This window comes from Carcharodon carcharias, chromosome 18 (genome assembly GCF_017639515.1).
Source record: "Carcharodon carcharias isolate sCarCar2 chromosome 18, sCarCar2.pri, whole genome shotgun sequence".
Lineage (NCBI taxonomy): Eukaryota > Metazoa > Chordata > Chondrichthyes > Lamniformes > Lamnidae > Carcharodon > Carcharodon carcharias.
The window spans coordinates 50,467,193-51,469,381 of record NC_054484.1 but is presented as its reverse complement, the minus strand read 5'-3'; the positions used below and the strand labels follow the sequence as shown (position 1 = coordinate 51,469,381).

Here is a 1,002,189-nt window from a genome sequence, read left to right as displayed (position 1 = left end):
CCCTCGAGGGCTAATGTGGAGGCGGTTTTGTCACTGGTGGCAGGGCCTCAAAAAAAGAAAACTTATGCGGGGGTGGTTGCTTCTGCGGCTCCAGCTGCTCCCGCTGCCCTGTCACCTTTCCGCCTCCTGACCAGGGCCCTTGGGGTAAAGAGCTATGCTCACCCTGAAATGACAATAGAGGCCTGCGTAAAGGCTATGGCTGGGGTCGTCGGCCCCTCAGCCATTGTCGCGGCCTCTAAAATGTATGGGAAGGCCATATTCTTCTTGAGGTCCGAGCGGGCGGTGCACCTCGCCCTGCAAAAAGGACTCACTGTGGGCGGGACTTTTCTGGCGGTGGACCCCCTTGAGGCCACCGCCCAGAGAATTATTATTTCGAACATCCCGCCTTTTCTATCCAGTGAGCTCCTCCTCCCCCACCTTAATAAATTGGGGGAGGTCAGGTCGGGGGTTGCACCAATCCCGCTCGGCCTCAAAGACTCGGCCCTCCGCCATGTGTACTCCTTCCGGCGCCAGGTATTTGTCCGCTTGGCCCAGGAGGAGTGCCTGGAGGGGGCCTTTGTTATCAATTTTGAGGGGACCGCCTATCGGGTCTTCTGGACCGTGGAGGGCGTGCGGTGCCATGCTTGTAAGGAGGCGGGGCACGTGAGGAAGAACTGCCCCGCCTCCAAGGCTACGAGCCCCACCCAAGCGGCCACGGCTGGCACCGCCCCTCCTCCCCACGCCACCACTCCATCTCCCGCCCCGCAAGGGGAAGCGACGCCGGCGGCCACTGCCATCTCGGCTGCCGGTGAGGCGGGGGGAGAACCCCCGCGCCGTAAGAAGGCGCGGAGGAAGACCCGCAACCTGGAGGCGGCCCCTGAAACGCCCCAAAACCCCCAAACACCTGCAAGCACCGGCTCGGGGGAAAAGACATCATCTGGCCCCGGCGTCGTGTCCGCGTGTGCTCCCGGGCCCGTGGGTGCTAAGGCGCCGAGTGCTGGGCCCGGCGTCGTTTCTGCGCGTGCTCCCGGGGCCAGCGGGGAAAAGACGCGGGACCCCGAGCCGGGGTATCTGACACCCAAAACCCAGAGGGTGGAGTGTCCGGGAGGGCTGGACAAGGAGGAGGGGGCCTTGGAAATGGAGGTCTCCCTAGCCCCCAGCCTGACCCGGAAGAGACGTCACGCTTCGGAGGAGGAGGTGGGTGATGCCCAAACTGAAGAAGTTGGGTGTGTCCCTTCCCCCGATGAAGAGGTGGTGGCGTCTCCGCCAAGTAAAATCTCACCCTGTCCTCTGGGGGAACTCAAAACACCTGCAACGACTCCCAGCACTGTTACCCCTGTCAACCTGCTGCAGTCCCCTGAACAGGGCCCCTCGGGGGTCACTGAAGGCACCTCCCTTGAGGTGGTGCCCGACTCAGAGACCCTCGATACCCCCGAGGTACCTTCTGGCTCATCGGGGGACTGTAACTTGCAAAATTTAAAAAATGTCAACGGGTCATTGGGTGGCGGCGAAAAGGAAGGCCTTCCCGCTCCCTCCCAAACCTTAGCACCGGGCGTCCTAGTTTTGGGTCAGGAGCTTGTCCTGAGCTCCCCGGACGACCCGGTGCTGGGAGGAGAGCGGGCATCAGAACTGCCGCTGCCCTCTGACCCAAAACCTTTAGAGGAGACCAGAGAGGACCCCTCTGGCCTTGATCCTGGGGGTGGGATCGAGGTACAGGTGGGGCCAGCTGGCAGCTCCGAATCAGCCCCCGTACTCAATGCGGGGGAGGGGTCGGAAGCTGGAGGCGATGACCTGGAGGAGGACGGGGTGTCCGTGGTGAGCGCTGGAGATTACGCTGAGTCGCTCTCAAGCGAGGCGGTGGATCCCCTGGTGCCCTCCACCGACTCCCCCCTCATCCCCCCAAGGGAACTCCGGGACTTTTTGGCGAGTCATCGCGGTCGCCGAGACAGGGTTCAGTTGGCCTTGGACCGGTGGCATTCTTTTCCGCTGGTGTTCTGGTCCACTCGCGAGGCTCTCAAGTCTCCTGAGTTGGATAGGAACGCGCGGCGGAGGGTCCAAACGTTTCTCGCTGGGCTCCTGAAGGAGAGGAAGGACTAAAAAGTCCTCTTCTTCTTTTTAATGACTTAAGGTGAAGGTTTGATGTACCTTTGACAATGAAGACCACTATAGCCAGCCTCAACATCCGCGGCAGCAGGGCCGCACAGCGCAGGTTCCAGAACTTCTCGGTCCTCAGGGACGGGAAGTACGCGTTGTGCTTCCTGCAAGAAACCCATACCGTTCCGGGAGACGAAGCCATGTGGCTCCTGGAGTGGCGAGGGGGGGTCTACATGAGTCACCTAGCCTCCAATTCTGACGGGGTGGCTATCTTGTTGGCCCCGCATTTTCAGCCGGAGATCTTGGGGGTCAAGGAGCCGGTGCCAGGCCGGTTGCTGCACCTGACTGTGCGTCTGGGGGGGGCGGTGCTTCATTTTGTGAATGTGTACGCTCCCCTGGGCACGCAGCAGCAAGCGAGCTTCTTTGAAGAAGTGTCCACTCATCTCGGCTCCATCGACGCTGGCGAGTGCATCGTCCTCGGGGGGGATTTCAATTGCACCCTCGGGGTCCGGGACCGTCACGGTACCCCGCACTGCACGCGAGGTGTGAGTAAGTTGCGGGACCTGGTCAGGTCCTTCGACTTAGTGGACGTCTGGCGAAATCTCCATCCTGACTCCAGCGTGTTCACCTTTGTGTCACCTGGAGTCGGAGCGTCCAGACTCGACCGCCTTTACGTTTCGAAGGCGTACGTGTCCTGCGTTCCGGCTGCTTCTATACAGCAGGTTCCGTGCACGGACCACCGTCTGGTGTGGGCGGAGCTCACTTCGTTCTGCGCTCGGACGGGGTCCGCGTACTGGCATTTTAATAACCTGTTGTTGGAAGACCAGCGGTTCCTGGACTCGTTCCGTCGCTTCTGGGCCGGCTGGAGAAGGAAGCGGGGAGGCTTCCCCTCCTTGAGGCTATGATGGGACGTGGGCAAGACTCACGTCCGAGTTTTCTGTCAAGAGTACGCGAAGGGGTCGACAAAGAGACGCAAATCCAGGGTCGAGGAGTTGGAGAAGGAGGTGCTCGACCTGGAGGCACGTCTCCGTCAGCCCGACGCAGACCCGGCCCTGCGGTCGGTGTACGATGAGAAGAAGGGCGCGCTGCGGGACCTGCAACTGGTCGGGTCTCGGGGCGCGTTCGTGAGGTCGCGGATCTGTTTCCTTAAGGAGATGGACCGTGGCTCTCCCTTCTTCTACTCACTGGAAAAAAGGCACGGGGTCCGTAAGCAGCTCTTTACGCTGCTGGCCGACGACGGATCCCTTGTCTCGGATCCGGAGGGCATCAGGGCCATTGCCCGAGATTACTACACTGCCCTGTTCTCTCCGGATCCGTCCAGTGAGGAAGCTTGCAGAGTTTTGTGGGAGGACCTGCCGCAGGTCGGCCCGGAGTGCGCCGGAAAGCTCGACTCCCCTATAAGTCTGGGGGAGCTGACCGGTGCACTCGACGGTCTTTCTAGGGGCAAAACCCCGGGACTAGACGGGCTGACCGTGGAGTTCTTCAGGGCGTTCTGGGACGTCTTGGGGAGCGACTTCGCGGGGGTCCTGGGGGAGAGCATTGCTACCGGGGAGATGCCCCTTTCGTGGCGCAGGGCCGTGATTGCCCTGCTGCCGAAGAAGGGGGATCTCCGCCTTCTTAAAAACTGGCGCCCGGTCTCCCTCCTCAGCACGGACTACAAAATCTTCGCCCGAGCCATGTCTTCTCGGCTCGGCACCGTGCTGGACCACATGATCCACCCTGACCAGTCCTACACCGTCCCGGACCGAACCATTTATGATAACATCCATCTGGTCCGGGACATCATCCACCATTCCCAGAGGGCTGGTCTGTCGAGCGCATTCCTGTCTCTCGATCAGGAGAAGGCGTTCGACAGGGTGGATCACGAATACTTACTCGGAACTCTGCGAGCTTTCGGGTTCGGGACGCATTTTGTCGCCCGGATCCGACTTCTGTACACCGCCGCGGAGTGTCTAGTGAAGGTTAACGGGTCCCTGACGGTGCCCCTTCGCTTTGGGAGAGGGGTACGTCAGGGCTGCCCCCTGTCTGGCCAGTTGTATTCTATTTGCGTGGAGCCTTTCCTGCGCCTCTTGCGGAGGAGGTTGTCGGGATTGGTTCTGCGCGGGCCGGGCATCGGGGTGGTCCTTTCGGCTTACGCCGATGACGTGCTCCTTATGTTTAGTGACCCGGCTGACCTGCGGAGGATGCGCGAGTGCCAGGAGGTCTACTCTGCCGCTTCTTCTGCCAGGATCAACTGGGGTAAATGTTCTGGACTCCTGGTCGGTCAGTGGCAGATGGATCCCCTACCCGAGGAGCTCAGGCCTTTCACCTGGAGCAGGACCAGCCTCCTCTACCTGGGGGTCCATCTCTGCCCCGCTGAGGAATCCTGGCCGGCAAACTGGCAGGAACTGGAGACGAAAGTCACCGCTCGCCTGCGGCGCTGGACAGGACTGCTCCGAGTGCTATCTTACCGAGGTCGAGTTCTGGTCATAAACCAGCTGATCGCCGCCATGTTGTGGTATCGGCTGGTCACTTTGACCCCTCCCCCGGACTTTGTCACAAGAATCCAGAGATTGTTAGTCGACTTCTTCTGGGACAAAAGATTGCACTGGGTCGCTGCCGAGGTTCTGAGTCTCCCGCTTAGGGAGGGTGGTCAGGCGCTAGTGTGCCTACGCACACAGGTGGCGACTTTCCGCCTTCAGACCCTGCAGCGATACCTCTACGTCGAGCCTCCTCCTAGATGGTGTGCCCTGATGACGTATTTCTTCCGTCAGGTGCACGGCCTGAATTATGACGTGCAGCTCCTGTTTATAGAACAGCTGGGCCTCGGTGGCTCCTTGCAGGCGTTGCCCGTCTTTTACCAGGACCTGATCAAAGTCTGGAAAGTGGTCGCCTCGCGACGCAGCTCTCCCCCGTCAGGAGTAGCGGCTATCGTCAGAGAGCCGCTGCTCAGGAATCCGCCCCTCCGTCCTTTTCAGTGGTTGGCGGAGAGGAGGGCTGTGGCCGCAGGGGTGACCAGGATCGGGGACGTGCTGGGTGGCGGAGGACTGGGCTGGATGCTCCCGCAGGAGTTGGCGCGACGCGCGTCTGTGAGTGTCCAGGTCGCAGCCGATGCCATCCAAGACCTGAGAACGGTCGTGCTCGGACCCGACGTTATTTTGGGTCTTGAGGTGGCCCAGGTGCGCGGTGGTCTTCCGTCTGAGCGTTCCCCTGTTCGGACGGAATTCCACATTGGCCCCAAGCCCCGAACCCTCCCTCGGGTGCTGGTGCCCCGCAATATGAGCCGCCTCGGGGACATGCCCTCTGTGCCTTTTGGCACAGCAAAGAGGGGCTTTTTGTATGGACTGCTGCTGCACACCTTCCATTTTCTCGCCCTTGTCCGTCGACCGGACACGCCCTGGCGTGCCTTGTTGCCGTCCGGCGGCGGAGGCCCTCGATGGGAGGCCCTCTACGGAGGTGTCCTCCCCCTTTCTATCGGGGACCTGGGTTGGAGGGTGTTGCATGCGGCAGTCCCTTATAATAAGAGGATGCATAGGTTCACGGACTCTCAGGACACATGCCCTTTTTGCGGTCTTGTGGAGTCCGTGGACCATGTATACATAGGGTGTTGTAGGCTGCACTCCCTTTTTAGTTATTTGAAAAACCTTTTATTGATGTTTTGTTTGCACTTCAGCCCCACGCTCCTGATCTATGGGCACCCGGTGCGGAAGGGGGTCGGGAAGGAGGAGGACCTCCTCGTGAACCTGCTCCTGGGCCTGGCCAAGTTGGCCATTAACAGGTCCAGGCAGCGGGCGATCGACGGGGGAGTCCCGCCCGATTGTTTGTCCCTCTTCCGCGGCTACGTTCGCTGCCGGATGTCCCTGGAGAAGGAGCACGCGGTGTCTGCTGGCACTCTCGAGGCCTTCCGTGCTCGGTGGGCACCGCGGGGACTGGGGTGTTTTGTTGACCCCTTTAATCACATTTTGATTTAAAGTTTGTAAGTTTCCTTTAAACTTTGTTCTTGGTTTTACAGCTGACCTGAATTAGGGGCTGTGCCTGATTTATCCCAATTTTGTTGATTTGGTTTTCATTTAAAAGATTATCAAGAGTTCAAATCTCACAATGGCAAACTATGAAACAATGTGAATAGGAACAGATGGAAACGGGTTTGTACTCGAAAGAGTTACATCTTCTTAAACCTCTGCTTGGCCTAAATAGCCAAGTGGTTATGGTACTGGGTTGGCAACCCCAAGATCAAGAGTTCAAATCTCACAATGGCAAACTATGAAACAATGTAATTTCATCTGAAACAGATGGAAACATGTTTGTACTTGAAAGAGTTACACCTTCTTAACCTTCCTAACCCTGCCACTACATTTGGCCTAAATAGCCAAGTGGTTATGGTACTGGGCTTGTAACCCCAAGATCAAGAGTTCAAATCTCACAATGGCAAACTATGAAACAATGTAACTTCATCTGAAACAGATGGAAACAGGTTTACTCAAAAGAGTATCAAGAGTTCAAATCTCACAATGGCAAACTATGAAACAATGTAACTTCATGTGACTAAACAGATGGAAACATGTTTGTACTTGAAAGAGTTACACATCTAGTTTGCTTGGCCTAAATAGCCAAGTGGTTATGGTACTGGGTTTGTAACCCCAAGATCAAGAGTTCAAATCTCACAATGGCAAACTATGAAACAATGTAATTTCATCTGAAACAGACGGAAACGGGTTTGTACTCGAAAGAGTTACATCTTCTTAAACCTCTGCTTGGCCTAAATAGCCAAGTGGTTATGGTACTGGGTTGGCAACCCCAAGATCAAGAGTTCAAATCTCACAATGGAAAACTATGAAACAATGTAACTTCATCTGAAACAGATGGAAATGGGTTTGTACTCGAAAGAGTTACATGCAAGTGGTATTAGGCTTGGCCTAAATAGCCAAGTGGTTATGGTACTGGGCTTGTAACCCCAAAATCAAGAGATCAAATCTCACAATGGCAAACTATGAAAAACTGTCACGAGCTGTCAGAGAACTTATTTGCTTGGCCTAAATAGCCAAGTGGTTATGGTACTGGGTTTGTAACCCCAAAATCAAGAGTTCAAATCTCAAAATGGCAAACTATGAAACATGTAACTTTCACAATGGCAAACTATGAAACAATGTAACTTCATCTGAATAGGAACAGATGGAAACGGGTTTGTACTCGAAAGAGTTACATCTTCTTAAATTTTGTTTAATTGGTTGACTCCTAAAAGAGTTACATCTTCTTAATCTTCTGGGCTTGGCCAAGTTGGTCATTAACAGGTCCAGGCAGCGGGCAATCGAGGGGGTCATCCCGCCCGACTGTTTGGCCCTCTTCCGCCGCTACGTTCGCGGCCAGATGTCCCTGGAGAGGGAGCACGCAGTGTCTGCTGGCACTCTCGAGGCCTTCCGTGCTCGGTGGGCACCGCGGGGACTGGGGTGCTTTATTGACCCCTTTTATCACATTTTGGTTTAAAGTTGTATCTTTCCTTTAAACTTTGTTCTTGGTTTTACAGCTGACCTGAATTAGGGGCTGTGCCTGATTTATCCCAATTTTGTTAATTTAGTTTAATTGTTTTGACTCTATAAGAGTTACATCTTCTTACATTTTGTTTAATTGGTTGACTCCTAAAAGAGTTTCATCTTCTTAATCTTCTGGGCCTGGCCAAGTTGGTCATTAACAGGTCCAGGCAGCGGGCAATCGAGGGGGTCATCCCGCCTGACTGTTTGGCCCTCTTCCGCGGCTACGTTCGCGGCCTGGTGTCCCTGGAGAGGGAGCACGCAGTGTCTGCCGGCACCATCGAGGCCTTCCATGCCCTGTGGGTACTGCGGGAACTAGAGTGTTTTATCAACCCCTTTAATCACATTTTGGTTTGATGTTTGTAAGATTCCTTTAAACTTCGTCCTTGGTTTTACAGCTGACCTGACTTAGGGGCTGTGTTTGTTTTATCCCTTACTTTGTTCGTTTAGTTTAATTGGTTGACTCCTAAAAGAGTGACATCTTCTTAACCTTCCTAACCCTGCCACTATGTCTTAGTAATCCCCTGACATCCACAGTGGAGGTGGAGGCAGCCTGCTGACTGCTATACCCTTTCTGTGATGATCTCGAGGGGCGTCCTTTGGAAGGCCAAGACCTGAAAGGCCCCGGCCTGCTTTTGGGGTCCTGCTGTGTGAGAGTGTCACCCTCCTCAGCCTGCAGAGCTGGAGATACTGGGGTCACAGGAAGAGGGGATTCAGATGGGCCAGACACTCCATGAATCATCTGGATGGATGACCCCAGGATATGCACCTGATGATCCTCCTTCCTTTTGGCACCCAAGGGGCCCTGGCTGGATCCCTGAGGAGAAGGGGCAGCTGGAATGAATTTGAGATGTCCCACCCGTCTCTCGCGTTGACACTGATGGATCACAAAGATTGACTTGCTAAAAGGATATTGGCAGGTACCATTGCCAGAGAGGGCAAAGGAGATGTCAGCTTTCTTAACGCCAAGTGGACTATATCAGTTTAAAGTCATGCAATTTAGTATGAAGAATATACCTGCGATGGATTCCAACTCTTGCAGCAGTGCAGTACCAATGTTCTGGACCAAGGTCTCCAAGGCAACCGCCGTCCTACCTTTGTGCGTTAGCATAGACTTGACTTTCGCATCACTCAGAGCCACCTTACCATGTCCAATTGTATGGTCTAGATACGTAACTTGCGCTTTTGCGAATTCACTTTTAGCTAAGTTCATCACCAAATTAGCTTCTTGTAGTCGAGTAAGTAATTCTTCCAGATGCTGTAAATGCTCCTCCCATGTCTGACTGAAGACAATTAAATCATCAATATAAACTGCACAATTGCTTAGACCCACAATTACATTGTTTGTCAGTCTTTGATGTGTCACAGGTATATTCTTCATACTAAATTGCATGACTTTAAACTGATATAGTCCACTTGGCGTTAAGAAAGCTGACATCTCCTTTGCCCTCTCTGGCAATGGTACCTGCCAATATCCTTTTAGCAAGTCAATCTTTGTGATAAATTTTGATTGTCCCACTTTCTCAATGTAATCCTCCAACCGTGGTATGGGATATGAATCTGCTTTTGTCACTGTATTCACTTATTGATAGTCCACACAGTCTTTGTGTTTCAAAACAAAAACAGAATTACCTGGAAAAACTCAACAGGTCTGGCAGCATCGGCGGAGAAGAAAAGAGTTGACGTTTCGAGTCCTCATGACCCTTCAAAAGAACTAGGTGAATCCAAGGAAGGAGTGAAGTATAAGTTGGTTTAATGTGTGTGTGTGTGTGTGTTTGTGTGGGGGGGGGGCGGGCGGGGGGGGTGGGGAGAGAAGTGGAGGGGGGTGGTGTGGTTGTAGGGACAAACAAGCAGTGATAGAAGCAGATCAACAAAAGATGTCACAGACAACAGAACAAAAGAACACATAGGTGTTGAAGTTGGTGATATTATCCAAATGAATGTGCTAATTAAGAATGGATGGTAGGGCACTCAAGGTATATCTCTAGTGGGGGTGGGGGGAGCATAAAAGATTTAAAAATATTTTAAAATAATGGAAATAGGTGAGAAAAGAAAAATCTATATAATTTATTGGAAAAAACAAAAGGAAGGGGGAAGAAACAGAAAGGGGGTGGGGATGGAGTTCAAGACCTAAAGTTGTTGAATTCAATATTCAGTCTGGAAGGCTGTAAAGTGCCTAGTTGGAAGATGTGGTGTTGTTCCTCCAATGCAGCAAGCCAAGGACAGACATGTGGGCAAGGGAGCAGGGTGGAGTGTTAAAATGGCAAGCGACAGGGAGGTTTGGGTCATTCTTGCGGACAGACAGCAGGTGTTCTGCAAAGCGGTTGCCCAGTTTATGTTTGGTCTCTCCAGTGTAGAGGAGACCACATTGGGAGCAACGAATGCAGTAGACTAAGTTGGGGGAAATGCAAGTGAAATGCTTCTTCACTTGAAAGGAGTGTTTGGGCCCTTGGACGGTGAGGAGAGAGGAAGTGAAGGGGCAGGTGTTGCATCTTTTGCGTGGGCATGGGGTGGTGCCATAAGTGGGGGTTGAGGAGTAGGGGATGATGGAGGAGTGGACCAGGGTGTCCCGGAGGGAACAATCCCTATGGAATGCCGACAGGGGGGGTGAAGGGAAGATGTGTTTGGTGGTGGCATCATGTTTCATCTGGTTTCGGTACCGGTACAACAGGCGAACTCCAGTTACTGCAACTAGACTCAATTATATCATTTTGAAGCATGAAATCAATTTATTTTTGTACTTGTGATAACTTGGCGGGATTTAAGCTATAAGATTGTTGCCTCACTGAAGATGATATTTCTATACATACCTCATGTAAAGCTAAATGTGCCTTTCCCAACTTATTTCCACAAATAGGTTTGGGTGACTGCAATAGCTTTTCCAAATCACTTTGACACTTGCTTGGAAGGTAATTCAATATTGTATTTAAATTTTCAATTACTTTTCATTATCCAATTTGAATACAGAAAAATCAATTTCAGAGTCCTGTACTTCTACCTCTTTCTCATCGTCCACCATCACTAACACCTCTTTTTGTTCCTCTTCCCTGCCAAAGTACTTTTTAAGCATATTTATATGACATACCCTCTGCTTCTTTCTTCTTTCTGCAGTATTTATTAAATAATTTACTTCACTCAATTTATTTTCAATCCTGTAAGATCCACTAAATCTTGCATTTAAGGAATCTCCTAGTCCTGGGAACAAAACTAATACTTTCTCTCCAGAAACAAACCTATGAATTTTAGCCTGCTTATCTGCTTTCACTTTCATCACTTGCTGTGAGATCTTTAAATGTTCCCTTGCCAGCTCACATGCTCTATTCAATCTTTCCCTGAAATTTGATACGTAATCCAGGAAAGTAGTTTCTGAATTTTGACCTACAATTTCCTCATGACGATAAACTAGTTCAACAGTGCTGAAACCAGTTGATGCATTAGGAGTGTTTCCAATAGCAAATAACAAAATTGGAATTCCTGTATCCCAATCTTGTGTATAATCCTGACAGTATGGTCTTATTATTGTTTTTAAAGGTTGATGCCATCTTTCCAAAGCTCCTTGTGAATCCAGATGATAAGCTATTGATTTAGACGGTTTTATCCACAAACTGTTCATTACTTTCTTAAACAGCTGTGACATGAAATTTGACCCCTGGTCTGATTGTATTTCTTTAGGTAAACTATATCTTGTGAAAAATTTAATTAACTCCTCTACAATCTTCTTAGTTGTAATATTTCTTAAAGGTATCGCTTCAGGAAACCTAGTAGGCATATCATTATTGTTAATAAATACTGATTTCCACTTTTAGTCTTAGAGAGGGGCCCTACACAATCAATCATGACCCTGGTAAAAGGTTCTTCAAATGCTGGTATTGGAATTAAAGGCGCAGGCTTAATCACTGCTTGTGATTTTTCTGTTACTTGACATGTATAACAGGTTCTATAGAATTTGAACACATCCCTATGCAATTCTGGCCCCAAAAAATTCCTCTATATCTTTTCCTGTGTTTTCCTAATTCCTAAATGTCCCCCCATTGGAATTTCATGAGCAATCCTCAGAGTCTCATTTCTATAACCTAATGGGATAACAATCTGATGCACCTCCCTCCAGCTTTCATTTGCTGAGACATAATCCAATCGCCATTTTCTCATTAATATATTCCCTCGAAGATAATAACATACTGGAATACATTTTGCTTTGGTTTTTGAATAAGCTTTCTTATATAACTGTTTTAATTACAAACCATTTTTCTGTAACTCCACTAACCTCTGAGTTAAAAACTCCAACGGAACTATCCTGCATTCCTTCCTCCTGAACAATGTTATCAACTACAGTGCCAGCTAATTGGATTTTGACACCTTCTTCTTGCCTTTGAACTGCCTGCTTATTTTTTTTCCTCCCTATGGGCTTTTGATCTTGTTACAACACAATCAGGAAACAACCCAGGATGTTCCTTCTGTAGCACTTCCATTGAAAATGTTTCTACAGGCTGTTCAAATACCATAGGCATCACCCACATTTGTGATCCAGCTATATCATTACCCAGAATAAACTGAACCTCTGCAATGGGCAATTTTTCCACCACTCCAACTATGACTTCACCCAACTTCCATCTGCTCATTAAATTTACCTTCCACAATGAATAGATTTAGCATCTCCATGAACCCCACTTATTATTACCGTCTCTCACAACACTCCCTCTGAACAACAAATATCACTATCCCACAACATTAAGGATTGACTAGCCCTTGTGTCTCTTAATATTTTAACATCTTTCCCTACTCTACCCTGTACACATGAAAAGACTTTCCCATCACATACAAAATCTTTAAACATTTCTGCGACCTGCTCCTCAGAATTCTCTTGGGTAAACTGTGAACACATTCCCACTTCTTTACCTTTCACTGATTCTTTCTGTTTCACCTGTACACAAAACATTGAACCTCAGAACCCACAGTCCTTTTACTTCCAGAGCTTTTCTGTTCCCTAATAATTCCTACAAATTTTTCTTGCAACCGCCAATGCACTGACTTCATGTGCCCCACCGTATTACAATGAAAACACCTCAATTTCCGAATGCCACTTCTACCTTCAGCAACTTCTTTTTTATTCTGAGAAAAGACTACCCGCTTTCCTTTCACCTTCGCACCTTTTAGCCTTTTCCAATTTGAAAGGGTGATGGAGAAAAAGCTTAGTTCTATGAACTAACTTACAATCATCAGCTATCTCTGCTGCTTGTCTTACAGAATCAACCCTCTGTTCCTCCACATGAGTTCTCATTACTGAAGGGATTGAATCTTTAAATTCTTCCAAAGGAATGACTTCCCCAAGAGCTGCATACGCTTTCTCTATTTTTAACACCTGGATCCACCGATCAGAATTACTTTATTTTGCTCTTTCAAACTCAATATAAGTTTTCCTAGGCTGTTTTCTCATATTCCTAAATTTCTGCCTGTATGCTTCAGAAACCAATTTACATGCACTCAACATAGCTTTTTTTAACCACATCATAATTCACCGACATTTCTTCTGAAAGCGAAGCATGTACCTCAGGACCTCTGTTTAATAACTTAGATTGTAATAATAATGTCCAGTTTTCCTGTGGCCATAGAACCATAGAACACTACAGCACAGAAAACAGGCCATTCAGCCCTTCTAGTCTGTGCTGAAATATTATTCCGCTAGTCCCATTGACCTGCACTTAGTCCATAACCCTCCAGACCTCTCCCATCCATGTATTTATCTAATTTATTCTTAAAACTTAAGAGTGAGCCTGCATTTACCATGTCAGATGGTAGCTCATTCCACACTCTTACCACTCTCTGAGTGAAGAAGTTCCCCCTAATCCTTTCCCCTTTCACCCTAAAGCCATGTCCTCTCGTGTTTATTTCTCCTAATCTAAGTGGAAAGAGTCTACTCGCATTTACTCTGTCTATACCCCTCATAATTTTGTAAACTCCTATCATATCTCCCCTCATTCTTCTACGCTCCAAGGAATAAAGTCTTAACCTGTTTAATCTTTCCCTGTAACTCAACTCCTTAAGACCCGGCAACATTCCAGTAAATCTTCTCTGCACTCTCTCAATCTTACTGATATCCTTCCTGTAGTTAGGCGACCAGAACTGCACACAATTCTCCAAAGTTGGTCTCACCAATGTCTTATACAACCTCGCCATAACATCCCAACTCCTATACTTAATACTTTGATTTATGAAAGCCAGTATCCCAAAAGCTTTCTTTACAACCTTGTCTACCTGTGACACCACTTTCAGGGAACTATGTATCTGAACTCCCAGATCCCTTTGTTCCTCCGCACTCCTCAGTACCCTGCCATTTACTGTGTATGTCCTACCTTGGTTTGACCTTCCAAAATGTAACACCTTACACTTTGCTGCATTAAATTCCATCTGCCATTTTCTGGCCCATTTTTCCAGTTGGTCCAGATCTCTCTGCAAGCTTTGAAAGCCTTCCTCGCTGTCCACAACGCCTCTAATCTTATTGTCATCAGCAAACTCGCTGATCCATTTCACCACATTATCATCCAAATCATTGATATAGACAACAAACAACAATGGTCCCAGCACAGATCCCTGAGGCACACCACTAGTCACAGACCTCCAGTCTGAGAAGAAATCATCCGCTACCACTCTCTGTCTTCTCCCACACAGCCAATTTCGAATCCAGTTTACAACCTCTCCATGGATACCAAGTGTCTGAACCTTCTGAACTAACCTGTCATGCGGGACCTTGTCAAAGGCCTTACTAAAGTCCATGTAGACAACATCCACAGCTTTTCCTTTCTTGGTAACCTCCTCGAAAAACTCTACAAGGTTCGTTAAACACGACCTACCACACACAAAGCCATGCTGACTATCCTTAATCAGCCCTTGGCTGTCCAAATAATTATATATCCGATCTATCAGAACACCTTCCAATAATTTACCTACTACTGACGTCAGGCTCACTGGCCTGTAATTACCTGCTTTACTTTTAGAGCCTTTTTTAAACAATGGAAGAACATGAGCTACCCTCCAATCCTCTGGCACCTCACCCATGGCTAAGGACATTTTAAATATTTCTTCCAGGGTCCCTGCAATTTCTACACTAGTCTCCCTCAAGGTCGGAGGGAATATCATGTCAGGCCCGGGGGATTTATCTACCTTTATTCGCTGTAAGGCAGCAAGCACCTCCTCCTCTTTAATCTCTATATGTTCCATGAAACTACTGCTTGTTTCCCTTCCTTCCTTATATACTATGCCAGTTTACTGAGTAAATACTGATGCAAAAAAACTGTTTAAGATCTCCCCCATCTCGTGAGGCTCCACACATAGACGGCCAGTCTGATCTTCAAGGAGACCAATTGTGTCCCTTACTATCCTTTTACTCTTAATATACTTGTAGAAACCCTTCGGGTTTACCATCACATTATCTGCCAAAGCAACCTTATGTCTTCTTTTTGCCTTCCTGATTTCCTTTTTTAGTATTTTCTTACATTTTCTATACTCTACAAGTACCTCATTTGCTTCTTGTTGCCTATACTTGCTATACACCTCTCTCTTCTTCTTAACCAGATCGCCAATATCCCTTGAAAACCAAGGTTCCCTATGCCTGTTAACTTTGCCTTTAATCTTGACAGGAACATGCAAACTCTGCACTCTCAAAATTTCGCCTTTGAATGCCTTCCACTTACTGAACACATCCTTGCCAGGAAACAACTTATGCCAATCCACTCTTCCTAGATCCTTTCTCATTTCCACAAAATTGGCCTTTCTCCAATTTAGAATCTCAACTCGAGGACCAGACCTATCCTTATCCATAATTATCTTAAAACTAATGACATTGTGGTCACTGGACCCAAAATGTTCGCCTACACATACTTCTGTCACCTGATCTGTCTGGTTCCCTAATAGGAGATCAAGTATTGCATCCTCTCTCTTTGGTACCTCTATATATTGATTTAGAAAACTTTCCTGAACACATTTGACAAACTCCAAGCCATCCAGCCCTTTTACAGTATGGGAATCCCAGTCAATATGTGGAAAGTTAAAATCTCCTACTATCACAACTTTCTGTTTCTTACATCGGTCTGCTATCTCTCTACAGACTTACTCCTCCAATTCTCTCTGACTATTGGGTGGTCTATAATACAACCCTATTAGTGTGGTCACACCTTTCCCATTCCTCAACTCCACCCATATGGCCTCTGTAGACGAGCCCTCCAGTCTGTCCTGCTTACGCACAGCTGTGATATTTTCCCTGACTAGTACTACCACTCCTCCCCCTTTCATCCCTCCCCCTCTATCATGGCTGAAACAATGGAACCCTGGAACATTGAGCTGCCAGTCCTGCCCCACCTGCAATCAAGTCTCACTAATAGCAATAATGTCGTAATCCCACATGCCAATCCACGCCCTAAGTTCATCTGTCTTTCCGACAATACTCCTTGCATTGAAATAGATGCACCTGAGAATATTTCTATCACGTACGGACCCTTGATTTCTTCCTATACATGCATTCCTCGCTTGACCTTTAACCTTCTCCACCTCACTATCTGCTCTAACACTCTGGTTCCCCTTCCCCTGCAAATCTAGTTTAAACGCCCCAGAGCAGCACTAGCAAACCTACCCGCAAGGATGTTAGTCCCCCTCCAGTTCAGGTGCAAACCATCCCGTCGGAGCAGGTCCCATCTTCCCTGGAACAGAGCCCAGTTGTCAAGAAACATGAAGCCCTCCCTCCTGCACCATCTCCTTAGCCACGTATTTAGCTGCATTGTCCTCCTATTTCTAGCCTGACTAGCACATGGCATGGGTAGCACTCCTGAGATTGCAACCCTGGAGGTCCTGTCCTTCAACTTAGCACCTAACTCCCTAAACTCTTTTTGCAGGACCTCCTCTTCCTTCCTATCCATGTCATTGGTCCCTACATGGACCACAACATCTGGCTGCTCACCCCCCCTCCTGAGAATACTGAGAACTCGATCCAAGATATCGCAGACCCTAGCACCAGTAGGCAACAGACCATCCGGGATTCTCGATCTCTCCCACAGAACCTCCTATTTGTCCCCCTAACTATTGAATCCCCTATCACTACTGCTCCCCTCTTTTCCCTCCCTCCTTTCTGAGCTGAGGGTCCAGCCTCGGTGCCAGAGACACGACCACTACAACTTGTCCCTGGTAGGTCGTCCCCACCAACAGTATCCAAAACGGTATACCTATGGTTGATGGGAATGGCCACAGGGGTGCTCTGCTCTTTCTGTCTATTCCCCTTTCTTCTTCTGACATTCACCCAGCTGCCTGCCTCCTTTTAGGGGTGACTGTCATCCTGAAACTCCTGTCTATTACTGCCTCTGGCTCCCGTATGATCCGAAGTTCATCCAGCTCCAGTTCCAGTTCCCTAACTCAGCTTCTCAGGAGCTGCAGCTGAATGCACCTTTTGCAGGTGTAGTCATCAGGGACAATTGTGCTGTCCATGACTTCCCACATCCTGCATTCGGAGCACTCGACTGCCCCAACTGCTGCCTCCATTACCTACTCTTAACTTACTTAAAGGACTTTACCTGGCCCTACCCCATAGGGAGCAAGCTCGTCCTCAGCCTCTGCTCGCCGAAAGCTTTCGAGCCAAAGCCTCAAAGCTCCACTCCTTCACTGGACCACTCACACACTGGCCGCTCACAGGCTGGCTGCTCCTCTTCAGCTTCCCCTCCTTTTATTTTCAATCTCCGCACTCTTTTTCAACTGACCTGCCTTCAAGATCTGCGCTCTTTTTTAAATGTTGAGTGCAAGAGTCCTTCTCCTCGATTCCCTCCTGAGTCGTGGTGACTGCGCTGACTTCTCCAGAATTTTTTTTTTTTTTGCAAAAATATACTTTATTCATAAATCTTCAAAAACATTTCAAACCATTTCAAAATCACCATTACAAAAATACAATCAGGTTCAACTTTTACAACATGAATCTCAAGGTGTATCAGTACAAACAATGAATATTACAATCATTTGCAGACATTCATTTTGAGCTGTACATCCGAGGGGCCCTAAACAGTTCCCAGTCCCTCGGTGCACTGTGGCAGAAAGGTCTTAGGCAGTGACCCTTCCCCATTGCGCCTTAGCGGCGGCTGCCCCAAGCTTTAGTCCATCCCTCAGCACGTAGTCCTGGACCTTGGAATGTGCCAGTCTGCAATAATTGGTCGGGGACAACTCTTTGCGCTGGAAGACCAACAAGTTTCGGGCAGACCAAAGAGCGTCTTTCACCTAGTTGATGATCCTCCAGTTGCAGTTGATGTTTGTCTCGGTGTGTGTCCCTGGGAACAGCCCGTAGAGCACAGAGTCCCGTGTCACAGAACTGCTCGGGATGAACCTCGACAGAAACCACTGCATCTCTCTCCAGACTTTCTTTGCAAAGACACAATCTACAAGGAGGTGAACAATGGTCTCTTCCCCACCACAGCCACCTCGAGGGCAACATGCAGAGGGGGTGAGACTCCTGGCATGTAGGAAGGATCTTACAGGGAGGGCCTTTCTCACCATCAGCCAAGCTACGTCTTGGTGCTTGTTGGAAAGTTCTGGCGATGAGACATTCTGCCAAATGACTTTGTCAGTCTGCTCAGGGAATCATCCCACAGGATCCACCCTCCCCTTTTCCCTCAGGGCCTTTAAGACGTTACCTGCCGACCACTGCCTGATGGACTTGTGGTCAAAGGTGTTTCTCTGCATAAATGTTCCCACAAGGGACAGGTGGTACGGCACAGTCCAACTACTTCGAGCGTTCCGCGGCAGCGTGGCCAGACCCATCCTTCGCAACACTGAGGACAGATAGAACCTCAGCATGTAGTGACACTTGGTGTTTGCATACTGAGGGTCTACGCACCGCTTGATGCAGCCACACACAAAGGTGGCCATCAGTATGAGGGCGATGTTGGGCACGTTTTTTCCTCCTTTATCTAGAGGCTTGTACATCGTGTCCCTGCGGACACGATCCATTTTCGATCTCCAGATAAAGCGGAAGATGGCTCGGGTGATCGCCACCACACAGGAGTGTGGAATGGACCAGACCTGCACCACGTACAGCAACAGCGAGAGTGCCTCACACCTGATAACCAGGTTCTTACCCGCAATGGAGAGGGAGCGTCGCTCCCACATGCTCAGTTTCCTTTTCACCATAGACACTCGCTCCTTCCAGTTTCTAACGCGTGCCCTGGTTCCTCCAAACCATATCCCCAGCACCTTCAGGCCATCAGCCCTGACGGTGAAGGGGACAAAGGATCGGTCAGCCCAGTTCCCAAAGAACATGGCCTCGCTCTTCCCACGATTTACCTTGGCTCCCGAGGCCAGTTCAAACTGGTCGCAGATGTGGATCAGTCTGTGCACCGACAGGGGATCTGAGCAGAAGATGGTGACATCGTCCATGTACAGGGAAGCTTTGACCTGAGTGCCTCCACTGCCTGGGATCGTCACTCCTCTTATGCCCGGATCCTTCCTGATGGACTCAGCAAAGGGTTCTATGCAACACACAAAAAGGACAGGGGAGAGAGGGCAGCCCTGCCTGACTCCAGACTTAATAGGAAAGCTATCTGATTCCCACCCATTGATAGAGACTGCACTACTGATGTTAGTGTAGAGCAGTTGGATCCAATTGCGAATTCCCTCTCCAAACCCCATTTTGGAGAGCACATCCACCATGTAGGTGTGCGATATTCTGTCAAAGGCCTTCTCCTGATCCAGGCTGATGAGGCAGGTGTCCACACCCCTGTCCTGTACATAGGCAATCGTATCCCTGAGCAGTGCGAGGCTGTCAGAGATCTTCCTGCCCGGCACAGTGCAGGTCTGGTCAGGGTGGATCACCAATTCCAGAGCGGATTTGACCCGATTGGCGATGACCTTGGACAGAATCTTATAGTCCACATTCAACAGTGAAATGGGTCGCCAATTTCTAATTTCCTCCTTTTCCCCTTGTGCTTGTAGATGAGGGTGATAATGCCTTTCCTCATGGATTCTGACATAGTGCCGGCCAGGAGCATACTCTCGTACACTTCTAGCAGGTCCGGGCCAATCCAGTTCCACAGAGCCGAATACAACTCCACCGGCAAGCTGTTGCTTCCGGGAGTTTTACTCTTCTTGAAGGACTCAAGGGCCTCAGTCAGTTCGTCAGGAGTTAGCGCTTTGTCCAGGCTCTCCCATGTACTGTCGTCTAAGACATCCGTGATAGAGGACAGGAAGCTCTGGGAGGCCGTGCTGTCTGTGGGCTTCACGTCATACAATCCGGCATAAAAGGATTTGCTGATCCTCAAAATGTCGGACTGTGATGACTTTACTGAGCTGTCTTCTGCCTTCAGGCTGCTGATCACAGAGCTCTCTCTATGTACCTTTTGGAAGAAGAAATGTGAGCACGTCTCATCCTGCTCCACGGAACGGACTCTAGAATGGAAGATGATCTTGGAGGCCTCCGAGGCAAAGAGCGAGGCTTGCTGGCTCTTCACCTCTTGGAGTTCCTCCTTGACATCGACCCCCATCGACTGCAGCCGGAGCAGATTCTGCATGTTTTTCTGGAGTCGGGACATTTCCCTCTGTTCCTTTCTAGCTTTCTGGGTGCCTTTGAGGATGAAAAACCTCTTAATATTTCCCTTGATCGCTTCCCACCAGGGACTCAAAGTGGGGTTTCACGGTTCTCCAACCTTTGTAATCCCTCTTGATCTCCTCAATGTTCTCTGGGGTCAGCAGTTGCATGTTTACCTTCCAAGACCCCCTGCCAACCCTCTGGTCTTCCTCTAAGTGACAGTCAGCCAGTAGGAGGCAGTGGTCAGAGAAGAACACCGGCTTGACGTCGGTGGATCTGACTGCGAACGCACGGGACACAAACAGAAAGTCTATCCTGGAACGGACGGACCCGTCAGGCCGCGACCAGGTGTATCTACGCTGCGCTCCGTCTGCAGGGTTGCTGAAGACGTCGTGCAGCTTGGCATCCTTTACTGTTTCCATCAGGGATCTGGACGTAGTGTCCAATCTGCTGTCGGCCCTGCTGAATCGTCCAGCCGCATCGATGATGCAGTTGAAGTCACCGCCCAGAATGACCAGCCTAGAGGTCGCCAGCTGCAGTGGGAGCTGCTGAAAAACCTCCAGCCCCTCAGCCCCTTGTGACGTTAATTAACCAGAGTGGAGCATTCTTGTACATTACGTCTGCTACGAGGAGGCGCCCACCCACCTACTCCTTAACCTGGGAGACGGTGAAGCTGCCTCCCCGCAGCAGAATCCCCAGGCCGGAGGAATGAGAGTCGTTTCCTCCCGACCAGATCGATGGCCCATGGGACCACCATCGTGAACATTGCCTGTAGGAGCTGAGGTGTGGTATCACACACTCCTGCAGAAACAACAGGTCAGCTTTGACCTTGGCAAGGTAATCCAAGGTCGCATCACATTGTGTAGTAGATTTAATGCTACGCACATTTAGGGATACAATCTTTAAACCCATTTTAAAGCATTTAGTCTCTTACCAAACTATTGTCTCTGAGAGTTCCAGACCTTTGGTCTGCTCCTTCATGCCCGTAGTGTGCTCAAATTGCCTCACTTTGGATGGGCTGAGGAAACCGTCCTGAACCTCCCCATTGGCGGTGTTCTGCTCGGATGGCATCTGGGGGTCTGTGCAGAGAGCGGGCTTTGAAATGCCCTCAGTTGGAGAAGCTTCTCCAATCCTCTCCCCCTCTGGGGTATTGCTGCTCCCGGCTTCCTAGAGCTGGGGTGCGCTGAGCGCCTCACTGCTCCCAGATTCCTGGGGCTGTGGTACACTGGCCTCTTTGGGTTGTGGGCAAAGTTGGGGTGCGCTGGTCCCCTCATTGTCTCCAATGTTCTGGATCTCGGGTGTCTCGCCCTCCAACTCCCTAGCATTTTGCCGCTTCTTCTGTCGGCGACGCCCTGGCCCTTCTTCTTCCGAAGAACTGCTGCTCTTGTTATCCGTGTCGAACGGGAGACGCCTCTTGCTTCTTGTCTGGGAAGTGGCTTGGTTTCTTTTTAGCCCCTTCTTTCTTTTGGCTCTCTTCACCAGCTGCCACTCCCCCTGCTGCTTTCCCACTGCTGCCTCCTCCTCCTCCGTTGATTCGCTCTCTTGAGGAGTGGGAGGTTCAGGGGGCAGTGTTGTTGATTGGCTGTCTGTTGCCCCAATCTTTTCCTCCACCTTATCTTTCTCTGTGACTTCCTTTGTCCCATTGTTCTCCCTGGGGGCCTTGGTGGTTCGGGTGATCCGAGGCATTTCTTCTGCTTCCCCCTCGTTAGCTTTTGCTGCCTGTGCATAAGTACGGCAACGTTTGGGGCAGGTCTTGGAGAGGTGACTTGCCTCGCCACACAGGTTGCAGCACTTATCCTGTATACAGTCTTTTGTCTGGTGCCCTTCCTGTTTGCAGTTCTTGCAGAGGACGGCGCTGCAGTTGGCCACCACATGACCAGCCTTGCCGCATGAGCGACAAAGTTTGGGTTGCCCAGCATAGACAAGGTAGCCACGGCTTCCCCCGATAGCGAATCTGGAAGGAGGGTGGAAGATGGCTCCCTTACCGTCGGTCTTGAGCATGACTTTAACCTGGCGCTTACATGTCCAGATCCGCAAATTATCTCTAACGCAGTGCAGCTCCCAACCTTATTGAAGTACCTGGTAAGGAAGGTGAGCATGTCAGCGACAGGGACGTAGGGGTTGTACAGATGCACCATCACAAACCGTTCTCGTTGCAACGGCAGAGCAAAGAGCGGCTCTGCCATCAGGATCTTCATTTCTGGCAGGTCTTTCTTCTCCTCAAACACCTTCAGGAGCTTGACGCAAGCTGCCACTTGCTTGAACGTCACATCAAAAAATCCAACACTGGGGAAGTCCTGTAGGCAGTAGATCTCTGCAGCCTCGAAACCACACAGCATGAAAAGGATCCTCTTGGTGAAGAAGGTCCGATCCATTACTGTTCCTTCCTCGCTGCCCTTCACCATGACTCGAATGGTGTTAGGTACCCCATAGTAAGGAGTTTGACTGTTATAGCCATTGCTCATTGATCCTTCCCTAGCAGAAATGTGATCAAGGTCTCTTCCCTGCCAGAATGCTTCAGTCACTTTTCACCAGTGCCCTCTGTTGGATGCCCTTCCTCCTGTTGAGTGCAAGAGTCCTTCTCCTTGATTCCCTCGTGAGTCGTGGTGACTGCGCTGACTTCTCCCAGAATGCTTCAGTCACTTTTCATCAGCGCCCTCTGTTGGATGTTGATGCCATTTCATCTGTTTAGCTAGCTTCTCAAATGAAATAAAGAATGCTTCAATATCTGTTTCCTCAGACTTTGGAAGAGCTTGCACAAATTTAAACATATCCCCATTGGGTTCTACTCTAGAGATAAACCTTTTCTCACCTACTGACGTCTCTTTCCTAACTTCCAGCATTTTCAGTTGGAATTCATTTTCTCTTTCTCTTTCGTCCTTCTCCATCTTAGTAATTTCTAATCCCTTTTAAATGCCATTTCTATGTCCTTTGCTTCTAATTCAAGCTTTTTCATTTGCAACTGAAGTCTCACTACCTCCAATTGTGACTCATTAGTGTCAGGTTTCACTTCCAACTCCAGATACTATGCTATACTTTTAACGATATCAGATTTCCTAGCTCCTGTGGGTAACCCCAATTGTAATTTATGTGCCAACTCTATTAAATTACTTTTGGTTATTTTCTCCAACCCAATTAGAGTTCACACTTCTACTCCCAGGTAAGTATTAGTAATTGCCAAAGCCATCTAGCAGTCTCACCACTTCTAAAATATCTCACCAACTCCTGAATTCAAAGAGCCTCTTGTACTCGTAAGCTTTAAGATCCACCAATTCCTAACTAATCGAGGAATTAGAAATATAATTTATCCCAGACAAGCCCCTAATTTTTATGATCGATGCAGTTGGTTATTTTAAAAATCTCAGAGGGAAACTTTAAACAACTGTCATAACCAATAATTTTAAGTGTTATGTTTGCGATGCAACCTTAAATTCAGGAATCAGACCATCAGTTCTTGAGGCTTTTTCATTAAACTAAATGAAACATTTTATTAATTCACACAGGTTAAAATATATGTACATTTGGCTACAAATTACTATTGCCATAACTTTTAACAAATTCCCAAACTAATCTCCGTTAAGGTAACAGCAACCCATAGACTTAACCAAACCAGAGGCAAAGCGTTTTCATCTTACGAACTCAAAATGAGGCTCTTTTCACTATGGAGCCAGTTGGAGGCTTGCAGCTGCCTTTTGATCTTACATTGCCTCTGCCTGCACACCTGAAAACTACTGAAGTAATACCTACCAGCCCCACTGAATGTTAATTCTCATTGTATCAACAACCTCTTTGAACTTTACCTTTTAACAACGAAACCCCATTCATTGTACCAGTTTTATTAGTAATATAAACATATTGCTTGGTAGCTGTTAGAAAGGCATCAATTTTCACCCCTTTTCTTGAATGCTCTATTCAAAACAAAATGTAAATGCAAGCTATCTCTCTTACACATCAAACTAGTACATTAAAGCACCTAGACTAGCTGTCTTTAATCCAATTAAGACATAACCACAGACCAAACATTTGTTTTAAATTAAAAACATTTTCCAAAATATTATATACATCAGTAGCTCATGACAGCAGCCCCAGTAACTGAGGTAGAAACTCAGCAGATTCCTGGTCTCCAGTTGTTCTCCAAATGCCAGCACTCTTGGATTTCCCTGCCTCCATCTGCTGTGGATCAGACAGTGCAGTGTGCAAACCAGATTGTGATTTTGAGGCTAATCTAGAACTAGGTCCTGCCAAGTTGTGTGTCTCTGTGCTGGCAGAGGATTTGGGTGAATGCTGTGATGGGTCTTCCGTTGGTGCACCTGCAGATTCCTCTTCTGAGGTGTCCTCAGGGTTGGAGTCGATGACCTGGCCTGTGGCCACCTCGGCTGCTTCACGGATGTGTGAGAGAAAAGAGAGATAATTAGCGCATGGCAGGGGACTGTGAAACAGGGCATTTCACTCACAGCATGGTTGTCTGATGGACGTTGCAGTGCAGGGTCCTCACTTGGTTGAGTGCCACCAAACTCACCGTCTGTGCAGGAGTGGTCCACATCTTCGCCAGCCAGCTGGATGGCTCTATTTCCAAAGGCCATGAGGTCCTTGATGTCTGGGACGTCTCTCTCTTGTTGTGGGCTAGCTTATCCTGCATGGAGACAGATGGAGAGAGTGTAAGCAAGATGCCTGTCAGGCCAGATGAGAAGGATGCCTGGCATGTGTGGGGTATGATTGGTGCCATGGATGGCATGAGGACATGATGGGCAAGGGAGATGAGGGTGTGTGTGAGAGAATGGGTGGTGATGTCCTTTGAGCTGGCAGTGAACGTGAACCCTATGGATCTGTGAAGGGCTTGTGAGTGTTTGAATTGAGAGTGATGGGAAGAGCACCATACTTGGCAGGAGGTTGTAACTAGTACATAGGATGTCTGTAGTACCTGTATCTCTGGAAACAGATGCCAAGGAAGATGGTGTCAGCTAGGTAGCACGTGTTGCAAAATGGTTACTATTCACCTATGCCAATCTTCATGGGCAGACTTCCCCCCCCCTCCCCCCGTAGGAACGGGCGGGTGGAGGCGTGCCGCCATTTTACGTGGGCAGGCCAATTAAGGCCCGCCCAGCGTTACATCCGCCAGGAAGCGCTATGCGCTCCCTGTGCAGGTGGGGGGGATTCCCTGAGCCGAGAGTGCGCTCTTTCACGCATGTGCACGAAAGAGCGCACTCATCTCCCTGAAGCTAAGTGCTGCCTCAGGGAGATCGGCTCCACAATAAAAAATCTTAAAAATAGACAAAAACAATTTTCTTGCCATGTCCCCTCATGTGACACTGTCACATGAGCTGGGACATGTCCATTACTTTCAAATACACTTTTATTACATTTTTTGAAACCTACACGGAACCTCATCCTACCCATGGATGAGGTTTCATGCTTTTCTGATGCCCACTGGGGCTCCCGGCCTGCCTGCCAACCTTAAGGTTGGACGGACAGGTCCACTAATTACTTTAATGACTTTGTCAATGGCCTCAATTGGCCATTGACAGATTGGCAGGCGTACAGCTGATTCTGCTGAGCCCCCGCTTCCCTGAAAATTTAAATGGGGCGGGGTGACATCAGGAGTTATACCCAACGTCATCCCGCATCATTTTATGCGTCAGCAAGTGGGCCACGCCCCCTGCTCGCTGATCGGGAAATCCTGGCCCATATAGCTTTATAGTTTTTAACTTGCATCTCATGCATACCCATACCTCAACAGGGTGAATTGAAGATGAAATGTACAAAAAGTCTTACCATACTCACATCTTCCAATGTCTTCAAGCTGGACACATGACAGGAATCAGTGACCCCAGCATATTTGAATTGCACTAATATAGCAAAATTGCCTGGGTATGCCATGGTATTCAGTGGGAAAGGACTTGGAATATTCATCATGTTGACTAACACCTTAGTCATCTTTTTGATGAATACATGGTCAACACAAGACCTGATATAAAATACCCTGACATATCTAACATACCTTTACACCCACTCCCCAACCCAGTACTCTTCCCTCCCTTTCAAAACCAATTCCACACAAAAAAAAAACTCTCAACCTCTGGCTTTGCAGTCTATCACTGTGTCCACCAACCTGCTATTCTTCTTCAAACTTGTCATATTTTGTGACTGTGCAGTATCTCTTTTTTTTGGCCATGGTCTCTCTGCAATTTTGGCGTAGTTGGCCATAACTTTCTGCTCTGCTACCATCCCATTGTCCAACTCAGTGGGCCTGTCATTACCTGGTTACACTCTTATCTATCCTATTGTAGCAGGTTCCAGCATAGATTATTTTCCTGAACCTATTGGACTGAATTTTGCCGTCAGTGAGCAGGGCCCGCTCGCCAACGCATAAAATGACATGAGATGACATCAGGCAGAACCCCCAACGTCATCCCGGCCCATTTAAATTGTCAGGAAGGCGAGATGAGGTTTCATATAAGGTTTTAAAAAGTTTAATAAAGTTATTATGTAAATTATGAACATGTCCCATCTCATGTGACATTGTCACATGAGGGAAAATGTTAGCGAACTTTTTTTTTTCTATTTTTCATTTTTTTCAAAGTAAGCAATCTCCCTGAGGCAGCAGTTAGCCTCAGGGAGATGTGTGCTCTTTCGCTTTTGGTGATTTCGCCCCCCCACCTGCACAGGAAGCGCATAGTGTTTCCCGTTGTGTGTCACGCTGGGTGGGCCTTAATTGGCAGAAAATTCTGCCCATTATCTCTGTAATCCCTTAGGCATTGATCCTTGCATCTCTTCCTCACCTATAAGCTGCCTCTTGCTGATTTCATATGCAGACATGGAGCCAGCTTTCACTTCACATTGCTGACACCCAAATTTACCTCTTCACCCATCCATGCCTCTGTGCTTTCAGACTGCTTGTCCAAATTGTGAATTTGACAATTTTACTGCTGCTGAGTTTTTCCAGGGCTGACCAGACCATTTGACAGAGTTTATTATAGATTCAAATGAAGGAGTCTCTATTGAATTTATGTCATCAAGACTGTCATGAACCTAGCTAAGGAGATTCTGCAGGAGTGTGCCATTCAGGTGACAACTGTCTCAGGGGACCTCGGATAGGCTACTATTGATAGTGAATGCGATTTGAGGGCCGAATTGATTGAATGGAAAAGAGGGAAATCCTATATACCAGAGGTTGAGTTAGAGAACTTTGGAACTGTGTAGTGTTACATTTGTGTGGGCAGTGATGCAAATGCATGTGGTTGCATAAGACGCATCTTTGTTGTATCGACTGTTTAAAAATTAAATTTACCTTTTTATTTGAAGTATCATTTGCCTGTTAATTCACACATAATTTACATTGGTCCTGGTTCATGTTAAAGTAAAAACTACAAAAAGTAAATTCTTGTTGGTAATTCCTTCATTTGGGGGTTGTTTGGTAAATTTGATTATTTTGGTTTACAGTTCCCCCACAGAGACCATGACAATATCCGATTGTGAATGAACTTCAATTTCCTCCAGTGAAACATTGAGAAGATGGAAGCCATTGGCCGAGATTTTCCCGCCCTGTCATGGCAGGACCCACCACAGGAGATTTAGTGGCCCAGCCAAAAGTCCATTAACTTGCGGTGGGAGCGGATGATTCCCGTGGCGGGCGGAATCCCACCCATTGTCTTTAGCCCCTGCAGCAAACCCCAAACCCTCACTACTGTTTCCACTTTCTCAACCACTGCCACTGTCACCTTGGGCTTGCCAGACTGTTCGTAAACTTGGTCTCCTACTTGATCCTGAGCTGAGACATAACTTCTTCATTATAAAGACCACATATGTAATGCTGCTAGTGTCCATCACTACCCCAGCCCATTTGCTTCTGAAACCCTCATTCATGCCTTTGCCACCTCCACTCAAATCATGATTTAATTAGCATCAGCACTTTCCTTTTCTATTATTCAATTGAATCTATTTTGAGAACACATTTATGTCAATTTTTAGGGCATGTTTGTTGTAGGCAAAATGACCTAACATGCAAGAGGTCAAGCTCCCACAAAGACTGGGAAGCAGGTTCTGGAGATAGGAAAGGTAGGAGGACTGCTGGCAACTCAGGATTTGTGAAAATCTTCTATTGGCTTTCTTCCTCATCATACTTGCTGATGTACCTACTGGTAACAAAGCATGCAGCGAAGCAATTTGCCATGTCACCACTTAAAGCAAACATTACCAGTGAAAGCTGCTCATATGAACACAAATATAACCTGTCATTTTCTTCAACATTTTGTAGGTGTGTTAGACGAAGCTAAGCCAGGGACACAGGTACGCCTGTTTTCAGGGAAGAAGGTCTTCAGTTATGTAGAGAGACTAAAGAAACTAAGATTTTTCCTCTCAGGTGAAGGGGAGATTTAATAGAGATGTTCAAAGTTATGAAGGGTTTTGAGAGAATAGAAAGGAAGAAACTGTCTCTGCTGGTGAGTTGGTTGGTAGCCAGAGAACAGAAATTGCAGGTAACTGGACAAAGAACCAGGCAGAGAAAGGATATTTTTAAATGATGTTGTAATGATCTGGAATGCACTGACAGAATGGTTTGCAGAAACAAATTCAACATTAACTCCCAAAAGAGAATTGAATAATTACTTGAAAAATTAACACCTGCAGGGCTATGGGGAAGAGTGAATTAAATTGGGTAGCTGTTTCAAAGGACTGGCAAAGACATCAGGAGCTGAATGGTCCCCTTCATTGCTTGAAGATTTGATTATTGCATTGGATCAGAGAACTTTCAGGCCACTGGATATATAGTAAGTTAAAGCATTTTTTAATGTTTAATATTTTTTAATCTTTATAGATTATTGTCTGGCAATTTCTACAAACAGAGGAGGCAATTAGGTGATGTCACTTTGCTATTGTTAATACCACAGTTTATTCAATTATTCAATTTGAATGACCAAGACAGATCAATATAGTTGGTCTGTCAATTATTAATATTTTAAAATTGTCTCAAGAACAACTCTATAGATTGCATTCTGCTGCATTTCCCTTCTGGCCTAAATTTTTTTGTTTTTATTCCAGGAGGGAGGTCTGCTAGCCACCAGGTCACTATCCTATTGAAGTAAAGATGGCTGGAAGTGGTCATGGAGCAACTGTCCTGTTGCAACACTATCTCAATTTCCTTCCTCAGCAGTGACATGCTCTATCTTGGTAATGGAAATTATGAATGAGTTGAGAAATTGACCCTCCTTCAGTGTGAGAGTGGAAATCCATGCCTGAAAGCCTCAATATGTTATGTTCCATTAGGAACTGTTATTGCAGCCACTGACAATGTGCTGTCTGTTAGGTTTTTGTCTGATAAATGGATAGATGAAGGCAGAATTGCAGAGACTTGGCATAGTGCAGTAAGAAGATAATACTCCAGTTCCCCAAGGAAAAGGACTCAATCACCCCAGGTTCTGAGTCCAACTGCATGAGATTGTGTTGCTTATACTGTCATAGAAAATTGTTAAGATAGCATGATTTTTAAAAATTGTCATTATTTCATGTCTTGGTCTTTCAAGTCTGAACACATTAGAGATGCATCAAAGGAAGATCGCCCTAATAGGGGCTTAATGCCACATTCTAGCAAAATTATAGGTGCCATCTGCAAGGACAGAGGTCGAGTATCCAAGCCAATGCGATTATACAGGTCCCTTGTGCTGGCTTGGAAATGAGGAAGAAGTGTGCTGATATCAAAAACAAAGCATGGGTGAGTGAGCTCTCCAATTTTGTACACATTTCTTGAGAGGCTTATCAACCATGATACAAAGGTAACTTGGAAACAGCCCCACCCTTTGAGATATTACCACTTGATGCTTGAACCCTTTCTTTGCATGAGAAGTATGAGCAGCTGGGAAAAACAAACAGATACTAAGGTCATCAGGAAAAGGTACTCTTCTGTTGTTGCTAGGTTTACTCAATAGAGTTAGTAATCATGAATGCAGACACATAGCCTTGTTCTTCAAATAATGTGGACAATCCTCTGCATCCATGCAAGGCCACACATTGAGTGCAACATTGCTATTTTCTAGATAATGGCTACTGATATGAATAATTATATTTCTGTGGTTGGGTGCCACCTGAATATTATTTTCATGGAATCCTCTTCCATTTTTGAAAGCTGTAAGATTGAAATGCAGAGTTTGATGCCCACTGGAGAGTTATGTGCAACACTTCGTATTTTGATCCTTTTTCTTAGAACAATGCACATTACAGGTTGACAGAATAGAAGTGTTTTAAATTATGAAAGGATTTAGACAGGGTAAATATAATCAGACTGCTTCCAGCAGCCGAGGATTCCAGAACAAAGGGCCATAGATACAAGATTAAATTAAATTAATTTAAATGAAGACAATTCAAATGAGAGCAAGAGAAATTTCTTTACATACAAAAAGTTGTGAGGCTGTGGAATTCATTTCCAGAGTTTTTGGTTGAGGCAGAAGCTATGGGCAGAATTTTGCCCTTGATGGGCGGGCAGGCCCCACCGGCTCGGCGGCAGTTGGGCAGCTGATTGCTGCCGCCAAAATGGGCCCTGCTGCCATTTTAAGTCAGCGGGCCAATTAAGGCCCACCCAGCGGGCGGGGGGGATTGCCCAACTGCCAGAGTGCACACATCTCCCTGAGGCTAAGTGCTGCCTCAGGAAGAGCGCTGAAAGTTTTTGAAAGTTTAAAAATAGAAAAATAAAAAAATTATTAACATGTCCCCCTCATGTTACAATGCCACACGAGATGGGACATGTTAATAAATATCACAGAAACATTATTAAAGATTTTTAAAACAGACGTGAAACCTCATCCCGCCGGTGGATGAGGTTTTATGTTTTTTCAGAAGCTGGGGCTTCTGGCCTGCCTGCCAGCCTTAAAGTTGGATGGACATGGCCTTTAATTGATTTAACTACCCTGTCAATGGCCTCAATTGGCCATTGACAGGTCGGTGGGCGGACAGCTGATCGCGCTGTACCCCTGCCTTCCTGAATATTTAAATGGGGCGAGATGACATCGGGGGATCCCCCCGATGTCATCCCACATCATTTTCGTGTCGGCTAGCGGGCCCTGCTCCCCGCTGACGGAAAAATTCTGCCCTCTGCAGCCATTCAAGTTTAAACTGGATAGGTGCATGAAGGAAAAAAGCAATGAAGATATGATATGAGATTGTGGCAGGCAAATGTGATTAGGATTATTTGTTTATATGGGGCAAGCACCTACATTAACAGGTTGGGCTGAATGACCAATTTTCCTGTTGTAACTTCAATGTAGTTCTATAGTAGTCAAAGCAGAGCATCCTGTACAGCTGATTGCTTCTTTTCATACAGAAAAATGTTATAAGTGTTACCAAGCCCCACATATAGCATCAGTCACTTATTTGATACATATGTGCACTGCAAACTGCCTGATGTGTCAGATGTTCTTGGATATCTTGGAAAGATCTGATGGTATGAAAGCTTTGTGGTGTAGTGACATGAAGAACAGTTCCTGATTTAGATCTTGTATAGAAGTAGATGGCACAACTCCATCATAGCCTGTCTTCTGTAATGGAGGTGGAGAAGACAGGCCCCCAAACACAGGTATATGTGGAAAGACCTATAAACATAGGTACCAAAGTAGTGGCAAGTGTAGCCAAAACACTTCAGGTGTTCTCCCACTGGCCTGAACAAATTCCTCTCCTTCATCTCAATTAGTTAGAACTGACAAAGAGATACCCACCTTCATGTCATTGTCGTCTACAATGCCAATGATGGCAGAACTATCAACATCCTGGAAGTCACCATTCACCAAAAACTGAACTGGACCAGCCATTTAATTCTGTGGCTACAAGACCAGGTCAGAGGCTGGGAATTCTGCAGAGAGTAATTAATCTTCTCACTTCCCAAAGCCTGTCCACCATTTACAAGGCATGAGTCAGGAGTGTGATGAAATACTCCCCACTTGCCTGGATGAGTGCAGCTCCAACAACAGGCAAGAATCTCAACACCACAAGATGAAGCAGCCCATTTGATTGTCCCATTCACCACCTTAAACATTCACTCCCTCCACCATTGATGCACTGTAGCAGCAGTGTGTACCCTCTACAAGATGTACTGCAGCAACTCACCAAGGCTCCTTTGACAGCATCTTCCAAACTCACAACTTCTACCATCTAGAAGGACAAGGACAGCAGAATGGACATAACCATCTGCCAGTTCCCCTCCAAGCAACACAACATGCTAACTTGAAACTATTTGGATGTCCTTTCACTGTCGCTGGGTCAAAATCCTGGAACTCAGTTCCTAACGGCACTGTGGGTGTATGTACCACACGGTTAAAGAAGGCTACTCAGCACCACCACCTTAAGGGCATTAAGGAATGGGCAATAAATGCTGCCTAGCCAGCGACACTCACATCCCATGAATAAATAAATAAAATAAAAGAAACGAGAATAATGAAGTAAAAAGATGGTGAAGCAATAAAACTCAAAAATGCGGAACCAATAGACTAGCCAGCAACCAATGTTTGGGGCAAAAATCAGCAAAAGCACTCAAACTCCTCCCCAAAACTAAATCAGAAGCCATTATTGACATTTAAGAAGCTTGCTTGTGAAGGCCTGGTCCCACAATGCCCCAGTGCACATGTTTCATGGGTAAGGTTCACACTGTGGACATTAAGAGTGAAATTTAGTAAAAAAAAATCCTGTTTAATGGATTTTAAATGCTGAAAGATGATCTCACACACACACTGGTAGTGCATTTCAATTTGTGCCCCCAAATCACCCAATGGATTGTTAGGTGCTCCACAAATGGGTCATGTAAGGCTGATACCCAATTTTCACACCTGCATCACTGCCACCAGCATGGGCTTGCAAAATTAATGAGTTCCACAAAGACCATTTATAAGTGATGTTAAGTACGATAAAGTGTTCATCCTGTAACATTTTAAGTTGGATAGTTTCCATGCTAATTATGATTTATATTTATTGATGATGACTTCATACTTATTTTAAGAAGAACAGAACAGAGCAGAAATGATCAGAACACCCCCAAGCTGTTAGCATGGATCCTTTAATATTTTTGTAAGATGTGATTTAAATCTCTTGCAAGATCTATCTTCATAACTATGTGACAAGAGCCAAATAACTTTCATTACATACTGAATCATCTGTACACTTTGTAGAGCTGGCTGTTGCAGTTTAATTATGGCAGTAAGTAAAGGAGAGATACAATTAAAAGCCTTGTTTTAGCATATTTGTGACCAGGCAAACAACCAAATATTCTCTCACCACAGTTTTTATCTGCTTTATCTAGGCTGTAGCCTAGTTTTCAGTATGAATGCAACTAAGTAACAAGTGACTGGTAACAAGTGCAAAGCTCACCTGTGGTGCAGCGTTGTGCTTACTACTAATTTTCTATGATTATCGTAATTATTCATAGCTCCAGGTGCAGCTTTGAATGTGTGCTGAGATAACCTAAAGAGATGCAGTAACTTAAAGGAGAGTGGCAGAACAGGGGGCCAATCATTCTTGTAGTTTTTGCAAAGGCTTGGAAGGCATTTAGTGCATTGGCAGCATTGCTAAAATAGAAGGAGGTTAGGGTAAGAAATAACAATCAAAAATTCAGTAAAAACAAACTTAACATAGAGACATGAAACAAATTCTGTTAGAAAGTGATGGAACTATTCAGCACTCTAGTTCCTCTTGATAGCTGCAGAAATGGAAGTGGTCCTACATGTGGTGGCTTCAAAGAGGGTGATCCACCATGCTACTTCAGGGCACCATGCATGGGTAAATATTGCAGAACGTCTGGAAAGTGATGGAAGCCAGCTTGGGGCCCCATTACTTTCATTGGTTATGTGAGCCCCAGGATACTGATGAGCTTCAGGTGTGTTTGCAATAAATAGCATCCTGATCCCCAAGTCCAAACCGTTTATGTTCTGAAGCAGTCCATGTCCAAATGCAGCAAGACTTTGTCAATATCCAGGCTTGAGGTGGCAAGTGGTAAATAACATTCATGCCACACAAGTGCCAGCCAATGACCATCTCGAACAAGAGAGAATCTAATCATCGCTCCTTGATGTTCAATGGCATTACCATCACTGAATCCCCCATTATCAGCATCCTGGGGGCTACTATTGACCAAAAACTGAACTGAACTAGCCATATAAATACCGTGGCTACAAAAGCAGGTCAGAGACTAGGAACCCTGTGATGAGTAACTCATCTCCTGGCTCCTCAAAGCCTGTTCACCATCTAAAAGGCACAAGTCAGGACTGTAATGGAATACTCTCCACTTGCCTGGATGAGTGCAGCTCCCATAACACTCAAGAAGCTTGACACCATCCAGGACAAAGCAGCCCGCTTGATTTGCACCACATCCACAAACATTCACACCCTCCACCATCAATGCACTGTAGCAGCAGTGTGTACCATCTACAAAATGCACTACAAGAATTCACCAAGGCTCCTTAGAAACCTTCCAAACCCACGGCCACTACCATCTAGAAGGACAAGGGCAGCAGGTAGATGGGACACAATCACCTGGAAGTTCCCCTCCAAGTCACTCACCATCCTGACTTGGAACTATATCGCTATTCCTTCCCTGTCACTGTGTCAAAACACTGGAACTCCTTCCTACCAGCACTGTGGGTGTACCAACACCTCATGAACAGCTGCGGTTCAAGAAGGCAGCTCATCACCACTTTCTCAAGGACAACTAGGGATGGGCAATAAATGCTGGCCCAGCCAGCGAAGCTTACTTCTCATGATTGAATTTTTTTTTTTAAATGGTGAACAATAGTGGTCCCAGCACCAATCCTTATTGTACACCACTTCCCATATTTGCCAATCTGAGTAACTACCTTTAACCTCCACCCACTATTTTCCATTTTGAAGGCAGTTTGCCATCCATTCTCCTACTCATCCTTTGACTCATGCTCTGACCTTAGTCATGAGTTTTCCATACAGTACAAGTTGACGACCTTTCGAAAATCCATATATAGTAAGTCTAATGCAATACCCTTGTCTTCCTTTTCTGTTACTACTTAACAGAATTCAATATGGTTGGTCATGCATGACATTCCCTCCTGAAATCCAAGGTGACTGCTCTTCATTATATTTTCAGTTTTTAGATGTTTTCCTATTACATCTTTGAGTAAAGATTCCATTATATTTCCTGCCATGAATGCTAAGCTAATTGGTCTATAGTTCTCTGGGCCTCTTCAATCTCCTTTTTTAATATAGGAAACGCATTAACTGTCTGAATTTCTTAGCGAAAGAAGCTTGAGATGGTTAGAAGAAAATGAGTGGAACATTAGAAATATTAAACAGGCATGGATAAAAAGAGAAGTAGAGAAAGTAATCAAACAGGCAACTCAGTAGAAACATTCAGCATAATTCTATCAAACATAGCATAATAGTTAAAAATTGCAAGGACTGGAAATGGAAATGATTATTGGATTATGGAAAGATTAGATCTGAATCATCAAAGATGTAACCTAGAGGCGGAACATTTTGGGAATAAAAACAAAACTATTCCCAGACAAACTTGAATTGCTATCAGATCAAGGGTGTTGTACATTTTTCTTATGATACTCTTCCAAAAAGATAAATTGACAGAGAAAGACTATAATTACTACCTGTTACCATAATATATGCCCACATAATGAAATGTTGAAACGATGCTAAACTGACATCAACTAAATTTGTAATACTGTAATGCTGCACCGAATTATCTCAAATTAAACTGAGCACAGCTAATGAGATATTGAAATCCCGATATAAAACTATTGTAATGCTGAGATAATTACATTCATAATAATAATTTACCTATTTACATAGAAGCAACAAAATGAAATAATTATTCACTAATACATTTGTGTTCCCTCAGTCCTTGATAATCCAGAGGTGATCTATGAGTTAAATGGTGACCAGTACTGTATTGCGTTCTTGTTGATGCTGATCAGCGGCTTGATCAATGTTAATTGATGCAGCTTATGTAGGATGACTCAGAGTCAAATTTGGTATTGCACATTAAACCCTGGACAACAATGCAAATCTCGATTAATATTTCATATGGTGAGTTATGGTTTGAACCATTAGTGCGATGCAGATCACATCCCTTGGTTCACTTCTTCATTATATATTGTTAAATTATGTAATTTATATGAACTTCAGTGCCAGTAACGTAGGAATGGTGTATTGGTTCGTAGTTTTAAAATAACTTAATTCAATATTGCCCTTGTTTTAACATCCCATCCACCTCTTACCTGTTATCTGTTGAATTTGCCTATTTTTGTTACTACATCATTGTTATATGTTTGCATGGGCTGCATCTTACCTATGTCATGCAGGCTGGTTGGGAGTGAGCAGGAGCAGGCGCAGAGCTGATCACTGCCCGCGATTGGCTGCGCGCCACCATTTTACGTGGGCGGGCCAATTAAGGCCCGCCCAGCATAACGCGTGGCTCAGCGCACAGAACTGCCTCAGGGGGATTAAGTTGTTAAAAAAATTTTGTTATAACTAAAGTAAAAAATTATTTAAACATGTCCCTTCATGTGACAGTGTCAAATGAACTGGGACATGTTTGTCAAGTTCACCGACCTTATTTATTAATTTTATAAAACATTCAGGAAACCTCATCTCGCCCTTGGATGAGGTTTCCTGGAAAACGTGAAGGCCGCTTGGGCTCTTCACCTGCCCACCAACCTTAAGGGCAGCGGTGTTAATGATCTTAATGAATTTATTAATAGGCCTTTGACAGTTCAGTGGATGCCAGCCGCCTCCGGTGCGCGGCCACCGAACACAATATCAGAATGAAGTGTGATGATGTCGGGACGCACGCCCGGTGTCATCTCACGTCATTTTGCGCTTTGGCGTGTCGGGCCCGCCCCTGCACGCCGACGGCAATATTCTGGTCCATGTTTTTGATCTGATCACATAGTCCACATCATGAATTTCTTGATGTAAGTTATACTGCAATCCAGGCTTTGGGCTGCGAATGTGTTTCTTGAATAAGATACCATTATTAAAATGGTGGATACACCTACCATAAATTAGTTAAATTAAACCCGGACGAAGTCCCCCAATTTGGTATGATCCTGGATGAGATACCCCAATTTGCTAACCTCCCAATTTAGTTATGCTCCCGGGTGAGGAGGAATGAACTTGCTCCCCTTCTTTATTTGACCCCCTCAGTTAGTCACAACAGGCTTAATTTAAAAAAAAGATCCCTTCCCTCATGGATACCTTTTCCCAGTCCAAATGTATTTATGTTTTAGAAAGACCCAATTTAACCAGGCTTTCTTGAGTCAAAGAAAGAGAAAGTTTATTAGTTACTGAAAACTCAAGAAAAATAATAAAATGCAATACACATACACACAGATCAGAAATGAAAAGTTGAGTCCAAAAATAAAAGTTAAAAAGATATATGAATCAGTCTTTGGGTTGTCCATGAGGAGTAGATAGCGAAACATTGTGGCTGTTAAGTTGGATGATCCCTGAGGAGCTGACTTTGTCAGCTGATCAGTTGGTTTGAAGATACTGGTTTCCAAAGGTTAGCTGAAAAAGCTATCTTATTTCCTTTTTGCCTGTGGCATTGCGGTCTTGTGACTTGTCTCCAGCAACAGACAGAGAGAGAGAGAGAGAGAGAAATACTTTTACCTGCCTAGTTGCTCTTCTTCTTCTGCGACCTTTACAGCACAAACTGGCACACCAGAATTAGAGTACACTGATCAGGTTTGCAGCTAGCTTTTTAACCCATTCCCTTGTGTGTTCCTGGAAGGGAAAAATAAATATGTCTTTTGGCCAGAATCTCTTTTATTCCAACTCAGATCATGTCCATATTCTGAGACATATCTCAACAGGAGATGGTTTCTGCTGAGATGTATATATTAATCAATCTCCATTGTCTCTGCAACCACAGGAGATTAAAGTTCAGTCTTTTACATTGCATTTCTTCCTGTCAAGTGTGTCTGTCTAAAGTAGGCCTTGACACCTTTTTATGTGCACCATTTCAGGGTTTTTCTGGACTAGTCATTCAAGTATAATTCACATAGGAATTTCCCAGAAAGTGGTTACTTTACAGTCTCAGCCAGCTTTTGCTTGTATGTCCTTTTAAAAAAAACACGTCTTTCTCAAAATGTTCAGTATTCCCCAAAGTAATTCAGGCTGTGATCTGCTGTCATGACACTTCCCCCACACAATGATTGAAATGAAATTCATTCTCATTTCATTACAAAGGGAGAGAAAAAATTATAGAACAAGAAACACACTCACACATATATTCATTCTCCTTGCCTTGGTCAATATTATCCCTTCAGTTCTAACCGGGTCTCTGTAAGTTCTGGGCAGGATGTCTGCAATCACATTTGATTTACTGGTAATGTGGGTGATTTTTAGGTGGTATGGTTACAGAAACAAACTCCAACAGAATAGCCTGGCATTCTGTGTCATAAACCTTTCCACAAAGGTTAATTGGTTGTGGTCAGTATAGACTGTGATCTCCCTGTATGCATTTTGGACATATAGCTCAAAGTATTTGAGAGCCAGTTGTAAGCCAAGGGTTTCCTTCTCTGCTGTGGAGTACCATTTCTGATACTTGACTAGTTTTTTGGAGAAGTACATGATTGGTCTTTCTATCCCTGATTCGTCTTCCTGGAGGAGGACAGCCCCTACCCCAATGTCACTCACATCGATGACTACTTTAAATGCTTGGTTAAAGTTAGGAGCTGCAAGCACAGGATCACCTATTAAAAAGGTTTTCAGCTTTTCGAAAGCTGCCTGGCATTTCTCAGTTCAGACTAGCTTTGCTTTTCTCTGTAGTAGGTCTGCCAGCTACTGTGCTGAAGTTTGGGACAAACTTGGGGTAGAACACACACATCCCCAAGAACCTTATGATTTCCCGTTTTATTGTGGGAGTGGGGAACTTTGACACTGCTTGTGTCTTTGCTGCTCTGGGCAATACTTGTCCATGGCCACTGTGTGTCCTAGTTAGGTCACCAGAACCTTAGCAAACTCACTCTTTGTGAGGTTAATCACTAGGTCAGCTGACTGTAATTTCTGGAAGAGGGTTTCCAGTTGCTGTAAGTGAGTTTCCCAGGTGTCACTGTACACTAGGAGCTCGTCCAGGTACACAGTGCAATTGAATAAACCCGCCATTATCTGGTTCATCAACCTTTGAAAGGTGGGTGGGGCATTTCAGAGTCCTGATGGCTTGACTCAACACTGGCATATCCCATCTGGAGTTACGAAGATGGAGATTTCCTTCACGCGGGCAGTCAAGGGAACCTGCCAGTATCCCGTGAGTAAATCTATCTTTTTAATGTAGGCTGCTTACCTACCATATCTATGCAGGCTTCCAGCCGGTGTATTGGGTAGGAGTCAGCTCTGGTCACTGTATTAACTGCAGAACCTTGTGGAGCCGTCGGCTTGGGCACGAGCTCCAGCTACTGCTGCTAGGCTCTTTAAGTTGGTGCTCCAGCAAGTAGTTAATCTCCTCCCGAGCCTGGCCTAGCTTTTTCTGGGCCTCGGCAATAGGGATGTTGCCTTATGGGAAGGGTCTCTCCCACATCCACATCGTGCACAGCTAGTGTGGTGTAGCCTGATTTGTCCCTGCATAAGCCTTTAAGTATAGTGAGCAGCCTCATCAAGTCTGCTCTCTGGTCTGTACTTAGGTGGGTGAATAAGGAGTCTGTTTGGTAGTTTCTCTGTGTTGGTTAGCCAGGCGTAGGGAGCTCAATGTGGGCTTCAGCCATGCCTCCCTCCACTGGTACCATCATCCTCTAGGTCGGTGACAATGGGACAGACCAGTACCTGTTTGCCCCTTCGCGGCTGTGATATTGCTTTATCATGTTGACATGACAGAGCCATTGCTTTTTCCCCCAATCTGGGGTCTCAATTAGATCACTTACTTCCAGAGCTTCTTTGCTACCTGGTATTGGTAGGAGCTCTGATGCAGGATGACATCAGGCGGAACATCCGACATCAGCCCGCCCCATTTAAATTTTCAGGAAGGCGGGGGCGCAGCAAAATCAGCTGTGCGCCCGCCAACCTGTCAATGGCCACTTGAGGCCATTGACAGGATCAATTAAGCAATTAAAGGACTTGCCCGTCCAACCTTAAAGTTGGCGAGCAGGCCAGAAGCCCCAGCGGCAAATAGATAAAACATAAAACCTCATCCAGCGGTAGGATGAGGTTTCATGTAGGGTTTTAAAAATTATAATAAAGTTGTTATGGAAATTATGAACATGTCCCAACTCATGTGACATTGTCACATGAGGGGACATGTAAGGGATTTTTCTTTTCTCTATTTTTAATATTTTTAAAAGTAGTGACAATCTCCCTGAGGCTGCACAGCCTCAGGGAGATGAGTGTGCTCTTTCATGCGCACGTGCGAAAGAGCATACTCTCGATTTTAGGGCTTCCCCCCACCTGCACAGGGAGCGCATAGCGCTTCCCAGCGGATGTCACGCTGGGCAGGCCTTAATTGGCCCACCCACGTAAAATGGCGGTGCAGCCCTGATCGCTGGCAGCAATCGGCTCTGCACCCGCCGCAATTGGGTCAGGCCCACCCGCCCGACAAATGAAAAATTCTGCCCATAGTCTCCTGACTGAAAAGTTCAGGCCCTGGCATGTTTGTTTGCCTGTTCTTTCATAGCTGTTTGGGAGATTTTCGAGTGTTCTCGGGCCTCATCACAGGCTCTCATGAGTCATTCTTGGATCACAGTTACATAGTCTAACATGGAGATTTCCTCCTTCTGTTCTAAAAACCTCTCCTTGATTAGTTTCAGAGGCCATCACACTTGGTGCCTGTAAACTAATTTAAACAGAGCAAAGCTGGTGGACTCATTGGGTGAGTCCCTGGTAACGAGCAGAAGAAAAACCTAGTCCTTTATTCCAGCCATGGGGATAATCGTGGCAGTATGCCCTGACCATTGTTTTTAGAGTCTGGAGGTATTATTCTAGCACCCCCTGTGACTGTGGGTGATACGCGGAAGACTTCAGCTGGGTCATGCCTAGGTCACCCATGACTTTCTGGAATATTTTGGCCATGAAATTTGAGCCCTGATCTGACTGGGTCTCGGTGGGTAGACCATACCTGGTAAAGAATTAGGTCAATTCTCTCAACACTGTTTTGACCGATACGGTTCTCACAAGAACAGCCTCTGGGAAGCGGGTAGCCACATCTGTGATGGTAAGGATATACTGATAGCCCACTTTTCTTTTGGACAGGAGCCCCACACAGTCCATTAACTTGCTGAAAGCCAGCACAGGAATCATAGGTGCAGGTTTCATTGCAGAATGGGGTTTCCCCACACCTTTTAGGTGTGACAGGTTTTGCAAAACCTGATTACATCCGTGTGGAGGTGTGGCCAATAGAAATGCTGACTGATGTGGGCTTGGGTTTTGTGTATACCGACATGCCCAGCATCAAAATTTCGTAAGCTAGCCATAATATTTTCCTATGATATCTCAGCGGCACCACTACCTGGTGAATCACTGTCCACTCCTCATTTGTAGGCCTGTGAGTGGGGTCTCCAGTTCCTCATTGTACCTTGTTTTAATGTAGTAACATTCAGGGACTGCTTCTGCCTCAGCTTCAGTGTGTGCAGTCTGAGCTAATATGTTTAACAGTGGGTCGGTCAGCTTGTTGGGCCACTGCCAATAAAGATCTATTTATTACCTCCTCAGGCTCTTCCAGACTCCTGAAAAAGATTCAGATAACCAGACCGTAGGGTCTTCTGTCTTCAGTGCCACTTCAGCCTCCACTGACGGAGCTTCTCTGGCCATACACCATGTTACCACAAAGTCAGGGAAAAAGCCAAGCAATTTCTCCCGCAGCTATTCTGTTTCCCTGACCTCAGTTGGCTGCCCTGAGATCGCTGGAAATACTGTTACCTTTCATCATGCCAGGTCATTGACAAGGAGCAGGTTCACCCACCCACAGGCAAAACTGGGGACAACTCCCACAGTCACTGGTCCTGACACAAGGTCACACTCCAGGTGCACATGGTATAAGGGCTTGGGAATGTACCCTCCTTTAATCCCTATTACCAACAGCTTCGCACTTACTGTACTCTCTGGTAGAAAGGTCATGCCTTTTTCCAGCAGCAGAGTTTGGCTGGTCCCTGTGTCCCTCAGTATCACTACAGGTTTACTCGCCTCACCATGGGAAAATGTGGCCACCTTTCCTTCAGATACAAAATCCTTGTAACTCTCAGGATTTATTTAACCTCATCCGCATTCAGGAGTGCATTTATGAGGATATGCAGCTGCAGTCAGGGCTGTCACCTAGTCTGATATGCTCTCTGACTAACTCCCATTCTCTGCATGGTATGTATTTGGCCCAATAAATCCCACTTGTTTTTCCCGTAACCTCCAGCCGTTGGCCCGAAGGTGCCCTACCTTCTAGAAGTTAAAACACACAGACTTCTTGGCCTCACTTTTTGTCTCAGCACCACCCTTTCTATCCTGAGGAGAGCTCCCAGCATTTCCTTCTCTCCCCATGGGTGCTGAGCTTCCTATCACTCTCTCCACATCTATCCTTTCCAGTTGGTTGGGGAGTGACTAGGGGAGATTCTCTGCTGCAACAAGGGTTTGTGGATCAGCTCATAATCATCAGCCAATGTGGCTGGTTGCCTGGCCCCAGTCACCCTCTGTTCCTCTAGCTGTGTTCTTACTGAGATGCGTATGGAGCTTTTTAACTCCTCAAGGAGAATTATTTCACCGAGGTTTTCTTAAGTTGCTTCTGTTTTAAGTGCCCGCACCCACTGATCAAAAGTAAGTTGCTTAAGCCTTTCAAATTCCAGCTACCCCTGGTCAGGCCGTTTCCTGAGGGCATGGAATTTCTGATGGTACGTCTCCGGCACTAATTGGTACATAACTTAAAATGGCCCTTTTTGCTGCCTCTTAGTCAGTGGCACTATCCTCAGGCAAGAGGGAGTAAACCTTGCGAGCTTTCCCTGCAAGTTTACGCTGCAGTAATAGGGATCAACGTTGGACTGGCCACTTTAACTGCTAGGCTAATGGCTCGAAAGAAGGCTTCCACATCTACTTCATCAAACTTAGGGGTTAAATGTGGAAAATGGATTGCCTCAGCCCTAAGCCTGAGCTAGTGGTGTCTTCAAGGGACACAGTAGGATTCCTGCCCCTCAGCTCAAGCTGTTTTTTAGTTTAAACTTCCTTTCCCTCTCTCTGTCCTGAAGTTCTCTCTCTTCTCTTTCCCTTTCCTTTTCTCTTTCCTGAAATTCTAATTTCTGCTGCTCCAATTTTAATCTCTCTACCGCTACTGGATCTGTTTCGTCGTCCTCAATTTCCACCTGTTGACCGTTGGCCACCCCTTTAAAAATTTCAGGTTTTCTGCTTTCAGGCGAAACTCTAATCCTAAGTGCCTCACAAGCTCTTTTAACTGTTTGAGGGGCAGAACTTTTAAATCCGGAAAAATAACCTTCCCTTCTCCTAGGAAAGCCCTGGTATCAAATGTGGACATTTGTATACTTTAGTAGCACAGACTCAAAAAAAACATTTTGCAGCTCTTAACATTGGTTTCAAAGGGACAATTTACTTCCACCATTCCAACTTCTTTGTTTTGTCTGTGGGAACTATTCCAGCACTGAACTCCCAATTTGTTATGACCGGTCCCTAAGTGAGGTCCCCAATTTGTTATGATCCTGGACGAGATACCTCAATTTGCTAACGTCCCAAATGGGACCCCAATTTTGTTATGCTCCTGGGTGAGGAGGAATGAATTGGCTCCCTTTCTTTATTCAAACCCTTCGGTTGGTCACAAGGTTCATTTAAAAACGGTCCCTTCCCTCGTGGGTACCTTTTCCTGGTTCAAATATATTTATGTTTTGGAAGGAGCCAATTTAACCAGGTTTTATTGAGTCAAAGAAAGAGTAAATTTATTAGTTACTAAAACATGAGAAAAATAATAAAAATGCAACACACATACACACAGATCAGGGATGAAAAGTTGAGTCCAAAAGTAAAAGTTAAAAAGATATACAAATCAGTCTTTGGCTTGTTCCTGAGGAGCAGATGGTGAAACGTTCAGATCATTAAATTGGGTGATTTTGGTAGAGCTGACTTTGGCAGTTGAACAGTTGGTTTGGAGACACTGGGTTCTGCAGGTTAGCTGAAGGAGCTGTCCTATTTCCTCTTCTGACGGTGGCTTTGCTGACTTGTGACTTGCTTCCAGCAAGAGAGAGAGAGAGAAAGAGAGAGATTTTCTTTGCCAACAAGTTGCAGGGATGCTTAGTTGCTATTCTTCTGCTGCAACCCTCACAGCATACACTAGCACACCAGAACTAGAACACACTGATCAGGTTTGCAGCTGGCTTGTTAGCCCATTCCTTTGTGTATTCCTGGAAGGGAAAACAAACATGCCTATTGCCCAGAATCCTTTCAACTCATATCATGTTCACATTCAGAGACATTTCTCAACAGGGGATGGTTTCTGCTGACATATCATGATCCGTCTCCATTGTCTCCACAAACACAGGAGATTAAAGTTCATTCTTTTGCATTGCATTTCTTTCTTTCATGTGTCTCTATCTGAAGTGGGTCTTGACACCTCTTTAGGTATGATATTCCAGGGCCTCTATGGACTAGTCAGTCAAGTATAATCCACAAAGGAATTTTCCAGAAAGTGGCTACTTTACAGTCTAAGCCAGCTTTTGCATGTATTTCCTTTTTAAAAAACACATCTTCCTCAAAAATGTCAATATTCCTGTACGTAATTTAGGCTGTGATCCGCTGTCATGACAATATAAATTTTAAATTAATGTGTGATTTTTGCAGGAAGGGTCCAATAATGTTCCTGTGATTTTCTATTCTGACACAGTGCCATTGGTTCTTAGTTTGGTATAATTTCCATGAAATATAAAAAATATTTAACGGAGATTGTATCATCATGAATGGCACATTAAAGAATAATTGATTTTTATTGGAATTTGCTGAGGTATCCAATAACAGCTGCTTTTATTAACAACAGTGTATAATTAGTATCATATTTACCATTCTAATCATGAAATATGATGCAAATTAAATAAACATCAGCTACTAGCTTGTACTAATGAACAAAAGGGCATGTTTAATGTATGTAATTAAAACTATAGTCATTCTCAAAATATCCATTCATCAATTTGGGATGATCCCTGTAGAGCCCGTTAACTTTTTAAAAATATATTTGAATTTCCAGTGACTGACTGGAAGGATCAGACATCAAGATTTTAAGTTTTAACAAATTTACTGTAACAAACAAACTAAAGCAACATTGATAAACACTATTTTGGTAGGCAGTTTGCACTCTAAACTGCAGAAGGGTTTCCCCATTTAATTTTTTTAATGACTGAAAATTCTCTTCCATGGTTATACTATACACTATCCCTTTAGTGGACACTTGATTCTTCGGAAACCAGTCCAAAGCTGTTCTCAGCTCCAGATGGCTTGCTTCCTTTTTCATTTACCAGCTGGATAACTAACTTTTATGGTGTAGGCTACCCTGGAGATTCCTCTCCCTAGCCAAAGCTAGCCAAATCTTCCAGCCCCATTTAAAATCGAGCTCCAACCCAAACTCTGCATGGCGAACAACAGAGACATCCTCACTCTATTTCTCTGCTTGCTCTCTCGGATTCTTGCAGAGTCTGTGAGGTTCAGGGATATCATAAAAACACCTGCTACTATGACTTGCTATGGACTCTTCCCCTCTCAAAGTCCATCTCCATGGCAACATGAATCATGTGGACCTTGTATCCACATAGAAATGCTAATTAGCTAACCTTCCTATTCCTAACTCCATTATCTCTTGAAGTTAAGTAGACAGCTTAAAGTATAGCCATTTACAAAACCTGACATTGCTAACACCTCTCTGTGAAACATAGAGACTAACAGTTTATCCAGAGTCATCACAGATCCCCTTGCTATTGTCCACAGGTGTGAACATATTGAATCTTCTTCCCAGTAAATCGACCTAGGCCCTCACTGCCCCCATAGTAATCAAGCCACATACGCTTTTTATCAAGTAGGATTCAGAGCAGGTCAGATGACCCCACTTCATTATTTCATTTTACCTTAAATTAAACCAATGGTCGAAAACATATTCAACTTATAAATTTCATGTTTGTACACCTCACCCTTAAAAGATGAAAAGTCATCACTAAAGTGACAAGTTTAAAGAAACACTATCCAAAATATAACTTATAACATTCTATACATTTTCAACAGCCAATCGACTACACAGAGTATATGATCAATTTCTCCCATTTTTTCCATCTCACCAGTACACAATCCACATCAACACGCTTACATGAATTAACCTATCACCACCAATCACATGCAACAGTTGGGATTTAAAGTCCAACTTAAATGAGTCTTTAAAGTTCTTTCTCTCATATAAATGAGAATTTGCTTTACTGCAAGTGGTTGTGCCCTGTGTTATGCATCGCAGAAACCATCCTTCTCAATTTGAAGTTTGTACATTTTTCCAGTATCCTTGAATATAAGATGGTGCAAATGGTTCAGTTTGGGTAACTTTGTCAAGAACCACCCTGTTACTTGCTGATAATCTCTATTATTTTTGAATTCCATTAGGTGTGAGCTGTACATCAAGATGATCTACTCCTCTTCTCATATGGATTCAGTATATACTTTTGTTCATCTTTAGAATTAAATATTACATTGCCAACACAAATTCCAACAACACTCAAGAAGCTCAACACCATCCAGGGCAAAGTAGCCAGCTTGATTGGCACCCCATCCACCACCTTCAACATTCACTCCCTTCACTGCCAATGCAGCAACGTGTATCATCTACAAGATATACTGCAGCAACTCACCAAGGCTCCTTCAAAGCCCGTGACCTCTATCATCTAAAAGGACAAGGGCAACAGATGCATGGAAAAACCATCACCTGCTAGTTCCCCTGCAAGCCACACACCATCTTGACTTAGAACTATATCACCATTCCTTCACTGTCACTGGGTCAAAATCCTGGAACTCCCTTCCTAGTAGAACTGTGGGTGTACCTGCACCATATGGACTGCAATCATTCAAGAAGGTGACTTTCCACCACCTTCTCAAGGGCAATTAGGCATAGGCAATAAATGCTGGCCTAGCCAGCGACACCCACATCCTTTGAATGAATAAATGTTTAAAAACGCCTGTGGCTTTTCAGCACAGTCTGTGAACCATTTTGTTCAGGTTATAACTCTGGATCTTCATTCTCTTTCATGGCAGTCAGATTGTTAATGTCTCAGTTTGTAAAGAAATACTCAGCCAGCTAAACAACTGAATTGTCCTTCTCCTGTTTAAATGTAGGATTATGATTCTCCTTCGCTGCTATAAGAATCTCTTGAAGGTTGCATCAATGATAGTTCAGAAAATACTGAGACTTTTCTAGAAAGCTCATGAATTATTTTAAATTCTTTCCTTGACTCAGCATGAATTTTGCTCAATTCTTCCCTCACAAGAACAACAACTTCGTCATTCTGAAATTTTAATGCAAGTTCCAAAGCCTAACTTCTTCCCTGCAGTTCCACAGTACAGCATTAGTTATGGCCAAGTCATTTTTTTTTAAACACTGCCTTTCTTTGTTTCTTAATCAGCCTGGAGTGCTGCTGTTGTAATCTGCATTGACACCTGCAGCTTAGATTCTGTCAACAAATTTAATTCAGTCAGCTTCAATATGTTTCTAGTTGTTTTTAACTCCTTGTTGTCAGTCAGACATTTTAGTATCTCTTTAATCTTAGAAGTCTGAGTTTTTGATTCTATTGACAACTCAAGTCAAACCATTGTCCTTTACAAGAATTTCAGAGACACACATATGCTTTCCCAAGTCCTTGATGATATATCCTTATCTTTAACAACACAATGGATTTTGTGGAAACGTCTGGAAATGTACATTTACTTCATCCAGATCATTCCTTAAGATGAGGTCAACATCATAATTAGGCAATTTTGGCACCACTCCCATAATAACAGAACCGTTTAAATTCACACAATAAAACATATGAACATATGAATTAGGAGCAGGAGGAAGCCACTCAGCCCCTCGAGTCTGCTCCACCATTCAATCAGATCATGGCTGATCTGATTGTAACTTGAACTCCACATTCCCACCCACCCCCGATAATCTTTCTCTCTCTTGCTTATCAGGAAACTGTCTACCTCTGTCTTAAAAATCTTCAAGGACTCTGTTTCCATCTCCTTTTGATGAAGAGAGTTCAAAAGATTCACGACCTGCTGAGAGAAAAAATTTCTCCTCATTTCTGTCTGAAACGTTTGACCCCTTATTTTTAAATAGTGGCGCCTATTACTAGATTCTCCCACAAAAAGAAACATCCTCTCCACATTGACTCTGTCAAGGCTGCTCAGGACCTTAAATGAAGTTGCCTCTTACTCTTCTAAACACCAGGGGCAACATTTTCCCACCGTCGGGGATGAGAAGTGCGGGAGCAGGTGCATGCCGCCATTTTACATGGGTGGGCCAAATAAGGACCGCCCAGCGTGACGTCTGCCAGGAAGCGCTATGTGCGCCCTGTGCGGGCAGGGGTGGGGGGCGTGGGGGGGGTGGGTGGCGTGGGATTCCCTCAGCCAGGAGTGTGCTTTTTTTGCGCATGTGTATGAAAAAGCATATAGATCTCCCTGAGGCAAAGTGCTGCCTCAGGGAGATCGGCTCCAATTCTAAAGTTGAAATAAAGGTAATAGAAGAATTTCCCTGCCATGTCCCCTCATGTGACACTGTCACATGAGTTGGGGCATGTCCATAACTTTTATTAAAGCATTTGATAAAAATTTAAACACCCTCATGAAACCTCATCCCGCCCGTGGATGAGGCTTCATGCTTTTTCCAAGGCCTGCGTGGGCTCCCGGCCTGCCTGCCAACCTTAAGGTTGGACGGGCAGGCCCATCAATCAGGTTAATTAGTTTTTAAATGGCCTTAATAGACCACTGACAGTTTGGCGAGTGCACAGCCGATTTGGCTGCGCGCCTGCCAAACTGAAAATCTAAATGACGTGGAATGACATTTGGATACCCGCCCGACGTATCCCCGCGATATTTAATGCATTGGCAAGCAGGCCCCACCCCCACTCGCCGACTAGAAGATGCTGGCCCAGCAGATATAAGCCTAACCTGTCCAACCTTTCCTCATAAGACAACCCGTTCAATCCAGGTATCATTTTAGTAAACCTTTTCTGAACTGCCTCCACTCCATTTACATTCTTCCTTAAATAAGGAGACACAATACTTCAGATGTTGTCTCACCAATGTCCTGCATAACTGAACCACAGCCTCCCAACTTTTGTATTCAATTCCCTTTGCAATAAATTATAACATTCTATCCGGTTTCCACTTATTGCTATACTTGCGTACCAGCTTTTAGCGATTCATGCACTAGGACACCCAGACCCTTCTACATCTCAGAGCTCTGCAATCTCGCACCATTTAAATAATATGCTTCTTTTTTATTTTTCCTGCCAAAATGGACAATTTCACACTTTCCCACATTTTACTCCATTTGCCAAGTCATTGCCTGCTCACTTAACTTATCACTATCCCTTTGTAGCCTCCTTCACATCTTACTACCCTACCTATCTTTGTGTCATCAGCAAATTTAGCACCCTCTCATTCAAGTCAATTAAATAAATTGTAAAAAGTTGAGGCCCTAGCACTGATAGTTGTGACACACCACTTGTTACAACTTGCCTACCAGAAAATGATCCATTTATGCTTACCCTCTATTTCCAGTTAGCTAGCCAATCTTCTATCCATGCCAATATGTTATGCCCTATACCATGAGCTTTTATTTTTTGCAATAACCTGTGATGTGGCACTTTATCAAATGCCTTCTGGAAATCTAAATACGGTACGTCCACCAGTTCCTCTTTATCCACAGCAAATGTTACTTCTTCAAAGAACTCCAATAAATTTGTTCAACATGATTTCCCTTTCACAAAACCAAGTTGACTCTGCCTGATTGCTCTGAATTTTTCTAAGTGCCCTGCGAAAACAACTATAATAATAGCTTCTAACATTTTCACTATGACAGATATAAAGTTAACTGGCCTGTAGTTCCCTGCTTTCTGTCTCTCTCTTCCCCCTTTTTGAATAAAGGAGTTACATTTGCTATTTTCCAATCTAATTAGAACCTTCCCAAAATCTAGGACATTTTGGAAAATTAAAACCAGTGCACCAACTATCTCACTAGACACTTCTTTTAAGACCCTAGGATGGGGTCTATTAGGACTCGGGGACTTGTCAGCCCACAACTCCAACAATTTGCTCAGTACCACTTCCCATTGTGATTGTAATTTTCCTGAGTTCCTCTTTCCCTTCCATTTCCTGATTTGCAGCTAATTCTGGGATGTTATTTGTATCCTCTATAGTGAGGACTGATGCAAAATACTGATTCAATTCATCTGGCATCTTCTTATTTTCCATTATTAATTCTCCAGACTCACTTTTGAAAGGACCAATGCTCACTTTGTTAACTCTTTTCTAAACATCTATGGAAACTCTTACAATCTGTCTTTATATTTCTAGCTAGCTTTCTCTTGTGCTCTAGGTTTTCCTTCCTTATTGAACTTTTGGTCATTCTATGCTGTTTCATTTATATACTGCCCAAACTTCTGACATGCCCCTCAACTTGGTGCAATTTTTTTTTTATTCATTCACAGGGTGTTGGCTTCACTGGCTAGGCCAGCATTTATTACCCATCCCTAGTTGTCCTTGAGAAGGTGGTGGTGAGCTGCCTTCTTGAACTGCTGCAGTCCATATGGTGTGAGTACACCCACAGTGTTGTTAGGAAGGGATTTCCAGGATTTTGACCCAGCAACAGTGAAGGAATGGCGATATATTTCCAAGTAAGGATGGTGAGTGACTTGGAGGGGAACTTCCAGGTGGTGGTGTTCCCATCTATCTGCTGCCCTTATCCTTCTAGATGGTAGTGGTCACGGGTTTGGAAGGTGCTGTCGAAGGAGCTTTCCTGCAGTGCATCTTGTAGATGGTACACACTGCTGCTTTGTGTGTCAGTGGTGGAGGGAGTGAATATCTGTGGATGTGGTGCCAATCAAGTGGGCTGTTTTGTCCTGGACGGTATCAAGCTTCTTGAGTGCTGTGGGAGCTGCACTCATCCAGGCAAGTGGGGAGTATTCCATCATACTACTGACTTGTGCCTTGCAGGCGGTGGACAGGATTTGTGGAGTCAGAAGGTGAGTTACTCATTGCAAGATTCCTAGCCTGTGGCCTGGTCTTGTAGCCACAGTATTTATATGGCTAGTCCAGTTCAATTTCTGGTCAATAATAACCCTGAGGATGTTGATAGTGGGGGATTCAGTGATGGTGATGCCATTGAACATCAGGGGGCGATGGCTGGATTCTTTCTTGTTGGAGATGGTCATTGCCTGATATTTGTGTGGTGTGAATGTTACTTGCCACTTGTCAGCCCAAACCTGGGTATTGTCCAGGTCTTGATGCATTTGGATATGGACTGCTTTGGTATCTGAAGAGTCGTGAATGGTGCTGAACATCGTGCAATCATCAGCGAACATCCCCACTTCTGACCTTGTGATGGAAGGAAGGTCATTGATGAAGCAGCTAAAAATGGTTGGGCCGAAGACACTACCCTGAGGAACTCCTGCAGTGATGTTCTGGGACTGAGGTGACTGACCTCCAACAACCACAACCATCCTCCTTTGTGCTATTTATTACTCCAACCAGTGGAGAGTTTTTCCCCGATTCCCTTTGACTCTAGTTTTGCTAGGGCTCCTTGATGCCACATTCGGTTAAATGTGGCCTTGATGTCAAGGGCGATCACTCTCACCTCACCTCTGAAGTTCAGCTCTTTTGTCCATGTTTGAACTAAGGCTGTAGTGAGGTCAGAAGCTGAGTGGCCCTGGCCGAGCCCAAACTGGGTGTCAGTGAGCAGGTTATTGCTAAGCAAGTGCATCTTGATATCATTGTTGATGACCCTTTCCATTTCTTTACTGATTATCAAGAGTAGACTGATGGGGCGGTAATTGCCCGGGTTGAATTTACCCTATTTTTTGTGTACAGGGTATACCAGTGAATTTTCAATATTGCTGGGTGGATGCCAGTGTTGCAGCTGCACTGGAACAGCTTGGCTAGGGGTGCAGCATGTTCTGGAGCACAAGTCTTTAGTACTATTGCTGAATATTGTCAGGGCCCATAGCCTTGGCAGTATCCAGTGCCTTCAACTGCTTCTTGATATCACATAGAGTGAATTGAATTGGCTGAAGACTGCCATCAGTGATGCTGGAGACCTCTAGAGATGGTATTGGTTTGTCACATGCTGCACTCACTGGTACAGCATTTTTTGGGAAAACACTAGGCATGCCTGCAAATGTTATTGACTTAGGTCTTAATTTCCAGAAATTTGCTTTTACATGGCCTCTCCAAACATAACATGTTGGTCCCCTTGAATCATGTTTATCTCCCACACTGTCTTTTTTTAACAGCTCTAAGGGCATCTTTCTCCTCCTTTCTGTTATCCCCCTCATTGTAATCAGTGTCTGTCCACCATTACTTCTCTCTCCAGTTTCTGGCTTTACTGCCACCTATGTATTTTTGGAATAGTTCATAACCATTGACCGTAACACAGCAGCGTCTCTTATTTTAAAAAATGTACGATCTTCTAGGTGGGACTTTATAGCTGATGGGATACGGTTTTAAATTCTTCCATTAACAACATCTGTCTCTAAGGTTTCCAAAATCTTGCTTAAGCTTCATTGTTCTACACCATCTATAAAATACCATTTCTTTCTCTAGAAAATTCCGTGGAGGTTTGATTCTCTCTCTTCCTCGGGTTTCTAAAATGCGCCAGTTTCCGGAACGAACGCATATGCTTTAAGTACAGCAGTCTTAACAGTTCTGTAGACAGTTCATCTGAAAGTGTCAAATAAACCTCCAAAGCTTTCCCTACCGAAACACGCTGTAATAAAATTGCCCAAATTTATCTTGGCCATTATTACTTTGTAACAATTTTCTCAAATAATTCAAAATACATTTCAACTTCTTCCTCACTGAATTTAGGCATTAAGTGAGAATTCCTTCTCAAATCAAGCCCAAGGATTAAAGCTGACTCATTGTCAAGTCTCCTGCTACTCCTTGTTTGCATAATTGGACCCTTTCTCTGTCCAGTACACATTTTCTGGCTTCCCTCTCTCTTTCCAATTCAAGGCTTTCCTTTTCTCTTATTCTTTGAAATTCTAATTCAAGTCTTCACATTTTATTCTTTTTCTCTTTCCTTTTCTTCACATTCAAATTCAAATCTTTTAATTTCTTTCTTTCTTAAATTCCAATGTTTCATTTGCAACTGAATCCTAGATAACTGAACCTGCATTTTATTTGGATAGTCTTTTTTCACTCAAGGTTCAGACATTGAACCAATACCTCAACAATTTCTGCCTTTTTCGGGCCCATTTTAAATCCATGTCCAATATTTCTACTATCACCTTTAAATTTACCTTTGTTATCGGTTGCAAAGGTACTCAAAGACAAGACTTCTCTCCCAAGGAATGCTTCCGCAATAAACATAGCCATGATAAATTTTCACTGACTACAGCAAAAGCCACTGTGAAATCTGACTTGTTTAAACTCTAGCAAATCCCAGTGTACTTGTCTCAGCCTGTGGATTCAAATCCTGCAAAGAGACCAAATTTGTTATGATTCCCGTAGAAACTAATAACTTTTAAAAATATATTTGAATTTCCAGTGACTGGCTGGAAGGATCACACACAAGATTTAAAGTTTTAAAACTTTTACTGCAACAAATAAACTAAATGTAACATTGACTAAACACTATTTCAGTGGGCAACTTGTAATCTGAACTGAATTAAAGTTTCCTCCATTTAATATTTTAAATGACCGAAAATTCGCTTCCATGGTTATACTTCATACTGCTCTTTAACTGGATATTTTATTTTCCAGGAGCCGGTCTAAAGCTATTCTCAGTTCCTGGTGGCTGGCTTGCCTTTTTCTCTTTTCTGAAACTGACTTTTACCATGAGTGTTACCCTGGAGATTCCTCCCTTTAGTCAAAGCTAGCCGAATCCTCAGGCTCTATTTAAATCCTCACGACCTTGGTCTCTTCAATTTGAACATGAGTTCCCTCCCACATACAGCATGGTGAACAATATAGACAGGCGCCCTCTATCTCTTTGCTCTGCTCTCTCTCTCTCTTTCTCTCAGATTTTCAAAGACTGTCCTGTCTCTGAGGGTCAGGGTTATTTTAAGAAAACCCCTATAACAACACTGCAATGGCTTGCTATGGATTCTTCCCTTCTCAAAGCCATTTCCATGACAATGTGAATCACATGGGCCTTATGTCCAGGTAGAAATGCTAGTTAACCAACCTTTAGACCTCCAACTCCATTCTATCTTGAAATTAAATGGATAGTTTAAAGTATAGCCATTTACATAACCTGACATTCCTAACACCTCCCTGAGAAACTTGGTGACTGACAGTTTACCCAGGGTCATCAGAGATCCCCTTACCTTTGTCCACAGATGTTGTGAAGAGATATTAATGTATAAAATGTTATTGGATTTTATTTTAAATAGATGCTTAGTCTGTGTATGTGAGTGTATGGGGGAGGTAAAGGGTGCATTTGCACTTTGCTGAATAGACCATTTAAGAGTGGGAGTGAAATCCTGCACCTAGCTAGGAGACGCCAAGCAATGTTCATATTATTTATAAAATTGGTACTATGAAAGGATCTGGTGATACAATGAGAACTTACATTCAAAGGGGAAGGCTGAGTATAAAAGAAGGGAGTTTTATGTGTGCAGGTCAGAGGCGTGTAAGATCTAAGCCTGTAAGCCTGCCACCATATCTGTGAAGGAACAAATTGAAAGGAACTTCATTTTTAATTTGTAAGGTGAAAAATGCTTTGTCTGGTGTCTATTTAAGTCTATTAGTTTTTGTTGCCTTAGTGGAGATTAATTTGGGAATTTGTTAAAAGTTATGACAGTAGTAATTTGTAGCCATGTGTGTGTGTTTAATTTGTTGCAAATAAATAAATGTCTCATTTAGTTTGATATTAAAACCTTGCGAGACTTGCTTGTCTTATTCCTGAATTTAGAGTTGCAACTCAAAACATATAAATGAAAATATAGGTTATGACAGTTATTTAAAGTTTCCCTCTGGGATTTTAAATAACTCAGCCTTTACCAAACTGCTGTGTCATAACAATAGTACGAACATCTCAAACCTTCTTCCCAGTTGCTCAGTCTGGGCCTCACTGTCCCTATAGCAACCAAGCCATCCAGGCTTGTTGTCAAGCAGGATTCAGAGCAGGTCACATGATCCCACACTATTCCATTTTACCTTAAATCAAACAATCAGTCCCAAATCATAACACACTTATATCTTTTGTATTCATCACACATTACTGCCAAATTTAAAATTACATCAACAGTTGATGATTGTCATTAAGTTATTAATGTATATAATACTTTTGTTTTTTTTTTAAACAGGGGTTTGGTCAGCGGGTATGTCTTAATTGGATTAAAGCCAGTTAGTCTGGATGCTTTGATGTACTAGTTTGATATATAAACAGAGAGATAGCATGCATTTGTATTTTTTGAATAGAGCATTCAAGAAGTGGGGTGAAAATTGATGCTTTTCTAACAGCTACCAAGCAACATGCTTATATTACTAATAAAATTGATATTATGAAAGGGGTTTCATTGTTAAAAGGTGAAGTTCAAGGAGGTTGTTGATACAATGAGAATTAATGAGTTGACGTTTCGAGTCCTCATGACCCTTCGACAGAACTTGAAGGGTCATGAGGACTCGAAACGTCAACTCTTTTCTTCTCCGCCGATGCTGCCAGACCTGCTGAGTTTTTCCAGGTAATTCTGTTTTTGTTTTGGATTTCCAGCATCCGCAGTTTTTTTGTTTTTATCAATGAGAATGAATGTTCAATGGGGCTGGTAGGCATAACTTCAGTAGTTTCTCGGGTGTGTAGACAGAGGCAATGTAAGACCAAAAGGCAGTTGCAAGCCTCCAACTGGTCCAACAGTGGAAAGAACCTCATTTTGAATTTGTAAGGTGAAAATGCTTTGCCTTAATGGAGATTAGTTTGGGAATTTGTTAAGTTATGATAGTAGTAATTCGTAGCCATGTGTACATATATTTTAACCTGTGTAAATTATTAAAATGTTTTAATTAGTTAATGTAAAGCCTCAAGTGGTCTGATTCCTGAGTTTAGAGTCACATCTTAAATGTAACACTTAAAATTATTGATTATGACAGTTGTTTAAAGCTTCCCTCCGGGATTTTTAAATAACTCCACTTTACCAACTGCATCAGTCATAACAATGATCTGTGAACATGTTATTTGATTTTATTTTTAATTCTATTTCAGGATATGTCGTTCCACGGCAAAGCCTGTATTCATTGCCCGTCCTTGTCCCCCTTGAGAAGGTTGTGGTGAACCTTCTTCTTGTACCAGTGGTGGATTTTCTCCCACAGTGCTGCTAGTTAGGCACTTCAAAGTGTTTTGACTCAATAAGCATAAAGGATCATATGCACCTCAGTCAGGATATTGTGTGACTTAGAAGAGCATTTGGAGTGATGGTATTCCCATGCACTTGCTGCCATAGTCCTCCTTGGTGAAGGTTGCAAATTTTGGAAGTAGTGCTAAAGAAACATTGGTGACTTGCTGCAGTATTTCTGCAGATACTACACACTTCAACCTCTGTCTAAAAGAGTGGATGTTTAAGCTTAGAGTGTCAATCAAGATGTGCACATCCAGGAAAGTGCAAAGTATTCCATCATACTCCTGACTTGTGCCTTGTAGGTGGTGGGGAGGCTTTGATGAATCAGGAATTGAGTCAGTTTGACCTGCTCTAGCAGCCACAACATTATTTGGCTAGTTCAGTGTGTGCTACATTAGCCTGAGCCTGGATAGTTCAGGTCTTGCGGCTTGTGGCATGAACTGTTTCACTATCTAAGGAATTGCAAATGGAGCTGAATACTGTGCAATTATCAGCCCCACTTCTGACCTTATGGTGGAGGGAATGTCATTGATAAGGCAGCTATTGATAGTTGGGCCTAAGACACTGCTTTAAAGAACTTAAACTGCAAAGGGCTGATATGATTGGCCTCCAAAAACCACAAGCATCTTCCTTTGTGTCAGATATGACTCTAGCCTCAGGAGAGGTACCCCTGATCACAGCTGTCTTCAAGTTGACTTTGGTGCCGCCATCAGCCAAATGCTGCTTTGATATCAAGAGCAGGCACTCTAAATGTACTACTGGAATTCAGTTCATATCCATGCTTGGACAAAGGCTGTAATGAGATCTAGGCCAGAACTTTATACTGCCCCTGATGGGTTCTGAGATTGTGGGGTGTGAGGTTGCTCAGACAGGATTGCCTCTGGGTTTCCGCTTGCCCCAAACTCGCAGCAATTTTACGCTGGGGCAGGCAGGGCCTTGGATGGGAAGCCCACCCTTGCCTCAATTGAGGCCCTAGAAGATTGGCCAGTTAATGGCTGATTGGCCGAGACCCTGCCATCCTAAAAATTCAAGACATGGGCCAGGACTTTTCCCTCGTCAGGGGAGGTCAGTGGGGGCGAACTGGAACGGGCAAGAAAGCGACTGCCACCCGCGATCAGGGCCGGACCATGATTTCATCCTGGTGGACCAATTAAGGCCCGCCCAACGTGAAACATGTGCTTGGGGGGGGGGAGGGGAGGGCAAGGGAGAGAACACAAGTTCATGCATGCACACATGCACACATGCAGGAAAAACTCCCTGAGGCAGAGCGCTGCCTCAGGGAGATGAAGAGTTTTGAAAATTTAAAATAAAGAGCTTTAAGATGTTAAGAAACATGTCCCCATGAGTCAGAGACATGGGCCAGGATATTGAGGTCGGCGAGCAGGGAATGGGGACCACTTGCTGACACGTAAAATGATGCAGAATGACATTGGGCGGAACTCCCGATGTCACTGTGTGTTATTTCAGTTTTCAGGTCAATGGAGACGCAGCTGAATCAGCTGTGTACCCACTGACCTGTCAATAGCCTACTGAGGCCATTCAAAAACTAATTGAACTGAGCAATCTTAACGTTGGCGGGCAGGCTGGGAGCCCTGGTGGGCTTCAGAAAAAGCATGAAACCTCATCCACAGGCCGGGTGAGGTTTCAAATAGGTTTTTAAAAATTTAATAAAAGTTTACTTAAAGGTGATAGACACATCCCAACTCATGTGACAATGTCAGGGGACATATCAGGGAAATTTTATTTCTCTACATTTACCATTTTCAAATTTGGCGCTGATCTCCCTGAGGCAGAACTTAGCCTCAGGGAGATCTGTGTACTCTTTAGCACGCATGTGCAAAAGAGCACACTCGCGGCTTAGGGAATTCCACCCCCCCACCAACGCAGGGAGCACATAGTGCTTCCTGGCAGACGTCACGCTGGGCGGGCCTTAATTGGCTCGTCTACGTAAAATGGCGGCGCACCTCTAATCAAGGCCCCTGATCGGAAGCGCACCCTCACATGCCCGCTCCTGGACTTGCCCCACCAATGGGAGGAAAATTTTTCCCATGAGCAGGGACATGTTAGAAATTAGGATGAAACTTTTTTATGTTTTTTAATGGCAGGTCGAAACCTCATCCCACCCTTTCACAAAAAATGCAAAGGCTGCTTGGCCTTTTCACCTGCCTGCCAACCACAAGGTTGGATGAGCACTGAAAACCTGAATTCAATTACATTGTTAATGGCCTTAATAGGCCTTCTAATTGTCAGTGGGCGCGTTGCCGACTACCGCACGTGCCTACCGAACAAAATATCACACAAGTGTGTGATAACATCAGGACGCTCGCCCGATGTCATTGCTTGTCATTTGATGCTCAAGCAGGTCGGGTGCCCGCTCACTCACTCAGTGAAAAATCCTGCCCATGATATTGTGTAGTCCTCGTGCAAAGCAAACTAAACATCTGTGTGAAGGTAATTTGTTAGTAAATGCTGTTTAATAGCATTGCAGTGGACTTCTTCCCTCATTTTATAGTTTTCATTGCAAATAATGAGATAAAAAGTTGCTTTTGTGTAGTACCTTTCATGTTCTCAAGACATTCTAAAGTGCTTCATCACAAATGTATTTATGAAGTGTAGTTGCTATTGTTTTGTTAGCAATTGGGACATTTAAGTTGGGTTCAGCAAGGAACGACAAATAGCATTTAAAGAAACAACCAATTGTTTTTGGTGGTGTTGATTGATGGATAAATGTTAGCTAAAACACATCTTTACTCTTTTGTAAATAGGGTTCACAGAAGAAGCCGATAAAGCTTTAGTGTCATCTCATCCAAAGGACAACACATGCAGCAGCACCCCTTCAGTACTATACTGAAATGCTAATCTAGGTTATGTATTCAAGTGATGGCATGGGGTTTAAACCACAATCCTCTGACTCAAAGGTGAGAACCCTTTCACTGATCCAATCTAACACTGAATGAAACAGAATAACTTTATGAATCCAAACTGATTATTCAGCTTACTGAATTACCCTGGTCTTGTTTAGCATTGCCCTTAGACATAATGAAAGTTGGCTTTGTTCATTGAACTGCCTGATCCAGAATTTATTATTTTGTGAACTCATTTGGTAACTTCTGGAATTTGTTGGCAAAAGCCAGATAATTTAAAAGTTGTGCAACAAACATTGGCATGAAGCAATATCATCCTGAATTCTAATGAAAGGATATTGACCTGAAATGTTAACTCTGTTTTTCTCTCCACAGATGCTATCTGACCTGTTGAATATTTCCAGCATTTTCTGTTTTTATAGTTTTTTGATAATGTAGCAAAAATAAGTAGCCACAAAAATAGTTGTAGGTTTACTCACTATGGGTAATGGTTTTTCTTGTCAATTGATTTGTCTACAATAATATTAACTCTTGGCATATGTGGTTGAATGTAATTAGCCAGCACAGTGAAGTATAATTTCCTACTTTTAGCAATAAAAAATTATACAGGAATAATATCATGTGCTTCATTTAATATTTGCATTTACTTTGAAGCTAAAAATAAAAAAGTTGAGGACAATGTAGTGTAATTAAACAAATGATGTTGGCGTGTTCATAAAATAGATTCATTGATATTTATTTTCCTTTATTTACCTTATTGAAATCTCTCAATCTTATTGCATCTCTCACATCTGTCATACTCAAAAGATTTAAACATACAAATTCTGTGTCGCACTTACACTTGATTGACTCAAATATCATATTCATAAAGGAGCAACAAATAAAGGATTTAAAAAAAAGAGAACCTGCATTTTCTGCTGCATCCTGTGGCTTTAATCTGGTCTCATTCCAAGGGGAGAAACCAGAGAATTACAAGCAGCTGCAAAGCTACAAACATCCCTCAGCAGATAGCCCTTGAGACTGACCTCAGTTTGTAAGGAAATTAGATTTTGTGGCATTAAGTGTATGACTATATAAAACACTGCCATACCTCACACCTTAGCAGCAGAATAATACGTTGAGCATTATATGGTGTAGCACTAAAGAAAAAAGAGATTTACGTTTATATGCTGACTTGCATGACCTCAGGAGGTCCCCAAATACTTGCCAATTGAAATGTAGGGCTAAATTTTTGGGGCCCCTCCGAAGGCAGGAGTGGAGTTTGGGGGTCCAAAAGTACTAGCACCATGCAACATGTCAATTTCAAAGTGCCAATGTGGCATTGGCAATAATCAACAGAGTGCAGGGAAGGGCAAGACTCCCATTGCTCTCCTATCAATTGAGACCAATTAACCTTGTTGAGAAGATTGTTTTGATCCTGTTGAAGGGGGAGGATGGAATATTGAAAGGGATGAATAGGTTTTAGAAGCTGTCATTTTCAGAAGAGCTGACTGGAGGTGGGTACAGTGGGAGAGCCAGTAATTGCTGCCCCAGGACATTACCCCATCTGCATAAGGGGAAAAAAGGGGTCTTGGGCATTTGGTGTGGGAGTGGCCTTGGCACTGCACAAGTGGCAGGGAGAATGATAACTCAGAACCCAGGCATTGGATGGGGCCATCACCTCATCAGCATTGCAGGAACAGAAGAGCAAGGGAAAGGCTGCCAAGAACAATTGGATGGCCATCTCCCCAGAAAGAAAGCTCCAGCTGGCAATGGGAGCACGGCTACCAGATTTTGGGTCCAAGGTGATGAGGGGCAACACCCTTCACAGGAAGGGCAGAACCCTGGTGATCAAGAAGGAACAGGAGAGGAAAGAAGGGTAAGAAGGCAACAGTGACTATACCCTCAACACAGGTTCAACCACCAGAGATGGATCTACCTGGAGATGACTGAGAACCAGTGCCACAGGAGACTGCAACTCTCCAAGCAGCTAGTCACAGACATCTGTGCCCTCATTGCTGAAGATCTCATACCTCACAGCACTGGTTGTCATGCTCTGCCAGTGGCAGAGTCATTGTTGTCTGGAACATCTCTGCTTCTGGCTCCTTGCAAACTTCAGCTGCAGACCTTAGTGGCATCTCAAAAATGGCTGCACATCACTGCATGTTGCTGCCCAATGATGCCATTTTTGCCAGAGCTGGGCAGCACAATCCTTTAACAGCAGGCACAGCTCTGCAGGGACAGAGGTCAGTGGGTTTTGTCTCCATCACTAGATCCCCCAATTGCAGGGCATCATTCACTGTACTCATATCAATAACTTGGATGAAAGGACTGAATATATGATTGATAAATTTGCTGATGACATAAAGATCGATAGGCTAGTAAGTTGTGAAGAGGACATAAGGAGTCTGCAAAGGGACATATATAGATTAAGTGAGTGAGCAAAAATTTGGCAGATAGAGTATAATGTGGGAAAATGTGATGTGACCTTGTTTATATTTCCTTACTTAAGAAAGGGTTTAAATGTGTTATCTTATGAAGAAAGGTTGAACAGTCTGGGCCTGTATCCAGTGGAGGTTAGAAGATTAAGAGGTGATCTTATTGAAACATATAAGATCCTGAGGGGACTTGACAGGGTGGATGCTGAAAGAATGGGAGAGACTAGAACTAGGGGACACAGTTAAAAATAAGGGGTCTCTCTTTTAAGTTATGGGTGAGAATCTGTTTTTCCTCTTAGAAGGATGTGAGTCTTTGAACTCTCTTCCCCAAAGAGCGGTAGAGGCTGAGTCAATGAATATTTTTAAAGCAGAGGTAGAAAGATCCTTGACTAACAAGGGAGTCAAAGGTTATCAGAAGTAGGCAGAATATGGAATTGAGGGCACAATCAGATCAGCCATTACCTTATTGAATGGCAGGACAGGCTTAAGGGGCAGAATGGCCTACTCCTGCTCCTAATTTGTATGTTTGTATGTAAACAACAATGTGATAATAACTGGCTAATTTGCTTTTAGCTGTTGGTTAGACTGTTGTGATTCTCATCCAAGATATCATCTGGTTTTCAATGAGCAGTCATGGGCAATCCACTGTCTATGCTAATATATTATTATACCTGTACTTCACTTTATGTTTCTGTTATCTTGCATTCATTACCTTTCATTTATTATCTTGTTTTTCCTGTATAATTGAATATTATAGTTTTACTGTTAACCAGCTGCTGGTTAAATAAGTTATTCTGTACTGTACAATTGCGAAAATAAAACTGTCAAAAAGTAATGATGCTTACTAAAAATCATTTAAACAAGAAGAAAAAGCCTTGCAAAATACAAATAAATCTCTACAATAGTGACAGACCTATTGACCCTGGCAGCACTAATGCAAAAAGAAGCCACGCTGTTTTGCATAGCAGTGGGATAAGGAGGCCCATCTGCCAAATTTAATCTGTACTCATTTATCATCATGTATTGCACACCAGTATCAGAACCATTTCTAATCACCGAGCAAACTCAACCTGTTATGAGCCAAGTATTAATAGATGGATAAGATTAATCATTTGCTTGTGCCTTTTACCTGGAGGCTATCTGACTAGGCCTAGAGAAGCTTCTAGATTTCTGATATTACCTTTTATAAGGGAATGGCTGCTGCATAATGGTCTGAAGGCAATGCAGAGAGTTCTGCAAATGGAGAAGAATGTGAATCAGAGTCTGCTGGATCTGCACAAACTGCTGAGAGGACAGACCCTCATCATTGTAACTTCCTGGAGACTCACTACTGAAATGAACAAGTGATGTTAACATTTACTTGTGCTGAATATGGCAATAATTCTGATGTCTGATTCAATCATGATGTTATAAATGCCTCTGTGCTTCATCGCATGATTTCATACAGAATATACTGAATAACTTCAGCACAGTTATGAAACAATGGTCCTGATTTTATCTCCAAGCAGGTTTTGAGTATGTGGGTTGCAGGACCAGTTGGAAACTCACCTGATGCTCAGGAAATGGCACCTGAGCTATTATAACTCCTTGGCCTCATTTCAACAGCCATTGGCTTGCTTCCAGCCCATTTAAGCTGAAAGTTTGGCAGGAAGCTGTGGACTATTGCTTCCCAGAACTGGACACAATAATCAAGGCTTGATCTGATTACAGCACTGCATAGCTTAAATATGAGTTCCTCTTAACCTTTATTGCAAGGGGTTTGGAGCATAAAAATGGGATTTTTTGCTACAGCTGTTCAGGGCATTGGTGAGACACACCTGGAGTACTCTATGCAATTTTGGTCTCCTTACTTGAGGAGGGGTGTACTTGCATTGGAAGAAGTTCAGAGAATCTGCTTGGCTAATATAAAAGCAGAAAATGCCGATTGACCACTTTGCGGAATACCTTCGCTCAGTCCACAAGTATGACCCAGACCTTCCTGTCGTTTGCCATTTCAACACATGGTCTGGCTGTCATGCCCATACATCTGTCCTTGGCCTGCAGCTTCCAGTGAAGCCCAACGTAAACCAGAGGAATAGCACCTCATCTTCTGATGAGGCACTTTCCGGACTTAACATTGAGCTCATCAACTTCAAACCATGAATTCTCCTCCATCTTGACCCCCTTTTTAAATTCAGTTTTTTTTTTATTTATTTTTTAAAAAAATTTTGTTTCATTCTTTTATTTATTTGTTCATTCTTTTAACCCTTTTCCCCCAACCGCCCTCCACAGGGCCATCTGTCACTTGTTTCTATGTTGTGCTTTCACAGATTGCTCACCCTTGTTCTGCTATTAACACCGTAGGCTATCTTACCTTAGTGCCACTATCAGCCCCTTCTTTACTCTTTACCACTACCATTAACACTCTGTGTCCATGACATCTTTGCCAATCACTCCTTAGCTATCACCTATCCTTGACCTTCTATCTTGCTCCACCTGCTTCACCCCCTTTTAAACAGTATAAACTCTATCACATTTCCGCTTCTGTTTATCTCTGAAGATAGATCATTTGGACTTGAAACATTAACTCTGTTTCTCTCTCCACAGATGCTGCCAGACCTGCTGAGTTTTTTTTCCACCATTTTCTGTTTTTATTTAAGGTTTCCAGCATACGCAGTATTTTGCTTTTATCTTAAGGTACACTAGGTTGATTCCTGAGATGAAGAGTTGTCTTATGAGGAAAGGTTGAGCAGGTTGTGCCTATTCTTATTGGAGCTCAGAAAAATGGGAGGTGATCTTATTGAAACATATAGGGAAGAATTTTCCCCCCGTTGGGCAGGAGCAGGCGTGGGCAGGCGCACCTCCGATCGGCAACCCTGATTGGGGGACATGCCGCCATTTTATGTGGGAGGGCCAATTAAGGCCTGCCCATCATGACGTCCACCAGGAAGCTCCATGTGCTCCCTGTGCTGGTGGGGTGGGGGGGGGGGGTGGGGGGGGGGGGGGGTGGGTGGATTCGGGGGGGGGATTCCCTCAGCCGGAAGTAGGCTCTTTCACGCATGTGCACAAAAGAGTGCACTCATCTCCCTGAGGCTAAGTGCTGCCTCAGGGAGATCAGCTCCCCGTTTAAAAATGGTAAAGGTACTATAAAAAAATTTCCCTGACGTGGCCCCTCATGTGACACTGTCACATGAGTTGGGACATGTCCATCACTTTAACTTTAACTTTTATTAAATTTTTAAAAACCATCATGAAACCTCATCCCGCCCATGGATGAGGTTTCATGCTTTTTCTGAAGACCACCAGGGCTCCCAGCCTGCCAGCCAACCTTAAGATTGGACGGTTAGGTCCATTAATTATGTAAATTACTTTTTAAATGGCTTCAATAGGCCGTTGACAGGTTGGCAGGTGCACAGCTGATTCAGCTGCACCCTTGCCAACCTGAAAATTGAAATAATGCAGGGTGATGTCGGGAGATCCACCCAACATCATCATGCGTCATTTTATGTGTCGGCAAGCGAGGCCCTCCCCCCGTTCGCTGACTTAAAGATCCTGGTCATAAAATTTGGAGGGAACCTGACGGGGTGGATGCTGAGAGGATATTTCCCCTTGTTGGGAAAGCTAGAACTAGGAGGCGCAGTTTAAAAATAAAGGGTCTCCTATTTAAGATGCAGACCAGGAGGAATTTCTTATTTCAGAGTTTGTTAGTCTTTGGAATTCTCTTCAACAGACAGCTGCGGAGGCTGGGTCATTGAACATATTCAAGGCTGTTAGACAGATTTTTGATTGACAAGTGAGTCAAGGGGGAACAGTCAGGAAAGTGGAGTTAAGGCCATAATCAGATCAGCCATGATCGTATCAAATGGCAAAGGAGCTGGATGGCCTTCTGCTCCCATTTCTTCGGATTTTGTGATCTTATCACCTGTGCTATTTTAGTGCTCTAGTTCAGTATTCTATTGTCTTTGTTGATTGGGGCTGCAGAGAAATGGAATATGTTGAGCTCGAGTCTGTTAAATCCCTATAGAGGTGAATTTCCCTAGAGTTTCAGTATATAAATAGAGTTCCTATGGAATTCTGATTGAAGTTACAATGGTGGAGCAGGAGAGGCTCCAATGAAATTCACCCTCTCATTTTCTTTTAACTTCAGCTGTAATAATTTTGATCATAGTACTATCCATTTCTTCTTTCTATCTACGTACTTTACATGTGTCTATATTAAATTTTCCTTGCTAGCTAATAGCAATGTGGATGCATTGCCACACAATGACTAAAACACTGACCACATGACACATTTGAAGTAATGGCATCCTTCAGTTAGATCGATAGTTAGAAATCTTCCCTATTCTGACACATATGACTTTGTTGTGTTGTAATCAAATGACAGAGATGCTTTAAAATGAAAATGCAATCTGATTTTATAAATTGGCTCCAATGTTAACATTGTATTATATGCTTAAAAGGAATTGAAATTATCATTAAAAATAGTAATTGCTTCCTGCCTAACAACTTTAATGAATTAACTGACAGTTTTTCATGTTTACCTTATCATCTACATTTTTAACAGAAAAAGGCGAACATAGGAGATAAAGATAAGTTAAGTTATTCCAGATGCAGAACACGAGCACCTTGTAACGCTGATTCCACAGACTTGCTAAATTTTATTTGGTAACCTGTTTTCAGAAATCATGCCTTTGTTGCATAATCAATAACAATATTTTAATTAACAACTCCACTTAAAAACAAAACTAAATTATCACAATATTTTATTAGTTAAGAAGGAACAAACTGACAGATAACTGCAGTAATGACTCACCACAGAAAAGTTTTAAACATTAATTTGAAGTCAACCTTTGAGAATACTCATCCCTTCAAAGATCATGCAATATCAGCCCCTGTGGGAACAACACATCAATCACAGTTGCAATCAAATCTATCTGCCCAATCTTGGCAGGCAGGTGGGTAAAGAATTCCAGTAACGTTAGATTGGTAACCTTGAACTGCACAGAAGAAGAGTCATCATGGACTAGTGCAGTTAGCAGACTGATAAAACAGCCAACCTACTTTGCTATCTGTGTCTAGCCTATTTATGCATGGTGATCAACTGATGTAATGATATTGTATAAAAGAAAGACTTCTATATAATATATAATATATGGACTTATATATTGCATCTTTCATGACCTCAGGACATCTCAAAGTGCTTTACAGCCATTGAAACCTGCAAATGCGAGGAGAATCCAGGTCATTAAGTTTTCAGCAGGTGTTAAAAGAATTACAGCTCTATTTGAAATGAAGATATACACATTTAAATTTCCTATGTCCTGGTCAAATTTTAAAATAGAGGGCCAATTTCTCAACTCCCTGTAACAGTCCATCAGGTTCCACCAATTAAATTTAATAAGTGGAAAATCACAATGAGTGTGCTTCCTGCGAGTGCTGATCCCCACTGAGGGAATGGAATTTGCCCTTAAATCTGAGGTCAATTGTTCGAACGGAGTAGTGCCTAAAACCATCAGGAATAGCCATTGATAGCCAATGAGACCTTGTATATGGTCAACAGTGAATGCCATGCAAGTTTGATATACAGGGATCTTGTACCAGCTTAAGTTCACATTCAAGTCTAACAAAGCAGTTACAGCTTGATATTTTTCAATTATTCCAATAGTTAAGCCTACAAATACCATACATATAGATCTGTCAGTGCTAATGTTCATTTAATTAATTAATCAATTTGGCAGTTTAATGTTGTAACATGCCGTTAAGAGATAGCAGCATTCCATCACCTTTAGGGAAGTGTGTCATGTGATCCAGCCCCAATTTCACTTTGGCCTGGAGCAGAACAGACACACAACTCTGCAGTTCTGATGTCCTCAAGATTTCTATCCATGTATATATGTGCCTAGAATTAATAAATGAATCCGCAGTACGTTTGCACAATCCTTTATCAGTGATTGGTGTATTTATATCATTATAACACATGCAACATGGTGGCAGCAGTGAGATCTTTCTAAATGACATAGTGCTCAGCCTGGCAGCAAAATTCAGTACGGGTGTGATATGGTGAACAGTCTTAGGTTGTGTTACATGGCATGAGACAACCCTTGACATTCTGGTCAGACCACAAAGGAATAGCAGCATCAGAGAGAGTTGAAATTGCAGCGTGGTGACTGCACAGAAAAGCTTTGAAGGCACAGTGCTGAGATAGTGCTCAAGTAAAGAGTTGGTTAACAGATTGATCCTGCGTGGTGCATAGGACAGTGTGCTAAAAGGACTAGCACTGTGTTAGCTCAGTCAGGAAAGGCGAGTGTTCAGGGTGTGGGCCGGGCCAATAGCAAGCGAGGGAGAGTCCACTCAAACTCAAAACATTAACTCTGTTTCTTTCTCGACAGATGCTGCTGGACCCGCTGAGTTTTTCCAGAATTCTCTGTTTTGTTTCAGATTTCCAGCACCGGCAGTATTTTTCTTTTATGACAATTGTTTATATTTTGTTTGGTTTGAACAGAAATTGCTGCAAGCTTGAATTTAATATCTGAATAGGTTTAGCTTTATCTTTGCATGTTACATCGCTGTGTATAAGTTCTAGGATCCTGCCTGCTTCTATTTTAACAGAAATGACTAACATTTCATGAATTTCAGTAAAATGATTTGCTAATCATGTTTGTTCACATAAAATATTTAAACTTGAAGGGATAACATTAAAATTTTCCCTTTAGTGCAAACCAACTAGTAATGTTGCTAAATTTATACCAAGATTAACATCAACAGCATGGAATGGCAAATCAAACCTACCATCATATACAATATAATTAATTTTTAAAAATCAATTTATTTTATTTTATTCTGTAACTGTGTCTTTTTGACAAAAAAACACTGGTTATTTGAATTGCTGTGTCCAATCCCAATGTGCTCAGCAACATTTCTGTGAGGAATGTCAGTCCCACTTTTTTGCCATACATGGTGCGATCTTAATGAAAGGTTACAGATGACAATTGGCAATTCTTTGATTTAGAAAATCATCTCGAATTCAAGAAAATATCTTCAGTCTCCCAGCTTGTTAATGCTTTGAAGCAGACTCCCCACGACTTGAGATAATTAACTTCCTAGAGGGTAATGAAGCATGGCTGTGGGGAACAAGACCATCAATTTAACATATAATATACTTAATCTTGGTCAATGCTGAGGAAATGAATAAAGGAAGAGAAATTATGATATATTGTGTTTCATTGTTCAAATAAAATGTGCATGATTTTAATAAATATAAGGAGGGTTAACCTTCTCCACAAAATACCTTGCAATATCAGAGAAAAGAATAATTATACCAAAGTAGAGATCTGCAGATCTTCAGATAGCATGTGTTAGTAAAGTACAGTTCTTATTTATTTTCGGTTATCAGTTTGTTTTGTCCAGCAAATGCTAGCTACGCCCTTGATACTAACACATTAGTCGATGCTTGAAGCAATGTTGGCAGAGGGACTGATTAACTGAACAAACACTGGTAGGTTATTGGAACTAAGAACAGAGCACTAACACCATGTGTGCTTCTTCAATCACCTCCAGGTCTAGACTTACATTTACCAAAGAAGTCCATGCTGTGCAGCGATTGGTCAATACAGTCACATGTCAACTAACTATATTCTCTTAAAGGTACATGGCACTCTGCTTTACCACATCCCTCCCCCTTTAATTGAAAGTGCAATTGACAAGCATCACAACATTCCAATTATTTACATGAATAACTGTTTACAAGTCAAATCTCTCAGGAGACTTCCTCGGGTGTGTCGAGCTTCGTAGCTCAATGACCTCGCTGGTTTTTCCGAGACCCCCTTCTCAGGAATCAACTGTCTATCAGGCTCTTCAGTGGAAGTGGGCAAATTTGTGTCTTCGACCCTCTCGGATCCAACAGGTCCCACCAGTACTTCCAAATCCTGTGACATTTCTTCCACATGCGATGCGCACTCAAACACAAATGATGATGGGACTATCTCCCTTCCTTGGAGATAATCCACGTGTCATCCAATTATTCAGCCATTTATAGACACATTATAAGTCCTGTCTTGGCACTCACTTTGCCTAATAGTCAATTGGGCCCAGCTCTAAATTTCTTTGCGATAACTGTGTCTCCCACTGTGAAATTTCTTTCATGATTATGGGCCATCACGTTTAGCCTTCTGTGCCTCTTGGCTTCGGGTGTGGGGACGTCTCTTCATTAATAATTCAGCGGGGGCAATACCAATGGGCGTGTGTGGCATCATCCGGTATGTGAACAGGAACCGTGACAATCTGATGCTGATGGAATCCCCGCCCAGCTTTTTCATCCCGGACTTAAAAGTTTGGACCGCCTGCTCAGCTAAACCATTAGAGGCAGGGCGGTAAGGCAAGGTTTTGATATGAGTTATTCTGTTGAGGGTTGTAAGCCTGTGGAACTCCCCCACTGATAAATGCAGTCCCGTTGTCTGACACAAGCACCTCTGGTAACCTGTACACTGCAAAACTCTGTTGCAAATGATCTATTGTGGCAGCAGACATGAGTGCCTGGACTTTAGACATCCATCCACTTGGACTGGGCGTCTATTAGTTAAAGGAACATCTTGCCCAATAAGGGCCCCATGTCGTCGATATGGAGGTGCAGCCATGGCCACACCAGCCATTTCCAGGGGTGCAATGGAGCTAATGGGGGGGGAGGAGGGGTAGCTTTTGCACCTGCTGGCATTAAAGGCAACTTTTGACTGAGGTTTCAATGTCTGTGTCCGTCCCTGGTCATCACAAGTTGCTGCACGTGAGCATCTTCACCCTACTAATGCCAGGGTGAGTGCTACGTAATTTGGGCAGCAATGGCCTTTGCCCTCTTTTGGGCACAATAACCCTTGCTCCCCAGAGCAATATGCCATCCTGGTGGGTGAGCTCATATCTGCAGTTGAAATAGGGCTTCATATCATCAGACTTTGGCTCGCCTGACCATCCATACAGAACCTGCTCCCGGACGTAAGATAAAAGTGAATCTCGGCTTGTCCACTCGGATTTGTTTGGCCTGGACAGGGGAGGAGTCCAAAAATGTAGTACTAAGACAAGTTATTGGGAAATTGAAGCCTTAATGTTGTTATCTGGCAGGGGGAGGCGGCTCAGAGCGTCAGCTTGTGCAATCTGGCTTCTTGATCGGTGAATAAAAGTGTATTCGTAAGCAGCCAATATCAGTGCCCACCTCTGGATGCGAGTGGACGCCTTATCCTCTCTAAATAATCCCAGCAGGGACTTGTGGTCAGATATAATGTAAAAATGGCGACTGTGGAGGTCTTGATGGAATTTCCGAACACCAAACACAACATACAAGCCCTCCTTCTCAATCTGAGAATATCGTTGCTCTGCTGCACTGAGCGTGCAAGATGTAAAACCAATGGGTTGTTCGGAGCTGTCCGCCATCCGATGTTAAAGTACCAACCCGATTACTTAAGGCACAAGTTAAAATCCATTCATTTTTTTGGGTCAAGGTAGACCAGTAGGGCCGATTATCTTAACAATTATTTTATCTTCTGAAATGCATCCTGGTGCGGAGCTTGCCATATCCATTTATGGTTTTTCTTAACCAATGCGTATAACAGAGCCAGTACAGTTGGTAGATTTGGGATAAATCACCCATAGTAGTTTATCATGCCTAAGAAGGCCTTTAGTTCTGTACTGTTTCTTGGTGCAGGTGCCTGGTGAGTAGCCTTGACATTTTCTTCCACAGGATGCAGGCCCTGCGCGTCAACCTTATGGCCCAAGTAAACTACCTCTTTGGCTTGGAAAAGACATTTTTCTCTCTTCAAGCGCATCCCCACTTGTGAGATGCATTTCAGCACCTCCTCAAAATTAGCTAAGTGTTCTTCATCTGTTGATCCAGTGACTAAGACATCATCCAGATAAACAATGACATGGGGCAGTCCCTGAAGCAGATTTTCCATGGTACTCTGGAAAATAGCACACGCCTGTGAGACCCCAAATGGTAGTCGAGTATGTTGATGCAATCCTCGATGCATATTGATGATCACAAATTCCCTAGAGCCTTCTTTCAACTCTATCTACTGGTAAGCGTGGCTTATATCAAGTTTTGAATATGTGATGCCCCCTGCCAATTTTGAATATAATTCATCAATCTTTGGTATTGGGTGTCTATCAAGCTTGGCCATTCTGCTTACAGTTAACTTATAGTCACTGCAAAAGTGAACACTTTGGTCTGGCTTCAGTATGCGGACTATGGGTGCTGCCCACTCAGAAAATTGCACCAGTTGTAAGATATTCAACTTTTCCAGCCTGTTTATCTCGGTCTCGACCTTGTCCCATGGAGCACATGGGACTGGTCTTGCTCTGATAAATTTGGGGGTGGATTTAGGGTCCATGTGCATTTTGGGTCATAGCCCACGAATCCTACCTAACTCGTCACTGAAAATGGAAGCGTATTTTAGTAACAATTCCTGTAAATTTCTTGCTCTGATTTGAAAAATCTCGGCCCATTGCAATTTGACCTTTTTGAGCCAGTTGTAACCAATTAAACTGGGGCCCAGCCCAGTTACTGCTATAAGGGGTAAATTTGCAGACTGATCCCCATACAGCACCAGGACCTGACATATCCCTTTCACTCTTACCTCTTCACCAGTATATATTTTTAATTTAGTGTCCAATTGTTCCAAACATAAAGGATGGACTAAAGTGTCTGAACGCATGCTCTCCTGTGACAGATACTGATGCCCCAGTATTGACCTCCATCTTGATAGGTTGTTCATTGACTCTAATGACTACCTGGAATTGCTCAGTTCTACCCACTTTCAGGTTGTATAATGAATAGATGTCAGATTCTGCTTCCTCTGGCTCTTCAACAAATATCGTGATTTCTACCTTTTAAAAATGCTGTCTCAGTCTATCTTGGCAGTGCCGTACTACGTGACCATTTGTAGTAGCAGAAAAAGCATTCGATATTTTTGAACTCTTGATCACCTGCAGGCTGCCTGGATGCATTTCTCTCATTAATGTTACAGGTTTTCAATGGTGTTGTTCTTCAATGGTCTTTACATAGTGGGTGTTCCCCACCCTTCTGCAGAGTCTAACATTTTTGTGCCTTTTGGTACCGGGCCCTTCCTGCCCTACGAGTTTGATGGTGCCATTTTGTGTATCTTTTATTGCCTCTGAGTCTCTGTCAACATTTTCCATGGCTGTTGTCAATTCTAATGCCTTACTGACCATGAAACCATAGGACCATAAGACATAGGAGCAGAAGTAGGCTATTCAGCCCATCGAATCTGCTACGTCATTCAATGAGATCATGGCTCATTTAATAATCCTCAACTCCATTTGCTTGCCGTTTCCCAATAACCCTTGATTCCCTTACTGATTAAACATCTGTCTATCTCAGCCTTGAATATACTTAACGACCCAGCCTCCATAGCCCTTTGCAGTAAAGAATTCCACAGATTGACTACCCTCTAAGAGAAGAAATTCCTCCTCATCTCTGTCTTAAATGGGTTATCCCTTACTTTGAGACTATGCCCTCTGGTCCTAGACTCTCCCACAAGGGGAAACAACCTCTCAGCATCTACCCTATCAAGCCTCCTACATGTTTCAATTAGGGCGCCTCTCGTTCTTCTAAACTCCAATGAGTACAGACCCAACTTACTCAACCTCTCCTCATAAGAAAATCCCTCTATACCTGGGATCAACCTAATGAATCTTCTCTGGACTGCCTTCAATGCCAGTATATCTTTACTTAGATGAGGGAACCAAAATCGGTCACAGTATTCTAGGTGTGGGTCTAACTGGTGCCTTAAATAGTTTTAGCAAGACTTTCCCATTTTTATACTCCATTCCCTTTGAAATAAAGGCCAACATTCCATTTTGCCTTCCTGATTACCTGTTGAACTTGTATGCTGGCGTTTTGGGATTCATGCACAAGGATTCCCAAATCCCTCTGTGCTGCAGCCTTCTGCAGTCTTTTTCCATTTAAATAATTGTCCACTACTCTATTCTTCCTGTCAAAGTGCATAACCTCGTATTTTCCCACATTATATTCCATCTGCCAAGTTTTTGTCCACTCACTTAACCTGGTAATATCCCTTTGTAGACTCCTGTGTCATCCTCACCATTTGCCTTCCCATTTATTTTTGAGTCATCCACAAACTTGGCTATAGTACACTCACTTCCCTTATCTAAATCATTAATATATATGTAAATAATTGAGGCCCCAGCACTGATCCCTGTGGCATTCCTTTAGTTACAGGTTGCCATCCCAAAAATGCCCCCCTTATCCCAGCTATCTGTCTTCTATAAGTTAGCCAATCCTCTATCCATGCTAATATGCTACCCCCAACACCATGGGCTCTTATCTTATTAAGTAGCCTTATGTGTGGTACCTTATCAGACACCTTTTGGAAATCTAAATATATTGCATCTACTGGTTCCCCTTTATCTAACCTGCTTGTTACCTCCTCAAAGAATTATAATACATTTGTTAGGCATGATTTCCCCTTAATGCTAACTCTGCTTAGATTATGTATTTCTAAATGCTTTGCTTTACTTCCTTTATAATAGACTCCAACATTTTCCCAATGATAGATGTTAAGCTAACTGGCCTCTAGTTACCTGTTTTTTGTCTGCCTCCCTTTTTGAATCCGGGTGTTACATTGGCCGTTCTCCAATCCTTTGGAACTTATCCAGAATCTAAGAATTCTTGGAAGGTTACTACCATTGCATCCACTATCTCTGTAGCTACTTCCTTTAATATCCTAGGATGCAAACCATCAGGTCCATGGGACTTATCGGCCTTTAGCCCCATTAGTTTCCCTAGTACTTTTTTTCTAAAGTAAAAACTAGTGATAGTTATTGGATTTATTTCCTCCCCCCTTTTTGCCCCTTGAGTATTTAGTATTTTTGGAATGCTATTAGTGTCTTCTACTGTGAAGACTGAAGCAAAGTATTTATTCAACTCCTCTGCCATTCCCCATTATTCGCATTCTCATACTCTAAGGGGCCTATATTCACTTTGGCTTCTCTCTTCCTTTTTATATATATATAAAGAAGCTCTTACTGTTCATTTTTATATTACTTGCTAGTTTACCCTCAAAGTTTGTTTTCTCCCTCATTATTTTTTTTGGTCATCTTTTGTTGGTTTTTAAAACTTTCCCAATCCTCTGGTTTACCACTAATCTTTGCCAGAGGAAGTCTAGGTTAGCTTCAGATAGCAATTGCTTTTAAATAGCATTGTCCCGGAGTCTGCATATCAATCGGTCTCTCTACATGTCATTAATTGAAGCTCCGAACTCACAATATTCCTTTAACTCATTTAAAGCAGCTACATAGCCAGCAATTGTCTCTCTGGGAAGCCTATTCCTCAAACTGAATTTAAAACGCTGCATAGTGGCTAAGGGCTTTGGCTTTAGGTCATTTTTTGCAATGTTTACTAACTTGTTGAATGTCTTCATATTCGGGGTGTGAAAGACATGAGGCTGCGGATCAGCCCATACATTCTGCTCCCACATATTGACAAAAGAATCTCCCTCTTCTTGTCCTCCCTCGCGGTGTCATTAGCGGTAAAGAAGAATGCTAGGCATTCGATGTAATGAGACCAGTCATCATAAACGGGGTCGAATGGTTCAAGATGCGCAAACCGCGGCATACTCGATGACTAAGGAGACTGCACTTTCAAACAGCTTTCAAGGTAGTGGCAAAGTGACATAGCTGGCTTACCATGGCTTTCTTGATTACCGTCAATTGATCCGGTTTATCACATTTTCGTCACCGGTTTTATGTTTTTGGTTATCAGGTTCACTTTGTCTGGTGAACGTTAGCTGTGCCATTGATCTTAACACATTAGTTGGTGCTTGAAACAATATAGGCAGCGAGACAGGTTAACTGAACAAACACTGGTAGTTTATTGGAACTAAGAACAGAGCACTTAACACCATGTGTTCTTCTTCAATCACCTCCAGCTCTCAACTTGCAGTTACCCAAGAAGCCTGCGCTGCGTAGTGATTTGTCAATATGGTCACATGGTCAACAACTATATTCTCTTAAAGGTACATAGCACTCCACTTTACCACAAGTTCACTAAACACAGTGAATGAAGCAGCATCTGGAATTAGGAACAGGGTTTCATGGGTGTTTATATATATTTATTCCTCATTCACATCAATGCAATTTCTGAAAAATTTCTGCACCAAAGAAGATGGTTGTGGTTAGTGGAACCAATCATCTCAGCCCCAGGACATTGCTGCAGCAATTTCTCAAGGTAATACCCTCAGCACAATCATCTTCAACTACATCATCAGTGGCTTTCCTTCCAACATAAGATCAGAAAGGGAATGTACACTGATGATTGCACAATGTTCAACATCATTTGTAACTCGTCTGATAATGAAGCAATCCATTCATGTATGCAGCAATGCCTGGACAATATTCAGACTTGGGCTGATAAGTGACAAAGTACATTTGCACCACAAAGTGCCATCTAATGACCATCTCTAACGAGAGAGAATCTAACCATCTCCCCTTGACATGCCCCTTGGCATTACCATCACGGAATTCCACACCATCAGTCCTGGGGGTTACTGTTGGTCAGAAAATGAACTGGGCCAGCTATACAACTACGGTGGCTACAAAAACAGGGCAGGGGCTGGAAATTCTGTGGCAGGTAACTCACCTCCTGACTCCTCAGAGCCTGTCCATCATCTATAAGGCACGAGTCAGAAGTGATGGAATAGTCTCTACATGCCTGGATCAGTACAGCTCGAACAACACTCAAGAAACTCTACACCATCCAGGACAAAGCAGCCCGCTTGATCGGCCAACCACTCACCATCTTAAATATTTACTGTCTCCACCACTGACAGCAAGGCGTACATGTACAAGATGCACTGCAGCAACCGGCCAAGCCTCCTTTGACAGCAGCTTCCAAATCCACAACTTCTACCACATAGATGAAGAAGGGCAGCAAATGCATGGGAACACCACCGCCTGCAAATTCCTCTTAAAGTCACGCACCATCCTGACTGGGAACATATAACCGTTCCTGCACAGTCGCTGGGTCAAAATCCTGGAAATTCCTACCTAACAACACTATGGCCAGGATTTTACATTGGTTGGGCGGGCTCAGCAGAGGTGGTTGCATAGCCAACCACTGCCCGTGATCGGCTCCACACCTCAGTTTCATGCGGGCGGGCCAATTAAGGCCTGCCCAGCGTGGATCGGGAGTGGTAGCAAGTACTACCTGTGCAGGCGGGGGAGAGGGGGGAGAGCACATGCACACGAAAGAGCTCTTCAATCTTCCTGAGGCACAGAGCTGAAAAAATTAATGAGGAGCAGAAAATTTCAATGAACATGTCCCCTCATGTGACTGCGTCGCTTGAGATGGGACATGTTTTTGAGTTCAAATTAAACTTTTTATTTAATTTTCAAAAGCTTCAGGAAACCTCATCCGTTTCCTAAAAAACATAAAGGCCGCTTGGCCTTTTCGACCTGCCCACCAACTGTAAGGTTGGACGGGCAGCGTAAAATTCAGGTTAACTAACTGGTTATTGGCCTTAATGGGCGCTCAATTATCGGCAAGCGTGCAGCTGACTCCAGCGCACGAGGCTTCGTGATGATGTTGGGATGCACGCCCGACGTCATCGCATATCATTTTACGTTCTGGCGTGTCGGGCGCGCACCCATATGCTGAATGTTAAATTCTGCCCTATGGATGTACTTACACCATATGGTCTGCAGCAGTTCAAAAAGGCAGCTCCCCATACCACTTTCTCAAGGGGAATTAGGGATGGGCTATAAATGCTGGCCTTGTTAGCAATGCTCACATCTTATGAACAAATAAAAAAAGTGAACTATTGATATAAAAGTGACATATTGATCTTTATGTACTTCAGAAACTACTTCAAATTTCGCTACGGAGGTATCAAAAAGCATGAAATGTGTTGACTTAAGTCTGTCAGAGGAAATGCTGGACATGATTTATACTACACAGGTATTTTGAGGGTTTTGAAATATGTTTAAATTAATTGGCATCCATGTCAGATAATTGGCTAAAAGTAATCAATAACCACTATGTATAAATCAGAGTGCCTGTGGTAGCTTCTACTTGGAGTGGCTGTGAGATGAATTGATCTTGAGATGGTTACTGGGCAATGTGATAGTTCTGGCTGAGGTTTGGCCTAAAACTCGAACAATTTTAATGGCTGGTCCTTATTTCCATGGCACAGTCATTTCTGACAAGCAGCTCACCCAAAACACAAGTGTCTATTTCTGTCCAGCACCCGTACTAACTACAGGGTAACTGCCCATCCTAACGAAATATATCAGGTCACCCTGTCAAGGGTATTGCTGATTGAAATATAATTTCTGATCAGTTCTTATTCAGTGCTTCCAAGAAGTTAAGGTTTTGTTTAACTGTGTGATTTTTGAGCCTCAGCAGATTTTTCAGTGACCATCAGAAGAGTAGGTTTTGTTATTTCTCCACTTGCTTGCAGGAGATGCAACATATAAAGGGCAGGAGCTCCGAAGATCATTTGCCACCATGATGAAAGTACTGTACTGATGGGAGAGGAGGCAGATCCTCTTTTTGAACTACGGTCCCAGGGTTCCAAAAATACTGCAGTCCAGGAAGGTGGTTGCTAGAGTGGTGAGAGTCAGCAGCATTACCCTGAAGACATGGATTTATCCCAAGTCATCAGCTGCAGCTTGGGAGGACCCTGATTCAAAATATTTGTAGGCAATCACCACTTTGACAGCCAGTGTAGGAGTGTAGCCAGGCAGCAGAGAGGGCCACAGATTCTCCTACAGAAGGCTGCACAAATCTTCCATTCCTTGCTGGCAGAACCTCACCCTCCTTACACTTTGCTGAAACTGATTCTGGATATATAGACCAAAGTTCTTCAAAACTTAAACCGTATTTTTCTGCTTAGTACTAATTTATCACAAGGTTAAAAAAATACAATTGATTAATTAAAATATTATAAAAATTAACATCAATTAAATACAATTGCATACAATAGGTTAAGGTATTCATATATATCTTCAGCACGATAGTAAACCAGATACACTAACCATGCAATTCACAATTCTTTTTGCCCATCTCTCTCTGCAATCTAATTTAAAGCGGTAAATTACATTCAATTGTTGAAAAGCTTGAGATAGAAAAGGAATTTTAAGTATTTCAGTGCAGAGAGACGCTGGTGGAATGCAGACACTGACCTGAATTTTTGATTACACACCAGAGGTGGCCTCTCCTTCATTCATGGAACACAGTACCATTTCCACATACAAATAAGGTAATCTGTCCATTTGGAACCTTGCAATTGTGTCTTTTAAATCTTAATGCATACCTATGGCCTTTTCTCCATACATTTGCAGCTTTGTTCTGGAACATGTCTTCAGTTTCTTCTCATTAGAGGAAGTGAGAAAAGTCCTAAGCATATCTGCTGGCAAATACAGCACAGTGGTTATGGACTCTACCTTCAAAAGGAAACTGGATAAGCAGCTAAAGAGAAAAAAATTCCAGGGCTACTGGAAAGGGCAAGGAAATGGGACTAGCTGAGAGACTCATGCAGCACAGATTACCTCTTTCTTTGCTGAAATTATTCTATAATTCTATGATTCTGTGACTGGTAATACAGGGATTGTGAGTTCCATTTGAATCATGGAAAGTTATGATAATTGAATTTAATAAATCTGCTAAAATTTTGTGCTAGCACCAAAACAAGTATAATAATCAAAGCTGCTGGCTTAAATTTTAAAAAGAACTATGCTGGAATTTTCCAACTCCTCACATTGGCAGGATCTTCCAGTCCTGGTGATGTGAAGGGAGATTTCGGTGGTTTGCCAGACCTGCCATGGGGTGGGGGGGTGGCTGGAAAATTCCGGCCTATGGCTCTGATTTGACTTGTTCAGTGTGAAATTTGGGTCAGTTGTGCTCAATGTTTGGGCTATTTGGAAACCAAAATGACATCTCTGATGCACATGCACACATTTTGGGCAAGACCTGCCAGGTGCCATAGTGCTGAGAGAGTTAGTGCAGTGCAGTGAATGCCTGCCAGATATATGCAGAGCAGGAAGATCATGGTGCAGTGCTGATTTGATACCAGTGCTTCCATCTTACACTCTGGCTAATGTCCTCTCTTAAGCTTGCACAGTTGACATAAATTCAACAGTAGCACTACTAGTGCTACTTAAACAGATCATCAACTGCTTACAGTTAGATGCTGACTGATTTCTTCTAAATGTTGCATCGATTGTGCAACCTCTGAGAAATATTCCAGGATAATGAGTGCACACACTCTTCAGCTTTGAAGGAGTTGTATGTCATGGGGCTGCAGTATTCTGTTCCCAGGTCAGATGGCAGAGCTGGACATCACACTGAAGAGACAGTTTTCACTCAGGAGATCAGCACCTCAGATTTTCAGAAGGAGCAGAGCCCACCCAAATGTGGAAAAGTCAAAGAGTACATCGCAATATGTTGTGGTCCACCTCAGCTTTTGTAGCCATGAGCGAGAGTCATCTTTGTCCCAGATCCTTAATATTTATGAGAAGCTTTCAACATCTCAGGTTCTTATCCCTCAAATGGCACTTGGATGCGGTGGACTAATTAAATTGGCTAGGGTAGCCTTGAGGGGGAGCTCATAGAGTGTATTAGAGATTGTTTCTTGGAGCAATATGATGTGGAACCAACCAGGGAGCAGGCTATTCTGGATTTGGTTTTGTGTAATGAGATGGGATTAATTAATGATCTCATAGTAAAGGATCCTCTCGGGAAGAGTGATCATAGCATGATGGAATTTCAAGTTCAGTTTGAGAACGAGAAACCTGAGTCCCACACTAGTGTTTTGGAGCTAAACAAAGGCAACTACATAGGTATGAGGGCAGATTTGGCCCTAGTGGACTGGACAGGAAGACAACAAGGTAAGACAGTTGATTAACAGTGGCAGATATTTAAGGAGATAATCAATTCCTCCCAAGTAAAATATATCCCAATGAGGAAGAAAGATGGTTAGAGGGGGAGAAAGCATCCATGGCTAAGCCAGGAAGTTAAAGATAACTTAAAGGCAAAAAATAAGGCATACCAATTGCAAAGGTCAGTGACAGGCTGGAAAATTGGGAAACTTTTAAAGATAAACAAAGGGTTACTAAAAAATAATAAAAAGAGCAAAGGTAAATTATGAAAGAAAACTAGCACAAAATGTAAAAACTGATAGCAAAAGCTTCTACAAGTATATAAAAGGAAAGAGAGTAGCTAAAGTGAATGTTGGTCCCTTGGAGGATGAGACTGGGGTGTTAGTAGTGGGGAACGCAGAAATGGCAGAGATGCGTAATCAATATTTTGCCTCCGTTTTCACAGTGGAGGACACTAGTACCACCCCAATAGTAACAGGTAGTGCAGAGAATATAGAGGAAGAACTTAGAACAATCACCATCACTAGAGAAAACGTACTAAGAAAACTATTGGGTTTAAAGAGTGACAAGTCCCCAGGACCTGATGGCCTACATCCCAGGGTCTTAAAGAAAGTGACAGCGGAGATAGTGGATGCATTGGCCTATAATATTCCAAAATTCCCTGGATTCTGGAAAGGTTACAGTGGATTGGAAAAATTGTAATATCATGCCCTTATTCAAAAAGAGGGGGGGGAGACAGAAAGCAGGAAATTATAGATCAGTTAGTTTAACGTCTGTCATTGGGAAATTGTTAGAATCCATTATTAAGGAAGTAGTAATAGGGCATTTGGAAAGTCAAAATGCAATCCATCAGAGTCAGCATGGTTTTACGAAGATTAAATCATGTTTGACTAATTTGCTAGAGTTCTTTGAACATGTGACAAGCAAAGTGGATAATGGAAACCCTGTAGATGTAGTATATCTGGACTTCCAGAAGGCCTTTGATAAGGTGCCGCACAAAAGATTAATACATGAGATAAGATCACACGGAGTTAGGGGTAATATATTAGCTTGGATAGAGGATTGGCTAACCAACAGAAAGCACATAGTCGGAATAAATGGGTCTTTTTCTGGATGGCAAGCTGTAACTAGTGGGGTGCCACAGGGTCCTTGGGCCCCAACTATTTACAATCTATATTAATGACTTGGATTCAGGGATAGAAGGTGCTATAGCTAAATTTGCAGATGACACCAAAATAGATGGGAAAGTAAGTTGTAATGAAGAAATAATAAATTTACAAATGGATATGGACAGGTATCCATTTTGGTCAGAAGAATAAAAAGGCAACTTATTATTTAAATGGAGAGAAACTTCAGAAGCTTCAGTGCAGAGGGATCTGGGTGTCCTTGTTCATGAATCATTGAAAGCTAGTATGCAGTTACAACAGGTAATAAGGAAGGCAAATGGAATTTTGGCATTTATTGCTAAAGGAACAGAGTATAAAAATAGGGAAGTGTTGCAACTGTACAAGGCATTGGTGAGACTGCACCTGGAGTACTGTACACAGTTTTGGTCCCCTTACTTGAGGAAGGATGTAGTTGCACTGGAGGCAGTTCAGAAGAGGTTCACTAGATTCCAGAGATGAGAGGCTTGTCTTATGAGGAGAGATTGAATAGTTTAGGCCTATACTCGTTAGAGTTTAGAAGGATGAGAGGAGATCTAATTAAGGTATATAAGATTCTAAAGGGGATAGACAAAGTAGATGTGGAGTGGATGTTTCCCCTTGTGGGGCATTCTAGAACGAGGGGCCATAGTTTTAGGCTAAGGGGTGGTAGGTTTAAATCAGAGATAAGGAGGAATTATTTTTCTCAAAGAGGCGTGAATCTGTGGAATTCACTACCTCAGAGTGCAGTGGATGCCAGGACGCTGAATAAATTTAAGGAGGAGATAGACAGATTTTTAATTAGTAAGGGGTTGGAAGATTATGAGGAGAGCCGGGAAATTGGAGTTGAGGCCGAAATGAGATCAGCCATGATTGTAATGAATGTTGGGGTAGGCTTGAGGGGCTGAATTGCCTACTCCTGCTCCTAGTTCTTATGTTCTTATGTTAGAATGTGAAAGCTAGAAAAGTCATCAGAGGCCTACCTAGCAGATAGCCTTTGTACATATTCTTACTGAATATTTTTGGTAATTTTTAGCATGATTGATGGATGGCGATTTTATGCCACTTGGATGACGCTTTGAATATGATATGTTAGTTTTGTGTTTTCCAAACAGGGTTAATTTAGAGAGGAGTGTAAGTTCTTCATGTAAAGAAGGGGTGGATGTAACAAGCTGTGATTTAAGCTTCACTAAAGTTACCAGAAAATCTTATTTGCTGCTCTTTCAGTATCTAGAGCTGCTGCTCCCTCTTCCTTTGGGTGACTGTCAACCTCAATTGTGTCATCATCTGCTTTTCTCTCCTCTGGCAAGCAATGCCTTTTTGAATAGCAAAGTAGTGGGGTTATTCCAATTCTTGACACAATCCTATTTAAACTTTGTTTTTAGCATTCCCGTTGCTCGCTCTATACTGTACAAAATCATTTTCTTATGTGAGTTGTTGTATCTCTTCACAATTGCAGGGGCAGTCCTCTGCTGCAGTATCATTAGTCATAGAAGGAGAAGATATTCTTTCTTTTATGGCAGCAGTTCTGGCAATTGTGCTTCTTCCTGAGATATGGCAGGAATTCTCAACTGTTAGAACTGCCTGCATGCCTGACGTTGATGTAAACAACTGTTGTTGCCATATTTGGTGGGCTTCCCCCGCAACCACTTCGTTCCCTCCTCCTCCTCTTCCCTCATCGTATGTATGAAAAATAATGGGATCCCTGTAAAAAATCCCATTTTGCTGTCTGCAATGTTTGTGTGCTAAGTTATGCTGAATGACAACCTTCTCCAAGAGGATCCCAGTTTGAAGCTCAGGACTTCAGATTTTAAAGGCCTTTGACATGGAAGCAATTACAAGGAAGGTTTAATTACTGTTAAATGTTTGGAGAATCTGTAATTGATTTTAAAAATGTTTGTACAGGACTTTTAAGAGTTTGTATCCATCACAAAGGGATCAATTATAATTTCTGCTTGGAAGAACAGTATGGCTGAAACTGGGATCATACAGATGGAGTGGGCTGCCTACTAATTCTGTGAGGTAGTCGGGGTCATTCGGTAAATTTGGTTATTTTGGTTATACAGATCCCAATGAAAATTATAACGAAACTGGGGGCTTTTACGGAATCGAACCCAGAGGGCTGAACTTTGCCCTCGTTGGGCGGGTGTGGCCGGTGTGCCCGGGCGTGGTCACAAAACCGCCCGCCGCCCGTGGTCGGGCCCTGACTTCGATTGCATGCCAATTAATGGCCAGCCAGCGTGAAATGTACGCTGCAATGTTGAGCGCTGCTGGTGTGGGCGCAGTAGGAGGGCGAACACGGAAGTTGGCGCATGCACGCGGGTGTGCGCAAAGATAGCTCCCTGAGGCACAGAGCTGCCTCAGGGAGCTGAAGATTTTTAAAACCAAAAATAAAAACTGGCTAATGTTAAAAACATGTCCCCTCATGTGGCTCTGTCACATGAGCAGGGACGCTATAAATGAGATTTAAACATTTAAAAACATTTTTAATTGCTGTTGGACACCTCATCCCACCCGTGGATGGGTGGGGTATCATAAAAAATCCAAAGGTTGCTTGGCCTTTTCGCCCGCCCGCCAACTGAACAGGCGGCGAAAAATCCAATTTAATTAATTAATGAAGGGCTTTAATAGGCCTCTTAATTGTCGGCGGGTGCCTGCCGCCTCTGGCGCACACCTGCCGAGCGAAATATAGTAAGAGTGCCCGATGATGTTGGGACGCTTGCCCGACATCATCGCGCACTATTTTACTCTCACTCGGGTCAGGTGCACGCCTGCCCGACGAGAGAAAAATTCTGCCCAGAAACTGTAAAATGGGTACAGTTTCAACAAACAAGATTGCACATTTATTTTTGCTGTATTCAGTAAAATGACAACATGACTACTTTTAATGCTTTGGAAGGAGAACGCTTTCTGTTTTCTGCCTTGCAAAGGCTAATTTACAGGCTGTAGCAGAGCAAGTGGAGATTAACATAAGATCAAGAGCTAAGAGGGATGAGATATTTGAAGGATTGACTAAGTACCTGGGGCTTCAGCATGAAAGGACCAGGTCTGTTAGTAATTGAGTACAACTGGCCAGAATTGAAAAAGAAATAGAGGTAAGAAACATTGACTTAGAAAAAGTGAAATTAGCAAAAGAGAAAAGAGATATGGAAAGAGACAGAGAAAATGATAAACAGTGAGATGAAAAAACTCGAAATGGAGCACGAGTTCCAATTATGCAAACTTGTGTTGACGAGGAGAACTGAGGCTGGCTATGAGAGAACTCCTCTTCATTTTGATTTGGTGAAGAATTCTCGTTTAGTGCCTAAATTTACGTGGAAATTATGGGCAGAATTTTCTGGTTGAGGCATGGGTGGTGGAGCCCGCACATCAGCGCTTAAAATGTTGCGCGCTGACATCGGGACGCGCGCGCAGCATCGCGATGTTTAGGTCGGCAGGTGTGCTGTGCAGCGCAACACGCGCCCGCCATTAATTAAAGGCCTTGTTAAGGCCCTTAAGTCAGCAATTGACGACGATTTTGAGGAGCCCGTGTGAACTTCGGCTCGGCGCACAGGCCCAATGGGCAGGTGAGTGGGTAAGTGATTTTTAACAAACCTCATCCACTGGCAGGATGAGGTTTAATTTCGGCTTTAAAAAAGTTTAATAAAGTTTTTGTGGACTTTATTAACATGTCCCATCTCGTGTGACATTTTCAGATGAGGGGGACATGTTAATGATTTTTTAATTTTTCTATTTTTAAACTTTCACAACCTTTCAGCGATCTCCCTGAGGCACCACTTAGCCTCAGAGAGATGTGCGCTCTTTCGTACGCATGTGCGAAAGAGCGCACTCTCGCAGTTGGGGAATCACCTTCCACCTGCACAGAAAGCGCATAGCCCATGTAAAATGGTGGCGGGGCCCATTTCAGTGGCAGCGATTGGCTGCCCACCCAGTGCCGAGTTGGTCGGGCCTGCCCGCCCGTCAAGGGCAAAATTCAACCCTATGTCATTCAAGAAAATTGGCACAAATTCAGAATTGGCCAAAAGGATAATGGACTATATGTTGCTGCAAGGTGTTTTGGTAGGGAAGGCTCTAAAGGTGTACTTTTCTCTTTCAGTGAAGTGAGGATGTAAAGACTGCTGTACTCAACACTTATAAGTTGGTGCCAGAGGCCTACAGGCAGGAATTTAGAAATTTGAGAAAGAGAAAAGATCAGGTCTATGTTCAAATTTTCCAGCACGAAGGAAATGCTGTTCAGTAGGTGGTGTAGGTTGATGAAGGTGGAATATCTAGCTTAAAGAGTTACAGATGGGATTATCTAATGTATGGTATAGATGATGATATACCACTGACATCAGTCAGTCATGAAAGAGGTTGGAACACCATGCCACCATGCCCATGAGCAACATATCTACTCTGTAACATGTTTAGATGCAGTGTTAAGTTAATGCCAGAGTATGACTACAGTCTGTCTAGTAATCAAATACCACACCTAGAGTACGCAGACAGAAGGACCATTTCATAACAGAACTTCGATAAACTTAAGATGATGTTGATGGACGAATTCAAAGATCTCGTCCCTTTAGGGTTAAGGTCTCACCTGGAAGATCACAAAGTTAATGAAATAAGGGATGCCTTGGTAATGGCAGATGATTATGAGTTAACTCATAAGGTGATTAGTGGCAGGCCCCACTCTAGAACCTTCCAGAGAAACTGGAATGAGACAAAGGTCAATGGTGAGAAGAGGTCAGGGCTTGTTGAGAAAGATTTAAAAGGTAAAGACCCAGACTCTTCCCGGGTTAGCAGAAATAAAGGTTTGGAGGACAGGTTAAGTTCAAGGGAACAGACATGTTAATTGTGTTACAAGAAAGGGCACATGAAGGCTTAATGCCACAAGTTAGACAGTCAAAGGGTTTCCCCCAGATAATAATGTCCTGACTAGTAAAGTTCATGACAAGCAGGGATTCTACCCCGCATTCACTGAGAGGGTAAATTGAGAGATAGAAAGCTATAGAGAATTTTTGCTTGTCTGATCCCCATTCTCTTTTATGTCTGCATGGATCTAGAAGTACAAATACACGTCACTAAAAGTTGTGATGAAGGACAAAACCATAACAAAAGCAAACCAAGCACTAGGGTTCAACTCTGGAGGAATAGAATTGAAAAATAGAGATATTATGCTTGAGTTGTATTGAGCCTTGGATAGATCACACTTTGAGTACTGTGCACAGTCTTGGTCACCGTATTATAAAAATGTTATAGAGGGACTGGAGAGGGTGCAAAAATGATTTACAAAGATGACACCAGAACTGCGAGGTCATACCTATCAGGAGATTAGGCTTTTCTCTTGTAAAGGGAAGACAGGGGTGACCTTTTGGAGATCTTTAAAATTATGAAAGGTTTTGATAGAGTAGAAATAGTTTGTTTCTACTTGTGAGAAAAAAGCAAAACAAGAGGTCATTAACATAACATAGTCAGCAAGAAATAAAATAGGGGATTCAGAAGAAACTTCCTTACCCTGAGAGTGGTGAGAATGTGGAACTATTTACCACAAGGAGTGGTTGACGGAAATAGTATAGATGCATTTAAGGGAAAGTTGGATAAGCAGATGTTGGAGAAGGGAACAGAAGGTTATGCTGTTAGAGTTAGATGTGGGAGGAGGCATAAACAGTGGTACGGACAGGTTGTGCTGAATGGTCTGTTTCTGTGCTGCATTTTCTATATAATTCTATGTGAAAGCTTTTCCTTTGCATAATTAACAATTACATATAATGTAGTAAATATGCCAGCTAGTATGAGATAGGATATAAAATAAAAATACCACTATAATCAAAATTACTTTTAATTATGCATATTTTATGTAAGATTTAGTGATAGAGCTGTATCATTCTATGATTCTAAGTATGCTTCCCACTTTTTTATGTTCATTTAACATTTTTGCTAACATTAGAGAATGGAAAAAAATATACCAGACTATTGTTTTATCAAACATAGGAGTAAATACTCCCTGCTAACAGATTGACCAATAATTATTTCCTCTGGTATTTGAATCAGAAGGTGGGCATCAATTTCAAGAAAGGTTGCCAGATTTGTTGGTTTTGCTAATAAGCTAGCGTATACATTTTCAGAAAATCACAGAGATTGGGCAGAATATTTGGTTACTTGAATATATTTTATATAAGAAAAAAAGTGGATACAGAGAGAATTTTTTTAAAGCAAAATAGCTTGAATTGATGACAGTTACATTGAAAAGATTTATTGGAAAAATACAATGTATTAGATGTAATAAAGCAGCACACACAAGATCACAGTATTGATAAAAATATATCAATTTCTTCATACAAATCAGTTATGAATGAGAACGTTTTATTTGCACAGACGAAACAATCTACATTCTTCAGAAAATGATGCACAATGAAATGTAACTCATTTCATATTTACTTTGTTCTACTTGTTTTATTTATAGTGACTAGGGGAGCGCCTTTTAGAGGAGAGGACACTGCAGTTGTTATCACTTTGAGATTTTCTTGGATGAAGTTACGTTGTCGTACCGAAACAGGGTGCTTGAAGTCAGTGTAGATGATTTTTCCATGCTGAATGTTAGGAGGAGTATATTGGGGATCCAAACCATTGATCTCATACATCCATTGCATATCCATTGTCTATAAATACAAGTGACAAGAGGTCATGCAAAATTATTATTATACTAGTTTCAGTACGATCCTATACATACAAAATGCTGAAATTTTAATTCTAATGACCCCACTCCACCGCAATTAGGGCAGGTCTCCTCTTTGCCCACTGAGTCCAACACTGGCCCCACTAGAATTCCTGTGTCAGCTCATTAAAACATTTCCCGGTGGGATGAGGATGCACATCCTATCAATGATATTAAGTTTGAGCGCAACATATTTCCATAGCAGGTTTCAGAGCAACACACTCCAGGATAAAGCAAACTGAAAGGAAGCTTATTTCATTGGTATGAGGAGAGTGCTGGCTATGCTTGATCAGGTAAAAGTACTAAAAGTTATGGTGATAAATAAACAGTGGGAAATGTTAAAACAAACAATTAAAAATATTCAACAAATATACATCAGTAAAATACTGCAGATGCTGGAAATCTGAAATAAAAACAGAAAATACTGGAAATACTCATTCTTCTGATGAAGAGTCACAGACCTGAAACATTAACTCTGTTTTCCTCTCCACAGATTCTGCCTGACCTGCTTAGCATTTCCAATAAATTTGGATTCCATTAAAAGACAAAGCAAACTCAGTAAGAAAGATCCGTCCATGGCTTATTAAGGTAATTAAGGATAGTAATAGATTAAAAGAGGTGTATTGTGTTGCAAAAGAAAGTAGTAAACCTGAGAATTGGAAATTTTTTTTAGAACCAACAAAGGGAAACCAACAAGTAGATGAAAAGGTAAAAAACAGAATATAATAATAAGCTAGCCAAGAATATAAAAATAGATTGTAAGAGATTTTATAGAAATATAAGGAGAAGGATAGCCAAAGTAAACATTGGTCCTTTCGAGGAATAGACAGGAGAAATCATCTTGCCGAATGAAGAAATGGGAAAATATTTTGTGTCTGTCTTCACAGCAGAAGACACAAATTACATATCAGAAATAGAGAGTAACCTAGGGGCTGATAAGTGAGGATCTTCAGTTAATTAACGTCAGCACAGAAAAGGTATTGGAGAAACTCAAGGGGCTAAAATCCAATAAATCCCCAGGATACTGATGGCCTACATCCTAGGGTTCTAATATAGGTATTTGCAGAGTTAGTAAATGTGCTGGTTATGATTTTTCAAAATTCCCTAGAGCATTTAAGGACAGAAACCAGGAGAAGTTTCTTTAAAGAGTTGTGAATCTTCAGAATTCTCTATCCCAGAGGGTTGTGAATGTTCCATTGTTGAATATATTTAAGGTTGGGATAGACAGATTTTTGGTCTCTCAGGGAATCAAGGTATATGGGGATTTGGGCGGGAAAGTGGAGTTGAGGCCAAAGGTCACTGAGTGGTGGGGCCAGCTTGACAGGCCATATGGTCTATGCCTGCTCATATATCTTATGTTTTTTTGGATACTTATACTAGTGAAGATTAGAACTGATTTCTGATACTTGTTATTTCAACAAATTCTGGAAGATAGAAAAGGGCTGAAAGGGTATGGACAAAATAAATATCAGTGCTACCTACATTTGGCATATCAATAGAAATTCTGCCAATTCTGTAATGCAACCTATGATTTGCAGTCATCAAATGAGATGAAATCACGCTGAGTTTTACAGATAGTCTAGATGAGTAGATGAGGGGTTGACACAATGCACAAGAAATCCAGAGAATACATTACTGGAGTTGGAAAATAATATTACTGAGTAGAAGCTAGGAAGATATTAACTTCTGGCTGTTAAGTATTCAGAGCACAATCTCAGGGAACTTGCAGTATTAAGGAGTGTTTTTCATCAGTGCCTAAATCAGTTAGGGATGATAGGCCTTTATTTGTGCACTCAGACAAAGTAATCGACATTCTTCACAAATTTTAACTGACTTACAAAATAAGAGCACAATGAAATGGAACATGCTAGGGAGAGTGGCTGCTGCAGCAACTTCTGCAAAAGTACTACATATCACAGAGTCCTACAGGCAAGTCACTACCTCCAGCTAGCCAGTATCGAGTACTTGGTAGCATAATTGAAAATATGGGTATTAAGGCTGATGTTTCACGTCCAAAAAGGCATCCGCGCTGTGAGTGCGTATTCTGGTGCAACTGTGCCAGATTCTTTTTGTGTAGGTCAGTAGTGCCAAGGAGCTTGTGTCAGAACCATGCAGACTAACATTTGTCAGTGTGTAACACTGATTTGACTGCAGTGGTGCTATTTTCAACATGAATGCTTCAGCTAACACCCTCTTTTAACCTCGCACGGTTGCACATGCATTCAGCAACAGGAAGGACACTACACCACCACTATTTAAAGGGATCAACCACTTGTTGGTTAGTTACTGATTGATTTCTATTGGTAGCTGCTCAGTTCCTAAAGTGTTTGATGATGTGTACTGCTATTTAAAGTTGGCTAAGGTGAAAGGGGATGGTACAGCACAAGGGAGAGAATTCTCCCCCCCGTCAGGGGGGTTGTGCAGGCGTGGGCGCAGACCCGATCGACACTACCAATCAGGTCCGTGCCCCCATTTTATGTTGGCGGGACAATTAAGGCCCGCCTAGCATGACATGCACCCATAAGCGCTGTGCACTCCCTGTGTGGGCAGGTGGGGGGGCATCCCTGAGTCATGAATGCACTCTTTCACGCATGCGTGCAAAAGAGCGCAGAAATCTCTCTGAGGCACAGAGGTGCCTCAGGGAGATAGGTTTTACGTTTTAGAAATTTTAATAAATAAAAGAAATTTAAGACATGCCCCCTCATGTGACATTGTCATATTAGCGGAGACATGTCAATAACTTTAATGAAAAAATTTATTTAATTTATAAACCCTTCATGAAACCTCATCCCACCCGCGGAGCTTTCTCAACAGCTTTAATTAGTTAATTAATGGTTTTAACAGGCCTTTGACAGTTTGGCGGGTGCGCATCCAACTTGGCTGTGTGCCTGCTGAAGTGAAAATCTAAATGATGCGTGGTGATGTCAAGACGCATGCCCGAGCTGAAAATTCTCCCCATAGGGAAGACCTTGGTGTTATTTCAAGGTTCCGCTCAGAGCATTTGTTTCCAATCATGGCTGCTTTAGTTTCCAACCCCTGTGGCTGCAGCATGACTGGGAGAGTGAACAAAGGAAACACAGGGAGAGGAGGAGAATGGGGAGAAGGTCCTTCAGCAGAAAGCCATATCCACCCATGGTGTTCAGGGGACAATTCTCCTATCTCAACTTCAGTGAGGAACAGTGCGACAGAGAGCTCTATTTTACCAAGAATGTGCTCATTAAAATATGACATCTGTTGCCGGGAGGCCAGCACCCTTAAGAGCAAGGTGAGGGCAGCACCTGTGAGTGGCTGAGAGGGTGACCATGGCCATGAATTTCTTTGTGGCAGGCTCCAGCCAGGTTGGAGCAGGGGCATCTCCAACATCTTCCAGTTGCTGTCCACTGTTGCAAAAGAAAGGTGACGGTTGCAAAGGATAGGAAATACATTGCCTTTTCTTTTTCCAGAGAAACGCAGGAAGGGTGTGCACATGGTGTTGCCAGGATAATGGGCTTCCCCATACTGCAGATTGCCATCGACCTCACACACATTACTTTGCAGATCGTGCATCTAAATTCAGAGATGGACCACAACAGCAATGTGCATCTGGTTCATCACGAAGATTAGTGTCCTGGCAGCTGTCATGATGCCTTCATTCTGGCCAGTCAGCTACAACATCAACATTTGAGCCACCACAAGAGAACAGGTGGTGGCTTTTAGGTGACCAAGGCTATCTGTTGATGATCTGCTCCTGATTCTGGCACACAACCCATACCCACGTGGGCAACATGAATAGGTTGAGAATCATGCTATCACATAGAATGGGATTGAGCAGATTATTGGGGTACTTGTGTTTCCACTATCTGAACCCCTCTGGAAGAACTTTGCAGCACTCTAGTGAAACTAATTTGCCATGGTCAGCTGCATCCTGCATAACCTTACCATCATAAGGACACAGCCTATATCAGCAGATAAACAGTGAATAGCTGAAGAGGAGAAGAACGAAGAGGGAAAGGAACTGAAGGAGCAGGAAGAGGAAGAGAGGTGACAAACAACATATCCCCTTTCTGACTGTCTATGATCAGGTCATCTGACTGTGGTAGCAGTAAACACAACCCGAATTCCCTGTTCAATAACAGTCCCATGCCTTACCAACCACCAGCTATGTACCATCACAACATCCTCTTGGCCTAAAGCTGAAATAAAAGCCACCAAAAAACAAATACTCCAAATCAACTTAATCAAACAAATCATCCACAATGCCATATAAAAAGTCAACTAATCACCCTTGTGCGTTTCCTTAGTGCCTATCTTGCATGTGCTTACCCCTGTTCTAGTGCTACTATGCAGTGCTACACCAGTGACCACAGCCTGGCTGGCAAAGGCTGCTGACTATCAATGGGGGAAACTGTAAATGGCCTTGCAGATTGAACTTGAGGAACTCCAGCCTTAGAAAAGTCGATTTTGGATTGTGCCACCTTGACATGGGCAACAGCAGTCTGGGTTCCTGGCTGACAGGCAACAAACAAGGGCACTGGTGGAGTGACAGTGGTGGGAGAACAAATGCTGCCATCCTGAGAGAGCATAGCAGGTGCATGCTCCATGGAGCCACTGCCACTCCCTGGGGTAACACCTCAGCAATTCTAGTAATCTGTTGGAGCACAGATTGCTATGCAGCTGTGAGAACTGCAAGCCCCTTCAAGCACTGTCATGATGGCAGCAAGCTGAGCTTGCATGACTTCAGTCTAAACTGCCACGGGTGCACCTAGATATTGCCTGGCTTCTGCTAGTGCTACAAAAGAAGCTGACACATTGGTCAACAGACACCACATCATGTTTGAATCACTCTGTTCTCATGAATTTGGCCACCAGTTCCATGCTGGAGGGAGACAGGAAACTACGGGCCAGTTAGCCTGACTGGGAAAGTTCTAGAACCTATTATTTATGAAGTCTTAACATTGTAATTACAAAATCATAGTATGATCAGACAAATCAACATGGTTTTACAAAAGAAAAATTGTGTTGACAAATTTATTAGAGTTCTTTGAGGATGTAAGTAGTACAGTAGATAAAGGGGAACCTGTAGATTTAGTATAGTTGGACTTCCAAAAGGCGTTTGATAAGATGACACACAAAAAGTTAATAAATTGGATGGAGTTGGGGGTAATATAATAGCATAGAGATAAGATTGGTTAATGGACAGGAAGCAAAGAGTAGGGATAAATGGGGCATTTCAAAGCTGGCAACTGTAAGTAGTGGAGTGCTGCAAGGATCAGTGCTGGGGCCTCAAATATTTACCATTCATATTAATGACATAGACAAAGAGACAGAGAGTAATGTAAATAAGTTTGCTGATGATACAACACTGGGTGAGAATGGAAACAGTGAGGAGGACTCTTTGTAAAGAGATATAGACAAATTAAGTGAATGGACAACATGGTGGCAGGTAAAGTAATTTTCATCACTATCAAAGCAATAAAATTTTAATCCATTCTGCTCTGCCCAAATCAAATTTTTCACATACTCAACACATTTCCATTTTATAGGAATAACGTTGAATATCTTTATGATGTCCCTTAATACTTCACTCCTAACAAATTTCCTTTTAAAGTGAAATTTCTGTTATTATGTTATCCATATATCAGTCCCCAATGAAGAGCTTTCTTTATTGACAGTTACTTTCTGGTTAGTAGCATCACCCCATGAGCAAAGACCCATTCTTGATCACTCCAATTCACAATACAGCAGTCAAGATGTCATATACCTCAAATGAGATGCATGGTCAACTGATACAATCTAGGTGATGTCGGTTGAAGGACAAATGTTGCCCAACACTTCTTATTCTTTAAAGGACGTCATGGGATCTCTCAGATCTACCACAACAGAGGAAGGACAGCAGTAATATTTCAACAGACTGGACCAACTGGATGCTGGGATGATGTTTCCTCTGGCTGGGGCGGGGTGGGGGTGGGGGGGGGGGGTGCGGAATCTAGAACAAGGGGTCACAATCTCAGGATACAGGGTAGAGCTTTTAGGACTGAGATGAGGGAAAACTTCTTCACTCAGGGTGGTGAACCTGTGGAATTCTCTACCACAGAAGGCTGTGGAGGCCAAGTCACTGAATATATTTATGAAGGAAATAAATAGGTTTCTGCACTCTAAAGGCATCAAGGGGTATGGGAGAGAGCGGGAGTATGGCTTTGAGATAGAGGATCAACCATGATCATATTGAATGGCGGAGCAGGCTCAAAGGGCTGAATAACCTAGTCCTGCTTCTATTTTCTATGTTTCTATGGGTAGGATTTTTTGTCCAGCAGGTGGGCGCACGCCTGGCCGTAATGGGAGTAAAATAGTGTCCTGTGACGTAAGGTGAGCGTCCCAACGTCATCATGGACCTGCACGATACTTTGCTCGGCAGGCATGCATGGATGCCTGAGTGGCACCTGCCATTAATTAACAGGCCACTGAAGGCCCTTAACAGTTCAATTGACTGTGATTTTTCTTTGCCCGTGCAATTTTCTGCTCATTGCATGGGCAAAATGGGCAGGCAGCCAGCCGACATTTTCACAAACCTCATCAAAGGGCTGGATAAAAAGGATCAGCAGCATTGCCAGTGTGACAGGTGAGCAGTTTTGGAGATAGTTTGCAGCTGGTTGCTTATTGGTATTAGGCAATTTCATCTCTGTTCGGGACTTCATTCTTAGCATTTCCAGGCCTCATTTCAGGACTCACTGCTGTCTGACAGGGCCCCAGGGGATTCAGACTCTGTGGACCCTTCCAGGTATCAGACAGCCTTCTGTAACCCTGGTAATGGGGACTGTGCTCTCTGCTGGAAGCACCTCCTCTGAGGAGGAAGGGAAGGGCAGAAGGGGGAGGAGGCCAGGTGTCCCATTGCAGCTTCCAGGAGAGGGACCAGTGGGAAGAGAGGCGCAGGCACAAGGGGCATTGGGCCAGCAGGAAGTCCAAAGCGGAAGGGGCCACAGAAGACACCACTATTCTGCTGCCAGTGTTTACAGGCAGCAATGCAACTCCTTCATTATGTCTGAGGTGCAATGCCAAAGGAGACTCCGCCTCTCAAAGGATCTTGGCTTCCACTTGTCAGATGGTTGGGCCTGAGATAAGCTCCAACTGTGTGGATGGACACCCCATGCCAGTGGCTCTGAAAGTCACAGTGGCCCTTAACTTCTATGCCTCTAGCTCTTTCCAGGGCTCAGTGGTGGGTTTGTGCGGAGTCTCCCAATCAGCTGTCCACAGTTGCGTCAAGCTGGTGACAGAAGCTCTGTTCAGGCGGGTACTGACCTTTATTCTTTATTGTATGGACAAGGCCAGCTAAGCTGAGTGAGCCAGAGGCTTTGCAGCTATTGCTGGGTTCCCCTGTGTACAGAGGGCCATCGACTGCACACATGTGGCCATTAAGGTGCAAGCGGGTCAGCCGGGTGCCTTCTTCAACAGGAAGGGCTTCCATTCCATGAACGTGCAGATAGTGTGTGATCAGAGGATGCAGATTCTGCAAGTCTGTGTACGGTACCCTGGCAGCTCCCATGATGCGCACATCCTCAGACACTCCTAGGTGCCGAGGCTGTTCAGTGCTCCAGGCCCAACTGGATGGATGGCTGCTGGGTGACAAGGGCTATCCGTTGAAGCGGTGGCTTATGATGCCTCTCCCCCACCCAAGAACAGAGGCAGAGAAGTGTTAAAATACGAGTCATGCCTCCATAAGGGTGGTGGTAGAGAGGACCATAGGGCTTCTCAAGATGCATTTCCAATGCCTGGACCGTTCTCGGAGAGCATGAGAATAATCTCCAGAGCTGGTGTCACTGATAAGTGGTCGCATGCTGCGCTCTCCACAATCTGGCACTAGGAAGGGGGACCTACTGGAGGAAGACGATTTTGACGCAGCTGCACAAGCCACAGAAGATGAGTCCAGGAGTGAGTCCGAAGATGAGCATGGTGAGGAGATGCTGAGAGCATGGAGCCAGACCTCAGTAACTCCAGGGAGGCAGGGACACCAGGGACCCCTTGATTCATCATTCCTTCAGCTAGGTTACCAAAGATCAACTTCAAACACATGCCAGGGCGGCCTCCTTCAACCCAGATGTCTGAAAGGACCCTTTCATTTGAACACAGTGTGTATGCAATAAAGTTCAGAGCCATTTACGTCCAGCATTTCATATTGGTGTACCCTGCACCAATAAAATAAAAAGGTGAAGCATACTCAGGCCATGATGACAAAAAACAAAATTTATCTCATTTGGACAATCCAAACTATTTACATAAACTTCGCTGGTCTTCATTTCCATACCAGTATAGATAAAGTAAACATAAATTAACATAAAATCACCCGTGACCTGTCCCTCTTGTGCTCATGGTGCCTTTAGCTTATGCTTACGAGTGCTATGTCAAGGTGCTCCCCCCTTGCTGGCACTGGCATTGGGGATAACCTACTGACTCTGCTGTCTTGTTGGCCTTGATGACCTTGAAGGTTGTCCTCTGGCCAATGAAGCCTGTGCTTGCCCTTGGGAAGGAGCAGCCAATGCCACGCCTGGCATTCTCCAGTCATTGCAGCCTCATCAGATGCCACAGTCACTGGCTGAGAGGTGGAGGAGCTTCTGCCATCATCTGCTGTGCCCTGAGAGGAGCCCGCAGAGATTACAGGTAGCTGATGTGCCAACATGAGGTCACTCTAGACCTCCCTGCACACCATTGATGGACGGGCACTTATCTGGGGTACAGGGTGCCTCATCCATCTCCCACACTGCCACTGACAACCTGAGGGCAGTGCCTGTGTCTGGGCTTACAGGTCCGAGCAAAACCCCAGAACCACCTCGTTCTGTCCCTGGAGCTGCCTCTCCATGAGAGTCGTTATTCTCTCAATGGAGAAGGCAGTGGGCTTGTTCATGACAGTCAACACAGTGCTCATACTCTGCAAAGACTCCTCAACCACGGAGATCATGGCATGAAGACCCTCATGGATCTCCACCAGATGCTCTCGCACCTCTCGCTGGACATCCAATCTGTGCCACCTAATGGATGACTCCAGAGGCTTGTCATCAGCCTTTGACTGAGCATTGTTCTGGTCCCCAGCAGTCTTCCAACTGCCAGAGCCCTGGCCACTATCTGCCTCCAACTGTACCTCAAGCGACTGTGAAGTGCCCTCACCAATGTGCACCAAGATCTAATGCCCACTGAGGTTCTGGTATCTGTGCTGGTGCCTGCTTCAGAGAGTGGGTGTGGCACAGGTGAAAATGACGCCCGGTGGTCCTCTGGTGTCAGGGGTAGCCCTTTGGGGTCTGCAGATCGGATATCTACTGGTGAACCTGAAAGGGAGAAGAAGGACATGTCATTAGTTAAAGTCATCACGCTGTCACTGCCCATGCCAGGCACATGGGTGAGACAATGGAGATCTACATCACAGTGCCACAGCCTTTCAATTATCAATGGAGACTTCAGGTTTGAGGATCCCATCAATGAAGAGACTGCATTAGAATGGTTGCATAATCCGAAAGTCTCCCCTCTGTGCTCTGCACTCTTCCCTTCGTCTGGCACCCCCGCCTCTCCACACCCAGTTGCACAGGGAGCATGCCAGCTCACAAGCTCGAGGGAGCCCTGCTCAAAGCTGCTGAGCAACAGCAGGTTAGGAGGGCCTCCGCCTGTACACGCCCTCTCGGCTTGGTTATGGCTCATCTTTTCCTGAAAGGACAGAGGAATGTTGAATAGTCTACTGTCTACATGCACCACCATTGCAGCCTGGCCAACCCTACCTGAGGAACACATCTGAGTCGTGGCCCTCGAGCCACAAGGCACTGAGTCCAAGCAGCCAGGGCTCACCCCCTTGGCCAGCTCCGGCATGATTGTCACTTAGCACTCAGACTCTAGCACCCATGAGGTCCATGGGAGGATGGCCACACCTTAACACTTCTGCACACTGACCCATGCCAACATGGTACTCACCCTTCCTGAGTACAGCAGGTCATTGAAGTGCTTCCGGCACTGCACCCATGTGCGCAGCACCACATAATGGCTGCTCACTAGTGCTGCCAACTCCTCCCATGCCATCTTGGTGAGGTGCAGTGACCTCTTTCTCCCATCTCTGCGGACAAGGGTGTCCCTCGTGGCAGCCATCTCCCTCAGGAGGACAGCGAGGCACTCATCAGACAAGTGCAGGGCCGAGTGCCCACCAACCTGCCCTTCCACCTGGCATTTGCAGCCACACTTGACTCCTTCATTACATTGGCAGACAGGCATCCTTCTCTGGCAGCCTTTGTGGGGCTGCCTGGGCCGTTTTTAAACTGGCCCTTGGGTAGCCATTGGACCTGGCGGCTGATAGGCCCCTGCCCCCGCTCAGCCCCTCCTGACGGTGCAAAGCCATTTTTCACGCTGGGCGGGCCTTAATTGGCCTGTCAGTGTGAAATCACAGTCGGGGTCCAATAGCGGGCAGCGGTCAGTTTCACTGCCACACTCAGGCCTGCCCTCCGTGCCCACCCAATGAGGGAAAAATTCTGTCCTGTGTTTCAACACTTTTACCAGTATTGCACTGGAGTATGAGCTGTGATTATGTGTTCAAGACCTGGAGTAAAGTTAGAAACTGCAACCTCCTGACTCTGAGGCAATATTAAAACTGAAGTAGGGTCCCATGTAGAAATACATTTGTGCCTCTCTGGGGCACCTGCTGGATGCAGTGGAAGGCCACCTTGATGTCCTCTACCCCCTGCTCTGACTGCAGGAGGTCACCAGAGTCACCAATCTGGCCTTGGAGGTGGTGGCAGTGGTGGTCAGCACCACCGAAGCCCAGAGGATGTCACCCATCCAGTGCAGGAAGAGGATGAAAGATTTCATCCATTCCAACAGAGTAAATCAACTACCTTATTATTCAATTTACACGCTCACAACTCCCTCACCCATCCACAGGGATCTCACATCTCAAGGGACAACACCACTAATTCTCACACACACCTTCACTTCTCCATCAGGCTCATATCCTCTGGAGCTCACATCCTCATCCCGTCCATGGCTCACCACACAAACATTCCACGCAGTACCATACATCCTGCTCACACTCTCTCCATCTGTTTTCATGCAGGAGAAGCTGGCTCACAACAGCAGGGAGGTGTCCCAGACCAGAGGTGGAGTGGCCCACATTAGGCCCCTCACTCACTTTGAGGAGCATGCCAGTGCGCTGACTGGTGAGGACGTGGACTGTGTCTGTGGTAATGGTAAAGCGAACACCCACATGAGTATCCTGAACCACATCATCCCTTTCTCAATGCAAATGTGAGGTCTCTCTCTTCTGTTTTTGACTCTGCTGCCATGCATTTATCATCTCTAATTTGGTTCACTTTAGGTTTCTGCCAAGTGACTGACGCCACAGCCAGCCAGTCCCTCAGCTCCATCCACATCCTCATCTCCAGCGAAGGGACCTCTCCTCCATTAAAAGCTGGAAATAAGCTGCCTAGAAGACCCATATCAGAGCTGATCCACACCCGGCACCAGCGCAGAGACACACACCTCAGCAGGACCTAGATCTAGAGCAGGCTTGGGGTTCACAATCTGGTGGTTACTGCATCAACATGTGTTCGCAGCAGGAGGAGGCAGCTTCAGCCAAGTTTCCTGGCACTTGGAGGACTGCTGGGGATCAGGCATCTGTGTGGTCCGAGTCAGATGATGATCCTCTGGATTTGACCTTCCAACTCAACATAGAGAATCAGCAGAAGGCGGTGGAACATCACACAGAGCTGTTGGAAGCCCTCAACAGAGTGGCACATGAGTCAGAGGAGTGTGTCCGCTTGTTCCCTAAGGAAGAGGTGCCCACATGAGCGCGTATGGAGGTCTCCATGGGAAGGTTGGTGGATGCCATGGAGACCCTGGTTCAGCAGAATGCAGAGGTGTATACAGACCTGCGTTCCATCGCAGTAGCCATAGGTGAGCTCCTACAGTGGCAATGTGAGTGGGAAATGGGGCAACTCAATGTCCCTCCGGGTCCTCTATCCCCTCAAGGTGTTAGGCCAGAGCCCTCAAGCACCCGAAGGGAGGAAGAACGACAACTGGACGCCTCCGGGTCATCCACTTAGGAATCTCAGAGGCTGTCTGTTCTCTCTGAGTCCCCTTTGCCTGTGACCCCCCTCCACCTCATCCTCTGTCACTGCAGAGGGAGCAGCTGGCCCACAGGAGGACGGCCAAAGCAAGCTGGGGCCCTCAAGGCCTCAGCTGTCCAGAGGATGCATGCCGACATCATCAGAGGCAACAAAGCCAACCATTGTACAGGCTATCTCTATCCCTGCTGCAGATGTCAGGGCAGCACCTTCATTTACAAGCTTTGTAAGTCCTTCCCCTGCATTCCCCCCACCCTCCATCACCAGCAGTTCAGCTACATGCAGCTGGACCACGAATGATTCTGGAGGGAGAAATGTCTGTGTGTATGGCAGGGCCTTTCAGAGTCTCTTGCAAGCACTCTCCCATGCATGCGGAGCCTTCATCCATCACAGTGATCGCACTGTCCTGAGCCTTTTCAGTGCTCCCTACTGGGGTTCTCTTTCAGTTGTGCATCTGAGCTGAGCTGCCTCTCGACCCACTGATTGCACTGCCATGCAGCATCTGTGCCTGTTCCCTTCGCTTTCAATTTGACAAATATGGCCACGGCAAAGTTCTTTTCTCTCCCCTAGTCACCTATGTCCTTTTCCCTATCACAGTGGATCCCCTACCCTGGGTTCACCTTCCATCTCCCCACCATCACCTACCAGTCCGAACCCTTGTCATTCCAGGATGTCCAGGTGAACATGCACGTTCCCTACCTTCCTGAAAATCCCACCCCTGTCCATATTGACCTCCCTGACCTCCTCCTTCCCATCCCCAGGGTCCATGTCTGCCTTTTGAGTCACAACCAACCATCCTCACTGTCCCTCATACTGTTACTGATGCATCCTCACCATCCCACCCAACCGGCTCCCTCTGCCCCCTCTCACACTCACCATTCCCTCCTAGCATACCCATCCCCAGGAAGCAGTCATTAACTCCACAGACCCCTCCCTTGCATATTCCCCTGGACGCACCTCCCCCCCCCCCCTTACTCCCTCACCCCCCAAAATACCTTCCCCCCTCCAAACTCCCTCCTCCTCTGGACACTACCCCCCCTCCGAAGTCCCCCCTTTCACTTTCGCCCCCCCATTACACCTACCTCCCAACTTGCAGCATTCCCTCCCATTACACCCTCCTCCCCGGTATAGCTTCCCAACCTCATTCCCCAAAACCTTTGTTTCCCCCCCTCCCCACCTCAACACCCTCCAACACCTTCATCTCCCCCCTCCCAACCTCACCTCCCACCCCCCCAGTACACCTTCCTCTCCAACTCACACATAGGCCTTCCTCTTCCCCCCATTTGCCAATCATCTGTAGCTGCCTATAGCTAAGACTGTGATGTTCTGAAGCAGACCAGACCTGAAGTATCAACAGAGACCTCACACCTTCAGTGAGCTGTTTTTCCTATGTTTTCCCTTGTGTTAGGAAATAGAGACAGTTTAACTAAGTTACATTTGTATTTTCTGGATGTTAGCTTTAAAGTTTAAGTTTCATTTGTATTTCTGTATATGTGTTATGAAAGGTCAAATTGAGTTTTAGTTTCACTTTCAAAAGAAGCCTGCATTTCTAATGAGGTTTTTTACAACTGCACACTAAGTTAAGCAAACAAGAGTAGAAGAATTGGGCAGTTGCCTAGCAACAGGGGTCAAGAGAGGCAGGTCCCTCCCACAGACACACACAGAAAAACTATAGAAACAGCAATTTTAAGTTAATTTTGAAGCCAAGACCCTAGAGAGACTGGACACTGGGAGAAGGAGCTGCAGATTTCCCAAAAGAACCAAAAGGTGCTAAGGTCGAAGAAATGAGACAGAAACGGTAAAGTCCAGAAAGTCCAAAGAAGACCTTTTAGTCAAAGGAAGGACAGGAACCTGGAAAAATTCCTGTTAATGAAGTTAAGAGTGAGGGGCAGAGAGAAAGGCTCTAAGCTTCAGATTTAAAAAGACAACCGCAGAAAGCAGATTTAAAGTGAGAACAGCTTGCAAGAGGCAAGAAGGTCCAAAGAGACAACTAAAGGTCTGTAATTCCTTGCTATGGGCATGTGAAGCAGTGGTACTGTTGATGACTGAGTTGGTGAGAGACAGTGCGTAGAAGACAGCTTGAATGCACCCAGGTAAGGGGAACATCCAAAGGAGAGTTTGAAACCCTGGAGGTGAACCCTTGCAGAAGGCGTCTGAGGGAAAGTGTTGGTTTGGGAGAAGATTCCAAGGCGAGGTCTTGGAGAGTGGTGATTGGAAACCCTCGTGTCAAGGATGAAATTCAGTGAGGCTGATTGGCTCATGGTGTGACAAGCATCTGGGGGAGTTGAAGAGAGATGCATAGTATCTGGTTGAGATGGTATCTGTCACTTGCTTTCAGAGCGTGGTGTATCTGACCACGGTGTGCCATAGATTTACACGGACTATGTACTTACTGTGGACATTAGAGTATAGGATAGCTTTTGTAACTTGTGTTATCCTCACAAATCTGTATGTATCTGTAAAGATATAGTTGTGAGTGAATGCATGTTGTAATATAGTTCATCTTTTCTTGTTGTAAAAGTTCATCAGCTGACTCCTGTGACTCTGTTCTGTAGCTACACTCTATCTAAACAAACAAATAGAAGTTAGGATTTATCAAGCTGGGCTCCATCCTGGGATCGGACTTGACCAGGGGTAATCTCATCTGGGATCAGAACAGTTAATAGATTAGATAAATAATGGTCAATAATATTTAGTATCTTTAAATTATTACATATTATGTAACCTGTTCTCAAATAAAATGCATTGTATTGTATATTGTTAGTTTACTGAAATGTACATTTGCAAACTAATTTAATTTCTAGAAAAACAAGCAAAAGACAGACTATGGGGTAGAAATTCATTTTGAGTAATGGTGCTAAATGGGTAACATCAGATGGCTGTTGGTAAACAGAGTGCCTGATTGTCAGTTCCACTGCAATTAATATTGTTCTGTGAGGTCCACTATCATTACCTAAACCCATACAAGTGGGTAGAGGCTATCAAGGACTGGTTTTGCTCCACCTAATACACTGTATATGCCCGTTCCTGAGGCACTAAGCAGAGGAAATAGCAGAAGCAATCTTTAACACTGACCATCTACTCCCTTTACACTGGACATGCAATTCCTGGTTTGGGTGGGAAACCCCATTTAAATTACCTTCACATGAAACTGTGGGATGTTTTAGTCGTTCCTGCTTGCTTTTCTGGGGACTCCACCTGGCAATTGCCTACTCTGAAGACTGCATGTGCAAATGAAAATTGATTGGAAGATATTATTGTTTGCCTCTTCATATTAGATTTTCTGTAATTGATATGCCTGGTACTTAATAATTATTTCTTCCCCTCTTCCAGAGCATGGCAGCATCGTAGAACAGGAGGCCTCACACAGATAGACTAAAATATATCTGTCAATTGCTTTGATACAAGCTTTTGAGGCCTGCATCACTGTATAAGTTTCTCCCTCCTGTATGGTGTGAGTGCTGAAAACCAAATAGTTCTCACAAAAGCTATTCAAATGGCCTTGACTTGTAAATAAATCTACATTCAGATGAGGTCAGTTGAGCACGTTAAAAAAATGTTTGATTTATATATTGGAAGAGTTGTTGAGCTAAATATTATTGCATTAATTCTAACCTTCTAATTACATTTGAGTTTACCATTTCTTTAGGTATTGAAACTTCACTTTGAATTAAGTAAATGTCCCGTTAAGTACTATAAAAGAAACTGTAAGATTATTGATGCCTTTATTTTACATTTCAGTGCTGTAAAATGAATTGTGGTATTGCTGCATTAGGAGGTGCCAAAATTAATCTAAATTTGTTGGCTTTACTGGAGTCTCCATGGTAGCCAATGCCCAGCAACAGGTGTAATCTGACTCTGAAGAGAGAAACACTGTCTTTTGTGTTTGCAAGTGGATTGAGCAACTCAGCTTTGCCTGTACAGGCCAGCCACTTTGTTTATAACCAGCTGCTCTGTATATCATATATCCAAATATCAGTAATGTTAGGTGACCAATCAATAACTGAGAATTTCATTGTATAATTTGTTTTGCAATCTAAAAGGGCACCACATACCAGCAGCCAAGGATCTGTTCTACAATATGAAAAGTGACCACAATACCAGCAATGCAAAAGCTACCAGTGATAGCAGTCTGAGATCTGTCAAGCAATATAAAAGATGAGCATAGTATCAGTAGCCTGGTGTGAAATGTTTTGAAAAGCAGTTCTGTAATCTTAAGAGATTAAGTGGTTGAAGGGGTGAAACCCATGCTAGCACAACTCTAGAAAAGAACGTAATTGTGTAGTTTAATTGTACAGTTGCCAAAGCTGAGATTTTTCGTATAAAGATGCTTTTACTTTCCAAACTTTTCTTTTGTCTTTTTATCAAGCTCATGAGGATTGATGAATGGAAACTGTGAGCAGTAATGCTGCTTATGGTAATATAAGATGACAAAGCTACCATTTTTATAATTAACACTGCAAAACAAGCTCCTTCTCAAATGGATACATTCAGGGGCCAGCAACTCTTTCGTATTTTCTTTTTAAAAATAAAAGCAAGTCTGGAAGCTTAAGCAGCCCAAATAGCCAGTTTTTGAGTTTAAGACTGTTCCCATGACAAAACTCTCCTTTGCTAGCCTTAAATTGCCTCTTTTGAATCCAGAGTACGAATGCCACATTCAAACTTCATCAATGTATGGGGGTTTACAGCTTAATTTTATTTGTACAATGCAGCAAAAAAACACAGCAAACTATTTTTCAGCATTATTTTAATTGCCTTAGCAACCTTCAGAAAAAAGCAAAACTAAGTAAGAGCTCTTCCACTTGAACCATTGCAGAAAATAAGATTGTTGAAATGCCCTAATTGCTACAAGGCGCAATTGCTCCTTTAACATTAACAACACATTGACAATTACTTGCCTTGCAAAACCCAATTAGGTTTCAACTGAAACGGCACATGCAACCTATTCCACAAAGCTAGACTTAACTTGCCCTTATATTTAAGGGGTCACATGAACTTAGCAGTGACAGATTCTATTGCAAGTTCCACAGCTTCACTCTCATACATGACCAGCTACATTTTTTTACTTCCTTAATGGCTGCATTTTAATTTAAAAATAACTCTGGTAAAAGCCTAATATTATAACTGTGCATTATTTCTACGAATGATGCTTTTTTTTCATTCATTCATGGGATGTGGGAGTCGCTGACTATGCCTGCATTTATTGTCCATCCCTAATTGCCCTTGATAATTTGGTGAGCTGCCTTCTTGAACTGCTGCAATCCATGTGGTGGTGTAGGCACACCCACAGTGCTGTTAGGGAGTGTTAGGGAGTTCCAGGATTTCAACCCAGTGACAGCGAAGGAATGGCTATATAGTTCTAAGTCAGGATGGTGAGTGGCTTGGAAGAGAACTTCCAGGTGATGGTGTTCCCATGCACCTGCTGCCCTTGTCCTTCTAGGTGGTAGCAGCTGTGGGTCTGGAAGCTGCTGTTTTAAGCAGCCTTGGTGAATTCCTGCACTGCATCTTGTAGATGGTACACGCTGCTGCCACTGTGTGTCAATGGTGGAGAGAGTGAATGTTTGTGGATGGGGTGCCAATCGATCGGGCTTCTTTGTCCTGGGTGGTGTCAAGCTTCTTGAGTGTTGTTGGAGTTGCACTTATCCAGGCAAGTGGAGAGTGTTCCATCACACTCCTGGCCTGTGCTTTGTAGATGTGGACTAGCTTTGGGGAGTCAGGAGGTGAGTTAATTGCTACAGCATTTCTAGCCTCTGACCTGCTCTTGTGGCCACAGTATTTATGGGGCTAGTACAGTTCAATTTCTGGTCTTAACTAGCATAATACAAGCATTTTTAACATGTAATTGTGGCTAAATGGGACCCAACATAATTTAATGTATAAATTTAACACATAAATATCAGGAAGATTGGAGCCATTGTCTTTGGTCCACACTACAAACTCCATTGCCCAGCTACTGATTCCGTCCCTCTCTGTGACAACTATCCGAGACTGAACCGGACTTCTGAAGAAGGGTCATATGGACTCAAAACGTCAACTCTGTTTCTCTCTCCACAAATGCTGTCAGGTCTGCTGAGTTTTTCCAGCATTTTCTGTGTTTGTTTCAGACTGTTCACAACCTTGAAGCCATGTTTGACCCTGAGATGAGCTTCTGACCTCAGATTTGTGCCATCACTAAGACTGCCTATTTCCATCTCCATAATATTGCCCGACACTATCCTTACCTCAGCTCACCTGTTGCTGAAACCCACTCCATGCCTTTCTTACCTCTAAAGTTGACTATTCTAATGCACTTCTGGCTGGATTCCCACATTCTACCCCTCTGTAAACTTCAGGTCACCTAAAATCTGCTGCCTGTGGCTTTACTCACGAAAACTCATTTAGCTATCAGCCCTATGCTTGCTGACCTTATTTGGATCTGGGCTAAGCAATACCTCAATCTTAAAATTCTCATCCTTGTTTCCAAATCCCTCCATGGCCTTGTTCCTCCCTATTTCTATTATCTCTTCAGCCTCATAACCCTCCAAAATATCTGTGCTCATCTAATTCTGGCCTCCTTTCTTCAACTCCCTAAACCTCTCCACCTGTCTACTTCTGTTTCCTTCTTTAAGATGTTCCTTAAACTGTGTCTATGACCAGGCTTTTGGCCGTCTCCCCAAATGTTATCTCATGTGACTAGCTATCACATTTTGCTTCATAATGCTCCTGTGTAGTGCCCTGGGATGCTTATTACAGTTGTTGTTGTATCTAGCATAGTTTAATATTGTATTTGAACCATTAATATAGCCCCCATGCATTCCTGGTTGTTAATATCATTCAAAGCAAAATAGTGCAAGGGCAGTTCTATTAATGCTCTTTGTTCCTTTTTTGGGACACAAGAACTTGGAAGATTTTCTGCAATGCTTTTTTCCAGTTTTCACACTCTCCAGTTCTTTTAACGTTATTCATACAACAGAATTGGAGATCTGAGCAAACAAATTATAAGTTTGAATCCCTGCTTTGAAAGGTATTTGAAAACAACTTGGTCAAATTTCTTCTCCAGTGTTAGAATTGGCAGCAAGTGAGTACGAGTTCATGAACGCTGAAGTTGGCCCATTTCTAAGTCCACTGTACTTTGCATACTGTCGGCATGCTGCAGATGTGTATTATGCCTGGGGTTGGCAGTTTGCCAATGAAGGGTAGAGAAATTTCATGTTGCGGCAGATTTTGATAGCTTGAAGTTACTTAAGAGACAATGGCTCTGATATTAATCAGAAGGTGGCTTCCAAATGCGTCAAGTGGGGGTTGTGGAATTCTGTAGACAAAACCTCGAAGGAAGTTTAATGGATCAAAATCTGCGACCACAACTGCGTTGAAACAATTAACTTTGATTTCCATGTTTTGTGTCACCAGCCTGTGCAACGGACAATGCTGCAAACCCACGTGATGCGATTTCAGCTGTATTTAAAGGGACAACAGAAAAGGAAATTGAAGGTGTTCACATAGAATGAGGGATTGACCCAGATTTAATGATGCATCACCAGAATTACTGCTGGAGGCAATCAGGAGAAGGAGGAACATGCTTTTCCCCAGTGATAGGAAAAACCTTTGGCTCTCACTAGGAAGACATGTGTGATAATAAGGTGAGGAAAGGTGGAATGGCTCCCCTCATTCCACAATTCTGCATTTGAACACAAGTTTCTTAAAAAAAAAAGGATATGCTTGCCAATTCAGTGAGTGCTTAACTGTTTAGGTGCTGTCACTGTAAAAGATACAGAGAGGTTTTCTGAGAAGAGGATCGTTTTTATTGAACCCAGTCTAAGAAAAATAATAGAAACGCTCCAACTTACATGTACACACACACACACACACACACACACACACACACACACACACACACACACTCAGGTTCACACATGTAAAAATAGATTACAATATGGGAGGATAGATTAAGTGCTATTTTTGAAATCCAATAAAGACTAAATTGACATGGTTTTCATAGGTTGATGCCTTGGGTGTACCCAGGCTGAGCATGGTGGTCCTTCTGGGCTCAGCATACAGGCACTTTAAAGATGTAGGCAGAAGATTTATCTGTCCTTCTCGAGACAGCAGCTGCTGAGTCGAGGTCTTTAAAAAACTTCATGCCTCTGGCACATGGATAGTCAAAAATAGCAAACAGGATTCAAACTTGTAAAAATAGGTGGAGAAAGAGGGAAAGGGCCACATAGAGGTCTGTTCATTTCCAGGCTGGCTTGTTTCTCCCTTGTTCTTGGAGCAAGATTTGTTATCTGAATTCAGTTTCAGTCATGTGATTACATGATTAATACTTCTATTGTCCACCTAAATTTTCAAAGTTAGAAGCCATTGCTACACAATGGGGTAATGGAAGGTGGCTGTTCACACCTACTTATGATGAACTAGTTCCTCTGCAGTGCTCTTTTTTTCAGTGTCACTCAGATAGATGGAGTCTGGATTTTGAGTTTTGTGCAAGTACACAGACAATAGGAGGTATGAATTCCAAATACAGTTTCCTCTCAGCATGTCCATTCAACCTCACTCAGGGTCATTTAATTAAGAACTTTATGAAGACTTGAAGTAATTCTGAGTCTGTGCAGAAATTATAAAAGTTGTCTGAGGCTTGGCAGCCATCTGGGCAGCTTCTGTTTTAGTCCTTTTAGATTTCAGACGAGCAGTGAGAAAGCGAGAGGCCAGGAATAGGGATATAAACAGCGCAAAGAAGCCGAGAGTTTAGTTGATGGGCATCAGGAAAGAGTGAAACCAGGAGTAGGGATATAAACAGCGTGGAGAAGGTGAGAGTTCAGTTGACAAGCAGTGGGAAAGAGCAAGGCCAGAAATGCGAATATAAACTGTACAGCAAAGGTGAGAATTCAGTTGGTGGGTAATAGGAAAGAGTGAAACCAGGAGTGGGGATATAAACAGCTATCCACTGCCACCAGGACCCAGACAAAACCTGTATTTGGAAAGAAGAATCGAGGTGTGACATCACTGGAAAGCAGGTCAGCGATTGGCTGGTGAATATTTCCTGTTTATTTTCTCTAATCTAGGGAATAAACTGGTGAGTCTTATCTTTCTTTTTTTAAAGCAAGGCTTATTACTCATAAGGTGTATTAAGTATTATTAGGGTTTATCAGTATTAGTGAGGTTTATTAATACTGGTAATGTTTATTAATAGCAATGGGTATATTAGTATTCATAAAAGTGTATTTGCAGTAGTAAGAATTTTTAGACATATCAGAAGGGGAGGCAGTGGCATTGTGCTATTGTCATTGGACTAGTATTCCGGAGACCCAGGGTAACGCTCTGGGGACCCAGATCTGAATCCCACCATGGCATATAGTGAAATTTGAATTCAATAAAAATCTGAAATTAAAGGTCTGATGATGACCACAAAACCATTGCAGATTGTCATAAAAGCCCATCTGGTTTACTAATGCCCTTTAGGGAAGAAAATCTGCCATCCTTACCTGGCCTGGCCTACATGTGACTCCAGACCCACAGCATTAGAAGTTGGCTGTTAAATTCCCTCTCAACAAGGGCAATTAGGGAGGGGCAATAAATGCTGGTGTGGCCAGCAATGCCCACATCCCATGAACGACTAAAAAAAGGCAAGGTTGTTAAATAACAGAGAAAAGGCAGGGCTGCTTCAACCTCTACAGTACACATCCTCTTCAATGTGCAAACTCCAGGATGCTTCTCCTATCTTGGGTATCCATTTGTGTAGGAAGTGACGTCAGTTGCAGCAGTTTGAGCTATGGATTTCAGATCTTGAGCAGTAGCTGACATCACTGCAGTGCATCCATAAGATTGAGAGCTTCATGGATAGCATGTTTATAGATGTGGTCACCCTGCGGCTAAAGAGTATATAAGGAGAGAGGGAATTGGTGATCACCAGACAGTCAGGTAAAAGCAGGCAGGGAGTGCGTGAGTCACCTGAGTGCATCCCTTTCTGCAAGAAGTATTCAGTGATGGTGCATCTGGGAGGTGCAGCTAGGGCCAACTCCATGGCACCAAAAATGGCTCAGCTGTACAGGAGGTGTACAAGGAAGACTGGAAGAGTAGTAGTGATAGGTGATTTGATAATTAGGTGAATAGATAGGCATTTCTGTGGCAGCGGATGTGAATCCAGGATATTGTGTTGCATTCCTGGTGCCAGGATCAAGGATATCACTGAGCGGCATTTAGGGGACAGTGATCTTTATATCATAAGGCTTGGGCTGACTGTGGAGAAGGACAAAGAACAATCCAGAATAATATTAATTAACTGGGGAGAGCCAACTTCAACAGGGTAAGTACTGATCTGGGACAATCAAATTGGAGTCAAATGTTGGCAGGAAAAATGGTAGCTGAGCAATGAAGGGATAGTTTGTGCACAGTTAAGGTATGATCCCTCAAAAGAAAAGATTGGGGAGACAAAGCCACAGCTCCCTGGATGACAAAAAGAGATAGAAATGTTTATGACATATGTCAGGTAGAAAACATAATTGAGAACCAGGCTGAATCTGGAGGGTTCAGCGGGAAGGTGAAAAAAGCATATAAGAGAAGCGAAGAGGAGGTAAGAAAAGAGACTGGCAGCCAAAGTAAAAGGGAATCCAAAAACCTTCTATAGGCATATAAATAGTAAAAAGATGGTAACAGGAGGAATAGGGCCGATTAGAGATCAAAAAGGGGATTTACAAATGGAGGCAGAGGGCATAGCTGAGGTTTTAAATTAATTCTTTACATCAGTTTTTACCAAGGAAGAAGACGCTGCCCAGGCCATGATGAAAGAGGAGGTAATTCAGACATGAGAAAGGCTTAAAATTGATGAGGAGGAGGTGGTATTGGATACGATATTGCGACCATCTGTATGTAAAGTCGATAAGGTACCAGGACCGTCTGAGATGCCTTCAAGAATAGTGAGGGAAATGGAGGCACTGTCCATAGTTTTTCAGTCTTCCTCAGATTCAGGCGTGATGCCAAAGGACTGGAGAATTGCAAACATTACACCTTTGTTCAAGAAAAGGGTGTAACATAAGCCCAGCAACTACAAGCCAATCAGTTTAACTTTGGTGGTGGGGGAACTTCTAGAAACAATAATCCAGTCTGGGGCAAAACCAATGATTACATGGACAAATACATGTTAATTAAAGAAAGCCAGCATGGATTTAAGATAAAATTATGTTTAACTCACTTGCTGGAGTTTTTTGAAGAGGTAACAGAGAGAATTGATGAGGGAAATGCTGTTGATGTGGTGTACATGGACCTCCAAAAGGCATTTGTTACAGTGCCACACACAACAGGCTTGTCAGTAAAGTTATAGCTCATGGAATAAAAGGGCTGTAGCAGCATGAATACAAAATTGGCTGAGTGACAGGAAACAGAGGAGTGGTTAATGGGTGTTTTCCAGGCTGGAGGAAGGTTTGTAGTGGAGTTCCCCAGGGATCAGTGTTGGGACACTTGGTTTTCCTCAAATATATTAACGACCTAGACCTTGGTGCACTGGGCATAATTTCAAAGTTTGCAGATCATACTAAACTTGTAAGTATTGTGAACTATGAGGAGGATAGTGTGGAACTTCAAAATGACATATACAATTTGGTGGAATGGGCGGACAGGTGGCAGATGAAGTTCAATGTGGAGAAATATGAAGTGATTCATTTTGATAGGAAGAAAATGGAGAGACAATATAAAACAAAAAATACAATTCTAAAGGGGATGCAGTAACAGAGGGACCTGGGTGTGTGTGTGTGTGTTTGTGTATAAGTCATTGAAGGTAGTGAGACAGATTGAGAGCATGATTAATATAGCATACAGTATCCTAGGCTTTATTAATAGGTGCATAGAGTACAAGCACAAAGAGGTTATGTTGAACTTGTATAAGACACTACTCCACTTCAGCTGGAGTAGTGTGTCCTGTTCTCGGCACCACACTTTAGGAAGGATGTGAAGGCACTGGAGAGAGTGCAGAAAAAAATTACGAGAATGGTTCCAGGGATGAGAACCTTCAGATATGAAGATAGACTGGAGAAGTTGGGACTGAAGGCTGAGAGGAGATTTGATAGAGATATTCAAAATCATGAGGAGTCCGGACAGAGTAGATAGGGGGAAATTGTTCCCATTTGTGAAAGGATAGGGAACAAGAGGGCACAAATTTAAAGTAATTGGCAAAAGAAGCAAAAGCGATATGAGAAAAAACTTTTTCAGGTAGCGCATGGTTAAGGTCTGGAATGCACTGCCTGGGAGTGTGGTAGAGGCAGGTTCAATCAAGGCATTTAAAAGAGAATTAGATTGTTATTTAAAAAAGAAGAATTTGCAGGGTTATGGGGAAAAGGAGGGAGAATGGCACAAAGAGAATTGCTCATTTGGAGAGCTAGTGCAGACACGACGGGCCAAATGGCCTCATTCTGTGCTGAACAATTCTGTGATTTTCAGCCAGTAAATACATAGGGTCATTTTTTATAAAGCATGGTTTCGTAACACATGGTTGAAAGGCAGCCAACCAGGTGAGCAGCAGGAGCATTGTCTTGAATGCAGTATAGGAAGTTATTTAAAGTAATGACCTAACCAGGTCAGGCAAATTAGTACATTTCCAGATTCATCTACAAGCTGTTATTTAAGCCCCTACCCTGTCCTGCTCAACTTTCAACAGCACAAAGCCTTCACTTCCTACGCACTTTATCTCCTCCCCATTTATCCATCCATCACTCCTATTCATTCCAAACTTCATGCAATGTGATCTATGTGTTTCATAGTCATCATTATCAAATGTCCTGCATTTATCGGGTGAGTACCTGATTTACAATCATGCACAGGTCTGTTTTTTCACCCATCCTAGAAGAAAGCACAAAATGCAAGAGAAAGGGAGAGGACTGCAAGTGCCCAGCACAAATCATCCAGTTAATAGATACAGGCGAGGACGTCCTAGAGATAAATGGCAGTCTATATCCCTCTTAATCAAAGACGGAAAGACAGGGAACCTGCAGATAACTGGTGGCAGAATAACAAATATCTTTAGCATGTTTATGTTGACTTCATTTTGTCAGTGGCAAAACTATGAGAAGATTGAGTACGGTGATTGTCAAGCCCATGACTTTGCCATGACTAAATCATATGCCAGGGGAGGGTTCTACTACCCTTTGTGTGAACATACGTTTCCTAACTTCTCTTCTGAAGGGCCTGGCTCTGATTTTAGCTTTATGTTGTCATGCTCACGCAATATGGGGCAGGATTTGTAGCTCGTCGGGTGTGCACGCGCCCAACTCGAATGAGTGTGAAATGACACGCGTTGATGTCGGCTGAGTGTGCCAATGTCAAAATGCACTCTCATGATAGTTCAGTCGGCGGGCGCGAACTGGATATGGCAGCGCGCCCGCCGACAATTAAAAGGCCTATTAAAGCCATAAAGTTATCAATTGTTCATAATTTTTCACTGAAACCTAACAGTTCAACCTAATGATTGATGGGCAAGCGAAAAGGCCTTTGCGTTTTTTTGGAAACCTCATCCTTGGGCGGGATGAGGTTTCCAAAAGCAAATACAAATGAAATAAAGACTTTAATTTTAAATTAAAGCCATGTCCCTGCTCATGTGACAGAGTCACATGAGGGGACATGAGTTTTTTTAAATTCTTTCTGTTGTTCACTAATTTGTTCAATATATTCTTCATCTCCTTGAAGCAGCTCCTGGCCTCAGGGAGATTATGCTGTGCTCTTTTGCGCACTTGTGTGTGTGCTGGGCTGGCTCACCCTCTGCCCCCCGCCCGCACAGGCAGCGCTCAGCGCAACTGTTCACATATCACGTTGGGTGGGCCTTAATTGGCCTGCCTGCGTAAAATGGCGGTGTGCTGTGGTTCGCGGGCGGCGGTTGGCTTCCTGACCACCCTGTCGATCCCGCACACCAAGGGCAAATCTCTGCCCATGGATTTATGAAGTATAAACTGAAATAGATACTTTAAAATAAAATGGATTTCTTTCCTGCCAATACACTTGGAACTACAACACTCCTTCAGCTAATCTTCCTGTCTGGACAAGTCTTCACAAAGTCATTAAAATGCAAAAGACCCTTCCTGTGGTTAATCGCCGCACTTCTCCAAATAATTAAAGAAACTGATTTCACAATACTGTTTGCAGGCTTTTCAACCCCAGAGTTGAAAAACAGAGAATGGATGTAAACAAACTATTTTATTATAATGGTACATGAATGGGTGATACTTGGGCCCCATTGTTTGACAATGGCCAAGCCCTCAGAAACCATTTGTGAGGACAATGGAAAGGAGATGTTCTTGTCATATGACAAACTAGGTTTCTGATGAGATTTAATAAAGGCACGTTTTTGTAGCAGATGAGAGGAGAGACATCCACCCAATGAAGGAACAAGGCCTGCCTAAGAAACATCAGTAGTCAGAGATTTGAGCTGGTCTTGACCTCCCTACCTGAGGACCTGGATCAGGGTTTCGCTAAAGAACTTCAATTGCACCTCGACTGGAGTAGAACTAGAGAAATCTGTTACTGTGAACAATGACCAACAGAAAATCTGTCTTCCTAAACCTCCACACTCTTTTATAAAAGCAAAGAACTGCGGACGATAGCATCAGTGGAGACGAGCACAGTTGACGTTTCGAGTCCTCATGACCCTTCAACAGAACCAAGTAAAAATAGGAAAGGGGTGAAATATAAGCTGGCTTAAGGTGGGGGGGGGGCGGTTGTTGAGACAAGAAGAGCTAGGTAAAGGGCAAGTGATAGGTGGAGATAACCAAAAGATGTCACAGACAAAAGGACAAAGAGGTGTTGAAGGTGGTGATATTATCTAAAGGAATGTGCGAATTAAGGGTAGAAAGCAGGACAAACAAGGTACAGATAGCCCTAGTGGGGGTGCGGTGGGGTGAAGGAAAACTCAAAAGGCTAAAAGGTAGAGAAAAAACAATGGATGGAAATACATTTAAAGATAATGGAAATAGGTGGGAAAAGAAAAATCTATATAAAATATCGGAAAAAACAAAAAGGAGGGGGAAAAATCGGAAAGGGGGTGGGGATGGAGGAGAGAGCTCATGATCTAAAATTGTTGAACTCAATATTCAGTCCGGAAGGCTGTAAAGTACCTAGTCGGAAGATGAGGTCCTGTTCTTCCAGTTTGTCTTGAGCTTCACAGGAACAATGCAGCAAGCCAAGGACAGACATGTGGGCAAGAGAGCAGGGTGGAGTGTCGAAATGGCAAGCGACAGGGAGGTCTGGGTAATGCTTGCGGATAGACCGAAGGTGTTCTGCAAAGTGGTCACCCCGTTTGCGTTTGGTCTCTCCAATGTAGAGGAAACCGCACTGGGAGCAACAAATGCAGTTGACTAATTTGAGGGAAGTGCAAGTGAAATGCTGCTTCACTTGAAAGGAATGTTTGGGCCCTTGGACGGTTAGGAGAGGGGAAGTGAAGGGGCAGGTGTTGCATCTTCTGCGGTTGCATGGGAAGGTGTGGTGGGAGGGGGTTGAGGAGTAGGGGGTGATGAAGGAGTGGACCAGGGTGTCACAGAGGGAATGATCCCTACGGAATGCCGCCAGGGGGGTGAAGGGAAGATGTGTTCGGTGGTGGCATCATGCTGGAGTTGCCAAAAATGGCGGAGTATGATCCTTTGAATGCGGAAGCTGGTGGGGTGATAAGTGAGGACAAGGGGGACCCTATCATGTTTCTGGGAGGGAGGAGAAGGTGTGAGGACGGATGAGTGGGAAATGGGCCGGACACGGTTGAGTACCCTGTCAACCACTGTGGGTGGAAAACCTCAGTTAAGGAAGAAGGAGGACATGTCAGAGGAACTATTTTTGAAAGTGGCATCATCCGAACAGATGTGACGGAGGCGAAGGAACTGTGAGAATGGGATGGAGTCCTTACAGGAAACGGGGTGTGAGGAGCTGTAGTCGAGGTAGCTGTGGGAGTCGGTAGGCTTGTAATGGATATTGGTGGACAGTCTATCACCAGAAATTGAGACAGAGAGGTCAAGGAAGGGAAGGGAAGTGTCAGAGATGGACCACGTGAAAATGATGGAGGGGTGGAAATTGGAAGAAAAATTAATAAATTTTTCCAGGTCCCAACGAGAGCATGAAGCAGCACCGAAGTAATCATCGATGTACCGGAGAGAGAGTTGTGGGAGGGGGCCGGAGTAGGACTGGAACAAGGAATGTTCCACATACCCCATAAAGAGACAGGCATAGCTGGGGCTCCAGACTCATTTCTTCAGTGGACCAAGAAAGGATTACAGGCCTGCACCATTTCAAGACTTCACACCAGGGAAAAGCAAGTGTGACAAAGATCTCTCAACTTAAATGCATGTTACCTTTTGTAATCACAATTTTCTTGAGTATCTGTGGATCAGTATAAGTGTGCGAGTGGGTATGATTGGGTATATATTAGGGTGTGGGATAATAATCATTTACCTTTCTTTTTAAACTTACAAAAAAACCTGTCATTTATCTGTTCCTGACCAATGCAGCACTCAGGGATTAAAACACCTTTTTACAAACACGTTGTCTTCAGTCAGTCAAGAGGTAGGAAAAGGGGGGAACCATCCCTAGCATCTCTTCCCTGTCCGTAATAATATTCTTTTGTCCTAATATCCTCCAACAGCAAAAAATATTTCTCTCTATCCACCCTATAAATTCTTTTCAAGATTCTAAAAACTTCACACAAATAAGACCATAAGACCATAAGACATAGGAGCAGAAATTAGGCCATTCAGCCCATCAAGTCTGCTCTGCCATTCAATCATGGCTGATAAGTTTCTCAACCCTATTCTCCCACCTTTTCCCCGTAACCTTTGAACCCCTTACCAATCAAGAACCTATCTATCTCGGTCTTAAATACACTCAATGACTTGGCCTCCACAGCCTTCTGTGCCAATGAATTCCAAAGATTCACCACTCTCTGGCTAACGAAGTTTCTCCTCATCTCTGTTCTAAAAGGTCTTCCCTTTACTCTGAGGCTGTGCCCTCAGGTCCTAGTCTCTCCTACTAATGGAAACATCTTCCCCATGTCCACTCTATCCAGACCTTTCAGTATTTTGTAAGTTTCAATCAGATCCCCCCTCATCCTTCTAAACTCCATCGAGTATAGGCCCAGAATCCTCAAACATTCCTCATATGTTAAGCCTTTCATTCCTGGGATCATTCTCGTGAACCTCCTCTGGATCCTCTCCAGGGCCAGCACATCCTTCCTGAGATACGGGGCCCAAAATTGCTCACAATATTCTAAATGTGGTCTGACCAGAGCCTTATAAAGCCTCAGCAGCACATCCCTGCTTTTATATTCTAGTCCTCTCGAAATAAATGCCAACATTGCATTTGCCTTCCTAACTACCAGCTCAACCTGCAAGTTAACCTGAAGAGAATCCTGGGCTAGGACTCCCAAGTCCCTTTGCACTCCAGATTTCTGAATTCTCTCCCCATTTAGAAAATAGTCTATGCCTCTATTCTTCCTACCAAAGTGCATAACCTCACACTTCCCCACGTTGTTTTCCATCTGCTACTTCTTTGCCCATTCTCCTAACCTGTCCAAATCCTTCTGCAGCCTTCCCGCCTCCCCAATACTACCTGTCCCTCCACCTATCTTTGTATCAACTGCAAACTTAGCCAGGATGCCCTCAGTTCCTTCATCTAGATCATTAATGTATAAAGTGAAAAGTTGTGGTCCCAACACTGACCCCTGCGGAACTCCACTAGTCACCGGCCGCCATCCTGAGAAGGACCCCCTTATCCCCACTCTCTGCCTCCTGCCAGACAGCCAATCTTTTATCCATGCTAGTACCTTGCCTCTAACACCATGGGCTCTTATCTTACTGAGCAGCCTCCTGTGTGGCACCTTGTCAAAGGCCTTCTGGAAGTCCAAGTAGATAACATCCATTTGCTCTCCTTTGTCTAACCTACTCGTTACCTCCTCAAAGAATTCTAACAGATTTGTCAGGCATGACCTCCCCTTAATGAAACCATGCTGACTTTGCCCTATTTTACCATGCACTTCCAAGTATTCTGAAATCTCATCCTTAATAATGGACTCTAAAATCTTACCAACGACTGAGGTCAGGCTAATCGGCCTGTAATTTCCCGTCTTTTGCCTCACTCCCTTCTTAAACAGGAGGGTTACATTAGCGGTTTTCCAGTCCTCTGGGACCCTCCCTGACTCGAGTGATTCCTGAAAGATCACCACTAATGCCTCCACTATCTCTTCAGCTATCTCCTTCAGAACTCTGGGGTATAATCCATCTGGTCCAGGTGATTTATCCAACTTCAGACCTTTCAGTTTTCCTAGCACCTTCTCCTTGGTAATGGCCACCATTCTCACCTCTGCCTCCCCGACTCTCTTGAACTTTGGGGATGTTACTCGTGTCTTCCACCGTGAAGACTGACGCAAAGTACCTATTTAGTTCCTCTGCCATTTCTTTGTTCCCTACTACTTCTCCAGCATTATTTTCCAGTGGCCCAATGTCCACTTTTGCCGCTCTTACCCTTTATATATCTAAAAAAAACTCTTGCAATCTTCTTTTATATTACTGGCTAGCTTACCCTCATATTTAAACTTCTCCCTCCTTATTTCTTTTTTAGTTGCCCTCTGTTGGTCTTTGTAGGCTTCCCAATCCCCTGGTTCCCCACTGCTCTTCGCCACATTGTATGCTTTCTCTTTAGCTTTTATGCTGTCCCTGACTTCCCTTGTCAGTCATGGTTGCCTCGTCCTTCCTTTAGTATGCTTCTTCTTCCTAAGGATAAATTTTTGCTGTGTCTCCCAAATTACTCCCAGAAACTCCTGCCATTGCTGTTCCACTGTCTTTCCTGCTAGGCTCATCTCCCAGTCAATTCTGGCCAGCTCCTCCCTCATGCCTCTGTAGTTGCCTTTATTCAACTGTAATACCGTTACATCTGATTCCAGCCTTTTCCTCTCAAATTGCAGGGTAAATTCTATCATATTATGGTCACTTCCTCCTAAGGGTTCCTTCACCTTAAGCTCCCTTTTCAAATCTGCCTCATTACACGTCACTAAATCTAGAATTGCCTGTTCCCTAGTGGGCTCCATCACAAGCTGCTCCAAAAAGCCATCTCGTAGACATTCCACAAATTCCTTTTCTTGGGATCCACTACCAACCTGATTTTCCCAGTCTACCTGCATATTGAAATCCCCCATGATCACTGTAACCTTGCCTTTCTTACACGCCTTTTCTATCTCCTGGTGTATCTTGTGCCCTACATTCTGACTACTGTTCAGAGGCCTGTACATAACTCCCATTATGTTTTTTTTTTACCTTTAGGGTTCCTCAACTCTACCCACACAGATTCTACATCATCTGACCCTCCGTCATTTCTTGCTATTGATTTAATTTCATTTCTAACTAACAAAGCCCCTCTGCCAACCTGCCTATCTTTTCGATAGGATGTATATCCTTGGATATTTAGCTCCCAGTCCTGATCCCCTTGCAGCCGTGTCTCCGTGATGCCCACCACATCATACCTGCCAATTTCAATCTGCGCCACAAGCTCATTTACCTTATTTCATATACTGCGTGCATTCAGATACACCACCTTCAGTCCTGTATTTCCCGTCCCCTTTCTCATTGTCGTCCCTTTATCTGATGTGCTTGAAGTTAGATTCCTAGCCCTTTCCAAACATTCTGCCCCTATTTTATGTTCTGGAGGCTTTAATAGCCTCTCCTGGGCTCTCCTTTCTTTTGTTTTTTCATAATTTTCCATGAAGTTGAATCCACCACCACCACCCCCCCCCCCTCCAAACATGCTAACCTGCTGTTTTGTTTCTCGTTAGACATACTTCTTGGAGTTTTACCCTTCCCTACCCCCCCCCCAAACTTCCTAGCTTAAAGTCTTGTTGACCACACTGTTTATCCTTTTTGCTAAAACATTGGTCCCAGATCGGTTCAGGTGGAGACCGTCCCTCCTATTCCAATACTGATGCCAGTGCCCCACGAAATGGAACCCCTCTCTCCCACACCACTCCTTTAGCTACGTGCTTACTTCCCTTATTCTCGCGTCCCTATACCAATTTGCATGTGGCTCGGGTAGTAATCCAGAGATTATAACCCTTGAGGACCTGTTCTTCAATTTAGTTCCTAGTTCCTGATAATCCCCAAACAGGTCCTCTTTTCTAGTCTTACCTATGTTATTAGTCCCGACATGGACCACAACAACTGGATCCTCCCCCTCCCTCTCCAATATCCTTTCTAGCCGGTCAGAGATGTCCCTCACCCTGGCACCAGGCAGGCAACATACCCTGCGGGACTCTCGATCCTGCTTACAAAGGATGCTATCAATTCCCCGAATTATAGAATCCCCTACAACTACCACTTATCTTTTTGCTCCCCCCTCTTGAATGGCCTTCTGTGCCACGGTGCCGTGGTCAGCTGGCTCATTCTCCCTACAGCCCTGTTCCTCATCCACACAGGGAGCAAGTACCTTGTACCTGTTGGACAAGGTCAAGAGCTGAACACAGGATCCCTCTACCTGCCTCACTTGTAGTCACACCCTGCTGACCCTGACAACTGACCGAACTTGAGGTACTTAATCCATCGGGTGTGACCACCTCATGAAACAAAGCGTCCAGGTAACTCTCCCCCTCCCGGATGTGCCACAGCGTCTGGAGCTCGGACTCCAGCTCATCAATTCTGAGCCGGAGTTCCTCCAGTAACCTTGCTGCAGATGTGGTCACTGCGGCTCACAATGGGATCTGCCAGCTCCCACATCATACAGCTACAGCACGTCACCTGCCCAGCCATCTAGACTTAGATAATTAATTTATTAATTAGCTTTGCAGTGCTTTTTTTTTCAAATATGGTGCAGATTTCCTACCAACCAATCAGGTCACAGCTTTTCTGTGATGTCACTTTTTCAGTTCCTTAACCTTTGATATTCCAGTGAAGCAACCTCGGATGCACCACAAAGAAATGATAAGAAATATAGAAATTGTAATTCACCAAGGATACACACATGGCTGTTTGACAAAAAACTATGTTGATAAGTTTCCTTATTTTATAAAGTTACATAAAATTTATTGCTTCACACCACTTCCATGACCTGCCCACTAATGCAGCCTGAGGGCCAATTAATCTTTCCTTTTGCTTCATAATGAATGTTAATACATGCGGGAGCCATTGACTGGAAGGCCAATGAGTGGATGAGTGGCTGAAGGAATGTTTAGTGCAAAGTGAGGGATTTGGTGAGCACGATGGTCCTGATGGTGGGAGTAGACCGCAGGTCTATTTCTTCGGTTTTGCTGTGAGTCAATGCTAGATATATGAGAAAATATGAACATGCGATATTAGGATATTAGGGCATCCCAGGCAGCAATGTGAGCATCTTGTCTGGTCATGGGTGCCCCATTCTTGTCACTGTACTCATCTTCCTCTATTTTCTTCTGATCTGATGATGTTTAGCCCCTTCATCCTCCTCCACCTGCAATCCTCTCTGCTATGCAATGTTGTGCAGGGATGCAGGAAATCACTATGCTTCTGGACATTCTCACTGGTGAGTATTGAAGGTCTTGTCCAGACCTATTTAGGCGCCTTAAGCATATCTTCAACAAGCCGATGGCTTGCTTTATGATATACCTTGTAGTCATGTGGCTCTCACTGTAGGGCTCCTATGTCTCACTGGTGGAATTTTTCACAGGCCTCATGAGCCAAGTTTGAAGGGGGTATCCCTTGTTTCCTTCAAACCATCCCTTAATTCTGCTTCCTGGAATAAAAAGAACTGGAATGATGGAATGTTGCAGTAGAAACATTTAGCAGAAGAAAATGGGACAACAGCTGAGAACTTTAATTCAGATGTGGCAATCACAATTTTAAATGCCCACCTGAACTGTGGCTCAATCTTTTTCTATTTCACTTGTCAGTTTCCCAGGCCATAGAAACCCTTGCTGGACAAGTTAAATTTAAACCTAAGTACCCTCCAATTTAAGAACACCTAATTTTTTTAAATTATTTGTTCAAGGGATGGAGGCATCGCTGGCTAGGCTAGTGTTTATTGCCCATCCCTATATTCCCTTGAGAACTGAGTGGCTTGCTAGGCCATTTCAGAAGGCATTTACGAGTCCACCACATTGCTGTGGGGCTGAAGTCACAGGTAAGGATGGCAGATTTTCTTCCCTAAAGGACATTAATGAACCAGATGGATTTTTATGACAATGGTTTCATGGTCATCATCAGACTTTTAATATCTCATAAGGATCTAATTACAACAATAAATACCCACCACCTACACTAATTAATGCCCCTACTGTAGCAAGGAAGTTAGTTGCATTCATCCAAGTGAGCCACCATTAAATTGGGAAATGGGCACATTGGAGCGCAGTTGCAGTCGCAATCCAAAATTAATTATTTTACTTACCTATTTAACCCAAACCAACATACCTCTAAGTTTGTCTTTGTAGCGCCTTGCAGATTTATTTAAGTGCATGAGTCCTTAGAATTTTTTTAACATGGCTGCGCATGTCCGATAGCTTAAAGGGACCAACTTGCTTGCACACAGCTTAGAGGAAGCATTGTCCCAAATTCACCAACTATTGTGGGGTTAGAATGCCCACCATTGTTGTTCTAGGCAAAGAAAGAAAGTAACTTTGCTGGCATGTTTCAAACACCAGTACCAACAGAAGGTAACCTCATTTTTATGGGAGGCTTTGTTAAGCTTACTAGACCAGTTGCAGCACAGGAGGGAGCTCCTCTCCGCTGGGAATAATCACTGTGTCCCACAGAGAGCTTGGACAAGGTGCTTGGCAATATATGGCTGCCCGTATAAATTCCAGCAGCATAATTTCAAGAATCTGCTTGCACTTCAACAAAAAGTTTAGTGAATCACCATATGTGCCAAGGTTGGAAACATCACTTGCATCTCTCATTGATGCAACTGTTAAGGCATGATCAGCCTCCACATATTCTGACATATTTTGAAAGCTTCTCATGTTTTCACAGAATGCAGCAGAGTTTTCTGCTGCTCCTCCATTCTGCTTTTAAATTAACGTGCCCCACATAGTTAACAATTCCTTCCAATCTATTGTAACAGTATAATGCTTGTTCCTGCAGTTATGTACAGAGTGAATTGTTGATTGATACATGGCTACACCTGAATGCTCCTCTTGTTAATATCTATCAGTCAATCCCATTTATTCAATCCCATTTATTCTCCTTGCAGAAGGAGTTTGCTCATAGAAAAGAGAAAGAAGTTTGGGACCTACGGTTCCTAAAGCTTGCCATCACTGGGATTTCTTCACCTTATGTCTGGGCTCTGTTGCAGACTAATTGCTATAAACTGATTGCTGTGATTGGTCAACAATATTATTCAAAAACAGAATTACCTGGAAAAACTCAGCAGGTCTGGCAGCATCGGCAGAGAAGAAAAGAGTTGACGTTTCAAGTCCTCATGACCCTTCGACAGAACTTGAGTGAATCCAAGAAAGGGGTGAAATATAAGCTGGTTTAAGGTGTGTGTGTGTGGGGGGGTGCGGTTTGGGTGGGGGTAGAGAAGTGGAGGGGATTGGTGTGGTTGTAGGGACAAACAAGCAGTTATAAAAGCAGATCATCAAAAGACGTCACAGACAACAGAACAAAAGAACACATAGGTGTTAAAGTTGGTGATATTATCTAAACGAATGTGCTAATTAAGAATGGATGGTAGGGCACTCCAGGTATAGCTCTAGTGGGGGTGGGGGGAGCATAAAAAATTTAAAAATATTTAAGAATAATGGAAATAGGTGGGAAAAGAAAAATCTATATAATTTATTGGAAAAAACAAAAGGAATTATATAGATTTTTATATAAATTTTATCACTGCTTGTTTGTCCCTACAACCACACCAACCCCCTCCACTTCTCTCCCCCCACCCAAACCGCCCACCCCCCCGCCCCCCTACACATCTTAAACCAGCTTATATTTCACCCCTTTCTTAGATTCACTCAAGTTCTGTCAAAGGGTCAAGAGGACGCGAAACGTCAACTCTTTTCTTCTCCGCCGATGCCTCCAGACCTGCTGAGTTTTTCCAGGTAATTCTGTTTTTGTTTTGGATTTCCAGCATCTGCAGTTTTTTTGTTTTTTACAACAATATTATTGCTGTGTCTCAAGAACACAAGAAATAGGAGGAGGAGCAGACCAAATGGCCCCATCCTGGCTGCTCTACTATTCAATACGATTATGGGCTTCAACTCCATTTCCCCCCCACTCCCTATCTTCTTTAATTCCCTGTGAAACCAAAAACCTGTATATTCCAGCCTTAAATGTATTCAACGATGGGGCATCCACAATCCTCTAGGATAGAGGATTCCAAAGGTTCACAACACTTCGAGTGAAGTAATTCCTCCTCATCTCAATCATAAATGATTAGCCCCTTATCCTGAGACTGTGCCCCCATGTTTTAGACTCCCCAGCTGGTGGAAACAATCTCTCAGTGTCTACCCTATCAAACCCCCTCAGAATTCCGTAGGTCTCAATGAAATATCATACAACAGAAGAATGCAAACTAGATGCACCTTGGCCTTTGTTTCATTTGACAGTGTCTACAGGAGCTTTCAGCACTTAAGAACATAACATAAGAAATAAGAGCAGGAGTAGGCCATTCAGACCCTCAAGCTTGATCCGCCATTCAATAAGATCTTGGCTAATCTGCCCCAGGCCTCAACTCCTCTTTAGTGCAAGCTCCTCTTAGCCCTCAACTCCCCAATATTTCAAAAATCTATCTACCTCCTCTTTAAATACTTTCAGTGATCTAGCCTCCACAACTCTCTGAGATAGAGAATTCCAGACATTCACTACGCTCTGAGAGAAGAAATTCCTTCGCATCTCAGTTTTAAATGGGTGTCCCCTTATTCTGTAACAATGACCCCAACATCTTCTCAACATCTACCCTGTCAAGCCCCTCAGAATCCTGTACATTTCAGTAAGATCACCCCTCATTCTTCTAAATTCTAATAAATAAAGCCCTAACCTGTTTAGCCATTCTTGATAAGTCAATCTCTTCATCCCAGAAATCAGCCTAGTGAATCTCTTTTGAACTGCCTCCAATGCTAGTATGTCCTTTCTTAAATACAGGGACCAAAACTGTACACTGTACTCCAGATGCGGCCTCACCAACACCCTGTACAGTTGTAACAAGACTTCCCTATTTTTAAACTCCAACCTCCTAGCAACACAGCCCAAAATTCCATTTGCCTTCTTAATCACTTGCTGTACGTGAATGCTAACCTTTTGTGTTTCATGCACAAGAACACCCGGATCCTTCTGTGCTGCACTTTTTTGGAGTCTCTCTCCCTTTAAAAAATAGTCTGCCTTTTTTTTGATTCTTCCTACCAAAGTGCATGACCTCACACTTTCCTGCATTAAACTCCACCTACCAGGTTTTAGCCCACTCACTCAACCTTTCTATATCCCCTTGCAGATTCCTTATGTCCTCATCACCACATGCCCTCCCACCTATTTTTGTATCATCAGCAAATTTGGATACATTGCACTCTGTCCCCTCCTCCAAGTTATTAATATAGATAGTAAATAATTGAGGCCCTAGGACTGATCCTTGTGGCACTCCGCTAGTTACATCTTTCCAACCCGAAAAAGACACATTAATCCCGACTCCCTGTCTTCTGTGTGTTAACCAAACGTCAATCCATGCTAATAGTTTACCCCCAATACCGTGAGCTCCTACCTTGTGCAATATCCTTTTATGTGGCACCTTTTGAAGGCCTTCTGGAAATCCAAATACACTACATCTGCAAGTTCCCCTTTATCAACTCTGCCTATTATATCCTCAAAGAACTTTAGCAAATTTGTCAAACATGATTTCCCTTTCACAAAGCCATGTTGACTTTGTTTGATTGTGTTAAGCTTTTCTAAATGCCCTGTTATTTCTCCCTTAATAATGGGCTCTGGCATTTTCCCAACATGATGGTTGCTATGGAGGATTTCACAATCTGTGTGGCTCAGTACCACGTACTGTGTAATAACTCTGAGCCATTTTCTGTGAGTCTGTGATGTCAATCACAGCATCTTTTAGAAACATTCATACTTATGCTAAACAGGCTTCTGGTTCCATTATCTCTTCCTCCTCGGGCAGCCCATGAGGTCATACCTATAGCAGCTTCTGTAAACCCAATGATCTTCAAGTCAGCTCTGAGAAAACTAGAATGTTGCGACAGAGTCTGGTAACAAGGGGAGATGTGGAACAGGTATTCCTTTATCTCTGGGTGACAATTTCCTTTCACCTGAGAGAAATATTTCACTTTGGCAGTGTAGAGTAACTGTGGTACTAATCACACAATTTCTGAAAATAGGTAAAAATATAGGGAAGACTATAAAGGGACTAAAGTAACATTATGTGAAAGACTCTTGAATCAAGTCTTGATGGACATCACCAGTGGCTTGCAATTATGGCTCATCAGTGGAATCCTCAACATTCTGTATTTCATGTGTGATTTTACTCTCAGAAGGCATTCTCTTCTGAAATCCTCATATTTATTCCACACTGAGCAGCAAAGTTGGGTGCACGTAGCAAGCCATGATGACCTGTGACTGGGTAGAGGGGGCCTCCTGACCTCCTAAGGCATTGGAACATTTGCTTCATTCCTACAACATGCTCGACCATGGTTGAAAATGAGATACGATAATAATTATACTTATTTGGTGCTTGTGGAAGTTACACATGTCACAAGCCATCCCTTCAGTGGACAGCCTTGGTCTTGAAGGAGCCAATTGTGTATATTGTTATCAGAACCAAACAATGAGGCTTTGTTATAAAATTAATTCATCATGATAACTGCACAGGATCACACCAATCATTTATGTTGATTGGATGGAAGGTTTTGCTGTTCATGAGACTCCACTGTTCTGGCCAGGGTAATCTAAGGCAGACTGTACTTTTAGAAATCCTGCAATCTGAGCAAAACCCAAGGATTTCTCCTACTAGTTACAGTTGATCATTGAAAAAGAGACAGTTTGGTCTGCCAATTACCTTCTTTATATAAGTATAAATTGTAGATTGGTTGATGTTACTGATACCCTTTGTGGAATTCTAGGAAAAGGCAGAGGCAAAGGTTCAGAGTTCTATTACCATTTTATTGCAAAAAGTAGTGTGGTGTTTCCCCTGGAGATTGTAGATGGAGGTCATCTTGCAGCATGTGACACAATTCTATCACTTCCTCCTTGCTAAAGATTAGTCTCCATACAAAGTGTTCTTCTGATTTCCAGAAATATTCACTTTGGCCTGTATTCCAAAACTGGGAGATAACAGTAGGTTGGAGTGGTGCCTCTTCTCTTTGACATTCTTATAGCAGCAGCTTGCATTCTTCCTCTAACAGAATAGTCAAGAAATAGGATAATCTTAACAGAAACTTTGTGAATTTGTATTGATGGCTATGGGTGACTCGTTAATTGTTTGAATTGTCTTCAAATTCCATGAATTTTTGTTGTTCTTCAGCATTAAGTTAGGATATCTCCATTGGGACAGAAGCCAATTTTGCCAGTGTTAAGTTCAAAATCGATGCCCTCAAACTTCCTAATGCAATTTGGCTTTTCTTGTGATCCATTTGGCAAGTCTTCACGCAATTAATTTAATTAATATTTAAAAGAGAGCTATTGATGATAAAGCCTCAAAGATCCTGCATTTATTCTTGCAACACACAAGCACAGTAAGTTACCATGAAAAATCGAAGGCACAGCTGAGACTAGTGAAAATGAGGAGGTATTGAACCAGGAGACTGTTTGAATGGTTTGGAATTCAGCTCACATAGCCTTGGAATTGCTTCAGTTTGCCTGCAGGAGACCATTGAAAAATTATGACACCCTCACTCCCACCAACAGTCAGGGCTACTCAAGTACTGGGACTTCTTATGGGCATACCTTTAACAACATTAATGTGGAGGTTGTGAGGTGTAGGAATCAATGGAGGAAAGATTGGGGCTTTATTCCTACTTGCCTGCTTCTCTCCCAGATTGTTGCTGCAATCTTTAAGCAGACCTTGAAAGGATACACAGTACAGTACAACTGTTTGACATGAGGTTCACACCAAAAAATCACCAATGGATATCTATATTTATGATCAATGAGACACCAATAGATTGAACTCTGCAGAGCACCAGCAGACACATTCTAGACTCACTGGGGATGACATCACAACTGTCAGCGCATGAGAATTTTGAGACCAATATGTTTGCGAAACTCCCAGGTGTTCAAACAGAAGCTTCTATCAATAGTTCCAAACTCAAGCAGAAAATCTGATTTTATGTCACATTACATCAGTCAACCTCTTTTCTGAGGAAAAAAGAGAGCAATTGATCCCATTTAAACTTATTAAGCCAACTTGGCAAATTCTTGATCAGGCTGCTAATACAGAACACTGTACAGGAGCACCACCATATATACATTGATGCAGAGAGAAGTGTGAATTACAAACACACATTTTTATAGATTGATAAATAGTGTTGATGGTGGTCCTATAGAAATCCTGGATCTGTATATCTGCCTTTACAGTTGAGCAAGAGACAGCTGGCATCAAAGCTGGAGAAACAAAGTCACTTCAGTCAAAGAAGAACAAAGGCATTAATGCTAGGCTACAACTAAAAAAATATATACCAGGCCAGCTATTCTGGATCTACTATAGGACTGCAGGTATCTGTCACTATTTGTTATCATTCTCCTGTAATTTGATCCTGTGTGCTTGGATTTCTATCACCTAAGGAGCAGATAAAGTAATGCTTTAACACATTCTGACACACTGCTATAAAGTGCATTGCTTAAGGCACCCTATATTCAAGACAAGAATCCCATAAAACACATTTTTGTTAAAATTCTCTTCACTCTAATGCACATTAATGTCCCAAAGACAGCCTTGCAGACACAGCACAATTTTATTATGTGTTGGTGCAAGTATCAGTCAAATTATATTTTCTTCATAAAAGATGGGGCTATTGGGTTTAACCTCTGGATCATGGGCTCGGATCCAGTTTAGAATGCTGGATGAAGTACATTGTTTTTTTTATCTGATGATTGAAGAGGTTGTGAATTAAATGAGTTCATTCAAAAGCAAATCACTTCTTAGCAGATGAAAGCTTGCAGTACAAAATTCACCTCCTTTCCACACTTACAACATTATATTCGCAGTTTCACTCGGGGAGATTGCAAGGAGCTTGGTTCGGTATAAAAGCAATATTACGTGGTACTCCTCTGAGAGTGAAATTAAAGGCTTTTTCTGGGGCAGGCTAAAAGGTTCACTTGGCATCTAATCCATGCAAGTTGTTTCAGTTCCTAAGATAATGTTCATGACCCAATAGGTATAGATTTATTTATTAAAACAAAACACATTTGCAACAAAAATGTTTTTTTAACCAAATAAACAGTTATGCTGTTACCAATGCAAAATACTGCTAATGCTTGAAATCTGTATTAAAAACAGAAAATGTTGGAAATACTCTCAATGGGGTTTGGGGGGTGTGTGGTCGGGGTATAGTCGGGGGTCCTGTATGGGGTCAGGGTGGTCAGTACTCTAGTTACCCAGAAGATGGAAGTGGTTTTAATACTTCTAACTATTTCTCGGTAACTATTAATGTAGGACTGTCACAACCATCCGAAGTTTGTGATTTAAATCACAGTATCTGATGGTTCCATTGGAAAAAACAGTAAAAAGCTGGGAAATAAGAATACTGGTCCACAATTGTCCAATGGAAGTTTGAACTTCCCTGGCAATTGCAGCTCAATCCTTACAAGCATCTTTGGGGAAGCCCCCAGCTACAAAGTCCCGGGGAGTGGAAGTTATAGGCCAATGTTACATCAAACAAAATACCAGCAACTCAAAATGTCTACTCTGTTTCTCTCTGTACAGATGCTGTCAGATTTGTTCAGTATTTGCAGTATTTTCTGTTTTTATAAATAGTTATGTTGCTTTGAGAGTTTTGAAGGAATTGTGCAATTTATTAAGATTAAAATTGAACGTAGCGCTTTTCCTGTCTATTAGACCCACCTGAATCAGCAGTTTTGCCTTGTATTTTTTGCTGTACATACGTGGGGTGAATCCAACAGTAAATAGAGTCCCAGTAGAGCCATGAGGAAGCAATTCTCCAGTTTGAGGTGATACTACAAATTCCTGATCACTACAAGGTAGGAAATGTGCTGTGAATGGCATGGGATACCTAGTGACAAGAAGAGAAGTAGAAAAATACTAAGAGAGAAAAAATATCCCATATTTAGGTTAGTCACTTTCTATAAAAATGATCAGTTGTTATCCTTGAAACTGAACGTTTTGTTTAATTTCACCAAGGCTCCTTAGGCAGCACTTTAGAAATCCACAACCTCTACCATCGTTCCTTCACTGTCACTGGGTCAAAATCCTTGAACGCCCTCCCTAACAGCAATGTGGGTGTACCTACAACGCAGGGACTGCAGCAGTTCAAGAGACAGCTCACCACCACCATCTCAAGGGCAATTAAGGGTGGGCAATACATGCTGTCCCAGCCAGCGAAGCCCACATCCCATAAATGAGTAAAGGAAAATCTGATCTACAGGAAAATCTGAATGATTCGATCATAATAATGTTTAAGAATTTGGTCTCAGGATTTAAGCATCACTGGTAAGGTCACACTATTGCCCATCCGTAGTTGCCTTCAGAAGATGGTAATAGTGGTTCTTCTTAAACCACTATAATGTTTAAGGATATGATGCTCCAGCAACTGAGTTACAATGAAGAAATGGAAATGTATGCATAAATCAGGATGGTGTTTGACTTAAGAGGGGTCCTGGAGGTAGTGGGAGAGATTTCACAAGGCACCATGTTCCCTGCACAACACCACCACCACCACCACCATCAGCCCCCCCAACCACCCCACCAGCCTAAAAAAAAATCAGTCAGAGCCTGCCCAAAAAAAAAACAGCCATTTTATGCTCGATGGGATATTAATTGGCTCAGGTAAGGCTTCCACCTCCTTCTGGAGAGGAAGTCCCACCGCAGAGAGCTGCCAGCTAATCTGATTGGCCAGTAGTTCTGTAGTCCCAGCAGCACCAGGTTCGAGTGGTGGACTAAAGTATGCCCCTGAGCAAGAAGAGGTTTTGGAGACCAGACTGAAGGTAAGTCTGGAGTATCGGTGGGTCCTGGCTGACAGGCCCCAGAGAGGGGGGTGGGGGGTTGGGTTTAAAAAGCTGTGGGGAGATGTTTAAGGGGGTGGTGTATGACCTTGGGGGTGTGCCTTTGATAGACACAGAGGGCTCCTAAAGGAGGTTTCCCTCACCACCTTGCCCGACATCAGCGTATCCGGTAAAAGCTGCCGGGCTACCCACTCGGCGTGGGCCTCCCCCTGCCATGGGTAAAATAACGGCAGGGGCAGAATGATGTACTTAAATAGCTATTAATTGGCCATTTAAGGGCCTCAATAGGCCTCAGGGTGGACAGGCTGCCAGATGCCTCCACCACACCCCCCCCCCATAAAATGGAAGATAGGTCGGAGTTGGGGGTAAGGCGCTGGGCCTACCACGCGCTGCATTTTACAAGCCTCTACCACTTTCAAACATGCCATCAAGGGAGCATAGAACCCAGCCCAATTATGTTCCCGTGACATTGCGGCTCTTGTCTTTCTTGGGGATGGAGGTTGTGCATGAGCAAAGTTCATCCTGCAAGGCAATGCAGACTGCAGCCACTGTGCGCTGGTAGTCGAAGGGGTAGATATAGTACCAATCTCCATGAAACTGAAAGAATGCATGAAAATTTCTGCATTCTTTGAATTACTCAACAGCATTACGGGAAGATCCACTGTTGATCCAGCCTCAAAATCTCAACTTTACTTTGTTCTCACGATACCAGTGTGCTTTATTCTATGAACACCAAACATAAACATTACAAATCTTTACTGAACTATTTTTTTAAATCTTCAAAAAATCAGTAATTAATATTAGTAACAATTACATGAACATGTAAGTCAGAGCTTTTCCATTATTGCTGTATTAATTGCATAGGAGCGATATTAGTTTGCAAGTCCTGAAATTCAAAGTTGTTTTCAGCATTTATGGGTACTAAAATCAGGGAAGCTGACTGGACTGGCCTTCAAATTGGGCATAAGAAGTCTCTGCTGGTTTTCTGCTCCAATAATGAAGCGCTCAAATTTCCATGTCCAATTTAGCCCTTCCCACTATGTGCCTACCAAATGTCCACGCACCTAATCTGAATGTATTCTAGTGAAGACCAACAGCACTACAGTGCCAAGTTTTTCACTTGCAATGAACAAGGGGTAGGTTAAAATGAGAAACATAAGGCGCAGCTATTGCCGGGATAGCTGATATTGGTGGAAATACGATGGATACCTGACTCAAACAAGGGGAGGAAAGGGCATTTTTTATCCTTGGCAACAATATATTCAGGAAAGATAGGAAGGGGGAAAAAAGGAGGGGAGGTGGTAGCATTGCTCAAATATACTGTTACAGCACTCGAAAAGGATGGTGTACTCGTGGGCTCAAAGGCAGAATATCTTGTTAGAATTAAGGATAAATAAAGGACCTGTTATGATGCTAGTTATATACTACAGGCTACCAAATCATGAGAAGATGGAGGGACAAATTTTCAGGTTAATTCCACAAAGATGCAATAACTTTAGAGTTGTAATAATGGGGTACTTCAAATATCCTCCTATAGATTGGAAAAGTAACAATGCAAAGGGCAAAGAAGGAGAGGAATATCTGAAATGTGTACAAAAGAGTGAGTTTCTGGCCTAATAATGAAGGAAGCAGTGCTTGGTCTAGTTCTAGGGAATGCATTGAGGGCAAATGCAGCCACTTTCAATGGGAAAGCATTTACTAAACACAATATTATTTGGATTAAAATAGTTATGGAAAAGTACAAAGAAAAATCAAATGTAAAAATATTCAGCTGGAGGAGGGCTAATTTCAGTGAGTTGAAAAGCGATTTGCCTCAAGTGGATCAGAATCCAAGATGGGTAGGTAAAACAGTGAGTTAACAATAGGAGGCCTTCAAAGAGGAGATAGTTAAGGTACACACTACGCACATTTCCACACTGGAAAACAAGGACATCCAAAACTTGATGGATGACTAAAGATATAGGAATGGAAATGAAACAGAGAAAGGTTGCCTATGACAAATATTAGGTTCATAAGTGGAGAATCAAGTTGCATATGAACATTATAGGGAGAACTGAAAATGGAAAGAGGGCCAAAGCAACGGTATGAAAATAGGTTAGCAAGCAACATAAAGGAAACCAAAAAGTCTTGTATAAACATATAAATAGTAAACGATAGTCAAGGGAATGATGGGGCTAACTAGAGACCAAAAAGAGATCATCTTGTGGAGGCAGAGGAGATAGCTGAATTTCTAAATGAGAACTTTGCATCTGTCTTCACATAGATGAGGATGCTGCCAATGTCACAGTAAATGGGGAGGTAGTTGAGAAATTAGTAAGATAGCAATAGATAATGAGCTATTTAAAAAGTTCGCAGCATTCAAAAGTAGAAAAATCACCTGGAATGAGCAGGATTCTAGGTTACTGAGGGAAGTAAAAGTTGAACTTATGGAAATTCTGGCCATAATCTTCCAATACTCCTTAGATACGAGAGTGAAGCCAGATGACTGGAAACTTGTAAATGTTATACCTCTGTTCATTAAAGGGGAGAGGGATGAGTCCAAGAATTACAGACCAATCAACCTAACAGTAGTGATGCATAATCTTTCAGAGAGAAAATTAGTTGGCACTCAGAAAAATATGGGTTAATAAATGAATGCCAGCACAGATTTGTTAAAGGTAAATCATGTTTGACTAACTTAATTGAGCACTTTGCTGAAGTAACGGTAAGGGTGGATGAGGGTAGTGTGGTTGATATTATGTATGTGGACTTTTAAAGCTGATTAATAAAGTACCATATAATAGACTTCACAGAAACACAGAATTGTTATGAGGCAGCAGGAGGCCATTCAACCCATTGTGTCTGCACCAGCTCTCCAAATGAGCATTATGACTTAATGCCATTCTCCTGCCCTTTCCCCATAACCCTGCTATTTCTATTTAAATAATCATCTAATGCCCTCTTGAATGCATCGATTGAAGTTGTCTCCACCACACTGCCAGGCAGTGCACTCCAGACGTGAGCCACTCGCTATGTGAAAATTTTTTTTTCACATCACGTTTACTTCTTTAGCAAATCACTTTAAATCTGTGCCCTCTCATTCTTGATCCTTTTATGAGTGGGAACAGTTTCTCCCTATCCACTCTATCCAGCCCCCTCATGATTTTGAGCACTTCTACCAAACCTCCTCTTAACCTTCTCCTCTCCAAGGAGAACAGTCCCAACCTCTCCAATCTGTCTTCATTACTCAGTTTTCTCATCCCTGGAACCATTCTTGTAAAGCTCTTCTGAATTCTCTCCAATGTGTTCACATCCTTCCTATTGTGTGGTGCCCAGAGCTATACACAATACTCCAGCTGAGGTCTAACTAGTGTCTTACATAAGCTCATCATAACCTCCCTGCTCTTGTACTCCATGCCCCTATTAATAGAGCCCAGGATACTGCTTGCTTTATTAACTGCTCTCTCCACCTGTCCTGCCAGATTCAATGATATATGCACATGTACACGCAGGTCCCTCTGCTCCCGCACACCGTTAAGAACTGTCCTTGATATCAATGCAATATTTGACTGGGTGTGGCATCAAGGTGTCCTCACAAAACTGGTGCTTATGGGAATTGGGGGAAAATTCTCTGCTGTTTGGAGTCGTACCTAGCACAAAGGAAGGTGTTTGCGGTTGTTGGAGGTCAATCAGCTCAGTTCCAGTGATTGCAGGAGTTCCTCAGGGTAGTGTCCTAGGCCCAACCATCTTCAGGTGCTTCATCAATGGCCTTCCTTCCATCATAAAGTCAGAAGTGGGGATGTTCGTTGATGATTGCACAATGTTCAGCACCATTTGTGACTCCTCAGATACTGAATCAGTCCATGTCCAGATGCAGCAAGACCTGAACAATATCCAGACTTGGGCTGACAAGTGGCAAATAACATTTGCACCACACAAGTGCCAGGCATTGACCTTCTCCAACAACAGAGAATCTAACCATTGACCCTTGACATTCATTGGCATTACCATTGCTGAATCCCCATTATCAACATCCTGGGGATTACCATTGACCAGAAACTGAACTTAACTAGCCATATAATTATTGTGGCTACAAAAGCAGGTTAGATGCTAGGAATCCTGCAATGAGTAACTCACCTCCTGACTCCTCAAAGCCTGCCCACCATCTACAAGGCACAAGTCAGGAGTGTGATGGAATACTCTTCATTTCCCTGGATGACTGCAGCTCCAACAACACTCAAGAAGCTTGACACCATCCAGGACAAAGCAGTCCGTTATTTTGGCACCTCATCCACAAACATTCACTCCCTCCACCACCGACGCACAATGGCAGTAGGCATCCACCAGATGCACTGCAGGATCTTATTAAGCTTCCTTAGACTGCACCGTCCAAACCCATGACTACCACCATCTAGAAGGGCTAGAGCAGTAGATGGATGGGACCTCCACCACCTGGAAGTTCCCCCCAAGCCACTCACCATTCTGACTTGGAAATACATCGCTGTTCCTTCACTGTTGCTGGATTAAAATCCTGGAACTCCCTCCCTAACTGCACGGTGGGTGTACCTAGATGACATGGATTGCAGCAGTTCAAGAAGGTAGCTCACCACCACCTTCTCGAGGGACCCCAAATGCATCCAACACCAGCCTCCAACCCATGCAGGAATGAGGAGGATGAGGACGATGAACCTGTAGAGCTGTCACTGCAATCACCTGCACCCTCCACCAGCCCAGAGACACACAACTTGGTGGGTACCAGATCTAGTTCAGGCAGGGTGTCACGCTCTGGTGGTCACCTCACTGACATTTGTCTGCAGCTGGAGGAGGCAGGGACAGCCAAGGGCACCGGCACTCAGAGGACTGTTAGGGAAGAGACTTCAGCTAAGTCTGAGTCAGATGATGAGCCTCTGGGAGAAATCCTAGACAAGATTCTGGAGATGCAGCAACATGCAGGGGAACATCAGGCAGAGGTGTTGAAGGCCCTCCGCAGAATGGCATGTGAGGCGGAGGAGTCCATGCTGGCTGATGAAGTGTGTGCATTGAGGTCTTCATGGAAAGGGTGGCATGGAGAACCTGGTCCAGCAGAATGCTCAGTTTCTGCCAGTGACGCGTGCAGACCTGCACTCTATCACCATAGCCATGGGTGAGCTTTTGCAGTGACAATATGAGAGGGAGATAGGGCACCTCAACCTCCCTCCAGGTACCGCTTTCCCTCATGGAGGGACCCACGAGCACCCAAATAGAGGAGGAGCATCAGGCAGATATCCCTGGGACCTCCACCCAGGACTGTTTGATGTGCCTGGTCATTCCGAATCCCACTTTGTCTGTGACCACAGAGGTTGCACCTGCCCCAGAGCAGGAGACCCAAACTAAGCCAGGACCCTCCAGGCTCCATAGTATGCCCACCAAAGTCATCAAAGACAACAGGGCATAGCGGTGAGCAGGCTGCCTCCAACCCTACTGTGGATCTCGGGGGAGCACCTAGATGCAGTGGCAGGAAACGTAAAATAAATTAGTACTGGTCTCACTGTTGTTGCACAGGTGCAACATCATTGCTCATTGTTGATTCACACTAATTAATATATGTACAGTTGCACCTTAAGGAGGTCTGCTGTCCTTTCATTGCATCTGTTCACTTTAACGCCTGCACGCAGCCCTTATATTCAAGGGGAAAACCTTGCCTGGGTCAATATCCCTCCAGCATCGTGGGTCGTGGGTACACAGGGTGGCATCGATCTTTGCCATGTTCCTTGTGAGTCACGTGTGAGAAGTTTTTGGCACACTCTGTTCCTTTGCCCTTCACAGCCTTTTCAATATAGTTGCATTTGCCTAGTCAGAACGACATGTTGGGGTTCCCCTTTAGTTGTCCAGCTAGGCTGACTTGCAGCTCCACCCGACGGATGACCCTACTCCCCATCCAGTATTTCCATGTCTGGACTTTGAGCCACTGGGTAGGTCTGGAGCAGCCATCGTGTGCGTTACCTTCGAGGCTTTCTCAAACATCTTTTATCCTCCCCCTGTTCCCCCAGTGTCCCCCCATCATGGGATATCAGTGTCACAATCAACCTCCCCGCAATCACCCTTGAACCCCCCATCACCCTTCGGCCTGTTACAGTGAATGTCCACGTCCCTTTTCTCCCAGATGAGCCCAGCCTTGTCACCATTTCAATGACCCCCCCCCTCCCCCCTTGTCCTTTTCACCACAGGGATCCACATTTCATTTTGTTTTTCCTCCAACAACCCTAAAACCCATTCAACCGCTTCACCCTTCATTGCACGACCCTGATCCTCCCACCCTACCACATACCACTGCCCCCTTTAACTGTAATTATTCCATCATATCACCAGTTCCCTCACATTGCCTCCCCCCCCGCCCCCCGCCCCCGCACAGGATTCTTCAATTGGTTTCACAGACCACTCCCTCTGAATCCCCACTCATGGTCCCATTCTTCCCGCTGCACACCCCCTGCCCCCACTCACGGTCCCGTTCTTTCCCCACTGCCCTTCCTTCGTTCCCGCTCCATTTCCCCACTGCACTCATCCAACACCCCCACAATACTTCCATCTTTCCCCCACCTTTTGGCATCCAAACCTGCCCCCCACTCTTTGCGCCTCTCCTCCTTGTCTACTTCATCCCCCACCCCAACAAAGGCCCTCGTCATGCACCATTACATGCTGCAGTCGTACACCTGTTGCTGGATGCTCCACTTGATCGAGGGTCCACCTGCAGCTCCTGGCTCCACCTGCAGCTCCAGATTTACCTGCAGCTCCTGCTCTAACATTGCGAGGCTCCACCGTAGCTCCAGCTCCACCTGCAGCTCCTGGCTCTGACGTCGCAAGGCTCCACTTGCTACTCCAGGCGTCAATCCAGGTAAGCCCCGACATGTGCATGCCACGGTGGTCCAGATGTGTTCTGGACCACTATGAAATCCCACTGGCGGGACAGTCGATTGGGCAGGGGGAGGGGGGTTGAGAATTTCAGTCGGGTGTCCATTTGAATCCTGACCATTAAATGGAAAACAGCTTCCTGACGGCTTCTGGCAGGAATGGCGACCCACCATTATCCCACCATGATGGGTGGCACTGCAAGTTCCAGCGTCATTTCATGCTATCTGGAAACTTATTCTTCAGCTCCCGCTGTATTGTCCGCACCTGTCCGCCATGAACCCTGCTGCTGGTGGGACCAGAAAATCCCAGACTCGGTTCTGTAAGCTGACCACAGTATCCATTTTCCATCGCCCACACAAATGGTGTGATGACTTGAGCATTGACACACAATAGTGTTTGAGTTTCACCCATTAGCATCTCCTTGTGATAGAATGGATTTCTTCTCGCACCCATTCTGTGGAATTCCATTCTGCATCTGAGAATTCTGTAAGGCTACCAGGTTTAGCAGGTATTTGGACAATGGTAGATATTAAATCCACAGGAAAAATCTGCTGCATTTTAATGCTTTCTCAATGAAACATACCGAAAGGCCATTTGAATTTTAATGTCCTGTCCAAACAAGCAGGCTAACTGCCAGCCTTGTGTAGTTTTATGTATATTGACAGAAACATAAAGATGTCATCTGACCTCTCAACTCCATTTTGTTTCAAAGCAGAATGTCCATTCTCCATTTTTGTTTTTAAAAGTAGTGTCCATTTTCCATAACTGCATGAATCTAACTGCTTGGATGTGACACTGAGGATTTTTTTCTTTTTACACAGTGAGTTATGGTTTGAAATGTGCTGTCAGAAATGATGGGAAACAGACTCACTAACAACTTCCTAAAGGAAATTGGGTATATACTTGAAAAGGAAATATTTCCTGAGCTATGGGGAAAGAACAGGGGAATGGGACTAATTGGATAGCTCTTTCAAAAGCACAATGGTCCAAATGGCCTCCTTCTGTAGTGCATAATTTTATGATTCTATGAAGTGCAGCAACTTTTGGGATTGATAATATCTTTGCAGTGAGCATAGTCAGCTTTTGAAATGCTTCAAATCATGTGTGCAATGTAAGGTCATTGGAAGATAATGGCCACCACCCTCTACAGTAAATAATGACACTGTCTATGGAAATATTTTTAAAAATCGTTATTATGGAGGGGGAGGGTAATCAAGTAAGGATGAAGAAAAGAAGAGATAGGCAGCATTTATGGAGGATGTAGTTAACAAGAAATTATCACCATCCTCAAAAGAATATTCAATCAACAGGGATTATATGGGTGCCTTAGTATGGTGAGCATGTGAAGAGTGCCACTTCGCCAAACAGGAATAGTAGACGTGCCCAGCCACTGTCTGAGGACCTGCAGACAGGGTAATGTGCCTGCGTAGCATGAATGGAATTTTGGGCCTATTTTATTTAGTACAGAATTCCCATCCCTCTTTTGTTGAGTCCAGTGCACCATACAAATCATGTGACATCTACCAAGCATTTCAATGTAACATATTCAATGGCATACGGCTAACAATTTGAAACATTACTAATTATATTGTAAAGAATAATTACAGTATATTTCTCTGCAGTATTGGGGTTTTTAATTTTTGATTATGTTTTATTGGTTGTCATTTTGAAAAGAGGGTTGTAACATTTTGATGCGGTGTTGAGTATTTTTCACTGAGAATGTTATTTTGAAACTAAATAAAAGTGAGCAATGTGGTGACATAAAATGAAGAGGTTTCATACAGTGGCGGGATTTAAAGCCAGCCCCCACCCCACCAACCAGGCCTATTTTCAGTTGGGGGGGTGATGCATGTACAATATGATGAGCGGGTAGCTCATGGCCTTCCAGCCCACCCTGACCCGTTCTCCACAAGGCACCCATTAGCCCATCCACCGTAGGCCTATGAGGCCCTAAAGTGGCTAATCAATAGCAATTTAAGGCCCCAAATCTGCCTCCACTGCCATAATATGCTGAGCAGTGGAAGGTAGGTGAGTGGGAAGACAAATTCTTCACCAAAGTTTGTGAACAGGTGGGAAGGAGGGTACAGCACTTGGGGGAGTGCTCTGTGCACATCAGTGGATGCCAACCCCTCTAAAATCGTGCCCCCCCCTTTATGCCTCCCCGTGTGGCCTCCAAACACTCCCCCAACACGCCCCATAACTTTCAACATTTTCTCTTGGGTGCCTGATCCGGTCCTACCGAAAAAACCAGGGACCTACCTGTCCATGACACTTCTTCATGGGCCTCCTTGCAGCCCCAGCAGCATCCTTTATTCTCTTTTGGTGCTGCTGAGACTGCAAGAGCCGCCAGCCAATCAGATTGGCCAACAGCTCGAGTGGGACTTTCTTCCACTGAGGGGCGGAAGTCCAACCCTCAGCTTGCGAAGGCCACTTGCAGCATGTAATTGCTGCGTTTACATATCCCTGTAAAATTCAGCCCAGTGTATCACAAAGCAGAAGGATTACAATTTCTTATTTTTAGCCACACTGCTGGGAGCAAGGCAGAGTGAAACAAGCTTCCTGTGCAGGAGAAGAATCAACCTATGTCATTTTCATACACCTTTAAAAAGAACAGCAGGCAGTGAGAAAATTATCTTCTCACTCTTTCAACATACGAACATACGAATTAGGAGCAGGAGTAGGCCACTCAGCCCCTCGAGCCCTGGTGCACTATTCAATAAGATCATGGCTGATCTAAATGTAACCTCAATCCCACATTCCTATCTACCCCAGGTAACCTTTCACCCCTTTGTTAATCAAGAGCCTATCTAGCTCTGCCTTAAATATATTCAAGGACCCTGCTTCCACTGCCTTTTGAGAAAGAGCATTCCAAAGACTCAACCCTCTAAGGGAAAAAAATTCTCCTAATCTCTGCCTTAAAACAGTGACCCCTAGTTCTAGATCCTCCCACAAGAGGAGACATCCTCTCCACATCCACCCTGTCAAGACCCCTCAGTATCTGAAAGGTTTCAATCAAGTTGCCTCTTACTCTTCTAAATTCCAATGGATATAAGCCTAACCTGTCCAGCCTTTCCTCAAAGTAACCCACCTAATCCTGGTATTAGTCTAGTAAACTTTCTCTGAACTGCTTTTAATGCACTTACATCTTTCTTTAAATAAGGAGACCAGTACTGTACACCATACCCCAGATATGTTCTCACCAATGCCCTGTACAACTGAAGCATAACCTCCTCACTTTTGTAATCAATTGTCCTCACAATAAATGTTAACATTCTATAAGCTTTCCTAATTACCTGCTGTACCTGCATACTAACCTTTTGTGATTCATGCACTAGGACACCCAGGTCCCTCTGAATCTCAGAGCTCAACAATCTCTCACCATTTAGATAATAAGCTTCTTTTTTATTCTTCCTGCCAGAATGAAGGATTTCACCTTTGCCCACAATTTCCCACATTATACTCCATTTGCCAGATCTTTGCCCACTCATTTAATCTATCTTTGTTGCTTCCTTACATCTTCTTCACAATTTACTTTCCTACCCATCTTTGTGTTGTCAGCAAATTTAGCAAACATTCCTTCGGTCCCATCATCCAAGTCATTTACATAAAATGTAAAAAGTTGAGGCTCCAGCAATGATCCCTGTGGCACACCACTCGTCACATCCTGCCAACCAGAAAAAGACCCACTTATGCCAACTCTCTGCTTCCTGTTAGCAAACCAATCTTCTATCCATGCCAATAAGTTACCTCCTACACCATGAGCTTTTATTTCCTGCAATAACCTTTGATGTGGCACTTTATCAAATGCCTTCTGGAAATCTATGCACAGTACATCCATCAGTTCACCTTTATCCACAGCACATGCGACTCCTTCAAGGAGCTCCAATAAATTGGTTAAACATGATTTTCCTTTTAAAAAACCATGTCGATTCTGCCTGATTGCCTTGAATTTTTCAAAGTGCCCTGCTATAACATCTTTAATAATAGCTTTTAACACTTTACCTATGACAGAGTTAGGCTAACTGGCCTATAGTTTCCTGTTCTCTGTCTCCCTCCCTTTTTGAATTAAGGAATTATATTTGCTATTTTCCTATCTAATGGAACCTTCCCTGAACCTAGGGAATTTTGGAAAATTAAAACCAGTGCATCAACTATCTCACTAGTCACTTCTTTCTTCGCCTTAGGGTGATGTCCGTCCAGACCTGGGGATTTGTCAGCCCACAGCCTCAACAATTTGCTTGATACCACCTTCCATGTGATTGTAATTTTCCAGAGTTCCTTCCTCCCTTACATTTCCTGATTTACAGCTATTTCCGGGATGTTACTTGTGTCTTCTTTAGTGAAGACCAAAGCAAAATGCCTGTTTAATTCATGCGCCAGCTCCCTACTTTCCATTATCAATTCCCCAGATGCACTTTCTATAGGACCAAAGCTCATTTTGTTAACTCTTTCCTTATTTAAATATCTATAGAAACTCTCACTATCCGTCTTTATATCACTAGCTAGCTTTCTCTCATAGTCTATTTTTTCCCTCTTTATTAATCTTTTTGTCATTCTTCGCTATTCTTTATATTCTTTCCAATCTTCTGACCTGCCACCCGTCTTTATGTAATTATATGCTTTTTCTTTAAGTTTGATACTGTCTTTAACTTTTTTTAGTTAACCACAGATGGTGGGCCCTCCCCTTGGACTTTTCCTTTCTCATTGGAATGTATATATTTTATGTATTCTGAAATATCCCTTTAAATGTCTGCCACTGAACTTCTATTGGCCTATCCCTTAACGTCATTTGCCAGTTCACTTTAGCTGGCTCTGCTTTTACGCTCTCATAATTGCCCTTATTTACGTTTAAAATGTTAGTCTTGATGAACTCATTTCTCCCTCAAAATGAATTCAATCATATTATGATTGCTGCTACCTCAGAGTGCCTTCACTAGGTTATCAATTAATCCTTTCTCATTGGTCAAACCAGGTATAGTATAGCCTGCTCTGTGGTTGGAACCAGAACATGCTGTTCTAAAAAACTACCTTGAAAGCAGGCTATAGGTGTAGTACACAGATAAATAGAGGGAAAAAATTGAAATAATGTGAGAAAATCTTCTACTAAAATAAATACTTATGTTTCTGTATTCCAGCTGCGAGGCACATTACTTCCTATAGTGAAAATTTTGTACCAGATCAGAAAACTTAAAAAAATCCTTGTTCTTGACTTTGAGGCCAGCAAATAAGTTGAGTCAAGTCCTTGTAGCCTTATGACTCACAGATCTACCTCCTTTTATATGCTTGTAGAGATTTTAAAACCTTATTAAAATTGGGTTGAACATGCTTGCACGCCAGAAAGAGCTGATGATTCTAGCCATCCTATCCCAGAATTTATATAAAAGATATTACATTGTGCCTCAATTGGGCATAAAAAATTAATGGAATGCAGTGTTTTATAGAAAGAAATATTGAATGTAAAAGTGGTAAAATAATGGTGGAATTTATATAAAAATTAGAAGATCACAGTTGGAATAGTGTGTGTAGTTTTGGTCTCCACACTTAGGAAGGGTGTTGAGGCAATAGGTGCAGATTCAATTGATGCAGATTCATAATGGTAAGAAGAAATTATAAAAAAGACTTAAAAATTCGGGTTATTTTCTTTAGAACAGAGGAAATTAAGAGCTTATTGAATGGAGGTATTCAAAATTATGAAAGCATGGGACAGTGGAGGTAGAAATGGACCAAATATTCTGGTTGAGGGGTCTGATGCAGGGGAGATGGATATAAGATTACATGTGTGATAACCCAGGAGAAAGTTGTTCCACATAGATAATTGTGAGGCTCGAAAATGCAGTTCTGGAGTTAGTAGTTGAAGGATATACCATGTCAATATTTAGAATAGGTGGTTGAAGGAAAGGAGGAATAAGAGGGATATGGAAACAGGATAGACAAATTGAATTCTTACCACTGCTCATACAGAAGAGATAAACACCAATACGGACTGGTTGGACCAAATGGCCTGTTTTAATGTTGTAATTTTTATATATACAATGCCAAGTAAAATCACCACAGGAGTGTTATCACTAGCAGAAAATTATGTGCACATGGAGACTAGTATGAGTGCCAATGGACCAATAAACACAATAGGCCAGATTTGCTGTAGAAGTAACAGTGAGGCTAATGGTATTGCAGAAAAGCAGGATGTGTGCATCAGGACAAGTGCAAGAATGCCAAATTTCAAATGATCACAACAATGTATACTACGGGAGAAAAGGGGTAATGATCGTTGGCTAGTCAGCTCTGATTGGCTGAGGCGTTGCTATGTAGAGAAAGCAACAGAGAACCAAAGGTTTCCCAAGCTGGTAATTCCAAAAAGCCACAAGGCTTGAACATATTCCTTTTGTTTTCAGAGAACATATGACTTCTAGCAAGTGTAAACGAACCATGTTACAGGCTTGACTGTAGGCCAGACTGGAGACTGGGTAAGGCTGACAGATTTCCAGGACATTAGTGAACCAAAAGGGTTTTTCCTGACAATCAATGATAGTTTCATGATCACCATTACTGAAACTAGCTTTATATCCCAGATTTTATTAACTGAATTCAAATTCCACCAGCTGCCATGGCAGGATTTGAACCTATGTCCCCAGAGAACTAACCTGGGTCCCTGGATAACTAGTCCAGTGACATTACCATTACGCCACCATCTACCCTTCACCAGTCAATATGTGTTAGGATTTGTGTGGCTCCAGTTGCTATAAGATTGGACTTATCAGCAATCTTGTAAACAGGGCCTGAGCCATTTGCTCACCATGCAAGCTTGATGCAGAAACAGAGTGTGTCAAAATTATCCTGAAGGATAATGGCTATCCTGATCAGGTCAATGTTCATTGTGTATTTCACAAACATGCAAATGGCCCAAAGGCCACTATTTTCGGGCCTGAAAAGTGTCCAGTTTGCCTCAAATTACCCTGGAAAGGTAATGTATCTCAAAAATTTGAATAATGGGTTAAGCAAGCTGTTTCATGCTGCTACTATGCAGTGGGGGACATAAATAGTGTTTTACACTAGAAGGATGCTGCCATCAGTCCAAAAAGACGTTCTGCCTACTATACAATTGAGCCATGTCGTGTATAAATCAGTGCTGGTGCAATGCCAGGTACGTAGGCTGTATGCCCCAACAACTAACTGACCAAATCAAACATGTTCCTTCACCTGTTTGCAATAGACAGTACAGGCTGTACTGAAGCAGCCTGCACTTGCAAAACCCAAAACAAAACATCTACTATTAGATGTGATTCTACAATTGGGCAACATTTGCTGAACAATCCTGGGTGCATTACTAGCTACACTAATAACTAATTTAAGATAATCAATCAAACTCGTAACGTGACATACATTCATACACAAGGCTCATTCTCTGCAAACAAAAGGAACATGTTTAAGCCTTGCACATTTTTGTAATTACCTTGGGAGCTTATAATTCCCTGTTGCTTTCACCATGGCAATGCCTCAGCCAATCAGTCAATTTTCCAATGAATTAGCATCCCTTTTCTCCTGTAGTATAAATTGTTGTGATCATTTGACTTATCAGCAATCTTGTAAACAGTTGGCATTCTTGCATTTGTCCTGATGAGTGCAAGACAAGAAGCTACAGCAACATGTCTCTCTTTTCAGCAATTTAAATTCTGTACTACCAAGCAACTGTCAGTGTCACTATTATTAAAATGTTAATTTTACACCAGCTTCCAGTCATCATATATGTGCAGTTAAACATAAAAATCAGGAAGCTGCTACCTGAGCTGCCCAATTCCTCCGGAAGTTTCTCTACACTCATATCTCACTGCGCGACCTGACATTAAAACATGTGGAACCGCATGAGTTTGCTGTACTCATGTGATATATTCTTGCTAACTATGCCAAGGAAAGTTAGCACTTGTCCATGCTTGTGTAAGTAAATTTTTAACAGCACAGTAATTTTTAATGAATGCCAAACAACCTATCTGGCACTGAAAATTTGCTTTTATAAATGTGAAATCTCATTCATTCAGGTTTTAATTATAGCTGAGATTTTTTTTAAAATACGTTTTTTTTTAGAACATTTTGTTTCTGTCTTGTTTATCTCTTTCCTTTATTCTCACTTTTCCTTCCCTTTATTTATTTCACCTCCTATACCTGATTTGACATTGAATTGAACATTCTAACTGACATTGCTTGGTTCAGAATTTGCACTGCTCATTAACGATTCTTCAGCTTGATTGGTTAAGGAGGTACACAATTGCTTGACCTGTTCACACAGGTACCAGGTCTCCTACAGATGGGGCTGAGCCAAAATTCAAAATCTGGCACATCATTTACTCAAAAATCAGTTGTTTGGTTTATATATATTTTACTAAAAAAAAATACTTAGTGGAGGATTGGGGGCATAAACCTTTTAGAGTATTGAAAATAATTGGAAATGATTACAATACATACCTTGTCTGGCTCGTAAGCCTAAAGCAAACCACGGACTCCCTATTTAATCCTAATGCTTCAATGTTGATGACATCATCTACCTGTGGCTCAGTGGCAATCAGCAGTAATGGGAATTTCCAGATTCCACCAGTAGCAGACTGGACTTTTAGCATTGCTGAATGGCTGAAATAAAACAATGGAATGGTTAAATATTCAATTATATGAAATGCAGTGATATTCTAAATATTATGAAGCTTTGGCACTTCTAATGTTTCTGATTATGGAAAAAAGACTTGAGAAAAGAAATAAACTCAACTGCAACAAAAGTAAACGATGTCTTGTGGATGTATATAATGATGATTTGGCACGGATCTACTTCTTCAATCCAATACTGCCATCATTGTCAGGGGGTGCCATTATTGTGACAAATATTTTGATTAATTTTCCAGACACACCAAAAACAATACCAAAAATGGTCAGTTAATCAAAACAAGGGCTGAGATTGCCTGCAGTTGCATTCCACTGATTTGAATTGCTTCCTGAAAGCATGTCCAATTTCATCTCAGATAAGGATATGATGCAGAGAGAGGTTGCAAAGAATTCATAATACAAGACAGAAATGGTAGAATAAATGTCCTTAAAGTGAAGTAGAACTGACTGCTAATTTGATTAATTCCTGGGAGTAATCAATTATAATTGTTTGCAGTGACTGGTTCCCTTAAAGACCAAGAAGGGTTCTTCATTTGTAAATGTGAGCGACAATCATTATCATTTGGCTTGCCTTTGCACAAATAGAATAATTGAAAAAAATCATTGATACAGATGGTTTCAATCAGCACAGAGCTGCAGGAGAGTTTTGTTGAAATGGTGCAACATCTTTAGTTACCACATTCTGGTTGTGATGAAACACAGTGTACAATGTAAGAAACCATGTGAACAATATGAATTGCATTGTGTGATTGTGCTAACAATTTTACCTTAATTTCTCACAGCAATGGTTGATTTTCAAGGTTTTTTGGAGAATTCTGAAGAGTACCCTGAAATTTCGTGAATGCTTACATGAATCATTCCTCATCAAAATTATTCTGGAGTAATTGATTTTTTTTTTACTTCAGACATTAATGGTGAAAACAAGGGTTGACTTTTACCTATATAATACTCCCCCACTGTATTATTCAAAAACCAGCTCAATAGATTGCCTTTTGCTTTTATCAGAGATTGGATGGATATTGACTTTTGGGAACTATGTCAGATGTAAGACGTCCAATATCAAATTTGCCCAATGAAAGCAGGCCCAGATTATTTTTGTGCAAATTGTTCCTTCAGGCCCCACACAATTCATTTCAACCTTGCTTTTGCTGAACCTTTAGCTCTATACTTCGTGAAAATGATTGGAGTGTGCATAAAATTTGCACCAAGCAGGTCCAACCTAAAATGGCAGTTGAAATCCTAGCATATTAAAAGACACCTTTTTCCTGAAACAGGTGGGCACTTTGAAAGTGCAGCAGTATATCACTTTCAAAACGAAGCAAGCTACATTACTGAGGTTAAGGTGGTAGTCAGGCTGCTGACCCCATTTTGAGGCTGCTACTGTAACACTAACACTAGGTGCAACAATGTAAAATTATCTTAATTTTAATAGCATTTACCTGTCATGATGGCCTACAATTATGGCATGCCATTGATATTTTGGTAACACATATACAGCCTTTGAGGTCAAGCTGGTACCACTTCAGGTAGGAAATTCTGGTACCAGCTGACAACCATGTGTATGTACCAGCTATTATCCAATTGAATACGAAAAATAAGGGAACTCTGCAAAGCTCTACTTGCCTTTGCAAATCTTTTAAAAACTAGTTATTTATTTTCTCATAATTTTTATATTATCAAAGATGATCTTGTGGTGCATATTGTAGCATTCACATACCTGATTGGTTTATATGGTGCAAAAACAATGTTGAAAGTCAGTGTGACAATGCCAGTTTCTGTGTCCCATTCCTTTTCCACAAAGTTTATTGCAATTGCAGATTCCATCTGAATTTTGGCCTTCTCTGTCTCATATTGAATTTCATAAAAAAATTCTCCTGCTGGGGTTTGTCCTGCTGTACAGAGCAAACAAAGAAACCTCTTGTGACATCTCAACATATTTTATAATATAAATGTGCTGGCTCAGACTCAGATTTTATATGGAGTCAGGTATACAGATATGCAGGTGTGTGCAAGCGTACATACACAGTAATGATCATTTGCTTGACATATATCTGCTATACATGTATTATATGTCAAATTGCTAGTAAGACTAAAGGGTCAAAGGGCTAAGTTTGTTTGTTTGTTCCATATCTTCACACATCTTTTTCCCCTTTGGACACTAGAAGGGAAATGTTGGAAGGATTAGCAGGCTGATTATAAACATGTTGAACTGCATTATGAATGCCAACAAATCCTGGAGTGGGACATGAACCCAAGCTCTGGCTTAAAGATAGGGACGCTATCTATTGAGCCACAAGACCTCCTCCAGAGGAATAAAAAATGACAGACCCAAATGAAAGGGAAGAAAACCCATGGTGCAACCCAAGTCTGCAATACAGAGCAGCTCAGCAGCTGACATATAAGTATGAGATGATTTCAAAGACAGTGGTCTTCTGTGCCACTCACCTGCCACTCCATACACCAGCCTCATAGGCCAGCATTGCATCAGTGTACCTTCAAGGAGATGAAGCCAAGTATCAGGCTACAGCTGACTGTCACTGTCACTGATGTGCCTTACACAGTGCTGCATGATAGATTCAGCAAAAGGCCAGGTTCTGTGTCTGGCCATCTGCTGTCTTGGAGCCTGTGAAGATAGTTCCTCATAGTTATTGCCATTTATGTGTTTCGGCACCTGCAGAAGTGTTTAGTGTCCTCTAAGTAGTCGTGACCAGAAAGGCAATGTTTCTAACATCTCCATTGACAGCTGCCCACTTAAAGCTGCTACAATAGTCAGGTAGTATTGACAAAACCCAGGATTAGGCCTTGAAATTATGTGGTAAAATATTAGTGCAAAAACAATAAACTTATTAGAATGAAGCTCCTCTGTTCCTTATTTCAAGAGTTGTTAACTTATAATTAACATTGAACTTAGTTAAAATAAATGGACTGATGCCTTGTTAAAGTAATGCACAAAGGAATTCAATTAGAACTTCTTGATTGTTTATGTGTTATTCCATTTTATTTCAAGATCATTAACTTCATAGTGAAAAGTTTTTTAAAAATCCCAACCAGCCATAGATTCCTTCATAATTCAATCTAAAAGAACAGTTACATTAACACAAATATTGTTTCACTTTGTGAGGAAATGCCTGGCCTCAACTTGGCAATTCCCCACAGCAACAATTTGAAATCCAAAGTTCACTGTGTGGGAAGTCAGAGATATAGACCTACGTCTTAACAATCTGTGATACTGTATGTTGGGAGTATTCAGGAAATTAATGCTTCAGGAAGACACTGCTTGAATTGAGGTCCTTGACAAAAAGTGAGAGAGAAATACTGATATGGATTTGCAAAAGTTGGGAATATGTGACACAGAGCAGCACAAAATATAGCCATTTGTTACAGGGTTGCTTTTAGATAGGCTTTCATTTAGTACAGATTTTGGAAGACTCACATACATAAACAATCTCCCTGTATTTACATTACTAAATCCAGCTAGGTTATCATGGGTCTATTCTTCTGCTGTGGAGTAAGCTGAATTTAGATTTGAAAATGCAGAAAGCCAGAGATAGGACACCAATCTCCTAGAAACTGAACAAATGAGTGTCAATCTAAAAAGCAACCACACTGAATAGCACAACTCCAGCAGTGTGTTATACACAGGGGCATTCCTCTCTATTTGTTAGTGTATTGCTTGTTATTTGTGGTACACACCATGAATACTGGAACATGAATTTTGTTCAACTTGATTCTTTGCAGCACCATTATTAAAAATGGCTGTATCAGTCCATCGGGTTGTAGTTGTTAGTTGGTAGACTAGGCCCTTACCTGCTTTAAAAATGAAAATGTTACTTGGTCCAGTCCTGTCTCAGAAATTTTGTGCAGAAATTCAAAGTAATACAATCAGAAGAAAGCAAGCTTTGATGATACTGCTCTCAAAACATTTGTGGAGATTATAAAAATTAATCTCAAACAATAAAGCTTTTTGATATTCATTAAAAGAGAGCAGATAAATACCAAATGGGATTATTTTATATGACTACCTTGGCTTACTACGATATAAACTATATTGCATAAAATGAAATTATCACTCAAGTAGTGGTATCACCTCATAGCAATTTACCTGTAGTTTAGAATGTCTCAGAGTACAGCTATCTGAACATGTCAAATTGTAGCAAGTGTACACCATTTGGCCCCTAGAGCCTGGTCTGCCATTTATTAATATCATGGCTGATCTTCTACTTAAACTCTACTTTCCCGCCCTCATACCCTCGATTTCCTTAGTGTCCAAAAATCTATTGACTGCTTTCTTGAATATGCTCAACAACTAAGCACCGCCTGGGGTAAAACTCCTTTTAAATGGCCTTAAATATATCTTACTACACTGGGAAATAATTTTTTTGTCAACTTCAGGCACAATAGATGTATAATTCTAAAGGAAATCCAAAAGTTGATGCCGAAACTGTGTCGCTTTGAGAAAACGGCATCTTTCTCTCTGCCTCACAGTTGAGATGCCTTAAACTCTGTGAAGCTGCTGTATATCTGTGAGGGGGATACAAACTAAACTCGCTGCAGAAAGTTAAGTTTTGTCTGGTTTAATTTAGGTATGCTTTCAACAGCATGAAATGTTAATTGCTGCCAAAGAACATCACTGGCATTGAAAATTAATTATTGTATGCATGGAGTCTCATTCCTTCAAGCTTTAACTGTTGTTAGTTTTTAAAAGTGTAAAATTTAAATTTAAAAACCTGTCTATTACTTTTTCTTTCAACACTGTGCCACACCCACTCTTTTACGAAATAGCTTACCGGGAGGAAGTCTAGCAGAAACTACCACAAACCACTAACAACTGCTGAAGAGATTTGCTTGGATCTCTCCTGGGTTTCTATTAACTGTTTCCCAATGTGAGAAGGAATCCCACCCTCTATACCACTCCCAAATGACATTCCCACACTCACCTCCACCCCACGTATATGAATGCTCTATTTTCTCTCTGAATTCAAACTCTCTTTCCTTTTCTTTATTTCCTTTTCTTTACCAGGTTTTGCATTTAATTCACTCACTCTAATTTATGCCTCCTCCTTAAGTTTTGCACTGTTAATTTCACATCCTTCAACTAACTGGTTAAGGAGATACCCAGTTACTTATCGTATTCACTCAGGTCCCAACTGCCCAGTTTCCCTAACTGCTAAGTTATTAGGTTGCACTTTCAGTAACACATGGCACAAAATATCATCATGGGCAGGATTTTCTCTTTGTTGGGTGCTGTGGCAGGTGGGCCTAAGAGCAGCTGTGAAATGGACCACCGCCTGCGACCCGACAGCGTCACATGAGCTGGGACATGTCAGTGAATTTTAACTTAAAAATTTATTTGAATTATAAATCCTTCATGAAACCTCATTCCACCAATGGATGAGGTTTCATGATAAAGGCGAAGGCCACCTGGGCTCTTCGCCTGCCCGCCAACATTATGAGCCTGCAAAGGGATAGAGACAGGTTAAGTGAGTGGGAAAAAAAATGGCAATGAAGGAAAATGTGAACTTGTCCACTTTGGCAAGAAGAATAAAAAAGCAGGAAATGGGGCGATTGCAGAACTCTGAGGTACAGAGGGATCTTCCTATCCTGGCACATGGATTACAAGACGTTAGTTTGCAGGTACAGCAAGATTAGGAAGGCAAATGGACTGCTGTCATTTATTGCAAGGAGGATTGAATATAAAATAGGGATGTTTTGCTACAGTTGTATAGGGCACTGGTGAGACCACATATAGAGTATCGTGTACAGTTTTGGTCTCCTTATTTAAGGACGGACACAATTGCATTAGAAGCAGTTCAGGGAAGGTCCACTTAATTGATTCCTGGAATGAGGGGGTTATCTTATAAGGTTAGGTTGGACAGATTGGGTCGGTATCCATTGGAGTTTAGAAGAATGAGAGGCAATCTTATTGAAACATATAAGATCCTCACAGAGCTTGACAAGGAGGTGCTGATAGGACATTCCCCTTGTGAGAGAGACTAGAAATTGGGGACGCAGTTTAAAAATAAGGGTCTCCCATTTAAGACGAAGATGAGGAGAAATATTTTCTCTCAGAGGGTCACAAGTTTGTGGAACTCTCTTCCCCAGAGTGATGGAGGCAGGGTCATTGAATATTCTTAAGGCAGAGGTAGTTTGACTCCCTTATCAATGAAGATTCCAAGGGTATAGTGGGTAGGAAGAAAGTGGAGTTGAGGCCACAATCAGATCAGCCATGATCTTATTGAACTGCGGAGCAGGCTTGAGAGGCCGAATGGCCTACCCCTGTTCCTAATTTGTATGTTCATAATATTAGCAGCCACCCTCAAAAAGAAAACGGATCCATGTGCAATTTCATTTGTTACCTAGCACAACCTTCAAGATATATTCAGTAAATTGACATTACTGTTGGTGTCAGTAAAATGTCATCTTCAGTGGATTGTGGGATTTGCCTTTGGTGGTTGACTTCAAAACTCCAGAAAGGCTGATATTTGTTTACAATAATCATGTTATGCAAAAAGGGAACACAACATAAAAATAAACGCAAAGGTCTTAAAATCCTTTATGCTAACTGTTTCGGCAAATGAGGTTCCACAATTCTAAAGTGGCTAATTTTAATGAGCAAGCTCATGATGCAAACAAAGCCTTGATTGAACAGGTAAAATTTGGAGCGGTAATGTTTTGTATGTGATCTTAATATATAAAAGAGGCCATTTATGCTATAGGGTGAAACACTGATTTGGGTAGTTCCATCCCTAACATCTCTGAATGGTCATTTGCAAGATGAGCAGGAGTTTTAATGCTAGACTATCACCTGATAGACACTTTGTGTCTAGCCCTTCTGGTGTACTCCTGGCAAAGTTACAGTGGAACTATGAGGAAAGGCCACATCATACTTTTGGATTCTTTCATGCACTTTCCAATACATACAAATATATGAGTTAGGAGCAGGAGTAGGCCACTTGGCCCCTCAAGCCTGCTCCACCATTCAATAAGATCAGGCTGATCTGATTGTAACCTCAACCCCACATTCCTGCCTATCCCAATAACCTTTCACTTTCTTGTTAATCAAGATTCTATCTAGCTCTGTCTTAAAAATATTCAGACTCTGCTTTCACTGCCTTATGAGGAAGCAAGTTCCAAAGGACAGAATTTTCCCTTTAGCATGTGGGGAGCGGGCCCTACATGCCCGCTCGTAAAATAACGTGCGGTGACATCGGGTGAGCGTCCCGATGTCACCGTGCGCCGTCGCGATATTTTGTTGGGCAGGCATGTCTTAATCTCCGAAGCGCGCCCACCACTAATTAATAGGCCACTTAAGGCATTGACTGAGATCTTTTGGTGCCCGTGCAATTTTCGGGTTGACGCATGGGCTCAATGAGCAGGCGGGTTGGACACATTTGTACAAACCTCATCTACGGGCGGTATAAGAGGACTCAGTGGGATCGCGAATGTGCTCTGTCAAATATTGACTTTTCAAAGTTACTGATACTTGCCTGTGTGATCAAAACACATACCAGCTGCTTGGCCTGGACTCTCAACTTTCAGGTCAGCACTCTGCAGTGAGGAATCTTTTTTGAGCCTGCAGGTTTCAGGAAGCCTTCCCTTAGCCTGGGACTGGGAGTTGAACTTTCCACTGGAGGCACCTCCTCTGAGGAGGAAGGGAGGGCTAGAAGGAGTAGGAGGCCAGGAGTGCACATTCAGCCTCCAAAGGAGTCACCTTTGGGAGGACAGGTGCAGGCACAAGGGGCGCAGAGCCAAGAGGTAGCCCAAAGCGGAAGGGTCAGCAGCAGATGTCACTATCCTACTGCCACAGTATACAGGCGGCGAAGCAGCTCCCTCAATATGTCTGAGGTGCCGTGCCGAAGGAGGCTCCGTCTCTCAAGGGAGACAGTCAACTACAACTGTCAGATGATTGGACCTGAGATCTCCATGCACTGTATGGGTGGACACGCCATGCCTGTGGCTCTAAACGTCACAGCTGCCCTCAACTTCTATGCCTCTGGGTCTTTCCAGGGCTCGGTGGGTGATCTTTGCGGTGTCTCCCAATCAGCTGTCCACACTCGTGACAAGCAGGTTACAGGCGCTCTGATCAGGCATACATTGACCTTCATCCACCTCCATTTGGACCAGGCAAGTCAGACACAGTGAGCTAGAGGCTTTGTGGCGATTGCTGGCTTCCCCCGTGTCCAGGGTGCAATAGGCTGCACACGTGTGGCCATCAAGGCGCCAGCAGGTGAGCCCAGTGCCTTCGTCAACAGGAAGGACTTCAACTCCATGAACGTGCAGATAGTGTGTGACCACAGGATGCTGATTCTACAAGTCTGTGCAAGGTACCCAGGCAGCTCCCATGACGCCTACATCCTCAGACACTCCCAGATGCCAGGGCTCTTCAGTGCTCCAGCCCGGCTAGATGGATGGCTGCTGGGTGACAAGGGCTATCCCCTCAGAGGTGGCTCATGACACTTCTCTGCCATCCAGGAACAGAAGCTGAGCAGCGATACAATAGGAGCCAGGGCACCACAAGGGCTGTGGTGGAGAGAGCCATCGGTCTTCTCAAGATGCGTTTCCGTTGCCTGGACCGCTCAGAGGACACACTCCAGTATCCCACAGATCGTGTGTCACTGATAGTGGTTGCATGCTGCGCTCTCCAAAATCTTGCACCGGAAAGGGGGCACGCTGTGGACTATGAAACCGTTGACATAGTGACTGCGGCTGCACACGATGAGTGCAGCAGTGAGTCTGAGGATGAGCAAGCACAGGGAAATGCTGAGTGCGGGGTAGACACTACCCGGGCATACTCCAAGGAGGCAGGGACACTTTCAGCTAGCACACCACATATGGATCTCCAGGACAAGCCTGGGCTATAGCCTCCATATTCAATACCTAAGTGCAAAATCTGCTTGGTTAGCAATATTAACTAAGGGCCTTGTTAATAAAGCTGAATGTCCCACTTAGCACTCATAACATTTTTGGAAACCATCCACCTGCAAAAGAAAAGAGGCACCCTCAGCCATGGTGACATGTCTGAGTTTAATATTACAATCAAAGAAACTTAAGGAAACAAAATGACAAAGTTGTTAAAAATCACACCAACTCATAAAAAGTTGCGGGCCAACACAAAAGCACCAGTGATAAACCCATGGTGTGCCTAAGGTGTTTAATGTTTACGTTTTTGGATACTACGTTTTGGTGCTGACCCCTCGCTGGGAGTGGCATCTGAGACAGCCTGCTGACTCTGCTGTCTTGTTGGCCTCAATGACCTTGGCGATCGTCCTCTGGCCTGTGGAGCCTGTGCTGGCCCTGCCTGGGAGAGAGCTGCCAGTTCAACAGCTAGCATCTCCCCAGACGTCACAGCCTTACTGGATGCAATGGTCACTGGCAGAGGGGTGGAGGAGCTGCCGCCCTCATTTGGAGCGCCCTGAGAGGAGCCCGTAGAGACGACAGGCAGCTGCTGCACTGAGGTAAGGTCGCTTCAGACCTCCCTGCTTAATGTGGATGGATGGGCACTGAGCTGGGAAACTTAGTGCCCAGACCATCTCCCACATTGGCAATGACCAGCTGAGGCCAATGCCGATGTGAGCACTTGCTGGTCCGAGCGCATCCCCAGGAAGCCCTGATGGGTCACCTGGGGGAGCTTCTCCACAAGAGTCCCACTCTCTCCATGGAGGACGCATGGCCCTTGGCCATGAGGCTCATTGATTTGGCGATGGTCCGTGTAGACTCCTCCACCACGGACACCGAGCCAACAAGCATAGCCTCATGTATCTCCACCAAATGTTCCCGTACACCCGGCCGCATTTCTGGCGTTTGCTGCCTCATGGACGACTCCAGAGGCACATCATCAGGCACCGACTGAGCATGAGCCTGGTCCGCTGCAGTCCTCCGACTGCTGGTGCCATGGGCACTCTATGTCTCTGCCAGCTCCTCCAGCGACTGTGAAGTGCCTTCACTGCTGTGCCCCGGGACACTAGCTGATGTTCTATTTCCCACCAAGGTGCTAGTATCTGTACTGGTGCCTGCCTGGCAGAGATGGTGTGATGCTGGTGAGACTTCAAGGCCCTCAGGTGTGAGAGCAGGCCTCTGCTGCTCCTCCTCCCAGCCCTGCTCCACTGATGCTGAAAGGAAGAACAAGGACATTTGATCTGTTAATGTGGAGACAATGTCCATGTGCATCCCTGTCCCCCACATTAGGCACCACACGGTCTAACCTTCCATAACAAGGAGGTACAAGCACGTGGAGCGCAGAGGGCAGCAGGTCGATCGATGCCAAGCCACTTTGAAGCTCCCTTCCCAGCACGTCATCACCCTGACTTTGACATGTCCTAGAGTTACAGCACTGCGCTTAGGTGTAGTTCCTCCAGGTTGCCCCCAAAACTGTTGGTCTCAGTGTACCACATGCTGCAGGGGCAGAATCCATCTCTTCACCACCCTCTCACGGTGACCTTGGCATGGGCAAGGCCCACCCATGGCTGGCCCACCCAGCGAAGGACACATGCTATCAATGAGTCAATGCAGTCACTACACTCAAACTTGGGGTGGGGCACCAGGAGTGAAAGCTTACCTGCTGGGTTAAGTGACCAATGCCAACATTGTCCTCACCCTTCCTGAGTGCATGGGTCATTGAAGTGCTTGTGACACTGGATCTGGATGCGCTGCACCACATTGCGGGAGCTCACCACCTCCGACATCTCCTCCCAGCCACGTTTCATCATGTGGGGGGGCCTTCTCCTCCCGTCCTGGGGTACGAGGCCCTCCCACCGTGCTGCCACCTCCTCAAAGAGGGCAACAAGGCAATCACCTGAAAAGCGAGGGGCACAGTGCCCCCCTGCCCTACCCTCCTGCTTGGCCTTCTCACCAGCAGCCCTTCCACTGGCCTTTGAAAGGCAGCAACTTTTTAAAACAGGCCGCTGGGTTGCCATTGGACCTGGCGGTCATTGCTGTCCCACCGCCGCCCACCCACTCCCACTGTCCTCGGGAAACACGATTCACACTGGGAGGGCCTTAATTGGCCCGCCCGTGTAAAATGGCAGCGCAGACCCAATTGCAGGCATTTTGTACAGTATTGTTCTCCTTATTTAAAGAAAGATGTAAATGAGTTAGAAGCAGTTCAGAGAAGGTTTACTAGACTAATACCAGGAATGGGCGACAGGCAGAAAATTCTGTCCAAAGGCTCACTATGCTCTGAGAGAAAAAATTTCTCCTCTTCTCTGTCTTAAATGAGCAACCCCTTATTTTTAAACAGTGACCCCTAGTTCTAGATTCTCCCACAACAGGAAACATCCTCTCCAAATCCACCCTGTCAAGACCCCTTGGGATCTTGAAGAATTCAATCAAGTTGCCTCTTACTCTTCGAAATTCCAGTGGATACAAGCCTAACCCGTCCAACCTTTCCTCAGGAGACATCCCGCCCATTCCTGGTATTAGTGTAGTAAACCTTCTCTGAACTGCTTCTAACTCATTTACATCTTTCTTTAAATAAGGAGAACAATACTGTACAAAATACTCCAGATGTGGTCTCACCAGTGCCCTGTACAACTGAAGCATAACCTCCCTACTTTTGTAATCAATTCCCCTCACAATAAATGATAACATTCTACTAGCTTTCCTAATTACCTGCTGTACCTGCATAATAGCCTATTGTGATTCATCAGAGCTCTGCAATCTCTCACCATTTAGATAATAGACTTCTTTTTTATTCTCCTTGGCAAAATGAATAATTTCACATTTGCCCACATTATACTCCATTTGCCAAATCTTTGCCCACTCACTTACCCTATCAATGTCACTTTGTAGCCTCCTGTCCTCTTCACAATTTACTTTCCTTCTTATCTTTGTGTTGCACCCTTGCCTATTGCTACTGTTATTGGGTAAACTTTACTTTTTGACTGCCATTCATGAGAGAAAATTTTTGGTATTATAGCTTGCTGGTCAATTTCTGCTCCTTCCTGATAAAATCTTGTTTTTAATTAATAAATTTGTCAAACTCCCACATGTGAAATCCAAGATTTGGAACATCCACAACAGTTTCACAATATTATCCTGCATGTTATATACCAAGTAAGCACATCAGAAAACTGCAAAAAGATGGCTAAAATTGACATTACCAGGAAAAATATAGGTTTGAAAAAGCCATAACAAGATAATCATGTGCACTGTGCAAGGCCATTAATGTCAACATAAGTTCCCCTTTTAGGAAGAAAATGTTTTCTGTTTATTAATGTTGAAGAATAGGGGGGATAAAAAACCATATTCACCTGAATAGCAACATTTATTAGTTTTTCACTTCTGATAAAAATATTTTGTTTTTCCATTCTTCCAACCAAAGTGGATAATTTCACACTTCCACAAATTATCTTCATAAGGCAGGTGATGGGTGGATTGTTTGCTGGGGCTGGGAATTATGTCAGTTTCCTTTATGATGACAACAGAAGGAACAAGTGACACTTGGATTCCTCTCTTTGGCTGGGTTCCCACACGGATAGGATGCCATAGGCTGCACACATGTGGCAAGCCAAGTGCCACCATGGCAACCAGGAGTTTTCATAAACCTCAGGTGATATTCTTCCATTGATGTGCAGCTGGTGTGCTACCACAAGAGGTTCATGTAAGTCTATGCCAGATTCCCAGGAAGCTGTTATAATATATTCATACCTGGGCAGTCATTTCAGGAAGTAGACTGAAAGGCTGGTGAAGAAGACAAGAGATACCCCTTTCAAATTTGGCTCATGACATTTGTTAGGTACCGCAACAATGAAGTGTTGGTGCACTATAATGAAAGCCATATGGCCACCAGGTGTGTCATAAAGCAAGCCACAAGAATGTAGACGAAATGCTTCAGGTGCCTGAATAGGTCTAGCCCTTCAGTACTCACTAGCGAGGGTATCCAGAATAATAGCGATGTGCTGCCTTCTGCACAAAATTGCACAGCTGAAATTGTAGATGAAGGAGGGTGAAAGCTCTCATCATCTTCAGATGAGGAGAACACTGAAGAGAAATAAGAGTAAATTGCTGGCCAGGATGTCAGTGATGTGCCAGTAGCGCAAAGGATCAGATAGTGGAAAACATCAGAAATGAAATCCACAAGACTCTCCTACCACCAGCATCAAGCTCCCATTTCCAACTTTGCATAATCAGTGCTTCAACAATGCATAGACCCATTGCACATCTGCTCAACGGGTGCGGTCATGTATTGACTTTCATCAAAAAACGAGTTGATAGTTCGATGCAATAATAGCAAAGACGTGGAAGTGGAATTAAACAATAAATTTGATACACTTGAAACTTAGCAACATAACATTTTGTTAAACAGGGACTGCAGCAGTTCAAGAAGGCAGCTCACCGCCACTTTCTCAAGGGCAATTAGGGATGGGCAATAAATGCTGGCCTAGCCAGCGATACCCACATCCCGTAAATGAATGAAAAAAAATTTCATGGACTGTGGAGAATCCATGTCAACCTCCTCTCAGCCAGACACAGATGCTGAACCCCGGGGGCTGTTGTTGAGAAGGAGAATGTTAGAGGTGGATTAGCAAATTAGCCAGATACTGACAGACATGCCAAGCACGCTCTTTACAATAACACAGAGGATGGAGGAGTCCAGCTTGATTACTGGGCAGCTTGTGGAGCAAGGACTTGTGCATACCCTGGTGAATAGCAACAGATTATGCTTCCTACTGCTTTGACATGGTGCATCCTGTGTGGCTTCAGCATAGGTTGAGGCAGGCTGCTCAGATTCTTGCCTGGCTGCTGAGATGCTGTTGCCTACCCCGGTTGGGTTTCAGGGCCCCTGTAGGTCCCACCAAAGACCGCTCAACTCACAACTATGCTGGGAGAGACTCGGCCATCAGGAGATGAGGCAACATGTCTTCTTGTCTGATGGGAGGGGCAACAAATTAGAAGTGGGAATGCTTTGAGAGGTCCCACGTCCATGTCTCCTTTCATCATCATCCCTCTCCTGGACCAGCACCACTCATCTCCTACCACTATGCTGCAGACAAACCTCATGAAGATCAGTGATGTACTGTAAGGCCATAAAAAAGATATCATCATCTTGTTTAAGATATCAGACATATTAGCTTCCAAAAACTGCATGACTATGCAAATAGCCTGCATGGGCTCATGTGAGAACAATTTCTGAAGTTTCATGGACAAGCTGCCCAGTAATCGAGCTGGACTCCTCCATCCTCTGTATTACTGTAAAGAGTGTGCTTGGCATATCTGTCAGTATTTGGCTAATTTGCTAATCCACCTCTAACATTCTCCTTCTCGACAACAGCCCCCGGGATTCAGCATCTGTGTCTGGCTGAGAGGAGGTTGACATGGACTCTCCACAGTTATCCCTGCCACCAGTGTCTGCTCATGCTCATTTTTGAGTTGTAAATCACCAGGTGAAAACCCAACTAACTTTCTAAATGGACAACTAAGATATAGATGATGCACACTGCTGCCATAATGCATCAGCAGTGCAGGGTGTGAATGTTTAATCTGGTGGATGAGGTACCATTCAGATAGACTGCTTTGTCCTGGATTGTGTCAAGCTTCTTGAGTGTCGTTGGACCTGCATTCATCCAGGCAAGAGGAAGGTGTTCCAGCACACACCTGACTTGTGCCTTTTAGACAGGCTTTGGGGAGTTGGGAGGCAAGTGAGGCACTACAGTGTACCCAGACTCTGAGCTGCTCTTGTAGCCACAGTATTATGTGGCTAGTCTAATTAATTCTGGTCAATGCTGACCCCTCCCAGGATTCTGACGGTGGAGGATTCAGCAATGGTGATGCCATTGACTGTCAAGCAGGACGTTGTTAGACTCTCTAATGTTTAGGTAGTCATTGCCTGGCACTTGCATGGCAAGAACATTACTTGCGACTTATAAACCCAAGACTGAATGTTCTCCAGGTCTTGCTGCATGCGAACATGGGCTGTGTCATTGTTTGAGGAATTATGAATGGAACTGAATACTGTAATTATCAGCAGACATCCTTACTTCTTACCTTAAGATGGAGGAAAGATCATTGATAAAGCAGTTGAAGATACTTGGGCCCAGGACATTTGTCCTGAGGAACTCCTAATGAGATGATTGGCCTCTGACAAACATAACCCTCTTGAATGAAGGTCAGGTATTCCCCTGATGGATGCAGAGCATTCAGTGAGGGTAGCTTTGCATAAGGAGTTAGATGAGTGGCAATGATGAATGGATAAATGGAAAAGTGAAGATGTACATAGAAATTGAAAGTTGGGTGCTACTGAAAGTTGATTGGGTGTAAGGAGTCATGTGATCGAGTACATTTGGCTAGGCAGAGTAAAATGAAAGTGGAAAGGGTTTAAATGTCAGGATATAGGTGAATCAGAAAAATGTAGTAACTTTTATTAACCTGGTTAGACTATTAAACGGTTTCCTGCAGTGCATCCAAGGAGGCATAATGCTCCTGTTGCTACTTTATGCTGCAATCTCCAGTCACACCTTCTTGGTGAGAGCCACATTTTCTTTTCTTCCCATTGCTGGGCAAAATTATATCCCTCCTGCTCCTGACTGTACCCAGCAGTATTTCCAGGGATGCATTGTTAAATATGAATGCTGCTCTTGCTCTATGTGCATCCATTGTAAACATGTCCTGGCTTCTCTAATTTTGTTTTGTACATTGTCCCTTTAAATATAGTTGTGATCAAGTCATGCAGGTGTGCATAACACCCATTGTACAACTTGGAGATGTAAACCATTAGTCAAAATTTATTGCTTCAATTCAGTTACGATCATAGATTTCAACCCACTGATTACCCCTTTGGGTTTTGCTCACAAATTCCAATCCCGGCTTGCAAGTTGTCTTCAGATTAACATCAGGGCCTTTATTTCAGCAACCAAGACCTAACCATAATTCTGCTTTATTATAAATAGCAAATAGAGAAGTAATATCTAGGGCCCCTATACTTTTCTTAAAATAACTTCCCCTTTCCACAGGAACATAAATAAAATTCTAGTTTGCACTCATGTCTTACTGGTGTAAAATAAATAACTTGAGTAAAGCAAGAAATATCAGAACAAGGAATTCTCTTCTGCAAATGGATCAGGTTGAATTAGGACACAGCAGGGACCAGATTGAGTTATAGCACAGCACTTTAGTTCATTTCCCACTATCATGGCTTTTTCTGTTCATGTCTTTGTTGTTCCCTCTATTGCTTCTGTTATACAGGCTTAAATGTGAGGCAACAAATAAGAATACCTGAGGCAACCCTCCTTCCTTGTTGTCTTAACTGCCAGAGGTGCAGAATGTACATATTTTACATTTCTTTGGATTCCAGTTCTTTGAGCTATTTTAAATGTATCAAAGCTCCCTCCCTTGAGCAGGAAATTTCTTCCCTTCAGAAGTAGATGGGGACTTAAAGTACCTTATGGATCTTGATAAAATAGTAGGGTATGTCTTTAATCCAAACGAATGTGTCCGATAGATACATTACACTTAACTGTTTTGTTACTTCCCCCAGCTGATTTTCAATTATTCAACTCCCTGGACAGTTCGCAACTTGCTAAGTTGACCAACAATACGTTGGAACCAGCACAGATGGAAGACTAGATGCCTCTTACCATCCCACAGAAAAACTATTCACTAGGCTAGTTGATCTGCATGGGTGAGATCGGAGGGGAAAGTCAAGTAAAAGTCGGAGATCTGTACTGGGGTCAATGTTGGAAATTTCCTTGGGGTTCTCCCAAATGGCAACGTAATTTTGGCAGAAACCCCAGAAATAGCGCATAAACAAGATTTCTGTCATTTGTATGCTGAAGCTACAATGACCAATCGGGAGCACACATGCACGTGCTTTAAATTTGCCACAGAATAGTATACTGCGTGACAAGGAACAAGGCAAGCTGTTCATTAGGGATAACTGCCTCAGCCAGGCAGCAGGCTGATAAATGGAGCCAGTTCATTTCAGAACCTAGGAATGCCCAGCAGCATTCCACGATGAAGTTGGGAATGCATTATAGACTGGCCGCAAGGATCACATTGACAATCATGGCCTGTCAGGTGTGTGCAGCATACCCTGCCACACAGTATATAACTTCCAAAATGCCTCATAGCCAGAGAAGTATTTTTAAACTGTATTCACAAATGTAAGGTAAGGAAATGCTATTCCACACAAATAAGGCTGCTGGGGCTGTTTATGAGAATGATCAGCATCGCTGTACCCAAAGCTCCTTTTCTTATGTCCCTAATTGGATTATTCTAATTGCTAATAGGCTACAAAGCAGGTTAATAAATGCAAACTGTGTGAAATATCAGCAGCTTTGTAAAATCATTTTGCATGCATAAATAATGTCAGTATAGTTTTGAAATTAGTAGTGTTTAGCATTTTGAACTCTTTGAGGATGAGGTACTAAGTATTGATTGGGTGCTTCTTGAAAGGAGATAATCAGATAGAAAGTCACTCTGTAACCTACCACTGGAAGCCCGAACCTTCTCTTGATTGCAAGTATAAGGGGTGGTAGTTTGAGTCTTCATTGCTGCTGCACATGAAGGGCCAGGAACAGCACCTGTCAGAATTACTTTTATTGTTTCTTCTTTTCTGTTTCTAGCTTGACACTGGATCACAGCTATGGAAGACAATAACATTTATGATTTCACTAGGCAAGCAATTCCTAATAAATTTTAACATGCCAGATTGCATTTCAGATATATTTGTATCGTCTAGATATTATCATTTTACAGCACCGTTTAGATGTACTTAATTGAACAACAACCTACATTTATATAGCATCTTTAACCTAGTAGAATGCCCCTAGAAGCATTATCAAACAAAATTTGTCACAGAGCCACGTAAAAAGGTATTAGGACAGGTGACCACAGTGGGGGGGATTTGAAAATAATAACAGAAATTTTAAAATTGAGATGCTGTTGGACCAAGAGCCAATGTAGGTCAGCAAGCACAGGAGTAATGGGTGAATGGGACTTGGTGCAAGGATAAGGACAACAGAATTTTAGATGAGCTCAAGCTTATAGAAGATGAAAAGTGGAGTCTGGCCATGAGAGTATTTGAATGGTCACGTCCAGAGGTAAGCTCATGCAGGAGATGGTCAATGTTACAGAGGTGAAAGCAGGTGGTCTTGGTGACAGAGAGGATATAGGATTGGAAGCTCAGCTCAGGGTCAAACAGGATGCCAAGATTGTGAATGGTCCAGTTTGAAGTCAAATAGGTGGGCAAAAAAGAGCTGGAGTCTGTGGGTAGGAACGGATTTTGTGGTGGAGACCAGACACTGGAAGTGGCTTCGGTATTCCAAATATTTAACTAAAGGAGATTTCTGCTCATCAATACTTGATGTTGTACATGTCATGTGACAGTGGCTGTTATATTCTAGAAAGCCAGTTGGTGAAGGATAGAACTGGAGTCAATATCTACACACTATTATATTTATTTATAGTTACACATTACAAGGATACACCTCCTATAACCAAACAAGCACAGTTTCAACCTGTGTCTTTTTATAAGGATTCAAATGAATCACCACCTGCATAGAATTAAACAATTATTATTATTATTATTAATAATACACAATTAATAGTGGCAAGGGCGAGAGGTAAAACTGTGCTGTCAGCATCCATGTGGGACCTGACATTGTATTTTACATGCAAATAAAAGCTTTGATTTTGAAAGCCACATGCTGCCAGCAGGCACCTGCGCACATTGGGCACAGGCCAAAAATCTGGGCACGTGATCTTTCATGGAAACATTGCAAGTCCAATTTTCCAACTGCTATTTTGTAACGGTTTACTGAGGCCAAAAAAATGGCATGAGTGAGTTGCACGGTTCATCAGTTCTGTACCATACTCATAAGATGACCCGATATCCCTCATTATTCAGGGTGCATCTTTTACTGTTCAATTTCTAATTAAATTATAGTGTGACTCATGATTCATAACAAGGAACCCAAGTACATTTACCTCTCTTTCTGGGAACTGATTGAAAAGCACTCTATTTAGATAGGCACAAATTCAAACAGCTGGTTTATTTAACATAAAATACATAAAAGAACAGTGAACAGTTTTCACTGTGAAAACAAGTATTTTCATGCTCCTTGATTATCATAAATAAACCACAAATTTCTCATTTATCTAAACATAGGCTAAATTCTATGGCTATGAGTGAGTTGCACACGCATTCTCTGGCTATCTTATTCAAAATTATGCTGTCTGAGACTTTTGAAGTGCAAGCGTATTCCTGTCATTGCCTGCTAGAACAAAGTTCATTCTTTGCATCCCCCAAGGGAGAGAGAGAACAAGTTTTCTGCTTTAAGTTTTTAAGATGGGGCTTTGTCCACAGAATTTCAATCAAAGTTACCAATCAGGTGAAGTCTGCTGTGTGAGCAGGAGGCTTTCAAACATCTGTATTAGCTAAGACCCTGGCTTTGAGAATGGAATGAAATGATGATTGTGTGTCTCTGGTGTCAAAAGAGCCATCTTCAAATAATGGCATGTAAAACTGGCTGTATATATGCTTTTGACCTACCGTCCAAAATAAAATTTTATCCCCAATAACTCTACCTTTGTACATGGATTAGCATTTCAAATCACTATTATTGAGACCAGATTAAATTTACAGGCCCAAATTTAAGGTAAAAAAAAAATGCTGTGTGTATCCTTGGGGATTAACTCCTCACAAGCAAATCTAACAGCAAAGAAAATTATAAGATAAAAATTCAGTTGGTCTAGAAATTGGGTAGCCCAGCAGCAATCATATCAAGGTAAGCAATGCACAAAATACATGTACTTACTTACTCTGTATGATTGTGGTATTAGACAGTATGGCTCCTGCAATGCCCTCTGCTCCTCAATGCTGCTGGCAAACTCTGCACACAGCAGGAGGCCTCAGCAGCACTATTTGTAGAGGAAATGATACAGCCATCCTGCTCTTCTTAAAAAGCAGGCTATATCATAATAGGAAACTGCACAAGAAATGATTGCTGCAATGTAAGCTGTTGCAAAGTTAACATGATGGAAGACAGAAAGATCCATCACTGGGACAGACAAAGGAATCCATTTTGACGAACGCAGCTGGAGGCATTAGTGATGCAGATGGGCATGAGGAGAGATGCTATGCTGCTACATGGCATGGAGGTGGGGTGGGGACACTCTCAAGGAACCCTTCTGAAGGTAGTAGCAGTAGGAGGCCAGGACTCTGCACTCTGGAATTCTGGATTAGAGGACCTGGCAGCAGTGTAAAATGGCGAAAAGCTAGAAAGAGTGGAGATCCAAACAGACTTAGGGATCCTGGCACACAAATCAGTAAAATATTATGAATAGCTATATTATATAATTACATAAATATATATTATACAATTTTGAACAATCAAAAGCTGGCCTGTATTTCCAGAGGAACAGAATATAATGGACTTGAAATCATGCCTCAACTGTACAAAGCCCTGGTTAGGCAACAATGGGAGTGCTGCGAGCAGTTCTAGGCACCACACCTTAATAAGGATATATTGGTCTTGGATGCAGCATAGTTGTAGAAACTATTCCCACTAATTGGGGACTCTAGGACTAAAAGGAACAGTCAAAAAAAATTAGAACTATCCCTTTCAGGAGTGAAATTAGAAAGATTTCTGCACATGTAGGATGGTAAAAGTTTGAAATTCTCTTTGGCAAACAGCAATTAATGCTATATCAGTTGTTAATCTCAAAATTGAAATTGATAGATTTTTGTTAGCCAAAGGTATTAAATAACAGAGAGGTGAATTTTATGCTAGACTCCCTGCCAGTCTATTTGAAGGTGCGGGCACGTAAAATAAAGCAGGTACCAGCTCTCTGCCTTCTCGAACTGTCCCCCATATTCTGGGGGGATGGGTAAGGCATCAGGCAGGCAGCCCGCCTGCCCTTAGACCTTTTGAGGCCCTTAAGTGGTCAGAGGTACCGGCCAATCAGAGGGCGGAATTTCCTGTCCCTGAGGTGTGGAAGTCCCAATCTCAAGTCATTAAGGCCATCCCCAGCGTAATATCGCAGTGGAGTGGCCAGATTTAAAGTCAGCATGGTGCGACCGACTTTAAGTTGAGAGAGGAGGGAGGGTGGGTCATCTGCATCACTCCCCCCAGGTGGCATGATGGTATTGTCACTGCACTAGTAATCCAGAGACCCAGGGTAATGCTCTGGGGAATTGGGTGGTCATGATGACCATGAAACCATGTCGATTGTCATAAAAACCCATCTGTTTCACTAACGTCCTTCAGGGAATTAAATATGCTGTCCTTACCAGGTCTGGCCTACATGCCACCCCAGGCCCACAGCAATGCGGTTGACTCTTAAGTGCCCTTTGAAATGGCCTAGCAAGCCAATCAGTTGCATCAATCTGCTAAAAAGTCTAAAAGAAATAGAACTGGTTGGACCACTTGGCATCGACCAAGGCATTGAAAACGACAATGGCTAACTCAGCTCTGTCAACCCTGCAAAGTCCTCCTTACTTATATCTGGGGGCTTGTGCCAAAATTGGGAGAGCTGTCTTATAGACTGGTCAAGCAACAGCCTGACATAGACATCCTCACGGAAACACACCTTACAATGTCCCAGACACCACTATCACCATCCCTGGGTATGTTCTGTCCCACCAGCAGGACAGACCCAGCAAAGGTGGCAGCAGTGGTATACAGTCAGGAGAGAGTTGCACTGGGAGTCCCCAACATCAACTCCGGACCTCATGAAGTCTCATGGCATAAGGTCGAACATGGGCAAAGAAACCTCTTGCTGTTTACCATATCCTGCCTCCCATCAGCTGATGAATCAGAGGTCCTCCATATTGAGCACCATTTGGAAAAAGCACTGAGGGTGGCAAGGGCACAGAATGTACTCTGGGTGGGCCATTTCGATGTCCATCACCAAGAGTGGCTCAGTAGCAACACTACTGACTGAGCTGGCCGAGTCCTAAAGGACATAGCTGCTGGACTGGGTCTGCGGCAGGTGGGGAGGGTACCAACAACAGGGAAAAACATACCTGACCTCATACTCACCAAACTGCCTGCTGCAGATGCATCTGTCTATGACAGTATTGGTAGGAGTGACCACTGCATAGTCGTTGTGGAGACAAAGTCCTGTCTTCACATTGAGGATATCCTCCCTCGTGTTGTGTGGCACTACCACTGTGCTAAATGGGATAGATTTTGAACAGATCTAGCAACTCACGACTGGGCAACCATGAGGCACTGTGGGTCATCGACAGCAGCAGAATTGTATTCGATCACAATCTGTAACCTGATGGCCCAGTATATCCCTCCTCTACCATTACCACCAAGCCACAGGATCAACCCCGGCTCAATGAAGAACGCAGGAGGACATGCTAGAAGCAGCACCAAGCATACCTAAAATGAGATGTCAACCTGGTGAACCTACAACAAAGGACTACTTGCATGCGAAACAACATAAGCAACACGTGAAAGATGTCACAACCCACGGATCAGATCTAAGCTCTGCAGTCCTGCCGCATCCAATCATGCATGGTGGTGGATAAGTAAACATATCATTGGGGGAGCCCAGCACATCTGTGCAAAAGATAAGGTTGAAGCATTAGTAGTGCCAAGTGGATGATCCATCTCAGCCTCCTTTGGAAGTCCCAGCATCAGAGATGCTAGCCTTCAGCCAATTTGATTCACTCCACGTGATATCAAGACTTAAGGCACCGGGATACTGCAAAGGCTATGGGTCCTCACAATATTCCAACAATAGCACTGAAGACTTGTGCTCCAGAACTTACCGCACCCCAAGCCAAGCTGTTCCAGTATGGATACAACACTGGCATCTACCCAGCAATGTGAAAAATTGCCCAGGTATGTCCTGTACACAAAAAGCAGGACAAATCCAACCCAGCCAATTACCGCCACATCAGTCTGCTCTCCATCATCAGTCAAGATGGAAGGGTCAACAACAGTGCTATCAGGCGGCACTTGCTTAGCAATAACCTTCTCACTGATGCCAAGTTTGGGTTCCACCAGGGCCACTCAGCTCCTGACCTCATTACAGCCTTAGTTCAAAAATTATCAAAAGAACTGAACTCCAGAGGTGAGGTGAGAATGACAGCACTTGACATCAAGGCCGCATTTGACCAAGTGTGGCATCAAGGCACCCCAGCAAAACTGGAGTCAATGGAAATCAGGGGAAACCTCTCCATTGGTTGGAATCATATCTAGCACAAAGGAAGAGGGTTGTGGTTGTTGGAGGTCAAATATCTCAGTCCCAGGACATCACTGCAGGAGTTCCTCAGGGTAGTGTCCTAGGTCCAACCATCTTCAGCTGCTTCATCAATGATGTTCCTTCCATGTAGCAGCACCATCCGTAATTCCTCAGATACCGAAGCAGTCTATGTCCAAATGCAGCCAGACCTGGACAATATCCAGGCTTGGGCTGACAAGTGGCAAATAACATTCATGCCACACAAGTGCTAGGCAATGACTACCTACAACAAGAGAGAATGTAAATGTCACCCCTTGACATTCAATGGCAATAACAACACGCTGGGGATTACCATTGACCAGAAACTGAACTGGACTGCAAGAGCAGGTCAGAGGCTTGTAGTCCTGTGGCGAGTAACTCACCTCCTGACTCCCCAAAGCCTTTCCACCATCTACAAGGCACAGGTCAGGAGTGTGATGGAATACTCTCCACTTGCTTGGATGAGTGCAGCTCCAACAACACTCAAGAAGCTTACCATGATTCAGGACAAAGCAGCCTGCTTGATTGACACCCCATCCACAAACATTCACTCCCTCCACCACTGATGAACAGTGGTAGCCGTGTGCACCATCTACAAGATGCACTGCAGGAACTCAACAAGGCTCCTTAGACAGCATCTTCTAAACCCATGACCTCTAACATCTAGAAGAACAAGGGCAGCAGACACATGAGAACACAACCACCTGGAAGTTGCCCTCCAAGCCACTCACCATCCTGACTTGGAAATATATTGCCATTCCTTCACTGTTGTTGGGTCAAAATCCTGGAACTCCGTCTCTAAAAGCAAGGTGGGTGTACCTACACCACAGGGACTACAGCAGTTCAAGAAGGCAGCTCACCATCACCTTCTCATGGGCAAATAGTGATGGATAATAAATGCTGACCTAGCCAGTGATGCCCAGATCCCATGAATGGAATTTTAAAAATGCACCTCATGGACAAAAGGTATGTGGAGTTAGATCAGTATCAGTCATGATCTAATTGAATGGTAGAACTGGCTCAAGGGGTACCCATGTTCCTATGCTCTGATATGAGCATCAGTGAATTTAACTTCACAACACTCCTCCTACATACAGCACAAACTTGCTCAGTGCACCAGGCCTCCAACGCTCACACAGCAGCACTCCCAGGCACTTAAAACTCATGTCTAATATTTAGATACTCCGCCTCACAAATCTAGCATTGCTGCCAGCCTCACATCTACCTCTCACTACCTCACATACCTCCAGCGAATCAGCTACAGCAGATAAATCACCCAAAGACAATTTACACAACTAATCTAGAGCAGAAATGGTGAAGGACAAGGACAATGAATCTTCTGAGCCCTAGAGGGGAGATGATTCTCTGCATCAAGGTGCCAACTGCAACAGGCCCCATCAATGACATGAGAATTCAACATTGCCGAGATCATTGAGGATGGCAGCATGTTCCTGCCTTATGCCCTTTCTCAATTCACAGCTCCCCCTTTTCCTGCTATACAGCATGATGAACAAGCTGCTGATGGTATGGCCATGGACATCTTGCATTCCACCCAACTCCCCTTCCCTCAGATGAACATTCCCTTTCTGATTTTCTGCTTTCAGCCACCCAAGAACTGTCACCTGACCAAACACATGAGCCCATGGAGGAGGAGAGAAAGCAAAAGCACAGCACTGATGAGAAGTCCTGTTACTTGAGCTGACACTCGCAGTCACTGGCTCAGATACTGACGGTGCAATTACTTTGGAGACAAGTACAAAGTCGGAATCAGCACATAGTGAGTTATCTGGGCATGAGTGGGCTGCAGACAGGCCAGGGGTAAAGGGTGAATCGTTTGCAAGCTCATCAGAGGTCAAAATGCCAGGCGAATTCTGATGCAGAGGATTCAGATGAGCACCTCAATGGGGCGCATACAGGATAGCTCTATGAATGGGCATGCACATCAAGATACTGGCTGCATTGGCTGGCCTGCCAGAGAGCCTCCTGCTATTATCCAGACTTATAGTGGGGTCTGGCTCAACTTGGCAGTGGCACAGAACTTCCCCTCTCCACTGCCTCTGTGTGTTGCAGACCCAGAGGCACTGTCATTGCTGTCCCCATATCTGGTGCTGCAATTGTGTCTTCAGGTCATCTACCCACCTGCCAATTCTGTAAGGATGAGCTAACATTATCTGACAAATGGAAGAACTCAACAAAACACCTTCAAAAACACTCCAGAGTACTTTCAGGCAATTTACATTCGAAAATGTTCCAAAAATTACCTTACCTGCAATCGTGTAGGGTACCTGGCCTTTTATATAACACTACTGCAAGACTCAGCCTACAGCTTTACTCTTTTTCATGACGAAACAACACATACGCTACCTGCACGTTTGTTACTAACATTTGGGATCCTGGCATCACATCAACATATCAGATCCTGTGATATCAGGATAGGGCAAAATTAGCACCTTCCAATATACACCTGGGCACACTTGCATCGTTGTATGCCCATATCCTTGCAGAGCTGCCACACAGGCTGTGTGGGAAGCTGCTGGCTGCATCATGCTACGCTACTGAATTTTGCACTCATTAAATTTAAATTGCTACATTGGACCACAAATAAATATGAAAATTAAGCAAACATAGAGCCATGCTGAACTTCATGAGTTTGGCAAAGAGTCTCCCACTGTACTAATTAACCATTGCTCTTAGGGCCTCTTAAAGCTGATTTGTTGCTGTTTTCATTACATTTTCTTCTTCCAGATCATGGAGCAGTACAAAAGTTCATACTCGATCTAACCCCTAACTCTGCCAATTTTTGAACAGCTCTGGGACAGTCAGGTGCAGAAAGCTGCTCAGGGATCCGTTATCTTTGTTGTGGGTCTTAGAGGGGTTGTTCATGGTCTCGGTTCATAGATAATACTGGAGGCAAGGCTGTTGGTAATAATTACCTTTTATTGAACATTATACTAACATTCTAAAATTATATATCACTGGCTGGTAATTCGTAAAAGGGGATAAATAGGTACTAAACAGTAAATAAAGCAAAAAGAAAAAAGCAGTGCAGCAAAATAAATATAACAAAATAAAACCAATAATTAAAGAAGGTGAAAAAGTATTGGACAATCTAGTTAGATATATCTTCAAGAGGAACAGAAAGTCACAGCAACACCTGCTGCCTGGTGCTATGGATTTTATTTTTGGAAATTTAATGAGACTTGTGAGATGAAGCAATGGAACCCTATATTCCCTTGGTGCCCATTGGAAAACTCAGGGCTCTGCCTTTAAGTGAGTGTCTTCATTGCCAGTGCACAAGAGTTGAAAAGCTATGATAAATATCAAAATATTAAGCTATGCAAAAATGGGGCACTTTTGGGTGAGAAAGCAATAAATAACCTTGTCACTATTACCAATTATCACAGGCAACAATCACAAAGACAAAGCCACTCATTATGATGGGAGTGATTTCTGTGCAAACAGCAGAACATTTGTATTCTGTTGAACAGAGAAAAAATTCTACAATTTACAATATACAGGGCTAGAAATTCATCTGTACCATGAATTGATGGCGGGGGTTACAATTCATAACCTGGCACACCAGTTCTGTTGGAGCTAGGTAGTACTTCATGCTGCTTCATCATTACCTTGATTTCAGCATGCAGCCCAGTGAGACTTGCATTGCCGGCTGGCTGCATGCACAATGAGGCGCCCAAGAGTGTGCAAGGCTAGCATGTGTTCCAAATAGGCTGCCTTTAAGAGCTGGAGGCTGTCCATTGTAAAAGAAAGCTGCACAGGAGCACTCGAGTCTAAAAACCCAACTGAAGCAGAAAAGTGGAGCACCAGCTCAGGTAGAAGGCTCCAGCATTCACTCATGCCTCTCTGGAAGCATAGGTGATGGTGATGGATAGGAGAGTGTTGTAATATGTCTTTGAGGGATAGCAGTATGATAGCACTCAAAAGGAAGTGTGTCATGTAATCTAATCTTAGTTGACTTTTGCTTTGAGCAGAGCATACACACAGCTCCGATGTCTTCGAGCTTTATACCTATGTTTAACAGTTCTCATGTGCCTAGTCTTAATAATTGAATCTGTGACATGTATACCAAATCCTCTGTAAGCGAGTGGTGCCTTGTGTCTTACATAGTAAATAAGCCCAAGGATTATATCAATATAATAACACAGCATGGTGAGCAGCAGGGTGAGACAAGTGGCAGCAAGATTAACTACAGGTATGACATGGTGAACAGCCTTATATCCTACCACAAGGCTTGAGAAGACCCTCGACATTTTGGTCAAATTGAAACAAAGTTGCAGCATCAGAGAGTGTTAAAAACACTGCATTGTGACTGCGAAGAAAAGCTTTGAAGAGACGGCGCCGAGCTAGTGCTCAGGGGCAAACAGATCCCTCATGGTGAGATTGCAGCGCATAGCCTATCAGTTTTGTGAGTGGGACAGCACATCCAGTGGACCACACTGGGTAAGCTCAGTCAGGAAAGGCAAGTGGCCAGGGTGTGAGCTGGATTGATAACGAGCAAGGGAGAGTCAAACAAAAAACAAAAAAAAACATTAAAAATCGAGCTAGAGAAGATTGCAATTATAATGGGTGGCTTTGAGAGCTGCTCAACAGTAAATTGCATAAAAAGCAAAGATGCCATTACTCCATGTTGCGTTCCTGCCACAACTCGTTGTCATGGGTGGAGCTTGAGAAAAGAGTGCAAAAGTGCCTATATGACACTGGTACTACAGAAAAAGGAAGGTCACAGGGGTATTGGCAGAATGTCCATATAATTCCCCAGTTTAAATTGGGATGCAGCTGACCTACTATCCAAATTCAAAATCTTTAAACTGCTTATCGAACTATGGTTTCTTGATTCAGGTGTAGCTGAACAAGGCAAGCAAGCCATAAAAATTCACCTAGCATGGGAATGAACGTCTACAGAGGCTTAACACATCAAGATTAACAGAAGAAGAGCTAAAGGATCCAAAAAAAGATATGGATTACATTGGAAGGGTGGTTCAGAATCAGGTTAAACTTTCGTATTCATCAACTAGAATTCATGTCATTTCGACAACAACCTACAGAGTCCATGGACAACTTCATCAGCAGATGCAGAGGAAAGGGTACCTACTGTGATTTTTCAAATGCAGAGTTAGTAGACAAAATTGTTGATTTGGTAATTGCATCCACTCCCATGGAGGCATTCCAGAAAGATTTGCTAGACAAGGCTAAAACATATAACATCGAAGAGCTACTCACGGATGGATGTAAATACGAAGCGATCCTGTCAGGTCAACAAAGCTTACAGGTCCAAAGTACAACCCCACTTGATGACACACTCACTAGGACACCCAAACCTAGCAAGCCTTGTGGAAGGTGCAGACTTCTGCATGCACCAAGGAAATGCCCACTTTTTAATCAATTCTGCAAGGCATGTGGCAGAAAAGGTCACTGGCAGTGGCAATGCACTAGAGCAAAGACTGATGCAGCTACAAAGAGTTGTGCACTGATCCATACAAATTGTACACAATGGGTGCCTGCAAGCAATAAGAATGACCATTCAATATCCTGTCAGAAACATATACATGAAGTGATTGACAAGCCAGAAAATGACGATGATGTGCATGATGAGATGAAGAGTGGTGCATACATGTTTCACACCATCAATCTTGTGGAAATCATAGATGCCATCTCACCATCCGAAATGTTTGCCAAGAATCAAATTATCTGTCGTAAGAAAGTTGGCAATTATTCATTATTGGCCAAGATTGACACAGGGGAAAGTGCCAACATACTACCTCTGCGAATTCTAAAAGGCTTGTATCCACAGACGTGGAAGGCCATGGAAAAACCTACTACTGTGAAACTTTCAGCGTGCAACAGTTTACTAATTCCACGTGCAGAATCCATAGTCCTGGAGTGTAAGTACAATCAATCCTCCTGGATGTCGCAGATGTTCTACATTGTGGAAACTAAAGGCCCTCCGATTGCCAGTCTACCAGCGTGTTGTGATCTCACACTAGTAACAATCCATAGAATTAGTCAGACATCGCAAGGCAGATCAACCTCAGAAACTACTTCTATCACCTGAGTTCATGGTCTAACATTGAAGTGCCAAAAATGTTTCAAGGGAGCTACAACATTACACTTGCAGGAGGATGCAAGTCTATTAATTGATCCACCATGTAAGTCCAGCATCCACATACTGGGCATATTGAAGGGCGAACTTGACAAAATGGAGAAAGACAGAATCATTAGAAGAGTACAAGAGCACACAGATTGGTGCAACCTGATCACATGTCACAAAGGAGGATGGATCATTGAGAGTATTCTTTGATCCAGGACATTTGAATGGCACCTTTGCAAAGCTGTCCTTACAAAGTACCCATATTAGAAGAGTTAAATCCAAGATTTGCAGGTGCAAAATTCTTCTCAAAACTTGATGCCAAGCATGGCTACTGATCAATACACCCTGCAGCAAAGTCCTATGAGCTTACTACATTTTGTAACCCATTTGGACAATACTGCTTGCAACGACTTCTTTTTGGGCTCTTAGCCAGGATCTCTTTCAAGCTCACATGGACTGCATTACATGCACTGTACCAAGAAGCATCTGTATCTCAGATGATATAGCTGTTGTGGGAAGAACAAAGCAGGAACATGACCATGATCTGCATTTATTGATGCAAGTTGCTGGCATGAAGAAAGATTGGTTTTCAACAGTTTGAAATGTGCCATCAATGTGCAGCAGGTCAATCTCTTCAGTTCTATTCATTCCAGTGCTGGCATATGTCCTGATCCAAGTAAAATACAGGATATTAAGGTCATGCCACCTCCTCAAGATAAGGACAATCTTTGAAGATGGCTAGGTCTCTTTACTCTTGTCCCCAAACATTCCCAACTGAATTCCCAGCTGAAAAATCTTCATCACTAAGGGAATTGTTGAAAAAGGATGTGCCTTTCCTGTGGCATGAAGACCATCAACATTTCTTCCCTTGCTACACAAAAGGAAACTGATTACATTTGCATTCACTTCAAAAGCTTCTGTCCATAACGCAATTGATCCACTCCAACAGTGAGTGGGAAACATTAGCTTTAGTGTTCAGAATCATGCGTTTTCAAGCCTGCCTATTTGGCAAAGGATTTGTGATAGAGACTGACCACAAGCCACTGGAGATGATTTAGTGAAAGCCATTGGCCAGTGCACTGCCAAGATTGAAATATCTCTTGATAAAAATTCAAGGTTACGGCTAAGATTAGGTACAAACCAAACTTGATGGTCACATCTGGTACACTTAGCAGGTTGCCTAAGTGAGTGAAAACCACAGGTATATCCTTAGACCTACAATTTGACTTCATCCATATTGAACTTGAAGATTTTCTCCAAATAAATCTGGTACACTTTGCACAACACAAATGCCAGCAGCTACAGGAAGAAACAGAGAAAGATTCTACACTACAGAAACTGGAAAACCATCATCAAGGAATGGCCTGATTGAATTCAGCATTTCCATAACACGTGAGACCATTTTGGCCTTATCAGGATGAGCTAGGCATCTCCTGGGGAGTCATTTTTAAAGGCAGGCAGATCATCATACCAGAATCTTTGTGACCTGATATTCTTCAACAACTTCATCACTCACACATGGGCATAAATCAGATGAGAAGACTCACAAGAGAAACAGTCCATTGGTCAGGTATGAACTATGACATTGAAGTTGTCATCAAGAAGTGGGAGGCATGTGAAGAGCATAAGCCAAGTCCGCACAAAGCACCATTGATTCCATACAAAGTTCCTACCCATCCTTGGTCCAAAATCACATTCGGCATTTTTCATGTCCATGGCACTGACTTCATCATTATCATCGACAACTTTACCAAGTAACCCATTATTGTAGAATTGCACAATACGTTTCGCACAACAATCACACACACTCTTAAGTGCTATTTTCAGTTTATTTGGTGTGCTGAGAGAGATCATTACAGTCAACAGTCCACAATTTATTGGTAAACCATTTCAGGATATGTGTGAGAAATAGAATATTGATCAGACTACATCTTCTCCTCATTACCCTAAATCTAACAGCCTAGCTGAACAGACGTGTCACACAGTGAAATCCCTAATTCTCAAATGTAGACAGACCAAGCAAGATCTACACGTTGCAATTTTACATCTGAGTGACACCTTTTAAATGCAACTATTCCATCACCAGCAGAGCTCATGTTTTAACACACCAGTGCGTACCAATTTACCAACTCTTACCTATTCTACTCTCTCAGAAACGAGAGAAGCTTTTAAAGCTACAAGAGAAGATGACCAACATGCACAATAAAAATACAGGTACAGAGTTGCCAAGTTTACAGTTGGGACAACAAGTTCGCATCCAGGGCCCACAGAAAGTATTTGGCAACCAGTCAACGTGACAAGGATTTATTCAGAACCAAGGTCCCGTGAAGTTGTTCAACACAAAGGCGCAATGCTGAGGTGCAACCGAAAACAAATCAGACCCATTCCAGCTCCTCAACTACCGCACAGTCCTTTGCATCTAGGACAAGATCCCAAATGCAGCCAGGAGCAACATCCAAGAATGACAATCCCACAGATCACTGTGAACAACTAAAGTAACCTCCAGACCAGGTTACCATTACAAGATCTGGGCGTACCAGTAGATTACCTTTAGACTTCAGCAACTCATAGATTCATCAATTCCATGCACTTCTGTAATGGTTGCTAAACATGGACATGTACTGTAAATAGTTATACTTCTTCGGAAGGAGGGAAAGTATCTTTAAAAAGAAAGGGGGATGTTATGGTATGCCTTTAATGGATAATAGCATGACAGTACTCGAAGGGAAATGTGTCATGTTCCTGTCTTAGTTTTGCTTTGAGCAGAGCATACACACACAGCTCTGATGTCTTCAAGCTTTATACCTATGTTCTCATGTGCCTAGTCTTAATAAATGAACCCTCAATGAGTGATTGATGCCTTGTGTCTTATACAGTAAATAAACCCAAGGATTATATCATTATAATAACATGACAGAAAGAGGCCCAAGAGGTCTGAGGATGTCTTCAAAGCATTTCCCCAGAATTGAGTGGGAGCAGAACGCCAGAGAGATCAGCAGGTCAGAAAGAAATTTACAAACCTCACACACATGGCTAAGATCAGTAAATGCATCTTCACATCACATTTCATTCATACCAAACCACCAGTCTCTCAAGCTGCTCAATGCACCTCACCCCTATAACTCACCCAGCAACGCTCAATAGCATTCAGGACTCACAACTAATATTCATATCCTCCACCTCAGCCACACACATCTTCCAATGAAGTCAGCCTTACACCAGCCTCTTGCTGTTTAAACAGAACTTCAGCTGTTCAGCAGAAGCAGGCACATCACCCAGGCACCTAGCCGCAAAATCACAGACATTCTGCCCTCTCTTTAGCAGAAGCAGAGCACCCATATCAAGAGAGAGTCATAGGGGACTGGTGGGGGGCTGCCACGACTACATCCACACACCCAACTGAGGAGATGGTGCTCTGCATCATCAGACTGGCAGCAACAGAGCCCATGGCATCTTTCGCTGCAAGAATATTGAGGATAAGGGTGAGTTACAGCCTTATACTTCTTATCAACTCCTTAATAATCCTGAAATTTGCCATAAATTGAAAGCAGTAGATGGTTTCCTGCTTTCTTAACAAATTCCCTCCCTCACGCGTATCCATCCCTTCTACTTTTATGTTTTCAGATTTCCAAGATCTATCACCTGGTCAGCATCAACACAGCCAGGTGGGAGAGAGAAGGCAAGCACACACCAGTGATGAGGAAGCAGCACCATTTGATCTCACAATCCTAAGCTACCTGCTCAGATACTGGCATTGTACGTAGCTTAGAGACTACTATAGAGCCAGGATAAGTAGACGGTGTTTAACTGGGCACAAGTGAACTGCAGCTAAGCAGGGAGAAAGGATGCCTTGTGTGCCAGAGGAGTTCTGCTGCAGGGGACTTGGATGAAGAGTTAAATGGGGCAAAATACTGAAGATTGTGGATGACCATGCACACGCAGCTGTTTGGTGCATTGACAGGCCTACAACAGATCATCCAATCACTGTCAAGGAGCATGGAGGAGTCTGGTTCCAACTCGTCAGCAGGCATTGCATAGAGCCTGGAGTCCACACAAATAGTCTATGCGGCAGTGTGCCCTTATGTCAAAGAAACAATTCCGAATGTAACTTATAGTCCAGGTGTTTCCTTTTTGTTCTTTGCTTTATACTGTCTATACCATATGATGTGGTTAAGGAAGATTCCATGTAGTTATCTTTCATGCGACATCCAAAGACTGTCCAAAATCTATTGAAAAACAGTCTAAGGATTTCAAATGTCATTATTTTTGCATTTACAACAGTCTATGTATTGTGCAAATCAGGTATTGTAGTACTAGTTTCTTGGGGCAGGATTTTGCCCTTGGTGGGGTTGTTTGGCGGGGGCAGTTGGGAAGCTGACCGCCACCCACGATCGGCTCTGCACCGCAATTTCATGCGGATGGGCTAATTAAGGGCCGCCCTTCGTGGATTACGAGCGGCAGTGCTGAGCGTGCCTGTGTGGGCAAGTGGAGGTGGGCGAGCCGGGCCTAGTGCACAGTTCGCATGTGCGCGAGAAAGAGCGCTTCAGTGTCCCTGAGGCACGGAGCTGCCTCAGGAAGATTAAAGCACTGTGTAAAGAAAAAATGAAGAGAATAAAAAGTTAATAAAACATATCCCCTCATGCGACTGTCACATGAGCTGAGATATGTTTTTAATTAAAAAATAAAGTTTTTATTTAATGTTTATTTGCTTAAGGAAACCGCATCCCGCTCATGGATAAGGTTTCCTAAAAAATGTAAAGGCCGCTTGGCTTTTTGCCTGCCTGCCAACCGTTAGGTTGGACAGCTGCGTAAATTTGAATTTAAATTGTTAATGACCTTAATAGCCAACTCTGGCACAGTTGGGCCGAACGAAATATCGCAAGACTGTGCGGTGATGTCAGGATGCACGCCCGATGTCATCGCGCATCATTTTATGCTCAGGCATGTCAGACGCACACCCAGGCGTCGAGCGTAATACTCTGCCCTCGGTGAGTCATTTTGCTTCTGTATGATAATCCTATATGTAAATACATTTAATCCTAGAGGCAGAAATTTCCGGCCCTGCCCGCTGCTGGGAGCATCCGATGGACTTTGGCTGGGCTACCGAATCTATCACGGCAGGTCCCACCCACAACGGGGCTGTAAAATCCCGGCCTAAGTTTTGGTCTGAAAATATTGTCGTATTTCACACATTTTGGAGCAGACAAGAAAACATGGTAACCAAATTATCTCCTGTGCACCATACTGTAATTAAGGGGTAATTGTTGGTCCTGTGATATGCTATCCTACTTATGGCATACATGAGGTTTTGGTTCACAGGAAACCCCAGAGTAAAATGTCTGTGGAGCTTTCGGATCTCTTATGATTTTGTTAGAAGATAGGTGGAAAACACACAAAGTAGTATAAATTGCCATTAGCATTAGATAAAAGTGTTTGGAGAAAGCCTGACCTATATTCATAGATACATATAGAACACTCAGGGTAATAAATACTATAGTTATTTAAGAGAAAACACAAAGAAGAAAATGTGCACAATAACCTTCCATAAGTTGTCTGTGTAAGGTTTAAGACCATCAAAGGTTCTTGCATCTAGCTAGTCTGATCAGCAGCAAGCCAACACAGTAGTACTTCTGCATTGCTGACAAGGCTAAGCTGATCATTTTGGGCATTTTTACAATTAGATCTGCATTTTATTTTTAGAGACTGCATTCCCCAGTAAAGATCATTTGTCATGAAAGACAGTTTCAACTGCTAGTCTCCTTGCCAAGTATTTGTTAATGGGTTAAGTGCTGTACTGTACTTTAATAGTTTGGCCTGTTATGCTGTAGGTTAACCCACTTACCTGTGATTGGTGACATAACACTGGAAACAAATATCCTTTACTTACTTACCAGGGGACAGTTTTGTGGACATAGCTTCAGGGATACCATAAATTGGATATAGCCATCGAATTCCAGAAATGCCTTCCCCTTGTGATCGACAAAAGCTAAACAGGAACAAATTATTTTTATTTTCACAAAACATATCGAGCAACATTGGACTGAAAGCTTCAATCTTTTCACTCTTCAATCTCAATGTTTATAGTGGCAGCACAACTAAGCCAATAAGTGAGGATTGGAGGCAGCAATGGGGAATGGGGTGGGGAGTGGTGGGGGGTAATTTTCATGTCTACCTACTAGGCAGTAATCTTGTGGAGCAGATTGCTTGTCTGCTTTATTCTCATCCAATTAAAATCTAACTAACCCATACCCCTAAGCCTCATCCGATATCTTTGTCAGTTACTCACAATTCAGTTTTCTGTGCACTTTTGGAACTGAACCACTGGCAAAAATAACAAATGAGTTTGAGGTCACCTTTGCATCATGGAAAGTGTCTGGAAGATGAAAGGTGGGTTAAGGATCGTAGGCAGCAGTCCATAACCAACAATGGACCACCATGCTGGGAATAGGGGATGTGGGGAGTGGGAAAAGGAAGATTAGGACTAATGAAACACAGGGAATGATATAATCTGTGAAAACTAAAGATAAAAGCAATTAGGGAGTTTCTTCATAGATGAGAGGTGAGGAAACAGAACATGTGGGTCAACGTGCAAGGGCAGAAGCACTGAAGGTAGATGAAGGATGAGGGTTATAGACAATGCAGTTGGGAAAGAAGATTTGGGGGTCGAATAGAGATCAGAAATTCATGGGTAAGCTATGAATTGGAGTATGTCACAGAGGAAGGCATTAGTTAGCAAAGAAGCTAATGGGAAATTGGATGTTGAAGATTGGAATGACAGTATTGAGGCACAGAAGTGATGGGGTGTCCTGGGAACAAGGGTGTTATTAGAAGGGGTTGGGAGGCAATAGGAATTTGGGCATTGTGGATAAAATAGGATTTGTAGGAACAAATGTCTTGCATTCTACTTCATGTGCTTTTCCTCACCCTGAGTCCTAACCCATCATCCTAGCCAAATCCATTCAACAACACCCCCCTTCCTTTCACCCGATGTCCAAAATCTTCCTATAGCTCTGGATGTATCCCTGCTAACATGTAATCCCTACCAACTAGCTCCTGTACTTCCCAATGACAAAAAAAGAGAAAGATAGAAGAAAAATATAAAAGAAAAAGATCAGGGTGTGGGAAGAATGACAAGGCAACACAAGAAACAAGAAAAGACAAGTAAACACAAAGGCATAGAAAACCAGAAAGGCACAGAAAGCCATAACTGGGAACATGAAAAGCCAACCAGCAACATCAAATATCAGAAACATGTAAACTAACTATTCATTGAAGCCAACTGGAATATCTTCTCATTTTTTGCAGAGTTATTTGGTCATAGATGAGATTTATATTTGCAATGAATGAGCATTCACAAATTGAACAGTGGATCCTGGAACCAATAGTTGGGAGTCTTGATTTTTCTTACTCAGACTTACTCAGCTGGTACCTACATTCAGTATCAGCAATGTAACAGGCCTCATAGTAGAAGGTGGATGGTCTTCCACCATACTTTTTTTTTTATCTTGAGCAAATTGTTCTCATTTATTGATGTCTGTTTGGCACTGTTTCAGAGTAGCTTTTAAACAATCCTGGCCACTACAAAACTGTTTTCCAGTTGTCAATACAACATAAAAGATCTCTGTGTGACATGAAACACACAGGTAATAAGGTATGATATACTATAAGCAACATCAAGGGACAGTCATTTTTTTAAAAATGTCCCATTATTTTTATCTATTAGTGTTGGAAAAATGGACCTCCATGACTTTTAATTTTTCCCTCTGCCAAAAGCTTAATCTTTCTCTTGCTAACCTATCCCGTTCCCACTCTCTTCCTGACCCTTTTCTGTGGCTTACAGTAAAGATGTCCAAAGGGTTCTACCAGAGCATTATTACTGTAATCCTGATCCGATATAAAAGCTAAACAAATTAGATATGTGTCAACTATGCTAAGACACTGCTGTAATAATGAGATACACAACTTTTTCATTCTTTAGCCTTTACAAGGATTTAACACAAGGTTGCCCGTTGTCTCCATTGTTATTTACCATGACCCCTACTTATGATCAACACACCCTCCTTTTCTCAGTTGTTTCTCTGTGTCTTCCTCAATCCTTAAATCTCATTGGGTTAAGGACTGTTGGTCCCAACATTCACCAAGGTTCCAGATGCTCCATTGACCTCGCTGCCTGCTGTCAGCTGGCACTTCCAACTATTTGTAGCACAAATATATTTTGAGCTAAACAGTGAGGAAATATGTCTAATTAATGGGGCGCACTCTGAAATGTCCCACTTCAGCAAAGTCCGGGCCAATGACTAGATAAAGATGGCAAACCACAAATACATTGTTTAAAACAAACATTAGGGGCAGGATTTTTAGGTTGCCGAATGGGCACGTTCAGCAGGCCTGGGAGCAGCTGGGGAATGGACTGGTGACTGCGATTGGCCCCGGACTGCGATTTTACACTGGCTGGCCAATTAATGGCCAGCCAGCGTGAAGCATGCACTGAAATGCTTAATGCTGCCAGGGTGGGGGCAGGAGGAGGGTGGGCACTGACATAAGCATGGGCGAGCGCTGAATGAAAGCTCCCTGAAGGCATACAGCTGCCTCAGAGAGCTGAAGACTTGAAAACAATTAAAGAAAGATTTTAAAATCAGGAAAAAAATGTCCAAGCGTCACAAGCAGTCACCTGAACATATACATGATAAAAATGCTGTCCATGGATTTTTTTTAAAATTAATAACTGAAACCTCATCCTTTCCTTGGATGAGGTTTCATGAAAAATGCAAACTCCACCTAGCCGATTTGCCCATCCGCCAACCATAAGGTTGGAAGGACCACAAAAAAATGGAGACAATTGCAACTTTAATTATACTAATTGGCCTCTTAATTGGCTTCTGATTTTTGCACGTGCCTACCGGCCGAAATACCGTGCAAGCGCGGGACGACTCACCCAACATCACCTTGTGTGATTTCACTTCCGATCCGGTTGGGCATGCGCCCACATGCCAACCTAAAAATTCTGCCCTAGGTTTTTTTCCTTCCTCAACATAAACTTTTTGCCCAACTTCAGAATTTTTAAAACATGAAAATTAAATTTTAGGTCAGTTAAATGGACAAATTAATCACATTAAATGACTACTGTGATAGAATTAGAATTGCACTATGGAACTCCTTTGCCTGCCTTCCTCCTTTCCTGAATGAGCTGACTTTTGAAGCAATACAGTTCGAATGGAGCTCACATATGCACAGTTGAACATGGAGATACAGAAGTTGCTATTAGTCGTTCCCTGCCCCTCCACATGGTGCACTATTGAAATCCTGCAGACAGCATCTTTAAAAATCAGTCAACTGACAGCAACTTCCGTTTTATGTTGTGATGTCACTATTAAAGATCCCTGAAATAGTTCCGCCTTGTTAATGATTTGTAACTTGTAACTGGTTTTTAACAGTGTAATAAGTTGTAACCACCATTTAACAACCTCTCTGGTGCTGGAAAGCTAATTTCATATTTGTGTGATGTCAAATTTTTCCATTTTGATAAAATTCAATTGTTTTTAATGTAATAAGTTATCTTTTTGAAGTTTGTGATATTTAAAGGGCAGAATTTTACGGCCCCTCCCGCCAGCTCGCCACATTTTACATCCCTGCCATGATGGGGCCATCATATCCATTTAAAGCTTATGATAATTCAGCTTCTAGCATCTACGTCCAAATCTTTATTTCACTTTCTGTAAAATTTATAAAACTTGAAGGATAATTAATGCATTTTACTTACTGGTCTCCTGTTAGTGAGAATTCTTCAACGTGACTTGCTGCTTATCCGGCTTGGCTACTGTTATTGGATACCTGGAGCTCCCTTGACTTGGCATGAGATTCAAATTAATGTTGGGAAAAGTAAAATACATGCCACAGAGATTGCTGGATCTTTGTGGGAATCTTGCTTCATGGTGAGCAATGTGCTTAATTGCTTCACCGCTGACCACAAAATTCAAGCCAATAAAGACGCTCTGTAACCCTCCCTTTTATAGCAAAGGAGCAGCATCCATTTTAGTAAAGAGTCAATTACAGACAAAATGGACTTCTCAAGAGAGACTGGTTACATAGCAACACTAACAGATTGTCATCTACTATTGTCTGATAGAAGTAGGGCTGTTCTGTAATTGGAGTTGAGACAAACACTTGAAGAGGAGAAGAAGGGAGCTTTGCTCTGCACCCAACTGTACAATGCCTGACCTGACAATGGTTAATAGTGACAAGGTATGCCCTAAATGGAAAGTGTTTTATTCTCCAACACTAGTGATGCCCATTTTCACAATAACACAGTTCACAAAAAAACAGAGAAGGTAAAAATAGAGCTGACACAAAGTTTGTTGTAATATTGATATTCTGCCACAAGATGTCACTGATATAATTAGTAAATAATGTATTATATGTAGAAAGCTTGCTAAAGACACCTAGAGACAGTTCATCAATACTGCATCAATTTTTAATCTCTTTGGCTTCTTAAATTCAATATTGGACTCCTGAAAAAAAGGGAAGTGAATTATCTTCCTAGTTCTAAAATGCTTATTTGAATAATACTTGTAGCTCAAGTATCTACTCTTTACTATAGATTTTAATCCTTTCACCCACAAGTAATGAATTTTGAATAAATTTAGGAACATAGGATCAGGAATAGGCCACTTAGCCCTTCAATACTATTCTGTCATTCAATGAGATCATCGTTGATATGTGACCTAACTCCATAGTGCGCCATTGCCCTATATCCCTCAATACCTTTGGTTAACAAGAATCTATCGTTCTCAGATTTAAAATTAACAATTGATATAACATTAATTGGTAATTGGGGAATAAAGTTCCAAACTTCTACAAGCCTGTGTGTGTAAAAGTGTTTTCTAATTTCTCTTTTAAATTTTAGATTATGACCCCTACTCCTACACTCCCCAACCAGCAGAAATAGATACTCTCTATTTACCCTATCTTTCCCCTTAATAACTTGAAAACTTCAATCAAGCCACTCTTTCACCACCTATAGTTACATCATCGATAAGACTGCCTATTTCCACCTCTGTAACATAGCTTAACTTTGCCCCAGTCTCAGCTCATCTGTTGCTGAAACCCGCATACATACCTTGTTGACTTGACTATTCTAATGCACTCTTGGCTGATCTTCCACATTCTAACCTTTGTAAATTTGTGTTCAATATTAAACTCTGTTGCCCTCTTCTTAACTCACACCAAGTCCCATTCACCTATCACACGTGAACTTGCTGACCTACTCCTGGTAAAGCAACATCTTGCTTTTAAAATTCTCATTCTTGTTTTCAAATACCTCACCCCACTCAATCTCTGTATCTCTACCAGCCTCGTAACTCTGAGATTTTTGTGCTCCTCTACTTCTGGCCTCTTGAGCATCCCTGATTTTAATTCCTCCACCATTGGTGGCTGCACCTTCAGTTGCCTTGGCCCTAAGCTCTGGAATATCCTCCCAATACCTCTGCACCTCTCTAACTTGCTTTCTTCCTATAAGACACTTCTTAAAATCTACCTGGTTGACCAAAATTTTGGTTGTCTGACATAATATCTCCTTATGTAGCACAGTGTTATTTTTTTAAAATAATGCTCCTGCGAAGCATCTTGGGACATTTTATGATTTTAAAGGTACTAACTGAATGTAGGAAGTTGTTGTTAGCCATCTAAATTCCAGGGAATACAATTTTAGCTTGTGTAATTTCTCCTCGTAATTTAATCAATGGAGTTCTAATATCATTCTGGTAAATCTAAGTTGTACTCAAGGCCAATATATCCTTTCTAATGAAGTGTGGTGTCCAGAATTGCTCACAGTATTCCAGCTGTTCACCATTTAAAAAGTACTCTATTCTATCCTCTTTAGGTCCAAAGTGAATGGTCTTACGTTTGCCAACATTGAAATCCATTTGCCAGTTCTGCTCATTCACTTAAGCTATCAATATTGGTTTGTAATGTTATGCTTCTATCTACAGTATGTACAATATCACCTATCCTTGTATCATCAGCAAATTTAGCTATGTGGCTTGCCATTCCAATATCTAAGACATTAATAAATATGATGAATAGTTGAGGCACAATACAGATCCTTGCAGGACACCACCAGTCATGGCAATTATCGCACAATAATAATTAAACATTAAAAAGAAAAGTAATGCTATAGAAAATAAATTTACTTCTGTTAACCATTTGCTAGACAGAGATGACAAATCAGCTGTACTACTTGGGCCTGTATTGAGGTTGGACAATTAGAAGTTTAAAGGCCCATGGACTGCACCTGAAATTCGCCACCTTCTGCACTGGCAAGTCTCCTGAGCTCTGAGAAATGCCCTCTGGAGGCATTAAATGAAAATGCATGTTAAATTTATTAGAACAGCCCCTTATTTCCATGTAATTATGATGTTAAATGTTTTGTTAAATCGTGAAGTGGGAGGGTTGGAGCTAAGTTGTCGTCGTGCTTAATTTTTTTTCTGATTTTGTTACTATTTGCCTGCCAATCAAGCACCTGCTCATTATCCCTTCTCTCTGGCTCCTGCTGCTCACCCAATTTCCAAACCAGATCAACAATTTGCCCTTAATTCCGTGAACTTCTAGCTAACAGTCTCTCATGAAGAACTTTATCAAGTACTTTCTGGAAATCCAACCTTCCTCTGTCCTTTACTTTAGACACCTAATCAAAATGACTTATTTGTATTAAGTTTCTGTTCTTAAATCTTACAGGATCTGAAATTTTTTATCAACTTAAAAGATCAGTATATACAGAGGCTCAATGTCCTTTATCCCTTTTAAACACAATCCTATTCTCACTTGAATATTTAGCGGCTAACATTTTAAAACTAGAACCTGAAAACTCATGGTCAGCACTGAGGGAAATTAATAAATTACCCACAAAGTGAAAATACATAACCATCTCCTAGCCAATCCCAATGTCACCCCGTCAGGTATTGTCCACGGGGACCTTTAAACTTCAAATTGTCCAACTTCAATAAAGGGCCAATTCTTACAGCTGATTTGTCATTTCTCTCCAGCAAATGGTTAACAGAAAATACTTATCAACATAGAGATTTTTGACATTCGGGTAAATTTATTTTCTATAGCATTACTTTTCTTCTTTTTAATGTTTGATTATTGTTGTGCAATAATCTACAGCCAGAACACATCTCATCCAGTGTTTGTATCAAGAGTAGCAAAATAGCTTAATCTGTTCCATTGTTCCTTTAAACAGTTATTGAAACAAATATTTATGTTCATTTATTCATCTTACCTTTTCAGTTCGCTATTGGTCACTTTACCCATTTCATAAGGCCAGCTACTTCCATTTTGCTTCTTAATTTGGACCACCACCAGCCCCTCATATAACACCATATCATCAGGTGCAAAAACCAGCGGAATGTCCAGTTTCCCTTTCGGGGGAAGTAATATACCTATTCAATTGAACAACATGTACAGTATTCATATGTACTATTAAAAAAGCTTAAATTTCAGAAACCAAAGATATGTAATTCACCTACAGTTATTTCAAATTTGACAAATTTAATTTTACATATTAGATACTGTAAATGACTTGGTAGAACAAGTTGCCAACTGATAAAGAAAGATGATACTGCATGTAGACAGATCAGTCGATATGCAATTTATGCTAGTGATAATGATAGATGTGAGATGATTAAGACACACTTTAAATTTAGGAAGCTATGCAAGTAATAAATTGTAAATTATCCTGATACAAAGTGGGGAGAGGAGTTGCATAAAGGTATGAAATTGTAAATCTGCCCTACACATTTGCAAAGATGTGAAATAGTTCAATCTACATTTTATATGTCTATGTACTGTTCAGAGAGCAAAGAGTAAAAGAACAGCTTGAAATAAACAGGTGCAGTGAGTTCAAGAACTATTCCAAGTGATTGTCCTTCACTTCCAGAAACATTATTATCTCAAGGATAAAAACAGAAAATGCTGGAAAAACTCAGCAGGTTTGGCAGCATCTGTGGAGAGAGAAACAGAGTTAACATTGAGTCCGTATGACTCTCCTCCCTTCCCTTCCTTGACCTGTCTCCATTTCTAGAGATGGACTGTCTAGCAATATTCATTACAAACCCGCCAATTCCCACAGCTGCCTCAACTATAGCTCCTCATGCCCTGCTTCTCCTGTAAAGGACTCCATCCTATTCTCCCAGTTGTTTTTATTTCAGATTTCTAGCATCCGCAGTATTTTGCTTTTATCTTAGTTCTCAAGGACGTATGAATCAAAGCCAAATATTTATATATTCTGCTTTTCATTGCACAAAATGGACCTCAATTCAATCACATTTACTACTTTGGGCTTTTGATTGCCCCTTGCCCTAAATAAATGATCCACTATAGTGCTGAGGTTAAGTAAGATAGGAAAATGTTTGTTCTGAACTGTAAATTAAACAATAGCATTCCAGAAGATCTATTTGACGTATTTAAGAACAAGTTAATTTAATACAATTTACACCCTCCCAAACTGAGAGCTGCTCATTAAACTTCTCTCTCAATAACAAACAAACCTACTAAGTGGTGATTGATATCATATCTGATCTAAATGTATTTCTTATTGCAACTGATCACAAACCTGGGGAATATTTCACTCTTCAGTTCTATTATTTTTGTTAATAAACACCTTGAAAATCTACACTGTAAACATCCTTCTTTTTATTGAACAGTTTCAGTCTTTCTGTAATGGGCAAATATGGTTGACTGGAAATTGAGAAGCTCCTAGTTTTGAAGAGATCATTGGGATTGCAGGTTTTGGAAGAGGGAATCGTGATTCTCATAGGTATAGTTAAGGGTCTTGGAAGACAATGCAGGTCTCAGTTACCTTATCGTGTATCTTGGGATATTGTGGGTCTTGAGCTGGCAGTCACAAGTCTTGTGGGAGTTATGTTGGTGGCTTAGGGAAGAGCAATCAACAGCCTTTGGGGGAGGTGGGGGAAGCGTGGAGGTCAAGTCCTTTGGGAAGGGATGCTCCAGATTGGGAAGCGTTGAGGTTGGGGCTAGAGGGAAATCTACGTTTGTGGGTTCTGGGTTCGGAGTCAGGGGCCTTGGGAGGGAGGGAATTTGAGGATTCTGAAACAATCAGGATTGTGGTTTATAGGTAAGTAAGTTACATTTTTTCTGCATGCGATCTGTAAGGTTGGTTTCCCCACAAGAGGCCTGCGATGGTGCTGACTGCTTTGAGTAAAACTGATGAAGAATCAGGGCTGCAAGCATATACTAAGCCCCTTATTGACATTTTACCTTCTGCAGGCCTAGATAAAGAGCACCTCTTGTTTGTCCATGCCCAATTTGGGAATCTCAAAATTTGAACAACAGATTAAGCAAACTTTTTAACACTGTTATGATGCTGTGACAATGCAAGTGGTATTTTCCATCAATAGGATGCTGTTGTCAGTCCAAAAGATGTCCTGTCTACTAGACAACTGAGCAACGTTGCGTAAGAATTTTAGTGTTGGTGTGATGCCAGCTACATAGGCCTTATGCCCCAATGATTCGCTGATCAAATCAAATAACATGTTCCTCCAGCTGTTTGTAATAAACAGAGTAAAGACTGTACTCATGCTTGTAAAACCCAAAACAAAATATCTACTGTTCGAAGTGATTCCATGATTGGTCAGCACTTGCTGAATGATCCTGAGTGTGCTAATAGCTACACTAACAACCAATTTAAAATAATCAGTCGAGCTTTTAACATGCCTCATTTACGCTTGCTAGAAATTATTACATTCATATGCAGGGACCTGTTCTCTGCAAACAAACAATATGTTGAAGCCTTGCACTTTTTTTTTAATTACCCAGAAGCATGGGGAGCCTATAGTTCCCCAATGCTTTTTCCATGCAAATGAAGCTAATCAGAGTCCTCATGAAACCAATTAGCACCCCTTTTTTCCTGTGGTTTAAACTGTGTGCTCATTTGAAATTTGGCATTCTTGTATTTGTCCTGATAAGTGCAAAATGAAAAGCTTTGGCAACATGCCTCTCTTTTCATAAATATGAATCTATTGTACAAATACATGACTCTAAAGTCCTAGAATATCCAACTGTAAAACACTGAAATGCTTATTTCATTCTAAGAGCAAGGAAGATGGCCTAGAATTTGAATGAACTATAACCATCTTCCTCCCAAGTAGACTAAGTTAAATACATTATATTCCACCCTCTTGCTTTTGCACATATCAAATGAAAAAATAATAAACAAAAATATATTTTAACTAAATAAATGTTTTAATTTATAAAACCAAGAAAATTTGTAGGTGTCCCATGCATCTTTGTTCTCTACTATGCATTATTTTCATATTGAATTTACACTTATCTGTACTGATGTAAACTTGATGAAGAAATCTGCAATTATATAGCAGTTACTGGCATCATATTTGAATGGTACAAAGAGGCAGCATAGGTTTCATTGTTAATAATACCTTTCTCCTTCAATTTTCTTCATGCCTCCAGGAAAAAACTGATTCAAAATGATACACAATTTCATATGATTCTAGACAATTGGTTGATCTCTGAACAAATAGGCCCAATGCTCACCTGATATTAGGATCATTTAAGTTACACCGGTAAGCTCTGAACATTTCATAGGTGTCCCAGCTAGCTTGTTGGCAAAGAAGAATCAACACCTTGCATTTATACAGTGCTGTTTAATGCAATAAAAATTTCCCAATGATCTTCACAAAATGTAATCAGACAAAAACATGAGGCGGAATTTTATGGCCCTGTCACAGCAGGGGTGGAGCCGGAAAATGCGGCAAGCCATTTAAAAGTCCATTGACTTTGGCGGGACATTAAAATCCCACCAGAAGGAGGGGCCATAAAATTCCACCCATGGGGCAGGATTTTACCGTTGGCGAGCAGGGGGTGGGGTCCGCTAGCCAACGCGTAAAATGATGCGGGATGATGTCGGGCAGAACCCCCGACATCATCCTGCCCCATTTAAATTATCAAGAAGGTGGGGGCGCAGCAAAATCAGCTGCGGGCCCACTGACCTGTCAATGGCCACTTGAGGCAATTGACAGTATCAATTAAGGTTGGTGGGCAGGTCAGGATTCAGTGGCGGGATGAGGTTTCATGTAGGGTTTTAAAAATTGTAATAAAGTTGTTATGGAAATTATGAACATGTCCCAACTCATGTGACATTGTCACATGAGGGGACATGTAAAGGATTTTTTTTCTCTTTTTTTAATATTTTTAAAAGTCCAGGCAATCTCCCTGAGGCTGCACATAACCTCAGGAAGATGAGAGCGCTTTTTCGTGCGCATGCGTGAAAGAGTCCACTCTTGATTTTAGGGCTTCTCCCCTCGCCTGCACATAGAGTTCATAGCACTTGTGTGTGGATGTCACGCTGGGCAGGCCTTAATTGGCCTGCTCATGCAAAATGGCGGTGCAGCCTCGATCGCGATTGGGTCAGCTCCGCCCACCCGATAAACGGAAAATTCAGCCCATGGAGTCGAATGTTAGAAATATTAGGACAGATGGTCAGAAGCTTAATCAAGATGGTAGAGCTAAGATTCAGCTCTGATTTATCCTTCGTGAAACAGATCAGATTTTCAAACATGATAGTCAGTAGGTAAACCATTAATTTTGTCAATTTATCTTAGTTACATTTATCAATCTGTTTCAGAAAGCCAGTTGTAAATCTGACATAAATATACATGGCTCTAAAGTCTAAAGCTCTATCTCCTGGCTTAGACACCCTGAAGCTTGGGGCACATGGGCACCTGAGGTGTGCCCATTGTGCTATTAGTGATCATTGGCCTTGTGCTAATTAGATAACATCCCCCTGACTCCTCAATACTTCACTGGGGTCAGCTCTGGAGGACATCAGCAGTCGTGATCCCAACGTGACTACTGGGATCACATCACTGAGTGTTCAAGGACAGATTGTTTGTGGTTTGGAAAAATGAGTCTGAAAAGAAAGATTTATGTTGAATGCTAACTGGTGCTTTAAACAATTGTAGCATGCCAGCACATGAATGAATGTGTGCAACAACACAGTCTTTGTCGCTATAGTTTCTAGTTCTCACCTGTGCTGACTTTTAAACTGTGTCAAATAATGATTTTAACACAAATATAATGCATACCAAAGAAACTGAATTTGTATTATCTTTGAGCAAGCTGACTGGTCTGTGGGCTAAAAGATACACAAGAACCAAATATATTGAGAGGACAGGTTAGAGAGATGCTATGCATCAGGGCGGGTGTAACTAATTTTCCTGAGTGAGGCTTTCAGTACATGCCACTTTGTAAAGATATATTTATATCAGACAGATAATATCCAGAATACAGTAAAGCTGAGAAGGAGCTCTATAAGAGAACAGAAAGGTTGTGATTAGTCGTTGCTGTCAAATAAAATAATTTCAATATTTTGATATGAAGAGGCTTAATAGAAAACACAATGTGAGACTATGGGCAGTTCCATAACGGATGAGAGTTAAAGAGAGAGGTGGCAGCTGTTCAGATTTTCCATCTTGTTTGACAGAGCATGGATTTCCAGTTCCACAAAATGCAAGAAAAAAAGACAAGATTATTCAGTTGGTATCAAATTCTTCAGTGTGACCATGAAGGAAAATATCCAGAAGTAAGGTCATTTGTGGTTATAAATGCATATCGTCAAAAAAAACCTTTGCAGCAATGCTATTGCCATAGTATATCTGACAAATCACAGCAAGTTATGGTTTTATTCGAAATATTATGCTTGTCTACTTTTCTGGAGAAAGGGAGAGAGAGTGAGGAAAAGAGTCTAACAATCAGAGAAATACAAAGGAGACAACAGAAAGTATGTGAGCAATACATAAGGAATAATGAAGCAAAGAAAGAAAGAAATAATTAGAGGGGGAGAAAGGCAGAAAAATTGTGCCATTCTTACCCCTAACCCTACCCTCCTGCTATTATTTATCTTTGCCTCCCCACAGGGGGCCCCCAACCCCAGAGCTACCTGAGGGCCGCTGCCACCACTGTAAACCAATTAATTTGGCCTAGCCTGCCCCGTGGAATGAATTTCCTCCCGTCTTGACTCTGTTTTTCCCTTCCCTTGTTCAGTGTCTTCCCACTTACATCCGTAACTCTTCCAATGTCTTCTACCACTTTAGCTGTTACTAGTTTCCTGACCCTAATGGTCTCCTTTTCACCATAGAGTCCAGTTACAGCTCCATCCTACACAAAGATGGTCTGAGGGCTCCTTGTTTCTTCCTTGAGCTTGGGCCCAACCAGATTCCATCCATCACACCACCCTCCACAACTGGATGAACTTGTTCGCATATTGAACAACTTCCCCTTTGACCCCACTCAATTCCTCCAAGTAAAAGGTGTTGCTACAGGAACCCATACAGGTCCTAGCAATATCAAACAAAAGCAAAATACTGTGGATGCTGGAAACATGAAATAAAAACAGAAAATACTGGAAATATTCAGAAGGCCTGGCAGCATCTGTCCTAACTATGTCTGCCTTTTGTGGGATGTGTTCTTTGTTCCAGTCCTCAGATCCCCTCCCTCACCTCTTTTTCCAATTAATTGACGATTGCATCAGAGCTGTTTCCTGCTCTCACACCAAACTGGAAGATTTTCTCCAATTTCAATCTTTCCCTCGCCTTCATGTGGTCTGACTCTTGCCTTCCCTTCTTCAAATTTTCTGTTTCAGTTTCTGGGGGTAGGCTATCAACCAATATCCACTCTAAGCCCACTAACTCTCCTAGCTATCTTGATTACACAGCCTCATCTTTCAGTTAGGCAGTTTATAGTTTTCTGGATTCAACATTGTGTTCAATAATTTCAGGCAATAACCTCAAGCTCCAGTTTTTCAGACCTGCTGCTGTTGGTAATGTTTCTGCCATTCCCATTAACATGCCATTGGTCTACCTACTACTCAAAATAGACAATGTTCTGGTAAAGGTTAAATACAGGCTTGAGAAATAAATAAGCAGATTTCAGGTTTGCAGGCTGAGGATGAAATTAGAAGAATGAGGAATGCAATCTGTTATACCAGGTTTGGGGGTTGGGCATGGAGGGTTTCACCCAGCATTATCTATCTTCCATCCACAAATAGTGCTTTTTAAAGGGAGGGAAGGTTATACTATACCATAATATGGATAATAATATCCATGGCAGAGGTACCAAGAACACACCGGTGGAACCACGGAATCCAGGTCCATCTAAGGTGAAAAGGCTTTGGCCGCCTCCAAAGAGCAGCTGAGCAACAGTATCAGCCATGGTTGCAAACTCTCTTATATAGTTTGGGAGTCTCCAAAAATTAAGGATTGATCTCCTGAACATTGCTCTGAGCAACTCAGGAGAGTTAACATTCAAAAAATGTGCCCTGATGACACTGTCAGCAGCACAACTTAAATTTTTGGGGGGTGTATGCCAAATGGATGTGGTGAGGAAATTTGAGTTAAGAAGTTCAGTTTGGAGTATAAGCAACTGTTCACTGTTCTTTGAATATCTTTAATATAACTGACTATTTAAGATAGAGGGTAGTTATTAATATTTGTGTTCTTTCATTTTGTGTAATAAAATTCTTTCATTTTAACAGTGAACCTTGTGGCTTCATTTTTTAGTAAATACCTGGGTCTTCGGATTTCAAAAAAAAAAGGTTACTAGTCTCTGCCGAGATCATAACAGAACTAAATGACAATTTTATTCTTCTGCTGAAGGAGTTTCAGGACATAACTTGAGATATTCAGTTCTGCATCTATGTTTGACAGGCTTGGGTTAAATTAACATCAAACTGAACTAAATATCTGAACCAGAGTAGTTTTCTCATCTTGAAAGATGACATGCAGTACAAAAATTAATCAAACTGTGTCTTTCAAACACTTGCTTGTTTCTAGGCCTCCAAGTAGTTCATTACTGCATGACTGTCAAGAATGGTTTCAAGTTTGCTTTTGATTTCTGATTCGTCTTCTGTTCCAGATACAATAATTTTTCAACTAGTTTTGAGATTTTCTTTCACCACTTTTTCAGGAAGAAACCTAAACAGCCTAGAAATAATTTGGGGTGATATTAACACACTAACATTCAGCACATTTATATTAAATCACCTCTTCCACTATTTTAACAGTGGGATTAATCAGTTAAATTAGTGGTCATCTAATGTATTCATGTTCATTTGCTAGTATCATACAGTGTAATTTCAAGGTTAAAGAACGGTAATATCCAATTCTTCCCTCATCAACTGCCTCCTTCTAATGACCTACATATGGGTTGGAACTTAACAGGCACAAGTCTGTCCTTCCATTTGGAGCTCATGTTACACCACTAGGATGATTTTTTTTTCTCTGTTGAAAAAGTGCTAGTGTCCCTTTTGAAGTCAGGTCCACAAGCATTCAGGCAAAACTCCTAAAAGAATCAACTTCAATGAACTTGCCGCTGTGTCTGTATGGCCAAAAACCATCTTCTTTACCAGGACCTGTTCTCTCAGCTCTCAGATGGCTATTGTTCCAGGGGAGTACAAAGAAAATGCTTCAAAGACAGTCAGAGCTCTTGGAGGGGCTTGCTACCAACTGTTCAGAATGGCAACAGCTGGTCCATCAAGCTGCATCATGCATCCAGCCCTAATGCCTTAATGATGAGGCAGAGTAGCGGCAGAAAAGGAAGCAATCCTTCACTCCAGGTCTTACAATGTCCTGCCCCATGTGCCCAAAGTTCTGCGGGTTAAGAATCAGCTAGTTCAGTTACACAAAGACCCATGGCAGAAACTTCCACCCTGAATAGACGCTATTCCTTGCAGCCAACATTGATGACAAAACTAGGCCATATCATTTAACAAACTGAGCTGTCCACCCTGCATAAACTTCACTTTGTCCAAAAACTTTGCTACTCATGTCCTACTTGCAGTAAATCCCACTCACCTATTATTTCTTTCCACTGATTCTCCATCCTCTATTCACCAAATTCAAGATTTTCAGTTTTGTTTCTCCACAGCCTCACCTATCCCAACTTTGTGACCTCTTCCAGCCCTTTAGCAGCAGCTGTCTTGACTCTTAACTCTGGAACTTTCCCTCTACTTTCAAAAGCCACCTCAAAATCTCTCTCTTTGACCATTACTTTGTCATTCCATTAATTCATCTACCTTTGCTTGTTGGCATTTTCTACCTTTGCTTGGTTTCTTGGGATATCTACCAATTTACAGTTATTATATGTGTTATGTTGAACTGGCTTCTTCAAGCATCATATGGTTCCACTGTAGCCGTCCACAAGTTTATATAACGATAACTGTGATCAATGCTGTCACTGTTCATGTTCACCTAGAAGTGGTGTTGAGAACATTGTGAATATTTTTCAAGCAGCAGTTATGTGAAAAAAAATCACCAAGCATGTATATCACTATTGCATATTATAAAGACTTAATATTCTAAACTTTCCCATTTCTAAAGATTCTCCTGTGCTCATAGTTGGATGATATGCTATTTTAAAGCTTGTTTTTTTAACATGGGCCAGAAGTCATTTCTCCCTGATTCTGCAACAAGTCGACTCTCTCCACTCCCCAACAAATTATCTGTGTGGGTGTGTGTTGTCAGGTACTTGGTAATCAATTACATTACAATTTAGATTTAATGCCTTCAAAAACTTTAGCTACTCCAATACTGGGATAATTTAATCCTGACAATTCTGTTAATAGTTTGGTCCAGCCTTCCTCAGTAAGGCATGCATTCCAAGTTATAATTTGACATCTGATAAATTTTTAAAAATGAGACGTGCATGAAGTATTATTACTTCATAAGTAAATTTTTAACATTCCAAAATGATATTAGGTTTAGTTTCTTGAAGACTCCTTTTATTGATACTATTGAGTGTAAGGTTTTATAAGATGGGTATGTTTTAAACTGTTTCTTTTAATTCAAGGTAAAATAGCGTGGAGGGGGACATGTGACCTTTCATTAGTTCTGCCTGGTGATAAGCCTTTGAGGTCTCATTGCCATGCTGACAGGGTGCCAAAGGCGAGTCCTATTGAAACTTCACTTCAAACCTGCAGACAAATTGTGGGCAGAATTACAGACTCCTAGTCAATCAGATTCAGAGACCCTGAAGAGAGAGCGAACGCGGAAGCGCATGAGCAAGAGCAAAAGCATAAGTGGGCAATGGAGCGAGAGAGCTAAGAGAGTGAGTGTGAGCGGGAGCGAGGGAGCATAAGGGAGAGAAGGAGCGAGCAAGAGTGGGAATGGTGGAGGGAACGAGAGCAAGGGGAAGTGAGACCAAGGGAGAGCGTGTGAGAGAGAGAGAGAGAAAGTGTCATGAAGGGCAATTCTTATTTTTAAATCTGCAATCGGAGCTTAGGACCTTCTGCACATGCGTCAGCAGGGAAGTGGCCGCACATGCGCAGTTCAGTTTTTTTTTACAATTTTCACACCTACGCATGCGCTGGCTGTGAAAGGGCCGCACATACGCAGTTAGTGGTTTTTAACATTCTTTAGGCTGGTCCTGCGCACACGAACAGAAGAAAAGGAAGAAAAAGAAGCAAAACAGCATGAAACTTCAGGTCAGGTGACCCAAACCAGAGCACCATTGCAGAGTATGTATCCCAAGGAGCAGGAAATGGGCAGGGGGACAGGAGAAGATCGCAAACCAAGAAGAATGCCCTAAATTGAAGAGCGGGGCTGAAAGAGGTCCCAGCAGAAAGTCCCATGCAGGGACAAATGCAAGGGTCATAAACAGTTCCCAGAAGACAGTCCCAGGTAAGGGGCAAACACAGAGATTAGAAGCAGATCCCTTTAAGTAAAGTTAAGTTGAGAGAAAGGAGCAGAGAAATAGGCTCCAAGTTAAAGAGAAAGCAGTAAGGAGCAGATTTGAAGGGAAGCAGGCTTGAGAGGAGCCCAGAAGGTCCATTGAGCAGCTGAAGGTTGGTGACTCCATGCTGTGGGTCATTGAGACGAAGGTACCCTTTGGAGCAGGGGCGTTCTGTTTGGTATGGCCAAAGATCTGAAAGAATGTTTGGAAGGTGAAGCTTGAGTGTATTCGGAGATCCAAGGGAAAGGAATTTCAGAAGGAAGAGAATGAAACCCTGGAGGTGGATCCTTGTTGAAGATGTCCAAGTGGGAGTGACATTTGGAGAGAATTCCAAAGTGGGTTCTTCAAATGTAGAGTTTGAAAGCCCTCATGAGAAAGAGAGAGTTTCAGTGAGACAGGTTGTGACAAGTGTCTTGTTGGGTTGCTGAGAAATCCTTAGGATCTCCTTTGGTCAAATTTGTCATTTGCTTTGGAGTATGGTGTGTCTGACCATAGTTCACCCATTGGTTCACATATGCTGTATACTTACCCTGAATATGAGAGTATAAGACAGATATGGTAAATTGCTTTATCTTTCTTAATTTGTATGTGTCTGTAAAGGTATAGCTTGGGTGACGGAATAGTGAATATTTGAGTCATTTTCTTGTGTTTGTATTAAGATCTTTCAACCCTTCTGTCTGGTGTAATACAGTTCAGCTTTCTTGTTTAATAAATATTTTATTCTTTGTGTTAAAAGTACATCAGCAGACTCCTGTGAATTTTTTCAGTAACTTACCTTTATGGTTTCTAAAAAGAAACAAAAGTTAGGATCTATCAAGCCAGGTTTCACTCTGGGATCTGATTTGTCCAGTGTTAACATCAGCTGGGATTGTAACAAAGTGGGATCAAAAATTCTTGAATTTAAGTGGGACCTGTGAATCTTTAAAGAAGTATGCATGTGAAGATGCTGAGCATAGGAACAGCATTTGCTATGAAGTATATTACACTGGTCGTGACTCAAAAATGGCTTTGACTGTCACTAAGACTTTTTTGGGAGCAGAAGAAACCGGTAGATTATTTGAAATTCTTGACTAAGGCTATACTGAGTGAGTTAGCAGGTAAATTGAATATCGACCATAAAAGTAGGAGTTCTTAAGGATAAAATGATTAAAGTAATTACCCAGCATTTAGAATTAAAAGGAGGGAAACCTGAAATGGGTTTCTCACAGCTAAAGTTAGCTAAAATTCAGTTGCAGATGAAGCAGCTTGAGATAGAAAGAGATAGAGGAAAGCGGAAACTTGAACTTGAAAAAAATTGAACCTGAAAGAGCAAAAGAAATTGAAATGTAAAAGCTCAAATTGGAAAATGGGGAGAACGAAAGAGAAAGATTGAAAGAAATGGAAATGCTAAAGCTTGAGCTCAAGTTTCAAAGAGGGAAAGAAATCAGACAGCATGATCTGGCTACAGAAAGGCTTAGAACAAAGGAAGAAAGATGAAATAGCGGTTCAGTGGATGATTCTGATTCCACTGAAAATTTAGATTTAATTAAAATTCTTTGTTTATTGCCTAAGTTAACAGAGGATGGAGTTGAAAGATTTGAAAAGATAACAGTGAAGTTGAAGTGGCCAAAAGATGCTTGGGCCTTAATGTTACAAAGTGTCCTGTCAGTACAGCTATGAATGTGTACACTCGTCTGTCAGAAGAACAATCTGCAGACTATGAAGAGGTTTAAAGGGCAATACTCGATGCTTGTCCCTGAATCTTATCAATTAAAGTTTAGGACCACAAGGGAAAAGCCTAATCAGACATTTGTAAAAATTGGTAGAGAAAAAGAAATGCAGTGGGTTCAGTGGTTTTGATCACTGAAATTAGAAAAAAAGCTTTTGAGAGTGTGAAGGAAATTATGTTTATGGAAGGGTTCCCAAATAGCATTCCAGTAACCATTAAGATTTATTTAGATGAGAGTCAATAATCAAAGGTGTAGGAAGCTGCAGTTTTGGCTGATTCCCTATGATATCTCACACAGACAGTTACATGTGGATAAACTGTCACATGGGAATCAACAGGGACATTAGAGGAACAGAAATCCTAGCAATGGAAAATGTACTAGTTATAGAGAACGGACAGAAGGACACCAAAATAATAAAGGAGATAGGCTAGAATCTAGAAGTGATGTAAAGAAAATAGTGTGCTTCTATTGCAATAAAACTGGACATGCAAAAGCCAATTGTTGGAAATGAAATGGGAGACCTATTGCAGTAGTAGGAATGCTTAAGGAATCCTCAGAAATACCTGTACCAGAAAAAAAAATGGGTATTAAGACCATAGCAGTGGTACAGGTGAAACATGTTCCCTCAGGACCTACTCGAAAGGGGAATATGGCTCAGGATAGTCCAGAGAATTCTTCCTTGACTACTGATAAAGGAAGTCAGGCTACTGGAGGTTCTGGATGTTTTGGCTCAAAGGGAGAAGTGTTCCCTTCCTCCTCCAACAACACAAATAAACAAATTGAAATTTTGAAAGGTACCGGGGCAGATCAGTCATTGATAGTGGCTGATGATGCAATTTATGCTCCACATAGTTTGGTAAAGGAAAAGGAATAATAGGAGATATTCATGGAATTTATATACCTGGTCTTTTGTGCAAAGTAAATTTACAAAGGGACTTAGTAAATGAAATTGTTACAGTGGCAATTGTTCTTTGTTCACCTATTGAAGGGGTAAATTTTATTCTGGTTAATAATTTGGTTAGTAAAGACAGTAACATGGTGATGACCGTATTGCAGCAGCTATTTGATCATGGTGATCTTACCAAATTCCAAAAAACTACTTTGGCCAAATACAAGAAGCTTTTGCCAATAACAGTGATTGAAGAAAAATCAGATCAGTGTAGAAAAGCAACTTTCATGCATGAAAGATGAGTTTGTCAGTGAGAAAACAAGAATTGATGAGAACAATTGAGCATCAGTCACAGGAAGTACAACACTTGACTGAGGACCTGAAATGTCTAAATGATTTACTGGGTGGAAGCAAATGCAACAAAGGTAGATCTTCCTTTAAAACTTCATGAACTTCAAGCATCAGAAGTCTCTATCAGGTGTCATGAAAATGCCTTGAACAGGAAAAGGAATTGTTGGTGAATCAGAACAGTTGGCTGAATGTAGAAATAAAAAATGAGACCAATGAGCTGTTAGAACTTTGTTGTGAAAAGAGCAATGAGATTCTTGAACTTCAATGCAATCTGGAGAATATTAAAGATGAGATGTATGGTTTAGAAGGGTCAATGACCATAGACAATGATTTACAAGTGCTTGCTAGTGTTGATATACAGGGTATAATGGCTGGAATCCAAGCAAGTGGACAGTTTGCAAAAGACCAATTAGAACCAACAGAGGAGTGGAATGATATGGTTTGTGAATAATGTGAAGGAATTGAAGTATTAGGATGAACCATAAAATTCCAGGGTGAGGAAATGGTTGATGAAGAAAATTAAATAAGACCCCCATAGGGGGGAGTGATGGCATAGTGGTATTGTCACTTGACTAGTAATCCAGAGACCCAGGGTAACGCTCTGGGGATCTGGGTTCAAATCCCACCTCGGCAAATGGTGGAATTTGAATTCAATAAAAATCCAGAATTAAAAGTCTAATGGTGACCATGAACTTATTGTTGATTGTTGTAAAAACCCATTTGGTTCACTTTCCCTTTAGGGAAGAAAATCTGCTGCCCTTTCCTGGTCTGGCCTACATGTGACTCCAGACCCACAGAATGTGGTTGACTCTTAACACCCCTCTTCACGAGGGCAACTACAGATGGGCCATAAATGCTGCTCTAGCCAGCAAAGCCCACATCCCGTGAATGAATTTTTAAAAAATTGAAATAGGATCAGGAGAAACAACAAGATCATAAAATGTCCAAAGATCAAACCAAGTATGAAATCATGTTGTGTGAACACCCATGAAACAACTAAAAGAGATTTTGATCAGAGGAGAAATGAGGTGTGAGAAATGCACAAAGATGCCATTTTGACCTTATTGTCCCAAAATGAGAATTTACCATGTTTGACTTTGGAAAATGAACTTGAGGATGGAAGAATGCCTACATCTAACATAAAGGACGATTGGACTGTGGACTTAAATGAGACATTCTACGTTGAAGATTGGGAATAAGAGCAAAAAGAAATGCAAGCATTGAGTTATGATAATTCTATGATGGCCAAAATAAAGTTGGATGGTTTCATTGCAGAGCATATTCATTAGAAAGATGTTGCAAGTGTACACATCTCTTTCAGACATACCTCTAATGATTATGATACAGAGAAAACTGCTGTTTTCAATGCCTATGAGTTAGTTCCGGAAGCTTACAGGCAAAAGTTTAAAAATCTAAGGAAAAAATCATAGATTTGTAGAATTTGCTAAAGAAATAGAAATGATATTTGATAGCTGGTATAGATCTATGAAGATTGGACAAAATTCTGAAAACCTAACAGAGACAATGATAATGGAAGAGTTTGAAAATAGTGTCTCTCTGGGAATAAGATCCCACCTGGAAGATCATAAGCTTTCTAAGATAAGGCAGCTGCTGTAATTGCTGATGATTATGAATTGCCTCACAAATATCCAAGTAGCAGTACGTCTGTGTCTGCAAACCCACACAGAAACTGGGGAAATAAGTTTGATAATGAACAGAATTCTGGTTACAAGTGAGGAAGATAGCAGAAATGATAAGACAGATGCTCCTCAGAGTAGCAAAGATTACAGTATGGAGGATAAGTATGATTCCAGGGGACCAACATGTTATTTTTGCCAGAAGAGAGGCTATGTGGCAGATTGTTGGAAATTAAGAGGCAAGACTGTAGCATTTATGGGACTGCATAGCATGTCTTCAGAAAATGTTGCACCAGTAGTTGGTGCTTGTGACAAACTGGTAGCTTTGAATGTTGGAATAGATCAAAGCAAAAAGTTTTGTATTCAAGGATCAAGTGTCACTATTCTGGTCTAGTAAAGCAGGCAAACAAACTAATGTTCTTAGAGATAGGGAGTCAGCTTAATCACAGATGGTGGTAGGTGATGGGAATCACCCTCCAGAAGGTTCACTATATAAAAATATATTGATACAGAGTATTAATGGAGGGTGTTTAATCACAAAAAGTTATCTATTAAAGATGTTGAATTTCAATTCGGAAATGACCTAGCTAGAGATAATGTGTTACCATCTCCAGTGATTCTGAAAAGTGCAGTGAAGTTAAAACTAAAAATGTACAAGGGAAACTAAGTGATGTACACAAATCCACGACTTTCTATAAAATTGTTACAACTAAAGAGTTAGAAACTCAGATGTTGATGTTAAAAAGATATTACTAGTCGTTTGGTAGTACAGAACTTGAGTATTGCTGACAAAAGGGACATGTCTAAGCTTTTTGTCTTGCATTCATCGGGACCCTCACAAGAATACCAATAAGGGAAAACAACAATTTATACTGTATGTGAAGAGAGTGCTGATATAACCAATCATATGAAATATGATTAACATATGAAAATATTCATATGATAAAATATGATATGGTATAAAAATATATTACAGCATTAGATTGACAGCAAAGGGTTGAGGGTAGCTGGAGCTGAACTGAAGCTGTCTGAGTTAAACAGAACCTGAGCAAGAGGTGTCAAAAGCAGATAGCAGCGGTACTCATAGCTGATGATGGAACAAAGGAAAGCATTGCTTTGAAAACAAAAGACTCAGCTACAACCATAAATGATACCTTTGAGCTGCAAGGGAGGATAAGTGTTCTTGAACATAAATTAAAACTTCAGAATGACTAAGCTATCATTCTCGCTAGGAATGAATTAGACAAATGTTATGCTGAATGAAGACGAAAAGCACAAAGGATTTCAAAGAATTTGCGAACTGACTAGAAAGGAGTATCAGGATTTTTTGACTGATCACAGACATAACCTTAACAAAGTTCTTAAAGCGGTTAAAGAGGATTTTACTCAATAGAATGAGGCAGTTTCAAGCCTGCATCTCCTGGAAAAGAATACAAAGCTGAAATCATGGGAATGAACTGAAAGATAAAAGCAGTCCTTCAATTAAAGAGGATAAGGACTATTCTGATGAATTGTTGAGACAATCGCTGAGACTTTCTTTACACACTTGGGTATTAAAAAACCTGCAGACATGAAAGAGAATGGAGGTCAGGTGTTAAAACCTGAACAGGATGGCTCAAAGGCTATGTTAAAAGTTCAAAACACTAATGGCAATGTTGCTGTTGCCAAAGTTCTCAGAAGACTGAGGGAAATTACCTTTGACAGATACTGGGATGAACTTTGGACTGGTTCCTGTAAAGACTACAATTCTGCAGAGAGCATGGTGCAACTCATAAATGCGGTGTGGGTTTTTTGGCTGTATTAGGAAATTAAGGGGGTATTTTTTCTCTAATTTAGTGTATCAGTTGCCTACTAAGTAATGCCTAGTCAATGCCAGGTTTAGTTTGTTACAGTAAAAAATTTAAAATGTGAAATCTTGGGCGGGATTTTCTGGCCCCACCCACCGCCTGTGTGATCCAGTCCCACCAAAAATCAACGGGCTTTTGGCTGGGCTGCCGAATCTCCCACAGAGGGTCCTGCTATGGCGGGGCCAGAACATCCCAACCATTGCCTTGTGATTCTTTTCAGACGATCAGTGGGAATTCAAATCTCTTTTTCAAAGTTATTGGTCTCTTAACAATACAAAATAGCAAAGTTCTGAAAAAGGACAGAAATTTTTAATCCAGTTTCTGTTATACACTTTGATAAGATATTGATTTCTTGTCCTTCAATTCTAAACATCTGAATAAAAGAGGCAAAGGTCTCTTTCTACTGTTAACCTGCTACCTGGCCAGCTGGAAAGCACTATGGCTTTTGCAGCCATTTCAGTATTTCCATAGGTGCAGGACACTCACTATTAACTTTTTATTTGTTCATAGGCTGTGGGTGTCACTGGCAAGGCCAGCATTTATGACATTATTACTGCACATGTGTGGCCATCTTGGCAACATGAGTCCAACACCTTTGTGAACCTTGATCCCTTGGGGTACCCAGTTGGAACATAACTACCATGATGGATCATATAGGTGTGTGCCCACTTTGTAGGCAGTTCTTATAATGCCTACATTCCTTGGCTGATCAGCATTTCGCTTTGCTTTGAGAAAGGGCAACATGTCAGAGGCTGGCTCTTAGGCGATGAGGGGTATTCCATCCAGCTTTGTCTGATGATCCCAGTCTGAAACCTATGAATGCCTGTTCCCTGCTAGACAGCCTTAAAGAGTGTCGTGTTGCCACGTGCATAACTGCCATAACAGTAAGGTGAGTTACTGAAGTCAAAAAATGAAGAGAACCATACACCCTATGAAGATGAATATCCTGATGGGCAAGAGATTACAGCTGGTGCTAGCGCTACAGCTATACTCCAGCTCACTAAATATTGCTTCTCCTAACCAGTCATTCCTCCAATCCTGTACAATTATCATTTCTGAGCAATCTGAACCAAATATGAAATATTCATGCCCACAATTCTGAGTGGAGTCACACTAGTAAACCCGGATAATTTCAGCTGAAATCCCAGCTGTTTTAAGAGCATTTGTTCTATATTTCATTTAGGGTTGAAATTGCTTTTCATCTTACAGCTAAGGTTTTGTTTATTAACTTATACTAGAAGGGTCAGCATGGGAAATAATATGAAATTGGCTTATGAGGGGTATAGTCTAGTCATACTCTGGTTCCACTACTTTAGTATATGAATGACAACATTTTAAAATATCTTTAAGATCACATAAGAATGTTGACAATATAGTGCAAATACCAGAAGTTCACTGGTCTCTGTGGAACACTGGTCAGAATTCACAACCTTCATGAAATGTGGAAAGCTTGCTATAGGGAAGAAATCCTGTTCAGCGAAAAGAACAGATTTTGCATTGAGAATCTACATTTGTACAGGCTGTCTTGGAGCAATCATGAGGTTAGAAGGCCGATCACTGGACCTCCCACCCAAACACTGCCTTGAAGATTTTACTCCTCCATGCAGCCACCAGACTTTTCTTTCTGCCAGATTCTCGCATAGCTGCATGCGATTTATGGTACGGGGAGAGTGTAGCGGGGGAGTTCTTGGTTTGCCGCAGGGCCCATTTCCTTTCTTCATGGAAAGAGGTATTCAGATCTGACCAGATGCACTGCAGATCTGAAGCTCACAAGGGACTTGGAGCAAGCTGTAAAGTAGTTTTTGAAGTTTTTTCAGTGTACTTTAAGCATATTTAATTCATTAATTTAGCTATTTTAAAATTTCTTTCAGTATTTATAAATCATACATTTTAAATATCTAAGTTTTTAGGTTTAATTTTGAAGACTGTGTTTCAGGAACCTATGGAATCTCCCTTAGATCTCTCTGCAAATCCAGGTAAGGCTATTTCACCTTTATCTATCAGCAATGCATTGAAATATCTGTGCTTCCTTCATGAAACTCAAGTTGAGTTGTGCTGGTAACAGCAGGCACAGTTTTTAAGAACATTTTTCATCTAAGATCCAAGGCTATTGTTAAATGAGTCCTGGCAATATGACCACCCTCTGGCAACAAAATTAATTCATCACCTACTGACATGTACTACCAAGGGTCCCATTTATGGATCATTCTGTTATTCCTTTGTGCTAGTATTCTGTAAAATTTCCAGCGTAAGGAACATCACATTAAAAACAAATCTGCTAACCTTGTATTGTTTAATTGCATCATGCCTTTTCTGGTGCCTACTATTGTGTGATCTTTAAATTCTAACCTCAAGTTTCTTCTACAGTGGTTGGAGTATTTGAAGTGGTTACCTAATGATTTGCAGCAGGAGTCTAAAGGCGATACTTCCATTGGTTGTGAGCTACATGTAAGAAGAAAGAGTGAATTAATGTACTTTGTGCCATGATATTGAATGCAGTCCAGGTTTCAGAAGGTATTCCTTAATAGAGTTGGCAATAGGTGTTGTCAATGAAATTCCTATCATGTGAGCCTTCCACTGTTTCTCTGCTTGTTTAACTGTGAACAAGGGAACACCTTCTGGAGAAAGGAGAGACTGTAAAGGTACTCCAATGCATTTTGTGCATTGCTGGTAAGCTGCAGATGGCATGACAGATGCAATCAGAGCAAAGTAGCTGCAATTGGGAAAGATGCAATACTTTGCTTCAAATTATAGCAGCCTCCTGTTATCTTGATTGTACTGGGAAACCAGTGATATTTTTCCAGAGTTCAACAGCCATTTGGGTTTTGCTAAGAGATGATACTTACTGCCAAGACTACCTCCTTCCATGGACCTGCATTTATGGGACTCTTCTTCTCATGGTCAAAACATTAGTCATCCTTTTCCAGATTACAGACTCTTAACATCTCAACTGACAAGACTTTAAGTGGGAGCAGTGTCCTAAAGAAGCACCGTGACTCTGACTCAAATATTGGTGCCTTGATTCTTTCAACTACAGGAACAGTGTTAGAATTTCCTCTTCTCCAGAGACAGCTTGACTGTAGTATGGTGATAAAAACACACTCCAAGTGTCCACCAAGGTATGTAATAATGATGCACTGAAGAAAATTGGGCTGTTCGCAATAGAATTATACCAGCAGACAGAGCACAGTTTCCAGTACAAAGAAAAATCTTACGCAAAAACATCAAAAATAGTTTTCAGGTTTTCCTGTATACCATATATTTTTCTTCCTACTTTCTGATTGATATCCTATTTAAGTGCCATACATACCTATTTGTGAGATGAATGAATATGGAAACAATTAAGCTATTCACATATTTTTGTTGGCATTATTTAATTCAATGTATGCAGGAAATATTTTGTCAAATAAATATTATGTTAATATTGTATCGCTTTTCTCTTGTTTATTTTCTCAATGTCCCTTTGCTTCATTTGTTTCTATTTCACCCATTCTTTGTACTGCTTTCTCTCACTTCCAGAGTACACAAGTCCAGCCTCCAACTCTGTGACAATATGGCTGCACAATTCTTTGGCATTCGTAAGAAGAAATCTCACAATCGCAAAGTAAGTACACGTGAGGAAGCCATACAGCCCACTCTATAGTCTTCTGCCACAGTATCCAACTGTTTCTGAAATTACCATACTCATACGTTCATTGGTATTGTCGCTGGACTAGTAATCCAGAAACCCACGGTAATGCTCTGGGGACCTGGGTTCGAATCCTGCCAGGGCAGATGGTGGAATTTGAAGTCAATAAAAATTTGGAATTAAAAGGTGACCATGAAACCATTGTTGATTGTTGTAAAAACTGATCTGGTTCACTAATGTCCTTTAGGGAAAGAAATCTGCCATGCTTACCTGGTCTGGCCTACATGTGACACCAGACCCACAGCAATGTGGTTGACTCTTAAATGCCCTCTGAACAAGAGCAATTCAGGATAGGCAATAAATGCTGGCCTGGCCAGTGATACCCACATCCCATGAACAAATAAAACATTGCATGTGCAGACCATGTAAGGAAAACCGAAATTCTTAGCATTAAACTTTAACTTGCCATTCTTTATACAAAATTGACAGGCAGGGGAAAGATCAGTTGTCCATCAAGACTGTCGCAGAGTGTGATGGCTGGACCATCACGGCTAAACACTTCTGCCCTCCCCCAACATTTCCCAAACCCAATCATACCCACCCACCCCCCACCCAACCTCTCAACAATCTCCATAGCCATGTAATCTCCTGGGAAAGAGGAAAAAATCCAGGGCCAATAGATGGAAAATATACTCTGTAAAATTCCTCTCTGATCCCTTCAGATGATCAAAACCAGTTCAGGTTGAACCTTTGCCCTTTTATCATTTAGACTTTCCATATAATTATTTTAAAACACTCCTGGATGTCCTCCTATTCTCCACCTCCATAAACTTAAGGTTATCCAAAATTCTGTTACCCATAACCTAACCCACACCAAGGTCTGTTCATCCATTATTACTGCATTTGCTGACCTACACTGGCTCCCAGTTATAAGTAGTGCCTTAACTTTAAAGTTCTTATCTTTATTTTCAAATCCCTCCATGGCCTTGCACCTTCCCTATCTCTCTAACCTCCTACAGCCCTACACTCCTCCAAAATAGATGTGGTACTCCTACAATTCTGGTCTTTTGAGTAATCCCAACTTTAATTGTTCTACCATTGGCGCCTGTGCAATTTCGCTGTTGGGGCCCTAAGCTCTGGAATTCCCTTCTAAATCTCTCTACCTCACTCTCCTTCTTTAAGACATTCTTTAAAACCTACCTCCTTGACCAAGCTTTTGGTCATCCACCTTCATATATTCTTCTGCAGCTCAGTTCAAATTTTGTTTAATAATGCTCCTATGAAGTGCCTTTGGATTCTTTACCATGTTAAAGGTGTTATATAAATATGTGTTGTTCTGTTATATTTGTGTTTATACCATTATGTTAGATCACTTTCCTTGAAAAGAATCTTGGTAATGATTTAAAAAGTTTGATGACCAATAAAAATCCCACTGAAGTGGAAATCAAGCCAGCTTTAGTTTGAGGTTTGCAAAGAGATTCGGGGCAGAATTTTTCTGTCGGCGAGCTGGGGGCGGGGCCCACTCACCGACGCAAAAATGACACAGGATGACGTCGGGAGGAACCCCCGACATCATCCCGCCCCATTTAATTATTTAGGAAGGCGGGGGGACAGCACGATCAGCTGTCTGCCCGCCGACCTGTCAATGGCCAATTGATGCCATTGACAGGATAATTAAGCCAACTAAAAGCCCTGCCCGTCCAACCTTAAGGTTGGCGGGCAGGCCAGGAGCCCCAGTGGGCTTCTGAAAAAACATGAAACCTCATCCACCAGCGGGATGAGGTTTCATGTCTGTTTTAAAAAACTTTAATAAAGTTTATGTGACATTTATTAACATGTCCCATCTCATGTGACATTGTCACATGAGGGGGCATGTTGATAATTTTTTTATTTTTCTATTTTTGAAGTTTGAAACACTGTCACTGATCTCCCTGAGGCAGCATTTAGTCTTAGGGAGATGTGCACTCTTTCGTGCGCATGCTCGAAAGAGCACACTCTGACAGTTGGGGAATCCCTCCCCCCCTGCACAGGGAGCGCATAGTGCTTCCCGTCGGGTGGCCCGCCCACTTACAATGGTGGCGGGGCCTGTCTTAGCGGCGGCGATCAGCTGCCCACCCGCTGCCAAGCTGGTGGGGCCCGCCCGCCCAAGGGCAAAATTCTGCCCCTGGTAGAAACAAGCCTTATTCTGACCTTGGCAAAAGAGACATTCAATGTAACAATGTATGTATGCTTTTTTAAAATTCATTCATGGGATGTGGGCTTTGCTGGCTGGACCAACATTTATTGCCCATCCCTAGTTGCCCTTGAGAAGGTAGTGGTGAGCTGCCTTCTTGAACCGCTGCAGTCCATGTGGTGTAGATACACCCACAGTGCTGTTAGGGAGTTCCAGGATTTTGACCCAGTGATAGTGAAGGAGTGGCAATATACTTCCAATGATGAGTAACTTGGAGTGTTGCATGTATGCCAATTTATGTAGGGCTTTGAGGACACATTATATCACCAAAAGCAATTATAACAAAAACCTGTACTTAATAATAAAAGTAAATAATAGTGACAATGGCACAAATATAACAAAAAGGTTAAAGACTTAAAAATGTTTTTAAATGACATAATTAGCAGAATGGTTGGTTTTGTGATTTTTGGGATAAGTATACAACTAAATAATTTCAGATGCCATGTATGAAACGTGCAGGATCTAAAAATTGCAGTACTACATTGTTGTTGGAAGACTTAGCAAACCATTACCTTGATTTTGCTTCAGTGGAATGCAGAAAACAGGCTCTTTGTTAATGCATTGTAGCAGGTCTGAAGGACTTTGATGGTGTGTGATCTGTTCATTATCTGAACAAATGAAGATTAGAAGATTAAAAAGCTTTTACAATTCACTGTCATATCAAAGAAAAGAATCAATGACACTAATGTATTTTCTCCTCTCTTATCACATCAAAATAAGCTGTAAATTAGCATATGGTGGAACATTTTACAATGGAAGTGATAATTCTAGACAGACCACTTTATTTAGAAAGAAAAGAAAACTAGTTATGCCCCAATCTTCCAAAGATTTAATATGCAAAGATATGTGATGTTTGTTCCAATTGAAGGTATATGTACAATCCATATTTCATCAAATACAAACATAGCATAAACATTTCTTCAATATTGGAAGCAGAAATGGTTATTTTTCAACTATGCTGCTATACAAATGATTCTTCAATGTTTCTAAATGAACATAATTAGGTTCATCTTTATCTAGCATTGAAATTAGGTATGGATTAACAAAACAGATACCCAAAATATTTTAATAGTATTTTTAATCATGATCTCACCAAACTAAAAATAAACAAAACCAAGGTAACATCTTGAATATATTGTATTCTTATTAAACAAGATAAATAATTTTTAGTTCACAGCTTACCTCAGCTTTTTCAAGGATTGCTTCCAGCTCTTAACTACATTTACTTTTTACTAGCAAAAGTTCAAACATACTGCTTTGGCATTTAGAGAAATGTATGTGAATCAGAGTTGCTTTGGTTTAAAATTATTTATTACAGTAAATTCAGAATGAAAATGTATTCAACCTTCTTCATAATTTTCAGCTAGTCACTCTTTCCAAGTTGTCTATTACTGTTATAACTAAAAATTTCCACATTGAAAGAAACTAATTTATGAAAAATTGTTGTTGCGACTTTTCTTTCTGTGCCACCTCTTCCAAAGCCATTGACAACTTGCTAGAGGAAGGTTCAATGGGCACAACCTATCTTTCAGTACCTCACAAAAGTAGCCTTTGTAGAACAATAAGTTTCAGCACCACAATTAAGCCCAATCCTGTCATCTCTAAATGCTTCAAAAGCATACTTTCAAAAGGAGCTATTGGAAAGCAATCCATGCTAAGAATCTTGGATGATTTACCTCTCCCTAAACTAGGAATGTGACAGCAAATTGTAGTGCCATTAGTGATGCTTAGCTAAAATCAACTAACTCAGTAGCGGTAGTGGATTGAACCTGTAATCATCCTGTTATAACTTCTCAGCAACTTGGTAAAACCTTTAGTCTATTAGGGCAAGCCTATTAAAGCATTTAAGAATGTGAAATATCTAATATTTAACATTGGTATGTTTTGCTAAGTAGCATGATTTAACTCAGTAACTCAGCTACTGAGTTTTAAGCTAAAACCTTTATAAAGTTACTTTAACACAGATAAACATTCAAGTAGATAAATGAAACAGGCTCTAAATGAGACCATCACCTGTCAGCACCACATCCACCAGAAGCAGCTCATTTGTGGGGTTCTCAAAGGGCACAATAACTGATGCATGAGAGTTGACATATGCACTGATACTGACAGGGTCCATCTGTTGGGGAAGCAAGCCCACTCCTGACAGATGAAATGTCCACTCTTCCAACTGTTGAAAAATGGAAGATAGTTAGCCATATGAAAAATCTGCAAAAGTTTCTCTCAGCAATAGCAGTTCATTTACTTTCAAAAGTTTCTAGACATTTTTAATTAGGGATTATTACTATTCAATGAACAAGGATGCAGATTGAAAGCTACAATTCTTTCTTTCCAAAAACAAGCAATGTTAGCAATTAGATGGTGAAACAATTAGAGAACTAAGTCAGTTTTTGTTTAATCTTTAAAATCATGAAGGAAAAAAAATGTATATTAAAGATGTTAAAGATTCAGATTAGAAGTTCTGATTAAGTGTACAAAAGGTGTTATAATTTGTCGCTTATTTTTTCTAGACTTTCCATAGGATCATCAGGAAATGCACCTCTGTTCTCTACAATGACTGAATAAGGGTGGTCAAGGGTAAGTTCATGTGCTGCTCCAGTGCACCTATTGTACTTCCCTGGTGTCAGCTGTGACTCAGCTGCCTGTAAGTCAGAAAGTGTGGGTTCAAGTTCCACTCCAAAGAAGACACAAAAGTCTAGGCTGAAATTCCAATGCAGTACTGAAGGGGCACTATACTGTTGGAGATGCCATCTTTCAGATGAGATATTAAGCTTAGGCCTCATCTACTCTCTCAGGTAGACCTAAATGATATCATGACACTAGTTAAAAGAGCAGACTACTTATCCTTGGTCTCCGGAGCAATATTTATCCCTCTAGCAACATCACTAAAACAGGTTGTCTAGATAATATCACCTTGCTGTTTGTGGGAGCTGTGTGCAAAATGGCTGCTGTGTTTCCTATTTTACAACAGTGACTCACTTCAAAAAGTACTTAATTGGCCGCAAAGCAATTTGGGCTGTCCTGAAATAATGAAAGGCACTATATAAATGCAAGTCTTTTTTCATTTTTCTTCATAGATGTTTTGAGGATTAACCTGAAGTGCTTCAAAGACCTGATTTAAGCCACTTGGTCTATAAGACATCGATCAATATCAGCTCTGAAACTGTTCCATGGCACCAGTGAGCTAGAAAGAATGGCTGCAGATGTCACTGTCTCTCCAGAGAGTGCTAATCAGCTTGCTTCCTTAAGGCCTACTCAAAAGGGAGCTTCAGGCATAAGTCCAGCTTTTTTTAATTCTATAAAAGAAATATTATGACAAATTAGTCCATCTGGAACAACAGTGTCACTGAGGTGAGAGCTTTCTTAGGCCTCTAAAATTTCAAGGGAATTATCCCAGCCATACAGTCTTTGGGGAGCACATCAGAGAGGTAACAAACAATGAACTTGAGCAAGTAAGTTGGCTGCTGCTGGTGGCAGGCACAGTGTTAAGTAGTTCTTTATCAGGTGAATGAATTTTTTGGCACATTTTGGTGAATACAGTTCTTCAGAGGAATAAGACTTCATTGCATATAGAGATCTGAGTTTGTTTCTTTGTGTGCTTGCAACTTTTGTAGGTTGGATGATGTTAGTAGAAATATATCATTTCTGTCTCAAGAAAATAAACAGAATTTTTTGAGAGTGTGGTGAGAGAGAACAGGCAGGTGTGCGGTGCATTTATTTTATGTGCAATGAACATTAACATGCAGGATGCAGTGTTTTGCAAGACATTCTAGCTGCATATCTTAGGAATGTGAGTCTTTCCTATTCATGAAATTGAAGGGTTTCTCTTGGGAGGTTTTGAGTACGACTTGGATTCTATCAATTGCTCCTTGCAGCTGTGGAAACCTGCCAGTATGTAGAATTAGAGAGCTCTCAGTTTTTCTGGTTTGTGAGGAACTGAAATGTCCCACCAGCCTAAAGAGACCATGAGTGAGCTACTTTAATTATTAGCAAGCTGCTGCCTAGCTTATATGATAGGGATTATCAGATGCTGGCTGGAAAAAAAACTAATTTTGCAAGAATTTCAAGGTGGTGGTAACTCTGAATGATACATAGGGCAGAATTTTCTGCCTGTCAGGCAGGCGGGCCTGACCCAATCTCCAACGGGTGGGGAGCCGATCCCCGCCAGAGAAGCAGGCCCCGCCGCCATTTTACGTGGGCAGGCCAATTAAGGCAGGAAGTGCTATGCACTTCCTGTGTGGGCAGGGGGCGGGGTGGATTCTCCAAAAGTGCTGCCTCAGGGAGATCGCTTCCACGTTTAAATATATTAAAAATTGCCTAACACGTTCCCCCAATGTCACATGAGATGGGACATGTTCATAATTTACATAATAAAATTATTAAAATTTTTGAAACCCTGCATGAAACCTCCTCCCACTACTGGATGAGGTTTGATGTTTTCTCTAATTGCCGCCAGGGCTCCTGGCCTACCCGCCAACCTTAAGGTTAGACGGGCAGGTCCTTTAATTGTTTAAATGATCCTGTCAATGGCCTCAATTGGCAATTGACAGGTCGGCGGGCCCACAGCTGATTTTGCTTGCGATATTTTTATACTTTATGGAGATAATGTGATAATTCAGGACAGATGGCATTTGAAAAAGAAACATATTTTACAATGATGTCATGATACTCAGTCTCTTCTGCTACACATAGGCATATATTGCATTTAAATTGCACATTGAGCAGTTCCAACAACTAGAGGAAAAACTCTATGGCCTAGAAATTTGATTGCTACCAAAACAGTCATGTGAGTGGACAAGGTAAGGTACTGCATGCTCCTCTGCATGTGATTGCATGGGAAACATGAAATTCATGCTGGGAGACAGTTTATCATAAGGCAGGTGTGCTGCATGTGCTGTTCATTGTCTGCACACCTGCTTGGAAGGTGAGGATTTTGGGTGCCACTTACATCATTTAAAGACAACTTGCCTTTTGCCAGTGCAGGATTGTTTGCTGTCAAGTACCACATGGATCTTGGCTTTTTTTTTGAATATGGAATGAAAGATAGGGACAAACTTAGCTTTTAGTGTCCAGGGCAAGCAGCGCATGATTTCTGGCAGCTAACAGTAGCTACCTTTTGTCATGCAGAGTGTTTAGGGTTAAATAAAAGAGCAGAAGGAAAAAAAGCCTCAAAGAAATCCTTCCTGAAAATTTAAATGGGGCGGGATGACGTCGGGGGTTCCGCCCAACATCATCCCACGTCATTTTACGCGTCAGCAAGCAGGCCCCACCCCCAGCTCGCCGAAGGCAAAATTCTGCCCAGAAAGTTCATAGTATCACCCAGCCCTGCAAGTCTATTGTGGTAACTAGTGGCTTTTAAGCTGAGTATCAAGCCAGAGGGCCTCTTCTGAATCTTTACTAAGGGTTTAAATCACCCATTATGTGAATGACCAAACTTGGGCATAATATTCTAGATGACACCTAACTAAGGTTTTATATAAGGATGCTAGTGTGTTTTTTGCATTTACTGGATCAGCCTAGTAATGCAGCCCAATACTGCATAAAAAGAGAAGATTCTGCAAGCACTCAGTAAGTCAGGCAGTATCTATGGACACAGAAAGCTAGGATTAATGCTGCATTTTGTTTTCAACATTTTCTGTTATTCCAATTTCCAGCAACTTTTCTGCGGTATTTTCCTTTTCATCCTAATACTATTTTTGCTATTGCTATAGCCTCATGATACTAGATGTGAAGTTTTAAAGATTCAAGCACTAGAACACATAGATCTCTCTTCCACTCAGTTCTCCCTCACTTTACCAATGATGGTGATGAGAAAGGAAGTCCATACCTGAGGACACTTGAAGATAATAGTTCCACAATGATTGGTTTTTCCCAGAGTTGAGGGAGAGAATTGAACAGATACTTCAACTGTAGACTGAGGATTCACAATTAACTATGAACAGAAAGGAATCAAAACATAAAATCAATACTGAGCTTTACAGGCTAGTTCCTTTAATGTGCAATATTGGCTATATGGAGTGTGATAAGTGGAGGCTGCTACTTAAATCCATTGCGGTCAGTCAGCAGAGAAGGTCAGTTAGGACCAAGAGATTTAGCATTTTTTCACAGAATCTCATAATTTAGAAATAAAGTATATATTCTTTTCAATTTTGGAAAAACAGAGTCTGAATTTGCCCCAAGGCATGTGGTGCACATCTAGCTGGAAGTGCAGGGAGGCCACAGGGAAATCAACTAGTACCTGGATATGTTGGATCCAAGCCATGAATTTCCTTTAAAGCCTGTGCTCAAAATATTTTGCACCTTTTTTTAATATCTGTGTGAAACCTTCTTAAAGCATTCACCAAATCAAGTTCAGTTTGTTCATGCGTAAATTAAATTAGACCACATGTGGCGGTATCATCTTCTTGGGATATTTTTATACTTTATGGAGATAATGTGATAATTCAGGACAGATGGCATTTGAAAAAGAAACATATTTTACAATGATGTCATGATACTCAGTCTCTTCTGCTACACATAGGCATATATTGCATTTAAATTGCACATTGAGCAGTTCCAACAACTAGAGGAAAAACTCTATGGCCTAGAAATTTGATTGCTACCAAAACAGTCATGTGAGTGGACAAGGTAAGGTACTGCATGCTCCTCTGCATGTGATTGCATGGGAAACATGAAATTCATGCTGGGAGACTGTTTATCATAAGGCAGGTATGCTGCATGTGCTGTTCATTGTCTGCACACCTGCTTGGAAGGTGAGGATTTTGGGTGCCACTTACATCATTTAAAGACAACTTGCCTTTTGCCAGTGCAGGATTGTTTGCTGTCAAGTACCACATGGATCTTGGCCTTTTTTTTGAATATGGAATGAAAGATAGGGACAAACTTAGCTTTTAGTGTCCAGGGCAAGCAGCGCATGATTTCTGGCAGCTAACAGTAGCTACCTTTTGTCATGCAGAGTGTTTAGGGTTAAATAAAAGAGCAGAAGGAAAAAAAGCCTCAAAGAAATCCTTCAGCATGTTTCCTCCAGTTTCCACTCACCCCAGCCAAGACTTGCCCCTCCCTTTTATAGGGGATGTGCATTCAGGTTGCAGGCAGCAGCAAAAGTTTTACGAGGGCAAAAATGGATGCAAGAGCTTCAGATAGGCCACCCAGATTGTCCGTTGCAGCTTTTCAGGCCCTTCAGCAAGGAGTGAACAGGAGGAGGGGGACATGATCTCCTTCGGGGGACAGAAAGCCCTCTAGACAACATCTCCAAAGATATGTGAACATGTAGCTAAAGAAATGATTGGGAGGTGCTTAGCTCCTAGGACTTGACTGCAATACCAAAAGCTGTTTAATGTTCTCTCCAGGGCTATCAAGGTAAGAATCCCACTCTTACGCTTTGCAAATACCTGCAGCCCCATGATTCAAATATTATAAAGTCAGAAGCAGAGGCATTCACAGCACAGAATATGGCCATTTGGCCCATCAAGTCCATGCCAGCTCCCCGCAGAGCAACCCAGTCAGTCGCACTACCTCACTTGATCGCCATAGCCCTGCAAGTTTATTTCCTTCAAGTTCCCAACCATTTTCCTTTTGAAATTACTGACAATTATTCAAAATAATTCCAAGTTTTATGCCATTTGCAAATTGAAATAATGGCCTGCACACCCAAGTCTAGATCATGAATATATCACTGTATGTACACCTTCCTCTGATCCAAAAAACAACCACTCACTGCTACTCTCTGTTCCCCGTTACTCAGTATCCACACTGCTGCCACTGTCCCTTTTATTCTATGGGCTTCATTTTGCTGGCAAGCCCGTTATGTGGCACCTTTCAAAACGCCTTTTGGAAGGTTTTCTTTTCCCTTCATACTCCTATGATCATGTTCCCTGACTTCCTTTTCCTCTGATGTGTACTTAGCATCTCATCACTATTGGAATCGTCACTTCTTCAAACCTCATAATCTTACACACAACATTCACACTATTCAACCCTGGCAGGTGTATTCTCAAAACAGTTCACAAGGCAACCACTAAGATATTCTTTCTTGCAGGGGAAGACGTCATATAAAATGGAGGAGGCCCAGCAGCCTAGACATCCTTTCCCAACTGAAGGAAAAGGTACTTAAAACGGCAGAGCAATGGCAAGTCTTGGCCAAGATGAATGGAAACTGGGGAAGACATTCTGAAGAGTTCCTTCACAGCTGTCTTGCCCCCTGCTCTTCTATCTAACATTACACATTCTGTGAATGACACTAAAAGCTGCTATTAGGCACCAGAAATTACTCTCTGCTCTTACACCAAAAACTAACCTTGTCCCTATCTTTCATTTCTTGTGCAAAGAAGGTCAAGTACCGTATTGTACGTGACGACAAGCAGTCCTGCACCAGCAAAATGTTGTTCCAAGAACTCACAAGTTGATAGTGATACTGAGAAAATAACCCAATAAGTTCCAGAAATTGTCCAGCAGCCTAGTAGGATCACAACAATAATTTACAATATTTCTAGCATTTTTAACATGGTCCCAAGGCATTTCACAGCAGCATTATCAACCAAAATTTGACATTAAGTTGCATAAGGAGGTATTGTGAGAGTGACCAGAAACTTGTTTATAGAGATAAATTTGAAGGAGCATCTTAAAGGAGAGACAGGTTGAGAAGCTTTGGGGAGAGAATTCCAGAGCTTAGGTTCTAGGCAGCTGAAGGCATGGCCACCTGCAGTAGAAAATCAGGGTTGCACAAGAGGTCAGAATCAGAGGAGCACAGAGATTATGGAGGGTTGCAGGGCCGAAGGAGGTCACAGAGATAAGGAGGAGTGAGGCGATGGAAGGATTTGAAAACAAGGATGAGAATTTTTAAATTGAAATATTATAGGTCAGCAAGCACCAGAGTGATGAGTGAATGGGATTGTTTCCAAGTTAGGCTACAGGCAGCAGAATTTTAAATAAGCTCAAATTTACAGAGGTTGCAGGTGGGAGACTGGCCAGGAGAGCACGGAATAGTCACATCCAGAGCTAACAAAGGCATTAATGAGGGTTTCAGCAGCAGATAAACTGAAGCAAAGGCGGAGGTGAAAGTAAGTGGTCTTGGCGATGATGGGAAAGGTGAAAGCTCAGTTTGTGATCAGATATGACACCAAGATTGCAAATAGTATAATTCAGCCTGAGATAGTGGCCAGAAAGAGAGGTAGAGTTGGTGGCTAGGGAACCAAAATTGTGGTGAGGTCTGAAGACAAATAGCTTTGTTCTTCCTGATATTTTGTTGGAGGAAGTTTCTGTTCATCCAATACAGAATGTAAAACAACAAGCTTTAGCACAATGCCATTAAGTTCTTTTTCCATAAATTACATGGTACCAAACAAAAAAATGATCACTGCTATCACTTCTTACGGATACTCACAAATTTTCTAGGGTCAATCTCCACTGCGAAAATTCCTGGGTTACTGTTGACTACTTCCAATTTCAGAGTCTCAATAGTAGAATTAGCCAGAGGGATGACCTGCCAAATCCATCTGTGGAAAGAATTATGACATAGCCACAGTTATTGCACAGAAATGATTATGTAATTTAGATCAAGAAACAGCAGATAACTTAAACACATCAGTAAATAATTCACCTGGTATGTAGTTTTTTTTCGCAGAATTTACATATTATACACAAAGCGCAAACATGAAACATTGAAATAATGGTCAAAATATTATTTAAATAATGTACCGAGATATAAAAATGTCATTTTAAATTGATCAGCAACTTTTTTCAAAAGTGTAACATTTACCAGTGCATGTGTATTATTGCTAGATTTGATACAATACGCATGCTTAGCTGTTGTCTGGAATTATACAAGAATAAGTAGAAAATTCCCACCAGGCTTTTCCTATTAAGCTTTTTAAATTGACCTTTAATACATTAAAGTGAAAACAGATGCAGAGGCATCTATAGAACGTTCCCACCAGTGAAGGAAAATTGTCAAATGTAAGACTGGTTAGAATTTAAGACATTTGATTTCACACTCTGTTGCCTATTTATTGCCCTGTCCTTTCCTGAAGGCACTGCTGAGTTGCAATTTCATAACTACCGAGTTCCTTTTGCCATCTTATCCAAAATTTCCATTAGTCACGTGGAGTCCATAGGTAATCAACAGTTAGTGTTGATTGGCTGTTTAATTGCAGAGACATCACAGCAAAATCCAATCCACTTATTAGAAAGACACATATTTCTAACAAGAGTCACTTGAATAGCAAACAGGTGCAAGAGACTTTGGTTTATTTTTCCCTTTCTAATTTTACACAAAAACAGGTTGCTCGTCACAAACTGGTTGATTCGGGACCTTTGTGGTTTATAGTGCTCAGTAACTCGTTGCAGAGGTTTATCAGGAGAATCCTCCAATTAAGTTGTTTACTCATTGATAACGAAATAAAAGATTGGGATCGACATACACATGGGATTAAGGTAGAAGCTATTATGGTATAAGCAAACGTTAAAACTTAAATTTCTAATTATAATGGATAAATTTGATATTCCATAAATATAAAATTACTCTTTCATGGTCAATAAGGTAATTAATACCACACAAACCCTAAATGCACCTCATTAAACAAGGTGTGGCTTTTTATAGCAAGACTAAGAGCATAAGAGTGGAAGTTCTCAATTTCTAATTGATTACATTTGGGGAGAACCTCAACACCTCACCGTCTGACTAAAGCATAGAATCACTGACAGCCACCTCTTGATTTCTGTATTTCACTGTGTATATACTGTCAGTTTCAGGAGAGTAATGACTCGAACTAGCAGTTCACTGTCATTAGTACCATAAAATCCAGGCCATAATGTATAAGTCAGCTGTATTTTCTTCTTAGTCAGAAAACAGTCCACAAAAAAAATTCACATGAGTACACAGAATACATAGAAATAGGCCATTCAGTCCAATCAGTTGTGATGGTATTGAACTTCCTTACAAACAAGTCTCAATCACATTTACCTATCCTGTTCCTATATTCCTTTATTCACTTTCTTTCATTCAATATCCAATCTAATCTTGAATGTTGACATAGTCTTTCTCAAACGGTAACCCTGGAAGTGAATTCCATAGCCTTACAACTCCATGAGCTGAATAATATGGGGGGGTGGGGGGGGGGGGGTTGCTGTGGTTGGTGGGCAGACAGCACAACCATCCCCCCCTATGAAACAATGCAGCATGAAGTCAACATTCTCCATGCTGACCAGCCCTGCAGCCATAAAGTGCTGCGAGGCGGACTAACAAGGGCCAAGTGGGGCTTCTGCCCCTCATTGGGGAAGAAGTCCTGCTCTCTAGAACAGGGGGTGGGTTTAAGGGAGGGAGCGGGTAAGAAGGAAGACAGGTTCAATCTAAGCAGGGCAACCCCACAATCGGCAAGAGCAGCCCCCAAAGTGCGACCACCCACTTCCTTCCCGCCCTTTAAGCATTTGAGTGAAAAAAAAATCGGCCTTCCCGCTCCTGCCCGGCTGTCCATACCAAACATTTTATGGTATGGACAGCATTTTATCAGGGTCAATTGGCTTGATTACAAGCCTAATTGATTATTCATTTAAATATGGTTGGCGGGCTGCTGATTTGAATGCCACTCTGCACTCCCCTCCCCACCCCACTGTATTATGGGGGAGAGCTTGGGGGTGGGTGGGAAGGTGGTGGGATGGGCGAGATTGGCGTCTGACCTATTCAATGCACACCTCCTTCCTGCCACTGCCCCAGGGAAATACACCCATCGGGAGCATGTAAAATTCAGCCCTATGTGTAAATATGTTTCTCTTCCTCTCTTTTACAGATAATCTTGTATCCTCATTGGATCCTCATTCTAGACCCTTTAGCCAGAGGAAAGAGTCTGCTTCTATCTATCCTAAGTCATTCTATCATTCTAAACACATCTATCACACTTTACTATAATCTGCATTGATTTAATGAAAAAGACACAATTTTTCACATTCTCTTTGTATTTGTCTTTCCTTAACTAGGCAGCAACCTTGTGAATCTCAATACTGCACACAGTACTCTCTGAAGTATGACTGAGATTATACATAGGCTTATCATTACCTCTTTTATATTTTACAAATTTTGTGATAAAAACTAGAACTCCATTAACATTTTTAATGATATTATTCACTTGATGTGCTCCCATTAACATTGTATAAAACTATGTCCTAAATTCCTTTGCTCTTCCACAGCACCAAGCCTACTTCATTAAGAATATAATTACTTCAATTATTTATTTTCAAAGCGTATCACTTCATACCTGCTGACTTAAATTCTATCTACCGGTTTTTAGCCCATTCCCGCATCTTATCAATATCCTATTGCAGTTCCTTTAGTCTTCTGAATAATTAATTATACCTCCTATTTTGCTATCATTTGCAAATTTCAATGCAACTCCCAGAAGGCTTACATACAAATCATTGAAAATTCAGTGAACAATTCTTTTTTTGTTATGTTGAAACGTTTGCGTCTTTTGGCCCTTTTCAATTTATAACACAGCCTGATGGCACATGCCTGAGCTGTCTACAGGTCTACTCATGCACAATTCACATATAAAACAATTGACATTTACATTTTACAAATATACTTTGACACTTCAATCATATTTTATTAAAAGGTTTAAATATCAATCATTACTCAATGGGAAATTATTAGAGCATTACTTAGCTATTTATTTAGTGCTTCTCTATTTCTATTGTGTAGCTTTACACAGATATTCTACATACCACAAACTAAGCATAGCAAGATTAAAACTTAGTGTTTTCCCCACAAATTGTATTAGCATAATCAACTCTATAGATGACAAAAAATTTTGACTTTAAGTGCAAAAGTATTCTCATCAGTGAAGGTGAGGAATTGAGAATGGAGAAACAAAAATTGTTGTCCTTGCTTTATGCACTAATTCTCCATTCCCATCCAAATTGAATTCATTGCCATGTGTGGTGTAGACATTAGCAGAAAAAATTGACATTATTTTGCATTCAACAGCATTCAACAAGTATCATATGCATTCATTTGTGATCATCTACATTCATAAGTGATCATTTCGCTATCATTTGACATCCCAAGTAATCAAATAGCAATTAACTGCCATCAAATGAAACCATACAAAGCTCAAACAACATCATTTGGCATCATTTAATTGTCTTCAAAGCACTCAAAAGATTTTAACTGACATCAAAATCGACCATAGAGTTTTTCCTCATAAACAAGGTCTAAGTTGTAGCAATCATGGCAAAAATTTAAATAAGTTTCAGGTATCTATCAGTTGACATCAGTAAGACCATGCCATGGATTCTTCTAAGTTCCATTGATGCAGTATGTTATGTATGCATCATATAGATTGTGTAACATAGGATCAGTGCACAAATCACTAGTGGGGATGCCAACGATTTTACTTGTTCTGTTGGGCAGAATTTTACCCTTGGCGTGCAGAATCAGCAGGGGTGGGTGAGGGCGGTCGGAAAGCTGACCGCCACCCGCGATTGGCAGCGCACCACGATTTTATGCGGGCAGGCCAATTAAGGCCCACCCAGTGTGAGACGCGGCCGCAAAATGAGTGTGAGAGGATGCACGGGGGCAGATGCTCAATGTCTGCTGGGTCCAATGACGACCCAGCGGCCGATTCAAATGCGGCCTCAGCAGCCCTTGGAAGGCTGCCACCGAAGGATGCAGAAGTCGTGATGAAGAGCAGTGCGGGTGGACATGGCAGGCGGAAGGGGAGGTTGGCGGGGCATTCGGCCCCACGTTTCTCCGATGAGTGCCTCGTTGCCCTCCTGGAGGTGGCAGCGAGGAGAGAAACCCTTGTCCCCAGGGACGGGAGGAGGAGGCTCCCCCGCCTTACCAAAAAGGACTGGGAGGAGGTGGCATCCAGGATCAGCAGCCACGGTGTGATGAGGCAAACATGGATGCAGTGTCGGAAGCGCTTCAATGATCTCCTGTGATCGGGAAGGGTGATTACTATGTTGGCATGGGTCACTTTGCAGAGTAGTTAAGAACTGCCCATCCCCCTGTGGACCTCAGAGATGTTAGAGTATGAGTGGCAAATGTCAATGAGGCAGCATCTGGGCTGCTTGGATTGAGTGCCTTGCAGCTCCAGTGTCATGAATCGGCCAAGGCCTGCTAGGTCATCCTCAGGTGGGGTTGGCCAGGCTGCAATGGCACTGCAGGTAGAGAGTGGACTAATCAATGCTCCTCTATCCTTTCAGGTGAAAACATCCCATAACAATGAGGTCACGGACTGGCGGGGGACCACCACACCTACTAATCCTCATTTATTATGAGCAGGGAACCCTGGAGCTGGAGAGGCACCATGCGCCTAGGTCAAGCGGCCAAGGTGAGGTTGGGGTGCCACAGGGAGGTACGTATGCAGTGCACTGAGGTGAGAATGTCAATAATTGCTACCATTCCACTGTAGTTTCTATATTGATGTGAGCCTCAGCTAACTGGGAACTAAGAAAACTTGCAGATACTGAGGTAATGAATGCCTTGCAAATGAACGTGGAGTCTCTGGCTTAAGGCTGCATAAGTTCAGGAGCTACTTACTAAATGGAGAAATATTTAGTGTGATATTATAATGAACACTGTGTTAATTGGATAATTTAATACTGAACAGTTTCATTTCAAAAGAAAGATTTGCATTTATGTTTGATCACATCTCAAAGCATTTCACATACTGTGAATTACTTGAAGTGCAATAACTGTGTAGGGAACAAACATGCAGCCATTTTGTGTATATTAAGATCTCAAACATTAATGAACAACTTGCATTTTATCGTGCTTTTATGACCTTAAGACATCCCAAAGTGCTTTACAGTCAATGAAATACTTTGTAAGTGTAGTTACTGTTGTAATGAAGGAAATGTAATGAGATAAATGATCAATTAATTTAGAGGAGTCTAGAACTAGGGAACATAATCGAATAATTAGAACCTGATCTTTCAGGAGCAAGGTGGTAGAAGTTTGGAACTCTCTTCCACAACAGCAATTGATGCTGAATCAATATCAATGCTAGATCAATTGTTAAATTTAAATCTGAGATTGAGATCTGAGGTGCAAGAAAAAAGATATAGCTGCCTGGTTAAATTCTTCCAGCTTTGTGCATATGTAATGTAAATGTATTAGCTATGACCTCACCAGTCTGCAGAAGACATGAAGGCTTTTTGTATGGAGAAGTATGTGTTAGTTATTTTTTTAAAAAAACTTTTGTTGTTAACATACACCTGTTGTCTTGTGCCAATTTAAATACTGTGGTGTCTAGGAAATGAATGAATTCTTCTAATTCTACTTCTATGTGAGTCCAAATACTCTATGGGCAAGATTTTGCCCTTGGCGGGGATGCTTGCCGGGGACGGGCGGGGTGGTCGGGAAGCTGACTGCCGCCCCCGGTCGGCTCCGCATCGCAATTTCACACTGGCAGGCCAATTAAGGCCCACCCAGCATAGAATGTGAGCGGCAGCGCTCAGCGCTGCCTGTGCGGGCAGGGGGAAGAGGGCGAGCAGGCCTAGTGTGATCTCTCTGAAGCACGGAGCTGACACCCATCCGATGTCATTGTGCCTCATTTTACGCTCAGGCGTGTCAGGCATACGCCTGCACACTGAACATAATATTCTGCCCAAATGTTAACACAGAGAAGGTAATATTACTAGTAAGGATGCTAATGAGAATGAAAAAAGAGCCCCTGAAAACCAAAATGTACCCCTGAAAATTAAAAAGTAGCCCTCAGAAAATCTCAAGAGCCCTCAAAAAATTTTATTTTGACCCCTGCTGCAGGCATGTAATTTACATGCCTCATTTGTTTCATCAGTGTCCAGGGCACATGGACGATGATGTGTGGATGTAATGAATCGCACGTCTCAAATGACAAACTGCTTTAATGTCTTTTTATAGCCCATGACGCTTGAAGATCACTTTTGATGCCTGAAAATCACTTCTGATGTACAGTGATCTCTTCTGATGGTTAATGGATACTTTTGATCACTAAAATTGTTTTTGAGTGCAAATGATCACTTCTGAATGCTAATGATCACCTCCATAAATTTACCGTAGTTGTGATAACTTTCTGAACACTTAGACTCCTGAAGTAATCAGGACTGACTGAAATAAATCATGATGAAGTTAAAGATGCCAAGTGAGTGTTTTGATGGCAAATAGTGACCGTCTCTGCCATAAAGATTAATTCCAAATTACACCTTTTGATGTCAAATGATGTTACTGAATGTTTTGAGTGCAAAATAATGTCAAAAACCTCTGGGCGGGAAGCCAAACTAATGACAATAATAAAAAGACAGCCGATAAACACTCAAGGTCGAGAAATATCAGAGTATGGAAAGAAGACAGAAAGATAAGATTAGAGGAAATGATTGCGATGTGAGACCCCCAGCACCAACACCAACAATATTACCAATAGCGTCACTAGCACTGTCACCAGCATCAACACTGACACCAATGTTCTTTTCTAGACAGCCAGTTGGGTGAAGGTTAGAAATGGAGCCAATCTTTCCTCAATCTTGCATTTATTTACAGAGTTAAACATTTCAAGCATACATTCCTTAACCAATAAGTTTCAATAAGTGTCTCTTTCTCTGTACTCAAGTGAAACCTCATTTATTGCCCACGACTTGCATACAATTAAACACAATTAATATACAATTAACAACCAGTGCTGGCACCATCATCAACACTGACATTGGCACAAACTGGCAACAACACTGCCAATGGCTGTATTAATAGCAGCACCAAAATCAACATGACTTTCCCTTAACAAATCCATGCTGACTCTCCCTAATTAATCTGTAACTTTCTAAATAATGATTTATATTGTCCCTTAGCATTTTTCCAATAATTTGACCACCACCAAGTTTAGGCTGACTGGCCTGCAATTGCTCGATCTATCCCATCGCCCCTTTTTAAACAAAAGTACATGAGCAGTCTCCGAGTCCTCTGATATCATGCCTGTAGCCAAAAAGATTTGGAAAATGATGGTCAGATCCTCAGCTATTTTCTCCCTTGTTACTCTTAGTAACGTGGGATACATTTCATCTGGGCCCAGCAATTAATCTGCTTTCAAAGATCCTAAACCCCTTAATATTTTCTCTCTTACTATGTTTATCTCATGCAATGTTTCACAGTCCTCCTCCTTAAATACAATGTCTGCATTGCCTCCTCTTTTGTGAAGTCAGACATATTCATTGAGAACCATGCCCATGATTTCCACCTCAACACACAGATTAACTTTTTTGCTTTCTAATTGGTCCTACTCTTTCCTCCTGCTCCTTATATATTTCTAAACCATCTTTGTGAGTTCCTTGATTTTACTTGTCAATATTTTTTCATGCCCTCTTTTTTCAATATTTTTAAAATTTTCACTGAATCACACAGTGCAGAAGAGGCCCTTCGGCCCATCGATTCTGCACCGACACGTGAGAAACACCTGACCTACCTAACTAATCCCATTTACCTGCACTTGGTCCAAAGCCTTGAATGTTATAAAGTGCCAAGTGCTCATCCAGGTACTTTTTAAAGAATGTGAGGCAACCTGCCTCCACCACCCTCCCAGGCAGCGCATTCCAGACTGTCACCACCCTCTGGGTAAAAATGTTTTTCCTCACATCCCCCCAAACTTCCTGCCGCTCACCTTGAACTTGTGTCCCCTCGTGACTGATCCTTCAACTAAGGGGAACAGCTGCTCCCTATCCACCCTGTCCATGCCCCTCATAATCTTGTACACCTCGATCAGGTTGCCCCTCAGTCTTCTCTGCTCCAATGAAAACAACCCAAGTCTACCCAATCTCTCTTCATAATTTAAATATTTCATCCCAGGCAACATCCTGGTGAATCTCTTCTGCACCCCCTCCAGTGCAATCACATCCTTCCTATATTATGGCAACCAGAACTGTACACAGTACTCCAGCTGTGGCCTCACCAAGATTCTATACAACTCCAACATGACCCCACTACTTTTGTAATCTATGCCTTGATTGATAAAAGCAAGTGTCCCATATGCCTTTTTCACCACCCCACTAACATGATCCTCTGCCTTCAGAGATCTATGGACATACACGCCAAGGTCCCTTTGTTCCTCAGAACTTCCTAGTGTCATGCCATTCATTGAATAATTCCTTGTCAAATTACTCTTTCCAAAGTCTATCACCTCACACTTATCAGAGTTAAATTCCATCTGCCACTTATCTGCCCATTTGACCATCCTGATCATCTATATCTTCCTGTAGCCCAAGACACTCAACCTCACTGTTAACCACCTGGCCAAACTTTGTGTCATCGACAAACTTACTAAGCCTACCCCCCATGTAGTCATCCATATCGTTTATATAAATGATGAATAATAGGGGACCCACCACAGATCCCTGTGGTACACCACTGGACACTGGCTTCCAGTCACTAAAGCAGCCTTCTGTCATCACCCTCTGTCTCCTACAACTAAGCCAATTTTGAATCCACCTTATCAAATTACCCTGTATCCCATGTGCATTTGCCTTCTTTATAAGTCTCCCATGTGGGACCCTGTCAAAGGCTTTGCAGAAATCATTATAAACTACATCAACTGCACTACCCTCATCTACACACCTGGTCACCTCCCCAAAAAATTAAATCAAATTTGTTAGGCATGACCTCCCTCTGACAAAGCCATGCTGACTATCCCTGATCAAATCTTGCCTCTCCAAGAGGAGATAGATTCTCTCCTTCAGAATTTTCTCCAATAGTTTCCCTACCACTGACGTGAGACTCACTGGTCTGTAGTTCCCAGGCTTATCTCTACAACCCTTCTTAAACAGCGGAACCACTTTAGCTGTTCTCCAGTCCTCTTGCACTTGCTCTTCCACTTTCTGTTCTTCTCTAGGCTTTCTGCATATTGCGGTCTTGGTGTCTGAAATAAGATTCACTTGTTGCCCTGTGGGTTGGGTGGGGGAGGGGGAGGGTGCTCTAGATTTGAAAGTCTCACCTTTTATCTTTAAGGAAACATATTTGTTCTGAACCCTCTCTGTCTCATCCTTGAATGCTTCCCACTGCTGACATTCATTTACCTTCAAATGGCTGTTTCCAGTTCATTTCTGCAAAATCTTAGCTTGCAAATTGTCCTTCCCCCAATTTAAAACTTACACTCTTGGTCTATCTTTGTCATTTTTCATAAGCACCTTAGGGTATGGGAGCACTGGGAATTCAATAATCTGATTATTAGTCTTTGAGCAACTTTCCCACTGCTTCCTGCAGGTATGCATTCCCAGAAATGACGTCTTAAATGAGAGAACTGGACAGAATAGATAGGGAGAAACTGTTTCCATTGTGGAAGGATCAGGAATCAAAAGACACCAATTTAAGGCGTGGAGAGCAAAAGAAACAGACGAAGCAGGAAAGATTTTAATGCAGTGAGTGGTTAGGATCTGGAATGCACTGCCTTGAGCGTGTGGTGGAGGCCGATTCAATCATGACTTTTAAAGGGAAGTGGAAAGTTAACTGAAGAGAAAACAATTGCAGGGCTATGAGGAAACGGGGTGGGGGATGAAGGGTGCACTGGAACTAACTGAGTTGCCCTCGCAGAGGGCTGGCACTGATATGATGGGCCAAATGGTCCATTTCTATGCTGTAACAATTCTGTAATTCAATGATAGTACCACATGTATGCCTTCTTCCCAGCCATCTCAGATTCCAATCCATGTGGCAGAAAGCAGCAAAGGCACATGTGATGCAGCCTGCAGCAGATCCTCTTGGGCCTCAGCTGCCATAAGGAAAAGGCTATCTCAGTCCCGAAGGCTCTTTCAGCATTGTCCTCACAGTCTCCTGCAACTGGAGCAGCATTGGATTAAAATGGGACAGAATTGGACGCATGAAGCAAATGCACAGTGAAATGAGTAGGGGGATTTTTGCTACTAAACATTTGCATTAAAATAGTGTCTGCAGAATTTTGACTTTGTGGAAGGGTGCCAAGGACCTTATTGACCCAGTGCCTCGTATTTAAAACATTTTTTCGACAAATCACAGCATGGCCTTGCTCCTCCCTAATTATATAACCACCTGTAGCTCAATAACCTCCCTCTAACTGGACACTCCATTCTTTTGATTTTAACATTTTATGGATCTTCACTCTCCTTATAACACCACTGGTGTTTATGCATTCAGTTGGTGAGATGACACTTCTTGAAATTCCCTCTAAATTCTTCCACTTCTCCATATCTCTATTCTACCTCTCCAAGCAAGCTTTTGGTCACCATTCCTAATCTCTCTTTCTTTTGTGTTTATCTTCTTCATCTTAAAAGATGCCAACAGGATTTTTTTTTAAGTCCCAGAAAGCGCTCCCAGGCAGGTTACACTTGGACAATAGCATCACAGCACCACGTCTCTTGAAGATGAAGGTCAAGAGTTTTCAGAGCTAAATGTGCAACTGCAACACCTACCTTAAAGACTGTGCTTGGAGGGCTCACTCAGAAGTAATTAAACTGAAAAACTTCCATGAGATAGAAGAGCATGACAGACATGCATGATAGTCATGGGTATGTCCAGAAAGTGTTATTGGAATTTCACCACAAGAAATTCACACTATCCACACATCTTTTATTATAATTATATTGCTGTATCTTACTGTTTTCAAGTTGGTGCTCAGTTATGACTTTTATAGTGAATCTGCCACACAAAAGTAATGATAAGAAGCCAATAGAAACCTAGGATACTTATTGGGGTTTACAGACATCTCTACTTAGAAATTATTTGTTATGTAGTAGGGTACTTACTTTCCCAGCTCACACTGCAGCTCTGGAAGTGTAATTGGTGTTGGCTTCTTTGCAATGAGCTTGAGTTCATACCAAAACTCTCCTATGAGGTCTGAGTGGAAGGTGATGCTGCAAATAAGAACAGATAAGAAATTTATTAGTTCAATACTTAAATATCAAACAACAATCAAGCTTTTGTTATTTATTACTCACATGTATCATTATATCATTTGATCAGAAGCCCAATTTTATTGTTTGAAGTAAACATGACAATCAAGGAGATAAGATGCATCAATTGTCTGATTATTTCAACAGTTGCTAATGTCTGAACATTTTAAATAGTTTTAATCATGGAAACTAATAGGAGGCTCAATGTCCTAACAACAAAAAGCCTTTTGGTAGTACAGGACCTGAGTATTGCTATAAAAAGAGACATGTCTAAGTTTTTCACCTTTTACTCAACAGGACACTTTGCAAGAATACCAATATAAGGGGAAAACAACAATTTATACTGTATTTGAAGAGAGTGCTGATGGGTTGGAAAATGGCATTGCCATGGGGAATGCACCATGGCAAGCCAGTGCCAATGTGATGCGAGGTATGTAGGCCGTACGTCCCAAAGACTGGTGGATTGCATCAAACAGCATGTCCCAGCTGCTGTTTGCGAGGTGTAGGGTGCAGACCATACCCAACCAGCCTGTGCTTGCAAAACTCAGAACATAGTGACCAACATTACATGTGATTCTATGATTGGACAACATTTGCTAAATAATCATCAGTGTGCTAAGAATTATGCTGACAACCAATTTAAGATTGTCAGTTGGGCTCGCAACGTGGTGCATTTGCATGTACTGGAAGCTACCTATATTAATACACAGTGCCCTGTTCTTTTCAGGCAGAAAGAACATATACATACATTGCAAAAACAGAATTACCTGGAAAAACTCAGCAGGTCTGGCAGCATCAGCGGAGAAGAAAAGAGTTGACGTTTCGAGTCCTCATGACCCTTCAACAGAACAATATATACATACATTGTGCTGTCTCAGCTAAACAAAATAAATGACAGCCATTCACTGACTCATTCCTGAGGGCAATGCCTTGACCAATCAGGGTCAAGCTGCCTGGTTTAAATTTCAAACAATGCCTGGCAGCTAACTGTCAATCACCATCACTGGTGCATTCTCCATGGCGCTTGCCAATGATTCAGCACTCTCTTCACATACTGTTATAAATTGTTGTTTTTCCCTTTTATTGGTATTCTTGCAAAGTGGCCTGATGAATGCAAGACGAAAAGCTTAGACATATCTCTTTTTCAGCAATACTCATTAAAATTCCTACTGATGGAAAAGGTTGATGGTTAAATGCAGGAAAACACTTGTAATATAGTAAACAAAACAGAATTTTGTAAGCTTCATTCATGTGCTGAGATGTCAGGCAAGTAGCTCCAGTCAAGAAATTTCCTGACTCCGTAACAAGTGCCTTGTTAGAACCAATTTTTGATCTGGGGAGATGGGGGCAGTATAGATGTGGGCCATCCACCCCTGGAGGCAGATTGAAGGCATCCAGAGGGTCAGCTGAGAGCTGAGGTATACTGGTTTAAAGCCCTGCCTCCATTCTCTGGGACTTCAACCCAGTTTCTTCTTATACTTTAGGCTCTCTAGCCGTCACCCACTCCCCACACCACCTCTGTGCGTCTGCATCAGCTCATGCACCACCAATCCCCAATAGCCCCTCATGCTCTCCATCCCAACTTATAACACTTTCATGACCATTCACCCAGCATACACTCTGTGCAGAACCAATGAGCCTTATAGAAACAATGGAATTATGGAATTGCTTAAAAAACACCAGTTTCTTTAAAAAAAAACTGTTACTACACCCCTATGAAAGTGCCAACCAGATCTTTAAAGTATCAATAGCAGAAACTATAAGCACTTGACACCACTTTCTCTTGTGCGAATAAACATTGAGCACAGAAAAATCTTCATATAACATCATAAAGCAAAGTTTTTACTTCTCTGTACCTGTGTCAACAAAGTAAATCCTTTTATGGGAGTCTGGGCTCCCAGCCAAGCAAGAAAATACTAATGCTAAAAGGAACTTTTACATAAACTAAATAAACTTTAAATTCTTTAAAAACACACAGAATAACTTAGTTTTATTTTAAAAAACTCAGATAATGCTACTAAACAAAACATTGGGTAGCTTTGGCCTTCAGGTATGGATTGTTTGTTGCCAGCTACAAGAAGGCCACAGCAATCTTTCCCTGACATCCCTTTCTGCCACTGGCCATTGGGCACTCTATGGGAAAAACAGCCTACAAAGAAAACCCAACCATCATCCCACCACACCTCCTTATTTACATGCAGCATGTAAGGCTGAGGGCTATAGAAGTGCCTTGTTGGATGATTCTATAGCAGAAATCTAGCATTGGGACACAATCCATCCCCTTCAATTTCCCTCTGTTGCTTGTCTCAGATACAACCAAATAGATTGCTAGATGGCCAAATGAATAATTGTAGCCCAGCATTTGTTCATAATTAACAGGATAAAGGTCGTGGGAATTTCCGCAATATGTAAACACTATCCTTTTCGAGATGGTTACTTCAATGTGAATGGTCAGTTTTTGAGGTTTTATATAAATTATTGAAAATAGAATTAGTGACACGCACCAAAACAGGGAATAAATTGTTCCTCTTGATATTCTCTAATTGTACAGAAAAACAATCAAGCTGCTATTTTAATTTTGGTACAAAATGTTGCCACAATCCTAAAGCAATGTTCTTTTCCGCAAATGTTTGCAAAATTAACAGTTCAAAATGTGTTGTTTATGTAACTTGTCAAAGGTTTCACAGCTGCCAAGTGAATAATCCATCGTTATTTAAGATGAGGACATGATCCATCTTTAAATATCAAAAAACTAATGGAAAGTTGTCAATCTCACTGGAGTGAAAACATCAAACAATAGTGACTCAGCTACACTGGATCTGTCTCAAGTGTAATTATAGGCAGTGTAAAACAGCAGTATAAGCACTTCAAATAATTATAGTTAATAAGGAATGATTCTTTCAAAAAAATTTGAAACCACTGCACTCTTCTTGGTATACCAAACTACAAATATTTGCATTATCCAAAATTAAAGTTATTTAAAACTTTATTGTATTTTCACAGAATCACAGAATTTTAATGGCAGAGAAGGAGGCCACTCAGCCCATCGTATCTGCACTGGCTCTCCAAATGAGCATTATGACCTTGTGCCATTGCCCTGCCTTTTCCCTGTGCCCCTGCACATTGTTTCTATTCAAATAAACATCTAATGCCCTCTTGAATGCCTCAATTGAATTTACCTCCATCACACTTCCAGGCAGTGCATTCCAGGCCTGAACCATCTCGTTGTGTGAAGAAGTTTTTTCTCACATCACATTTGCTTCTTTTGCAAATCACTTTAAATCTTTGCCCTCTCATTCTTGATCCTTTTACAAGTGGGAACAGCTTCTCCCTGTCTATTCTGTCCAGCCCCTCGTGATTTTGAATATCTCAAGCAAATCTCCTTCTTCTCTCCAAGGAGAACAGTCCCAATCTCTCCTATCTATCTTCGCAACTCAGGTTTCTCATCCCTGGAACCATTCTTGTAAACTTCTTCTGCACTATCTCCAATGTGTTCACATTGTTCCTATAATGTGACGTCCAGAACTGTACACAATACTCCAGCTGAGGTCTAATGAGTGTCTTATATAAATTCAACATAACCGCCTTGCTCTTGTACACTATGCCCCTATGAATAAAGCCCAGAATACTTTATGCTTTATTAACTGCTCTCTCCACCTGTCCTGCCACCTTCAATGATCTATGCACACATACATCCAGGTCTTTCTGCTCCTGCACACCCTTCAAAATTTCACCCCTAATTTTATATTATCTGTCCATGTTCTTCCTACCAAAATGCATCACCTCACACTTCTCCACATCGAACTTTATCTCCCACCTATCTGCCCACTCCGCCAACATGTCTATGTCCTTATGAAGTTCTACACTGTCCTCCTCACAGTTTACAACAATCCCGAGCTTCGTATCATCCGCATACTTTGAAATTGTCCCCTGCACACCAAGATTAAGGTCATTAATATATATCAGGAAAAGCAAGGGTCCCAATACTGACCCCTGGGGAATTCCACTACAAACCTTCTTCCATTACTCTCTGCTTCCTACGTTTCAGGCAATTTTGTATCCACGTTGCTACTGTCCCCTTTTATTCCATGAGCAATAACTTTTCTCACAAGTCTGTTGTATGGCACTGTATTAAATTCCTTTTGAAAATCCATGTAAACCACATCAACAGCATTACCCTCATTGACCTTTTCTGTTACCTCTTCAAAAAATACCCAGCAAGCTAGTTAAACACTATTTCCCCATTAGAAATCCATGCCAGCTCTTCCTTATCAATCCATATTTTTCCATGTGACTACTAATTCTATCCCAAAAAATTGTTTCTAGAATCCTGCTCACCACTGAAGTTAAAAATTACTGAAATTAGAAAAGCTTGTGCAATCACACTATATTACTCCACTTTAACATCATAGGGAAGCGGAATATCTCATTACTGTTACTGCAGCAGTTATGTTGAGTTTAGGTTATGGAAAGTTCCTCTAGATAGACATGCTGCTTTGTGACACTTGCCTAAGAAAAGAAAAATCAACCAGAACTCCTACTGCTGTTTACTGGCCAGCGACCTTCACAAGAAAGGTGTGGATGTTCGATAAGAACAAAGATAGCTGCTTTTGTGGTTCATTGCCCCTGAGTAGCAGACCCAGGTATGAGAAAACAGAGATATGGGGCAGAATTTTTCACTTGTCGGGTGGGTGGGCATGCGCCTGACCTGAACAAGCATAAAATAGCACGTGATGATGTCAGGTAAGTGTCACGACATCATCGTGTAGTCACGTGATATTTCGGTCGGCGGGCACATGCCAGAGTTGGCAGTGTGCCTGCCAACAATTAAAAGGCCTATTAAGGCCATTAACAATCCAACTGAATTAAACTCTTCACTGCCTGTCCAAGCATATGGTTGGCAGGCAAGCGAAAAGACCAGGCGGCCTTTGCATTTTTTGGGAAACTTCATCCATGGGCAGGATGAGGTTTCTGTCCGTCAGTAAAACAAAATTTCATACAAATTTCTAACACGTTCCTACTCATGTGACGGAGTTTATTAACATTTTACATGCTTTATTTTTCATTCTCAAAACTGTTCATCTCCGAGGCAGCACCGTGCCGCAGGGAGATTTTCCTGGGTACATCCACACACAGCACACAATCACAGAATCTCACATGGCAGAAGAGGCCCTTCTGGCCCATCGAGATTGCAACAACATGTGAGAAACACCTGAACTACCTACCTAATTCCATTTATCAGCACTTGGCCCATAGCCTTGAACGTTATGACATGCCAAGTGCTCATCCAAGTACTTTTAAAGAATGTGAGGCAACCCGCCTCCACCACCCTCCCAAGCAGTGCATTCCAGACTGTCACCACCCTCTGGGTAAAAATGTTTTTCCACACATCCCCCCTAAACCTCCTGCCCCTCACCTTGAACTTACGTCTCCTTGTTACTGACCCTTCAACCAAGGGGAACAGCTGCTCCCCATCCACCCTGTCCATGCCCCTCATAATCTTGTACACCTCGATCAGGTCGCCCCTCAGTCTTCTCTGCTCCAATGAAAACAACCCAAGTCTATCCAACCTCTTTTCATAACTTAAATATTTCATCCCAGGCAACATCCTGGTGAATCTCCTCTGCACCCCCTACAGTGCAATCACAGCCTTCCTATAATGTGACAACCAGAACTGCACACAGTACTCCAGCTGTGGCCTCACCAAGATTCTATACAACTCCAACATGACCTCCCTACTTTTGTAATCTATGCCTCGATTGATAAAGGCAAGGGTCCCATATGCCTTTTTCACCACCCCATTAACATGCCCCTCCGCCTTCAGAGATCTATGGACACACACGCCAAGACCCCTTTGTTCCTCAGAACTTCCTAGTGTCGTGCTGTTCATTGGATACTTCCTTGGGCATGGCTCCACTGCAACGCAGGTCTCAGAAGATGGGAGGTCTCCATTGATGTCTTGGGTATGCTTTGGAGCATCATAGTCTTGGCCATGGGCTGCAACAGATGATCGGCGAGTCGGGGGAGAGGAAGATCCAGCTGTGAGTGGGAGAGGAAGGTGTACTGGGAGCGGGGGTGGGGGCGATGAGGGTGTAATGGGGGAGAATGCTACAAGTGGAAAGGTAAGTGTGAGGCAGAAGGTGCCCAGGGAGAGGAGTGAGTTCGGAGTGGGGAAGGTACCCCGGGGGAGGGAGTAAGGGTGGAGGAGAGACTAAGGGGGGATGTCCAGGTGAATGTGCAATGGAGTCAACGACTTCCTCCTGGGGAGCGAACTGAGGGCCTGCGTGGTAGAAGGGAAAGGTGAGTGTGAGAGGGAGTGAGGGAGCCGGGAGGGTGAGGGTGGATCGGTAATGGTAGAAGCAATGTGATTGGTGGGGACTTGGGAGACAGACACGGATCCGAGGGGTATGAAGGAGGAGGTCAGAGAGGTCAATGTGGATGGGGGTGGGATTCTCAGGAAGGTAGGGAATGTGCACGTTCACCTGGACATCCTGGAATGACAAGGGTTCGGGTTGGTAGGAGGTGGTGGGGTGGTGGAAGGTGATGCTAGGGAGGTCCACAGTGATGGGGGAGAGGGCATGGGTGACTGGGGGCAGGGGAAGGACGGTGGAGCTGAAAAGATACTTGACCACGACCATGGTTGTCGAAATTGAAAGTGAGTGGAGCCTTGTGTTGCTGCATGGGAGTGCAGTCAGCGAGTGGGAGTAGATGTGGGGCAGCTCAGATGGACAACTGAAAGAGACCCCCAGCAGGCAGCACTGAAAATCCTCAAAACAGTAAGATGACTGTGATCGATGAAGGCTCCGCATGCGTGGGAGAGTGCTTGCATGAGGCTCCCAAAGGCCCTGCGCCACACATACACACTTCTCCTTCCAGAATCAATTGTGACCTGGCTGCATGCAGCTGAACTGCTAGTGGTGGGGGTTGCAGTGAGAGGACTCGCAAAACACATCATTAAAGCTGAAAGTCCCCATTACACATTATCCAGCAAAAATGAATATATTTTCAGAAAAAGTGACAAAACATGTTCACCCATGCAACCACTTGTGATCAGAATTTCCTAACTTTTCAATGCCTACCAATTCTTCTAGGTGCTTCCCTGACATTGCAGCAGGGAAGGAGACAGCTTGTGTAATAGTTGGCCTTGTTGCCTCTGATGATTTCAGCATGCATCCTCTGGAGAGCAGGGGCCTTGAGCGCCCTTGCTTGCTTTGGCTGTCCTCCTGTGGGCCAGCTGCTCCCTCTGCAGTGACAGAGAATGAGGTTGAGGGGGTCACAGACAAAGGGGACTTGGAGGGAGAGGACAGCCTCTGAGATTCCTGAGTGGGTGACCCAGGGGTGTCCAGCTGCTGCCTCCTCCTGCTGCGGACAGGTGTCCATGCATTGACTAACAGATTGTGAACCTGAGCCTACTCTGGGTCTAGGTCCCACCGAGGTGTGTCTCTCTGCACTGGTAGGGGGTGTGGGTAAGCACTGTGATGGGTCTTCCAGGCTGCTTATTTCCAGCTTTTCACCGAAGGTGGTGTCCTGTTGGCTCAAGGTGAGGGCTGGCTGGCTGAGGGTGTCGATCACTTGGCAGAGCTCCCTTTGAATCAAAGTAGAGATAATTAGTAACAAAAACAGAATTACCTGGAAAAACTCAGCAGGTCTGGCAGCATCGGCGGAGAAGAAAAGAGTTGACGTTTCGAGTCCTCATGACCCTTCGACAGAACTTGAGTAGCATGGCTGCAGAGCTAAATGCAGGAGAGGGAGAGCACTCACAGTTGCATTGAGAGAGGGATGATGTGGTGCAGGAGGTGTTCACTGCCGACCTCTCCATTGCTGCAGGCAAGGTCCATGTCCTCACCAGTCAGCACGATGGCATGCTCCTCAAGGTGAGTGAGGGGCCTAATGTGGGTCAATGCACCCCGGTTTGGGACCTTTCCCTGCTGTTGTGAGTCAGCTTCTCCTGCACGAAAACAGATGGAGAGAGACTGGATAGAACGCATGGCACTGCATAGAATGTTTGTGTGGTGAGCAGAGCCATGGACTGGATGAGGACATGAGCTCCAGGGGATATGAGCCTGATGGAGATGTGCGTGTGTGTGAGAGAGTAAATGGTGTTGTCCCTTGAGGTGTGAGATCCCTGTGGATTTGTGGTTGGTTTGAGAGTGAGAGTTGAGAGTGGTGAGCTGGCTAACTTATCCTGGCAGAGCAAAAAGAGAACTCATCCTCTTCCTGCACTGGATGGCTGACCTCCTCTGTGCTCTGGTGGCACTGACCGCCACTGCCACCACCTCCTGGGCCAGACTGGTGACTTTGGTGCACCTTCTGCGGCCAGGGAAGGGGTAGAGGACATTGCGATGACCTTCCACCATGTCCAGCAGGCGGCCCAAGGAGGCTTCACTAAATTTGGCAGCTGCTGTCTTCTTTGTCTTTGTGGCCATCTGTCACCTGGAGCAGTCCTGGTCTGTAGATATGGGGCAGAATTTTCCCCCCGTTGGGGGGGAAGTTGAAGAGCAGACGCGGGGAGGCACACCTCCGGCCTTTTACGTGGGCGTGGCATCTGCACGGAGGCGTTATGTGCTCCCTGTGCGGGCGGGGGGATTCCTAAACCTGAGAGTGCGCTCTTTCGTGCATGCACACGGAAGAGCGCACTCATCTCCCTGAGGCCTAGAGCTGCCTCATGGAAATCATCTCTACTATAAAAAATATTAAAATTAGAAAATAAATAATCCCTGACATGTCCCCTCATGTGACACTGTCACATGATTTGGGACATGTCCATAACTTTTGAAAACGCTTTAATTAATTTTTTTAAAACCTACATGAAACCTCATCCCGTCCATGGATGAGCTTTTATGCTTTTCCTAATGCCGCCAGAGTTCCTGGCCTGCTCGCCAACCTTAAGGTTGGACAGGCAGGTCCATTAATTAATTAAATGACTCTGTCAATGGCCTCAATTGGTCACTGACAGGTCGGGGGGGCGCACAACTGACTTTGCTGAGCCCCCACCTACCTGGAAATTTAAATGAGGCGCGGTGACATTGGGAGTTCCGCCCGACATCACCACGCATCATCTTACGCGTCGGTGAGTGGGCCCCGCCCCCGGACAGGAAAATCCTGCCATGGAGTAGGCTGTGCTCTGGTGTGCTTTAAATGTAGTGCATGGAGCGAGGAAGCGCTGAGGTCCAGCGTGGCAGGCAAATCCACGATCATCCACCAACAATCCGGTGTATTTGCCATGAACGTATTATTAATGAGGTGGGGATGTGACGGGAAGGGGACAATATGCCACAAAAATCCCCCATTGTGGCCGGCGGGAAAAAAGTTGCTTTTCACTCCCGCTACCACAAATCTGGGATGATTTTGCCCAGTATCTTTGCGAAAGGGTAGGACAAAATGGGGGAAAATAAGCTTTAGTCACCCACTGCATTCCTATGCACATTTTAATAATAGTGCTTTGACCATAAAGCATAAACTGGGAGTGAACTGTTGGTCAGTGCTTAACTGAGTAAACTGCAAACAAAGCAAAAACTTTAAAAAGGAAATTTGGTGAGAGTGGAAATTCAGGGACAACTATTATAGAAATTGTGTGGAGCATAAACCTCTTGGGCTTAGTGGTCTGTTTCTGTGCTGTAAATCCAATGTAATTCTATTTATTTCTATGACTCAATGTAGATGACATCAATAATGCTTTGTACTCTTTGCATCCACCTGGTAGATAATTGACATCAAATATCAGCAGCATTGTTAGCATAATAGAACAATTTAATGGTCATTTTAACCACAACAGATATGGCTGTTCTTACTTCACTACACTTCCAAAGTACTTCATTGACTGGTGTTCGTGAAAAGCACTATACAAAATCACGTCTTTCTTTCTGTGATGGAAGTTACCTGGGCTCCGTCATACATTTCAGCTCTCCAACCTCATCAGGGATCACTTTTACCCTTTCAAACACAACAGAGCCATTTCTAGGTCAAGTGGAATGTTGCAGGTGTGAGCTGGTGGCATCAGGAATTCTGATGTGGGAGATGGGCAGCCAAAGGGTGCAAAATTGAAGGAAAACGGCAGCAAGAAAAAAAAGTCTTGGATTATCATAGCACTTTTCATGCCACTGGATGTCTCAAAGTACTTTACAGTCAATGAAGTACCTTTTGAAGCATAGTCACTGTTGCAATGTAGGAAAGGCAGCAACCAGTATGCACACAGCAAACTCCTACAAATGGTAATGTGATGACCAGATAATCTGTTTTTGTGATGTTAATTGAGGGATAAATATTGGCCAGTACAAGGGATAACTTATCAAAAATCAATAACTCCCTGTTTTTCTTCAAAATAGTGCCATGAGGTCTTTTACATCTACCCAAGCAGGTAGATAAGGCCCCAGTTTAATGTTTTATCCAAAACACAGTGCCTCCAACAATGCAGCATTCCCTCAGTACTGCACTGGCGTACTAGCCTTGACTTTTGTACTCATGACCTGAAGTGGGACTTCAACTTTGTGATTCAGAGTGCTACCAACTGAGCCATGGCTGACATAAGCAACAGAAAACAAAAAAGCTCCAATACATAAAGTTCAATGAATTAACTCTAGACAAATAAACAAGAACATAATTTTACTTCCTTACCTTTTGAATTGTCACAAGCTATGGTTCTGAATTCATATCTTAGTGATACCCTCCCGGTAACTGATAGAAATACAAACTCTGCATTAATTGCTCTTAGCGATATAATAAAGACTGATTTTTATGCTTAATTTGAGCCATTTAATCATGTTTCCAAATGGCCTTCAGGAAAATTGTATGACCAGAATGAAAGATGAGCAAAGGATGTGAATGAAATGGAGGGATTGCCAACACCCGAACCTGCCTCCCATTGCCAATTATAATTCTGCCCACTGTATCAAATTCTGGGCACCACACATTAGGAAGAACATGAAGGATTTGGAGAGGGTACAGAGTGATTTATTAGTATGATTCCAAGTTTGAGGCATTACAGTTATATGGACAGACTGGAGAAGCTAGGGGTTGCTCTCTTTAGAGCAGCGGAGGCTAACATTAGATTCAATAGAGGTTTTCACAATCATGAATGGTTTAGACACAGTAAATAAAGAGAAACTGTTTTCAATGGCCAAAGAATTGATAGCCAGAGGTCACAGATTTAAAGTGATTCATAAAAGAACTAGAGGAACAAGTAGTTAAAATTTGCAATGCACTTCCTGATAGGGTGGTGGATACAGATTCAGTGGTACGCTTCAAAAGGGAATTGGATTAAAAACTTGAAGAAGAAAACAATAGCAGGGGCTACAAGGAAAGAGCAGGGGAGTGCTCTTCAAAAGTCGACGCAGATTCGTTGAAGTAAATGGCCTCCTTGTGTGCTGTTCTATTCTATGATTCTATAAAGTGAGAACTGAGCCTGAAATCCACCATTACAGCCCTCATTTGTGGAAACATTAAGGAAGCTTTAACTCAGTTTCAGGCGTAAAAGGTGTGTGTGACAATGGGCCGTGTAGCATCTTTTGGATGAGACGTTAAATCGAGGTCCCGTCTGCTTTCTTGTGGCCATAAAGGATCCCATGGCGCTGTTTTGAAAAAGGACTGGGGAGTTATTCCTGGTGGAATGAGTAATATTCGTCCCTCAATCAACATCACTAAAAACAGATAATCTGGTTATTGTCTCGTTGCTGTTTGTGGGACCCTGCTGTGAACAACATTGGCTCCCACATTTTCTACATTATAATGGTGATTACACTGGAAAAGTAGTTCCTCCATTGGCTATTAAGCACATTGGGATGTCTGAGGCTATGAAAGGCACCATATAAATGCAAGTCTTTCATTACTTTCACTGGAATTCGTGCAGCATACGTCAAAAACAACTGAAGACAAATCAGGCCCTCCTCTTCAATGAAGCACATAAAGAAACTGTCCTCCCATTACAATGTCTATGTCATTGATCAGTAGGGGCAAAAAGGGCCAGTATGCTTCCATCAGCACAACAGCATGTCAGGTGTACATTCTTTCCTCTCATAGCACCACATCAATGGCAATGTGTACTTATAGTGTGCTTTATTATTCATTGAGATTAAAGGCATATCTTCAAGGATGGGCACTGAATTGAAGACTTGTCATTTATTTTGAGGTGGGAGAGAAGGATTTATGGCAATGATAATAAAGGTAGACTATGTTAAACAGATGTGAACACTTCATTGGTAAATTGAGATCTGAGTTCCTTGCAGCTGTCACCAAGGAGTCCTGGGCTGATTTTCATTTCAATAGACATTGGATGAGTGTTGGATGTTGAAAGAGGCCCAGTAATTTGAAAAGGACAAGGAAGATGGAAATATTATTAAATATTATTTTAATCTGTCCGTTTTACTTTGTAAAAGACTCGCAGTGCCACACATATATCCCAGTACTCCTAATCCTTCTCTCCTGCGCTGCACATGCTTCTCATTCAATCACAATGTGACACTGCAACACAGCTCCTTCCATTTACAATCATACACTTAACACCCACCGGTGTTCTCAGAACTGACACAAATATGCTGCTGATATCTGGTTACAACTGGAATGTATTTAAATGTTCTGCAAGCTCCTTTCACACTAAATGCATTTTCTTGCATACCTCCCCCTCTTGCTCACAACTTGCTGCTCCTTCTCAGAATCTACTTTATAAGAAGCTGGATCATAAATGTTCATAAACCTTTCAAGCAACACACGCTAACCTACTCCCGCTCTTTTTGCAAGACAAGCTGGCAAGCAACAAAAGGGAGAGAGAACCTAAAGGAAAGGTGGAGCAACCATCAAGCCCTCATTTTGATGGAAAATGCTGCCATGGAAATTATTGTCACAGGGAGGATGCACAGTATTAGATATGCCAAGCTGGAAGTCAAGTACAGCAGGGTGTTAAACTGTTTCCATTACCTCTTTTGGTGCTGTATTGCACTTATCAACAATTGCTTTTCCTTCCTTGGTCTAGCCTAGGACGTGAACCCTGCGCCTATGAGATGGAGTGGGACAATCCATCAGAAGATGTGGTGGCATACTGGCATTTATCCTTACCTTTTCAAGAATCAGCTTATATATTGACACCGTGAGTAAGTTGGATAGATTTTTTGTTTGGTCATTTCTTCATGGACTTGAGCATCACTGGCAAGGCCAACATTTGTTGCCTATCCCTGTCATTGAGAGGGTGGTGAATCATCCTTTTAGGCATTGCAGGCACTGGGCAAGATACTCCTACAATGTTGTTAGGCAGGAAGTTCCAGCATTTTGACCCAGTAACAATAAAGGAATGGTGATATATTTCCAAGTCAGGTTGATGAGTAACTTGCAATAGCCTAACACATTGGATTACCTGTTGAAGAGTATGGAGTTTTCATACAACTGCTGGTTGATATACCATGCAGCATATGGTCAGCTCTACAGACCTTGCAATTTGGTACTCCTTCCAGGAGTCTCCAGCACCATTAGTCGTATTTCTCATGGATATTCCTATTGACATCAGGCTGACTCTGGACTCCATTATCTGCTCCACCTTGAGCAGGCTCAGGAAGCAAAGAAATAGGAGCTTCACTTGCATCACAAATCTCCTACAGTTGCACTCAGGCAGTTCTGCAATAGTGCTGAACCACAGTTCCGGGATTTTGTCAGTGGCACAATGGGGTTGGCATATATTTCCCTCTCTGGTTGGCAGCAGAAGTGGTCTTTATGGCTTTGCATGCATTGATCCTCAGGAAACAAGAGACAAGTGACTGTAAACCTATTGATCCTGAGGGCAGGGTAAATACACCTGCAAGCAGCCCTCCTTTGTACAGTCCTAACACCCCAATTGCAGTTTCTGGAGGATCCCCACCTGTTGCCACTGTTGCTCCTCTTCCTCCAAGCAGAATGGAATAGCCAAGATGAATCCCATGTTCTGAGGTTGCAAGCATCTAATAAACTGCTGAATAGCACAAGCCAATTGCTTGATATATTTACAAACCATTGGTTAGTTTGCATTAAGCATGTCTCTTGTGGCTGCTTGGTAAGAGTTGGATGCATAAAATATCAGAATGTAGGGACCTTAAACACCACTGGCAGTGTCATCTCAATGGTGGACATTAGGTAGAGGCTGATCCTAGCATACAGCAAAACTTGTCCAATGCTTTCTTAGCAAAGTACAATTTGTGAAGGCTACATCCTGGGTTATAATTATTACTAGATAGATATATCTCAATCTGTACATTCAATGTCTGCCATCCACATCTTATTCAATACATCTGTTTCACATCTCTTTTTTTCTATGGTGTTTCTCAGCTTTCAAACAACACAGAAAGAAGAAAATGCCTACTAAAACTGTCATTTTAAACATTATAATTGCAACAACTAAAAACAAGGCAACTAAAGTGACTGGGCAGAAAATCCTGACGAAAACAGAATTATTGTGAATGAAGCATAATACAAATTTAAAAAGGTGATTTTTGACTTTTTTTGAAAAAAGAAACAAGTCTTGCTTTAACTGCTGCGCTGCTATCAACCTAGAACTTGTCAAGATAAAAACAAAAAAACTGCGGATGCTGGAAATCCAAAACAAAAACAGAATTACCTGGAAAAACTCAGCAGGTCTGGCAGCATCGGCGGAGCGAACTCAAGTTCTGTCGAAGGGTCATGAGGACTCGAAACGTCAACTCTTTTCTTCTCCGCCGATGCTGCCAGACCTGCTGAGTTTTTCCAGGTAATTCTGTTTTTGTTTTAGAACTTGTCAAGGCCTATTTAAATATGTGAACTCAAGGCAAGGTGCAAAGTGGCAAATGGAATTCAATCCAGTGAAGTATGTGGTAATGAATTTGGGAGGGCAAACAACTCAAGGCAATAAATGGCAAGATACTGAGAAGTGTAGAGAAATAGAGGGACTTTGGAATACATCTCTGCAGATTCCTGAAGGTATCAGGGCAGATAGTTCAGGTGGTTAAGAAAGCACATGGGATACTTTCCTTTCTTAGCTAAGGCATTAAATAAGAGCAAGCAAGTTAGGCTGGAACTGCATAAAAACACCAGTTAGATCATAGCTATGGTGTATATTACAGTGTATAGTTCTGACAACAGCATTACAAGAATGATGTGATTGTACGAGACAGGATTCAAAAGAGATTTACCAGGATGTTGCTGGGACTGGAGAATTTTAGCTACGAGGAAAGACTTTATAAGCTGGGGTGGTTTTCTTTGGAACAGAGGAAGCTGAAGGAAGAATTAATTGAGCTTTATAAAAATATGGAGGCTTAGGTAGAATGCATGGAAAGGATCTCTTTCTCTTACCAAATAGGTCGATAAACAGGGGGCATAGATTTAAAGTAAAGTAAGAAGGGTTAGTAGAAATTGAACAGATTTTTCTTCATTTAAAGGGGGCTGAAACTCACTGCCTGAAAGTGCGGTAGAGGCAGGAATCCTCTTCACATTTAAAAAAGGCTTTGATGTGCACTTGATAAGCCTTAACCTACAAAGCTGCATGTGCCAAATTGTCTCCTTCTGTGCTATAAAGTTCTGCGAAAAGTAGCTAATATCTTGGTCATATCACGGTATATTGTGAAAATGTTGTTATCTTACCTTCCAATACTTTCACCAACAACCTGTGGAGTGTACCTAGCTTTATATGAAATAACTTCCTTTGGTCCAATTACTAAACAGATGTCTCCAGTAATCCCAGATCCATTCAGCATAACGTCAAGTGTCAAAGGTTCTTGAAGAGGATTACTTATAGGGATGATCACATCAATGGCTTCCTAAGTACAGAAATAACAACTTAACTAATGAAATACTGATAATTATATACTTAAAGTTATTTTGTTTTAAAGTATTCCACAAAACAGACCATATAATTGATCATAATACATAGTCTAATAACTGATCTGTAATAATTCAAAGGGTTAGTAATTTTCAGACCAAATCAAAAGGCTGCTTACAGGCTGATTTAGGGAAGATAGGAGTGGGTCAGGTGTGACTGAAGTCATTTAATGTAGACAAATGCCATGTACCTGAGGTTAGGAAATTTCTTGTATTTCTATAAAATGCAGGAGTATCCATTAAAGAATGGATAAAAAAAGAGATTTGTGAATAGTAGTTGATCAGTTAGTAGAAGTACATAATTCTGTGAAGTGCCTTGTGGGAAAACAAGTAGGAATTTAGCTTAAGTAAAAACTCAAAATCCTGGATATACTTAGCAGGTCTGGGAGCATGTGCAGAGAGAAAAAAAATAATATTTTAAGTCAATGACCTTTCATCAGAACTGAGAAGAGTTAGAAGTGTCATAGGTTTGAAGCAAGTGAAAGCAGGGATGGTGGGAAAAGGAATAAAATGGAAGATCTGTGATTGGATGGAAGGCAGAAGAGGTTAAATGACAAAAGGGTTGATGGTGCAAGGCCAAAGGCATTGTTAATGGGACAAGTAAAGAAGCAAAACGTGACTAGAGGCAGTGTGAATGGCAGAATCATGAACAGCTACCATCCAAAACCAAAAAGAAATTTTAAAAAGAGAGAGAAACTAAAACCTGCAAAGAGAAAGGAAACAAAATGGGGGCAGAGATTACAATCTGAAATTGCTGGATTCAATGATGAAGTACCCCAGTCGAAAGATGAAGTGCTCAAGCTGACATTGAGCTTCATTACAACATTGCAGGAGGCCAAGGACAGAGAGGTCAGACTGGGAGCAAGGCGGAGAATTGAAAATGACAGGCAATTAGGAAGCTCACAGTTACACTTACGGAGTGAACAAATGTGTTCTGCAAAGCAGTCATAAATCTACATACAGTCCCCTCAATGTACAGGAGAGCATGGTGACTGCAGTAATTGAAAGAAGTACAAGTAAATCAGTGTTTCACCCAGAAGGAGTACTTGAGGTATTGGATGGTGAGAAGGGAGGATGGTAAAGGGGATGTATTGCATTTCCTGCACTTCCATGAGAAGATGCCATGAAAAGGGGAGAATGTATTGGGGGTTATTGAGGAGTGGATCAAGGTGTCATGGACAGAATAGGCCCTAAAGGATGTTGAAAGGGAATGGAAGAGGATGATGAGTTCATGGTGGCAAAAGGCTGGAGGTAGTGAAAATGATGGAGCATGAAGGGAAGAAGTGAGAAAGTACATGAAATGGAATGGATACAGTTGAGTGCCCTGTGAACCAAGGTAAGGGGAAATCCTTGGTTGAGGATAAAAGAAAGCATGTCGAATGTTCTAGTATGGACGTTTGCATTGTCAAAACAGATGTGACGCAAACAGAAAAGCTGGGAAAATGGAATAGAATGCCTACAGGAACCAGGCGTGAGGAAACATAGGGCTGGGTGACATGGGCTTATTGTGAAGAATCCAAGGTGAACCGTGTGGCGATGAGAGAAGGGTGGAAATTGGAAGCAAAATTGGTGAAATTTTCCAGCTCAGGGCAAGGGCAGGAAATGGCAATACTGTCGTCATTGTACCCCAGAAACAGGTGTGAGTGAGGGGGCTTGAATAGGAGTAGAACAAAGAATGTTCCGCATATTAGAAAAAGGCAGGCACAGCTATGACTCACGTGTGTTCCCATAGCAACGCCTTTTATTTATATCACCTTGCTCCCATTCTGATCTCTCTGTCCTTGGCCTCCGATAGTATTCCATTAAAGTCCGGTCTAAGCTCAAGGAAGAGCACCTCATCTTTCGAATAGGAATCTTTACAGCTTTTTAGAATCAACACTGAGTTGAACAATTTCAAAATGTCTCCATTTTGTTTCCTTTTTCTTAGCTGGTTTTGATTTTTTCTCTCTTGTTCTTCTATCTTTTTTTGCTTTCAGGTGGCAGCAGTTTGTGATTCTGCCATTTACATCTCCTCTAAAGAGATCTTTTGTTTCTTTACTTACCCATTACCATGCCTTTAGTCTTGCACCATCAATCCTTTTGTAATTTAATCTCCCTGACTTTCCAACCAATTCACTTTGTTCTTTTTCATGCCCTTCCCCCTTACACTTGCTTACAACCTATTACATTTCTAAGTTTTCCCAGTTCTGATGAAAGTGCATCACCTGAAACTTTAACTTTGTTTCTTTCTCCCATATGCTGCCAGGTTTGCTGAATATTTCCAGCATTTTCTGTTTTGTTTTCATATTTCCTGCATCTGCCGTATTTTATTTTTGTATTGGAATAGTTGAGTTTGGAGGCAACAAAGAGTTTTACTGCACTGTTCTTTATGTATTTTATTCTTTTTTCCCCCCAATAAACTGTAGGCAGTGTTGGGGAGCATTGTGGATCACAGCTCCAATTTATAACAACTTTACCTGCCAGGAGGAAAATTGTGGTGGCCATTTTGAGGGTTGGAGTTTATCTGAGGTCTCTTTAATTAATTTTACTTGCTTGATCACATCATCAACAAGAATGGACAGTTTTCTTAAATGTTGAAAAACGTATTTACAGAATTTTCTGGTTTTATTTCACATATTAGTAGTTACTTGGAAACAATTGTTCCATTAGAAACTTCCTGCATTAAAGTTTTAGCTGTTAAGCAGAATATATATATATATATAACTCAAATAAAATTGTTTGACTAGATCTACTGCTGGGAAGAAAAAAAACCCTGCAGTGATAAAAACATTGATCTAAAAATATTACATTACACAGAGCTCAATTGAAGGAAATGGATTAGATGCTGCCACGAGGAAACTGAAATAATTAATTCAGATTTGGTGATATTATTCTGAAGCTATTTTTGTGTATGAAGTACATGGAGCTAGAAAAATGATATGAAATTATTACAGTGCCTTAGGAATTATAAAAATAACATTAATATCTTTGGAACAAAACAATATAAAATTGTGTTTGCCATAAACAACAATCCTTTCCTGATGTGCCATGGCTCAATTGGTAGCACTCTTGCCTCTGAGTCATAAGGTTCCTCGTTCAAGTCCCACTCCAGGATTTAGCACAAAAATCAAAGCTGATATTCCCAGTACAATACTGAAAAGAGTGCAGTGCTGTGAGAGGTGCAATCCTTTGAATGATCTGTTAAACATATGCCTGCTCTTCTTTGTCATATTTGACTCAAAACTTTTACTCGATGTCTCTTTCCCCAGATGCTGCCAGACATGCTGAGTATTTCCAGCACTGTTTTTATTTCAGATTTCCAGCATCTGCAGTATTTTGCTTTTAAGTTATTCCTGGTCTCCTGGTAAATCTTTATCCCTCAATCAATATCACAAAAACAGATTGTCTGGTCATTATAATTATCATTAAAAATTAGAGATTTTTAAACTAGTATCTTAACTTTACAACTGGAATAAATCTGGGAATCAAGAAAGCCTAACCTTGTAAGTTAATAATCACAAACTTCAATTACTGGAAACAGACTTCATGCCAGTCCTTAAAGTTAATAGGATCAATTGAACACCACATTAATCACATTATGGGAACCAAGGTTATTTAAAAATACATTCACATCAGATGTAAGAGAAAAATGGACTTGATATTCACCATAATCAAATGAAACTGCAATTCAGCAAGTGAACACAAATCTTCTTCTTCAAGTAACATGCCCTAAGAAGGCATTGGCAACCATGGACTTCTTGATCCATGGTTATGCTTGGCAAGGTGGTGCAGTGGTTTGCCATTGCCTTCTGCAAGCATATAGCTGACCAGGAATCTCCCTTGTTCTTACCGCCTGCCATTGCCAATAAGGATGTTGGAAGGATGCACAAGTTGATACTCAACCTGTTTGGCCACATTATGAACGCACCTTTCTTGGCCATCAGGTCCTATAGTGGGACTTGAACCCACCACTTCTGGCTCAGAGGCAAGGACACTACCCATTGTGACACAGGACCTTTGAACACAAATCTACCAGCAAGTTAAAAACCATGAAGTTCTTAAACCTCAATAGCTGGTATGGGATAGAATTATACTTACACATCTGTTTGTGGGACTTGTGCACAAATTGGTTGCCACATTTCCTACAATATAACAGTAACTACACTTTAAAAGTAAAATTGGTTGCTTTAAGACAAACATGGTAGTGAAAGGCAGTAAATGAATACAAGCCTTTCTTTCTAACATACTGTTATATAACATAATTTTGGACAGAATTACTCTATTTCATTGTGCTTATTGCACAATGAAAGAAAAATATTTCAAGAATGCAACAGTTCTTAGAAAACATTGAAAAAAATGAAATATCAACACAAAAATCAAAGCTGATATTTGCAGTGCAATACTGAAAAGAGTGCAGTGCTGTGAGAGGTACAATCCTTTCTGATTTTGATTTAGTCAAACCTTCGTAGTTCTACAAAAGGGAAATCAAGCTTGACAAATTGATTAGAGTTTTTTGAGGATGTGCTAGAGGGGCAGATAAAGGGGAGCCAGTAGATTTAGTACAATTGGATTTCCAGAAGGTACTCGATAAGGAGCCACATAAAAGGTTAATATGCACATAAGTGGTTATGGTGTTGGGGTAATATATTTGCATGGATAGTGGATTTTTTAATGGACAGGAAACAGAGAGTAGGGATAAATGGGGCATTTTCAAGTTGCCAGGCTGTAACTCATGAGGTGCTGCAAGCATCAGTGTTAGAGCCTCAGCTACTTGCAATCTATATTGGTAGCTTAGACAAAGAGACTGAGAGGAACGTATCCAAGTTTTCTTATGATACAAATCTTGGAGGCAATGTAAGCTTCGAGACCACAAAGAGACTGTAAAGAGATCTAGGGCAGAAATTTCTGTGCCTGCTGACGTCGGCTATCATGGCAGGCATGAGCGAACAGTATGGCAGGAAGGCAAAAATCCCTTTCACAATGTCATGAAACAGTTTGCAATTGTCCACTCCACCCATCAATGACGGGCCACATTTCCTGCCACTGCACATCGGGAGCTTCATTGTAAAACGTCTGCATTTCATTGCAAGCCCAGCTTGCTGGAAAATTCCCGTCATATTGGATCAGCTGGGCACATCGGCGTGATTGCAGATCAAATTGTTTCACAACAGAACATAAGCAACATGCACGTGGCAAACTGCACTTTGCTTGGGACTTGAGGCTTGTTTGCCTACCTTGCTTCAGGCAGCACTCGTGCTCATCAGCACCAGGCTTCTCATGCAGTACCATGTGATGTTTAGGGGGGCTCACAGGCAGGTCTCCACTTATGGGACCAGCCGTAAGGCGGGGGCAGCTTTTCAACAACTGCAGGGCGAGGGCTTGCTTGAGGAGGGGGAAGAAATGGTCTCAGGAAAGGGAAGCGGCTGCAGAGCTAGGGCACTACTGGGGAAGTTGGGTATCCCAGGGTGTGTAGGGGGACACATGAAGATCAGTGCAAGTGGCCTCAAGATGTTGAGGGCTGAGGAGGCAGTCTCTAGAGGAGAAGAGGCCAGATGGAGATATGTTGGTGTGTGAGAGAGTGAGTGGTGATGTCTCTTGAGCCAACAGTGAGTGAGATGCCAGTGACTGTGTGACGGCCTTGTGAGTGTGAGAGTTTGGAGTGATGACATGGTTGCCTTACCCTGGCGGCACAGATGAGATCATTCATCCTCTTTCTGCACTGGATGGCGAAATTCTTCTGTGCAACATTGGCATTGACCACCTCTGCCACTGCCTCCCAAGTTGGAATGGTGACACTGATGGGCCTCCTGTGGCCAGAGTGGGGGTAGAGGACATTGTGACAGGTTTCAATGGCGTCCCAGGGATGCATCACTGAATCAGGAGCTGCAGTATTCTTGCCTTTTTGGGCCATGTCTTCTGTGCAGCAGTCCTGGGCTGGTAGAACTGAGAGGTGTGCACGTGGATGCACTTTAAATATGGTGCCCGATGTGAGGAAGTGACAAAGTGACAGTGTGGCAGGCGAATTGGAGACCACCCACCAGTGAAATGGAGTGTCTTCCAGGAAAGCATAATTAATGAGGCAGGATTGGGGTGATATGGAGTGAAAACCCACCATTGCGGCCTGTGGGTAAAATGTCCTTTTTCCCACCCGCTACCGCACTTAGTGCAAATCTGGGACAATTCCGCCCCAGACAGATGAAGTGAATGGGCAACAATGGCACATAAAGTATAATATGGGGAAATGTGAGGTTATTCACTTTGATAATAAGAAAAAAATCGGAACATTTTTAAAGGCATAAGACTTGGGTATACTCCTACACAGAACAGAAAGTTAGCATGCAAGCACAGTAGGCAATTAGGAAGGCAAATATCATATTGGCCTTTATTAGGGGACTGGAATACAAGAACAACAAAGTCTTGCTACAATTGTGTAAGGCTTTGGAGAGACCACACCTGGGGTGGAATTTTACGGCCCTTCTGCCGGCGGGAATTTCTGGTCCTGCCAAAGTCAGTGGACTTTTGAACGGCTTACTGCATTTTATGGCCCTGCCCCCACCGCAAAGGTTATAGGAAGCGGGTGGGAAAGTAGAGTTGATGCAGATCAGCCATGATCAAATTGAATGTTGGAGCAGGCTCAAGGGTCTGACCCTGCTCCTATTTTTATGTTCTACATGTTATAACATTTAATAGACTTGTTTTGTACATTTAAAAGAATTCATTGAATTATCTCCAGATGAATATATATCTAAGGCTCTTCAGACGTTAGCAACATGCACATTCAGAATAATGATGACTACATATTTTGCCTTCAGCCACCTGCTGGAAAAATCTGGACAGGAAGGGAATTGGAGACTTCTCATGAACAAATTTAAGGGCCACTGTTACAAATACCTCCAGTAGCATTTTTAAAATCATCCTTGTAATAACCAACAGTATAAAACATTTTTGAAAAATTTACAACTATTTCTAAATAATTTTGGACATCACCGAATCACAGAATGGTTACAGCACAGAAGGAAGCCATTCAGCCCATAGTGTCTGTGCCGGGTCTCTGAAGGAGCAATTCACCTCATGCAATTTTCCCACCTTCACCCCGTAGCCCTGCATATTCTTCCTTTACAGATAATAATCCAATTTCCTCTTGAATGCCTCTATTGAACATGCCTCCAGCACTCTCTCAGGCAGTGCATTCCAGATCCCAATCACTTGCTGTGTGGGAAAGCTTTTCCTCATGTTGCTATTGTTTCTTTTGCCAATTACCTTAAATCTGTACTCTCTTGTTCTTGATCATTCCACCCATGGGAATAGTTTTTCCCTATCTACTCTGTCCAGATTCCTCATGATTTTGAACACCTCTATCAAATCTCCTCTCAGCCTCCTCTCCAAAAACAACAGTCACAGCTTCTCCAATCTGTCAATGTAACTGAAGTTCCTCATCCCTGGAACCTGGGGAAATTCTGCACCTATGTTTGTTTTGAAAGTTATTTTCCTTGTCCATGTATGAACATATGAATCTGCAAAATGACAGATAGGAAAAGACAAATTGATTCATCTAACTTGTCTCATAGAGCTGTCAATGCCTTATCCATCAAGGTACATTCATGCCCTACCCAACTGTAGCCATGTAATCTCCAAAGAGTAAGAAATAAAACTGATTTTAAAAAAACCCAGACCAATTAGGGAAACAAAGTCTGAAAAATTCCTCTTCAGCTCTATTACGTATTCAAAACCTATCCAACAGACAACATTAACCCAGGATATCTATCTCTTGCACCAGGTAATCTTTGTCCCAGCCAGAAAAGGTCTAGCTCTCTCTTCAAGGAATACACACACAACATTTATTGCACTACAAAAACAGAATTACCTGGAAAAACTCAGCAGGTCTGGCAGCATCGCGGAGAAGAAGAGTTAACGTTTCGAGTCCTCATGACCCTTCAGCAGAACTGGGTGAATCCGGAGAGGGGTGAAATATAAATTGGTTTAAAGTAGGGAGGGGGGTTGGGTGGGGGGAGAGAAGTGGAGGGGGTTGGTGTGGTTGTAGGGACATGCAAGCAGTGATATGAGCAGATAATCAAAAGATGTCACAGACAAAAGAACAAAAGAACACAGAGGTGTTGAAGTTGGTGATATTATCTAAACGAATGTGCTAATTAAGAATGGATTGTAGGGCACTCAAGGTATAGTTCTAGTGGGGGTGGGTGGCATAAAAGATTTAAAAATAATGGAAATAGGTGAAAAAAGCAAAATCTATATAAATTATTAGAAAAAACAAAAGGAAGGGGGAAGAAACAGAAAGGGGGTGGGGATGGAGGAGGGAGTTCAAGATCTAAAGTTGTTGAATTCAATATTCAGTCCGGAAGGCTGTAAAGTGCCTAGTCGGAAGATGAGGTGTTGTTCCTCCAGTTTGCCTTGGGCTTCACTGGAACAATGCAGCAAGCCAAGGACAGACATGTGGGCAAGAGAGCAGGATGGAGTGTTAAAATGGCAAGCAACAGGGAGGTTTGGGTCATTCTTGCGGATAGCCCGCAGGTGTTCTGCAAAGCGGTCGCCCAGTTTACGTTTGGTCTCTCCAATGTAGAGGAGACCGCAATGGGAGCAACAAATGCAGTAGACTAAGTTGGGGAAATGCAAGTGAAATGCTGCTTCACTTGAAAGGAGTGTTTGGGCCCTTGGACGGTGAGGAGAGAGGAAGTGAAGGGGCAGGTGTTGCATCTTTTGCGTGGGCATGGGGAGATGCCATAGGTGGGGATTGAGGAGTAGGGGGTGATGGAGGAGTGGACCAGGGTGTCTCAGAGGGAACGATCCCTACGGATTGCTAACAGGGGGGTGAAGGGAAAATGTGTTTGGTGGTGGCATCATGCTGGAGTTGGCGGAAATGGCGGAGGATGATCCTTTGAATGCGGAGGCTGGTGGGATGATAAGTGAGGACAAGGGGGACCCTATCATGTTTCTGGGAGGGAAGAGAAGGCATGAGGGTAGATGCGCGGGAGATGGGCCGGACAGGGTTGAGGGCCCTGTCAACGACCGTGGGTGGAAAACCTCAGTTAAGGAAGAAGGAGGACATGTCAGAGGAACTGTTTTTGAAGGTAGCATCATCAGAACAGATGCGACGGAGGCGAAGGAACTGAGAGAAAAGGATGGAGTCCTTACAGGAAGCGGGGTGTGAGGAGCTGTAGTTGAGGTAGCTGTGGGAGTCGGTAGGCTATTGGTAGGATATTGGTGGACAGTCTATCACCAGAGATTGAGACAGAGAGGTCAAGGAGGGGAAGGGAAGTGTCAGAGATAGACCACGTGAAAATGATGGTGGGGTGGAGATTGGAAGCAAAATTAATAAATTTTTCCAAGTCCCGACGAGAGCATGAAGCAGCACTGAAGTATTCATCGATTTACTGGAGAAAGAGTTGTGGAAGGGGGCCAGAGTAGGACTGGAACAAGAAATATTCCACATACCCCATAAAGAGACAGGCATAGCTGGGGCCCATGCAGGTACCCATAGCCACACCTTTTATTTGGAGGAAGTGAGAGCAGTTGAAGGAGAAATTGTTCAGTGTGAGAACAAGTTCAGCCAGATGGAGGAGAGTAGTGGTGGATGTGGATTGTTTGGGCCTCTGTTCGAGGAAGAAGCTAAGGGCCCTCAGACCATCCTGGTGGGGGATGGACATGTAGAGGGATTGGACGTCCATGGTGAAGAGGAAGCGGTTGGGGCCAGGGAACTGGAAATTGTTGATGTGACGTAAGGTGTCAGAGGAATCATGGATGTAGGTGGGAAGGGACTGGACAAGGAGAGAGAGAAGGGAGTCAAGATAATGAGAAATGAGTTCCGTGGGGCAGAAGCAAGCTGACACGATCGGTCTACCGGGACAGTTCTGTTTATGGATTTTGGGTAGGAGGTAGAAGCGGGCCATCCAAGGTTGGGCAACTATCAGGTTGGAAGCTGTGGGAGGAAGATCTCCAGAGGAGATGAGGTCAGTGACAGTCCTGGAAACAATGGCTTGATGTTCAGTGGTGGGGTCATGGTCTAGGGAGAGGTAGGAGGAAGTGTCCGCGAGTTGACGTTCAGCCTCCGTGACCGTCACTATTGCACTAGTTTGCTACTTTGAGAAAGATAAACTGCCTAATGTGCCTTTACATAACTTACGGCCTGGCCGTCTGTTACTTACTCAGTTGAAACAATTGCTCCATTATCTAGCATCTTCATTATATTATAGACCATGGTCACATTGTTAGCCAGGGGCTGCATCTGAACTGCCAGACACAGGCAAAAGCAACTTTTGACCTGAAGTAACCTGAGTCCAGTTGCTGACCTCAGTAACTTTTGAAATGTGGCTCCAGTCATTGGGTCCGAACTGGCTGGAACCAGTTCTGAAGTAGCTGACTGGCTTGAAGACAAGGGAAATGTGATGAGTCCTTATTTAGAAAAGGGGAAACGGGGTGATCCTGCAAGTCTTGGAACAGAGCCAATGGAGAAGATGCCACAGATCAGGCAAGCAGGCCTAAACCAACAGGAAGAGAGACGATTCAGTATAATACTGAGAGGATTTCGGGCGTGGGGCAGCAAGACTCCGGAGACCAACCATTGCAGAAGCAGAAGAACCTACGTCAGCAACGTAGAGACGCAAGAGAGAGAGAACAGAATGCCTGGCCGGCGTCAGCTCTACTTTTCGGGTATTAGCTTTTATATTCTGTGACTACTCAGGGAGTGTCAGAGAAATCTAGTGAGTGTGCATTTAGATCTTAGTTTTGGCTATAAAACTGTATAACCTGCTGTAAACTGCATGTCTATATTTAACCAGATGTATAAGCTATATGTAGAAGATCTTAATGACATGAATAAAGCAAATTTAGAGTTAAGAGAGAATTGACTCTTCTCCTCTGTGTACTAAGCCAATAACCGTTACTGGTGATCTCCGGCAACAAAATCACCTGAGTGGACATTTTTCTACATACTATACTACCTGGATATCTAAGGTGTTTTGAAGTGGGAATTAATCATGAGAACCTTCTCCATACCCTTTCCAATATCCCCCACAAACTGGATACAGTTTTCTAATCGAAGTCTAGCCCAGGTTTTGTACAAGGCTAAAATAGTTTGCTTTGTTTTGTGGTGAATTGTCCTATGTATACAATCTAAAACCTGTTTCCTTTAGCTTTAGCTTCACACCATTTATATGAGGAAGTCATTCAGCCTGTTGTGTTAATGCTAGCTCATCATTAGAAGTTATCTGCCTTTTTATTGCATGCTTTTGTACTTTTGCTTTTCAAATATTTCTCCAATTGAGATGGCCCATGTGCTAGGAAAAGCCTGTACTTCCTTTCATGTGATGTCCCTTAAAGAACAGAAAGTGGACTGGAGAGTATTTTGAAAGAGGCTTAATTGGTTTCCTGATTATGACATCATTAGGTGCCAAGGAACGCCCATGTGACCTAGGGTTGCCTTGGGGATGAACAGCTAAGAATAAAGGGGCAAATAGAAAGCTAATTGCAATGTTGGGGGGTGGGGGGGGTCAGCTTATTTTTTCTGTTGACAGTTCAGAATGCTGGGAATTCAAAGAGAAAACAAGCAAGGCTCCCTCCGAGTGGAACTGTTTTCTGTTTGGCAGTTTACGTCATCACACAAGTTTGCGATAATACGGTATGCGGACTGATCAAAAAGTCAGAAACCTGCCTGTTACTTAAGTAGCAATTCAGAAGCCAATTAAGGTCACTAATTGGTCACCGAACTCACTACAAAAATACTTTCAGAAGGCAATAATACACCTTCAGTGTGAAAATCATGACAGGTGGGGAATCTGTTTTTAACGGGCAAGCTTATTTCAGTGGGTTTTGAAACTGCAGCTGAGACCAGACTTTCCAGATCAGCTTTGCACTTAACACTTCATTGACTGCAGGGAGTGCTCATGTCAATGAGCAGAGGTACCTTTTGGAGACTGTTTCATCAGGAGATGGATGAGAGTGGGGATGGCACTGTGGTACAGGGAGACATTAAAGTGGGGTGAGAAAATGGGACCGTAGTAGTGGTAGAGGACAGTAAAATTTGGGGGAGATACTATCCTCTGCAGCCGTGAGTGTGAGTACCAAAGGTTGTGTTGCCTGCCCGGTGCCAGGACATCTCAAGGCTAGAGAGGAACTTGGAGTGGGAGGGGAGGGATCCAGTTGTCGTCGTCCATGTTGATACCAACGACATTGATAGGACTAAAAAGGAGATTCTGCAGAAAGAATTTGGACAGTTAGGAGCTAAATTAAAAAGCAGAACTTTCAAGGTAATAATCTTGTGATTGTTACCTGAGCCACAGGCAAACTGGTAAATAAAGTCAAGGAGTTAAATGCATGGCTCAGAGGTTGTTGTGGGAGGAATGGGTTTAAGTTCATGGGGCATTGCCACCAGTACTGGGGTAGAAGGGAGCTGGTCCAGTGCGACAGGCTTCACCAGTAAAGAATCCCTGAGGAAAATGTGACCGTAATATGGTAGGAATTTAGCATTCAGTTTGACAGTGAGAAACTTGGGTCAGAAACAACTGCGCTAAACTTAAATAAGGGTAATTACAATGGAACGAGGGCAGAATTGGCAGGAGTGGACTGGGAAAGCAGTTTAGCAGAAAAGATAGTTGATGAACAATGGCAGACATTTAAGAAAATAGTTCATGATACATCCCAGTGAGGAAGAAGGGTTCAAGGAAGGGGATAAACCAACCATGGTTACCCAAGGAAGTTCAGGATAGTGTCAAATTGAAAGAAAAAACATACAATGTGGCAAAGATTAGTGGTAAGCCAGAGGATTGGGAAAGTTTTAAAAACAAACAAAACATGACCAAAAAAATTAAGAGGGAGAAAATAAACTTTGATGGTAAAGTAGCAAGTTATATAAAAATGGACAGTAAGAGCTTCTTTAAACATATAAAAAGGAATAGAGAGGCCAAAGTTGAACATAGGGCCCTTAGAGAATAAGGCTGGGGAAATAATAATGGGGAACCAGGAAATGGCAGAGGAGTTGAATAAATACTTTGCTTCAGTCTTCACATTAGAAGATACTAATAGCATTCTAAAAATACTAAATAATCAAAGGGCAAAAAGCAGGGAGGAAATAAATACAATAACTTTCACTAGAGAAAAAGAACTAGGGAAATTAATGGGGCTAAAGGCCGATAAGTCCCCTGGACCTGATGGGTTGCATCCCAGGATATTAAAGGAAGCAGCTACAGAGATAGTGGATGCACTGGTAGTAATCTTCCAAGAATCCTTCGATTCTGAAAAAGTCCCAGAGGATTGGAGAAAGGCCAATGTATTCAAAAGGGGAGGGAGACAAAAAAAAAGGTAACCAGTTAGCTTAACATCTGTCATTGGGAAAATGTTGGAGTCTATTATAAAGAAGGTAATAGCAAAGCATTTAGAAATACATAATCTAATCAAGCAGAGTCAGCATGGCCTCATGAAGGGGAAGTCATGCCTAATAAATTTATTAGAATTCTTTGAGGAGGTAACAAGCAGGATATATAAAGTGGAACCAATAGATGTAATATATTTAGATTTCCAAAAGGTGTTCGATAAGGTACCGCACATAAGGCTACTTAATAAGATAAGAGCCCATAGTGCTGAGGGTAGCATGAATAGAGGATTGGCTAACGAATAGGAGACAGACAGTTGGCATAACAGGGGCATTTTCAGGATGGCAACCTGTGGAGTGCCACAGAGTTCAGTGCTGGGGGCTCAATTATTTACAATATATATAAATGACTTAGATGAGGAAAGTGAATGTACTATCGCCAAGTTTACGGATGACACAAAAATAGATGGGAAGGCAAGTGGTGAGGATAACACAAGGAGTCTACAGAGGGATATAAACAGGTGAAGTGAGTGGGCAAAAACTTGGCAGATAGAATATAATGTGGGAAAATGTAAGGTTATGCACTTTGGCGGGGAGAATAGAGGGGCTGAATGTTATTTAAATGGAAAAAGACTGCAGAAGGCTGCAACACAGAGGGATTTGGGAGCCCTTGTGCATGAATCACCAAAAGCTAACATCCAAGTTCAACAGGTAATAGGGAAGGCAAATGGAATTTTGCCCTTTATTTCAAAGGGAATGGAGTATAAAAATAGATAAGTCTTGCTAAAACTATACAAGGCACTAGTTAGACCCACACCTATAATACCGTGAACAATTTTGGTCCCCTTATCTAAGTAAAGAAATACTGGCATTGGAGGCAGTCCAAAGAAAGTTCATTAGGTTGATCCTGGGTATGAAGGGATTTTCTTATGAGGAGAGATTGAATAGGTTGGGCCTGTACTCATTGGAGTTTAGAAGAATGAGAGATGTCCTTATTGAAACATGTAAGATTCTTTGGGGGCTTGATAAGGTAGATGCTGAGAGGTTGTTTCCCCTTGTGGGGCAGTCTAGGACCAGAGGGCATAATTTCAGAGTAAGGAGGTGCACATTTAAAACAGAGATGAGGAGGAATTTCTTCTCTTAGAGGGTAGTCAATTTGTGGAATTCTTTACTGCAGAAGGCTGTAGAGGCTGGGTCATTAAGTATATTCAAGGCTGAGATAGACAATTTTTTTTAATCAGTAAGGGAATCAAGGGTTATGAGGACAAGGCAGGAAAGTGGAGTTGAGGATTATCAGATCAGCCATGATCTCATTGAATGGTGGAGCAGACTTGATGGGCCGAATGACCTACTTCTGCTCATACATCTTATGATCTTATGGTCTTAGGAGGACTCTCCTCTGATTCAGAGGGCTCTTTTGACTGATTATTTTCCTGTCTATTACCCAGGCGTGAAAAGTCTGAGACAGGTGAGCATGGTGGTCTTAAATAGAAACATATGGTCCAGTGAGGAGGAGAGAAGGATTATGAGGAGGAGGAGAAGAGTGAGAGGAAGGTTTTTTGGGAAGGGGACAGAGCAGTGCCAGACCCTGAGGGTCAGGGGGATCCCAGAAACCCTCAGCGGAGTCGCAGACAACTTTATGCTGCCCCAAGAGTATACAGGCAGAACCTGGCTACCTACAACTGAACGAGCCTCAGTGCAGAAGACAGCTCAGGATTTCAAGAGCCATTGTGTGAGATGCTTGCAAGGGAGATCTCATCCAGCTGCATTGGGGGCTACCCAATGCCTGTCACATTGAAGGTAACAGTGGTGCTGAACTCTTTGCAATAGGCTCATTCCATGCAGCCTGTTGAGACCTCAGTGGAACAACACAGGCTGCTGCATACGATTGCATCAAAGTGTTCGCAGATGCAATGCACCGAAGGGCTGGGAATTACATCTCCTTCACACAGGATGTTCAAACCCAAATGGAGAGAGCCCGAGGATTTGCAGTGATTGCAGGTTTCCCCATGGTGCAGGGAGCCACGGACAGCACACACGTTGCCGTTAAGGTTCCTGCTAAACAGCCCTGCACCTTCATAAACAAAAAGGGCTTCCACTTGATCATTGTGCAGCCGGTGTACGACCATAATCGGCGGCTCATGCAAGGGTGTGCCAGGTACCAGGCAGAAGTCGCGAGTCATACATCCTTAGGAATTCACTGATTCCAGACCTTTTCACCGGCCCTGATACCTTGAAGAGGTGGCTACTAAGTGAGAAGGGCTATCTGCAGAAAAGATGATGAATGATGGCTGTGAGGGTGCCTAGATCTGATGTAGAGAGGAGGTATAATAAGAGCCATGCCAGCACCAGGGCCGTAGTGGAGCAGCCATCAGTCTCCTAAAGATGTGATTCTGATGCCTGGACCAATCTGGAGGTGCATTACAGTGTGTGTTCCTGATGGCCATGCTCTGCTGTGCACTCCATAACATCACCATCCAAAGAGGAGATGCCCTGGGGGATGGTGACACACCAGATGGGAGCCAATCCGCTGAGGATGAGGACAATGATGAGTCGAGGGGCCAGGGCGATGCTCCTGCTGATGGCCCTAGCTGTGATCAAGTGGATGGCCGTGACACCAGGGATGCCTTAATACAGCAAAGGTTTCTATAATATGTCTTGTCACTGCTACAGAAAGGGTTTGGTGAAATCCTGGCACACCTTTTCCCAGCACTCAGCATGAGCTGATTACGTTGATCATATACTGCACACAGGAGGGAACCAAAGGCGACCTCAATGAATCTGCGGACATCTATGCATGGAAATATGTAATAAATATACAACTCCTCAATGCCAAAAGATGGAAGGTTTGCTGATTTAAAAAATTTCTGCCACCTATGAAGATTGACATGGTTGGCAGAGATTAGCTAAAATTTAAATTGGCTTACCTGCCAGACTGGAAAATGTACAAATCTTCACTATGTACAGTAGATGCACTTGATTGATCATCAGGTGGCTTACCTGAAACTGTCCCATGCCAAGTGGCCCTTTAAAGTGCTGGCCGTTACCTTGTTCTGGGTCACAGCCTGCAGCCTCAGAGACCGGACATCCCACCCTCCAGCATTCACCGGGCAAAATGACAGTTTGTAACCCACCTGTGCCGCTAATTGGCAGCAATTACCATATTATTGGGCACGCACCGACCTCTGGATGCAGAATCCACCGTCAGGGCATGATTGTATTATTCAGCCTTATATGTGGCTTCACATTTATATGGGAAATAATGCTTGTAATTATGTGAGGTGTATCTGTCATGTCGACTATTTAAGGCAAAATCTAACTTTCAATTTGAAATATCCCTCAGCTGTTAATTAATGTTTGAGCTATGTTTGAGGAGATTGATTTTGGTTGGTTTATTACAGTAAAAGGTTTAAAAAGTGAAATCTTGTTCAGTGGTTTTCTTTCCATTGGTGTCATGGGGATTCCTTTCTTTTTTAAAAAGTTATCGGTCTCTCTGGGGATCATAACACAATTCCCTTTTAAATAATGTTATAGACTTTACCTCAGTAGCCACTTGTGGTACAACATTCTATTCCCTAGCAGCCCTCTGTGTCAAATATATTTCATCTCCACCCTTCATTCTTCTAGGCCAGAATTTTCCATTAGCATGCAGGGGTTGGGCCCCGCACGCCTGCACGTAAATTGACGTGCGGTGAAGTCGGGCAAACATCCCGATGCCACCGCCCGCCATCGCGATATTTCTTTGGGCGGGCGCATGATGATATGCAATACGCACCCCCCGTTAATTAATGGGCCACTTAAGGCCCTTGAGGCGCCAATCGACGGCAATCTTTGGGTTGGTGTATGGGTGCAATGGGCAGGCTGGTCAGACACATTTGTATAAACCTCATCCACGGGAGGGATAAGAGAGCTTAGTGGGGTTGCGAGTGTGCCCTGTCAAACATTGTTTTTTCAAAGTTACTGATACTTGCCTATGTGATCTGCAATACTTCAAAACGTATACCAGCTGCTTGGACTGGACTCACAACAGTCACATCAGCACTCCACAGTGAGGAATCATTTTTGGGCCCGCAGGTTTCAAGAAGCCTCCCCTTAGCCAGGGAATGGGAGCTGATCTCTCCACTGGAGGAACCTCCTCAGAGGGGGAAGGGAGGACCAGAAGGGGGAAGAAGCCAGGAGTGCACATTCAGCCTCCAGGGGAGCCACCTTGGGGACAACAGGTGCAGGCAGAAGGGGTGCAGGGCTAAGAGGTAGTCCTAGGTGGGAGGGGCCGCAGAAGACACCACTGTTCTGCTGCCAGGGTATACAGGTGGCGAAGCAGCTACTTCAATACGTCTGAGGTGCAGTGCCGAAGGAGGCTCCGTCTCTCTCAACAGAGACAATCAACCATATCTGTCAGATGATTGGGCCTGAGATCTCCATGAACTGTGTGGGTGGACACCCCATGCCAGTGGCTCTAAAAGTCACAGCTACCCTCAACTTCTATGTCTCTGGCTGCTTCCAGGGGTTGGTAGGTAATCTTTGCGGTCTCCCAATCAGCTATCCACACACAGTCATAGAGGTTTACAGCAGAAAAAAAGGCCCTTTGGCCCATCAAAGCTGCGCCGGTCAAACAAGGACCTAACTATTCTAATTCTATTTTCCAGCACTAGGCCCATAGCCTTGTGTGCCATGGCATCGCAAGTGCACATCCAAATACTTTTTAAATGTTATGAGGACATGTTATGTTATTGTGTCAAGCAGGTGACAGACACACTGTTCAGGCGTGCACTGACTTTCATCCATTACCGTTGGAACTAGGTAGGCCAGACACAGTGAGCCAGAGGCTTTGCAGCGAATGCTGGCTTCTCCCGCGTCTAGGGTGCAATCAACTGCACACGTGTCCATCAAGGCACCAGCACTTGAGCCTGGTGCCTTCGTCAACAGGAAGGGCTTTCACTCCATGAACGTGTAAATAGTGTGTGATCACAGCATGCTCATTATACAAGTCTGTGTAAGGTACCCAGGCATCTCCCATGACATCTACATCCTCAGACACTCCCAGGTGCCGGGGCTCTTCAGTGCTCCAGTCCAGCTTGATGGATGGCTACTGGGTGACAAGGGCTATCCCCTCAGAAGGTGGCTCATGACACCTCTCCACCATCCAAGAACAGAAGCGGTATAATAGGAGCCACACCTCCACAAGGGCTATGGTGGAGAGAGCCATTGGTCTTCTCAAGGTGCACTTCCGATGCCTGGACCGCTCAGGGGGCGCACTCCCAGATCGTGTGTCGCTGATAGTGGTTGCATGCTGCGCTCTCCACAATCTTGCGCTGGAAAGGGGGGACACTGTGGACGGTGAAGACATAGACGCAGTGGCTGCGGCTGCACGTGATGAGTCCAGCAGTGAGTCCGAGGATGAGCACGCACAGGGTAATGCTGAGGGGGTAGACACTGACCTGGGCATACTCCAGGGAGGCAGGGACACCCAGGAGAACTTTCAGCTAGCACACCACATATGGACCTCCAGGACAAGCCTGGGCTGCAGGCTCCATACTCGATACTTAAATGCAAAATCTACTTGGATAGGAGCATTAACTAAGGGGCTTGTTAATAAAGCTGAATGTCCCACAACTCATTCATAACATTATTGGAAACCATCCACCTGCAGAAGAAAAGAGGCACCCTCAGCCATGATGACATGTCTGAATTTAATATTACAACCAAAGGAACATAAGAGAACAAAATGACAAAGGTATTAAAAATCATACCAACTCAAAGACCTCAATGCGGGCTAACACAAAAGCACCAGTGATAAACCCGTGGTGTGCCTAAGGTGCCTTATGTTTATGTTTTTGGATGCTACATCTTGGTGCTGCCCCCTCGCTGGGAGTGGCATCTGAGACAGCCTGCTGACTCTGCTGTCCTGTTGGCCTCGATGACCTTGGCAGTCGTCCTCTGGCCCACGGAGCCTGTACTGGCCCCGCCTGGGAGGGAGCTGCCAGTTCCACAGCTGGTGTCTCTCCAGTCATCTCAGCCTCACCGGATGCATTGGTCACTGGGAGACGGGCGGAGGATCTGCCACCCTCATCTGGAGCACCCTGAGAGGAGCCCGCAGAGATGACAGGCAGCTGCTGCGTCAACGTGAGGTGGCTTTGGACCTCCCTGCTCACTGTGGATGGATGGGCATCGAGCTGGGAAACTTGGTGCCCAGACCATCTCCCACACTGGCACTGACCAGCTGAGGACAATGCCAATATGAGGGCTTGCTGGTCCGAGCGCATCCCCAGGAAACCCTGATTGGTCTCTTGGAGGAGCCTCACCAGAAGAGTTGCAACTCTCTCAATGGAGGACACAAGGCGCTCAGCCATGAGGCTCATTGTTTCAGCGATAGTCCACCTAGACTTCTCCATCATAGACACCAAGCCAAGCATAGCCTCATGTATCTCCACCAGATGCTCCCGCACACTCAGCCGCATTTCCTGTGTTTGCTGCATCGCGGACGACTCCAGAGGCACATCATGAGGCACAGACTGAGCACGTGCCTGGTTCCCTGCAGTTCTCCGGCTGCTGGCACCATGGCCAATTTCTGTCTCTGCCAGCTCCTCCAGCAACTGTGAAGTGCCCTCACCGCTGTGCCCCGGGACACTAGCCAATGTTCTAACTCCCACCGAGGTGCTAAATATCTGCGCTGGTGCCTGCCTGGCAGAGATGCTGTGACACTGGTGAGTCCGTGATTTCAGGGCCCTCAGGTGTGAGATTGGGCCCCTGTGCCGCCTCCTCCTGGCTCTGCTCCACTGATGCTGAAAGGAAGAACAAGGACATTGGATCAGTTAACGAGGAGACAATATCAATGTGCATTCCTGTCCCCCGGATCATTACGCGCTCATCCTTCCATAAGCAACGGTCAAGCCATATTGCAAACTTCAATCACTGAAAATTCAGCACTGCCATGACTATTGGGAGAATAATTGTGACCTCATTGCTGGGCAAACATACTTGCCCATGGCACCCCAGCCTCACCGACACCGGTGGACCTGGGCGCATGGCGCCTCTCTAAATCTAGGGCCTCCTGCTCGAAGCAGCTGAGAATCACCAACTGGGCCAGCCCTCTGCCAGTCTTCACCCACTCGGTGGCATTATGTGCATTCTTCTCCTGAAAAGGAGAGGAGAGCATTGATTATTGCTACTTGTACCTTGACTCTCTTCACGGACGGCCCACCCTAACCAGAGTGGGACATTGCAGGGCTCCAGGGCCTCCTCACCCTGCAGCTACCGAACACTCACACAAAGATGCTAGGCCTGTCTCCCCACCACCTCCCACCATGCCTCCTTGGCCAAATGCTGCCTACATCACATTTGGCACCACACGGTCTAACCTTCCATAACAAGGAGGCGCAAGCATGTGGAGCGCAGAGGGCAGCAGATCAATTGGTGCCACGCCACTTTGAAGCTCCTTTCCCAGCAGGTCATCGCTCTGACTTTGACATGTCCTGGAGTTCCAGCACGGCGCCTAGGTGCAGCTCCTCCTGGTTGCCCCCAAAACAGTCAAGCGGGCCTTAGTGTACCAAGTGCTGCGGGTGCAGAACCCACCTCATCACCATCCTTTCAGGGTGACCTAGGCATAGGCAATATCTGCTGGCTCACCCAGCGAAGGACACATGCTGTCAATGAATCAGTGCAGTCACAACACTCAGACTTGGGGGCATGGGCACCAGGGATGAAAGCCTACCTGCTGGGGTTAAGTGACCAATGCCAACATGGTACTCACCCTTCCTAAGCGCAACAGGTCATTGAAGTGCTTGCGACACTGGATCCAGGTGCATCGCACCAAGTCGCGGGAGCTCACCACCTCCTCCCAGGCACATTTGGTCATGTGAGGGGCCTCCTTCCTCCCATCCTGGGGTACGAGGACCTCCCGCCGTGCTGCCACCTCCCCGAGGAGGGCAGCAAGGCAATCATCAGAAAAATGAGGGGCACAGTGCCCCCCTGCCCTACCATCCTGCCTGGCCTGCTTACCACCAGCGCTCTGGGGAGCCCTTCCACTGGCCGTGATTCACAGCCTTTTTAAACCAGGGTCGCCAGGTCACCATTGGACGAGGCGGTCATTGCAGTCCCGCCGCAGCCTGCCCACTCCCGCTATCCTTGGGAGCCACGATTCATGCTGGGCAGGGATTGGGTCCACGCCTGCTCCCACACTGCCCGGCCAACAGGCAGAAAATTCTGCCCTTTAGCCTATGTCCTTTGTTAATGAGTAAAAGCAATCTTCACCCTCAATATTTACTCTTGCAAAACATTTCTTAATTTATATTACATCCAATCTTAGAACTTCCTAAGTTCCACCAAAAATAATGTTTTGAGTCTTTTTTTTATTGCTAATACCTCTTATTCTTTATATATTTCTCGTGAACTCTCATTGCAATCTTCCCATGGCTCTCATATCCTTCCTAGAGTAGCATTCCCAAAACCACACAAAATAATGTCAATTGATCAAACCAATATCCTAAACAAATTAAATATTACTTGCTTGCTTTTGTATTCAATGCTCCAAATATAAAGTTGTCTTTCCTATGACCTTTTCAAACTGTACTTCATTCTTTTAATATCTTGTAGCTACACTCTTAAATCTTGCAGACTTATGATTCTTCCTTTCACTATCCTTTTTTTCCCAAAATGCACATTTAACATTAAATTGCATCTGCTACCTATCTGCCTGTTCAGCTAACCTGTTTGCATCTTCTACAGCAATTTTCTGCAGTGTTTCTCACAGTGAGCCTCCAATTTGATATCATCAGCAAGCTTTGATATCAATCCTCTTGTGCTCATGTCCAAATGAATCTAACTGGAAAACATGTAGTAAATTAAAAGCATGTATCAACAAACCATGACCTTGAGTGTCATTAATAACTATTTTTCATACAGCTATGTTGCTTCAAAGTGCTTTTATATACAAAAGCATTGCTTATTCCACAGTTCAGTTGAATTTCTTTGATACAAGAAAGCCTCAGGCCAGAATTTGATTGTAATAATGAAAAGTGAAAGATATAAATATGCCAGGAAATTTTAAAATAAAGCTGCTTTTTCAGATCACCAGCTAGCATATACAACTGAAAAGATAGAAGCAGCATTGTTAGACATAAACAGACATTTTGTTTCACACTGTATACCAATATCACATTGTTTTACAATATTTTTAACCATTACAGTACTAGGCTTATTGAACCTGACAATAAATACAGTGCTTAAAAAAAATGAAGGAAACCCATCATTTACCCAAGCTTATTCGGATGGATTCACTTTTGTAATTATCCTCCTCATGTTGAATTGGCAGACATTTTGGAAAAATTTCCATCCAAATATACAATAATTAAGTGACATGAAATGCGCTTTCCTCGCCTTATGGGTCTCTTGAGAATATAGTTCAAAACAGTATTTGCATCTTTATAAGCAAATTAGTGTTATGGTTGCAGACACTTATCAGAATATACAGTTCCTCGGTTGCCTAAATCATACAGTTCTTTTGTTACCAGAAAATGAATGAGCAGTTTTATTCCACGACTTCACATCATATAATAATTTCAATTTCAACTACCAACAATGCCAGTTTAAATAACAAGAATAAAATTATGCAGTATACAATGCTGGAATTTGATTGTATTTATATTAATTTATTCAAGTCATAGAAATGTAATTCAATCATATTCTTTTAATTATAATAAAACGGAATAATTTGATATTTTATTCTATGCACACATTAAATCTGTACGGACAGACATGGCCCTAATATTTTGCTGCTTCCTGAGGCAGGACTCTTAATCAGGTACAGCTCACCCAAAGTATGTTGTGCCTGACCCAACCGTCTGAATTAGTGGGGTCAGATAATTAGCATGGCGTTATAGTGCCCTAAGCACAGATTCAATATTTGACAAATGCCCAGAACGTTGAGTGGAAAGCCAGGAGTAGTTATTACATCTAGCTGCAGGCCTTTTGGCTACTGTCTAAAAATAGTAACGAGAAGGCCTCCATCCCCCAAGTACCTGATGGGGCTCTGTGGGAGGATGAGGTCATTTGCCTTTTTAAATCTTCTTCAGCCTTTCCATTTGTCTCTTCTCAACTTCTGATTTAAGGGATGCTAAATGCAAGTGCTAGCAACAGTCTCTTTGGGAACCCAGCTAGTGCTACCAGAAGAAAATATGGCGGAATTGGTTATTAGACTCTCCCACTCATTTCCACGTACTTCCAATATTTGTACTCCCCCTCCCCCCACCCGCCAAACCCTGGAGAAAGTCTGCGAAACCAGGACACAGTAAAGGAGAAGGAGATCTGTTACTGGATCAAAATCTGGGAACTCCCTTCATAACAGTACTGCACTGTTCCAACAACACGTGGACTGCAGCAGTTTATGAAGACAGCTCAACAATGCTTTCTCAAGGGCAGTTAGGGATTGGCAATAAATACTGGCCTAGCCTACAATGTCCACATCCCATGAACAAAAAAAAACATCTGCTGCCACACACCCCTTTCTCTCCCATTTAGGGATTTAGTATTCCTCAGGCTCATAGGAATGGAAGGTTGGGCTTAACAAATCATTAGATTTTCCAGCTGGACTTGATCCCAATTGCAATAGGGAAAAGCTTGAAGTACACTCAACAGATGAGTGCAGACCTCATTGTGGCTTCTGGAGGGAACTTTGTTTTAACATTTTGGGCTATCACCACTGGTTGGGAGCTTGCCTGTTGAAGGTGGGAAATAATGTGCTGCTGCAGCATTTAAAAACCTGCAGCAGCTTAAGTAACAGGCACCATTTGCTTTTAGTTTTGCTGATCCCCAGCAAGTTGTGTATCCAAAAAAAATCTGAGAGGTCAGCTGCTGTTGCTCTCCTCACCAGGCCTGTTTTGGACACAGATAGAAAATCTCTGGAAACACTATTCAGATACTCTGGATGCATTGTGGATCTATGTCCTTGGTTGTACCTTTAGTGCTAATGAACTTAGTACACAACCAATAGTGCCACAATTGTTGCTACAGCACCCACGCACTAATCAGGTTACAGCATCTGATAAATGTTGGTTCTAACATTTATTTATTTAAATTCCCTTCTTAAAGGTGCAATCTCTATAAAATAAGCATTGCAGAAATACACTGGAGAATCACAGTTTGGCACTGAGGGAGAAGGAGGATGGCATACAAGGTGAAGGAAAGGACTCACCGCTTTAGTGACACCACCCTGGATACAGCAGTCAGAAGCCAGATGGAAGCCATATTTCCCTCAGGGTTCAGGAAACTATTTAAGATTGAGCCTGCACATTGCAAGAGTTAAGCTTACTGCCCAGGGTGTGGCTCCTGAAACATGGTAGTAGTGCCAGAAAAAGTTTGATGACCCAGAGTGAGTGAATACATCTGCACACCACATCTCTTACCAACCACACCACTCACCTCTCTCACTGCTCAATGCACCACATCCCAACACTTTACCAGCAGCACTTCCTGACATTTAGGATTCACTCCTAATATTCTTACACCTCACCTGCACACAACTTCCAATCATGCCAGCCATGTACACACGTACACACATACACACACAAACCTGGAACTATTCAGCTATGGCATGGACATCACCCAACCATAATGATACACAGCCCATTCTTTTTCAGGAGAAGGTGGCCTGCAATAAGAGGGAGAGTCAAAGGACTGATAGAGGACTAGCACAGATCCCCTGGAACAGATGATCACAGGATATTGGGTTCCAATGCCAAAGGCAGTGGTACCCAGCTCTGCCAAGGCCATCAAGGACAATAGCAAGTTGCTGTCTTATGCACCTTACACTATGTGAATAGAGCGGGGGAATGGGACAGACTGGATTTGCTCTACCAAGAGCCGGCATGTATTCAATGACCCAAACAGTTTCTTTCAGTTCCATAATAACTTCATGGCTATGAATCAACTCACCCCTCACCCTCATAATGAAAGGTGCCATGAAATAGAAACTGCAGGCGGAGTGACTGTGAACCTTCTGCTTTCCACTATCCTTCCCCCAACAACCCTCCATAATCACCCCCTTACTTCCTTCACTCCTACCCTCCCCTTATGGGTTTTGTGATTTCAGACAGTAAAGAATTGCTGCCGAGTCAGGTACTCTAGCCTTAGGCAGAATGGCAAGAGGAACAGCATATCCCTGGACCTCACACTCCCTGCCACCAGCTCAGATATTGGCACTGCACAAACATTAGAGCTAGTAAAGAGTTGTGATCTGCACGTGATGAATCACCAGACATGAGCAGACTGCAGGGGGTATGTCAGCTTCTGTGAAAACTCCCCAGAGACTGAGATTACACAACAGTTGTGCTTCAGGAGACTCATATGAGGAACTCATTGAGCTGGGCTAAAGGAAAACATCACTTACAACTCTCAAGATCTTTGGCAAAACATCCAGATAACCTAATCACTGGCTAGGCATGTGAAGAAGTCCAGCTCCATTATGGCAGCAAGCACTGTGCAGGGCTTGGAGCTCATTCTTTCCACAGTGGAAGTGGTGGGCAGCTCCATGGTAGCACTGTCTGATCCACCCATGGTAGAGCGTCTGCTGGCCTCCTAAACATCTCAGTGATGCAGTGGAAGCTCAGAAGGTCACGAAATCCCTGGCTGTTGACATGCAGGTTCAAATTTCTGCAACCCAGTTCCAGACTGCTGCCATCCAGGCAGAGGCAGATGTGGATCTCAACAAAGTACGCAGGCTCTCACAGAAATCCAGGGCTCCGTGCTCCAGCAGTTATTAGGATTGCTGAGGTCCCAAGCTGTGGGAGTAAGCAGGAACCTGGATTTGTACTCCCACCACTGCCACTCCACCCCAGAGCACTCGCAGTTGCCTCTCAACCAGCCAGTCCATTCTGCTGCTACCTATGCTCAGGTGGTGCAGTCCGAAGCCAGGCCGTCAAGGCCCAGAGGTGTTCAAGGGCATCTGCAGTCGCTCCTAATGAATGTCAACAATTTTCCACCAGCCATGACATGGGGGTAACCTTGTAAAGGACCACAAGGCCAGGCAATGTTGTGATATGAGGTACATGTACCTTAAGACGATGTATCTTAAACTGCAGTTAATCGCTACCAACTGAACAGGATGTGATGTATTAGTGCCAGGACTTGTATTCAGTCCACAAGCAGTAGCAGAAGGAGTCAGATGTACCATAGTCTCCTAGTTAACTCTACCTCTATATATTCTTATCTTCAAATAACAAGCCCACATTTTTGTTTCACCAATCCTTGTCCTATGATTGGTATTTTTACTTCAAAGAGAAGATGTAATCAGGCAAGGGCACCAGCAGAACAGGTACTAGGAATCATTAATTCTGTTTTGTTTCATAAAACATAAATGGTTCGTATCAGCTATAATGAAGATTTCATCATAAACTTCCACATTTAGCACATTTGTCAGAATAAACCAAAACTTAACAAAGCAGTAAAATAAACTTGTCAAAAGGGAAATTGGAGCTTCCTTTTTGTCACTGAAAGTATTTTATTGAAAACTCATAGCCTAGAAGTTATTTGATGCACAAAAGTTGTGCAGCATCAGTTAATGTTTTATAAGCTGGATTGTCCATTGTAAAATATATTCTATTGGGCTGTTGGAATCTTGTTAGATCATGGGCTGACTTTTCCCAGAATTGCAATAAATGCGGTAGCGGGCAAGTAAAATAGAGTCCTACCCACCGACAAAAATGGTGGGTTTTCATGCCGTATCTTCCCGAGCCCGCCTCATTATTTATGTGTTCCTGGGAAACACACGGTTTCCATGGTGAATGGGCTCTCATTCGCCCACCAGCCATCACCCTGCTGTTGCATCACACCAGCTGCCATCTTTAAAAGGCAGCCACCAGCAAAGCGCTCATCGCCACCAGCTCACCATTGTCGCCTGGGAGACATGGCCAGCAAAGGCAAAAAGACTGCAGCACCTGCTTCAACGACGGGTCCCTCTATCGACTGCTATATGCCGTGGAGGCCAGCCGGGATGTGCTCTACCCAGCCCTGGCCGCAGGATGAGTAGCAAAGTCACTAACTCAGCTTGGGAGGCACTGGCAGCGGTGGTCAGTGTGAATGCCCTGCAGAGGAAGACAGCCACCCAGTGACACAAAAGGATGAATGATCTCCTCCGTCGCACCAGGGAAGTCACTCTTTTCATCACTCCCAACTCACACACTCACAAACCCATCACACATCCACAGGGCCCTCACTTACTGCCAGTGCAAGGGACATCACCATTCACTCTTCCACACACACCGTTATTGTCCTCATCCCGTCCATGGGACTACTCACCACCTACACAGGCCAGGCATATTTATCATCTGGCCCAGCAGGTGTCCTGATACACTCTCCCAATTACTATCCATACAGGACAAACTGGCTCACATCAGGAGGGAAAGGTCACAGGCAGGTGGAGGGATGCTGGAAAGCAAAGTTCTGACAGAATTTGAAAACAGAGCCATACAGCTGGCGGTGATGACCGGGACCAGTCCTGTGCTGACGGTGAGGTCGATGCTGCTCTAAGTGAGGATCCAGCAGTGCAACATCCATCAGCCAACCATGCCGTGAGTGATGTGTCTTCTTTCACTGGCCACTACCATGCACTCCCCTGGCTTTCATAGGCACATCTACCAAACAGCCAACAGAGTCCATGACCCAGGGCCTCTAATCAAGCTCCTGAAGAAGAATCTGAAGGCATCCTCCCTGAAATCCTATCACAGCACTCAACCTCCACCAGCACAGACACACACCTTGGTGAGACCTAGCTTTAGAGCAGACTTGGGATCACAATCTGGTGAGCACATCGCACTTTCTGATCCACAGCAGGCGGAGGCAGGAACTACCCAGGCCCCGGCACTCGGAGGACTGCTGGAGGCCAAAACATTGCTGAGTCCAAATCAGATGCTGTGCCTCTGGCCTCGGTCATGTCACAGTTGCTGGAGCTGCAAAGGCAAACTACTAGGGAACAACAGGAAGGGATGTCCGCTGCACACCTCAGATGGCAAGACACAATGGAGGAGTCCATCCGTCTTCAGGCTGAGGTGATAGTGCCAGCATTGCAATGCACTGAGGTCAGCAGTGGCAGGATAGCAACCGCCATGGAGACCTTGGTCCAGGACATCACTCCTGCGCTAACTCCACAGCTGATGCCATAGTTGGCCTCCAACAGTGTGAATGCGACGAGGGTGCTGGGCAGCTCAACCTCACTCCAGCTACCCCTTCCGCTCACAGAGTCAGCCGGGGTTCTCGGGCGCCCAAAGGGAGGAGGATCAGCAGGTGTACGCTCTGGGGCCATCCACCCAGGTGACTCTGGGAGTGCCCGGTCCATCCGAATCCCTTCATCCTGTGACCTCGGCAAATCCAGCTTCACAGGCCGAGGAGGGTGCTACTGCCACACAGCAGGAGCCCAAAAGTAGGGTGGGGCCCTCCAATTCTTGACCCTCCAGAGGACGCCTGCCAAAGTCATCACAGACAGGGCGTCACAGTCAGCAGGTTGCCTCCACCTCCACTGTGAATGTCTGGGGAGCATCAAGACATAGCAGCAGGGTTAGGAAAGTTAGGTAAAAGTAGTTGTACAGCCTGGCCATGGGCATTGTACACTTGTACATATTGTTCACCATTGTCAATAAATTTCTAAGAATGTCACCCTGCCTATGGCTCCTTGTTCTGATGAGCAGTGTTCTTGTCACTCAGATGTGAATCCTTTCTGCACAAGATAAAAGGCAGGTGTCTCAGCCCAGGGCCTCTTCCCTGTACTCTGTGCAGCCTTCAGACCACAGTAATGGTCCAGCCTCACACTCCCCGGAAACATTACTGATGCCTGCACCTCAACGGTGCTTATCATTGCTGCCAGAATGTAGTGGGCAGGTGTCACAGAGTTCTTTCATATTCTCTGCGTACTCTCAGCATCTTTAAGGTGGGGCTGGCCCCCATAACACCAGCATCTGCGACAGTGATGCTGTGCACCAACTTCTGAAGGGCTGAGGTGCTGAAGGTAAAGACAGCATCAGATGTGTCTAAAGTTTCATGGTTGCATCTCTGAGATGGCCCTGATCATGGAGCGCAAGCGAGCTGCCCTTGTCCAGACAGGAGTCAGACATTCTTAGAGGCCATGTGAAGATCTCTGGGGTGTCCTCACTGCATGTTGTCATCATCCTCCTGTGATCGAGTGACTATTAGGGCCTCCACTGCATCTCCACGATAGAAGCATTCTCTCAGAGGGTATTGGTGCTGTGATAAGCCAGACTGGAATCAAACGTTCACGACTGCGATGTGAGGATCTACGGGGACACCTCACTGCATGTTGTCATCATCCTCCACAAAGCTGGCAGCTGTGAGGGCCTCCCAATGTGCCTGCCTCATCTAGCCAATGCAAAAGCCTCATCCCTATTGTTGTCACCACCGAGGACCCCCTCACCCTCATCTCTGTCGATGTCCTACTCATCGGAGGAGACCTCCAGCTCCTCCATCTCCTCTCAGCCAGCTCCTCTCCCTGTTGCAGTGCCAGGTTGTAAAGGGCGCATCAGGCGACAACAATGCGTGACACCCTCTGTGGATTATATTGCAGGGCTCCACCAGACTGGTCCAGGCACCGGAACCACATTTTCAGCATCCCAATGGTCTGCTGCATCAAGTTGAGAGCTGCTGCATGAGCCTCATTATGGCATCACTCTGCTGCAGTCTGAGGCCACTGCACAGATGTCATCAGCCACATTCTCTGCGGGTAGCCCTTGTACCCAAGGAGATACCCCTGCAGCCTCTGTGGACCCTGGAAGACTGCAGGGATTTGTAAGCGAATCAGGATGCAGGCGTCATGCACACTCCCTGGAAACCATGCGCATACCTGCAGGGTGCATTTCTCGTGGTTGCACACCAGCTCAGTGGTGTGCTCAGTGAGTGGAAACCCTTGCAGTCGATGAAGTCCACCGAGTGTAGCAATGGAGACCTGAGCACCACATGAGTGCGGTTAATCGTGCCCTGCACTTGTAGGAATCCCAAGATCAGGGTGAATCCAATGGCCCTTGTATCCTGGCTGTCCTGGTCCCGGGTGAAATGCCCAAAGTTGTGTGCCATGGAGAAGATGGCATCCGTGACCTCATGGATACATTTGTGGGTGATGGAATGAAATCCCACAGAGGTAACCTGTGGAGCCCTGAAAAGAGCCACTGGTGTAGAAATTGAGCGCTGCAGTCACTTCCACAGCCACTGGCAGTGGATGATCTCCATGTCCTCTTGGCGCCAAGTCCTGCAGTAAGCAGATGTGAACTACCAGGTCCCTAGGCATGCGTAGTTGTCGGCGACACTGGTTCTCAGTCATCTGCAGGAATGGTAGGTGGCGTCTATAGACCCTGGGTGTCGCTAGGCACCGACCAGCCATGGCTCACTGTCGCTCCTGGGCAGTGTGTGCGGGAGCCCGGCTGCCCCTTCTTCATGAGGTTGCTGCTCCTGCCTTTGCGCAGACAGGAGCCTCAGTCACTCTCTCCTCCATCATCTATGGGTAAGGTATGGAGCGCTTGGTGGCCCTTTGGTGCCTCTGCATTGCTTGCATGGGCGGGCAGACTAGGACCCTGACAACCAATCATATCACTGTGGCTGCGCCTTATCTGTCTTAGTTGCGGAAGCATGGTCAGTTTATACAGGTGTCCCTAATGCATGGCCACTCCCCTCGCTTACCCTGCCCCCCACCTCAATTGCCTGTGCGTGGGATGCAGCGCCAGGTCAGCACTTGACCCCCCCCTCTCTCAGCAGTCACCTCCAAGGCTGGCCAGCACTTGCCCCCAGACACCATTCCCCCCACCTCCAGGGCCACGTATCGATTGCCCCCACCCCCTGGTGCCCCTGAGGCCTGAAAACAACAGGCAAGCTATAAAGACCACTGTTGCTCATTCACCTCAGTTACCCCAAAGTGAAGACTGCCAAGAGCACATCGCCTGGGTGCTGTTGTGAAACACACTAGTGCGCTTTCCCACCGATGTGGACAGATGATACAGCAGGGTTCCAAGAGCCTGGCGGGATGGTCTTTTAACTATATGCTAATGGATGGTGGGAAACACGGCCCGCCATTGGCCGGCTGAGCGGAAGATCACGATCTGTTTTCACGCCGTCATGAAATGAGTCCCGCCATATTTTCTGTGCATGTCACCCATCACGCTCACTGCCAGGGGGCTCGGAAAATTCCACCCATGTGATGCATAACAAATGTACAACAGAGCAGCCTATTCAAGTTGCATCTCCAATTATGCTGCAATTTTGTCTTTAATCAAGCAATAATTAGATTGGCAGAAAAGAAGCAGGCACCAACCTAGGCACCAGAAACGACAATGGCACACCCAGCCCCGTCAATGCTGCAAAATCCTCCTTACTAACATCTGGAGGCTTGTCCCAAAATTTGGGAGAGGTGTCCCACAGATTAATCAAGCAACAGCCTGATATAACAGCCTAGGCCCAACCATCTTCAGCTGCTTCATCAATAACTAAATCGCATCTTACAGGCAATGTCTCAGACACCACCATCACCATCCTTGGGTATGTCCTGTCCCATTAGTATACAGTCAGGAGGGAGTTGCCCCTGGAGTCCTCAACATCAATTCTGGACCCCATGAGGTCTCAAGACATCAGGTCAAGCATGGGCAAGGAAACTTCCTGCTGATTACCACCTACCATTCCCTGTCAGCTGATGAATCAGTACTCCTGCATTTTGAACACCAGTTGGAAGAAACAATGAAGGTAGCAAGGGTACACAATGTACTCTGGGTGGGGAACTTCAATGTCCATCACTAAGAGTGGCTCAGTAGTACCACCACAGGTCCTAGGCCCAAGTTTCTTCAGCTACTTCATCAATAGCCTTCCTTTCATCTTAAGGTCAGAAGTGGGGAAGTTCGCTGATGATTGCAGAATGTTCAGCATCATTTGCGATTCCTCAGATACTGAAGCAGTCCATGTCCAAATGCAGCAACACCTAGACAATATCCAGGCTTGGGCTGACAAGTAGCAAGTAACATTCGCGCCACAGAAGTGCCAGGCAATGACCATCTCCAACAAGAGAGAATCTAACCATAGCCCCTTGACATTCAACCGCATTACCATCGATGAATTCCCCCAATATCAACATCCTTGGAGTTAAAAATGAGCAGAAACTGGATTAGCCATATAAATACTGTGGCTACGAGAGCACGTCAGAGGCTAGGAATACTGCAGCGAATAATTCACCTCCTGACTCCCCAGTGCCTGTCTACTATCTACAAGGCACAAGTCAGGAGTGTGATGGAATACTCTCCGTTCACCTGGATGAGTGCAGCTCCAACAACACTCAAGAAGCTTGACACCATGCAGGACAAAGCAGCCCGTTTGATTGGCACCCCTTCTACAAACATGCACTCCCTCCACCACCGACGCATAGTGGCAGCAGTGTGTACCATCTACAAGATGGACTGCAGCAACTCACCAGGGCTCCAGGCAGCACCTTCCAGGCCAACGACTGCTACCATCTAGAAGGACAAGGGCAGAAGTTACATAGGAACACAACCACCTGGAAGTCCTCCTCCAAGCCACACACCATCCTGATTTGGAAATATATTGTTGTTCCTTCACTGTTGCTGAGTCAAAATCCTGGAACTCCTTCCCTAACAGCACTCTGGGTGGACTGCAGCAATTCAAGAAGGCAGCTCACCACCACCTTCCCAAGGGCAATTAAGGATAGGCAAGCCAGTGATGCTGACATCCCACAAATTAATTAAAAAAAGGATGGACTTCACATACCACCAGTACTTTGTGCACAGGGTTGCAACTGCCAATATATGTGTAGTCAACAACCCTTTTTACTTTTGGGGATGCAGTACTCAAGAAAAATACATTCTTTTATCCTGATGAAAGAACAGTTCCATGGGAAACTGGATGCTGATGCTAGACTGGTGGAATAAATCTGTAATACATCTTATGAGTTGAAAAGTGGCTCACCCCTTCGATACGATTGGAATGATCTTGCAGGATAGAAATTCAAGGCTATTATGATTTTCTCCACCACTGGCAGCCATGCCTTCTGCTGTCTGGCCCATAAGCTGTGGAATTTTCTCACTAAAATCTCTCTGCCTAACTCACCTCCTTTAAGAGACTTCTTAAAACATACTTCTTTGGCCAAGCTTTTGGTCACAGGTCGTAATATCGCCTACGTGAGTCACATGTCAGATTTTAGCACTCCTGTGTGCCTTGGGACGCCATTTACTACACTAAAGATAACTATAGAAATGTTCACTGTTGTTAAAGTACATTAACAAGCCATTCTGATGTGTGTTTGTGCCACCTGATTGCCTTGCATTAAGTTCCACAGACCCACTCTAAGTTTAGCCTGAGTTTTGTGGCACATTGCTCTGTGGTGCCCAGGTAGAAATCTGGGTTTTCTGATATCCTATATATGGGATAATTACTATACCTATGAGTGCATCTTCCTGGCTCCTCAACCCCAAGACCAGCCCCTGGTCTTTTTTTCATGTTCCTCATTCACTATATGGTACAGGAGGATACCTATTCTCTTGTTAAGCAAATGTAAAGTAGCCCACACACCTTCAATTGTTGCTATGCTCTATTTAAAATAAAGCTATAATACTATTGCATCTATTTGAAAAAGATTACATGGACAACATCTGCAAATTTGTAGATATAGGGATAGAAATGCCTTTAAATGGCAATTATCAGTCTTTGAACAAGATGAAACACCATTGCACAGATCCAGCAATATTACTGGGCTCGGCAACATCATGCTGAGAAGAATTCTGAGTGCAGCAGTAAATGAGAGAAAAATCAGCATAAACATTATTATTTCTTCAAAAATTATCTAAACCCAGCTGTGTATCTGACATGATATGCAGCACAAAATTGAGAAATTATCGGTCGTCAGCCTTCCTGTATTAGGAAAAGAAACTTGAAGTGACTTACCCATTTAAGAATCAATCTAAGTCAATCAGGGCACATGAGGACAATACCTAACCAAAGGACATTCTGAGTAAATCAAATGTCCGCTATCAATCTGTTTTTTATAATGTATGTATATTTGCCAGAAGAAAATTCAATTTATTTTTATGAGCCATGAGCAGACACATGGCTAGTTCCTGATCTCAATGGTGTTTGGAAACATCATTACCCAAAGGTTGGGTGCCTTCTGCTACAGGGAGATAAATTCAGTAAGTGGCCCAAGACTTTTTGCAATTCATAGCTCCATCAAAAACAAATAAAGATGCAAGAGCAGGTTATTTAGGCGGCAATTTTGACTTTAAATGACAGCATAAAATGGATGATATAAATTTATTCCATTATATATTTAATTACTATGAAGTCAGTCAAAAATGATGCACAATGTCAGTACTCTCCACTGGAGAACAGTGCATTATGTGGAAGATTTAAGAGAAGGAGAAAATGCAATGTTTAAAATATGCTGTTCGTTCATACCTTTCCATATATTGGAGTGAGGCATTAATTTTTCCACATTAGAACTTATTTAACTAAACCCAATGAATTAGATTGACCCCAGAATATACACAATATTGTGTTCACCCGAAAACTTCATATTGGTCTCATAAGGGTATTTTCCTGAAGGTAGTGAATATTTATTATGATTATCTGTTTTTTATTTATTTGCTCATGGGCTGTGGGTGTCACTGGCTAGGCCAGCATTTATTGCCCATCTTAATTGCCCTTGAGAAGGTAGTGGTATAATATTTACACTGACTTTTTTCCCATTAGTTTGGTGCTTCACCCATAAACATTCATTACAGCAATACTTGTATTGGACACTCCTGACTAATCAGGAATGGAAATGTGGAAGCAAACAGATTAACTGTATCTAAAAATCAGACCAACTTTAATAGATTAACTATGTTCCCTTCTCCTTCCTCCCACCCACAAACCTGGAAATTATCTATTTAGATGCGGTGTGGCTTTTCTATCTTTTTTCAACAAATTAAGTTTACAACAGATGTCATAAAAAAAATTTGGCCTCTCGGAGACTCACCTCATTCTTTGTGCATTAGTTATACACAAGATAACACCAACAAAAATCCCAATCTTCCTATAGCAGTAATCTTTTCTGCTTGTAAAAGGAACTGCCTGCATTGAATAGAATGGTGATGTGAGGATAAGCAACTGTGTATCATATTCAAGGATTGCTAGAATAGATGTGCCTTTCTAGTAAATTGCCTTGCATTGACTTTCTGACTTCCTTCTCCACAGTAAAAATGGAAGTCAGGGGCAAGCAAGCATCCGTTGAAACCAGCTTTGCTAAAGTGTAAATGAAGAGAAATATTTTGATGAACGAATTATATGCCTGATGTTATTTCTGGCAGTAACACTGGGTTCCTGGCACAATGTTAGCAAAATATTTAAGCCGATGACTCAAGCAAATTAGAATCTTAGCACTGCTGTAGCTGTATTTCAATTAGTCACAGTGCAAGTAGTGGCCTTCTGCATTTTCTGGCCCTTGTACAACTGGTGGAGCATTAAAGCGTAACTAACATGAGATTTCATGCACAAACAATACAATCCCATTTTTATGGTTAGAAAACAAGGGTGTATAAAAAATCATTTGGTACAGTTGATTTCCCAGTGTTTCTGGAGGGGAATATTTGATTGGCTGACAGAAAACTCGCTGTGCAATCTTCTGGGTTTTGGAAACAACGGGCAGAAATTTCCATGCCCGCTAGTGTTGGACGTGCTCAGCAGTGTGAGCGGATAACATGGCATGTTGGCCAGAAATCAGTTTCATGACAGCGTGAAACCAATTTGTGATCATCTGTTCAGACCGTCGATGGCAGGCCACAATTCCCGCCTTGGGACATTGGGAAACTCATTGTAATACATCCGCATATCATTATAAAGCCAGCCCATCGGAATCATCCTACCCCACTTGATCCATCCACCCAAGTCAGTATGATTGCACGCCAACATGTTTCACAACAGCATATATAAGGCGGGCATTTGGCGGGCTGCTAAGGGGAACTGGAAGATGAGTGAAGAGTAACAGTGCTCACCCGGGTTGCCTGTTGGACTTCAAGTTGGGGGTGCAGGGTGGCGAGGGCTACCTTGTGGTTGAAGGCAGTGCAGGGTCGGGGGGGAGGAAAGCGGCCACGCATTAGGAAATCTTGTATAATCCTCTGCAACTGAGACAATACAGATGCAGCCACATTTACATGCGTGGAGTTGGGCCTCAAGCTTATCTGCCCGCCCAAGCAACACAGAGGCATGAAAGTGCCACCAAGTGCTCCAGAATTTTCCATCCCTTGGGAACAGACTGCAAACTAAAGAGCATTTTAGTGGACTGCATAACAATTGCACACTGTACAATCTTCTTGCTAAAGCTGGCTGTAGAGTAATCACTGGTGGAGGTGCTCACAGCTCCTTGCGATGCCATCATCCCAGTTTGGACCAGCCTCCTCCATGGTTCAATCTAACAGTGCAGCCTTGCAGTGCAGATTAGGAGAATGCCTGTGCCTGAGCTGAGAGCACAGCATGCTCCAATGGGCAACTGTCCAATGAGCAACTGCCACCAATCAGTCAGGCGCAGTGAGGTGGAGGTGGGTGAGGTTTCGGGCAGCCATGCAGCTCACTAAACTCTGGCCATCCAAATGGTGGCCAGCACTCTCCGGGATGTGTTAAGGGGTCTTCAGACTTAACCTAGCGAGGTTCTTAGAACACCCAAACTTTCCCACGTGTCTCTCTTTTTCATCCTGCAGGAGGAGAACATCAGCAGCATGGAGCCTGGTGAACTAGCTGTATGCCACGTAGCATACAGATAGCAGAGACCACGGAGAAGAGAGCCACAGAGGCGCCTGGCTGCGCCGAAGGAGGAGCAGCACCCTCAGGAAGAAAGGCGGCTGGGGCTCCACACACGCAACTGGAGAGCCACAGTGAGCCATCATTGGTCGCTGCCTAGCTAGACTCAGGGTCTATAGGTGCCACCTTTCATTCCTGCAGATGACCGACAACCAGTGTCGCTGAAGGCTGCGCATGTCTAGGGAACTGTCGGTCACATCTGCCAGCTACTGCAGGATTTGTCGGCATGGGGACATGGAGGGCATCCATTGCTAGTGGCAGTGAAAGTGACCAGGCGCTCATTTTTTATTCCAGTGGCTCCTTTTGGGACCCCACAGGTGATGTCTGCAGGATATCGCAAGCCTCCACCCACAAATGCATCCATGAGGTCACGGATGCAATCTTCGCAAGGGCACAAAACTTTGTTTCATTCGCCCGGGACCAAAGGAGCCAGGATGCAAGAGCGATTGGATTTGCCCAGATCTCCGGTTTCCCACAGGTGCAGGGTGTGATCGGCTGCACTCACGTGGTTCTCAGGTCTCCATTGCAACAAGGGGTCAACTATGTCAACTGCAAGGGCCTTTATTCGCTGAATGTGCAGCTGGTACGTGACCACCATAAACACATCCTGCAGGTCTGTATATGTTTCCAGGGAGTGTCCACAACACCTACATTCTCAGTCAGTCACAGATCCCTGCCATCTTACAGGGTCTACAGAGGCTGCAGGGTTGGCTCCTAGGGCCAAGGACTATCTGCAGAGGATGTGGCTGATGACACTCGTGCGGTGGCCTCAGACGGCAGCAGAGCAAAGGTATAATGAGGCTCATGCTGCAACTCGCAACTTAGTGGAGCAAACCATCGGGATGCTGAAAATGAAGTTCCAGTGCCTGGACAGGTCTGGTGGAGCCCTGCAATATAGTCCACAGAGAGTGTCATGCATCATCATCGCCAGCTGCGCCTTTTACAGCCTGGCGCCGCAATGGGGAGAGGATCTGGCTGAAGAGGAGATGAAGGAGCTGGAGGTCTCCTACATTGAGGATGACTTCGATGGTGATAAGGATGAGGAGGTCCTCAAAGGCAACGATGATGGTGATGAGATCCTCGTCCTGGCTAGATGAGTCAGGCACATTTGGGAGGCCCTCATAGCTGCTAGACTTCTGGAGGATGATGACGACATGCAGTGAGAAAACACCATGGATCCTTTCATTGCAGCTATGAACGTTTGATTCGACTCTGGCTGATGGTAGCACACATACCCTCTGTGAGGATGCTCCTGTCATTGAGACACAGTGGAGGCCCTGATAGTCGCTCAATTGCAGTAGCATTATGACAATATGCAGTGAGGACATTACATAGATCTTAACATAGCCCCTGAAAATGTTTGACTCCTGTCTGTCCAAGGGCAGCTCGTTTGCGTTCTGCTATCAGAGTCATATCATATCAAAGCACCTGACGCTTTGTCCATCTTCAGCACCTGACCCCTGCAGGAGCACAGCGTCACTGGTCACAGATGCTGAAGAGATGGGGCAAGCCCCATCTTAAAGGTGCTGAGAGCACACAGAGAGAATGACAGAATTCTGTGACTTCTGCGCACTACATTCTGGTAGCAATGACAAGTACTGTCGAGGTGCAGGCATCATTAATATGTCCAGGGAACGTGAGGCCAGACCATCACTTTGGTCTGAAGGCTGCTCGAAGCACAGGAAGAGGCTCAGGACTGAGACACCTGCCCTTATCTTGTGTAGAAAGGTTTCACATCTGAGTGACAAGAACACTGCTTATCAGAACATAGGCAGGGAAACATTTTTGGGAGTTTATTTACAATGGTGAACATTATGTACAAGTGATTAACACCCATGCACAGGCTGCATGACTACATCTTCTTAACTTTCCTAACCCTGTCACTATGTCTTGGTGCTCCCTGGACATCCACAGTAAAGGTGGAGGCAGACTGCCGACTGCTACACCTAGTTTGTGATGACCTGGAGGGCCCTGGCCTGCTTTAGGGGTCCTGCTGTGTGGCAGTGGCACCCTCCTCAATCTGTGGAGCTGGTGCTGCTGAGGTCATAGGAAAGGGGGATTTGGATAGGCCATACACTCCAGGAGTCACCTGGAGGCGGGGGGGGGGGGCAGGATGAGGGGGCGGGTATGTCTGCTAATCCTCCTCCCTACGGGTGCCTCAGGGCTGACTCCTTGAGGAGAAGGGGTAGCTGGAGTAAGATCTGGCTGCCAAGCACCCCTCTCATGTACACACTGTCGGAGGCCAACTATGGCATCGGCAATGGAGTTGAGCCCACACAGCAGTACAGGAGTGACCTCCTAGACCAAGGTCTCCATGGCGAACACCATCCAGTGTTGACCTCGGTGAGTTGGCATGTTGGCGCTATCACCTCAGACTGAAGGCGGGCGGACTTCTCTATCATGCCTTGCAATCTGAGGAGTGCAACGGACATTCGTTTCTGATGTTCCTGAGTTTGCCTTTGCAGCTGCAGCAACTGTGACATGACCGAGCCCAGAGGCTCGTAATCTGACTCAGACTCAGCAGATTTCTGGCCTCCAGCAGTCCTCTGAGTGCCGGGGACCTGGGAGAATGCTGTTTTCCCCGCCCGTTACAGCACTTAGTGCAAATCTGGGACGATTCCGCCCAACAAGTAGGATCTTAATTTTCATATTGAAATCATTGGGAATGATATGGAAATTATTGCAAGAGCAATTCCATGATCGTATAAGGGAGAGTGAAACTAGTGTTCCATTCCACTTTGGGACCATTAGCATTTAAAGACAAATTTGAACACCCAATCATGTAATCAACAGAACTGCACCGCAAGTTTGCACGTTTTTCAACAAAACACAAACTTTATTGTATTTAAAAGAATTAAATAAAACAAGCAGTCTTAACACTATAGGTTATAATCGCACATATCAGGCATTCAGTTTAACTCCTTACTTTCCCCAAGCCTTTTCCTTGAAAGACAAATCAGTCTAAAAGTTTTTACTTCTGCAGGGACCCAGAATTATGCCACAGTCCTCTGGAAACTACTTTAATTCTCCTCAATTCTAGTTATTCTCAGAGGTAAAGCTTTCATTTACTATGTCTTGACTGTGGATGCTCAGTCCCTTGCTCTGGTTACTTTCTCAATACTTCTAATCTAATATGTTGGTTGCTTTCTTTTACCACAAGTCCCCATGAGAGCAACTGTTCAATTTTTTTCCCACTAGCTGCAAGCTAGAACAAACCTCACAATTTATGTTCCCTCACAAAATCCAAACTGAGATTAAGTCTCACCCACATTCCACATTGTGAATGATGAAGTTAACATTTTCACTACTTAAATTTCAGGTCTAACTAATTATTGTTTATTTTGGCTCAGATAAGCTCAGTGAGCTGCACCACACAAAATCCAGATTGCAACTAATCAACTTTCTCAGCAATCACCCAGATAAAGTGAAACCAGAGGATCTCCTTAAGCTTCACCAATCTGCATGACATCATAGCATGCTCAGAGATGGCCTCATACAGATTTTGGGCTAAGATATGTCTCATTTAAAATCTCGTTTTATGATCTGAAGAATGTCAAGAAGATATAATAATGTTATTGGGAATTATTTTAAAGAAAGAGTTTAGTGGTGTCTGTCTATGTGCGTGCATGTTAATTGGACTAAACCCAGCTGGTTTAGAGGCTTTGATGTATAGAAGAGAAGTAGATTTGAAATGGTAATTAGATAAACATAGGAAAATAGAAGGTGAGGTGTAAAGGGGGAAATTTGCATTTTTAATAGACCATTCAAAAGAGTGGGTGAAATATTACACCTGACTAGGTGAAGCTCAGAAACAATGGGTAGAATCTTCTGGATTGCATGTGGGTGGCGGAGCCCATATGCCAGCACTTAATTAATTAATTAAGCCATTAATTAAAAGCCTCATTAAGGCCCTTAACTTGCCAATCGTAGATGATTTTGAGGGGCCTTGGGAACTTTGGCTCAGCGCATGGGCCCAATGGGCAGGCGGGTAGGTGATGTTTTTTACAAACCTCATCCAGTGGCGGGATAAGGTTTGATAGTGGTTTTAAAAACGTTTAATAAAGTTTTTGTTTATTTCATTAACATGTCCCGAGATGTGTGACATTTTCACATGAGGGGGACATGTTAATGAATTTTTTATTGTTCTATTTTTTATATTTGCCAGCCTTTCAGCGATTCCCCCTGAGGCAGCACTTTGCCTCAGGGAGATGTGTGCTCTTTCACGCGCATGCACGAAAGAGCGCACTCTGACAGTTGGGGAATCCCCCCTCCCCCCGCACAGGAAGCGCATAGCACTTCCCGTCGGGTGGCCCGCTGATTGCTGCCGCCTTAATTGGCCCACCCAATTAAAATGGCAGTGGGGCCTGTTTCGGCGGCGGCGATCAGCTGCCCACCCGCCGCTGAGCTGGTAGAGCCTGCCCGCCCAGCAAGGGCAAAATTCTGCTCAATGTGTTTATTTTTTTAAGCTTACTAGTAAAGTGGGTATTTTGAAAGGGTCTTATTGTTACCATATTTGAAGTTAAAAAAAAACCTAGTGACAATGAGAATTTGCATTCAAAAAGGCAAATATGAGCTGAAAGAAACTCGTTTTGAATGCCGATGCCCAGGGTGTACTTTGCCAGGGGTCTGTTTAAATCTGTGTGTCTAACTGAGAGTCAGATTAATTAGGGGATTTCTGTAGTTTTTTTCGTTATTCATTCACAGGATATGGGCTTCACTAATACCAGATTTTTATTGAATTCCAATTCCACCATGGCAGGATTCGAACACAGGTCCTCAGAGCATCACTCTGAGTCTCTGGGTTACTAGCCCAGCAACAATACCACTGTGCCATTGCCTCCATCTTAGCAGTAATGTTGTAGGCATATGTATGTGCTTACAATCTTTTTTATATTAATATTAATTTAGTTTATAAAAAATCCTCTTGAGACTCGGTGGTCTTATTACTATTGAATTCAAAGCCTGCATCTCAAAACATACAAATTGCAAAAGTAGGCAATGACAGTTGTTTCAAGTTTCTCTCTGAAATTTGAACAACTCAATCTTTACCATTGGCTGTGTCATAATAATTGGGCACTCTTTGCAGGATATATTTGTAATTCCTTGATTTCTTAGGTTGGTGAATCTTAAGCTTATGAGTATGAGAAGCATTTTAAACGCAGGTGTTGGTGAGGTTTTTTTAAGTGGTGAGACTGCAAGATGGCTTTGGTAGTTGCTAAGACTTGTTCGGGAGCAGAAGATATAACTCTTATTGGGTTACAAAAAGTATCCAAGAGTAAGTTAACAAAGATGACGGATAAACAATAATTGGCGTTACCTGTGTGGGCTAGGAAATAAGTGATGGCACAGCATTTGAAATTGTAAGGAATACCTGAGAGACAGAGTTCTCCAAGGGCTGGTTCATTGGAATGGGCTCAAATTCAGTTGCAAATGAAAACGATTGAATTGGAAGAAAAGGGAAGGGAAAGGGCATTCAAAAGGGAACAGGCAGAAAGACAGGAGCAAGAAAGAAGACAGGAAAGGGAATTAGAAATTGTGAAGATAGAGAAGGAGGAAAGATAAAAAGAGAGAGAAAATTCCAACTGAAATTGTTGGCAGTTAAAAAGAGATGCCAGGAGTTGAGGGAAGGATTTTTCTCCAGAGTAGAACCCAGTGGACAAATGTTTAAATTTGTACAAGCTCTTCCAAAGTTTGAGGAAAGGAATGTTGAAGCATTTTTTATTTCATTTGAAAAGATAGCTAAACAGATGAAATGGCCACAGGAGAACTGAACATTATTGTTACAATCCAGGTTGGTGGGTAGGGCACATGAAATATACCCTTCGCTGTCTGAAGAAGTATCAGTGAGTTATGATATGGTACATCACAGCAAGTGATGGAAGTGAAAGCAGACAGGAAGGCTACAGCTCAGAATTCTACTGCTGGAGAGAAAGTGCTAGTTCTGTAACAGTACTTAGTGACTCATTACGGCAAGCTTTAGTGGGTCTTACAGGATTGAGAAGTAATTGACTGAAGTAAATTATTTAATAAATACTCCTGATAGAAAAAAGAAGCAGAGGGTGTGTCATATGAATATGCTTAAAAAGTACTTTGACAGGGAAGAGGAACAAAAAGAGGTATTAGTGGTGGAAGATAATGAGAAAGGGGTAGAAATCCAGGACTCTGAAATTGATTTTCCTCTAAACAAATTGGATAATGAGGGATTAATTGAAAACTTAAATGTAATTACCTTCCAAGCAAGTGTCAAAGTGATTTGGAAAAGCTATTGCAGTCACACAAAGCTATTTGTGGAATTAAGTTGGGGAGGGTAGATTTAGCTATACATGATGTGTCTGTAGAAGTTTCATCTTCGATAAGGCAACACCCTTATAGATTAAATCCAGCAAAGTTATCACTAGTACAGAAATAAATTGATTTCATGCTTTAAAATGATATCATTGGGCCTAGTTGCAGTAACTGGAGTTTACCTATTGTACCGAAACCAGATAAAACACAAAGACTGCGTATGGACTATTGAAAGGTGAATGCGGTGACAAAAGTAGATTCATATCCTATGCCATGGTTGGAGGATTATATTGAGAAAGTGGGACAATCAGAATTCATCATAAAGGTTGACTTGATAAAAGGATATTGGCAAGTACCATTATCGGACAGAGCAAAGGAGATGTCCGATTTTATGATGCCAAAAGGACTATATCAGTTTAAAGTCATGGCATTTTGTATGAAGAATGTACCTGTGACATTTCAAAGACTGTCAAACAAAGTAAATGCAGGTCTAAGCAATTGTGCTGTTAATATAATGACTTAATAGTTTTCAGTCAGACATGAGAGGAGCATTTGCAACATCTGGAAGAATTATTTACTCGATTATAAGAAGCTAATTTGGTGATGAACTTGGCTAAAAGTGAATTTTCAAAAGCGTAAGTTACGTATCTAAGCCATAGCATTGGACATGGTAAGGTGGCTCCAAGAGATGTAAAAGTCAAGGCTATCGTGGATTTCCCAGTACCTACAACAAAATGAGAAGTTTTGAGATTTCTGGCATAAGTTAGTTTTACCAAAAATGTGTACCAAATTTTAGCAGTGTGGTTGCTCCACTGACAGAACTATTAAAAAAGAACAACAAGTTTCAATGGACACTGGAGTGTCAGAAGGCATCTGATAGTTTGAAAATTATATTAACTATGACACCAGTTTCGGCAGTATCCAATTACGTACAGCAATTTAAGTTGGCTGTTGACACAAGTGATATAGGCATTGGGGCTGCACTGTTAAAAGATGACGACACTGGAATTGAAAAACTGATAGCTTATTTTTCATGGAAGTTGAATGCACAACAAAGAAGGTATTCAACGATTGAAAAGGAGACGTTGGCATTGCAGCATTTTGATGTCTATGTGGCAAACAATTTGTCAGAAACAATTGTTTATACAGACCAAAATCCTTTAAAGTTTCTGGACAAATTTCGAGACAAAAGCACAAGGCTATTCAGGCGGAGTTTATTAATGCAACCACTTAATCTACAGATAATATATATCACTGGATGAGAGAATCTGATTGCAGATGCGTTATCAAGAGTTTGAAGCTTAAAGAGAAAATTGGACATTTTAAAGCCTGAACACTGAACTGGAAAGATTTATTCTGATACCAAGGATTTGTATATATATATTGTTATGTTAATGCATGCTTCTGGTAATGTAATAGTGTAAGTATATAGTTAAGACCATAAGATGTAGGAACAGAAAAAGGCCATTTGGCCCATCGAATCAGCTTCGCCATTCAATGAGATTGTGGCTGATCTCATAAACCTCAACAACAAAAACAGAAAATACTGGAAAAACTCAGCAGGTCTAGCAGCATCTGTGGAGAGAGAAAGAGAGTTAATGTTTCAAGTCTGTATGACCCTTCTTCAGAGTTCTATTTCTCTCTCCACCTATGCTGTTGACCTGCTGAGTTTTTCCAGCATTTTCTGTTTTTGTTTCAGATTTCCGGCATCAGCAGTATTTTGCTTTTATCTTACTGATAATCCTCAACTCCATTTTCCTGCCTTTTCCCCATAACTTTTAGTTCCCTTACTGATTAAAAACCTGTCTGTCTATCTCAGCCTTGAATATATTTAATGACCCAGCTTCTATAGCCCTCTGTGATAAAGAATTCCACAGATTAACTACTCTCTAAGAGAAGAAATTCCTCCTCATCTCTGCCTTAAATGGGTGACCCCTTACTCTGAGACTATGTCCCCGGTCCGAGACTCTCCCACAAGGGGAAGCAACCTCTCAGCACCTACCCTGTCAAGCCCCCTAAGAATCTTATATGTTTCAATAAGGTTGGCTCTCATTCTTCTAAACTCCAACGAGTACAGGCCCAACCTACTCAACCTCTCCTCATAAGAAAATCCCTCCATATCCGGGATCAATCTAGTGAACCTTCTCTGGACTGCTTCCAATGCCAATATATATCTTTCCTTGGATAAAGGGACCAAAATTGTTCACACTATACTGGGTGTGGTCTAACTAGTGCCTTGTATAGTTTTAGCAAGACTTTCCTATTTTTATACTCCATTCCCTTTGAAATAAAGGCCAACATTCCATTTGCCTTCCCTATTAACTTTTGAACTTCTTTGCTAGCTTTTTGGGATTCATGCACGAGGACTCCCAAATCCCTCTGTGTTGCAGCTTTCTGCAGTCTTTCTTCATTTAAATAATATTTAGCTCTTCTACTCTTCCTGCCAAAGTGCATTAGCTCACATTTTCCCACATTATATTCAATCTGCCAAGTTTTTGCCCACTCACTTAACCTATCTATATCCCTCTGTAGACTCTGCGTCATCCCCACCATTTGCCGAGTGTAAGATGAGTTAATAAAATGGAAGCCATCTTTTAGAATTATGGCGGTTCATTTTTCAATAAGGAGGGGGATGTCAAGAAGATATAAAAATGTCTATAATGCTATTGAAAATTATTTTAAAATAGAGTTTAGTGGTGGCTGTGTCTATATGTGTGTGTGTTAATTGGATCAAACCCAGTTGGTCTAGAGCCTTTGATGTATAGAAGTAGGTTTGAAATGGTAATTAGATAAACATAGGAAAATAGAAGGTGAGGTATTATGGGGACAATTTGCATTTTTAAATAGATCATTCAAAAGAGTGGGTGAAAAATTACACCTAACCAGATGAAGTTCAGAAACAATGGGCAGAATTTTCCCAAATTTGCACTAAGTGCAATAGCGGACGGGCAAAATGGTATTCTGCCCACCCATGGTGATGGCGGGTTTTCATGCCGTATCGGCCCAAGCCTGCCACATTAATTATGCATTCCTGGGAAACACGTCATTTCTATAGTGGACGGGCTCTCATTTGCCCGCCCACCATCACCCCACCATTGCATCACGCCAGCTACCATGTTTAAAAAGCAGCCACCAGCACAGTGCTCATCACCACCAGCTCACCACCGCTGCCTGGGAGACATGACCAGCAAAGGAAAATGACTGCAGCCCCCCGCTTCAACAACGGGTCTCGCGAGTGACTGCTGGATGCAGTGGAGGCCCGTCGGGATGTCCTGTAGCCCTGCTCTGGCCACAGGATGGGCAGCAACATGGCCAATCCAGCTTGGGAGGCAGTGGCAGCGGTGGTCAGTGCCAATGCCCTTCAGAAGAGGACAGCCACCCAGTGCAAGAGAATGAATGATCTCCTCTGTGCTGCCAGGGTAAGTCATTCTTCTCATCACTCTCAACTCACACACTCACAAACTCATCACACATCCACAGGACCCACACTCACTGCCGGTTCAAGGGACATCACTATTCACTCTCTCACACTCACCGTCACTGTCCTCATCCCAGCCATCGGAACACTCACCAGCCACACAGGCCAGGCATACTTATCATCTGGCCTGGCAGGTTTCCTGATTACATTTTCTCCATCTCTATCCATGCAGGGCAAGCTGGCACACAACAAGAGAGAGAAGTCATAGACCGGTGGCAGAACGCCCGAAATCAAGGTCCTCACGGACTTAGAAAACAGAGCCATCCAGTTGGCCGACCACAATCTGGACCGGTCCTGTGCTGACTGTGAGATCAGCGCTGCTCTACCAAGTGAAGATCCAGCAGTGCAACATCCATCAGACAACCATGCCGTGAGTGACACGTTCTCTTTCACAGGTCACTGCCATGCACTAATTATCTCTCCTTGCTTCCGCAGGCACATCTGCCAAACAGCCAACAGAGCCAATGACCCAGGTCTCCAATCAAGCCCCGAAGAAACCTCTGAAGAGGATTCTGGAGGCACCCTCCCTGAAGTCCTATCATAGCACTCACCCACAGCCTCCACCAACGCAGAGACATACACCTCGGTGGGACCTATCTTTAGAGTAGCCTTGGGATCACAATCTGGTGAGCACTTTGCGCAGTCTGATCCACAGTAGGTGGTGGCAGGGACTTCCCAGGTGTCCGGCTCTCAGAGGACTGCAGAAGGCCAGAACGTTGCTGAGTCCAAGTCAGATGAAGAGCCTCTGGACTTGGTCATGTCACAGTTGCTGGAGCTGCAAAGGCACGCTCGGGAACATCAGGAAGGGATGCCCACTGCACTCCTCAGATTGCAAAGTACGATGGAGGAATCCGTCTGCCTACAGGCTGAGGTGATAGCACTGGCATACACCGAGGTCAACACTGGTAGGGCGGTAGCCGCCATGGAGAGCTTGGTCCAGGACTTCATTCCTGCAATGCTGCGTAGGCTTAACTCCATCACTAGTGCCATAGTTGGCCTCCAACAGTGCGTACGCGAGAGGGGTGCTAGGCAGTACGATCTTATTCCAGCTACCCCTACTCCTCATGGAGTCAGCCTGGGGCCCTCCGGCACCCATAGGGAGGAGGATCATCAGGTGTGCACTCCAGGCCCATCCATCCAGGTGACCCTGAAAGTGTCCGACCCATCCAACTCCCCTCTTCCTGTGACAGCAGCTCCAACTCCACAGGCTGAGGAGGGTGCCACTGCTACACAGCATGATCCCGAAAGCAGGTTGGGGCCTTCCAAATCTCGGCCCTCCAGAGGACGCCTACCCCAAAGTCATCACAGACAGGGTGTCGCAGTCAGCAGGCTGCCTCCACCTCCGTTGTGGATGCCTGGGGAGCAACAAGACATAGCAGCAGATTTAGGAAAGTTAAGGATAATTAGTTGCACAGCCTGGGCACAGATGTTAATTGCTTCTACATGCTGTTCACTATCGTCAGCAAACTCCCAAGAATGTTTCCCTGCCTTGATCTAACGAGCAGTGTTCTTGTCACTCAGATGTGAAACCTCTCTGCACAAGATAAAGGCAGTTGTCTCAGTCCAGGGTCTCTTCCCTGTGCTCTGTGCTGCCTTCAAACCAAAGTGATGATCTGGCCTCACACTCTCTGGAAACATTGCTGATGCCTGCATCTTGGGGTGCTTGTCATTGCTGCCAGAATGCAGTGGGCAGGTGCCATAGAATTCTCTCATTCTCTCTGTGTGCTCTCATCATATTTAAGGAGGCGGTGGCCTCCATCTCTTCAGCATCTGTGACCACCAATGCTGTGCTCCAGCTCCTGAAGGGCTCAGGTACTGAAGGTGGAGAAACCATCAGATGCTTCTAAAGTTTCATGGCTGCATCTCTATGATATGACCCTGAACACAGAGCGCAAGTGAAGTGCCCTCAGCCAGACAGGAATCAGACATTCTCAGAGGCTATGTGAAGATTTATGGAGTCTACTCATGGATGTCGTCATCATCCCCCTGCAATCAAATGACTATTAGGGCATCCACTGCATCCCAATGACAGGAGCATTCTCAGAGGGTATTGGCGCTGCCATAAGCCAGACTGGAGTCAAATATTCACAAATGCGATGTGAGGATCAATGGGGTCACTTTACTGCACGTCATCATCCTCCACAAATCTAGCAGCTATGAGGGGCTCTTGAGCACAACTGCCTGGTCTAGCCAGTACGAGGGCCTCATCCCTTCTATCTTTGCCTTCAAGGACCTCCTCACCCTCATCCCCATAGGCATCCTCCTCATTGGAGGAGATGTGCAGCTACTCCATCTCCTCCTCAGCCCGCTTGTCTCCCCATTGAAGCGCCAAGGTGTAAAGGGCGTAGCAGGTGACGACGATGCGTGACACCTGTTGTGGACTGTATTGCAGGGCTCCACCAGACCGGTCTAGGGACTGGAACCCAATATTCAGCATCTCGATGATCTGCTCCACCAAGTTGCGAGCTGCAGCATGAGCCTCATTATACCGTCGCTCTGCTGCAGTCTGAGGCTGCCACACGGGTGTCATCAGCCATGGCCTCTGTGGGTAGCCCCTGTCCCCAAGGAGCCATCCCTGCAGCTTCTGTGGACCCTGGAGGACTCCAGGGATCTGTGACCAACTGAGGCTTCATGCACACTCCTTGGAAACTGCACACGCCTGCAGGATGTGTTTCTGGTGGTTGCACACCAGCTGCACATTCAGTGAGTGGAATCCCCTGCGGTTGATGTAGTCCACCATGTGTAGTGACAGAGACCTGAACATCACATGGGTCCAGTCAATTGCACCCTGCAACTGTGTGAATCCCAAGGTCCTGGAGAATCCAATGGCCCTTGCATCCCAGCTGTGTCGATCTCGGGTGAAATGCACAAAGCTGTGTGCCCTCGAGAAGATAGCATCCATGACCTCATGGTGGTCATTGTGGGTGGCGGCTTATGGTATCCCACAGAGGTCACGTGTGGAGCCATGAAAGGAGCCACTGGCATAGAAACTGAGCACCATGGTCACTTTCATAGTCACCAGCAGTGGATGCCCTCCATGTCCCCTCCACACCATCCCTGCAGTAAGTGGCAGATGTGAGCGACCAGGTCCCTAGGCATGCACAGTCGTTGGCAACGCTGGTTCTCAGTCATCTGCAGGAATGACAGGCGGCGTCTTTAGACCCTGGGTGTTGCTAAGCGCCGACCAGCTACGGCTCGCTGTTGCAGCGTGTGCGGGAGCCCCAGAAGCCCTTTCTTCCTGAGGTTGCTGCTCCTGCCTTTGGGAACATGGTGACTGTGAACACGGTGATGGGCAACATGGTGATTGGGGAACATGGTGACGGTGAACACGGTGAGGGGGAACACGGTGACGGGGAACATAGAAATTGGGGAACACAGTGACGGGGAACAAGGTGATGGGAAGCCAGGAGCCTCAGTCACTCTCTCCTCCGTCTTCTCTGATCTCTGTAGGCCATCAGGCATATAGCTAGGTCACCAGGATCCATTATCCTGATGTGGTTCTGCTGCAGCATGAAAGGGAAAGAGAGACCTGGTTAGCATGGGTGCACTTAGCACCTTTCCTGGTCCTATGTGATGGTTCCTTAATGCTTCCCGGAGAATGCTGGCCACCCCTCGGATGTCCACAGATGAGTGCGCTGCATGGCTGCCCTGTCAACCTGCGTTATGGGGGAGATTGCTCCTAACTGGGATGCTGAGATTGCAAGGGGCTGTGAGCACCTCCAGCAGTGACTGTTACATGGCCAGCATTGGCGAGGAGATTGTACAATGCGTGCAGTCCAACTGGTCTGTGGTCCAATAAAGTGGTCGTGGGCTCGCAGTCTGTGGTGGTGTTGTGGTGGTGGGGGGGGTGGGGGGGGGGCGGTGGTGGTGAGTGTGTGAGTGTGTGTGTGTGTGTGTATGTGAGGTGCAGTGTGCTTGGTGGCACTTCAGTGCCTCCACAATGCTTGTGTGTGCGGGCAGTATAGGAGCCCAAACCCAATCATATCACTGTGGCTGCACCTGAACTATCTGAACTGTCTCAGTTGCAGAAGAATGGTCAGTTTATACAGGTGTCCCCACTACATGGCCATTTCCCTTACCTCCCCTGACCCCCAGCTCGTTTTTTTGTGTGCAGGATCCAGGGCACCAGTTGCACCCCACCCCTCCCACCCCAGAAAACAATCGTGTCCAAGGCTGGCCAGCAGTTGCCCCTGGACACCCCCCAACAACAGTCGCCTCCGAGGCTGGGCAGCAGTTGCTCCGGACACCCCCCGACAACAGTCGCCTCGTGGTGGGGAGGCCCTTCGCTCCGGCTCCCCGGCGCCCCTGAAGCCTGCAAAGCAACAGGCAACCCTGGCGAGTTCTGCAGAACGATGCAGAGGAGTTGAATAAATACTTTGCTTTGGTCTTCATGGTAGAAGACACTAATAACATTCCAATACTAAATAATCAAGGGGCAAAAGAGGGGGAGGAAATAAATACAATAACTATCAGTAGAGAAAAATGTACTCAGGAAATTAATGGGGCTAAAGGCTGATGAGTCCCCTGGACCTGATGAGTTGCATCCTAGGATATTACAGGAAGTAGCTATAAAGATAGTGGATGCACTGGTAGTAATCTTTTTAAGAATCCTTAGATTCCGGAAAAGTCCCAGAGGATTGGAAAACTGCCGATGTAACACCCTTATTCAAAAAGGGAGGGAAACAAAAAACAGCTAACTATAGGCCAATTAGCTTAACATCTGTCATTGGGAAAATGGTAGAGTCTATTATAAAGGATGTTATAGCAGAGCATTTAGAATTACATAATCCAGAGGGCTGTGGCATACGCTTTGCGTTGGTCCCAGGAAAAGTGAATGAACCTTAAAGAATTTTTTATATTAGGGAGCCGTTTGGTGGGGGCAGGAAGACAGTTGGGGTGGAGGGAGTAAAAAGTAGAAGTGAGGGTATAGTATAAATCTTTAAAAGTTTCAGGGCAGCTTTTTCCGATCAGCAAACAGGGGCGGGGCCTGCACACCGATGCATAAAGTGATCGGGGGGTGACGTTGGTCATGCGGCCCGACGTCACCCCGTGTCATTTAGGTTTTCAGGTCGGCGGGTGCACAGCCGAGTCGGCTGCTCGCCCACCAACCTGTCAACAGCCACATTAGTGAGGTACTTAAAACACTTAATGGACCAACCTTAAGGTTGGTGGGCAGGCGTAGAGCCCAGGCAGCCTTCAGAAAAAACATGAAACCTCAGCCAGGGGTGGGATGCCTGCTTTGTTTCATTTATTTTTGTATGCAGTAATGTTTGTTTTAGTTGAAAAACATGAAATCTTCTAACATAGTTCTGTCAGTGATAATACTCAACGTTCAAATTTCTTTGAACATTAACAGTCCCCAACAGGATTGTATCAATGTTAAGCTTCCTGCTTCTGAACAACGGTACTGCTGGTGTTTAACAGCTCCAAACCATGCAGTTTACCAACAGAGGGTACTGTTAAACCTACAGCCACTTGTCTCGCCTGAACCAATATGTCCTTTTGGTACACTGCCTAGGAAGGTTATCTGGAAAAAGTGATAACAATGTCAATCTGCAATGCTGGTTCTAGTTCTTTAGGTGCTATTAATAAGCCAGACTGTTTGGTTAATTATTAAGAGTATCTGGTGTACTGTGTACTTCTTTGGCTCAAATACTGAATTGCCAAATCTGTCACAGAGGTAAAACTCAATTCAAAATTTGTATTAGCAAACCATGCCATCTTGGACCCAACTCAACCCAAAGAAAAAAGCAAAATACTGCGGATGCTGGAAATCTGAAACAAAAACAAAAATAGCTGGAAAAACTCAGCAGGTCTGACAGCATCTGCGGAGAGGAATACAGTTAACATTTCGAGTCTGTATTTCTATTTTTCCTTAGTTCTGATGAAGAGTCATATGGACTTGAAATGTTAACAGTATTCCTCTCCGCAGATGCTGTCAGACCTCCTGAGTTTTTCCAGCGTTTTCTGTTCTTATTTCAGATTTCCAGCATCCACAGTATGTTGCTTTTATTTCAATGGATAATGTTATTATTTACATCAGTACAGCTTGTTCAAAGATCTAACAGTTTTTTTTAAATTGAATGCAACATTTTAAGATCAATTTTTACCCTTCCTGGCTTGTTAGGAATGGTGTAGATGGGGCATTAAGATAGTGGGGGAGGGTTCTACCGCATTCTGTTCCTACAAATTATTAAGTGCTGCAATTAGCTTCAGGCAATGAGAGCTCACATTTAACCTCCCATGATTTTTATGAAGTTGCTGAATTTGTATATTAGTTACCCATTAAATGTGCCATGAAAATTTAAGTATAGTAATAATTAGTCTAAGTACCTTTTAATGCAGTGTTATTGTTAATGACTGTCAATCAACCTATCTTGCCAAGAAACTAAACAATAGCTGTGGAGTCCCATTCCTTCAGCTACTGGATTATTGTCGTAATTTTAAAATGTCAATTTTTAAAAATGCTTACCTTTCCTGCCTTTTTTTTTCTATCTCTTTTATCCAATTTTTCTTTCTTTCTCTTTCTGTTTCTGATTCAACATTAAATTCACCCAGCCTTCTCAGTCTTTCCTGTGTATTTCCCAATCCTTAAATCTCACTGGTTAACGAGATTGATTAGTTGTCCAGTTGCTCACCAGTTGGCATGCCCTGTTGTCCTCGCAGTGCTGTCATCAGTTTAGACCTCTAGCAACTTTGTAGGCAAAAAGTGCTGAAACCCAAACATGCATGAGCAAGGCTAACTAAGCAGGCACACTGCAAGATACCCTGCTCAACCAAAATTTGGCTCCAAATCTCTAGAGGAAACTGATAGCATGCTGTACCACTGTGCCACTTGTTTCACAGAATTTTTTTTAAATGAATTAATGGACAAAATTGCACCCGCTGAACAAGAGATCCCGAGACAGTGCAATGGAACGCAGGCCCGTCGTCATCGCGTGTCATTTTACGCACCGGCCTGTCGGGCTGCCCCCGCACGCTGACTGAAAAATTCAGGCCATAGATTTTTCCAGAGTCTATTAATAGGCTCACAGAGGTATTTGATGTTACCCTTCTACTCTTAAGAAGATTAATAATTTATTTTCAGTGACAATTGGCTGGCTAGTCTGCAACTGATGCCTAAAGAATGAGTCCACAAGGATACAGTATGAACAGGTTATCTAATGTTTATTTGGCTATTGTTTCAGGCACTGCTTGATAAACTATTCAACATAGCAAATAAAATTTTATGACTTGTTCAAAGCATGATCAGCCCAGAAAGTCTCCAGCTTTGCTTGTTGTAAAGTCCTTCCATTAAATTAGTCCGAGCATTTTAAGTCTTATTTATAATGAAAACTCATCAAAAATGTAAAGTTGCAGTTAGAGGGCATGAGGTGGCTAGTGTGAGAAATTAATGAATAGGATGCTTTTCTGAGACTGGAATTTGGGCAGAAATTAATTTTCTGTTTTCAGGTACTGGGACATTTTTTAAAATTTTATATTTATCTTAATGACTAAACTTTTTCAGTTTTTGACAGGGTAAATATTTCCGAGTTTTTTCAAGCCCTATCAACATGAAGGTAGTTAATTTGGATCTGCTTGTAATAATGCTCACTTTATGCCTCTAAAGAGCTTAATAACCAAGGACAGCAATTCATCTCCAGAGAATGGAGATGGTGAGAATATGAATTTATACATCTTAATTCACTAAAACGGCGAATGTTGGATTTTGCAAAACCAATTCATGGAAATAGTTACATTTCTGAATTGTTAAAATGATGTAGTTGAAGAAAATAAAAGCTTGCATTCAGTGACATTGCTTTGGAAAGTCATGCAACAATTCCTCAGTTTGGCCTCTTTATACATTTACAGCATTATAGCAAGCGGGAACTTTCTGTCAACGGGAGATAATAAAGAAAACATAGTTGCAGCTCCTAAAGGCTGCAGCTGCTATTTTAATTGGCTGTTTGATTATTAGCGGGTAACACTAAAAATGGCTGGCCAACAACACAAAGCACCTCAATTTTCAGATGCCACTTTGGATGTGTTTCTGCACAAAGTGTTGACCAGGAGGGTTGCACCAGAAGGATTGGGTCTCCAAAGAATGCACCCCATTGGAGAACTTCCCACTCTGCTTGTTGGGCAGAATAAAAGCCGTGTCAAACGGTCAAAAGAAGTGGAAGCGTTTAGATAAAAAAAATGTTAATAGTCTGAGGAAGACTGCCAAGTTTTGTGGATCTAGCATTTCACTATGCCCAATTAAGCAGGTCACAAAGAACCTCCTCAATGATTGAAGCTAAACTCTCAGAAAATTGCTCTTTCTGAGTTTCATTTTTTTGCCCATGCTACATCCCAGTGCACTATAACTGCTACTTCGAGATGGAACAATGGTTGTATTTGCATTTGGAAAGGTGAGCCCAGAAAGAAAGCACACAAAAAACAAAATCAGCTGCATGAACCACATTTCTTTTCTCACAAGAAAATATGTTGGAGGGCGCACATCTATCTGCACTTCAAGATTCTAACATCTCAACAATTCACAGGACAAGCTGGTGCAAAATAGATGGGAACAAACAATGCTCTGGAAACCCTGCCAAAACCAGTTAAAGCTGAAAACCTGCCTGATAACTTCCGACCTCAGTTAAAGCTGGAAATGTGCAGGCCAGTGTTGGGAAACAAATTTCTCACACTTTAACCCCACCACCTGATCCAGATATATCATTTTCTAGGTTAATATTCATCCTCAATATCTGGGTTGCTAATATCAATGTCATAACCACTATACTACTGTACCTGATTATCACAAATTGCTAATCTGTGGCAATCGTCACAATATACCACTGACTGCACCCATTAATGATAATAAACTGCAAGTAATCACACAATAATTTTACTATAGCAGGGATGCCATGTTTAGAAGTCCTGTCCACTGGTATTCACCAAAAAACAGGCCAAAAATAGTAGTGTAAATAAAATAAAACTGTATTGAACAAAAATACTACTACACATCATGTTAAAAAGACATCTAGAAATGATTTCAAGGCCATAATCTCATTTCAATGTCCAGTGGCAGTAATAAATATTTGAGCACTGTCATATGACTTGATTATCCTCCTGTCCAGTTCACACCCAATGTGATCACTGCATTCAAATAACTTCAAGGTATCAATTGTTATTGTAATTAACTAAACGTTAATTTGATTTGGAACTAATACCGTCATATTTAAATTCTAAAAATATTCACATTACTTAGATCACATTTATTGACCTTTTCAAATATAGTTGCAATTGATTTTCTTGCATTTCTCTTACCTGCACAGCACAGGTTACACAGAGACACTGTTCAGGTGGAGCTGGAACAGCATTGATCTCCAAGTAAAACCAAACTCTGTACAATTTGTTCTTCTCTGCAGTTGTAAAAAAATAAAATTATTTATTTGCACAATTAATATTTTAATTGCCTCAATAGTACATTTCCTTTGCAATTTTGAAGCAATTACCATAATGTTACATGCGGTGGTGTGTTACAGTTCACTCAGGGAGTCCAAGTTACTGTGGAAACATACACTTTTATGTGTACATTGCAGTCTGGAGCCATGGATAGTGATGATAGAGGCTCCAATGTTCATTCCAACACCTGGCTGACCAGGAATCTCTCCTGTTCTTACTGGCTGTCGTTGCCATGTGTTGGAAGGATTTGCAGGTTGATAACCAATTTTTTGGCTGCACTGTGAATGCACCTTCCTTGGCCATCAAGTCCTGGGCTGGGACTTGAAACTGAAGCTTCTGGCTCAGATGCAGGGGCACTACCCACTGCACCATAAGACCTCCCTAATATTACATGTAGAACATTATAACTTCGGATATTCAAAATTAACAAGCTATTGTCATAACATTGTTTCTGTTCATGCATATTTATGTATGATATATATACTAATCATAACTGAAAATAATCGCTATAATGGAAATATTCCAGTCCATGTCTTGGCGATTGCAATAAACTGGATGATTGAAACAGGAAGGAGTGCAGAGTACAATGTAAATTAGGAAGATGATGCCAACATTCCATGCACTATAATCAGGACTTTTTCTTTCATTATACTCTAACTATAAATAACTATAATAAATACCTGCTACATTGGCAAGATTTACATTTAAAAAGTCATTTTTTAAAATTCATTCTTGGGATGTAGGTATCACTGGCAAAGCCAGCATTTTATTGTTCATCCCTAGTTGCCTGGAAAAGATGGTGATGGACCACCTTCTTTAATTAATGTCCTACATATGGTGAAGGTTGGTTTGGATTTGTCCTTTTTTGTGGACAGGATATACCGGTGCAATTTTCCATTTGTCAGGTGAATGCCAGTGTTGTTGCCAAGTGTGTGTCTAGGTCTAGAGCACCCGTCTGGTACATAGCCTTCACTGTGCCCAGTGCTTTTAGCCATTTCTTGATGTCATATGGAATGAAGGGAGTTGACTAAAAACTGGCATCAGTGATGATGGGTACACCAGGATGAGGCTGAGAAAGATCAGCGCTTCTAATTGAATATGGTTGTGAATGCCTCAGCCTTGTCTTTGGCATTCACATTCTGGGCTCTGCCATAGTTTAGGATGGCATATTCATGTGCTCTCCTTCCCCCATTAATTGGTTAATCATCCACCAGCATTCGCTATTGGTATTGGTAAGGTCTTGATCTGTTAATTGTGGGATTGTTCAGCTCTCTTTGAGAAGTGGGGCAGGATATTACCAGCAGTGGTGATGGAAGAATCTGGGGCATTGGCTGATATAATTCTCCATATATGATTATGCCAAGTCGTTGCTTGACTGGTCTGTGAAACACTTCACCCAGCGTTGCTACCGGTCACCAGATATTAGTGACGAGGACTTTGTATGTCAATCAAGCTGGGTGTGCCTTTGTTGTGTCCAGATTTAATCCCTAGGTCACGGCCAAGTGGCCTATCTCACTTTATGCTTTTGTTTCTTTCTAATGGTTTGATACAACTGAGTGGCTTGCTAGTCCACTTCAGAGAGCAGTTAAGAATCAACCATGTCAATGCCAGATTGGAGCCACTACATAAAGATGGCAAGTTTCCTTCCCTAAGGTACACTAGTGAAACAGTTGGATTTCTACAAGAATCTGACAGGTTCATGGTCACTTTTACTAGTGAAAGCCTTTTATTTCAAGATTTGTTTTGTTTTAAATTCTTAGCTGTAGTAATGGCAATACATCCTGCCACTGAGGGAGAACTGTGGAAAAATATGAGACTATGTTTAGAAGGGAATGTTGAAGGAAACATCATGGCAAACATTAGGAAGCCACATCTCTGCTGATGGAAGAATTATCTACATTGACATGAAACATACAGATGGATTAGGGTAAAGTTGGGAGAATGCCTTGGAGAATGAATTGTAGAATATTTTCAAAAGTGAGTCAATGCTGTTATGGATGAGAAGCAAATGCTTGTAATTGAAGGATTTAATGTTTGTGCAAAACAGGCAATATATTGACAGGACTATTTTTGCAGTGGCCCTAAGTAATATATATAAAAAAGGTGTCTTTCATTAGGTTTCCCTGTAACCTAGGACTAAACTGATAATGCTCCAGGAAATACACCACATAGACACCATCAAAATCCCATATTAATCTGGGGCTGAATTTCAACTCCCAAAAATGAGTGGGCTGGGGTTGTGTCAGAAGTTAAAATGCAAGAAATCTGGAACAGGAATCTAACCTGCCTTGAACCGCCACTTCCAGTTTTAACAGAGGCATGACAAAGGTCAAGCAAAAAACAGGAAAGTGGGATTGTCATTTAAACGAGGCTGCATTTTAACATTCATTCGTACCTTAACCAAGTATAGCCAGCAAATTCAGAAACTTAAAGGAGGCCTTTATTGCACTATTTTAGGACAGAAAGAGCAAGAATGTTTCCTTCAGACCCAATGAGCCATACAGTAAACCATGTCCCTTCACCATGATCTGTCTGCTCTGCCCCCACCCACCATACATCACCCCACACATGACAACCTCCCACACCCCAACACCTGGATCTGTCTGCTCCACCCACTGTCCCTCTCACTCACCAGTATACTCATAGGCTTCAGCTCTAAAAAGCAGGCTTCCAGTCTGAAAGGCGTCCAGCCTATCAATTAAGCTGCCTATGGGTTGGAAGCCCATTTAAAGGCTCCCTGTATTTAAATTCTGCAGGGAACTTGCGAAGCCTGTTCTTGTAGGTTTCCTGACATCACCACAGCATCTCCCATGCAATCGGCAATAGTAATGCAAGCATTTAAACCTTCCATATTCCAGGGAATACAAGACTAGTCTATGTAATCTCTCCTCATAATATAACCATTGGAGCCTTGGTAATATTCTGGTGTATCGGCACTGCATTCCTTTCAAGGCGAATATATCCTAAGTGTGGTGCCCAAAATTGTACAAAATACTTCAGAGATCTTGAACAGTTATGGACTGACAGACTTACTTATTTGGTGTTTTTGTGTTGACGTAAGTAGCAGAAGACTTCACTACATATTAAATTAGGAGTACTGGCTAACATTTTGCTCTCCATTTCTCAGGGATACCTGAACCAACCGCAGTGTTGACATTTCTCAGCAAAGCCTACTGGATGAACTTGGGAACAGCTGGCCTGTGTAGCTTAGTTTCACATCTCATGGTGCTTCTCCACATTTCCCACTAACCTTTTAAATGCTCCAAAAAATGTTTGAAATAGGTTCTATCTAATTCTCCTCACTAAGAACTAATGAAATTCTACAGGGCAAGTTTGTGTCATGTGCTCCCAATAAGTCATAAGTACTCTTTAATTACAAAAGTTAGCCTGGTCTAGTAATTTCATAAAAACACTTTTGCTCAGCTAGGAGTGTAATTACTTCCAATCCAAGCATGTTGCATTAATTTGATGTTGAATCAGGAAACCTGACTGACAAGACATTGAGCAATCAATGCCAAGCTTGGATGTCTGTGATAACATATCCTTTCTAGGACGGTGGTATTTCAGTCAGAGTCAAAATTGCTCAAAGGTAGCTTTGTACAGGTAGTTTTTTGCACCCCAAGGACTTGATATGCCTGCAAGAAGGATTAAATAAAGCTTTTGCTGCATTTCTAAACAGTGCCATGGTCCACACAATTTTTAAACCATCTGAAACCATGATACCTTATAAAAGATAAACTGTGATATAGCATGTGCAATTTTTCCAATAAAGAAGTAGGCTGCAGTCTAAAATTACTTGTTATTAAAAAAATACCAGAATTTGCATCCCTGATTGCTTCACATGCCATTGAAGTCATGTTTGTTACTGGCTGTTCACTATCCAACTTTTCCACTGAGCTACTGCACTCAGGGAGCTGCTGCTGTTTCGGTGCTTCATCTTCAACCACGAATGAGATTACACCTGAAATAGACAACAGATGTGCTGTTAAAATGTGCATTATTTCCAATCGAGTGAATGATTTGCATTATATACTGTTGTTGGTCTCGGTTTAAATTTAAGCCAAATCTCAAATTCTAGTGACATTGATCTATTTAAATTGATTTTAGTGCTAATACATATTTAAAGTGGCACAGTCCACCGAGGGAAGATTACCAGACCCAGTAGTGAAACTTTGAGGTGTTTTTCATTGAAAAGATCAAATCAAGAAGCAGGAAGGTTCCTACTCGACAACAAGAACAACAACAACAACTTATATGGCACCTTTAATGTAATGAAACATCCTAAGGTGTTTCATAGGAGCATTATAAAACCAAGCCACATAAGGGAATATTAAGTGAGATAACCAAAAGCTGGGTCAAAGAGGTAGGTTTTAAGGAGTGCCTTAAAGGAGGGAAATGAGGCAGAGAGTTGCAGGGAGGGTATTCCAGAGTTTGGATCATATGCAACTGAAGGCACAGCCACCAATGGTAAAGCAATTATAATTGGGAATGCACAAGACCCAGAATTAGAGGAGCAGAGGTATCTCAAAGGGTTGTGGGGTAGAGGAGATTACAGTGTTGGGAAAGGGCAAGGCCATGGAGGGATCTGTAAACAAGGATGGGAATTTTAATGTCAAGATGTTGCCAATATAATTCAGCGAGCATAGGGTTGATGGAAAAGGACTTGCTGTTAACTTGGGAGTTAAGACAAGAGCAGCTGAGTTTTGGATGACGTCAAGTTTACAGAGGGTAGACCTCAATCTTACAGAGATCAGCCAGGATTCATTGGAATAGTTGAGTCTCAAGGTAACGATGGCATGGATGAAATTTTCAGCAGCAGATGAGCTGAGACAGGGATCAAGTCAAATGATGTTATGGGGATAAAGACAGGCAATATTATTGATAGCACAAATATGAAAATGCACAAATAAAACAAGAGGTCAAAAGTTCATCTCAGGGGCAAATGCAACAGCAAATTTATGATAAGATTTCCTTATACTCAGTTGGTTGCCAGGGAGAGAGATGGAGTCAGTAGCTGGAGACAGAGATTGGAGCAGGGACCAAAAACAATGCTTTGGTCTTCCCAATATTTAATTGGTAGAAATTTCTGCTCATTCAGTACTGGATGTCAGATAAGCAGACTGATAATTTAGCAACAGTGGAGGAGTCAAGAAATGTGGTGCTGAGGTTGAGTTGGATGTCCCCTATGTACATGTGAAAACCAATGTTGTGCCCTCAGATGAGTCATATCAGCAGGATGTAGATGAGAAACAAGAGGGGGAAAGAATAAGTCCTTGGGAGACAGCAGGGTGCAGGAACAAGAAGAAAAGCCATTGCAAGTGATTCTCTAGCTATGCTTTGATAAATAAGAATTGGACCAGATAAGAACAAGCCCACCCAGTGAAGAGGTATTGGAGGAGGATGGTGTGGTCAATTATGTCAAAAGGCTGCAGGCAGGTAAAGAAGGGTGAGAAGGTCCCCGATACACAGGATGTCACGGTTACTTTGATGAAAGCCGTTTTAATACTTTGTCAGGGGCAGAAATCTGATTGGAGGGATGCAAACATGGAGTTCCAGGGAAGATGGGAATGATTTTGGAAGACTACAACACATTCAAGGACTTTAGAAAGAAAAGGGAGGTTGGAGATAAGGTGTTTGTTTGCAAGGATGCTGGAGGTCATAGTTTTCTGAGGAGAAGATAATGACAGCTGATTTAAAGGACAGAGGGACAACATCTGAAGTGAGAGACCATTTACTATAATCGGCTAACATGGGAGCTTTGGGAGATCAGCAGTTTGGTGGGAATAGTGGGTCTCATGGACAAGAGGAGCACAGAGAGGGCATGAGGGGAGACAGGAGAGAAGCTAGAGAAAGATACAAGTTCCGGGCTAGGGCGGGGGGAAGCATTAAAGAAAATTTAGCCAGGTGGCTATTTCAGAATGAGGTGGAATGAGGTCATTAAAAACATAGCTGAACATGCATCCTCCATTGAAGGAAAAAACTTTGCGGTGACAAATGATTCCAACAGAGTGAGTGGATGCCCAAGTAGTCTTTTTAAAATACAGGTTTTATGGGGATAAAATCCACACTGCAAGGACTTCCCCTCTCCAAAATGGCATCAACTTTTAACATGGCATTGGTATCCCAACCAAAGTAAAATCAATTTCAGGAAGAGTGAGAGGTAGCCGGAAAGCTCAACTTTTGGGGCAGATATTGGAAATTTCAGCATGCAATATACATGATTTTCCAACTTATTTTTTCCAAACACTCTAAAGCCCTCTACTCTGAATATAGTCATTAGTAATTTTACACTGAGTTGTCACTGTCTGTTTCAATACTGGTTGCTTTCATCTACACCCAATTTATTATGGAGGTTTATTGTGTTGCACTTTCACTGTCTTAGACACTTTTACATTTACTTGTCTTTTAATTCACTTGCATTTCCTCACAGGGATGAACTTTGTATGTTATCCACTATGGTCCCAACGTTGATTTTTCTATTTGATATTCTGTTGGTTTAGTGTCACAAGGCACTACGGTAAGTCAGCATATTTTGAGCTGCTACTCAACCTCCTTATGTTAGGAAGTGAGACTGGATTTTCCCATCCCCACATGGGGGCGAATTGCATAGGCAGGCTTTAAAAATGGCAGGCGGGACCCAATTCTGGAGTTCTTGCCTCCATTCACGCGCCAACAGCAGAAGAAAGCAGGACAGTCAGGAGCCTGCACTGAGATATCCTGATGTTGCCAGCACCGTGGCAATCTTTCAAGGCAATGAACAGCACCGTGAAAGTGGCAAAGTATTTAGATGTATTAGATAATGAACTGGATAAAGTGCTATTCTGCATTGCATAATAGTTAAATTCAGACTTGGTTGTGTAACATCCCCTTGCTTCCATGTTTTCCTTTCAAGTTCAGCTCAGACATCTATTTGGCTATTTCAAAGCTTTGAACATAAGAAATAGGAGCAGGAGAAGACCATATGGTCTATCAGGCTTGCTCCACCATTCATGGTTGTTCTTGGGTTTCAACTCCACTTTGCCACTCGCTCCACATATCCCATAAATCCCTGAGAGACCAAAATTCTGTATATCTCAGCAGTAAAAATATTCAACGATTATACATCCACAACCCACTGGGGTAGACAATCCCAAAGATTTATAACCTTTTGAATGAATAAATTTCTCCTCATTAAGTCCTAAATGATCGGCCACTAATTCTGAAATTATGCCCTTTGTTCTAGATTACCCAGCCAGGGGAAACCACCATTCAGAATCTACCCAGTCAAGCCCCTTCATAATCTTGAATGGTTCAATTAGATCACTTCTCATTCTTCTAAACCCCAGAGAATATTGATGCAACTTACTCAGCCTGTCCATCCACAATCTGCTGGGGTAGAAACAACTCTCTCATCCCAGGGATGAACTTGGTGAACCTTCACTCTATCACCTCCAATGCAAGTCTATCCATTCTTAAAAATGGATATCAAAACTGTGCACCATGCACAGGATTTCGGGTGTGATCTCACCAAAACCCTATACAATTGTAACAAGCCTTCTTGATTCTTGTACTCCAATGCCGTTTTAATAAAGGCCGCTAAACCATTTGCTTTCCTAATTGCTTGTTGTATCTGCATGGTAACTTTTTGTGTTCCTTGTACGAGTACACCCAGGTCTCTGTGAATATCAACATTTATAAGCTTTGCACCTTTTAAAAAATATTCTGCTATTCTATTCTGTTCTAAAAATTTCTATTCTAAATTTCTATTCTAAAAATTTTATTCTATTCTAAAAATATTCTGCTATTCTATACCTCACACTTTGCCAAATTATACGTCATTGTTGCCCACTCGATTAACCTGCCTATTTCTCTTTGCAGCCTCTTTGTGTCCTCTGCACAGCTTGCATTCCCTTTCAACGCTGTACTGTCAGCAAAGTTAGATACATTACTTTCTGTCTCTGTCTGATATTAAAATATAGTATAAATAGCTGAGGCCCCCATGCTGATCTTTGCAGCATTCCACTAGGCACAGCCTGCCAACTTAAAAATGCCCCATTTAGCCCTAATCATTGCTTACTGTCCATTTATCAATCCTCTATCTCCAATAATATATCACTCTGAACTCCATGAGCCCTTACCTTGTGTGGTACCTTATCAAATGCCTTTTGGAAATGCAAGTATACTATTGTTAAGTTCAGCTCTCCCATCCATTTGGCTGTTTCAAGGCATTGACAGCAGGCTGAGCTTCTTCAAATGTTTCAAAGTATTCAGCTCAAGAGGTTTTATTGACACAGTCGTTCAATGGAATCGTATTATGAATGTTTGGCTGAGTATCAAACCCACTAATAAATTCAGCTCAGCAAAGGTTGTTTATATATTTGTGCAGTGACTAACCTGATATCAGTTCTTTGCTGAAGCAATGGAGAAGGTTGATGTTGTGTATATGGGCTTTCAAAATATGTTTGATAAAGTATCACATAATAGTTGTATCAGCAAAATTGAAAGCCATGCAATTAAAAGAACAGTAACAGCATAGATACAAAATTGGTTAAGAGGCTGAAAGAAAAGAGTGGCGAAGAACAATTGTTTATTTTTGGACAGGAGGGAAGTATACAGTGGTATCCTCCAGGGATGAGTATTAGAATCACTGCTCTTTTTGATAAATATATTTATTAATGATTTAGACCTGGGTATGTTGAATCTCCAATTTCAAAGGAGCTCCAAGCTTGGGAAGGCTGACTCCTTCAAATAAAAACATTGAAGAAGGTACTAAAGGACACAATAAACAACTATATAGTTAATTTCAGTTAAGTTAAATTAAGAGAGAGAGAGAGAAGCAGAAAAATAGGGAAAGTGCAAGTAAATGTATGCAGAATTCAGTTTCTGGAATTCAGATGAGTAATTCTTTTATGTAGATGGAAGATAAGAGATCTCAAAAACAAAATCCATGTTGGACACCTCTACCTACATATTTTCAATGTGAGAAATACCCTCTGCTTTCTGCCCTTCAATCATCTCTGTAAGGAAGTCAGTTAAATTATTCAATGCTTTATATTTATTTAATTGGCAATCTTACCTGTGAACTTTCCCCTTTTCCATGGTAAAATATTAAGTAAATATGGAGCAGTTTGTCCAGCTTTTAAGGTAATAGATGGTTCTCCACTCACTATTAGTAAGTCTGATACAACCTGGAAATATAAGTGTTTAGTTTTATACCTTTTAACAAAACATTTCAACATAGGCATTAGTTTGCTAAGTTGTGACACTTTTAAATAGAGTATTTGAATAAAATGAATCAACTGTCAAGTTGTGCTTTTAGCTCCGTAGATTATTTGAAAAATGGAACGATTTGAATGTTTATATAGGAACTGTGTAAAGCGGATTCATTAAACAACAACACATTAAACCTTTAACACCTCAGCTTATCTGAACATTAAATTGGAAAATTAACTTCAATGCAGCAGAAACATGCCTAATCTAGCATTGTAAGAGCTGAAGCCATCTCGAAGCCCAGTCTATTTTTGAATGGAACTGAAGCATTGTGTGTCTCAAATATACATTCATGCTCTCTGATCTGATAAAAATAATTTAAAAACTAACTTTTCAGAGCTTGTTCAACTCTGTTGCCACTAAAACTGATTGGAATGCATGGTATTAACAGTTCTTTCCTAGAATGGCAATTCAAATCATATAAATTTCACAGGACCTCGATAGCATGTTAAAAACAAAGACCAGCTGCTTGAAACATGCAGCTGCTTTGCGCACCCAGCATTAGACACCTGTAAAAGTGTCAACTGCAGAACTTTGGAGTTAATAGGAATTAAGTCTACCAATCCCAGTTTGAGGCTGTTAATACCAATTTACGTAAATTTAAATCCATCTCATTTACCGTTCTATGAATGTTTGAAGGCTAATACATATGTTAAAGATCAAGGGTGGAAGCTCCTGGGCTTAGTCCCTGCTGGAAAAGTAGGGCCATTTTTGGTTTGAGGACCCAATTTACAAATGGGTGGGCTTAGCCAGGGCTCTTTAACTCATCAAAGGCTTTAACATCCAGCCTCTGGGTTATCCAACCAATAAGGGAGAGCAGGATTATGCACCCATTCTGTAAAAGGAAGGATTTCATGGCATGGGTTACAAGACCTCACTGTACTTGTATTTTTAAGGCTGCAGAATGGAAAGAAGACTTGGATAGTCTGCTCCCTGGACCTCCTACTCTTACCTGGAGGTCCTGCTGCATGATCTGAGAGGCTGCAGTAAGGTGAGCTCTCCCAAGGATAGGAGGAAGAGGACAACCTCTCCAACCAAGCAGGAGTGGATGGAAGTGGCCAAGGAAGTCAGCAGCACAAGTGAGGTCACTCAACCTGGAGTCAGATCCCGGTCCTCAGAAGGGTGGGAAAAGAGAGTTTTTTTAATTCATTCACGGGATGTGGGCTTCGCTGGCTGGGCCAACATTTATTGCCCATCCCTAGTTGCCCTTGAGAAGGCAGTGGTGAGCTGCCTTCTTGTACTGCAGCAGTCCATGTGGTGTAGGTACACCCACAGTATTGTTAGGAAGGGTGTTCCAAGATTTTGGCCTAGTGACAGTGAAGGGACGCTGATATACTTCCATTTCAGGATGGCGAGTGACTTGGAGGGGAACTTCTGGGTGGTGATGTTCCCATCTATCTGCTGCCCTCGGCCTGTTAGGTGGTAGTGTTTGTGGGTTTGGAAGGTGCATTCGAAGGAGCTTTGGTGAATTCCTGCAGTGCGTCTTGTAGATGGTACACACTGCTGCTACTGTGCATCCGTGGTGGAGGGAGTGAATGTTTGTGGATGTGGTGCCAATAAAGCTGGCTGCTGTGTCCTGGATGGTGTGAAGCTTCTTGGGTGTTGTGGGAGCTGCACTCATCCAGGCAAGTGGGGAGTATTCCATCACACTTCTGACTTGTGCCTTGTAGATGGTGGACAGGCTTTGGGGAGTCAGGAGGTGAGTTACTCATCACATGATTCCTAGCTGCTGACCTGCTCTTATAGCCATAGTATTTATATGGCTAGTCCAGTTCAGTTTCTGGTCAATGGTAACCCCCAGGATGTTGATGGTGGGGTATTCAGTGATGGTAATGCCATTGAACATCAAGGGGCGATGGTTAGATTCTCTCTTGTTAGAGATGGTCATTGCCTGGCCCTTGTATGGTGCAAATGTTACTTGCCACTTGTCAGTCCAAGCCTGGATATTGTCTAGACATGGATTGCTTCAGTATCTGAGGAGTCACGAATGGTGCGAACATTGTGCGATCATCAGCAAACATCTCCACTTCTGATCTTATGATGGAAGGAAGTTCATTGATGAAGCAGTTGAAGATGTTTGGGCCGAGGACACTACCCTGAGGAACTGACTTAACACCTTTAGGGGCCAAGCCCCACAGTCTAACTGCTCCAGCAAGCATGCCTCAGAACAACATGTCTTGCAGCTCCATTCATCCCTCTCTCCCCATAGGGATTGTTTTGTTATTAATAATAAGTCAATAAAAACTGGTGAATTTAGGTAAATTTAATTTATGTTCCCTATAGTATTAGATTCAATTCCTAAGGAACCTTAATTTGGATTATATTACATTGACTTAAAGTTGCATAGAAGTCCACAGCTACTTCTTTTACTCTCCCAGATGAAGATGAATGCAGATATGCAAAAGTCAAAAATATGAATGATAGGAAAATCAAACGTGGAGAAGTCCATCAAAATTTCCATTAAATGCTTCCAGCAGTGAAATCCTGTGAAATGCTGATTCAGTTATTAATCGTGTAGCACATCCTTAATTTGACCAAAGTGGTAGTGAAATTATGGGTATGAGAGTTTTGGGCAGTCTACACATAAAAAATCCTATTTAATTGACCTATTTGAGGCACTGGATTAATTTGCTAGCAGTTTGTTCATTAAATGAGCTTGGTATATAGAATAATATAGGCATATATAAGGCTGATTTTTAACTCCTGGTGGGGAATCACATGGGACTGTAGGACGTAGGTTTCAACTCACTTGAATTCAGTAGTTATATAATATGAAGACTCAGTCAGCTGCTCAGCCGCTTACAGAGGAAGAAGCAACTGTCTGGTGGAGAAAGATGAAAATTAGGAGGCCCAGAGGATATTCATTGGCATCAGGAGGACAACACTGGCAGTATCATTAGTCCAGTTTGCAGATTCTTGCAGCTAGGAGATGGGGGTGGCCAGGATAGTGGAGGCTGGATTTTCTTTGTGAGGCCCAGCAGAGCACTTAGCTTAAATTTATCTTAGCAGGCCTTAATGGATTCCCAACATGTTTACCTGGTAGGATAACCATAGCCAGCACCTCGCTCAGGGAGTTGATTAAAATTGCACTGGGTCCGTTAGAGGATTTGCATTTATTAATGAGGCTGTGCCAAAGACAACTACAAGCCTTATCCACCAATAAAACCAATAGTATCAAATTAACAGATTATCTAAAACAGAACAGGAAACAGGCCTACTTGGTTTCCCACTTCATTTACGCTGATCGGGGAAGAGTTAAAATGGCCCCGTAGCTTCAAGTAACTGAATGTTAAATTGTTGTAAGCCAGGTAGATATGTTATTACAGTCTAATTTATATTAGCTCATTTTGGCAAGGAAACCAAGCTAATATTGTAAAGTCTGAACTCTCTTACCTTACATGTCAACCTGGTTTGAGTATAATTAGGAACCATTAAAACCTTCCTTGTAATCTGTCTTACTTGGCAGTCTATTGTGACATGATCCACTGCCACAGGCTTTTTGCCAATCCCTTTGAGGTTGATGATACGCTCTGTACCATCTGTTTCATTCGCCAGGACAAGTTTACCCTGTGCATGAGGAGGCAGTTCAAGAGAAATGCAAGTGTTAGAAATAGTAGAGGTCTGTATCACTGTCAAAAAGCCACTCCTTTTCAATGGGCTGAATTTTCCCCTTGTCAGGGGCGAAGTTGAAGGGTGGGTGCACACAGGCACGCTTCTGATTTGGCACCCCCAATTAGGGGTGCGGCACCATTTTATGTGGGTGGGCCAATTAAGGACCGCCCAGCGTGACATCTGCACAGAAGCACTATGCGCTTCCTGTGCGGGCAGGGGCAGGGGGGAATCCCAAAATTCAGAGTGCGCTCTTTCGCGCATGCGCATGAAAGTGCGCACTCATCTCCGAGGCTAAATGCAGCCTCAGGGAGATCGGCTCAAAATGTAAAAAACCTAAAAATAGAAAAGTAAAATTTCCCTAACATGTCCCCTCATGTGACAATGTCACATGAGTTGGGATATGTCCATAATTTTCACAAAATCTTTATTAAAATTTTTTTAAACCCGCCCGTGGATGAGGTATCATGCTTTTTCTAGTTTGCACCAGGGCTCCTGGCCTGCCCGCCAACCTTAAAGTTGGACGGGCAGGTCCTTTAATTACTTAATTGGCTCTGTCAATGGCCTCACTTGGCCATTGACAGGTTGGTGGGTGCACAGCTGATTTCACTGCACCCCGCCTTCCTGAAAATTTAAATGGGGCGCGGTGACGTCGCAAGTTCCCCCCGACGTCACTGCGCGTCATTTTACGTGTCGGCGAGCGGGCCCCACCCCTGCTCGCCGACACATAAAATCCTGTCCAATGTATTTCACGTCCAGTTAGCAAATAGGTATTCTGGGATGTGCTGATTACCTCTTAGCTCAATTTAAAATATTCAGGAAACATTAATAAAACTTTGATTCAGGCAACTCAGCATAGTTTAACTATCATTATATAATGTAAATAATATGAAGAGTATAAACATAATTTGAAATGAACAAGGAGTATGCCAAGAATAACAAAATATAAAGACTAATTATAGGTTAATGGTGACTTTTTTAATTAATGAGGAAGATCATTCTGGCCACATTTCCTCATCTAACCAGAAAGAATCAACAGTTGGCTCATAACCATGTCCAACTGTTTCTTAAATGATCCTGAGAGTTTTGCTGCCTCTAGCCTCTAAGTAAACCGATTCCAATTGTTCATCACTCTGTGTGAAAAAGTATTTCCTGGACTCGGTCCCAAAAATTACCTTTGACTTGTTTAAAATTTGGCATTTTACCATGTTTTAGTTTGAAGTAGCATTCCGCATTTATGTTTTTCATGCCTTTATATATTGAATTAAATTACCTATGGTCACCTCCTTTCCAGGTGAAATGCTTAAATGTCTTCAATTTTGCTATGCAAATCAGTCCTCTAAAACTAGGGATTGGCCTTGTGGCTCTGAAGAACTTTCTCAGAGACTTGAATGTCTTCCTTGTCTTTCAGTGGCCAGAGCTGAGCACACTACCATTCTTGCCAAATTTCTCCTTTTTCTGAAAGGCACTGGTTTCTTTTGGGGTCTGATTTTTTGCAGACAGGTGACCTACCATACATTTATCAAGGGGGCATTAAACATGTTTGAACCTCAAGGGAAAGTTTTGTTGGGCTGTTCAACCAAGGGGAGAGCCTAACTTGCCTTCACTTGACAGCCATACACATGCAGGAACTTCTAGGCAGCATCAAGAGTAGAAATCCTGGCCAACAGTACCTCTCTTGCCTCTAATGCCCCTCTGACTAGAATCAAATAAATAAATACAGATAAAGAATCCTGACATCATTTTGGTCTGCCTTCATGACTGCATTTCACCAAGTCAACTTCCCTGATCAGTTTAAGTTTATATCTTGTCTGTTGGTACAAAACGGACAGTGATCTACATTCTCAATATGCATTGCATTCATGTCACAACTCAACAGACTTGAGCATAAACTGTCAATAAATAGTCAGAAATACTTTAAATTTATTTAATAAGATCCCCTGCCGGCCCCGCATGTTTATCCAGTGAATAGCTGAGCTATGTATACCATTATGAGCTCAGGTTCAATCTTCAACTGGACAGAACTCTTCTGATCAACAATCATCCCTCACCCAATATCTAAAACAGAATAACTGTTCTCATTGCTATGGATGTACAAAACTTTCAGCCAAATTTGCCTACAAAGCATCAGGAGCTAGAAATCAAAAAGTAACTAATTGACTGTGAATCAATTTAGGAGCTAAGGATGTGAAAGATACCTTCAGAATTTGAGTCTTACCATACTGTAGTGACTTAGGCCGGGATATTCCAGCCTAGTTGTGCTGGGACCGTCACAGGAGATTCGGCGGCCCAGCCAAAAGCCCACTGAATTTTGGCAGGACCAGATGATCCCAGCGGTGGGCACGGCTGTAAAGTCCTGCCCATAATCACTGAAGCATTAGAATACATTTTAACATCTATGTTAGCACTATTACATCAATGATTCTGAGATTTCTTTTCTGGTGCGGAAATCCAGAGGATATGGGCATCATCAGCAAAGCCAGGATTTATTGTCCATCCCAAATTGTCCTTGATAGGGCAGTGGTGGGCTGCCTTCCTTTCAACTTGAGTGGCTTGTTAGGCTATTTCAGAAGGCAGTTAAGAGCCAACCATGTTGCTGCACATCAATTAAAATTACAGTTAAAACTACAATTAGAGCTAGGCCACTTCAAGCATTAAATTATTGATCTCAAATTCTTCCCCAGCCTGCCCCACAGAAACAAAGATGGGCAAGTGAATTTGAGGTACAGGTCAGCCATGATGTAGTAATTGGATTTCAAAACCCAATCATCCCCGTTTTCCTACCGAACAAAAGACAACTTTGCATGCACTATCAAGTGTAATTGTGAATTACCCAAGTCACCCACTCTACCCCAACTGTTCTCATGCATTAACAAACTGTTCATTATTCTCATCAGTCTATGCACATGCATTGCACACACAGTCATTAAATCATGTGGGTCTCTTAGTGGTACGCATGCGTGTTGTCACTGGTTGTTCAACTGGGTGATGTTCCTTCTCCAGGGAGTGTCATTCCCATGGTACTTGTTGTTGCTGTGGTAACTGTTGTTGTTGTTCCACTTCCATTGTTGGGATCAGTGGACCTCTGGGAGTGATGTTCATTCTATCTTTTGTACAGCTGGTGAGATCCCATCTTCCTGACCAGCTGCCTGCAGTGAAGGACCAGCTTCTCTACTTATTCATATATGTTTATGGTTGTGCGGTATATTTGGTCATTCACATCTACTGCATACAATGGAAGTGACAATTGCTCTATGTATGTCCTATCTTGCAATGTGGGCTGACTCCTGTTGAGAGCAGTGAAGGTTTGTACCCTGATAAGCTGTCCAATGTTCAATTCTGCTAATAGTTTGGCAGTCCTGACAAAATGAAATATGGCTTTCTGCCAAGTTTGATCTTTTTACTCATGCCTGTTACTACTTCTAGTTTCAGTAGCTTCTTTGCTATTGGAAGACTAGTTTGGGTGCAATGTGACATTAGTCTTTGGACTGGACTACTTTCCCTGCTTTCAGTCAGTGTGTTTCTCTACTCAAGGATTGCCTTGTATATATCTGTGCTGGATTTGTTCAATTTCTTGACAATTCCTTTAGGGATTTACACTGCCACCTCAGCCTTTCCATTCAACTGGGGATAGTGCAGAAATGATTTATAGTGTTGAATAACCCAATCCTTTGTGAAGCAGCTGAATTCCTCACTCATGAACTGAAGACCATTGTCACTCATCACCATGTCTGGAATGCCGTAATGTCTGAAGTATGCTTTCAAACACTCTACTATCTTTCCTGTGTTATGACTAATGCAGTTGGTAAAGTGGAGTTATTTAAAAATCACAGAGAAAATCTTTAAACAACCGTCATACTCAATAATTTTAAGTGTTATATTTGAGATGTGACTCTAAACTCAGGAGTCAGACCACAAGTTCTCAAGGTTTTACATTAATTAAATGAAACATTTTATCAATTTACACTGGTTAAAATAAATGTATACATGGCTACAAATTACTACTATCATAAATTTTAATAAATTCCCAAACTAATCTCTATTAAGGCAACAGCAACCCATAGACTTAACCAAAACACCAGGCAAAGCATTTTCACCTTACAAATTCAAAATGAGATTATTTTCACTGGAGCCAGTTGGAGGCTTCCAGCTGCCTTTTGATCTTACATTGCCTATGCTCTGCACACCCCAAAACCACTGAAGTAATGCCTAGCAGCCCCATTGAATGTTAATTCTCATTGTATCAACAGCCTCTTTGAACTTCACCATTTAACAATGAAACCCCTTTCATAATACCAATCTTATTAGTAATATGAACATATTGCTTGGTAGCTGTTAGAAAAGTATCAAGTTTTCAACTCACTTCTTGAATGCTCCACTCAAAAAAATGCAAATGCGCTCTACCTCTCTGTTTACATCTCAAACTAGCACATATCAAAGCACCCAGGCTAACTGGTTTTAATCCAATTAGACACGCCCGCAGACCAAACCTCTATTTTAAAAGAAAAATACTTTCCGAAATATTATATACATTAATAGCTTTATGACATCCCCCTCCTTATCAGAATATGAACTGCCATAATTCTAAAAGACGGCTTCATTTTAATAACCCATCTCACATCATCTCCTATACTTATTAAACTATTACATTACCAGACGCATACATTAATATAACTATGTATATATATATATATATATACACACACACACACAAGTCCTTGGTACGAACAGAAATCACTCCAGTTCAGTGTGCGTTGAAACTTCTTGTTCTTTTTTAACAGTTCAGTCAGTGGAGCAACTACACTGCTAAAGTTTGATACAAATTTCTGGTAAAACCCACTCATGCCCAGAAATCTCAAAACTTCTTGTTTTGTTGGAAGGCACTGGGAAATCCACGATAGCCTTGACTTTTGCATCTCTCAGAGCCACCTTACCATGGCCAATGATATGGCCTAGACACGTAACTTGCGCTTTTGCAAATTCACTTTTAGCCAAGTTCATCACCAAATTATCTTCTTGTAGTCGAGTAAATAACTCCTCCAGATGCTGTAAATGCCCCTCCCAGGTCTGACTGAAAACATTTAGATCATCAATATAAACTGCACATTTGCTTAGGCCCACAATTACTTTGTTTGTCAGTCTTTGAAATGTTGCAAATGCATTCTTCATATCAAATGGCATGATTTTAAACTGATATAGTTCACTTGGCATTACAAAAGCCGATATCTCCTTTACTCTCTCCAACAATAGTACTTGCCAATATACTTTTAGCAAGCCAACATTTGTGATAAATTTTGAATGTCCCGCTTTCTGTATGCAATTCTCTAACCATGTTATAGGATATGAATCCACTTTTGTCACCACAATCTCTTTTCAATAGTCCACACATAGTCTGTGTGTTCCATTCGGTTTCGGTACCAGTACAACAGGCGAGCTCCAGTTATTGCAACTAAACTCAATGATGTCATTTTGAAGCATGAAATCAATTTCTTTTTGTACTTCTGATAACTTTGCTGGATTTAATCTATAAGATTGTTGCCTTATTGAAGATGATATTTCAATATATACATCATGGAAAGCTAAATGTGCCTTTCCCAACTTATTTCCACAAATAGGTTTGTGTGACTGCAATAGCTTTTCCAAATCACCTTGACACTTGCTTGGAAGGTAACTTAGTATTTCATTTAAATTTTCAAGCACCCCCTCGTTATCCAATCTGATTAGAGAAAAATCAATTCCAGAGTCCTGTACTTCTACCTCTTTCTCATCATCCACCATCACTAACACTTCTTTTTGTCCCTCTTCCCTTTCAAAGACCTTTTTAAGCATAGTTACTTGACACACCCTCTGCTTCTTTCTTCTATCTGTTTATTAAATAATTTACTTCACTCAATTTCTTTTCAATCCTGTAAGGTCCACTAAATCTTGCATTTAATGAATCCCCTAGAACTGGTAACAAAACTAATATATTCTCTCCAGAAACAGAACTTCGAATTTTAGCCTTCTTATCTGCTTTCACTTGCTAACTTGCTGTGATTTTCCTGTTACTTGACATATATGACAGGTTCTACAGAATTTGACTACATCCCTTTGCAATCCTGGCCAAAAAAAAAACCTCTGTATCTTTTCCTGTGTTTTCCTAATTCCTAAATGTCCCCCCATTGGAATTTCATGAGCAATCCTCAGAATCTCATTTCTTCATTCCAATAGAAAACAATCTAATGCACCTCCCTCCAGCTTTCATTTGCTGAGACATAATCCGATCATCATTTTCTCATTAATATATTCCCTCGAAGATAATAAAATACTGGAATACATTTTGCTTTGGCTTCTGAATAAGCTTTCTGATATAACTGTTTAAATTGCAAATCATTTTTCTGTAACTCCACTAATCTCTTTGAGTTAAACATTTCAACAGAACTATCCTGCATTCCTTCCTCCTGAACAATGTTATCAACTACAGCGCCAGCTAATTGGATTTCAACACCTTCTTCTTGACTTTAAACTGCCTGCTTACCTTGTTTATTTTGTTCTTCCCTATGGGCTTTTGATCTTGTTACAACACATTCAGGAAACAATCCAGGTGTTCCTTCTGCAGTACTTCTGTTAAAAACACTTCTACAGGTTGTTCAACTACCATAGGCTTCACCCACATTTGTGATCCAGCTATATCATTACCCAGAATAAATTGAACCCCTGCAATGGGCAATTTTTCCACCACTCCAACTATAACGTCACCAGTCTTTCATCTGCTCTTTAAATTTACCTTCCACAACGGAATAAATTTAGCATTTCCACGAACCCCACTTATTATTACCTTCTCCTGCAACACTCCCTCTGAACAACAAATATCACTATCCCACAACATTAAGGATTGACTGGCCCCTGTGTCTCTTAATATTTTAACATCTTTACCTACTTCACCCTGTACACTTAGAAAGGCTTTTCTTTCACATATCTTTATCTTTAAACATTTCTGTGACCTGCTTCCCATAATTCTCTTGAGTAAACTGTAAACACATTCTCACTTCTTTACAAAAACAAAAATACCTGGCAAAAACCTGAAATACTTCTTTATCTTTCACTGATCCTCCCTGTTTCACCTGTACACAAACCACTGGTTTCTCCTGTGCCTGAACGTCAGCACCCACGGTACTTTTACTTCCAGAGCTTTTCTGTACCCCAATAATTCCTACAGATTTTTCCTGCAACCTCCAACACATTGACTTTGTGTGCCCCACTTTATTGCAATGAAAACACCTAAATTTTTGAATGTCACTTCTACCTTCAGCACCTTCCTTTTCATTCTGAGAAAAAACTTCCTGGGAACTTCCAGCTACTCCTTCTCGTCCCTGTTACCTGCCTTCCTTTCAGCTTCCCACTTTTTTATCCTTTTCCAATTTGAAAGGGTGGCAGAAAAAAGGTTTCGTTCTATAAACTAACTCAATCATCAGCTATCTCTGCTGCTTGTCTTACAGAATCAACCCTCTGTTGCTCCACGAGTACTCAATACTAAAGGGATTGAATCTTTAAATTCTTCCAAAAGAATGACTTCCCTAAGAGCTGCATATGTTGCCTCTATTTTTAACGCCTGTATCCACTGGTCAAAATTACTTTATCTTACTCTTTCAAAATAAGTATAAGTTTGCCCAGGCTATTTTCTCAAATTCCTAAATTTCTGCCTGCATGCTTCAGGAACCAACACATATGCACTCAAAATAGCTTTTCTCACCACATCTTTATTCACCGACATTTCTTCTGAGAGCGAAGCATATACCTCAAGCCCTCTACCTAATAACTTAGATTGTAATAATACTGTCCAGTTTTCCTGTGGCCATTTCATCTGTTTAGCTAGCTTCTCAAATAAAATAAAGAATGCTTCAATATCTGTTTTCTCAAACTTTGGAAGAGCTAGTACAAATTTAAACATATCCCCACTGGGTTCTACTCTAGAGACAAATCCTTCCTCGACTATTGAAGTCTCTTTTCTAACTGTCAATATTTTCAGTTGGAATTCTCTCTCTCTCTCTTCCTCTTTTCTCCTTCTCCATCTTTGCAATTTCTAATTCCCTTTTAAAAGCCATTTCTCTGTCCTTTGCTTCTAATTCAAGCTTTTTCATTTGCAACTGAAGTCTCACTACCTCCAGCTGTGACTCACTAACGTCAGGTTTCACTTCCAACTGTAGATGCTATGCTATACTTTTAACTATATCAGATTTCCTAGCTCCTGCAAGTAACCCAATTGTAATTTAACTCTGTTAACTTACTTTTGGTTATTTTCTCCAATGCACTGAGAGTTATGTCCTCAACTCCCAGGCGAGTCTTAGCAATTGCTAAAGCCATCTTGCAGTCTCACCACCTCTAAAATACCTCACCAACTCCTGAATTCAAAGAGCCTCTCGTACTCATAAGCTTTACGATTCACCAATTCCTAACCAATCGAGGAATTAGAAATATAATTTATCCTGAATGAGCCCCCAGTTGTTATGACCAATGCCGTTGGTAAAGTGGAGTTAATTAAAAATCACAGAGGGAATCTTTAAACAACCGTCATAATCAATAATTTTAAGTGTTGTGTCTGAGATGCGACTCTAAACTCAGGAATCAGACCACTAGTTCTCGAGGTTATACATTAACTAAATGAAACATTTTATTAATTTACACAGGCTAAAATATATGTACATATGGCTACAAATTACTACTGTCATAACTTTTAACAAATTCCCAAACTAATCTCTATTAAAGCAACAGCAACCCATAGACTTAACCAAAACACCAGGCAAAGCATTTTCATCTTACGAATTCAAAACAAGGTTACTTTCATTGTGGAGCCAGTTGGAGGCTTGCAGCTGCCTTTTGATCTTACATTGCTTCTGCCTGTACACCTGAAAACTACTGATGTAATACCTACCAACCCCATTGAATGTTAATTCTCAATGTATTAACAACCTCTTTGAACTTCACCATTTAACAATGAAATCCCTTTCATAATGCCAATTTTATTAGTAATATAATTTTATTAGTAATATAAACATATTGCTTGATAGCTGTTAGAAAAGTGTCAAGTTTTCACTGCACTTCTTGAATGTTCTATTCAAAAAAATGCAAATGCAATCTACTTCTCTGTTTACATCTCAAACTAGCACATATCAAAGCACCCAGACTAGTTGGCTTTAATCCAATTAGACACGCCCGCAGACCAAACTTCTATTTTAAAAGAAAAATATTTTCCAAAATGTTCTATACATTAATAGCTTCATGACACCTGTCATTGTTGAAGTCAGCTGGCCTAATTCCCAGTGGGCAGAATAGTAGTCTACAGTAGCAAGATAATCAGTTCCTGCTAAAGTGAAGAAGTCTACTCCAAGCTTCATCCAAGTCTGCGATGTCATACGTCATCAATGGTTCTCTAGCTTGTTTAGCTAGGTACTCATTACAAGCACCTCACTGACTGATGTGGTCTTAATTTCATTCCTCATGTTTGACTAGTAGAGCCTTCCTCAGACTTGATTCAATTCCTTGATGGTTTGCATGGATGTGCTTCAGCATCTCTCCCCTCATCTCCTTAGAGATGATGATTCTATTTCCTTTGTACAAGGTGCCATCTTGGGCTGTGGCTTCATCTCAGTAATGCTCTATATGCTCTTTTTACCACATTTGATGCTCTCAGGCCATCCTATCATCACTACTTCTTGCAGCAATTGGAGAGTTGCAACTTTTTGGATAGTTCACTTGATTTGAGCATGGCGCTTGTCTGTCAGATTCAATGTCTCTGCTGGGTTGTTGACTTCTGTTGTAGCATCCTCAACTTTCTTCATGGGGAGTGCTGCTCTCAACAGCATGTCAGTAATATACATCTGTTTTCCTTGCTTGTATGTCAGATTCAGGTGATATCTGCAAATGAACTAACATTCTTTGCAGAAGCTTTGGAGCAGATAGTAGTTGTTTGAAGAAAATGCTTTGAAGTGGCATGTGGTCAGACTCCATTATTACTTTGTCTCTTCCAAGCAGGTATTGATGAAAATGTTCACAAGCAAAAACAATAGCCAGACACTCTTCCAATCTGAGTGTAGCATCTTTCAGTTTGCCTTCACGCTCTGGATGCAAATGCATCGAGGGTGGTAAAGATCTTTGCCTTGGTAAGTTGTGGCAAAATTCCTTCGATGGTTGGCAATGGGGTTGAGATCTCTTCAGTGCTTTATTTAGATCTTTTCAGTGTAAGCACATTCGCGGATGTTTCACTGCTAATCCAGTCTGTAGGAGTTGTCACTTTCTTGATTACTCGCTTCTTTTCCAGCTCTTTTATCTTGTTTTTTAGGCTGGATTCGAGGGCAGCTGCAACTCTTCTCAGCTGATGCTGAATTGGTCTTACACTCTCATCAACTTCAAGGTGATATTCTCCAGGTAGACATCCAAACCCTGTAAATACGTCTTTGTGCTCCTCTAAGATCTGTTCAGCAGCCAATAGTTGTGTGTGTTGCAACATGTTGTAAATCTCTGTTGGCACGTTTAGGGTTACCAGTCCAAGCTTTAGATTTGCTCCAGCTGAGGTGAGTGGCCGTTATGATCCGAAACTCCAGATCTTCATTCTTGCCACTGCATTGGGCTCTCAGGCTAATTAATCCTCTCGGTATAAGTATTGTGCCTTCATTTAGCCTCAACCATAGTTTAGAGGACTTTATGTTTGGATTGCTGTGTTGAGCCACTTTGCACAGGTCTGTGAAGGTCATGATGTTGCATGATGCACCAGTGTCTATCTGACACTTCTTGTTCACTTGATGCTCTCCTTCTGTGGCCATCATTCTAACAGTCACAAACCATTTATCACCTATAGACATGACGGAACCAACCTGTTGTGTGGTGTGGAGTACTTTATCAGACTCCTCTGCTGATATCGCTCCAGTAGCCATCTGTACAGTATTGTTTTACTTCTTTCTAGGCAAATGCTTGTGTACGAAATGATTCAGCTTCTTGCAGTTAAAACATTGCTTTTCCCATGATAGACAATCCTTCTTTTCCTTTGTATGATGTCCTCAGCAGTATTTGCATCCTGCCCTTTGTCTGTGATTGCTCTGCTCTTTCAGCCTGGAGTGTCTCTCAGCATAAAGTATCTCCTGGTCTACTCTGCTATACATGTGCTGAATATTATAAGCTCTGCACACTTCAATTGCTTTCTTGAGAGTAAGTTTCTCCTTTCTCAGTAGACTCGCTCTCACTGCAGGGTTTTATGCCTAAGAGCATTCTATCTTTAATAAGATTATCTTTTAGTTGCCTGAATTCACATTATTCTGCAAGCTGTGTTACTGCACTCACACACTGATCAATGGACCCCTCTTTCACCTTGAGCCCTAATGTTGAACACATACCATTTATAAGTTACGTTCACTTGGGCTTCAAAACATGCCTTCAAGGCTTTCAAAATCTTTGTCAAATATTTTTTCTGTTCATCAGCTAGATTTAGGGAGAAAAAAATTGATAGCAGTCTCTCCTCAGCAGTATTAAAAGTGTTGCAATCATATCGGCTCCGGCTTGTTAATCTGTCGCAATCTCATAGTCTTGCTATTGCCACATCTCTCCTTTCATTTCTACAGGAACGGGGAGAGGAAAATTTGCAGCCATTTTGACCCACCCAGTGTTTTACTTGCAGCCTTTGGTTTGTGTTTACTTTACTTTGTCAGGGGCTTTTTTCAGCAGTTTTTAGCAGGTTTGAACATTTCTGTGTTCCTTTTTTAAGAGCTGTGGCTTCTGTCCAACTTTTCCAGATTCCCAAAATTCTATCTCAGCTCCACTTCTAACACCATGTTACAAGCTCAATGACTCTTTCTGGTCTAATGTCTTTATTGAACTGGATGTATGATGGCTGCCTCCACTTCTTCCCTAATGGTAGAGGTCATATGACTATGGCAAGCCAGATAGGACATGTAGTAATGCTTGCATTTCAAAACCTAAACAGGCTTGAAGGGCTGACTAGCCTCCTACGTTTCTGTTCTCACATTTCTATTTTCACCTGCATTTGTATGGAGGCATGCTGAGGGCCTGCAGTCTTCCTGTAGTTCCTAGCTTAATCTGCTGAGTAGCCAAGAGGGAAACTTGCCAGAAACTGCAGGGCCCTTCAGCAAATAGATGGATCAGACTCTGATGACATCAGTGGAGCTAGGTTGATTTTTTTTAAACCAGAGCCTTGTGCAGTGAAGCCTTTCTCATCAAACCGACCAGGGTGAGGTTTTAACTGGTGCTCCTCCAGTCCCACAGGGAAGATTTATAATCTCCATGTTTTCTGGTCCCCACCAAAACCCCCCTTCTCCAAACATGAAACCCTCCTGAACTCACACCCAGCCACTCACTTATTGAAGTGCTAGTCCATGGTGATAGGCTTCCTCCTGCTCAATATTGCATCTCATCCCCCAGCCAGCTGCTGCTTCCCATTGATTTTGGATAAGAGACTGATGAGTTCTGGGCAGATGAGACCAGGGAAATAAAATTCTTCATGCCTCATCCTGCCAAGATCTGGGTGATTTGCAACCTGCTCTGACCAATGCCTCATCGCTCCTGCCCCAAGTTACAATCAGGGATAAGAATGTACATGGGAATGCTCCCCTAATTGGGAACTGCTCAATGGAGATGGATTTTGTGCTGTCAGGTTGCCAATCTGTGAAATTAGGGCTGACCATGAAAATTGTAGAGATGTAACATTCTTGACATGTAACATTCTATCACTTGCCTGATTTACATGTATAATGAAAATGATCCCCATTACATTAACTGAGAGTAGCATTGCAGTGTTGCCACACTCTTCTCATTTTTTTGTCAAAACTAGTGCAATGATAAAAACCACAAAAACACAGTCCTGAACATTGCAATGTCTCTGTTTTCAATGTCCTCCTTGAATCAATTCAATCATGTGTATGCTTTTCCTCTTACACTCACTCATCAGGACAGATGCAAGAATGCCAAATTTCAAAGTGAGCAACAATTTATACTGCATGAGAATAGGGTGCTGATTGGTTGGCAAATTGACTCTGATTGGTCAAGGCAGTGCAATGCAGAATGCACCAGGGAATAATTGTCCCCCATGCTTTTGTTTAATTCAAAATTGAACTAAACAAAAGCATGAGGGGCAATAGTTCCCTGGTGCACTCTCCATGGCAATGCCTCAACCAGAGTCAACTTGCCAACCAATCAGCACCCTTTTCTCAACCAGTGTAAAATGTTGTTCCCTTTGAAATTTGGCATTCTTGTGTTTGTTGCGATGAGTGCAAGGTGGGAAGATGGTGGTGTAGTGGTAATGTCACTGGGCTAGTAATCCAAAGGCCCAGGGTAATGCTCTGGGGACACAGACTCAAATCCAACCGATGCATCTGGTGGAATTTTTAAAAATCAATTAATAAAATATGGAATATAAAGCTGGTCTTAGTAATGGTGACCATGAAACTACCATCAATTGTTGTAAAAACCTATCTGGCTCACTAATATCTTTTAGAGAGGGAAATTTGCCCTCCTTAGTTGGTCTGGCCTATATGTGACTCCAGACCCACAGCAATGTGATTGACTTTTAACTGGCCTCTGAAATGACCTAGCAAGCCACTCAGTTCAAGGGCAATTAAGGATAGGAACAAACACTGGCCTTGCCAGTGATGCCTACATCTGATGAAAGGATGAAAAGCTTCAATGGCATGTCTTTTTTCAGCAATACTCAAGTTCAATTCATGTAGTTGCCAGCACATTATTTCAGCTATATTCAGCAATTAAAAGAAATGTCACATTTTTCTGTTAAGCTACATCTACATCCTCAACTATAGGCCAGATGTTACTTCTTCCCCGTTTGTCAACAGTAGCCCATATTTCAGTTGTATAAACCTTGAATACGATCAATGAAAATTCAAGTGTCTTAATAGTCTACTTCCTATCACCTGCAGTAACCCCCACAATGATTCCCCTTGATTATTAATTCAAACATAGAATATTAAAGGCCATTATGGGAGGACTGATTTTACACTGGCAATGATCTACCATCAACAGCCTATCAGGGATTCAGCAATACAATATAGAAAAACAATCACCTACCATAGTCACACACTCAAAATTTGGTTTGAACATTAATGGGTACATTGATGTTTCACAAGCCCGTATGTACAGCATTGATGGGCCAAAGAAGTCCTTCCCTTCCAGAATAGCTTTAACTTTCCAGTCTTCTTGGGTGTCATTGTGCTGAAAAACAAGTTGTGTACAAAGTTTCTATTATAATTCTTCTTACTTAGTTGCCATTTAGAAATGTTTGTTGCACAACAGTTCAGGGGATGCAAAGGTCACATTGTATCTAGATGTTATACACCATTTCATTAATTATAGACCAGCTATTGCGCTTTCTTGCTAACAAATCTCTGAAAATTAACTATTTTGAACTGACGGAATGTAATGTGTTTTACAATTGTGGCTTTTTTCATAAAAGAAATGTTATATAATGGCAAAAAAACATGGTAATAAGTATAAAATGTAATTTCATAAAGTAAACCATACTTGAAGGCTGCTAAGTACACATTTCAGAATGCCAATTGTTGAAGCAAAAATAAAAATGAAACATACATTTCAGCAAAAAGTTGGAGATGATGGCCTGAGCTCTTCTCCTTCCCTCCAGGCGACTAGTCCTTTATCAGGTCTGGGCTCGGCAGAGGTGAAAAACAAATTGAAGACATGTTTTCTGTATCCCTGCCTCCCTGCTAATTTCCACTGGCTGGTTCATTGAGCAAAACACTAAAGCCATGCAACCACATTTCCTGCCGTTTGCACTACCAGAATGCTAGATGCAGGTGGCTCCTATTGGGTCCTGGTGTCCAGTGTTCAGAGTTTTCCAGAGGGGTAACTGGAGCAGAACTGGAAGAGGAATCTGTGCAGACGTTTTCAGAGCATGTCCTTGCACATACCCATCAGCTAGTGAGATCCTGTAAAGAAGGTCATTTTGGTAAATGGACATTGTGCCAGCCACATTCTCTTCACTCTGGCAGACTCCCAAGGCCTGCTGCAGCCAGCCTCCACTGCCATACAACCAAACTCTTGAGCTCCCCACTGTTAATTGCTCCAGGGCTGAAAATATGGCTGTGGTCAGGGGTACATTTTCAGGGCAGTTGGAAATCCTGATGCCAAAAATATGCCACAATCACAGGATGTGGGGGAGGGGACAGAAAACCTTGACCAGTGACTGAAGAAGTTATACCTTTTAAAAAGGGAAACAATTTCTATTTAAAACTATAGCATGTAATGGAGCTGGATTAATTAATTTTACTCAAAACAGTTCTACTTGATCCACTTATCTGTTGAACTAATTCATTTTGGTACATTAACATTTTCTCCATCTTTTAACATCAGCAAAATTATTTTAACTGAGATCCTGACACTGTATGAAATAGAATTGTGCAAGTATAATGTGATCTTTGAAACTTTCAAATTTAATTGTAAGAACTTTATAAAATGTGGTATTCTGAAAATAATCCTTTTTGCGGAACATGACTACCTTCTAGCCAAGTTAGATGTAGCAGAAATTAAATTAGTTATCACTGGGTAATTTTGAGAATCTTGTTTATCCTGATCATTGAGGCAACTCTGATCATTACAAGGTTGAACAAGAGATGTTGACAGAATGCCTCGATCTAATGAAGGTACCCTCACATTTTAGAGTAATCCTTCTGGTGTCCTGGAGATGCATTTATATGGGGTATGGTCCATCAGCTGGTGCAATGAATTGTCTCCATAAGCTGTGTTAAACACTTTATCAAGGTTATCTTTCCTACCTCCCATCTGATGAAACAAAACCGGGCAGCCATTGACCACCAGTTCAAATAAAAACTTAAAGAAATAGAATGGATATAGATTAAAACTAACTGCATCTGAACATCTCCAGAATTCTAAGCTCCGGGACCCCCTAAAGCAATGTTGCCCACTATTGTCACACAAACAACCCTTAGGGCAGAATTTTCTGACCGGCGGGTGGGCAAAGTGGGAGTGGGCACGGTCCCAATCGCTGCCTACGATCGGATCCACACTGCCATTTTCCGCGGGCGGGCCAATTAAGGCCCACCCAGCGTGAATCGCAACTCCTGAGGACAGCGGGAGTGAACAAATGGTGGCAGGACTGCAATGACCACCGGATCCAATGGCGACCCGGCAGCCTGTTTTAAAAAGTTGCTGCAGCCTCTCAAAGGCTGACATACATGGCTACTGGAAGGGCTCCCCACAGTGCTGCTGGTGAGTAGGCCAGGCAGGAGGGTAGGGCAGGGGTTCACTGTGCCTCTCGTTTTTTGAATGATTGTCTTGCTGCCCTTCTCGAGGAAGTGGCAGCACGGGGGGAGTTACCCCAGGACGGGAGGAAGGAGGCCCCCCCACATGACCAAATCTGCCTGGGTAGAGGTGGTGGAGATCATGAGCTCCCATGACGTGGATCCAGTGCCGCAAGCACTTCAACGACCTCTTGCACTCAGGAAGGGTGAGTACCATGTTGGCATTGGTCACAACCCAGCAGGTAGGCTTTCCCCTTGGCGCAGCCCCCACCTCCCCGCCCAGCCACCGCCTCGCCAAGTCTGATTGTAGCGACTGCATTGAATCATTGACGGTATGTGTCCTTTGCTGGGTGGGCCAGCAGGTATCGCCCCTGCCTAGGTCACCCTGAAAGGGTGGTGATGAGATGGGTTCTGTGCCCACAGCATGTGGTACACTAAGACCCACATTACTGTTTTTGGGGGCAACCTGGAGGATCTGCATCTAGACGCAGTGCTGAAACTGCAGGACATGTCAAAGTCAAAGTGATGACATGCTGGGAGGGGAGCTTCAAGGTGGCGTGGCACTGATCGACCTGCTGGCCTCTGTGCGCCACATGCTTGTGCCTCCTCACTATGGAAGGTTAGACCATGTGGTGCCTAACGTGATGTAGGCAGCATTTGGCCGGGTGGGGGGGTGGGGGCGGGGGCCAGGCGTGGCATCTTTGTGTGAGCAGCAGCGGGGTGAAGAGACACTAGAGCCCTGCAATGTCCCACTCTGATTGGGGTGGGCCGTTCGCAAAGAGAGTCTAGGTACAAGTTGCACGAATCAATGCTCTTCTCTCCTTCTCAGGAGAGGAATTCACATAATGTCGCCGAGCAGGTGAGGACTGGTGGAGGGCTGGCCCAGGTAGCGATGCTTAGCCGGTTCGAGCAGGAGGACCTAGATCTGGAGAGGCACCATGCGCCCAGGTCCACCAGTGTCAATGAGGCTAGGGTGCCATGGACAGGTATGTTAGCCCAGCACTGAGGTCACCATTGTTCTCCCAATAGTCATGGCAGTGCTGAATGTTCAGTGATTGAAGTTTGCAACATGGCTTGACCATTGCTTATTGAAGGATGAGCGCAAAATGATCCAGGGGACAGGGATGCACATTGACATTGTCTCCACATTAACAAATCAAATGTCCTTGTTTTCCCTTCCAGCATCAACAGAGTAGGGCCGGGAGGAGGAGCAGCAGAGGCCCCCTCTCACAGCTGAGGGGCCTGAAGTCTCACCAGCATCAGACCATATCTGCCAGGCAGGCACCAGCGCAGATACTAGCACCTCAGTGGGAATTAGATCATCGGCTGGTTTCCCGGGGCACAGTGGTGAGGGCACTTCACAGTCGCTGGAGGAGCTGGCAGAGACAAAGATTGGCCATGGCACCAACAGTCGGAGGACTGCAGGGGAGCAGGCACATGCTCATTTGGTGCCTGATGATGTGCCTCTGGAGTCATCTGTGATGCAGCAAATGGAGGAAATGCTGCAGGGTGTGTGGGGGCATTGGGTGGAGATACATAAGGCTTTGCTTGGCTTGGTGTCCATGGTGGAGAAGTCGACACGGACCATCGCCAAAGCAATGAGCCTCACGGCCAAGTGCCATGCGTCCTCCATGGATATAGTGGTGACTCTTGTGGAGAGGCTCCTCCAGAAGACCAATCAAAGCTTCCTGGGGATATGCTCGGAACAGCCAGCCCTCACATTGGGTCAGTGTCAGTATGGGAGATGGTCTGGACACCAAGTTTCCCAGCTCGGTGCTCATTCATCCACGGTGAGCAGGGAGGACCGAACCAACCTCACGTTGGCGCAGCAGCTGCCTTTCATGTCTGTGGACTCCTCTCAGGGCACTCCGGATGAGGGCAGCAGCTCCTCCCCCCCCTCTGCCAGTGTCCATTGCATCCGATGAGACTGTGACGACAGGGGAGTTACCAGCTCTGGAACTGGCAGCTCCCTCCCAGGCAGAGCTAGCACAGGCCACGGGCCAGAGGATGGCCACCAAGGTTATAGACGCCAACAGGACAGCAGAGTGAGCAGGCTGTCTCAAATGCCAGTCCAAATGAGGGGGTGAAGTAGCACCCGAAAATGTAAACATAAGGCACCTTAGGCACACCAGGGGTTTATCACTGGTGCTTTTGTGTTGGCCCACAATAAGGACTTTATGAGTTGGTGTGATGTTGAACACCTTTGTCATTTTGTTCTCTTAAGTTCCTTTTGTTATACCATTAAATTCAAACATATCACCATAGCTGAGGATGCCTTTTTTCTTCTGGAGGGGGATGGTTACCAATAGTGTTATGAGCGATTTATGGGACATTCAGCTTTATTGGCAAGGCCCTTAGTTAATGTTCCTATCCAGGCAGATTTTGCACTCAGGTGTCGAGTATGGAGCCTGCAGCCCAGGCTTGTCCTGGAGGTCCATATTTGATGTGCTAGCTGAGTGTTCATTGGGTTAAAGCCTCCCGGGTGTCCCTGCCTCCCTGGAGTAAGCCCAGGTCAGCGTCAACCCCCTCAGCATTTCCCTGTGCATGCTTATCCTCGGTCTCACTGCTGGGCTCATCATGTGCAGCCACAGCCACTGCGTCTACATCTTCATCATCCACAGCATTCCCCCCTTCCAGTGCAAGATTGTGTAGAGTGCAGCATGCAACCACTATCAGCGACACACGATCTGGGGGGGCGCTACTGGAGTGCACCCCCTTAGCGGTCCAGGCATCGGAAGCACATTTTGAGAAGACCGATGGCTCTCTCCACCACAGTCCTTGTGAAGGCGTGGCTCCTATTGTACCGCTGCTCAGCCTCTGTTCTTAGATGGCAGAGAGGTGTCCTGAGCCACCTTCTGAGGGGATAGCCCTTGTCACCCAGCAGCCATCCATCCAACCAGGCTGGAGCACTGAAGAGCCCTGGCACCTGGGAATGTCTGAGGATGTAGGTGTCATGGGAGCTGCCTGGGTACCTGCAGACTTGTTGAATCAGCATCCTGTGCTCATACACCATCTGCACGTTCATGGAGTGGAAGCCCTTCCTGTTGACGAAGGCACTGGACTCACCTGCTGGCGCCTTGATGGCCACATGTGAGCAGCTTATTGCACCCTGGACACTTGCTGGTGCCTACCTCATCAGGAAGGGCTTCTCCTCCATGAATGTGCAGATAATGTATGATGCAGGATGCAGATTCTACAAGTCTGTGCAAGGTACATCTGACTAGATATAGTTGACTGTCTCCCTTGAGAGGCAGAGTGTCCTTCAGCACTGCACCTCGGATATATTGAAGTAGCTGCTTCACTGCCTGTATACCCTGGCAGCAAGATAGTGGCGTCTTCTGCATCCCTTTCTGGCTTGGACTACCTCTTGGCCCTGCACCCCTTGCGGCTGTGCCTCTCCTTCCATAGGTGGCTCCCCTGGAGGCTGAATGTGCACTTCTGGCATTCTCCCCCTTCTAGCCCTCCCTTCCTCCTCAGAGGAGGTGCCTCCAGTGGAGTGTTCAGCTCCCATTCCCAGGCTAAGGGAAAGCTTCTTGAAATCTGCAGGCCCAAAAAAGATTCCTCACTGCAGAGTGCTGACCTGAAGGTTGAGAGTCCAGACCAAGCAGCTGGTATGCGGTTTGAAGTATTGCAGCTCGCACAGGCTTGTATCAGTAACTTTGCAAATTAAATATTTGACAGAGAACACTCGCGACCCCAGTGAGCTCTCTTATCCCGCCTGTGGATGAGGTTTATACAAATATGTCCTACCCGCCTGCCTGTTACGCCCATGTGACAACCCAAAGATCGCATGGGTGCCGAAAAAGCGCTGTCAATTGGTGCCTCAAGGGCCTTATGTGGCCCATTAATTAATGGCAGGCACGCATCGGATATCAAGATGGTGCACGGTGATGTCACCGCCTGTCAATTTACACATCGGTGTGCGGGTCCCGCCCCCACATGCCAACGGGAAAATTCTGCTCTTAAGTTTATTCTTGATAATCAATTTTGTTATTTTACATAGAACTGAAGTCAAATGAATCGGTTATTACTTGCCCCTATCTGTTTTGTCACTCACTTTTAATACATATGCCACAAAAGGGAAATTTACAACCTGCAGAGAAAGAGCAGGGGACTGGGACTAACTAGATAGCTCTTTCAAAGAGCCAGCACAGGCATGATGGCTGAATGGCCTCCTTCTATATAATTCTATACATATGTCTAGAAATTACATCACCTTTATATCAAATTTCTGAATTTTTCCTTGTTACTCTTTTATGGGGATGTATTTTCATTCACTTTGAAGAAGTAATCATTCAGAATGTTTAATCTTCTGTGCTTATAGTCAGTTTCAAACTATTTGCATCTTTTAAACGTTCTCACACTCTTCCCTTTGCCATGGTGCTGGTGAGGGAATTTTTTTTTGTTTAAGTTTTACCTCTGCAGATATGTTTTTGTTTTAGATCTCTCAAAATCGCCTCTGATCACCCTTTCAACCTGTTTTGTATTTTCCTATATTCATCCAATGAGTCCCTTCTCCTTTCTCTCAATATGATTTGTGGATATTGTTTTTTATCTTCATTTCACTTTTTCATTTGCTTCGTAATCCATTTAGTATCACATTTTTAGTCTGAACTTGCCGATCTTAGATACATACTTGTGTTTCATGCTGAACATTATTTGTTAAAGATGTTCCATTTGGCATCTACTTTTTTGTTGACAATCATCCTTATCCAAACCATTTCTTTTATCAGGTGATGAGTAAACTTTTCAGAAGAATTGGGAAATTCATCCTTTTTGGCAACACAGCAAGGGAGCACTGAGATAGGGTCTTCCAAGTTTCATGGAGCTGCTGGCTGTCCCAAGCTTCAGGGTCCAATAAATGGCATTGCAAACTCCTAGTGAATTACCTTAATTTTGCCAATTAAAAATGCTTCCACTCCTTGAATGTACAAATTTTGGTGTGACAACATGCAAATGATCCTGCAGGTCAATGTGATTTGATGCAATTTCCCGCGAGATATTCATTCTTTTGAATTCTACCTTCTCAAAGCTCATCAAAGGGGAGAATCACTCAGCATGGTTTCTGGGTGGCAAAACGCATCCTTAATCCCATGGTTGACTCCAGCCAGAGCGGTGCAAAGAGCAGCAGTATAGCACTATACTGAGTTATCAAGAGCACCATTACAATCTAAAAGAGGTGCTTGCACTGTCTTGATATGCCTGGAGTATCTCTACAGTGTGTTCCGGCTCATGTGACTTCACCATCCACAAAGGTCTTGTCTTATGGATGCCTCCACCTGCTTTGGAGAGCATCAGCATGATCATTTGCCACTCAAAGGATTCATAAAAAGGGCATGAGACTGTAACTGATTACTAAAGCCTTCGCTTCTGTTTAGCAACTTCCATCTTTGTTACCACAGCCTTCTAAACCATCATCAAATAAACAACTAATCCTTCAATCCAGTACCCATCCTAGAACATGGTACCACATCAGACTTCAATGTCAATAATAATCACGTGATTAAAAAGTCAACAAGGGCATTTTTTTCCTGTGTGATACCAATCACCATGAAAGCTTAACATAAGGTCATATTCTGTTTTAACGCCACAAAATTCAAAATAAACAGAAGGCAATCTACTCTTTCCTGACACTGTGCTTTCTCTGAGTGGCTAAACATGCCATGCTTTCTTCTACTTGAGGTGTAACTTGGGCACCAGTGTTACAAGAGGTGGTTGTCCTCTCCTATACAATGAAAGGTTAATTTGGTTGATTTGGTTCTTCGTTCATGTAAGCTGGCTCTTAGGATAAAGGATGTGCCCTGAGAGACTGTCGTCTCAGATTGGTCTGTTCCACCTGTCACCATTCCACCGCACTTAGAGTCTGTGTTCAGACTTATTAGAAGACTGGCTCATCTAAGAGATCCTTGAAAGCCTTAACAATCAGCAGACTGCATTCCAGCCACCAGACTCTGAAACACAATGTACTGACTACTTTGTCCCTTACTGCCACCAGAGCTGCAATCTATGTTTTTGTGCAAAAGAAGGCATCAACGAACCGTTTCCTTGATGTTTCTGTAAAGGACGATTAGAGGCTTAATTGCCACATATTCTCAGAGATTAACTTTAAAGTCTGCACATAGGTGTGATGCTCCCCATCAGATGTGATGGAGGGGATCAAAAGAGGTAGTGGTGAGGTGGAGCTGCGTGTGGTTAGTCCACATGTGGAATCTGACATCATGTTTTCAAATGATGGCACGAATGGGCAGCATGTCGATGAGACAAAAGAGAAGGCCAAAATCAATCTCAAGAACTGAGCTTTCAAAATCAGTCTTAGAAATCAAAAGTAAAAAATAAAACTGAATCATATTTGATTAATCACTCTGTTTACCAATGTTACACGCTCCTTCAAAAGCAACATTCGTCTGTAATATGCAATGCTGTTCAGTACATTAGTCCACATGTGGCTGATAGAGAATCCAGATATGGCTCATTGCATTTTTGATTAGAAAATTAAAAAAGTGAATAATAGACCCTGTCATCGGAAATCTGATTTCAATGCTCTTTTATATGGCATAAGGATATGTACTTTATCTAAATTTGTTGGCAAAATGATAAGATGTAAAACATTGTGTCTGTGCTTTTGATTGTTGTGTGCACTTTACTTCCTTGGTAACAGCTTCTTCATTATCAGTTAAATTGGTCTGTAACATGGGTGAAATGCTGGATTTCGGAATTATGGAAACAAGATTTATTTAGTGGTTATTAATCATACTTAATTGCCATTGATTCTTGTTAATGCTTCTCCTTCAGATGACTTGCAGTAGAATGCATAATTAACCAATTAACCAACATTGGTCATCGGTTTTCCTGGACTATGAATGTCATAAAAAGGTATTTTTATTTTTATTTTAAGTGCAAAGTTGTCTAATACATTAGTCACTATCCACATGTGTGTCTATGCTTTTGATTAATGTGTGCACTTTACCTCCTTAGTTACAGTTTATTGATTATCAGCAAAATGGTATGTAACATGGGTGAAAGTGCTGGATTTCAACACTATAGAAACAATAGCAATACTGTAATAAGTAATGATACTTTAGTACATTTATCTATATTGTATTAGGTGTTTTCCATTAAAATTAGTCTGTGTAGATAAAACCATGTTGCCTTTGGGCGTCAGACATTTATTGTTTTAGTGCACCCTATATGGTTAATAAATCCTCTTTCAAAATGTCTCAGCATGCCCTTAGCCTGCTCACCAAAGCAGGGCCTTCTTGTACAATAGCATCATCTTGATATCTGATGGCAGAGTGGAAACTTAAAGCTGGATGTGGCAGAATTCGACATCAGATTTTGGACAATATGCAACTGTAATCCGCCTCTCAAGTTACCGTTAGCCATCAATTAGAATATCAGTTTCCATGAAGTAGCTCAGGAAATTCTGGCCTCAGAGTCAAACTATAACAACTGTTGATAGATAGTGACAAAATTTGCCTGAGAGCCATGTGTATTTGGAGCAATTACTGGGCTAGACCCTATTTCCTACTATACAACAATGACTACATTGCCTTAACTAAGTACTGAGTTCATGAGAAACACTATGTGTGATTATTTACGGTCCTGTCACGGTGAGGGTGAAAGTCCATTCACTTTGACGGGACTGGAAATCCCGCCAGCAGGAGGGGCAGTAAAATTCCACCCTATATAACTGTAACTCTTCCATTCTTTTTCCCGTGAGTTTGAACAGTTACAGAATGTGAAAGTCCTAATGTTGAAATTTTTACCCAAAGGCTCAGACCAAATTGGAAAATATTTTCTGCTAAAATTATCAACAGGACGAAGTTCAAACTTCTTCTATTCAGTGAACACAGTTCTTAACCTATACTAGAGAGTTCTTAGACTTCATCTTAATTTCAAAAACAATGAATGAATCATGTGGAGATGAAATAAAAATATCCTATAAAATGTTTCCTGCAGGCAAGGACTGGAAATCTGGAACAAAAACAAATATTGCTGGAATAACTCAGCAGGTCTGACAGCATCTGTAGAGAGAAAGATGGAATTAACATTTCGAGTCCGTATGACTCTTCATCAGAACTAAAGAGAAGTGAAAATGTGGTGAAATATATACTGTTTAAGGGGGTGGGACAGGTGATACTGGATAGAAGGCCAGCGATAGGTGGAGGCAAAGGAGAGATTGTGAAAGATGTCATGAACAAAAGGTCGAAGAGGTGTTGATGGTCCCTAAGGCCATCTGTCACTTGCTCTTCCTGCTTTCTGCTCTTAATGTCACCATTAGCACCTCATTTAGCCAGTATCACTACCATCAACACCCCTTTGACCTTCTGTTTATGACATCTTTCGCAATCTCTCCTTTGCCTCCACCTATCGCTGGCCTTCTATCCAGTTTCACCTGTCCCACCCCACTTAAGCAGTATATATTTCACCACGTTTTTACTTCTCTTTTGTTCTGAAGAAGAGTCATATGGACTTGAAACGGTGATTCTGTCTTTCTGTCCACAGATGCTGTCGGGCCTGCTGAGCTTTTCCAGCAATTTTTGTTTTTGTTTCAGATTTCCAGCATCCGCAGTATCTGGCTTTTATCTAGGCCGGAACTCTGGAATAGCTAAGTAGAGTCATACAAGTAGAGAGCAAGAACTGAAAAGATTATCTTCATGCAATGCCAGTTCAACAAATTAACACTTAAAATGTACGCTTCCAATGGTTTAAAAATATAGCTTTAGTAATTAGAATATAACATGATTTCTGTATGAAACATCAAATGAAAACTGCATTTTTTGTCCGATTAAACAGGAGAATCTTCCACTATGCCCATAATATTGTTTGCTTATTTCCACTATGCTCAAATTAAACTATTACTTGATTAGGAGATAATGAGCTGAAATAGCAAACTTCTATGACAGGAATTGTAGGTTTGAATGTAATTGTTATTGGAGAATGAACATATTTGCTTCTGCAGCGGGGAAGTAAAGCATTTGAATGACGTTGAATCTTGTTAAGCCTAGCCTACATTTTCAGCACTTACCACAGAAATATTTTTAATGACAGATTGGTGGGTGGAAGCAGCAATTTCCAATTCAGTTTCAAAGTTGTCCTCCGGATTCACCACACATGTAATGTTGTACAAACGGATATCACATGGGGACCTTAGCAGAATCTGACAAGTGTATCGACCTGGCCCTTTTGCAAAAAATTTCATTGGCAGGATGGCTGAATCTTCCTTATCTAGATTTACAGAAAAAAATTGGAAATATCAATTTTCTGCATTCCAAGACTGCTTAACGTCAGAATTCTAGAATTATGGTAATCCCCACAAATTACATTGTATCAAAAATGTCATCACTTTAAAAAATTTTCTTCCTGCATTCCATTTTCTTAGATTAATTGGAATTTGCCTGAGAATAAATGTAGACAAGAAACTAATGGCAAAAAAATCTCTATGTTACATAAGTGCAGTGCACCAAAACAGCTTTAAATTTAACTCTTAAGGTGATACGTAATGGTATTTTTGCAAAGAGGGGCAAGAGTGTATTGTAAAATACATTAACCTGTGGAATAATGGCAACAACTTTTGGCAAAACAAAGCGCTTTTCATCTAGCAAAACGTTACAAGGTCGTTCAGAGGAGTGCTTTCAAATATAATTTGATACCAAGCCATGGAGGGAGATATTAAGGCAGATGACCAAATGTTTGGTCAACAGGTAGGCTTTAAAGCTTGTCTTAAAAAAGCAGAGAGAGCTGAAGAAAGGAAAGTTTTTGGAAGAGAATTCCAGAGCTGAAGGAACAGTCACCAATTTTGGATTGATTAAAATTGGGGATGCGCAAGAGATAAGAATTGGGAGAGCACAGATATTTCAGAGGGTTGTAGGAGGAGGTGGTGATGGAATTAAGGAGGAGCAAGACCCCTTATCTCTCCTCAGGTTCCTTTGCCAATTAGCTTAAATTGATGTCCATTGGTTACTGACTCACCCACTACTAAAAAACGTCTGTCAAATCTCCTCATGATTTTGAATGCCTTTTGTAAATCTTCATTTAACTTTCTCTGCTTTGAAAAAAACAATCCCAGCTTCTTTAGTCTCATCACAAAACTGAAGCTTCGCATCAGTGGTATAATTCTGCACTTTCAAGGTATTTGTTTATAAGCCAAGAATTCCATTTCCTTAATAGTTTTATCACATTGCATGGTTACCTTTAAAGATCTGTATATCTGTGAACCCCTAGTTCTCTCTGTCCCTGCACCCTCTTTAAAATTGTACCATTTAGTTTATATTACTTCTGCTCATTCTTCCTCCTGAATGCATCAGATCACACTTCCCGGCATTAAATTCCATCTGTCACGTGTCTCCCATTTCACCGGTCTCTTTTGTCATTTATTATTATGGGCTGGATTTTAACACCCAAAAATGGGTGGGTTAGGACAGGTCAGAGGTAAAAATTTTAAAAATCTCAAACCCAACATCCTCTCCTACCCACTTCAGGGTTTAATGAAGCAGCACAAGAGATGGGCAGCCAGCCCAATCCCAGGAGGCAGTTTGGCAATTTAAATATTTTAATGAGGTTAGCAGCCTCTGACTTAACCTCTGAAGAAATTTCATCGACATGTTGCCTGAACCTTCCTTATCTAAATTTACGGAAAATAATTGGAAATATCAATTTTCCATTTTCCATGGCTACTTTACGTCAGGATACTAGAACTAAGCTCTGAAGAAGGGTCATACGGACTCGAAACATTAACTCTGTTTCTCTCTCCACAGATGCTGCCAGACCTGCTAAGTTTTTCCAGAATTTTGTGTGTTTTTGTTCCAGATTTCCAGCATCCGCAGTATTTTGCTTTTATCTGATTTAACCTGTTTCACAGGTTTAACTCTGACTTTGGGTTTTCCAGACCTCAGAATACCCAAGGTCAGCTTTAGGAAAAAGGTGTGTGCCTTTACAGCAGTCCATGTGAGCCAGGTGAAACAGTAGTGCATCCCCCAACCTCCTGCCCCAACAAGCTCCCCTCCCATAAGACCCCACTCTCAACCAACCACCTCTCCTTATATAAAGACTCCAAGATTGCAGGATCAGACTGCTCCAGGGGCACGATCAGACTTATCTGGTCCTGCAGCCTGCTTTGTAGTCCTCCTCCACAATTGGAAACCTTGACAACAAGGCTGACTTCCGGGCTAGGAGTCTATCAGGGACAAAAGATGTTGCTGTGGAATTAAAACTCCACAGCATGGAGGGAAACCCAGATCTGGGCTCCCTGTCCGAGACTATGCCTCCTGCCAATGTAGCCCAGTCCTGTTAATATCCAGGCCTCTGCTTCTCAACGTTTATTACATTTTCCAGTTTTGAGCCTTTTTCCAGTTCCCTTTTGAAATTTGATTTCACTTCCACCACCTTTTCATGCAGTGCATTCCATGTATACAATTAACATGTATTAAAAATATTGAAAATAAACTAAATGCCACCTTCATACAAATATAAAACATTAAATTATTTTATAGTGTCATATACAATATAGAGGACACAGACTGAATAAATGTACATAGAATTTGTCTTACTTTTTGCTTAAAAATGGTTCTAAAGCCTTTAAAATAGATAGTTATTCAGTGTCAAGGGGGTACTGAATTAGTGTTGTGTGATCAACACTATGTTTACTACAGTGGTATCTTACAGTGTTGATTTAAAATCACTTGTAAAAATTGCTTCCAAAGGAAGTTAATGTTCAAACTGTAAAATTCACTATATAAGAAAAATAATACAAATCTACAAAGACACAAACATTTTCTATGAATTAGCAATGCAAAGCACTGGAAAATATTTTGCTAGATGGAAATTAGACTGTTGATTCCTCAACAATTTTAAATTTAACCAATTATCACCATGCAAGGAAAATCTAATCCTTTTTCCTCACAACTGTTCAAAATAGCTTTAAAAATATGATACTGTTGTGGGACATAGAGCCATTCAGACAGGAGTTAAAAAGCCACACACTAAAGTAGAATGAGAAGACATTGCTTTTCAAGGTATGTTGCATTTACAATATAATGTATTGTATAACTGTTTTATTAGTATATTGCTAAGTACTAAAATCTCAAAACCAAAATTTCTCAGCACAATTATATAACTGAATTACTGTGAATAAATGTCATTTCTGAAACTGCGGTTAACTTCCCTAGAAACTCCACTTCCAAGCGTTTCCAGATAGCAAAAAAGTGTGAACAGAACAAGTTACTATTATGAAGAACACGCACTTGCAATCATTTCACAAAGCCCCTTCAGATCCAATAAGGAATTGAAATTACCACCTTAAGGTCCCTACAGTGCACTGAATTACAGTTCTTCCAGAAGCATATGACGTGCTATAACATTTCTGAGATGCTGTGTTTGCAACTTACAGAAGGGTCCATATTGATGGCTGCAGGGGTTATGCATTGCAACCCTCCAGCAATCCAATTACTTCAGATTCTTCCTTGAGGAAATTAGGGAGAGCAATTTCTTAGAACAAAAGCATCACAGCAATTCTGGCATCACTAACACTAACTTATACCAATGTCACAACAATAATGTTTTATAATTGTATAGCACATTTAACATAATGAAACATCCCAAGACACTTCACAAGAGCATTATAAAATAAAATTTGACACACCATATAAGGAGGTATTAGGTCAGTGGACCAATAGCTGGGTCAAAGAGGTAGGTTCTAAGGAGAGTCTAAAAGGAGGAAAGCGAGGCGGACAGGTGTAGGAAGGAAATTTCAGGGCTGAGGCAGCTGAAGGCATGGCCACCAGTGATGGAGCAATTAAAATTTGGGATGCGCAGGAGACCAGAATTAGATAAGTGCAGATATCTAGCAACATGCAGGAGCCTAGAGAGGTGCTGATGAGGTAGAGCTGAGAACCATCAGCATATGTGTGTTTCAGATAAGGTCACCATGTGCAGCATGTAGATGAGAATTGAAAGGGACCAATTATAGATCCCTGGGGATTGTCAGAGGTAATGGTGGGAAGAGAAGCCATTGAAAGTGATACTCTGGTTATGATGAGAAAAATATGAATAAAACTAAATGAGAGCAGTCCCACCCAGCTGGATGGTGGTAGAGAGACTTGGAGAAGGATAGTGTGGTTAACTATGTCAGAGACTCCAGACAGGTCGAGTAGGGCGTGGAGGAAAATTTACTTTTGTCACAGTCATGCAGGATGTCAATTATGACTTTGATAAGAGTTGTTTCTGTTCTGTGTCAAGGGCAGAAACCTAACTGGCGGGATTTAAACATGGAGTTCCGGGAAAGGTGGGCACAGATTTGGGAGGCAACAACATGTTCAAGGACTTTGGAGAGGAAAGAGTGTTTGGAGATGGGGCAGTAGTTTGCAAGGGCAGTGAGGTTATGTTGATTTTTTGAGAGGGATGCTGATGGCACATTTAAAGGAGAGAGAGACAACAACTGAAAAGAGGGAAACATTAACAATATTGGCTAACACGGAGACCAGGAAGTAAAGTAGGAAGGTCAGCAGTTTAGTGAGAACAGGGTTTAGGGAAAGGAGGTCTTGTGGCGCAGTGGTAGCATCCTTATCTCTGGGCCAGAAGCTCTGGGTTCGAGTTCCACTTCAGGACTTGAAGGGCATGAAAGATTCATAATGTGGCCCAACAGGTTGATTATCAGCCTGTAAATACTTCCAATTTACCAGAGTTTTCTGATCAGCCATACTGCAGAAGGCAATGGAAAGCCACTGCAGTACTTTGCCAAGCATGATCATGGGCCAATCCAATGGAACTTCATGGTTGCCAACTTGCTCTTATGGCATGGTACCTGAAGGAGGAGAGTCAAGGGAGCAGGAGGTGACTGTAATGGACAAGGTGAGCTGGAGATGAGAGAAGAAACTAGAAAAAGATGCGAGTTCAGGGCTAGGGCAGCTGGGAACTTGAAAGGAGGTTTGGCCCGTGAAGGGAGGGATGTGGAAAAGGCAGCTGATTAGATGGTCTCAACCTCAGTGACAAAGAAGTCCACTTATTGTTGGGGGTGAGAGTGAAGAAGAAAGGTGATCGAGGTTTAAGTCAGTTTGCTGTAGAGAAAAGGTGGGGGTGGGGGGGGTGGTTGATGGGGGATTGGTGGTATTTGAATTCCAGAATGATCATGGAATAATGAGCAATTCTGCGATGAGGGATAGTTCTGTGAAACAGATGTCCAATCTCCAGATTGAACAGAAGAATAAAGTAAAAGATCCTTAGAATGAAAACTGAAAGAAAAGCATTTATGTTGTAAATAAAATTGATTTCTTTTCAAACTGCAAACTAGAATGCTTTAAGGATAAAGGCACAACGTAAAAGAACTGTCATAGTACAAAATATAATGATTGCTATGTATAGAATTGTGGATTTATTTCTTCTTAGTGACTAATTATTTTTCAAATGTTAATTGCCCTCAAATCTGAGTTAATTATTTTTACATCTGAAAAAATTTATTTGTCACAGATAACATATGTAGAACTAATTATTGAAGAATTGTTGTTTTGTAAATTATTTAAATAATTTTAGTGATCAAGAATTTATCACAAAAATAATCTTAAGATAGTGGGAGATAGTTTCTGTCAATAATTTTGTGAACACTGTAGTTAATGGCAAATTATTATTTGTTCAAAATTATATGTCTATTAACTGGCAATTATGACCAATACTTGATGATCTTTGCATTTATCATTATATTCTTGCCTGATCAAAAGGTTTTCCATTAAGATGTATAAGACTTCTTACATTGTGAGCATTAACAAAATGCAATGTTATTTTTCACCTAAGTATTGCTTGTAATATCACCCAACTCTGACGCTACCTTAGTTCATCTGCTGCTGAAACTCGCATTCATGCCTTTATTACCTCCAGAGTTGGCTATTCCAATGCTCACCTGGTCAGCCTCCCATCTTCCAACCTTGAAAAGTTGAGCTCAACAAAAGCTCTGCTGCTTGTGTCCTAAGTTGCACCTAGTCCAGTTCCATCATCACCTGTATTCACTGGCCTACATTGGCTTCCAGTTCTGCAAAGCCTCTGTTTTAAAATTTTCATCTTTGTTTTCAAATTCCTTCATGGCCTTGCCTCCCCTTATCTTTATGGGGAGAATTTTCTCCCCATTGTGGGGGCGTTGGGCAGGAGCAGGCGCACAGCCGATTGCCGCTTGCAATTGGCTGCGCACCGCCATTTTATGTGGTCGGGCCAATTAAGGCCCGCCCAGCGTGACACGCACCTGGAAGCACTGAGTGCTCCCTGTGTGGGCGGGGGCAGTAGACTGAGTCGGGGCCTGTGCTCTTTCGCGCATGCAGGCGAGTTGAGGATCTGAATAACGTGCGGTGACATCTGGATGCATGCCCGACGCCACCGCGCGTCATTTTACGTGTCGGTGAGCAGGGCCTGCCCCTGCACGCCGACCCGAAGATTCTGGCCTAAAACTTTCTCCAGCCCTACAACTTGCCACAATCTCTGTGCTCCTCCAATTCTGTCCTATTGAGCATGATTTTCTTTGTTCCACCCATTGGCATCTATGCCTTCAGCTGCATAGGATTTAAGCTCTAGAATTCCCTCTCTAAACCTCTCCATCTCTCTACCTCTCTGTCCTGCTTTAGGACCCTATCTAATACCAATGTCTTCGACCAAAAGATTTTGGTCATCTGTCCAAACATCTCTTTGTTTGGTTTGATATCACATTTTGTTTAATATTTACTCCTTTGAAGTGCATTGGGATACAATAAAACAATTACATACATGCAATATATTGTTACGCACAGAAACCAGACCAGCTAAGAGACCAACTAAGATCTGGGAAGTTATGAACTTCCTCATTATATTCACAGAAAATGAACTAAATCAAGTATTAATGCAAATAAAATCAACTACTGAAGTGATTTAAGTGCAAGGCCATAAGTATTGTTCTCATAAAAAATAGATTTCTATTCTTAGCATTAATGGAATCCAGCAAAGCAGATGAATTTTATCCGTGCCTTTCCAGTGGGAAAGAAAGCTTAAGGATGTTTACTCCCCTGTACTTGCTGCATTGCATTGGACACCTAATTTACAACAGTATCTGGTGCAGAATAAAAGCTCTGCATTTTGACAGCCATCCCTTTTTCAGAGTAATAAACTATGAAGAGTTAAATCAATTTTGTTCCACAGAACAAAAGCCTAGGCATTTATACTATATTGCATTCGCATTGGTAGTTGAGCTAATTGTATTTTAGATGAATGCATTGCACTTGATTTAAGCAAAGTCTCAGATGTGTTTGAAATTAAGCACAATTAAACAAAAAAAATGATTGAATAGTGCTTGCTATTCACACATTATTAAATAATATGTTATAAAGTAATAGATTATGAAATGTGTCACGTTAGATTTGAGGGGCTGTTGGGTCTAAAATGAACACAATCATACTTCAAGACTCACTGTAAATAAATGTATTGTTATCAGATATAACAGAGTGGAACTTTTCTGCCAAACACAGCATGTGCATATTAATTAGGTTTCTCAAAGTAGCTATTAATATTCCTCAGCATTCCTGTTTTCATTTTAACTGCAATGCATGCTGTGCTTCACATCAAATTGGGTCAAGCTGTTAAAGACTACATTTATGCATTGTGCAGTCTGCTATGTTATGTATTGATCATTTGAATTTGGGTATCCAATGGATATCGGGAAATTAATATGTTTAGAATTCCGCATAAAGATCATTAAAAGAAACTATTGCAAATTTGTGAAAGACCCTTATGTCATAAGTAACTCACTTGTTTTTTGCACAAGTAAAATCTCTATAATTCAACAATAATAGTGAAATATTTTGTTTCATATCATAGACTTTTTAGCAACAACTTGCATATATAGACAACCTCAAATGTCCCAAGGCACTTAAAAAGTTGAACATTTTTTGATGTGCCTTATATTTAGCTTTTGAAACAAAATTTACACTTGAATGGTCTCCAAAATCACATTTCATTTTTTCATGGCAAGAATTGCAGGAATATATTTTAGCTAAAATATCTTTACACATTTTCAAACATTGCTGACTTCCTCCTTTCGTAACAATGCATATGGAAAAAAGCTACAGTTTACAGGTTTCAGGCATCTAGATTAATTTTGTTGAACTATTTATCACAATATAAACTGTCTGCAGCAATGTAGACAAGCATCTCAACTACTAAAATTGACTTAAATATTGAAGGAAAAAGGAGCTGGCACTAATGCAGCACTTTCTTTCATCTCAACCAATAAATTAAATGTTGGAAATGTTGTAAGTGATGCTACGTAGGCAAACACAGGAGTGCAATCCCACAAAGCAGGATCCCATAACCAGCAATGAGACAAATGACCAATTTATATGCCTTGGTGGTGTTGGTTGATAAATGTTTGCCAGCGCAGCAGGAGAATTCCCTTGATCAACTTTGAATCACAATTAGATCTCCTAGAGCAACCTGAATAGACAGATGAAGATCATAGTCTCACAAAAAGATGACACCTTTGAGCACTCTTTCAATATTCCACCTATGTCCTTAAGTCTTGCAGTACAGATTTCCTCAATGGCTTTCTGTCTCAAAAGCAATAGTGAGTCAAGCTGGCATTATGCAAGTTTTTACCAGCGGTCTTCATGTGGATCGAATCAATTGTGAGTTGTTCCACTTACGCCAATTTTTAGAGAAACAAATAATGTTTTTCTTATTTATTCACAGGATGTGGGCTTCGCTGGCTGGGTTCCCCATCCCTAGTTGCCCTTGAGAAGGTGGTGGTGAGCTGCCTTCTTGAACCGCTGCAGTCCATGTGGTGTAGGTACACCCACAGTGCTGGTAGGAAGGGAGTTCCAGGATTTTGACACAGTGACAGTGAAGGAAAGGCAATATATTTCCAAGGCAAGATGGTTAGTAATTTGGAGGGGAACTTCCAGGTGGTGGTGTTCCCATCTATCTGCTGCCCTTGTCCTCCTAGATGGTAGTGGTTTGGAAGGTGCTGTTGAAGGAGCATGGTTAAATTCCTGCAGTGTATCTTGTAGATGGTACACACTGCTGCCACTTAGAGGCGGTAGTAGAGGGAGTGAATGTTTGTGGATGTGGTGCCAATCAAGCGGGCTGCTTTGTTCTGGACGGTGTCAAACTTTTTGAGTGCTGTGGGAGCTTCATTCATCCAGGCAAGTGGGGAGTATTTCATCACACTCCTGACTTGTGCCATGTAGATGGGGAATCAGGATGTGAGTTATTTGTCGGACGGTGAGTTATTTGTTGCACAATTCCGAGCCTTTTACCTGCCCTTGTAGCCACAGTAATTTTATGGGTAGGCCACTTCAGTTTTTGGTCAATGGTAACCCCGACAATGTTGATAGTGGGGGTTTCAGTGATGGTACTACCATTGAACATCAAGGGGACAATGTTTGGATTCACTCTTGTTGGAGATGGTCCTTGCCTGACACTTGTTTATTGTATATGTTACTTGCCACTTGTCAGTCCAAACCTGGATATTGTTCAGGTCTTGCTACATTTGGACATGGACTGCTTCAGTATCTGAGCAGTCGCAAATGGTGCTGAACACTGTGCAATCATCAGTGAACATCCCCAATTCTGACCTTATGATGGAAGGAAGGTTATTGATGAAGCAGCTGAAGATGCTTGAGCCAAGGACACTAACCTGAGCAACTCCTGCAGTGATGTCCTGGAGCTCAGGTGGCTGACGTCCAACAACCACAACCATCTTCTTTTGTGCTAGGTATGACTCCAACCAGTGGAGTTTTCTCCCCCTGATTCCCCATTGACTCCAGTTTTGCTAGGGCTCCTTGATGCCACACTTGGTCAAATGCAGCCTTGATATCAAGGGCAGTCACTCTCACCTCACCTCGGGAGTTTAGCTCTTTTGTCCTTGCTTGAACCAAGGCTGTAATTCAGGAGCTGAGTGGCCCTGGTGGAACCCAAACTGAACATCAATGAGTAGGTTATGGCTAAGCAGGTGCCACTTGCTTGAAGACCTCTTCCATTACTTTACCGATGACCGAGAGTGGACTGATAGGGCAGTAATTGGCTGGGTTGGATTTGTCCTGCCTTTTCTGTATAGGACATACCTGGGTAATTTTCCACATAGCTGGGTAGATGCCAGTGTTGTAGCTGTACTGGAACAGCTTGGCTAGGGGCGCAGCGAGTTCTGGAGCACAAGTCTTCAGTACTATTGCTGGAATATTGTCAGGGCCCATAACCTTTGTAGTATCCAGAGCCTTCAGCCATTTCTAATTATTACGTGGAGTGAATCAAATTGGTTGAAGACTGGCATCTGTGATGCTGGGGACCTCCAGAGGAGGCCGAGATGGATCAGCCACTTGGCATTTCTGGCTGAAGATTGTTGCTAATGCTTCAGTCTTATCTTTTGCACTGGTGTGCTGGGCTCCTCCATCATTGAGGATGGGGATATTTGTGGAGCCTCCTCCTCCAGTGAGTTGTTTAATTGTTCAACACCATTCACGGCTAGATGTGGCAGGGCTGCAGAGCTTAGATCTGATCCATTGATTGTGGGATTACTTAGCTCTGTCTATCATTTGCTGCTTATGCTGTTTGGCACACAAGAAGCCCTCTGTTATCGCTTCACCAGGTTGACACCTCATTTTTAGATATGCCTGGTGCTGCTCCTGGCATGCCCTCCTGCACTCTTCATTGAACCAGGGTTGATCCCCTGGCTTGGTGGTGATGGTAGACTGGGGATATGCTGGGCCATGAGGTTACAGATTGTGTCCGAGTACAATTCTGCTTCTGGTGATGGACCACAGTGCCTCATGTGTGCCCAGTCTTAAGTTGCTAGATCTGTTCGAAATCTATCCCATTTAGCACGGTGGTCGCGCCACACAACACAAAATGTGAAGGCGGGACTTTGTCTCCTGAGCAACTATGTGGTGGTCACTCCTACCAATACTGTGAAGGACAGATGCATCTGCAGTAAGCAGGTTGGTGAGGATGAGGTCAAGTATGCTTCCCATCTTGTTGGTTCTCTCACCACCTGCCACAGACTCATTCTAGCAGCTATGTCATTTAGGAGTCAGCCAGCTCGGTCAGTAGTGGTGCTCCCATGCCAATCTTGGTGAGGGCATTGAAGTCCCCCACCCAGAGTACATTCTGTGCCCTTGCCACCCCCTCTGCTTCCTCCAAGGGGTGTTCAACATGGAGGAGCACTGATTCATCAGCTGAAGGAGGGCAGTATGTGCTAATCAGCAGGAAGTTTCCTTGCCCATGTTTGACCTGATGCCATGAGACTTCTTGGAGTCTGGAGTCAATGTTGAGGACTCCCAGGGCAACTCCCTCCCTACTGTATACCACTGTGCTGCCACCTCTGGTGGGTCTGTTCTGCCAGTAGGGCAAGACATACCCAGGGGTGATGATGATGGTGTCTGGTACGTTATCTGTAAGATATGATACTGTGAGGATGACTATATCAGGCTGTGGCTTGACTAGTCTGTGAGACAGCTCTCCCAATTTTGGTACTGGCCCCCAGATTTTAGAAAGGAGGACTTTGCAGGGTCGACAAGGCTGAGTTTACCATTGTCGTTTCTGATTCCATGGTCGACGCTGGATGGTCTGTCTGGTTTCATTATTTTTTTGTGACTTTGTAGCGGTTTGATACAGCTAGGCCATTTCAGGGTCTGGAGTCACATGTAGGCCATGACAGATTTCCTTCTCTAAAGGACATTTGTGAACCAGATAGGTTTTTACAACAATCGACAATGGTCATCATCAGACTTTAAATTCCAGATTTTTATTGAATTCAAATTCCACCATCTGCTGTGGCAGGATTCAAACCCGGGTCCCCTGGGTCTCTGGATTACTAGTCCAGCAACAAAAACACAATGCCATCACCTCCCCTCAAATGATTTTAAAATTCACTGGAATAAATTTTAATTCTCATCACTTGGATGATAATTTAGTAAAATGGATTGTTCGCCCATTGTAGAACCATCTGATTTTGAATAAAACTTAGATGGGTCTACAGTAGGTGGGAAATCTGCATCATCAGATTATCACCCATGCACTAAAGATGCAAATTCATCCCTGTATTGTTTTATATATACTAATGAATGTCCCATGGTATTGCTTGAATAGAATAGATTTTACTGATCCCTAAGTATTGAGAATGTGACAATTAATTCCAGCATTAGTTGTATATGGAGCAGTTGGCAATTATTTTAGCATTTCCACAATGTTTTACTAATTTACTGACGGAGGTAAGTGATGGCATCATTATTTATGAAGTTAGCAATCTAGAGGAGCAGGGAAGTTAACATTAAGGCAAAACTTAGCCTAACCGATTGTCACAAATGTCTAGTTGCAATATCACTAGTCTTTGTTAGACACCATCAGTGGTGCATTCTCCACAGCAATGCCACTTGCTAACCAGCAGCAGTCTGTTCACATACAGTATTAATTGTTGTTTCCTCCTTATACTGGTACTCCTGCGAGTGTCCTGATGAGTGCAAGACGAAAAGCTTAGACGTGTCTTTTTTCAACAATACTCAAGTTCTGTACTAGCAAATGACAAGTTGTGATATTATCAGTTTTTGTAAGAAAAGGGTAACCTTCCTTTTAAATTGCCACAAGAAGCCTTAATGATGGCTGCAAAAAATCACCTGCCCTTTTTCAATTGGTCAAGCTGTAGTATTTCCACAAAAGTAAACAGAAACTCATCGTGGCTTCACTGGAGGTGTGAATACTATTTCCTCAAATCAGAGAGAATGGGAACCATTCAAGTTAATGGCTGAGACATATAAAAAGTTAATTACCTCAGCTAAAATGACAATGGATGAGACAATGCCCCCAGTCCGGGACTAAACAATACCTAATATGGAAACATGATTCAAAGGTTTAGGATAGCAGCTATTTCTAGTTTTGAACTGCATAGAGTCTGGCCAAGAACAGCCATTGGGTGTGCAAAACCCTAGGAAGCAATTTGAGAAACAACTTCAGGGAGGTTGTTGCCCAAGGGAAGACAAAGAGGAAGGTATCAAGAAATGAACTGCTGTTCTGCCGCAAGAGTCCATGCAATCTGCAAGTGTTGTAACCACAGAATTAATGAGGAATAGTTAACCTCTTCTCTCCCCAAAAAACTTGCTGACCTGCTGAATCCACCTGAAAAAGGCAAAGACTGACTAGAAGACTGCTGAAGCTATCACAGTTGCTAAAACAAACCTCCCTTCACTTTGGAAGAAAGGAACTCCAGCAACAATATCTCAATAAGGCTGATTTGAAATCTTTGTACCTTTAAGTGTCTTTTTATTCTTTTCTGTTTTTAAACATTGTATCTGCATTTTAGTTAATAATTTCTTCACTTTTGCCTAAGCAACTTTCAGTAGTAGTTTTTGTAATAAACTAACCTTTATCTTGTTTAAGGCTAAAGTTTGTCTGTTGGGTTATTTGCAAATTGAACTACTCATAAATGAAAAGGAGGCTACATACACACGAATATAAATTGTTAGCTCACAGACCACTTTGGGGAAATGCTTTTTACGCGGTCTTGATACCCACCCTGCAGCAAATCCACAGGATTGGATCCCATTTTCCATCTTGCACAATTTTACTTTCCATGAACAGTAGAGTATGTTGGGTGTAAAATGGGTGTCCAACTCACCAGGGTTGATCATTTTTTCTAGTGCAATGCTGCATATTGCTAGATGTATTGAATTCAATTTCACAACCTCCATGGCAAGATTTCAACTTGTGATTTCTGTGTTTCTCCTCCAGCCTTAACAATTACACTACTGTATCCAATATTACCAAATGCACGAGTGGGAGGCCCAGAAGAGGGCAACAACAAAAGTTTACAGAAATGTGAGTTAAAGCTTTAAAAAGTATAGGACTTAGCCTTCAATGGAGAAGAAAAAACAAGACAGCAGACAGAGCTCGGACAGCAACTTCAAAAGCTCACTACATTGCCATCTAGTGGCAGGATAGGAAATGTTTATGAACAAAAAAACTGCGGATGCTGGAAATCCAAAACAAAAACAGAATTACCTGGAAAAACTCAGCAGGTCTGGCAGCATCGGCGGAGAAGAAAAGAGTTGACGTTTCGAGTCCTCGTGACCCTTCGACAGAACTTGAGTTCGAGTCCAAGAAAGAGTTGAAATAAGATTCAACTCTTATTTCAACTCTTTCTTGGACTCGAACTCAAGTTCTGTCGAAGGGTCACGAGGACTTGAAACGTCAACTCTTTTCTTCTCCGCCGATGCTGCCAGACCTGCTGAGTTTTTCCAGGTAATTCTGTTTTTGTTTAGGAAATGTTTATCTTTAGGTGGGTTACTTATGGACTGAATTTCAGCTTAAATGTTGACATACACAGGTCTTGTGGATAGAAGTGCCTGCCATACTCAAGATTTTAAATACATATTGATTTACTTTGCATGCATTCATCATGCTATCAAAGAGTAATGCTTAAAAAGTCAGAATCTTACTGAATTTCTTAATTATAATGTTAAAACAGCCAACAATTACCTCAATGTAATTTATACATTTAAAAAGTATTATTTCAATTGTTGGCCCCCAGAGAGAGATACAAGAAGATTTTCTGAGTTATTTTTCATTTGTGGAATGTGGTATGGCTGATAAGTTCAGCTTTAATTGTCTGTATCTAATTGCCCTTGAGAAGGTAGTGGTAAGCAGACTTCTTGAACTGTTGCAGTTTCTATGGTGTAGGTACACCCAGTGTTCTAAGGGAGGGAGTTTCAAGATTTTGACCATTGATGATGAAGGAACAGTGATGAAATCAGGATAATGTGTGACTCTGAGGGAAACTTGCAGGTTGTGGTATTCCCATGCACCTGATGCACTTGTTCTTCTAGAAAATAGGATCACAGGTTTGGGAAGTACTGTCGAAGGAGTCGGTAGAATATCTTTAGAAGATATACTCTCTAGCCATGATGCATTGGTGATAGAGGGAATGAATATTTAAGGTGGTGGATGGGTGCCAATCAAGCAGGCTGCTTTGTCCTGGATGGTGCTGAGCTTCTTAGGTTCTGTTGCAGCTGTACTCATCCAGGCATCTGATTTGTGCCTTATAGATAGTGGAAAGGCTTTGGGAGTCAGGAGGTGAGTAACATGCTGAATACCCAATTTCTGACCTGTTTTTGAAGACACAATATTTATGTGCCTGGTGCAGTTAACTTTGAGGTCAATGGTGACCGCAGGATATTGATGGTGGGGAATTCAGGGATGGTAATGCTGTTGAAGGTCAAGGGGAAAAGGCTGTTTCCTGGCATGTGTGTGATGCAAATGTTACTTACCAGTATCAGCCCAAGCCTGAATGTTGTCCAGGTCTTGCTGCATGTGGGCACGCACTGCTCCAATGAGCTGAACAATATGGTCACATGCCGACAGCGGGTTCTGCGCCTGGAAGTCGGTGACATTCCAACTTCTGGGGCCACTGTCGGAGTGTGCCTGATAATACATTAATTGCTGCCAATTAGTGGCAAGGGCGTGTTACAGACCTTTATCCCACCCAATGAGTGCTGGAGGGCGAGATGTACAGTCTCAGAGGTGGAAGGTTGTGACCCAGAACAGGGTCACAGCCAGCATTTCAAATTGCCCCCTGGCATGAAACAATGTCAGGTGACCCATCAGATGAGCAATTCAGTGGATTTATTATACAGAGAAAAGATTTGTGCATTTTCCAGCCTGGCCAGGTAAGTGCATTTAAATTTTCACTAATCTCTGCGAAACATGTCAATCTTCATAGGTGGCAGAAATTTTTAAAATCAGCAAGTCTCCCACCTTTTGGTATTGAGGATTGTCTATTTGTTACTCAGAGATATCTGCACCATCAGCATGAGGGGAGAGGTGTTCCAGAAGGGTGAAACCAGCCCCCAGATTCAGTCAGCCTTGGTGTCCTCCTGCATGCAGTTTATGATGGATGTGACCAGCTTATGCCGACCGCTGACAAGAGAAGGAAGCCCAGTCATTCTTGTCCTGCATGGGAGGAGGTGGCCAAAGAGGTCAACAGTCTGGGCACGGTGAGAAGGACTTGGTCCCAACTGCCACAAAGGGCTCAATGATCTCATTATGTCAGCCAGGGTGGGTATGACACCAGTATGAACAATCTTGGTCCAGTGTGCCACAATTCTCACTAGTGAACGCAGGAATCATTTGTGGTTTGCTGTTCATCAAAGACAGCATGATTTCACAAGGACACAGCTGTCCTAGACCATGTCATTGTGCATTTCAAGCAATGGTCTAGTTATACAACAGGTGGATGGCAGGATCACCTTATGATGCATGAGCATTGGCTATCCATAGGCTCTATCCATTTGACTCTGGACATCCTGCATGAAGGAGATGTAATTTCCATCACTTTGGAACATTGCATCTGTGAACACTTTGATGCAAAAGTGTGCAGCAGGCTGTGTTATCTCACTGAGGTCTCAACAGGCTGCACGGAATGAGTCTGTTGTGAAGAGTTCAGCATCACTGTTACCTTCGATGCAACAGGCATCAGGTAGCCCCCAATGCAGCTAGATGAGATCTCTCCTGTGAGCATCTCCCAAAGTGATGTCACAGTAGCTTTTGAAAGCCTGAGTCATCCTTTGCATTGAGTCTCGCTCAGTTGTAAATAGCGAGGTCCCTGCCTGTATACTTTTGGGGCTGCATGAGGTTGTCTGTGACTTCGCTGAGGGTTTCTGGGTTCCCCCTAACCACAGCCTCCTGAGCTTCCCTGTGTTCCCTTCTTCCTCTCACCCTTCTCTCCTCCTCACTGGAGGAAGTGTTTCCAACTAAGACCACAATGCCCATCTGTCTCAGAGACTTTTCACCCCTGGGTAATGGACAGAAAAAAAATCAATCAAAAGAGCCCTCTGAATCAGAGGAGAGTCTTCTTGATGAAACAATCTCCAAAAGGTTCCTCTGCTCATTCCCTGCAGTCAATTAAGTTTTAAGGGGTCTCAGCTGCAGTTTATAAGCCCACTCAAACAAGCTTGCCCATAAAAAAATGGACTTCCCGCCTGTCATGATGCTCACCCTGAAAAGGTATACTCTTGCCTTGAGAGTGTATTATTGCTGTGAGTTGGCTCATTAATTACCTTAATTGCCTTCTCAATTGCCATTTGAACAAAACGGACAGATTTCTGACTTTCTGACCTGCCTATGTACTGTATTATTACAAGCCGGCATGATGGCATCGGAAACAGTGCCCAGGATCATCTCGCCCCATTTTATGCTCCGCGAAGTAGCGAAGGCTCCAGATATGGGAGCATATTATTCAACCCAATATCTGATGAGCTGCAAATGGAACTGAATATTATAATCAGCAGTAAAAATCCCCTTTTGATCTTATTATGGAGAGAAGGTTATTGATCAGCTTAGGACACTACACCCTGAGGAATTCCTGCAGTATTGTCTGGGAACTGAGGGGATTGACCTTCAACAACCACAGCCATTTTTCTTTGTGCTAGATATGACTCCAGCCAGTAGAGAGCTTTCCCCCGATTTCAGTCGTCTTCAGTTTTACTAGGGCTCCTTGATGCCACACTCTGTCAAATACTGCTTTGATGTCAAGCACAGTCACTCTCACTTCACTTCATTTGCAGGATCCATTGAGGATCTTTATTCTTTGGTGTGCAGATGACAGACTAATTTAGCAAATATCGTTGACAGTAGCTTCAAATGAGTGTAAAAGATCAATGCAGTGGTGAATAATTTCAACAAACAGGGTGCCCCTATACTGGATATGGTCTTCAGTTTATTCTTCAGTATACTGCATAACTCCATGATGGCTTCCCTACTAGATTATAGCAAAGACAGATCTGTTCAAAAAGTACATAAACTCAGAAATGTTAGTGGGTAATTCTTAGTTCATGCTGCAGCAAATGGTTCTGGATCCATTACAAAGTATTGAATCTTGTTAATCTCTTCTTTATTTCATAATTGAGGATACCTTCCATCGTCTTGTGTGACACTACACAGTGCTAAATGAAACAGATTTCAAACAGCTCCAGCAACTTGAGACTGGGCAACCATGAGGCACTGTAGGCTATCAGCAGCAGCATTGTACTCAACCACAATTTGTAACCTCATGGCCCAGCAAATCCCCCACTCTACCATTACCATCAAGCCAGGGGGTCAACTCTGGTTCAATGAAGAGTACAGGAGGGCATGCCAGGAACAGCACCAGGAATACCTAAAAATGAGGTATTGACCTGGTGAAGCTACAACACAGGACTACTTGCATGCCAAACAACATAAACAGCAAATTATAGACAGAGCTAAGCGATCCCACAACCAACAGATCAACTCTAAGCTCTGCAGTCCTGCCACATCCAGTCGTGAATGGTGGTGGACAATTAAACAACTCACTGGAGGAGGAGATTCCACAAGTATCCCTATCCTCGTTGAAGGGGGAACCCAGAACTGCCAAGTGGCTGATCCATCTCGGTCTCCTCTGGAGGTTCCCGGCATCACAGATGCCAGTCTTCAACCAATTCGATTCACTTCACATGATATCAAGAAATGGCTGAAGGCACTTTATATTGCAAAGGCTATATTAGACAATATTAGAGTCATACAGTCATAAAGGTCTTCAGCAAAAAAAGCCCTTCGGCCCATGGAGTCTACACCGGTCAAATAAGTGCCTAACTATTCTAATCCCATTTTCCAGCACTAGGCCCATAGCCTTGTATGCCATGGCATCGCAAGTGCACATCCAAATACTTCTCAAATGTTATGAGAGTTTCTGCCTCTACCACCCTGTCAGGCAGTGAGTTCCAGAATTCCAACCACCCTCTGGGTGAAAAAATTCTTCCTCACATCCCCTCTAAACTTTCTGCCCCTTACCTTAAATCTATGTCCCCTGGTTATTGATCCCTCCACCAAGGGGAAAAGTTCCTTCCTGTCTACCCTATCTATGCCCCTCATAATTTTATACACCTCAATCATGTCCCCCCTCAATCTCCTCTGCTCCAGGGTAAATAACCATAGTCTATCTCAATCACTCATAACTAAAACTCTCCAGCCCAGGCAACATCCTGGTAAATCTCCTCTGCACTCTCTCTAGTGCAATCAAATCTTTCCTATAATGCGGATTCCAGAACTGCATGCAATACTCTAGCTGTGATCTAACCAGCATTTTATACAGTTCCAGCATAACCTCCCTGCTCTTGTATTCTATGCCTCGGCTAATAAAGGCAAGTATCCCATATGCCTTCTTAACCACCTTATCTACCTTATCTCTGTCCCGCTACCTTAAGGGACAATAGTCATGCACAGCAAGGCTCGTCTGATCCTTGGAAATTCCCAGGGTCTTACCATTCATCGTGTATTCCAGTACATTCCTGACAATACTACTGAAGACTTGTGCTCCAGAAATTTCTGTGCGCCTAGCTACAGTACAGCTACAACATTGGCATCTACCCAGCAAGGTGGAAAGTTGCCCAGACATGTCCTGCACACAAAAAGCAGGAGAAACCCGGCCAATTACCACCCCTTCAGTCTACCCTCAATCAAGCGGCACTTGCTTAGCAATAACCTGCTCATTAATGCTCCGTTTGGGTTCTACCAGGGCCACTCAGATCCTGACCTCAGTACGACTTGGTTCAAACATGGACAAAAGAGCTAGACTCCAGAGGTGAGGTGAGAGTGACTGCCCTTGACATCAAAGCAACACTTGACAGATTGTGGTATCAAGGAGCCTGAGCAAAGCAGGAGTCAATGGGAATCAGGGGGAAACTTTCCGCTGATTGGAGTCATACCTAGCACAAAAGAAGATGGTCGTGATTGTTGGAGGTCAATCATCTCCGTTCCAGGATATCACTGCAGGAGTTCCTCAGGGTAGTGTCCTCGGCCCAACCAACTTGAGCTGCTTCATCAATGACCTTCCTTTTATTGTAAGGTCAGAAATGGGGATGTTTGCTGATGATTGCACAATATTCGCAACTCCTCAGATACTGAAGCAATCCATGTCCAAATGCAGCAAGACCTGGACAATATCCAGGCTTGGGCTGACAAGTAGCAGGTAAAATTCATGCCACACAAGTGCCAGGCAATGACCATCTCCAACAAGAGAGAATCTAACTATTTCCCCTTGACATTCAATGGCATTACCGTCACTGAATCCCCCACTATCAACATCCTGGGGGTTGAACTGGGCTATCCATATAAATATTGTGGCTAGAAGAGCAGGTCAGAGGCTAGGAATCCTGCGACATGTAACTCACTTCTTCAAAGCCTATCCACCATCTACAAGGCACAAGTCAGGAGTGTGATGGAATACTCTCCACTTGCCTGGATGAGTTGAGCTCCATCAACACTCTAGAAGCTTGACACCACCCAGGACAAAGCAGCCCACCTGATTGGCACCCCATTCACAAACATTCACTCCCCCCACCACCGATGCACAGCACAGCAGTGTGTACCATCTACAAGATGCACTGCAGGAACTCATCAAGCCTCCTTAGGCAACATCTTCCAAACTCACAACCACTACCATCTATAAGGATAAGGGCAAAAGACACATGGGAACACCACCACCTGGAAGTTCCCCTCTAAGTCACTCGCCATCCTGACCTGGAAATATATTGCCGCTCCGTCACTGTCACTGGGTCAAAATCCTGGAACTCCCTCCCTAACAGCACTATGGGTGCACCTACACCACATGAAATGCAGCAGTTCATGAAGGCAGATCACCACCATCTTCTCAAGGGCAATTAGGGATGGGCAATAAATGCTGGCCAAGCCAATGACACCCACATCCAATGAATGAATGAAAAAAAAGTATAAAGTAGAATTGATTGTACTAATAATTGGTTCATTCCATCTTTCTCAGTCTGTCTTCCTTGTCCATGTAAGTGGAGAAATGAAAATGTAATAGTGGGAATAACCATGATATCTGTGGTACAATGACACGATATGGGTCACTCATAAATGAATATTTCGCCAGCAAGTCAGTCATATAGTTCTTGATCAACTGCTCGTTTAGACGCTGCTGCATTTTAATTCACATCAGTGTTTTTTCAGGATCTGCCTCTCCTGCTTTCTCAGGGATATCTAATTGCAGGCCTTTTTTGCAGAACAAATTGGATCGCACATCAAGCTGTGACTAGTCTGGACACTGCTAGGAGAAGACTATTATGTTTCCTGAACTGTCCTTTTAGGGTGCCAAGGTTTGTTCTGTTCATTCTAGTTCAGGCAAGAGCTAAATGTTGGCAGAACACATAATATTCTGTGATGCTGACATAACTAATGCAGGAGCAAAAGAAGAGCTTCATTGTATTGCCTCTCTGCTTCTCTGATTGCCCAACATAATGGGATCATGAACAAAGACAGTAAAAGTGACCCAATCACCAAGGAAATGCTCATGCCCTGGCCATTGATCTTAAAAAGAAGACACTATTCCTATATATTTCTATTAAAAGCCAAATGCACTTAAATGTTAGCTGCAATTTTAGAACCAAAATAAGCCATTGTTCCTGGATAACTGATTGGAATTTAAGCATTTACCTTCACATAGAATACTTAGTCCTAAGCAAAGTAACTATATAGCCGGAAAATTCAAAAGGAACAATGGGAATATTGCTGCAAATAACACACTTCCATCAAAACAGAAACCCCTCAAACATTGAATTTATTCTTACATCCAGCAAGAGTTAGCAGCATTCTCTTAAAGCACAAATAATCATGTAGGAGGAGGGTGATTTAAATCTGCTGCGCCAGCATAAATGAAAATATCAATGTATTTCTAGTTCAGCACCCATATCCGTCTGTGGATTTGAAATCCCAGATGAGGCCCCAGTTTTGTTATGATCTAGTTAGGGACCAGTAACTTTTTGTTTAAAGTAGACAAAATTTGAAACCTTAGTTCTTTACTAAGGAAATAAAGCCACAAGATCCAACAGTTTTAAACCAACAGAGCATTTTACTATATAAGAGTAAACAAAGCAGTCAATACTTTCTATCCTAAATGAGTTAAACATGAATTAACAGGCAAATCATGGTTAAGTATAAATCATAAATTGCACATTAAATAACATATAACTAAGGCCAGTGTTACTAACTTACTGAGTAACCCACTTAGAATTTACTGATTACCGTGATTTGCAAAGACCTTTAACCATTATCTTCCTCACGAAGAATTTCAGCTTCTCTCCTTTAATGATTTGGCCACTGATTTCCATTTGATAGCAGCTCCAATTCAGCTTGGAGGGCCTCTGGCTTCTTCCATCTAGTGGTGTGGCAACAGGACTCAAGGTAAAGGTAAATGCTTAAATGCCCCATTGACTGCTCACCTCCCAAATGCTCAATCTCTTTTCCCGAGACTATGTCCAACATAGTTGGCCAGTGTCTAATCCATAGCACATTCCCAGATTCCTAGCTGCACTGACCAGACAACTACTTCAGCTTCACTGGACTGACAACTGCTCCTCAAGGGCTTTCCCTCATACTCCAGCTCCTATTGACACTGAGCCGATACCTGCCCTTCATCCTCGCACTCACACTGCTCCTGCAGCTGCTCAAACTAATTTGTTCATGTGGGCTAGTTTCTCATGCCCAAAAGCCCAGCCACCTGAGCAACATTTCATGCCATCTCCTCAGGTCCTGTGGTCCAGTTTTCATCCTGCACACCATGCAGGCACATTCCTGATCCATCATGATGCACACAGAAAATTCCCAAAAGTACAGATTTCCTTGCAGTATCTCTCTAAATGATATCCTTCCACAAGGATTATATTTACTTGTATGACCTTGTTTAACGTAAATTCCATGACCTTGAAATTACATACATGAATGCTCAACTTAAATGGGTACAAAAGGGCAACAAGTCAGAACCAAAAAATTACAGGCCCTATGGATTAACATCAGTTGTAGGTAAAATCTTAAAAGACGTCAGTAAGAATGGACAATATAACCACTTTGACAGGGAAAAGGTTATTGGCTTTGGAAAAAAAAAATGTCTTAGCAACTTAGCTGAATTCTATGAAAAAAATAGCAGGTTGATGAATGAAGACAGCCCTCTAGGAATTGTATGTTTGGACATTCAGAAAGGTAAAATTTCTCAAAATATGTTGCTGCATTAGGTATAAGGCGGAGTTTTCCATTCCGGACAAAGTCCCTCGGCAGGGATGAAAATGGGGAGAGTTTCCTGCTGCGGAGGCCACAGGGAATTCATGTCATATCATGCAACAGTGGCCTAATTAATTAGGTAGTTGGAGGTTTCCCGATGTTTTGCATGGCGGGGTAGGATGGATGGCTCATGCCCGCCATCATACCCGGGTGCCATTTTTGAAAGGCATCCAGACATCAACTGACCTACCATTGAAGATAGAAGGTCCACCTTCTGGAAGATCCTGAAGATAGAAGATGGACCTCCTGGAAGATCCTGAAGACAGAAGATCCATGGCATAGATGATCCACCCACCCACTGTTGCACATCATGCTCCAGGGTCCAATCGCTGGAGGCCTTCATCTTCCTTCCTGATCTCTGTGAGCTGCCCCAGTCTTTATTGCAGTTAAGTCCGACATTTGCATACCATGTTAGTCCAGACATGTTCTGCACCGGTTTGGAAAGCTGCTGGTGGTGCGGATGATTGGGCGGGGGGAACAATTCCCGTTGGGCCTTCAACTGCATCCCATCAATAGATACAAAACTGTTTCATGCTGGCCTCTGGCAGAAGCGCACATTCCCGCCATCATTTTACACCAGCAGGAAACCAATTTTTCAGCTCCCATGACATTGACTGGGAAGGGGTCTGGAAAATTTCGCCCATTGAGTCTGATGAGATTGGAGGGCAAATCCTGGGTTCAATGGAGAATTGGTTGGAATCCTGTACTCAAAAAGACATCATTAATAGAAGTAGCTCAACGTTGAGACCATTAGCTAGTGGAGTCAGGCAGGAATTAGTTAGGACCTGCTTTTCATGATATACATCTGGTTGGTGACAATTGGCGTACTGTCTACATTTGTGGATAACAAAGATCTGTACTAGTATCGGAAGAGAAGAAAGGTTTGCAATCTGATCCAGATGGAGAAGAGTCTTGTATCCGATGGTTCAGATTTAACATTGATAAATGTAATTTGATATATGTTGCTAGCACTATTGCCAAGCATGTTGTGCCATGCTGGACTCTGAATTAGTCTGTGAAAAAGGGAAGAACTGGGTGTTATAGTGCACAAATTCCTAAAGGTCCATGACCACTGTCAAGAAGCTGAAGCAAAAGCAAATAGAGTGTTAGGATGTGTAGTTAGGAGGCTACGATACAAAACAAAACAGTGTCGTATTGTCCCTGTAAATGATATGGCTTAAATAGAATATATCTAAAAACCAGTATCCAACGCATACTGTAGAAGATACAGAAACCATAGAAAAAGTTCAGAAGGGGTTACCAGTCAATACCTAGATTAAAAATCTAGCTATCACAATAGGCTCAGGTGTTGTGTCCTTTTATTCTAGAAAGACTAGACACTAGATTGAAGTATTTAAAATGATGAATGCACTAGGCAATGCCAATTATTTGAATTAGGTACGTTGGCAAGAACAACAGAACATGTGTACAAGTTGCATGAACATAGAACAGGATTTGATATCAGGAAGTTTCTCTTTTTGTGGAGTATGACTGACCTTTGGAAAAAGTTGCCAGCCCATAGACTTTTACTGATGCTCAAAAGGGGCTGGAAACATTCTTGGAGGAATCTGATATCATCGGGCAGGATTTTGAGTTCAGCATGCGGATGTCGTCGGCGAGCTCGAGAGTGGCCGGGAAATGGGCTGCCAACCGCGATCAGCCCCCGGCCACAATTTCACGCCAATTAACAACCAGCCAGCGTGAAAGTCATGCTGAAAGGTTCAGTGCTGCCAGGGTGGGGGTGGGAGGAGGGCGAGCGCTGAAATCAGTGCAGGTGCGGTGGACCACTGACAAAGCTCCCTGAAGGCTGAGAGCTGCTTCAGGGAGCTGAAGAATTTACAAATCTAATTAGAAAAGATTTTAAAATCTAGAAAAAATGCCCACACATCAGAAACAGTCACCTGAACATATACAATATATACATTCTGTGCAAACATTTTTTTTACATTAATATTGGAAACCTCATCCCGCCCTTGGATGACGTTTCCTGAAAAAGGCAAAGGCCGCCTGCCAACCGTAACGTTGGATGGGCAGTGAAAAATCACTGCTGATTAATATGTTAATAGCCTTAATAGGGCTCTAATTGTCGGCGGGCGCACTGCCAACTCTCGGGTCCGCCCCTCGACCAAAGTATCGCATGATGACATCGGGACGCACGCCCGGCTTCATCACGTGCTATTTCATGCTCAAGCGTGTTGAGCGCACATCTGCACGTTGAGCAAAATGTTCTACCTATAGTGTGCGAAAAGAAGTGGGACGTTGGGTAATGTACCTCCAGGTCATTGTTATCTCTCGGAACTAATTTTTAATTGCCTTTGGGAGACAAGGAGCAATTTCCCAGAATTTCTTTTCTCCAGTTTTTTTTTTTATATATCTGTTTATTTTTGCATCTTCCAGACAATGGCTACTAGTTGGTAGCAAGTACCGGGGCCCATGTTGCTTAGTGGCAACATAGTTGAATGACACATACTGAGTGGATCAAGCAAACATTTTCAGTCTGCTCTTGCATATCTTCCCCTGCTACTTTAACAAAGATGCTACCTCGTTCAAAGTAAATAGAACAGATAATAGTATAGATAAATTGTATAAATATTAAGTGTTTGTCTGCCAGTAGTCCACAACATATTTTCAATGTTACTTGTTTTCTTGAAATAATTTTCATGCCATATATTACAGAGTTATTATGGCACAGAAGGTGGTCATTCAGCCCACCAAATTCATGCTGGCTTTCTTTAGAGCAATCCAGTCAGTCCCATCCACCTGATCTGTCCCCGGAGCCCTACAAGTTCATTTCCCTCAAATTCCTATCCAATTTCCTTCTGAAATCATTCATCATCTCCACTTCCACCAGCCTGCTAGACAATGGGCAGAATCGTCCCAGATTAGCACTAAGTGCAGTAGCGAGTGGGAAGAAAGACATTTTACCCACCAGCCACAATGACAGCTTCTCACGCCGTATCATCCCAAACCTATCACATTAATTATGTATTCCCGGAAAACATGCCGATACCATGGTGGGTGGGCTCTCATTCACCTGCCACACTATCACCTTGTCGTTTCATCACGCCGGGCATCACATTTAAATTGCAGCCGTGTGCACACCTCTCAGTGCTACCAGCCCAGGGCTGCCACACAGAAGACAGAATGGCCCGAAAGCCAAAAAGGCTGCAACACCCTGCCTCGGTGCCATCGTGGAGGCCCACCATGATGTCCTCCACTGCTACACCCCTCCCCACCACCCCGCTTGCCACAGGATGGGCAGCTGCATCACCAATCCAGCAAGGGAGACAGTGGCAGAGGTGGTCACTGCCAATGCCCTGAAAAAGAGCTCAGCCACCCAGTGCCACCACAGAATGAATGGTCTCATCCATTCCACCAGGGAAACTCACTCTTCTCATCACTCTCAACTTACACACTCACAAACCCATCACACATCCACAGGGATCTCACACCTCAAGGGACAACACCACTAACTCTCACACACACCATCTCACATCTCCATCAGGCAAATACCCTCTCAAGCTCATGCCCTCATCCTGTCCATTGCTCTGCTCACCACACAAACACTCCAGGCAGTGCCATGTGTCCTGCTCACACTCTCTCCATCTGTTTCCACACAGAAAAAGCTGGCTCACATCAGCAGGGAGAGGTCCCAGACCAGAGCGGAGTGGGCACATTAAGCCCCTCACTCGCTTTGAGGAGCATGCCATCGCGCTGACTGGTGAGGACTTGGACCATACCTGTGGTGACAGTGAGGTCAGTGGTGAACACCCACCTGAGGATCCTGCATCACATCAAGCCTCTCTCAACACAAATGTGGGTGCTCTCTCTCCTGCTTTTAACTCAGTTGACATGCACTAATTATCTTTACTTTGGCTCACAGGGAGCTCTGCCAAGTGGCTGATATCCTCAGCCAGCCAGTCGTTCAGTTCCATCCAGGTCCTCACCTCCAGCCAAGAGGACACCTCCCCCATTGAAGAGCTAGAAATAAGCAGCCTGGAAGACTCGTCACAGCACTTACCCACTCACTGCACTAGTGCAGAGACACACACCTCAGTGGGACCTAGATCTCGAACAGGCTTGGGTTCACAATCTGGTGGTTACCACATGTACACATGTCCACAGCAGGAGGAGGTGAGTGCGGCTGAACCCCCCCACTTCTTGGAAGACTGCTGAGGTCCGAGTCAAATGACGAGCCTCTGGATTTGGCCTTACAACTCATTGTGGAGAATCAGCAGAAGGCATGGTAACATCATGCAGAGTTGTTGGAAGCCCTCAATAGAGTGGCACGCGAGTCAGAGGAGTGCCTCCGCCTACTCTAAGATGAAGTGGTGCCACATGTGCATGTATGGAAGTCTCCATGGAGAGGATGACGGACACCATGTGGATCCTGGTCCAGCAGAACGCGGAAATGTGTGCAGATTTGCACTTCATGCAGGAGCTATAGGTGAGTTCCTACAGTGGCAACACGAGAGGGAAACAGGGCACCTTGACATCCCTCCAGCTGCTCCTTCCCCACAAGAAGTTAGGCTGGGGCCTTCTGGGCACCCGAAGGGAGGAGGAGCAGCAGCTGGACAGCTCTGGCTCATCCACTCAGGAATCTCAGAGGCTGTCCTCTCCCTCCAAGTCCCCTTTGCCTGTGAGCCCCTCAATCTCATCCTCTGTCACTGCAGAGGGAGCAGCTGGCCAATGAGTGATTCTGGAGGGAGAAGTGTGTGGGCCTTTTGGAGCCCCATGCACGCACACGAATCCTTCATTATCAGACTCACCTCAATGTCCCGAGCATTTTCAATGCTGCCAGCTGGGGTTCACTTTCAGTTGTCTACCTGAGCTGAACTGATCTCCGCACATCCAATGATCACACTGTGATGCAGCACTTGATCTCGCCCACCACAAATGTTGTTTCACTTTCGATTTAGACAGCATGGTCTTGATTCGGCTTTTTGTGCACTCTCCTGTCGTTCTCCTCTCCCCAGCCACCCAAATCCTTTCCCCTATCACTGTTGATATCCCTGGCATCATCTTCCATCTCCCTGTGACCTACCAGCCACAACCCTTTCCCTTCAGGGATGACCAGGTGAATGTGCATGTTCCCTGCCTTCCAGAAATTCCTATCCTCATCCACATTCACCTCCCTGACCTCCTCCTTCCCACCCCCAGGGTCTGTGGCTGCCTCTGAGTCCCCATCAACCACTCTCATCATCCCTTCTCCTGCTACCATCGAATCCTCACCCTCCCGCCCTACCGCCTCACTCTGCTCTCAGTCATTCTCACCATTACCTTGCCCCACAGCCACCCTCAGTTCACTCTCCAGGAGGCTGTCAAGGACTCATCAGAGCCCTCCCTTGCATGCTCACCTGAACATCCCATCCCCTCCAGATCCATTACCCTCTTGGAACCCCTTCCCCTCTCCGGACTCCCAGCCACCACCTCCCACCCCCCCCCCCGCCACCCCCACTTATTCCTTCCACTTTCCCGACTCCTTCCTCAGCCCTTATTTCTTCCTCCAACCTTACTCCTACCCCTCTCGGCACCCCTTCCTCCCCCGGACGCCCTGCCCTCTCCACACTCCTTACTCCCCCCAGACTCCCTGCCCTCTCCACACTCCTTACTCCCCCCAAATTCCCTGCCCTCTCCACACTCCTTACTCCCCCCAGACTCCCTGCCCTCTCCACACCCCTTCATCCCCCCAGACTCCCTGCCCTCTCCACACTCCTTCATCCCACCAGACTCCCTGCCCTCTCCACACTCCTTCATCCCCCCAGACTCCCTGCCCTCTCCACACTCCTTACTCCCCCCAGACTCCCTGCCCTCTCCACACCCCTTCCTCCCCCCAGACTCCCTGCCCTCTCCACACCCCTTCCTCCCCCCAGATTCCCTGCCCTCTCCACACCCCTTCCTCCCCCCAGACTCCCTGCCCTCTCCACACTCCTTCCTCCCCCCAGACTCCCTGCCCTCTCCACACTCCTTCCTCCCCCCAGACTCCCTCTTCCTTCTGCTCTCCACTCCTTCATCCACTGGGACTCCCTCCCCTCTCCGCACTCCATCCCCCCTCCCGACCGCCTTACACCTACCTCCCTAATTGCCATCTTCTCTCATTACCTCCTCCTCCCCCGTACTCCCTAACCCCTCCTAACCTACCCCCTGATATCTTCAAACTCCCCTTCCAACTCCACCCCATTCTGACACCTTCATTCCCCCCCTCTCACCCCATCCTGACACCTCTTCCTCTCCCAGTCAATCCTAGATCTTCCTCTCCCACCCAAGGTACATCTTCCTCTCCGAAACGCAGATGGACTTTCCTCTCTACCCCTCAACCATCATCCATTGTGAGCAGACCCTCAACAGTGACTTTTCAATTTGTGTGGGCTGCTTCACAGCAGGACCATGCCCATGGGAATCCACCCAGCATGCCATGGGTGTTCCTCCAGCGTGCCATTGCTGTTAGGTTCCAGCATCTTCTGCTCCTTGGATGTCTGCAATGTGAGCATGGCCCTGGCGGTAAGTCCCGACTTCTGCCTGTCACTCTTGCCAAGACCTGTTCTGCACTGCCGTGCAATCACGTCAACACGGGCAGATGATCCGGTGCGGGTGGGAATGATTCCAGCAGGCTCACCTTATAATGATATGCTGATGTATTATAATGATGTTCCTGACATCCGATGGCAGGGACCATGGCCCCGCCATCAGTGGGCTGAGTGGAAAATTGATCGCAAACTGGTTTCACGGCACTGATTTCTGGCCTTCTCGCCATATTGTCTGCTCAGGCTGCCGAGCACGCACTGCACCAGCAGGTATGAAAGATTCCACCCAGTGAGTTCCAGGTTATTACCACTGGCTGCATAAAAAAGTTCTCCCTCACATCCCCATTATATCCCAATACCTTGAATTGTGTTTCCTAGACCTTGTACCATCAGCTAATGGGAATAATTTTTCTTTATAAATCTGTAATAATCTTGTACACCTTTATCAGATCTCCCCTCAACCAACGAGAACAGCCTCAGCTTCACCAAACGAACCTTGTAACTAAATTGCCTTGTCCCTGGAACAATTCTGGTAAATCTCTGTATCCTCTCAAGGGTCCTGGAGTTTAAAAGAGGAAGAGGTAACTTGATCGAAGCCTTTAAGACCCTGAGGGGTCTGGACAGGGTGGATGTGGAGAGGATGTTTCCTCTTATGAGAGAATCTGGAACTAGGAGTCACTGTTTAAAAATAAGGGGTTGTTCATTTCAGACAGAGATGAGGAGAATTTTTTTTCTCTCAGAGCGTCATGTGTCTTTGGAACTCTCTCCCTCAAAAGGTAGTGGAAGCAGAGTCTTTGAATATTTTTAAGGCAGAGGTAGATAGATTCTTGATTAGTAAGGGGATGAAAGGTTATCAAGGGTAGGCAGAAGGTTACAATCAGATCAGCCATGATCTTATTGAATGGCGGAACAGGCTTCCAGGGCCGAGAGGCCTTCTGCTTCAAGTTTGTATGCTCGTATCCTTCCTAAAGTGTGGTGACCAGAGCTGGACACAATACTCTAGTTATGGCATATTACTGTGCTTTTAACAGAAATGTGATAAGTTGCTGTGAGGCAAACCTTTACTTTTATCTTACCCTAAATATTCTAAATAGGAAAAAGCATTTTTAATGCTCAAAACGGTTAAGGGACTGATAGCATGAAAATAGAAGTACAATGGCATTGGATAAGTAAATGTGCAGTGACATGAAAAAATGCAACAGTGTTCTGATTGGAGTATGCATTCAGGAATGAGTTGAGTATACTATTTTAGTAATGAGGGAAAAGAATTAAAATTAATGAACTGTAAAATGCTGATGATTTTTAAAAGTAACAACGTAGACCATAAATGTACTGAAATACACACACAATTTTTATTACTTTCCTACTATTAAAATCTAGTTCCACAGAACCTGGATTCTCTTCCACGGTCATGACTGAAATAGGATGGGATAGTAGCAGAATGCTGCAACCTCAATTTCCTTAACCCAACAAGCAGTCAATGCTTTCAATGCAATGTGACAAGCAAATTTAGCCAGCCACTAACAAGTAATAATTGTTCTCTTTCAGACACAGGAAGGAGATTAGTTCAATTGTCCTGCATGTCATGCAATCAGTCCACTAGCAAAATCTTCATATCAGTCCCAATCGACAGAAAATACCTACAATTGTAATAGATCCAAAATCTGTTAATGAATGTTTTATTTTTGGAAATGATTGCTTCATTTAGGTTCTATAGAGATTGTCAGGTGGCAAATATTCTTGCGTCGTCATAACAACATTTCTTAAGCCTATTAGTTTTCTCAATAAATTTCTGTGCTCTTCTCTTATATAAGTGATTAGTTTGGTTATTTTATTACTCTCCAAATTGTTCATCACCAACATTTCAGGCATGACCCAGAAACATTTGGAGCAAACTCGTCAAGCTAAGGTTGTAAACAGATTGTATCCTCTAATGTTAGGAACTAGTTAGACTAAGCAGAATTTCAAGCTACTGAGGACATAAACTTAAATTTGCAAAAATTTTAAATGAAGGATTGCGGAACCATTTTTTAAAAAAAGCATCTATTAACTGTTTTAAAGAGGAAAATCAATTAAATAATAATAGAAACAAAAGGCCAAAATATGCTGAAAGAAAAATGACGATGTGAATGATACTTGCAATTACTAATGCATAAATTGGCCAGCTTGTACATAAAATACTACCTTGTAACAAGGAAGAAATATCACATGAATTGCAATTTACCACAAGTTATTATTTGAACAAGAAATGAGTTAACAAAGTGAGCGTTTGTCCTATAGAAAGTGTGTCTGGACAATTGATAATGGAAATTAGAGAGATGCTGGATGAATTAAACAGGTATTTTGCATTGATCTTCACTATAGACGACACAAGTAACATCCTGGAAATGGCTCTAAATGAGGAAATGAAAGGGAGGGAGGAACTCGGGAAAATCACAATCACCAAGGAAGTGGTATTGATAAAATTGTTGGGGCTGCGGACTGACAAATCGTCAGGTTTGGATGGACTTCATCCTGAGGTCTTGAAAGAAATGATTAGTGAGATAGTTGATGCACTGGTTTTAATTTTCTAAAATTCGCTAGATTTGGGGAAGGTTCCATTAGATTGGAAAATAGCAAATATAACTCCCTTATTCAAAAAGGGAGGAAGACAGAAAGCAGGAAACTACAGGCCAGTTAGCCTAACATCTGTCATAGGGAAAATGTTAGAAGCCATTATTAAAGATGTTATAGCAGGGCACATAGAAAAATTCAAGGCAATCAGGAAGAGTCAACATAGTTTTGTAAAAGGGAAATCATGTTGAACCAATTTATTGGAGTTCTTTAAAGGAGTCACATGTGATGAGGATAAAGGGGAACCAGTGGATATACTGTACTTAGATTTCCAGAAGGCATTTGATAAAGTGCCGCATGAAAGGTTATTGCAGAAAATAAAAGCTCATGGTGTGGGGGGTAACATATTGGCATGGATAGAAGATCGGCTAGCTAACAGGAAGCAGAGAATTGTCATAAATTGGCAGGATGTGATGAGTGGTGTGCCACAGGAATCAGTGCTGGGGCCTCAACTTTTTACAATTTATATGAATGACTTGAATGGAGGGACCGAAGGAATGGTTGCTATATTTGCTGATGATACAAAGATAGGTAGGAAAGTAAATTGTGAACAAGATGTAAGGAGGCCACAAAGTGAGATGGATAGGTTAAATGAGTGGACAAAGATCTGGCAAATAGAGTATAATGTGGGCAAATGTGAAATTGTTTATGTGGGCAAGAAGAATTTAAAAAAAGCTTATTATCTAAATGGAGAGATTGCAGAGCTCTGAGATTCAGAGGGATCTGGGTGTCCTAGTCACAAAAGGTTAGTACATAGGTACAGCAGGTAATTAGGAAAGTTAATACAATGTTATCATTTATTGTGAGGGGAATTGATTACAAAAGTAGGAAGGTTATGCTTCAGTTGTACAGGGCATTGGTGAGACCACATTTGGAGTATTGTGTATCGTACTGGTCTCCTTATTTAAATAAAGATGTAAATGTATTAGGAGCAGTTCAGAGAAGGTTTACTAGACTAATACCAGGAATGGGCGGGTTATCTTATGAGGAAAAACTGGAAAGGTTAGGCTTGTATCCAATGGAACTTAGAAGAATAAGAGGCGACTCAATTGAAATCTTCAAGATCCTGCGGGGTCATGACAGGGTGGATATGGAGATGATGTTTCCTCTTGTGGGAGAATCTAGAACTTGGGGTCAATGTTTAAAAATAAGGGATCACTCATTTGAGGCAGAGATGAGGAGAAATTTTTTCTCTCAAAGGGTTGTGATTTTGGAACTTCCTTCCTCAAAAGGCAGTGGAAGCAAAGTCTTTGAATATTTTTATGGCAGAGCTAGATAAATTCTTGATTAACAAGGGGGTGAAAGGTTATTGGGGGTGGGCAGGAATGTGGGGTTGAGGTTATATTCAGATCAGCCATGATCTTATTGAATGGCGAACAGGCTCGAGGGGCCGAGTGGTCTACTCCTGCCCTTAATTTGTATCTTCATATGTAAGTTGCGGGACAATTTGTGCTGCTCTGCTAGTGGTCTGAGTCCCACCCCATGACTTCATGGCCATGGAAGGTGTGTTCATAACATAGCCAAACAGGTTGATTGTCAACCTGCAAATCTTTCCAACATGCCTATGGAGGTGCAAAGAACAGGAGATACTTCTGTTCAGCTGTGCTCCATGTGGAGTGATGCCCCTCAAGCTATAGCCTCCTGATTCGAACTAGAACCTGTTCCATGAAAAGCAAGGAGCTGGATTTTACATCCCGCGGGCGGGCGCACGCCTGACCCAATCGGGCGTAAAATCACACGCAATGAATTCGGACGAGAGTCCCAACGTCATCGCGCACCCTCGCGATCTTTCAGTTGATGGGCGCACGCGAGAGTCCACAGTGTGCCCGCTGACAATTAAGAGGGTTATTAAGCCCATTTAAGTTTCAATTAACTGCCATTTTTCACTGCCCACTCAACCATTCAGTTGGTGGGCAGGCGAATAGGCCAGGTGGCCTTTGCATTTTTAACAAAAACTCATCCACGGGCGAGATGAGGTTCCCAACAGCAAATAAAAAGGCAGAAAATATTTTTCAACTTCATTTCAAACAATTCAAACATGTCCCTCTTCAAGTGACTGAGTCACATGTGGGGCTATGTTTATATCATCTTTTAAATCGTTATTTTTGTTTCTCCAATTCTTCAGCTCCTTGAGGCAGCTCCGTGCCCTCAGGGAGTTTTCAGTGCACGCTCCCACATACATGCGCAGACTTCCACACTCGCCCTCCTCCCACCCCCTACCCCAGCAGCACTGAGCATTGCAGTGTACGCTTCATGCTGCCTGGCCTTTAATTGGCCAGCCAGCATGAATTCGCAGTCAGGGGCCAATTGCGGGTGGTGGAGCTTTTCCCGGCCTCTCCCGGGCCTGCCCACCTATGCCCGCCCAATAAAGGGAAAATCCTGCCCATGGAATGGAAAACAGACATAAGCATGTGCTTTGTTTGCCTCATGTGTCTCTAGACTCGGAAGTCTTCTTAGTCTAAATCTAACAAGACAGGCCACAAGATGGCCTGCATTAAGAAAATCTGGCCCAAAAGTGACTCAGCCTGAAGCTTGCAATAAAAAAAAATTTAAGTGGTAGCACTAGATTTGGTATTACTGAAAGAGGAGGATTATATAATTCATATTTCCACAAAACATCATAAAGGAGTGGTGTATTGCTTTGTACTGTTGTTTATTAGTATATGGGGAATAATAAATCAAAGTTAAAATATGCAGAAGTTTATATTGCGTCAACTTATCAGTAAAAAATGAATGGGGTGACCAAATGCACATCACATGCAGGCTCTCATTTCAAATGTCAGATACAATTTGCAAAGCTCTACTTCAAAACTGATTTAATTGGAAATAAGGCACGTATTTTAAATGCAGTTTAAAGGTCATGAGCATATTGAATCCAGACCCCAAACAACATATCACTTTTAAAATGTCATACAAATATTTTTTTAAAATGCAACTGTTGTTGATATTCAAATGGTATACTAAAATTTGATAGTTACGGTAGTCTTTTCCTTCTCTTTACATAAACAATAGATTGTCATTGCGAGGAATTGCATATTTTATCAGATCCAAAGAATAGTGAGCTATAACTAAAATGAACAATTCTTAAAACGGGATCCTTGTATTTTGTATTGAAGTACTATGGTTCTACTAGAATTTATGGCCCAATATTAATGGGAAGGCAGGGAGACTGTAGGGGAGGCCGTAATCGGCTGAAGAACCTAGCAAGGCCAGAAATGTGAAGGCCATACTACTGGTGCAATCTGCTGCCCAGGATTGACAACCTGGCTGATCGGCATAAGCATGAGAGAAGGCTGAAACTGGGGACCATGAGGAAAGTTCTGACAGTTAATGGGCTTTGGGTTCAGGGCCACAATTGGGAGGTGACTGAGCAAAGAGCTATGAATGCGGCCATGAACAAGAGCCAGTGAGATAGCACCATTGCCCTTCCTGGCCCATGGAAGATAACTTTTAAATTTAACTGCTGGGTCTCTTCTGGTCCAAGATCGTCCAGCTCCTAACAGGTTTTGCCTGACAGGGAGGTGACACTGCCTCCCCTATTTAGGCCTCAGGTTGATCTTGCAGATCAAATCCTAATGATATCAGAATAAACCTGCATATTTAAAACAGGACCCCAATGTCTTCTTACAGGTTTCCTGCTCACCTGCTCAAAAGGAGGTTAATATGGGAACATATCAGTAAGGTGGGTACACTGATATCCTTATTTTAACTTCTGTTCTGCACCTCACCCACTCAGAACATTAGATATCACAACTAGCTTCACAAACCCATAACTCTTCAACATATCACCCATTATTTTTGCAACTTAAATGAAAAGTTTTTAAATCCTGGCATATAGTGTCGTCTGACAGATATTGTAAAGTACTTTTAATATAATCATACAATTTATGAAAGGAGAATTCCCCAGTTTAGAAACACTCTTCACACATAGATCATACCATAAGAACAAATGAAAATGAGGTAACAGTAACTACTAGAAGTCTGAAGGAAAAATTTTGGGTATTATTCCCTTTTCTTCAGCATATATGAGCAACGTTGGTAAAGACAATCAAGAGAAGGTGCCTCCAATTAGATCATTCAAGGGCCCAGATTTTATAATCAGTGACAACACTGATATCATGGTAAGCAGCCAATCACACTGATGATTTTCCATAGACAGCCAACCAGAAAATAAAATGCACTGAAATTTCTTCACCATTTAATATATTTCATAGAACACAAAATAAATGACTGGGACATTCATATTACTCCAGAATGTGCAGGGTATTTAATGGCAAACTGTCAACATTTGCCACCATTACCCATCTGAATCTGACCCAATTGGATTTAGTAGTAGCTATGTTATGTTTATGGCCCCTCGTTCTGGTCTCCCCCGCAAGTGGAAACATCTCTACATCAACCTATTCAAATTTCTTCATAATCTTAAAGGCTTCTATCAGTCTTCTCTTTTCTAGAGAAATGGGCCCTAGTTGGTTCAATCCTTCCTGGTGGGTACCACCTCTGGTGTCATTCTAGCAAATCATTTTTGCACCTTCTCCAGTGCTTCTTGATTTGTTTTGTATTAAAAACAGCAGAAATATTTACAGGACTCTAAGGGCAGAATTCTCTGGTTGGCGAGCAGGGGCGGGACCCACTTGCCGACGTGTAAAATGACGTCTGGTGACTGCGCATCATTTAGATTTTCAGTTCAGTGGGTGCACAGCCGACTCAGCTGCGCATCCACCAAACTGTCAAAGGCCTATTAAGGCCATTTAAACTCTAATTAATTCAATTTAATGAGCTGCCTGTCCAACCTAAAGGTTGGTGGGCAGGCGAAGAGCCCAGGCGGCCTTTGAATTTTTCATGAAACCTCATCCACGGGCAGGATGACGTTTCATGAAGTGTTTTAAAATCTAATAAAAATTTACATATTTATTCTTTGACATGTCCCAGCTCATGTGATGGTGGCACGAGGGGACATGCTTTAAAAGTGTTAAAAACCTTTATTTAAAACTTTAGCACTGAAACAAATCTCCCTGAGGCACGGAAGTACCCCAGGGAGATCTCTGCGCTCTTTCATGCACATGCAGGGAACCCCCCCTCCCCCCCACCCACCACCACCACCACCCACACAGGGAGCGCTCAGCACTTCCGGGTGAACATCACTTAAAATGGCAGCATGCCCCCGATCGGGGCTGCCGATCGGGTTTGCGCCCACCGCTGCCCACCCCTGCACAACTCCCCCAACAGGGGGAAATTTCTGACCTAAGTGTTGCCTAACGAAGGTTCGTGCATATTCAATATAACTTCTCTGCTTTTCAGTTCTATCCCTCTAGAAATGAACCTCAGTGCTTTGATTGTTTTTTTTTACTTTATTAATCTTTCAGTGATTGGTGTATCTGTATTTCCAAATCTCTCCAACCCATTTAAAAACTTATTTACTATGGAGTATGTGGCTATTCTTCCTACCAAATAATACCACCTCACACTTGTCTATAATGAAGTTCATTTGCCAATTGCATACCCATTCTGCAAGCTTAATGTCTTCCTGTATTTTGTTGAAGCCCTCCTTTGTATTACCTATGTCACCAATTTGGTGTCATCAGCAAATTTTGAAATTATACTTCTGATTTCAGAGTCCAAATCATTCATGAAAATCGTGAACAACAGTGGTCCCAGCACTGATCCTTATGGAACACCACTTCCGGCCTTTTGCTTGCATGAGTAATTATCTTTAACCACCATTCTCTATCTTCTGTTTTGTAGCCAGCTTGCTATCCTTTCTGATAATTGTCTCCTGACTGCACACATTATGACCTTACTCATGAGTCTACTATGCAGTACCATACTGAAGACCTTTTGAAAATCTAAATATACTAAATCTACTACATTGACTTTATCTACCACTTTGGCAGGAAGAATAGAAAAACAGTGTATTATTTTAATGGAGAAAGACTGTGGAACTCTATGGTACAGAGGGAGTGGCCTGGCACATGAATCACAAATGTTAGTATGCAGGTACAGCAGGTGATTAGGAAGGTAAATGGAACATTGGCATTTATTGCAATGGGAATTGAGAATAAAAGTAGGAAAGTGCTACTACAACTGTACAGGGTATTAATGAGACCGCATCAGGAATACTGTGCGCAGTTTTGGTCTTCCTTACTTAAAAAAGAATATAATTGCATTCGAAGCACTTCAGAGCAGGTTCACTCAACTGATTCCTGGGATGGAGGGGTTATTTTATGAGGAAATAAAATCCTTATAAAATGAGCATTTTCGGCCAATACCCATTAGAGTTTAGAAGAAAGAGAGATGATCTTACTGGCCCAGATCTTCTCAGCAATGGCAACAATAATTGAATTGTCACTGCAATGAAAATATACCCCCAACTTGATGCTGCTGTACATTTCTTCCGGGGTCTTCTGATCCTCGCTTTCACAGAAATGCACAGCACTGTATCCCGCAGGGAACTCTCTCAGAATGGAGTATAGTTGGGAAAAGACAGTACATGTCCCCTTTTTACTGTTTACAAGTTCAGTCTTAATGTTAGTGAACGGATGACTGAACGGGTGAGTGGATGAATAGGTGAGTGAGTAAATGTGTAGGGTAGATGGATAACTAGGTGGGATGAGTGGGGAGTTGGTTCAGGGTGGGGGGATAGTTGGGCAGTTGTCGGTTAATTAGTTTGGGTCGGAAGCATCGTTGGGTCGGTTCGAGGGGTAGTCAGGGCAGAGAGGTACCTGAGTTAGGGAGGTAGTTGGGTCAGAAAGGTCAGTTGAGAGGGGTAGGCGGGTGGTCGTCAAGTGGTTTTGGGGTTAATTGGGTGCCCAGGAGGTAGTTGGGTGGTCGGGGGGTAGACAAGTTGTTGAGGTGGGTAGTCGGGTCAGATTGGGTGGGACACTTGGGTCTGGTTGGGGGTGGTGGGGGGGGTGCGGGGTGATGGTGTGGTCAAGGGGAACATTTTGGGGATCAGTTGTGGAGTTACCCAGGTGTTAGACCAGGTTTTAATTTTGGCTTTCCCAACAATTCTCACATAGGTCCGCATGTCAGGACTTCCACAGGGTCTTGATATGCATCTTCAGTTGTAAGTTCAGTTTCCAATGATCCAGAGGCTATAAGATTTGGCCTGAAGAAACATATAAAGTCATGAGGGGACATGACAGGGTGGATGATGAGAGGGTGTTTTGCCTCATGGGGAAATCTAAAACTTGGGGACATGGTAGACTGGGGGTCTCCCCAATTTTAATACGTCTGTGATGAGAATTTTTTTCTCTCAGCTGAGTACTGTCATTAGTCTGTGGAATTCTCTTCCTCAGAGAGCATTGGAAGCTGAGTCATTAAATATATTCAAGTCTGAGTTAGATTGATTTTTGATAGGTAAGGGAATCAAAGGTTATGGGGGGGTCAGCAGGAAAACCCAAAAATTATTGAATGACCACAAAAGGTACTAAAGAACAAAAAGGAAATAGTACAAATAAGAAACAGATTTTTAATTTTCTAACAAAACAAAACCTCGAAAAATGCCAAAAAAAGTTTTGCAGGCAGTATCCATTTCATATGAGCATTGAACAACAGCAATGCACTCTGGCACTGATCCCTTATTACGCAGCAATGGCCTAATTAATAGAACCTTCAGCCTTATTGAGAGGAATGTATGTCATGTCCACTTCCCCTCTCCTCTCATATCACTGCCTGGTGCATAAAATACACTCAGCTTCATAGTTGACCAACTAGTGCATGGCCAGTGAACCCAATAACACAAACTTCACTTGCCTAATAGTCACCAGTGCTATGTAACACGGTTTGGCTGCATTTTCTTAAAAAGTGAGCTAGATATAAAGTTAATGACTAGAATCCTAACTTCTATCTTCAACTTTTAAAGTCTCTACTGTTTAGATGGTTAGTGACTGCCAGTGGAATAAAAATCATCAGAGCACATATGTTCTGTTACAGAAGGATTGCTTCTGAATGTAGATTAAATAATAACATAACTCATCACTTGTGTCTGAAAGCTAAAACTGAAAAATACAAGGTCACAATCTTTTGCTTTCATTTCTTCTATAATCAACATGTTTTTTCTTTGGTTAGCTCTTCTATTTGCCAAAAAAATATTTAATTCTATTGACTTAAATATGTCTCAGAGCAGTACTTCAATCAAAGATGATTAAAGATACACTTTCATAAAGGTTTCCCTTTACCAAGGACACTTTGCATTCAGACTACCGTTCCTTCAAAATAAGTGACCTTGCTATACATGTGCACTTTTAATCTACTAAACAGTTGAAGCAATCTTCAGTCAGGTATTGAGCTTGGAGTAGTAAATATATTTTATGATTAAAGGTTAAAGGAAGTACCGGAGAAGTATTTCTGTTACTGAAAAGTGCATAATTCTTTTTCAATGCAGTCCTTGGTTCTATTAATTTAGAAGCTTGGTTTGTACTCTCTTGAGTTGAGGGCTGATTGAATCAAGGTCTTTAAAATGATAAAGTGATTTAATAATGTAGATTGAGAGAAACTGTTTCCTCCAGTGGGAGAATCCAGAACAAGGAGATATAATCTTAAAATTAGATCTAAGTCATTTGGACTGAAATAAGGAAACACTTTCTAAACACAAAGGGCTGAATTTTTGTCAATGAGGTGGAAAAGTTCAGTCAGGAAGCTTCCCAACCCAGCAGTCCCGTCTCCTTTAAAAAGGCCCCCTCCCACCATATTTTCATGTTGGGCAGGCAAGAATGAGGTGGAGTTGGGCCTGCCATCTCCAGAGGCAGTTCAGAGGCAGCCACAGAGACATGCGATGTCAAGGCAGGTTGGTTAGAAGGCCCAGCTTGGTCCTCTGGGACTTTGGTCCAGCTGTATTAAAGGCCATTATGCTCTCCAGCCCTCACCCCTTACACTCCTCTTCCTTGCATCCATCCGCCATGCACTCTCATATCTCCCACACCTCTTACGAGCCTTTTCATATCTTCCATGTCCCCTTCATGGCCCTTCCATGTACCCCTGCACCTCTATGCCCACTCACCCAGTATGCACTGTGTACACAACCAATGAGACATATGATAGTGGAAAATCTTTGAAAAGCCCATGAAAGAAATACCCATTCAAAAATCTCCTTTGAAAAAAAATGCTGCTCTTACAACCTTATAAATGTATCAATCAGAAACAGTCATTCATAGTATCAATAACAGAAGCTTTAACCTGCTTCACACCTCTTAATCCCATCCAAATAACATACAGACACTGATTACTGAGGTTAGATTTATCCCCATTTATAAGTATGGCTACTACATTAGTTTGTTTCTAATCCAGCAATTCAACTTGGTATTTAATGATCACCTCGTGATAATGGTAAGTACTACACAAGCCTCATTTTTGCATCTACTGGAACTCTGGTATAATTACTATCCAGGGGTTTACTTTGAGTATTTTATCTAGAATTTCCATCTCAGAATCACAGAATTGTTACAGTGTAGGAGGCCATTCAGCCCAGCATGTCTGTACTAGCTCTCTGAGCATTTTAACTTAGCGCCAATCTCCTGCCTTTTCACCGTAACCTTGCACATTGATTCTATTTAGGTAATCATCCAATGCCCTCTTAAATGTCTCACTTGAACCTGTCTCCATCACACTTCCAGGCAGTGCATTCCAAACCCTAACTACTCGCAGTGTAAAAAAGTTTTTTCTCAACTCGCATTTGCTTCTTTTGCAAAACACTTTAAAACTGTGCCTTCTGGTTTTCGATCTGTTTACAAGCAGGAACAGCTTATCTCTATATATTCTGTCCAGGCCCCTCATTAGTTTGAAAACTTTTATCAAGTCTCCTCTTAGCCTTCTCCTCTCCAAGGAAAACAGTCCCAACTTCTCCAATCTTTCCTCACAACTGAAGTGTCTCATCCCTGGAACCATTCCCGTAAACCTCTTCTGTACTCTTTCCAATGCGTTCACATCCTTCCTATAGGGTGGCATCCAGAACTGTACAAAATATTCTAGCTGAGGTCTAACCAGTGTCTTATATAAGTTCATCATATCCTCCCTGCTCTTATACTCTATGTCCCTACTAATGAAGCCTAGAAAGCTGTAAGCTTTAGAAACTGCTCTCTCTACCTGTCCTGCTACATTTAATGACTTATGTACATATACACCCAGGTCTCTCTGCTCCTGCATACCCTTTAGAATAGTATCCTTTATTTTATACTGTCTCTCCATATTCTTTGTAGCAAAGTGTATCACCTCACACTTCTCCACATTAAACTTCATCTGCCACCTGTCTGCTCACTCCACCAATGTGTCAATGTCCTTTTGAAGTTCTACGCCGTCCTCCTCACTGTTTACAATTCTCCCAAGTTTTGTGTCATCTGCAACTTTTGAAATGTCCCCTGCACACCAAGATCTAGATCATTTATATACATCAGGAAGAGCAAGGGTCCCAATACTGACCCCTGGGGAACTCCACTACAACTTTCTTCCAACCCGAAAAATACCCATCAATCATTACTCTCTGTTTCCAATCCTGCAGGCAGTTTTGTATCTATGTTGCTAGTATCCCTTTTATTCCATGACCTATAACTTTCCTCACAAGTCTGTTGTGTGTCACAATATTGAATGCCTTTTGGAAGTCCATACATAACACATCAACAACCTTGCCTTCATCAACCATCTCTGATAGCTCTTCAAAAAACTCCAGCAAATTAGTTAGACACGATCTTCCTTTAACAAATCGATGCTGACTCTTCTGAATCAATCCAAATTTTTCCATGTGACTATTAATTCTATCCCGAATAATTGTTTCTGGAAGTTTCCCTTCCACTGAAGTCAAACTGACTGGTCTGTAATTGCAGGGAAGATCTTTACAACGTTTTTTTTGAACAAGGGCGTAATGTTTGCAATTGCCCAGTCCTCCTGCACCTCCCCAAAATCCAGGGAACATTGAAAGATTATTGCCAGTGCCTCTGCAATTTCCACTCTCACTTCCTTCATCTCACCCAGTCCCAGTGCCTTATCAACTTTAAGCACCGACAGCTTATCTAATATCTCCTCCTCATCAATTTTAAACCCTTCTAGTGGCTGAGTTTCCTCCTCTGTCACCATGGCCTAGGCAGCATCTACCTTGTAGGTAGAGGCTGATGCAAAGTATTCATTTAACGCCTCAGCCATGCCTCTTGCCTCTATGTGCAAATCCCCTTTTTGGTCGCTAATCAGCCCTACTCCTCCTTTTACCACCCTTCTACTATTGATGTGCTTATAGAATACTTTGAGATTTCTTTTTATGTTACCTGGCAGTCTTTTTCATAACCCCTTTTTGTTTCTCGTATTTGATTCTTCACATCCCTTCTGTGTTCAGTTTGGTTCTCAATTGTATTTGCTACCTGACATCTGTCATCAGCACGCTTTTTCTTCTTCAACTTAATTTCTATCTCTTTTGTCATCTAGGGAGTTCTGGATTTGTTTGTCCTACCTTTCCCTTTTGAGGGAACATACCTTGACTATGCCCAAACCATCTCCTTTTTGAAGGTAGCCCATTGTTCAGCTACTGTTTTTCCTGCCAATCTTTGGTTGCAGTCGATCTGGCCCAGCTCTGTTCTTGCCCCATTGAAGTCTACTCTGTGCCAGTTGATTATTCTTAGTCTGGATTGACCAATATCCTTTTCCACAGTAATCCTAAACCTTATGATACAATAATTACTGTCCCCTAAATGTTCCCCTTGATCTATTTGGCCCACCTCATTGCCAAGAACCAGGTCTAGCAGTGCCTCCTTTCTTGTTTGGCTGGACACATACTGCTGTAGGAAATTTTCCTCAACACAATCTAGGAACGCTTGTCCCTCACTGCCCCTTACACTATCACTATCCCAGTCTATATACGGGGAATTAAGGTTCCCCATTAAAACTACTCTACGATGTTTACACCTCTCTGTAATTTCCTTGCAGATTTGCTCCTCTATATCCTTCCCGCTAGCTGGTGGTCTATACATTACACCAAGAAATGTAATTGCACCCTTCTTATTCCTTAGCTCTAGCCAAATCGATTCTGTCCTTGAATCCTCTGACACCAGTACTGCAGTACTCTCCTAAACCAAAAACGCCACCCCTTCTCCTTTTGTTCCCTTTCCTATCTCTTCTGAGCACTTCGTAACCAGGAATATTTAGCACCCAGATCTTCCTAAAGTCAGGTTTCCATTATCGCCACAACATCATAATCCCACAAGGCAATCTATGCCTGTAACTCCCCAATTTTATTAACTATACTCCGTGCATTCACATACATGCAGTTTAACCCTGATTTAAACTTCATTACTTGCTCCCTTACTCCAATTCCATCTATTAACTTTGTTTCTCTATTTTAGTGCTATCTGCCTCTCCCAACATTCTGTTCACCCTGGTATTACTTTCTAATATTCTCTCCTGGTCCCCACACCCCTGCTAAGTTAATTTAAAGCCCCCCCAACAGCAGTAGCAAAATGCCCTGCAAGGAACTCAGTTACAGCTCTGTTCAGATGCAACCAGTCCGGCTTGTACAGGTGCCTTCTCCCTGAGAACCAGTCCCAGTGTCCCATGAATCTAAAGCCCTTCCTCCTGTACCATCTTTCCAGCCACGCATTCATGTGTCTTATCTTCCTATTTCTGCACTCACTTGCATGTTGCACTGGGAGTAATCCGAAGATTACTACTTTAGAGGTTGTGCTTGCTAATTTTTTACCTAGCTCCCTAAATTCCAGTTGCAGGACCACATCCCCCTTTCTACCTATGTCATTAGTACCAATGAGGACCACGACCTCTGGCTGTTCGCTCTCCCTCACAAGAATGTCCTGCAGCCATTTTGTGACATCATTGACCCTAGCACCAGGGAAGTAACAAACCATCCTGGCGTCAAGTTGGTGGCTGCAGAAATGCCTTTCTGCTACCCTAACTAAATAATCCTCTATCAGTACAGCTCTTTCGCTCTTCTTCCTCCCCTCCTATACAGCTGGGCCACCCGTGGTGCCATGGGCTTGGCTCTTGCTGCACTCCGCCAAGGATCCATCGCCCACACCAATATCCAGAACGGAAAACCAGTTAGTGAGCGGAACCTCTGGGGACTCCTGCACTACCTGCCTGTTTCTCTTGGATGCCTAGTGGTCACCCATTCCCTGTCTACCTGCTTGCCCCTAATTTGCGGTGTGACCACCTCTCTGAATGTGCAATCCACGTAGTTCTCTGCCTCACAGATGCACCTCAGTGACTCCAGCCGTTGCTCAAGCTCTGAAGCGCGGAGCTCAAGCTTGTGCAGCCGGTGATACTTCCTGCACATGGGCTCGTCTAGGTCATGAGAAGTGTCCATGACTCCCCATTTGCCACAGGACGGGTATTCCACTTGGCTGAGCTGTCCTGCCATGCCTGAACCTTAAACTTTTTAATCACTTAGACTTTTAAATCCTACTTAATAAATCTTACCAAGAAAAATACAGTTCCTACTTTATTCTAAACCTCCGGAATAGAATAAACCTTAAACACTTACAAGATACTCACCAAACAGCTGGCTAACTTCTTCAACCAATCAAATTGCTTCTTCCCTGTGATGTCACAATGTGTTTTTTTTTTACTCTCCTTTCGAAAACAGCATAGGTCGGTTCCGAGCAGCTGACAGGTCCACCTCTCCGACTGCTCTTCCCGAGGGTGAGTGATGTAGGCCACACTTCCTGGACTGTGTTTATACTCTCCCTGCTCTGTGCACCTCCCACAGGTCCACCTCTCCGACTACTCTTCCCGAAGGTGAGTGATGTAGGCTGCACTCCCCAGGCTGTGTTTATACTCTCTCCGCTCCGTGTATCTCCTGCAGGTCCACCTCTTCAACCGCACTTCCTGAAGGTAAGTGATCTCTTGGATGTCAAGTTTTATAAATTTGATTAAATTATCTCCATTGATGGACAGAGAGTTATTATAATATTTTGTGATGAATATGTCAAGCATTAATGTGAATTTAATTATGTAGTTTCTCAGTTCACAGTTCACACTTAACTTATCCCCATTGGCATCCTCTGTTTCCCATACAGTCTTGTTACTGTTGTAATATTCATTCCAAATGTTCTGATGAAAGCTAACAAACTGGAACATTGGGAGAAATTTTCCCATCCCATTGCAGCATGTTTTGTGGCGTGTGGGAGAGGAGAATCCTGCGGCAGGAAAAAAGTTGCAAATCTGTCATCGTAAAAGCAGGTTGCAATTCTCCCGATGGTGTGTTTTTGGTGGGTTGGTTATCCCGCTGACTAGTGGCACAAACGCTGTTTGCATTCATCAACATGTCATGAATGCTCATTAAAACAGCTGCTTGCTGGAATCTTGTCAGGCCTTCCAATCTTGCATTACGCCAGTGGGAAATTACGTTAGCCTCAAATCCATTTGAAAAGAGGTGGCGTGCACAAGTCGGATCTCAGTTCATTGGTAACCTCAAGGTGAGTAGAACATACATAGCCTACCCGCCATAGCGCTGCACAGGTCTTGTTACAATGAACGCCACTCTGCAGGAGGTTAGGGATCGCTCTGGTGTTGGTCTGCTCCTGCTCTTTGCCTACACTGTCCTGAGGAACACCACTGTGCTGTGGTACTCATGCAGGCCTCCACTTTCAGAAACTAGCATTTCAACCAGGGGTGGGCTGTGAGGCAAGGGTGGGGTTGATGAACACAAGTGGGGTAACAGGGAGGGAAGGCTATGGAATGGCAGTGAGGGGGAAGGGCAAGCATAAGGGGGCAATGGGGAGGGAAGGCTGTGGAATGGCAGTGAGGGGGAAGGGTGAACACAAGGGGGTCAACGGGGAAGGACGCCTGTGGAATGGCAATGAAAGGGTGGGGCGAACACAAGGGGGGGCCCTTCTGGGATCACCCTCTAACCTCTTGCTGCCACAGGAGTGAACAGGAGTCTGCTTAGAAAGAAAGGGGCAAGACCTCCTAGCAATGAAAGCCACTGAAAGCCAATGGCTTCATTAGCACTGTTAAAGGGCTACTCAGAACTCAGTGGCTTCATATCACAGTCACTGGATCTCAAGAGTGACACATAGGAATGTAGAATTTATGAATGCAGGTAATAGTGAAGGACGCATAGCTTTATCAATATGGCATTCCATCAATGAAGGCCTGTCACATGTTCATCAGAACTGATACTCCTAATGGGCCAAAGGGCATCCACTCATTGACCATGAGCAACTGATTGGTCATTAATATGCCAAATCAGAGACTGGAGCACAGAGCTAGGTTGGGTCACTCATCTCACTGAAACTTTAGCATCCCACGCAGGGCTCAAGATGTTACATATCTGCAATGCCACCTTGGTCATCTTGATGTGTGTGCTAGTGTCTCAGGGACAAGGTGGAATCAGCCACCATGCAAGTAAGCCAGGAAAAACTATGGACCCTTACAGTTTCCAAACGTGTCATCTTCTGAGCTTCACTTTCTTGCCCCTTGAATCATTAATGTCTTTAAAGTTTTGTTTCAGAGAAAAGGCAAAAGCAGATATGGATCCAGGGCTTAATGCTGCCTTTGTCAGGGTCCTAATGGAACGGAGGAGATGAAGGAGGGAGAGGCGGCTCCGTGTGAAGCTCCAGCAGGAGGGACATGATCAAGTGGAGCCAGAGAATGAACAGGAGGGTCAGGAGGAGAGGTCCTGACAGCTGGGGTGCCTCGCTAGATGCAAGATTTATTGTAGAAGAATCTCCTATTTATAAATGAGTGACAGGCAATGCCGTGTATGTCTGTGCTTGTCCCCAGCTCTGGTACATCACATATGCCACATTCTTCATGAAGACCTGATTCCACATGGAGTAGGAGAGTATCCCCTGCCAGTAGTTGTGAAGGTGACTGCAGCACTCAATTTCCTGGCCTCTGGTTCTTTCCAAGGATCAACAGGGGACCTGAGCGGCACCTCTCAGTCTGCAACACATTGGTGCATAATGGAGGTCACGGATGCCCGATACAGGAAGGCCCATCATTATGTCAGGTTTGCTCTGGATGAAGATAGCCAGGCTGCAAGATTCACTGGCTTCGCTGCCGTCTCTAGCTTCCCAAGAGTGCAGGGTGCAATAGACTGCACCCATGTGGCTATAACGGCTCAATGGTAGCAGCTCCTAATGTTTATAAACCGCAAGAGCTATCATTCCATCAATGTACAACTTGTGTATGATCATTGGAAGCACATATTGCACATTTATGCATGGTACCCTGGGGACTGCCATGACTCCTACATCCAGAGTCACTCCCAGGTACCTGAGATTTTCAAGGGGACGTTATGTCTACAGGGATGGCTGCTTGGGGATGAGGGTACCTATTGAACCCTGGCTAATGACATTGGTGCGTTGCCTTCAGTCGTTCCGAGGGGAGGTACAATGCTGCCCACGGCTCCACATGCTCCCTTACAGAGCACATCATCAGGCTTCTGAAGATGCGTTTCTGATGCTTGGACAGCTCAGGTGGCTCACTCCAATACACTCCTGATAGACTTTCCTGCAACATCACAGTATATTGCACCCTTCACAATCTGCCAATACAAAGAGGTAAGCCCCTGCCAGAGGGTCAACTGGATGGAGGATAAGAGCATCAGAGGATGAAGATCTGGAGGCCCAGGAAAGGCACGAGGCTGCTGAGGGTCAGTATGAGCGCGATCACGCCATGGAAGAAGGAAGAAAGACGTGACAGTGATATGTTAATTGCCAACAGGCTCCAGATGGAGTAAAGTTAAGTGAGGGAATGTGGCCACGTCTCTCCTGGCCTTCAATGCCATTCCCTTTCATCTCAGGGGATGTCCACCCACTTGCAGCGAGAACGAGTCCTGCATTCACACTTGCGCGTTCTGGCCTCATGAATCGCCAGGCCATGATCTTTGCTTTGGTCCATGAGGCCCTGTGAATGAGTTCATTCTGGGAACTGAAAGTCCCCTTAAGAACAAGATCGATGCGAGAGAAGACTTGAAGCCTTCACCACCATCTACTGATGTCAACACTGCTGTGACAGAGATGCGGACATGCCTAGGGCTCTCCTCCTCCAGTGCATTTCTTGTCTTCTGAGGCTACCACTGAGGAGACATGAATGCCACTAGAATATCAGTGCTGATGAGCTGCACTCACTCAATGGTGTTCTTTGAGGAAGAAGGGTTAGAAAAGCTTACATCACACATTTCCAATAAAGACTTAAACACATCTCCCTGGCATCACACAAGGGTACAAGACTAGTTCAACTGAGGTTTACATCACAGGAATGTGAATCTCACAGTGGCGTACTAACACTGATTGGGAGCAAGCCTAAACCTTGAAATAAGAGGACTCCAAAGTATAAAATCACATCTTTGCCAATCTCTCCTTAGCCCCCAACAATCGCTGACCTTCTATCCAGCTTCACCTGCTCCATGCCCACTTAAACAATATAAATTTCATCACATTTCTACTTCTCTTTAGCTCTGAAGAAGATTCATACGGAATCGAAACATTAACTCTGTTTCTCTCCACGGATGCTGTCAGACCTGCTGAGTTTTTCCAGCATTTTCTGTTTTATTTCTGATTTCCAGCATCTGCAGTATTTTGCTTTTACAAAATCACGTCTTCAGTTGACAGGAACATTCACATAACCATCAAATGTATTAACAAAAGTGCAATTTATTTACATGTCTAGCACATCTGGGACATCAATTTTTCTTAACGTTCCTAACTCTAGCGCTATGCCTTGGTGCAGCCCCGACATCCACAGCAGAGGCGGAGGCAGCCTGCTGACTGCTATGTCCTGATATCTGTGTTGACCTTGGCAGACGTCCTGTGGTGGCCTAAGGCCTGGAGGGCCCTGGCCTGATAAGAGTCACCTGCTCAGGGGCAGAAGCACCCTTGGCAGCCTGAGAAGCTGGAATGGATGGGGTCACAGGCAGAGGGGACTGTGAGCAGGTGCACACCCTTTGTGTGTCCTGAGAGGAGGCTCCCGAGGTGTCCGGCTGAAGCTCATCCACTCTGTGGGTGCCTGAGGGCCCCGCCCTGACTCCTGCAGGAGATAATACACCCGGAGGGAGGTCAAGGTGCCTCGTTCCCATGTCACATACATCTTGATGGTGCCCACCAGGGTGTGTGGCCATGGAGTGCAGGGCCGAGCGCAAATCCAGCAAGACTTACTGGACCAAGGTCTCCATGGTGGTCGCCAGCCCTTTCCATGGTGACCTCAAGGCATTTGCGTGTCGGAGCCATGACACCAGACAGAATGCAGACAGACTCCTCCATCATTCACTCTAGTCTGCTAAGTGACTGTCAAATCTCTGCCTGATGTTGCATCTCCACCATTGAGTTAGCGGCCGCTTCCAGAGGCTCACTATCTGACTCAGACTGAGTGGGTGGCTGGTTTCTAGCAGCCCTCCGAGTGCCGGAAACCTGGGCTGTCCCTGCCTCCAACTGCTGGGGGGACGTGTCCGTGAGCCTGAGCCTAATCTACAGTTGTGCCACACCGGCATCTGTGTCTCTGAGCTGGTGGAGGATGCGTGTGAGCGGAGTGATGGTTCTTCCAGAGCTTCCTCCTAGGATGAAGTCTGTAGCTTCACACTGGTGCTGGACTGGCTTGGGGGTCTTGATCGGCTGATTCCTAGAAAGTAGAAAATAGAGTTTCAGTTAATGATCATGAGCTAGATAAGATAACACGTTATCCACTGTGAATGTCAGGATTTGATGAAGTGATGGAGCTATGATCTGTACTGGGTTGGTGGGAGAGTCCGATCTCCCCTTCCCCATGGGAACAATCTCAGTCCTCTGCAGCCAGCTTGGCTGCAGCCTCCTCAAACTCAGTGAGGAAAATCTTGTCGTCCGTCCCTCCCCTGGTCTACGATCATGCTTGCCTGTTGGGCACCAGCATGCCCTGTATGAAGAAGAAAGAAAGGCATATGACGAGAAGGGATGGAACAGAGGTTGGGTGAAATGCATGTCCACTGTGTGTGGTGAGCCCTCCCGAGAAGGGACAGAGGAATGGAGTGCGCAACATGACAGATGGGATGGCGGTGATGTGAAAGTCTCGGTGAGAGAGCAAGTGTTGATATGTGTTCCCAGCTAATGGTTGCATGAGATCCCTTAAGAGAGTAGCTGTTTGAGTGTTTGATGCGAAGATGAGAGTTTGATAATGGAGGGAGTTGAAAGATGTCTTACCCTGACAAAGTGGATGAGACCATTCATCTTCTTCCTGCACTACGTGGCATTTCAGGCCAGCCGCGCTGACCTGTTCTGCAATGGCCACCCAGGCCAGAGAAATGAAGCTGCTGTGCTTCCTGCAGCCATCCCTGGGATAGAGCATGTGCCTGTGTGCCTGCACCCCTCTGATCAAAGCCTGGAGAGCCTGGTGCATGAAGTGGGGCGTTGCCTTCTTCTTCAGGCTCTCGGCCTTCCCCTTCCGGCTGTCAGACATCTCTGGTGGGCTGTAGATAGTGAGATTGTGTCTGGACCTTTGAACCCACCAGCTGACGGTGTGCGGATGGATCAGCTCCCGACCTGCCAAGTGATTCAGACCGATACGTGCCCTTACATAATTAATGACCCTCCAAGTGCAGAATCACGTGCGAGTTGCCGTCATTCCAGAGAGCAGGATGGGTGTTGCCGAAACCGCCTGCCACCGCACTTAGTCTCATTTATGGAAAATTCCGCCCATTAACTCTGTTTCCCGCTCCACAGATACTTCCTGGCCTGTTGATTATTTCCAGAATTTTCTGTTTTCATTCCAGATTTACAGCATCTGAAGTGTTTTGCTTTTTCAATTTTCTTGATCCTTATGTTCAGGCTAAAATCAATTGTCAATTATGTAAAGTACAATAAAAACACCAAGTTATCAATTGCACAGATACTTGGAAAACAATAAAGATGGAATCAGTCAATGAAGGATTAAAAGAGCCTCTTCAAAAATATTTTTAATCTATCTAATAATGTTAGACGGATGGAACAGACTTTTTCTTGACTTCACAAAAGTGTTTGTAAATAGTTGACACAAAATTTCCTGCCTACAGCCCAGTTTATCAATTAGGCCTATGTATCATACCACAAAGTTAAATGCTTATAACACAGAACCAGATCATTCAGCCCAAGAGTTCCATGCCACCGTTTGTGCTCCACATGAGCTTACTCCCATGCTCTTCAACCAACCCCCTCAACATGTCCTTCTAATTCTTTCACCCTAATTTGCTTATCTAGTTTTGCCTTAATTATATTTATTTTATTTGCCTCAATAAGTCCTTGTGATTTCACATTGTAACTAGGCTCTGGGAAAAGAAGTTTATCCTGAATTCCCTACTGAGCTTATTAGTGAGCATTTTATCTTTATGGTCCCTAGTTCTGTCTTCCCTGCAAGTGTAAACATCCACTCTATGCCTTACTCCATCGAATTCCTTCATAATTTTAAAGGTCCATATCACATCACCCCTCAGCCTTCTCTTTTGTACAGAAAAATACCCCAGCATGTTCAAGCATTCCCAATAGGTATAACTTCTCAGTTCCACTATCATTCTATTTTTTTTTCATCTTCTCCATTGCCTCTGCCTTTTTTATAGTATGGAGATCAGAAAGTGTGGTGTAACCAAGGTTTAGAGAATCAGAGGGCTGAATTTTTAATGGGATGCAGAGGCAGGACCATAGGCTGACGAGCCCACAATTTAACATTTCTGGCTAGCGTGTCAGTGCGCTGCCATGCTGGTGTCCAGACAATTTTCATTGAAGCTGAATCGGGGAATTTGACAGGGGTGGGTAGTGACAGCTATACACCTGCTAACAGTAAGTGGCTACCTCCTCGAAAATTGCCCTCTGGGTGCCGGCACCAGCATTTGTGATTTCTTAAAATGCATACTCTCTTGATGGCGGGATTAGGATCTGGGAATAAAATTTCAGCCCATTAAGTCATTATGGCACAGAAGGACACCATTCAATCCATTAAGTCCATGCCAGCTCTCAGAATCATAGAATCACAGAATTTTAATGGCACAGAACGAGGCCATTCAGTCCATCATATTGGCACTAGCTCTCCATTATGACCTAGTGCTATTGCCCTGCCTTTTCCCTGTGTCCCTGCACATTGTTTCTATTCAAATAATCATTTAATGCATCTTGAATGCCTCAGTTGAACCTGCCTCCACCACACTTCCAGGCAGTGCATTCCAGACTCAAAACACTCATTGTGCGAAAAAGTTTTTTCTCATGTCACATTTGCTTCTTTTCCAAATCACTTTAAATCTCTGCCTTCTCGTTCTTGATCCTTTCACAAGTGGGAACAGTTTCTCCCTATCTACTCTGTCCAGCCCCCTCATGATTTTGAGATTGCAAATCTCCTCAGCCCTCTTCTCTCGAAGGGGAACAGTTCCAACCTCTCCAATCTATCCTCATAGCTGAAGTTTCTCATACCTGGAACCATTCTCGTAAACCTCTTCTGCACTCTCTCCAATGTGTTCACATCCTTCCTAAAATGTGGTGCCCAGAACTGTACACAATACTCCAGCTGGGGTCTAACAAGTGTCTTTTATAAATTCAGCATTACCACCTTGCTCTTGTATTCTATTAATTAAGCCCAGGATACTATATGCATTATTAACGGCTCTCGCCACCTGTCCTGCCACTTTCAATGATCTATGCACATATACACCCAGGTCTTTCTGCTCCTGCACACCCGTCAAAATTTCATCCTTCATTTTATATTGTCTGTCCATGTTCTTCCTACCAAAATGCATCACCACACACTTCACATTGAACTTCATCTCCCACCTTTCTGCCCACTCCACCAACATGTCTGTGTCCTTTTGAAGTTCTACACTGTCCTCTTCACAGTTTACAACATTCCCAAGCTTTGTATCATATGCAAACTTTGAAACTGTCCCCTGCACACCATTATCTAAATCATTAATATATATTAGGAAAAACAAGGGTCCCAATACTGACCCCTGGGGAACTCCACTACAAATCTTTCTCAGCCCAAAAACTATCCATTGACCATTACTCTCTGCTTTCTATTTTTCAGCCAATTTTGTATCCACATTGCTACTATCCCTTTTATTCCATGAGCAATAACCTCTCTCACAAGTCTGTTGTATGGCACTGTATCAAATGCCTTTTAAAAGTCTGTGTACACCACATCAACACCATTGCCCTCATCGACCTTTTATCTCGAGCAAGTTAGTTAAACATGATTTCCCCTTTAGAAATCCAGGCTGGCTCTTCTTATCAACCCATATTTTTCTATGTTACTACTAATTCTAACGCAAATAATTGTTTCTAGGTAAAAGCAAAATACTGCAGATGCTGGAAATCTAGAACAAAAACAAAAATACCTGGAAAAACTCAGCAGGTCTGACGGCCTCTGCGGAGAGGGACACAGTTGACATTTCGAGTCCGTATGCAGGGTCATACGGACTCAAAACGTCAACTGTGTCCCTCCCCGCAGATTCTGTCAGACTTGCTGAATTGTTTCTAGAATCTGAAGTTAAACTGACTGGTCTGTAATTGCTGCGCTTATCTTTACAACCTTTTTTAAACAGGGCGTAATGTTTGCAATTCTCCAGTTCTCTGGTACCCCCCAGGAGTCTAGGGAAAATTGAAAAATTATGGCCAGTGTCCCTGCCATTTCTACTCTCACTTCCTTCAATATCCTTGGATGCATCTCATCCAGTTCCAGTGCCTTGTAAACTTTAAGTACCGACAGCCTATTCAATACTCCCTCCTTATCAATTTTGAACTCTTCTAGTGACAGAGTCTCCTCATCTGTCATCATGGCCTGGTAGCATCTACCTCCTTGGTAAAGACGGATGCAAAGTATTCATTTAATAGCTCAGCCATGGCCCCTTTGTCCAAGTGTAAATTTCCTTTTAGGCCCCTAATTGTCCCTACTCCTCCTTTTACCACCCTTTTACTATTTGTATGCCTATAGAAGACTTTGAGGTTCCCCTCTATGTTGGCTGCCAGTCTTTTCTCATAATCCTGCTTCACTTTTCTAATATGCTTTTTCACCTCCCCTCTGAACCTTCTGTATGAGAACCTTGGTTCTCATTCTCAATTGTATTTTCTACCTGACACCTGTCATATGCACACTTTTTCTTCTTTATCTTAATTTCTATCTCCTTTTTCATCCAGGGAGCTCTGGATTTGTTTGTCCTATCTTTCCCTTTCGATCAAATATACCTTGACTGTGCCCGAACCAATTCTTTTTTTAAGGTAGCCCATTGTTCAGCTACAGCTTTTCCTGCCAATCTTTCATTCCAATTTATCTGGCCCAGCTTCATTTTTGCCCCATCGAAGTCGGCAGTTGTCTATTTAATTACTCATACTCTGGATTGCCTATCGTCCTTTTCTATCATCATCCTAAAACATACAATACAATGATCACTGTCTCCTACATGTTCCCCACTAACACTTAATCTACTTGGCCCGCCTCATTTCCAAGAACCAGGTCCAACAGTACATCTTTTCTTGTTGGGTTGGACACATACTGCTGTAGAAAATTTTCCTGAACATAATCTAGGAACTTTTGCCTATTCTTTACACTACTACTATCCCAGTCTACATTCAAGTAATTTCTCTCTGCAGAGAAATCCAGTCAGGGCCATTCCCCCACTCTATCCCCAGTGAAGTGCCCATTGAATTTCCTTTTAAAATCACTGGATCATCTCCACTGTCATGAAGCTATTAGTGTATATAATATTTTGGAATTTTTTTTAAAAAAGAGGTTTGGTCTGCAGGTACGTCTTAAATGGATTAAAGCCAGCTAGTCTGGGTGCTTTGATATGTGCTAGTTTGAGATGTAAACAGAGAGGTAGAGTGTATTTTCATTTTTTGAATTGTGCATTCAAGGAGTGGAGTGAAAACTTGACACCTTTCTAACAAATATCAAGCAATATGTTTATATTACTAATAAAATTGGTACAGTGAATGGAGTTTCATTGTTAAAAGGTAAAGTTCAAAGAGGCTGGTGATACAATGAGAATTAACATTCAATGGGGCTGGTGGATATAACTTCAGTGGTTTTCAGGGGTGTAGGCAGAGGCAATGTAAGATCAAAAGGCAGCTGCAAGCCTCCAACTGGCTCCACGGTGGAAAGAACCTCATTTTAAATACGTAAGGTGAAAATGCTTTGCCTGGTGTTTTGGTTTAGTCTATGGGTTGTTGTTGCCTTAATGGAGATTAGTTTGGGAATTTGTTAAAAGTTATGCTAGTAGTCATTTGTAGCCATGTGTACATATATTTTAATCAGTGTAAAATAATAAAATGTTTCATTAGTTTAATGTAAAGCCTCGAGAACTAGTGGTCTGATTCCTGAGTTTAGAGTTGCATCTCAAACATAACATCTAAAATTATTGATTATGACAATTGTTTAAAGTTTCCCTCTGGGGTTTTTAAATAACTCCACTTTACCAACCGCATTGGCCATAACACCACTCCCACTGCTCTTGGAGGCAGCAAGTTCCAGGTTATTACAACTCACTATGTAAAAATGCTCCTTCTCTCATCCTCTCTGTATCTTTTGCCCAATACCATAAATCTGTGACACCGAGTCTTTGTACCATCAGCTATAAGAACAGTTTTAATTTCTCTACATTTTCTAAACCTGTCATAATATTGTACATCTCTATTAAACGTCCCCTTAACTGTCTTTGTTCCAAGGAGAGCAACCTTAGCCCCTCCAACCTAAACTTGTAGTTATTTTCTCTCATTCCTGGAACCATTCTGATGAATCTCCTATGCACCCTCTCAAGGACCATCACATTCTATCTAAAGTATGGTGACCAAGACTGGATGCAATATTCAAGTGCTGGCCTAACTAGAGCTTTATGAAGGTTTCACATAACTTCCTAGATTTTGTGCTCAGTACCTTTATTTATGAAGCCCAAGGTTCCATATGTTTTGCTAACTATTCCCTCAATTTGTCCTGCCACTTTCAAAGATCTATGTACATGAACCCAGGTCCTCTGTCTCTTCATGCTCTTTAGAACCATGCCTCGACTTTGCCTCTTGCTATTCCTCCTGCCGAAACGCATCAACTCATATTCCACTGTGTTAAATTCCATCTTCTCTGCCTGTTCTGCTTGCCTATGGATGGGACTTTCCTCACCTAATCAGGACAGGCGTGTTCGGTGGTAAGATCGGAAAACCTTGCAAGACCACCCAGGCATGTTTCCCGGAGATCTAAATAGGGGAAGCGATTATCCCCTCCCCCCCATTGATGGTGGGCCACGTTTCCTGTCATCGGACATCGGGAGCATAATTTGAATACATTTGCATATCATTATTGTGGCCACACACCAGAATCACCCCCCGCCCACATCAAATTTAAATTCCATGTAGGCATGATATTAGAATGCCGTAATTTACAACTGCCTTTAAAAGGCATGCACCTGGTGACCTAAGCTTCAAGGGGAACTCAGAGGTGAGTGCACACAACTTAGTGCAGCTCTCACGTTGATCCCAATGTAAGGAAGTTGCTCTGCGGATTCAGGGGTGAGTCACAGCCAGTCATGGCTGGCTTGTGTTGTCAGTACTAGGGCAACAATACCAGAGAGAAGGGAGAAAAGGGAACCCTCAGTGTTGAAGCGGCAGTGCTAGACAGAAGGAAATCCTGGGGCAAGGGCAACAGTGCCAGAGAGAAGAGAATCTCGGGGCTAGAGAACAGTACAAGGGATGGTCATGGCAGCACAGACTGAAGATTGCACACTAGCACATGCCAGGGGTGGGGGGAAGAAAATGGCCAGGCAAGTGCCAAAACATGTCAAAGATGAGCACTCCTCCGCAATTGAGAGCATTTAGCTAGAGCTCAATTGCCATGCTAGGAGTCAGGCAAGTCAAGCAATTGTGTCCACTCAAGCAGCACTAATTCCTTACAGTGCCAATGATTGCACCTCTACTGTTAACCACTCGCACGCACACTTCAAACTCAAATGAGTACTATGGTGCTGCAGAACCACTGGGCGATTGGGAAAGCTTGAGGATCCTCTTGGGAAAGGTGCCCACTGAACACTGATGGAGGGGTGCACTCTTAGTCCCTTGCATTAAGTTACGTTGACATTGAAAAGTCACCCTCATGGTCCAAGCAAACCGTGAAGCCTTGGAGTGCAAGTCACGACAATGCCTGTGCCTGGGCTGAGAGTTCAGGATGCAGTCGAGTGGCCGAAGCTGTCATCACTCAGTTATGTGGTGTGGGGTGGTGGTGGGCAGGGTTTTTGTCAACCAGCATGTGCACAAACACTGGGCACCCATGTGATAGCCACGTCTCTCCGGCATGCATAAAGAGGCTTTGAGAGGCAGCCACAGGCGATAACTTGACTAAGAGTGGTTCTTAGGAGGCAATTGCTGACCCTTGCATCTCTCTCTCTTTGATACTGCAGTGAGGAGACCATCAGGAAGGTGGAGCATGGTCATCTCACTGTCTGCCTCATTGCTTATAGGCAGGAGAGAAGACGGAGAAGAATGTGACAGAGGCACCTGGCTCACCAAAGGGAGCAGCAGAACCCTCAAGACCAAAGGCACCTCCTCCACACACAGAGAATGAACCCCTGAGAACCGTCATTCGTAGGCACCTCACTAGACCCAGGGTATCTAGACGTGCATGCGTTACCTGCAGATGAACGAGAACCAGTGTCACTGACAACTGCATATATCAAGGGAACTGGTCACTTACATATGCTACCTTCTGCAGGATTTGGCACACGGGGACCAGGAGGGCATCCACTGCCAGTGGCAGTGAAGGTGACCGCTGCACTCAATTTCTACAGCAGTGGCTCCTTCCAGGGGTCCACTGGGGACCTACACAGGATCTTGCAAGCCTCCATCCACAAATGTATCCATGAGGTCACAGATGCCACTTTTGCGAAGGAACACAACTTTGTCAATTTCAACAGAGATCAGGCAAGCCAGAAAGCAAGAGCTCTGGGATTTTCTGAGATTTCCTTTTCCCCTACAGGTGCAGGATGCCATTGACTGCACTCACATGGCTCTTAAATCTCCTTGGCAACACACAGTCCAGTACGTGAAACACAAAGGCTTCCACTCTCTCAATGTTCAGCTGGTCTGCACCCATAACAAACGGATCATGCATGTTTGTATGAGATTTCCCGGAAGCGTCCACAACTCATCCACCCTCAGCAGGTCTTAGACTGGTGACATCTTCAAGGAAAAACACAGGCTGCCGGGCTGGCTCCTCGGTGATATGCGCTACCTGCAAAGGGGGTGGTAGATGATGCCCATGTGGAGGCCTCAGACTGCCGCTGAGAGGAGGTACAATGAGGTTCATGCCGCAACCTGGAATTTGGTGGACCGCACCGTAGGGATCTTGAAAATGAGGTTTTGGTGCCTCGTCAGATCTGGCAAATCACTCTAGTATACTCCCCTGAGGATGTCACGCATCATTGTGGTTTGACGTGCGCGCGCGCTACACAACCTGGCAGGGAGGACCTGGACGATCAGGAGATGGATGCGCTGCACATCTCCTCTGATAAGGAGGAATTCGAAGGGGATGAGGGTGATGAGGTCCTGGAAGGTCAGAATGCTGTCTGGCTGAGGGCAGTGCACATACACTCTGAGAAGAGGCTCATATCACAGAGATGCTGCTGGGATACAGCGGGCGCATGGACTTTAATAGCACTTGATCCTTTGGCAGGCTTCACCTGTCCCCTTCAGTACCACACCTTCACCTGCCAGGAATGCTGACAAGATGGGAGGGAGGCAGCCCTGCCTCTTAGGTGCTGAGAGCACACAGAGAACATCATGGAACCCTGTGACGCTTTGGTACAAGGTTCTTGCAGCAAACACAAGCCACATCGAGGTGCAGGCATCATTGATCTTGAGAGTGACTTTGAAGCTGGACAATCACTATGCTCAGAAGATTACATACTGCACAGTGGAGAGGCCTTGGACTGTGACATTTGCCTTCATTTTGTGTAGGAACCAAGGTTTCGCAACTGACCGACATGAACACTACTCACCATAACAAGGAGCCATGGACAAGGAGAATTTCTTGGAGTGTATTTAAAATAGTCAATATTACATCCAAATGATTAACACCCATGCCCATGTTATGCAACTACATCTTCTTGATCTTTCTAACCCTGCTGCTACGTTTTGATGCGTTATCAACAGCCACAGCGAAGGCAGAGGCGGCCTGCTGACTGCTTTGCTCTGTTGTCTGTGATGACCTTGGCGGGCGTCCTCTGGAAGGCTGAGACCTGGAGGGCTCGGTCCTGCTTTTGGGGTCCTGCTTGTGTGGCAGTGGCACTCTCCATGGCCTCCCAGAAGGAGAAAGCAGTTCTGATCAGTACTCTTATTTCCCAGTTTCATCTCCGAGGCAGCTCTGTGCCTCAGGGAGCTTTTCCTGCACATACTCACGCGTATGCACAAACATCTGTGCTTGCTCTCCTCTCTTGCCTCCAACCCCCTGCCCCCCACCTCCCACACACCACCCCCCCAACCCCAACCCCACCACCACACAGACAGCGCTGAGTGCTGGTGGGGCCTTAATTGGCTCACCAGTGTGAAATCGGGGTTGTTTCACTTTAAGGTATACAAGAACAGTTCAGACCAGTATTTTTATTTCCCAGTTTTTATTGTTTTTTCCTTTTGGGCTGCCAAGTGGAGCTGATGGGGTCACAGGAAGAAGGGTTTCAGATCACTCCCAGAGTCACCTGGGTGGATGGCCCCGGGGTATGCAGCTGCTGATTCTCCTCCCAATGATCCACATCCTTGAGGGTCAGCTGAGTTGCTGTATTTTCAAAGTCTGTCAGGACCTTGAGGTTGGGCATTCCTCCGCCAGCCTGGGGCCTCTCCATTTTTGTTGAGTGCCAACTTGTCCTGCATGAAGACAGGTGGAGAGAGTGTAAGCAGGGTGTCTGCCAGGCCAGATGAGAAGTGGCCTAGCATGTGTGGGTGGTGAGTAGTGCCACGGATGGGATGAAGACACGATACACAGGGCAGATGAAGACGTGTGTGAGAAAGTGAGTGATGATGTCCCTTGAGCTGGCAGTGAGTGTGTGAGTTGAGAGTGATGAGAAGACAGAGGAGATCATTCATCCTCTTCTGGCACTGGGTGGCTGTTCTCTTTTGGAGGACGTTGGCACTGACCATTGCTGCCACCACCTCCCGTGCTGGATTGGTGGCATTGCTTGCTGGTCTTTGCCCAGAGTGGGGGTAGAGAGCATCGCGGTGGGTCTCCACTACATCTATTAGGCATTGCTAAATCAAGGGAGGCATTGCTAAATTTGGGGGTAGCATGTTTCCCTAGCTTTGGGAGGCATCAGTTCCCAGCAGCTTCCTATCCCTTGCAGAGTGTTAGCTCTGTGCAGGGGCAGCCTTTAAATACTGTACCTGGATTACTGAAGCTCTGAGGTCACAGCAGGGCAGGCGAATCTGAGGCCGCCCAGTCAGTAACTCAGCGTAAAACCTGCACCCCTGACTTTTTTTAAACGATGTTTCACATGATACAGGGTGAAATTTCACCATTGCCATCGGCGGGTCAAACACTGATTTCCCCACCCAATGCCGATTTTAGGGAAAATTCCGCCTTATGTCCTGTTGCAGTTGATTTGTATCATCCTCAGTGTTTGCCATACCTCCAAGTTTAGTATCTCTGGCATATTTTGAATTTTCACTCTGTTTTCCAATATCCAAATCCTTTCTATATCAAAAAAGCAGTGATCCTAGCACCGACCCTTGGGGAACACCATTGTCGAGCATCATCCAATTTAAAAAGCAACCATTTACCATGGTGTTGGATCCTGTACCCTGGTTTTTGGGACTTAAGGATCCTGGTTGCATGCTTGTTTTGGGGTGGCTGAGTTGGTACAATAGACAGAGATCAATAGATTGTTCTTAGAAGAAATATATTCTGTTTATTTACCAAAGGAACTCAGCAGCTACACTTGTGTGCTTACAACTCAAAACTCTGTCTTTACACTTCGGACTCTAATTCAAGACTACTGGCTACAGCGGTAGTCCACACTACTCTGCTATTGGATACCAAAATCATGTGATCTTCCATTATGTTTGTCTTAAAGGTATATTCCGCATCAGATTACTACACATGGCTTCTGTTTTCTGTCCTTAGGTCTTTTTTTTAAATCTAAGTTGATACTGGCCCTCCTGTTCCAGGAGCCTCAATTTTGTTAACTAGCTTTTTATGTGGTAATTTGTCAAATTCTATCTTAAAATCCGTACAGAGAACATCTACTTCATTTCCTTCATTAACCTTCTCAGTTACTTCATCTATAGTTACTGTCTATAAAAACAAAAGACAGGTTGTAATATTTCAGGTATTAGTCCTCTCCTTATACACAGTGAAAATAACTTGTAACGCAATCTCTCACCAATGTAGTCTCTTTGACCCAGTATCATTGCGTTCAGTCATCACTAGGCTTCCCCCAGGGTTAATTTTTTTTTATTCATTCATGTGATGTGGGCTTCGCTGGCTGGGCCAGCATTTACTGCCCTTCCTTGTTGCCCTTGAGAAGGTGGTTACTTGCCACTTGTCAGCCCAAGCCTGGATATTGTCCAGGTCTTGCTACATTTAGACATGAACTGCTTCAGTATCTGAGGAGTTGCAAATGGTGCTGAACATTGTGCAATCATCAGCAAACATCCCCACTTCTAACCTTATGATGGAAGGAAGGTCATTGATGAAGCAGCTGAAGATGGTTGGGCCAAGGACACCACCCTGAGGAACTTCTGCTGTGATATCCTGGAGCTGAGATAGTTGACCTCCGACAACCACAATCATCTTACTTTGTGCTTGGTATGACTCCAATCAGTGGAGAGTTTTCCCTCTGATTCCCACTGACCCCAGTTTTGCTAGGGCTCCTTGATGCCACACTCGGTCAAATGAGGCCTTGTTGTCAAGGGCAGTATAACTGGGGCACCCAAAATTGAATACAATGATCCAACTAAAGTCTGGCTTACATTCTGTGTAACTGCATTACGTACCTCGTTGTTTTTATATTCTAAGCCTCTTGGGCTGAAGCGCAGCATCCAAACAGACTTTTTGATCACTTTTTGTATCAATATAATTATTCTTAATGACCTATGTGCCTGGATTTCTAAGTCATGCTGGTCATTAACCCTTTCCCAATATTGCAGTCCCATTTAACATTTTTGCATCCAAATTGCAATGACTTTGGGAGACCTAAATGGTGTACTTCTAATGTGGCAGGTAAAACAAAAAATGATATATAACTTTCTTCCTCTGGCATTGTTCATAATGAATTGGAGGATATGTTCTTTTATAACAATAGGTTTGTGCCATGTAGGGAATAACACTGGGTGCAGTGATTTATACTAGCTTAATGTGGCTGACTTTAACCTGCCCAAGTCACAATTAATGGGATGGAAACAGGCTCAAAAGTGGGTTAGTAGACTTAGTACTCTTGCTAACACTAATGCTTCAGCTGCTGCCATTTTTAAAGGCAACTGGATTGCCTGCCTGTCGCAATAGACCTCTTAGTGATGCAAGTCAAGGTTCTGAGGTATACTTAGGTCCCCAATTGCAATTGAATAAGGCAAATAGTTTGAGCACACACTTGTGCATGCCCTGCCCTTGTGTCCTGGCATTGAATGGCTAATCAGTGGTCCTTAAAAGACTCCAAAAACAACTCCAAAAAATTACAGGATTATATTTTTGGGGAGCAATATAAAGCAGGAGTGCTCATCTTAGTTCCACAAAAATATTGTGGGTCACTGTCATCCCAGGTTCATCTCCCTCTGCAGTCTCTTCCCCCTCCAGGACCTACTCAAGCCAGCATAACATCCAAACTACCCAATGCTGCATCAACCTTAAGTCAGAGAGGGGCAGCTAGCTTGCCAGGGTGATTTAAATGTTGCCTAAGCTCAAAATGGCTCACGCCTCCATCTGGGTGCCCAAAAGTGAAAACCAGCTCAAGGGGTGAAGAGCAAGTTCATGTGAAAAAGGTTGGTGAGATAGGCATTTAGGTAATTGGGCCATATTATGCAGACATAATTTAGTCCCCATTTTAAAGTCATCCTTATTTTTATGTTCACACTTAGCACTGAGGGTGGATAACAAAAAGATCTGTAGACTTTATAAATGACTGTTTCCTAACATAGCATGTTTGTGAGGAGACTAGGTTATGCATGAGCACAACGGCATAAGAACTCGGAACAGGAGTAAGCCATTCTGCCCCTCGAGCCTGCTCCACCATTGGATATGATCATGGTTGATCTGATTGTAGCCTCAACTCCACGATCCTGTCCATGCCCCCATAACCCTTGACTCCCTTGTCGATCAAAAATCCATCTAACTCAGTCTTAAATATATTTAATATATGGACCCAGCCTCCATTGCTCTCTGGGACGAGAATTCCACTGGCTAATGACTCTCTGAGAGAAAAAAAATTCTCCTCATCTCAGTCTTAAGTGGAAGACACCTGTTTTAAGGTGTTGGATACCCGTCAGTAGGCCTTAATGAAGTCTTTGTAGTCTTAAGTAGGTTAACTGTATATATTTATTAACTACAAGAACTTGTACATCTATAGAGTAAGGGGATCAAGCTAAGAGCTGTCTCCATGCTTGCTTGTGAACACAGCTCTATTCAACTCTGTTGAGACTAACCCCGAAGTGTGGGTCATGTGTTCTCTTACATCACTGTGTGGATGGTACTGAACTCAGTCCCACGTTAACCTTATATGTGCCAGACCCTTATGCTACATGGTACATTAAGCAGTGTGAGAAATGTGTGAAATGGTGGGTTTGAGATGTGATTTACACATGCATTCACTCAACTTGACTGCCCAAGTGAGATTATTAATTTTCTCTGGCACTGCCACCTTGTCCTGGGACCACACACTGGGCATTAATCAATGCTGCAATGTGCTCTCAATCCCTTTGGAGGCTGGGTCTTGAGTGTTTCCTCTCCCCCTGCTGAAAACATAGGGCAGAAATATCCCCCCTTGTGGGGGGAGGTTCAGGAGCGGGCACACGGAGGTGCACCTCCAATCAGTGCCGTGCTGCCATTTTATGTGGGTGAGCCAATGAAGGCCTGCCCAGCGTGATGTCCATCAGAAAGTGCTATGCGCTCCCTGTATGGGGGGGGGGGGGTGGAAATCCTTCAGCCGAGAGTGCACTTTCTTGTGCATGCGCAGAAAAGAGCGCACTCATCTCCCTGAGGCTAAGTGTTAAAAACTTTTAGAAATAGAGAAAAAAAAACTCCCTGACATGTCCCCTCATGTGGCACTGTCACATGAATTTGGATATGTCCATAACTTTTACATACTCTTTAAATAAATTTTTTAAAACCTATATGAAACCTCATCCCGCCCGTGGTTGGGGTTTCATGCTTTTTATGAAGCCCGCCAGGGTTCCTGGCCTGCTCACCAACCTTAAGGTTGAACGGGCAGGTCCATTAATTACTTAAATGACTCTGTCAATGGCCTCAATTGGCCATTGACAGGTCAGCGGGCGCACAACTGATTTTGCTGAGCCCCCGCCTTCCTGAAAATTTAGATGGGGCGCGGTGATGCCGGGAGTTTTGCCCGACGTCACCACGCGTCATTTTACGCATTGGTGAGTGGGCCTCACCCCCCCCCGCTGGGAAAATCCTGGCCATAGTTTCCTCCCTGCCTTCACCTCTCTGCATCATGTACCCAGGATGGCATCACTCAAGCAGGGATCCTCTCCTTCCCCTTGGTGTGTCATCCTCCTTTTCCCTCAGTATAAAATGTGATTATTCGGTAGCCTGCAGTGCATTACTCCAACTTCCCTTTTTTAGGGACTACAACTTTAAAAAGGGAAAGCTGCCTATGGCATGAGGTTTTTCCTCAATGCTAATCATCACCCTACAATGCATGGAAGATGCCAGCATCACTGAGTCTGGAACTACACAAGAGGCTCTCAAGTCCACACCACTTTCAGGGAAATGAAGTGGGTGAACAAATTTTGTGTCTTAGCCACGTTGTTTCACATGGGTTGCATCTGATTGCAGCCCCACATGCCCAAAAATCAAGATGAATGAATTTTGCGTCCAACAAGTTTAAATAGGCAGTTACCATTATAAACGTGAACCATGGAACTTATGACTGAAAAAGCTAAAAGGAACTGTGCACAGACATAACATTTTTCTTTAACATGTTAGTATTGGCCTTTAGTATTGCACGTGGGAAGTCAAGTAAAAGTGGAATCTTCAGGTGAAGTGGGGTCCAAGGACAGGGGCTAATAGGACTGGTGTCAGAGGCAGAAGTTAAAGTAGAATGAAGATAAAGGCCAAGCGACATTTGGATTTTTTAGGAAACCTCAACCACAGGCAGGATGAGGTTTCCAACAGCAATTAAAAATTAAGTAAAAAATGTAATATTTAATTCATAACATGAAGTGACTTGATTGAGGTATACAAAATTATGAGGGGAATGGATAGAGTGGACAGGATAAAATTCTCCTTGGTGGAGAATTCTAGAACCAGGGACATAAATTCAAGATAAGAGGCAGAAGGTGTAGGGGGGACATGAGGAAGAACTTTTTTACGCAGAGGGTAGTGGGTGTCTGGAATTCACTGCCCAAGTTGGTGGTAGAGGCAGTAACTCTAAACTCTTTTAAAAAGTACCTGGATTTGCACCTTAAGTGCTGTAAGCTGCAGGGCTATGGGCCGGGTGCAGGAAGGTGGGATTAGAAAGGGCACGTAGGTGTCCTGGGGCTGGCATGGACAAGATAGGCCGAATAGCTTCCTTCTGTGCTGTAACTTTTCTATGGTTCTATGTCCCTGCTCATGTGACAGAGTCACATGAGGGGACATGTTTTTTAACATTTCAAAGTTCTTTACTTTTAATTCTCAAAAATCTTCACCTCCCTGAGGCAGCTTGTGCCTCAGGGAGCTTTTCCTGCACGCACTCGTGTGTATGCACAAACTTCCACACTTGCCCGCTCCCCCCCACGCCCCCCCCCCCCCCCCCCCCCACACACACACACACACACACACACACACACACACACACACACGCAGCGCTTTGAGTGCAGCAGCACACGTTTCACGCTGATGGGGCCTTAATTGGTTGCGGCCGGATCGTGGGCGGTGGTCGGTTTTCCGACCGCTCCTGCTCGCCCCTGCTGAGCCCACCCGACGAGGGCAAAATCCTGGCCTGTGTGTTTACAAAATTATCTTCTCTCCTTCCCCAACCACTCTCTCACCCTCAGCCTCCAACCCTGCTCTGTCTTTTCCCACCTCAGTCTCTAATCCTCCTCTGTTTCCATCCTGGGCTCTAACTGTAAGGTTGGACGGGCAGCAAAATATTTAATTCAGTTAGGTCTTTAATGGTCTTATTTGGCCTGTTAATTGTCAGCTGGGGCACTGCTAACTCCAGCATGTGCCTGCCAACCAAATTATCACACGATGACATCGGGACACTCATCCAATCAGTTTACGCTCGTTTGGATCGGGCACGCGCCCGCCCAACAAATGCAACATTCTGGCCTTAAGGTATTCAATTAAAAGGGCATTTGAATATAAACGGACATTGATTATAGGACTCTATATATTCTACCCAGGTTGAAAGAGGGAAAGAGATAGGGAATGGGTGGAGTGTGCAAATGAGACGCTAAGGAAAAGGGAGCTGAGAGGTGAAGGAGTAAGAGGAGAGAAAAAAAACTTGGAAAGAAGGCAATGGGCTAGAGGAGAGAGGTAAAGGCTTAAGCAAGAGGTGAGGGAGGATGAAAGGGAATGGGAAAGAGAAATGAGTAGATGATGGGAATGAAGAGTTGTAAAGTGTTTAGGTCCCTTCGCAAACCCAATCAAAAATTGAATGGATATACTGAACCTAGTGAGAAATACACAACAATTTTGAAAATGGTAGCCCAGATATTCATATTTAAGAACAACCCTTTTAATTGCTGTGAAGTAGCTTTAGAAATTTCACTGCAGCAGTTCAAGCACTTGCTGCATTAAATCACTAAACACCATACAGAGTATTTATAGATCTACATAAACATAGATTGCAAAAAGGACAGATCACATTGATGGACTCTGTCAACCTAATATTCATGATCCTAGGATGAACAATGCTAAGCAACTACAGATTAAAGTGCCTTTTGACACCAATCAACCTCAATGTATTTTGTTGACAGCAGCTTCAAAATTTTGATTTCTGAATAATCATAGTTGATCTGTCTTCAGTTACATTAGTAGGCTTCCTCTCTTGGGTATCAAGTTTAATCAGTTCTCAATTTTCTTGTTCCCTTCTGACAAAATTAATTTTTGATCACAGAAAAGAGCTTATACTCTGGCTACTTCAGAAAAATTATAATTGACAAAATTACATTTCAGATTCTATGGCTGTGATTCTTCCATGGTGGAGTTCATGCCTGAAATGTTATCATGAATGCTGGACTTTACAAGACCATTTTTGTTTTAAACTGTCTCCTTTTATTCAATGTAAAATGGAGCAGTTTGGAAAGTGGGATGTGACTTCATTTTAAATCTGCCCAGAGACAAACCTGTGTGTCATGATTGCTCTGGAGAGAGAAACTCAAAATTGGAACTTATTCAAAGTATGGTGCAAGTTGTAACACCTTGACACAAAGGAGGAGGCAGCTGATCGTGTTGCTGCATAGACTCACACTGTCAGAGTCAGTCAGGCTGAAAGATTAAGGGGAGAAGACCCACAGCAGTACTGCTATGCCAGGCAGGAAAGAAAGACTGATTTTGGGTTAACCGCCAAACAGAGTGTTGAGAACAGATCCCCACTTTGGAAAAATTAGACTTGTGAAGAGCTAAAGACCACAGAATGAGGTACGGTGACCCGATTTTCAAAAGTCTAAAAGCCAGCTTACATTGAAAAGCCATGGGAAGGAGGGGATCCATGGTGATTAACATGTTGGGTGACCAAAGGCAAAAGTCTGGAGGAGAGGCAGTTGATGATGGGAGGCCATGTGATGACATCTCCTAGAATATGTCCAGAGTATTTTTTAATTAATTTACAGGATGTGGGCATCACTGGCGAAGCCAGAGTTTATTTCCCATCCCTAATTGCCATTGTGAAGGTGATGGTGAGCTGCTTTCATAAACCACTGCAGTTCCTGTGGTGTTGGTACACCCACAGTGCTGTTAGGGAGGGAGTTCCAGGATTTTGACTCAATGACAGTGAAGGAATGGTGATACATTTCCAAGTCAGGATGGTGAGTGGCTTGGAGGCGAACGTCCAAGTGGTAGTTTCCCATGTGTCTTTTGCCCTTGTTCTTATAGATGGTAGTGGTTGTGGGTTTGGAAGGTGTTGCCTAAGGAGCCTTGGTGAGTTTCTGCAGTACACATGGTACATACTGTTGCTACTGTGCATTGGTATGGAGGGAATGAATGTTTGTGGAAGGGGTGCCAATCAAGTAGGCTACTTTGTCCTGGATGGTGTCAAACTTCTTGAGTGTTGTTGGAACTGCACTCATCCGGGCAAGTGGAGAGTATTCCATCACACTCCTGACATGTGCATTGGAGATGGTGGACAGGCTTCAGAGAGTCAGGAGGTGAGTTACTCACTGCAGGATTCCTAGCCTCTGACCTGCTTTTGTGATCACAGTATTTATATGATTAGTCCAGTTCAGGTTCTGGTCAATGGTAACTCTCAGGATGTTGATAGTGGGGGATTCAGCAATGGTAATGCCATTGAATGTCAAGGGGTGATGGTTAGATTCTCTCTTGTTGGAGACGGTCATTGCCTGGGACTTGTGTGGCACGAATGTTACTTACCGCTTGTTAGCCCAAGCCTGGATATTACCCAAGTCTTGCTACATTTGGACATGGACTGCTTCAGTATCTGAGGAGTCATGAATGGTGCTGAACATTGTGCAATCATCAGCGAACACTTATGACCTAATGATGGAAGGAAGGTCATTGATGAAGCAGCTGAAGATGGTTGGGCCTAGGACACTCCCCTAAGAAACTCCTATTCCGTAGATCATTTAAAAGGTGTCATTAGCAATGGAGGTTAGCGCTAAAAAGGTAGTGATAACTCCCTTGGAGACATCAAGGGAGTAGTGGGAGAGGGATACAGGTCTGCTGCATGCAACGCAGTGTGATGTGACGGATGTCTACAGAAAGAATGACAAAATTTCACAGAGATTTTCTCACGCAAGGCCCAGTTTATATTTGACAAAAAGGGAAAAGGTGAAAACGAGGACATTTGAACTATCTTTAGGAAATTGTCGGGACACCGAGACAGTTAATGCAAGACTGGGATTACTCCAGCAAAATCCTAACCAGAGGGTGCCTTGCTACTGGAAATCCATTTGATTATGCTCAAAGGATTAGGACTAAGTGAAAGGGATTTTTTAAAAAAAGACACTGGAAGATTCACCCTAGTGGGGCAAGGAGAAAGTTGATCAGGCATTAACTGGGTGTCAAAAATTGGATTACTCTAAAGAACGGAAGGATGTGTGAGGTTGCAACATCAGGACACAGAGCCCTCATGTTTACTGATTCCTCCACGAAAATAAGGCAAAGGTAGCAGCCAATCTTTGGCACCAAACGACAAAGGCCAATAGATGAAATGATGCACCTTCAGTAGAAGGATTTGACTGAGTTGTACCTGCAGCAATCCTCACACAATTGCTTATTTCAGCAAGAATTTCAATGACTTCTTCAAAATAGTGGCATAGGTTCTTTATATGTTCACCTAAGTGGGCAGTCGAGACCTTGGTTTAACACTCATCCAAAAGACAGTACCTCCATCAGTGCAACGCACTCACTACTGAAATGAAGAGGTGTCAGCCTAGATTTTGTCCTCAAGTCCCTAGCGTGAGATTGACCCTATGATAGGTGATAAGGCTACTGCTGAACCACATTGAATGAGTAAGAAGTGGATTGGAGGATGGGGGCAAGAAGAGGAGGGGAGGGGAGATGGAAGAGAGGTAGTAAAAGGGAGGGAGGATATAAATAAATGATATGAAGGGAGTAGAGCGGTGAAGCAGAATGGAGGTGGGGTAAGGGGAGAAGAGAGAAAAGGAATGATGGGGAGGCTAGAGAAGGAAAGATTGAAAAAATTAGGAAGGAGGAAACTACACCAATGAGTAAGAGGATATGCCTCAGTGGGATAGGTACATTGCAAGTTCAGAGCTGTATCTCTGTGTTGGGTTGGGGGTGAATATACTACAAGACCAGTGTAGTAATTAGAAAGAAATGATTGTTGCCAGGTTCAGAGTTGAAAGTTGGACAATAAGGCAGCCAGTCGAATAAATGGATTGAGAAGTGGGGTGGAGGAGTTGAGGTGGGGGTGGCAGGAACGGTGGCGCTGGTGTGTTGTTGAACATATGCAGGCAGCCAAAATTTCAAGTGCCTGAGGGAATTGAGATTTTAGTCAGGTAAAGTATATTTGGGGTAAGTCTCTGACTCAAGAACTTATCATGGCACCGCTTTGTAAATATTCCCAGATGGCACTAAATATGGCTACGGGGAGGACATAATGTATCATTAATGATCACCTTCATTACAGACTGTAGCCTTTCAGCCTTACAAATAAAACTACAGATTTAGGAATCTGTGTCCTTCCAAAAGAAGAAAATCTTCCTCAAGTTAAAGATGAGGCCACAAAGCAACCTTTGAGATCAGGAGAAGATTGAGGGTGATCTGATCGAGGTGCTAAAAATAATTCAGTAGGCCTAAGCCTTTGATGGAAGTTTGGTTTGTGCCTGTTGTCTTTCACAAACCTGCCAATGCCCTCATCTTTAGCAACCTGCTCTATATTACTCATCATCGAACTTCATCTTCATAAAGTGGTTCTACTGCAACAACCACACAATTTGTAAAGATCCAAAATACAGTTGAGCCATCACTGCCCTTGACATACATTACATTATGTAATAAATGGGGGTAATATGACCCACAAACTATCTGAAATAGGGTGAAATCACAACAGGAAATGACAAAAGGTGCAGGCAGTGACACTCATGGCCCAGACTAGATTTTCTTTAACTCCATTCCTTCTACTGCTGCACCTGCTACTGCCTCCTCCTTCTCCACCCACTGCAACAATGCACTTTCTGGATCCTACCACCACAGTTCACATGTGATAGGTCCCATGAAGGGGTGGCAGATGCTCAGATTTCCCCAAATGGGAGGAGAAGGCTTTTTAGTTGCTGCTTCTTCAAGCAAGAAAGACTTACCTGCTGAATGACTTAGTCTTGGTCAAGGTCTTCAACAAGAATCTTCTTTTCAATTTGGAGTGGGCTTCTACCCTTTTAAGGTTCTTCATTGCTTATTTCAGTGATGTGTGGCCACGATGCTGCAGCTGAGATAGGAGCCTGCCATGCAGCTATAACGAGCTTTGCCAGAGCATTACATCACCAAGACTTCCCTTTGCAATAAATTCACCCCCATTATGTCTGACACAGCATTGTCCATGATCCTGACTCACAAAAGAATGATTAAAAACTAACATAATTTTTATTTCTTTCATTAGTACAAAGTCTACTGAGGAGAAATTGACACTGGTCTATGATCTTTGTATGTGACAAGTGAACAATTTAAACAGCCTTACTGAGTTAACTAAACAGCTGAAGCTAAACCCTAAAGAGAGCTTTTGGCACTAGTTTAAAGTAACTAAACTCTTATAAAACTATCGTGGCAGCTGAGATGCAAGAAAAAAAACAAAATCATGGCCTGAATTTTACTCTTGGCGGACGGGTGCAATCGGTGGCTCTGCAACCGGTCACGAAACGGGCCGCTGCCAGCGGTGGACCCTCGACCACGATTTCATGCTGGTTGACCAACTAAGGCCTGCCCAGCGTGAAACTCATCTTCCCAATGGTCAGGAAGGGCTGTGTGGGAGTGGGGGCCTGTCGGCCACCAGGTCCGATGGCCACCCGGAGGCCAGTTAAAAAATGGCACAGGCAGCTCGTGGAAGGCTGCAGGGGAAGAAAATATTTGCAGCATTCTGAACACTGAGGTTATGGCCTCAAGTGCAGCTGGCAATGCCAGGCAGGTCGGGTGGGCACTCTCTTCGCCCCCCCCCCCCCATTTTTGGATGAGTGCCTGAAGGCTTTGCTTGAGGAGGTGGCTGCCAAGAGGGACACCCTTGTACCAAGGGTTGGAAGGAGGAAGCCAGCACACCTAACAAAAAGAGCTTGGGAAGAGTTGGCAGTGCGGGACAGGAGCCATGACGTTGTATGGTGCACATGGGTGCATTGTCGCTAGAGGTTTAATGACCTGCTGAGCTCCAGATGGGTGAGTACCCATGGATCAGCGTGGTGGTGTTAAGGTGTGCCCCCCCACCCCCCGTGGATCTCATGGGTGTTAGAGTCTGAGTGCTAAATGTTAATGGTGCCAGAGCTGGCCAAGGGGGGTGATCCCTGGCTGCTTGGGCTGAGTGCCTTGCAGCTCGAGGGCCACGTCCCGGATGTCCCCTGCGAGGTTTTTCTCAGGTAGGGTTGGCCAGGCTGCAATGGTGCTGCAGGTAGAGAGTGGACTAATCCATCTCCTCTGTCCTTTCAGGAGAAGACGACCCAAAACTACATTGAAAGGTCGAGGACAGGTGGAGGCCCCCCAAACCTCCTAATCCTATCCAGATACGAGCAGGACACCTTGGAGCTGGAGAGGCACTATGTGCCTCAGTCAACTGGCCACGGAGAGACTGGGGTGTCAGACAAAAGTAAGAGTGCAGTGCACTCAGGTGAGAGTTTTGGATGGTACAAACATCTTGTGTAGTCTCATCATTGATGGGAGCCTCAAAAGTGGATTACCCTTTGATCATTGAAAGAATGATGGCACCGTGGTGCAAATCTCCATGGTCTCACCGGGGTACCTGGCATGCACAGTGACAAGGTGATGACCTAAACTAATGACATGTTGTTGTTCTCCCTTAGAATCACCAGCACGCACTCAATTGCATGTCCTTCTTCTCCCTTTTAGATTCACCAGCAGGCGTTCGATCTCTGGAACCCAAAGAGCCACCCCTAACGCCAGAGGACCGCCAGGCTCCACATACACCTGCGTCACACCTGCTCTCTGAACCAGGCATCAGCGCAGATACCAGCACCTCAGTGGGCATTAGATCCTTGGCTAGAATGTCGGAGCACAGCGACAAGGGCACTTCACACTGACTTGAGGAACAGGTGGAGGCAGAATGTGCCCAGAGCACCAGCAGTCAGAGGACTGCTGGAGACCAGGGCGATGCTGAGTCAAAAGCAGATGATGAGTTTCTGGAATCATCCATTAGGCAGCAGATGCTGGATGTCCAGCAGGATGTGTGGGAGAATCTGGCGGAAATCCATGAGGGTATGCTTGCCACGGTCTCTGTTGTGGAGGAGTCCATGCGGAGCATAAGCACTGCATTGACCCACATGGCCGAGTGTACTTCCTCCTCCATTGGAGAGAGTGGCGACTCTCATGGTGAGGCAGCTCCATGAACAGAATCAGGTGTTCCAGGGGTTGCGCTCGGACCTGCAAGCCCTCACACAGGCAATGACCTCAGGTATTCAGAGGCAGTGTGGGAGATGGATGAGGCACCCAGTATCCCAGCTGGGTGCCCGTCCATCAATGGTGAGCAAGGAGGTCCAGAGCGACCTCTTGTTGGTGCACGAGCTGCTTGTTGTCTCTGCGGGCTCCTCTTAGGGTATTCTGGATGACGGCAGCTGCTCCTTCACCCCTCTGCCAGTGACTGTGGCATCTGACGAGGCTGCGATGACTGGGGAGATATCAGCCATGGCACTGGCCGCTCTCTCCCAGGCGAGGCCAGCATACGTCCCACTGGCCAGGAGGACAACCACCAAGGTCATCAAGGCCAAAAGGACAACAGAGTCAGCAGACTGCCTCCAATGCTGCTGCCAGTGAGGGTGGGAGTGTGGGGGGGGCACCAAGATGTAGCATCACAAAGGTAAGCTTGAGGCACCATGAGCACAAGAGGGACTGGTCACAGGTGATCTTCTGTTGTGTAATGTTTTGTTTATGTTTACTGGTCTGGGAATGGAGACCAGGGTAGGTTATGTACATTTTTTTTGGATTGTCAATATGAGATAAATTTTGTTTTTGTTGCAATGGCCTAAGTATGCTTTACCTTTTTATTTTTTTGGTGGAGGGTACGCCAGTATGTAACGCTGGACGTTAGTGGCTCTAAACTTTATTGCACAGGCACTGAGTGGGCTTTGGGTTCAAATGAAATGGATGGAGGTAGCAGCCTTGGCATAAAGTGGAAGCATATTTTTGGCAATCTAACTGAAGAAGTGTTAGATTAAGATGTCCCTGATGTCCGTGCCTCCCTGAAGGTTACAGAGGTCAGCCTCCATACCTCCATGCCCTCAGCATTTTCATCACCATGCTCCTCTTCTGACTCACCACTAGATTCATTCTCTGTGGCCTGTGCAGCCGCGTCAAAATTCTCTTCCTCCAGTGGGTCCCCCTTGCCAGTGCCAGATTGTGGAGAGCGCAGCATGCAACCACTAATGGTGTCACAGGATATAAGCATCATGGAAGCTTTCAAGATACCTTGCACAGACTTGCAGAATCTGTGTCCTATCTGCACATTCATCGAGTGGAATCCCTTCATGTTGACGAAAGCACCCGTCTGACCCGGTGGCGCCTTGATGGCCACATGTGCACATTCGATTGCACCCTGGACACGGCAATCGCTACAAAACCTCTAGTTCACTCAGCCTGGCTGGCCTCATCCGTATGGAAATGAATAAATGTCATCATCCAGCTGAACAGAGCTTCTGTCACCAGCTTCAGGCAACTATGAACAGCTGATTGGAGCACTCCACAAAGATATCCCCCTAACCCCTGGAAAGAGCCGGAGGCATAGATGTTGAGGGCCTCTGTGACCTTCAGAGCCACTGGCATGGGGTTTCCACCCACACAGTCGGAGGTGATCTCAGGCCCAATCATCTGACAAATGGAGGTCACAGTCTCCCTGGAGAAGCGGAGTCTCCTTCGGCGTTTCACCTCGGACATATTGAGATAGCTGTATCATTGCCTATAAACCCTGGCAGCAGGATAGTGGCATCTTCTGCAGCCCCTTATGCTTTGGCCCTGCACTCCTTGTGCCTGCGCCTCTCCTCCCACAGGTCGCTCTGCTAGAATCTGCATTGGGACACCTGGCCTCCTTTCCCTTTTGCCCCTCTCTTCCCCCTCAGAGGAGGTGCCACCAGCAGAAACCACAATCCCCAAAAGAAGGCTGTCTGATACTTGGAAGGGTACACATGGTCAAAATCATCCAGAGGCCTTAGAGACACCAATGTGTCCTGAAATGAAGCCTAGAAATGCTAAGAATGAAGCTCAGGGCTAAGATGAAGCTGTCACATTCAAATACGCAACCATCAGCAAACTATCTCCTAAACTCCTCACTGCTCACAATGGCAATAATGCTGATCCTTTTTATCCTGCCCTTGGGTGAGGTTTTGCCCACCTGCCTGTGCAGCCAGTGCAAAATCGCATGGGCAAAATCGAGTTCGAATGGGTTTTTAATGGCCTTAAGTGGCCTCTTAATCGATGGTGCGCGCCCACCAACCTGAAGATTGCGTGCGTGCGGGATGATCATCTGATGTCTTCGTGTGCTATTTTATGTCAAATCAGGTTGGGTGTGCACCCGCCCGCGAGGCGTAAAATTCTGCCCCATGTTTTTTTTTAACCAAGCACTGATAAAAGCAGAGATCATAACTTTTTATTGCATTTATTTGGTTATCTTAAGATAATAAAAAGCTGTGTATTATTTCCTAATGCATGTTCCGTGCATCTAAGTAACCTGTGATTACCCACACAAGTGACAGTATCAATATAAAACTGTAATACTACAAGAACAGAGAACATTATGGGCAGAATTTTGCCCTTGATGGGCGGGCGGGCCCCACCAGCTTGGCGGCGGGTGGCCAGCCGACCCCCGCCGCCGAAACGGGGCCCACCACTATTTTGAATGGGCAGGCCAATTAAGGCCCACCCTGCGGCCTACTTGACAGGAAGCGCTATGCACTTCCTGTTCCGGGGGGGTGGGGGGGTAGGGATTCCCCAACTGTCAAAGTGCGCTCTTTTGCACATACGCGCACATTTCCCTGAGACTAAGTGCTGTCTCAGGGAGATTACTGACAGTCTAAAAAACTTTAAAAATAGAAAAATAAAAAAATTATTAACATATCCCCCTCATGTGACAATGTCACAGGAGATGGGACATGTTAATAAGAAGCACAGAAACTTTATTAAAATTTTTAAAAACAGACATGAAACATCATCCCGCCAGTGGATAAGGTTTCATGTATTATGACGCCGGGGATCCCCCCAATGTCATCCCATGTCATTTTTGTGTCGGCAAGCAGGCCCCGCCCCCAAATTGCCGACGGGAAAATTCTGGCCCATGAATTAAATAAACCAAAATGGTATTATTTACATTATTGTGGATCTTATTGTGCAACAAAGGTTCACTAAATTAATTCCTGGGATGGAGGGATTGTCCTATGAGGAAAGATTAAATAGACGGGGCATTTATTCTCTGGAGTTTAGAAGAATGAGAGGTGATCTCATTCAAACATACAACATTCCTACACAGCTTAACAGAAAGTTATGTCTAGAACCAGGGGTCAAAGTCTCAAAATAAGGGGTAGGCCATATAGGACTGAGATGAGGAGGAATCGCTTTACTTAGAGGGTGGTGAATCTTTGGAAATCTTTGCACAAGAGGGATGTGGAGGCTCACTGATCAAGTATGTTCAAGACTAAGATCGATAAATTTATACATATTAAAAACATTAAGGGATATGGGAGTGGTACAGGAAAATGTTGTTGATGTAGATCAGCCATGATTTCATTGAATGGCAGAGCAGGCTCATGGGGCTGAATGGCCTACTCCTGCTCTTATTTCTTATGTTCTTATGTGAATTATATAATCAAAAAGCAAAACATTGCAGGAAGTTCAATGGAAATTAAGAAAACCACACTCCAATTACAAGATGAATTCTTTGAAACACACAGAATATTTTCAATCCATGCCAGTTTGTTGGAAATAATTTCAACTGCACATGGTTAACATCTGCTGCTTTATGAATGCTGTCGATGAAAGAAGCAAGGCACAAAACTACTGCCTGAAAGTATAATGAAAGCATTCAATATCCATTGTAAATTTATTTAATGTCATAAATGGTAAACATTAATTGATTTCCAGTAACTATAGATCAAACTTTTTGAAGTAAATTGGCTAAATAAGCCTAAATAATAAAATATATTTCACACATTACCTGTTTCACTCAAGTTCTGAATTCCACATGTCTCTTGTAATCTAGCAGTCACCCTATGTCGTTTGGTTACAGGAATTGATATTTTATCTGGAATTTCAAAGTTCCCTGGCATGGATACTTCGACAGAGTAGTCAATACTTTTTGGCCCTGTGCAATCTGTTCTCATGGAGCGAAGCATCTTTTTCTGTTCAAATAAAATTGTTTGTAAGAAATCATTTGTAATATTTAATTCTGCATGAACTATATTTACATGTTTACTCATGAAAACATGAAAAAATTGGTGTATTAAATATTTATACTATAAGCTTTTTCTTTTATTGTAAAAAAAAGTTTACACAATAGTTCACCTATTTTGATATAGCAGTCTCGCAAAGTAGAAATTCCACTGGAAATTTTTCTGGGCCTTATCTTTGCTCGCTTAGAAGTCCAAGAGATGCAGAATTGAACACTTATGGCATACAACTGGTCCAGTCATTCATCACCAAATCAAGTACTATTGGGCCCATCTGTCCCAAAGCTGCTCACTGCTCCAGGATCATCCAGGAATACCAAAAGAAGAAAAAAAAACCCAGCTTCCTTCTCCACTTCCAACCATCTCTTCAAACCCCTCTCCCCTGCTCCCTCCAGCAACAGGTGCAAAGGATTCATGGATTTCTTTGCCACCAAGATTGAGACCATTCATTTGGTTGCTTCTGCCGCATCCCTCCTTTCCCCATTAGATCAACCAAACTTCCCTTATTGTTCCCCTGCATAGGCCAAACTCTCATCTCCTTCAACATTCACTACTATCTTTCCTCATATCCTCTCTGAGACCCAACTTCTTCACTCTCAATCCTATTCCCACTAAAGAACTGACCATCCAACTTCCCTTTCTGGTGCCAATGCTAGTTGATATTTTAAACAGCTCCCCCTTTTAAGGCAAAAACAAAAATAGCTGGAAAAACCCAGCAGGTCTGACAGCATCTGTGGAGAGAAATACAGTTAATGTTTCGAGTCCGTATGACTCTTCAGCAGAAGAGTCTTTTAGGGTGCTGTCAAATTTGCCATATCAACCCCAAACTCAAAATAACCCTTTGATCCCACTGTCCTTGAAAGCTACTGCCCCATGTCCAACCTCCCTTTCCTCTACAAAGTCTCTGAACATGTTGTCAGCTCCTATGTCCATTTTTCCCACTCCATTTTTGAGCCTCTCCAAGTTTCCTTCACTGTGTCAGCACTGAAATGGCAGTAATAAATTGCACTCTATGTGTATGTGACTTTAGTTTACTATCAGTTCTGATCCTTGCAACCTGCCTGTATGATATGGTTAACTACACTATCCACTTCCAACGTCACTCCTTCAGTGCCCAACTGAGTGCAACTGTTCTTGCCTGGTTCTAGTCTAACCTATCCAGTCATACTCAGAGAACCTCTAACAATGACTTCTCTTCCCTGCCCATCCTGCAACTCACACCCCCTCAGATCTATCCTTGGCCCCCTGCTAGTTCACATTTGCATGCTGCCCGTTGACGACATTTTCTGAAACTATAACAGGTACTATAGAAATATCCAGCTCCACATCACCACCACTTCTCTCAATGTCTCCACTGACTCTATACTGCCAAACAGCTTGGTTGACATCCAGTTGAAATGTCCTCCGATGAAACATTAGGAAGACTGAAGCCATCGTCTTCAGTGTAGGCTACAAATGCCATTCATTCACCACCAGTTCTATACCTCTCTCCCTCGCCTGGCCAATGTCTAAGTCTGAATCAGAATGCTTGCAATTGCAGCATCTTAAATGACCTTGAGCTGAGCTTCTGATGCCATATCCATTTCATTGCAAAGGCCATCGACTTCCACTTCCACTACATCACCCATCTCCACGCTTCCATCAGCCCATATTTGCTGAAATCCTCATCCATGCTCGTTACCTCCAGACTCAACAATTCCAATACAAAAACAAAAACAGAGTTACGTGGAAAAACTCAGGTCTGGCAGCATCGGCGGAGAAGAAAAGAGTTGACGTTTCGAGTCCTCATGACCCTTCGACAGAACTTGAGTTCGAGTCCAAGATGAGTTGAAATATAAGCTGGTTTAAGGTGTGTGTGTGGGGGGCGGAGAGAGAGAGAGAAGTGGAGTGGGGGTGTGGTTGTAGGGACAAACAAGCAGTGATAGAAGCAGATCATCAAAAGATGTCAACAACAATAGTACAAAAGAACACATAGGTGTTAAAGTTGGTGATATTATCTAAACGAATGTGCTAATTAAGAATGGATGGTAGGGCACTCAAGGTATAGCTTTAGTGGGGGTGGGGAGAGCATAAAAGATTTTTAAAAAATTTAAAAAAAAAAAAAATTTTTTTAAATAATGGAAATAGGTGGGAAAAGGAAAATCTTTATAATTTATTGGGAAAAAAAGGAAGGGGGAGACAGAAAGGGGGTGGGGATGGGGGAGGCAGCTCACGACCTAAAGTTGTTGAATTCAATATTCAGTCCAGAGGGCTGTAAAGTGCCTAGTCGGAAGATGAGGCGTTGTTCCTCCAGTTTGCGTTGGGCTTCACTGGAACAATGCAGCAAGCCAAGGACAGACATGTGGGCAAGAGAGCAGGGTGGAGTGTTAAAATGGCAAGCGACAGGGAGGTTTGGGTCATTCTTGCGGACAGACCGCAGGTGTTCTGCAAAGCGGTCGCCCAGTTTACGTTTGCTCTTTCCAATGTAGAGGAGACCACATTGGGAGCAACGAATGCAGTAGACTAAGTTGGGGGAAATGCAAGTGAAATGCTGCTTCACTTGAAAGGAGTGTTTGAGTCCTTGGACGGTGAGGAGAGAGGAAGTGAAGGGGCAGGTGTTGCATCTTTTGCGTGGGCATGGGGTGGTGCCATAGGAGGGGGTTGAGGAGTAGGGGGTGATGGAGGAGTGGACCAGGGTGTCCCGGAGGGAGCGATCCCTACGGAATGCCGATAGGGGGGGTGAAGGGAAGATGTGTTTGGTGGTGGCATCATGCTGAAGTTGGCGGAAATGGCGGAGGATGATCCTTTGAATGCGGAGGCTGGTGGGGTGATACGTGAGGACAAGGGGGACCCTATCATGTTTCTGGGAGGGAGGAGAAGGCGTGAGGGCGGATGCGTGGGAAATGGGCCGGACACGGTTGAGGGCCCTGTCAACGACCATGGGTGGAAAACCTCGGTTAAGGAAGAAGGAGGCCATGTCAGCCTCTCATCTTCCACCGTCCATAAACTTGAGCTTATCCAAAATTCAGCAACCTGATGGTGTCATTCAGCATCACTGCTGTACTTATATAAAAACAAAAAAACTGCGGTTGCTGGAAATCCAAAACAAAAACAGAATTACCTGGAAAAACTCAGCAGGTCTGGCAGCATCGGCGGAGAAGAAAAGAGTTGACGTTTCGAGTCCTCATGACCCTTCGACAGAACTTGAGTTCGAGTCCAAGAAAGAGTTGAAATATAAGCTGGTTTAAGATGTGTGTGTGTGTGTTGGGGGGGGGGTGAGAGAGAGAGAGAAGTGGAGGGGGTTGGTGTGGTTAGAGAGAATGGGATGGAGTCCTTACAGGAAGCGGGGCGTGAGGAGCTGTAGTTGAGGTAGCTGAGAGAGAATGGGATGATCTGCTTCTATCACTGCTTGTTTGTCCCTACAACCACACCAACCCCCTCCACTTCTCTCTCTCTCTCCGCCCCCCCACACACCTTAAACCAGCTTATATTTCAACTCTTTCTTGGATTCGAACTCAAGTTCTGTCGAAGGGTCATGGGGACTCGAAACGTCAACTCTTTTCTTCTCCGCCGATGCTGCCAGACCTGCTGAGTTTTTCCGGGTAATTCTGTTTTTGTTTTTTCACTGCTGTACTTGTTAACCTACACTGTCTCCTGGTCCAGTATGCCTTGCTTTTAAGATTCTCATCCTTTCATTCAAACCTCTGCATGTATTGTTCCCCCCCTAATTCTGTAACCTTATCTGGCCCTACGACTCTCCAAGAACTCTGTGATTCTTCAGCTCAGGCTTCTTGTGCCCACCACCCCCACCCCGACTTCATTCAGCCCCCAGTGATGGCTGTGTCTTTAGCCATTTAGGTCCTAAGGTCTGTGAACAGAGGTGCTCTATTTAAACTGCTGGGAAAAATTGGTAGCACTCCAAAGCTGCTCAATGGGACCTCCTCCTTCTATGACAACATGATGGGTAAGGGCAGCTACAATGAGGCAACATTGGAACCCTTTGAGATTCACAGTGAGATCAAACAGGGTTGTGTTCTGGCACTGATACTCTTTGATATTTATTCTTTTTGCTGCTGTCATATGCCTTTAGGTCATCTACAGAGGGTGTCTGCTTTCATTCCAGAACTGACAAAAAGCTGTTCAGCCTAGCTCGCCTGAGATCCAAGACAAAGGTGCCCAAGTCCACATCAGAAAGTTGCTCTACGCTGTCAATGCCACACAAACATTTCATATTGATGCCAACCTTCAATACCAAATGGACAGAATCTCTCACGCCTTTAAAGAGTTTGGTTTGACCATCAGCAGCAGGAAGACAAATGTCATGTCCATACCACCATCTATTAGTACTGACAATATGACACTGGAGGTTGTTGATAGCTTCACACATCTAGGCTCCACAATCACCAGCAATCTCTCACTTGATCCTGAAATCAACATATATATCCCTGCAACTGCAGAAAGCTACAGCTGTTATGTCCAAGCTGAGTAGCAGAATGTGAAGCAACAGCAACTTGACAGAGAGCACCAAACTGCAAGTCTATCAAGCCTGTGTCCTCAGCACATTCCTCTATAGCGGTGAGACCTGAACAAATCTACAAAAGAGGTTGAACGGTTCCACCTTCATAGTCTCAAATGTATCCTCATCAACAAGGTCACCAACTCAGAGGTCATAGAGTGTGAAAATTCCACCAGCATATGCCCATTGCTAAGCCAACAACATCTGTGCTGGCTCAGTCACTATCATCAATGGATGAAGGATGCACACCCAAAGGCCTTCTGTGCAGTGAACTGGTCACTGATTCAGGGCTCCTGGGTGTCCATTCCTCCACTGCAAGAGCACCTGCAAGTGAGGTATGAATATGGCGGTCATTGGGAGACAGTTTTTGAGGGCCATGACCACTGGAGATTGACTGTTTGGAAGAGCATTCTGAGCAGAAATGAAAAGCTCATCTGGCCAGGAAGAGTGCCATGAGAAAACAGAGGCCAACAAATCGTGCACCTTCTGAACCATGCAGCAAAGACTGACATGCCAGACCGGGGCACCTGAGCCACGCCAGGTGATGTTTAACACAGAGTTGATCACCACTACGCAAACTATCATCTTACAAGACAGAAGGGTCCCACCACCTCCTTTAGGCTGGGTTCAGAAATTTCCATGGGGGTGAGAGTGGGGGAAGTCTCTTTTGCCTGTGTTTCTTCTATTGTTACTTCACAGCAAGAGGGAGTATTGAAAGAATGACTACTCTTGCAGGAAATTGCAATAAAGTCTGCACAGAGTACAACCAATGTAAAATGCACCAGCAAGACATAATTGTATTTGCTGACTAATGACTGAGTGGAGCTCACAATACTTGATCTCGGGTCCCCATTAGCAAAGTGCAAATTAACAAAACAGTACCTCAGAGTTTAAATTGTCTTCAGCCAGACTAGTCAGCCTTTTCACATCCCTATGTGTTCATGTGTTCAATCAATGAAATGACAAGATGCCACTCTGAAATCTCAAAACCATCATAATGCAGGCATTTAGAAAGACCCATCAATAATATGGGCACCTGCCCTTTAATGCAAATAATTTCTATGATTCAGGATCCTGCCATCAGTGAGGCTGCCTGGCTGACAGAAGACCCACCTGCTGCATTTTCAGCAATCCAGCAAATTCAAGTTACTCTGAAATACATTATCTCACTCACTCCTAATCACTGAGAATAAACAATTGTTGCTAATCAGTAAATGATGCAAAGTGTGTTTAAAGCACTTTCACTGCTTCTGATTCACCTCTTTCTTGTCAATTCTGTTCTGTTCAATGGTAGAGAAAAGGTTTCTTGGAAAGTAGCAGATTGAATGATGAAGTTCATTGGATTTAATTTCCGACCTACAACATTATTAGTTGTGACTTTTTGACAGTTATACACAATGGAAAAATGAATTCAACACACAATAATTCAACATTGGCTACCTAAATTCAGAAAAGGTTTGATATGGTATGCCAGACTAGCTTACTTCATGAAGTATCAGTCAGAATTTGATACACTGGATTAAGGATAGACTCCAATCCTGCAGGCAAAATGTTGAAGTCAATATTTGTGGATCAGCCTGAAGGCAGATTACTAGTGAAGTTGATAATCAACCTTGCTTCTCTCTCCATTGATGCTGCTTAACCTTCTGAGTATTTTAAAATTTTCTGTTTTTGCTGGCATTCATATAGTGTTTTTCACATCTTCAGGATACCTCAAGGTGTTTCATAGAAAATTACTTTTGTAATGTAGTCACTGTTATATAGACAAATAACCAATTGGTAGACATGAGGGCAGATTTTCATCTCCTGATGGGGTCAGGGAACCTGAAATCTTGAAGTTTTTGACAACAAAACCAAATTTCCTCTCCTTCCTAACCCTGCACTATTTTCATTTGGCCTTTTCGCAGGTTGGGAAGTCCTTGGTTTGCAACCCAGCACAAACTTCTTCTAAGATTGGGTTCACCACAATGTGAACTCGATAGAAAATCTGAATTTCCTCCCTCACCTGCCATTATTTATTTATAAATGCAATAAAGATTAAATTGAATAAATTTGGCTACTACGATCATAACAAAATAATAGGGCTATCTACATTGATCATGGGGACAAAAGGAATAGATTTCCACAAACAATCAGTAACAGCATCCCATCTCACTATCACTGTTGTCAAACACTTCTTCATGCCTGTGATTCTTCCTGCTCAGCAGTATGCTATTAAAATTTCAAGATAAACAGCATAAGAACTGAAAAGTGCTTTGTGATACCATGGCAGATGTTCCTACCTGGGTGCAGCAAGGGCTAAGAGCTGCAACTGAAGCTCGGACACTGCTGCTTTCTAATGTCCCAGCAATCTTCCTGCGTTTGTATTCTATTTGTGACATCTGTTGCTGCCCTACGGTTGCCAGAGCTTTCTCTTTGGCTTCATTAATCAATGGAATTTTCAGTTCTTGATCAAAGGCACAGGTGTTATTACATTTGTAGTATAGAACTACTTTTGTTGCATCCTTATTACCTGAAAGAAAAATACTTCTTAAAAACTAAGTAAAGTTAATTGTGAATGTCATAGAAATCTGAATTTAGGGAACTTCAGTAAAAGGAAAATATCACTTGGCCCAATAAAGCTGCCTCTCTTAGACTGATCTTAACCTTAACTTTCAGCCTTCTCATCCCAAGCGTCAATCCCCTTTTTCCAGAAATGTATCTTCCAAGTGTCCATGGAAGTTCACAAGGAAGAGTTATATAGGATGACCATGTAACTTTGCCAGGAAATGGTCTCATCTAAACCTCTCAGTGGAGCTGTTTAGATTCTAGTGGTTCTATAATAACAACTTGCATTTACACAGAAAAATGAAGTTCCGATATAACTGACAAATAAGCCTAAGAAAAACAGACTCCAAGCTCTGAAGGGAGAGTTAGGAAAGCTATGTAAAATTATTTTATTTTGAGGGGGCTTTTAAAGGTGGAGAGAGATTTTGAGCAGCAGGGATTTAGGGGCAAATTTTCTAGGTCAGGTTGACTCATGAGGCCATTAAAAATGGCGGGCAAGACCCAGATGCACAAGTCTCGCCCCCAATTTTGCCTGTACAGCAAAGTGGGCAAGGGGGGAATCAAACAGGTGCAAAACATGAATCTGCTGGGCCATTTGAAATTAGTGCTGAGTTCAAACAGTTGCTGGGTTCACTGGGGCCCTAAACCCCTGTGTAGGAGTCAAAAATGTTACTGTTGTCACATTCTTCTTTTATCTTCCCACACCTAGTGGCACATGAGACAGCATGTGCTTATGTTTGTTTCCATAGCCATTTTTTCGCAAAACAGGTCACTAGCCTGAACCAGAGGCGATAGCTGGAGGTGCGCCATTCTGCATCAAGCAGAGCTTTGACTAACTTGGAGAGTGGCCCGCTCTTACCAACTGCCATGGCATATTGGAAGGATTCACAGGTTGGTAATTACCTGTATGGCCACGTTAGGAATGCACTTTCCATGACCATCAGGTCCTGGAGCTGGACCTGAACCCAGAGCTTCTGGCTCAGAGGTAGGGACGCTTTCTACTGCATCACAAGATCTAACTTTGTTACTTTACTAATGCTATTAATTTAGAATTAACTGTCCACCTCAAATGAATGGATAACAGTCAATAGACCTTTCTCCTCTGCAGATGGATTATTTAAAATAGATAAGTCCACAAAAGTTTAACAGAATCCAATCTGTTAATATGTTCACAGCCAGTATCTTTGAGTAGAATAATTAAGGAATAAATGACACCAGGCTTCATTAACATATGACCATTATTTTAATGTTAATCGTTCAGTTTGTTCTGCAGATGCTTAGAATGATTTTCATTTATTGAAAAATGAATACATTTTTGTGGAGAAAATAGTGAATAAATCAGTGGATTATAAAGAAATAATTTAATAATTAGATGCATAAAAATGCAGCAGTTAAACTCAAGCAACTTAGTGTTTCCTAAATGCTGTGGTCAGATTACCTCGTCAACAATTACTTCCCTACGGTCAGGTTACCAGTGATGGTGGCATGGTGAACATTAATAGTCTGCAGGCTCTGATTAGTGAAAGAACAATGATTTTTTCACTGACATTATGACTATAAAATTTCCAGAAATTAATGAGAATTAGAAACCAGAAAGTTACACTTTAATAACTTGCACTATAGAATTATAATTTTAAGGCATTTGAGTTGCAGCCAGAACCAAAGCCTTGAATATCAGGATCTAAGTAGATATTGATGTCCACTCAACTCACTGGCTGCAGGACAGGATAACTGGGTATTTCATGCATTCAGTTCTTTTCTGGCTAAGCAACCCAACACTTTTTGTCTCTGTCAGGCTACTTTTGGAAATGGAATATTTCCTCTCAAACATCATGGCAAGAATTTTCCCGTTGGTAATTTGGGGGTGGGGCCTGCTCGCCGACGGGAAAATGACGCAGGATGATGTTGGGAGGAACCCTTGACATAGTCCGGTCCCTTTAAATTTTCAGGAAGGTGGGCGGACAGCAAAATCAATTGAGGCCATTGACAGGGTAATTAAAGTAATTAAAGGCCCTGCCTGTTCAACCTTGAGGCTGGCGGGCAGGCCAGGAGCCCCGGCAGGCTTCTGATAAACATGGAACCTCATCCACTGGCGGGATGAGGTTTCGTGTTCCTTTTTAAAAACTTTAATAAATGTAATATTTATTAACATGTCCCATCTCGTGTGACATTGTCACATGAGGGGGACATGTTAATAATATTTTTATTTCTCTATTTTTTAACTTTTGTACACTGTCACTAATATCCCTAAGACAGCACTTTGACTCAGGGAGATGTGCGCTCTTTCATTCGCATGCGTGAAAGAACGCACTTTGACAGTTGGGGAATTCCTCCCCCGCCCCTCACAGGAAGTGCACAGCACTTCCTGTTGGGCAGGCCTTAATTGGCCTGCCCACTCAAAATGGCAGCGAGCCCGGTTTCGGTGGCGGGGTCAGCTGTCCGCCCGCCGCCGAGCCGGTGTGGCCCGCATGCCCACCAAGGGCAAAATTCTGCCCCATGTAAAGCAACCTTTATTTTTAGCTTTATGGGAATCACTTTGAAAATAATTACACCTCATATCAAGTGATATTTCAATTTAATATGCAACTTGTTCTTGCCTATTTGCAAATATGAAAAGGCTACAATCACTGTAACTGCAAAAGAAAGTTAAATTTTTATGTACAGTACACATAACAAAAATACTTGAAGTTTAAATTTAATCTACCTCAAGTGATAAAGAAGATACTATGGGGTAAAAATTAACCTTGGGCTGCAGCATAGCGAATCAGCAGCCCATTTTCTCCTATACCGATGTCCTTTTCTATTGACTTTGCCGTTTTTTCACTATAGCCCAAGATGAATTTCTATCTCTATTTGTTTTCACATCATAAATGAACTAGACAAGAATTGTTTCCTTGGTCGTTATTGAACAGATGCTACCAGAAAATAAAAGCCACTGTACCTGAAGCAGCACAGTAGTTCTGTATTGCATCAGGACTGAATACTCGTAGTCCAGTAGAAGGCAATGGGATACAACCAGTTCCTTCCAGACAGTAGACAAATTCTCCAATCTATAAAAGAAAACTAAACAGCTGAACATTGAAAACAGAATATGCTAACAACAAAAACTAATGAAAAGCTATTAGTATGAACAAATTAAATGAAAAAGAATATAACAGGAAATGTACAGTAAATGTGAAAGGGTAATGTTCTGGGTGTGACCTTTCATTGGTGAAGCTTGAAAAGATTATTATAACATCACCATAAAAAATGACATCTACTTTTTTTTATCCTTTTACATGTGGCATGTAATAGTGCACCATAGGTGGCACCCTTTACTGAGTGGTAGCACTCTCATTCAGAGTTGGAAGGTTATGGGGTCAAGCCCCATATCAGAAACGAAAGCACATAATCTAGGCTGAACCTTCAACGCAGTACTGTGCAAATGTTGCATTGTCAGAGGTGCCTAATTTCAGATAGGACATTAAACACCAGGTCAGATGATAAATGATGCCATGGCATTATTCAAAGTAGCTGGGGGAGTTTTCCTGGTGTCCTGGCCAACATTTATCTCTGCACCAATGCAACTAAAACAGGAACAAGCCTTGGTAACATAGCGGTAACATTCCCACCTCTAAGTCAGAAGGTGCAAGCCTGGAACCTCACTTTATAGCCCAAGTGAGTGAAGACAAGAGCTCTGGTTCTGAACTCTAGACTGACATCTATCTGGATACTCACATCCAGTGGGTGTAGATAGCCTCTCTCATCATATGGATCATGAAAGTCCATAAAACCCTCTTCCTGTATAGCACAACCCAGCCATATCACTGGCATAATAGTACTGATGGCCTTTGATTCTTTGCATAGCTTGTGAATCTGTCTTCACAATACTGAAACAACCACTAAAACAGATCATCTAATCATTTATTTCATTGCTGTTTGAGGAACCTTGCCATGTGTGTCTTCTTAATTTACAACAGTACTTGGTCATATTGTACTTTGGGACGTGTCAAGGACTTGAAAGATACCATGTAAATTGTAAGCTCTTTCTCCTTTCATTCTTGCTTTCAGCTGCAGTAAATTGAGTCAGGCCACACATTTATGAAATTACTGCTGATTGTTGAAATAAAAGAAACTATGAATGCCAGAAATATGACATAGGCCAGAATTTTTGGGATGGTGAGCGGGGGTGGGGCCCACTCGCCGATGCGTAAAATGACGTGCGATGACATCAGGTGTGCGTCCCGATGTCACTGCGCGTCATTCCGACCTTAAATTCGGCGGGCGCGTACCGGAGTCAGCTGCGCGCCCAACGAACTGTCAAAGGCCTATTAAGGCCATTTAAGCACCAATTAAGCTAATTAACTGAGCTGCCCATCCAACCTTAAGACTCAAGTGGAAGCCCCATTCATAAATGCTAATCAGGTCCTGTGACATCAATGGGAACCTGATGATATTTTAACTGGGGCCTGAATGGAAAAGCAACTGTGATTTTACCTCAAAGCTGAAACAGGTCAGCAGCTGGTGGGAAGGATGAAGAGGGCATAAAACTTTCCTTCAACTCCATTTCACCCGCACCTCCCCAGAACAAAAATAGGGGACTCCCTATAAAGAGAGTTTGTGGGGTTGAGAAATTTGCCGACTCCTACACAAAAATCCGACCCTTTGCCTCAGTTTCCAATGAACATGGAAGTGCGAAAAGGTACAAAAGGAGTAGGAAAGGACAATTAGGCTTATGAAATAAAGATAATGAATTAACGTTGTTTAAAAAAATGCTGGAACTCAAAATGGAAAAAGCACCAGGTCTAAATGATATTGCATCCTAGAATCCTGAGAGAAGTCATAGAAGATGATTTCCAGTATCCGCAGTATTTTGTTTCAGATTTCCAGCAACCGCAGTATTTTGCTTTTATCTTAACAATTAACAGAGGATCAGGTCATAGCCTTGCAAGCAACCTTGGAGTCAGAGGACTAGAGGGTTACCAGTGCAACATTTCTGCACAAACACAAGAAAGGGATAAACCAGGTAGCTATAGGCTATTGAAACTAATAATCCTACTTGGTTAGCTACTAGTGGCTATAATATGGGATAAAATCAGATTTCTTTAGGAAGACATGAGTTAATTAAAGATAATCCAACATGATTTTAAAAGGTAAGTTACGTCTGACAAAGTTAATAGGGTTCTTTGAGGAAATAGAAGAGTGCATTGACAAAGAAAATGTAGTAAATGTTCTATATGGAATTTGAGAAAGTAATTAGTAATCTCCTACTTCAGAGGCCTGTTGATATGATTAAGGCACGTGGATAAGAAGATGTTAAAGGATAATAGTTAGTAATGATAGATTAGACTGAAGAAGTGTAGATATTGGTGCCTTGAAGAGATTAGTGCTGAAACTATTGCTGTACTAAATACATAAATAATTTGAACTTGCGCATATGGGACTCAATGAAGTTAGCAGATAGACAAAAAGTATGGAGCACAGTTAACTGAGACTATTAATTACTTCATGAGGATATAAAGAGATTCATAAATTAGGAAGATGTAATTTAATGTAGAAAAATATGAGTTCATGCATTTTAGAACAAAGAAAAATGGCATATACATTTTACAAATTCAAAGCTTATAAATTTTTTGTGTTTTGGAATTACCTGTTTTATTTAATGCAAAAAGGAGTAGTGAAGGAGTCATGTGACCTTCTCCAAATCTTGCTTGACTTTGAGTCTGGGTGGCTTAGTTGCTATGGGGACAATGAGGCCCAGATTGATTTACTGGGAAGAAGGTACAGTATAGATGTTCACACCTGTGAATAATGGCAAGAGCATCTGTGATGATCCTAGGTAGACAGTTTGAGCCGGATTTTCACTCCTGAGGTGGGTAGTGGGGGTAGGGAAATCTCTCGGCTTGCTGCCCCCTCCTTGGGATAAAATGCCCCAAATGGCAGGATTTTTGTTCCAGTGTTCAGGTGCAGAATGGAATTGGACCACTGCCCCCAGAGTAAATCAGAGGTAGCCACAGGGGCTGTCAAGTGCTGAGGGCTGTTTAAAGAACCTGCCTCAGTTCTCTGGGATTTGTCCCAGTTGTTTTGTGAAATAATAGGCCATCCAGCCCTCACCCCTCACATCCCCCTATCCCCCGCCCACACCCCATGGCCCCTTGTACCCTCCATGCCCACTCACATCCCCTTATATCCTCCTTGTCAGCTTAATACTCACTCATGCCCCCACCCATCCCCAATGGCCCGATGTAACCCCCATGTAACTTTCATGATTATTCATCCAGTATACTCTCTGCACTGATCCATGAAACCTCCAGTAATAGGGGCATATGGGGAACCATCTAAAGAAAAAACCCATTCATAATTTTCTTTAAACTGCTGTTACTACAATCCTTTAAAAGTGTCAATCAACCATACCTTTAAACTAATATTCATAACCGAAACTATAAGCACTTGACACCTCTTTATCTTGTAATAAACATTGAGCCATTAACAAAATAGATCTAAGATAAAAGCTTGTAAAGCTACCAAACAAGCAATGTTTTCCTTCTGTGCATCTGTGAAAGACTAGACTCTCAGCCAAACATGCATAATGAGGAGCTAGCATGACTCCACAAAATGTGTAAGGAGATGCCTATCCCAGCAATGGTCTCACTGCCTGCACCCTTCACTCATGCAAGTAATTTCTGGGAGACCTGCGAATGAGAATGGGAATCCTGGAATTGGGTCTTGCCTGTCATTTTTAAAGATCTGCATAGCTTCTATGACCCCGGAAAAATCAAGCCCTTAGTCTCCAAGTCTCACAGGGCAGTTTTTAGCAATATCAGGTATTATAAATGGTTATACTTTAAACTGTCTATTTAATTCTAAGATAGAATGGAAGTGAGAGTTTAGAAGATAGCTAATCAAAATTTCCAACTGAATACAAAGCACATGTGATTCACATTGTCATTGAGATGGACACTGAGCGGGAACAGGCCATTGGAAGCCATTGTAGTATCAATTTACAGGGCTTTCTTAAGATATCCCTGAATCTCACAGACAGGTCAGTTTGCAAGAATCTGAGAGACAGATAGAGATCACAAAGAGAGATCACAGAGAAAGATCGCAGAGAGAGATTGCAGAGAGATAAAGCAGAGAGATAGTGCGGAGAGATAGACTGGAGAGAGAGAAAGAGAGAGAGACAGCCAGTCTCTATTGTTCACCACACATAATGTGGGTGGGAGCTCGGTGCTCACATTTAATAGGGCAAGTTCATGAGGATTTAAATGGAGCTGGAAGATTCGCCTAGCTTTGGCTAAAGGGAGGAATTTCCAAGGTAACTGTCACATGAAACTCAGTTCAGGGGTTAGAAGTTATCCAGCATGGAAGGAAAAAGAAAGAAAGCCATTGGGAGTTGAAAATAGCTTTGGACTGGTTCCAGGAGAATGATGTGTCCACATAAAGGATAAAGTAAAGTATAACCAGGGAGGGAGATTTTTGGTCATTTTGAAAGTTAAGTGGGAAATCTTTTATGTAGTTTAGAGTATAAGTTGTCTACTAAAATATTGTTCAGTCAATGTTGCTTTTAGTTTGTGTTTTACAGTAAAAGTTTTAAATATTGAAGCCTTGTTGTGATATTTCTAGCCAATCACTGGAAATTCAAATATCTTTTTAAAAGTTAGTGGTCTCTACTGGGTTTCATAACAACATTAAATGATAACACTTGAAGGGTCAGAGATACTTAGAGCTCAAATGCAGAAAACTCTAAAAGTGGTAGGGCAAGAACTAGAATACTATACCTAATTTTGGGAGCTTCACTTTAGAAAAGACCATGGAGAAGGTGCAGAAGAGATTCGTTAAAATGATACCAGGGATAAAACACCAGGGATGCCCGATCTCTGTATACCTCTAACCCCCACCAAGACAGTCCAAGGGTTCTCTGCTTCTTCCTTGCATGGAGGTCCAACCAGATTCCTTCCAACACCAACACCAGCCTCCTACATCAAGCTGAACTTGTTCTCTCATTGAACAACCTCTCCTTTAATTCATCTCACTTCCTCCAAATAAAAGGTGTTACTATGGGTACCCACAAGGTAGCTATGTCTGACTTTTGAGGGATACGTGGAACATTTGTTCCAGTTCTAGTCAGGCCCCTTCCTGCAACTCTTTTTCAGTATATTGATGGCTGTATCAATGCCATTTCCTTCTCTCGCCCTGAACTGAAAATTTCATCAACTTTGCTGCCAATTTAGAGGATGTGGGTATCATTGGCAAGGCCAGCATTTATTGCCCATCCCTAATTCCCCTTAAGAAGGTGGTGGTGAACTGCCTTCTTGAACTGCTGCAGTCCCTTCCACCCTTCTCTTAATTTTACATGATCCATCTCAAACTTTTTCCTTCCCTGCCTTGACTTCTCTCTCTCCATTTCTGAGGATAGGCTATCAACAAACACTCATTATGAGCCCATTGGTTCCCACAGCTACTTCATGACACTTCTTCATATCCTGATTCCTGTAAAGACTCCATTCTAATCTCCCAGTTTCTCCCCCTCCATTGCATCTGATGATGCAATTTCCATGCCAGCGCTTTTGATATATCTGCCTTTTTCCTCAATTGAAGATGCCCCCTCACCATGGTTGAAAGGGCCCTCAACTATGTCCAACTCTTTTCCTGCACTTCTGCTCTCACCCCTTCCCCACTCTCCCAGAACCAGGATAAGGTTCCCCTTGTTCTCACCTTCCACCCCACCAGTCTCCCTGTTCAATGGATCACACTCCGGTGTTTGCATCATCTACAGCTTGATGCCACCACTATTTTCCATTCCCCTTTCAGCACCCTCTGCGACACCCTATTTCACTCCTTGATCATCCCCAAAGCCCTGTTCCTTTACCACAGCACCTTTTCATGCAAACGCAGCAGATGCAACACCTGTCCTTTTTACCTTCTCCCTCCTCACTGTCCCAAGGCCTCAAAAACTCCGACCAGGTGAAACAGTGATTTACAAGTACTTCTTTCATTTTAATATACTGCATTTGCTGCTCACAATGTGGTCTCCTCGACAATTGGAACACCAAACGTAGATTGGGTCACCACTTTGCTGAATACCTCTATTCAGTCCCCAAGCATGACCCCAAGCTTCCAGTGGACTCTCATTTTAATTCTCCACATTGTTCTCACGCTGATACCTCTGTCCTTGATTACTGCATTGTTCCAATGAAGCGCAACACAAGCTCGAGGAACATCACATCATCTTTCAATTAGGCACTTTACAGCCATCATTAATAATAAGTTCAACAATTTCACATTGTGATCTCTACTTCCCATTTTGTTTCTTTGCATGTATTGATCTCAATCTTGTTTCTATCCTGTTTTTGTTTTCAGACGGCAGTCGATCATTATTCTGCATTCCGCAGCTCCTCTGGATCCATCTTTTGTTTCTTTACTTGTCCCGTTACACTCACTTCGGCTCTGCCCCACCAATACTTCTGCCATTCAATGCCTCTGTCTACTGCCCTATCACAGACCTTCCCTTTTGTTCTTTTCCCATTTGACTTAATTAAAACCTGTTTCTAATATTCCCAGTTCTGCTGAAAGGTCATCGACCTGAAATGTTAACACTGTTATTCCCTCTCCATAGATGCTACCAAACCTGCAGAGTAGTTCCAGTATTTACAGTTCTTATTTCAGATTTCCAGCATCTGTAGTATTTTGCTTTTTAGAATAGAATTCAAGTATAAGAGACTAGTGAAACTGGAGATCTTTTTCTTGAGTCTGAGAAGATGAAAAGGAGATCTGATAAAGAAAACTTTGAAGGATTTTTATGCATTGAATAGGGAAATATGAGGCAGGATTGTCTGGTTCCATCAGCAGCAGGCACTGTGGAGGGTGGGACCACAACATTTGGGGAGCACCCAAAAGTCAATTTCCTGCAGATGTAAAAATGGTTTCAAATTTTCCGCTCCCAGCTTTCAGGGCAGGTCGGATAGTCCGCTCCAGGTCAAAGATCCACCCCAGTGGCTAATTAAACCAACATGATTCACGACTGTATATAAGACGTACACTTGGCGAGCAGCACTTCACTCGCAACCTAGAGATGTGTGTGTACAGCACTTGCCGATCTTTCACTGCGCTGCATTCACGGCTGCTCCAACTCCATGCCAAGGCTGTGCTGGCAAGACCAGCAGGAAGGCAAGGGGGGGGGGTCAGAGCCAAGGCTTCTCATGTGAGATCAGCGGGAAGGCCAAGTGTGGGGGGGGGATGGGGTTGGAGGGCAAAGGCTTAACTGGGGGGGAATGGTGCAGTGAGACAAGACAGCAGCAAGGGAAGTGGCTGGAAGACAAAGGCTTGACTCTGGGGGGGTGCGGTTGGGGTTGGAGGGGTGTGGCAATGGAGCCCAGGGGAAAGGGTGCACACACAGACATATTACTGGGGGTGGGTGACTGGGGAAGTGAGCATGGAGACACATAACTGGGGTGGGGGGAAGACTAGTCAGGGCCAGAAAGCATAGCTAATCATGTGGATATGTGCCACAATTTAGAGGGCTGCGCTTGGCACTCCTGTCCTGGTCCAAGTCCAGGAAGGTGTGGGCCTGTTAGTCCTTTGTCAGTTGTGCCCAGCATGGTGCGCAGGGCATGGTTGTCACTCGGACATGTCAGTACTGGGGATTGGTGGTTTGATACCAGGTTGCAGATGGCACAGTCACAGTCAGTGGAGGCATCTACAGCCTGTATGTGGGGAACAGGTAATGTAACTCTTTCGAGTACAAACCCGTTTCCATCTGTTCCTATTCAGATGAAGTTACATTGTTTGCCATTGTGAGATTTGAACTCTTGATCTTGGGGTTACAAGCCCAGTCCCATAACCACTTGGCTATTTGTCCCGGGCCGGGAACAGGTAATTTAGTGGAGGGGAGGCACTCAATGGTCTAATGAGGGGTTCTAGATAAGTGACAATAAAATGGGCTTCAAGATGGGGAGGGGTCAGATCTACATGGGGCATCGGGATATCAACATCAAATTGTTTTGGGGGAGGACAGGGATATTTACAACTATCTCAATGGGATCAAGGATTAGGAGGGGAGGAAAGAGAGGGATTCGAGGCAGGGAAACCTGCACATGATGCTCTTCCAGCACGGTGGGAAGGACTCCCACAGTCACTGGGTGGGGCGGGGGTGGAAGCTGGTCTCATTCTAAAACCTCATTGTATTAAAACCTTTTCAAGCTGATCCAATGACACAAACAAGCTATAAACAAAATTGCCAGGAGAGGGCTCTCAGGGCTTGTGGGAGGAATCTACCACTACATGTGTAGGCCAATTGAAGGAGCACCTGACTAATCTCCACTTTACTAAATGGAGAGGAAGGCATACCTGAGAAATGTTAGGAACAGTTAAATGCAAATTTGGGATTGTGGCACCTTAAATCATGTTGCACATTCTTGTGATAGCCTATTCCCAATTGGGGCCAATTTTGGATTGGCTTCCAAAGACCCTTTGTCCCTATTCTAGGAAATTGTAAGGGGCACAAGGATCCAACTGTAAAGGGGCAGTGGGCCAAAATGCATATTCCTGATGGCCCAAATACCCCTAAACCTTGCAGCTGGCAGGTTCAGGGTTTGAAAGCACCTAACATCCCCACAGCATTGTCATTAAATTAGTGCAAGTTGGGGCTGCTATGTAATCCAAAGGATTCAGTCTGACAGTGCCCTGACTGAGGCTTCTACCGCCTGGCAGAACTCAGTCAGATCCAGGCCCCAGTGTGAAAGCCCTGTCATTCTCATGGCATTTGTGGGGGTGGTGGGGGCTGGGGGTTGTGGAGGACCCTACCTGTTACCCTTAAGGCAGTACTCATACTCCAAGGGTCAAATTGGGGATGGAATGGCTGTGATGAAAGCAACCCATGGGCTTCACAATGACTCCCTAGTTCACGACTGGACAGTGACCATGACAGGTTCATTCATGTTTCTGTTCAATGTTTCCACAGAGATGAGAACAAATACATCATAGATGGAGCACACAGTATAGTGTTTTTCCTGGCAATCAGGCAGCTTAGGAGGAGAAAAAGCACCTGTTGCCGCTAGGCAAGGGAAAGAACCTCACCCCGATGAACAAGCACCAGCAGGACCCCTTCAAGATCCTGAAGCTGAGACTGACAGACCCATTGAAGGGAGGCATTTAGCATGACTAGGTGAGTGAGAGACAGTGCCATAGATGCCTTCACATATCAAGGAATATATGTGCTCTCATCTACAAACTCTCCAGGAGGCGTTCACACCACAGGGACGGAGGCCATCCATTGCCAGTGTGGCTCTCAAAGTGACCACCTCTCTGAAGTTCTTTGCAAATGCCTCATTCCAGAGCTCCATTGGGGAACTCTGCAAGATTTCTCAAGCCTCTGCTCCCAATTTCAGCTGGGAGGTTACCAACGCCCTATTTAGCAAGGCATACAATTATATCCAGTTCCCCCTAGATTAAGACAGCCAGGCTGCCTGAGCAGTGGGATTTGCAGTGATCTCTGGATTCCCCCACAGGTGCAGCGTGCTATCAACTGCACTTATGTGATTTTAAGAACATCCTGGCAGCAGCCACTACAATTCATCAACAGGAAAGGTTCCATTCTCCCAGCCTGCAGCTGGTCTGCAACCACCAGAAGCAGATTATGTAGGCAGGTGCGAGATTCTATGGGAGCTTGCACGACTCATACATCTTGAGTCACTCACAGGTGCCACAGATCTTCGAGGGCTCTCACACATCCAGGGTTGACTCCTCAGTGACAAAGGCTACCCTCAAAAGACATGGCTAATCACCCCCATTTGGCAGCCACAGAGTGCTTCAGAGGAGAGATGCAATGCGGTTCATTCTGCATCATGCTCATTGATTGAGCAGACCACTGGTATATTGAAGATGCGTTTTCGATATTTTTGACAGGTCAGGCAGCGCTCTCCAGTGCTCTCCCCAGAGGGTCTCGTGCTTCATCATGGCTTGCTGCGCTGTACACAACCTGGCACTCCAAAGGGGGGGATGAGTTGGCAGAACAAGAGATGGAGGAACTACACATCTCCTCCGATGATGAGGACGTCGAGAAGGTTGAGCTTGATGAGGGCAAGGAAGCTGAGGATCCAGAGGAAGAGGCCGTAGCACGGGCCAGATGAGGCAGGCGTGCATGTTAGATACTTAAAGCCACGGGTTCCAGAAGATTGATGATGACTACCTCATACAAGCCTCTTCGCCAGTGCCCTCTATGCTGGGTCCTCCTTAACACCTTTGTTGTGATCCTCATCATCTCAATGAAGCACATTAATTTCTGAATGAATAGTTATACTCTTGCATTACAATGTCCTCATTGTCTCATCCTTGGAAGGTAAGGCAGCCTCTGGAGCATGTGGCCTTTCTGTTATGGATAATAACTGCAACAGCGAGTTTTGGAACGGAGTTGAGATGGTGCAGCCTCTCCAAGCACTTCACCAACATTCCAATGCTTACGGCAGAGGAGGCATGAGCAGCACTGCAACCCTCAGTGCACTTGTGGCAGTATGCCTGCAGTGTAGCAAGGACCATCATCACTCAGTGGTTCTCGCCTTAATGCCTGAGGTCTATTCTGAATCCGCACTGCAGTATCGCCATAGGCAATTGTTCATCCAAGGCAAGTGTTCAGGCCTCATCAACATACTCAGCCCCCAGCATTAGACATTTCTTCAGGATGCATACATCTGTAACTGTCAGTAATGGAGGAAAGGTTGCATTTCAGCTCACCTTTCAGTGGACTGTGAAAGCTACAGCAGCAACATAATCTGATCTCTGTTAAGCACTATGACCTTGCCTCCATTTGGAGTCTCCCATGTTCCTGTACAGCTAGCCTTGGCATCTATAGGCCTGAAAAATGATGGCACTCCATCCAGGCATGAAATACTCTAATCTTTAATAATAAAGACCGCACATCAGATGTTTTGGGGATTTGTTCTGATCCCAATTGAGGCCTCCACATTTTCATTCCACCAGGCTGACACATCCACAAGGAAACTAGGCACACTGTTGCCATTGTAGCTAGCACGTAACCATGTTGACTGACCATCTCAAACTCAGGTTATTGTCAAGAGACCCTAGCCAGACCTTCTGGCCTAGTGCTGCATCCCCCATCTCAAACTCTGGCACCTGGGGTCTTTACATACACCTATCTCACATAGTTTTAACCATCTAGCAGGAACCGCAAGGCTCAACATGTGTCAGCAAAGTCCATAGCTCTCCAGCATGGAGGTGGGAATGTCGGGACTAATATTGGGGTGATGTTTAGATGTGCACGCAGACATGAGATAACGCTGCAGGCCACCAGGAATAAAAGTCCCGACTTTTCATGCATATGTAAAGCACACTCAAGGCTGATGGACATTACATGGAGGTCAATGAAAGGTACACTAACTGAGATTTACTGCAGTGTGAGTTGGCATTCAATCCTCTAAGATCCACATTGAGCACTCTTCAATGCAGAAGCATCAGGGGACTAAAGCAGCCTCCAGCTTCTAAACTCATAAGACAACAGCACATGAAACTGTGAAGCAGGCCTTGCCCTACCGCCAAGTTCTTAGAGCCAGAGGCTTCACTCATGTCGATACTGTGCAGAGGATGGTCAGGCATTGTAATGAGATGTTTTGAGACGACATAGACCTGAGGCAGACAAAGCAACATCTGTGAGGAGGTTGGGGGGCATCTGCGGCACTTGACTAACCAAGTAGCATATCATCAGATAGAAGAAGCATACTCCTGATGAGAAGTTGACTGAAACAAAATCTATTTACATTTGTGCAAATTATATACAGATTGTGAACACTCTTGCTACCTTTGTGCTTTTAGTATTTCTTAATTTTTTTACCCTACCGCTATATCTTGGTGCATCATTGACATCAACAGCAGAGATGGAGGCAGGCTGCTGACTGCTATTCCATGTTGCCTGTGATGAACTTGGCAGGCGTCCTCTGGAGAGCTGAGGCCTAGAGGGTCTTGGCCTGCTTTAGGTCTCCTGCTGTGGGGCAGATGAACCCTCCTTGGTCAGTAGAGCTGGAGTTGATTGGTCACAGGCAGAGGGAATTGGGAGTGGCTGGACACTCTGAGTCACTTGGCTGGATGGCCCCAGGGTGTCCAGCTGATGGTGGTCCTTCCTATGGGTGCCTTACTCCTTGAGAAGAAGGGGCACCTGGAGTGAGGTTGACATGCCCCGTCCCTCTCTCGCCTAGCCACTGATGGATCCCACCTGTGCCTAGAGCGATGAAGTGCAGGTCCTGGCGCAGATCAGGCACATGTCCTGGACCAAAGTCTCCATGGCAGTCGTCATCCGACTGGTGTTGACCTCGGTGTGCTAGCATGTCGGTGCAATGACATCAGACCGAACGCAGATGGACTCCTCCATTTTCTGTTGCAATCTGGTGACTGCATCTGACAACCCTGCCTGACGTTCCCGTGTCTGCCTTTGCAGCTCCAACATCTCTGTCAGGGCCAAGTCCAGAGGTTCATCATCTGACTTGGACTTAACAGAAGCCTGGCTTCCAGTGGTCCTCTGAGTACCAGTGACATTGGATGTCCCTGTCTCCACCTGCTGTGGATCTAAATCTGTGCTGTTGTCACCAGATGGTGATCCCGAGTCTGCTCTGGATGCCACCAAGTTGTGTGTCTCTGCGCTGGCGGAGGGTGACGGTGAAAGCTGTGACGACTCTACATCTAGTGGGTCCTCAGAACCCTCATCTGAGGTTGTGTGGGGGCTGGGGCTGATGGACTAGCTGCTGGTGGCCCTCTTCCTTTTCCTGCTGATGTCTGTTAGAGAAGAGATGAGTGATTGGCTGCATAGCCACCAACATTACAATGCACTCACAGTTTTGGCAGGTGTCCAATGAGCTGTTAATCAGCTTGGGAGATGCCAGTCTCACTCTCGGCACATGCACAGTCCTGGCCCTCACCAGCCAGCCCTGCCACTAGCTCTTCACATACTGTGAGTGGCCTGAGCTCAGGCATCCCCCCTCCGGTCTGGGGTCTCTCCCTGTTGCTGTGGGTGATCCTGCAAAAAGAGATATGGGCAGACTGAGCTGGACGGATGCCAGTGCAGATGATAAGGATGCCTGCCTTCGGTGGGTGTTAAGTGGACCTCTGTAAGGGCTGAGGATGCGAGTTATACAGGATGTGAGAAGAGATGAAGATGCCAAAGTGTGAGAGTCGGTGATGATGTCCCTTGTGCTGGTAGAGTGTGAGATCCCTGTGAACTGTAACCCTGCGAATGTCTGATGGACTTGTGAGAGTGTGAGTTGAGATGAGATCATTCAAGCTGGATGGGGGCCCCCTTCTTAGCACCATTAGCACTGACCACCCTGGCAACCAGCTCCCAAGCCAGCATCGTGAAGCTGGTGGACCTTTGGCTCCCATCATAGGGGAAAAATATGTTCCACTGTTCCTTCACCACGTCAAGAAGTGGCCCAAGTGCATTGTCACTCAACTTTGAGGCAGTCGGCTCCATTTCTCTGGGGGCCATTCCATTGCACATCAAGATCAGTCTTGGGCTGCAGAGAATGATGTGTGCACGGGCGCGGTTTAAATATAGCACCCATGAGCTGATGAGGTAACGGCAGGGCAGACGAATCCTAGCGCACCCTGCCACAACATATGACGTGTTTCACGCTCATGCACATATAATTAGCTGAAAAGTAGATGATCAGGCGTGGAAACCCGCCACCATGACCAGTGAGAAATGCGTCACTTATTCTGTCTGCCATCGCGCTTAGCCTCCGGAGTGGAAAATTCCACCCATGGTTTCCACTGATCGGTGAGTCAGTAGCCAGAAGGCAGAAATTTAAGATAATCACCAAAGGAACAAAAAAATAATAAGGGGAAAGCTAGAAGAAATATCTTTATGTGGAGGGTTGTTGGAACAAAGATTAAGGCAGAATTTAAAACGTAGGAAGAGTGTGAATAGTTGGTCAAGTTCCTAAATTGGAAAAAAAGCAAGAATTTAATTTGTTACTTTCATGCTGTTTGAAGTTGCTTTATTGAACAAACTGGATTTTTTTTTACAAAAATATTTAGTTGCATTGGCTTTTAATTGAATGTCCCTTTCAATAGAAAATAGGAAAAATAAGCAACATGCATCATACCTCCTGCAGGTGTGTTTGCTCTATGCATACCAGTTGCAAAACTTTTACTTAAAACTTCATTGATAGCATTAAAGCAATAAATAAAATGAATGACCACCTTCTAATTATCATATTGGCTAAATTACAAGAAACTGTTTAATTTAACCACATTGAGAAACATTGTTATACTTTAAGTCAAAATTAAAGTAGAAATTTAACTGGTGAGTCTAAGTTAGCCTTCCAATATTACAGTTATGGTATAAAAACAAAGAGGTCAATACCTGCTCATTTACTAAGAAAAATGTACAATAGCATTTTCCTGTGTGAAAGGGAAGATAAAGAACTTCCAAGACTGAAGAACCTTGTGCCTCCAAATGCAATGACCCCGATTTACAGAAGAACTCTGGCACCCAATTAGCCTGGAAAGCTGTAAGCAAAAACGGACACTTACAAGTTATAATTGTGATTCAATAGGGCTGAATTCAAGAAGATTTTTTTCAAATATTTAACTAATTATAGCTTTTTACCATGAGCCAATTGCAATAATTTAGTGTAGTAAAGTTCACAAATATTCAAAAAAAAACATACAACCAACTTAGTGATGCTGAATAGAGAAATCATGCAAGAAAATTCATCAGCTGAAATGTCTGCTTAGTTTTGCAGCATTTTAACTCCAAAGTTAGGTCACAGGGAGATCACCTTAAATACTTTGAGCAGGCATCTGAGTTAATAGGGTGTACATCTTGGGCACCCATCAGAATGCCAGCCTTTAATATCTCCCCCCAACACCCCAACAATCCCACCCCTACTCCACAATCTCCTATCATAGTTAGTCTGGAAGAAAGGGAGCAGACTCCCAAGTACTACCACCCCTTTCATCCCCACCCCTTTGTAAAGGGACTGAAAAAATCTTTTAAATCGAAGGTCCAGAGTTATCAGAGTTTTGTGTCAACTTTTCCATTAACATTTAAAATGGAAATGTCATATGTCTCTAGGATGTGCCACATTATCCTTTCCTCCATCCCAAAGATTATTCACAATGCTTTTGGAATATTTTTGATGCAACGATTTCACTATTTCACTGCCACACTCCCCACCCTCAACCCCTCATTGACTGGTACTGGCTTCCATTGCTATTTTGTCAGAGGAAGACTCTGCTGTTGGTCAACAGGACTCCAGCCAATTAATGACTCTGTCCACTTCTCTTTGTTCTCAGAACCAGCAATCAATCAAAATCTCTACAAAAGCCAGGGACTATCGTTTGACGAGGTAGTTTGGTATCATCCCGATGACTATCCGGAAACATCACAGGACTGCACTTCATAAATAATTTGGAAAAATCAGCTATTCATCAATTATGAATGTAGGTAACTTGGCAGGTACAAAAGTGTTTGCAAATGGCTCAAGCTGACTAGCTCATCAACACTTCAGAGAACCATTATATAGGATATATTAAAAAAAATCTCCACTAAATGAGGTTCTTTCCAGACAACTCATCTTCTCTGAGCTGATGTCTTTCACCTGAAAAGATATATTAAAATATGTTCTTTCTTACATGGTCCCCAACATTTAAATTATTTGAAATATAGGAAATATTATTTTTAGCAGTGTAATTTAAAGTATAGTTTCAGCCCTGCAAAGACTTACAGACTTCGTGGTTCATATTTTGACTATCCACTCCATTTTCAAAAGCACTCTTCTCAAATTCACCTGGTTCAGGCTGTAAGTCACTAAAAACAAATAAGACAGTTATTCATATGGGCAAACCTCCATGTACCTAAGTAAACATATTCAACTTAATTCTAAATGTTTCTTTTTTAAAATGAACATGTTACTGAGATCTGCACCGCCTAATAACAGAGAAAGAATGTGAAGAAGTGCATTGACACCTGTATATTCTAGATATCTCGGGTGCTGGCCTCAGCTGTCCTTTTTGTGCAAGTGCCCTTATTTTTAAAATAGTCATGGTATTTTTCAGTAGGTTGGGGAGTTCTTACAGCATCCGTAGCAGCAAAAAAAACTGCAGCATCCCTGGGATAGTTTCTCTGCTGCAACGAATGCTGAGCAAGAGCTCCTCATTCCACAAAAGCTGCTTCTTTCACAAACCCATTGCTCCTACGTGCCCCATGTTTTACGTTGTAAAAGGGTTTGGTGCATTGAAAGTCATCCATAATTCATAACTTATGAGTGTCCATGGTTCCAGAGTGCTTCTTTTTATAGTTTACCATGTAAGTTATTTAAGACTCTCAATAAGTGTCCACTCTTTGCAGGCGTCTGTTTTTTGGGAGTGGTTAATTTTATAGGTTTCACTGTATGAAAGCAGACCTTTGCAACCACCATCTGCAGCAGGATAAAGTGGTCAGAATATATTACAATGAGCATACTGCACTCCACACTTGGTTCACAAATTCATCCCTCCTTGGAGGGGGGGAGGGGGTGGGGTGGCAGTCAAGTAGTGGAGGGATTCTGGCCTGAGAAGGAAGTAGCCTTGGGTGTTGCGCTTCAGCCATTAACAACCTGCAAAGCCACATATAATATTAAAGGGCTAATTGAAAATACAAATCAATTTTTCTAAGATTGTTTTCTTAAGTAGTAGATATGAAATCACAGGCTCAATGATAGTAAAGAAGGAACTTGAGTGACAATTGGGGATGTAGCGTCATTCATTCTTATGTTTGCAAGTACCAATTCAAAAATTGGCACTTGTGACCTTTAGCTCGTGGCATTGAGGGGTCAATCTTGCACACTTGTGATCAGTGTTAAAGGAAAAGACAGTTCACTGGAAGGCAATCTTGCATGCTAGTCCTGTCACAGAGGGCAGAAATGATGACTTTCAGACCCCAGACTTCAAAAGCTGAAATGGATGCTGAGAAAGCTACAAACAACATCAATTTCGTCAAAAATCTCCTGGACTTAGACACACAATTCAAAATCAAGAATAAAAGCAGCCATATTATGCACTGTCATAGCAAAGGGGTAAAATAGAAAATCAGCTCTGTACAGATATTGAGTTCCAATTCCTTTTCCAGAGCTTCCATGCAATTTTCAAGTTAATCTGCCCTATAGCTACTTTTATGGTAATCGCATAATATTAAAACTGTCCATTTAGAGCTCTCTATATGCCAAGAAAAATAATTGATTGCATAATCCTGACAATACTTGCTGTGCTTCTTAATTTTTCCTTCTGACTAATATGATCATTGGTACATTTGGCAAGAAAAACAAAGAAGAGTAAATACAAAGCATTACGAGATGAATCATTGTTAAAAGAGTATTTCATTCTAAATACATCTTTAACAGTAGAATTAACGATAGCAGATGTTATAAATTCTCAGGTGAGCAATCTATAAGGTTAATTTTTCCAGTTTTCTGTAATTTCTGGTTGAAACTGACAGCCTATTTTATTATCCATTTGCAATTTGCTTAATTGATCTGCACAAAGCTTTATTTTGTCTTTGAGGTATGCTGTAGAAAGACTGAAACTGACTTATATCACTGTTCCTTCATCATTGCTGGGTCAAAATCCTGGAAATCCCAAGTTAACAGCACTATGACCTGCCAACTAGAGGTTGAAGAAGAGGTCCTACCACTACTTTCTTAAGGCAACTAGGAATGCAGAATAAATGCCAGCTTTGTCAGTAATGCCCAAATCCCTAAAGATGAATAATCATTTTAAAATGAGGCTCTCAACACAGATTCTGAAAAAGATGGTCATATCTAGCAATCTAGCTGAAATTTATGAAGAAGTTGCTAGATTGGTTGTCTTAGTTAATAATGTATACGTGGACTTTCAAAAAGCTTTTGATGAGGTGCCACACAGCAAACTATTTAGCAAGATAAATTCCAATAGGGCTGCCAAATGTGATTAAATGTATTCCTGGATGTTTCATCACATGACTTGCCCCCACATTCCAACCATTAGTTGGCAAACACATCCATCCCTCTGATGTACTGGCTTCCTAGGCCAACTGTAAAGCAAAAAGACTTATTGCCCAATTGGATGATGCTTGACTCAACCAAATAGCACTTTTTTTCCCATTTTCAATATTTTTATATCTGGTAAAGAGAAATGTTCAAAGAAAATGACAAAAAAACATTTTTTTAAATGTCCTGATGATTTTTCTCCAGGGTTGCAAACAGCAGTGTCCTGGGAATTGACCTTCAATTTCTGGAGACTTCAGGCCAATCCTGGAGGGTTGGCAACCCTAAATTCCAATAAGATTGATACGCAGATCTTAAGTTGTATTAAAAAAAAACTGGCTGCATTTTTGTAAACAGCAGGTGATTATTAGCGGCAATGGTTTTGCAGGAGGACTGGTTACCAGTGAACTCCTGCAAGAATCAGTGTTAGGTCATTGCCCCTTACAAACTTTAGAAGTTGAGTGAAGGATTGAATGAACTATCCACAAGTTCACAAATGATGCAAAAATATTAGAAAATAAGCCAGATGAAAAAACTTTGACAAATAGATCTAAATGTGATGCTAGAATATAGCTGTATCTGGCAAATGTAACAGAGTAAATGTTGTGACATGTATGTGGGTAAGGTTAACGCCAAGCATGTGTCCATCATGCAGGATTCAGAGTTTAAGCCTTTTGAGCAGGAAAGGGACTTAGCTGTTATAGATGAATCTTCCTGGGGTTAGGGTGCATTTAATTCAAGGGTGCCACCAATCAGCCATCCACCACAGATGCAGAATTTGTGGAATTAGTGGGTCAATGTTCCCTAATCTCGTTTTGTATTATGTTGCCTATTCACTTAAATACGCAGGTCCTTTAAATTTTTATGCAGGCCACACAGTTATTTAAAGGGACCGACTTATTTCAGCCCCACACAACTTTGAGAAAACAGTGATGTGGGGGCCATATGAACATCAGCAAACAAAATTTTAAAATTTCCCCTTCCTGCCTTGTGCTGCTTTGAATGATGCAATTGATCACATTGCCTCATTTTAATCCCCTAGAGGCCCTTATCAATGCTAAAGGTCAGTGCACCCAAAATTTCTAGGACACAAATAACGGTAAAACTTTGTATAATATATTTCACTCATTTGTGTGATATCATTATGTCTCCATCTGATCCCAATCCTGCAGAAATTTTCATGGCCAGATAAAAGGGTGAGGACCCAGCATAATCAAATACTGCCCCAAAATTCACCCCAGGAAAGGAAATTCAGAACTGCAAAGTTCAGGCACATTAAAACTGGGAGAGTATAAATAGTTTTTTTTCTTTTTTTATCATTTGTTCAAGAGCTGTGGACATCACTGGCTAGCAACCATTTACTGGCAATCCCTAGTTGCCCTCAGGAATGTGATAGTGAGCCACGTTCTTGAACTGATGTAATCATTGTGGTGTAGGTACACCCACAATGCCTATTAGGGAGGGAGTTCCAGAATTTTGACCCAGTGACAGCGAAGGAACAACAATATATTTCCAAAACATGATAGTGTGTGACTTGAAGGGTAAGTAGCAGGTGATGGTGCTCCCATGTGTCTGATGCCCTTATTTTTCTAGGTGGCAGAGGTGTGTTTGGAAGGTGCTGTCAAAGGAGCTTTGGTGTGTTGTTTCAGTGCATCTTGCATATGGTGTACACAGCTGCCATTGTGCGCCAGTGGTGGAGGGAGTGAATGTTAAGGTGGTGGATGAGGAGCCAATCCAGTAGGTGTCTTTGTCCTGGATGGTGTTGAGTTTCTTGAGTATTGTTGGAGCAGTACTCATCCAGGTGAGTGGAGAGTATTCCATCACACTCCTGACTTATGCCTTGTAGATGGCGGGCAGGTTTTGGGGAGTTAGGGGTGAATTACTTGCTGCAGTATTCCCAGCCTCTGACCAGGTCTTGTAGACACTGTGGGCAGAATGTTATGGCCTCGTCACGGCGGGGGAGGGCCTAAAATGCTAAGAGCCATTCAAAGGTCCATTGGCAGCAGTGGGATCAAAAATCCCACCAGTGTAAAATTCCGCCCGGTGTTTTTGTGGCTGGTCCAGTTAAGTTTCTGTGCATATTTATATAAGTAATGTCCCAAAAAGGGAAAGTAAGTATTACATTCCAGGGAAAATATTGCTTTTAGTCGACTATAATAAAAACAATATGCTGGAAATCCTCAGCAGGTCTGGCAGCAGCTGTGGAGAAAGAAACAAAGTTAATGGGCTGGATTTTCACCCTGCATTAGGGCCAAATAACTTCTGAGCCCATACTTTCCGATAGTGACGCTGGTGGTGCAATCTTCTGGGGAGGCGGTGGCATCCTGGTATTGTCACTCTACTGGCATTCCAGAGACCCAGAGTAATGCTCTGGGGACTTGGGTTCGAATCCCACCACACAGATGGTGAAATTTGAATTCAATGAAAAATAAATCTGAAATTAAAAGTCTGATGATGACCATAAAACCATTGTCGATTGTTGTAAAGAACCCACCTGGTTCACTAATGTCCTTTAGGGAAGGAAATCTGTTGTCCACACCTGGTTTGGCCTACATGTGACTCCAGACCCATAGCAATGTGGTTGACTCTTAAATGCCCTCTGAACAAGGGCAATTAGGGATGGGCAATAAATGCTGACATAGCCAGTGACGCCCACATCCCAAGAATAAATATTTTAAAAAGCAGCCTCTTAATTGGCCACCTCCTCAATCATTGTCCTATTAAGGAGAGAGAGTGGGCTCCAGATGCTGCCAGCCCAATCAGAGGGCCAGCAGCTTTGGAGCCTCGACAGCTCCACCAGGAGAGGTCAACACTACTGAGGTAGACTGGGGGCACCTCATCATGGAGGCATCCTCAGAGTCAGAGATCCAAATCAAAGGTTATGAGAGCCGAAGTTGATAGGCCCCTTGGAGCGGAGAGGAAACCTCTCCAGAGCAATCACTTGTTCTGTGGGTGAGGTATTTGCTGCCCACCACTCCGTTATTAGGGGATAGAGCCTATGGCTCTGTTAGCTACCCCCAACTCCCAGCTTGCCATTGGGAGGCCATCTTCACTGGCCTTCATGTAGGCCAAACCAGGTGTGGTCAGCAGATTTCCTTCCCTAAAGTGAACCAGATGTGTTTTTATGACAAGCGACAATGGTTTCATAACAAAAACAGAATTACCTGGAAAAACTCAGAAGGTCTGGCAGCATCGGCGGAGAAGAAAAGGGTTGACGTTTCGAGTCCTCATGACCCTTCAACAGAACTAGGTGAATCCAAGGAAGGGGTGAAATATAAACTGGTTTAAGTTGTGTGTGTGTGTGTGTGTGTGGTGGGGGTGGGGGGGTGGGGGGGGGGTGGAGAAGTGGAGGGGAGGGGTGGTTGTAGGGACAAACAAGCAGTAATAGAAGCAGATCAAAAGATGTCACAGACAACAGAACAAAAGAACACATAGGTGTTGAAGTTGGTGATATATATCTTAACGAATGCTAATTAAGAATGGATGGTTGGGGAATTAAGGTATAGCTCTAGTGGGGGTGGGGGGAGCATAAAAGATTTAAAAATATTTTAAAATAATGGAAATAGGTGGGAAAAGTAAAATCTATATAATTTATTGGAAAAAACAAAAGGAAGGGGGAAGAAACAGAAAGGGGGTGGGGATGGAGGAGGGAGTTCAGGACCTAAAGTTGTTGAATTCAATATTCAGTCCGAAAGGCTGTAAAGTGCCTAGTCGGAAGATGAGGTGTTGTTCCTCCAGTTTGCGTTGGGCTTCACTGGAACAATACAGCAAGCCAAGGACAGACATGTGGGCAAGAGAGCAGGGTGGAGTGTTAAAATGGCAAGCAACAGGGAGGTTTGGGTCATTCTTGCGGACAGACCGCAGGTGTTCTGCAAAGCGGTCGCCCAGTTTACATTTGGTCTCTCCAATGTAGAGGAGACCACATTGGGAGCAACGAATACAGTAGACTAAGTTGGGAGAAATGCAAGTGAAATGCTGCTTGAAAGGAGTGTTTGGGCCCTTGGACGGTGAGGAGAGAGGAAGTGAAGGGGCAGGTGTTACATCTTTTGCGTGGGCATGGGGTGGTGCCATAGGTGGGGGTTGAGGAGTAGGGGGTGATGTAGGAGTGGACCAGGGTGTCCTGGAGGGAACGATTCCTATGGAATGCCGACAGGGGGTTGAAGGGAAGATGGGTTTGGTGGTGGCATCATGCTGGAGTTGGCGGAAATGGCGGAGGATGATCCTTTGAATGCGGAGGCTGGTGGGGTGATAAGTGAGGAGCATGCTCATCAACAGACTTTTAATTTCAGATTTATTTTTCATTGAATTCAAATTTCACCATCGGTGTGGTGGGATTCAAACCCTAGTCCCCAGAGCATTACCCTGGGTCCCTGGAATATCAGTACAATGACAATACTATTATGTACAGCTGGCTGTACATGTAGCAAGAGCCCACTCTGCTGCTGGCAGAAGTACCTCTATTTGGGGCCCTAATCATCTTAGCTGGATGTCTGCCTCCATGGAGCAAGCAGCAGGTCCAATTCCCAACTGTCCCTTGGAAAGCTTCCCAGTGGTGGTAATGCATCAAGGAGCCATCCCGGTGCGGCTCACCCCCTGTACATTCCTGGCTCCCTGCCTCCGAGCAGACCACCAAAATAGAATTACAGAATTTAAATCAAATTTTTTTTTTCAGAAACTAAAATTTCAAATGTACAAAATGAAAGGTTAAAAAAAATCCCCACCACTTATAGCACCCATGATAAATGAGGGTAACCATTTATATCAGACAATTAACATTAGCCATTCAGGAGGTGTCAATGACAAAGACACCGCTTGTAATTTTTATAATGTTCCAGCTATATTGGGCAAACTCAGCTGTTCATTCAGCTGTTTGCACCTCATTAAGATGCAAATGTCTTGGCTTCTTAATCCCCTGTCATTTTAGCTTTGAGTTACAGTTACACTAACCGCACTGATTACAGCAGCATAAATGGCTAGAAATAGAAAAGTAATGAGACTTAAAACAAAAATTAATCCCCTAAATAGTACAATTATGTGCTCTACAATTAAACAAGAAGTTCCTGTTTTTTTTTTAAACTTGTTTTTAACAACTGTGCTTTAAATTAAAGCCAGAAAATGCTGAAATTACTCCACAAGTCTGGCACCCATCTGTGAAAAACGAACTTAATGGCCGGAATTTTACCAATCCACTGGAAACAGGCTGCAAGGCGAGAGGGGTAATAAAATGGCGATGAAGGGTGTCAGAGGAGAAGCCTGACGCTTTTATGTTGTGAGGGGCTATTACCAAAGGCTGGTTGGAAGAGATCATGTTGGAATGTGTTGGGGAGGTAATTAAGCCTGTTAAACAGACAAGTAACTGTAATCTTACCAGGTTCTTATCATTTTACCAGGCACACATGGTAAAATGGAACTTCTGAGTCCTGCCAGCTATAACAAGGCAAAGGCTCAGCGGAAGGTCAGTGAGGTTGGCTGAGAGGTAGTGTAGCGTAGCTTGGTGGGAAGGGTGAAATGCTTTCTTTTTGAAATGCTTCCATTGGCTAGGTGCTATCATCAGCTCGATTATGCTGTCAGCTAAGTCTGCTGCCATGAAATCACAATCATGCCCTTGTCTCTACAGCTACTTATGAATTGGTCAATGTTCTCTTTCAGCTGTTGGCTAAAGGACATGAATTCCAGACGGTGTACTCAGAAGTGGAGCTTCATTCATAACTGATCTTTGAGTGCTGACCATATTTTTTCTGGGATTTTTAAGGTGGTCGATGGACAGATCTGATGTGTTCAGTCTTGAGGCTCGAATTGACTGGGATTTTGTGTCGCCCGTACAATCTTCGGCTCGTCGCACAGGTGCAACGGGCAATCAGCTAGCAGAAATTTATATGAAGCTCATCCACAGGCAGGAGAAGAGGGCTCAGTGAACTCGCGATTCTACAGATTTAAAACTTAGTGTTCCAAAGTTAGTGAAACTTGCCTGTGTGAGCTGGAAAAGTTCAAAACACATTCCAGCTGCTTGGACTGGACTCATAACCTTCAGGTCAGCACTTTGCAGTGAGGATTTGTTTTGGGGCCTGAAGGTTTCAGGAAGCCTCCCTGAGCCTGGGAATGGGAGGTGATCTCTCCACTCGAGGCACCTCCTCTGAGGAGGGAGGTCTAAAAGGGGGAGGAGGCCAGGAGTGCACATTCAGCCTCCAGGGGAGCCACCTTTGGGAGGACAGGCGCAGGCACAAGGGGTACAGGGCCAAGAGGTAGTCCAAGGCAGAAGGGGCTGCAGAAGATGCCACTATCCTGCTGCCAGAGAATACAGGCGGCGAAGCAGCTACATCAATATGTCTGAGGGGCAATGCCGAAGGAGGCTCCGTCTGTCAAGGGAGACAGTGAACACGCTCTGTCAGATGATTGGGCCAGAGGTCTCTCCTAACTGTGAGGGTGGACACCCCATGCCCGTGGTTCCAAAGGTCACAGCTGCCCTCAACTTCTATACCTCCGGCTTTTTCCAGGGGTTAGTGGGTGATCTTTGCAGTGTCTCCCAATCAGCTGTGAACACTTGTGTTAAGCAGGTCACAGATGCTCTGTTCAGACAGGCTTTGACCTTCATCCACTTCTGCTGGGACCAGGCAAGTCAGACAGAGTGAGCCAGAAGCTTTGCGGCCATTGCTGGCTTCCCCCGTGTCCAGGGAGCTAAAGACTGCACACATGTGGCCATCAAGGCACCAGCAGGTGAGCTCGGTGCCTTCATCAACAGGAAGGGCTTCCACTCTTTGAACGTGCAGATAGTGTGTGAGCACAGAATGCAGATTCTGCAAGTCTGTTCAAGGTACCCAGGCAGCTCCCATGACGCCTACATCCTCAGACACTTGCAGGTTCTGGGGCTCTTCAGTGCTCCAGCCCGGCTAGATGGATGGCTGCTGGGAGACAAGGGCTATTCCCTCAGAAGGTGGTCCATGATGCCTCTCCGCCATCCAGGAACAGAAGCTGAGCAGCAGTACAATAGAAGTCATGCCTTCACAAGGACTGTAGTGGAGAGAGCCATCGGTCTTCTCAAAATGCACTTCCGATGCCTGGACCGTTCCAGGGGCGCACTCCAGTACCCCCCACATCGAGTGTCCCTGATAGTGGTTGCATGCTGCGCTCTCCACAATTTTGCACTGCAAAGGGGGGACGCTGTGGATGAAGAAGATGTAGGTGCAGTGGCTGTGGCTGAACATGATGAGTCCAACAGTGAGGCTGAGGGTGAGCATGCACAGGGAAATGCTGAGGGGGCAGATGCTGACCTGGGCATACTCCAGAGAGGCAGGGACACCTGGGACACTCTAATCCAAGAAACCTTCAGAACCTCCAACACAAGCCTGGGCTGCAGCCTCCATACTGGAGACATTAGTGCCAAATCTGTCAAGATAGAAGCATTGATGGGCCCAGTCAATAAATGTCAATGACATAAATCACTCATAACACCTCAGGAATCCATCCACCTGCACAAGAAAAGAGGCACCCCCAAGTCACATTAGGCAATCTTAATTTAATGTTTTCACAAAAGTTTCTTAATATAACACAAATAAAATGGTGTCACATTGCAAACACAATCAGAAGGAACTCAATGGGGAGCGAACAAAACACCACCAGTGTTGAACCCGGGATCTGCCTAAGGTGCCTTAATTTTATGATTGCGCGTGCTACGTCTTTCTGGTGTCCCATCGCTGGCACTGGCATCTGAGGCAGCCTGCTCTCTCTGCTGTCCTGTTGACCTTGATGACCTTGGCAGACGTCCTCTGGCCCATAGAGCCTGTGCTTGCCCTACCTGGGAGGGAGCTTCCAGCTCCGCAGATGGCATCTCCCCAGTCATTGCAGTCTGATTGAGTGCTGCGGTCACTGGCAGGGGGCAGAGGAGCTGCCAGCCTCATCCAGAGCACACTGAGAGGCGCCCGCAGAGATGACAGGCTGCTGCACCACCAACATAAGGTCCATTCGGCCCTCCCTGCTCACTGTAGATGGATGGGCACCAAGGTGGGAGACCTGGCATTCAAACCATCACCCACACGGGCACTGACCACCTGAGGTCAATGCCACTATGAGGGATTGCAGGTCCGAACGCAAACCCAGGAACCCCTGATCCTGCCCCTGGAGCTGCCTCTCCACGAGAGTTGCCACTCTTTCCATGGAGGAAGCTTGGCGCTCAGCCATGAGGCTCAATGCATTGGCCACGGCCCACATAGACTCCACCACTGACACCAAACCAAGCATATCCTCATGTCTCTCCACCAGATGGTCCTGCACACCTGGCCGCATCTCATGAGTTGGCTGCATCGCGGACAACTCCAGAGGCTCATCATCAGCCATGGACTGAGCATGTGCCTGGGCCCCTGCAGTCCTCCAACTGCTGGCGCCACGGGCACTCTCCGTCTCCACCAGCTCCTCCAGCAACTGTGAAGTGTCCTCACTGCTGTGACTTGGGACACTAGCCAAAGATCTGATGCCCACCGAGGTGCCAGTATCTGTGCTGGCGCCTGCCTGGCAGAGATGGTGTGACGCTGGTGATGTTGACACTTCATGGCCCTCAGGTGTCAGAGGGGGCCCTGCTACTCCGGGACCGGGACCTGGCCCTGTGCCGCTGATGCTGAAAGGAAGAGTAAGGAAATGTGATCAGTTAGCCTTTGGAAAATGTCAATGTACGTGCCTCTCCCCCTGATTATCATGTGCTCATCATTCCACATGCCACGGGCAAACCATGTTGGTAATGTCACTCACTCAACAATCAGCACTGCCATGGCTGTTGGGAGGCTGCTGGTGATGTGAGTGCTGGCCACACATACCTGCCCGTGGAACCCCAGCCTCTCCGGCTCTGGTGGACCTGGGCACATGGCACTTCTCCAGGTTGAGGGCCTCCTGCTTGAAGTAGCTAAGCAGCACTACCTGGGCTGGCCCACCGTCAGTCCTCACCCGATCGGCAGTGTTGTGAGAATTCTTCTACTGGAAATGAGAAAAGAGCATTGATAAGTGATACTTGTACCGTGAATCTCCTCACGGCCGGCCTACCCCGAGCCCAGTTGGCCACTGCAGGGGTCCAATGAATCCTTACCTTGCTGCTGCTGAACGCTCGCACAAATATGCCAGATGTGTCCTTCCCACCACCCCCCCTTGGCCACATGCTGCCTTCATCACACTTGGGAGTACACAGTTTAACCTGCAATTAGCAAGGAGGCACAATGACGTGGATCGCAGAGGGCAGCAGATCGACCTGTCCCACGCCACCTTGAAGACCCCCTCCCACCCTGACTTCGATATGTCCTGGCGTTCGAGCACTGCGCCTGGGTGCAGATCCTCCAGGTTGCCCCCACCACAATCACATCGGTCTCAGTCTACCACATGCTGCAGGTGCAGAACCCATCTCATCACCACCCCCTCAGGCTGACCAAAGCATAGGGAATATCTGCTGGGCCACCCAGCTAAAGGCACATGCCGTCAATGACTCATTGCATTCAGGCCAGTCAGACATGGGTGGGGCTCCGGGGGGAGGAGAAGCTGACATGGTGGGTGAAGTGAAGGATGCCAACATGCTACTCACCCTTCCCATGAGCAGCAGGTCATTGAACAGCTTGCAGCATGGATCCATGACTGCCGCACCATGTCATGGGAGCTCACGACCTCCGCTACCTCCTCCCGTGCACGTTTTGCCAAGTGGGGTGGCTTCCTCCTCCCATCCTGAGGGACAAGCACCTCCCACCGTGCTGCCACCTCCTCGAGGAGGGCAGCAAGGCATTCGTCAGAAAACCCAGGCGCACATAGACCACCCGCCCTACCCTCCTGCATGACCAGCCTGGATTTGCCTTGGCCCCAACCTCTGGCCATGTAAAGCAGCCTTGGAGCGGCTGCAGCTTGGATTTTAAACAGGCTGCCGGGTCGCCTTTGGACCTGGCGGCGATTGCTGATCCGCCGTCACCCACCCACTCCCGCTGTCCCTGGGAGCCAGCAAACACGCTGGGCGGGCCTTAGTTGGCTCACCCGCGTAAAATGGCAGCACGGTCCCAATCGCCAGCGAGTCCGCAACCCCGCTCCCGCACAGCCCGCCTGACATGGGGAAGATTCTCCCCTAATGACAGTACTGTTGAGCTCTTTCTGATTTTTCCTGGTTGATCCAAGCTCCGCCCACAAAACAGTAATTTGGACACAAAATTGAGCTGTCTGCTTCAAAGGCTAAGTGAAACAGTGAAAAAAGCTTTTATATAACCTTCTTCTCGGCCCAGCCTGCAGTATAGCTTCCCCAGATCTCCAGCAGGGACAGTAAGCAGAAATGATTTCACCTGTTCGTGAAGTTCTGCTTAAAGCGAGACCTGTTCCTGCTTAAACCTTGCAGCAGGTAGACTTCAATTATTTAACCTCTCTCAAATTTGAAAAATCTTACCAGAACCCAATGCCCACTGGCTGTAGCAAAGCATGACCCCAGAGCCAAGGCACAGCGCATTGAATCCCTACAGAAGTTGCATAATTCTTACATATGGCGAGTCTTCACAGTTGTTTCATGTTCACACCAGATCTTTTATTCCACTGAATGTGAATGGTTGAGGCTTGTACATTTTGCAGTCAAATCTTCAAAAGCTGTGCTATCACCCTGCCACCATATTATATTCTTCTTTTCTTTGACATAAATATGCCAATCAATAACAAAGATTGATGAAACAATAATGTGTGTTCACTATTTGAGGGTAAGACTACAAACAGATAATATTCATTGGGAGGCTAAGAATCTACATCTGGACTCTCCCCTGTGGCTTCCAGACAGGCAATAAGTCATGGATCGAATACATCACATCCTGTCGAAGTGGATTGTGATTGACAATAGTTTAAGATGTCCCCCTTAAAAGTTGCATGCACATCATATCACAACAAGCTTTTCATCAAATAATTTTGAAAAACAATATCACAAATTTAAATAGCCTAATTGACATAACATATATATTATATTTTAAATTGGGTGCAACCATCTGTTCTCATTGGCATCAGGTGTCATGGCGGGCGCAAGCAGGAAATAACACAAAAAATTAAGTTCTAATGACATACTGTTAGAAGTTCACTCATTCCAATTTTTGTATGGGCCTTAATTTAAGCAGCCTGCACTCCTCATGGAAACAGGTAATGTATGTAAATTAGGGTCAAATGATGCAGTTAAGAACCCAATGTCATTTTCATCTCAGGTTAATGAAGTTTATCTATCCAGAAATTATCCAGAGTTTTTTTTATTTTCCCACTGGAATTATTATCCTATGCCTAACCTTGTGGATGCAGTAGGATTTATTTTCCTTTTGAATACAATTGTGCATTCCACAATTAAATTACTAAACTTCTCTTCATTTATACAAAGTGTAAAAGCAAAATACTACAGATATTGGAAATCTGAAATAAAAACAAAAAGTGCTGGAAATACTCAGGAGGTCAGGCAGCTTCTGTGCAGAGCAACAGAATTATTGTGCTGTATGGTGAGCTCCCCACACCTCAGTGTAAATGTCTGGGGCAAGTCCACCTCCACTTGACTAACTTGCCCACTTTAATTTTTCAATCAAGGGGCCTTTAATTATTAGGAGGCGAGACCTCCACCCCTCTCTAGGAATAAGTCCTGCCTCATAGAGCTGCTGGCTAAACAGCAGCCAGCAGCCACTGTTGGTTCCACACCTAGGTTGAGGAGGAAGAGCAACCGTGGATGCTCTGGGACCCAGGTAAGTCCGGGATCTTGATGGGGCCAGCTAGCAGGCCTTAATGAGGGTGGTTGGGGGGAGGTTGCTGGTTGGGCAGGGTGAGGTGGGTGGGTGGACGCGGGGTGGGGGGGGTAAACTGCTGGTGCAGGGCGCCACCGATTGGCACCCAGGGCCCAAAAAGGAGGCACCTCCCTTTCGTTGGTCAGGAGCCCACAGGTTAAAATCTCCTGGGCTACACATTAGGTGCAGGCCTCTCCTGCCATCTGTTAAATCTGACCAGCGGCAGGATTAGCCCCTTAAGTGGGCATTAATCAAGGCAAACAACTTGATGATAGACACCTTACACAGAGGATTCTGATTTATAGAAGGTGGGGGTTTAAGGAAAGAGAGATAGAAGATTATGGGAACAGGGCAGATACAGAGGATTAGAACTGTTTATTTGGATTTAAATACCAACATTGGTTGGTTCAAAGAGCTTGTTACGATGCTGCAACGTCTATGGAATATATAATTTCATTAAATTTGCAGTCATAAAAAATAAAAAAGCCATTGCAATGCACATAATGCTCCATTCAAAACCCTAGTCCTCGTAACCCATGACAGGACAGCTTCTGTTCATACCAAATATGTTTCTCTTCAAAATCTTTAACATACTCACAACTTAAAACATTAAGCTCTGCAGTTGCAGGAACAATATCTATTGGCAAATGAGGTGCTGAATATTCATGCATAGTTTCCGAAGTTAGTACAATTGACTCTTTAATGTTATGCTAGATTTCAGATCGGAGATCAGTGCTTTCTCTTGGGCATATTACTTGAACTTAAACCACATTAAACCAAGCAATGAGGAATCATACTGTGATGGCCAACATAGAAGTTGAGCTGAATCCTGAAAAGAAGTGTTTTTTGAATTCAATGTGCCTGTATGTTTTCATTGACCATTGGACATGGTGTCCTGAAGGTGTATTTTTTTTAAACCTACAGATGTTCCCAGGGCCAATGTTCATGAATATCAGAACTGAATAAGGCAGGGCGTCATAGCAAATGTAAGGCATATTGTTTGTGGTGATTCAGTGAAAACAATCATTTGGACTTATCTCGCATCTTTAGCTTAGTAAAATGTCACAAGTGTTTCACAGGAGCATTATCATACAAATTTTGACAAAAAGGCACATAAGGAGATATGAGGACAGGTGATCAAAAAGTTGGTCCAAGAGGAGGATTTTAAGGAGCATCTTAAAGGAGGACAGGGAGGTAAAGAGGCAAAGAGGTTTAGGGAGGGAATTCCAGAGCTTGTGGCCTTGATTGCACAGAAAAGAAATTTGGGAATGTGGAGAAGGATGGAATTGCATGAGTGCAGAGATCTTAGAGGCTTGTAGGGCTAGAGATAGGGAGGGGTGAGGAACTTGAAAACAAGGAATGGCTAAATTAAGAATTCTGGGCCATCTGAATAGATTTCATATTTTGTTAGAACTAAACTGAAGTAAATCCATCTCTGAGTATATTTTTATATTCAGAATCACATCAAGTTGACTTTGCTTTTCATACATAGATTTTAATTTTATTTCCAACTTGCTATTGATCTGGTTTCAATATGAACCAAAAAAGTCATGTAAATCGGGGTTTATGTAGATACAATAAAGTTTCTGCAAGCAGCAATTCCTACTACCCAGAATGCAGCCTTAAAGTTATTTCAGACTTTCCTTTGGTACGTAACTCTGTAGAAAGACATGATAATCAGTGGCAAGTTTTCTCCAAGCCTGCCATCAATCCACATTAAAAACCAGCATGCACAGAATACACTATTGATAATATGCGTAGACTAAGAATGTCAAATGGGATTACTTAATGATTCATTCAGTAGGGTCGAAAAGCATTAGAGAAAGAGCTTCACAGCATTTATTAGTCTGAATTTCATTTCTATAACTAGGACATAGAAAATGGATTCCAATAAAAATAAATATTAAATTGATATTCTAATACTTAATGAAAATCCAGAAGGTGAGTATAAAATAGCACATTTCCCTCCATACACATTTCAACCTTTAAAATATGGCCTTAAATTTGTAATTACAAATTGTCCTGTTTTAAGATTGCTATTACTGTAAACCAGGAAGAAATATGTAAGACTGGGACCTTTACAAGTCATTTCACAGGATGCTTTAAAATTCAATCCATGACAAATGAAATACTAAAGTATATTTTTATATGGCATGACTTGCAGGAAGAGAGCTACTCACTTATCCACTTACTACGTCTGTCCTAACTGAAATATACACTTTCTAGTAATGTTAGCAATAAATGCAAAACTTTACTTTAGGCAAGATTTTTCAGTCAGCATGCAGTGGCGGGCCCAGGTCCGACAAATAAAATGACGCATGCTGATGTTGGGCGCACATCCCAACATCATCGCACATTCCCACAATATTTCATTCGGCGGGCATGCACCGGATTCGGCTGCGTGCCAGCCGAAATTTAAACGGCCTATTAAGGCCATTAACAAAGTAATTATTGTGATTGTTAACGCTGCCCGTCCAAGCGGCCTTCGCATCTTTTAGGAAACTTCATCCGCGAGCAGTATGAGGTTTCCTAAAGCTTTTATTCAATGAATTTTAAAATTTTCATAAATATAAAAACATGTCCCATCTCACGTGACACAGTCACATGAGAGGACATTTCTAAATAAATTTATAAACCTTTTATTTAATTTTTTGAACATTGATTCAATCTCCCTGAGGCACGGAGCTGCCTCAGGGAGATTGAAGAGCTCTTTCACTCCTGCCAAGCCCACCCGCCGCCTGAAAAATTCAGGCCCTTATATTTGGGGTGCATTGATCGAAGGAAAGAGAATAATTAGTGAAGAAAGATTCAGCCATTGTAAGCTAAAATAAAGCTAATGTTTCAGGTGAATTAGCTTTTGTCAGATTTTAACTGCTTCTCTCTCCACAGATACTGCCCAATCTGCTGCGCATCAACTACATAAAACCAGCTACACCTCTTAAAGAAGAGGTGCATTCTGGCTGCGAAATATGCTGGAAGTGGCTAAGAGAAGCTGTCCAAGCCGGACAGTCCAACCAGGGCAAAGCAGTCTGCTTTGATTGGCACCCCAAACACCATTTTAAATATTCAATCTCTCAACCACAGACATACAGTGGCAGCAGTGTGTACCATATACAAAATGCACTCTAGCAACTTGCCAAGGCTCCTTTGACAGCACCTTCCAAACCTGCAACCCCTACCACTTAGAAGGACAAGGACAAGAAATACATGGGACCACAACTACCTGCAAGTTCCCCTCCAGGCCACACACCACCCTGATTTATATATCGTTGTTCCTTCACTATCACTGGATCAAATTCCTGATGTGGGGTGCACCCACATCACATGGACTGAAGTGTTTCGAGAAGGTGGCTCACTGCCTCCTTCTCAAGGGCAATTAAGGATGGGAAACAAATGCTGCCCTAGCCAGCAAAGCCAACATTCTATGAAAGAATAAAAAAAAAACACTAAACCTAAGTGCACAGCACTGCAGGCATTGGTGCAGGAGGTGGACAGGAGGATTGACATTCTCTTTCTCCAAAGGACCAGGAAAATCTCCAAACAAACACTGTGATGACATTGGGAGCAGACAGCCATCAGTCAATGCCTTTAGTGAAGCCCCAGGGAACTGAATACAGTGCCACAAAAAGTTCAATGACTTCATCTGAATGGTCAAGGTCAGTGAATGCATCTTCAAAGGCCATAATTTTGCATACTGGATCACATGCTTCCCCATTCTCCACACACCCTTCATTACCTACCTATTAACAATGACTCACATACACAGCTTCACCACATCTGCAAACGTTTAGCACTGTTGAAAACCTCACACCCACATCTCCCAGGCTTCATAAGCCTATTCAACCAGGACAGGGATATTACCCAAACTTATTGCACCACTAGCTACATGTCTTAACCCCAATGGAGGACATTGCTTAATTGCCATCACTGGAACAAGTATGAATTAGGCTGTGACCAGGAGCTGGGTTGAAACCATTAAAAATGACATTGTCATTGTCATAAAAATCTCCTTCTCACATCCTTCTTCCTTCTATCCAACAATCTCTTCTGATCTACAAGTTGCACATGGTCTCAGCATGCACCTCTTACTTACCCCTCCCCTTTCCACAAGCCTACCATTGTTCCTTTCTCCTCTCAGATACCGAAGAATTTCAACCTGGTCAGGCAGTGGTGCAGGAGCATGAAGGCGAAGAGGAAGAAGAGACTGGTGATGAAACACCTTCACTCAGTCTCACACTCAGAGCCACCAGCTCAGATACTGGCACTACACGTACTTTAGAGGGTAGCTTAGAGGTGGAATCTGCAAGTGGTGAGTCATCTGACACAAATGGCCTGCAGCCAGGGCAGGGAGCAATGGGAGCAAGGTGCGAGCTTGCTGGAAATTGAACAGCACATGAATTCTGCAAAGGATTCAGATGAGAACTTTGATTGGGTACCTTACTGAAAAAGGCTGAAAAATGCTTGGTGCATTAGAGGCCTGCCAGAAAGCCTGCAGAAACTGTCAGGGTTTTTCACAGAGCTTGGAGCCTATCCTTTCCAGCAATGGACAACTTTATTACCATACTTGTGGACCCAACCATAATGCAGCATCTGATAACCAATGTCTCAGCTTCCATTGCAACACAAACAGAGGCCTCCCAACAAAAGGCTGCTGCAGTGCAAGCTCAAACTGAAGTCTGAGTCAAAATTGCAAGCTTGACCATTTAACAAGAGTAGGGCTGATCTTCTACCTCCAGCACTATTCCATATCCCTTAGCTCCCATAGTAGCCAAAAATCTAATCTACCTCTGTCCTGAATATACTGAACAGCTGAGTATTCACTGCTGTCTGGGGTAGGGAGTTCCAAAGATTCAGAACCCTTTGAGTGAAGAAAATTCTCACATATCAGTCCTAAATGGCTGACCCCTTATTCATAGACTATTACTTCAGGTTCTAGATTCCCTAGCCAGGGGATACATTTCCTCAGGATCTACCTTGCCAAATCCCTTAAGGATCTTATATGTTTCAATTAGATTACCTCACATTCTTCCAAACTCAGAGATTATAGGCGTGGATTACTCAATCTCTTCTCATAGGACAATCCCCTCATCTCAAGGACCAGTCTAGTGAACCTTCATTGCACTCCCTCAAGGACAAGTATGGCCTTCCGTCCGATAAAGGGATCAAAGCTGCACATGGTACTTCAGAGGTGCTCTCACCAGTGTCGCTCATATTTGTAGACACTTCTTTACCCTTACACTATAATCCTTTTGTAACAAAAGGTAACATACTATTTGTCTTCCCAATTGTTCCTAATGTACGTATACATTAACTTCTGTTGATGTCTGTACAAGGACACCCAGGTCCCTCAGAATGGAAACGTTTCCCAGGCATTTGCCTTTCAAAACTTTTTATTTTTCTACCGCAGTAGAAAACTTCAAATATCATTACATTGTATTTTATCTGCCATGCTCATGCCCACTCTCCCAAATTGTCAATATCCCTCTGCAGCCTCTGTGTCCACCCCACTGCTCACCTTCCCACCAAACTTTGTATTATCAGAAAGTTGTATGCGTTACTTTAATTCTCTAATCTAAGTCACTAACAAGCTGAGGCACAAGTATCAATCCTGGTAGTACCCCACTAGTTACAGCCTGCCAACTGAAAAATGTTCTGTCCATTCCTATTCTCCGTTTTCTATCCATTAAGCAGTCCTTAATCCATGTTAATATATTACCCACAATCCCATGAATCTTAATGTTGTGGAATAACCGCTTCTGGCCTTACCAAATGCCTTTTGAAACTCCATATACACAACGTCCACTGGTTCCCTCTTATCTATCTTCGTCAAAAACAATTTTCCTTTCATAAATCCATTTTGACTCTGTTTAATCATATTATGATGTTTCTAAGTGTCCTGTTACCACATCCCTAATAATAAATTCTAGCATTTTGCCTACTACTGACTTTGGCTAACTGGCCTACAGTTCACCATTTTCTCTTTCTCCTTTCTTAATTAGCAAAATTACATTTGTTACTTTCCAATCCTTGGGAACCATATGAGAATTCAAAGGAATTCTGGGAGATCAAAACTAATGCATCAATTATCTCTCCATCAATTGGCAAAATTGTCCCAGATTTGTACTAAGTGCGGTAGTGGGCAGATAAAATGACGTTTTCCCCACCAGCTGCAATGGCATCTGTTAACACCATATTGTCCAAAACCCAGTGTATTAATTATGCATTCCCAAGAAACACGCTATTTCCATTCACCCACCATGTCATCAACTCTCTACTTCAGCATGCCAGGTGCCATATTTAAAGTCCAGCCCCATGCACACATCTGAGTGCTTCCAGCCCATGATTGCGTCAGAGACATGGCCCTGAAACGCAAAAAGATTACAGCCTCCACGTTCAATGACGCGTCCCTCAAGCACCTTCTGGATGCAGTGGAGGCTTTCCATGATGTTCTCTACTCCCTCTCTGGCAGCAGGATGGGCTGCAGCCTCACTAATCCGGCTCTGGAGGCGGTGGCAGCGGTGGTCAGCACCAACGCCCTTCAAAACAGGACAGCCAACCAGTGCCACAAGAGGATGAATGATCTCCTCTATTCCGCCAGGATAAGTCACTCTTCTCATCACTCTCAACTCTCACACTCACAAACCCACTACACACCACAGGGCCCTCACTCACTGCCAGTTCAAGGGATATTGCTATTCACTCTCTCACACACATCTTCATTGTCCTCAGCCCATCCATAGGACCACTCACCACCCACAGAGGCCAAGCATACTTAACATCTGGCCTGGCAGGCGTCCTGCTTACACTCTCTCTATCTCTATTCATGCAGGACAAGCTGGCACAAAATAGGGAGAGGTCGCAGACTGGTGGAGAAATGCCTGAAATCAAGGTCCTCACGAACTTTGAAAATAGAACCATCCAGCTGACCGGCGACTGGACTGTTCCTGTGCTGACGGTGAGGTCAGCGGTGGTCTACCATGAGAGGATCCAGCACTGCAAAATCAATCAGACAACGATGCAGAGAGTGATGTGTCCTGTTTCACAGGTCACTGCCATGTACTAATGATCTCTCCCTGCTTTTGCAGGCACATCTGGGAAACAGCCAATAGAGTCCACGATCCAGGGCCTCCAATCAAGCCCTGAAGAAACCTCTGAAGAGGAATCTGGAGGCACCCTCCTTGAAACCCCATCACAGCACTCACCCACACCTTCCACCAGTGCACAGACACACACCTTGGTGTGACCTAGCTTTAGAGTAGCCTCAGGATCACAATCTGGTGAACACATCGCACTGTCTGATCCATAGCAGGCAGTGGCAGGGACTTCCCAGGTATCCGGCACTTGGAGGATTGCTGGAGGCCAGATGTTTGCTGAATCCGAGTCAGATGAACAGCCTCTGGACTCAGTCATTTCACAGTTGCTGGAGCTGCAAAGGAAAGCTCAGGAACATCAGGAATGGATGTCCGCTGCACTCCTCAGATTGCAAGGCACGATGGGGGAGTCTGTCTGCCTTCAGGCTGAGGTGAAAGCGCCGGCATACCAACACACTGGGTTCAACACTGGTTGGATGGCGGCCGCCATGGAGACCTTGGTCCAGGACATTGGTCCTGCACTGCTGTGCGGCTCAACTCCATTGCTGATGCCATAGGTGGCCTCCAACAGTGTGTACGTGAGAGTGGTGCAGGACAACTCAATCTCACTCCAGCTACCCCTTCTCCTCAAGAAGTAAGCCAGGGGCCCATGGGCACCCAAAGGGCAGCGGGTCAGCAGGTGTACCCACCACCCCACCGCCCCCCCCCCCCCACCCCTGGGCCATTCATCCAGGTGACTCCAGGACTGTGTGGCCCTTCTGAATCTCCTTTCCTGTGACCTCAGCAGCTGCAGCTCCACAGGCCCAGCAGAATACCACTTCCACATAGCAGGACCCCAAAAGCAGGTCAGGGCCCTCCAGCTCTCAGCTCTCCAGAGGACGCCTGCCAAGGTCATCACAAACAGGGCGTAGCAGTCAGCAAGCTGCCTCCACCTCCGCTGTGGACAGCCGGGAAGCACCAAGACGTAGCAGCAGGGTTAGGAAAGTTAAGAAGATGTAACTCTTTCCAGTACAAACACGTTTCCATCTGTTCCTATTCAGATGAAATTACATTGTTTCATTATTTGCCATGGTGAGATTTGAACTCTTGATCTTGGGGTTACAAGCCCAGTACCATAACCACTTGGCTATTTAGGCCAGCCTGGGCAGATGTGTTAATCACTTGTACATACTGTTCATTATTGTCAATAAACTCCCAAGAATGTCTCCCTGCCTATGGCTCCTTATTCAGATGAGTAGTGTTCTTGTCACTCAGATGTGAAACCTTTCTGCACAAGATAAAGGCGGGTGTCTCAGCCCAGGGCCTCTTCCCTGTGCTCTGTGCAGCCTTCAGGCCAAAGTGATGGTCCAGCTTCACACTCCCTGGGCAAGTTACTGATGCCTCACCTCAACAGTGCTTGTCATTGCTGGCAGAATGTTGTGGGCAGGTATCCCAGTCATCATCACCTTCGAGGACCTCCTCACCCTCATCCCCCTCGGTGTTCTCTTCATCAGAGGAGAACTCCAGCTCCACCATCTCCTGCTCAGCTAGTTCCTCTCCCTATTGCATCGTCAGGTTGTAACGGCCCAGCAGGTGTACAGAGTACCGTCATTCTGTGTGCTTTCAGCACCTTTATGGTGGGGCTGCCCCGCATCTCTTCCGCATCTGTGACCAGTGATGCTGTGCTCCTGAAGGGGTCAGGTGCTGAAGGGTGACAAAGGATCAGGTGCTTTTAAAGTTTCATGGCTGTGTCTCTATGATATGACCCTGATAGCAGAGCACAAGCAAGTTGCCCTTGGCCAGACAGGAGTCAGACATTCTCAGAGGCTTTCTGAAGTTCTATGGAGTGTCCTCATTGCATGTCATCATCATCCTCCTTCAATCGAGCGACTATTAGGGCCTCCACTGCATCTCCATAACAGGTGCATTCTCACAGAGGATATGTGCGTTGCCATAATCCAGACTGGAGTTAAACATTCACTGCTGCAGTGTGGACGATTCATCACTTTGGTCTGAAGGCTGCACAGAGCACAGGGAAGAGACCTGCCTTTATCTTGTGCAGAAAGGTTTCACATCTGAGTTACAAGAACACTGCTCATCATAACCAGGAGCTGTGGTGTTCCTCACTGTATGTTGCCATCATCCTCCACAAATCTAGGAGCTGTGAAGGCCTCGCAAACATGCCTGCCTGGTATGGCCAGTGTGAGGGCCTCATCCCCATCATCGATGCCTTCGAAGACCTCCTCACCCTCGTCTCCGTCGGCATCCTCCTCATCGAGGCAGAACTCCAGCTCCTCCATCTCCTGCTCAGCCAGCTTCTCCCCCCATTTCAGGTTATATTGCAGCGCGCCACCAGACCGGTCCAGGCACCGGAACTTCATTTTCAGCCTGCTCCAACAAGTTGCAAGTTGCAGCTTAAGTCTCGTTAAACTTTCGCTCTGCTGCAGTCTGAGGCCGCCGTACAGGTATCATCAGCCAAGTCTTCTGCAGATAGCCCTTGTCCCAGAGGGAGCCATCCCTGCAGCTTCTATGGACCTTAGAAGACTTCAGGGATCTGTGACCGACTGAGATTGTAGGAGTTGTGCACAGTCTCTGGAGATCATGTGTGGACCTGCAGGATATATTTGTGGTCGCACACCAGCAGCGCATTCAGCAAATGGAATCCCTTGCGGTTGACATAGTTGACCGCATCTTGCGACGGAAGTCTGAGAGCCATGTAAGTGGAGTTTGTGGCGTCCTGCACCTGTGAGAAACCTGAGATCTGGGCAAGTCCAATCATTCTTGCATCCTGGCTGTCCTGAACCTGGGCAAAATGCACAAAGCAATGTGTCCTTGCGTAGATGGCATCCGTGACCTCATTTGTGGGTGGAGGCTTGTCAGATCCCACAGACGTCACCTGTGGAGCCCTGAAATGAGTCACTGGCATAGAAATTGAGCACTGCAATCACTTTCACAGCCACTGGCAGTGGATGGCCTCCCCGTGGCACCAAACCCTGCAGTAGCTGGCAGATGTGACCAACCAGTTCCCTAGACACGCGCAGTCTTCAGCGACACTGGTTGTTGGTTATCTGTAGGAATGAAAGATGGTGACAATAGACCCTGGGTCCAGCTAGGTGCCAACGAGCGACAGCTTGCCATGGCTCTTCGGCAGCATTTGTGGGACTCCCAGAGGGTGCTGCTCCTCACTCCGTGCAGCCAGGTGCCTCCGTCGCTCTCTGCTCAGTCATCTTCACTCTCTGAAGCCACGAGGCATACAGCTTGATCACCAAGCTCCATGATGCTGATGTACTCCTCCTGTAGGATGAAATAGAGAGACACATGGGTTAGCATGAGTGTCCTAAGAACCTGTTTTGCTTAAGTCTTGAAAGCCCCTTAACGCATCCTAGAGAGTTCTGGCCACCACACGGGTGGCCAGAGATTAATGCACTGCATGGCTGCCTGAAACCCCACCCACCACTGCCCCACTCCACCCGACCAATTGGCGGCAGCTTTGCCCATTGGACTGCATGCTGCGGTCTCAGCTCAGGCGCATGCATTCTCCTAACCTGCACTGGAAATCTGCACTGTTAGCTTGAACCATGGGAGAGAACCATAAACCCAAATGATGACATTGCAATGGTCTGTGAGTTTCTCCACCAGTGACTGCTCCATTAGCCAGGAGACTGTACAATGTGCCCCGTCATCCAACTGTTCTGCAGTTGACTAAAATGCACATCACTTTGCAGTCTGTACCCGAGGGGTGAAAAGCTCTAGAGCACTTGGTGGCACTTTGATGCCTCTGCATTGCTTGAGTGGGTAGATAAACTAGAAGCCTGACTCCAATCATATCAATGTGGCTGTGCCTGAACTCTCTCAGCTGCAGAGGAATGGTCACTTTATGCAAGGTTTCCCTAATGCGTGGCGACTTCCCTCGCCCACTTCCTGCCCCTACAACCCCACACATGCTTGTGTGCTACTTTCAACCACAGGTAGCCCTTGCCCCATCCCCCCAATGTACCTCAACCGCAGCACAGCCTTGCCCCACACCCAATACTCCTCAACTGCAGGATAGTCCTTTCCCCCTCAACACACCTCAACCGCAGGGTAGCCCTTGCCCCCCCTCCACCCCCCAACCCAACACGCCTCAACCGCAGGGAAGCCCTTGCCCCCCCCCCCCCCACATGTCTCAACTACAGGGCAGCCCTTGCCCAGCGCCCCCCCCCTGCAATACGTCTCAACTGCAGGGCAGCCCTTGCTGCTAACAGAACGTGCCTCACTGCAGGGCAGCCCTTGCCACCACCCCCCACCCAAGGGGCCTCAACCTTGACGTCCAACAGGCGACCCGGGCAAGCACTCTTCAACCTTACTATGTACTCACCTCTGAGTTCCCCTCAAAGTGAAGCCCACCAAGTGCACACCTTTAGTATGCTGTTGTGAATCAAGCTGACGGACAGATGATCCAGTGGGTAAATGCGGCCTGCCATTGGCGGGTGGAGCAAACAATTGCAAACTACTTTCATGATGTTGTGAAACTGAATTTTGGCCTTCTTGCCATATTGTCCACTCATGCCACTGAACATGCCCGACGTCAGCAGGCATGGACAATTCCAACCTCTCTCTTTTAGAACCCAAGGATGCCAGTCATCAAGTCCAGGCTATTTGTCACCACTTAGTTCAATTAATTTCTCCAATACTATTTCTTTACCTATAATAAGTTCTTGAAATTCCTCATTCTTACTGGACCCTTGGTTCCCCTTTATTTATGTGTGTTGTGTCTTCTGCCATGAAGGCAATGTATTTGCTTAATGTCTCTGCCCCTTCCTTATTCACCACTATAATTTCACCAGTCTCTGCCTTTAATTCACCTGTATTTACCTTGGCCCTACAGAAAGTGAGTCAGGGGAATTAATATGGGAAGATAAGGAAGTGGCAGGTGAATTGAATAGCTATTTTGCATAGGTATTCATTATCGAGGATACAATTACCATCCCAGATGTAGCTGCAAATCAGTAATTGGAAGGGAGGGAGGAATTCAAGAAAATTACAATCACCAGGGAAGTGGTATTTAGCAAATTGTTGGAACTGCAGCTTGACAAGTTCCCAGGTCCTGATGGATTTCATCCTAGAGTCTCAAAAGAAGTAGCTAGTGAGATAGCTGATTCGTTGATTTTAATTTTCCAGAATTCACTAGATTTGGGGAAGTTTCCATTATATTGGAAACTAGCTAATGTAACTCCTTTATTCAAGAAGGGAGGGAGTCAGAAAGCAGGAAACTATAGGCCAGTTAGCTTAAAATCTGTCATAGGGAAGATGTTAGAAGCTATTATTGCCTGATTGATTACCTTGAATTTATCTAAGTGCCCTGTTATAACGTCTTTAATAAAAACCAGGCAGCTTGACCCTGATTGGTCAAGGCATTGCCCTGAGGAATGAGTCAGTGAAAGGTTGTCACTTATTTTGTCTAGCTGAAACAGGCGCAATGTATGTACATGTTCTTTCTGTCTGCAAAGAATCAGGGTCAAGCTGTCTGGATTAAATTTCAACAATGCCTGGCAGTTAACAGTCAATCACCATCAATGGTGCATTCTCCATAGCAACGCCACTTGCCAACCAATCAACACTCTCTTCACGTACAGTATAAATTGATTTTCCCCCTTATATTTGTATTCTTGCGAATGTCCTGATGAGAGCAAGACAAAAAGTTAGACGTCTCTTTTTCAGCAATTCTCAAATTCTGTACTACCAAAAAAAAAAGGTTTTCTTAAGTCAAAGAAAGAGCAAATTTGTGAACTGCTAAATCCAAGAAAAATAGTAAAATTGTGACATCAAGCATCCGGCCTTCATGCAGTCATTAGGACACACACACACACACACACACACACACACACACACACACACACACACACACACACATACGTACACCAGAAATAAGGGGAGTTAGTGTCCAATAAAAGGAAGGTAAAGGAATATATGGTTAAGTGTCCTTTGATTGTCCTTGAGGCATAAATTTCAAATTCTGTGCTGATTTGCGTTAGCTGGTTTCTTGGATGGGGTCAGATGTAGAAGATATTGCAATTATTAAGAGATCTTGGTGCATTGGCAGGTTTCTGGTAGAGTTGGCTTCTTGAACCAGGTAACAAGCTCATTCCAAAAGAGATAGAGAGGGAGACAGCAAACAGCCCTCAGTTTGTTTCCTCTGTTGAAAGCTTTCTTGACACCACCTGTGTCACTTACAGTCTGTCTCTCTCTAGTGGCCGACAGCATTGCCTTGAAATACTTCACCCATTGTGTATTTCCAAGGGCTTTTCCAAGGTTCTAGATTCTCCCACAAAAGCAAACATCCTCTCTACACCCACCCTGTCAAGGCTCCTTAGGGCCTTTTGTGTTTCAATCAAGTCTCCTCTTACACTTTCAAACTCCAGCAGACACAGGACTATCCCATCCACCCTATACTCATAAGACAAACCATTTATGGTTAGGCTAATTAAATACCAAAGTAGAGAGGTTATGCTTCATTTCTACAGAGCACTAGTGAGGCCACATTTGGAGTACTGCATACAGTGTTGTTCACCTTACTTAAGGAAGTATGTAAATACGTTGGAAGCAGTTCAGAGAAGGTTTAGCAGACAAACACCTGGAATGGGCAAATTGTCTGTAGCAGCCATTGTTTCAATACCCAGTGCTTTGAATTTTTAATATCTCGTCCTTATACAGTTACGAGTTTCGATAATGGTCTGGATTATAGGAAATCTCTCTCTCTTCACACTCCCCTGAGGGTAGTTTATTTGATTCTCACCCTCAGCTTGGAATTTGGCCTTGCATTCTTAAGCAGTTTGCTCTGTCTCAGTTCAATTTGCAAAAGCTCCAGTTACTTGAAAAATCCTATTTTCAAGAATAAAGGGGCATAGGCTTGTTACAGTAGTAAAATTGTTCCCTGAAGGCGCTGAGTGGTTTTGGCCTCTTGCTGAGAGACCTTCTCTCCCTCATCATCCTCCCTTTTTGAGATGTTTGTCCTCCACTGTGTCAGCCTCATTCTCCTGGTCATGCTGTGGGCCAAGGGGATAGAAACTACTGCAGCCAAGTCTGGAAGCAAATGATCTAAGGAAAGCCCTTGAAGTCAGAACCAAAGCCTTCACCACATGCCATACTTCAACAACTTTAAATAGCAGTACAAGCTACCAAGCATTTCTATTAACTTAGCAGCAGCGCATAGAAATCAATCAGCAACTAACCTGAAAGTAATTGATGATTTCTTTAAATAGCACTGTTAGAGAGTTCCATCTGCTGGTGAAGGCATGTTCAGTTGTGTGAGGTTAAGACAGGCCATTATTTAGAGTATTCATGTCATAAATGGTACAGCAGACATCCAATCAGTGTTACACATTGACTAACAACACAATCTGCTTACTCTATATTCTTCTGGCATATGCTCCCAACATGTCTCTGCCAGATAGGCACTATTTTTGTACCTAAATGGCATCCATAGTGTTGAACAAGCAGGTGCTATGCAACTTAATTTTGTGGCCTATGTCGGTTACTTGCACTCCATCATGAACCTTGAAAAACACACCATCATTCAGTTTGACATTATCAAGTTGCAATCTGATGCCTGTCAGCTACTATTGCTCACTTTTGCATTGTTGTTCAACCTCTGATTCTTGCCACTTTCTCTAGAACCTTCTTAGTCGCCACAGGCCATGGAAGACACTTCAGACAGGGAGAATTGTTCAGAAAAGGCACCATCATGTATTACATCACTCTCAAGCACCAGCACAGAGATTGTACCCTGGTTAGGTTAGAAAGAGCATTAAAGAGGTGATATGCCTAGCACTACTGAGCCGGAAGTACTGATAGGGACAGGGACAGATCAGGAGGCAGCTCACCAGGGTTAAATCTTCTTCCAGATTTGCTGTGAAGAAACAAGTTGAGGATGTAAGGAGCCCACTTATGACATGAAAACTGCTTGGTTCACACAAGCAGTTACTTGAAAGCCCACCAATGAGTTTCGCCACCAAGGCTGACAGTGTGGAAGAGTTTGTTTCCAGCCTGTGTCATGTCATCTTACATGGCATCAGCACTCTGCCATCTGCCTGGGAGAGCTTGGCTACTTTCAGGACACTGCAGCCAGTGCACCACAGGACTCAATGTTCAGTCTTCGGTGAAGGCTCAAATGGCCCTTGTGCAGGCTCTTAACGCAAACCCAGTTCTGCCTTGGTGAGACAGGCATCCACCTTGTGTTAAATGTACTTCAATTATGTTTAATTATTTTCAGGCAGAGGGCATTAATTTGGATTTCACTTGAACACATATAAAGACATGTATATTGAAACTCTGTGGTTGAGTTAGGGGGTATATGCTTGTAATGTTTTGCTCTGCAAATAAATGGGAGACTGGTTGAATATTGGCTCCAGTGATATCCTTCACCAATTAGATTTCTGAAATTAAACACTTTGAAGTGATTGGTGGAACACATCGATAGTACTTTGAAAATTCTGCTCATCTTTGGCAGTCAGTTATCCTACAGATAATTGTAATAAGCCTCAGCCCATAGGAGAGACAAGTCCTAGTGGGAAAACTGGGAGGTAGGTCTCATGAACAAGATTCACTGAGAAGGGGCATCAGAAAGTTCAGGGAGAAACTGAAGAAAGGCTTGGGTAAAGGCCTAGAGCAGGGAGGGTGTTTGACTTGGTGGACATTGGTTAGGAAGTAAAGTAGCAGGAGCAGCTTAAGAGATGGTTTCAATCTTAATAAAAGATGTTCAATAACTCCTTGCATGTGTTGGAAAGAGGTTTAAGGAAATAGAGGAAAGAAGGCCAGGATTGTCTTGCACTAGAAGATGACCCTGGACTACTGGACAGTTTTGTCAGAGGATAATAAGGCTCGATGGTACTTAAAGTTTCCACCTTTAGATAGCTAAACTAATTGTGTGCTAGATACAATCAACCCTGCCTCTTGACCTGAGAAAATGATGATGGGGCTATACCAGGGGGAAGAGATGTACTTAATAAACCCATGAACTATATGTTTCATGAATCTTAGTTATTCTGAGAAACGGATCGAATATGTTGTCCAGAATAAAAATTATCCTACAATTGTGCCACCAGCCATGAGCCAAATTCAGTCAAAGCCAGGATGTCAAAACAATCATCCACCTGAAGGTCATGGATTGAAAGGGCCTTGTTCATTCATGAATATCCATGCTGGAGGAAAATGCTGGAGGCAGTGATTGCTAATCTGTTTTCCAAATCCAAAAGGGCAGTAGACAGGAAAGAGTTCAGTGAGGTTAATCCCAGTGGGCACACTGAATCAGCAAGGCAGTGGGTGGAATTTTCCAGTCCCCCTACCCCCACCCATGGCGGGTTTAATGGCAGGCAGGGGGAGACTACATGGTGGGAGGACATCCGTTAACATGATGCAAATGAAGGCCTGACCGGAATTGGGGAGGGGGGGATATCCAGGTGTGAATAGGGAAGAGGGCAAAGGGGTTCAGAGGGAGGGCCCATCATGTCAGTGCATGTGGCCTGGGGGAGAAAACTCAGGGAAACAGTGATAGGAAGGGATGGTGAGTGTTAAAGGGGGCAGTTGGAGCCAGTAGGGTGGGAGGCTGAGGGTCCTGCGACATCAGGTGAAGGGGTGCTGAGGGTTATTGAAAGGGGAGATGAAATGAGAAATGGATTCTGGGGATCGGAAGAATGGCGGGGGGGCACTTTGGGAAGGTAGGGGACTTTGGCATTGACCTGCATAGGATAGAGAATGATGGGGGTGGATTGAAGGCTTACTGTGGGGAGGTCAACAGTGATTCCTGGGGAGTCAATGGTTATGGGGGGAGGACAAAAGGTATTCACCTCACCTTGAAAATGTTACTCGCACCATAGTAAGATAGAAAGTAGAAACAGGAGCAGGTCATTCGGCCTTTCCAGTCTGCTCCACCATTCAATATGATCATGGCTGAATCTCTATCTCAATGCCATACTCCTGCTCTCTCCTTGTACCCCTGGACACCTTTAGAGTCTAGAAATCTATCTATTTCCTTCTTAAATATATTCATTGACTTAGCCCCCTGTGGTAAAGAATTCCAAAGGTTCATCACCCTCTGAGTGAAGAAATTGTTTCTCATCTCAATCTTAAATGGCCTACCCCGTATGCTGAGATCGTGACCTCTTGTTCTAAACACCCCAGCAAGAGGAAACATCATCCCTACATCCAATCTGTCCAGCCCTGTTGGAATTTTACATGTTTCAATAATAGCCCCTCTCATTCTTCTAAACTCCAGTGAATACAGGCCTAGTCAGCCCAATCTCTCCTCATGCGACAATCCTGCCATCCCAGGAATCAGTCTGATGAACCTTTGTTGCACTACCTCTATGGCAAGTATATCCCTTCTTAGATAAGGAGACCAAAACTGCACACAGTAATCCAGGTGTGGTCTCACCAAGGCTCTGTATAGCTGCATTAAGACATCCTTGCTCCTGTACTCAAGTCCTCGTGCAATGAAGGTCAACATACCATTTGCCTTCTTAACTGCTTGCTGCACCTGCATGCTTGCTTTCAGTGGTTGGTGTACAAGGACACCCAGGTCCCTTTGTAAATCTTGACATGGCTCACAAGGGCCCTGGCAAAGACCTTTGCCTCCCTGCACATGCATGATTCTGGGGGACATGTACTATCCCTCGGAAGATGTTGGGGTGGGGTATTGTGCCTGCTGACCAGTTGGCCCCGTTGCCTTGGGTGACCTTGGCGGCTGTCCTCTGGAGACCTGAGGCCTGGAGGGCCCTGGCTTACTTTGGTTGTCCTGCTGTAGGGCAGCTGCTTTCTCTGCAGTCACAGAGGACAAGGCTGAATGGGTCAGAGGCAAGGGGGATTTGGAAGGGCCAGGTACCTTGGAAGAGTCCTGGTCCCAGGTGTATCCATCTGCCACTCCTCCTCCCTTTGGGAGCTTGAAGGGCCCTGCCTAGCTCGTTGAAGGGAAGGGGTATCTGGAAGGAGGTCAAAGTGCCCCATCTGCCTCTCACGCAGCTATTGTGAAAGCTCACCCATGGCTACCGCGATGGAGTACAGGTCTGCATGCATCTCTGGCAGAATCTGATGGACCAGGTTCTCAATGGCGTCCACCACCATCCCCAAGGAGACCTCCATGTGTGCACAGGTCAGCAGCACTTCATCAGAAAGCATGCAAATGGACTCCTCTGCCTCGCCTACCATTCTGTTGAAGGCCTCCACTACCTCTGCCTGATGTTTCCCTGCCTTTTGTTGCCTGAACTGCATCTTGTGGGTCACCGATTCCATAGGTGACTCATCCAACTTGGACATTGCAGATGCCTCTTCCCTAGCACTCCTCCAAGTGCTGGTGAGCTTGGCTAACCCTACTCCTGCTGCATACAGTGTCCGTGCAGTGACCACCAGCATGTGAGACCCCTCCTAAACAAGATATAATACCCATCGAGATATGTATCACTGTGCTGGTTGAGGGCAGAGGTGTGTGCTGTGATGCCCCTACACGTGCACTTTCTTCTTCCACAGTCCTCTCCGGGTTTGTCTCATTGTTGGACAGGGCTTTGTTTGCTTCAGGCCTTGCCCCTTCCTGCTGATACTGTGAGTGAGAGAGGAGAGAGCGAGTGACTGCATGAGCTTTCTCCAACATGGAGAAATGCATGACCCCTTAGGTTTCAATGTGACATGTGTGGCTCCTTGCTGGATGGAGACCACCCACCACCCTCTCCATCTCTGCAGGCTCTGTCCCATTCGACCATTGCCAGCTGGGCCACCTGCTCCTCGAAGTCAATTAGGTTTTTTGAAGTGTGACTGGCCCCCTACTGTCTTCTCCCTCTCTCTCCTACTGTGTGTTAACATGTCCTGCACAAAGAGTGAAGACGGGGTTGAGAGCAATTGGGTTTGAGGTATCTTTCTCGTGCTTCCAATCTTACAAATAACCCACTGGATTCTGTGCCATGTGATTGATGTACTGCAGGTTATCCAGAAGTGTTCTGGGCAGCACCCTCCAGAGGGGTAAGCCCATGAAGATATAAGGATAAGGCTCAGAGAGGCATGTCATTAGCAGTGCTTGCTGGTGCCCTCAATGCCTGAGCCCCTTCCCCTCCCCCCTACTGCCCGGCAGAGAGCATGTGAGCTCTCTGTGTGGAAGGGTCAGGGACCCACAGTGGCCTCTCCACCTGCAGAGTAGATGGACTGCAGTGGGGCAATGAGGTAGCACCTTACCACATTGTCACTGAGGCCCAAGTCCACTACCATTCAGTGAGGTGAGTGTGAGCTGTTGAGGTATCAATTACCTTGGCAGAGCAGAAGAGATCATTCAACTACTCCCTGTACACTGGAGGACTGCCCTGCAGTGCACCTTGGGCACTGACTGTCCTGGAGATTTCCTCCCATGCTGGGTTTGTTTCCCTGCTCAGCCTCCTCCTCCCATCCTCCGGATAGAGGACATCCCTCTTGGCCTCCACTATATATGGCAGGACACCCAGGGGGGGCATCACTAAATTTGGGTGCTGGAGCTCCCTGTCCTCTTCAGGCCTTCGGCTCCCTGAAGATTGGGTCAGTTGATGTCCAGGCACCTTTTAAATATGGTGCCCACATAGGACGGCATGTGCCATCCAGCCCGCTCTGCTACACGATATGTTCGGAAACCCCCAAATGCATAATTAATTAGGCCAGGGTTGCGTGAATTCCCAGCAGCCTCTGCGGCAGGAAACACTTCCCGACCCCACCCCTACCACAGGGCATAGCCCAGGAATAGAAATTTCCACCCAGTGAGGGGGAAAAGCATAGGGCAGATGGAGTTCATATGGAGTTTGATGTGTAATGTCTTTGCACCAAATATGCAAAATGACTACAGTTTATTCTACAACAAACTATCAGCTGCAGATTTCCCTCCAAGCCAACACTGACTTGGGCACATATTGCGGTTCCTTCATTGCTGGGCCAAAATCTTAGAATTACCTATCTAAGACTATTTTGGGAACACCATTAACATAAGTAAACACCACCACCACCCTCTCAAGGCAACTAGAGACAGATAATACAAAATAACTTTGCCAGCATTGCCACGCCCAGAGAACTGTGAAATAGAAACAAAAAGAAGTCCATAGCACATAGGCTCTATATGTCACAAGCATAGTTTACATTGGAACTTTACTGTTATGGAGGGAAGTGGTTTTGCCCTTTCTTAGCATAGCCCTGAAGATTAGTGTTCAAACTCAAGTTGGCAGCTGCTAGGACTACTATATGCTACAATTATTCAACAAGTGTGACAGGTCACTCTCGAGCTGTATAAAGTCAGCACAATGGCACCAAATCCTACTGCTTATCCTAGTGTTCATGATATATAAAGTTTCAGATCTCTAGATGAGTCTGAAACTAACACAGTATCACCCAAGAAAAGGAGCTGGAATTCTTCCAACAATGTCTAAAACAGAGACTCAAACTGTTTATCATGGAGGAAGATATTGAATAGGATGGGTGGCACTGGTCAACGTTTAATCTCCTGAGTAAAATCAACATGATCAACATCTTCAGTATGTGTACTCCTGTAATTCAAATACTTGCACGCTATTAAGAGTCATTTCATCACACCACATCAGAGAGTCATCTGGTAGTTGCAGTATCCAAGGTCAATCTCAAAAAACAGACATGGAATGTTTAAATCCTGCAGTGATTTTTGACATAAAACATTGCCAGCTGTCAAGTGTCAGCTGTAGCTCAGTTGGTAGCGCTTCATTTCTGAGTCAAGGTTCTGGGTTCAAGTATCAATCCAAAACTTGAGTAAAAAAGTTTACACTGACAATCCAGTGTAGTACTGAGGGTGTGCTGCACTGTCGGAGGTCTTGTTTTTCAGATGGGGCATTAAACCAAGACCGTTTCTGTTCAAATGGATATAAAAAATCCCATGCTACTATTTCAAAGAAGAGCAGCATGTTATCCCTGGTGTCCTGGCCAATATTTATCCCTCAATCAACATCACAGAAAAAAAAGAGCAGATTATTTGGTCATTGTCACACTGCACTTGATGGGATTTTGCTGTATCCATATGAGCTTCTGTCTTTCTTATACGCTTCAAAAACAAAGCACTTCAATGGCTGTAAAGCTCTTTGAGACATCCGGTGGTCATGAATAATGCTATATAAATGCACTTCTTTCTTTTCTTCCCCCTAAGCAAATGCAAACTAGAAATATTGACAGTGAAATGCTGACGGTGAACATGCTGACAGTATGAATCTTAATAAGTTCTTATTAGGTGAAGAGTTATATAAAAAAGAATCTTAACCAATATAAGTAATCTGCTTATGTCTCAAACTTTTAACATGTGCTGTCACCAATCTCCTGTCATCTTCTCTCAGCTCCACTGCCCTGTTTAAATCTATCAGATTCACATGAATGGAAAGCAGTACTGATTGCTTAGAAGGAAATAATATTTAGAAAATTTGAACATTACAGATAAAGCTAGATCTGCAACTATCCCAGCAATTTCCAGCATAGGATTTACAGAACAAGGGAAAATTTGACGGCACAGTGGGTGAAATGCTGAAATTTCACGTTCAGAAGGGCCACATGATGGGGGAAAGAGGGGGAAAATGGTGCAGCTAAGTATGTTCTTCTGATGTTGGGTCTGAAACATGTTGCTGTGCCAAGTGGCAGCTGGCTGTGCTTTGAATGGCATAGGGATATTTGATAGGCTCCTAAAATAGAAATCCGTCATCTCCATACCTCTTATATCCCTTCCCTTGATCAACAAAGAAATTATGAAAAGAAAGACAGGGAAGAGGGGTGACTGAAGAGGCCTCTCTGAATCGGTGGTCAACTGACATCACTAAGCACTAGGCTTTAACAGCAGCCAGTTAAGTCACAGAGCAATAGAAGAGGTTGTAGAGGAAAGGGAACTGGGAAGGGGTCACACTGTGGTGGTGGCATTTAAACAACTAATCTTCCAGGAAGCTAGAGGGAGAGCTCGGTTAAGGTACCCTCAATTCCAGGAACTTCTAGTCATCTCAGGAGTGTCGGGAACCCTACTGATCACGTAAATATCACTGCTAGCTTTTAAACTAGAGTTATCAACTCTAATCACATACCCATATCCTTTGCCTGTACTCTTTTATATTCTTCCTTTTGAAACACTCAGCTAAGTATCTTTCAAATTAAGTTATAGGTTCTGCCTGCATGGTCACACCATATGCTTGGCTCTAATAATCTTGTGTGAAAAGATTCCAACTTCCCCCTTCATTATCCTAATAATCATCCTAATGCTGTGCCTCTTTGTTTCTTATTTATTAACCAGTATAAACAATTTTAAATATTCAGTTTCTCAAAATCTCTACTTGATCCCATTTTAATTTTCACATTCCAGTGAAAAAAGGCCAATTTTTGAAGCCTTTTTTAAAAAAGAAAACTGAACATTTAATTCTGGCACCATTCTAATGAATCTTCATTGTGCTCTTTCCATGGTTGTAAGTGCCTCTATATTATAGTGTGATATCAGCATCTGCAGTTTGGGTTCCAGCCAGGCAGAACCACATTTACGAAGTTTAGCTCATGCCTGGCTTGTACTGTAACAATCTTGTCCAGGAGATGCTTTGTGTTTGGCTAGGATGCACAGGCATAGTAAGGTGTCTTTCCCAACAGTTAAATATTTACAGCCTTGAAATTAGCATCCATTAGTGTCCTCCAACACTGATGACATCAGTGAGGCCCACTTATCAAAATTACTAGACTTTTCTATGTCAGAAACTCCTCACAATCTTTATCAGCCAACCTGGGGATTTGCTGGACTTCATAAATCTCAGTGCAAATTAGCCAGGTATATCAGGACTTTAAAACCAGGAAACTCTAAGTTGATGGTTCAAAAGCTCAAGGGAACTATCTTAATAGCAGATATTAGGGAGTAATAGCTTCAGTCTGATGTTTCTACTTGGAAAAAAGATTCCTGTAGTGTTTATGCACCACTAATAGCAGGGCCAGAATTTTATGTCATTTGAGCAAGCACATGTGTGCCCAACCGGACAGTGTGTGAAATCGCGCAAGACAACGTCATCCCACACTTGTGCAATATTTCGCTCAGAGGATGCACACAGCAGTCAGAAGCGCACCCGCTGACAATTAAGCGAGCAATTAAGCCTATTAAGGAATCAATTGAAAATGATTTTATGGTTGGTGAATGGGCCAATCGGCCAGGCTGCCTTTACGTTTTCACTACAACCTCGATCCTGGGCGGGACGAAATTTCCGGGGTAAAATATAATTAAAAAAAGATATCTAGGGACAGAGGTTTTGTTGAGTTCTGCTGCACTGACACAGTTTGCTGCATTTTTTTCTTCTCATTTAATTTGTCCAGGTCTGCAGCTCCCTGAGGCAGCTCCATAGCAGCTATCCACCTGTAAGGGACTTGTTAGATGTGCTTGCCCGCCCGCACCCTCATTTTTCTCAGTATCCGCCCTCTTCCCGCTCCCACTACCCCTACCCCACCACCACCCCCAGCAGCACTGAGCCTTTCTCAGTGCGCGTTTCATGCTGTCTGCTGCTAATTGGCCAGCCAGTATGAAATTGGACTTGGGGGCTGATCACAGGCGGAAACGCATTTTGCGTCCACTTCTAGGCTCACTGATCGAATGCACCCAATGAGTGCAAGATTTAGGCCCAGGGAAATTCACCTCCATAGTTTAAGTGCACATCAGCATTATTATAATAATGACCAATGTCTAGACTTGTGGTGTCTAGACTTGACTACTCCAACGCTCTCTGGGCAAGGCTCCCATTTTGCACCCTCCATGATCTGAGCTCACCCAAAACTCTGTGCTCTCTATTCTTACTCATACCAAGTTCCATTCACCCATCAACCCTGTGTTCGCTGATCCTACATCAGTTCCTATTCCAGCAACACTTTGATTTTATATTCCTCTCATGCTTTACAAAGCCCTCAATAGCCTTGCCCTTATTACTGCAACTTCCTGCAGCACTACACCTCTCCAAGATCTCTGTGCTTATCCAATTCTGCCCTCTTGCAAATCCTAATCTTAATCACTCTACCATGGACGGCTGTGCTTTCAGCTGGCTAGGTCTTAAGCTCTGGCATTTCCTCCCTAAACTTGCATTTCCTCTCTTTATCTTGTGTGCTTTCCTCCTTAAGACACTTCTCAAAACCTAGCTGCTTACCTGCCCTAATATCTTATGTGGCTTATTGTTTAATGGTAAAATGTACCAAGGTCCTTCAAACAATACAATTTTAAAAGTGTTGTATAAATGCAAGTTGTTGTTATTACACAAGTTCAGCATCAGTTCCTTTCTTTTTTTATTCAATGCCCATGAAAATAAAACCTAGTATCTTACTTTATAGAAAAACAGAAAATGTTGGAAATACTCAGCAGGTCCAGCAGCATCTGTGAAGAGAGAAACAGAGTTAACATTTCAGGTCGAGCAGGCCTACTCTTATTGTTTATGCTCTTATGTCCTAATGACATTCAATCACAAGCATCGTATTACCTTGTGAAAAGTTTGGTCATCTACCTCACATTCATGATAGAAATTCACCTTTTAGCAAATGGCTTTTATTTCTTATAACTTCCTTGTTTGGAAGACACTTTAACTGACTTCAGTTTCCAGATGGGCTGGTGAGTCGGTTGCTCACAGGCACTCTTCAGCTGCTTGGGTGAATGTTGGCATCTGATTGCCTGGAAACCAATCATCTGGCCATGAGGTGGGAATGCACATTGTGAGGAGGCCACAAAGAAACCGCAAAGTGATATAAGCAGGTTAAGTGAGTAGGCAACAAAGTCGTAGATGGAGTCTAATATGGGAAAGTGTAAGGTTATTTACTTCTGTTGTAAGAATAGAAAAGCAGAACATTTTTAAAAGGTGTGAAACTTCTAAATATTGATGTTTAGAGGGACTCAGGTGTACTTGTACGAGGAACATAAAGCTAGCATGCAGGTGCAGCAAGCAATGCAGATAGCACGTAGGCCTCTATTGCAAGGGGTTGGAGTACAAGAATCGGAAGTCTTGCTAAAATTGTACAAGGCTTTGGTGAGACCACACTTAGAATACTGTGTGCAGTTTTGGCCTCCATATCTAAGGAAGAATATACTTTGAGGAGGTACAGCAAAGGTTCACTAGACTGGTTCCCGAGAGAGATGTCCTAAGATGAGAGGCTGAGTAAACTGGGTCTATATTCTCGTGAGTTTGGAAGAATGAGAGGTGATCTCATTGAAACCTACAAGATTCTTAAGGGGCTTGACAGGATGGACACAGAGATTGTTTATTCTGACTGGGGAATCTAGAATACAAGGGCACTGTCTCAGGATAAGGGAGTGATCACTTAGGATTGGGAGGAGGAGAAATTTCTCTACACAAATGTTAGTGAATCTTTGGAATTGTGGATGCTCCATCATTGAATATATTTAAGACTGGGATAGACAGGGAATGAAGAAATATGGGGAGCGGGCAGGAACCTGAAGATCAGCCATGACTGCATTGAATGGGACATGGAGCATACTCATGCTCTTATTTCTTACTTTCTTTTGGTTGCCAATGACTTTCCATTTAAGAAAGCACCAACTTGGATCCTACTGAAATTAGGGGTTATCTTTCTCATTATCTAATTAAATTTGGTCTCTATTTCCCCAAGTTTTTCCCTCTCTTCAAGTCACTTCCTTGTCCTGCTGTATCGGGAACACAAAGAGCAAGGTCCATCTAGTTTGCCTCTACCATTCTAGTAGCCGCATGTTACAATGATAATGGATTTATTGGCTGATCATAGCAATTAAACTATCAATAAGTCTAGAATAAGAAATGGTGCAACTGAAAGCTCAGTAGTGACAGGACTTGGGAACAATGTTTGTCAAAAGCATGCTACATCTACCATATGTCATGCCTCAAATTATTTATACACTGTATCCCAAAAATAAATTCTGAAAGAGATCTACCTTGAAGGTATTTAAAAGATTTAATATGAAAAATAGAGAAAAACTATTTCCTCTAATGGGGGGTCAGTAATAGAGAAAATGTTATAATCTATTGTTGAGATGCAATAACAGAATACTTTAAAAAATCATAGACATGATTAGGCAAAGTCAATTTGTCTTTATAAATGGGAAATCCTTTTTAGCAAATCCATTAGAATATTTTGAGGTAATGAGCAGGGTAGCTGAAGGGCAAGCAGTGGATGTTGTATATTTGGATTTTCAAAAGGCATCAAAAGGCATCATGTGATTGGGGGTGATATATGTTTTTAAACTTGAATATTTAGTCCATATATGAATTTTAGGAATTTTTGATGCAAGTTACACTGCAACTCAGCTGTTGGGCTGCGAATGTGTTTCTTGAATAAAATATCATTATTATTATTATTGCTGGTTTGGATTAAGGACTGGTCAAAACTGAAGATGGGAAGTCGGGTTTTCGTGGAGTCAGGAAGACTCTGCAGTCACTTTAGAAAATGGTGGACAGGACCTGGATGCAGAAGTCCGCCCCTATTTCTGACAGATCTATATAATTTTGGTATCTTTGCCTAAAGATAGGTATACTTGCCTTACCAGGAGGGTAAAAAAGATTCCTAGATTGACTCCTAAGATGTCCTATAAGGTTCTTATACTTTAAAATTAGAGCTAGTCTATTCAGGGATGAGGTCAGGAAACACTCCTTCAAGCAAAGCATGGAAGTTTGGAGCTCGCTCCTTTCAAAAAGCTGTATGAGGGGAGAGTAGTGTTCAATTGTGCTGTGCTTGAGTCTGTTTATTATTGATGCGCACTGTGCTTGATTGGTTAAGCCTCAGTGTGGACTCAAAGGCAAATGAAGCTATAGAAAGATCTGGAAACCTGAGCTGTAAGCATGAGTGCAGACATTTTGTTACTGCAAAGATATTTTAAACCACTGTAAATAAAGTTTTTACACACATAGAAATGAGTATCATCTCTGCATAGATTTAAGATATAAAATATACAACAGTGTGGTCAATAAAGATTTCAAAACTGAAGTTGATAACTATTTCTTAGGCAAGGGTATTAAAGGAGTTCACCAAAGCAGGTAAAGGGAATTAAGACACTGATCAGCCACAAATCTAACTGAATGAATGACCAGGCTCAAGTGGTTAAAGGGCTGATTCCAGGTTCTATGTTCCCATGAAATTTACAGTGGAACCAATTAATAATAGCTGCTTAGACAGCATGTAGAATAGAGTGACAACTCACTCTGTGAATTGTTTCTAAAGATCAGTTTTGTAATTACTGCCCTTCGAATGCAATCCATGTCTTCTGGTTTTACTGTTTGAACAGGGTGAAATAACTCTTCATAATCCATATTATACAATCATTTCATAATTCTAAAAGGAAAAATCATGTCACTTCTCAATCTTCTCTTTTTCAGTGAGAAGATGTCTAACTTACAACCAATCCTCATAATCCAACCCTCCTTTATTCATTCTAGTTACTCTCCTCTGAATTCTAAAAGCTGTAAAATCCATTTTTATACTGCAACAAAACAACTGTACACCAATGCATTACTTTGAATCAGATATACCATTGCTTTCTACTTTGTTGAATATGCAACATACTGATTAAGGAAATTGGATGCATTTTAGAAACAGCTCTTCATTTTGACAACCATTGGCTTATACCAAAACAAAAACAAAAAGTTCTGTCGAAGGGTCATGAGGACTCGAAACATCAACTCTTTTCTTCTCCGCCGATGCTGCCAGACCTGCTGAGTTTTTCCAGGTAATTCTGTTTTTGTTTTGGATTTCCAGCATCCGCAGTTTTTTTGTTTTTTGTTTTTATTATTGGCTTATACCAGGTTGTTTTAGGATAATTATGATGACTCTATTACTATTGCAAACCTCCAAAAATTATCTACAGCTCTCCTTCTCAATTTCTTACTATTCACTGGTCTATGATGTACTATCAATAGGGTACTGGCTGTCTTTTTTTTTTAACTCAACTGAGACTAATTCCATTTTAGTATTACCATAAATAAAATATTTTCTTTCCATGGCCGTAAGTTGTCCTGAATTAAAGCCACGCCTAACAGCTTCTTTCTTTAGTTGTCTATCTCCTGTACTTTTTTGGGTCCCTGAATTTTGAACCTGTGCAGGCCCATGTGATTTTGTAACTGTACATGTGCAGAAGAGATTTCTCATGCATCGCAGGGTAACCTCAGAAGACAGGTTAGATAGCATGAGAATTTTAAATCTAAGAAAGCTGCACTCTCAGCCCCGATTCCTATGTTCACCTAACCAAACGAAGCACGTTATGTTGTAAAAGCTAAAATTTTACAGTACTATCTCTTGAAACAGATAAATGTTTAACTGACAAAATCCATGTTAAAAAGCCAATTTTAAAATGGCCGATGTAACTACCCCATTAATCCTGTTGCCTTCCCACAGTTGCAATTTTCACCTGTTCTTTTCAGAGAGGGTAGCAGATCCTTTTTCAAATATCAGATCAAGCATTGGGCTTCATTATTTTCTGAAGGCAGACTCTTCCAGTGTAAATTCTGGGGCTGAGCCCTCCCCCACTTGGCCAGCTTGCCCCGCTTCAATTTTTCGGACAATGGCTCTTTAATTAGTATGAGGCTGGTCTTCAGTCTTCAGAAGGAAGTGGCGCTACATTAGAGCTGCTAGACAAATGGAGGCCAGCAGTACTGAGCCACATCAGCTACTGCCAGGATTGTAGGAAGCCTGGGAGCAAAAGGAACCAAAGATGCTCAAAACCCCAGTGAGTCCAGGGTCTCTATAGGGTTGGTTTGGCAAGTGGGATGGTGGGAGCATGTTGGATAGGGCAAAGGGAGCGAGGTGGACACAGGGAGGAAAAACTGTGGGGGGCAGGTTTCTGATAAGCACAGGGCAGCCAGGAAGGAGGCACCCCACAACCTTTTCATTGACCAGCAACCCACCTGCCAGACCATGACAGTGGGTGCAGGCCTTTCCCGCAGCCTGTTAAATCGGAGCAGCAATGGGATGAGGCCCTTAATTGAGCATTAGTTGCCCATTTAAGCGCCTCAACTGAGCCACAGGTGGGTGCTTCCCCATCGCCTATAAAATCATGGCAGGGCAGGGGTGAGTGAGCCAGTGGAGAGCATGCTGCTATTGGCACCTCACCCTAATTTACAGGTCCACTCTTCTGTTTTCCCTCCCATGGGTGGCCTGTAAAATTTGGACCATTAATTTTATTTTTTCTTTGTTTTCTTGGAGGCTAGGAGGAGAAAACCTTTTGGGTCCTTTGCCCAGGGCCAATACCCCACCTCACCAACAAATTACGATATCCTTCCAACCACACACCTAATTTCTGAACACCATCCCTTTGGATCACCAGCGCAGCTTCTTCCCATCCAAAATTCTATTCTTACATACCAGGTTACAAATTAGTTTCAGAATCCGGAAAGTAAAATCTCCTGGGCCTCATGCTGAAAATGTCACTGACACATTTACTACAACTGGAAAGAAGCCAAAATAGCATAAAAGTTAAGGGCCACTTTATCTTCATAGCCACAGGCAGTGCTCCCCATCCGCTGGTGTGAGGCTTGTGTCGTGGTTGCAGGAGGTAACACACTTCGTGACAAGCCTTCTTTGTGAAGCAGAGAAGTCTGAACTCCAACGAGTTCATATAAGGGAAACGTTCCCTGAATAGCTGCTGTGAGTATGGCCTCATGCACAACTGTCTGCTCTTCTCCTCTTCTGTAAGGTGCTCCTGCTCTTTCCATCTTCCATGAAACTCCTCCTCCTCCTATACAAATCCCAAAGAAACCCCTACCAAACTATTCATGACTACAGTGCAACTGTTTAGAAGGCAGTCAAAAACTGTCCAGCACTGGGAAAATTGTCTTTTCAGTAGTCAGTCAGAAAATAGGCCAAAGATGATCAGCAACCTCAAATGACAAACCAGTAACTAACGTGTAAGAACTGTTGTGACTATCTAGCTCATAGTTCATGTGTTTTACAGTATAGATTTTGGTTTTGGGAATTAAAGTTTAACTGTAGAAAATGGGATAAATACAATTAAATCAAGTTTGGAGTCAATTAAGAGGTTGGGGCCATGTTGCCTTAGGAGGTTAGAAAGGGAAAGCATTTAAAATGCTGGGCTTTAGAAATTTCTAGAAGTGCATAAGAAATGGCAGTTCAAAAGGTGACATGTTTGTTTAATGCAGTCAGCAGGGGCAGAACTATAAAACATCTGGTGAGCTTGCTTAGCTAAAGAGACGTGATGTCTGCAAAGCTTGTAGTAATGGGATGTTTTTGTTTTTTTTGAGATAGACCTAAACTGGTTTAAAAGCATTAAGTAAACCCTGAAAGGTTGTAAAACCCATTTACTTCATCAGAGCAAAGAAGAAATTGCAAAAGAGAGATAATTATCTTAAAGGTTGGTTTGAGGACAGCCCAGAGGAGGCCACATCATTTTGGCTATGGGTGGAGTTGCTTTTAGCTTATCTGGATGTTTGCTAAGAGAGTCGAGTTGCAGTTTGGGCCTCATGTGGTTTGCAACTCACTGAGAGAAGATAGCCAAAGTAAATGACAGTTAAGATAGACCACTGTAAGTAGGGTAAAAATCTAACTTTGTCATTAACCTTGTGGATTGCAGACCCAGCTTATCTCAGTTTAAATTTTGTAAAGGAACAGAAGCTAGAAGATTGCCTATTTTGAAACTAATGGGAGAATCTACAGAGGGCCTCACAGTGACCCATTGCAAAATAAAGTAATCAACTGAATTAGCTTGAAAGTATTGAAAATAATTAAAACAAGGGACTGAGGCAGAAAGTCAAGAGATGGTAAATGAAAATTTTACCTCTGAGAAAAGTTGGAGTTAAGAAGAATTCTCCAGATGACTGTGGCATACCTGTGGGTGGTCCCTACATAAGTAAATAACTTTAAGATTGACGTGTCTTATAAGAGAATTTTCGTGGGAGGTAAGAAGCAGACCTGAGTGCATAATAACTAAGCCATTTTGTTAAGTTAATGGTGCCTGTTTTGTTTAATTTGTTCTATATAGAATAAAGTTTGTATTTTGTAAAAAAGAAATGAAATCTTGTGGCATAGTTCTATTGGTTAAAACAAGGCATTCAGATTTCTTTTTAAGTGTTAATGGTCCCTAACTGGGGATCATAACAGTAATGTATGAGTCCTTTAAAAAGCCTTATTGAAGGATCCTCCCTGCTAATGTCACAAGTGGTTGGGCAAATTTATCACATGGTGATAAGAACTGTGACAGACCAATATCAAAATAAAGTTCCACTACAAATGTAAGATAATTTAATATTTCATGAATTGTTTTAAATAGTTCTGGCAAGCAGCTAGATCCTAGAGCAACCCAATCCAATATGGTGAGTGGCGCACTTCTGATGGGTAATACGCATCCACCATATCGTACGATTAAGAGTTAGTTTTGCATCTAAAAAATGGACACTGCGCTATCAAATTTTTAAGCCCCAATGTCATTATTCTAAGTCAAACAATTCCTCCATCAAGCAATTTCAGCAAAAATAAATAACTAATTATTCACTTGTGTTGCTTGTGATATCCTGCTGCTTGCAAAACATATCCATCATTCCACTTCAACTTAATTCATCTTATGTGAAACTGAGACATTTCTGATCTGTGATAAAGCATTATATAAGTGAAAATCTTGATTTTTCTTTCTTCCCTTTCTTCGTACACCAGCAACCTTTAGTGTAGTAAATGGTAGCAACATAAAGCCCTGAAGAAACATGTTTTTGGAAAGCTCAACCAATTTATCAGAACAGGACAAGGGTTTACTTCCTTGAAGTATAAAATACTGCTAGGCCCAATTTTCCAGAAATCCCTCTAAATGGGCACTAATCTAGTACATCCCATCTAAAGTGCACTGCACCTATCCAGTTTCAGTAAATTTCCTGTCCTGGGACATTTACATAGCCTACAGTTTCCTATCTGCTCACAACCTCCTGGTTGCCAAAGGACCCGTGTAGCCAGAACATTCAGATTTAAATGAATTTTCTTTAGGAGCAGATGGGGTACAGGATAGTGATATGGGTCTACATGCAGATTTTTGACCTGCACCCAGAACCAATAATGATCCTATGGTCAGAGAGAGATCTGCAGCAGGCTCTGTATAAATGCAAGTTCTTTCAGTCTTTCATATAATCATGGATGAGGGATATCATTTGGCTCACGTTAGTTCCTCCATTCAGAAGCACTCTACAGTCGACCTCTTCTGCATCAACTTGTTGCTTAAATGATCCCAGGACTTTTCCCTTCAAGTTCTGATCTCCATCTGCATGAAGAAACTGCATGTGGAATTCACATCCGCAAAGAGCAATTGAGGTAAATACCATTGATTAATTTAATGGAAAGCTGGATAAACACATGAATGATAAAGGAATAGAAGGATTCATTGATAGGATTAGTTGAAGTAGAATGGATGGAGCTTTGTGTGGAGCGTTAACACTGGCGTGGACCAGTGGGTAAAATGACCCGATTCTGTGCTATGCATTCCAAGTATGTAATTCTGAGTAAAAAAAATCTATTAGTCTTAAAAGTTACCTTTACAAGTTTGAAGTCAATCCCCTTGCCTTACTCATATAGCTTAATTTCAAGCAAAATCCCATTTATTATTTTGTATGCCACTATAAGGTCACCTCTCAGACACCTTTCCTGCCTAAAACATTCAAGTCTTTCGAGGCTTTCCTCATATCTTAGACCCTGAGCATCAGAGATCAGCCTCATGGTTGTTCTCTGCCCTGCATTTAGCACTTTAAGGCCTTATTCATGTATCAGCAACCAGAACTGGATGCAATATTCAAGGTGTGGTCTGACCAGAGCACTACAGTTTGGTTATGACTTCCTCAAACTGCTTTGGCTATTGACTTTCCTGATTCTCATTTTACATTAGTTGAACTCCTCAGACTCTTTCCACTTGATCTTAACAATTTTAACACTACTTATGAACTACAAATGTTGCTTATTGTCTATCCTTAAGTTCAGTACTTTGCAATTATCTGCATTAAATTACAGCTGTTGTTTGTCAGCCAACTTATTTATTCTGTTCAGCTTTGGGTGATTAGAATACATCAACCAGCACCTTTTTTCCACATTAATCTGATTGATGATTTTCTGGTGTACATCATTCATTGCAATTACCCTATCCATTTAACGGTCTTAGATTATCCATCACACATGTTCCACTGACCTTTTACATGTGAGAGATTTCATGAACCGGTTTGACTGGAATTAGAATGTGTTTGTAGTCACATTAACCTTCATAGATGGTTGAAGATTTAACACATCTGCCATTTTTAATTTCTTCCTGTGACATTTGTACCAAATTACAAAGAATCTATCTGATCTTTTACACTCGTACTAGCCTGCACATTAGTAATTTATTTTAATGATTCTTACTATTGAGAAGTTGACCTTTTATTTTCCACTCACCTATTCTAACACTCATTAAATCTTCTACCTTCTAAAGTAATTCCTCACAACATTTATTATGTGGTTTTTATGTGGTTCAGTGTCAAATTGTGTTTTATAATTGATCCCATGAAATGCTTTGGACATTTTTTTTAATCCATTTACAGGATGTGGGTGTCACTGCCGAGGCCAACACTTATTGCCCATCCCTAATTGCCCTTGAGAAGGTGGTGATGGGCTGCCTTCTTGAGCCATTGTAGTCCCTGTGATGACCCACAGAGCTGTTAAGGAGGGAATTCAAGGATTTTGAACCAGCAACAGTGAAGGTGCAGCCATATATTTCCAGATCAGGATGGTGAGCAGCTTGGAGAGGAACTTCCAAGTGGTGGGGTTCCCACATGTTTGTTGCCCTTTTCCTTCTAGATGGTAGCAGTCTTGGGTTTGGAAGGTGCTGCCTAAGGAGCTTGGTGAGTTTCTGCAGTGCATTTTGTAGATGGTACACACTGCTGCCTCTGTGCATTGGTGGTGGAGGGCGTGAATGTTTCTGGAAGGGGTGCCAATCAAGTGGGCTGCTTTGTCCTGGATGGTGTCAAGCTTTTTGAATATTGTTGCAGCTGCACTCATCTAGGCAAGTGAAGAGTATTCCATCATACTTCTGGAGAGTAAGGAGGTGAGTTACTTGCTGCAGGATTCCTAGTCTCTGACTTGCTCTTGTAGCCACAGTATTTTTCTGGCTAGTCCAGTTCAGTTTCTGGTCAATGATAACGCCAAGGATGTTGATAGTAGGGGATTCAGCGATGGAAATGCCATTGAATGTCAAGGAGCAATGGTTAGATTCTCTCTTGTTGGAAATGGACGTCGCTTGGCACCTGTGTGGCAAGAATGTTACTCGTCACTTGTCCAAGCCTGGATATTGTCCAGGTCTTGCTGCATTTGCACATGGACTGCTACAATATCTGAGGAGTTGCGACAGTGCTGAACATTATGCAATCATCAGCGAACACCCCCATTTCTGACCTTATGATGGAAGAAAGGTCATTGGTGAAGAAGCTGAAGATGGTTAGGCATAGGACACTACCCTTAGGAACTCCTGCAGCAATGTCCTGGGAATGAAATGATTGACCTCCAACAATCACAACCATGTGCTAGGAATGACTCCAGCCAGCAGAGAGATTTCCCCCCGATTCCCATTGACTCCAGATTTGCTCAGGCTCCTTGATGCCACACTTGGTCAAATGCTGCCTTGATGTCAAGAGCAGTCACTCTCATCTCACCTCGGGAAGTTCAGCTCTTTTGTCCATGTTTGAACCAAAACTGTAACGAGGTCAGGAGCTGAGTAATCCTGGAGAAACCCAAACTAAGTGTCAGTGCGCAGGTTATTGCTAAGCAAATGCTGCTTGATAGCACTGTTGATGACCCCTTCCATCACTTTATGATAATTGAGAGTAGACTGATGGGACAGTAATTGGCCGGGTTTGATTTGTCCTGCTTTTTGTATATAGGACATACCTGGGCAATTTTCCACTTTGCCAGGTAGATGCCAGTGTTGTAGCTGAACTGGAACAGCTTGGCTAGGGGCATGGAAAGTTCTGGATCACAAGTTTTCAGAACTATTAAAGAATATTGTCAGGGCCCATAGCTTTTGCAGCATCCAGTGCTTTTCTTGATATCACCTGAAGTGAATTGAATTGAAGACTGGCATCTGTAATGCTGGGAATCTCTGGAAGAGACTGAGATGGAACATCTACTCAGCATTTCTGGCTGAAGATTTTTGTGAATGCTTCAACCTTATTGTTTGCACTGATGTGCTGGGCTCCTCCATCATTGAGGATGGGGATATTTGTGGAGCCTCCTCCCCCAGTAAGTTGTTTAATTGTCCACCACCATTCACTACTGGATGTGGCAGGGCTGCAGAGCTTAGAACTGATCTGTTGGTCGAATTCCTTGGTTCTGTCTATCACTTGCTGCTTATGCTGTTTGGCAAGCAAGTAGTCCTGTGTTGTAGCTTCAACAGGTTGACAGCTCATTTTTAATTATGCCTGGTGCTGTTCCTGGCATGCCCTCCTGCATCTTTCATGGAACCAGGTTGATCCCCTGACTTGGTGGTAATGGTAGAGCGGGGGATATGCTGGGCTCTGAGGTTACAGATTGTGGTCAAGTACAATTCTGCTGCTGCTGACGGCCCACAGTGCCTCATGGGTGCCCAGTCTTAAGTTGCTAGATGTGTTTGGAATCTCCCCCTTTCCATAAGGTGGTAGTGCCACACAACATGACTCAGGGTATCTTCAATGTGAAGCCGGGACTTCGTCTCCACAATGACTGTGTGGCAGTCATTCCTATCGACAGTGTCATGGACAGAAGCATCTTCAACACACAGGTTGATGTTGATGAGGTCAAGTATGTTTTGCCTCTTGCTGGTTCTCTCACCACCTGTCGCAGACCCAATCTAGCAGCAATGTCCTTTAGGATTCAACCAGCTTGATCTGTGGTAGTGCAACCGAGTCATTCTTGGTGACAGACTTTGAAGTCCCCCACCCAAAGTACATTCTGCAAGTTTTCCATCCTCAGTGCTTCCTCCAAATGATGTTCAACATGGAGTACTGGCTCATCAGCTGAGGGGGCCGGTATGTGATAACCAGCAGGAGGTTTCCTTGCCCATGTTTGACCTGATGCCATGAGACATCATGGGGTCCAGAGTCGATGTTGAGGACTCCCGTGGCAACTCCCTCCTAACTGTATACCACTGTGCCACCACCTATGCTGGGTTTGACAGTGTGACAGGACTTACCTAGGGATGCTGATGGTGATACCTGGGGCATTATCTTTAAGGTGTGATTCCGTGAGTATGACTAAATCAGGCTGTTGCTTGATTAGTCTGTGAGACAGCTCTTCCAATTTTGGCACAAGCCCTCAGATGTTAGTAAGGAGGACTTTGCGGGGTCGACAGTTTGCCATTGTTATTTCCAGTGTCTAGGTCAATGCCAAGTGGTGCGTCCCATTTCATTCCTTTTTATTTATTTCCTAGGTCATTTCAGAGAGCGGTTAAGAATCAACCACATTGCTGTGGGTTTGGAGTCACATGTAGGCCATACCAGGTATGGATAGCAGATTTCCTTCCCTAAAGGGCATTAGTAAACCAGACGGGTTTTTGCAACAATCGACAATAGTTTCATGGTCATCATTAAATTTTTGTCCAGATTTTTATTGGATTCAAATTCCACCATCTGCCATGGTAGGATTCCAACCCAGGTCCCCACAGCATTTCCGTGGTCCCTGGATTACTAGTCCAGTGATAATACCGCTACTCCACCGCCTTCCCCTTATTATGTTAAAGTAACTATTGGCAGAATTTTTCCCATGTCAGGCAGGCTTGGCGGGTGTGGGCCTGATTGAAAAACGGCACAGGCAGCTAAGCGAAGGCTGCCATTGACTTTGCAGTACCATAGCGATGCAGAACGTCATTGCAGAACAGGGCAGGCGGGAGGGCAGGTCGGTGGGGCAGTTGGCCCCGAGGTTTTCTGACAAATGTCTCGCTGCCCTCCTGGAGGAGGTGGCAGCCGGATATCCTTGTCCCAAAGGACGGGAGGAGACCCCCCCACCTCACCAAAAATGCCTGGGAGGAGGTGGCATCCAGGATCAGCTTTAATGATGTGATGACGCGCACAGGGTGCAGTGTCGTAAGCGCTTTAATGACCTCCTGCGATTGGGAAGGGTGAGTACCATGTTGGATTGGTTCAATTAGCACAGCAGTTAGGAGTGCACCCCCCCCCCCCCCCCACCTCCCCCTCCCCCCCCCCAGACCTCAGAGTGAGAGTGTCAAATGTCAATGAGGCAGCATCTGGGCAAGGGGGTGAGCTCTGGCTGCTTGGAACGAGTGTTTTGCGGCTCCAGGGTCGTGAATCAGCTGAGCCCTGCAAGGTTTTCCTCAGGTGGGATTGGCCAGGCTGTAATGGCAATGCACATATAGGGTGGACTAATCAATGCTCCCCTCTCCTTCCAGGAGAAGACAGCCCACAATAATGCTGAGAGGCTGCAGACTGGCAGAGGGCAGACCCACCTTCTAATCTTGACCAGATACAAGCAGGAGGCACTGGAGCTGGAGAGGCGCCATGCACCTAGGTCATCCGGCTGCAGTGAGGTTGGGGTGCCACAGGGAGGTAAGGGTGCAGAGCCCTGAGGTCAGAATGTCTATCATAGCAACCATTCCATTGTTGTCTTTATATTGATGTGAGCCTCCAACATGGAATCCCCATTGATAATGGAAAGACGAAGCATGCACAGTAACAGTGTAATGACTTCAACTAACCACGTGTCTTTGTTCTTCCTTTCAGGCTCGACAGAAGACCCTCGAGGTCAGGAGCCTGAAGGACTGCCGCTCACCCCTGAGGATACAGAGGATATAAACACACAGTTTCATACCCTCTCAGCCAGGCAGGCACCAGCGCAGATACCAGCACCTCGGTAGGAATTAGGTCATCAGCTAGTGTCCTGGGGAACAGCGGTGAGGGCACTTCACAATCATTTGAAGTGCAGGTGGAGGCAGAGAGTGCCTAGGGCACTGGCAGTTGGAGGATTGCTGGGGACCAGGAACATGCTCAGTCGATGGCTGATGATGTGCCTCTGGAGTCGTCCCTGAGGCAGCAGATGCTGGAAGTCCAGCAGGGTGTGTGGGAGGATCTGGCAGAGATACATGAGTGAATCCGTGCCATGGTCTCCGTTGTGGAGGAGTCCATGCTAAGCATGAGCAATGCAATGACCCTCATGGCCGAGCGCACAGCCTCCTCCATGGAGAGAGTGGCGACTCTCATGGAGAAGCTGCTCCAGGAGCTCAGTATCCAATATCCCAGCTAGGTGCCCATCCATCAATGATGAGCAGGGAGATCCAAAACAACATGAGGTTGGCGCACGAGCTGCTTGTCGTCTCTGCGGGCCCCTCTCAGGGTGCTCCGGATCAGGGCAGCAGCTCCTCTGTCCTCCTGCCAGTGACCATAGCATCCGATAAGGCTGCAGTGACTGGGGAGATGCTGGCTTTGGCACTGGCTGCTCCCTCCCAGGCGGGGCCAGCACAGGCTCCACGGGCCAGAGGACGCTTGCCAAGGTCATCGAGGCCAACAGGACAGCAGAGTGAACAAGCTGCCTCCAATGCCGGTGCTAGCGAGTGGGCAGCGCCTAGACGTAGCACACGCAAATGCAAATGTAAATTACCTTAGGCACAATGCGGGCTTATCACTGGTGTTATTTTTTTGCCCCACTTTTAAGTTCTTTATAAGTTGGTGTGATGGAGAACACCTTTACATTTAATTTGACTTATGTATGCCAGGCACCACATCAGTAAATGTGTTTTCAACAAGCCTCTGGGTGCATCATTACTTCTACAGGTGAAGGGTGACACATTATATTATCAGTGACTTGTTTGTCATTAAGCTTTATTGAAATGGCACATAGTGCATGTTGTTCACCAAACAAATGTTCCTGTCAGCTATCGAATATGCAGCCCTGGCATGTGGTGGTGGTTCATCTTTGGTAGGCTAGCTGAAGGACCATTGGATCAAAGCTTCCCGGGCGTCCCTGCCTCCCTGGAGGTTGCCCAGGTCTGCGTCTATCCCCTCAGCATTCTCCTGAGCATGCTCATCCTTGGACTCACTACTGGACTCATTGTCTGCTGCCAAAGCAGCTGCGTCAACATCTTCCTTCCACCCCCTTTCTAGTGCCAGATTGTGGAAAGCGCAGCATGCAACTACTAGCAGTGACACACGATGTGGGGGGTATTTCAATGCACCCCCTGAAAAGTCCAGGCATCGGAAGTGCATCTTGAGAAGACCGATGGTTCTCTCTATCACCGCCCTTGTGGAGGTGTGGCTGCTTGGCCTCTGTTCTTGGCTGACAGAGAGGTGTCATGAGCCATCTTTAGAGGGGATAGCCATTGTCATCCAGCACCCATCCATCCAGCTGGGCTGGAACACTGGCACCTGGGAGTCATGAGAGCTGCCTGGGTACCTTGCACAGACTTGTAAAATCTGCATCTTATGGTCACACACTACCTGCACATTTGTGGAGTGGAAGCCCTTCCTGTTGGCGAAGGCGGACAGCTGATTGGGACACTCCACAAAGATTACTCACTGACCCCTGGAAAGAGCCAGAGGCATAGAAGTTGAGGGCCACCGTGACCTTCAGCGCCACTGGCATGGGGTGTCCACCCATACAGTTGGAGCTGATCTCAGGGCTGATCATCTGACAGATGGAGGTCAAAATCTCCCTTGAGAAATGGAGCCTCCTTTGGCATTGCACCTCAGACATATTGAGGTAGCTGCATCGCCGCCTGTAAACGCTAGCAGCTGGATAATGCTCTTCTGTGGCCTCTTCCATCTTGGACTTCCTGTTGGCCCTCCTCCCCTTGTGCCTGTTCCCCTCTTCCCACAGATCACTCCCCTGGAGGCTGAACAGGGACACCTGGCCTCCTCCCCCTTCTGGCCCTCTCTTCCTCCTCAGAGGAGGTGTCTCCAGCAGAGACCACAATCCCCATTTCCGGGGTAAGGGAAGGCTGTCTGATACCTGGAAGGCCCCATGTGTTATGACTCCTCCGGAGACCTGAACCGAAGCCCGTTATATCTCTAAAAGCAACTCTGAAGCGAAATGAAGTTGTCCTGTTCACACAAGCAAGTAGCAGCAAGTTATAATCTAAAGTACTAACAACTCACATGAGCGAGCCCACTCACCCCTCTTATCCCACCCCTGGATTAGGTTTTGAAAATGTGGCCTACCCGCCTGCCCGCTGCAGCCATGCGACGCCCTGAAAATTGCACAAGCCATGCAAAATCAATTTCAATTGATGCCTCAAGGGCCTTAACTGGCCCATTAATTAATGGTGAGTGCGCCTCCGAACTCATTGCACACGCCTTCAGAAATACCGCGATGGTGCACAGTGACACCAGGATGCACGCCCGATGTCATCACGCGTCATTTTACTTGCCGGTGTGTCGGGCCCGCCCCCGCACACCGACTGTAAAATCCTAAATCCTGGCCTATAATCAATTAAAGTTGTTGTATTATTTTTGACATCATTTGCAATCATTGTATTTCGGTCTCATTATTTTCTCCCTTTTTCTCTCTCTGGCATAAAAACGGCCTAATTTTTCAAATTTTCGTCTTTTTTATGTCAAATTTACATCAGGAGAGAAAAGACAAAATGCTTTTGGAGTCAAAACCTGTTGGGTAATGTTAATGTTACAGTACATGCTGGTTTAACTCAGTAGCAACCACTATGAGTAATCTAAAGGCACAAATTATTAGGTTGCAGATCCCGTCAACCCAAAGTACCTCAAGTCCCTTTTATTTCAAAACTCTTACATCTTCAGATATAAACAGCACCATGCCTTCTTACCAGTGTGGCTTTTTGAAATAACTGTCATGCAGGATAACTGTGCCCTCCCCCCTATTCAACTACCAGTACCCAGAATATATCAACAACTTCAAGAAGAAAGCAGGATATACGTATTCCAAACAGGTTGACAGCATAGAGAATAGCCCAATTGCACAGTCCATAACAGACTAGGCTGCAAGGGCAAGTTCTAGAATTTCTAATCCATAAGTACAGAGAAACTCCAAAGAATTGATAGAAGAAGTTATTGGAGGCCCAAGAACAGCGGAAATGTTTTATCAACTCCTGATTGCTGTTTTATCATCTTCTGCCTGCATTGATCAAAGAGGCCGAGGTTTACTGATGTTATACAGGTGGAATACCTCAAATCTTGTTCAAAAATGCCCCTCATATGTGGATGGGGTGGGGGCGGGTGTGACAGTTGATTATAAATTTGCCCATCATACTCTGGTCGGAATTTTCCCAGCGTATCTGAATAGGAGAGAATCAGCAGAACCACATTCCACCCCAATTTCTGATGCCTTTTCAGCAACGTATCAAAGTTGCATCCTGAACCCAATTGGAATTTCAAGCCCTGTATCTATATATTACTATTCAACCTTTTTACCACATTTTAAAAGAAATTCTACATGTGAAATGCTATTTCCATAGTAAATCTTACATAGCATGTCTGATAATATATCTCATCATGTTAACGGCATCTATTTAAAATAAAAATCTATGACTGATGACAATCAAATTTACTATAGCAACTCAATTTCCTTGCACCTGAATAAAAAAGAAGAAATCAAAGGTTCAACATTCCTGGAAGGCCTGCACTCACACTGCGATTAAGGCGGAGTGCAATTCCTGTTCCTCCTGGTCCCAGGAAAAGTACTCCTCCCCCCTCCTTAATTCCTGGATGGTCCAAATTTGTAAGGCTGAGCTGCTGCTCACAACTATTCCACTTATCATCCCGGGTCCATAAGGGTCACAGATAAAATTTATTTTTGGGAGTTTTCAGTTTCAGTAGTGTAGTGAATTGAAAATTGGATTGGGCATTTTGTCCACTCAAGGCCACCATACACATGTACCAGCAGAAGGAGTCTAGGAGTAGAATAAAGGAATTCACGTTTTAACAGCACATGCAGCAATTCTGCTTCTTACTGAATCTTACTGTTTATTCCCAAGAACTTCACAAAAGGGAGCCAGTCTGTCCCAAGCCTGATAACTGGATCCCTTCCAGAATTTAGTGCATTTGTCTAGATAAGGATTAAGGCCTCTTGGGATGCCTCAAATGGACCTCCCAAGTCTCAAGTGGCATGAATTTGGCTGAGGTCTTTGAAGTAAAGGCCTGAAATCTGGTAAAGATGGAGAGCTCTCCATTGTTATAAAAATGGCCATGGAGGCCCAAATCAGGAAGTCCTGCCCCTGAACACGGCACCTACCATTTTCTTGGTGAGAGTGACGGCAGGTTCTAATGTACACATCCATGGTTCAAAGAGGCAGCTACACATTTTAGAGTGCAGTGGGCTTAAGTTGAATGACTTGTGCATATTAGATCTGGTAGGAGAATGTTTAAAGCTGCCACAGTTTTTCAAAGAGGTAAGCTACCTTTTCGAATATGGTCTCAGGACACCCTTTGGGAGTTAGTTGCCCTTTTGGATTGTTAAAAGTGGACATGAATGCATGTAAAAGGTACTTAAATTCAGTGGAATTGTCAAGCTCATTTGAACTGTCAAAAGGAGCTGTCAAGGCATTTAAAACTCCTGTCCTTTAAAGATTTGAAAGAAAAACATCTACAGTGTTAAAAAATGATCACTGCTTGCTATCTTACTCAGTTTGTTGACATATGCCTGAGGGTTATCATTGCATGACTGATGTTACAACCTTTCATTATCACAGGGATGCACAATCTGGCCACCTTGTTGTCTACCAACTCATTTGCCTAAAAGGTGAAAACCACTATTGGCAAGCAAAGTTCTACTAAATCTCTCCTTGATCCCAAGGGCCAATAAGTAAAACAACAGAACTGAATAAAGAATGTTAAATATGTTCTAATGAAAGGTCACTATGACCTTTAACTCTGTATTTATCTCCACAGGTGCAGCTGGACCTGTTGCGAACTTGAAGCATTTTCTGTTTGTATTTCAGATTCCCAGCATCTGCAATATTTTGCTTTTGCCCCAGAACATTAATGCAACTTTACAATTTGCATTTACAAATATGCATTCTATACATTTCATGATCCTAGGCAAAACATTGCTCAAGGGCAGTTGGAGATGGACAAGCGACACTCATCTCAAGAACAAATATTGTTTTTCAAATTGAAGATACAGTAACAAGTAAATGCACCTCCTCGTGCTAATGAGCCAAACAGAACACAGCAGAGCTTTCTCAATCCTCAGACTGCTGTGATACCTGATTTCAGCTGTAAAGTGTCAGTGAAAATGCTACAAGTGACCAAATTACCCCATCTTAAGGAAGGTGAATAATGTTTGCCAAATTCCAACTCCTGATTGCTGTTTAATCATCCACTTTGAACAAGAATGTTCATGCATTTTGAACGAGGACAGGATCAGTTATGATTGTGATCCCCCCTTATCTATTCCTTAAGGAAGCAATCATTTGAAACAATGATAAGCACAGGATTAAATTCAATCTTTAAACTGCATTTCTAGTTACACTGTCATCAATTGAAAAAGCAATTAATTGGACAAAAAATAAATTTAAAACAATCTAATTTAAGTTTTGAAACTTACCTAAACTTTATATTAGTTTTTTGATTTTGCATCTTCACTTTATCAAGTAAGGCTGCAATACATTTAAAATCCTCAGTCTCAAAAAGATTATTCTGGGTTTCCATGAAAATTATCCTAGAAAAAAAAGTGTTGTCTAATTAAATTATTCACAACAATTATTTACGTGCTGTCTCAAATTCTTTAACATAAGATGAAATGCAAGACACATTAGGAATGAATTTCCATGGAGTCTTCTATTCAACTGCAGTAACTTTTGCAGAAAACTGCAGAAACTTTGGTGCTTAGAACGTTTATCCAAGATTTCCATGACTCTTCTGCTGAAGTCACTGTGGAAGAGGGAGAAAATTCCTGTAGAAATTCAACCTCATTATTTCCTTTGCAAGATAAAGGCCGGGATTTTCCAGCCCCACCGTGGCAGATCCCGCTGCCGCAGATCCAGCGAGCCAGCCAAAAGTCCATTGACTTCAGTGGGACCGACAGATCCCACCAGCAGGTGGGACCGGAAAATCCAAGCCAAAATAGCGCACGCTGGTAAATAATTGCTCCATTATGTGCAAATGTGATTTATTATCAAGACACCTAAAGATGATTTATTTTTAATGTAACTGATGCAAGTGATTTTCCAGAGCTTATAATATTCAAATAGATTTTTCTACTTGTGGTACTCTTATATCCTCCCCAATTTAGAAAGTGTAGCAATCTTTGTCCACTATAAAGTTAACAGGCTATATTTAACCCCAGTGACTGTGCACATACATCAGAGGCTTTGGGCAGAATCATTCCAGATTTACACTAAGTGCGGTAGCGGGCGTGACAAAGGTCGTTTTACCCACCGGCCGCAATGGCGGCTTCTCACTGTATCATCCCAATCCCACTTCATTCATCATGCATTCCCGGGAAACACATCATTTCGACGGTAGGTGGGCTCTCATTCGCTTGCCACATCACGTTGCCAGGTGCCAAATCTAAAGTGCAGCCACACACATACCTCTCAGTGCTTCCAACCCAAAAAGACAAGAAAAGCAAGAAGACTGCAGCCCCCCAGTTTAATGATGCGTCCCCTCAAGCGCCTTTTGAACACGGGGGAGCCCACCTTGATGTCCTCTACCCATGCTCTGACCGCAGGAGGGGCAGCAACATCACTAATCCAGCATGGGAGACGGTGGCAGCAGTGGTCGGCGCTAACGCCCTACAAAAAGGACAGCCACCCAGAGCCGATAAAGGATGAATGATCTCTATTTCGCCAGGGTAAGTCACTCTTTTCATCATCTCAACTTACACACTCACAAACCCATCAAACATCCACAGGACCTTCACTCACTACCAGTTCAAGAGAATCACCATTCACTCTCTCACACTCACCATCATAGTCTTCATCCCATCCATGGGACCACTCACTACCCACAAATGCCAGGCATCATTATCATCTGAGATAAAAACAAAAAAACTGCGGATGCTGGAAATCCAAAACAAAAACAAAAATAGAATTACCTGGAAAAACTCAGCAGGTCTGGCAGCATCGGCAGAGAAGAAAAGAGTTGACGTTTCGAGTCCTCATGACCCTTCGACAGAACTTGAGTTCGAGTCCAAGAAAGAGTTGAAATATAAGCTGGTTTAAGGTGTGTGTGTGGGGGGCGGAGAGAGAGAGAGAGAGAGAGAGAGAGAGAGAGAGGTGGAGTGGGGGTGTGGTTGTAGGGACAAACAAGCAGTGATCTGCTTCTATCACTGCTTGTTTGTCCCTACAACCACACCCCCACTCCACCTCTCTCTCTCTCTCTCTCCACCCCCAACACACACACCTTAAACTAGCTTATATTTCAACTCTTTCTTGGACTCGAACTCAAGTTCTGTCGAAGGATCATGAGGACTCGAAACGTCAACTCTTTTCTTCTCCTCCGATGCTGCCAGACCTGCTGAGTTTTTCCAGGTAATTCTGTTTTTGTTATCATTATCATCTGGCCTGACAGATGTCCTGCTTAGACTTTCTCCATCTCTATTCATGCAGAACAAGTTAGCACACAACATGAGGGACAGGTAACAGTGGTGGAGGAATGCCTGAAATCAAGGTCCTCACGGACTTTGAAAATAGAGCCATCCAGCTGACCGGCGAGGATCTGGACTGTTCCCGTGCTGACGGTGAGGTCAGCGGTGGTCTACCATGTGAGGATCCAGCACTGCAAAATTGATCAGACAACCATGCTGAGAGTGATGTGTCCTGTTTCACAGGTCACTGCCATGTACTAATGATCTCTCCCTGCTTTTGCAGGCAGATCTGGGAAACAGCCAATGGAGTCAGCAACCCAGGGCCTCCGATCGAGCCCAAAGAAACCTCTGAAGAGGAATCTGAAGACACCCTCATTGAAGCACTCACCCACACCCTCCACCAGTGCAGAGACACACATCTCAGTGCGACCTAGCTTTAGAGTAGCCTTGGGATCACAATCTGACACAATCTGATCCACAGCAGGTGGCGGCAGGGACTTACCAGTTTTCTGGCACTCGGAGGATGGCTGAAGGCCACAAATCTGCTGAGTCTAAGTCAGATGATGAGCCTCTGGACTAGGTGAAAACTAAGTTGCTGGAGCTACAAAGGAAAGCTCAGAAACATCAAGAAGGGATATCTGCTGCACTCCTCAGGTTACAAGGCACGATGGAGGAGCCTGTCTGCCTTTAGGCTGAGGTGATAGCGCCGGCATGCCAATGCACCGAGGTCACCACTGGTAGGATGGTGGCTGCCATGGAGACCTTGGTCCAGGACATCGCTCCTACACTGCTGCGTGGGCTGAACTCCATCCCTGATGCCGTAGTTGGTCTCCAACAGTGTGTATGGGAGACGGGTGCAGGCAGCTCAATCTCAGTCCAGCTACCCCTTCTCCTCAAGAGGTCAGCCTCGGACACCCATAGGGAGGAGGATCAGCAGGTGCAACCTCGGGGCCATCCATCCAGGTGACACCTGCGGCGCCCAGCCCATCCAAATCCCCTTTTCCTGTGACCCCAGCAACTCCAGCTCCACAGGCTGAGATGGGTGCCACTGCTACACAGCAGGACCCCAAAAGCAGGCCAGGGCCCTCCAGATCTCAGGCCTCCAGAGGACGCTCATCAAGGTCATCAAAGACAGTTAACAGGCTGCCTCCGCCTCTGCTGTGGATGTCAGGGGAGCACTAAAATGTAGCAGCAGGGTTAGCAAAGTTAAGAAGATGCAGTTGCACAGCATGGGCATGAGTGTTAATCACTTGTACTTAATGTCTCCTTGTCTATGGTTTTTTGTTTTGATAAGCATTGTTGACGTCACTCAGATGTGAAACGTTGGTTCCTGCCCACGACAAAGGCAGGTGTCTCAGTCCAGGGCCTCTTCAGACCAAAGTGATGGTCTGGCTTCACACTCACTGGACACATTAGTGATGCCTGCACTTCAATGGTGCTTGTCATTTCTGCCAGAGTGTCGTGGGCAGGCATCATAGAGTTCCATCATTCTCTCTGTGTGCTCTCAGCACCTTTGAGGTGGGGCTGCCCCCCCCCCCCCCCCCCCACCCCCCGCCCCGCATCTCATCAGAATCTGTAACCAGTGATGTTGTGCTACTGAAGGGGTCAGGTGCTGAAGGCTGACTAACAGGTGCACTTAAAAGGTTCACAGCTGCACCTCTATGATATGACCCTGATCACAGAGTACAAGTGAGCTGTCCTTGGCCAGACAGGAGTCAAATATTCACAGAGGCTGTGTGGAGATCCATGGAGTGTCCTCACTGCAAGTCATCACCATCCTCCTGGAATGGATCAACTGTTAGGGCCTCCGCTGTGTTTCCATGGCAGGAGCCTTATCGCAAAGGGTACGTGCGCTGCCGTCAGCCAGACTGGAATCAAACATTCATAGATGCAATGTGGGGATCTATGGTATCTCCTCATTGCATGTCATCATCCTCCAGAAATCCAGCAGCTATGAGGGCCTCCCGAGCTTGCCTGCCTCATCTGGCCAACGCAATGGCCTCATCGCTGTCATCGTCACCTTCGAGGACCTCCTCACACATCCCCATCAATGTCCTCCTCATCGAAGGAGACCTCCAGCTCCTCCATCTCCTCATCAGTCAGCTCCCCTCCCCCTTGCAGCGCCAGATTGTAAAAGGCGCATCAGGAGACGATGATGCATGACACCCTCTGCGGACTGTATTGCAGGGCTCTACCAGACTGGTCCAGCCATCATAACCTCATTTTCAGCAACCCAATGGTTTGCTCCACCAAGGTGCGAGTTGCAGCATGAGCCTCGTTGTACCTTCGCTCTGCTGACACCCGCCACACAGGTATCATCAGCCATGTCCTCTGCAGGGGTAGCCCTTGCTGCATTTAGACATGGACTGTTTCAGTATCTGAGGAGATATGAATGGTGTTGAACATTGTGCAATCATCAGCGAACATCCCCACTTCTGACCTTATGATGGAAGGAAGGTCATTGATGAAGCAGCTGAAGATGGTTGGAGTCGTCAATCAGGCAGCAGATGCTGGATGTCCAGCAAGATGCACAGGAAAATCTGGTGAAGATTCCCGAGGGTCTGTGTGCCATGGTCTCTGTCATGGAGGAGGCCATGCAGCGTGTGAGCCACTGTGTTGACCCTGAGCTCCGAATGCACAGTCTCCTATGAGAAAGTGGCGATTCTCATGGAGAAACACAACAGGAACAGAATTATAAGTTTCTGCGGTTGCACTCGGACCTGCGAGCCCACACACTGGCAGTGACCTCAGGAGGTCACTGCCAGTCTAAGAGATGGAAGAGGCACCTAGTCTCTCTGCTAGGTCCCCGTCCATCATTGGTCAGCAGGGAGGTTCAAACCGACTTCATGCTGGCAGATGAGCTGATTCTCATCTCCGTGACCTCCTCTCAGGGCACTCTGGACGACTGCAGCAGCTCCTCTGCCCCTGTGCCACTGACTGTGGCATCTGATGATGCCGTGATGACTGAGGAGTGCCCAGCCATGGCACTGGATGCACCCTCCCAGGTAGCGCCTGCACAGGCTCCGCCGGCCAGAGGACGACCGCCAAGTCAACAGGGATGACAGGACAGCATAGTCAGCATGTTGCCTCCAATGCCACTGCCAGCGACGGGTGGGGGGTGGGCACCAAGACGCAGCACTTGCAAACATAATGATGGCACCGTGAGCACAAGAAGGGGTTTCCATGGGTGAGATTATTTCATTAGATCAGTTTTAGATATTATTTTTGTGTCATTGTTAGCACGAGATAAAGTTATGTTCCTTTTGTGTAACCCTCAACAAGAGATATTTATTTTGTTTTCATGACCTGAGTGCCCTTCATGGTTTTCACAGGTGCAGAACATGGTAGTGGCTTATGATAGAAGGGAGTTGCTGTAAACTTTATTACAGAGGTTGTGATTCAACATTGAGGTCAGAGGATGGCCTCATCAGGAATGTTTAGTAAGGGTGCCCTGCCCTTGAACTGAGTTTCAAGCCATGCCTTGGATGCCTAGCTGAACGTGCGGAGAATCAAGACCTCCCTGATGTCCCTACCTCCCAGAAGATTCCTCACATCTGCTTCGATGTCCTCAACCTGTGCTTCCCTCGGTTCCTCATCAAAACCATCGCTTGAGTCACCTTCAGCAGCCTTTTGAGCTGACTCTCTGTCTTCATCCTCCAGTGGGACCCTGCTTGACAGAGCCAGGTTGTGCAAAGTGCAGCAGACAATGACTAAAAGCGACAGGCACTCTGGAGGATATTGCAGTGCTTCCCTTGATCAGTCCAGGCATCTGAACCTCATCATCAGCAGCCCAATGGTCCACTCTATTACCTTGTAGATGCATGACTTCTATTGTATCTCTCCTCTGCTTCTGTCCTTGGGTGCTGGAGTGGCTTCATGAGCCACCTTTTCAAGGGATAGTCTTTGTCACCCTGTAACCAACCATCCAACTGAACTGGGGCACGAACAGCCTTGTCATCTTGGAGTGTTGCAGGATGTAGGTATTTTGGGAGCTTCCAGGGTACCTTGCATTGACTTGAAGAATCTGTGTCAATGATCGCAAACTGAGTGTTCATAGTGTGGAACCCCTTGCTGTTCAAGAAGGCACCCATCTCACCTTCTGGTGCCTTGAGCACAGTCTATGGCACCCTGGGTGCAGGGGAATCCAGCAACAGCTGTGAAGCCTCCGGCTCACTCAGCCTGGCTGGCTTCATCGGTCCGGAAATGAATGAAGGCCCTGATTCGTCTAAAGAGTGCATCAGTGACCAGCTTGATGTAAATGTGGGCAGTAGATTGGGACACATCACATACAATCCCCATTGAACCCTGGAAAGAACCAGTGATAAAGAAGTTGAGGGCTACTGTAATCTTTAGAGCCACCTACACAGTTGGAGGCAATTTCCAGCACAATTTCTGGCATATGGAGGTAACAGTTTCCCGAGAGACGTGGAGCCTCCTTCGGTACTGGACCTCAGACATGTTGATGTAGCTGGAGCGCTGCCTGTAGACTCTGGATACAGGATAGTGCCGACATCTGCAAAACCTTCCACCTTGCACTTGCTGCTATCCCTGCACCCCATGTGGCTGCAACTCTCTTCCCACTGGTTGCTCTCTGGAATGCTGCCTGCAGACACCTGCCTTCCTCTCCCTTTTGGCCCTCACGTCCTCTTCAGAGGAAGCCCCACTGGTGGAGTATACAATCCCCATTTGCAGAAATGCAGATGGCACTGTTTCGTGCACATCTAATGTCGGACACTATGTTTTGAGCTTTGCAAACATGGGCTGGTTGGGCATGGTCTGTACACTGCCCGTTGCAAACAGCAGCTGGGATATGCTGTTTGCTACGATCGCCCAGTCTTTGGGATGTACAGCCTACATACCTAGCATCACACTTTCAGTGAAATTCATATACCGCATTACTCATTTGTGCGATAGGCAGAATGTCTTTTTCGCTTGACGGCAGCATCCTGTTCTTGGCAAATACCATTTCTGTTGCTAGCAGCGTGAAACAGCTAGCTTCACCTGTTGCTCAAATTTTTAAGATCCCTTACCCTTCCATGATAATCTGCGGTAGCCTGGGCAATTTTCAGGGCCAGAAATGACGCTCTTAGGCCCCTTCATGAGATTATGTGATATACAGTGTGAAATGATCTGACCAGGGTAGCTATTATCCTGCAGGGTGCTTTTGATGCACCCTATTTCAGCAAGCCTACCTTCACTAGTCAATATACGCGTTGGGACTCTTACAGTTCCACACGCTATAAGATTAGTCATAATGGCAGCCTTGTAAATAGGGACCAAGTCATTTGCTCACCATGCAAACTTGATGCTGAAATAGAGCACATCAAAGGCATCCTGCAGGTAATGGCTGCCTTGATCAGATCATTTTGTGTTGTAAATCATGCAAACTCATGAAAACACATTAGATGTAATTCTGCGATTGGACAATATTTGCTAAATAATCCTCGACGTGCTAAGAATTACGCTGACAACTAATTTAAGATTGTCAGTCAGGCTCTCAATGTGGTGCATTTGGATGTACTGGAAGCTACATATATTAATACACCGGGCCCTGTTTTTTATAAAAACATGTACATACATTGTTGCAGCTAAACAAAGCAAGTGACAGCCATTTGCAGACTCATTCCTAAGAGCAATGCCTTGACCAGAGTCAAGCTGCCTTGTTTAAATTTCAAACAATGCTTGGCAGTTAACTGTCAGTCACCATCACGGTGCATTCTCCATGGCAATGCAACTTGCCAACAAATCAGCACTCTCTTCACATATAGTATAAATAGTTGTTTTCCCCCTTATGTTGGTATTCTTGCATGTGTTCCTGATCAATGCAAGACGAAAAGCTTAGACATGTCTCTTTTTCCAGCAATACTCAAGTTCTGTACTAACAAACGACTAAATTTCTATTTGTACTAATAATTCATTTAATTTGCTTTGAGCATTCCAATATAGCACCTTTAACTTTGATATTTTAAAAATGTTCCCTGTCTTCACTTTAACTCACAAATGCCCTATTAACTTTGTTAATAGCCTTGTCCCATCCTAAACACTCTGCTTATTTTTACCCAAATGCTGGTCTGGTCTACACCCTTGATATATTCTTTGATGCTTTTGAATTTGCCCTTTCCTGAACTCTCCCACCAACCTTCCTGTGTTAGTTTAATACCGTGTCTCCTGTCTACTACCATAGTTAATCAATCCGCCAGGCCAATGGTCCCAGTCTGGTTGAAGTGGAGCCTCTCCCAGTGGAACAGCTTTCTCTTTCCCCAGCATTAATACCAATAGTCCAGGTGAAAACCTTGACTCCCACACCACTTATTCAGCCACACATTTGAACTTCTAATCTGTTCATCCCAAAGCCAATGTGCACATGGCTCAGGTAAAAATCTAGAGGTTATTCCGTTTTGATATTCTGCCTATTAATTTGGACCTTAACTCCTCAAACTCCAACTTTATAATCATTCTAGTTCTTCCCATGGCATCAGTTCCTATGTGGACCACTCCAAATTCATTTTGAGCCACAAAGAGATGTCTTTCAAGCTGGCATCAAGCAGGCAAAATAACATTTGGAACTCCTCGTCACAGCTACAGAGACCAGTATGTATTTCCCTGACTATGCTATCACCTATCAATAGAACATTCATTTTCACTCCCCCCACTTGAATGGCCTCCTGCACCTTCCCATCCACCCTGTCCTTGTTCTCATCCATACAGGAAGGAAGTACCTTATACCTGTTAGTCAAAGTTAAAGGCTGAGCTTACTCCATCACTACATCCTAGATTCCCTTACTTGCCTAACTCACAACTACACATCCCTGTCCATCATCGCTGACCAATCCTCAAGTTCTACTTAACCTAAGGGATGTGACCGCTTCCTGGAACAGAATGTCCAGGTAAATCTACCATTCCCTGATGCTCTGCACAGTCTGCAGCTTGGACTCCAGTTTAATAACTCTAAGCTGAATTTTCTCAAGCTACAGATACTTATCACAGATATGGTGCTCCGGAATCACAATGCTCTCCCCACATTTCCACTTGCTGCAGTTACAGCAAACCACCTGCCCAGCCAATCTAACTTATTCGATCATTTCATTCATTAATTTTTAACTGAATTGAGTATTAGTTCTACTAATTAATTGATTTATCTAATTTAAGTTACTAAGTTACAGTCGCCCAGCTTAGAGACAAAAGTAAAACACCAGCTACTGGAGAGAAAAAAAGAAATCAGCACCTCCTTTCCCCTCTGCACTGAATTCCCATTTGTACCAAATTCCCAGTTTGGACAAAGTAATTTATAAAAACATATTTGGCTTATATATTAGAGCAACAACTTATCAGATAGGTTTTATATTAGTTGTTTGCATGTCCATGAACTTAAACATACCTGAAATCTCCATTTCCATTTAAAGGGTTGGTTATGTTTAATTGGACAGTTTTCTGCTCATAGCATGGAGATTCACATTTAAAAGTATCCTGAAAATTCAAAAGAAGAAAGCATAATTCAAACAGCAACAGTTGTTGCACAACCATATGCAAACAGCTATAAACCATTGACAAAATAAAAATGATATTGCACTCAATAAAATTAAGAAAAACTGCACAAAATTAAACATTTCTCAAATTTGTGCTTGGTGATGGAATGAAAGCATTTCCATTTAAATTGGCCAGTGATAATGGTCCGAATCCTCCATGGAGTGGCCATCACTGCCGGATTGCCGCTCTGCTCCTTTTCACTTATCTCAGTCTGGAACTGGACATTTTTTGCCCGGACTCCCAGTCTGAGCCAGCTGAGAAATGTGTAGCGCAGCTGCCCCTGGAGGCTGGCAGTGCAGTGCAGGATCATCAGGGAAAGTGAAGTCAAGCCCCCTTTTTATGGCACTAGCTGCTGTATTCTGTTAAGTTTAAATATCCCAGACACTTTGAGAAGCTGTGGTAAACATCTGTAGCTTGATAAAATTCAGCTTAGAGTTGTTGAACTGGAATCCAAGCTGCAGACAATGCAGGGCATCAGTGAATGGTAGATTTACCTGGACACTCTGTTCTAGGAGGCAGTCATGCCCTTTAAGTTAAGTTAGGGTTGCTCAGTGGTGAGGACAGGATGTGTAACTGTGAGCGAGGCAGGTATGGGGAGAGAAGGTAAGTATGCAAGGTGAGTGGGTGAGGTGGGTAAGGTGGGTCGGGGGGAGGGGTGTACGGTTAGTCGGGGGGTGTGGGTGGTAGTAGGGATGTGGGGGTTTTTTGTGTGGTAAGTGTCTAGATGGGTTTTTGGCGATTGTCTATCCTCCCACAGTATGCTGCTCAAGTCTGTAGTTTCTTAAAACTATTACTCTTTATTTACAACAAATGTTCACACATTTGGACCTCTAATGAGGTTGAAGCCTCTCCTCCTTCCAGATCTCACTTAATTCTCAGTCATGTGATCTGACATTTCATCATCTGACAGCATCATTTTTGATTCTGATGTTGATCCTTTACTCTACACATCACCATAAATCTTTACCGCCAACATATTTACATACATCTACATCGCCCTGAACCACCCCACAACAAAGTCTCAGGCTTCACAAGGTTAATCTCTGAGGTGCCTTGACCAATTTCCCTGATCTCATTCTGATCTCTTTTTAAGGCTGAGGCTATTCCATACTTTCCCTTCTGTCAATGTGAGTGTTCTTCTCCTGGGTGGCTGTAGAGCTTGTAGTAAGTCTTCTTCTTCATCAGGGTCTGAGTAGTAAGCCCAAGTTTCTATTGCCTTTCCAAAGATATTAAGACGCTGCAGTTTCTCCTTATGATACCCTGGTCTGTCTCAATCCAGTACAATCTTGGTTGTGGAGTTTTTTTCAATGATTGTGCCTTCCTTCTGATGGTCTCGGACCCATGTTCTCTCCCCGGGCTTCAGCACTGGTAACTCACGTACTCTATGCCTGTGATTAAAGTTCCAAGCCTGGTTGCTTCTCTGTTCTGCCTCACACTGTTTTACCCTCTCGTGGTCATTCATGGTTATAATGGGTTTGAGGTTTTGTTTTAGAGATAGATACCGTCTCCTCAATCTCCTACCCTTTGGTAACTCTGATGGTGAGAAACCATTTTGTAGTGGTGAGGTTCAATAATTCAGAAGAGCTAGATTTCTTCAATAAATATTTGATGGTTTGTACCCTTCTCTCAGTTTCTCATTCACTTGAAGATAGCGAGGTGAACTGGTTACATGAACAAAGCCATGTTTGTTTGTGAAATTGTGGAATAGCTCATCAAATTGCGGCCCATTGTCGGATACTATGATGTCCAGGATGCCATGTGTTGCATAAATACTCGAGGGACTGGATGACTCCTTCTGCTGTGAAGCTATGCAATCTGTTTACTTCACTCTATCGTGAGTCGTAATCAGTGACAATAAGGAAGGTCTTCCTCTTAAATTCAAATAAACCCATTTCCAGGCACTCCCACGGCCTTGATGGAAAAGTAGAAGGTAAGAGTGGTTCTTTTTGTTCTTGGCTGTTTATGGCACAAGTAAGACTGTTAGAAATCATTTCTTCTATAGAGCAAGTAATGCCTGGCCGCCAGGTTGATTGCTGTGCTCTCGCACAACATTTTGCTATTCTTAGGTTACCTTAGTAAAATCTTTGAAGAATATTAAGCTGAAGTGCTCTCAGTATGATTATTCTCTCATTGAAGACGAGCAAGTTGTCAAAGACAGCAAGGTCCTCAGATTAGTGAGGATAAAGTCTGGCCATCCTTCCAGACAATATTCTCGGATTTGTAAACATTCTTCATCTCATTGTTGGGCTCATTTTATTTCCTGCAACGTTTTTGCAATAGCTGACAAGTGTTGAATGACTAAGGATGTATATGTTCTAACCTCCTCGAGGAAATGTAAATCTTCTTGTTTGGTTCATTCTGATGGTATTCGTGACAGTGTGTCTGTCATTGTTTGATACTTTCCTTGCACATACTCTATGATGGAGTTGTATCTCATCAATCTAATCTGAACCACTGCATTCTGGGTGGCATCTTTGCAATTTCTTTAATGTTTGGGTGATTAGTAGCTTATGGTCCATTTCGATTTTGAAATGGAATTCCATTGTATAGTCTGAAAATTTTCCACTTGCCCATGTTACTGCCAACGCTTTTTTTTTATCATGGTGTATCTTTGTTTGGTTTCTGTTAGTGACTTAGAGGCATAGTAGACTAGTCAATGCTTGCCATCTCTCTGTACTTGAAATAACACTGCCCTCAAATTTGTAGGCAATGCTTCTGCTGCTACTATGCTTGGTAATTCTGGGTCGTAATGTGTCAAGATTTCAGAACAGATTAAAAATTGTTCAATCCTTTCAAAAGCATTTTGCTGGTCCATATTGCCCCATCACTGTTGACCCTATCTCAAGAGCTGTCTTAAGGGTTTGATGACCGCTACTAAGTTTGGTAGGAACTTGCCAACTTGGTTGACCATCCCAAGGAATCTTTGAAGCTCAGTAATGTTCCTGTTTTGTGGAACACTTTGATTACTTTCATTTTTTGTGGATCAATTGAGATTCCAGTGGCTTGTAATATGTAGCATTGAAACTTCATCAAAGGTTTAGTGAACCCTCATTTTTTATTCAATATTAAGCCTACATCCTGTAAGGTTCTTGGAACTGCTCTAACTCTGCTGTCATGCTTTTGTCCCATGGAGCCATGTATAAGTATGTTGTTCATATGGTGTATTACTCGTTCCATGCCTGCTAGAATGTGGGACATTGTTCTCTGGAAAATTTCTGGAGCAGATGCTATTCCAAAGGGCAATCTATTGAAAATTAATGACTGAATGGTATTATAAATGTGAGCAGAAATCTACATTCTTTGTCCAGCAGTAAGTGCCAAAATCCATTCTTTCCATCCAACTTAATAAATAAAGAGTTCTAGGCTAGTTTGGCAAGGCTCTCATTCACTGAGGCTAACAGGTTGTTCTCATGTTCCTCAGATTTGTTTAATGGAGTTAAATCCACGCAGATTCTTATAGAGCTGTTTGTCTTGGCATGGTGACTAGTGAGATAACCCCTTGTTGCTGCACCTTTTCTATTTCACCCTTAACATTGTACAAGAGTGAGTGAGGAACTTTCCTTGGAGTAAACAGAAAAGTTGGTTTAGCATTGTCATGAAAATATAATAATTCTTATAATATTGTTGTGAGTTATTGTAAAAGTTGGTTAATAATGGGGTTTGGATAGTGTGTGGGATTTAACTGAATTGGTGACAGCTGGTCCGGAGGCATTGACTCATCAAAAGAAGCTAGGTTAGAAATGCTAAATACGTAAACATGGCTGAAGTTTTAGAAGGTGAAATGAGGAGAATTTTTAGATAATCAGAGCAGTGTGAATTTCAAAGAGATGGTAGGATGTTACACCTAGCCTGAGAAGCTAGGCCAAGCAGTGTGTTTATTTTTTCCAAAGGTTACTGAGAGAATTAGCACCATGAAAGGATTTATATTATGAGAAAGGTAAAGTTCCAAAGACATATGGGAACAATGGAATTTGCATTAAAAGGGAGAAACATGTATAAAGGAAAAGAGGCTATGTGTGAGAGACAAAGGCATTATAAGACTACCAGAGGTGTGAAATGCCTCCAGTATTTGTGCATTAAACTGTCTATAGAAACCAAAGCTTGAAAAGCCACCTTGAATTCTACTGTCCAGGGTATTGTGTTTGACTTACCTAGATCTGTTTAAATCTATTTTTTAACCATTGCCTTAAAGGAGGTATAAAACTGGAAGCCAAATTAATTAGGGGGTTTAGGAGTTATTATCGCAGTAATATGTAGAACTATGTACGTGCTTCTGTTAATAAATGTTTAATTTAGTTTTGTAAAAAATCTCTAGATTCTTGGTGGACTTATTACTACTGAATTCAGGGCATGCACCTCAAAATACAAATTGCAAAATCATTGTGCCTGCGTGATCAAGTTTCCCTAATGGATTTGATCTGCCTGGCACATATCATCGGCTGTGTCATAACAAGCATCAACTTGTAAGGTGATATGGTACTCTGTTTTTAACTTCCCTAGTCCTGTAAACAAATTTGGAAATTCTTTCCAAAATGGATTGCTGTAGTTCTCATCAGAAACTTCACCTACTTTATAGATTCCTTTTAGTTTTAGACATACCTTTCTGCTTAGTAGAGAGCACCCTTGATTTTGAATGACAGAGAGGTTCAAGGATTTCTCAGTCTTTATATTTCAGCATTGCCATGAGTCGGCCTTTCACTTTTAATGGGCACCACACAACCTTGCAATTTAATAGATGAGGGATGCAATGTAATATGATTGAGCCGTTTGACTTCATCTGATAAGCAGAAACTGCTTCTCCTGTGTATAGTTTGAACCCTTGAGGTGTCCATCCACATCGAGTTTAATACTCCAGTATTTGTTTTCAATGTTATTTACCTCCCCAAGGAAAATTAGTTCCTTTGCTTATGGTTCTTCCAGTTTTTGTGGCTCTGTTTTAAAACGTTCTCCCTCTTTTTACAGATTCTCAGTGATTTTGAGCGTCATAGAGTTTTGAAGTGGCCTGGTTTACCTAAGTTGTGGCACTCCTCCCCCTGCTGGACATTTTTCTTGTTTGTGCAGTTTGTCCCCACCACACCGAAGACATTTCAAAATGGCACCTTTTCCCATTAGGCTTAGGCTTTGGCACACTATCTTACGGCCTACTAAGTGAATGGTCTCATGCAATCTTCTCCATGGGACCTTTCCCCACAAACAAACGCCTGATTCGGTTTCTCAAGTTCAATTTGCCTCATGATTTGCACAGCTTTTAAATCCTCTCTGTTTGGAAGAGATCTGATAATCCTTCATCTAGGATCCCGACTATGATTCTGCCTTGAATCTAATCATCTTTTAAGATTCCATAATCACAGTTCCCTGTCAGCCTTTATAGATTGTTGATGAGCGAATCCATGCTTTCGTCTGGTCTTTGCTTTCTTTTATTAAATTTGGCCCTCTCAATTCTTAAATTCCGACAGACACTAAAATAAGAGTCAAATGCCTGCAGGACTTCTCATAAGAAATTGAAGTCTCATCAATCCCTTGCCTTTCTATCACATTGTCAGTAAAATAGATCCTTCTGCATAAAGTATGTACTGACATTGTCTTTTTCAATCTTTTTTATATAATCCTGAAGCAGTTCGGTGCCATATGAACCTTTTTTCCCCAGCTGTCCCTGATCTGGGCATGTTGCAAGCCTTCTGCACTCAAATGATTCTGGGAGTGATAGTATGGATTCCATGCTTCTACTGAGCCCTAGAAGTGTTCCTGCTTCTGTGCTGCTTCAGGCCTGTGCTCACTGCGGTCCAGTCTCCAGGTCTGTGTCTCAGCTGCTCCCACGATGTTCCAACATCTTGCTGAGTCTTAATTTATTTATTTTTTGTCCTTCCTTCAAGGACCGCTTTTCTTGCCAGCCTTCCTTCTTTTTAAGTGTTGCTGGGTCTTTTACTCACTGCCACCATGTTTCATTGTGTGGTAGGGTTCAAGGCAGGCTTTTGGTGATTGTCCATTCTCCCAATGTATGCTGGTTGAGTCTGTAGTTTCTTAAAATCACTTTTTTATTTACAGCAAGTATTTACACATTTTGGATCTCTACATGAGGTGGGAGCTTGTCCTTCCAGATCTCACTTGAGTCATGTGATCTGACATTATTATTAAATCAGCATCATGTATGTTAACCCTTTACTCAACAGTGCAAGGTTAGTTGGAGGTGTAGTTGGGGGGTTGGGTGGAGTCAGGGGATAGTCTGAAGTGTGAGTGTGTGGGGGTTTATGGAGACAGTTGTGGGATGGGGTGTGTTAGTCAGAGGGTGCATAGGCAGTTAGGGGTCCAGTGGAGGCTTGGGGGTTGGGATCAGTACCATAGTTAACCAGGAGTTAAAACTGGTTTTAATCTTTCTAACTTTTCCTGGGCAACTATTCTGCAAAGGGAGTCAGAACCACCCAAAGTCTCCGACTTTAAAATTGGAGTTTTGGAGGGTTCCAGACTCAGGATAATTGCCCAACAGAAGTTGAAACTTCCTGGGCAATTTCCAGGCAGTCCTTGCATGGGGACTTCTGAGGAGTCCCCCAATGTATCTTCTGGGATACCTCCGGGGCATGACTCTATGGAGAACAGAAGATTTGGGCCAATATTAGTCTTTTGCACAATTATCAAGGTAGCCTATCAAAATCTCAAAAGTACACGCAATGAAAGAAATACAATAAAAATATTCATTTTGAACTGTTGTATTTTCAAAAGTCATAATGATGCTTTTCTTTCGTATGATCGTGGAGCAAAAAGCAGCAGGTACCATGGATATTTTCCAACCCAAGCTAAGTTCAAAAATTAACAGTAGTAACTGCCATGGAAACTGTCACACAGTTACCAATAATCAAATAAATCCTTCTCCCTCCTTGGCTGTCTTTACCAAATAAATGCTGAGCAGGTTAATTACATGGTAAGTCTCAACCAATTCAATTGCGATCATGTAAAATGAATGAAATTCTCAGGTTAGCAATGTGATATTGTTATGAAGAATCACTCAATTAGAAAAGAAATGCTATCTATACTGACCAATGGGATTCTTCAAAAAAGGACCCACAAATAGATGCATAGACATAAGATCATATGTTCATATTCACTTACAGTAGGATTAACGCTGTTGATTTGTGACATTAATAAAAATGTAGTTGTGGTGGCCGCTATTCCTTTCCTCAATCTTGATGCAAAAACCAGCAATGCTTGTTCTACCTTCATGAACCGGCTTGTGAATTCCACAATTATATCAACGTGACTTCTGTGAAAACAAATGTTGACAATTCAGCTCGAAAAACAAACATCAATCAAATGGATCAACATAACACGCAGAAAATTGCAGACATTACATTCAAAATTTTCCAACATGCTACTAGTATTGGGTAACGTTTCATGCCACCAGCACATATTCAGAACTCACCTTCAATATGTCACAGTCTTCATAAGCACTCAATCCCAATCTCAACTTCAATTTATCATGTTCACAACAATATTTATGTATTAGGAATATGCTCTCTCATTGTGCCTGCAATTATTTGAATGCTGTATTGCAATATTGAAAACATTTATGCAGATGAAACATTGCAAGTAGTAACTGAAATGGAAAGAATCAAACATCTGCCATTCTCATAGTTGCACTTAAAGCCAATTCCACCTGTAAGCCAGAGAATTTCCTTTCTTCAACAAGTATGTAAGGAATTTCAATGCTTTTATGAAGATTACACATTGTAATAATTTTTTATTAGCATATTTTACTCTCCATACTTTCTTACTTTCTCTTTCAGTTTTTCCCCGACGTTACCTGGGGTCACAAGAATGCTGGTTGATCACCTTCATAACAACCATCTTTTTTTGAATTTGGCTGGGAGTTTTACAGCTGGATGCCTTTCATCCTGCCAACTCTCCCCATTTGGGCCAGGGACTGGCACCGATACATGCTGGCTTGCCTGCACTAGTAGCTGGGTTGTTTTACTCTCCATATTATCAAATGCAAACCAATCTCAAAATGAAATATCCCTGTTTCCCTCTCTCAAGAAAATCAAATTATGCAGTCCAGTAAAATTATAAATTATCCATCTGAAAAGATTTATATAATTTGAAGCAATCAACCATCAATGTAATTTACCACCATTTGTCAGACAAATTCTATACCAACTAATAAGAACTCTATGTCTGCCAGAGTAAACTTGACAGTTCATTCATAGCAATATTGAGCTTCAGTTCAAAACCAGTTTAATGATATTCATCAACTCAATTGAACAATACAGTGTGAACTATTCCGCTGTCAGAGAAACAGCCTATTTAAATTACATTAAAAAGTTCAAATTATCATTAGTTGGTTATATGCCACCTTCTAGAATCTATCCATGGATATGCACATGGCATTTTCACATATACACATATCAAATAAACACAAATATATATTACAAATAAACAAGCTGGATTGGGGCAAAAAAAACCCAAATTTGGGCACAATGCCTCAACATTGCACCTGTGTCACAGGCACCACCATATTGCTGAAGACAGTTTAACAGGTTTTGTGGGCCCACACCGAAAACAAGCGTCTGGCCCCTTACATAGGTAAACAAAGGGGCCTAGGTTTTTAGGCTCACTTGAAGATGCTGGTTTGGATTGAAGAGAGCAGGTGCAGGGCTTGCTCTTTTCAAGATTGCTCAGTGACCACTGCGGTCTAAACAGCAGTGGGTAAGGTTATATATTTTTTAAATTGCCAGCATTCCTGCAGAGACAGGATGAGCAGGACTGCTCCCCAAACTCCAGAGGTCCTCATGATTCCCTGTCCAGCACACCCCCCACATTGACTGCCTAACATCAATGAAGAAAAGCTGCGCAGGGAGGAAGAAGGGAAGAAGGATGTCTGCAGGAAGCCTTATCCACCCAGGGTCTTCAGGGAGCATTTCTCTTACCTCAATCAGCAGATTTCCTCAGGGAAATCTGTCACCTCTTGCAGGCAGACCTGAAGCATCAGAGCAGGAGAAGGACAGCACTGCCAGTGACTGTGAGGGCCATGAATTTCTTTGTGATGGCATCTTTCCAGGTTGGAGTAGGATACATCTTGAACTTCTCCCAGTTTGTCATTCACTGTTGCATAAGGGAGGTGACTTGAGGCTTTTTATGCCACGAGAAGGGATGACATTGTGTTTTCTCTGAGTAAGAGAATCAGGCAGAGCGTGCTTCGCCAGTGTCATGGCTTTCCCATGGTAAAGGTTGCCATCAACAGCAGACGCATGGCTTTGGTGAGCACTGCACCTAAATGCTAAGATGTACCTGTAAACTTAAATTTCTACTCTCTCAATGTGCAGTTGATGTGCAACCATGATGTAAGGGATGGCACAAATTAAAGTTCATCACCAAAAGAAAGAAGGTTAGAAGAAAATTCATTTTATAAAGGTTTGTTAAGACTTACAAGAAGCAATAGTGAAACCAGAATCCATAAAGGAATATCAAGATAATAAAGAGGTTATAGCTTTGACTTTCCATTTGATTGCACTGTTTTGTCAGCACTATTTCCCTGATATTAATGTAACCGGTGCATAAGATTGCAGAATTTTAAGTGCAAACTGTCTTCAGTGAATTTGCACCATGCTAGAAGCAGGCCCTGCTCAAAAGAATCACCACTGGGAGCTCCACTAATTGCATTCATTTAAAGAGCTTCTAGGAGGTTCCACAAATTAAGCTGGAACTGTTTTTTATTCATTCTGCACTGGAGCTGCATTAGAGTGTTTAAGTTAGAGTTTGGTGTGAGAAGGAGTTCGCTGAAGAGGAAAGGAGGAATTCTTTCATTTTCCACCTTTGTTCAGTAAGAAGGGCAGTGACCTTGGTAAGTAGGATCTGGTGAGTATTTCTTCTGTCCTTAATATTCTCTAAACTAGAGTAAGTAAAAGTAAAAGGAATAATTTAAGGATAAGTCTTGGCAGGACACCTCGCCAATTGGAATGTTCCTCCAATGCAATATGGAAAGTCAGGGACACTTCTAGTATCTAAGGCAACCATGTGTTCAGGAAGTGTTTCCAGCTGCAACTACTTGAAGTCAGTGTTTCAGCGCTAGAGCTGTGGCTGGAGTCACTGCAGAGCACCCACAAACATGATATCTTCATGGATAGCACGTACAGTGAGGTGGTCTCACTACAGATAAAGAGTGAACAGGCAGAAAGGGAATGCGTGACTGCCAGAGTAGAAGCACTAGGCAGGTAATGCAGGAGTCCCCTCGGTCCATCTGCCTCTCTAACAGATTTTGGATACTGCTGGGGGAGATGCAGCAAAAGCTAAGCCAAAAAGAGTGTGAGAGCAATAGTGATAGGGGATAGACATTTCTGCGGCCACAGACATGACACTAGGATGGTATGTTGCCTCCCTGGTGCCAGGGTCAAGGATGTCACTGACTAGCTGCAGGATATTCTGAAGGGAGAGGGTGAATAGCCAGAGGTCGTGGTCCAAATTGGTACCAACAACATAGCTAAAAAGAGGGATGAGGTCCTGAAAGCCAAATATAAGGAGCTAGAAAATGAATTAAAAAGCAGGACTCAAAGGTGGCAATCTCAGGATAATTACAGTGCCATGTGCTAGCGAAATCAGAAATATGAGAATAGACTGGATGAATGCATGATAAGAGACACGGTGTAGGAGTGAGGGATTAAAGTTCCTGAGGCATTGGGACCGATTCTGGGGAAGATGGGTCCTCTACAAGCTGGACGGGTTGCACCCCAGCAGGACTGGGACGAATATCCTTGCAGGGGTACTTGCTGGTACTGTGGGGAGGGTTTAAACTAGACTGGCAGCGGGATGGGAACCTGACCAGGGAGACACAAGAGAATGAAACAAAGATAGGAATGAAAGACAGAAAAGTAGAAAGCAAAAGGGGAAGGCAGAAGAAACAAGGGCTAGCAGCAAATAGGACCATAGTACAAAAAGGTAATCATTTTAAAATGGCAAGTCTAAAGGCAATGTATCCAAATGCACAGAGCATTCGCAGATGGTAGGCGAATTAACAGCGCAAATAGATGTAAATGGGTACGATATGATTGCGATTACAGAGACGTGGCTGGAGGGTGACCAAGGCTGGAAACTGAATATCCAAGGGTACTCAATATTTAAGAAGGACAGGCAAAAAGGAAAAGGAGGCGTTGTTAGTTAAGGATGAAATCAGTGCAATAATGAGATAGGATATTTGCTCAGAAAATCTAGATGTAGAATCAGTCTGGGTGGAGCTAAGAAGCAACAAGAGGTGGAAAACATTAGTGGGAGTTGTCTATGAGCCTCCAAAAAGTAGTGATAAAGTAAGGGATAGCATTAAACAAAAAATTAGAAATGCATGTAACAAGGGTGCTACAGTAATCATGGGTGACTTTAATTTACATATAACTTGGGCAAACCGAATTAACATAATATTGTGGCAGATGAATTCCTGGAGTGTATACAAGATGATTTTTTGGACCAGTATGTCAAGGAACCAACTAGGGAACAGGTCTCCTGGATTTGGTATTGTGCAATGAGAAGGGGTTAATTAATAATCTTATTGTGCGGAGTCCTTTAGGGAACAGTGACCATGACATGATAGAATTCTTCATTAGGATGGAAAGTGAAGTGATCTGAAACTATGGTCCTAAATGTAAACAAGGGAAACTATGGAAGTATGAGGTGTGAATTGACTTAGATTGGGGAACTTCATTAAAAGACATGACAGTGGATAGGCAATGGCTAATATGTAAGGAACGAATGTATGCATTGCAACAGTTATACATTACTTTCTGGTGCAAAAACACAATAGGAAAAATGGCCCATCCATGGCTAACAAAGTAAATTGAGGATAGCATTAAATCTAAAGAGGAGTCATATAAAGTTGCTAGAAAAAGTAGCAAGAAGATTGGAGGGTGGCAAATGTAACCCCACTATTTAAAAAAGGAAGGAGAAAACAGCAAATTACAGACCAGTTAGCCTAATATTAGTAGTAGGGAAAATGCTGGAATCCATTATAAAGGATGTGATAACAGCACACTTCGAAAATATCAACGGGATTAGACAAAATCAACATGGATTTATGAAAGTGAAATCATGTTTGACAAACCTATTGGAGTTTTTTTGAGGATGTAACTAGCAGAATAGATAAGGGAGAACCAGTGAATATGGTATATTTGGATTCTCAGAAAGCTTTTGATAAAGTCCCACATAAGAGGCTAGTGCACAAAATTAAAGCACATGGGATTGGCGAGAATATATTGGCATGGATTGAGAACTGGTTAGCAGACAGGAAACAGGGAGTAGGAATAAATGGGTCTTTTTCAGAGTGGCGGCCAGTGACCAGTGGGGCATCGCAGGGATCGGTACTTGGGTGCCAGCTATTCACAATATATATCAATGATTTATTTGGATAAGGGAACAAAATGTAATATCTCCAAGTTTACTAATGACACAAAACTTGGTGGGAACTCAACGGTGAGGAGGATGTTAAAAAGCTTCAAGGTGATTTAGACAGGTCGAGTAAGTGGACATATACTTGGCAGCTGCAATGTAACGTAGATAGATGTGAAGTTGTCCACTTCAGTAGGAAAATCAGAATGGCAGAGTATTATTTAAATGATGATAGATTGGGAAATGTTGATTTACAAAGGGGCCTGGGTGTCCTTGTACACCAGTCATTGAAAGCAAGCATGCAGGTGCAACAAACAGTTATGAAGGCAAATGGTATCTTGGCCTTCATTGCGAGGGGACTTGAGTACAGGAGCAAGGATGTCTTACTGGAGCTGTACAGGGCCTTAGTGAGGCCACACCTGGAGTATTGTGTGCAGTTTTGGTCTCCTTACCTAAGAAATAATATACTTCCACAGAGTGAATGCAGCAATGGTTCACCAGGCTGATTCCTGGGATAGCAGAATCATATGAAGAGAGATTGGATCAAATAGGCCTGTATTTACTGGAGTTTAGAAGAATGGGGGGGGATCTCGTTGAAATGTATAAAATTCTGACAAGGATGGACAGACTGGATGCAAGAATGATGTTTCCTCTGGCTGGGGGGTCTAGAACAAGGGATTACAGTCTCAGGATACAGGGTAGGCCATTTAGGACTGAGATGAGGATAAACTTCTTCACTCAGAGGGTGGTGAACCTGTGAAATTCTCTACCGCAGAAGGCTGTGGAGGCCAAGTCACTGTATATATTAAAAGGAGGAAATGGACAGATTTCTGGAGTCTAAAGACATATGGGAAAAGAGCAGGAGTATGGCATTGTGATAGAGGATCAGCCATGGCCATATTGAATGGTGAAGCATGCTTGAAGAGCCAAATGACCTACTCCTGCTCCTATTCTCTATGTTTCTATTTTTCATTCATGGCATGTGGGTGTCATTGGCAAGGCCAACATTTATTGCCCATCCCTAATTGCCCTTGGAAAGGTACTGGTGAGCCATCTCCTTGAACCCCTGCAGTCCATGTGATGTAGGGAGGGAAGGAGCTATTAGGGAGGAAGTTCCAGAGTTTTGACTCATTGACAGTGAAGAAATGGCCGTATAGTGAAAAAATGGCCGTATAGTTCCAAGTCAGGATGGCATGTGACATGGTGGACAACTTGCAGTTGGTGGTGTTCCCATGTGTCTGCTGATCTTTTTATTCTAGGTGTTAGTGGTTGCTGATTTGGAAGGTGCTGTTAAAGGAGGCTTGACAAGTTGTTGCAGTGCATCTTGTATTTGATACACACTTGTAGCCACTGTGTACCTGAAGCAGAAGGAGGTAATGTTTAATGTGTGAATGGGGTGCCAGTGATGCGGGTTACTTTGTACTGGATGTTGGTGGGCTTCTTGAGTGGTGTTGGAGCTTTTATGCACAAAGACTCTAAGAGGCATGTATGGAAATGTTTTGCATTTATTCTTTTAAAGCTAACGCAGGAATTGACTGTTGTACCTCATTCTAACTAGAAAATAATTTTGTATATTTTCCTAAAAGTAATTTTCAACAATTTAAATTTGTGTTACTCAAAGATGATGGATTGACACTGCGTTTTAAGATGCTCATTTTTTTGTGGTGAAACTGACTTTCTATTGTATTAATCAAACTCTACGAAGTTGTCATTCTTTAAAATATCAAGGAATATCTTTTAAAGTAAAACTTAGCCTGATTGTGCCGACTCATGGCATTCAGTAATGTGCAAATAAGTCTGAGCAGAAACTCAAGGGTTAAAATACTTTACTAAACAGGTGCAATTTGGGCCAGAATCACCGATGGTGCCCAGAAGACTTCTACTCCCATATGTTTCTACTGTAAAGAAATAGGGTGACATAAAACAAACAAAACAATATATTAGGGCTTTAATTTACCTTTCTGGGATGATCACTTCATTTCCATTTGGCAAAGAGAAACCAGCAGCCTCTTTCCCTACTATTGTTGCAAAATACACAATACGTCTCATGAAGGGATTTTGTAATCGAACCTGCATTAAAATAATAAAAGTTAGCCTCATCTTTGATACAGTGACATTCGGCGCTCATTTGAACTAAATGGTTAATATTAAGTGTTTGCACAGAACTTTCAACTAATGTAGGTTATCAAATGTTCTCTCTTCAGTGGAGAATGGAATTAAATTGCAAGCTCGTTCAGAGCTGACACAAAAACAATGGGTTGAATTACAGCTTGCTATGTTGCAAAATCCTACTCTATAAAACAGCAAAATATGTCAAATTTAAAATGCAACTTTAAGATTATGACTTTAGAAACAAACTGAATAAAGTTCTTATATTAATTGTCCCACAAGTAAAAGGATTGAAAGTGATGAATTGTCCAGAGGGTGGAAGATCGTCATTCTCATTGCTCAGATCAGTGATAAGAATTCTGCTTAAAACTCCCTTAAGGAAAGATATAATTTGAACCACATTAATATTTCAGAGGTTGACCCAAATGCACAAACTCAAGGATAGACAAAGGAAGGTGCATAGACATTAAAATTTGATTACTTTTCACAGAGAATGGTAAACATGTGAAATCGAACACCCTGGAAGGCAGTGGATACAAACATAATGGAAACATTTAAGAGTAAATTGAACTGCTACTTGAAAGAATGCATGATTAAGAAGTATCAGTTTTTTTATGGATAGTCCAGATGGACTGGATAGTCTTTTCTAATTCCTGATGTTCGAATGTAATCTTTCCATGGATAGAAAAACAAAGGGATACAATAGGACAGTGCTCTCTGCCAATGCAAACTGGAGGCAAGAGACAATCCTTGCACCAAAACAGATAGGCTCGAGGCACACTTGATACTTTTCTGTTCTAGGAATTCAAAACTATTAAACCTTCTCAAGCTTTGTTCTTACAAACTATCCACTCTTTAAATCCAGTGGTGGATTTAGAGTTAATGGGGTCCTGTGTGCAGCTTCATTCCACACACCCTGCCGCCCCCACACCCCCCACCCCCCGGGACAAGGTAAAAAAGATCACATACAGAATTAGTGGACATTAATAAGCATTTCAAAACAAGGATTGGAAAATGAAACTAAATAAGTCAATATTCAATATTGAACATGAAATGGAACACTGTTTGTTATTCAGCTGAGCCATCTTGGCCACATCCCATTATTTTCCTGGCGAGTATTATGAATACACCTGTGTCAGAAAATATAGATAGTTTAAGTAAGTTATATTTGTATTTGTGGGTGTTAGGAATGAGTTTCAGCTCTAAAGTTTAAGTTTGATTTGTATTTCTGTATCTGTATGTTAAGAGAGGTCAAATGGAGTTTTAGTTTCATTTTAAAAGGCTGTTTGCATTTGGAAGGAGGAGTTTACAACTGCTATAAGGTAAAGGTAAACACACCAGAGTAAAAAAACAGTGCTGTTGCCTAGCAAAAGGGGACCAGATAGGCAGGTTCCTCGGACAGACATACACACAGAAGAAGAAAGACAGCAGTTTGCTTTGGAAGCTGTTGGAGTCAGCTGGTTTTGGAGTTGCTGCCAGAAGAGACTGGAGCACAGATAGAAATCCCAAGCTAAGGAGAAACCCAAAAATCCAAGGGAATGGAAGAGGGGAAAGTCCAAAGGAGACCTTGTAGTCAGAGGAAGGACAGGAACCAGGTCCTGTTAAGTGAAGTTAGGAGTGGGGGGGCAGAGAAAAAGGCTCCAAGCTTTAGATTTAAAGTGAGAACAGCTTGCAAGAAGCAAGAAGGTTCAAAGAGACAACTGAAGGTCTATAATTCTTGGCTATGGGCATGTGAAGCAGTGGTGTACTGTTAAAGCCAAGTTGGTAAGAGAGAGTGCAAGGAAGACATTTTGAATGCATGTGGTGACCCAGGGTAGAGGAACTCAGAAGGAGAGTTCAAAAACCTGGAGATGAACCCTTGCGGAAGGTGTCTAAGAGAAAACATCAGTTTGGGAGAAGATTCCAAGGTGAGGTTTTGGAGAGTGGAGATTGGAAATCCTCATGTGAAGGATAGAATTCAGAGAGACTGGTTGACTCAAGCTTCTGGAGGGGCAAAGTTGAGGAGAGATCCATAGCATATGGTTGAGGTGACATCTGTTACTTGGTTTCAGAGTGTGGGGTGTCTGACCACAGGGTGCCATAGGTGTCCATGGGACTGTATATTTACTGTGAATATTAAAGTATAAGATAGCTTTTATAACTTGTGTTATCCTTGCAAATCTGTATACATCTATAAAAGTATAGTTGTGGGTGAAGAAGTATCGCAATATAGTTAATTGTTTCTTGTTGAATAAATGTTTTATTCTTTTGTTAAAAGTTCATCAGCTGACTCCTGTGACTCTGTTCAGTAGCTACTCTCCACATATCTACACAAACAAATGAAAGTTAGGATCCATCAAGCTGGATTCCATTCTGACAATTAGGCTTGTCCAGGGGTACAGAGAAAGAAATACCTGTTTCCATTGAATGCAGTGTAAAGAATACAAAAGTACATGGCACTCTGCCATAAAACAGTCACATACATCTGGTGTTCAAATATTAAGAATTCAAGCTCTCACAGTTTTACAATTCCACCTGAACATTCCATGTGCTACTGCATGCCTTACCAAGTTTAGTGAAAACTCCTAGATCATTGGTAAAAAGGTTGCTCAGGTAAAATTTCACACTCACAAAGCCAATCCATGTTCAAATCATGTTTCCCTTTCAGAATGCACCGAGTCCAGTTCACATCAGCACACAGCAGCCAAAAGTCTCCCTGATCTGCTTCAGTAAAGTAATCCAAACTTGGCTTTAGATTGAACTTGTCACTTCCACAGAATTCTAGGCAATTCGCCATCATTGTATAGACGCATACTTCCCAATTGTGGAACAGCCCAGGTACACCATACCCCAAAATGTGGAACTTCCTGAGTTTATTTGGATGTCACAAGCATTGAACACACACAAGGGATATTATAGCTATTACGCAAATTAATATTTTATATGCAGGTAAGTACAATAAATTGCTTTTTTGCTACTAGCTTGTAGAAGATATGCAAAACACTTGATATTTCTACAAATTTTCCCAAATCTCAAATTATCAGCATGTCATATTCAGCCTTCACCAACTTCGCTCCTCTTTTGCGGCTGCTCCAACTCTCTCTGACACACTCACTCTGATATTGTTCTTCCTTAAATTATGTGCAGGGCTACAACAGAAGCCAAGCCGCAGTGCAGGCAAATAAATAAAAGATAAATCAACTATTTGTTCAACCTTCATAATGCATTTCATGCATCGTCACCATTGCAGTCTTGTGACCTGGAATACCATCCCTCAGTGACTTTTGTTTTCCCTCGCTCATTCTAATTGAGATATCATAAACTTTAACAGCAAAAATGCAACAGAGCGGCATTATCACAAGGTGAAATGAGCTATTTCTGTATTATATTAATAATGTGTAATCATTTATTTTTACCCAGTTATCATATACTACATAGCGTATATGTATATATATCCGATTCGCAGGCTGATCTGCTTGGTAAAACAAGTTCACGCCCTTTATGAGACATACATATGTATTAAGCATGGGAAAAAAATCATCAGTAAACTCCTGTAAAACAATGTTTCAACATGCAGTTGCAGGAAATTAATGTTCTCACGAGGTCAGTTTGTAACATTTAACTTCTCCCCAAAGTTAGCGAATTAGATATTGCATGTAAGGAAAAACGGTTCTTGATTTACCAAAGCTCTGAAAGCAGCAGAGCTGACCCCGAAGAACAACGACGCATAGCAAAGCCAACAAAAAACTGCAAGGAAAATATACGAATTAACCTGATAATGTCATTAAACCTGAAGCTAAAGCATTCTGTTTGAGTGTCATATCCATGCCCAATGCTCCACAAGTAAACTGCACTCTCTTGCATTGAGAGTAATTTATGAACAATTTTGGCAAATCAAACTGTCCTGCTCATCTCTCCACCACCAGGAAATGCATGTGCATAACACATCCTGGCCCGTTCAGCAGCTTGTTAGAACAGCACAGATTTGGCTTAACCACACCTGTATTACACAGGGAAGATAAGTGTCTTTCTACACAGAATAGAAGCAAATTCAAGTGACTGCTCAATACTCTTTTGCAATCATCCCTGTTCTATTCAGTAGGTTCTACATTTATTAAATACCCCACGAGTGCTTGAGTTCATTCAAGGTCCTGCATTTGGGGCTGCCTGCCACAGCATGGTTTGTTTTATGGTAAATGCGCCACTGTTTAAACCCCACATTGGTGTCACCAAATCATCTCTGGATTGAGATATCCTGAGAGATTTGATCATGTGACATTAGGTCACATGGCATTTGATGCTGTGGTACTGCTCGTGATGCTTAATCCATGACATTCGATCATATATTTGCCCACTGTTTGTAAATGTTACTCCATTTACCTTTGTTGAGTGTTTGAATTACACAAAGTCCTAAATAAAATATATGACTATTTGTTTTGCAGTGAAATTAATAACGTGTTTTATAAATCAAAGAGAGAACACAGAGGAATAGAAAGACTTAAGAATAAGTGATGTTTAAACAAAAACTACTTCTCAGATGTTTGCACAATATCGACCACAATGAGAAACACTAAAGGTGGGAATTTTGCTACCAAGGCAGACAGCTTGAGTTGGGAAATTTCCTGACTCAGCAGACTTGCCTTGATATAAAGGGCCCAATTCCGTGCAATTTTCCATCTGGGGTGGTGGAGCCAGGATAGAGTCTGGAAGCAGACTGGAAGCGCCAACAGCAGTGGGCAAATGCCAAAGTGGGCTGATGAGAAGGTCGGCCTCATTTCTCTGAGACTTAGTCCCAGAAGTTGTCAGGCCCTCGAGCCCTCATGACCCCCTCCATGCCACCTCATATCCCATACCCTGCCACCTTCATAGCCACTCACCCAGGATGCATTATGGCAGATAGCAGGGGCCATGTGGAGATGAAAATCTTCTTATAATCGAATAGCACTCAAAAATACTCGAAGAAGAAAAAAAAAACTCATTCATGAAACCCATTCAAAGGCTGGGATTTTCCAAACCTGCCAGTGTCAGGCGTGTTCGGTGGATGAGCGGACAAGATGGCATGATCAGGTTCACAATTGTCCGCTCAGCCCATCAATGGCGGGCCGTATTTCCCGCCATCAGGCATTGGTAATACATCAGCATATCATTATTAGGCCAGCCTGCCAGAATCCCCACCCCACCCCCGCTGGATCGTCTGTGCACACTGGCGGGAAAGCATGCCAACGTGTTTCACGACAGCACATAAGAGGCATGCACTTGGCGGGCTGCATTTTGAGGGGAACTCGGAGGTAAGTACAAAGTAACATTGTGCAGCGCTCACCAGGGTCGCCTGTTGAACTTCAAACGTGAGGGGCATTGGAGGGGATGGTGGTGAAGGGCAGCCCTGACATTGAGGCAACTTGCAGGAGGTGGTTAAGGGCAGCCCTGTCATTGAGGTGACTTGTGGGAGGGGGGTAACAAGGGCTGCCTTGCAGTTGGGGTGACTTGTGAGATGGGGTGGTTAAGGGCATCCCTGCCTTTGAGGGGACTTGTGGAGGGGGGGATTAAGGGCAGCCCTGCCACTGAGGGGACTTATGGAGTGGGGGGGTGGTGGGGTTAAGGGCAGCCCTGCTGTTGAGGCAACTTGTAGGGTGGGGGTGAGTTAAGGGCAGCCCTACTGTTGAATATAGCACACAAGCATTTGGGGTAGGTGGGTGGGTAGGGTGGGTAAGGGAAGTGGCCACGCATTAGGGAAACCTGTATATGGTGACCATGCCTCTGCAGCTGAGATAGTTCAGACACCAGCCGCATTGATATGATTAGAGTCGGGCTTCAACCTATCTGCCCACTTAAACAATGCAGAGGCATCAAAGTGCCACCAAATGCTCCAAAGCCTTTCACCCACCCCCCCACCCCCACCACTCTTCCCCTCCACAAACACCCCCCACCCTCCACTGGCACAGACTGCAAAGTCATGAGCATTTTAGCGGACTGCAGAATAGTTGGATGACTGCACATGTTGTACAATCTCCTCACTAAAGCTGGTAATGTAGCAGTCACTGCTGGAGGCGCTCATAGACCATTGCAATGTCAGCATCCCAGCTTGGACCAGTTTCCCCCATGGTTCAAGCTAATATTGCAGCTTTGCAGTGTGGGCTAGAAGAATGCCTGCGCCTGAGCTGAGAGCACAGCATGCAGCCCAATGGGCAGAACTGCTGCCAATTGATCAGGTAGATGGGGAGTGGTGGTGGTGGGGTTTCAGGCAGCCATGCACAGCACTAATCTCTGGACATCCAAGTCATGGCCAGTGCTCTCCAGGAAGCACTGAGGGGCCTTCACACTTAACCAGGTCAGGTTCTTAGTACACCCATGCTAACCCACGTGTCTCTCTTTTTCATCCTGCAGGAGGAGTACATCAGGATCATGGAGCCTGGTGAACTAGCTGTATGCCTGATGGCCTATAGAGAGTGAAGACGATGGAGGAAAGAGGGACTAAGGCTCCTGGCTGTGCTGAGGCCAGAGCAGTACCCTCAAGAAAAAGGGGCGGCTGGGGCTCCAGCACAGGCCGCTAAAGAGCCACAGCGAGCCGTCACTGGTTGGCTGCTAGCGACACCCAGGGTCTATAGACGCCACTTTTCATTCCTGCAGATGACCAAGAACCAGTGTCACCAAGGACTACGCATATCTAAGGAACTGGTCGGTCACATCTGCCAGATACTGCAGGATTTGGTGTAGGCATCCACTGCCGGTGGCTGTGAAAGTGACTGCGCTGCTCAATTTCTACGTCAGTGGCTCCTTTCAGGGCTCCACAAGTGACGTCTGTGGGATCTTACAAGCCTTCACCCACAAATGCGTCCACGAGGTCACAGATGCCATCTTTGCGAGGGCTCACAACTTTGTGCATTTTGCCCAGGACCAGGGCAGCAAGAGCAATTGGATTTGCCAGATCTCCAGTTTCCCACAGGTGCAGGATGTGCTCGATTGCACTCACGTGGCGCTCAGATTTCCATTGCAACACGTGGTGAACTACATCAACTGCAGGGATTCTACTTGCTGAATGTGCAGTTGGTACGCAATCACCAGAAACGCATCCTGCAGGCGTGTGCAGTTTCCAGAAAGTGTGCACGGCTCCTAGATCCTCAGTCAGTCACAGATCCCTGAAGTCCTCCAAGGTCCACAGAAGCTGCAGGGAAGGCTCCTTGGGGACGAAAGCTACCTGCAGAGGCCGTGGCTGATGACACCCGCGCAGCGGCCAAAGACTGCAGCAGAGTAACGGGATAATGAGACTCATGCTGCAGCTCGCAACTTGGTAGAGCAGACCATCGGGATGCTGAAGATGAGGTTCTGGTGCCTGGACCGGTCTGGTGGAGCCCTGCAATACAGTCCGCAGAGGGTGTCATGCATCATCGTTGTCTGCTGCGCCCTTTACAACCTAGCCCTGCTACGGGAAGATGAGCTAGCTGAGAAGGAGATGGAGGAGCTGGGGGTCTCCTTCGATGAGGAGGACACTGACGGGTATGAGGGTGAGGAGATCCTTGAAAGTGACGATGAGGAGGATGAGGCCCTCGCACTGGCTAGATGAGGCCAGCGCACTCCAGAGGCCCTCATAGCTGCTAGATTTGTGGAGGGTGATGATGACATGCAGTGAGGAGACCCCATAGATCCTTACATTGCATCTATGAACGTTTGACTCCAGTCTGGCTTATGGCAGTGCGAATACCCTCTGTGAGAATGCTCCTGTCATGGAGACGTAGTGGAGGCTCTAATAGTCATTCAATTGCAGGACGATGATGACGAAATGCAATGAGGACACTCCAGAGATCTTCACATAGCCTCTGAGAACGTCTGACCCCTGTCTGTCCGAAGGCAGCTCACTTGCACTCTGTGATCAGGTTCATATCATAGAGATGCAGCCATGAAACTTTAACTATACCTGATCCTTTTGTGTGCCTTCAGCACCTGAGCCCTTCTGGAGCACAGCATCACTGGTCACAGATGCTGAAGAGATGGGGGCCACCATAAAGGTACTGAGAGCAGAGAGAGAGAATAAGAGAACTATGTGGCGCTTGCTCACTACATTCTGGCAGCAATCACAAGCACCACCGAGGTTCAGGCATCAGTAATATGTCCAAGGAGTGTGAGGCCGGACCATCACTTTGGTCTGAAGGCTGCGCAGAATGCAGGTAAGAGGCCCTGGACTGAGACACCTGCCTTTATCTTGTGTAGAAAGGTTTCACATCTGAGTGACAAGAACACTGCTCATCAGAACAAAGAGCCATAGGCAGGGAGACATTCTTGGGAGTTTATTGACAATAGTGAACAGTAAGTACAGGTGATTAACACCCGTGTCTAGGCTGTGCAACTAATTCTTGTTAACTTTACTAACCCTGCCACTATGTCTTGGTGCTCCCCGGGCATCCACAGTGGAGAAGGAGGCAGCCTGCTGATTGCAATAACCTGTCTGTGATGAGCTTGTGGGCATCCTCTGGGTGGCTGAGACTTGGAGGGTTTCGCGGCCTGCTTTTGGGGTCCTGCTGTGTGGTAGTGGCACCCTCGGCCTGTGGAGCTGCAGCTGCTGAGGTCACAGGAAGTGGGAATTCAGATGGGCCGGACGCTCCCGGAGTCACCTGGATGGATGGCCTGGAGTGTGCACATGCTGATCTTCCTCCCTATGGGTATCCAAGGGCCCCAAAGCTGACTCGTTGAGAAGGGGTAGCTGGAGTGAGATCGAGCTGCCTGGCACCCCTCTCACATACTCACTTTTGGAGGCCAACTATGGCATCAGCAATGGAGTTGGGCCCATCCATTGGGCAGGAGCGACATCCAGGCCCAAAGGTCTCTATGGCGGCCGCCATTCTACCAGTGTTGGCCTTGGTGGGTTGGCATGCCGGTACTATCACCTCAGAGTGAAGGCAGATGGACACCTCCATTGCGCCTTGCAATCTGAGGAGTGCAGTAGCCATCCCTCCTTGATGTTCCCGAGCTTGCCTCTGCAACTCAAGCAACTGTGACATGACCGAATCCAGAGGCTCATCATCTGACTCGGACTCAGCAAATTTGAGGCCTTCAGCAGTCCTTCGAGTCCCGGACACCGGATAAGTCCATGCCAACACCTTCTGTGGATCAAACAATGCCATGTGCTCACCAGATTGTGATCCCGAGGCTACTCTAAAGTAGGTCCCATTGAGATGTGTATCTCTGAGCTGGTGGAGGATGTGGGTGAGAGCCGTGACAGGGCTTCAAAGAGGGTGCCTCTAGATGCCTCTTCATATGGTACTTCAGGGCTTGATTGTAGGCCCTGTGTCATGGAATCCGTCGGCTGTTTCCCAGATGCGCCTGCGGAAGCAAGGGGAGATAATTAGTGCATGGCAGTGGCTTGTTAAACAGGACACATCACTCACAGCATGGTTGTCTGATGGATGTTGCACTGCTGAACCCTCACTTGTTAGAGCACCGTCGACCTCACCATTAGCACAGGACCAGTCCAGATTGTTGCCAGCCAGCTGGATGGTTCTGCTTTCAAAGTCCATGAGGACCTTGATTTCAGGCATTCCTCCACTGGTCTGCGACCTCTCTTGTTGTTGTCTGCCCGCTCATCCTGCATGAATAGAGATGGAGAAAGTGTAAGCAGGACACCTGCCAGGACAGATGATAAGTATGCCTGGCATGTGTGGGGGCTGAGTGATCCCATGGATGGGATGAGGACAATGACGGTGAATATGAGAAAGTGAATGGTGATGTCCCTTGAACTGGCAATTAGTGAGGGTCTTGTGGATGTGTGATGGGTTTGTGGGTGTGTGAGTTGAAAATGATGAGAAGAGTGACTTACACTGGTGGAACGAAGGAGATCATTCATCCTTTTGTGGCACTGGACGGCTGTCCTCTTTTGAAGGGCATTGGCACTGACTACCACTGCCATTGCCTCCCAAGCCTAGTTGGTCATGCCACTGACCATCCTGTTGCCAGAGCGGGGGTCCACAGCATCCAAAATGCATTGCAGCGATGCGTCGCAGTCAGGGTCTAGAAGCACTGAGATGTGGCATGTGGTTGGACTTTAAACATGGCACCCGGCGTGCTGAAGCAGCGAGGTGATGGCAGGCGGGCGAATGACAGCCTGCCCACCATGGGAACTGTGTGTTTCCCGGGAATGCATAAATAATGTGACAGGTTTGGAATGACACAGCGTGAAAACCCACCATCATGGCCAGCGGGTAAATGTCATTTTACCCACTCGCTACTGCACTTAGTGTAAATCTGGTACAATTCCGCCCAAAGGTTTTAAATCCTCTCAACTGGTCAATTTGTTATAAAAACAATTTTTTCTTCAGTAACCACATCAAAGACACTTAATCCTTTAGTAGCCTCTTGAAACTACCAATCATAATGTAAACTCAGCTCTCCCAGCTAAGAGAAATGCTCTGGTGCTTTTAAAACTCAGCCAAACATTCATAATGATTTCAGATGTAATAACAACAATTGGGAACTGTCAACAGTAAACTCTATTGAAACCGCAGCTATTGTTTTCTCTTAGCTACACCAGATGGCCTATCAAAGCAGTTCAACAGCCAGTGTTTTTTTCTTAACTCTGACAGCTGCAGCCTTGGATTTTTTCATGCTTAAAGGGCTGGAGATTTAAATAACTTAATATCTTTACACTTAAACAGACTTATTCTCCCTGCAAGAAAATTACACCTACTCCATAAATTTGTGATCCCTCACTGCGGGTCAAGGCACTTGGAACAGTGAAATTTGGTTCTGTTTGAATTCAGCATTAATTTCAAATGGCCCTGCTGAGTTCATGTTTCCCATCTGTGAGATTCACGCCCTCCCCTTTGCCCCCTCCTGGCAAAAATTGGATCTGCCAGAAAGGGGGTGGGAGTTCCATATCCAGGTTCTGCCCACAATTTTTAAAGATCTCTAGAGTCCCGAAGGACTAGATTTTCATGGAGGAGGTGGGAAGGTTAACTCAGGAAACTGCCTGACCCAGCAGGTCCATCTCCCTTAAAAAGGCCCTCACCTGTCATATTTTCATGTTGGGAAGGCAGGGGCAGGATGGAATCATCCCCTGCCTCAGTTCATCTGCTGCTAAAGCCCTCATCCATGCTTTTGTTACTTCTAGATTTAACTATTCTTACACACTTCTGGCCATCCTCACATGTTCTACCCTTAGTGTACCTGACTTCATCCAACTCTGCAACCCGTATCCGAACTCCCATCAAGGTTCATTCACCCATTGGCTCACTGACCTACATTGGCTCCTAGTTAAGTAAAGCCTCAATTTTAAAATTCTCATTGTTGTTTTCAAATCCCTCCATAGCCATACCCCTCCCTCTCTCCGTAATCTCATCTATCCCTACAATTCCCCTATATATCTGTCCTGTTATGATCTCAAGGGAGACCAGTAAGCTTTAAAAACAAACTTGAACTCCCTGTTACTGAAACAATTTCACATTTCAAACAAAAACCCTTACTAGACAAGAGGTAAACAAAGCGAATACTACTAACTTAACACTATATATATTCCGTAATCACTTAGATCATAAACTCAAAAGTTTCAACAGTCCACTTCCTGTTGAATTTTTATTTGCATCCAAGAGTCTCTCTATACTTTACAGTATCTTGAGGGTTCCTTCACTTCACCTGGACCAAGGTGTGCCACAGCTCTCAGGGATTTGCTTTGATTCTCCTTAACGTTCCTGCCATTCTCCGAGGTATGAGATTTCTTGGGGTCCTTCCGTAGAATCTGAATAGGTGACTCTCCAACTCTGCTTAGGCAGCTCATGATTGTGGATACCCAGTTCAAACATGAGCCTCACTGCTTTCTTGCTCAGTAACTTCAAAATTAGAAAACATTCTTTGCTTTCTGATCAGGCTGACAAATCCCCAGGTCTGGATGGACTTCAGTCTAAGGTCATGCACTAGTTTGAATTTGCCAAAATTCCCTAGATTCGGGGAAGGTTCCATTAAATTGGAAAATAGCAAATGTAATTCCTTATTCAAAAACGATGGGAGACAAAGCAGGAAACTATAGGCCAGTTAGCCTAACATCTGTCATAGGGAAAATGTTAGATGCTATTATTAAAGATGTTATAGCAGGGCACTTCAAAAATTCAAGGCAGTCAGGCAGAGTCAACACAGTTTTGTAAAAAGGAAATCATGGTTAACCAATTTATTGGAGTTCTTTGAAAGAGTCACATGTGCTGTGGATAAAGAGGAACCAGTGGATGTACTGAACCTGGATTTCCAAAAGACTTTGATGAAGTGCCACATCAAAGATATTGCAGAAAATAAAAGTTCATGGTGTTAAGGGGGTAACACATTGGCATGGATAGAAGATTGGCTAGCTAACAGGAAGCAGAGTTTGGCATAAATGGATCTTTGGTTGACAGGATGTGACGAGTGGTGTGCCACAGGGATCAGTGCTGGGGACTGAACTTTTTACAATTTATATAAATGACTTGAATGAAGGGACCGAGGGAATGCTTGCTAAATTTGTTGATGACACAAAGATGGGTAGGATAGTAAATTGTGAAAAGGGCATAAGGTGGCTAAAAAGTGACATTGATAGGTTAAGCAAGTGGGTAAAGATCTGGCAAATTGAGTATAATGTGGCAAATATGAAATTGTTTGTTTTGGCAGGAAGAATAAAAAATAAGTTTATTATCTAAATGGTGAGAGATTGTAAAGCTCTGAAATTCAGAGGGATCTGGGTGTCTTAGTGCATAAATCGTAAAAGGGTATTATGCAGGTACAGAAAGTAATGAGGAAAGCTAATGAAATGTTATCATTTATTGTGAGGGGAATTGATTACAAAAGTAGGGAGGTTATGTTCAGTTGTACAGTGCATTGGTGAGACCACATCTGGAGTATTGTGTACAGTGCTGGTCTCTTTATTTAATGAAAGATATAAATACATTAGAAGCAGTTCAGAGAAGGATTACTAGACTAATACCAAGAATGGGTGGGTTGTCTTATGAAGGAAGGTTGGACAGATTAGGCTAGTCTCCACTAGAATTTAGAAGAGTAAGAGGCAACTTGATTGAAACCTTCAAGATCCTGAGGGGCTTTGATAGGGTGGATGTGGAGAGGATGTTTCCTCTTGTGGGAGAATCTCGAACTAGGGGTCAATGTTTAAAAGAAAAGGGTCGCTCATTTAAGACAGATGAGGACAATTTTTTTCTGTCAGAGGGTGATGAGTCTTTCGAACTCTCTTCCTCAAAAGGCAGTGGAAGCAGAGTCTTTGAATATTTTTAAGTCAGAGCTGGATAGGTTCTTGATTAACAAGGGGGTGAAAGGTTATGAGGGATAGGCAGGAGTGTGGGGTTGAAGTTACAACCAGATCAACCATGATCTCATTGAATGGTGAAGCAGATTCGAAGGGCCAAGTTGCTCCTAATTCATATGTAGACCTTTGATACTGGTCTACTGTTCCTGGCAGATCTCTCCCTCTGTTTGTCTCAAAGCTGTTCCCAGGTTCCCAAACTCTAACTGACTGCTTCTAAGAAATCACCCAGATAAACGCAAAACAAAAAGAAAACTACCACCACGGCACTGTGGCATCCCTGATCTGCCCCAGGTAGAGATTCAAACTCGTATCTCACAACCCCAAAGCTTCCCATTGTTCTGTTAACCATATGAATAATTTAAACCTCTTATGAAGGCATCTGTAGACATCTCATCTCCACCAAGAAACTCTGAAAGGGGCTGCCCATTGTTTAATGTTTTCGCACTTCTATTTAAAAATGTCAATACTCAAGCTAAAAGTTATACTCGTAAAACATATGAATCCTGAAATTAGACATGTTTGCAACTATACCTCTTTAATTCTGGCTTCTTGAGCATTCCCAATTTTAACTGCTTCACCACTGGTGGTTGTGTCTTCAGCTGCTGAGGCCCTAAGTTCTTGAATTCCCTCTCAAAGCTTCCTACCTCTCTTTAAGATGTTCCTTAAAATCTACCTGTTTTACCAAGCTTCTGGTCAACAGCCCTAATATCCCCTTATGTGGCTCTGTGAAGCACTTTGGAATGTTGTGTTACATCAAAGGTGTTATATAAATACAAGTTATTGTTGTTTTGTCATCGTCTCCCACAAAAAGCAGAAGAGTTGGGAACCCCAGCCTCACCTGCTCACTTGATGATATCAAGCCATAATAAAATAGAGAGGAATAAGAATACTGCGAAACAATGCATGGAAAACATACATATAAATTGCTATAATTTGAAAGGAGCCTTATTTCACCCACCTGTTTAACAATTGTAGCATGCAGGGCACCAGTGAACTCAACAGCCATCTTAGGACAATAGTTAGGAAGCCTTTCATACAAGTAAACGCACAGCATAAGCATTGTAATAGGATTTGGATCGGAGATGTCAGTGGCCTGTGCAATTAACAACAAAAAGGTAATTATATTTTAAAATATTAAAAATTAATATTTTACCACTGTTATTGTTAATCATCTGCATGATTGTAAAATTGTATGATTGATTTTAAAATTCTCATCCTTGTTTGCAAATTCCTTCATGGCCTTGCCTCCCCCTATCTCTGTAATCTCCTCCAACCCCATAAACCTCCAAGATATCTGTGCTCTTCTAATTCTGGCCTCTTGTGTATTCCCAATTATAACTGCTTCACTATGGGTGACCATGCCTTCAGTTGCCTCAGGCCCCAAGCTCTGGAATTCCCTCCCTATACCTCTTCACCTTTCTATCTCGCTTTTCTTCTTTAAGATACTTCTCAAAGCTTACCTCGGTGACCAAGCTTTTGTCATCTGACCTAACATCTCCTTATGTGACTCGATGTCATACTTCTTTTTATAATGGTCCCGTGATGCCTTAAAGGCCCTATATAAATATAGAGCTGATATATGCAAAATTACAATTTTGATTATCATATTTAAACATTTGCAATATAACTATAGTGAAACTAGGGCTATTTTCATCAGAACAGTGAAATCTCTGGTCTCTTTACCAAGTATACTCTAAATTAATGTAGAGCTTCAATACCATAAATTGGAAAAACAACTGCTTCTACATTATTGGAGAAAATTCTGAAGGAGAGAATCTATCTCCACTTGGAGAGGCAAGGTTTGATCAGGTATAGTCAGCATGGCTTTGTCAGGGGAAGGTCATGCGTAACAAATTTGATTGAATTTTTTGAGGAGGTGACCAGGTGTGTAGATGAGGGTAGTGCAGTTGATGTAGTTTATATGGATTTCAGGAAAGCCTTTGACAAGGTCGCACATGGGAGACTTATAAAGAAGGCAAATGCACATGGGATACAATGTAATTTGATAAGGTGGATTCAAAATTGGCTTAGTTGCAGGAGACAGAGGGTGATGACAGAAGGCTGCTTTAGTGACTGGAAGCCACTGTACAGTGGCGTACCACAGGGATCTGTGCTGGGTCCTCTATTATTTGTCATTTTTATAAACGACATAGATGACTATGTGGGGGGTAGGATTAGTAAGTTTGCGGATGACACAAAGATTGGCCGGATAGTTAACAGTGAGGTTGAGTGTCTTGGGCTACAGGAAGATATAGACGGGATGGTCAAATGGGCAGATAAGTGACAGATGGAATTTAACCCTGAAAAGTGAGAGGTGATACACTTGGGAAGGAATAATTTGACAAGGAAGTATTCAATGAACAGCATGACACTAGGAAGTTCTGGGGAACAAAGGGACCTTGGCATGTGTGTCCATAGATCTCTGAAGGCGGGGGGACATGTTAGTGGGGTTATGAAAAAGGCATATGGGACACTTGCCGTTATCAATTGAGGCATAGATTACAAAAGTAGGGAGGTCATGTTGGAGTTGTATAGAACCTTGGTGAGGCCATAGCTGGAGTACTGTGTGCAGTTCTGGTCGCCACATTATAGGAAGGATGTGATTGCACTGGAGGGGGTGCAGAGGAGATTCACTAGGATGTTGCCTGGGATGAAACATTTAAGTTATGAAGAGAGGTTGGATAGACTTGGGTTGTTTTCATTGGAGCAGAGAAGACTGAGGGGCGACCTGATTGAGGTGTACAATATTATCAGGGGCATGGACAGGGTGGATAGGTAGCAGCTGTTCCCCTTAGTTGAAGGGTCAGTCACAAGGGGGCATAAGTTCAAGGTGAGGGGCAGGAGGTTTAGGGGGGATGTGAAGAAAAACGTTTTTACCCAGAGGGTGGTGACGGTCTGGAATGCACTGCCTGGGAGGGTGGTGGAGGCGGGTTGCCTCACATCCTTCAAAAAGTACCTGGATGAGCACTTGACACGTCATAACATTCAAGGCTATGGGCCAAGTGCTGGTAAATGGGATTAGGTGTTTCTCACGTGTCGGTGCAGACTCAATGGGCCGAAAGGCCTCTTCTGCATTGTGTGATTCTGTGATACTGGTTGTTATGTTGGTAACCAGAAAAGACAAATTTAAGATTATTGAGAACACAGAGCGAGATTAGGAGAAATGTTTACATTATTTATGGTGGGGTATTCCAGAACCCATGGAGGAAGCAGAATCTATCATGGCTTAAAGAAGAGAATAAATATTCATAAAATTTGAACTTAAGAGCTCAGAAGAAGTGTCATACGGATTCAAAATACTAACTCTGTCTTTCTCTCCACAGATGCTGTAAGACCTGAGTTTTTCCAACATTTTCTGTTTTTGATTCAGATTTCCAGCATCCGCAGTATTTTGCTTTTACATTATTGTAGCTGGTGATGTTCCAATTACCCTGCTGCTCTTGTCCTTCTAAGCATAAAGCATCCAAATTTGGAAGGTGCTGTCAAAGGAGCCTTGGCAAATGTCTGCAATGCACCTTGTAAATGCTATACACTGCATCCACAGTCCACTGGTGTAGGAGGGAGTGAAAGGTGTTGGATGGAGTGCCAAGCAAGCAGGCCGCTTTGTTCTGGATGGAGTTTATCAAGTGTTGTTGGAGCTGCACTCATCCAGTCAAGTGGAAAATATTCCATCACATTCCCAACTTATGTTTTGTAGATGTCAGAAAGGCTTGAGAGAGTCAGGAGGTGAGTCATTCACCACAGAATGTCCAACCTCTGGCCCATTCTTGTAGCAACATTATATATGTTCCTGGTCTAGTTGCCAGTTAGTTTCTGGTCAATGCTGACTCCCTGGGATGGTGATAGTAGAAAATTCAGTGATGGCAAAGTCATTGAATGTCAGGGTCGGTGGTTAGACTCTCTCTAGTTGGAGATGGTCATGGCCTAGCAATTGTTAGGTGTGAATGTTACTTGCCACTTATCGGGTCAAGACCCAATGTGGTCTTGCTGCATGCTGGCTTCATTATCTGAGGTGTTGTGAGTGGTAGTGAACATGGTATAATCATCAGCTTTGACCTTATGATAGAAAGAAGCATTAATACAACAGCTAAAGGTGAGTTTTCAAAGGACATTACACTAAGGAACTACTGCAGTGATGTCCTGGGACTGAAATGAATAGCCTCCAACATCCACAACCATCTTTCTTGGTGCTTGCTATGACTCCAACAGGGTAGAGAGTTATTACCCCTGATTTGAATTGACTCCAATTATACTAGGGCTCCTTGATGTCAAAAGTAATCACTTTCACCTCTCCTCTGCTTTTTCTTGCCTTTTGTGGATAGGACTTACCTGGCAGTCCTCCACTTGCAAATGTCAGTGTTGTCGTTGTACTGGAGCAGGTTGGCTAGAGGCGCAGCTCTGGAGTACAAGTCTTCAGCATTGCAGATGGGATGTTGTCAGGGCCTATATTAATTGTTGTAGCCAGAAGGCTCAGGTATTTCCTGATATTGGTGGAATAAATCGAATTGACTAGAATATGTAAAGCTGGGGACCTCGGGAAGATATTGAAGTGGATCAGCCACTCAGTATTCCCGAATGAAAATTGTTACAAATGCTTCAGGCTTGCCTTTCACAATGATGTGCTGGATTCCACCATCATGGAGGAGGGGCGAATTCAAGAAGCCTACTCCTCTGGTTTAAATGTTCTCTTGCCATTCATGACTGGGTGTGACAGAACTGCAGAGTTTTGGTCCAGTCTGTTAGTTGTAGGATTGCTTAGGTCTATACCATGCTGCTCCATTGTTTAGTATGCATTTAAGTTTCATGAAGTAGCTTCTACAGGTAGACCACATATTTAGGCACTCCGGGTGTTGCTCCTGAAATGTCCTCCTGTTGTCCTTTGATCCAAGGTTGATCCCCTTGGCTTGATGGTAATGGTAGAGTGAGGGATATGCTGGGTTACAGATAGTGGTTTAATACGATTTTGCTGCTTCTGATAGACCTCCTGGATCCCCAGTTTTGAGATCAAAACTGGACATCCAGATGGTGCTTTGAGCCATTTTGCCCAGTGTTAGGGCCACACAACACAATTGAGGATGTGCTCAGTGTGAAGATGAGTCTTGATCTCCACAAGGACTGTGCATGGTTACTCCTACTAACACTGTCATGGACAGATGCATTTGCAACAGGTACACTGGCCAAGATGAGATCAAGTAGGGTTTCCCTGGTTCTCTTAACATCTGCCGCACATCCAGTCTGGCAGATATATCCTTCAGGAGTCAGCCAGCTCAGTCAATATTGGTATTACCAAACTACTCTTGGTGATGGATTTTGAGGTCCCCCACCCAAGGAGTACTGATTCATCAGCTGAGCGAGGGCAGTAGGTGGTAATCAGCAGGGGATTTCATTGCCAATGTTTGACCTGACACCATGAGACTTCATAGATCCCTGAGTCAATGTTGAGGAGTGGAATCGTCCAACCATGCGCACACCTCTCAGTGCTTCCAGCTCACAACTGCTGCATAGGAGACATGGCCCCAAAAGGCAAAAAAGACTGCAGCCCCCAGGTTTAATGACATGTCTCTCGAGAGCCTTTTGGACACAATGGAAGCTCGCTGTGATGCCCTGTAGGCCTGCTCTGGCCACAGGATGGGCAGCAACATTACCAATCCAGCCGGGAAGGCGATGGCCATGGTGGTCAGCGCCAATGCCCTGCAAAAGAGGACAAGGCGCCCGGTGCCACAAGAGGATGAATGATCTACGTTCTGTCAGGGTAAGTCACTCTTCTCATCACTCTCAACTCACACACTCACAAACCCAATACAAACCCATTCACAGGGCCCTTACTCACTGCCGGTTCAAGGGACATCATCATTCACTCTCTCACACACACCTTCATTGTCCTCACCCAGTCCATGGGACGACTTACTACCCACACACCACAGGCATATCTATCATCTAGGCTGGCAGGCGGCCTGCTTACACTTTCTCCACCTCTATTCATGCAGGACAAGCTGGTACACATCAAGGGGAAGAGGTCACAGGCTAGTGGAGGAATTTCTGAAATCAAGGTCCTCATGAACTTTGAAAACAGACCCACCCAACTGGCTGGCCACACTCTGGACCATTCCTGTGTTGACGGTAAGGTCAGCAGTGCTCTACCAAGGTGAGGAACCAGCAGTGCAACATCCATCAGACAAGCATGTCATGACTGATGTGGCCTGTTTCACAGGCCACTGCCATGCACTAATTATCTCTCTTTGTTTCCGCAGGCAAATCTGGGAAACAGCCGGAGTCCATGACCCAGGGCCTCCAATCAAGCCCCAAAAAAAACCTCTGAAGAGGAATCTGAAGGCACCCTCCTTGAAGTCCCATCATAGTACTCACCCACACCTTTCACCAGTGCAGAGACAAACACTTCCATGGGACCTAGCTTTAGAGTCGCCTCGTGATCACAATCTGATGAGTACATCGCACCTTCTGATCCACAGAAGGTGGTGGCAGGGACTTCCCAGATTTCCAGCACTCAGAGGGATTAGTGCATGGCCAGGGATTTGCTGATTCCGAGACAGGTGATGAGCCTCTGTATTCAGTCATGTCACAGTTGCTGCAGCTGCAAAGGGAAGCTCGGGAACATCTTTAAGGGATGTCTGCTGCACTTTTCAGATTGCAAGGCACGATGGAGGAGTGATAGCACTGGCGTGCCAATGCACTGAGGTCAACACTGGTAGGAAGGCGACCGCCATGGAGTCCTTGGTCCAGGACATCTCTCCTGCACTGCTGCATAGGCTGAACTATATCGCTGATGCCAGTGTGTATGCAAGAGGGGTGCAGGGCTACTCAATCTCACACCGGCTACTCCTTCTCCTCGAGGAATCAGCCTGGTGGCCCTTGGGCACCCATAGGGAGGAGGATCAGCAAGTGTGCACCCCAGGGCCATACATCCAGGTGAATCCGGGTGTCCCGTCCATCCGAATTCCCTCTTTCTGTAACCCCAACAGCTCCAGCTCCACAGATCGAGGAGGGTGCCACTGCCACAATGCAGGACCCTGAAAGCAGGCTGGAACCCTCAGGTCTTGGCGCTCCAGAGGATGTCTGCAAAGGTCATCACAGACAGGGCGTAGCAGTGGATGTCCAGGCAGCACCAAAACTTAGCGGCAAGGTTAGGAAGGTTAAGAAGAATCAATTGCACAGCCTGGGCATGGACATCACTTGTACATACTGTTCACTATTGTCAATAAACTCCCAAGAATGTCTCCCTGTCTATGGTTCCTTGTTCTGATGAGCAGTGTTCATGTCACTCAGATGTGAAACCTTTCTGCACAAGATAAAGGCAGGTATCTCAGTCCAGGGCCTCTTCCCTGTGCTTCATGCAGCCTTCATGCCAAAGCGATGGTCCAGCCTCGTGCTCTCTGGACACATTATTGATGCCTGCACCTCAATTGTACTTGTCAGTGCTGCCAGAATGTCGTGGGCAGGCATCACAGAGTTCCGTCATTCTCCGTGTGTGCTCTCAGCACCTTTTAAGGTGGGGCTGGCCCCCATCGCGTCCACATCTGTGGCCAGTGACACTGTGCTCCTGAAGGGGTCAGGTGCTGACGGCAGACAAAGAATCAGGTGCTTTTAAAATTTCATGGCTACGTCTCCATATGACATGACCCTGATCGCAGAGTGCAAGCAATCTGCCCTTGGCCAGACAGAAGTCAAGACATGCTCAGAGACTATGTGAAGGTTTATGGAGTGTCCTCACTATATGTTGTCATCATCCTCCTGCAATCGAGTGACTATTAGGGCCTTCACTGTGTCTCCATGATAGCAGCACTATCACAGAGGATATATGCACTGCCAGACTGGAGTCAAATGTTTATAGATGCAATGAGAAGGTCTATGGTGTCTCCTCACTGCACATCGTCATCATCCTCCAAAAATCTAGCAGCTATGAGGGCCTCCCGAGCACACCTATCTCGTCTGGCCAGTGCAAGGGGCTCATTGCTGTCATCTCACCTTCAAGGACCTCCTCGCCCTCATCCCCGTCAACATCCTTCTCATTGGAGGAGACCTCCAACTCCTCGTCAGCCAGTTCCTCTCTCCATTGCCGCGCCAGGTTGTAAAGGGCACAGCAGGTGACAAGGATGCGTAACACCCTCTGTAAACTATATTGCAGGGCTCCACCAGACTAGTCCAGGCATTGGAACCTCATTTTCCGCAACCTGATGGTTTGCTACACCAAGTTGCGAGTTGCAGCCTGGTTATACCTTCTCTGTGCTGCAGTCTGAGGCCACCACACGGATGTCATCAGCCATGTCCTCTGCAGATAGCTCTTGTATCCGAAGTGCCATCTCTGCAGCCTCTGTGGACCTCGGAAGACATCAGGGATCCGTGACCGACTGAGAGTGTAGTAGTTGTGGACCCTCCCTAGAAGCCATGTGCAGACCTGCAGGATACATTTCTGGTGGTCGCACACATTCAGCAAATGGAATCCCTTGTGGGTGACATAGTTGACAGCTTGTTGTAATGGAGATCTGAGCGCCACATGAGTGCACTCGATGGCACCCTGCACCAGTGGGAAACCCAGATCTGGGCAAATCCAATTGCTCTTGCATCCTGGCTCTCCTGGTCCCGGGTGAAATGCACAAAGTTGTATGCCCTTGCGAAGATGGCATCCGTGACCTCATGGATGCATTTGTAGGTGGAGGCTTGCGATATCCCATAGAGGTCACGTGAGGAGCACCAAAAGGAGCCATTGACATAAAAATAGAGCACCACGGTCACTTTCACGTCCACTGGCAATGGATGTCCTCCATGTCCCTGTGGCGCCAGATCCTACAGCAGCTGGCAAGTGTGACCAACCAGTTCCCGAGACATACGCAGTCTTCAGCAACACTGGTTCTCGGTCATCTGCAGGGGTGAAAGGCAGCATATATAGACCCTGGGTCCAGCTAGCCGCTGACAAGCAATAGATCTTTTGTGACTCTTCGGTGGCGTGTGTGGGAGCCCCAGCCGCCCCATCTTCATGAGGGTGCTGCTCCTCCCTCTGCGCAGCCAGGGAACTCAGTCGCTCTCTTCTCCATTGTCTTTGCTCTCCATATGCTACAAGGCATACAGCTAGTTCACCAGGCTCCATGATCCTGATGTACTCCTCCTGCAGGATGAAAGAGGGAGATGCATTATTAGCTTGGATGTTCTAAGAACTTCTCTTAAAGCCTGAAGGCCCTTTAACGCATCCGGAGAATACTGGCCATCACTTGGATGGCCAGAGTTTAGTGAGCTACGTGGCTGCCCGAAACCCCACCCTCCTCCGTCCCACTGCACCTGACTGATTGGGGCAGCTTTGCCCACTGGACTGCATGCTGTGCTCTCAGCTGAGGCACAAGAATTCTCCTAACTCACACTGCAAGGCTGCGCTGTTAGCCTGAACAATGGGGGAGACTGGTCCAATCCAGGAAGATGACTTTGCAAGGGGCTGTGAGTGCCTCCAGCAATGACTGCTCCATGACCAAGGAGATTGGTCAATGTGCCCAGTCATCCAACTGTTCTGCAGTCCACTCAAACACTCATTAGTTTGCAGTCTCTGCCCAAGGGGTGAAAAACTCTGGAGCACTTGGTGGTGCTTCCATGCCTCTGCGTTGCTTGCATGGGCAATTAAGCTAGAGACCCGACTCCACACACGTCAATGTAATGCATCTGAACTGTTTCAGCTGTGGAGTAATGGTCACTTTATACAAGGTTTCCCTAACGCGAGACTGCTCCTCTCCCCACAACCCCACATGTGCTTGTGCACTACCTTCAACCGCAGGGCAGGCCTTGCCCACCAACCCCGCACTACCCCACCTCCCCACCCGAAGTCACCTCAACCTTAAGTCCAATGGGCAACCCTCACAAGCACTGCACAAGGTTACTGTGCACTCACTTCTGAGTTCTCCTCAAAGTGCAGCCCGCCATGTGCACGCCTTATATATGCTATTGTGAAACATGTTGGCATGGGCGGTCGATCCAGTGTGGGGGGATGGTTTCGGTGGCCTGGCCTTATAATGACATGCAGGTATATTACAATGAGGTTCCCGATGTCCGACAGTGAGAAACGCAGCCTGCCACTGACAAGCTGAGCAGACAATCGCAAACTGGTTTCACGATGTCATGAAACCAATTTTTGGCCTTCTAGCCATATTGTCCCCTTACACCACCGAACACACCCAATGCCAGCAGGCACAGAAAGTTCCACCTGAGGACTCCCAGGGCCACTCCCTCCTGACTGCATATCACTATGCCACCCTCTCTAATGAATCTCACCATAGGACAGAACGTAGGTAGAGATGTTGATGCAGGTGTCTGGGACGTTGGCTGAAAGGTATGATTCTAAGAGTATGGCTGTGTCTGGCTGTTGATTGGCAAGTTTGTGAGACAGCACTCCCAGATGTTAGTGAGGATACTTTGCAGGGTTGATTGGGCTGTCTGTTCTGGCAGTTGATGTCATCTGGTCTGTCCAGTTTTATTCTTGATGCAACTGAGTGGCTTGCTGAATCATTTCAGATGGTAGCTAAGAATCAATCACATTACTTAGAGTCTGGAGTCACATATCGGTCCGACTAGGTAAGGATGGCAGATTTCTGTCCCTAAAGGTCATTATTGAACCAGATGCATTTTTATGGCCACCTGGTAGTTTCATGGTTCCATTGGTGATATTAATGTTTTATTCCAGGTTTATTTAGTTAATTAACAAAATTTAAATTCCCCAGTTGCCATATCAGGATTTGAACTTGTTATGGCATGGCAGATGTGTGCACCAGGTGGACCAAATCCACAAGGGAAACTTGGCTGTGCTATCACGGTTTTGCAATTTACATTTATTACAAGATGTGTGCACTGAATTCAGAAGCATTAAATCCCCCAAGACCTTTAGAGATTTTTAAATTTTATTATTAATTCATATATTTATTTGCAAAATAAAAGGTTTCAAGTGCATGCATAAGACTGCAATTACTTACTACCATAATAACTCCTGAAATTCCTAATTAACCTGACCCCAGTTACACCCTCTTTAAGGCAACAGTCCAAAGTAGATTTTAGATTTAAAACAAAATCAGCAAATTAACCCAATTCCCAACTGACAGTGGAATTCTAAGTGGCTTTTCCCCAACTTCAGTTTCACTATATAGCAGGCTAATGCACAAATGGCTGGAGGCTTCATTAAGGCTATTTCACACACTCCTGTTAGACCTTACATGGTCTTTCCCAACATGGCCTTTCATTCTCCTTTATATATGTTTCTCTCTTTTTAACATATAAATTCTATTGTTTCATATAACTTTGAAACTGTATCTTGCTCATAATATAAAAACTTTCATGTTGCAAGTAGCGTCAGTAACTTTCGGGAAAAATAAACAATAGCCTTGCTTATCTGGCTAGTTGTAAACAGACTAAAGGTCACTTTGGAATCCAACAATCCATTCATTCATATAAAAATGCAAATTCCCTTCACACATTACATGCTAAGTCAGCATCCATGTTTACTGATTAGCATGCCAAGCACCTAGCTTCTTCTGATGATTTCAAGCTTGCAATCTACTTCACTCCATATGTAATTAAATTACACAGAGACACCCAACTATAATCTCACCATCTTCACAATAAGCCAGAAAAATATCGTGAAAATTATTATACTTACATCCCAACTCCTGGAACATTAGTCCAGGCCTCTGAATTTGATTGCTTCATAAAATAACGATGCTACTGCACCCATGATTTTCATTCAAAAATGAGAGAAATTGCACAATAATCATGTTTACCTGTATACCAAAATCTAAACCAATGGCATTGAACGAATTTAAGAGTACCAGACTATTATGCAGACATTGCTCAGGAGCAGCTGGGGAAGTGTACATATTCTCGAAATGAGTTGGAATCTGTGAAGAAAGACAGTGCGTTGTACTTTTTATTGTACCAATCTACAAACAAAAAGCAGTATTAAATTATTTCAAATTAACTAAATATAGCATTGTTTAGTTAAAAAATCCAGAAAGTGTAAAATAGGTAAGTAGAAAAAGATTTGTATGATGAATAGGAAACCAACCAAATGATTTGTCTTAACCAATTTCAAACATAATTGCAAAAAACAAAACCCAGGAATGCTGCTCGACTCCCACATTAAAATGTTCTTAGCTGATTTTTGTAGTAACATAACTATAATATTTTCAGATCATTTCGAACCTCTTTCTCCTAATTTTATTCTGACTCTAGAACCTTGGATCATTCTCAACTCTGTAAACTCAACTTTGAGGTATTTATCCATTCCTTGATATCTACGCAAGGTTTTGATAACATACCTAGCAAATGAACATCAAACCCAGTCTAATAATTGCTTTCAGCTACTGGACATATCCTATTACCATCCTAAGATATTAATCAAAAATTTGTTTTCAATAAACAACCATATTGTATCACTGTTTCTTAAATGTTTATCTACAATAGAGTAGACAAAATGTTAAACAAGAGATGTAATTCTAAGGTCTAAAATAATCCTTCATAGATAACGTTTAACCACAGTGTTCCTCATTTATTTCAATGCATCACCTTGACCTATAGTGACTGGTTGTTTCTCCGAGATTTACATTTCCTTAATGTTCCCACGTTAACCAAGACAGTCTTTTTTCTATGTCCCAGTAAAGAGTTACTGAGGCTTCCCAGATTTTAAGTATTTGACTTCTCAAATTCAAAATATAATTGCCAGTCAAGTTCAGGTTGAATCAATCAAACAATCTAAGTAAGGTGTTTCAAGCCTGTAACCAACAAAACTTGCAGCGTCATATCAGGACAGTCCCAGCACAGCATCAATGACATTATTTAGCTGCAGAACTTCATATGGATTACGATTGTCTCTTTAAATCCAATTACTGACTAGAACTATATAAAAGCACCTTATTTTTATTGGAATAACAATGTCAGCATTATTTTCCGTATCTTACTAGCCCATATCTAACTTCTGATAACATTATAGACTTAATTTTAGCCAATTCAATCTTCTAGACTATTTATACATGAACCATCTGCTTATTGTCACTATAATTTCTTCAAGGTCACTGTAAATATAACCATCACAGGCAAAGCAGTAGAGCTCAGAGAAATAGGCCCGAGGACAACAACAAGTGAGTCACAGATATGTTTGATGGCTTACTTGATGAATTTGAACTTCATTACATAATATTTCAATGGTGGGCCAAGATAATCCTTTTTTTTTGTCCCTATACTACTCAATTTGGAAATCTATCCATTTTCACTTGCCTCCTACCATGTCCATGGGCAGAGAGTAAATGCCATCCTTCTCTTAAGCAAGAGCTCAGACATCTTTGTAGAAAAAACATCTTCTAATATAGTAAGAACTTTGAAAGTTTTGGTGTAATTATTAAAGTCATATTTTATTTGCTTTAAATTCTCAAGTTATGGTGTAAGATTTGGTGCAATTAATTGGCTAAATTGTTTTACTATGGGTGCATGCATACTCTAATCAGAGAATTCACGAGCAGCAATTTGGCTTTGTCCTGATGCTAAAATTACAGGGTAAATACATCATCAATCTGGTAAAAGCAAAAAACTGCAGATGCTGGAAATCCAAAACAAAAACAAAAGTACCTGGAAAAATTCAGCAGGCCTGACAGCATCAATGCACCCATGGTTGATGCTGTCAGAACTGCTGAGTTTTCCAAGTATTTTTGTTTTTGTCATCAATCTGGTACCTGACACTAGAAATAAATTGACTAAGATTCCCTTCGGAGTCAAATGGATCATAAGGTCAAGTTTAGACTGAAAGTTTACAATCAAGCTGAAGCACTTTTCAATAAAATCTTACATTAAACTTTTAGAATGTCAATGCATCCTATGTGGAAAACAATTCAATTCTGTTTAATATGATAGATAATATGCAGCGATGTAAATTAGTGCAGCATCAAAATTTACAACCAAAACTTGCTTTTGTCTCGGTACAGAATCTACCAACAGTTGACCAAATCTCCCCGTTTAAAAACAAAAACCAAACAGATGTCAAAAAACATTAAATGCAGTAGCTTATAAAAATATCACCTACCAGATGGGGGCAGTAAGCAGCCACAGCAGCTGCTAGCACTAAACCATCCAACAAATCTAAATCAAAATTAATTATCCAGCGTGTTGGCGGTATAGCACCTATTTAAAAGGAGGGATGAAAGTGCAAAGATAAGACAATCAAGAATATAAAATTAAAATAAAGATAAAAGTGTTGGATTTAGAACATATAGGCAAACTTTGTTATTACATATTCTTAAGAACAGACAAAACAGATTTTCAGACTTATACTCTTGACCTTAAAACAGCTTCATTTGAGATCGAGAAAAGAAAAATTGCAATCAGAAGCCACCTATAGTACCATAACTGATTATGATAGCTTTTGTGTCGTTTTAAAGTTTGATGGAAAGCATTTTGATGAATTCTTATGATAGGAAGGTCATCTAACCATTATGTGCATTAAACTGTGTTGTGAATGATTAGAAACAGGTCCATTAAAATTAAGCAATAAAGTATGATATGGGATTGTGCTGGTGAAGTGAATCTGCTGGATGCCATTATGTTCATATAGTACCAGGACACTTTTTAACATCAGACTCCTGCCACAGCTAAAAGAATTAAGTACTTTTTGAAACATAATTATCATAGAAATGCAGGAAGCCAGAGTGAAAGAATTGAAGTATATGAGGTGGAATGTAAAATTTGAGAAGGTCGCAAAAGTAGAGAACATTGAAGGTATGGTGATATTTGCAAGCATGACTAAAGGATTTGAAACAGCATGTAGTCAATAAGGGCACTAAGGGGTTGAAATTTTCATGTAGGTCCATTTTCAGGTCAAGAATTAGCATTAAATTGGTCAGGGACCCTCATTATAAATAAATAAGCAGACTTCCAGTGGTAATACTGTTGTTAACTATCAACATCCTAGGGGTTACCATTGGCCAGAAACTGAGCTGGACCAGCCATATAAATACTGTGGCTGCAAGAACAGGTCAGAAGCTGGTAATTCTGTAGTGAGTAACTCACCTCCTGACTCTCCAAAGCCTGTCCAATCCACAAGACACAAGTCAGGAGTGTGAAGGGATATTCTCCACTTGCCTGAATGAGTGCAGTTCCAACAACGCTCAAGAAACCCCACACCATCCAGGATAAAGCAGCCTACTTGATTGGCACCTCACCACCACTTTCAACATTCATTCCCTCCACCACTGATTCTCAGTGGGAGAAGTGTGTACCATCTACAAGATGCACCACAACAACTCACCAAGGCTCCTTCAACAGTGCATTGACAAGGCTGACAGGTTTGTGGATAGCACGTTTCAAAACGTGGTCACCCTGCAGCTTAAGGAAGGGAGGGAATGGGTGACCCCCAGACAGAGGGAGGGGACCAGCCAGGTAGTGAAGGAAGCCACCAAATGCATCTTGCTCACAAACTGTTTTTCGGCCTTGGAATACAATGAGAGTGACAGTTCCTCTGTGGAGGCCAACGAGAGGCAAGGCCATGGCACTGTGGGTGGTCCAGGTGCTCGGGAGGGGAGGAAGAAGTGTGGAAGGGCAACAGTGGCAGGGGATTCGTTAGTGAGGGGAGTCGACAGGTGATTCTGTGGCCATAGACGTGAGTCCAGGGTGGTATGGTGCCTCCCAAGTGCCAGGATCAAGAATGTCACGGAACGGCTGCAGAGCGTTCTGAAAGGGGAGGGTGAACAACCAGACATTGCGGTCCATGTTGGGATCAATGACATGGGAAGAAAGAGAAATGAGGTCCTGCAAGCAGACTTTAGGGAGTTAGGTAGGAAATTGAAAAGCAGGACTTCAAAGGTAGTACTCTCTGGATTACTCCCGGTGCCATGCAGTAGTGAGTATAGGAACAGAAGGATAAAGCAGATGAATGCATGGCTTGAGAGATGGTGCAGAAGGGAGGGTTTTAGATTCCTCAGGCATTGGGACTGTTTCTGGGGGAGGTGGGACCTGTACAAGTTGGACCGGTTACTTCTGAACAGAAACGGGACCAACATCCTCGCCGGGAGGTTGTTAATACTGTTGGGGTGGATTTAAACTAAATTGGCAGGCGGATGGGATCCTGTAAAGTAGTTCAGTGGGGAGAGAAGAGAGATGGAGTTGGAAATTAAAGCACTAGTAAGTGAGTCTGGAAGGCAGAGGAAACATAGGCTAGATAAGAAAGAAGTCAGTTTAGCAAGACTAAATTGAAAATATTTTAATGCAAGGAGCCTGAGGAATAAGGCAGGTGAGTTGAGGGCACAGATAGGCACCTAGGAGTATGATATCATAGCTATGACCGAGACTTAGCTAAAAGGGCAGGATTGGCAGCTCAACATTCCTGGTTATAGGGTATTCAGAAGAGATAGAGAAGGGGATGCAAAGGAGGGAGGGTTGCAATATTGATCCAGGAATCAATTATAGCAGTGAGAAGGGATGATATGCAGTAGTGAGTATAGGAACAGAATGATAGAGCAGATGAATGCATGGGTCATATGGGTAGAAGTAAAAAACACAAAAGGGGCAAACATGCTGTTGGGCGTGTACTGTGGGCTCCCAGTCAGATAGAGATAGAGGATCAAATACTTACTCAAATTTCAGAGAGGTATAAGAATAATAAGGCAGTCGGGGATTTTAACTACCCAAATATTAACTGGGGTAGTTTTAGTGTGTAAGGTAGGGAGGGAACAAAATTCTTAAGATGCATCCAGGAGAACTTTTTTAACCAGTATGTAGAAAGCCCAACAAGTGAGGGGGCAGGTCTGGACCTAACATTCAGAAATGAGCCCGGGCAGGTGGAAAGCGTATCAGTAGGGGAGCATTTTGGAGATAGTGACCATAATTTAGGATAGCTATGGAAAAGGATAAGATTGGGCTGGGGATAAAAGTTCTAAACTGGGGAAAGGCTAATCTTACTAAGATGAGATACGATTTGGCCCAAGTAAAACTGCGTCAGAGCAATGGGGGCATTCAAGGACGAAATAGCAAGAGTACAGGGCAAATATGTTCCCATAAAGACAAAGAGGGGACCAAGTCTGGAGAACCCTGGATGTCAAGGGACATAAAGGTTAGGATTAAGATAAAAAGAGAAGTTTACGGCAGATACTGAAGGCTCAATACGGCAGAGTCCCAAGAGGATTATAAAAAGTGCAAGGGAGAACTTAAAAAGGAAACTAGGAAAGCTAATAGAGTGCATGAGAAAGCAATGGTGGGTAGAATAAAGGAAAATCCAAAAGGGTTTTTTTAATATATAAAGAGCAAGAGAATAACTAAGGAAAGAGTAGGGCCAATTAGGGACCACAGAGGTAATCTGTGTGTGGACCCAGGAGACATGGGTACAGTCCTCAAGGAATACTTTGTGTTAGTCTTTACGATGGAAAATAAGAATGCAGGTATATACATCAGGGTGGAAGACTGTGAAATATTAGAGGAAATTAACATAGAGAGAGAGGAGGTACCAGTAAGTTTAGCAGCCGGATGAGATGAATCCCAGGCTGTTGAGGGAGGCAAGGGAAGAGATATCAGGGACCCTGGCAATAATTTTGAAATCCCCTCCAGCCACAGATGAGGTGCCAGGGGACTGGAGGACTGTTAACATTGTCCCATTATTAAAAAAGGGACGAAGGAAAAAACCAGGAAATTACAGGCCAGTCACTCTAACCTCGGTGATGGGGAAGTTACTAGAAAGAACTATGAGGGGCAGAATATATCTGCACTTGGAGACACACAGATTAATCAGCGATTGTCAGCATGGATTTGTTAAGGGAAGATCAAATTTGACTGATTTTTTGAGGAGGTAACCAGGAGTGTTGATGAGGGTAATGCATTTGTTATGGTTTACATAGACTTTAGCAAGTCTTTTGATAAGGTCCATCATGGCAGACTGGTCAAGAAAGTAAGAGTCCATGGGATCCTTGGCAAAGTGGCATGTTGGATCCAAAATTGGCTGAGAGGCAGGAAGCAGAGGGTGATGGTAGAGGGGTGTTGCTGTGACTGGAAGTCTGTTTCTGGTGGGGTTCTTCAGGGATTAGTGCTGGGGCCCTTGCTGTTTGTGGTGTCCATAAATGTCCATAAATGATTTGACTTAAACATTGGGGGTATGATCAAGAAGTTTGCAGATGACATGAAAATTGGTAGGGTGGTAAATAGTGAGGAGGATAGCTGTAAACTGCAGGAGGATACACTTTTTCCCTTAGCAGAAGGGTAAATAACCAGGGGGTATAAATTTAAGGTAAGAGGTAGAAGGCTAAGGGGGAGTTTGGGAGAAGTTTTTTCACCCAGAGGTGGGAGTCTGGAACTCACTGCCTGAAAGGGTGGTTGAGACAGAAACTCTTGTGACGTTTAAGAAGTATTTAGATATTTACTTGCATTGCCATAGCTTCCAGGGCTATGGTCCAAATGCTGGAAAATGGGACTTGTGTAGTCATATCTTTGTTAATCGGCACAGACAGAATGGGCTGAATGGCCTCCTTCTGTGCTGTAAACATCCATGAGTCTATAATGGCACCTTCCAAACCTGCGACCTCTACCACCTACAAAGACAAGGGCAGCAGATGCATGGGAACACCACCACCTGCAAATTCCCCTCCAAGCCACATACCATCATGTCTTGGGACTATATCACTGTTCCTTCACTGTAACTGGGTCAAAATCCTGGAATTTGCTTCCTAACAGCACCATGTGTGTCAAGGTACCACCCTCGCAAGGTCAATCAGGGATGGGCAATAAATGCTGGCCCAGCCAGCAATGCTGTGGGTGCTGATGTGAAATAGGCTCATGATTTGAACGTGGATTGGCTTTTTACCGGTGATCTCAGAGATTTTGTTAAACTATTTACGGGGGTCCTTCAATAAACAGCTGTGTACAAAATAAACATACAAACATATAAAATAGGAGCCCCTCGAGCCTGCTCCACCATTCAATAAGATCATGGCTGATCTGTTTGCATAATAGCTATAATATCCCTTGAGCTTGTCCAATGCTTGCAATGTCCAAATAAACTCAGGCAGTTCCACAATTGGGAGGTAGTTTTGGATGAAGGCAACCTGAAGACAGCTAAAACACAAGACGGATGAAATAAATATTTTGAAGTGCTCTGCACTTTGCAACACATGAAGGTCCTGCTGGAAGAGGTTGGGAGGTGGAGAGAAACTTCCTCACCACACTGAGTTGTTCAGCAGCAGTGCACACAGGTTCTGAAGGATGCAGTGCGAAAAGCATCACCCCCACACACCTGGCTCCAATGTAGGAAAATAATTAATGACCTGACCAGGGATGTTAACCTAAGGCTCCTAACACTGATCTCACATCATTCAATAACCTTGCACTACAAGTTGTTCCAGCACTAACCACCCATGAGAACAAGCACTCACCTCCATTCACTACAGAGCACTATCTCCTGCAACTAATGCCACATAAAGCACCTCCTACTCTCCTCACGGCTACTCCCTTCACCTTCACATACATCTGCCACCCAGCACTACTATATGACTTTGACATGCACATCCTCAAACCATCTCATTGAGCAACCACTAATATTTTCACATCTTTTTTTCAGACAAAGTTTGCTAACAATATTAGGGGGAGTCAAGGACTGGAGGCAGAGCATCTCTTCAGATTCTCTCCTCACTCACAGATCAAGTCATAAAGATCATAGATGAGCTCCATTAAGAGCATCACAAATATACAGGCTAGAGGACACATCTTGTAGTGTTCTTAAGTACCTTTCAGCCTTTTGCTGAAATCTGCTATTGTGCCCAACAGCTACTCATCTGTATCTGCTTATCCTTCGTGCAAAAACTTAAACTTTGTCCTTCTCTTCCCTCTCAGGTTCTTAAAATGTAGAACACCCAGAGGATAATGAGCTGACAGAAAGCATCGCAGAAAATGGCACTGCATCATTTGGCCTTTCTTTAGCAAACATCAGCTCAGAGACTGGCACTACGTGTACATTAGATGAGAGGTGCTGGGAGGCTCACCACATATTAGTATGCAGGAGCGAAGAATGGACAGTGGGGTCAAGGCAATCCAGGGAGCAGCTAGTCAGAGGGAGAGCTTACATCCTTGCCCTGCTGCAAGGGGCAGAGTTCAAAATCTTAAGAATGTACTGTAGACGCAAAGACTGAAGCATACACATCAGGATCTTTTAATAATCCTATGCCGCATGCCAGTGAATTTGCGCACAATGGAACAGAATACGAAGCACTCCAGCTCAAGCATGTTTGGGATTATCCGGCAAGACATGCAGATCATGCAGTCAACCATGGAACAAATAGTCAGTTCTATGATGACCACAAGGGAGCCCGCAATGATGAAGTCTTGGCTAGACCTCATTTAGAATATTGTGTCCTGTTTTGGTTTCCTCACATGGGGATTGATATTTTCAAAAGAATGCAAAGGAAGGCCACACAATTCCTTGTTTAAACCATTTAATGATCAAGATAGGCTCAAAGAGCAGGGACTCTACATTTTAGTGATGCACAGGCTAAGGTTGATTTGATTTATGTTTTTAAGACGATACAGGGAATAGATTGTGTTTGTGTAGGCAGTTTGTTTCAATTAGATAGGTTAAAAGGGATCAGGGATCACAATTTCAAGTTATGAAAGACTAGAAATAGCTTAAATGTTAGTTTTCTGTTCTTTTCCCAGAAAATAGTGGAGCTGTGGAATGGGCTACTGATTCATGCAGTGAACAATGATTTGCTGTATTCTTTCAAACAAGGGATGGGCCAGTGTCTGGCTGGGGTAGAGATCACCTCATGGAAAAGTCAGATATGCAATATAACAATCAAGGCCAGAGTAAGGGATTTGAAGAGGAATTTTCCTATTTGTTTTTTCCTAATTAGCCGATATCATCTTTTTTACCTTTCCCAGGAGAATAAATGGCTTTAGAGTAGGATGGGGAGTGTATTTCTTGTGATGCACAAGGCATTACAGATGTGGAGGGGGGATTGAATGAAATAATGGGTCTTTGCCTGTCTGCTATTGCTCAAATCTGACAATTCTGACAGTTTTACTGGGAGCTCAGACTGCTGCCAAAGTGAGTTGGAGACACCACTTCCTCATCTTACAGGAGCAAGCCTGTTAAGATTTTACCTTCCATTTTTGGGATGCTACTGCCCTGTTTCTGCACAGTTTTTGGTGGGATACAGTGATCGTTCCCCTCCTACACTACATGAGGTCAATCTGAAAATGTTTGTCTTTGGTTTTCATTATTGTAATAGTTTAAATCACAAGGATATCACAGAATTAAACTCTTTCTTACAGAGCTAAAGATTTTCTGGACCTAAGATGGTATATACCCCTGAAGACCTTCAGCTCATGTCCCCCACCAGCTACAACATCAAGTAGGAGCTCTGGGAGATGACTGAATCAAACTCATCTTAGAAATGTGGCCTACAAGACAAAGCAAAAAAGTGTTGTCAGACACTTCTGATAAATTATCTTCAGGATTTCTAGTTAAGGGAGATAGGACATTGGTGAATATGATATATAATCTGCAGTGCATCTTGACACAAAGCTCTGGGCTTTATTTTCCTGTTTGCTCAGTATCTCCATCTTTTTCCAAATTAGGAGAACTGATAAAAAAAAAATCTGGCCCTGGAGAAAAAAAAAGTGCCAATCCAATTAATGGAATGACCAAGTATTCTACCCTGAAAAAGGGGCATTGACAACAGAATTGACAACATGTATCCATGGCGTAATCTGTCCCCTATTATATCAACAAGAGATTCTTCTGTTAAAACAGAATCTAACATGCACAAAGTCACTGGTACCCAAGGCTCATAGCTTCTCATTTTAACTGACTCAAAAGTCTGAAGCCAGTCTAATGGTATGAATTTAATTTACCTGTGCAGATATTGATTACAATCTGTACTCTATATGGTCCGCCTTAAGGTTCCAAATACCACCGAGGTAAAAAGAAAAAGAAAATTCAATCATTTTACATTTACCTTTCTGGCAACATTTCCACACCACATTTCTCATTGTTTCATAGTGAAGGTTGAGCCAAGTCAGCAGGACAAGTTCAGCAGTGGAATATATATTGCTGGAAAGGGGCTCAACATTTATTCTTGGGATATTTTCCAAGTATTTGTGATCGCTAAAAATACTGTTGATATCCTTCAGTGTCAACCGAGAAAGAATCAAAACCTAAAAAAAAAGTCACCTTTATTAACCACAATATCAATCATTTGTCATCAAAAAAAATCATGCATTAAATGTCCAGCAGGAGATATGCACATTGTCCTCTTAAATCTGATTACTATCATTTAACCAAGCGCAAAATACTTCTTGTATCAAATCAGGCCAATCTTCTATAATGACTCTCCATAATGCCTTCAGTTGTGGATCATTTACTGTTTCCTCCTGAAGTTTGTTGCACTTATATTGATCAAATCTCATCAGATTGACCTTGATAATATCATCTACGTTTATGTCTATGTCGTCTACTTGTAGGTCTAGTGAGAGAACACAGTTTTTTCCGGATTTGATAGCCTGCTCAGTGTGTCTGAAGGAAACATTAAGCTATTGGATTTGTAATGAACTTCAAAGTCGTAGCCCTGTATTTTTATCAGGAGTAGTTGTAGTCTGGGTGGTGCATCTGTCAGTGACTTGGGCCAAATCATTTCAGCTGCTTTATGGTCAGTTTCCACAATGAATCGTTTACCAAATAGATTTGTGTGGAACCTTGTGATATCGAATACCAAAGCGAGTGTTTCATGCTTTATATTCGAATAATTGGATTGCACTTGTGATAGATTTTTGCATGCTCCTAACCCTTTTTGAAATGCGTAAGCTCTAAGGTCATCTCCTTTCTTGGGTCCCAGAATGATAGAACATGTGTTTCCTGACAATGCCTGTTTAAATGACTCATACTCAGATCAGAAAAATGGAGATAGAACATTAGCTAGGCATGGGGTTACAGGAGAAGCAAAGTTTACAAAGTGTCCAGCAAGGAAAATTGATGGGATTAAACTGTTTATACTTCAATGCAAGGAGTATTACGAACAAGGTAGATGAGTTAGGGACACAGGTAGACACATGGCAGCAGGATGTCATTGCTATAACAGAGACCTGGCTAAAGGAGGGACAAAACTGGCAGCTTAATATCCCTGGTTATAGAGTCTTCAGACACGATAGAGTAGGAGATAAAAAAGGAGGGCGTGGGGTAGCACTAATGGTTAAAGAATCAATTCCAGTTGTGAGAAAAGATGATATACTGAATGGGTCAGTAAACGAGGCTTTATGAATTGAGATTAGAAATAAAAACGGGGCAGTCACACTATTGGGAGTATAGTACAGACCCCCAAATAGTAAAAGGGAGATAGAAGAACAAATACGTAGGCAAATTTCTGCTTGTAAGAACAGGAGGGCAATAATAGTATGAGACTTCAACTATCCTAATATCAACTGGGACTCAAACAATATAAGGGGCACTGAGGGAGAAACATTCATGCGGTGAGTCCAGGAAATTTTTTTCAACCAATTAGTGACAAACACAACGAGAGGAGATGCATTTCTAGACCTAGTCTTGGGGAACGAAGAAGGGCAAGTGGGTGAAGTGACAGTTGGCAACCATATCGGCGACAGTGATCACAATTCAGTTAGATTTAGCATTACTATAGAAAATGACAAAGATAAGGCAGGAGTAAAAGTCTTGAACTGAGGGAAGGCAAATTTTGCAGAAATGAGAAGGGACTTAGCTGAGGTGGACTGGACAGCACTGCTGGAGGATAAAACAGTGGAAAACCAGTGGGAAGCACTAAAAAGCGAGATCCTAATTGTACAAAGTAGACATGTCCCCTACAAAAATAAGAGTGGTACTGCCAAATCTAGACCCCCTTGGTTGTCTACAGGAATACAGGGGAGGATCAAATAGAAAAAGAAAGCGTATAATAGGCACAAAGAACTAAGCACTACAGATAGCCTAGATGAATGTAGGAAGTGCAGGGACAAAGTAAAAAAACGAAATAAGGAAATCAAAGAGAGGGCATGAAAAAAGATTAGCAAGTAAATTTAAAGATAATCCAAAGTTGTTTTACCAATACCTTAATGCTAAAAGGTTAGTTAAGGAAAAAGTGGGACTTATCAGAGATGAAGATGGAAACTTGTGTGTAGATGCAGAGACTGTGGAAAGAGTTTTGAATGAATATCTTGTTTCTGTGTTTATAAAGGAAAGGGAGGATGTAGATATAGTACTCCAGGAGGAACGCTGCAAGATATTGGACGGGATAGCCATAAACAGAGAGGAAGTACTCAAAGGGTTAAAATCCTTGAAAATTGATAAGTCAACAGGGCCAGATGGATTGTTTCCGAGGCTGCTGAAGGAAGTCAGGGAGGAGATAGCAGATGCTCTGAGGATGATTTTCCAATCTTCACTAGATACAGGGGAGGTACCAGATGACTGGAGAAATGCAAACATAGTTCCATTGTTTAAAAAGGGATCAAAGGAAATGCCAAACAATTATAGGCCAGTTAGTCTTACATCAATGGTGAGCAAATTAGTAGAATCATACCTGAGAGATAAGACAAACTGTCATGTGGAAAGGCATGGACTAGTCAGGGATGGTCAGCATGGAGTTGTTAAAGGAAGATTTTGCCTCACAAATCTGATTGAATTCTTTGAGGAAGTGACAAGAAGGGTTGATGATGGTAGTGCAGTGGATGTTGTGTACATTGATTTTAGCAAGGCATTTGACAAGGTCCCACATGGCAGATTGGTCAGGAAAGTAAAAGCCCATGGGATTCAGGGTAATGTGGCAATCTGGATAAAAGGTTGGCTTTGTAACAGGAAACAAAGGGTAATGGTCAATGGATGCCCTTGCGAATGGAAAGTTGTCTCAAGGGGTATTCCACAGGGCTCAGTGTTGGGATCCTTGCTGTTTGTGTTATACATTAACGATTTGGATGTGAACAAGGGGGGCACGATTGGGAAATTTGCAGCTAACACAAAGATTGGCCGAGTAGTGGATAGTGTAGAGGATGGCCATAATCTCCAAAACGATATAGATGAGTTGGTGGAGTGGGCGGTAAAGTGGCAGATGGATTTTAACATAGAGAAGTATGAGGTCATATATTTAGGGAGGTCAAATAGTTAAAGGGATTACAAAATAAATGGGAATATACTAAGATGGGTAGATGAAGTGAGAGATCTTGGCGTACAAGTACACAGGTCCCTGAAAGCAGCAATTCAAATAGACAAGGTTGTAAAGAAGGCATATGGAATGCTTTCCTTCATTGGCAGAGGTATAGAATATAAAAGTAAGGATATAATGTTGAAATTGTATAAAACACTGGTGAGGCCACAACTGGAGTATTGTGTGCAGTTCTGGTCACCACGTTACAGGAAGGACGTAATAGCTCTGGAGAGAGTGCAAAGGAGGTTTACAAGAACGTTGCTAGGGTTAGAAAAGTGTAGCTACGAGGAGAGATTGGATAGGTTGGGGTTATTTTCCTTAGAACAAAGAAGGCTGAGAGGTGACTTGATTGAGGTGTACAAAATTATGAGGGGAATAGATAGAATGGACAGGATAAAAATGTTTCCTTTGGTGGAGAATTCTAGAACCAGGGACATAGATTCAAGATAAGTGGCAGAAGGTGTAGGGGGGACATGAGGAAGAACTTTTTTATGCAGAGGGTAGTGGGTGTCTGGAATTTGCTGCCCAAGTTGGTGGTAGAGGCAAAAACTCTAAACTCTTTTGAAAAGTACCTGGATCTGCACCTTAAGTGCTGTAAGCTGCAAGACTATGGGCTGGGTGCAGGAAGGTGGGACTAGAAAGGGCACCTAGGTGTCCTCGGGCTGGCATGGACAAAATGGGCCGAATGACTTCCTTCTGTGCTGTAACTTTTCTATGGTTTTATATGCATGTTAATGGTCCTTCTCCACAATATGGAACATCCTTCCTTAGCAGCTTTCGAAGCAATGATGCTCTATTGGCAAAGATGGGAACTCACGGTGCTAAGAAGTTGAAAAATCAAGGAATCTCTGCAAGTAGGCACGTCTCGTACATCTTTGAGTTTGCCTGGATTAGGACAGATCCTGGAACTTGAATAGATAGAACCGAGAAACTTGATCTGACCCACATTCACCTGGTATTTCTTGCTGTTGAAGAACAGTCTTCCACAATGAGCTGCTGCCATCAGTGAGTGTAGATTTCAGTCATGGTTTTCTTTGGTTTTGCCCATCACCGTGATATCAGTGATGCTTATGCATCCAGGTATATTTTCTGTAAACCTGTCAATATTCTGCTGGAACACATGCTGCCTGATGGATAAACCAAAGGGTAATCTCTGGAAGAAGTATTTTCCGAATGGGGTCCTGAAAGTAGTGACTTTTTTTGAGATCCCTCTGCCAAATGAACTGACCAATATCCATCTTTGGTGTACAACTTGGAGAAAAACCTTGATCTTGTGAATTTGGGATTCAATTCCTCAAATGGTGGAGTCTTATGTGGGCACCTTTTTGAAGTGAGATTTAGACATCTTGGGTTTAAGCATACCCCAATTGTGCCATCTTTTTTCAGTAATCGCTTGATGGAACTGCACCGGTGATGTGCTGATGCATAGAACGGATAATGCCGTTACACTCCAAGTCATCCAACTTACGCTTTAGCTTTTCCTGTGTGTGCATACTGCACTTTCTAGCAGCGATGATCAACAGAATTGCATCTTCTCTGAGGTGTAGTACAGCATCATCTCTGATGTTCCCCACGGTGTCAAATCTGTTTCAGGACATCTGTTGTAGGTCATGGACTGACTCAATGTGATAATCCTTGGCCTCTTCTGCTGTGATTGGTATCTTGGTGATCTCTTGTAGAGTCACAATGTTGAGTTCCATACATGCTGGTAACCCTGTTACTGCTGGTCCACTAATGTCCATCAGGTGGAATACTCGTGGTTTCCATGCAGATTTGCTGCAGCTACATTTTAATGTCAATGTACCTATGCAGTTAGTTTGTCTGTCATGGGTTGTACCATTGATTTCCAATGATCCAGATACATATCCTTCAGGATTCTGACTGGTAAGATATTCACACTCGCTCCCGTATCAACTTGGACAATGCCTGTCTCTTTACTGCTCTTCTTTGGGTATATAATTGTAATAGTAACCAAAGCTTCCAACTGTTTGACTTCATTCACACATTGTGTCACATTCACAATGTGGAAAGCCTGCTCATTTTCCAGTTGAAAAAGTTTCCGCTTTAAATCTTCACCTTGGTCTGTCTAGCTGCTAATCTTGTGTACATTTTTGACTTATAAGAGTGGACCTCCAGGCATCACAAGGTACTTTCGAGTCGACCCTGTCCTGGGCTTCGTTCCTCACCCCCAACCCTGCTTCCTTCCTCCATCAACACAGTGCCCCTCCAATACTCTCCCAGTGCATAAGTGGCTGTGGGAATCGATCTTTTGTGTCCCCGGTGACAGGTTCCTGTTGACCAAAATCTCATTCTATGCATCAATCCAGCTAGGGCTTCCAATCAGGTTCAGTTGGTATGCTGATGAGGCTGGGAATATAAAATATTCTAAGCCATATGTTGTGGGGGCAGCTGGATAGTTTGCTACCCACTTCAGCACCCCATATATAAAATTCAGGCTTATGTTTTCAGGGTTTTTTTGAGATTAGATGTCTGTCATAGCACTGGAGAATGGCTAAAATGGTACTGACTTTCAATTAGTGAAATGGAGCTAACCAAAGAAAATGCAGACCATAGTTTAGCACCTGTTTCAGGGAAAAATTTTGTATCTTTCACTGAAGATGAAATTACTGGCAGCTAACTGAAGGAAAATTAATTTGAAGTCCACATTATCTGGCACCTTTCCAAATCCTAAAATTTTCATGTTCAGATCTCAGGTTGAGCGTTGAGTAATTTGCTCACCCACAATGACTTCAATCTCCATCTTAATTCTCCTTCAATCCCTCTCCTGTTATTTCTCTACCCTCTTGCTTAACCCTCACCTTCCATATCAATTTCCACACCAACACTCAAGTCCATTCTGCTTCCTTGACCTAGCAATCCCATGTGGGCTCACTATATTCAAGGCCTTGATCTCTGATATGACCATCTGCAACAAGTTTCTGTTTTCATAATTATTCACATCCCATCTATCTACTTCCAAATTAACCATGTAGCTTTCAGCCACTAAAAAAAATCCTGCTCTGAGCACAATCATCAATTCAGTCTCTAACTTCTGCTCTCCCTCATCTAAGCCTGAACTGATGATGATACTCATGTTGTTAAACATTTCTACACAATCTTCAGCATTTACATTTTTATTTGAATTAAGCTAATCAATTTACAACTGCTGGAGGTGTTTCACATGCATTGTGTGCGTTGATTAAAGTCCTTCATATAGTACATCACAAATTAAATCTATTTTGATACACTAATGTTGTCTGTTACAGAGAAAAAAAAATAATTCAATTTTTCATTAATTTGAATAAGGTATTCCAGCATAAAAATTCATTGAAATATAAATTGGATCTGCAGTTTTTTAAGCTGTCAATGGTATAATATTGCACCTAAGAGGTTCTTTCTGGTCACCTATGACCATAACCTTGAACAAGTGGCCATTAATTTTTGTTCAAAACTGGTTGCATGACTGACTGCAGCATAATACACACACACACACACGCGTGCATATTAATTAGAGATTCCAGCATTCAACTAATTTATTTTTGGTTACATGAACATTTCAAATCAAGATACAAAAAGACAGTCTTGCTCTACAAGTCACATATGTCACTATATTAGTAGAATATTAGTAGTTTCTCTAAATCCAATAGTAGTTTGTGGCAATTTGTTTCAAATGCTTTATTTTGAAAAATGAACTCAAATTAAGATGAGGAAGGAAACTCCTTTTCTTAAATCAGTACATTGATTCATTTTGTTTGCATTAAAACATAATCCATCTTTAAAAACTTGTAGGCATTTTAGTAAAAGCAACAAAATGTAAATGTTAATTGAATAAAGATTTTAAAAGCTTGTCATCTAGCTTTCTTTAAATACTTTTAAAAATGCAAATGAGTTTAAACTGCAAGAATCTAATGAACAATATTCCACTAATTCAACAGCTGAATAATACTGACATATCCAGATAAATAGAGTACAGTGCACATGCTCAGGCTAGCCTTTGAATTCAGCTAACAATGTCATCTCTAAACAGACACATCATGTATCTTTATACATTTTACCTTGTAAATCTGTAGCAGCGTATCAGTCCATGCACGTTTGCTTATAGACTCAAACATATCATCACCCAGTCTAAAAATTTCAGTGCTTTCAGGGCTCTGTGAACAATTCTAAATAGGCAAAATGTAATTTTGGTTACAGTGCTGTCCATTTAGTTCTTATTAAGCACAACACTCCACAGTATTGCAAGTAGGACTGTATTTCCAGCCTTCCATAGGTAAAGAACTAAGAAATACCCCAGGTGGCTTTATTTTTGAGATAATGTGGCAAAGGTAGGTATTGATACCAGAGAATCATGACATTACTTGCACTAAAAACAGCTTGGAGTGGCATTACAAACATGTAATTTGTAATATGCTTATTGGTATGTGGAACACATAACTAAAAGAGAAACAAGTTTGTAGAAAAAAATAGTTTATGCGCCTTTCCTTAATCTAAACAGCAGAAATCACCCAAAAGGCACCCATATGGGAATATCCAGATTCTTGATCTTAATACAATGTGGATAATGTTAATGAAGACAGACTACCTGATTAGCAGAGTCTTTAATGCAGAGTTATTCGCTAACTCAATACCAATTCTGGACAAAATGATAGGGTTTTAATGTTAATATTCAAAAGCTATTTTGTGATGTTGATCATATTGCCCTGTCATATGTTACTTCACCTTTCCTAAGACACAACATGAAAAGTATTGCTATAATACAGCATGGGAGAGAGGTGGTGTACCAATGCTCTAATGATTTGGCATCATTATTCAAAATATGTAACAGGGCATTATATCCTTCCTTCATCCATTTGTAACCTGGATTAATAAAAATTTTGCATGAAGGATATTAATGAATCAAAAAGAAAATATGAAAAACCAATAATAAAGTTTATATTTTGTGAATAGTAAGATGACAAGAAGAACTACACCCAAGATATTAATCTTTCATTTCTCATTGTAGAAATACCCATGAACCTGCTATGTATTTTAAGATGAATTCTTTTACCTGGGCTTTCGTGATTAGTGCAGGGAAAGTTTTCCTGTTCCTGGGTAAGTTGGGTTGCCTGGCCACAGAAGACAGTGGAAATCTAGAAGGGAGGACTGCATGGACAAAAGGAAGCTTGGTTGAGGGTCATGCAATTCTTGCAGCCAAACTTCCCTCTGTCTGATGGACCTAGGCAATTTAATATACCATGGCCTAGGAACAGGTAAACCTCTCCCTGCATCTTAATAAACTTTTTTTGCATTGGAAAATATATTACCAAACCCCCACAATCTTTAATTAACACTAAACTCCAGGTATATTCTAAATGAAAAACACAATTGATCACTATCATTCTTTTTCTAAATTGTAACCCCATAATTTGTAGAAATGAAACCCAAGTGCCAGCAAGTAAACTTTTAAGGAATTCCATGAATCAGTGATGGCTGATGGGAAGCTATGATTTGGAGTGAATGTTCCACATCTTGGCAGCTGAATGTGTAGATTAATGCCAATATGCATTAAAATCCAGTGAGGTCTAAGTGAAGATTATTTTTCTGCAAAGTTCAAGATTTTTGGAGATATGAATTGGTTGAGGTTTCTGTTAAGCATGGTTGGATAGATATGAAAGCAATATATGCAGTAGAACACTAAAAACGTGGACTGTTATCAAAAGTACTGGTTGGAATGTTATCAGAATAGATATGCTCCAAGACATGATGAGCTGTGATATTTGGTATACCAGTTAAAGTTAACAGCATCAAAAATATAAAATTACACTGCAACATAATTTTACAAAATATATAACACTATGGTGTAATTGTTACCTTTTCTTACAACAGAAACTGAGCGTACAAATAGTCATTAGGATAGTCTAATTTATATTTAATGAGAACAATTCCAAAATGTAGTAGAATGCAGTTACCCATAGGCAACAACTTGAACTTATATAGCGTCTTTAATGTAGTAAAAGTCCCGAGGCACCTTTACGAGCATTGTCAAAAAAAATGTAATAGAGAGTATCATATTAGGCCCAATAACCAAAACCTTGGGCAAAGAGGCAGGTTTTAAACAGCATCTTAAAAGTGGAAAGAGAAGTCAAGAGACAGAGAGATTGAGAAAGGGAATTCCAGAGCTCAGGGTCTTGCCAGCTGAAGGCATGGGCAACAATAATGGAGGAATTAACATCAGGAGCGCTCAAGAGTCCAGAATTGACACAGAGCAAAAATCTTGGGCAGTGTAAAACTGGAGGAAATCACAGAGATTGGGAGAGGTGAGGCCATGGAAAGATATGAAAACAAGGATGAGGATTTGCTGGGAAGTGGAGGTAGATCGGTGAGCACAGGTGAAAGGGGTGAGCAGAGCTTGATGTGAGTTTGGGTACAGACAGCAGAATTTTGAATAATCTCAAGTTTACAGATGGTAGAGCTGGGAAGTGTGTTCCAATAGTCAAGTCCAGTGGAAAATCTAATATTTGTCAACCAGACATGGAAGATTCCTACCTGTAACTGGTTCCATTGTTTAAACTCTTCAGGTTCAAGTAGGAATTCAGGTTTCACATGAGCAAGGCAAGCTCCTTGTGCTCTGTGATAATACATAATTAAAACACGGAAAAAACATGTTATTCATTATGCCCAGCGACTGAAGATTACTTGTGTTTTCTGTTTTACACTACCTTGTGGGAAAACAACATATTATTTCTGGCCAGCTCTATCACAATTATGAAACAAGTAAGTCCTCAGATAATAGATTTTAATATTCAATAGTCTGAAAATGTAACCCACTGCAACCTTAAGGTTGGAGTTGAAGCACGCTATTGGATAATTTCTACATTTGCCTGTGGTAATGAAGTTCTGAAAACGTTCAAACTCTCCTGAGCAAAAAATAAGCTAGAAAGTTATCTCCTTGAAGCTGATATCTCTGACCTTGAGAATAATTAATTTAAGCAAAGACAAAGAACTGGGTTTTCTCTCCAAAGATGGGGAGTGGAAATATTTGGGTCTAGTAACTCATCAATTTCAGAACAAACGTTTGTCACTATCCATGCCTAAGGTAATCATTTCAACTTGGAAGAATCATAAGTTGCAGGAATAACGATTTGAAGTCAAGTTTAAGCTTTAAAGCCTGTAGATTTTATCTTTTTGTTCAAGCGACTGAGGCAAAACTGGCAACAACCAATTCTCCTAAGGAGGTGGTGATGGTTTATCTCCTTAAAGCACAGAAGTCCTTGTGGCGATGGTGCTCCTATGATACTGTTGTGGTAGGGATTTTGACTCAGCAACAGTGAAGGAAAACCAGTGCACATCAAAGTCAGAATTGATTTGTGGCTAAGGGGGAAACTTCCTATTTATTTGTTCATGGGATATGAGCATTATTGGCAAAGACAGAATTTGTTGCCGTTCACTAGTTTTTCTTGATAAGGTGGTGGTAAGTTATCGTCTTAAACCGCTGCTGTCCAAGTACACCCACAGTGCTGTTGGGAAGGGAGTTCAAGGATTTTGACCCAGCGACAGTAAAGGGACAATTATATAGTTCCAAGTCAGGATGGTGTGTGGTTTTGAGGGGAAAATTTCCCAAATACGGCCTGCCTTTATCAAGTCCATGCTTTTCTAAATTCTCATTAATTTTTATCACAAATTATTGATTCTAAAGAACCAATTTTAATCGTGGTAGTTAAAACAAGCCTGCGCGACCTTTCTGCACCAATCCTAATGACTTGCCATGGGCTACAAATTTAACCAGCTCTTCTGATCGAGCTGGAGGGCTGGCTGCCATAAATGTGCAGATTAGGCTCTGAGGTGTCAGTGGAACCCAAAAACAACCACTGTCAGGTCAATCTGATAGGAAGAAGAACAGGGCCAATAAAAGACCAGTAAGGTAAGTAGAATTTTGTTTTTAGTTTTGTGGTCCAGGGAAACCTTGAGCCTCCCCTGCCCTGGGTTTCTCTCCCCATCCCTGGCCTGAGAGGTCCTCCAAGTGCTTGCTTAAATTCCAGGAGCCATTCCCTCTGGCCTCCAATGTTGGCCTCCAGCCCTCTAACCCTTGCTCTGACTTGCTGGCCAGCTGTCATTTTCTGCCATGTTCAGGCAGAAGATTGGCATCATAGCCTATCATGATCTACTAGAGCATTTGTTGTTTCAGCTACTCAAGTTAAGAAGATACAGCATAGTGATATTTGTTAAATCAAAGCTAGGATATGGTGACAAGGTTCTCTCTCAATTCTTAAATCTAGCTAGTTACTTAAATAGTAAGCAAACGAAAGGCACATATTTTGACTCACAGAAGCACAAAGGTTGAGAATTCTCCCTGTTTATGGGGTTTCCACAACATTTCCAGTGAAACTGCATAAGAATATAATAAATAGGAGCAGGAGTAACCATTCAGACCCTCAAGTGTGCTCTGTCATTCAATACAATCACAGCTGATTATCTACCTCAACTCCTTTGTCTCAGACCTGAATGGCCAACCCTATTATTCTGAGACTGTGATGCCAACAAGACTAGAGGGAGTCCATTGAAAGGTCTGTTGGGCAAAATTTAATGCTCCCTATGCGGCTGGCTGGGAGGCTGGGGAGCCGTGTGATTGGCAGGACGGAATGGGATGGTGATTCCACTGCTTTCCTGCCTCCTTCCAATTAAGTTCAGGCTAGGAAGACTCAAGGATGGCCTACCCACGTGGAAGCTAACTGAAGGAAATTAAAGGGCCTTAGCCCACCACCAAAGGTATTTAACCAGCAGCAGGTGGGATCTTTGCCATGCAGGCCTTAGGGCAGGAATACCCTTAGGATCCCTCTAAGAGACGCTTCATGCCTAATGGAGGTAGCCAAAGAGAATGGAGTGGCCCAGAATGACACCTCTCCCCTCTGACCTTCAAATCAAACCCTCTCCACCTCCCCCCTCACCGGGGCCTCCCTGTCTGGCCCTGGCGAACTTACCCCACCACCTTATTCCTGGTGCTCAATCACTGATCCTCTGCCTAGGCTGCATTACAGTACTGATAGTGGCCACTGCTAACACTGGTGTTGCAAGTACTGGAGAGCTGCCAGCTTCAGTGGAGTGGGGGGGTGGGGGGGGTGGTGGGGTGGATTCTTCCCTCCCCCCCACAAAGAGTCGGGAAGCTAGATGTGGTGCCCGATTAGGATTAAATCTCATGGCTTTCCAGAAACAGCAATGGCAGGATTGCCACTGGTTTTCCTGCTGGTGGACAAGCCCCTGCAATTACCATTAAATTCTGCCGGCTATCAAACTTCTCTCTTCAAAAATGCTACCCGACCTGCTAAGTATTTCTAACATTTTCTGTCTTTATTTCAGATTTCCAGCATCCACAGTATTTTGCTTTTGTAGCAGTGGAGTGAGAGCAGCTACGAGAAATTCCTGCCTTATAGTCTCCTTATGAGGGATTCAGAACTTGAAAGGAAATTTGAAACCCAAAATTATAATGCCTTCAAATAGTAAAGCAAGCACATAGCAATGTGGAAATATTTTCGCTTACCTTAGGAAGGTGAGGAGTGTTGAATATTGCCAGTGCAGCTGTAGTAAGCGTTCCATTGGGGCACTGAGCAATGGCTGCTTTCCAGTAAACCCTGGCAACCACTGGCCACTAAGGTGGTTCAGCATGTCATAAATTGTGTTTGTGTCTCTACCAATCTGCTTTGTGCTGCATTTAGAAGAAATTTTACTTTCAGATACACAGTCATTCTGAAGTTGCCTTACTTCATTGTTACTATCAGTTTCCTATTTTAATCCATGGCTCTAAACTTACAACCCTTTAGATTATCCTAGCACATCTCCTGTGATATTGCTTATCCTAAATCAGAAGATAGACTGTCTTCATTACCTGTGATAAAGCAGGTAAGTTTAAAGGACCGATTGAAATTGACAGGCCAGGGAGAAGGTAAATGGATTTGCAGGTTGGGAGTGTTTGTTGGTCAGGTGGGGATGGAGGAAGGGTTTCAGACATCAGGAGGGGGTGTGGGGGGGTGGGGGGGGGTGGGTGGGGGGGTCGCACATTCGGGAGGGGTGGAGGTGGTCGGAATTTCAGGGGGGTTGGACATTGGGGGCGTGGGGGTCTGGTCGGATCTCGGGGGTGAATGGTCGGGTCGGGTTGGGAGTAAGAATCGGGGCCCCGGGGGGAGGGTGGGGTCAGTTGAGGAGTCCTGTGGGTGCAGGGAATCCAGTGGGTGAAGGTGGGGGGGGGGGGGGGGGGGGGGGGGGGGGGGGGGTGGCTGGTGGTTAGTCAGGGGTGGGGAAATCCCCTGGGGGAGTCATGGATGTTGGGGGAGTATTGGTCTAGGTCTTTACAATTGTTACCTAGAACTTAGAAGAGGTTTTAACTCTAACATTTTCTGGGTAGCTTTTTTTTATTCATTGGATGTGGATGTCGCTGGCTAGGCCAGCATTTATTACCTATCCCTAACTGCCCTTGCTCAGAGGGCATTTAAGAGCCAACCACATTGCTGTGGGTCTGGAGTCACACATAGGTCAGGCCAGGCAAGGACAGCAGATTTCCTTCCCTAAAGGGCATTAGTGAACCAGATAACAATCTGGTTATAACAATCGACAAAAGTTTCATGGTCATCATTAGACTTTTAATTCCAGATTTTTATTGAATTCAAGTTCCACCATCTGCCATGGCAGGATTTGAACCCAGGTCCCAGAGCATTACCCTGGGTCTCTGGATTACTAGTCCAGCAACAAAACCACACTGCCATCGCCTCCCCTGCAACCCTATTGCTGCAACCCTGTCAGAACTATCCAAAGTTTGCACTTCTGGGCAATTGCTGTCCAAATACTTACCTATGAAGTTCTGAGACGGTTTCCCCAGCTCATCTTTGGGGTACCCCCCACCACTACCCTGCCCGCCACCAATCCGCACTGGGGAGCTTGCAAGTTACGGCTCTATAAAAACATGTGGTTTTCAGACATCACTGGTTTCTGGGTAGCTGGTTTTGAGGTACTCTGCTTGTATTATACATATAAAGATTAGAAAAAGAGGTCTTTCTTCCTGTAATTATCTAACTTTTGGTCTCGTTTTCTTTGTCTTTGCCTTCCGTTATTTTAATCTTTCTGTCTCTTCCTCTTAGTACTTCGTACATGCTTCTGCTGTTATCTTTATCTCTAGGTTTGTCTCCAACTCCTTCTCATTTTCTCACCTTTTGCATACGTCTCTCCTTATCTGCATTCCCTCTATTCTGTATACCTTTGACATTTTTTTCTGCATGTTTCTTTTCTGCATGTCACACTCCGTGAATGTCAAGGATCAACTAACTGATGCTGAACTGTCCAAATGAAGAGGTGATGGATGAAAGAGACTTAGAGTGAGTTAGAGAATAGGCAGCAGAGTTTGGGTTGACCTCAGTTTACAGAGAATAGAACGTGGGAGGCTGGCTAGGAGCAAGTCAATTTTAGAGGCAACAAAGGCATGGCTGAAGGTTTCAGGAGCAGATGAGCTCCTAGGGAATGAAAACAATGCCGTCCATCTTCCCAATATTTAATTTTATAAAAAGTACAAGTTTTATATTTTATAAATAGAGGAGCAGTATGCAAAAGCAAGGAAGTTAGGTTAAAACATTACAAATAATTGGTTAGGCTTCAATTCTGGACACCTGATTTTGGAAGGATGTCAAAACCTTGGAGATGGTGCAGAGGAAATTTACTAGAATGGTACCAGGGATTGGGGACTCCAGTAATACAGACAGACTGGAGAAACTGGGTTTGTTCTCCTGAGAGCAGAGAAGGTTAGGAGGAGATTTACTCCAGGTATTCAAAATTATGAGGAGTTTTGATAGAGCGAATAGGGAGAAATTATTTCCACTGGCAAGGGGATCGATAACCAGAGGACACAGATTTTAAGACAACTGACAAAAGAATCAGAAATGGGAGCATTTTAATGCACTTTCAATGAGCAAGCACAGACACTTTCAATGCTGTATCATTCTTTAAACAACTTTCATTTATATAGTGTGCTTACTCTTGTAGCATTGTGCTAAGCTAAATTAATACAAATAGTTGAGACTCAAATTCCCTCAGATGACTGTTTGCACTGATGTCAGCTCTTATGACATTTTCAAGCTAGTACTCCATCTTCAGGTGGCAGCTTTGGCTAAGTGGTAGTACGCTTACGTCTGAGCCAGAAGATTGTGGGTTCAAACTCAAAGCTGAATTTTCCTGGTTCCATGAAGACAGGTTTGGCATGCAGGCAGTAGAGCAATTAAGGCCCCACCATGGGCCAGTTTGCACCATGGAGGCCAGCATCTCAATCAATTTAGCAAGCCAAAGGTCATGTGAGCTGGAGGTTCCATGCACCAATAACAGGGCCATGGGGATGAAAGGTCAGAGACCCATCAAATAAAGCCCTGTTGAGGGATTTCCCCTCTAACCCGATGGCTCTACTGATTATGGGCATCTTTAATTGATCACTTCTAGGCAGGTAGCCGAGGGTGCATCCATGTTGACGTGTCCTAACCTTATGCTCACCTGTCTGCCTCAGTAGGATGGCAAGCACAAAGGTGGCCAATAAGGAGGCCACTCCCCAAAAGGTTGCCCTGATGACAGGAGTGGTCTCAAGATCTGATATGGGCCCAACTTTGTGGTCCTGACACCATCAGAAAATCCAGCCCATAATCTAGGCTGACATCTCAGTGCACTATTTGACATGCAGCCTTTTAGATGAGATGCAGGTCTTCTCTTCCCTCTCATATGGTTGTCAAATATCCCAAGGCACTAAACAAAGAAGAGCAGGGTGGCATCCTTACCACCATTTATCCCTCAGTCTACATCGCTTATCTGGTCATATATTTAATTGCAGTTCATGGAATCTTGCTTTGTGCAAATAGGCTACCTCATTTCCTTACACTGCACCAGTGAATTCTTCATTGGCTATGAAATGCTTTGGGACAGCCTTATGTGGTGAAATGTGCTTTATAAAAACATGTTCTTTCTTGCTCAAAGTTTAAACAAAAATATCCAAATATTGATCATATTATTGAAAAATCATAGTTCTTTATAACCACTTGATTTTATCATTTGCTGTACTTACCTTCTCAGTGACTCTGGGATAGAAATAGGATTCATACCATTCAAACAACCAAAGAGGGTGAACCAAGTCTGTACAGTAGTTAGAACCTTTTGATAGAAAATATCTTCGGTAATATTCTCGGCAGAAAACAACAGCTCTCCCAAATTGTTCTTTATGCCTAAAACATGATCTTCGTCCTCTGTATCCTTCTTTCCTACTTTGGAATCTCCACTTTCACAAGTATCTGCAATAAAGAAGATATGAATTTCAAGTGCCCACAAAGTGAAGATGTTTACTTCATATATCAACAATATGGAAACATATTATTTTTTAAGAAAGCAGAAGTTAGTTTTACAAATGCAGCTTAACTGGTTTAGTATGCAACAATCATGAAATACTAAATTTAAATTCAATATCTCCTTTCACAAGCCAAGGAAAAATAGAATAATTTTAAACTGCAGATAATATATAAAAGCAACAATGCCAAGCACCAATGGTTAACGATAAAAATAACTAAAATTAGCATAACCAGAAAGTTGACATCAATAAAAATGAAAGAAAATGGACAGGATTATGCTTAATGACTGAACAAATGCTCAAAAAATCCCATGCTCAATCCGACCACTGACTAAATTTAAGAATATGCACAATAGCGGGACAGGTGAATAAATCAAAAACTTCCAGATACTGAACATTCCTCTTTTCAAATCAAGAGTTTTGTGACATGTGGAAAGCTGTTTATGATCCTGTCATTTTTATCACAGTAGTCCAGGAGCATTTGGTGACTAAGGCCTAATCATGAATAAAGTTGGCATATATAATAAATTAGATAAAATGTCAGTGGTTTTCTTAATGAACCATCTCATGCCATCATAAAATACATTACAATGTTCAGTAACATTCAATGCAAGACAACTTCATACTTCCCCAAGTCTCTATTAATAGCGAATGAATGGCAGGATTCTGGTCCTATATTTTTTAAAAAGCCTAAGAGAGGTAGAAGGTGTATACTTTATCCACATTTTCTCAGGAACCAGTGTCCCTCCAATAAGGATCCTAGTGATGGTTCGGCTGCCTCTTCTCAATTGCATCTCTCCTACCCCCGCCAGTTATTTGCTCTGCAGCCAAAGCAAATTATGAAAATAGCTATGAATAGTTATGAAAATACACAACTTGCAGTTCTAGCAGTTATTTTCAACTGCCAGCACCCCCAATGCTGCTTAGATAGAATGGGCAGTATCAATGGGAAGACTTCTAATCAACATGGGACACTGCAGATGCAACTCCAGAATCTGCCTGCCCAATGCAACCAGAAAATACAACATGTGTCCTCCACTGGGAAGGGTGAGAGGGGTTCCCCAGACCCAATCCTTGGTCTTGGCCATGTCCTATTTGGATACCTGTGTAAGGGGCCGATCAAATTTTACCATTTTTTGTCAGTCCAGGTCAAACACGAAATCGAAAGTTAGACAAGTTTATAGTCAATATGAGTAGAAAGATGGCAGTTCACCTGAAATAGATTCTTCAAACAAAGAAGTGGAAGGAGAGAATTTTGTGATAGTAGATGTACTGCGTGAGGAAGTTGCAGGGGTATAATAGGGCTGTAGAAGGACTTTTCCAATGCTGTCATACTTGCTTGAATTATTTGCTGCATAGAACACAAAACATTATTAGCAACAGCTCATTCATTGTTTATTCTAGCATCAGGAAGAGCTCACAGTTTACTTGGGGAATGGAAATTTGGCATTATTGCGTCCATCCTGATTAGTGCAAGACAAAAAGCTTCAACAGTGTCTCTTTTTTTAAAGAAATACTCAATTTCTGTACTACCAAGTGACTATTTTCTGTAATGGTTTGATAGGCCATTTCAGATGAGAGTTAAGAGTCAATCACATTGCTTAGGGTCTGGAGTCACATAAAGGCCAGGTTTCCTTCACTGAAGGGCATTAATGAACTATATAGCTTTTTAATGACAATCCGGAAGTTCACGATCATCATTACTGAGATTAGCTTTTTATTTCAGATGTATTAACTAATTGAATTAAAATTCCTCTAGCCAACATGGTGGGATTTGAAATCATGTCTCCAGCGTATTAGTACAGGTTTTTTTTCCTCACTAGCCAGTAGCATTACAACTATGCTACCATCCCCTGAGTTATTGGATTTGGCAAAGAGATTTGCTGAATCCTCAGAGGGAGGGAAGAGGATTACATGACCTGTCCACACAAAGCTTGCAATAGGTATGGGGTCAAAAGAATGTCAGGCAAATAGAATAGAGGCAACAGAGGTAGCAAGCTTTACACAATGCCTTCTCAAAATTGGAGCCAGGTTCATTAATGTTTATTGACAGTGACAGGAGGCTGCCTGGAACACCAGCCAATGCACCCAGCATCTCAATGTAAATTCAAATCCAGGTGCAGATTCCAGTTCTATACTTGTCTCTGAGGGATGTGCAATGCCAGTATCTAGCTGGTGGCTGCAAGTATTAGATCAATGATGAGGCCTTTTCATCAGTGCTGTGCTGTTGCTTTTCTCCTTCTTCCTGGAACTCCTGTGGGTGGACAGAGAGCTCTTAGGTGAAAGAAATAAATCACAAAAGGGAAAGTTGGGGTGCAGGAACAGGGTTTGAGAGGAGAGCAAGAGGTCCATGTCACACCATATACAGCGCACTCATTCTGCCAGGTAGCATCAGGAGGGTAAGCTAGATATTGAAAAGGGGCTTAAGGTACAAAAATACCATTATTATTAATGTTCTCAGCAATGTCCAGATGTCACTGGCTATGTCCCAGCCAGCCTCATGATGCTGAAGCCATCTCCTTCAGGTTCAGGAGATGCTAGATGCCCCTAGCCAAGATGTTCCAGTACAGTTACAACACTATCATCTACCCGGCAATGTGGCAAATTGTCCAGGGATGCCCTGTACACAAAAAGCAGGACAAATCCAACCCAACCAATTAGCGCCCCATCAGTCTACTCTTCATCATCAATAAAGTGATGGAAAGGGTCATCAACAGTGCTATCAAGTGGCATTTGCTTAGCAATAGGCTCAGTGATGCTCATTTTGGGTTCTGCCAAAGCTCCTGACCTCATTGCAGCCTTGGTCAAAACACGGACAAAAGAGATGAACTCCAGAGGTGAGGTGAGAGTGACTGCCCTTGACACCAAGGCAGCATTTGACCGAGTGTAGCATCAAGGTGCCCTAGCAAAACTGGAGTCAATGGCAATCAGGGGGGAAACTCTCCACTGGTTGGAGTCATACCTAAAACAAAGGAAGACAGTTGTTGTTGGAGGTCAATCATCTCAGTTCCAGGACATCACTGCAAGAGTTTCTCAGGGTAGTGTTCTAGGCCCAACCATCTTCGGCTGCTTCATCAATGACTTTCCTTCCATCTTAAGGTCAGAAGTGAGGATGTTCGCTGATGACTGCACAATGTTCAGCACCATTCTCGACTCCTCAGATACTGAAGCAGGCCATGTCCAAATGCAGCAAGAGATGGACACTATCCAGACTTGGGCTGACTTGTGGCAAGTAGCATTTGCACCACTCAAGTGCCAGGCAATGACCATCTCCAACAAGAGAGAATCTAACCAGCTGTCCTTGACATTCAATGGCATTTTCATTACTGAATCCCCCACTATCAACATTCTGGGGGTTACTATTGGCCAGAAACTGGACTAGCCATATAAATACTGTGGCTACAAGAGCAGGTCAGAGACTAGGAATCCTGTGGTGAGTAACTCACCTCCTGACTTCCCAAAGCCTGTCCACCAACTACAAGGCACAAATCAGGAGTGTGGTGGAATACTCCCCACTTGCTTGGGTGAGTGCAGTTCCAACAACGCTCAAGAAGTTTGGCACCATCCAGGACAAAGCATCCCACTTGATTGGCATCCCGTCCACAAACACTCACTCACTCCACTACCGCCAGCAGTGTGTACCATTTATCAGATGCATTGCAGGAACTCACCAAGGCTCCTTAGGCAGCACCTTCCAAACCTACGATCACTACCATCTAGAAGGACAAGTGCTGCAGACACATGGGAACACCACCATCTGGAAGTTCCCCTCCAAGCCAGTCACCATGCTGACTTGGAAAAATATTGCCATTTCTTCACTGTCACTGGGTCAAAATCCTGGAACCCCCTTCCTTACAGCACTGTGGGTGTACCTGCACCACATGGACTGCAGCAGTTCAAGAAAGCAGCTCACCACCACCTTCTCAAAGGCAATTAGGGATAGGGCAATAAATGCTGACTTAGCCAGTGATGCCCACATCCCGTGAATGAATAAAAAAAAAAGGATTCCTGGTCCCCACCGATTCTGTTCTGCTCCCTCCTATTTTATACCTCCGTGCCTTGCAACAGAGAGGACAGAATAACAGCGATTGTGTTGCACTGTGTTTGGGTGATGTGCCTGCCAAAGCTGAATAGCTTGAGGTATGTGGAGGCAGCAGGAGCTGGATATGAAGCTGGCATTGTTGAAATATGTGTGATGCTGATAGCTGGGTGTTGGTGGTGTGGCCCATTGAGCAGCATCAGAGGCTTGTACTCTGTTGGTTGGAGATGTGAAAATGCATCCATTGACCTAAACCACACATGTGAAGTCATTAATTTTCTTGTGCCACTGCTGCCAGTTCTTCAGGGTCAAACGGCAGGAATTGACCTCCCTGGTCATTGCTTCAAATCCCTTCTGAGAGTTGTCCTTGATGGCCTGGCCTCCAATGTAACTATGGCATCGCTCTTTTGGTCCACCTCTATTAAGGCCTCCAGCACTGCATCCAATGTAGGTGCCCTCACTCTGCTCAGTATTTCATTTTCCTTCCTCAGATTGCAGCAAAGGCATTCAGCTTCCTGTGATTCAGTGCTGCATCACTTTACAAGGGAGAGACTATCTTTAATAGACTAATAGACATTTACAACACAGAAGGAGGCTATTTGGCCCATCATGTCCACGCCGGTCAACAGAGATCTGATTACACTAATTCCATTTTTCCAGCGTTTGGCCCATAGCCCGAAGGCTGTGGCAACACGTGAATATCTAATTACTTCTTAAATGTTATGAGAGTTCCTGACTCAACCTCCCTTTCAGACAGTGAGTTCCAGACTCCCACCACCCTCTGGGTGAAAACATTTCTCCTCAATTCCCCTCTTAGCCTTCTACCTCTTAGGAAGAACAGTTTGGCTGCACCATTTGCCATGTGCGCATAATTCTGCCTCCCTCTAGGCCTTTGTGTCAAAATCCTGGAACTCCCTTCCTAACAGCACTGTGGATGTTCCTACAACACATGGACTGCAACGGTTCAAGAAGGTAGCACATCACCACCTTCTCAAGGGCAATTAGGAATGGGCAATAAATGCTGGCCTAGCCAGTGATGCCCACATCCCATGGACAAATAAATAAAAATAAAACAAGGGTGGGCAGGTCATAAATCACCAGCCCCAATCTCAAAAATATGCATGGGCAAATTTCTAGCACCATTTCCAGAACTTTCCATTTTTGTTCATTTGCTAGTGCATATTTCTTTTGTGTAGCTGATGGATTGATTGCAATGGACATAGATTGATTAACTAACTATGCTAAAAATTGTATAAGTGTTGGAATTATCAAAGGTTGATCTTTATCAATGCTGTTCAGAACTTTTCTGGGTTGTAATCTCTGAAATTACTTGAGTAACGTATTTTGTTGGAAATAATACAGATGTAAAACATCCTGATATCAAAGAGGGAGTTTTAAAAGTGACATAAACATGTTTTGTGGAATGTATTAACTCATGGGAAATAAGGGAATAGTTGATTTTCTCACTTGTTATGTAAAAGCAGTAACTTTATAATATTGCACCATATTAAATTATCAAGGTATAGATCAATAATTACATGGAGTTAAATATGAGTTCCATAAAGGGAATATACTGTTTCAAGAGATATTTTTGTTGAAATATCAAAGAAAATTTAATTTAACAAGAAGCAAAATACTGCTTATGCTGGAATCCTAAATGACATCAGGACATGCTGAAAACACTCAGCAGGTCAGGCAACATTGAAGAAAGATAACTAAAGTTGTGACCTTTCATCAGAACAGTAATTTAATTTAACTCTAATACCATTAAAAACTCATCAGCTTACTTTTCCTGAAACTTCCGTGTCTATCTTTATCATGCCTTCAGCTACCAAGGCCTTAAGCTTTGGAATTCTCTCTCTAAACCTCTCTATTTTCTATCTCTTTTGCCTCCTTTAAGGTACCCCACAAAACCTAGCCCATTGACCAAGCTTTTGGTCATGAGGCCTAATATTTCCTTATGCAGCTAGCTGTCAATTTTTTTTCATAACACTCTTGGGATGTTTTGCTTTGTTAAAGGTGCTATATAAATACAAGTTGCTATTGTTTAAGTAATGTATCATAACAAAATAAGAGCAAGGTCTTTTGATTGCAGTTATCGTCAAGGATAAGCATGGTGTGTGAACAAGTCACAAGCAAGGACAACTTGAAAAATAAAATAAAACCAAGTTTTGTCCCAATAAAATTAGGTATGCACATCCTACACATTCTTTGTAACCAATATGCATAAAGTAGGTATACAGAATTTGCACCACTTAAATATGTTCATTGTAGGAAGGGTCAGTTTTTGATTCAGCCTAATGTAAATTGCATTTTAAATCAACTACAACGAAATAATTTCATAATATAAAAGTGTAACTTTATGAACACTTACCAGTTTTGAGGACAATTTGTTGGTCTGTATTGTGAAGGGCTATATATCTATATGTAGTCAACAGGCAATTATCTGCAGATGCTGAGATTGGTAACTTGAACCTATGCCAGGATAATGGTACAGTTTATCACCAGCATTATGCAATAAATGAAACTGTTAAAAGAAAACTTTTAATAATTAGGCCTGCACTTCTTATCCAACTTGGGTAAAGCACTTTCACACAAATCTGTAACTACTCCCAAAAGGTTATAGATGATGCAATGGAAATTTTAAATGCGAGATGTTTCTTAGGTAAAGGTGTTAAGGAATATGAAGCAAAGCTAGGTAAATGGAGATGAGGTATAGATTTAGCTTTTATCTACCTGAATCGTAGAACAGGTTTGAGGGACTGAACAACCTACTCCTGTTCTTGTAATTCTATGTACTGTGAATTAGTGTCTTCCTATGTTTCACAGACATCTGACAGACTGGCCCTAAATGGTTATAAAGGAAGTATATGGGGACTACAGGATAGCACTGCAGACATTACATTCCAAATAATCTGCCATATACCCACAATACCCAGCCCCTCTCTCCTTGTCCCACCACCACTGCCCACCCATTCCCAGGAGATGCAATAGCCATTTTGCAAAGCCATCAGCAGAAGTTTGATATCTGGAGCAGTGTTGAGACAATAACATTCAGGCTTTGGGCAACCTTCAAGTTATTTATTCTTTGAAGTATTTGCTAAGAAATGAAATAAATTTCCTCCTGTACACACTTCACTTATGTATTGGAGTTGAGGGAATCCTAAAGCAGAACAGGTTTGATTGCCTGAAACAAGAGGATAAAATTCACAAAGCTAAACAATACAAAATGAGGTCCTGTCATCCAAAAATTGATATGGGTTCTGTTCTTCATATATGACTTCTTTGAAGTCCATTCAACTTTTATAATTACCACAAAATACAGCAGAGTCCATATAAGTGATAGGTATATACGAATCTAACTGAGACACCCAAATTGTTTCTTAACAGTTCCATTTTGTAAAGTAAAGAAAGTGTTTTATTACTATTTCATTTCCTGAAACAATGTTTCCTTTATCATTTAATTTACGTAGATTAAATCCAACAACTCTTACACATTAGTGCACTTCAAAATTTATCTACACACTGACGTTTGTTACCTTTTCTTGTCCTGATCAATGAATGTGACATTGATTGATATTGAAATTGGGTGGATTGAACAGAAGGTAATGCGGCATGTTATGCTTTTGATGGTCTCACTCTGAAACGGCAAACACGAACCTTCAGGGAACTGACAAGACAAAGGCTTAATCCAATTCCCATCTTGAGTTTCCACTTCTGGGGTTTCAGTTTGGAGTGTGCAGTCACTGGAACCAAATCAACTTTTTTAATTTTGCAATATTAAAGGATTCCATAGGCAATAAATGATAATTTTCCTTTAAGATTTAAGTCATAAGTTCTTTAACATTTCTGACTAAATTACTTCAACAGGTGAGTTAAAGTAAGTTGACTCACAGCTAAGCAGCAGGAATAATAAATATAGTGCTAAACTTGTTTATCTGAGTTTAGAAGTACTTCAATGACTATAAAATGCTTTGGAATATCCAAGGTCATGAAATTCGTACAAATTCAAATTTGATAACCTTAGAATATATAGACATGCTTACTGAGAATATTTCCCTCACTTCAACATAATTATTCAATTGTCCAACAAATAACAGTTAGTTATCTTGATGAGCTCAAAATATATTTCCTTTCACTGACATACAGGAAGGAGAGATAGCAGTCAATTTCAAAATCATTATCCAAACATGGAATTCAGAAAAGCAGAAGTAAAGCATAAAGCTTCAGAAGCTGAACCCTGACACAGGGATTGTAACCTTCCATGTGTTGCCGACTGCAGCCATCAGGCAAGTTATGGCAGGGAGTGATCAGGAGAGAAGAGGCAACCAGGAAAGCAGGAGTACAATTGGGTGAGATGAAAATGATTGAGGGGTGGGGGAGTAATTGGGAGGGTGACAATCAATCAGGAAACCAGGAAAACAATTGGGACAGATGGAACCTGACCAGGACATGGTGGGGAAGTAATGGGGAAGGAGAGAAGAAACTGAGGGGAGAAAACGAATGGGAGGGAGGAGTCGATCAATGGGCAACAACAGTCTTCAGCACTGAACCATGAAAAGCAATCCTGCACCTCACCATTTCACATTCAGTTTTTTAAACCCTGCTGGGCCCCCATTAAGAGCTACTTAACAGGAAGCACATGCACCATATTTTTCTGAATCTGGCCAGATCAATTTTGTATACGGGTTCTGAAACAGGTGTTAGGCTCTCTATTTACATATGCAGAGTTCCTTATCCCTGTCTCAGGCATGAGCCTCTTTTTCTGCCTTTCATAATTTGGCAGGTGCCATATTTCCACTTGTAATGAGCTGGCATGCCAGACTGAATCCTTAGATACCCACTTTGCATCTGAAAACAGGAGTGGCATCATTGACTCTTTGGGTCCATATGCAATGGCATAGGAGTTCGACCTATCCCATATCATGGCATTGCACATGGGAAGTGTATGTAAAAACCTACATTAAAGGCAATATACATGATATTCACTTCTCGTATTAGTCCTGTATCCTACCTAGGTTGGGTGGGGGCGGGCATGGAGCCAATAGCCACCCACGACTGGCTGTGTGGCACCATTTTACGTGGACGGGCCAATTAAGGCCTGCCCAGCGTGATGCACGACCAGCGCTACCTGTGCAGCGGGGGGAGGAGGGAGAGTCGGAGCCTGCGCTCTTTTGCGTATGTGTGCGAAAGTGCACAAAAATCTCACCTGAGGCACAGAGCTGCCTCAGGGAGATTAAGTTGGTAATGGAAATCTTGAATAAAGGATCTGAAAAATTATTTAAATATGTCCCCTCATGTGACACACGAGTTGGGACATGTTTGTACAGTTAGCAAAATGTATTTAATTATTTTACTAAACCTTTAGGAAAGCTTATCCCGCCCGTGGATAAGGTTTCCTGAAAAATGCGAAGGCCGCTTGGGCTCTTCGTCTGCCCGCCAACCTTAAGGTTGGTAACAGGTTTAATTGGTTTTTAATGGCCTTAGGAGGCTGTTGACAGGTCGGTGGGCGCACAGCCGCCTGTGGTGCGTGCCAGCCGAACGAAATATCTAAATGACACGCGATGACCTCGAGACGCATGCCCGATGTCATCGCGCTTCATTTTGCATGTCAGTGTGTTGGGCCCACCCCCACATGACAGCAGCAATATTCTGGCCATAATTTTCAATCATAATTTATATGTCAATATTTATAAATTGTCACACTTTTGCCTTCAGCATTTTAGCATCACATTGTGCTGACAGGCTCAAAGTAAAATGGCAAAAAAAAAGTTAATGTATAGATCAAAAACAAACAAGGTCTTATGAAGACAGGGACCCTGAATGATTAGTTAGTCAAAACTACCAGTAAAAGAAATGCTGAGTCAGCGGATATGCTGTTTTATAACAATAAGGGCATTACACTAAAGAGAGCATAACATTAGAGCCACTGATTTATGCTAACTCAATAAGTCAAATTCAGCATTTATTACAGATATTCTAGGATTTTTACCGATGCTTTAGAGATCAAATTCCACCACCTACCCATTATTCTGGATAAATTAGTATACTCCTTCACCTGTGATGTATTTAAATTTTATCCCTTATCATTTTTAAAGCTGACAGCATAGAAAATGTTGTAGTAAAAGGCAGGTACCATAGACCGAAATTTCCTCCTTGGCCTTAATTGTCTAATAACACTCAAATTGTGCTCAGACTGAGTCAGTTTTGCTGATGTGGAATTGTGCCCAATTGTGTGAAACTGCTGCCATAGGAGGTGAAGAGTGCAAACTACAGCTTAAACATGCAACTCATGACCATTGAGTTCCTAAAGAGGTTGATGGAAAGTCACAAGTTCTCATCTACATTCCTTTGTAGGAATGCAGCCTTACCATGATCCCCGCCTAGACCACAGCCAGGATTTTCCGGCCCCATTGTGGTGGGACCAGCTGCGGGAGATTCAGCGGCCCAGCCAAAAGTCCTTTGGCTTTTGGCAGGACTGAATGATCCCAGTGGCGGGCAGGGCCCGAAAATCCTGCCTTAAGTCAGCCAATTCTCGGAATAACAAAAACAATCATTTCCATTTACTGAAATGGAGAAGAAAAGATGCCTTTAATTAGGCACTCCATACAGCATTATCAGAAAAAAATTTCCGGGCGCTCTTACGATGGGAACAGAGGCCGGTAGCCCAAAAATTCTGACACGAGGCTGCATGTCAATTTCAAGGCACAAGGCCAAGCACAGGCAATAATGAGCAGTGTGGGGAAAGGGGCGGGACATGAATCACACTCTTCCCCTGGACGGAGGCCACTTAACATAGTTTAAAAACTCGTTGAGAACTTGCCAGGTGCTGACCTTTTAATTTTAAAGGGACAGACAGTTTACCTGCATCTTCAGAAACTGACCAGCTGAAAGCAGACCGAAAGCATGGGGGGACAGTAATGGCGGTATCATCCAGGCCCCATAGGTGGGTCAGTGGGGCAATGGGAGGGGGGGCGGAGGGGGGAGGGGGGCTGGGCAGTTGATAAGAGAGTGACCCTAGCACTGCACAGTGATCACTCAACGCCCAGGCTTTGAACAGAGCCAGTATTCTTCCCTGCACTGACGGGCTAAAGGGCAGGAGGCATGGCTGACAAGGGTAACTAATGAGGGGCAACACCCTCTTCAGGAAGGCCAGATCCCCTACCATCAGGAGGGCTCCGTCGAGGAAAGAAAGACAGGAAACCAATAGAGGCCAAAAACTCAACACAGGATGGACCATTGAAGACAAAACTACCTAGAGGTGACTAAGAAGCAGTGCTACATGAGACAGTGACTCGCCAGGCAGATGGTCACAAACATCTGCACCCTCATCGCCAAAGACTATACACCTCACAACACTGGTCACCATGCTGTGCCAGTCGTCATCAAAGTCACTGTGGCCTTAAACTTTTTCACTTCTAGCTCCTTCCAAGGATCAACTGTGGAGCTCAGTGGCATCTCAGGGACTGTGGGCATTGGGTTTCACTCCATCATTGGAATACTCCAGATGCAGGGCATTACTGATTACACCCATGTGGCCAGGAAGGCACCCAATGATTGGCCAATGAGATCCATTAATAGCAAGGGATTTCAGTCCCTCAGTGTTCAACTGGTCCCCAACCACAATAAGAAATTTCTTCATGTGTGTTCACTTTGCTGGCAGCTGCCATGACACCTTCATCCTATGCTAGCCCAGGCTGCATCAGATCTTCGCTCTAATCCCCAAACTGTGTGGATGGATCCTATAGGACAATGGAAGTCCCTTGAAGATGTGGCTACTGATCCTAGGCAGAGGCACAGAGGCGATACAGCCAATGACACCTGCTCAGCAGAGGAATTAAGCAGGTCATCGTGCTTCAAAAGGTGCAATTCTGGCACCTGCACCATTCAGGTGGCATCCTCCAATACCCTTCTGCAAGGATATTGGTTATTGTGGTGGTCTCCTGAGCTATCCATTACATGGCCCACCCAAGAGAAGTATGGACATTGAAGCCCTGGAAGGAGACAGCTCTTTGGGGAAGGAGCAGCAGATAAGAGAAAAAGAGATGGAGGAGAAAAAGGAGGTAGAGGAAGATGACACTGAACAGAGAGGTGCCCCTGCTGCGCAATGTGTTGGTCTCCTCCTGCCACCCTCTGAGAAAGAAATCTCCCTCCTCTCCCTCACTGCCATCAACATTGGATCCAGGTCAGCATCCATGAAGTGAAAAACTGCCTAGGCCTGGGTTCCGGGCCTTCCACTCCCCTGTGCCATCTCACTTCCCTCTGGTACTGTGGAAGGCCTTCACACAAACCACAGATCTCTCCCTCAGGACAACCAGCAGCTTTAGTGATGGATGCTATGGGATGTCTACCACTAACCTATCTCTTTCTCACCCTCACTGGCTCTAAGTGGGCTGGAAACCTGCGCAAGTATGAACTTTAGTTCTGACATCCATCTGCCCCTGAAGTATTAATTGAATTTATTTCTAGCAATTCCTGCTTTTATTTCAAATTTCAGTAATTCTCAGATTGTCTCTTATCGCGAGTCTTTTTTTAAAGCAGTATTTATGTCATCTTATGCACTCGATGGTATGACAACAATACTAACGATGGTTATGATTGGTGCTGAAAGTAGAGTAAATGAAAAGCTCAAACCTTAGGTAGTCCAAACAAGTGATTTGGACGGTCGCTGACGTCTCTGTGCCCAAAGGAACTGGGTTCAGTATCACAAATGGGGGATCAATAAACAATTTAGGCATGTGTATAACGCCAATCAGAGTAATTACTCGATATGGGATGGTTCTGTCCTCTTTAATAAACATGGGTATTTTACTCATATATTTGCCTGGGCACCCTGAAAAGTATACAAGCACAGAAATAATGTTTTCAGATATTCCAAGTACAGTGCCCCCAACCGCCCCACCCCGAACACCATCCTCCACAGAGAAAATAGCAAACATTAAAATAGTATTCAAAATAACAAGGAATTACAGATCAACGGTAATGATCACTTAGCCTAACAGCAGCAAAAGAGAAAAAACACAGTCAGAATTTCAAAACTCCACTGCAATTCTTTTGAGAGTTGGTAAATGAATGAAGGTAACCCAGTGGATATAATTTACTTGGATTTTCAAAAAGCATTTTGTAAAGTTCCAGATGTGAGTTTTCTGAAACAGATTAAGGCTCTTGAAATTCATGGCAAGGTAATTAGCTGGATTTAAAATACTTGGCAATATAAAGCAATAGATGACAATAAATGAAAAACTATCTGACAGTGAAACTTTGCATGAATTTAATCCGGATCCTTTGTAGTTCACAGTGTTCATAGAAATAAAAAACAGTAATTTTAGTGATATTGTAAAATGTGAATGAGACACAACTTTGTGGCCAATAGAAAGAACTGAAATTGACCTCAGCAAATTGGCAAGGAAGCAAAGGGTTAGCAGATGTATTATAATAAAATGATTATCTTGAGGGCCATTGATTGAGAGCAGAAACAACCCAGTTTACTACATTGGCAAAACAATATTTAGCACAGAGGGCTTTGTTTTAAACATCTAGGACAAAAAATGTGTCACCTCCTGTTTTCAGGTGCAGGGTCACAACTTGTCCCTTTGAGGCAGGGAGCAAACAGACTTCCTCATTTGTTTGATTGTAGTGTTCAAACAAGCACCAAATACACTGCTGACTAGCTACACTCTCAACAGGGAGTGTAACAGAGTCCACGGCTAGCATATGTTCCAGCTAACCTGCAGCTCATGAAGGCTGCCTGCCCATCTTAAAGGGGAGCTACACTCAGTAGAAGGAAGCTGCTGCTGAATGTCACTGTCACTTACTCCCACATGGAATGATCCATTCTAGTAGAAGTTTAGTGAGACAGTGAACTTGACAGCTATTGGCAGTGCTATCCTTGGCCTGGTGTGAGGCAACACGTCCTGTTGAAGGAGGTGGTACAGTTCTGTGACCACCTCCCTAGTGAATCTCAGGTCATCAGGCAGTGTTCCTGGATGAGGTGAAGCTAACAGGAGTGCTCCCTGAAAACCCTTTGTGGATAGGGTCTTTTGTAGAAAATCCTCCTCCTCCTTCTGTACAAAATCTTCCCCATCTGAAAACTCTGCTTCATTTGTCTGTCATGTTGCAGACCTAGTTGCACTGCAACTACAGCTCCCATACCTATTGCAGCCTTTGGGTGGAAATGTCACCAAGTTCTCTGCCCTCCCAGCATGGATGCAGCAACATTCTTGCCAAATCTAGTCACTACTTTGAAAAACTCCATGATACTTCCACAAACTTCTCAGTCGCAGAAGTCAAAAATATCTCACCTGCAAGTTGGAGGCTTGTCTTTTAAATAGTGATTGGGGGGAATGTTCAGCTGAGACTGAATAGCACAGCCAATGGACACACCCAGTCCAAATTTTAAAGACTTGTGTCAAATCAGCTGGAATGGCTGTTTGATGTCACAATTTGCCAACATTGAGAGATCCTGATGCACTCACAGCACGCTTGCCCTAGGATCTTTCCCAGCACGGGACACTGCATAGGCTGCACTGAAGCACTGTGGCATTTTGTGACTTCCGAGCTTCCATAGCACCAGTGGTACAAAGGAGCCCAATGTCACAGCCCGACATTTCAATGGACAGTGATGCATGGAGGGAGTTCAGAAATTCACAAAGATGGTTCTAGAATTCATGGCTCTAAGTTGTGAAAACTGAATCAGAAATAAACTTGTTTTCATTAATGTAAAAAAGGCAGGGAGGGAAACATGAATCATGCATTTAAAATATTATGGTCATAGATAATCCTACAGGATGCAGTGTGTTAAACTTAGTCAATAATTGTGGACTATCGAATACTTGACAGCACAATTTATGGTATCTTGAGTGTACATTGCTTGTGTAGAGTGCTGAAAATAGTAAAACCTGCTACAATGTTGAAAGACATTCAATTAAGTGTAAGTCAGTATATCCTTTGCAATGTCAATATTGGATGTAGTAGAGTTCCAGGCTGTAATGATGCCACGTGGTCTTCCCTCCTAGACAGTACTCTGTACTGAACGTTTACTTCATTGAACTGTTCTGATGTAATATTTTACCATTTCTGTTAAATAAGCAAACATGATACCTCTAGACCAAAACCATACCAAGCACTATGAATGAACTATTTTGTAGTCCTTAAAGGCAAATTTATGGTGGTTCTTAAGAAAAATGCAATATATATACCAAAACGAATAATGAATTTACATGCAATGAAACCTGTCTGCAGCAACTACTTCTGAAGTATTTTAGGTGGTTCTGAAAGAGAATTAATTGTTTAACACAGTTCAGAATCTGACTCATATTAGATAGCTACTACAGAAAATTTTTAATCCAATTTTACTGTAAACACTTACGTGGACAAAAGCCAACTGTAAGACAATGTATTTCGCCTGGTTTAAGACTTCCACTGTAGTTAAAGATTCTGAAAGTACCTTCTTCGAGGGCTGAATCTTCTTGACTGTTCAAATCTAGCATCCACTTTATCTCTCTATTGGAAGTGCTTTGTATCTCAATTGTCTACAAAATTACAAAAATGATTAAAAATACAACTTTTCTAAAAATGAACAAAGAGTATGTCCCTACAGGATTAAGAAAGTGAGAAAGAAAGCAAGTGTTCATAGTAATCATGATATACAGTACCTTAACAAATGGATCTGCTGCGATAGCTCCTAAATCATTGTATCCTTGTATAAGAGAGAATTCCACCTCAGTAGCTGAGACTTCAAGTAGCGGACTAAGTGCTGAAAGATAAAAGTTATTTGTACCAGTTGATCACCAATTTAGTTGCAAAGAAAGAAAACCAATTTAGCATTTTAATGAATGCAAAAAATTAACATAGTGAACAGGTAAAAAGTGAATATATAAAAATAAAGTAAATATATAAAAAAGTAGAAAAAAGCTAAATAAATAACACTTGTTAAACCAATTAAAAATACAATGTATAGATCAGGAAAAATCCAGATTTGATTCTCAGTCTATGCTGAGTAGTTACAAGCTGAAATACAATTAGGATAGATTTTAAAATAGCACAAATTTTCAAAAAATCTAACTTTTTCACTTGGAATTGATCAAAGTGAGGATTGTCAGTGCTGGGCAATGAAGCACATAATTTATTTTAAGTTCAAGTTTATTTTCTCTACTAATTATTTAATTTTACTTTGAACAAATACAAGTTTTTTTTAAATAGATTTACAGTTACTGTGCAGTTTGTTACATGGAATTTAAAGGAATACACTTTGAAACTGACAGAATGATACAACATTGGTGTAAGGGGGTAGTCAATCGATTGTGCACACAGAAAATGGTGAACTATTTGGTGATCAGGATAACTTGCCAAAGAGGAAATCCAGGGTGGTTCAAAAGATTGTCAGAAAACTCTTCTTTGAACCAGCCCGAGATGGACCTGTCCATATTGCAAAGATTGCAAGCCCCTTTGCATACCTGTTGTGATTGGATCACAAGGTCTTTCTCAGATAAGTGACTTCATAGCGTGCAATTGAAAGCATTTGAGGTTACACTATACCAAACTGAATAGGAGCTTCTCAGATCCAGCAGTAGTGTTGGTCTTTCCCTTTGAGTATTGCACAAAGAACTACTTAACATTGTGTCAAGGGTCATTGGTAGATTAGCATTTGAAACAACTCTAAATTGAAGACTAAGCAAACATCCAACATTAGCCCTCTCATGCTCGAGTAAGTTGCCTTTGCTGTTCTCTTTACGTCAAATTTGCATGTTGTGTACCTTATGATACCCACTGGAAAGTCTGCCTAGTATTCTTATCGGCAGCCCATTGGTAAATGTTGCGATCCTCAGTGGAGGAACATTCATGAGAGCAATCATGAGAAATCTCAGTAGTAAACCTTCTGTTTTTCTGGCACTGACATGAGGATGAGTACTGGTACAATTGTTTCTGTGTGTTCTTTCTGGGGACTTAAAGTTTGATTCTAAGGTGAATACAGATTCCCACAATGAGACTAGGGAAGGATAAAAATGTCCTGCAAAAGTCCTGAACGGACCAAGACACCAAAAAGCAGACTTGTGACTGTACATGACAAGACCTTGTATTGTGTTTTGAAATTGTCCTGACTCTCTAAACTTTTTACTTCAGTATCACAGGAGAGGTTAATTAGTGGTGTGGGGAAGGTTTAATCTAATTGGCAGTGGGAAGGGAAACAGAATATAGCCTCAGAGGGGAGAAACAAGATACAAAGAGGATTGGGAGAGACAAATAGCATTAAAATAAAGAATGGTCTCGAAACAAGAGGATCAGTCAGGAGAGGAATGCAAACCAGACTAAGGGGACCTTGGGCTGCATGTACATAAATTGCAGAGCATGCTAAATAAGGTTGGCATGCTGCAAGCATAAGGTGTCATATGGGATTATACTGTAACTATAATATAGGCCTCGCTCAAACAAGGGACAGAATCGAAGCTTAACATTGTTGAACACCACTTGGAAGAAACACTTAGGGTAGCAAAGGCACAAAATGTACTCTGGGGAGAGGACTTCAATGTTCCTCAGTAGGAATGGCTCAGTATTGCCAAGACTAGCCAAGCTGGCCACATTTTGAAGAAATAGTCAACCAGATAGGGTTTGTGGTGATGGTGAAGGGATCAACATGAGCGAAAAACCTGTCTGACCCCATCCTCGCAAATCGACCTGTCGGGGATGCAACTGTCCATTATGGTTTTCGTAGGAGTAACCACCACCACTGTCTTTGTGGAGAAAACGTCCTGTCTTCACCCTGAGGATATGCTCCATCTTGTAGTGTAGCACACCAGCAAGCTAAATGGGATGGATTCAAAACAGATGAAGCAGCTCAAAACAGGGCCTCCATGAGGCACTGTGGGCCATCAGCAACAGAATTATATTCCATCACAATCTGTAAACCCATGGCATGACACAGTCCAGAAACTGAACTGGACTAGCCATATAAATACCGTGGCTACAAGAGCAGGTCAGAGGCTAGGAATCGTGCGGTGAGTAACTCACCCCGACTCCCCCAAGACTGTCCACCATCTAAAGGCATAAGTCAGGAATGTGATGAAATACTCTCCACTTGCCTGGATGAGTGCAGCTCCAGCAACACTCGAGAAGCTTGACATCATCCAAAACAAAGCATCCCACTTGATTGGCACTCCATCCACAAATATTCACTCCCTCCACCACTGATGAACAGTGGCAGTAGTGTGTACCATCTACAAGATGCACTGCAGAAACTCAACAAGGCTCCTTAGGCAGCACCTTCCAAACCCATGACCACCATTATCTAGAAGGACAAGGGCAGCAGGCACATGGGAACACCACCACCTTGAAGTTCCCCTCTCCAAGCCATTCACCATCCTGATTTGGAAAGATATCACAGTTCCTTCATGTCACTGGGTCAAAATCCTAGAAATCCCTCCCTAACAGCACTGTGAGTGTACCTACACCACATGGACTGCATTGGTTCAAGAAGGCAGCTCACCACCACGTTCTCAAGGGCAATTAGGGATGGGCAATAAATGATAGCCTAGCCAGCAATACCCACACCCTGTAAATGAATTTTTAAAAATCCCTCACTTCACCATTACTATCAAGCCAGAACACCAAGCATGCTTCGATGAGAAGTACAGAAGAGCATGCCTGGAACAGCACCAGGCATACTTAAAAACCAACCGAATAAAGCGACAACACAGGACTATGTGCATGCTAAAGAGCAGAAGCAACATATTATCAGATTGAACTAGCCATCCCAGAACCACTGGAGGAGGAGGATCCATAAATATCCCTAGCCTCAATGATGATGAAGCCCATCATTGAATGCAAAAGATAAGGCTAAAATATTTGCAATTATCTTCAGCCAGAAGTGCTAAAGTCACTGTTCATACATTGAGGAAAGGATGAATCTGAAGCCAGTCTTTTCCTTAATCCCGATTTATTTACAAGACCACAGAGTACAGGCACCGACTCCCTTGTTCCTCCCCAATACCCAGTGTAAACTGGTTTTAATACACTTGGGGCAGAATTTTGCCCTTCTCAGGCGGGCTTGGTGGATCGGGCAGGGGCGGTCAGGAAGCCAACCGCCGCCCGCAATCGGGGCCGAACCGTGATTTCAGGCTAGTGGGTCAATTAAGGCCTGCCCAGAATGAAACACGAGCAGCAATGCTCAGCATGCTTGTGCAGGGGGTGGGGGGAGAGGAGGAGGGCGAGGGGGCAAGTGGTGAACTTCATGCATGCGCATGAGTGCGCACTGAAAAAGCTCCCTGAGGCAGCTAATGAACAGTTTTCAAAACAAAGATTTTAAAAATGTTATAAAAGGGACATGTTATAAACGAAATGTAAAATGTTTTATTTTATTTTCATTTGCTATTGGAAACCTCATCTCACCTGTGGATGAGGTTTGCTAAAAGGTGCAAAGGCCGCCTGGCCTTTTTGGCCGCCCGTCAACCGTAAGGTTGGATGGGCAGAGAAAAATTTTAATTAATTATCTTTTGAATGGTCTTAATAGGCCTTTTAATTGTCAGTGGCTGGGCTGCCAATTCCCGTACGCGCCCACCGACCAAAATATCACGCAACTGCGCGTTGCCATTGGGACGCACACCCAATGTCAATGTGCGTCATTTTACGCTCGAGCAGGTCAGGTTCAAGTCCACCCGCCGAGGTAAAATTCTGCCTTTGGAATGATTCCCTAATCTTTCCCCAATTGGTGGCAACTGCTCTCAGTTACAAACTAAGGCATGCGTTCCATTGTAGAATGATTACAACATTAACAAGAAGTACTAAGTGGATGATCATTCTCAACTTTCTCATGAGATCCGTACCATTACAAATGTTAGACTTCAGCCAATCCGATTCACTTCCTGTGATATCAAGAACAGATGACCGTACAGGATGTAGCCGAGACTATGGACCCGACAACATCCTGGCTACAGTGCTGAAGGCTTGAGCTCTAGGACTATACCTCTAGCTACACTGTTTCAGTGCAACTACAACATTGCATCTGCCGGAGAAAGTGGAAAATTGCCCAGACATGTACTGACCACGATAACAAGAGTTATCCAGTCTTGCTCACTACCGTCCCATTGGCGTGCTCTAAACTATCGACAAAGTGATAGCACTGTTGTCAACAGCTTCCATCAAGTTGCGCATACGCAGCAATAACATGCTTGCTGATGCTCAGTTTGGTTCCGCCAGGGCCCTCAACTCTGAATCTGATTACAGCCTTAGTCAAAACATAGGCAAAAGAGTTTAATTCTAGAGGTGAAATCAGAGTGACTGTCCTTCCATCAAAGCAACCTTTTTGACTGAGAGTGGCACCAATGAGCCCTCATAAAATTGAAGCCAATGAGAATCAGGGGGAAATCTCTCTACTGGTTGGAATCATAAGAAGACAAAGGAAGAGGGTTGTGGTTGTTGGAGGTCAATCATCTCAACCCTAGGACATCACTGCAAGAATTCTTCAGGGCAGTGTCCTAGGTCCAACCATCTTCAGCTTCTTTATCCTAAGGTTGAAAATAGGAATCATTATTAATGATAGCACAATGTTCAATTCCATTTGCAACTCCTCAAATACTTAAGTGGTTCATTCCAGTAAGCAGCAAGACCTGAACAGCATTCAGGTTTGGGCTGATAAGTGGCAAGAGAGACAAGCTTCATACAAGTGCCAGGCAATGACCATCGCCAACAAGACAATCCAACAACTCTCTAGGCAGCCAACAGCTTTATCATCATAGAGTCCTCGACCATCAATATCCTGGAGCTACCATTGGCCAGATGTTTAACTGAGTCAGCCACTTGTGGAAACAAGGTTAGAGGCTTGGAATTCTGTGGTGAGTGATTTGTCTCCTGGTAAACAAACATTGACCACCAACTACAAGACACAAGTCAGGCATGTGATGGAATGCTCACCACTTGCCTGGATAAGTGCAGCTCCAACAGCACTCAAGTGGCACAGCACCATCCAGGACAAAGCAGCCTGCTTGATTGGCACCCCATCCATTCATTCCCTCCATCACCAATATAGCGTGGCTGCGCTCTATACCATCTACAAAATGCACTGCAGCAGCTTGCCAAGGGTTCTTATCTATATAACAGGCTTAAATGAAGCGACAGAGAGTAATGTATCTAAGTTTGCTTATGTAATAAACTGCTCACTGACACTCAATTTCGGTTCCACCAGGGCTACTCAGCCCCTGACCTCGTTACAGCCTTGGTTCAAACATGGACAAAAGAACTGAACTCCCGAGGTGAGGGGGGAGTGACTGCCCTTGATATCAAGGCTGCATTTGACCAAGCGTGGCATCAAGGAGCTGTAGCAAAACTGGAGTCAATGGGAATCAGGGGGAAAACTCTCTGCTGGTTGGGGTCATACCTAGCACAAAGGAAGATGGTTGTGGTTGTTGGAGGTCAGTCATCTCAGTTCCAGGACATCACTGCATGATGTAATTTGTAAGAAGTATTTGGATATGCACTTGCGATGCTGTGGCATACAAGGCTCTGGGTCTAGTGCTGGAAAATGGGATTAGAGTAGTTATGTACTTGTTTGACCGGCACAGACTTGATGGGCTGAAGGGCCTTTTTCTGTGCTGTAGACATCTATGACTCTATGACTGCAGGAGTTCCTCAGGGTAGTGTCCCCGGCTCAACTATCTTTAGCTGCTTCATCAATGACCTTCCTTCCATCGTAAGGTCAGAAGTGGGGATGTTCACTGATGATTACACAATGTTCAACACCATTTGCGACTCCTCAGATTCTGAAGCAGTCCATGTCCAAATGCAGCAAGAACTGGACAATATCCTGGTTTGGGCTGACAAGTGGCAAGTAACATTCATGCCACAAAAGTGTCAGGCAATGACCATTTCCAACAAGAGAGAATCCAACCATTGCCCCTTGATATTCAATTGTATTACCATCACTGAATCTCCCACTATCAACATCCTGAAGGTTACCAGTGACCAGAAACTGAACTGGACTAGCCATATAAATATTGTGGCTACAAGACCAGGTCGGAGGCTGGGGATCCCGCGATGAGTAACTCACTTCCTGACTCCCCAAAGCCTATCCACCATCTACAAGGCACAAGTCAGGAGCATAATGGAATACTCCCCTCTTGCCTGGATGAGTGCAGCTCCCACTACACTGGAGAAGCTGGACACCATCCAGGAAAAAGCTGTCCACTTGATTGGCACCACATCCACAAACATTCACTCCCTCCACCACCGACAGCACAGTAGCAGCAGTGTGTACCATCTACAAGTTGCACTGCAGGAATTCACCAAGGATCCTTAGACAGCACCTTCTAAACCCATGACCACTACCATCTAGAAGGACAAGGGCAGCAAATAGGTGGGAACACCACTGCCTGGAAGTTCTCCTCCAAGTCACTCACCATCCTGACTTGGAAATATATCGCTGTTCCTTCACTGTCGTTGGGTCAAAATCCTGGAACTCCCTTCCTAACAGCACTGTGGGTGTACCTACACCACATGGACTGCAGCGGTTCAAGAAGGTATCTCACCACCACCTTCTCAAGGGCAACTAGGGATGGGCAATAAATGTTGGCCCAGTCAGCAAAGCCCTCATCCCATGGATGAATAAAACAAATTTTACAGTGTTATGGAAGTACCTCAAGGTTTCAAGAAGAAGGTCCATCTCAACATTCTCAAGGGCCACCAGAGATGGGAAATAAATAGAGCCATAGCGAGCGTACCTGCACAAGATTGCTCAGCATTGACTCAACAAGATATAGAGAATTAGATCTAGGGAAATGCAAGGCAGCTGATGATAGTAGAAATAGAATTTTTTTTATTTGTTCATGGGATTTGGCTGTCACTGCCCTGGCCAGCATTTCTCACCCTTTCTTGATTGCCCTTGTTCAGAGGGCATTTAAGAGTCAACCACATTGCTGTGGATCTGGGGTCACATGTAGGCCAGACCAGGTAAGGACATCAGATTTCCTTCCCTATGGATTTTTACAACAATCGACAATGGTTTCGTGGTCAGCATTAGACTTTTTAATTTCACCATCTGATTCGAACTTGGGTCCCCAGAGCATTCCCCTGGGTCTCTGGATTACGAATCCAGTGACAATATTACTACTCCATTGCCTCCCCTTCAGTTTCAGGAATTAATGTAATTTACTTTATCCTGGATAAAGGGTGAAAGGCATAAAACATACATTCAAGAAAATCTTTGACTTTTGTATGCTAATACAAAGCATGAGAAAGAAATTATGGCATTAAAAAATATATTATCGCATTGAGAATTTTTGTTGTAATAGGCTGGATACTAATTGGATCTGAAGTGTATTTACAAGGGATTCCAAAAAAATAGGTGGGATTACTAGAGAGGAGCTGTAGAAATGCAAATGACAATATATGGATATAACTGCAGGAGAAGGGAAGTTTATTGATTATCAGGAGGAAGCTAAGGTAGTTTTGTGGCAGTTGATTACAGAGTTGTTTCAACGGGATTCTTGGCATACATCATTGCCTCCAGTGCAACAGTAAGATCAAGAAAAGGAATTATGCGGCCAAATTAGAAGAGCAATTGTCTTGCAGAGTTTTAACAATCCATCCTTTAAGTAGTTTGATGTGGGGAAGCCAAGTGCAGGAAAAAGCAAGACCGAGATATTTGTTGATACAGTTAGTGATTACTTCTATACTTAATGTGGCATGAGCAGTATGATAGAAACAGTATGTAAGCTATCAATTCATATATTCATAACACAGTGAAGATGTGACATTGTAACATTTCTTAGTTTTGTAAAGTAAAACATCACAAGTTTCAAATACCCTGCAGTGTCATCTGGAGAAACTCACAGTTAGAATTTATTTTTAAAATGTCTTGTAATGCCATTTTCCCTTTCTATCAAACTTACCGGTAGCTTGCACTCTGCGAGATGGAGTGGCAGGGCACGATAGTTGTACGTCAGAAGAACCCAAAGAGATTTCATCATAAGGATCAGGCGGTACAGAACTTGGTGAAGGAGATGGTGATGTACCACCATTCATAATGACGGGTAGATTAAAATCATAGGATGCCACCTAAGACAAAAAAGTAATTATTAGATATTTCCTAAAATGTTCTAGAAAAGCTAGTGTGGAATTTCCATAGGAACACAATCAGCAAAATGTACCCAGACTGGGCTGGACACAAACAAAAACCAAAATGCTGGAAAAACTCAGCAGGTCTGACAGCATCTGCAGAGAAAAAAGACAGAGTTAACATTTTGAGTACGACTCTCCTTCAGAACTAAAAACAAATAAAAATGTGGTGAAATACATACTGTTTAGGGGGGGGGGCGGGACAGATGAAGCTGGATAGAAGGCCAATGATAGGTGGAGGCAAAGGTGAGATTGCAAAAGATGTCATAGACAAAAAGTTGAAGGGGTTTTGGTGGGTGATATTGGCTAAAGGAGATGTTAATGGTGACATTAAGAGTAGAAAGCAGAATGGCCCTAGTGGGGTGGGGGGAGGGGACGGTGTGGGAAAAAGATCGAAATAAGCTAAAATGTGGGGATAAAACAATGAATGGAAACAAAATAATAATATATGTAAAAATTTTAAAAATGATGTACCAGCATTGATAATGATGGGTAGATTAAAATCATAGGATGCCACCTAAATCAATAAAGTAATTATTAGATATTTCCTAAAATGTTCTCGAAAAGCTAGTGTGGAGTTTCCATAGGAACACAATCAGCAAAACTTACTGGACACTGCACCAGTTTTGCCAAGGTGAAGTTACACTGAAGTTTCTGTCAAAGTTGTTAGCATAAGCACAAAAGTAACAACTTCCAATTATCAGCGCAATCAAATTTAATCGAATATTTTGAATAGAACAGAATGAAATAGGCCTGAAGGTACTGGGGGGTTGTACAAAAGATGAGAGAAAAAATTCCCTTCAGAGTGAAGCTGATACAAGGTAAAACACTTTTCCCTCTGTTTTGTACTATAATTGAGTGTTGGTCATTGCTGTCCTAAATTAATTCATTACTGCAGCAGAATAAGGTACAACCAAATGGCTTCAATTGATGATGGGTTCAGATCTTATGTATCACAGGCATATAAATTGACCAAATTTAAACAAAAATAAACTGAATTTAAAGAACTGCAATAGGAGGAGGAGCATAACTGGATCAGTGGCTTCAATTGACTGCTAGTCATTCATGATCAAATGATAAATACTGTTTGCATGTGCAGTGGGCTGGATTTAAGCTCGTTGTGACAAGATACATGGTGGCTAGGCCCACTTAATCGCGGGAAAGGCTCTCAGTCTCCCAGCAGCAGCAAAATTTCCCTCGATTAATTTGGAGGATAGAAAGGGTTGATATTAGAATTCTTTTGTTCAGTGCATTGTGGCATTTCACTTGGAGCTGGTGTACTTGGTCACCGCCTTAGTGCCCTCTGACACGGCGTGCTTGGCCAGCTCCCTGGGCAGCAGCAGGTGCATGGCGGTCTGGATCTCCTGGGAGCTGATGGTCTGCCGCTTGTTGTAATGGGCCAGGCGGGAAGCCTCGGTCGCGATGCGCTCGAAGATGTCGTTGACGAACGAGTTCATGATGCTCATGGCCTTGGAGGAGATGCCGGTGTCCGGGTGGACCTGCTTCATCACCTTGTAGATGTAGATGGAGTAGCTCTCCTTACTGGATCTCTTCCTCTTCTTGATATTGGACTCTCACCGCTGGCAGTGGGATGTCAATTAGGCTCAATAATGAGCCAATTAACACCCATTGATCATGAGCACACAACAATTTAGTGGTAGTTTAGGGATTAATCTGTGTGCCTGATCAAGGCACCTGGCATCGGGAAGGGGGTGCGGCCAAAAGCCACCCCTTGCCCTTGCTCTGACCCCTGCTGCCCACATCTTTCCCAGGACGCCCACCCAATGAGTCACATCCCATCTTCACTCACCTGTGGCCTGGGGTCCCTCAGCAATCCTGGGCCTCTGCTGGGTGTTTGCCGCCAGCTGCCCATGAGACCTGCTGGCGCTGGCAGCATGAAGAGGTGCTGGCCTCTGATTAGCTGGCAATTCTCGCCAGGTGAGGCTTTCACCAGTGGGGACCTCAATTGTGGGGAAGGCCCGACGCTGGCCACCTAAGTGCCTGAAGAGCGTCTGATTCTGTCAGCCATCCCATGGAACTAAGTTGGATTTCCTGCCAGTTCCCTGACTGGTGGGTGAGACCTTTGTTGGCCCAACAGAACCACAGCCAATGTATCATGGCTGCAGCATGTGGTAGCTCCCGGGTAACACTGTGATCCAGGGCAAACATTTCTGCAGTAAGTTTTTGCGACTTGAGGAACTTCAACTCAGAGTCATTGAGCTGGAGGCTGAACTGCAGGCTCTGTGTCACAGGTGAGGGGGAAAGTTACCTGGATGCTTCATACCAGGAGGCAGTCACACCACTTAGGATAGGGTCTCCTGATTTGGTCAGTGGCCAGGGACAGGAGGATATGATGGAGAATGAGGCAGGTAAGGAGACCTAGAGGGCAGGAGTGCAGAAGTGTGAGCCTCTGCAATTGTCCAATAGGTTTGATGTTCTCTCAGCTTGTTTAGATGAGAGCTGGGGCTACAGGGTGGATGAGCAAACTGACCATGGCACCATGGTACAGGAAACCATCCAAATGGGGGGAGTAAAAAGGAATGGAGTGATAGTAAGGGACAGTATAGTGAGGGGTATTGACACTGTTCTCTGTAGCAAAAAGCGAGAGTCCAGGGGGCTTTGTTGCCTGCTCGGTGCCAGGATTAGGGTCATCTGCTCAGGGCTGGACAGGATCTTCCTATGATAGAGGGAGGATCCGGTGGTTATGGTCCATGTAGGTACCAATGACATAGGCAGGATGAGGAAGGAGGCTCTGCATAGTCAGTATGACGAGCTAGGCACCAAATTAAGAAGCAGAACCTCAAAGGAAATAATTTATGGATTATTACCTGAGCCACGTGAAAATAAGATTAGAGAATTGAATGTGTTGCTCAAAGACTGGTGTGGGAGAAGTGGGTTCCGGTTTGTGGGGCAGTGGCACCAGTATTGGGGAAAGTGGGATCTGTACCATGCTGGGGGCTCATGTCCTGGTGAGCTGCATAACTAGGAAAGTAGAGATGCAAAAATAACAAATGGACAAAACTAAAAGTTCTGTATCTAAATGCACAAAGCATTCAAAACAAAATAGATGAACCGATAGCACAAATAGAAATAAATAAGTACGATCTGAAAGCCATTACAGAGGCTACAGGATGACATAGATTGGAACCTGAATATTGAAGAGTATGTGACATTTAGGAAGGACAGGAAGTTAGGAAAAGATGGAGGGGGACTCTTAATTAATTATAATCTTAGCACATTAGGACAGAAGTGACCTAAGTTTAGGAAACCAGTGGTTTGGGTTGAGATGAGGAATGATGAAGGCAAGAAATCACTTGAGGGAGTGGCGTACAGGCCCCCTATTGTAGCTACATGGTAGGACAGAGTATAAAAGAGATAATGGCAGCTTGACAGAAAGGTACAACAATAATCATGGGGGCTTTTAATCTACATATAGACTGGAAAAATCAGATTGGCAAAGGTAGTGTAGATGAAGAGTTCTTAGAATGTTTTCAGGATGGTTTGTTAGAACCATTTCCCTTTTACAAAACCATGTTGACGCTGCCTGACTGCCTTGAATTTTTACTATAACATCCTTAATAATAGCTTCTAACATTTTTCCTATGACAGATGTTAGGCCTATCGTTTCCTTCTTTCTGTCTCCCTCCTTTTTTGAATAAAGGACTTATATTTGCTATTTTCCAATCTAATGGAACCTTCCCCAAATCTAGGGAATTTTAGAAAATTAAAACCAGTGCATCAACTATCTGACTAGCCATTTCTTTCAGGACCTTAGGTGAAGTCCATCCAGACCTGGGGATTTGTCAGCCCACAACCACATCAGTTTGCTCAATACCACTTCCCTGGTGATTGTAATTTTCCTGAGTTCCTCCCTTCCTCCCATTTCCTGACTGCCACTTTTCAGCCCAAGCCTGGATATTATCCAGGTCTTGCTACATTTGGACATGGACTGCTTCAGTATCTGAGGAGTCGCAAATGGTGCTGATCATTGTGCAATCATCAGTGGACTCCCCCACTTCTGACCTTATGATGGAAGGGAGGTCATTGATGAAGCAGTTGAAGATGGTTGGGCCGAGGACACTACCCTGTGGAACTCCTGCAGTGATGTACTGGAGCTGAGATGACTGACCTCCAACAACCACAACCATCTCCCTTTGCGCTTGGTATGACTCCAACCAGTGGAGAGTTTTCCCCGATTCCCACTGACTCGTTTTTCTAGGGCGCCTTGATGTCAAGGGCAGCCACTGTCTCCTCACCTTGGGAATTCAGCTCTTTTGTCCATTTTTGAACCAAGGATGTAATTAGGCCAGAAGCTGAGTGGCCCTGGCGGAACCTAAACTGGGTGTCAGTGAGCAGGTTATTGCTAAGAAAGTGCCACTTGGTAGCATTGCTGATGACCCCTTCCATTACTTCATTGATGATCAAGAGTAAGCCGATGCTTTTTATGGACAGTACATACCTGGGCAATTATCCACATAGCCGGGTAGATGCCAGTGTTGTAGTGTTACTGGAACAGTTTGGCCAGGAGTGCAGCAAGTTCTGGAGCACAAGTCTTCAATACTATTGCCTGAATATTGTCAGGGCCCATAGCCTTTCCACTACCCAATGACTTCAGCCATTTCTCGATACGTGGAGTGAATCGAATTGGCTGAAGACTGGCATCTGTGATGCTGGGGACCTCCGGAGGAAGCCAAGATGGATCGTCCACTCTGCATTTCAGGCTGAAGATTGTTGCAAATGCTTCAGCCCTATCTTTTGCACTGATGGTTCCGCCATCATTGAGAATGGGGATATTTGTGGACCCTCTTTCTCCAACACCATCCACGACTGGATGTGGCAGGACTGCAGAGCTTGGATCTGGCTGGTTGGTTGTGGAATTGCTTAGCTCTATCTAATATTAGCTGCTTATGCTGTTTGGCAAACAAGTATTCCTGTGTTATAGCTTCACCAGGTTGACACCTCATTTTTAGGTATGCTTGGTGCTGCTCCTGGCATGCCCTACGGTACTCTTCATCGAGCCAGGGTTGATCGCCTGGCTTGATGGTAATGGTAGAGTGGGAGATATGCTGGGCCATGAGGGTACAGATTGTGTTCGAGTACAGTTCTGCTGCTAATGGCCCACAGCACATCACGGATGCCCAGTTGAGTTGCTAGATCTGTTTGAAATCTATCCCATTTAGCACGGTAGTAGTGCCACACAACACGATGGAGGATATCCTCAATGTGAAGGTGGGACTTTGTCTCCACAATGACTGTGCGGTTATCACTCCTACTGATACTGTCATGGACAGATGCATCTGAGTCAGGCAGGTTGGTGTTGATGAGGTCACGTATGTTTTTCCCTCTTTTTGGTTCCCTCACCACCTGCTGCAGACCCAGTCTAGCAGCTATGTCCTTTAGGACTCGGCCAGCTCAATCAGTAGTGGTGCTACCAAGCCACCTGTGGCATGATATAAATGGAAATTCCCTAGAGTACATTCTGCACCCTTGCCACCCTCAGTGCTTCTTGCAAGTGGTATTTAACATGGAGGAGCACTGATGCATCAGTTGAGGGAGGGCGGTGTGTGGTAATCAGCAGGAGGTTTCCTTGCCCATGTTTGACCTGATGCCATGAGACTTCATGGGGTCCGGAATCAATGTTGACGACTCCCAGGGCAACCCGCTCCTGACTGTATACCACTGTGCCACCACCTCTACCCAGGGATGGTGATGGAGGTGTCTAGGACATTATCTGTAAGTTATGAATCCATAAGCATGACTATGTCAGGCTGTTGCTTGACGACTCTGAGAGACAGCTTTTCCAATTTTGGCACTAGCCTACAGATGTTAGTAAGGGGGATTTTGCAGGGTTGACAGGGCTGAGTTTACCATTGCCGTTTGTTGTTGTTTCCAGTGCCTCGATTGATGCCGGGTGGTCTGTCCAGTTTTATTGCTTTTTTGAGACTTTGTAGCGATTTGGTACAAATGAATGGCTTGCTAGGCCATTTCAGAGGGCATTTAAGAGTCAACCACATTGCTGTGGGTCTGAAGTCACATGTAGACCAGACCAGGTAAGGACAGCAGGTTTCCTTCCCTAAAGAGCATTAGTGAACCAGATGGGTTTTTACAACAATTGATAATAGTTTCATGGTCTTCATTAGACTTTTAATTCCAGGTTTTTTATTGAATTCAAATTCCACCAACTGCCATGTGGGATTTGAACCCAGGTCCCCAGAGCCATCGACAATACCACTACACCATTGCCTCCCCTCATAATCATTTATTGGGAGGGGAATTGATTACAAAACTAGGGAGGTTTTGCTTCAGTTGTACAAGGCATTGGTGAGACCACATCTGGAATATTGTGTACAGTACTGGTCTTCTTATTTAAAGAAAAATGTAAATGCTTTAGAAGCAGTTCAGACAAGGTTTACTAGACTAATACCAGGAATGGGTGGGTTGTGTTACGAGAAAAGGCTGGACTGGTTAGGCTTATATCCACTGGAATTTAGAAGAGTAAGAGGTGACTTAATTGAAACCTTTAAGATCCTGAGGGGTCTTGACAGGTTGGATGTGGAGAGGATGTTTCCTCTTGTGGGAGAATCTATAACTAGGAGTTACTGTTTAAAAGTAAGGGGTCACTCATTTAAGACAGATGAGGAGAAATTTTTTCTCTCAGTGTTGAGTGTTTGGAACTCTTCCTCAAAAGGCAGTGGAAGCAGAGTCTTTGAATATTTTTAAGGGAAAGCCAGGTAGATTATTGATTAACTAGGGGGTGAAAGGTTCAGGGGTAGGCAGGAATGTGAGGTTGAGGTTACATTCAGGTCAGCCATGATCTTATTGAACAATGGAGCAGGCTCAAGGAGCTGGGTGACCTACTCTGTTGATTAACTAGGGGTGAAAGGTTTAGGGGTAGGCAGGAATATGGGGTTGAGGTTGCATTCAGGTCAGCCTTAATCTTATTGAACGGCGGAGCAGGCTCGAGGGGCTGGGTGGCCTAATCCTGCTCTTAATTTGTCTGTTCGTATGTTTTTATGACTATGCCTAAAATTTCCCAAAAAAAAAACATATCCATTTCTAGATAGATGGAACATGCTGGAACAAAAAAATTCAGTATGAAGTTTGATGAAATAGAGATAGTTTAAGTAAGTTGTATGTGTATTTTTGGGGTGTTAGGAATGAGTTTTAGCTTTAAAGTTTAATTTTGATTTGTAATTCTGTATGTGTGTTAAGAAAGGTAAAAATTCAATTTTAGTTTCACTTTAAAAGGTGCTTGCATTTCTAATGAGAGATTACAACTTATAGAAGTTAAGCAAACACAAAGGTAGAAAAATTGGACTGTTGCCCAAGGGGCCAGAGAGCCATGTCCCTCCCACAGGCACACACAGAAGAAGAAAGACAGCAGTTTGTTTTGGAAGCTGTTTGAGTGCAGTTGGTTCTGAAAGTAGTTGGCAAACAGAAGCAACCAGGAAGGGACAGAGCCAGTTCCAAGCCAAGGAAAACCCCAAAGTCCAGGGGACTGGAAGAAGGGAAAATCAAAGGAGATCCTTGACTAGTCAAAGGAAGGACAGGAACCTGATAAAAGTCCTGTTAAGTAAAGTTAAGAGTGAGGGGCAGAGAGAGAGGCTCCAAGCTTCAGATTTAAAGAGACAAAAGCTGTAGAAAGCTTATTTAAAGTGAGAACAGCTTGCAAGAGTCAAGAAGGTCCAAAGAGACAACTAAAGATCTGTAATTCTTTGCTGTGGGCATGTGAAGCAGTGGTACCATTGACGGCTGAGACAGTGAAAAAGAGTGTGTGGAAGGCATGCGGTGACCCAGGGGAGAAGAACGCCAGAAGGAGAGTTCGAAACCTTGGGGGTAAACCCTTGTGGAAGGCATCTGAGAGAAACTGTCAGTTTGGGAGAAGAATCCAAGGTGAGGTCTTAGAGTGGAGATTGGAAACCCTCATATGAAAGATGGAGTGCAGTGAGACCGGTTGGCTCACAGTGTGACAAGCTTCCTGAGGGAGTTGAGGAGAGATCCATAGCATCTGGTTGAGGTGATGTCTGTCACTTGGTTTCGGAGTGTGGTGTGTCTGACCATAGGTATAGGTCATGGACTGTGTACTTGCTGTGGACATTAGAGTATAAGACAGCTTTTGTAACTTGTGTTATCCTTGCAAATCTGTATATAATCGGTAAAAGGTATAGCTAAAAGTATAAAAGGTGAAAGAGTATTGTAATATAGTTCATCTTTTCTTGTTGAATAAATCATTTTATTCTTTTGTTACAAGTTCATCAGCTGAATCCTGCGATGCTGTTCAGTAGCTACTCTCCACGTCTCTAAACAAACTAATAAAAGTTAGGATCTATCAAGCTGGGTTCCACTCTGGGATCAGGCTTTCCCAGGGGTAGCCTCAGCTGGGGATCATAACAGAAGTTTTAGTTAAGCCTTTGATTATTCATTCCTACAAGATATTGTCTTAAGAAAAAGCAAAATATATCAATGCTTTGAGAATCCTTTGTCCATTTTGCCAAGAATGTTTGGTAATATAGATTAAAATGGGTATATCATTTACCCATTTCAATAACTAGTAAAATATATTTGTTATATTATTTGATATTATAATCTACAATTGAAATATCCAATCTTTGTGACTGTGGGCCACCTAGTTGCATATCATGGAATCTCACTGACCACATCATGGCATAGAAATTTGATGGTGCTGCACCTAATTTTTGGGCAAAGCCTCCAACATGGTGGGCAGAAACTGTGGGGTAATTACGAGATGGAAGTGTGTGCCCACCATATTAGTATAGATAAGAAAAAGGTGACCACGACCAACATAGGAAACAGGCATTAGGCCCTTTGTATATATGCTGGCAGCAGCTGGCCACTGCTTAACGATACACGAGGGTGCCAGAAGAACTCCCCTGTTCTTCATGAAAAATTCCATTGGAAATTTTTACATCCACCTGAGCAGATAGATGGGGCCTCAGTTCAACATCTCAGCTGAAAGAAGATATCTACCAAAGTGCAGTATGCCCTCAGTACAGCACTAAAGCACTAATCTAGGTTATGTACTCAAATCTCTGAATTGAGGCTTGGAGTACAACCTTCTAACTTAGAATGAGGAATGTAACCACTGAGCCACGGCTGCCAGTGTGGGTTGATCATCTGCATAAGAAATGAATGAAAGGCATTTATTATGTTGACATTAAATTGATTGCCCTTAAAGGAATTTAGGACTTTGGTCAGCAAAGTGGTTTAACAGCAGCTTCTGAGGGTGTATGGTCAGAATTCAATTGATATAGATGTTATCTGAATGGTTTGACTGTTCTGCAGTGCAAGACTATGGGAGTGAAGAGAAGAATAAAACAAAGTATGTTATGAAGAGAAGCTCTGCCAAAGTTCCCAGGATAGGATTGAGAACTGAGCAGAACCAGTGAACTATGAGCTGATGCCTGACTTCTCCGGCTGCACGGCACTGATGTGACCCTCCTTCCTACATGGCTTCCTTCGTCATCTGATGATGACTGCTATAGTTGCTCTTCCACCTCTAAATTCAGGAATCTTTAAAATCCAATATTGTGCAATATGCAGTAGACCATGTGTGACACTTTATCAGAGACATATAGTTGGGAGCCCATATCTGAATCTCTGCTTCCAAAGTTCATTTGTCTACTCTATAATTATCCTGGTGTTTTAATTGTAACTGCTGCTCAGGAGTGGTGGGGCTGCACAGAGGCATTAATTATTTAGGCCTGTAGGTTGTAGCCCTTACCTCCATCAGCCATCCTGTCACATTTGTTCCAATGTCAAAAACTGAGGGCTGGTGGGTTGTCTGAGAATTAAAGAATCATGTTAGCTCCCTGGGTACCTTGCACAGACCCACATGATATTAATTGTTCCTGTCATTGGCACTGTACACCAGCTATACATTGATAGTCTAGTATCCTTTTCTGTTGATGAATATTGCTAATTCTTGCACTAATGGGAATAAAAAAACATAAAAAATAGGAGCAGGAGTAGACCCTATGGCCCTTCAATGCTGCTCCACCATGGCTGATGGCCACATGTATAAGATCAACTATATTCTGCGTTGAGGGTTCATTTGATGTTTCACATACATACATACATACATACATAAGAACCAGGAGCAGGAGTAAGCCTGCCCCACCATTCAATAAGATCATGGTTGGTCTGATTGTAACCTTCTGCCTACCCCCAATAATCTTTCGCCCTCCTTGTTAATCAAGAATCTATCTAGCTCTGCCTTAAAAACATTCAAAGACTCTGCTTTCACTGGAGGAAGAGGGATCTAAACTCACGACCCTCAGAGAAAATGTCTCCTCATCTGTCTTAAATGAGCCTGAGAGAAAATAATTTCTCCTCATCTGTCTTAAATGAGCAACCCCTTATTCTTAAACAGTGACCCCTAGTTCTAGATTCTCCCATGAGAAAACATTCTCTCCACGTCCACTCTGTCAAGACCTCTCAGGATCTTAAGTTTCAATCAAATCACCTCACTCTTCTAAACCCCAGCGGATACAAGCCTAACCTGTCCAACCTTTCCTCATAAAACAATCCACCTATTCCAGGTGTTCGTCCAGTAAACCTTCTATGAACTTCTTCCAACATATTTACATACTTCCTTAAATAAGGAGACCAATACTGTACACAGTACTCCAGATGTTGTCTCACCCTATATAACTGAAACATAACCTCCCTATCTTTGTATTCAATTCTTCTCGCAGTAAACGATAACATTCTATTAGCCTTGCTAATTACTTGCTGTACCTGCACACTAACCTTTTGTAATTCATGCACTAGGATACCCAGATCCCTCTGAATCTCAGAGCTCTGCAATCTCTCACCATTTAGATAATATGCTTTTTTGTTCTTTCTGCCAAAATGGACAATTTCACATTTGCCCACATTATATTCCATTTGCCAGGTCTTTGCCTATTCACTTAATCTATCTGTTACCTTGTGGCCTCCTCACAACTTACTTTCCTACCTATATTTGTGTCAGCAGCAAATTTAGCAACCATACCATCTGTCTCTTCATACAAGTAATTTATATAAATTGTAAAAAGTTGAAGCCCCAGCACTGACCCCTGTGGCACACCACTCATTACATCCCGCCAACCAAAAAAATACCCATTTATGGCTACCCTCTGTTTCCTGTTAGCTAGCTAATCTTCTGTCCATGCCAATATATTACCCACTACACCATGAACTTTTAATTTCTGCAATAACCTTTGTGGCACCTTATCAAATGCCTTCTGGAAATCTAATTACAGTACGTCCACCGGTTCCCCATTATCCACAGCACAGGTATGTGACTCCTTCAAAGACCATCAATAAATTGAGTAAACATGATTTTGCTCTCACAAAACTATGTTGATGAAAAGGTCTTGAGACTTGTAAGTTTAAACAAAAACTATTTATTAATAATCTTTAATCATGTACAGATCCCAGTTAATATTATGCATGTTGCTGCTGCCATGCTGGCCAGCTGCCTCTAGAGGGTTCCCTGAGTCTATTACCATGTGACTCTATACATCATGCCATGGGCAGTGCTATTCTCCAGTCCCAGGTTAACCCTTGCTCTGCCAACACCTTTACATTACAATGGCATGCAGGCACATATAACATTCTGCAAACAAAGGAAACCAGCAATTGCACCAAATGATAAGCTCTGTACTGTTGTCTCCTGAGATCAGTAGGAAAGGTGATATTCTGGTTGGCCCTAGAAAATAGGTAATTGGCTACCTCCTTTCTTGCAGCTATAACTGTAGATTGTAAAGGCTCCCTGTTAACTGAAAATGTCCAGTGGCATAAGAACTCAGTTCTGTGGTAACTTTTAAGGTCACTGACAAGGCATCCAACCACTCCCTCCTCCAAGAGGTAATAAGTCGAGTTGGTGGGGTGGCATGGATACAGGCTGCAGAGTTCTGCAACAACCTGTCAGGAGAAATACAGCCTCTTCCTGCACTACTTCTCAGTTAGATCCAGAAGGTTAGTCTTGACCTATAAACCAACAGTGCTGGATATGGCTTCCTGAACGCAGCCACTTTCTCCTGATCTAGATCTTGCTGGCAAGTCTGAGAGAGGGAGAACATCTGCGAATTTGAATTAAAATTCAGTGGGATTAGATATGACATCATTGATGTGCAACTATGATCTTTAATTAGAACCCCATTTACCTGAGGTTGGTACTTGACACACAATCACAATCAAACCAATTAAAATGTTGTGGGAGGTGGGGACATACATAGGAATGATGTGACCCAGAACAGACATGTCTTTAATCTGCAACCCCATCTCCTGCCTGCAAGTAGGGAGACTTCAAAGCAGCCATTAAAGAAAAATCTATTCAGTATATTGATTCATTCATGAAATGGAAACTTTAGACAGAAACTGAAATTGCAGTCTGTTACATTGGTTTTTGTCATTTAATACAAAAGAAAAGATTTCTGAAGATACAGTAGTTCCTGAAGAATTTGCCTACTTTGCTGGGAATTTAAAGCTCTCAAGCAGCTCAATGAACTTAACAGTCATTTAAAAATCTCAAGGGTGCCAGTGAGACAGTGGGTACCAATGGAAGTTTAAATATCTCAGCCATCCATGAACAAGCCACTTCAGTAACTCAGCCTACACACAGTGATTCCACATCAGGACATCTGAATCAAACTCGGAGGGTTGAGGCCATTAAAATTAAATATTTCAAATGCAGCAAGGTACACCAGGAGCAAATTTCTCTGCAGCAAGGTATGCCAGGACCAAATTTCTCTGCTGATCTCTTAGAAATGGGGCACACATCTGGGTGTAAAATGGTCAAACAAGCCAATTTTGGGAACCAATATACTGTGCTTTGGGAAAAGTCCAACCTGGCACTAGCTCAGGCCATTTGCCAGACATCTGGCAGAATGAGGCATTAGACTCCTTAATTACATAAGTGAGAGGCCTAATGCTTGTTTAAGGTCCTCTCACTGAAACTGCCCTGTTCATGGTTCCTCAGTTAGATTGTTTAATTTCTTTGCAGCCAGCAGCAGAATGACTCATCCCAGCTCCTCAACCCTCCTGAGAGCCACTCCTGAACTGCAATCACACCCCACCAACGCCACCACCCTTCCATTCTTCTTCTCACATCCTTCCTGAGACTTAATTTAGACTTGTACCAGTGAAACAGCAGCTGACCCAAAATTTGTCTATTGAATTTCATGAGATGCCTATGGAGGCAGGTCATCATGGCCATTTAGATGAGAACCAAGAATAAATTTCTCAGAATTTCACTGAGCCTCCATTATCAGGCACAAGAATTATTTTTTGCTCCTAGAAATAGCCTAAATTAATTGCTAGGCTTTTGGTTCCTACTGCCCAACTAATTACCAACCCAATCATAAGGTTCTTTCCAATACTGTGTGCTTTGATTTTTGAATTTTGTTATACAGAGCCCTATCATTTCCTTCCGAAAGTCCATACAGATACAATTCCCCACCCACCATGTTCGTGACCTCCTCAAAAATTTCAACTAAAGTAATCACACCTGACCTAACCTTCACAAACTAATGCTGTTTTACATCAGCTTATACTTGTCATGGTGCTCAATCTGCTTTACAATGATGACTAAAAAGTGCATCAAGAATCCAATGTTTCTTAAAGCAGACTTGCAATTTCCATTACAGTGTTTTTGAAATATTTAATTACAATATTTTTTCAACCCTTTGTTATATGTTGTAAAGTTGTTTGAACCACTGCTGCCCTCGAGTGGCTTCAACAGATGTATGCACATAAATTAGGAAACAAAAGCCCTGATTTTAACTCGTGCTGGAGGGCAGAATACTTCCAGTGACATTTCTTGCCCAAACCTCATGGGAATTACTAGTTGGCCAGCAGCTAGAACAGGATTTTGCACAAGAGGTGGCTGCTACAGGGGATCCAGGATAATTGTTTCCAGCTCTAAGGCAATAGTGAGGGGAAAAGTCCAGAGGCAATCAAGGGAGCTAATGGGAAATCTGAGAGATCCAAATCTTTCTTGTGGGATTCGAAGGAACACTGCTGCTCCTCACAGCACACAAGGAAACAAAAGAAGCATCAATGATACTCCTAGGACACAGAGGTAACACACTGCCCACTCCTTCCTGACAGGCATGGCTGGAGTTGAGGGGGTGGTGGTAGAAGCTCATGAAAAACAGTAATAGAAGTTGTTAGCCTTCTTCCTGCATTGCATGTGCAAATTAGAGGCAAAACATCCAGATTCAGCTGAGCTAACAGGGATATAATTCACAATCATTTATGTCTTAGTTCTGCTCCCCGGTGTTTTGCACAATTTGGCACCTTTACCTCTGAAGACCATAAAAAAAGGAATGAGAACAAGTTTTTTGGCCCATCGAATTCACTGCTTTCACAGATCATATATCCGATACTCTTATATGGACCCTACCCACTCCATTTAATCTCAGTTCTGATGAAAGATTGTTAACCTGAAAAGTTAACATTGCTTTTCTCATCACAGATACAGCCTGACCTGCTAAGTATTTCCAGCATTTTCTGTTGTGCCCATTTTATGGGCCTAAAACAGTTGCAGCAATATCAATTTAGCAGAATAGAGGCCCACAGCCAATCTGCATGGGAGTTCCAGGCCTTTTTTTTAAGGTAGTGTCATGTTCCATTACATTCTGAACTTTCACTTGATACTTCAAAATTTTGAACACAAACAGACTTAAAATAGCCACTGAAAACCATGTGACCTTTTGGCATTTTGAGCTCCAGAAAGTCCTGACTCTCAAACAAGTATCTAACTAAAACATGGCCATTGTCAGCTGGAAAATTGACACATCCCTTTGTTTAAGAATGGACCATCAACAAAAAACTATAGAATACCAGCCAGTCCATCTTCCAGTTTCACCATAGCCAAAAGAAACATTGAAACTCAATGTGTGTTAGACAAATGTGAACGGATCCCATCGACCGCTTTCCATTGTATTATGATACTCCCTCATCCACACTAGGCTGAGTGAATTTTAAGGTGTCAAATAACAACACATATGTAATCAACACACCACCCCTTTTTGGAAAAAGGAATTTGAGTTTGTACAAGTCATATGAGTCTATTTTGTTGTCTGCTTTTAAAAAAACAGCAAGAAGCTGTTTTGCAGACAGAGTTCCAGGTACAAGTTAGCAAAGCAGCCAAGGTGATAAACAGCAATACCGTGAAAGTGGGAGAAGGACTACGCCCAATCTGTTCCAACTACAAGTTTACTGGGAGTCAACCTCCTGGAAATTTGATTGCCAGAAGCCTCGCAGCTTACTGAGAACACTCTGCTTTACAAGACCTTCACGTTAACTCAAGCATCAACTCATCTGAGTAACTGCAGGCCTGCCACAAAAGACACTGACACAAATTTTAATTATGTATCTAATCTTTGTGCATGCGAGTCGAGTGAGTGCGACGTCATGTTTTAAACATCCAGAGAAAGTGTGTGATAATAAATAACCTTTTTAAACTCAAAAAGCTTGGATTATATGAATTGGGTCAATCACTCTGAGGGTAAGAAAACACACACCTTTTGTACACAAATATAATGATTATGGGAAATAAAAAGGAACACATAAATACTGCCCGTGACAGCAGCTTCCTGCGCTCATTTCTGCACCCAGATTCTTAAATTTACTTCACCAAGTTGGAACTTGCAATGTACTCCTCCTGGCTCCAAAGCACAATTTCTGACCTGGCTCTACCATCTCACCCTAGCCACCCATTTCCCAACGATCTCATAGATCTCAGTAACAAAACTAAGTCTCAGGAAGAGTAAACACAAACAGTAAACTTAAACAAAAGACATAATTTACTCAATACTTACATTAATAGGACTGAATAATAATTCACACTTTATACTCTCTTTCCCTCCTAGAGTCACAACATACAATTGAGGATTCAACAAATCTTGCCTTGCATCTGCAGATAAAAATGAAAATTAAAATTAGTGCCTTTCACAGGCTTGCTTACGCAACTAATGTGAAAACAAACCATGCACCTTGACTTTAATCCACTTTTGAAAAATATTACTCTGTGAAGTCAGACAATAATAAAGGCCCCAACATTTGTAGTAAGGCCTGGAAGGAGCAGGGGAGTGTGGTAGTTGGGTGGGCAACCCAGAAATTCCAAGAGTAGCGAAGTCCAGTTGAATTTAATACCAAGACCCCATTAGCATTTTTATATTTCATTTCCTGCCTGGCAGCCAGACAAATTGACTGTCAGACTGACTAGTGGATAGGGATGTCAGTAGTGGAAGGCTGCAGCTGGGGCCTTTTGGGGATAGGCCCCAGCAACTGGAAAAGATCTGCAGTTGATGGGTATGGTAAACTGATAATCAGGAGATCATGGAGGGGATTCAGGAGAAATTGTGGGTCAGAAGGATGGGAAGGGTAAGAGTCAGGTCAGCAATTGGGAGGTGGATCTGGGAACAATAGCAGTGTTGGAGGGAGGAGTCATTCCATGAAATGGGAGGAATAGGGGTATGGGGGGAGATCGCAGAGCAGAAGGGAAGGGTCAGAACAGCAATCACGAGGTGGGGGGGAACAGGAAAGATTGTACAGCAGAAAGGGGAGGATCTGACCAGTAATCAGGAGACAAGGAGAAAGTGTGGGGAAGGTTCATGTAGAAACTGTTGGTGGCATGTTTGGACCAGCAATCGGGAGGGAGAGAGGAGAGATTGGGAGAGAATTCACGGAAGAAAGCTTAAGGTCCAGATTTGGAGGAGTGGAGTTGGCCAATCACAGTAGTAAGGAGAGGCAATGATTGAACATACGACCATATGAACTAGGAGCAGGAGTAGGCCACTTGGCCCTTCAAACCTGCTCCGTCATTCAATAAGAACACGGTTGATCTGATTGTAAACTCCCACCTACCCCCGATAACCTTTCACCCCTTTGTTAATTAAGAATCTATCTAGCTCTGCCTTAAAAATATATAAAGACCATGCTTCCATTGCCTTTTCAGGAAGGGAGTTCCAAAGACTCACAATCCTCTGAGAAAAAATTTGTCCTCATCTCTGTCTTAAATGCACGACCCCTTATTTTTAAACCATCACCCCTGGTTCTAGATTCTCCCATAAAAGGAAACATCCTCTCCACATCCACTCTGTCAAGACCCCTCAGGATCTTTAAGGATTCGATTAAATCACCTCATTCTTCTAAACTCCAGTGGATATGAGCCTAGCCTGTCCAACTTTTCCTCATAAGACACCCGTCCATTACAGGTATTAGTCTATTAAACATTCTCTGATCTGTTCTAAAACATTTACATCCTTCCTTAAATAAGGAGATCAATACTGTACACAGCACTCCAAATCTGGTCTTACTATGGTGGCACAGGTGCACAATTGTTGCTGTTTGTTGATTCACACTAGTTAATATATGTACAGTTGCACCTTAAGGAGATCTGCTGTCTTTTCATTGCATCTGTTCACTTTAATGCCTGCACGCAGCCCTTATATTCAAGGAGAAAACCTTGCCTGGGTCTATATCCCTCCAGCATCATGGATGCACAGGGATGCATCGATCTTTGCCATGTCCCTTGCAAACCATGTGTGAGAAGTCTTCCACACACACTGCTCCTTTGCCCTTCACAGCCTTTTCAATATAATCGCCTTTGCCTAGTCAGAACGACACATTGGGGTTCCCCTTTAGTTGTCCATCTGAGCTGACTTGCAGCTCCACCCACCCAATGACCCCACTCCCCATCCACTACTTCCATATCTGGACTTTGAGCCACTGGGTAGGTCTGGAGCAGCCATGGTGTGTGTTACCTTCAAGGCTTTCACAACCACCTGTTATCCTCCCCCCATTCCCCACACCCTCACCACTGATCCCCCCAGTGTCACAGTCAACCTCCCCGCAGTCACCCTTGAACTCCCGCATCACCCTTCAGCCCGTTACAGTGAATGTCCATGTCCCCTTTCTCCCCAATGAGCCTAGCCCAGTCACCATTCCAATGCCTCCCCTTGTCCTTCTCACCACAAGGATCCAGGTTTCATGCCTTTCCTCCAACAACCCTAAAACCCCTTCACCCATCGCTGCAGGACCTTCAGCATCCCTCCCTACAGATGGTCTGGCCACATGGCCTAATGGATAAGGCATCTCACTTTAGCATGAGCTGTGATCCCATCAGAAGATTACAGGTTCGAGTCCTGCTGTGGTCGCTTTTCAACTGAAACTGCCTCCCCATTAGCTGAAACACCCTACAGGTACGTGCCCCCTTTAACTGTAACTATTCCATCATATCATCAATTCCCTCACTTTGCTCCCCAGGATTCTTCAATTGATATCACAGGCCTCTCCCTCTGAACCTCCCCACTATTGGTCCCATTCTTCCCCCTGCACCCCCACACTCACAATCCCATTCTTTCCCCACTGCCTTTCCTTCGTTCCCGCTCCATTTCCCCACCACATCCATCCAAGACCCCAGCAAGACTTCCATCTTTCCTTACATTTTGGCATCCAAACCCATCCCAACTCTTTTTGCCTCTACTTTTGTCTTCTTCCCCCAACCCACAAAGGCCCTTGTCATGCACCATTACCTGCTGCAGTCATTCACCTGCTGCTGGATGCTCCGCTGGGTCGAGGGTGCATGGCTGTGCTAGGCTCCACCAGCAGCTAATGGCTCCTACATCAACTCCAGGCTCCACCTTCAGCTCCTCGCTCCAAGGAGCTCCTGGCTCTGACATCGCGAGGCTCCAGGCCTCACTTGCTACTCCAGGCATCCATCCAGTTAAGTCCCAACTTGTACATGCCACGGTGGTCCAGATGTCTTCTGGACCAGCGTGAAATCCCACTGGTGGGACAATCGATTGGACGGGAGGAGGGAGGGGCGGTAGAGAATTCTGGTCGGGTGTCCATTTGAATCCTGCCCATGAAATGCAAATCACTTCCTGATGGCCTCTGGTGGGAATGACGACCTACCATTATCCCACCATGACTGTCGGGACCGCAAGTTCCTGTTGTCATTTCACACCATCGGGAAACTGAGTTTTCAGCTCCCAACATACTGTCCGCACCCGTCCGCCACTGGTGGGACTGGAAAATCCCAGCCCATATTTTTTTCCCTCACTGAAGTATCCTTGATAGAGTTCTGATGAAGAGTCAAAGAGACTCAAAACGTAAACTGTGCTCCTGTCCACAGACGCTGTCAGACCTGCTGAGTTTTTCCAGCTATTTTTGTTTTTGAAAATAAGAAATTTGATTCTGCAGATTCTTGCAGAAAGCAAAGATTAAGATTGTAAAAATAGACCATTCCAAAAATAGCTGAGATATACTTAAAACCCAGAACCTAGGGGTTGCTGGTTACACTTATTGTCCATCCCTCTTTGCCATTTAGAAACTGGTACAGAGCCACCTTCTCCAACCACTGTAGTCTCCTAGGTGACTGTCCTCCCACAATGCTGTTAGGTACAGTGTTCCAGGATTTTTACCCAGTTACAATGAATGAATGGTGATCTATGTCTAAGTCAGGATGGTCTGTGACTTGGTAGGAAATTGTTCTCATACAACTGCTGATCTTGATTTTTAGGTCGTGGAGTTTGTGGGTATGGGCGGTGCTGCCAAAGAACCGAGTCTATATAGTACATCTTGTAGATAATACAATGTAGCCACAGTGTATCAGTGCTAAGAAGGGTGGATGTTTAGGTTAGTAAATTAAGTGTCAATCAATGGGCTGCTTTGTCCTAGGTGGTGCCAAGCTTCCTGAGTATTATTACAGCAGTACTCATCCAGGCAAGTGAAGAATATTCCATCACTTCCTGATTTGCACTTTGTAATTGATGAAGGGGATTTGGGGAGTTTGGAGGTGAGTCACTCACTGTAGAATAACTAACCTCTGAGCTGCTCTAATAGCCACTGCATTTATGTGGATGCTGTATTTAAGTTCCTGGCCAATAGTGATCCCCAAGTTGTTAATGGAGGGCAAATCAATGATGTTAATGTCACTGAATATCAATTGTTAGGCTCAGTCTTATTGAAATGCTCACTGCAAGGCATTGGTGTGGTGTCAATATTACCATCCACTTATTAGCCAAAGCCTAGATGTTCTCCAGGTCTTGCTATATGTGTAAATGGACTGCCTCATTATCTGAGGAATTGAGAATGGAATTCGCCATTGTGCAATCATCAGAAAACAGTGCTCCTGAGGTGATTATGCACCCAGGTTTGGAGCGCATCTTCAGCACCCCAGCTGGAATGTCATCCAGAACCATAGCCTTTGCTGTGTCCAGTCAGTAGGGCTGACAACCCTCCTGGAATGGCTGGGAGTCTACCGTAATCGGCATCAATCTCCTGGTGGCTATTAAAAGGAATCCAGGAGATTTTAAAACATTTCTTTAAGCAAATGAGTCATATAATTCATGCAGAAACTCTGTCAGAGCATCAAGCTCATCAAAACAGTTGTCTGACTGCTTACTTGGCAGGGTGGTAACATGAAATATATTCATGTAAACCGGTACCGACACTCATGAACATTGTTGCCTGTTTCCACTGACGCTGAGCTTTGATGAGGTAAAAGGAGCAAGTGCTGCAGGGTGCTCCTTCCCACTGAGCAGCCTCAAAGGGGTAAAAGGAGTTGTAGAAATGGATTTAATCCAAGCTGATATTTTTTTTAAATGAAACTATTGTGCAATTTGGTAAGAATTTGTACAGGAAGTTTTAACTGGTATGAAATTGGCTTTTGCAGTGGGTTCAATAGAGGCCTCTGTGTGTTTTCCTCTCTCACACTCTCTTAGAACCTGCTCATGCCACATAACCGGCTTTCCATGATGTCACTTAAGCCGACATCTTCCAGAAGACATCCAGCCAGAGTTGGCAAACCTAGTACTCAGCCATTTCGTTTTGTAACATGGAGCGAATCAAATTGGCTGAAGACTAGCATCAGTGCTGGTAAGGTTCGCAGGAGACAATATTACTGAAGATGCTTGCAAATGCTTGGATGACCAGATTTGTTTTGAATTGTTAGATCTATTCTTAATCTATCCCATTAAGCACAGTATAGTGTCACATGGCACAATGAAGGGTGCTCAGCATGAAGGTGGGACTTGATAGATTGGTGTAGAGAAGTTCAAGTTGGTTGATTCTCTCACTACTTGCCACAAGCATCTTCTGGCAGCCAATGTCCTTCATTGACCTGTCAACGATGGTAGCACCAAGCCACTCTTGGTGATGGACATTGAAATCCCCCACCCAGAGTACATTCTAGGCCAATATTACCCTCAGTGTTTCCAATGATGTTCAACATGGAAAAGCACTGATTAATCAACCGCTGTCCATCAACCAAGTCACAGCAGTCAATAACAGAACCTGTTTTGCCATATTTGATCTCCCAAGTCCAATATACTAACGCCCAGCTCTCCGAATGGAGATCATACTCATAGCCAACCAACTGCTTATGCTGGGTAATGTACCTTTGTCTCTCAACCATAAAGGAGATGATTTTGCCCTGACCCTGATGGGCATCCCATTTCTGTGACTCCCCCTCCTCTCCTTCACAAACCCCTCTGAAAGATTCATGATATCCTCTTTGGCTGTCACTTAAGCCACCAAACAATACTGGATTGCCTTTAAACTGTTGTCTGGATCAGTATCTGATGACATGTATTCCCATCTTGACCACTGTCTTCCCTGCACTCGCCACAAGAAACACTTTTCTTCTTAGTCAGCCCACTGTCAGACCATGAGAACACTTGATTACACAGGTGAAAAACCCAAAACTGTCTGAGACAATAAACAGCACTGTTGAATCATTCACTAAGTGGGTAGAAACAATTCTCATTTGCCGCTGTATGGCCCTTGCAACTGTGAAATTAATTGTGGAACAAGTCCTTTCGAGGTGGGGTATGATACTGCTAATTGACAGAGATAATTGTACATCACTTGTGGAGCAGGTCATAAAAGAAGTGTCTACATTGCTGGATATAAAGCAAAAATTTCACATAACATATCATCCCTAAGCATCAGGTTAGATAGGCAAATAAAATGTACCATCAAAACTATGCTGTAAAGATAGTAGGGGAGTCAGGAAAAGATTGGGATTTGAAAGTACCCATGATTTTAATGGCAATCCAGAGAATCGTTGTCTCAAATACATAGATAGCCCCCTCCTAAGTCATGACAGGCCACCAAAAGCTGCTTCTGGAACACATTTCTTTGCGCCCATTTTAGGTCTACAAAAGGAACTTGCAGTCATTCAGCATTAAGTACTGTCGTCAGTTCAATATGTGGGGCAGAGGCAGGTGACAACTACAACCGGTCATAACCAATGGAAGATGAAGCTGTATTCCTGTGAGGGTTCAACTCCTTTGGTGTATGAAGTAGACGACCTAGTAGATATCACTCATATTGCTACTTAGGAGACTCAGTGAGAGTTGTTAGTGGCTCAATCTTTGAAGGTTAAAGATGTTTAATTTCAAGGTCCAAATTACAATGCAATCAGCAATTCATTCTCAAGTGTAATGTTGCTATCATATACCTTACAATGAAATTGAATGTAATATTACTTAACAAGAGACCCACTGGAAAGTCAGCACAGTAATTTTATTGACAACCTATCAGCATGATTGGGATCCTGTATGAGGGTACATTGCATAAGCTGAGTAGTATGTTTGCATAAGAATATTCCATCTGGCATTGGCATAGGGGAAAGTACTAATGCTATGATATCCTCGAGTACTATGTATATTTAATTTTAATATTGAATCACCAGAATATGGCCACCAGTATCTGATCATTATATTTATGGATGTGCATACTATGCATCGTATAGTCGGCAGAATCTTGTGGAGGCCATGTCGGGTGTGGCGGTTGGTTCCTGCCAACTGAATAGCCAGGGAGATACTCATATTACCTCCTTTGGGGAAGGCCCACTGAATCACAAGCCAATAAGGCAGTTGTGAGGCCAGCAGTGGGCCTTTCCCTCGGATCAAGAACCCAGGGCAGACATCCTGCCTACCGAGAGTTGATGGCCAGCTCTTTTGCTCAGCAGCAGCAGCGTCATGGGGGGCCGTGGGGTGGGGGGCCCGGGGCAGTGGCTGTTACCAGAACAGCAGCCCCCGGAGGCCCAGGATTGTGAGGTATGGAATGACTGGAGGGGTTTCACGGGATGTGTGTGGGTCGCAGGTTAAGTGGGGATATCATTAAATATTGTTGCTCAAAACAATATTTTTTTTTCCTCGTGTTTCTTCAAAGTCATCACATTGTAGCAAAAAAATTCTTTGGGACTATTTCTGAATTCTACCATCATGTTGATGGGAGATTGTCTAAGACTCCCACAGAATTGGTGTAAATGGATTAAAAAAGCTCATTATCTTAAATGGTCTAAAAGGTTCTACCAATCTTCCACTGAACCCAGAAGAAAATCTGCAGAATCTCTGGGCTCCTTTAACAGTTTAAATCAATGTCATTGATTTAAAAAAAAACTCCACAATCCGAGTTTGGTTAAATATACCTGCAGAGGCTTCAAACTTCAGTGCGAAATCTTTGTACTTAGAGAGGTCAAACTCAAGCTTGATTTGTGATACGGTTAGATTCAGTAAAGTGAATGGAATCATGCTGGTAGAACCACGGTAAACACCATGGAACACAAAACATTTCTGTCGATAAAAAAGAGTTACATTAAAATAATGTTAATTAAATGAGATAAATCAGAAAAAAAGAAACATCCTACTGAACAAAGTTTTTGAGATTAGTGTATCACATTTTTCTTAAACTTTATGGAATATAGTAGCATTTGGAATAAAAATTATAACTAAAAAGTAATACAAGAATTCATAGAAAGTAGCTTCATCAAATTTTTGTCCAGCATCAGGAGGAATATTGCCAGTGGGTCAATGCTTTTTAATGGCAAAATAAGATTTCCTCATGTTTGATTACCATATCTGTCTCTATAAAACCTTATACTATTTAGCACTTTTGTCACCTTGGCACATTTTGGCAAATATTTTGTTATATTAAATTATGAGAAAGATTGACTGATGAGATTATTTCTTTTTTAAAATGATAATTGAAACATCCACTAACCCAAGAGTCTAAGGCATGTATACGCTAATTAATGTTTTGAAGCATTATTGCTTCACTTCGTCCAACCAGGCAATCAATCATTCATTCTACCGGTTTGTAACTGCAATTCTTTGACACAGAAAAAGAGCTCTGCAAACATGGCTATTTGCATATACCAATTCTTCACGTAGTAATTAAAATTTAAATTATTAGAGTGTGCAGGCAGTGGTGCCTGAATTCTAAACATCTGCATCAACTCCAGGTAGGATTAAGAAATTTCTAGGAGGTGAAACAGACCTTCATGACAGTTCAGGCCTCAATTCTGGATTAATACCACAAATTGTCTCACAGCAAGAATAAAGTTCCAGTATAAACAGTATCAAGATTGTAGTTATCTTGTATTCTGTGCAATATCAAACCAATGTAAAACAAGCTTCTTTAGTAGGTGTCACACCTCAGGAATTTAGTGCACTTAGAAGTATTTTGAGTTATACTTCCAATTGTTTTGCTGATGAGCACACAAAAGTACTGCATTGATAGGAAAGTGGCAGTATAACTCTACCACAAGGAAGCAATTGTTTAGAACAGGCCTGTTGAATATAGTTAGGAAAACAGTTTAATAAGAACAAAGTATTGAAAAAGAAAATGCCATTGAGCCAATACTGTAGAGTCTTTTTTATCATTAGCTTATCTTTGGTTGAGCCGATCATGGAATTCACTAATCTTATTGTATCCCATGCAGCATTTGGCCATCTCAGTTTATATCAATCCCATTGTCGACCTGATATTTATCCAACTGTCACCTCAACCTGGAGACTGGTAGACAGTAGTGTTCCTATGGGTCAGTGCTATATGTAAATGAATTGGATCTTGGAATACAGAATAAAATTTAAAAACTTGCTGATGATACCAAACTTGGGAGGACTGGCAAACAGTGAGGATGAGACGAATTGCCTGCAAGAAGACATAGATAGGCTAGCAGAATGGGCAGACAAGTGGTAGATGGAATTTAATACAGAGAAATGTGAGGTGATGCATTTTGGCAGAAGGGACAGGAAGAGGCAAGATAGACTTAATAATAGTTCTAAAGAGTGTGAAGGGACAAAAGGATCTCAGGGTGATGTTCATCAATCTTTGAAGGTGGTAGGACATAGTGAGAGCTTGGGCTTCATAAATAGAGATATTGAGTACAAAAGCAGGGAAGAAGCCCTGAACCTTAAGTTTTTGTTAGGCCCCAACTAGGTATTGTGCCAGTGTTGGTCATCACACCTTAAGAAGAATGTGCTGCTCCTTGAAAGAGTGCAGGGCAGATTTAGCAGAAAGGTTCCATGGATGGTGGATTTTAATTAAAAGGGTAGGTTGAAAAAGCTGGTGTTGTCCTCCTTGGAGCAAAGGAGATTGAAGGGAGATTTGATAGAGGTGTACAAGGTTCTGACAGACTTAAACAAGGAAAAAAAATTCCCATTAACTGATGGCACAAGGACTAGGGGACACAGATTTAAGTTCTTGGGCAAGAAACGCAGGGGGAATATGAGAAAGAACTTTATTACACAGTGAGTGATAATAATGTGGAATTCCCTGCCCATGAGACTGGTGGAAGTGGAAACAATCAATGATTTCAAAAGGAAATTGGATAGGCACTTGCACGGCTATGGGGAAAGAATGGGGCGGTGGGACTGACTGGATTGCTCCACAGGGAGCTGGGATAGACTTGATGGGCTGTATGGCCTCTTTTCATGCTGTAAATTACTCTACAGGTCGGATTTTCACTGAGTTGGGGTCACTTCCTGGATCTTTAAAAATGGCAGGCAGAACCTAGATGCTCAAGTCCTGTCCTCATTCCCAGTAGATCCAGCTTTTGCCAGTGGGGGATGGGGGAAGGGCATGAATCACACAGGAGGGAAACACAGAACAGCAAGGCCATTTAAACTTGGTGTTAAATTTAAACAGACCCCATTTTGGCTATTCCAAGGAAATTAACCCATAATGTGGGAGACCTGAATTGATGGATAGATGTAACAGTTCTCAAGGGGAGATAGATCCTTTTAAGTATTATTAACTGAAGTTTTTTAAACTCACTGCTCTTTAAACTTGGGGAAAAAACAGGCTTAAGCTGTCAGGCATAGTTTAAAAATACTACGTGTTGGACTGCTTTGATTGACAAGCCATCTGGTATAGCTTACAATAAAACATCGCCTGTTCCACTGTTTCAGAGATCGTTGTTGACATTTCCCAAGTGCTATTATTATGGGCCATAACTTCCTCGGAGTAGCAATCAGCATCAGATCCCCACTCCGTGCCCAATCACTTACTCTAAATTTATTCATGCCTGTTTTGCCCAACTTTCCGTCTCAGGCCAGGTGAGATCTAGGCAGCGCAGCTGTCTCCAAAGACCAACATCACAATCTACCTCCTTTGGATTGAAGGACACGCCCCCTTTTTTTACTGCACTTGCTGCCATAAACCAGGTAAGTTTAAAGGGCTGATTGAAATTGACAGGCTGGGGAGAAGGTAAATGCCTAAGGTGAGTGGATAGGATTTGGATGTGGGGGGGAGAAATCAGAGATGAGGTGGGATTTGGGGGTTGGAGGACTCAAACAGCCAGGGGCTTGGGAGTTGTTGGACATCGGGGGTGGGGAGGATCAGACATCGGGGGGGTGCGGGGAGTTCAGACATCAGGTTGGGGGCATTCAGATATCGGGGGTTTATGGAGTATCCGCATAGGGGGATCAGACATCAGTGGGGAGTGGTGTTCGAGTGTCAGGAGTGGGTATGTGGATGTCGGGTCAGGTGAGGGAGGGGAAGGGGGACAACTCGTGTTGTTATTGTGGAGGAGGGGTCAGTTGAGTCGGGGGTGGTCAGGTCCTTGGGGTCACACTCTGGTGAGCACATCACACTGTCTGATCCACAGCAGGCAGCAGCAGGGACTTCTCAGGTTTCTGGCACTCAAGGCTGGAGGCCAGAAATCTGCTGAGTCCGATTCAGATGACGAAGTTCTGGGCTCGGTCATATCTCAGTGTGCAACCTTCAGACCAAAGTAATGGTCCGGCTTCACGACCACTGAACACATCAGTGATGCCTGCACCTCGATGGTGCTTGTCATTGTTGCCAGAATGTTGTGGGCAGGCATCACAGAGTTCCTTCATTGTCTCTGTGTGCTTTCAGCACCTTTGAGGTGGGGATGATCCCCCATCTCTTCAGCATCTGTGACCAGTGACAGTGTGCCCGTGAAGGGGACAGGTGCTGAAGGCTGCCAAAGGATCAGGTGCATTTAATGTTTCACATCTGTGCCTCTATGATATGACCCTGATCACTGCGCAAGTGAGCTAACCTCAGCCAGACAGGAGTCAGGGATTCACAGAGGCTATGTGAAGATCTATGGAGTGTCCTCACTACATGTTGTCATCATCCTCCTGGAATCTTGCGACTTTGAGGGCCTCAGCTGCGTCTCCATGACATGAGCCTGAGCACTGAGGGTATGCGTGCTGTCATCAACCACGCAGGAGTCAAACGTTAACAGATGCAAGAAGCGGATGTCAAGACTATTCTCATTGCATCTCATCAACATCCTCCATGAATTTTGGGGCTATGAGCATGCCTACTTTGTCTGGCCAGTGCAATGGCCTCATCGCCGGTATCCCCTTCAATTTCCTCCTCATCAGGTTACGTACGGCTCTTTCATCTCCTCCTCAGCCAGGTCCTCCCCCTCCGTTGCAATGCCAGGTTGTGTAGCCTTCAGCAAGCTACGACTTACTTGCAGTGCTCTACAGGACCTGTCAAGGCACTGGAACCTAATTTTCCAAATACCTTTCGTTTGCTCCACCAAAGTCCAATCGCGGCATGAGCCTAATTATACAGTCACCATGCTGCAGTCTGAGGCCGCCGCCTGGCCATCATCAGCCATGCCGTTTGCGGGTAGCCCTTATTCCAGAGGAGCCAGCCCTGCAGGCTCTGTGGACCCTGGAGGATGTCGGGGATCTAAGACCTGCTAAAGATGTAGGAGTCGTTGCTGCTCCCTGGGAATTGTGCATAGACCTGTAGGATGCATTTGTAGTGGTCACACACCAGTTGAACATTTAGCAAGTGGAAGCCCTTGCAGTTGACGTAGTTGACTGCTTGTTGCCATGGAGATCTAAGCGTCATTTGAGTGCAGTCGATGGCACCCTGCACCTGTGGAAAACCAGAAATCCGCGCAAATCCCAGCTATCTTGCTTCCTGGCTTTCCTGGTCCCAGTCGAAATGCACAAAGTTCTGTGACTTTGCGAAGATGCCATCCATGACCTCCTGGATACAATTATTCGTGGAGGCTTGTGTGATCCCGCACAGGTCACCTGTGGAGCCCTGGAAGGAGCCACTGGCGTAAAAATTGAGCGCTGTTGTTACTTTCACAGCCACTGGCAGTAGATGCCCTCCATGTCCCCATGGCATCAAATCCGCAGCAGATGACATATGTAACCCACCAGTTGCTTAGACTTGTGCAGTCTTCAGCGACACTGGTTCTCAGTCACCTGCAGGAATGACAAAGCGCCATCCACAGACCCTGGGTCTAGCGAGGCGCCTATGGGCAACAGCTCTCTGTGGATCTTCATCTGCATGCGCAACATGCCCTGCTCCTCCCTTTGCCGAGCCAGGCACCTCCGCCACACTTCTTCTTCTCTACTCCTTGTAAGCCATGAGGCATTCCGCTAAATCACCAGGCTCCATGATCCTGATGTTCTCCTCCTGAAGGATCAAAGAGATTCATGGGTGTCCTAAGAACCTCTCTTAGTTAAGTCTGAACTACCCTTCACGCTTGCCAGAGAGTGCTGCCCACCACTTAGATGGCCAGTGTGTAGTGCACTTTGTGGCTGTCCAAAACCCCACCCACATCCGCCCCTCTCCACTTGACCAACTGGCGGAAGCTCCAGCCATTGGACTGCATGCTGTGCTCTCAGCTCAGGCGCAAGTATTCTAACCCGCGCTGCAAGGCTGTGCTGTTAGTTTGAAGCATGACGGACACTGGTCCACAGGTTAATAAAGACATAGAAAAGGACTGTGAGCGCCTCCACCAGTGACTGCGCCATGGCCAGCTTTTGCAAGGGGATTCTACAGCTTGCCCAGTTGGCCGATTGTTCTCCTGCTCGCTAAAATGCACATTAATTTGCAGTCTGCACCTGAGGGGTGAAAAGTTCTGGAGCATTTGGTGGTGCTTTTATGCTTTTGTGTTGCTTGAGTGGGCAGAAAGTTTCAGAGGCCTGACTCCAAGCACGTCAATAGAGCTGCAGCTGCAGAAGAATGTTCACTTTTGCCAAGCTTCTCCAAGCGCGTGGCCTCTTTCCTCACCCCCACCTTCCCCCACCCTCCCTCCCAACCCCCCTCCCCGGTATGTGCTTGTTGTACTTTCTTCAATCTGTGCTGCCAACCCCCCGGGCCTGACCTATACTGGAGACCTTGCCCCGGCACCACAATGAAAACCAGTTGGGAAAAAGCAACTTGCCTGTTTCTCCCCACAACCCACCGAAATATGCGGCACCGCTTCCCTGATGTCCTATGGGCTCGCGAACACTGCGCAAAATTGTGTGCACTCACTCGGAGTTCCCCCCAAAGTTCAGCTGACCAGATGCACTTCGCAAATGTACAGTTGTGAAACACGTCTGCTTGCCCGGATGCTCCAGCGTGGGTGGATGATTCCAGCGAGTAGGGCATATACTGAGATGCTGAAGTATTGAAATTAGGTTCCTGACGTACAGCGGCGGGAAACACGGCCCACCATTGACAGGTGGACTGGATGATCACTAATTGGTTTCATAACGGCGTGAAACCGATTTTTGGCCTTCCTGCCATATTGTCAACCCCCTGTCCACTATGATGCCCGCCGCCAACAGGACCAGACGATTCCACCCTCTGACTCAATTACAAAGTTTTAGTAAAAATAGTGGAGATTGCACCATGCATGCTCCACCTTTTTGTGTCAGGCGTTGAGCAGCCTAACCAGTGATCCTTAAAGGGACTGTTGGAGGCCACTGAACCAAAGGCCCAGTAAAGTTTTATCATTGTGTGCTCAAGGAGCAGGAACATGAAATCAAAACAACTTAAGATGCAAAGTAAAAGAATGCCAATGAAATACTAACCACATCAATTTCAGCCACTGGTCGTATCACTGATCCACCCACCCGTAGTTTCAATAGGTTTGAATTACGAATGTCTAGCTGAGAAAATATCATAAATATTTAATTAGAAAATGCTGAATCTCAGCCTCTTTTATATTTTTCCTTCATAACAGAAGATGTTCAGTAATTTTGCTAAAAGCATTTGTTTTTCACTTACCTTTATTCTGGTATCAAATTTGAACACTGTAGTTGGGTGGAAGAAAATTTTGAAATGCACATGACCCCCAACAGGTACAATCCCATAAGCAGGAATTACAGTCATTCCAGGCACAGGATGCACATTTTTGACCTTTCAAGCAAAAAGAAGACAAGTAAATGCAAGTTGCATTGATGGATGAAAATTGGAATATGATTTGATCTTTTTGCCAAGAACATAGGAGCATAGGAGAAGGCCATTCAGACCGACAAGCCTGCTCCACCATTCAATACAATCATGGCTGATCATCCACTTCAATGCCTTCCTCCAACACTATCCTTATACTGGTATTTAGAAATCGGTCAATCTTTGCTTTAAACATACTCAATGACTCAGCTTCCACAGCCTTCTAGGGTAAAGACTTCCAAAGCTTCACAACCCTCTGAGTAAAATAAATTTCTCCTCATCTCTGTCCGAAGTGGCTTTCCCCTTATTTTAAAATTGTGTAAATTCTAGACTCCCCAACCAGGGGAAACATTTTGCCTGCATCTACCCTGTCCATCCCTTTATGTATTTTGTAGATTTCAATGAGATCATATCTTATTCTTCAAAACTCTAGAGAATACAGGCCCAGTTTCCCCAATCTTTTTTCATAGGACAGTCCCACCATCCCAGGAACAAGTCTAATGAACCTTTTTTGCACTTCTATGGCAATAATATCCTTTCAGAGGTAAGGGGACCAAAACTGCATAGAGTACTACAGGTGCAGTCTAACCAAGTTCCATACAATTGAAACAAGACTTGCTACTCTTGTACTCAAATCCTCTTGCAATATAAAGGCTAACATACCATTAACCTTCCTAATTGCTTGCTGCACCTGTATGTTAGCTTTCAGTGACTTATTGACAAGGGCACCCAGGTTGCTTTGTACATCTACACTTTCTAATCTCTTACCATTTAAGAAATACTCTGCATATCCGTTCCTCCTACCAAAGTGGATAACCTCACATTTTTCCATGTTATATTCCATCTACCATGTTGTTGCCCACTCACTAAATCTGTTCAAATCCTCTTGAAGTCGATTTGCGTCTTCCTCACAACACACATTCCCAACTAGCTTTGCGTCATCTGCGAACTTGGAAATAGTACATTTGGTCCCCACATCCAAATCATTGATTTATATTGTGAACAGCTGGGGCCCAAGTACGAGAAAAGATTGCAAGGGTTCAAAGCTATACTTCCTCAAACTCTGAACTAAAATGCTTCTCATTTATTCAGTCTTCATACAATTCCATTAAAAAGAAATAGAAACAGCAACAGAAATTTAAAAATCAGCAACTGACATACCTTAAAGTAAGCATGATATTGTCCATAATTTTTAAGAATGGCTGTCTTCATGGTAACTAAATTCCAAGGAGCAGCCTTAAAAAGCAGGCGGCTCTCAGCAAAACGAATATTCACATGGCCAAGCTTTAAAGCAAATTAAAGGAATTTAGTGATTTTGATTATATATTGCAAGAACAAAAAGATGCCACAATTATAACAGGTTAATTCCAAGTTATTTTAAAGTTGAACATATAACACTGGATCTCACGTGGAACTGTACACAGTTTAAGTCAGAAAATACTATCTGACGTAACTGTCCCTGTTGGCTTTGTGCTGCTATTCCTATGTCTACTTTTACTATTGTCTCTCCCTAACACATCTTGGCTCTCTCTGTATGCTCTTCTTCTTTCTTTGTCTTTCTCTTTTCTGCTTTCCATTTAGGTGGGGGTGGTGGATGGCACGCTATGCAGTTGTGTGGAAAGCAGCTGCTGGAAGCAGTAGCCTCCATTTTACAGTAGGAGTTGGCAAAAAAAAACAATGCCTTAACATCGAGCAGCTCCCTTCCCATCCATTCAGCCTTCAAGCTTCCCCAGTGTCATTTTCGGTCACATCCTTATTAACTTCCCAGAATGCATTCCATTTCCCAGCACCTTCTAACTTTCATTACCATGGCCACCCAAAGCAGACCTTTTAAAAAGGCAGCAGCAGAGCAGTGGGTGTTAATGGGGCAGTAAGTCAACTGCTCCCATTTCTGAGGTCATTAATGCCACATGAATACTGATTGTCTTTTTTCCCCTTTCATTATTGTTTTGCCTCTTTCTACTCAGTTTCTCCTTCCCTGGTTTGCATCTTGAGTTTTAACTTGCAATTGCCAATACTCTGCAGAGCTGGACCTTCTAGAATTTAGTGGGTCAGGCAATTTGCCTATCTATTGGAAGATATATTGGCACATATGTTGTGCAAAAAGGCTGTGTTTTGGTGGTGCTTGAAGGAAGCTGTAAACAAAAATATTTTCCATTGGAATGGACGGCTAGCAGGAATTGGTTTTCAACAATTTGCTGCTTTGAAAAATAGCCCCAATTTTATAGCATAAAAATGCTGAAAATAGCATGAAATTTTGAACTACTGTTTTACTTTTTCATCAGCTTAAATGTGCTTCCCAGCTTTAGTGAATATAAAACAAAGCTATATGTGTTTATTTAGTACAGTCTATTATTTTCTATTCTCCTCACGCAAACACCCTGACTTCAAAATTCAGCCACGCTGCAGCCATTTCTCAAGTGTTAAATGGCCTCCTGGTGTGGTGGGAAGAAAGGGTATGCTCACTCAAACTCAGAAGGACAATATTGGCAGTGCATTCAGGAAATCCAGGGCTGTGTGCAGCTTTACAGGCAGCCTTTAAAGGAACTGTCCGTTGGGTTGCAACCAACAAGGTGATCTTTTAAATATATTTACCTGAATCTGGAGTCCACTTTAAAAAGTGTGTTCAGCTGTCACCTACTTCCCGCCCATCCTCACCACCCCACTTGTCCTTCTCCACTAATCACTGCTCCCTCCTTCCCAATCATCACCACTCTCATCCCTTCTGACTGCTGTTGCTCCCTCGCCTACCTCCCTTCCTTTCCCTACCACCCAGCCTGGCACTGCCACCTGTCAGCCTAGTCACCTTACAATCACATTTACCTGGCTGCTGTTTTCACAGTGGTCCTTTCTTCGATATCGCATTGCTGCGAAGTGCCCATTACTCTCTGGAGCTCGCCAGCTCAATGGAAATTAGGTCTAAGCCCCAATATTAGAAGCACATTAGACTTCACCCTTCAAATCTGTGTTCCGAACCAACACCACCACCCCACCCCACCACCCATACACCCAAGCTTTTGGAAAAGGTTGAGACCTTCAAGTAAAAACTTGACTGAAGGCATCAAAAGACACACAAGACAATCTAATTGATACATTTAATAACATTAGTGTGAATATGTATTTTCTGATATTATTATTTGTTTAACATTTTATATGGTCATTAGAAATTTCTGGTGCTGGCAAATAAATGGCGGACACATTTTTTTTTCCCCAGGAAGCATTTTTGGCAATTTGTGGGGAGAATATAATACAGCATCACATCATGATACAAGGAGCCATGACACACAAGGTATAATAATGTCAACAGCAGAAATCCTATTAAGAGTATCACTTGTATTATACTAAAATATAACAGGAAAGTGTAATAGTTATGTGTGGATATATCAATATGGGAATTACTTTAGAATATATTTACATAGTAGAAAAAGAAAAATTTGGATTTATACAGCATGTTTCATGATCTCAGGGTGTCCTAAAGTACTTCATAGCCAACGCTGTACTTATGAAATGAAATTAAGTCACAGTGATACTGTAGGAAATACAATAGACAATTCTCACACAGCAAAGTCCCACTAACAGCCATGAAATCATAGAATCATATAAATTTACAACACAGAGGAAGGTCATTTGGCCCATGGTGTCCATGTGGCTGAAAAATAAATATCCAGCTGAATCTTACTTTCTAGCTGTTGGTCCATAGTCTTATATGTTACAACACTTCAAGTGCTTAGCCAAATGCTTTTTGAGGGTTGAGGGTTTCTGCTTTTATCACCCTTTCAGCCAATGAATCCCACATCCCACCACTCAGAGTGAAAGAATTTCTCTTACACTCCTGCTAATCTTTCTACCAGTTCCCATAAAACTTTGCTCCCATATTGTTGATTTCTCTGCTTCACTCTATCTAGAGTCCTCATAATTTTATATACACCTCAGTCTCCTGTTTTTTATTCTTTCATGGGATGTGGGCCCCACTAGTCTTTTATATATTTCAAGCAGATCCTCTCTGCTCTTATATTCTATGCCTCAGCTAAATAAGAATGTACTCTCTGTGTCTTAACCATCTTATTTACCTATTCAGCTACTTTCAGAAATTTGTGGACATACACTCCAAGGTTCCTGTATTCCTCAACATGTTTCAGTATGATCATTTATTGTGAATATCCCCTCCCCTCTCCCATGCATTAGCTCACGCTTCTCTGACTGAATTCAATTTGCCACTTTTTTGCCCAGTCCATCGATATCTGCCTGCAGTGTAAAATTTTCTTCCCCACTGTCATGACCATGGATCATAGCCCCAAATTACTTACAGAATATTGAACTTTCAAGTAAGACTCAGACTTTTTAAAAAAAGAGGACCTAGAAGCAAAAGCTGGCTGGGACTGTAAGGTGACCACTTGCTGGAAAATTCCTATGTGAATTATACTTGACAAACTAATTGAGAGAGAATGGAATGTCACACTTAAAAAGGTGTCAAGGCCCCTACTTCAGATAGAGATACTTCAAAGGAAGAGATGCAATGCAAAAACTGAACTTTAATCGCCTGTAGTTGCGGAAATAATGGAGGCTGATTACCATCTCATCAGAAACCATCTCCTGTTGAGTTATATCCCAGACTGTGGACATGATCTAAGTTGAAAGAAAGCAGCTTCTGGGCGAAAGACATGTTTGTTTTTTTCCCTTCCAGGAATAACAAGAAAAAGGGTTTAAAAAGCCAACTGCAAACCAGATCTCTGTGTGCTAGTCTATTGTTCTAGTATGTGCTCTGAAAATCACAGCTGAAGAACATCAACTAGGCATCCCTGCACTTACAGGTAAAAAGTCTGTGATTGTTGGAAGCAAATCACAAGTCAGCAAAGCCACGGTTGAAAAGGAAACAGGACAACTCCTTTCAGCTAACCTGCGGAACCAAGAATCCCCAAACCAACTGCTCAACTGCTTAAATCAGCTCCACAGAAATCATGGAAAAACTCAGCAGGTCTGGCAGCATCGGCGGAGAAGAAAAGAGTTGACGTTTCGAGTCCTCATGACCCTTCGACAGAACTTGAGTTCGAGTCCAGGAAAGAGCTGAAATATAAGCTGGTTTAAGGTGTGTGTGTGGGGGGCGGAGAGATAGAGAGACAGAGAGGTGGAGGGGGTTGGTGTGGTTGTAGCGACAAACAAGCAGTGATAGAAGCAGATCATCAAAAGATGTCAACAACAATAGTACAATAGAACACATAGGTGTTAAAGTTAAAGTTGGTGATATTATCTAAACGAATGTGCTAATTAAGAATGGATGGTAGGGCACTCAAGGTATAGCTCTAGTGGGTTTTTTTTTTATTTTATATAATGGAAATAGGTGGGAAAAGGAAAATCTTTATAATTTATTGGGAAAAAAAAGAAGGGGGAAACAGAAAGGGGGTGGTGGTGGGGATGGGGGAGGGGACTCACGACCTAAAGTTGTTGAATTCAATATTCAGTCCGGAAGGCTGTAAAGTCCCTAGTCGGAAGATGAGGTGTTGTTCCTCCAGTTTGCGTTGGGCTTCACTGGAACAATGCAGCAGTGAAGCCCAACGCAAACTGGAGGAACAACACCTCATCTTCCGACTAGGGACTTTACAGCCTTCCGGACTGAATATTGAATTCAACAACTTTAGGTCGTGAGTCCCCTCCCCCATCCCCACCCCCTTTCTGTTTCCCCCTTCTTTTTTTCCCAATAAATTATAAAGATTTTCCTTTTCCCACCTATTTCCATTATATAAAATAAAAAAAAACCCACTAGAGCTATACCTTGAGTGCCCTACCATCCATTCTTAATTAGCACATTCGTTTAGATAATATCACCAACTTTAACTTTAACACCTATGTGTTCTATTGTACTATTGTTGTTGACATCTTTTGATGATCTGCTTCTATCACTGCTTGTTTGTCGCTACAACCACACCAACCCCCTCCACCTCTCTGTCTCTCTATCTCTCCGCCCCCCACACACACACCTTAAACCAGCTTATATTTCAGCTCTTTCCTGGACTCGAACTCAAGTTCTGTCGAAGGGTCATGAGGACTCGAAACGTCAACTCTTTTCTTCTCCGCCGATGCTGCCAGACCTGCTGAGTTTTTCCAGGTAATTCTGTTTTTGTTTTGGATTTCCAGCATCCGCAGTTTTTTTGTTTTTATCACAGAAATCATTAACGGCCGCAACGTTCCACCATTTACTCTTCGCAGACAAGCCAAAAACTGCTTTGTCTTTTGTAACTTTTGTTTCTGGACTCACTTCTCATTTCTAATCTATGTGTATGTATGTTGCATTTTTATTATTTCCCCTCGTGCTTAGTAACTAATAAACTCACTCTTTCTTTAACTCAGGAAAGCTTGGTTAAATTGACTCCTTTTAAAACATAAATACATTTGGACTGGTAAAAGATATCCATGAGGGAAGGGATCCTTTTTAAATTAACCTTGTTGCAACCAGCCAAGGGGGTTAAATAAAGAAGGGGAGCCAGTTCATCTCCCCCCCACCCCCCACCACCACCACCACCACCACCACCACCCCTCACCCAGGAGCATAACAATTTAGGGAAACCTCACCCAGGGACCGATGGGTAAAACCGCACGGCCAATTTTTTTATCATATGCAAATATTTTAATGATGCTCCCTACTTCCAAGTCTAAATCATGACTATAAACCACTGAATCATTGATATATACTATGAAAAGCAATGATGACCAAATAATCTATGTTTTTTGGTAATGCTGGTGGAAGGATAATGCCATTTGATCTTCTATTTCCACCTGAAAGGGCAGGCAGGACGTCAGCCATCTCAGATAAAAGACAACAGACAAAATTTAACGCCAGTCCCCCTCCCTGCCCCCAAGCTGCAGCAGTTGGTTTTTAGGCTTGGGGGCATTTAGTCAGGCAGTAAGGCGCAGCGACCCCACCACCTTCCTGCTTCCAACCAGTTAAGTCCAGGGTGGGAAGGCTCATGGACAACCTTCCTGCCCAGATGTTAATTGAGCTCCTTAAGTGGGCAATTAATAAAAGGCGACATGTATAACATTGAAGTGTGATTAGGAATAGACAATACTGCTCAAATTAGAAATTGGCCCCTTCATTGTCACATGACTGCCAAGGGCAACTGCTGGCATTCCACTGAGTCTAGAGAATTAAGTGGGTGGGGTAACAAATAATAAATGAAAGTTAACATGAATATAGCATTTCCAAGTCATTTAGGAAACCATTCTAAACAGTTCTTTATAAGCTGTTGAAAACAATGGATCTTGAAGATAAAACATCCTTTTACTGGGAAACAGAAAAAAATTATGTTCAGCAATAAATTACATGAATACAAAGCATATATTCAAACACAGTTTTTAGAAGAGAGTGTGAAAATAGCTACACAAATAAATTAATGTAGCATTGTACCTTAGCAACACACTTCAATCTGATTTTGTTTCCATGATGCACAATAAGATCAAATTCTCCTTCCTTAGGGGAAAAATATGATGCATGCCAGACCACTTCACATTCCAGATCATTGAATGCTTCCACAATGCCTGCATAAAGTGTGGTTCATAAGTATACTGTTAAAGAACAACTCAAATGTATAAATAAGAAAAAAATCATTTGCTCACTACAGGCAACTCCTCATATCCTCATCTAACCAGCCAACACTTCCCCCCCTCACCTATTGCCCTCTCACACCCATGCCTCATAGTCACAAATGTTGTCCTTGCCACTAAAGTCATTATGAACATTCACACCTCTCTGCTTTCTCTCCTTGCAGGAGGAGGTTGCAGATGTCAGTAGTGACCTGCTGTGAGAGCCTGAGCCTCCAGGGGCATTGGTGCATAGAGACTATAGAGTCATAGAGGTCTACAGCACAGAAAAAGGCCCTTTGGCCCATCGCGTCTGCACCATTCAATCAAGTACCTAACTATTCTAATCCCATTTTCCAGTACTAGGCCCATAGCCTTGTATGCCAATGGCATTGCAAATGCACGTCCAAGTACTTCTTAAATGTTATGAGGATATTAAGAGAGCTGATCCTCTGCCTTTTGACCATGAGTTGGAGTCTCACCCCCTTCCAGCTGGATTTCAGTCTCCATCCACTCTGCCCTGTGAAGGGCATGTGGCCAAGGAGAAGGCAGCTGGCACTGCTGCTGATGGCGGTGTTGTTGTTGCTACTCTTGACCTGATTGATTTACTCTCTTTCTGTTCCTTTCTCCCTAGTAAGAAGCCAACCATCTTCATTTTTACATGAGCTACCTCCGTCAGGTCGGATGAAGAATGCGATTCCTTCATCTGAGACTATCGGACTCCAACTGAATTGAGCAGGGTGGTTCCTCCTGTTATAAAGCCGCACTGTTGTTCTGAAGCCTGATTCTGCCAAAAGCTCGTAGTTTTGGGTCAGCACCAGCTCATTGCTCGACATTTCAAGAGCAACACAAACCACGTCTGCCAGTATTAATACATGACCAGTATGGCTGTTGTTTATCGTGTAGGCAATTGACCTGCATAATAAAAGAAAAGTGGCTAATGTTTTTGCCGTACCAGCTTAAAAAATAAGCATTATTAGCACAGCATTTCAACATGAACAAACTTCTGTTTACAATCTTTCCCTCAGGCCATTGTACAGTTCCCAAACAGTGCACCTGCTCACCTGCTCGCTGGTGCTGCTTTACTAATCTGTTGACAGACCCCTAATTTTGCTTTTCTTAGAGCCCAATATGCGGTAGAAATTAAAACTCTGCAAATACTGTTTTCCCTTTCCCAGTAAGTAAAAGAATCCATGATTATCTTGTAAACAAACCAAATGCAGCAATTGTAATTTCTATGATAAAAACAATTTCAAATGGTGCCCAATTCAAAGCAGCATTCAGCTTCTCAAACAAAACTTTAAGACTCTAAGATTCCACAAGAATTAATAACTATTGTCATATGCCAACTTTACAGATGGTGGTGAATCACAGATGATTGGACATTAGAAAATGGTTAAAAAAAATTGGTGTAAAAAATTAACTATGATTTCAAGACTATGGTATGAAAACATCCAAGTAGCTTCAATTTTTGATCTAACAATTCAACAATATTCTTTCAAGTGATTATTGACTATCAAGTGACTATTGTATACAAGTTACTATCATGAGCAAATCAGATATCTCGGATGGGATTTTCCAGTCCCACCAGTGGCAGGGATTGTTATGGGCGGAACCAGAAAATTTGGAGAATGGCCAAAAGTCCATTGACCATGGGTGGGAATTTCCAGTTCTGCCAGCAACCTCTGACAATAGTTCATTTAGTAGGCATGTTGTCAGTATAGAACTGAGCCATACAAATTCAGAAGTTTCTGGATTCAATCTCTCTTTTTTCATCTATGTTGAATTAGATGTGCTTTCAGCTGGATAACAATAGTGATGTAACAATAGGTGAGAGAGTTCCCAGTCCAGTGACTCTTCTGGAACTGAGAGAGTGTACAGTTAGGTAACAGCATGATCAGGCTTGGCTGTCACAGTCTTCTCAAGGAATAGCCTACTGACACCCACAAAGCTCACTCATGAGGAACAAACATTTCAGTGCACTAACAGAAATGCATCAGTGCCTGTTGAACCATAAGATGAGTTTGTGTCTTGAAGAGAGGATAGAAAAGGAATATGAACTCTTTACTAAGTACCAATCATTACATTACTATGGCTAGGATTTTGCCCTCGTCGGGCAGGCTTGGCAGGGGTGGTCAGGAAGCCAACTTCCGCCCGCAATCAGGCCATGACTGCAATTTCACACTGGTGGGCCAAATAAGGCCCACCCAGCATGAAACGCATGCTGCAGCACTAAGTAATGCCTGTGTTGGGGAGGGGGAGGACGGCGTGCAGGGAACATCAAGCATGCGCACAGGAAAGTTCTCTGAGACAGCTCTCAAAAGAGTTTTGAAAATGAAAAATAAAGACATAACATTTTTAAAAACATGTCCCTCATGTAACTATGTGAAGACTGTGTCACATGAGCAGGGACATGTTATTAATGAAAGGTTAACATTTTTATTTTATTTTTAATTGCTGTTGGAAACCTCATCCCACCCGTGGATAAGGTTTCCTAAAAAATGCAAAGGCTACTTGGTCTTTTCACCTGCCCGCCAACTGCTGCTGACTCCCATGCACGCCCACTGACCGAAATATTACACGTCATTTTACGCTCGCTCAGGTCGAGCACGCGCCCGCCCAACGAGCTAAAATTTCTGTCTATCTCTCATAAAAGGAAACTAGTAGAGATATCCATTTTTCTGCTAAAATGTGCACTTTTCCAGATTTTTCTGGCTATTCATAAAATGCATTAGATATTAATCAAATTATCTTTCAAAAAATGAAAGACCTGTAATTATAATATAGATACCACCAATAGAATCATAATATGTTCATATGAAATTTCTCTTGCTGCTGTTATGGCACAGATTTCAAAACACATAGGTTGCCACTGATAGAATGGAACAGAGAGAAATGTCAGACAAATTTCTTAAGTGTTCATGAGCTTTAATGTGTAATTTCAAGGTGAAAATAACAAACACTTTTAACATTAATTTGTATAAGCAAAAAAGTGATTAATTGAAATTCACCATTTGAAGAACATACAGTTATTAGTGCCATCAACTTGTAGTTTATTTTGTATCATACATGTATTTATGCTTTAGAATCACTTCTGCAAGTGCTGGCACAAAATGCATCACCTAGGACAATCAGGTAATGACTTCAAACTGGGGCCAACTGCCAGCTCCCCAAACCTATCAGGAATTAATCTGGAAATTGAGTCCAAATTTGAGTTATATTTTTTGAATAATTATATATTTTCTAAGGCCCTATGCAAAATGAAAGCAAAATCACAGACAGGATTTTACAGTGCTTGCCAGACACATCAGTGGCATAAGATCTCAGAAGATCTTGACAATACTTCATGTTAACTTTGTTACAACATTAAAACAAATCAGGGGTGAAATTGGGCATGGACATGGACACAAATTGTGCGTTACTGCATTGATTACCTATGAGACACCCAGCTGATAGTCAGTTCCACTGACTTCTATAGAAATGGATATTAGTATATCATACAAAAGGCTGAAAAGTTATTTTGCCTGCCTTGTTTCTATGTCCATATCCAATTTCCCAACAACTTATATTTATTTGCATATTTATATCCACTCCCACTTTGATTCTCCATTAGAAAGAAAAGTAATTCTTCTTCAATACTTACTTCTGAAAAACTCCCTCTGATGTAGATTCAAATATTATTGGTAGATAAGCTGCAGACATTGGTGGAATCACCTGTGATAAAGGGCTAGATTCTCGGAGCTCTGGATAATTAGTAGTCACTTCAATTAGAATGTAGATTGGTAAATTGTTTACAATATTCAAATTCTGCTTAGATGTTGAATGTACACAAACTGTTCCAAAGTCAATTGTCGTTGGGCCTGTAATTAGAAAAAAAGTATGAATTTAGAGAAAAATACTGCATGAAACAATTACCTTGGTAATGGGCGAAGTGCAATAGCACAAGGGACAAAGGGTTGCAGATCCTTAACTGTTTAATACATTTTCCAAATTAAAACATGCTACAGTATTAACCCAAGGGTATGAGTGCTGTATCGTTCTTACTTAGAGAAAAAATAAATGTAACACTATACAATTCTTTGTGCAATCAAATTACAACAACAGTATAGTTGCTTATTTTCTGATGTTCAATCTTCTGTTAATGATTTCTGCACCAAATTTACTGTTAAAACTTATCCCAATTAAAATTATGTCTAAAGTACTAAGATTTTTAAAAGTATACTTATCTATATCAGTTGGAGGGGAATAATTCACATCAGAGCAGAGTAAAAACAAACTTAGTGATTACATAAAATATTTATTCTCCAACTTTAATCAGTAAACGACTAGTTTCCTCTATTTTCTAAAAAAGTTATTATTCATTATTTATTAATTCACCAAGGTTAAACATTAAGAATTGCTACTTGAATGAGATATCAGAGAAGGCCTGGTCCACTTGGATCCCACACCTCTTCTAGTGAGAGTGGGAGAAAATATGCAACCAAAAAAAAGCCCCCTCCAGACCGGCCAATGACTTTCCAAAAGAGTAAGAGGATAAAATACCTTGAAAAAAGGTCATGTCACCCTTCAAACAAAGTACCGAGGTAGAATTTCCCCAAAGTGTTAAGAATAATTTGAGATAAGGGACAGAAGTGTCCCAGATTTGCACTAAGAGTGGTAGCAGGTGGATAAAACGATGTTTTACCCACCGGCCGCAATGGCAGGTTTTCACACCATATTGTCCCAAACCTGCCGCATTTGTTATGCATTCCTGGGAAACACGCTGTTTCCATGGTGGGCGGGCTCTCATTCACCTGCCACGCCATTGCCTCACCACTTCATCATGCCAGGCACCATATTTAAAGTACAGCCATGCGCACACATCTCACTGCTTCCAGCTCAGGACTATTGAAAGTCCATGAAAGGCAAAAAGACTGCAGCCCCCAGGTTTAGTGATGCATCACTGGAATGCCTTTTGGACGCTGTGGAGGCCTGTTATGATGCCCTCTACCTCCGTTCTGGCTGCAGGATGGGCAGCGGCATGACCAACTAGGTTTGGGAGGTGGTGTCAGTGGTGATCAGTGCCAATGCTGCACAGAAGAGGTCGGTCATCCAATGCAGATAGAGGATGGTCTCATCCATGCAGCAAGGGTATGGCTGCCATCTCATCACTCTAAACTCACACACTCAAGCCCAGCACACATTCACTGGCATCTCATTCACTGCCAGCTCAAGGGACATCACCACCCATTCTCACATCCCTCACATGTCCATCTGGCCTCAACTCCTCTGGAGACTGCCTCCTCAGCCCTCACCATCTTGAGGCCACTTGCACAGATCAATATATGCCCCCACTCACACCCTGGGTTACCCTCCTTCCCCAGGGCAGCAGCCTCTTCCCTTGCTTGAGGCCACTTCTCCCCCTTCGCCAAGCAAGCCCTAGCCCTGCAGCCATTGAAAAGCCATCTACTTATGGCTGATTTGGTAGATAGAGATCTGTCGTGAGCTCCGCTAAAAGTGATGTGGTGCTTTCTGTGAAGCCTGGCACTGATGACTGCGAGTGCTGACCGAAGCAAGGTAGGCAAACAAACCTTGAAGTCTGAAGTGAAGTGCAGCCCGCCAGTTGCACGTCGCTTATCACTGTTGTGAAACAAGTCGGCATGTTTTCCCGCCGATGTGGGTGGATGATCTAGCCGGGGTGGGTGGAGGAACCTTAGGGGACAGGCCTAATAATAAAAATGCTGACGTATTACAATGAGGTTCCCGACATCTGATGGCGGAGAACATGGCCCATCATCAGTGGGCTGAGCAGACGATTGCGAATTGGTTTCACGCATCATGAAACCGATCGTGCCATATTTTCCGCTCACGCCACCGAACATGCCCGTTACCAGAGGGCCCGCACAGAAAATCCCAGCCAAAATTTTAAGTACATTTGCGTATCCAGATCTGAAAGCAGCAAAATAAGACCAACATGTAGGAGAAACTCTTTTCAGGTTCAGGATTAAATTGATATGCTTACAAAGTAAGAGAACAAAGCTCACTGATTAATAGTCTGGCCAAAATAATTATGTAATCGCTTAACTGAACCATGAAAGTGTCAACATTATGTGATGCAAAAACAAAACACTGCAGATGCTGGAAATCTCAAATAAAAACAGAAAATGCTGGAAACACTTAGCAGGCCAGGCAGCATCTGTGGATTGAAACAAAGTTAATGTTTCAGGTCCGTGACCCTTCATCAGAAGTGAAGGGTGACCTGACACTGGCAGATCAGAAAAAATCAGGGATAACCCCACCTCCGCCATTTCAAAGAGTAATCAGGCAGCTAAAGAGCTGCAGTCATGCTCCTGTTCATTTATGGCACGGTATCCAGCCACCAAGAGCTACTGGACGATCCAGAATGGGGGGCAGTGCTGGAACTGCACCAACAGCCTGGAGAAACAGCAATGGATGCCACCCTCAAACAAAGGTAGGAGGGATCGGGGGTCATTGAGACCAGTCAGGTAGGTCCTGCCATGTTGCAGTCTGGTAAGGGCAGGTGGTGATGTTTCTGTTGAGGTGACCTTTGCTATCATTGGAGCCCCTTGGTGGGCCACAGAATACCCAATGAGGAGATCACCCCTCCTTCAAACCACTGGAGCCAGGCCTACCAAGACTTACTGGGCACAACCACCACCCCGCTCCCCCCACCCCTTGCCATTTGTATAATACCAGTTAGGGGCCTCAACTGGCCTCTGGATAGGAAGCTCATCCTCTACTTTCCCTGTTGTTGATAATAATTCCATGGCATCAGAAGGCCATGGGCTCTCCACCCCATGCCTTCCCACCTGATTCTCTGCTCTACCACCCCTGCATTTCCCAACCCAATCCTGAGCCCCCTTTAAATTCTGCTCATTTTGTCACCCCAGGATAGATCTCCATCAACCATGCTAGCTCTTCCAATTCTCTAGCTGCCAAGTTTTTCTTCAGTATGTTAGCAACCTGTGTGGGAACTGAATGCAATGAGGTTTTTGAATCCTAATGTGATGGCTATCTCAATTTAATTGAAGACTGGTATATATATATATATATATATATATATATATAGATATATTTGGTTTACATAGGAACAGGCATTGGTTCTTTCATCCCTCAGCCTGATCCAGCATTCAATTACATCATGGCTCATCTGAACTTCAACTCCATTTTCCTAGCTTTGATCCAATCCTTTGATACCCTTACTTAGTAAAGATCTGGAATTCTTAAACTTGAAAATTTCAATTGACCCACAGTCTTTTGAACAAGAGAATTCCAGATTTTGACTATCCTTTGTGTAAAGAAGTGCTCCCTGATCTAATTCATAAATGGTTCCAGCTCTAGTTTTAAAATTGTTCCTCCTTGTTCTGATTCTCCATCAGAGAAAATAGTTTCTCTGTATTCATTGGATCCTTTCATCATTTTAAACACCTTATGAAATTGCCCCTCAACGAGTAAACTCAATAGCTCCTATTTCAGCTCCACTCAACTGAAACCAATTTTTAAATCATTATCTGTCTCAAATAAATCTATTACAGGTAAGACTGGCTTTGGTTTCTTGCTTCACCAACTGGCTGGAGTACAACAGCCTTGGGGATTTGGTGGGGGGGGGAGGGGGGAGAGCAGGTAGACACATAAACTGAGGCTTAGAAGAGAGCATGCTGCATAGCCAATATGCATGGAGCAGTACTGAGGCAATGACCAAAGGCACAGTGAAACCTGTAATAACAGCAACAAACTCAGGAACAAGAGATATGCTAATAAGGGGCAGCCCAAATTCAGCAGCAGAAATGCACAATAAGGACCCGAACAAATAGGTAAGCAAAAATCCATTATTGTTACTGGTTCAAAAGGTGAGATGTTAAATATCCAAATAGAAAAAAAGAAGGCCCTCACTCTATACATTCATTTGAAGATAAATTACTCTCGACATATTCTCTCTTCATGTAGCATCCAAAAGTTGCTAATCATGGCTCTCCACACATCACCGTCTTAAGCAGTCTTTTCATGATGCCATAATATCACAATAGGGCAAATAGAAGAGGCAGGACCAAAAATTACCTCAGCTGGCATGGGGACTGAACCCACAGGTCGTCACCATTAAGCACTACATTCTAACCATCTGAGCTAACCAGCCTTACCTTGACATATTACGACTCATTATCCAACATGGCACTTTCAGTGGGGAACATTGAATATTGGGACCACACACAAGATACAAGTGTTAGATGCAAATGAATATGTTGTTTTTAACTTAAATGGTTGGAAAACTGCACAACAAACACCCAAATTGCCAATAAGCAGTATCTGCAGACACGATTTCCTGCAAGGAGCGTAATTACCCCTACTAAATCGACTATTCAGAAGTGAATTATAAATATCAAAGATATAAACTAATAGTCAACCTACCAATGGATATGTGGTGAAGCTGCTGAGGTGTCAGAATCAAACTGCAATCCTTCTCCTCTTGAAGCGAAGATGGAACAGCATTAAGACCGTCCCTTGCCTGCAGTAAATCAATTGGGAGGAGATCAAATGTGCTTGTAATGGAAGAAAACAGTGAAATTCCTCCTTACCAAAAACACGGTCCCAATAATATCTATAAATACATTGTCCATTTGTTTTGCAACATTGATGTGTTCTGGTTTTTCAAACACATTAACAATATTTTCTCATTCAATTTGATATGGAAACTAATCTGCAATGTTTACATTTTTGTGTTCCCCATTTCTCCTCTGTGTTTTGGTCGACATTTCTCCCTTAAATAACACCTAAAAACAGTTGGTAAATTCTTGCCCTAAGGCTGATATTTATCTTCAGTGGTTTTGTGAAGCTACTCAGATGAATTCATTGACCGTGAAGTGCTTTTTGGGATATCCTAACATCATGAAAGACACTATATAAATGCAAACCCTTCCTTCCTTCCTTTCTTCTTCCCCTTCTTTCACAAGATAAAGATTTTGCATGATATGATGTCAGGAATAATGGCCTGGACTTTGTGGAGTTTTTGATGTAAACAGGGATTCTGTCTGCACCTTTCCAGTGCAGATTAATAGAGAAATCCTTCAGTTGCTGTCTGCTGTTTACTGCTCTGCCACAGGCTGCGCTGTAGACTGCCAAGTTAAAGCCAACAATCATTGAAATCAGTCTTCATTCTCACACCACCATTAAAAGCCAATAAAATGTTTCAACTTGTTCAAACAGGTGTAAATGGGTTTTTAATGATAATCTAAGCAATAAACATTGCTGAGCAACAGATCCAGTCCTTAAAAAGTGATTTTATATTTGTGGAGTGCTGTTAAATGTCACCATTAAGATTAATCACTAGGCCTTTAAAACTAATTTTTTAAATATTTTCTCATGATATTTGAGTTGTCACACCATGTGTATGACCCAATCTTTACTTTGTTCTATGTAAATATTTTAAAAAGTAATTTGATTTTAGTACTTTTCATTCCCTGGCTGTGAGAATTTTTTTAACATGATTGGCTACTGGGACAGCTTGATGCCATCACTGCAGCTCTACTCTGGAAATCCCCATTAAAGAATGCTATGAAGAGATAAGGTTCACACCACAAAAATCACTAGGTCTCTCAGCAAGGCTTTCTTCAAGTTCAATGGTGAAGTCCTTGCTTCATCACTGACCGCAAAATCCAGGTCATTGTGTTTTTTTTAATATAATCACGTACTCATCTTTCAGAGGAGGCATGAAACACCATCCGTCCTGTCAAGTGCATGTAAAAGATCCAATGGCACTATTCAAAGAGTTCTCCTTGTGTCCAGGACAACATTTAGACTTATGTATTTATCTCATTTCTGTCTCCAGGACTTAGTGTGAAAAATGGCTGAGCATTTCAGCCATGATCTAAGTGGATGGCAGTGCAGGCTCGAGAGGCAATGTGGCTGTTGTAAGGTGGCCAAGTTGCGCTATTGAGTGTTAGAGTTGATGTGCAGACACTTCTTGGGTGGAAACATTAAGTTTATTTACAATATACTCAGCAGCAACTACACGTGTGCTTTCAACTCCAACTCTGATCCTACACTAACTGCTGAGGTTGCCCACACTACTTTCCTATTGATCACTACAGATCATGTGATCTTGCCTAACAAATATTATTCTTAAAAGTAATTACACACTAAACAAGACCATAATTACTACATTCCTACCCCTTTAATTCGGCTATACATATTATATTTACAAGCTATACATATTTTTCAAGACAATATAATATTTACACTAGGTTAGGAATTTACAAGTTTAGTCTTTCAGGTGGTTTCCTGGTGCATGTGGAACGTCACACCTCCACAACTTCAGATTCTTTGTCAGGAGCCTCCTTTTCTGGAATTGCCTGAATATCAGGTACTTGGGTGGGCACTTACAGTTCTATATCCTCAAGTCTTACAGAAGTATCAGACATGTCTGTCCTGTTCTTAACAGAAAATGCAGACCCAGTCATGATCACTGGTGGAACCATAACTTGATGTTTGTTCTTTCTTCCTTAAATGGTCCACACACTAATGGATGATCCAGCCTTCTACCTCCATGTGATAAGATAGAGGGCCTGTCACCTCACCACACTTATTTAACCCAGTAACCACTTTGGTCCTGCTCAGAAATTTTTTACACATACCAGCTCTCCCATGGTAAATTTTCTCTCATTACTATGCCAGTCATGTCTGGTTTTCTGGCTTCCCTGACTCCTTTCCACCTTCCCTTCCCCCTCCAAGTTCGGCAGTATCAAGCTCAATCTCGCTCTGAGACAGCGTTTCAACAATAACTCAGCAGGTGTGATACCTGATGTGTGAGGGCCAGTCCTATAATGAGAAAGAAAGTGTGTTGGCTTGGTTGCCAATTCACTAGTTAGCTTTTTTATGCCTTGAACAATTGAACTGCCCTTTCGGCCAGTCTATTTGAGGAAGGGTGGTATGGTGCAGTTCTCACGAGTGATACCGTTGACTGAAACCGTTGAAACTCAGCACTTGTAAATGCCATGCCGTTATCGTAAACGACTACTTCAGGGGTAATCAATGAATGGCAAAACTCTGACGTAGTTTCACAATTGTAGCATCAACATTGATGACTTCACCTCATATACATCCAACCATTTTGAATGGGCATCGACAATGAGCAAAAACATTGTTCCCAGGAAAAGTCCAACGTTGTCGATGTGTAACCGTACCCAGGGTCTACCAGGCCACTCCCATGGGTGGAATGGAGCTGTTACTGGCAAATTTTGCAGTTGCTGACATTTCACACAATGCTTCACTAAACTCTCTATTTTGCTATCCATGCTAGGTTACCATAAATAATTGCATGCTATGGTCTTCATTCAGGAACTTGCTGGATGTGCACTGTGTAGTTCAATTAATAGTGGCTCCCTTCCCTTTGCAGGAGCTATCACTCGGACTCCCCACAATACGATGCCATCCTGGCTGGTTATTTCATGTCATCAGTTGATGTCCGGTTTCATTTTGCCGGATACAAGATCCTGTGACCAACCATGTAGCACTTGTTCTTGTACTGGAGATAGGACTGGGTCCCGACTTGCCCAGTCTCTGATCTGTCGAGCACATATCAGCAAGGATTCTAAGAAATTTAACAATAAAACAAGTTCTTGTGGAACTGGGACATGCTCATCATTTTCTTCTAAAGGCAAACGACCAAGGGCATTGGCGTTTGCGATTTGATTGCCAGGCCTATGTATGAAAGTGTATTCGTATGCTGCCAGAATTAAAGCCCATCGTTGTATTCTTGCTGAGGCTATGGGCGGTATACCCTGTTACTCACAATAAGAGGTTGTAGTGGGAGAATTAATCCAGGCAGGAATCTTGGTTAAAGCTGGTTTATTCCCAAGACAACTCCTCTGAGCCACTAACTTCCTAGTAGCTTTCACACAAAAAGTGTTCCAGCTGTACCTTTTTAATCTATTCAGTTGGGATAATTAATGCCCATCACCTGTTTAACTACCAATTGGTTTTAACAAGATGATTGCCATATTAACAGATTCCCCTCTTTTCTTTTTAAAATTAAAACTAAAAAAATCTTGAACACTTTTTCTAAACAAACAGAAGGAAATAATGTCACGTATTTCCACGTCTATAATTCCCGAATTTCTTTTACCACACGTATCTATATACAAAGACACAATTATAAAACAAAAACAATTTTTTCATTGCATCATTATAAGACACCCCTCTTCCAACACATTTAATAATTTTTTTAGAGCAGGCACTTTTTTTTGTGAAACAGTCTGTTAGTTGGGGACTTGTGTCAATCCAATTTATCTTAGAGATCTGTTTTCTTTCTAACATCTCCTTTATGCTGGCTAGGTCTATTCGTAGTCTTTTTTCTGTGACACTTTTTGTGCAATTAATATTGTCCTGTACCTCAGTATTACTTTGTTTATAGTCAGTCAACCCTGTACCTGCCATCATCTGCTCCTCATAACTACCTAGTGTATGTGTATGTGAAATGCATGGTGCTTCCTCGCATTCAATGTCCTGTTCAGAACCTGTGAAGGTATGGTCAGTACAAATTAACTGTGAAGAATGTACCTTAACAGCTTGATTACCGTGTTGCACAATTGCTACTTTCCCATCACTCCCTTTACCTTGCCAGGTCCTTTCCACACTTTCTGGCCTTCCCTTTTATAATATACCATGTCTTCTTACCTAAACTGTATTTCTGATGGTCTTATGTGGTGCTGTAGGGCCTGCCAAATTTTCTCCGAAACCTCAGCTTTAATGAAAGCTTTTCTGCCTGCATGCAAAGCGTTCAGATGAGCAGAAAAAGTGGAGCTAATGCTAGTCCTTTTGAGAGCAAGGGGAGCATCTAACAACACCAAAGGTAACTTCGGATTTTCTTCCATACACCAACCAGTATGGACTGTATCCCCCAACCATTTGCCGGGTTCTCTACATGCATCGCCCATGCTAATGCTGTTTGCAGTTTTCAACCTGGTTGATCTGCCAATATTTTATGTAACATATCATCTATTACTGCATGGTTTCTTTCACAAAGACCATTACTAAACAGGCTTTCAGCTGCAGTGTGTATAACTATAATGTTTAAATGTTCACTCATATCTCGAAATTCATCATTGGCGAATTCCCCACCATTATCTGTGAGGAACTACATTGGTGTTCCTAATCCTGTTCCTACCCATTTCTCCATGACCTTATCGACAATGTCTTTGTTACGTATCACAGTGGACAGACTAAATCTGGTTCCCATTTCTATGAATTGTAGTAAAAAAATACCCCTATCCATGTCCCAAACTTTCAAATCCATTGGCACTGCATCATTAAATTCCCTGGCTAGTGGCAAGCTCACAACAGGATGCGGTGGTGTCTTGCAATATTTAAGGCAAATTTCACACTGAGCAGTGACTCGTTCAATAAGAACAACATGTCCTTTGTCAACCACTCCCGCATCTCAAAGCGGAGGCTTCAGTTTCTGTCGCGCCGGATGTGCAAACTATGTAATTTCCAAATGATCTTCTTTTTGTCCACCAAATTCTCATTCTCAGCAGTTAACAAAACTTCACGAACTTTTTGATGAGAAATCTCTGGCTTCTTTAGTGGTAATCAGTAATGGCCTGACCAAGTAAAATGAAGATCCACATTTTTCCCAAACACAACTGCTCTATCACTCTTCATATCTAGCGTCATCTGAGCCGTCTTCATTGCAAATTGACTCAACAATAACGGTATCTTACTAGAAACCACATCAGTACTGATAAACAGATTGATCCCTGGTATCTTACAAGGGAGGACCATGTATTGTCATCTCTGAACCTGAAGCAGGCAGAGCTTTCATATTCCTTGACCTTCCGCTGGTCTGCTGCCTCGAGACACTCCGGATAGCAGTTAAGCCAATCTATGCTGCACATTGAAGAAGTACAACCAGTCCAGAACTGCACAGCTGAAGGAATCTACCATCAAGATACTCATCACTGGATTCAAACTCTCAATGATCAATACAATTCTATCATGGCAGTCACCATCATCATTTTCAGTTTCAGATGAATCTGTCACATGGGTCAGTTCAAAAACACAATTCCTTCTTCTAGTCAGTTCATCACGTTATGATACTGAGAATCACACCGAAAACACAGATTAACCACTCCCCGTGCATTTTTTGGGTTTAAATGTCTACGGTTACCTTCCCAGATGCGCTTTTTGTCCCGACTCTCAAATTAGCTAGGGTTACGACCATTTTCAGGCTTCGCCGTTAACCTCATCTTTGTATCGGAATCTTGGTCTAATATTTGGCCGACTGTGAAATTTGGTCACCAGTGAATCCTCTTTCCTTTGTTTTACAGCATAGTTGTTTGCATTTGCTAAAAACGTGGCAGGGAACAACTGTTTCCCCAGAAACTTTTTTTTAGGGCAGCAGCCATTTGATTTAAGAGAGGTTCTTTCCCCTGGAACTGAACCCCTGTTAGCACTAAAAGACTATCAACATGGGAATTGTGAGCACAATCCAGTAATTTAAATGCCAATACTCTGGAATTTCAAGTTCAAATTGCTGTAGTCTCCTGTACCATTTATCAAAATCCATGATATATTCTTCCAAGGGCTGATCATGTGATTTCCTAAACCTATCAAAGATCGACCAAGCTTCATACGCTTCCAATAACTCACAATTTTTGGATAAGTTCTACCAAAAGGATATCAGACGGTTTAATCCCTCTTCATGATCCAAATCATCCTCTTTCCATTCTGAAAATACTTTACTCCTTATCTTACTTTTGGCTGATAATGGTAATGCCAAAGCCATACCTTACTTCTTCCGGGGTATGGAAGTAACCCAGGTCCACATTTCAACTTCAGCCTTCCATTGCTGATAAAGGTTCAGAGTCAGAAAAAATTGGTGGATGGTCAAAGCTTGCGATTTTGCACCATCATTCCGTAACTTAAATTGTCAGCAACAGTACACTTCTTTTCCCTCAGAGGACTGAGACAGAAAGCTTCAGATACAGCAACCAATCAGCAAAGTTTAAAGTTCATTCTCTGCTACCATGTTACTGACAATAAGAGGTTGTGGTGGAAGAATTAATCCAGGCAGGTCTCTTGGTTAAACCTGATTTATTTCCAAGACAACTCCTCAGTGCTACTAACTTCCTAGTAGCTTCCACACAAAGTGTTCCAGCTGTACCTTTTTATTCTATTCAGTTGGTATAATTAATATCTATCACCTGTTCAACTGCCAATTGGTTTTAACAAGATGATTGTCATATTAACATAGCCTTGCTAAATGATCCTAGCAATGGTTTGTGGTCTGAAACGATTGTAAAATGGCGGCCATGTACGTATTGGTGAAATTTCTTGACACCAAAGATGATGGACAGGCCTTTTTCTGTCTGCGAGTATCCCTTTTCTGCTGTGGTGAGCGTTCTTGCTTATAACCTATTGGCCATTCCATGCCGTCATCCTTCCGATGAGAGAGCACTACTCCCGCTCAGTAGGGAAATGTGTCACATGCCAGCATTAATTCTTTTGTCTGGTCATGATGCACTAATAGATTGAGCGAGTGCAACAATTGTTTCACCTTTATGAAAGCTTCATTCTGGGGCGCCTTCCAAGACCAACATTGGTTCTTTTTGAGTAGAGAATGCAGGTGGTGCGAGCACTGTAGACAAATTGGGTAAGAACCGCCCATAATAGTTGATCATTCCTAGGAATGATTTGAGCTCTGAGGCATTCTTTGGCGCAGGTGCTTCTCCTATGGCTGTCATTTTCTCCTCAACCAGGTGGAGACCCTGTGAATCTACCCGTTGACCCAAGTAAATTACCTCCTTTGCTTAGAACACGCACTTTTTCTTTTTTAAGCACATTCCGGCTTGCAAGAAACATTTTAAGACTTCTCCTAAGTTTGCCAAATGCTCATTTTCAGTGAATTCTGTCACCAATACATCATCTACAACCTGAAGCAGTCCCTGCAGTAAGCTTTCCATTGTTCTCTGAAAGATGGCACAAGCGGAGGAGACACCGAAAGGCAATTGTTTTTATTGGTAAAACCCTTTGTGGGTATTAATTGTGACCAATTCCCTGGAGGCATTATCCAGCTCTAGTTGTTGATAAGCATGACTCATGTCAAGCTTTTTGTACATTGTCCCTCCTACCAGCTTGGCATACAGGTCTTCAAGTTTTGGAATGGGATGCCTGTCTAACTTAGCTACTTTATTAACGGTCAGTTTGTAGTCTCCACAAATTCGGATGCTTTGGTCAGGTTTAAGGACGGGGACCATGGGTGCTCTCCATTCTTAGAACTGAACAGATTGTATAATGCCCAGTTTCTCTAGTCTGTTCAGTTCAGTGTTGACATTGGCGCCTTCATGAAGCCAGGGGTTGCTTCTGGGTCCACATGAATCTTGGCCTGCAGGCTCTAGATTTTCCCCAGTTTGTCCTTAAAGACGGTGGTGTACTTTCTAAGTAGCTCTGGTAGCCCGCTTGCTCTCACCCGGAAAATTTCAGCCTATTCTAACTTAATCTCCTTTAACTGATTTCACCACAGGAGGCTTGGTCCTCCACCTGCTATCACCATCAATAGTAGCTTTCCCAATTGGCTTCCATAATGGACAGTTATTCTGCTTATGCCTTTTACTAAAATGTCTTCACCCGTATATGTTTTCAGCTTTGTATCTGTTTCTTCTAAACTTAATTGATGTTCACCATTATTCAGATATCTGATGGTATGTTCCCCAGTTACTGTAGTGGAAGCTCCTGTGTCCACTTCCGCTTCTCGGCGGAGTCTCGCATTTTCGTGCCTCTTTCAGATGAGGTTTCCCACCCAATATGGAAGACAATGCCATTTTGTTCAATTCTGTTTTATCCTCGTTGTCAGTTTGTCATAGAATGGCCGAGTTGTGCTATTAGTGATAGAGTTGATCTACAGACACATCTTGGTAGAAACATTAAGTTTATTTAAAATATACTTAGCAGGAAATATACGTGCTTTCAACTCCAACTCTAACTCTACGCTGACTGCTGAGGTAGTCTGCACTACTCCCCTATTGGTTACTACAGATCATGTGACCTTTCCTAACAAGCATTATTCTTAAAGGTACATTGCACACTAAATAAAACTATAATTACTACAGTGGCCTACTCCTGCTCTTATTTCTTATGCTCCTATCTTGTTAAAATGATAGCCTCCATTTGAGGCATAATTATCAAATAAAAGAAGAAAATAAGCATGTGTAATTTCCAAAAATGAAAGACATATTTGAAAGTTAGCGATCACTGGAATGGCAACAAACATTTTCTGTTGTTTTGCCCTTCTTTATTTTAATTCAACTAAGGGGCATTTCTTAAGGATTTCCACGTTCCCAATTTCACTTTTTCTGTTCATTCAGAAAAACAAAAAGGCTCACCCCCAGTGGTTCAACTGGATAAGACAAACAATAGCTGACCCATAGTCAATAGGTCCTTGGCTCCTTTGTTCATCTGTGCTTAGGCAAGGAGGTCGCAGCTGAGTAGTGATAACAGTGGCATTTCCTGCCACTGAAGTAAGATTGCCAATTCTGGTTGGACAAATTCCTGGAGGAATCATCACATGCCATCCTGACTCCACTACCAATCCTCCAACAAAGGCTCCCACCATTGGTGAGCAGCACGTCCTCTTGAGGCATCACCTTTCCATGTCAATCAAAAATGAACAGATCCTTTGTTACCTGGTTGATTGAGAATCGATAATCATCCAATCAGTTTTTCCCCCATATCTCTAATGCTTTTATAATTAATAATTGAAAGTGTTCAAAGAAAATGAAAAAAATGAATGCTGAAATAATTTTTCTCCCAGGCTGCTTGCAGAGTATCCAGAGGATTACCTTCAATAGGTCCAGCAATCCGAGTCTGAAAGCTAGACAGCAAGCCCTGCTAGAAGTGTAGTGTGTGGCTATAAGAATAGGAGAAGGCTGATGTTTGTTACTCCTCCAACCCCTCCACTTCTCTTTCCTACCTCTACACCACTCTACACAGAATATTCTGCTGGCATTTGTTGTTGCAACTTACTTTTAACAATTGGTCACTTGTGCCCATGGAACCTTGGTCATTACATGCCAGTCCCTTGAGAGGAAAAAGAATAAAAATATTATAGTAAAATGGAGGAAAGAAAATACATCGGCACATATGGCCCTGGTAGTAAGCAAGGATATCGTTCACCTGATGACTCAGCGTTTCTAATTTTAACATGAGCACAATACTGTGGATGCTTGAAATCTAAAATAAGAACTGAAAATGCTGGAAAATATTTAGCCAGTCAAGCAGCATCTGAGGTGGGCTAACATCAGAAATGAGAGAAAAGCAGCTTTTGTTTCTGTTCCCACTCTGATAAAAGGTTATTGAACTGAAAATTTGGACTGGATTGTCGCTGGACTGAGAAGGTGGGTGAGCCAGCAATTTTGGGTTCCCAAGAGGCACGCCAGCTTCCTGATGTGATCCCTCATCCCAGCAATTTTGATGGGAGCATGGGACTTATGCAGAGTGAACCTGCCTGACAGTGGCTGGTCATCAACTTATCATGCAAACAAGTCAACTGACAGCTCATTGAAGCACAGAAGGCAATTTTGGAGCAGAGTCGTGGGGAACATGCAGGGTCACAACCATGTTCATGAGATAGCAAAATCACAGTGGGGAACCAGTCATGGAGGTGGGTCTTTAAGAGCAGTGATTTTTTAAATTCATTTATGGGACATGGGCATTACTGGCTAAGCCAGAATTTATTGCCCATCCCTAATTGCCCTTGAGAAGGTGATAGTGAGCTGCCTCTTGAACCACTGCAGTCCCTGTGGTGTAGGTACACTCACAATACTGTTAGGGAGGAAGTTCCAGGATTTTGACCCGGTGACAGTGAAGGAGATATATTTCCAAGTCAGGATGGTGAGTGGCTTGGAGGGAAACTTCCAGGTGGTGGTGTTCCCATGTATCTGCTGCCCTTGTCTTTCTAGATGGTAGCAGTCATGGGATTGGATGCTGCACCCAAGGAGCCTTGGTGAGTTTCTGCAGTACATCTTGCAGATGGTACACACTGCTGCCACTGTTTGTCGATGGTGGAGGGAGTGAATGTTTGTGGAAGGGATGCCAATCAAGCGGGCTGTACAAAAGAGAGGAACAATCAAAGAGCTCTTTATTCAGTGGCACCCAGGGACTACTGACTATGTAGATGTCGAAGAGAGTTTGATCCATAAGCACTAGACCAATTGGGTGAGGGGGTAGTAAACCTCCAGGGGTTAGTGGGGCAGAGCAGAGTGTCCAAGCAGCCATCATAGTGCATCTGCTGTCAAGGAAGGTTATCCCTGGACCTGGGACTGAGCTACTCCATGTTGGAGATGAGGAGCAAACACTCCAACAGAAAATACCGTCCATTGGTCCTGAGTGACATCAAGGTGATGCATGAGAGGCAGAAAGGGCAAAGAAGGCAATACCCTCATTAGAGGGTATATTGAGAAAGAATGGGTTTACTGAATGACAGAGCATTAGTGCTGCTAAAGGATGCTTCAGTCAAGGCAAGTAGTGTCAGAATTGTGTGCCCTCTTGGAGCTGCACCTCACTTCTCACTATTTACATGGGCATGCCCTGATAGTAGCTGTTAAAGTGACAGTGGCACTGAACTTATATGCCTCTTTCCTTTCAAGGGATCAGTGGACCTGACTAGAATCTTGCAATCGACTGACCATCACAGCATAAGGCAGGTAAGGCATTTGGAAGGCCATCAGGTTACAAAGAATTCACCACTGATTGAATCATGCAAGCACAGATGGCAGTGGGATTTGCATCCATCTCTGGACTCCCTCAATTATTAACAGCACCCATGTGGCCATGAAGGCATTGGCTGAACAGCTAGTGACATTCATAAATAGAAAGGAATTCCTATGCATCCACATGCAGTGGGTGTAGGACATCCAGTACTGATCAACACATGCCAACATCACACTGGCATGCTGAGGTTGCCCCTCCACAACAGACCCACTGGTAAACATAAGAAGCTGGTTAGGAATACTCAACTCTGTCAGCCTAGCTACTTCTGCAGACCTGCAACAAACTATTAGAGCTTATGTATTAACGTGGAGGAAACAGAGAGGACAGAGGAAGAAGGTTCATCCCAGTCACCTGGAGATGGCAAGATCAATTCACCCTGTCTTGGATGGACTCCCATCGCACAATTGTCAACTTCCTGATGCATGGCCACCCTGGCAATGTGAAGGACCTCCTCCTCCTCAAAGGACATTTGAATACCGAGACTGGGGACAAGATCTTTCTTGAAATAGTGTGCTCTTTTCTCCTGCAAGGTGAGTTAAGACTATGATGCCCTCCTTCACTACCTCCAGAGGGTCAAACACATGTGATTTTGCAGCCTTGTGCTGTCTCCTCCACAAGTGCTTGTGATATGAGCTTTATTAATCCAGGATAACCATATTTTCCATGCTCAAGGGCACTATGGGCCCCAAGGCTGCTCAGCTCATGGGTGTGTTGGTCAGTACTGGATGGCTTTCATCCAGGTGTGACGTTGGACTCACCTTGCCAGCCCTCAGAAGATTATTAAAGCCTTTCTGGCACTGTACCCATGTCCTGCTGACAATGCTCCAGCTGCTCACTTCATGAGACACCTCCAGCCGTGCCTGCATTGCCTGGCTGGCTGGCTAGCCTGCTGCTCTCAGGAATCAGAACAGTCTGGCATGGAGCCACCACTTCTAGATGTACCACAAGGGAGGCATCTGTACATCATGGGCCGCTCTTGCATGGGAGCTGGATGTGCTGCTCTCCTCCATTCCAAAATAATCACGGACCACAATAATGGCTGCCATTTGCCCTTTAAATCAGGACCGCCATGTCCAATTCCCACTTCCGCTGCCACTAATTGGAGATTGAACATTCCATGGGGCCACCAATTTGCCATCACTTTGAAAACTGCGTCAGCCATTGGGCGCCAACTTGAGAGGAGGATTGGGATCAGAAACAATCCCGACCCTAAAATGAAACTTTAGCCCATTAACTCTTTCTACCTTCAACAGTGCTGTCTGAGCAGCTGAATAATTTCCAGCATCTTCTGATTCTATTTCTAATTATAACATTACTGCCACATCATTTTACCTTAACTGGTGGAACTTAAATTAAACTAACTTACCGGTCTTTCAACTAGATTGGAGTCTTTGCCTCTAAGTAATCCAGGAGGTGAGTTTGCAGAACATGGTTTTGGCAGTCTATTCGTCAGGATATAGGGCCTGACTTCAGGAAACGGAGAGCACAGTCCTTCTGCTGGCCTCATACCAATATCTAATGCATTGTTAAACTCTTCAAATTCTCTAAAGATATAGAATTAATATGTTTTATAATAATTGTCATGTATATGGTAACTTAAATGTATGACGATAAGAGCCAATTGCAGGTGATATCTGCTGCAGGATTTAAATGAAAATTGCTCTTGTTTTTGAAAAATCTTAGATTCTTACATCTAATTTTTCCAGAACAATCCCTTTGTCCTGCTATTTTATCCTATACATTAAAAAAATGACAATAATTCTGTAAAATATTTCATTATATTTTCAATTATCTTGTGTTGAAGGCTGTGCGCAATACAGCAACGACATGAAGAGTGACAGATATAAAGAAAAAATACTATAATTCCTAACAGGAACTACATTAAATATATATTAAAAGGTAAGCCCAGTCATTACCTCCAGTCACTGACATGAGATGCTGCCTCATGCTCTGATGAAGATTATGGGCTGAAGACAAGGGACAATAGCTCAGCATTTCAAAATGAAACTGCAACTATAGGCAAGAGGATTATCCAGCAGTGGTGACAGGCAAGAGGCCACACTGAGAGCTGGAGGCAACAACTTGACAACTCTGAAACAAAAGGTGACTGAAACCATAAACATTTAAGCATGGTGGGGGTGTGAAAGGCTGAAGGTTTGGACAAAAAAAACTAATTCATAAATGATGTTAATAGTAATAAAGATTCAGCTGCACCTGTCAGCGGCAATGGCAGATGCTCAAAGTGCAATTGATTATTAATTTGCATGAGTTCTATCATGTTCTAAAATTGCTGTCCCTGTACTCAGAACCCAAACCCTTTCTATGTATCTTCACAACACAAAACTGCCTCTGAACTGACACTGCTTCCTGCCTCAGTATTTTCTCTCTCTTTTTCATTGTCTCCCCCTCTCTGCCTCTGTGAACTCGCCACATAATCTTACATGCCAAATGCACCAGTGTTGCCATGCCTTGGCCTCTTCATGTTAAGATATTTTCTTTCAATAATGGAGCCCAAGTTCCTTCAGTCTTTCCACATAACTTAGGTCTCAAAGACGAGTGATCAGCCTTGAGTTTTCTCTGCTCTATCGCCAATGCAATGCATCTGGGAGTCAGAGAGATTCCTGGACCATATATTCCCAGGACATGCTCACCTAACTATCACAGTGCAGGTGGTGAAGAAGTGAGTCACTCCAGGTGCTCCTCAAGCTCCAAAACTCAAGAGGTGGATCTTGAGTGAACTGGCAGTACTTGAAATATCCTGGAGTTCCAGCATTAACAGAATGTGCATACGAAAGGGCACTGCTGGCCTGCCCTGGTAATCAATCCATTGCCCTCTATATCACTGAAACATGGTAAAAGGAAGAAATAGAAAGTGCAGGAACCACCTAAGCCAGTGACACTTGCTAACAGTTCCCAGTTTAATAAGTGGAAAGGGTGACAACTCTATGGAGGAAGGTAATAAGATTCAAAATCCTGGCATCACAGGAAATTTGACACACACAGTGGAGCATGGAAGAGAGTAGAAATTCAGTAATGGTAGGGGATTCAATAGTTCGTGGCATAGAAGATGTTTCTGTAACTGCAAACATGATTCCAGGTGGTACATTGCCTCCCTGGTGCCAGCATAATGGATATCACTCAGCGGATACAGGACATACTGCAAGGGGAAGAACAGTCATCTACTGTGGACCATATGTAATCAATGATATAGGTAGAGTTTCAGGAGCTCAAAAATAGCTCAAGAGGCCACGGGGGAAGATTAAAGGGGGTGGAATGACGTTTGATGGTGCGGGGGGTCCCTCCGATGGCACCAGGGACCCATAAAAGGCGGTTCCCCCCCGCCCTCCGCCGTGCTCAACATCACCCCACAAAGCTAAAGCTGCCAGGCTGTTCGCAAGGCATGGCTGACCCCCCCACCATGGGCAAAATATAGACGGTGGCAAGATGAGGTTCTTAAATGGCCATTAATTGACCACTTAAGGGCCTCAATAGGCACAGGGGTGGGTGGGCCATCCAAGGCCTCCCCTGCCCTCCATAAAATTTGAGAGAAGTCGGGGGTGGGTGGTAGGCAGCGGAAAGGCCACCAACTAAATTTCACATACCCACCCCCCCCCCCGCCTTCAAATCACCAGTGAGGGAGCATAAAATTTAGCCCATGCCAGGGACAGCACCAGGCATAGCTAAAAATGAGATGCCAACATGCTGCAGCAACATCTCAGGGCTACAGGCCTGCTAAAAAGTGGAAGCAGCATACTATAGACAGGATCAAGTGATTCCACAACAAATGGATCAGATTGAAGCTCTGCAGTCCTGTCTAGTCAAGAATGGTGGTGGACAATAAAACCAGAGAAGGCACCAAAAACATCCATATTTTTAATAATAGTGGAGCACAGCATGTCAGTTCAAAAGACAAGACTGAAACATTTGCAGAATGACAGAAGTAATGAGTAAATGATCCGTCTTGGCCTCTTACTGAGGACCCTACCATTATAGATGCCAGTCTTCAGACAATTCAATTCATTCCACATGATATCAAGAAACAACTGAAGGCTGTTTTGGGCACAAGTCTCCAGATGTTGATGAGGAGCACTTTGCAGAGTTGACTGCACAAGATATGACAAAGGCATATCTAGTGCCTAGGTCAATGCTAGGTGCTCCAGCCAGTTTTATTCATATTTGACTTTTCTGGAATAGTTTGATACAACTGATTGGCCTGTTAGGCCATTTCAGAGGGCACTTAAGAGTTGACCATGTTGCTATGGGCCTTTAGTCACTTTTAGATCAGACCAGATAAGGACAACAGATTTCCTTCTCTAAAGAACATTAGCTTACACTGTGGAGAAGCTGACAATCGATGCAAACCCTGTACTTGCACTGCCTACTTGTCCCTGGCAAGAGGGAACGAGATGAAGCTGTCTCCATGTCTATAAAGAGCCTTGGTGACTTTCCTAATGCACTAGTGTAATGCAAATTGTGAGACGCCACTTATATCTCCAGGAACCAGACACAAGGTTAAGAGTTACCTTGACCGCCACAGGCTATGCTACCCTTGTCCTATTCTGAATAATGGGTGCAATTCTTGGCAGATTTCAGTCATAACCTCTAAGTAAAGCAAAGAAAACTCATGCACTGGTCATCACTGAAGGTCCTTCATGCCATTTAATGTGGTGTTGAGTTATGCATGGGTAGAGGCTCAAGTGTGGCATTTGGAAATGGCAGTACAGGCATAACATCAGCATTAAACACCAATTAACACCATAATCTGTGTCCTCTACATGCTGCTGGCAATCAATAACTATTCATGCACAAACCCTTTTGCCAAGGCGGTGTCTGGAACACTTCCTGTCAGAAGTTTACATCTGCATCTCAAACATCATTCTCCAGCACTGGAAGGCTCTGTAGCATTTTTTTAAATGGGTGCCACAGAGCCCAATTTGACTCCAATAAAAATAAGCAGTTAGTTATTGAAGAAGGTGGCCTATTAAGGATCCAAAAGGAAATCCTCATTGGATACAGGATTGGGACCAAGGGAGAACAAGAGGGTTGCTATTGTTATACTACTCTTCAAGAAAGGGGAAAGGGATAAACCAGAAATCTACAGCTTAACATCAATGGTGGGGGCATTCTTGGAAACCATTGGCAGAAAAAAGATAAACTTTCATTTTGAAAGGCATCGATTAATCAAGGAAAGTCAGCATCGATTTGTTAAATTCAAAACATGTCTAACATTGATACATTTTGTTGACAAGGTGACAGAGAAGGCTGATCAAGGTTGTACAGTCAATGTTATAATAATGGATTGTCAGAAGGCATTCAACAGAGTGCCACATAGAAGGATGCTAAGAGAATGGAAGCCTGCGGAATTAAGAGTAAAAATTATGTTTACAGAATTGGCTCAGTGTCTGAAATCAAAATTTCTACCTGAAAAGGTGGTGGAAGGCAGCTCCCATAGATAATTTTAAAAGGGGGGTTGGAAGATACTTGAGGGTGAAGAAACTCCAGGGTTCCGGACAAAAGGCAGGGGTGTGGGGCTAAACGTGGCTGCTGTTTCAGAGCCAACACAGGCACAATAGGTCAAATGGCGTCCTTCCGTGCTGTAAGTTTCTGTGATTTTATGATGCCCATCTCCTGCTCCCTAGATCCCTTCCCACATTACAACAGTGACAATACTTCAAAACAACTTAATTATCTGTAAAGTGCTTTGGTTCATCCTGAGGTCATGGAAGACATTATACAAGCAGAGGAATTTCTTTCATTCCTACTGAAATCCTAATCATTCAACTTGGCTGCCCGGCTCCCATAGTAGCATAATTAAATGGTTCCCTCTCCAGAGGTATTGTTCCTCTCTTTCAAAACAAGAAGCATATGCAAATGTAAAGTTCTTAGATTATGATAATGATCCAAAACCATTCATCAGAATTCTACCCTTGTTCCAAGTTAATTGGAAAGGGAGAAAAGAGAAAGAAACAAGTAGGCTGTATCCTTGCTGCACAGTTGCAGGCAACCTCATTAGTTAAATCAAAGAGGCATTTATTTGAGATTCATATTTTTTTTAAAATCCCACCATTCACAGCAATGCCAACACTCACAAGGGGTAATTCTGACCTTATGCGAGAATGTAAAATAGGCTCCTGGCCTGCTAGCAGTTACTTTACATTACTGCACTGTCAAAATTACCCGCATAGTGCTGCATCAAGTCAAAACGTTATAAGCTCTGTCCAACCATCAAAGGACAAATATTATTTCTACTGCATCAAGAAAGGGTAAAATATTGCTATGAGATAAATGTCAATTAATTTCTTATACACTCTTTTACATCTTTCTGCAATTGAATATGTGTTTTATTTAATGGTAAAGTTGTTGAAGTTACTTTTAAAAAGTAACATTATCCTCCAAAATTCTTATTCTATACAATGATTGGAACAAGAGGTAATCGAAAATATGTTTAATAATACTCCAACTCCAGAGATAAAAAAAATTACGTGCCATCATTAAGTTTTCATTTCTTCCTAGTTTTGCCAAAGCAACATATGTATGTCTTTTATTTACCTACGATCCTGCTTTTGCAAGCGATGCAACCTTAGATGCTGAATATAATCTTCATAATATTTGTTATGTGCTTTCATTGTTGCTACCTCGTCTTCATTGTAAGCATACTGAGGATCCACGTAAGTGTACTGTTTCTTTTCTTTACTAAGAAAAAATAACAAAAATTGCAATGTATCTGTTATATATTAGCATACAATAATACAAAAATATGATTAAAAGGCTGTAATCTAACCAAGATGTTCAAGGTTAAGATAATAACCAACTGTTAAAGAAAAGTTTAAATATTTTATAACCATTATTTGAAAGATCTGCTGGTTCAAGTAATTTTTATCACCTTTCTCACAAGCAATGTTAATTAAGCTATTCACCAAATTCGCAAACATATCTTATGATACGTCTGTCTCAAACTGATTTGCTGTTGACTACTGTGCAGTTATTGGAACATGGCAGCTGGATTCCTTGAATCACAGAAGCACAGATAATAACTTCACAAATAACCCGCCAGGTTCACCAATTGACAAATGCTGTAACCATTCAATCATTTGCTGTTTGTGGGACCTTATGTACAAGTTGGCAGCTATATTTTCCTATAAAATAGATCATTTGTATTTCAAAGTAATTCATTGTTTAAAGCCCTTTGCAATGTTCTGAACTTATAATAAAGCAATATATAAATGCAAGTTCTTTACTTCTCAAAAACACAAAATGTTTATGGGTGAAGGAGTTGAAGGGGCCAAAGAACAAGGGAAAAGAGAGGAGAAGAAAATGGGGGGGTGGTGGGGGGGTGGAAGAGGGAATAAGAACGCATGAATGAAAGAGATTAGTGGAAGATGGGGATGGGAAATAAAGGGAAAAGGTTAGGAAAGAACAGAAAGGGGAAAGAGAAGAAAGAAGAAGCAATCTGAGAGGATGGGAAGATGGGAGGCTCATGGGAAGAAAAGAGATGGGGAGGAGAGGAGGAGGAAGGTGAACAAGTAGGAGAAGGGAACCCAGAGGGGAGGAGATGGGGAGAAGGGAAGTAGGAATGGAGGGGTGAGGGCAGGGAAAAGAGGACAGAGGAAGCAGGGTAGGGGAAAGGCCAGGACAATGGTGGGGAAGAAAATCATGACAATATGAAGGGGTCTATATCTCAATGCAAGTGGGCACTTTGTCATGACGGCCACTTAGCTCTGTGGAGAGGAAACTGAGACTCTAGAATTCTATCTTAATTTGTGCCATCAGGATTACAATTACTAAGTGAATTCTTGCAACCAAGCTCAAGGGTTGAGATCCCGGTGAGAAAAGCAGCAAATATTGAACAGTGAAGAGGAGACACTATCTATACTGCCTGAGGGGATTGAGGTTCTGATCATGGTATGTATGTAAAGGGTAAATTGAAACTCAATAAAATGGAATTTTAAAATTGCTATTCTATTCAACTGGCTAAACTTCACTTTTAGGAAAGTGACTGACAAATAGAAAAATTTAAGAATCCAAATTGGTGCAAAAAAGTAATCAGAGCATAGAACACAAACAAAGCTTTTTAATAAGCAAATGCACATGGTTACAAGCCTGAAAAATGTGGCTAAAGGCTGAGTCCTCTACATGGAAAAGCTCTATATATGACAGACTATTATGAACATAATTACCATAAATATGTCCATACAGAATGTTGATAGGTGACAGGAGGTAGCAACTTAAGGGGAAATAGTGGCATAGTGTCAATGTCACTGGATTTCTAATCCAAAGGCCCAGGCTAATGTACTGGGGACACAGGTGGAATTTAAAATCAATTCATTAAAAATATCTGGAATCTCAGTAATGGTGCCATGGAACGATATTGATTGTCGTAAAAACCCTTCTGGTTCACTAATACGCTTTAGGGAAGGAACTCTGCTGGTCTCTACCTACTCCAGACCCACAGCAATTTTGTTGACTCTTAAATGCCCTCTGAAATGGCTTAGCAAGTTACTCAATTGTACCAAATTGCTACAGAAGGGTCAAAAGGAATAAAACCGGACATACCACCGGGCATCAACTTATGCACTGGATACAACAAGCCCTGTCAACCCTGCAAAGTCTTCCTTTATTAACATCTGAGGGCTTGTGCCAAAATTGGGAGAGCTGTCCCACAGACTAGTCAAGCAACAGCCTGACATAGTCATACTCATTATATCATTGCTTACAGTAAATGCCCCAGACACCCTTATCACCATCCCTAGGTATGTTCTATCCTATCAGAGGTTGCATCATAGTGGTATACAGGTGGGAGGGAGTGACCCTGACAGTCCTCAACTTTGACTCCAGATCCATGAAGCCTCATGACATCAAGGTAAACATGGGCAAGAAACCTCCTTCAGATTGCTCCCTACCTCCCACCCTCAGCTGATGAATCAGTAATTCTCCATATTGAACACCATCTGGAGGTAGCACTGAGGACGGCAAGGGCATAGAATGTACTCTGGGTGGGGGAATTCAATGCCCATCACCAAGAGTGGCTCAGTACACCACTACTGACAAAGCTGGTTGAATCCTGAAGGACATATATGCCAGACTGGGTGAGGGTACCATAAAGAGGAAATAAAATGACTACACCTTGTCCTCACCAACCTACCTGTCGCAGATGCATCTATCACTGAGAATATAGGTAGCAGTGATCATTGCACAGTCCTTGTGTAGACGAAGTCTCGTCTTCACACTGAACATATCCTCCATTGTGTTGCGTGGGATTACAATCATGGATGGATTCAGATCAGATCCAACAGCTCAAAACTAAGCAACCATGAGATTCTGTGGGCCAACAGCAGCAGCATAATTGTATTTAACCATGATCTGTAACCTCATGGCCATGCATATTCCTCTACATTACCATCAAGCCAATTGATCAACCCTGGGTCAGACTGCAGGAGGGCATGCCAGGAGCAGCACCAGGCATACCTAAAAATGAGTATCAACCTGGTGAAGCTACAACACAAGACTGCTTGCATGTCAAAATAGCAGAAGTAGCATGCATAGACAGAGCTAGACAATCCCACAACCAACAGGTAAGATCAAACCTTTGCAGTCCTTTGCAACTAATAGGAGGATCGTATATCCACAAATATCCCCTTCCACAAATATCCCCCTCCTCGGGAGCAGCCCAGGACATCAGTGCAAAAGACAAGGCTGAAACATCTGCAACCATCTTCAGCCAGAAGGATGATCTACCTGGTCCTTCTCCAGAAACCCCCAGCATCACAGATGCCAATCTTCAGCCAATTCGATTCACTCCACATGATATTAAGAAATGATTGAAGGCACTGCAAGGACTATGGGCCATGACAATATTCCGGTGATAATACTGATGACTAGTGCTCCAGAACTAGCTATGCCCTACCAAAGGTGTTCCAGTACAGCTACAACACAGGTGTCTACCGGACAATGTGGAAAATTGCCTAGATTTGTCCTGACCTCCAAAAGTACAACAAATCCAACACAGCCAATTGCCACCCCATCAGCCTTCTTTCATTCATCAACAAAATGATGGATGGTGTCAAGAACAATGCAGTCAAGCGACACTTACACAGTAATAACCTACTCACTGATTTTCAGTTTAGGTTCTGCCAGGGTCACCCAGCTTCTGACCTCATTACAGCCTTGGTTCAAACATGGACAAAAGAGCTGAACTCAAGAGAGGATGTGAGAGTGACTGCCATTTACATCAAGGCAGCATTTGACCAAGTGTGGCATCTAGGAGCCCTAGTAAAATTAAATTCAATGGGTATCAGAGGGAAAACCTTCTACTGGTTGGAGTCATACATAGGAAAATGGTGGCGGTTGTTGCAGGCCAATCACCTGAGCTCCAGGACATCATTGCAGGAGTTCCTCAGGGTAGTGTCCTAGGCCCAACCAGCTTCAACTGCTTCATGAATGACCTTCCCTCCACCATAAGATTAGAAGCGGGGATGTTCACTGATGATTGCACAATGTTCAGTACCATTTGCAACTCCTCAGGTGCTGAAGAAGTCTATGCCAATATGCAACAAAACCTGGACAACATTCAAACTTGGGCTGATAAGTGGCAAATAACATTTATACCACACATGTGCCAGACAATGATCATCTCCAACAAGAGATAATTTAACCATCTCCCCTTAACATTCAGTGGCATTGCCATCAGTGAATCCCCCACCATCAATGTCCTGAGGCCTACCATTGACCAGGAACTGAACTGAACCAGCCATGTAAATACTGTGGCCACAAAAACAATTCAGACGCTGGGAATTCTGAGGCAAGTAACTCACCTCCTGACTCCCCAAAGCCTCACCATCATCAACTGCACATCTCAGGAGTGTGAAGGAATACTCTCCGCTAGCCTGGATGAGTGCAGCTCCAGTAATAGCTCAACACCATTCAGGATAAAGCAGCCCACTTGATCAGCATCCCATCCACCAACTTAAAAGGTTAAACTCGCCACCACCAACACACAGTAGCAGCAATGTGTACCATCTACAAGGTGCACTGCAGCAACTCACCAAGACTTCTTTGGTAGCACCTTCCAAACCTACAACCTTTACCACCAAGAAGGATAAGGGCAGCAGATGCATGACAACACCATCAAGCCACACACCATCATAAATTGGAACTATACCACCGTTCCTTCATTGTCATGGGAGCAAAATCTTGGAACTCCCTTTTCAGCAGCACTTTGGGTGTACCTACACCACAGGGACTGCAGCGGTTCAAGAAATCAGTTCACCACTACCTTCTCAAGGGCAATTAGGGATGGGCAACAAATGCTGGCCTAGCTAGGGACACCCACATCGTGTGAAAGATTAGAAAAAAATAATTTATTGATAGATACATTTATATGTCTTATAATTAATTATAAATAAAAATGTATATTTAATAAAAAAATATAAATAATTCCATCAGTGGCAATCAGTTGCCATGCTCTTGTATTTAAATTAACTTCCCAAATTTTCTATTTTGGTCTGTATCTCCTCACTTTCAAAGGCTTCCACAGAACCTATCTTTTCACACCTTTGATTTCCTTTCACTCCTGCAAAGCATGTATTCCATTCTTCCCATTATAATAAACTTGGTGTATCGGACAAGTTTCTTGTCAGAAACAGTAAACTTTATTTACAAAGCTCCTGATGAAGCTACATGCTTGAAGCAGGTCCACAACTAGAAAGCTCCACCCCTAAGATTAGCCATGCATGGAGCTGATTCGTCTGTACAGTTATGTCATCCCAAAAAAAAGTACAGAAAGGGTTTACTTAGTCATTACATTCCTTCCCCTTTAATTTTATTTTACATCTCTTATTTGCAAGAATACCTTAATCCATAACATATACAAATATACACAGTTCATGAGATTATAGATTAAGGCCAGGATTTTCAGTGCCTGCTGGTGTCGATCATGTTCGGTGGTGTGAGCAGACAATATGGCGCAATTGGCTTCACGACAATGTGAAACCAGTTTGCAATCGTCTGCTCAGCCTGCCCTAAATCAGACATCGGCAAGCTCATTGTAATACATCTGCAAATCATTATTAGACCAGCCCGCCAGAATGGTTCCCCACCACCACCGCCCCCCCCCCCCCACTGCTGAATTGTCCCTCCAAGTTAGTGGAAAAACACGCCTACGCAATTCCCAACAGCACATAAGCAACATGCACCTGGCGGGCTGCACTTCTTTCAGGACTTCAAAGTTTGTTTTCCACCCTTGCTTCAGTCAGCACTTGCAGTCATCAGCACCAGGCTTCACAGATAGCACCACATCACTTTTAGTGGGGCTCATGGCAGGATCCTACCTACCAGATCAGCCATATGTGGGTAGCTTTTCAATGGCTCCAGGAATAGGTCTTGCTTGGCAAAGGGGGAGAAGTGGCCTAAGGCAAGGGAAGAGGCCGCAGGATGAGGGCAGCATTGGGAAAAGGAGGGTAACCCAGGGTGTGTGTGTGTGTGTGTGTGTGTGGGGCACATGTTGATCTGTGCAAGGGACCTCAAGATAGTGAGGGCTGAGGAGGCAGTCGCCAGAGGAGATGAGGCCAGATGGACATGTGGGGGTATATGTGTGAGAATGGGTGGTGATGTCCCTTAAGCTGGCAGTGAGTGAGATGCCAGTGAATGCATGATGGACTTGAATGGGTGAGTTTAGTGTGATGAGATGGTTGCCATACTCCGGCTGCATGGGTGAGATCATTCATCCTCTATCTGCATTGGATGGTTAACCTCTTCTGTGCAGCACTGGCACTGATCACCAATGCCACTGCCTCCCAAGCCTGATTGCTATCCCCGGTCTGGCCACAGGATGGGCAGCCGCGTGACCAGACATCACGACAGGACTCCATGGCATCCAAAAGGCGTTCCAGTGATGTATCATTAAACCTGGGGGCTGCAATCTTTTTGCCTTGCGTGGACATCTTCCCTTCAGTAGTTTTGGGCTGGAAGCACTGAGATGTGTGCACGCGACTGGGCTTTAAATATGGTGCCCAGCGTAATGAAGCAGCGAGGTGATGGCATGGCGGGTGAATGAGAGCCTGCCTGCCATGGAAACGGCCTGTTTCCCGGGAATGCATAACTAATGCAGTGGGTTTGGGACAATACGACGTGAAAACCCCACTACTACACTTAGTGCAAAAGTCTTTGAGGTGTATTCTAATTCGGTTACAGTGATGTAGCTCTATGACTTGAGATTCTTTGATTGGATTGACTTGATCAGGAACTGCGACATCATGGACATCCACAGACAATGGCAGTTCAGAATTATTTACTTGAAAGAGACTTCAGGTATGCCTATTCTATTTTGGTCTGGCATTCCAGGGATCAAAGGTTGGATTTCAATTTCAGGTGGAATAATTGGTTCTTGGAAAGCCTCTATTTCTTAGATGATCCACATGTTTTTGAACAATCCAGTTTTCCACTTCCACTTGGTATGACACAGGTCCTGTTTCAGAGACAATTATACCAGGAACCCATCTAGGTCCAATTCCAAAATTTCACACAAAAACTTTCTCTCCCCCCCTCCCCCCACAGTAAATTTTCGCGCTTTACTGTGAATATCACGATTCACTTTCTGACTACTCTGATTCTTCTCCACCTTCCCCTCTAAATTAGGGAACACCAGACTCAATCTTGTAGGAAGGCGGCATTTCATTAGCAATTCAGACAGTATTGAACCCGTAGTTGGATGAGGAGTTGTGCGATAGCGGAGGAGAAATCATGAAATTCATGTTTCTAAAATTCCTTCGGATAATTTTTTTTCATTCCTGTTTTAAACGTTTGTACTGCTCTTTCTGCTAACCATTGGATGAGTGATGATATGGTGCTGTTTGGATATGTTTAATCCCACTTAAATTCATGAATCTCTGGAATTCCTTACTAGTGAAAGCAGTGCCATTATCCGAAACAATGACTTCCGGTAGGCCATGTATTCTAAAACATTGGCACAGCTTTTCAATAGTTGCACATGATATCAGTGATCTAACTTCATATACCTCCATCCACTTAGAATGTGCGTCGATGATCACTAAAAACATGGTACCTACAAATGGACCTATATAGTCCATATGTAATCTAACCCAGGATCGACCAGGCCACTCCTACATATGCAGTGGAGCTGAAATGGGCAACTTCCATTGTTGCTGACACCAGAGACGGGGTTTAACCATTTTTTCTATATCACTATCTATACCTGACCACCAGATATAGCTTCGCGCACGCATTTTCATTTTTGAAATGCCTGGATACACACTGTGAAGCCCTGTCAAGTGTGGTTCTCTTCCTTGCAAAGGGATGACAACTCTTGCTCCCCACAAAAAGATACTATCTTGACAGTTTAATTCAGTTTTATGGGCATAGAATTTTTTTCATCCTTGTGCATTTGACCATCCTTGCAATACCTGTTCTTGTACTCCTGATAAAATTGGATCCCGGTTTGGCCAATTCTTTATCTGCTTTGCACAGACCAGCGAGGATACAGGAAATTCAGCACAAGTACAACTTCTTGAGGCACTGGAGCATGTATAATGGTATCTGGCAAAAGACGACAACTGAGGATGTCTGCATTTGCTATATGCACACCTGGATGGTGCGTAAAAGTGTACTCATATAACGACAAAATTAAAGCTCATCTTTGAATTATAGCAGAGGCTATTGGCAGAATTGCTTTATCTTCACTAAATAAACCCATAAGTGGCTTGTGATCTGGCACAATGGTGAAATGTCAACTATGCAATTTTGATGAAATTTCTTTATTCCAAATATTACAGATAAGCCTTCTTTTCAAGTTGTGAGTCACCCTTCTCGACTGCAGAGAGGGTTCTGGAGACATAACCTATTGGCCTTTCGGATCCGTCTTCCATCCTCCCATGCCGTATGGAGATGCATCACAGGTTAATATTAATTCTTTTGCTGGGTCATAACATACTAGCAGACATGATTAGTGTAATAGCTTCTTGACTTCTATGAAAGCTTCTTCTTGTGGCACGTTCCATGACCATCTATGGTGGTTCTTCAATAATAAGTATAAGGGGGCTAACACTGTTGACAAATTTGGCAAAAAGCGACCATAATAATTTATCATGCCCAAAAAAGACTTGAGTTCAGTGACACTGGTGGGAGAGGGCACCCCCTTGATTACCCCGATTTTCTCCTCTACTGGGTGCAACACTTGGGCATCCACTCGATGACCCAAAATAAGTGACTTCAGTTATTTGGAAAGGACACTTTCTTTTTTCAATCGTACCCCAGCCTTCAAAAATCTCCTTAAAACTTCTAGGTTGGCCAAATGTTCGGCTTCCATTGATCCTGTGATCAAGATGTCAACCACGTACAGTACAATTCAGGGAAGTCCTTGTAGTAGGCTTTCTATGGTTCTTTGGAAAACCACATAGGCAGATGATACACCAAAGGTTAGGCGTCTATATTGGTACAGGCCCTTGTATGTGTTGATGTGCTCAGGATGTGCTATCCCACTCTAGCTGCTGGTATGCATGGCTGAGGTCCAGTTTGATGTAGGAGTTTTCTCCAGCAAGCTTAGCATACAGATCTTCAAATCCTCAGGATTGAATACTTGTCTAATTCAGCAGCCTTGTTCACAGTTCAGGAGTAGTCTCCACAAATGTGAATGATTTAATATGTTTTCATCCCAGGGACTAGGGGCACTGCCCATTCTGAAAATTGGATTGGCTGGCTTATTCCTAACTTCTCGAAGCAGCAAAATTCTGCATACACCTTCTCCTTTAGGGCGTAAGGCGCAGCTCTGGCCTTAAAGAACCAGGTTGTCGCCTCTGAATCTACATATGCTTTTGCTTTTGGGCATTTTAGCTTTCCCAACTCATCACGGAATATGCGGTCAAATAGCTTTGAAATTCCTCCTGTCCTAACTTGAAACTTTGACCAATTGAGCTTAATTTCTTTTAACCAATTGTGGCTCAGAAGGCTAAGTCCTTCACCTGTTACAACAATCACTGGCAGCTGGTCTGTCTGTTGCCTGCAGGAAACAGGTACAGAGGTGATGCCTCTCACCTGGATTGCCTCTCCAATGTACGTCTGAGCCGTGGTTTGCTCCAGATTCAGTGGCTGGGTATCTTCGCTTAGGTATTTAAAGATGTGTTCTCCCACCATTGTGGTCGATGCTCCAGTGTCAACATCCATGACTAAAAGCTTCCCATTTACCTGAAGGATGACAATGATTGGTTCAGTTTTTACTGCCTTGAGATTGTATGGGGAATATATATCAGCATCAGCAGCTTCTGGTTCTTTTATATGGTGTATTCTAATCATCTTGGCCTGCTGTCTGATTGGCTGTCTTGATTTCACCCTGCATTACTTTATAATATGCCCTTTTTGTGACAGTGGTGGCATTCTGCCTCTTTAAATCTACAGGTTGCCCCCACAATCAGTAACAATTTAATTTCTGAATCACTGGTGAGAAGCTTCCAGTATTCCTTTTTGTTTTTTGAGCAGTAGAGACTTTTTCCAGCTTCACGGTTGTCTCCCTGGTTTTCACGGCACATCCGGCAGTAGGTTCCCACCCCAACTGAAGTTTGGCCCCATGTTGCACATTCTGCAAAGCCTGCGAGTCCCCCTTAGCGCTAGCACAATGTCCATGGCGTATTTCAGGTCAATATTAACTTCTGCAAGTAAACTGCGGAGTGGCATCGTCGTGTACGCTGAAAACTAAACGATCCCGCAACATGTCATTGAGAGTATCTCCGAAGTCGCAGTGCTCTGTCAACCATTTTAACTTTGTGAAATATGTTGCAACTGACTCATCCAGGTTCCTTACTTAGAGCTGAACTTGAATCTTTGCATAATCACTGATGGCTTAGGTTGAAAATGTGCTTTCACGAGGTCCACCCACTCATTAAAAGATCTAGAGTTTAGCATGTTCAGGGCCATCAGACTATGGATGAGGTTATATGCCTTGCTCCTGCAGACACTCAGAAGAATAGCCTTCTGTTTCTTCTCTACTGTTATTTCATTCACCACAAAGTAGAAACCTAGGTGCTCTGTGTACCGACTCCAGTGTTCCATGGATGAGTTGTATGGGCCAATTCTGCTAAGAGTGGCATGACTAGTGAGTATACTTTTCTTTCCTCCCTTAAAAATCGAAATGCTCACATTCAAGAGGCAAGGTGCAGCACTGGAGCTATTTATTCTCATCGCCAGTTGGAATAAACTTGGCGTACCAGGCAGGTTTCTTGTTAGAAACAGTTAGAAACAGTTAACTTTATTCACACAGCTCCTGATGAAGCTACATGCTTGAAGCAGGTCGACGACTCAAAAGCTCCACCCCTAAGATAACCCTAAGACAGAGTTGAGTCTGTACAGTCACGTGATCCCAAAAACAGTGTGAAAGGTTTTACTCACAATCACTACACCATTCATAAGGCCTTTGGGATGTTATGAAACATTAAAGGTGCTATTTGTGCAAACATATATTGTGCAAACCTTAAGGAGATTCAGAATAAACAATTCAATTATATTAACCTAGACACCCAGCACAAAGGAAGATGGTTATGGCTGTTGGAGGTCAATCATCTCAGCTCCAGGACATCACTGCAGGAGCTCCTCAGGGTAGTGTCCTAGGCCCAACCATCTTCAGCTGTTTCATCAATGACCCTCCTTCCATCATGAGGTCAGAAGTGGAGATGTTCGCTGATGATTGCACAATGTTCAGCACCATTCGCGACTCCTCAGATACTGAAGCAGTCCATGTACAAATGCAGCAAGACCTTGACAAAATCCAGGCTTGGGTTAACAAGTGGCAAGGGATATTCATGCCACACAAGTGCCAGGTAATGACCATCTCCAATGAGAGAAACTGACCATCTTCCTTGACGTTCAATGGCGTTACCATTGCTGAATCACCCACTACCATTAACCTTAAACTGAACTGGATTAGCCATATAAATAAGAGCAGGTCAGAGGCTAGGAATCCTGCGGTGAGTAACTCACCCCCTGACTTCCCATAGTCTGTCCACCATCTACAAGGCATAAGTCAAAAAGTGTGATGGAATACTCTCCTGGATGAGCGCAGCTCCAACAACACTCAAGAAGCTTGACACCATCCAGGACAAAGCAGCCGCTTGATTGGCACTCTATCCACAAATATTCACTCCCTCCACCGACAAACGCACAGTGGCAGCAGTGTGTACCATCTACAAGATGCACTGCAGGAACTCATCAAGCCTCCTTAGGCAGCACCTTCCAAACCCACAACCACTGCCACCGAGAAGGACAAGAGCTACAGACACATGGGAACGCTACTGCCTGCAAGTTCCCCTTCAAGCTACTCACCATCCTGACTTGGAAATATATCGCCATTCCTTCACTGTCACTGGGTCAAAATCTTGGAACCCTCTCCCAAACAGCACCATGGGTGTACCTACACCATATGGACTACAGCGGTTCAGGAAGGCAGCTCACCACCATGTTTTCAAGTATAATTAGGAATGCGCAATAAATGCTGGCCTAGCCAGCGACGCCCATATCCAATGAATGAATAAAAAAGGACCATCACAGCATCACGCAAGAAGATCAAGATAACGCAACATTTTTATTTCTAAGGCTGTCTTTAGAAGAGGCACAACTCCTTTCTAAAGCCAGAACCTGAGACAATCAGATTGCATAACAAAAATGGCTTTTAACATCGGAAATACAACGATTTTTTCCTGTTTATTATAAAATTCAAGGGACCATGTTAAAACCATGTATAGTTTCAGTTCATTGGAGTCTCACAATTAGCATGCATTTCTGATTTTAGCAATAATAGCCTCAATTTAACAAGGTTTTGCAGCAGATGCAAAATGCTTTACAAGAAACAACATTTGTAGGCAATGAGACAAGCCTCCTTTTAATACTATAATTTTGGTAGCGGGGTCTCACATGGAATTTTATGTTCTTTGATGCTTATCTCATCCATATCAATTGACTGCACGAGTAATCCATCAGTGTAACCTGCTAATGTTACATCTTTATAGATTGATTTCTGTTGGAACAGTTGGCATCAAAAGCTCCCTTGGCAAGCTTGGTGCCCTGGGCTACTGCCAAGGCACATCCCAGCCCTGGGCTAGTGCCAAGGCACATCCCATGGCACAGCCTTCTGCTGATAATTGGAGGGTAAAGCACATATGCAGGCGTGGACTTAAGCCCTGCCTTAGAGCCTTGTGCATACATTGTAGAACACCAACCAAAAGACCCAAGAGGCCAAAGATCAAAACTCATCTTCTTCACCTTGCTATCAAGGCCTCATTGAAGGCTTACAGTGCTAACTTCCTGAGGTATCACTGGGTGTGGGTGCAGAGTGATCTCCCGGAATCTACCCAGACACTTGCTTTTTGGGTTCACAAAGAATGTGATTTGGTGAGTTCCCTTAAAATTAAATCATTACTGGGAAAGTGTGCAGTCACTTGCATGATACAACCTTGCTGGTAACAAACAAGCTGGACATTGAGTGAAATCATTTCTTATTCTCATAAGTTATGGGATTTATTAAGGGAGCCACATGAGTACATTTGGATCTTGGGGAATCTAACACCTCTATAAAATTGTGGGGCCTTTTCACCCTGTCATCAGTCATCCATAGAGATGTAAATGGGCTAGTTTGTTCTAGCATACAACCTACCTGTGAAAAGGCTTCATGCATCTGTGCACACATATTGGATACTGGCACTAAAGACCCCACTGGTTGCTTGGAACATCCCCATAACATTAAGGTTCTGGTGGGGGCGGGGTGGCGAGGTGCAGGGTTGCGGGGGTGTTGTTGTTAATTCACAGCCAGTGATAGTGGGGGACCTATGGCAACATTTCCTTTAAGAAGCACAGCCTTAGCAATACCGCCTTATAAATAAAAGTAGGAGGGTCTCAGCCTATATATTCTGAGCTGGCGTTATCATTGGGAGTAAGTATCACATGCCTCCTTTGTTGGCTGACCAATGTTCTCCTTCTGTTGTCCCCTTCATCCAAAATACAAAAGATGCAGGGTTAGTCGCATAGGCAAACCTATTGCTTCCTCTTTAGAGTTGGAGAAGTAACAAGAGCTCTAAGGCAGAATGAACAAAAGGTAGATACTGAAGCTGTTCTCAGCAGCAAAAATAAAACCATTACAGAAATTCATCTGAGAAATAAGTTTGTTCTGAATCATTTCACAATAGAAGCTGAATTCTTTACTTTCACCCTCAACATTACTGCCTAAGAACACCGGATTCTCCTTTAGATAAACATGATCCATAATATAATTATGGGAAACGAGACAGAATTCCACCTTCATTTAAATACACCAAACCATTTTAGGGCAAACCAGGGGTGTCGTGCCAAATTTTGAGGTGCCAGAGCTCTAAGAAAATGTGTTGGCCATATCATTTCTATATCTACTGTTACATGGTTTTCCTGTGTATTAATCATTAAAGTTCCAAAAATCAGAAAAACTATTTTTTTTTTTAAAAAGTGAAAATTATTAGTGCCAGTAGGCGGTAGGCATTTTATTTTGAACTGTGGTATTTTGAATCATTAGTCTTTAGCATAGCTAGAATTTCGTTATGTAACATTTCACAGGTTGAGTATCATTATCTGAAATCCTCAGGGGCAATCGCGTTTCGGATTTCAGATCATTTCGGTTTTTGGACACCGCATATAGGACTAGGCCTGTTTACATTACAATAGTCTAAGCCAAGGCTAGCTATAGTCTAAAGTAAATAAAATTACTAGAAAAGTAAGATGTATCACTGAATAATAAATACAGGGTACCTGTAATAAGTTCTCACCCATGGTAGCATCTGTGATTCTGCTTGTAGGGGAGGGTTCAGAGTGTCGATGTACTCTGCTGGGAAACATTCTTGAATAGTTCTTCCAGCTTCATTTGCCTCATCAGCATTTTTTTTTTTGTTTCATAAGTTTGTCTTTTATTTTATAGGTTAACATTATTTCTTGCTTACTTATAAATGCACTTTGTTCGAGTGCATGTGTCAACCCGTCACACATCTTAATAATATCTATGGGTACTTTCTCTTTCTGATTTACTATGCCATCCTCATCATCGTTGTTTTATCAAGTTGATTTTGATGTAATACCACTACTGCAATCTCACAGTCAGTAAAAGGATGGACAATGGGAGCATTGTTATCAATGTTAAACGCTTCCTCAATATCCTCGGCCTCCAGGGTATTCATATATTCCATTGATACACCTTTTGCATACTTAAGGGTTTTCCTGATATTTTCCCTTGTTCACATGACAAGATTCAAAATCTTCAACAATATTATCAGCTTCAATGAACATTGTTGCAGGCCAAAGGTTGTGCCAACCGTTGGTCAAGGTGTCTTTATCAACAAGGCACCATGCATTAACAGATGAATAAATGGCAACCTTAACTGTAAACTCCGTTTTGAAGCCTTTCACTCCAAGCCTCTGTTCACAGCACCAAGCATACTATTCAAGAAGGGGTCTTTATATTTATATTTCATGGACCAAAGAATGTCTTGCTCCATTGGCTGAATTAATGATGTTACGTTGGGAGGAAAGTAAACAGTGAAAATGTTGTTCTTTATGGAGAGCTTAGCGGGGGATGTGCTGAACAACTGTCCAATAGCAACATGATTTTACACAGTTTTCTTCAAGTCCAGCTACCTGATAATATTCACATGTCTCTGGTGCAAAGTGGTTGTGAAACCAGTCAGAAAACACATCCCTGGATACTGCTTTATTGTCATAGTATTGAACAGGTAATGTCTGAATACCCTTGAAGCCCCTGGGACATTTACTCTTCCCAATTACAGCCAATTTATATTTGTGTGCGCCAGCCTCACTGGCACAACCAAAGACACTCAATCCATCCTTAGTACCCTTAACCCCCATTAGTGCACTCTTCTCAGCCAATGGTAGAGTTTTCCTAGGGGAGTACCATCAGAACAGACTCGTTTTGTCAGCATTGTAAATTTGTTCAAGCAAAAGGTTTTCATCTGAAATTAGCATAGCAAACTTATTAATTTTTCAGCGGCATCATGGTCTGCAGATGCTTTAATCACCAAAAACTTCATACTATGGTGCTTTGATCTTGAATTTCTGAAACCTATGCTTCACAATAATTTCCACAATTGGTTCCAAATTTCTGCTAGAGGAAGAGGCTGGTCTTGACTTTGAGCCCTTTCCTGATCGGTGACATCACAGCCATGTTGTGACATATGGTGTTGGATCCCAATGTGTCGGCCCCCGGGGTGGAGGGCAGGGGGAAGGATCTGTGTAGTCTGAAAAACAAGTGCTGATGCCTGGCTTATGCGAATTTTTGAGGTTGGTGTTATAACTAATTTAATTTGACTGAATCCTCGCTCACATACTGCAGTACTGCTTGGAATTACTTGTGTGCAATGTAGTAATGGTCATAAATCCAGGGGAATGTGTCATCCAGTTTCCTCCACACAATCTCGGAATGCATTGATTAGAGAAGCTATTGATACTTACTATTAAAACTTAAACCACTTGCAAAGAGAAGATATTGCCAATTCTCTGTAACCTGCTGACATTTCAGCTGGCCAATAGTCTTTGCCAAGAACACACAATTGGTCAGTCTGAAATGCATAACTAGATTGGACTGCAGAGGCTGAATGAATCTTTCAATTACATGGTTTGAGCATTAGATTTTCTAAATTATTAATGAGACTGGTAAGAAACTGCTGATAATTAATGCTGATAATCATACTGTTGCTCCCTAACAAAACCATTCCAAACTTTCCTTGCTCTCAGTCCACGCAAAAAGTGTATGCTATGAAGGATCAATTTGTCTGCATACACAATTATTGTAGGGTGTTTCTGCAAACACAGAGCATGCCAAGTTCATGTAATGTGTCATGCATGTGTCAGAAGTCTAAGAGAAACTGTTTGAGGAAATTCTCTGAATAAACCCTCATAGGTTTTCCTGACAGACGCAGACCTTGTTTCATCTTATATTGCCAGTTCAAAATGAAGGCATAATACTTCATATTTGCACTACACAACCAACACTGTTCGAAATGAACTTGTTACCCATCTTGTGCTTAAAATGCAGCCTATTTTGCAGATTTGTTGTTTTAATTCAGTAGTGCATTCTGCCAGCTGCTGCAGATTGAAGAGTATAATTTGTCACTTTCACATTTCAGGTAAACTACTAGAGCAGTTTTGCCACTTAGGCTGTTCATCAATAAGAATTGAAATTTTACCTTTTATTATTTTGATATGCTGGCAAATTTTCTTCCTCATCTGGATAGCCATGTGGTCAATAATTTCTGCAGCACCATAGCGGGAATGCAACCAATTCCCACATCAACCCATTTGCACTTTGAAGTTACAGCAAACCAAAGTGGTCGGGGTAAGGTCTGTTGTTTTGAGCCAAGTAATATGCAGAATGGAAAACCGCACACGTTGCCTTTAGATGAGATGCATTCAGATTGTCACAATTTTTTCCAGGAGTGTCCTCATTTGCTTTTTCAGCAATACGCTGCACAGTGATGTGGGCTTTAGACAGTTTGTGTTCCACAATTTTTTTTCCAGAGATTTTAAATGCTCTATTGTATGACATTTGGTACAAGTGCCATTCATTCGAAAGTCTCAATCCCTTGGATGTGATAAGTGATAAGCTACCAATATTTGCACACACTTTACACCCAAGTTTTTAAACCTTATGGTCTAAACAAGAATATGTCTCTTTTTGAATCTTCCACATTTCCTCTATCCACACAGGGATACAGACCTGCCACTGTATCAAGCTCAGATTCAGATTTATACTGTGTGGTCAATTTTGAATGTGACTCTGAGGCAGCTGCAGCACTGGAACACTGCTGCCCATCATCACTCAGTGTGACAGTGTGACTTGAATGTTCTTTACTTTCTTCATTTTCTCTATGAAAGGAGGTTTTGCTTTTTTTGTTTCACAGTCATTGTGTTCCTACCAGGCAGTTTTGTAGGTTTGATTGTTTCTTTTCCATCAATTACACGTATAGCAGGTTCTTATGCTTGGAAATTTTGGAAATTGTCCTGTTTCCTATGAGCAGCTGTTAACAATTCTGACTGAGGCCTTTTTCCCTTCAGGCTGGCAGTGAGTACCAAGTAGGCCAGTGAATTTTAAGCCGTTTTACTTTATAAGCTGTTAACCTGCCACGTCGAGGCGCTGAGAGCCAGGCATCAGGGAAGAAAAGACAAAATACATAGACACTAAACAGGTGATGACTGGCACGCAATGCAGCAGCACTGGAAACGGAATGCAGATTTGGTGATTTGTTCACCTCCAGGGTTTCAATCTCACCTTCTGCAATTCCTCTGGATCTCCACGTACACACAAGCTTCACCTTCCAAGTACACTTTCAGATCCTCAGCCGTGTCAAGCAGAACACCACTGCTTCAAAGGCCATCAGTAAGGAGTCACCAAACTTCGGCTACCTCCTTGGATCTTCAAGGCTTCTTTCAAGCTCACTCTGCTTCAAGTCTGCCCCCACAGTTCTTTCTATAACTGGAGTCTTTTTCCCGGCTCCTGTCATTTATCTTGACTCAGCGGGATCTACCTCTGATCCCTATCTTTATCCCTTATCTGCGACTTTGCTTCTGGGACGTTGGCTGTCCCACTCCCCGGGACAAGTTCTCTGCAATGGCAGTCCTGCTCAGTCCCTGACCTGTAGCTTCACGTTGTTTTGAATTCTTTAAGCCCTTTTCTTCTGTGAAGGTGCACAGGTCCATTCCCCAGCCCGAGGAGCGGTAAAATACAAATTACTGTGTATGTGTGGCCAGTTCATGGCTGGCACATGTGTGAAAGCCCAGAGAGCTCTGCAGCCTGCTGGGAAATGTGGCCTCCAGGCCTGGTCTCCAAAGTCCCGATCAGATTGCAGATCTCTGACTCCGAGTAACTTGGCATGTTCCTGGCAACACCAGTACATTCCTTGGGCTTGGAGTTTGCGAATCGTTGGTCGCTCCGGTGCGCTCCAGCAGCACTATATCCCTGGGGCTAACACTGCTGGTACTGGTCAAGAATGAGCAAGGAAACTATTTCCTGCTTTTGTCTGCTGGAATAACATCTCAAAATCAGTGGTAGAATCCAAACATATCTTTGTAATCAGTAAACACCTTCATCATATTTCCTATGTAAAGAAGGCATCAATTGAAGAGGCCACAGAATTTTTTTTTTACCAGGTACATGGTTTCCAAGGGTGCTGTGCTTCCCAGAACCTCCGGCTGAAAAGTTTCAGGATCCCACCCAGAAAAAGCCAGCCACACGGCAACCATTTTACACTTGTCAGGGCGTTAATTGGCTCTGGCCAAGATTTCTGCCCCCATCTGGGAGGGAAGTCCTGCCTTAAGAGAATTTCCAGCCAATCAGATTGGCCAGCAGCTCTGTAGTCTCAGCATCACCAGATTGGAGCGGTGGCCTGCTATGACTGCAGACCGTATGACCTTGTGGGGGGGGAGGCGTCTCTGATGGACACAGGGGACCCCAAAGGATGTTCCACCATCTTTGCCTGATGCCAGCCCACCCAGTAAAAGCTGCCTGGCTACCTGCTTAGTGTCGGCCTTCCCTGCCACAGGTAAAATAGTGGCAGGGATGGGATGAGGCACATCAGTGGTCACTAACTGGCCACTTGAGTTCTCAACAAGCCCAAAGGTGGGTGGGTCACCTAGTGCCTTCATAACCCCTGTAAAATGGGAGACAGGTCAGGGGAGTGGGGAAGTTGGCAGGCAGGCCACACGCTACATTTTATGAACTCCTCCCCGTCTTCAAACCCCAAGTCTTGGGGTCTCTAACCCCAAGAGTCAATGTGACTGGAATTTCAAAATTAATGAAGTGCTAAGTAAAGCAGTATAATTTGAGGCTGCATTTGCTGCCAGCGCCGTGCATGCACAGTTGTATGCTGAAGGTAGACCCAGGTTAGCAGCCACCATCTTTATAGAGGGCAATGTGTAGCAGGGTTCATTTGCAGTCATCACTGTCCCTGGCAGCAGGAGGAGAGGATGTTGTGAATTTCTGGACTGACAGTGATAGATTTTGAAAACTCCTTTTACAGGGAGTTAGAAAGGAAGGGTTTGCAGACAGGAAAGTATACTCTTTTCCTTGTGGGAGATTTTACTGCAGTCATGTTGGTCAGTGTTCCTCAACTCTGTCTCACTATCATAGTAATGCAAGTGGATTTTAGGTTGCTATGAGTGTTAGACTATATTGCCTTTCCTCATTCTTCACCCTTCTGCCATTCTGAGTTCCGGGCTGCAGTGTCCAACAATGATGTCATTGGATTTCTGTGCATGCACCAGCCGGTACACACACGCAGATGTGTATCGGCAGAATTCTTGCAGGGCCATATTGAGTTGACAGGGGACAGTGATTATTCGAGAGATTTGCGTTAGAGGTATTCTCAGCAGAGGTTAAACATATTTTACATAAATTGGCAGTATTCTATTCAAATACTGAAGGGTTAACACAGGAGAGTGCAATCTCGCCCGCGAGTCAGAAGATCATGTGTTTAAGCCCCTATCCAGAAATTTGAGCATGTAATCTAGGCTGGAATTTCTGTGCTGGACTTAGGGCATGCAACACAATCAGAAATTATGTCTTTCAGATGAGATGTTAACCTAAGGCCCTATCTGCCTTCTCAGGTAGATGTAGAAGTCTCATGGCATTATTCAAAGAGCAGTGGTATTCACCCAGTCTCCTGGTCAATTTTTATCCCTCAACAATTACTTGATTTATTTCATTGTTGTTTGTGAGAGCTTTGTGAACAAATTGGCTGCCATTTTTCTTGCATTACAACAATAACTACACTTCAAAAGCTTGATATAAATGTAAGCTTCCTTTTATTAAGTACTCACATGGATTTTTCATTTCTGTTGCTGGGTCTGATACTTCCAGGTCTGCCATCGGGAATTGAAACAAGTGCATTGTTTTCTAAATTCTTGTTTGTATTTTGACTATCGACCATGCTTTTGCAGCCATTAAGGAGTGTAACAGGACATGAATCATTGTATTTGATTATTTGATCAATTGTGTCCTGAGCCAGCAGTCCAAGTTCTTTGGTGACAGTAGGAGTTATCTCTAAGGATGAAACACAAGTATTCATTTAGGTTCTATGTTGCTTTCCTGCAAGACCAATTTGTAATTTTGAACCAAAGAAAGAACATCCAGAGCCTGAAATTTCCATTATGCCAAGGCAGATATTGAACAGATCAATGCAGCAGCAGAAAGTGAAGCAAAAACTAGTCCTGCCTTTGAACAAAGCACCACAAAATGCTGAAGGGGTATGCCTGGAGGAGTTTCTGCACTAATCCTGAAATTCCACCCAACAGTCTCAGTGGACTTCTGGGTATTCCCTGATCCCCTCATGTGAGGTCCTCCCAAAACTCACAACATTTCATGTATCTGGAAGGCAGTGGGCAGCCAAAGGCCACTCAAACTTTGCCCACTGGCAGCTGTTTTTAGCCCTCTTTCCTTCCATTCTGGGCAGAGAAGTGGACTGGAAGCATTTAAATGAGGCCCAGGGGGTTAAAATAGACTAGGCCTGAAACTTAGACCAGTGAATGTATTGTGCACTTGCCTGGGGCACTAGCAACCCCCATCATTGCTCCATCTGCCCAATTCAGGTCAAAAATCAACCCAAAATGGATTGCTAATAACCAGAAATCCTAAAACATATTAACATTTATCATAATCAGAACTACAAGACAATTTGGCAGATCATGTCATCCCTTTAACAGATTTTACTACCGCTTAAATATTTATCTGTACTTCAGATAGTATCAGTAGAAAATAATAAAATGGAAGGCATATAGCTACAAAATAAAAATGTACGAAACTTTGTTAGACACTTGCTTCACAATAGTGTACAAAAATCTGTGTATCATAAAAAAAAGCCAAAGACAAAGTAAAGAAAAGATTTTAATTTCATACCATAGTCCACTCATACCATTTTATTAAAACATATTTGAACGGAATTCATGGCTCCCAAATCCCATGCGATTCCAACACTGTGACAGTGATTTTCCGACCAGGGGAGAAGTTAGGGAACACTTCTTCAGGCAAAGAATGGTAGAAGTTGTTACTCACAATAAGAGATTGTGATGGAAAAATTATTCCAGGCTGGTCTTTTGGTTCAAGCTGATTTATTTTCAAGCCAACTCCTCAGTGCTAGTGTCTTCCAAGTAGCTTCCACACAAACCTGTTTCTGTTCCAGCTGTTTTTTTTATTCTATTTAGATGATAATCAATACCCATTAACTGTTTAACTAGCAATTATCTTGAACAAGGTGATTGCCATGCAGCGTGATTATTCATACATTGACAGATGTCCCCTCTTTTTAAAATTAAAACTTTGAAAAAACTTAAACAGCATTTTTTTTTAAACAAACCGAAGGAAATAATGTCACGTATTTCCACATCTATGCAGTTCTCATATTTCCTTTATCAAATATATATATAAACAATTATAAAAATGTTTTTTTCATTGCATCATTATAACGTAAGATCTTCCAATACGTTTAATAATTTCTTAGAGCAGGCACTTCTTTTTGTAGAACAGTCTGACAGTTGGTGACTTGTGTCAACCCATTGTATCTTACAGATCTTCTCTCTAACATTTCTTTTATGCTGGCTAGGTCTATTCTTAGCCTTTATTCAGTGACACTTTTTGTGGAATGAACATTGTCCCAAAGAGATCGGTTATCAACATAACATTCTATGGGCAAACTTTTCTCACATTGCCCCTTATACATTTTCATCAGTATACTGGATAAGTAAACCACCATATCTAATGTTTCTACCAAGGCCAGCGTTTCAGCAGCTAAGGTGCTTTTCACTTCTCTTTTTATTTTCTTGGCCACCCAAGCCAGTAGGCAACATTTATCATTCTTCCCCACTAAGAATATGATAAATCCTGCTGTGCTAGAATACCCATCTGGGAGATTGGCAATGTGAAGCATCACTAAAAATAACCAACCTCATATCTTCCAGATCACTCAAGGCTGGAATCTTGAGCACACATCCCTCAGAATTTACTTTTTAAGTGTTTTATTTGCTCTCAGAAGTTGCTCAACAGTAGCATGTTTCATCATGATACTTAGCTCCAACACATCATAACTAGCATCAGGCCTAGTCTGAGTGCACAACCAGTTCAACTGCCCAATCAAACTTCTCAACTGTTCCATTTTTTCCTTGGTAGCAGGATCCTCTTTTTGTGAGGATCTAACCTGAGTTATTGGGATATGAATAACATTTCCTAGATAAGTTTGTTGATTCAATTTCACTCCTAACTTGCTCTGCTTAATGTCTAATCTATGTATTTGAAGGCCCTGAAGCCTGACTTCTGACCTGGAATTCTTTCTTTATCTTCTCGATTACACATTGTTCAAATTCTACAGAGCCTCCCCACAGGAAACCATCAACATGCATGATAAAGATCCCAGCTAGTTTCTCCTTATGGTACCAGTAGAACATCACAGGGTCTGCTTTTAACTGAATGCAACCTGTTTTCAACAGGACAGACCTCATAGAAAAATACCAAACTCTTGACACTTCATTCAACCTGTAAACACACTTGTTCAATTTACATAGCTTTCTTTCGACAACCCCGGCTTCCTTGGGTGATTTCAAAAGAACTTCCCTTTGAAACTTCTCCCCCTATAAAAATGCAGCCTATCAATCGATTTGCACTCCCACAAATAAGATGCCAAAAAAGCTTTAAAAAAAAACAGAATTACCTGGAAAAACTCAGCAGGTCTGGCAGCATCAGCGGAGAAGAAAAGAGTTGACGTTTCGAGTCCTCATGACCCTTCGACAGAACTTGAGTGAGTCCAAGAAAGGGGTGAAATATAAGTTGGTTTAAGGTGTGTAGGGGTGGTGGGGGGCGGGGGGTTGGGTGGGTGGAGAGAGAGAAGTGGGGGGGATTGGTGTGGTTGTAGGCCACTGTCCCTACAACCACACCAACCCCCTCCACTTCTCTTTCTCTTCCCCCATCCAAACCACCCCCCCACCCCCACACACCTTAAACCAGCTTATATTTCACCCCTTTCTTGGACTCACTCAAGTTCTGTCGAAGGGTCATGAGGACTCGAAACATCAACTCTTTTCTTCTCCGCCGATGCTGCCAGACCTGCTGAGTTTTTCCAGGTAATTCTGTTTTTGTTTTGGATTTCCAGCATCCGCAGTTTTTTTTGTTTTTAAGCTTTAAAAAAAAAAGTCTTCAAACACACTTGCCTCGCATTAGGCGAGTCCACTCTGATCAATCTAATCTCCTAGTCTCTCTTCAAAGCCTCGGGCTACTAATCTCACATTGGCCTTCTATGTGCCGTCTGGGAGTACCTTTTCTGTACAGGTCCATTTGTGAGATAAAGCTAGCTGTCCTCTGTCAGATTTTTCAGAATATACCCCAAATTTCTTCCAACTTTCTAACTCTCTTTGGCTTCCTTTATCAGCTTATTTTCCAATTTATTAGCAGCAACTAGAATCTCTTGGTCATAAGGACTTCTACTTGTATTGAGATTGCTAGCTTGCTCTCTAGTCCTCCTTGTTAAGCTATGACCTCTTCCTTTCTGGACTGCTACTGTATGATTGTTCTCCTATGCAAACAGAACTCCATTCGCAAGTCTGTGATTTTTTTTTCCCAATTTCTGGTCCATTGTCAGAACTCACACTGCACTTTCTGGGGTCCCACATCTTTACCTTGGTTTGCTAATCGATAGGTCTTGTCTCCTGTCCTCCATCCTGCACATTTAGCCAATGCTTGTATTTACCAGTGGCCTTTCCTGCTCTGTCTACGATAGTGGCACCCCTCCACACACTGGTCTCTTCTGGCATGTATGTTACCTTTGTTCCTACTTTGGGTAGTTGCCCTTTTGGATGAATAGTGTTGTCCTGTACTTCAGTGTTACTTTGTTCATGGTCAGTCAACCCTGTATCTGCCATCGTCTGCTCCTCATAACTACCCAGTGTCTGTGTATGTGAAGTGCATGGTACCTCTTCATGCTCTATGTCCTGTTCAGAACCTGTGAAGGTTAGTCAGTACCAATTAACCATCAAGAACGTACCCTAACAGTTTGATTGCCGTGTTGCACAATTACTACTTTCCCATCGCTCCCTATTACCTTGCCAGGTCCTTTCCACTCTTTCTGGCCTTCCCTTTTATAATATACCAGGTCCCCTATTCTAAACTGTACTCCTGATGGTCTTATGTGATGCCATAGGGATCGCCGAATTTTCTCTGAAACCTCAGCTTTAATGAAAGCTTTTCTGCCTGCATGCAAAGCGTTCAGATGAGCAGAAAAAGTGGAGCTAATGCTAGTCCCTTTGAGAGCAAGGGGAGCATCTGACAACACCGCAGGTAACTTCGGATTTCTTCCGTACACCAACTGGTATGGACTGCATCCCCCAACCATTTGCAGAGTTCTCTACGTGCATCGCCCATGCTAATGCCGTTTGTAGTTTACAACCTGCTTGATCAGCTAACATTTTATGTAACATGTCATCTATTACTGCATGGTTTCTTTCGCAAAGACCATTACTAAATGGGCTCTCTGCTGGAGTATGCATAACTATAATGTTTAAATTTTCGCACATATCTCGAAATTCATCATTGGCGAATTCCCCACCATTATCTCTAAGGAACTTCATTCGTGTTCCTAATCCTGTTCCTACCCATTTCTCCATGAACTTATCGACAATGGTTCTTTTGTCTTTACTATGTATCACAGTGGATAGGCTAAACTTGGTTGCCATATCTATGAAGTGTAGTAAAAAAAATACCCCTATCCTTGTCCCAAACTTTCAAGTCCATTGCCACTGCATCATTAAATTCCCTGGCGAGTGGCAAGCTCACAACAGGAAGCGGTGGCGTCTTGCAATATTTAAGGCAAATTTCACACTGAGCAGTCATTTGTTCAATAAGGTCATCTATTCTTTATCAACCACTCCCTTTTCTCCAAGTAGAGTCTTCAGTTTCTGTGGCACCGAATGTGCAAACTGTCTATGTAATTTCCAAATGATCTTCTATTTGTCCACCAAATTCTTCTCAGCAGTTAGCAAAGCTTCATGAACTTTTTGATGAGAAATCTCTGGCTTCCTTAGTGGCAAGCAGTAATGACCTGACCAAGTAAAATGTAGATCCACATTTTTCCCAAGCACGACTGCTCTATCATTCTTCACCTCTAGGGTCATCTGAGCCTTCTTCATCGCAGATCAACTCAACAATAGTGGCATCCCGCTAGAAACCACATCAGTACTGACAAACCGATTGATCCCTGCTACCTTATAAGGGAGGACCACCCGGTTAGAGGATCTTAATGTATTGTCATCTCCGAACCTGAAGCAGGTAGAGCTTTCGTACTCCTTGATCTTCCGCTGGCCTGCCTCATCTGAGAGACTGCAGATAGCAATTAAGCCAACCCATGCCATGCACCGTAGAGTTGCAACCACTGTCCAGAACTGCACAGTTGAAAGAATCTACCATCAAGATATTCATCACCTGATTCAAACTCTCAGTGATCAACACAATTCCATCATGGCAGTCACCATGATCATTTTCAGTTTCAGAGGAATCCATCTCGTGGGTCACTTCAAAAACACAATTCCTTCACTGTGGGCAGGTCATCACATAATGATACTGGGAATCCCACCAAAAAAAAAACAATTAACCATTCTCTGGTCATTTTTCAGGTTCAAACGCCTACGATCACCGTCCCAGGCACGCTTTTTGTCCCGACTCTCAAATTGGCTAGGGTTACGATTATATTCACACTTCTTGTCATTAACCCCATCTTTGTATTCGAATCTTCGTCTAATATTTGGCCAACCTTGAAATTCAGCCACCATTGAATCCTCTATCCTTTGTTTTACAGCATAGTTGTTCGCATTTGCTAAGAAAGTGGCAGGGAACGACTGTTTCCCCAGAAATTTTTTCAGGGCAGCAGCCATTTGATCTAGGAGAGGTTCTTTCCCCCAGAATTGAACTCCTAATAGTATTAAAAGACTATTAATGTGAGAAACGCGAGCACAGTCCAGTAATTTAAATGCCAATACTGATTCCGGAATTTCAAGCTCAAATCTCTGTAAATACTGATTCCGGAATTTCAAGCTCAAATCTCTGTAGTCTCCTGTACCATTTATCAAAATCCATAATATATCCTTCCATGGACTGATCATCTGATTTCCTAAACCTATCAAAGATCGTCCAAGCTTCATATGCTTCCAATAACTCATTCTTTTTGTAAAACTTATCCAAAAATTGTAACAGTAGGTTCAATCCCTCTTCATGATCCAAATCATCCACTTTCTATTCTGAAAATACCTTACTTATCTTACATTTGGCTGGTAATGATAATGCCAAAGCCATACCTTGCTTCTTCCAGGGTATGGAAGTAACCTGGGTCCACATTTCAGCTTCAGCCCTCTATTGTTGATATGGTTCAGAGTCAGAAAAAATTTGATGGTCAAAGCTTGCAATTTTGCACCATCCTTCTACCATTCTGTAAATTAAATTGTTAGCAACAGTACACTTCTTTTGCCTCAGAGGACTGAGACAAAAAGCTTCATATACAGCAATCAATCAGCAAAGCTTAACAAAAACAGAATTACCTGAAAAAACTCAGCTTAAAGTTTATCCTCTGCTACCGTGTTACTCACAATAAGAGGTTGTGGAATTAATCCAGCCTGGTCTTTTGCTTCAAGCTGGTTTATTTTCAAGACAACTTCTCAGTGATAATCTTTTAAATGAAAACCAAATCAACAAAATTGGGAAAAATCAGGCACAGCCCCTAATTCAGGTCAGCTGTAAAACCAAGAACAAAGTTTTAAAGGAAACTTACAAACTTTAAATCAAAATGTGATTAAAGGGGTCAACAAAACACCCCAGTCCCCGCGGTGCCCACCGAGCACGGAAGGCCTCGAGAGTGCCAGCAGAAACTTCTCAGTGATAGTGACTTCCTAATAACTTCCACACAAAGTGTTCCAGCTGTTTCTTTTTATTCTATTTAGATGGGACAATCAATGCCCATTGCCTGTTTAACAAAGTGATTGCCATGCAGTGTAATTATTTATACATTGACAGAAGTGCACAACTCTCTCCCACAAAAAAACAATAGACGTTAGCTTAATTAATAATTTTAAATCTGAGATTGATAGATTTATTCTCATCAAGGATATTAAGGGATATGGAGCTAAGGCAGGTAAATGCAGTTAGGATACAGATCTGCCACGATCCCACTGAATAGCAGTGGAATTTAAGGTCTGAGGGCCTGAATAGCCTACTCCTGTTCTAATGAGTTATGTTTCCACTGAGTGAAGTTCCCTCCTGAAAGCACATAAACTGTAAAATTAGCTTTATATATCAGCTCATTTATAGATTATCCACAGCATATCATAACTGCACTGTAAACTTACGAGGAATCGATTTTGGTTCCAGTTTCTTCGTGGTGTATTTGCAAACACCTACTAAAGGAATTTTTATTTGGTGAAATGATTGCATTGTCAATGTTATTGGGCTGTCTGGAAGCATTACTAATCCAAAAAACTCTATCGCTTGATTTACTTTAAAGGTGCCAAGTTGCTGAGCAGCAAAGCAGATGACAACATCCTGTTTGAGGAAAAAGAAGGAAAATAATTACATTTGACTTGGCCAAATTGATACCTTTGGCATAAAATCAAGGTAGCAATTATTGTGCATACACAATTCTAATAGCCTGGGTTTTACACTTCTGCAATTGATCGCCCATAATTTTCTAACCATGCTTCTAACGGGGGGAAAATTTACCCACTCCTGGCCACCTCCCAACGTCCCCAACCTCACTGCCACTTGTGAACCCTCAGCCCTTGCTGCCAATTCCTCTATTGCCACTGTCCTTCATCTCCCTCAAGGAGATCATTAGTGAGGGCTTTAAAGAAGCCATCCATTCTGCCTCCTTTCTCCTTCAAACGATGGTTGTCTGGTGCACTGGCATAAAATAAAGGCATTGAAAGTGCAAGCAGAATAGCAGGAATTCACTTAACACTTGGTACATATGGTCGCAATACACACATGATTAGAAGCCCTTTATATTTTTGAGTGGAGTTGGTGCCTTCTATGCACTTTCAGAAAACCTTTCTCCTGTCACACTGCTTACGAACTTCCAAGGAGAAGATGACAAACAATGCTTCTCCTACATGGCAGATGCACCACTGCACTGCCAACTGATTTATTTGGTAGGCATCACCTGTGGCAGCTTGGAACAATCTGGCGGCATCTTCACAACCACTGGCAGAGCCTCCTCCACGGTAGATGTGAACTAAAAGTCTAGCTAACGGAGACAACACAACTCTGTGACTGCCTTCATTCTGAAACATGCAGGGAAACAAGCACAGATTTCCTTCAGTATAACAGCGGTAATTCTGCCTTGACCTACATTCTCAGCTTCTCAAGTAACAATTCTCCTCTGGTATGTCCACCTGTACTCCAATTCCCTCTTAGGTATATTTCTGCCTCCTTCAATTCTGAATGTAAATGAAATTCCATTTCTAACCCCTCAATGTTTTAATTATGCAATAAAATTGCAGCTCCCAGCAACCTTGTGCAGCAGAAAACAGTCAAAATACAAAGAAGATTGGAAAATATATTGCAAAGGACATAAATGCATTTGAGAGGGTGCAGATAAGACTCACGAGAAAGCTTCCACAAAAATGGATGAGGAAGTTCAGTTAAGCAGATTGGAGAAGCTGGGGCCGTTTGCCTTGGGGAAGAGAAGATTAAAAGGAGGTTTGATAGGGGTGTTCAAAATCATGAAGGTTCTGGGCAGAGCAGATAGAGAGAAACTGTTCCCATTGGTGGAAGTATCGCGAACCAGAGGACACCCATTTAAGTTGATGGACAAAAGAAGCAACGGCAACGTGAGGAAAAACCTTTTTAATGCAGCGAGTGGTTAAGACCTAGAATGCACCATCTGAGTGTGTGGTGGAGGCAAATTCAACTGTGGCTTTCAATAGAAAATTGGATCATTATCTGGAGAAAAAATTTGCAGGGTAATGGGAAAAAGATGGCGGAGTGGGACTAGGTGAATTGCGCTTACAGAAGGCCAGCACAGGCACGGCGGGCCAAATGGCCTCCTTATGTGCTATAACCATTCTATGACCCTACAACGCAATGATAAAGGAAAACTTAAATGAAACCAATGCTGCATGTTCACGCACAACAGGAAACACTGCAATTTACTTTCAAGGAAATAGACTCTCAGACCAGAATGAACTTTCCCAGCATTGCTCATTTTATATGGGCTTGTAAAGCGCTCAGCCCACTCCAAACAAGAAAATCAGGAATTCACACTTGGTGTCAAAATTATAATTATTTTCCATAAATTTTACAAGCCAAAGATCCTGCTGACTGAAACCTCATAACAAGTTAAAATTGGGAGATTAAAACGTCTAAGGTCTACTTTTCCAATTTCCTGTTTCCAGACCACTCTCGCACAACTAGTGGAACAGATCAGAAAATCGGTCTTTATAATCTTTGAGAGAGTTTGCCAACTAAATAATAATTTGTATGCAGGCTGTGCTATCAGCTTTCATCCAATAAGAGCTGGGGTGACACTGCCACACACTAATTTCACACAATATCATTAATCCATCATACCATACCATCATCCAATCATCTGAGGTGAATTTCAATCCACAACCCATTTTTTAAAAATTCCCCAGCACAACAGTGATAGTTGTTCAAGTCACCACTCCACTCACAGAATATGATTCTCCGCGTTTAGTAAAGAGAACCTGACACGTCATTTGTTAACTCATACAGTTGAACACAATGAAAATAGAATTTTTCTCCCAAATTTACACATTTTATAACATAATGCAAATGAGAAAATTAGTGTATTTCAAAAATATTTACCTTTGACTGTCCAGGTTTCATCTTTCCTTTTGCAGGAGTGACCCGAAAATGTGCTATCTTAGGGAACTGAAAGAAGAGCGGAAGGAATGGCGAGTCATTTCGAATAGTAGTCCTCACATACACTTTTTCACCAACAAGACATTCCTTGAAATCAAATTCTGTCGATGGACTGATGTTTAAGCTGACAGGAAACCCAGTTCCGGTGAGTGCTAACTCAACTTGCTGCTTATCTATAAAAGGAGACATGAAACAATGAGCAACATCTTCCATGCTGATTCAGCTAGAGTTTACAGATCAAAATTGAGAATTTAAGCTATCTTGGCCTAGATTTATCCTGCAACAGTGAAACGCTGTAAATTTTGCCATGTGATATCCCACTCTGGCCGTTGATAACTTAGTCCAAATTTTTTTGCATATCTAATACAAAAACACACAGCAAGCGTAGCAGCAAGTCCGAAGCAGCACAGCCAATGGCCAAAGCAAAAATGCTAAGTGATTTGTGTTTATGATAATATGGTTGTTTAACTGAGTGGGATGAGGATACCAGTTATGGAAAACAAAAACGGAATTACCTGGAAAAACTCAGCAGGTCTGGCAGCATTGGCGGAGAAGAAGAGAGTTGACGTTTCGAGTCCTCATGACCCTTCAGCAGAACTGGATAAATCCAAGGAGGGGGGTGAAATATAAGCTGGTTTAAGGTGGGGGAGGGGTGAGGGGTGCTGGTTGTTGGGTGGGGGGGTGGGGGGGCAAACCAAACCCCCTCTAGGTTAGGCTAACCCTAACCCCGCCCCCACCCAACTCCACACACCCCCCCCCCCCACCTTAAACCAGCTTATATTTCACCCCTCTCCTTGGATTCACCCAGTTCTGCTGAAGGGTCATGAGGACTTGAAACGTCAACTCTTTTCTTCTCCGCCGATGCTGCCAGACCTGCTGAGTTTTTCCAGGTAATTCTGTTTTTGTTTTGGATTTCCAGCATCCGCAGTTTTTTGTTTTTATACCAGTTATTGATCCTGCTGCTGCTAAAGAGGTCAGAGCTAGAATGGATCTGATAGACTGCAGGGAAATTGTAACCAGCTCAGAGCTAGGAATTTAAAAATATATATTCTTTTTGTATTACCATTCTTTTATTTACTTGCTCTGAATATTCATTTGCATTCTATTTTGTGTCAGCTGTGGCTCAGTTGGTAGCACACTCACCTCTGACTCACAAGGTTCTGGGTCCAAGACCCACTCCAGGACTTGAACACAAAATTCAAGGTTAACACTGCAATGCAGTACTAAGGATGTGCTGCACTGTTGGAGGTGCCTTCTATTGGGTGAGATGTTAAACCAAGATCCCAACTGCCCTAATCTGGTGAAGGTAAAAGATTCCATTGCATTTCTTCAAAGAAGAACCAGGAAGTTATCGCTGGTGTTCTGGTCAATATTAATCCCTCGTTCAACATCACAAAAACATCACAAAAACAGACTATCTGGTCATTAACAAATTGCTATTTGTGGGGTTTGCTGTGCAAAACTGGCTGGCACGTTTCCTGTGTTACAACAGTAACTACACTTCAAAAATACTTAGATAAAAGTAAAATACTGCGGATGCTGGAAATCTGAAACAAAAACAGAAAATGCTGGAAAAACTCAACAAGTCTAACAGCATCTGTGGAGAGAAAGACAGAGTTAACGTTTTGAGTCCATATGACTCTTCTTCACAGCTAAAGCGAAGTAAAAATGTTATGAAATTTACAATGTTTAAGGGGGTGCAGCAGGTGAAGCTAGATAGGAGGCCAGCAATAGGTGGGGGTAAAGGAGAGATTGCCAAAGATGTCATGAACAAAAGGACAAAGGGGTGTTAATGGCAGTGGTACTGGCTAAAGGAGGTGATGATGGTGGCATTAAGGTCAGAAAGCAGAACGTAATAATAGCAGAACAAATGTAGGGGTTCATGGGGTTCACAGGGATGGGGTGTGCATGTCCTCAGCAAGGGCAGGGGGTGGCACTCAGTGGACCCTCTCCAATGAGGGTCCCGATGACCAGTCCTTCGATCAGGCAGTGAGTGCCTTTGATTGAGGGATCCCACCACCCCCCAAAGCGGCAGGGTTCCAGTACACACCATCCCACCTAAGTACACCCACTTCTCACTTCCAAGCTCGCCACCAATGAGAGCACAAGATTCCATCAATTATTTTTCAGTCTAATTGACAGCAGCATGAAAACTGTCTTAATCCACGAAAATTATGATTGCCTTTGCTTTTAATGGACAGAGCTATAATCAATAGTTTCTCACAGTTTTCAATGAAGCTAAATGTCACAGGGGTTAAAAGTCAAAAGGAAATATGGTGTTGCATAAGTAATGCTGCAATTCACTTGCTCCATAATTTCTTCTTTCTTTTGTACCAGTTAAGAGTCCCCAGTAGTAAAATCTGGACCATTAGTATAGTGTTTATCTTGGAATTTGATCTAACGCATACTATTTATATGTCCTGAAAGAAAGATCTACAAAATTAATGGTGTTCTACTCTCAAAACTTGAGAACTACTGTTATCTACAAAGTGAAATTGGTTTGCCGCTAATGTAATAATAGTAAATCTACTAAAGTCTTAAAAATTCTCTCTATTTTTATCAAAATAAAATCCTATTTCCCATCACATCAAAAGTGGTCCTTAAAAACAGGATGCCAAATTGCTCATTATGATCCAAAACTATTAATATCCATACACTTCAAACCAAATAATTATACATCTCCCTTTTGTTTTGACTGGCAGTCATTTTCAAATTCCACACCATACTCTGATGTTTTGTTAAACACCTAATCTCGTTTAAGACAAATTCATTTTAAACTTTAACCCTCTAGTTCTATATTCATGGATTAAAACATAATCTGATTACATTTACATCACCTGTGCCTCAGCAATTTAAAGACCTTGATGACATTTCCTTTAAGCTTCTTCGCTTTGATGAAAACAAGCTCAGTTCTGCAAGTCTCTCCCATAACATAAAACACTCAGCATTCTTACCAATCAATTGTGAAACAACACTGAAACGACAATGAAGCCAAAATGCCTTAGTTTATTTTCCAATGCATTCACACAATGGTTTGGATTTTCAGGGCCACTGACAGTATTATTATAACATCTCTGGTCCTCACATCTGCCATTTTGACTGATGCAGGTTCAGGACTGGGGAAGGTCATCCACCCCCACATGGTAGGCAAGCAATTAAGTTCATTAAGAGCCTTTTAAAGCAGAGATAAGAGGCAAACTTGGATTTTTCAGTCAGTTCCAGGGGTGGGGGTGGCGGGTTTACTGCCTGGAGACGAGGTCCCAGGTGGAAGTCTGGGGTGCTGGTGCTCTAGGTGGGCCTACAGGTCCTCTCTGCCTGCTCAGGTCGGGGTGCAGCCAAGGGCCACCCTGTAGATAGGCTCTCCCCACACCCCATCCCCCACCCACTGATAATGATGCCTGCATGGCTGCTTTTTGTATGTTTTTGGTTACATTTTTTAATAAGTAGCTGAGAGGGAAGCTTCTTGTTAAAGCACCCTCTCAGTTACTTACCTTTCACTGCAGCCAGATTCTCCTCTGAAACTGTAAGACCTATGACTGGCCCTGTAGCTTCAAGAGTCCACCCGTCATCTTTAACTAGACAGCAAACCTGTCTCCATGCTAATTAAGGGGGTGCCCCAGTCAAAATTCCAGGTCAGATTGTTTCCCCTGGGGGCAGTTTCAGTACCCAGTAATAGTCCCTGCCTCTGTTTCCTGCCCCCAAGGTCAAAATTCCCAACCCTGTGATGAAAACTCTGTCTCATTAGCTACCACTGCCATGTGAGTTACAGCTATAGGAAACAAAAAATAAATATAGAGCTTGCTGTGTAGTATTAGCACATGAATGCGTTAATGTATTCAAATAATAATATCACACCCCATTAGTTTACAATTCTGATTCAATCAACATTTTGCATTTTAAATTTGTTCAGTACCTTTTTGTTCATAGCTTCCAGTGGATGACTTCTGCATAAAGCCATTGCAGCTGCCCATGGCCTCAAATCTCACATAAAGGGCATATTCTTTGTAATCTGCCATTTGATCCTTTTTTCTATGAAATATGGGAAAGATCAAAATGTTTTTCAGTTTCTCAGGCATTAAAATCAAAAATCTCTGCGGTGTAAATTTTCATCATCACTGCTGGGATTGAAATCTAGAGGAGTGAACTGCCTATTTGTGTAGAACTCATCTGATTTTCATTCCTTTGAAACCAATTTTAATGAAAATCAGGCAGGTTGTACAATGACTAAATAATCCTCTCCATAGGTTTACCACCAAGGCAGTGAATGTGAAAAATTATCTCCATGCCACTGCTCACAAATTATACTATAGGTAAGATCTCTCAGAACATCCTTAAAAGTTCCAACAGACCCTTGCCATAACATTTGCAGAAGCCCAGTTGTTTGCATTGAAAAGAACGGTTAATCCATGTCATCACCAACTCCAGGAGTTAGAACGCAAGAGCATAAGAAATAGGAACAGGAGAAAGCCATTTGTTCCCATGAGTCTAAGATCATGGCTGATCTGATTGTGGCCTTACCTCTCGTCAACATCTTAAAAGGAAAAACCTCCGCCTTCCTTAATGAGGGAAATACTGTCAATGGGCAAGAGATGTGGACTTGGTATGCCAAGAGAGATTAGACACGCCAGCCTCCAGATATAGAGCAGAGTCTGGGAAGAATGCAGCCTGAACTCCCAAAGAAAAGCAATTATATTTGGATCAGTCCCATTGCAGGCAGTAGATTTGCAGTCTACTTGGGACAGATAGGAAACTGGGATTTGTTTGTAATGACACAGGTGCCTGAAAACTAACACAAATGAGGGACCATCTCTCTGACCCTGCAACCTCCAATAAATCCATACTAAAGCACATCAGGGGGCAGAATCCCACTAAAACTGCCAGGATTAAACCCTATGGTGTTTTGAGGCAGTTAATTTGTGAATGATAGAATGCTATGGTATAACAGGAGCAAAACTCCGTAATGGTTTGGTTCTTGAAATTTTTCAAAAATACCCCACCCCAGTACTTTTTAAACTTACTTGTAAGACAATTTCAAAACATTTTACAAATAAAGTTCCTGGCCTCATGATCATAATTGCCATTTTTGCAATATTACTGAGTGAGGTCAGTCAGACTTAGCTTACAGCTGCTTATTGTTTTCAATGATGCATAGGAATGTACTGAGAGAAAATGCCTCCAAAATTATGATAGCTTTTCTACTGCCCCTGTGACCACCAGCGTATGTCAGACTCATTAACATTCTTTGGTCTATATTAGCACTTTTTAGCATTAATAATGTAGCATAATAGGCTAATAGTTACGGTAATAAGTTAGTGATGTGTATCATGATGTAACGGGGCATCGGAAATTATGTGCTAGAGATTGTCGAACAGATGGAAAAGCCTATGCACAAGGGAGATGTGCTTACTTAGTAGCTCATCTTGTATGTAGTGTAAATAAAGTAGTTTCGAAATAACCTACCTGAGTCAGACAAGAGTTACTCATGGGTATAGGGAAACCTTCTTAATGTAGACTAGGGCATGAGACAAACCACAAAACATATACCTTCTTGAGTTGGTTGATTTGAATAATCCCAATTAACATTGCACAGGGTGTATACATTTACAGTCAGCAATAAATTAATCAAGTATTCATCAGAATTTGCAATGCCCTGCACATGCTAGTGAAGGCCTTCACAACCACATAATTATCTAAAGTGCCATTTCTGTAAAAGCTGGAACATTATCCTCTAAAATTCTACATTCTTACAGAGGAGAAAGAGATGTGGTGAAGTGTTGGGCAGTGGTTATATGAAAGTGAAGGGAAGTGGGGGAGAAGGATTTTGTGAGGCTTTTGATTAGCCACAAGTAGTGCAGTTATGAGCACAGAATAAGAGGTATACTTAACAACTCTAGTAAGATCATTGAACTTCATTTGGTGATGTAGCCATACACTGGGTACTAGAGTCCAGATATTCACATACTCTCTAATCTCTTAAAACTGGGAGTGGAATTTTTACCCCCTGAAGGGAGGAGGATATTCCTTCTCCTGCCCATTACCTGCACCAGGACCTCCAAGGCAGCATCTGAGAGCCTTGGTTTTCTTAGTACTTCAGCCATATCTCTTTTAGGAATATAGAAAATAGGAAGTAGGCCATTCAGCCCATCAAGCCTGCTCCACCATTCAAACAGATCATGGCTGATCATTTACCTCTTACACCATTTTTCCCCACTAGCCCATATCCCTTGATGTCATTGGTATCCAGAAATCGATCGATTTCTGTCTTCAACATACTCAATAATTGAGCTTCCACATCCCTCTGGGGTAGAGAATTCCAAAGATTCACCACCATCTGAGTGAAGAAATTCCCTCTCATTTCAGTCTTAAATGGGCTGCCCTTTATTCTGAGACAGTGGCCCCTGTGTTCTGAACAGTTTTCCAGACTCACCAACCAGAGGAAACATCCTGTCCACATCCACCCTGTCACACCTGGTAATAATTTTGTAAGTTTCAATGAGATCACCTCTCATTCTTCAAAATGCTAGAAAATGCAGGCCCAGTTTCCTCAATCTCTCCTTATAAAACAATCCCACCATCCCAATTTTTAAAAACTGTTTCCTTGGTGGCTGCAGCGAGGATGGACCTCCCCTTTAAGAGATGCTGGTTGCCTTTAAATGCCATCATGGAAGTTGGATATCCACCAAACCTCCGCCTATACCCTACACCACCTCCCCCTATAGGCATGCAGCTAACATGAGTAGTACCACCTATATAGCTGACTCAGGATTAATAATTTGTGGCACACAAGTGCCAGGCAATTACCATCTCTAACCATCTTCCCTTGACACTCAATGGCATGACTGTCACTGAATCTCCCACCATCATCATCCTGGGAGCTACCACTGGCCAGAAATTGAACTGGAACAAGCACATTAATACAGTGGCTACAAAAGCAGGTCAGTGGCTAGGAATCCTGTGGAAAGTAACTCACCTCCTCACTCCCAAAGCATGTCCACTTTCTACAAGGCACAAGTCAGGAGTGTGATGGAATGCCCCCATTTGGCTGGATGAGAGCAGTTCAAACAACACTCAAGGTGCTCAACATCATCCAGGGCAAAGCGGCCCACTTGACTGGCATCCATTCACCACCCTGGGTGCACAGCGGCCCCATGTGTAACTTCTAAAGGATGCATTACAGCACACTATCCTGATTTGGAAATATATTGCTATTCTTTCATTATAGCTGGGTCAAAATCGTGGAGTTCCATCCCAAACAGCACTGTGGGAGTACCTACACCACATAGCTGCAGCAGTTCAAGAAGACGCCATTACCTTCTCAAGGGCAAATAAGGATGGCAATAATTGCTAGCCTTGCTAGCAATACCCACATCTCATGAACATACAAAAAAATCCTGCAGATTTTGAAATAGATCATCCTGTAGATCTTGGAAGCTAATATCCTTCATTCTCTCCAAATGTTCCCCTCAGACTTGAAATTTGGTGGTCAAAATACCCACTTTCGATGCACTGACTGGCCTGCAGGCCTCTATCTTGGTGGGAATAGCACTGTACTCTTTTGAATCCTTCTTGTATACTGACACAGAGGATGTTATCAGACTCTGCCATGAACCCTGTTAGCTGTCTCAGGCTCTCCTAAATGGTCATCAATGACTCTAAGCAAGTGAAATGTTTGCCAAGCATTCTTCTTTTAGAATAGGATTCCGCAGGCCCAGAAGCCCATAGTTAACTTCTGGAGTCCATCCAAACATCACTGTCATATCCAACTTTCACCTCTGCCTCATCTGACACTGTGACAGCAACAAACAAAAGAGTCCGCACAAACCGCAAGGAGGGTCAGGGTGAGCTGGCAGCCTACTATGGCTAGTCTAATAAGGTCAATGAATTTCTTGCTGCATTGCACAGGAGTCCTGGTATTCAATAAGGTTCTCTCACTTCCCCCCATGAAACATGCATCACAATCTTCCTGAGTCACTGGCCCTTGACCACAGCCTATACCTGCTGCTCTATATCTCCATTATGAGGAAATCACATTGATCACTCATTTCCTAAATCTGGTTGCCATTCTTGCTGCCCAAGTTGACTAATTCCTCCAATGCTCCCATTGCTCTTTAAACAGCAGCTGGTTTTATATCACCAGGTGAGATGTGAGATGCATAATAAAATAAGGGAGCAAAAATATAGTTTTCTTATTGACTTTCTGTGAGCAACAGCACAGTGATATATTTGATAACATTAAGATCAATCAAGTCAATGAAACAAGAGGACGTAATTTAGTGAGACATAAAGTTAAAACATTGCTTTACTCAAAGGATGATAAATGTTTGGAATAATTCACAAGATAAGGTAATGAATCAACAATATTCAAAGAGTTCAAGATGTTGTTGGATGAGCTGAAATACAAGAGGAACAATAGATCAAATGGTTGTTCTCCAATTATTTTATGTTCCTTAAAAATTATAATAAATAACAATTCAGCACTTTTTACATTGTAGCAGAGATGATCAATAGCAAGGTGCATAGGTCTTAATCTGTTCAATGTTATCAATTCCCACATAAAATATACTCGAGGGAGACAATATGCTATTTTTATATGACAGTTGGGATAATTCTGAGATTGTATCTTTTAGCATTATAATTTGAGTTCTCTCATCTAGACAGTAGATTAATCCATTACAATGAGTGAATGTAAAAACATAAATACAGTAATAAAATAATTTCAATATCCTTAGAATCATTTGACTTACTCAATTTCCTTTGGACTGAAGCACAGAGTAACAATGGTTTTGTCATATGGATATAGAATCCCTTGGCAAGGTTGACACAGAATCAGAGCAGATGTAAAAGCACTTGGCCTGGGATTGTCTACCCCTCTATTTGCCAAAACTGCATCGGCACTCAAGGATAGTTCTGTACCCTAAATCAAAGACAATTAGTTTAAAAACTAAATTAAGGAAAGCATATTTTATCAATAACCTTTGATTCTGCAACAAAAATAAATCACCAACTTGCCTACTAGCAGGGACAACCAACCTTTTATATTGTAGAAAATGATTCATGTTCATCAACAAATTAACTTAGCAACAAACCTCACTCCACAGCTATATTCACTCAAAGTAGAAATTCAAGGAAGAATGATAACTTCCAAAACCATGATCCGTCCAAAAATTAGAACAGGTGGCTCTCCAGATTTAGGTCTGTTTCCCTGCCCTCCACAACATATTTGATCTTACTTCCTCCTAAGTAGGTGAAAGCAAGACCAAATCCTGCATTTCATTCAAATGATCTGGTTCAGGTCAGGAATTCATCACACATAATTTTACACCACATCACGTCAATGTGTCAACTATGATATGACAATACGTTGGACATGCACCATTTCAGGAAATTCATAAAGTGTACAAATTTCAACATAAATGAGAAATCATTTGCAAGTCATCCTTACAAATGTTTATCAGAGCCAAGGAATTTGATTAACTTAACAGTACCCAAAATCAAGTTTGAAATGGTCATTCCAGATAGTATCACTTCAAAAAAAAAATACAGTAAAGTTTCTGATTTGGGGACAATCGTCAATCTTGGTGTACATTGCGCTCAAAATTGCTAGAGTTTTCCCAAGTGAAGTTATGGTTCACACAATCTCATTTGCATAATCACAAATAAAAAATCTTTCATGAACAACAGGCAAAGTTTCAGAACCTAATTGTTTATTCCATTCCCTTGTATGAAAAAAAATTCTTGATATATTTAAGGGTGCTAATCTAGTGCAATTTATGATTACAGCTAAAAATGGCTTTATCAGTAAAAAAGATAAGTGTTGTAATAGAGTTGATTTTCCAGGCAACTTTTCTTGGTGGAAACATTGAACTTTATTTCCAAGTCAGCAGCAGCAGCTCACGTGTGCATCTCACTCTATAACTAAAGAACTCTCCAGTAGAGGTTCCCTGTGCTACAATCTGATTGGTTTATACAGATCATGTAATCTTACAACACAGAAATATTCTTAAAGCTACAGTGCTATGTTTATCAAAACTACAATTACTACACTCCTCCCCCTTTAAGTTTTCTATACATTTGTATTTACAAGGATATTTATCTCATACCATTACAATATTTACACAGGTCATGAAATTATAACAAAAACAGAAAAATGCTGGAAAAACTCAGCAGGTCCAGCAACATCTGTGGAGAGAGAAACAGAGTTAACGTTTCAAGTCCGTATGGCAAAGGTCAGCACCCACAGCATCATACAGCATCCGCAGTATTTTGCTTTTATCATGAAATTATATGTTCAGTCTATGAGGTGGTTTCCTGATCGGTGTGGAACGTCGTAGCTCCACGACTTCTGATTCATTGGTAGGAACCACAATCTCTGGAACTGCAATAACATGAGGTACCTCATTAGGCACAAGCAGTTCAGTGTCATCCACTCTGACAGAGATATTGGGCATGTCTATCCTTCATTGAACAACTTCAACAGGAACCACAGGTTCAACAGTGATTACAGGTGGAACATCATTTTGTTGTGGTATCCCCCTTCTTCTTAAATGATCCACGTGCTTACAGATGACCTGGCCCTCCACTTCTACGTGGTATGACAATGGTCCGGTCACAGAGCTTACTTTACCAGGTAACCACTTCAGTCCTCCACCGAAATTCCTTACATATACTGCTTCTCCAACAGTAAATTGTTACTCACAACTATGCAAATCATGAGTCGCTTTTTAGACCCCTTGACTTTTCTCCTCCTTCCCCTCCAAATCAGGCTTAGTTAGTCTTGTTCAAAGGCAATGCCTCATCAATAACTCTCCAGGTATTGTATCTGTCCTAGTGTGGGGGGTTGTGGTGTTCTGTGGTTAAATAGGAACCGTGCAAGTTTAGATTCCAATGATTCACCTTTTAACTTTTTCATTCCCGCCTTAAAAGTTTGTACTGTTCTTTCCACCAGTCCGTTCGATGACGGATGGTATGATGCAGTCTTCATGTGGTTGATACTATTCAGGCTGACAAATCACTGGAATTCAGCACTGGTAAACGCAGTACCATTATCTGAGATGATTACTTCAGGCAAGCCATGGATGGAAAAGCTCCGGCGAAATTTTTCTATAGCAGCGCCTGATGTTGGCAACTTTACCTCAAACATCTGACCACTTGGAATGGGCATCTATAATCCGTAGAAACATGGTTCCAAGGAAAGGATTGACATAATCTATGTGCAATTTCACCCAGGGCCTGCCAGGCCACTCCAATGGGTGTAATGGGACTACCACCAGCAACTTCTGCAGCTGTGCACATAGCACGCATTGCTTAATTACCTTCTCAATATCACCATCCATTCTCAGCCACCAAAGATAAACTCACACAATCATTTTCATCCTGAAGATTCCTGGATGGGCACTGTGTAACTCTACTAAGAGCAGTACTACTTGTGCACCCCATAATACAATACCATCCTGACTACTTATTTCATCTCCTCTGTTGAAAAATGGCTTCAATTCATCAGTTACTGGCTCCTGGGACCATCCATGTAACACTTGATCTCTCACTCGAGACAGGACTGGATCACGATTCATCCAGTTTCTTATCTGCCTGGCACAGGCTAATAAGGAATCCAGGAAATTAATCACCAATACAATTTCTTGGGGAATTGGGACATGTTTATTGTTCTCTTGCAAAGGAAAGCGACTTAGGGCATGGGCATTTGCTATATAAATTCCTGGTCTATGCACGATGGCATATTCATATGCTGCCAAAATTAGGGCCCATCTTTTGATTCACGCAGAAGTTATGGGATGTATAGCCTTTTCCTCGCTAAACACACTCAAAAGTGGTTTGTGGTCTGATACTATCGTGACATGTCTCCCGTGCATGTATTGGTGGAATTTTTTTTTTTTACACCAAAATTAATCAACAGACCTTCCTTTTCAATCTACGAATATCCTTTATCGGCTATGGCAAGTGTTCTGGATAAATAGCCTATCGGCCTCTCTATATCATCGTCCATCTCGTGAGATAGTACCGCTCCCACTCCATAGGGGTATGCATCGCAGGTTAGCACCAATTCCTTCATCTGGTCATAATGCACTAACAAACTTGAAGAGTGTAAGAGCTGTTTTACTTTCATGAAGGCTTCTTTTTGGGGTGACTCCCAAACCCAATGCTGGGTTTTCTTTAGCAGTGAAGGTAGAGGGGCTAGAACCGCTGACAAATATGGTAGAAAACAGTCATAATAATTTACCACGTCTAAAAATGATTTACATTCAGAGATGTTCTTAGATGCAGGTGCCTCTCTGATTGCTTTAACCTTCTCTTCAACTGAGTGTAAACCTTGGGCATCCATCCAGTGGCCCAAAAAAATGACTTCATTTGCCTGAAAAGTACATTTTTCCTTCTTTAGGTGTACTCCTGCTTCTAAAATTTGTTTCAGGGCATCCTCTAGATTAGCTAAGTGTTCTGTTCCTGTGAATCCAGTTGTTAGTACATCGTCCAGGTAGACCACAACTTGAGGTAGTCCTTGTAGCAAGCTCTTCATCGTTCTCTGAAAAATGACACATGCCAAAGAAATACCAAAGGGCAGGTGTGTTATTGATATAACCCTTTGTGGGTTTGTGGGTGTTTATGGTCACAAATTCTCTGGACGCCTCATCCAGTTCCAGTTGTCAATATGCGTGACTCATATCAATCTTTGTATACGTCGTCCCTCCTGCTAGTTTGGCATAGAGGTCTTCAACCTTGGGAATAGGGGACCTGTCCAGTTTGGCTGCTTTGTTGATCACTAACTTATAATCCGCACAGATCCGGACAATCTGATCTGGTTTTAGGACAGGGAGCTGACGGAGAACAACTATTGGAAGGACAGCATTTCATGAAAAGGAACAACCTGCCTTCATGAAGAATAGGAAAAGGACAATTTGGCACAGTTTATACTGCCCACCCTGAGAACTGAACTGCTTTTATGACACCCAGCCTCTCTAGCCGGTTTAACTCAGTGTCAACCTTCTTTCTTAGGGTGTATGGCATCAGTCTTACTTTCAAGAAGCGAGAGATTGCTTCTGAGTCCACATAAATCTTGGCCTGCAGGTCTAGGATTTTCCCCAGTTCATCCTGGAAGACAGTTTGATTTTTTTTAGCAGCTCTGGCAGTCCTCCTGCTCACAACTGGAAGATTTTGGACCAGTTTAATTTAATCTCTTTCAACCTGTCTCAACCTAGAAGGCTTCGTCCTTCACCTTTTACCACCATCACTGGTAGCTGTGCCAATTGGTGTCTATACTGAACAATTACTCTGATGATACCTTTTACTTGGATTTCTTTGGCGGTGTAGGTTTTCAACTTGGCAGAAGTTTATTCCAAAGTTAGTTGGAGAGCACCTTTATTTAAACATCTGAAAGTGTGTTCTCCTACTACAGTTCAGTGTCTACCTCCATTTTTAAGGGTTTACCATTCAGCCGTAAAGTGACAGTGATTGGCTCTGTCTTTCCAACTTTCATGCTAAATAAGGAATAAATGTCAGAATTGGTTATTTCTGGGTCTTCCATACTGTATACTTCTCTTTAAATCGGTAATTGTTAGGAGTATGATTGTTTCCATGTCGATAACACTTAGTTTTCGAATTTTCTGCTGAGCTGTTCCTTCTAAATTTTCAGGTAGTGGCGGAGTCCCGGTTTTTTGCCCCACTTTCAGCTGACCGTTCCTGCCCAACTAGGAAAATGGTGCCATTTTGCGCACCTTGAATCACTTGTGAATCCTTTACAGCGCTTTCCATCATCAGCACTATTTCTAACGCTTTCTTAAAGTCAAGATCCACTTCAGCCAGCAATCTTTGCTGAACAGCATCCTCCTGTATGCCACAGACCAAACGATCCCTGAGCATATCATTCACGGTTTCACCGAAATCACAATATTCCATTAGTTGTTTTAATTTCGCCACATAGGTAGCAGTGGTCTCCATTCCGTGTATTAAACCTGAACCTCTGCATTGTGACTGAGGGCTTGTGATGGAAATGTTCCTTAAAGAGGTCTACTAATTCACTGAAAGTCTTCAAATTAGGGGCACTGGGGGCTGTCAAGCTTCGAATTAAACTGTAGGTCTTGGTCCCACAAATACTCAGGAGAGTCACTCTCTTCTTTTCCTCCCCCACAATTTTGTTGGCTTGAAGGTAGAACTAAAGACGTTCTATATATTGAGACCAATCACCTGTGGCTGGCTCAAAAGGATCAATTCTGCAAAACTGTGCCATCTTGGATGAGTATATCTTCCTTTCTTTTTAACTATCTTAGATACTCACAATCGCTGGGCGAGGGACAGCACTGGATCTGATTTATCCTCGGCACCAGTTTATTATAAAGTTGATTTTCCAGGCAACTTTTCTTGGTGGAAACATTGAACTTTATTTACAAGACAGAAGCAGCAGCTCATGTGTGCATCTCACTCTATAATTAAAGAAGGACTCACTCCTAGAGGTTCCCCACACTACAATCTGATTGGTTTACACAGATCATGTGATCTTACAAAACAGGAATATTGTTAAAGCTACAGTCCTACGTTTGTCAAATTACTACAAGTGTCTAGACCACCACCTGTGAGTGACTGACTTTAAATAACTGAAAATATCTTTAAAAAAAGAGCCAATAACTAATTTAACCTGTCCATATTAATTAGTTTCTTAGTAAATTATTTGCAATATGTAAAAACTTTTAAAAGGTTAAAGGGTCATGAGGACTCGAAACGTCAACTCTTTTCTTCTCCGCCGATGCTGCCAGATCTGCTGCGTTTTTCCAGGTAATTCTGTTTTTGTTTTAAAAGGTGCCTATTTGTCCCCTTGCATCTAAAAAACAGTTTAACATGAAGAGCCTCCTCAAGGGGCCACAAATTGGGCACTATTAGCAGAAACCCGGCATGGTAATTAACTCTATCTGGGAGCGTGGCCAGTTTTGTCGGCAGGGCAGTCTTCCAGCCCAATGTCTTTTAAGCCAGAGCAAAAATTGCAGAAACTCAATGTGCAGCAGACACAGCTTACACTTGAAGTTCCTCAAACTTTTGCACTGGTTTAGTCTATTTCTGGTGAATTATACAGGGAAATCAGAGCAACCTAGCAGCAATTCTACCCCAATAGTCATTTACCAAATGAAAATACAATTTAGAGATGTTTTTTTGTAAAATAAATACCATTTTTTCAGTATTCATAATAGTTAATTAAACACGTAAGATCTGCAATTTAATAAAATAAGTAAATCTAAATTATCCTGTATTTAAATACTTTAAGGCTACAACATCAAACACATATACAGATTCACAGACCTTTAAATATAACAGCAGTGTCCATTTTTTTTACAGGCATCTAAACCTCCAATATGGCAGGCAAGAAGCACAGATTCACTACAAGCCAGAAGCATACCGCCTGCCGTATTGGTATAGACAAAAACCAGGCATCCATGGCCCATGTCCCAAACAGGCAGTTTTTCATATGCAAATAAGGGGCCTTAACTGTTTGAGGCCCTGTCTGCAATATTTGCTTGCCCTGAGGCAGCTAGCACCTGTGTCAGTGGTGCTCAAGAAAACAAACCTACCTAAGACTTAATAGGCGGCCCTTAAATTGACTGGTGTAGTCACTAGCAGAAAGGTAAGTTTGTTAAAATTATGTACCTAAATGTGGAGCCAGGAGGAGCAGAGGTGCTCTTCCAGTCTCTCCATTCAAACAGCAGGCTGGTCACCATTCACACTCCAACTCCGACCCCAACCTCTCAGATCCTCTCACAAACCCTACACACTGTGACCTCAACACTTCCCCAATCCCAGATACTAACACATCCCCAATAATAGCTGCTGCCACTCTGCCCTATCTCTGCTACCATTGCACTCCTCAATTGCCACGCCTCCGACCACCTTCCTAGTTGTGGTCAGCCCCCTGCTTTCCAGATCACCACTCCCCCAGACCCTATTCTCATTACCTCAATCACTCCCCTCCCCAGTCCACTTTCAGGACTTGCCTGAAGACCACTATCACCAACAGGGCAGCCCAATCTTCAAGACTTCTTCAACAAGTTGAATTGAGATGCCTGTTAGCTGTCTGCAGTCCACCAGTTTGAAAACAAGGCTGAAACCCAATTTTAGGTGCACCTTAGGCTTATCCACTGAGGCACTGACATCGTTTGCTGCATCCCCTTTATGTCCAATTATGGGTACAAACTAACTTTTCCTCTCAGCACCTCTTCCAATATGACAGACACTAACACCAATGCTTAGAAAATGTACGATTGAATTTTTAAAAAAACTGATACTTTGTTAGGTGCATGTATAACATGCATAATATATTGCAAAACTAATTTTAAGCTGGTTGCAAGTGCACCAGTTGCTAATATAATGGGACCTGACAACATTCCGGCAATAGTACTGAAGACTTGTGCTCCAGAAATTGCCATGTCCCTAGCCAAGCTTTTCCAGTACAGCCAAAACACTGGCATCTACCTGGCTATGTGGAAAATTGCCCAGGTATGTCCTGTAAACAAAATGCAGGACAAATCCAACCTGGCCAATTACCACCCCATCAGTCTACTCTCCATCGTCAGCAAAGTAATGTAAGGAGTCATCAACAGTGCAATCAAGCAGCACTTGCTTAGCAATAACCTGCTCACTGATGCCCAGTTTGGGTTCCACCAGGGCCTTTCAGCTCATGACCTCATTACAGCCTTGGAGCTGAACTCCTGAGGTGATGTGCGAGTGTCTGCCCTTGACATCAATGCAGCATTTGATAGAGTATGGCATCAAGGAGCCCTAGCAAAACCGGAGTCAATGGGAATCAGAGGGAAAACTCTCCGCTGGTTGAAGTCATACCTAGCACAAAGGAAAATGGTTGTGGTTGTTGGAGGTCAGTCATCTCAGCTCAAGGAGGACATTGCTGCAGGATTTCCCCAGGGTAGTGTCCTCGGCCCAACCATCTTCCGCTGCTTCATCAATAAGCCTCCTTCCATCATAAGGTCAGAAGTGGGGATGATCGCTGATGATTGCATAATATTCAGCACCATTTGCGACTCCTCAGATACTGAAGCAGCCCATGTCCAATTGCAACAAGACCTGGACAATATCCAGGTTTGCGCTGACAAGTGGCAAAAAACAAATACCAGGCAATGACCATCTCCAACAAGAGAGAATCCAACCATCACCCCTTGATGTTCAATGGCGTTACCATTCCTGAATCCCCCACTATTAACATCCTGGGGGTTGCCATTGACCAGAAATTGAACTGGACTAGCCAAAGAAATACTGTAGCTACAAGAGCAGGTCAGAGGCTAGGAATCCTGCAACGTGTAACTCACCTCCTCACTTCCCAAAGCCTGTCCACCATCTACAAGGCACAAGTCAGGAGTGTGATGAATACTCCCCACTTGCCCGGAAGAGTGCAGCTCCCACAACACTCAAGAAGCTTGACACCATCCAGGACAAAGAAGCCCGCTTGACTGGCACCACACCTACAAACGTTAACTCCCTCCACTAACGACACACAGTAGCAGCAATGTGTACCATCTACAAGATGCACTGCAGAAATTCACCAAGGCTCCTTAAACAGCATCTTCCGAACCCACGACCACTACCATCTAGAAGGACTAGGGCAGCAGATAGATGGGAACACCACCACCTGGAAGTTCCCCTCCAAGTCATTCACCACCCTGATTTGGAAATATCTCACCATTCCTTCACTGTCGCTGGGTCAAAATCCTAGAATAATGACATAATCCAGGAAGTACCAGTGCTAGGATCTAGGATGCCTCTATCTGTTTTTTTTTTGCTTGCCCTTCTGGCAGAAAAGGATGTTTGTTATAAAGACATATGCACATACGAATTAGGAGCAGAAGTAGGCATTCAGCCTCTCAAGCCTGCTCCGACATTCAATAAGATCATGACTGATCTGTTTGTGGCCTCAGCTTTACATTCCACCTACCTTTGACTCCCTTGTTAGTTAAGCATCTATCTACCTCTGTCTTAAAAATATTCAATGGCCCTGCCTCTACCACTTTTTGGGTAAGAGAGTTCCAAAGACTCACCACCCTCTGAGAGAATAAAAATCTCCTCATTTCTTTCTTAAAGAGAGGCCCCTTATTTTTAAACTGTCCCCTAGTTTTAATATATCCCACAAGGGGAAACATCCTCCCAGCATCAACACTGTCAATTCCCCTCAGGATCTTATATGTTTCAATAAGATCACCTCTCATTCTTCTAAAATCCAAACGATACGGGCTCAGCCTCCCCAACCTTTTCTCATAAGATAACTTCCTCCGTCCCAGGTATCAGTTGAGTGAACCTTGTCTGAACTGTTTCTAATGCATTTATATCCTTTCTTAAATAAGAAGACCAAAACTGTACACAGTACTCCAGATGTCATCTCACCAATGGCCTGTTCAACTGTAAGGATGCTAAGCACACTTTTTCAACAGGAGGACACCATTTACAATGGCTTTTCCCTCCCCATTTTTCACAGTGGTTCCTCTCCAGACATCGGAGTCAGAGCCAGCCTTGGCATTGAAGTCTCCAAGAAGGATGATCTTGTCTTCTTTCGGGCTAGCAGTGAGGACTTCATCAAGATCAGAATAGAACTCTTTCTTAACATCTTCACTGAGTCAAGGGTCAGGCATAAACGCTGATGGCGGTGGCATATTGATTACAGCTGAGTTCTAGGTCAAGTGTCATCAGCCTTTCATTTATACAGTTGGGAAGTTCTGGCAATGCAGTCAAGATCCTATTCCGGATGGCAAAACCAACTCCATGGACATGACAATCACTGTTAGTCTTTCCTTTCCAGTAGGAGGTGTATCCCCTGGTTGTTCCTTCAGCTGCCCCTCCCCAGGAAGGTGGGTCTCACTGAGGGCAGTGATGTCAATTTGGAGTCTTGATAGCTTATGTGATATGACTGTACTTCTTCTTTCTGGACTGTCATTGTTGAGATTATCTGTGCGTGTTCTAACATTTCAAGTTGCAAAATTTAACGTTTTCTTTCTTTGGCCACAAAGATGGTGATCCCGCAGAGTATGGTTCCCTAGCTCGGAGAAAGGATTTTTTAGGGCACGTTTTCTAGCAGAGGTTGTTCAGAAAAGGACTACCTCAGTCATAGGTGCTGCTGCCCAAAGACAATCTGTCCCAATACAGGTATCCAACAACCTTCAGCATCTACATCTATGTGCAGATTCTTGACTAGGGACTCCTAGGTTCACAGCTCTGTTCTGTCGTCAATTTTCCATCACCATAGAACTTGACGAATGGACCCTGGTAGAAGCCCACACGTGACTTTGTTTAACATGGGGACCTCAAGGTCCACGATCCTGATGGGTTGGTGGTCAGATTTTGGTGACGCATCAAAGAACGATGACCAGGACCACCTTGCCACTGCAGCCTTCTTCCACCTTCACAGCCACACAGTCTTCCTGCACCTGTTCCACCTTTGAGGACTTATTGGCTGGCATTTTATCTAGCACCTCCCCTCAACCTTGTTGCCAGAGATGGCCCTGCCAGGTGCAAGGAGTTCCCAACGATATCGTTCAAGGGATCATTGGAGCATACAAGCTTCTCCACATCAAGGTGGTGATCAACACAATAAATCTATTATTAAGGGCATTGTAACAGGGCATTTGGAAAAATCACAAGGTGATTAGGCAGAGTCAGCACTGTTTAATAAAAGGACTGCTGTCTGACAAATCTATTAGAATTATTATTTATTGCTTAATCACAGGATGTGGGCCTCACTGATAAAGTCAGCACTATTACCCATCCCTAATTACCCTGAGAAGGTGGCAGTAGCCTTGTCAACTAAATAGCTTGCAAGGCCATTGCAGAGGGTTGTGGGTCTGGAGTCACATTTAGACCAGATCAAGCAAGGATAGCAGATTTCTTTCACTAAAGGACATTAGTGGATTTTTAACAGCATGCATACCCTTACTAATGTTAGCTTTTTAATTCCAGATTTTTATTTTAATTAATTGACTATAAATACCCCAATGGTTGTGGTGGATTTGAACTCATAACTCTGGATCATTAGTCCAATCCTCTGTTTTGCTAGTCCAGTAACATTACCTCTATGCTATTTGATGGTGTTACTAACATGGAGAACTGAAGGGGCTTGACAGGATAGACAGGGAGAGGTTGTTTCCCATGATTGAGGAATCTAGAACACAAGGGCACAATCTCAGGACAGGGCGTCAATCATTTAGCAATGAGAAAACATTTTTGGAATTCTCTGTGTGGGAGGGGGAGGAGGCTGAGTCGACCTGTGCACGAAAGAGCACAGAAATCTCCATGAGGCACAGAGCTGCCTCAGGGAGATTAGTGTGATTTTGAAAAATTTAAATAAAGAAAAAAAAAATTTAAGATATGTCCCCTCATGTGACAGTGTCACATAATCTGGGACATGTTTATAAATTTTATTTAAAAATTTTATTAGTTTAAAAACCTTCATGAAACCTCATCCTGCCCGTGGATGAGGTTTCATGATAAACGTGAAGGCCACCTGGGCTCTTCGTCTGCCCACCAACCTTAAGGTTGGATGGGCAGCTCTGTTCACTCCTTTAATTGATATTTAAATGGACTTGATAGGCCTTTGACAGTTTGGTGGGCATGCAGCCGACTCTGGTGCGCGCCTGCCAAACTGAAGATCTGAATGATGCACAGTGACATCATTTTACACGTAGGTGAGCAGGGCCCGCCCCCGCACACCAACCAGGAGATTCAGGCCTAGGTATTCAGAGGGATTTGGTGTCTTTGAACACGTATCACAGAAAATTAACAATTGGGTATAACAAGCAATTCAGAAGGCAAATAATATGTTAGCCTTTATTGCAAGGGGATTGGAGTATATTAGTAAGAAAATCCTGCTGCAAGTGTATAGGGTTTTAGTGGGACCACATTGGGATCATTGTGTACAGTTTTGGTCTCCTTATCTCAGGGTGGATATACTTGCCTTTGAGGAAGTGGAACAAAGGTTCACTAAATTTATTTCTGGTATGAGAGGGATGTCCTATGAGGAGAGATTGAGTCGAGTGGGTCAATTCACTGAAGTTTAGAAGAATAAGAGGTGATCACAATGAAACATATAGAGGAGATTTTTCTCCCTGTTGTGCGGGCTGGGCAGAAGTGGGCATGGGTGGGCGCGCAGCCGATCACTGTGGGTGGACTAATTAAGGCCCACCCATTGTGACGCGCACCTGGAAGCACTCAGTGCTCCCTATGCGGGCTGGGGGAGGAGGGAGACTTGGGGCCTACGCTCTTTCGTGCATGCAGGGAGACTAATCTGATTGTGTAAACTTAAATAAAGAATTTTTAAAATTATTCAGACATGTTCCCTCATGTGACAGTATCACCTGAGCTGGGACATGTCTATGAATTTTATTAAAAATTTTTATTAAAGTTATAAAGCCTTCATGAAACCTCATCCCGCCATGGATGAGGTTCCATGAAAAATGCAAAGACCACCCGGGCTCTTCACCTGCCCTCCAAACATAAGATTGGATGGGCAGCCCTTGCAAATGCCTCAATTATTTGATTAATGGCCTTACTAGGCCTTTGACAGTATAGCAGGCATGCAGCCAGCTCCAGTGCATGCCCGCCGAACTGAAGATCTGAATAACGCACAGTGACTTCGGGACTTACACCTGACGTCACTGTGCATCATTTTATGTGTCGGTATGCGGGACCCAGCCCCACACACCAACCAGAAGATTCAGGCCATAAAATTCTTAGAGGGTTTAACAGAGTGGATGCTGATAGGCTGTCTTCTCTGGTCAGAGAATCTAGAACTAAGATAAGCATTTTAGAACTGAAACGAGGAGAAATTTCTTCACTCAGAATGTTACGAATCTTTAGAATTCTCGACCCAGAGTACTACCGATGCTCAATCCAGTATATTCAAGACTGAGATCAATAGGTTTTTGGGCAGTAGGGGAGCCACGGATACGGGGATGTGTCAAGAAAGTGGAGTTGATAGGGAAATTGGGCCATGATCTTATTGAATGGCGGAGCATGCTCAAGGAGCTGTCTAGCCCATTCCTGCTCCTTATGTTCAGTATTCACATCCTGATATGTCATGACATAATTTCAGGATCATTTAAATATGAATAACATAATAACACTATGAATAATGCAACACCAAAATGAGAGATAAAAACTGAAAATACTGGAATTAACTTAGCAGAACTGTGGAGAGAGAAACAGAGTTAACGTTTCAGCTCTGTGACCTTTCCTCAGAACCAAAATGAGATAGCTGAGATCTAACAGTCTAACATCGGGTGAAGGAGGAGAAAAGACATTGCTGGAAGACAGCAAGTGTCACATGGCATTAATGAACCAGTACTACATAACCTTTCCCCAATTGCTGACTACTCTATGCCAGATCTAGAACTTTGTACAATCTCCCTAAAGGTTTTTTGAAAAAAATTTAAGATGTTAAAATTTTATAACTGTAATATATCAATATAGTATATGATAACAATTATTTACCATTGTTATGATCAAACAAAGCACAAAATAATATATATCAATATTTCTGGAAAATATTCCAGACTTGATAATAATCTGCTTAAGAAGCAGACACTATTCATATAATAAGATATTACTGCAATAACATTTTCTAGGGCTATTACCACTTCAGATCCAACAGCATTGTTTTCCATCACAGTCACCCAGTTAATTGCTTCAGGGCTGTTGTTGTACAAAATAACTTGATGCTGCTTTGAGGTTCCATAATAGGTACCACCAAACTGAATACATTCAAGCTTCTGGCCAGAAAAATCAAGAAGTTCCAGAAATGGCTCAACTATATTTGCTTTAATTTTCAGAGTAGCGTCTTCAGCATCTTCCAACTTCACCCTGGCAGGAGAGAGGACAAATGGAAAGGAAAAACAGTACAGTTAGAGTGAAAAATTCATCTTTTTTAATGGCCAACACTCTCTCCTACATTTCCCCTGACATCCAACTCTCCCCGCCAAAAACAGAAATGTCAGGCGAAATAATTTGGCCTGCTGGAGCTACTACAAAAGTCTGTGAATGGCCAGCAATTCAAAAATGTTCAAGCTTTCAAGTTTAGAATTTTGTTCTAAAATATTGCATTGCATATAAATTAATGTCCGCATAATTTGCTCAGACAATAAGTGACATTTTCTCAATAACTTTGTGGCCATTCAAAAAGCCACCTCCTATTTGAAGCCAAATTTTAATTACTAGTCTCGGTATTATTGTTGATGCTGTTAGTGAAGTAATTCACCATGCTACAAAAAATGTATCTTATTTATCAGTGCAAATGTGAAGGTATGCACCACCAGGTGAAAATGTAATCCAAAATTTGGATAACATTTTCAAATCACTGTGCTGTAAAGAATTGAAAGAAGTAGCAAGGAGTTTTTGAACTTTGGGGCTGATTTTAACCATGTTTGCTCAGCAGAAACGGTTGATAAAGTAGCTAAGATCAACCGTAGAGCTCTTCCTCCAGTGTCTCACACTGCACATTCTCCTCTGAGTAGACAAGAGAAGTGCCAGAAACTTGGTGGATCATTGTCTAAATATGCAACTGGAGCTCTGATGGCATCTTTGGGGCAAGATTGCTATTTTAACATTTTGGTCCCTGATAACGACCTTCTACCATTCAACTTTGTGCTCCTCACTGTGGGCCAGCTGCTGCTTCCTACTAATTTCAGGCAGGGGGCTATAGAAACGTAACCTAGGGGGTAAAATCTCCTGGCCTTCATAAGACCATAAGACGTAGGAGCAGAAGTAGGCCATTCGGCCCATCGAATCTGCTTAGCCATTCAATGAGATCATGGCTGGAGGGGAAGACAAAGTGTATGGCCAGGATTTTACGGTCGTCAGGCGGGCTCAGTGGGAGCGAGCAGGAGCAGCTGCAAATCGGACTACCACCCGCAATGGGGCTGCGTCCGCCATCTCGCATTGGCTGGCCAATTAAAGGCCAGCCAGCATGAATCGCACACTGCAGTGCTCAGTGCTACCTGTGTGGGGTGTTGGGGGGTGGGGAGTGGGTGCGGGGAGGAGGGCGAGCATGGAAACTCATGCATGCCCCCTGGGTGTGCGCAGTAAAATCTCCCTGAGGCACAGAACTGCCTCAGGGATCTGAAGCTTTTTGAACATAAAAGGTAAAGAATTTGAAAATGTTAATAACATGTCCCCTCATGTGACTCTGTCACATGAGCAGGGACATGTTACAAATTAGTTTGAAAAAATTTATAATTTTTAAATCACTGAACAAAAAAAATCCAAAGGCCACTTGACCTTTTCACCTGCTCCCCAGCCGTAATGTTGGACGGGCAGCGAAAAATTTCATTTAATTAGAACTTCAATGGCCTTAATAGGCCTGTTAGTTGTCGGTGGGCGTGCTGCCAACTCCCACAAATGCCCGCCAACCCAAATACGTGCGAGTGCACAATGACATCAGGATGCTCGACCGACATCATTGCGCGTCATTTTACGCTCATTCGGGTCAGGCACATGCCTGCCCAATGAGTGTGATATTTTGCCCTATGTATCTGTGTTTGGTGAGTGTGTGCAAGTGTTTGTGCGTGAGGAAATAAGTGTGTTTGTGCATGTGTATGTATGAAAGCGCGTGTGTGTTGACTGTGCATGTGAGTGAGCGTGTGTGGGAATATTTGTGTTAGTGTGTTTGTGTGAGATGGACTATGTGTGAGATTGAGTGTGTGTGATTGTGTGTCATGTTGCTGAGGTAAGGACAGTTTGCTGACCCATCTCCACCAGATTCCTGCACAGAGTCAAAATCAGGGCAGCAGTGCTCAGCCAAAATAAAATAGGTATATGGGATATATTTACCCACGTATTTTAAGAACACAGCTCTAAATTGTAAATAACGATGGCACTTTCCACTCCCGCCAGCAGCAGGAGCATGACAGGTGGGGACATTGTATTTGATGTGAATGGAAAAGTCAGTTTCCCGTTGGCGGAAAATTAGTTTGGAATTTTGTACTCCCAACTTTGAAGGTGGGTTAAAGGCGGGTCAAGTTTCCTGCTGAGCTACATGAGGAACAATTTGTGTATTCATTTACATCTCATGAATATTCATTAAAAGACCAACTCACCAGAATTACATCCCCCTCCAAATTAATTGCCCCGGCAGCAGATAATTAAAACGCCTTCTCCCAACTGTATATAAGTGAGACACACCTGGCAAGTTTCACTTCACCCATGACTTGGCGGCCTGTAAACGTTGCTTTCGCCTTCCTTTCACATTTGTAACTGTTAAATATCGGATGTTTGTAGCACAAGCTGTGTCAAGGCTGGGCACGGGAGGCACAACCAGAGGCAAGACTGGGGGTGGGTTGGGAAGGGTGAAAGACGAGGAGATGAGAAGGAGGCAGGGCTGGGGGAGGGGAAGATGAGAAGGGAGGGGTAAGATGGAGACAGGACGGCAGGGAGCAGAACATGAGGGGAGGTGAGAGATGGAGACAGGATGGGGAGGAGCACGAGAGGGGAAGGGTGAAATGGAGACAGTCCAGGGGCACGGTGTGGGGGGCAGGGGGGGCACATGAGAGAGGAGGGCGAAATGGAGACAGGATGATGGGGGGGGGTGCTCAAGGAACAGAGTGGAAGAGTGAAAGACTGTCTGGGGCAAGGGTTAAATGACTGTCCAGGGAATGATAAAAGACTGTCCGGGGCAAAAGTTAGAAGACTGTTCAGGGAAGGTTCAGAGACAGTCCAGGGGCTGAGGCCACTCTGTTGGGGGCAAATTTCAGAGACTGTCCTGGGGCTGTACGGGCCATATTAGAGAGCTCTGCATGGCATGCATGTCTTGGTTGGGGGAAGGCCTCACTGAGCAGTGAAAGTCATGCACAGAATGGTGTGCAGAGCGCAATCAGTCAACTAACGCATTTGGTCCTGGAGGTTCGAATCGTGGCATTGGGAGACAGAAGACACTGTAACATTCAGGGGAGGCATCTGGATCCTCTAAGTCAATAGCTGAAAAGTCACTGAGGGATATTGGATGATCTCATGGAGTCGGGGAGAGGGTCCTGAAAAGGAAGTGTGCATGTGACCTCGAGAAAGGAAGGGGTCAAATCAACAAAGGACATGGGGAGATCAGCATTGAAAGGTTCAAGGGAGAGGACAGGGGTGTCCACATGGACAATGATGGAGTCACGTGTAACAGGGGGAGGCTGGATAGTTACAGGATGAATGGGAATTAGGAGTCAGTGAGTATGCAGGAGAATAGGTGGAACTTAATTTGGTGGTAGGGGGTGGTTGGAAGCTGGCCCTATTTACAAAAGTGATGAGCACCATGTTCAGAACCACCGATGAAACAAGCTTGGAAAAATGATATGGGAGGGGTCTCAGGTCGTGGGAGGAGTTCAACACAACAGTTTTAGGCCAAATGAATGGCTGCCCTATTAACTTCTTGCTCAAACCATGGAGAACGTGGCTCAGCTGAACTTGAGGGTCTAATGCACAATGAATGAGCTTGGCTCTTTTTCTAATGGTGCGCATTCAGGTGAGAATCCATTAAGTTTTGGTGCTGCAGTGCAGCTGGTCTTAATGGGCACTTGATCCTCGCAGAGATATGTGAAAAGGGAAGGAGGATCAAACAATCAAGGGCCACAGCTGCTGCATAGAGACTAAATGGACGCTACAAGCCTCAATGTTAATAGTGTACTGGTCATGGCCCACAAGGCATCATGCTTATAGTCATGACATAAGTACAAGGATTGGGTATCGATAGTTATTGTCTAGACTACTGAAGGAGCACTGACAATAGCCCGAATGAGGGTTATAGCACCTCGGTCTATTCAGCCTAATGAAGACGCTCGTTGTGAATGTGCAGTCATGTCTGAGGAGGATGGTCAGCCACCTTTCAACCTCTAAGGTGTAATCAGCCTACAAGGGATGGCCTGGGGATGCCATGTACAGACCGAGGGTAGGCCAGTAGCTGGAGACTGGATTCCTCTCTTGGAGATGGAGGGAAACTATTCAAGGGGAACTCCCATTGATTGCTCAATGGTATCTGTTCAAAGATACAAGGAGGAATGGAGAATGCAGGCTGCCATGTTGATAGCTCCGATGTTGATAGCTCTGATTAGAATTGGAAAAAGGGCCCGTCACCGATTGGCACATCTCTGGGAAGGCCTGTGCCCTGAGGAGCAAGAGCCAGTGGGGCCCCAGGAAGTCCTAAATGCTCCCGAGGAGGGGAAAAATGCACAAAGATATTTGGCGCGACCATGGGGCTATGGAAGACACAGCTCATACATGGAGATGGACGCGGCAGATGTCAGCCTCATAGCTACAAGATTCCAGGAGGCATAAGGTGAGGACTAATTTTCACATCAAACTTCTCTCAGCCTTCAATGCAAAGGATGCAACAACACTTTCATTCTCAGTGTGACCATCTCAGGAAAGGTCAGAAATCTCACAATGGTCACAGAAGCAGCATTAGTCACTATCAGACCCAATGATGGGGTCATGCTTGGAAGGCATAGTAGCCTTGGCAACATGTGGTCACTGTGGAATATGGTTAGGACTCCTTTAGCACATGCCCTTCAGCAACTCAACATAGTACAGTCCTTTCAGCCATGGTTTCAACAGGTCAGTGGGCATCACACCTTTCAAATGGTTGAAAAACCAATACACACGTGGATGCACTTATGCCTGTGTGACACCAGCTTAGTAAGGCAGCTCGAACTCAAAAGACATTCTTCAATGGTTTGTGCTTGGATGTCTCATGAGGAAGCAGTGTCCGGAGAGCTCCATTCGCCCATTACCAGCTCTCATCAACACATAATGCAAAGGCCATCTTCCTGCTGACCCACCAATAGCACTTCGCACACCAGGACATAGTGACCTGAAACTCCATTATGCACCCAAAGCTGTGAGGTTTGTTAGCATTGTCCTCACAGACAGTGCCTCACCAAGACAATGGTTTGATTAGTTACAAACACTCAGGACCGTACAATTCATCAGAAGCCTGACAAGTTTATATCCTGGAAGACCTTTGCATTAGGGAGTAATGTAGCCCAGTCCATATTGACACAGCAATGACAACACATTGCCTTCATAAACCCTGGTGAGGACTTAGGAAATGTGCAAAAGCATCGCTTTCAGAACATGGCAGTCCTTGACATGCTCAAGTTCACAAAGGCCAATCATTTCTATATACCCTAAGTCAATGAGTGCATTGTCATGCAATGACTTCCATATTGAGTTGTGTGCTATGCTTTAATACAAGGAGCAAGTAAAGCACTGGGAAGCAGCCATCCAGGAGCACTGTAAGATCCTCACATATAAGGAGACAGCTTCATCAAGATGAGCACAAACCTCTGACATCACACACTCATTCCCCTTTTGCAAACATTTATAATTTGCCCGATTGATCCTTATTTCTCTAGTTCAGGTCATGCATGGTGAGAATGCAAACTAAGCATGGAATGATGTTCGGCCTTAAACACAGGGGTGAGAACAAGCTGCAGCGAGGCATAGAAGCCTATGGTGTTTGATACTACTATTTGCAAATATTCATAAACATCATTGCTAAGTACACATTGGAGAAACGGTTGTGACGTTAGTTGCAACAAGTAAATGTGCCAGCCACAAACAGAGAGCAGAGCAAGAGTAGCAGGATACGCACTAACCTCGTTGAGCAATTCTCCTGCATCCAGATACTGATGAAGAGTCATACGGACTCAAAACATCAACTGTATTCCTCTCCGCAGATGCTGTCAGACCTGCTGAGTTTTTCCAGGTATTTTTGTTTTTGTTCCAGATAATGTCTGCCTGAGATTTAAGGCTGACAGCTGTACTGGCCAGTCATCATTATCACATATGATGTGCCTTTGCTTATGTTGCCGATGTGGAAATAAAGGCTGCTCACTGTGGTGAGATTATGTGAAAATTAATGCAACTGAAGAGCCAAGTGGAGGTTCACTGGGGAGAGGAACATGTTTGCCCCTTGAATGAACATGGGAGATTGAATCACATTGAATATCCATTGAATCCATGAGACTTGGAGAAGGATTAAAACAAAACAGATGTAGAGAAGTGAAAAGTCTATACACTGAGTGAACACCTATGCCACCAGTGTGCATTCAAAAATTCTTAATTTTTCTTACCTGACCACTACATCTAGGTAACATCCACAACAGTGGTGGAGGGAACTGCTGATTGCTATGCCCTGCTGTCTGAGATGACTTCAGCAGGCATCCACTGGTGTCCCAAGGCCATGAGGGCCCTGGCCTGCTAAGTGTCTCCTGCTCTGAGGCAGGTGGACCCCCCTTGGCCCGACCTGCTGGAGTTGATGGGGTCACTGCAGAAGGGATTTGGAGTGCAGGGCACCCTTGGAGTGTCCAGGGTGGATGCCTCTGGGGTGCCTGGCTGCTCCTCCTCCTTCATTTGGGTACCAATAGCCCCTCCCTGCCTCCTTGAGGAGAAGGGGCACCTGGAAGGAGGACAATATGTCCCATCCTCCTCTCACCTAGCCACTGCTGGAACACACCCATGGCTAAGGCGATGGTGTGCAGGTCCAATCGCAAATCCAGCAGAAACTGCAGGACCTGTGTCTCCAAGGCAGCTGCCAAACTTCCCACGGAGACTTCAAAGCACTCACACACCGGAGCCATGACATCACACAAAACACGGACTCTTCCACCTTCGTTCCAGTCTGGTGATAGCCTCTGACAGCTCTGCTTGATGTCCCCCTGCCTGTCTCTGCATTTCCAACATTTCTCTTAGGGCCAATTCCTGAGGTTAATCATCGGACTCAGTCTCAGCAGAGACCTGGTCCCCAGAGTCCTCCGAGTGTCAGAGACCTCGGCTGTCACTTCCTCCACCTGCTGTTGACCCATGTCTGTGAGGTGATCACCAGATTGTGAACCCAAGCCTACTCTAGAACTAGATCCCACCGAGGTGTGTGTATCTGCACGGGTGGAGGGTGCAGGTGAACGCAGTGAAGGATCTTCATCTGAGGGCAGGTCTACTTCCTCCTCAGAGATGGTCTGGGTCTGGGGGCTGGGGCTGGTTCTTCTTGGCGAGGTTGTCTTGCCCCTTTTCTTGCTGGTACCTGGTATAGGGAGAAGAGAGAATTAGTGTAAAAGCTAAAAGCAAAATACTTCGGTCTTGGAAATCTGAAACAAAAACAAAAATTGCTGGAAATTCTCAGCAGGTCTGACAGCATCTGTGGAGAGGAAGACAGAGTTAACGTTTCGAGTCTGTATGACTCTTCATCAGAACTAAAGAGAAAGAGAAATGTGGTGAAATATAAGCTGTCTAAGGTGGGTTGGACAGGTAGAGCTGGAAAGAAGGCCAGTGATAGTTGGAGGCAAAGGAGAGATTGCCAAAAATGTCATAAACAAAAGGTTAAAGGGGTGTTGACGGTGGTGATATTAGCTAAAGGATGTGCTAATGGGGACATTAAGGGTGGAAAGCAGGATGACCAAGTGGCAGATGGTCCTAGTGGGGGTGGGGTGGGGGGGATTGGAATAGGCTAAAAGATGGAGATAAACTAAAGGATGGAAATTAATCTTAAAAATAATAATCAAAATAGGTGGGAAAAGAAAAATATGTATAAAAAAATATAATAATTATTAGAAAAAAGGGGATAAAATAGGGGTGAAGATGGAGGAGAGAGTTCATGAGCTGAAGTTGTTGAACTCAATGTTAAGTCCAGAAGGCTGTAAAGTGCCTAATTGGAAGATGAGGTGTTGTTCCTCCAGTTTGCGTTGAGCTTCACTGGAACATTGCAGCAGGCCAAGGATGGACGTGTGGGCATGAGAGCAGGGTGATTATTGAAATGGCAGGTGACAGGAAGGTCTGGGTCACGCTTGCGGACAGACTGAAGGTGTTCCTCAAAGCGGTCACCCAGTCTGCATTTGGTCTCTCCAATGTAGAGGAGACGGCATTGGGAGCAGCGAATGCAGACTAAATTGAGGGAAGTGCAAGTGAAATGCTGCTACACTTGAAAGGAGTGTTTGGGCCCTTGGACGGTGAGAAGAGGGGAAGTAAAGGGGCAGGTGTTGCACCTTCTGCGGCTGCATGGGAAGGTGCCATGGGAGGGGTTTGAGGTGTAGGGGGTGATGGAGGAGTAGACCAGGGTGTCCCGGAGGGAAAGGTCCCTATGGAATGCTGCTGGGGGGATGAAGGGAAGATGTGTTTGGTGGTGGCATCATGCTGGAGTTGGCGGAAACGGCGGAGGATGATCCTTTGAATGTGGAGGCTGGTGGGGTGATAAGTGAGGACAAGGGGGGCCCTATCATGGTTCTGGGAGGGAGAGGAAGGTGTGAGGGCAGATGTGCGGGAGATTGGTCGGACACAGTTGAGTGCCCTGTCAACCACCGTGGGTGGAAAACGTCAGTTAAGGAAGAAGGAAGACGTGTCAGAAGAGTTGTTTTGGTAAGTGGCATCATCGGAACAGATGCGACGGAGGCGAAGGAACTGAGAGAATGGGAGGCCTTACAGGAAGCAGGGTATGAGGATCTGTAGTCAAGGTAGTTGTGGGAGTCGGTGGGCTTGTAATGAATATTGGTGGATAGTCTATCACCAGAAATTGAGACAGAGAGGTCAAGGAAGGGAAGGGAAGTGTCAGTGATGGACCATGTGAAAGTGATGGAGGGGTGGAAATTGGAAGCAAAATTAATAAATTTCTCCAGATCCAGACGAGAGCATGAAGCGGCACCAAAGCAGTCATCGATGTACCGGAGAAAGAGTTGTGGGAGGGGGCCTGAATAGGACTGGAACAAGGAATGTTCCACATACCCATAAAGAGACAGGCATAACTGGGGCCCATGCGGGTACCCATGGCCACACCTTTTATTTAAAGGAAGTGAGACAAGTTTAAGGAGAAATTGTTCAGTGAGAGAACGGAGGAGAGTAGTGGTGGATGGGGATTGTTTTGGCCTTTGTTCAAGGAAGAAGCGGAGCCCCCTCAAACCATGGAGGTGTAGAGGGATTGGACACCCATAGTCAAGAAGAGGCGGTTGGGGCCAGGGAATTGGAAATTGTTGTTACGATGTAGGGCATCAGAGGAATCGTGGATGTAGGTGGGAAGAGACTGGACAAGGGGAGAGAGAAGGGAGTCAAGATAACAAGAAATGAGTTCCATGGGGCAGGAACAGGTTAACACGCTCGGTCTACTGGGGCAGTCCTGTTTGTTGATCTTGGGTAGGACGTAGAAGCGGGCCATCCAAGGTTGGGAAACTATGAAGTAGGAAGCTGTGGAGGGAAGATCTCCAGAGGAGATGAGGCCAGTGACAGTCCTGGAAACAATGGCTTGATGTTCAGTGTTGGAGTCATGGTCCAGGGGGAGATAGGAGGAAGTGTCTGTGAGTTGGCGCTCAGCCTCTGAGAGATAGAGGTCTTCACTGATCGACTAGGCAAGCTCATACATTAAAGATCATTCACAGTCATTGTCTGCATGATGTCAATGAATACTGGATGCACCCTCACTGGCTTGTTGGCTGATTTTGCCTTCTGCAGAGGAACAATCCCTATCTTCACCAGCCAGCTCTGCAGCCTGTTCCTCAAGCAGTGAGAGGCTCCTCAACTCCTGGGCTCCACCATTGGTCTTGGCTCTATCCATTTTGTTATGGGGAATCTTGTCCTCCATAAAGACAGATGAGTTGACTGTGAGCACATGGATGAAAGAGCAGTTCAGAAGCATGCCTACCTGGTGTGTCTGCTGAGCTCTCCCCAGTAAGGGATTAAGACGCCATTTGTGCAGGAACTTCCACAAGATGGTGAGCTTAAAGTGGCTGGCAGGCTTTCTGTGCTGATGTTCCATCTGCTGGTAGTGTGTGACACTCCTGTGGGCTTTAACCCTTAGATTGCCAGGTGCGCTTATGAAAGTGAGAGTTTGGAGTGAGTAGAAATTTCACTTACCCTGGCAGAGCAGAACAGATCATTCATCCTTTTGCGACACTGCAGGGCAGGGCAGCCCTTTCTCGCTTGCCATAGGCACTAACCTCCCCAGCAACCTCCTCCCAGGCCAGCGTGGTCAGATGGGAGGTCCTCCTGCTCCCACACCAAAGAAAGAGGGCCTCCTGCATTTCCTGGATGGCCTGGAGAATCCCCAGGGAGCCTTTGCTCAACTGTGGCACAGTTTGGTTCTCTTCAGTGCCATTGATTTCACGTGCAACCTCAAACCTAGCCTGCAGTGAGTATGACAGGGGGGGCAGTTAAATATGGAGCCAGGACCTTCAACCACATAAGGTAATAGCAGAATGGGCGAATCCCTGCCTGCCCCGCCATAAGATTCGTCATGCTCCTCGCGGATGCATAATTAATGAGTTGAAATGCAGAAGATTGTGCATATTCAGTCGTCCCGCCACCCAGTGGGAATCATGCTGACTTTCCTGCCTGCCACTGGACTTAGTGTCCAGAATGGAAAATTTTGCCCTAAGGTTTCCTTAATCACGCATTGGACAAATTTGCAAGCACCCATTCCTGGGTGCCCGACTGCCCTTTGCAGTGTACTTACACGTGGCTAGCACAATGGCCCACATGAAATGGATGTTTTCGGGCACTCGAATTGCGGAAGTTGTTGGGGATTGGGTAGCTCAGGAAGGCACCAGAGGCAGAGGAGGGAGGCATGGAAGAGAACAATTGGTGGCTGAGGTGGAGAAGTAAGATCAGGGGTCAGGATCAGTCCTGAAGATCAGAAATCTCGGGATCAGAAGTAGCGATGATCCGGATGGTAATTGTGTAAATACTTACTTTGATTTCTAAGGTTGGTTTTTCCTGACCATTGGCACCAGCTACCTCAGGGCAGATCATTTTTCTGAGGGGTCCTGAATGAAGCATTTGGCTCCTTATTTGCATATACTAAAAATAGTGTTACACAAGTTTTAATGTACATTTTAAATTAATTGTGCCTTTAGAAGCTAGTGACATAAGAATGTTCTTCTTTTTCCGATCTTTTTCTATTCTGCAAATAAGTCCATTCGAAATAATGCATTAGAGAGACGTTCAGAAGAATTATAATCATAGCTCAAGAACAAATGTTTAAATGCACATCACCAACTTCGATTATATAGACTTACAGGACTGTTGTATCAAGGACCATAGGGCGGACTGTACACAATTCAATTTTGACTAATTGCTGTGTGTCAGGCAAAACAATGTCACTCTTGGGTGTAATGATCATAAAAGGCAGATTGCCTTTATCCACAATAAGAAACTGGCCTACAGGAGGAAAGAAAAATGCGTGAGTTTCTCGTAACTTTCTGCATCAAATTCATAGAATAGTTTAATTATCTGTTCCAGGAAATGCTGCTAATTTTCAAAGTGGAATTTAATCATGTTTTGAGAAAGTGAAGTTGAGGGCTCAAAGAAGGATTAGGATTTATTATTTCTGGAGAAACTGATGTGAAAAGCTCAGGGCCTGTGATAGAGGATACCATCATGTTTGAAAACAGTAAGAAAAAAATAAGGAATGCTAAGCTTGTGTTTCAAAAATCTGAAAGTAGGAGGAGGAAAGCACAACTGAAGAGGTAGTGAGTTTAACAGTTTTAAGATATTGAGAAAGAATCAGAGTCAGAGCCTGTGATGCATTTTGATTTCAACACAATTGAAATGTAGGGAGGGAAAAGAACATGTGAGATGGCATTTTTGGAGGTTGTAAGAAGGGGAAATGCAAAGGAGCACTGACCATAGTGGTATCAATAAAATACTGTGAAGAAAGACAAAAGATTTCCACAGAGAAAGATTGCTGATTCGTTGATTTAAGCATCAACTATTAGATCCCATATTTTATTTTATATATCTTGTCCAGGAGTATAAGAGAGGTGATAGGAAAATTTTGCCACAAATGAGTAAGTCTTGGATAAACTTGAGCTTTCTAGAGAAATAATGAGCTGGGAGGTGAACAAAACTTTTTGAATGAAATGGAAGACTGAGACTTTTGGGAACTGCTTTAACAATGAAGATGTGCAAATTCTATTAAGATGAAAGAGGGTAGTGAGGTCAAGAATGCCAATAGATGAACATAAGAACATTAAGGGCAATTATTCATCAAGTCCTCTTCTACTACCCTAATGATCCCAGCATAACTTCCAACTGCATTTGATCAACTTAAGTCTACTGATAATTCAAGGTTGTATTTGCGCTAAAAAAAACTAACAATTTGACATTAGCAATAAAATGAACACAGCAAAATAGGAAAATAAATCTGAAATTATCAGCTAATTTAAATATGAAAATTTAAGTTAAGAGTAGTCTAGAATGTTCTAGAATCTCCTAGCTTGCCTGGAGGACTATTCCAAACATTTATCACCTTTTGAATGAAATGGTTCTTTGTAAATCATGTTTGAAATTTACAATGTACTAAATTAAATTAATGTTATCTTGACCCTGCTAGCCTTTGGTTAAAGTCTGTCCTGAGAAATTTATGTAGAACTATACAGGGAAGATAATTTTGAAGTATATCTGAACCTATATTCGAGAGTGTCATTAATTTATACAAAGGGAGTGCACAATTTTGAAATATCAGCCAGTTTCTAAATCTTCATCAAGAATTTTCAATTCATTGCTTGTTGTTAGCAGTCATTCCTTTACATCCCAATGCCATAAGTGCAATGCAGAGTCCAGATGACTGGTACGTGGCCAGATCACGCTCCTCCCACTTATGCTCTTGTGATACTCCCCTTCTGCTCCAGAATCAGCAAATATAGGGCTGAATCTTCCAAGAAGTGGCAATCATTGTCGAATTGCCACGTCGCTCCTTTTTTTTTACACTAAGTTGGAGCTTCTGGATTTCCAAACCAGACCTCTTCTGAAACGTACCTGTTCTGGGAGTCCTCCTTTGTAGTGCAGGAGCATCAGGGGAAACCACCACCATCACCACCACACCCAACCACCCCCATCTTTTTGTGATACTAGCTGTCGCAGTTTGGTAAGCCTTCATTCACTGACACACTGAAAAGCTTTGGGACATTTAAACAGCATTTCATTGTGAATAGTGAATGAATGTGAGTGAGGTTAGCGGGTAAGTGGACATGGTGGCAGTGTGGAAAGCAGCAGGGTGGTGAGATCAGTTCAGTTTGGGTTGGGGGGAGTTGGAGGGTCAGGGGGACAAGTTGGAGGGTTGGGGGTATCGGCGGGTCGAAGGAAGACTCGGAGGGTCAGGGGGAGAGTAGGAGGGTTGGGGTTGGTCAGATGGTTGAGGGAGTCAGAGGGTTGTGGAGGACTCGGAGGTTCAGAGGTGGAAGACAGCAGGAGGGACAGAGTTGGAGGGTCAGGGGAGAAGTCAGAGGATAAAAGTGGGAGCTTGAGGGTCAGGGATGTCGGAAGATTGGGGGGGTTGACTCAGAGGAATGGGGGAGGTCTGGTGGGGTGGGGGGAGTCGGACAGTCATGCAAATTTGTAGGGTCTGGGGCTGGAGTGGGGGAGGAGCCACTTGAATAGTTAACCAGGAGTTAAACATGGTTTGTTTTCTGTCTAATACTTCCTGGATAACTATCCAGGTAATGGAGTCAGAACTCTCCGAAGTCTCCGACTCTAACTCAAGAGTTGGAGACTTTTTCAGAGGGTTCCAGAAGCAGTTGAAACTTTCTTGGCAATTCCCACAGGGTCCTTGCATTAGGACTTCAGAGGGATCCTGTAGTGCATCCTCTGGGATACATCCAGTCTCCAACACTCCGGAGACCAGAAGATCTGGGCTACAGTGATTTTCCCAGCAATATTGCCCATGGTTGGAATCGGAGCAAGATGCCTATAGGATGAGAAGAAATAGCATAAACTTTTTCATGAGTTCTTGGGGGTTTGAGGGCATTTGCACTTCATTTTATGTATGCCATTTAAAGAAGAAGAAGCAGGCTGGCCATATTGGAAATAAGGAGATTTCCTGACTGGCCCTACAAACGATGAAGTTCTATATTATCAGCATCCCTCTTTTTCCACGATGATGGGTACTTAAATAACCTTAATTGAACTGGGCCCCCTAAGGGAGCAAGCATAATGTAGCAATTAGACTCCAGAGTCTCCTCTTGGGTTATTGCTTCAGAATAAAGAATGCTCCAAAATTAACTGCAGAAGCAGCCTTAAACAACAACCAAATGTTAATGGACATAACACATGAAAAGCCCAAAGAATTCGGGGGAGTCAGTCCGCTGCTATCAAGCAAATCGCCAATTATATTGTTCAATTTCTGACTGTAGCTCATTAATTTCCTGCTTAGTATGTACATTTCTATCAGCTCACAAGCTGTGAGAGACAGACCGAACAGCATTTCCCTGTGTCAACAGCACTGTTTGCTCAGCGTGCTGGCTTAGGTAGTGCAAATAAATGTGCATAAATCATCCTGATTATATTATAAATTTGTGCCCAGATCATGGGTTTAAAATGTGCCAAACATAGGCAAGGATTTATCAGTTAATTGGCATCAAGGTCTCTTTTTGTAACACTACTGTAGCATAAAGAATTTTAAGGTATTTGAGTACACGTGAATCAGTAATAGGACTTTACTCAAATATTGCAGGACTCAAATGATGCAACTGCCACTTGTGGAGGGTTGCAATAGGGTTAAATCAGTCAGATGACAAGCTGCCCAGGCTTTGTATGACTGCATCGATTTAGTTTTATTCCAACGTGTAAACTCCATCAGTCTTATTAAGTAACAACAGTCAGTTGAAGGCAAAAACATTATTCAAGTATAAATGCTTGGTATCTGTAAACAAAATTCAAAAAGACAATTGGAATTCATATGTTCTACATAAGCATTCTAATTTTTTTGAGAGAAACAATTTCAAATTCAAAGAAATCAAAGAAGGTTAAGCTCCGTAGAAAATGTACAAGCATCCATATTGGAAAAACTCACAATTTCACAGCTGCCCTTTAAAGAAAGGCCATTTGTTCCATTACGGATTTGCCTGTCAATTTTTGATCTCAATTAACCTGGGCCAGATCCCATTGAAACTGGCCCTCCTCCAATAACTATTTTTACTTTGGATTGCTCTGTGTCCTTTTCTGTAGCTAACTTAAACCTTATGCTGCTATGATCAGTCTCCTAAATGTTCTACTACTGACACTTAATATCTAAGACATTACCCTCGACCATGTCCACCACCTCAAGCATGATGCCACCACCAAACATCTGCCCCTCCTCGACTTTTAGCATTCCAAAGGGACCACTGCCTCTCCACCACATTGGCCATTCCTCAATCACCCCCAACCCTTCCCCTCCCCACTCTTTCCTATGGCACCTGTCCATGCAAGAGCAGGATACACCTACCCTATTACCTCTTCCCTTCTCACCATCCAAGGCTCCAAGCACTCCTTCCAGGTGAAACAGTGATTTACTACTACTTCTAGCAATTTGCTTTATTTTCTTCTCATGATGTGGCATCCTTGACATTGGGGAAATTAAATACAGACTGGGTGACCACTTTGCAGAACATCTTTGTTCAGTCCAGAAGTGTGTCCCCGAGCTTCGAGTTGCCTGTTATTTTAATTCTCCACTTTGCTCCCATTCTGTGTTTTCTGTCTTTGGCCTGCTGTGGTGTTCCAATGAAACATAACACAAGCTAAAGGAACAGCACCTCGTCTTTGGACTGGGCACTTTACAGCCTTCTGAACTCAACACTGAGTTCAACAATTTTAGATCTTAACCTTTGCTCCCATTTTATTTCATTTTTCTTTCTCATTTTTCTCTTCGTTTCCTTTCCTTGATTTTGGAAGCAGCTATTCTGGATCCAACTATCCACAACTTCCCTAGCCACATATTTTGTTTCTTTATTTGTCAGGGAGGTAGGGAGACCAGGCGGGCCTTGATTCAGAGGACTTTCAGTTAAAAAAAGCAAAGAGTCGGGGTGATGGGAAGGGAAACACCACCTTACTGATCTGTGCTGATGAGGCACTCATGCCACCCTCCACAAGTGTCCCTACCTCTGAAATAAATTTTGCAGCCCATTCTATGTGTGACACGCAACTCCCAGGCCACTCCCCTGACAATTGTATGAAGCAGACTAAGGCCATTGCAGATTATCTCACATTTTAATATTGATGTGTGAGATATACATGCACCATTACACAGATGTCAATGAAAAATTATTCACCCATGAAAACCCCTTCAGCGATCATAGTGACTTAAATTTCCGCTAACGAGTGCTACAGCTTGGTTCTTCCCCCTTGCTGGCAGCTGGATTCAAGGCCCGTTGGCCTTGATGACTTTGGCAGCCGTTCACTGGTTGCTAGGGCCTGTGAAAGCCCTGACAGGGCGGGAGAGTCCAGCACCATGGCTGGGCACTCCTCAGTCATCGCGGTCTCCTTAGATGCAACAGTCACTGGCAGAGGGGCAGAGGAGTTGCTGCAATCACCAGGAGCACCCTGAGAGGAATCCCCAGATGCATGGAGCTTCAGGTCGTCCGCCAACATGAGGTTTGTTTGAACCTCCTTGCTCACCAGAGATGGACAGGACACCAGCAGAGTCACTAGGTGCCTCATCCATCCCTCACATCCCTCCCTGCTGAGGTCACTGCCAGTGTTTGGGTTCGCAGGTCTGAACACAACTTCAGAGACCCCTGATTGAGTTCCCAAAGTTGCTGTTTCATGAGAGTCACCACACTTTCTATGGGGGAACCTCTGCTTTCAGAGCTCTGGGCCAACATAATGCTCACACTCCAGGTGGACTCCAACGCAGAAAGCAAGGCACGCAGACACTCAGACATCTCTGGCAGATCTTCAGGCACATCTCACTGGACATCCAGCACCTGCCATCTAATAGATGACTCCAGGGGCTCATCATCTCCTTCAACCTCAGCATCGTCCTGGTCTCCAACAATCCTTTGGCTGCCATCACCCTGGGGACACTCTGCCTCTGCCAGCTCCTCAGGTGAGTGAGACATACCTTCCTCTGCACTGCTTTATGTTGCAGAGGGAGGATGTGACGTGGGTGCATCTGGCTGCAGATAATCCTTTGACGTCAAGGAAAGATCCTTGGGGTCCTTCTGGGGTCTAGACAATCTTCCATCTGAGGGAGGAAGAAAAAAATGTCAGTCTTGAACAGCATTACGAGCTCAGAGTACATGCAGTCTGGTTGCTTGTCAGAATGGACATCTGGCTGAGCAAAGACTTCTGAATGGAGGAGCAACAGGGATTAGCAGATTTCACATGTCAGTCTTACAATCATTACCCTACATCTCTCATACCCTCCCCAATCTCTTCCCTGTCCACCAGACTCTTACCCTCCTTCAAAATCCCTGCTACACTGCGACCAGTGGACCCAGCTCCACATCCACATGCCATCTTAAGTACTTGCTCCCTCCTCCACCAGACTTAAGATCTTATGAACTGGGCCTAGTGCTGGAAAATGGGATTAGAATAGTTAGGTACTTGTTTGACCGGCGCAGACTCGATGCGCCAAAGGGCCTTTTTCTGTGTTGTAGACCTTTATGACTCTATGCGCATTGTGTCTCCTCTTCTCCTGTAAGAACAAAAGTGCTTTCAGTAGTCAACCCTCTACATTCCAGAACATACCAGCCTCTCCCACCAAAGATGCAGGTTCAGGTGCCCATCACATTGCTGGGCCTCGCTCTTATATACATGCAAGCCTTTCGGTCTAATTACATGCAGTCTTTCAACACACATGGATATGTGCCAATTAAAGCTCAGCATTTAATTCCCATAAGCACCAACAAGTGCTGCCACCCACAAACACATCTCTTCATAATTACAGCTGGCTTCAGTACTCACCCTGGCAGAGTGCAGAAGGTCACTGAACCTCTGCCTGCAGTGGATCCAGATCTTAGGCAATACATCTTGCCGGCTGACCTGACCGGCCACCTCCATCATGCCTTCTTTGCTAAGTGTAGAGGCCTCCTCTTTCCATCTCACGGCACCAATCGTCCCGTCGGGCACGGACTGCCTCCAGCAGAACCTGCAGGCACTCGTCAGAAAAGTGGGGGCAGACTGGCTCCGGGCATTTCCACCCTGCCTAGCGTGGGCTCCAGGTGCGGATGACATTTTGCAGACATAATGAACAGCACAAGAATTGAGAAAAGTTGTCAGACCCCCTTGAAATTCGCAGCAGCACCCTGAGGCTGTTGAATAACGGTTGTCAGCCTTCAGGGAGCTCCATTTAAATCTCCCTCCAGCACCTTTATTCGTGCCTCTGCCTGCCCTCTTCCTGCCCCGCCAGCAGCGCTGAGCCTGCCTAAGTACGCATTTCACGCTGGCCAGCAGTTAAATGGCCAGCCAGCATGAAATTACTGTCAGGACCCAATCACAAGTGGGAGCAATCACATCCGCTTTTAGTCCTGCCAATCGCACTCCCCCGCCAAGCCTAAAATTCAGGCCTGTGTGTAGAAGAGTCTAGCAGAAGACAGCATGGAGACAGCACCCATGCAGGGCTGTACCTTGGAGATGTGTATAATTGAGTTATTAATAAACAAATGTTCAATCGTACAAGCCTTCAGACCTCTCAGTGAGACACCAAACCCTTACAACAGTAGCAAGTGTAATAAAATAATTTTATCTTGGACTACATATTTCACCATTATAATTTTAGACATTATTTGAATTCTTTCAATTTATTATTATTATTCTCATCTATCAATTACACCCAATTTATTTTAAGTTAGTAAACTGATCATGACATTTATTGTGGTAACATTATGGAGGTATGGTTTTAGCAACTTGTAAACGTTCAACTTTCAAATATAGAATGGAAAATACTACAAATACACACAAAATGTATGAGAGTTTTGTTTTTTTCAAGTTACTGTTGAATAATATTTACCTGGGAGAGTTCCATGATTCAGAACATTTACTTCCATGGAAAGAACTTTACTATTGGCTGCCACAGTGCCAAAATCAACTTCTGGATCAATACTAAGATCACAAGCAGAAACAAATCTACACAAGAAAACAAAAAACACAATATGATCGACCCAATTTATTCTAATATAAGCAATTTAATGAATCCGTAAAAGTGGTAAAAATAGCTAAAGAAGGTTATTCTAATCACACCAAGCTACACAAAGTGATATTACTCTGATGCAGATTTAAAACGCCACATCAACACGCAGGCATCTAGATGAAATAGCCTAAAAGTGATGAAGTGCTCCATCTCAAAGAAATTGATGTGACATTAGAAAATAAGAACATAAGAACTAGGAGCAGGAGTAGGCAATTCAGCCCCACGAGCCTGCCCCACCACTTGTTACAATCATGGCTGACTTCCGTCTCAACTCCAATTTCCCGCCCTCTCCCCATAACCTTTCAACTCGTTACTAAATAAAAATCTGACTATGTCCTCCTTAAATTTATTCAGCGTCCCGGCATCCACTGCACTCTGAGGTAGGGAATCCCACAGATTCATCAACCTTTGAGAAAAGTAATTCCTCCTCATCTCTGATTTAAATCTCCCAATCCTTAGCCTAAAACTATGGCCTCTCATTCTAGAATGCCCCAGAAGGGGAAAAATCCACTCCACGTCTACTTTGTCTATCCCCTTTAGCATCTTATATACCTCAATTAGATCTCCTCTCACCTTCTAAACTCTACCGAGTATAAGCCTAAACTGATCAATCTCTCCTCATAAGACAAGCTCCACATCTCTGGATTCAATCTAGTAAACCTCCTCTGAACCGCCTCCAGTGCAACTACATCCTTCCTCAAGTAAGGGGACCAAAACTGTGCACGGTACTCCAGGTGCGGTCTCACCAATGCCTTGTACAGTTGCAACAAAACTTCCCTGTTTTTATACTCTATTCCTTTAGCAATAAATGCCAAAATTCCATTTGCCTTCCTTATTACCTGCTGTACCTGCATACTAGCTTTCAGCGATTCATGCACAAGGACACCCAGATCCCTCTGCACTGAAGCATTCTGAAGTTTCTCTCCACTTAAATAATAAGTCGCCTTATTATTCTTCCGACCAAAATGGATAACCACACACTTATCCACGTTAAACTCCATCTGCCAAATTTTGGCCCATTCACCTAACCTGTCCATTTCCATTTGTAAATTTATTTCTTCATTGCAACTTATTTTCCCACCTTTTTTGGTGTCATCTGCAAATTTATCTATAGTACCTTCTATCCCTGAATCCAAGTCATTAATATAGATTGTAAATAGTTGGGGCCCATGGACCAAACCCCGTGGCACCCCACTGATTACAGCTTGCCATCCAGAAAAAGATCCATTTATCCCAACTCTCTGCTTTCTGTTGGTTAGCCAATCCTCTATCCAAGCTAATATATTACCCCTAACTCTGTGTGATCTTATCTCGTGTATTAATCTTTTGTGCGGCACCTTATCAAAGGCCTTCTGGAAGTCCAGATATACTACATCTACAGGATCCCCATTATCCACTTTGCTTGCCACATCTTCAAAGAACTCTAGCAAATTAGTCAAACCCGATTTACTCTTCATAAAACCGTGCTGACTCTGTTAGATTGCATTTTGACTTTTCAAATGTCCCATTACTACTTCCTTAATAATGGATTCCAACAATTTCCCAACGACAGACGTTAAACTAATTGGTCTACAGTTTCTTACTTTCTGCCTACCCCGCTTTTTGAAAGGCGTTATATTAGCATTTTTCCAATCCACTGGAACCTTTCCAGAATCCAGGGAATTTTGGAATATTATAGCCAATGCATCCACTATCTCCGCTGCAACTTCCTTTAAGACTCTGGGATGTAGGCCATCAGGTCTGGGGACTTGTCACCCTTTAATCCCAATAGTTTGCTCAGTGAAATGTGGAAAAAAACTCTCAATCTTCTACAAGAATACACCCTACAGGCTTGTAACAGCACGGCGCTGCAAAAGATCTCTCAACCACTAAGATTGCTCTGCACCCCTTGTGGAACAAGAAATATGATGGTGTGTGACAACAATGTGCATTCAATAAAGAAAAAAGTAAACATCAACAAAAATTGTTCTGCTCTTTTCAACAATATATATAAAGTATTTAATTTGATCTTGTGAGAAAATATTTTCAGTAAAGTTGGCATGATAATTTTAGTAGGGATCTATTAAATCCTCTCTGCCTCTCTATTCTCTTCCCTCCTCATCTACCCTAAAATAGCCTGATGTGGCTCGATTCCAAATTTTGTTTGATAATGCTCCTGAGAAACACCTTGGGAAGTTTTATTTCCCTATATAAATGCAAGTTGTTGTTGTTGTCATAATAGTCTATTTTAACATCCTGTCTCTACAGTAAATCTGAATAAAACTTTTTTTGCGTGTTCATTGGGATCATAGCTAGAAAATAGCCAATTTTGGTTCAGTGATATCACTGTTGTCTCTAAGTCAAGCTGATTGTAGTTCAAGACCACTCCAGAGATCCCAGCAGCTTTGGGTAATTAGCAACTTTGGTAAGGGCAGAAACTGGCCATAGCAAATTGGCTGCTGGCTAAGCACTCCTCCTGTTCTCCTTTCCATTGTTTCCAAGTCCCTTTCTGAATTGTTAACTGCCAAAGTAATAGCATTCATTGTATACTTCTAATGCATTTAATTGTCAATAAGTGTGTGGCAAATTAAACACTCCTACATTTCCAGGAGAAAGTTAATAAAAATTCCAACATTAGACAAATATAATCTTCTAGACTTCATTTTAATGTGTTGACACTGTTTTAATTTCCAATGGAATGGACACATTTCTGTAGGATATTTTATTGATGACTTCTCTTCTGGACCTCAATTAATAGATAGCACTAAAACTCTTTGATAATTCTATCTTGAGTTATCATGCATTGTTATCTCTACTCAGAGGTATGCTCTTTCTTTGCAAGTGAAATGAATTATTAAATAATACATACGCAAATAGTGGGATCTTAATAAAATTTTCATCTACAGTTATAATGCATTCATCTTTTGCATCTTCTCTTTTATTTGTGGAATATTGTATAATTGCTGAAATCTGTACTCCAGGCGCAATTTTATTTTCATGTTTCTTCACAATGATCCTGAATAACTGTAAAGCGGGAGACAAATGTTATTGTATTGAATTCATGCAACTGAACTTTTCAGCACCCCAAACCATCTCAAACACCTACCCAAACTGCCCTTACCTTAGGAGGCAGGTCAATAGATTGCACCACAGTTGCTGAAGTATATTCAAAAAAAATTGTCTTTACTGTCTATTACCAGCTTCAGAACTTAACCATCTCCTGCAACCCAACATGCAACCTTTGTCTGGAACTGTGATGGCTCTTCCATGGCTGTCATTATTCATCTTCCGCTTCCATCAAACTGTTTTTTGTCCAGCTGCCTCAGGTGAGATTTGCCAGATAAGTGATACCTTGTTTACCAAGACAAACAACTTGTACAACGGATAACTGCTGTACAGCAGGAGAGGGTGACTGAGTTCCTAAGAGTGAGCTCCTAAGATGTGGCTATTCCAGCTCCTTCCATCAATCCAACATCTGTATGTGTAGGAAAAGAATTCTTTCTTTAAATATACAGGTTCTGTGTAGCCATCCACATCATGCAAGGGGATACCAAGCAAACCTGGAAGCTGCCACAAAATATTCATCCTATAAAAGTCCACATTGTTGCTATTATTGAATAACATTTCTAGACAAGTTGGACAGAACTACATCGAAGTTATACACAGAAACAGGCTAATCAAACCAAATAATCTGTGTTGTCATTTACTTTTCACACATTCAAGTAATCCTAGGCACATTTATCTATCATGTCTAGATATCCCTTTATTCCTTTTTTCCCACCTATCCAACCTAATCTTGAATGTTGACATAGTTTCTGCCTCAAAAACTAATCCAGGAAATGAAGTCCACTGCCTCAAAAATCTCGGAGTAAAGAAGCTTCTTTTGCTCTCTGTCTAAATCTCTTACAAAATAATCTTGTATCTATGGCCCCTCTTATAGACCACACAGTTACTGAAAATAGTTTGCTACTGCCTACTTGTCTCATCCTTCCACAATATTTAATACTTCATCCTATTATCTCACAACCACTGATCTTCTAATGAAATAGTCTGATTTTTCCAAGTCTTTTTTTGTGTTTCCTCATACTAGATAGCATCTCAGTGAATCTGCATTATACTCCCTCTAATGTCTCAATATCCTTCGTATAATGGGGGCGCTAGCAGGAACATAGGAATAGGAGTAGGCCATTCAGCCCATTGAGCCTGCTCCACCATTCAATTAGATCATGGGTGATCATCTACCTCAACACCACTTTCCTGCACTATCTCCATATCCCTTGATGTCATTAGTCTCCAGAAACCTATCAATTTCTGTTGTGAACATGCTTGATGATTGAGCTTCCCCAGCCCTCTGGCATAAAGAATTCCAAAGATTCACCACCCTCTGAGTGAAAAAGTTTCTTCTCATCTCATTCTTAAATGGCCTACCCCTTATCTTGAGATCCTGGTTTTACATTCACCAGCCAGGGGAAACACCTTATCTACGTTTACCCTGTTGCGACCTGTAAGAATTTTGTAAGTTTCAATGGGGTCACCCCTCATTCTTAAAAACTCAAAGAATACAGAACCCTGTTACAAAAGTATAATAATTTTCATAATATTATTGTGATTTATTGTTAAAGTAGGTTAATAGTGGGGTTTAGATAGTTTCTGTGTGTGCATGTGGAATTTAATTGAATTGGAGACCGCTGGTCTGGAGGTTTGGAAGTATCGAAAAAAGTTAGGTAGAGAGGGGTTTGAAATGCTAAATATGTAAACATGGCTGAAGTCTTAGAATATAAGATGCGAGGAGAATTTGCATTTTTAGATAAATCAGGGCAGTATGAATTTCAAAGAGATTTTAGGATGTTTACACCAGCCAGATAAGCTAAATAAAGTAGTGTGTTTATTTCTCCCGAAGGTTACTGACAATATTAACACCCATGAAAAGTTTTATAATATGGGAGAGTACATTTTCAAAGATATATGGGACAATGGAATTTACAGATTAAAAAGAGAGGAAACGTACATAAGGGAGAATGAAAGGCCATGTTGAGAGAGGCCCTGTGACATCTAGCAGAAGCTTACATAACAGCTTCAAAGAAAAAAGCCTCCAGCCACGTCTGCATGAGTCTGTTGCATCCAACCCTCAAGATGATAACTGTGCTGGCCTGTCAGGTTAGGTAGGAATTAAAGTATTTACTATAGTACTAAGTAACTGGAATCTTATGTATGTGGTTGGCATATTCTTTTGTTAATAAATGTTTTAATTTCAAACCTTAAAACTCTAAAGGTCTTATTGGACTCGTTACTTCTGATTTCAGTGCCCAATCTTCTCATAATAAATACAAATTGCAAAACTGTTGTGACCGCAGAACCAAGTTTCCCTCATGGATTTCGGTGCTCCTGGCACACATCACTTGCTGCATCATAACTGATCCAGTCTCCCCACTCTGTCCTCATAAGACAATCCTGCCATCCCAGGAATTAATCTGATGAATCTCCATTACACTCCCTCTATGTCAAGTATATCCCTTCTTGGATAAGGGAACCAAAATTGTACACAATACTCCAGGTGAGGCCTCACAAAGACTCTGTACAACTGCAGCAGGGCATCTTTATTCCTGTACTCAAATCCCCTTGCAATGAAGGCCAACATACCATTCACCTTCCTAATTGCTTGCTGCACCTGCATGTTAACTTTTAATGACTCATGAACAAGCATACCTTTGGACACCCACACACTCCAAACTCTCACCATTTAAGAAATAAGTCTGCTTTTCTGTTTTTTTCTACCAAAGTGAATAACTTCACACTTATTCACATTATATTCCATCTGCCATGTTCTAGCACATTCACTTGGCCTGTCCAAGTCCTCTTGAAGCCTCCTTTCATCCTCCTCAGAACTTACATTCTCACTGAGTTTGGTGTTATCAGCAAATGCGGAAATATTACAATTTGTCCCCACTTCCAAGTTATTTATATAGATAGTGAGCAGCAGTAGACCTAGCACTGATCCTTGCGGTACCCCATTTGTAACAGTCTGTCATCCTGAGAATGACCCATTTATTCCTACCCTCTGCTTTCTGTCCAACCAATTCTCAATCCATGCTAGTATATTTCCCTCAATCCCATGCCCTCTAATTTTATTTACTAACCTCCTTTGTGGGACCTTATCAAAAGCCTTTTGAAAATCCAAATACACTACATCCACTGATTCTACTTTATCAACGCTACAAGTAATATCCTCAAAAAACTGCAACAAGTTTATCAAACATGATTTCTCTTTCATAAATCCATGTTGACTCTGCCAAATTTTATCATTCTTTTCCAAATGTCCAGCTATCATATCTTCCATAATGGATTCTAATATTTTCCCTTCTATTGTACATAGGAACTATCTGAGGTTTTATATACACTCATCCTATCCCTTGAGTTTTATGTCCAATATCTTGTGAAAAAAACCTACAATTTAATTCACATTTTTTACCTTTTGAAAGTTTCAAATTCTTATGCTCTGCCTCAGCACCTAGCCTACTTCCCATTCTGAAAACAATTTTAATACCAAAATGCATCACCTCATATATAATGATATTGAATTCCATCTGCCATTTTTACCAATGCTGTTTTTACAGCTTTCTTTAATCTTTCCAATAATAAACTATATCTCATATTTTACTACAAATCATGACTAACCACTTCCAACTACTTTGAAAAACTTCCTAAGCGACTTTTTCTTCCTCCCTTCTGATCAAATTTTAGTCAAATTTGCTACCTTCAATCTAATTCTACATTCCTTAATGTTCTGTAGTAATCCTCCACATGGTACCTTGTCAAAGACTTGTTTCGGGAGCATGGATTCATTGCTCATGATGCCAGCCTGGAACCATGGATGAAGACAATTATAATGAGGCTCATGTTTTCACAAGATACAGATGAAACAAAACAGGTCCATTACACCAAAGGTTCTGCTAGTTAAACAAGGCTGCCAGTGCGCTATTGTATAGGCCTCCAAAAGAGTCCAAAAATAATCGTGATTGTTACGTTCTGTACAATTTTGTCAGCAGAAGAGGAATCACCATGGAAGACAAGAGTCAGGCCATCCATGAAAAGGATGATGACAATGAGTTTGAGGCTAAAAAGTTGTATATTGTACTGGAGCTGCAGCAAAAAATAAACAAATTGACAATGCCCAGTAAAATGTCTAGTAAATATCATCCGAATACAAGCATTGCTGAATACAGTACATAATCCCAAGAAAAGTTCTCGAAGTGCTACATGCACCATTATTCTCTACTTGACCTCATCTAACAGGCATGCCAGTCCATTCAACTCGCTGCAATAACCTGCCTCGTAAAAATGAAACCTCGGACCAAACTCACTGGAAATTCAAACCCACGAAAAAAATCTCCAAGGCCACCAGAGCAGATACAAGGTCGCAAGTAGAGAGACAAGCAGCCAGAGCGACCCCATCCCTTCCCACCTTGGACTGCGTCAACCCTGGCCCTGTTAATCAAAATTTTGATGGAGCATGTATTCGTTGGGGTCACTTCAGGAATTCAGCAGAGACTGCGAACATCCCCGGGAAAAAGAGAGCACGGATGCTAATACTCACACAGGCCACAGTGGGTAACTTGCATAGCCTACATCAGTCAGTCACGTTCACCTCTTGTCACTATGAAAAGAAACGCCGAGTCCCTTGGAGTTTAAGACTCGCCATTACTGGGTAAGAAGGGAGGGCTTACCTTATGCTTTGTTGTGCGGATGTGAACCATTTTGGAGGTACTGCTGATATTTTGCAAGGTAATTGTAGTCCGGTATATTCCTCGCGGTTCAATACCAATAAATTTTACTTTTGAATGTGAAAGCCTCAGACCTGCGATATCCATCTCTGTGGCCGCTTGGTTCACATATCTCTCCCTCTCTGCTCCTGTCCTCTCTCCAATGCTGCCTTTGCCTAGTGACCAACAAACTGTCTCCAAGAAACACAGGCTCTAAGCATTCGACGTTACCTAGCAACTAGTTGAGTAAAGTAAGCAATTTATTCTTGCACCACAAATTCGTAAAACTGAAAGAAAATTATTTCAGCCCTTCCGTGGAATTATCTGAAGCACAACATTATATGATATTTTGAAATGTCTTTAGCAGAACTAGTCATTTTTAAAAATCCGTATTGCGAAACTTGGAATGTACATACGCTGAATTTTAATCCACTCCCCTTAAAGCGAAGAAGGTGAAATGGTAATTGTGAAGGCGAAGCTGTTTTGTTTGAACACATTATAATGGCCTATCTGCTTCTGATTCTCAGCATCACACCCCATATCCCTTAGTTTCCTTACTACCAAAATTTTGTCATGAATATACTCAAATGACTGACCACCTGCAGCTCTCGGGAGTAGAGCATTCCAAAGATTCACAATCCTTTGAGTGAAGAAATTTCTTCTCATCCCGGTCCTAAATGATCGACCTGGTTTTGTGCGAGTAGCTGTGACCCTGTGTGCTAGATTCCCCAGCCAGAGGAAATATTTTCTCAACATCTACTTAGATTACCTCTCATTCATCTAATTTTCAGAAATATAGGGCCGATCTATCAATTTTTCCTCATAGGACATTTCTTTCATTCCAGTAACCAATCCTGTGAATTATTGCATTACCTCTAGGGCAAACACATTCTTCCTTGGGTAAGAAAACCAAACTTTCACACAGTACTCTAGGTGTGACCTCACCTGATTGAGACAGCAGTAGGGAAGGGCTCTCAGGTTCTCTGATGCTTCCATTGAGATCTTTCTAACTAAAGTAAGGATGACAAAGGATTAACAATAAGACACTGCGGGCAAGTAGCTCCATTGAACGGTGGTTCAGCAGTATCAAGGAATGTTAATGAACCTAGCTGTGTAACTTCCATCACACCAAGAACTCCCATACAGCATCAATCATAGAAGCCTCACTCACCTCCTTATTTCTCATGCTCTTTCTTTGCCATCGCCTTGGTGCCAGAGAAATTATTTTATGTAAAGGGAGACCTCCGCAAGTACCATTTCATTTACAGATCACTCTGACAACTCACATAGTCTGCCACAAGGAGTTCTGGTGGTCTTGGAGGACAGTCATTTAGAGGTTTTGTGAGGAACTTTGTGAGGATATGGGGGATAGAATAGGTGATGCAACTTCATTTGGCGCATCAACTTATATTCTTTGAAAGCACTAATCTGTAAATTGTGTCCTCCTTTCCCTGGCCTCTGAATGTCCTGTTCATTGTTCTCCTGTCCCTGTGCACTCTCTTTGTGCTGTCATGATGGAACTCTTTCTTCCTTGTTTTCATCATCATCCTCTTCAGTACTGTAATCAGCAAGCCTCTCCTCAACGCTATCCTTATACAAAGCAAACAACAATGTTTCTTGAGACTGATTGTTGTTTTTAATTGCACTTTCTGTACTGTCATAAATCTCATATTATTTGACCTTTCTTACTCTTACCTCTGTAACTTCTGTGTATTGCCAAAATGTTAACAAATGTTTTTTTTTATTTTGCAACATTGATTAAGCTTGTCATTATTAATTACACTCCCAGTTATTGTTGTGTTCAATTCAGATTTCTCCTCTAAACTTAGGGACGTGTAGGTTTCTGGTCTCCAACAAGGACATCCACGAGCTTGAAAAATAAAATCATAGAAATACCAGTAATGTGATTACAGCATACTCTTATATGTATAAAATATATGACACATCTTTATTGCCTAATGTTAGGAGTGAGGTATATAATTAAAAATAATGAAACGGGCAACAAACCTTTCCTTGTAAGCAAATAGGGCTGTGCTTATCAGCGCGAATACATCAAAATAGGCACATTTGTAAAAACAAAAGAGCAAGAGTGACGCTGTCAAAATATGCAGCCTGCTCCTTTAACGGGCTTTGCCTTTACAGTGACTGGATATTGTCCATTTAAAGATTATGCTGTGACAAAGCAGAGGGCTGGTTGTGCGCATGCTCCTTTCGGCTTTCGGAAACTTTTGGAAGAGGTGGGAGCGGAGTCGGGAGCAGGAATAAAGTGCGGTAAGTTTTCTGTACTGTATTTTGGAGCATATTTCGCTGTGAGACCGTACGAATAAGAGTTTTTTTTTGTTTTTATATCAATAATTTAATACGAAAGTTTTTTGTATATAGCTGAGAAAGGCAGCCTGAGATAAATTGCAGTTGACGGTGACTAATGTTCCCTTTCCCTCTGCTTGTCCGGGCTGTTGCACAGTAATGCCGGCTCGATCATGTGAGTTGTATTGATGCAAGAACATCCTTTTTAATAAACTCCTTTGTCTCCAGTTGGGATTAGGCAGATGGGCGGGTTAATTACTGGCGAAACCATAGACTCTGTATGTGTTGTTAAATGCTAGATTCTGTTTCTTGGTGTTTGGTATGCTTCTCTTTTGTTAAGCGAAAAGCAACGACCAAGAGCATGTCCAGAGCAGTATTATTACTAAGGGTGTGTTTAGCGATCTATTTTATTAAAGTGAAGTTTGAGTAGTTTATAAACATAATGTGGGTGCTATTGCATTGTGTGTACAAGGTTATGATGTCGTGTTCGTATGGTAGAGGCAGCAGCTATCCAGTGGTATGTTCGTGCGACCTGAGCAATGAGTGTTGGAAGGTTATTTTACCATGTGGATTGCTACGGCTGATTTTAACAACGTGTAATCATTTCACTCCTCCCTCCCCCTCAGTTCACTGTACAGTCAGTGCCTTGGGACATTTTATTTTGCTTCATTAAAGGCACAGCACAAGTTGATTTTCTGTTGAATTTTGTTTTGATTTTGGATAAGAGGCAGATAATATGTCTGCAGCTACACGTTTTCTCTTTGCCCTATTCTACTGTGGCAATTATCATTCATTATAAGATTTTCTCAGATCTTTACCAGTTCTGTTCTTCAGACAGCTCCTGTAGATCTGGGATAGATTAAACTGTCTGTATTTGATTTTGTTTTTTGTGTTCCAAAGGTGAAATGTTTAACTGCTTGGTCCCTCTGCCCAGCAGTAACTAGTGGTCAGGAATGTACTATTGTAAATGTTTCCACTGTGTTCTATTCATTTCCAAACTGCAGTCATACCCTCAAAAACCTCACCATTGACATTGAAAACCATTGTCCCATTCCTAACCATGCTTCCCCTTAAGTCCTTTGTATGTATTGCCAACTTTTCTTTTAATTCTATGTTTCAAACGCCGCATTCAATGTATTGATAAGTTGTTTATATGAATCTTTGTCACCTCTTCTTCAGTCAGACGTCCCGTTCTCCCCCTCGCCCCCGCTATTAAGCTGGTGCTGTTGAATGCATCAATTTGAAACCACACCTGTTTCCAAAATATGAAATGCTCTTTAAAACACATGAAAGCATGTGGCATAAAGATCTGAGCATGCAAAAGCAATTGATATTGGACACACAACATGCAGGGGTATTTAAAAATTAAACTTTAGATTGAGATAACAGTAAATCAGAGATTACAGTGCTCCTTTGATTTAGATTCCTTCTGGCTATGTGGATAAGTTATTCATTGGTTCAATTTCATGTACTTATTTTTATGAAAAGATAAGTATTTGTCATTTATGACATTAACTTCTAGTTCCAAAGATTAGGTTGAGGCAAAAGATCCTCCATCTGGATTATCAATGCACTTCAACTCAATCTGCAAGTTTTTGAATAACATCATTTTCTTTTTGTAAGTTGCCTAACTGGAAACATTTTGGCTTTTTGCCCTTAGTAAACAATAAAGTGCCCTCTCCAGACGTATTTGTAAAATATTCACCAGTTATTTACTTTGTCTCAATTCAGAGGAATTGGCATGCTGGTGACTGGCACATTTCAGCTATGTGTAAGAATAATCTATGTGTAATTGAAAAATTGTTTGCTTTAGGATAATTGGGTGCTGCAGAGTATTATTGCACTGCCATTTCATGTTTTTGATCTGAGCTCAAATCCATCCCAAACTGTATTGTGAACAGTCTAAACAGTCTTAACCCAATTCCTAGTGCAATATGGGTTCATGGTGTGAAATTGTCCCTATACAGTTAACTGTATTCCATTTTTTGAATGCTAGGGCTAGCCAGATGAGCTGAATTGGTCTCTTCCAGTCCTTTTTGCCTATGATTCTATAATAGTGAGGGAGTGCTGCTTTGTAGGAGACCTTTTGAACTAGATGTTAAAACAAAACTTGCAAAAAAGATCCCCTGGCACTACTGAAGATGCACAGGGATGTTTCCTGGTAATGATCTAGCCAACATCTTTCCCTGAACAAACATTTCTTGGAAAAAAATTATTTGTTAATTATCTCATTTGTTGTTCCTAGAACCTTACTATGTGCAAATCAGCTCTGGTTTGCCTACTTAACAGTGATTACTCTTGAAATAATTCATTACTTGTGATTTCTTAAGGACATAATAAGAATGGTATGTAATTTAGACCCAACTTGCACACCAGACATGGGAGTGTCTAATCCTGACACTCAGCTCCTGCAGCTGGACAGTATTTTATTTCCAAATGCCTTCTTCCAAAATATCTGAAGCAAAAAAAAATTATTGCCTTCCCTTGTGTCCCCTCCCATCCCCAACTGGTCCACGGACTTTTTGATTTCTTCAAATTTAGGGCATATAGAAAACCATGTCTGCACATGGAAGCTCTGCACAATCACTTCAATAATTTGATAATGATGTGATGGCACTTGCATGAACATTAAAAAATGTGCAAATGTAGTGATGGAAGATATTGATGTATTCAATAAGATGCCATCAAATGATGCCTGTCAATTTTACCCACTGGCCATTTAAATAATTCTTTTAACTTTGTTCTTTGAGTTTTGCCTTAATTGAAAACACTGATAGTAGAAACATTTATTTTGTGAATTGGTGAAGTGGGCGGTAAAGTGGCAGTTGGATGTTAACACTGAGAAGTGTGAGGTCATACATTTAGTGAGGTCAAACAGTTACAGGGATTACAAAATAAATGGGAATATACTAAGAGGGGTAGCTGAAGTGAGAGTTCTTGGCGTACAAGTACACAGGTCCCTAAAGGCAGCAGTTCAAGTAGACAAGGTTGTAAAGAAGGCATGTGGAATGCTCTCCTTCATTGGCAGAGATATAGAATATAAAAGTAAGGATATAGTGTTGGAATTGTATAAAGTATCCTATTCTTTTCATCCTCATGTTTACCTAGCTTCCTCTTAAGTGCCTCTATGCTAGTCACCTCAACTACTCCTAGTAGTGAATTCCACATTCTAATCACTATGGTATCTTCCAGTCACAAAATTGTCAGACTTGACACTTGTTTCTATTGAGACTGATATTTTGAAATTGGACACAACCTTCTGCTATGAGGCCACAACTGGAGTATTGAGTGCAGTTCTGGTCACCACATTACAGGAAGAACGTAATAGCTCTGGAGAGAGTGCAGAGGAGGTTTACAAGAATGTTCCCAGGGTTAGAAAAGTGTAGCTATGAGGAGAGATTGGATAGGTTGGAGTTATTTTCCTTAGAACAAAGAAGGCTGAGAGGTGACTTGATTGAGGTGTACAAAACTATGAGGGGAATAGATAGAATAGAGAGGATACAATTGTTTCCCTTGATGGAGAATTCTAGAACCAGGGGACATAGATTCAAGATAAGTGGCAGAAAATTTAGGGGGGACATGAGGAAGAACTTTATTACACAGAGGATAGTGGGTGTCTGGAATTCGCTGCCCAAGTTGGTGGTAGAGGCAGAAACTTTAAACTCTTAAAAAGTACCTGGATCTGCAACTAAAGTGCTGTAAGCTGCAGGGGCTATGGGCCGGGTGCAGGAAGTTGGGATTAGAAAGGGCACCTGGGTGTCCTAGGGCTGGCATGGACAAGATGGGCCAAATGGCCTCCTTCTGTGCTGTAACTTTCTTATGGTTACATAGTATTTACAGCAACTGGTCCATGCCAGTGTTTATGCTTCACACCAGCCTCCTCCACCCCTTCCATTAAAGTATCTTATTCTTTTCATCCTCATGTTTACCTAGCTTCCTCTTAAATGCCTCTATGCTAGTCACCTCAACTACTCCTCCTAGTAGTGAATTCCACATTCTAATCACTATGGTATCTTCCAGTCACAAAATTGTCAGACTTGGAACACTTGTTTCTATTGAGACTGATATTTTGAAATTGGACACAACCTTCTGCTGTGAAATCCTGTCCAACTGCAACCTTAACTTCATTTCTTAATTTGCCTGACTGTGTGTCTAGTTTTGAGTGGACCTGAAGGGCAATATGGCCAGGTGGTCAGCACTAAATTTATGAAGGAGGAAAAAAGTGAATTTGAAGAAAAATTAAGTACAGGAATTCTTGAGGATAAACTTCCTCCAATTTATATATTTCTTAAAAAAGGCAATCTGCTTGGCAGTTCCACCATCAAACTAAGGTGATTGCTCTGTGCCGCCTTATGTAGAGTTGAAGTTCTCTTCCTTGAGTTTTAAAATGACCTTCCCGCTCTTTTGTCAAAATTAACTCTTGAATCATGCCGGGGGAAGGAAACTGCCTACTTCAAGAAAAGCTTATTTGTAGATAGCATGTTTGGGTTCGCTGTTCTTTAGGACATACAAACATATAGCTTTTTAAAAAGTGTTAGATTGCAATATATAGTTATTTCTAAAAGGAGCAAGTGGTTAATTTTAACACTGTTTTACATGAAGGATGACTTTAATTTCTCTTGGGAGAAAAGAACTTCATTTCATTAAGCCTGTTTTTAAAAAGTGTGCAATTCTTGCAGAAAAATATATTGGAGTTACTCGTGATCAATCACATGCTCCTCAGTTGTTTCTCTTCTAATTTTTTTTAAGCTCGTGGGTACAAAAAGTGTATTCCAGATCTAGGTAAATGAGAATAAATTACCTTTTAACACAGCAAGATGTCACGAAGCATTACAGCAAGTTGGGGCCTAAGGGAGAAAAATTTTGAGGTTGTCCAAAATGGTTTAGGGAGGATGTTCTGTATGGCTGAAGGCCCTGCAAGTGATAAAAGGAGACTGCATAGTAGACCAGCTTTGGCATAGCTAATAGGTTCAGCCACAGTGGGTTGGGGGACATTGTTAGTTTGCAGATCTGTTAGTAGAGGCAGAGGAGGACGTTGTTAGTTTGCAGTTTTTTGGCTATTATCAATTACTATAATAGTGCAAACTACTCAAACATTAGTGTGTACCAGTCCTTCCTCATTTTAGTGGTTAATTCTAAACTGTAGAGTCATAGAGGTCCACAACACAGAAAAAGGTCCTTCGGCCCATCGAGTCTGTGTTGGTCAAAAAAGTAACTAACTATTCTAATCCCGTTTTCCAACACGAGGCCCATAGCCTTGTATGCCATGGCATCTCAAGTGCACATCCGAATACTTCTAAATGTTATGAGGGTATTTGCCTCTACCACCCTTTCAGGCAATTAGTTCCAGATTCCCACCGCCCTCTGGGTGAAAAAATTCTTCCTCACATCCCCTCTATATCTCCTCCTTACCTTAAATCTATGCTCCCTGGTTATTGATCCCTCCACAAAGGGGAAAAGTTCCTTCCTGTCTACCCTATCTATGCCCCTCATAATTTTATACACCTCAATCATGTCCCCCCTCAATCTCCTCTGTTCCAGGGAAACTAACCCCAGTCTATCCAATTTCTCCTCGTAACTAAAACTCTCCAGCCCAGGCAACACCCTGGTAAATCTCCTCTGCACTCTCCAGTGCAATCACATCCTTCCTATAATGCGGATTCCAGAACTGCACGCAATACTCTAGCTGTGGCCTAACCAGCATTTTATACAGTTCCAGCATAACCTTCCTGCTCTTATATTCTATGCCTCAGCTGATAAAGGCAAGTATCCCATATGCTGCCTTAAGCACCTTATCTACCTGTCCCGCTATCTTAAGAGACCGGTGGACATGCACACCAAGGTCCCTCTGATCCTCGGTACTTTCCAGGGTCCCACCATTCACCAGGTATTCCCATGTCTTGGTTGTCCTGCCCAAGTGCATCACCTCTCACTTATCCAGATTAAATTCCATTTGCCACTGATCAGCCCATCTGACCAGTCCGTCTACACCCTCGCGTAATCTCAGGCTATCCTCCTCACTATTTACCACCCCACCAATTTTTGTGTAGCGTTTTATTTGTATGGAAATACAACTATACTTAAGTACTTTTATTCTGCTTTCAGACTTTCTGAACTTTTTTGTTCCAAACAGAAGCCATGCAGAGTGGTAAGTATTGATTCATTTATTGAATTAGATTTCTTCTGAATTTTTAATATTGCCAAACATTATTCAAATCCAAAATTGTAATTAAATTAACATAATAGCAAGTTTCCAGTTTTGAGTAAAGAAATTTTTTTTGGCCACAAGTGATATGTATTTTAGTTGTTACTTCTGCATATGTATTTATGGTCAGCAGTTGAATATCCTTTTCTTTTGCCCCATCACACATGGATTTGACTGAGCGAAAAAGCTGTAACTATAGTCGGCCTACAAATGAAACAAAATATCCGCCTGTCTATTTTCCTTTTGAACTTAACTGTAATAGACTTAATTGCTTGGATGGCCCAAGAGACCTAGTTCAGAGTTATTTACTTAAGTAATTAATAAGTTGCAGCACTCCATTTCAGTTTCCTGGGATTTCGAGACTGGGAAGAACATTTTTAAATCCATCCATAAATGATATCAGAATGTTGTGTAAAGCTGAGAGATCATGGTGGAATGTGAAACACTGCCTGCATTTTGCAAACTCTTCTTGTGATTGTGTTAAGGAAAAGCAAAGTCTGGTATATGCCTTCTGGTTCCCATAAGTTAGAAAAATTGGCCCAGATCTCCTGCTCTCCAGATTGTCAGAGGCTTAATGTTACCCCCCAGCCAAACACCCAAGATCTGCTACAGAATCCCTTGGAAATCCCAATCTATTGACTCCGTGGGAATTGTCCAGGAAGTTTAAACTTCCAATGGGCAATTCCCCGGGACCCTCCAAAAAAGTCTCCAACTCTTCAGTTAGAGTCGGGAGTATTCAGACAGTTCTGTTTACTTCTCCGAATAATTCTATATCATTCCATAAGAGCAAAATAATAAAACTCGTTAGGAATTTGTCAAATTCAGTTTGTTACTAACAAGAGATTTGAAAAGCAAGTCCCTCAGAGACAGGCTCTTGACTGGTTTGAAGTCACAAACCCACTAATTTTAAATGGGGCTGTTTCTCTGTTGAATGTCACTGAAGAAATAGAGCAGAAAAATGGGCCTGAATCAAGGATTTCCATGCTCTAAGAAAAATCAGATTTTCTACGACCTCAAACTGAAGTCTTTAGACCCTGTATCACTTTTTACATGAGCGAAAGTAATCGGAATGGGGAGTACTGCACCTCGCCTTTCCTTTTGGTTATGTAATGGGGACGTGTAAAGCATTAGCATTCATTCAATTAATTATAAAGTGGATTTAAAGTTTACTTAATTTTTGGAAATTGAGGACACACACTGAACTCTGTCCTGTGAATTGCTTATACCATTTGTTCTGCCAAAAAGTAATAGGGAGTAAAAACAAAAGTACCGGGAAAAACTCAGCAGGTTTGACAGCATCTGCGTAGAGGGATACAGTTGACGTTTCGAGTTTGTTTGACCCTTCATCAGAATTAAGACATATAGAAATTAGATGAAATATCAACTGGTAGAAGAGGCTGGGACAGGAAAGCTCGATAGGGGGCCAGTGATAGGTGGAGGCCAAGAAGAGACTGCCAAAGATGTCAGAGACAAAAGGACAAAGGGGTGTTGACGATTGGTGATATTATCTAAAGGATGTGCTAATGGGGACATTAAGGGAAGCAAGCTAGTGGCAGATGGCCCTAGTGTGGGTGGGGTGGGGGGAAGGGATTGAAATGGACTAAAAGGTGTAGATGAAACAATAGGTCGAAATAAATTTAAAAATAGGAGGGAAAATAAAAAAATATAGTTGTAAAAAAATTATAAATTATTGGAAAAAGGGGGATCAGAAAGGGGGTGGGGATGGAGGAGAGAGTTCATGAGCTGAAATTGTTGAACTCAACATTAAGTCGGAAGACTGTAAAGTGCCTAGTCGGAAGATGAGGTGCTGTTCCTCCAGTTTGTGTTGAGCGTCACTGGAACATTGCAGCAGGCCACGGATGGAGATGTGGGCATGAGAGCAGGGCGTTGTGTTGAAATGGCAAGCGACAGGGAGGTCTGGGTCATGCTTGCAGACAGACCGAAGGTGTTCCACAAAGCAGTCACCCAGCCTGCATTTGGTCTCTCCAATGTAGAGGAAACTGCATTGGGAGCAGCGAATGCAGTAGACTAAATTGAGGGAAGTGCAAGTGAAATGCTGCTTCACTTGAAAGGAGTGTTTGGGCCCTTGGACGGTGAGGAGGGGGGACATAAAGGGGCAGGTGTTGCACCTTCTGCGGCTGCATGGGAAGGTGTCATGGGAGGGGGTTGAGGTGTAGGGGGTGATGGAGGAGTAGACCAGGGTGTCCCGGAGGGAACGATCCCTGCGAAAAGCCGCTAGGGAGCGTGAAGGCAAGAAGTGTTTGATGGTGGCATCATGCTGGAGTGGGCGATAATGGCAGAGGATGATCCTTTGAACGTGGAGGATGGTGGGGTGATAAGTGAGGACAAGGGGGACCCTATCATGGTTCTGGGAGGGAGAGGAAGGTGTGAGGGCAGATGCGCAGGAGATGGGCTGGAGACAGTTGAGGGCCCTGTCAACCATCGTGTGTGGAAAACCTCAGTTAAGGAAGAAGGAAGGCATGTCAGAGGAACTGTTTTGGAAAATGGCATCATCAGAACAGATGCGACAGAGGTGAAGGAACTGAGAGAATGGGATGGAGTCCTTACAGGAAGTGGGGTGTGAGGAGCTGTAATCGAGGTAGTAATAGGGAATATTGTGTTTGGAGATTGTGTACTCTTTGGGTGCTTGTAATTCAATTCACACAAATAAGTTTAAATATGTACCTTTTTTAAAAAAAATTAGACTGGGACAACATTGGCCAAGTGCATTTATAAGTTGTCCAAGTTTGAAGATGGAAGTGTGTTGTTATGGTCAGGTGAGAAGTGGGAGAACGCCTCCCCTCTTTTCCCATTCCTCATCAGATGGCAACGTGTTTTTAAAAAGAGTATGTTGATGAATGATTTCTGTTTGGTTTTCTGGAGTCAGTACTTGCTTTATTCTATATGTCCTCCTCATCTGTTCTGACTGGCTTAGAGGAAATGCAGTTCCTTAAACGCAAAGGGTTAATTGGCTCATTATGTGACTCCTTACTAACTGCACTGTTACCCAAACAAGGTCATAGCAATAATAATAAAAACAAAAAACTGCAGATGCTGGAAATCCAAAACAAAATCAGAATTACCTGGAAAAACTCAGCAGGTCTGCCAGCATCGGTGGAGAAGAAAAGAGTTGACGTTTCGAGTCCTCATGACCCTTGAACAGAACTGATTTTTCTTGACAATGAGAGGGGTGAAATATAGAGATAAAAACAAAAAAACTGCGGATGCTGGAAATCCAAAACAAAAACAGAATTACCTGGAAAAACTCAGCAGGTCTGGCAGCTAGTTCTGTCGAAGGGTCATGAGGACTCGAAACGTCAACTCTTTTCTTCTCCGCCGATGCTGCCAGACCTGCTGAGTTTTTCCAGGTAATTCTGTTTTTGTTTTGGGGTGAAATATAAGCTGGTTTAAGGTGGGGGGGTGTTGTTGTAGGGACAAGCAAGCAGTGATAGGAGCAGATCATCAAAAGATGTCACAGACAAAGGAACAAAAGAACACAGGTGTTGAAGTTGGTGATATTATCTAAACGAATGTGCTAATTAAGAATGGATGATAGGGCACTCAAGGTATAGCTCTAGTGGGGGGGTGGCATAAAAGATTTAAAAATAACGGAAATAGCTGGGAAAAGAAAAATCTATATAAATTATTGGGGAAAAAGACAAAAGGAAGGGGGAAGAAACAGAAAGGGGGTGGGGATGGAGCAGGGAGCTCAAGACCTAAAGTTGTTGAATTCAATATTCAGTCCGGAAGGCTGTAAAGTGCCTAGTCAGAAGATGAGGTGCTGTTCCTCCAGTTTGCGTTGGGCTTCACTGGAACAATGCAGCAGGCCAAGGACAGACATGTGGGCAAGAGAGCAGGGTGGAGTGTTAAAATGGCAAGCGACAGGGAGGTTTGTGTCATTCTTGCGGACAGACCGCAGATGTTCTGCAAAGCGGTCGCCCAGTTTACGTTTGGTCTCTCCAATGTAGAGGAGACCGCATTGGGAGCAACGAATACAGTAGACTAAGTTGGGGGAAATGCAAGTTAAATGCTGTTCACTTGAAAGGAGTGTTTGGGTCCTTGGATGGTGAGGAGAGAGGAAGTGAAGGGGCAGGTGTTGCATCTTTTGCGTGGGCATGGGGAAGTGCCATAGGTGGGGGTTGAGGAGTGAGGGGTGATGGAGGAGTGGACCAGGGTGTCCCGGAGGGAACGATCCCTACCGAATGCCGAGGGGGTGAAGGGAAGATGTGTTTGGTGGTGGCATCATGCTGGAGTTGGCGGAAATGGCGGAGGATGATCCTTTGAATGCGGAGGCTGGTGGGGTGATAAGTGAGGACAAGGGGGACCCTATCATGTTTCTGGGAGGGAGGAGAAGGCGTGAGGGTGGATGCGCGGGAGATGGGCCGGACACAGTTGAGGGCCCTGTCAACGACTGTGGGTGGAAAACCTCGGTTAAGGAATAAGGAGGACATGTCAGAGGAACTGGTTTTGAAGGCAGCATCATCGGAACAGATGTGATGGAGGTGGAGGAACTGAGAGAATGGGATGGAATCCTGACAGGAAGCGAGGTGTGAGGAGCTGTAGTCGAGTAGCTGTGGGAGTTGGTAGGCTTGTAATGGACATTGGTGGACAGTCTCTATCACCAGAGATTGAGACAGAGAGGCCAAGGAAGGGAAGGGAAGTGTCAGAGATGGACCATGTGAAAATGATGGAGGGGTGGAGATTGGAAGCAAAATTAATAAATTTTTCCAAGTCCCGACAAGAGCACGAAGCAGCACTGAAGTAATCATCGATGTACCGGAGAAAGAGTTGTAGAAGGGGGCCGGAGTAGGACTGGAACAAGGAAAGTTCCACATACCCCATAAAGAGACAGGCATAGCTGGGGCCCATGCGGGTACCCATAGCCACACCTTTTATTTGGAGGAAGTGAGAGGAGTTGAAGGAGAAATTGTTCAGTGTGAGAACAAGTTCATCCAGACGGAGGAGAGTAGTGGTGGATGGGGATTGTTCGGGCCTCTGTTCGAGGAAGAAGCTAAGGGCCCTCAGACCATCCTGTTGGGGGCTGGAGGTGTAGAGGGATTGGACGTCCATGGTGAAGAGGAAGCGGTTGGGGCCAGGGGACTGGAAATTGTTGTTGTGACGTAAGGTGTCAGAGGAATCATGGATGTAGGTGGGAAGGGACTGGACAAGGGGAGAAAGAAGGGAGTCAAGATAACGAGAAATGAGTTCCATGGGGCAGGAGCAAGCTGACACGATCGGTCTACCGGGACAGTTCTGTTTGTGGATTTTGGGTAGGAGGTAGAAGCGGGCCATCCAAGGTTGGGCGACTATCAGTTTGGAAGCCGTGGGAGGAAGTTCCCCAGAGGAGATGAGGTCAGTGACAGTCCTGGAAACAATGGCTTAATGTTCAGTGGTGGGGTCATGGTCCAGGGAGAGATAGGAGGAAGTGCCTGTGAGTTGATGCTCAGCCTCCACGAGGTAGAGGTCAGTGCGCCAGACAACAACAGCACCACCCTTGTCAGCAGGTTTGATGACAATGTCAGGGTTGGACCTGAAAGAACGGAGTGCAGTAAGTTCAGAGAGAGAGATTAGAATGGGTGAGAGGAGCAGAGAAATTGAGAGGACTAATGTCAGGCCGACAGTTCTCAATGAAAAGGTCAAAAGAAGGTAAGAATCCAGAGGGAGGGGTCCAGGTTGAGGGAGAATATTGGAGGCGGGTAAAAGGATCCGTTGAATGGGGTGAGGACTCTTGCCCAAAGAAGTGAGCCCGGAGACGAAGACTTTTCTCACCCGTTCTAATCTCTCTCTCTCTGAACTTACTGCACTCCGTTCTCTCAGGTCCAACCCTGACATTGTCATCAAACCCGCTGACAAGGGTGGTGCTGTTGTTGTCTGGCGCACTGACTTCTACCTCGCGGAGGCTGAGCGTCAACTCGCAGACACTTCCTCCTACCTCTCCCTGGACCATGACCCCAACACTGAACATCAAGCCATTGTTTCCAGGACTGTCACTGACCTCATCTCCTCTGGGGATCTTCCTCCCACAGCTTCCAACCTGATAGTCGCCCAACCTCAGACGGCCCGCTTCTACCTCCTACCCAAAATCCACAAACAGAACTGTCCCGGTAGACCGATCGTCTCAGCTTGCTCCTGCCCCACGGAACTCATTTCTCGTTATCTTGACTCCCTTCTCTCTCCCCTTGTCCAGTCCCTTCCCACCTACATCCATGATTCCTCTGACACCTTACGTCACATCAACAATTTCCAGTTCCCTGGCCCCAACCGCTTCCTCTTCAACATGGACGTCCAATCCCTCTACACCTCCATCCCCCACCAGGATGGTCTGAGGGCCCTTACCTTCTTCCTCGAAGAGAGGCCCGAACAATCCCCATTCACCACTACTCTCCTCCGTCTGGATGAACTTGTTCTCACACTGAACAATTTCTCCTTCAACTCCTCTCATTTCCTCCAAATAAAAGGTGTGGCTATGGGTACCCGTATGGGCCCCAGCTATGCCTGTCTCTTTATGGGGTATGTGGAACATTCCTTGTTCCAGTCCTACTCCGACCCCTTTCCACAACTCTTTCTCCTGTACATCGATGATTACTTCGGTGCTGCTTCATGCTCTCGTCAGGACTTAGAAAAATTTATTAATTTTGCTTCCAATTTCCACCCCTCCATCATTTCCACGTGCTCCATCTCTGACACTTCCCTTCCCTCCCTTGACCTCTCTGTCTCAATCTCTGGTGATAGACTGTCCACCAATATCTATTACAAGCCTACCAACTCCCACAGCTACCTCGACTACAGCTCCTCACACCTCGTTTCCTGTAAGGACTCCATCCCATTCTCTCAGTTCCTTCACCTCCGTCGCATCTGTTCCGATGATGCTACCTTCAAAAACAGTTCCTCTGACATGTCCTCCTCCTTCCTTAACCGAGGTTTTCCACCCACGGTCGTTGACAGCGCCCTCAACCGTGTCCGGCCCATCTCCCGCGCATCCACCCTCACGCCTTCTCCTCCTTATGAGAAACATGATAGGGTTCCCCTTGTCCTCACTTATCACCCCACCAGCCTCCGCATTCAAAGGATCATCCACCGCCATTTCCGCCAACTCCAGTATGATGCCACCACCAAACGCATCTTCCCTTCACCCCCCCAGTCGGCATTCTGTAGGGATCGTTCCCTCCAGGACACCCTGGTCCACTCCTCCATCATCCCCTACTCCTCAACCCCCACCTATGGCACCTCCCCATGCCCACGCAAAAGATGTAACACCTGCCCCTTCACTTCCTCTCTCCTCACCGTCCAAGGCCCCAAATACTTCTTTCAAGTGAACAGCATTTCACTTGCATTTTCCCCAACTTAGTCTACTGTATTCGTTGCTCCCAATGTGGTCTCCTCTACATTGGAGAGACCAAACGTAAACTGGGCGACCGCTTTGCAGAACACCTGCGGTCTATCCGCAAGAATGACACAAACCTCCCTGTCGCTTGCCATTTTAACACTCCACCCTGCTCTCTTGCCCACATGTCTGTCCTTGGCCTGCTGCATTGTTCCAGTGAAGCCCAAACTGGAGGAACAACACCTCATCTTCCGACTAAGCACTTTACAGCCTTCTGGACTGAATATTGAATTCAACAACTTTAGGTCTTGAGCTCCCTGCTCCATCCCCACCCCTTTTCTGTTTCTTCCCCCTTCCTTTCGTTTTTTTTTCCCAATAATTTATATAGATTTTTCTTTTCCCACCTATTTCCGTTATTTTTAAATCTTTTATGCCCCCCCCACCCCCACCCCCACCCCCACTAGAGCTATATCTTGAGTGCCCTACCACCCATTCTTAATTAGCACATTCGTTTAGATAATATCACCAACTTCAACACCTCTGTGTTCTTTTGTTCCTTTGTCTGTGACATCTTTTGATGATCTGCTCCTGTCACTGCTTGCTTGTCCCTACAACCACAACCCCCCTCCACTTCTCTCTCTCTTCACCCCCCCCCACCACACCTTAAACCAGCTTATATTTCATCCCTCTCGTTGTAAAGAAAAATCAGTTCTGTTGAAGGGTCACGAGGACTTGAAACGTCAACTCTTTTCTTCCCCGCCGATGCTGCCAGACCTGCTGAGTTTTTCCAGGTAATCTGTTTTTGTCAATGTCATAGCAAGTTGATTCCAGGCCCATGGTTTAGACATGATTAGATCATAGCTGAAAGAGATCCCTTCTCAGCCAGAGTCCATTTGTCCAGAGTGATTGTGCCTAATGGCTTGGTCCAGACCCAGCTGAATACAATTAGGTGTTGTCTGGATGTTTTGTGAATGGATCAGGAGATGAGCTATTCTCATTCCTCTCTGATCATCTCTGATAGGTTCTTCTAGACAGCTTGACTCCATTTTAATGGCTTTGGAATTTGTAGGGCACAGTTATGCAAATGTTTGACCATCATAGGAACTCATGGCTTTAAAATCACTGAAATGCTGATGTTCCATCTTTTAAAACTCAACCAGTGGTTTAAATAAATAAAGTCATTTTTGATATAAAGCATGGCCTTATAGCAGTGTCATCTATTTTTATCTCTTCAAGAAGGCATTTATTATAGATTTTAATATTGTATCTTGATGTAATTTCTTGAAGTGCCCCCAGACAGGGTGACCAGAGAATTTATGATGGTTTCACTTCAGCTCTTGAATCCTTTTGTAACTAGATATCAGTCTGAAAAATTCCTCGTGAAGTGAGTTGTTTTGTTCCTCATTGCTATAGCCTAAAGTGGAGGTTGGTTGCATCACAAAAAGAAGTTGTCGCCTTTGTGCAATGCTCCACATTCCTGAGCATCTAAAAAAATGTCACAGCAGCCTGTAGCACTCATGTCATTTGATACCTTCCACTTCTATGCACACATACTTTTATGCATGCAAGCTCAATTGTAATCTCTTCCTGGCCATAGGCCTTCCAACCCCAATTTAAGTGTAGATTAATTAATGTACATTTAACAGCAGTACCTCCCAATAAAAACTTTGAGCAGAATCTTCTGGTTGACGTGCAGGCGGCAGAGGCCGCCCGTCCGCGCTTAAAATGTCGCTCGAGCGTCCCGACGTTAGCGTGCGGCATCGCAATACTTAGGTCAGCGGGCACGCTATGCAGCGGGACGCACGCCCGCCATTAATTAAAGGCCTTGTTAAGGCCATTAACTCATCAATTGACCAGGATTTTGAGGGGCCCGTGCGAACTTTGGGTCAGTGCACAGACCCAACGGGCAGGCGGGTAAGTGATTTTTTTTTCAAACCCCATCCAGTGGCGGGATGAGGTTTGATATCGGAATTATAAAACTGTAATAGTTTTTGTGCATTTCATTAACATGTCCCATCTCTTGTGACATTTTCACAAGAGGGGGGCATGTTAATGATTTTTTAATTTTTCTATTTTTTATGTTTGACTGCCTTTCAACAATCTCTGTGAGGCAGCACTTTGCTTCAGGGAGATGTGTGCTCTTTCGCGCGCATGCACGAAAGAGCGCACTCTGACAGTTGGGGAATCCTCCCCCCCGCCCGCACAGGAAGCCCGCTGGGCAGGCCTTAATTGGCCCGCCACTTAAAATGGCAGTGGGAATCGGCTGCCCGCCCGCCGCCAAGTCGGTCGGGCCCGCCCATCAAGGGCAAAATTCTGCCCTTTGAGTTTAGTCAGAGGACTGAAACACTTTACAGTTCAAAGTTAATTATTTAAGTCGCAGATCTTCAAATTCCACATATTTGTTCTGAAAGCCACTTCTTATACCTTTTCTCCTAATCCTTCATTTATCCAATCAATTTAAGGGTAATTGGATCCCTAAAGTGGGCGAGAAGAAAATAAAACAATTTTGCACTCTGAAACAAAAAATACTAGAAATGCATAGCAGATCTCTCAGATTTAGTGAAGAATTTTGAATAACACTTCATTAAAAGTAAAGTAAGCCCTTTTGGAAGTGAAGGGGCAAAATGAGATGGGAGAAACCGTAAAAACTGTATTCATAGGAAGTTAATGGTTTGAATGATCTTTAAGCTGCTCTATAGGACACAGGAAGATGATCTTTAAATTAGCAAATATCTTATATAGTGAAATGTATGTAAAAGGCCAAGAAGAGAAGGCAAAGTTTGGTATTTGAAAGGTCTTTGTCCTCTTTACTGAAATAAATAAATCCTGGTGTCAAATTGCTTCTCCCTCAGAAGTGGATACATTTTTTTAACTGTTTCAGATGCCCAGCAATGTACACAGGATATACACTTTACAATCTCAATGAAATTGTAACAGGCTGCTTTAATTGAACTGATTTAATTAAAAGTGGGTAAGATGCTGAAGTACAAATGAGTAGTATTAATAGTATGAAACTTTGACCCCAGCCATTCGTGCTTGAAAATATATGAAATTAAAATCCTGGGAGGAGTCAACCCTGGGTTGACCCTAATCTATTCAATTTTTCTCACACGCACTCTTTCCCTTTCTCCCTAGCTCGCCCACCCCCATGCTCTTGCTTTCTGAGAACAGAGACCTGGCTCAAAGAAGGGCAGAACTGGGTGTTAAATATCCTTGGATAGAAAGTGTCCAGGAAAGATAGGAAAAGAAAAAAAGTGTGGGGGTTGGTACTATTGATGCAGAAGGAGGATGTCCCAGAGGAATAAAGGACATAATCTATTTGGCTTGAGCAAAGGAAGAAAAAAGCTGTAATCATATTGCATAGCATAGTCTATAGACCACTAACGTGTGGGAAGAATGTAGAGGAACAAATTTGCAAAGAATTTGGAGAAGTACAAAAAATATAGAGTAGCTATAATTGGGGGCTTTATCCCAATCTATATTCAGATAATTAGTGGTCGTGTGTTATGGCACACCTGATGGTTAAATGCTGAGTTGTTCAAATCCCAAAGGGAAACTTGAAACAACTGCCATAACTTCTTTTGCAATTTGTATAAATTTCGAGATGCGTGCCTTGAATTCAGTAATAATAAGACCACCACATCATATAGGTTTTTACAAAACTAGATTAAACATTTATTAATAAGATAAATGATTTTAAACACATACATAGATCTATAAGTTACTACTATGATAGCTTCTAAATCCCCTACTTAATCTGACTCCCAGTTAAACCTTTTGTTAAGGCAACAGTAAGATGCATAGATTTTAAAAGACCCAGGCAAGATGATACACAATACCCTGAACAATTCAAATTCGAAGTGAATTTTCTTAACTTTAGTTCTTTGAAAACAGCAGCTTGAGGCATAGATGCTGAAGGCTTTTCAAACTTGTTAGATCTTAAAAATGCCTACCCTCACACACAGCCTTCACACCTTTATACATATTTTCCCCTTTGAATGCAAATTCCCATTGTTTTACCAAGTCTTTGGACTTTACCTTTCTGATAAAAAATCTCTCTTAGCACTAAGTTTTACAGTAATCTTTGGGAAAAATAAACACACTGTTTCTAAACTTCACCTGGCTAGGTGACACATTTCATCCCTTCTTTGAAAACAGTCTAGTCTGGTTTATTTAAAAATTCAAATGTACTTTTACACCTTACATTCTCGACTTCCCCCATGTTTACATCAAAGCCTTCAGAGCAGCTGCCTTTGATTCCAGAAAGACACATACACACCACTATTTTATAATAAACTCCAATAACATTGTGAATTATTTTACTTTCCTGACAAATGTAAAGGGAGAGAGGGACAAGAGTTCCAGGAGTGTGTTCAGGAGAATTTTCTACTGCAGTATGTGTCTAGTCTAATGAGAAAGGAGTCACTATTAGAACTGGGTCTTGGGGATGAGGTGGGCCAAATGGATTAACTGTCAGTAGGAGAACATTTAGGAGACAGTGACCTTTATATCATAAGGTTTAGGCCGACTATGGAAAAGGACAAAGAGCGATCTACAGTAACAATAATTAACTGGGGGAAGCCAACTTCAATGGTGTAAGAACAGATCTGAGCCAAACAAATTGGAATCAAAGATAAAAACAAAAAAACTGCAGATGCTGGAAAAGCAAAACAAAAACAAAAACAGAATTACCTGGAAAAACTCAGCAGGTCTGGCAGCATCGGTGGAGAAGAAAAGAGTTGACGTTTCGAGTCCTCATGACCCTTGGACAGAACTTGACCAGTTCTGCCGAAGGGTCATGAGGACTCGAAACATCAACTCTTTTCTTCTCCGCCAATGCTGCCAGACCTGCTGAGTTTTTCCAGGTAATTCTGTTTTTGTTTTTAAATTGGAATCAAATGTTGGCAGGAAAAATGGTAGCTGAACAATGGAATACCTTCAAAGAAGAGGGAGTTTGGGCACAGTTGAGGCATATTCCTTGAAAGGGAACGGTAGGGCAAACAAATCCAGAGCTCCTTGGATGACAAAAGAGAGAAATTAAGAAAAAGAAAAAGCGCTTAAGACAGGTGTCAGGTAGAAAATACAGTTGAGCACCAGGCTTAATCTAGAAGGTTCAGAGCGGAGGTGAAAAAGCAAAGTGGAAGTATTAAAATAAACTGGTGGTCAACATAAAGAGGAATCCCAAGTCTTCTATAGGCATATAAACAGTAAGAGCAGGAATGGGGCCAATTAGGGACCAAAAAGGAGATTTACACATGGAAGCAGAGGGCATAGCTCAGGTATTAAATGAATACTTTACACCTGTCTTTACTAAGGAGGAAGCTGCTATCCAGGCCTTGGCGAAAGAGGAGGTAATTCGGGCACTCGTAGGGCTTAAATTTGATAAGTGGAAGGTATTGGATAGGCTGCCTGTGCTTAAAGTTGAAAAGGCACCAGGACCAGGTGAGATGTATCCAAGGATACTGAAGGAAGTGAGAGTCAAAATTATGGAGACAATGGCCATCATTTTTCAGTCGCCTTTCACTTGGGGTGATGCCAGAGGACTGGAGAATGGCAAACTTTATGCCCTTGTTCCAGGGGAGGCGGTGGCTAGTGGTATTGTCACTGGACTGGTAGTCCAGAAACCCCTGGTAATGCTCTGAGGATCTGGCTTCAAAATTTGAATCCAATAAACATCTGGAATTTTTTTTTTAAAGTCTAATGATGACCATGAAACCATTGCTGATTGTCGTAAAAACCCATCTGGTTCATTAATGCCCTTTAGGGAAGGAAATCTGCTATCCTTACCTGGTCTGGCCTACATGTGACTCCAAATCCACATCAATGTGACTGAGTCTTAAAATGCTCTCTGAACCAGGGCATCTAGGGATGGGCAATAAATGCTGGCCTGGTCAGCAACGCCCACATCCCATTAATGATTTTTTTTAAAGGCAGGGGATTAAGATTACAGGCCAGTCAATTTAATTTTGTGGTGGGGAAATGTCTAGAAATAATAATCTGGGACAAAATTAACAGTCACATGGACAAACATGGGTTAATAAAGGAAAGCCATCATGGATTTCTTAATGGAAAATTGTGATTAATTCACTTGCTTTAGTTTTTTTGAAGAACAGAGGGTTGATGAGGGCAATGCAGTTGATGTGGTGTATATGGACTTCCAAAAGGTATTTGGTACAGTGCCGCAGAACAGACTTGACCTATGTTAAAGCCCATGGAATAAAAGGGACAGTAGCAACTTGAATATGAAATTGGCTGAGTGATAGGAAACAGAATAGTGAGTGGTTAATGGATGTTTCTCTGGCTGTAGGAAGGTTTATAGTGGAGTTCCCCAGAGGTCATTATTGGGACCCTTGGTTTTCCTGATAATCTATTAATGATCTAGATTGGTGTATGGGGCACAAAAGCTTGTGGATGATAGAAAACTTGGAAGCATTGTGAACTTTTTGGAGGAGGTGTAGAACTTCAAAAGGACAGAGACAAGTTGGTGGTATGCGTGGAATTTCAATGTAGAGAGATGTGAAGTGATTCATTTTGGTAAGAAGAATGAGGACAGGCAATCTGAAATAAAGGGAGTGCAGGAACACTTATACCTTTGGGTATAAGTAACCCAACACCAACCTCGCATGCCCCCCACCCCCCCAACACCGACCCCGCACCCCATTATAAAAGCATCTATTCTTTCTTTCATTTAAAAAAAAATCATTTAGTTTTCTTTATGCAGTTGAAATTTTTCTAAAGATCTGCCAGTTAGTTTCTTTTTCAAATTCAAGATGTTTTGAATGTTTCATGCGAACTTTTTTCTACAGTTTCTAGTTCACTACATTACACGTACATATAAAATTTGTGTACATGTGTAAAAATCAGTCTGTGATTGCAACTCCTTTTTTGATTATACAGAATGAAAATTGTTTATATATAAAGATTTAATTATTCACCTATGCTATTTATCTAGTTACAGCAGGTAAACAAAATAGTATTGTTTCCTGGAAGTCAATCAAAAAACACTACTGACATCTTTGGCAATTTCTCCTTTGCCTCCACCTATCACTGGCCCTCTATCCAGCCCCACTTGTTCCCCCCCCTTAAACAGCTTATATTTCACTACATTTCTATTCCTCTTTAGTTCTGATGAAGAGTCATATGAACTTGAAACATTAACGCTGTCTTCCTCTCCACAGATGCTGTTAGACCTGCTGAGCTTTTCCAGCAATTTTTGTTTTTGTTTCAAAAAACACTACTGTTTCATTGTGCCTGTCTAGAATTCTTAAATTTTTTTTCAAGCCCTTTTGCTAGAGACGTATGCTTTTCCCCTGTCTGCACACCTCAACAGCACAGTGAACAATACAACAGGAGGTTTTCTAAATATGAAACTTTGTAGGATTAGATGTGTATCAGCTATCTAGTGAGAGATACTGATCTACAGCTTTTACACCTATTATGGAGACCTATTGGCAAAGAGTGAACAAGACCAGCTTCGAGAGCATGGGGTCCCTATGCTAGGGGTCCTAGAAAGTGTTTGTATTACTCTAAGCTATTAGTGAATCATGCTGGTCAAAAAAAATCTGTTTGAATTTAATGTCGGGTTTAGTTTAGTAGCAGACTTAAATTTCCACTGAAACAGAGTCAGTCCCAATCAGTCATTCATGGTACATGATCAACAGTTACCAATGTTCCAACGTTTGATAAGAATTGCAGTAACAAACAGTATTTTCAAATGTGCACACGTCATCAAAAAGCCAAATTTGGGCAGTGGTGGTGGATGTTTTGGCATGCTGGTAATGTAGACATAAAAATTGCAAAACAGTTAATTTGATTTAAAGTTTTTGAGCTGTGTGAATTTGGTGAAAGTAAACTGTTATATATGGGGTTTCTCATGTGATTCATTTGTAAGTATTGAAAGTTGTTGCTAGAGAAACCAAAGCATTAAATTTGGGACTAACCTCTAACGTTTATTTTTGATATGGAGCAATATAATCAAGTTGTGGTTCATTTTAAGATGGTAAATACATAAAGTAACTAAAAAGAAGTTCTTAGTAAATTCACAAGCCACTTTCTTTTTAGTGTTTCTGACACAAGGTGAAGCCAACTCTGTTCTGAGAAGATTTCGAAGAAAAAATACCCTCTTGGAAGAGTTACGACAGGGCAACATAGAACGTGAATGTCGAGAAGAAGTTTGTACTTATGAAGAAGCTAGAGAAGCTTTCGAAAATGATGAAAAGACAGTAAGTTGAAATGTTCCAGGGCTCTGTTGGGTGACAGATGGGCTGATACGCTGCCTTTCACATCTGGATTTGAATGTAGGCCTTGTTGACAGCAGAAGATGCAGATTTTCAGCAATGTGAAAGCGGCAATGGGTTCTTGTGTGTGTGGGTCTAAAGCCCAGAACCATCCATAATTCATAATAGGAACCAGTGGCAAGATGAGGAAAAAAATTTACACAGGCGAATTATGATCCAGAATGCATTGCCTGAAAGAGTGGTGGAAGTAGATCCAAAAATATCTTTCAAAGAGGAATTGGTTAAATACTTGAAGGGGGTAAAATTTAAGGGCTAACAGGAAAGAGCGGGGGAGTGGGACTAATGGTAGCTCTTTCTAAGTGCCGACACAGGCATGTTGTCCTTAATGAACTCCTGTGCTTTATGATTCCATAACCTGATAGTTCAGGGCCAGAATGATGAATGAATGATATTGGGCGAGGAAAATAGGTGGTAATGCATTTTAAGGGTATTCTTTTAAAATTGAGATTAAAATATGTTGTTGCAGTTCTGAGACTTTTTTAATGCTGGTATTGGGATGAAGTACAAGAAAGTATTCAGTTTCCAGCTTTGATATCCCTTCACTTACTGAAGATTGAATTTAAATATTTGTTTCTGGGTTAGGAGTGCTGTGGGCTTGTGCTTTAAATGTCAATTATCATCACTCATTCATCATAAAACTGTTGTTATACTTTATTGATAAGTTGATTTATGCATAATATAAGATGGATTTCAATGTCTATAATGCTTTTTAAAACCTATTATAGCCAGTAAGAAAATTCCTCGTTCACAAGGGTAAAATTGCCAGTTTGGCACTGAGCAGGTCAAATGACTACTTTGTGGAGAATGTATCTTAAACTAACAGCTGTAATTTGATTTGTAAAGGATATTTCAAGGTTTTGAAGTTAATGAATACATTTAAATCAACATGCTCCCTCCCCCAGCACATGGAGATGTGAAGTGACACAAGAGGTACTATGATATATCTTTGGCAGTTGCCAAGCTCTATCATTCAGACAGGGCTTTTGTTATGAGAAGGAGAGATTAGTGGCACTATAGAAATTCCTCCTGCTAAGGGTAGTGTGTGATTCTGGGATAATGCATAGTTATGATTTGCTTTGGGCAGAGAGACCAATATGCATGTGAATTGGAAGGAGCAGGATCATGGAGTATGTTACAGAAGTGATAGTGAAGAAAGGGGCTGATGGGGGAGGTAGTGATTAGATTCAAGTAAGGAGAGGTGTTAAGATGCAGAATGAGCAGTTGTGACACAAGAAATAATTATCGTTTGGTTTAGTTAATGCACAACTTTTCTTGGTCAACTGACCTGCCTGATATGCATGAGAACTCATTGCCATGTTTTAAGAATCTCCAAACCAAACTACGGGGCAGTTCACATAGTAGTTTCTGCTATGAAAAGCACCCTCTTCTCCCTGGGAGTATTCCCAACTTGGAAACTTGTGCTGAAATTCTCTGGGCTTTGCAAGAGTTAAGATTTGCAGAACCCTGCCCAAGCATGCACAAGGGAAGTGCTAGAGCTTAATCATCTAAAATCAGCTGATCTTCAGCACTGAGCACTTGTGAACGTTATGTGTTAGTTTGCAAGGTTATCTTTGAAGCACAGCTGGTGACCATTTGGTCCATCGTGTGTGATAGTTCCTGAAGAGAAATTCACCTAGTACCTTTCGAAATTTTTTTTCAAAATATTTTACTTATGGTTTTGATTCCACTATTATTTCTGGTAGGGAATATATTCTATATACAAACAATCTTTCATGTTAAAAATTCCTATCTTTCTGTCCCTTTTGGTGATTCAATTTATGCTAGTTGATTTTTCATTTTTTCACAATATTGACCGATATCATAAAATTTTCTCTCTCGTTTCTGTTCTAATGGAAAAAATAGCTCCAGTTTTCCAAGTCATTTTTGCAACTAAATAAGAAAGGTCATAAAGATAATCTAGGATAATCCTTTGATCATCAAGAGTGCTCTCGTGTACTGTGGAGCTGCCTGGCTTGAATATTAGTTACTCAGCGTGCTACAGATAGCCAACTGTGTTTCACTCTCAGGTTGGCAGGCCAAGACCTTGGAGAGCAGTTTTCTAGATAAATTACCAAGGTACGTAAATAGGAACAAGAAAGAAAAACTACACACAGCACTGATACTGATATTAAGTAGTTTTAAAAAAAGTTTCCAATATTATAACTTAAAAACAAAGTTGTGAAGGGGCAGTTAAGAGTCAGCCACATTGCTGTGGGAGTCACATGTAGGCCACACCAGGTAAGGATGGCAGATTTCCTTCCCTAAAGGACATTAGTGAACCAGGTGGGTTTTTACGACTATCGATGATGGTTTTATGGTCACCATTACTGAGACTGGCTTTATATTCCAGATTTATGAACTGAATTCAAATTCCACCAGCTGCCATTGTGGGATTTGAACCCATGTCCCCAGAGCATTAGCCTGGGTCTCTGGATTACTATTCCATCAACATTACCACTACACCACCGTCTACCCGATGGATACCACCAAGTTGTATGACAATACCCTGATCTTGTGAGATATTGAGGCTTTTCTAACACTAAATCCTGGGCGCCATACACCTGCTCAGAGCCTCTGCTACTTCTAACCACAGCTTCTACTACTTCCTGTCCACAGGAAAGAGGACCTTCCTTCTGCCCTTCACCACCTCAAGGGAAGAGAGAGAAAACCATGAGGCAACCTTCCTTTCATGTTTTTTTTTCCCCTTCTGTAACCTTCAGAAGCAAACTTTCCTGCAGCCATTCTCACCCGTTGCTGCGGTTCCTTCTAAATAAAGAGCCTTCATTGACAGTGTGGATTGTCATCATACCTGTACACTGGGATGGGTCAGGGAACCTGGAAGCAGAATGTCATTGTTGTGACTGAGTTTCAGTTCCAAACTGGTTCCCACCCTGCGACCAGCCTCGCCACTGCTAATCAGTTTGGGTTCCACCTGAAACCTCTGCCATGAGGAGGTATGGTGCAGCACTTCCCCACAGGTTGGCATTGGATGTGAATTGGTGGGCAGGAGGGAGGAGAGGTCAGGCGTTCTATGTCATCCAGAAAAAGAGCTTAAGCTGGTCAATGGCTTTTTAAAAAAAAAAGCTGACTTTATATTTGGAACCATTCTTCTGTTAGGCACTATGAAATATGACACAGTAACATGGGTTTAAGCTGCAAGTGTCTCCAACATTCCTTTGTTTTTAGTGCAAAGAATAATATTTATAAGTATATAAAACAGTAAAGGGGGAAAGGCAAATGTATTCTGCATTCCTACAGAGCATCAAAAAAATATATACTCAGATGGTTGTTTGGTCGTACATAACTTGAGTATTGCTGAAAAAGAGACCTTTTTTCTCATATAGCATAAATATGTTGTTTCCCCTGACTGGTATTTTCTTGTGAATTGTACTGATGAGTGCAAGACAAAAAGCTTTGACAAAAAAATCTCTTTTTACAAATATACTAAGAATTATTTGTGCTGGTTAACTTTGACAATTTTCCTTCACCATTGTTGCTGGACTAGTAATCCAGAGACCAAGGGTAATGCTCTGGGGTCGGCAGATGGTGGGATTTGAATTAATAAAAAATCCGGAATTAAAAATCTTATGATGACCATGAAACCATTGTCAATTATCCAAAAAATACATCTGGCTCACTAATGTCCTTTAGAGAAGAAAATCTGCCGTCCTTACCTGGTCTGGCCTACATGTGACTCCAGACCCACACCAATGTGGTTGACTCTTAAATGCCCTCTGAAATAGCCTAGCAAGCCACTCAGTTGTATCAAATAGCTGTAAAGCCACAAAAAAGCAATGAAACCAGACAGACCACCCAGCATCGACCTAGGCACCTGAAATGACAACGGCAAACTCAGCCCGGTCGACCCTGCAAAGTTGACCTTACCAACATTTGGGGGCCAGAGCCAAAATTAGGAGAGCCGCCTCACAGACTAGTCAGGCAACAGCCTGATTTGGTCATCTTCACGGAATCATATCTTACAGATAATGTCCCAGACACCACCATCCCTGGTTATGTCCTGTCCCAATGGCAGGACAAACCCAGCAGAGGTGGCGACACAGTGGTATACAGTTGGGTGGGAGTTATACTGGGAGTCCTCAACATCGACTCCAGATCCCATGGAGTCTCATGGCATCAGGTCAAACATGGGCAAGGTAACCTCCTGCTGATTACCACGTACCACTGTCCCTCAGCTGATGAATCAATGTTTTCCCATACTGAACACAGCTTGAAGGAAGCACAAAAGGTGGCAAGAGTACAAAATGTACTCTGGGTGAGCGACTTCAATGGCCAGCACCAATAGTGGCTTGGTAGCACCAGTACTGACTGAGCTGGCCAAGTCCTAAAGGACATAGCTGCTAGACAGGGTCTGTGGCAGGTGGTGAGGAAACCAACAAGAGGGCAAAACATACTTGACCTTATCATCACCACTCTGCATGCTGCAGATGCATCTGTCCATGACAGTATCGGTAGGCGTGACCACCGCACAGTTGTTGAGGAGATGAAGTCCTGCCTTCACATTGAGGATATCCTCCATCGTGTTGTGTGGCGTGACCACCATGCTAAATGGGAGAGATTTCGAACAGATCAAGCAACTTAAGACTGGGCAGCCATGAGGCGCTGTGGGCCATCAGCAGCAACAGAATTGTACTCGAGCACAATCTGTAATCTCATGGCTTGGCATATCCCCCGCTCTGCCATTACTGTCAAGCGAGGGGTTCGGCCCTGGTTCAATGAAGAGCAGGAGGCCATGCCGGGAGCAGCACCAGGCATACATAAAAATGAGGTGTCAACCTGATGCAGCTATAACACAGGACTACTCGCATGCCCAACAACATAAGCAGCAAGTGATAGACAGAGCTAAGCGATCCTACAACCAGCCGATCAGATCAAAGCTCTACAGTTCTGCCTCTTCCAGTCATGAATGGTGGGGGACAATTAAACAACTCCCTGGAGGAGAAGGCTGCACAAATATCCCCATCCTCAATGAAAGGGGAGCCCAGCACATCAGTGCAAAAGATGAGGCTGAAGCATTCACAAAAATCTTCAGCCAGAAGTGCTGATGAATGATCCATCTCAGCCCCCAACTGAGATCCAAAGCATCACAGATGCCAATCTTCAAGCAATTCAATTCATTCCACGTGATACCAAGAAATGCCGGAAGGCACTGGATAGTGCAAAGGTTATGGGCCCTGACAATATTCTGGCAATAGGACTTGTGCTGCAGAACTTGCCAAGCTCTTCCAGTACAGTTACAACACTGGCATCTACCCAGCTATGTGGAAAATTGTCCAAGTATGTCCTGTACACAAAGCAGGACAAATCCAACCCAGCCAATTACTGCCCCATCAGTCCACTCTTGATCATCAGTAAAGTAATGGAAGGGGTCATCAACAATGCTATCAAGCAGCACTTGCTTAGCAATAACCTGCTCACCAACCAATTTGGGTTCTGCCAAGGCCGCTCAGCTCCTGACCTCATTACAGCCTCGGTTCAAACATGGATGAAAAAGCTGAATTCCCAAGGTGAGCTGAGAGTGACTGCCCTTGACATCAAGGCCACATTTGACCCAGTGTGGCATCTAGGAGTCCTAACAAAAATGGAGTTAATGGGAAACAGGGAAAACCCTCCACTGGTTGGAGTTATACCTAGCACAAAGGAAGATGGTCATGGCTGTTGGAGGTCAGTCATCACTGCAGGAGTTCCTCAGTGTAGTGTCCTCAGCCCAACCATCTTCAGCTGCTTCATCAATGACCTTCCTTCCATCGTAAGGTCAGAAGTGGGGGTGTTTGCTGATGATTGCACAATGATCAGCACCTTCATGACTCCTCAGATACTGAAGCAGTCCATGGCTAAATGCGACAAGACCTGGACAATATTCAGGTTTGGGCTGACAAGTGGCAAATAACATTTGTGCCACACAACTGCCAAACAATGACCATCTCCAACAAGAGAGAATATAACCATTGCCCTTGACATTCAATGGCATTACCATCACTGAATCCCCACTATCAACATCCTGGGGGGTTACCATTGACCAGAAACTGAACTGGACTAGCCATATAAATAGTGTGGCTACAAGAGCAGGTCAGAGGCTAGGAATCCTGCGGCAAGTAACTCTCCTCCTGGCTCGCCAGAGCCTGTCCACCATCTACAAGGCACAAGTCAGGAGTGTGATGGAATAATCCCCACTTGCCTGGATGAGTGCAGCTCCCACAACACTCAAGCTTGACACCATTCAGGACAAAGCAGCCCGCTTTATTGGCACCATGTCCACAAACATTCACTCCCTCCACCACCGATGCACAGTGGCAACAGTGCATACCATCTACCAAGATGCACAGCAGGAATTCACTGAGGCTCCTTCAACAGAACCTTCTAAACCCTCGAATGCTACCATCTAGACAGACAAGGGCAGCAGCTTGATGGGAGTACCACCACCGAGAAGTTCCCCTCCAAGTCATTCAGCATCCTGACTTGGAAATATATCACCATTCCTTCACTGTTATTAGGTCAAAATCCTGGAACTCCCTTCCTAACAACACTGTGGGCTCACCTGCACACATGGACTGCAGCAGTTCAAGAAGGCAGCTCACCACCACCTTCTCAAGGGCAATTGGGGATGGGCGATAAATGCTGGCCCAGCTAGTGAAGCCCAGATCCCGTGAACGAATTTTTTTTTTAAAAAGTTTGAATCTAAAAAAGGAAAATCAAAGTAACATTTGGACCAAAGGTAATAGCTGTTTGCCCCATAAATTCCTCAAAAGCCCTCCAGATATCAAACCACAGTTTCCATAACTGAATCCAATTCCTCACCCTTTCAGAGGCTCTATCTCCTCCTCCTACAACCCAGCCGATTCATATTGAAATAAAAACAAAATGCTAGAAATGCTCAGCTCTGGCAGCATTAGTGGAGAGAGGAGCTGAGTTAATGTTTCGGACCAATTGACATCATCAGAATTCAATGCCTGTGGACACTTTTTCTCTTCCTTCAGCAACCACCCCCCTGCCCCTCACCACCACCACATTGCACATACCTTGGCATGTTGGCATATTTCTCTCACCTCAGTTCAAGCTGGCACTCTGTCTTTTATTTTCTTTGTTATGACCACCCCCCTCCCCAGCCAATCCCACCGGCCTCCAATCCTATCCAATAACAGCAGGACCATGCTTGTGAGAAAACTGAGGGGAAGTGTCTGGTCCATAATGAGCTGTTGTCTGGGTTCCCAAAATAGTTAACTCAAAATCTATAGTCATTTCACTTTATGATTGCAAGCACATTTTATTTTTGATAACCTGCCACAGACTGCTTCGCCTGCTGAGAATTGCAGGCAGGATAAAGCTCTAAAGCCCTGCAATAGATTTTGTTTTTGCATAATTTTTTTATGGATCCAATTTTTGTTTTGCTGACAGTTACAAAAAATCAATAATTTATTATCACTTGCCCATTAATGTTGTATAGGGTGAAAAATGTGAGGTTCTTCGGCAATTTAATGTCTCCATTGACTCCCTCCGATAGCACATAAATGTTGACCAAAACTGCATCAAACTGCTGCCATAAGTAATGCTGCAAGTTAAAATGGCCTGGTGTAACTTTTTGTAGGTTATCTCAATCCTGGGTTAGAGAAACAATAAGAACATAAAATATAAATAGTCAAGTTTTATTCTTATTTGTCACTGATCTGGTAGTTCTGTTTAGATTTCAATACTTAAGTGATCTCATCTCTGATTTTATATAATGTTTAAATTGAGCATGACGGTGGATAGAGAATGGCTAATATTTAAGGGCAAATGTATGCATTGCAACAATTATACATTCCTTTCTGGCACAAAAACACGACAGGGAAAGTGACCCAACCATGGCTAACGAAAGAAATTAAGGATAGTATTGGATCCAAAAAGGAGACATATAAAGGTGCTAGAAAAAGGAGCAAGCCTGAGGATTGGGAGCAGTTTAGAATTCAGCAAAGAAGGACCAAGAGATTGATTAAGAGGGGAAAAATAGAGAATGAGAATAAGCGTGCAAAAAAAGCGGACTGTAAAAGCTTTTATAAATACGTTTAAAAAAAAAATAGTGAAGACAAATATAGGTCCCTTACAGTCCAAAAACGATATGATAGAGATCAGGGAAATGGCAGAGCAATTGAACAACTACTTTAGTTCTGTCTTCATGGAGAAAGACACAAATAACTTCCCAGAACCGTGAGGGACCAAGGGTCTGGTGAGGAGGAGGAATTGAAAGAAATTAGTATTATTAAAACAATAGTGCTGGAGAAATTAATGGGACTGAAAGCTGATAAATCTCTTAGGGCTTGATAATCTAATCCCATGGTACTAAAGGAGGTGGCCACGGAAATAATGGATCTATTGGTTGTCATCTTCCAAAATTCTGAAACAGTCCTGGCAGATTGGAGGGTAGCAGATGTAACCTCACTATTTAAAAAAGGAGGGAGGGAGAAAACAGTGAATTACAGACCAGTTAGCCTAACATCACTAGTAGGGAAAATACTGGAGTCTCTTATCAAGGATGTGATAACAGGACACTTAGAAAATATCTATGTGATTAGGCAAAGTCAACATGGATTTATGAAAGGGAAATCATGTTTGACAAACCTGCTGGAGTTTTTTGAGGACGTAACTAGCAGAATAGATAAGGGAGAACCAGTGAATGTGGTGTATTTAGATTCTCAGAAAGCTTTTGATAAAGACCCATATAAGAGGTTATTGTGCAAAATTAAAGCACATGGGATTGGGGGTAATATATTGGCTGAAAACAGAGTAGGAATAAATGGGTCTTTTTCAGAGTGGCAGGCAATGACGAGTGGGGTACCACAGGGATCAGTGCTTGGGCCCCAGCTTTTCACAATATATATTAATAATTTATTTGGATGAGGGAACAAAATGTAATATTTCCAAGTTTGCTGATGACACAAAACTTGGTAGGAATGTGAGTGGTGAGGAGGATATTAAGAAGCTTTAAGGTGATTTAGACAATGTGAGTGAATTGGCAAATACATGGCAGATGTAGTATCATATGAATAAATGTGAAGTTATTTACTTCGGTAGGAAGAACAGAATGGCAAAGTATTATTTAAATGGTGATAGATTGGCAAATGTTGATGTACAAAGGGACCTGGGTGTCCTTATACACCAATCACTGAAAGCAAGCATGCAGGTGCAGCAAGCAGTTAAGAAGGCAAATGGTATCTTGACCTTCATTCCAAGACGACTCGAGTTCAGGAGCAAGGATGTCTTACTCCAGCTGTACAGGTCCTTGATGATAGCACACCTGGAGTATTGTGTACAGTTTTGGCCTCCTTACCTAAGAAAGGATATACTTGCCGTAGACAGAGTGCAGCAAAGATTCACCAAACTGTTTCCTGGGATGACAGGATTGTCGTATGAGGAGAGATTGGGTCAACTAGACCTGTATTTGCTGGAGTTTAGAAGAACAAGAGGGCAACTCAGTCTACTCTGACAGGGCTGGACAGACTGGATGCAGGGATGATGTTTCCTGTGGCTGGGGGGTGGGAGGGTGGTTGGGGGGGCGGGGGGGGCGGTGCGGTGTGGTGTGGTGGTGGTGGAAGAAGTCTGTCTAGAACAAGAACAAGGGGCCACAATCTCAGGATACAGGGCAGGCCATTTAGGACTGAGGTGAGGAGAAACTTCTTCACTCAGAGGGTGGTGAACCTGTGGAATTCTCCATCACAGAAGGCTGTGGAGGCCGCCTCTGAATATATTTAAGAAGGAGATAGATTACTAGACTCTAAAGCCATCAAGGGGTATGGGAAAGAGTGGGAGTATGGCTTTGAGATAGAGAATCAGCCATGGTCATATTGAATGGCGGAGCAGGCTCAAAGGACAGAATGATCTACTCCTCTTTTGTATGTTTCTATGAGCCTTGCCGTTGATTATGTAATTCTCCTCAGTTGAGTTATTGCCTGTGCATCTACTTAATTTCTTCAATCTCGGTGTGTATGAAAAAATATAGACCAACAACAACTTTGCAAGGGTTTTTCAAGCTGTCCTTTATTCTTTTTTTATTCTTCCCTTCTCTGTCCTCCCCTTTTCTCTCCTTCCCTTGAGAAAAATTTACAATATTATTAGTTTATTTTTCAATTATTCAGAAATTTCTCCCAGTCCTTTTAAAGGGCCAAAAATATTGACTTAGTTACATTGTATAGTTAGAAATGCACTGCTATCCATCATTGTATTAAACAACAACAACACTGTTGGATCATGCGGACTCGAAACGTTAACTGTGTTCCTCTTCGCAGATGCTGTCAGACCTGCTGAGTTTTTCCAGCCAGATTTCCAGCATCTGCAGTATTTTGCTTTTATCTTACTGTTGGATCTAGGTCTTTACCAATCTATCTCTCTAATTTGTTGATGCCGGTGCCTGGTTTCATCCTGGCCATAGAAAATACCTCCATTGTTTTCGGTCCTTGTACAGATTTTTCAACACGTGAAGCCTGTTTCAAACTCTGCTCAAGGACTCAGTGCAACTAGCTATTGGAAAAATCGGTTCAAAAGTTCTGTCTGAAATACAGGAATTACTTGCTGTTTAATTGCATTCCTTTTTACAAAAGGAACTCCTGCAACTTATTCCAAATTTGAATCACTTTACCTTCTTAGAGACTCACAGCCTCAAACAACTGGCATCTGATTAAAATAAATTTGGCTCAAGTTGCATTTTTATTAAGGTCTGTAGATTTTATATTACAGAATGCAATGTAGGAAGATTATTTGTGTTGAGCAATGTTAAAAATGGTGTGAATCATTTTAATAATTAGTTTTTTTTATTTTCAGAATGAATTCTGGACAAACTACATAAAGGAACAAAATGAGAGTCAAGGAAGTAGCTCTGGTGTCAATATGGAATCGGTTTACCTTGTGGCTCCTCTAATGGCAGGACTTCTTATTATTATTATTATACTCTTTGCTATCTGGAGATGCCAGGTGAGAAAGGCAAATCACAGGCAGAATGCTTATGCCCAGTCACAATACCAGGCAAACCAAGCTGCCAGAAATGTATCAGTGGTTGTGTTTGGTTATAATGAGCATCCTGTCAGTCCATTTGATAGATTACATACACAGCAACCAGAAGCTATGACTGCTTACTGCCCCAGTGGGGATGGACTCACTGTAGAATCACCTGTACACTTAAATTCAGATCTACCTCCAACCTATGATGAGGCTATTGGACAGGTCAATAATATAAGAATTAATGATGATATACAACACAGTGAGGATCCTCCAAAGTATGAAGAAATTGTGACCCCCCCCAAATGAAGCTAACAGTGTCACTGAGGTTGCCAGGAATGTTAGGTGACAGGATTTTTTTTTTAAACTTGCATTTCATCTATAATTAAATGTTAATGTTCAATTTGACACTTTCATTATATTACAAGTAGCCAGCTTTTCTTTTGTGATGTATAATGCAGTTTTTACAGTGGAGTTTCATTATTGAAATTAAATAGATATAAAAAGTGCTATTTGATAAGTTAGAGGAAAGGAAATATGGTTCATTTAGGTCCAGGAAAGAGAGATTTGGATTTAGTATCTTTGTTGGCGGGGAATGAAAATAACATGAAATAATCTGCACTCTTATAAACATTACATTTACTATTATATTTAATATGCTTCTGGTTGATACAAGCACTAGGTCAGATAATTGATGAGTTTTTAATTTAAGTCATATTGGGACAAAAAAAGAAATTATTGTAATAACCCTGGTTGACTCATCATTTTTCTTTTCTTTCCAAACATATTTGTACGGAAAAGATAGAAGCAAACCTTTGCTGTTCTGTTTCTGCTTTATTTTTCATTCATCTAGAGCTAGAAATCAACTGGAAACACTACCAAAAAAGGAAGTAGTTAGACAATGGCTTGGCTCTGAATTATCAGTGGCATGGGGGTTTTCAGATTGATAATGGCTAATAAAGATAAAGCGTGGTCCCTGCTGCTGCTGTATTTCAGAGTAATATTAGGATTTTGGTTACTCAAGAAAAGTTCAAGTCTTCGAAATCTGGTGTGTTTATGAAATATGTCTGTCCTTCCTTTCACCCCTACCCCAAAGAAAATTACGTATCCCAAACCAGACCTTCATCCAGCTCGGGGAGGGGAGGAGGAGGAGGATCAGTTTTTAAGGATTTATTTACCACCTGAATTTTTACTGAATTCAACAGGAAACTATTTTTATGTAAGCAAATAACAGCTGATCTGAACAGTTTTGTTTCATCTTCTGCTCTACATTTTTCCTGCCAGCCTTTTATAGCTTTTGGTCATTTATTCAATAGCGGATATGCAGTCTTGTACAGTTTCTTGTAAAATTAAAACATTCAAACTGTGCTTTGCACCATGAACATGGTATCTCTCAAACCTTTTCTTAAATATGAATATGCATTATTAAAAATCCTAAAAGTCTGTTAATTGCTTTGTAAACCACACAATGAATAGTGAAAGAATTGGGCCTCCTTGATCAGGTTTTGTTTCCCTTTCCCCTCCACTACCACCAAAACTAAGGAAGTCCCCAAAACATGCAGGAAATGAATTACCAGGCTGATTGTTATTTTAAATATAGAAAGTACAAGATAGATTGTTCTAAGTTCATGTTGAAAATAAAATTTGGACAAGATTAAACTGATTTTTTTAAATTAAAGTTCTGACCAGATAAATAGACATATATATTGAATTATCCATATTCAAAATTCCTCAGGTTCAACTAAAATGCATGTTAATTTTAGTTCCTATTTGCAAAACATGGTATGTATTGATTGGATATGGCAATAATGGTGTACACTTTTGGCACAAGAATTTTTATCCAGACGTACAAACTTCATAAATTAGGTGTGAGAGTGAGTTAAATATCTCAGATACATATTAAACTGTTTAGCTATGTTGTATATATTAAAATGAAAGTTTTCATGCAGTCTGGATGGTGCCTGGTATGCAGTAATACACAACAAAAAAGTGCCATTATTGTTGATGTCTCAGGAAACAGCAATTAAAACTGCACGTGCATGTGATCTGATAGCATTTTCCTTCAGTATTTGTATGAAATGAAACCCTCCATAAGATTTGTGTCCCCTCAAATTATGACATTCTGTAGCACTAGAAATGCGAGATACTGTTATGCATTGGGGCCTAGCTTCAAATAGAGTAAAAATAACTGTCCCAGCTGGGAAACCCATTATCTGATGCCGTTGCCATTTTTATTATCCTTAATGCAAAAGATGAAGGATAGGAACAATTTAGGACAATTATTATGGAGTTTGTGTTCACTGGAAAACAACTTTAATCTTGTTTGGATTGTAGTGCATTTTTAGTTACTTAAGAAAACAGTTGATTAGCTTGAGATGCCATGCCCAAAAGGCTGATCTTTGTACAATACTTTTTTAAACAAAGAAAAGTTGTTTTCTGTTTGAAGTTCCAATTAATCACAATTTTACAGATGTCTTCTTGGAGGTTGGAGAGGAGGAAAACATAGCTGTCAATATGCCACTAATACTATCTTAACTGCACATTGCCATTGCAGTCAACTCCTATACGTGCCTCAATCTCCATTTTATGGAAAGGGGTATTGCAGATGATAGAATTACCACTATCTACAATCTGGCTTTTTCAGATTTTATGAAAATGCTGAAATTCTGGGATGAATGACACTGACTATTCAATAATGGGTGTATGCATTACTATGTTTTTGTATTTAAGTTCTGATTCAATATTAATATGCACTAAGCCATTCAGATATACTGAGTAATACAAACAGCTATGGTTTTAAATTTATTGTGCCAAGGAATCAAAAGCACTCTTGTATTGTTAATTTCTTCATTGTAAAGAATTTGAAAGAAACCAGTTATACTTTTTAAATGTGGCTATTTTCTAAGCCATGGCCATTTTTCAGTGGTATGTTAATGCACTAATTAACAAAAAAGCTTTGTAATACATGAAGGAAGCACTGAATCAAATATATTTATCGCCTTAATTTTATAGTACAGAACTATTTCTGTAACCTTTAGAAGACTTTGTTTTATTACAAAACGCAAAAATAAACTTAACTTTTAAAAGTTATTTTGGATGGTGTTTTATTGTGTTGTACTATGTGGTATTTATGCTAGTGGCTACTTTGGGGAATGAAACAAAATATTTATGACTTTAAGCTTGACTTATTTTGCAAAAGACAAATATACAGTCAATGGAGAAAATGTATCGCTTGTGTGCTTACAAAAGTGTTTAATTGTAAGAAATATAAAAACAGACAGTAAAAGCTTCTACAAATATGTAAAAAGGAAGAGAGTAGTTCAAGTAAGCATTTATCCCATAGAGGGTGAGGCTGAGGAATTAATAATCAGAAAGGAGGAAATGACAGAGGCTTTGAACAAGTATTCGTCTCAACAGTAGAAGATGGAAAAAGCATCCCAAGAATAGTAGAAAATCAAGAAGCAAAAAGGAGGGAAGTAAGTAAAAACAATCACTATCAGTAGAGAAAATGTAATGGGATTACTAGTGAGACTTGAGGCTGACAATTCCCCTGGACTTGATTGCCTGCATCCTAGGATCTTAATGAAGTGGCTGCAGATATAGTGGAAGGTATTGGTTTTAATCTCCCAAAATTCCAGTGGATTGGAAAACTATAAATGTGATACCTCTGATCAAGAAAGGAGGGAAACAGAAAGCAGGAAACTGTAGGCCAGTTCATCGAACGTCTGTCTTTGGGAAAATGCTAAAATCCATTATTACTGAGATAGTAGCAGGACATTTAGAAACTCAGAATTAATTTAGGCAGATTCAGTGTGCTTTGTGAAAGGGAAATCATGGTTGACAAATTTATGAGAGTTCTTTGAGGATGTAACAAGCAGGGTGAATGAAGGTGAACCAGTAGATATAGTGTATTTGGATTTCCAAAAGGCATTCAGTAAGGTGCCGTATACAGTAAAAGGTTACCACATAAGATACAAGCTCAAGGTGTTGGGGTTGATAAACTAACATGGATAGACGAATGGCTAACTAACAGGAAACAGAGTCAGGAGAAATGGGTCATTTTCAGGATGGCAAACGGTAACTAGTGGAGTGCCTCAGGGATTGGTGCTGGAGCCCCAACCATTTAAGATCTATATTAATGACTTGAATGAAGAGACTGACTGTATTGTAGCCAAATTTGCTGATGGTACGAAGATAAGTAGGAAAGCAATTATGAGGAGGATGCAAAGAGTCTGCAAAGGGATATAGATGGGTTAAATGAGTGTGTAAAAAAAAAAAAATGGCAGATGGAGTATAATATGGGGAAAATGTGAGGTTGTCCTATTTGATAGGAAGAATAAAAAAAGCAAAGACTGCAGGATAGTGCAGTACAAAGAGACCTGGATGTCCTTGTACATGAATCACAAAAAGTCAGCATACAGGTACAGCAAGTTATTAGGAAAACAAACGGAATATTGGTCTTTATTACAATGGGGAAAGAATAAAAAAGTAGAGAAGCCTTGCTACATCTGTACATGGCATCGATGAGATCACACTTAGAGTACTGTGCATAGTTTTGGTCTCCTTACTTATAGAAGACTATACTTGCACTGGAAGCATTCAGAGAAAATTCAATAGGCTAATTCCTGGATTGAAGAGTTTATCTTAGGATGAAAGGTTAAGCAAGTTGGATCTATGTTCATTGTAGTTTAGAAGAATGAGAGGTGATCTTATTGAAACATGTAAGATACTGAGGGAGTTTGACCGAGTAAATGCTGAGAGAACGATTTCCCTCGTGAGGGAATCTAGAAACAAGGGCACGGTTTTAAAATAGGGGGTCTCCCATTTAAGACAGAGTTGAGGAGGAATTCTTTATCTGTGGGTCATTAGTGTTTGGAATTCTCTTCCCAAGGAAGCAGTTGAAGCTGGATCATTGAATAAATTCAAGGCTGAGTTAGATTTTTTTGAATGATAAGGGAGTTAAGAGTTATGGGGGTGGCACGGGTGGGTGGCCAGAAAGTGGAGGTATGGCCACAATCAGAGCAGCCATGATCTTATTGAATGGTAGAGCAGGCCTACTCCTGCTTCTATTTCTTATGGTCCTATGGTTAATACAGCTACAATACTGGGAAATTGCCCAGGTATGGCCTGTCCACAAAAAGCAGGACAAATCCAATCCAGCCAATTACTGCCCCATTCCTGTGATGGGAGGCATCATTGAGTAAGTGCTCTTTGATAGCACATCAGCAATAACCTGCTCAATGATGCTCAGTTTGGGTTCTGCCAGGACCACTCAACTCCCTATCTCATTACAGCCTTGGTCCAAATTTGGACAAAAATGCCAAATCCAGAGGTGAGTTGAGGTAACCGTGACTGCTCTTGACGTCAACACAGCATTTGACATGAGTGTGGTGTCAAGGGGCCCTAGAAGTTAATGGAAATTGGGGGCAAACTCTCCAAATGTTGGAGTCGTACCTATGACAAAGGTTATGGTTGTTGAAGGCCGATCATCTTCAACCAGTGACATGTTCATCATTTTGCTGATGATTGAGAGTAGATTGGCAGGGGGCAGTTTTGATCGATAGGAATTGTCCTGCTTTTGTGGAAAGCACGTAGCTGGGCAATTTTTTTGTATTGTTGGGTTGTTTGCATTAGAACATGGGATATGTGAATTGAAGTGTTTGATCCAGAGTTAATTTGTTCATTTTAGTTGATTTAGAAATCCTGCTACTGGTTTACATTTATTTGGTGTTTAAATATGTGCCAGCTTCTCTCAGGCCTCTTTTACTCACTATTTTGCAGGAAATGTTTAAGCACAAAGGGGAGGATTTTGCCCTTTTTGGGCGGGCTCGGGGGGGACAGGCGGGGGTGGTCGGGAAGCCAACCGTCGCCCGCGATCGGGGCAGGACCGCAATTTCAAGCTGACAGGCGAATTATGGCCCATCCAGCATGAAACACACGCTGCAGCACTCAGCACTGCCTGTGTGGGGGAGTGGGGGAGGAGGGCGAGTGCAAACTTCACGTTTGTGTGTGGGTGCGCGCTTGAAAATCTCCCTGAGGCACAGAGTTGCCTCAAGAAGATCATTTTTCAAAATAAAAAATAAAGATTTTAAAAATATTATAAAACATGCCCCCTCATCTGACTCCGTCACATGAGCAGGGACATGTTATTAATTAAATTTTAAAGTTTTTTATTTCATTTTTATTTGTGTTGGAAAGCTCATCCCACCCGTGAATGAGGTTTTCTAAAAAATGTAAAGGCTGCTTGGCCTTTCCACCTGTCTGCCAACCATAAGGTTGGACAGGCAGCAAAAAACTTCTTTCCATTACCCTTTTAATGGCCTTTGTAGGCCTTTTAATTGTCAGCGGGCATGCTGCCAACTCCAGCACGCGAACACTGTCCGAAATATCGCGCGCGTGCACGATGATATTAGGACGCTCAGTCGACGTCATCGCACATCATTTCACACTCAGTCGGGTCGAGCACGCACCCAACCGCCCAGCTAAAAATTCTCCCCAAAATGTTTTTCTTCCCTTTTCATCTAAATAAAGAGATTGATAGCCAACCAGCTAAATTTTATCCTGATAATTAATGTATCGCTTGCAGAAGAGATCTTGTGTTTCTACCACTTCACCATTCTAATAAAACTGATTGATAAAATATCTACTTATTATTTTAGGCAACAGGAAAAATGTAGCTTTTCGTAGAACAAAAAGTATACGTATTCCATCTCAATGTGTCTGTATTTACATTTAACCAAATTTTAGTTTATTTGTGAAAAACAAGTAGGATGATACACTACAACGTAATCTCTTCCTATCTGTGCTGTTCCTTACAGTCACATAGCATAGGAAAACACTGTTTTCGTATCTCGCCACTAGGAACTAACAGAAGTTATATGAGGTGAGAGTGACTGTCCTTGACATCAAGGCAGCATTTGACCAAGTGTGGCATCAAGAAGCCCTAGCAAAACTGGAGTCAATGGGAATCAGAGGAAACTCTCCACTGGTTGGAGTCATACCTAGCACAAAGGAAGATGGTTGTGGTTTTTGGAGGTCAGTCATCTCAGTTCCAGGACATCACTGCAGAAGTTCCTCCTAGGCCCAACCATCTTCAGCTGCTTCATCAATGACCTTCCTTCCATCATGAGGTCAGAAGTGTGATGTTCACTGATGATTGCACAATGTTCAGCATTATTCACAACTCCTCAGATACTGAAGCAGTCCACTTCTAAATGTAGTAGGACTTGGACAATATCCAGGCTTGAGCTAACAAGTGCCAAATAACATTCGCATCATTCAAGTGCTAAGCAACAACCATCTCCAACAAGAGAGAATCTAACCCTTTGACATTCAATGGCATTACCATTGCTGAATCCCCCACTATCTTCATCCTGGGGGTTACCATTGACCAGAAACCACCAACTACAAGGCACAAGCCAAGAGTGTAATGGAATACTCTCCACTTGCCTGGATGAGTGCAGATCCAACAACACTCAAAAAGCTTGACACCTTGCAAGACAAAACAGCTCACTTGATTGGCACCCCATCCATAAACATTCACTCCCTCCACCATTGATGCACAGTAGCAGCATTGTGTACCACTCACAAGATGTATTGCAGGAGCTTAGACTTGCGAGGCTCCTTAGACAGCACCTTCCAAACCCACGACCACTACCATCTAGATGGACAAGGGCAGCAGATACATGGGAACATCATCACCTGGAAGTTTCCCCCGCCTCACTCCCAAGCCAGTCACCATCCTGACTTGGAAATATATCACTGTTCCTTCACTGTCGCTGGGTCAAAATCCTGGAAGTCCCTCTCTAACAGCACTGTAGGTGTACGTACACCACATGGACTTCAGCGGTTCAAGAAGGCAGTTCTCACCACCTTCTCAAGGGCAATTAGGGACAGACAATAAAAGTGACCTCGCCAGTGTGTCTCACATCCCATGAATCAATAAAAAAAGTACCCAAAAACCCTCAGCGAGGTGGACAAAAGTTGTTATAACTGTTGGAGGGTGTGTATAGAAGATGGAATGGGTGAATTAAAGTGTTTGTTTCCAAAATTAACTTGTTAATTTCAGCTATTTTTGGCTGGATAGTGAAGCATCATAGTTGTTGAGTGATGATGGGTCGGGTGAGGGGGGCAGGGTGATGGGGTAGTTGAATCATAATGGACGGGGTGAGGGGGCAGGGTTGTTGAATTAAGAATTAAGTGATTTGGTTGTTTGGATGTGTTTTAGTTGATTGGTTTTGATTAGGCTTAAGTTAATGGAGGGTTTGACCCAACAAGGACGCCAAAGATTACTTCATGATTTATTGCTATTTCTAGGCGATAGTTGAACCAGTCAAAGTTTGTTGCCTCACAAACACTTTCATGTACAAGCACTCTTCCATGCTCAACCAGGAAGCACTAAATGCAAGATTGCATTAAATAAATATAATGTAGTATACAGATATGGAGGAGCTGTCTGAGGTTATTGCGATGAGTTGTGTAAAGGAAAAATATGCCTGAAGCATATGAGTGCTTGTGAGTGAGTGATGTTTAAAATGTGAAATCCAGAAGAGAAATAAAATGCCTGCTTTTTAAAGAAACGCTTGACTTTTTCATCAAAATCACCTTCACCTGAGGGCCTGTCATCAAATAAATTAGGGAAACATCTCAACTGCTTTCCTTCAATAATTAGCAGATGGCAGAAAATATACCAGGATTTAAATTAAATAAATGCCTTCTCAGAAAAATCCTAAAATGTTATCAGCCAGCAATGTGAAAATGAAAAATATCATTTTCACAAAATTTTAAAATGACAAGATAATGAAAAGAAGAAACATTTTGGAATTTAACTCGATAACCTTGTATCTTCTCAATTTTTAAAAGAAAACATTGCTTTAATGAGTTGAATAAAACTTCATTCACAGAAAACACGTGTTATTGGAGCAGTGACAAAACATTAAATAAATCTAGGAAAACTGTGCACACAAGCAGAAGCTGACTCAAAGAATTCCTAATGTGTACTGATTAACAGCTGATAAAAGTTACCAGAAAAATGGGAGGAGAAGAGAACTGGGAAAACAAATTATTTCTTAATTGGTGTTACTTTGAGAGGTCATAACCTCTGTTGAATGATCAAAGACAGAATGCCAAATCTACTGGCAAGCTTACGAAGTAATGGAAAAAAAATAAAACAATGAAATTGTGTTGATATTGATTGAGAGTCAGTTATTCAATGGCATGTTGTTCACTGGATGCAGGGTCTCCAAAATGACTAATAATTTCCTCCCAGTTTGTTTTGGAACAGGATGGAATTCCATTTCAAAAGGAGATGTAAACATCACTGGCAGATAATTGTTTTAATAGCCAAGCTGATCGCTTTCTTCACATTTCCAGCCATGATTGTTTGAAATTTAAATTGCACTATCATTTACTGAGTTATTAAAATTAGTTTTGTAAACAGTGATGTAGTAAAGTAGCAATAAGCAGAATACAAGTTTCCCTTCAGCACTATTTGTAAATGAAATAAATAAAACATGATCATATCAAAAGAGGAACATGGAAAAGGTAAGTGACACTTGATTCAGTAAATTCAAGAAGCAGAGCCTTTTCTTTTGCCTTAAACTGAAGGAAATGAAATTACTTGTGTACTTCCTGATAACTTAAACTAAAGTTTCCAGTGTGTATAGAATTGCCAAGTGATACAATCTGTTCAACTGTTCTATAAACTTAAATTATGTACATACATACGAACATACAAACTAATGAACATACAAATTAGGAGCAGAAGTAGGCCATTCAGCATCTTGAGCCTGCTCCGCCATTCAATAAGGTCATGGCTGATCTGGCCTCAACTCCACATTCCACCTACCCCCCCAATAACCTTTGATTCTCTTGTTAGTCAGTCACCTACCTCTGCCTTAAAAATATAGATTGGCCCTGCCTCTCTGGAGAAGAGGGTCCTGAAGCTTCACAAACATCTGAGAGAAAAAATTTCCTCTCATCTGTCTTAAATAGGAGACCTTAATTTTTAAACTGTGTTTCTCACCGCACAGGAACCTTTAAATGCATGTTGTTATGACCACATGAGGAGGGGTAAATGACTTCCCTATGCCACTACTCAAGGTCTGACTGTAACAGGGTATTTTTTTTAATTTAGAAGGATGAAAGTATTAACTCAATGTTTGTGCTCAACCATTTGCATGCTGTTTGCAAATAAACCAGTCTGACAGTGATTCTTGAGTTTAAAACACAAAGGGGTTAGTTTTTTGTTGAGCTAAAAATGTTTCCTGATAAAGATATAAAGATATGTTAAAAAGTAAACAACACACATGCCACACATATTATACAGTAGGAAGTTATTTTATAGCCAAATTAAAATTAAATGATAAAAGGCAAAAATAGCTCACTATTTGAGTTCTTCGTTGGTATCCATGGCTGAGGCAGAAATTTCCACAGTGGTCTTGAAATTTGAGTGGAGTTGAAGCTGATGTAAACTGTATTTTCTGGAGACAGTCCCTTTTTCAAACGTAATCCGTCTTTTCCAAAGTCAATGGGTAAAATCTTACGTCTTGCGGGCAGACATGTGCCGACCCGACCGGCCGTAAAATAATGCATGATGATGTTGGGTGAGCGTCCCGAAGTCATAGCGCACTCATGCAATATTTCGCTCAGCAGGTACGCATGAGAGTCAGCAGCACGCCGCCAACAATTGAGAGGCCTATTAAGGCCATTAAACTAGCAATTAAGACAGATTCTTTGCTGCCCGTCAAACCTTACAGTTGGGCGGGCAAATCGGCCAGGCGGCCTTTGCAATTTTGAAGGAAACCTCAATCATTGGTGGGATGAGGTTTCTGACATTAATTAAAACAAAAATGTTTTAACATAATTTTTATTATGTTTATGTTCATGCGAGCGAGTCCTATGTGGGGACATTTTTTTTCCAATTTTCAAAAGCTTTATTTTTTTATTTTAAAATTCTTCAGCTCCCATGCGCAGACTTTTACACTTGCCCTCCTCCCACGCAGCACCCCCCCCCCCCCCCCCCCCCCCCCAAACCCCGGCAGTGCTGACATTCTCAGCATGCCTTTTACTCGGGCTGGCTGTTAATTGCCCAGCCAGCGTGAAATCATGGTCAGGGGCCGATCACAGGCAGCAAGCCTTTTTCCAGCCACTGCCTAGCTCGCCCACCACACCCACCCGACGACCCAAAAATTCTGCCCAATAATGTTCCGTTCATTTGAAAGTTCTCCATCTTTGTGCTGGATTTCAAACTGTGATAGAGTTAGGGTCCTGAACTTGAGAGTTACTGCTCCATTGGCAGAATTCTTCCAGACTTCTACTTAGCAGATTGGATATTATAATAATAGACATTTCAAAATGTTTGTTCTAGTCACATGACATCTCTCCCCATAATGATTTCAGTAGGTAAATGATTAACTCATGTCTTTAGCATTATAGAAATGCAAATAATGAGAAACAGTAGTTTCAATTCATTTTTTGAAGTAATTCTCAACATCAGCACATGTGAAATCCCATAAGAGGTGGTCCTGGCATGTTTTAATTGGGATCCACGTTAAAACCTTTCAGAAACTGTTCAACTTGTAATCCAAGACATCAGGAGACTTGTGGTAGCCATCTTAAGTCAGTGTCTTTGCTTGCTTTTTAAAAGTCCTTTTAAAGCAGTTCATTATGGGGAGGATCTTCCGGTCTGTGAGTGGGGGCAGGGCCTGCTCGTCGATGGTTAAAATGACGCGGGATGACGCCTGGTGGAACTCCCGACGTCACCCTACGTCATTTCCGTTTTCAGGTCGGCGGGGGCACAGCCAAGTTAGCTGCCTGCCCGTCGACCTGTCAACAACATATTGAGGCCATTTAAAAGTAATTAACCTCATTAGCGGACCGGGCCGTCCAACCTTAGGGTTGGCGGGCAGGCCGGGAGATCTGGCGGGCTTAAGAAAATGCACAAAACTTCATTCACGGGCGGGATGAGGTTTCATGAGAGTTTTTAAATGTTTAATAAAGGTTTTGGTAAAAGTGATGGACATGTCCCAACTCATGTGACAGAGGCAGCACTTAGCCTCAGGGAGATCAGTGCGCCCTTTCACGCACATGCATGAAAGAGCACACTCCTGGCTGAGGGAATCCCCCCCTGCCTGCACAGGGAGCGCATAGTGCTTCCTGGCAGACGTCATGCTGGGCGGGTCTTAATTGGCTCACCCACATAAAATGGCAGCGCGCCCCCAAGCGGAGGTGCACCTGCCCATGCCTGCTCCTGCAGTTCCCCCACAACAGGGGGACAAATTTCCCCTATATGTTTGATCAGCCGATGAAATTAAAGCTGATATCACACATTCTCACGTCACATTATCGTGACACCTCGACCTCATGAGGAACAAAACATAAATTTCAATTAATTTTTCTTTATAGACATCCAAACATTAAGAAAATTAAAAATAGCACATGCACACCCATTCACACTTTTAATCTAGTCGAACCTGTTATATTCTACTGTGGTTTTTGTACCCAGGTAATTCTACAGTGAGTTTGATTCTGGATAACATGCTGTTTCATTGCCTTTTCTTTTCAGGTAATGGTTGCAAACGAAACCTACCTTCGTTTCAAAAAGGTTAAGCTTGCATCAGGGTTCTGAATTTGCTGCATTCTTTTGATTGTTGGCATGACAGATAATTTTGTCAGTAACCCTGTGCCTATTCTCTGCAGTAATTTTGGATGAAGTGTCATCTGAAGGATTTGGTCCTTTTACATGTCTGTTAGCTCCCAGGTTGCTTGTAACAGCCAAGCTGCTCTTGCTTAGCTGTGGGGGTAGGGAAATTCTGCACCTCCCATTAGCTCCGCCTTCAGGCTGCACAGTCGCTCTTAATATGCAAACTTTCCTGATTGCCAGTCTGGTCTGCTCTGATCACTATTAACCCCTTGCTGTCCACCCCTATAACCTATGGGGCAGGATTTTGCCCTGGGCCAGGGTGCTCGTCGGGGGCAGTCGGGAAACTGCCAGCTACCCACGATCGCACCACACCACGATTTCACACTGGTGGGCAAATTAAGGTCCGCCCGGCGTGAAACACAAGTGGCAGAGCTGAGTGTTGCCTGTGTGGTTGAGAGGAGGAGGGCGAATGGGCCGAGTGTGAACTTAGCGCATGCACATGAATGAGCGCTGCATAATGGAGCTGCCTCAGGGAGATAAAAAATTAATTTAAAAAATTAAAATGTAATGAAACATGTCGCCTCATGTGACTCTGTCACATGAGCAGAGACATGTTATTAATTAAATTTGAAAACTTTTAATTTATTATTATTTGCTTTTGGAAACCTCATCCCGCCCATAGATGAAGTTTCCAAAAAAAGGCAAAGGCTACTTGGTCTTTTCACCTGCCCGCCAGCCATTAGGTTGGATTGGCAGCAAATAAATTAATTTAATTGATTATTTAATGGCCTTAACAGGTCTTTTAACTGTCGACTCTGGCGCGCACCCACACAGTCGGATTTGATCTCAGGCCTGATCAGCTGAAAAATGGAAGTGATGGTCTCCCTTGAGAGGTGGAGCCTCCTTCAGCATTGCACCTTAGACATTTTGAGGTAGCTGCATCACCGCCTGTGAACCCTGGCAGCAGGATAGTGGCTTCTTCCGCTCTCCCTTCCGCCTTGGACTTCCTGCTGGCCCTGCGCCCCTTGTGCCTGCGCCTCTCCTCCCATAGGTCCCTTCCCAGGAAGCTACATTGGGACACCTAGTCTCCTCTCCCTTCTGCCCCTCTCTTCCACCTCAGAGGAGGTGACACCAGCAGAGACTACAATCCCTATTACCAGGGTAAGGGAAGGCTATCTGTTCCTGGAAGGATCCGCACATTCTAAATCCTCCGGGGGCCTTGCAGATACTAAGGAGCCCTGAAATTATGCCTGGAATTGCTAAGAATGAAGCCCCGAACAAAGATGAAGCTGTCAAGTACCAATAAGTCACCAGCAGCAAACTATCTACCAAACTCCTCACTACTCACACTGGCAATGCTGCTGACACTTTTTATCCCACCTTTGGATGAGGTTTCTGAAAATGTTGGGTGGCCACCTGCCCGTTTTGCCTGTGCGACAAGCGCAAAATCACACAGGCAATGGAAAATTGTCATCAATTGGACTGTTAATGGCCTTAACTGGCCTGTTAATTAATGGCAGGCGCAGTTCCGGCACCCGCTCGTGTCCACCGAGCAAAATATCGCGCGAGTGCACGATGACATCGGGACGCTCACCCAAAGTCATTGCGAGCTATTTTATGCCCAATCAGGTCGGGTGCACGCCCGCCCATGGGACATAAGATTCTGCCCACTGTGGTGGTCAGTGTCAGAGGGAAGGTAAGGTGTGGGATTGTTGGTGAATGGGGAATCAGAGGATGGTTACTGGTGCTGTCATGGATTCCGCTGATTTCTTCATTAACAATAAAAGCCATTTCATCTGCAGCACAGGCTGTGCAATGTTTGGAATTTCACATGATTCCCTTTATCCTATTTTGGTTTTACACAAATGCACAATGTGATTCCCCAGTAGGGGTGGGAATGGTAAGCTGATCATACTGGTCAAATGTAGATGCAATATTTTCTGCACTTCGTGTGACATAACTGATCTAATGGAAAGTTACAACATGTGGTTGAAACTTTAATTGGAAGTGAACCACTAGGCCTTTCCAATGGTGGTTAAGTTTCTCTCACTTATTCACTTCCTCCTATTATAGATATGAAAAGAAAATGGGCTCGATGTGCTACACAAAATACATTCCTGTTGACTAATTCAATTAAAAATTCTAGGGGAGGAAGTGCTGTAAATCTGAAACAAAAACAGGAAATGCATCTGTGGCAATTAAGGACAAGCTATTAAAAGCTCCAGCCCTCTGAGCAGCACACTCCTGCTGCCACAACCTGTACACTCTCCTCAAACTCATTCCTCAAAGATCCCAAGGTGGATATGCTATGTTTGTACTTTACACTGTGGGAGCAGGAGACAACATTAGGGTGGAAGCAACCTGCTGCACCCCCCCAGCCCCACCCCACCACCACCCCCAATCTGTTTCAATTGATGCAACCAGAGAAAGGATAGGGAAATGAATGCAGTACTGTCCTGACAACAGCTCTTAAAATGTGGCTTTCTGTCGGATAAATGACATATCATTCTTGGTCAGTGCATCCTCCAGTGGCAATGAGTAAGTGAATACATGGGATGAGAAAAAGTGGGAGAAATTTAAAGCAAGCACGATCACTACCCTCTGCTCCGAGAGGTCAAGGTTTGGTGGTCTTGTTAGAAACAGAAAATTTACAGCATTAAAGGAGGCCATTTGGTTGTCATGGAACTTGTCTCCCTCATTTGAAATCTTTTCTTGTCAATACAGTGGAATAGGTGAGAGTTTGAACTAATCATAAGTTTATAAAGTGTCATATTAAAGTCCAGAGTAGCTCAATGTATGTGCATTTTAAACGAGTAGATAGAAGGAATTGTCAGAGGAAATAGCATTTAAGTAACAACTTGCATTTTATACAGCACGTTTACCATAGAAAACATACCAAGGAATTTGATTGAATGAATTTTACAGAGGAACAGTAAATAAAAAAAATATAAGTCAAGCTATGGTTAGAAACTTAGGAGAGTTGACATTGATATATGTCTACCACTATGAAATGCACCAAGCGATTGTTGTGGACTGATGGGCTAGATGAACCAACGGTCTTCTGCCTGAAATGTCTAACAATGTACCAAATAACCCTTTCTCTGCTGTTCTTTTTCAGATAAACATAAATGAAAGAGACTAAATTATCCAGAGTGTATTAATAATAAGCAGTTCAAGATTTAAATTATAAAATTTCACTTCTCTCCTTTGGGCACAAACCGAGCATACAATTTCCACCACCTAAAAGGACAAGGATAGCTGATGCACAAGAACACCATCACCCCAACCATGTTTCTCTCCAAGTCACATATATCCTGACTTGGACATATATCGCCGTCCTTCACTGTTGCTCAGTCAAACTCCTGGAACTCCCACTTAACAGGATTATAGACGTACTAACAAAACATGGACTGGTGCCATTACGGAAGGGAGCTCACCACTACATTTTCAAAGCAGCTAGAGTTGAGCAATGAATAGATGGCGGCCTTGCTAGTAATAGGCCCATCCTGAGAATCAATTTTTAATAGGCAATGCTCCTCTTGGGGCTCAGCTGGATTGGGCTGTGAAGTACAGGAGCCTGATACTTTGTGGTAGTCAGGGAAGTTGTCTGCCAGAGGTCAATACCCCTGGTATTGGTGACTCACCAACATCAATTTGGAAAGTGGTGGAGGAAGTGAAATTAAAGCGACTTAAATGTGGGTTAAATAAATCTATGGGCAAGTTGTATTTATTTTGTGAATTGTCCAATTTTTTTGGCATATGTGTTCTTCGTATACAGAAGTTTAGGTGGAAAAATTGTCATAGTTATATCATGTGTTTTTTCCTGCTGTAATGTATATTAGCATATTTCTGTTTGCTGTAATGAGTTTATTTTTTACTGCAAAACAGAAAATAACCAATTGGAAAGCATATTTTTAATTTACATATATAAATTCTACAAAGCTCACAAAGAACAGCGATGGCACACTTAACCAGTGAGGAAGAAAAATGGTAGACATTGACACAGCCTGTGCATTCACCTGTAATGCTACTGGCCAAGGGCAATGCATTCTAATTCAGCTATGCCTGGGAGCAAGTGGTTTGTGCAGAATCCTTTAAGTCAGAATATAATCCTTCAGCATGTACTACACCACTGTCTGCAGATTTCAGCAAACTTTAAACAAAGTGGTAAACCACCATATATGTCTACAATCACAGCCAGAGCCAGCAGAAATCAATCAACAATTTTAAGCTGAAAGTGATTGATGATCTCTTTAAATAATGCAGTTGGGTGGTTGGGAAGTGGGGTTGTCTTTTCTGCTGCTGAATGTTTATTTTCAGCAGTTTACGAGAATGGCATTAGCTGGAATGCTGAGCTCCTGGCTACACTGGTGTCAAATCAGTGTTACACGCTGAATGACATCACTATCAACCCACTCTGAGTGCTCCTGGTAATGTTCCCTGCATGTGTGTTATATCCTTATCAAAATGGCATCCAGCATGACCAGCACCAGAAATGTGCATGTGCACCGTGGACACTATTCAGGGGTCAAAATGGCGCTCATGGTGCTGGAAACTGAGCACTACAGAGCTAAATTTCACAGCCAATGAATGGAATGCGAATAATTACAGCATGCATGACTCAGGAAAAAAAGAGTAGCAAAGAAAGATGAAATAAGGATTCTTTTAATCCTTTGAGCTGCAATATAGAACATCAACTAGTTGCATAATATAAAAGCAAAATGCTACGGGTACTGGAAATCTGAAACAAAAACAGAAAGTGCTGGAAAAACTCAGTGGACAGACTTTCACAGTTGGTGTGCAGGGGTGGGCCTGACACACATGCACGTAAAATGACGCACGATGACGTTAGGCGTGCATCCCGATGTCACCGCGCACTATCGCGATATTTCGGAAGGCGGGCGCACTATGAGTTCGGAGGCGCACCTGCCATTGATGAATGGGCCAGTTAAAGCCCTTCAGGCAGCAATTGAAATCAATTTTGTGCAGCCCGTGCAATTTTCAGGGTGTTGCATGGGCGCAACGGGCAGGCAGGTAGGCCACATCCACAGATGGGATAAAAGGGGTGAGTGGGATCACAAATGCGAGTTGTTAGAACTTTAGTTTATTACTTACTGCTACTTGCTCATGTGAACAGGACAACTTCATTTCGCTTCAGAGCTGCTTTTAGAGAAATAACAAGCTTCAATTCAGGACGCCAGAGGAGCCATAACACTTGGGGCCTTGCAGTTAACGGACAGCCTTCCCTTACCCTGGGAATGGGGATTCTGGTCTCCGCTGGAGGCACCTCCTCTGAGGAGGAAGAGAGGGCCAGAAGGGGGAGGAGGCCAGGTGTCCCTGTTTAGCCTCCAGGGGAGCCACATGTGCAGACACCAGGGGCACAGGGCCAATAGGAAGTCCAAGGCTGAAGGGGCCACAGAAGATGCTGCTATCCCACTGCCAGAGTTTGCAGGTGGCGATGCCGAAATGTCTGAGGTGCAATGCCGAAGGAGACTCTGCCTCTTAAGGGAAACTATGACCTCCATCTGTCAGATGTTTGACCCTGAACTTAGCTCCAACTGTATGGGTGGAAACCCCATGCCAGTGGCACTGAAGGTCACAGTGGCTTTCAACTTCTATGCCTCCAGCTCTTTCCAGGGGTCGGTGGGTGATCTTTGTGGAGCATCCCAAACAGCTGTCCACAATTGTGTCAAGCTGGTGACAGACGCTCTGTTCAGGCATGCATTGACTTTCATTCGCTACCGCACAGATGAGGCCAGACAGACAGAGTGAGCCAGAGGCTTTGCAGTGATTGCTGGCTTCCCTCGCATCCAGGGTGCAATAACTGTACACATGTGGCCATCAAGGCGCCAGCAGGTGAGCCGGGTGCCTCCGTCAACAGGAAGGCCTTCCACTCCATGAATGTGCAGATAGTGTGTGACCACAGGATGCAGATTCTGCAAGTTTGTGCAAGGTACCCAGGCAGCTCCCATGACGCTTACATCCTGAGACACTCCCAGGTGCCAGGGCTCTTCAGTGGTCCAGCCCAGCTGGATGGGTGGCTGCTGGATGACAAGGGCTATCCCCTCAGTAGGTGGCTCATGATGCCTCTCCACCATCCAAGAACAGAGGCTGAGCAGCGGTACAACAGGAGTCATGCCTCCACAAAGGCAGTGGTAGAGAGAACCATCGGTCTTCTTAGGATGCATTTCTGATGCCTGGACCATTCAGGGGCGTACTGCAATACCACCTAGATCTTGTGTCACTGATAATGGTTGCATACTGCGCTCTCCAAAATCTAGCGCTGGAAAGGGGGGATGTAATGGAGGAAGAAGATGTTGACGGCAGCTACTCTGGCAGCAGACAAGGAGTCCAGTAGTGAGTCCTGGGACGAGCACGCTCAGGAGAAAGCTGAGGGGATAGACGCTGACCCGGGCAATCTCTGTGGAGGCAGGGACACCCATGAGACTTTGATCCAATGCTCCTTCAGCTAGCCTACCAAAGATGAACTACTGCCACATGCCAAGGCTGCAGGCTCCATACTCAATACTTGAACTCAACATTTGCTTGGTCAACAACATGCACTATGTGCCATTTCAATAAAGCTCAATGACAAACAAGTCACTCATAACATCATAAGTTCCCCTTCACCTGCAGAACTAATGAAGCACCCAGAGGCTCGTTGAGAACAAACACATTTACTGCCTTGCAGCCTGGCATACAGAAATCAAAGTAAATGAAAAGATGTTCAACATCACACCAATTTAAAAACAACTTAAAAGTGGGACAAAAGAAAACCACTCGTGATAAGCCTGTGTTCTGCCTAAGGTGTTTTACGTTTACACTTCCGGGTGCTATGTCTAGGTGCTCCCTCCTCACTGGCTCTGGCATTGGAGGCAGCCTGCTCACTCTGCTGCCCTGTTGGCCTTGATGATCTTGGTGGGCGTCCTCTGGCCCGTGGAGCCTGTGCTGGCCCCGCCTGGGAGGGAGCAGCCAGTGGCATGGCTGCCATCTCCCCAGTCGCCACAGCCTCATTGGATCCCACGGTCACTGGCAGAGGAGCGTAGGAATAGCTGCCATCATCAGAGCACCCTGAGAGGAGCCTGCAGAGACGACAAGGAGCTTGTGCACCAACATCAGGTGGCTTTGGACCTCCCTGCTCAACATTGATGGATGGTCGCCTAGTTGGGTTACTGGTGCCCAATCCATCTCCCACACTGACACTGACCACCTGAGGACTTTGCCGGTGTGAGAGCTTGCAGGTCCGAGTGCATCCCCAGGAAGCCCTGATTGCTCTCCTGGACCAGCCTTTCCATGAGAGTCGCCACTCTCTCCATGGAGGAGGAAGTGTGCTCAGCCATGAGGGTCATTGCATTTCTCATGTTTCGCATGGACTCCTCCATCATGGAGATTATGGCACGCATTCCCTCATGGATCTCTGCCAGATTCTCCTGCACACCCTGCTGGACTTCCTGCATCTGCTGCCTCAGGGACAACTCCAGAGGCACATCATCAGCCACCAGCTGAGCATGTTCCTGGTCCCCAGCATTCCTCCAATTGCCGGCCCCCTGCGCACTCTCTGCCTCCACCTGCACCTCAAGTGAGTGTGAAGTGCCCTCACCACTGTGCACCAAAATACTAGCCGACAACCTTATCCCCACTGAAGTGCTGGTGTCTGCACTGGTGCCTGCCTGGCTGAGAGGGTGTGACGCTAGTGCGTCCAGATCATGCTGTTGAGCCTGAAAGGAAGAACAAGGTCATGTGATTAGTTGGAAGTTGTTACACTGTTACTGTGCATGCCTGGCACCCGGATCAGGGTGCCCGCCTCTTTCCATTATCAATGGAGATTCCATGTTCGAGGCTCACATCAATATAAAGACAACAGTGGAATGGTTGTAATTACAGACATTGTGACTTCAAGGCTCTGCACTCTTACCTCCCTGTGGCACCCCAACCTCACTGCAGCCGGTTGACCTAGGCGTATGGTGCCTCTCCAGCTCCAGTGCCTCCTGCTTGTATCTGGTAAGGATTAGAAGGTGGGCCGGCCCTGCACCAATATGCAAACTCTCAGCATTATTGTGGGCTGTCTTCATCCAAAAGGATGGAGGAGCATTGATTAGTCCACCCTGTACCTACATTACCTAGGGACAAGGGTATCCAGGCATGCTGCCACCTCCTCCAAGAAGGCAGTGAGGCACTCATCGGAAACCCTCGGGGCTGACTGCCCCGCCGACCTGCCCTCCCACCTGTCCTGTTCGCTGATGATGTTCTGCATTGCTAATCTGCGAAGTCAATGGCAGCATTAGGAACGCTGCCAGCGCTATTTTTGAATTGGCCGCCGGGTCGCCATCAGACCCAGTAGACATTGGCCTCCTGCCACCACCCGGCCCTCCCTGCTGATCTCAGGAGACACACATTACTCTGGGCAGACCTTAATTGGCCTGCTTGCGTAAAATAGCGGTGCACATCCGATCGCGAGCAGCGGTCAGGTTCCGACGACCCCCGCCCGCTCCTACCGAGCCCACCCGCCAACTGAAACGTTCAGGCCAGCAGGTCTGACAGCATCTGTGGAGAGAGAAACAGAGTTGACATTTCATACAGACGTATGGCCCCTCTGAAGAAGGGTCATATGGACTCGAAACATCAAATCAACTAGTTGCATATAGTCATGCCTTGTACTCGGGTTTTACCTGCATCGGAAACAGACCTGGTTATGTTGTGGGAAGACATTCTCTGAAGCGAGAGAAACTTTACAAAGTTTAGATCTCCTCTGCTATTGCTGTAATGAGCACCATCTGGTGGATCTTGCGGTTGAACTTTGTGATTGGCCTAGCATTTCATTGGGTTGCACTGATTTTTTTTTTCACAGCAATTCACTCGAAATCAGCCGAACCAACTCAGAAGATCAAGGAATTTCAAGCACAGATATAAGTCTACATTCTTTTGTGCCAGCATACAAAAATTACAACAAAAACATCTTCTATTTATATAGCACATTTAACATAGCATGTCCCAATCTCACAGGAGCATTATAACACATAATTTGACAAGGAAATACATAAGAAGATATTAGGGCAGATGGCCAAAAGCTTAGTTAATAAGGTGAGGATTTAGGAGTATCTGAAAGGAGGAAAGAGAGGCAGAGAGGTTTAGTGAGGAAATTCCAGGGCTTATAGCCTTGGTAGCTGAAGGCATGGCCAACAATGGTGAAGTGTTTAAAATTGGGGATGTTCAAGAGGCTATAATTAAGGAAGAGGATATCACTGAGGATTGTGGGGCTGGAGGAGGAGATTACAGTAGTAGGAGTGGAGGCCATAGAGGGTTTTGAAAACAAAAGTGAGAATTTTAAAATCAAGGTGTTGCTTTACCGGGAGCCAATGCAGATCAGCAAGCAAGGGTGATATGTGAATGGTACCTGGGGCAAGTTACGTCATGGGCAGCAGGAGGTTTTTCATGATTTCATGTTGACAGAGTGCAAAATATGGGTGACATTAAGAAGTGTGTTGGAATACTAAGGTTCAGAGATAATGAAGGTATGAATGCGGATTTCAGCAGCAGATGAACTGAGGTATGGCAGGGGGAGAATCAGGTAATGTTACGAAGGTAACATTAGTGAAGGTACGGCTATCTGGTCGGAAGTTCACCTCTAGGTCAAGTATGACACCAAAGTTGTGAAGAGTTTGGTTCAGCCTCAGGTAGTTGCCAGGGAGAAGGATAGAGTCAGTACTGTAGTTAGGGAACAGGTTTGTGGGGAAATTGGCTTTGGTCACTTCTATTAGCTATCCTCTTTCCTGAGGATTCAACCTCATGGAAATATTTAAATGAGCTACCCACCTCCAGGTTGTGGGTTAAGTTGGTCATTTGCCCCTCACCCCACCTCCATTAGTGGGTTGGGTTCACAGTGAAAGCTGAGATTTCTGTGAAAAAAGGAATTGACAACTGAGCAATAAAATGTTGAGCAGATTAAAATAGCTGTAGTATATATGTCAGTCAAGCAAGAGTTGCAGATAGTGAAACCAAGAAATCCAAGGGTGAGGAGTTGGGATTGGTGTGCCTATTTTTCAGTGCTAGGAATGCTTTTAGAGTTCTGAAATGGAAACTGCTGTTCATGCAAACACTTGTGGAGCAAATTGCACCATATTGGTGAGTCTGTTAGTACATGCGTCGTGAAAGCCTTTGGAAATATGCACTTTTACTTACAAATGAACTTGTGCGTCAGGCTCCTTCCAGGCTGGAGCTGGGACTATTTGCAAAATCTTGTAGCTGGTCATCCAAAACAAAAACAGAGTTATCTGGAAAAACTCAGCAGGTCTGGCAGCATCGGCGGAGAAGAAAAGAGTTGACGTTTCGAGTCCTCATGACCCTTCGACAGAACTTGAGTTCGAGTCCAAGAAAGAGTTGAAATATAAGCTGGTTTAAGTTGTGTGGGGGGGGCAGAGAGAGAGAAAGAGAGAGAGAGAGAAGTGGAGGGGGGGCGGTGTGGTTGTAGGGACAAACAAGCAGTGATAGAAGCAGATCATCAAAAGATGTCAACAACAATAGAACAAAAGAACATATAGGTGTTAAAGTTGGTGATATTATCTAAACGAATGTGCTAATTAAGAATGGATGGTAGGGCACTCAAGGTATAGCTCTAGTGGGGGTGGGGAGAGCATAAAAGATTTTAAGATATTTAAAAATAATGGAAATAGGTGGGAAAAGAAAAATCTATATAATTTATTGGAAAAAAAAAAGGAAGGGGGAAACAGAAAGGGGGTGGCGATGGGGGAGGGAGCTCACGACCTAAAGTTGTTGAATTCAATATTCAGTCCGGAAGGCTGTAAAGTGCCTAGTCGGAAGATGAGGTGTTGTTCCTCCAGTTTGCATTGGGATTCACTGGAACAATGCAGCAAGCCAAGGGCAGACATGTGGGCAAGAGAGCAGGGTGGAGTGTTAAAATGGCAAGCGACAGGGAGGTTTGGGTCATTCTTGGGGACAGACCGCAGGTGTTCTGCAAAGCAGTCGCCCAGTTTACGTTTTGTCTCTCCAATGTAGAGGAGACCACATTGGGAGCAATGAGTGCAGTAGACTAAGTTGGGGAAATGCAAGTGAAATGCTGCTTCACTTGAAAGGAGTGTTTGGGTCTCTGGACGGTGAGGAGAGAGGAAGTGAAGGGGCAGGTGTTGCATCTTTTGCGTGGGCATGGGGTGGTGCCATGGGAGGGGGTTGAGGAGTAGGGGGTGATGGAGGAGTGGACCAGGGTGTCCCAGAGGGAGCGATCCCTACGGAATGCCGATAGGGGGGGTGAAGGGAAGATGTGTTTGGTGGTGGCATCATGCTGGAGTTGGCGGAAATGGCGGAGGATGATCCTTTGAATGCGGAGGCTGGTGGGGTGATAAGTGAGGACAAGGGGGACCCTATCATGTTTCTGGGAGGGAGGAGAAGGCGTGAGGGCGGATGCGCGGGAGATGGGCCGGACACGGTTGAGGGCCCTGTCAACGACCGTGGGTGGAAAACCTCGGTTAAGGAAGAAGGAGGACATGTCAGAGGAACTGTTTTTGAAGGTGGCATCATCGGAACAGATGCGACGGAGGTGAAGGAACTGAGAGAATGGGATGGAGTCCTTACAGGAAGCGGGGTGTGAGGAGCTGTAGTCGAGGTAGCTGTGGGAGTCGGTGGGTTTGTAATGGATATTGGTGGACAGTCTATCACCAGAGATTGAGACAGAGAGGTCAAGGAAGGGAAGGGAAGTGTCAGAGATGGACCACTTGAAAATGATGGAGGGGTGGAGATTGGAAGCAAAATTAATAAATTTTTCCAAGTCCCAATGAGAGCATGAAGCGGCACCGAAGTAATCATCGATGTACCGGAGAAAGAGTTGTGGAAGGGGGCCGGAGTAGGACTGGAACAAGGAATGTTCCACATACCCCATAAAGAGACAGGCATAGCTGGGGCCCATGTGGGTACCCATAGCCACACCTTTTATTTGGAGGAAGTGAGAGGAGTTGAAGGAGAAATTGTTCAGTGCGAGAACAAGTTCAGCCAGACGGAGGAGAGTAGTGGTGGATGGGGATTGTTCGAGCCTCTGTTCGAGGAAGAAGCTAAGGGCCCTCAGACCATCCTGGTGGGGGATGGAGGTGTAGAGGGATTGGACGTCCATGGTGACGAGGAAGCGGTTGGGGCCAGGGAACTGGAAATTGTTGATGTGACGTAAGGTGTCAGAGGAATCACGGATGTAGGTGGGAAGGGACTGGACAAGGGGAGAGAGAAGGGAGTCAAGATAACGAGAAATGAGTTCTGTGGGGCAGGAGCAAGCTGAGACGATCGATCTACCGGGGCAGTTCTGTTTGTGGATTTTGGGCAGGAGATAGAAGCGGGCCATCCGAGGTTGGGCGACTATCAGGTTGGAAGCTGTGGGAGGAAGATCCCCAGAGGAGATGAGGTCAGTGACAGTCCTGGAAACAATGGCTTGATGTTCAGTGTTGGGGTCATGGTCCAGGGAGAGGTAGGAGGAAGTGTCTGCGAGTTGACGCTCAGCCTCCGCGAGGTAGAGGTCAGTGCGCCAGACAACAACAGCACCACCCTTGTCAGGGGGTTTGATGACAATGTCAGGGTTGGATTCAACAATTTCCAGTTCCCTGGCCCCAACCACTTCCTCTTCACCGTGGACGTCCAATCCCTCTACACCTCCATCCCCCACCAGGATGGTCTGAGGGCCCTTATCTTCTTCCTCGAACAGAGGCCTGAACAATCTCCATTCACCACTACTCTCCTCCGTCTGGCTGAACTTGTTCCCACACTGAACAATTTCTCCTTCAACTCCTCTCATTTCCTCCAAATAAAAGGTGTGGCTATGGGTACCCGCATGGGCCCCAGCTATGCCTGTCTCTTTATGGGGTATGTGGAACATTCCTTGTTCCAGTCCTACTCCGGCCCCCTTCCACAACTCTTTCTCCGGTACATCGATGATTACTTCGGTGCCGCTTCATGCTCTCGTCGGGACTTGGAAAAATTTATTAATTTTGCTTCCAATCTCCACCCCTCCATCATTTTCAAGTGGTCCATCTCTGACACTTCCCTTCCCTTCCTTGACCTCTCTGTCTCAATCTCTGGTGATAGACTGTCCACCAATATCCATTACAAAACCACCGACTCCCACAGCTACCTCGATTACAGCTCCTCACACCCCGCTTCCTGTAAGGACTCTATCCCATTCTCTCAGTTCCTTCGCCTCCGTCGCATCTGTTCCGATGATGCCACCTTCAAAAACAGTTCCTCTGACATGTCCTCCTTCTTCCTTAACCGAGGTTTTCCACCCACGGTCGTTGACAGGGCCCTCAACCGTGTCCGGCCCATCTCCCGTGCATCCGCCCTCACGCCTTCTCCTCCCTCCCAGAAACATGATAGGGTCCCCCTTGTCCTCACTTATCACCCCACCAGCCTCCGCTTTCAAAGGATCATCCTCCGCCATTTCCGCCAACTCCAGCATGATGCCACCACCAAACACATCTTCCCTTCACCCCCCCTATCGGCATTCCGTAGGGATCGCTCCCTCCGGGACACCCTGGTCCACTCCTCCATCACCCCCTACTCCTCAACCCCCTCCTATGGCACCACCCCATGCCCACGCAAAAGATGCAACACCTGCCCCTTCACTTCCTCTCTCCTCATCGTCCAAGGGCCCAAACACTCCTTTCAAGTGAAGCAGCATTTCACTTGCATTTCCCCCAACTTAGTCTACTGCATTCGTTGCTCCCAATGTGGTCTCCTCTACATTGGAGAGACCAAACGTAAACTGGGCGACTGCTTTGCAGAACACCTGCAGTCTGTCCGCAAGAATGACCCAAACCTCCATGTCGCTTGCCATTTTAACACTCCACCCTGCTCTCTTGCCCACATGTCTGTCCTTGGCTTGCTGCATTGTTCCAGTGAAGCCCAACGTAAATTGGAGGAACAACACCTCATCTTCCGACTAGGCACTTTACAGCCTTCCGGACTGAATATTGAATTCAACAACTTTAGGTCGGGAGCTCCCTCCCCCATCCCCACCCCCTTTCTGTTTCCCCCTTCCTTTTTTTCCAATAAATTATATAGATTTTTCTTTTCCCACCTATTTCCATTATTTTTAAATATCTTAAAATCTTTCATGCTCTCCCCACCCCCGCTAGAGCTATACCTTGAGTGCCCTACCATCCATTCTTAATTAGCACATTCGTTTAGATAATATCACCAACTTTAACACCTATATGTTCTTTTGTTCTATTGTTGTTGACATCTTTTGATGATCTGCTTCTATCACTGCTTGTTTGTCCCTACAACCACACCGCCCCCCCCCCTCCACTTCTCTCTCTCTCTCTCTCTCTCTCTCTCTCTCTCTCTCTCTCCCCCCCCCACACACACCTTAAACCAGCTTATATTTCAACTCTTTCTTGGACTCGAACTCAAGTTCTGTCGAAGGGTCATGAGGACTCGAAACGTCAACTCTTTTCTTCTCCACCGATGCTGCCAGACCTGCTGAGTTTTTCCAGGTAATTCTGTTTTTGTTTTGGATTTCCAGCATCCGCAGTTTTTTTGTTTTTATCTATTAGTTGGTTATCCATGTTGCTTAAGGGAGGTCACTGCAGTTCTATATTCAATCAGACCTAACCACATTTAATTCTCTCTTGCCACAGAGAACACACTGCTTCAGTAGGATATCAGGCTTCCCCATGCTGCAGGGTGCCATTGACTTCATGGGCAGGCAATGCAAATAAACTGTACCCTAAACCAGAACCAAAAAGCATTCCACTCCATCAACATTCAGCTGTTGTGTGACAATAGGCAGTGAATCTTTCGGATCAATGCCTGGTATTCTTGCAGCATCATGATGCTTTCATTCTGCAGTAACCCGCGGTGTCATTGCATTTCAGCCACCACAACAAACCAAAGGGTGGCTACTAGGTGACAACAGCTATCTGCTGACCTCTTGGCTCATGACTCCAGTGCACAATCCACAGACATGTGCACAGCATGCACACAATGAAAGCCATGCTGCCATGGGCAATAGTTCAGTAGAAGGAAGAGGAGGAAAAGAAAGTGAGGAGGAGGCAACCCAAACAACACCTCTTTGTCCTTTTGTCTATGACATCTTTTGGCTATCTCTACCTACCACTGGCCCTCTATCCAGCTCTACTTGTCCCACCCACACCACACCACCCCCCCACTTTAAACCAGCTTATATTTCACCTCTCTTCTATTTTTACTTAGTTCTGTTGAAGAGTCATACGGACTCGAAACATTAACTGTGTTCCTCTCCGCAGATGCTGCCAGACCTGCTGAGTTTTTCCAAGTATTTTTATTTTTATTTTTGTCCTTTCTGGCTGGGCTGTACGTGAAGAATTAATCATGTAATAACAGTGACTGCAACCCCTATTCCCACAATGACCAGCAGTCCACATTTTCCCTTCCCTCTGTCACTGAACATCACTGTAATAATCTGAGCTGCAATACACCTTTAAAAGAATGTGAGCAGATTGACCATGTGACTGTATTATCCAATTGCTGTGTAGCACAGGCCACAATCAATAGTTTAGAATAGGGTCTGTTCGGAGAAACGTACATTGTGTTAATGCTCTGTTACTTCTGTTAATAAACAGCATGTGCTTCATCTTAAACAAAAACTAAAAATGCTGGAAAAACTCAGCAGGTCTAACAGCATCTGTGGGGAGAAAGACAGAGTTAACGTTTTGAGTCTGTATGACTCTTCTTCAGAGCTTCATCTTACATTAGTCTCTGTATCTGCAGTATCTTGCTTACCGACTCACTTGGCAGTAGATAGGCGTGTAACCACATTCGCTGAGCAAAGCAACCCAACAGAAGGAACATAACAATCACAATGTCTGATAAGTTGCAATGCAAAAATAAAAGATGCCACTGATTAAACATTTCAAATCAAATTGAGTAAATGAAATCATGCTACATTACATATCAAAGTCAACTAACCATCCCTGTGCTATCCCCTTAATGTCTGTCTTCCATGTGCCTTTGCCTGTCCTAGTGCATACAGGGCGACAAAGTGGGGCACCATGGCTGGTGGAAGGCTGCTGATTTTCAAGAGAGGAAAATGCAGATGGCCTCGGAGAATGACCTCAAGCAACTCTGGGCCTAGAAGGACTGAGCTGCACCAACTCAGCATGGGCGCCAGCAGTCAGGGCTTGTTGGTTGACAGAAGCAACTAGAACACAGGCAGAGTAGCAAGAATGGGAGGACGAATGGCATCTTTCTGAAAGAGGTTAGCAGGTGCGTGCTCCATGAAGCCACTGCCACTGTACTGGGGAGCTGTCTCAGCAATCCTTATAATGTATGGAGTAGAGATTGCTGGACTGATGTGATATCCTGCATCTGATTTGCACACTGTAATACCCAGCCATGATGGCAGCAGTCTGAGCTTGCTTGATAGCAAATTAACCTTGCACAAGAGCAAGGACGTGAGGGGGCTTTGAGTGGGTACAGAGGAGATTTACTAGAATAGTCCTGGGGTGAGGGATTTTAGCTACACAGTTAGGAAGCTGGAGTTGTTTCCAGAACAAAGGATAATGAGGGGAGATTTTATAAAAGTTTAAAAGATTATGACAGGTTTAGTTAAGGTAGACGAAGAAAAGCTGTTCCCATTAGCTGATGGTCAAGGCTGAGGGGAAACAGGTTTAAGGTTTGGGCAAGAGATGCAGTGGGTGTGTGAAGAAGAACTTTTTTTAACACAAGTGGTAATGACCTTGAACTCTGGTGGTAGAAGCAGAGATGAATGATTTCAGAAGGAAAATGAATGGGCACTTGAAGGACTTACAGGGACAGAGCAGGAGAATATGGCTGATTGGATTACAGAGAACCAGCATCGACTCAATGGGCCAAATAATTTCCTTCTGTGCTGTAATGACTCTATGACTATCATAGTGGCCTGAGCTTCCACCGCAGCACTCAGACTTTGGGTGGCTATTGCTCATGCTGCAATGGGACCGAGTCATTAATGGAATCAGTCATCAGGTACTACATCACAATCAGGTCCACAAGTAGACAAACATGGTTGGCAACCACTTCCATGCTGGAAACGATGGGCTCCAACTTCCTGTGCCAATTTATTGCCAGACTCATCCATGCTACTTGACATTGAGCGCAGGCTTTCTGACGGCCCTTCCAATGCCCTAAGCATAACATTGTGAATATCCACCTGCCTTCTTCTATCAACTGCCCCATCAAAATGTTTATCTGAGTTCTCTGTAGCAGAACCCATGGTTGGCCTCACCCTTCAGCAAACTGATACCTTTACTATCCTTGTCCCTTGCCCTGACTGCAGGTCACTTGTGCTTGATCTCTCGCCACATGTGAATCCCACCTCTGTGCTATCCTCTAGATTACATTCAACGTCAATATCTGGGCTGATGGCTGTGAGTCCAAAATCAAGTGTTGGTGCTTCTTCATCACTGTCTTCTTGCTGTTCTTCCATTGCCCTCTTGAGTATCTGAAAGGAGAGAGGCACAAGGGTAAGATTGTGGTGCAGAGAGGAGGGAAGGTTAGTAAAGTAAAAAGGTGCATGCGTATAGCATCTACAGCTTGTAAATCAGAAGAGAGCCTGGGATCTGGGAAGGAGGATGAGGTACAAGAATACCATCATATTAAATTATTTCAGCCCCGCCCTGGCAATGGTGTCAGCAATGCCTGTTCCAATCATGGCCTATACCATCTCCTCCATGGGAATTAGGACATACAGACTCTGACAGTGCACCACCTTGTTCTGCAAGAGAAGGAAGTGTGTTAATGAATGTCATACCATCTATTTGGGTGTTGCAGTTGATTAGCTGGGAGTCCATGTGAACAAAGAGATGTGGGTTTGAGGTTTGCGGTGCTAAATATAGGAGGGTCTGATGGAGCATATGAATGTCAAGTATAAGTCCTGATTGAAAGAAATTGCTGGTAGGTCCGCAAGGGGTTGTGGCGTATTGAGCAGTGTCAGAGGCTAGTGGTGCAGTTTTTAGCATTTGTATGATATTGAAAATGCATTGACCTCAACCACTTGCTTGAGGCAATTGAACCTCTTGGGATACTGCAGCCAGATCCTTGGGACTTGACTCCTGTCTTGACCTGCAGGGCTTCCTGCCTCCTGCAAATACAGGACATATCTCCTTTTTACCTCCTCACCAAGGCCTCCTGTGCAACACCCAAAAACCTTGGACCCCACCTCTCCCTTGTTGTATCATTCTTCACAATTTCCCAAGTTAGGTGCACTTCCCGCCTGACTGGCAGCATTTGCTCCAGCCACAATGCACCTCCTCTTTAAGAAGTGCAGGCTAGCTTTATAAATGGTGCCAGCCACTCAGGCTCTCTTCAGCTGACCACCGAATTAAGAACACTGGCAGGACACTGAAATCATTGAAATAAGGAGGCAGCACAAAGTTGGTGTGTTGGGTGTATTGTAGGTTAATTACAAATCACGTTCCTTGCACCCATTTATGGTGCTATTGAGTTTAGCCAAGATTCTTGCATAGTTTATGGTAATATTTTATTAACACTATTAATTGCAGAATATTTCTCCTGTGCAACTAAAAAAAGTGTTTGGGGTGTTGATGGGGGGGCTACAATTTCTGTCACTTCTTGTGTATAACAAAATTACAAACTATCAATATATATGATATATGTTTGCACTTCCTGTTTACAAAAAAATTACTTGTGATTCTTACTCTTTTCACGCTTCTGAGTCAACTTTTTTCTATTATGAATTCCTATGTCAATACTTTGTAATGAAAATCACTTACGTAATCTTATCATTCTAATTGAACAATTCAATTATTAGGCGGCCTTTCCTCAATTACTCAAAATATTTTCTGAAAATTTTCCATATGCAAATGTTTCACCTGCTAGTTTTCCTTAAGAATTGAAATTTTAATGTCCAAAATTGAATTAAATTAAAAATCTAAAAACTATGTATTTTACAGTAGCATTATTAAAGTTTGTTTTGAATTTTTTTGTCATATTTAAGTGTTAGCTGTAGCTTCGTTGGTAGCATGCTTGTCTCTCAGTCACAAGGTCCTGGGTTCAAGACCCACTTCAGGACTTGAGCACAAAACTCTATTGAGGATATGTTGCATCCTGTCTAGGATAAGACATCAAACCAAAGCCCTGTCTGCCCTCTCAGGTGAATATAAATGATCCCAGGACACTATTTCATAGAAGATTAGGGAGTTACCATTGGTGTTCTGACAAAAAATGATCCCTCAAGCAACATCATAAAAATGGATTATATCGGGCAGAATTTTGCCTTTGGCGGGCAGGCTCGGCGGGGGTGGTCGGGAAGCCGACTGCCGCACGCGATGGATGGGCATCGCACCGCGATTTCATCCTAGCGGGCCAATTGTGACTTTGTCACATGAGCAGGGACATGTTCTTAATGAAAAATTTAAGTTTTTATTTGCTTTTGGAAACCTCATCCTGCCCGTGGATGTGATTTCCAAAAAAATGCAAAGGCCACTTGGCCTTTTCACCTGTTCACCAAACATTAGGTTGGCTGGGCAGCGAAAAATTTACATTAATTTATAACTTAATGGCCTTAACAGGCCTTTTAATTGTTGGCAGGTGCGCTGCCGGCTCCTGCACGCACCTGCCGACTGAACTATTGCGTGACTGCGCATTGATGTCGGCACGCTCGGCCAACGTCAACATGCATCATTTCACGCTCAAGTGGGTTGGGCACGCGCCTGCTGAGCAAAAATTTCTGCCCATGGTCATTACCACATAGCTCTTTGGGGGAGCTTGCTGTGTGCAAATTGGCTGCTCTGTTTCCTACATTACAACAGTGACTACACTTGAAGAGTACTTCATTGGCTATAATGCACTTTGGGACGTCTGCTGGTTGTGAAAGGTGCTATATGAATTCAATCTCTCTTTTTTCCATTAAAGTACTAAATGATCTCAATCACCTTGAAAGCTTGGGTTTCAATTCCACAAAGCAGTCACCAAACTTGTATTTGGTCTCTCCAATATAGGGGAAAGCAGATTGTGAGAAGTGAATTGTGGTATGCTGTACCAAATTGAAAGAAGTACACGTAAATCACTGCTTCACCTGGAATTAGCGTTTGGGGCTTTAACTTCCACCCTATCACATCCCTTTCCTTTTGTTGTTTTCCACCCTCCCCCACTTCACCTAGTTAAAAGCTATTACATTTCGAGCTTTTCCCAGCTCTAATTAAGGGTCACGACTAGAAATATTCACTCTGTTTCTCTCTCCACGGGTACCTGTACCTGCAGAGTTTTTCCAGCACTATTGTTTTTATTTCAGATTTCCAGCATCTGCATTATTTTGCTTTTGTTCTTAAATGTGCTTTGGTTTGATGAACTTTGTAGCAATGTTTGAATTGTTTGTTTCATTTACATGAAAATCAGATTATGTTTTTGACAAAAGACTAAATTGTTTAATTTCCTCAACTGACTTGGCAGCATTATTCCTTTGAGCAAAAAGAGCTGATCTGTTCCATTGTAAAGATTGTGACCCTGATTGTTGTACATTGATGTAAATGGCACAACTCACAATGAGATACATTTCAAACCTGCCAATGGTCTGGAGAATTGAATGAGCTAGAATTTTGTGGATTGTTTTACTTGGTGACTAAGATGATCACAAAAGTCAGGAGCGTGGTGATGATGAAGAGGAAGGCAAGGATAAGGTTTGTGCATTGACATTCAGCTCCATGTTCTTCTGTCACAATTCCCTTGATCTCATTGCCATGCACCAGCTCAGATAATTATGCAGTACTGTGTTGTGGACAGGGGAGAGATGAAAATTTGGTTCTCCCTTTTTCCACCTCTTGACTAACTGAAGACAGATGTGTTTTCTTTTAAGTGCTTTAACCACCTGATTGCTGTGACTGTTAAGAACAGACAATAACATGGTTTCTCAAAAGTTTTAAATAAGGATAAGTGTTTATTTCTCAACGCCCAAAATATATTCGCAACACCACTCATTCACTCATGCAAATAGACACACACTTTCAAGAAAAAGTGATGACAAAAGAGGTAGCATGGGCTTAGATCTTAAAAGCCCAAAAATTTGTCATCACCCTTGGTTCTCTCAAGATGAAGGCTTGAAATGTTGCAGGCCTTGATTCCTTTTTGGTCCACTGATGAAATATATATTGGAGGTTTATGAAGATGGATTCTCAGTGGCTTACTGCTTGCAGCAGCAGGTTTCTCTGGCTTCACTCCACAAGGTGCAGTCAAACCCCTGCAGCGAAATTCTGGTTTTGTTCTTCAAAAATGTGGGCAAAGGCTAACCCAAATTCTCTGCCTTTTGATGGATCCTTTGCTGGACTGGATATGTTTTTCACTTGCTGCTCTCCTAAGATGTGTTTTATTAAATGTCCTTCATTATAAACCTGATTTCTTCCATGTGACCATAGTATCTGTTTTCCATTGTCCTCATAAATGGCCTCTGACAGCTTGACTATACAATGGTATTCAAGCTTCACCCATTTATATGTACTTGTGATAAAATTGCTTTTTTTACACCTGTTCTTTCGAATTCCACTCTGCTGCCAAGAAGTCTCCAAGTCCTTTGTGAACTAGCTTCTGAAATTATTTGAATAAAGGCAGCCATTAATCCAATGGGAAAAATCTGCTGCATTTTAATGCCTTCTCAATGAAATGTCCCAAAAGGTCATTTGCATTTTAATGTCTTGTCCAGGCATGCAGGTTAGCTTCCAGGGCCTTGGGTAGTTCCATATTTATTTATAGTAAAGGAAGTAAGTCATCTAGCATCTCAACTCTATTTTGTTTCAAAAGCAGTGTCCATTCTCCATTTTGTTTTAAGGTAAAATGTTCATTTCAAATAAATTTGTGACTTATTGCATGAAAGTGACAACTGTGTGATTCACAAAACACAAGGGAGCTAGATGAGTGGAGATTAAGAAAGAAGGGGTGCTCACCAGAAAGGAAGGATGTTCAAGGAATAATACAACTACAAGCAGGCTCTAGGTTCAGTCTCCAAGTCTGTACACCAACTGACAAGGGTGACTCTTTAGTCCACAGCTCCCATTTGTGGCAACATCAGGGAAGATTCTTCATACAAGCATTTCTTTTAGTAAAACAATCAGAGAGCTGATGACTTACATTCACCAGTTTAATTTTAGAGATTTCCTTCCTCTGCAAATTTTCTTCAAGCCAACAAGGACATTCTATTACTTTTTCCCACTTACATTTTTCATAGTGTATACTTTAATCTAGGGGGGCAGTTAGCTAGTGTATGGTTCAGAATAACACCAACAATGCATGTTTGATTCTTGTTGCAGTCGAGGTAGACTTGGGGCCTGCCTCCTCAACATGCCTCTGAGAGTGGAAAGCAATAGCAAACAACCACTGATAAAAACTGCCCAGAAAAATGGCTCAGGATGAAGCATCGGCAGCCAATGAACTAAGACCTGCATTTGGACAGAGATATACTATACCATACCATACCATACCATGCCATACTCCACCAAACACAGTTGCAGTCTGCATCTATTTATGCTATTTGGATTGTGTTTATTTATTTATAGGAGCTAGTGCCCTCCACTTGCCTTAAACTAAACATAATTAATATACAATTAGAGAGTGTGGTAAAGGTGTAGCAGATTGACATAACCAAATACTTTTTCCGGCCACTTCAGAGGACACAACAGGCACCATATCAGTGTGGGACTGGATCACATATTGTTCCCACCGGTAAGGATAGCAGGTTCTGATCCTTAAAGAACATTGCTGAGTGTTAGATTTTTATGATACTTCAACCTCTTCATGGTCATTTGCACTGGTACCCACTTTTTAATTCTAGATGCATTTTAAAATGTGTTTAAGTCCTCAACCTCCCAAGATGGGATTTAACTCTCATTTTCTGCAACTAATGATTCCAGCCTTTAGATTGCACTTTGATGAATCATGAGAATAGGAAAAAGAAGGAATGTTTAGTCACCCAGTGAAAGCGTGGCATGTGTTCATTTTGGTTTTAGGTCATCTTTTATTAGTCATACAGGAAAGGATATATTTGCTTTGTGCTGATTTATATGATGATTGTTGACATTGTAATGTAGGGACTAAGAAGTTTGATGTGTCATCAGTTTGCATGAAGAATGCTGGATTGAAGGTATGCTCACAGAGAATGTCATACCTGGAGCTGAGAAGGCTTCACTGCCAGTAGAGGGGAAATTTCCCAATGCTTGTTCACTGCACAGTTGTCAGAAGCTACTCCAAGGAAGGAAACCAAAAAAAAATTCACTTAAATTGTTTCCAGCTGCAGGACTCACATGTGAAACTTTCAGCAGTCTGGAGGCCTACACCCTCACTTCTGCATGTCTCACTCGATCTTGAAAACGATGGCATTTTAAACGTCTTCATTTTAACTTGCACCTTGTGCATTGTGAGTATAAAACCTAAAGATTTGGAACGAATGCATTTCTTCCCCTTATTCAAATATATTTAATTTAGTTGTCTGCGTATTTGGTAGGTAGATTTCAGGAAACTTTGGGTTGGTTTGCTCAGTTGGCTAGATAGCTAGATTGTGGTACAGAATAATGCCAAAAGCACAGCTCATATCCATACTGGTTGAGGTCGTTCTTGGGGCTGCCTCCCCATCTTGCCACAAAGTGATATCATGGCATAAGCCATTGTTAGCAACCTTCAGACAATGAGGATACTACATGAAGAAAGAGAAGTTTCAGGAAGAATCAAATCATGTTTGGAAATTTAGAAGTGAAAAACCAGCAGAATTGGCTTTCCCCTCCATTTCCTGCCTAAGAAAAAAAATACTGCAATACTTAAAAAAGGATAAACCTGGCGTGAAATTTCAGAGCCAGTATGTCCTATGTAGATGCATGAAATGGATATTCATAATTTTACAGGTGACATCCTGTTCCCTCAGTAAGCATTAGCAGTAGTGTTGAGTTGGTCTCAGGTGGTTATTGGAAGTATTGATTTTGACAACTAGAGAATTAAAGTCTAAAAGAGCATAAAAGTTCTCTCCACAACAGTCGTTTGAATTAAATGAAAGTTCTAATAGAAACAATCTCTGTTTGAGGATAAACAAAGGTTCAATTTAGAGGGAATAACAGGAGGCTGAATTCACATTGCCATGACAAGGACTTGGTTATTTAACAGAGATTCAGTGAAATCAATCAGAACATTCTTCTGGACTTTCTCATTCTGTGGACCCTATTCCCCCTAAACTGCTGACCACCCACTTTCCCTCCTGGTCCCCATGTTAGCCAATATTGTTAACAGTACTCTCTCTTCAAGTGTTGGCGCTGTCACCTTTGAATCTGCCTTTATCAACATTCTCCTCAAAAAGCCAACCCACCACCCTTGCAAACTATCTCCCTCATCTCAAACCTCCCTTTCCTCTCCAAAGTCCGAGAAACTTGTTGTCACCTCCCAAATCCATCCCCATCTTTCCTGGAACTCTGGGTTTGAATCCCTCCAATCAGTTTTCCACCCCTGCCACAATACCAAAACTCCTCCTATCAAAATCACAAATGACACCCTATGTAACTGTGGCAAACACAAGTTACCACTCCGGTCTGCAAGCTTAAAAGAGGACAAATCTCCAAGTCCAGATGATTTATGTCCCAGACTGCTGAGGGGGGCAAGGGAGGAGATCGCAGGAGCTCTAATCCAAATTTTAATTTTTCTCAGGCCATGGGGGAGGTGCCAGAGGACTGGAGAACAGCTAACGTGTTTCCGCTTTTTAAGACAGGTTGTAGAGATGAGCCAGGGAACTACAAGCCAGTGAGTCTCATGTCAGTGGTAGGGAAACTATTGAGAAAATTCTGAAGGAGGGAATCTATCTCCATTTGGAAAGACAAGGTTTGATCAGGGATAGTCAGCATAGCTTTGTCAGAGGGAGGTCATGCCTAACAAATTTGATTGAATTTTTTGAGGAGGTGACCAGGTGTGTAGATGAGGGTAGTGCAGTTGATGTAGTTTATATGGATTTCAGCAAAGCCTTTGACACGGTCCCTCATGAGAGACTTATAAAGAAGGCAAATGCACATGGGATACAGTGTAATTTGATAAGGTGGATTCAAAATTGGCTTAGTTGTAGGAGACAGAGGATGATGACAGAAGGCTGCTTTAGTGACTGGAAGCTAGTGTCCAGTGGCGTACCACAGGGATCTGTGCTCGGTTCTCTATTATTCATCATTTATATAAACGACATAGATGACTATGTGGGAGGTAGGATTAGTAAGTTTGCAGATGACACAAAGATTGGCCGGGTGGTTAACAGTGAGGTTGAGTGTCTTGGGCTACACGAAGATATAGATGGGATGGTCAAATGGGCAGATAAGTGGCAGATGGAATTTAACCCTGAAAAGTGTGAGGTGATACACTTTGGAAGGAGTAATTTGACAAGGAAGTATTCAATGAACAGCATAACACTAGGAAGTTCTGAGGAACAAAGGGATCTTGGCCTGTGTGTCCATAGATCTCTGAAGGCGGAGGTGCATGTTAGTGGGGTGGTGAAAAAGTCATATGGGACACTTGCCTTTATCAATCGAGGCATAGATTACAAAAGTAGGGAGGTAATGTTGGAGTTGTATAGAACCTTGGTGAGACCACAGCTAGAGTAATGTGTGCAGTTCTGGTTGCCACATTATAGGAAGGATGTGATTGCACTGGAGGGGGTGCAGAGGAGATGCACCAGGATGTTGCCTGGGATGAAACATTTAAGTTATGAAGAGAGTTTGGGTTGTTTTTGGTGGAACAGAGAAGACTGAGGGGCAACCTGATCGAGGTGTACAAGGTTATGAGGGGCATGGACAGGGTGGATAGGGAGCAGCTGCTCCCCTTAGTTGAAGGGTCAGTCATGAGGGGACACAAGTTCAAGGTGAGGGACAGGAGGTTTGGGGGGATGTGAGGAAAATCGTTCTTACTCAGAGTGTGGTGACGGTCTGGAATGCACTGCCTGGGAGGGTGGTGGAGGTGCGTTGCCTCACGTCCTTTAAAAAGTACCTGGATGAGCACTTGGCACGTCATAACATTCAAGGCTATGGGCCAAGTGCTGGTAAATGGGATTAGGTAGGTAGGTCAGGTGTTTCTCACATGTCGGTGCAGACTTGATAGGCCGAAGGGCCTCATCTGCATTGTGATTCTGTGATTCTATGATTCTGTGATCTTTGATACAGCTGACTACACCATCATCCTCCAACACCTCCCCACTGTCTTTCAGCTGGGTGGACATTCTTTTCTATCTTACTGTAGCCAAAATATCACTTGCAATGGCTTCTTTTCCTGCTCCTGCATCATATCTCAGGAGTTCTCCAAGATCTATCCTTCGTCCCTTTCTATCTCCCATCTACATGCTACCTCATGGCAACATCATCCAAAAGCACTCCATTAGTTTCACATGTACATTGATGATGGCCATTCCTATCTCACTCAACTCCTCCACTATGGCTAACTTATCAGACTGTTTATCCAACATTCAGTACTGGATAAGGAGAAATTTCCTCCAATTAAACATTGGGAAGACTGAAGCCATTTTTTCGATTCCTGCTCCAAACCATTTCCTAGCTACCAACTCCATCCGTCTCCCTGGCAACTGTCTGAGACTCAGCAATCTGTCTGCGACCTTGGTGTCATATTTAATCCTGAGATAAGCTTCTGATCACAGATCCATGCCATCACTAAGCATGCTTATTTCCACCTCCGTAACATCACCTGGCTTTGCTCCTGTCTCAGCTCAGCTGCTGTTGAAACCTCATTCATGCTGTTGTTGCTTCTAGACTTGATTATTCCAATGCACTCTTAGCCGGTCTCCCACATCCTGCCCTCCATAAACTCGAGGCCATCCAAAACCCCGCTGCCCATGTCTTAACTCACACCAAGTTTCTTTCACCTATCACCCCTATGCTCGCTGACCTATATTGGCTCCCAATTAAGCAAAATCTTGATTTTAAAATTCTCATCCTTGTTTTCAAGTTCCTCCATGGCCTCGCCCCTCCTTATCGCTCTAATTTTCTCCAGCCCCACCACCCTCCAAGGTATCTGTGCTCCTCTAATCCTGGCTTTTTGAGCAATCCTAATTTTAATCGCTCCATCATTGGTTCCGGTACCTTCATTTACTCAGACCTAAGGCTTTGGAATCCCCTCCCTACATCTTGCCACTTCTCCATCTCACTTCCGTCCTCTAAGACATTCCTTAAAAGCTTCCTCTTTGACCAAGCTTTTGAGCCATCAGGCCTAATATCTCCTTATATGGTTCTATGTCATATTTTGTTTTATAATGCTAGTTTGAAGTGCCTTGCAGTGTTTTATTATATTTATATAACACCTTTAATGTAAGTTGTTTTATATTTCTATATAATATACTATATTTTAGTCTTGGACAATCATTGTGTTTAATTTTTTAAAATTCATTCATGGGATGTGAGCATCGTGGCTAGGCCAGCACTTATTACCCATCCCTAATTGCCCTTGAGAAGGTGGTGGTGAGCTGTGTTCTTGAACCGCTGCAGTCCATGTGGTGTAGGTACACCCACAGTGCTGTTAGGGAGGGAGTTCCTGTGTTTTGACCCAGCGACAGTGAAGGAACGGCGATATATTTCCAAGTCAGGATGGTGAGTGGTTTGAAGGGGAACTTGCAGGTGGAGGTGCTCCCACATGTCTATTACCCTTGCGCTTGTAGATGGTAGTGGTCGTGGGTTTGGAAGGCGCTGTCTAAGGTGGCTTAGTAAGTTCCTGCAGCGCATCTTGTAGATGGTACACACTGCTACCACTGTGCATTGGGAATGGAGAGAGTGAAAGTTTGTGGATGGGGTGCCAATCAAGTGGGCTGCTTTGTCCTGGATGGTGTAAAGCTTCTTGAGTGTTGTTGGAGTTGTACTTATCCAGACAAGTGGAGAATATTCCATTACACTCCTGCCTTGTGCCTTATAAATGGTGGACAGGCTTTGGGGGGTCAGGAGGTGAGTTCTTTTAAGTGGTAGAGGTCGTGGGTTTGGAAGGTGTTGTCAAAGGAGCCTTAGTGAGTTGCTACAGTACATCTTGTAGCTGGGATACATTGCTGCCACTGTGCATCGGTGGTGGGGGGAGTGAATGCTTAACGTGGTGCATGGGGTGCATGTTTTGTCCAAGGCTGTTACGAAGCCCATGTTTTGACCAAGACTGTAATGAGGTTAGGAGCTGAGTGGCCCTGGTGGAACCCAAACTGGACATCAGTGAGCAGGTTATTGTTGTGTAAGTGCCACTTGTTAGCACTGTCAATTACACCTTCCATCACTTTGCTGATGATTGAGAGTAGACTGATGGGACAGTAATTTGCCAGGTTGGATTTGTCCTACTTTTTGAGAACAGGACATACCTGGTCAATTTTCCACATGTCAGGGTAGGCGCCAGTGTTGTAGATGTATTGGAACAGCTTGGCTGGGGTCACAGCTAGTTCTAGAGCACAATTCTTCAGTGCAACTGCTGGAATGTTATCAGGGCCCAAAGCCTTTTGTTACAATCTCATTAAAGATCAGTTCCTTTTTTAATAAATTGAAGAAATCTGAAATCCCAGTATTTACTAAAAGAATAAAGCCATAAGTGTCCACAGTTTAAAACAGGAGAATTTTTACCATACAAGAGTCAAACAAAGCAAACATTAAATACTATCTTAGATAACTTCCTGTACTCCAATATCCAGACTAAATATAAATTAAACATGCATTATTAGGCAAATAGTGGTCAATTATAAACTATAAACTACATGCTAAATAGCAGATACAACTAAAACAGATCTTATGAATTGGCTCAGCAGTCCGCTCAGATTTTGGTGATCACACTCAGTCATAAAGTCTTTCAACTCTGTCTTCCTCATGAGGAATTTCAGCTCTGCTTTAGGAGCTAGTCTGATCCCCAGCTAACAGCAGCGCACAACCAACCCTAGTTTCACAGGCACAGCCTTCGCTACAAATGGCACATCTGCAGAACCTGCTCAACTTGGTCTGGATGGGGTAGATCCACCAACATGATCTTCAAGTAACAGAAACAGCTGCAGCAACTTATTCTCAGTTTCTGCTCTGGGACTCTGCCTTGTTCAGCTTGGCTGTTCTGCATCACTGGATTCATCAACTGCTACTACCCAGTTGGATTTATCTGTGTCCTTTTATATCTTTCAATCAGGTTCAGACTTCCCAGAAGTTTAGGTTTCCAAATCTCAGTTTGTTTTGTTTCCGTGGAAAGCGAGATTGTCAGTTTCTTTTTCCATTTCCCTTTGCTGTTTCTGTTTTCAGTTAGGCTCTGCTTCAAAAAATGCAAACTTAAAAAACACAGATTACCTTCAGCCATTTCTTGATATCAAATGAAATTAATCGAATTGGCTGAAAACTGGCATCTGTGATGCTGGGAACCTCAGGAGCATCAGGGCTGAGATTGACACTCCAGGCTGTAAATTTTTGCAAATGTTTCAGCTTTGTCTTTTGCACTGATGTGTTGGGCTCACCTATTTTGAGGATGGGGAAATTTTTGGATTCTCCTCCTCCAGTTAGTTGTTTAACTGGCCACCATCATTCATGACTGGATGTGACAGGACTGTAAAGCTTAGACCTAATCCATTGGTTGTGGAATCACTTAGCCCAAGATATCTCAAGCAGCTCCCACTGTTTGGCACGCAAGTAGGCCTGATTTGTAGCTTCACCAGGCTGACACCTTATTTTTAGTGATGCCTGGTGTTGGTCCTGGCATGCCTTCCTGCACAAAGCACAAAAGAAGATGGTTGTGGTTGTTGGAGGTCATTCATCTCAGTACCAGGATATCACTGCAGGAGTTCCTCATGGTAGTTTCCTAGGCCCAACTATCCTCAGCTTCTTTATCAATGGCCTTCCTTCCATCATAAGGTCAGAAGTGGGGATGTTTGCTGATGATTGAACAATGTTCAGCACCATTCATGACTCTTCAGATACTGAAGCAGTCCTTGCCCATATGCAGCAGACCTGGACAACATTCAGGCTTGGGCTGATAAAGTGGCAAGTGACATTTATTAAACCATGATTGATCCCCCCGCTTGACAGTAATGATAGAGGGGGGGATATGCCGAGCGATGAGGTCATCCACTGCTGATGGCCCACAATGTTTCATTGATGCCTAGATTTGAGTTGCTAGATTTGTTTGAAATTTATCCCATTTATCTTGGTGGTAGTGACATACAACACAATTTAGGTATCTTCAATGTGAAGATGAGACTTTATCTCCACAAGGACTGCACAAGGTGGTCATTCTTACCAATATTGTCAAGGACTGATTCAGCTATGACAGGTAGATCAGTGAGGATGAGAGTCAAGAAGGCGTTTCCCTTTTGTTGGTTCACTCACCACCTGCTGCAGGCCCAGTCTAGCAGCTATGTCCTTTCAGACTCAGCCACTCAGGCAGTAGTGGAACTACTGAGCCGCTTTTGGTAATGGACATTGAAGTCCGCCACCCAGAGCACAATTTGTGACCTTGCCACTGTCAATGGTCCCTCCAGGTGACACTGATTAATCAGCTGAGAGAGGGCAGTGGTTGGTAATCAGCAAGAGGTTTCCTTGCCCATGTTTATCTTGATGCCATGAGAATTCATAGGATCCCAAGTCAATGCTGAGAACTCACAGCACACCTCCCTCTCAATGGTATGCCATTGTGCCGCCACCTCTGGCGGCTCTGGTGGGACAGGACATATCCAGGGATAGTGATAGCGGTGTCTGGACATTGTCTATAAGGTATGATTCAGTTAGGCCAGAATTTCCTCACGTGAAACGATGCGCGGTGACATCGGGCGAGCGTCCCGAGGTCACCACGTGTCATCACGCGCTATAAGTTCGGATGTGTGCCCACCATCAATTAACGGGCCAGTTAAGGCCCTTGAGGCATCAATTGATCTCGATTTTCCGCAGCTCTTGCGATCTTCAAAACGTTGTATGGGCGTAACAGGCAGGCAGATAGGACACATCTGTATAAACCTCATTCACGGGCAGGATAAGAGGGGTGAGTGGGGTTGCGAATGTGATGTTTGAGGGATTTAAGTATGAAAGTAACTTTTATTTGCCTGAGTGAATAGGAAGACTTCAAAACTCATACCAGCTACTCAGACAGGAGTAAAAGCCTTGGTCAGGACTCTACAGTAGAAATCATTTCTGGGCCTGCAGCTTTCAGGAAGCCTTCCCTTAGCCTGGAAATGGAGTTGTGCTCTCCACTGGAGGTACCTCGTCTGAAGAGGAAGGGAGGTCCAGAAGTGGGAGGAGGCCAGGAGAGCACATTCAGCCTCCAGGGGAGCCACCTTTGGGAGGAGAAGCGCAGGCATAAGAGGCACCGGGTCAACAGGAAGTGCAAGGCAGAGGAGGCCACAGAAGGCGCCAATACCCTGCTGCCAGGGTTTACTGGCGACGAAGCAGCTACCTGAATATGCTTGAGGTCCAGTGCCAAAAGAGGCTCCGTCTCTCAAGGGAGACAGCCACATCCATCTGTCAGATGTTAGGCCCTGAGATCTTTGCAAACTGTATGGGTGGGCACCCCATGCCAGCGGCTCTAAAGGTCACAGTTGCCCTCAACTTCTATGCCTCTGGCTCTTTCCAGGGGTCGATGGGTGATCTCTGTGGAGTCTGCCAATCAGCTGTCCACACTTGAGTCAAGCAGGTGACAGACACCGTATTCAGGCATGCATTGACTTTCACCCACTACCGCTAGGATGATGCCAGTCAGACAGAGCGAGCCAGAGGCTTCGCGGCCATTGCTGGCTTCCCCCGCGTCCATGGTGCAATAAACTGCACACATGTGGCCATCAAGGCGCCAGCAGGTGAGCCCGGTGCCTTCATCAGCAGGAAGGGCTTCCACTCCATGAACGTGCAGATAGTGTGTGAGCATAGGATGCTGATTCTGCAAGTCTGTGCAAGGTACCCAGACAACTCCTGAAATGATTACATACTCAGACACTTCCAGGTGCCAAGTCTCTTCAGTGCTCCAGTCAATCGGCTGCTGGGTGACCAGGGCTATCCCCTCAAAAGGTGGCTCATGACGCCTCGAAGCGGTACAATTGGAGCTACACCTCCACAAGGGCTGTGGTGGAGAGAGCCATCGGTCTTCTCAAGATGCGTTTCCAATGCCTGGCCCGCTCAGTGGGTGCACTCCAGTACCCCGAGATCATTGATAGTGGTTGCATGCTGCACCCTCCACAATCTTGTGCTGGAAAGGGATGACGCAGTGGACAAGGAAGATGTGGATGCAATTGCTCCAGCTGCACACCATGAGTCCAGCAGTGTCCGAGGCTGAGAACACACAGGAGAACGCTGAGGGAGTAGATGCTGACCCGGGCATACTCCAGGGAGGCAGGGAGACCCGGGAGGCTTTAATCCAAAGAACCATCAGCTAGCACACCATAGGTGGACCTTCAACACACACCATGGCTGCAGGTTCCACGCTCGATACCTGAGTGCCAAATCAGCCTGGCTACTAACATTAACTAAGGCCCATGTCAATAAAGCTCAATGTCAAACAACTCAATCATAATATCATGGCTTCCCATACACATGCAGAAGTAAGAAATCACCCTGAGGCATGGCAACATGTCAAAATTTTTTGAGTAAACAGAAGTAAATTCATAAAGCAAAACAAAAAAAGTGTTGGACATCACACCAAATCTTCCAACATAAAAGCACCAGTGAGAAACCTGTGGTGTGCCTATGGTACCTTAACTTTACGCCTATGAGTGCTAAGTCTAGGTGCTTTCCCCTCACTGGCACTGGCATCTGAGACAGCCTGCTCACTGCGCTGTCCTGTTGGCCTTGATGACCTTGGCAGACGTCCTCTGGCCCGCGGAGCATTTGATGGCCCTGCCTGGGAGGGAGTGGCCAGCTCCACAATTGGCTTCTCCCCAGTAGCCGCAGCCTCATCAGATGCCACGGTCACAGGCAGAGGGGCGGAGGAGTAGCTGCCCTCATCCGGAACACCCTGAGAGGAGCCCAGAGAGACAACAGGCAGCTGCTGCACTGACATGAGGCTGCTTCGGACCTCCCTGCTTACCATAAATGGATGGGCAGCGAGCTGGGATACTTGGTGACCAGACCATCTCCCACACTGGCACTGACCAGCTGTGGCCAATGCCGCTGTGAGGGCTTGCAGATCCGAGTGCAACCCAGGACCTGATTATTCTCCTGGAGGTGCCTCTCCACAAGAGTCGCCATAGAGGAAGCATGGCGCTTAGCCATTAGGCTTATTGCATCGGTGATGTTCCACGTGGACTCCTCCAGCACGGGCACCATACCACGCACAACTTCACGTATCTCCATCAGGTCATCCCGCATACCCTGCTGCACTTCCAGCGTTCCCTGCCTCACAGATGACTCCAGAGGGACACTATCAGCCACCGACCGAGCATGTACCTGGTTCCCAGCAGTCCTCTGACTGCTGGCACCCTGGACACTCTCTTTCTCTGTCCGCACCTCAAGCGAGTGTGAAGTGCCCTTACTGCTATGCCCCAGGACACTAGCTGAAGATCTAATTCCCACTGAGGTGCTAGTATCTGCGCTGGTGCCTGCTTGGCTAAGATGGTGTGATGCTGGAGACTGCATTTGCCTAGGAGCTTCAGTGGTGAGAGGTGGGCCCTCTGTCTCCTCCTCCCGGCCCTGATCCAGTGATGCTGAAAGGAAGAAAAAGGACATTTGATTAGTTACAGTGCAGACAATGACAACTTGCATGCCACTCCCCCAGATCATGATGCGCTCATCCTTCCATAATCAAGGGTAAACCCCTGTTGCTAACTTCAAACATGGAGCATTCAGCACTGCCATGGCTTCTTTGACAAACATGGTGACCTGAGTGCCCATCAAGCATAGTTCTCCATGGCACCCCAGCCTCACCGCCACCAGTGGAGCTGGGGGCATGGCGCCTCTCAAGGTCCATGGCCTGCTGCTTAAAAGGCGTAAGAATGGCCAACTGGGCCTGGCCTCCGCATTCATTCTGACGCATTGTGCGCAGTCTTTTCCTGAAAAAGAGAGAGGAGCATTGATTAGTCCAGCCTGCACCTGAATTCCCATAACATCCCTGCCAACCCTGCCAGACTGGGGCATTGCAGGACTCCAGTTCCTCATCACCCCACAGCTACTGCACACTCACCCAAACAAGCCAGGGCTGACGACCCTCACCCCCCCATCCCATTGGCCAAATGCTGCCTCCTTCACATGTAGCACCACAAGGTGCTGAGCAAGGAGCCACAAACAAGTGGAACGCAAACACCAAAAGATGGATTGGTGCCCCACCAACTGGAAGCTCCCCTCCCAGCGTTTTAGCACCCTGACTTCAACATGCTTCACCGTTCCAGCACTCTGCCTAGTTGCAGGCCCTTGACTTTCACCCCCACTCTATACTCTGGGTTTCAATGTCACACATGCTGCGGATGCAGAACACATCCTAGCTCAACCCTCTCAGGGTGAACTGGACATGGGCAATCTCTGCTATCACACCCAGTGAGGGCTCCATGCTGTGAGGGATTCAATGACGTTACTGTACTCAGAGTTGGCGGGGGAGGGGTGGGGTTTGGGGGAAAGGGTGACAGCTGCATTGAGTGACTTGAGACAACATGGTACTCACTCTTCCTGAGCTCAGGAGATCATTGAACTTTTGCAGCACTGGAGCCATGTGTACTGCACCACATCATGAGAGCTAATGCTCCGAAAAAGGACCTCCCGCCGCGCTGCCACCTCCTCCAGGAGGGCAGCTAGGCACTCATCTGAAAAATGAGCGGCTCGCTGCCTCGCTGGCCTACCCTCCGGCCCAGCCTGCCTTGCTGGCCTACCCTCTGGCCTGGCCTGCCCCCGATGGCCTACCTTCCGGACATGTGTCACTTCCATTGCCCCTCTGCAGAGCCTTTGGCCCAGCCATTATGAGCAGCCTTTCCATGGCTGCCAGGCCTTTCTTTATACAAGCCGTCAGGTCATCATTGGACCCGGCGGTCTGAACGCGCCCATCATCACCTGCCCGCTCCTGCTGTGCACAGGAGTCGTGAAGGATGCTGGGCAGGGCTTAATTGGCCTGCCCACATAAAATGGCGGTATAGGCCCAATCGCGGGCGGCGATCGGGTCCGCCCACACTCCCACTCCTGCTCGGCCCGCCTGACATGGGGAATATTTTCCCCCTAGTTTTTCTATGTCAAGCCTGTAGGACAGCTCTCTCAATTTTGGCACAAGGCTCTGGATCTTAACAAGAAGGACTTTGTATGGTCTACAGGACTGGGTGTGCCATTGTCGATTCTGGTGCCTAGATCAATGCCATGTGGTCTGTTTGATTTCATTCCTTTTTGACTTTGTAGCAGATTTGATGCAACTGAGTGGCTTGTTATGTCATTTCAGAAGGCAGTTAAGTGCCAAGCACATTGCTGTGGGTCTGGAGTCACATGCAGGCCAGACATGGTAAGGTCAGCAGATTCCTTCCTTTATGGACATTCGTGAACCAATTGTGTTTTTATGCCAGTCAACGATGATTTCATGGTCACCATTACTGAAACTAACTTTTAATTCCAGATTTATTAATTTAATTTAAATTCCTCCAGGAATTTGAACCTTTGTCACCAGAGTATTAATTTGGGCCTCTGGGTTACTAGTCCAATGATATTATCACTTAGCCACACCCCCATGTTCTAAGTCCTGCCTGACAGCCTAATTGGATAGTTTTATTGTTAAATGTTAAAAGAGGGCCCAGGTTGTCTTACTGGGATGAAGATACCAGATATTCAAACCTGAAAACAATGACCATGGCAGCTGTGCTGTTGGTGAATAGACTGTTCGTCTCCAAGTCACTAGGAGGTGTTAGGAATGTCAGGTTTTGTAAACGATTATGCTTTAAACTGCCTATTTAATTCCAAAATAGAATGGAGTTGGAGGCCTAGAGGATATATAATTAGCTTTTTTACCTGGATACAGGCACATTTGATTCATGTCACCATGGAGATGGGCTTTGAGAAGGGAAGTGTCCATACCAAGCCACTGTAGGATTGGATTACAGGGTTTTTCTTAGGATATCCCTGAACATCACAGACATATCACTTAGCAAGAATCTGAGAGAAAGAGAAAGAGAAAAAGGAGAAAAAGAGCCAGCCAGTCTCTATTGTCCACCATGCAGAGTATGAGTGGGAGCTCACGATCAGATTGAAGAGATCAACTTTTTGAGAATTTAAACAAGGCTGGAAGATTTGCATGACTTTGGCTACAGGGAGGAATCTCTTGTGTAACCTTCACCATGAAAGACCGTTTGGGGATTAGAAGTTACCTGGTTAGAAAATGAATAAAGTAAGCAAGCCATTGGGAGCTGAGAATAGCTTTGGGCTGATTCCTGGAGAGTGGAATGCCCACTTAAGAAACACTGTAAAGTATAGTCATGGAGGGGAAATTTTGGTCATTTTAAAAGTTAAATGGGGGAGATCTTTTCTGTAATTAAGAGTATGAATTGCCTCCTGAATAGTATTTAGACAATGTTGCTTTTCATTTATTTATTACAATAAAAATCTTATAACTTGAAATCTTGTCATGTGATCCTTCCAGTGAGGTGAGGGAAATCTTCCTTTTATTTTATAAATTCATAATATGTTGACAGTGTAAAAAAGATAATGAGAACATCTATTGCAGGCACTCACCTTATATTATGAGATACCAACATATGAACACAATATATATTCAGCTGAAATTACTTCATTAACATCCATAGCATTTTCCATGGTGAGTCAAAAGATGTGTTGCTTCATAAGGATAGGAACATTATACAATGTAATACAAAATACGTTATTCTTCTGTTGAAGTTGTTCCGCATTTTAAGTGCACCAAATAACTACATTCTGCAGTCACAGGCTCCATGCCTTCTACATTTTTTTCATTTGTTACTTGTTTATTGTTTGACTTTATTGTTCAGTTGTGATATGTTACTATCTTATGAATAATTTTTTTAAACTACAATCAGGTGTGATTACGAAAGGCTTTGCTTGAGGAATCTTATAATGTTACACCACAGAAACAGGCTACTGGCGAGATTAAATCCACCCTGGTGTTTTTCTCAGGTTAAGTCATCTGGTCTAATTACATTATCTTACTCACTTCCCATACCCATTAATATTCCACCTTTTAAATCAATTACCTGATTATTGCTTTAAAATAATTCATGGCCAGAATTTTCCGGCTGACGTGTGGGTGACGGAGCCGGCATGTCAGTACTTAAAATGTCGCATGCTGATGTCAGCGCGCGGCATCGCGATATTTAGGTGGGCGGGCGCTATGAAGCACGACACGTGCCTGCCATTAATTAAAGGCCTTGTTAAGCCCTTAACTCGACAATTGAAGCCGATTTTGAGGAGCCCGTGCGATCTTCGCCTCGGCGCACGGGCCCAGCGGGCAGGTGGGTAACTGATTTTTTAACAAACCTCATCCACAGGCGCGATATGTGGGCTCAGAGGTGTTGTTAATGTTTTATCTGAAGTATTTAGTGCAGAAAGTGTTTTAAACTTGCTTGTGTGATTGTTAGCAGTTCAGATCGATTTCCAATAGCTTTCTCTGTACTTTGAAGCTTCAGCTCAGCAGTCTGCAGACAGTAATCTTTATCGGGCCTGCAGCTTTCCGGAGGCCTCCATCTAGCCTGGGGTTCTGATATTTCCATTGGAGGCAGCTCCTCTGAGGAGGAAGGGAAGGATAGACAAGGAGGAGGCCAGGAGTAGACAATCAGCCTCCAGGGGAGCCACTTTTGGGAGGCCAGGTACAGGCACAAGGGGGGCAGAGCCAAGAGGTTGTACAAGGAGGAAGGGGCCGCAGAAAAAGCCACGATCCTGCTACCAGGGTATACAGGCGGCTAAGCAGCTACCTCAATATGACTGAGGTGCAGTGCCGAAGGAGGCTCCATCTGTCAAGGGAGACAGTCAACTATATCTGTCAGATGATTGACCCTGAGATCTCCCCTAACTGTATAGGTGGACACCCCATGCCAGCGGCTCTGAAGCTCACAGTTGCCCTCCACTTCTATGCCTCTGGCTCCTTCCGGGGCTCGGTGGGTGATCTTTGTGGTGTATCCCAATAAGCTGTCCACACTTGTGTCAAGAAAGTTACAGACGCTCTGTTCAGATGGGCTTTGACCTTCATCCACTTCTGCTGTGACCAGGCAAGTCAGACAGAGCGAGCCAGAGGCTTCGCGGCCATTGCTGGCTTCCCCCGCGTCCAGGGTGCTATCTACTGCACACATGTGGCCGTCAAGGCACCAGCAGGTGACCACGGTGCCTTCGTCAACAGAAAGGGCTTCCACTCCATGAACATGCAGATAGTGTGTGATAACAGGATGCAGATTCTGCAAGTCTGTGCAAGGTACCCAGGCAGCTCCCACGACGCCTACATCCTCAGACACTCCCAGGTGCCGGCGCTCTTCAGTGCTCCAGCTCGACTGGATGTTTGGCTGTTGGGTGATAAGGGCTAGCCTTAGAATGTGGTTCATGACGCCTCTCCACCATCCAAGAACAGAAGCTGAGGAGCGCTACAATAGGAGCCATGGCACCACAAGGGTTGTGGTGGAGATAGCCATCGGTCTTCTCAAGATGCACTTCCCTTGCCTGGACCGCTCAGGGGGCGCACTCCAGTACCCCCCAGATCGTGTCTCTCTGATATTGGTAGCATGCTGCATCCTGCACGATCTTGCGCTGGAAAGGGGGGATGCAGTTGACGATAAAGACCTTGACGCAGTGGATGAGACTGCACATGATGCCACGCCGAATAATGGGGCAGCACCGAGATGTAGCACCTGCAAACATAAGCATAAGGCATGTTGGGCACTCCACGGGTTTGTCACTGGTGATTTTGTGTTGGCCACAGGTGGTCATTCACAATGTGGGAGATTTTCTGGGCACCAAGTGTCGCCGCTCGGTGCCCATCCATCTACGGTGAGCAGAGAGGTCCAAAGTGACCTCACGTTGGTGCAGCAGTTGTCTGACGTCACTGCAAGCTCCTCTCAGGGCGCTCCGGATGAGGGCAGCAGCTCCTCCGCCCCTCTGCCAGTAACCGTTGCATCCGTTGAGGCTGTGACAACTGGGGAGGTGCCAGTCACTGAGACATACATAATGTTATACTCCCTAATCTAGGACCAACACAGAATCATCAGTGACAAACCTGTAGAGTGCCCAACGTGCCTTATGCTTATGTTTGAGGGTGCTATGTCTAGGTGCTGCCCCATTGGTCGGAGTGGCTTGTGAGACAGCCTGCTGACTCTGCTGTCCTGTTGGCCTCGATGAACTTGGAGGCCATCCTCTGGCCCATGGAGCCTGTGATGTCCCCGCCTGGGAGGGAGTGGCCAGTTCCAGAACTGGCACCTCTCCAGTTGTCACAGCCTCAGTGGATGCAACGGTTACTGGCAGAGGGGCGGAGGAGCTGCTGCCCTCATCCGGAGCGCCCTGGGAGGAGCTCGCAGCGACATCAGACAACTGCTGCACCAACGTGAGGTCACTTTGGACCTTCCTGCTCACCGTAGATGAATGGGCACTGAGCGGTGACACTTGGTGCGCAGAACATCTCCCACATTGTGAATGACCACCTGTGGCCATTAGCGCTGTGAGGGCTTGCAGGTCAGAGCATAACCCAATCAGATGATTCTCAATCCGATGGAAGCCCTTCTCTGTGAGAGTCACCAATCTCTCAATGGAGGAAGCCTGAAGCTATGTCCTGAGGTCCATGCCATCACTGACACTCTGCCTGGATTCCGCCACCACAGAGACCAACTGAAGCACACACTCATGTAACCCTGCCAGATGATCCCACACATCCTGCCACTTGTCCTGCAGCTGCTGCATGGCTGACATTTCCAGAGGCACCTCATCACTGCCAGACTTAGCATTGCCTGGTCCCCTGCAGTCCTTCAGCTGCAGGAGCCTTTGGCACTCTCTGTCCGTGCCATCTCCTCCAGCGACTGTGATGTGCCCTCTCCATTGTGCCCCGGGACACTAGCCAATGTCATAATCCCCACCGAAATATTTGTCGCTGCGCTGGTGCCTGGCTCACTGGAAGAATGTGACGCAAGTTACAAATCTTGGCCCTCAGGTATGGAGGGGAGGATCTGGACTTGCTGGTGGAGGCCATGCAGTGGTGATGCTGAAATTAACAATAAGGTCAGTGCATCAGTTAGCATTCAGTCAGTAACACCTTTCATCCCTTTCCCCCCCACCCAGCCTCATAAGTCGCTCGCCCTTCAAGAACCTAAGGAGACGAACATTGGTGGGGTGGTAAATAATCAAGAGGAGGCACAAACATTACACATGCATACAGACAGGCTGGTCAGATGGCCTAAGGAATGCCACATGAAATGTTACGTGGATAAGTGTTCAGTTAAGCACTTGGGCAAGACAAGCAAGGTACGGGAATACATGAGTAATGGGAGGACCATGGGAAATCACAACGATTACAGGGACCATGGTGGGCAGACCCTTTAAGGTAGCAGAACAGGAACATAAGGCGTTTAACAAGGCCGAAGCCAGACTTGCCTTTATTAGCCAAGGAATAGAATGTAGGAAAAGGGAGGTAATGTCGCAAGTGCAGAAAACGCTGTCGAGGCCACATCTACACTTCTGCATTCAGTTGTGACCTGTGGTTCATGGGAGGGATGGCATTGGAGTGGGGAAAGTGCAGAGGTTCCTGACCTGCATGCATGCTGGCCTGGAGAGTTGGAGTGATGAGGAAACATTACATACACTTGTGACATTTGCTGTGGAGCACAGGAGATTGACAGGTCACATTATTGACCTTCATACCGTTATGAGGCGCATAGAACAGGTGGACAGAAGGCAACATTTCCCCTTGGCGCAGGGATGACTAACGTGATGGCATTTATTTAAGTTGAGTGCCATGAGGTTGACAGGTAAGGTGCTGAGGAGCTTTTGGACAGAATAATGTGGGACCCACTGGCTGAAAGGGTGGTCAAGGTACAAACGCTCCTAAGGTGCAATAAATCTTTGGATGTGCAGCAGCGATGCCATGGCATGTAAGGCCATGGGAATAGTGGTCACAAATGGGATAAGGAGACATTGGAAGGTGCTAGAGTCACACATCCTCAAGGGGCAGAGGGACCTTTGTGTATGGCGCACACGTCTGACTGTATCAGTCTGTGAATGAGCAGTGTTGTTGCATTAACAATTGCAGCAACTATCAGTGCTTTGGGTGGTGGAGAGACAGAGTGGATGGGACTGTGGCCCTCAAATATCTGGCCGCTGCACCCCAGCCTCACCGACACCTGCCGACCTGGACACCTGCCTCCTCCCCAGCTCCATGGCCTGCTCCTTGTACGTGGTGAGGTGCTGCAGCACAGCGTGCCCACCACCAGTCCGCTGCCACTTCCGCATATCGCTCTCAGTTTTTCCCTGCAGAACATAGAAGAGCACTTATTGGGGCTGATCGCTCATTGTCAATAAATGCTGATTTCCACTTTTAGTCTCAGGGAGGAGTCCTAAACAACCAATCATGACCCTGGTAAAAGGTCCTTTAAATGTTGGTATTGGGATTAAAGGTGCCAGCTTAATCACTGCTTGTGATTTTCCTGTTATTTGACATATATAACAAGTTCGACAGAATTTGACTGCGTCCCTGTGCAATCCTGGCCAAAAATTAAAATTTCTGTATCTTTTTCTGTGTTTTCCTAATTCCTAAATGACCCCCCCATTGGAATTTCACAAGCAATCCTCAGAATCTCATTTCTATACCCTAATGGGATAACAATCTGATGCACCTCCCTCCAGGTTTCATTTGCTGAGACATCATCTGACTGCCATTTTCTGATTAAAATACCTTCCCGAAGATAATAACACACTGGAATATATTTTGTTTCAGTTTCTGAACAAGCTTTCTGATATAACTGTTTTAATTGTGAATCATTTTTCTGTAACTCCACTAACCTCTTTGAGTTAAACATTTCAACTGAACTGTTCTGCATTCATTCCTCCTGAACAATGTTATCAAATACAGTGCCAGCTAATTGGATTCCAATACCTTCTTCTTGCCTTTCAACTGCCTGCTTATCTTGTTTATCTTGTTCTTCCTTATCGGCCTTTGATCTCATTATAACACAATCAGGAAATAACCCAGAATGTTCCTTCTGTAGCACTTCTATTGAAAATAGTTCTACCGGCTGCTCAACTACCACAGGCATCATTTGTGATCATTATCCAGAATAAATTGAACCCCTGCAATGGACAATTTTTCCACCACTCCAACAATAATATCACCCGACTTCCATCTGCTCTTTAAATTTACCCTCCACAACGGAATAGATTTAGCATCTCCATGAACTCCACTTATTATTACCTTCTCCTGCAATACTGCCTCGCGACTTCATTGCGCATCATTTCGATATTGCGTTCGGCAGGTGCACACCGGAGGCTACTGGGCACCCGCCGAACTGTCAAAGGCCTATTAAGGCCATTAGGAAAATAACTTAGCTCATTAACAGCGCTGCCCATCCAACCTTAAGGTTGGCGGTCAGGCAAGGAGCCCAAGTGGCCTTCGAGTTTTTAAGGAAACCTCATCCACAGGCGGGATGAGGTTTCCTGAAGGTTTTCTAAAATAATTAAATAAATTTTGCCAAATACACAAACATGTCCCAGGGGGCGTGTTTAAATAATTTTTTTAGATCATTTATTGAAAATTTTTATTATCAACTTAATCTCCCTGAGGCAGCTCCATGCCTCAGGGAGATCGCTGTGCTCTTCTGTGCGTATGTGTGAAAGAGCGCAGGCCCTGACTCTCCCTGTTCCCCCAGCTTGCATTGGTAGCTACCGGCCATGTATTACGCTGGGCGGGCCTTAATTCTCCTGCCCACGTAAAATGGCAGCGTGCAGCCGATTGTGGGTAGCAATCAGCTCCACGCCAACCCCTGCCCGCTCCTGCCCAGCCTGCCCAACATAGTAAGACGCAGCCATAAATTTCTGCCTTTATGTTTCAGGAACCAACTTGTATGCACACAAAATGGCTTTTTTCACCACATCATAATTCACTGACATTTCTCCTGAAAGCAAAGCATATACTTCAAGCGCCCTACCTAGCAACTTAGACTGTAATAATAACATTCAGTTTTCCTGTGACCATTTCATTTGTTTAGCTAGCTTCTCAAATGAAATAAAGAATGCTTCAATATCTGTTTCCGCAATCTTTGGAAGAGCTTGTACAAATTTAAACATATCCCCACTGAGTTCTACTCTGGAGACAAATCCTTCCTCACCCACTAGCATCTCTTTTCTAACTGCCAACATTTTCAGTTGGGATTCTCTCTCTCTCTCTCTCTCTCTTTCTCTTTCCTCCTTCCCGTTCTTCACAATACCTAATTCCCTTTTAAAATCCATTTCTCTGTCCTTTGCTTCTAATTCAAGCTCTTTCATTTGCAACTGAAGTTTCACTACCTCCAATTGTGACTTATTAGTGTCAGGTTTCACTTCCAACTGTAGATCCTGTGCTACACTTTTAACTATATCTGATTTCCAACTCCCGCAGGTAACCCCAATTTTAACTTATCTGCCAACTCTGTTAACTTACTTTTGGTTATTTTCTCCAACCCAATCAGGGTTATCTCTTCTACTCCCAGACAAGTCTTAGCAATTGCCAAAGCCATCTTGCAGCCTCACCACTTCTAAAATACTTCACCAACCTCTGAATTCAAAGTGCCTCTCATACTTGTAAGCTTAAGATTCACAAATTCCTAACCAATCAAGGAATCAGAAATATAATTTATCCCGGCAAGAGCCCCCAGTTGTTATGATTGATGCAGTTGGTACAACTGAGTTACTTAAACCCAAAAACTGCTGCAGTTATACCTACCACCCCCATTGAATGTAAATCTTCATTGTATCACCATCCTCTTTCTAACGGCTTTTGAATGTCACTTCTACCTTCAACACCTTCCTTTTTATTACGAGAAAAAAACTTCCTGGGAACTTCAGCTATTTCTCTTCCCTGACTATCTGCCTTCCTTTCACCTTCCCACTTTTTATCCTTTTCCAATTTGAAAGGATTACAGAAAAAAGGTTTAGCCCTATGAACTAACTCATAATCATCAGTTATCCCTGCTGCTTGTCTTACAGAATCAACCCTTTGTAACTCCACATGAGTTCTCACTACTGAAGGGTTGGAATCTTTAAATTCTTCCAAAAGAATGACTTCCCTAAGAGCTGCATAGATTGTCTTTATTTTTAACGTCCATATCCACAAGTCAAAATTACTTTTTTTTACTCTTTCAAACTCAATATAAGTTTGCCCAGGCTGTTTTCTCATATTCCTAAGGCCAGAATATTGCCGTTGGCATGTGGGGGCAGGCCCGACACGTTGACGTGTAAAACGACGCAAGATGACGTCGGGCGTGTCGGGCCCACTTTCATAATACCAATTTTATTAGTAATATAAACATATTGCTTGGTATCTGCTGAATAGGTGTCAGTTTTCACCCCACCTCTTGAATGCTCTATTCAAATAATGCAAATACACGCTATCTCTCTTACATATCAAAACTAGTATACATCAAAGCACCCAGACTGGCTGGCTTTGATCCAATTAAGACACACCCACAGACTAAACCTCTATTTTAAAAGAAAAATATTTTCCAATAATCTTATATACATTAATATCTTCATGACAAGGGCACAAACGTAACTTTCTGTCCCAGACATACAAACATACAAATTAGGAGCAGGGGTGGGCCACTTGGCCCCTCAAGCCTGCTCCACCATTCCATAAGATCATGGCTGATCTGATTGTAACCTCAGTTCCACATTTCCATCTTTCACCCTCTTGCTTATCAAGAATCTATCTACCTCTGCCTTAAAAATATTCAAACATTCTGCTTCAAGATGTTTTGAGGAAGAGAGTTCCAAAGACTCACAAATCTCTAAGAGAAAAAAAGTTTCCTCATCTCTGTATTAAATGGGCAACCCCTTATTTTTAAGCAGTGACTCTTAGTTCTAGATTCTTCCACAAGAGGAAACATCCTTTCCACACCCAACCTGTCAACACCCCTCAGGATCTTACGTTTTAACCAAGTCACCTCTTGTTCTTCTAAACTCTAGCAGATACAAGCCTGGGCTGCCCAACCTTTCCTCATAAGACCACCCATCCATTCCAAGTGTTAATTCTGTAAACTTTCTCTGAAATGCTTCCAATGCATTTATATCCTTCCTTAAATAAGGAGACCAATATTGCACACAGTACTCCAGATGTGGTCTCATCAGTGCCCTGTATAACTGAAGCATAACCTCCCTATTTTTGTATTCAATTCCCCTCATAGTAAACAATAACATTCTATTTGTTTTCCTAATTACCTTCTATATTTGCATATTAACCTTTTGCAATTCATTCACTAGGATACCCAGATCCCTCTGCAAATGGATCTCCCCAGTCTCTCACTATTTAAATAGTATGCTTCCCTTTTATTCTTCCTGACAAAATGGATAATTCCACATTTTCCAAAATTATACTCCATTTGCCAGATCTTTGCTCAATCACATAACCTATCTATATCCCTTTGTATCCTCCTTATGTTCTTTTCACAACTTACTTTCCTACTTATTTTTGTGTCATTGGCAAATTTTAGCAACCATACCTTCAGTCCCTTCATCCAAGTCAATTATATAAGTTGTAAAAAGTTGAGGCCCCAGAACTGAATCCTGTGGCAAACCACTCATTACATCTTGCCAACCAGAAAAAGACCCACTTATGCCTACACTCTCTTTCCTATTAGCCAATATTCTACCCATGCCAAAATGTTACCAGCTACATCATGAGCTTTTATTTTCCACAATAATCTTTGATGTGACACATTATTAAATACTTTCTGAAAACCTAAGTACAGTACGTCAACCAATTCCCCTACATCCACAACATATGTTACTTCTTCAAAGAACTCAAATAAATTGGTTAAACATGATTTCCCTCTCACAAAACCATGTTGACTACGCCTGATTACCTTGAATTTTTCTAAATGCCCTGCCATAACGTCTTTAATAAGAGCTTCTAATGTTTTCCTTATGGCAGATGTGAAGCTAACTGGGCTGTAGTTTCATGCTTTCTGTCTCCCTCCTTTTTTGAATAAAGGAGTTACGTTCACTATTTTCCAATCTAATGGAGCCCTTGCCAAATCTAGGGCATTTTGGAAAATTAAAAACAACGAACCAGCCATCTCCCTAGCCACCTCTTTTAAGACCCCAGGGTTAAGTAAATCAGGACCTGGGGAATTGTCAGCCTGCAGTTCCAGAAATTTGCTCAATACCACTTCCCTTGTGATTGTAATTTTCCTGAGTTCCTCCCTCCCTTCCATTTCCTGATTTATAGCTTCATCTGGGATGTCACTTGTAACCTCTATTGAGAAAATCGATGCAAAATACCTGTTCAATTCATCTGCCTTCTCCTTATTTTCCATTATTAATTCCCCAGCCTCACTTTCTATAGGACTAATGCTCAATTTGTTAACTCTTCTTTTTCAAATATCGATAGAAACTCTTACTATCTGTTTTTATATTTGTAGCTAGCTTTCTCTCATACTTTTAATATAGTTTTTTCCCTCATTAATATTTTAGTAATTCTTTGATTTTTTTTGGAAGGTATTTATTCTGTGTATTCTGAAATATCCACTTAAATTTCTGCAACTGCATCTCTATTGACCTAACCCTTAACCTAATTTGCCAGTTCACTTCGGCTAGCTTTGCTTTCATGCCCTCATAATTGCCCTTATTTAAGTTTAAAGTATTAGTCTTGGACCCAATTTTCTCCCCCTCAAACTGAATGTAAAATTCAATCATATTATGATCACTGCTACCTAGGGGCACTTTCACTATGAGGTCATTAATCCATCCTGTCTTGTTGCACAATACCAGGCCTAGAATAGCCTGCTCTCTGGTTGGCTCCAGAATTTGCTGTTCTAAAAAATGATTCCAATGGCTACCTCTACTCATCTGATATTTCCACTCTATATGTAAATTAAAATCCCCCATGATTATCACCATACCTTTCTGACAACTCCCATTATTTATTCCTTTGTACTCCGTCCTATTGTGTGGTTACTGTTAGGGGGCCTGTACACCTCTCCCACAAGTGACTCCTTGCCTTTATCATTTCTCATCTATACCCAAACCGCTTCTACATCCTGGTTTCCTGAACTTTAGTCATCCCTCTCTATTATGCTAATACCATCATTAATTAACAGAGCCACCTCCAACTTTTCCTAGCTTCTTGTCCTTCCTAAATGTCATGTACCCTTCAATTATCAGGTCCCAGTTCATCCTGCTGCCATGTCTCTGTAATGGCTATCAGATCATACTTTTTTGTTTCAATTTGCAATATCAGTTAATCTGTTTTGGTTCGAATGCTATGTGCATTCACATACAGAACCTATAGTTTTACAATGTGATTTATAAAGTTACTCAGTTTATAAATGTTCTGGCTCTTGTGTATTTTGCTTCTTTATGCTTTTTTCAATGCAACATAAAAATTGTGATTGCGATGGACAGAAAATGCTCACTTAAATGTACTATTACTAGTAAATCTTCTAAGGCACCTTTACAGTAAACCAAGAACATAATACCATATAAACCACAATGGGCAGAATCAGCCCAGATTTGCATTAAAAGGGGTAGCGGGTGAGAAAAAAAGACATTTTACCTGCCAGCCACAATGGTGGCTTTTCATGCCATATCATCCCAAACCCGCCTTGTTAATTATGTATTTCCAGGAAATACGCTGTTTCACTGGCTCTGATTCACCTGCCCCACCATCACAGCAGGCCTTCAGTAAACCGAGCATACCCCTGCAAAGAACTAGCATTCTTCAAGGGATAAGAAACTGCCAGGAACTGATGGCTGCCAAAAGGAGGAAATATGTTGCCCCCAAATCTATCAACACCTCCCTCAAGCACCCACTGGGCGTAATGGAGACCGGCAGCAAAGTACTTTACCCCAGCTCTGGGTGAAGACCAACAAGCAAAGTCACTGATCCAGCATGGGAGGCAGTGACAGTGGTGGTCAGCGCCAACGCCTTGGCAAAGTGGACTGCCATCCAAAGAAAGAGGATGAATGGTCTCATCTCTTCCACCAGTCAAATTCACTTTTCTCATCACTCTCAACTCACATTCACAAAACCAACACAGGGATCACACACTTCAAGGGACAACACCACTAACTCTCTCACAGACCCTCACATCTCCATCAGCCTGATATCCTTTGGAGCTTGTGTCCTCATCCCGTCCATGGCTCCATTCACCACACAAACATTCCATGCAGTGCTGTGCATCCTGCTCACCCTCTCTCCATCTGTTTTCATGCAGGAGAAGCTGGCGCACAACAGCAGGGAGTGGTCCCAAACCGGGGTGTAGTGGCCTACATTAGGTCCCTCACTCACTTTGAGGAGTGTGCCATCACACTGGCTGGTGAGGATGTGGACCGTGCCTGCAGCGACGGTGAGGTCAGTGGTGACCACCCTCATGAGGATCCTGCACCACATCATCCCTCTCTCAACGCAAATGTGAGTGTTCCCTCTCCTGCTTTTGATTCTGCTGCCATGCACTAATTATCTATACTTTGGTTCACAGGGAGCTCTGCCAAGTGACCGACACCCTCAGCCAGCCAATCCCTCAGCTCCATCCTGGTCCTCACCTCCAGCCAAGAGGACACCTCCTCCATTGAAGAGCTGGAAATAAATAGCCTGGAAGACCCATCACAGTGCTTACCCACACCCTATACCAGCGCAGAGACACAGCATAGATCTAGAGCAGGATCAGGTTCACAATCTGGTGGTCACCGCATGAACAGGTGTCCGCAGCAGGAGGAAGCAGGTTCAGCCAAGTTCCCAGCACTTTGAAGACTGCTGGGGAAGAGACAGCTGTGAGGTTCAAGTCAGATGACAAGGCTCTTGTTCGGCCTTCCAACTCATTGAAGAGAGTCAGCAGAAGGCAGGGAAACATCACACAGAGCTGTTGGAAGCCCTCAGCAGAATGGTACATGAGTCAGGGGAGTGCATCCACCTGCTCTCTGATGAAGTGGAGGTCTCTATGGGAAGGATGGCAGACGCCATGGAGACCCTGGTCCAACAGCACATGGAGATGCGCACAGACTGGCTCTCCATTGCGGTAACCATGGGTGAGTTCCTGCAGTGGCAATTTGAGAGGGAAACAGGGCACCTTAACTTCCAACCAGATGATCCTTCCCCTCAAGGAGTCAGGCTGGGGCCCTCAGGGACCGGAAGAGAGGAGCAGCAGCAGCTGGACATCCTTGGGTCATCCACTGGGGAATCTCAGAGGCTGCCTTCTTCTTCCAAGTCCCCTTTGGCTGTTACCCCCCCTCAACCTCATCCTCTGTCACTGCAGAGGGAACAGCTGGCCCATGGGAGAACAGCCAAAGCAAGCCAGGTCTCTCAAGGCCTCAGCTCTCCAAAGCACCCATGTCAAATCGTCATCAAGAATAGAACTAACCATTCCACAGGCTGTCTCCACCCCTGCTACAAATGTCAGGGCAGAACCTAGAAGAGGTGGCAGGCCTAGAAAAGTTAAAAATTTCTGAACATATGTTTTTGCATGGGTGAACACATTTTGTCATTTTATAATCTGAAAATACATTCACTTTCATTGAATATTGTGTAATGGTGTCTTTCAGCTTCATTTATAAGCTTTGCGAGTCCTCCCTCTACATTCCCCACTCCACTAGCAGTTCAGCTGCATGCAGCCAAACCACGAGCGATTCTGGTGGAGAAGTGTATATGGGGCAGGACCTTTCGGAGCCTTGTTCAGGCATTCACCCATGCATGCAGAGCCTTTCTCCATCACACTCATTTCAATGTCCTGAGCATTTTCATTGTTGCCTACTGGGGTTCTCTTTCAGTTGTCCACCTGAGCCGACCTGCATCTCCGCCCACGCACTGATTGGACTCCCAAGCAGCACCTGTGCCCGGCCAACACAAGGCTCCTTTCACTTTCGATTTCAGAAGTATGGTAGTTGTTAACTATGTTTTCAGCTCCTCCAACCTTTCCCCTCCCCCCAGTCATATATGTCCTTTCTCCCTCACTGCCGAATCCCGTAACATCACCTTTCACCTCCCCACCGTCACCTACCAACCAGAATCCTTTTCTTTCCAGGATGTCCAGGTGAACGTGCACATTGTCTACCTTCCCAAGAATCCCACCCCCATCACAATGACCTCCCTGATCTCCTCCTTCCCACCCCGAGTGTCTGTGTCTGCCTCTGAGGCCAACAAACCACCTTCGCCATCCCTTCTACCGCTACCATCGCACTCTCACCCTGCTACCCTACCAGCTCACTCTGCCCCCTCTCATACTCACCATTCCCTCCTTCCATGCCCACCCTCATTTCACTACCCAAGAGGCAGTCATTGACTCCATCGACCCCTCCCTTGCACGTATATCTAGACATCCCCCCCTTACCCCTTTCTCTACCCTTACTCCTTCCTCCCCCTGGATTCCGTCCCCCTCTGAACTCCCTCTTCCTACTGGACCCCTTCCCCCCTCTGAAATCCTTTCACTCTCCGAACTCCTTCCCTTACACCTTCCTCCCCTCCTTATACTTACTTCCTCAGTTGCCACATTCTCGCAATTACACCCTCCTTCCCCCATATTCCTTCGCCCTAACTCCCAATCTCGCCAACCCTAGATACACCTTCCTCTCCCAGTCAAACCTATACCTTCCTCTACACCGCCGCAACAATCATTCATAACAACTCATGGCCAAGACCCTGATTTCCCAAAGCAGACCCCAGACATCAACAGGGACCTTCCACTTTCCGTGAGCTGCTTCACAGCAGAGCCATGTCCATATAAATCCGCTCAGCATGCAATGCATATGTTCCTCCAGGGTCCAGTAGATGTGGTGCTCCAGTATCTACTGCTACTCAGATGTCCGCGATGTGAGCAAGGCCCTAACAGTAAACCCAGACTTCTGCACATCACACTTGTCAAGACGTGTTCTGGGCTAATGTGGGCGGTAAATTGGATGTGGGGAGATGATTCCGGCAAGCAGGGCTTATTATTAGATGCAGATGTATTAAAATAATGTTCCCGATTTGCAGCAGTGGGAAAGGTGGCCCGACATTGACGGGTGGAGCGGACAATTGAAAACTGGTTTCACGATGTTGTGAATCCGATTTTTGGCTTTCCCGTCATATCGTCCTCTGATGTCAGCCATGAAGCCTGATGCAACGGGGACAGAAAATTCTGGCCAATGTATTATTCTTCCGCCAACGTACAAGAGTGTATATGCCTTTAAGGCCTCAAACTTTCACTGCTATTAAGTAGACTTTGGGTAAGTTTGTGCTGAGCTCAATCAAAAAGCTTCAAGTATTCTGGCTGTGGCAAATTGTATACCTAGAGAATTCTTTTGTGACTTTACGCCTGTTTTAACTGTGACATAGAAATCTAAGAGTGACATTGTATGAACGGGGAGCACAGGTGTGCCAGGATTCATGGGTTGCATGTGGAATCTGGCAGCATTAAAAAGGGTCTTAGGGTGTGGATGCACTGAAAAGCATTTGGAAACAAGTTGGTAGGAGATATCCCCAGAGATACGAAGCGAGTGCATTTTGACTGGAAAGTAGATAAATTAGTGTTTTCAGACACTAACAGGAAAAAAGCAGCTGACTGCTTTAATACATATTCTCTCCAGGCATGAATTGTTTTGTGTCAAAAATTATCTCATAAAATATCGTGAAGTTCATGATAGGTGCTGGGATGTGGGAATGGAGCAGATTATACACTCCCTCAGTTAAAATATTATCTGGTTTCATAACCACGACAACAAGAGAAACAATTTTTTTATGAAAAGAGAGTTTTTGTGCCAGAAATTTTGATAGCCACTGTGTGACATCCTTCACCCTTGCACCAGGGAGGCAACAGATCATTTGGGGTCATGGTCATGCTCCAAAGCATTCCATCTATGCCTCTGATTATTGAATCTTGTATAACAGCTTCCTTCATTTTAAATTTTCCCCTCCACCTCTTAGTATTCTCTTTCACCACAATGCCTCAGGGTTTAATTGGGCTATTCACCCCCGGTCAATGCAGCTGTCCTTCTCATTGTCATCCAAAACCATGCAGTTGTTGAACAGTGAACCTGCAAGTTCACATTTTTCTTGTCTCTTTTTGTTCTATGATATGCACCACTGATTTTCTCTTCCTGGGCCCTGTCTTTGGAACATATGATCCAGAAACTTGTCCTCCTGGGTGTTGCTAGGTGCAGAGTTGGTCCTTAAAACCCAGCAATCTTATGTGAGAAATTGTGCCCTCTAGTGCCTGGTGCAGATATATGTTTCTTAGACACTTTATGGATCCAAGATGGGCCACATTTTATATTCTGTAAACACCCTCAGAACCCCCTGTCTTTCCCTTTCAACTGAAAATGTTAACTCATTGACTTCCTTCCAATCCAAAGTCTGAAGCAATCCAAATTCTGGCTAATAAAAGACAACAAACTGCAAATCTGAAATAAAAACAGATAAAGATATCACTATTGGAAACTGCATGCATTCTCGCTCTGCTTGATTACTCAGCCCTACTTCCTCACCTCTATCTCAATAACAACCACAATCTGTATTTATATAGTACCCTTTAATGTAGTAAAACATGCAAAGGCATTATGAAAAAGGGTTATCAAACAAAATTTGGTGTCAGGCCACAAGAGGTATCAGGACAGCTGACCAAAAACTTGGTCAAAGAGGTAGGCAAATTGAAGCACCAATAGTGGAGCAATTGAAATAAAGAATATGCAAGCCAGCGGAATTGGAGGAGCACAGATATCTCAAAGGATTAGATGGCCGGAGGAGATTATATATACAGGGTGGAGCAAGATCATGGGGGGCTTTGAAAATAAAGACGAGAGTTATAAATTGAGGTTTTGCTGGACTTGAAGCCAATTAGATCAGCAAACTCAGGGCTGAATGTAATTTGTGGGCTAAGTGTGTTATTTCAATGAAAAGTATTAAACAATAAGTACATTTCATGTTGAAATACTGTTATTTCAGATTTCTCAATCAAACGGATTAAAGAAAACAGTAAGATAAAAGCAAAATACTGCGGATGCTGGAAATCTGAAACAAAAACAGAAAGTGCTGGAAAAACTCGGCAGGTCTGAAAGCATCTGTGAAGAGAGAAAAACAAAGTTAACAGACTCGAAACATTAATTTTGTTTTTCTCTCTCCACAGAAGCTGTCAGACCTGCTGAGTTTTTCCAGCACTTTCTGTTTTTGTTAAAGAAGAGAGTTGTTACTAAAATGTGAGTGTAAGTGCTCATAGTATTGAGCCACAGAATCAAGTTTTTAATACTGATACTTTTATTTGTTCATGGGATGTTAGTGTTGCTGGCTTTGCTAACATTTATTGCCCATCCCTAATTGCCCTTGAAAAGGTGGTGGTGAGCTGACTTCTTGAACCGCTGCAGTCCATGTGGTGTTAGAGAGGGGTTTCCAGGATTTTGACCCAGTGACAGTGAAGGAACGGCGATATATTTCCAAGTCAGGATTGTGAGTGTCTTGGAGGGGAACTTCCAGGTGGTGATGTTCCCATCTATCTGCTCCCCTTGTCCTTCTAGATGGTAGTGGTCGCGGGTTTGGAAAGTGTTGTCGAAGTGTGGTGGCCTAGGCAACTATAGGGAACCCATTTAGTGCTAAAAGGATTAATGAGGAAATTGAATTATATGCCTAGGCCTGAGAGAAAAATACTGCAACCTTGAGAACAATACCATCTTGTCTGACCAGAGTTATAGGATGAGCCCTGAGACATTCCATTTTGTTCTTTCTCAGGCCGAATGTAATCAGGATCATGATAAGCATTTGCGTAAGCGCAATATCTGTTGTGCTGGGAATGAAAATTTACTACCATATGGATTGGTCAGTTAACTTATGCAAATAAGCGGATAGGTTTGTGCAAAATTTACTGATTGGCTGTAAAAATGCTTTTAACAGATCTGCGTGTATTCTACTATGAGACCGTACAATAGCTCTTGTTGTGTTGTCTCCCTTGTGCACAAGTAATAAATGGGGTTTCTAAGTACTAAATGATGCCTTGGTGTGATTAATCTCCGACAGTTTCTTGGAGGTTCCACCAAGATGACTAACCCCTAGGGTTAGGTCACGGTGCGCCAGTGTTAGGACCTCGTGGTTCAAGGACTCCTCAGCCCACGGCTGCCCAATTTGGGCTTCTGGGATTCGTTGACCCACAATCTGTCTTCGCCTGCCTGTGGGTAACTCTTAGGGTAAGTCATCTATTTAAGTGTTTAGGAGATTAGTTGTTGCGGTCCAGAAGCACTTTGTCCAGAATATACTCAGGGTTGGAGCACTGGAGTTTAGTTTTAGAGTGTACTTGGGGCTGGAACCCCTGGAGTTTAGGTTTAGTTTTGGTGTATACTTGGGATTGGAGCCCCTGGAGTTGGTACTGTGTGTGTGGGTGCGTGTTTGCGGCTCGGGGTCTGGGACACCTTGAGCGCGTGAGTGGACTGATTGGTGAAAGTACCTTAGTAGTAAATTAGGGGTTGAGGACCCGCCAAGGACTGGCCTTTTATTTTTTTATTAAATAGAAAATGGGTAATATGGCATCAAAGAAACCCTCGGTTCCCCCTTCAAGAGGAGCCCCAAATGCTTATATGTATGTCCATTATGGACCTGAAAGTGTCCAATATGTTTCTGAATAGATTAAGTGGACCCAAGGTAAGGAAGACAGCTTCCCACCAGATGGAACTTTTAATCGGGATAGAATTGAGCACTTAGCATATGTTTTAAAGGAAGTAGAAAAGTCGGGTAAGAAGACAGTGGGTTGGCCTGTGTATGTCCAGTGGAAAGACAAAACCCAGAGATGGGCTGATGAGTCGAGGAAAAGGAGTCAGGAATGTGAGAAAAAGCGAAAGCAAATTGATTATAAAGAGAAATCCAGGATCCTGGTCGTGCAGCAAACCACGCAGCCCCCAGCGCCTCTGTCGTCCGATGATAAGCTCAGCGATCAGGACTGGCCTGTTTACCGGTCCCCTCCTCCTTATAATGATCATGAACAGGTTCCACCCCCAGCTGCGGCTGCCCCAACAGCTCCACCGCCTCCTGGGAGCATGTCAGAACCTGATAGTACTGCCAGTGTACGATCCCGATCCCGCTCCCAACGAAGACGGAACTCGGATCCAGCCCTCCCAACCGATCCCTCGTCCTCTGGCGCCGCAACACAGATGCCCATGAGGGCATACCCTAATCCTGCAGGAGGTCACATGCAAGTCTACCGTCCATGGACACCTTCCGAATTGCGAGCAATTGTTGATTCCACCCCTGACCCTAAAGAGGGGGTTGAGAAGTTTATACAGAAACTTGAAATTCTCCGTAAATGTCATAACCCTAATTGTAATGATATAAATATGGTTCTTGACACTTGCCTGGGCATCCAGCGTTGGCAACCTATTCGGGTAAATTGTGAGTGGCCACTGCCTTGCCCTGACCCTCTTACTGCGGATCAGGAGACACAACTCTGGCAGCGCATTTGTGCAGCCGTGTGGAAGGCTTATCCTTTCGTAGTTGATTGGCATAAAATCCACAGCACAGTGCAAAAGCCCGACGAGGATGTTTGTGATCATGTTGAACGATTCCGTAATATCTTTTTAAAATGTTCTGGTGTTAATCCTCATGATTCTGTTCTGGCTCTTGTAAATGCTCTTGTGCAGGGATTGCAGCCTGATCTTAAGAAAGCCTTTACCCTTACTTGCATTGGGAGGGAAGGTAAGGACAATCTTCAAGAAATTATTAGCACCCTCCAACATTGTGAGCGCCAATTGAAAGGAATAATGGCCCCAATGTTAGACGATCCAGCAGCACCAGTAGCAGCGCCTCTAGTGACAATGCCTCCGCCACTGCGCCTCCGCCTGCAGCTCCACTCGCAGCGCCCGCGTTGGCACCAGCCCCTATATTTTACACTGCCCCTCAATTAGCTTCTCAGCCGCCCAACTTTTATAATTGCCAACCCCAAACTGTTATGTGGCCTTGGAATATGTGGCAGCCTAATTGGCACCAGGGTGCCCAGGGGAATCGATGGCAAGGGAGAGGGAGAGGCCACCAGGCGGGACCAAAAGGGGCCGCGTGACTTGTTTTAACTGTGGCCAGGAGGGTCATTGGGCCCGTACCTGCCCTTGGCCACCTGCAATTCCCCCGATCCCTTATTCTGCCCCTCAAATGATCCCCTGCTCGGTAGCTAACGCATTTGGGGGTTCAACACAATAGAGTCGCCACACTCTTTTATCTTTCATTACCGTTGAGGAACCCACTATCCCTTTGTCTGTTAATAGCCGTCTCTTGAATTTCCTTATTGATACTGGAACAACTTATTCTACCCTTCAGCCTGTCGAGGTTCCTGATGTCACCCCCTCTAGGGATTCCATTTCCGTCATTGGGGTCTCGGGACAACCGCTTTCACTACCAATTTCCGAAGAAGTGCCCTTTGACCTGAACGGAAGAAAAGGATCCCATCAATTCCTCCTCAGGGCCGACGTCCTGGTCAATCTTTTGGGTCGTGATCTCCTCTGCAAACTCAGTTGTACTTTAGACTATTCTAACATTTCTATCACTCTTCAAGTTCCCGAGTCTACTTACTCCACAGTCATCGACTTTTTACAGGAAGAAACTTCGCGTCATTCTCACGTTTGGTGGTGGAATTTCAGACATTGCGATTTATCCGATAAGCTCAAGACTGTGCTACTCCGGCTTCTGACCGACCACCGTGTTTCCGCTGCGATAGCCATCCACCCGCCCCTGCAACACTGGCTCCGGGATCTTCACTGTACAGTGCACTACTCTGCCTGCTCGGATCATCAGTATGCCCGTGAGGTAACAGGCCATCTGGGTGAGTGCTATGTTCGTTCTATGTCTTCCCTTTGCATTGGACCTGAAGGAGTTGCTGGCTCCGTGTCCCTACCTCCAACTGCCCAACCACTATTTCATGCCCAGGATGTTGCGCTGCATGTTACCTTCTGTGCCTCTGTTGGATATCAGGCCAGGGACCTTGGTCCTAAGGTGTACCGCCTTCAGTGCACAGATTCCCAATCATCTGTGGAATTGATGGACGGTTCCCTGAATATCTATGATCAGGCTATCCAATTTTTTCCCTCTATGCCCTTTGAGTATCCTGCCTATTTTCAGCACCATGCTCTAGGTAGTGTAATCACTGATTCCCTCGATGCCTTGATAACTATCCCCATTACCTTGTGGGCAAAGGGTCCTAATGATGTTGGTCGGGTATTATCAGCAGAACCTTTTTGGGTGCGTTTGGATCCCTCTAAACCCCTCCCTCGGAAAGCTTAATGCCCTTTTAATCCCAAAGTGACGGAAGGCACAAAGCCTTCAAGACCTTTTAAACTCCGGTGTTGTTGTTCCCATACTCTTGGTGCGGAAGCCAGGCAAGAATACCTGGCGGTTTGTCCAGGACTTGCGGGCGGTAAACGCTTGTGTGATCCCAGCCTATCCAGTAGTAGCTAACCCGGCTACTATTCTTACCTGTGTTCCCCCTAACTCTGCTTGTTATACTGTTGTTGACCTCTGTGGAGCCTTTTATGGTACTCAGTATACATGGACTTGGTTGCCCCAGAGGTATACGGAGAGCCCGACAATTTTCTCCCGTGCCCTGCAGGCTGATCTCGCCAATGTCTCATTCCCCGGGGGCTCTACTCTCCTCCAGTAAATCGATGACTTGCTCCTTTGCTCTCCATCTGAGCAACTTGTCTCAATGACTCCCTCACCCTTTTGAAAGCCTTAGCCCGTAAAGGCCATAAGGCCTCCCGTGAAAAGTTACAATTTTGCCGATCCCATGTTGAGTACTTGGGCCATGTTTTTGACGGCTCCGCTCGACTCCTATTCAAACGCCGTGTCAATAGCATTTTCTTCCTTCCCCTCCCCGGCGCTAAAAAGAATCTGACTTATTTTCTCGGCATGACGGGGCATTGTCGGCAGTGGATCCCTAATTATGCAGAACTCACTAGGCCCTTACAGGATCTCGCCCTCCCTTCAGCCCCTGAGGACCTCGCTTGGGAGTCGGACTTCGAGACAGCCCTTATTTCTGCCCCTGCCCTGGTCCTTCCAGATTATACTAAATCTTCGCCTTTATGTTCATGAGCGTTGTGGCTTTTCACAGGGGGTACTTACCCAGTCCCATGGAGATGCCCAGCAACTGGTTGCTTACTATAGTACTCGCTTAGATCCTGTTGCACGTGGTTATCCCTCCTGTATTCGATCCATTGCGGCAGCCTACCTCGCTGTCGTCGCCGCCCAGTCCCTTACCCTTGGGTACCCTGTTGTTCTACATGTTCCCCACGCCGTCGCAGCTCTCCTTAACTGTTCGGCTTCCCAACACCTTACCGCTGCCCATGTCACCCACTATGAAACAGCCCTTTTAGGGAAATCTTCATTGACTATTGTACGATGCACCACTCTCAGCCCCACTCCCTGTTACCCAAGGAGGAAGACGGTGAGCCTCATGATTGCTCCACTATTGTCCAGCACTCCACCCTACCTCGTCCAGATCTACAGGACCATCCTCTGTTAAATCCCGACCTCATTCTTTTTGTCAATGGCTCCTCTACTCGATCAACAAGTGGCGATTTACTTACCGGCTATGCTATTTGTGACTCTTACTCTGTTATTGAAGCATCACGCCTCCCGCTGTACTGCTCTTCCCAAGCCGCTGAACTTTTCTTCCTTATACGAGCCTGCATATTTGCTGCCAAACAATCGGCCAATATCTATACTGACTCTCGATATGCTTTCGGCGTGACACGTGACTTGGGCAGCTTTGGAAACTCCGGGGATTTCTCACGTCAGCAGGAAGCCCCATCCGCCTTGGCTGCTCAACGCTAATCTTTTAACGGCTATTCAGCTCCCCTCCTCCCTTGCTGTTATTAAATGCTCTGCCCATACACAGAGCAATGATTTTGTTTCTCAAGGTAATGATAGGGCTGACCGTGCCGCCCGTGCAGCCAGCCTCATTGGGTCTGTGGTTCCCCTTTGTTATCAGGCTGCAACCCCTTCTCCTGTAGCTAGTCTAACTGATCTTATTCACTTGCAGTCACAGGCATCTACCCATGAACAAAACAGTTGGACTCAAGCCTCATGCGCACAACACTCTGATTGCCTCTGGATTTCTTCTGATGACCATGCTGTTGCCCCTGCTTCACTCCTGCCCTGGATAGCCCGCATGTTACATTCATTTTCCCATGCGGGCAAAGGGCGAATGGCACAGCAGATGTGGTTTGCACCTAGGTTTTTCGCTATGGCAGCTAAAATAGCTTCACAATGTTTGCTTTATCAACGACATAACCCAGGCAAGATGCCCACAGTGACTGCTGGTACGGGAGCCCAGCCATGGGGCCTCTTTGTACACCTACAAATGGACTGTATACAAATGCCTAAATATATGGGATATAATTATGTTTTAGTTATAATATGTTTGTTCTCGCAATGAGCGGAGGCGTATCCCACCCGACGGAATGATGCTATTATTGTTGTAAAATTATTGTTGCCTGAATACATACTCAGGTTGGGGATCCCAGAGATTTTATCAAGTGATACTGGACCTCATTTTATCGCTAAAGTGATAAAGGAACTGTTGAAGGCCTTACAATGCAACCATCACCTTTCCTGCCCATACCACTCCCAGTCTACTGGGGCAGTGGAAAGACAAAATGGTATTTTGAAAAACAAATTAGCTAAATTATGAGGAAACCGATTTGAAATGGCCTAAAGCTCTACCCCTGGTGATCATGACTATGCGCTCTCACCCTAACCGTACCACCTCCCTTTCCCCTTATGAAGTTGTAATGGGACATCCTATATGTGCCTCCCAGTGACACCACCTTCGGCTGCTAGGGAAATGGACATCCACGCTATAGATGAGAGAATGATTACATACTGTATAGCACTTACTAATTCTCTCAAAAGCTTGCATTCACAGGTAGTAGAAGCTCAGAAAAAACCCACCATTGAAGACTGCCATCAATACCAGCCTGGGGATCTAGTCCTGGTAAAGACATTCAGGAGAAAGAACTGTTTGGAACCTCAATGGGAGGGGCCTTTCCAAGTCCTGCTCACCACCCATATGGCCGTGAAGGTTGAAGGACAACCCTTGTGGATCCACGTATTGAATGTCAAGCGGACGCTAATCTCGGATGGAAGTGCTTGTGCAGGAACCTTAACTGAGCCGTCAGAATGCTGACTCTGATTTGGATCCTGTCCTCTGTGGTCCTTGCGGGGGCATGAACTATCAATTCTGCAGTTCAACGAATGCAGGCTGCAGCCTCGCAAGTTAATCGAACTAAATGTTGGATTTGTACTCATTTTCCTGTTAACCCCACCTCCTCCGAGATGCATTTTCTGACTTTCCCCTCAGATTCCGCATGGTCCTTAGGTAATACAGGGGCCATCAGCCATCAAGCGCCCATTTGGAGATGGGAGCCCACCTTTGTGGTTGTTAAGAGGCTGGCCTGGCTATACATCAGGAGAAATTATACCAAGGGTAGTACTCAGGTGGGCGAGCTGCCATTGGGTTCCTGTGCCAACCTTGCTGATTATAATTACCGAGAGGGCCGATTCCAGTTCCACAACCAGTCTGGTCCTATGACTACCTTTTGGGAGTGCAAGGCCAATGAGGTGATGTGTCTTTTGAAGGCCCTGAGATCTGAGGATAGACTCACATACTTTAATGGGGGTGGGTGTGATTGCCAATGATCATACAATCTCAGCTCAAGTAATTCCACCTCCACCTGGACTTCCACTGGCTACTATACTGAAGAATTTGGGCCTTGCAACTATAAAAATCTGTCTGGTTGCCCCGACTTGCTGGCCCTGCGAGCAGTGCAGCTCGGTCAGACCTGCTGCATCCGCTGGTATGACCAGACGAATTCCTCTTTTGTCTGGGACCGGCTCAGCTTTTGCCAAAATTTCACTTTTGGTACCCTACCTTTGTTTGCAATGGTTCATTCTGGCTTTGTGGAAACAGGGCATACAAAACCTTCTCTGTCAATTGGGCGGGCACCTGCACCATTGGCTATATTGTCCCTGAGGCCTTTGGGGTCAAGTGCCTTACTATGCACACTCTCCACAACCATCTAGGGCCTGTGAAGCGCCATAAACAATCAACCTGGAACCCGCTTGTCACCCGCAACACCGGATTCCATAAATTTGTCCGGGCCCTCATCCCAGGTCTAGGGGTCTCAGAGTTGGAAAAGGCCATTATTAATATTTCTGCTACAATGGAATTTATTGAGAATAAGACTGTTGGTGCCATCCAGAGTCTGCAGTTGGAAACTAAGTCCCTTTCCAAGGTTGTCCTTCAGAACCGCATGGCCCTGGATTTCCTGCTAGCAGTGCAGAGGGGAGTCTGTGCAGCCATTAATGAAACATAAAACAAAAACAGAATTACCTGGAAAAACTCAGCAGGTCTGGCAGCATCGGCGGAGAAGAAAAGAGTTGATGTTTCGAGGAACGTGTTGCTTTTACATTAACAAGCACCAGAGGATTGAGACTGATGTACATTTCATTCAGGACCAAGTGTGCCTCCTCCATGCGGTTGCCCAGGAGAAATTCTTTGACTGGTGGGGGTGGCTCCCTAATATCAGTGGGTGGTTTGGGGGCCTTTTCAAAACCCTCCTCAAATACCTTGTCATAGGTCTTGCCCTACTCATTGTCCTGTATGTTGTTATCCAGCTCATCCTCTGTTGCATCCGTTCTGTTTGCTGACTACAGAACCTTCAGAGATCTGGTTGCAAGCCAGTTATCCTCCTCCCTCTCCTCAGGAATCAGGATTCCACTGAGGATGAAGCCCGATGGCAAGGATACATGGAACTTGGCTAAGGTCAGTGGGTTGTCTTTGTAGGACAAAAGGGGAGAAGTGTGGTGGCCTAGGCAACTATAGGGAACCCATTTAGTGCTAAAAGGGTTAATGGGGAAATTGAATTATATGCCTAGGTCTGAGAGAAAAATACTGCAACCTTGAGAACAATACCATCTTGTCTGACCAGAGTTGTAGGATGAGCCCTGAGATATTCCATTTTGTTCTTTCTCAGGCCGAATGTAATCAGGATCATGATAAGCATTTGCGTAAGCGCAATATCTGTTGTGTCTGGCACTTATGTGACTTGAATGTTACTTGTCACTTATCAGCCCTAGCCTGAATGTCTTGCTGCATATGGAAAAAGACTGTTTCAGTATCTGAGGAGTTGTGAATGGTGCTGAACATAGTGCAATCATCAGCAAACATCCCCACATCTGACATTATAATGGACAGAAGGTCAAGTTGAAGATGATTGAGCTTAGAACAATACCCTGAGGAGATGTCCCGGGACTGAGATGATTGATGTTCAACAATTACAAACATCTTCCTTTGTGCAAGCTATGGCTACATACAAGTGGAGAGTTTTCCTCCTGTTTCCATTGACATTAGTTTTATTAGGGTTCCTTAATGCCACACTTGGTCAAATGCTGCCTTATGTCAAGGACTGTCATTCTCGCCTCACTCTTGAGTTCAGCTCTTTTTTCCATGTTTGGACCAAGGCTGTAATGAGATCAGGATCTGAGTGGCCCTGGTGGAACCCAAACTGATCATCAGTGAGCAGGTTATTTCTGAGTGCCATTGATAGCACTGTTGATGATCCTTTCCAACATTTTGTTGATGATCAAGAGTAACTGTTGGGGCAATAATTGACCGGGTTGGATTTTTCCTGCTTTTTGTGGACAGGACAGCAATTTTCCATGCTGCTAGGTAGATGCTAGTGTTGTAGCTGTACTGGAACAGCTTGGCTAGGTATGTGGTTAGTTCTGGAGAGTAAGTCTTCAGTATTGTTGCCGGAATATTGTCAGGGACCATAGCTTTTGTGGTATCCAGTGCCTTTAACCTTTTCTTGATATCATGTGGAATGAGTCAAATTGGCTGAAGACTGGTATCTGTGATGCTGGGAACCTCAGGAAGAGGCTGAAATGGATGATCCGCTCTGCACTGCTGGCTGAAGATAGCTGCAAATGTTTCAGCCTTGTCTTTTACACTGATGTAGTGGGATCCCCCATCATTGAGCATGGGTACATTTGTGATGTATCCTCCTCCTCCAGTCAGTTGTTTACTTGTCCACCACCATTCACGACTTGATGTCGCAACGCTGCAGAGCTTCGATCTAATCTGTTGGTTGTGGGATCGCTTAGCTTTGTCTATTGCATGCTGCTTCTGTTGTTTGGCATGCAAGTAGTTCTGTGTTGTAGCTTCACCAGGCTGATATCTCATTTTAGATATGCCTGGTGCTAATCCTGGCATGCCCTCTTGCACTCTTCATTGAACCAATGTTGATCCCCCAGCTTGATAGTAATAGTAGAGTGGAGGGTATGCCGGGCCATAAGGTTGCAGATTGTGCCTGTGTACAATTATGCACTGCTGATGGCCCACAGTGGCTCAAAGGTGCCCAATTTCGAGTTGCTGGATCAGTTCAAAATCTATCCGATTTAGCACGGTGGTAATGCCACACCAAACGATGGAGGGTATCCTCAAAGTGAAGATGGGACTTAGTCTCCACAAGGATTGTGCAGCGGTCATTCTTACCAATACTTTCATGGACAGATACATCTACGACAGGTAGATTGGCTAGGGCAAGGTCAAATAGGTTTTCCTCTCTTGTTGGCTCCCTCAAAACCTGCTGAAGACCCAGTTTAGCGGCTATGTCCTTTAGGTCATGCAGCATACTGCTTCTTCATTTAGGCTGCTTCCAGAGTGTTCTCTCTAGACTTTTCTCTCAGAGTCTATTACCATGTGACTCTATACATCATACTGTGGGCAGTACTGTGGCTCCAGTCTCATGTTAACCCTTGCTCCACCAAGCACCTTTACATTACAATGGCATGCAGGCATGACAATATTATACAACACCCTCCTTTCTTCTCCTTGGAAAACTTCCCTCCCTCACCTCAAGTCTCTGACATTATAACTTCAGGTAGCCTTGAGGCTTGAGAGTTCTTCCACATCTTGGTCTGTCAAATTTGGAGGAATGGTAGAAACAGAAACATAGAAACAGGAGTAGGTCATCCAGCCCTTTGGGCCTACTCTGCCATTCAATATGATCATGGCTGATCCTTTCTCTCAATACCATACTCCCACTTTCTCCCCAGATCCCTTGACGCCTTTAGAGTCTAGAAATCTATCTTTATCCTTCTTAACTGTATTCAGTGACTTGGCCTTCACAGCCTTCTGTGGTAGAGAATTCCACAGGTCCATCACCCTCTGAATGAAGAAGTGTCTCCTCATCTCAGTCCTAAATGACCTACCCCATATTCTGAGATTGTGACCCCTTGTTCTAGACCCCCCCCCCAGCCAGAGGAAACATCATCTCTGCATTCAGACTGTCCGTCCCTGTCAGCATTTTATAGGTTTCAATGAGATTCCCTCTCATTCTTCTAATCTCCAGCGAATATAGGCCTAGTCGGCCAAAGCTCTCCTCATATGACGATCCTGTCATCCCAGGAATCAGTCTGATGAATCTTCACTGCACTCCCTCTGTGGCAAGAGCATCCTTTCTTAGGTAAGGAGACCAAAACTGCACATAATGCTCCAGGTGTGGTCTCACCAAGGTCCTGTACAGCTGCAGTAAGACATCCTTGCTCCTGTACTCAAGTCCTCTCGCAATGAAGGCCAACATAGCATTTGCCTTCTTAACTGCCTGTAGTACTCTATGTTTTTGGTACTTGGTTACCGCCATTTGATTTGCTTTTTGCACTCCTTCGAGTTGCATTTCTCTTTATTAACAGCTCATCTGCTTTTTTTTTGGACACTGTGGGCAGAATCATCCCAGATTTGCACAAAGTGTGGTAGCAGGAGGGATAAAACTCATTTTACCCGCTGGCTGCAATGGTGGGTTTGCTTGCCATTTCATCCCATTCCCACATCACTAATTATGCAGCCACAGGAAACATGCCATCTCACTGGCCTCAGATTTGCCCGCCATGCCATGATCTCACTGCTTCCTCACACGAGGCCCCATATTTAAACTGCAGCAGCATGCACACTTCTCAATGCTTGCAACCCAGGTCTGCTCCAGTGAAGTCATGACCCCAAAAGCTAAGAAGCATGCAGCCACTCGATTCACTAAAGCATGCCTGGGATGCCTTCCGGATGGTGGGGAGGCCTGCTGTGATGTCCTTGACTCTCGCTCTGGCTGCAGGAGATCCAGCAATCTCACCAATCCAGCTTGGGAGGCGGTGGCAGAGGTGATCAATGCTAATGCTGCACAAAAGGCCATCTATTGCAGAAAATGGATGACTGATCTCATCCATGATGCCAGGGTAAGGTAACTATCTTATAGCTGTAAACTCACACACAGAAAAGAATATCACACCTTCAAGGGCATCTCATTCATTGCCCGCTCAAGAGACATCACCACTCACTCTCTCACACACAGCCTCACATCTCCATCTGGTCTCATCTCCTCTGGAGAATGTCTCCTCAGCCCTCACCATCTTGAGGCCACTTACACTGGTCAACATGTGGCCCCACACACACCCTGGGATACACCCCTCCCCCAGTACAGCCCTCACCCTGCAGCCTCTTCCCTTGCATGAGGCCACTTCTCCCTCTTCTACAAGCAAACCCTAGCCCTGCAGCCTTTGAAAAGCCACCACTGCCTTACGGCTGGTCTGGTAGGTAGATACCTGCTAATGATGTGGTGCTGCCTGCAAAGCCTGGCACTGATGAATGTGAGTGCTGCCTGAAGCAAGCTAGACAAACAAATCCTGAAGTCCCGAACCAAGTGCAGCTCACCAGATGCATATCGCTTATGTACAGTTGTGAAACACGTCAGAGTGCAATGACGTCAACAAGCCCCGGTGATCCAGTGTCGGGGGAATGATTTCAGCGAGCAGAGCTTATACTGAGATGCTAGAATATTGAAATTAGGTTCCCGACTTGCAGTGATGGAATACGCGACCTGCCATTGATGGGTGGAGCGGACAATCACAAACTGGTCTCACAATGGCGTGAAACCGATTTTTGGCCCTCTTTGCCATATTGTTTCGCCCTTGCCCCACTCACCTTGATGCCCAATGCTATGGGGCCAAAATTCCCGGTCTGTGGTTTTGTCCCATTCTACAGGAAGCTTGTATTCTGTTCATTCCTAGAGTGGACTCGAATTTCCTTTTTCCGTTGTGTCCACCATGTGGACACATGTGTTTCATTTCCACTTGTTTCATAACTTGAGGCGAACACTTGCTTGCTTTTTATTTTCAAATTGTTTTTCAAGCTTATGAATCTTTTCATTCAGCTCACTGGTTCTCAAGCATGCCTGAGACGTTCTGTGCTTTTTGTTCTTCTAATTATTTACGTTTCAGTGTCAGATTTACATTTAACGATCTTAGTTCGGTCTTTTCTTTCTCTGCCTGCGGCTGAACTTTGGCTTTGTCTTTCATTTTGGTTGCATTGCTAGCCAGATCTGTCTCTGGCAAAGTGTTAACTTGTTTCAGTTCTGTAATTGTGCTACTCATGGCTTCATTATCCGCTCACAGCTTGGAAAGTATTATGGCTTTTCTTTTCAATGCCTCCCTTTCGCCATGCACTGCTTCTTCAGCTCTTCAGTCTGTTTCTTGCAGCTTTTGCCTTCCTCCTGGAATATAGAACATTGCTGAATCTCCTTTGCCAACTGCTCCTTCAGTTTGTTACATGACATTAATTTCATTTTCCTTCTCTTTGTAATTTTCCAGAGGAATAAACTTTGTCCCAAGCAATTCTTATAGCATGCGAAGGTTTGTCAAAAGGTTTTCCTTTTCTTTGCAAAGTTCACTTGTTTCACCTTGAGCTTTCCTGTAATTCAGCAAAGTCTCCTTGAGTTTCTTCCGCTGTGCTTCCATTCTGCTGTTCAAGACAATCTTCATTTCCCCATGTTGCTGAATGGTGAATGCTGAATGCATTCCTTTTGCATTTGATCTTGACGAACAATCAACTGTTCTTTCAACTATTGATTTTCTTGGTGACCTCTTGCCAACTCACTCTGGGCTTCAGTGCATCATTTCCAACACAGCTTTTTCTGAAGTAATTTTGAATGTCCTTGTTAGCTCTTCATGTTTCTCCATGGCTACATATTGATTTTTTAAAGAGTCTTTCAGTGTCTCAATGTCTTTGTGTACCTGCTGTTTTGCCTGGCTGTACATCTGGTTGAGTTTTCTCAACTCTTGCTTTAGTGCCAGTTGTGGAAGTGAGGGTCATTATTTCCTCCTGAGACCTTTGTGTTATCTCTGAAATGTGTTTGTTCTGATCTCGAATAGCTTGGTTCATTGAAGACTTCAGTTTATCGTGCATTTTCAAAGGTATATACTCAGCTTGAATCTTACACTTCAAATCTTAAGCCTTTTAATATCTTATCAAATGTTGTTGAGTATGGACCTATATGTTTGTTGTGGAGTACTTCATCAGCAAATGAACCAAGATGATTAAAAACTTATCAACTTGTACTTTTTCTGCTAACTAAAAATTATCTTCTCCAAAGTTCCCACTCTTGGATCTGGTTTAACCCTTTCCATAGCAAAAATTCACCTGGCTCTTCTAATTTGCTGTCCATGGCTGTTTTTTCTTGTAGTTCTCACTTTAAATGTGATTGTCCCATTAAGGCAGTCTGTGAAATAACCTTTTTTTTTATTCAGGCTGTCTCCACAGCTGCTGGTTTTTTTCTGTGTTTTTCCTGTGCCTTTTCAGGCTTTTTTTAAAAGCTTTTAAACTTTTTCTTTTTTTTAAACAAAGTGCAGTGATTTTTGCTTTTAAATTCTGCAGGTTTCTCTTTTTAACTCTGCAGCTTTCTTCTGCTCTACTGGCCTGTTTTATTTTGCAGGTTATTTTTTAAACATTTTTTTACTTGCAGCCATCTTCTAACTTTTACGATCTGCTAAGCCTCTGGGACTGCCACCTATTCTGTAATGTAAGTACAACTTTTTTTGGATATTTGCTCACCTATATCTGACAAGGTTCCTTAACTCTGTGCCACTATGGTTGTTGTAATTTTTGTTCACCCATCTTCGTGATCTGCCCAGATTTTGATCCCTTTGACTCTGTATCACTCAGATGTCTTGCAATAGATTTCCACTCAATCTGGTAGATTTCGCAACTTCTAAGTCTGTAGCAAAGCTTCTTCAACTGTTTCGTCAAGTTTCCTCTTTAAGTGCATGTCTCTCTAGTCAATCTTAAATTGCTTTTAGCTTTTCATGCTGTGGAATACTGTTCTGGGTTCATTGTTTAAAATGCCACCTCTCATATCATTGCTGATGTGATATCGTTTAGAAGTGACAACCACTGCCAGCCTTATTGTAATATGGTGACAATGAGTCTTGTATGTTTAAACATTAACCTTTATTGTTAACCTTAAACTATTTACAGATCCCAAATTACTGTCATGCATGGTGCTGCTTCCCCATGCAGGCTGCTTCCAAAGTGTTCCCTCAAACTGTTCTCTCAGTCTATTACCATGTGACTCTATACATGCTATTCTCCAGTCCCATGTTAACACTTGCTCCACCAAGCATCTTTACATTGCAATAGCATACAGGCACATACATCACACAACACTTTCCACATAAGCTAATCGAACAGTTGCATGCTGTATTTATAATTTTTAGTTTTCCTTTCACAGATTTTTGTTTGCAACTTTTCAAGTCTTTTTTGGAATATAGCTGTTTATGTGTAACATATTTCAAACAAGGCCTATTAAAGTCAGTTTTTATTGCATATTTTACAAATCTTGGATTCTTATTGATTTTACTTTTTTTGGGAGAGGGAGGAGAATATGGGAAGAACTGAACCTCAAAAACAGGGTAAATTAAGAGAAAATCAGAAGAAATCCTGTTTTTAATATCTTGAACATCCATGAAACTAAACTAACTAGTAAGGGGCTTCAAAAAGGTGCAATTAAGACAAAATGACAACCCATAATGATTTACATAGGTCATGCACAACACTTATATGGGGCTTGCAGTCCAAATCTCATCTGATCCCAAGTCATTTTTTATGAAATGGAAATTTGAATTATATATTTTTATTGTTGTGGCTCAATTTGTGATGCACCAACTGATTTTTGGTAAGAAAACAATGACTTTTTTTCTCCTTGAAATTCAAGATGAAAACAATTCTCACTGATCCACTGTCACAATTAAAATTCAGGAATTTATCAATAAAATGTGGTTAAAAAAATGATGAGAATGACCTCTAAATATAAAATTAACATTTATTAATAACTATTTGGAAATACTTGTAATCCCTTTTGAAAAGATATGATATGCATGAGTACGTTTGAGTAAAATAGGACTGAACAAATCATAGAACCGTTACAGCACAGGAGCAGACCATTTGACTTGTTGAGTCCAGGTGGCTCTCTGCTTGAGCGACTTACCTAGTTCCACTCCCCTGCCTTTTACCCATAGATCTGCAATTTTTTTTTCTCTTCCATAGAGATGCAACTTTTTTTCTCTTCAGGTGCTTATCCAATTCCCTTTTGAAAGTCACAGTTGAATCTGTCTCCAACATACTCTCAGGCGGTGTATTTCAGATCGTAACCACTCACTGTGTAAAAAAAAGATTTCCTCATGTTGCCTTTGATTCTTTTGTCAGTAACTTTAAATCAGTTTCCTCTGATTCTCAATCCTTCTGCCAATGGGAACAGTTTTCTATATCTACTCTGTCCAGATCCTTCACGATTTTGAACACCTCTAACTGAACTGAGATGGCCAAATGTCCATGTCATCATGCCATCTCAGCGGGGCACATTTACAGTACCTCAGACTGACTAGCACAGATAGGCCACGAGACTGGTGTGATACTGTACATGTCTGTGTTTGCAGGAGAAGCACGGTCATAATGCCAAAGAGAGTCAATGCACAAGAGATAGAGTGCCTTTCATCACCATGGTGACAGCAATGAAGGAGGAGGCCATGGAAATTAAATAGGTCACGGCAGGGCTGATGCCCTGTCACTGAGGATGAGACAGGTGTGGAAGAATGGAAATTGAGTAAATCAATGGTTGTGTCCATCATTCACTAGACCAAGTTTGTCCAACCAGTGGCCTACAGGCCTGCGAAGCCCTTCTATGTGGCCTGTGAAGCCAATGTTCAAAATGTCAGTAAGACTAGTCAGTGAATTTGAAGATTTTTGCAAGGGGCCGCTTCTCCAATCGCAGGTCATTGCCATACCACATTTGTTGCTATTAGGCTCACTCATGAGCCTATCAGCAGCAAACATGAGAGAAAAACAGGCTGTGATTGGAGAACCAGCAAACATTGGCAGCTGCGAGTATTTGGAGATAGAGACTGTGCGGAGCGCGGGGCCATGCTTTCCCTTGGCTCGCCCCACTTTCCCTTAGCTCCCACTGCTTTCCCTCAGCTCCCTCCACTGTCCCCTAGCTCCCACTGCTTTCCCTCAGCTCCCCCACTTTCCCCCTGCTCCCACCACATTCCCCCAGCTCCAGCCACATTCCTCCAGCTCCCATCATTTTTCCCAGCTCCCACCACTTTCGCAGCCCCCACCCCTCAGCTCCCATCACTTTCCCCCAGCTCCTGCTGCATTCCAGCAGTTCCCATCACTTTCCCCTGGCTCCCACTGCTTTACTGCGGCTCCCTCCACCTTCGCCCAGCTCCCACCACTATTCCCTGGCTCCCGCCATATTTCCCTAGCTCCCACCAGCTTCCCGCAGCTCCTGCCATATTCCTCCAGCTCCCACCGCATTCCCCTCCCACCACTTTCCCTGGCTCCCACAGCTTTCTCCCCAGTTCCCTTTGCATTCCCCTGGCTCCCGTTGCATGCCCTGGCCTTCTCCCCCCCCCCACCCCCCCCCACCCCGGCTTCCACCACTTACCTCCAGCACCCAGCATGCACCGTGTTCAGATGCCGCTTGGCTTCAGGCCTCACTCCTAGTCTCTCTTCCCCTGTTATCGCACCAGTCCCCACCAGTTTAGTGAGTGAGTGAGGGTAGATGAGTGCGGGAAGGTACGTGAGTGTGGAAGGGTGAATGAGTGAATGAGGGTAGGTGAGGGAGGAAGGGAGGGAATGTGGATGGGTGAGAGAAGGTGGGTGAGGAAGGCAGGGAGGGTGGGTATGTGAGGGAGAAGCGAGGGAGGATGGATGGCTTACACACAGACAATGTCCCTGAAGCATGCAGTAGTGGATTTTCAACTAAGATTGTCTGTTCCAACACAATCCAATTTGTCTTAGCAAAACTGGAGTGCTGAACACCCATCCATATGGATTTCTGACATCACTTTTACCGTAAAGATCCAATCCAGACACCTGACCGACTTAATGTTTACTGCTATGACCCATCCAAATGCAGGACAGACCATTCTTATAATCTTACTTATAAGAGTGTATGTGAGGGGGTGAGTGTGTGTGTGTGAGAGAGAGGAGTGAGCGTGATTGTATGTGAGTGAGAGGGAGAGAGGGGTGTGTGTGTGTGAGAGAGAGAGAGGGTGAGTGTGTGTGTGAGAGAGAGAGAGGGGTGAGTGTGTGTGTGTGAGCGAGGGGTGAATTTGTGTTTGTGTGTGTGTGTGTGTGAGAGAGAGAGAAAGAGGTGAGTGTGTATGTGAGAGAGAGGGTGAGTGTGTGTGTGAGAGAGAGAGGGGTGAGTATATGTGTGAGAGAGAGAGGGTGAGTGTGTGTGTGTGAGAGAGAGGGTGAGTGTATGTGTGTGAGAGAGAGGGTGAATGTGTGTGTGTGAGCAGTGCTGGATTTATGCATAAGCTAAGTAAGCTACAGTTTAGGTCCTCACATTATGAGGGGCCTCTAAATATGAAAAAAAAGTAAATTTCAAGCTTTACACAATCGGTTGAAAAATAAATGAGACAGGAGAAAAAGACTCTCTAAAATGGACATTTTAGTTCTGATGTGACAAAAATATACTTATACGGCTACACAATTATTTGTCAAATTGAATTTATAAATCTGTGTAGAAATAACTATAAATCATTTCTGCGGTGCCGGACTGTGCCGCCCTTTCCCCTGACTTCCAACAGTCACATGATCCATTTAGATTCTTCAATCACTAAATAAAGGTGCTTTATATGGCTTTTTGAAGACAATAATAAATGTAAAAAAATTTATTTTATAATGTCTTCCTTTTAAAAAAATTCAAAAAACTAATTCAGTGTGATAAACACACGTGAAGCAGTCATAATCCGTGATACAATTCTCTTCAGAAAACTTTGCTCAGGGATCTCCCTTCTCTCCTTGATACCAGGTAAAAATAGATTTATTGAAATATATGTATTTGTGATGACTCAATGGAGCAAACAAGTTTCATGAAAAAACAGTAAAACTTTATTACGGAGACATCTTGGTGTGCTTGTACACTCTCTTGTCCGAAAAGCTCCGACCCTCCCCCGGATTGCCCGCGCTATGAGCTCACTGGTCGAAACTCCTGCAATACATCACATGACCCATGATTGACAGGAGGGAGGGACAATATCTGCAGTTACCTCATTTCCTTCCCCCTTCAGTTTTTTTACAATTACTCTTTACAAAACACATTTGATATCCAACAAGTATATATACAATTTCAGGTGATTAAAATTAATCTTTGAGGTGTTCCTTGTGTACGGCTACAGCGGCGTAGCTCCACCACTGGAGTTTCCTGAACAGGATCGACAGGATCTGGAGCTGCACGATGAGACATCATCAGAATTGGACAGTTCAGGATTTGGCAACTCCCCTGAAACATCTGGAATGTCTGTTCTGGGTCAATCACACACCTCAGAAGTTAATCACAGGTTGATCAGTTAATTGTTGAAATATCTCTCTGGCACAGATATGATCTATGTGCTTATGGATGATTCTGTCTCCCACTTATACTTGGTAAGATAATGGACCAGTCTCTGAAACAATGGCTTCCGGAGCACAAAAGGGTCCATTGCCAAAATTATACACATATATACATGTCACCAACACTGACTGTGTGAGCTTTACTGTGTATGTTATGGTTAAATTTCTGATTACTCTGGTTCTGTGCTACCTTCCCTTCTAAATTCGGAAACACCAAGGGTAAACGTGTACGCAGATGGTGTTTCATTAATAACTCCAACAGTGTTGAACCCATAGTCGAATGTAGCATTGTATGATAACTTAGAGAAACCAGGAAAGTTGAGATTCCAGAGTGCCTTCTGATAACTTTTTCATACCAGACTTAAAAGTTTGTACAGCCCTTTCAGCTAGACCATTCGATGAGGAATGCCAAGGATGGTGGATTCCATTCAGATCCATAAATTTCTGAAACTTGGTGCTGGTAAAGGCTGTACCATTATCAGGAACAACAACTTCATATAGGCCATGTATGCTGGAACAGTGATATAGCTGCTTGATAGTTGCGTTCGACGTTGACGATTTGACTTTTTACACATCCATCTATTTGGAATGTGCATCTACAATTAACAAGGACGTGATACCTAGGAATGGTCCTACATAATCGATATGTAGTTGAATCCAGGGTCGATCGGGGCACTCCCATGGATGCAGGGGAGCTGAAACAGGCATCTTCTGTTGTTGCTGATGATGAATGCTTTCAATGTCACTGTCAATGTCTGGCCACCATGCATAACGTCACGCAAGCATTTTCATCTTTGATATGCCTGGATGTGCACTGTGGAGCTCTGTCAAGAATGGCTCTCCACCTTTTGATGGGACCACAACTCTTGAACCCCACAACACAATCCTGACTTGACAGCTTAATTCAGTGTTTCTGACATGAAATGGTCTCAATTCACCAGATGCAGGCGAGTTTGGCCATTCTTGCAAAACAAAGACTCTGACTTTTGACAATATTGGATCTCTGTTCATCCAATTTTTAATTTGTTTCACACACACAGGTGAAGAATCTAAGAAATTCAATATCAGCACCAATTCTTGTGGAACAGGAGTATTTACAATACTACCTGGTAACGGGGGACGACTGAGTGCATCTGCATTTGCAATGTGTAGACCAGGGCAGTACATAAAAGTACACTCACATGCAGATAATGTCAGAACCCAGCATTGTATTCTTGCTGATGCTATTGGTGGAATGGCCTTGTCCTCACTGAATAATCCCGTTAATGGTTTATGGTCTGATACAATGGTAAAATGTCGCCCTTGTAGGCACTGGTGAAACTTTTTTACACCGAATACTACTGATAATCCTTTTTGTAACTAAGAATAGACTTTTGCGTCTTGGGAAAGGCTTCTTGAGACATAGCAAATGGACCTTTCTGATCCATTTTCCATTTTATATGACAAAACGGCTCCTACTCCATAAGGAGAGGCCATGTTAATACCAGCTCTTTCACTGGGTCATGGTGTACCAATAAATGAATGCAGCAATTTCTTTGCTGCCACAAAGGCTTCGTCTTGCTGTGAACCCTTTGATCAACGGTTTCAGTAATGAGTGCAATGGGGCCAAAACAGTTGCTAGGTTGGGTAAGAAGTGGCTATAGCAGTAGGAAGGACTTGAGGTCTGTTACATTGGATGGTGATGGTACATCTTTTATTGCCTGAACTTTATCGTCCCCTTGCATCCATTCTGTGACCTAGATAAATTACTTCTGATGCTTGAAATGTGCACTTTTCCCTCTTTAACCATCCGCCAGCTTCCATGAACCTTCTCAGCACCTCCTCCAGATTGGCTAAGTGTTCAGCCTCAGTTAACCCAGTGATGAGAACATCATCCAAATATACTACCACCCGTGGAAATCCTTGCAGAAGGCTCTCCATTGTTCTCTGAAAAATAACGCATGCTGCCAAGACTCCAAAAAGTAGATGAGTATACTGATAGAGAGCCTTGTGTTTGTTAAGTCACGTATTCTCTCAACGTGCTTTCCAATTCTAATTGTAGATAGGCGAGGCTCATATCTAATTTCTTGCCTCCTGCCAGCTTGGCAAGTAAGTCTTCTATCCTTGGAATGGGGTACTTGTCTTTTGCTACTTTATTTACTGTCAACTTGTAGTCTTCACATATACATATGGTCTGGTCAGGCTTGACAACTGGAGCTATAGGTGTGGCCCACTCATAGAATTGGACAGGCTGAATTATTCCCAGGCTTTCTAACCTGCACAGCTCTGCATCCACCTTTTCTTTCAGTGTGTAAGGCCTTGCGTTGAAGAAACATGGTGTCACCTGGGGATCGACATATATCTTGGCACCCGTGCCTTTCAACTTTCCAAATCCATCCTGAAAAAGTATGTTATATTGCTTCAGAAGTTCTGAAATTCCATCTGATTTTAGGTAAAATATCTCGGAGCATCGAGTTTTATCTTCTGTAGTCAATCTCGACCTAAAAGTCTGGGTCCCTCCCCTTTTACGATTATCACAAGCAGTTGGGCTATCAGTTGCTTGTTACAAGCAGGGACTGTGGCAATGCACTTGACTTGAATAGATTCTCCTGTGTAAGTTCTTAATTTAGCCGTTGTCCAGTCCAAGTTTATTGGCTGTCTTCCTTCATTAAGGTACCTGAAAGTGTGCTCTCCAACCACAATAGTTGAGGCACCAGTATCTACTTCCATTGCCTGTGGCTTCTCATTTACTTGTACTGTCACCATAATAAGCTCAGTTTTCACAACAGTTACATTATATGGGGAGTACACATCTGTATTAGTAGCTTCAGTCTTTGCTATGCCCACTAACGGGATCATGTTTGTTTGCTCTCTTGCAGGCTGCTTCATCTTTGTTCGGCATTGCCTAACCATGTGTTCCTTCTTATGATAATAATGACATTCTGCCTCTCTGAATTTACAGGTATCTGTTGCATGGTCACCTCCACATCTATAGCAATTTTGTCTTAAAGTCACTGATGAAGCGTTTCTGTTAGTCTTCTTAATGTTTCTTACAGTGAACGTTGAATCGCGCTTTAATTCTGCAGGTCTGGTTTTCGCGCTATGCTCCGCGGCAGGTTCCCACCCCACATAAAGTACAGTGCCATTATCCATGTGTTGTAAAGCCTGCGAGTCTCTCACAGCACTTTCCATGGCAGGGGAGATTTCTAGGGTGCTCTTAAAGTCGATATCAATTTCAGTAAGCAAGCAGCACTGTATGGCATCGTCCTTGACTCCACATGCCAGTCAGTCCTGCAGCATATCATTCAATGCATCCCCGAAATCACAGTATTCCATTAACTGCTTGAGGTTTGCCCATTAGGTTGTGATGGGCTCTCCTGGGGCACAAACTCTTGAATTAAATTTGAAGCGGCTTTGGTTGGAAATGTGCTTTCACTAGGTCCACTAACTCACTATACAGCTTAGAATCGGGCGTGCTTGGGGCAGTCAGGTTGTGCATCAGGTTGTATATTTCACTGCCATATACACATAAGAGGATAGCTTTCCACTTTTCTTCGGCAGTTATTTCATTTAATACAAAGTATAATCCGAGGCGCTCAACATACTTGCTCCAATCTTCAATATTAGCATCACATGGATCGATTCTTCCAAACAGCATCATGACTGATGAGTAGTCTTTAAAATTCAGTTTACTCAGATTAACAGGGTGAGGTGCACAGTCGAAGCCGATTTTACCCTCGTCACCAAATGTGATGACTTGATGGAGCAGGCAGGTTTCATAAAGAAACAGTAAAACTTTAATACGGAGACATCTTGGAGTGCTTGCATGCTAGCCCCGATCTCTCATCTGAAAAATTCTGCCCCCAGGATTGCCTACGCCAAGGGCTCACTGGTTGAAACTCCTGCAGTACATCACATGACCCATGATTAACGGGGAGGTGGGTGACAAAACATGCAGTTACCACAGTATTGTATTTTTTACATCTACTTTACTTGTAAACATAAAGGATTGTGTTCAAAGAATTTGTCTAAGGTTTTATTGTCTTATTATGGAGGCCTGTTAAAAATGAAAAGAACTTTTGAAAGTGGGTGTCAGAAGAAAAAAATAAGCAGCAATTTGAAGGGCAGATTAAAACAACTCCCAAAACTTGACAGTTATTCCAGTGTAAAAAGGAGGGACTCATACTCAAGAGAGTCAGCCAGCCCACAGCAACCACAGACTCCACCTCTTCTACTAAGATGGATGATACGAACATGTGGACATAATAAATAGGAACAAGGGTAGACCATTCAGCCCCTCAAGCCTGCTCCGCCATTCAATAAGATCACAGCTGATCTGTTTGTGTTTCAAATTCCACGTTCCTATCTACCCATAATAACCTTTGATTCCCTTGCCTAGCAAGAATATACCTATCTCCGCCTTAAAAATATTCAATGACCCCACTTCCACCACCTCCTGAGGCAGAGAGTTCCAAAGCCGCACAAACCTCTGAGAGAAATAATTTCTCCTAATCTTTGTCCTAAAAAGGTGACACCTAATTTTAAAACAGTGCTCACTTGTTCTGGACTCACCCACAAGAGGAAACATCCTTGCCATGCCCACCTTGGCAATACCATTCAGGGTCTTATATAGTTCAATCGAATCACGCCTCACTCTTCAAAACTCCAGTGGAAACAAGTCCAGCCTGACTTGCCTTTCATCATAAGACAACCCATTCATTCCAGGTATCAATCTAGTAAACCTCCTCTGAACCATCTCTAATGCATTTACATCTTTCCTTAAATATGGAGACTAAAACTGCACACAGTATTCGAGATGCAGTCTCACCAGTGCCCTATGTAACTGAAGCATAGCATCCATATTCTTATGTTCAATTCCTCTTGTAATAAGGGATAGCATTCCATTAGATAAAAACAAAAAACTGCGGATGCTGGAAATCCAAAAAAAAAACAGAATTACCTGGAAAAACTCAGCAGGTCTGGCAGCATCGGCGGAGAAGAAAAGAGTTGACGTTTTGAGTCCTCATGACCCTTCGACAGAACTAGATGAATCCCAGGGAGGGTTGAAATATAAGCTGGTTTAAGGTGGTGGTGGTGGTGGTGGTGGTTGTGGAGGGGGGGGGGGGTGGGGTTGGGTTGGGGGAGAGAAGTGGAGGGGGGTGGTGTGGTTGTAGGCAAAAGCAATGATTAGAAGCAGATCATCAAAAGATGTCACAGATGGCAGAACAAAAGAACACATAGGTGTCGAGGTTGGTGACATTATCTAAACGAATGTGCTAATTAAGAATGGATGGTAGGGCACTCAAGCTATAGCTCTAGTGGGGGTGGGGGGAGCATAAAAGATTTAAAAATATTTTAAAATAATGGAAATAGGAGGGAAAAAGAAAAATCTATATAATTTATTGGAAAAAAAACAAAAGGAAGGGGGAAGAAACAGAAGGGGGGTGGGGATGAAGGAGGGAGCTCACGACCTAAAGTTGTTGAATTCAATATTCAGTCCGGAAGGCTGTAAAGTGCCTAGTCGGAAGATGAGGTGTTGTTCCTCCAGTTTGCATTGGGCTTCACTGGAACAATGCAGCAAGCCAAGGACAGACATGTGGGCAAGAGAGCAGGGTGGAGTGTTGAAATGGCAAGCGACAGGGAGGTTTGGGTCATTCTTGCGGACAGACCGCAGGTGTTCTGCAAAGCGGTCGCCCAGTTTACGTTTGGTCTCTCCAATGTAGAGGAGACCGCATTGGGAGCAACAAATGCAGTAGACTAAGTTGGGGGAAATGCAAATGAAATGTTGCTTCACTTGAAAGGATTGTTTGTGCCCTTGGACGGTGAGGAGAGAGGAAGTGAAGGGGCAGGTGTTACATCTTTTGCGTGGGCATGGGGTGGTGCCATAGATGGGGGTTGGGGAGTAGGGGGTGATGGAGGAGTGGACCAGGGTGTCCCGGAGGGAACGATCCCTACGGAATGCCGACAATGGGGGTGAAGGGAAGATGTGTTTGGTAGTGGCATCATGCTGGAGTTGGCGGAAATGGCGGAGGATGATCCTTTGAATGCGGAGGCTGGTGGGGTGATAAGTGAGGACAAGGGGGATCCTATCATATTTTTGGGAGGGAGGAGAAGGCATGAGGGTGGATGCGCGGGAGATGGGCCGGACATGGTTGAGGGCCCTGTCAACGACCGTGGGTGGAAAACCTCGGTTAAGGAAGAAGGAGGACATGTCAGAGGAACTGTTTTTGAAGGTAGCATCATCGGAACAGATGCGACAGAGGCGAAGGAACTGAGAGAATGGGATGGAGTCCTTACAGGAAGCGGGGTGTGAGGAGCTGTATTCAAGGTAGCTGTGGGAGTCGGTAGGCTTGTAATGGATATTGGTGGACAGTCTATCACCAGAGATTGAGACAGTGAGGTCAAGGAAGGGAAGGGAAGTGTCAGAGATGGACCATGTGAAAATGATGGAGGGGTGGAGATTGGAAGCAAAATTAATAAAGTTTTCCAAGTCCCGACGAGAGCACGAAGCAGCACCGAAGTAATCATCGATGTACCGGAGAAAGAGTTGTGGAAGGGGGCCGGAGTAGGAGTGGAACAAGGAATGTTCCACATACCCCATAAAGAGACAGGCATAGCTGGGGCCCATGCGGGTACCCATAGCCACACCTTTTATTTGGAGGAAGTGAGAGGAGTTGAAGGAGAAATTGTTCAGTGTGAGAACAAGTTCAGCCAGACGGAGGAGAGTAGTGGTGGATGGGGATTGTTCAGGCCTCTGTTTGAGGAAGAAGATAAGGGCCCTCAGACCATCCTGGTGGGGGATGGAAGTGTAGAGGGATTGGATGTCCATGGTGAAGAGGAAGCGGTTGGGGCCAGGGAACTGGAAATTGTTGATGTGACATAAGGTGTCAGAGGAATCACGGACGTAGGTGGGAAGGGAATGAAGAAGGGGAGAGAGAAGGGAGTCAAGATAACGAGAAATGAGTTCCGTGGGGCAGGAACAGGCTGACACGATTGGTCTACCGGGACAGTCCTGTTTGTGGATTTTGGGTAGGAGGTAGAAGCGGGCCGTCCGAGGTTGGGCGACTATCAGGTTGGAAGCTGTGGGAGGAAGATCCCCAGAGGAGATGAGGTCTGTGACAGTCCTGGAAACAATGGCTTGATGTTCAGTGGTGGGGTCATGGTCCAGGGAGAGGTAGGAGGAAGTGTCTGCAAGTTGACGCTCAGCCTCCGTGAGGTAGAGGTCAGTGCGCCAGACAACAACAGCACCACCCTTGTCAGTGGGTTTGATGACGATGTCAGGGTTGGACCTGAGAGAATGAAGTGCAGTAAGTTCAGCGAGAGAGAGATTAGAATGGGTGAGAGGAGCAGAGAAATTGAGACAACTAATGTCGCGCCGACAGTTCTCAATGAAAAGATCAAGAGAAGGTAAGAATCCAGAGGGAGGGGTTCAGGTGGAGGGAGAATATTGGAGGTGGGTGAAAGGATCCGTTGAACGGGGAGAGGACTCCTGCGCAAAGAAGTCTCCTGCCCGGAGACGAAGACGGCGGAAGAAGAGTTCAGCATCGTGCCAAACCCGAAATTCATTAAGGTGAGGGCGTAGCGGTATGAAACTAAGTCCTTTGCTGAGCACTGAACGTTCAGCATCGGAGAGGGGAAGTTCAGGGGGTATAGTGAATACACGGCTGGGACTGGGATTGGAAGATGGGGTGGGGACGGAGGGACAGGCAGGGGTGGAGGGTCCTAGATGGGAGTTGGTGTCGATGAGTTGTTGGAGCCTTGTTCACCTTCATTGCTTTCCATTTCTCTCCTGGTGCTTGACAAGGTGTTTACTAAAACCCGTTTTCACAGTCATATCTCCTTTCTCAGTGACTGTCTCTGTCTCCGACTTACCCCACGTGGATTTCAACTGAAATTCCACCCCTCATGTTTCGAACCCACCCAGGATTACAGGTATTTCCAGGACATAAAACGTTTCTCGGACTGCTGTTCCTGTCTCATCCTGAGATCCACACTCAGTGCCATGCGCCGCCATATGAACACACTCGACCTCTCCCTCCAGCAGCACCACCGTACCCTTTTTCAAAGCTGCGCGTGCCCCCAGTTTCATTTTATTCTTCGGCTTATCCGACGGCTCAACAAGAAACTTTTTCTCTTTCTCTCAAGTGCTAAGGAACGCAAGCTCCAACAACTCATCGACACCAACTCCCACCTAGGACCCTCCACCCCTGCCTGTCCCTCCGTCCCCACCCCATCTTCCAATCCCAGTCCCAGCCGTGTATTCACTATACCCCCTGACCTTCCCCTCTCCGATGCTGAACGTTCAGTGCTCAGCAAAGGACTTAGTTTCATACCCCTAAGCCCTCACCTTAATGAATTTCTGGTTCGGCATGATGCTGAACTCTTCTTCCGCCGTCTTCGTCTCCAGGCAGGAGACTTCTTTGGGCAGGAGTCCTCTCCCCGTTCAACGGATCCTTTCACCCACCTCCAATATTCTCCATCCACCTGAACCCCTCTCTCTGGATTCTTACCTTCTCTTGATCTTTTCATTGAGAATTGTCGGCGCGACATTAGTCGTCTCAATTTCTCTGCTCCTCTCACCCATTCTAATCTCTCTCTCGCTGAACTTACTAAACTCCATTCTTTCAGGTCCAACTCTGACATCGTCATCAAACCCACTGACAAGGGTGGTGCTGTTGTTGTCTGGCGCACTGACCTCTACCTCGCGGAGGCTGAGCATCAACTCGCAGACACTTCCTCCTACCTCTCCCTGGACCATGACCCCACCACTGAACATCAAGCCATTGTTTCCAGGACTGTCACAGACCTCATCTCCTCTGGGGATCTTCCTCCCACAGCTTCCAACCTGATAGTCGCCCAACCTCGGACGGCCCGCTTCTACCTCCTACCCAAAATCCACAAACAGGACTGTCCCGGTAGACCAATCGTGTCAGCCTGTTCCTGCCCCACGGAACTCATTTCTCGTTATCTTGACTCCCTTCTCTCTCCCCTTCTTCATTCCCTTCCCACCTACGTCCGTGATTCCTCTGACACCTTATGTCACATCAACAATTTCCAGTTCCCTGGCCCCAACCGTTTCCTCTTCACCATGGACATCCAATCCCTCTACACTTCCATCCCCCACCAGGATGGTCTGAGGGCCCTTATCTTCTTCCTCAAACAGAGGCCTGAACAATCCCCATCCACCACTACTCTCCTCCGTCTGGCTGAACTTGTTCTCACACTGAACAATTTCTCCTTCAACTCCTCTCACTTCCTCCAAATAAAAGGTGTGGCTATGGGTACCCGCATGGGCCCCAGCTATGCCTGTCTCTTTATGGGGTATGTGGAACATTCCTTGTTCCACTCCTACTCCGGCCCCCTTCCACAACTCTTTCTCCGGTACATCGATGATTACTTCGGTGCTGCTTCGTGCTCTCGTCGGGACTTGGAAAACTTTATTAATTTTGCTTCCAATCTCCACCCCTCCATCATTTTCACATGGTCCATCTCTGACACTTCCCTTCCCTTCCTTGACCTCACTGTCTCAATCTCTGGTGATAGACTGTCCACCAATATCCATTACAAGCCTACCGACTCCCACAGCTACCTTGAATACAGCTCCTCACACCCCGCTTCCTGTAAGGACTCCATCCCATTCTCTCAGTTCCTTCGCCTCTGTCGCATCTGTTCCGATGATGCTACCTTCAAAAACAGTTCCTCTGACATGTCCTCCTTCTTCCTTAACCGAGGTTTTCCACCCACGGTCGTTGACAGGGCCCTCAACCGTGTCCGGCCCATCTCCCGCGCATCCGCCCTCACGCCTTCTCCTCCCTCCCAGAAACATGATAGGGTCCCCCTTGTCCTCACTTATCACCCCACCAGCCTCTGCATTCAAAGGATCATCCTCCGCCATTTCAGCCAACTTCAGCATGATGCCACTACCAAACACATCTTCCCTTCACCCCCACTGTCAGCATTCTGTAGGGATCGTTCCCTCCGGGACACCCTGGTCCACTCCTCCATCAAGCCCTACTCCCCAACCCCCATCGATGGCACCGCCCCATGCCCACGCAAAAGATGTAACACCTGCCCTTTCACTTCCTCTCTCCTCACCGTCCAAGGGCACAAACACTCCTTTCAAGTGAAGCAACATTTCATTTGCATTTCCCCCAACTTAGTCTACTGCATTTGTTGCTCCCAATGCGGTCTCCTCTACATTGGAGAGACCAAACGTAAACTGGGCGACCGCTTTGCAGAACACCTGCGGTCTGTCCGCAAGAATGACCCAAACCTCCCTGTCGCTTGCCATTTCAACACTCCACCCTGCTCTCTTGCCCACATGTCTGTCCTTGGCTTGCTGCATTGTTCCAGTGAAGCCCAGTGCAAACTGGAGGAACAACACCTCATCTTCCGACTAGGCACTTTACAGCCTTCCGGACTGAATATTGAATTCAACAACTTTAGGTCGTGAGCTCCCTCCTTCATCCCCACCCCCCTTCTGTTTCTTCCCCCTTCCTTTTGTTTTTTTTCCAATAAATTATATAGATTTTTCTTTTTCCCTCCTATTTCCATTATTTTAAAATATTTTTAAATCTTTTATGCTCCCCCCACCCCCACTAGAGCTATAGCTTGAGTGCCCTATCATCCATTCTTAATTAGCACATTCGTTTAGATAATGTCACCACCTTCGACACCTATGTGTTCTTTTGTTCTGCCGTCTGTGACATCTTTTGATGATCTGCTTCTATCATTGCTTTTGCCTACAACCACACCACCTCCCTCCACTTCTCTCCCCTCACCCAAACTGCACCCCCCCGCCCCCCCCCCCCCCCCACCACTGCCCCCGCCTCCACCACCACCTTAAACCAGCTTATATTTCAACCCTCCCTGGGATTCACATAGTTCTGTCGAAGGGTCATGAGGACTCGAAACGTCAACTCTTTTCTTCTCCGCCGATGCTGCCAGACCTGTTTTTGTATAGCATTCCATTAGCCTTCTTAATTACTTGCTGTAACTTGTGAGGTCACTGCTTAAAAATAAGGGGTCGTCCAGTTAAAGCAGAAATGAGGAGAGTTTTTTTTCTTGCAGAGGGTTGTGAGTCTTTGGAACTCTTCCTCAAAAGGTGATGGAAGCGGTCTTTGACTATTTTTAAGGCAAGGTAGATAGATTCTTGATAAGCAAGGGGAAGAAAGGCTATCAAGGGAAGGCGGGAATGTGGAGTTGAGGCTACAATCAGATCAGCCATGATCTTATTGAATGATGGAGCAAGCTCGAGGGGCTGAATGGCCTCCTCCTCATTCGTATTTTCATATGTTCGTATAATTCTGGCAGCAAAAATGTCTGCCTGTTTCCCTAACCATAGAATCCTTCACAGTATTGCTTCCCATGCACCCCCATCTCCTCCCCCGCCCCTCCCCTCCCACCATCTCCTCCCCCTCCCCTCCCGCCATCTCCTCCCCCTCCCGCCATCTCCTCCCCTCCCCCATACCATCTCCTCCCCTCCCCCCCACCATCTCCTCCCTCTCCCCTCATCTCCTTCCCCTCCCCTCCCATCTCCTCCCCCACCCCCACATCTCTTCCCACACCCCCATATCTCCTCCCCCTCCCCATCTCCCCCAATCTCCTCCCCCCTCCCCTCATCTCCTCCCCCACCCCCATATCTCCTCCCCCCTCCCCATCTCCTCCCTCTCCCATCTCCTCCCCACCCCTCCTCCATCTCTTCCCCCCTCCCCCAACACTACAGCTGAGGTGCCATGGACTTAGTTGCATAATATTCCTGATGGCTAACAGGAAGCGATTACAAAAATGCGAAATCAGGAAATTAACTGTCAGCAGCATTCTTTTCAAAGTTGGGAGGTAATTGGGGCTCTGGTGAGAATAATGTTCGTGAATTGTGTTTGCTGCAAGATATAACTGAGGAATGGAATAGAATTTCTTCCATTGGACAGATAGTGGGCTCCGCTAGTCTCCGCATGCGCACCTGGCCTCCTTAGCGGACGGTTGCCGGACTCCGCATGCGCACTTGGCCCCCTTAGCAGACGGTTGCCGGTCTCCGCATGCGCACCTGGCCTCCGAGCGGACGATTGCCTGTCCCAGACTTACTCCCACAAGGCAGTGCGGCGATGTTGTGCAGCCGCCGCCATGTTGATTGAGGCGCGTGTGGAGCCGCTTTGGAGGTGAGAGCGGAGCGGGAGGCGAGCCACAGGAACCGGCCAGGGCCGAGCGACAAATAGGCGCAGCGGAGCGCGGATTTCTGACAAAAGTAGAGCACGGTGACCCCTTTCCCCTCCCCCCCGGGCACCGGCAGCATGGAAGCCGTCAACGCCTTTAACGATGAGGTGAGTGAGAGCAGGAGTCGCTCGGCTGGCCTTTTCTCTATTCTCCTGCCCGCTGTGAAGCTCTGGATGAAGCGGGAAAAATGTCAGCCGAGCCTGAACATTATTCTCCATCCTTACCACCCCCCCCCCCCCCCCCCCGGCCCCCCCCTCTCCCCTCCCACTAGGCCGCGACAACTCATCTAAATGGAGGAACTGGGGATAGGCCCGATGCTTGTGAACAATCAGAAGATGGAGGCGGCCGGGTGAGCGCGGTGCGCCATGGCGGCCGGCCGGCCGGGCCTGCTCAGGCGGTTACGTTATTTCTATTGAAGCCTCTGTGTCACGCTCCAGGGAGGCAGCCTGGCCTGTGTGTGTTTGAGTGGTTGGGGGCGGGGAGACTCGGACCGGGACCCGAGCTTTGCAGTGCGGCATTGCAGCTGAGCGCTGTGGCCCTGGTCTAGCAGGGCGGGGGTTGGTTCTTATTGTGTTGCCCTGTTTCGTGGCGAGATCCACCGGGCGAAGTTGAGTAATGTCAGGCCGAACAGAGAGGACAATGCCCCCCGGGCTCTGTGCGCGGTTGGAAGAGGCTGGATCGCGGGCCTACAGTCTGCCTGCGAGGGCGTCGAGCCAAATCACCCCATAGACCCTTATTCGCATACTTTAATTTTTTGTCAGTAGTAAAGCCAGCAGTGTTTTTAACTTTGCTTTTATCTTAGTGTTTTTATTCAGTTGGTTTTGTCTTTCTCCCATTTACACCGTTTGTTAGTTCAAACGCGTCGTCGTTTGAAGGCTGATTTACTGCATTACGTCCAGTAACGCATTCTGATCTCGCATGGTCATTAATCAATAGTATCTAATAGGAATGCAAAAACAACTTTTTTTAAAAGCAATACTTCACTCTGCAAATTTTGCATTTAAAACACTCCGAGAAAATTTAGTTTTCCGATATTCAGTGAAGATGAAATGCGTTGAATTTAGTTTGAAATAGTGGAAGAGTCCCAATTATTTTAAAGTTGGCAAGAAGTCTGTATTTTAAAACACTCCTTCCCTTGTTGATTTGGGCAGCACTGTTATCGAGATTTCTTCCCAGATTGGAATTCCTCTAACAGTAAGGTGGTTTGGGAGGGTTACAGTTATTTCTATCAACGACTCGTATACACGTTTGATCATTTAGTTGGAAGCTGGTGCTGGTTATAAATGGTTATAAAATGCATATTAAATCAGTACTTACTTTGTTAAGATGAGTTGAAATGCATTGGGAGGACCTATGTTCTTTTAAATTTGAAAACAATAAAAATAAACTTCCACTGGTGTTAACTTATTTCAGTGTGACCCATGTCCTATCTGACATTTGTCCCCACTCCAAAACATGAATTTGAGTATAGTGTGCATGAAAGGAGCACTTCATTGTATACATAAAAAGCTAAGATTTGTAATATGGCCGGTTCTTTTAAATGTATATTTCTTATTTTGTTGGATATCTACTATGTTGGGATTCAGCATGCCATGATTATCATTGCTGCAATTGTTTCACCAGATACATCTTGGGTGCAAATGAATCAAAACATTAGGAGATGAAATGTGATGCAGAAGAGTGTAAACTGTGCGTGGAAAGGGTAAATAGTAAATGGTGAAAATGAGTGGTGTTAAAGCGTGAAGGAGAAGCAGAGCTGGAGGAGTATTAGTAGATTTAACATGAAACATGTCCAACCAATACAAATTAACAATCACTGGCCAATTGGGTATTGAACTAAATAGCCAAAATAGTTAACCACTATGCTACCATACCCCTTTTATATTACTGGATCAGTAATTGAGAGGCCTGGACTAATAATCCAGGGCTGAGAGTTCATATTCCACCAAAACTGCTAGGGGGTTTAAATTCAGATTACCATAAATCAATCTAGATATTTTTTTTAAAAAAATGCTGGTGTCAGTGGAATCATGAAGCTGCCAGATTGTTTTAAAAACCCATCTGGTTTACTAATGACCTTTAGGGAAGGAATTGGCCCTTGCCAATGTATATATGACTCCAGAGTCACAGCAAAATACTTGAGCTTAACTGCCCTCTGAAATGTCCGAACAAGTTACTTATGTTGTATTCAAGAAGGCAGCCCGCCACCAAGGGCAGCTAAAAGAGGGTAATAAATGCTGGCTTTGCCCGAGGCATCCACATAATGTGAAAGAATAGCAAGAAAAGGGTTGTATCAAATTTTTAATGTGCTGTAGACTGCACTTTGAATATTACATTCTAGTCCTGAGCAGTAAGAAATGAGAAATTCAACCGTTGGAGGCAGTTCAGAGAGGAACATTGCATTTTTATAGCACCTGTAACACAATAAAGCATCCCATGGCACTTCACAGGAATGTTATCAAACAAAATTTGATACAACCTCAATATATGGGGCAGATGATTAAAAGATTGGTCAAGGAGCTGAGCTTTAAGGATCCTCTTAAAAGCAGGAAAATGAATTGGGGAAGTTTTGGGTGTGATTTCCAGAGCTTTCAGGCCTTGGTAACTTTTTAAAAATTCAGTCATGGGATGGGATGTCGCGGGTGAGGCCAGCATTTATTGTCCATCCCTAATTGCCCTTAAGAATGTGGTGTTGAACTGCCTTCTTGAACCGCTGCGATCAAAATGGTGTAGTTGCACCCACAGTGCTCTTAGGGAGGGAGTTCCAGGATTTTATGACAGTGAAGGATCAGCAATATATTTCCAAGACAGGATGGTGAGTGGCTTGAAAGGGAACTTCCAGGTGTTGGTGTTCCCATCTATCTGCTGCCCTTGCCCTTCTAGATAGTAGTGGTCATGGATTTGGAAGGTGCTGTCAAAGGAGCCTTAGTGAGCTCCTGCAGTGCATCTTGATAGTGCTGCCATTGGGTGTTGGTGTGGAGAGAATGAATGTTTGTGGATGGGGTGCCAATCAAGCAGGCTGCTTCGCCCTGGATGGTGTCAAGCTTCTTGAGTGTTGTTGGAGCTGCACTCATCCAAGCAAGTGGAGAGTTTTCAATCACACTCCTTTCTTGTGCCTTGTAGATGGTGGACAGGATTTGGGGAGTCAGAAGGTGAATTACTCACCGCAGGATTCCTAGCCTCTGACCTGCTCTGCTAGCTACAGTATTTATATGGCTATTCCAGTTCAGTTTCTGGTCAGTGATAATCCCCAGGATGTTAATAGTGAGGGTTTCAGAGATGGTTAGATTCTCTCCTGTTGGAGATGGTCAATACCTGTTCCTTGTGTGGTGCAATTGTTACTTGCCACTTGTCAGCCCAAGCCTGGATATTGTCCAGGTCTTACTGCATTTGGACATGGACTGCTTCAATATCTGAGGAGTCGCGAATGGTGCTGAACATAGTGCAATCATCAGCCAATATCAGCACTTCTGATCTTATGATGGAAAGAAGGTCATTGATGAAGTAGCTGAAGATGGTTGGACCTGGGACACTACCTTGAGGAACTCCTGCACTGATGTCCTGGAGCTGAGATGAGTGACCTCCAACAACCACAACCATCTTGCTTTGTGCTAGGTATGACTCCAGCCAGCGGAGAGTTTTCCCCTGATTCCCATTGACTCCAGTTTTGCTAGGGCTCCTTGATTCCACGCTCTGTCAAATGCTGCCTTGATGTCCAGGGCAGTCACTCTGGAGTTCAGCTCTTTTGTCCATGTTTGAACTGAGGCTGTAATGAGGTCAGGAGCCGAGCGACCCTGGTGGAATCCAAACTGAGTTTCAGTGAGCAGGCTATAGCACCGTTGATGGACCACTTCCGTTGCTTTACTGATGATGGTGAGTAGACTGATTGGCCGGATTGGATTTGTCCTGCCTTTTGTGTCCAGGGCACACCAGGGCAATTTTCCACATTGCCAGGTAGATGCCAGTGTAGCTGAACTGGTTAGGGGCGCAGCAGGCTGTGCAGCACAAATTATCAGTACTATTGCTGGAATGTTGTCAGGGCCCATATCCTTTGCAGTACAGTGCCTTCAGCCATTTCTTGGTATCATGTGGAGTGAAAGGAATTGGCTGAAGACTGGCATCTGTGATGATGGGGACCTCCAGTGGAGGCCATGATGAATGATTCACTCCGCACTTCTGGTTGAAGATTGTTTGCAAATGCTTCAACCTTATGTTTGCACTGAGTGCTGGGCTCCTACATCATTGAGGCTGGGGATATTTCTGGAGCCGCCGCCTCCTCCAGTGAGTTGTGGTCCTACACCATTCATGACTGGATGTGGCATGACTGCAGAGCAGAACTTAGATCTGATCCGTTGGTTGTGGAATCTCTTAGCTGTGTCTGTCACTTGCAGCTTATGCTGTTTGGCATGCAAGTCGTCCTGTGTTACAGCTTCACCAGGTTGACACCTCATTTTTAGGTATGCCTGGTACTGCTGTTGGCATGTCCTTCTGCATTCATCCTTGAACCAGGGTTGATTCCCAGGCTTTGTGGTAATGGTAGAGTTGGGGATACGTTGGGTGATGAGGTTACAGATTGTGGCAGAGTACAGTTCTGCTGCTGCAGCATCCCGTTTAGCACGGTGGTAGCATCACATAACACAATGGAGAGTATCCTCAAAGTGAAGACAGGACTTTGTCTCCACAAGGGCTGTGCGGTGGCCACTCTTCCTGATACAGTCATGGACGGATGCACCTGTGGCAGGCAGATTGGTTAGGATGAGGTCAAGTATGTTTTTCCCTCTTGTTGGTTCCCTTACCACCAGCCGCCGACCCAGTCTAGCAGCTATGCCCTTTAGGACTCTATCAGCTCAGTCAGCAGTGGTGCTACCGAGCCACACTTGGCGATGGACATTGAAGTCCCCCAATGAGTGCATTCTGCACCCGAGCCACCCTCAATGCTTCCTCCAAGTGATGTTCAATATGGAGTAGCAATGGTTCAGCAGCTGGGGGGAGGGGCGGTATGCGACACGTGCTAATCAACAGGAGGCTTCCTTGCCCATGTTTGACCTGATGCCATGAGGATTCTTGGGGACCGGAGTCAATGTTGAGGACTTCCAGTGCGATTCCCTATCGACTGTATAGCACTGTTCACGACTCCTCAGATACTGAAGCAGCCCATGTCCAAATACAGCAAGACCCGGACAATATCCAGGTCTGGGCTGACAAGTGGCAAGTAACATTCACGCCGCACAACTGTAAGGCAATGACCATCTCCAACAAGAGAGTATCCAATCATCGCCCCTTGATATTCAGTAGCATTACCGTCACTGAATCCCCCACTGTCAACATGCTGGGGTTACCATTGACCGGAAACTGAACTAGACTAGCCATACAAATCCTGCAGCGAGTAACCCACCTCCTGACTCCTCAAAGCCTGACCACCATCTACAAGGCACAAGTCAGGAGTGTGATGGAATATTCCCCACTTGCCTGAATGAATGCCGCTCCCACAACACTCAAGAAGCTTGACACTGCCCTGGACAAAGCAGCCCGCTTGTTTGGCACCATATCCACAAACATTCACTCCCTCCATCATCGATCACAGCAGTAGTGTGCACTGCAGGAATTCACCAAGGCTCCTTCGACTGTACTTTCCAAACCCACAACCGCTACCATCCAAAAGGACCAAGGTAGCAGATAGATGGGAACAACACCACCTGGAAGTTCCCCTTTAAGCCAATGTGGTACAGTTATTCAAGAAGGGAGGAAGGGTTAAACCAGGGAACTACAGGCCAGTCAGTCTAACTTCAGTGGTGGGGAGATTATTGGAAGCAATTCTGAGTGACAGAATTAATCTATACTTGGAGAGGCATGGATTAATCAAGGACAGGCAGCGTGGTTTTGTTAAGGGGATTGAATTTTTTGAAGAGGTGACCAGGTGTGTAGGTGAGGGCAATGCATTTGACATAGTCTACTTGGACTTCAGCAAGGCTTTTGATAAGCTCCCACATGGGAGACTGATAACAAAGGTAAGAGCGCATGGGATCCAAGGCAGTTTGGCAAATTGGATCCAGAACTGGCTGAGTGGCAGGAAGCAGAGGGTGATGGTTGAGGGGTGTTTTTGTGACTGGATGCCTGTGCCCAGTGGGGTTCCACAGGGATCGGTGTTGGGTCCCTTGCTGTTTGTGGTATATATATAAACGATTTAGACTTGAATGTAGATGGGTTGATCAGTAAGTTCGCGGATGACATGAAAATTGGTGGGGTGATAAATAATGAGGATATGAACAGGCTGGTCAGATGGGCTGATCATTAAATGGAATTTAATCCGGATAAGTGTGAGGTGGATAAACAAGGCACGGGAATACACGATGAATAGTAGGATTCTGGGAAGTACTAAGGATCAAAGGGACCTTGGTGTGAATGCCCACTGGTCCCTTAAGATAGCAGGACAGGTAGATAAGGTGGTTAAGATGACACATGGGATACTTACATTCTATGCCTCGGCTAATAAAGGCAAGAGCATGGAGGTTATTCTGGAACTGTATAAAATGCTGGTTAGGCCACAGAGTATTGCGTGCAGTTCTGGAATCCACATTATAGGAAGAATGTGCTTGCAGTAGAGTGTGCAGAGGAGATTTACCAGGATGTTGCCTGAGGAGTTTTAGTTATGAGGAGAGATTGGATAGATTAGGGTTATTTTCCCTGGAGCAGAGGAGATTGAGGGGGGATATGATTGAGGTGTATAAAATGATGAGGGGCATAGATAGGGTAGACAGGAAGGAACTTTTCCCCTTGGTGCAGGGATCAATAACCAGGAGGCATAGATTTAAGGTAAGGGGCGGGAGGTTTAGAGGGGATGTGAGGAAGAATTTTTTCACCCAGGGGGTGCTGGGAATCTGGAACTCACTACCTGAAAGGGTGGTAGAGGCAGAAACCCTCATAACATTTAAGAAACATTTGGATATGCACTTGCGATGCCATGGCACACAAGGCTATGGGCCTAGTGCTGGGAAATGGGATTAGAATAGTTAGGTACTTATTTGACTGGCGCAGACTCGATGGATCGAAGGGTCTTTTTCTGTGCTGTAGACCTCTACGACTCTAAGCCACTCACCATCCTGACTTGGAAATATATCGCCGTTCCTTCACTGATGGGTCAAAATCCTGGAACTCCCTTCCTAATAGCATTGTGGGTGTACCTACACCACATGGACTGCAGCAGTTCAAGAAGGCAGCTCACCACCTTTCAAGGGCAATTAGGAATGGACGAAAAATTGTTGGCCCAGCCAGCAAAGCCCACAACCCGTGAATGAATAAAAAAACAGTGCCGCCAGCTTTGCTCACTCTTATTTGCTTGTGGGATGATGATGGAGGCATGTTTCCATGAGCATGACTATGTCAGGCTGTTGCTTCACTAGTATGTGAGAGGGCTCCCCAATTTTGGCATGAGCCCCCAGATGTTAGTAAGGACAACTATGCCGGGCCCAATGGGCTGAGTTTCCTGTTGTTGTTTCTGATGCCCAGGTCGATGCTGGGTGGTCCGTTCAGTTCCATTCCTTTTTTTTAAGCGAATTTATACTACTGAGTGGCTTGCTAGGCCATTTCAGAGAGCAATTAAGAGTCAACCACATTGCTGTGGGTCTGGAGTCACATGCAGGCCAGACCAGGTAAAGGTGGCAGATTTCCTTCTGCCTAAGACATTGGTGAACATGTGTTTTAATGACAATTGACAATGGTTTCATGGTCATCATTAGACTTTTAATTCCAGATTTTTATTGAATTCGAATTTCATCATCTGTAGTGGTGGGATTCAAACCCCAGAGCATTATCCTGGGTTTCTGGATTACTGGTCCAGCAACAATACCACTATGCCACCGCCTCCCATGTGTCTCTCTTGGAAGCATGACTACATAAATGGTGGGGTGTTTAAGATCAGGCATGTTCAGTAGACCAGAAGTGGAGGAGTGCAGATCTCAGAGTTGTGGTGCTGGATAAGATTAGCGATAGGGAAGGGAAAGACCATAGAGGGACTTAAAAGTAAAGATAAGCATTTTAAAATTGAGACGTTGTTTAACCAGGAGCCAATTTAGGTCAGTGAGTGTAGAGGTGATTGGTGAATGCGTTTGAGTTAATATGGGCAGCAGGGTTTTGGATGTGTGATTGGAAACTTATCTCTGGCCAGATATACTAGCGAGATTGCAAATACCCTGGTTCAGCCTCTGGCAGCTCCCGGTGAGGGGAAAGATGTGGGTGGAATGGAGTTTGGGACGGAACTGAAGACGATGGCTTCAGGCATACTAATATTTCATTGGAGGATATTTTAGCTCGCCCTGTACTCGATGTTGGGTAAACAGCCTGATCGTTTCAATACAGTGGAGAGAGGTGGTGCGGTAGAACTGGCTGCTGTCAGTGTTCATGTGGAAACTGATTATTTTGGAATGATATCATTAATGGTAATATGTAGATGAGAAATGGGATTCAAGGATAGAACCTTGGGGGATACCAGAGGAAACAGTGCAGGCATGAGAAGAGAAGCCATTGAAGGTGATCCCCAGGTGCAAATACCTGGATTATGAGGAAATACTGAAGGAATTTGAAAGGAAGCATCCTGGAAATAATCTTATGATGGTATAAATGAAGTTATAAAAGTTAACCTGAAATATAGTTTTGAATTAAATTAGGGGACTGATTTTCAAAATAGTTAAAGGCAAGTTTCGGTCTGATCAGAAAAGATGCAAGTTTTAGTCTGATCAGAAAAGATGCAAACAAAATGTGGATTAAGCCTTCCAGTTAGAGCTGTGGGGTAAATACCATGGAATCATTTAAAAGTTTTGGGGCATATTGGTCCCTCTATAGTCAAGGTACAATGGGTTGAATGGCCTTCATGCTTTCTAACTGTGGAAGAAGTGTATCAGTTTAAATGATGACAAGCCACTGGAGCATTGTCATACAGCCAGACTGAGGGGTAATCACTGAGACCCCATTGCTGGGAATCACTGAAAGTGTGATCTACACATGTTTTTGAGCAGTCTGGTGACTCAGCTTCTTAATAAAAGCACTTTGACATGGGCTCGCACTGTTACTTTAAAATAATGCTGATATTGCTCAAAATGAGAATTTTTTTGATTCAGTGACCAAGTTGTCTTCAAGATGCTGACAGTTGGCTCCTGTCATTACTTTAAAGGGAGAAACTGGGTTGAGTTTTGTTTTCTTTTCCATGTTCTGTTTTGCTATCATTAATGGTGGATCTTCCCATATCAGTCTTAGTGGTTTGGATTTTCAACACTAATAATATAGAGTTTTTTCACCTTTCTATGCAATTGCTTCAAAGAAATTCTGGTATGAAAATTTGGATTCGGAGAGGGAACTTTTTATTCAGCATGTACAGTCCGTTTTCGACCATGAATGTGTAGGAACTACTGAGATTGACATAATTTGGCCTGCAGTTGTTCAAAGGCGGCTTTATGGTTAGCCAGCTGTTATGGGGTTCAGACTCCCCAGAAAAAGATTAAAGATCGAATTGCAAACAAGTACAATTGACTATCTTGCTGATTTTTATTTCTTATTAGGGCTGGAGCTTTACTGAATGTTATAGCGGTCTCATTAATATTGTCTGCCGATGTATATAACACTTAATTTGGAAGGAGGAAGGGTGCCGATGGTAGCAATCAAGTGCCATAAGAAATGGTGATGGCAGTAAGGGGCTGAAAGTAGAAAAGGCAGAAGGGTTATGTGTATCTGAGATGTATGGAAATTTCAATTGTATATTCCAAAAAAGTTGTTTACCACAGAAACTTGCATGCAATCACAAATTTAACAATGATAATTTATTTAAAGGAGCTAAAATTTGAAAGGAGTGTTTAGGTAAGAGTATGCATGATTGTCCCAATATTTGCAAATGAATTTCAAACATTAAGGACCCAGATGAATACTTAACAATTACATTTAGTTTTATGGTGTTTAGAAATGTGGTGAGAACATTTCATAATTTTGCTTGTTTAGTGAATACGTTATGCAACATACAGATTTGGACACTGTGTAAAGTTCTGAACTCCCCATTATTGGAATATTAATATTAACTAATGGAGTCTTACAAAAAAAATTGTGCTGGTTAATACTGAAACATTGTTTCCCTGACCGGTAAACAAGGGAGCGTAGATTTAGGAATATCGATGGAAGAACGAAGTGGGACGTTAGACATTTTTCTTTATTATTAGAACATGGAATACTTTACCACAAATGGCCATAAAGGCCGTCACTAACATATTTAAAAAGGAAATTTGCTAAGTATTTGGGAAAGAAGAATTAAATAGGATATAAAGAAAGGGCGGGGTATGAAATTAGAATGGACACAAGACCAGTGCATGCATGATGGATCAAATTGCATCTTTGTGTTGTAAGCTAATAATTTTTTTATGTCTAAACATGTGTCGTAGCCATTGTGGGTTACAATCCTTGTTGATAAGGGATTGCAACAATTGACAGATTGCCAGTTAATGTTTTTAATAATTTGTGACACTATTTTTCAAATTTGTTCCCAGGATGGGGCTGATGCTAGCAATGCTGCATTTATTGTTCATCCCTAGTTGTCTTGAGAAGGTGATGGCGGTCCTTCTCCGTGAATCATTGTGATCCTTCTGCATATGGTTCTTTCAGCATCAATGAAGGAACGGAGATCTGTGTTACATCAGAATGGTATGTGACAAGGAGGGGGCTTTGAGCAGTTGTTGCAGTGTATTTTGAAGGCCGTATATGCTGCAGTGCGCCAATAATGGAGGGGTTGACATTGAATTTGGTGTCACAGATGCTAAAATACCCAGCACCTGTGGTATTTTAGTTATGGTGATGATATGGCAGAATCAGTTAAGCTTCTGGTAAATAGTTACCCCCACGATGTTAATGTTGAGGTACTAGACAATAGTGATGCCATTCATTTTTGAAAGAAATTGTTTAACTTTCAGTCTTTGGAAACACTTATTGTCTGGCATTTGTAATTTTTTTATCTTACAAGGGATGTGGGTGTTGCTGGCCAGGCCAGCATTTATTGCCTGCCCCAAATTGCCCTTGAGAAGGTGGTGGTGAGCCACCTCTTAAACTGCTGCCGTCCTTGTAGGTACACCCACAGTGCTGTTGGAAGGGAGTCCCAGGATTTTGACCCAGTGACAGTGACGAACGTATAGTTTCAAGTGCAGTTGGTGTGTGGCTTGGAGGAGAACTTGCAGGTGACGGTGTTCCTATACATCTGCCCTTGTCCTTCTAGGTGGTAGAGGTCACGGGTTTGGAAGATGCTTTGGTGAGTTGCTTATAGATGGTACACACTGAATTATTGCCTGTTGTCTGAAGATGGTTGACCAAGATGGGATCTAGTTTTCAGGCCATGAGCATCAACAAACAAACTTCCTGTTGGCATCCCTCCCTTTCTTTTGTATTTTGACCCTCTTGAGATAGGGGCTAACATTCCATTAGCCTTTCAGATTGTATATTTTGTATCTGTGCCTTTAGTCAGTTGAATACCTGGACACCCCAACCCATAAGAGCATAAGACATTGGAGCAGAAATTAGGCCATTCGGCCCATCAAGTCTGCTCTGCCATTCAATCATGGCTGATAAGTTTCTCAACCCCATTTTCCCGCCTTCTCCCCGTAACCTTTGATCCCCATACCAATGAAGAACCTATCTATCTCGGTCTTAAATACACTCAATGACCTGGCCTCCACAGCCTTCTGTGGCAATGAATTCCATAGATTCACCACTCTCTGGCTAAAGAAGTTTCTCCTCACCTCTGTTCTAAAAGGTCTTCCCTTTACTCTGAGGCTGTGCCCTCGGATCCTAGTCTCTCCTACTAATGGAAACATCTTCCCCCACTTCCACTCTATCCAGGCCTTTCAGTATTCTGAAAGTTTCAATCAGATCCCCCCCCCCATCCTTCTAAATTCCATCGATTATAGACCCAGAGTCCTTAAACGTTCCTCATATGTTAAGCCTTTAATTCCTGGGATTATTCTCGTGAACCTCCTCTGGACCCTCTCCAGGGCCAGCATATCCTTCCTGAGATACGGGGCCCAAAATTGCTCACAATATTCTAAATGTGGTCTGATCAGAGCCTTATAAAGCCTCAGCAGCACATCCCTGCTTTTATATTCTAGTCCTCTCGAAATAAATGGCAACATTGTATTTACCTTCCTAACTACCGACTCAACCTGCAAGTTAATCTTAGAATCCTCGACTAGGACTCCCAAGTCCCTTTGCACTCCAGATTTCTGAATTCTCTCCCAATTTAGAACATAGTCTACGCCTCTATTCTTTCTACCAAAGTGCATGACCTCACACTTGCCCACGTTGTATTCCATCTGCCCCTTCTTTGTCCATCCTCCTAACCTGTCCAAATCCTTCTGCAGCTTCCCCACCTCCTCAATACTACCTGTCCCTCCACCTATCTTTGATCATCTGCAGACTTAGCCAGGATGCCCTCAGTTCCTTCATCTAGATCATTAATGTATAAAGTGAAAAGTTGTGGTCCCAACACTGACCCCTGCGGAATTCCACTAGTCACTGGCTGCCATCCTGAGAAGGACCCCCCTTATCCCCACTCTCTGCCTCATGCCAGACAGCCAATCTTCTATCCATGCTAGTACTTTGCCTCTAGCACCATGGGCTCTTATCTTTCTGAGCAGCCTCCTGTGTGGCACCTTGTCAAAGCCCTTCTGGAAGTCCAAGTACATAACATCCATTGGCTCTCCTTTGTCTAACCTGCTCATTACCTCCTGAAGAATTCTAAAAGATTTGTCAGGCATGGCCTCCCCTTGATGAAACCAGCTGACTTTGCCCTATTTTACCATGCACTTCCAAGTATTCTGAAATCTTATCCTTAATAATGGACTCTAAAATCTTACCAACGACCGAGGTCAGGCTAATCGGCCTGTAATTTCCTGTCTTTTGCCTCACTCCCTTCTTAAACAGGGGGGTTACATTAGCGATTTTCCAGTCCTCTGGGACCCTCCCTGACTTGAGAGATTCCTGAAAGATCACCACTAAAGCCCTCACTATCTCTTCAGCTATCTCCTTCAGAACTCTGGGATGTAATCCTTCTGATCCAGGTGATTTATCCACCTACAGACCTTTCAGTTTTCCTAGCACCTTTTCCTTGGTAATGGCCACCATACTTACCTCTGCCCCCCGACTATCTTGAACTTTGCGGATGTCACTCGTGTCTTCCACCGTGAAGACTGACGCAAAGTACCTATTCATTTCCTCCGCCATTTCTTTGTTCCCCACTACTACTTCAGCGTCATTTTCCAGCAGCCCAATGTCCACTTTTGCCTCTCTCCTACCCTTTATATATCTAAAAAAAAAACTCTTGCAATCTTCTTTTATATTACTGGCTAATTTACCCTCATATTTAATCTTCTCCCTCCTTATTTCTTTTTTAGTTGTCCTCTGTTGGTCTTTGTAGGCTTCCCAATCCCCTGGTTTCCCACTGCTCTTCGCCGCATTGTATGCTTTGCTGCACAGTTCCTAGTCTCTCACCATGTAAGAAAATTTTCTTTTCTTTCTCAGATCCAAAGTGGATGACCTCTCACTTTCCTACAAAGAATACCTTAATATGCCTATGTTTTTCATAACTTTCTGCTTCTACCTATGTAAATTACTGTGCCTGCCATCTTTGTGCCCCCTGCAAACTTGGATATACAATCGATTCCTTCATTAGCTAAGGTCACAGTGCAGAAAGCTGGGGATTACCGCTGTTCCCATTCTTCAAATCAGAAAATGTTCTCTTTGTACTCTATTTCCCACCTCCCAACTAATTACCAATTCATGCCACAAAGCTAGCTTCAATTTCATGTGTAGTTTTAGGGTGTTCAGGACTGAAAGGGTTAATGTCGGACTGGGGAAACAGTAGTAGTCTGAATGGAGATAGCTCATGGCTTGGACTGAAGAAACCTACTGTCTGGTATATCTGTACATAGTTATGTTCTACAATAAATAGTTACTGTTCAGACTCTGTGCCTCTGAACTTCTTCCTTAGACAACAACATACAACATGGTGGCAGCAGGTGAAGGACCCTGAAATCTCTGAAAATAAAAATTGAAAAATCTGCAGTCTGACCTGGAAAAAAAATGTACTAAAACGGAAGATTTCAATGAACCATTTTGAAATCGGCAGGAAAGCTCCATAACAGACATGGAAGCTGAGGCAGAGAAGAAATCAACCGTGCAGCTCGAGAAGGACTGCATAAAGAATCTTTTAAACAAGGCACAATAACCAGGCAGCATTGGGAAATTGTTTGTTTTTAAGTGTATGGCTTGAAACACAATGCAGCCTAGGTCCAGAGTCAGTGTCATAACACCAAGTGGCGACCTCATGGTGAAAATAACAAACGAATAAAAATATGGAGGAGAAAAAAATCAGCTACTAAATTCGATCCTTTGGCACCAAGAAAGTAACTAACTGGCCTTAATTATTTTGATGATTTTTCCTGGAATTCAGAGACGGTTTGAAACGGCTAATGAACCTCAGGTGTTCAAAAAACCCCGATCAGCACGGCAAAGCTTAATTACTGCAGCACCATTGTAAAAAATTTAAGGCACGCTTCTCCTGAGCTGAACACAGCAATGGATTAAAAATTTACTTTGCCAGAACGATTTGGGCAGATGGAAGGACCAGACCAGATGCGAATTGGGCACTATGGAGGAGGAGATTTTTAAGATACAGAATTGCATTAGGATTAAATAATAAATCAGAGGCTGAGCAAGTTAATACATTGTATTCAATTGATTCAATTGGTTCAATTGCTGATGATGCGATAGCCTAAGAAGGCATTAATGAATCATCTGAAAGATTTGAAGAGGTCATAAAAACCTTTAACAGTTACTTTAACCTATGGAGCAACAACATATTGGAAAGAGCGAAGTTTAATAGGGTCCAAAAGCCTGGAGAACCTGATGACACCTTCATCAATGATTTGTATTGGTTGGCTGAAGGCTTAGAGTATAGAGATCTTAAGTCTGAGCTGATATGTAACCCACGTTGTAGTTCGGGTAACTGACTACCCTTTCTGACCTCCTTCAATCCAAAGAAGATTTAACTTTGGAGAAGATAATATAGTGAGGCCCTTCAGCAAAATAGATACATATTTAGAGGGGACGGTAAACCATGGTACAGCTCATTTAACAACAAAATGTGAAAGACGCTCCAGGGCAAAGAAGATGAGATGCAATTAAAACGCAAGATGGCAATAAACCATGCCAACATTGTGGCACCAAAAAGCCTCAGATGCGAAGTGTCCTGCAAGCACAGCAGAATGTTGGGACACTTTGGGAAAATGTGCAGATCAAAAACCTTTAAAATATACAGAGGATCACCAGTGAATCTTTGGACAAAAAAGGCTTCAACGAAGTATGAGTCACACCAAGACGAAGAACAACAGTGCTCCCTAGGCGAGATTAAAGGTCCCAGATGTACATTCTGGAGTGTTGACATACGCGTCAGTGTCAGCATTACTAATTTTAAATTAGACACAAGAACAAGTGTGACGGTCAGTCCGATAGACAACTGTAGCTAGTTAACTTCTGGCTGCGGACAACAGCCACACCATTATATTGCCTGCGAGATATCAGACAACCAGTCACAGGCATGCCTCTGGAATCACTCCAATACGGGAATAAAAAGCTGCTGGAGATACTGTGATTAATTCACAATCAGGAATTTTCTCTTCTGAGGCAAAATGCCTGTGTTACACTCAACTGCATCAAAATAGCGGAAGGTGCCAAAGAACAGTCATTGAGTATGCCAAGTTGGAGACACTCAAAACCGTTCAGCAGCACTGCTGACCTCAACTGAAACCTCAGTGTAGACATTCTTTGCTGAGGCAGATAATCCAGCTCCTTTCCAAACTGATGAAGGTAACCTTCTTCAGCCTGATGAGGAAATGGACCAGCTGGATCAACAGGTACCTGAGTGCGACCATGACTCCTCTTCACTCGGTGAATCATCAGAGAGGATCAAGTCGAAACTCAGGTGATAGAAGATGCTGGTACAATCCAGCATTCGCCTGTCAATATTGACCCCATAGTAAGTGTGTCCACATCGATCCATCTACCAGAACTGGTGGCACACGGTGCAAATAATCAAATGGTTTCAGAACTAGAAACAAAACCGAATCAGATGAGGTCCACCTCTTCTACGTTAGAGGATACTGACCTGCCTACCACAGGTTGCTGCAATTGGAGAGACAGCCAGTAATTAATCAAACATCTTCCTTCACTCAGGAGACCACATCCCAGGATTCCCCAAAACTTCAGGAACTCGGGGCTATATTGAGTTACCACTCTAAGTACAAAGCATGGTGGACGAAATCACTAAAAAGAACCAGCATCAATTTAGTGAAAAAGGATTGGGAACATAATAAATATGAAGAAAGGGGTAAACGCATGACATCTGACCATGAAAAGGAAACTATTGATAGGCAAGAATACAACAGAAAGAAGAGGAAGAAAGAGATCAAGTGTTGACCAGCATAGAAACAAAACACCAAATACTGCAGCTTCTACTGAAGAACAAACAAGTCAGAACAAAGAAATCCAAGTTGAGACTAACAATCCCTAAGTTGCAAAAGAACACGATCAGGGAGAGTCATGAAACCTCCAGACCGTTTAAACCTGTGAAGCCAGAGACTTGGTGGCAGGGGTGGGAGTGAGGGGGGGGGGGGGGGGGGGGGGGGGGGGGGGGGAGAAGGGGTAGCATGCAAATATTAAGACTTGGAGGGAGGTGTAGTATTAGGGAGGATTGAAAAGGTTATTGTGGGGGAGGCGATGGCATAGTGGTACTGTTACTGGACTAGTAATCCAGAGACCCAGGGTAATGCTCTGGGGGGCCCGGGTTCGAACCCCGCCACGGCAGATGGTAGAATTTGAATTCCATAAAAATCTGGAATTAAAAGTTTAATAACGACCATAAAAACCCATCTGGTTCACTAATGCTCTTTAGGGAAGGAAATCTGCTGTCCTTACCTGGTCTGGCCTACATGTGACTCTTAAATGCCCTATGAACTAGGGATGGGTAATAAATGCCAGCGATGCCCACATCCCATGAACAAATAAAAAAAAAAATGTGGGACTGAGGAAGCAGTGCTGCCCAAATGATGTAAACATGACTAGCAGTCTAGTGGTCGTCAGAATGGAGAAAGCTCATGGCTTGAACTGAAGAAGCCTATCGTCTGGTATATCTGTACATTATGTTCTGTGATAAATAGTTACTGTTCAGACTCTGAAACTCTACCTTACACAACATGCACTTTTATCTTTGATTCCTTGTGTAGAACCTTAACCAAATGTTTTCATGAAAACCCAGATAAACAACATCCATAGGCATATCCATCATGCTTGTGATCTTCTCAAAAATGTACTCTTCGCAAAACCAAGCTGACTCGGTGGTCAGCTTATAGTTGTCCAAGTGTGCAGTCACTTGGTCCCTAGCGATTATTCCAGCTTGCTTTCCATAACTGAGTTTAACCTGGCCCGTGTATAGTTACCTGATTTCTCACCCTCCCTTAAATAATGAAGTGATTTTTTTCATGATCCATAAGCAAAGTTCCTGTATCTAGTTAGCTTTGGAAAATTAGGACCAGTGCAATTTTGATTTCTTCTCTTAATACTTTCATTACCCTGAAGTGGAAAGTAGCAGTTTGCCAAATAACTCTCCTCAAAATTGATTCCTTAAAATGTTTTTCCCTAGAAGCCAGGTCTGAGGGTGTATGTGCATCATTGTTAATATGCTTCATTTATACTTCTGCAAGGCATGTGACATTCTAAGAGTAAAATGTGCTCAACTTGGAATATCCATTGAGAGCAAGATGGAGAGATCCATTGAGAGCAACAAAGATTCTAGTTTCTGCAAGTGAGAAGCCAACAAATTGGTTCATACTAATACAGCAAAATCTGGGAATTCATACATGGAAATTTTGTTAATGCAGATTTTAAGGTCTCCAACTATTATACATTTTGGTCGTGTACACATGCCATGAAGCCAATATCCAATATACCTATGTGAAATAAAATGGATTTACATGAGGTGATAATTTCATCAAGACTATTTCAGTTGTATTTTCTAACTTCATTCTTAATCTTTGTATGTGTTTCTACAGGTTTTCTAATCTTGTCCTCCTCTTCCTGGAGGCAGGGATTCATGCTGAGTGAAATTTCATCAGTGGTAGTGTCTCTTCAGGTGCCCTACACTCATTTGTTATATTACCCTTCTTTGAACCTGAATAGTGAGCTTGGCAGGCTGATTGATCTTGAAGAATTGGAGGTTGTTGTAACAGGTTGTCTCCTAACACATGATAGTGTGCACTTCCAGCAAGTGTTTTGAGCAGTCTTGAGGAATTCAGAAGCCAAGTGTGACAGTAGACTGCTACCATAGCTTGCTGAAATTAGCTAATTGAATCTAGAACTTCATTAAAGTGTGATTGAGAGTCTTATCATATAGTGCATTTACCTACAGGCATTGGGATAGTGAATGCTCCTTGCTTTCCCCTCGACTTTAGGGCTTTCTACCAGAGTCTATTCCAATAATAGAACTTCATTTGACAGTGGCCCCTCTGAGACAAATCTTGCTTAATGTTCTGTTGAAGTTTCATTTTTAGTGTGCTTTCAATACTTGTGTATGCATAGAATTAGGAATTGCTTAATGTAAGCAGGGCAACAGAATCTGCATATAGTGCAAGCTTGCTTATTTAGCCCTACTAGAGGTAAGTTGCATAGGTATCTAATACTTATAAGTGACCAGTAGAGCATCCACAATATTGAAATAGAATCTTCAGTGGCTAATGGCTAGTGCATAATTCACTCTAATAATACAAAATTTTTGACTGAACAATGTTCTGATTAGCGGGTGTAGCTTGGCACGCTGCATCAGTTACTGACCCCACCTTGCTTGCTGGGCTCCAACCCTCATGGCTCCCTGTTATGGGGGAGGGGGCAGGGCATTGATTTGAATGGGCAGAAAGCACAGGAAGGGGTGATGGCATGGGTGGGATGAAGGGGGCATGCGGCATGGTCCAAATGGCTTAATCTTGTTGCTGACTACTTATGAGCAACTCTAACGTTTTCCCTTTTTATCAACTTTTTGGTGGCCCTTTGCTGATTTCTGGAACAATCCTCAGACTTGCTGTTTTTTTTTTGCAACATTGTTCGCCTCTTTTAATCTAATACTAGCCTTAACTTCGAGTGAACCACCGATAGATCCTTCTTGCTAAGTTTTTATTCTTCAATGGAATGCATTTTTGTTGAACATTTTGAATTGTTCCTTTAAATGTTTCCCACTGTTGATTTATCTCCATACCTTTCAGTCTATTTACCAATTAACCATAGCTGGTTCTCTCCTCATACCTATGAAATTGGCTTTACATTGAAGATTCTTGTTTGCGATTGAATTATGTCACTTTTAAACTTAACACAGAATTGAATGGCATTATAACTATTTCCCAGTGGATCTTTTACTGTGACATTGCTAATTAACACTGCTCCATCACATAATATTAGATCTAAGATAGCTTTATCCCTAGTTGGTTCCACCGCGTAGTGCTCCAATAAACTGTAACGAAAACATTCTACAAACTTTCCTTCTAGACCACTCTTGCCAATTTGATTGTCCCAGTCTATGTGAAGATTAAAGTGCCCCATATTTATTACATTTCCTTTGTTACTCCAATAATTTCTTGTCTAATGCTCTGCCCAGGGGGGCCTATAAACTACTCACACCAGTGTTTTCTGACTCTTGCTATTCCTAGTTTCCATCCATACTGATTCTACTTCATGACCTTCAGAGGCCAGATCCTTTTTCACTAATTTTCTTATGTCATTCTTTACCATCAGGGCTACCTCACCTTCCTTGAAATTCTGTCTGTCTTTCTGAAATATTGTTTACCCTGGAGTATTTTATTTCCCAACCGTTATCACCTTCTTATGACAATAGATCTCGAATAGTTAATGGCAGAATAATGAACAGCTCTGTCTGAAAGCAAAAACATGAAAACAAGATGCAGCCTGACCCTTGGCAAAAAAAAAAATCAGAATGGAAGACAAGAGTTCATGGTCTGAAGTTGTCAAACTCGATGTTGAGTCCAGAAGTTGTTGTAAAGTGCCTAAGCAGAAGATGAGGTGCTATTCCTTCAGCTTGAATTGGACTTCACTGGAATATTGCAGCAGGTCGAGGACTGAGCGTAACAGCAAGGTGGTGAATTAAAATGGCAGGCAACCGGAGGCCTGGATCATGCTTGGAGACTGAGCGGAGGTAATCCACACAGTGGTCACTCAGCCTGTGTTTGGTCTCCCCAGTGTAGAGCAGACTGCATTGTGAGCAGGAAATACAATATACTAAATTGAAAGAAGTATAAGTAAATTGCTGCTTCACCTGGAAGGAGTGTTTTGGGCCTTGGACAGTAAAGAGAGGAGGAGCTAGGACAGATGTTACAACTTCTGCAATTGCAGGGGAAGGCAATGAGGCGTTGGTGGCGATGGAGGAGTGGACCACGTTATTGTGGAGGAAACAGTCCCTTTGTAATGCTGGGGCAGGAAAGATGTGTTTAATGGTGGCTCCATGCTTGATGTAGTGGAAATGGAAGAGGGTGATGATTTGAATTTGGAGGCTGGTGAGTAGAAACAGGGGACAAGGGGAATCCTATTGGGGTCTGGGAGGGAAAGGGTTGAGCGCAGAAGTGTGGAAATGGTTCAGACACAGTTGAGGGCCCTGTCAACCACAGTGAGGTGGAATCCTCAGTTGAGGAAAAAGGAAGATATATCAGAAAACACAGTGGAAGGTGGAATCATCAGAACAGATGCAACAGAAAAACGGCGAGAATATAATAAAGCAGAGTGTGAGGAAGTTGAGGTAACTGTGGAAGTCGATGGGCCTATGATGCATATTAGTAGATAGTCTGCCCCCAGAAATGGAGGCACAGGAGGCAAGAAAGAGAAGGGAAATATTACGAGGGGAATTGAATACAAAAGTTATGCTTCATTTGTACAGAGCACTGTGAGACAGTACTGTACAATATTGGTCACCTTATTTAAAGAAGGATGTGAATGCGTTGGAAGCAGTTCAGAGAAGCTTTACCAGACCAATATCTGGAATGGATGGGTTATCTTATGAGGAAAGGTTGGACAGAATTGGCTGGAGTTTAGAAGAGTAAGAGTGTACTTAATTGAAGCATATAAGATCCTAAGGGGTCTTGACAGCGTTGATGTGGAGAGGATGTTTTCTATTGTGGAAAAATCTAGAACTAGGGGCCACTGTTTAAAAATAAGGGATCGCCCATTCAAAACAGATAAGGCAAAGTTTTTTCACTCAGAGGGTCGTGAGTCTTGGAACTCTGCTTCCACCACCGTTTCAAGAAGAGAGTCTTTGAATATTTTTAAGGCAGAGGTGGATAGATTCTTGGTAAGCAAGAGGGTGATAGGTTATCAGGGTAAGTGGGATGCAGATTTTAACTTATTACCAAATCAGCCATGATCTTATTAAATGGTGGAACAGGCTCAAGGGGCTGAATTGTTCTTGTTCATATGTTCGAGATGGACCATGTGAACGAGAAGAGCGGTGGAAATTGGAAGTAAAGTTAGTGAATTTTTCCAGTTCTGGGCGAGAGCAGGAAGTGGCACCGATAGTTATTGATGTACTGGAATAAAGATAAAAACAAAAAAACTGCGGATGCTGGAAATCCAAAACAAAAACAGAATTACCTGGAAAAACTCAGCAGGTCTGGCAGCATCGGCGGAGAAGAAAAGAGTTGACGTTTCGAGTCCTCATGACCCTTCGACAGAACTTGAGTTCGAGTCCAGGAAAGAGCTGAAATATAAGCTGGTTTAAGGTGTGTGTGTGGGGGGCGGAGAGATAGAGAGATAGAGAGACAGAGAGGTGGAGGGGGTTGGTGTGGTTGTAGGGACAAACAAGCAGTGATAGAAGCAGATCATCAAAAGATGTCAATGATGTACTTGTCGTTGACATCTTTTGATGATCTGCTTCTATCACTGCTTGTTTGTCCCTACAACCACACCAACCCCCTCCACCTCTCTGTCTCTCTATCTCTCCGCCCCCCACACACACACCTTAAACCAGCTTATATTTCAGCTCTTTCCTGGACTCGAACTCAAGTTCTGTCGAAGGGTCATGAGGACTCGAAACGTCAACTCTTTTCTTCTCCGCCGATGCTGCCAGACCTGCTGAGTTTTTCCAGGTAATTCTGTTTTTGTACTGGAATAAAGAGTTGGGGTGGGGCCCTGAGTAAGAATGTTCCACATACCTCACAAAAAGACAGGCGTAACTAGGGCCCATGCAGGTGTACCCAGAGCAGCTCCTTCAATTTGGAGGAAGTGGGGTTGTTTGGGCCTTTATTCAGGGAAGCGGAGAGCTCTCAGACTGTCCTGGTGAGAAATGGGGGCGTAGAGAGATTGGATGTCCATAGTGAAGAGGCAGCTAGAGCTAGGAAAATGGAAATAGTTGAAATGACATTGTGTTTCAGAAGAATCAAGGATGTAGATGGAAGGAGACTAGTGAAGGGGAGAAAAAAAGAGTCAAGATAGGAAGAAATAAGTTCAGTGGGACAGGAACAGGCTGAAACAATGAGTGTACCAAGGCAATCCTGTTTGTGGATTTTGAGAAGGAGGTGGAATTGAGTTGTTTGGGATTGGAGTTCTGTGAGGTGGAAAGCAGTGGAGGGAAGCCTCCAGAGGAGATGAGATCAGTGACAGCCCTGGAAACAATGACTTTATGTTCAGTGGTGGGGTCATGGTCAGGACAGGTAGAAAGAACTGTCTTGACAGTTGACACTTCTGCCTCTGAGATAGAGGTTAGCATGCCAGACCACAAAAGCACCACCCTTCTCAGGTTTGACAACAATGTCAGGGTTAAACCTGAGAGAACAGAGTTACAGCAAGTTCAGAGGAAGACAGCCGTGTGAGTGAGACGAGAAAAGAAAATAAGATGTCACGCTGACAGCTCTCAGTGAAAAGATCAAGAAAGCTAAGAGGCCAGAGGGAAGGACCCTGGTTGAAGATGACACGAGAAGAGTTCAACGTTGTGCCGAGCTCAAATTAATTGCAGTGGGGGCGTAAAGGAATAAGACTGAGTCCTTTGCTAAGCATAGATTGTTCATCATCAGAGAGGGAAAGGCCAGGCACTATAGTAGATACACGGCATTGGTGGTATTAGACGGGGTGGGGTCAGAGGGAAGGGGAGGAAAGATTCAGAGGGGACCATTAACTGTTGGAGGTTGCACTCCTCAACATCTGAAAGGAAGAAGAAAAAGCTTTTTGTTTAAGCATCAAATGAGACGAAGGATGAAATGAGACTGTGTATCAGGACAGCTTTGTGATAGGGTGAGTGTCAGTGATGCTGGAGAGTGTTCGAGAATGTACATGTGGTAGTGGGTGGCAGTGTGTTTGGATCTTGGGATTCAATGAGAACAGCAGTCCAAAGAATGTTATATGCCCCAGAGATACCTGTAATCTTCAGTAGAATCAAAACATGAAGTTCCTACCTGTTAAAGATACAGGTTTTTAAGGTGAGTCTAATGAAATAAAATTGAAAAAGGCTAAGTTACTTTGTGTCTTTACCAAGTAACTCTACAACAGTGTTTAGATGTCACTGAAGGTAGCCTAAAACAGAAATCAGCCATTTGGCCCCTCAGGTTTGTGCTATAATTAGGTCATGACTGTCTACCTCTACTATTCTGCCCCAACATTATATCCCTTGATTCCTTTAGATTGCAAAAATCATATCAGTCTCAGTCTTGAACTTCATCAAAGCCTAAATAACTTTCTCCTCATCTCAGTCTTATCCCTTATCCTGAAAGCTCTAATTAAATGTTTGAATTGAAAACAATAAGAAAATGCTGGAAATGCTCGGCAAGTCAGTCAGCATCTGTGTTGAAAACGTATGTTTCAGGTGTTCTGGGCTGGACAAGGAGCCTACATCTGGTATGTTGAGCTTAACTGTTAACTTAATAGGTGGTCACAGACCTGAGTTTTTTTTAAACATTTTTGAATAATAATACAATTCTACCAGAGTTTAATTTTTCTTTCCTAATTCCTTTCAGTTCTGAGTCACTTATGGAATGGAGTTGCTATAATCATTTTAGGAAGGGGGAGGAATATGTCCAGGAACTATAGACCAGTCAGCTTAACGTCAGTAGTGGGGGAAAATAATGGAATTCTAACAAAGGAGAGGAAGAAGAGCATCTAAAAATGAATAATGTAATAGTGAATAGTCACATCAATTTCAAAAAGGAGAATCACACCTAACCAACCTTTTGAATTTTTTGAAGAGGTAACAGTAGAGGGCAATGCAGTAGAAACGTTATCTGGATTTTCAAAAGACCTTCGCTAAGGTGTCCCATAATAGACTACTGAATAAGGTGAGAGAATGTGGAATCGGGAGACAAATGGCAGAACCGATTGCTTGCTGACTTCAAGGCTGAAAGCAGAGAATGAGACCGAAGGGTTGTTATTCATAGCAACATTGGGTGGGAAGTGGTGTCCCACAAGGATCAGTACTAGGATCACTGCTGGTCACAATTTATGTTAACGATTTGGACTTTGGAATCAAAAACACAAGTTCTAAATTTAGTCAATACCGAGGAGGACTGCAACAAATTACAGGAGGATGTTGATAAACTTGGGGTTGGAAAATAATTGACCAATGATGTTCAACACATAAATGTATGGTCATATATTTTGGCAGGAAGAGTAGGGAGGCCATTATGCTTTATTTCTGTAGGTATAGGATTGAGAAGAAAAGTTAGACTAAATCTGTATCAAACCTTGGTTAGACCACAATTAAGAGTATTGTGTGCAGTCCTAGTTGCCACATAAAAATGATATAGAGATATTGGAGAGGGTGCTGGGAATATTTACAAGGGTACCACCAAAAATAGGTGGGTACACAACAGGATAAGATTGACTGACTGGATCCCTTTTTTCTCAAAAAAACAAGGCTTACTTAATAGAGGTCTTTAAAATTCTGAAAGGTTTTGATAGAGTGGATACAGAGAGAATGTTTTCTCTTATGGGGTGGACCAAAACTAGAGAGCTATGTTCCCATCAGTATGGTAGTCACTCAGAAATCCAATAACAAATTTAGAAGGAATACCTTTACGCAAAGAGTGGTAAGAATGTGCAACTCACTACCACACGGAGTAGTTAAAGCGGATAGTATAGATGCATTTAAGGGGAAGCTAGACAAGCATTTGAGAGAGAAGGGGATAGATGGATACGATGGTAACTTTAGATGAGTAAAAATGGGAGGAGGCTCGAGTGCAACATAACGCCGGCACCAGCCGACTTCTGTGCCTTATATCCTATGTAATATCACCAAACCTATAAAATACGAAAAGTTTGGTCTGCAGGCATTTCTTATCTAAAAAGTATCATATTTTTGTCATCTTTCCATTATAAATAAGGATGCAACAATTACAATGAAAGTTACTGTGATTACACCCTCGCTGTAATGATACTGTAGGATTCAGTTATGCATCGTTAGTTTATCAATCAGTAAGTGGAACTCTACACCTAGCCTCTGGTTCTCAAGTTGCCTGGAGTTTTACTGTGTGGTAATGAGTTAATTCAAATCAAAGTATTGTATAAAATAAAGCACAAAAATGCTTTAAAAATGAGAACTGAATTAAAATACCTGCAAGTCTGGTCCCTGCCATTTAACCTCACTGCAGCTGAAAATGACATTTGCCTTTATTTCCCATATACAATGCCATAAGGGATCAACTTGAATAAATAAAAATAAACAATAGAACAATATCAATCTGCAGAGGCTTGTTTCTTATGCATAACATGCAAGATTTGGTTTAAAAAAAATAGCTTCCTGCATATACAAATATACAGTATATTTTTCAGCAAAATTGCCTCCTGAAAGGTGAATTTGCTTTTTTAAAAATAGTTTGGTGATTTTAGTTTTCAGTTATTTAATGGGAAACAAATAGGAACAAGGCCCACCAGTAACAAACTTTAGCACACTGAATTGTTAATCTTACTATTAATCATAGCGTTTCTGGGACTTGTAAATTTATTCCTTGTTCAGGTTTCTTGTGTCAAGTGATAATTGTAGAAGCCATGTAAACTGAAGCCCCATAGTCTTGGAAATGAGGCAAGTGTTTGTCAGATATTTTAAACAGAATGTCATATTGATAAACTTAATTTCGTAACCTTTGCAAGTTTAATGTATTTCGTGGTCCGCTGCGAAGCGTCAGCACTTGCCGCTGACCTCAAAGAAAGCTGCCTGCAAAGATATAGTGATCTCTTCTGTGGAATTTCCCCTTTCCTGCCACTAATTTGAATCTGGGATTCAGGGAATATCCAGCAACAGTGATGTCAACAAGCAGGGTAAGCAACCAATCAGATTGAAATATTCTGTCAGGAAGTTAAAATACTGCTTCATTTTTAATATAATTTTACAGATTTCAAAAGAAAGATTGGGACATAGACATGGGATTAAGGCAGAGGCTGAAATATAAATTTGAAAGAAATGTAAATATGTGCAATTTTCTATCACAATAGACAAATTTGACATTCTGCAAATATAAAATTAGTCTTCAGAGCCAGAGTGATTATTCAATAGTAATTATGAACTTAATACACCATTAAAAGCAGTCCGTGTCCAAATGCAGCAAAACTTGGACAATATCCAGGCTTGGGCTGATAAGTGGCAAGTAACATTCGGGCCATACAAGTGCGAGGCAATAACCATCTCCAACAAGAGAGAATCTGACTGTCGTCCCTTGAAATTCAATGGCGTTATCATCACTGAATCCCCCACTATCGACACCTTGGGGGTTACCATTGACCAGAAACTGAACTAGACTAGCCATATAAATACTGTGGCTACAAGAGCAGGTCAGAGGCTAGGAATCCTGCAGCAAGTAACTCACCACCTGACTCCCCAAAGCCTGTCCGCCATCTACAAGGCACAGGTCAGGAGTGTAATGGAATCCTCTCCACTCACCTGGATGAGTACAGCTCCAACAGCAATCAAGAAGCTTGATACCATCCAGGACAAAGCAGCCCACTTGATTCCACAAACATTCACTCCCTTCACCACTGACACAGTAGCAGCTCTGTATGCACTGCAGAAACTCATCAAGAATTCATAGGCAACACCTTCCAAACCCAAGACCACTACCATTTAGAAGGACAAGAGCAGCAGATAGATGTGAACATCACCACCTGGAAGTTCCCTCCAAGCCACGCACCATCCTGACTTGGAAATATATTGCCGTTCCTTCACAGTCGCTGGGTCAAAATTCTGGAACTCCCTCCCTAACAGCACTGTGGGTGTACCTACACCTCATGGACAGCAGTGGTTCAAGAAGGCAGTTGAGCATCACCATCTCGAGGGCAGTTGGGGATGGGCATAAATGCTGGCCTAGCCAGCGACGGCCACATCCCATGAATGAATAAAAAAAATAATCACTTGAAATTTTGAATTCTCTGCTTAACGCCTGACTCCCATATTTGTTTATGGTGTAAGTAGCTGCTTGAAATTGCAAGAAATGCTGACTTTTTTTAAGCAGTGCTTTTGTAATTTTCTGTGGTAATATACTAGTTTTCCAGTTGTATGTGGCTTCTCAGCATTAGCGATCTAAGTGGTCGATTTCTAATTAAGGCTCCAACTTTAAGTTCTGTACTACTCCCGACTTTGCTCCCCCTCCCCACTCAGTGTGTGCCATTCCCCAGTTTGGATAACTCTATGCTAAGTATTGCAAGCATGTTGTCTCATGTTACTCGTGAGATTAGCTTGTATACAGACCCATGATGAGTATCTGTTGAATTTCAAAACTATTATTCTTGCCATCTGATTGACTTTAATATTTCATTGATTAAATAGAAATAAATCTTAACTGAGCAGGAAGCGAAATTATCTATTTAACAAGTGTACAGATATCAAAACCACCATTCAGGTACTACCAGGAAAGTGTGAATGTTACCAAGCAAATATTGTCAGCAAATGGCTAGCAATAAAGCAACTAATGAAGGAAAAATTAAACAAGACGTCTTGTAATTCCTTTGTCATCTTGCTTGTCAGTGAAAAATGTTTCTAGTGCATGACTCAGAAATTGCATCATTACAGCAAAATCATTAAATTCTCCCATACATTTTCGCCAACACTGTTTCCCTCTGGAGTTCTGTCCTTTTTCATGAACCTCTGATTTGAAATCATACATTACTTGATTGAAGATGGTTGAACAGGTAGCAGTTTGAAAGCACTGGAATGCATCAGTCTGATTCTGAAGCTCTTAGAAAACTACACTACCATGATACAGCTAAAGATTCTCTTAATGAAAGAAACAATGCTGTGTTTTGTGATGTAAATGTGCACAATGTCAATTTTCATATGTGTGGTGTCTGTATATAATGTATACAGTAAAGTCCCGTCTTTCGCGACTTTGTTGTTTGCGTTTTCATTTACCCACGCTTTGCACTTTGCTCATGCAAGGGTGATGCAGTGCACAATGTTCACTAATCCGCATTTTCTTCCCCCTGCATTGGTTGCATTCCAGTGCCGGGATCACCTGGTGCGAACAGACGCTCATGTGATTTTCTTTTACAAATGGCTTTTGGCAGGTGCTCAGTATTAGTGTGTTGATCCAGATGGGAAGAAGCTTCCCAACACAAAGGCGACACAGCAGCTTGTCTTCTCGCCTACACTTTTTTTTTAAAGAAAGTGGCAATTGAGGCATTTTGTTTGGCCAGGTGATAATTATCCTGGGAGATGAAGTGCAGCCTGAAAAGTTCTGAAATCTTCACTGATGTACAGTCTTGCTCAAGAGGCTCTCCCATCTGTCATCTACAGGTACTGCACCCCAATTTACTGTGGAATAACTGTCCAAAACAAAGTTGCCTTTGCATGGCTGGAACCTATCTAATTGAATCCCATTGGAAAAACATGTTCGTTGTTTGCGATTTCTCAGTTTGTGAGATTTTACGCGAGCGTAACCCCCACGAACCGTGGGACTTCACTGTAATTTGAACTGTAGCATTAGTGGAGGATGATGTAGTCAACTGTATCAAAAGTTCAGGGTTGGCACTTGACTTGCTCCTCACTTTTTCAGTACTACTTCTGAATAGTTTGATACTTAATTGCTTTGTTTCTTTCTAAATGTAGTCTAACCAAGTGGTGCAGATATGTGACAAAATGCTTTTAATGGAAGAGTTTAAAAAGCTGAGAATCATCTGATGAAATTAAATAAGGCTGAGGAGGATAATGAAGGGAATTTCTTTATTTCCGGAGCTTTGACCTCTTGCAACATTAAGATTTGGTATAAATACTAACACCCAAGTTAGAAATGCAGAATATTTCATTGTACTTCTGGTGTTGACTGGGCTTTTGCAATCTTGAGTGTTTTGATAGAAATGTTTAAGCAGAGCATTGCATTTATTCAATTCCTGGAAAACACTGCAATGTTTGAATGATTGAGTTGCTTGAAGTTAACCTTCCTTGGAAGATTAAATAAACCTTTTATTGAATGAAGATTTTTAACAAATATTCTTGATTCCTGCTGTGCTGTAAAATGTAAATTACTAGTTATTGATCAGTTGAGTATTTATACTGTACAAGCATAGCTTTACATGTTGCTATTTAAAACAACCACAAGAAGAAAGAACAGAGAAGGAACCTGCTTTCATAGGTGTAATGACAGTTTCAACTGGCTTTTTTGGTCTGCAGAAAGTACATTAAATCTTTCATGGTTGAAAAGTTTAAGCTACCCCATGTAGAATATATGTGAGATATCATCCTGTTCCTGATCAGTGCACTAACCAAGACTTCATTTGTGACATCAGTACTTCATTTGTGGAAACGTGGGTATTGCCCATCCTGCTCCGTCATTTATATGTGGGGTGAAGGTCTTGGCTTTCACAAGATTGAGATGATTATGCATTGCCTTGATTCACTTCAGTCAACATACACAATTCCTTCTGAATGTCAAGTGTGTTTGAGTCTTGCAAACCAGTTTTATTAAGAAGTGTGAATAAAAATGTGATCTAACTTGAGTTCAGAAATGACATTTTAAGAAGAATCTTGTTTCAGTATACGTTTCCAAAAAGCCCATATTTTTTATAACACGTGGGGATTTTTCCCGGTGCGGATAATGGAGTATAGACTACCATCATCAGGGCCACAAAACAACTAACTGAGGATCATTCTTGCACCAGTGATAAATTATAAGATCTTGCAATAGACTTAGGCAAATTATGCAATTAAATGCTGCTTCTGCCTGCTGATGTTGCTTCTGCGTGCATGCATTATGCTAGTGTGCTCCAGTTTTTATAAGAGCAAGCATTTAATGCACTTGACACCTTTGTAAACCATGCAGCATTAACTTTGCCTGCATGGCTTTAAATTCTGCTTTCAATTTATGTTAGCACAAGCATAATGTAGTGCCCTAGGGGAAAACTGGAATCTACTAGCTAAATCTGTTAGGTAATTTCCTTTAATTTAGTAGAAACGGTGAAATCCTAGGCATCCCTGCATATGATCAGAGCATGTTTTTACATTTAGTTGCAAGCCTTTTGTCCATTGAGTGAATGTTGTCAGACCAATTCTTGTTTTCTATACTTAAGCTGATCCAACACAGTCTTCTAAGAAAATAGTAGTGTCACGTTGATTTTTTTATATTGTAAGCAGTTTGCAATCAAGACTACAGTAAAGCTGCAATCTGCTTTAGTCTTGATGAGGCTCAATGAAGCAGGCAGTAATTCTCTATTGAGGTGCTGTAAAATTTTAATACTATTTTCATGAATAGTGTTGATAGCTAGGAGTGAATTGGACCAGTTAATTCTTTGTTGATAAGAGTATTACCACCAATGTATGTGTAGGATTTTGCTTTATTAGTGCAGAGCAGAAGCATAAATATACACTAATGCTGTTAGCTTGCTTTGCTCTAAAATGGCTATTGGTAATGCCAGAATCTGCAATGTAAAAATAACAAAATGCATACATTTGAATCCAGGACATTCTTGATGACTCATTGTACTTCCATAGAATCTAATCAGAAAATGCTTTGAATTAGCCAGTGAGATTTCTTGACTTTTGACACTTAACAGTTTTTGGAATACAAATGACTTGAAAGCCCTTTGTCGCTAGGTGATTGTAAACCTAAGTGTAATTTTGGAACTGCACTTAATACTCTAATGATGGGTACTGCCTTCTGTCCTGTAATGGCTGCCTGATTAAGATGTTGTGAAACCATTAGTCTCTTCAAGAAAATGTACTATTAAGGTCAATCCTTTTGTTCCTCACAGTGTGTGATTAGTAATTGAGGATTACGATTATTCCTTACAGAATTTTCATTGGACTATAAAGATCAATTGAAATTTAATGCAGATAACTCTTATTAACTGACGATTTAACAACTAGGATCCATTTTTATCTCATTGTCTTTGTACAAAAAGTGAAAAACCTCAAAAACCTGAATTTTGAAATTGACAATATAACCTCATCTTAATTGTTATTTACCTTTATTTAGAACTCAGTGAAAATGTTAAGAAAAATAAATATATATTTATATGTGTACAAAAGTTTTTCTCCTAGCTCCATGTACACAGTGACAGAACTGTCAGGCCTGAGGTGTGATGTATTCTGAGCTGCTAAGTGCAGTTGATGGCCTGAAATACTCTGTTCCTACTCGACACTGATGCTGGTGTCCACTTCTCAATTGCCAGCTTTAAAGCTACTTTTCAGCACTGTGCACTTAACATTGGTCTACCTTAATGGTAATAAGATTGGTGTTATGGAACTACAGTTTTGGGAATAGATTTTCAACCTCCTTTCTGCCCCCAGTCCCCAACCGTCCATGCTGCCAAAGCCCATGGATCTAGTGCTGTTAACCCCTTTGGCCTCAACCTCTCCACACTGCTGCTAAATGTCGGGCATGCTGAGAGATGCCCTGCCCTAGTAGAATCTTGATCATTATGTAAAAGCCTTACAGTTGAGCACATCTCATTAATTGAACTTCAGAGGTAGTGTGCCCTATGTAACTTTATTTCCTTGTACCTTTTGAGGTACAACTCTGGAGTAGTATTGGAGCTAACGTATCTGCTGACCCTTAATTCATCTTCGTGCAAACAGCACCGTGTTTCTGATCTATAGTCTGCATAGCAATTAACCTTTGAAGTTGCAAAAGGTTTATTGAATATCGATTTGACTTTGTACCCATAAAGAGAGATGCATCTACATAGAATAAAACATGACCTAGAATTTCAGTGGTGCTGTGCTGCTTCTCTCAGACGCTAATTGGGTGTCTGAGCATCCGATATAGTGGGTATTATGCACTGACCGCTATATTGATGAAGATAGTGAAATAACTCTTGAAGGAACTGCTAAAGGCCCCACCACCGAAGTAAGTTTTAAGAAAAAAACTTCGATAAAAACAGAAAATATTAGCAGATTTCCAGCATCTGCTCTTCTCTTTAAAAAACGTACTTATCTGATTTGTGGAGCCAGAAGTACCACTGTCATACTGAAGATCATTATTGGTCCCTTTCCAATTGCTTCCCCCCTCTCACCCTCAGACCTACCTGAAGGCTCTTGCTGGTGCCACTTTGGTCTGAAATTGATATCTTTACTTTAGTTGTCTGAGGGGTGCCCAGTAGAGATATGGATGAGCCCTGAGGTCTAATGTATGCATAAGTATAAATTCTAAATTTGAATTTAAAATAGGAAAGTTGGTAGACGGCATCTTAATACATCGTGGATGGTTTGGCTAGGGGTGGACAAGAAAGGGTTGGGTGCTACACAAAATCATCATGGCAGGTTAAACTTGCCAAGGATGACAAAAACACCTGGAATGTTAACTCATCGTTCACTTCAATTTACTTGGAGTGTGGTAGCATAGTCATTTTGTGCCGGGCTAGCAATGCAGAGACCTGGACTAATGATCCAGAGACATGAGTTCAAGTCCCAACAATGCAGTTGGAGGATTTAAATTCAATTAATTAAATAAAATCTGAAATTAAAAAAACTACTTGTCTAATGGTGATTATGAAACCATTGGATTTTCATTAAAAAACAAATTAGTTCACTGATATCCTATAGGGAAGAAAATCTGCTGTCCAGACTTGGGTTTGGCCATTATGAGACTCTTATGAGACAGCAGTGTGGTTGACTCTCAACTGCTCAGTTTAATGGCCCAGCGAGCCACTTGGTTGTATTCAAGAAGGTGACTCGCCACCACCTTCTCAAAGGTAGTTAGTGGACCACAAATGCTGGCCTTTCTAGCGATGCCAACACCCCATTAGTGAATTTAAAAATTCAGATTGCTACATTTATTTATTTATTGATCAAACTGAATATATAGATCGGAGGATATTGTTCAGTGGGGGATGGAGAGAGGAGGTAGAGGAGCTGAAACCTGTCCATAAAATTACTATTGTGTTTGAAATGGCGAGATGTTCATCCTTCATGGATCCTCTTGTTTCTGAAGTCTGGATTTGAGTTTGGCTTCATTCCCACATCCTTTTGAGAAGAGACTCTCATGTAGACCCCCAGAAATAAAAGCAGAAAATGCTGAAAATACTCAACAGCTCAGGCAGCATCTGAGAAGAGAAAAATGGAGTTAATGTATCATGTCTGATCTTTAAACAGTTCTGCTGAAAGGCGGTTAATCGGAACTGTTTACTCAGTTTCTCTCTGCACAGATGCCTGAATGAGTATTTCTAGCATTTTCTGTTTTAGATTTCCAGCATTCACAGTATTTTGCTTTTGTTGAAGTGTACTCCCAGAATCTGGCACTTCATAAAAATCTGGACTTCAGCTCCTAAAATGTTGTTGCTTTATTCCTCAATCTAACAGAACGGGAAAAGGGTAATTATATAAGGTAATAAGTCATGGTATGCTCTGTGAATGGGCATTCTTGCTGTCCATCATAAAGATATTCTGTTGCTTTAAAGACTGACCTGATTTTTGCAATGGATACCAAATGTTCTCCAAAATCTGGTTGAAAATTGGAGTCATATAAATTGCCTTTATAGTAATCCAGTGTCACTGCCACTAAAATAGGCATGGTATATAAGGTCTTAATTTTCTTGAGGTCTATTGGCTTTTATCTAAAACTTTGTACCCTGCATGTCTGTCTGCCCTTTCTTGGATATTATCGTGCAACCTCCTTTGTGTTCAGCTTCCCTACTTGGAATAGAGTTATATTAGATATCTAGGCACTGTGACCGTGTTACAGATTACTTATGAGTAGTGGCACTAGGGAATCAGTTGATCGACAGAAAGGAGCTTTGGTTTGTCCTGGCCATCACAGCATAACTGCTTTCTGTTCCATTGTTCAGCAGTATTTCCTAAGATTGACTCTGCATCTAGTAATATGTGAACAATTGGATGTCTGAGATGGAAGGAATCTAAACAATGAAACAACTGTGATCCCCACTACAGTTTCATGATATTGAATTGCCATGATTTTTCCATCAAAGGAAAGAGTGCAGTAGCCTCAACCACAGCTACCTTGAACTGGTTGTAGGTCCAGCAACCCCTTGATACCTCCCATTGTATATCTTCTCCTTTACTTCCGCACCCAAATACTCCAAAACTTTTCAATTCCCCTATTATTGCCACACATTGCAGGTGCATAACTCTCAATGAGTGAAGCAACGGGAGATCCACCAGTGTTGTATCCTAAAGACAGTCCATGAGAACTGAATATTAATACTAATGTTTAAAATAGCGGGTTATGACAGTTTTCAGCAAAGGAAAGTAAGACCCGGTATTTCTGTTGCCTGTTTTGTTTTATTACTGCATGAAAACTCATGACTATTTTCACATTTCTACTGTTCAGGTTGAATGTTTAAGTTTTATCCCATTACCTATGTCAGTGGCTGATGCAGCCAGTATTGGAAGTCTCAATGTCGTGAAATGACCAACCGCAACTCTAGTGTAAAACAAGTTATTTTCCAACTGATTCTCCAAAGTTAGAATGATGATCTTTTAAAGCAGCCAAATTAATTTAAGATTTGGCCTGTAATAAATTTGTACTGCTTTATTACATGGATTTTTATTGTTCCACAGGTCAGAAACTTCGGAAATCATGAACACTTTGGTTATAGCATTTTAAATGAGGTTTTTTTTACAAGGTTTTTATTTCTAGTGTTGCCAATAGCTAAACAACACCCTAAAAGTTTCATCTAAATGATGAATAATTTGACTGTGAGCCTTAATATATTGAACAAAATTGGACCTGATAGAATTGATTTAACCATAACTTTTCTTTTGCATCGCCATGAATTGATATGGTTTTGTACATGGCAGATTTTGATCAATACTCCCTTCCCCCTCCAGCTTTCACAGGGCACCAGTTACTGAAATTTCCCCTACCTTATAAATATTATTCAGCTAAATGCACCTCAATAAAGTACACCTGAAATTGATCAGAAGATTCCAGAAAGCCTAGATGATCAATGACCATCATTTTCCTGGTTTGCAGAAAGCATATAAGTAAAACTTACCAATGCCATATAAAAACGTCTTAGCAAAATGTTAAGACGTAAGACCTGTGCAGTACTGATTTTACTGTTACGAATAGATATGTGCAAGCTGTGCCTTCTTGAAAATACTTATGGTACTTTACATTAATCTTTTGCTGTTGGTATGATCCCTTTCTGTGGATTATGTTCATTTATATCACATTTAGCATGGTTATATAATGTAAAAATCAGTTTTTACTTAAGGCCATGTAATAATATGAAATTATAACATTTTAAGTTCTTGTATGTTTTAATTTTTAATATGTCGTATGTGTATAGTTTTTTTGGTCAAATACATCATAAACAAAATGGATACAAAGGTTTGAAAATGTTATTATTTTCCATTGAGGCCATTGCCCTTAATATTATTGTTTTACATCATCTTTTGGCTTTTCCCATTTTACTTGCAGTCACCACAATGGTGAAGATCACCCTTCTCCATTTCCTCCTCTCAGTCACCCATTCCTCCTCTTCTAATTGCATTTAAGTCTCATTACCTTACCATCTGGCCTTAGGCCTTCCCCTTTTTGGCAGTCTCATCTCCATCATTTGCCTCACCATAGTTCCCCTCTCTCTCCGCAGCAGTTGATTATACCATTTCAATTTCTTCTCGGCTACTTTCTTCGATGCTCCCGCAATTCTTACTGACTCCCTGATTTGCTTGTTCCTGACTTTGTCCTTTCTCATTACTCCACATCCATTTCAGCATCCACATCTCAATTGTATCCTGATATTCCTCTCCTCTTGATGATGTCCAGGTTTCTGCACCACTTAACAAGATTGGTCTCAACTGCCTTGTAGAGTTATCCTTTCAGTTTCAGTGATACATGCTTTAAATTACATAACACTCTACTCCACTTCTTCCAAACACTCAACCAGAGCTAATCAGTTGGCTTCATTTCCATTTTCATACATCCATCCATCCATCCCCTGGTGCTTGAAACTACTCCCTTTGCCCCATTCTTCACCCATAATCTTTACACCTTCACTCTGATCCTCTTCCCTAGGCTCAAACTGACTGTCCATAAGTTGGACCTTGTGCCTACTGATATTCGTACCCCTTTCTTCCAGTGCTTTTCTCGAGTTCTTCAGATACTCGGTCATGTTCTCATCATCTCCACCACATAGCTCAGTGTCATCTGCAAGCATCATGGCACTTCCTGTCTCACTTGCTTAGTTAGAACATCCATGGCAATCAGGAAGAGGAAGGGGCTTATTGTTGACTCTTTGTGTAATCCAACTTTGGCTTCGAAGCTCTCACTGTCCCCCACACAGCCTCTTACCCTTGTCTGGCACTGCTTGTACATGTCCTACAATAGTCATACGTACTTTCCAGAGATTCATGAATTCTAGTACATCTCCAGACTTTCCTCCCTAGGCACAGAGTTGTAAGCCTTCTCTAAATGGATGAATACAATCTTCATGTTGCATTATGAATCTTCAAGATTGTTATTGCCCTTGCCATCCTAACTATATTGCTACTTTTTGTTATATTTCACTTGCCTACTTAAAACGGCTGACTACTTTTCAAGGAGCTTTGGAACATTCACATGCATGTTACCACTGATGACCATTTACCACTAACTGAAGTTAAACTTGGCTTGAATATTTCTTGAATTATAGTCATAGTATGTACAAGATAACAGTGACATTTTGGGTGGGGGAGTGGTACTGTGTGGACATGGGGCAAAATATTGTTCTGATGGGATCAAGCAATTTGCAAAAGCTTTTGGGGCATGATGACTTCCAGTAAATGCTCGTTTTAGCAACTACAATGAATGGAAAGCTGAGATCATAAATTTGTTCAATCCATACCGAATTACCTTAAGCTCCATTCTGCTGAATGCTAGTAAATAACATATTAAAAAGTCTCCTTGTGAACCTTCAGTCATCCACTGTTGCTGTTACAAGCTTTTAAACTGTTGCTTGGAGAATGCCTAGCAGCAAACATTTTGTGACCTTTTGTCTGCACTAACATTGACTCAGAATGTTGTTCACAACCCTCTTGTAAAACTGGAGGAATTCTATAAGTAAAAGTTTGTGCATAAAATAACTGCTTTAATTAGTCTCTTGTTGAAAGCCTTTCCCTGATTAGCCAGCTGCTGCAATTCCAGCAGAGCACCTTGTCTTGTCACTGTCATTTGGTACAACATTGTTTCCTAATTGAGAACTGTAAATATCACTAATGGTATGATTGACAGCACTGGGATTCAGATGGTTGGGTGGTGAGCTTTAACAACCTTCATCTAACCCAGGTTGATGACATGAAGACCAATAATTAACATTTAATACATTGACATTTTTAAACTTGTATGGTGGTACTCTGATGTGCTTAACCTATTTTTTTTTTTGCATGTTTCATGTTGCTAAAAATTGGCAAAGAAAGGTTGCGGGTTAACTCCATCCTATCATATTTCTGCTTGTAACTATCCATTTTTCAAAATGACTCTGTGCTTGCCTATCAGTGCCAATTGCTTGGGTTATATGGTGAATTTTTTTCAATTTGAATGTGCCAACATGAGTTTTTCAAACCATTTTTCCTGCAAGGTTGAGGAAAAATCTTGCTGACGGAACTGTAGTAACGCTGCTGCTGTTGTTTGTCTCCCTTCTCAATTAAAAAAAAATTTGAAGAATGTCAAACTGAAAATTTGTTGCAAAAAGAAATGTGTGTAGGGCTGAGTGGTGTTGCATATCATTTTATAAATATAAGATTGAATGCGACTAGCCAAACTAATACTGTTGGATTTATAAATTTTGCAAGTAACAAAAGTGTATTAAGTGACAGTAAAAAGGTACTGCACAAATATCTAGAAGTTGCTTTGAGAATAGTTATTGCTAGCATGTTTGCAGTTTTATATTTCATATAGTTGATGTTTCAATAAGCTGATATTTCATATAGTTAGACATATTGTATAGCCATTAACCAACCATTGAAGTATGAAGAACATAGCCACGGACGTGGGACAGTGATTAATTTAGGCTCTAGGGTACCTTGGATTGACTTGCTGGATGAAAGGGACCTTCTTCGCTGTGAACATGAACATATATGAACTCGGCTGGATAAGCATCAAAAACGTGTTTCAGAGAATAGAATCTTTTAGCATAAACAAGTGTAAAATAGCTTGTGTCCTAGTGTATTGTGCAGTTCTATTATGCAGAATTGTTTTCTGTAGGTTTCTTGACATTGCTGTAAATCTTTGTATGGTCTTTCTTTGCATGGCAATGTATCACTTGGTGATTTTAAAATAAAAAGTTAAAATGATTCTGCTCTCTTTATTAAAACCTTTTGAAGTTGCAATATACAGTCAAGCAGTTATGCTCAAAAAGTATGCCTTTTGATTACGTGCAAAATTAGTTAAGCACTTATAGGGGTTAGCACTATTTATTTCAGGTGTGATGGTTAGTTTTAGCTGATGCTGTCATAGCAAATTCAGATGCGAGGAGGCTAAACTGCTTGACCTTGACTATGAAAATATGCCTCAACATCAAATTATATTAATGAGCTTTCTTTAAATAGCAATTACTAATTTCATTCAGCTGCATGGCAATCTAGTTGATTTAGTAATGCAACCACAGTTGAATTTTCTTTAAATACAGTAAAGTTACACTAATGCAGAACCACTTATGCTGCATTTGACCTGTAAGTTAATTCATACCAGATTGTAAACATTTTTAATCATTTTTTTATGATTGGTTTTATAGATTATTTAACATATAACAATGGCTGGACAAGACCTATTGGTCCATCCATCAAATGCATTTTAACAATTTCATATTCTGGTTATTAAGCTGAAAAATGTAGTGGGAGCTTGACTTGCTCTGCAGTTCCCCTCGGAATAAGCAACTGTAGCAACCTTCACAATTGATGACCCATTTTCAAATACACAAGTGCTGAAATAGCTGCTTTGAATCGTGTTGTAAAAGTTGTTTATATAGTTCCTTTAAGATGAGCAATATCAGTCGTAGTGTTATGACATGGGGCTGGGTATCATTTAAAGCTCTCATTATTATAAATGTTTATATAATAATGACTTGCAGTTTTCATTTCCAGGGTCTAAATCTATTTCTTAATTGACTATTGACTCATGTCTATGCATATAAAGTCTTTTGTGAAAAGTCATTGAGCTAAAAAGTTAATTCATCCAATAATTTGAATTACACCATTTCTAACACAAAGTGGGAATTTGGTGCAAAAAATAATCAATTCAGCTAATTTGAATTGAGTTTCACTTGAGAGATAATCGAGCTAACTCACAATCCTTTGCATAGACATCTTACATAAACATGGAAAGCACTGGCCAGTGCGTGCATAAGGAACACTCATGACAGTATTTCTGAAATTCACACTGCCAAGAGGTTGACACTGTGTCATCTTTGGGTTCAGTGTGGTTAGAAAGCCACCAGCTTAACTTTTGATGTTTGTATCATTTGAGCCTGCTGATAGAATTACTTATAATTGCTCCAAATATCTACTGATTTCTACCTGGATATTTTATAGAAATAATGTTTTGGGGAATGGCATAAAGAAAATGTAATATGTGCCAGGTTATCATTTGAAAATTGGCATGGTACTTATGATTTGCTGGATATCAAAATCATTATTAAAAAATCATAACACAAACTGATGTTTAGCATTCCATTTTGTTCAATTGTGGGTCAACTTTTGAATTTAAATGCAGTCACATACACAGAATCGTTACAGAACAGAAGGAGGCCATTCAACTCGTCATGTCTGCGCCAGCTCTGCCATATCACAAATGCTTGAATCTTTATGATTCTGGTTAATGTGTTAACTGGTTTGAAGAAGGATTTCAATGCCAAAACACTACATATTTTGGTCCCAGAAGGCTAAGTTAAATGTGCTCTGAATGTATGCTTATTTTAAACATAGACAAGCTAATTCCCTGTATTTCTTTAATATTGTCATGTATACAATTCATCAAAACATTTAGATCAGGATTTTGTAGTTTTTTATCTAACATTTAACTTCCTAATCACATACTACTGCTTCCTTATTTGTCAACTTACCTGAATTAAGTTGTGCCTCTTTGAATAAAAAGAGGAATATTTTGCACATATCAAAAATGGAAACATCGGGTAAATTTTTTAAAAAATTATTCTTTCATGGGATGTTGGTATTGTTGCCCATGAACTGAGGGCCCTGTTAGGCCATTTCAAAGGACAGTTTAGAGTCAAACATTTATTGTGGATCTGGAGTCACACGTAGGCCAGACCAGGTAAGGAATGTAGATTTCCTTCCTTATAAGACAATTGATGGCAATCGAAGATAGTTTCATGGTCACCATTATTGAGTCTAGCTTTATTAATTGAATTCAAATTCCACCAGCTACCATGATGGGATTTGAACCCATGTCCCCAGAGCATTAGCCAGGGCCTCTGGTTTACTATGCCACCGTCGTCTCATCTTTAGTTGTATATGTTAAATTTTTAATTTGCGTGTGCACAAGTTGCACCTCATGCAGAACAAACTTAGAAATACATTGTCTTGTAGCCCATCATAAGCATCTTCTACTTATGAAGTCAGATTTTTTTTGGCCATATGACAGGTTTGTGAAACTATTTGATATTGAAAGCTGGAAGAGATGTAGGTACAAAGGCAAAATGCTATGGATGCTATTAAATAAAGCAGAAAATGCTGTAAATTTTCAACCAGTCCGATGGCATCTGTTGGGAGAGAAAGTGTGTTAATGTTTCAGGTCTATGACTGGACAAAAAGACCGTTGACCTGAAACGTTAACTCCTCCACAGTTGCTGCCAGACCTGCTGAATACTTCAGGGTGTTCTGGGAATGGAAATTTAGCATTGCAATTCACAAATGAACTAGCAGCTGACACAATTTGATACATTCTAGTTTATGTTGGAAGTAAAGATTTGTATGTAGCTTACTGGCAAGACATTGTGATAGGGAAAGATATCAGGAAACTTTAATGGGGACTTTGAGTACATCACTGCATCAGTTTGGATTGTGGATGGGGGAAATAATGCGCACTTGAAAGAGACTACACCTGTAGTATTAGTATTTAATTCACAAACATCTAGAGTGCTAAACAATCTTAAATAATATTTTCCCCTAGAGCTACTGCTATTTTGCCCTTCATGAACTAAGACTTCGGAGGTGATCAAGCTTCGTTTTTGTACATACATATTAACATACAAGATTGTCAGTAGTTGTGATTATGTTGAGTAACTGATATTCTTAAGATCATTCATGTTTTTCTGCATTTGGGATTGCATCACAACTTGCATGCCTAAGTCATTGCATGGATGTAATATTGTATGAAATATTGTCAGATGTTGGGCTCCTCAGGAGCCTGTAAAAGAACATCTATGCTTTCAGCAGCAGATAAGAGTTCTTGGTACATTAGAAAAATATATATTTAATTTGAGATTAGTCATTGCATATTGCACCAAGTTTATATGCCACACTATTGTTGAAAAATGAAATGTAAATAGTGGCATAAATTTCCACTGGTTGTTTCTTACCTTAGAGTTGAGAATCTATATGTACCTGCCCAAACTCTTTAAGAAAATATATCCTCTGATATTAGGGTGTATACTTGCAGCATCTAGATCTTGTGGCTTTAAAGGGCCGTGCCAGAATACACACAGATACACCTCTGATAATACAGAGTTAGTTGATGCTGCTGTGCTTATAAAACAGCATATCCTCTGACTTAACTGAATAATGCCAATAGTGATAAAAATATGTTCATACTAACTTGCATTTGGAGCTCCAATTGACTGACTTGAGTCTCTCCTGTGCCATGAGGCTGTGGATGCACTACATAAAGAATAAAACATTTTTGTTTCTACGTTTGGCAAAGCTTCCAGCATTTTCAACAAGTGGGTTATGACTTCTTGTGTCTAAAAACTAAATTGTTTTTTACTGTCTCCAGCATTCAATTCTGTTTATAAACTTTGGCTAGTCCTTACCATTCCAGTTTAAAACTTAATTTCAGTAGCAGCTTGCATCAGTGCAGAGGATGCTTTAACAGGTATGTTCGACGTTGCAACGACTCGAACCATTGCAATTCTGCCCTCTGAGCATAAACAATTTGCCTTATGCTTATATTTCACAATTTCTAGTTTGTTCTTTTTGAATCTTATGTCCCTGAAAGTTTGGAAAATTGGTAGCTAAATCTTACGTCAAAATCAGCATTTGTTGATAGCAATTTAAAATCTCTGCAAGTTGCATTTAAACTTTTAACTGGCCCCCAAAGCTTCATGATATGCATTTACTTGCCCATGAAGGTAAAACAATTGGGCATCCTGCTCTAGAGTATTTCATGAGAGCTATTATTTGATTCTTCAAAGAATAACTCACTATTTTGAAAGCTCCCTAACCAATAATAAATTTATTGAACTGTATTGGTCAACATTACTATCTCATTTTTCAAGTTATTAAATGCTGTAATGGACTCACTGGGTATTTAATGTGTAAGTGTTGAGGTGAGGTATGAAGCTACACAAGATAAAATAATGTTTAGGTCACTTGCTTGTCCAAAGATAACTGATATCAATGCTGCACTATTGGAACTGTGCAATTGGCTTCAGTGCCTCAAAGCCAGGTAAATGCAAAATTGGCTGGAGAGAGAATGAAGCACAGATGTGACTTCAGCCTCCACCCCCTCTTCCACCATTCACTGTCTCCTTATGCCTGTACTTCAAAAGAATCATCTCGAGATGGGAGGGCTGGCAGCACTTGTGAAGCAGTCCCCTAACATGAACCATCTCTTTGAGCCTGGGCAGAAAATTGGATGGGAGAATTTAAGATGATTAGCTATAAAAATAGAACAATGAAAAGCTTTTTGGTGTTTGTCATAGACCGCTTTACATATCAGACCATTAATGGAGCACGCATTATGATGCACCTGAACTTTTGAACATTACTCTTGAACATCTTCAATTATTGGACATTGTGCTAACAGCCACTTGTATTAGAATGCTTCCTGGTGACACAGTAAGTCTGGAAATGTCATTTTATTTTTACAGTTGCTAAATTGCATACTTTTAGTGTAAAAATATAATTTGCAATACTACAGTGATGGAATTATAGAAGCTAACAATTGTTTCCCCTTTTCTAGTGTGTAAAATGACCATTTGATATATAACACAAATGAAGTTTTCAGAAACATTTTTACTTTTTAATGTTTAACATTCACTGTATGCAAGAATTTTAATTTGTTTATTTACTCTTCCAATTAATGACCATAACTCCGAAGATTAGAATTTAGACCCACTGCTCAATCTGCTATTGGGGAGCCAGAAAGAGACTTTCAACAAAAGGAATATATTGCTCACCTACCCATGACATTTCTCATTATGCCATTGCAATATAAATGCCTTTGTGGGTTTGTCACTTAAATTATGCACTATTACATATTGGCATAAAAACAAGTCTTTCAAAGTCGCCATTCATTTTATCGTAACAATACCTCTACATGGAGCAATATAGAGTTATAGAGCGGTTACAACACAGGAGGCCAATCTTGTTTGTGACTTCCCTGCCTCGTATCCTTACAAATCTTTTAATATAATTATCTAATTCCCTTTTGAAAGTCACGATTGAATCTGCCTCCATCATATTTTTAGGCCATGCATCCCAGATCCTAACCGCCTGCCGCATTAAAAATTTTGTTCCTCTTTCTCGCTTCTGATTCTTTATCTAATCACCTTAAACTGATTTCCTCTGGTTCTCGACCTTTCCACCAATGGGAACAGTTTCTCTCCATCTATTTGTTAACACCATGATTTTGAACACCTCTATCAAATCACCTCTCAGCCTTCTCTTAAGGAGAACAGCCCCAAATCTACTAATCTGTACTCGTAACTGAAGTTCCTCATCCCTGAAGCCATTCTCATAAATCCTTTTTGCACCCTCTCCAATGCCTTCACATACTTCCTAAAGTTGGTGACCATAATTGGCCACACTACTCCAGTTGATGCTGAATCAGTGTGTTATAAAGGCTCACTGTAACTTCCTTGCTTTTGTACTCTATGCCTCTATTTACAAAGCCAGCGATCCCGTATATCTTATTAACCACTTTTTTTCAATGTGCCCTGTGACATTCAACGATTGGAAATATAGATGTTACTCTCTATGGGTATGACATCATGGCTAATTCACCTGATTTTCTTGACCTACAGAAATATGAAAGATCCTAATTGAGTGGCAGGAAATAAGTTTGGACTATGATCAGTCCCACAAATTATACAATGTTATTCAGTTTCACTGGTAGAGACATATATTGCACAGCTGGGAATAATGGTGCATCTGAATTTACTGCAGTAGTTTTGTACCCATGTGTGATGACTATGATTTTGAAACTTTCACTGGAGATGTGTTCTCAGTTTAATGCTACAACTTTGAAATGGTACTCGTTTAACTACAATCGACTTGTCCTGCAATTCTGTACCGAGGATGATGTTTAAAAACCAAGCTGAGTGCTGTCCGACTACTGATCCAGTGATGGAGAGAAATGGAACAAAGCACAAAACCAGAAGATAAATAAAATAACATAATAAGACACAACATTAGTCAATACCATCTTTATATTCCTTAATCCACTATAAAATTGACAGGCATTTTATGCTTTATTTTACTTAATTTAAAAAAAACAAATTTGTTATGAGGTTGCCATAATTCTTGGGCCATTTACCACACAAATACAGAAACCTTTCTGGATTTAATGCAGATGTGACATATTAACTGGCTTTACTATTGCATTCATGTGAAATAACTCATTTAAATCAAACCTTTTAATGTTCCATGTTTTGGTACATTTCTACAATGCTTCATTAAATTTCGGTAACTTTTTAAAAACTGGATTTTTGTTGTTTTTAACCAAAAGTAGACAGAAAAAATAATTATGCAATAACACCAGCTGTCCATGAAACAGATCTTTTTTCATTAATAGATAATGCCCTCCTGGGCCAATGAGATTTTAACCACATTTTGTAAGTCCCTCCTCTTTTTGCATTCTTTTACTTTTCAAATCATGACGTTATGTAACTGCACCTTGCCCATCAATAACTTAAAAATGCTTTTCTGAACTTTAGCTCGACAGTCCATGTGTTGAACTAAAATTCAGTTTTGCATTTTTAACCTGTTGAGAGGATGATTTTTTTAAATGACCAACAGCTGTGCTTAAGATAATCTCCAAATATGGCACTGAAAAGTAAATGTATTGGTGAGGGGGCATAAATATCAAACTCCTGCAACTCATCACTTTTAGAACAAAGTGTTTTTGTAATGTTTAATTAAACATGGTAAAGAATACATGGTTCATGATTTCAATAAATTAGAGATTTTATTAAAATTGTCTCTACTGGACTCTAATATAATACTCTAATATTCGCAGGGTAGGAATTTAACACTCAAATGTGATAATTGTCCAAACATATTTGACTGTGATTCAAAAGAGTAATATTAAAGAAAAAACACTAGCCCCCCACAAAGTGTATAGGTAGTAAAGTACCACAAATATATTTTCAGATTGTGCACATTAACAGATTTATCACAAACACAGTTTTATTTAAACACGTTGATAGCAAGTTATATTGAGGTTCGATCCAAAGCTAATTTTTAAGTTTAAAACATTGAAAAAAAGTTGTTATTTCTGGTCCCCTCATCCCCCATCCCATCCTATATCTTTTTATTTGCAGATGAATAAGGGTATGCTAAATGGCAATCATTGTGTTAACATACAGATTTTTGTCAGGTGACTTATGAAATGGGGTTAAATGTAGTATGGTCACTTGGCACTTCTTTAATGATGGAAAATAGTTCATAAATATGAGACACCAGCTTCATTACCCATACATGTTGATGGCAAATTAGGCTTGGTAATGAAACTGCATGAGAGAAAATAGGTGGGAGAAATAAAAGTTGAAAGAATTTTGTGTCTGCATTTTTCAGCAAACAAAGAATGTTATCAGTGAATCATGCAAACTTCTGCTTGGTTTCTCTCTGCTTACAACCCAGATGCCTAACCTGAATTATTAGTTTAGAAACCCTTTACATGGAAGTCTTTCACATTCTTGAGATTTATGCTTTCTTACTGTTTTGCTGCCTTACCTGTGGCTGTACGAAAAAAGCCCTGTGTAGAATACCTTTTTGTTATCATGTTTTTTTCCCATCTCACGATTTTGCACATTAAATGCAACCCCCTTGATCTATTCAAGCCCTATATTTGATAGGTTTATTCCCTGTGGCTTGCAATCAGTTTCGATATCTTCTGCAAACTTGGAAGGATTTAGTTCTAATTTGCCACTTCAACTTCATGTGTATTGTAAATAGCAATAGTCACTGACCGCTTCTGCTATCTTGGTAGCCATGTGTCCCAGTCAGCAACCATAGACTTCAAGATCCTGCACAGGCTCCAGTGCATAAACTCCTCATTTGGAAAGCTGCTCAGATGAATTTTCACTAACACTCACCTGTGGACAGAGACAAAGATCGCAGTCTACAAGGCAATCCTCCTGAAACTCTATGGGTGTGAAACCTAGGTGATGTATCGCTGACACCTGAGAAAGCTCAAGACATTCCATCAGTGCTGCCTACGAAAGGTCCTATGCATCACCTGGATGGATTGTTGTACGAAATCAAGCATCCTCCAGGAAGCAGGCTTTCTGAGTATAGAGGTGACCAGTATAGAGGTGGCAACTGCAGTGGTCAGGCCACTGCATCAGAATGCCAAACACTCCCAGCTTGCGAGTGGTCAAAATCATGGCAGCCAGCAGAAATGTTTCAAAACTTTCTCACTACCCATCAACCACGAATTGACCAACTGGCTGGCAAATGACCTATTGGAGATTGAATTTTGGATTTTCTTTTTTTCCCCACTTTAATACTATTTCTCCCTTAACCTTTTTCTCTACTTTGTAACTTCACCCCATCTCTTGTAGCCCCTCACTCTCTCACTCTCACTCCCTTTGTTTTCCTCTCTCTTGTGGCAAGTGTCCTCCTTACTCCAATGGACTCCCATTAGTTGTAGTCACTGATGCTTGAAGTGTCTCAGGTTGCCTCGAGTGCCAATCATTGTTCCTTCTGCTTTAACCAATTTTTGACTCATTTCAGAAACACTCCACCTATGCATGCAGTGCCTTCCAATTTTGTGGACCTATCCATATGACATTGTAAATATATTAAAAATCTTATGTTTGTGCCTACTGTGCTTCCTGTAAGTACTCTTCGTTACAAATTCCCCTCCACGTTTCTAATAAATAAACTTCCTATTTAAATTTGTCACAAAATTGCTCCCTTTCCTTCCTTTCCCACTCTTCTATGCCCCAACTCCCTGCATCAGGACGGTGTAATTAAAGTATGATAAGTATATGTTTGAGGTTTCCATTATAAATGTGAATATAGCAATTTATAATGGAAATGTGTAACGATGACCAAAGACAAGAATTTAAAATGAGGACTGAATTACATCTACCTTCCCTGGTCTCTAACCCTGCTTCATTTGAAGACTGCATATGGCATTGACTCCTTGTGTACAATGCCATGGGAAATTGGCTCAAAGTAAAGTTTAAAAAAAAATATATAGGCCTGATTTTGAGAAGCAAGCCTTTTCTCATTTAGCATCATGTGACCTCATTGTGCCCCTGTTTAATCTGCTTCCCTGCAGGTTGTACCTGAGCAATGACAAAGGGATAGTTCAAGTTATGCACTGCTCATACTCAGTAGCAGCATATTGCATCTGTTCCCCAGACTCTAGATTAATTGAGTAAGGCTGACATTGTTCTTCATTTCACCAACACTTTACATCAACAGTATCCTATTCCAAGCAACAAGAATCTCAAATTTTAATAATGCGGCAGATCAATACCGTATCAAAAATACTAATATTATCCAAATATAAATTTACAGTGTAGAAAATGTTAAGCATTTTTATGTTCAAGAACAGAGTGTTGCTGAACTCTGCTGATGGCTCAATGATTACAGTCACCCAGTACAGTACAAAATCAGAGATCAGCAGGTCATGGGATGGGCTAGTGAACTGTCTTGATTGCTGATCCCATTTGGGGCACCAATTGGAGTGCTCCACTATGAGGTGGGAATCAACAAATGTCATATCTGCTTAATATGGATATGGGGACTTGGATGTTGGGTGAGAACAAGATTGTGGCCAGCTCTCATGCGCTTTGTGGTCTAAGGAATGTAATATGAAAATTTTTATATATTTTGCAATTTAGTGCTTTAAGCCTTGTATAAGTGCACTTTAATGTTTAACACTATTTGAATAGTTTATGGAACTTTGGGTGTTGTGAGTTGTAGGTGCATACTTAGGTGCTACTAAAGTTAATTATTACAACGCCTTTTGGATATAACCGCAAGTTCCTTACAAACGCCTCCCAAGTTACTGCTAGCACTTTAATTTTCCTTTTGAAATTCAATACAGTAATACTCAATTTTAATTAAATCATTTTACTATTGATTCAATACCAAGATACAAAAATCCGTTCAGATGATTGAGTGCATAACCTTTCACTGAGTGTGTTTGAGTAATCTTGAAATATTAATATTTCAGAACCAAGTAAATTTTATTCTGTAAATATGCACTTTGAAATTCAGTTAGTATTATGTATGCATCTCTAGAAGTTATCAAGATATCTGTTACTTGACTAGCCTGCTGCCAAAGATCAAACTTATGACTAATAACAATTTACCATACTCATTACTCTTCTTCTAATCAGTCTTTTCACATACAAATACAGCAGTTAAGTATAATATCAATTATATATGGTAAAATTCTGCTTTCGGACTTTAGATCAAGAATTAACATGAGACTATCTTTTTCTTTGGGATATTTATATAACAGTTTTAAATTACACCCATTTGATTTTTTTTTCCACTTTTCTAGATACTTCACAGATAAACTTAGCTGTACAGTCTTTATAGCCACACATTGGAACAATTGGATAATATGACAGTTAATTAACTAACTAGAATTTTTTGTGATGATTGTACATGGAAGGAGAAAATTTGGATATTATTGCCAAAAGACATGATGGGGAAGATCGTTTTATTAAACTTAGGTTTCAATTATCCAAGTGCTTGAGATATAAGTGAGAAAGTGTCAACCCAATAGAGATGGTTTCATTAGAAAAACGGTTGAGGGAACTGCATGCTGCTATGTAAAATCAACTCAGTGGCTTTTTTCCAGCTGAAGACAAATATTTTAAATTACATTTAGTTAAGTATCAGAGATGTGGCTGATTATCAACTTTGTAGAGTAAACGTGGACTCTTAATCTGTGTTGTTGCTAGCCTTGTGTTTAATGATTACAAATGTAAATCGAGCAAACTTTAGTGTTAAATGATATTCTTGAAAATGGAGAAATATACTTTCATGGTAAAAAAGTGAATGCTGAGTGGGAGGTTAATACTAAGCTTTCTTATCTGTTGCTTGATTTGAAGACTTACTAGGAGTATGTCTTTTGAAAGTATTCTGCAACTGAAATATTGCTTAGGTTTATGAGAAATTGCTATTTTTATATATCTGAGACTTAGTAAGTGATGCAGGAAGGCTGATGTGATAGAAAGTTTTGTAATGTAAACTATGTTTAGTCTTGGTTTTTTTTCACCTGTAGTGTATACAGTGGAAACAGTGGCTATGTAGTATGTTGTTAAGTAATGTAAAAGTACACTGTTTTCCCAGTGCTTGAAAATGGGATGCTCCTGTTTAAGGATCTAGGGGTAACTTAAAAGGAACTTGAGTTTAAATCAACTAATAATAATTGTGCTTTTCTTGTGCATTTCAGCTCTTTTCTCTGATGGAACTAAAGCCACCAATTTCTCGGGCAAAAATGATCCTTATTACTAAAGCTGCCATCAAAGCTATAAAGGTAGGAAAAGCACTTGTTTTGCTTCACTTTATTCTGATTTTGTTTTAGAACGAGCTTTGTCCTTGCTGCTTGCTTCTGTGATTCCCTTTTTGATTATTTTATATAGAATAAGAGAAATAAATAGTATATGTATGAGGTTCTATTCTCCTCCCACAACTAATTCAACTAAGCATTCAACAAGAAGAATGGTAACTTTTCTGAGGAGTGGAACTTTATTACATTACATTCTGAACATGCCAGGGATAAGTTAAAGAAACTGAATTTGCAACCAGGAAAAGCCCAACAATGATTCAGCTGGATCTCCTTGGAATATCACAGGGGTCCATGTTGAAATCTTTCATTAATATTTTAAAAATTTACATTAACAACTTGCATGCAACTGGTCTAATTATCAGATAATATCAAACTAGGCCATGGGTGGAGGGGCAACAGAATATGAAGAGACAGCCAAAGATTTATAAACAGGTTAGACAGAAGCAAGCGAATCAGTGTGCACAGGAAGAAAAATGCCATCCTGTATTTTTATTTGATCATGGGATGTGGGCATCACAGACAAATCCAGCATTTATTGCCCATTCCTAATTACCCTTGAGAAAGTGAAGGGGGCAAGCTGCCTTCCTGAACACTGTAATCCTTGTGGTGTAGGCACACCCATCAACATTCTGGGGGCGGGGTGGTTACCATGAACCAAAAACATATATCGACCAGCCATTTAAATATTGTGGCTACAAGAGCAGGTCAGAGACTGGCAATTCTGCAGCAAGTGATTCACATCCTGACTCCCCAAAACCTGTCCTTCATCTACAAGGCACAAGTCAGATGGAATATTCTCCACTTGCCTGGGTGAGTGCAGCTCCAACAACACTGAAGCAGTTTGACACTACCTAGGACAAAGCAGCCTGCTTGACTGGCACTCCTTCCAACACCTTAGACATTCACTCCCTCCACCACCAGTGCGTAGTGATAGTAGTGTATACTATACGCAAGATGCACTGCAGCATCTGGCAAAGGCTCCTTCAGTAGCAGCTTCCAACCACATGACCTCTACGACCTAAAAAGACAAGGGCAGCCAGTGCATGGGAGCGCCACCATCTGCAAGACTTGAAAATAAAGCATGCTTAAAACATTACATGACAATGTCAAAGCTGAAAATGAAAACTCTTTATAGACCTCAGTAAAACTACAGCAGGTTTGTGAGATGGTAGCAAAGACATTTAGGAAACTAATCAGAATTTGCTTGGAGGTGATTAACCTTGCTTAGAACCAGAACTTGCATTAGTGATCCACTGGGTCATTACCCATTTAATTTATCTACATCATACGGATCTCTAAGAAAGACTATTAAGTCTACCATTAGAAGAAAAATGCCTGCCCTGCATACTTACTTCCAGAGCCATCTGCCTATGCACTTTATGGCATGAGGCTTGTACAGATGTCAAAAGGAAACCACAGAACTTTGCAGATCTTGTATCTCATTTTTCTAAATAAAGATTCAAATAATGAAAGGATTGATGCTTTTAGTGTCTACAAAGCAAGAACCTACTGATCACGTAATAGAAAAAAATGCGCAATCAATTCAAGAGCATAACCGCATAAAACACAAACAAAAGTGAAAAACTGAGAATGCTGGAAAACTAAAATAAAAAAACACAATATGCTAGAAATACTCAGCAATTCAGTCAACATTTGTGGAGAGCAAAACTTCAGGTAAATGGCCGTTGGTCAGAACTCATCAACCTGAACCATTAGCTCTATTTCTTTTGCCTCTGGTGAGGTAGCATCTGAACATTTCCAGTATTTTCTGTTTTTATCCCATATCACAAAGTTCAACTTGGATACAATCTCTCTCATGCTCTAATGACGAGGAAATTTCATTAAATTTCAGTATAGACAGTGGTAACAGTGGGTAGGATATGGGGTTAGAAGCTCATCTTTATCAACATGGACTTGAGGTTCTGAACAGTCTTCCTTGCCTGAGACAGTGGCCAGGAAGTAGTGTTTGTGGTGTGGGTTAAAGACAATGGCTTCTGTTTTCTAATTGCTTAATTAGAGGAAATCATGGCTCATCCAGAACTGGATGTCAGATAATCAGCCTGACAACACAGAGGCGGTAACGGGGGTCAAGGGAGTTGACTAAATTATATTCCTTCCTATGGCACCTGGCTTTTGGTGCCAAGATTCTTTTCCACAGAATATTACGTGTACAAAAGACTTGCATAAACTATTAATATTTTCACTTTAGCTGAAAATCCATTGCATTCACTAGTTCACAAGATGTGCTTTTCTTGGTTGTGGGTGTCTGCTTTGAATATGCTTGAATTTGACAAGGCATGCTAAGTAAGAGATGGCCTAGTAGCTGAAGAGAGGCAGAGGGTCTGCTTCCATGAGTGGTGAGAATCTTCAGTCATATGTCTGGCTAGTGCATAGCTCCAAAGCTGTGTGTTATTGGAGGGTAGGCGGGGGCTAGTGGTGTGAGGTTTTCTAGATCAAAATAGCATTTTTTTTACACCGTTATGGTGCTTCAAGCATAAATGGAGCTTGTAAACAGTCATGTGACAAATAGCAAGCCTGATCTCTCCCACAGACTAGTCGTTGGATTTGTGTTTTTATATTTTTGACAATGTTATATTTCAGATCCTTTTGTAGTGGGTTTATTACGGGAAGTAATCTGTACAGGAATGCCGTGTATCTTATGCTTCAGCTTGTTTGCATTTTTAGCATACTTGTACTAAGATGTAATTTTTCATTAGTTTTCTATTAATGCATAAAATTTTGTTTGAAAGTTTATTTCTATTCCAGATTTGTCTATAGATTTGGCTACAATAACAGCAACAACAGTTTCTACAGTGCCTTTCTTTAACATAATGAATCATTTCAAGGTGCTTCACAGGAGCATTATAAAATAAAGTATGACACAAAAGGAGATATTAGGTCAGATGGCCAAAATCCTGGCCCAAGAGTTAGGTCTTAAAGGAGGCAAGTAAGGTAGAGGCGCAGTGGAGTGTAGTGAGGGAACTCCAGAGCTTGGGGCCTAAGAAGCTGAAGGCATGGCAACCTGTGGTGTAACAATTATAATTGAGAATGCACAAGATGATAGCATTAGAAGAGCGCAGATATCTTGGCAGGGTTGTGGGACTAGAGGAGATTACAGGGATAGGGTGTGTTGTGGGGGGAGGGAAGGGAGGGGTTGGGTGGTGAGGCCATGGAGGCATGTGAAAAGAAGGATGAGAACTTTAAAATCAAGGCATTGCAAGTACAGTCAATCAGAAAGTACAGACATGGTAGGGGAATGGGACTTCCTGCGAGTTAAGACATGAACAACTGAGTTTTGGATGACATCAAGTCTTCAGTGGATAGAATGTGGAAGTCCACTAGTAGAGCCTTGGAATAGTCAACTATAAACGTAGCAAAAGCATGGATCAAGATTTCAGCAACAGATGAGCTGAGACAGGGGCAAAGTAAATTGATGTTAAGGTGGAACTAGGCAGCGTTGGAGATGACAAGAATAAGAGGTTGGAAGCTCATCTCTTGGATCCAGTGTGGCACCAAGCTTGCAAACAGACTGGCTTAATTTCAGACTTCTGTCAGGAACTGGTAGTTAGGGAACAGAGTTTGGAGCGCGGACTAAAGTAAAAGGCTTCAGTCTTCCCAATATTTGGCAGAAATTTCTGTTCATGCAGTACTAGATGATAATTTAGCCTGATAATTTAGCAACTGTGGAGTCACCGAGAGAGGTGGTGTTGAGCTAGAGCTGGGTGGTGTGGAGGTATGTGTAAAAAATAACGCTGTGCTTTCGGATGATGTCACCAAGGGACAACATGTAGATGAGAAATAGGAGGTGCCAAGGATTGATCCTTGGGGAACACCAGAGATAACGGTCCGGGAGCAGGAAGAGAAGCCATTGCAAGTGATTCTCTATCTATGATTAGATAGACAACCATGTAAGAGCAGTCCCACCCAGCTGCACGACAGTATAGAGGTATTTGAGGAGGATAATGTGGTCAGCTATGTCAAAGGCTACAGGTGGGTTGAGAAGGACAAGGAGGGAAAGTTTACCTTTGCCATAGTCACGTAGGATATCATTTGTGATTTTGATAAGAGCCACTTCGGTACTGTGGCAGGAGCAGAAACCTTAGTGGGATTCAAACATGGAGAGAAAAGGGAGGTTGGCGATGGGAACATAGTTTGCAAGAACGGAGGGGCCAAGGGTTGTTTATTTGAGGAGAGGGGAGGCGACCGCAGATTTAAAGGAGAGACACGACACCTGAAGAGAGAGAGAGCTGTGTACAATATCAGCTAACATGGGTGCTAGGAGGGGGAAGTTAGGTGATCAGTTTGATGGGAATAGGCTCAAGGTGAAAGTGGGTCTTACGGACAAGATGAACTCTTAGAGGGTAGGAGAGGAGATAGGAGAGAAACTAGATAAAGATGAGAGTTCAGAGCTAGGACAGAGGTGAGAATTAAAGGAAGTTTGGCCAGATTGACTAGTAGGAGGGAAGGATGCAGCAGATGCAGGTGTTTGGATTATCTCCATGTTAGTGACAAAGTAGCCCATGAGCCCCTCACATTTGTTGGACATAAGGGTGGAGGAGAAAGAATGGGTTTAAGAGGACAGTTTACAATCAAGAATAGAAGATGAGGATTATCTCTGCATTCCAGGGTTACGTTAGAATAGTGACCAGTTTTAGTAGGTGAGAGTAGGACTTGATAATGTTTTGTGGTCCAGCCAGATCTGGCAGCGGATGGCTAAACCAATTATGCACCATATCCTTTCAGATTTGCATCCCTTGGATTTAAGTGAGCAGACATGAGGAATGTATCAGTACAAAGGCCAGGGTGGGAGTTAGGATCTCAAAGGTGGAGATGAGGACGGAATTTAGTAAATCAGTTGCTACAGAATTACTGTGGTTACTGGAGGGCTAAAGACTAGATAATTGGATTTTGAAAGTATAACTGTAAGTGAATTGAGGGGTAGCTATTTCCAGAGACTGATACTGGAGGAGGTACTGTTGGAGTATGGAAGAAGGATGTGGCTGTGATGAACGATACAAGGAATATAGGATTCCCTCTTTTTGCAATAAAAATGGGGGTTTAATACTGTTTAAAATTATTCTTTCCAGTGCCCAAATACATTTCTGTTCAGCCTAATTGATACCCCCACACACCATTATATACTGAGGGAATAAAAAGGGAAATAGGTAAATTAAAGATGAAACTGAAATTTTTCTTAAACTCCAGGATCTGCTAATTTTATCCTACTTGAATAATTTGGGCTCAAATTGTTTTTTCTATTGAAAGAGGAATGCAAGGTAAACACACAGATATTTTACAATGATGAAGAGGCTAAAACAAATTAAAAATTCCACTCAGCAAATCTTACCTAGAACACTTCAAATATACTTTGTACATATACTTAACATCTTTGTCAGACCATTGTTTTACACTGCTTAGTTCCATGTGAGTGTATTTTAGCTGATTTAAGTAAAAAGTTTAAATGGTAATTAATTGCTTACAATATTTTTTGTCATTTTTCAGCTTTACAAGCATGTTGTGCAGATTGTAGAGAAGTTTATTAAAAAGGTGAGAAACTTTCTTGTTTTGCTGGATAATTAATCGGATAGGATAATTAATTGGCACTAATGCATATTTACATTCCTTTCTTTAAGACTGTTTGGATAATTAATAAATGCACCATTTTGAATATTAATCCTGCAGTGCAAACCAGAATTTAAAGTTCCAGGATTGTATGTTGTCGACTCAATTGTTCGTCAATCCCGTCATCAATTTGGAGCAGAAAAGGATGTCTTTGGGCCACGCTTCAGTAAAAATATTACCGCGACATTCCAGTATTTATATAAATGTCCATCTGATGAGAAGGTAAGGACATTGAATAGGCAGCAGATAGTTTTAAGTTTACTATGTGGCGTGATGGCACTGGATTAAGTTTTCCTTCGGAAGGATTTTATCAAGGTTCCTAAAAATGAGATTCTTTTTAAGTTATACTCCACTGTTATCAATAAGATTTCAGTGACACGGTAATGGTGATTGGGTAAAATTTTCATTCCATGTCTATTGGAGCCATGATAAATATGGTGGTACATGTTTTGTTTTTCCAAACTTGGGTTGTGGCTGATGTTGCATAAGACTAGGATGATGTACTATTGGTTATAAGCCTTACCACAGGTGGGTGAACAGTGGAGATAATAAATCAAGAATCTGAGGTGTATTGACATAAGTGAAGTGTATTGGAATAAATTTCTTGATTATCATTTGTCAGAAACATTTGAATAAAGATTCTTAACTACGTGTAGGAATGAGCACTATTCAAAATGTTTTTTTAGATTGGGAAGAGTACAACTAGACTTTCAGTACTCCAAAATGTTCCAATGTTTTCACCCGGTATTACAACATGTTTCAGTACCTGAATCAGAAATGACAAGTTTAACAGAATAAGGGAGCTCTAAGTTGGCACAATAGTGTTTATAAGGCAGGAATGCAAACATAGTGAACATGTGTAAAGAATAGAACACCACATAGTTATATTATGTTGCTTGTAACTGAATGCATCTGCCTGAAGAATCTCAATTTATTCATGTTTAATAGAGCAAGATAGTTCGCGTATTGAACCTGTGGCAAAAGAATTGTGTTTTCAAGATTGAGGTTATACAGCCATTATTAGATATGGCAACTGCAACTTCTGCTCCACCTGCATTGGAAAATACTGATAATAATACAAGTGAGTATGTTTTCTGCTGAACTGTTGTTTTTTTTTAAAAGGTAATACAATGCAAATGGCAGCTTATTGGAGCATGAACTGTGCGTTTCATAATGGATTGGTTCCTTGACTATCCTGCAAATTGTGTCTCATGCTTGAATCAGCCAGCCTCATTGTAAAGAGCTTTTTCAATTAATAGCAGGGTGATTAGATATTAAACCCATTAGGATTTAAAGGTTGGAAATCAGCAGTTGGCAACACTTTTAAGACTGCCACAAGGATAGTGGTTACCCACATGGTAGCATTGGCATATAGAATAGACTTATTGAATGAAACCAGATGCATATTTTGTAAAGTGGAAAAGTATAAATCAAGCTAATTGAGCTTTTTTCCTCTTTCATACACAGTTATTTGTATAGTGATACAAAAGTAAAATTTTTAAAGTTTTCCGGAGGCTTACATGTTTTTGCAGATTGTAAATGAGGGGGTACATAGATGTAATGTTATTTTCTGATCATAGGATCATAGAAAAGTTACAGCACAGAAGGAGGCCATTTGGCCCATCTTGTCCATGCCAGCCGAGGACACCCGGGTGCCCTTTCTAATCCCACTTTCCTGCACCCGGCCCATAGCACTGCAGCTTACAGCACTTAAGGTGCAGATCCAGATACTTTTTAAAAGAGTTTAGAGTTTCTGCCCCTACCACCAACTTGGGCAGCGAATTCCAGACACCCACTACCCTCTGCATAAAAAAAATTCTTCCTCATGTACCCCAGACACCTTCTGCTACTTATCTTGAATCTATGTCCCCTGGTTCTAGAATTCTCCATCAAGGGAAACAATTTTATCCTGTCCACTCTATCTATTCCCCTCATAATTTTGTACACCTCAATCAAGTCACCTCTCAGCTGCCTTTGTTCTAAGGAGAATAACCCCAACCTATCCAATCTCTCCTTGTAGCTTCACTTTTCTAACCAACATTCTTGTAAACCTCCTCTGCACTCTCTCCAGAGCTATTACGTCCTTCCTGTAATGTGGTGACCAGAACTGCACACAATGATCCGTTGTGGCCTCACCAGTGTTTTATACAATTTCAACATTATATCTTTACTTTTATATTCTATACCTCTGCCAGTTAAGGAGAGCATTCCATGTGCCTTCTTTACAACCTTGTCTACTTGAACTGCTGCCTTCAGGGACCTGTGTACTTGTACACCAAGAGCTCTCACTTCATCCACCCCTCTTAGTATATTCCCATTTATTGTGTAATCCCTGTAACTGTTTGACCTCCCTAAATGTATGACCTCACACTTCTCTATGTTAAAACCCATCAGCCACTTTATCGCCCACTCTACCAACCCATCTATATTGTTTTGGAGATTACACTATCTACTACTTGGCCAATCTTTGTGTCACCTGCAAATTTTCCAATCATGCCCCCCACGTTCACGTCCAAATCGTTAATATATAAGCTACAAATATCAGTTACAAAAAATTTTTTTGTAGCCACATAATTGAGTACTGCAATTGCATATTTGATATCTAGCGTTAACATTAAAAAGTTCCAAACAGGTATAGAATGGAAAAGCAAAATACTGTGAATCTAAACTTAAAAACTAAAAATGCTGGAAATACTCACAGGTAAAGGGGGAAACATGGTTGCACTTTTCCAGGTTAGTGACCTTTAATTAGAACTATAGTATAGGGACAATTAAACTGACTTTGAACTTTATGCCCCCAATCCTGCAGCTCAGGAGAGCAATCTGTATTGTGCCCATTCTCCATTTCTTTTGGAGGAGTTCCATCAGGGCTAGTTACCTTTGGTGACATTACTCCATTTTTGAATCTTGCACTTGAGTGTTAACAAACGGTAGGATTATGGGATGTATCTCATCTAAGACCAGTTCTGTCCAAAACCAGATGTTCACAACACAAATGCTGCAGTTACTAAATAATGATTAGAATTGAGAACCCTGGAATATTTCTTTTTCTTATCTAACTTGGCGATGCTGAGGCCACTCTCCTTGAAATTGGCTAATCCGACATAGATGCACTATGTGGAATTCACCAAGGCTCCTTAGACAGCACTTTCCAAACCCACAACCACTGTCATCTAGAAGGACAATGGCAGCAGATAGATGGGAACACCACCATCTGGAAATTCCCCTCCAAGTCACTCTCAATCCTGAATTGGAAATATATTGCTGTTCCTTCATTGTTGCTGGGTCAAATTCCTCACAGCACTGTGGATGTACCTATACCACATGGACTGTAAGGGTTCAAGAAGGCAGCTCACCACCACCTTCTCAAGGGCAACTAGGGATGGGCAATAAATGCTGGCCTAGCCAGAGAAGCCCACTTGCCGTGAATGAATTAAAAAAAAGCTTAGGGATTGAAGCTCAACTCTCTAGCTTGTGTAACTACTCCGTGCCTTAATCAAAGGGCTGAGCCAATGGGAGAGAAGAATCTCAACATTTTATGTAATGTTCCTGCAAGAGCAGGGTTTAGGGTACAAATTACATTTCTTTAGTCTGCTTGCTTCTCAACAATAGTATTAACTGAATGCTGTGGAGGAATATGGTTCAAATATTTGTAAGCGTGTGTTTTCATCTTTTCTAGGTCCCCCTGTTGCTCCCCCTACACCTGCACAGATTCCCCAGATTACTTCTGATCCTTTGTCTTCAATACAACAACAGCTACCCAACTCAGATGCATTTGTAGCTGTAGCTCAGCTTTTTCAATCAACACAAGGAGCACAGGTAATAGTTAAATTGATATACAATGCTTACATTCTGAGCAATGTGGCAGTACTGTGACTGTATCATCACATTATTAAATATAAGGATGATATTTCAGTATGTTGCCACTCTTTGGAATTTCATTGCTCTTTTCTGTGGGTTAAGGAGAGTCAGGTGCCATTTAACTGAACTGAGTTGAAAGACTGAGGCTTTTCATCATCTTGCATTCACCTAATCAATAACTGGGAGAAGATCAAATTGTCTGCTTTGATAAATTGCTTAAAATTTAGTAGCTGTTATATTTGATTTGCAAGGTTTTATATGTTGTGATCTTAATAGTAAAACATCAGGTCTCTTCAGAATAAGAGACTTGTACTGTTTTTCAAGATATTTCAGTATTAGGCTAAAAGCAGTACACATGCAATTTATCTTGCTGTTGTTACAATCCTCATAAAGACCGATAACTTAGAAAGATGTACAAATTTCCAAGTGACCAAAGGAAAGGATCACATGACGAGATTTCACGTTCTAAGGCTTTTACTGTAACAAACAAGCTAAAATCAAAATTGACTAAATGTGACTTAGTAGATGACTAATACACTGAACTACAGAAAAGGTATTGTCCATTAGCTTCTTAACGCAACTAAATACCCCAGGCCACGTTTATACACTTCACCGCACTCAGGAGAATAGATATCCTGCTGGCTTTGTGTCAAGGTGTTAAAACTTACATCTTACCTTCAGTAAGTTCTGCCCTGAGTTTCTGTCACCGTAACAAGCAGGTCTCATGGGTTTGTCTCCGGACAGGTTTAGCATGAGATCACATACCCCTCTCCAAGCTGCTCCATTTTACCTTGAGTTAGAGGGACAATTTAAAACATTACTCTCTTGTACAGCCCAGGATTCATAACACTGTTCCATTTAAAGTTTTTAAAAGTTGCTGCTCATCAGAAACAAAAATATGTAGCTTCATGTACAAAAACAAATTGAAGGATTAACTGTGCCTTATGGTTTTACATTTGTTTCATTTTGTTTTGGAATCTGGAATGCTAATACTGGATTTCATTTTTGGTGTTTTTATAATTATACTGAACTTTGTTTTTGCATTAGATACAGCAGATATTACAGAACTTCCAGCAAGCTCCAAAGCCACAATCGCCAGTTGTGGACAATAGCATCATGTCCCAAGTGGAGGCCTTAACAGCTCAGCTGAAGCCACCAAGTACACAGCCTCCAGAACAAAAGGCTGCCTTTGACAAGGTATGCAGAAGCATTCAACAATTCTCCAGATCAAAAGGTTATTTTGTTTGCAGATGTTAATAGATATCCAAGGACCCATATAGCACCCTATAATTCAGTAGCCGATCACGTTTGTAAAAGTGGTTGCTCAATGTAGAATAACCCCGTATTAGGCATTTCCCCGTACTTGGGTCCAAAATGAAGCCCTGACAAATTGTTCATGTCAATTTTACTGCAGAAATTGCTTGACCGATTTGATTATGATGATGAGCCAGAACAAGTCGATGAAGTGAAGAAGGAAGAGTCTAGTCCACCTCCTGCTCAGACTTCGTTGTAAGTATTATCAAACCTATTAGCAAATCAGAGATATTCAGGTTACGATGAGAAGGAAAAGAGAGGCTTTTAGCAGGTACAAGGGAAGCAAATCAGCAGAGGCATTAGTGGAGTAGAGAGTGCAGAGTGGAGCTTAAGAAAGCAATTAGGAGAGCAAAGAGGGGATATGAGAAAGCTCTGGCTGGTAAAAATAGGGAAAATCCCAAGATATTCTATAAGTATATCAATGGGAGGGGATAACCAGAGAAAGAGTAGGGCCCATAAGAGACCATGGGGGCGATCTATGGGTGGAGCCAGAGGACATCACTAGAGTGTTGAATGAATACATCACATGTGTCTTCACCCAAGAGAATGAGGATGAAGGTATCAAACTCGGGGAGAGAGACTGCGAGGTTCTTAAGCAAATTGATATAGGGAGTGACAAGGTATTGGAGGTGTTGGCAGGCTTAAAAGTGGACAAATCTCCAGATCCAGATGCTTTGTGTCCCAGACTGCTGAGGGAGGAGATCACAGGGGCTCTGACCCGAATTTTTAATTCCTCTCTGGCCATGGGGGAGGTGCTAGAGGACTGGAGAACAGCTAATGTGTTTCCGCTATTTAAGAAGGGGTGTAGAGATAAGCCAGGGAACTACAGGCCAGTGAGTCTCACGTCAGTGGTAGGGAAACTATTGGAGAAAGTTCTGAAGGAGAGTATCTATCTCCACTTGGAGAGGCAAGGTTTGATCAGGGATGGTCAGCATGGCTTTGTCAGAGGGAGGTCATGCCTAACAAATTTGATTGAATTTTTTGAGGAGGTGACCAGGTGTGTAGATGAGAGTAGTGCAGTTGATGTGGTTTATAATGATTTCAGCAAAGCCTTTGACAAGGTCCCACATGGGAGACTTATGAAGAAGGCAAATGCACATGGAATACAGTGTAATTTGATAAGGTGGATTCAAAATTGGCTTAGTTGTGGGAGGCAGAGGGTGATAACGGAAGGATGCTTTAGTGACTGGAAGCCAGTGTCCAGTGGCGTACCACAGGGATCTGCGCTCAGTCCCCTGTTATTTGTCATTTATATAAACGACATCGATGACTATGTGGGGGGTAGGATTAGTAAGTTTGCGGATGACACAAAGATTGGCTGGGTGGTTAACAGTGAGGTTGAGTGTCTTAGGCTACAGGAAAATATAGACAGGATGGAAAAATGGGCAGATAAGTGGCAGATGGAATTTAACCCTGAAAAGTGTGAGGTGATACACTTTGGAAGGAGTAATTTGACAAGGAATATTCAATGAACAGCATGACACTAGGAAGTTCTGAGGAACAAAGGGACCTTGGCGAGCGTGTCCATAGATCTCTGAAGGCAGAGGGGCACTTTAGTGGGGTGGTGAAAAAGGCATATGGGACACTTACCTTTATCAATCGAGGCATAGATTACAAAAGTAGGGAGGTCATGTTGGAGTTGTATAGAACCTTGATGAGGCCACAGCTGGAGTACTGTGTGCAGTTCTGGTCGCCACATTATAGGAAGGATGTGATTGCACTGGAGGGGGTGCAGAGGAGATTCACTAGGATGTTGCCTGGGATGAAACATTTAAGTTATGAAGAGAGGTTGGATAGACTGGGTTGTTTTTGTTGGAACAGAGAAGACTGAGGGGTGACCTGATCGAGGTGTACAAGATTATGAGGGGCATGGACAGGGTGGATATGGAGCAGCTGTTCCCCTTAGTTGAAGGGTCAGTCACAAGGGGACATAAGTTCAAGGTGAGGGGCAGGAGGTTTAGGGGGGATGTGAGAAAAAACGTTTTTACCCAGAGGGTGGTGACAGTCTGGAATGCACTGCCTGGGAGGGTGGTGGAGGCGGGTTGCCTCACTTCCTTTAAAAAGTACCTGGATGAGCACTTGGCACGTCATAACATTCAAGGCTATGGACCAGATAGGTAGGTAGGTCAGGTGTTTCTCATGTGTTGGTGCAAACTTGAAGGGCCTCTTCTGCACTGTGATTCTGTGAAACCTGTTGAGGGGACTGAAGCTGTTAAGCGCTTGCTGATAATCCAGCTTCAAGATTACTTTTTACTTTTAACAAAAACCTGATATTTTACAAAATTAATTAACTTAATTGGACTTGAAGTAACTCTTGCACTTTCTCACCATGATGGGCATTACAGTATTCATTAGAATTAATGATGAAGTTTATTGGAAAAAATTGCAAGGTGTTTATTTTATGAAAATGTTTAATATAATTTTTCAATAAGAATTGCAAGTGTTTTGTAGGTATTTTAAATGCTTGTCTGAACGTATTAATTTGAACTAACTTTTTAACATTTCATCTGTTTAATGTTAGTGGCTACTCTGGGGAAGCTATACAGCCACCTATGTATCAGCAGCTTGGGATTCGACTGCCAAATATGGAACAATTTCAGCAGACTTTGATGGGACTCCAGCAGGAGACATTGCAACAGCAGGTTAGAGAATATAATGAGTTTAAAATCCTGTGCAGCTCATCAGAAATCTGGAATAAGAATATTTTTCAGTTGAATCTTTGCACATATAATTACCGCATTAGGATATATAGACATGCTAGCATTGTGAATATTATGTGCAATGCTGAATAAAATTTGGATTGTACTAACCCAGAGTGGATAGACAAGTTTAATAGTTCTCCCTACTTTAAACAGTGTATACCTCCACATTCATGAGGTCTCATTTGACCAAAACCCAAATTTCTAGCGGTCCCTTCTTTATTTTGATAGCAGCAAAAACAAATCAAATACCTTCTCAAAGTTAGGTAACCAGGCCAAAGCTTCCACTACAACTGTGGATATCTTGCAGGCTGCCTGCAGATTCCCTCTGTGGGACATGTTCCATGATGTGCTTCAGAGTCCAATTAAGAGCCCTGCAGTTACATGATTTTTCCTTCCATCGACAGGAGAAGCTGGCAGCATCTACCAAGACCAGTTCTAAGCCAGTTGATACTATTCCACTGTTTGTGAAGAAGGTTTGTGGGTTGCAGTGTGGAGCCTCTATAAGGAATTTGTTTAGTATGTCGCAGTTCTGCCAAGCATTACACTATCAGTCATCGGGGTTGGTGAGGGGCTTTGGTGATGGTCTGAAATGGCCTTCTGGGTTGATCAAGTTGACATGGATGAACATACCTGTGCTGCTGTGGTTATATGTTGTGGAGACTATATATATCCAAGGTGTAGGTGGGGCGGTGCAATGTTTGCAAGCACAGGTAGCCAGGATGTTGGTTTCAATAAAAGTGTGCTGGTATTAATTCCCACTATAGAGTTCAGCTGGACATCAAGGAATTTGACATGTGGGCTTAGTTGCCATGCAGGAGAGTATATACTCTGCTGTTGTAGAATATACTGGGGCAATTGCTGTCATATGGAGGGCTTGAACATGTGTTCATCTGGATCTGGTGACTCTCTGGTGCAGGTTGGCCTTAATTTTTTCCTGAGATTCTGAAGGTGTTGTCTACATGACAGTGTGGTCAAGCGTGACTCCTAAATAGGAGGGGTTTTTGGCCTGATTTGCCTCCATGCCACAGAATGAGAATCTCAGGGCTTAGATTGCTTGATGGTTGTTGAGCTGGAATGTCAAATTGAAGGCCTTTTGAGGTTTTGGCTGAGGGCAACATCAGTGGAAGTAGGTGTCCGTCCTCTGCAAATCACTGGCCAAATACGTCAGTTCAAGAAGGTGGCACACCACCATATGCTCCAGGGCAATGAGAGGTGGACAGTAAATGCTATACTTGCCAGTGATACCAACATCCAACAAATTTAAAAAAAGGATCAACTCAGTAATCAATAGATTCTTGTTTTGCTTGACCAAGGCAATCTTATCATCATAAATGAATTTGCAGGGCTCTTTTCAATGTATTCTTTGTAAGTGTTAGGTGCCAAGACAGAACCCTGTGAGAGTTAGTTGTTCAGCGTCCTTTATCTGCTCTCACTGCAAATCTACACACTTCAGCATCAGTTGCTAAGGATGGAGTTCATTAATAGATCATTGCTTTGCAAGGTTACAAGGTGAGGAGCTTGAAAAGGAGTTCATGATTCCATATCCTGCCATGCCCTGCTTTCAGGGCCACAAGTACTACGTCAGTCTTGAGTTGGCACTGGAAGCTTGTTTCGATGTGTTTTATGTTGTTAACACTGCCACTTAGCACTGCAGTTGAGGCCGTTCTGGAAGCCAATTTGATCCTAGTCCGTAGTCCATTTACTAGACTCCCCAGCACTTCGTAACAAATGCAGAGGAGACTGGATGGTAGCTAGAGGCCTCACAAGCATTCTTTCGCTGCTTTAAAGGGGCAATTATTTTAACCCCTGCAGACTGATGGAATTTTACTGGCTCCCAATGTCTCAGAGAAGTAGATAAACCGTCTCTTCACTTTGGGTCCCAGTGCTTTTAAGAATTTTGGATAAATACCCACTGGACCTGCTGCTTTTCCAGATTTGGCTGTCAACAGAGCGGCTCTCAATTTGCCCAGGGTGATTGGATCAGGCATAGTTAACCATCTTGGTGCTGCCATGAAGTTTGTCGGAAATTGATGCATCACCTGGCTTTGAAATTTCTTGTCTACTGAAGCCTTTGATGCTTGTATCAAGTAGGATGCAATAGTGTCTGCTGCAGTGGTCAGACTTGTGTTTATAGGTGAGGTTTGCCCCACCAAGTTGCTAGAGTGCACAGCCAATGCTTTCCTGTTGGAGTGTAAAGTTAGTCTTCTCCAAAAAGTTCTTCCATCTTATCATCTCACTGAGTTCAAGGATTCCAGCATTGTGGCTGTGGTTGGGTTCATGTTCAGCAACTATTCCTGGTGGGGGACCAGATTTTCATCCTTCCTGTATGCCTTTCTAAACTTCCAAGATGTACTGTTTGTGGTAGCTTTAATAGTTCCTGTAACTCTGTTGAAGGCATCAGTGGTTGACTGAATCTACCTGATGTTCGTGTCAATTGACTTTTGATGGACTTTTCAGTCTTTGCTTTTTTAAAACTCCACCAACAGGAATTTTGATGCCACCATTGATGATTGTTGACCTGAGTTGACTGTTGGGGAAGTTGTCAAACCATAGATGAGGAAAGAGCAGTAGACTGGTGGTTTGTACTGATTGGAGCTCAGTAGCATTCTTGCATATACTGTTGTACTGAAATCTTCAGCAGTACATTTACAATTGAATTAGGTCATGAAGCAGATTTAAAGGCAAGTTTGGTGTCATTTTGAGGTGACAATAGTTGTGATCTGAGATCTTGTAACAGGATGAGCCACGGGAAGAATGTCATCATCCACCCTTCATATTTGCTTGATACTTAACCAAATTACACAAACAACTTCACACAATGATCTTATTCTGCAGCTGTAAATGAAGAACCAATGGAAATAATCTACAGTGGGTTATATAACAAATAAGGGACTGGTTAGTTGGTGTGTAAAGTATGATAAGCATAGTAACCTCTTAAAAGAGGTTATTTATTTCCTTTGGTGAGAAGTTATAGTACTTGTATGGAATGAATAATAAGGGAGACCCTTTCAGGCAAGCAATCTTTCAGCTGTATTAATCAGTACTCTGAATAAGAATGGTCTTTTTGCCCTCATGCTCTTAGCAGCAGTGCTTTTTTGGTAACCTTCTAAAGACTGATTTCCACGAATGGTTAGTTTTTTTTTTTGGAAAAGTAGTTATAAAGTGCTTACACAGAAGAGATTTTTTGATTTGGTGAAATAAAATATCTCACAAAGCAACCATTTTTCACATTTCTGTCAAGTTCTACATGAGCCATCTATGGTTGAAAAGAGGAAAGCATTGGCATATGGAATTTTTATTGTGAAAAAGATGGTGAAATTTTTAACACCATCTCAGAAGTGTCCTAAAGGACTAAGCATATCTGACCCTTTGCTGACTGGCTAGATGACAAGTCTCTATGCCATTAATTTGAGGTGTGGTGCCATAGTTTAAAGGGGAGCAGTCTGGAGGTTTCTAAAGAGATGGGGTTTTTTTTATTTAAGATTGTGTATTTTATTATCTGCACGTACAAAGGATTTATTTTCCTCCCTGTAATTAAGAAAATTAAATCTGACCTTTGAATAAGTGGTATTCCAGATACAGTGATGGTAGATCACATAGGTTTTAGCTGTGGAATCTTTTAAAGGATCAGCTATCTGTTGATTTTCCTTCTTGCTTATCTTGCCTCACCATAGTGTGTGTCTAAGTATCTGTCGTTGCAAGATACACTCCTACATCCAAGGTTAGAATTTTCCTTTAGTGCAAAACAATGGTACATTCAGTGCATTTTTGCAATATTCTTGTTAAATATTACATATACTAATTTACTTTGTTTTATTTCAGATGCCCCCACCTCCCAATGGACAGTTACCAACGTTTGGGATGGTTCCTGTTCATCCATATGCAGCTATGCCTCAGCCTGCTATGCCACCAGCGCCACCTATACAGCCTGTTTTTCAGCAAGACTACCATACTCCAAGTGAACCACCACCACCACAGCAACAACAACAGCAACAACAACAGGTGAGATTTCACTTAACTAATAATTTTGTAATGTGAGAGTTACTTTTGTGGGTCATAATTTAATGGTCATAATCTTGTGATTTGAAGGAAGTAGATATGGAGATTGAAAAGCCTGACACACGAGAAACAAAACGTCGTAGTGTTGAAAATAGAAGATCACGTACTCGGTCTGGATCCAGGTTAGTAAAACAGATTAGTAATACTGTGTTAAGTACTTGTAATCTGCCCATTTACTTGAAAAGTCTTAAATTTATGAATTCAATAAAATAAACAAATAGTTCAGGACTCAGTATCTCATCCATTTTCCCTCACCTAACAGTTGGCTCACTGTACCCTTGCTTATGGTTAGACTACCAGAGACTTGTGAAGCATTTGTGGTCAAATTAGTGTACTTAACTAATTCCAAGCTTCCCATGCCATCCCCTCCCCCTCATTCCTCCCATGCCGTTTGTGCCCTTCCTTCTATCCTTCACATGTTACCTGTCCCATGCCATCCATATCCCCAGCTTTGCACAATCCTTCTAGCCGGGGTAATTTTGTTGTTGGGCTCCCATTACCTTCTGCTGTTTAATTTCTCTACTGATCACCCCTGAACCCTGCTGCCAATAACCATGCGATAGTCACACATGCTTCTTGTTTTCCAGTCTTCTGCATGCCCCATGTGCCTCTGGAAGTGCTAAGATCCACCCACCAAATAAACCCACTGACCAATCAGAAAAATGCAGATAAATAAAAATATTATCATAGCTTAGGACAACAGCTTCCCAACCAGATGGTCACACATTTAAGCCATCTAATAATGTTACACTGTTATGGACTTTACACATTATCTGGAGTTTTTCCTTACTCAGATATAATCTTAATTATATGTAATCATTTTAAATTCTCTGTTGGGTACCATTTAAGTGGAATTTCACTGGTTCATTATCACGTAGCAATACGGGTCCTAAAAAGTGAGAATCTAGTTTTCTAATGGCCGTTTTCAATGTCATTTTTTTCTTCGTTCTTGTTGTCGTTCAGAAGGTGGTGAGCTGCCTTCTTGAACTGCTATAGTCCACTTGGTGTAGGTACACCCGCAATATTTTTTTTTCTGCAGTAATTTGATGCAACTGAATGCCTTGTTATGCCATTTCAGAGGGCAGTTAAGAACCAGCCGCATTGTTGTGGATCTGGACTTGCATAGATGGGCCTGGGTAATGATGGCAGATTTCCTCCCCTGAAGGTCATTGGGGAACCAGATGAGTTTTTCCGGCTATGCAGTAGTTTCGTTATTAATGATATTAGCATTTTAATCTAGATTTATTAATTAAATTTAAATTCCCCCAGCTGTTTTGGTAGAATTTGAACTCATTAGTCTGGGCCTCTGGATTACTATTCAGTAACATTACCACTATGCTACCATCCATCTTAATGAATGGCCTCCATGATTACCTCGTGGAGATTGTTGAAACTTTGTCCAGCAATTGAAATGCAAATGGTAATGCTAAAATACAATCCTTGGTGTCTTTGTTGGGGGTATAGATATTTAGCCACTAAGCTGCATAATAGTTTCAACTTTCTTGTACACTCTGGAGAATTCTCGCTGTTGCACAGCATTTTGTGTACTCTCAATGCTGTTTATTCGTCCAATTCAGACAGAAAACTTGACATGCAGCCACATTAACTATGTTACTCTTCATTCAAGTGAATGTTACATGGTCATAATTTTGGCATTTCAGCATTGCTATCTTCAGGTAGCCCTAATGGGAGTGACTGGCACAGCTGAGTGCGAGGTAACATTGTTAATGCCTGATATACAAACACACAGATTTAGATTTTTTTTTAAATTAAGATGCTGATGGAATACAGCAAAAAAGACACTTGTTGATTGACTGTACACAGCTTCCTTTCATCTTTGGGACCTGGTTTGAATTCATCAAGACTGAGGTGTCCTGTTTGTGATGGCTTTGAGAATCCTAGATGAGATCAATAAATGTGGTCTCAATTTGGGCTCTAGTGAATGTGGGTACCCAGCACAGATCTGTCTAGAGTTCACAGCACTAATGCCCAGTCTTGTGTAGTGTATTGAAAATGGAAGAATTGACATTGGTGCCAAAAATTGTTGATAATTAAATCACATTGTTGGGACAAATTGGTGATAGGGTCTAGCCTATTGTGTAACTGTCCTAACCGTCAACTGTTTTGTTACTAACAAAACATTTTTGTATTAAAAGAAACCTTTGAATAGGGGCTACAAAATGTTGATCATTAGCTTACCATTCTCATCTTTAACTGATACCATTGAGTTCAACAGCACTGTAACTTGGAAGTGATGACAACACTGTATGCACAGGATAGATAATCTTTTCAGATTATTTGGTGAGATGATCATTGTAAACCTACAAATTGGTTTACTTAATATCAAATAAAGGAATAGTGTTCTCATACTGAACTTTACTATTAGAGGACTTGATAGGTTAGCTGCTGGTAGAATGTTTTCCTTGGCTGGAGAATCTAGAACTAGGGATCACAGTCTCAGAATAAGGAATTGGCCATTTAGGATTGAAATGAGAAATTTCTGCTCAAAGGATTGTGGTTCTTTGGAATTTTCCTCCTCGCTGAGCCGTGGATGCCTAGTCATTAACTATATTCAAGACATTGATCAATAGATTTTTGGATACCCAAGAAAATGAGATCTGTGTGGAAAGGTGAAATTGAGGTAGAAAATCAGCCATGATCATATTGAATGGTGGAGGAGGGCTGAATGGCCTACTACTCCTTTTTCTTATATTCATATCATCCCATAGGATTAGCCTTGCCTTCAGTGTAGAAAGCCGTGCTTTCCGTCAGTGTAACAGCATGTATATTTGCATGTAAAAAGGGACAGCAAATGAGAACATAGTAGAAATACTAAATTCAAAAAGTAGGGACCTATTAAAATAATTGATATTTAAAGTAAAAGCTGTTATGGAGTTGTAAGAGCTCATGTGAACACACTGCATTTTATTATTTCTTGGAAGATTGTTTTATTTACTGGATATATAACATATATATTTTCCACAGATCACCAAAGAGGAGACGTTCTCGGTCTGGGTCTAGGTCACGAAGGTCAAGACATAAGCGTTCTCGATCACGATCCAGAGAAAGACGGAGGCACTCTCCTCGATCGCGATCTCAAGAACGACGTGAAAGAGAGAAGGAGAGAGAACGGCGTCAAAAAGGACTTCCACCAATTAAGTCTAAAATTGTTAGCGGTAAGTAGTTTGAATCTGGAGGAAAATCCATTGTACCATGCCATATTTCATCCATTTTTTAAAGAAACACTTTGCCATGACAATAATTTGTTAGAATTTTCATTGTCCCATAAACAGCAAAATAGTGTATGTAATTTTTATAATTAAAATATTAGCATTCCTACAATATTAAAAAGTGATGAATTATTCATATATAAAACACCTCATTCATTTATCTTAAAGGGTTCTTTATCCTCCAGTCAACGGAAGTGAAGCGAGTGCTTTAACCTCTAAATTTGCGGTTCTCACTGTGTTCCTTTAGCCCAAATCTATGACAAAATGTGTTTTCTCATACTACTAAAATCCAGCTTTCTGAGCTCAATGTTTTCAACGTCATGTCTCCAGTTTGCAGCACAACACTCTGGATAGGACAGCTGGACAAGAGAGCAACTCAACAGGATGTTGCAAATCTTCTGGAAGAATTTGGCCAGATAGAATCTTTGAATGTAAGTATATTTTATCCCTGGCTGAAAATTATTGTCACATTGGATTAATTGTGTGTTCACAGACTAACTCAATGTGTAAATACTTTGTTTGCTGTGTGATTGAGGGATTCAGAACATATGGCTTCCAGATGATTTCAGTAGCTATAGGTTAGTGAACGGGATGAAAAATCAGCCATGGCTCCTGTCCTCAATTTCCATACACTGATTCACGATGGAGGGTATTTAAATCTAGATGTTAAGTGAGACCAGAATTACACCTGTTTTGCTGCAAAGCTTGCTGCCTTACACTCTCAGTTCACATGTGTAAAATGAACACTTGAGTGTTGCTGACATCTATGCAGCCGCTTGGATGGAAATTAAGTGATGTTACCAGTGGATTAACAGGGTCGGGGGTGGGGGGTGGTGTAAGTGCATTTTGAAGTTAATGTGCTATTGAAAATTAGCTTGTTTGGTCCTGAAATAATTTATAGAAATCATTCCAAAAAAATCACCTTTTGTTTTAATATGCTACTTAATGCAATGGTGTACTTAGCAGTTAGGAGAGCACAGCCAGGTGCAGGACGTGACAATGGAATCTTAAGAAGAGCACCCCCACCTATTGCAGGAGTGTGACAGTTCAGTTTCTCAGGCATTTGTGATTTTTCTTCAGTGAGATTTTCGATTTGGGGCGGGTATAATAGTATAGTGGTTTTATTGGTGGACTAGTAATTGAAAGGCCTGGACTAATAATCTGAAGACATGAGTCCAAATTCCACCTTGGCAGTTTGTGAATTGAATTCAGTTAATAAATCTGGAATCAAAAAACCTCATTGGTAATGCTGACTATGAAACTATGTAAAAACCCAACTAGCTCACTAAAGTTATTTAGGGAAGGAAACCTGCTATTTGATGCTGAATTCAAACCAGAGGCAATGTTGTAACGAAAGAAGGTGCAGAGGAGATTTACTAGAATGGTACCAGGGATGCAGGACTTTAGTTATATGGAGAGACTAGAGAAACTGGGGCTGTCCTTGTTAAAGCAGAAAAGATTTAGGGGACATTTATTAGTGGTGTTCAAAATCAAATATGGTTCTGATCAAGTAAATAAGGAGAATATGTTTCTAGAGGCAAAAGAGTCAGCGGTGGGCACACATTTAAAGTAATTGGTAAAGAATCAGAGGCAGGATGAGCATTATTTTTACACAGCCCATTGTTCTGATCTGGAGTGCACTGTGGTGGAAGCAAATTCAATAATACCTTAAAAAATATTTGAGGGGGAAAGGGTTTGCAGGGCAGAGGAGGAAGGGTAGAGATATGGACTAATTGGATGGCTTTTGCAAAGAGACAACACAATCAAGGCCTCCTGCACTGCATCATCCTATGAACTTGCTACACTTTCCTGTCCCTTTGAAACTAGCTTCTCATGCATGCTTTCATATTTGTATCCTTTATAAATAACTAACATTTTCATTCCATATATAATGCATATTCAATGTTAAATATTAGTTCCATATTCCTTCTAATATAAATGCTCCTGTTATAGATAACAGGTCAATGTAGAAATAAAAAGTACCATTACAAAGAAATAAAACTTTATTTTCCCTTTAAGCTGAAGAAATAAAAGATTTGTTATTTTCCCTTTATCCCTTTAACTGCTTATCACGTGGTGGCCCAGGTGTATGAAAATTATTCATAATTGGATTGAAAACAACATTTACTGCCAGAACAAATTGGAACTTGGTAATGAATTGTTACAAAAGGAGAAAATGCTGGAAACACTCAACAGGTCAGGTGGCATCTGTGGAGAGAGAACAGGGTTAATGTTTTAGATTGATGATCTGTTATCAGAATGCGTATGTTTAATTTGATTGTGTTTTCCTTCATATTGGTACTTTCACTTGGGATTCTGTTAGGTCTTTTGATCTATTTTGTGTTGTATCACAGATGATTCCTCCAAGAGGTTGTGCTTACATTGTGATGGTTCATAGACAAGATGCATACCGAGCCTTACAGAAGCTGAGCAGAGGGACGTTCAAAGTCAATCAAAAGCCTATAAAGGTATGCACTGTATATGGTGCTAAATTTTACAAAAATAAATTTTTCTTCTCTAAACGCCATAACTGTAGCTGGTTTTTCAGTGATTAAACTTGATGACCTGATTTTTATGTTGTGCACGCCATGTATGTAGAATGTTAGGTTACAGTGCAATAGAATTAGGATAGAAATACAATTCTTCCATTTTTTTTTCTTTTTACAGAAACGATGCTTGTAAATATATTTGTTTATTGAACGGTAGAATGTGATACCGGGCTGCAGCAAAGAAGTAAATCCTTTTTGGGGAATTAGCCAGAAACCTAGCACCGTCCCTGTTGTGTTTATATAACAGGTTCTTTCTGAAATGGTTTTTCAAACATTCTCTGCAGAAGAAACATCAGTAATACTCGTAGGGGATATATTGTAAAGCAAAGGTAACACTTATGAGGGGGAAGATAGGCCTCATAACTTTCCCTAATGGGGCAAATAAAGATTTTCTTTTGAGTAATTTATGGGATGATGTGTACCAAATAAAGTTCTTTACTTTTCAGATTGCTTGGGCCTTAAACAAGGGAATGAAAACAGAATACAAACAGTTTTGGGATGTAGAGCTTGGGGTATCTTATATTCCATGGGATAAAGTTAAACCTGAAGAACTGGAGCGTTTGTGTGAAGGAGGAATGCTGGACAATGAAACTCTTTGTCCAGGTAAGCATCAGCGTCATTATTGCATTTTTTGTCTATTCAATAAATTTCTTCAGGAATAAATTGGGTGAATTTTGTTTTATCTTGTGGTCTTAACTAACTATCAGTGTTGAGGTCCTGTGAAGGAACATGTAAGCTTCGGAGTATTTTGCTAATGATGCTGCAGGTAAGGACTCCAGCAAAAAAAAAACTCTCATTTCCATTGGTTCGGTTAGCAATGAATTCATGTGGAACATCCTCACTTTCAGTTAAACTGGCGACTGCATTAGAACCAGTCGATCTGGCCTACAGTTTACCAGCCTGGCAGTGACAAATTACTCGATTGGGCCAGGTTTTGCATTGAGTTTTGCATTTGGGGAGGTGGTGGAGGTGTAGTTGTATTGTCGCTGGACTAGTAATCCAGAAACCCAGGGTAATGCACTGGGGACCTGGGTTCGAATCCTGCCAAGGCAGATGGTGCAATTTGATTTCATTAAAAACCTACTGGTGACCTTGAAACCATTGGCAATTGTTGTAAAAACCCATATGGTTCACTAATGTCTCTTCTTTACCTGACCTGGCCTATATGTGATTCCAGACCCACAGCAATGTGCTTAACTCTTAAGTGCCCTCTGAAATAGCCTAGCAAGCCACTCAATTGTATCAAATAGCTACAAAGCCTCAAAAAAAGGAATGAAACCGGACGGACCACCCAGCATCAACCTAGGCGCTGGAAACGACAATGGCAAACTCAGTCCTGTCGACTCTGCAAAGTCCTCCTTACTACCACCTGAGGGCTAGTGCCAAAATTTGGAGAGCTGTCTCACAGATGAGTCAAGCAACAGCCTGACATAGTCATCCTCATGGAATCATATCTTACAGATGATGTCCCAGAAAACACCATCACCATCCCTGGGTATGTGTCTTCCACTAGCAGGACAGACCCAGCAGAGGTGATGGCACACTGGTATACAGACAGGAAGGAGTTGCCATTGACTGAACCCCGTGAAGTCTCATGGCATCAGGTCAAACATGGGTAAGGAAACCTCCTGCCATTTAATCACGTACCACCCTCTCTCAGCTGATGAAATCAGCGCTCCTCCATGTTGAACACCATTTGATGGCAAGGGTGCAGAATGTACTCTGGGTGGGAAACTTCATTGTCCATCACCAAGAGTGCCTCGGTCGCACCACTGCTGACCGAGCTGGCCACGTCCTAAATTACATAACTGCTAGACTGGGTCTGCGGCAGGTGGTGAGGGAACCAACAAGAGGGAAAATCGTACTTGACTTCATCCTCACCAGCCTGTCGCAGATGCATCTGTCCATGACAGTATCGGTAGGAGTGACCACCACACAGTCGTTTTGGAGACGGAGTCCCACCTTCACCTTGAGGATACCCTCCATCATGTGTGGTGCTACCACCATGCTAAATGGGATAGATTTTGAACCGATCTAGCAACTGATGTAGGCACTGTGGACCATCAGTAGCAGCAGAATTGTATTGAAACACAATCTGTAACTTCATGACCTGGCATATCCCCCACTGTACCATTACCCTCAAACCAGAGGATCAATCATGGTTCAATGAAGAGTGCAGAAGGGCATGCCAGGAGCAGTACCAAGCATACCTGAAAATGAGGTGTCAACCTGATGAAGCTATAACACAGGACTACTTGTGTGCTGAACAGCATGAGCAGCAAGTGATAGACAGAGTAAGCGATCCCACAACCAACGGATCAGATCTAATCTCTGCAGTTCTGCCCTATCTGGTCGTGAATGGCGGTGGACAATTAAACAACTTCGTGGAGGAGGAGGCTTCACAAATGATGGAGGAACCCAGCACATCAGTGCAAAAGAAAAGGCTGAAGCATTTGCTACCATCTTCAGCCAGAAGTGCCAAGTGGATGATCTATCTCGGCCCCCTCATGAAGTCCCCAACATCACAGGTGTCAGTCTTCAGCCAATTCGATTCACTCCATGTGATATCTAGAAACAGCTGAAGGCACAGGATACTGCAAAGGCTATGGGCCCTCAACATTCTGGCAATAGTAAGACTTGTGCTCTAGAACTTGCCACGCCCCTAGCCAAATTGTTCCAATACAGCTACAACACTGGCACCTACCTGGCTATGTGGAAAATTGCCCAAGTATGCCCTGTATACAAAAAGCAGGACAAATCCAACCTGGGCAATTACTGCCCCATCAGCCTACTCTTGATCATCAGTAAAATAATAGAAGGAGTTATCGACAGTGTTATCAAGCGGCACTTGCTTAGCAATTACCTGGTCACTGGCGCCCAGTTTGGGTTCCGCCAGAGCCACTCCGCTCCTGACCTGTTTACATCTTTACAGCCTTGGTTCAAACATGGACAAAAGAGCTGAACTCCCGAGGTGAGGTAAGAGTGACTGCCCTTGACATCAAGGCTGCATTTGACCGAGCGTGGCATCAAGGAGCCAAGCAAAATTGGAGTCAGTGGGAATCAGGGAGAAAACTCTCCGCTGGTTGGAGTCATATCTAATACAAAGGATGATGTTTATGGTTGCTGGAGGTCAGTCATCTCAGCTCCAGGACTTCACTGCAAGAGTTCCTCAGGGTAGTGTCCTCGGCCCAGCCATCTTCAGCTGCTTCATCAATGACCTTCCTTCCATCATAAGGTCAGAAGTGGGGATGATCGTCAATTATTGCACAATGTTCAGCACCATTCCTGACTCCTCAGATACTGAAGCACCCCATGTCCAAATGCAGCAAGACCTGGACAATATCAAGCTTGGACTGACAAGTGGCAAGTAATATTTACGCCCCACAAGTATCAGGCAATGACCATCTCCAACAAGAGAGAATCCAACCATTTCTCCTTTGATGTTCAATGGCATTATCATCACTGAATCCCCCACTATCAGCATTCTGGGGCTTACCATTGACCAGAAACTGAACTGGACTAGCCATATAAATACTGTGGCTACAACAGCAGGTCAGACGCTAGGAATCCTGCGATGAGTAACTCACCTCTTGACTCCCAAAGCCTCTCCATCATATACAAGGCACAAGACAGGAGTGTGATGGAATACTCCCCACTTGGATGAGTGCAGCTCCCACAACACTCTAGAAGCTTGACACTGTCTGGGGAAAAAGCAGCCCTTTTGATTGGCACCACATCCACTCCCTCCGCCACCGACGCACTGTAGCAGCATCTACAAGACGCACTGCAGGAATTCACTGAGGCTCCTTTGACAGCACCTTCCAAATCCACGACCACTACCATCCAGACAGACAAGGGCAGCAGATAGATGGGGACACCATCACCTGGAAGTTCCCCTCCAAGTCACTCACCATCCTGACTTGGAAATATATCGCCATTCATTCACTGTCACTGAGTCAAAATCCTGGAACTCCCTCTCTAACGGCACTGTGGGTGTACCTACGCCACATGGACTGCAGTGGTTCAAAAAGGCAGCTCACCATCTCTCAAGGGCATCTAGGGGTGGGCAATAAATGCTGGCCCAGCCAGCGACGCCCACATCCTGTGAATTAATAAAAAATAGAGTGATGAACAAATGATGCCAGCCATTTGTTGGCCTTGCACTTGCCCATAGTGCTCACAGTAAATTGCTGTAAATGCCCTGTACTGTTTATCTGGGGCCTGAGAACAAGGCAAGCAACTGTGTGTGTCCTTAACCAATCATATTGAAGAATCAGTATTTCTGGAAGTGTAAGTTAGAACAGTGAAATCAATGTCAAATTAAATTCAGATAGCAAAATAAAGAGGGAAAGTAAGATTGGATTGGGAAGGAGAGAAAAATTAGACAAAAAGTTTGTACATAAATAATGGTGAACACAATTAGCTTTTTTTGCAGCAATCTTTGAACCAGTCCTGAACTAAAAAAGCGCTTGAGTCAGGGGCCAGTATAAAAACAAACTTTTAATGACAGAAGATTATACTTTGTGTTCAGTCACTTGTAGAATGTCAGATTTGATTCCAGCATGTTTTTAATATCCTATGATGCAAAGTTGGGTGAGCAAGTAAACTATGAAGGAGGGTACAAGAATAAGAACAGGCCAGGTGAGTGAATAAGAACATGGTATATTCAATGTGAAGTTATCCATTTTAGTAGGAAAAGTTAAAAAGAAGAATATTTTTAAATGGTGAGAAACTGGGAAATGTTGGTATTCAGAGGGACCTGGGTGTCTTTGTACATAAATCACAATGTTAACATACAGGTACAGCAAGCAATTAGGAAAGCAAATGGTATGTTAAGCCTTTATTACAAGGGGATTGGAGTATTAGATTAAAAAAGATAACTGTAATTATATATTAATGAGGCTACACCTGGAGTACACTGTCCAATTTTGATCTTAGCAATAGAAGGATATATTTTCCTTCGCATAAGTGCAACAAAAGTTCACTAGACTCTTTCCTGGAATGAGGGGATTTTCCGGTGAGGAATAGACTGTACCTCCCTGAAGTCTCCACTATCACTGATGCCAATCTTCAGCCAGTTTAGTTCAGTTCACATGAAATCGAAAAACAGCTGAAGACACTGGATACAGCAAATCTCTGGTGTCTAATGACATCCCAGCTGTAGAACTGAAAACTTGTGCCCCAGGATTGGTCATGCCCTGAGCCACGGTGCTCCAGTACAACTTCAACACTGGCATCTATCTGATAAAGTGAAAAATTACCTGGATACATCCTGTTTACAAACTGCAGAGCAACTCCCAATTTGTCCAATTACCATCCCATCAATGTACTCTCAATTATCAGCAGTGATGGAAGGTCATAGAGGTCAACAGCACAGAAAAAGGCCCTTCGGCCCATTGAGTCTACGCCAGTCAAACAAGTACCTAACAATTCTAATCCCATTTCCCAGCACTAGGCCCATAGCCTTGTGTGCCATGACATCGCAAGTGCACATCCAATTCTACTTAAATGTTGTGAGGGTTTCTGCCTCTACCACCCTTTCAGGCAGCGAGTTCCAGATTCCCACCATCCCCTGGGTGAAAAAATTCTTCCTCACATCCCCTCTAAACCTCCTACCCCTTACCTTAAATCTATACCCCCTGGTTATTGATCCCTCACCATGGGGAGAAGTTCCTTTCTGACTACCCTATCTATGCCCCTCATAATTTTATACACCTCAATCATGTCCCCTCTGCTCCAGGGAAAATAACCCTAGTCTATCTCAATCACTCCTCATAACTAAAACTCTCCAGCCCAGGCAACATCTTGGTAAATCTGCTCTGCACTCTCTCTAGTGCAATCACACCCATCCTATAATGCAGATTCCAGAACTGCATGCAATACTCTAGCTGTGGCCTAACCTATACAGTTCCATCATAACCTCCCTGCTCTTATATTCTGTGCCTCGGCTAATAAAGGCAAGTATCCCATATGCATTCTTAACCACCTTAACTACCTCCCCGGCTACCTTAAGGGACCGGCGGACACGCACACCCAGGTCCCTCTGATCCTCGGTACTTCCCAGGGACCTACCATTCATCGTGTGTTCTGATATCCAAGTGCATCATCTCACTTACCTGGATTAAATTCCATTTACCACTGATCAGCCCATCTGACCAGGCCGTCTATAACATCCTGTAATCTAAGGCTATCTGCCTCACTATTTACCACCCCACCAATTTTCGTGTCATCTGCGAACTTACTGATCAACCCTCCTATATTCAAGTCTAAATTGTTTATATATACCACAAACAGCAAGGGACCCAACACCAATCCTTGTGGAACCCCACTGGATGTAGGCATCCAGTCACAAAAACACCCCTTGAATCATACGTAGCACAAAGTAAGGTGATGTAATAGTTGGAGGCCAATCATCTCAATCACAGGGCATTGCTGCAGGAATCCCTCGGTAGCATCCATGGCTTGACATCTTCAGATGCTTTCTCAATGACCTTCCCTCCATGATAGGATCCGAAATGGAGATGTTTTCTGATGATTGCAGTGTTCAGCACTGTTCACAACTCCTCAGATACTGCATGCGAATATGGACTGCATCACTAAGAACTGGACAACATTCAGGTTTGGGCTGATAGGCAGCAAGTAACATTCACAGCACACAAGTGCCAGGCAATGACCTTCGCCAGCAAGTGAGGATCTAATCATTTTCACTTAGCATTTAATGGCATTACCATCATTGAAACCCGCACTTTTAGCATCCTGAGGGTTACCATTGACCAGAAACTGAACTGGACTAGCTATATTGTCGATATAGGAGTGGGTCAGAGGCTGGATAATCTGCAGCAAGAAGTTCACCCCTGACTCCCCAAAGCCTGTCCACCATCTATAAAGGAAAAGCAAGGAGTGTGATGGAATAATCACTAATTGACTGGGTGAGTGCTGCTCCAACAACACTTGAATCTCAACACCATCTAAGACAAAGTAGCCCTCTTCAAGGCACCCAATCCACCCCCTTAAACCTTCACACTTTCCACCACTGGTGCACAATTGCTGCATTGTTTACCATTCACTGCAGTAACTTGCCAGGCTCCTTCAACAACACCTTCCAAACCCATGACCTCTATGACCTAGAAGATCAAGAGCAGCAGATGCATGGGAACACCACCTGAAAATTCCCTTCCATGTCACATAATATCCTGACTTGCTGGGTCAAAATCCTGGAACTCCCTAACAGCACTGACCGCTGCTGTTCAAGAAGGAAGCTCAGCACCACCTTCTCAAGGGCAATTACTGGTCTTCCTGGGGCTGCTCACTTGCCAAAAACAAATATTCACTAAAGTTTAGACGAATGAAAGACAGTTTCATTGAAACATAAAATTCTTAATGGGCTTGACAGGGTAGATGATGAAAGTATGTTTCTTCTGACTGGGAAATCTAGAATACAGGGTCACAATCTCAGAATAAGGGGCTGATCATTTAGGATTGAAATTAGGAAAACATTCGTCATTCAAAGGTTGTGAATCTTTAGAATTCTCTACTCCAGAGAGCTGTGAGTGCTCATTTATTGAGCATATTCAAGACAGTCCTATTCGAGGCATAGTTATCGATTTTTGGATACTAAGGGAATCAAGGAATAGTGCAAGAAAATGGAGTTGAGGTAAAACATCAGCCATAATCATCTTGATTGGTGGTGCAGTCTTGAACTGCCAAATGGCCGACTCATTCAATTCCTTATGTTATTATATTCTTATTGTATTAGAATGGAAGACTATTGCAAAGGCCCCAGCAACTGTTGTTGATGCAGCTGAAAATGGTAATACTGCAGTGACACAACCAGAAGAAATGCCTCAAACTTCTTTGCCAATACCTACACAGGTAAGAATGAATTGTGAATAATTTGTTTGGGATAGATGAATAATCTTTGCATGAGCAAAATAAGTGATGGAATGCTTATCTTGTTACCATAGCTGCTACGCATCAAGAAATAGAGCTTTGGAATAAGTCCTCTCTTTTTGTGTCTTTATATATCTGCTTAAGATGATAACATCTGTATCACATCACCTTGATTTATTGCAGCCTCGTCCTGAAGGATAGTGCAACTTGTCACAATGCTTACATATAGTTGTTTGCTACACATCAGTTCAAACCATGCTTCCTGAAGGGGGGCTGCTGTATATCCTTTAAACAGAGCATTGGTCATCAGCTTGAGATGGTGGTTCAGTGCATTGTGTGCTGAAATTAGTCTTTTAGGTCTCTGCTTCTCAGTGATTTATGTTAGCACGCTGAAAAAATATCCATTGGATAACCCTTAAAAAAAAATTTAGTGGAAAAGTTCAACATCATATACACCAACAGTAGCTTACATTAATAATACCTTTTGTGCTCCTCACCCTCTCTGTTCTTTTATTGTTAGCAGTTCCATTGACAATGGAACATTCTTCCCAAGTGTCTCTGCCTTTCCACGACTCCACCTTTTAACAGTCTTCTTTAAATTCATCTTTTCAAACCTGCTTTCTGCCCCTTCCCCTGGCTTTTCTCTTCCACCCTCCATGTAAAGTGTCTTGAGATGTTCTCTGTATTAAAGGAACTCTACAGTCATTTGTTATTATACATTTCATCTTTGCCCAGTATCAAAAGTGGGTCAATGGTTTGTCAATTTACCCAAAGTAAACTTCAGATTTCTTTATTGATTGTAACATGTAAAATATATTTTTTCATACAAACATATGAATTAGGAGCAGGAGTAGGCCACTCGTCCCTTCGAGCTTGCTCCGCCATTCAGTAAGATCATGGCTGATCTGAATGCAACCTCATCCCCACATTTCAGCCTACTCCCGATAACTTTTCATCCCCTTGTTAATCAAGAATCTATCTAGCTCTGCCTAAAAATATTCAAAGACTCTGCTTCCACCGCCTTTTGAGGAAGAGAGTTCTAAAGACTCTCAACCCCTTGAGAGAAAAAGTTTCTCCTCATCTCTGTCTTAAAATAGTGACCCCTAGTTCTAGATTCTCCCACAAGAAGAAACATCCTCTCCACATCCACCCTGCCAAGACCCCTCAGGATCTGAAATGTTTCAATTAAGTAGCCTCTTAACTCTTCTAAGTTCCATTGGATACAAGCCTAACTTGTCCAACCTTTCCTCATAAGACAACCCCCCCATTCCTGGCATTAGTCTAGTAAACCTTCTCTGAACTGCTAACACATTTACATATTTCTTTAAATAAGGAGACCAGTACAGTACACAATATTCCAGATGTGGCCTCACCAATGCCCTGTACAACTGAAGCATAACCTCCCTACTTTTGTAATCAGTTCCCCTCACAATAATCCTAAATACCTGCTGTACCTGCATACTATTGTGATTCATGCACTAGGTCACCTGGATCTCTCTGAATCTCAGAGCTCTGCAATCTCTCACTATTTAGGTAAGCTGTTTTATTCTTCTTGCTAAAATGAACAATTTCACATTTGCCCACATTATACTCCATTTATATAAATTGTAAAATATAGAGCCCTGTGTCACACCACTTAACACATCCTACCAATCAGAAAAAGACCCATTTCTACCAATTCTCTGCTTCCTGTTAGTTAACCAATCTTCTGTCCATGCCAATATGTTATCCCTACGCCATGAGCTTTAATTTTCTGCAATAACCTTTGATGTGGCACTTTTAGCAAATGCCTTCTGGAAATCTAAGTACAGTACATCCACTGGTTCCCTTTTATCCACAGCACATGTGACTCCCTTCAAAGAACTCCAATAAATTGGTTAAGCATGATTTCCCTTTTACAAAACCATGTTGACTCTGCTTGATTGCCTTGAATTTTTCTAAGTGCCATGCTATAACATCTTTAATAATAGCTTCTAACATTTTCCCTACGACAGATGTTAGTCTAACTAGCCTATAGTTTCCTGCTTTCCGTCTCCCTTCCTTTTTGAATATAGGAGTTATATATGCTATTTTCCAATCTAATGGAACCTTCCCTGAATCTAGGGAATTTTGGAAAGTTAAAACCTGTGCATGAACTATCTCACCAACCACTCCTTTCAAGACCTTAGGGTGAAGTCCATCCGGACCTAGAGATTTGTCAGCCTGCAGCCCCAACAATTTCAATACCACTTCCCTGGCGATTATAATTTTCCAGAGTTCCTCCCTCCCTTCCATTTCCTGATTTACAGCTATTTCTGAGATGTCACTTGTGTCCTCTATAGTGAAGACTGAATCAAAATACCTGTTCAATTCATCCGCCATCTCCCTCCTTTCCATTATCAATTCCCCAGATGTACTTTAACTCTTTCCTTATTTAAATATCTATAGAAATCCTTATTATCCATCTTGATATTACTAGCTTTCTCTCATACTCTAATTTTTCCCTCCTTATTAATCTTTTTGTCATTCTTTGCTGTTCGTTATATTCTTTCCAATCTTCTGACTTGCCACCCGTCTTTGTGTAATTATATGCTTTTTCTTTAAGTTTGATACTGTCTTTAACCTTTTTAGTTAACCACAGATGGTGGTTCCTCCCCTTGGGATTTTTCTTTCCCATTGGAATATATGTATTCTGTGCATTCTGAAATATCCCTTTAAATGTCTGCCACTGAATTCTATTGACCTGTCCCTTAACCTCATTTGCCAGCTCGCTATAGCTAGCTCTGCTTTCGTGCCCTCATAATTGCCCTTATTTATGTTTAAAATATTAGTCTTGGATGCACTCGTTTCTCCCTCAAAATGAATGTAAAATTTGATCATATTGTGATCACTGCTACCTAAGGGTGACTTCACTAGGAGGTTATCAATTAATCCTATCTTGTCGCTCAATACCAGGTCTAGTATAGCCTGCTCTCTGGTTGGTTCCAGAACATGCTGTTCTAAGAAACTATCCTGAAAACATTCTATGAACTCCTCATCTACGCTATCTTTGCCCATCTGAGCTTTCCAGTCTATATGTAGATTAAAATTCCCCCATGAGTATGGATGTACCTTTCTGACAAGCTCACATTATCTCTTCCTTTAATACTCTTGCCCTACTGTATAGTTACAATTAGGGGATCTGCACACCACTCCCACAAGTTACTTCTTGCCTTTATAATGCCTCATCTCAACTCAAACTGCTTCTACATCCTGGTTTCCTGAACTTAGGTCATCCCTCTAATGTGCTAATACCATCATTAATTAACAGAGCCAACTCTCCACTTTTTCTTAACTTCCTGTCCTTTCTAAATGTCACACACCTTTCAATATTCAGGTCCAAATCTATGTCATCCTGTAGCCGTGTCTCTGTAATGGCTATCAGATCGTACTTATTTGTTTCTATTTGTGCCATCAGGTCATCTGTTTTGTTTTGAATTCTACGTGCATTTTGATACAGAGCCTTTAGTTTTGTCCTTTTATTATTTTTTGTAATGTCTAGCCTTATCTGATTTACTCTTTGATTTGTACTCTCTGTCCCTTCCCATCACAGTCTGCTTTTCATTTCCCATTGATACCTGTCTCTCTTGCCTTGTCTCTACTCTTTGGTTTACAACATCTTCCCAAATTTGTTCCCTTGCCCCCACTATTCAGCTTAAAACCTCTCTACTTCCCTGGATAGGCAGCTCGCAAGGACACCAGCCCCAGTATGGTTCAACTGTAGACCGTCCCAACGGTATAGATCCCACTTTCCCCAATACTGGTGCCAGTGCCCCACAAATCGGAACCCACATTTCCCACACCAGTCTTTGAGCCATGCATTTGTTTCTCTAATTTTATTTGTCCTGTGCCAATTTGCACGTGGCTCATGTAATAATCCAGAAGTTATGACCTTTGAGATTCTGCTGCTTAATTTGGTGCCTAGATTGTCAGACTGACTGTGCAGAGCCTCCTTCCTCATCCTGCCTATGTCATTGATGCTTACCTGGATGACGACTACTGCATCCTTTCCCTCCCACCACATGTTCCTCTCCAACTCTGAGCAGTTGTCCCGAACCCTAGCACCGGGCAGGCAAAAAAGTCGTCTGGACTCACTCACTGCTACAGAGAGCGGTGTCAATCCCCCTCACAATAGTGCCTCTTACTACCACAGCATTCCTTTTTGCTCCCCCCACTTGGATGGCTTCCTGTACCACAGTGCTTTGGTCAGTTTGCTCATCCACCCTGCAGCCCCCACTCTCATCCAAATAAACTGAGAGAACCTCATACCTATTGGCAATTGCAGAGGCTCACACTCCTGCCCTCTGGGTCCCCTTACCTGCCCCACTCATAGTCACACTGTCCTGTCCCTGCCCAGTGACAGATCAGAAGACCCCATCCTAAGTGGTGTGACTGCCCCGGTATAAAGCATCTTTCCCCTTCCTTAATGTGTCGCAGAGTCGGCAGCTCAATGACTCTGAGTCGAAGTTCCTCAAGCCACAAACACTTCCTGCAGATGTGTTTGCCCTGGATCACAATGATATCCAGGTTTCTCCCACATGCTGCAGCCTTGATACATCACCTGTCCTGCCATCCTTAATGTGTCTTAAATAATTACTTAATTAAGCTAATCCACTTATTTACGTTACTTTCTTCTTTATTTTTTGTCCTAGTCCCATACTACTTTATACTTGACCAGATTGCTCTGCATTTGCTGTCTTTTTGCCAGTTCTTCAAGGTGTCTGATCACGGTTGCATCTTCTCTTGTTATTTATAATAATGCAATACTGGCTTAAATACATGTATTTCACCAAAAAACAGAATTATACCAATTCAGTTTAATGTGAATGATTAATGAATGGCAACTTGCATAATTTTTATTGAAGCTTTATTTGAAATGCAGTACCTGAATGATGCTCATTTCCATGTTAGTCAGTAATAGACTTAATGTGTACAAGATTACACTTGGGAATTTTTGAGGATTTGCTGAGAAATGGAACAACAGGCCAATTATCTTTTATCACAGCAAATCACTGCCTTCAGTGTGTTTTTATGAGGCACGTAAAATATTTTAGGAACAAATTATTATTGTAAAATTTGTTTTTGCAGATTCCTGGAGTTCAGCCAATTCCAGCTGTTAGTAGACTCCATCCACCAAACTTTTCAACAATTCCACCACCTACTTTCAATCCTGGAGTGCCACCTCCACCACCACCACCACCACCTCCTCCATTTATGCGTCCTGGTTTCAATCCAGTTCAGCCACCACCTGGTATGTTACTTCACAGGATTTTGTATCTGTGCCAGAATGTATTAGCAATTACACCTTAGGAAAATATTTCAAGTTGACTCCCTTGAAGTTGTACTTTTGGAGAAAAATGTTTGCCAGCAGCATGTTGAGCATCTTATTTTAGAATAACCTGCCTTTGATCTTAAAATTGTTTCTTCTACTCCAGCGATATTTTCATTTATATAGACAAGCTTCATTAGGAAGAGAAAGATTATAGTGTTCCCCATTTTTATTTTTGAAAGTATCTATAACAAATTTTTCAAATGTTCAGCCTGCACTGATTTGGTATTTTGGTTTTTTGTAGATCAACAACATAAAAAAAGGATAAAAACAAAAAAACTGCGGATGCTGGAAATCCTGTTTTTGTATAAAAAAAGGAGGATTAGTTGGCTATATGGCCTCTCGAGTCTGCCTCGCCACTTAATAAGATCATGGCTGATCCTGTTCCAGATATGTGCTTCTCACCTTATTCCCATATCCCTTGGTTCCCTTAGGGTCCAAAAATCTATTGACCTCAGTATTTTCAAAGATTGAGAATCCACATCCCTCTAGGGTGGGGAATTCTAAAGATTCACAACCCTCTGATTGAAAAGTTTATCCTTGGTTCAGTCTGAAATGGCTGTCCCATTATTCAGAGACAGTGCCCCATAATTCTGGACTCTTCATCCAGGGGAAACAGCCTCTCAGCATGTACCCTCTCAAGCCTTCTCAGAATCTTATATGTTTCAATGAGATCACCTCTAATTCTTCTATACTCCAGACAGCATTGGCCAGTTCTTCTCTACCTCTCCTCATAGGCCAGGCCCCTCACCCCAGGAACTAATTCAGTGAGCCTTTATTGCACACACACACACACACACACACACACACACACACACACACACACACACACACACACCCCCCCCCCCCCCACCCCCCCCAACCACCTTTGGGTACAGAGACCAAAACTGCACACTATATTCCAAGTGTGATCTTTCAAATTCTGTACAATTGCAGCAAATATCCTTACTGTTGCAATTGGTCACCCTACTATTTGCCTTCCCAGTTGCTTGTTGACTTTGTTTCTTGTACAAGGACACCCAAGTCCTTTGAATACCACCATTATAGTTTGTCACCATTTAAGAAATATTCAATTTGTCTATTCTTCTGACCAAAATGTATAACTTCAGATTGATCAGTCTTTCAAAATATAGCATTTCTGAAAACTAAGCCAAATTTTCCCTTTGTTGTATAAATGTAATTAATCCTTAATACACCTTGGTTCCACTCTTTAGCTGTTCCTAAGTCTGATTTGGAGCAATTAAACATTTAATTCTTAAATTGTTTCCTTCCCTGTGTTAAGTGTGACCTAAACTAAACATTCTGAGTCAAAAAGAACTGAAGATTGTAGTGTAATTGGACCTTCTGATCAAAGTTGGAGAAAATAATATGATGCCAAAAAACGTTCATGTCCTAGAGGAGAATTGTTGTACTTAACTTTCCCCTCAGTAAGCAATGAGCCAATACTGAGATATGTGTATGATAAAGTCCAAACAGCAATGCTGGTGTAAGTAGTAAGCAATCTAACTTCCTTACAGGTTTACATTAAGAGTGATTTAGAGGGGAATTTCATTTAGCAATTAATCTATATAAAAAATGAGCATTTCAGCTGGGAGAATTTCTGCCAATACATTCACAGTGTAGAACATGTGAAGAAATCCACTATTAGACCTTCATATTTACCTTTATCTCTTTCGATCTGGAGATTAAGTCATACATGTAATATGATTATTAGTGGAAATGGACAAGGTGCACTAATCATGTATTTGCTTCCATTTAAAAAAAATTGTTCTTTGGATTTCAATGATGCTACCAAGGCAAAAATTATTGCCCCATCATTTCTTTCCTCTGCAAAGTGGATTGGGGGCTGCCTTCTTGAAGTGATAATGCAGTTTTTGTACAATGTTTGAGTTTTTTCAAGCCATTCCACACAAGGCGTTAATAGTCAACCTTGCAGAACTGGGACTCACATCGTATGTAAGCCAGACTCAATGTGGGTTGTAGGATTTACTTCCCTGTAGGGCATTTGTGAATCATTCTGTTATCTTGTAGTTGTCATGTTTCTTTACGGTGATGGCCCACAGAAAGACAAATACATTAAATTCAGTTTTGTAACTTTTCATCATGCTACTTGAACTCTCAACCATTGATTGCTAGTCCAGCACCACTACTATTACCATACCCTTCATATTTAATTATTTTTGAAGCAGAGCCATTTCAGCTGACCCACTTAATTTAATTCATACAAATTATCTTTTCATAACATAAGGTAAAGAGCACACCATGATAGTTAAAATCAGTGGATTGTTTGCTTAACTTGAACAAAATTGCAACTGATTGTCCATCAGCATTTCTAACTTTTTTATCTCTTCAAATGCCCTCACAGCTTTCCATTTAACAAAACAGCACTTGCAAAAATCATAGAATGTTACAACACAGGAGAGGGCCATTCAGCCCATTATTCCATGTGCCTGCTCTTTCCCCATAGGCTTTGTCCCAGTTTCTCAGATTTTATCTCGCTCCAGTCATAAATGGAAACCTAATAATGGTTGCGAGGTTGTTCAGATACCGAGAAAGTTAAGCATTTGCTTATTGTTCAGTCTGTGGAGAAAACAACTTTCATTTACCATATTAGCTACTTTTCATCTAGGTATCTTTCTTTTAAAATAAAACAGTTGTGAAAATATACTTTGTTTAATAAACTAAACATTAAAAGTACTTTTTCAACTTCTTGTGGCAAAATTGTCACAAAATCTTACAAAGTACATTCACCTTTAGAGATAGGAAAAGTGAACACATTTTGAACTCTGCAGTCATGATTAAGTGAACCATTTCTGGCTTACTTTGTAAACAACATATTTCTGTAATGTAAACATTGTTATTTCAGGCTATCTTCCTCCAGGAGCTATTCCTCCTCTGAATGCTGCAATGCCCATTGGAAATACAGGAACTAACATTCCAACATGCGAGTCTTCCCATCTTCCTGGTTAGTCACTCTATTATTTCATTTTATAATTGGTGATCTCCAGCAGACACTGAAACATAATTTAGATAAAAGCAAAATACTGGTTGCTGGAAATCTGAAACATAAACAGAAAATGCTGGAAAAACTCAGGTCTGACAGCATCTGTGGAGAGAAATAAATACAGCAGGGTCATAAGGACTCGAAACGTTAACTCTGTTTTGTTTTTCTCCGTAGATGCTGTTAAGGCTTGCTGAGTCTTTCCAGCATTTCCTGTTTTTGTTTCTGAAACATCATTTGTTTGGTAAATGACTAACTGTGAAAATTAGGAACAAAGAAAGCTGGAAACACTCAGCAGTTATCGACCTGAAACATCAATTGCTCCTCTGCACAAATGCTGCCTGATCTGGAGCGTATTTCCAATATTATTTGTTTTTATTGCAGATTTCCAGCATCCGTGGTATTTTGCTTCTGTGTAAATGTGAAAGTTAATTTGTTTTGCTTTTCATTGGACTCTACTTACATTTGGGAGATCTACTAATGAGAAAATCCCAAGATTTCTTGCCTTTTTTGAGGCAGAACTTGGAAGTTATTAATTAAGCATGTCTCATATAACCAGTCGGCAGACTTTTTCCTCTAGTCATCATGTTGTGTATAGTCTGCCACAAGAGGAATTTTCCTAAACCATATGTACTATCTACCTGTTGCTGTGTAAGGATTGTCGCTTTTCAGTAGTTTTTGGGTTTTTTTTAAACATTATGACGCTTTTCAAGTAATGTATTAATTGCATAAAACCTGTTATACCAGCTACCTTTTCTTTGACCAGTATTATAGTGCCAGTTAAAATTTGCATAGACTTACAAATAAGAATTAAATGAAAAGCTGTTTTCAGCTGCTGTTAATGGTTTAATCAGACTGAGGTAATAGTTGTAGAAGGAATTTGGTCAAGTGAGCCTGAAATGTGCCTTTTTCCACACTTCTGGAAATGGCCTTTTAGCACCCGAATATTATCTATATTATTGTAATTCAATAAATGGTTGAATTTTATAACACATTCAAAAAATTAATGAAGTCTGGTAACATCTTGGCCTCTCTTTCCTTTTAAAGATGTTTGAAAGTAAATAAAACCAAGAAAGGCAGAAAAATATTCTGAAGTTATTATAGTCCTTAAAGTCCATATAACTGACTGTAGCTGTAAGCTAGCATGGTGCTAAAAGCCTCTAAATAACTTCATATGAAAGCAAAGTGATTCAGTTGATCTATATGACAGTATAGTCACTTATCACTCAGTACATGCATGGTGCTGTATATCATATTTATATTATTTGAAAAGTAAACATCATAAATCTATTTGTAGAATCTGTTATAATATTCCTGAGCCTGATCTTAGTATGTAAAGCCAATATAAAGAGCACAAGTGTACATTTCTATTGCTGAACAGGTGTACCCTGCCTTGTAACAATCACTTGCTCCTGCTGATGAGCAACTATACCCCTTGTGGTCAATTTACTTAAGTTACAACATTTACAGTTTTTAAATAATAATTGTGGCATATAGCTAATTCTCTGTTTCAGTCGGTGCATCCTGTTGGATTGGCAGTGGATTACTAAAATCAATTAAGATTTTGATGATTTGGTTAATGATTTGATTATTTTTCAAAAAGCTAAGTGAAGCAAATTTAAAGGAACCTCAAATGGATTTTATTAAGCGATAGGCAAATGATAAAGGTTATTGTATAGCTTTTTTATGACCATTGTATAGCTATTTCAAATATAAAGGCCAAGGTGTTACCATTAGCTATACTGACTTAGGAATTCATCTTTGAAGTGAAGTGCCCTCATGTCTTTAAAAAAAAAACCCTTGAGACATTGAATGGAACCCCTAGTGACAGTGATGTCCACATCTTAAGATTTGGACACATACCAATAGGAGGAGGTAACAAACAGTTTGCCAGAGGGAATAATTTTTCTGTCTCTGTCCAAAACTTCTCAACATCTTGGAAACCTGTTAGGTTTTACCACTTAATCTTCTGTGTTACAAAAAGTACATATCTAACTTTTCCAAACCTTCTTCATAACTAAATTTCTCATCCCTACTAATATCTAGTAAACCTCCTTATTCCTTCTCTAAAGCCTTTACATCTTTCCTGAAGTGTGGCGCCCAGAATTGTTCACAGTACGGCGGCTGAGGCCTGGCTAGTGATTTATAAAGTTCTACCGTGACCTTTTTACTTTTATGTTTTATTCCTCTATAACCGGTATACCTTTTTTAAACTAATTTATCAGCTTGCCCTGCCACCTTTAAGGATTTGAGTGTGTGGACAACAAGATGTCTCTGTTTATCTATGCTTCTCAAAATTACACAGCGCTTGCCATGCTTCTGCCGATTTCACACATCCTGCCTGTCATGCTGAAGCGTATAACTATCTTCATCATGATCTTCAACTTTGCCAAGTTTTGAATCATCTGCAAGCCTTATGATGCTGTTCCCCATACCTGAGCCTATGCAATTTATAAAAGTTGAAAAGCGCAAAAGACCCAAAGCTGACGCTTGGAGAACGCCACCGTGAACCAGAACCTAGTCTGTAAAATACTCATCTGCTACCACCCTTTGCTTCCTGTCACTGAGCCAAATTTGTATCCATATTGCCACTTATTTCTTAATTCCATGGCCTTCAACCTTCTTGATGTGCCTCCCATGTGGGACTTCTCGAATACTTTCTGAAAGCCCAAATATACATCTATTGCACTAACATGATCAATCTTCACTGTTACCACGTTAAACAACCCAATGAAGTTAGTCAGATTCCTCAAGAAACTAGTATTTAATATTCTATTTATTATCGTGATCCTGTGCTTGGAATTTACTTACGATCGTACAGGCAGTTTGTTTGGAAACTTGACTGGACAAGTCGATAAGGTGGTTAAGATAGCATATGGAATCCTTTCCTTTATTAGCTGAGGTATGGAATATAAGAGCAGGGAGGTTATACTGGAACTGTATAAATCATTTTAGTTAGGCCACAACTTGAGTATTGTATGCAGTTCTGGCCACCTCATTACAGAAAGGATGTAATTTCACTAGAGAGGGTACAGAGGAGATTTACCAGGACGTTGCCAGGACTGGAAAAATACAGCTACGAGGAAAGATTGGATAGGCTGGGGTTGTTCTCCTTGGAACAGAGGAGGCTGAAGGGAGATTTTATTGAGATGTGCAAAATTGTGAGTGGTCTGGATAGAATGGATGGAAGGGGCCTATTTACCTTAGCAGAGAGGTCAGTGACTAGGGGGCATAAATTTAAAGTGATTAGTAGAAAGATTAGAGAGGAGATGAGGAATATTTTTTCACCTAGAGGGTTATAAGTCTGGAACTCATATAAAGGTAGCAGAGGCAGAAACCCTCAATTCATTTAAAAGATGTCTGGATATGCACTAATCTGCAGGACTAGAGGCCAAATGCTGGAAAGCGGGGTTAGGCTCGTTTCTCAGCCGGCGCAGACAAGATGGGCCAGGTGATCTGTTTCTGTGCCATAAACTTTCTATGATTCAGTGACTACCTGTCATCCTGGAAAAAGACAACTTTCAAACAAATGTCTTGAAGTTCTGCAGGGATAATTTTTAATTTCAGTTGATGAACAAGATCTCAAAGAGCACCATTGGGTGTTGACAGTAGCAGAAGTTACAGAGAGCTGCATTAACAGTTTTCATTGGGGATAGTGTAAAGAGCTGTCATCAGTTCCAGCTCTGAAGTAGTATCTCCTCTGTAACTTATTCTTACCTTAAGAGTATTACCCCATCCTTCAGAATTTGAATGGAAAAACGTGACAGCAGCAACATGTTGTCAGATCATATTGTACATGTGTTTATTGAAAGTAGTCCAGTGGTGAAGTAGAGTTGTGTTGCTATTATCAAAATTCTCCTTATAAGGCAGCAGCCATTGCATAAGCCTTACTTCACAGAATGGTGATTACTGTTTCTAAAACTGAAAAATCTATCCTTAATGACAATACAGTAAATATTTAATACGAAGTATTATTTGTGAAATTTCTTAAATAATTTGAATTTTTATCTCTCATAAATACTACTAATAAGATGTAATTTTATCCAGCAACATCACTGGGTTCCCAGGAAGATAGTACAAAGCATTCCTCATTGAGGAACTCGACCCCTACCTTAATGTCTACGCTGAGAAACAGTGAAGGCGTTTCAGATGGTACCAAATATTTTGGACCTATACAGGGACATAATCCAGGGCTGGGAGGTACCAGCGTGCCACTCTCTCCAACACGAGCTATGCCTGTTATTGGTAAGCCCTTCCATCTTGGAATTTCAGAAAGGGAAGCAGGAGGGCAAAGGAAATATTTATAAGCAGGTTTTATCTAAGGTTGCATGATTAGACATGCAATACATGAAGCTGATCACATGTCTGTAATTTGAAAGGCTTATTATACAACAGTAATTATTGCTTTAAATATTCAAACTGGCTACTTTTATGTATGTGGCATTTATATAATTATTTATGAATACATTCACACTACTCTTCAGGTGATGAATAGTTCTATTCATACAAGGTGCACAATAATTGTTCTGTTTCAATTTTGTGGCGGAAAGTACCCTGATTTCATTGTTTCCGCTATTTGAATATCACATTTACAGCTCTACTGAAAACCCCAAAATAAAATTGTAAAATACTTTTTGAACTGCACTTCAGAGATGGAAGTTTAAAAAGCATTGTATAATTTAAATCGCTTATAATGAATTTAGGAATACCGAAGCTTTTTCCACCTGGTTATAATCCTGTATATCACAGGTGAAGTAAGATATGAAGAAAAGCCAGAGAAATGCCAATTCCTTTGAGACATTTCAACAGGAACTCACAAAATCATCCTAGATTGTATATAAGACTCTCCATTGGCATCTGTTTCCGTTCATTTTCTCCTGCTTCTAGCATTAATGATGGGCATATACCATCCACTGTGTAAAAGAAATGTGTGTGCAAATGGTTGTTTAGAGGACCTTGCAAATATTGCTCTAATCGTTGACAAATTCAAATCAATACAATTGGTTCATCAACCTGAGGATTTTATTGGAATCTTCGTCCTTTGATTCACAGTGGGGTTTCATTATTTATGTTAGATGAAGAATCCGCCTTGCCACTGTTTGAAAGTAATTTGTTGTTGCTCTGTTGGCCATCTCTGAAATACCTTTTCTCCATCATGTATGTCCAATATTGTTGCACAGGTAATTTTTGTGGAGCTAAAGTTCCTCAATCTTCTGTTTACTATAGTTCTAACTTACCAGATCAGTTTTCTGGAACGGATTACGTGTCACAAACTGATCCTTCTCAACAGAAATAAATAAAAATGGTATTCCATCTGAAGAAAAATTAGGGACAAATTCAGTTCCTTGTGGTACTGAGCTACTAAGTAATCAGTAATTTTTGCTTTTTCGTAATCTGTGTAACAACATTGCAGTTGTATTCAAGCAGATAGCTGACAAGAAAAAACCATCTTTATTAATTTCCTTGGCAGGTAAAAGATCAAACCTCAGTAACGGACTCTCAAACTCTTTTTTCCCCAATTTTCTGAAAAGTTTTATATCTCCATAATTCACAAACAAAAATAGGTTTCAGTGCAAGCCCAAATCACTCAGTAGTTTACTTCAGCAAATTACTGAACTCCAATTCTATTTTATCCCAAAAGCTAAAAATAAATTTTAGTTGTTACGAGGGCCGTTTATTAGCAGGGAGGAGGAAGGGGAGAACTGTGTAGTGAATGTCATTTAGATCTAATCCAAGAATCAAGTTCACACCGGAGAAATGAAAGTCTTCTCGCCTATAAACTTCAAGCAGCATCAGCTAAGTTTTAAGGTTTCTGAACTGACTATTGTCAGTGCCCGCTGTTGGCATATTTTCTATAAGCAGCAGGAAGAGTTGTATTTGGAAATCCTGCGGCAACAAGATTTTTTTTTTTGATCATGGCAATTGGGCATCGCTGGCAAGGCCACCATTTGTTGTCCACCCCTAATTACCCTTGAGAAGATGGTGGTGTGCTGCAGTCCATGTGTTGTAGGCACATCCACAGTACTGTTATGAAGGGAGTTTGGGGATTTTGATCCAACAACATTGAAGGAGCGTCGATATGTTTCCAACTGAGGGTGGTGGGCGACTTGGAGGGGAACTTTCATGTGATGGTGTTCCCATGCATCTACGGCCCTTGTTCTTCCAGGTGGTAGAGGTTGTGAGTTTGGAAGGCACTGTTGAAGGAACCTTGATGAGTTGTTGCAGTGCACCTTGTAGATGGTACACACTGCAGCCTTTGTGCATCAGTGGTGGAGGGAGTGAACGTTGAAGGTGGTGGGTAACAGGCCGATCAAGTGGGCTGCTTTTTCTTGGATAGTGTGGAGCTTCTTGAGTGTTGTTGGAGCTGCATTCATTCAAGCAAGTGGCAAGTATTTCACCACACTCCTGACTTGTGCTTTGTAGATGGTGAACAGTCTTTGGTGAGTCAGGAGGTGAGTTATTTGCTACAGATTCCTAACCTCTGACTTGCTCTTGTAGCTAAGGAATTAATATGGCAGGTCCATTTCAGTTTCTGGTCAGTGGTAATCCTCAGTGTGTTGATGATTCCACGTTGGTAATGCCATTGAGTGTCATGGGGAGATAGTTAGATTCTTTCATTAGGGATGGTCATTACCTGGTGCATGTGTTTGAGCAAATGTCACTTGCCACTTATCAGCTCAAGCTTGAATGTTGTCAGGTCTTGCTGCATGTGGGAACAGACTGTTTCAGTATCTGAGAAATTGCAAATGATGCTGAACATCCCAATCATCAGTGAATATCTCCACTTCTGACTTTATGTCAGAGGGAAAATCATTGATGAGGTAGCTGAATACAGTTGGGCAATCACTCTGTGTTCGTGGATTTCTCTGCATCTCTTGCATTTCCAGAGTTTCACCTCCTGCCTAGTTTACTGTTTTGCACGAGACTGTGAAGTTCTGTAGCAATCCTTTAATCAGCTTCTTGTGGCTCCCCCTTGTGGTGTCCCACATTTTAGCCAGTTTTCAATTTGTAAGATATCCAAACTTTGTAATCCAGGAGAAGAACCCAAATGAGAGAATATCTGAATACAGTTTTTGTGTTGAATACATTTTGGAGATGAGGATGGTAAGCTTTCCAGAACTGCTTTACTCTGGTACTTAGTTTCTTGGAAAAGTAGAAAATTATCTTGAAGTTAACATGGCTAATATCATTCAACCCTTTAAGCCATTCCAACAGTTTACTTTTGTGATCCTGAATGTGAGGCCTGGTCTGCAACCGAAGGTGTGCTGTTTGCAGACTTGCCTGGCTTTCCTTTTGACCTATGGTCCATTGTTTAAGAGAACAACTTCACTGAAGTACTAATGTTAATGCCCACATTAAATAGCACATCAAATTTTTGCACTATATTCACTTGAATGATGGAAAGTACACAACAATATATTACAGATCATGTCTATCCAAGTATGTCTGCAGTGTACGTTTTGAGCTGTATAATAAATTGAGGCACAGTTACAAGTCTAGCTTTTGTGGTTGTGAGAGCAGTTTGAGCTGAAGAATGCAAGAATTGTATGAAACAACATTAGAATGCACTGGCTCATGTGCTCTCTTCCTCTGATTTTTATCAATGTACCAAAAAATGCCAGTGACAAGTTTGGGGAATACTTCTTTGTCAATTAAGTGAAATTGATATAAAGCTTTCAAACAAGCTTAAGTGCGATCATGGACATGACAGTAAGGGTTTTAATCTACATGCATTGGTACCCTCCCTTTTCAGCCAGAAAGAACCCTTATGGTAGAGCATTTTTGGATTTAAAAGATTCAGGCAGTGACAGAACTAAGGATTTGGAATAAAATGGCTCTTAGCCCCACTGGTTGCTCCAGTTCCAGCTTATCTGCCAGTAGAAATTGCAAATGATAATTTTCCAATGAATGTTACATCTTGTCTGATGACAGTAGAAAAGGGAGACAGTTGGAGAAGGATTTGTGGTCCATTTCATGGAAACTTCCCTAAGATTTGGGGAGCTAGCTTGGAACAGTGGTCATACCTGGGAATTTTTGACCGCTGAAACCACTAGTTTCCAAAGCACTGGAGAGATATCCTTGCGCTAGGAAAATTTAGTATTCCACTTATGATGCTTTGTATTTGTTCAAAGAAATTGCATTGTGACACATTTGTGGCTTGAGCATCTTGAGCTTTCTTATCCAAAATGATGCATACAAGATGATAAAAGCTACTGCAGAAAACTTAGGTCCAGACTTCAAGGATATGTATTTTTGCATCAGCCCCAGAAGTAGAATTGAAGATCAACAGAGGGTCAACTGCTGACATACTTCCTCCAGGTGTGCTCAAATGAGCACTTGTATAGTCCACAAGAATCTGTCATATTGTGAAATTTCTCTACAACAGGCGAATGGGATGTTTGTCTCTGAATATTGACAAACCATTTTGAATCAATTGCAGATTATATTTTTCTCAGTGCAGCCAGTGTGCTAAATATAACTCAGCACTCCTTGGCATTTGACAGTGTAGCTATTGAGAAGACCAACCCTAAAGATTGTTTTATTTAATCATTGAAAGGCTGGGCATCCATTGATGTGGGCTCCTTGGAACTCAGTGACTCTAGGTATAAGAGAGCTGCAGGCAAGCTCTTCAATGCCTGGTAAGACCCAGATGGCCCTTCCAGTTGCTGTCTCTGGAGGACTTTTAGGAGTCAATCCTCTGGATTGGTTGGTTCTTGCTAATGCCAATCTTCATTGTAGGCTATGCTTACGTTTCCTTGACCATTGGCATGACCAAGTTTACTAGGTGCCATTGGCTTCTGTCATGTGATGCTAAGCATTTTTTGTTCTTCCTGGAGAGAAAGGAATTGCCCATGTGAGGAGAGGCTCTTTAGCTGCTGGCTGCTGCTGGTGGTGGAATCGCTAGGGCTCTTCAAAGTAGACATTGAATTTGATAGGAGAGGAATTACATATTTTGATATCTCACATCTCAAAGGTTATAAGCAGATGCTAAAGGAATAAAAAGTGGATAAAAAGAGTCTGCTGATGCTTCTACTAACATGTTGGATGAGGGGCTGAGTACATGCTGCCTGCGTTTGATATTGGCAGCATTCTTTTCATCTGAGATAGAATAAGTGTAGTGTCAATTCTGGCTGAATTCTGAGATTCTGATTCTCCCCTACTTGGGCATAGTAATTGGGTTTAAGTGGCAGCACTATCCTTTCAGGGCCTGAGCACTGGTACATAGTCCAGATATGTGTCTATTTTAGTGCAGGCAGGTTGAGGAAAGATGATACCATTTGGAGGCCAAGATCCCTACTATTTTGAAGATTTTTTTTAACTTTGCATGTGGGCTGGTTGCATCCTGGTCCAAAAGAAAAATATGATTTTTGGTTCAGTGGTGCTCAGAACCACTTCTCACCACTTTGTCATGCTACTGAAGGTCCAGTTGTCATAGCTATTTTATTATAGAAAGCTTGGATTGTACTCCTAATTTTCATTGTACATTATTGAACCATATGTTGAATGGTCAAAAAAAAACTGAGGGTGAATGACCATCTTTGAATTGTGTGAAATGCAAAGGGAAGGTTATTGGTTTTCGTCTAACATCTCTTAACCAGACTGGCTCCCCAGTGGGTCTTTGAAAAACTGTAATGGTTTACCCTTTCTGTGTCATACTTGAGTATTGTATTGTCTAAAAGAGTCATGGATCACAGTGTGAAGGTACACATTCCTGATTTCCACAGCCACTAACTAGTCTCCCAGATAGCCCTCCTATATCATCTGCAGTGTGCTACTTTAGTTCGAAGAGAAAATCAACACATTTGAGGTTGAGACTGATTGAAACATCTCTCATCCTGTTAGAAACTATATGATGTGACTCGGACAGCTAGATTTCCTGAACTGTCTATGGCCTTGGAAAATCAAAGCATATGGTTAAAATTTGCTTGGTAGGAACATTCCTGGCTGGCCAGAGAAAGCCGATCCTTTGAATTTTTGAACTACTCCCCAGCTAAGGAAGAAGTAACCTTCTCATACAATATTCCTCACCAGTGAAAGAAGCCAAAACCACATTCATTTCAAAAATTTAGGGCGTTCTCGCTCTAATTGCAAGTCCATTGTCTCAATAGTTATGGCATGAAAGCTCTATTTGATACCATATGCTTCTTCCTTGAATGACAATCTCACTTTCTTACTGTCTAGTTTGTAATATTTTTGTGAAGGTGGAACCAAGGGCATGTATTAACTTAAGCAATAATCGTTTAGTTTAGTAACAATAACTATAGTGACCAAAGTTAATTTTGTGCTTGCATCGGATTCCAGTTGATGTTTTATCTATTTTTCCTCAAAAATTCCAAATTAGTGCTTTTGAAAGTGGTGTCTAGCTAAATGGATTGCAGAATATCATTCAGTATTCCTTGGATGCTCAGGAAGTAAGAAAAATCTCTCAATACATTCTGAACAAAACCATAAGGACAGTGTAGGTAGGGAGAAAGTTTCCATTGCTGGAAGAGTTGTGAACCAGAGGATACCAATGTAAAGTGTTTGGAAAATGAACCAGAGACAGCATGAGGAAAAACATTTTTGTGCAGCGAGCGTTTGGAACCTGGAATGCACTGCCTGAGTATGTGGTACAAGCAGATTCAGTCGAGACTTTCAAAAGGGAATTGAATACTTAGCTGAAGAGAACAGATTTGCAGGGCTACAGAGGAAGGGCAGAGGAGTGAGACTAACTAAATTGCTCCTGCAAAGAATCAGCATGGTTACAATGGGCCGAATGCTGGTCTCCTTTGTTGTAATCATTCTGTAATTCTATTAACAGCAGCTGAATAAAGTGATAAGCATGTTGGCTTTTAGAATGCCTTATGATATAAGGGGTTTGGTGCTCTGGTGTTTCCAAACTGCCCTCAACATTGTCATAAAAGTATTACTTCTAAACAACTTGAGCACAATTAATTCCTATTCAAACCTAGGAAAGTGTTAAAAGCAAAAAACTGTGGGTGCTGGAAATCCAAAACAAAAATAAAAATACCTGGAAAAACTCAGCAGGTCTGATAGCATCTGTGGAGAGGAATATAGGAAACCATAGGAAAGTGTTAGTTTACCTACCTTGAGTATAGTTTTCCCTCATTATGTCTCCACATGCAAAGCTCATTTGGTTCCTTGCAGCCTTTTTGTGTGTTTAACATCTTTCTCCTATCAGCATAGTCTTCCTATTGTCAGCTGCTTTCAGAAGAGCTGAGATATACTGAATATGGTGTGGAGATAATTATATTCAAAGAATGACAAAGGCATTGCTTAGTGTATTTTGTTCCATAGTCTCCATGTAATGTTAATGTATTGGACTAAAGGCATTAGCAGTTTTTGTAAGATCCTTTTAAGTTCAACGTTTGGTATTGTTATCATTTTTTTGGAGCAGCGGAGAGGTTTGACGCATTCAATATTTATATCTTGAAAAGTGGCAATTGCATAGTAAGAATAATGTATGAACAGTTAATATTGTTTGAATGTTTACATTGTTATACTGGAGGTGGTAACCCCTTTAAATGGGGAAATTACCTCTTCTAAAATATTGGAATGAGAAATTTCATATGAACATGTTTAGAGTTGGAACATTATCCAATTCGGTAATTTCAGTCTTGATTTCCACTACAGAAAAGCTAATGAATGATTTTGCTTAATGTATTTCTGTGTGTTTAATCTTCAGGGAATCAAAGTGGAACTGCTGCTCATACTCCCTTAATGAGTGTACAACCACCAAGTCCTGGTCTGTTGGGTGCGCGACCTGGCTTAATACCGCTACAGCGACCCCCTGGAGTTCCTCCACCTCATCTGCAAAGGTTTCCTGTTGCTCCACCACGCCCCCTGCTACCACATTTATTACATAGAGGTCCACCACCTCCAGGGCCAGGAGGGTTTGGAGTACCTCCACCTCATGCCATGCGAGGTCCCTTTCCACCCCAGAATGTTTTTGGTCGCCCTGGAGTGGCTGACGATAGAGATGGAAGACAATTTCGGAATGACAGACATGGATTTCCTCCAGGAAGGGATCGAGACCAAGAGCAACGCTTTGGCAGATCTGATTTCAGAAATCGTCCTTTTGGTGGAAACCGAAATGAAAATGATAACCGTGATCGTTATGGAAATCGTCATGAAGAGAGAGATCATGATCGTCATAGTGGTGGACGTGAAAGAAGGGAGTGGGGGAGAAGAAGCTCTGAGCGGGACAGGCACAGAGACTCGGAAGAAAGAAATAGGCGATCAAGTGGACATAGGGATCGTGATTCACGAGACAGGGAATCTCGCAGGGATAGAGATATGGATCAGCGTGGAAAAGAAAAACCTGAAGACACTGATGAGGGCAATGAAAAGCACCACAAATCTAATGGCAGCACACAGGAAGAAATAATGAAACAATCGGACGCAATCCCAGTGCCCGAATCTGCTAAAGGAGAATCTGATTCACCGAACATGAATTTGAAAGCCACAGGGATGCTGGAATTGGAGCCTACCTCATCTAATCAACCTGATACAAAAGATTCAGGTGCAGCTGATGAGGCTCAGTGATAGAAACTAATTGTAATAAAACACATGATGTGGTGGTAATTGATATATGCACCACATTATTGTGCTATGAAGCTTTAGAGTTGTATAAAAAATGATGTATAAAGTATTTGCTTCTGCTATCCCACAGTCCTGTCTAGTTTTAAAAGTTTTAAGCAAATTGTTTGCTTTCCCCAGTATTCAAAATGACCACTCAATTTACTCCGAAGTCTGAACACCCAATGACCAGAAAAAAATCAAATTTTTGCTGTACGTTTTTAAAACTTTGACATAAGGTAGAAGTGCTTTCTATTCTTTTTTAATTTAAAAAGATAACAAACGGTGAAAGCTCCTCCAAAAGTTGAGCTTAGGGATTTGTTTTTAATAAACTCTATTTTCTTAACAAACTTTAGAGCGTGTGATATTCTTCCTCGGACTTGTGGAGAAAAGAATGTCATGGGATGGAAGAATAAAGTTGTGAAACACCCTAAAGTTTGATATTTTCTATATGGGAAGCAAGTCTAAATTAGACTCTCATTAGTATGCGTTCTTTTAAAAAAAAATGGAAATTGTTTTTGAACAACCAACCAGAGCCCAAAACAGATTGCTTTGCAAAGTGTATTATAAAAATATTAGTGTATTTCACTGGTGATGTATAGAAAACTTATAAAGTTGCCCACTCAAGATCAGGAAACAAATGGTCTGAACAATACTTTGTTTTAGAACGTTTCTTGAAAGTTTATTTGTTCTTTTCCCTTAAATACAGACTGTTTCTTAAAAGTAACAGTTTTCCTGTTTTCTTCTGTTTTGGATGCTAATGTAGTTGTAAAAAGAGTATCACATGTTTACTGTTCTAAAAATAGACAACAATATTACAGCTGGGTTAATGAATGTTGTTTAGATTTAATATATGGCTGTGTAACTGTTTTAACCATAAAAAAATTATCATGGAAAATATTCACCCACTTGTTTACACAAAAGACAACATTTTGGCTCACTCAAAGTTTTAAGTTATTTCCATCTAATTTTGAGACTTTATCAAAAGTAAGATTCTGCACTGGATTCTGTTTGAATTGTTAATGCTTTGTTCATATTGGGAAGTAGATGGTCTTTTATCTCCTAAATGAAATGTCTTTTATTCTAAGCAACTATCCATTTAGTAGGAGAGTTTCCATACCACACAGAATTAAGCATGTGCTCATTCAGTGAAGCATGTTGATAATTGCTTTGGAACGGGCTTCGTGTCCATTTTGGACGTAAGGTTAAAACTTGGGTGTCTTGGTTCTTCAGGCGCATAAACATAAATTATCTGTCTTCCGGTGGAAAACCATGGTGACCTTATATCTTTGCGAGGTTTGTATCACTGTTTTACTCTCATGATATGCAGAATCTTATCTCAGAAGATACTGTAGCTCATTGTCTCCTGTTATGTTAGCAAGTTTGTTTTTATTTTTTCATGATTTTATATGCCCATGACTGTGAGCAATGTTACTGTTGAGGAATGGGAAACTCCTTTTAAGGGACTCACTACTGACATCAAGCAGCCCCAGGTGAAATATGGCACATTTATGGTACAAAGTAGAGTTCCCTCTACTTTGTTTCATCAATAGGGAATATTTCTGCTGTTTGCTATTTATAGTGAAATTCTGAAAGCACATATAAAGAATGCATTTACAAAAATAATAAACAGTAGAAACCCTCTTCAACCTATCTTGGTTCCAGTCTCAGAAGTTTATAGTTTTTCCATTTTACACTGAGCCTTGGTTCTGGTAGAACTCATGCTTCTGAGTTAAGGCTGTAGTTTGAAGCTCCACTTCAGATCCTGAACACCTAATCTAGGCTGGCACTTTTTAGTGCAGTATTGAGAGAGTGTTGCCTTCTGATTGCTCCTGGTGTACTGTCCACCATTTTTTTCATCAGCCCACCCCACCAAAAATGGATTGTGGTTTTTCATTTCAGTGTTATCCATGGGATCTTATATGTAAATTTGCTGCCATGTTTCCAAACAACAGCATAAACTACCTTCATAATTTATTGTAAATTACTTTGGGATGTCCTGAGACATGAAAGGCAATATATAAATGCAAGTTCTATTAGGCATAGTGTGGCCTCGGACTGAGATTGCCACATACTACTCGAGCAAATTTCAAGGTCGTATCCTTGCAGCTAGTAGAGTGTAATTTTCATTTGCCAGAGGTGAAAAGCTGTTGTCTTAACCTAGTGGACCACCTACTTCCAACAGCAGTTTGTTCTTTTGTTACCTGAAAAAAGGACATACTTGACTTCATGTTTTGTAATGCTAGTTTTACATATTGCAGGTTTTGCTCAACAATATATAGTTTCTAATGAGTCTATACTCTTACAAAGTCACCTTCAAAAACCTTTCCAGTGACTTTGCACAGTTTTCATAAGCATTCTGTCTGGTTTGGGTTCAACAGTCGGACATTATATAATTGTTTACTGTTTTACAGAATAGGATGTTTCATGCAAAGAAATTTTACAGTCACGAATATTGCAAAAATAGAGCTCCAAGTTATGGTCAGAGAAGATCAGATACCAGTTCCTGCAGTCGCATTGGCCCTGTTTGGAGATTCTAACTCTCGCATGCCTAGTCAGACCTCTCTGGCCATGGCTTGTTCAAAAATGCTCAGGGAGGCATGTATGTAGATAAGCAACAGGGTTTTCCTGGGTTCAGTAATGTCTGGCATCCCCTGAAAAAATATTTGTCTATTCTCTCTGGTGTCTTGAGATGTCTGGAGCATCCTGAGCAAAGTTTGTCTCTACAAGTGACTTCTGTATGTGCAATGAGAAACTCTAAGTGTAACCTTGAATTAATCATCAACTGCTATTTTTATTCCCTGCCCCCACCAGTGTTTTTTTAATCCTTTGCTAAAATAGTATTTCAAGACTTCCATGAATCCATTTTCCATTTTGATGATCCTGTTGATAGCGGTCCTGAGAGTTCTGACCTTGCCTTTGTTCTTTAATGCTAACTTTGAAGATTCTTAACAAAGAATCCCTTCCATTACTCTGTTTTACTTTTGGACATCACTGGTAAGGCCAATATTTATTGTTCTGAGGAGGTGGTTTAAGATCCTCTTGAAGCGGTTTGATATAAACGAGTGTTACTAGGCCAATTCTGAGTTTAGTTCAAAGTTAACCACGTTGGTATGGAAGTCACGTTGACCAGACCAGGTTAGAAGTGTTTCTTCCCTCAAGGATATTTGCAAATCAGTTGAGTTTTTAACAGTAGCGTCCAACAGCTTCATGATCACTTTGACCAATACCAGCTTTTTAAAAAAAAATTCAAATTCTCAAACTGCTATGATGAGATTTGATAAATGTTTTCTGGATTATTAGTCAAGTAATGTAACTGTAAGCTACCACACCCTAATAGTAAATTTTGTAGTTGGTATATCTGTTAAGTTCTGATCCCTCTGGCATCAAGGCCTTTGGTCCTGATGGTGGTATCCATCTTATATCTACTGAATGCAAGCATCTTTGGCATGCTCTTCAATCCCTATAACCAACGCATCTGATTTTATTTTGCTTGTGTTCATATCCCAAAAAAAAAATGATCACTCTTCAAACTGCTTACTATTTCTATTTTTATAATTGAAGTTGCTTATCCTCATTACTTATCCTCATCTTGAAAGCTCTGGCCTAATGCATGATTGCCAGTAGAGTTTTCACACAATGTGAGCTGTTAATGTACCTGTGGAGCTCTGGTTTGAACAGATTGGTGATTTGTCATTGTCCTGGACATGAGTGTTATGTTAGCCTGCACAGTGCCCTCACAAGCTGGAAATGGTCATCCCAGTTGCAGATTGTATTTGCTGTCCAGAATGAGTGTGGGGAATATCCAGAATGTCATGCAATCACTAAGATAACCTATTTCCACCTACATAACATTACCCAACTTTGCCCCTATCTCAGCTCATCCACTGCTGAAACATGCATTCATGCCTTTGTTACCTTTAGACTCAACTATTTCAACACACTCCTTGCTGGTCTCACATATTATCCTCCAAAACCCAGCTGTCCATATTTTAACTCCCAGCAAGACCCATTTCCTTATCACCATGTGTTTACTGACTTACATTCGCTTCCGTTCAAGCAATGTCTTGACTTTAAAATCCTTAGCCTTGTTTTCACATCGCTCCATGGCTTCAACCCTCCCTATCTCTAATCTCTGCCAGTCCCACAGCCCTCTAGGATACCTGCACCTCTCTAATTCTGGCCTTTTGTGCATTCCCAATTATAATTGCTTCACCATTGGTGTCTAATTTTCATGTATCACATTTAGTTGCCGAGTACCTAAGCTCTGGAATTCCCTTCCTATACCTCTTCTCTACTTCGCTTTCCTCCTTTGAGACACTCCATAAAACTACCTCGTTCACCAAGCTTTTGGTCATCTAATCTCGGCTTATGTGGCTCGATTGCCATGCTTGATTTTATAACACTCCTGTGAAATACTTTGGGACTTCACATTAAAGGTGCTAGATAAATATAAATTGTTGTTGGATGCCTTTAAGATAGTTTTTTTCTGATTACCATTGACTTGAGATTTTGAGCAGCTTATATGGGATGATGTGTGATTTTAAATTGCTAAGCATTTTGCTGGTTGTGTTTCTGTCTTCATTGTTCCTCTATTTTTACATGTTGTGGAGCTGTGACGTGGTTTGTTGGAGTGTGGATAAAATTCTAGGATCAGGATTAGGAAATGTATCCTGGGGGCAGTCTAAAATTAACTGTTTTGGTCTTGTTGGTGAGATGGAACATATGGGATATTAGAAGTTACAATCTGGCCTTTATTGAAATGATGGCTAATTATAATGAGCTTTTTTTTGTACCAGGCTAAGATAAATATTTTTGGCAATCCCTTTTGCTTCAGAAGATAGCAAAGTGATAGGGAAAAGGGAGCCACCTTGAGAAGGTCAGTGCTACTAGAATTCCCACTTTTTTCTATACAGTAATTACTTGTTTTGGGTTATTACCAAAACACCTCTCTGGCTTGTGAGATTGCAGTATTTTCCCAGGTTGGCTCTCCACCAATATACCTTAAATTAACTTGACCTGCATTTGGCCAGATATAACAAATTATATGTATTTCCAGTCTTAGCTCAGTTCATAGCATTCTCACCTCTGAGAAGGTTGTGTGTTCAAGTCTCACTCCAAGACTTGAACCCAGAAATCAAGGCTGGCACTCCCACTGAGGAAGCGGAGTGCTGCACAGTTAGAGGATGAGGCATTAAACTAAGACTCCATCTCAGGTAGGCATAAATGTTCTCCAGGCATATTTTGAAGCATAGTAGGGAATTACCCTGGCATTCTGGCCAATGATTGATGCCTCGATCAACATCACTAATAGATTATCTGGTCATAATCACATTGGCCCGGATCTTCCAGCGGTGGTTGGATTGCCACTAAGCTTGCAAATTCCCCCGACTGGACACTGCAGTGCGTTTCTTCCATGAATTTCCAAGGCCAGCTGTCAAAGAAATGCGCAGCGTCATACAGGGAACTCTTTGAGTGGAGTTAGGGGAAGACAACGCAAGCCTCTTTTTTACAGCACTAGCTGCTGTATGGTAAGTTTAAATGTCCAGTCTGAATGTCAGTGAATGAGTGAGTAGATGAAGAGGGTAGTCAGGTCTAGTCGGATCAGGGGTAGTCAGGTTGGATATAGTTGGTGGTGGGGGGTCGGTTGTGGTATAACATTTCCTGGGTAACCAGCCAACCAAGTATCGCGGAACTGCCCAAAATTTGCGACTCTTGTTCAGAGTCTGAGACATTCATGGAGGGTCGTGAGGAGCAGGGGAATTGCCCATAGTCTTTTACCTATTCCCTCCATCTGCAGATTCTATGTCAACATGAATGTGCTACAGTAAATGATTTAAGCAGCAATAGATCGCTAGATTTAATTAATATTACTTTGGAAAAATGTGAAATATGAAGTAGGGCACAAATGAAGACTGGACTTTAAAGTCCATCTGCAAGTGGCACATGTTGGTGTTTGCTTTCTTCTAGTCCAGTGGGTATTTCTTGCCAACATTGATAACCTGCAACAGGTGCAACATTTGCAACAATCTATGATTAATCTTTTAAATAAGATGTGGTTTTGACATAAGATTTCATAAGTTATTAATCATCCCTCTTTACAACAATCTTTGAGGAATATTAGAGTCGATGCTGAAGAATTTTAAATCAGCAGCTGTGTTTCAAAGTTACCATGGCTACACTGCAAGATATGTGCCCGTAAAGCAAGGTAAAAATTCCTTTTGTGGTACAAAAACTTTACATGAGTTCAAAAGATCTAACATGGAGGATTGCCATCTGCTAGAAAATGTGCTTACCTCGTACCTCTGTTCCAGCAATGATCCGGTTTCTTGCTTTTTGCCATTTCTCAATGAAATTCAGTACCATGTGTCAGCCTTTCTTAGCCCAGTAATAGTGCTCTTGCCTCCAAGTCAGAAAGTTATTGGCTCAAAACATACTCCAAAGACTTGAGCACACAAAACTGGCACTTCAGTGTAGTTCTTGAAATGCTGTACTGTTGGAGTTGCTGTTTTTTGAATGAGGTGTTCAACCAAGGCCTATGTGCACTCTCATGGATTCATAAAACACATGGTACCATTCAAATAAGAGTAAGGGAGTTATGGCCAACACTTAAACTTAAAACAGGTGATTTAGTTATTTCAATGCTGTTTGTGGGACTGCGCTCAAATTGGTGTCATAAAGCACTTTTGGGATATCTTGAGGCCATTAAATACATTTCCTACATTATGATAGTACTACGTTTCAAAAGTACATCCATCCTTGGTTAGGTCACTTTGGAACACTGAGGTTATGAAAAGTGCTACATTGCACCTAAAACACAGATACACATTTAAATGATCAATGTCTGCACTTTTAGGCTCCACGTGAACCCTTTATCACATCTCTCCATCTAATCCTATCCATACATCCCTCTATTCCTTTTCTTTGCAAATTCTTAACACTCTATAGGTAAATACGTTTCTCCCAAATTCCCTATTGGATTTATTACTGCCTATCTCAAATCTATAATCTCTAGTTTTGGACTTGTTCGTTTTTGAGGTGAAGATCACCCTGTTCACCATCTGTAATGTATGGTAGCGTTCCAGCGGATACGTAGGTGACTGCTACGCCCATAAGTTTCTACTGTAAATAGGACAGGATATTGCAGATGATTAAGTTGAGAACAAGTTGCTGGCTCAGGAGTTCCTCTCCTTGCGTTTTCTCTCAGCCTCTGATATGCACTTGCTTTCAAAGGAGGCCACACTTTTTTATTTGGTTGCTCCAGGTGCAGCAATCCTGGGCGAGCTTCTCCCAGGATTCAAAATCAATATCTAACTCCAAAGCGAGGCCTTCAGTGTGTAAAGCTTCCGTTGACTGCCATGACAGTGCACCCCAGACTCAAGCTCTCCATAAATGATTTGCTTTGGTAAGCGTCAGGCATTCTGGCTACATGATCAGTCCAACTCAGTTGTGACTATTTCAATATGGTGTGGATGCTTGGCATGCCACTTCAGATGAGCACCAGAGTGGTAAAGCTCCAGGAGCTGATGCTATCCAGCTGAGGTCCGTGATGCTGGAAGTCAACGTAGCCTATGTGGGAGCAAGAAACCTTCCTGCAAGAATATAAATGTGCCTCTATTGTCCACCTGTACAAATGGAAAGGGGCTCACCAATCTTGTGACAATCATAGAGGAATCTCACTCCTCTCCCTCACTGGCAAAATCTTCACCAGAATTCTCTGAACTGCTTAGTACGTTTTGACCAAGAGCTGCTGCCAGAGAGTGGTTCAGAAATGGTCGAGGAACCACTGATGATTTTTGCGGTTGGAGAAAAGCCAAAAACACAACATGGGCCTGGCCAATGCCTTTGACAGTCAGCCGTGAGGGCCTTTGGAAGGTAATGAAGAAATTTGGCTTCCCTGACAAATTTATCACAATGATTTGACAGTTGCATGATGCCATGCTTGCATGTGTCCTGGATGATGGTGAGTTTTCTGACCCATTCCTAGTCACTAATATAGTTAAGAGGGCTGCATGCTAGTGACAACCCTCTTCAGTGTATTTTTCTCCACCTACTCTGCGATGCCTTCTATAATGGTAATTTTAGCATAGAAATTGAATATCAACTGGATGGGAAGCTCCTCTATCTGTGAGAACTCCAGACAAAGACCTGATTCTCCAAGGGCATTTTTGACTTTCAGTTTGCCAATGACTGCACTAGCTGCCGGTTCAGAGCTGGATATGCAATATAGCATGGACTTGTTCTCCAATGCATGCAACAATTTGACCTTCTCATGAAGAAAACTGATGTACCAACCTGCTCCAGGAAAGCCCTATCTCAAACACAAGGCTTCAGTCCATGACCAGAATCTGTCAGCAGTGGATAAATTTACTTATCTCGGTGAATTCGTACTCTCTCAAGTTGTCTATATTGATGATGAGACATGCAAGAATTTCCAAAGCAAGCATAGCCATCAGCAGATTTCAAACATCTGTCTGTGAATGAGTAAGTCTGCCTACCAAACTGCAAGTCTATAGAGCAATAGTCCTGCCCTCTCTGCGCCAAGTAGATGAGGCTTGGACTGTACCAGCATCATGCCAAGGAGTTCAACCACTTTCACTTGAGCTGCCTTTGGAAGCTTCTGAAGAGCAGATAGCAGTTTTGGACATACACACAAATGAAAATACCTTCTCTATCTCTACCCTATGAAACCCTTTCAAGATCTTAAAGGCCTCTATCAGGTGAGCCCTCCATTTTCTCTGAGTCTAAGCTCATTCAACCTTTCCTGATTAAGTATGTCCTTGGATCTGGTGTCATTCTTGTGAAACCCATTTTGCACCTTCTCCAATACCTCTAGTCTTTTTATAATATGGAGGCCAATGCCATGTACAGTACTCTGCAAATTTAACATAAATTCTCTGCTTTTCAATTACCTCACTCTAGAAATGAACCCCAGTGCACGGCTTACTTTTTGTATGGCCTTATTAACCTTTTCTCTTTTACCCCATCCAGGCTTTTATTATTTAAGCAACATGTCACCCCTTATTCTTCCTACCAAAATGCACCCCCTCACATTTATCTATATTGAAATTCATTTGCAAATTATGCATCCATTCTGCAAGTTTTTAATGTCCTGTATTTTGTCACATACTTCCTTTGTATTAACTACATCTCCCAAGTTGGTGTCATTGCAAATTTTAAAATTGTACTTCCAATCTCCAAGTCAAAATTATTAATCTCAACTGTGAACCGTGGTCACAAGCATCAATCACTGTGGAACACCACTTTTGCCTGAGTAGCTACTCTTAACCTCTGTTCTTGTACCCAACTTTCTTTCCATTCTTCTACCTGCACCAGCTTCACATGTTCTGAGTTTATATTACATCTACCTTGTCTACTCTTTTAATACTACAAAGAATTCAATAAGCTTGATCAAGCATGATTTCTTCTGAATCTATGTTGACTATCTTATTTTTTTGGTTTCTAATTTCTTTCTATACATTCTTGAGTAAAAATTCCATTATCTTTCCTACTAATGATAAGCTGACTGGTCCAAAAATATTCTGGGAAAGTTTAGTAGGCCAGGCAGCATCTGTTTCCCTCTCCACAAAGTTGACGATCAGAACACCAACCTTAAAAGTTCTGTTGAAGAGTCGTACGGACTCGAAATGTTTACTGTGTTCCTCTCCGCAGATGCTGCTGAGTTTTTCCAGGTATTTTTATTTTTGTTTTGGATTTCCAGCATCTTCAGTTTTTAGCTTTTATCTTAAAAGTTAACTGTTTGTCTACAGCTGTTGTCTTTTATTTTTCCAGCATTTTGTTTCTATTTAAAATTTTCAGCATCTGCAGTATTTTGTTTTAAGTTACCTGGACTTGTTTTATCTTCCTTCATGTTTATAGAAGTAACAGTTTTATAAATTGAAGGTCCCCTTTTTTAGCAGTAGATCGGGGCTTGAGAACTTTTATCCAGTTTGTGAAGTGAATTCCTTGCCTGAAGAAAATACCTTTTTTGAACTTATCCAACTGATGATTTTGCATCTATAAGCTTAGTTTTTGAACAGTGTGCTATTTTGCCATGAGGGAAGTGGAAGTTTTGCACAAGCCTGATTGATCCTGCCCTCGTGCAGTTTCTGCACATGCTTCCAGCAAAATGTTCCTGGCAATAAGTGGAGCAAGAATTATGGCTGATACTTTCCTAGTGCAGATTCATGAAGGCCAGTTGTTGTAGTAATGTCACATTCAGCAGATTAGGAATTGAACCACAGACCGTTCCAGTGAGTTGATCAGCTAGTCGTCATCTTGACTAAGTTTAGCTTTTTTTTACTTGTCCCTAAAGATGTAGAAATGGCTTTCACAGAAGCTTGGCAGGGCTATTATTTTATTCCTTTTTGCTTCTAAAATTACATAATATGGAGTCAGGGGTCTTATTTTGAGAGAATAGATAATGCCAAATTTGGGTCGTCTTCAAACAACAGCACATCTTTTACACATTGTAGTAACTTCTCCAATTCTTGCTTAAGGGAATGTCTTTTTTTTTCTGTCCAGGTGTAATTGAGTTGCCTGGTATGATCCCCTGACTCCATCCTATATAAAAGCTCAAATCTTTCACACAATCATTTTTTTTAAAACCTATGCCACTTATTGAATTTAAAAATTCACAACTGAGCAAAGATACAGACACAGGGATAGCCAGTAAGAAAAATGAATACTACAAGGTAGCTAAATTTATTTTCTTCATTGAAGCATCTCTCATGCGCAATAGTGGTTAAGCCAATTAAGCCAGTATAGGAGTGAGGTCCTAACTGGGGCACTCTGACCCCTACTGCCAATCAAAAACATCTGCCAAAAACATTTCCCTGGCTATTGGCCATGGTTAAACAATAATGCAATAATATAGCATTTGCAAGATAGTGATCCTGTCTCTGGAAACCTGCTGAAGAAAAGGCCAGGCGGTAGCTGTGGGCCATTATCCTAAATGGTACATTACACTATATTAATCACCATGCTCAACATTTGTTTGCCATTGACTTACATTTTTTCCAAATGCAAACAGCTGGCGCATTCTTAAATTCTGAAATTAGTAATCGGAAAAACAATGCACTATGTGCATTAACAGTAAAATGTATGATCTCCACCTTATGAAATGATAGCTAAGTGTGGATATGAAAATTATCTGATTCAAATGAAAAGACCTGGATGACCCTAGGAACGTTATATCCTCATGCTCACTTATGATTTATGATTAAACTTAGCAGTTTACGAGCCTTGTGTTTCAAAACTAACACTGATAGCTCTGCCCAAGAAACTTTAAAATGTATGTGAAGAATTTTGAACTGTAGCACTATAACTTACTAAGAGCTACATTAATATTCCATCAGCATGTCTCAATGCAAATTTCACATAGCTCACGTGGTGTGACAACTGTGGAACTGTGCCAACATTCGTGTCGCACAAGTATTGGGCAATGACCATCTCCCCTTGCCATTCACTGAATCACCCACTAACAACATCCTGGGGGTTACAATTGATCAGAAAGCAAACTGCATCAGCCAAATAAAAACTGTGGCCACAATAGCAGGTCAGTGGTTGGGAATTCTGCAGAGAGTAATTCATCTCCTGACTCCCCAAGGCACAATTCAGAAGTGTGCTGGAATACTCTCCACTTGCCTGGGTGAATACAATACCAACAACACTCAAGAAACTCAACACCATCCAGGACAAAGCAGCGCACTTGATTGACACACCATCCAACACTGACACACAGTGGCAGTAGTGTATACCAACTATAAAATGCAGTGCAGCAACTCATCAAGGTTCTGACAGCATTTTCTAAACTCGTAACCTTGACCACCTAGAAGAACAAAGATAGCAGATTCATGGGAACGTCACCACTTGCAAGTTCCCCTCCAAATCACACACCATTCTGACTTGGAACTATCATGCCATTCCTTCACTGTTGCTGGGTTAAAATCCTGGTACTCCCTCTCTAACAGCACTGTGAGTGTACATACATCACATGTACTGCAGCAGTTCAAGAAGGCAGCTCACCACCAAGGGCAATTGGGGATAGACAAAAATGCTGGTCCTGTGAAATAATATTTTTTTGAATGAGGGATGACAACATAGTGGATTTAATATAGTGCTGTCCAATAGAATTTGCTGACTAGCTACTGTTGTGGCTATAGTAGCATTGTTTTAGCCATGTACACTAATTTTAATACAAAATCAACTTGCACATAGTTGATACAAGTTGTGGGTTAGATGTCCACTAGAGTGGAGCACAAAATCAACTGACCCTCCAGTGCACAACTGAGGAAGTGCTCCACTAAAAATGGTGCTTTCTTTTGGATTTTGGTTAATTCGAAGCTGACCTCTCAAGTGAATGTGATAGATCCAAATGCACTATTTTAAAAACAGGGGAGTTCTCCTCAGTGTCCTGGCCAATATTTATGCCTAAACCAATATTATAAAACATTATCTAGTCAACACATTGTTATTTGTGGACTCTCACCATGTGCAAATTGGTTGCTACATTTCCCAGATTACAACAATGATTGCAGTTCAGAATACTTCAATGGTTATAAAATGCTTTGGGATAGCCCGAGGTCATGAATGGCACTATATAAATAAATTATTTCTACGTATTTCTGCTACCATTTGCTAATTAAGGAAATAAAGTGCACATAAGTAATCAAAAAATTAATTTTGTCCAAGGGTCTGAGTGCCTGTTCTAAAGTAGTGAATGCCATTAACACTGAGTTAAGAAATAGACCTAATCATATGCATCTTAAATTAGAAAAGTTAAGAGAATACTGAGTGCTTTTTAAAATAAATACAAGCACTGTGCACAAGTAATAGTGCATCATGCAGATGTGATAGAATTTGTGGTTTCAAAGCTTGTACTTTTTAAGATGGACCCTAACTGAAAAGGGAAATCAAGGAAGGAAACTGATCCTCTCAGTTTCTAAGGAGACTGAAATTGCGCTTGGAAACCAACTCTTCTAGTGAAACTGAAACATATAAAAGGACACAGAGACCTCCAAGCTCAGAAATTCATCAAGTCCAGTGGTGCAGTACAGGCAAGCTGAAGACAGAAACTAGGTCTAGAAGTTGAGAATAAGCAAGGGGATGGTTGCTGCAACTGTTTCTGTTGCTTGAAGATAACACTAGTGGATCAATGACATCCAGACTGAGTTGAGGATGTTCAGCAGATGTGTGCTAGTCTTCTTGAAGACTGAGCTCATGGAACTCTGGTTGCTTGTGCACTGTTGTCAGCTAGGGATGAGGCTAACTCCTAGAAGGAGTTGAAATTCTTCATGAGGAAGACAGTTTTGAAGGACTTTGTGACTGAGTTTGATGACCTAGAAGCTCAGTGGACTGCCGAGCCAATTTGGAGGACCTGACTTAGTTATATCTGCCATTTAATGTGTAATTGATAATTGATTGCAATTTTCCTGTTAATTCATGTTTTAAAGAATAGGCTATTACCCAAGATAGTATTTAGTGTTTATTTTATTTGACTCTTGTATAGTAAAATTCTTATGTTTTAAACCATAGAATCTTGTGGCTTCATTCTTTTACTAAATAACTGGGATTTCAGGTTAATTTTCAAAAGTTACTGGTCTCCACTGAGATTGCAACACAGATTATACTTGGAAGGCAAACGTTCTCTAGTTGCCACACATGATGGTTGAACATAGTTGTTTAGTGTACTCTGGGGAAACCACGCATAACCTAAGCATTAATGTGGAGCTGTTCATTTCCACTGCTTCTCCTAAAATCCTGTGTTCATATAAGCCTGTGTAATAAACCGTGAAACAGTAATAGACATTCAAGGGAAACAACGTTTCTTAAAGGTTAACGAGGACCATTCCTAAACTTTGTAGCTTTAAACCTCTTAAGTGCTACAGGTAATTGTGCCTAATAAAATTTTTGCAGCAGCCAAGCAGTGACAGATAGCAGATGTAATTTCCTTTGTGTAACAGTATGCTCCAGCAATGTCTTAGATGAAAAGGTCACAACATAGGAAACAGTCAAATAGGAGCTGGCATTATTCCCCTTAAATCATGTGTCACACCAGAGTTAGATAGCTGGGCCTAAGGATACGCTAGATCAGGGAAGAGGCTGTCAGTGATCCATCCCTGCACATTAAAATGAAACCTGCATGTACAATCTACTCTCCACATTGCAGTAGCAACAAATATCACTGCAGCTTTTATTAATTATGATCCAAAGTCTTTCTCTGGAACAGTTCCAAAGAAGTCATATTGGACTTAAAATATCAACTCTCTTTCTCTCCCCACGGATGCTGCCAGGCCTGCTGAGTTTTTCCAGCACTTTCTGTTTTTATTAATGTTCTGCAGATATGGGTTCAAATCCCATCATGGCAGCTGGTGGAATTTTAGTTCAATTAATGAAATCTGGAATTGAAAGCTAGTCTCAGTACTAGGGACTATAAAACTTGTTGATGTCATAAAAACTGATCTGGTCATTAATGTCCTTTAGGGAAGGAAATCTGCCATTCTTACCTGGTCTGGCCTATATTTGATTCCAGAGCCCACAGCATATGGTTGACTCAACTGCCCTCTGAAATGGCCTAGCAAGCCACTCAAATCAAGTGCAATTAGGGGTGGGCAACAAATCCTGGCCTTGCCAGCGATGTCCACATCCCACGAAAGAATAAAATACAAAGACTGGCAGGCTAACCCTGATGAATCCTGTGGAGTTCGGGCACTTAAAAGGGCTGCTGTATTGAAATGCATAAAGTCTTGGCTTTGCTGGAGGCTCCCTTCTAGTACTAAACTTAAGGAACACTGAAAACTGTGCCTTTCCACTGAAGAGAGCCTGGTCATACTGGAGGAAGTGGCATTCAGGCAAGTGGGCATTTTATTTAGAACAGAGGGGCATATTCCTAATCTAGAACCCGTACAGCTGTTGCATCATGTAATGAAAACAGTATCCATGCCTGGGTCTCAGTTGCAAAAAGTTTTCAAAACCAAGGAACATTGGAATTCCTTTTCACAAAGGAAAAGAATATCTGTACAATGCATTGTACCAAGCATCAGCCCACAAAATGTTTACACATCAGCAGCATAGCCGGCAAAGCAGTGACACAAATCTTCACATATAAAATCCCCTCTCTACCATCTCCATGAAGATGTAAGTGTTCTCTGTGGCAGGTGAAGGCCAAGCATTCTTTTCAGTCACAGAACTGTAGTATTTTGTTCACCCACTCACTATGGCTCCTTGAATTATTTCTATGATTTTTACTTTTCCCTTCACATCAGATGGAATTAAGATTCAGCATAAGAGTTGGGTCTAATCTTTATTGCTACTGCAGAAATTCTATTTGTACAGTTTTGATAGGTGATACAAACATTGTGGGAAGATTTGTATTGGGGCTAACCATCTAATCTGTGTCACCTCAACTGAAGACGGACAGGCCTTTCAAAATATTAGTTGTTTAGAAACCATGGTGGAACATACGATATATAATGGCTTTGTACCAGCAAAATTAAAGCCTCCCCCCACCTTTCAACTTTCTCTTCTTGCTAACATTTTGTACTCATTTAGTAACTATGGCTGTTGCATCGCCCCTCTGCTGTAAGGGGTAATCTGAGCATGTTAGTTTGCTCATTTGACCCTAGGACACTCAGACGAATAGTACACTAGCATCAGGAAGAAGCAGCGGCATCACATCTCACCTGTCAATCACTCCAGGTATTATAAGCACCACCAAAGAAGCATCTACTTTGGAGGGGATCACAAAAGGGGACTCAGAAGGAACCATCAAATGAAGAAACAAACATTGCTGAGGAAGTGCAAATGAATGTGGCTGCACATTATCAGTAACAAAAAGAAAAAGGATTAGGGTCAGATAGGCAGTTGCTGCAGAACCCACAGACTGAAACCTAACAGGGGCTATAGAAGCTCTTCAGGCAGTCTTTTGAGAATCTTCAGAGTTCAGCCCATGAAATGGCAAAGATCTAGAATGGAAGTGCTCTGGGAATCTTCAGAAAAAGTCAATAAGTACCCACTTCAATATGTTCTTTGGCAAAAACCACCCAACTTCCCACCCACAAAGGACAGAGGGCCCAAACCCTGATGCAGTTTTAGTGTCCAGCACTGTCTGTAGCTTCAATTTATAGCAGTCTCTCTGGTCTACATAGATGAGGAATTTGGTTTTAATGTACCTTAACGTCCTGTTTAGCACACTTTAATGTCAACTAAGAGTCAAATCATACATGAATCCTTGGTGACCTGTAAGGACACCCAGCAACTGGGGATCCACACAGAGTAAAATGAAGACGGACCCGACCTCTCATAGTAACGATCTGCCACCCACTGCCCATCTCCAGCTACAATGGTTTTATTTTGAAATAGCCCACAGTGTTTCACTACTTGAGAGGACAAACAGAAGGGATAGATGTCTTTTGGAGGATAATGGCAGCCTTCACTATCCTGGCTATAAACCCCCAAAAGAACATTCTTAATTGGACCTAATGCAGAACAAAAATACTACAACGTTAATGCATCTATCCAATTCCTAAAGACCCACCATTTGCATTGCTCCAATACTCTAGTAAAATGCGAATTTATGGCCAGGATCTTCGAGTCGGCGAGCAGGGTCAGGCCCACTCTGACGCATAAAATGACACAGTGACGTCAGGCGTGCGTCCCGACATCACTGCACGTCATTTAGATCTCGAGTTTAGCGGGCATGCACCGGAGTTGGCTGCACACCCGCCGAACTGTCAAAGGACTATTAAGGCCATTTAAACAGCAATTAAAATAATTAACTGAGCTACCCGTCCAGTCTTAAGGTTGGCGGGCAGGCGAAGAGCCCAGGCGGCCTTCATATTTATCATGAAACCTCATCCGCAGGTGGGATGAGGTTTCACTGAAAGTTTTTAAACTTTTAATAAAAATTTTCAAACAAATTCATAGACATTTCCCAGCTCATGTGATACTGTCACATGAGGGGGCATGTTTTAAAATTTTTTTTGCCTTTATTTAAATTTTTAAATATCAGACTGATCTCTGCACTCATTAATGCGCATGCACAAAAGAGCGCAGGCCCTCACTCAGCTTCCTCCCCCTGCCTGCACAGGGAGCGCTCAGCGTAAAATGCAGCATGCAGCCAATCACCACCTGCAATCAGCTGCATGCCTGCTCTCACTCGCT

The 1,002,189-nt window shown here is 43.0% G+C and overlaps 3 protein-coding genes across 7 annotated transcripts; 2 read left to right on the top strand and 1 right to left on the bottom strand.

Moving 5' to 3' along the window:
• Positions 1 to 88,327: 88,327 nt before the first annotated feature.
• LOC121290452 (cilia- and flagella-associated protein 47-like) lies at positions 88,328 to 749,861 on the bottom strand. The gene is given in 72 exon segments (XM_041210889.1): positions 88,328 to 88,552; positions 130,614 to 130,782; positions 147,056 to 147,217; positions 148,962 to 149,121; positions 164,656 to 164,820; positions 182,414 to 182,508; positions 189,799 to 189,958; positions 213,086 to 213,181; positions 214,587 to 214,743; positions 218,401 to 218,505; positions 221,956 to 222,067; positions 233,307 to 233,414; positions 249,024 to 249,199; positions 305,432 to 305,526; positions 309,384 to 309,530; positions 314,625 to 314,736; positions 318,212 to 318,385; positions 332,492 to 332,635; positions 343,727 to 343,926; positions 422,011 to 422,171; positions 426,832 to 426,839; positions 429,020 to 429,249; positions 432,226 to 432,334; positions 446,629 to 446,774; positions 447,995 to 448,077; positions 505,548 to 505,661; positions 514,909 to 514,997; positions 522,162 to 522,312; positions 529,375 to 529,487; positions 543,728 to 543,862; positions 554,535 to 554,651; positions 556,826 to 556,923; positions 564,732 to 564,930; positions 571,973 to 572,080; positions 574,443 to 574,524; positions 577,432 to 577,596; positions 578,834 to 578,837; positions 580,952 to 581,200; positions 582,467 to 582,604; positions 587,667 to 587,767; positions 593,927 to 594,125; positions 596,661 to 596,823; positions 596,947 to 597,047; positions 605,170 to 605,335; positions 606,685 to 606,906; positions 621,226 to 621,320; positions 628,851 to 628,995; positions 635,512 to 635,585; positions 635,704 to 635,839; positions 637,034 to 637,156; positions 643,275 to 643,405; positions 644,118 to 644,362; positions 647,091 to 647,307; positions 651,854 to 651,950; positions 661,463 to 661,516; positions 664,575 to 664,752; positions 669,758 to 669,901; positions 678,930 to 679,402; positions 684,301 to 684,451; positions 690,050 to 690,272; positions 690,772 to 690,859; positions 695,858 to 696,078; positions 697,601 to 697,793; positions 700,077 to 700,306; positions 704,047 to 704,162; positions 708,878 to 709,047; positions 722,753 to 722,978; positions 734,144 to 734,285; positions 741,835 to 741,950; positions 744,863 to 745,017; positions 749,017 to 749,133; positions 749,718 to 749,861. Coding segments are annotated over 72 exon segments (10,617 nt in total).
• Positions 749,862 to 751,945: 2,084 nt separating this feature from the next.
• prrg1 (proline rich Gla (G-carboxyglutamic acid) 1) lies at positions 751,946 to 787,959 on the top strand. Its single transcript, XM_041211991.1, has 4 exons — positions 751,946 to 752,024; positions 758,166 to 758,208; positions 773,651 to 773,811; positions 784,696 to 787,959. Exons 2-4 carry the CDS (start codon positions 758,199 to 758,201, stop codon positions 785,176 to 785,178), a joined length of 654 nt encoding a protein of 217 aa, XP_041067925.1. The 5' UTR covers positions 751,946 to 752,024; positions 758,166 to 758,198; the 3' UTR covers positions 785,179 to 787,959.
• Positions 787,960 to 882,356: 94,397 nt separating this feature from the next.
• Positions 882,357 to 985,924, top strand: LOC121290558 (SR-related and CTD-associated factor 4-like). Of its 5 annotated transcripts, none has more exons than XM_041211093.1 (20): positions 882,357 to 882,568; positions 925,812 to 925,947; positions 932,756 to 932,839; positions 938,375 to 938,419; positions 938,555 to 938,716; positions 939,443 to 939,575; positions 942,174 to 942,313; positions 943,403 to 943,552; positions 943,770 to 943,864; positions 946,191 to 946,311; positions 950,194 to 950,373; positions 950,461 to 950,552; positions 953,416 to 953,606; positions 953,991 to 954,091; positions 956,015 to 956,128; positions 956,656 to 956,812; positions 963,966 to 964,081; positions 969,206 to 969,368; positions 972,313 to 972,411; positions 984,134 to 985,924. In XM_041211093.1, the coding sequence occupies exons 2-20, from the start codon at positions 925,930 to 925,932 to the stop codon at positions 984,991 to 984,993; spliced, it is 3,021 nt and encodes a 1,006-aa protein (XP_041067027.1). In that variant the 5' UTR covers positions 882,357 to 882,568; positions 925,812 to 925,929; the 3' UTR covers positions 984,994 to 985,924. The 5 variants fall into 5 exon arrangements, with proteins under 5 accessions (XP_041067027.1, XP_041067028.1, XP_041067025.1 ...); XM_041211094.1 differs by lacking the exon at positions 925,812 to 925,947 and adding an exon at positions 892,985 to 893,138; XM_041211091.1 differs by lacking the exon at positions 925,812 to 925,947.
• Positions 985,925 to 1,002,189: the final 16,265 nt, after the last annotated feature.

What these genes read in the sequence shown, in the direction of transcription:
- prrg1 (XM_041211991.1), top strand. An exon ending in TCGAAAATGATGAAAAGACA is followed by an intron (nt 773,812 to 784,695) that starts GTAAGTTGAAAT and finishes TTTTATTTTCAG; the next exon opens with AATGAATTCTGGACAAACTA.
- LOC121290558 (XM_041211090.1), top strand. Translation starts at nt 900,628, where the DNA reads ATGCTGAGTGAAATTTCATCAGTGGTAGTGTCTCTTCAG. An exon ending in AGGAGACATTGCAACAGCAG is followed by an intron (nt 946,312 to 950,193) that starts GTTAGAGAATAT and finishes GTTTTATTTCAG; the next exon opens with ATGCCCCCACCTCCCAATGG. An exon ending in TCAATCAAAAGCCTATAAAG is followed by an intron (nt 956,129 to 956,655) that starts GTATGCACTGTA and finishes TTTACTTTTCAG; the next exon opens with ATTGCTTGGGCCTTAAACAA.